General features: G+C 42.9%; 3 protein-coding genes and 1 long non-coding RNA gene across 14 annotated transcripts; 2 read left to right on the top strand and 2 right to left on the bottom strand.

Annotated features, from left to right (window-relative positions):
• Window positions 1-97,104: 97,104 nt before the first annotated feature.
• MTNR1B (melatonin receptor 1B) lies at window positions 97,105-147,490 on the bottom strand. The gene is made up of 2 exons (XM_048842704.2): window positions 147,277-147,490; window positions 97,105-98,633 (listed from the first exon to the last, which is right to left on the bottom strand). Exons 1-2 carry the CDS (start codon window positions 147,488-147,490, stop codon window positions 97,765-97,767), a joined length of 1,083 nt encoding a protein of 360 aa, XP_048698661.1. The 3' UTR covers window positions 97,105-97,764.
• Window positions 147,491-279,878: 132,388 nt separating this feature from the next.
• On the bottom strand, window positions 279,879-866,753 carry FAT3 (FAT atypical cadherin 3). 11 transcript variants are annotated; one of them, XM_048842682.2, is made up of 30 exons: window positions 866,634-866,753; window positions 743,536-746,844; window positions 603,328-603,642; window positions 489,849-489,910; window positions 446,227-446,541; window positions 441,841-442,051; window positions 441,357-441,425; window positions 431,951-432,090; window positions 410,327-410,602; window positions 407,440-407,650; window positions 394,121-397,288; window positions 393,215-393,433; window positions 383,673-383,869; window positions 382,542-382,695; window positions 380,916-381,149; window positions 355,280-355,669; window positions 352,862-353,076; window positions 348,363-348,500; window positions 346,150-346,293; window positions 344,708-344,905; window positions 341,680-342,478; window positions 329,778-329,912; window positions 328,647-328,804; window positions 319,558-320,026; window positions 302,759-302,912; window positions 300,726-301,381; window positions 298,576-298,689; window positions 290,096-290,155; window positions 286,701-286,736; window positions 279,879-286,071 (listed from the first exon to the last, which is right to left on the bottom strand). In XM_048842682.2, the coding sequence occupies exons 2-30, from the start codon at window positions 746,825-746,827 to the stop codon at window positions 285,452-285,454; spliced, it is 13,149 nt and encodes a 4,382-aa protein (XP_048698639.2). In that variant the 5' UTR covers window positions 746,828-746,844; window positions 866,634-866,753; the 3' UTR covers window positions 279,879-285,451. The 11 variants fall into 11 exon arrangements, with proteins under 11 accessions (XP_048698639.2, XP_048698594.2, XP_048698602.2 ...); XM_048842637.2 differs by having other exon boundaries at window positions 393,215-397,288; XM_048842645.2 differs by lacking the exon at window positions 866,634-866,753 and adding an exon at window positions 866,325-866,420 and having other exon boundaries at window positions 393,215-397,288.
• LOC142071546 (uncharacterized) lies at window positions 864,096-1,054,476 on the top strand. The gene is made up of 3 exons (XR_012667642.1): window positions 864,096-864,768; window positions 1,051,897-1,052,165; window positions 1,053,172-1,054,476. It is a non-coding gene; the product is annotated as an uncharacterized LOC142071546 (long non-coding RNA).
• Window positions 865,165-882,200, top strand: LOC125644733 (uncharacterized). Its single transcript, XM_075125071.1, has 4 exons — window positions 865,165-865,288; window positions 866,100-867,866; window positions 879,271-879,435; window positions 880,981-882,200. The coding sequence occupies exons 1-2, from the start codon at window positions 865,165-865,167 to the stop codon at window positions 867,092-867,094; spliced, it is 1,119 nt and encodes a 372-aa protein (XP_074981172.1). The 3' UTR covers window positions 867,095-867,866; window positions 879,271-879,435; window positions 880,981-882,200.
• Window positions 1,054,477-1,153,433: the final 98,957 nt, after the last annotated feature.

Here is a 1,153,433-nt window from a genome sequence, read left to right as displayed (position 1 = left end):
CATTCCTAAAATAGAAACATGGTTTTGCATTGTTGAATTCACTTGAAAGGCTTTGTTTCAATTCACTTTGACATTAAACTATATTACCCTATTATGGCACACTGCCTCCTGGGATTTGCAGTTTGGGAACTTGATTCCTCCCCCCCCTTCTCCCCTATAACCAGGTTTCCTGTCTGGACTACGTTTCCTATGATGCACCGAAGGCCACAGTCATGATTCACCTTGCCGCTTGGTGAGGGGGAGTCCGTGTTGCATCATGGGAAATGTAATACCCTAGGGAGCCCAGGCCATAGGAGAGAATGGTGGCATGAAGTATAACTCATGAGGAAATGCAACACAATAGGGAAATTAAGTTTAATATTGAACAGGCTCAGAAAGAAATGTTATGGGTCAATTCAACAAAAGGAAATACTCTGTTTTGGAACAAACCTACCCAAAATGGCATATTTTGCTTTGATTTTCTATTAGATAAAATTGAAAACCTTTGGCTATAATAAAAGTTTCCCGTGGAAAATTTTAATTTTATGGAAACTGAATTTTCTATCAAAATTATTCCAATGGAAAATTGCCATGGAAAATAATTCAGATGGATTATGACCTAACCAGTGGTCAGATGAAGACACATAGATTTTTAAGGCTAGAAATAGGGCGGGTCAAAAATTTTCCATTAAAAAAAATTGACAGAAAATTTGGTTTTTGATTAGATGAAATATTTTGAAAAAATATTCAGTTTTTCATCAGAAAACTAATTTTTTCTAACGATACCTAAAAAAAAATCCAGTTTTTCTGGTTTTGTTTTTTGTTGAAAAGGCAACATATTCCATTGAAAATTTTAATAAAAATGATACTGTTTAGGTTATCAGAATTTTCTACAGGGGGAAAAAATAATTCTCACCAGCTCTAGCTAAAGGGAATTCCTGCAATCATCTGGTCTGACTTCCCGCATAATACAGGCTAGAGAATTTCAGCAGTAATTCCTAAGGGCATTTCCAAACTTCTTCCACCAATTGTTGCTTTGATGCCAAAGTGTCTAAAGAAATTTTAATGTGTTGAAATTATTAAGGGAGTAATTAGTCATGAAAACTACAGCTTCAAAAAGCAGATGAATGGCTGTTTTTTCTTAAAATTATGAAGAAAAGCACTCAAACCACAGTATATGTTCACAAAAGAAGATATATAAAAAAAATCTTTAACTATAGTAGCATTGGAAGATGCTGCTATAATGTTCTTAATGTGCTCCCTACTGATCAGGGAGGAGGGACAGAAATTAATACTAGTTCCATGTTGCTAGAAACCAACAGGATTTTAAAAGGAGAAAATATTTGAAGGTTTATGTACTACTAGACTTACATTTCTCTGTACTTCGACTATTACTAAGAAAGCTGCAAGGGAGTTTGGTCCACATTCGGATTACACTTAAACCACTTTTAGACTAGTGTAATTCCATTAACTTTCATTTACCCTTAAGTTTTACCCTTAAGTAGGTGAGGTCAAATAGAGTCCTTAGAACTTGATATTTTACCCTAACATTGCAGCCTCTGGATTCATTTGGGCGGACAAGCTTAGTGTGTTTCCGTTGCAAGTCTTTTTTTATCTTGAATTGTCCCAGGCAGCTAAGGAGGGTGGAGAGAAGATGGAAACCATTAAGATCTATATGTTTTATACATTTCCTTTTTTGGGGTGAGGGGGTTGTTGAAGGAGATGTTATTGATAAAATAAAAATAAAGCGGGTCACACAGCAGAATGTTGTAAAGAAAGATGGCAGCTGTTGTTTTGAATCCATCCAATGTGTTTCATACACACAACCATCATAGTTAGCAGCAGGAATAGAAATCCTGCTCAGAATCTGAGGTTCACAAGAGAAGATTTTCAAATATTAAGGCTGGTGGCTTATAGACTGGGACTCAGGAGTTCTAGGTTCATTTCCCAGCTTTGTGTGGCCTTGGGCAAATTAATCAATCTCTCTAATGATACTTCCCTGTATCATAGGTACTGTGAGAATGAGTTCATTAATGTTTCTGAGGTACACTAGATTGAGTGCCATGAAAAAATACCTATAAAAATAAATCCAACATTTGGATGCTAGTCTGACAATTTTAATTTGTTGTTCCTTTAATGTATTTATTATACTCATATGATTCTAATCTGTTTTTAAAAATCCTCCAGTGATGAGGATTCCACAACCTCTCTAGGTAACCTTTTCCTCTACTTAACTAGCCTTATAGTTAGAAAGCTTTTCCTACTATCTAAACTAAATCTCATTTGCTGCAGATTAAGTCCATTAGTTCATGTCATATCTTCAGTGGCCATGGAAAACAATTGATCACTGTCTTCTTTGTAACAGCCTCTAACAGATCTGAAGAGAGTCATCAGCTCCCCGCTCAGTCTTCTTCTCTCAAGACTAAACAGGCCAACTGTTCCTCATTTTTTATTGCTGTCCTTTGGTCCCTATCCAATTTCTTCACATCTTTCTTAGAGTGTGGCACCCACAACTGGACATAGTACTCCAGCTGTGATCTCACCAGTGTCAAATAAAGTGGAACAATTCCCTTCTGTGTCTTGTGTCTCAATACTAGGTGCATGTGATGGTGTGTACTAGCCCCACACAAGGGGTTAACCCCATATTGTGGGCAGAGGAAGCCCCCACTCGCCACTGCTGGGTATACTCCAACTGGAGCCTCGATATAAAAGGGAGCAGCCCAGCTTAGTCAGGGCTGACCACCAAGAAGAGAGGACACACGTTGCAAGCTCCCTCCCAGGAGCTCAGAGAGCCTCAGATCGTGGAGGCCAAGCACGTGAGACCTGGGTGGATACCCAACTGCCTGCAGAAGCCCAAGAGGCGACAGAGTAGCTGGGACTTTCACAAGCTGACTACCCCAGATGCCTGCGGACAGCATCGCAGGAAAGCAGGGTAGGCAGTAACCGAGGGGAACTAGACATTGATCCATTTATGAAACAGGCGGATCTCTGCTGACCTAGTGGTGAATCCATTCGCTGCTATCAGGGCCCTGGGTTGGGACCCGGTGGAACAGGGAGGACTCGGGTCCTCCTACCCTGGCCATTAGGTCACATAGCCCTGACTAGGAGGGTAGCCGTATTGACTCTGGCCATTAGGCCATGCAGCCCTGTATAGGAGGACCACCTATTTGACACTGACCATTAGACAACACTGCCCTGAGGCTAAGGGCAGTCACTCAAGTTCAGCCATGGGGCTATACTGCCCCTCCAGCTACCCAGAGGGTGATGGGGGTACCAGCCCTGTGACAGTATATTTACCATATACTGCACATCATTGTTTTTGCCTTTTACCTTTCATGATAGGAAATTAACTTTGTCTTGTACATTAAAAAACATTTGCAACATCATACATATAAAATAGTTAAAAACCTCTCAATAACTTCTTTGCTTTGTTGGTTTTGTACTCTAGACGCTAATTCTGGCTGCGACACTTGCTCATGTAATAGATGCAGTACCTCCGCTGCTTGTTTCTTTTGAAATGCTCGGTCGTGTTCCCCCAGCATCTCTGCCAGCTTTGGTTTCAGAGCAACATACCAGTTTCAAACATATCAAGCCCCCTCCAGTTTTGTGGATGCCCCACCTTGGCAGGCACATGCATTTTGAAAGTTTACTTTTCTGTCCATAAAGTCCTTTCAACAGTGTTAAACACTTTTTGACCAAACCCCGTGACTACAGATTGGTGAAATTCAATAACAATGGCAAATTAAACCAAACATTATTAAACAATATTTCCTTAACAGAGTGAACCATAAGCCATTAGTTGGATTTTTTCCAGTCGAGGGCATTTCAATCTTTTATATAATTAATTGCTTACTTGTAATATTTTTTTCCATTTACAAACCACCACCATATAGATTCTTAATTCCTAACAACATTTACTTTACAGTTAAACAGTACTTTTTTGATACGACTGTTCACGGGTGAGCTCCGTTTCTTACGATCACTGATCTTTTTTGGTACCACAAATGTCCATGAGTGATACAGCTGTCTCCATGGCAACAAACATTGCCAAATGAAACTGCTGCATTTCTTCACATACATAGTTTCCTAAAACTTTAACAAAATGTGTCTTGACCCTACCTTCCCGCTGGTTCTTCAAACGACCTGAGGGGAGCTGCCTAGAACCTCCCAATTTTGCTGCCTGCTCCATCGGCTGAGTGCTGCTGGGATTCCTTCCAAGTCCTTTTTCCATTCAGCTTCCCAAGAACTCAGTTCGACTCCAGGCTTTGTCACTCAGTTATCTGGTGAACAGCAGTGTTACGCTGAGTTGATCAGACTCAAACATGGGGGGGGGAGGGTGGGTGGATGCAGGGTACATCATAGTTCCAAAGTTACACAGAAACCCTCTGCCTTTAGATACAGCTCATTGCATTTACTGTAGATGGCACCACACATTTTTGGATTGCCTTGGTTACTTTTCAGGAATCAATCCCTGTGCAGCATTCACCATCTATGCACTATCCATGGTTCAACTTTCTCTTTACCTCATCTCTGCATTCCTACCTTATTTTGTCCCTTGTTATCTAGTTCATAGTAAATAGTTCCCTTGGTGTGTTCTCCCTCTTATCGTAGTTGGCTCAAACATTGTGTTCTTAGCCTACTGACCTGCTTACTTACCTTATTTAGCACAAGCATTCAGTTTTCAGCCGAATGATCTGTTCACCTTCCTGATTCTATCCTCCAAGAAATGAGGTCTCCCTCCAGGTTTTTCTACTCTTGTCAGGCCTGGCTTCAACTACAAGTTCTGCATTAAAGGAGCATTCAGGTAGGATGTCAGATGACTAAATTCCTCCTGGATTATGAATGTCTGGAAAGTGCCAAGCATATCATTAACATGCCTGAACAATAAGACAAGTAAGGTCATTATTCTTGACCCTCTTAACTTGGTCCTCAAATGGCATAATGTGAATCCAAATTCCACTGTCATAAGCACATTTTCCCCAGAGTATGTGACCCAGAGCATCACTGTTCCAACTTAAAAACCGGTGCTGTGCATTCCCAGCCTATGATTTGAATGAACTGCCGCAACCATTAGCAACAGGAAAGTAATTTATATATGTATATCTTGGGAACCAGCCAGTCCAATATTCAGTGCTTCTGGAACTATCCAAATCTCTTTCCCTCTTCTACCCCACCATGTAAAAGCAAGTCATTGATGATGTAATCACTAAAAACTAATTACATCTGTTCTAAAAATTGACTCATTATTGCAACAACACAGCCCTGGTAAGAGCTCCCACTTCATCTCAAAGCCCCAGCCTAAAGAAAAATAGCCACAAGTAAAGAAAGTAAAATGTATTAAAACAAAAGGAGACCCTTTCACAAAGGGCTTGGCAATATTTACTGCCCTCAGGGTCTCCAGGAATCCACACATTGTGGAAGGACAAAACAGGCATATCTGCCATGGAACCAGGCACATCAATACAGCGGGAGACAAACTTTTCCCAAAACACAATCCTTTTCCCCTTTCAAGTGAATTTCAAAACTCCCAAGGGGTTTCAATGGAAGCAGGGGAATTTGGATTCTTTTCTACAATAGTGAATATGCATTACTGAAGGATATTATAAGCCAGGAGTTTGAAAAACATCACACACTTATGGATGTTAATGATAGGTATTGTATTGGAGAACGACATGACCACCTTATTCCAACAATGCCAGATGGAACATTCATTCCACCTTCCAAGTTAAATAACTTCATATTCATGACCCTTAGCCTCTCAGCCTATGCACTCTTAGGCAGCAGAGCTGAATGTGCTATTTCCAGTAGAATCCAAGCTTCCACTGCCTAGAGGGCATCTTTCAGACAGCAGTAACAATACTAATTAGTGCTGGCAAGCGATTAAAAAATTGCAAGATTAATCTTGCTGTTTAACAATAATAGAATACCATTTAAATATTTTTGGATGTTTTCTGTTTTCAAATATACTGATTTCAGTTACAACACAGAATACAAAGTGTACAGTGCTCACTTAATATTTATTTTTGATTACATTTGCACTGTAAAAAAATAGTATTTTTCAATTCACCTAATACAAGTACTGTAGTGCAATCTCTATCATGAAAGTTGAACTTACAAATGTAGAATTATGTACAAAAAAAACTTGCATTAAAAAAAACAACTCAATGTCAAATTTTAGAGCCTGCAAGTCTACTCAATCCTTGTTCAGCCAATCGCTCAGACAAACAAGTTTGTTTACATTTGCAGGAGATAGCGCTGCCCGCTTCTTGTTTACAATGTCTCCTGAAAGTGAGAACAGGCATTCACATACCACTGTTGTAGCCAGCGTTGCAAGATATTTACGTGCCAGATGTGCTAAAGATTCACATGTCCCTTCATGTTTCAACCACCATTCCAGAAGACATTCGTCCATGCTGAAGACGGGTTGTCATAAATATAAAGGGAAGGGTAAACCCCTTTAAAATCCCCCCTGGCCAGAGGAAAAATCCTCTCACCTGTAAAGGGTTAAGAAGCTAAAGGTAACCTCGCTGGCACCTGACCAAAATGACCAATGAGGAGACAAGATACTTTCAAAAGCTGGGAGGAGGGAGAGAAACAAAGGGTCTGTGTCTGTCTGTATGCTGCTTTTGCCGGGGATAGACCAGGAATGGAATCTTAGAACTTTTAGTAAGTAATCTAGCTAGGTATGTGTTAGATTATGATTTCTTTAAATGGCTGAGAAAAGAACTGTGCTGAATAGAATGACTATTCCTGTCTGTGTACCTTTTTCGTAACTTAAGGTTTTGCCTAGAGGGATTCTCTAAGTTTTGAATCTAATTACCCTGTAAGGTATCTACCATCCTGATTTTACAGAGGTGATTCCTTTACTTCTATTAAAAGTCTTCTTGTAAGGAAACTGAATGCTTTTTCATTGTTCTCAGATCCAAGGGTTTGGGTCTGTGGTCACCTATGCAAATTGGTGAGGATTTTTACCAACCTTCCCCAGGAAGTGGGGTGCAAGGTTTGGGAGCATTTTGGGGGGAAAGATGTGTCCAAACTACATTTCCCAGTAAACCCAGTTAAAGTTTGGTGGTGGCAGTGGAAATCCAGGGTCAAAGGATAAAATTAATTTGTACCTTGGGGAAGTTTTAACCTAAGCTGGTGAAAGTAAGCTTAGGAGGTTTTTCATGCAGGTCCCCACATCTGTACCCTAGAGTTCAGAGTGGGGGAGGAACCTTGACATGGGTTCTGTTCAATAACAATCCAAAGCAGTGCGGACCAACGCATGTTCATTTTCATCATCTGAGTCTGATACATTTTGATACATCTGGAAAACTGCATCCAGTTCTAGTGTCCCTAGTTCAAGAAAGATGCTGATAAATTGAAGAGGGTTCAGAGAAGAGCCACAAGAATGATTACTGCCTTGGAAAACATGCCTTATAGTGAGAGATTCAAGGAGCTCAATCTATTTATCTTAAGAAGGAGAAGGTTAATGACCTGATCATAGTTTATAAGTACCAATACAATTTGATACTGGGCTCTTCAGTCTAGCAAACAAAGGTTTAACTAGCACCAACAGCTGGAAGTTGAAGCTAGACAAACTCAGGCTAGAAATAAGGTGTACATTTTTAACAGTGAGTGATAGCCACTGGAACAACTTACCATTGTGGTGGTAATTTTTATATCAAGATTGAAGGTTTTTCTAAAAGATGGGCTCCAGTTCAGACAGGAATTAACCCTGGAATCACATAGTCTGTGTTATAGATCAGGTCAAAGTAGATGATCAGAGTGGCTCCTTCTGGCTTTATGAACTATGAATCTGTATTTAAGTGTAGTCCAGGGGGTATTTCACTGGACTGTAGTCAGTCCCATCTGTGGAACTAGCCTGCTGCATGACACTGGCCAAGTCACATCACTTCTCTATTTAGATTGTATGCTCTGTCTCTGTGTTTGGACAATGCCTAATACACTGGGACCCCAAGTAATTTTAGAACCCATAGGCACTACTGGAATACAAATTAATAGTAATAACAAGACAGCTGTACTTCAAAAAAACAAGTCTCCCTTTATTTCAAGAGAGCAGAGGGGATGGGATGCAAGCTACGAATGTGTGTGTCTGAAGAGACACTGATAAGCAGAGTTCAAAGCCTGCAAATAAGGCATTTACCTATATGCTCTCCTCTTCATTCAGTCTTACTCCAGATACTAGGCAGTAGTAAGCGGGGGGCTGAGCAACAGTGCTCTCATTAATGAGGAATCAGGTTCCCCTATGCTCCCCCTACCCTCGTCACTCTTTACCACGCATATTTATGCCTAATAGTCCACATCAGAGCTGTGCAGGATTGGGTCCAAAGCAAGACACAATGGGCCAGATCCTCAATTAGCATAAATCAGTATAGCACCACAGAAGTCAAGGGAGCGCCACTGATCTACACTAGCTGAGAATCTGACCCAATATTTTTAAAAAAAAAAGAGTGTACCATATGGTGCTGCTACTCTGCATCCCCATACACATTGCTCATGGAAAGTGTAAGCCATTAATTATGGATAATACAGATCTCCTCAGGGACATTTGACTAATCTGTTAGTGCACAGAATTGTTAGTTAAAATTTTCCTCTCAGATCTTGACTCCAATATTCAGATTTCCCTACTCACGGGCCGTGCACATAGAGAGAGAAAAATATTGGAGTCAAGATCCACTGTGGAGATTTGAGACCTAAATTAAGTGATGTGTTGTGTTCCCAATGCTTCACTTGCTTGTACCTTCTAACCTGAATAGCAGGCCGGGTTAGATTCCTGAAATGGCTTTCTAAACACACATTGTGGTCGCAGGAGAAACTTGGGCCTGCTTTGCAAGGGGATAATAGCACTTTCCTACCTCACACGGGTGTTTAAGTATAAATTCATTAAAGATTGTGAGGCAAATCTGCATGATAAAGGCTTGTTTTTGTCGAGTGAGTATTTGCCCTGGTGCCAGCTGTCAGTACCCCCAATGTAGCTGTGCCAGTGTACACTCCAAGTGTAGACCAGGAAAGCTGCAATTTACACTCCTGGGAAAGCTCCATCACTGCTGCGCTTGTCTACACGCTGGGTTTGTACCAGTGTAGTGATGGCTGCTGCCAATTGTAGTAATCAGGGCAAATCCCCAATGTAGATGAGGCTTAATGAAGTCTGGAGATAGAGTTAGTGTATGTAACTTACACGCACTCCTCTCTGAATCTAGCCCTGTCTCATCTTCTCCATAGCTCTAAACACAATAGTATTACCTCAATAACACCGCACTAATATGTTTAGAGAGACAGGAACAACATGCTTGGACAACAGAGCCTGGCATAGCCCAGACAGGTGCTGCCTATTTTTACCCTCTGTCATAGTGCGCACTCACCACCATGGCACCACCGCCTGGCCAATCCATGCATTAGCTCCTTCCAGGGGCTGCACCCTCCTTTGGAAGTCTCTCCACCCATCTTTTTCTCCCATCCTGCAGCCCCTCTTGCTCCAGGAGCTGCTACTGCCTCTTTGTGACTCAGTCCTCCAGTTAGGTCACTAAGTGATTTCCCCTCCGGGGTAGTCTTTCAAAGTCTCTTTCTACCCACACTATCAGGCAGCCCTCACCCCTGCTGCCCTGACTCAGCTCCTCCTGCAGTGACCCAGGCAGTCTTCCAGTTCACTGCCCCACCGGTGACATCTCTTCTCCCTCCCCATCCATGGTAATGTACAACAATATCTTTTGCAGCCACTGCTAGTGCCATCAAGCATCACCGCAACTGTTCTCTTCTAGGGTAAAAACATCAGAGAAAAGCTTCCTTTGCAGATACTCTAGACATGGAGACTCAGCATCTTAGCCCACACAGCTGGCTTGTGAGTGTGGGGTAAAACGATTCTGGGGTTTAAGGAAAAAATTGCCACCCAGCCTACCTCCAAAAGGTGTTAGTTGAGGAAGTGGTTTGTCAGGATTTGTGCAAAGGCAGTTGTCAAGGCTGATTCCCCACTCTGGCACTTCCAGTGCAGAAGATGGGGGCCCGCAAGGTTTCTAAAAATTAATACTGGCCACTCCAGGCTTGTATTAAACTCCCAAGGTTACAGCTTCTCTCTGACCTTGGATGGGTAGATGCTGCCACCAGCCAAATGCAAAAAAAATCCTTTGAACCCAGGAAGGCACACTTGGGAATTCCTCCCTGTGGGGTACCCTCAAGTCCCCCACCCCACCCCCGGGGAAGAGCTGAGAAAGAAAACAAAGGAACTCAGCTGTTGCCACCAGCTAATTAAACAACGTGCACAAACCTCTTAGGACACAAAAAGCCCAATCCTGTTCTTAAAAAAGGTAAATGTTATTAAAAACCAAAAGAAAGAAAATACATCTGGAACTTAGGCTATTGCTAGATTTTTAAAAAGCAAATATAATAATTAAGCATCAAGAATGGTTTTCTTGAAGTCCAGCTTAATGGTTACCAGCAAAACAAAAGCATTTGGGGGTTAGCACAGAGGAGTCCACAAGCCTTACAGAAATAAAAGAAATAACCTAATTGTGTCTTTCTAGACATTTCCTGCTCTACTTACATATCTTGGGTTTCAAACTGAGTAGTTCTAGGTATGATCTGGCCAGGCCAGTTTGTTTACCTGCCATGTCCGCAGGTTCGACCGATCGCAGCTCCCAGTGGCCATGGTTCGCCGTTCTGGGCCAATGGTGGCTGCGGGAATTGATGCAGGCCGGGGGACATACTGGCCACCCTTCCCGCAGGCCCCATTGGCCTGGAGTGGTGAATCGTGGCCAGTGGGAGCCACGATCACCAAACCTGTGGGCCCGGCAGGTAAACAAACAGGCCCGGCCCGCCAGGGGCTTTCCCTGAACAAGTGACACCCCAAGTCTGGGAACCAGTGGGTTAGGATTAACCTAATACTTGATGTACCAACAGCAGAGGCAAGGATATTGCAGGATTAGAGCGTGTTCAGAGAAGAGAGATAAGAATGATTCAGGGGCCTGGAAAAATTCTCTTATATTATTTAGTTTAGAAATAAGATGTTCCAAAGGAGACTAGACCTGGGTGAATAACTGATTTTTCAATTTGCGGGCTAGTTCTGAAAAAAATAGAAAAAATATCTGTTTGGGTCAACCAACCATGAAAATTCAAAAAAACAAAAATAAAAATTCACAATTGTAAAAGTTGACAAAAATTTCATTTGGGTCAGCAGAACTTGGGCCTCCCTAATGAATGTCCTACTCACTGGCCTATACAATCATTCTAATCTGTGCTGGAATAATGACTATTTAAGCATTTCAGTCAAAATGGAACAGATTCGCCAGAGGCCCGTGCACACATGCACAGACACACAACTCCTATAATCCACTGAACATCAAGCAGAAGGGGAAATTAGAACCTGGGTCTCCTACATCCCTGTTGCGTGCTCTAATTACTGGCATTTGGGGGCTTGGGCTCCTGCATAGTTTCTTCTTCTTAGGCACTCTAGGAGCAGGGTGGATAAAAACTGATAATAAAAATTGATTTTTTAAATTTACATTGGATTTTTTTTGTTTTGTTATTTGAATTATGTTTTTCTTTTGAAAAATAAACCTCTTTAACATGAAATCTGAATTTAATACAATATATGTGAAGACCTAAACTTATTATAATCTCTTAAAATAAAACATAGTTACAGTGTACCCTCCTAGGTAGCAAAAAGATAAACCAGATCTACTGTAAAGGGTCTATTTAGTTGTAAATCAACATTTTAATGGTTATATCAAACAATGAGAATGCACCTTCCTTTAGAAAATAACTGAAGTACAAATGGGAAAGGTGTTTAAAATTGATGATTTAAACAGAGGCTTTCCACTTGGCGATTTAAATCACTGATTTAAATTGCCTTGGTTTACATTAGTTCACCCTGTCTAGGAGAGGGTTCATGGCTGTGAATCCTAAATCAAGTCAGGTGCCTCCCTCTGGTCTTTACTCCCTCTGAAGCTCAGACACGGGCAGCAGAAGCTTCCTAGGAGTGGGGGGGCCACCAGTGCCCAACCCGTGGCCCCACCCTGCACTCCACCCCTTCCCCTGGAGCCCCCGCCTTTGCACCACCCCTTCCCCTGAGACCCTGCCCCCACATCCCCCTTCTCCCTGCGGCCCTGTTCCCACGCCGCCTTTTTCCCCCCAAGACCCAGCACTCTCCCCACCCCCATCTGTCATCCTTACAGCCGGTAAAAAGTGGGAGGGCCCTGGCCCTCAACACCCCTGTCCCGCCTCCCCTGAGCTCAGGCCCTGTACCTCTCCACTCTCCTCAGCATCTCCCCACTTCTTGCTCAACATGCTGGCTTTTGTGAATCCCATTCTTAGGCCTTTAACTCTGCCTGTGCCTTGTATATGGAGCTTGGGCCCTTAACTGGGCCTCTGCTGTTGGTTTAGGATTCCACTGAGTAGCAGGGTGCCTAAACATTAGGCATGGTAATGCTGAGCCTAAGTCCCCTGAGTGTCACAGCTAAATACAAGGTGGAACAGATTGATTAGTATAAGTAGTTTTCATATTTCAAGGGACCATTCAAGGTGAAGTGTCCGGTTAACACCGCTTCAGTCACAGGGGATAATGGGAAAAAAAGTTGGGGAAGAAGGGGAGTTAGTGGGTTAGATATTGTTGTAATAAGTCATAAATCCAGTATCTCTATTCAGTCCATGATTTTTAGTGTCTAATACATTTATTAATTTCAGCTCCCTGGCTCCTCTTTTGAAGGTGTTGTGCAAGTTTTCTTTGAGGATGAGCACTGAGAGGTCAGATATAGAGAGATTACTTAGTGAAAAGTGTTCACCCATGAGTGAGATGGTGTTTTTGTCTTTCGTCATTTTTCTGTGAGTTCATTCCAGAGCGTAGTGATTGTCTGGTTTCACCCACATAGTTGTTATTGGGGTATTTAGTGCACTGGATGAGGTACACCACATATTGTGATAGGCAGGTATAGGACTCATAGATCTTGAAAGGTGTGTTGTGGGGGGTGCTGATAATTGTAGCAGTGGAGATATGGCCACTGGTTTTGCATCTGTTGTTCTGGCAGGGTCTGGTGCCACTTCGAGTTGGTGTGTCCTAGTGTGTGGGGAACTTGCTTCTCATGATGAGCTTGGTGAGGTTGGGGTGCTGTTTGAAGGCCAGAAGAGGGGGCTCAGGAAAGATTTATTTCAGGCTGTGGTCCCAATTTAGTGTGGGTTGTTACTGTTTAATGATGCCCTGTATGGTTTCCAGTGTGGGATGGTAGGTGGCAACTAGGGAATTGCAGTCAGAGGGGTTTTATTTCTCTATTGAGGGAGGTTCTCTTGAGTTATTTGGGTGGCCCATTCCATGATGCAATCTACTTCTCTGGTGGAGTGTCCTTGTTTGGTGAAGGTGGTTTTAAGTGTGTTAGATTGTGTATTCCATATTTTCTCCTTGGGGTATATTGTGTGGTATCTGACTGTAGATAACAGATTTTTTGGTGTGTTTGGGATGGTTACTCAATATGTGAAGGCAGGTGTGGTTATCCATGGGTTTCTTATGTATACATATCTGTAGAATTCCACTGTTGAAGCTGATCATAGTGTCCAGAAAGTTGACGTTAATGTGGGAGTGTTCTAAAAGGGAAGAAGGAGGATCCTGGGAACTACAGGCCAGTCAGCCTCACTTCAGTCCCTGGAAAAATCATGGAGCAGGTCCTCAAAGAATCAATCCTGAAGCACTTGCATGAGAGGAAATTGATCAGGAACAGCCAGCATGGATTCACCAAGGGAAGGTCATGCCTGACTAATCTAATCGCCTTCTATGATGAGATTACTGGTTCTGTGGATGAAGGGAAAGCAGTGGATGTATTGTTTCTTGACTTTAGCAAAGCTTTTGACACGGTCTCCCACAGTATTCTTGTCAGCAAGTTAAGGAAATATGGGCTGGAAGAATGCACTATAAGGTGGGTAGAAAGCTGGCTAGATTGTCGGGCTCAACGGGTAGTGATCAATGGCTCCATGTCTAGTTGGCAGCCGGTATCAAGTGGTGTGCCCCAAGGGTCGGTCCTGGGGCCGGTTTTGTTCAATATCTTCATAAATGATCTGGAGGATGGTGTGGATTGCACTCTCAGCAAATTTGCGGATGATACTAAACTGGGAGGAGTGGTAGATACGCTGGAGGGGAGGGATAGGATACAGAAGGACCTAGACAAATTGGAGGATTGGGCCAAAAGAAATCTGATGAGGTTCAATAAGGATAAGTGCAGGGTCCTGCACTTAGGACGGAAGAACCCAATGCACAGCTACAGACTAGGGACCGAATGGCTAGGCAGCAGTTCTGCGGAAAAGGACCTAGGGGTGACAGTGGACGAGAAGCAGGATATGAGTCAGCAGTGTGCCCTTGTTGCCAAGAAGGCCAATGGCATTTTGGGATGTATAAGTAGGGGCATAGCGAGCAGATCGAGGGACGTGATCGTTCCCCTCTATTCGACATTGGTGAGGCCTCATCTGGAGTACTGTGTCCAGTTTTGGGCCCCACACTTCAAGAAGGATGTGGATAAATTGGAGAGAGTCCAGCGAAGGGCAACAAAAATGATTAGGGGTCTGGAACATATGAGTTATGAGGAGAGGCTGAGGGAGCTGGGATTGTTTAGCCTGCAGAAGAGAAGAATGAGGGGGGATTTGATAGCTGTTTTCAACTACCTGAAAGGGGGTTCCAAAGAGGATGGCTTTAGACTGTTCTCAATGGTATCAGATGACAGAACGAGGAGTAATGGTCTCAAGTTACAGTGGGGGAGGTTTAGATTGGATATTAGGAAAAACTTTTTCACTATGAGGGTGGTGAAACACTGGAATGCGTTACCTAGGGAGGTGCTGGAATCTCCTTCCTTAGAGGTTTTTAAGGTCAGGCTTGACAAAGCCCTGGCTGGGATGATTTAACTGGGAATTGGTCCTGCTTTGAGCAGGGGGTTGGACTAGATGACCTTCTGGGGTCCCTTCTAACCCTTATATTCTATGATTCTATGATTCTATGATTCTAAAGAGAGTTTAATGGATGGGTGTTGGTTGTTTAAGTTGTGGTGGAAATCTATGCGAGAATTTAAGTCATCTGTCCAAAGGAATTATTATTGATGTGTCTCGGGCATATCATTGGTTTCATTGTGCAGTTGTCCGTACATTCTTCCTGAAGTTGGCCCATGAAGAGGTTGGCATCTTGGGGAGCCATCCTATTATCTCTGGCTGTTCCCGTGGTTTGGCAAAAGTGTTTGTTTGAATGTAAAATTGTTATGGGTGAGGATGAAATAGATGAGTTTGGTGATGTGTTGGGGAGGATATCTCAGTGTTGTCAATTGTCTTGTCGATATTCGAGGCAGGTAACAATGTCATCATTTTGAGGGATTTTAGTGTAGAGGAAGTGACATCCACAATGACAAGTATGGTGTTCTGAGAAAGGCTATTAATGTTGCTTAGTTTCTGGACGAAGGCGGTTCTGTCCTGGAGGAAGCTGTGCCTTTGTGTGGTGAGTGGTTTGAGGATGGTTTCTATGATTCCTGATATTCCTTTGGTAAGAGTTCTGGGGCCAGAGATGATGGGTTGCCTGGGTTCCCTTGGTTGTGCATCCTGGGAAATATGTAAAAGAACCTTGGCTTTTGACATCCTATCCAAATGGCAGCATCACTAAGTGCATCCATTTCCTTCCTGTTCCTTATTGCAGTGCCAGCACAGGGGATGAGATGAAGTCCTGGTTCAAGCCCTCAAAGACCATTAGGCCCAGACATAAGAATGCTACTAACTAACCTATGCTGACGGACTAACTAGATAAATTTGGGATTATTGACCACAGACAGTAGACATAAAATTTCTGAATATAAAATACTACCAGGCTTTTGCTTTGCCCTATATTTGACCTCAAACTGGAGGTGCTTTCAAGAGATATTTGAATTCTGACGATAGCTGGCCATTTAAGCACACAGAGGTGGTATTTTAGCATCTTAATTAGGTACTAGGGCTATGCAAATGTTGTGCCGTTTAGAGTGTTCAGGCTACAGATTAGACCCCATAAACTCAATTGGCAGGTTCACTTGGAAATGTGGATTCCAGACTCGCCTAAATCCCCAAGAAACCTCCTTAAATGCAGTCAGAAGAGAGAGAGAGTTTGCATTTGGCATTTTGTTCCCTAGCTAAAGCTCTTTAGCGGTGACTCAGTCAAACTGCTTTAACTGGGCAGCATGTTCTAGCAGATTAAGCATGACACTGGCAACCAAGAGAGTTCTCCTGAATTCAAATACTAACTTTGCCACTGACTTTTTGTGTCACCTTAACCACCTGCTGGTGGCTAGACCTCTGCATTCAGTTTTCCTAGTAACAAAACAGAGATAACATCTGCTTCCTAGTGGGATTTTGAAGGTGATTTAGTTAAATGTTTGCAAAGTTCTGGAACGCCAGATATTGAAGCAGAAGCAGGCCTGATCCAACGCCCCCTTGCCTCCCTGAAATCAGTGGAAAGACTCCTGATCAGTGCAATAGGATTGGAGCAAACCTTCAGAGAACAAGGTAAAGGAGAGCCAGGTTCAACTAGAAATTTTAGTTGAGCCAGTGAATCCCCTGCCTTGCTATAATTGTTCATTAATATTAGGGCTGTCGATGAATCGCAGTTAACTCACATGATTAACTCAAAAACTTAATTGCAATGGCAGTTTTAATTGCACTGTTAAATAACTGAAATTTATTAAATATTGTGGATGTTTTTCTACATTTTCATATATATTGTATTCTGTGTTGTAATTGAAATCAAAGTGTATATTATTTTTGCTTAAAAATATTTGCACTGTAAAAATGATAAAAGAAATAGTATTTTTCAATTCACCTCAAAGAAATACTGTAGTGCAATCTCTTTGTCGTGAAAGTGCAACTTACAAATGTAGATTTTTTCCCCTACATGACTGCACTCAAAAACAAAACAATGTAAAACTTCAGAGCCTACATGTCCATTCAGTCCTACTTCTTGTTCAGCCAATCGCTAAGACAAACAAGTTTGTTTACATTTAAGGGAGATAATGCTGCCCTCTTCTTATTTACAATGTCACCAGAAAGTGCAAACGTGCATTTTTGTAGCCGGCATTGCAAGGTATTTATGTGCCAGATATGCTAAACATTTGCATGCCCCTTCATGCTTCAGCCACCTTTCCAGAGGACATGCTTCCATGCTGATGAAGCTCATTAAAAAAATAAGCATTAATTAAATTTCTGACTGAACGCCTTGGGGGAGAATTGTATGTCCCCTGCTGTTTTACCCACATTCTGCCATATATTTCATGTTATAGCAGTCTCGGATGATGACCCAGCACACGTTGTTCATTTTAAGAACACTTTCACTGCAGATTTCACAAAACACAAAGAAGGTACCAATGTGAGATTTCTAAAGATAGCTACAGTATGCATCAAATGTATCAAATACAGAAGCAATATAATCTCCCTACTACTATTCAATATTCCTCTGTTTATACAGCCAAGAATTGTATTAATTCTTTTGGCCACAGTATTGCATCAGGAGCTCATGTTCAGCTGACTAACCCTTTTGCAGCGTCTCTTCTTCCTAGGATAATTCCCCCATCCTGTATAGCCTGTATTTTTTTTCCCCAGATTTTTAATTTTATACGTGGCTGTGTTAAAATGCATGTTTGTTTGCACCCAGTTTACCAAGCAATCCAGCTCACTCTGTATCAATGTACCATTCATGTTCCAGCACCTATGGCTTCAGCAAAACTGAGTGGAGAGATGGGAACCAGGGCTGCTGCCGCACTCTTGGCTCAAAGTGGTTTCCATTTTCTACAAGGTTTACAGTTTGGTTCAATGGCTCTCAGCACCCCCTCTATAAAAATTTTTTCCAGCATCTCTGGCTGAAGCACAAAAACTTTGTGTTTCCTCCCATGTTCTTTATGTACAGTAAATTGCTATGGTTTGTCTTTCACATTTCAGCTTCACTTTTCGTTGAATGTTCCTATCATGTAACACATTAATAAGGCACTATATTTGATGGTGGTATTTGTATTTTGCTTGGTGCTTTCATATAACACTGCAAACCACACAGCTCCACAACCATTTATCTCGGAACAAGAGGGAGACTTAAGAGCTCCTCTGCGGTCATCACAATATTCTGTGCTGATCCATAAATGAAACAGTGGGGGGATGGGGATGATTAGCAGTGCTTCCCTGTGGATCAGTGTACAGCAACTGCGGAGAAATTGTGTTGGAAATGTGTAGAGGAGAAGCAACCTCAGCAAACGGGATGCTTTAATAACTGCTGTCTGACTTCTGCTGTGGCTGTTCCTGTTTGGTGTGGGGCAAATCCTCAGCCTGAAGAGCTGGACCAGGGGTCAGATGGGGAGGGATCCTCCACGCGAGCAACAGAGAACCGGCAGAGCAGGCTGTGGGCTGAATGGAAGGCCAGAAGCAGGAACAACCCCTGTGGTGCTGATCGTTATGGCTGGCACTAATCCATTAATTTAGATGAAATAAAGGGCCCAAAGAGACAGAGGTTAACATGACTCTGTTATTGTCCAACATTAAGCAGTGTTAAATGGGGTTTGATGTACAGAGACCTTGGCCTGCTTATTACCATGGCAAACACTATAAAATTCATGCCAAAGGTGAGAAATGTATTGATTTAAAACACACAAAAGGAAAAGAATTAAAACAAAGCAAAAAGGATTGAAACTGCGGGGTGATGCAAAACATACAATTAACCTCCCTCCCTTAAATCTCTTTCTGAAGAAGGTGGATATTGGATAGAGTGTTTTATTCTACCAACCAGTCCTCCTGGTGGGTGTGACATTTTGGGAATCACCAGACCAGTAAGTGACACCACCTGCACTGTATTTTTGGGGTGCCTCAATGTGGTGCTGCTATGGCTCAATCTCTGACAGCAGTAGGCTGCCCTCAAGCACAAGGAGTCACCCTGGCTTCCACCAGCCCAGTTACTCCTTGGAGCATGATACCAAGAGCCTTTCCAGTCAGCCTTCCCCAGTCCTTCCTCCCTCAGTTCTTCACTACCAGACACTTGGACTTTTCCCCTTTGGGTCATCAATCCCAAAGGTATACCACCCCAAATACCAGCTCACTTTGAGATGCACACTCCATATGGTTTGCATGCCAAAGACCTGTTTGGGGGTAGAAATAAAGTTTGCTTAATAGAAAAACCACAGACTCAAAGATGGAAGTAGTAACAGAGAGCAAACATACTAGCTACTCAGAAAATGAACATAAAATGCATCCTCAGCTTTGTATTTTCATATGAGATAAAATCCCTTTTCTAATACAAGTCCTCTATTTGCCTTTCAATGGTTTCCCATCTTACCCCCTAGCCTGTTTCACAGACAGCTTCCCACTTAAAGGCTGCCCCTGAGTTTCTGGTTGAAAACTTCAGTTCCAAGCCTAAAAGGCTTCCCCCTTCTCCCCCCCCCCCACTCCTTTCCCCCACTTCTTCTCAGAGTATGGTGACTCCTGGGTAATCAGAGCAGGGCACATTTGCTCTTGACTTAGTTAGGATGTCTCCATGTGTTCCCATTAACTGTAATAGTTCATCAGATTTTTTTCCTCTGGAAAATGACAACAGGTCATTACGTGGAACTGGTTTTTGTTGTAAACACCTAGCTTGGGAGGTGCTACTCCCTGCTTAACTGCTCATACCCGGCAGTGAGGAATAGCTGAATGTACCAGCACAAATTGAGGCCCACATACATATTTCATGATGCCCATCAAGTGCAGAACATACAAGCTTTATGAAAGACCTTACTTGATATATTTTTACAGTGTACAGTTGGTTCAGCTGCTTATTCTTTGGGTGCAAGCCCTTAGTGCGGTCTGGACCGTGGCTATCATAGTGGGGAAGAAAGATTTGAACAATTGAACTAACCTTGAGTTGAAAATGATAGTTACTTTCCTGTGTTCGACGAAACAGACATTATGGGGGGAAAGAAGGGCGAAATATGGCTTTTGTTATCTTTAGGATATAAGGTAGCTGATCAGTCATAGATGGATGCTTTAGGCTAGCAAATTGGCCACAACAGCTGTTGATCTGGACCCCAGCTTGCCTCCCTGGTCAGGGATGTCATCTGGTTGGTCCAGTCAGGTCCCACTCCTTCACTGGTCCTTAGCCCACCCAGCTCTGCTGGAGATCTCACCTCACCATGCTGGTGCAGTACAGTCGATTTGAGGCTCAGGTGAAAAGCAGAGAGAGGACAGGAGCAAGGTAGTGGGGAATGGAAAGGGGCACACGAGGGAAGAAGCAATGACAGTTAAGCATCCCCACTGGCGTGTCAAGGTTGGTGTCACGGCATCAATCCATCTGGTACAGGCTCCCTCAAGTCTCTTTTTAAGGGCCCCAAAAAGAGTGGTAGGCAGAACGATCCACTGTCTCATTGGTTTGCCCATCAGTTTGGCCTAATTTCCAAGGCACCAGTTTTGCTCAATTGATTTCCAGTCCCCTATTCCTCTTGTTTACCAGTCACAATCTTAACACAGTCCTTGAGTTGTTGTATCAGTAAACCCTCTTGTTTTAAATCTATTCAGGCTCGGTCTCCTTCTAATACATTTTCTTAAACAATTTTACATAAGTAAGTTGCAGTTCATGAACCTCTCCCCACTTTCCACAGATGAGACTGACAGTTATTACAACAGCACTCATTGCTGGAGTGTCCCTGGCAGCCCTGTGTGTAACTGCAGTTCAGTGTATCCCTATCTCAGTTTCCCCCAATGGGCTTGCGGCAGTGTTAGTAGAAAGACCCCGGGTTAATTACCTTTTGTGACCATGCTCTTAGCTTCCTCCTGAGACTGAACATGCACCATTGTTGGATTGTGTGATAAGGTACGATATCATCTTTCCAGCTTTTGTGTATATTATTTATATTACAGGAAGTCTTAACTGAGATCAGGGCCCAGATGTGCTAGATGCTCTGCAAACACATAGTTTTGCTCTGAAGAGCTCACTACTCTAAACAGACACAGACCAACTTCGTTCTTCTATTTCCCTTCCCGGGGAAGGGAAATAGAAGAATGAAGTTGTGACCTAGGGCGAATCACATGACATGTCAAGTCAGCAGCAAAGCTGGGAATAGAATCAAAATCTCTTGAGTTTCCAGTCCAGTGCATTGTTCACTGGACCATGCTCCCATGCAGATCATTTTAAAATGGAATAAAAGAGAAGGTAACAAATCATATGCTGTAAGATAATACATCAGATATAATATCTTCTAGAAGAATGTGGATAATCAAGTAAAAAGAACAGGAGTATTTGTGGCACCTTAGAGACTAACAAATTTATTAGAGCATAAGCTTTCGTGGGCTACAGCCCACTTCATCAGATGCATAGAATGGAACATATAGTAAGAAGATATTATCACTTAAGCATTAAAGTCAATGGACTAAAGCACACGCTTAAAATTAATACTTTTTTGGCTAAATTGGAACAAAAATGCAATGAAAAGCAAACAAATATCCACAATTTTATGGAAAAACTGGTTTGTTCGAAAGATTACTTTTTGACCAAAAGACTTTTTGTCTGAAATATTTTGCTCAGCTCTGGTCTCTCAGTGGCGAATGTAGACAGTGGCAGACTAGCCACTAGGCCAGTGGGGCCCGTGCTCAGGGGCCCTGGCCAATTGGGGGGGAGGGAGAAAAATGGGCGCCCCTGTGCCCTGACCTGCTCTGTCTGCCTGGCGCGTCTCTTGGGGAGCGGGGTCAGCGCATGGGGGCTTGACCCGCTCTGCTTGCCCACCTGGCAGGAGCACCAGGTGGATGGAGTGAGGCAAGTCCCTGTGCCCTGACTCCACTTCCCTGGCAGGAGCACTGGCTGAGGGGGTGGGGACTGCAGGTGGAAGGGGGAGGGAGGGTCCCCCACTTCCTCTGGCCCACGGCCTCACAAAATCTTAATCCACCTCTGGGTGTGGAGAAGTAAATTTCAGGTACTTGAAGTGATATTTCATGGCATGCTACATTCCAGCCAGTCCCAGGATTGCTTTGACTGTAATAAGGCCTATTAATTAGCTTGCTCAGTTAATCAATTTGTTGGACACCATGTGCATTCTTCAGTACATCTGTTCTGGGCCAAATATAGCCACCTTCTGGCATAAATGACCATTTCTAGATAACCAGAGCAAGAGCAGGAGAATGACCTGCAAACCAAGATGGTGCTTTCTCTTGTCATCTGGATCCATATTAGCAATACAGATTTATGAGTGACGTGGACCTGTAAGAAAAGCATGTCTCAGAGTTGCTACAGCCAAGACACATCACTTTGTGATATCACAGATTCTAGGCATTGCAATAGTCAGACCTCATAGTTCCTTGGCAGATGAACAGCTGTTTGTGCATTTCAAGCCCGACACAATGCAGCCACAGCAGTTGGGTTCTCACAGTGAAGAGTGTCCCCTTAATCTGAATGGAGTTAGTGCTAACTGTAGCATCCTGTATCAGTGAAGGTTCCCAACCTGGAGCCGTGAAAAAGGCATAGAGGCTTGTTACAAATGAACTCCAGTGCTTATTTTCTCATGCCACAACATGAAAGATATGCAGAAGAGATGAAAAGACATCCAGGCAGCATTAATCAAATTATTGCTAAAAGTGACAAGACAACGTTAGCTACGTATTGATGTAGCCCTTAACACATGGGAGATGAGCCAGGATAACTGGAAGGCATGGAACGATCATTAGGTAAGTTGTTTCTTTAAACAGTAGTATGTGTACAATAATGCCGATGTATATGGCTGACCTACTCAGTAGGTCAGCAAACAAGTTTCTCACAAACATCCATACCCTTCTTACCCTGTCTTAGCCCAGAAGAAAATGTAATGACAATCTGTGACACAGGGAAACTGACTCACTTCTCACACTGGTGCAAATCCCATGGCTTTTACTGAGTTACACCACATTTATACAAGTGGAAATGAGAAGTGAACCAGGTGTCAAGATGTCTGGATTCAGAGTAGCAGCTGTGTTAGTCTGTATCCACAAAAAGAAAAGGAGTACTTGTGGCACCTTAGAGACTAACCAATTTATTTGTTAGTCTCTAAGGTGCCACAAGACGTCTGGAGTGGCTCACGACACAAAGGTGCCAACTTCAGGGCAGAGTTTTACAGACAAGGGCACAAACCCCAAACTGGTTGATACTTCAATTTCACCAACAAAGTATCAAGTGTTAACTCCTCTGGCACTACAACAGCCTTAACATGGAGTCTGACGATCCCCTAGGGCACTCTAGTCTATCTTGTCACCCAGGCAAGCCTGCCTTCGTGATAGATGGCCCCTTAAGCCAAAAATCACCACAATATTCATGTTACTCCCAGTCCTAAAAGACCAGTTACTTACCCCAGGTCAATTGTACTGGAGATCTCTTACCAGAGACAACTCTTGTAGCCAGTCCTATAACACACAACTAAAGATTTATTAACTAAGAAAAAGAATTGATTTATTTGCAACGTTAAAACAGGTAAACATACAGATACAAATGAGTTACAGTTTTACATTTCTAGAAGTAGTAGAAGCTGCTGAAATGTGCAAGCTCTCTAAGTCCTTTAGGGCTAAGCTAAGCAGCTTGGGGATCTCTTGCTTATGCTTAGAAATATTGCCCTCTCCAAATTCCAAGCAGCACAGTGATACAGTTCCTTCTGGTCAGGGATATTTATTCCCTTCCCCCAGAGTTCAAACTGATAAACCCTCGCCCCGTTCATGTTCCCTCTTCATTGGTGTGGGGGAACAATCAATAAAGTCTTCTGTCCACTGATGTTCCACTGACATCTGGTGCCTATAGGCCTTCTTTTGTTGGGTAGGAGATGACACCTCTTGTGGTAAACTAGTATTTCACACTTGGTAATGCTTCTCTCCTGACGTGTTTTTTTCCCATTTCATAGCAAACACTTAAATATTCCCTTATAACATGGGATGCAGATATGTGAGATTAATGTATGCAGCAACACGCAAGCATTTCATAGAGTCCAAACATGAAACACCTTCTTACAAACTTTACATCTATTTTAAGAAAGCGCTAACACACACTTGAGCCAGACTGGTCTCCTGTTATGCCTTGGCATGAGCTGCCACCTGCTCTGACAGCATCAGACCAGGCCAAAATTGTCTAAATATTGAGTGGCAGGATAAAGGTAGGAGATTTTTCATAGGAACTGCTAGAAAGCTATTTTATCAGTGACTTTACATGTCAGTGTCATTTGTGGGCAGATACACTGCCTTCTGACAGCTCAGACCTCCATTCACATTAGCTTGTGTGTGGGGCTAGGCTTTGAAAGTGGAATCTGTTGAAACCGATCTTTAATGGCCCACAGCTAGGCAGATTGGTACCAGTGAAAACTTGCATTCAATTTGCTCAATGCACAGCAGTTTACTTGAGAGAGAATCACACAAGCAGTAAAAGGTTCTATAATATGTCTCCCTTTTAGTGTGGTGTTGTTCAAAAGGGTCATTTTGACCCGGGTCAGCCTGTGCCGAGCTCACTGATCCCATGTTTTTGCGTTTTCTTTACTTGGTGAGCTGGCCATTGTCTGATATATTTCAAAGTTCTATGTTGAAACACATACACAGATAGTGCCTCTGATCATGCTCAGTAAATTTCCATACCAGCTGTCTGATGCCAAGAGACCCCTGCTCCCAGAATCCTCTAGAAAATTGAGACTACCAGGCCATACCAAACTCCTGCTCACCACGCTTATTCATATCAATCACAGTAATCAGTAATAATTTGGCACTGTCCCAACAGAAGCCTACTACTTAAATGACTTGTACTATTTGGTCAGCAATATGTCTGTAAGTCCTGATAGTGACTGTGTGCTGACAATCAGGTGGCAAGCACTGTGCCATTTCCAGGCATCCACCTCCCTGCAAAGAAGCCAATTAACAGCCACAGGAAACCATGATGTATCCAGCAGAAACCAATCAGGGAAACATCTGCACTCAAGGTAATTGGGGATTTCACCTCTTTTTTCAATTATCCTTGTTTATGCTGCGTGCCTGCAGGACAGCCTGGTGGGCTAGTAGTAGATGTACAGCTTGCCGAGCCATGTTCTAGACTAGATGGTGTAGATTCAATTATTGTTTTTTCTTCTGGAAGATCATACAAGAAACATAAAATCATTTGTTAATAACTGACTTTTTTAAAAATATATTTATTTAGCTTAAACTATGGGGTCCTCTCCTTGACTAGAGGCACATCATTTCCATTGATGCTGGTAGATATAGTAGGTGTGTACAGAACACATTTCTTCTGCTTAAAAGAGAGGAGTGGATGGCTCAGGGCTCAAGAGTTTTTCACCTCTCAGGGTCAGATTTTCAAAAGTGTTCAGCAGCACCCATTTTGGCACCAAATTAAATGCCCATATTTTCAAAGAGATGTGCATATTGGGTGCTGAGCTCTTTTGAAAAGCTACCTCTTAGTGTAAAAATGGGAGTTGCTAAGTGTTGCACACCTTTGAAAATCTGGTCCTTATTTATGTGCCTAAATAAGAGCTGAGTTCTCCTGCAAATCAGGTTCATGTAGAGACTTGAAAATTTGGACCTAGTTACCAGTTCAAATCTAGCCCAGATCAATAGTGATTGAAAGTTATTGTCACCTGATTGGTGGCCTATTTAAAATGAGCTGATTCTGATTGAAGTCACTCCCATTAATCCTGCACAAGTGCTAAATTAGCACAAACATGATATAGAAAATAAGATGGAGTCAAAGAATTTGGTTAGCATTTCTTTGTATTCTTTTTTGATCCACTCAACTCAGTTCCATTGGAAGGTTTTTCTCTGAGTGAGAGAACATCTCTATCTAGTCACTTTTGGCTACTATTATTTATAATCATTATTAGATGGCATTGTGTATGTATATAATATACATTTTTATAATGGTTACTATCTATTGTTATAATTATAATAGTAACCACAAGTGAGTTGTTAGAGCTGCCATTGTGGAGATGTTACATACTGAACTAGAAGCAATGTGACTGGATATTTTGTAATGCAATATATTAAGCCTGTTTTTGTGCATTGTCTTTTTGATTTACTTGATATTTTGCTGATTATTAGGTAGGAATAAAGTTGAATCTGCACAAGCAGATTACTGAATAATGCAGCCTCTACCTTCATGGTACACAAATAACTTTGAACTTCAGAGGTAGAAAGACAGATTCCTTATTTAAATTAAATAATCTCCAATCCCTCTAGATACGCTTGCGCTCTCTCTCCTGCTCTCTCTGAAATGCTCAACTCTGCCACTGTAAGGCCGCAATTCAGCAAAGTACTTAAACATGTGCTTAAGTCCCAGTGACTTTTTCCACTGATGTCCATAAGTGCTTTTGCTGAACTCGGGCATAAATAATGAGGAAAATCATTTGATGGGGAATAATCCTAATTTAACTTTAATATTTTTTTTGCAAAACTACATCAGTGAAACTCCCCTACCCAACTAAAACAAGCAAATTAATTAGTAGCCCTTTGACAGAGCCCTTGCCATCCATTTTTGTGACAGATGCATTGTGCCGTTTCTTCTTTAAATCATCCTGCTCCTTGGTTTTGAATATGGAGAACAGTTGAAAAAATGATGGTACAGAATGGCCCCATGTGACTTACACAAAATGATTATCTATCGGAAAGTACTTTATTTCTTAGGAATATATATTTTCAGGTGTGCTTGCTTGGAGCATTGTTTTGAATCAGTGACTTTAACTTAAAGGGCAATTCCATTTGGAAAGAGCGTGCAGCTAAAGGACAGCCAAATTGCAAGGTCCCCCAAGTCACATTATCAGATATTTCAAAAAGATTTGTAAAGTGTCATTTTCAAACCCACTTGGACTTGAATCTGAAAAGCACTCTGAAAATAAAAAAAAAAGTGTTCTAGACAGAAAGTCAGGGTCACGTTTTGAATAGGTGCAATGTGCATACCGAAGGCAGGTAGTGGACATGCAGATCCTCACACTAATCGGGAAGTGATACGGGACACTAATTCTATTCCCCTCTCCAGTCCATGCAACAATGCTGCCTCCTTTTCTTATTGGGTATGGCCAGGCAGGTAGCTGGAGAAGGTGAAGTCTATTTTCCTAGTGGCTTGTACAGTCGAATGGCAACTTGGTACTTTTAGCTGGGGAGGCAGTAATGGTGGTACTCCACAATGAAAATGGAGCAACTTTGACTAATTTAGGGGCTTAACAGAAGTGGCTCCTAGAGGCTCCCACACACAGCAGAATAGAGGCAGGGACTGGAGCTGAAACTGTGGCTACCTGCCCCTCCTCTGCTTGAGACACATAAAGAGCATATTGAGGACAGCCCAGGAGCCTGACAGATAAGCCAAGCAATCAACTGCTGTCCTTAAAGAGCCTGCATGTGTTTGGGACCACCCATGCATATGAACTAAGCCTGGGCAGACCCCAGAGGAGAAAGAGTTACTGTGCAGGGCCTGAATGACCTGTATCAATGACCAACTACAGGCCCAGGAGAGGCTGCATGTGGCCAGGTTACCCCATTGTGTGGTGGGAATGAGAGGTTCTGCTGCCATTGGGGGTCAGTGGTAACGCAGAAGAGGGCTACAAACACTAACAGATTTTTGTTGGAGGGGATTAATATAAGGACCAGAATGGAAAATGCAAATGAACATCTCCTGTTAATACTATTATTGCATCTTAGCTTTGTGGTGCACAGGAGTGCAGGCTAAAGAAAGAGGTGAGCACAAATTGTGGGCTGGTGAGATCAAAAACATCCCAAATGCTGATAGAGCAGACTCTTCCCGGGTGCTGCTGACAATCACACCCTTTGTTCTGTCTGAGACTCCAGGTACCAAACTATGTTAGATGTCAATCCTGCAAAGGAGTCCTCAGGGGCAGACACCTCACCTGTGGGGTCAGTGGGACTCCAGCAAGCATAAGAGTTAGCCTGCGTGGATCTGACTGCAGGACTGCTGCTAAAATTGTACAGTAGGAAGAGGCTTCTTCAACCTACTGTGACATCTCGATGATGGCATAGGTTGAATCACTAAAGAGGGACACTGGGTGTCATCAGCATAGGGTGAGTCCATGGTATGATAGTCACCATATTGCCCAACACAGAAGGGAGTGAAGTGGAGACTTCCAGATCTGTAAGCATTGGTCACTCACTACAGCTTTAACTGAAGACCCAAGCTCTGTGTTGGTGGGCTGTAATGGAGTCATATACTCCGTGGGTGGGGCACAGAGAGGAACATGCAACATACACTTCCTCTACATGCTTCCTCTGGACAGAAGAAGCTTGTCCTAAGCATCTGAAATCCACAGCAGTTTGAATCCCAGAGAGACCCTGCTAAGTGAGGGCTGCCCCCTGATGCTGATGGCTGACTCAGGGTATTAAATCAGGGATCTATAGATTTGTGTCTCTACAGCTGAAGTTAAAAAATCATGCTCTCTGTATTGCCCAGGCTGAAACAGACTCTGTGGATCAGGCATACAAGGCAATTTGTAACATACTGAACAGTGGGTTACCAGGGTGCATCACTATCTTGGTGATCTCCTGTATCCATTGAATCCAAGCATAATGTTGACCCACTTGCATATCTCTGTTATGACTCTTTTAGACAGAAAGGTTTGTGTGCGGCATATGTCACAGAGATCAGGAAAGTGGATTACAGATTGGTTTTGTGGGTCGAAAGACAGAATTTCCCCCTAAGATTGTATGCATTGGTACTGCTATATCATCAACTAGGTAAATAAACATTGGGGTAAATATATGGCCCAAGAAAGATAATTTAAATTAATTTGTTCATGTTTCATAATGCTTTGGTAATTCTGTGAGCACCCCACACATCCTCTGAGGAAGGTTAATATTCTGACATCTTATTTTTCTTGAATCCTAAAATATGTATTTCTTATTCAGTGTTTACATAAGAAAATATTTTCCAGCAGCCAGTGCTGCATTATATCCCACACAATACAGTAGCTAAACATTTTAGGCCAAAGCACAACAAAACTATTACAAGTAATAGAAGACATGTAGTGTACTGGGAACAAATCTCAGGTACAGATTGTCTGGAGGTTTCCTTCCTGGGGCCCATTATTCTTCCCTTTCATTAAATATGGTTTGCATTCTGCCTGGAAAATGCAGTGACGCTACATTAAATCCTGTTGAACCTGATCTACAAGTTGGTCTTGGTAATATTCAAGTGTTGAATTGTGGCAGTATTGTAATTTAACTGCCAAACAAAGGGGGGAAACTCATTTTAATTAGCTTGATTTCTGTATTATTATTATTTATTGTATTACCATAGCTTCTAGGAGCCCCAGTAATAGACAAGGATCCTATTGTGCTAGGCACTATGCAAACACTGAACAAAAGCGCATTCCCTGCCCCAAAGAGCTTACAATCCAACTAAGTATTGCTGATTTGTGTCCAGTCCTGCAAATACTTCTGTACCTGAGTAGCTTCACACACAGGAGTTTTATGGATTCTAATGGGATCAGTCACATGGACAAGGCTGCTGTGGTGCAGGTGTGCAGGATTGGGCCCTTGGTTTGGAATTTTCCCGAAAAAGCACAACCAAGCTAGGGCTGTGCTCCAGCAACATACACTAGCATGTGCTTCGGGCAATCGCTACCCAGAACAGCACATAAGCATGTGCTTAACTTTAAACACGTGACTTCCACGGGAGTTGCAATGGAAAATGATTAAAGTTTACTTCAGTTAGACTTATGCACATGTTTACTTGCTACTCTCACTAAGGAGGCTTTTCAGTTTGGGCTATAACTGGGAGACCCAAATCTTCAAAAGCATGTGTGCGCTTTGGTGGGTGTCCAATTTAGGAAGTAGCAACTACCAATGTACATGAGCAGGTTGGCGTTTGCACATGCCCATGAGGGCACAGAGCAGCATTTTATTGATATTCCAACTATTCATTGTAGATGTTTATGATCTACGGGGTGGCAGATAATGTGTTATCTAATTTACCTGGTATGTTCACCAGCAGTTCAATGAAACTTCATATAACAACTTTTCCATATAATCCCATCAGTTTGTTTTTTATTATTTATTATTATGAATTTATTGATTTATGTTCAGTTCCTTAAAATGGACCCAGCAAAAACTCTAGGTTAATGTACAAGCAATTAAAAAAACAAAAAGAAAAGGAGTACTTGTGGCACCTTAGAGACTAACCAATTTATTTGAGCATGAGCTTTCGTGAGCCACAGCTCACTTCATCAGATGTGTACCGTGGAAACTGCAGCAGACTTTATATACACACAGAGAATATGAAACAATACCTCCTCCCACCCCACTGTCCTGCTGGTAATAGCTTATCTAAAGTGATCAGCAGGTGGGCCATTTCCAGCACAAATCCAGGTTTTCTCACCCTCCACCCCCCCACACAAATTCACTCTCCTGCTGGTGCTAGCCCATCCAAAGTGACAACTCTTTACATAATCAAGTCGGGCTATTTCCTGCATAGATCCAGGTTTTCTCACTTCCCCCCCACCCCCAAACACACACAAACTCACTCTCCTGCTGGTAATAGCTCATCTAAACTGACCACTCTCCAAGTTTAAATTCAAGTTAAACCAGAATATCTGGGGGGGGGGGGTAGGAAAAAACAAGAGGAAACAGGCTACCTTGCATAATGACTTAGCCACTCCCAGTCTCTATTTAAGCCTAAATTAATAGTATCCAATTTGCAAATGAATTCCAATTCAGCAGTTTCTCGCTGGAGTCTGGATTTGAAGTTTTTTTGTTTTAAGATAGCGACCTTCATGTCTGTGATTGCGTGACCAGAGAGATTGAAGTGTTCTCCGACTGGTTTATGAATGTTAGAATTCTTGACATCTGATTTGTGTCCATTTATTCTTTTACGTAGAGACTGTCCAGTTTGACCAATGTACATGGCAGAGGGGCATTGCTGGCACATGATGGCATATATCACATTGGTGGATGTGCAGGTGAACGAGCCTCTGATAGTGTGGCTGATGTTATTAGGCCCTGTGATGGTGTCCCCTGAATAGATATGTGGGCACAATTGGCAACGGGCTTTGTTGCAAGGATAAGTTCCTGGGTTAGTGGTTCTGTTGTGTGGTATGACTGGACTTCTACATAGAGTGCTTCCGCCGACGTGCACGGGCTGAAATTGTGGAAAAGCAGCATCACTTGCCCCATAACCTCAGCCATGCGGAACGCAATGCCATCCACAGCCTCAGAAACAACTCTGACATCATAATCAAAAAGGCTGACAAAGGAGGTGCTGTTGTCATCATGAATAGGTCGGAATATGAACAAGAGGCTGCTAGGCAGCTCTCCAACACGAGTTTCTACAAGCCATTACCCTATGATCCCACTGAGAGTTACCAAAAGCAACTACAGCATTTGCTCAAGAAACTTCCTGAAAAAGCACAAGATCAAATCCGCACAGACACACCCCTGGAACCCCGACCTGGGATATTCTATCTACTACCCAAGATCCATAAACCTGGAAATCCTGGGCGCCCCATCATCTCAGGCATTGGCACCCTGACAGCAGGATTGTCTGGCTATGTAGACTCCCTCCTCAGGCCCTACGCTACCAGCACTCCCAGCTACCTTCGAGACACCACTGACTTCCTGAGGAAACTTCAATCCATCGGTGATCTTCCTGATAACACCATCCTGGCTACTATGGATGTAGAAGCCCTCTACACCAACATTCCACACAAAGATGGACTACAGGCCGTCAGGAACACTATCCCCGATAATGTCACGGCTAACCTGGTGGCTGAACTTTGTGACTTTGTCCTTACCCATAACTATTTCACATTTGGGGACAATGTATACCTTCAGATCAGTGGCACTGCTATGGGTACCCGCATGGCCCCACAGTATGCCAACATTTTTATGGCTGATTTAGAACAACGCTTCCTCAGCTCTCGTCCCCTAAAGCCCCTACTCTACTTGCGCTATATTGATGACATCTTCATCATCTGGACCCATGGAAAAGAAGCCCTTGAGGAATTCCACCATGATTTCAACAATTTCCATCCCACCACCAACCTCAGCCTGGTCCAGTCCACACAAGAGATCCACTTCCTGGACACTACAGTACTAATAAACAATGGCCACATAAACACCACCCTATACCGGAAACCTACTGACCGCTATTCCTACCTGCATGCCTCCAGCTTTCACCCTGACCACACCACACGATCCATCGTCTACAGCCAAGCTCTGCGATACAACCGCATTTGCTCCAACCCCTCAGACAGAGACAAACACCTACAAGATCTCTGTCAAGCTTTCTTACAACTACAATACCCACCTGCAGAAGTAAAGAAACAGATTGATAGAGCCAGAAGAGTTCCCAGAAGTTACCTACTACAGGACAGGCCTAACAAAGAAAATAACAGAACGCCACTAGCGGTCACCTTCAGCCCCCAACTAAAACCCCTCCAACGCATTATTAAGGATCTACAACCTATCCTAAAGGATGACCCAACACTCTCACAAGTCTTGGGAGACAGGCCAGTCCTTGCCTACAGACAGCCCCGCAACCTGAAGCAAATACTCACCAACAACCACATACCACACAACAGAACCACTAACCCAGGAACTTATCCTTGCAACAAAGCCCGTTGCCAATTGTGCCCACATATCTATTCAGGGGACACCATCACAGGGCCTAATAACATCAGCCACACTATCAGAGGCTCGTTCACCTGCACATCCACCAATGTGATATATGCCATCATGTGCCAGCAATGCCCCTCTGCCATGTACATTGGTCAAACTGGACAGTCTCTACGTAAAAGAATAAATGGACACAAATCAGATGTCAAGAATTATAACATTCATAAACCAGTCGGAGAACACTTCAATCTCTCTGGTCACGCAATCACAGACATGAAGGTCGCTATCTTAAAACAAAAAAACTTCAAATCCAGACTCCAGCGAGAAACTGCTGAATTGGAATTCATTTGCAAATTGGATACTATTAATTTAGGCTTAAATAGAGACTGGGAGTGGCTAAGTCATTATGCAAGGTAGCCTGTTTCCTCTTGTTTTTTCCTACCCCCCCCCCAGATATTCTGGTTTAACTTGAATTTAAACTTGGAGAGTGGTCAGTTTAGATGAGCTATTACCAGCAGGAGAGTGAGTTTGTGTGTGTTTGGGGGTGGGGGGGAAGTGAGAAAACCTGGATCTATGCAGGAAATAGCCCGACTTGATTATGTAAAGAGTTGTCACTTTGGATGGGCTAGCACCAGCAGGAGAGTGAATTTGTGTGGGGGGGTGGAGGGTGAGAAAACCTGGATTTGTGCTGGAAATGGCCCACCTGCTGATCACTTTAGATAAGCTATTACCAGCAGGACAGTGGGGTGGGAGGAGGTATTGTTTCATATTCTCTGTGTGTATATAAAGTCTGCTGCAGTTTCCACGGTACACATCTGATGAAGTGAGCTGTGGCTCACGAAAGCTCATGCTCAAATAAATTGGTTAGTCTCTAAGGTGCCACAAGTACTCCTTTTCTTTTTGCGAATACAGACTAACACGGCTGTTCCTCTGAAACCTAAAAAAACAAAACAAGCCTCAGAGCCAATGTTGGCATTAAAATCCTCTAGATCCACCAAAACTAAAAACTTTAGATGCAGGGAGGCTGAAAGGCATCCAATACTGCACTGTAAGATAGCAGGGAGAGAAGAGCCTAACCATCTTAATCTTCCTCCTTGAACACACAAATTATTGCTGGACTTGCCAGTATTAACTCCCATAGTTTCTCATTTCACACTTTAAAGCCCTTGGTAGGGAAGAGTTATTGGCTCAGGTTCCAGTTTCTGAGGGAGCAGTGTTGGTAGGGGGACTGGGAAGAAATGTGGAGGAGTTGGCCTTCTGTGCAGATCCTGGGAAACCCATGGGATTTTGTCATGGATTTTACTTATATAATCCAAGAATTATGGGGGTGTTTCCATTTTAAATCATTATCATCATCAGTGGAACAGTTGATATTTAAACTGTCATCATGGGACTTCAGAAAGAATGCTCCATTGGGGTACGTAGGGGCAGTTCACACTCATTTAACCTATAGTCTGTCTGTCTGCGGGGTCCATGAGACAGTACTGTCTCAGTTCACATTTGTAATGGTGTAATTTGTAATAGCAATGATGAACAGGACTGGTCGAAACTTTTCTATTAAAGTTTTGAAAACAGAACGTCCAAACCCCAAACCAGACTTCATCTCCCATGATGCACCAACTCACCGCACCAGGAGGAAATGGTGGGGACCTAAAAGAGAACAGAATTGAGGCTGGAGTCAGAGCCATTAATTGAACTTTCTGATAGTGTTTTCATCGTCAACCCTCGAATTTTATCTGACTTTCAAATATTTCCTTTTTAACTTTGAAATTCTCACTGCCGTGTGCATTTTTGGCATAACTACTGTATTCTAATAAGATTGCTTACAATAACTTTATATTATCAAAAAGCTTTGAGTGGGAATTATTTTAGTTTTGTTTGGTAGTTGGGTTACAAACCTAATGTGTGAGACTCAGATGTCCAAGTACCGAAGTTGCTGCAAGTCTGGAGCAGAAAGAGGTCAGAGTGTTTGCTGTATAAAAGCCTTGGGTGTAGTAGGCTGGCTTTTTTCCTCTTTCGCTCCTTCTGTGCTCTTAGGGAACCTTTTCCCCAAATAGGACTCTTGTTCTGGTTCCTGCTCTGTTCCTACAGACTTTATAAACTTTGCAGGAGCCCTAAGTGTTTATAAACCTTCGAGGATTCATGGACTTTTTTTTCCTCTACCCCTATGGACAGAACTTGTTCTGGCAGGCTGCAAAACCTGCTTCTTCCACAGGGCGGGAGACTAACTTAATTCTGAAGTCATGGTACAAATTGTTACAGCATACAGAAGTATAGCCATGAGGCCTCACACTGTGACTATTATTGTACAGGGCATGCTCAACTCCTCACACTAAGAGGAGTGAGCAGCTGAGCCTCTGGGTGCAGCTGAAGCCTTCGGATTTGTCAAGAGGTAGGTTCTGAGCAAATGGAATTAGTGCCGTGAATGCCTCTCACCTTCTGATGGTGAGACATGAGGGGAAGGAGATTTGGAATAGGAATGTGTCTTAGTGAGGATGCTTCCTTGTAGTCTTTTCCTCAGTGGTGGCCCAGCTGGAGCTAGGGTGTTACGGGTGCCTTTCCTCCTTTGCAGGTGACAGCCCTCCCAATGGTGGGTGGGAGCCATCCTCTGTCCTTCTATGTAATACTGTAACCAGTGATGAGCTGCCAATATCTTAACAATGGGTTCCCTCCTCACCCCACGAGGGGGTCGTTGCCCACCCCTGCCCCCCGGGACTCCTGCCCCATCCAACCCCCCCGCATTCCTTGACACCCTCTCCCAGGACACCTGCCCCATCCACCCCTATCCCCTGTCTGTCCCCAGAACCGGGCAGGAGGGTCTTGTGGGCCACCGTAGTGGGTGTCCACCCCACCCCTAAGAGCCAGAGGCACCTGCCAGGGGGCGAGGTGGGGAGTCCCAGAGGTGCTTATCTGGGGCAGCTCCCAAGAAGCTTCCGGCAGGTCCCTCTGGCTCCTAGGGGCGGGGGAGCATAGCTGGGGGGGAGCAGGGGGAGCAGCCGCTCCCACACTCATCACATCAAAAGTGGCACTTAGGCGCCGACTCCCTGGGTGCTCCGGGGCTGGAGCACCCACGGGGAAAATTTGGTGGGTGCAGAGCACCCACCGGCAGCTCCCTACCCCGCGCCCGTCCCCAGCTCACCTCACCTCCGCCTCTGCCTCCTCCCCTGAACGCGCCGCCCCGCTCTGCTTCTCTGCCTCCTCCCCCGGCTTCCCGCCGAACAGCTGACTTGCGGGAAGCCGGGGAGGGCTGAGAAGCAGGCCGCGGCTTCCCGCTCAGGCCGAGGGTGGCGGAGGTGAGCTGGGGCGGGGAGCGGTTCCCCTGCACATCCCGTTCCGTCCCCCGGTTACCTGCTGCGGCGCTGGCGGCCCTTCTCGCACCCCCCCTGCCCCAGCTCACCTCCGCCTCCCTGGGCCTGAGTGGGAAGCCGCCGCTTGCTTCTCAGCCCACCCCGGCTTCCCGCGCGAACAGCTGATTCGCAGGAAGCCTGGGGGGGGGTGGAGAAGCAGAGCGGGGTGGCGTGTTCAGGGGAGGAGGCGGAGGCGGAGGTGGAGCGGAGGTGAGCTGGGGACGGGGGTGGGGCGGGGAGCTGCCGGTGGTGCTCTGCACCCACCAAATTTTCCCCTTGGGTGCTCCAGGGCTGGCGCACCCATGGAGTCGGCGTCTAAGGCGCCACTTTTGGCAGGTTAAATTTAGAAGCCCTTTTAGAACCGGTTGTCCCTCACGGAACAACGGGTTCTAAAAGGGCTTCTAAATTTAACAACCGGTTTGCTAGAACTGGCTCCAGCTCACCACTGACTGTAACCCAAGTCCTTCATGCAGTATTTGACTTTTCCTCTGGGAGAGCAGGGGGAGAGAAGCCGTGGGGAGCAGACAGGCATTTTAGCTAAATACTCTGTGTCGCTGTGCAGGGAGCAGGGCAACTCAGCTAGAAGGACCCAAAAGAAACTTCCAGAACAGGTTGTGATAATTACCAGACATGTTCAGTAGCTGTTCTGAGATGGTATAGGAAGTTTTCATGGTTGGCAACCCACCTGGCAGGTCATACCCTAGTCATGCTCTGAGAGCTGACCTGCAGGAACAAGGGGAGTGTAATAGATTTATACAGAACATTGCCTGAACATTCCCTGCCTCCAGCACAGTATCAGATGGTGATGTCCAGTGAGGAGGCTTTTTATGAGTATATGTTACAAGAGTCAGGTGCACCCACAGTGAGTTCCCAGTGTGCTTAGACTCACAATTACACAATGCTCAGGGTTATAATCTTTATGGACCCTTAGCATAGTGCACACAATTATTTTCTGTAGTGCAGGACTTTTCTATTATCCATTTAGCCTGAGTACCACATATGAGCACTTTTCCTTGCAACTTTAAACCTCTTAATTTGACCAAGCCACTATTGCATGCTACCAAAGAAACAGCAGCAGACGTGCCCAAAAATGAAATACCTGGCTCTTTTTGAAGTTGCATATCGCATACACTTTGAACAGAAAATATCTCTTTTTCTGTAATTTAAAGCTGTGACTGCACTTGGCTTTATCATGGAAAATTTCTTAAAGGTTTAACTATGGAATTGCTACTGAAGCTTCATAAATCAGGAAACTCTTCTTTGAGAAAGTATACACTGATGCCTCTGTACCCTCACATTACTATTTATTTCTGGTTCTTCTTTTGGAGAATGTCCTATCTGGGCAACATGCCCTGTTCTGTACAAGCCATCAGCACAAATGGCCTGCTGCTTCTTGACCCCTATTATTTTAGAGCATGACCATCTATGCTCCATTTCCACAGTCTGAATTTGGCCTTGGCTCAGCCCTTTTCAGAATTAATTGTATTGCTGGAATAAAGCAATAATTTAATTACAAAAAGTGTTTTAATGCCAATCAAATATATATTTGAAAGCAGCGCTGCTTAATTCAGAGTCTTGGAAGGAATGAGTTGTGGTGTATAAAACCCTGGAGCTTCATCATACGGAGGGAACCAAGAATGATTTGTGGGGACTGTGGTGGTGGGCTTCTCTTTGGGTGGATTTAGTAGCAGGGGCTTTCCCTGCACAAGCGGCGGAACAAGTTTGGGAACCATTGCTCTAAAGTGCTTTAAGGTCTTTTGGTGGAAGTTGCTATATAAGTGCAAAGTTTTGTAAACTAAAAACATAAGAACGGCCATACTGGGACAGACCAATGGTCTGCCTAGCCCAGTATCCTGTCTTCTGACAGTGGCCAATAGCAGGTGCCCCAGAGGGAATGAACAAAACGGGAAATCATCTAGTGATTCATCCCCTATCACCCGTCCTCAGCTTCTGGCAAACAGAGACTAGGGACACTTCAGAGCATGGTTTTGCATCCCTGCCCATTCTGGCTAATAGTCATTGATGGACCTCTCCTCCATGAATTTATCCATTTCTTTTTTGAACCCAGTTATAGTCTTGGCCTTCACATCATCCTCTGGCAAAGAATTCCATAGCTTGACTGCACTGTGTGAAGAAATACTTCCTTTTATTTGTTTTAAACTTGCTGCCTAATAATTTCATTTTGTGATTCCTAGTTCTTTTGTTATGAGGAGTAAATAACACTTCCTTATTTACTTTCTCCACACCAGAAATGATTTTATAGACCTCTATCATATCCCCCCTTCGTCATCTCTTTTCCAAGTGAAAAGTCCCAGTCTTCTTAATCTCTCCTCATATGGAAGCTGTTTCATACTCGTAATCATTTTTGTTGCCCTTTTCTGAACCTTTTCCAATTCCAATATATATTTTTTGAGATGGGGTGACCACATTTGCATGCAGTATTCAATACGTGGCATACCATGGATTTAGACAGAAAATATCATATTGCCTCTATATTATTATCTATCCTTTTCCTAATGATTCCCAGCATTCTGTTAGCCTTTTTGACCACTGCTGAACATAGAGTGGATGTTGTCAGAGAACTATCCACAATGACTCCAAGATCCCTTTCTTGAGTGGCAACAGCTAATTTAGACCCCATCATTTTATATGTATAAATGGGATTATGTTTTCCAATGTGCATTACTTTGCATTTATCAACATTGAATTTCTTTTCCATTTTGTTGCCCAGTCACGCAGTTTTGTGAGGTCCCTTTGTAACTCTTCACATTCTGCTTTGGACTTAACTATCTTGAGTAAATTAAGAAATACTTATTTGTTCCACGCAGTTTCATAGCTAGGCTTGGAAGGAAGAAATGTTTATTGGCAAATGGCAGTAAAAATCAATGTCACCATATATACACAAACCGACAAAAAGTATTTCCATTAATAATCATCAAAATTTGCAGATAGGCAAAATAAAAAAAATGCTACTTGAGAACTAATTAGAGTTTGATTTAAGGATATTTATTGTCTATATTTTGACATGTGATGTGGACAATGTGTGTTTTAAGGGTTACAAAGGTTTAACTTGTTGAATCTCAATGTCAACTGTCATTAAATAATTATTGTCTAATGCTCCCCTCAAAATTTCCCAGAACTGTGAAAATTTAAACAGATAACAGTTGGAAAAATGCTTACAAGCCATAATTGTGCATAACTGTGAAAATTTATCGATAAAAACCTAAAAAATGCTTAAAATAAACATCAGCATCTGTTGAAATGATTAAAAAATGAAAATTGAATTCTGTCAAGCCCATTTATAGCTTATCAGGCCTGGCATTACTACATGCTGATCTGGTCTATAATACTTCTCTCATTTTAATCTGACTGTTTCAGTAGTAATCTTAGCACTAGGTAGCACTAAGAACCCCAAAGCACTTTAAAGACATTAATTGATAAGCCTCACAAAACCGTTGTGATGGTTATGTAGGTATATAAAATTTGTCTCTATTAAACCTATGGAGTAACGAAGGTACAGAGAGGTATAGTGACTTGCCAAGGTCATACATCAAAGCAGTGGCAGAGCTGGCAGTAAACTCCAGCAGTCTTGATTCTCATTCTCTCACTCTTGGCACTGGTAACACTCCCTCTCATGTATTAAAAAATCCAGAGTATTCTACAGTTTACTGTTACTTACATTGATTTCAATGAGAAAGTGAAGTAATGTACTACTTAAAATGGCTATGGTGGCTGAATCTGATCCACAGTGTTTTTGGAGCATTGCTGTAGAGAATATTGTGGTATACTTACTTCTGTCGCCCCTTATTAAATTTATCAGGAAAGCTGTGGACAATTCACAAGCAAAATTAGCTCCATGGCACAGGACAATTCAGGAAATCCAAAAGCTAGATGTCTGTGGGGCACAGGTAGCTAATGATCTGAGACTCGCTAGCAACTGAGAATGAGGAATCAATGCAAGGAGCCAGAGGAAAAAGGGACTTGGAAGCTAAAGAAGACTTTGCAACCAAAAGAGTAATGATAGGCACACCCTGAGGCAGCTTCAAGGCAGAAGTAGAGGTGGGAGGTTTGGAGCAAAGGAAGAGGCTTCCAGACTCTTAAAAGCAAAGGAAAAAGCCGTGCCTAGCCAAATACAGTCCAGATGGCAATTCAGGTAAATCTTCAGGACAAACATTGTGCAGGTACCTTTGTGATATCTTCCTCGAGTAGACATAAGTGGAGCAATGTCATTTGGGAGTCAAATTTGGGGTTGACTTTATTTATATGGTGCTATATGTTAGCAAGTGTGCATGGCACTGCCCTGAGGTGCCCAAGGCCTGATTCCCTACTGTCTTACACCATGTGTCATCATTCACATCTGTGCAAGGTTTAAAATGCTGCAAAATCAGAATGGTAAATGATACACAAGGTGAAAGATTCTAATTCCGATGTCACGGAGAGACTGCCGAGACTCATCAAGCCCTCGGATCGCTACCCCTTCCTGCTTCTCCACGTGGGCACCAATGATACTGCCAAGAATGACCTTGAGCGGATCACTGCGGACTACGTGGCTCTGGGAAGAAGGATAAAGGAGTTTTAGGCGCAAGTTGTGTTCTCGTTCATTCTCCCTGTGGAAGGAAAAGGCCTGGGTAGGGACCGTCGAATCGTGGAAGTCAACGAATGGCTACGCAGGTGGTGTCGGAGAGAAGGCTTTGGATTCTTCGACCATGGGATGGTGTTCCATGAAGGAGGAGTGCTAGGCAGAGACGGGCTCCACCTTACGAAGAGAGGGAAGAGCATCTTTGCGAGCAGGCTGGCTAACCTAGTGAGGAGGGCTTTAAACTAGGTTCACCGGGGGAAGGAGACCAAAGCCCTGAGGTAAGTGGGAAAGCGGGATACCGGGAGGAAGCACAGGCAGGAATGTCTGTGAGGGGAGGGCTCCTGCGTCATAGTGAGAATGAGGGGCGATCAGCAGGTTATCTCAAGTGCTTATATACGAATGCACAAAGCCTTGGAAACAAGCAGGGAGAACTGGAGGTCCTGGTGATGTCAAGGACTTATGACGTGATTGGAATAACAGAGACTTGGTGGGATAACTCACATGACTGGAGTACTGTCATGGATGGTTATAAACTGTTCAGGAAGGACAGGCAGGGCAGAAAAGGTGGGGGAGTAGCACTGTATGTAAGGGAGCAGTATGACTGCTCAGAGCTCCGGTACGAAACTGCAGAAAAACCTGAGTGTCTCTGGATTAAGTTTAAAAGTGTGAGCGACAAGAGTGATGTAGTGGTGGGAGTCTGCTATAGACCACCGGACCAGGGGGATGAGGTGGATGAGGCTTTCTTCCGGCAGCTCGCAGAAGCTACTAGATCGTACGCCCTGGTTCTCATGGGTAACTTTAATTTTCCTAAAAAGAAAAGGAGTACTTGTGGCACCTTAGAGACTAACCAATTTATTTGAGCATGAGCTTTCGTGAGCCACAGCTCACTTCACGAAAGCTCATGCTCAAATAAATTGGTTAGTCTCTAAGGTGCCACAAGTACTCCTTTTCTTTTTGCGAATACAGACTAACACGGCTGTTCCTCTGAAACCTTTAATTTTCCTGATATCTGCTGGGAGAGCAATACAGCGGTGCATAGACAATCCAGGAAGTTTTCGGAAAGTGTAGGGGACAATTTCTTGGTGCAAGTGCTAGAGGAGCCAACTAGGGGGGGGAGCTTTTCTTGACCTGCTGCTCACAAACCGGGAAGAATTAGTAGGGGAAGCAAAAGTGGATGGGAATCTGGGAGGCAGTGACCATGAGTTGGTTGAGTTCAGGATCCTGACGCAGGGAAGAAAGGTAAGCAGCAGGATACGGACCCTGGACTTCAGGAAAGCAGACTTCGACTCCCTCAGGGAACGGATGGGTAGGATCCCCTAGGGGACTAACATGAAGGGGAAAGGAGTCCAGGAGAGCTGGCTGTATTTCAAGGAATCCCTGTTGAGGTTACAGGGACAAACCATCCCGATGTGTCGAAAGAATAGTAAATATGGCAGGCGACCAGCTTGGCTTAACGGTGAAATCCTAGAGGATCTTAAACATAAAAAAGAAGCTTACAAGAAGTGGAAGGTTGGACATATGACCAGGGAAGAGTATAAAAATATTGCTCGGGCATGTAGGAATGAAATCGGGAGGGCCAAATCGCACCTGGAGGTGCAGCTAGCGAGAGATGTCAAGAGTAACAAGAAGGGTTTCTTCAGGTATGTTGGCAACAAGAAGAAAGCCAAGGAAAGTGTGGGCCCCTTAATGAATGAGGGAGGCAACCTAGTGACAGAGGATGTGGAAAAAGCTAATGTACTCAATGCTTTTTTTGCCTCTGTCTTCACGAACAAGGTCAGCTCCCAGACTGCTGCACTGGGCATCACAACATGGGGAATAGATGGCCAGCCCTCTGTGGAGAAAGAGGTGGTTAGGGCCTATTTAGAAAAGCTGGACGTGCACAAGTCCATGGGGCCGGACGAGTTGCATCCGAGAGTGCTAAAGGAATTGGCGGCTGTGATTGCAGAGCCATTGGCCATTATCTTTGAAAACTCGTGGAAAACGGGGGAAGTCCCGGATGACTGGAAAAAGGCTAATGTAGTGCCAATCTTTAAAAAAGGGAAGAAGGAGGATCCTGGGAACTACAGGCCAGTCAGCCTCACTTCAGTCCCCAGAAAAATCATGGAGCAGGTCCTCAAAGAATCAATCCTGAAGCACTTAGAGGAGAGGAGAGTGATCAGGAACAGTCAGCATGGATTCACCAAGGGAAGGTCATGCCTGACTAATCTAATCGCCTTCTATGATGAGATTACTGGTTCTGTGGATGAAGGGAAAGCAGTGGATGTATTGTTTCTTGACTTCAGCAAAGCTTTTGACACGGTCTCCCACAGTATTCTTGTCAGCAAGTTAAAGAAGTATGGGCTGGATGAATGCACTATAAGGTGGGTAGAAAGTTGGCTAGATTGTCGGGCTCAACGGGTAGTGATCAATGGCTCCATGTCTAGTTGGCAGCCGGTGTCAAGTGGAGTGCCCCAGGGGTCGGTCCTGGGGACAGTTTTGTTCAATATCTTCATAAATGATCTGGAGGATGGTGTGGATTGCACTCTCAGCAAATTTGCGGATGATACTAAACTGGAAGGAGTGGTAGATACGCTGGAGGGCAGGGATAGGATACAGAGGGACCTAGACAAATTGGAGGATTGGGCCAAAAGAAATCTGATGAGGTTCAATAAGGATAAGAGCAGGGTCCTGCACTTAGGACGGAAGAACCCAATGCACAGCTACAGACTAGGGACCGAATGGCAGCAGTTCTGCGGAAAAGGACCTAGGGGTGACAGTGGACGAGAAGCTGGACATGAGTCAGCAGTGTGCCCTTGTTGCCAAGAAGGCCAATGGCATTTTGGGATGTATAAGTAGGGGCATAGCCAGCAGATCGAGGGACGTGATCGTCCCCCTCTATTCGACATTGGTGAGGCCTCATCTGGAGTACTGTGTCCAGTTTTGGGCCCCACACTACAAGAAGGATGTGGATAAATTGGAAAGAGTCCAGCGAAGGGCAACAAAAATGATTAGGGGTCTGGAACACATGACTTATGAGGAGAGGCTGAGGGAACTGGGATTGTTTAGTCTGCAGAAGAGAAGAATGAGGGGGGATTTGATAGCTGCTTTCAACTACCTGAGAGGTGGTTCCAGAGAGGATGGTTCTAGACTATTCTCAGTGGTAGAAGATGACAGGACAAGGAGTAATGGTCTCAAGTTGCAGTGGGGGAGGTTTAGGTTGGATATTAGGAAAAACTTTTTCACTGGGAGGGTGGTGAAACACTGGAATGCGTTACCTAGGGAGGTGGTGGAATCTCCTTCCTTAGAAGTTTTTAAGGTCAGGCTTGACAAAGCCCTGGCTGGGATGATTTAATTGGGGATTGGTCCTGCTTTTGAGCAGGGGGTTGGACTAGATGACCTCCTGAGGTCCCTTCCAACCCTGATATTCTATGATTCTATGATTCTATTATTCTAATTGATACATTCTATAGGATAGAAGTGGAGACATCATTGAGATGGTATCTGTGTTGGGGGAGGCACAATTGGCATAATACCAGAGGGGAAAGGGCCAAAAGCGCACAGGATTCTGTTTTATATTTAGATTAGGGGCTTTTTCTGAGAGTTTGTAATCCTTTGCCTTATAATTATTGTATACGTCATAGTGTGTTAGCTACTGTGTTTTGATAGGGTCTTTTTCTGTGTGTTTGTTTTTGATGTAGAGATTTCAAAAAGGCCAGTAAGAATTAGACTCAGAAAAATGATGGATAGTCTTCTTCAGCCCAGATCTGTTCCTGGGCTGAGTTCAGTGTAGCTAGGGTGCAGTAAAAATAGCTGGTGGCTTTGTGACATGTAGCAAGATGGGCCTGTAGCAGGAGCCACTAGATCCAATAGACAGGGACCCCTGACATGAGGCAAATATTTATGTATTGTCATTTTTGGTGTTTTTCTTTAAAGCCGCCACTTCTGGAATCAGGTGACTAGAGCAGAATCTTGGATTTTCTTTTTTTTAAGTAAGTTTTAGTCCTTGTGGAGGAAAACTTGAAAATATGAACCCTGAAGACTAAAAACCAAGAGGCAAATAAAAAGAACCCTAAATATCATGATTTTTAAGCCAAACTCATGAATTTTGGGGCCTGATTTATGGTTTTTAAATGCTTGAAGGCTGGCAATTCTAGCATGACCTTTTGTAGCCCCAAAGCACATCATGTGGAGTCAGTAGCCACTGATGCCAATGACTACTGGCACCCTTCCCGTTCCTGACTGCAAGGGAAAGAGGAGGGAGCATTCCCTGGTGCCATGCTGATCCTAGTTTGCCTCTCCTCTTTTTTTGTCCGTAAAGAGTGGGAGTGGGCGGAGCTGGGATCCTGCCCATGTCCCACATGCAGCACAGAACAGGCAGCTATGTTGAGAGCACAGAGGTATCTGTGGCAGCACGCTCCAGGACCCACAGCTTCAGAACGGTTAGGTGAAAAGAGAACATACAATTTACAAGATTTCACAGAGTTAGGGCAGACTAGATACTTCCCTCCTCACCAGATCTTTGCCATGTCAGTGAGTTTGAAAGACAAAACTATCCTTATTTCCTTGATGCAATCTGTAATAATGATAGTGGTGAGTTCAAAGCTAGTAGTTCCTGGGTGAGTCAATGAAGGTTTTATTTCAACGTGAGGGGTGAATTGATGTGGGAGACTATTTGATCCTCTCAATTGCAGTGGGAGGGGAGCTCAGTTTTGTTGTCTGTTTTGAAGATTCATGATGTGCGAGAGGATACCCGTATGGATAGAGTCAGGCAAGATAAGAGAAACAAACATAAAGTGACATTTTTGTTTTGAGGAATTTAGGCTGAATGTCCCCAAAGCCTGACATCCCCAGGAAATGGAATAATATGATGATACTTAATATCATTTCTAGTGGCAGAATTTCAGGCTGCTGATTCTTGAAATTGAATCAAATCCACTGTACATATGAGTTAGCAGTTGAGTGCCTAAAGCCTGCTTAAGTTCTCAGTACCAATCACTGTGAAGGCACACATGATTGATTACGCTGCCTTTCTGTTCTTGTCCTGTTTGGGGGCCATCCAGGGCCTTTTGGAGGAAATAGAGAGAGGTGAGCTTTGGAGTCATGTAAATACACCAGAATCCCAGCTTTTATTGTTTTAAAGTAAGTTTCTAGCCCTTATTGTGGTTGATGATAAGCTTGAAAATGCCAACCCTAAAGGTTCAAAAGCCAGATGGGAAAAAAACCGCCAAAGGTGTGATTTTAACAATCTCCTACTTTTTAAGGCAGTCTCATAATTTTGTGGGCCTTGACTCATTATTTTTGCACATTTGGGTTTGGCCATTGGTGCAGTTCCGTCTGAAGACTTCTGTTAACCCCAGCCTAGAAACAAAGAGCCAAATTCAGAGGTGAATCTAAGGGAGTCAAAGTTGCTGTATGCCCCCACTATGCTATGGCTAAGGAGGATTTAAATGGGTATAACTCACATGTAGAGGGGCCAGAAGAGACGGGCAGAAAGAAAAGCAACTAATGAGGGTAGAAGAGGACATAAATTAAAATAGCTTCCACCCTACTTTAACTTGTAGCTTCTTGAATATTCTTCTTCAGCTCAGCTACTGCCCTCCTTACTTCCCCGAGCCCTGACTCATGGGGCAATGGCTAGCTGGGCTGTATTAGTCAGGCATCTTTCTGCGTGGATGTCCCTCCTGAGTAATTGTGGTCTGGCTTTGTGTTGCTCTGTGCCAAAGGTCACTCACTCCTCTGATTCTAAGGAGCTTCCTTCTTGGCTGGCAGGAAGAGAGCTCCACCCCCACCTTACTTTGGCCTGTGGGAGAATGAAAGGGCCAGTAACATTCACCATCTGCTGCAGCAGGGTTTGCCCTCTCACCTTGCCATGTGCTACAGAGCAGGGTTTATCCAGGGGAGATTGTATTTGTGTGTGATGGATGTAGGGTGACCAGACAGCAAATGTGAAAAATCGGGACGGGGGTGTGGGGTAATAGGAGCCTATATAAGAAAAAGACCCAAAAATCGGGACTGTCCCTATAAAATCTGGACATCTGGTCACCCTAGATGAATGGATGGATGATGCTGTGCTGGCTAACTATTGTGTTTCCCTGTCAGTTTGGGTCAAACTAGAATCCCATCTGCGTATCCCCATTATTATTATTTGTTGTTTGTATCATATTTCAGTCTGTCACAACTTTGGGGCTGACATAGGCTTTGCATAGGTAACTGTATTAGGCTCTTTGGTTCAGGGAGGAGAAGGCCTTACATCTTCCAGACTGGTGGGATTCAGAGTGCTGCTGGGACAGAGACCGTCTCAGTGGCAGCTCTAACCCGCTCTCTGCGTATGGAATGTGGCTATGGAACAAGCCACATATGCAGGCCTGAGTGGGCTGGACACTATCATGTTGTAGCAACCAGGCCAGGTACTAACAAACTTCAACAGGACTTTATTTTTAAAGTGGAAACCTCTTTACCAAGCTGCTGCTGCACCCTCGGTAGCTCTCACTCAGCCTCCTCAACTTGCCTTCTCCCCCCCCGGCCTGTTTCCTGTCCTTTCAGACTCCCACAGCTAGTGCTCCCAGTTCTACTAATTACAAGCAGCATCTAAACACCACATATCAGTAGCTAGGTAGCCATTTTGATCTTGATATCTGCCAACCAGGACAAAGAGTGTTGCACTCATGTGCTGACAGAGCAGCTGCAGCCACGCTTTGCTGCTATGTTCACCCTCCTCCTTCATTTGTTTACAGTTTTGTTCATTTAATAAAGTTGCAGCCATAAATGCCATTAACTTTTCCTTTGCTTGTGAGAGTCCCTTTGAGGATCCCCTGGATAGTGGTTCTTCATGTGAGACTTCCTTATGCAGCAGAAAGTGGGTGTAAGTATGCTGTGTCAGGGAGTCTGGCTTCCACCACCTCACGCATGACCCTGAATTTGGCTCAGATGCTGCTGAGGGACGTTCTGATATCAGGCAATGGAAGATATTTTGCAAGCTTTTATCTCTTAGCATTTACCAGGGAATTGAGCTGTTTTATTTTTGTCAGTACATCTAAGCTCCCCATCCCTCTTTGACTTTGTGACTCTATAAATATTAAGCATTACTAATTTAACCCTCCTGTGGTTGCCAATTTAGTATGTGCCCTTAGTTACCCAGGGCATCTGAGATTATTTGTAGTTTTGTAGATGAAACTTTAGGCAGAATTTTGCTTTGTGTTTTAGCATGTATTTAACCACGAAACTCCAACTGAAACTTGAGATTCATGAACACACATGAATTGGAACCAAAATTGCAGACACCTCTGAACTAAGCTGCCAAATTTTGCATGTCCCTCCAAATTCTGCTGCAGGAGTTCTATCCTGTGAGGTTCGCAGCACCTCACATGATCAGACCCCAAATGAATCCATTTGGGACAGAGACTAGATTGGTGGGTTTTTTTAAACAGTTCTTGGAGAAATAATGATAATTTACTGAGTCTTTCACTGCAGAGAAAGTGAATGAGCTTTGGAATGGTTTCAATCTGTTACAGGTAAGTAATTTAGGCTAACATTCTATATCTTTGTAAATTATTTGACTTTCAAAAGTTTAACAAGGAACTGCTTTTAATGTGGAATGAATAGATTTCCTTTGGGAGTGAGGGACGTCAGGCAGATTGTTAACAGGTATTCTAAGTAGTGCAGCACCAAGCAAACATCTTTTAAAATGATCTTTCTGATGATGTCTTTCAATACTGAAATTGCTGACACTGAGAAAAGAATGGTTTCAGAGTGGAAGCCATGTTAGTCTGTATCAGCAAAAAAAAAAATGTGGAGTACTTGTGGCACCTTAGAGACAATGTACAATAACATTGACCAAACCGGACAATCTCTACGCAAAAGAAAAAATGGACACAAATCAGACATCAAGAATTATAACATTCAAAAACCATCGGAGAACACTTCAACCTCCCTGGTCACTCAATTTCAGTCCTAAAAGTTGCAGTTCTCCAACAAAAAAATTTCAAAAACAGACTCCAACGAGAAACTGTAGAATTGGAATTAATTTGCAAGCTGGACACCATTAAATTAGGCTTGAATAAAGACTGGGAGTGGATGGGTCATTCCACAAAGTAAAAACTATTTCCCCACGCTAATTTTCCCCCCTACTGTTACTCACACCTTCTTGTCAACTGTTTGAAATGGGCCATCCTGATTATCACTACAAAAGGTTTTTTTTTCTCCTGCTGATTATAGCCCACCTTAATTAATTAGTCTTGTTACAGTTACATTTTTTCATGTTCTCTGTGTATATATCTCTTCCTACTGCATTTTCCACGGCATGCATCCGATGAAGTGGGTTTTAGCCCACGAAAGCTTATGCCCAAATAAAGTTGATAGTCTCTAAGGTGCCACAAGTACTCCTTGTTTTTTTTGAGAAAAGAATGTACCTCTCATACGGACATCACCTTTTAGAGAGTGCTGATGGAATAAATAGTACATTGTAGCCATTGGAGAAGACAGATTAGGGAGTGAAGGGCAGGTGGTTGAATAAGAAGTGTCCATTATGTACTTTCATTTAAGTCAGGGCCAAGAATAATAGGAGTCTTTCCCCACATTTGGCCTTTTAGGTAAATATAGCCTTTGCTTAGGGTGACCAGATGTCCCGATTTTATAGGGACAGTTCCGATTTTTGGGGCTTTTTCTTACATAGGCCAACCCCTGTCCTGATGTTTCACACTTGCTATCTGGTCACCCTACCTTTGTTCTTCAGATGGATTCATTCATAAACTCAAAGGCATCCTGCATTTCATCTGGTAGGTGAAGAATGTGCGAAAATAACCCTCAGTAAAAATGTGTGTTTAATATGTTTTGATTTAAAAAAAAATAAGTCACTGGGTTTGACCGAGGAAGTCAACACATGTTGAGTCCATTTCAGACAGTTCCCCTTGCCCCATGAATAAGGTGCTGAATCTCCTTTGTTAAACTGAAAAATAGTTCATGAGTCATTCCATAGACTGGACATGTGCATGCCCAGAACTCGATGTTTTATTTAGCAGGAAAACTGGGATCAACAGTGTCCTTCTGCTTACAGAGAGTGCCTGCTACATATTATTTTTTAATTTTACAGGTTATTTTATTTTACTGCCTTTTATATGGTTCAGAGGAACAGCCGTGTTAGTCTGTATTCGCAAAAAGAAAAGGAGTACTTGTGGCACCTTAGAGACTAACCAATTTATTTGAGCATGAGCTTTCGTGAGCTACAGCTGTGAGCTGTAGCTCACGAAAGCTCATGCTCAAATAAATTGGTTAGTCTCTAAGGTGCCACAAGTACTCCTTTTCTTTTTGCCTTTTATATGGTTGTCAACATATGAATGTGGATCTCATGCTTTGAAAAGCCATTCACAGTATTGGTACCCAAACTGCTTATCTCCCCTCTCTTTTTACTTCCTTTGAAAATTTTCCTCTAATGTTCTCAAGAGCCTACCTTGCTATCGTCTACAGCTCCAGTCCTGCAAACACATACGTATGTGCTTAACTTTATGCATGCAAGTAGTCCAGCTGAAGTCAATGTGATTATTCATATGTGTAAAGGTAAGCACATGCATAAATGTTTGCAGGAATGGGGCTTAAAATATGCTCTATTTTTTGTATTGTGGTAGAATCTTTGAGCCCCCATCACATAGCAAGACCCCATTGTGCTAGGAGCTGTACAGAGAACATAAAGAGCTTACAAACTAAGTTCTAACTTAGCCAGAAGTTACTGACTCTGCTAAAGTCCCTCTGCTTTAGGATTTCACCAAGTAATTCCTAAGGCTTCTGTTATGTAGGAGGTTAGACAAGTCTACTAAGTGGTCCCTGCAGCCCTTAAAATATATATGTACGTAGAGGGGAGGTAAGTCAGTATACTTACCAATTCTGTGCTACATAAAGGGATTGGGACTTCTGACAACCAGAGATCTTCTGCTTTAATGTATGTTCACACTGGGTATTATATTGATAATTAAATAAAAACATTTAGTTGTATCACCTAACCAGTTGTTTCAGCATCCACACTATTTAGCACATACACAACTTCAAAAAAGAAGAAAACCTTTGACAATAACTGTAGCTGTTAGGCGCACACAGTGTCTTCGGTTCAATGATGTAATCCACCTCGCAAAGATATTTCGCCTCCAGTCTCTGATTCCTCCTTTATGGTGTTTCGAGTCTCAATCCCACTGACTTCTGAAAAATTACAGGACACTGTGCTGAGATCCAACCCACAGATTCAGCTTGGGTTATCTCTGGCAGTTCCATCTCCTCCCTGCAGATCTGACGGGTGCTCAACATTGCTGCCAGTGCTGTACCCCTGACGGAACTCACTACTGCTTAACCAGGAGCTTCCAGCTAAGGGACTATGTGTGTACATGTGGAAGGTGTGTGCTTAACGTACAAGGGATGTCTGCCCTTAAATGAAGTCTTCCACAGTAGCTTCAAACAGCTGCTGAGCTTGGTTAACAACTTCCTGCGCTCCCTCTCATTTACTGAAACAGCAACTACTTTGCAGTCACTCGAGGCTCTATACTGCCACCTTGTCTGGGAATGTTTCCATATCAGCTCCAAGCGAGTAGAAACAGCCGCTCAAATTACAGCAATAAGTGTTTTTAGCTAAACACCATGAACTAAGAAAAAGAAAAGGGGGTTACATGTGGATCTGTTAATGCTTGGGGGAGGGGGTGGAGTTCTCCTCAGGCTTTTTGGACTTCTCCCATCAGGAGGCCCAACCAAAGCCTTTAGAAACAGTGAACATGGGGATATGTGGTGCTGGGACCATATTGAAATTTGGTTGAGTTTCATTTAACTGGTGTGAGGACACTTCCTTTTGCTGCATTCTGGGTGCAATAACCTTATTATGTTTATTCCATGAAAAATATTAGTTTTGGCCACTAAAAAGAAAAAGGAAGGAGGACAAAAAAGAAATGTAGTTATTGCTGTGAGGGGAGCTTGGAGACTGGCGTCCTTTCTACAGCCAAAGTACATATGCTTAAGTTCATCCCTAGTGTATCTCTACTGAAGTTAATGGGGTTACACCAGGCATGAATGTGCTCTATAGGGTCTGATGCTCTTCTCACTTACACCAGTGCAAATCAATTGATCTCTTTTGAGTTACTTCTGAGTTACACATCTGTAAATGAGAGGAGAATCAGATCCAATCAGCATTTGCTCCTGTAGCTCAGGCTTCCCCCCTGTCTAATCAATGTCTTGCTACCCTGACCTGGAGGTTCCACCTTTAGTGATGAGTGTTTTACTAGTGAGTTCCATTCCCATGTCCATTCAGTCCTTAGCCTCTTTTCTGAGGTTGCCAATGAGCTTGTTCATTAATGTAAATTGCAGTGGGATTTATTGTGAAATGAACACTTCTCCACGAGGGACTTGACAAAAGACTACCATATTTCACCCCAGATGAGCCATCAGATGAAAAATAGCTTTAAGAGGAGGTAATTAGTACTTACTTAGTACCAAAGTAATGGACTTTTAGTTGCGCATTATACTGAAATAACCCTGAACTTCTCAGTTTCTATAATTTCATTCTGCTTGGGTTTAATTTATTACAGTCATATCAAATTCTCTCAATACAGGAAGGGGAAAATACTTAAGTCTTTGTAAACACTGGCCTAATTTTATTTTTCCTTTTAAAAATTGAGTCTGCCAGTAGGGCTTCAATTGCCAGGAGAACAATTAAAATAATTTGCCAACAAGCATCTTTGCCAGAGGACAGACATACATTTTCTTACCATAACAAAAATCTGTAACTTTCAGTGTTGCATATTATAATGCATTTAGACATATCTGTCCTCTAGTAATATGGCATAAATGGTTGCTCCATCTTTCTGTTTCTATATAGCATGCAATTAATTACAGGGATTCAGAACATAAGTTTCTTCCCATCATCACTCTAATCTACAAGTCTTTGTGGAGTAAAAAGGGGTTGGCCACCAAGGAATTTTAAAAGTGACTACAAATATTAGGCCTGAATAAAGACTTGGAGTGGCTGGGTCACTACAAAAAAGAATTTCCTCTCTGTTGATACTCAGACCTTCTTGTCAACTCTTGGAAATGGGCCACATCCACCCTAATTGAAATGGCCTTGTTAGCACTGACCCCCCACTCAGTAAAGAAACTCCCATCTTTTCATGTGCTGTATATTTATACCTGCTTACTGTATTTTCCACTCCATGCATCTGATGAAGTGGGTTATAGCTCACAAAAGCTTATGCCCAAATAAATTTGTTAGTCTCTATGGTGCCACAAGGACTCTGCGTTGTTTTTGCTGATACAGACTAACAGGGCTACCCCTCTGAAACCTACAAATATTTAATGTAGAGAAACAAGAAATGGTAGCCCAGCTCTTACCAGTTGTTTCTCTGACTGCCAACTCAGGGATGTGCTCCCACTGTTTTAGTCACAGGAGTTCTTTTACCACCATGATCAAAACCAAGCAAAAAATCATTTATTAACTGTGGTTGTTTTATTATTAAAGAAGGGAAAAGAAAACATTATGCAAAATAAGTCAAATGACAGAACACAAATGATAAACTGGTTACTTCCCTTCCAATCTCTTCTGTACTTCTCTCTGTGGAGAGCTTTTAACAGAGATTACACCTTTTGAGAGTGGACTGCCTCTGGGGGCGTTCTTCGTTTGCTTTGGATGGATGTACTAGACAGACAGTTACTTCACAGAGATGTTGTAAGACTTAACTAAATAATTTTGAAAAGACATTATTACCTTTGGATGGGAAGATGGTGGATAGACCAAAGTAGATTGTTTCCCATATTATTGTGAGCTCAATTTAGTATCCTATTAGATACTTTAAAATGGTTTATGTATGATTCACATTCACAGTTGGGTCAATTCAGTCCATGGTCCAGGAGTACTCATGGGGTACGTCTACGCTGCAGGAAAAAACCCATGGCTGGCCTGGGTCAGCTGACCGAGGCTCATGAGGCTTGGACGGCTGGGCTAGCTCAAGCTGCAATGAACTCTTCATTGAGATTGCACCTTGGATCCCTTTGGAAACTGCCTCTTGTGCAGAATGCAGTGGCTTGCTTCACTGGTGGAGGTGTTCAAATACAACCTAGTGGGAGAAACATTAATCCTTAGATAGACAAGATAAAAGCCCTGCTTCCCAACCTCAATCAAAACTCTCTCCTTTACTTCCTTGATTCAGTTCTCACATTCACAATATCCTACAAATTAATTATTTTAAAGACCCAATAAGTCATCTGGTGCCCCCTCTATAGGGAACAATCTGCACTGGCCTATGGTGTATTCACTAATGTTTTCTGTGTTTAGGTGATGGCACTTTACTATCTAAGGTCCTGCTCCTACAAAGGGATCTTTAAGTGTAAGGGTCCCTGCAAGGGGAATCCTTTTATAGGACTGAGACCATAGAGATCTCCATAGTGGCTGTGGGGTCTTCTGCTGCTCTTTGCAACCCCCTGTCAGCATGGGTAAAAACTACTGTGGATTCAGGAAGAAGCATCCTGGTGGGGGATCTTTCTCTTTTGTGGTATTCACCTTTAAAGTGCCAGGCATAGCAAAGGGGACCTTGGGCCTGATCCACCTCCCATGTGAGGCAGTCGTTGAGTTAAAGTAGGCCCTATATAAATACAAAATTTGCATTTAGAGTAATAAGCATTATTATGCTTATTACTCTAAATGCAAATTTTGTATTTATATAGGGCCTACTTTAACTCAACAACTTCCTTGCATGGCATGCCTCACATGCCTTATAAATAAATAAAAAGGGCTATACTTCACTTTAATCCTGAATAATCTTTGCAGCCAAGTGGAGCATGGAATTTGATATTTTATAATTACATACTTTTTGTTAATAAAATGCATTTCTATGGACTTATAGTTCCCAACTGCCAGGCCTGGATATCATTCACCACCTCTGACAGAGACTGAACTCTATATGAATCGTGTCTGTTTCCTTAGAAAGCACAAGTTTCCATTAGTTCACTAAACTAAAGCCCTGACAGACCTGGACACTAAAATCCACGCTGCATGCTTCCCCACATTGCCCACCCCTGATGTGACAGGATCACTGCTAACTGTGCAATAGGGCAGTTAAAGTCTTCATCTCCATTCAGTCATTTTCCTCTTTCCGAAGGTGCGATTTGTCAATGATCTGTCAGCAAATACCCAGAGATTTGTATTGTACTCCAAATAATTTCTTATGCACAAAATAGGTGTTGTCTATAGAGCAATCTCCTGGAGAGAAAGGTCATTTAGATAATCTGCTGTGTTAAAAATGAGTTTATTTTACCTATAGATGTCACCCAGCAGGATAAGAGATTGATGTTTCAGCCAATGGCTTTTGTCAAGCCACTTGATGTTAGCAAACATCTCGACAAAGGCCCCTGCCAAATTGTTGCTCTTCTGTCCCCGTGGATGACACCTGTGAGTAAAATAAACTCATTCTAATGGAATAGGTGGCCTCCATGCCCTCTTCTCCAAAAGACTGAGCTGCGGTGAATATTTATGGTTGGATTCAACATATTCCTAATCTAGAAGGATACCTTTCCTCACATAATGGAGAACGTGTTCATTTACTTTTTTATGCTGCAAAGAAACAGAATGAAGAAGAAAAATACTCTTAAATGGGTGTGCTAGAAATCACCAGTCTTTAACACTGCCTCATGTTAAAAGAAATGTTTGTTTTATTGTGAAACTTACTACTTTTAAAGACAAAAAGAAGTGGGATGTTTATTGGCGGGGGGGGGAGGAACTTTCAAGAAAAGGATGTAGGAATGGCCCCAATTTGCATGCACATTTCCCTAGATAAGTTCATGTAGGAGGTAGATTTAGAAAAGCATGCCTGGTATAAATGCCAAGTGCTGGTTTTTGCTCATCAGCATAGAAGCAGAGAGGATTTCAGTAAGTCTGCTTTTTACACACATAATTTGTTCAATGAGGAATCAAAAGGACTATAGTATATGCAGCCAAACCTTTCATTTTTTATAATGTCTCTAACAATGGTTCAAAAAAGAGTTTCTGAAGATTTTTTTTCCTTTTCCAGAGCACAGATAGCCATGGCTAAATCCTATAGTCCATAGTCTTTACTCACAGTCTTTGGTCCCATATATTTATTATGGTAGATTATTGGCTTTGACTCCCTCCCCCCAACCAATGTTAATCTTAACAATTATTAATTCCATTTTAAATTAACTTTTTAGTTTAAGGTTTTTAATTTTTCAAAGTAAAAACAGCATAACATTAATTGAGTTTTTTCATGATTGGGTTGAAGAATGGGTTTATTTATCAATTTTTCTTATTAATTGTATTTATTTTTTGTACCAATCCATAATGGGACACCATTGTGTTAAGTGCTGTATAAATTCCCGAGATCTTACGATTAAAATTGTAACAGGCCATGTTCTGGAGTGTAACACGTGATATCTTTGAACCAGCAAAATACTTCAATATATGCATGACTTTAGCCACAGGAGCTGATCTATAAATCTCAATGGGACTGCTAATGTGCTTAAAATTAAGTAGATTTGTAAGTGCGTTGCTGGTCAGTTGAAATTGTTTGTTAGGCTAATATGAGGAAATAGAGGGGAAGGGTAACAGTAAGGAAATGCTACATAGCATAATTTTGTGAAATGCTGAGGGGTCTAAGTCATTATGTCTTTATCAAACAGCTGTCCAAGACTGCCACTCATCCTAATCATCACGGGTGGCTGTGACATTACCCAGGTGACAATCTGGACTGATGAACAGCTGTGTCCACCCCCATGTTGGAGAACTGAGGGCCTTTTACACTGCTTCACTACCGCTCCTGGTCTGCTTACACACAACCTCCAGTATGACAGGTTTCAGAGTAGCAGCCATGTTAGTCTGTATTTGCAAAAAGAAAAGGAGTACTTGTGGCACCTTAGAGACTAACAAATTTATTTGAGCATAAGCTTTCATGAGCTAAAGCTCACTTTATCGGATGCATTCAGTGGAAAATACAGTGGGGAGATTTATATACATAGAGAACATGAAACAATGGGTGTTACCATACACACTGTATATAAATCTCCCCACTAACCTTCAGTATGTAAGTTATTCCTGGTTATACTATATGAGTGTTGTAGCCAACCACTCATGAATTACACTGCAGAACAACACCAGCAAATTCCCAGAGCTGGCCTGTACAATACAGGCTCATATAAAGTCTGTCATTTTATTAATAGAAAATGATATCCACAAATCCTGTTATCCCAAATAGAGTTTCCCAAATACTTCAATCCAAACACACTAGTCTAGATAAAACAAGTTTATTAACTACAAAAGATAGATTTTAAGTGACTGTAAGTAATGAGGCATAAAAGTCAGAACTGGTTACAAGAAAATAAAAGTAAAATGCAACTAGTACCTAACTTAATAGGCTAAGTAAATTCAAAGCAAAGGTCTCTCTCATCACATGTTCCAGCAGTCTTACTGGTTGAATTCCTTTCAGTCAGGATCCCTCCCCCAGTTCAAAGCTGTTTTCTTTGTTCTTCAAGTATTGTGGATGCCATGGGTACAGAGAAAGAGGGGAATCATTTGGGGTGTTTGCTCCCCCATCTTATTGCTCTTTCTCTTCTCCAGCTGAGGTTCAGGAGACAGAAAATCTTGTGGTTGGGAACCCCCAAACTGTTTCTTTGTCAATATGTAGATTTTCACCCACATCCTCTTTCCTGGTCATGTTGATTTTTCTGACACCTGGCTGAGGTTTTGGCTGGCTTTTTGTCTCCAGGGAACTGGTTTGTGGCTGTTCCCCACAGAATTGGAGCATATTTAGTAATACCATACAGAGAAATCCCACATGCAGTGTTGCCACACACATTTTACCAGGACAATAATGATCATAAAGTTATGAGTTTTCAACTGATACCTCACAAGGCATATTTTGTGCAAAATTTATCATAATCCTGTAAAAGGGGTGAACATAGGGGTACAGACTGTCACAGTGGCTCATTTTTTTTAGATGTGTTAAAAGATGTGTGTAGAAGTGGCTAATTTTTTTTAAATTAAACTTTCATTTTTTCATTCCTTACCTGAGGATCTGACCCCTAATTTCTTGGTGGCTCAGTTGCACTTAAAAAAGTGTGTATGTGTAAAATATTTTCCTTTCTCACATACGTTTGTAAAGTGCTCGGATACTATGGTAATGGAGGCAATAACAGTACCAGATTTATAAGATTTGGCTCTTGGTGCTTTCAAAACTAGGAACTAAATTCTAATCTCAGACATTTGATGTGAATCACCAGAATCCTGAGAAGAATCCATAGATACAAAAGTCAACCCAATAGAGAAGTTTTGAGGTGTAAAGGGTTATAAATCTAGGAACTGAGAATGTAGGCCACAAGGAGTAAGTAAAGGATGGTGGACTCTATCCTGGGAAGCAGTGACTGAAAAAGCTTTGGGGGCATGGTGGATAATCATCTGAATGTGAGCTCCCACTGTGTGCCAAAGGACTAATGCAATCCTTGGATGTATAAATGGAGGAATCTCAGGTAGGAGTGAGAGCTTATACTACCTCTGTATTTTTCAGTGATGCAACAACTAAATACTGTGTCCCAGAGATGACTCGTAGCAACTGATACTGGTGGGGCACAATTTGAGGATGGGGGTGGGGGCACGTGACCATCCCATGTGTTGCCTTTGGGAGGAACCTTCTAGCCCCATCTCCCTAGGCTAGGGCAACCAATCTGCTGGCTCCTGGGGGGGCTGGGGCCACAGGAGCAGGGACCACGTGCCTGGGGCCAGGCTGGGCAGGCCACAGCCTGGGGAGACTCTCAGCATCACAGTGTCTCTACATACTTCTTGCACCCTCACGGATGATTCAGCAGGGGGAGGGGCATGGACAATGCCCATAAATCAAGCCAAACAGAGGGATCCTGTTCCCAGTGCCTTCCCCAGCCTGGGCCCAGCCTGGGGACAATGTGCTGTCCTGGCTGGAATTACCTGGGGGCGGGGGTCCTGTCCTTATCCCGCTGTGCCTCCCCCCACCCCAGCACATTTGTGGCTCACTCAGCTCCAGCTTGCTTGGCCCCCGTTCTTGACAGCTGGGCCCGGACCACCGCCACCTCAGCAGCCAGGCCCGGGTTGGGAGCCGAGGGGGTGGGACAGAGCCACTTCTCACGCCGGGTGAGGGTGGCTGCTCAGGGTCACTGCCTCTATGCACTGCTGCAGCGGCTGCCTGTGAGGGCCTGCCTGGGGAGGTGGCGGTGGTCCGGGCCCAGCTGTCAAGAACGGGGGCCAAGCAAGCTGGAGCCCTCCTCCTCCTCAGCACATTTCCAACTTGCTCCACCCCATTCCCTAGCAGCTGGGCCTGTGCAGGGAGCAGAGCGGGTGGCCCACCACTGCCTCCCCACCTGGGCTCTCTCAGGCAGCCACCATGCTGCAAGGAGGCAACGACCCTGCACAGAGTCAGCCAGAGTGAGAAGCGGCTCCATCCCACCCCCTCCACTCCCTGCTCGGGCTCACCGGTGGGGGAGGAACCGAGCAAGCTGGAAGTGCCGGTGCGGAGGCACAGCAGGCAGCTTGGCACTCACAGAAATCTGGTTGGGGCACTTGACCCCGCATTTCCCTCCCATGCATTGCCTCTGCTGTGTCCAGTTCTGATGTCCACACTTCCAAGGAAAAATTTGATAAGCTGGAAAGAGAAGAGAAGAGCCATGAGAATGATTATAGGACTGGGAAAAAATATCTTATGGTGAGAAGCTCCAGGAGAGCAATCTATTTAGTTTATCAAAGAGAAGGTGAGAGGGTGATTTGATCACAGTCAAGTACGTAAATGGGGGACACAAATTTGATGATAAATGGCTCTTCAGTCTAGCAAACAAAGATATAAGATTGAATGTCTGGAAGTTGAAACAAATTCAGAGAAGAAATAAGGCAAACGTTTTAAACAGTGAGGATAATTAAACATTGAAACAATTTACCAAGAGTTGTGATGGAGATTTTTTTTTTATCAATGGACATTTTTAAATCCATATTGAGTGTTTTCCTAACAAAGATCCTCTAGTTCAACTACAGGTATTGGTCTTGAAACAGGAATGAATAGTCTCATGGCACAATGGTCCCTTGTGTCTTTAAAATCTGTGAATCTGAAAATGGTGCCTTAGAAGCCATAACTTGGCCTAACCTTATACTTCTCATCAGACATTGAAAACTAAGGCTGAATAAAGAAAATAGTGTAAAGAGGAGGGGTAGAAGAGAAAAAGGAAAGTCACTCATTCATTCAAGTCTCTTCTGTTTCTGAAATATATAAATAATCCGAAAGGAATAACTCAGGATCACTTTGTTAAATGAAAAACATATCTTAATTATTTTATTAAGCAAAGTTATAATGATGAAAGGTCAAAGTAATTAAGTATTATCTTTATTCTCAGTATGAGTTACCCATCCAGACAATAAGAGCTGAACTGTATGCAGCCTTCCTCTCCCAGCCCCCATTGTTAGAAATAAGGAAATTAGGCTGTTGTTTTGAATAAAAAGGAGTAACTGACATGCTCTGCGTGATTAAAGATACTGATTTAAGCATCTGGCTGCAAACAGAATTCAGCAGAAAGCCAAGATATGTCATAGAGTATGACCTTATTTAGTTCAAAAACCTGAGGGCCTCATTCAGGTCTAGTCACAGTTGCCAACTTTCACGCAGTAAATAAGCACCCCGACTTTCACAATTAGCCAAAAATCAAGCTAATCCCATTTCAAAACAAGGCCAAAACAAGCCAATCCCTAAGAACCCCAACACTCTGTGACTAGATCCCCCCGGTATGCAGTCTGGGACTGTGGTGGGCCCGCTGGGCACCCCAGACTATCTCCCCCTCTTGTCTCTGCTTGGCCCTTGCACCCCTTTTACCCCCCTTGCCCCTGCTTACCAGAAGCTGATTAAAAGAAAAAGAAGCAACAAGCTACAAGCCAAACAAATAACAAGTTACAAGCCAAAAACTAGCCAACAAGCAACTCACAAGCCAATTAAGTAAAAAAGAAGCCCAAATTTCATGTTTTTTCCATGGATTTGACATGTCTGGGTCTAGTAGTATCTTACTTTGCTAACAGCCCCAGGATTAAGATCTGATTCTGCACTGTCAGAGTGGCAAAATCTGAATAATTAGGAATTGTGGGATTTTTTGTAGACTGGAAAATCAAGAGTGGTGGCTTTGATGCAGGGAGCAGTCCTGTAGTACGTTCCAAACACATGATGCAGCCTGAATCCTGCGGTCTATACCGTGGGAAGCACTGAAAAGGTTTCTGCATCAAGGACTCAGTAGGATAAGAGCTGGGCAAATATTTTTTTTGCCAAAAGGAAAAAAAGCCTCAAAAACTGAATATTTTGTTTCAGGTCAGACAACACATTTAGTTTGACCTGAAATAAACAAATTTCAGCTTCTTTGGTATCAGCCTTAACATTGGTGGTACTGCTGACAGGCTGAAGTTCAGTGACCTAGTTGCCTTGAAATCTGACCAAGTGATTTCAGAAAAGAAAATCTCTTTCTATCTCTCCTTTCTTCTTCATGTTCCCTTCCTTACTTTTAAAAGGTTCGCTCCTGCTCCTATTAAGTCTGTCAAAATTCTACTTAGCTAAACAGTAATATGGCTGCAAGAACTGGAGATCTATTAAAATGTTAGGTTTCAGAGGAACAGCCGTGTTAGTCTGTATTCGCAAAAAGAAAAGGAGTACTTGTGGCACCTTAGAGATTAACCAATTTATTTGAGCATGAGCTTTCGTGAGCTACAGCTCACTTCATCAGATGTATACCGTGGAAACTGCAGCAGACTTTATATACACACAGAGAATATGAAACAATACCTCCTCCCACCCCACTGTCCTGCTGGTAATAGCTTATCTAAAGTGATCAACAGGTGGGCCATTTCCAGCACAAATCCAGGTTTTCTCACCCTCCACCCCCCCACACAAATTCACTCTCCTGCTGGTGCTAACCCATCCAAAGTGACAACTCTTTACATAATCAAGTCGGGCTATTTCCTGCATAGATCCAGGTTTTCTCACATCCCCCCCACCCCCATACACACACAAACTCACTCTCCTGCTGGTAATAGCTCATCTAAACTGACCACTCTCCAAGTTTAAATCCAAGTTAAACCAGAACATCTGGGGGGGGGGGGGTAGGAAAAAACAAGAGGAAACAGGCTACCTTGCATAATGACTTAGCCACTCCCAGTCTCTATTTAAGCCTAAATTAATAGTATCCAATTTGCAAATGAATTCCAATTCAGCAGTTTCTCGCTGGAGTCTGGATTTGAAGTTTTTTTGTTTTAAGATAGCGACCTTCATGTCTGTGATTGCGTGACCAGAGAGATTGAAGTGTTCTCCGACTGGTTTATGAATGTTATAATTCTTGACATCTGATTTGTGTCCATTTATTCTTTTACGTAGAGACTGTCCAGTTTGACCAATGTACATGGCAGAGGGGCATTGCTGGCACATGATGGCATATATCACATTGGTGGATGTGCAGGTGAACGAGCCTCTGATAGTGTGGCTGATGTTATTAGGCCCTGTGATGGTGTCCCCTGAATAGATATGTGGGCCTTTGAAAATACATGCCCATAAAAGATTCTGCGCTTTGGATGGAGAGATGTTATCACCGAGAAATTACCAACCAGAAGCAATTCTCCACTGGAATTAGAAGAAAATCCTGGACATATTTGCACCATGTTCTTGGATGCCAGCACACAGACTCCCGCATGAAGCTGTCAAGTAGAAACCAACTGGTCTGAGGAAATGAGGATGCCCTCGAGAAACCTTAACAAGAACCCTTATCCGGGAGGACAGAACCCTCAGTCTCAACACCATAGAGCAAATGAAGCAGCGGGCTAATGACTGAAAGGGATGGTAGAGACTAGTTTCTGCCCTGTGTGCCGACATTGGTGTGAGAAGAATATGATGGTAATAATAATTAATAAAATAAGGTACTTAATAATCTTGGCTGGTTATATGAGAGATGGTTATTTCTTTGCTCACACATTCAGCACTGACGTCTAGCTAAGTTCCCTGTAAGCTGCATGGCCATGCATCAGGCTATCAAGGGCCACACAGGTGGGAGAGGTGCCCCTCCCCCAGTCTCCCTGGAGCTGACGGGTAGAGAAGCCTCTCCACCGGCCTGGCCCAGCCCAGCCCCACCAGAGCTGCTGGGGAGAGGAGCCCCTCCCCCGGCCCAGCCCAGGCCTGCTGGAACTGCCGTGGCCGGGGAGAGGAGCTTCTCACCTGGCCCTGAGCTGCTGCAGCGAGAGAGGACTGGGGGGAGTCCTCTCTCCCTGCCGCAGCTCTGGAGCAGCCTGCACCCAAAACCCTTCATCCCTGGCCCCACCCCAGAGCCTGCACTCCCCCGCACGCCAACCCTCTGCCCTAGCCCTGAGCCCCCTCCCACACTCCGAACCCTTGGCCTCACCCCCACCACACATCACCTCCATATTGGTGCACATAACAAAATTCACTCCACACATGTAAAAAATTAGAGGGAACATTAGAGGTAAGTGGAGTTTTGAAGTGACTTGCTCACAAGCAAATACTGAGTCAATACTGGAACCATAAGTTCCAACTCCCAATTCCTTTGCACTAACCATTAGATAAGGTTCCCTTTCTTCCACGGGAATTTGTGGAGGGCTCATCATTTGATATTTTTAAAAAGATAGTCTGGACAAAATATACTTTAAAGAATAATCTTTCCCAAGAGGATCTGATACCTTTAATATAGGTATTTTCCTTCTCAAAGTGTTATGAGTCTGATTAATTGGTACTGATTAATTTTCAGTTTGGGAACTGTAAAGATAGTGTCAGAAAAGGGTTTTGGTAATAACAGTGATTCCACTGGATCTGTCAGGTAATTAACATAAAATGGAGAGATTTGTCTGAGCTGTAAAATCTTAGCTTGAACCTTCTTCTCCCTCCCCATCCAAACCAAATTTGGGAATGAAATAATGACCCACTGAATTCAAATGGGAGTTTTGCCATGGGACCAGGATTTCATCTTCAAACAGTTTGGATGTGGGATTGTTGTTTGGGCCATTATAGATATTGGGCCAAGTGTGAAATCTGGATCCTAACAGCCATGTTTAGATCTCAGGTCTTGGGACAGGGTCATCTCTAATGGGAACTTCAGAAACTGGAATATTGAGTGACATCTTGGGGAAGATCTTCAACTGACTTCACTGGAACTAAACTGATTTACAATAGAGGAAGATCTGATCTGTTGTATCCATGTATACAGTACAATTCTGACAATGATTGTAACATGATTGTATCTCATTTTACATATCATGCTGCTTTCAGCTAGGATCCTTTGCCAGAAAGCCACTTGCTACTTATTTGCTATTCTAATCAAACATCTTGTCTTGTTTAAGGATAAATATGCAAGTGCTGTATGACACATTTAATTGATGTTATGCAATTATATTTTTGTGACTGCTTTGAAATAACATCTGTCTGCCCCCTCTGGGTCCCTGTAGGAAATTCTGGTGAATATGATCATCTCAGTGAGTCTTTCCTGGACATGGTTTAAATATTGATCCAGTTTTGATTCTAAAGTTAATGTGTACTAATGATGTCCCCAATGCCATACATTTAAATTAACACCTGGAGCTAACAGCCTGGAAGTAACCTCAGTTGCTTTCAATTATTGCCTTAATTGCCCTGACAAATCTGTTGCTAACATATTTAACATGTCCTTTTTGATTCATATTGAACCTGTATGTTCTTTAACTAAAAAAAAGTATCATCCAGAGTTGGGTGATTGTATGTAAAGCATTTTCCAGGTGACTTCTATTGTGTTCAACTCATATAAAGCATAAAGCTAAGAGTTTCAAAAGTGACTAATGATTTTAGGTGGCCAACTTGAGATACCTTAAAAGGGTCTGATTTTCAGAAGGCAGGTGCTTAGCACCTTCTGAAAGTCAGGCCCCATTAAAGAGTGTGAAGTTGGGCATCCAAAATCACTGGTCACTTTTGAAACTCTTGGCCTATGTTACTTGGAGATTTTTTAGAATATAAGAAAATTTAATCTACAGGCACAATTCAACTTAGAATTTCGCAATAATAATAATACAAATTCTTGGTAGTGATACAGGGCTAGATTGTGCCACCCTTTCTCACACAGTGGCTCCTCACACCATGAATAGTCCCAGTTTCTTCAATGGTAAAAAAAAACATGTAAACATTCACAAAACTAACATTGCTAGGCCCTGATATTTAATATTTCAGTGCAATGTACCTCTGACCACAACACTGATCAATCCATTTGTTCACCTAAAGCTAGCGTCCTCTTAAGGAAGAGAGAAAGAATGGTCCTGTGATTGACACTGGCCTGGAGCACAGGAGATCTGAATTCAGTTTCCAGCTCTGTCACAGGCTATCTGTATGACATAGGGCAACTCACCTAAGCTATATTAGCTTAATCACTTAACCGTTCTCTGCCTCAGTTTCCCCAAATGGATACAGTAATTCTTACTAGATGGAAGACAAGTTTTCTTGTGATCAAGAGTGCTGGAGTAGTAGAGCACTTCTAAAGAACACGGTTCAGGAAAACATCAAGGAGGATGGAGAAACACCTTGTTTAGAACAGCACATAAGCCTGCATTACATTTCAGTGCCCCTTGTGACAGATGAGGTGCTTTCAGTCCTAGAAAGGGTGGCTAGTGAGAAAATCCACCCCTAAATTACTCCATAGGGATAGGGTATCTTAGATGCTGCTACAAAGGTCTGCTGCTAAACTGGGAATGAAAGAAAAGACTAACAAAACTGAACTGAGAAGTTAGAAAACCCAGACAGTCCTCCATGCTTGATACTGAGGGCATCTGCAGACACTACACCAGTTTACACCTGCTAAACCAAACCCAGACTCCCAAGCACAAATAACCATCCTGGAAAGAAGTTAGTATACTTCTTACTAGAGCTGATCAAATAGTTAAATTCATTGGTTTGTGTCTTCATGTATAAAAGTACTGACTGCTGCGATGGGAGGTTTTCCGTTTGCTCAGATTCAAGAATCATATTATTCATTATTCACAGACATTTGGATAAATGCTTGTTGAGTAGTACCTTACTCTGTGAAACTCATTGTCTTCAACTGGTCCACATGCAGATTAAGGTGCTACTCAACAGGAGTAAAGGTGGCATAATGTAAGCACTATTGCCTTGCATCAAAGTGCCAAATACTAACAAGTTTCACATCCTCTCTGTGAGGTAGGTATGCTATTTGAGCAGGTCAGAATTCTCTTTTCCAGTAATATTTGGTATGAATTTGGCCCCTCTTTTTGGTTAACACATTGTTTTCAAACCCTTCCCGATTTCCATAAATTCATTAATCAGTTCTTAACTTTCCACCTAATAGTTTTCACTAGTACTTTTCTTTGTCTGGATTGATTGCTTTGGCTATTTCACATGCATTATTCAGGTTTATGATTGGTCGGTTATGGCACAGTCTGCTGAGTCTTCACCCTGGTGGGAAGACTGGAACTTCTCAAACAGGAGAATAAATGAGAAATTAAATTTCTGGGCCACACTTTTGGGTACTCGTGCAAACCCTTACACAGCTTGCAAGCTGGTGAGCATTTCACGATTGCCCAGTGGGGCCCCGCACAGTTGTGAGGTGGGGAGAAGGGAGCAGAAGAATAGGGAGCTTGTACTGAGACTTCTCAGACTTTGTTTTGATCCTACTGACATTTTTATAACAGTGGTATTGAGTTTCTCAACGCCCGGAACGAGACCCTTGATCTCGTGGTATGGGGTATCCCATTAGAAATCTTACCCACGCAGCTTGTGACCGTGTCTGTCAAGCCTTCTGTGCCTCCTGCTGAAGTCATCGGTGCTCTGATGCTTCCCTCCCAAGACAAATCCACTCAGACTGGGTGACGAACAAGACAGTTCTCCAGAGGCCTATATGGACCAGGAGGAAATACGGACCAATCGAGGACCATCATGCCAGTTAAGAAGGCTTGCCCGCCTTTGCTCAGGGACAAAGCTGGGTGAGACTGGGACAGAGGAGTGGCTCCTCAGGGCTAACCCAGGCCTGGGCCTTGCCCAAAGAACTGCCGCTAAGTGCACTTGAAGGGGTTTTCTCCCCTTTGTTTAAAGGTGCAGACAACTAAATCCTGAGTTGCTACTTTGTTACTCGATGGTTTGACACCAAGCTTACAGCACAGGTTATCCCGCCCCAAGCAGGCTGCCAAACCTTGCAGACTCAGGCAGGGAATGCCTGCAGTACCACTCGTGGCCCTGAAGGGGGTACTGAAGAGCAGCACTGCCTACCACACGAATATTTACCCTTTCACATAGAATAAGATCACAGGCTGTGGCTTCAGCTGAGAGAGCTGTACTCATGTAATTTAAAAATATATATATATGTTTAAAAATATATATAATTAATTGTATTTTGAGAGTTGATGTAACTGATATTTTCTATGAACAGTATTGCAGGATAGAGCCCCAGGTGAATAAATGGAGAAGCAGAAGTGTATGGGAAAATGGGGGAAGGACATGAAAATAGCAGAGACAGGATCATTTGTATAGGGTGCAGTGGTGTTGTAATCGTGGTTGCCAGCCAAATCATTGCCAGATAATAGGGGTTGTAGTCATCACAGCAAAGATATTCTGTAAGAAGAGAATTCAAAGGGAAAAGGTGCGGCAACACGCACCAGATGAGTGTGATTTTTGGCCCATGTGACCCCGCTGGAGCACATTTCTAAAGTTCCCTTGTGAATGTTAACGTAGTACTGCTTGAAACAGGACTAGAGTGTTGTGCACTAGCAGTTCGCATGTAGCATGTAGCGTGCCTACAGGGTCCACATGGGTCACTTAGTGCATGACATATTGATGCAGGTTCAAATTCACATCCCTGTGGTGAACATTGCCACACCATAGAGACAAGCTGGGAGGTGGTGGCTTTGTCAAGGGAGATCTGCACAAACGTAAGGGGCACACAGGAGAAAGCATGAATGTGCCTGTGGGGGGGAAACGCTGTTTACATTCTCAGTGTCCCCACCCTTTCTAATTCAGAGACCCGAGGTGTGGGTTCATGAGACCTAGACGGGGGAATTAATTTAGGCCAAAATATATTTTATTTAACTTGCCTGTTTAAATAGCAAAGCATTCTTCATGTGGCTATTTTATCAATATCCTAGTTTTACATAATTCAACTTTCCTTTTTCTTTTGTGTATTTTTATATGTGAAATACTTTATTTTATTTTTAATTTTTTTGCTTTTGCGAAATATAGAATCATATTGACTGAAAAAAATTAATGGATGCTCTAAGCATAAACTCACGAAGTTATGCTGACTTCTGTTGTTGCTCATGGAAAATTACAGGTATTAAATTAACTATAGGCATTTACTGTAGTTGCTTAAATATAAGAGAAACATACTGAGAATTACACCGTGTGAAAAGAATCGTGTAACTGGGTGTCCTATTTGTTGAGACATTCATAACTACACTTAGGAAAATGTTTATTTGTCCTGCTTTTACTGAAATCACATGGGATGTATGCTACTGAAGTCAATTGGAACAAGATCAGATGTCCTTCTTTTTGCCCTTTCACTGAGGAGCCAAGACACATTTTTCATAAATGTAGTTCTGGGATCAACCAGAGAACAGGAATTTTTGAACTCTAGAGTAGAGCTGGATGCAATTGTTTGATCAGCTAATAAATTTTCCAAAAATATATTTGTAGGCCAACCAAAATTATTTTCGAGTGCGGGTAGATTTGGCCAATAGTTTCAGGCAAACTATAAAAGTGAGGGAAAAAAATCTAAAAAATAGAAACAGTTACTTTTGACATTTTGAGAGTGAAATGTTTTGACATTTGGTTTCCAAATGATGATGTTTTTTTAGAAATTTAGGTAGATTTGTTTTTAAAATGTATTTTAAAAGGATAAAAACACCAAAAAAGTTACTAAAGGAAAAATCAAAAAATGTCATTTGGGGTTGAGCAAAATACTTTGTTTGACCTGAAAAAGTTTTTGTTTGTTTTTTTGTTTTGTTCATAAAAGGCAAAAACAAAAAATCTATTTTAGTTTGAAACAAACCAAATCTTTTTTTTTTCTGATTTTTTTTTTCTGTTTGGCCACTATGATGCTGTATGATTGAATATGACCATTTATATTATTGACATTACCTTTTTCGGCTATCCCTCAATGGGAGGATGATGTCTGCCAGAGGGTTCATTGGTGGGTGTTTAAGTGGCCGAGGAGCCCAGTTCATGTTCTGTGGATTTTCCCACAGAAGTGACAGATGTGATCTTGGATGAGACATAGTTGTTGGCTGGAGTGTTGTGCCCTTTCATAGATTCATAGATACTAAGGTCAGAAGGGACCATTATGATCATCTAGTCCGACCTCCTGCACAACGCGGGCCACAGAATCTCACCCACCCACTCCTGCGAAAAACCTCTCACCTATGTCTGAGCTATTGAAGTCCTCAAGTCGCTTCACTATCTCTTGAGCACGTTTGTTATCCTCAAAGTGAGCTGTGGCTTGGTGCATGGTGTGGCGCCGCTGTGTTCTGTTCTGAACCAAGTCCTCCCAGTTTGCTGGGTTGATGCCTCTCTTTTTAAGGCATACTTTCAGTATCTATTTGAAGCACTTCCACTGCCCTCTGTGAGCCCTTCTTCCGTGACTTAACTGAGAGAAGAGTACTTGCTTCGGGAGGTAAGTCTTTAGACATATGTACACAGTGGCCAGCCCAGCGGAATTGGTGTTCATGACCTGTGCTTCTATACTGCTGAGGCTGGCTGCAGAGAGAACGCTGATGTTAGTGCGTCGGTCTTCCCAGCTGATCCTGAGAATGCTCCTGAGGCAGTGCTGCTGGAACCACTACAGCCGCTTGAGATGTTGAAAGAAAAGGAGGACTTGTGGCACCTTACAAGTCCTCCTTTTCTTTTCACGGATACAGACTAACACGGCTGCCACTCTGAAACTTGAGATGTTGAGATATTCTTGACTGTTATAGTCAGAGCCTGAGATTACACTGACGTCCATATAACACGAGCCATGAGAGGTACAGATCACTGTTGGACAGACCACTGATTAGCAAGATCAATCATGCTCGCTCCACCACACTGCAAACACCCGAAGACTAAGCGGTACAACGTCAAAGCACTTCAAGACCAAACCAACTGTGAGACTTTCCAGTAACACCTGTCTGAGAAACTCTCTAACTTGCCTGACAACATAATTGATATTTCAAGGTCACTGATATTACCACTGTTATATAATTACAACAAAGTATGTCATGTAAGGATCAATGGAAAAGTTATGATTTTGCTAAGTATGATTATCCTGTTTGTATGCATGTATCACCATTGTATCTAAAGTTATGAATATTGGCCATGAACTTGTATTGTATACATGTATTGTATTGTATTCCTGGGTAAAACCCACCAGATAAGATTTACATCAAGGCTAGACAGCTATATGCTGATAGCCCATTAAGGACACTTCACTCTAACAATGAGCCATAGAAAAAACTCATCTCACCCAGTAAGCTGTTCTGTGGATGCCTCAGCAAGAATAAGGGCAATGGCTGCCCTTGGGAGTCATCAAAGCATGTAAGGACATGTGATATGCTCATGTGACCCTGAACTTGATCTTGGGCTAGTAACTTTCCAGAAACAGAGACTGTAAGGTTTGTTTGGTACAGTAAAATTCCATGCATCTGGCAGAGGATATAAAAGGACCCCTGAGATATCTCCATTTTGTCTTCATTTCCTGCTTCATTTCTCTGGGCTGGATTTCTAAGAGAGCTCTAAACAAGGACTCATGACCTCCAACCTGTTTGGGTAATTTCCAGAGCGACTTTTGCAAGCTAGCAGTTTATTCCATCACAGCTATGTTCCTGATCTATGAACACTAAAAAGTCACTTGTAGGTATATGATCTATTAACCATTTATAACTCTTCTTTTCTCTTTTTATTAAACCTTTAGTTTTTTAGTTACTAAAGGATTGGCATCAGCATGATTATTGGGTAAGATCTAAGTTATATATTGACCTGGCTAAGTAGTTGATCTCTTGGGATTGAAAGGATCCTATATCTGATTAAATTCGTTTTCAGTAACTATTCATCATTAAGCCCAGTGTCTTGGTGGTGAGTCAAGGGCTGGGATGTCTAATGTGTTTTTGGCTTCTTATTTAACCAGTGTGGTGACACAGAATTTCACTTTTGATACTGACTTGGTATAATTTAATGATAGAATAACCACCAGTTTGGGGTGAGTCTGCCCTATTTCTCAGGAGTCTATCCTGAATTTGGTATCCTCAGCTGTGAGCCACTGAGGCACTAAACCTAAAAATCAATAATTCACTCAGCTCTACCGTAGAGTAAGTAGATATGTGCAACAAGTCACAAAACATAAGTGTTGATCACTGGTATTGTACCAATACCCCCAACCCCTTCTCTGTGCTGGTCATAGGTGCTGATAGATGCCCTAAGGAGGCAAGCCTGCACCTATTTCTCTTCGGGTTGTGCATAGACTCCCTTTGCTTCTCTGGATCTGGAAGCTTCTGACGCAAAAACTGATTTTTTAGAGGAGATCTGCGGCCATTCATATAAAATAATACTAGGCAAGGGAATGGGTACAGCCTAAGGAACAAACAGGGATGGGGGACAGAAGGGAATTCAACAGCAACAGTGAAACAGTAAAAAACAAAACAAAACAAAAAAAATCATACACCACCACAATAGGACAATCCCTCCCCCCACCTTCCTCGATATTTCTAATCCCTCCAGTGATTCACATAAAGATGAGATGTGGTAGCCTGGTGAGCTACTGACCTGCTGAGTGGCTGCTCAGTCTGGCCCTCCAACCTGGCGGGGTGTGTCACTTGGCCTGGCCCTCCAGCCTGGCAGGGCACATTGCTACTTAGCTACTCAGCCTTCACCTGCTCTTGGAACACAAATGAGCCTTAGTCCAAAGTGCTCACTACCCGTCCCAGTCCAGCAGGGTCCATCATATCCCTGTTCTCTGGACTCACTCACACCTGCATTTAGAGCAACACAGTCCTTCCTTCCTTCCTTTCACTGAGGTCCGGCATACACCTCCTGCCAAGATGGCGCCTGCACCTCAGTCCTCTCAACTGTCCTGGAATCCTCTGGTTTCTTGGCACTCTAGGCCATTCTTCCTCCAGGACTTGGCTGCTTGCACCTAAGCACTGTCTGCTGGCTTGTTACACATGGTTTCACCAATAACAATAATCATAATTGATCTATCTGCAGTGTGGTTTTTCACTTATGTATTTCTACACTCTTTCATTTGTGGGTATGACAACACCGCAGCTGGGAGTGTGCCCCACAGCCTGGGGAGACAGACAGGCACTAAAAATAACGATTGTGGATGTTGCAACATGGTCAGCAGCAGAGGCTACATTTACACTGCTACTTACGTTATGTCACCCAGGGGTATGAATAAGCCACCCACCCGAGCGATATAAGTTACACCGACCAAAGCGCCAGTGTGGACAGTGCTATGTCAGTGGGAAAGTTTTTCCTGTCGACATAAATACTTCTGCTTGTTGGAGACAGATTACTTAAGTTGACAGGAGAGCTCTTTCCCGTTGGCTTAGACCAGCTACACTAGAGAGCTTACAGTGGTGCAGATGCATTGGTGTAAGCTCTCTACTGTAGCCAGAGCCTGAGGCTAGCCACCAGATCCAGGTGGGCTTGTATTTGGGCACCTAGCCCATGCCACTTTCCCTGCCTCAACATCCACACTGGTACTTTTAGTGCACTAGCTTGAATAGAGCTAATACTTGTCTGGCTACCAGGCTGGGAGGTTTGCTGCCAGCCACTGTGTGGACATACCCTGGGTGACCTAAATGGTGAACTTTCAAACATACATTGTTGTACCAGAAGTCAAGAAAAAAAAAAATCAGGGACACGCTGACCCAGCTATCTGCATTCTCATGATTTGTAGTAACCCTGTAGTAACCCTGTCTAATCAGGCGCTGATTCACCCAAAGGAAAATTCTGGGAGTCTAATGAGGCAGGTCTGCTGCTGGTTTAAATAATGTGACTACAGAGTTAAACTAATACATAGAAAAGTGAGCGTGAGTAAGTGAAGAGTGGGGAATTTAATGCATAAATGGACAATGGAGAAGAGAGGTTTTCAGATCACAGACAAGGTTTTAAAATGTAGGTATCTAAAGCTAGGCTACTAAATCCATTTTTATTTTTAAGACACCTAAATAAGAGGCCGCATGAGAACTACAGACTGCTCATCACTTTTGAGTCACACTGGTATCCAAATATTATGTTTTGAGTCATCAGGTGGCACAGTTACATACAGTCTTACAAAAAGAACAGGAGGATTTGTGGCACCTTAGAGACTAACACATTTATTTGAGCATAAGCTTTCATGAGCTACGGCTCACTTCATCAGATGCATGTATCTGTATGTAACTTAGGCTAATGTAGTGCCAGTCTTTAAAAAAGGGAAGAAGGAGGATCCTGGGAACTACAGGCCAGTCAGCCTCACCTCAGTCCCTGGAAAAATCATGGAGCAGGTCCTCAAAGAATCAATCCTGAAGCACTTGCATGAGAGGAAAGTGATCAGGAACAGCCAGCATGGATTCACCAAAGGAAGGTCATGCCTGACTAATCTAATCGCCTTTTATGATGAGATTACTGGTTCTGTGGATGAAGGGAAAGCAGTGGATGTATTGTTTCTTGACTTTAGCAAAGCTTTTGACACGGTCTCCTACAGTATTCTTGTCAGCAAGTTAAGGAAGTATGGGCTGGAAGAATGCACTATAAGGTGGGTAGAAAGCTGGCTAGATTGTCGGGCTCAACGGGTAGTTATCAATGGCTCCATGTCTAGTTGGCAGCCGGTATCAAGTGGAGTGCCCCAAGGGTCGGTCCTGGGGCCGGTTTTGTTCAATATCTTCATAAATGATCTGGAGGATGGTGTGGATTGCACTCTCAGCAAATTTGCGGATGATACTAAACTGGGAGGAGTGGTAGATACGCTGGAGGGGAGGGATAGGATACAGAAGGACCTAGACAAATTGGAGGATTGGGCCAAAAGAAATCTGATGAGGTTCAATAAGGATAAGTGCAGGGTCCTGCACTTAGGACAGAAGAACCCAATGCACAGCTACAGACTAGGGACCGAATGGCTAATGAGCAGTTCTGCGGAAAAGGACCTAGGGGTGACAGTGGACGAGAAGCTGGATATGAGTCAGTAGTGTGCCCTTGTTGCCAAGAAGGCCAATGGCATTTTGGGATGTATAAGTAGGGGCATAGCGAGCAGATCGAGGGACGTGATCGTTCCCCTCTATTCGACATTGGTGAGGCCTCATCTGGAGTACTGTGTCCAGTTTTGGGCCCCACACTTCAAGAAGGATGTGGATAAATTGGAAAGAGTCCAGCGAAGGGCAACAAAAATGATTAGGGGTCTGGAACACATGAGTTATGAGGAGAGGCTGAGGGAGCTGGGATTGTTTAGCCTGCAGAAGAGAAGAATGAGGGGGGATTTGATAGCTGCTTTCAACTACCTGAAAGGGGGTTCCAAAGAGGATGGCTCTAGACTGTTCTCAATGGTAGCAGATGACAGAATGAGGAGTAATGGTCTCAAGTTGCAGTGGGGGAGGTTTAGATTGGATATTAGGAAAAACTTTTTCACTAAGAGGGTGGTGAAACACTGGAATGCGTTACCTAGGGAGGTGGTAGAATCTCCTTCCTTAGAGGTTTTTAAGGTCAGGCTTGACAAAGCCCTGGCTGGGATGATTTAACTGGGAATTGGTCCTGCTTCGAGCAGGGGGTTGGACTAGATGACCTTCTGGGGTCCCTTCCAACCCTTATATTCTATGATTCTATGAAATAAATGTGTTAGTCTCTAAGGTGCCACAAGTCCTCCTTTTCTTTTTGCAGATAGAGACTAACACGGCTGCTACTCTGAATACAGTCTTACAAGTTCTTTGTCTTGTGCTAGCAGTGAACAGTCTTTGAAGAAATGCTATATTGTTGTTTTGTGGTGTAATTATTTTTTTTGGAGGCGGGGCAGTTGTTGCAAGCAGTTGGAGAGTTTTCTGTTTTCCTTTCTCTGAGTCAATTCCTGGGGTAAAGTTACTTCCTGAGAACTGAGCATTGGTGTTTGAGATGAGATTTTTGAAAGAGGGGATTGCCTGCCTGCTGTTTGTAACCATCTCTGTTCAAAGACTGGAATACATAGTGTAAATAAACAAGTCATACTAAGAAAATACCCAGACTCCATTATTTCTCTTTCAATAGGAAACTGACTTGTGGGGCCCTGAAAGCTACTCCTGCACAGCAGAGGCAACACTATGAATTTTGGGAGGGATTTTCAAAAGTGCTTAAGTGACTTAGAAGCACAAATCCCATAGAGAGTCAATGGGACCTGTGCTCCTAAATCACATAGGGGCTTTTGAAAATCCCACCCTTAATCTAACTTTAGACACCCAGATTTAAAAATCTTTGCTTAGCAGGGAGAGTTAATGAACCAAGGAGAGGTAAGGACTTCAGATAAGAAGGTTTTTGCACTGAATGTTGCAAGATCATGTGAAGGTTCAGAAAAGATGTTGATGCTAGATAAGGGGAGCAGAAGGAGTAAGAGGGAAGGTGTGCATGGCAGTCTGGAATGTCCAGGGATGTTTTAAAATACAAAAAGGGCCATTTTGAATTGGATTATGGAACATATGGGGAGCTAGTGGAAGTGGGAGGATGGAGGTGATGTGGTCAATCCTCTTTTGCAATGTAATAAATCAGGCTGCAGTTTAAATTGGATTAGATTCAAAGGCATGGGAACTGAATGATGCTGATGCAGTGAACAGGATAGCTTGTACTGTGCCCGCTGACTGTTCTGTACTTGTCCCCTGCATATAGTATTTTAGTCTGCAGGGCTGTCAATTCAGCAACTTATGAGCACTGAAATTCCCATAAAAACATAAATGAACAACTCCCTAGCAGCCTCTTACTGTAGCTTTCAGAGTCTCATCTCTTCTTACCCACAGCTTTTTAAAAAGTGTCAATAGCAATGAATTAAAAACAGTTATGATATTGATTAGCTCTCAGTTAATTCCCTTTGTCTCTAGCTCTAGTTTCTCATGCATTCTATAGTTAAAAATAGTATTGTACCTAGTAGCTGTAATAAAAGTGTCAAAGTAAATCACATTATCCTGTCATTCTGAAGTATAAGCTGGTGATCTTGGTTTATTATTTCTTCTTTAGAATAATTAAATTACAATTAAACATAAAACCTCTCTAGTAATATTATGTGTGTTTTGAGTATGTTGGAACTAGCATCTTGCTGTATTAATTTTTAACAGCCTTTGATTTCCTTCTTAGAATTGTCATGGTCATGTGTAATTGTTAAGGGTGGATGAACCATACAGTTTAACTCCTCTGATATTCTGGGTCTATGCAAATGATCATAATCTTTTGGACCTAAATTCATAATAGTGACTAAACATCCCACAGAGTGTCTAGACTGAAATCTAGTAGCCTGAGCAGGACAGGACAAAGGAGAATCTTAAATAAATCCTTTTCAGAACATCTGGCATTATACTGGCAGCCACTGATCAATTCTATAGCAGCTTTGATTCAGGTATCTCAAAGTGCTTCACAACCATTAGTGAAATGAGCAGCAACATTAATATTTACCAAAGGGCCAAAATGCTGCTAAATACCTATCTGATCTCTACAACATGTCAGGGAGTAAGACTACAGCTTCCTCTGAATAAATCCCAGATTGTATTCTACTATATTGCTTTTACGATGTCAGATCTTCAGAACTGGAGAGGTATTTATTTGGGGAGATAACTAATGTATACAACTATGGTGCTATGTAAATAACAAGTATGTGTGTCCTGCAAATCCCCATGTGTTTTGAGCACCATATTGGGTCAGTGCAGAAGACACAGCTCACAGGGAGAGGCTGAACTCTTCCACCACCAGTGATAAGTGAATGACAACCTATGATGGACTAATTAAAGACAGTCTGGAATGACTAGCATTCACTATTTATATATATGTATATTTAATTCTATGCCACAGTGGAATTCAGAGCATAGAGACAACAGTGTTATTTTTGGCTGTAAGTTTCACTTTGGTAACCTATTCCAGAATGTCATTGAACCATTGGTTTCATACATTATAAAAATGGGTATACAATACAGATACATTGATCAGTTCAGCTGATGTTGCTGCCTGTAGGTGTTGTCTTACTGAAATTGTAAACTGTAAATAGGAGTTATGATACCCAAGCAGGTGCAGCCATTTATAATATGGCCATAGGCAGATGGAAACTTACATTATAACTTGTCGAAATGGGTTGGATTCAGAGAGAAACAATGGATGGTTATTTGAGGATAGATGGTAGAACATAGAAGAAAGACACAAAATTAATCTGAAATGAAAACAAGCAAGAATAAAAACACAGACACAGGAGGAATATGTCGTAAAGAACAAAGAGGCCAAAAAGTCCTAAGACAGACAAATGAGATTTTATAGACAAAAATGCAACAGATGTGCGGACAGCTGCAGCCTAAAATGGCATAAAGGCAATGTACACTATCATTAGACAGTTGTTAGGAAGAAAAACAAATAAAAACCAGCTGGTTCAAGACAATGACGGCAACCTAACAACAGAGATAACAGAATATATGGAGGTAGTGCTTTAATCAGCTACTGAATGGCATGCCAATGACCAATCCCCTGGATATAGAGGAAGAAGAAGATCTGAACATTGAACTGGAACCTATCACTAGAAGCAGAGAAGGCAGTCAATCAGTTAAAAAGTGGAAAGGCATCTGGCCTGGAAAATATCTCAACCGCGGTCCTTAAGGCACACTTGAAGAAAACAGTAGGCATTTTGATAGGTCTCTTACAAAAGATATGGGAAAAAGAAAAATACCAGACAAGTGGGGAAAGGGTCATATAATGAAGCTGCCAAAGACTTGAGTCCATGCAAAAACTTGAGGGACGTTCAATTGCTGTCTATCCCAAGTAAGTATTTATGTGCATTATTCTAAACAGAATAAGGAATAGAGTAGATCAATGGTTACAACAAGAACAGGTAGGGTACAGACAGGAGAAATTATGTATAGCTCAAATAGTAATTCTGCATATCATCATAAATTGTTGAATGGTGGTCACGACTTTATAAAATTCATGTAGATTTCCAAAAAGCCTATGATACAGTGGATAAAACAGTTCTATGGAAGTTGGTATATTACTAGGGAATCCCTCAAAAAATTGTGAACCTCAGTCAGAGTTTACATGGAAATATGACATGCAAGTAATACATAATAGTGAACTGACACAGCCATTTGCAGTTATTACTGGCATCATAGATTCTAAAGCCAGAATGGACCATTGTAATCATCTAGTCTGACCTCATGTATAACACAGGCCATAGAACATCCCCAAAATAATTCCTAGAGTGTATCTTTTAGAAAAACACCCAATCTTTATTTAAAAATTGTTGTCGAATCCACCACAGCTCTTGGTAGATTGTCCCAATACTTAATTACACTCAGAGTTAAAAATTTATGCCTTAGTTCCAGTCTGAATTTGTCTTGCTTCAACTTCCAGCCATTGGATTATGTTATACTTTTCTCTGCTAGATTGAAGAGCCCATTACTGAATATTTGTTCTCCATGTAGATACAAGCATGTTTTATGTCACCCATTATCTTTTAGTGGTAGTTAATTGGGTAATGAGAAGGACCACAGAACAACCAAGGGACTGGAACCCCCAAGTTAAGAGGTGACAAGGTAGACCAAGAATAACATGAAGATGGGAGTTGTTATAACCAGAGGTCCTGGTTAGGTGATAAGAGCCCTTGTTTCTTCTCAGACTCAGGCAATTGTGATGGGTTCCCTCTGGGGTGCCACTAGAAACTGAGGTACTACTGAGCCCAGCTGTCCCACCAGCCTGGGTTCTCTTTACACTGTATTGCTGAGGCAACCCTCAGGGTTCAGATTGCACTTTACCAGCAAACATACAGGTAGGGACACACCACCTGCAGCTTTACACACAGATGCTGAGATCAACTCTGTATGGAAAAGTTCAACTAAGGAATTGCCCAGCACTCAAGTGTACACCCCCTCTGGAGTGTAAACCCAAAACTATATCGTCTTGCGCTGCTCAGAGAACTATACAGCGTAAGCACATTGAAATTCGCCCCTTCCCTCAATGTGGAGGAAGATATGCACAGCTTTTTGCCCCTCCCCCCAAGTTATAAATTCAACAAACAGGTTTTAGAGAAAACAAAACCAAGTTTATTAACTATAGAAGATAGATTTTAAGTGATCATAAAGGATAGCAAACAGATCAAAGCAGATTACTTAGCAAATCAAACAAACACACAATCTAAGCTTAAGATACTAAAGAAATTGGTTACAATTTGCACATTCTCATCCTGAATGTTGTTTTAGGCAGATTGCAGAGATTCTTGAAGGACAGCTGCACTGGCCTGCAGCTTAAAATTTCAGATATTTCATTCAGAGCCTAGACATCCTTCCAGCCTGGGCTCAGTCCTTCTCCCACCTTATCTTTGTTTCTTAGATGTTTACAGCAGTCCTCCTGGGCAGGGATTCGGTGAAGAATGAACCACAATTATATCACTCCCCTGCCTTAAATAGGTTTTACATATGGCGGGAGTCCTTTGTCTTCCAATGTGATTCTCACCCCCACTCAGTGGAAAAGTACTAATTTTATCATGGAGTCCAGTATCAGGTGACTTGATCACTGACCCTGCAGCCATAACTCAAAGTCTATTTGCAGAGTCCACAGGAAGACTTTCCAGGAAGGTGGGAGATTAGCATCTTCAAAGACCTATTGTGTTTCCTAATGGCCCTTTCCAGCTAGCAGTCTAAACTGATTGCATTCTGTCTAGTGGGCACTTCCCAAGTTTACACACATTTGCAATAGGTGCATAGACAATATTCCAAACTTCAGATACAAAAATGATACATGCATACAAATATGATGATCATATTCAGTAAATCATAACCTTTCCAGTGATAGCTCACATGACCCATCTTGCATAAAATATATCTCGGATATGCTATAATCATATCATAACATCTCCATGGGGAATGTGGGGCATAGTATCACAGCAACCCCTTAACGTTTCTTTGCTATCCCCCTTCCCAACGCCCTCACTGCAGGCCAGCCTCAGTCAGTTCTGGCACAACAGTCTCTGCTCTGGTTGCCATGAAGCCAACCAACAGCCTCTGAGGTTCCCTGCTTGGGCAGAGCCCCAGCAGACTATCAACAGCAGCTTCTGACTTTCTGTCACTAGCTTAGCAGCAGCTCCTGGCTTGGACAGTGCTCCTTATAGCAGTCTCCAGGGATTTCAGCTCCTCATATACAAGTTGCAGCCCACCAACTGCTCTCCCTCTATCCCCTGGAAGTGGAATCTCTCTCTCTTCCTAAGGGCATCATGAGAGTTGTAGTCTCCAAGGCTGGATAGCAGCAGTCAGGACCTTCCCAACTGGAACAGTCCCAGTTAAGTTCAGAGGTCCGTCTAGTACAGGGTGCCTAATTGCCTTCAAGGCCTGATCTGGTAAGTGGGCTCAGAACCCACCAACTGGATTAGGTCACTATTGACGAGTTTACACAAAACAGCTGGAGGGGAAGGAGGCAGTGCTTCCTAATAACTCATAGCCCAGAGATCAGAGTCATTATCTGGGATGTTGGAGATCCCCAGTTCAAGCGCCTTCTGCTTGGGCAGGAAGAGGGAAGGGATTTGGCAGGAATCTGCCACCTCTCAGGTGACGGGTCTAACCACTGGGCTATGGGGTATTCGCCCTCGATCTCTCCTGTTGAAGCTGTCCCACTCTGGATAATTAGTGAAAGGAACATTGGGTGAGAGAGAGATAACGTGAGTGACTCTGTAGCCCAGTGATTAGAGCACTCACAGGAGCAGAATCCGGTCCCACTGCTTAAATCAGAAATCAGTGACTTAATACTCCACAAACACTATGAAATTATGATTGTTTACATAGGAATGTACACACATTCTGAGAGATGTCCATGTTTCCAAAATTAAACTGGCTCTTCATTAAGAGAACTATTTACAGAGGTTCTGCAGCAGTAGCTCTCTAGCTACAGCATTCCAGCCATGTGCATGCAAACTGACTTCCCAGTGCCTCCTCCAAACTTGCGCTCCGACAGGTAGGGTTGCCACCTCTGAAGTACCAGAAACCAGGACTTCTGGGATGATCCAGAGCCCATAAAATTGGCTGGCTGGCTTTGTATACTGAGCAGCCCTAGATTTCTCAGGACAGCTACTTCTAAAAAGGGACAATCCTGGGAAAACCTGGACATGTGGCAACCTGGCCTGCAACCTGTTCTCCTCCCTCCAAGTTCCACGCAGGTTGCTTCAATGGTTTCTTAGACCCAAAGATCTGACAGAGCTGGAAAAAAAACAATTGGGTTCACTGGTTTCATTCTCTTGCCAGTGCTGGATAGCTTCCCATAGTACATTTTCTTCTGCAGTGATTCTCACCCTTTTTTTACTTTTAACAACTAATCTGGCAGGAGAACCTTTTGTATTTACCACTTTTCTCAAGACTGAGACTATCCTGTGGGGAGTTAAAAAATAAGATGATTGTTCAAAATCATTCTTAAGAAGCCTTATATGTGTCTGATCATTTTAGCTAGTAGGTTACGTATCCAATATAAATTTCCTACATGAGAACCAGATAAGGCATAGGCTATGGAAAAAGTCCAAAAAAGGAAGACTGCCCATTTTATGCTAGCTTTTTTTCTGATAAAGTAGGAAATATAAAATTGCATATAATCATTCTTCAAAAAATTGATGTAGGACTGTCTCCACTTCAGATAACGTGTATAGTCTTGAACTTTGAAGCTGGATTCTTGAATCTATGATCAGTAAGATTCCCAAAGTGTAACCAGTTATGGTATCCAAAGATCAAAATCCACTATATCCATACCCCAGCGCACACGGCAGCTGTTGTATTATCAGCAAGCCAAGGGTTAACTCCTGGGTTAGATCTCTCACCAGTGTGTAGAAGAGAGTAATGGAGCAGAGCTGAGGGCTGAGGATATACTCTGGCACTTAGCTAGTAGCTTCCTGCTAATCATAGAGGGAAGACATTCCCAAGGAGCTGAACTTCATATCTGGTTCATCTAGTCCAACCCCATGCTCAAAGCAGGACCAATCCCCAACTAAATCATCCCAGCCAGGGGGTTGTCAAGCCTGACTTTAAAAACCTCTAAGGAAGGAGATTCCACCACCTCCCTTGGTAACGCATTCCAGTACTTCACCACCCTCCTAATGAAAATGTTTTTCCTAATATCCAATCTAAACCTCCCCCACTGCAACTTTAGACCATTGCTTCTTGTTCTGTCATCTGCCACCACTGAGAACAGTCTAGATGCATCCTCTTTGGAACCCCCTTTCAGGTAGTTGAAAGCAGCTATCAAATCCCCCCTCATTCTTCTCTTCTGCAGACTAAACAATCCCAGCTCCCTCAGCCTCTCCTCATAAGTCATGTGTTCTAGTCCCCTAATCATTTTTGTTGCCCTCCACTGGACGCTTTCTAATTTTTCCACATCCTTCTTGTAGTGTGGGGCCCAAAACTGGACACAGTACTCCAGATGAGGCCTCACCAATGTTGAATAGAGGGGAACGATCACGTCCCTCAATCTGCTGGCAATGCCCCTACTTATACACTTCTTCTTTCTACTTTGGAATGCTGAGGGCCTGATTGAACCATTCTGGAGTCTGAAGCAAGTATTTAACAGAGCCTGCATATTTTGAACCTGATAGTTAGAGCACCCAGCTGCTTCTACTACTGAAAGAAGGCTTTATCACTGTGGAATTCATAATGCTTATAGAGATACCAAGTGAGTCTTGTTACCCCTCTGGAAACTGCTCTCATCCTTGCACTCCCTTCCTGGTGCTCAGAAGAGGACAGGGTTATGTTCATTAGCTCTCACCCACCTCGCACCTCCTAGAGCTTGTGGCAAATAATGGCTTCTTCTTGAATGGATGTGGGTTTTTTTTGCACCTTCTCTCCATAATCTACAAGTCCAGCCAGAATTTGGCCCATGCTGTATATTAGATTGCAAAATGACATAAATAATTTGCATATTGAATTTGAATTGCAAATACAAAACAATATATTGGTACAAATACACTACATACGAATTGCTGGTAATAGTAGCAATCTGGTAGTGCCTAAAGACCCCATCCAAAGCGAGGGCTTCCTAGTGCTAGGAACTGTACACACACTGAATAGAAGACCACCTCTGCTCTGAAGAGCTTACAAGAGCTTATTAAAGCATGTGCTGTGTACTAGACAGAGTTATTAGGCACCTGCCATAAAGCTGGCATTCCCCGCTCAATGCTGGGGTATTGGGATCACATTTACATGAGTGGTCATGATGGAATGACATGTAGGGCCAAATCCTCAGCTGCTGTACGTTGGCATAGCTCTGTTGAAGTCCATGGAGCTACATCAATTTTTCACCAGCTGGGCAGCTGGACTCTGGGGTTCACAAGTATTGAGTTTCTTTCTGGATAAACAGGATAATAAAAACAAACAATTCCATGATAATAAAATTGAGTGAGTGAAGTGATATCTTTTATTTATATTGATGAAAGAGACAAGCTTTTAAGCTACACAGAGCTCTTCTTCAGGTTTGGGAAAGGTACTCAGAGTGTCACAGCTAAATACAAGGTGGAACAGATTGTTTAGTATAAGTAGTTACACACATTCTAAGAGACGATTGAAGGTGAAGTGGTCCATTAACACCTCTTCAATCATAGAACAAAAAAGGTTTCAGAGTAGCAGCCGTGTTAGTCTGTATCCGCAAAAAGAAAAGGACGACTTGTGGCACCTTAGAGACTAACCAATTTATTTGAGCATAAGCTTTCGTGAGCTACAGCTCACTTCATCGGATGCAAAAAGGGAGGTTAGTGCATTACAGATTGTTGAAATAAGCCATAAATCCAGTGTCTTTATTCAGGCTTTGTCTACACTGGCAAGTGAAAGACAAAACTTGTCATTCAGAGGTGTTAAAATAACACCTCCTTCCCCCCGAAAGACAAAAGTTTTGTCAATGAGAAGTGCCGGTGTGAACAGCACTTTGTCGGAGCACTCTCCTGCCGACAATGCTAATGCCGCTCATTGGGGGTGGAAGTTGTTTGTTGGCAGGAGAGCTCTCTCCTGCCAACAAACAGCGGCTACACTGCATGCCTTTTAGCGGCACAGCTGTAGCAGTACAGCTGGGTCACTAAAAGCTGCGTAGTGTAGACATAGCCTAAGACCACGATTTTAGTATTTAGCAAAGATATGAATTTATATGTTCCCAGGCTCGTCTTTTGAAGGTGTTGTGAGGTCAGCACTGAGAAGTCAGAGATAGAGTGACTGCTTTGTGAAAAGCGTTCACCATGGTGATATGGAGTTTTGTCTTTTATCATTTTCCTGTATGAGTTCATTCGAGAGTGCAGTGATTGTCTGGTTTCATGCACATCATTGTTGTTGGGGCATTTAGTGCAGTGGATGAGGTACAGCACATGTTGTGATAAGCATGGATCTTGAAAGGTGTGTTGTGGGGGCATTGATCATTGTAGCTGTAAATATATGTTTGTAGGTTTTGCCTTACTTGTTCTGGAGATTGAAGAGCCCATTATCAAATTTTTGTTCCCCATGTAGGTACTTATACACTGTGATCATCGTCCTCTTATCATCTCTTAGTTATATAGAATGAGCTCCTTGAGGCTCTCATTATAATGCATGTTTCCCAGTCCTTTAAACATTCTCATAGCTGTTTTCTGAACCCTTTCCAATTCACCAACATGCTTCCTCAACTGTGGACACCAGAACTGGACACAGTATTCCAGTAGCAGGCACACCAGTGCCAAATATAGAGGTAATATAACCTCTTTACTCCTACTCGAGATGCAGCCAGGGATCACATTAGCTTTTTTGGCCACAGCGTCACATTGAGAGCTTATGTTCAGCTGATTATTGATCATAACCCCCAAGTCATGGGGGAAAGTGTGAGACTCTTACTGAACAGGAGAGGCAACATAGTGACAGATGATGTGGTGTGGAAAAAGCTGAAGTACTCAATGTTTTTTTTTGCCTCGGTCTTCACAGACAAGGTCAGCTCCCAGATTGCTGCACTGGGCAACACAGTATGGGGAGGAGGTGAGCAGCCCTCAGTGGTGAAAGAACAGTTTAAGGACTATTTAGAAAAGCTGGACATGCACAAGTCCATGGGTCCAGATCTAATGCATCCAAGGGTGCTGAGGGAGTTGACTGATATGATTGCAGAGCCATTGGCCATTATCTTTGAAAATTCGTGGCGATTGGGGGAGGTCCCAGATGATTGGAAAAAGGCAAATATAGTGCCCATATTTTAAAAAGGGAAGAAAGAGAACCCAGGGAACTACAGACTGGTCAGCCTCCCTTCAGTCCCCAGCAAAATCATGGAGCAGGTCCTCAAGGAATCCATTTCGAAGCACTTGGAGGAGAGGAAGGTGATCAGGAACAGTCTACATGGATTCACCAAGGGCAAGTCAGGCCTGGCCAACCTGATTGCCTTCTACGATGAGATAATTGGCTCTGTGGATATGGGGAAAGTGGTGGATGTGATATATCTTGACTTTACCAAAGCTTTTGATATGATCTCCCACAGTATTCTTGCCAGCAAGTTAAAGAAGCATGGACTGGATGAGTGGACTATAAGGTGGATAGAAATCTGCCTAGATTGTCAGTCTCAATGGGTAATGATCAACGGCTCAATGTCTAGTTGGCAGCCGGTATTAAGTGGAGTGCCCTGGGATCAGTCCTGGGGTCAGTTTTGTTCAAAATCTTTATTAATGATCTGGATGATGGGATGAATTGCACCCTCAGCAAGCTCGTAGATGACACTAAGCTGAGGGGAGAGGTAGATATGCTAGAGAGGAGGGATAGGGTCCAGAGTGACCTAGACAAATTGGACGATTGGGCCAAAACAAAACTGATTAGGTTCAACAAGGACAAGAGCAGAGTCCTGCACTTAGGAGGAAGAATCCCATGCACCGCTACAGGCTGGGGACCCACTGGCTAAGCAGGAGTTCTGCAGAAAAGGACCTAAGGGTTATAGAGGCCCTGGGGTTTTTTCGCCTTCCTCTGTAGCGTGGGGCACAGGTCACTTGCTGGAGGATTCTCTGCACCTTGAAGTCTTTAAGCCATGATTTGAGAACTTCAATAGCTCAGACATAGGTCAGGGGTTTGTTACAGGAGAGGGTGGGTGAGATTCTGTGGCTTGCGTGGTGCAGGAGGTCAGACTAGACGATCTTAAGGTCCCTTCTGACCTTAAAGTCTATGATTCTATGAGAAGCTGGATATGAGTCAGCAGTGTGCGCTCGTTGCCAAGAAGGCCAACAGCATATTGGGCTGCATTAATAGGAGCATTGCCAGTAGATCGAGGGAAGTGATTATTCACCTCTGTTTGGCACTGTTGAGGCCACACCTGGAGTACAATGTCCAGTTTTGGTCCCCCACTACAGAAGGGAGGTGGACAAATTGGAGAGAGTCTACCGGAGGGCAACGAAAATTATTAGGGGACTGGGGCACCTGACTTACAAGGAGAGGCTGAGGGAAGTGGGGTTATTGAGTCTGGAGAACAGTGAGGGGGGATTTGATAGCAGCCTTCAACTACCTGAAGGGAGGTTCCAAAGAGGATGGAGCTAGGCTGTTCTCAGTGGTGGCAGATGACAGAACAAGAAGCAATGGTCTCAAGTTGCAGTGGGGGAGGTCTAGGTTGGATATTAGGAAACACGATTTCACTAGGAGGGTGGTGAAGCAATGGAATGGGTTACCTATGGGGAAATGGTGGAATCTCCAACCTTACAGGTTTTTAAGGCCCGGCTTGACAAAGCCCTGACTGAGATGATTTAGTTGGTGTTGGTCCTAAAATCTCTTCCAACCCTAATATTCTCTGATTCTAAGTCTCTTTCAAAGTTACTGTTCTTCCTTGTGCATCATTACGGGAGTTGCAAGAAGTTACAGCTCTCCCATCCCATTTAAGGCAAAGGTGGTTGCAAAGCAGTCACTAAGTAGTGATACTAAGGCCTTGTTAACCCTAGATTTTGAACCACTGCATTTCCACCTCCAGTAGCAATGGCAAGATCAATAGTGGGCCAAGGCCCTGATGGTCATTGGTGATTTAAGCACCATATTTTCTAGACCTGCTCTGAGCATTTTTAGGAGACATAGTAGTTAAGATGCTGGCACTTTGTCTACACTACAGCTTTCACTGTTGTTTCTGCACCAATGATAGGAACAGTGGGAAAGTTCAGGGGGAAAAAGTCCAGGGTGGACACAGCTTGAGTGCATAATTTGTCCTTTGAAAACCTTTAATATCAGTGATGGTGCACAAGAAGGAAAGAACCCAGCCTGATTCTCAGATTCTAGGTTGAGTTTACAGGGCTGGCAGTTGGGGGCGGGGGAGACATCCTTTTACTTGAAAACTGATTACACTTGATATGGAAATTACTGAGCCAATAAATACAAGTCACAAGGATTCACTTTTACACAGCAAATTGTCAGAGCCAAACTGCACTTTCACTTGGAGTGTTCAAACTTTTGTGGATTTAAATCAGGATCAAGATCTTAAATTCAAGATCATTTCAATCTTGGACCTTTTGTGTTCAGTATAACTCAGCCTACGGCATCATGTGCCATGTATGTTTCATCCAGTGTATTAAACCTCTATTTGTCTACTCACCCTTTTTTTTTCTTTTTTTTTTGGGGGGGGGGCAGAGAGGTCTGGGTTTTTTTGTTCAATTTCTCTCGTAATCTTGAAATTTAAAATCACTTCAATTAAGAAGAATATGAAGGACTCATCAATCCATGTTTATGATGCAGTTTTTAATTGTATTTAATAAGGAGAACAATGCTAAAGTTTAAAGTAGTTTCCTTGGACAAAGAGAATAAGCACACAAGGATAGAAACTGGCCAACATTACAGAAACAATTGACAGATTTAACAAAACATTGAATGAAAGCAACATTGTAATAAAGTCTTGGTTTCTTTTTTTTTTTTTTAAATGAAATGAGTGCACTGAACTCTTACAAATAACACCATTGATAGGCTTCAGTTAAACTGAGGACACTTTAGTTGTGCAGGATTAATACATTGGATAGAACAAGTCATTCAACAAGTAAAAGTACTTTTTGAAAAATAGTTGGGGAAGGAGGTGCAGCATTTAATGAACTAACTCACTGAGCAAACTCCAGGATTGCTATATTCCCCTCCCCATAAGTAATATGGCACTTTTGGCAGTGTGATTGGTTATACATAATGTGTTTGAATGATGTCTTTACACATGCAAGATTGTCGTGCTGTTTTAAAAAAAAAATCTGTACCCAAATAAATCTCAAAAATGTAGGCACGATGTGTTTTAATGCAGATGGCTTCAATGCCACATCAGTTTATGATATACAGCAGAGAGGGCTACTAACATGTTTTTTATATCTCAAACTAAACACTGCTGGCTGCAACCAGTGGCACTAGAGTATCCAGCTCACTAGTATCAGTAGCTTTTCAATGGTTCATAGCTGCTAATTGTGCAAAATATTCTAAAGCAATAAAAGTCTACTTGAAATTCTGCAACATAACTGGCTTTCACTGTACTGCAAGTGTGACACATTATTTTAGATTAGTTCCACTTCAGATTAAGGGGGGGATAGGGGAAGAATTTGATGCTCTATTTTTAATGACATTCATAGATTCATAGATACTAAGGTCAGAAGAGACCATCATGATCATCTAGTCCGACCTCTTGCACAATGCAGGCCACAGAATCTCACCCACCCACGCCTGCAAAAAACCTCTCACCTAAGTCTTTCATGGTGTGCTTTGTGTAAAGCATTGAGGAAACCTTAAGTATAACTAACCTCTCTTGTGGCAGACTCCTGCCTTGGGGGCCTGATCCTAACTTTATTCAGACAAAATACAGATGCCACAGTGATAAAGCCTGGATAGAGAAGAGAGGTTAGATAGATAGGATCATGGCTCCGATTTTAAAAAGCATCTGGATTATTGCACTAGATCCCATATAATCATACGTTATCAGCTAGGGCATGTAAGACTGGTGAACACACTGCATTTTGGGAAACCTAATGTTATATCTAATATAATTAATAGAATATCTGATTCATTACATTTTAATCAAGGGAAAAAGCAGAAACAGTTAGAAAATAGATTTGCAACAAAGGCTTTAAGGGAAACTTTTAGCAGTGAGGCTTTGAGCTAAACAGGACACAAGATCCCCTGCTTGCACCAGAGTAGATGAAAGGGAAATTCTACCTGGCCCTTTTTCATGGGGACCGTTTGGAGCTGGATATAAAAAGCCTGGCTGAGAGAAGGGGGCCAGGAACAATTCCAGTCCCTAGACTCAGGAGTATAGGGACTGCTTCCTTCCTGCTCCTCCGGTGTGCATGATACCCTGAAGTGGGCAGATAATGAGGCTGGGCTATGGTTCCTCCCCACCATTGTACAACAGCCAGTTGGGGGAGGGGAGTGAGTTGTGCCCCTCAGAGGTGCATAGTAGTACATATGCAGTCTCTGCCTACCCGAGAGCTCTGGGAATGCTCACCCTGTGGTGGGCAGCTGCATAACAAACTTTTCTATGGATTGTGATTAAATGACATAATCTAGCCCAATGTGATTTGTGAAGTGGAGCCAAGTTTGCAAACTCATACCACCACCCTGACATCAGTGGGAGTACTTGCTACTCCCACGAGTGAGTTCAGGATCAAACTCTTGATTAGTTTACTACCCAAACCTAGTCACACATGGGGAAACATTTTAAAGTGCCTAAGTGACTTAGGAGTCTGTCCTGTTTTCAAAAGTGCTTTAGACACTTAGGAGCCTAAGTCTCATTGAAAGCGGATGAGACTTAGGCTCCTCAGTGATTTGGGAGCTTATGGAAATTGTACCCTTGTCTTTGGGAGTTTTTTATTTGCCATTTCAAAAATAGGTGACTAAGGTTATGTTCCCAAACAAATGGTCTGATTTTCAAAATTGAAGAGTAGCCAGCAGTTCCCGTTAAAGTCAATGGGAGCTGCTGGGTACTGAGCACTTGAAAATTTTCACTTTTTGGGAGCCTAAATGTGGATACAGGAGTGTCAGTTTAGGCACCTATTTTTGAAAATTAGAATTAGTATTGCAGCACCTGGGATCCCTAGTCATGGACCAAGAACCCGTTGTGCTAGGTGCTGTTCAAACACAGTGTAAAGATGGTCCCTGTAAGAAAAAGATGGTCTAAGTAATCTTAGTTTAGGTAATCCTTATGGAGAACACATAATAATCCATTTTCATTTGGTAGTGATGGCCATTAAGTTTTTTGAAGGCAATCAGAATATCTGAATAGGGTGTCATCCTAATTAACATTTTAAAAATGTCAGGAAAGGCTTTTTTTAGGGGAGATCTGTAAATTGTGCAAGTGGCATTTAGTACAAGAAGAAAACTGAGCACTTTCCTTGATTGCATCACTCATTGAGGGTTGTTAAATACAGAACCAATTCTGAAAAAGAATGATCATAGCAAAATTTCTGTCTAATTTTGATTGTTAGGGGCTAGTTTATGACATTTAGGCACAGCTCAAGTAAAACATGGTGCGAAGTACCACTGCTCTAGTGGGGGCACCAAGAGCCATTCTGTTCTGCACCACCCTGTCCCAGGTACAATGATGGGGTGTGGCTTACTACCCTCCACCCCTTCTTGGGGCATCATGTGTCCATATAGCATAGACAGGTAGCAGTCCCTGTGTTCTCAGACTGGAATTCAACCTGGCTCTTATGTGGGCAATCCTGCTGGGGGAATGATCCCTCACCCACACTGTGCTTGCACTAAAGTCCAGGCATAATCTGTCTCTTTAACAGAAAATGGGGGGATTTTTTTCATGTTGAGCAGTAGTGCAAGTAGGGTGACCAGACAGCAAGTGTGAAAAATCGGGACAGGGTGGGGAGGTAATTGGCGCCTATACAAGACAAAACTCCAAATATCAGGACTGTCCCTATAAAATCGGGACATCTGGTCACCCTAAGTGCAAGACACCTACTGGGTGATGCTACACAAATGAGCAGTTGGAAAGCCTGTCTCCTGGCGCTTTGGGTAGATATTATTTCTTCCTTAGGCTGACTTAAATTTTCATCCTTGTTTCTAATCATCCAGTTTCACATTGTTCAAACCATGTTTTCTACCTCTTCTGGACCCTTTTTAGCCTCCATTTTGAGTATTAATACGGTTAAATTAAAGATATCTCAGAACGTGGGAGAAGCACAAGGCTATTAAAAAGTGATTGTTACTGTATAGAGCTGCTTTTGTCAATGGGCCTGATTCTGCACTCCTTTTGTGTTCAGAGCTCCCACTGCAGTCAAGGGGCGTTTATGTTGTGGAAGAAGTAAAGGGTACAAAGGAGTGATTCCTCATGTCTGGAACTGATTGTAAGTCCACAAGTATTCTTCCATATTCTACCCTCATGTTAGTCTGTGTGAGTCTTCAGCGACAAGTTGAGTCTTTTGAACACACATCTTACATACAGATGTGCTCAGGAGTCAAGTGGGGCGTAGACCTGGTGCTGGCCACTGCATAGCAGATTTTCCCCTCACCAACCCCACAGAGTGGACAGTGGCAGTGGGGAGGGGAGGGAATGGATGTGTAAGAGAATTTTGCTAATTATTTTGTGCCATTTTGCAAGGCCTTTCATGCTTTTTCTTTTTTGTGATATACCAATGAAATGACAACATGGAACACATGCAAGGAGGTGAATTGTCATGTGTTTTCATTGTGAAGCCATTTTGGCTCAAAAGCAAGGCATTTTTATTGAACATATGAAAAAACAACAGCAAACAGAGCAAATATAGGCCATTCCTGATTTTGTACCTAAAAAGCACAGGCCAGCTGGTGTAAATTGGCATAGCTCATCATTCCTGCAGTTTTAGTACTTGTGATTATGTCACATGTCTGTAACCAGAAGGCCAGCTCACCTGGACTACAGAAGAGTTCATGGGTTCTTTGATATCCATTTTAGATACAGTGAATAATCCTAAAACTGCATTACCATAGTCAACTCTTCATTGCACTGCTGAAGAATGATTTCCTATATTATCATAGATTTAAGATAAATAAATATGTAAAAATTAAAGGCAGCAACTTCAAGACTTCATCCCGCAATCCTTAGATTGAGTGGGCATTTTGCTTTCGCAAGAACTTCAGATCAGATCTTTATTTTGGGCCTGATGGAAGTCAATAGGAGTTCTTTGTGTGGTAGCCAGCATTTTAGCTATCACCAGGTATTGGACTGGGGACTTCTAGGACTGAACACATGAGACTCTGCAGAATAAGATAAAGAGCAAGGGTCTCTGGCTAGGCACGGTGATACTCTTCCTCTGTGGATCCAGCCAGTGGGTTACAGTGGGTGGTCTTGCGGGATCAAGTTCTTTGTTACTGCAACTGTATCAACATGAAACATTCTTAATATTACATTCATATTATTAATTTTTACAATGCAATTAAAATAGCTCTTGCCCTAGAGGTTACATGAAGGGAATTATTGCAAAATATTTACAAAAAGATCTTTTAAAAAAATTATAACACCAATGTTTAGTGGTGTTTTCTGGATGTTGCTGAAGGAGCAATTAACGAAGGATGAACCAGAATCAATAATGCTTTCTACAGTTTGACATTATTAACCGCATCCATATATGCTTGATAGAGATTGAGGCAGTCTATGGATTTATTATTTAGTCTTAGGGTGTAGAATCCAGCCTGTGAAAATGGCCATTTATTCCAATGGATTAGTGAACAGGAATGCTGGGAGGGTGGGGGTGGGTTGTTTTTAAAATTTGTGGTAGAAGCTTAACTCAAGAAATGGTTACAAGGAAAAATATATACAAGATCCACAAATACTTACAATATATACAGATAGAGATTTATTTATTTAACTGTAAAATCTCCAGCCTCATACACTTCTTTTAAAATTAGAATTGGGGCAAAAACTAATCATTCTAAATCCAAATGTGCCATTAAAAGAAGGAAGAGAGAGATGTGCTTCTGACCCTGAGACTGGGGTACTCAGAATCCATCAGCTGAATCAGCACTTTTAGTGTGAAATCCTTGCCTCATTGAAGTCAATAGCTCCAGAATTCCATCCTTAATATTTTATGAAAATGCTCTTTGAGGGTGAAAGTCATCCCTGTCGTCATGCCTGTGCAGAGGGTTAGCATATGGCCAATGCACCGCATAAATCTCACTTAAGCTCATTGGAAAAAGTAAAAGATCCATCCCTCTGTACTAAAGTGGGACTTACTGGGTAGAACCTCTGCAATAGACCCTCTGCAAAAGGTTGAATTTCACCTCTAAAGAAGAGTTTTGCTATAAGGAACATTCTGGAATAGAATCATTTTATTATAAATCCAAAACACTAATAACATTTAAAATCAAATCAAGAAGAAACTAAATAGATGAAAAGATCCCAAATAGTCTTCCAAAAGCAGAATAATCACTAGCAGCCTTCTGTCCCTGAAGCATCATTCTCATTCTGCTAGTGACCCATGTAGAAGACAGGATCTCCCTTTGCTTTTTTCCGACATTTTCTTAAAGTGTCAACATTTGATATGCTGGTATTGTAAATATTTTACAGTCTTCACAACTGAGATACTCTTTTCCTCAAAGATGCATAAATCTGTATGCAGCTTATTACATTCATCCTGACTATGTTTCAAATCATGCTATAAACATATGACCTGTATTGTAGACTAATAAAAGAGTTTCTTTTTTTCCCATATGAGGAATAATTGCATCTTACATTTACAGGTTTTTTTTTCAAAATGTACAGTTGGAGGAAGGGATTTTCTAACTGTAACAAAGTAATGGATACAATTAATTTAAGACTTTTTACATTGGTACGTGGGTGTATTATTACATGGAAAAATAAACTATTGCTAAATGAAGAGAGAATTTACTATGGAAGAACTGTGTTAGTCATCTAGTTTAACTGGAGTTATATAATTGATTTCAGGTTTAAATTAAAATTAACAGTTGTGCAGTAATATACTATATAAAAACTTGTTCTTTGTTTACCAAGCACCTCCCACTGTCATTGCAAAAGTACTCAAGATGGAGAGTACCTTGTGCTGCAAATACCCCCACTGATTTCATGTAGATACCACAAGGAGCAAGATAACAAGGTACTAAGTGAGAGTAAGGATGGCAGAATCTGTCTCTTAGGATAAAGCATCTCTTCCGACATCTTTTAGCCAGTTGCAATGAAGGGCCAGATTTTGGAACCCTTATATATCTTAGTAAGCAGTTACTCACATGAGTAGTCTCATTAGCTTCATTTCAGATTACTGATGTACGTGCTCACCAATGTGAATAACAATTCCAAAATTTGACCCCTAATTTTTAAAGCACAAATGTAATTAGAAAAATGACTTTGTAAAAATGTCAATGTCCATGTCACATCTGCTTCCTATAAACATGTAGAATATCTGCTTACTTATATGAGAAAAGTTATTACTACTTTTCATTTAGCTCTGCAGCATTAACACAGCAATAGGACTGTGAGCTGATGCTATTCTGGCTCATGCATCATCGAATGATAAACTGAGATCCGTCTGAGTTATATTTAACACTCGTATTCATATACAAGTTAGAAAGGATAGCTTGACTTTCAAGTCCCAAGCTGAGTTTTCAGAGCTAGAAGTCTGAATAAACAATGTTGTGAAGTGAGCAAATTTGGTGCCACCTCTTGCGTTCCCTGAGCACTCAAAATTCCGATTGACTTTGATGGGCATTTCACACACACACAGACACACACACAGCAAGTCCATATTCAGGACCTTGGACAAAATGGAGGGTGGAAGTTTTATAGAGTCACTTTCAAAGTAGAACTATGTTTTAAGGATGGTTGCTTATATTTAAATTAATTTTATAGACACCATTGGGACAAATTTGTGCTGTTTAAATCCATGGAGTAATAAAAGGAATTAATTTGGCCCTGATTCTTTAGCTATTTCTCTTGGGTCATCATTAAGTGTTCCTCTCTTTCACCATCCTATAGAAAATGGTTATATCTCTCCAAGATCTTTGTCCACTTAGTTTTCATCAAAGCAATACTATATGCCAGTTAGGCTCCTGTGCTTCAGAGCACATTAGAAATACCAGGAAAATATGGAAGAAGCTTGGAAAATCATCAGATTTGTCACTTTGCCATATAGTTTTGACTTTAGATGGTTTTCATTGCCTGCCATAAAATCTATTAAAGTGAGTTCATTCTTTGAAATTTGTCTCTAAAAATAGGGTCCTATGTTTAATGTGTTTTAGTGACTCCATATGCAATTTGCTTAGTGCACAAGTTTTAAAATATTTTTCCTAAAGGTCAGCACAGTAAATCCAATTTGGAGTGTGAAAATCAAGTTGAGTTCCTTCCTTCTTACTCAGCATCACCAATGACTGAAAGATAGCTAATGTAACGCCAATATTTAAAAAGGGCTCTAGAGGTGATCCTGGCAATTACAGACCGGTAAGTCTAACATCAGTACCGGGCAAATAAGTTGAAACAATAGTAAAGAATAAAATTGTCAGACACATAGAAGAACATAAATTGTTGGGCAAAAGTCAACATGGTTTCTGTAAAAGGAAATCATGTCTTACTAATCTATTAGAGTTCTTTGAAGGGGTCAACAAACATGTGGACAAGGGGGATCCAGTGGACATAATGTACTTAGATTTCCAGAAAGCCTCGCCAAAGGCTCTTACGTAAATTAAGTTGTCATGGGATAAGAGGGAAGATCCTTTCATGGATTCAGAACTGGTTAAAAGACAGGGAACAAAGCAATAAATGGTAAATTTTCAGAATCGAGAGGGATAACTAGTGGTGTTCCCCAAGGGTCAGTCCTAGGACCAATTCTATTCAACTTATTCATAAATGATCTGGAGAAAGGGGTAAACAGTGATGTGGCAAAGTTTGCAGATGATACTAAACTGCTCAAGATAGTTAAGACCAAAGCAGACTGTGAAGAACTTCAAAAAGATCTCACAAAACTAAGTGATTGGGCAACAAAATGGCAAACGAAACGTAATGTGGATAAATGTAAAGTAATGCACATTGCAAAAATAACCCCAACTATACATACAATATGATGGGGACTAATTTAGCTACAATTAATCAGGAAAAAGATCTTGGAGTCATCGTGGATAGTTCTCTGAAGACGTCCATGCAGTGTGCAGCGGCGGTCAAAAAAGCAAACAGGATGTTAGGAATCATTTAAAAAGGGATAGAGAATAAGATGGAGAATATCTTATTGCCCTTATACAAATCCATGGTACACCCACACCTTGAATACTGCGCATAGATGTGGTCCCCTCATCTCAAAAAATATATACTGGCATTAGAAAAGGTTCAGAAAAAGGCAACTAAAATGATTAGGGGTTTGGAACAAGTCCCATATGAGGAGAGATTAAAGAGGCTAGGACTTTTCAGCTTGGAAAAGAGGAGACTAAGGGGGGGATATGATAGAGGTCTATAAAATCATGAGTGGTGTAGAGAAAGTGAATAAGGAAAAGTTATTTACTTGTTCCCATAATATAAGAACTAGGGGCCACCAAATGAAATTAATGGGTAGCAGGTTTAAAACAAATAAAAGGAAGTTCTTCTTCACAAAGCACACAGTCAACCTGTGGAACTCCTTGCCTGAGGAGGTTGTGAAGGCTAGGACTATAACAGGATTTAAAAGAGAACTGGATAAATTCATGGAGGCTAAATCCATTAATGGCTATTAGCCAGGATAGGTAAGGAATGGTGTCCCTCGCCTCTGTTTGTCAGAGGGTGGAGATGGATGGCAGGAGAGAGATCACTTGATCATTACCTGTTAGGTTCACTCCCTCTGGGGCACCTGGCAGTGGCCACTGTCAGTAGACAGGATCCTGGGCTGGATGGACCTTTGGTCTAACTCAGTATGGCCGTTCTTAAGTTCTTATGTACTGTAGTAATAAAGATGATGCGAGCTAAATTATACAGGCCATAGTGGGGTGTGCAGGTGTAACCCATGTTGTAATTTGGCCTGCATGATAGCTGTTAGTGGAGAAGGAAAGAGAAGGCTGAGTTTGCAGAGCTGACCAAAAAAACCCCTCCCTTTTATCCTGTAAACTGTGCAGAGTTGAGCTGGAGTCACACTAAGAGACCACAAACATGGAACCTCATCCTGATATTTTTAGAGCAGAACCCCACTTGAAGCAGGCAACCCCACCTGCCCCATGTACAAAAAACCTTTAAATATCTCAGGGGAGATTTTCTCAAAAGTGTTCAGTAGTGGCCAAATGCTGCCCGCACTGAAGTCAGTGAGAGTTAATGAAGTAAATGAGCGTTTCACCACTGACTCCAATGGGAGCAGAGCTAGGTCAATGCTGAGTACTTTTGAAAAGTGACACCGTTAGTGACTCCCCTTCATTTTACATGATTCTGTTTGGAATTCATTGTTCCATATAGTTTTTGGAGCCTACAACTTCCAAATGTACTATATATACTATATATAAAATTAAGAAGGCAATATTTATACTATACATTTTATATCTGTTATTTCTAAACAGTTATTATGTGTCTATTGCCCTTCAGTATACACACCACTCCACCAAGTACTAATGGGAATTCTGAGCACATATTAGAAGAAGAATCCTCAAAGTAATATAAATGTGTAAACAACTGACCAGTTACATTGTATCATCTGAAGGAAAAAAGAGAAAGAAAGAATATATACAGAAGACAAATAGAATAAATAAACTGAGATGGATATATATGAAAATCCCTGCCAGGAAAGGCATTAGTGATAAAATATTCTTGTAGGACAAAATTCTCCTCTTCAGTACACAAGGAAAACTTGTTCCCCTACCAGTACATACACAGAAATGCCAAGTTTGACACATAGAGGGAAAGCACAGTATCTACGTCAATTTCCATGTGCAAATATGACAGGAAAAATTTGCCCTCAGCCTTGACTACTATACCTCTAAGCAAATGCATTCATTATATTTTCTAAGAGCCAAATTCTGACCTTGGATAAATGCATGACCCCCACTGAAGTCAATGACTGCCTCATCCACATTTTGAGAACAGGATTAGTCTCTCAGAAATAAAGCAGCTGGCATTCATGTTCTACTTTAATTCTGAAGCTGATTTCAAATTGGTATCTTGTATAAAATATGAATTTAGAAGAGCAGTGTGTTTTATCAAGACAACAGTATTCCAGTCACTATATGACATTAAAATTGAAAGAACAGAAAAGTAAGCAAGAATGAGTGTAATCTTACAATTACATCACTGGAGTTCTCAATGACACTTCTTTGCATTCACCATAACACATTTACAAGGTATCAGTTTTGATTTGGTCATTGTTGTTTAAAGCAGGAGAAGGCTTGGTCTTTGGACCTTCAGTCCCCCCTTTGGATGTGTCCTGAAAGAAAAGCCTTGGCATCCACAGTGACATTAGGATTCGTTTATATTCTTTCCGAAAATTCTGGTTAAGAAGTCCGTATATTATTGCATTAAGGCAACTGTTGAAGTAGGCCATGAAATAGCTTACGACGAACAACCACTCAGGAATTTTTGGTGCCATTTCCAAAGGATTGATAGCTACAGCTAGTCCAATGAAGTTCAGTGGTGCCCAACAAAAGGCAAAGATCACAAAAACCACGAACATGGTGAGAAAGTTTCTGAAGTCACTTGGCTTCAGTCTTGGTTTTATTTCTGATTTGACTCTTCTTCTTACTTGAATCACTAAGATCCAAATCCGAAAGTAGCAGAAGCTCACAATAGTGATAGGTACTATGAAATGAATTATGACAACAGCGATGGTGTAATAGGAGCTAGCAGTCTGAACAAATGTGCATGAATAGATGCGCGGATCATACTCTAAAGAGCCAACGAAAAAATTTGGCACAGTTGCAACAACTGTTAACACCCAAATTAGGCAGACGTATAGCATTGTGTTCCACCAGGTATAGACTTTGTCATAAGCAAAGCTATGGCATATATAGCAGTATCTGTTTATTGCAATTGCAGCAATGTTGAAGATGGAGCCTATTACACTTAGTCCCATCACAAAGCCACTCAGTTTACAGTGCATTTCACCCAAGGACCATCCATTGTGGAAAATGGCTAAGAGCACCAGTGGATATGGATACAAGGCCACCACCAGGTCTGCCAAAGCCAGGCTAACCACAAATGCATTACCTACGGAAGAAGAAAAGAGAGGCAAATAAATATACTCATATTTATGAAACAGAAGAAAATAGTTTCAAACATTTGTAACACGAACGTGTTCAAGGTACCAGCAAGAAGCAGCTATTTCAATAGCAACCTGTCTGTACATGAGATCTAGCTCTGTCATACAGAACAAGCTATCACATAAATGTTAGCTGCTGCTGAGCAGCTGCTGAGTGGCTTATAGCTATTAGTGACTGCACTTAGGCCAGAGGATCTTCCCACAGTAAATACCCTACTGCCAGGATCACTTTACTATTCTACCACTGTTTATAAACTTAAATTTCAATAATCCATTATATATAAACTAAGTCACTTTAGTGTAACCAACTCCAGCAGCCTTGTGCAAAAATGTGATTGAAAAGGCAGCTTGGGTAGGCAGATACTTGTGTAGAGGATCGTTATAGGCTGCCTCTGTAATACACCTTGGGATTCAACAAACTGCAAAGGGAAAAATGACACGAAGATCAGGGATGATGGTACCAGGATGATGCATTATATGTTTATTTCAAATAGCTACACAATAAGCTGAACTACAGATATTTTCTTTGGCATGTTGCCTACCCTTCTGCAACTAGTTTGCAATTGAATCAATTTAGGAGGAAGAGTGAAACACTTCCACCATCTTCTATACAAAAGCACACCAAACTACGTAAAAATCAAAAATACAGGAATGCAATGGAAAGAAAAAGTATTTAAATGCACAGAAGTCTAGATTCTTTTCTATTTTTGATGTTAAAAGAAACTTCAACAATAAAAGTGAGACTTATTGTCTCTCTCTAAATAATACCCTTTTCATCTATTTGAAGTTTCTGAACTGTATCTATAAAATCCTTCTTGTATAAAACGGTAAGACATCAAGATTTATATTTGAAATGTGGAATACGTTACACTAAATAGTGGTTCCATTGATTTTGTGGGAAGAATACCAAATACCTTCCTAGCAACTTCCCAAAGTACTATAATAGGAGAGTTACTAATATTAGGTTTCTGACATTCAGGAAACATAAAAGATGTTCTTAGCTTGGCTGTTTGTTTGCTTGTTTTTATTGAAATCCATATAGTACTAGTAAAAAAAAAATCCTTTAAACTGTGAATGTAATTGTGAAAAAGACCAGTGTATTTTAAAATTATGTGTGGGCATAAATCTGGTGTTCATTTACAGTGAACAATTAAGGGCTCAATCCTGGAAGATGCTGAGCATTTTGTTCCTGATCCAGTGACACACCTATGCACATGCTTAATTTTAGGCATATAAATAAACCATATCCTTAGTATATTGCTGAGTCTGGTCCATAGTGCTTAGTCCTCTGCAGGATTCAACACTCAGAAAAAATGGCAAGACCAGTGCCCATACAAATTTCTCCACACACTTTAGCAAATATACCTTAACCATACGGAAGGAATATGGAGCTCTGCTACTCCCCTCTACTCAAAGGGAGATCTTCTTCCATCAACCCCTTCACATGGGGGAAGGGAGACTTACGATACTACCAAGAAGGACCTTGAACAGATCACTGCAGTCTACGTGGATCTGGGAAGAAGGATAAAAGAGTTTGGTGTTCTCGTCCAACACAAGTGGTATTCTCGTCCATCCTCTCTGTTGAAGGAAAAGGCCTGGGCAGAAACCATCAAATAGCGGAAGTAAATGTGTGGTTACACCGGTGGTGTCGGCAAATGGGCTTTGGCTTCTTCAACAACAAGCTGATGTTCCAGAAAAGAGGATTACTGTGCTGGGATGGGCTCTATCTATCTAATACTAGGAAGAGCATCCTGGGACATTGTCTGGCTAACCTGATGAGAGTTTTAAACTAGGTCCACTGGTGGATGGTGACAAAAATACAGCCAATGTGTATCTATGGTCAAGTAACAAAGACAAGGGAAAGGGGCTAATTGCTGAAGAAGGGTCTAGAAATAACAACTACATTCAAAAGGCAAAAAGAAAAGCAACAGGGTAATCTGCAAAGTATCTTCAATGCCTGTATGTGATTGCAAGGAGTATGGGGAAGAAGCAAGATGAACTGAAAGTCATAGTATATGAAGCAAATTGTAGTAAGATGAGGTCCTGAAACATAAACCCTTATATCAGAGGCCCGGTATAAAGCCTAAGGCCTGAACTAAAGTAATGGTCAAGACTTTGCTAACATAAAGCAAAGTTAAGCTGTGAGCCAGAGGCAGGCCCTGCTCACAGAAGCTGGCAAGGAAAGGGCTGATGTTGCAAAAATATACGTACCTAAAAGGTACTGGACACTCGATACCAGAACACTCCAATACTTGCACATTCCACACACATAACAAGGAACAGGCTGACCCATCCTAAAGACAGGGGCAAAAGGGTAATATGATGGATAGAGATGTTTTGTTCGAACCAACATGTATAAGGTGAGAGGCGGAACCTTGCTACGTAGAGGGGTTGCACCGCAATATGTCCAGAATGATGCATAACTTGTTTGTACCTGTATATAAGAATGCATCCCTGAGTGGATGTCTTTGTCCGGCCTAGGGGGCAGTGGAGTGTCCCACCACTGACTGAGCTGTGTCCATTGTCAGGGGGCACATATTCGTAGTATGTCCTCTAGAGTCTGCTGGAAGCTATTACTGTGCTTCGTTTGACAATAAACCTGGCCAGGTGCCTTTGTACCTTATCGGAGTCTGTGGACATGGGGGTTCTCTCAGGGTCTTCTGTGCCAGCGATCTGCAGAGCCGGGGCAGCACACAGAGGGAACACATGCACACGGACAATTGTTATCAACATTGAACAGAGCAGAGCACCACACTGGTGGCGTCTGACAACAAAAATTATGACTTAATTGGCATGACAGAGACTTGGTAGAACTTGGTAGAACATGACTGGAGTACCTGCATTGTGTAATATAGCTTGTTCCAAAAGGATACGTATAAGAAAAAAGGAGGAGATGTGCTGTATGTCAAGAATGAATACACTTATTCTGAGGTCCAAGGGCAAGTGAGTCACAGACCTACTAAGTCTCTGGGTGAGGATAACAAGGGAAAAGAACAGTAGTGATGTTATGGTGGGAGTCTATTATAGACCACCAAATCAGAAAGAGAAAGTGGATGAGTAATTCTATAAACAGTTAATAAGATTAGCTAACACATAAGCTAGTATTAATGGGGGATATTAAATTCAATGATATATATTGGAAGACTACTGCAGCAAAATATAATATATCCTGCAAATTCTTAGCATGTATAGGGGAAAGCTTTCTGATTCAGAAAGTTGAGGAAACAACTAGGGGGTCATCCATTTTGGATCTGGTTTTGACCAACAGGGATGAATTAGCTACAAACATGAAAGTGGTCAGGAACTTGGGAGGAAGTGATCATGATCTGATAGAATTCAAGATTCTATGGAAAGAAGGACATGAGAACAGCAAAACATGGACACAGGATTTCAGAAAGGTGGATTTCAACCAACTCAGAGAAATAGTAGGCAAGGTCCCAGGGGAAGACCAATTAAGAAGAAAAGGAGTCGAAGGGAGCTGTCAGTTCTTAAAATACGTAATACTAGAGGCTCAACATCAAGTTATTCCAACGCAGGGGAAAGATAAAAAGAGCCACAGGAGGCTAATGTGGCTGCTCAAGGAGCTTTTTAGCTATCCAAAACCAAAAGGGATACATACAGGAAATGGAAGGAGGGGCATGTGACCAAGGAGGTATACATGGGAATAGTGCAAGCACATAGGGACAAAATCAGGAAAGCTAAGGCAAAGAATGAGTTACAGCTGGCAAGAAATGTTAGAAACAACAGGAAGGGGTTCTTCAAATATGTCAGACAAAAAGCAAGATCTAGGATGGTATGGGTCCACTGCTCAATGGAGAAGGTGAGCTGGTAATGGAAGATGATAGAAAGGCAGAGACGCTCAATGCCTACTTTGCTTCAGTCTTCTCACAAAAAATAATGTGACCAGATGACTAGTGAAGTTACCATAGACAATAAAGGGGAACGGATGCAGATCAGAGTAAGTTAAGAATATGTCAGAGATCTTCTGACCCATTTGAATAAATTCAAATCAGCAGGGCCAGATGCTATTCACCCAATGGTACTGAAGGAATTAGCTGAAGAAATCTCGGAATCTCGACAATAATACTTACAAACTCATGGATGACAGGCGAGGTCCCATAAGACCAGAGAAGGGCTACTAATATAGTGCCCAGCTTTAAAAAGTGGGGAAAGGAGGAACTGGGGAACTATAGACCAGTCAGCCTGACTTTGATACCTGGGAAGCTACTCAAGCAATGTATAAAATATTCAATTTGCGAATAGCTGGAAAGTGGAGGGGTAATCACTAGCAGCCAGCATGGATTTACCAAGAACAAATCATGCCAGACTAGCTTGATTTCCTTCATTGACAGGCTAACTGATTTGGTGGATAGGGCGAATGTCGTGGATATAATATACTTAGATTTCATCAGTGGTTTTGACACAGTCCCACATGACATTCAGATAAGTACGCTGGAGAAATGCGGGCTTGACAGAACTGCCAGTAAGTGGCTACATATTTGGTTAAACAACTGCAAAGAGTAGCTCATGCTCAAATAAATTGGTTAGTCTCTAAGGTGCCACAAGTACTCCTTTTCTTTTTATTAATGGAATGATGTCGGATTGGAGGGAGGTCTCAAATGGGGTTCAACAGGGATCTGTTCTGGGTCCGGTCTTGTTTAAATCTTTATTAATGACCTAATGTAGGTATAGAGAGCATACTGTTTAAATTGGCAGATGACACAAAGCTAGGACAGGCTGCAAACACTTTGGAGGATAGAGCTAAAATTCAGAGGGATCTCTAGAAATTGGAGACCTGGGCTATAGACAATGAAACAAAATTCAACAAAGACAAATGTAAGGTGCTACATTTGGGGAAGAAAAACCAAATGCACTAATACAGAATGGGGGATAACTGACTTGACAGCAGCACTGCTGAGAAGGATCTGGGAGTTGTAGCGGAACACAATCTCAACATGAGTTAGCAATGCGAAACTGTTGCAAGAAAATGCAATTTTAGGTTGCATTAACAGAGGCATAGCATACAAGTCATGGGAAGTGATAGTACTGCTCTACTCGGTACTACTTAGGCCTCTGCTGGAGTAGTATATCCAATTTTGGTCACCAGTGTATAGAAAGGATATAGAGAAACTGGAATAGATCCAGAGGTGAGCGACACAGATGATCAAAGGGATGGAATGCAAGCCATCTGAGCAAAGGCTGAAGGAACTCGGCTCGTTTAGTTTGGAAAAGAGGAGATTAATGGGGGATATGACAGCAGTCTTCAGTTACTGAAAGGCTGCCATAAAAAAGATGGAGAAACGTTGTTCTCTTTTTACCACAGAGGACAGGAAAAGAGGCAATGGGTTCAAACTGCAGCATAGCAGATTTATATTAAATCTCAAGGATAACTTCTTAACTGTAAGAACAGTAGGACAATGGAACAGACTGCCTAAGGAGGTTGTGGAAGCTTCTTTTCTGGAGATTTTCAAAAGGAGGCTGGATAGCCATCTGTCATGAATGGTTTAGACAAAATAAATCCTGCATTTTGGCAGGTGGTTAGACTAGATGAGCCTTGCAGTCCCCTCTAACCCTATGATTCTACCTTCCCACCACAGCCAGCACAGGTGGTCTGCAATGAGAGGAGACCAGCTTACCTCAAGACTAATGCAGAGGGAGCTCCTTGCTATAAATTTGGCAGCACTTTGCAGGGCCAGGTCCTGCCTGCTTTATGATTCCCAGGATGCACAAACACCTTGATGTCCATTGTTCATTCCAAAACTCAGTAGAGTGTTGGAATAATTTTCTTTGAGACTGTTGGATCCCTTTTTCTGTACTGTATCTCTAAGAGGTAGAGTCCAGAACTCAAAATGAGGATGGGGAGGGGGCAGGGGTTAAAATGACTTTAAGATAGCTTCCTGCCCTCCCAATCCTGAGTTGCTCTCATGGCTGGAGAGCCCCTGGCATCATTTAGATAGCCCTAGGAGTCAAATCTATGGCAGCTTCCCAGAATCTCCTCAGACCCACCCCAAAACTCTCTTCCTGCCCCCAGCTCCATTTCTGGTATGCACCTTACATCGAGATTGTGAAGAGGTCCTCAAAAGGCAGCCTTATGGTTGTCTTCTGCAGTGCCTGGGCTGGGGGAATCCTCCATAAGTCAGATGTAGGGGGTTTACGGCCCTTTTACTCAGGGCTGATTACCCAATAGGGAGACTAAGCACATGCTTAGGGCACCAGCAAAGCAGGGGGCACCAAAAAAATGAGATTTTTTTTTAAATTTGATATTTCAAAAAAAAGCATCCAAGTAGTCATCATGGGAAAAATCAGAACGTTGTTAGACTTCCTTACACTCCACTACACACTCTTCCCCTATTTTTCTGTTCTCTTTGTATTACTTATCCCCACCTAAACCAGGGGGGTGTCCTAATAACGTAGATCAAAATAATGTGAGGAAATCAGATCCTGTTATGTATTTGCAATACATTTATGTTTTATTATTGATAAATTCTTCTGAGTTATATGTACTTGATTTGTTTTTTCTCATATATATATATATAAAAATAGTGTACGTTGTGTAATTTTTTTTTTAAGTTCAGATAACTGAGATAAGGGGCAGGATGAAACATAAGCAACTGAGTGGAGCACAGAAACATAAACTGGCAGAAGAAAAGAAACAAAAAACTAGTGAAATTTTCCAAAATCTTCCAAAGCTGACATCATTTTTCAAAGCGAATACATCAGAAACAACATCTTCTCTCAGTAGCACAGACAGCATTCCAAAATCTGTAGGTGTTTCAGAGACTGACCCTTCTTCTATTGGTGAAACAAATACCATTCCAGAATATGTGGATGTGTCAGAGACTGTAACTGATCATCCTACTGCTGGTGGTAAAACAGACACTGTTCTAGAAGGTGTGGATGTGTCAGAGACTGAACCTGCTCATGCTGTAAATAATAGGAGAAAAGATCCTGGTATGTGGGTTGATTTCAGTACCGATGATGTAGCTTACTGGATAGAATCATAGAATACCAGAGTTGGAAGGAACCTAAGGAGATCATCTAGTCCAACCTCCTGCTCAAAGCAGGACCAATCCCCAATTTTTTCCCCGATCCCTAAACGGCCCCCTCAAGGATTGAACTCACAACCCTGGCTTTAGCAGGCCAGTGCTCAAACCACTGAGCTATCATGGACCAAAGGACTATCAATACCACACTGGGCCATATGAGAAATCACGTTGGACTTTTACCAATGGCAAACAAATACGATATTGTCCACAAAAAGAAGCTTTTAGAACAGAACAAATATGCCATATTCATACCATGTGCTGCACACTCTCTCAATCTTGTTGGCCGCGGTGCTGTTGATTGTTGTCCAGTGGCAGTACAATTTTTCTCAACAGTCCAGTTACTTTATACATTTTTCTCTGCCTCAGCACACCGATCGGAAGTTCTTAAAACATATTTGGGCAATGATCGTGTGTTGAAATCTCTTTGTAATACTCGCTGGGAGGCACATGCAGTGGCAACAAGTGCAATTCTGGAGTCCTACTCAAAGATTGTGGATGCATTAGAAAGTATAGCTGAACACCAATCACAAAAGGGAGAAACTATACGAGAGGCAGAAAACATTGCAAACAAGATGCAAGAACTAGAGTTTGTATTCATGTTGACCATATGGAATGAAATTTTACAACACTTTTACCACACAAAACAAGCTCTCCAAGAAAAAGAATTGGATTTGAAAACATGTGCAGACCTCTGTCAATCATTAGCAGACCACTTACACACTTTGAGGAATGATTTCAAAAGGTCTGAAGACATATCAAAAGATATCTTGCCTGATACTAACTACAAAGAAGCCCAGTCCTGCAAGCGAATCAGGAAACAACAAGCAAATGATAGCAGTGCAACAGAAACAGGATCAGCATTGAATCCTAGAGATAAATTTTGCATATCTACTTACTATGCTATAATTGATACACTTGAAGCTCGTATGAAGAGGAGAAGGGAAGTGTACAAAGAAGCATCAAGTAGATTTTCTTTTCTAAAGATATGGATTTATCTTAAGAACAATATTCACAAGGTTCCCAAAAGCTAGTTGACTCATACCCTGTTGACTTGAACATGAATTTCTGTGAAGAAGTATGGCACTTCCACTGTTATATGCGCGCAAAGTTTAATGAAACAGGAAAAATGAAATTCAGTCACATTGATCTTCATGACACAATATTGAAAGAGGGAATACAATGTGTATTTCCAAATGTAGAGATCGCACTATGTATTTTTCTAACATTGATGATTACTAACTGCTCCGCAGAACACTCTTTTCCTTAGCTGAAAAGAATAAAAAACCCTCAGAGAACAACGTGTCAGAACAGACTTGATCACTTTCCCTATTGTGTATGGAAGCAGACATGCTTCGTTAAGTCAGCTTTGATGAACTCATCCAGAATTTTGCAATCAGAAAGAAGCTATTTTAATTTCAGCATACATGTAAGTTTTATGTCATTTCAAAAAATAAAATTTTATTTTACGGTATAGTATTGTTTTTATTTCGAATTACATATGGGGGGGCACCATAACCTTTTCAGTGCTTAGGGCCTCGAAAGGTCTTAATCCGGCCCTGCCTTTACTCCACTCCACCCTTTTTACTTGGCATAGAGGGGACAGAGCGGGGTAGGGAGGATTTCACCATGGTGTATGTGCTTCATGGTAGTAAGTAGCTTCACCACATTTTCCCTACATTGTGATATCTTTTGGGGAGAGAAAATTTAATCCATGACAACACAGATTAAATGTCCATAAATCCCCTTAAACATCAACCAGGCACATATCTCAATTCAGCTAAAGGAATCACCTATTACTTTCAGAAAATTCTACCTGGCTTCTAGCCATCAGGAGATCTTCCCCATATAATTAAATCATTTACCTTTCACACACACTTACAGGTGCAGCTTTTTATTAAATGCTGTTTAAAGGTAATCCAGAAAAGCAGGTGGTGGTCCTGCTGCAGCAGTGGCATCAAGCCTTCTCTCCTTGTGAGAACATCTGTGAGATCCATGAACATACTCAGTATTTGTCTTACTGACGTCTTTCAAGGGATCAATCTGGCTCTAGTCCTGGAGGGGGCACGGATGGAGAAACCTTGGTAATAGCTAATTAAATGCAAGTCTGATTTCAGAGTTATCAGCTAAAGCCGCACTGTGGAGAAGGTTAGGCTAGGTTGAGATGTCTGGGAAATGATTTATCCCTATGAAACATTGTGATTAAAACAATTTTATTTTTAATTTTCAACAAAATTTTTCTTCAAATATTTTCAGGTTTTTGTCAAAAAAATGAAAATGCTTCAGTTTAAAAGAAAAATTTCACCTTTCAGTGGCTGAAAAGTGAAGTTTTTATTCAAAAAAAGAAAACCTTTCAGGAAAGTGGAAAATATTTGGTAAATATTTCTCTTTAGTCAAGAAGCTATTTTCTGCTGAGGAAATATTTAGATGGGAAATTTTCGACAAGCTCTAATACTGCATAAGCAGCATCCAAGAAAAACTAGTTTTTAGTCATAGCAAGGTGCACAGTGCTTACATGTAGGAATAGAAATCAGACATAAAAAGCTCCCTGAAAAGATGCAGAAAGTCAATGGGATTTGTGCTCCTAAATGCATGTGGAGCTTTTGAAAATGCCACCTAGGATGAATCAGGCCATTCCAAACTGATCAAGAAAATAATGTGACATTAGTGCATAATGTGTACTGCATTTTAGGAGAGACAAAGTGTAAAAGCCTGACAGAATGCTTTCTGTGCTTTGTCAGACTACTCATTGCAATATAAGGGCCAGAGTCTTGTCTCTTGTGGAGGTGAGTGCAGAATATGGTCCTAAATTGTTACATTATTGCAACAAGTAGTTTGAAAAAGCAAAGAAAACCTTTTCTAATGTATAAATAATCTAAACCAGGGGTCGGCAACCTTTCAGAAGTGGTGTGCCGAGTTTTCATTTATTCACTTTAATTTAAGGTTTCACGTGCCAGTAATACATTTTAACATTTTTAGAAGGTCTCTCTGTATAAGTCTATATATTATATAACTAAACTATTGTCATATGTAAAGTAAACAAGGTTTTCAAAATGTTTAAGAAGCTTCATTTAAAATTAAATTAAAATGCTGATTTTACACTGCCGACCCGCTCAGCCCGCTGCCAGCCTGAGGTTCCGTTCACCTAAGCCGGCAGCAGGGTGAGCGGGGCCTGCAGCCGGGATCCCGGCTGGCAAGGGGCCAGCAGTCAGAACCCCAGACCAGCAGCAGGCTGAGCGGGTTGGCGGCCAGGACCCCAGACCGGCAGTGGGCTGAGCGGCTCAGCCCACTGCCACTCAGCCCGCTGACGGTCTGGGTTCCATCCAGCGGCTCCTGCCAGCCAGGGTCCCAGCTGCCGGCCCCTCTCAGCCCACTGCCGGACTGGGATCCCAGCCCTGACCACATAGAGTGGGTACCTACCTTCTCCCTGGTTCTAGCTCATTCTCTTCAACTCTCTCTCTCTCTCTGCACTGAGCTGAGGGTGGGAGTGCACTGACACAGGGCTGGGGGTGAAGGAGCAGGCTGGGGGTTGGGGTGTAGGATCTGGCCAGGACCTTGAATGAGGGAGGGGGCTCAGGGTTGGGGCAGGAGGTTTGGGTGTGGAGTTCTTACCTGGGCAGCTCCCATTTGGTGCAAGGGGTGCAGGTGGGAATGTGGAGGAGGGGGGGTGCAGGAGCTTCCATTTGGTGCTCAGGGTGGGGGTGGGAATGTGGGGGGTGCAGGAGTCAGGGCAGGGGGCATGTGAGGGAGTGCAGGAGTCAGGGCATAGGGTGGGGGGGCTAGGTATGTGTGTGGGGTGCTGGAGTCAGGGCTGGGGTCGTGGGAGGGTGCAGGGGTCAGGGCAGGAGGTTGGGGTGTGGGGGGTGCAGGGATCAGGGCAGAGGGCTGTGAGTGTGTGTGGGGGGCCATCAGCTGGGCCATCAGCTGATCGGCAGCAGGGAGGGAGAGGAGGAGGCGGGGCAGGAACCCAGCGCACTGGGGGAAGAGGCTGGGGAGGGGGGAGCTTGCCTGCCCTGCAGCAGCAGCCAGCAGGACCAAGCTTCTTCACCCTGCCCCCTCAGGGGGGGAGCAGGCTGAGGTGGGCAGGATTTTTAATGGCACGCTGCTGCTTGCCAGGGTTCCGACCGCCGGTCCCGCTCAGCCTGCCTCCAGCCTAGGTTCGGCAGCAGGCTGAGCAGGGCCAGCAGCTGAGACCCAGCAGGCAGCAGCATGCCATTAAAAATCAGCTCGTGCGCCGTCTTTGGCACATGTGCCATAGGTTGCCAACCCCTGATCTAAACTTTTGGAAATCAAAGGACTGTGATGTCTTTGAAGTTCTCTAAGCAAGCAAATGTTCCTTAATATGCCTATGATGCAGCCTCTAGCATGGGTCTTATCTATAAGAAAATTACCAATTTAGTGCAGGAACCACACTTTGCTCTCTCCAGCAAGTCTGAAGCCACACTATGCTCATGTAGTTGGGATGATTATTTCATCCTTACAATGTACCCATGGTAATGGGTTCCTAGATTTCAGTTCCATCAGCTACATTTGCTAAAAGATAGTGCTTACTGATCAGAAACACAGCTGCCTCGTTGAAAGCTACATGATAAAATGACTTCATACTGAATAAAGCACATATGCACCAATCAGTGGTGAGTTACGGCTATTGAGAGCCAAATGATCAGCCCTGGGTGCAGCAATGTACATGCACCTATTGTGCATTAAAATCTAACGTTTGTGTGTACAGAGAGGCAAATGAACATTTATTTACCAATCCGTGTGCACAATCATCCAGTTTGTACCCCAGATTTGATAGCATGACAGGAATGTATATGTTTTTTGGTATGAATGTCTGTGCATATTGTTTTTAATCCAACTTCATAATCACAGTAAATGGGATATCATTTAGGGTTTGTCTACAGTTGGACATACAGGAAAGTTTATCCAAAGTAACTAAAGGTGTGAATTTGAAGTGGATTAGTTAAACCACATTAAATCCCTGTGTGAATGCTGTTATTCAGAATTAAAGTGGCCTTAATGTAGTATAGTTTAATTCACTTTGGAAGTGAATTAAGGCCACTTTGCTTCTTAATGAGAGGGTTCACACAGGGTTTTAATGTGATTTAACCAATACACTTCAAATTCACCCCTTTAGTTAATTCAGATTAATTTTTCTGGATGTTCCCACATAGACAAGTCCTTAATCTCTGACAGCATTTAAATGACTATGCTGAGAAATTAAAGAACAAACTTTTTATTAAAGCCAGGATTTTTAAATGCTAAGCACCCTCTGTGGGAAAAGTAGGTCCCATGAAAGTGTTTAAAGTTGGGCACCCCACAATGGGAGTACTTAAAATCATTTGGTTTTTTTAAAATCTTTTTCTATTTCTTTAGTTTCAAATTGACATTATTTTATTGTTTTATATATTTTTATTATAGACTCATAGACTTTAAGGTCAGAAGGGACCAGCGTGATCATCTAGTCTGACCTCCTGCACATTGCAGGCCACAGAACCTCACCCACCTTTTCCTGAAATAGACCCCTAACCTCTGGCTGAATTACTGAAGTCCTGAAATCATGGTTTAAAGACTTCAAGTTACAGAGAATTCACCATTCACCATTTAAACCACTAGTTTAAACCTGCAAGTGACCCATGCCACATGCTGCAGAGGAAGGCAAAAAAAAATCCCTCAGGGTCTCAGCCAATCTGACCGGGAGAAAATTCCTTCCTGACCCCAACTATGGTGATCAGTTAGACCCTGAGTATGTGGGCAAGACCCACCAGGCAGATACCTGGGAAAGAATTCTCTGTAGTAACTCAGAGCCCTCCCCATCAAGTGTCCTGTCTCCAGCTATTGGGGATTTTTGCTACTGGCAGTTGCCAATGGGCCACATGCCATCGCAAGCAGTCCCATCATACCATCCCCTCCATAAACTCATCAAGCTTAGTCTTGAAGCCAGTTAGATTTTCTGCCCCCACTGCTCCCCTTGGAAAGCTGTTCTAAAACTTCAGTCTTCTGATAGTTAGAAACCCCTTCACCTAATTTCAAGCCTAAACTTGTTGATGGCCAGTTTATATCCATTTGTTCTTGTGTCCACATTGGTGCTTAACTTAAATAACTCATCTTCCTCCCTGGTATTTATCCCTCTGATGTATTTAGAGAGAGCAATCATATCTCCCCTCAGTCTTCTTTGGTTAGGCTAAACAAGCCATGCTCTTTGAGTGTCCTTTCATAAGGTAGTTTTCTATTTCTTGGATCATCCTAGTAGCCCTTCTCTGCACCTGTTCAAGTTTGAATTAGGACTGTCCAGTGATTAAAAAAATTAATTGCAATTAAGAAAACTAATCGCCATTAATCGTGCAATTAATCCCACTGTTAAACAATAATAGAATGCCATTTAAATATTTTTGGATGTTTTCTACATTTTCAAATATATTGGTTTCAATTACAACACAGGATACAAAGTGTACAGTGCTCACTTTATATTTATTTTTGATTACAAGTATTTGCACTGTAAAAAATCAAAAGATATATTATTTTTCAATTCACTTAATACAAGTACTGTAGTGCAATCTCTTTATCATGAAAGTTGAACTTACAAATGTAGAATTATGTACAGAAAAACCTGCATTCAAAAATAAAATAATGTAAAATTTTAGAGTTTGCAAGTCCGCTCAGTCCTACTTCTTGTTCAGCCAATCACTCAGACAAACAAGTTTGTTTACATTTGCAAAAGATAATTCTGCCCGCTTTTTGCTTACAATGTCACCTGAAAGTGAGAACAGGCATTCGCATGGCACTGTTGTAGCTGGCATTGCAAGATATTTATGTGCCAGATGCGCTAAAGGTTCATGTGTCCCTTCATGCTTCCACCACTATTCCAGAGGACATGCGTCCATGCTGATGATGGGTTCTACTCAATAACAATCCAAAGGAGTGCAGACCAATGCATGCTCATTTTCATTAACTGAGTCAGATGCCACCAGCACAAGGTTGATTTTTTTTTTGGTGGTTCAGGTTCTGTAGTTTCCACATTGGATTGTTATTCTTTTAAGACTTCTGAAAGCATGCTCCACACCTCATCCCTCTCAGATTTTGGAAGGCACTTCAGATTCCTAAACCTTGGGTCAAGTGCTGTAGCTATCTTTAGAAATCTCACATTGGTACTTTCTTTGCGTTTTGTGAAATCTGCAGTGAAAGTGTTCTTAAAATGAAACAACATGTGCTGGGTCATCATCTGAGACTGCTATAACATGAAATACATGGCAGAATGCGGGTAAAAAAGAACAGGGGACATACAGTTCTCACCGAAAGAGTTCAGTCACAAATTGAATTAACACATTATTTTTTTAATGAGCATCATCAGCATGGAAGCATGTCCTCTGGAATGGTGGCCGAAGCATGAAGGGGCATATGAATGTTTAGCATATCTGGCACATAAATATTTTGCAATGCCAGCTACAAAAGGGCCAGGAAAATACCTATTCTCACTTTCTGGTGACATTGTAAATAAGAAGAGGACAGCATTATCTCCTGTAAATGTAAACAAACTTGTTTGTCTTAGCAATTGGCTGAACAAGAAGTAGGACTGAGTGGACTTGTAGGCTCTGAAGTTTTACATTGTTTTGTAACAACACAATAAGCTACAATGAATGGCAACTACACAAAAATGAGGAGGTCAGTTAAACAGAAATTAAAGGGTACAATGCCAAAAGTGAAATCTCTGCAAGCTGTGTGGAAACTTTTTAAAGACACCATAATAGAGGCTCAACTTAAATGTATATCCCAAATTAAAAAACATAGTAAGAGAACCAAAAAAGAGCCACCGTGGCTAAAAAACAAAGTAAAAGAAGCAATGAGAGGCAAAAAGGCATCCTTTAAAAAGTGGAAGTTAAATCCTAGTGAGGAAAATAGAAAGGAGCATAAACACTGGCAAATGAAGTTTAAAAATACAATTAGGAAGGCCAAAAAAGAATTTGATGAACAGTCAGCCAAAAACTCAAAAAGTAATAGCAATTTTTTTTTAAATTACATCAGAAGCAGGGAGCCTGCTAAACAACCAGTGGGGCCACTGGACATTCGAGGTGCTAAAGGAGCACTCAAGGATGATAAGGCCATTGCGGAGAAATTAAATGAATTCTTTGCATCAGTCTTCATGGCTGAGGATGTGAAGAAGATTCCCAACCCTGAGCCATTCTTTTTAGGTGACAGATCTGAGGAACTGTCCCAGAATGAGGTATCATTAGAGGAGGTTTTGGAACAAATTGATAAATTAAACAGCAATAAGTCACCAGGATCAGATGGTATTCACCCAAGAGTTCTGAAGGAACTCAAATGTGAAATTGCAGAACTACTAACTGTAATTTGTAGCCTATCATTTAAATCAGCTTTTGTATCAGATGACTGAGGCTAGCTAATGTGATGCCAATTTTTAAAAAGAGCTCCAGAGGTAATCCCGGCAATTACAGGCCTGTAAGCCTGACTTCAGTATCGGGCAAACGGGTTGAAATACAGAACAATATTGTCAGACATACAGATGAACATAATTTGTTGAGGAAGAGTCAACATGATTTTAGAAAAGGGAAATCTACTAGAATTCTTTGAGGGGGTCAACAAGCATGTGGACCAAGGGGATCCAGTGGATATAGTGTACTTAGATTTTCAGAAAGCCTTTGACAAGGTCCCTTTCCAAAGGCTCTTATGCAAAGTAAGCTGCCACGGGATAAGAGGGAAGGTGCTCTCATGGACTGGTAACTGGTTAAAAGATAGGAAACAATGGGTAGGTATAAATGGTCAGTTTTCAGAATTGAGAGAGGTAAATAGTGGTGTCCCCCAGGGGTCTGTTCTGGGACCAGTCCTATTCAACATATTCATAAATGATCTGGAAAAAGGGGTAAACAGTGAGGTGGCAAATTTGCAGATGATACAAAATTACTAAAGATAGTTAAGACCCAGGCAGACTGTGAAGAGCTACAAAAGGATCTCTCAAAACTGTGTGACTGGGCAACAAAATGTCAGATGACATTTAATGTTGCTAAATGCAAAGTAATGCATATTGGAAAGCATAATCACAACTATACATATAAAATGATGGGGTCTAAATTAGTTGTTGCCAGTCAAGAAAGAGATCTTGGAGTCATTGTCGATAGTTCTCTAAAAACATCCACTCAATGTGCAGCAGCAATCAGAAAAGTGAACAGAACTATTAGGAAACAGATAAATAATAAGACAGTAAATATCATAATGCCAATATATAAATCCCTGTTATCCCAGGTTATGGGCCTGAGTGACAGGGAGATAGTATTGTCCTCCGTGACAGAGAAAGGGGGGAGAGGAATGATAAAGGGTGAAATTCTGACCCTAATAAAGTAATTGGAGTTTTGACATTGTCTTCAGTAGAACCAGGAATTCACTGAAGGTGTTAAATTGAGAGGAAAACATCTTAGAAAATATGTCAAAATGGCAGACTGAGAGTGCCAGAGATGCTTACAATATGTTCACAGTTTGGTGTATCTAAGATACACTTAAACAAGGATTAGATATTATGGATGAAGGGTTTTCACCTGTTGTGAATGCTTTGTTTATTCTTTTACAAGATTGGTTTAAATCCTTTCACCCACAGTGTATAACAAGAGAGAATTTTGGAAGGACCCTACCAGGATTCTAGCTTTGGTTGATGTATCAAAACATATTCTGAGTTGATTTTCCAGCTAGCTAGACAAATGAGGGATGTATTTTGTCGGGGATGTAAAGTTTTATAGCTCCCATAAATTACCTGTGCAGCCACTAAGCATAGGAAATGATTTCTTGTTCTTAAACAAGTGGTAAATATATAACACACATACAACATGAATTTAAACTTTTATAGCCTTCCTGTATCCCAGTAAAACAGGGAAAATAAAACATATGTTTTATGGTCCCAATCATCCTGCAGGCTTCCTATGAGGTAAGCTGGTAAATCTGCACAAAACTCTTCTTTTGCTGAGACATCTTCCATCTTGAACAAAGATCAACAAGATATGGGCTTTGGACTTAATGTGGAAGACCCTCTTGACAGTATTTGTTTCTGACTATTAAAATTGTGAGTGAGGAAAAATTATTTCCTTTTATCAACTTGGTTGCATTTAGCTGATTATATCAATCTAAATTTGGCCTAGTCCAATGTCTTTGAAAGTCAGTGGAAGAATTCCCATTGACTTCAATGGGCATTGGATCAGGCCATTAAATAATAGAAGTATAAGGAAATAAAAGCCACTTATCCTAAAGTGGAAATCCTGTGAGAAACTATTCTCACAGTACTTCCAACCTGACCTAAACCAGGTCTTACAGGAAATCTTACTAGCAAAATCTGGCAAGTTTTTCACCCAGATTTCTCAACTAATGAGGTCCAGAAAAGCATCTGAACTCCAGACCAGTGGAAAATTGAGAAATACTAATTTAAGGGAACAAGATCTTCACCAATAAAAGATACAGTAATAAATGGGGGTATAGAGTTTTGACAGGTTCTTACTTCAGTAAAGACTGTTATATGTTTGTTTAACAAGAATGTGAAACACTGAAAACATATGGTATAGCTAACATGCACTAAATAGTGAAAGTTCAAGGCATGTGCATAAAATTTGGAAACAAAGAAAAACCCCCAACCCATAGTTTCTATCCAACCAACAGTTTCTACAACTTTTAAAAGAACAGACCTCTTCTCAAAATAGAGCTAAGAAGTAACCCACTAGCAACCTCAGGTAGGAAAAAGCCTGAGAAAAGGTCTGACATGCCAAGGGAAGTGGCCAGGGCAATCTAGCTGCAGCCAGGAAGTAAAAGGCTAGTTAGTGATACCCAAAATGGAGACATTTCTTAAAGGAAACTTTTATTTATTAGAAAGGATCAAAGTTATTCTGCTACTCTGCTGAACTTCCCTAATAGCAAATGTAGCAAGTGGAATAAAAGCAGTTCACCCATGTTTTGATGTTTTTCTGAAATACTTATTACCTCATATAATGGTGCCCTGCATCTAAAGAAGTATATGCTAGGTCTGGCATTGGTTTGCAAACATCTGCAGTGTGAGTCAAAGCTTATGATGGGTGGATCTCATACTCATCCAAAGCTTACTCTGCTATTTTATAATGGGGTGTGCAAGTCCGTTAGCATCCCAAAAGGAGATTCTTATTGTCATGATATTTACCACTAAGCAGAAACATTGCCAAACTGGCCAGCAATGCAGGTGGGCTTGAGGAAACTGGAGTTGTTTAAATCTAGCATCTGTTAGCTTGGACACTGAGAGTGCCTGCCGCTCTAGGAGAAGCTGTGGGCTAGGGAGATTGGGGTTAAATCCCAACTGTAGATTCTAATTTGAGCTCATTGAAGCTGAAGAAAAGCAGCTGGATCCCCAGCTAAGCCTCGTGTTAACTAGGGCAGCTGAGCTTTGTTCTGTAATCAAAGGTTTATAAAAGATCAGGCTTGTGCTCAGGGAGAAAGAAATCAAGGGAGAATTTCTGCTTTCTAACCAGAATTCAGCATGTAGCTGGGTTGTTATGTGTTGTAGATGATATAGCTCCACATGCCCTTTATCCTGTAGAAGCAAGATAATAAATGAACATCCCTACCAGAAGATGGTGCATCTTGTAGTCCCCTGACTAAAGACCCATGTGATTTGCAAGTGTGGACCCTGGCATAGCAATGAACTTCCTAGGCATAGCCAGTTCATTGATAAGGTAAGAGCTGCATTTTGTGTTCCTGGTTCTATTCCTGGCCAGAACTAAGAAGCATACAGATAGGTGGGAACAGGGTTAACGCTTGTAAACATGTAAAACCTAGTTTGAGGTTTTGAGACTAGGTTTGTGCAACTCCCAGACCTAGATAGTGTAGAGGGATGGAACTGTCTGCAACCTCTATAGGGGGAAAGCTACCTCTGGCCACCCTCATTACACACACAAATTACACTATTTCTTACCATTAGTTTCACATATTGTGGGTTTTTTGTGTTTTTTTTTAATTGGAATATGTCTGTGTTGTTGTATACATGCTAATAGATTGTTACTGTGACTGATCTTAGGAAAAGGCATAGGAGTTGTGCAAAATATGCCCTAGAGTATATTGGTCACCCTGACCTTATAGATCGTGAACTCTGGTTTGGGAATGGGATTCAAGCTCTGTAAAAGACCAGAGAGCTCTGTCTGAGATACCAGGAATTTTTTCTTCCAAGGAGTAGGGGCTTCATCAAAAAGGCTCATTTTGTAGGTTTCTATTAGAGAGTCTGAATCTTGAGTGGAGTGATTTGATTTGACCAGACTGGACTACACTCCACTAACAGCCATGATGCAGAACTGACTTCACAGCAAAGCCTGACTGGGCAAGTGGTGGTGGAGAGCTGACTACGTGACAGGGCCCCACCAGAACAGCAGTGGCAGAGCTGACATCACAGAACTGGATGAGGTAGCTATAAATCAGAATGCGATTGTGTGGTATGTAATTCATGGGAGTGGACAAGGAGAGCCACCTCCTGACGATCACCAAGTTTCTTTCAAACAATGAATGAGTGGGTTTGTTTATGACCAAGAGTTCTGGACCACAACAAGCTGGACAGTTGATACAATGGAACTCAGGGGTTGGCCATTGTTTAGGGTTTCTTTCCCCCGTCACTTCTGGAGCGAATTCTGTGATACTGCGCACCTTCAGAATTCATATCCCACACAGATTTTTGTGTTTGTTTCCCTGCAGAATAATAGTCTGATGGGGAAAGCAAAGGGAAGCCCCAAGAGGGGTCAGCGTTCCCAAGTGGGTGCAGCAGTTCTGGCATTGGGAACAGCTGGGAGAGATGTAAATCCTCACCTAGGTGGGACAAGGCTAGGCATGCAAGACTCTCTCCCTTGCTATCGCAGTGCACCTGGTACAGAGGGACAGAGCCCTGGGGTGTTGCTGGGGCAGGTCTGGCCCTTGCGCAGTGTTGGGTGCAGCCTCACTGCCAAATCCATGCCCCTAGGGAAGGGCTGCAGGGTAATTCCCCACCTCTGCAGCCAGTGGGGAGGCAGTGCGTATCCCTTGCCTCCACTGATGCACCCACCCTGCAGAGGCATGGGGTTGACACAAGCATCTATAGGGAAGTCACAGGGAGCCTTGGCCAAGGGTGCCATTTAGCGAGAGCAGGGGGTACCTACCCCCCATGAGTTTTGAACCAGAGGTCTGCTCATGGCTGCACCCCAGGCGGAGCTCTTACCTGCAGCACCACACAGGCGGATCCCCTCCTCTAGGAGTCAGGGTTTTCGACTGACTCCCATGGTCAGTTTCCTCTGCTGCGCTACACCTCTGGGGGAGGGGCAAGCAAGGAAGGGGTCAGTGAGGGTGGGAGGAGAGTGCATAAGGGACTCTGTGGTGGGAGTGCATGGGGAGAAGCAGAGGGTCCCCAGTGGTTGGAGGGGAGAAGCAGAGGATCCTCAGTGGTGGGGAGATCTTAGAGCCTAGGGGTGGCCAGTGAGGTGGGAAAGGGGAGTTAATCTCCAGGGGACGGGAGAGGTGAGGGCAAAGGGCTGTGCCCTGAAGGAGGGGGCAGGGAGTGTGGGAGGAGCACCTGAAGGGGGATAGTTCCTGGAGCAAGGATCTGAGAGAGGGGGAGCTGAAGAAGGGTGGGGGCTAGGAGCAGCAAGTGGATTTTGGGATCCATTTGCCCTCCGAGAAGCAGGGAGCACCCTCACCTGTCCTTGGAAGAGACTGGGGACAGACTTCATTAAGCTAATGCATTCTCTCAACTGACTAATTTGCTCTCTGCCTTCCTCCTCATCTCCTACTCCAGGGTAACCTATACCTTGATCCTGCAGTGAGGATCCATGTGGATGCAGAGGTTTCTTTAACTCTCTACTCCTGGGGGAATCTTTTTTGTTGCCTGTATTGTTAGACATACTTGCTGGCAGGTATTTTGAAATAAATGACCAAAATAATAGAAACTGATGTGATTATATTGGGTTATTCTGACAAAATGTGCAGAACTTTGCAAACTTTTTTAATTTTTTGGTGCAGAATTCTCCCAGGAGTAAAGCCTTGTATGTAAATATATATAGTTATTGTGTTTTGCTTTTGTTTGCTCTTCTTTTTTCCCCAAATTATTTTGGGTTTCATGTTCCCAAAGACTCCTGAATGCTTGCAAGTAGGGAAGACCCCCCTAGGAAGATGTGATTTAATTTGGAAGTTGTGATTTAATTTCCCAGAGCCAGATATACTGATACAGCTCTGGGTGGGGACTTTTCTCTTTTCAAAAAGAATCCCTCCACAGATCTAACCCTGGCCTTGTGGTGGTCATTGGCACCTGGCGGAAGGGTCACTCTTATTTTAGCTGAACAGATTCAATTTCCCTAGCCAACACTGGGCCACCAATACCCATAATCCTGATGGCTCAGCTAGACCCTAGGCTAATCCTGGTGCTGCTACAGGGCTCAATCATGAGACGAGCTGTGCAAGTAAAGAGCTGCCTTGCCCCTGTCTGCAGGCCTGACTTTCTTGTTTGGTATTGGCTTCTTTGAATTTGAGGGGAAAAAAAAGATGGTACTTTCAAGATCCATTTGATGTTGGCTCTTGGTTTAAATCTGTAATGTTTGAGTCTAACCAAGCCACAATACACGGTCTCATTCTTCTTTTCTGTCAATGCATTAAAGAGGAGAAACTCTGCCAGCCATATTCAGGCAAAACTCTGTTCATCTGAGTAGGAAAAAAGCCAGCAGGATTGGCCCTGGTCTGCAGGTGGAGCATAGGATTAGATCTCTCATAGTTTGAAATTTAGATTCTCTAGTACAAAGTAGATATACCATGGATCAATACCTAGGGTATTTTTTGAACTACTCTGGACATGATTTAATCCTTATGTTAAGTAATGTACTGTGAACAGAAGTGTTAGCATAATTCTCCGAGAAAGTGTGGGTGGGTGGGTTTGTTTTACACACCTAAAATTTAAAGGTAGCAATGCCCTAATGTTGTTGCTACTTTCTCATGGCCAAAAATACTTTTTGGGTGAAACTGCAGAAGATTGCTCTTATATAAAGTGACAGTCTAGATATTTTCACAGAGAATGCTGCATCACTCCTGAGCTTTTGTGGATCAATACCAAAAAATAAAAAAGGTATCTCAAAGGTAAGGCAGAGGGCTTTGTCCTATAGAGGGTATTTACTGTTAGTAGACACATATCTTTAGAAGAAACTTTAAATACTTGGTGAGTAAAATTGTCCCCTGGATCTCTCAATTGAAGTCCCTCTGATATGGCTGGAAATTCTGTGTGCAGAACAAGAGTAGGGAAGGGGGAAATATTTTTGAGAACTGATCCTGCATGTGTTATGCATCTTAATTGCTTCAATGGGAGTTTTGCATTCAGAAGAAGAGGACTGGACCCTTCACGTTCTGAAAGTGTAGGTATGACAGAGGGAAGACTGTAGCATACTTTAATATGATTGGGTGGACAGAATGCCTGCTCCATCCTTCTTAATTACAGAAAGAGTAAGGATAGTACTATAGGTGAGAGTTGTTTGTCTGTGCTGGTTCCCAAGTCTGAATTTTTTTATAATGTATTTCAGGTATAAAAGCAACTTCTGTGCTGCTCCATGGCTAAAAAGCTAATCAGGCACAAGATTTGTGACCCCCTAAATATGTAACGTTGCCCAGATGCAGTGTCCCATGGTGAAATCAGTCCGTATTAATAATGAATATGACTCTGTAGTGCCACCTTGTGTTTCAGCTAAAATTGACATAATAAATTGTACCAACTAACACTGGAAGGCAACATGTAAAAAGTGTGTGGTGGTTTGTGGTTTCCAGAACAGACAAACCATCTGATCTGGTCCTTAGAGGTACTAGGCTTCCTCAGCTCCCTGTGCCGCTGAAAACTTAGGACACACCTAAGAGGTACCCTGAATAAATTTATAAGCAGAGTTCAATGCAAGAATCTTTAACAATATATTTACTGTCACTACTGTTTTGTAAACATTCAGACTCTAATAGTGTGATAATTCTGGGCCCAATTCCACAGCCTTTACTTACATAGAGCAGCTGTTAAATATGAGTTGTCCCACTGTGCTCAGTAGGACCTCTTATTGGAATAAATGCTACTGAACATGAGTAAGAGTGACAAAATTTGGCCTATAAAGACAAATTTTATGTCCATTTTTCTTTTTTCCCTATAAATAAAAATTCCTATAGAATCTCCTTATGTTGAGCTTAGATATTATTATTACTATTATTATTCTCTATTATATAGCACTTTTCATCAGTAGATCTCCAAGCACAGGATCCTTTCCCCATTTTATAGATGAGAAACTGAGGCACAGAAAGGTGAACTGACTTCCCCAAAATCACCCAGCAGGCCAGTGGTAGAGCCAGGAATTGTACTCTGGTCTCCTGAGTCCCAGTTTAGTACTCTAGCCATTAGTCCTCCTGTGAAACTCCATGTAGGGCTAGCTTATACCCTTAGGCACAGCCTTGAATAAAGGGCAGTTCATAGGAACAACACCCCAGAGGGAGCACCAAGAGGCACTATGCATCATTATTACTGCTCAGAGGCATTGGCACAGATCCTCAAAGATGTTTAGGCACTTAATTCCCATTGAAATCAATGGGAGTTAGGCTTCTAAATATGCTGCTGATCTGGGCTATGTTTCCTCCTGGGATTCACCTATTGCACGGGAGTGCACATCATTTTACAGCACTCTGTTTCAGACTACTGCATACTCCCCCTGCATAGCCAGCCAGCTCTGCTGACAGAAACCTGATGGGGAGGATGTATTCATAACTCCACTTACTCCTTGAGGGGAGAGATGATATTCAGCTCCTGCATTTCCAGCCCCAGCAGCACCGAGTTATAAAATCCCATTAGCAAGGGGAGGAACCCTTACTCCCCTGCCTCCACACTGAGGGCTAGTCACAATCTAGCCCTCAGCATAGCCCATATGGTTACAATGTGCATTTTCATTTCTAGAGAACTGCCACTTGTCATGAAGTTTTCTTCATAATTTTCTTCACTTGAAATAATCCATTACTTCAACCAACAAATAACAGGAAACCTATGTGATGTATCACAAATATGAAAAACTCATCTACTGCTGACACAAAGGAAAATATAACCAATTTATAAAACACCACAGATGTATTCTAGTCTGATCCCAACAATAACCAACTAAGCTATTTTCATTCTTATGCTCTCCTGTCATTTGTATCATGTTCCTTGTATAAAAAGAGGAATGTATAGAATTTTGTGGTATATTATTTTGTTAGCCTTAAAAATACCCACTGAAAACAAGTTTGGACCAACTATAACAGGCCTCAGTCTGGAAGCAAACAATCAAATTAAGAAGTTTTCAGTGGTTGAAAAGTCTGGTCTATTCACAAAACTTTACTGTGCTGTTTAGGCCTCATAAATATGAATTTTTCTGTGACTGGGCTAGTTCTTCCTCTGCTACATTCACAGAAACCCTTGAGTCTGATAATGCACCTCAGCTTTCTCTGCTCCCTTCCTTTAGTTTCTGGTTTTTTGTCAAAGAAAAATGTTCACAAATGCCAAAAGTTGCACAAGACTTAACAAGAATATTCAGAGGTGCAGGAACCAAACTGTAAACCCTGTATTGGATGGAAACCACTTCAAACCAGGGGGTCCAGCAGCAGGCTCAGCACCCCTATTCCAGTGCTAGCCTATGAGAATATTCAGCCAGGAATTATTTGCCGTTCATAATTTGCAATAAATAGTTTGGCCAGAGATAATGAAGGGCAAATTCCTACAAGTCATCAGAGAAGATTGGGGGAAGCAGAGGATATGAGCAACAGTCCCTTTAGAACCTATCTTTCCAGCTCAGGACCAGGGAGGGCTAAGTATAGGGCTAATATATGGGCTCAATCCAGGGGTAAGTGGCCTGTGGGATACGAGGAGTCAGTGGTGATTCTCTGATGGTCCCTTCTGGCTGTAGAATCTCTGAATCTATATGATTGGGGTGGGGGAACCTTACTGCTAGTTGAAAAAGTAGCCTCATGTAATCTCTAGCACATGCTGCCCGTTACGTGGGGCCTACCCAACTAAGCCAAAAAGTTCCCACCAATTGTTTTCTAGGATTGTTGGGTGCTCAGCTTGAGAACCCTTGCACTTTGATTTGCAGAAGTTCTGAGTGCTCAGCTTCCATTCAATGTTATAGGAACTTTAGGTGCTTCTTATCTCTGAACATTAAATCCTATCTGTTTCAAGTTGGGCTCCCAACATCAGTGGCCACTTTTGTACATTTGGGTCATAGGCTTTTATAAATGGAGGCTAAGCTCCTTAGGGATGTTTAGAATAACAGATCTAAGCAGCATTGGTAACACTCTGGATAGCTGTATAAAAGGCCTGGGTCTATCCTCTTAATTTACAAGACACCCCAGTGCATCTGCAGTAGAGTTGGATAAAAATGGAGGGGGGAAATCACAAAGATTTTCATAAATTGTTTAAATTTTCATTCCTTGGATTTCAAAAGAGCAAATTTTGTCCAAAATTTGCATCAGTTTATTGAAAATTATTTATTTTTTTCTTTTCGTTTTGTTCAGTTTTCCTCCCCTGCTCCTTTTCCCCCCTCCATTTTTCCACTGAAAAAGGAAAAAGACAGATGAAGGGAGGGAGGAGAAAAATGAGAAATTGAAGCGCTGTTTAAATCTGGTTTTCCAGTTTTATTAAAAAATGGAAATTAAAAAAAAATTTGTGAAAATTGTTTTGGGGGGGGAGACCATTTTTGACCCACCCACCCCCACAGGCCAAAAAACAGTTTGAAAAATTTCCACCAGAGATATCTAAACCCTTCAGACAAAGCTGTCCAGGGAATAGTAATGTGTAGTGCATTTTGATGGTTATGGGAGACTGCCCAGCTCTGTTTTAACTAGGTGTTTTAGGTAACCAAGATTTGGAATAAGAGTTCTAACAGTATGTAGACCTTACATCAGTAGACTGCAAAGTGCTTTGAGGAAGGCAGTGTGGTTTAGTGGCTACAGCACTGAACTGGGCCTCAGGAGATCTGTTTTATTCCCACCTCTGCCACAGGCCTGCTGGGTGACCTTGGGTAAGTCACTTCCCCTCTCTGTACTTCCGTTTCCCTGTATGTAAAATGGGGATAATGATATTGTCCTCTTGCAGTGTGTTTTGAAATCTATTGATAAGTGCTCTATAAGAGAGGTATCCTTCAAAAAGGAGGCGAGATCGTTACCCTGATTTTTTTTAGATGGGAAAATGACTTGCCCAAGCTCACCCAGAAGTAGAGATGGTACTAGAACCTAGGTCCCCTGAGTCCTCATTTGGTGTGGTATACTCTAAACTTAAGTCACACTGCTTCCTTCTAGCTCTGAATTTCATTGATATTGTCTAGGGCTTGACCTGAGGGCCAGGCTCATGCTTACGGTGCTACCTGAACAAGTGATAATAGCAATAAACTTTAGTTGTAGATGAGTACTGCACCTCAAACACACCATTCTGCATATGGGATAAGAACTCTTTATCTTAGTCTCTAGTGTACAGCCACTAAATCACTGCGCCATAAGTAGTATATGAAAAATACTGAGGACTATTGGATTCTTGGCAAACTTCCCTCAGTGGACTGGCACACTGTTTATTGCAGCTGTGTCTGCAATGGTGGTCGTCCTTTCAGTTCAAAGATGACCATGACATCACTGACTGGTTTGGTTTGGTTTCTGTGAACACGTGTGGCTGATCAGGCCAATGGGAGCCTTGAATGGTCTGTGGCACACTGAACAAGAGATGCTGTTATGGGTTACTTGATTAACAGCAGACATGCTGCTGCTCTCAATTGTAACACACTGAAAAATGTCATTGTACAATGGTCTTCTCCAGTTTTTTCCTTTCCTCTGTGCTCAAATCCTCATTTCACCTGTGTAGAGCAGAAACTCTCTAATTTAGATCTGCACACCCCTTAATCTAACCACAAAAGGTAGTGATCCTTCCTCCTACTGAAGTCAATGGCAGATTTGCAAATCTCCTTTGGTATAATAGCAAACTGCTGCAGTCAGGCCTGATAGTGTGTCTACACAGCCTGCAGCAGCAAGCGTCCCAGCCCTGGTTGACAGACATGGGTTCGTGGGACTTACGCTAAAAATAATTGTGTAGACAGCACTTTTAAGTTGCAGCTTAGGCTTTGAAGCCCATCACCATTCATAGGCTTCAGACATGAAGATGTAACATCTGGTCAGCTATTTTTAGCACAGTAGCCTGAGCCTGGTGAGCCAAAGTCTGTCAACCTGGGCTAGGAGGCTCTGCTGCAGGCTATGTAGATGTACCAATATATTAAGTCTTCATTGTTTTCACAAACTCTACTACATTTAGTATGTGACAAAGTACTGTAATAAATAATTAAAACTAAAACACTTGTTCAGATACATGAACACAATACACATGATGCATTATCCATGTTTTCCTATTGTGTTGGTTTGCTTACTTGCTAATTCATAAAGCTGACTAATGCAGAATGGGCTTCCCTTTCCAAGTTATTACTATGAATCAGCAGGGTTCAGTTGTAGTGGAGAGTGCATAAATACTACCTACCTAATTCTTAAAGATTATTTTCTGAAACCATCTTCATAGCTACTACATTTTTTTTAAAAGATGCAAAATTCTGAAAATTGTAATAAAGATCACACCTGACACTTTCCAAGCATTGTAGTCATTAAGTAACTCATCCTCATAACACTGTTTTGAGGAAGGGAAGTTTCATTAGCCTTATTTTACATATGAGAGAAACTATCCAAGGTCAGGGTTAGAGCTGGTATTAAAATCCATGGTGTTCCTGGTTGCCAAGGCTGTACACAGTGGTTCTCAACCTCTTCCATATCATGATCCCATATTACAACAAAAAGTTTTGGGACTCCTCCCCCCTAGTTTTAGGAAATGCCTGTACATAAAGAAATGGTTGCAATCTGCAGGTTGAGAACCCAGGCTCTACACAGTGCTGCCTTGCTATATCATTCATAGGGCCAAATCCTATAGGCTTTAGACCAAGGGTGGGCAAACTTTATGGCCTGAGGGCCACATCTGGGTATGGAAACTGTATGGCAGGCCATGAATGCTCATGAAATTTGGGATGTGGGAGGGGTTGGGGGGCTGTGGCTGGAGGTGCAGGCTCTGGGGTGGGGCTGAGGATGAGGGGTTGGGGGGTACAGGAGGGTGCTCAGGGCTGGGACTGAAGGGGATCAGGGTTGGGGCACAGGAGGAGGTCAGGGTGCAGGTTCCAGGGGGCACTTAACTCAAGCAGCTCCTAGAAGCAGTGGCATATCCCCTGTCTGGCTCCTGCACAGCCAGGCAGCTCTGCGCGCTACCCCATTCACAGGCACCACCCTGCAGCTCCCACTGGCTGGGAACCGTGTCAATGAGAGCTGCAGGGGCTGCGCTTAGGGCGGAGACAGCATGTGGAGCCCCCTGGTTTCCCCTATGCATAGGAGCCGGAGGGGGGACATGTTGCTGCTTCCAGGAGCCATGCAGAGGAGGGCAAGCCCCGACTCTGCTCCCCAGCGGGAGCTCAAGGGCCGGATGTGGCCCTCAGGCCATAGTTTGCCCACCCCCGCTTTAGACAAAACTCCCTTTGAACACAATGATGCTTTGCCTGCATAAGGACTTCCAAGATTTGGTTTGTGGGGGTAAAGTAATCAGGATAATTTTGGCCAGAGCAGAAAATATTACAAGTTTATGTTGAGATCAGGGAAATAAAGAAGTAAGTGGACATTTCCTTGCCTGTACCAAGTTATTTTCTCTTAAAATCCCAACAAATACTCCCCTAATGTCTCAGGGCTCTAAATAAACTTGCCTGTGCCAGAAGAGAGACACTAACAGATACAAACACACACAAAACACCATATGTAAAACAAAGCCTTTTATTGCCTCCCACATATCTAGGAATAGTGAGCTCCCAGCTCAATTCCCAGTCACATTCAGGTTTCCCAAGCCACATCCTGCTATCCCACAAATGACCTCTTCACATATTCCACTGAGTATCTGTGTGCACTAACTATAGGCTCAATAAAGTTCCAGTGTTACTTAGGAGCCTCTTTTATTGAGGCACCCTAACATCTTCCTGTTCTTTTCCACTGATTCTCTCCTGGTTCCTGCTTCTCGTCTGGATGAGAACAGCTGTTTTTGGTTAAAAAGATCCATTGCTAATAAACCAACCGAAGTCTCCAGAAAAGAGTGTAGCCCTTTCTACTCCGAGCTTGTGGGATCCTCCATCTGTTTTATATTGCACGCATTTACGGAGTTGAATGTCTGTAGAAGCTGTTGCCAGTTTTTACCATCTGCTTCCTTTGAAAGAGGGCTTTAAACTAAGATGCATTTACATGTATCAATATGATACACAGTAGGTTTGTAAACAGATGAGTAAATTAATGCTGTGTTGGAAATCAATTAATGTATTCTCTTCTGAAGCAGTAGTAGTTTTATCACTCACCTCAATCTAGAGAAGTAGTGGGATGATGATTCTTGAATCCAGGTCTTACCAGACAGCTGGAAAAACACTCACTCACACATAGAGAAACTCTGTTATTGTTGGCCAAAAAAATCACAATACCAGTGCGGGAAACCATTTTTCCCCAACTGACTTGTTTTCTTAAATGTAAGTGGATTACATTCAGGGAGGAGATGCAAAGATATTTAAAATACTTCTACCTTAATTTTAATTAAGGTACCTGTGTATGTGGAACAGATGGGGAAGGCTACTGGTGATTCTGCCTTAGAATGGGGTTCTGTTTGCATGGGCTGCTCCATCAGAAAGCACTCCAAACGGGTGATCTCTGTGTTCTAGAACGTGAACCATAGGTGCACAGGGAAACTGGAAAAAAATATTCTGGTTAAGCAATAGAACTCTTCTAAGCCCTGATTCTCCACAAAGTCTGAGCTCAGCTCACTATGGGAGTAGTCGAAAAGGGCAGCTGCAAGGAAACAGCTGTAGTTCCCTGATTTAGGGCCACTTGGCACCAGTGCAAGTTAGAGCGACAAGGGTCCTGTTTGGCTTACATCATTACCATAAGGTTTCTTATGGCTGTGGGGTATCTGGTATAGTGGAGCTCAGCTCTGCTGGTCCCTCTCCCACCCTTGGCAACATAGAATGGCCTTAGCAGAATGGAGAATTGGGGCCATAATGTACTTACAGCACACCGCAGAGAGCTCTAGACCCTAGCAAGAATAGTTTGGAAACCAACTTCATTGGAGTCAAGATTTCACCCAATGTTTCTGTAAATTAGTGTTCAATGCTAAAGTCAACTCAGCCATTTGCAGAGTCCCTTTCCCACTATGTAGGTTTGTGGCACATTGTGTGTGCATCTTGAACCTCACTCAGGCCACACTTCAAACTGGTCCCCTCTTGGGATTCATAAATATTACAAAGATGGGGCCCAAGTGGGTAACCGTTTTAGTTTTGGCTGTAGCAAAGTCAATGGGAGAAATTTTGCCTGAGTAAGACACTGTCCAGATCATGTCACATCTGTAAGCTGCTGCTTTACCAGGTGCGTCAAATGGGAATTTCCCATTGGCCAGCCTAGTAATAGCTTTACTAAATCAGTCTCATCGGGAAACCACTCTTTGCACATCTTACAAGAAATAAGGTTGTTTTTTAAAGGCCACCTACTATAATATTTTGTTTGGTGTTTTTTTAAGTAGACTTCAAAAGTAACATACTTTATCTTTCCTGGGCATAGATATTTCTATTTCATGTCTAAATGTGAAGCTAACTTTATAATAAAGGCAGGAGAAGATATTTAAAATCTTCAGCTCCCTTGTCTACTGGGTGTTAGATACCTTTTAGATTATCTACCTAAAGACATCATAACAGGATTTGAAAGTAGTTAATTTTTGCTCAACTTTAAAGCAATAAGATGTCCAAGTGCTGAAATAAGATGCTGGACAGCATAGTGAATGTTTCAAGTCTGGGACCATGGTCATTTTGGGTGATCTCTGCTCACAAAGGTAATATCCCACAAGATAAATCACCATGGCCAAGACTGTCATACCAAGGCCTATTTCTACATATGATAACAAGCTACCCATTCTTCTGACTGCAAAAGGGAAACCTGGCCAACATGGCAATCGGTTCAGAAAAGAGCGTCTGGCAAGGAAAAACAGTGTTTTTCACCCTTCATAAATTGCTATATGGGTGTTTTTGCAAAGACTCCAGAGTACACCGTGCTTAGTAGTCTGCCTTTCCTAGAGTGCTCTATAGTTTAGAATCACTACCAATCACTTTCTGTCACATGCGCGAACTACATTTTACTACAGCCCCCTGACTGGAATATCTAAGTACCATTTGCCTTCAGATAACCATGCTGCTGGGTGTGCTTAGTTTTAAGTGATCCCTGACTTGAGAGAGATGCACAAAAGGATGCCAGGCCCCCATTAATCAGATAAGTGTTTCTTTATTTCGGTACAATAGTAGGCCTTTATACTTAACTAAGGCTCTGTCTCAGGTGACTGTATTGAGAAGTTTCCTGGATTTCATTCAGTATATGACAGTGTGCTTTTTCTCCTTTTTTTGAACTTATTTCTTTCAGTTAAGACTTGAACCTACCCACAGATACAAAATGCTCACCAGGCTTTACTTCCCAGTCCCAGCTGCTTCTAGTAACATTGTAAATTTAAAGCAGTTACACAGACACAAAACATTCTTGTTACACATATTTAAGCAAAAGGGCTCCATGTTTTTTTTATGCAAGAAATAATGCCCCACGAAATGCACTGATCCTGTTGTAAGCATGTTGCCAATGGTAAGTTTATTTCACTGCTCCCACTTTTCAAGGATGCAAAATTCATTCCTGCGAAGTGAGAGCAGTAAAGAAGTAGAAAAGTAGGGAAGGATAACGTTAGCCTTAAAATGAAAGGTCACCATTCTTACCATCTCTACTCCCCCTGCCCAAATAGTTATTTTGCAACCTTCTATTTATATAACATTTAGGTTGCATTATTTAAAAACTCAGAAGTGAGGAAATGCAAATGCTAAGCTTGTATATGCAACTTTGGGCCAGCTCCTCAGCTGGTGTGGCTCATTTGGAGTTAGACCAATTTATACAAGCTGATAGTCTGTTCCCTTAACTCTTTCCCCCAGTCAATAAATTATTTAATTACATGATAAGGTACTGTCTTTTAAACAATATAGGTTAGTACACTGTGGAAAAGGTATAGTGTTATGCTGGGACATTGGCTCAGTAGTGAATCAGAGGAAAGAGTGATACCTACTAGGTCACCAATAGCATATTTTACAGCATCTTGCATTTTCCTTGGATGTCTTCTATTAAAGCACTGATCAAGCCTAACCCTGGTTAGCTTATACCTGTAGAATCAAAGGGAATAAGACATTAAACTACTACTTAAAGTTTCTTCTAATCCCACAAATGCAGAAGTTAGAATTTACACTAGCACTCCATCCTTAACACAGACCATCATGGTATTGTGAGACTGCCCACTGTGCTGTGACCATTTCCAATAAGTAAACCAAATGGGTTAGATTGTCAGGGCTAAAATGGTCTTTCAGTTAATTTTAGGCAGCCTTAGCAGCAGCTTTAAGTTATGGCAGTCCTCCCAGTGTGGCCTGTGTTTTGTGGCACAAGACACGACGGCCATAGCTGAATAAACTATGGCTCCCCCACTTTAGCCACTGGCACTTGCAGGGTACGTTGCAAGCCCACCCACAGTAGTTCAACGCTACCTGCACCAAGGGAATTCTCCCTCAATCCACTGCAGGCTATTTAAAGTGCCAATACTCTGCCTGAGCAACATATAGGAGCAGTATCCTTTCCAGTGCAACAGCATTGATTTAAATGGTATTACATTTAGAATGAAGTTGGATAAATTAAGGGATATTTTGGGATAAGTTTGGATAAATTGGGATTAAGGGATAAGTTGGATAAATTAAGGGATATACTGGATAAATTAAGGGAAAATAGTCTCCTTGACTCAGTGTACTTGCTTTCCTTGGTCTGAATCAGACCCTTACACTCATTTTAGTGTGTTGACTATCCTACTTTTTCATCCTGAATGACAGCAGCAGTAATGGGAATAATGCCAACGCTGCCAGAGTCCCTAGCTGTGCTAGTTTTTTCATCAGCAGGTCTTAATTTTTTTGTGCTATGGGAAAGCATTCATCTCCCTCCAATGGAACTCCTTTAGGGTGAAAAGCACATCTCCTTTTTCCTGCATTCTGTGTCTCTGGATAGTGGATCTGAACAAATTTGCTAATTAGTTGGGTTGAAGCTGTGGGCCGTATTTCCCAACCAGACGCTCCTATGGAGAGTAAGAGTTGCCAAGCACTTTTGAAAATGTGGCCTCTTCATTTTGATGCCTAAATGGGAACAGTTGGATGCAGACTGCTTCTGCAAACCTCACTCTTGTTGTTTTATATTCATTAAATGAGAGCAGTGTGCTTGGCAGTGCACAGATTGTAAAGAAAGACATGGTCATGTGCCATAGAATTCACATTCTCAGTAGACTGACTGTAGGTGTGCAGCAGCACTTACTACTTACATGGCTTCACTCTGTACCATTTGACCTCCCCGGGGTGGGGAGGGTGACACAAACAGGATTGGGGGGGGGGGCATGACATGAAAAGTTTGGGCACCACAGGATTAAGCTATTTCAGTGAAGCTTATACGCTTTATTTTGCAGCCTCAGAGTAAGTTGCCAGAACTCTGTCTCTTAGGGTATGTCTACACTGCAGCTGGGTGTGTAATTTGGTGTTCATGTAGACATATCCATGCTAGTTGTAATCCAACTAGCTCACTAAAAATATCCATGAGGATGCAGTGGTATGGGCTTCAGTGCAGGCTGCACAAGTTCACTTGACACCCCACCCTGGAGACAGACTCACTTGTACAGTCTCTGCCAAATCCCTCACCGCCATGTCCTCAATGCCATGTTTAGTGAGTTAGAATACAGCTGGTGTGGGTACATCTACGCAAGCTGCAAATCAGACTCCCAGCTACAGCATAGACATACCCTTGGCCTTCCCAGATATTTATGCACAACGGCTTTGTGCACACAGCACACTGAAAAGGTTTTGTTGTATTTCATTAAGAGCTTGTTCCTGAAGGGTGCTGCAACTCTCTCAGGGAGGTACATGGTCTCTCCTGGATCGAGTCCCAGAGGAGTGTTTTGTTCTGGCTGCTAATTGTATGGTGGTTTATTTTAACATTCCAGTACGATACCAGGATGTCAGATCGTTCTATTTAACAAAATTGCATGAATGAATGCAATAAAGTGTGACATATTATATGGTCATTAACATTTATAACAAAAGTCCTTTGCTTGTGATGGGCTTGTAGATTTACTTTGCCATAACGGGGGAGGAGGAGAATCAACACCTAGCTTGGCATTTCCTGAAGTGTAGGTACCAGGGTGTGTAATGAGTTTTTTTTTTTTTTTAAAAAGGGGGGGGGAATGTAAGAAAGCATTTGTAAAAAGTGGGGGGAGAGAAATAAAAATGCACGTTGCAATGTGCATAAGCTTTCATGCAAGCATAGAGGTGCTGGCTGCTGCATAGCAGCTGGCGTGCAAATCACATGGGCACAGAGTGTGCTGCTCATGCAGCACTGGGGCTCCCTTGATGGCTGAGGCTCCTGGAAAGGGATTGTTTGTGAGTGTAGGGGCTCGTGGTGGTGGTGGGAGGAGGAAAGCAGCAGTCAGAGGCTTGTGTGTCTCGGTGACCTCGGGGGGGGGGCTTCCCTTTCCTTGAGGATTGAGGGAGGCTCCTGGGAGGGAGTGGGTATGGGGCTTATAGGTCAGGGGGTCAGGTTGCTGGTTTGGGAGGGGTGCCTAAAAGGGCAATAGAAGGGTTAGTATGGTGGAGCCAATGGCCAGTTTTTCTGTGCCTTGGAGGTTGGAGTTGTAACCCTATTTACAACTTTAATATTAATGTAAGCTCACATTATTGCCATCTTTGGAGTAGGGGAGTGGTCTGAAAATTATTTTTGTGCTTTTAATTTTCAAAAAAAACACCTCAAACCCCTGGTGTCAAATTAACAGAGATGAGCCTGAAGGGTGTTGTGGCCTAAAAAAGTTTGGGAACCACTGATTTAGCTTAATGAAGCGTTGAAATCCTGCAGGCACTGGAATGTTTTTAGAGGATGATAATAATATCGGGGTTTGTTATCTGTCAATTGAATGAACTTTGTGCTGTTGACAGGTTCCATCCTATTGGATGACTGGGATTGGTGGATAGGTTTCAGTCCAACACAGCTCTTGATTTACATGAAAATCCACAGGCAACACTGCTGGAGACACAGGCAACTTTTCCCTATTAGCCTGATGCTGCCCTGTTACTTTCAAGTCAGGGTAGCGGGGAACAATAGGACCAATATAGCAAAACAAAAAATGCTGTATGCACTGCTCCCATAGAGTTATAAAATGTAGTGCTGGAAGAGACCTCAAGAAGTCATCAAGTCCAGCCCCCTGCACTGAGGCAGAACCAAGTAAACGCATGCTGGAATCTCGGATGCATGCAATGTTAGGCCATCGCATACAGAGGACCTGACTCTGAGAAGAGCCAACTTGAAAGGAGACTTGCAAGGAGCTCAACACCTCTGAGGTTTAGAGCTGGGCAGAAAATTTTTCCTATCCCAGGTTAAAAAATTGGCGTCTGAACTTTTGTCCTATCCTGAATTGGGACAGAGAGTCAAGATCTTAACCATTTTTGCAAACTGATAATATGGAAGGAAAAAAATCACTTTGGATCAATCTAAATGCTTCACGTCAATCCTTTTGAAACATTTTGTTCTCACATTGACCTTTTTTAAAAAAAAAAATTCTAATTAACTTAAATTTCTTAATAGAAAGTAATTTTGAAATGAAAACCCAGAATTTTTAGTTTTGAAAATGTCAAATGGGGCTGTTGTGACAACTTTGAAGCTTTTTTCCCTAAAATATATTTAAATGAGAGATTCATTGAAATCAAACCTTTCCTGCAAACAGATTTGTTTTCAAGGAACTGCCATTACATGACGAAAAAAGGTTTCCTTGAAAAATTCCCAACCAGCTCTACTGAAGATCCAGCCCAGAATATGATGAGCAAGATACTGAGTGCTTGGGAGCAGCCTGCTTAACAGGAGTGTAGCAGCTAGACACATTCAGCATGAAGGCAGCTCACAGAGGAGATACCTCTTACAAAGCTGTTTCCTACAATGCGAGCAAATGGACAACCCAAAATAAACATCACTTAGTTTCCTTTTTAAGCACACTGAGTTAGGAAAGGGCCACATACCTATTTAAGGTCAGCACATGAGATGGAAGACTGGATATGTGCACAGAGTCCCTCATCAGCCAATGATGAGATACTGCAAGGATAGCCATTTTCCTCTGACCCCGGTCAAGGTGGGGCCTGGTGGGCAGAGGATGCTTCTTTGAAACCTGTCCCAGGTAGGTTGATGTGGACAAGCTGGTCTGGAGGTTGTTCTGCCTGATCCTGGCACCAGCTGGGCTTGCCTGGTCCTAGCAGCACTGGTCAGCTGCTGGATCTGGGACCATCATTGCCCCATGTTGTGGCTGAGCTGGTGGGCCTGGAATTTCTTGTGCCCAGTGAAGGTGGTGGTGCATAGGTCACATGAAGGCACATGTGCTGCTCCAGGGACCACTGGTCCTCTATGGGAGCAACACTGGACAACCTGGCTTCTCGGCACAGGACCTGGTCTTCATGCCTGTCTGACAGGGCTCCCCACCCAGCTGTTTCCCCTCATTTTGCAAGGAGCCTCCTTCCAGCCCACTTCCTTCCCCTTCCTCTTCCTCCCCCTCTCTAGCAATGTACTACTACTTCATCTGCTGGACACTGTAGGGCTTCTTTGAATCCTCTTTGTCCTGAAGGGTGCCTTCTGGCTGGGTCTGTGAGGACCATGGTTTGGGAATGGATGCTTTTGTCCTTCGTAATACCTGCCCTCTGAATTTAACTAACCCTGGTCTTTTGCTGCTTTTTATCTCTGCTCTGCCCAGCATCAGTTGCTTCCAGATCCTTCCTGTCCAACCTGGCTGGGGTGGGGTCCTCCCCAGGTGTTCTTTTTCAGGTACATGCTGCTGACCTGGTACCACATACTGTTCAGCTGCACATAAGGGCATGTCTTCTGGCTTGTCTAGCTGCCAGAACTGCTCCTGGAGGTCGCTTTTGCTGTCTTGCAGCTCCAGAGCTGAGTGGGGAGCAGCTGGCTCCAGGGCTGAGCTGGAGGCCAATTGCAGAGTTAGGCCCTTTTCAGTCTCCAGGGCTATCAAACTCTACTTCTTTCATCTAGAACAGTGGTTCTCAAAGCCAGTCTGCTGCTTGTTCAGGGAAAACCCCTGGCGGGCTGGACCGGTTTGTTTACCTACCGTGTCTGCAGGTTTGGCTAATCGCGGCTCCCACTGGCCGCGGTTTGCCGCTCCAGGCCAATGGGGGCTGCGGGAAGGGCAGCCAGCATGTCCCTTGGCCTGCACTGCTTCCCGCAGCCCCCATTGGCCTGGAGCAGTGAACAGTGGCCAGTGGGAGCTGCAATTGGCCAAACCTGTGGACACGGCAGGTAAACAAACTGGTCCGGCACGCCAGGGTTTTTCCCTGAACAAGCAGCAGACCGGCTTTGAGAACCACTGATCTAGAAGATGCTACTTTAGGACAGAGGGCCCATTTGCTCTTTCTCCCTGGCTTTGATGTAAGGCTGTTCCCAGACCTATCCCCACTTCAACATCGGTATCCACAGCTGAAGAGCCCACCCAGGAAGTTTGTGTAAGCTCCATGATCTAGACACTGCTGCAACCAGGATTTGGTCTGATATGATATGAAGTGAGCAGCTACTTTGCCCCTAAATGTGAGAATGTGACACTGTTAGACAGCAGCATGATCTTCTCAGAAAGCCCAACTAAAAATGAGTCTCTGAAGAGCTGTGATTATTATGCATTTAGGGCAAGATTTTCCAAAGCACCTAAGTGATTTAGGAGCACAATGTCCTAACTACTCCTAAGTCACATAGGCTATTTGAATATGCCACCCTTAATGCTGGTAGCACCCATGATATTAAGAGATTTCTACACAGAGAAGGCATGGCACTTGCCCTGAGAAATACACACTCTAAAGACAGAGTAATAGGAAGGGATGCAATATATATGTAGAGTGGTCAAGTTGATGATTCACCGCCTCTAATGGCTATATAGAGCCCTGGCTTGGAGGATTTAATAGGACTTGTTCTTCTAGTGTAGAAAACATTCCTTCTCCCCCAAGTTTGAAGTGTCATGGAAACAATGATTACAGTCTTTGTAAGACAAAGATGAATGAAGCCAGCATTTTGCTCCATAAATATTGCTTATAGCCTCAGAATGTACAGTTTCAACAACATGGTTCACTGGTGACTTGCATCATTCATTACAAAATGTCTACAGACACAAAAGGTACGATTTATCCTGTCAGTTAAGAATGCTCAATAAAAATATTTTAAAATATTAAAAATATTTATCATAATTCTTCCTGAAACCATCTAAAGTTGCCCTGTTTGTTCAGTTTTGTATGTTTTTCTGACAATTATCTGACACTAGTAACAAGAAGAGATGGACGAGTGCGCTTCTTTGAGATGACTTTGTAGCTACTAAATACGAATGGAGGGAGCAAGGGATAGGGTGGAATATATAAAGGGCCAGATCCTGGGCTGAGTCTGAGACACACTTGGTGCAGCTCAGGTGCTATTTTATGGTCCCTGATCTTGGAACCATCTAGCCATTGTCCAAGAGCTGTCCTGTGATGGCTCTTTTTTATACTAAGTACTATTTTCTGCCAGCTGGAAGAACATGAATAGGGCTTCTAGGTACTAATAATTAACAATATGACCCACATCTCCTTTCCAGCTCATTTTGTTTTTAGGATCAAAACTTTTTGTGCTTCTGAAGTCTATGGACAATATTTTGCTTCTCAAATGCCTTTGTACTTGCAGGTCACAGTTGTACCCAGAATGCTAAAATACTATGCAAGAGGTTATCCTCTGGGCCCAAAAGGAGAGGACCCTTTTTGAGAAATGTTGTTAATCTTATTTGGTTGTACGTCTCTGTTCTTCAAATTCCCTCTTCACGTTCTGATTTCCAGCCTGTGTTACCTGCTAGAGTTTATACACATTTCTGTTGGCTTCACTTGCGTTGGATTTCCACTCTGTTTCTTTCTTGCTCTCCTTTCAGTTTAAGGGTATGTATGCCTTCTATGACTCTACTCTGGCTATTTTAAACAACCTCTGTGTTGAGTCTAAGGAGTTTATTGTCCTTATTTTCAATGTTAGGGTCTTTTTGACTAGCTTCCTCTTTAAAAAATATAAATGATTAGATCCTCAGCAGATGTAAATTGGCATAACTCTATTTATTGTAATGGTGCTATGCTGATTTATGCCAGCTGAGTATTTGGCACAAAATAAAGGAAGTTTGCTCAAAGTGTTAACTTTTGATACACACCCTTCTCCAGCAACATTGAAGTGGATTCTATTGTTATCACTGGGTGAAACAGTGGACTGTTGTTCCTTGACTTTAGCAAAGCTTTTGACACTGTCTCCCACAGTATTCTTGACAGCAAGTTAAAGAAGTACGGGCTGGATGAATGGACTATAAGGTGGATAGAAAGATGGCTAGATTGTCAGACTCAACGGGTAGTGATCAATGGCTCCATGTCTAGTTGGCAGCCGGTATCAAGTGGAGTGTTCCAAGGGTCGGTCCTTGGGCCGGTTTTGTTCAATATCTTCATAAATGATCTGGAGGATGGTGTGGATTGCACCCTCAGCAAGTTTGCAGATGACACTAAACCGGGAGGAGAGGTAGGGATAGGATACTGGAGGGTAGGGATAGGATACAGAGGGACCTAGACAAATTTGAGGATTGGGCCAAAAGAAATCTGAGGTTCAACAAGGACAAGTGCAGAGTCCTACACTTAGGACAGAAGAATCCCATGCACTGCTACAGACTAGGGACCGAATGGCTCGGCAGCAGTTCTGCAGAAAAGGACCTAGGGGTTACAGTGGACGAGAAGCTGGATATGAGTCAACAGTGTGCCCTTGTTGCCAAGAAGGCCAATGGCATTTTGGGATGTATAAGTAGGGGCATAGCCAGCAGATCGAGGGACGTGATCATTCCCCTCTATTCAACATTGGTGAGGCCTCATCTGGAGTACTGTGTCCAGTTTTGGGCCCCACACTACAAGAAGAGTCCAGTGGAGGGCAAAAAAAATGATTAGGGGACTGCAACACATGACTTATGAGGCGAGGCTGAGGGAACTGGGATTGTTTAGTCTGCGGAAGAGAAGAATGAAGGGGGATTTGATAGCTGCTTTCAACTACCTGAATGAGGGTTCCAAAGAGGATGGATCTAGACTGTTCTCAGTGGTAGCAGATGACAGAACAAGGAGTAATGGTCTCAAGTTGCAGTGGGGGAGGTTTAGGTTGGATATTAGGAAAAACCTTTTCACTAGGAGGGTGGTGAAACACTGGTATGCGTTACCTGGGGTGGTGGTGGAATCTCCTTCCTTTGAAGTTTTTAAGGTCAGGCTTGACAAAGCCCTGGCTGGGATGATTTAGTTGGGGATTGGTCCTGCTCTGAGCAGGTGGTTGGACTAGATGACCTCCTGAGGTCCCGTCCAATCCTGATATTTAGAATCTTAGAATCTTGACCCTTTGAAGTTAATGGTAAAAATCCCATTGACAAAGATTTGAGCAAGGGCAAAGATTTCAGTCCTTGTCAGTTAGGCCTAGATCTTAAAGTATTTAGGCACCTAATGGTCATTAAAACTAATGACTCAAAATCAGTGATGCAACTGTAGTTACTTTTTGAACCAGCTCAAATGGAAGAGAACATGTAACTGGGAATCTTCTCCCCTCCCGGATGACAGAGATGTGCTGTGTTTAGTTTACTAAGGATGGGTAGAAAGTGGGCTGGTGAAGGGAAAGGAGAGAGAGAAACAGAATGCTGTAAGGCTTCAGAGTTTTGGGGATGGAAAGGGGTGAATGAAGGAGATACATGGGGGGAATGTAGAGGTGAGATGACAGACTGATGTTGAAAATAGGGTGACCAGATGTCCTGATAAAATTGGGACTGTCCCGATTTTTAGTTCTTTGTCCCATGTCCCGACCGATGCACAGTCGGGATGCCATTTGTCCCTATATTCCGGCTTTGGCCACTCCAGACACTTTTTTTTTTGCTTCCCTCATGTGTCCCGATATTTTGTCCGTTTCATCTGGTCACCCTAGTTGAAAACAGGGGGTGGCTAGAAAAGAGTAGCAGTACAATTGAGTGGGTAGGGAAGGAGAGGCGCAGAGAGCCTTGGATGGGGAAAAGAGAGGAGATGCAAAGAGCAGATGTTAGAGACAACATGGAAAATGAGGGAGAGAACACAATGCAGGGGGAAAAAGAAGAGAGATGAGGAAAAAGGAAAGGCTACAAATGGTTAATATACACCCAGATGTAAAGAAGGAAGGAATGTGGTGTGAATGATGAGAAAAGGGAATGTGAAGAACAAAAGCACAAGACACTTACATTTTTTAAAGTTTATTTAGTAGGAAGTTGAATGCCAGAATTGTTAAAATACCATGTGCAGGAATGTTTTATTTTATACAGGTGTGTACGTTTACAGATAGAAATATCTATTTCTGTAGAGATAGACGTGTGTGTATAATTACATGACTGTATACACCAATATTCTGATGGCGGGGGGGCAGGAAGAATGGAGGAAAGTGGAATTATTATTCATATTATAGTAGCATCATACCCCAATCAAGATCAGAGTTCCATTGTGCTAGGTGCCGCTTATGAGCATATGTATATATATAGAGAGAGAGAGGGGAGGGGGTAAGAATGGAGGGAGATAAGAATGTTGAGTGGGTAACATTGCACTAGTATAATAACTAGCTCTTATACAGTACTTTTATCACTAGATCTCAACGCACTTTACAATCTGTTTATCCTTACAACATCTCTCTGAGGTAGTGAAGTATTATAATCCCCATTTTACAGATGGGGGAACTGAGGGTCTGAGGTCTGGGTCTACAATTAAAAGTTAGCTACGTTGCTCAATGTGTGAAAAAAGTCACATGATGAGTGACTGGTCTACAGTCACACAAGAAATCTATGGTGGAAGAGTGATCAGAAGCCAGATCTCCTAATTTTAGGCAAGTGCTTTAACCACTGGACCAAATGTTAATGCTCACGAATACAGCCTTTGGCAGTGCCCCAAGGCTAGAAAAAGGTTCCCTGCCAAAAGTCAGAGGGTACCACTGTCCTAAATTATCCTATGAGCTTACATTCCAGATAAGGTTGGGCAACTTTACGGTAGCAGAGGGCCATTAAAATCCTTTGAGCTATCACAATCAGGGCAGCTCACCTGGCTGCTGGTGCAAGCACATGCACCAGAGCAGTGAGTCATGCACCACCACCACCTTGCCAGGCCACACCACATTATATGCATATATTAAACTCCATGATCTCATGGAAGGCAGATCAGCCCCTGCACACTCTCACCACTCCTGCCCTGGTCCCTACCAGTGGGGACATGCTAACCCCAGGCGCTGTCCACCAGCACCATCCCAGAGCTGCCACCTTCCTTCCTTTACTCCAGCAGGTGTCAGAGCAGCCTTCCCTCTTCCTCTGGACTGTGGAAAGAGCCACCTCTCACCCTTTTTCACTGTCCTCTGCTCCATGCCGGCAGAGCCTTTCCCCTTCTCTCACTCCAGGTGCTGGCAGATCTGCCTAGTCTCTTCTGGTTGACGGGGCCAAATAAAAAAGATCTGACAATGACCAATGGGCTACCAGTTGCCCATCCTTCTTCCAGATAATGGGCATGATTCTGATCTCTTCCCCATTATGCACTGGCATAACTCCATTGAATTTCTCTTGATTTGATCTGCCCCCCTCCAATATGGAGCTCCTTGTAGAGTTCCCTACCATAGGTTTTACTCTCTTACCTATTGTTTGGTATTGGAATAGTAGAGTTATCTATGTCTATATAAATATGGACTGAAAGTCTCAGAAGTGACTTGTGATTTGGGGTAACTTGGGACACCTTAATGAGCCCTGATTTTTTTAGGGTGATCAGCTGAAAATGAGGCCCCTTCAAAGATCTCTCAAGTTTGGCACACAACAATTGAGGCACCCAAAATTGTTAGTCACTTCTGAAAGTACATTATGTCAAACAGATAGGACAAGTTAACTTATTTGATCATTCCCACATATGAAATTTTGTTTAACTTTGCAACAGGTTGGATAAAATTATTTCCCCTCCAAAATTAGACACTAAAAAGCACCAATTTCTGTAAATTAAATCATTTCTAGAAATCAGAAATTGCTCAGGATCGTACAAAAAGGCTGGTTAGAGTTGCATAACTGGATAAGTGGTGTGGAGTCATAGCAATTAGGATATGAATTAGTAGAAAAAGCCTTCACAGATTCACTCCCTTTCCCCCAAGCATAATTCAGAAACGGACTTTAGTATGTACGTCAAGCCTGCAGTTGTAATGCTGCCCAAACTCCCAATGTAGCAGGACAAAGATCAGGCCCTAAAAGCATCAGTCCTACCAATGCCCCACAGTCTCTTCACTCTCCTCTTCTGCTGAACATGAATACCAACCTACACTTTTCTATATAAAGGCTAATGGGACATTTTATTTCACTCAGTTCTGCGAGCCTCACATTGTACAAAAGCTGCAAAACAGATTTGCTTTTGATCATTCCTTAATTGTATGGTGGATGATTCATAATTAAACACTTTGTAATTATCAGGATCTTAGTATAAAACCTGAGACAGAAGTGTCTGAATCTGGGAGAATATAACATAATGGTGTCCTGATTCCTGAAGAGAAAGTTATTAGTGATATTAAAGTAATTGAGCTTGAGTTCTTTATTCCCCAAATCCACACTTAGTTGCAACCTTCAGCTCACACCCTAAAACTCTCCCTCTGTCTCCAGACACAAGTTTACCAGCTTTTTCAGAGAGAAGGTAGTTAAGATCTGAAGTGGTCTCTCCGATTCATAGAACCATAGAGTTAGAAGGGACTGGAAGGATCATCTAGTCTAACTCCCTGCCAAGATGCAGTATTTATGCCTAAGCCATCCAAGACAGATGGCTATCCAGCCTCCTTTTGAATTCCTCCAGTGAAGGAGCTTTCACAACTTCCTGAGGCAGTTTGTTCCATTGTCCTACTGTTCTTATAGTTAAGAAGTTTATCCTGAGATTTAATATAGATTTGCTATGCTGTAGTTTGAACCCATTGCCTCTTGTCCTATCTTCTGTGGCAAGAGAACAATTTTTCTCCATCTGTTTTATGGCAGCCTTTCAAGTATTTGAAGACTAATATCATGTCTTTCTCCCCTTCCCTCCCCTCCCCCATCTGCTCTTTTCCAAACTAAACATACCCAGGCTTCTTTGCTCAAAAGCTTGCATTCCATCCCTTTGATCATCTTTGCTCACCTCTGGATCCTTTTCAGTTTCTCTACATCTTTCTATACAGTGGTGACCAAAATTCCTCCTATTTCCTCCCTACCAGCACTTTCTCTTCCTTTACCCCGTCACCTACCCCAAAGTTTTGGCCTGCTCTCTTCTTCTAACCCTTCCACTGTCTGTGATCCCATCCCCTCTTGTCTCTGACATCCACTCTTGCCGCTTCCTGATCCTCCTCACTATCTGACTTGCCTTTGCTCCTTCCCTTCACAATTACAAAGATGCTCAAAATCAACAAGATAAAATTCAATAAAGACAAGTGCAAAGTACTATGCTTAGGAAGAAAAATCAAATGCACAACTATAAAATGTGGTGGCTAGGTAGTAGTATTACTAAAAAAAGGATCTGGGAGTTGTAGTGGATCACAAATGAATGTGTTAATGTGACGCAGTTGTGAAAAAGGCTTATCATTCTGGGTTGTATTAACAGTAGTGTTTGTAAAACACAGGGTAATTGTCCCATTCTACTGACACTGAGGCTTCAGCTGGAGTACTGTGTCCACTTCTGGGCACCAGACTTTCAGAAAGATGGGGACAATTTGGAGAGAGTCCAGAGGAGAGCAACAAAAATGATAAAAAATTTTAGAAACCCTGACCTAGGATGAAAGGTTAAACAAACTGAACATATTTAGACTTGAGAAAAGATGGGGGAATGTGATAAGTCTTCAAATATGTGAAGGGCTGTTACAAGGAGGATGGTGATCAATTGTTCCCCATCTCCACTGAAGGTCAGGTAAGAAATAATGGGCCTAATCTGCAGGAAGGGAGATTAATATATTAGGAAAATCTTTCTAACTATAAGGATAGGTAGGCTCCAAAAGAGCCTTAACACAGAGGGCTGGACTAGATGATCTCTTGAGGTCCTATCCAGCCTTACATTTCTCTGATTCTATAATTCTATGCTCCAGTCTCCTCAAAAAGTCATCTCTTGACCCACCTATCTTTCCAGCTCCTGCCTCTTCTCTCTTCTTCCCTTCACCTCCAAAGTAATTGGTTCTTAGCATTCCTCACCTTCTCCACTACTCCATTAATGGTGTTAGTCTGGAATGTTCATTTCTCCGATTCTCCCCCAGCCATGTTCACGCCTTCTTTCACTCTGCATTCTATTCATGGAAATCTGACTGAATTGACCCATAAGCCACTACCTACCCCTACCTCTACCCCTTCTCCCCCCCCCCATCTATCATCGAGTCATTTCTTCCATAATGCCTAAAAATGAATTTGTGGGACAGTCATATGTAGACGAATATTTAAGGTTAAGAGAATATGTATATTCAAAATAAATATTTTGATGGTGTCCCTCTCTCTGATCCTCAGCATGTTGCTTGGCCTCATGAATTGTAAACTGTTACTAGCACATTATGGGCACTACTGGACCTAATAATATGCATTAATAATTCTATTATGAAATAATGCTTGTCACTAGTGACAACTTATGATACCACTATGCACTTTGATACTTAAATGTAAGCTGCTTCTAACTATCATTCACCAGTAACTTCTTTGCACTGTAAAATGAATGAAGCAAACCATATCTGGCTACCTAGACAGAAGTCCTTCCTGATCATGCTTCCTCCTCTGATTTGATGTTTCTATCCATCTGAGCTTCTCAAAGATGAGTGAACAAAAATCTATTCATTTTCATCAACCAATGGGCACTAGTCAAAGCAAGGTATTCCCAGGGTTATTCAGAGCCAGAACTGACACTTCTCTCAGTCTTTGGGTCATGCAAAGCTACAGTGATTCTTATCTATGGACTCTGATTAGTGATAGACCTATTTGTCTAAGGACTGGTAGGTTGCTGTGATTTTTTTTCCCCTCCCCACTTACAGTATTTGCTCATCAGCAGAGGTGCAGGTGCCCTCAGTGTAATAAGAGGAATTTTAAAATATGGAGGAATGTCATTATCTTCCTCCTAACTAATTAGACATCTACATGGAGTAAAGCTCAATAGAAGCATATTGTTTTAATCATACTATATTATATGACTTTCTAAGCCACATCCTGCCCTTAAATATACATATAAACATGTTATCAAGTTACTAAGCAATTGATGACTAAACAGTCATTTGCTAAAAGAAAACTGCTTTTAGATTAAAACTCAGCATCCTCTATTTTTCAGTTCAATACCTTCCTGGTTCTGTTTCTATATTTTCATTTTTCTGTCCCTTTGGCTTATTTTTCCCCACTGATAAAGGCTAGATTCCTTTTTTTAAAAATTTAATAGTATTTAAGTATTGACCAAATGGTAACAGAATAGTAATGATAGCTGTGTATATTGTATTATTTCCAATTTCATGTATCTCCAGGTCCTAAAGAAGCATTTTTCTTTGAAAAGCAAAAGTAACCTAGTTCTAGCTCCTCCTACTGTTCAATTCAAATCCAATTAGTATATCTTCAGCAGTTATTACTGTCAAGTTACAGAAACCAGAGTTTCACACACATCTGAAGTGATGTTTGTAAAAGTCTTATGCTTCAGCTGAACTATGAGAATACCCTTTGTACTAGGTAAACTAATAAACAAGATAAAGAGCTATTTCAGCCTTTCTTATAGCAAATAAAATCTGTCTTAATGTATTGCATCCTCAATGGGGAGGAAGGAAAGGAAGTTTCATCTCTTTACACACTACTTTATCTTTTGTATTTAACAGGAGGACTGACTTTTCCTCAATTCCCTTCAGTTCCAGAACTATCCACAATGAATGTGAAACAAGAAAACACTGAAAAAACCTTTGCAGAAGAAGTGAACCTCCCTGAAATAGCCCTGTATGCTTAAAGTACTTTAATAAGGGTATATTGCTAACTATATTTTACTAACAAAAGGAGCATTTATAGCAAGGCTCTAGATACATGCGTCTAACTTAGAGCTGTTCTTGACAAAGTTTTGTTACTTAGCACTGTCATACCATAAAATAATGTTATTGAAGATCCGAAGTACCAGTGCAATCCCGGAACTGCTTGTAAGGGGAACTGTAAGGAGCTCAGGCTTCAGAGTAGCAGCCGTGTTAGTCTATATCCACAAAAAGAAAAGGAGTACTTGTGGCACCTTAGAGACTAACCAATTTATCTGAGCATAAGCTTTTGTGAGCTACAGCTCACTTCAGCAGCTCCATGCAGTGGAAAACAGAGGGGGGAGATTTTATACACACAGAGAACATGAAACAATGGGTGTTACTATACTCCATGTAATGAGAGTGAGCTATTACCAGCAAGAGTGAGGGAGGGGAAAAAAAACCTTTTGGAGTGATAATGAAAGTGGACCATTCCCAGCAGTTGACAAGAACGTGTGAGGAACGGTGGGGTGGGGAAATAAACATGGGGAAATAGGTAGATGGATGTAATGGAAGAGTAGTAAACTAACAATCTAACTTTTTAGCACCTTATAAATGAACTCTAGTTCGGCTGAATGTAGGCAGCATGGTAGATAGTATAACAAAAGTTTATACACCAGGACATAACACACCACAACAATGGGAAGCAATTCTAAAAGATGCATGGCAGAGCAGTCCCAGCGGGGTACCCCTTATTTCCTCCCCCTGTCTAGTTCTATAGGGCAAACAAATCCCTAGCCACCTGCATCTTTAGCTAACCCCAAACTGAATAAAGCGGGAGAGAAACAGAAAGTTTATCAGTAACATCACCTCAAGAAATAAACACACACACGATTCATAAATCTCCTTTATTTTCTGTTTCCTGGTTAACGATGACCAGGCAGGAGGCAGAAAACGTTGTTTAATAAATATAAAGATGACGGTGATTTTGATAAAACTGGGGACCGTGAACTGAGTCAGTCTCTCTCTAACCGCCTCCCGCCCAAAGTACACTTAGACAAGCCTGGATCACTACAAAGAGATTTCCCTCTTGATCAGTTTTGGGAAAAGCTTTAAGTTAAATCATTAAACGCTATATTATTAGCCTATGCACTGGTGCCCAAAGAATTCTACACGGCGCAAAGATTACACGACGCTTTGCCAGGAGATACTTGACGCCCCTTAGGCTCCAGGGCCGGGTTTAGCATCGCGTCCGGCCGGAGCCCCCACGGGCGGGGCAGGGAAGGGCTACGCCGGAGCACAGGTGTTGCTTTGAAAGCGCCCCCGAGGCGGCCCCGTCCAGCCTGTTCGCCCCCCCACCCGCGCCCCTTACCGGAGTTCCGGAGCTTGCGGTTCTTGAAGACCGAGATGACGACCAGCAGGTTGCCCACGATGTCCACCACGGTGGTGAAGATCAGCACGCTGGACAGCGCCGGCCCCACCCAGGCCGGCCGCCGGGCCGCCGCCGCCGCCTCCCGCCCGGCCAAGCCGAAGCCCCCTCGCCCGCCCAGCTCGCAGCAGTTCCTCAGCGAGCCATTCTCCAGCATCGCGGACGCCCCCGCCGCCCCCGCTTCTCCGGGCGTCCCCGGCCGCCGCCTCCCGCCCGGCCCGGCTGCTCCTAGCACGGGCTGGGGCGCTCCGGGCTCGGCATGGCAGCGCCGGCTGCCGCCTTGCCTCACGCCCCGGCTGACCCGGCTCAGGCGACTAGCCGTGCTCGGCGGCGGGCAGGGCTTTAATGGGCTCCGCGCCCGCGCCCCGCGCCCACTCCCCCGCTGCCTCCCCGGCAGAAGGCGCTGCGGGCGGGCGGGGCTGGAAGCAGCAAAACCCTCCCTCGCGCCCCCGCCCCCGGCCGCCAGGAGCTGGGGCAGGCGGGGGAAGGGGTCGGCGCGGGCTAAAGGGGCGGGTGGGGGGAATACTCAGAGCCGCTGGCCACTGTCTGTCCCGCCCCCCGCGCGAGCGCAGCGTGACTGCAAACTTTCCCGCGCGCCGCTCGCTGCAGCTCGGCGGCGGCCGAGGGGCTCTGAGGGGAGCCCGCGCGCCAGAGCCGTTTGCTGCGGGGAGGCGCGTGCGGGGGGGGCCCGGGGCCTCGCGCACGGGGCGGCGGTGGGTAAGTTCGGAGCGCTCGGGCAGGAGGAGGACGCGGGGGAAGTACGCATGGGGGGTGGGGGACGTGCAGGGAGAGAGACGGAGGAGCGAGCGTAAGGGAAGGGGATCCCCGACCGGGGGGGATCTGGGGAAGGGATAACACGCATGGGGGGGGGGGGAAGGGAGCAGCCACAGGGGAGGGGATCATTGGCAGTGGAGCATGCCTAGAAGAGGGGGAATCACACAGGGGGAGACGGGAGGATGCATAGAGGAAGGAAGCTCACAGGGAGATGGGAGGATGCGTGGTGGAGGGGAGGGGGCATGGTCAGGGCAGTGGCAGTCAACCTTTTTTCATTTGCGGACCCCTAAAATAGTTCAAGTGGAGTTGCGCACAGCCCCCTTTGGAAATCTTGGCCATAGTCTGCAGATCCCCTCCCCCCCAGGGGTGCGCGGCCTGTAGGTTGAAAAGCCACTGAGTTAAGGGAATGGGGGGGGGGGGTTATGCACAAGGGGCAGAGAGCCCCAAGCAGAGGGAATGTGGGTGAGGGAGGAGTCCCAGGCGGGCAGGCACCCTGTAAGCTAGGGACTGGCACACAGTAGAGTGGTAACAGGTGTGGGGCACTGCACACGCCGGGGCAGGCATGGGGGCTGTGGCCCAGGCCGAGTTGAGCGTGCAGGGGACGCTGCTGCTGTAAGTGGGGCAGGCAGGGGCCATCGCACGCCGCAAGGGGCACGGTCCTGTGGCTGTGGGTGTCCCAGGGCTGCTTGCAGCAGCCTCGCCAGGCACTGAGCCCAGCTGTGCCACTGGGCAGTGTTGGGGGCTGATCTTGTGCTGCAGATCCAGGGCCCTTCCTGCGAAGATGCAGCGAGGGGCCTGAGCCTTCGTGCTCGTCCCGGGCCCTGCGTGGGGGCAGAGGAGCCTCAGTGCTCCTTTCTGCGCGGGACAAGTCACAGCCACAGGGCGGGGCGGGGGCAGGCTGAGGAAGGCCCGTGGTGGCTCACCTCACTGCCGGCAGGAGAGGAAAGGATTTGGAGACCATGCTCATTAGCAATAAGCCTCAGAAGGGTCTAGCACCGTGCTGGAGCTGCATGGCAACTAGCCAGGAGTCTGAGCTCGGACAGCAGGAGCTTCCACGTGACTCATGAGAAGAGCTGGGCGAATAGCTGCCAAGGGCGCAGCTCCTCCTTGGTTTCTCTGCCTTTGGCTCACTGTTTGAATGGACTGACTAACCCGGATAAGGTAATCAAGGGCAGCAAACAACCCTTCATCTCCTTTTTTTAAACAGGGCAGAGCTTCAGATTTAGAGTTTATCTTAATTATGAAGTCCATGTAATCCAGCTCTATCTAAATCATCTCTCTCTAGCTTGGAGTTTCAGAACTGATTTGGCAGGAGGCGATTTTTTAAAGCAGGGTGGGCAAACTTTTTGGGCCGAAGGCCACATCTGGGTATGAAAATTGTAGGGCAGGCCATGAATGCTCATGAAATTGGGGGTGGGGAGGTGGGTTCTGGCTGTGGGGGCGGACTCTGGGGTGGGGCCAGAAATAAAGAGTTCAGGGTGTGGGAGGGGGCTCTGGGCTGCAGGGGTGGGGGAGGAATGAGGGCTCCGAGCTGGGGATGAGGGGTTGGGGGTGCAGGAGGGTGCTCCGGGCTGGGACCAAGGGGTTTGGAGGCGGGGAGATCAAGGCAGGGGGCTGGGGCACGGGAGAAGATCAGGGGTGCAGGCTCTGGACAGCGCTTACCTCAAGCAGCTCCCAGAAGCAGCAGCATGTCCCCCCTCCAGCTTCTATGTGGAGGCGTGGCCAGGCAGCTCTGCGCGCTACCCTGTCTGCAGGTGCTGGCCCTGGTTCCCAGCCAATGGGAGCTGTGGGGGCAGCGCTTGGGGTGGGGGCAGCGTGTGGAGCCCCCTGGCTGCCCCTAGGTATAGGAGCCGGAGCAGGGACATGCTGCTACTTCCAGGAGCCGCGTGGAGTGGGGCAAGCCCTGGATCCCACTCCCTCCCGGACAGATTAAAACGTCTGGAGGGCCAGATGTGGCCCCTGGGACATAGTCTGCCCACCCCTGTTCTAAAGCAGGTCTCCCTACTATAATTCAATAACTATACATGAGGCACCCAAGGAGGAGAACTTTATTTTCCTCAGGATCAGTCTAACAGCTACAGTGAGTTAGTTGTAATGGGAAATCCCTCCTCACTTTCCCCCTCTACACCATCTGTTGTCTGGCTGTAAATGTTCCACTGCTGTCCCACCAGTTAAAGCAATTTCAGTCACTTCCTATGGATTATGTCAGGGCTGCCCAACCTACAGCACACCAAAGCATTTCATAAGGCCCGCAGCCTGCTTCAACCCAATATACTAACGTCCAATTCACTAGCATTTTGTCATCATGTTTACATCATTTTAGTTTACACAAGTGTGTAAATAAACAATACTGTACATAGAAACAACCTGTTTCAATACATATGAAACAACCTGAACTTAAAATATAAATCAATACAGGTGACTTTAAATCTTATTAAAATTTGTGGAATCTGTTTGGCCCACACAAGATTGTGCTTAGGTATATGTGGCCCTCCTGTGTAATAAGGTTGGGCACCACTAAATGTAATCATTTACTAAATATAATACAATATACACTATGCATTATTATTTGTGTTACATTAATGCCAAGAGGCACCACCTGAGAACAGGGCCCCATTTTGCTCAGTGCTGCACAAACACTAGGGTGGTATACAGTCCCTGCCCCCAGAGAGCTTACTATCTAAATAGGCATGACCTACAGAAGTGGAGTGACTTGCACAAGGTTACACACATAGAATATCATTGGAACAGCTGGGATTAGAGAAACCCAGATCTCTTTACTGCTAGTCTGATGCCCTATCTACTAGGCCACACTGCTTCCCAATACAACAATAAGATTATATACAAGATCTCCTAGACTTGTGTGCGACTTCTCTTCCTCTCCTACTCCGCAAAATTTCACAGATAAATCGATCAATGTATGATAAGTAACATCCAGTGTATCCTGTGAATTTCACAAGTCACCCAGATTTGACTATCCTGGCAGACTCCAGTTGAGGCCTAATCAGCGCAGAGTAGAGTGGAAGAATTACTTCTCATGTCTTGCTTACAACACTCCTGCTAATACATCCCAGAAGGATGTTTGTAACAGCATTACACTGTTGACTCATATTTGACTTGTGGTCCACTATAACCCCCAGATCCCTTTCCTCAGTACTCCTTCCTAGGTAGTCATTTCCCATTTTGTATGTGTGCAACCTTCCTAAATGGAGTACTTTGCATTTGTCCTTGTTGAATTTCATCCTATTTACTTCAGACCATTTCTCCAGTTTGTCCAGATCATTTTGAATTTTAATCCTATCCTCCAAAGCACTTGCAACCTCTCCCAGCTTGGTATCATCCTCAAACTTTAGAAGTGTACTCTGTATGGCATTATCTAAATCACTGGTGAAGATATTGAATAGAACTATACCCAGAACTGATTCCAGTGGGACTGAACTTGTTATGCCCTTCCAGCATGACTGTGAACCACTGATAACTACTCTCTGGGAACTATTTTCCAACCAGTTTTGCACCCACCTTATAGTAGCTCCATCTAGGTTGCATTTCCCTAGTTTGTTTATGAAAAGGTCATGTGAGACAGTATCAATATCTTTACTAAAGTCAAGATATACCACATCTATCACTTATCCCCTATCCACAATGTTTGTTACCCTGTCAAAGAAAGCTATCAGGTTGGTTTGACATAATTTGTTTTTGACAAATCCATGCTGACTGTTACTTATCACCTTATTATCTTCTAGGGGTTTGCAAATTATTTGCTCCATTATCTTTCCAGATACAGAAGTTAAGCTGACCGGTCTGTAATTCTCTGGGTTGTCCTTATTTCCCTTTTTATAGATGGGCACTATATTTGCCCTTTCCCAGTCTTCTGGAATCTCTCCCATCTTCCATGACTTTTCAAAGATAATCACTAATGCCTCAGATATCTCCTCAGTCAGCTCCTTGAGTATTCTAGGATGCATTTAGTCAGGCCCTGGTGACTTGAAGACATCTAATTTGTCCAAGTTGAATATTGTGCACCGGTATGGAGAAGATGCAGCCACATGCGACTTGTGGATACCCAGCTGAATACAGTGATGCAGTGCATCACAGGAATCCTTAAGTCAACTCCAACCCCATGGCTACCTGTTCTGTCTAACATCGCTCCCCCGCTGATACGCCACACTGTTGCGACATTCCATGAAGCTCAGTGAATCCAGGAAAATGGATGCCTTCCTATCCACCAAGACCTTGACAATGACCCCCTGCAACGTCGTAAGTCCCACAAGCCTTTCTGGGAACATTCGTTTAGCCTCAAGCAATCGGGCTATGATCAGAAGCAGGCTTGGAAAGCAGATTGAGCTGAACAAGACTTAAAAAATAAGCACCTTGTGCCACATCCCATTCAGAAAGTTCCTAGGTTTAACCTTCACAGTCATCTTGGTCAACTCTGAACCGAATTTGAACCAACCATGGTAGATGCGCACATCTAATACACAAATGGAAAATCAAGGACTCCCCAGTCTGAGAGTTTGGTTCCCCACAACAGACCATCGAACATATCACTACTACTTCCAAATTTATAAATATGAAGCAGGCATTAGTGCAATAAATTCTGCAACTCCTGATGTAGCCATTTGGCTCGATCAACTTCACGTGAAATTGTAGTTGCTGCTCTGCACCAGCCAGACAAAAGAAGAAGATTTAACTGAGAAGAATTTGGTCCAGAATCTTCAGCCACACCTTAAAAAATGAGCACCTAATGTGGAGCACCTAACCCTTACTTAGGCACCTAAGTAAGAAGGTCTGATTTTCAAAATTGCTGAGCACCAGCATCTTCCATTGATCCTAATAGGAGCTGCTGAATGCTGAACACTTTTGAGAATCAGCCAACTTATTAAGGAGTCCAAGAGCCCATTTTTGAAAGTCTTGACTATCAATCATTGCTCAGAATCAGTGGGACTTTTCCCAGTAATGCTTTTCTGTGTTATATCTGTGGATGCTCTCTCTAGGAAATGCTTCTTTTAGTTTTCTGAAAAAGATCACTCTTACCCTGATTTTTTTTCTTTTATTTGAAGCAAGATGTGGTACTTCATCTATGGGTGAATCTGGAAAACTGTACTGAGAACAGTCATGGGTAATTAAAAAGTGTTTGTTCAGAATAACTTCCACTGAATCTATGAACAGATCAATTTTTGTGGTTAAAGGTACTCCTATTGAGCTCTAATATAAAGAAATGCCTTGGTATTTTAAAGTAATATTAAAAATCTTTTATTTTCTTTTGAAAAATTCTATGCCTCTGCCCCTCATTTTATGTCTAAGGGAAGTAATTTTATTCTGTGATGTAAATCCAGGCAGATTTATTTTTTAAGCAATCTAAGGCTCTGTGTGTCTGCTGCAGGACAAAACCAAGGAATTGCCTGTATAGGGAGCAATCGAATATTCCACACATCACTCAGCTGCCCAAGGCTGTTCTCTGTGGATTGTTCTTTTTTTCCTGAAAATGTGTGGCTGCTTCCTGAAGATACATTCATACTCCTGTTTTCTGTGTTTTATTGATTTTTTTAAAGGGACTTATCTTTAACCAGTTGTCAAAAGTGTAAACTTTTTATGAACATGAATGTCATTTCAGGAGACAGAAGTTGCTACTGCTGGCGTCCCTTGAATTTTCAGTTTCCCAGTAGAACAGAAGAAAAAAATTACCTCTCAGCACATTCATTATGTTATCACATGTCTCTGTAAGCTAACAGTGCAATTTCAACTAGAAGCACTATCTCTTTTAAAACGCCTTCATGCTTTCAGTGGTGTTAATTTCATGGCAATTTAAACTTTGCACATCCTGGTGGAAGCCAGAATCTAGGGTGCTCTCCTGCTTTCAATTTGATCCAAATTTAGTTCTTTCAAAAACAGTTTGACTTACCTTTGAGTCAAATCAGGCCCAAGTTACAATGTTTAAAAGAAAGCCTCTTCTGCCCGTCACTGGTTTTCTACTGTTGAGAACCTGCGCAAAAAGCAGTATCTCCTTGCAGAAAGGAGAGACTGTGCCATCCCAGAAACAAAGTTGGTTGACTAACATATTGCTATATGATCTGCATATTTTTTGCTCCCACACTATGAGAAGGTACTTATCTAGAAATCAAAGCCAGTTTTGTTATCTTTGTTGTATATTTTTTTCAACTTTTAAAAATGGCTTTATTTTCCCCTAGAACTCTCCTTCGGCCCATGCCACTTCCTGCAGTCCCCACTGGCCTACAATGGCCAGTGAGAGCTGCGATCGGCCAAACTTGCAGACGCTGCAGGAAAACGAACCATCTCGGCCCACCAGCAGATTTCCCTGATGGGCCGTGTGCAAAGGTTGCCAATCCCTGATTTAGTGGGTCTAATGAAGACCCGCCAAATTGACTGCAGATCACACTCTAGTCAACCCCGGTACTCTGCCCGGAACAAGAAGAGTAAGGTAAGTCGATGGGATACACTCTCCTGTTGACCCAGGTCGGTGTAGTCACCGCAGTAAGTCGACCTAAGCTACGTCGACTTCAGCTACGTTATTCATGTAGCTGGAGTTGTGTAACTTAGATCAACTTACTGCGGTAGTGTAGACATAGCCTCAAAGTGTGACCTTCATGCTTGCAGGATGATTGTGAGGAGCCCATGTTGGCACCTACAGCGGCAAAGCATTGTGAGGCACCTCAGCTTGCAGGGCAAGTGGTAACACAGCCCCTCACTAGTATAGATTGCACCTGGAATGTCATACCGTGGCAGGAGTAAAATGTGTTCTTTTTTGAGCTATTAAAGGAAGCAGGGAGAAAGGAGTGGGAGAGAGTTAGGCTCCTAAATCCCATTGACAGTCAGCATGAATGGAACACCTAACTGCCCTTAGTGCCATTGAAAAATCTTTGTTCCTGCTAGTATATTGTGAATTAGGAGTGAATTGAATGCTCTAAAAAGTGAAATAATGGTGGCTCGAGCACAGTGCATTGCCAGGTGACGGTTCCATGCACATCTCTGCTGATGCAACCCATCCCTAAACTTAGACTCTCCAGGCTAGGCCACTCTTGGGCCTCTGCTGCCGTTTTGTGTGTTGGTTTTATGGCATTTATAAATGCAAGGCTGGAATGAAATAAACTAATTTTCACTCATGACCTAAGCTAATATATGAGCATGCATTTCCACAGGTGAAAGGCAAATTCCATTGCCCCACATCACCCCTTAACTAATTGCATTTAAAATGGAAAGCAGAGTCACAGAGCTCATATCATTAGACTGAGCGACCATAATGCATAATACAGTGTCTCTGAAAAATTCTCTGCACTGAGCTCAGTGCAGTTGCCTATCTGTAACTGAGAGCAGAACTGGGTCCACGATGTGGAACAGGGCACAGGTGTGTGCTAGCTAATTGTTAAAACAATCTTTGAAATAAGGAAGGTCAAAGGGGTGGGGGGAGGGGTGTCAGGAGCAGTAGGAGGAAGCTGCGCTGCTGGAGAAACTGGGCAATGCAAACCCTATCAGGCACAAGGAAGGAGGCTCTGAGGTAAAGGTGAAGTAGATGTTGCACAAGTGGGGGCTGCTGTTGGGAAGTGGCCCAGGGAATTGTAACTTGTCCTGTTTCAAAAAGTCAGCTACCAATAGCTGCTACTATTAGGGTCCCTGGGCTGTTGTTGGGGGGGGTGGCTTTGCCCAGTGAGAGGTTGCTAGAGTGTGGGGAGAAGGAAAAGATCATTGTCAAAAGTGAACCCTGTGTGTGCTAGCACAGTAGTAAAATTTCCATCCAGGATGTTTGAATGACAACATATGCTAGTTTTTGTTGGGGGATAGGGAGGCATAAAGAAGCAAAGAGGGAGGAAATGGCCTGTTTGCTAGAGTCAACTAGTTTTGGTGACAAGAGAACAGCACATGTTAGGAGAGATAATTAAGGTGTCAAGTTTAAATACTTTTCTATAAGGATCAGAAAAACACCTTTGATATTCAGCAGAGAGCAGTTTAGTGCCTGAAAAGTCTATGGAAGCGTGAAATCTGACATAAAAAAAATCCAAGGGACAAAATGCCAATTAGCTCCAACTTTGATTTACATAATGGAGACTGTCATCCACTGAGAGTCAATGATTCTGATGTCCTGTGCAGACAAGGTGCATGTGCCGATTGACAAATTTCCCACAATATCTCCTCATGAAAGCCTGTCATATTATATATATATATATATTTCAAAAGGAAATTTCCTCCAGAATTTAAGCTGAAGGTATTATAGTTAAGGTTGCTGCACCACAACTTCTGTTTACAGGTTGAATTTTCTAAGTATTCTAAAATGGACATGCTTAGTTAGATCCCTTTGAAATTTGATGTGCATCAAGAAAGTGCAGGGGAGGGTTAGTGACCCAAATTTGGAGTCATTTGAGCTAGCAGTTGCTGAGATATAACCCACTGAAAAATAGTCAGTTTTCATAAGTTTCAAGGTCGGTTGGGTTTTTAGTTTTGTTTTTGTTTTTTGCTCAGAACTAGAGATCAAACTATTGATGTGATGCAGGTCAAAATGGCCTCAAATCTGTCAAGTTTTACCCAGAGTTGTACATGGAACCCATTAAATCACTAAATACAGAACAGTATTTAAGAATTCTTTTTACAACGCTCATGCATCAATACAGAAAAAGGGCTATAGGGTTTCCATTCCCTCCATTTTGTATGTTTTAAAGGTCAACTCTTGTAGGTGCTCTAAACACCTTTTTCCCCTGGTTGTTCTTCTATAGTGTTAGATGGAATCCTGTGGGTGGGAGCAAAATGGGCTGTAAAAGGAGGTGAAGAGCTTGTACATTTCAGCAGCTCTGGGGTTGACTCAATAATGGTATATGTGTTAATGGGCATAATGGGGTTTTGCTGAAAAAGGGAAGAGTTAAGGTTGCATGGGTAACTTAACTGTGAATTTCCTGGTTTTCAGAAGCTGAGTTCTGCTCAATTCAACATTCTGTATGAGGACGACATAACTCTGTGTTAGTATAGTTTTTTGCCATTGAAATATTTATATATATTTACACTAAGTAACAAATTACTTTTAATATCTGAACTGCTGCTGCTGTAAACGTGACTGACCACTGCTACATATGGTGTTGCCTAACAATGTTGAGTAAGTATGATACAGTATTATCCAGAACCCAGCAGAATGACTGAAGAGAGGAGATTGGGCTAATTAGAATGTTAATTAGAATCCAAAGATTAAACATCAGTTTTGATAACTGACGGAAAAGGTTGGTGAAGTAATATTTTTTGACAACTAACAGTTCCTCCTCTCTAGTGGTAAGTAACTTGTACAGAACATCACAAGCAGTGCATGCAGTAAGTACTATAGTGTAAATCCTAGCAATTAAAAACTAAAAAATACCCCCAAACCAAACATGGAATTAAGGGGAATATGCTCCACCCTAACTGCATTGAACACTTCCCTAACTGAGCATAGGCTGACCTTAAATCTTGAGGCTAGCATCTTTACTTACTTAGTCATGTACTCCATCATGTGATCTTCCTGTCCCCTCAGTTTTATCAGCTGGGTCAGCCTTGGAACAGGTGCATAGGGCCTTGCACATGTTACACCTTTTATGCCAATTCTTAGCTTCCAAAGGAGAACATAAATTATTTTTAGAATTCTAACCTTTCAGCTTCTTGCAATGCTGAGGCCTCCCAGGCCCCAGCTACATGTCGCACAGTAGCATATCCACTGCTCGCAGGCCCATACAAGAGCTCAGTCTGAAGGCTACCACCCTATTCTTAAAAAGGGAAGCTCACTTTTCTTGATATCATTTATGTAGCTATTAACACAAACTATCAATACAAATAGAACCACACTTTGGAGGAAGAGGACTTGTAGAGCAGACCTTATGTGATGGTATTAACAGAAGGAAGAAGAAGACAACCACTGCAAAGACAATCATCAAATAGTCACACAAAATTATTACTAAAAATAAACAATATGAACCCTTTTGTAAAACAATGTATTTCAGGGGTCCTCACACCTGTGCACCGAGAGCAGTGCACTGTTACACTAAAGCAGTGATTCTTAACCGGTGGGTCATGATCCCTGTGGGAGGTCATAAAAAGGCATTGGGGATGGAGGAGAAGGAGGCATCACAAGTCGTTGAAAATTTTATTTCAATCTAAAGCCGAGAAAATTTGCTCCCCCACTCCCTGCAATACCCTTTCCCTTCAAAGTCAAATATTCCTTTTCAAGGTCTCAAAATGCACAGAGATAAATCCTATAGGCCTTGCATGGTTCTCAGTGGTACATATTTTAAACACACCCAAACACATTCTGCCCGACTTTTGTGAGCTATATAAACGACATCCTAAGATGGGGGCAGTGAAGAATTGGGGCCCTAGCTTTCCATGCTGTCACAGGATGTTACTGACCCTTTAAGAGGGAACAGGGCCAGTGCCCCTTTGCCTTCTAGTCTGGCCAATTAAGAAGGCAGGCGAGCACACAGGGGTTATAAGTGGGCCAGGAGAATCAGAGCCAGGAAGTGACCTGGTGAAGGGAAGAGAGATTTGGTAAGAAAAAGAGACACTCAGCCAGGGCTGCCTGGGTCAGTCAGGAGAGACCCAGTGTGGGAGAGAGAGAGAGAGAGCCAGTGAATCAGAGCAGACTGAGTCAGTCAGGAGAAGGGAAGGAGGCAAGAGCTGTCTGAGGTTGTTTCTGGGAGAAAGCTGAAGGCAGGAGAGCAGCAAGAGGGGGTTGCTGGCTGGCATCCCCAAACCAGGGTTGGGGAAGGCTGAAGGCCAGGCAGCAACAGAGGGAGTTGTCTGCTGGCTCTCTGCCAGAGAGATGTAGCCAAGGGCTGGGGGCAGCGAAGCAGGGGCAGAGCCTAACCATTGACATCTCCAGGGCTGGAGAGGGGCCAGGGGCAATGAGAGGTGTTCACCTGGTAAAGATGATTTCCCAGCAGAGAAGCTGTGTGGTTTCCTGTTAGGAAGTCGGGGCTGCATGCCAGCTGGAAGGGCTGGTGTGGCTATTCTAGCAGAGGACTGACAGAGTCTTGGCATGGCCAAAAGGTGCCAGTGTGTGGTATGTAGGGCATCAAGGGACAAGGTATCTTGAGTTTTAATGACTGCTTGCAATGGATTTTTGTTGGCAATTAAGGGAATTGTGTTTTGGTAATAAACAGTCCCCAAGGAGGGGGTTATTAAGTAAGAGAACCAGACGTGAAGTTAGTGGATTACCTCAGGAGGGAAATTGAGGCAAGCACACCTGTTCTGTCATGACCTGCTGCAGGAGTGTGCTCCAGGTGGAACCACCCAGTGATACCTGGTAATTCTTTTAGATCTGTCAGCAATTCTTTGAAACCATTAGCCATGAGGTGGTGGTGATGCAGCTGAGGACCATGAGGTGGATTAAGAAGTTGTATTTGAGTGGCTTTTCCTTCCACTTTCAAAGATCCTGAAGGTGAAATTGGGTATTTATCCATCTGCTCCAAGGGCTCTCTAGCACAGGGTCCCTATTCTGAGGTTACTCACGGGTCTGGTTAGCCTGCACTACCATGAGTCATGCTGATGTCATTCAGCCAATGTCTCCTTTTGTTTAGACCCAGACGGTGCAATCTCTGCTTTCCCAATGTTGAGTCAAGGCTAGTCATATTATATAATATTTCTTAAGCACTGTGTGCATGGTGCTATTCAAGATACAAAACACACACAGTCCCTCCCTCAAGGAGTTCAAACGCTAAACTAGACAGACACAAAGTGGACATGACTCACTGAAGCCCAGAAAAGGAACTGTTTGTTGTCCCTTTTCTTGTGGACATTACAAAAGTATTTTAATGAAAATAGTGTAGTGCTTAAGGGATCTGAATTATTCCACTTATCCAGGTTTTATAAGGTCACCCATCTACATGTTATCTAAGTGCCTTCTACGAAAAGGAGCCATGACATACCAGGGTACAATCTAGAGTAATGAGTATTTGTGTCACTCCTGTCCTGTAACCTGGAGTGCCCTTTACAATGCTTTGCTGCTGTGGCCTCCAACCTGGACTGCTCACAAACGGCCTCCAGCATGTAAGTCACTCCCAAAGTTATGTCTGTTTGTGCTGCAGCCAGCCAGTCACACCTTGGCTCTTATCAGCCTTGATTATGCTACAGGGTGACCCCAACACACACCCCAGTCCTGGATCATCCCCAAGAAATGTATGTCCTTTGCTGCCCAGCCGTCTCCTGGTATGGTAAGGCCCTTATTTCTTTAAAATGGAATAATATGCATGCAACTTGTTACCCCGAATGGAGTTACTCAGCCACTTCAACTTGAACACATTTGATTAGACAAAACAATAAAACAAGTTTACGAACTATAAAGAATAGATTTTAAGTGCATACAAGTAATGAGGCATAAAAATCAAAAATGGGTACAAGAAAAATAAAGATGAAATGCAACAAGTGCCTAACTCAACAAAGTATATTAAATTCAAAGCAAGGTTTTCTCACCACAAGCTTTCAGCAGTCTTATTGACCAAACTTTTTTAGGTCAGGACCCCACGCCCAGAGTCCAACGGCTGCACCCTGTGTCTCTTTGGGTGCAGTGAATGCGGTGGGCAGGGAAAGAGAGACGGATGCCTTGGGGTGTTTGTTCCTCCTTTTTATCCTTTCAGTCCCCCTCTCTTGAAAACCATTTCCAGATGAGACCCAGGAGACACAGAGTCTATGTGGAAGAATATTCCCCGTTTTTTCCCACCTGTTTGAACTTCCTTTGTTTGCCTTCCCTGCTTGAGGACTCTGTTTACAGCTTAAATGCAAATTAAGGCAAGCATACACTCCTTTCTTTGTTCTGCCTAGGCAGGGTGTGGGGTTTGGAAGATGTGCTATGAATAAGGGTACAAATCTGTCACAGATATTACAGATTCCGTGATTTTACGAGACCTCTGGGACTTTTTGAAAATTCCAGTAATTCAGCCCCTTCAGCTTCAGTGCCGGGCAGTGGGATGGAGGCCCACTCCTTAGTTTCTGCTGTGAGCCCCAGTGAGTCTAATGCTGGCTCTGGTTGTTGCTTAGCCAATAAGATTTGTTGTAATTGAGCAGTCAAGCATGAGGAGCACGTGTGTGTTTTAGTTGAGTGAAAGAAAAATTGGCAACTCCAAATACGCAGAGAAGTAGTAAATTTCATGAAAGTGGCAATTGATTATTTGTACAGTATGTAATGTTTCTGTAGATTACAAGAGAAAAGCAAGCTGCGACAAACATATAGAAAGTGCTTTGCATAAACATAAGGCACAAGGCCTTGAATCGGGTCTGGGCAAGAAAGCTAAACTACAAAAATGGTGAGCGAACTGTTTACTCTAAAGACCAAAGAACAGATGCATTGTAGGACAGATGTTTACTGACTTACAGAGGCTTTCTTCTCTGCTAACATTCCACTACATGTCCTAGACAACCCTGCTATGAAAAGCTATCTGGAAAGCTCCCTGAAAAACATCAGTGTTATACCGACCTCAGATCATCTCTGAAAAATGTATTTGCCAAGGCTTTCTGAAAGACATATAAATGACCTGAAAGAACTGTTGAATCAATGCTTTGGAATTAGTCTCATAGCAGACAAAACTATGGATGCTATATAGTGAATATCCTGGCAGCACCCTGTTTGTCTTTTACAGACATTTCAAACTGACAAGGAAAAGGTAGTTTGGAATTGAAGTCTTTACTACTATTGTGTGTCTGTTTGGAGACTGTTAACTTTAAAACTGTGAATCACACAGTGGTGGAAACAGTTCAGAAATACAGAATTCCTTTTGATAAAGTCACTGCTTTTGCCACTGACAATGCTGCAGATGCAAACAAAACCTGGGAACGATGTCTCAAAGTGCTTTTTCTGAATGCACTGAACAGCTTCTCAACTTAGTGGGCAATACCTGGAGAAAAACATTTGGAAAAGTAAATGAACTTGTCGTTGACGTAAAACGTACATTCACTACCTGCCCTGCCCACAAAGCATGGTTCTGTCAATCGTTGCAGGAAAAAGAGAAAGTGCCTGTGTCATAAATATAAAGGGAAGGGTAAACCCCTTTGAAATCCCTCCTGGCCAGGGGAAAGCTCCTCTCACCTGTAAAGGGTTAAGAAGCTAAAGGTAACCTCGCTGGCACCTGACCAAAATGACCAAAGAGGAGACAAGATACTTTCAAAAGCTGGGAGGAGGGAGAGAAACAAAGGGGTCTGTGTCTGTCTGTATGCTGCTCTTGCCAGAGACAGAACAGGAATGGAGTCTTAGAACTTTTAGTAAGTAATCTAGCTAGGTATGTGTTAGATTATGATTCCTTTAAATGGCTGAGAAAAGCATTGTGCTGAATAGAATAACTATTTCTGTCTGTGCATCTTTTTTGTAACTTAAGGTTTTGCCTAGAGGGGTTCTCTATGTTTTTGAATCTAATTACCCTGTAAGATATCTACCATCCTGATTTTACAGGGGGGATTTCTTTATTTCTGTTTACTTCTATTTTTTATTAAAAGTCTTCTTGTAAAAACTGAATGCTTTTTCATTGTTCTCAGATCCAAGGGTTTGGGTCTGTGGTCACCTATGCAAATTGGTGAGGCTTTTTATCCAACATTTCCCAGGAAAGGGGGGGTGCAAGTGTTGGGAGGATTGTTCATTGTTCTTAAGATCCAAGGGTCTGGGTCTGTAGTCACCTAGGCAAATTGGTGAGGCTTTTTACCAAATCTTGTCCAGGAAGTGGGGTGCAAGGTTTTGGGAAGTATTTTGGGGGGAAAGACGCGTCCAAACAGCTCTTCCCCAGTAACCAGTATTAGTTTGGTGGTGGTAGCGGCCATTCCAAGGATAACGGGTGTAATATTTTGTACCTTGGGGAAGTTTTGACCTAAGCTGGTAAAGATAAGCTTAGGGGTTTTTTTTCATGCAGGTCCCCACATCTGTACCCTAGAGTTCAGAGTGGGGGAGGAACCTTGACAGCCTGCAATTCCACCTTCTTCAGTAATCATATCGTGGAACAGCTGGTTTTTTTGAGGAGTGGGAGCAAAGCTGTAGTTCATCTGTTGAAGATGTGGTCACTTTAAGTAAATCAATGGAAATAAAAGCAAATATTGCAGCAACAGAAGCATTTGCACCAAGAATGATGGCAACTCTCATTGCTTATGAAAAAAACAGAAATCAGCTTGCATAAGGTGGCAAATAATTTAGCTGATCTTGCCATTTGGGCAAGCCCTTCAGTGCGACGACTGACAATCTGTTAGCTAAGAAAGCCCTTTGTGAAAACAGCTATAAAATCGAAGCCTATATGACTGGTTCTGAACAATTTTTTCAAACTGCTGCCAGTTTTTTTTAAAGCCTGCTGAATGTTTGATCCCAGTCAGGCTAAACTTCTTGACCTTGCATCACTAAATGTATTTGAGTCTATTCCCATGTTTGAAGACAATGAGTTGGCAATAGCCAAGTTTTGTAGCTATAGCAGTGCAGTTTCTGAAATGAAGTCCCTTGACACTGTGGCATTTTGGTGCAAACTTAAAAGATCGCTTTCCAAGTCTGGCCATAATAGCTTGGAGGTGTTTATTGGTGCACGTTAACAGTGCATACTGCATGAGATCATTTTTGTCTTACGAGGATATCTTGCGAGATGATAGACGCTCAACCAAAGACAACAACCTGGCGATGTACAACATGCGGTTTCAGAAATAGTTGAAAATTCTGTTTGTAAATGACTCTAACAGTTAGTCTTGTCAGTAGTCAAAATTATATAAGGTTTAATAGGCAATTTAAAAGCTTCAGTACTGATATAGTGAAAACTGCTTTACTATGTACATTTCCCTGATTTATAATTTATTGCCCAGGTCCTGTCCATGACTTTTAATAAAAATACCCATGCCAAAATCTTAGCCTTGTTAATGAGATCATACAGGGGAATCTTATAACTTCACATACAATGTTGCCACCCATATTTTACCAGGACAAGATGGAGCAGCAAATTATGGGTTTTCAAATGATACCTTACAAGGCAAACTTTGTACAAAGATTATTACTATAATGTGTAGGATATGAATATAGGGGTATATTCTGTCACATGGGTCATTTACAGATGACACAGAGCAGTTGCTCAAGGTCACAAGGCAGGTCAGAGACAGGAAGAGAGCCCGGGTCCCTTATACACTGGACCATGCTGCCTCCATGCATAGGGGGGTGCAGGGAAAAATGAACAGACACAGTTAGCGGAGCAAATGAATGGGGGTGGGAGAATAACCATTGTGGTAATGGGGTGGATGTCAGTACCTAAGATAGAAAAATTATTGGTCAGCATAGGCTCAGGGAGTGACATGCAAAAAGAACGTGTCAGAGATGTAAGCCTGCAAGACTGGGACCTGGATAAGAGCTTATTGTCGAACCCTCAGTCTGGGTAAGACAGAATTGATACTGGTGGGTTAGAAGAAAAGCATCAGGAGAAGATGGCGATTGTGGAGGCAGCATCTTCCTCCTTCTTTGAGGTAATATGCTCACCAGTGCTTAATTTGTGCTATGGCTTGCAAGGGCTGAGCCCCAGCACCTCTAGGCTTGGCAATTCATAGGCCCAGCACCTCTGGGCTTGCCCCATCACTTATGAATAGAACCTACCAAATTCATGGCCATGAAAAACACGTCATGGACCACAAAATTTGATCTCACCTATGAAATCTGGTCTCCCCTGTGAAATCTGGCTATTGTAGGGAAGACCAGATTTCACAGTGCTGGGCAGCTGGAGAGCAGCAGCAGCTGGCTGTGAGCCCAGCTCTGAGGGCAGTTCTGCCACCAGCAGCAGCGCAGAAATCAGGGTAGCATGGTATGAGGAGAGGTCACCACTTTGGGGCGGGCAGGGCTGGCCTTATAGGTGGGCGACTGGACAACCGCCCAGGGCCCTATAGTCGGGGGGGCACCATGGTCACTCCCACATACACACAGCCAGCCCAAGGCCCCTTTTACTCCTGAGCCCTGGGCCTGGAGCCAGGAAGGGCAGGGCTGGGGATGTCCCACCTGGATCTCCTAATGTGCACTGGGCTCCATCTGCCTGTCCTGGCAGGCTGGGGAGGGACAGGACTTCCTCTTCCTCTGCACGGGCCACTCCCATCCCCAGGTCAGACCCACCTCTGGGAATCTTCCCTGGCTTCAGGAAGCTTGCAGCTGCTGGCTGGGAGCCCAGCTCTGAAGGCAGTCCTGCCACCAGCAGCAGCACAAAAGGGAGGGTGGCCTTGTATGGATTGCGACCCCTTACTTCTGAGCTGCTGCTAGTGGTGACATTGTCTTCAGAGCTGGCTGCCCGGCCAGCAGCTGCCCTCCAGCCACCCACCTCTGAAGGCAGCAGCGAAGACGTGAGGGTGGCATGGTATGGTATAAGCAAAAGTGGATGGGAATCTGGGAGGCAGTGACCATGAGTTGGTTGAGTTCAGGATCCTGACGCAGGGAAGAAAGGTAAGCAGCAGGATACGGACCCTGGACTTCAGGAAAGCAGACTTCGACTCCCTCAGGGAACGGATGGCCAGGATCCCCTGGGGGACTAACTTGAAGGGGAAAGGAGTCCAGGAGAGCTGGCTGTATTTCAAGGAATCCCTGTTGAGGTTACAGGGACAAACCATCCCAATGAGTCGAAAGAATAGTAAATATGGCAGGCGACCAGCTTGGCTTAATGGTGAAATCCTAGCGGATCTTACACATAAAAAAGAAGCTTACAAGATGTGGAAGGTTGGACATATGACCAGGGAAGAGTATAAAAATATTGCTCGGGCATGTAGGAATGTTATCAGGAGGGCCAAATCGCACCTGGAGCTGCAGCTAGCGAGAGATGTCAAGAGTAACAAGAAGGGTTTCTTCAGGTATGTTGGCAACAAGAAGAAAGCCAAGGAATGTGTGGGCCCCTTACTGAATGAGGGAGGCAACCTAGTGACAGAGGATGTGGAAAAAGCTAATGTACTCAATGCTTTTTTTGCCTCTGTCTTCACTAACAAGGTCAGCTCCCAGACTGCTGCGCTGGGCATCACAAAATGGGGAAGAGATGGCCAGCCCTCTGTGGAGATAGAGGTGGTTAGGGACTATTTAGAAAAGCTGGACGTGCATAAGTCCATGGGGCCGGACGAGTTGCATCCGAGAGTGCTAAAGGAATTGGCGGCTGTGATTGCAGAGCCATTGGCCATTATCTTTGAAAACTTGTGGCGAACCGGGGAAGTCCCGGATGACTGGAAAAAGGCTAATGTAGTGCCAATCTTTAAAAAAGGGAAGAAGGAGGATCCTGGGAACTACAGGCCAGTCAGCCTCACTTCAGTCCCTGGAAAAATCATGGAGCAAGTCCTCAAAGAATCAATCCTGAAGCACTTGCATGAGAGGAAAGTGATCAGGAACAGCCAGCATGGATTCACCAAGGGAAGGTCATGCCTGACTAATCTAATCGCCTTCTATGATGAGATTACTGGTTCTGTGGATGAAGGGAAAGCAGTAGATGTATTGTTTCTTGACTTTAGCAAAGCTTTTGACACGGTCTCCTACAGTATTCTTGTCAGCAAGTTAAGGAAGTATGGGCTGGATGAATGCACTACAAGGTGGCTAGAAAGCTGGCTAGATTGTCGGGCTCAACGGGTAGTGATCAATGGCTCCATATCTAGTTGGCAGCCGGTATCAAGTGGAGTACCCCAAGGGTCGGTCCTGGGGCCGGTTTTGTTCAATATCTTCATAAATGATCTGGAGGATGGTGTGGATTGCACTCTCAGCAAATTTGCGGATGATACTAAACTGGGAGGAGTGGTAGATACGCTGGAGGGGAGGGATAGGATACAGAAAGACCTAGACAAATTGGAGGATTGGGCCAAAAGAAATCTGATGAGGTTCAATAAGGATAAGTGCAGGGTCCTGCACTTAGGACGGAAGAACCCAATGCACAGCTACAGACTAGGGACCGAATGGCTAGGCAGCAGTTCTGCGGAAAAGGACCTAGGGGTGACAGTGGACGAGAAGCTGGATATGAGTCAGCAGTGTGCCCTTGTTGCCAAGAAGGCCAATGGCATTTTGGGATGTATAAGTAGGGGCATAGCGAGCAGATCAAGGGATGTGATCGTTCCCCTCTATTCGACATTGGTGAGGCCTCATCTGGAGTACTGTGTCCAGTTTTGGGCCCCACACTTCAAGAAGGATGTGGATAAATTGGAGAGAGTCCAGCGAAGGGCAACAAAAATGATTAGGGGACTGGAACACATGAGTTATGAGGAGAGGCTGAGGGAGCTGGGATTGTTTAGCCTGCAGAAGAGAAGAATGAGGGGGGATTTGATAGCTGCTTTCAACTACCTGAAAGGGGGTTCCAAAGAGGATGGCTCTAGACTGTTCTCAATGGTAGCAGATGACAGAACGAGGAGTAATGGTCTCAAGTTGCAGTGGGGGAGGTTTAGATTGGATATTAGGAAAAACTTTTTCACTAAGAGGGTGGTGAAACACTGGAATGCGTTACCTAGGGAGGTGGTAGAATCTCCTTCCTTAGAGGTTTTTAAGGTCAGGCTTGACAAAGCCCTGGCTGGGATGATTTAACTGGGAATTGGTCCTGCTTTGAGCAGGGGGTTGGACTAGATGACCTCCTGAGGTCCTTTCCAACCCTGATATTCTATGATTCTATGATTCTATACCCTCACTTCTGCGCTGCTGCTGATAGCAGCACTTCCTTCCAAGCTGGCCACCCAGCAGCAGCTGCCCTCCGGTTGCCCAGCTCTCAAGGTAGCAGCACAGAAGTAAGGATGGCAATACCACGACCCCACCCCAACAACAGTCTTACCACCCTCTCCCACCACAACCCCATTTTGGGTTGAGACCCTCATGGTTACAGTGCTGTGAAATTTCAGATTTAAATATCTGAAAGCACAAAATTTACAATTTTAAAAATCTGATTACCATGATGGCTTGAAAGGGTTAAACATCCTGCAAAATAAATAACCCTCAAAAGACATGTGGGGAGTTAGAGTAGGATGTAATCAACAGTCCCTATCTATGCTGTATTCTGATATCATTTAAATGAATTGTGAACACGGGATATCTCGGTATTCATTTCACTTTGAAATGTATAGCGAATCTGTGAATGGTAGAGGAACAAGCAAATGGCCTTATGTTAATTCATATAGCTAAGTACCAGTGATGGACCTCCTTCAGTCGTCCTAATTACATTTTGTTCCCCGAGGAACTCCCAACTTGTCAAAGAGGACATGAAATTGTATAAAAGATCCCTGGGTCTGATTCTGTCATCTCAGAACTGCCTAGGCTTCATCAGGGGAAGTATGAGTCGCAAGACTGAGGTCCCAGTTATGCTGGTACGCCCTGAATATGATATTTGGACACCGGACTATGACCTATGAACTGAATTCTAAAGGAACTCTTTGCAACTACAAAGCTCACCATCTCTGCTATGAATCTGAACCTCAATGGATTGAACTCATGTCCATATGTATATTGATCTTTTAACCATACTCTCTCTTTTGTTTTTTAATAAATTTTAGTTCAGTTAATAAGAATTAGCTGTAGCATATATTTGGGTAAGATCTGGAATATTCAATAACCTGGGAGGTAATGTATCCGATCATTTTTTCTTTTATATGATGAAATAAGATTTACAGAAATTTTCATCATATTTGACGTGGGTACCTGGATGGAGGCTTGAGGCTGGATCACTTTAAGGGAATTGTGTTGTTTGGACTTCTGAGTAACCAGTAAGGTAATAAAGAAGCTGTTTTATGCTGGCTTAGTAAACCTAAGTATTGGAATATCCACCAGCTTTGGGGGGGTTTGGCTGCCCCATTCTTTGCAGTTCACCCTAATTGAGTGACCCTAGCTGGTCCCCACTGGCACCCCAGTCACACATGAAATTGACCAAAATGGAGCATGAATTTGGTAGGGCCCTATTATGGAAGTAAAAAGATTGCTTGAGCCCCAGAACCTAATTGCTTGATCCTGGCTCCACTTTCATTACAAATTAAGCGCTGGTGCTTGCCCTAGCCCTTGGCTAACAGAGCTCACACTCTGGTGGTCCTGCTAGAGCCTCACAAGCTCCTGGGGAGGCAAAGCAGCAGCAGCAGCAGCAGCCGCCAAGACATTTTTTTTTTCCAGTCTGTGCTTGGCAATGACATGGCAGCCATTTCTGCCTGTCCCAGACCTCTCTCTAGATTTCTCACTGCCAGGACAAAATTCTCACAAAGTGCTGCATATGAAACCCCTCAGAAACTTCAGCCAGTGCCTGCCTGTATCGTAATGGGTGGTCTTCCACAGAACATAATGATAGCTGTGTTACACAGAAAGCATTGGCTTCCCACTTTCGTGTTCCCCAGTTGCAACAGAAGGTGCTGGTTTTGATCTATAAAGCCCTATATAGTATGGGTCCTGGCCCAGTCTTAGAGCTCCCACTCTCTCCTATCCTGACAGCTGAGATCAGCAAGGTGATTGACATTGCCCAGATGGGAGCTGGAGGCAGGGAGTTCTCAACTTCGAAATGTCCCCACTCGTCTGCCAGAAATTGAGCTACCTTCCAGGGCATATTCCCTGTCTATTCGCTCAAGGCTCATTAGTGCTGGCCCCCGCCCTATTCCTGAGCGTTTTGAGTGGGCAGACTGGTGCAAAGAGCCTCTCTATCGTGTGCACTCCTACAAAGGATACAGTGCAGCTGAGGTCCTCTAAGTGCAAGGTGGTGAGAAGCATGTGCGATCACCTGCCAACAGGTGGGTTGCCATGGTGGGGGGAAGAAAGGGTCATAGTCTTGTAAAGTGCAGGAGTTATGCCCCTTGGAGATCCACCAACCGTTTTGCCAGTTTCAGGCACAACACCTCCTAAATCTCCCTCTTGGCAGCTGTGTCATGGCCAGCTAGTTATGTTTTAACATGGGTTTGAAACAAAACAAAACTGTAAATGCACCTAAGGCGATGATGGGCCATTTGCAAACTGGAAAATAAATAAATATAGGCTCTACCTCCATTTGACCCAAATCAGTTTATTTTATTAAATCACAGTAGCTAGATTAAAACCTGATACTTAAATGACTAACCCATACCCTCTGGCTGTCCACGTGACCCTCAACAATCCCAGCTCTAATAGCATTTAGACCCCAAAATGATGTTGAGCAAAATCCCTTACAAAAAGTGCATGTGATTTCCCCTATTCACTATTTTTGCCACAAATAAGATTGAATTAGTGACCATCTTTCTAATTCTAATTCATGATTCACAGAGGCTGAAAAGTTATTTCCTTTCATGTGTTCTAATTACCTATGCTTACAGATACATACCAAAGTGAAGAGGTACTATGGAACTAGCAGCTTGTTCTTGGCAAACAGATATGTTTCTCGCTCACTTTTTTTTCTTTTAATCTCTGAGCAGAAATGGTTGTTATAGCAGAAAAACTAAGTAAACAATGCATTTCTCAGTGGATACTCCATAAGAGTTCATGTAATGTCTTCACTTTGGTCTGATGATGCATTACAGGAGCTAATGATGAGCAAGATTAACTGGGGCTCTTACCTTGTGATCATTCAGTTATTGGTTCATTTATTCTGTTATCCAGAATAATGGTGGGAGTGTAACCCCAAACCATAGTCATTGCTCCTCATTACATCTAGAATTATTTCTCATTATAACCGTATAATGAGGCATGAATGTAATTTCACTGTCTTTACTGGACCACTGTTAGTTGAACTTTCTTTTAGTTTAAGCAGTATTGACTGTTTTAGGTCATTCCAATGTCTCCTTAAGAAAAATTTAAGAAAATACTCTAATGTAGAGTACTTTAAAACACAAGGGGCCTAGATTAAGCAGGGCACTTAAATGCATGCCTAATTTTCAGCACCCAGGTTGCACTATTGAAGACAATGAGTGCTAAAAGTTAGGCACCTGCTTAAGTGCTAAGCTGAATCTGGGAGCCTTACGTGAGTGTGAAGTGGGTGTAAAACACTGACATTCTGCTCTGGTAACATTTGACACCCTCTTTGCACTGATGTAAATGACAACACAAGGTGCCAGGCAATGGAACATCAAAATGGAGGTATAATTTTTCTCATGATTGTTTATCTGTCACGTGCATCCAATTTCTGAGGTCAAAATTTGAGAATAAAATCATACCGATCATTCTGAAGCCTGCGTGTCATTAGTTTTATATTAGTGGTTAATGTTACCTAAGCCTAGCACATGTAAGCATTCCCCTGACTAATAGACCTCAAAATACGAATAATGGCCCTGATTATCCGCTCATTATTAGAATTTATCTGTATTAAAATAGCACCAAGATTAGAGTCCCATTTTGCTAGGCACTGTGCAAACACAGAGTTAAGAGACAGTCCATACCTCCAAGCAGCTTACAACCTCAGTGCTGCAAACAGCCATGCACATGCTTAACTTTAAGCACCTGATTTAAGCTCCCATTGACTTCAACGGGGACTTCTTATGTGACTTGCAGGATCGGAGCCTAAATCTCACTTAGATACCAAGTTCACGCGAGTGTAATTCTACTGACTTCAGTGCAGTTACTCCTGATTTACATCAAAGTAAGAGGTGAATCCAGCCCAGTATCTGTACTGCACATGAACAGCATTAATCACCTGGGCTGGATCTAATACTGCTGTTGCTTTCCTTGTCCTTTTGTTGAAAATGTTGGATTTTTTTATATTCATTAAAGTAATGAACAGCTCTATTGCCTTTCAAATAACAAATATTTAAAAATAAATGAGCGAACAACATATTCTTAATTCATTGCATTCACATGCTTTTAAATGTTCCAGTGCTAAATAAAATCAATGGATACTAAACCAGAGTTTAATACCTGAAATTGTTTTTAATGTTAATCTTAATTGTGTCAGTGCTTTGAGATCATTAGAACAAAAGGCATATTTTTATTATTATTTTGAACATAAAAAGCTCAATAACCCAGATATTTAATGTTTAAAATAAAATGCTCTGCCTCACAATAATCTCTTTGGAACAGAGCACATCTTTTAATCTAGGTTTGTAAAGCACTGTGGATGTTTGTAGCTCTATGTAAATGAATTATGATTCATAATATTACAAATTATAATCAAAATTATTAGCACACATTTCAAAATGCAGTGGCATTGGTATTCAGCTGTCAGAGGAAAGGAGCAGACTTACTTTTCAATCTACACCACAGTGTAAATCTTCTAAAAGAGCAATTATACTCTATTGGGTAAATAATGCTCATCTGATAAATTAAAACCTATGTATTTAGTGACACAATGTACTGCAGTAGCCTCTTCAGAACCATTGGGATCCACAGGGTCAAGCTAATGTGGCAAGAATCTGTATGTGTCTGCGAGCCCAGTGGAGGGGATATCTAAAATGCTATGAACCTTCATGGTTTGGGGCATGAGCCAACCTCTGTCACCCCGACTTGGGAACCCCATCAGTGCACTGGGATTTCTTTGCTTTCCACTTTCCTCTAATTGGGGAACAGCAGGGCAGAAGGGGAGTCAGTCCCTGGAGCAAGGGGCTGGGGAAATCAGGCTACAGTGGGGCAGAGGGAGGGTTGGTCCCTGGAGTGAGGGGCTGGGGTGGAGAAATCAGGGCACAGCAGAGGGGCGGACAGGATCCCCCTCCCCATTTTCCCCCCTGGTGGCACCAATACCTACCTCTCCACCAGAGAGACTGCAGCTGGGTCTGAGAGCCAGCCAGTTCTTTCCGTCAGCAGCTGAGCAACATCTCCAGGCTCCAGCAGCAGCTGTTGTTGCTGCTCTTCCCACCCTTTTGTCAGGGAGGCTGATTGTGGTTACTCTGGTAACCGAACTTTTTTGTCTCTGGTCAGCAGTGCGGACATTGCTGGGTTCCTTTTTTGACTGGACTTTCTAGCTGAAAACAGGACACCTGGCAACCCTATTACAACATCCCTATGAGGTGGGTAGTGGTGTAATAATTGTGCTTACCAATTTACCCTAATTGTGAGCTCAACTGTAAAGTGTCTGTGAAAGTTCATAAAATGTCACAATAATCTATAACAACAAATGCTGACGGGAAAAGGTATGAAAGGGAGACACAGAGTGAATTAATCCACACAAAAAGGCTGCTGATATGACTCCAGGATGGTGTTAAGATCATGGCTGGTAAACAAGAAAAGTGTAGAACTAGAAATTGGTGAAACTAGGCCTAACTTGTGGACAAAATGAGAGGACAAGCTATTCCACCCACACTCCCTTTGTGGGTCCGTAAAGAAAGTGGATGGGGGGCAAATGGGCTACTGGGGTGAGCGTCACCATCATGGCTGTCACACCCACCATCTCCTTGTACCCTGGGCTTCTCTCATGCTGATCCTGAGAGATGACCTGACCAGACTGGCCAGCAAGAAGGACTTAGATGACATCACCACTTCTACCAGCTCCAGCTGAATCCCAAATGCCACATGGGATGAAACGGGATTGGATTTCAACAGCAGCAGCCGCTCCAGTTCATCAAATATTACCATCCTTAACACCCATCTAAGAGACTGTCAAGCATGAGGGTTTCTCCAGCTAAAAGCAAAGGAACCAAGGGATGTTCCTTATTTAATACTTTACATTTCAAATGCTTTAAACTGTTTTTCCTTCTTTTCTTTATCTTTAATAAAAAGTTTATCTAATAGTGTGTTTGCTATGGTAGTGAGCAGGCTGAGGGCTCATTATTTAACCCTGTTTAATGTTGGACGGTGACTGGGTCATGTTAATATCTCTGACTCTTTGGGCCCGTATACTCCAACTAAATTAATATAACAGTGGTAAGGTCTGATCACCCCTATTTTACAGATGGGGCAGCTGATACTGCAAGATGATGTGACTGGTCCAAGACCACACAACATAATAAGTCAGGATTAAAATGTGGAACCTTCCAATGCTAAGCTTATGCCTCCAGACCACACTGCCACTTCCACCATCCCACCTCAGGGGACTATTCTACTACATAACACATCTCACTGTTCTCACCCCCAACCAAATTTTTGGCTGAAAAATCAGTCCCTCACCATTCTATTGAACCCAAGGTATTGTACAACAGATTGCATGTAAAAGCACTGAACAGAAATGACTGAGGGTGCCATAATTTTTGACCATACAAGAGAGTAAAGGACTCATAATGCAGACATCTCTGATCAATAGGTGATTTTAGGGGCAATACATCCTACAGCACAACAAAGAAGAGGAAAAGCAAGAACAGCAGCAAAGACCCCAAATCTGTATATGATATTTACATATAGTAAATTATGTAATACTGCACAACAGGATGAGTCACAGCTCCAAACTTCGTAACCTCAAACTTGTTTAAACACAGGTTTTCTGTGTGAAATTCACTTTTAAGGTGTTTATAGTAGTGCCTGCTATTTGGCTATCACAGGTTCATCAGCAGATGCTCTTTAAAAAAAGGAGTACTTGTGGCACCTTAGAGACTAACCAATTTATTTGAGCATAAGCTTTCGTGAGCTACAGCTCACTTCATCAGATGGTATATTACACTGGTAAGCTTATGCTCAAATAAATTGGTTAGTCTCTAAGGTGCCACAAGTACTCCTTTTCTTTTTGCAAATACAGACTAACACGGCTGTTACTCTGAAAGATGCTCTTTAATAACCCACTATTTTGTAGCTGTAAAATTTCAGCTCTGCTTAACAGAGAAGTTCTCAACCCTGGAGCATTAAAAAAAACCAAATCACCTCAAATGCCATTTTTCTTTTGACAAGCCAGCACAGTGCATTAATAATGGATCATTTCCAAGAGCAAGAGGCACATCATCGGCAAGGGAAGAGGCTGGAGAGAGGTGAGCAGGGAAGGAGAATGAGAGAAAGTAATAAATGGGATTAAGGAGCAAAACAAATTGTTCTTTGTTACTATTTTATAAATGGTAACGTGCTCCAGAACTGTGCATAGATGTAATTTCATCGCAAAGTTCTAGTGACGCTGAGAAAAAACACACATACCGCTCCCATAATTTATGGTGTCGCTCTCTGCAAAATAGCAGCCTTACCATGTATGGTTAGGTGTACAGAATTTGGTATATTACACTGGTAAGCGGCATGACAAAGGGTCTGATTCTGCTCTCGCACAGTGCAAATCAGGAATAACTCCCCTGAAGTCAATGGAGTTACATTGGTGTAAAACTGACACATACCTGAGCTCAGTATCAGGACCAAAGTACTTTGGATCTTTACTTCTATGTTAAGGGTTGTTCAGTATTTGTTATTTTAATTCACTACAATTTAGTCTGGTAGGGTCTGACTGGTCAAGAACCAGGATCTAGCTGGATTTATTCACTGATATACTTAATTGACTCAAAAGGTGGTTGCACTTCATCCGTAAGTGAAGAGGTTGATTTTATATATGTATGCGTCCCATATCTATACATCTCTATCTCTAATCTCTGTATATCTCTATCATATATATATATGCCCCAGTCCTGCAAAAACATGCAATTGGATTTCTTGCATGTATAAAGTAACATACCTGCTTAAGTCTTTGCAGGATCAGCCCCATAGTTTGTAAAATAAGTCTGGCATCTGAATGAAAGTTGCTTATTTAGACATATAGAACTGTATTACCGTACTTGGCAAGATTAATGAATTACAGTCACTGCATTCTAATGGTATGGTTTATTGACCTTCAGATTAAGTTACATAATATTTTCCATACCTGTTAAGGACCAGGAAGACTCTGCTAGGAGAACACAGAGATCTTAAATGTGTTTTTGGCTGTCTATTTACAATGTATGTTAATTATTGATCAAAAGGGTAGAGGCTGGAGTAGTTACTGGAGTGGTCTATTTGTAATATACGTCAAGAATTGCCTACAGCTAAGGATGGGTGATCTTTTTTAAAATGAGTTTACAAATCTAAATAAATAAATGAAGTAATACATTATTAATGCAACTTATTACTCTATAAAAGCAAGAGTAACACAACATAGATATGCAGAATGAGTGCAGAGGAGGTGTAAAACACTACCATTCTGACATGGTAACATATTACACTTGCATTGCACTGGAGGAAATGACTATCCAAGGTCCAGGGGCTTAGATAAATGTGCCTTTTGTACATGACCTTGGGGTTTTTTTTTCAAAATTGAACATCCAAACATTTAGGGCTCAACTGATGTTTGGGCACAAAAGATAGGATAGAGAAGGCACAAAGAACATCTGTGCAGGGACCAGGCACAATGCAATCCTTGTTCTCCCCAGACCTCAAGGACCACTGCACCTGGCTATTACTGAGGTCAGTAATGGCCTTCCCAGAGAAAGAGAGGCTGTGACTGTGGCCCTCATTCTCTGGAGCACACCAGACAGATAGCGATTCCCATGCAGTCGGGACTGCTCGTTGCATGCTGTGAAAGAGAGGCACAACAACCACACTCCCATTTGTGCTCCTGGAAACCTGATACCAGGATGAAGACCATGCTCGAGAATTTCACTCCTCTGGCACAATGGGACTTTCTGCAATAAGGGTGAAGCTCATCTGTGTAGCAGAGAACTTTCTCAGGGCCTGAACTCCACCAGGAACTAAGGACCATCACAGATCAAACCCCCTTCCACTCCAAGTACAAGGTGTATTTCTTTGACCTGGCCTTCTCCAACACAAACATAGCAACATTATATAAATAAATAAACTCCAAACAAACCCTGCACAGAGAAGCAATAATATGGGAAGGGAAGTCACAACAATGCCCTCAGTTTTCATTCCAAACCTGGTGTCACAGACACAGTCTTAACATAAAGTCCACCAACAATCTGCATCCACACACAAATACGCTATTAATCACTCACTCAGCTGCAGGCAAATAAGGGGAGGTGGTAGCTCTGTGACTGGGAAGCAGCCTTCACACCTCAGAGAACTCTTACACTGAGCATTGGGATGGGAAGCTAGCCACGAGTAGTGAGGCTGCCAACTTCCAGTCTCCATAACTCCTCTCTTCATGAAGCACTATCAGCCAAGGCACAGCCAGACTTGCTGGAGAGCACAGATCATGTGTGTGTAAGAGGGAATCACAGCCATGGACAGATATAACTCCAAACAAGTAGCAACCCAGAGAAAACTGATCACTTTCCCCACAAACAGTACCCTGAATTCACATGGCAATGTCTACGCATAATAAATTGTTCTGAGGATTACCTGGTTTTATTGGTGCAGAATAGGCCAAGATGCAGCTACTCTCAGACTAGGACCTATTATACCTAGCAGCAAGGTGCTTCAGCATTTTGTCAGTCACCAGTACTTCAGGGGGACACTAAGGCTCCCTTGTCACTTTACTCCCTAAGGCCATGTTTCCTAAAATGTGGGATGGACCCCTTTTGCGTATTGCAAAGGACCAGTCAAAGAGTCTTGGCCAAACATCTGTTCTTCAGTCCCAGCTTTCATTTTCAAATGAAGTTAGTCTCAAGCTGCAAGCATTGTGAGGAAAACCTTGAAAAATGTGCCCTGAGTGTACTGATGCAGTAATGTCTGCCTGAGTTTGAAGAGAGTCTAAAACAATAGCTCTGAATTTGAACTACCCCATTCATCTCAACGGGTGCTAATAACGCTACTTTAGGTGTCTACATAATTAGCTATTTCACTGATTGTCACATGTAAGAAAGGAGAATCATCATGTTATTTAGCTTTATACAGTCTACTTTGAGAGCTTGTTTACTGTAGAAAAGGAATTGAAGCAAGATCATTGTTAGCTTGGGGTATGTTAACTAACTTCAGTCTAACCACAACCATTTTCTTAGGGCATAGCTACACCTGCAAATGTAGCGTGCTCTCATAGAATCATAGAATATCAGGATTGGAAGGGACCTCAGGAGGTCATCTAGTCCAACCCCCTACTCAAAGCAGGACCAATCCCCAACTAAATCATCCCAGCCAGGGCTTTGTCAAGACTGACCTTAAAAACTTCAAAGGAAGGAGATTCCACTACCTCCCTAGGTAACGCATTCCAGTGCTTCACCACCCTCCTAGTGAAAAAGTTTTTCCTAATATCCAACCTAAATCTCCCCCACTGCAACCTGAGACCATTACTCCTCGTTCTGTCATCTGCTACCACTGAGAACAGTCTAGATCCATCCTCTTTGGAACCCCCTTTCAGGTAGTTGAAAGCAGCTATCAAATCCCCCCTCATTCTTCTCCTCCACAGTCTAAACAATCCCAGTTCCCTCACCCTCTCCTCATAAGTCATGTGTTCCAGTCCCCTAATCATTTTTGTTGTCCTCCGCTGGATGCTTTCTAATTTTTCCACATCCTTCTTGTAGTGTGGGGCCCAAAACTGGACACAGTACTCCAGATGAGGCCTCACCAATGTCGAATAGAGGGGAACAATCACATCCCGCGATCTGCTGGCAATGCCCCTCCTTATACATCCCAAAATGCCATTGGCCTTCTTGGCAACAAGGGCACACTGTTGATTCATATCCAACTTCTCGTCCACCATAACCCCTAGGTCCTTTTCCGCAGAACTGCTGCCTAGTCATTCGGTCCCTAGTCTGTAGCGGTGCATGGGATTCTTCCGTCCTAAGTGCAGGACTCTGCACATGTCCTTGTTGAACCTCATCAGATTTCTTTTGGCCCAATCCTCTAATTTGTCTAGGTCCCTCTGTATCCTATCCCTGCCATCCAGCATATCTACCTCTCCTCACAGTTTAGTGTCATCTGCAAACTTGTTAAGGGTGCAATCCACGCCATCCTCCAGATCATTAATGAAGATATTGAACAAAACTGGCCCCAGGACTGACCCTTGGGGCACTCCACTTGATACCAGCTGCCAACTAGACATGGAGCCATTGATCACTACCCCTTGAGCCCGACAATCTAACCAGCTTTCTATCCACCTTATAGCTCTGAGTTAAACCAGTCTTCATAGAGTGCAGTAGGTAAGCGCTGCAGTCTGTCCACACTGACAGCTGCAAGCATGCTGGTGTGTCCACATTTGCGCACTTGCAGTGGCATTGGGAGCGGTGCATTGTGGGCAGCTATCCCATAGAGCACCTCTTCCCATTCTGGCGCTATGGCTTGTGGGAAGGGTGTGGGGGGTGTGGGGCATTCTGGGTCCTGTCCCAACACCCTGTGATGCATCAGTTCACATCCCAGCAATCCCTCTGCTTCTGTCCACAATTGGTGCCATCTTTCAATGTTTTTTGTACGCTCTGTCTTCCCTTTCAATCTGTGGGAATGCAGCCCGAACTGCTGAGGAGTAGGCTGATGAGTTTCGCCAGCATGTCACATTTGGCAGTCAAGTTATTCCTTATGATCCAAAGTGACAGTGAGGACTCCAACAATATCGACACGAGTAACGCATACGACACGAGATTGCTTGTGGCATTCACAGACATCCTCACCACCATGGAACACTACTTTTAGGCTCGGGAAACAAGCACTGAGTGGTGGGATCACATTGTCATGCGAGTCTGGGATGACGAGCAGTGGCTGCAGAACTTTCGGATGTGAAAAGCCACTTTCGTGGGACTGTGTGAGGAGCTCACCCCCACCCTACGGCGCAAGGACATGAGATTGAGAGCTGCCCTGCCAGTGGAGAAGTGGGTGGCTATTGCATTCTGGAAGCTGGCAACTCCAAACAGCTACCGATCGGTCGCTAACCAGTTTGGAGTGGGGAAGTCAACCATTGGAATCCTGTTGATGCAAGTTTGCAGGGCCATTAATCACATCCTGCTCAGAAGAACCGTGACTCCGGGTAACGTGCATGACATTATGGCTGGCTTTGCATAGATGGGTTTCCCTAACTGCGGAGGGGTGATAGATGGGATGCATATTCCAATTCTGGCACCAGCCCACCTAGCCTCAGAGTACTTTAATTGGAAGGACTATTTCTCTATGGAACTGGAATAGGGGCCAGAAACCCACCCCCTGCAATGCAAAAGGGTAAATGGCTCAGCTCAGATTGTGGGTGATGAAAGGGAGGGATGTGGTCCTCACTCACAGAATACTTGACAGTGAGAGAATGTGTGTGTGAAGGAGAGAAAGCATGGCCGGAGGACAAGAGAATGTGCAGCAGAGAGTCAGCTAAGAGACAGAAAAACAAAAAGCACAGAAAAGCAGAGGGCAAGAAATACCTCTCAGTGCAGAAGAAAAAAAAATGAAGCCATTATCCCGACCACAACAAAAGCTGAGCAAAAAGACAACAGGTAGACAGTGAAAGAAAGAAACCAGCAAGAGGGAAATGCAGCTAAAGACCCAGGCTATAGCAACTGAGGAACATCTTTAGAGCAGCTATGAAAAGCACAAGCTTCACAGGAACTGAACTGCGATACTGCAGACATTATAAAGAGAACGGAGAGAAAGAAAAAACTAACACAACTGGCACGGCATTCCCAGCAATAGCCCTAGAAAAGTTAAATTGCACAAATACAGGTTCGGCTGGAAGATTACAATGCCTCCAGATGGTGTAAGGTTTCAATGAGACAATAGATCCTTAAAGGTGCATATGAGTACTCCACTGTCTGAGGGGAATCCAGCATAGAGTGGGCATTCCTAGTTAGCTCAGGGTTGGGGCCTTGTGTGGGAGGAGGTCTGTCCAGAGGGAGACTTTTCCAAAGAAGCAGAAGTTAGAGAAGTCTTATGGCTGTTCTAAATTGCACTAGCTGACCCCAAGATTGTAGGGACAGGGAAAACCACCTTTCCTCCTCCTTCCCTGGCAGCTGCACTAAGCAGGAGCTTCATATAACTGGAGGATAGAGCCCAAGAATTCCCAGTAAGAGTTACTCAATGAAAGATGCCTCTGATGAGATCCAGGAAATGTTTCTGTTAACTGCAGAAGCAAAAAATAATGATGAGAAGTTTGATGCTCACTGTTGGGGGTCCATAAGGAGAGATACAAAGTGCAATTTAATCACAGTTCATAGATTCCAAGGCCAGAATGGACCATTGTGATCATCTAATCTGCCCTCCTGTATAATACAGGTCATAGAACTTCCCCAAAATATTTCCTAGAGCATATCTTTTAGAAAAACATCCAATCTTGGTTTAAAAATTGTCAGGGATGGAGACTCCACCACCAGCCATAGTAAACTGCTCCACTGGTTAGTTATTCTCACTCTTAAAAATTTACTCCTTATTTCCAGTCTCAATTTGTCTAGCTTCAACTTCCAGCCATTGAGTCATGTAATATCTTTCTCTAACAGCATATCCTCAGCAAATGTGAGGAGCATGATTTGCTTATCACAAATACTATCTTTAGGCAGAGGGACAAATATAAGACCACTTGGAAACACCCACATTCCGAACACTGGCATCTTCTTGAGTATGTCAATGTCAGAGCTAGTGATTGTACTGATGTCCATATTACTCAAGTCATGAGAGGTACAGATGACTGCTGGACAGTCCATCATTTAGTCAGATCAATCATGAACATGCAGCTTGCACAACACCATAAACAACCAAAAGGAATGCAGAAGAGATTTAACATCAAGGCACTTCAGAATCACACTAGTCATGAGACTCTTCAGCCATGCCTCTTTGACAGGCTCTCTGACCTGCCTGACAACATCAATGATATCCAAAACGCATTGGGAGCAGTTCAAGACCATTATTCACAAGGCATGGGCTGAATTGATTAGATACTCCACTCACCGCCATCAGGATTGGTTTGATGAGAACAACGAGGACATCCTAGCACTTATTCATCAGAAGAGAAGCACATTTTGCACTTGGCAAAATGAACTCTCTAACCAGCATTGCCCTCCTCTCCATTGCTGGAAAGTCCTTGCTCCCTTCCTTTGAACTGTCTCCTCCCTCTTCCCAAAGACATCCTTCCAGAATCCCAATGTGGTTTCAGACCATCTCAGACATGACTTTTGTTTCACGACTGATCCAAGAGAAGTGTAGAGAATAACACCAGCTCTTGTTTATGGCATTTATTGACCTAACTAAGGCCTTTGATTAATCAATCATGACATATTATGGAAGGTGCTGTCTAAGTTCGTCTGTCCATTGAAGTTCATTTGTGTTCTCAGGTTATGTCATGGTGGGATGACCGCCATCATCCTCTGTAATGGTTTGGAGATGGACCCTTTCACCATCCATACTGGTGTCAAGCAGGGCTGTGTTAGTGCCCCAACACTTTTTCCCCCTCTACCTTGCCGTGATCTTGATTCTTATTTATGACCACCTTTCTTCGGAAATGGATTGAGTATCGCATGGACAACCAACTCTTCAACTTCCAATGTCTTCATTCTAAAACGAAGGTCACCAGGACTGTTATTACCAACCTTCAGGATGCTGATGACTGTGCTATCCTCGCACACACCAAGGCTGACTTGCAATCCACCCTACATCTTTCCTCAGGTTCCTATCATAGCCTGGAACTTTCCCTCAGTATTGGGAATATTAAGGTGCCCCACCAGCCTGTCTCAGCACAAGTTGTTACCTTTCTCCCACTAATTGTCATCAGTGATGAGCCCCTGAAAAAGGTTAAGCATTTCCCTTACCTTTGAGGCCACCTCTATCTTGATGAGGAGATGGAACATAGGATCCATTGTGCCAGCGTATCCTTTGGAAGGTTGCTTTGTCATGTCTTTATTGACAGAGATCTGCAGATGGAAACAAAGATCCTGGTCTACAATGCAGTAGTCATCCCCATTCTTCTTTATGGGTGTGAGACATAGGTGATATACCAAAGTCAGCTTAAGTGGCTGGAGTGGTACCAACAGTGCTGCCTTAGGAAGATTCTCTATATCAGATGGGTAGACCATCACACCAATGACAGTGTTCTCTCTGCAAGTAACATCACCAGTGTTGAGGCAAAGATTATGAAACAGCAGCTTCACACACTGGACTGGCCATTGTATGAGGACAGCTGATACTCATCTTCTAAAGCAAGTCCTCTTTTCTCAACTTAGTCATGGTAAGAGAACTTGCAGGGGACAGAGGAAACACTACAAGGACACCCTGAAAGTATATCTTAAGAAGGGAGGCATTGACCTCACAAACTGGGAAGAGCTTGCTGGCAATAGACTGCAATGGCATCACATCAAACATCAAGCCTCAGCCTGTTTTGAAGAGAATTGTCTTGCTTCAGAGGCTGAGAAACAGCAGAGGAGGAAGGAAGGTGTACAGCATCCTGGCCAGCAGTTGTGCTCTCTCCAAGCAACCACCTGTCACATATGTGGAAAACCTATAGAGCATGGATTGGACTCCTCAACCACATTAAATTTCATCAATGACTTTTCCCCTGGCAGACATCATCCTTGTATCGAGGTATAGCTGCTGCCGATGACCACCTTTCTTTGATAGATTGAAGAGCCCATTATCAAATATGTGTTCCCATGTACTTATTTAGATTGTAATCCAGTAATCCCTTAACCTTCCCTTTGTTAAACTAAATAGACTGAGCTCCTTGAGTCTATCACTCTAAAGCATGTTTTCTAATCCTTTATTCATTATCATGGTTCTTCTCTGAATCCTCTCCAATTTCTCAACATCCTTCTTGAATTGTTGACACCAGAACTGGACACAATATTCCAGCAGTGGTCACAACAGTGCCAAATATTGAGGTAAAATCTCCTATTTGAGATTGCCCTGTTTATATATCCAAGGATCACATTAGTTCTTTTGGCCACAGTGTCACACTGGGAGCTCAAGTTCACCTGATTATTGACCACAACCCCTCAAAGCTTTTTCAGAGTCACTGCTTCTCAAGATAGAGTGCTCCATCCTGTAAGTGTGGCATACATTCTTTGTTCCTAGATATATACATTTACAATTAACCATACTAAAACATATATTGTTTGCTCACACCAAGCAATGTAGACTGCTCTGCATCAGTGGCCTGTCCTCTTCATTATTTACGACTCCTCCAACTTTTGAGTCATCTGCAAACTCTATCAGTGATGATTTTATGTTTTTTTCCAGGTTACTGATAAAAACATTAAATAGTGTAAGGACAAGAACAGATCCTTGTGGGAGCCCACTAGAAACACACCTGTTCAATGATGATTGCCCATTTACAATTACATTTTGAGACCTATCAGTTAGCCAGGTTTTAATCCATTTAATGTGTGCCATATTAATTGTATATCGTTCTAGTTTTTTAATTAAAATATTGTGCAAATACCAAGTCAAATGTCTTACAGAAGTCTAAATATATTACAATCAACCATATTATCTTTATCAACCAAATTTGTAATCTCATCAAAAAAAGATATCCAGTTAGTCTGACAGGATCTATTTCCCATAAACCTATGTTGCTTGGTATTAATTATATTACCATCATTTTATTCTTTATTAATCAAGTCCCATATCAGTCACTCCATTATCTTGCTTTGGATTAATGTCAAACTGACAGGCGTACAATTATCCAGGTCACCCCGTTTATCTTTTAAAAATATTAGCACAACATTAGTTTTCTTTCCATCTTCTGGAATGTTCCCAGTGTTTGAAGATTTAGTGAAAATCAACATATATGATCCAGTGAGCTCCTCAGCCAGCTCTTTTAAAACTCTTAGATGAAAGTTATCTGGGCCTCCTGATTTAAAAATGTCTAACTTTATTAGCTGCTGATTAACATCCTCCTGAGACACTAGTGGAATGGAAAGAATGTTATCATATGATGAGGTCACATCATCTGTTTTTCTCCCAGATGCAGAACAGACATATTTATTGAACACTTTTGCATTTTCTACATTATTATTGCTAGTTTTACCATGTCCATCTATAAATGGACCAATGCCATTACAGGATTCTTTTTGTTCCTAATATACGTAAAAACAACCTATTGTCCTCAATTCTGCGGGCCATGGATTTCTCCTAATGTCCCTTTGCTTCCCCTATCAATTTTCTACAATTCATAGCTTCTAATTTGTATTCATTACCAACTTTCCTTTTCTTCCATTTGTTATATATTATTTTGTATAGTTGCCTTCACTTCCTCTCTACCCCAAAGAAGACTGTGTAGTCCTTTAAAACAGCTGTATAGAACCTTGTCAAACTTTGCCAATTTTCTCAGTTACATGTAAGAAATAAGAAGATACAATCATTATTGTGGCTGTAAATGGGACAAAAACCTGTCAAATACTTCTTGTGAACCCCCAAAACCGACACTTGAAAAAAGCAGCAAACACAAATAATTTACAAAGTTTATGGACTGTGTAAATAGACCTCAAGCTTTAGCTGGCCTTAATGGCTGAAAATGCTTTGATAACTTCCCCCCAGAATCAAAAGATTTCACCTTGGATGCCTGTGAATTACCTACAAAAGTAACACATATGCAAACAAAGATACTAAAATTAGCAATGCCCCTCATAGGTATCCACTTAAACAATCTATCAGCTGAGTAACAGGACTTTGAGAAATATAACCAAGTGTGCGTGTCTCGGTGACAAAGACTATACCAGAATCACCACCCAACTTCAACACAACAAGGCAGTTCGAAAGGCAGACAACATCAACTTGTGACTGATCAGGCCTGGTATAGGAGGCTAGGGACATAAGACAGAATTGTCTGTGGACTTGATTGACAGGAATGTGACTGTGGTGATTATGCAACAAAAAAGAGTAATACCACAGATCTGACTAGCGAAGTTAGAGCTGAAAGTTCACAAGGGACTCCAGTGCATAAAAAAGTACCATACAAGGGCTCTTTAGTCACTGTGGTGGATTGGTGTTGGCCACAATTAAAAAAGAAAGAATGCAAAACCTTAATGTGTGGTAATAAATACAAAATTCAACAGTGAAGATCAGGGATGCGACCAGGGATGTGGAGGTGTCACTCACCAGCCAGGAGGATATAGCTCATTCTTTGAATAACATGACACATTAGAAACATTGATGTCAGCTGTTGACCTGTGATTGTCTTCAGCAACCAATTTGGCCAAAGACTTTTATTATAAACACGTGACCAACTGTCCACGCTTGCCTCAAAGACAGAGGGACGGGAAAAGATTAGTGAGAAGAGGAAATGCAAAAAATATCTGAAAGTCAGGGGAACCCTAAAAGGCCTTGGCAATCAGCCAGCTCTGCCAGTACCAGCAATTTCACTAGCATCACCCGAAATTGAGAGAAGGCTTTCTACTCTATTATCTGTGGCTTTGAAACAGTTTCAGCCCAATGGCTAAATTTAGATGTGTAGCCACTACCATGTATGCAACAACCGTTTATAGGGAAAGCACAGGTATTCTAAGACTGTAACACAAAGACCTATAGGCCTCAAGCCTGTATGACATTTAGCTCAGCATAACTAAAGCCTAGGTACAAAATGGTATAGTAGTAATGAAGGAGGCAGTTACTAGGTAAGTTGTATTTAACTGATAATTTGCATGTAAGTCATAAGATAATTATTACAGTAAAAGAAAGTGATATGTGAAAAGAAAAGGTGAAGTGAGATACCACAAAAGCATACTTTTAGAATTTTAGGGAGAGTTTAAAATAATGTTGAGCTTAACCGAAACTGACATGTACTAACTGCAAGTATACCATTGTAACTAATTGGTATAAATGCTAATGAGTGTAATGTAAATGATTAGTTAAACCATGGAAGATAGGAACCCCAATAGTACTGAGATATGGAATTATGTATAAGGAAAAGAGGCTAAAACCCCCATTGAATATGCATAAGATAGGGAGCATTAGAATAACCCTCTATAAAAGTTAAGACCCAGTGTAACCCATGCCTGTGTGGTTCTGTACCCCTCTAGTGGCACGTAGCCCAGTTAGAGTCTGCTACAGCCTTGGCTAAGAGCTATGTGGATTATAGCTCATGCAGTAGGAAGGGGTGGCCAACCTGTGACTCCAGAGCCGCAAGCGGCTCTTCAGAAGTTAATATTCGGCTCCTTGTATAGGCACCAACTCCGGGGCTGGAGCTACAGGTGCCAACTTTCCAATGTGCTGGGGGGGGGAGGAGGGGAAGGCTGCTCACTGCTCAACCCCTGACTCTTCCACAGGCCCTACCCCTGCTTTACCCCTTCCCCCAAGGCCCCCGCTCCTTCCTGCCCCCTTCCCTGAGCCTGCCAGGCCCTCACTCCTCCACCTACCCCCAGAGCCTCCTCCATGCCTCAGGAGGCATGGGGAAGGAAGGGGAGGCACTGATCAGCAGGGCTGCTGGCAGGCAGGGGGGGAACTGATGGGGGGTTGCAGAGGTATTACTGTGGCTCTTTGGCAATGTACATAGGTAAATTCTGGTTTCAGAGTAGCAGCCGTGTTAGTCTGTATCCACAAAAAGAGCAGGAGTACTTGTGGCACCTTAGAGACTAACAGATTTATTAGAGCATAAGCTTTCATGGGCTACAGCCCACTTCATCAGATGCATAGAATGGAACATATAGTAAGAAGATATATATACATACAGAGAAGGTGAAAGTTGCCATACAAACTGTAAGAGGCTAATTAATTAAGATGAGCTATTATCAGCAGGAGAAAAAAACTTTTGTAGTGCTAATCAAGATGGCCCATTTAGACAGTTGACAAGAAGATGTGAGGATACTTAACATAGGGAAATAGATTCAATATGTGTAATGACCCAGCCACTCCCAGTTCCATTCTATGCATCCTATGAAGTGGGCTGTAGCCCATAAAAGCTTATGCTCTAATAAATTTGTTAGTCTCTAAGGTGCCATAGGTAAATTCTGGCTCCTTCTCAGGCGCTGGCTGGCCACTCCTGCAGTAGAGGCTCATACACTAAGCTTCAGAAGTCCGAGATTTGATCCTGCCCACTGACAACCGGGGTCTGTCAGTGTTACACCAGTCTGAGGGCATTGGAACGCATTGGTCTGATGACAATCTGTGGCTCAACTCACCTATTCCATAGTTTCCTGCAAAGGATGATGCAAGTGCCGGACATTTTGTATTGGCTCTGTCTCCTTTGCTATATTACAGTGTTTGTGATCCTGTTTGTTTTGCTAATAAATTTTATAACATTACTAGTCAGAAAACACGTAATGGATTGTTTCTCATGCAGTCCTCAAGGTCCTCATTTTACTGACAGCTTCACTACCCTAGCCAGTTCGGAGGCAGAACTCTCACAAACTACTGCATAGTAGACTAAATTAAATACCCCCTCCCTCCTTATAAATTAGGCTACAGATGCAAGAAAAAAGAGGCAACAATAAAATAGCAACATGGATCTGATGCCAATGTAATCTCCACAGAGCTAGCCATTTGCCTGAATTAAACCAAGAACAGTGTCTGGTAGCTTAATTTTCAGCCCCATGGCAAGGTTGTTAGTCATACAGCGAGGAGGTGTAATAACCATGCAGCTCTACAATTCCAGAGTATACTCAAACCTGATTGAAATTGCTGGAGATTGGCATGATGAACACCACTAACAAAATTCATTATTTTCTATCTGGAGTATTTATTTCAGCAAGATTCCCCACAGCATTTCATTGGTATCAGTACATCTTCAGAAGAGAATGTATCATGGAGCAGCAAGACTGCAAAGCATGCTGTGCAAGGTGTTAATGTGCTGGACTCTAACAAATCTCACAAAGGACATGAAGAGAGCTTACCTGCTAAGACTCTTTCAGCAACTTGCTCTCATGCTAGGAAAAAAAATAATTCAAAAAATAAAATAAATCAGTGCTCAATACTTGTGAGTCCTACAGAAATCTCCAGCTAACAATGGTTAAATTGAGGGCCTGTTGAGTATAGTTTATGTTAATGTCATATATACACATGAAAAATTGCACAGATTTCAATTATATCTTCCTCCTACAACAAAAGGCTGAATTGACAAGATGCCTTTTATCACCATGACTGCTTTCTCGTATATTATATGCTGCTCACAATCCTTTCTCTATCCTTTTTAGATTGTAAGCTGCTGAAGGCAGAGACCCCATTAAGTCACCTGCCACAGAATCTTGCTCAGAACTGGGCCTCCCAGAACTATTACAATACCAATAAAAAAGTCTAAGCAAACTCAAATTGATCATAGACTTTCCAGCGAACAGAGATACCTCAGGTGTGATAAGGAGACTTCTGGTGATGAATATACATCGAAGGAAACTCAGGTCATGTCTTTTAGAGTTATAAAGACACTAAGAGAGCTAATGTTTCCATCTATGCTGCTGCACTTTAAAGTGCCAATGAGAGAAAGCTGGTAGTGGCAGATGCTGCATCAAATGCAGTATGTACATATTGAAAAGACAATCATTTCTGGGGACATATTTAAACCTTTATGAACTCTCCCCCCATGCAGTATCAAAACAGATCTTAAATAAAACTATTTGGCTGAACCTCTGCCTTTAAAAAGAAAGAGAAGAAAAGGTTCCCCTGTCAGAGAGAGAAAGGGACTTTGAGAAACGAGTCCAAGTGCATTTTGACTGTGACATAGAAGATCCCCAAATCCACCACACAATCACAAAAAGTATGGCAGTTCAAAAGATAGATAACGTCAACCCAGATCTTGCCAAAGAGGTGAGAGACATAGGACAGAACTGCTTTGTCATTTTCATACGTGATTGGCAGTAAGCCTGATAGAAAGAGGTTTGTTGCTGAAGCAACATCACAGAACAACACCACAGTCTCTCTCAGCAAAGCTGCTATTGAAAATTGACAAAGGATGCTAATACATAATGCTAATGCAGTGTGATACAATGATTTATCATCTCACCTTGAATAAAAAAATGTGAGCTCATGAAAGAGAAATCAGATCTGAAGACCACACATCCTCAGTCTTACTAATGTGATTGAATCTGATCCACATAAGATAGAATTAGACACACCAAGGTATTTAGGCTCCTAACGTCCATTGAAATCAACAGAAATCAAAAAGTTAGGAGCCTAAATACCACTGATGATCTGGGCCTGAGTTTCCAGCAAATAAAAATACTTCAGAAATGATAATACTCCAGGGAATGAGCATACATCTCAAAAACTTCATACCCAATGTTGTACAAGTTACTCAACCATTTAAAGAGTAACTCCAGCTGGTCTGGCATGATATAGTGAAAAGAAGCAGGAGATGGCAGTGGAAGATGCCCCATGATATGGCCAGTGGGCATCCTTTTTGCAGCTTCAATAAGATAGAGATTTGCTTTCATTTCCTGAATATAACAGAAGCAGAGCAATGGTGTGTGCATATTGTGAAACAGGGCACTTATGGGCATTCTAATGTGTTTAGCCTTGCTGTGTGTATGTGGAGTTCATGATCAAAACAGCACAAGCCTTGCTTGGCCCTTCTTGGATCAAAATGCTTGAATGGAAAGACATTCTCATAAGTAAACAAAGGAAAGGTGGCCTACATGAAATTACTATAAGGTGAGTGCACAACTGGTTGAAAGAATGTATTCAAAAAGAGTAGTTATCAATGGTTTGCTGTCAAACTGGGAGGGCGTATCTAATGGGATCCTGCATAGATCAGTCCTGAGTCTGGTATTATTCAGTATTTTCATTAATGACTTGGACAATGGAGTGGATAGTATGCTTATATAATTTGCAGAGGATGCCAAGCTGGGAGGGTTGCAAGCACTTTGGAGGACAGGATTAGAATTCAAAATGACCTTGACAAATTGGTCTGAATTCAAGAAGATGAAATTCAATAAAGACAAGTGCAAAATCCTTGACTTAGAAAGGAAAAATAAAATGCACAATTACAAAATTGGGAACAACTGGCTAGTCGGGGGTACTGCTAAAAAGCATCTGGTTTACAAGGCATTCCAATGCATAACAAAGTGTGATCCATGGACTCTTCATCTCACTTGCATTAAAAAAAGTGAGAGAAATCAGATGTAAGGAACAAATGCTAAAATACTATAACTGGGCTTACCTCTTCTTTTAAAAAAATAAAGAGAAAAATATTCACAGCCTTTTCAGCAAACAAAGATAGTTCAGAGTAATAAGACCAAAGGATGAGCATATGTGTGAGGAAATTCATACCCAACCTTGCATGTGTTTCATAGCCAATCCAAGAATCACCTTGTTCTAGCATGAAAGGGTGCTTAGGTGTAGAACATGGCAGTGGCAAATTTCTCACTGTATGATCTGGAGGCTTTTCTCATATAACATCAACAAGAAAGAGAAAGGCAACCAGTTGCCTTCATTTCCTGAGGCCTAATAGAAGCAGAGGAGTGATATGTGGATAGAAACCACCCCACATTTATTGGCATGACAATGTATTTAGCGTTACTGGATGGGTATGGAGCTTACTCTCAAAACCAGAGCAGATGACTTCCTTGGCCTTTCTTGGATTAGAAGCCCTGCTTTAGACACTGGAACTTTACTTACAGTAGCACACACAAATGCCAAAAAATGCTGGCAATAGTAATTTCTAAGGCTCCACTCACACAGGCTTTGCTGGAGGAGACACAGGAGGTTGAGAATTTGTCTGTGTGTATTTTGTCTCTGTTACAGAGCATATTACAAAATCCAGCAAGAAAGATCAATACCACAAACTCTGTGAGCACAGGTGATGTCAACAATTCACCAAGGATGCAGAAGCAGAAGCAAAGGCCATGCAATGGCCCTTCGGCCGGTGTGGCAGATTGGAGTCAGCCCACAAATGCAAGAAATAATGGGAAATCGCAACATACGCCACATATTGAAGTCTTATCTTCCAGAAGTAATGATACCAATTTCATTTTTAAAGAGACCTTCCAGCATGTGGCAAGAGACCTAGTCATCTTGAACAAGAACGCTGTAACAGAGTTCTTCTCTTCATCTACCGAAGTGGTCAATTCGGAGAAAACAACGTGCTGTATAATTCATCGACTAAAGTCCATAAACAGTCATCAGTTGCCTGCTACAGCCTTTGATGGTTTTCCAATAGTCTGATTTTGAACACATGCCCAGCTTTCTTCAGAGAAACAGGGGAGTGGAAAGAGTCTGTGGAATTTTAAACCACCTAAAAAATGTCAGGAAAACAAAACAAAAACAAAAAATGATACAACTATACTTGCAACTCTTTGGTGCATGAAATTTGTGCAGCTGAACTCTTAATGAGAACATGAGTTCATGCCCTATTGCCTGTAGTTTAATGGAACTAAAAATTGACAGATTCCTGAGACTATGGGTTGTGAATGCATCCAGTTATTACACAACCCATAGGGCTCTGGAGCCCCAGTCAAAAAGGTTTCCAGGAAGAGGAGAGAGGAATGGTCAGATGGACAACTTAAACTGATGCCAAACTAATTTTTTGTTCAATATTTTGGAACGAGTAAAGAACTGGTAAATGTCAGTGGAGTGATGCTGAGAGTTCGCCATCAGTTATTCTTTATTTGCATTGTGGTAGCACCAACAGGCCAGAGCATACTGTGTTAGGCGCTGTTCAAACAAATAACAAAAATGGCTCCTGCCTCAGAGAGCTTACAATTTCGACTGTATATTAAATAATATACCATACTGAAATGGACATTAAGATACAAAATACGTTTGGAATGCTATCGTTTTATTTTTTTCATATCAGGGCCCTGTTATTTGATCATCAGAACTCTGACAAATATGGATCAAGGATGCTATGTCAAAAAAACCAACAACCAGAAGTTCAAGGTGAATGCACAAATTGAATGTTATTGGACTAAGAAGATGCACAACTAGGACTTCTTTAATATCAAGGGCTCAGATGGTGGAGCAAGCAAGGTGCCTTCTTCCATGCCCCCCTCCGCTCCCCCGGTGGGAGGTGAACTCACACAGATGCACCTCTGAACCCTGGGTCCTCGCTGACCAAGGACAGCCACTGTGAGTGGGGTGTGGTGAGAGAGCAGAGAGGGGCACAGAAAAGGAACTTTTGGTTGTAGAACTCAAGAACCTGAGGCAGAAGACTCTGCCCCACGCACTCTGGGGTGGGTGCCCTGCTCACAGTTTTATGACTATGAATCCTGCTTGCAGCATTTTCCCTAATTAATGTCAGGTGACTTCCCTCCTTTCATTAAAAGTTTCTTTGCTACACTCAGACTCTATGCTTGCAAACGGGGAAGTATTGCCTCTCAGAGGCGCCCAGGAGGTGATGTGTAATTTTCCCAGGTTACTGGATGGGGCTTGAGCCAGTTCTGTGTTGTATTGTTGAAAAGGAACCCCTAGATATTGAACCTGGCCCTGGTTGCTGCCAGCTCCACCTGGCAGAAGAGTTACAAAAGGGAGGGGAAAGGTCCTTCTTAAATTCACCATCTGTATATAGAAGACCTGCCTGTCTGCCTGGGCACATTTAAGAGGTATCATAGATGTAGTTTGACTTCTATATTTGGGGGTAGGGCCCATGGCCAGTAGCCACCACTCTCCAGCCACCCAGCTCTGGAGGCAGCAGCAGGGCAGAACTTTAGAGCTGGGCAGCCAGCATTCATGTTGTTTGGACAATGGACATAGATTAGTAGATGGTTTCACTTTTGGTTTAGTCAGTTTCTCTTTCTTATGTTGCTGCACCAGAATGGTGCTATCATGTGATTAAAAGTGCATGATTTGGAGTGAGACCTGGGACAGCAATGGTTGCCCAAAGTCAGAGCTGCACTGTCCCATGGGGAGGTAGGTACAGGGCTGGTTCTAGGGGCAGATAAGCAGGGTGATTGCTGTGCCACTCGGCTGGGGTTTTTTGTGTGGGGGGGGGGAATTGCCTTTTTCCCTCCTCCACTCTGATTGGCTGGCAGTTTTGTTGGTTTTGCTTCACTGATTGGCTTTTGGTTGGTCCTTTTTGTCCCTGTTGTTATTGCTTGGCTGTCTGGAGGGCAGTGGACACCACAAAGGGGGCACCAAAAACATTTTCTGTCCTACCCTACGAAACAGTTGAGGCCACTCCTGGGAAGGGAGGAATTGTGCCTCAGGAAAGCAGTCTTCTTTAGGGCTCTGTGCAGCTGAAGAGGGGTGGGTGGGATTAAGATAAACATTAAAATTAAGGCACTCAAATCAGTGTTCAGTTTTGAAAATGTCAACGTATGGGCCTGATTTGTCAGAGTTACTGAGCTCCCACTGACTTCAGCAAAAGCCATAGGTGTTCAGCTCCTCTGAAAATCAGGCTCCAGGTTACTACTATTATGTTAAAGTTTCTTGTGGGCTGTACCCTTAAGTCTCTAAGACAGTGTCTGCAGAGATAAGCAGCCATATTGAGAAATGGAGCTGCCTCATGGAGGAGTCTGTATTGAGGTTACTGAGCACACAGAGATAGACACCAACTCTGCCTGACTCACTAGCTTGCAGGCTGAGGCAAACAGCCTATGCTGAACAGTGTTACTGCATGGCATCTGCCTAAATCATCTTGCTCTCAGAGATGGAAGGTATAAAGTTGCTCTTTGTTTGGAAAACTTAACACCACTGGTATAACTGAAAGCAGGATTTGGGCCACAATATTTTATGCTCAGCTTGGCTTTGTTTCTGAACAGTGACTGTTTTATTGCAGAGTGAGGAGTCCACTTATATTTAAAGTTAACTTAAATGCCTGTTCATCAGTTGTCACTGTTAGGCTCTTTGGCACATGGATTGTGGTTGTAGATGTTTGTACCACACCTAACACAAGGAGGTTCTGCTTCTGACTGGGATCTCTGGATGCTACTTTAATCTAAATAGCAACCAACAATCTATTTGAGCATCTAACACTTTGTTGTGGAGTCATTTTGGTTTGCAGTAGCAACGACATAGTATTTGATTATCATTTGCTGATTGGAGTCCAAGTCTAGACGAGCCAGTTAATCAGAATAAAAGTAACCTCACTGTGTTCGTGAACTGTTGGCATGGCACACAGTCAGCTTAACGCTGTGTCTCAACAAAATAAACTCATTAAACTCAGTGACTAACTTTACTTTTTCTGGCATTCGAGTTGTACCCATTGGCTAGATGGATATGATGCATTTTGCTGTTGTGTGCTTCCATTGCCGATGAAGTGGAAGTGACTCACTGGTGTGTGGGCTGACCAACGCAACCGAGTCTTCTAGCACTGAACCATTTCTTAATTGACTATGACAAGACTATATCTCTCTTTTCCTATAATATTTTTAAAGCGCACAAGGCCAAAATGTAGGTTCTTTTCCTTTACACAACCTTCTATTACTATACTATAGAATAAAATAGCTTAGATTAGAAATCACTTAAGACCAGAGTATTATAAGTAATATTTTATTCTATGCTGAATAGCTAACACTAGGACTAACCAAATAACTAGCATTGCTCCTTAATTAATTGTAAAGCTGGTCAAATATTATTCCTCAAATGTCTTATAGGGGTTTTATTATTGGCTAGAAAAGTCATCAGGCACATGGATGTGAAACAACCAGATTTTTGTGGGTCATTTTTCTGCCATGCATGTGTGCCCTCAACTTCATGGAATAATTTATCTGTGAAGAAAGTTAACACTGGATGACACTGGAACCAAGTACCAAAAATTAAACGATAATTTAAAAATGAAGTCTTCCTTATTATTAGAATATGCCCTTTTATGGGAGTTGGACATGCTAAATAGCCAGGAGCTTTGCTTACAACCAATATCTCTGATTTATGTGATGCCATCAACAGGAAAAAGCCAGTTAACTGAAACTTTTAACCCTTTCTCTGCTTAAACACCTTCTGTTCCGGAGTGTGGTATGCACTAAACCTGGTACATGGAGTAGCACACAAGTTTCAATCATTAACCACTGGGCACTTCAGACATCTATCTTCTTATGTCTTATTTAAGTCTCATATGCATCTTTTTGTTCTGTGTTTGTACAGCATCTATCACAATTGGGTTGTGATCCATGACTGGGGCTCCCAAGTGCTTGGCAATCTAAATAATAAATAATATCTCCCCCTTTTTGTGGGTTAGCTATGCTCATTGTTGCTCATCAGTTCTGTTGGCTGAATACTAAAATAATATCTTACACTAATTGATAATGTAGTTAGCTTGTGGAAAAGGAATCAGACAAGGTAGATAGACTTCTGAAGACTTGAATGAAGCTGGTAGATATGTACTATTTACTGTACCATTAAGTATATAAAAATGTATCCATGCTGAAGAATAGAAGAGGCAGAATTTGCATCAGTTGTCGCACGCATTTACATGCAGGAAATGTTCAGCCCCTGCAACTCAAGAAATTAAACCCACATCACGTATAAACATTTCATAAGAACCTGTGAGGTTATCCCTCATGGAAACGAATGTAAAAGTTCAATGGAAACACACAGAGATTTGCAAGAAGGGAGAATGTTAGCAGAGCTGAAAATAAAACCTTAGAAAAATACAATGGATGTTACAGAGTACTCTCCATTCACTTCTCATTTCCATAAAATCATGGTATAGAGTTTGGATATCAAAATGACAAGCATGGGAATAACCTGACAATTGAAGACTCCTTAGCAGTGATTCTTGAAAAATCACCTTCCTCCTTTAAAAGATAAGAAGGGACATGAGAAATACATTAATCCAGTAAAGCATAAGGAAAGAGATGCTTTCTGGTAAGTTTACTGCCGAGTAATGTCAGTGTCATTAGTATACACCAGTATAATCACCAAGGGATTAAAATGCGCTGTGCCTTTAAGTATGTTGTCTCGCGGGCTGAGAGAGGGGCACATTCTATCACTCTCATTCCAAATGACCCTTCTGCAAGACATCTCTTCAGGACAAGCAGCATATATCTGGACTGAGCTTTAGACCTTAGCTTTAGACGGTGATTCGGAAAAGGGAAGGGGTAAGGAAAAATGCCTTCAGAGAAGAGGACCAACTTGGATCCCTAGGTTATTAGTAATTCATACAGGACCATAGGAGTGTTGGCATTACAAATGAAAACAATGGTTCTCTGGACTGGAGCGTTTTCAATTTAAGGCGCTGATCCTGCCAGGAGCTCTGTGCAGATGGACCCCTATGCCTACATGGAGCTTCTCATAGATTTGGGGCCTAAATTCAACATAATACAACAATGGCTAATGATAAAGGAAGGATGGGTGAAGGTAACAACAGTGAAACATCAGGAGACACATTTATAGCTGCAGAGACATCTTGTATCTCACCAGTTCCTATTTTTAGTTAATATAGCAAAATTAGGGGATGCAGTCAGGGAAAATGAGAAGGAGCAGAGGTCAGCACTAATCAGATGAAGTGAGTTCTGACGCATAATTTGTAGGAGGAGAGTGAAGACTCAGGCCATGCAGTGTCAAGGACAATGTTCCAGATAGAGGGGAAAGAAGGGGTGGCAGGCAGCATTCCCCTTGACTCTGCGTACCATGCATCCATCAGTGGGAGTTAGCTGCCTAAATACGTTGGGGATCTAGACCTTAGAGGACCTAGACTCCCTCCCCAATGCTGTAAGTGGCACCTGAGCCCCGATGACTTCACTGGGCTCCACGTCGGCACAAGAATCTCACCTCATGGAGACAATTCCAGGATCAGAACCTTAGATACCTCAGTGGTAGGCACTATATAAAAAGAGAGAGAGAAAGAGAGAATGTGTTAACAAACATTGATTTTTTAATAACTGCTTTGTACAGTGCCAGAGAATGATGGGTCATTGTGCTGACAGAGCCACTTTGAAGTGATCTTGACTACCCCAGACTCAACTTCCTGAGCCAAATTCTGCCCTCAGTTACACTCATGTAACCCTATGAACTTCAGCAGAGCTGTAGCTGATGGCAGAGTTTAGCACCCTGTCCATCAGGAATGGAGAGCAGAGAATGCTACTCCCTGGTAAAGGACACACAAGCTTTATTTTTGCCTGTAACTTGAATATTTGTCATTTTAATATTGACTCCAAAGGAATTTAAAAGATGAAGTTGATAGAAGAATCATCCTTCCTGCCTGGAGCCCAAGAGTGAGTAAGAGAGTTCACAGGTTAGGGGGGGAATTCAGATTTAAAAAACAAGACTTACACAGCATAAGTCAAGTAAACTTGTGTGGGCTGGCAGGTTTAAAGAGTATGATAGTATTCATTTAGTGGGGGGTCTATGGTTTGGGGGGAACACATGACTTATGAGGAGAGGCTGAGGGAACTGGGATTGTTTAGTCTGCAGAAGAGAAGAATGAAGGGGGATTTGATAGCTGCTTTCAATTACCTGAGAGGTGGTTCCAGAGAGGATGGTTCTAGACTATTCTCAGTGGTAGAAGAGGACAGGACAAGGAGTAATGGTCTCAAGTTGCAGTAGGCGAGGTTTAGGTTGGATATTAGGAAAAACTTTTTCACTAGGAGGGTGGTGAAACACTGGAATGCGTTACCTAGGGAGGTGGTAGAATTTCCTTCCTTAGAAGTTTTTAAGGTCAGGCTTGACAAAGCCCTGGCTGGGATGATTTAATTGGGGATTGGTCCTGCTTTGAGCAGGGGGTTGGACTAGATGACCTCCTGAGGTCCCTTCCAACCCTGATATTCCATGATTCTGTGGCTTAAAGCACTTTCATTACAGTTATAAAAATTATTCAATACCCACAGCTATTTTGAAAACTGTATGTATTTCAATCTATTCATATCCATCTGAGTGTCCTCCACTTCTAAGTAGTCTGGAAACTAGCATTTTAAAACACTTTTGTTGCTAAGGTCTTGTGAACTCAGCATTTCATCAACTTGACCCTGGCTACCTATGGTCTATTCATATCCTGAAAGGTGTCTCCATACCTGTCCCTAATTAGTTTGGATATTGTTTTCAAATGGCATTTTTAGATATATCAGCTAAACAGGCCCATGTAGATTAGATGTCTTTCAATTACTAGAGCAACGTCATCTGCAGTTTTCCACTGGCACTAAATAAGCTACTTCAGCCACATGAACTGCTATATAACAAATTATGAAGCCAGGCCTTCAGCTGGATGGCATAACACTATAGAAGCATGACTTCAATATAGCTTTACCAAGCTGAGGATTTTGCCATTCTTCTGTTGTGCACCTCGTATTTTACAGTCTGAACATTTATGATAAACATCTTTTTTTTATAGCAAAAGAACTTTAAAGCGATGTGGCAATTTGCAGAATTATTTGAACTGATGAATCCAGTTTTCCTTTAAAACAAATCCGAGAGTTCTGTGTAAGCTCAAAAGCTTGTCTCTCTCACCAACAGAAGTTGGTCCAATAGAAGATATTACCTCACCGCCTTGTCTCTTTCATATCCTGGGACCAACATGGCTACAACAACACTGCATATATAAAGCACACACATATATAAAGTTATGATGATTTAAATAATGAAATTTCATTCAAACATGGTATGTAAGAGTTTGGGGCTGTGTATCGTGTGATCAGCATGGCACTTTGCTATTTTGAGTCCACGTTGATTCTAGATTGCTTAATTGTGGTATTATAAACGGAGTCACTTTAAACATACTGCAAGCATGGTGCTAACCAGAGGGCCCTGCAGAGAAATTTTACTTAAGCAGTTCATATTGATTTATGTCTTTTTAGTCATGACGAGGTGACCATGAAATACTTTATTTCTTTACCTTGTTATCTCTTTAAAAATATTGAGTAGTTTAGGCCTAGATGAGCTAGAGAGGATTTTCTGGGCAATTGGCTGGTGAAAAACACAGCATGAACTAAAATGGAGACTTGATGGTCCCTTTGCCCTCCAGGAAATTCCCTTGGTATACATGGATTTCCTGGCTGGCACAAAGTCCAAGTAAAGGTTCAAGGCCACACTTGCAGTATACCAGGTACGTCAGGACATTGCTTGGGGTAAGACGATAGCCCCTAGGAAACAGCACATTTGGAGCTATTGGCAGGCAAGCGTAAGTTATAGCAGCTCTAATTTAGGCTCCGAATCAGCCCAAGGACTGAACTAGCTGGGTTGTAGAGATGTCAGTGACGGCAGAATTTGGTGTTTCATCTCTAACTTTTTCATTGCTTACCTCCTTTCAGAGGTCAAGCTCCTGACCACTCACGGTCGTTAGAAATCCTCTGGCCATGTAACAGGGCACTGCTCACTGCTAGGGCACCTCCTCCTGGATGCTCTCGGGATTAGCTCTCTCCAGGTCTGACACCCCCTTCTGCCACTCATTGAGTGCCTTCCATCTCTCTCCCTCAGCGACTCAGGGTGCTCTCTTATCATGACTTGGCTGCTCCTTCTTTGTGGGTTGGCCCTCTAGCCAGGTCACTAGGTGTTTTTCCCCCTTCCAGGATATCTGTACTCAGGCAGTCTTCCCAGTCACTGACCAGATGGTGCCACTTCCCCACTGGCTGGTAGGGGAACCCAGGCCTGCCCTCGAGTCTGGGTTCCAGCTCAGAGGTCTGCACTATCATAAACCTTGCTTCCATTTCCTACACCCTCTCCCCTAGGTTTCCTGCCTTCCCTCCCTCTCTAATGTATAGAGAATGGCTATAGGGCCCCTCAGTACAGCCCTTTCCTGCTGCCAACTTCATGGCTTTGTACTAGCTCCACCTGTTCCTTCTCAGCTAGGCTCAATCATCATTCAGGGGGTTACTAACTAATTCCCCTCAGCTGTGGCCTATCTGGTTAACTAGCCCCTTCTCGGCATCACTAACCTCTTTTAGGCTAGTGTATGGTGAACACCCCATCACAGTCAATTAACAGTAGAGATTTTCTCCTGGTATCCTAACTCAGTTCCATTTGGGCAATTAAAATCTGTGAATTGTCCCCACAGCTTCAATTAGACACCATAGCCTTCACCTTTTCTCCTAAACTATCAGCTAGTGTTTCTACTGGCTGTTAAACTTTCCCCACTTTACACCCAAGGAAGCTGCATTTCCATGATGCCTTTATAAATTTGGCTCATACTGGTGTGAATCCTGAGTAACTCCATCAAACCCTGTGCAATGACTCAGGATTTACATGAGTGTGAATGAGAGGAGAATTTGACAGATATAAATAAAGATCATGATTTAAAAAAAGAGTCTTTCAATGAAAGCTGCTGTAGAAACACCAGCAATTATTAAAAGTTATTATTATTTTCATTACTATTAATGCCAGAAGATCTGTCAGCCATACAAAAAAAATCCTAGGGTAGATCTACTGGAACTATGCCAGTTTATACCAACTGGTGGCCTGGCCCCAAGTTTCTTTTGAGTTATCTTTATCAAGGAAGCATTGCCTTTGAAGCACTCACATCTCCAAATTTTTGTTCGACCCTTGGAGGTGCAACTGAGAACCAAATTTGGCCAGTGTCCTTGTTACAATATTCAAAGCATGTGAATTCTCTGTGTGCGTGTGCGTACATGCAAACATTTCCCTGTTGTTTTTAATGATATCTATGAAACATACCATATTTTGATAAAGATTCCTTTAAAAATTAATTTCAGAAAGGGGTATGGCAATGAATAAAGCCTTTGAGATGTTGAAGCTGTTTCCCAACTCTGTTTACTTTTTCTCAGAATTCTTTGTTTTCACTAAAGTTTCAAGATAAATTATTATTAGGTGTTCTCCTGGCTCTATCCTATTTCCTCAGTGCTGTGGTAGCTTCATGACCTAAACATGAGCCTGGAAAATCACTGTCCACTAGCTTGAATGATCACCTTACCCCTTCTTCAAAAGGAAGGTTAAATTCCTACTAACATCACATTCTGATGGACTAGCAGAAGTGAACAGTGTGAAAGACGCCTGTTACTGGCCTAATGCATCTGATGAAGTGAGCTGTAGCTCACGAAAGCTTATGCTCAAATAAATTAGTTAGTCTCTAAGGTGCCACTAGTACTCCTTTTCTTTTTACTTCCTTAAAGGTATGGAATCAGCATGTATATTGCAGATCTGTCTTTTTAAAAATGTTCACATAATGCATTTGAGATTAAAACAGGAGTTTGAAAATATTTTTCCTATTTATGTATGCCTTTCATATGCACTTTCTTATTCAGATTGAAATAATTCCTGTAGCCCATGATAACACATTACCCTATACATAAACGCCACATCATAACACAAGCCAAGTAAGTCACTTCATGCCAAGTTCTATGGTCTACAGAATTTGGCCCTCCTTTTTTATTCCCCTCTCTTGGAATATTTTCTATTCAAGTATAGTCATCACTACGGTATCTGACTGGTCAGTATAACCCTTGTACCAATGTTCATGGCCACCTGATCCATGAAATAAGGCACAGCCTGCTAGCGGAAAATCCTGCCTTTGAACTAGATCTCCTTTGCTTTGCTTACAAGGAGTTAAGGAGCATGATTTGACTAATTTTGAAGATTGCCATTTGAAATTATTCTAAAAAGGATTAATAAAGTGCTTGCTGTGGTCTGTTGGAAGTTGTGCACCATCTGCTGGAAATCTTGAAGCTCTCTCAACTGTCTTAGGAACCAACTGTCATTTTAAATGGCAAAAGGTGCTCATTTAAAAGGCAATTAGTTCTTTTTAAAATGTGCCTAAACACTTTCCTAGTCAGAGCCAGAGTATATATGCACATATACAATACATTTCATCCAAAATTTGAATAAATGAATGGTCAACTTGAGAGGGCTTGAGCCGGATTTCAGAAGCGCTAAGCACCCACAACACTTGATGAAGTCAGTGAGAGCTGCAGATGGTCAGCATCTCTGGAAATCAGTCCCAAGGAGTCCAAGATTGGGCATCTAGAACTAGCGACCTCTTTTGAAAATGTTGGCCTATATATATACACATATGAGGTTGGCCTGAACCTGAACACCAGATCTGAACCCCTTCAAACAACTGGGGAAGTTTGGATCCATGGCCAGATCTCTCTCTGCCTAGCCTGAAACAGAACCTTGGATCCAAACCCCCCTGGAGCTCTGGGGAAATTTGGATTCAGATCTATCTCGATCTGAACTTGATAACTCAGCCCCACCTCTGGAATAAATTCAGATTTTCCTCATAAACTCTACCCTGCTTCCTGGCCTGAGCACCCAATCTTTTTTTTTTTTAATTTTATTTTTTAACAGATTTTAGCGAGGATACACAATTTGACTGAAGACAGAAGACTATAGGTCACCCTTTCAAGATGAGGGATTGTATCATGGAAAGCAGTGCCTCTAAAAAAGAATTAGAGAACATGGTGGAGAACCCCTGAGCATGAGCTCCCAATGGCTGGAAAGACTAAGTGGGATTATGTGATCCTTGGCTGTATATACAGGGAAATATCAAGAAGGGGGTGCTATTATCTCTGTATATAGCATTAGTGAGACCACTACCAGAATGCTGTGTCAAGTTCTGGTGTCCATCCTTCACAAAGAATTTGAAAACTTGGAAAAGGTTCAGAAAAGATCTACAAGAATGATTCAAGGTCTGGAACATCTGCCTAATGGTGAGAAACTAAATAAATTCAATGTACATATGGAAAAGATATCTAACAGTAGAAGGCTATTTAATCTAGTAGACAAAGACATAACAAGAAAAGCTGGGAGCTGAAGCTAAATTCGTTCTGGTTAGAAATAAGGTGCACATTTTTAACAGTGAGGATAATTAATCATTGGAACCACATGGATTCTCCATTACTTGAAAATTTTAAATCAAGATTGGTAGTCTTTCTGCTTCAGCCACAAGATACAGGCTTGATGCAGGAATTACTGAGCGGATTCCTATGGCCTTTGTTGTGCAGGTCAGACTCAGTCTAGCCATGAGGTCTCTTGTCTCCCAAAGCAGCAACAGTCTTTGCAGGGCATGTGGGGGATGATGGTGCCCTTAGTTATATTCTGAAGAAGATGCCTGAGAAGTTTGAGGACTTGTCCTTTCCTTATGAGAGAAGGCTGGAGCTCAAAACTTTTTCTAAAGTAATTTGGCACTGATTCTTGCCACACTAGCATCATCCCAAACTAACATCCTGCAGCTGAGGGTGAGCTCTGAGAACATGGAATTTCTTTCCTCTGGTGGGCCCTTCTCATGATGCTTGAGGTGGGGGGAGTGTCCCAGAAGCTAGGGCCCTATGCAGGGGCCCTACTCATTTCCCATGGTGGACAGAATAATGCCCGTTGGTGTCAATAATGCCCCTGGAGCCAGTTGTATCCTGCATCAGAAGAAGGCAACCATAGGCATCCCCCTTAGAAATTATCACTGGCATCAGACAATAGACTATTTCCTTGTGTGCAATGTGGGTGCTCTCTGTGCATCAGCAAGTGGGCTATGCACGCCCATTATTCCACATTATATCGTTTGCTTAAAAATAAGTCTACAAGACAATAAAATAAGCTAATCAAGGTTACAGCAAAGATACATTTTGCACAAACATCTTTTCTAGTGTTTTAGCAATTCTTTATTTCTACACTTTTCCATTAAGAACATTACTAAATATAATGACAGGTTTCAGAGTAACAGCCGTGTTAGTCTGTATTCGCAAAAAGAAAAGGAGTACTTGTGGCACCTTAGAGACTAACCAATTTATTGAGCATAAGCTTTCGTGAGCTACAGCTCACTTCATCAGATGCATAATGTCTTCTGCAGTTTCCACAGTATGCATTTGATGAAGTGAGCTGTAGCTCACGAAAGCTTATGCTCAAATAAATTGGTTAGTCTCTAAGGTGCCACAAGTACTCCTTTTCTTATTACTAAATATGACACCTATCCCACATAGCAAAACACCAATTGTTCAGTACAGCATAATATCCATAGGGGCATAATGAATAACACTAATTAGAATGTTTCGGTGTCATCTTAATATAAAAACTAAGAGGAGAGAGATGAAATTACAGTGAATCAGTTTTCTAAAGACAAAAATGGGAAAGAAATCTGCTGAAATATTACACTGGAGAAAAGGAAACAAATTGCAGCACCTGTAAAAGTGATGCAGTGGACACAGAGTGCATAAGCTGCATATCTATTTCAGTCATGTGTCCATTAAGCCTAGGTAAAAGATTAGACACAAGTGACAATTCAAAAATATTTCTTTTAACTTCAGTCCATTGAGATGTCACTTGTCCCCTTTTCATAGGTCCTGTGAATGATAAAAATCAGACATAAGTGGCAAAGATTGTGGTTTAACTACCTTTGTTCTTACAACAAGTGTATCCTAGCAGCATTTCTCTGCAGAACACCAATCCTTTATAGTCACCATATTAAATGAAATCTCCTTCACTTGTCTTCGGATTTGGATTCAGCTCCGAGTTATCCTCTCCCATCGTTCAGGCCCTTGTGTTTACTGCTCTGATGTTATCATCCAATTCTCCAGGCCTCAAGGTCACTTGGCCAGATCCTCAGCTGGTGTAAACTGGTGCGGTCCCAGAGACTTCAAGGGAGTGACTTCCAATTTACAGAGTTGTGAACTCTCACAATTTGATCAGAAGTCTCAAGTTCCTTGGTGTTTTTCTTAAATCCCTAGACACTGGAGTCATGTGAAGACACCAGAATCTCTCAGCTTTCGTTGCAAAAAAGTAAGTTTCTAGCCTTCATTGTTACGGAGGAATGCTTGAAAATGAAAGTCAAAAAGATTCAAATGTCAGAAGCTAAATAATTACAACCCCAAGCATATTATTATTTTTAAGCCAACAGAGGGTTTTAGGGCCCTGACTCAGGAGTTCTGAATGCTTGGGGTTGGCAAGCACCAACTGAAGAATTCCCTCATCTCCATGTTAATGTCCATTTCAGAGCGCATTGCCTCTGGTTTCTTTCCTCTTGGATGCAGAGTCTAATATATTCTTCCTCATCCTCAACTGTGCTGGAGCCACTTTATGCCAGTCTCTTGGTGCAAAGTGACCATAGGGCTGGTGCATCTGATTATGGGAGGATCTCCCCAGCACAAGGAGATTGTTTTGGTGGCACAGAGCTCCCATAATGTCTCTATGCCACTCCATTCCTTGTGGCTGAGTAAAGGTAATGCCACTTTTTTCCTCAGACCCTGCAGATCTTGGGCTGCTGAGGCCACTTTCAGCCAGTATAAATTAGAGCAGGCTTGAGGTGGTTTCAGTTACACTGGGTCGCTGGCCATACTCACAATTGGCACAGGACTGGGGAATGCACATTTACAGCACTAACATATACGTCTGCCAGCTGAGAATTGCTGGACCACTGCAGAGCTGCAGACGTGTCCCCACCCCCCAGCATACCTCCTTCACTGCAAGATTCAGTCCTAGGCCAGTGACAGCTTTCCTAGGTCATGACTTTAGTCTCAAGTCTCACAGCCCTGCAAGACTAGAAACAGGAACTTTACATAATTGGAACAAGTAGAGTCCCGCCTTCCCAATGGGGGCACAGCCTTTGTTTTAGCCTTAGGAGGTCCCAAGGTATTTATCCTTGAAACACTGACATTTTTAGACACAAAAATGCTATTTAAAAATTGGTTTTAGAGGTTTTTGATGGTTCCCTCTGAGCCCTAGATTGTTGAATTCATGAGGCACCTGGCTGTATGGGCAAGGGGATGCAAAAATAATCTGAATCTTTTTGGTTTTTTAATTAAACAAACTCTCCAGAACATCCTAAACCTTTTTTCTTTAATATACATAGCATATCAGGCTATGTGATTGTGTGGTTTCTCAGAAAAGTTAGTTAGCAATCCAGGATTCAGTCCAGAGATTATAAACACATTAGAAATTTAGGAGACAAAGGACAGAATTCCAGTATGAGTAGTAGTCAGACAGAACTTTCAAAAACTTCAGCTGGAATCTTGCCTGAGAAAAGATTGCTGGATTTGGTTCATAGATTTTAAATTGTTCCATACCCAAAGGAAAACAAAACAAAATAAAACAAGTAGGTCTTTTCAAATGTGGCAGTCTCTGCTAAATCATCAGTTTAGATTAGATAAAGGAGGGTAATCTCTGGTTCAGCGCTTAACATAGACAGCTTGTGTAAAATAGCAGTCAAGCATGCCAAGATCACATCTTCTCCAGGTCTATTCCATCAACATCCGGACACTCTTTTGAAACAGAGGAATTTGTGCATGTTTTGTTTTTAGTCATAAATACTGTTTAAATACAAGACAGGATTAATTTCACTGGACATTTTCTAGAGGAGAGTCACTCCAGCAGGCCTTGGGAAATTGGGTAAGAACAACTCCTGTCCAACCCCACTGTCAAGAAAGCAGGTACTTGCTGGAATTATAATTGAACAAGCTTTTGTAACAGTATGAATAACAGGGTTCAGAAGACTAGATAAGCCTGATTCCTATAAAGTTTCTAAAATATTCCTGTCCATCCACACATCACACAATATTGCTGTTGGCACCACTCAACAAAAGCATAGTGACTTAATGGTTTCACTATAAGATCAAGGCATCTCTATAGCAAACAAGTGTCCCCATCTGCTCAATCATTCGTAATGAGTGTAAAACAGGGAACTCTACAGTCAGACAACATGTTGCTAGGATTTCAATATCAGAAGCTGTCTGCATCTGTGAAGCCAGACAGGCTTCTGTCAGTTTAATTCATTGAGCCTGCAAAAGCATTTAAAGAGAAAAGAATATACAGCTGGGGCTGTACCTACTGCTTTCCTAAACGCTGAATACCTCCGTAGATAACTACCGTGTTTTAGATCCCAAATCATTAGCAAAAAAGATTCAATAAAATTTACAAGTAGCAGGGGGTAGAAGAAGTGGGTTTTTTACCCATGAAAGCTTATGCCCAAAAAAATCTGTTAGTCTTTAAGGTGCCACCGGATTCCTTGTTGTTTTAATAAAATTTACAAGCACAGTAGGACCCTGAAGAGTCTGGGGCACAGGTGAACCCATCTGAAAAACAAGGTGGGAGAAATATTGTGAGTTTAACGCTTAGCACAGAGGTTTGCGGGACAAGAGACCTTCATTCTAGCCCCAACTCTGGCAGATATGTCTGGCCTCCCTATCTTATGCCACATGGCTGGGAACCGGGGTTCAGTGAGTCTGAGTGCAAGCTGGCCTTGGGGAAACGGAGCAATGTGGTCCTCTTCAGCTAGTTGGTTTGGAAGCTAGCCAGGGGATATTGACTTCACTCTATGTGAGTGCAGGAAAGAGTACAATAGAGTCCCGAGGGGGAAACTGATCCTTATTTAATCAAGACCTTTGATTAGCTGGATTTTGGTAAAACAGAGTGTACTGTGACCCAACAATTTAGAAAGCACAATACTGGAGCTGAAACCTGGTTCCTCAGTCCTTGCCATGCTCTGCATTCAAGACTCTATGTTTCTCTGCCCCAGCTAGTGGAGAGGACCTGACCCACTGGCTGCATTAGGAGTTGCAGGTGCACACTTCTGTGCAGAATTTGATGCAAGTCATGAAATGCATTTCCTACTACTGGTTTAGTTGTTAATTGTGCTATCAATGCCTCCAAAAGAAACCCAGCACACTGACCAAGTCCTCACAGCAGGTCAAATGCTCTTTAGTCCACCTTTGGTTTTCCCCCCTAAACTGTGTAAACCAGAACCTCAATAATAGGCCTGATTTTTAAAAATACTAGCATGCAGTTGCATACCTAATTTGTGTACACAATTACCATGACTGGACATGCAAATCAGGTAGTCAGAAATGCAAATTGCTCTCTATTCATCAAACTCGTGATTTGTATCCGTAAATTTGCTAAACATTATTTATTAAAAATAACATGGCTGCCCACATCCTTTGCCTTCTTTATGTGGATGACCTCTGTGTTCAATCCTCTTTGCCACATGCTGCCTGCAATTACAGCTATGCAATCCTCTAGACTTCAGTTGAGGTTCACAATAGTAACTGCCAGCAAAATTTGACCCATAGTGCCAGTGTTTTCCTTCCTCCAATACAGAATTAGAACTCTCATTCAGCACTTAATTTCTTGTCATTGCATTTAGTCAGCAGCTTGGATGATAATGTATGTTCCACTTTCTTATTGCCCAGTAGCCTGTGCATGGGCAAATCTTCCCTGGTTCATGCCAAATAGTCTTAGATGAGCCTGGCAAATTACCACCTTCATTTCCAGTCTCATTAGATTAACAAAGATATCTTTCAGAGGAACAGCCGTGTTAGTCTGTATTCGCAAAAAGAAAAGGAGTACTTGTGGCACCTTAGAGACTAACCAATTTATTTGAGCATGAGCTTTCGTGAGCTACAGCTCACTTCATCAGATGTTTACCGTGGAAACTGCAGCAGAGGTATTGTTTCATATTCTCTGTGTGTATATAAAGTCTGCTGCAGTTTCCACGGTAAACATCTGATGAAGTGAGCTGTAGCTCACGAAAGCTCATGCTCAAATAAAGATATCTTTGTTGTTTTTCTGATCGATTTTTGCTTTACAAAAATCGCATCAATTAATCGAAAGTCACAATGAAAGAAAAAGTTCAAAGAAAGTGCAGTATTGTTGGGATGAATTCTTCCTTCCGACATAACCACACCCCTGATCTCTGCTTCAGCCAAAGAGGGCATGGGGCAGCTCAGCTGGGGCAGAGCCTTTAAACCACCTTTGTGCCATATCTCCCTTCAGATTCTGGACTGATTGGGCACTGGTCTGTCCCGCTCCCCACCCCAGCATGACTTAGGCCAGCCAGAGGGCTGGTCACTGTGGGTGGTGTGGGAGCTGCAAGAGTGGCTCTAAGGCACAAGGGGTACTTCCATGAATGGCTACATTGACTGTAGGGTTCCTTAACAGCCTGAAGTAGCACAAAGCAACTGCAGCTCAGTCAAGGGTCTGGCTTGTTGACTGCAATAGAAGTTGCACCTGCAGGCAGAATTTGGCCTAGTAATAATTCAGTCTTAAATTTGACTACAGAATCTCTGAAACACATGAACACTTCAGCCATCAAAGTGACAGTTTCTTATTGAAACTTGAGGAATTAATAAGTGTTAATCAAGCTACAAAACAGCTCCTCAGCGGTTCCCCAAACACAGCAGAAACATAGTAAGAATGACAGCTCCAAAACTGAACAAAGGGATGAGACAGCTTGAACCAAGTGTGCATACAAATTTCAGGCAAATCAGACAGTTTACTTTTGCCTTTTAACCCTTCAATCAACCAGAGGGAAGCTGAGTGCAATGGGGTTCCCACTCACCACTTCGTGCTCCCCTTTGCATCTAGACCTAGGAAAGTAGCTCTCATTATATTGTGTACCCCAGTCCTGCTCTCAGCTCACTCGGTGATTGTCTCTCTTCTGCTCACTTGGCCCTCCAGCCAGGTCCCTATTAAAGCAGGGAAGGATGTAGAGGTGAGGAAGTCCAACAGTATCACTGTCCAAACACTTTATCCAGATGGCGTTCAGCCCCAGCTTGGAGCTGTGTGCCACTATACCATTGACTGGAAGGGGAACCTGAGCCTGCTACTCTGGGTTTTGGTCCAGAGACCCTATAACTAGCAATCCAGGTCTGCTCTGTCCCCGTCGCTGTTTCCCTGGGCTCCTTCCTACCGAGCCTCTTGTTTCCCTTGGCTGTGTCTGGGTTTACCACAGTACTCTACTCCCCATACTTCACTCCTTCCTAGCCTCTTGCAAGACTTCTTACTCCAGGACAGGCTCTCAGGGCTCTCTCTCTCTCTTCCTGGACTTCCTCCTTAACCCGGACCACTACCCTCATCCCAGGGAGTATCTGGAGCCTCCTTCCCCGGCAGCCCTTCTGCTTTTAGCATCAGTGCAGGCTTTATAGCGCTGGCCCAGTCCTTCCCCAGCTCGGCTTCACTCAACATTAACCCTGGCCCTCCCTTTCGCAGGTGATGCCCCACTGAGTCCCAGTAACAACTCAGACATGTGGCTAAAGGGAAGAGATATTTTACTGGAACTGTCAGAATGCAGAAGGTTGCAAATGCCATAGTTATGCTACTTAAACAATTGCAATTCAAAGTAAAACAGCGGCAGTTCCTATTTGGGCCCTGGGGGCAGTTCAATAGAGAGTTAGGGTTCCTCAAGTCTAATGCCTGTGGGTCTCTGTAGAGGCAAACAGGAGCTTCCAGATTTCCAGGCCAGGATCAGTAAGCAGTGATTAGGGCCCCTCTGAACTGGCTCCCTGCCCAGCCTCTGCTGCTTCCCCACAGAGTCTGCACAGGTTTGACCACAGCTGCAATGTGCTCCAGGCACACCTCTTCACATGCAGTTCCCCAGCTCCAGCTTGCTTTGCATGCAGTTTCCTGGCAATCTCTGCAGCATTCAGCTTCCCTAATGCTCCAAATTTGTCATGTAGCCACTGCTTCCCCCAGAATGAGGTTACCTCCTGGCTCAGGGTCCCCATAACATTTCTGCCCCACCTTGTAGTGGCCAGACAAAGGGAATGTACTCACATCCACCTGGAGGGTGATAGGTCAGAGGAGATGGTAGTTTTCTGCTTAGCAGATCATCCCACGATTCTTTCCTGTGTATCAACTGTAGTGTTTAATAAGTTCCAAACAGTCACACCTGTACAACCATATTGAAGGCAACAGCTCTCACTGAGGGTAGTATCTGGCCCGTCAAACCTTTATTATTGGCAATGGTGCATGGGAAGGTAGGAACCCAGCTTGACCTTCAGATCTTAAGGTGAATTTGCAGGGCTGACAGTTAAGAAAAATACATATCTGAATTCATAAAGTGAGCATACTTGAGACAAACTTGGAACCCAATAACCCCCTCTCAATTACTCCAATTAGCTAGCTATTATTATTAATCATTTGGATTGCAGTAGCATCTAGAGGCCCCCACTTGCTCAGGTCCCGTTCTACTAGGTGCTTTACAAACATAGTAAACGATAGTCCCCTATCCCAGAGATCTTACCAACAAAATATAAGAAATCAGGGGGCAATGAGACAAACAAGCAAGATGAGGAGGGTGGAGACCTGCAGAGTAAGAAAACGTTTAGGATATTTTTGCATCAACCAATTGTGTGCATATTGCTTAGCCCATCAATAGCAATAATCACAACGAGCTACCTGCTAAACTTCTGTACATCTGTCTGTCTGGATTTTTTCCTTCCATTTGCCTTCTCAAGTCCTGTCAATGAGTTTTCAGTTTCTTCCATACCTTGACTGCAATTCACTGCCAATTCTGTTGTGTTTTTTATTTCTACCTCCCGCCTCCTCTCAAATCCTTTCCGTTGTGTCAGGAGGGTTTTTTTCTGACTATTTCTTTCTGATGAGTAAAATGGATTTTTCCCCGTTGGACAGCAATGCATTCCCTTATTATACACAGTAATATCCCCAGAATGCCACTTCAAACTGTACTTGAATGATTTAGCACATAAACTGCAAATGAATGAGCAAATTTGTGAATAACTTGAAATTTTCTGCCTTTAACTGTTGAACTTTATGATCTCAGCAACTCAAATAGCCTTTCTGAGATATAAGATACAAGAATAAAAACAACAAATAGGAAGGAGGGTGTTTTGTAATTGCACGAGTCAAAGCCCATTTCATTTAAGGGCAGGTGTTAGCAGCTAATATTTACCATACAGGCAGAGAGATACAGTTTAAATGTCAGCTAGACAGATATTGCTATCTATATATAAAGGGTCAGATTCTGTGTTGCCTTCAGCATCTGCTGTGCAAAGCAGAGAAGCCAGGAAGCCAGTTATGGTTCCTTGATTCTATGCCCAACCCCAGATGCAGGTTGGAGCAGCCTGGGGGCTGCTCTACCATGCCCCAGCAGGCAGCTAGTGCATAAGGGACTATCCACTAGTTGGGAATTGCACTCCAGATACTCTCCCCCTTCTGACCTTGGACAAGCTTCCTGCTCCAAGAGATGTTGTGGGGAGAGAACTGCTGGAACCACTATGCTGACTGTAAACCCTTGGCGGAGTCCCCACATCAGGGCAACCCCCAACACTGGACTTGAAGCCAGTCTCTGTCCCCAAGTGGTTCGAAGGTAAAGGAGCACAGCAGAGACTCTACCCCCAAAATGTATGTATCAAAAAAATGTGAAAGTACCTTGTATTCCTAGGTCACTTAGACTATTATGTACACTGAAACTGGGAGGTGTGATTCCCAGCCTGGGTAGACAGACTGTGTAGATGTTGCAGCATAGGAAGTGGCTTGGGCTAGCCGCCTGAGTCCATGCCTGCCCAACCCCCTGGATCGGAGCGTGGGTGGCTAGCCTGAGCCACACCCCTGATGTTGCAAATACTACACTGCTATTTTTTGGTGAATTAGCTTGAGCAGAGCTAGCATGAGTCTGTCTACCCACACTGGGAACCACATCTCCCAGCTGCAGACTAGAGACATTCCTATCAGCCTTGCTGGAGCCCGAGGCATAACTAACAGTGTGAACCAAAGGTGGTGAACCAGAGTAGGCCTGGCCTTGGCGAAATAACAGCACACTAGGTATTAGCTATCACCATGTAAGCACATTCCTGACTGGAGAGGAGGGTACAAAAACACACATCTCTCAAGTAACTGTGTAAACATCTTCTTAAGAGCTGGTGAGGAACACACCGATACATGGATAAAGATGTTTTGTTCGAACTAGCAGCTACAAGGATAAGGGTGGTAACTAGCCCTGTCTGGAGTGTAATACTTAACTTGTTGGCATCGGTGTATAAAAGGACAAGTCATCGGAGGGGCATCTTTGGCCACCAAGGGGAGAGCATCCTGTTGTGCTGAATGAGCTGGTACCATTGTTGCAGGCATATGTGTGTCAGTGTACTTGAAGCTCCCATGGGATGCTAGCACCATGCTTTGTCAACAGTAAACTTAGCCGAGCGCCTTCGCCACCGAACTTTCTTAAGAATAACATTGAGATTTGTTGTATCAGCACGCTGAGTCCTCTGCTCATGCAGCTAACACCAGAGCTCTGAGAACAGCAGCGCTGAGCAGCCGTCACAACTTGGCAGCAGAAACAACATTCCTCAGCACTTAACAATTCCCAGTGGCCCGGGTGCCCCAAAATGGTACCTGTAGGTCTTTCTGCAGACTTGGCCAATGCTTCAACCCATGGGCAAGCTAACCCATTTGCCAAACCCCTTCCGCACCCACCAGGATGGCTATGCTAAGAGGAAAGCTGGATATATCCGCCTCGCTCCCCAGCCATCCCAGAGACATTATGCTTCCTGCCACTAAAATGGCACACCTTCTTCTTCAGACCTCTGAGGCAGCGTAATATGGCCCACAGTCTCTTGAGAACCTAGGCTGAAAATTTCAAAGGGTCAGTCGGAGTTGGACACCCAATGCCCTTAGGCCTGTATAAAAATCCCATCCCTAGAGAATAAAGCAAGCCACAATTATATCAGGCACCTAAGAGTGGCAGAGGGAGGGTTATGGAAATCAGGGGCCCAGAAAACTATAGAGGGAAATAAATATTATAGCTAGATTTGTTGCTGCTGTTGTTTACAAAAGACTAGACAGTTCTGTGACTGATCATACTTATAGTGATGCAGGATAAGATTACAGAAACCCTGCCTAGCATGGGTTAGGAAGAGAAAAAACTATAAGGTGGCAGACGTGTCTTCCTTCGACCAGGCCTAGGGTTAGATCTCTCAGTGACAAGGCAATGGCAGACTGCGAGACCCTGAAATCTGGTTCATGCTGATGAGTGTAAATACTCTTGTTAATGAACCCAGCACCAACCACGATCTGACTGATGGTGGATCTGAACCTTCCTCATATCACTAAGACCTAGCTGCATTACCTAGCTGCCTGTGTGTTAGAACACAGCTCTGTGCTGATTAGAGCTGAGCATTAGCCTAGAGAAGGCCAGGGAGAAGGAGTGGCTGGGCTTTTAATTCTTATGTATATCACGCCATAAGCATACACGTGGCTTTACGGAGCAGGAAAAAGACTGTCCCTGCCCCGGAGGAGGAACTTGGCATGACACATGAGAAGAACGAGGGCAAAATGGTGACAGATCAAGAGATGCTGCATAATACACAATGTCTTTTCAGCTTCTGGTTTGCTTTGGTTTTGTATGTTAATTCTATTCTGAGGGGTAGAAGTAATAGGAAGGAGCAGTTCTCAAGGAGAGATGAGAAAGAGGGAGAGTAAGGTTGTCTGGTGTTACAGGTGCTGAGAGGGCTTTTTGCATCAGAGCTCAGAGGCTGGAAACTTCCAGTTCCAAAGATGGACTGGTGTGAATATTGTCACTGCGTCTTTCAAAGCCAATGTGAGACTCCTCAGGGTGCACATGGCAACATGAATGGGGTGCTAAGAAGAGCAAGTCATCACCTTAGATTTCAGGGAGAGAAGAAGCCATTCACACACTGTCTCCAGGAGGGCTGTAGATAGCACTGCTGCGTTTGCTGAGGTAAACCAGGCTTCTCACACCTATAAAGTCATCTCACTGCCATTCAGAGAATGGCGCTTGTCATATGAATGCTCCTTTGTCCCAACATAAACTTGCAGCTGTCAGCACAGCCAGTGCTAACTGCTAGGAAATGATCAGTCTGAGAAGGAAACGTTGCAAGCTACCAAGTTTCCAAAATGTGCTAAAACTGCCATAGACACAAGCTGCCAGCAGCTTTTTATAAACTGTGGCCTTGACTGGCATGCTGCTGAGTAAGGAAATATATCAAATAATCCCAAAAAGAGAGGAGACAACACCCTGACCAGGGTAACAGTCCTGAATGATATCTTATAGGGATCATTTCCTGCCACCTGCCTCCCCCACAAAACAGGAGTGCATGAGCTCAAAAGAACCTTTAAAAGGCATGTTATTAGTGAGGGAGTGAGAAGAATTACCCTAGCAAGGAATTCTATAGCTGTTATCAGGAAAACCTGAATGAGCTACTGCTCATACAAGCAGCAATAACTGCCAGTGTATATGCCTGACTTGGATGCAGCCCTAACTTCATGGAGCACGAGGTGAAAGAGTCAGGGAGCACCAGGGCTAAAACTGAATCACCAGCTTGCTGAACCCAGGCCCTGCCTTGAAAAGTCTACTCTGTAACTCCAGCCATGGAGCACTTGTGGAGTATAAACTCCACTGGCTTTGACGGTCAGTGGAGTTTGGCAGAATATGGATACATGGAAGAGGCTGTTTGAATGTAGCTAGTCTTATACTATATCAAGACAGGTAACATTTCATGAAATGCTGATGATATCATAAGAGGAGCTGATAGCACTGTAATAGTTAAGGTTGCCTGATATTTTACATTATGAGACCCTGTGTTCATAATGATGAATGTTAACTGTTTGGGTTGAAATTTGACATGTTATGAGTCTGCCTCAGGCTAAATTTTCTGGGAGAATTTCAGAAAAAATGCTTCAGCAATTTTTCAGAACAAGGTTAACAAAGAATACATTGTTTGGTACAGGTTAAAAGGTTTTTACAACTTTTTCGCTGAGAAGCTCTAGCACCTTCATACTTCGGAGCCGGGACTAAAAATTTGGTAGGGGACTTCTCAGCTGCCAAGTATGTGCCTTTTGTGGTCTCTTTGAAAATCCCCCTCAAAATTTCACCAAATTATGATTGTCTGAAAATCTCAGTTTGCATGTGCTCAGTCAAGAGCTGCTAGCATTTGCTAGCTATATTCTCTGAAGATTCCATCTGCACTGTCCATCTTCCATCCCAGCACTGCTGGGTCTGAGCAGAACTTTCTCTGCAATTGCTCTTCCCTGCTGCCACGGGCTGCTGGGTACTGGAACTGTCTCTCCTGTGATCTCAATAATCGGACTGATAGTGCCCAGACAGCAAGGAGGAAGAAGTCTGACTGGAATGCAGAGGGGTGAGGAACTGGAGCAAGGTGGGAATGGCAAATGGGGTGACAGGGACAAGGGGCTGAGGTGGGTTAGGAAGACAGAGACTTAGACATGTGGGATGGTGGGAGGTACGAGACTAAGATGTGGAGCTAGAGGGACGATTGGGACTAGGGCTGGAACATGGTGCTGAGGAGGGCCAGGGGACAACCAAGACTGGGATGGGTTGAGAGGAGACTGGGACTAGGAAAAGGACAAGCTGGAGGGGCCAAGTATCTGTAACGAACAGCAGGCAGTCCCCTCAGTCCCCCTGGAACAAAGCTTAAGATTCCTGCATCTCCCCATTCCTCAGCTGTGAAGCCCACTGACAAAATGTGTGCCTCATTTCCTTCTAATGGTTGACTTACGTAGAGGATAACAACCTACTACCACTGTCAGTTGCTCTGTTAGCTGAAGTAGCAGAGGGCTGCGCTGTGGACCTAAAGATACCAACCCTGCTGAGGAACCATGTGGGAGTCAGTATGGGTCCACATGATAGAATGGCTACTTTTTCAGAGTCCTGCACTTAGGACGGAAGAATCCCATGCACTGCTACAGACTAGGGACCGAGTGGCTAGGCAGCAGTTCTGCAGAAAAGGACCTAAGGGTTACAGTGGACGAGAAGCTGGATATGAGTCAACAGTTTGCCCTTGTTGCCAAGAAGGCTAACAGCATTTTGGGCTGTATAAGTAGGAGCATTGCCAGCAGATGGAGGGACGTGATCATTCCCCTCTATTCAGCATTGGTGAAGCGTCATCTGGAGTACTGTGTCCAGTTTTGGGCCACATACTACAAGAAGGATGTGGAAAAGTTGGAAAGTGTCCAGCAGAGGGCAACAAAAATGATTAGGGGGGTGGAGCACATGGCTTATGAGGAGAGGCTGAGGGAACTGGGATTATTTAGTCTGCAGAAGAGAAGAATGAGGGGGGATTTGATAGCTGCTTTCAACTACCTGAAAGGGGGTTCCAAAGAGGATGGATCTAGACTTTTCTCAGTGGTAGCAGATGACAGAACAAGGAGTAATGGTCTCAAGTTGCAGTGAGGGAGGTTTAGGTTGGATATTAGGAAAAACTTTTTCACTAGGAGGGTGGTGAAGCACTGGAATGGGTTACCTAGGGAAGTGGTGGAATCTGCTTCCTTAGAGGTTTTTAAGGCTAGACAAAGCCCTGGCTGGGATGATTTAATTGGGGATTGGTCCTGCTTTGAGAAGGGGGATGGACTAGATGACCTCCTGAGGTCCCTTCCAACCCTGATATTCTATGATTAAAAGAATATCAAGGTTGCAAAGTCAAACACTCCAGAAATAGGAAACACCAGAATTAAGGTTTCCCCAGCTACAAATGCAAGAATTTGCAACACTGCAATGGAATATCGCAGACTTTCTTAAACTCATTTAATAACCACAAATCTGACATGGTTTGATGGGATGTTTACCTCACACTTTCTGGGAAAGGGTTAATGGAGAGTGAGAAGGGGGCTAATTAACCCACCAAGCCACACCTGAGGGGAATCAGGTGGCCAAGTAATCCCCTGACTACATGAGGAAGCCCACCTGCAGAGGAATGAGCTGGGCTGGGATCATAAAGACAAGAAATTGGAAGCAGAAAGAGGGCTGCTGGGAAAGTCTGGAGTCACTCCTTTGGAGAAGGGAGATGTCTTTGGAGGCTATAGGGACAGATCATCAACAAAAATGATTAGGGGTCTGGGACACATGACTTATGAGGAGAGGCTGAGGGAACTGGGATTGTTTAGTCTGCAGAAGAGAAGAATGAGGGGGGATTTGATAGCTGCTTTCAACTACCTAAGAGGTGGTTCCAAAGAGGATGGTTCTAGACTATTCTCAGTGGTAGAAGAGGACAGGACAAGGAGTAATGGTCTCAAGTTGCAGTGGGGGAGGTTTAGGTTGGATATTAGGAAAAACTTTTTCACTAGGAGGGTGGTGAAACACTGGAATGCGTTACCTAGGGAGGTGGTAGAATCTCCTTCCTTAGAAGTTTTTAAGGTCAGGCTTGACAAAGCCCTGGCTGGGATGATTTAATTGGGGATTGGTCCTGCTTTGAGCAGGGGATTGGACTAGATGACCTCCTGAGGTCCCTTCCAACCCTGATATTCTATGATCAACAGTTACTTTCTGGAAGCACCAGATGATAAGGAAAGGGCTCAGTGAAAGGCAGTAAGGTCTCAAAGGGAACAGATCTTGACAGCTGGCTAGAGGTCCCTGAGCCAGAGTAGTGGGGCTGGGTTCCCCTGCCTGCCACGAGGGAGTGGCACTATAAGGCAGTGAATGAGCAGAGTGCCTAGGTCTACAGGAGAGGAATGACTTTGATACCCCGGAAGGGGACAAAGCAGATAGTGACCTGGCTGGGTGGCTGAATCACAAAAAGGCTCCAGCAGCTCCTAGAGCAAGAGAGGGGTTAGAGACAGAGGTGGAGTGACAGCTTGCAACTCCGGGAGGGAGGAGTTGACCCTGGTGAGCTATTCCCCAAATGACCAGGAGGAGGCACCATGCCTGCAGTGAGTGCAGCACTTCTTCACACAAGGAAATTTCACTCACCCTGAGGAAAGTGTATAATTTGAGGATATAAACAGGTGGAGTTAGGAAATCCTGTTCCTAACTGAGCTTGTGGACACACACACACACACACATATACTGTATCTTTCATTTCAACCTTAAATAAGAATTATATGTTTCCCTCTGAATTCCCAACTGAGCTTGGCTATTCCTAGGTTCCTTCCCTGTTCCTTGTACTCCACCTCGGGAGACGTTCAAACCTTTTATACTTCTGAGTTGGAACTAATAAAGACCACATGGTATGTCTGTACAGGGTCCTAGCACATGACAGCCTGTGACAGAGTGTCTCACACTTTTAAGTTAAAAGATTCCTAGGTTTCATTAACTTTTTCCTAAAAGGGAATTAAGATTATCTCAGAGGGAGAGTAGCACTAACTGGCTTCCACGGGAGTCAAGTAAGACCTAATCTCGTAGGATAGTAAATGCAAACCTTATTTTGAGGAATATTTTATCCTTGAAATTTTGGTTGGGTTTTCCATGCTTCTTAGATAGAGTTTAGAAGTACCTGAACTGAAGTGTATAATGGGAACATTTGAGAAAGAAAATCATAGAATCATAGAATATCAGGGTTGGAAGGGACCCCAGAAGGTCATCTAGTCCAACCCCCTGCTCAAAGCAGGACCAATCCCCAATTAAATCATCCCAGCCAGGGCTTTGTCAAGCCTGACCGTAAAAACTTCTAAGGAAGGAGATTCTACCACCTCCCCAGGTAACGCATTCCAGTGTTTCACCACCCTCATAGTGAAAAAGTTTTTCCTAATATCCAATCTAAACCTCCCCCACTGCAACTTGAGACCATTACTCCTCTTTCTGTCATCTGCTACCATTGAGAACAGTCTAGAGCCATCCTCTTTGGAACCCCCTTTCAGGTAGTTGAAAGCAGCTATCAAATCCCCCCTCATTCTTCTCTTCTGCAGACTAAACAACCCCAGCTCCCTCAGCCTCTCCTCATAAGTCATGTGTTCTAGACCCCTAATCATTTTTGTTGCCCTTCGCTGGACTCTCTCCAATTTATCCACATCCTTCTTGTAGCGTGGGGCCCAAAACTGGACACAGTACTCCAGATGAGGCCTCACCAATGCCAAATAGAGGGGAACGATCACGTCCCTCGATCTGCTCGCTATGCCCCTACTTATACAATCATCCTGATAGCATTAAGGAAAAACAAGCTGAGGGAAATCTTGCTAACAAATGTATTTACCTTAAAGAGTTTTCCTCAGGTTCGAGAAAGGATATGTCACCTGGGAATCTGGTGGCTGATAGAGAAAAACTGTGGCCAACTTTAGAGTCTGATCCTGAATTTAGGCCCTTAAAGATTTAAGGGGGCCTGATGGAAGTGAGAATTATCATCCTTCTCATTTACTAGAAAAGGGTAACTCGGTATTGGTTGAAGAAATCTGGGATGTCCTCCAGTCATGACACCAGGCCCCACAAAAGGACTTAGACACCTACTCCTACTTTAGGCACCTAATTCCAAATTTTAGGTACCATTGTGATCCTCAAAACCCCTGCTCTGCTACCTTCGAAACCTGGAGGCACCTAAAATCCCTTGGCACCTAAATTTCTGCCATTGAAGTTCCCAAGGTACCTAAGAGTATCTCTATACAGCAGCTGAGAGGGGTAATTCCCAGATCAGGTAGATGTACACAGGCTAGCCTGGCTCAAGCTAGTATCTAAAAATAGCATGTGGCCACTGTGGCACTAGCTAGCCATCCAAGTGCATAGCCAAGGTCTTGGGTGGTATTGTACTCAGGCGGCTAGCCTGAGGCATGGCAGCCTTACTGTTGTTTGGAGCACACTAGCTGGAGCAGGGCTAGTTAGGAAGCACACCTCCCAGCTGCTGTGTAGACCTACCCTAAATTTCTGCCTCTGGGCATCTGCACTCCCTGAGAGGGGTGGGGCTCAGGACACACTCCCTGTCTTTGGCGTCTGCTATTGGATAGTTAGGTGTGCCCTCCCCCCCCATCTTGCTGGCTATTGTGGATCCCATACTTAGGCACCTAATTCTCCCCATGCATTGTATAGGGAGCCTAGCCCACTCCAAGGTTTGTGGATTTTGCTGGGCAACAGCTGTCTAAAAATTAGGCTCTGTGTTACTGAGTGTTGCAATGTCTAAGTCCCTTTTTGGATTTGGGTCTAGGAGACCAGAGTTATTCAGGAGTTGGAGATAGCATAACTTTGTTTTTATCAGTGATGCGTCATTTGTTAAGTGCCGGCAGTGTGCTCAGCATAGCTCTGCACACACGTCTGTGACCCAATTCTTGTTGAAATCAAGATGTATTTCTCAGACCATGAAGAACTGATGCAGTGCATTCTCTGATTGGAAGCTGAGTAGGATTCAAGGTAAAGACATTGGCTCTGTGTGGGGGAGGAAGGTGAGGTCACTGATACAGAATCACCTCCTACACTTTGGCAGGCGTGTGTCACACTTTGAAAAGAGTACTAAACATTAGGCAAGGCAACACATAACCTTTTCGTCAGACATTTTATTCTGTTCTGACTGTAGTCCTTCTGCATATCTGCGTGCTCTCTCCTAACTGCTCCTTTGGGGCAAAATTCCACTCTCCATTCAATCTACCACTGACTTTAGAGAAGTTACTGCAGCTTTATACTGGTGTAATTGAAAGCAAGATTTGGCCCCACATGTCTCCTTCCACTCTTATCTTTTAGCCATGTTTCATGCTTGAAACAGCCTGTCACCTCTCATGCACCAAGCATCCTCTCTCTCCTCTTTCAAACCTCTCCTTAACTCCCTTATTTCCTCAAGGCTTCCTACGTATCTTCCCCAAGAATGTCCATACATCTCCTTCTGCCTGAACCATTGTCCTGTGTAACTCTCCAGGGCATAGGCCTTGTCTCTTTATATGTTCTGTAAAGCAGCGGGCATATTTCTGGTGCTCCATAATAACAGTATTATTCACAGCAGGTACGTTTTACTATCCCCACTTTATAGATGAGCAAACTGAAGCATGGAGAATTTAAGTGATTTGCCCAAGATCACATGGCAAGTCAGTGGCTGGGCTAGATGCTGAGAACAGGAATCCTATCTCCCAGTCACCTGTTCTAACTACTAGATAACTGCACCCTCTAAAGGAAAGAATTCTGGTGGTACTAGAAATCTATTACGTCCCTTTTCTTTGATTCCTAGATTTTTAACATCAGAAGTGTCCCTTACGGTCATCAAAACTGGCCAGCATAACACAGGCCACAGAATTTTACACAGTAGTTCCTACATAGAGTCCAATACCTTTAGCTCTGCAATATACCAACTTGATATCAAGATTATTTGACCCACTAGTTCTCTGCTGTGTCCCAAATCCCCTGAAAATGAATAATACCCTCTAACTGCACTGGACAGAGATGTTAATAGTGACAATTCTCTTTGATTACTGTAATACTAAACACTTTGAAGAAGTAGAATACACCATTTAAACTGAAATGATTGGATGAGTTCCAGCTTTTCCCATCTTTGCCTGCTAATACAAAATGTCACCCTGCACAAACAGTAATCTGGGCAGCTACTATACAAGGGGTCAAATCTTCAATTGGTGTAAATCAGCACATCTGTACTGAAGGCCTTGTCTACACTAACCCTGTAAGTGTAGATTTAAGTTACACTAGTTAAGTTAGGTAACTTAAGTCGATGTAACTTACATTGACTCATAGCACTGCCTACACCATACTGTGCTGACAGGAGATGCTCTCCCATCAACACAGCTTCTGCCTCTCGTTGAAGTGGAGTACTGAAGTCGACGGGAAAGCGCTCGGCCATTATTGCATCTTCACTAGACTGCTAAATCGATGTCCACTGCATCCATCGCAGCAGTGCCGATTTAGCCCAAAGTGCAGACAAGCCCGAAGTCACTGGAGCTGCGCAGATTGAAAGCAGCTAAGGATCTGGATCTAAGCCAGTGTTTCTCAAATGGGGCCACCATGGCCACATGCAGCCACCAGGGGCTTTTCATGCAGCCACAGCCTCACCTGGGGTCGGGCCCTGCCATCCTCTTGAGCCACAAACACTGGAAGAGCAGGCAGCCGGTGTGAGTTCCCCACCTTCCCGGGGGCAGTGAGGTTCAGGCTTCCACGGTGGGCAGCGGGCTCTGTCCCCTGGCCATGGAGCTTGGGCTTGGGCTCTGGCCCCAGGCTCACCACCACCCCCATCGCCTCTGTGCCCCACTGCCTCCTATGGCACCAGGCTCTGGCTACAGAGCCAGGTGGCAGGCTGTATTTCCCAGCTGCAGGGTTTCGGGTTCTGGCTACAGGGCCATGGGATCCAGCCCTAGCTGTGCCGCAGCAGTGGGTGCTGGCTCCAGGGTCACCCCCCACCATGCCTGGCCCCCACTGCATCCTCCAATGCCGAGTTTTGGCCGTGTGCTCTGTCCTCTGGCCACATGGTGACGGGCAACAGGTGCTGGGCTTTGGGCTCTGGCCCTGGGCTCACCACCCCACCTCCATTGCCCCTGCTGCCTCCTCCAGCCCCCATCCATTCCCCCAGGCACCAACTGCCTCCCTAAGCCCCCCTATCCATCCCCAATTGCCCCTGACCCCTGCTGTATCTACCCACCTCCCCATCCAGGGCTTAATTTGTCCCCAGCTTGTCAGGGCTCAGTAAGTCTGTTATGAAAAGTGATATTTGTATGTTTGTTAATATCACTTTTTGCTGCCTCCCAGTTAGCTAGCTGTGAAAAGTGTTATTAAGCATACAAATATCACTTTTCACAGAAGCAGACTTATTAGCTAGCAAGGCTTAAAAAAAAAGGCAACCAAAAAAGCAAAAGAAATGACAACAAAAGACAAGAACATGCAAAGCACCTTATTTGTGTTTCTATTCTGGTTAGGTCCAGTGAAGAATAGAAACGGCAGTAAATTCTTTTTTATTATTGAGTCTGCATAAATAAATGACAATGATTTGGACATGTGTATGTGCATATTTATTTGTTCTTCCTAAAGGTGAATTAAATATTTTAGGAAAAATTGTCAGAGCAGCCACCTGCAAGAGTTGGTGGCTGCACTCTGAGGCCACCAAAAAATGTGTTGCGAGAACCAAGCACTTTAAAAAGACTGTAGAGTGGGGATTAAAACTCTGTGGGTCATTCGTTAGAATACACCCTCAGAATACTGTAGATCAATATATTTTAGGGCAACTTCAGTTTTGCAAACCACACAGTTCCTTTAATGTACACATGTAATAGGAATGCTCTATTGTCAGACACAGAAGATAATTCTCCAGCAAGGGAAAATCTCACATCCCCACTTTGTCTCACACTGACAGATCATCACACATGGTAAAGGGCACGTGGTATCCCCATGTACTGGAGTGCAGCCAGAAGCAGGGTTATGTGGATGATGAACCTGAATTGCAGGGCAGCACATAGGACACTGTCATGAATATTTCCATGTTGAGCCAAAGGTCACCTTTCACTGAAACTCGGGGAGGCCAAAAATCACATGTTCTAATGAGCAAAATGCTGATTTTTGACGTTGCCTGACACTGCAATGCTGAACAGGACCAGTCAAGTTCTGTGCTTTCCATGGGGACACTGAGCAAAAGACAGATTCAATAAATCATTAACAAATTCACTCTCCGGGCAGGGCACATGGTAATTAATCTCATCTCTGTCACTGTTGTTTTGAGAGCTAGCTCTGTAACTGACAAGCTTCTCCTCTTTGGTCCCATTTCTGCAAGTGGATAGAGAGCTGGCATTGGTGGGGCAGCCCACAAGATTATGGAGGCGCTTGTATGAGGAAGTAGCAACCCCATCTCCTGCCAAACCCAAGCCCTCCTTTCCCTTCCACACTGATACTTCCAGCAGCATTAACTCTCGTGGATTTCTGATTAGGAATTGACAGGGTCCAGGGGGGCAAACGCAATGGAGCGCAGCTGCTCCCTGAAACCCTATCCTCAAAATCTGTGGAAAATCGAACTCACTGTCTTTCTACAGTGGGCTCTCCACCCTAGTTCCAGCTGATTTTACTCCCTGTGCAAAGTAAGTGTAGAGGGGAGTTGGGCTCTTATTGCCAACACTAATAGCCCTTCTACAACAAAGATGTACTAAATAAGACTTACTCGTTTACTTCTTTTCCAAGAAGTCAGAGGACTTTTGGACACCTTTATGAAAGGACATCACAGTATCAGGCCACAGCAACAAGTATAAAAAAGAAATTTTCAGAGAACTTAGTCCTTACTTTATTGTTGCACAGGGTAATAGTTTAACTATCAAAGTATTTAGGAACCCCCTAGAAAAAGCTGTGGCAGGGGGCTTTTGTGTTCACTCTGTGCTTCTGCTCTACATAAACAAAATAGTCCATAACGTCAGCGGGAAGAACTAGGATATGATACCTGTTGTTTGTAAAGTAGACAGGACCCACTTATTGCTTTGATTCCTGGAGACTAGAAGAATGCTTGTGGGAATGCAAAATGCAATCTTTCAGAGCAGTGACTCTACCCAGGATGCTACTGTGTCTCAAATGTTGTCACCTGACTTCTTTGCTTTCTTTCATTTTGCTTCACAGCAGTTGTTTTGGATTTTAAAGTGCACTACCCAGGGAAAGCGGAGATGGGGGGATGAAGATCCAAACGTAAGTATTAAAACCTGTAGGGTGTAAGAGTAAATACATAAAGCAGCAAGAAACCCAGATCACATGCCATATGGTGCAGCACCATATCAGGAGTCTCACTATTAGAGTGTCAAAAGCAGCTGACCAAAATTAGTATTGCACTTCCATCCAAGCCATTCTAAACAACTCTTGATCTCATTCGGAGTTAGGACAATCTTTACATTAAGAACAAACCTGTCATGTACAAAGCAGCCTAATTACCCTGGGAGGCAGGATACCTTAGTTCTACCTTCCAACCATGCCACTGATTAACTATGAGAGAGAATGTCTCTCGCTGACATAGCATGGTGTGGATACCGCTTTAAGTCGATGTAACTTACGTCACTCAGGGAGGGGTCGTTTTCACACCCCTGAGTGACATAAATTACATCGACTTAAGCAGTAGTGTAGACCAGCCCATAATCTCAGGCGAGGCAGAGGGTTGTGTGTAGGATGTGTGTGGGGAGAGAGAGAGAGACTTAGAGACTTATAAAAATGTCTGTCACTTGGGTATATTGTATCATGCACCATTAAAAACAACTATTAACAAAAACAAAGTCACAAACTAAAAGAATCTAGATCAAAATCTTAAACAGCTTTTATTAGACACTCGGGCATCTATGTACAGCAGATTTAGCTAACCCTGGTAAATACCAGAAATGCTGCCAGACATCAGCTAATATGTCCCATAACACTTTTTCTTACCGAAAATTACAAAAATATTGGAGTAATGTTTCATTAGTCTTTCCACGGTTTTGAATTCAACGTTCCTCCCCTCTCCAAAAGCCTGTCACCTGGCATTTATGGACAAATTCAAATAGTCCAGCAAATGCCAGAAATGGCAACTAATGTGTCTCGTAGCAAAATCTGTAATACTCAGAAAATAGAACACCCCTCCAGTTTATTTATAATGGGCGGGAGAATTGTCAAACACAGCTTTGACAGAGAAAATAACTATATTGGCAACAAAGTGAGGAAAAATACATTGAAGTGTGATGTGAAATGAAGGCTTAAATTAGCTGTGGTGTAACACAGCTTGTACACTGGGGGCTAGGTCAGCTTACCTATGTCACTCAGGGGTGTGGATTTTTCAATGCCTGAGCGAAGTAGCTGGGTCAACCTAGCTTTTTAGTGTAAACCAGGCCTGACACAGTGACCTGATGCCCACCACATTCAGTTTGTGCTGGACTCAAATTGAGGGCATACGTCCTCCTAGGAAAGCACACTGCCTCCCATCCCGGAGGGTTCAACCCCAGGAACAGGTAGCAAGAGTCTAAACTGCTATGACAGGTCTGGAGATAGAAAGGTGATCTGCCAGGTGACTGGATCTTGATTACTTAAGCCCAAAATGTATTAATAGATTTGTTCTGGATTCAGATCATAGTTTCATAGATTCTAAGGTCAGAAGGGATCACTGTGATCACCTAGTCTGACTTCCAGGATAACACAGGCCAAAAGATTTCCCTGAATTAATTCTTGTTTGGACTAGAGCATATTTATTCATTTGCCATGTGCTGGTGTCTTTGATGATAGCTATTTTGTATCATTACCCTGTGCAATAATTTCCCCATAAAAAAAGACCAACTCTTGGAATAGTTCACAGTGCTATTCAGTCATCGTTTCCAAAACCACCATACGTTGCCATTCATGCAGGATCTCTAACAGGCATAACTTTGTAGTGACGTGAAAATGACAGCATGTGAGTGGCAGAGTTCCTGACCTGGGCTTCCAAACTTTCTTCATGTTAGGTAGCTGATTAGCGAGTGGGTCTGGCAAATATAAATATGCATGACAATGCATATACTCCTTAGTTTTCTCAACAAACTTTCTCAGTCTCCTCCAAGGCATTATAACACACAAAACTGGGTTTAAAACAGTCCAATGACACTAGACCGCATCACCCTACTTTGAGATTTGACGTACGGCCCAGTTTTTAGGTAAAATACAATAATCCTGTGCTGCAGATTTGTCTCAGCACATTTCACATAATTAGGGGAGCCAGTGAAGGAGCTGTTCAGAACCACAGAGAATCAGCAGGGTTCTCCCCAGTCACTTGTATTTGCCTTCTGTTCTACTGAACAAGAATACGAATGTTCTGAGGCCACCTACTGTTTATTTTAAGGACCTACATGTTAAACTTTAGGACAGTATCCAAGAGATCTGACATTTCTTAATGACTGAAAAGTAGGCCTCATCATTTATTTAAAAAGTCAAAATAAGTTGACAACAGAACAGCATGAAACCCACCTGCTTTGCTTTATGTGAATCTTTATTTTAATAACAATCCCTAGCTCATATATAAGGCTCATAGGAGATAACTATTGTGATACCCAAATCTGTTTCTTTCACTTTATCATAATGAATGCAACAAGTGCTCTGGGAGCATGTAGAATCTTTATAAGAATGCAGTGAACAAAACTCAGACTCTCCCAAATGCTCCACTTCCAAATGCTCCTACAGCCCTGCTCTGGAGAATTCTCAAGACACGGGGTGAAATCTGGGGCCCCATTGAAATTATTGGTTGATTCCAATGGGGCCAGGATTTCACCCATGCTGTTTCTCCCCCATCAGTTCAACAGAGCCTGAATTTGCTGACTTCCAGGTGATACTGCAATGCCCATTTGTTCTCCCAGGCTTTTGCAACTGGGAGAGATGAGTAGAGGGTGAAGAAATGATGGTTGCAGCAACTCACACCACTTCAGAAACTGTTCTTGACTGAAAGCCTCAGGCCACTCACAAGCCAACCCAAGCTGCATTTGAACACCTGTCTTTGGACTGAGGCACAAATGGAATTTAACCAGAAGCTCCAGCCCAGCACAATCTAACCCTACTGCCAGGTGGACCAAGCGAGGGTGCCATGATGGTCTGTAGGACTGGTTAAAGACTGAGCCCAGGGAGAGCTGCAGAGGAGGGCACACCAACAGAGGGCACCGCTACAGGACCTGTTGGACAGTGAGAGGACTGAGCCCAGGAAGGGCTGCAGGACACTTTTGATTGTGTATCCCGGAAGAGGTTTTGTCAGTTTCACACACAGACTGAGTGTGACTTGGCCAGAGGGCTGATTCACTGAAGACTGGCCTGACAAGCACAGCGGCTGACCGGGGGCACTGTGAGTGAAGGAAACTGAGAAAAAACTGGAGGCCCACAAAAACAACGAGGAGTCCTTGTAGCACCTTAGAGACTGTCAAGGTTCCTCCCCCACTCTGAACTCTAGGGTACAGATGTGGGGACCTGCATGAAAAACCTCCTAAGCTTATCTTTACCAGCTTAGGTCAAAACTTCCCCAAGGTACAAAATATTACACCCGTTATCCTTGGAATGGCCGCTACCACCACCAAACTAATACTGGTTACTGGGGAAGAGCTGTTTGGACGCGTCTTTCCCCCCAAAATACTTCCCAAAACCTTGCACCCCACTTCCTGGACAAGGTTTGGTAAAAAGCCTCACCAATTTGCCTAGGTGACTACAGACCCAGACCCTTGGATCTTAAGAACAATGAACAATCCTCCCAACACTTGCACCCCCCCTTTCCTGGGAAATGTTGGATAAAAAGCCTCACCAATTTGCATAGGTGACCACAGACCCAAACCCTTGGATCTGAGAACAATGAAAAAGCATTCAGTTTTTTACAAGAAGACTTTTAATAAAAAATAGAAGTAAATAGAAATAAAGAAATCCCCCCTGTAAAATCAGGATGGTAGATATCTTACAGGGTAATTAGATTCCAAAACATAGAGAACTCCTCTAGGCAAAACCTTAAGTTACAAAAAAGATACACAGACAGAAATAGTTATTCTATTCAGCACAATGCTTTTCTCAGCCATTTAAAGAAATCATAATCTAACACATACCTAGCTAGATTACTTACTAAAAGTTCTAAGACTCCATTCCTGTTCTGTCCCTGGCAAGAAGCAGCATACAGACAGACACAGACCCTTTGTTTCTCTCCCTCCTCCCAGCTTTTGAAAGTATCTTGTCTCCTCATTGGTCATTTTGGTCAGGTGCCAGCGAGGTTACCTTTAGCTTCTTAACCCTTTACAGGTGAGAGGAGCTTTCCCCTGGCCAGGAGGGATTTCAAAGGGGTTTACCCTTCCCTTTATATTTATGACAGAGACTAACAAATTTATTTGGGCATAAGCTTTTGTGGGCTAGAGCCCACTTCATCAGATGCATGTAGTGGAAAATACAGGAGCAGGTATAAAAATACATGAAAAGATGAGAGTTGCCTTACCACGTGTGAAGTCAGTCTAACGAGACAATTCAATTAACAGTAGGATACCAAGGGAGGAAATATCAGTTTTGTAGTGGTAATGAGAGTGGCCCATTGCAAACAGTTGACAAGAAGGTGTGAGTAACAGTAGGGGGAAATTAGGTTTAGGTTTTGTAATCACCCAGTCTTTAATCAGGCCTAATTTGATAGTGTCCAGTTTTCAAACTAATTCCAGTTCTGCAGTTTCACGTTGGAGTCTGTTTTTGAAGTTTTTTTGTTGAAGTGAGCTGTAGCCCACGAAAGCTCATGCTCAAATAAATTGGTTAGTCTCTAAGGTGCCACAAGTACTCCTTTTCTTTTTGCGAATACAGACTAACACGGCTGTTCCTCTGAAACCTGTCACTTTTAGGTCTGTTATTGAGTGACCATAGAGATTGGAGTGTTCTCCAACTGGTTTTTGATGTTATAATTCCTGATGAAGATTTGTGTCCATTTATTCTTTTATGTAGAGACTGTCCGGTTTGGCCAACGTACATGGCAGAGGGGCATTGCTGGTACATGATGGCATATATCACATTGGTAGATGTGCAGGTGAACGAGCCCCTGATGGTGTGGCTGATGTGATTAGGTCCTATGATGGTGTCCCTTGAATAGATATGTGGACAGAGTTGGCACCGGGATTTGTTGCAGGGTTTGGTTCCTGGGTTGGTATTTTTTGTTGTGTGGCGTGCACCCCATTACAGTCAGCCTAACTTCAATACCTGGAAAGATAGCGGAACAAATTATTGAACAGTCAGTTTGTAAGCAGCCAGAGGTTAATAGGGTTGTAAGGAATTGCCAGTATGGATTTGTCAAAAACAAAATATGCCAAACCAATTTATTTTCCTTCTTTGACAGGGTGAGTGGCCTAGTGGATAGGAAGGAAGCAGTAAATATGATATATCCTGATTTTTAGTATGGCTTTTGATAAAGTCTCACATAACAGTGTCATAAGCAAACTAGGGAATTGCAGTCTAGATTAAATTACTAAAGGTAGATACACAACTGATTGAAAGACTGAACTCTAAGAGCAGTTACCAATGGTTTGCTGTGAGGTTCCACAGAGGTCAGTGCTGGTCAATATTTTCATTAATGACATGGACAAGTGGAGAGTATGCTTATAAAATTTGCAGATGACAGTGAGCTGGAAAACATTGCAAGCATTTTGGAGGACAGGATTAGAATTCAAAACCACCTTGACAAACTGGAGAATTGGCCTGAAATCAACAAGGTGAAAATTTAAAAAAAAATCGCAAAGTACTACATTTAGGAAGGAAAACTCAAATGCACAACTACAATATAGGGAATAACTGGCTAGGTGGTAGTACTGCTGAAAAGGATCTGGGGGTTAGAGGGGATCATCAACTGAATATGAGTCAACAGTGTGAAGCAGCTGTGGAAAAGGCTAATATAATTCTGAGGTGTATTAACAGGACTGTCATATGCAGGACATAGGAAATAATTTTCCCTCTCTACTCGGCACTGGGGAGGCCTCACCTGGAGCACAGTATCTAATTCTGGATGCCACACTTTAGGAAAGATGTGGACAAATTGCAGAGAGTCCACAGGAGAGCAACAAAAATGCTAAAAGGTTTAGAAAACCTGACCTATGAGGAACGGTTTAGAAAACTGGGTATGTTTAGTCTTGAGAAAAGAAGACTGAGGAGGGACCTGATAAGTCTTCAAATACATTAAAGGCTGTTATAAAGAAGAGGGTGATCAGTTGTTCTCCGTGTCCATGGAAGGTAGGACAAGAAGTAAAGAATCTGCAGCAAGGGACATTTAGGTTAGATTGTAGGAAAAACTTTCTAACTATAAGGGTAGCTAACTCTGCAATAAGCTCCCAGGGAGGTTGTGGAATCCCCATCATTGGCGGTTTTTATAACAGATTAGACAAAGACCGGTCAGGGATGGTCTGGGTTTCCTTAGTCCTGCATCAGTGCAGGGGGCTGGACTTGATGACCTTTTGTGGTCCCTTCTAGACCTACATTTCTAGGATTCTAAGTTCTGGTTCAGTGAAGACAATTCTTCCAGGCTCCAGAATTCTAGGGAAGAAACTCAGAGCAAAGCAAGACCCCAACACAGTCTCTGCTCTCTCTCTCTCATTGATCGTCAAACTCAGTATGTCATGAATGAATTGAACTAAAGGGACAGAGAATGTGAAGAGAAGAAAATTTCCAATCGTTTATATACAAGGAGACTGGGTAACAAGCAATAGGAATCGGGAACTCTCATTGATAAGAAATTTGATATAATTGGCATTACTGAAAACTGGCGGGATTATTCACATGATTGGAATGTTAAAATAACTAGTTATACCCTGTTTAGGAAGGACAGAGAAGGTAAAAGAGGTAGAGGGGGATGTTCTAGAGTTATTGATACCTCAGAAAGACAGAATGATGAACACATATGGAACAATGTGCTAACTAACAGAGCCCTCTCTAGGACTTTGTTACAGACCACCAAATCAAACTAGACAACAGGATGCCTTACTTCTTAAGCACCTAACTGTAACGTTTGGAAAGAAAAAAATGTGTTATGGGGTACTTAAATTTACAAGATCTCTTGTAGCCAGTAGGAAAAATCATTAGAGTTTCTAAAAACTATAAATTTAACACAAAAGGTATTGCAGCCAACATGAGGAAACTCTATTTTGGACCTCATTGTGATCAATCACTGAAGTGGAAGATGGTGATTTCCTAGGAATCAGTGATTATGACCTGATTACATTTAATATGAGCAACCAGAGGGCAATCCCAACCAGTAAAATAAATATGTGTGTGTGTGTGTATATAGAGACTATCCTATACTAAAGGGTTAATTTCCCCAAGATGAGGAAAATTATGAGCAAAATTGATTGGGAGGAAAATTTTAGATAGAAAAATATGAATGAAAACAGGGAGTTCTTTAAGAGATTATTAGCTTGTCAAAAAGCCATGACTACACAATCAAAGACAACTTTGGCTAAATATTTCTGTTTTGCATTTGGAAAGAAGTAAGATGATGTACTCGTATCACATAAGGACGATAAAGGACAGTCCATTAGTAACCAAGGAAGATATTAAATATCTACTAGGAGTTAAACATTTTTAAATCTACAGGCCTGGGACACTTCCACTCAACAGCCAGAAAGAGTTGGCTGAGGAGATCTCTGGCCCATTGATGTTAATTTTTAATAAATCTTAGAATACCAAGGTAATTCCGGAAGAATGTAATAGCACTAATATTATGCCAATATTCAAAAAGGGCAGGTTTAGAGAGGATTATTTATAAATATATCCTATCCAGTCCTTAACTTTTTTCAGGCTCAGTTTATACTAAAGCCACTACTTTCAGATCTGGATCTTCAGTTTCCCCAAGAGTGATGGAGTGTTCTTCTGAATTTGACAACAAATCTTAGTGCCTTCAGAATTAAATGTAAAATATGCTTCTTCAGCATTGCTTTCCCATTAAACTTATACACACACATTTCCTCCAACTTGGTGATTGAAAGAGGGAAATATTGTATAAATTTGCTCAGATACAAAGCTGATGCGTTCAGGATGGGTAGATAGATGGATTTTATCCATTATCTCCAAATTTGGGGGTCCTTAGATGTAGTATTTTGGTCCAGACCCTCCTAATATTTCTTTACAAGTTTATTTTGTATTGGATTCAACTGTTTATCCTTCACTTGAAGCAAAGCTCTCTCTGGGGTAAGTTAGCCCATTTGTATTTCATATTGATAATCTTTAGTAATTTGTTACCATAACTAATATTTTAATAGTGGAGGCCAAAAATCTGTGATTTACCTTCTGTGGAACTGATTGACTTCAGTGGATTTGCACAAACTATGAGTCAGCACACAAATTGGCCCAACATATTTAGCCTTCAGATCCATCATTAAAACTATTTGAGTTTAGCTGGTAGAAGAATAACCATCTGGGATCCTTATTGATATACAATAAACCACTTGAAAAAAATGTCTTTGGGTTTTCTTCCACAATTGAATGTGCCATTTTAGGTAATATTTTTACATGAAGTAGGAATATGTGAGTGTTTTAAAAAGTAGTTATTATTACTAGTTATTAGTTTTAGTAGTTATTAGTTACATTAATTAGCTGAGGTATGGAGGGAAGTTGTTTCTCTTGAATGCCTCATGCTGTAGTTCATTAATTTTCCCATTTGCTCTTTTTTAACTCATTAACTTTTAAATGTTGTAGATTGATGCTGAGGTGAAGACAAAGTTATTCATTCACTCTGCCATCAGCTTCAAGCCATCTTACAATTATCGGTATTGAGAGAGACAAGGTGGGTGAAATCTTTTATTGGACCAACTTCTGTTGGTGGAGGGCACAAGTTTTCGAGCTTCACAGAGCTTTACTTCGGGTCTAGAGAAAGTAACCTTATGGCAAGTCTACAAATTTAAGTCAATATAAGTTATGTCAACGTACAGCCACCACAGTAATTTAATCGGTTTATGTCCACACTAGCGCCTTCTGTCAGCGGTGCATATCCTCACCAGAAGTGCTTGCACCAGCTGTCAGTGTGGGGCATTGCAGTGCACTGACAACTGGAGCCCCACCACCTGGTCAATAGAAGAATTCATCAGTTGATTGAGCTACCATCTCTCTGGGAGGTGAATTAACTACTGCAACAGGAGAACCCCTCCCAGCACTGTAGCGAGTGTCTACACTGAAGCACTACAGCAGCACAGGATTGCCACTGGAGTGTTTTTAAGTGTAGATATCCCTAAGGCCTGGTCTACACTAGGAAATTAGGTCAGTTAACTGTATTGCTCAGGGGTGTGAAAAATCCACACCCCTCCCCCCTAAGTGACACAGTTCATAGAAGATTAGTGTTGGAAGAGACCTCAGGAGGTCATCATCCACTGTAATTCCCAGGTCCTTTTCTGCAGAACTGCTGCTTAGCCAGTCATTCCCCAGCCTGTAGCAGTGCATGGGATTCTTCTGTCCTTGTTGAACCTCATCAGATTTCTTTTGGCCCAATCCCCCAATTTGTCTAGGTCACTCTGGACCCTCTCCCTACCTTCTAGCATATCTACCTCTCTCCGCAGCCTAGTGTCATTCGCGAACTTGCTGAGGGTGCAATCCATCCCATCATCCAGATCATTAATGATGATGTTGAACAAAACAGGCCCCAGGACTGACCCCTGGGGCACTCAACTTGATACCAGCTACCAACTAGACATTGAGCCATTGATCACTACCTATTGAGCCCGACGATCTAGCCAGAAATGGATCTATCCATTCATCTAATCCATGCTTTTTTAACTTGCTGCCAAGAGTACTGTGGGAGACTGTATCAAAAGCTTTGCTAACGTCAAGATATATCACGTCCACCGCTTTTCACATATCCACAGGGCCAGTTATCTCATCATAGAAGGCAATCAGGTTGATCAGGCATGACTTGCCCTTGGTGAATCCATGCTGACTGTTCCTGATCACCTTCCTCTCCTCCAAGTGCTTCAAAATGGATTCCTTGAGGACCTTCTCCATGACTTTTCCAGGGACTGAGGTGAGGCTGACCATCTGTAGTTCCCTGGATTTCCTTCTTCCCTTTTTCAAACTGACCTAATCCCCTGTGTAGACAACACTAGGTTGACTGGGGCATTCTCCCATCGACCTAGTTACCAACTTTCGGGGAGATGGAGTACCTACTCTGAGGGGAGACCCCCCCTTCCATCGGCATAGGTTGTCTTCGCTGAAGTGTGACAGCAGTACAGCTGCACCACTGCATCATTTGAAGTGTAGACAAGCCCTAAAATAAATACAAGGTGGGGCAGATTGTTAATCCTAACGAGTCAACACTTGGGGCTTGTCTACACTATGGAGCTTTTAGTGACAAGGCTGTGTCGACACAGCCTTGTCGCTAAAAGTCAGCAAGTGTGAACACTCTTTTGCGGTATTTTGTCAGCACTTTTGCCAACAAAATACTTCCAGCCCCAGGAGCGGCCTAAGCTTTGTTGGCAGGAGAGTGCTTCTACCGACAAAACCGCATTCACACTGCTACTTGCATTGGCAAAACTTTTGTCTTTTGCGGGTACTTAAAGAAGCCCCCCCTCCCCCCCGCAAAAGACAAAAGTTTTGCCGACAACCATGCAGTGTAGACATACCCTTGGTGTAGGCAACCACTTAAAATGAAGTGAGCAATTAACACCTCTGCAGTTGGAACATGGTGGAGGGTTAGTAGGCAGCAGGGTGTGTTACAGATTGTTGTAATGAGTTATAAAACCAGGGTCTCTGCTAAGTCCATGGTTCTTAGGCCTGATCTACAGTAGAAAATTAGGTCAGCATAACTACATCAGTCAAGAGAAAAAGCCACACCTCTGAGCAGCATAGTTAAGCCAACCTAAGTCCCCATGTAGACAGCGTTAAGTCAACGGAAGAATTCTCCCATCAACCTACCTACTTGGAGAAGTGGTTTCCTGTGCCAATGGGAGAATCCCTCCTATCCACATACATAGTGTCTATGCTGAAGTGATGCAGTTTTAAGTGTAGATGAGCCCTTAGTGTCCAGCAGAATTGTGAATTTAAATTCCCAGGTTCCTCTTCTGAAGGTGTTACATGAACCCCCCCTTTTGCTTAACAATCTGTCCAGCTTCTATTTAGCTTAGACAGTCTGGTTCCATTTTCCAGGCCCGAGGAAGAGCCTTGTCTGTCTCATATCCTGGGGTCAACACAACTATAACACCACTGCACAAGCAATTATGGTATTCTGATTTATTTATATTGCAGTAGCACCAACCAGGGGTTGGGGCTCTGTTGTGTGAGGTGCTGAATAAATGCATGTGGCCTATGCCCCCAAAAACTTACTATCTCTATCCACTCGTCTCTCTAAAATGAGACAAGTGGATATGACAAGGGGATGAGGAAGTACAAGGTTGCAGTGAGATAAGACTTGGTGGATGGGAGGCAATGTGTTGGGTTGTCCTGTCCCATGGACCTTCAGAGTTGTAATACATTTCCTCTAATTTCCTTCCAGCCATAATCCCTTCCTTATTGGGAAGTCTTAGGCACATCCATTGAGGTAGCATAGGAGGGCCTAGGAACAGCTCTGCTCCCAGGTGACATATATGAGACCCTTGGAACAACTGTAACTTACAGAGCTATTGGGAGTAAAATGTTGTTTTCTGCAATTCTAAGGAGCCATGTGTGTGCATGTGCGCACACTCATGGTGATGCAGGTGTCATTAGTGAGAGCTGGAAAGTAAATAAGAGAATCTGAACAGCTGGTAATTGTTTCATTTCCTACATATTTCATCTCCCAAATGCAAACAGCACATAGAATAGAAGAGAATTTTTCTGCTGATAAGCAATTAAACCAGGTGAGGCTATAGCCTACAATGGTCCCTATTTGGGGATTATAGGGAAAACCTGGAAGGAATCCCCTCTCTCTGGGTAAAACCTTAGAACTCAAAGTACTCTCTTCCGGCAAAATTTGCTCCTGTGGAGAGGGCTAGCACAAGACATAGGCACCACTTTAATCCTACTTACATCCATTAGTATATCTGGCTAAACACTCCAGGCTTGGTAAAAACATAATGAAAACATACAAGCTCAACTGCATCACATCAATTGCAAAAGCCAGCTTGAGTTGTTAATTTCTTCAGGATGTCAAAGGTACTTTGTTCCTAGCTCTGTGCCGGAAAGAAAAAGCTGCTTATCAACAGAGCTGTAACAAAATGGAGAGGGTGAGGTTAAACTGTGTTTGGAATAAAGGACCTGACACCTTGCACATTTCCTCTGACAGCTCATTATTACAGCTAGAGCTGGAGGGTGAATATTTTGGCAAAAACTTTTTGTTCAAAAATGTAGATTTGGGTTGACTGAAACATTTCACAAATTCATGCTGATTTCAGAGAACTGTTTCTATTGTAGGGGGTGGGAGTGGGAGAGAATGGAAATGTCCAAACAGTTCATTCTGACAACAAAACACTGCAATTCTTCAGGCTAGATTCACAAAGGAGCCCAGGTGTCCAACTCCAACATTCTCCCACCATTTGAGGAACCCTGGAGTAGATGGTGCTGGCAGCCCCTTTATACCTGACAGCTCAATGGTCGGGGTACTCCCTTGGAGAGGAGGGCCTGTTCCAGAGCAAGAATTCAAGCCTGGATCCCGCACATCCTAGGTGAGTTAGCTAAACACAGGGCTATTACCACTCCGCCGCCTCCTTGGTTTGTGAATGGTACCTCAGTCCGTCCTATGAATCTAGCCTTTCACTTCCAAGTTGCCTTTATATTTATTTTTTTTTAAAGAATCAAAAATGCCTAAAATCACAATGAAACGTTTGCTTTTGGTCAACCCAAAATGAATTCGTTTAATTTCTGGCTTTTCAGTTTGCCAAAAACTTCAGCTTTGGATTGACCCAGAATGAATTTTTACAATTTTTCAGAACTGCCAGTGGACCAAAAAATCCCAAACCAGTTATTCACACATTTCTAATTATAGCTTCAGGGCCTGGTATACCACCACCTGGAACCTTGTGTAGTCATTTATTCCCAGACAAAGTGGTTGTAAACTGTACCAGTCAAGATTTAGTGGAGTTTTACATCCAGTTTTGAACAGGGTTAAATACATGAGGGGCAAGGCTCTGAAAAGTCATACCTCCATTATCCAACTGTTGTTCTAGATGAAAAACAAGCATCAGCAGATAAAGCCAAGCTACTGCAGCCACATGCGCTTTGCAAAAGAAGGAAGGCTAGTGCTAAGACAAGCTTTACAAGACTAGTGAGGCAGGACTAATGCAGGAACCTGAGCTAGTGTACTGAGCACAAGCTTATGCTTCAGTAACTCCTCAGCCGTAGTCCCAACCTTGCTTGGTGGCATTGGGCAAGTCACCAAGAGTCAAGCATTCAAAAATGACCTCTCACTTTGGTCACTTCAGTTTTTGGGATCCCAAATTTAAACATTCAGAGCTGCTGAAATTCATGGAACCCACTGAGTTTAGTCAGTATTGTATACACTCAGCATCACTGAAAACTAAGTGTTACAGTAAGTATTCAAAGCTAGGCCCTCAAAAATGGAAGCACCCAAAACTATAAGCCTCTCTTGAAAAGCTAGGCCTCAACTTCTGTCTCTAGTTTCACTTTCAGTAAAATGGGGGTAATACTTACTTGTCTCCTGGGAGCATTGTGAGGGTTCATCAGTTAGTGTTTGTGCAACACTTTCAAAGGGTAACTCACCTTTAAAGCGAGAAACTCACCTATTACAGTGAGAAAATACTTTGCATTACAAACCTGATTTTAAATCCCTCCTTTAATGTCCCCAAAATCCAACCAATCTGACTGAAATTTCTCCTGCATGATGTCTTGCCGATGGAGACTTTATTGGGGTGAATCAGACAGGGCTTCTAGCATTAGCTAGTGTCCTAGTAGTGAAGACTTAGCATAGGATCATGATCTCAGAGCAGAGTAGAAATTGTATTACAAGAGTTGTCTGCAGTCCTGGAGCTGTTTGGGACACTTGAGGCAGGCTGCTGAAGTTCTGCCATTAGAAGACTGTTGGCCCTGGCCCTGTGTATATATCATGATTACTCCCCACAAAGAAGTAGCAGGACAATAAGGAAACATTTTCAGGAAGGTAACACTTCTCCCACACTGAAAAACAAATTACTCACCTCATGCTAATCACATGGCATTTTTACTAGCAGTAAGTGAGAGCGACTTTTTCTGTTCTTGTCAGTAATATTTTCTTTTCTCAGATGAACTGGGAATCAGTCACAGTGAAAGTCAGTGGAACCTACAATGTGATCCTAATGACAAATCTCTGCAGCTTTACATTCGTTCACATGTGTTATTTTGTTTTCAAATCCCTTTTAAAAAGCATTTGTTCCAATTCCTTTAATTTCTCTTTAACAGAACTCTCAGCAGGGCTTCTCCATCACTCCTTGTTCAGAATACATAGGGGGTCCAGCTATATGAAATGCACAAAAGTGGGAGCATCCCCCTCTTCCCAGGAGGTGGGAGAAGGCACAACACAAAGAGGTTTTAATATCTGGGAGTTGCAGGGGTGGGAAAAGAGCTTGCTTCTTTTCTTCACTTGACTCCCTCCTCTCTTCCAGAGCCTGCCCACACCACAACCATCGCAAGCTGCCCATCTATTCCTAACTCTTTTACCTTAACAACCTTTGCTTCTGCTGGGTGCTGACACTACTGTATTTGTATAATCAGTATCTGCTGCTTTCTGAATAGGGATGGGCCTGATCCCAAACCTTGAAACTAGATCTGTATGTCACATCGCGATCACAGGTTGCAACAAAACTTGTGCTCCGAACAGTCCCAGTTTGGGGTTCAAACTCCAGTGTGGAATCCAGGCTTTCCTGAATAATTGGGGTGTTCAAATCTAGGCATTTGAGAGCCTGTGAATTTGGCTCCAAATCAAAGTTTGTACCTGGGGTTTTGGTTCACGCCCATCTATGCTTCTAAGGCTAGCATGGCCCAGAATGCTGTGCACATTTCTTGCAGGATCAGCCACTAAATGTTGTTTCATAGCAGGTAAGTAAGTATCAGCCCCATTTTACAGAAAGTGAAACCTGAGATGGGGAAGCTAGGGCCTACTTTTTCACAGCAGTGCTGATGTCCAGGTTCTGGGGGAAAAAACAAAAGATTGGGGTGCTCTTATATGCCTGAGTTTCTTTCCTACCGTAATGTAAACCAGTGGTTCTCATCCAGGTGTACACATACCCTCTGGGGGTATGCAGAGGTCTTCTGGAAATACATCAACTCATCTAGACATTTGCCTAGTTTTACAACAGGCTACATAAAAAGCACTAGTGAAGTCAGTGTAAATTAAAATTTCATATAGACAAATGAGAAAGGAAGTAATTTTACAGTAACAGTGTGCTGTGACACTTTTGTATTTCTATGTCTGATATTGTGAGTACATAGTTTTTAAGAGAGGTTGTTGCCGGCACCCAGTGCCGAGAGGCTGAACAACAGCTTGAGTTGGTTTGTTACCCGGTGTGCTACATTTAATAATTATAAAAACTTGGGGAATGCAAGACAAATCAGACTCTTGAAAGGAGAACAGTAGTCTGGAAAGAACCACAGATGTAAACTGTAGTTAGTGCATTGCTATATCTCCCTCTGGTGGTGGCTGAGACGTAATTTGCAAACTGGATACCATCAAATTAGGCCTGAATAGAGATAGGGAGTGGATGAGTCACTACAGAAACTAAATCAATTTGTTAGTCTCTAAGGTACCACAAGTACTCCTCGTTGTTTTTACAAAAACTAATTTCCCCTTGCTAAATACTCTCACCTTCTTGTCGACTGTTTGAAATGGGCCACGTTGTTTACATTGGCCTCATTAACGCTACAAAAGTGATTTCCATTCCTACTTGTCAACTGTTGTGAATAGCCTACTTCCAACTTAAATTGGGTTGGCTCATTAGCACTGACCCTCCCACTTGGTAAGGCAACTCCCACCTTTTCATACGCTGTGTATTTATACCTCCCCACTGTATGTTCCACTCCATGCATCTGATGAAGTGGGTTTTAGCCCACGAAAACTTGTGCCCAAATAAATGTGTTAGTCTCTAAAGTGCCACAAGGACTCCTCATTGTTTTTGCTGATAGAGACTAACACGGCTACCACTCTGAAACCTGCAAAAAGAAAAGGAGGACTTGTGGCACTTTAGAGACTAACAAATTTATTTGACCATAAGATTTCGTGAGCGTTTATGGTCAAATTTGTTAGTCTCTAAGGTGCCACAAGTCCTCCTTTTCTTTTTGCGGATACAGACTAACATGGCTGCTACTCTGAACTCTGAAACCTGTTACCAAGCTAATGTTCCTCCCACCAAACATATCTTTTTTTTCATTTAACATGTGATGGAAGTGGTGGGGAAAACAGTCACATCTGAACTGTTGGATCATCACAGTACTTGATGCTGATGGCAACTTTTGGGCAGATGTTGATAAGGACCTTTTACCTGGCCCATTCATCTTGGGCTGCACTTTAAACTTTCACTGTCACCAACTGCCCCATGAAAGCAGGTTTTAAGATACATTCTACCCCCAAATGCATCGGTGCGGGTGTTTGGTAGATTTGTTGATATTGGCAATGGGCTCCAAATGAAGGATCATCAGACAATTATATGAGTCATTTTAGCTGCTGTTGCCTCCAAAATTGTGATTCCAGATGATAACAACAAGGACGATGATGAGGAAGCACTTGCCCACAGTAGATTAGGAAACATATCCGGGGCATCATCCTTTATGGAAAAAATTGCACAGAGTAAAACCTGACAAGATTTCTGTGGTTCAGGTCACAGCGGAGCATGAAGGATCTACCAGCAGTAAAGGACACTTGATTCTTTCCTTTTTAAAATATCACAACAGTGTCATTCTTATTGTTGCTGTAAGCTTCCTCGGAATTTAGGGCCAAATCCTTCAACCCTTACAGAGACTTGCATATTAATTTCAAGGGGCATTTTACCAGAACAACAACTGACTAAGGTCTGCAGGATTTGTCCCTTAAGAAATAAAAATTGTAAATACACATGACATCCTGCCCTCTGTCCTTTATGAGCTTTGCAAACATAAAAATATTTGGTTCACTGAGTGGTTACACTGTGTGGGGACCTGACCCTATTATCCCTCATGCCCAAAGCAACTAGGTCCTCCACAGCTGGGAAAGTGAGAGCAAGACTGCCTTGTCTCTCATAGTTAAACTGAAATAAAGCCTAGACACATCAATCATTTCTCTCTCAGAACTGGAATTCTTTCAGACTGTTCTTTGAGTACAATCCTCACTTGCAGTGCGGGTGTCTTGCAGTTCTCTGTGTGACAGGAAAACCTAGGATTGAGCTTGACAGGAAAAAATGGAGGAAATGTCCAGCCCAGAAAGACTTCACTGTTTTTTGGTAGGTGCAGACCCTGCAGCATTCTGTTCTAGAGAATGTTAATTATGAAGAAGTAACAGTGCTGGGTTGCTTTCAGTACTCTTATTCTCCCCGCCCCTCAAAATTTCTGTTTTTCCAAACATTGCAACGCCAAGTATAAACAAGCCTGAGTGTTCCAATGCAGTGAAAGCAACAGTAAATGTAAGCTTTACATAATACAAAAATTGCTAATTTTATTCTTAAAAGTTGGGTGCAGATTGATTTTGCCATCAGTTCCAAAATGCTTCCCAACTGTCAGATTACAAAAAACATTCCTACTCTAGTGGTTAATTTCCTTTGCTCCATTTCTTTTTTAGTTATTGATATAAACTTTCCTTAAATTAGATCCAAAATCCCCCACCCCCCATCCCCAGTGCAAAGCCTGAGTGTACAGAGCATTGCATGGCAAACAGCACCTACAGAATTAACTAGCTGACAATGCAATCCGCCACTCCGTCAGTCAGGGTATAAAATCCACTGTTACTGTAGTAGCAGCTGTAACATACTATTTGCTCTCTCATGTGAGTGTTTTGGCTGGAAGAGTGTAAGAAAAGGACTGAGACCAAATATTAATTTCACATAAACAAAATGGCAACAAGTACTTTCTGCCAGTACAAACCTGAGCATAATTCAAACCTAGGATATATTCACATTGTTCACGTCTGCAAATGTACAAGTGAGATCTAAAGAGGTTTATTTTAGGGCCTGGATCCATGTATATTTGCCCCTACTATGAAATTTAGGTTTGTACCTCAGCAAAAACTCTTGTATTCTGCATGGCACAATAGCATTTGTTCTTGCAGAAGGCTTTGCATTTTTCAAAGTTAAATTGACTAATAAGGACTCCTGGTGATTTATAGGATATCACAGGAAGAGATAATGAGTTTACCTTACATCTATGAATTGGTAAGCATGTTTCTGATAGCACTCAATAATGAATCACCATCTAAGTATTAGGGTCAGCCTTCTGACAACAAGCTACTTGTCAGGTGCTTGGAAAGCACAGCATTTTGCCATCACAAGAACAAATCAAATGATTATCTTTCTCATGATTTTTGGCACTAAGAGAGGAGATATTGTGAAAACACACACACACACACCGCTCTCCTGCTGGTAATAGCTCACCTTACCAGATCACTCTCATTACAGTGTGTATGGTAACACCATTGTTTCATGTTCTCTGTGTATATAAAATCTCCCCACTGTATTTTCTGCTGAATGTATCCGATGAAGTGAGCTGTAGCTCACGAAAGCTTATGCTCAAATAAATATTTTAGTCTCTAAGGTGCCACAAGTACTCCTGTTCTTTTTGCAGATACAGAGTAACACGGCTGCTACTCTGAAACCTGTCATTATGCAAGGCACGGAATTTAGCCATATGGAGTGGAAATCTATCAACTTCATGAAAAAACTTGTACAGATACAGACAGACATCATCTTTCTTTTCAAATGCAAACAGATGGACATCGTACCAAAAGGACTGAAGATAAAAAATCCATTGCAATCTACATACCACACAGACTATGCTGACAACTTGTGCCACACGCTCTCAAAGAAACTGCGGAACCACCTGATCGACATCCTCTACAGCAAACAGGGGAAGATTAAGAATGAGCTCTCAAAACTGGATACTCTCATAAAAAACCAACCTTCCACACAAACTTCCTCGTGGCTGGACTTTACTAAAACTAGACAAGCCATTTACAACACACACTTTGCTTCTCTACAAAAGAAAAAGGACTAAACTATCTAAACTACTACATGCCACAAGGGGCCACAACAGTGGTTCCCTTAACCCACCCAGCAATATTGTTAATCTATCCAACTATACTCTTAGCCCAGCAGAAGAATCTGTCCTATCTCGGGGCCTCTCCTTCTGCCCCTCCACCCCCATGAACATGATACAATTCTGTGGTGACCTAGAATTCTATTTTTGACGTCTCTGACTCAAAGAATATTTCCAACACACCTCTGAACAACATACTAACCCACAGAGACCTTCCTACCAAGACTACAAAAAGAAGGATTCTGGGTGGACTCCTCCTGAAGGTCGAAACAACAGACTGGACTTCTACACAGAGTGCTTCTGCCGATGTGCACGGGCTGAAATTGTGGAAAAGCAGCATCACTTGCCCCATAACCTCAGCCGTGCAGAACACAATGCCGTCCACAGCCTCAGAAACAACTCTGACATCACAATCAAAAAGGCTGACAAAGGAGGTGCTGTCGTCATCATGAATAGGTCGGAATATGAACAAGAGGCTGCTAGGCAGCTCTCCAACACCACTTTCTACAAGCCATTACCCTCTGATCCCACTGAGAGTTACCAAAAGAAACTACACCATCTGCTCAAGACACTCCCTGAAAAAGCACAAGAACAAATCCACACAGACACACCCCTGGAACCCCGACCTGGGGTATTCTATCTGCTACCCAAGATCCATAAACCTGGAAATCCTGGATGCCCCATCATCTCAGGCATTGGCACCCTAACAGCAGGATTGTCTGGCTATGTAGACTCCCTCCTCAGGCCCTACTCTACCAGCACTCCCAGCTATCTTCGAGACACCACTGACTTCATGAGGAAACTACAATCAGTCGGTGATCTTACTGAAAACACCAGCCTAGCCACTATGGATGTAGAAGCCCTCTACACCAACACTCCACACAAAGATGGACTATAAGCCGTCAGGAACAGTATCCCCGATAATGTCAGGGCAAACCTGGTGGCTGAACTTTGTGACTTTGTCCTCACCCATAACTATTTCACATTTGTGGACAATGTATACCTTCAAATCAGCAGCACTGCTATGGGTACCCGCATGGCCCCACAGTATGCCAACATTTTTATGGCTGACTTAGAACAACGCTTCCTCAGCTCTCGTCCCCTAATGCCCCTACTCTACTTATGCTACATTGATGACATCTTCATCATCTGGACGCACAGAAAAGAAGCCCTTGAGGAATTCCACCATGATTTCAACAATTTCCATCCCACCATCAACCTCAGCCTGGACCAGTCCACACAAGAGATCCACTTCCTGGACACTACCGTGCTAATAAGCGATGGTCACATAAACACCACCCTATACTGGAAACCTACTGACTGCTATGCCTACCTACATGCCTCCAGCTTTCATCCAGACCACACCACATGATCCATTGTCTACAGCCAAGCTCTACAATACGACCACATTTGCTCCAACCCCTTAGACAGAGACAAACACCTACAAGATCTCTATCAAGCATTCTTACAACTACAATACCCACCTGCTGAAGTGAAGAAACAGATTTACAGAGCCAGAAGAGTACCCAGAAGTTACCTACTACAGGACAGGCCCAACAAAGAAAATAACAGAACGCCACTAACCATCACCTTCAGCCCCCAACTCAAACCTCTCCAACGCATCATCAAGGATCTACAGCCTATCCTGAAGGATGACCCATCACTCTCACAGATCTTGGGAGACAGGCCAGTTCTTGCTTACAGACAGCCTCCCAACCTGAAGCAAACACTCACCAGCAACCACACACCATACAACAAAAACACTAACCCAGGAACCTATCCTTGCAACAAAGCCCGCTGCCAACTGTGTCCACATATCTATTCAGGGGACACCATCATAGGGCCTAATCACATCAGCCACACTATCAGAGGCTCGTTCATCTGCACATCAACCAATGTGATATATGCCATCATGTGCCAACAATGCCCCTCTGCCATGTACATTGGCCAAACTGAACAGTCTCTATGTAAAAGAATAAATGGACACAAATCAGACGTCAAGAATTGTAACATTCAAAAACCAGTCGGAGAACACTTCAGTCTCTTTGGTCACTCGATTACAGACCTAAAACTGGCAATTCTTCAACAAAAAAAACTTCAAAAACAGACTCCCATGAGAGACTGCTGAATTGGAATTAATTTGCAAACTGGATACAATTAACTTAGGCTTGAATAAAGACTGGGAGTGGATGTGTCATGACACAAAGTAAAACTATTTCCCCCCCACACACACACACACACAGTTCCTCACACGTTCTTGTCAACTATGGAAATGGCCCACCTTGATTATCAGTACAAAAGGTTTCCACTCCTCCCCCGCCACACACTCTCCTACTAGTAATAGCTCACCTTACCTGATCACTCTCATTACAGTGTGTATGATAATACCCATTGTTTCATGTTCTCTGTGTATATAAAATCTCTCCACTGTATTTTCCACTGCATGCATCCGATGAAGTGAGCTGTAGCTCACGAAAGCTTATGCTCAAATAAATTGGTTAGTCTCTAAGGTGCCACAAGTCCTCCTTTTCTTTTTGCGGATACAGACTAACACGGCTGCTACTCTGAAACCTGTGAAAACATTCGACACTTAAATGGAAATAACCACTTCACATCTGAACCCGTTCGGCAGGACAGATTTTAGTGAATGCCTCTACACAGAGATACATAGATGCTGCCACGCGGTAAAGGATCTCCATCATGAGCTATGCATTTAAAAGTGAACAACGGTTAGTATTGGCTTTATTTTTGCATATAGCTAAACTTTAAAAGAGCCACTTACCCTTAAATCTGTGCTTCCAAACATTGCAAAGCCTAGTGTAAACCAGCCTGAGTGTTCCAATGCAGCCAAGCAGGAACCAAACCTAGAGAGCCAAGAAATAGATCATGAAAATGTTGTCTATAACAATCTGAAGTATGCTCGCCACAAAAAAACTCAAAATAAAGGAGATGGACAAATTTGATATGAAAATTAGAGGAGACAGGTAAATAGCTGGGTCCCAAAAAGTTCTGTACTGGGACCAGTGCTGTTCAACATATTCATAAATGATCTAGAAAAAGGGGTACACAATGAGGTGGAAAAGTTTGCAGATGATACAAAATTACTCAAGTTAGTTAAGTCCAAAGCAGACTGCAAAGAGTTACAAAGTGATCTCACAAAACTGGGTGATTGGGCAACAAAATGGCAGATGAAATTCACTGTTGATAAATGCAATGTAATGCACATTGGAAAACATAATCCCAACTATACATATAAAACGATGGGGTCTAAATTAGCCATTATCACTCAAGGAAAAGATTTCGGAGTGACTGTGGATAGTTCTCTGAAAACATCTGCTCAGTGTGCAGTGGCAGTCAAAAAAGCGAACAGACTGTTGGGAATCATTAGGAAAGGGATAGATAATAAAACAGAAAATATCATCAAATCATAGAATATCAGGGATGGAAGGGGCCTCAGAAGATCATCTAGTCCAACTCCCTGCTCAAAGCAGGACTAATCCCCAATTAAATCATCCCAGCCAGGGCTTTGTCAAGCCTGACCTTAAAAACCTCTAAGGAAGAAGATTCCACCACCTCCCAAGGTAAGTCCAGTGCTTCACCACACTCCGAGTGAAAAATTTTTTCCTAATATCCAACCTAAACCTCCCCCACTGCAACTTGAGACCATTACTCCTTGTTCTGTCATAACATCACTATATAAATCCATGATAGACCGACACCTTGAATCCTGCATCCAGTTATGGTCACCTCATCTCATAAAAGGTATCTTAGAACTTGAAAAAGTACAGAGAAGGGCAACAAAAATGATTAAGGGTTTGGAACAGCTTCTGAACAGCTCCTTTTGAGGAGAAATTAAAAAGACTAGGATTGCTCAGCTTAGAAAAGAGACGACTAAGGGGGGATGTGATAGAGGTCTATACAATCATGACTGGTTTGAGAAAATGAATAAGGAAGAGTTATTTACCCCTTCACATAACACAAGAATCAGGGGTCACCCAATGAAATTAATAGGCAGCAGGTTTAAAATAAACAAAGGAAGTAAGTCTTCACACAATGCAGTCAACTGGTGGAGTTCATTGGCAGGGGATGTTGTGAAGGCCAAAAGTATAACTGGGTTCAAAAAAGAAGTAGATAAGTTCATGGAGGATAGGTACAGCAATGATTATTAGTAGGGCCCTACCAAATTCAAAGTCCATTTTCGTAAATTTCCCAGTCATAGCATTTTTTAAATCTTGAATTTCACTGTTTCAGATATTTAAATCTTAAATTTCACGTGGTTGTAACAAACACGGCTATGTATTTTAAAATGACAAAAGATAAACATGTAAAGCCCTCAAGGCACAGCGTTTCTCAAACTGACCCAAAGGGGGGTCACAAGGCTCTTGTAGGGGGGTCATGGTATTGCCACCCTGACTTCTGCGCTGCCTTCAGAGCTGGGTGGCTGGAGAGCAGCAGCTGCTGGCCGGATGCCCAGCTCTGAAAGCAGCGCTGCCACCAGCAGCAGCACAGAAGTCAGGGTGGCAATACTGTGGCCCCCTCCAATAGCCTTGTGACCCCCTTTTGGGTCATGATCCCCAGTTTGAGAAAAGCTGTTTACCTTTATACACTTTTACCCTGTAGTATAGGGCACTTTTATAGTATTGGGTAAAAGTACACAAAAGATCAGATTTCATGCGGGAGACCAGATTTCACGGGGGAGACCAGATTTCACGGTCTGTGATATGTTTTTCACGGCTGTGAATTTGGTAGGGCCTTAGCCATTAGCCAAGATAGCTAAGCCTCTGACTGCCAGATACTAGAACTGGATGACAGGGGGTGGATCACTCAATAATTTCTCTGTTCTGTTCATTCTCCCTGAACCATCTGGCACTGGCCGCTGTCAGAAGACAGGATACTGGGCTAGATGGATTATCAGTCTGACCCATTCTTACGTTGCTTAGAAAATAATTGCATGACCATAGCACATAGCACTTACACAGCTCGCATTTTCAATGCACAACACAAACACTGACTAATTAAACTTAAGATTCAGTCATAAATCTCCTAACATGCCCATGCAGGGGCGTAAAGGGGCATAAAATGCCCTCTTGTTTTTCTACTTGGGCTACCTATGTTGTTACTCAATGCACTTGGGAGAGGGCAGCTGTCACCAAGTTCCTGCTGTTATTTCCATGTGGCTGGGAGGGGAGTAAAGCTGGGCAGGAAAGGACTTTTCCCGTTGTGGAAAAATATGAGATTTTGAAAAGTTTTCCCTTCCCAAATTGGAATAAAAAGTCAAAATTGCAAAAATTTTCATGAACCAACAATCCAGAAAAGGATTTGGTTCAGGCCAACCAAAATGTTTCATTTTGATCATTTCAAAATATTGTGTTTTGATTTGGACCTTTTTTATCTTTTTAAAATACAATTAGCTTAAATTTGTAAATGAAACAATTTCTAAATTTCTACAAACAAAAAGAACTTTTCATTTCAAAGATGTCAAAACAGGATGTTTTGACATTTTTTAAACTTATTTTTCCAAAATTTGTTGAAAGTGACCCTTTCCCCCAAAAATTGGTTTTGACAAATCAGCATTTTTGGACAAAAAGTCATTGTTGAAAAATTCCCAACCAGCTGTGAGGGTGAGACAGCAGAACCCTGGCTCCACCCTGTTTTTCCCTCCCTCAGTGCACCATGCCCTACTCCTACAGCAGTGCAACTGTCTGCTACCCCTTACATGGGGCAGGCTGTCAGATTATAATTCATTTAGTTTGTCAAATCTTTGGGGCAGGGATTGCCTTTTATTACAAGTTTGCACAGTGCCAAGCATATTGCAGTCCTGACCTCAGTTGGGGCCACTAGACCCTACTGACGTACAAATAATAAACAACTGACAAACAACAAAGGCAGAAAAATCTATGGAGTCATTGGAGGTTTTCTGTCTGTTACAGTAGTCTGATGTTACCCTGGATGGATATTTTGAAAAAATGGTACTTAGAACAAGAAATCCCAACCACATAGAATAACTAACCATTGCAACAAAACTCCTTGCATTGGCTATCGATGTCTACCAAAAAGCAGCAAATTCTGCTTGAAGATATGCCCATGAGAAGTATAAAATAGATTTACTATTAGCAGACTTGGTCAACATTTTTCTATACACAAATGGCTTCTGCCACCCCCACCATCAATCTTTTTGGTTTTGTGTGTGTGTGGAAACTTTCATGTTTTAACAACATTGAACATGACAGAAAGACGAAGTGGGGAAGGAGACAATGGGTACGTCTACACTGTATAAAAGCCCACAAGGCAGCGAGTCGCAGATCCCCAGTCAACTGAATGGACTGAACAACTGAACTGATTGTTACCAAGCTAACAATCAACATTCCTGCCTGGACTGGAGCCTGGGATCTGAAACCCAGCAAGAGGGGAGGGTCTCAGAACCCAGACTCCAGACTGAGTGGGAACAGCTGCAACTGCTATCTTTAGCCAGATTCCAGGCCTGCTTCAGTTGACCTGAACTCTGAGACTTTTTTTTTCTTTTTGCAGTGTAGACGTACCCAAAGCGACAGTCATGGGAGAGGTGTGTGTAGAGTCAAAGAACGAGGATGAACCGTGGAGTGATTTAAAGACAAGTGGGAGAAGCTTCAGCTGTATGTAGAAGATGGCCCTGCAGAGAGTTAAAAATGGATTGGATCATGTAAAGCACTAAGCTCCCTCACATCCCACAGACTTCAGGAAGATGTGCAACCTCAAGCCTTTTGTAAAAATGATGGGAAGGGAAGCTCAGAGAGCTATGTACTAGGTGGATACTGGTACTGCTTTTCATGGGCAGTGAGTCAACCTCCCTGTTTGGGGAGGCTAGCCTACTGCCCTCCCCTTCTGCCTGAGGCCCCGCCCCTACCTTACCCTTCTGCCCCCAGCTTGCCCACCAGAGCCAGAGGAGTCCCCCTCCCCCACCATGGCCAGAGGAGCCCCAGCCTGCCTGCTGGCCCAAGACCCACCCGCCCTGAGCCCTGGCCAGCCAGTCCGAGATGCCCCAAGCCCCGATACGAGCCCCAGCCCAGCCAGCCTGAGCCACCCTGAGGCGCAGCCCACCCACTGGCCCGAACCCCAGCTGCCCTGAGTCCCAGCCTGCTGGCTAGCCCAAGCTGCTGGCTAGCCCGAGCCCCATGCCCCGTTGGCCGGCCCCTGCTCTGGCCAACCCAAGCCATGCCAAGCGCCGAGTCCTGGCCCACCGGCCAGCCTGAGTCGAGTCCAACCCTTGGCCTGAGCCACCTGCCCTGAGTCCTAGGCTGCCGGCTGGCCCAAGCCCCAGGCCGCCAGCTGCCCTGGCCCACTAACCGGCCTGAGCCCCAACCAGCCCACCCCTGGCCCACCAAAGCTCCTGCAGGTGGGAAGAGGAGCCTTGGGATGGAGCATGGGTGGGGCCACCGCCTGGCTGTTTGGGGAGGCTTAGCCTCCCCTGGCCTATTATACATGTCATCCATGCTTCTTTTGGGTCTTAGCAAAGCTTTCCTTAAAATTCACAACAGAATAAATTTAACATGGTATCTAAGGTTACTCTGTTTTATCTAAATCTCAAACTCTCTTCTCTTTAAAGTTCATTTCACCCCATATGAACTCTCTTGGTGAAGGTGAAAAAAAGCTGCTGAGAGCATCTTAGTCACATCATTATTATTGTTCTCACTAACTGTCTAAAAGGTGATTGCATTTCATTCACAGTACATTGGGCAATTTTTCTTTCCCACATCCTTATCCTGACCGGCTCCAAACCACACAGCATCAGGAAACACACAGTACGACACTATGCTTGGAACAAAAACAAATGCTACTACAGAAGCTGCAATATGTAGCTGGTTCTGGCTTACCTCTATTTTCTTAGGTGTGGGCTGCGCACAGAGTTGTCCCAATGTAACTAAAGGTGTGGTTTCATGCCAGTTCTATTAAATCAGTGCAACTTTCTTGTGTGGGCTCTTATATCAGTTTAAAACTGGTTATACTGGTTTAGTTTGCACTTGTACAGTTTTAAACCAATATACAAGAGAGTCCACACACAAAAGTTAAGTAAACTGATGTAAGTTAAATCTGTGTAACTTTGGTGCACAGACAACTTCTTAAGGCTCATCTACACAAGGAGTTATTCAGGAATAGCTGTTGCACTTTAAATTCACACCCTACCTTAAGCAGAATTAACTTTCAAGCATAAACACCACCTTAGTGTGAACTTTTTGTCCCTCATGCAAAGACTGAATTCAGAGTTGAGTGACAACGAGGGGCCCGTTAAATGGGACAAATCTTCCCCCAACTCAGAGCAAGGTGCAGGGCACCTTCTATTACCATAATGTCCGTCAGGGCCTCGTTCCCAAAGATGTGTTGTGGAGAGTAAAACTGTGAAGTTATTGCCAGGCCCTGCTCTTCAGCTAACCCATTCACAACACCTTGTCTGGGTAAATGAGGCCCCCTGCCTGGCACTCCATATTCATAGAATCATGGAATATCAGGGTTGGAAGGGACCTCAGGAGGTCATCTAGTCCAACCCCCTGCTCAAAGCAGGACCAATCCCCAACTGAATCATCCCAGCCAGGGCTTTGTCAAGCCTGACCTTAAAAACTTCTAAGGAAGGAGATTCCACCACCTCCCTAGGTAACGCATTCCAGTGTTTCACCACCCTCCTAGTGAAAAAGTTTTTCCTAATATCCAACCTAAACCTCCCCCACTGCAACTTGAGACCATTACTCCTTGTTCTGTCATCTGCTACCACTGAGAACAGTCTAGATCCATCCTCTTTGGAACCCCCTTTCAGGTAGTTGAAAGCAGCTATCAAATCCCCCTTCATTCTTCTCTTCCGCAGACTAAACAATCCCAGTTCCCTCAGCCTCTCCTCATAAGTCATGTTTTGCAGTCCCCTAATCATTTTTGTTGCCTTCCGCTGGACTCTTTCCAATTTTTCCACATCCTTCTACGCTGGGCATCACTAAATGGGGAAGAGATGGACAGCCCTCTGTGGAGATAGAGGTGGTTAGGGACTATTTAGAAAAGCTGGACGTGCACAAGTCCATGGGGCCGGACGAGTTGCATCCGAGAGTGCTGAAGGAACTGGCGGCTGTGATTGCAGAGCCATTGGCCATTATCTTTGAAAACTCGTGGCGAACCGGGGAAGTCCCGGATGACTGGAAAAAGGCTAATGTAGTGCCAATCTTTAAAAAAGGGAAGAAGGAGGATCCTGGGAACTACAGGCTAGTCAGCCTCACTTCAGTCCCTGGAAAAATCATGGAGCAGGTCCTCAAAGAATCAATCCTAAAGCACTTGTATGAGAGGAAAGTGATCAGGAACAGCCAGCATGGATTCACCAAGGGAAGGTCATGCCTGACTAATCTAATCGCCTTCTATGATGAGATTACTGGTTCTGTGGATGAAGGGAAAGCAGTGGATGTATTGTTTCTTGACTTTAGCAAAGCTTTTGACACGGTCTCCCACAGTATTCTTGTCAGCAAGTTAAGGAAGTATGGGCTGGATGAATGCACTACAAGGTGGGTAGAAAGCTGGCTAGATTGTCGGGCTCAACGGGTAGTTATCAATGGCTCCATGTCTAGTTGGCAGCCGGTATCAAGTGGAGTGCCCCAAGGGTCGGTCCTGGGGCCGGTTTTGTTCAATATCTTCATAAATGATCTGGAGGATGGTGTGGATTGCACTCTCAGCAAATTTGCGGATGATACTAAACTGGGAGGAGTGGTAGATACGCTGGAGGGGAGGGATAGGATACAGAAGGACCTAGACAAATTGGAGGATTGGGCCAAAAGAAATCTGATGAGGTTCAATAAGGATAAGTGCAGGGTCCTGCACTTAGGACGGAAGAATCCAATGCACAGCTACAGACTAGGGACCGAATGGCTAGGCAGCAGTTCTGCGGAAAAGGACCTAGGGGTGACAGTGGACGAGAAGCTGGATATGAGTCAGCAGTGTGCCCTTGTTGCCAAGAAGGCCAATGGCATTTTGGGATGTATAAGTAGGGGCATAGCGAGCAGATCGAGGGACGTGATCGTTCCCCTCTATTCGACATTGGTGAGGCCTCATCTGGAGTACTGTGTCCAGTTTTGGGCCCCACACTTCAAGAAGGATGTGGATAAATTGGAGAGAGTCCAGCGAAGGGCAACAAAAATGATTAGGGGTCTGGAACACATGAGTTATGAGGAGAGGCTGAGGGAGCTGGGATTGTTTAGCCTGCAGAAGAGAAGAATGAGGGGGGATTTGATAGCTGCTTTCAACTACCTGAAAGGGGGTTCCAAAGAGGATGGCTCTAGACTGTTCTCAATGGTATCAGATGACAGAACGAGGAGTAATGGTCTCAAGCTGCAGTGGGGGAGGTTTAGATTGGATATTAGGAAAAACTTTTTCACTAAGAGGGTGGTGAAACACTGGAATGCGTTACCTAGGGAGGTGGTAGAATCTCCTTCCTTAGAGGTTTTTAAGGTCAGGCTTGACAAAGCCCTGGCTGGGATGATTTAACTGGGAATTGGTCCTGCTCGAGCAGGGGGTTGGACTAGATGACCTTCTGGGGTCCCTTCCAACCCTTATATTCTATGATTCTATGATTCTATGATTCTTGTAGTGTGGGGCCCAAAACTGGACACAGTACTCCAGATGAGGCCTCACCAATGTCGAATAGAGGGGAACGATCACGTCCCTCGATCTGCTGGCTATGCCCCTACTTATACATCCCAAAATGCCATTGGCCTTCTTGGCAACAACGGCACACTGTTGACTCATATCCAGCTTCTCGTCCACTGTAACCCCTAGGTCCTTTTCTGCAGAACTGCTGCCGAGCCATTCGGTCCCTAGTCTGTAGCGGTGCATGGGATTCTTCCATCCTAAGTGCAGGACTCTGCACATGTCCTTGTTGAACCTCATCAGATTTCTTTTGGCCCAATCCTCTAATTTGTCTAGGTCCCTCTGTATCCTATCCCTACCCTCCAGCATATCTACCTCTCCTCCCAGTTGTACCACTATGGATGTTCAACTATATTTTGGGGCTTTCGTAGCTCAGGGAACAATTCCCAGCCCCTTCCCCCAGTTTATGATGTCATCTCAGAGAGATGAGGCTCAAGCCTGATTTACACTAAAAAGTTAGATCAGTGTGAAAAAGACACACCCCTGAGCGACGTAGTTAAGCTGACCTAAACCCTGGTGTAGACAGCACTAGGTCGCTGGGAGAATCCTTCCATTGACCTAATTACCACTTCTCAGGGAGGTGGATTACCTACATTGAAGGGAGAACCCCTCCTCTCAGTGTAGATGGTATCTACACTGAAGCGCAGCTGTGCTGTTGAAGCATTTCAAGTGTAAACAATCCCTCAGAATTACTACAGAAAAATAAAGTACTCATGACGTGTGATGTATCCAGAATCCAGTGGAGCTAATACAAGATTGGGTGTCAGAAGAGTGCGCTTCTAATCCCAGTTTTGCCACTAGGTCACGGTGTGTCCTTGGGCAAGTCACCTAGGCCAGCATTTTCAACAATATCTGCCTAAAGTTAGGCACCTAACTAAAAATATCCTTTTCAGAAGTACTGAGAACTTCAGACACTCGGTACATCTAGAAGTCAGTCCTCTGTGTATTTACATACCTATGTATGGATCCGGGGGCCTAACTTCAGCCACACAAGTTTGAAAATGAGCTAGTGTAAATCCGCATAGCTCACATGCCTTAAATAGAATGCAGTCAGTTTGCATCAGCCCAAGATTTGGCCCATTGGTTTTAATCTGTCTGGCCTTAGTTTCACCATTTGTAAAATGAGGATGCGGATGAAACCCATCCTTTGCCATTATGCCTTAAGCTCACCCTTGCTTCTGAGACCTAGGGATGAAAAGCACTACAAAAATACAAAGCCTTATTTATTAAAGGTTATTCTATTATTACTGAGGAAAATTATAATATTTTTAATGTTCAGACCTTTGTTGTTTAGTATATTTTCTATTTTGTCTCAAAATGGGGCATTACAACTAAACGGTGCTAAAATCTTGCAAATATACCAAACGGTATGATATTTAACATGTATTACTCAGTACTTATTAAAACAATAACAGTTGCAAAAGCTACCACAGCCTGATTAATATATATAGACCAAATTCTGACATACTTACTCACACTAAGTCATATCTTAGTCTGTGAACAGTCCCTTTAAAGCCAATGGGAGTAACTGTGGAGTAATGTGCTATTCATCAGGAGTAACAATCTGTCCTTTGAGCAGGTGATAAGAAATAAAGGCTCACATTCTCCTGTATTGCAATGAAATGTGCAGTTAGCTATTATACCTTCTGGGAGGCAAGGAACAAACTGCTCTCCGCCTTTCCAGTCTGCTGCTCGCCCGGTCTTCTGGGACTAGATCATTGGCTGCCATCTCCTCTTGCATTTATCACGGAGTGGTCAGGCACTAGTATATTATTCAGATGCGTGGGAGTGGCGAAAGCATGCCTGGTGCTCAGGAGCGGGAAGAGAGAGCTGTGGAATCTTTATGATCATAGGCTGTTGACATGTAGGCACCCCACACCAGTGCCTTGATCTGAGAATAAAAGAACTGCAACTGGTAGCATATGCTACTTTTCTTTTCCTTTCAGCTACTAAAATGTTCATTTTTCAAAAAGGGAAGGTTTCCCCCCAGTGATGGGACAAGGCCTCGAATCAGAGGGATGGCAAGGAAGTGGTCACATGAGTTTTTGTGGGTTAAGCCATACTCTCCGGCGCTGATCTAACTATGGAGGTGTACAATGCTCCTCCCACTGCTTTAACTCGCCTCTTACACCAACCTAATAAAGCCACCTGGTTGAGAGGCTTAGACCTTTAGGAGGTGTCCCACAATGTCCTCTGTCACCGTTTTGAACGCTGCTGCCCTGCAGCCAGGTACTCAGGTTACTCCTGGGGGAATTGTGCGCGCCCACAGAATTCATGTCCCCCCACAGATTTCTTTGCTTCCCTGCAGAAAAATGATTTTCTGACTGGGAAGCAAAGGGAAACCTCAAGAGTGGTCATGCACCCCTCCACAGCAGTGCAGGTGCATTGTTTTGCTAGCCCAGAGCGGCCATCAGAGAAGTAAATGACCACAGGGTGGGCAAGGTTGAGGTTGCCCCAGCCAGTGGCTCCTACACTGTGCGGGACTCAGCTGCTAGTCCTGGCTGGGATGGGGGCAGAAGAGCACAGGACTTCCATTTCCCCTCCAAGGAGCAGCCGGGGCCAGGGCAAGGGCCAGAGCCAGATCAGACCCAACCCCAGAAACCTCCCTCGGCTACAGGAAGCTCTGCACCCCCCCGACACACTTCCCGCCCACATTGGTCCTTAGCCATGGGGGGGGGTCACTGTGTGAAGAGCTGCTCCGCTGTCCACCCAAATTCCGTGTATCCAGACCCCCCCATACCCAGACCCCCCCACCAAGCCTCACACACCCAGAACCGCCCCACACACGGAGCCTCCCACATGTGAACCCCCACCCTGCCAAGCTTCACCCCTGCTGCATCTGGACCCCCACCCCTCCTGCATCCAGATTCCCACCCCTACACCCAGACCACCCCTTGCTGAGCTCCTCATACTTGAACACCCACCAAACTAGCCACACCGCTCCTGCACCTGGACCACCCTGACCAGCCCCCCACACCCAGCCCCCGACCCCACTGAGTCCCAACCAGGTGCACCCAGACCCCCATCCTACCCCACTAAACTCCACTTCCCCAGCACCCAGACACCCCCACTGAGCTCCCCGCACCCAGACCTCTCCTGCTGAGCCCCAACCACTTTCACCTGGACCCCCCCAGCAGAGTCCCATTGCCCCTGCCTCCAGAACCTCCAAATAAGTCCCCGTGCATCCAGATCCTTCTGCTCCCAGACCCCCCACTGAGCTGCCCACACAGAACCCTCTCACGCCGCACCAAGCCCCTCCACACTTGGATCCTGCCAAGCTGAGCCTGCTTGCCCCACACCTGGTTGGAAGCCAGAGATGGGCATGCGTGCAAAACTCTCTCCCTCTCACGTGCTATCGTAGTGCCCCTGATGGGAAGGGGCAGGGCCCAGGGTGTTTCTGGGGCAAGCTCGGCCCTTGTGCTGTCTCAGAGTCAGATGCAGCCTCACCACCGAGTCCACGTCCTGAGAGGGACTGCAGGGTAATCTCCCTCCTGTGCTCCCCACTGCCATGCTGGAGCCTCCACATTTATTTATTGATAAAATTTGCGGAGTTTTGCAGAATTTGAAAACATTGTGCGCATAATTTTTATTTTATGTTGTTGGTGTAGAATTCCCTCCTTATAATGAATGAATGCCCATCCCCCCTTAAAGACTCAAGAAGTTTTGAAATTGCTCTTCCTGTTTGCGCAGCATGGAGAGCAACTGCCCAGTGGACCGTGCCGGCTCCATGGAGCAAAAGCGCCCCCTGCCTGGAGTTCAGGGGAGGTGGTGGATCTCCTGGGTCTGTGAGGAGAATTGGCTGTGCAGGCACAACTCCGCCCCAGCCGCAGGCACGTTGATATCGATGGCCAGGTCGCTCAGGGCATGGTGGAGAAGGGCTATGACAGGGACATGCTGCCGCACCGTGTACAAATCACGGCACTGAGGAAGGTGTACCAGAAGCCAAGGGAGACAAATAGCCACTCCAGTGTGGAGCCGCAGACGTGCCGCTTCTCCATGGAGCTGCATGCCATCCTCAGCGGTGACCCCGTCTCCACCACCAAGAGCCCTGGGGATACTTCTGGGCAGGGTGGGGCCGGAGTCACTGGCCACCGTAGTGAACCCAGAGGATGATGTGCTGGACAAGGAAATGGAGGCAGAGGAGGATGGGGGCAGGCAACAGGGAGATCCAGTGGTGTGGGGAGCCAGGACCTCTTTTTGTCTCCTGAGCATTCTAGCCAGTCCCAGCAGTCAAGCTCCAGTGAGCCAGGGAACCTCTAGTAAATACTCTACTTCACTACTGCAGGGACACATCTGGGCATGGACTGCCTTTTAAATGGGCTACAAGAGGTAGTGAAATAACCAACACAGGTACAGTTGCTATCTTCTTCTCACTTCCCTTTACAGCTAGGCAGAGGGGGCCCTGCAGAAAGGTTTGTTTACACACACCAGGCTGTCCCATGAATCCTCCATAGAGATCTCTAGGAAACTTTCTGGAGATAGTCTGCAATTCTCTGCTGAAGGTTTCTTGGGAGGGCTGCTTTGTTTCTCCCCCCGTGGTAGGAAACTTTGCCATGCCACTCAGCAGTTACTTCAGCGAGCACCATAGCAGCACACAGGGCAGCAGCATATGGTCCTGGTCTGCAGCCACACGCATACAGGAGCTGGACCCTTGCTGCCATGGCTAACTTCAAGACTGAGATAGTGAAGTCAGGGAAGAAAAGAAACAATCAGTTCCAAATGAGATACCAGCTTTAGCTTTGGCTCCTCAGCCCAGGGTGGCGGGGCTATGGGCAGGCTCAGGCTCCAGTACCCTGACCTGGGGTCGTGCAGTAATTTTTGTTGTCAGAAGGAGGGTCACAGTGCAATGAAGTTTGAGAATTGCTGGACTAGATAATCATAATAACCCTTCTTATCTTAAAATCTATGAATCACAAGGTGTGGGGGGAATTGGCAGATTTTACACAGTACCTGTGAAGCACACATTGTTCTATTTATAGAGATATTACTATAGCACAGGTGGATCTGAGAACAGAACTCCACCTTGGGAAAACAATACACACCAGACAGGGGCAGATGTGCCTGACTGTATGGGAGAGTCAAAGAGCCAGCCAGGGTCTGCATGGGGGAGTCTCTCCAACTCCCTAACAATCCCCCCCCCAAAACAAAAACAAAAACAAAACAACCCTGTTCCATTCTTCTCCCACCTACACCCAACAACCCTCTAGGTTCACTCCCAGGCTTCTCCCCAGCAATTACTTCCCTCTCCCTTGGCTCCTCCATTACCCCTGACTCCCCCATGCATTTGCACTGCTTCTGAAGCATGCAGGAAATACTTTACTGCATTGTAGTTTAAATGAATTATTACTCAGAGTTCTGTATTAATATGCCTAGTAAGGAATCTATTTGTCAAAAAACATTTTCTGAATCTTTTTTGTTGTCTGTATTGTTACAGACATACTTGCCGACTGGTATTTTGAAATAAATCACCAAAATAATTGAAACTGGTGTGATTATACTGTGTTATTTTGACAAAATATGCAGAATTTTGAAAATTTTGGCACAGAATTGCCCCAGGAGTATATATACATATATACATATACAGGAGTATACATCTGCAACTTGCTGTGCTGATTTCAATGCAGTGCAATAGCTTCTTATTTGGGTTTATACATTATATGCAGAACAGACAAATCCCAGTTTAGAGAAGAAAATTACCACAGAAAGATATTTTTGTTGCAGGAAACAATCATTACATCAAAAACAAAAGACACCGCTGGTACCCCTGTGACTAACCTCTTAAAATGAACTCTCTGAGGTAGACTCATACTGAGAAGCTATCTAATACCAGCTGTGCTTCCATGGTATTTTTCCCCCTTGCAGCAAAACTTCTTCTGTGTCCTGCTTTACTTGTAAAATTAACCACAGTAAATAATGCTTTCAGGTCTCTTTATACTGAGATTTTATTTTTAACAACAGAAACATCTTAATGGTTAAGACAGAGAATACGTTGTGCCTGGGATTTAGTACTCTTGAGGTTACTTGCTCTCAACACAATGCGGGGCGGCACAGGGGGAGGGGGAAATCATCTCTGTCAGATAGTAGAGAAAATAAAAAGTTAGACTGCACACACTGAAGAAGCCTACAAATAATAAGGAGCCTCTAGATGGCAATGTGATCTTCTGCTATTGCTGGAATGCTCGCTAAACAGGCGTAGTGCTTCCATCAGCACTGGTTCGGGTTCGATGGGTTTCTTGTTATGGGCATATTAGACTGGAAGACCAATGAATTCCAAAGCACGCTGGCCAAGGAATGCCACTGCTTGGCTGTTGATCATGCAAGTATCAAAAGCTTCAGCGGCATAGTGAGATTGCTAGTGATAAACTGAACATCCAGCCAGGCCACCATAAGCACCTTGTCAGAGATCAATCCGGATGGCGCTTGATCTGCAAGGAGGCTATGTCCCTTTGGGATATGCCATGGTGGTGATGGGGGTGGTGATGATGTGGGCACAGAAGGGTGAATTCTTGTCTGCGTTCAATGAGAAAAGTGAACCCATTCTTGGAGCAAAGCTTTCAAACCATGCGCAGGAAGACAGGAAGAGAGAATTCCTTCAGGAAAGACCTTAATAAAAAGAGAGACTGTTCTCCTGGGAAGAGAAACAGAGATTTTGCTCTGTGGAAACAGACTATGCTTATTTCACCCTTCTGACCCCATAGAATTAAAGCTCTTTCCAGCTGCAGAATGTGTGTACAATCATAGTTCTGAATTGGCTGAAAAATGCAGATCAGCCTCAAGCTCTGAGTGAGCCAGGGAAGAACAGAAACACTCAGCAGAAAAACTCCTGAGCCATCAGTAGTAAACCTGAGCCCCAACTGGGGGAACATCCAAATTAACGGGAATTCTCCTGAAATGGAAAAGAACTATATCTACACCATATGGGGATGTGACCCTACCTAATGAACTAGACTGGATTCTTGGACTACTGAAATTGCTGAACTCTGCATCCTTAAGAAGTAAACTGTTATGCCTTTACTCAAAACGGCAACCCATCACTTCTCTCCAGCACTGTCCAAACGGACATGCTCTAGAACAGGCGTTCTTAACCTTTTTCTTTCTGAGGCCCCCCCCAGCATGCTATTAAAAACTCCATGGCCCACCTATGCCACAACAACTAGTTTTCTGCATATAAAAGCCAGGGACAGTGTTAGGGGGTAGCAAGCACGGCAATTGCTTCAGTCCCAGGTTGAAGGGTTCAGGCCCATGAGGTGGGACTTTAGATTTCTGCCCTGGGCCCCAGAGAGTCTAACACTGGTCCTGCTTGGCAGACCCCCTGAAACCTGCTCGTGGCCCGCAAAGGGTCCCTGGACCCCTGGTTGAGAACCACTGCTCTAGAGCACAGCACAACAAACACAACCTCTTCTGATTGTGCACTGGCAGACTGCTGTTTTTATCCTCTTGAGGCTCAGCCTCTCGAGACATCCACAGTGCTGTCCAACACTAAGGGGGGAAGTTTTCAAAGGAGCAGGTGATAATTCCCATTGATTTGTTCACTGCCATTTGTGCTTCTAGAATTCTCCATCGAAGTTCCTAAATCTGAAGTCAGGGTCACCAAGACAAGCAAAAGCCAATACACCAACTGCCAAGCCCAACCCACTTGCCCACCCTCAGCAATAATGTTCAGGGCAAAACTGCCTTGCACATAGTAATCCAGCCTCGGTGTCCGTATAGCTGCACGGATCTGTTGAAAGCTTTGAGGCCTAGAATGTAGTCCACAAAGCTCAGTTCTGTGCATTCAGTGAACCTATGACCCATGCTCCCATTCTTGACATGCACAGAGGCAGCAAGGTGCTACCTTGAAGCAATGCAACGTGGTGCCCAACAAAGCAGACCTTACAAAGTCTTCAAGTGCAAAGCTCAAGGAGAGGAAATGGTGCTGTGCCATCAGAACTCATTGCCATCATACTGGACTCATGACAGCACTGCCCCAGAGAGAGTCTGGAATAGAGCCATGCACAGCCAGCCTTCCCCTTGCAGTGCCTGTACACAGTGAGACCCCTTTCCTGACTAGGACCTCTGGGTACCACCATAGTACAAATAATACTAGTAATAGCGGATAGCAGAGTTTTAAATACAACCCATTTCAACACACCCGTATTACAACATTCAAATACGCACTCTGATTTTACAGATAAGTCTAAAACCACTACATTGAAACTCATCCGTTAACCTGTGTACTGCCAGGAGTCTAAATTTTATTTCCTCTTTGAGTGACTTATCTATGCCTGCAAATATGGCAAAGCAGTTTTCTGGGGTCAAAGCATGACAGGTAGGAGCTTCTATTGAGTCGATTCTTTTGACGATTCCAAGTTTTTGTTCTTTCCTCAGTTATGGTGAGTGGTGAGTAATTTTCCTCCAGCTGATGAATTCCATTACCTTCCCTCCTTTAAAATTAGTATCCTCTGCAGAAACCACATCAAAACAGTGATCTAATGTCAAAAACATCTCAGGCTCCAAAAAAAGAGTAAAAAAACAAAACACCTTCTCCGACAATTTAGAAAAGTTCCTGCTGCCAAGTAAATTCCTTTGTAAATGCTAACTCCACTCAAAAGACATTTTAGAGTAATGTTTTTGAAGGCTTATGCTTTCATTATCACAGCCGGGAAGGTGAAACTTCCTCACTAGAGTACACATTTGAATGCAAAATAAATAAATGGAGAGATGAAATAACATGGAAATATCACGTTATAAACCAGCACTCACAACCAGAAGCAAAATTAGTATCACCAGCGAACTCCAGAGTATTAAACTATCCTTTAAAAGTGCTCGCATGCAAAGGCAAAGTCCTTGGCAATGCATTGTGGGAATGGCCACAGTGTAGGCTGTGGGCCATGAACATACCACAGGGTTTTCACATTTGTGGCAGTCCTCATCATTAATAGTAATACGTTCGCCTCCATATTATATTAATAGATTCATAAATTTTAAGGCCAGATGGGACCATTATGATCATGTAGACTCACCTCCTACATAATACAGGCCAAACAACCTCATCCAGTAATTTCTGCATCAAACCCGTAATTTCTGTTTGAACTAATGTATATATTTTAGGTAGAAATCCAGTCTTAATTTAAAGACTTCAAGTGATGGAGCATCAATGGTTTCAATGGGTGATTATTCTCCTTGCTAAAAATTTGCACTTTAGTTCTAGTTTGAATTTTTCTAGTTTTAGCTTCCAATCACTGGCTCGTATGTCATGTCTTTTATTGTCAAATTAAAGAGCTGTCTACTATCAGAAATCTCATCTCCGTGTAGTTACTTATAGACTGCAATCAAGTCAAATATTACCCCTCTTTGAATAAAGTAAACAGATTGAAATTAAGTCTCTCACTATAAGGCATGTTTTCCAAATATCAAATTAGTCTTGTAGCTTGTTTCTGAATGCTTTCCAATTTTTCAATATCCTTTTCTGAAATGTGGACACCTGAACTGGACACATTATTCCAGTAATGGTCTCGCTGATGACACACACCATGGGAATGCCACCCTCCGTACCCCTACTTGATATTCCTCTGCTTATACATCCAAGTATGCATCTGCCTTTTCACATACAGACTCACCCTTGGAGCTTGTGCTCAGCTGGTTACCTGCTATGACCCTAAATCCTTCAGTGTTGCTGCATTCCAGGATACAGTCCTGCATCTTGTTAAGTGTGGCCTACATTCTTTCCCCCCCAGACATACTACCTTGCATTTGGCTCTGTTAAAATGAATGTTGTTCAAATGAATCCACCATGCTAAGTGATCCAGGTTGGTTTTTATAACTGACGTGTCTGACTCATTATTTACCCCTGTGATGGGGTACATAGAGCTCACACTGGGCAACAAGGGGGCTGAGGAGTTGCTCTGGACTCATGCAGCTCCACCCCCCCCCCCCCCGCAGCTCCCCCACACACCTGCAGGGCATGCGCAGGCTGGAGGAAGAGTTTAAAAGGGGGAGCAGAGCTCACCTGTTGGCAGACCAGGGAAGAAAATGGGACAGACCTTCAGCCCTCCGCTTCTGAGGAAAGGGCTGACTGAAGGAAGGAGCTTTCCACATGACCACTGCTTTACGGCCCTGGTGATTGCAGGTCACTGCAGAGGTGGAGCAGCCATCAGCAGGAGACCCAGCAGGGAGAGAGCTACTATGCCAGGCCTGGCCACAAGGAGGCACCAGCTGTGAGTTAACATCTTCACCCTTCCCGTGCCTAGAGAGAAGGGAGGACTGACTGATCCAGACGGTCAAACACTCTAGACCTAAAGGCATGGGTTGGTAGGACAGACAACATGGATCTAGAGATGGGGTGGCCAAACTGTGGCTTGCGAGCCGCATGCAATTCTTTTACAGTTAACGTGCGGCTCATGGAGCCCTCCCCAAACCCCCATTCTCCACCTACCTGACTTCAGGGAGTGGTGGGGAAACAGGTCAGGACCTCTGTCTTGCAGCAGGGTGGTGGGGTGGGGGCTTCTGCTTGGTAGGGAGGTGCTCAGAGCTTCAGCAGGAGCGGGACTGAAGCCCTGAGCCCCGGTAAGTGCCTCCCATGTGGCAGAAGCCCCAAGCCCCAGCAGGCACACCCCAGCTCTCAAACGTCTGAAGGTCGTCATATGTGGCTCGCAGGGTCAGTAAGTTTGGCCACCCCTGCTCTAGGGCATCTTGTCACGTGGATAACTGAGAACCAGCAGCAGCAACAGGCAGCCCAGCAGCAGCAGCAACGCTTGCAATGCATGGCTGCCCAGCAGCAACACTGGTCCAGGACTTGGGGGTGCAACAATAGGAACAGCAGCAAAGACTGGTCCAAGAGGCACTGTCCTAATGAAGCCTCAGGATCTCCCGGGGTTTCCCCTCAGGGGGGCTATAGGCCCCATGGCCCAGCCTGTGCCAGTGAAACTCACAAAGATGGGCTCCAAGGCAGTAGCGCAGCCAGGGGGGGAAGCGGGGGGAGCGGCCACTCCCCCTCTGAGCACAAGTGGTGCCTTTTTAATTTATAGGTGCCTTTTTTAATCTGTACTCACCCGGCGGCGCTCCGGGTCTTTGGCGGCGAGGGCCGTCACGCGCTCCGGATCCTCGGCGGCACTTCGGTGGCATGGGCCTTCACGCGCTCCGGCTCCTCGGTGGCACTTCAGTGGCACGGGCCTTCACGTGCTCTGGCTTGGCAGGGGCCTTCAGTCACTTCGGGTCATCGTCGGCATTTTGGCGGCGCTAGCCTTCAGTGCTGCTGAGGACCTGGAGCGCCGCCCGGTGCGTACAAGCGGGTGGCACCTTTTTTTATGTCCACTGCCCCTGTTCGCTCCACCTAGCTACACCACTGCTCCAAGGATGACCTGCAGGCTTTCCTGCTAGTGTCTGAACGAGAGGCAACTGCAGCCTAGTGGCCACCTAACCAGTCCATACATCCAACTGGGGATAGAGATTGGGTGCTCAAACACTGGCCAGAGTCCCTACCTAATGCTGTCTGATGGAAAATTATCTAGCTGCAGAAGAAGCTCTGGCAACATCACACAAGCAACTGCCTGAGCCAAGGAGGCCCCTTGACTCAAGAGAAAACCCACTCGGGCGAGTCAGCAATCACACAATATGGTCTCAGCAGCACCAGCTTTTAACAGGCCCAACAGATCGCTGGGTCCTGGTCTGGCCTCCGTTGGGAAATCCCAGCATCTCAAGCTCCAGCCCACACAGAGGCCCCTGGGACTTCTGCGAACATCTCCACAGGAATACAAGGGAATAGGAGCAGACCAGCCACACAGGGAAGGGCTACCTCAAACATTCGGCCCAGAGGCAGCACCCACTCAGCCAGCAATGGGGGTTTGCTTTTTATGTGGGTGCCCAGATCATCAGTATCATGATTGCCCCTATATGGAGTGTGGTTATGGAGAGGTGTGGCCTGCAGAAAGATGCCCCCTAGGTAAACCCCAGCCAAAGTAATGGGCCCAGTTCAGATATATGGAACAGAGGTAGATTCTAGATAAGGGAAGAACCTGGTCTGGGACAACTTGGTCCCAAAGCCTAAGACTCCCCAGGGAGACACTATTTCTACAGTGTATTCCTGGAGACATTAAACCCTATCTCAGTACACACATGCGCTTGGCTGTAGGGGAAAACATGAAGTCCCTTGTAAGTGGGGCTGGCCTGCACACTAGCCTGCCTCATTATCTTGAGTCAGGATTGGTAAGATTACTCTGAGATATTGAAGGAGATTAAACCAGCCCCACAAGGATTAACTGACGACACTCTGGGAGATGGGCTCTCAAAACCTGTGATGTTGGCAGGTGTAGGTGGGGAGCTGAGCCCTGGAAACAGGGGATCCAGCCAAGGAGAAGTTCCCCCAGAAGGGCCACCTCATAACAAAGTGACATTGCCCCCCCCCCCCCCCCCCAGGAGAGGGACATCCTAACTAGAAGGACTGCCTTCATCAAGAATCAGAAGGAAGGCAAACCCTTGAGGCAGGTCAACTGCTGGTGGTTAGCAGGGATCTAACAGACTCATAACAAACAGAGCAGTACCCCTGGTTTGAGCTCTAGGCAGAGTGATTGTACCGACTAAAGGAAGACTGACCGATGGGTGAAATTCAATTGCAGCTCCTCATTCCCTGACCTCATAGGCACGAGGTTATATGACTGGCTCACACTATCCCCTCTCCAGGTCTCCTCAGTCATGAGAAGACCCTGGCTAGGTTCTGGACTGATTTTTTGGGAGGCCAGGATTCACCAAGAACTTAAAGTCTTCTGAAGCTCCTGTCCCTAATGCCGACTCATAGGACTGAAAGGAGTGACAAAAACCCATCTGGTCCCACTCCCCATAGTAGGCATGATGTTTGAAAAGATTGGGATGGACCTCTTCAGACCCTTAGAAAAAAGTCCAGTTGGGTACAAACACGTATTAGTTGTAGTTGATTATGCTACCCGCTGTCCTGAGGCAAACCCACTGTAGGTCTCGAATGCAAAGACTATTGCAGCAGAATTGTTAAAAGTCTTTGCCAAAGTTGGGGAAAGGAGATCCTCACTGATCAAGGCACCAACTTTGTCACATCTGCTGAAGGAGGTGTTGTAATCTATATGTCTGTTAACAGCCTTTTCACGGTGTGACAAAGTTAATTGCTGAGGACCCTGTCACTGGGATCAGCTGATCTCTCCCCTGTTATTTGCTATTCAAGAAGTTCCCCAATCATCTACTGGATTCTCACTCTTTGAACTCTTACATGGGAGACAAGCCTGGGGAATTCTTGACCTGGCCTGTGAGATGTGGGAGGAACAGGCTCCTAGGACAAGAGTGTTGTACAGAATGTAGTGAAGCTTTGGGAGAGGCTCAAAACCCTAGGGACCTTTGCCAAAAAAACTTCCTCCATGCTCAACAGGCCCAGCAGTGAGCCTGCAATAAAGTGAGCATATGGGCATATTTAAGCCTGGGAATTGGGTACTACTTCTACTCCTGAGTGCAGAGCCCAAGTTACTTGTTAAATGGCCAGGGCCATACAAAGTATTCTGCCAGATCAGGCAAGTTAACCATGAAAGCAGCCAGCCCGATAAGAGAAAGCGAACCTAGATCTACCTTAGTAAACTTCTGAAGCCCTGGAAGGAGTGAGAGAGCTTATTTATCATTCCTTATCCCCCTAAGTCTGAGCTGGGGCCCCAACGCCCACCCCACTGGACCCAGCTGCTATACAAATGGGAAGACATCTTCACCTGGAACAGAGAGCCCAGTGAGAAGCCTAGTAAAAGCCTTCTTGACAGTGTTTGTATCCCAGCCAGGATGGACTCATCTCGTGCAACACCACATCCAGACAGAAGCTGGGCAACTCCTGGGATAGCCCACAGCGACTCCCCCCAGAAATACAAGAGGCTGTGAGGCAAGAGGTCCATGTAATGTTGGAACTAGGGGTCATTGAAGAATCCTGCAGCAACTAGTAAAGTCCAGTTGTACTGGTCCCAAAGCTGGACAGCACTATCCAGTTTTACATAGATTTTAAAAATGCCTGTGCGATCTCCACATTTGATGCTTATCCACTGCCTGAGGGACAAACTACTTAACTGGCTAGGTGAGGCCCAATATAGTAACACGTTAGGCCTAGCCATGGAATACTGGCAGATCGCACTCACAGCAGAATCATGGGAAAAAACTGCCTTTGCCACATGGTTTGGCCTCTGTCAGTTTAGGACTATGCCCTTTGGCTTCCACAGTGCCCCAGTGATATTCCAATGGCTCATGGATCAAGTTCTTCAACCACATGGGTCTTATGCTGCAGTCTGTTTAGATGATGTGGTTGTCTCCAGCTGAGATTGAGATAAATATTTAGCACAAGTCGCTGCTGTACATCAATCACTATGGGGTGGGGGAAGTGGGGGCTAACTGCAAACCCAGCAAAGAAGAAAACATCTGTCTGGGACATACTTTGTGGAACGGCACTGTCCAGCCCCTTGTAGACAACGTCCAGGCCCTCAAAGCACGCTCTACTCCAACCATGAAGAAATAAGTCCAAAGATTACTGCCAAGATTTTCAGTGATACCAGCTCCCCTAATTGAGCTAATTAAGGACAGTAGCCCCAAGAAGGTTCCCTGGCCTTAGACCTGTGAAAAAGGCCTTTCAGAAGTTGAAAGACCACTTGTGCAAAGAGCCTGTCCTGTTCAGTCCTGATTTCTCAAAAGAGTCCATTTTGCAAACTGATATCTCAGAAGTGGGCCTAGTCACAGGATTGTCCCAGGAAGCAAATGGAGAGGAACACTATGTGCTTTATCTGAGCCGCAAAGTGTTCCCTCAGGAGCAGGCATATTCTGTGATAGAAAAGGAAGAACTGGCTGTGAAATGGGTCATGGACTCTTCTTGATATTACCTCCTGGAAAATGCATTCAAGCTCATCACTGACCATGCTCCCTTAAGCTGGTTAATCGCCATGAAAGACACGAGGCCCTCAGCTTATGTTCTGATATCTGTCCCTCCAGCTGTGCACCTTCCAAATTCAGCATAGAGCTGGAAATGCTCACCAGAATGTTGATTTTCTTTCCAACGGGTGGAGAAATCTCCTGGCTCTGGTTTCCTAGATACGATCTTGAAGGGGAGGGTGGGTGATGTAGTATACAAATCCCCCACTGGACAACAGGGAATTATGGAGCAGCTCAGGGCTCAGACAGCTCCTCCTCAAGGGTGCTGATGATGGAAACCATGTATTTGGTGTTTGTTATTACTACTTCAAGCCAGGAAGTGTAGGAGCACCCCATCACCCTTAGTTCCAGCACCACTGCTTCACCCTGCCACACCCGTAAGGCAGGCACAGGCTGGAGGAGGAGTTTAAAAGGGGGACAGAGCGGCTCCCTTATTGGCAGACCAGGGAAGAGAACAAACCTGCAGCTCCTGAGGAAAGGGTTGACTGGAGGCTGGAGCTTCTCAGATGACTGCTACGCAAAGACCCCCTTCCTGAGGGAAGGGAGGGCCAGATTCCGATGCACATTGAGAGGGAATCATTCTCCTCTGCTTCTTAGTAGCTCAGTGTATTTGTGTTAGTTCCCTTTGCTTTTTTGTTAATAGACTACCCTAAAAAGAGAGAGACTTTAAAGTGACATGGTCAGAAGGCCAAGTCACAGGAAAAGGCAGAGCACCACAAAGGTGGAGCAGCTGTCAGTGGGAGACACCCCCTGGGGAGAGAGCTGCTATGCCATGCCTGGCCACAAGGAGGAGCCAGCGGTGAGTCAACCCATTTCACAAGGACTAAGGTAAATGTCTTACAGAAGTCTATTATGTAAATACAGTTACCATTATCAACCACATTTGTGATCTCATCAAAAAACAATATCCAGTTTGTTTGACGAGAACTATTTTCCATAAAACCAAATTGACTGGATTATTTTACCATCCTTTAATCCTTTTCCGAGTGCAGCTCATATCGGTGACTAAATGGATCAAATGCTGAGAGATGCTGTTACCAGTTTCAGAGTAACAGCCGTGTTAGTCTGTATTCGCAAAAAGAAAAGAAGTACTTGTGGCACCTTAGAGACTAACCAATTTATTTGAGCATGAGCTTTCGTGAGCTACAGCTCACTTCATCGGATGCATACCGTGGAAACTGCAGCAGACTTTATATATACACAGAGAATATGAAACAATACCTCCTCCCACCCCACTGTCCTGCTGGTAATAGCTTATCTAAAGTGATCATCAGGTTGGGCCATTTCCAGCACAAATCCAGGTTTTCTCACCCTCCACCCCCCCACACAAATTCACTCTCCTGCTGGTGATAGCCCATCCAAAGTGACAACTCTTTACACAATGTGCATGATAATCAAGTTGGGCCATTTCCTGCACAAATCCAGGTTCTCTCACCCCCTCACCCCCCTCCCAAAAACCACACACACAAACTCACTATCCTGCTGGTAATAGCTCATCCAAAGTGACCACTCTCCCTACAATGTGCATGATAATCAAGGTGGGCCATTTCCAGCACAAATCCAGGTTTTCTCACACCCCCCCCCACCCGCATACACACACAAACTCACTCTCCTGCTGGTAATAGCTCATCCAAACTGACCACTCTCCAAGTTTAAATCCAAGTTAAACCAGAACATCTGGGGGGGGGGGAGGAAAAAACAAGAGGAAATAGGCTACCTTGCATAATGACTTAGCCACTCCCAGTCTCTATTTAAGCCTAAATTAATAGTATCCAATTTGCAAATGAATTCCAATTCAGCAGTTTCTCGCTGGAGTCTGGATTTGAAGTTTTTTTGTTTTAAGATAGCGACCTTCATGTCTGTGATTGCGTGACCAGAGAGATTGAAGTGTTCTCCGACTGGTTTATGAATGTTATAATTCTTGACATCTGATTTGTGTCCATTTATTCTTTTACGTAGAGACTGTCCAGTTTGACCAATGTACATGGCAGAGGGGCATTGCTGGCACATGAAAACCTGGATTTGTGCAGGAAATAGCCCAACTTGATTATCATGCACATTGTGTAAAGAGTTGTCACTTTGGATGGGCTATCACCAGCAGGAGAGTGAATTTGTGTGGGGGGGTGGAGGGTGAGAAAACCTGGATTTGTGCTGGAAATGGCCCAACCTGATGATCACTTTAGATAAGCTATTACCAGCAGGACAGTGGGGTGGGAGGAGGTATTGTTTCATATTCTCTGTGTATATATAAAGTCTGCTGTAGTTTCCACGGTATGCATCCGATGAAGTGAGCTGTAGCTCACGAAAGCTCATGCTCAAATAAATTGGTTAGTCTCTAAGGTGCCACAAGTACTCCTTTTCTTGTTACCAGTTTGTTACCCATGAGGGTTTTAATAAGGTTCAAATTTATTTTTTATTCATAAATTTCCAGTATACTCTGAAAATCTGTGTATCTGGCATAATATACTAAATTCTGCTACCCTAAACATCTATTACAATTTTTAGTACTTATACAGTTCTGTAGCCATTAGTTTACCCTCTCTTTAATGTAGAGATCCATGTAGACTGTTATAAGAACATCAGTAGAAAGTGTTATGAATAGTTATAAGCAACCTGTCGACCTGTTAGGCTCTATAACAATTTATTATTGTTTATTAAAACATCTATTCATTATGTATTAACCCTTTGCAAGCTATGTATATATATATATATATATATATATATATATATATATATATATATATATATATATATATATTTAATATAGAATGTGTCCAAACCAAGATTTTTTTTTTAATTCAGCACAAATATACAAAAGAGCCATTCAGTTTAACTGCAAATGGAGGTTTGTGGAAATCAAACCATAAATGCACAGGAATATAAAAAGTTAACAGTTCAGAATTATGTCCATAGGTAAAAGTTTTGTCCAGAGTATTTTATTTCAACGTGGAAGCCTTCTGTTCTTATGTATCAGTGTTTAGAGATGATATTTGCTATTGTTCCCTTCAAATGTTGTAAATTGCCTTATTTTCTAAATGGCAGAAGATTCATTTCTAAAGGTTAGGCTTGTTTATCAGGAACATGACTTTTCTGTGGAAATTTAATGATTAGATACGGCAGCTCCAAACACAGAACGGAACCAAATAATTTATATCAGAGGTTCTCAAGCATTTTGCATAAGACACTAGGAAAAAATAGATAGCCCCATAACAACTAGTCCATTGTAAAATCTTATGGTGAAAACCTGGCCTGATTGAAACCAGTGGCAAAACTCCCGTTGACTACAGTGGGCTAGGATTTCACCCCGAGTAGAGACTTGATAGGTTTTTGTTTTACTTCATAGTAGCTGTTAAGGTAAACTTCAGGGGGAAGTCTAGAGTTGACCTTGACCAATTACATTGAGGTAGAACTACAGCTTGCCCCGTCAACACTACTCTGTTGTGTTGGTTATAAAATCACACCTTGTTATTCCCCCAAGTATAGACATGATCAGATTGTGGACTAAATCTTAACATGTGGATTGTCTTGTTGGTGGTCCCTTTCCTGGTAGTCCAGGCTATCTCCCCTCTCATTTGTGATCACATGACACCCCAACTGCTACATGACAGTGGCAACTACAGCAAATGCTGACTTGGGAAAGTAACATCACGAAATTATTTAATGCATTTTTAGCTTCTTTGAATGAAATTTAGCAGATGGAGACAAGGAGGAGGAGCCAGTACCATGTGACCAGCACACACTTCATGATCCACCAACAAGTGCTCCACAGTTTAAGGACATCTGTTCTATATGATATTACGTTTAACAAAATCAAACCAAACTTATGTTAAAAGGACTGTTTTTTAGGTTGCAAAGTCAAACACTCAAAAGTTAGGAAATGCAGAATTTTGATTGTCCATGTAACCTTAACCTCTGCCCCACAATCGTTCATTACATGATCACATACTGTTTTTAACACAGGACCCCAGACTCTTTCAGTGCACAGGATGGGTGGTGTTCAAGGAAGGAGACAGCTGTTCAATACCTTTAGCTTCATCATTTAATTAGTGGTTTCTGCCTTATTTGCTGCACGCATTCCGAGGCCTGCAGTGCATACATAATCATTTCCTCATGGCCAGGACACTTATTACTGTCGTGTCTGAGTGGCTCACAAACAATGAATTCATTTACACTGAAACATAATAGGGCATTATTATCCTCATTTAAAAGATGAGGAAACTGAGACAACACAAATTCACAGAAACCACACAGTGAATCACTGGCAGAGCCAAGATTGAAACTAAGGCTGTTCTGACTCCCAACACTGGGTTTACCCCTCCAGACCAGACAGCTGCAATAGTGTGCGGGCACAGCTTCCCTTGGCATCAGCTGGAATTGTAAGCGTTCAGCATTTCTGCACCTCGGGCCCCAAGTGTCTCAAACCAGGCACCCAGGAAATGAGGAACACACATTTCGTTCGGGGCCACCTGCCAAGATTTTGGTTTAAGCGAATTGCTGAGCAAAATAAGGGAAGCCTGTGCCAGAGGCAGGAGGAGCACTGAGTTCTCCTCCATGGCATTCACATGCCTTAGCCATAAGAACACCCTTTGTCTTCCTGCAGCCTCTTGCCTTGGTCTCTTCCAGCTTCTAAAGCAACTGAGGCCCAGATCCTACAAACAGCCTCAGACACTACACAGCCCTGAATTATGGCCTGAGAACAGGCCAGTCTCTTTGCTGAATCATTATTAGTTCTCTTTATGTGGTCGTAGTGCCGCTGAGTGACCTCCCAGGGCATTGAGTCCTGAGCTGAATAAACCAAACAACGGGGGAAAGGACAAGGTAACAGGACAGAACTGAAACCAAGCAAACCCCCAAGCTGAGTTCGTCCCGCCAACTTCAGTGAACTCATAAGCCTACAAGACAACTGCCCCCAGAAGGACATGGGTCCCTCTCTCCAGGAGGGGGCAAGGGCTGGTATCTCAGACATAGTTTTCTCTGAGCTGGCTTGGTTACTGAGAAGCACCCTGCTTTGTTGCTGCTTGTCATTTATTTTCTCTGTTGAATAAATAGCTGTGAGGTCTTTGCTTGTCTGAGTCATTACACCCCTTCATGTGTGAGAAGAGCCCACGTGCCAAATAGCGGAATCGCGACCCTGGTGCTTAGACAATGAGGCTCAGTTATTAGCAACTGCCTGCCAGCCCCGACTACACTTTTCAGTAATTTTCAGACAGCAATAACTTGGTGCTCAACAGACCCCTAAATCATGCCTAAAACACCTTGTTCCTGTCTGTACTCCGCAACGCTAGCTCCCCCAGTTCCCTGAATGGTATCTCAGGAAAGACTGGGCTCCTGGCTGAGAGGAACATGCCCTGCTGCACAGAGGTGCCGTTGACAAAGGGCTAGATTGTCAGCATTGTTGTTCCCCGGTGTGGCTGAACAAGCAGGAGTAAAACCACCCTCCTTCCTCAGATGGATACTCTGGTTGCGGGGGGGGACAAAGGCTGCTTGCAAGTAGGCACGGAGGGGCTAGGAAAAGCCCTGGCTCCCATCACCCTACCAAACAACTGGCATTGGTATCCTGGTGAACAGGGAAGGGGTATGCTGATCCATGGAGAAACGTGAGTAGTACACATAAGAGCAGATCAGAGTTAGAGTGACCTGTGCCCTGACCCTTTAAGGATTGAAGGGCTGCTGAGAGGGGTTAAAGGGGACAGCTGTGGTTGCAGCAGCAGGGTAGCGTGCGCCCTGCAAGGACTGGCCTGGGCCACTGTGTGTGTGTTTGTTTGGATACTAAGTTGAATAAAACTCCAGTTTTAAAATGGTCGCTGCTCTGGTAGCGTAACGTGTCATAACTGACTTCCTCTCCAGAGTGTGGGAGGAATGGTGGCTGGTTGTGAACGACATGACAAGCAAAGCTGTTCCTAAACCTACTGTGTCAGACTTTACACCTCTCTTTAGGGGGGATGAATAATGAACATTGCTAGGGGCTGGGTCTAATTTATAAAGGTGTTAAGAGAGAATTGTAAGAAAAATAACAAGATGATGGAAACACTGAAAGATCCATTGAGATGACAGCAGCACCCGCACTTCTGGGAGGGCTTCCTATTTTCTAATCCAAAATAAAGCAGAATTAAAACTTGCCATTATCTGAAGGGGGGTTTCATACTTTTGGTCTCTAAGAGCTCTGCTCCCATTGGAACCACATCAAAACTTACATTGACTTCCGGGAGACAGGCTCAAGCCTCAAGAAGCAGTAGGCGGTGTGTACTCCCATTGAAGATAAGGGGCCAGATTTACAAGCTACTTAGGTGCCTAAAGATGCCGATGGATGTGTAGGCCCAGATCCACAAAGGTACTTTGGAGCTTTGAAATGAATGGAAGGTACCTTTGAAGGTCTGGGCTCTAGCGGGATGTTTGACTTCAAAAGAGTTAGCTTAACTCACTGAAGTGCTTTCATAAACGCCAGTTGGTGCCCATGTGTATTGTTAGGAGCCAAAATTCCTTTGTGCATCAGGCCCCTAGAATAGGGACTGGTCCATGGGACTACTTGTGTGATTGAAATTAGACACATCTCAACAACTTGAACCCCAGAGGCAAGCCACTGCAACAGTACAGGTGGGAATCCCTCATTGCAGCATGCAGAGACTCTCTTAGCACTGCATACCTCTAGGGGCGGGGCGAGGCACAGCAATGGTCCCATCTACTCACTAGACATCCTAGCATCTGGTGCTAGGTACTGAAGCTAGCTGCATTCTTTTTAACGATGCAGTAAGTGCTACCAGTGAGTAAATTCTCCCCACACTCTGACCTATGCTTGGGAACTTCACCTTTCCAGCCCAGTCCAGCTCTGGGTCTAACAGCTATAATTTAGCTCTTTCTTTCAAGCTACATGGACTAGTGACTGTGCCTCCTGCTCTGTTCTGTACAGCACCAAGCACAGTAATTGTTCTCAGTTAATAATCAAATGCAGTAAGTTGCAATATTGCAATGAAACTTACATGGTTAAAGTTCCCTAAAGTCCAGTACAGCAGAAGTCAGTCCTTCAACAATGATAGCTCACCTGCATCACAGATTTGTGATCATTATTACATTGGTAAAGCTGCCATGCAATAACACTAGCGGTGTCCAATAAAATTACTAATGCCCACGAGGTAGGATTTATGGTATTCATTTCAGTGCACAAGTAGTAACATATTAAACTACATATTTAACCAGGTGAACGGGGACAGAAAAAAAATATGGTTGAAACATTGGCCCCACTGAAGTCAATGGGGGTTTTGCTTCAGCGGAGCCAGGATTTCACCCTATATATGTGTAATGAGGCTGAGTTAACATACCTGTTGTTATCTTCACGCCTGGTTTTGGAGACTAACACAGTACTGCCCTGTAATTGTATGAATAATTATCTATGCATTTAAATCTCTAGGTTCTTTTAAAGAAAATTTAGTGTGAAAGGTGACCTGCAAAGTAAAAACAAGTGTTGAGTGTGCCTCTTTTTTTGCTTCTTTCTGAGGTATACACAAGGCACCCCACAGTGTGCCCAGCTAACTGATCATCACACAGAGATTGAGGGCCAAATTCTCTACGACGCCTGTTTACAGCAGCATTTGGCCCTGGGAAGCAAGCTCATGACACTTATGAGTTCAAACAACTAGTGACCAAATGGGAAAACCTGAATTTGGTTCTACACAATTCTGCACTGCTTTGGGCTCAACAGAATTCTCTGCTCTCTGAAGAACCCAGGGCCATATTCTCACCTTCCACTGGCTTTACAGTGGTTCCCTCCATTGTTTTGAATGGAGTCATTCCTATTTTACACTGGTGTAAGGGAGAGCAGAAGCAAGCCCTAAAATATTGGAAACGAAAATCTAGTATCAAATTCTCTCAGGCAAATTGAAGAAGCTGATATTGGCAGGTGTGGGGCAACAAGTGTAGTCAGGGAAATAGAAAGCCAGAGAGAGAGGCCTTGTCATATTAAGGGAGAAAATACCTCTGGTGAGAGCTAAACTATTGTAGAAACAAGTCATAACTGAAGCTGTTTCCTCCACCTGCTGTTCAACTGCTCTGTCCTCTCTTCCTGGCCCATGGATTCAGCTCCCTGCGGTTCATAGCCCTTATTTACAAGTGAGGCATTGGGGCTCGGAAGTCTCTCTTCGTTGCAGCATCTAACTGCTGGTAGAAAGCAGGCAGGGGGTTTGTAAATTACTGTTCCCACACTGCAGAGAGAGTCCTAGTTACAGTGATGATTTATTTTTAACTGGGAGGGAGAGGGGAAGAGAAACAGGAAAAGATGCTACCAGGAGTTGCAAGTCTTCAATTTGAAAATTGCAACACTCATTCAAGTTTAATGACCCTGAAGCCTCTATCTCTTCACTGCCATTTGATCCACACAGAGGACTGTGCAGCCTCTATCAGTGGGATGCTGAGATACTACAGCCATGGGGGCCAGAAGTGCCTTTGTTAAATAGATGGCTTCTTTTGCCGAAACATTTTCATTCAGTTTTGCAAGTGCACCTTTTGTTTTATACTGGACATCCCACTGTGAATATATAAGAAAAGTTTCTAGGTGAAAACCCAGTGCCATTGAAGTCAATTGCAAACTGTCACTGACTTCAATGAAGCTGGCATTTCATCCTCTGTACCTATTCATTTTTTCAATGCTTTATTATTTTTATATTCAATGGAAACACTGCTTATCACACTTATCACCACACGCGATGCTTCTTGGCACACAACGAGGGAGAATTCCCCTTCTTTAACCTCGTCTCATTACTCATACTTATAACGATAGTTTTATTGTCCCACATCCCTTAGTAGTTTTGAATAAAATTGCTACCAAGTTCTAAGGCACCCATTCTGAGTGTCATGGGAACAAAGAACCAGGGGCTGATACCAGAAAACTGGGGAGAATCACTAAACTGTTTGCCATGGAAGGGGAATAGAGTTTTACTTAAAGAGTGATTTTTAAAAAGCACTCTCTGTATTAGCAATTCTAAACTGGGTCAAAAGTAATTTGTTTTGCTTGAAAATGATGTTTTCTAGTGTCTCCCCACGGATCTTGCGCTCCCTACCTCTCCAAACAGGCAGATGGATCCTCCAATGGCTGAATTTTTGACTCCTAGTCCTGACAGCCGCTTGCCCACATGTGGTCTCAGTTCCAGAGCATCCACATCTACTTACACTACTGTTTGGGGAAACAGTGAAAAAACAGCCTTCTACTTCCAGAACATGGGAGATGTGAACTGAAAAGAAATTAACATGGTTCAAATGAGGGCCCTGAAGTCTAAGAAAACCTTTGTCCCCTTGGAGGGAATAGATGCTTTTGCTTGGCATCCTGCTTTGTTTTACCACTATGCGACTTTAAATTCATGTTTCCAGGAGGCCAAAGAAAAGTATCTGAACTCTGATCAGTGGTTTAGTTTCAAAGACTGTTCTAAGTTTCATATGGTTTTAATGTGATACCGTCCTATGAAAAACATCACTCCTCCAATTTAGTGGTGTGAGTGCTCTAAATCCATTCTCCAGTTTTGTATGGGAGTCATTTTTTAAAAAATTATATGGTTGTGTTATGTAAACAGGATTAAAATGTGTTTGAAGGGCTCTGAAATGGTTTCCCTTCCTACTTGGAGCTGGTGTTTCTTCTCAGCATGTTGGGAGCTGGGGGGTCGGAAGATCTGAGCAAACGTGTCTAGAGTTAACTGAATGTTGGGGGTGGGGGAATCCCTCTAATTCTGATGTGGTGAACCCCTGTACACAAAACTCTGAGTGGACTGAAAGATCTTTGAGACAAGGACTTTTTTAAAATAATTGTATACATCGTGCCTAGCACAATAGGGTCTCATTCTGTTACTGCGCTATAACAAGGAGGCGGATTTGAGGAATCTGAAAAGCGCAGTGCTTTCTGGATTACAACATACAGTAGGGAGAACTATACATTGCAATGTGAATTTTCCCCTAGACTGCTGACAGAATTTATATGCCTCATCTGAATCCCTCTTTTCAAAATGTGTCCTAATGAAAATGTCAATAAATAGTAAACACAAGTAGGGTTTTTTTTTGTTTTTTTACTTAAACTTGTTTTAACCATCAACTTTAGCAAATTTTGGCAGTTACAAACCTGTACACTTTTTTCTTTTTTATAGCAAAAGAACACAAGACAATACTGCCAACAGCAATTATGAAGGAACATTTAATCTTCAGATGAGGGCCGAGATCCACTCGAAGTGATTACCTTCTCCTTTGCATAAGGTTGTTTTTTTTTTGTCAATGAAAAAATGATGTATCTTAACAGCTACTTGACATGGCATAAAAATCATGTCTCTAAGTCTTTGTGCAAAACACATTGATTTAAAAAAAGTCAATAAAAAACATCTTCTTAAAAACAGAAAAAGTTAAATGAAAAGAGCTGAACCAAAAGGAAAGTTACAGTACATTTGAAATGATTAAAAAGTACCATTTTTTCAAATCTAAACTTTTTTTTTTGCCATTACCTTAAAAGTTTAAACCAACTTGGATGACTCTCTTTTAATTATATCAAACAAAAATTTAAAGCGACCCGATTGGCATCAAATATCTACAAAAGCCTGGTAATTTGAAACCATTATATACATTATTTTTATAAACTTCTTTTTAAACACCAAAACATACATCTTTTACAAACCAGCCTGCTTGCAACAGGTAAAATTTACACGACAATCTTTCTGATACAGTGCTTTAAAGAGAACTGCTTCCATTTCCCAAATGCATTTGTCACTTCCTGAAAAGCAGTTGTATGGGCTCATAAAATTATTAAATAGTAGCAATTCAGGTATTCATTTGACAGACGAATAATTACAGTACTGAGAGTTCCAATCTCATTCCCATAATACAATTCAAGTGCATCCTTAACACTGGTAATGACAAGTTATGGCCTTCGCATAATACTACGTATTTGTAATTATTGCTTTTTGTTATTACATAAAGAAATTAATTTCGTTTATTCTTTCCCCACCCACCCGCCTGTTCCTCCCCCGTAAGATGTGGCTATAGGTAAATCAATGCCCCTTCTGTTAATGGGTGACTTTGTAGGTCAAGTTTACAGACTACAGGCTAAAGGCAATGGACAATAATGCGAATACTGTTAATTTCTAGGGATTGTTGTATCACTGATGTGTACTGAGAGGACAGAGATGCACACTGGCAAAAAAGCAGAGAACTATACCATAGAGCGTGTACCATCATGAACCTAAAGAAGTCTCTCTCCCCTTTAGAACCTTTTAACTTCCGTAATTACTCCTGTAATAATTAAAAAAAAAAGGCTAAAATGGTAATATTGATCTAACAAAGATGCATTTCTCTATTGGTTTAAAATAGCTATTTTCCTTAATTATGAATGACACCAGCCTTTTAAAGAAAGCATTGCAGTAATGAACAATAACGGTCCACTGAACCTTGAGTCACTCCTGGGTTGTGGGGTTAAAATATCATGGCATGATTTTCAAACAGGAGTATGACTTGCTACACAAATATGTATTTACCATTCCTGCTAGACCTGCCTTTTCCACTGGAACTTGTATTGAGGCACAACAACAATTGTATGTAACATATCAAAGGCTTTATAACAGGCTAGAATTTTTTTTGTTGAGGACCAAAGTTAAACAACTGTAAGAAAAATGCTCAGGGTGAAATTCTGTGCTGTGCCTCTGAGAGGTGCAGCCCAGGTGGAGCTGGGATCTCTAAACCACCTTTGTGTCTTCTTGACCATGGGCTGCTCCCGTCTTCCAAACCTTGCCTTGAGAAAGGATCCTTGGAAGGGCAGCCCTATGGCTGTCTCCTGCAGTGCTTGTGCCAGGCAAATCCTCCCCCACCTGTATATGGGACTTTTAGGGTCCCTGTACACCACTTTGGCCCTTTTACCCAGTGTAAAGGAGCCAGATCAGGAGTACTAGTTTTTTTCCCCTCAGAAGCTCATAACTGGAGGCAAAATGTTAACGATAATTAAAAAAAAACCCATGCTTGCCAGATTCTCCTTTACACTAAGACCACTTTAGAGGGTCTTGGCAGTGTAAATGGCATTGACACCCACTTTAAGACCCTTAAAGGAGCACTGGTGTTAATGAGAATCTGACCCTTTGTCAAAACCAGAAAATATGCATCAGATAAGTAAGACTCACAAGCATCTTGGAAGTCTAAGAAATTCTGATAAAGATATGAATTTATTTTCTGAGCAGTTGCTGCCTTTTTTTTTTTTTAAATAAAAAGCAAAGAGTATATTTACCATAGAGGACTGTGGTTTTGCCGTGGAATATCATCATTTGATATTGTAGTAATTCTGTGAAAATAGAATCTGAAGGGAAATATCATGTAGGGGAGCCATCTACAGGAATGTGAATTGTGATACTGTACAGACACAATGATAGTCAAGACTAGCAGGGATTCTGAGCAAAGGCTGAACTAGGCAGCTGACAAGACGGCAACAAACAAAAAACCCATCATACGACAGAGTAATATACATCAGATGGAATAGTGTAAACTACCTACTCATGCACTCATTTGGTTCATATTGTCACCTCCCAGGTGAGAGAATCAGGGTTAATCATAGCACACCATTAATTAAAAAGGCAAATAAGATGCTGAGTTGTATTAACAAGGAGACAGAAAGTAATGTGAGAACGTTATTGCACGCTGTAATGCTTGGAAAGGTTTTCACCTTGAGATCTGCATTCAAGTTTGGTCATTGAAAAGAACTAGAAGAGAACCAGAAAGGCAACAAAAGTGGGGACAGGCATTGAGGGGTTTCTGTCTGAGGAAAGACTGAATACAAGAGGCCTATTTAGTTTGGAGAGGAGGCGATATTGAGGTATATAAAATCATGAATGGTACGGAGAAGGTTTATCAGGTGCTCCCATATACCCTTCCCCATAACACATTAACAAATTGGCGCTTGATTAAATGAAATGGCAACAAAATTTAAAAGACAGAAAAGGAAGTATATAGTGAAGCTACGTGTATATTACCAGTGAAACTCACTGCCCACAAGATATTACTGAGGCAACAAGCTTAGTTAGAACCATTGGTATTTTCTGGTATGGCAATTGCTATGTTACCAATTGTGTTTCCCTTTGTGACACTTTTGATATGTCCCTATAAGGAAAATAACTTAGATACCAGTGTCTCAGGGATCTATTACCCAAAGATGTTTTCTACAGATGAAGATGGTGAGAATATTTAATAACTAGTTGGGGGCAAAAAGAGAGTTCATTGCATAATAGCTCAAAATGTAGTACAGAAGAGTTGACTTGAAGCAAACCCCATGTACATCACAGCCATGTGCTAAAAGAGTATTAAATTCATATCAGCATTAAAACTATTGCACAACAGCTAAAAGTGCAGCTTTTTTATTTTGTTTAAACTCAAATATTCCTATCCTTGAAGTAATACTAATCTATTCCTTGCAACCGCTTCTCTGTAATGTGAACTTTCTGAGCAGGGCACGGTCATGCTGCAAAACTGAATCTCTGCCTTGGCCCGAGCCAAACTATTTCATGGGTTGCAGGGAAATCCCTCATTTCCCTTGCAATCGTGATATACTTGAAATCTGTATTTTTTTCCTTTAAAATGGTGGGAGAGTGGGAGGGAAAGGGGATCAAAATGTACCATGAACACATGTAGAACATACCACTCTTACAGAAGCACTTTGAGGAGACCAAGTGACAGTCATAAATTCAATGAACAGGAACTATATGCAGGCAAGTACTTCATAATACTTGTAGGTGCAGTACATTCTCTTGCCTAAATTCCACTTTATTTATTTATGTACCTCTACATACTGTAACTGGATTGTTTTTTAATGAAGAATTGTTGCATGATCCAAAGTAAAACCAAACTTCTACTGATATATGATATACCGGAGGGAAGCACTGAAATATCAGGTTTACACTGCAAATTTTAGAGACCATGTTTTATTAAAAGTGTCACAAGCTACACAACTATTTAAGTAACATTCTCAATAACCTATTTTCTTTTGGGAAAACTTGAGAATAATCACCAGCAGTATGATAAGAAATAAGACTGACTTATGACAACCGAATGGGTAAAATTCAGTTCAGTCAAGAATCTCAAAAACGATCCAGTTAACTTATTTGACCAAGAAACAGGATAAGGCAGCAGCATGAAAAACCTGTTGGAGCATCCATTCATCTATAACTTCTATCTGTTCAACAAACTTTCAGAACGACTGAGTTCTGCCAGGGAAGGATGTGGATAGTAAACATGAATGCAAAGTGAAGACTTCCTCCTATTCAATGTACAACATACAGCTACAGAGATATATAAAGCTGTAGAAGTACTCGTAACTGTAGTAAACACATTTTCACAGCATTGAGTAAAGGGCACATATATATTTTTACTGCAGTTGAGTGGAAAAAAAAAAGATTTCCATATTGCATTTAACCTGCTCTGGATGATTAATGTGAAATGCCAAAATTAACCTGATGTGTTGTTTTTGCATTTTACAGTATTATGCAAAAGTGCTTTTAACCCTGTGAATACTATTTGAGCGTTCTGAGGGAATACAGGGCCAGGTACTCAGCTGATGTTGATGTAAACAAAAATATCTCCACTGACTACCCCAATCTACACCAGCAGAGGATTTGTTCCACAAACTCGAGGGCAGGCCTTTTTGAAACTGTAGTTGATCTAGCAATTTAAGATTACAGCAGAATGCGTATGCAAATTATTACAAACTAATTTAACCGGACTATGACAGCATTATGACTGCTGTTAAAAAGCTGCAAGGAAGCCCAAAATAAAAGCAGCAAAATGTGGTAGGTCAGGTTCAGTTCTGTTCTCAGATACGCGTTCACATTGTGTACACAAATCACTGAGAGTTACATACGTGTATCTAAGGGCAGAATTTGGCCATTAGTGAGTCATACTCGCACGGGTTAAATGTCGCAATATTTGGAAAGTCTCATCTTTCAATGTATACACAAACATCTGAAAGTAACTTTGAATAATGGCAACCAACCTAGTCTAGTTTGGTGTACAATATATAATGTATATATTTGTCTTATTTGATGCACACAAGCTAGAATTAGATGTGATATATAAACAAAACCATAAATAAATAGTTATTTATGAACAGATATCCATGTTGATAAGTTGACTTCGAAATGCTTTTTAAATAAAACCAATGGAATTGTTTTACATATGATCAAATTCTTTAGCAGACCTAAAATTTCATGCAACAGTGCCTCTTGGAATCATCCTCCCGTTTCTTAATACTGCCGGGAGAGATTGTAACACTTTTAATAATACAATACCAAATAAAATAGGAGGTGAAGAAAGGGAACTTAAAAGGTGAAATTGTTTCCCCCCTTAGAAATTCTGCGAGTGTACTCTTGGGAATAAATAGATGGTACATACTCTCCAGATTGTCTGTAACAATTTTGTGGCATACAGCTTAACATAACTGGTCTCTTTGTGTCTGCACATACAGTATCATTTTTGAACAAGTTAATAGGTTATACTGGATTTCTGCCTTGCCCAATATACATAGATATATCTTTACCAAAATGTCTTCTCAGTATTTATACTGTTAATTGGACCAAATGACCACCAAAAAAAAAAAGTCTCCTTTACACTTGTGTCTGATGCTGGGTCTCCACAAATGGAATGTGAATGTTATCTAGGATGAGCTCCTCCACACTTTCAAAGTCACTCATGGCTACTTCGGAGTCGTCAAAGCCGCAGCTAGCTGAGATGTCAGATGAGGAGGCATCCAGAGAGTTGTGTAAGGATAAGGGCATCTTACCTGCACTAACGTTTTCCACGCTTTGGCCTGGGACAACAGCAAAAGTACTAAATTCATTCACAGTCTGAGATCCAGCAGCGTCTATCTCATTGGGAAACTGATGAGGAGGGAGGTATTGGCTAGGGTGAAACTGTGGCCGCCGTCTGCAATCTGGGCTGAGTGTGCTAGCCATTGAGACTGGCTGTGATGGTGGAAGGGTTTCATATTGGTCTGGGTAATCCTCGGGTAGAGGTGGCGGTAACTGGTCCTGACTTAAAAACTCTTCTTCGTGAGGAGGAGGATAGTCGCTGTCAATGTCATAGCCACCAAGGTAGTAATCAGTTTCCAGCTCCCTGTTACTTCCATGATGCACCGAGCCTCCATCTGCTGTTTCATAATTGGGCACTTCCTCAATATCAGACAAACGAGCGCTTGGCATCCAGTCAGAGGTGTCCCAATGATAAGCTGTAAAGGGGAACAAACTCTTTAGGATAGACAGTAACTAATAAGAACAAAACCTATTGCATGCACCTGCTACAGAGAAAATATTCACAGCAAATTTCAGCCACAGATGCAAATATAATCAGCATGCTCCACAGCCTGCTAAAACTGGTCAGCCATGCTCTCCCCAAAGGGGGAGAAAAACAACTTTACATCACGATGCCAACACAAAGATTAAAAGAAACAAAACATAACCATCTGAAAGCATTTCACATTGAAGGATGCAAGTAAGTGTATTAGAAATTATGAGTCTAAAAAATCAAAATGCTAGAAATCTGTGAATTAATATTTTTCACGAGGCATTAAAAAAAATCCAGCATGCTCAAAATAGCACGTCTGTCACTGCCAAACAACTTTGTTTCAGGAAAGAAAATACGCAGGACACACAAAGTGAACGGCTGAGAGGTCGAAAAGTATGGATGGCCCCTGAAGTAAACACTGGATGGCAAAATTCCCATGCATGCAGAATTTGCACATAATATAATCCAGAAGAGGGAAGAGAGATGAAGCACACTGATACTGAGAAAACAAAACCCAATGCCTTCCCCACCCTGACACAGTACAATAGGCAGAAAGCATTTCAGAAAAGTCACCTCTGTTGTAGTTCTGTCCTTGATCCATAACAGACACTGTTAGATACAAAGTGAAAAGTAAAAGCTGGTAATTCAAAGCTTGCTACCAGCATAGAGTTACAAGTGAAAATACAACTCTTAGCATGCATATGTCTAAAATACAGCTGGCTGTACGTTGTTTTATTAGCATTTTTAATTGTGCCATAGTTTAACGTATCAGGTAAGCCTTGCCCAGTCAAACATGGAAACATTCTGTCACTTGTATCAGTAAGTCATATTCCTTTCCTTTCATCATCTTAATTATCTATCTTCCCTTAACAAATATGGAATTAAATTAAAGCTGGAATTCTTAGTATGAAAGGGCCACCCACAGTCTGTAAGGTTTATAACTGTATAATACATTTCTCTCTCTCTTGCTCACTTTGGAATGGAAAAATAAGAATCTACAATTCTCAGGACCAGTTCAAACAAATCTGGGCCCACTCAAGTTCAGATACCATGGTGATGGGCATGGTATAAAAACCTGAATAGAATAGAAAGCCATTCCATGGGGTCATCAGCTACCCAACATTGCGTGCTTCCCGATCCCACACCCTTGACCTCTAAACTGTTCTGCCATGCTAGCTGATGGGGGGGGGGGGGGGGGGAATTCCAATATGGGGTAGGAAAGAGAAGAGGAATGAAGGTTTTGCGTTAAATGGGAGGAGAGTAACCTGTGATCTTTTTTTTTAAAAAGAAGCTCTAATAATTCAATCACTAGTTACTGGTCTCAATGCAAGAATCACTGAGCAAAAATCTCTGGACTTTGTTATTGTAGGTGGTCAGATTAAATCATCATAAGGGTATTTTATGGCCTTAAAATTTATTAATCTATGTATCCCAGCCAGGGCCGAGATAAAAGTGTGTGTGGGGGCGTGGGGAACCATCCCAGTTCCCTGATGGCTCAATTTATTAACATCACACAGAGCTCTCACTCAGCACCAAGCCATTTGTCCAGTTTACATGGTAACATAGCATGGTTAGTAAACAACATGCTAGCCTTCCAACGGGTCTCTGATAATGCTGGGGTGGCTGGGGACATGCTTGCCTGGAGGCTGCAGGTTTGGCAGCACTGTCTGAACCACCCTTAGCCATCCAAATATTGTCCAAAAAGAGCCTAAAACAAATGATCACACCAGTGGTCCCCAAACTTTTACCTCGTGCCTCCCACCCTGAGCTGCAGCTCTGGGAGGGGGGGGACGGGGACAGGGACAGAGGTACAGGGGTAAGGAGGCCAAGGCTGGTGCCACAGCAGGGGGCGGAGCCGGAAACGGAGCCTCAGCCAGGGGCGAGGGCTGGCAGCCGGGGCCAGCGCTGGGGCCAGGAGCAGAACTGGGTGGCACTCCTTCCCCACCCCCCCGTGGGGGCTGGCCCGGGCTCCAGCCTCACCCCCCAAATGTTCCTCTGTGCCCCCCTTGGGGGGTGCGCCACACAATTTGGGGACTTCTGGATTACACTGACAACACTCTTTGTTGGTAACCAGTATTGTGCTCTCCTCCCAGCTGTCTTCCGTCAGTGCAATTATACTGTACCCAAGGTGCATCAGGTACCTTAGCAGCTGCATCTTTTCACTACCCAGTAGAACCTCACTAATCTGCTGACCTGCATCAACCACAATTCCCACTTGAAATAGTGCCTTCTGATCCCTGCCCCTGACTTCCCAGCAGGGATTTGACAGCAGATGTTGTTGTGAGGTTTCATGTGACTATGGGCTTGTCTACGCCACACAGCTTTTAGCGACAAGGCTGTGTTGACACAGCCTTATCGCTAAAAGTCAGCACGTGTAAACACTCTTTGTCGGTACTTTGTCGGCACTTTTGCCAACAAAATACTTCCAGCCCCGCGAGCAGCGCTAGCTTTGTCGTGCTCCTGCCAACAAAGCCGCGTTCACACTGCCACTTGAGTCAGTAAAACTTTTGCCTTTCACGGGGGGGCTTTTTTATGTACCCGTGAAAGACAAACGTTTTGTCGACACCGTCACAGCGTAGACACATCCTAAGAATCCATTGCTTTTATCCAACTCTACCTACTTCTCACATCAGGAGTTTGCAGGTGGGCACAACATTTTCAGTGGAGGTTTCTGAAATTTATTTCTATGTTTTCTTGTGTCCACTGACCTTAAGGCATGGTGTGCAGCCAATTTGTTTTTCAAGTTTTTGTCTTGAGACACTGAGGTATTGGCGTTGTTTCTTATTTTCTTAATTTGGGGTGGAGTCTATTTTATTAGTTAACACTGATTACCTCATTGTATTAGTTTTGTAACATTGTATATGTTAGACAACTGCTAAGGGTATATCCTTAGATCTCAGGAAATAAGCAAGTACTTTCAAGTACTGTACCAATAAACAATTCTGGCTAAATGAACCTTTGAAAACTGCCACGAAAATATACTAGCCTGGGCACAAAATCAACTAGCTCACCATTTATTGTGATTATAATGATGACATCAGTATTTTATTTGCCCATCCTTAAACATTACTCAGCCTGGGCTAGCAGCACTCTGTAAGGCTGGACTAAACTATACTTGCTAAATAAGGGTGAAATCCTGAGCAAGCCAGACTTGATGGGCTTAGCAAATAAATAATAAAACCGAGCTCTTATATAGCACTTCTCACCAGTAGATCTCAAAGTGTTTTACAAAGAAGGAGAGTATAATTATCCCCACTTCAGGGGGGGGAAACTGAGGCACAGTGAGGTGAAGAGACTTGCCCAGCAAGCTAAGTGTTCCAGGTGGGAACAGAACCCAGTTGTCCTGAGTCCCAGTCCAGTGCTTTATTCACTAGGCAACACTGCCTCCAATGGGGGGCTATGGAACCCTCACTCTAACTGAGAACCAGGACATGTTTCTGTAATAGCATCCAGAGCTTTCTGCACAACTTGTGTGTTGGCATTGTGGCATTTGGGACCATTTGGCTTTGCCCACACCTACCTTCAGCCCCCACCTCCTCTCCATGTGGTCCTGTGGCATAAAGAGCTGCAGAACTTAGCTCCCCTGTGGTCAGGGGTTAAACAGTCCCCAAGCATGGTCCCCCAGCATCCACCTTACGACAGCCATAGCAGTTTGGCTACGTCATGAGCTTAATCCTGCTCCAAATCAAGTCAACAGAATAACTCCCATTGACTTGAATGGCACAGGATCAAGCCCTGTGTGCCTTTTTGTACCCTGGATGGCACCCACAATTACCAAAGTAGATTTTGTGATGCATCGTCCTAGATCTTATTCTGCTGTTTGTTTGTTTGTAACCTTGCTAATTTGTAAAGCTGTCATCTGTAGTGGGTTTGCCAGTCAGTGTAGATTAGTGAGGTTCTGCTGTAGTGTTTCAACAAAGAATACAGGAGGCAATGTTTGCAGAATAATAAAGAAAAAAATTAAATACCTTCATTTTCTATAGTGTCAACTACATTGTTGACAAGCTGTATGACAGTCACTATGGAAGCTTGTGGAAAAGGGAGAGCGGAAAATAAAGGGAGGGGAAGGACAGCTTTAGGTTAGTATTTAAAAACACACACAATATGTTCCCACATTAAAATTTCTCAAACAGAACTGGCATGAAAAAGGCTGTCAAACAATTCATGAATTATGCAGTGGTTTCCAACACATTTCATTTCAGATAATCCTGTATATTTTTCAAATGGAAAAGCACATGATGATAAATTCCAAAGCATTACTTCCAAAAAGGCACATGCAATGATGAATATCAACTCCTAAATTCAAACAGGACTGTCCAGCTGATTCAATTAACCAAAGTAGTATCTGGTTTTACCAGATACTAATCTCTAATTAATTCTTGCTCAAAGGCCACTAGAGACAGTGTGGTGCATTCCAAGGAATCATTATCTCTGAGGCAATCACACAGATCTGAAATGGAGTTAAGTCTTCAACTTAATCTATTTCATAATAGAGATATTTTACTTATTTACTGTGCGTACCCTGCAGTATAGTACCTCAATGACATTAAGCAGTGCTGCTATAATTAGGACACTGTCAAATGGTTTCAGTCCAAATTCCGACCCACGTTAAATAAAATGCTATGTTGAATGTCCTGTGGGTTCGAAACGTGTTTTGCCAGTAATTAATTTAGACCAATCACAGTTAAATACAGGACCAAACGGCATTGTATGGCATAGACACCTTGACAGTAGCAATGATTGGACTCCAAAAGGTCCTGGTTATTGGATGAGCTACCCCAAGTTCAGATGCTTATCTAAACCGTCTCCCGATCTCACAGATTGGCAAACCAGGACTTGACATTTTTTGCAAATAAGCTTTCATAGGAGGCTTCTGAATGTGCAACATTATTCTGATTAATATCCCATTCTTCTCCTGATGAGAGGCTATGCCCCTTTCAATTGAGGCATGGTCCCAGGCCCACTGGAGTCAGTGGAAAGACTTGCATTAAATTGGTGCTGGCCCTTCATGAAGGAATAGTCTTTCCCATCTCTAATTACCATGATCCAACTTAATGCTCCTGGGAAGGGGTCCCTTTTTTGATCCAGAAATAGCCTCTCTTCTCATGGTATTTAAGCCCATCCCTTATTGACAGTCATTTAGCAGAGAGAGGCCTGGTTAACCAAATAAACCATATCCTTGAGCTGTGTTGACCTTATAGATGCCATCAGTGATACTGATTATAATCATATAAATAAGGGAGTCCCAGATCTGTTAATGCACCATAAGTAATAGAGAGGGATAAAAAATCCTCCATTATATGGTTAGCTGCCGCATGACTGGGGAAAGAGGGTGAAGGGAGCACTAAGTGAGAGTGCCTTTCCAGAGACGCAGTGAAGTGCCCCCCACCGCCGGGCCAGCAGGATTCCACCAGCACAAGATACAGAGTCACTGCTTAGCCTAGCAGTGCTGACTAGCTCAAGATTTGGCACGCATAATTTGGAGAGACAAAAAAAATCTTGCCCATCCCTCTGCTAATGCAAATGCTTGGCAAATTAAAAAAAAAAAAAAGGCAAAACCAGAAGGGAATGTGATGCTAGTGTGAAGCATCTGTGAGACAAGAAAGAGTTGAAAACAAAACATTAAAAACCAGGGTCAGCTTCGCATGGTAATGGCAGTGCAAAAAGTGAACAGAATGTTGGGAATCATTACGAAAGTGATAGATAATAAGACAGAAAATATCATACTGCCTCTATTTAAATCCCTGGTATGCCCACAACTTGACTTCTGCGTGCATATTTTGGCCGCACCATCTCAAAAAACGATATATTGGAATTGGAAAAGGTTCAGAAAAGGGCAACAAAAACGATTAGGGGTATGGAATGGATTCCATCTGAGGAGAGATTAATAAGACTGGGACTTTTCAGCTTAGAAAAGAGACAACTAAGGGGGGATGTGATAGAGGTCTATAAAATCATGACTGGTGTGGAGAAAGTAAATAAAAAAGTGTTATTTACTCCTTCTCATAACACGAGAACTAGGGGTCACCAAATGAAATTAATAGGCAGCAGGTTTAAAACAAACAAAAGGAAGTATTTCTTCACACAACGCATAGTCAACCTGTGAAACTCCTTGCCAGAGGACGTTGTGAAGGCGAAGACTATAACAGGGTTCAAAAAGAACTAGATAAATTCATGGAGGATAGGTCCATCAGTGGCTATTAGCCCGAATGGGCAGGGATGGTGTCTCTAGCCTCTGTTTGCCAGAAGCTGGGAATGGGCGATAGGGGATGGATCACTTGATGATTACCTGTTCTGTTCATTCCCTCTGGGGCACCTGGCATTGGCCACTGTTGGAAGACAGGACAGTGGGTGAGATGGAACTTTGGACTGACCCAGTATGGCCGCGCTTATGTTAAGGAGTTACTCTTCCCCACGGGATCAGAGTTTGGGTTCTCAGACCAGTTGGAAGAGACAGCAGGGACTGGAACTACTTGCAGGGGCTGTGTACTCAGTCTCCTCATGCTGTTCTGGAGGGAATCCCTCTGGCTGATTCAATATGAAAGGGGCAGCATCCATGAACAGGGTCAGCTTTTGTGGAGAAAACTAGGGGTCTCAGTGAATGGTCCCTCTGATCCCTGAACCAACTCACCCACCCTAGACCCCCAATATAACAAGTATCCTGACAGTGTCCTTTTAAGTTTGCTTCAGCCCATCCATTCAAAATTCCTTCTTACAGGAAACAGTAACTTGCCTTCAAAGTGCACTCTCAAAACCTTTGTGCTGAGAGCAGGCATTCTTTTCCCATTAAGGTGAATAAGGAATTTTAAGACATCGTTTGCCTTTTTTGATTACGAAAATTAATGCTAATTACTGTGAGCACAACAAACTGAGACAAGCAATTTAAACACATTCAAAATGACTTAAAGTCACCTTAACAAAAACCAGTCACAGTAAATGTTCACAATAAAAAGCATTCAAAAGAAATGTTAGAGTTATGAGCTGAACCCATCAAAGCTATGGAAATCCACAGAGAAAGCCCCAAACCAACAACACTCGGGGGAACGTATGCTGCCTACCCATGTATTGACACAAACTGAATGAACAGTCTGATGTTTCTCTTAGGAGAAAGAAGCAATGCCTTTTGCTTGTAACGGCACTTTTACAGGAACTATTCCCAGCTCCAGTAAGACGAGCTCTGTTGCTTCCATATATGGAACAGGCTTCCCGAGTCAGTGGAAGATGACAACCCTACCCAGTTTTGCTAATAATTTTCGCAACATGACACAACACGTTGCCCAGTCTCAGAAGAGGACAGTCAGTGTTGCAGGCAGGGTCATGCACAATCTTGATGGGAAGAAATATAATAATGACTCCGCCTTCGTGTCTCCTTGCGGACGTGGCTGGTGAGCAGCTATCCAGTTTCGGGGGCAAACACTGTGACCTTTGCAAGACGGATTCATTCACTAGCTTTAGAATGGAACGCGGGTGTGGGAATGTGAGGTGGTGAGTCATCCCTGAACTAGAGCCTGATTAAACCACTTGCAGTGATTGGTCATTCCTCACTAGGCTCCAGTCAATGCACAAGCCAGGAGCTGCTCTGGTGACTCTCAGGGCACCTATATAAGCCTCACAGGAGAAACAGTAGCTCAGTCCGCCCAACGTCACAGAATGACTTGGAACACTCCCCTGCTGGATAGTGGTGACGGGACCCACAGGCCCTGCTCTTGTTCCAGCTTTGTTTCCAGTCCTGCTCCTGGAGAAACACTTAACTGCTTTAAAAGGAGAGTGCTTCCTTACCCGCTGTGTGTGTGTGTCCATGTATGTCTGCCTCCTATTTGGGGGTCCTATGTTGAAAAAAATCAGAAAAAACAGGATATGCTATTCTGCACTGACTTCTGTGGGATGACGCCAATGACCTAAAAGGCCTTCCTATCCTCTCTGAACCTTGATTACAGTAGACACTGAACTAGAATTCTTATCTTTAAGGGACACATTTTAAATATTGCTTCCACAAAATGTGTGTGGACACAAAGGGTCCAATCCAGCTCCCCGGAGGAGAGTTTTGCCTAGGGTTGCCAACTTTGGTTGGAAGTATTCCTGGACGTTTCATCAGATGCCATAATCTTTAAAGATTAATATTTAATTCTTGGAGACTCCAGGGCAATCCTGGAGCGTTTGCAACCCTAGTTTTGCCACTGACTTACAGGATCAGGTACCTGAAAAGCCTGCATTCACACTAATTTGAATTTGGTTGGCGTACAAGGTAATTGCATATACGTGCAAATGCATGTTTTGCAAATGCAACAGAAGTGCAACAAATAATGCAGGATTACACAGCCAGTTTTGAAATTTGGTCTTGAACTGCATGGAAGCTTAACTACAAGGAAACTGAGTCTTTGCTCTTTTTGTTTTAAATAAAAATGTGCATTTTTTTCTTTTAATTCTTTTGAAAGGGGAGAAAAAATAATCAATTAGACAAGAACATTTGAATGTGTTCAGTTTATTCAGACATAAAGGAAAAGGAAAACAGTCATTTGTTTGACAGCTACCATCCAGCTATAGTCAGCATTTTTTGTAGCCTATGAATTAAAAAGATAGCCAAATTGCTACCCTGTCTGTGAAAGAAAGAGTAAAATTCTCTCCTTCATTCCATGGGGCAGGCATCAATTATACACTCTGCACTCCTTCCACGCGGGGTATGGATCCAAGAGGAGAATTTCAACTGAACGCTGGTACAAGGTATGATTGGGACTGTTTACTTTTTATCAACAGGAACACATATTCTAAGCTTTTTATTGTGTTTATACTTTGGGTTTGAAAACTCTGAACATCTTACAATGGAAGGAGGAAGGGTGATTCTTGTTAAAGGGCGGCACTGAGACTCAGGAGATCGTAGATTCACAGATTTGTTCCAGGCTATGCCAGGCTTTTTGTGTGATGCTTCATCTCCCTGTCCCTCAGTTTCCTCCTCTGAAAAATGGGGAGAATAACATTTTACAAGGGAGCAGAGTGGATAGATTCATTCCTGTGTGGGAGGTGCTCAGACTCTATGGGTATGAGTGCCACAGAAAAGGTCAAAATGTCTGAAATTTCTATTTTTAAGGTATGGATGAAAAGATTGAGTCAAGTGAATGAGAGGAATTACTCACCTGTAACTGGAGGTCCTTTGAGATGCATGGTCCCTATCTGTATTCCTCTGTGGGTTATGCATGTGCACCATGAGCCCAGAGCTGGAACATTGAAAACAGTGTCTGTTGGTCCACGCATGCCCCCTGCCTCACACCTCATGCCTCACCTCATAAAGGGCAGGCTGGACTGACCGCTTCTCTGGTTGCTTTACTACGACAAATCAGATAAGATCTGAAGCGGAGGAGAAGGAGGGTGGGTAGTGGAATACAGATAGGGACCACACATCTTGAAGACCCTCCAGTTACAGGTAAGTAACCTCTTCTTCTTCTTCAAGTGATGGTATCCCTATGGTATTCCATTGTGGGTGACTGACAAGCAGTACCTAAGTAGGAGGGTGTGAGGATGTAGATTGTAGGGCTGAGCAGAGTAATCCTGTCCCAAAGGAGGCATCAACAGAAGAGTCCTGCACCCGGACATAATGTCTTGCAAATGTGTGAATGGAGTCCCATGGGGCTGCTTTACAGATGTCCCGGAAGAGTACCTCCTGAGGAGATGCCAGAATTGTTGCTTGTGTCTGGTAGAAGGAGCTCTTACCCCATGGAGGCTGGGGATTCAAAAGTGGATAGAGTAGAATGCAGCCAGAGATCCACTGGAGATTCTCTGAGAGGAGATGGTGTGTCCATTAACTTTTTCTGCTGTAGTGATGCATAGTCGCGGGACATCCTGGTTGGTTTTGTAAAAAGCCAAGGCCCGCTGAACATCGAGGGAGTGGAGTCTTTGTTCCTCTGTGGAAGTGTGCGGTTTTGGGAAGAACACAGGTAAGAGAATGGATTGGTTAAGGTGAAATACCAAAACTACTTTAGGGGTGAATTTGGGGTGTAGGTATAATATCCTTATGGAATATAGTGTATGGAGGATGGGCCATCATCACTCCAAGTTCACCAACCCTTCTCGCCGAGATTATGTCTACAAGGAAAGCGACCTTCCTAGAATGGAGGGACATGGAGCAAATAGCTAAAGGCTCAAAAGTGCGGCCTTGTGTGTACTGAGAGAACACAGTTCAGGTCCCACTGGGGGGCAGGCTTTTGAGTAGGTGGGAAGGTTCTGATTTAGCCTTTCCAGAATGTATTGGTCCACAGCTGTGCGGAGACCGAGTAGCCCTGAGAAGGTGGATTGTATGCACTCATCACCACCAAGTGTATTTGAAAGGAGCTGATGGACAAAGACAGGATACAGTCCAAGATGAGAGGAATATCTGTAGTCTCTGGGAGAACGCCTCTTTGCTTTGCCCAAGAGGAGAACATTTGAGAGCAAAAATGTCCTGTGGAGCAGCAACAGATTCAGATCTCCCTGGTGTGAGAGGGATTCTGTTTGTCTGGGCCATCGGAGCTGGCAAGCAGGGTGGTATCTGAAGTTGGCGGTGATCAGACTTCATCGGTGCAGACGGATCCCGGGGTTTGGGAGGAGCCGGGGATGACAGCGCCAATGGACCATGGTCCACTACCAATGGAGCCCAATGTTTCGGACTTTCTTGTGCCTCTGGGACTTAGGATGTACTAAATCCTCATAGGCCAAGCTAGTGGGCTTGCTTACAGCTGAGTCCAACTTCTTTCAAGTGGACTTAGAGGAAGACTTAGTCTCATGCTTATAAGAGTGCTTCCTAGCTTCCTGATAAGACCTCACTGTAGGGTCCGTGCAGGCAGATTCTCTCACACCAGAGTCAGACTTCACAGCAGTAGGCGCACGCTTTGCTGAATCAGGCCAATGTATGGGGTGTGTGTGAGCGTGTTCCCGGGCCTGGGTCCAACTGGGGCCTCATGGCCTCCATGAGGATTTGCGGAGATGAAGTTCCCGGCCTTCTCAGGTATGGCTGGGGAACAATCAGCAGATAGTGCACCTTGCTGCAATGTGAGTTTCCCCAAGGCAGCGCTGGTGGTCATCACTGACTGGGAAGGATGGCGAGCAGGAGCACAGAGTTTGAAGCCTGGAGTCCTGGGCATAGTCCAGTACCCAAATGGGATGGAAGTGGGGTGCTAATAGTTTTAAAAGTTTTAAAAAAGATTAAAATGATTAAAACCTATTAGAACTTTTAAACTATTTATGGACTAGATGATTCATATTTTGTAGAAGGAAGCTGAAGCTGCGGACTCTAAAGTTTCCCACCTGGACCATGTGGCAGTGATAAAAGACTGTGGAGGTGGTCAGTCTGCCCCACCCTTAATCCCCTGGTCTGGAAGTGCAAGGTGAGCCAGGGCGTATGCACAGATCAGCAGGCACTGCTTTCAAATTCTGTAGCTCTGGGAGCATGGTGCTCTTGTGGAATATAATAAGGACCGTCACTCGAAGAAGAATCTGTGTGATCTGATGATGAGGCAATTCCCCCCCCGGAAACGCACTTGTGAGTGCAACAAAAACAATTGCTGTGCTGCTTGTGGGTAAAAGGCCACAGCTTAACCAAAAGGAGCTGTGAGTGCACTTCACGTTAAGTATTTTTTCTAATATTTAAGAGTACTTAAGGAAGAGCTGTACACAACGACTGGGGAAGTAGATCTCCAGAGGATTCATTAATTGATTGTTGAGGATTCTAAGAACAATTTCTTTCTGATAATCTTCTTGATGCATCTGAATTAGGCACCCACTTTCATGGCAGGAGCATCTAGCTTTATTTCAGACCATTGTTCAACATACGCAGTCCTTAGGAATAGAGGTTTGATCGGCTGCTTAATTTTAGGCCGCATATATTCACCCCTTGTATAACCTTCTGTCAACCACCAAGGTAACAATCTAAGACATGAGAGCAGGCAACCAACTTTCTCTGAGTTGGGATGTAATGGTATTGATCATTCATCCAGCTGTGATTACTAGCGTGACAGTCACCACTAACTGTTCACTGAAAGGTAGTGGAGTTTTTTGTTGGGAATCCTAAATGAGACTTTGCAAACCTTACAGGATTTCCCTTTGAACTGACTCTTGAGACATGAAAAAGATATTGCTCCAAGGCTGAAAGACGCTGTTGCTTTTGAGTGATAGAAATTCTATATCCAGGTCCATTATATTCCTTGTGTTCTGGACCTTTGGGCGCGTTGTAAAGCTGGGTCTCCCATATGACAGCTCAGGACACCAAGGTTTCAATGATCTTTCCTTTAATTGAAAAAAAGAATCACAGAGAGGTTTAGAACCCAGGAGCTCTGTGCTCGAAAGCCTGTGCTCAGACTGCACTAGATTTTCTACCAGATTCCAGCCCTCTCTCTATAACGGCTGTGGATGGGTTTACAAGATGTGGCAACCTCTGCTGATAACTCATCCCCGATACAATAATGCTGTAATCACTTCTTACCGTTATCGTCACCCGAGTCTGACTGGAAAGAGCTGAGGGACTGAACTTCAGAGTTGCTGCCTTTATTACTTCCTGCAAAACAGGTCACCTCTTCAGCGTCATCAACCTCTTTACCTTCATCGATAGCAAAAAACAAAGCAAAATGGTACTGTACAGGTATGCACATGTCTAAATATACCACTGCAGAGTGAGTTAAATGTTGCAAACGAGTAGTTCCCTCTTGCTTTTGTTGGAATAAAATTATTTACTTCAACAGCAGGAAATGACCTCATCTATTGGTCAAGTGGACAGCCAATCAAGAGATGTGAATTATGTTTTTGAAACACTTGACAAGTTTTGAAATGGCTGACGACAGCCGAAGCAATGAAGCAGCAGCTGTTTTAAATTTTCTCATTTGAATGCTGTGTGGGATCAGAACTAATTAAAATTATGAATCAAAAGGGTGCTATAAATATCTTATACAATAGATCATAATTACATTGATCTTTACTGTTCACTGTCCTGGGGCAGAATCTCACTCAGAGCCTACTCCAGAGCCCATTGAAGTTAATGGGAGTCTTTCCATTGACTTCAGTGGCCTTTGAATTAGGCTCTACTTGCTCTGCCATTGGTGAATAGTCGCAGTGATTATAGTTTGCACTTCCAGTGCCTTTCCTCTTCAAGCACCTGACAATTTCTCCTAACTCCTGAACAGTTCAGAAAGGTACTTAATTTAACTGCCGTCTATGGCATATATCCTCTCTCCTTCACGTAAAGATACAAACACACCATATAAGACACGTAATTAAACACAGACAGATATATATATTTCCAATCAAACAACTATCAAAGTGGCATAATTACATTCTGTAATAAGGATATTTAGGTCTGTATTCTTCTTTAGATCAACGAAAGCATGTTTATAGGTAAGAAAAACACACCTATATCTGCAAATGCTGTTGTCTGCAATGTAAGTGGCAAGTCAAAAATTAAAACACTGCCAGAAAGCTTAAGAATTATATCCTCAGTAAATAAAGGTTATCCTTGTACTTCACAATGCTAGAAATATATTTGGTCAAAATTCTGACCTCATTTACACCACCCAATTGAAATTAAAAGGTTACGCTAGTTCTGCACTTGTCCCTTTGTTCTCAATTAATAATTTCCAGAACAATGGGACTTCCCATATTAAGATAAAGATTGTAGTATGGGCTCCTTCATTTGGAAGTTTTAAGTTTAATCTACAAAACAGTGGTTTCAAGATGCAACAGAATAAAAGAGGGATGAGGTTATTAAGAAGAAAAAAAAAAAGATGAGCAAAAAAGAAAACTTTGAGGACCCATGCCCTAATACAAGGTGTTTTATCAAGCACTGATTTGCGATAAAGGCAGGGGGACATACAGCATCATATATGGCCCTTGGAAACTGCTATTTGCTGATGCAATAACTTGTATCATGTCTCATGTGTGGATAGACTGTACAGAAATTGAAGATGTGCTTTGCTATCAGTGAAAAGGGAAGAGAAGTACTGGGAGCACAAATGGTTTAAATATGAAGATAACAGATGGTACAAGGCTTTAATATTTAGCACAGATGAGAAATAGATTGAAAATGTGGTTATAAGAGCAGCCTACACTCGTCCGATGAGCAGCATAAATAAAAAGTACTTATTAATTCATTTCCTGCGTAAATTTTAAGTGCCTTATCTAGTCTAGTTCTAAATACCCCTTGCACGACTGATTGCTCAAGCTAAGAGAGCTCAGAGTCAGGAAACTTAGGCCAAAATTTTTCTTTTCAACAGAAAGACACTTGCGCTGCATCATGCGGCAGGAGTCCTCAGAGCAGTCTTCCTCAAACGTCCTGAACCAATATAAAAAGTAGGTTGGCTGCCATATTTTGATGACCTAAATAGGGCACTTCTCTACCTAGCCTCATCCTAATTACATCCTTTCAGTACTAAACCAGCACTTTCTCTGTGTACATTAGTCTGGGCTGCTTTCAATAAGGTTCATTAAGTGTTCCCTGTCAAACTCACCTAGCGTTAACCAGACAGCACATCCTGGTTCACCCTGCCACCCTTGAGCTCCTAAAACTGCTGTACTCTGACAAGAGCTGTTATAACATGTGTCAGAAAGGGAAAGTAACACCTGGCATCTAATGACACGACTCACTTTCAGTACCGCCGTCCCAGGTACTCTTCCTGATGGAGTCACAGTCGGATCGACAGGGAGACACGGCTGGCAGGTTGGGAGCCACGCTGCACACCACCACACCCCGCCTTGCTGTCAGTATCCGAGGAGACTCTGGATGAAACGTTGTCATCTCCTGATGCTCAACTCCAAGTCCATCCACTATCTTGTCTAAATTGTTCCGCGAGTCACTCTGGAAGCAAGGGGTGTAGGCCATGGGCCTCACAGGGACTTGCGGTGGCCCTACCTCTTGGTAGATATTGCGACTGTCCCCAGTGTTCCTTAGGTTCTTGAACTGGATCCCGTTGCTCTTGTTGAGCAGAGCAGCAGTAGCCGGGTCCTGGACCAGGGTGATATTGTTGCGTGAGTAATTTTTCCTGAACACTTTCTTGCGGAAAACTATAAACAGGATGATCAACACAAAGATGACAAAAAGGACGACTGCTATTCCTATTAGCTCTTCTTTGCCAACGTAGGAATGTCCGGCTTGTATGTTGGGTACCACCACAGGCCTGAGGCCACAATACTGGCCCACATATCCAGGAGTGCAGTTACACAGAAACGAGCCAAATACATTGATGCAGGAGCCGCCATTTTCACATTCCTCTCTTTCACATTCGTTGACATCATCTTCGCACCTTAAGAGAACAAGACATGGATACAGATCTCGGAGGAGAAACCTTAGCAATCAACACCACTTACAATAATTTATTTAGGCTGTCTAGGCAGCAATTGTGTTATGTACTCTGCCAGTGTCTGGCAAATGAACATATTATTATCCAGCCACATTACAACATTTAAAATCGTCTAAAGAGGGAAACAAGTTCTGCTGCTTTTTAAGTCAATGACAAGAAAACATACTGGAGAAAAGAACTGATTAATCCTACTCATCAGGAAAAGGCTCCTAGGACTGATTCACCATTGCATTACTCCCAGGTTTTATGCTGGTGCAACTCCATTGATTTCAGTGGAGTGAAACCGGTATAAAACTGGACCAATACAGTGATGAATCAGGCTCATAGACTAATAAAAATGCTAACTTTTCTATAGGTGTTTTGGACCATCCCACGAGATTCAATACATATTGATATCTCTGCTGTACAATTCCACAGAATAGTTCAAATAACCTAACAAAAGGTTAGCATTGGCTATTAAATTCTATAGGATTTTAGATGGTTTGGGAAGAGAAAGGGAATGGAAATGAAAGAGAACGAATGGGGGAAAAAGAGATATCAAAATTGTACTAATATGGGAAAGGAATGGGTGATGGGGAGTATAAAAAGTTATTTAGGACTGGAGATAGAATTAACAAATGTAAGAGAAAGCAGAAGAAATGAGAACTAGAATCTGAAATATCGAGGAGAATTGGTAAGCAATGAAGCTGAAGGAATTATAACAGGAGAGCGGATAGATGACATGGGAAGCAAGTTGAGGAGCAGGTTAGGGGATTTTTCTGTTTCTGCAACAGATATTTGCTGGAGAACAAGATTTTAAAAAATGAATGCATTGAGTTAGGCTCCCAAGTCAAGACTTAGGTGCCTAAATAAGTGAGCTAATTTTCAAAACTGATGAGCACCCAGCAGCTTCCAATGCCTTAATGAGACTTTCAAAGGAGCCTATGGGAGTTAGGTGCCCAATTTCCACTGAACTCCCAGAGCTAAACAACAACTTCAGAAACTAATTTTAAATACCCACTTTGGAAAACTTTGGCCTCATGAATTTCTTGGATCATGTTAATATGGCCTCTTGGTAAGCCACGTGATTTGGCTATACTTTGTTAGGTAACTAGAGGCTTTGGGGTACAAGACGCCCTATGCAAAAAAGACCTCGTATTAAAATGATTCAAAGATGACAATTCCCCACTGGAATGCATCCGATGAAGTGAGCTGTAGCTCACGAAAGCTTATGCTCAAATAAATTGGTTAGTCTCTAAGGTGCCACAAGTACTCCTTTTCTTTTTGCGAATACAGACTAACACGGCTGCTACTCTGAAACCCCACTGGTAGTTCACTTACGTTACTCCTGTCAATCCATTTTTGCAATTGCAGATGAAGGCATTGCCTATCGGGTCACATGACCCTCCGTTCCGACACGGATTTGGAAAGCACACTGTGATCTCCGATTCACAATTTCTTCCTGTGAATTGAGAGAGGCAACTACACTGATAACCTGGGAAAATAAAAACAAAAGTAACAACAGGAGCCTATAAATACAACTGTCAACACATGCTACAATCGGGTTACTTTAGTAGCTGTCCGGTAAATTGAAACAGAGTCACTTGGGGTTGGGTGTCACATAGGAATTCTGGCATGCAAGTGTGACCCACATTAATAGCAATGTGAGAGTTTGTCCCCAGCTGGTGGCCAGACCTCATAAGAACCTTATACATCTGCAAATGCCTGTGCCCTAATAGAGTTGATCTTTTTGTTCCAGGAGTACAGCCAAATGTTTTTACATCAAGAGTCCTGGGTTCAATCCCAACAGAGGACACCACCAAAGAAGCAGTTACAGTCAGTAACTTATCCTTCACTTTCCGATATCAGCAACTGTCCTTTGAGAAAGCCTTTAAAAAAGATTTTACATCATTGCAGCACTTCTTACTCAAAGATCTTGCACATGAAGAGAAGCCGCCCACACTTATCTTAGGGCTTCCGTGCAGAATAAATAAATGTGTCTAGACCAGGGGTATGCAAACTACAGCCTGCGGGCCGGATCTGGCCTGCCAGCCTTTTTAATCTGGCCCTTGAGCTCCAGCTGGGGAGCAGGGCCTGGGGCTTGCCCTGCTACGGCACTCCAGGTGGGGAGCAGGGTTGGTGGCCGCTCCACATGGTTCCCGAAAGCAGCACCATGGCCCCACTCTGGTTCCTGTGCATAGGGGCAGGCAGGGGGTTCCGACTTGCATGCTGCCCCTGCCCCAAGCACCGCCCCCGCAGCTCCCATTGGCCGGGAACTGCAGCCAATGGGAGCTGCAGGGATGGCACCTGTGGACGCAGCAGTGCGCCGAGCCGCCTGGCTGTGGCTCCATGTAGGAGCTGGAGGGGGAACATGGCCAGTGCTTCCAGGAGCCACTTGAGGTAAGCACCGCCTTTAGCCTGCACCCCAGAGCCTCTTCCAGGGCCCCAACCCTGATCCCCCCCTTACCTCTAAACCCCTCAGTCCCAGCCCGGAGCACCCTCCTACACCCCAAACTCCTCATCCCCAGCCCCACCCATGAGCCCTCCCCCCCCGCACCCTGAGCTCCTCATTTCTGGCCCCACCCCAGCGCCTGCATCCCCAGCCAGAGCTCTCATCCCCTCCTGCAGCCTAACCCCAATTTTGTGAACATTCATGGCTCACCATACAATTTCTATTCCCAGATGTGGCGTTCAGGTCAAAAAGTTTGCCCACCCCTGGTCTAGACCCTTAGAAAATATTTCCAATTCAGACATTTACAAAGATGGTACAGCAGAGTTTACTGATCTCATCACTAGAACAGAAAATCGCATGACACTAAATTAAGAATAGGCATGATAACGATACTTAACATTTCTATATAATCTGTCATCTAAGAGACTGTGTGTGCTTTACAAACAGTAACTGACTCACCCAATGCCTGAGTGAGATGGGAAAGCAGTATGACATCCATGCTGCTAGCTAACCTGGGGCAGCATATGGTTAAGAAACTGATTAATCACGATTCAAGATCATACTGTTGGCCCCAAGTTTCCTGCTCAGTCTCACACTGAAGGTCAGTGGCAGTTAGAAATAGAACCCAACAGTTCCTAGAACTTCCAGTTTCCTTGCACACTCATTTTTGTAACGATGAGTAACATTAATGAACATTGTTTAAAATTAATAACCTGGAACAAATTTAGTGTTGTGGATGCTGTCACTGGGCTTATTAGACAACTGTAAGTATCACAAAACCACATATTTTCTGTGTTCCGGCGTCACTACTGCATCTGCAAGATGAGGTGGTTGGTGGGTTTTTTTTTTCCCCAATTCAGACACTCTGAACTACATTCTGAACATTCAAAGACCTGGACAAAACACACAGAGTGGCCTAACGAGATGCGAAACTGACAATGCCATTGGCATTATATCATGATGCCAGCCTATTAGGAAGATTTCTTGTTACCTGGAAAACCATTTGCTTACAAACAGTTTGGAAAGGAATCACTGCATGAGTGAACAAGATTGTGTCAGTGTTCCATTATATGACTCAATAGTGACATCTATAGACCAAAACACTACAGTATATCTGTTTTTATATAAAGCATTATAATCGTTCTGTGTATTTAATTTAACCAAAATATTTAATTCAAATACAAAAGATTTTATGCAGAAAGTTGTCATATGACAATGTAATAGCTGAACTAATATGTTTTCAGTAGATTCCTGACCTAATTGTAATCAGACAGTAGGAAACTAAATAAAACATTTGTGTAAATCAAATATCTTTATCTAAGTTACTAATAATTACCAAGAATTATATTAAAATATAATTTTCTTGTCACTTTTTGCATTTCTCTGAGCTTGAAAACTGAAAATAGGTTAGTCAATTTTTCTTTCACATTCTCATGCAATAAAGCATGATACCACAAAGTTTGGATTGCAAAAAGTAAACCTATTTCCACTGGAAATAAAAAAGCATACCATTTTTATTATTTTTTATATTATCTGCATGAGAGCAGCATTTAGAAAACCTGAACTCTCAGATGTTCAGAACAGATTAAGCTCCATTGTAGGAGTGTAGGCAGTGTATAAACTAAACAAAAAAGTTTCTGTTGTATAAATTTATACTTACAAAGCTGCATTTTAGACTAAATTTTACTCAACGATATGGCCTTTAAAATGCACTCAGATGCTAGCCTAGTACACTAAGCAGCACAGTATCTAAGTATAGGGATCCATTTCTTGGGTTAGGAAAAAACACTCATAAAACAAGGTAAATAGAGTCCACATTTATCACTGATTTAATCTCAGGACCCTAATCAGGAACCTACCTAGGCTTATATCTTGGGATCGAAAGCAGCAGGGAAACAGCTTTCCGGTTGCACAGCTAGGCCAAGCCACAGAAAACACGTTCAGGAGGATTCCTCTCACTCCAGCACATTCATAGGTGGAGCACTATTCTCCACGGGGAACAACAGAAGTGAAGCACTGAGCACTGGAGGTATTGCCAGCAGGCCAGTTCACAGAGAAGATTCCCTGGGCCGAAAGACTGGCCATTCCCTTTACTCCTTCCTATCCCTCAGAAGTGGCTGTGTTCTTGTTGCGTGGCAGCGACTGCAGGTCAGGGCGGAGGATTCCATACCTCACCCTGTGACAAGGTTTGACCCTGAAGCAAATCCCTTTGGCTATTGTTTCTGATGTTGGGTTCAGATTTAGGCCCCCAGGGAGGAGGTATGATACATATTATATTTCATGGTACATACCATGTGATAAAGTTAGCTATTATCCCACTGGCACTATGAGAAGAAAAACATAAATCTGCTTCCCTAACAAAGGCAGGCAAACTTAAAGGAAACACTAATGACCTCTAACTTTTCTGCATGGAAAAGAGCACATTTCAAACAGTCCAGGGCTTGATCCCGCTGCTATTGAAGCCAGTTGCCGGGCTGTGGATGTTCAGCACCTCTCCAATTCAGGTCATGTATTCCAGTCCATAAATATGGATGTAAATGCCTAACTTTATGCACCCACATCTGAAAACATTGGTCTATATACTTCAGTGCAGTATGAGTCACTGATGAACTGATGATGTTTCGAAAGGGAGCGGAGGAAGATGACAGATAAAAACGTGTTAATTTATTATTATAAATAATAACACAGATGCTAACACCGTCAAGTGTACTTTGTCTTCCTGACATTTTTAAAGGTGTGCATATTGTCTGCCAGAAGGCCACCCTGCAAACTTCAGGCCTGGTCTTCAGCTGGTGTGAATAGGAGTAGTGCCCACTGATACCAGCTGAGGAGCTGGTCCTTCAGCTTTTAATAAGGCTTTTACCACAACTCTACCAACTTGCCTCTCCTCAAGCCTCATCACTTTGACTTCAGCATCTTCCTTTCATCTAAGGTATTGCTCACCTCTCCCTTTTTGGTGATGTAAAGTGTCAAGAGGCACGAGGACACCGTGTGGTCCCAGAAGAGGAGCCTCTAGCAAACAATGACACTCGCAGTACTACACAGGCTTCTCATCTATTCACATATGTTTGCTTGGCTCCCGTAGACTTAAAGAAGTTGTAAGCAAGGAGGCACTGTGCCATTGTAGCAGATGGGATGACTCAATGCAGCTGTCATGCAGAGAGCGTGTCTGTTGTTGCTAGAATCTCCAGTCTGAACCTTTGAGCTGCTCCCTATCCGTAGATTCACTTGACTTTATTAAAGAGGATGTTCCAAACAGCTGCCAATTCTTTTTCACATACATATGCTCCTGTTTCCATCTATTACTTGGCCTTCTTTTGTGACATGCTTTGCTTTTACATCAGTTTCAGGCATGTTGTTTCCATGCTGTGCAGTTTTACTTCACCAATTCAGAGCTGGACCTATAGAAACAGATTTTGCCTCAAATCCAGTTATACCAGGAGCTGATTGGTACGAAGCATTGGAGCAAAAGGGGAGCTCCCCGATTTGCATTTTGATATGATTCTGTAGACATCTGGTTGGTTTGGGGACCAGAGTATTCTTCATCCAAGCATATTCCTGCCACCTCTAGTTTGTTTTATATTTCTCACACAGACAGTAACTTCCTTGCAATTACAATGACGACTCTGGTGACACCTTAAAGACTAACAGATTTATCTGGGAATAAGCTTTTGTGGGTAAAAAAACCACTTCTTCAGATGCATGGGGTTTTTACCCACAAAAGCTTATGCCCAAATAAATCTGTTAGCCTTTAAGGTGCCACCAGACTCCTCCTTGTTTCTGTGGCTACAGACTAACATGGCTACCCCTCGGTTCCTTGCAATTCAAATTGCAATTACAATGAATCTCTGTCTTTCACTCAAGACCCTTGGAACCAAATTTGTTTCTGTGAATTTATAGTCAGACTCTTTTACCTAATTTGAAACCATAAAATTCAATCAAGAAATCTGGAAGAGCTGATTAGCAGTCTCTTAAAGCTATACAAATAATAAAACGGTCCAACTCTTTTTAATTTTTTTTTAAATCCTAAAGTCTTTTAAAAATCAACATTAAATGGAGTTGTGATTTTAAGATTGCTTTTGTAAATCACGGTGTTTCGTTTGCGTCTCTCTGAAGGAGAAAGAAAAAGAGAGCCGGTCAGTTAATGACCATATGATTAAAGCAGCCTTTTGTTCTTTGCTTAACTCTCATGAGTGTTCTGAGAAATACCTAGTTCACATGTTAATATCTCTAAAATGCATCAAAATTTAAAAGTACCATATAAATGCTACGAAGGGCCCCCCCCTCCGCCACTTGGGATTTTAATGGTATTTATGTAAAAAGCAAGAGCTCATAGAACGAGGAGGAGGAAAGGAGTGTTGTTCTCTACTCATACTTCGCCCATGATCCCAGAGAAGCTAGATACCACTGTTAAAATGATACATACTAAAATAGCTAATGTTGATATTTCTGATGTCATTAGGATTCAGAGTTAGTTCCTCACTGGTTAATAATGGGGCAGCTGCATCTTTCTGGGAGCTAGTGTCTATCCATACAGATGGTAAAACAGCTTCTGTCAGCTCAGGTTTGAAAGATTTTCTTCAAAGCTGTAAGGGTGCAATTTTTTTACCCTTTAGTTGAAAGTTTGAATTCTGCAGAAGCTGAAGGGCTGAAAGAGGGCTGCTGGTCCATAATCTCACCACATACTGGTTCAAACCAACTCCTGAGACTCAACCCCACATGTGTTTTTTTTTTTTTCACTTCGACATGGTAAAACTGCCTGTTCAGACAATTCAATCAAGGCCAGATGTATAGCACTGATAAAATTAAAATGAAGTAACTATACTTATAATTACAAGACTCTAACTAACCTAAGGTTTGTTTCTGTGACTTTTGAAAAACTTGGTCCAGTATTCATGCTTGCACTATTAGTACATTTGGTACAGTAATGCTGTCTATGCCACTGCTGTTTGCTTGCCTTTGTATGGAGTGGAAATCTATCAACTTTATGAAAAAACTCGTACAGATACAGACATCGTCTTCCCTTCCAAATGCAAGGAGATGGACATCATACCAAAAGGACTGAAGGTAAAAAATCCATTACAATCTACATACCACACAGACTATGCTGACAGCTTGTGTCACACGCTCTCAAAGAAACTGTGGAACCACCTGATCAACATCCTCTACAGCAAACAGGGGAAGATTAAGAATGAGCTCTCAAAACTGGATTCTCTCATAAAAAAACAACCTTCCACACAAACTTCCTCATGGCTGGACTTTACAAAAACTAGACAAGCCATTTACAACACACACTTTGCTTCTCTACAAAAGAAAAACGACACTAAATTATCTAAACTACTACATGCCACAAGGGGCCACAACAGTGGTTCCCTTAACCCACCCAGCAATATTGTTAATCTATCCAACTATACTCTCAGCCCAGCAGAAGAATCCGTCCTATCTCGGGGCCTCTCCTTCTGCCCCTCCACCCCCATGAACATGATACAATTCTGTGGTACCTAGAATTCTATTTTCGAAGTCTCCGACTCAAGGAATATTTCCAAAACACCTCTGAACAACATACTAACCCACAGAGACCTTCCTACCAAGACTACAAAAAGAAGGATTCTGGGTGGACTCCTCCTGAAGGTAGAAACAACAGGATGGACTTCTACACAGAGTGCTTCTGCTGATGTGCACGGGCTGAAATTGTGGAAAAGCAGCATCACTTGCCCCATAACCTCAGCCGTGCAGAACACAATGCCGTCCACAGCCTCAGAAACAACTCTGACATCATAATCAAAAAGGCTGACAAAGAAGGTGCTATCGTCATCATGAATAGGTCGGAATATGAGCAAGAGGCTGCTCGGCAGCTCTCCAACACCACTTTCTACAAGCCATTACCCTCTGATCCCACTGAGGGTTACCAAAAGAAACTACACCATCTGCTCAAGACACTCCCTGAAAAAGCACAAGAACAAATCTGCACAGACACACCCCTGGAACCCCAACCTGGGATATTCTATCTGCTACCTAAGATCCATAAACCTGGAAATCCTGGACTCCCCATCATCTCAGGCATTGGCACCCTAACAGCAGGATTGTCTGGCTATGTAGACTCCCTCCTCAGGCCCTATGCTACCAGCACTCCCAGCTATCTTCGAGACACCACTGACTTCATGAGGAAACTACAATCCATTGGTGATCTTCCAGAAAACACCATCCTGGCCACTATGGATGTAGAAGCCCTCTACACCAATATTCCACACAAAGATGGACTACAAGCCGTCAGGAACAGTATCCCCGATAATGTCAGGGCAAACCTGGTGGCTGAACTTTGTGACTTTGTCCTCACCCATAACTATTTCACATTTGGGGACAATGTATACCTTCAAATCAGCGGCACTGCTATGGGTACCCGCATGGCCCCACAGTATGCCAACGTTTTTATGGCTGACTTAGAACAACGCTTCCTCAGCTCTCGTCTCCTAATGCCCCTACTCTATTTGCGCTACATTGATGACACCTTCATCATCTGGACCCATGGAAAAGAAGCCCTTGAGGAATTCCACCATGATTTCAACAATTTCCATCCCACCATCAACCTCAGCCTGGACCAGTCCACACAAGAGATCCACTTCCTGGACACTACCGTGCTAATAAGAGATGGTCATATAAACACCACCCTATACCAGAAACCTACTGACCGCTATTCCTACCTACATGCCTCCAGTTTTCATCCAGACCACACCACACAATCCATTGTGTACAACCAAGCTCTATGATACAACCGCATTTGCTCCAACCCCTCAGACAGAGACCAACACCTACAAGATCTCTATCAAGCATTCTTACAACTACAATACCCACCTGCTGAAGTGAAGAAACACATTGACAGAGCCAGAAGAGTACCCAGAAGTCACCTACTACAGGACAGGCCCAACAAAGAAAATAACAGAACGTCACTAGCCATCACCTTCAGCCCCCAACTAAAACCTCTCCAATGCATCATCAAGGATCTACAACCTTTCCTGAAGGATGACCCATCACTCTCACAGATCTTGGGAGACAGGCCAGTCCTTGCTTACAGACAGCCTCCCAACCTGAAGCAAATACTCACCAGCAACCACACACCACACAACAGAACCACTAACCCAGGAACTTATCCTTACAACAAAGCCCGCTGCCAACTGTGTCCACATATCTATTCAGGGGACACTATCATAGGGCCTAATCATATCAGCCACACTATCAGAGGCTTGTTCACCTGCACATCTACCAATGTGATATATGCCATCATGTGCCAGCAATGCCCCTCTGCCATGTACATTGACCAAACTGGACAGTCTTTATGTAAAAGAATAAATGGACACAAATCAGACGTCAAGAATTATAATGTTCAAAAACCAGTCGGAGAACACTTCAGTCTCTCTGGTCACTCGATTACAGACCTAAAAGTTGCAATTCTTCAACAAAAAAACTTCAAAAACAGACTCCAACGAGAGACTGCTGAATTGGAATTAATTTGCAAACTGGATACAATTAATTTAGGCTTGAATAGAGACTGGGAGTGGATGGGCCATTACACAAAGTAAAACTATTTCCCCATGTTTATTCCCCCCCTCCATCCCACACTGCTCCTCAGACGTTCTTGTCAACTGCTGGAAATGGCCCACCTTGATTATCACTACAAAAAGCTTTTTTCCCCCCTGCTCTCCTGCTGGTAATAGCTCACCTTAAGTGATCACTCTCTTTACGTTGTGTACGGTAACACCCATTGTTTCATGTTCTCTATGTATATAAATCTCCCCACTGTATTTTCCACTGAATGCATCCGATGAAGTGAGCTGTTGCTCACGAAAGCTTATGCTCAAATAAATTTGTTAGTCTCTAAGGTGCCACAAGTACTCCTTTTCTTTTTGTTCATCTTGTTACAGGAGCGGCTAGATTGCCATTTATTATAGGTGGGTCTGATAGCATGGCTTATTATTAAGGTTGCCCAACACTTCCCATTTTAAGACCTTGTTTTCAGTGGCTTATATTTTTTATCAAATTCCAACCGTTTGGGCTGACGTTTTCCATGCCTCAGGCTGATTGTTTGGGGAAACATTCAGCTGACACAGTGCATCCATCTCTATCTCTCCCCCTCCCCCCACCTCCAAAAGGCTAAGGAAAAATACATTGTTTAGCCCATGTTAAACTTTTCCAACAACTATTCTTTGAACAGCCCTAGTGCTGTCACACTTTGGAGTAGAGACTTGAAATTTGGCAGCGGTGTGGCCTTTGTGTCAGGGATGTGCATTTTGTGATCCCTGTAAAAGTCCAACCTACTTTGGCCCAGTTTGAAAAATTGGGAGTTTGCACATTCTCAGTAGAAATGTCTTCGATGTTTAGAAGCTAAAATCTCAGAAGATTTCATCTTTACTAAGTGTGTGCCATCTCCTCACTGCTTAGTGCTGAGCAAACTGTGCATGCCCCATTCCCACAGACCATGGTCCTTCCAGCTCAAGGCTACAGGGGCTCATAAGGCCTGTAAGGGCTGCTCTGGGCCAGGGTCAGGCCAGGCACTGCAACTCAGAGCAGGGAGCCTGTCTCTCCTGTGCTCTCATATGATGTCCCCTGATGGCATCCAGGCAGCATGGAGGAGGAAGCCATCCGATCTGAACGCAAAGTGGGACAAGCTGGTCTGGGGGAATGGAAAGGAGTAGACTGGGACAAGGAATCTGGTGAGACTGGGACTGGGGGGTGGATGACCGGATTATCAGGTAAGGAGATTGGAACTGAGAGGTCAGGGGAAGAGGCTGGGACGGTTGGATGGAGAGGCTGGAACTGGGAACCGGAGGAAAGGGGAATCTGGGACTGGTTGAGCAAGAAGACTAGGAGTTGGGAGGGGGTTAAAATACGAGGGAGCTCGGGAACTGGCAAGGGAAAGAGGGCAATGGGAGAACTGGGAGTCAGTTGTCCAGGAAGGGGAATGCTGAGTTTGAATGAGCAGCTGGGGAGCGGGGAGAGGAAACTAAGTCTGGCTGGACAAGGAGACTGGAACTAGGAACCAATGGGGGGGAATGGAGACAGATCTGACAAGGAGCTATAGTGGGAAAACTGGGACTGGCTGGGCGAAGAGACTGGGACAAGGAGGCAGGGAGGGGGGCACTGAGGTAAGGAGCTAGAGAAGGAGGTTGGGGCGGAGCTCGGAGAGAGAGACTGGAACTGAGAGATGCTGGGGGGGAGGGGAGAGACATTCTGGATTAGGAGTTGGGAGTGGGGAACTTGGACAGGATGTGGAAGGAGACGGGGAACAATCAGGACTGGGTCACGGACAGGTTGGAGTGGATGGGACAGAAGGGTTCAAACCTGGGGGAAATGGGCAGAAGAGTCTGTGTCAACTAGACAACACTCCCCTCCGGAGCACAGACAAGAACTGAAGAGTCCTAAGTCTCACTGCATCTCTGTTGTCAGAAAACAGCTGTGAAACCCACTGGAAAAGTCTCCCATCCTCCGCTAGTGCCAGTCCACATAGCAGTGGTAGGTTGTCATCCACTATCAGCTACTCTATTAGCTCATGTGGCAGAGGTTTGTGTGATGGATCTAAAGGTCCCAAGCCTGCTGACGAGAATCTGGCTTATTAAAAAACCAACAAACAAACAAAAAAAACACAATCTAGGAAATCACACTCCCCCACCCCAATCCTCTCTTAAAAGAACATTAAGGTTGCAAAGTCAAGCACTCAAAAGTTAGGAAATGCCAGAACGAAGCTTTCCTTTTAATTCAGCCTTTTTGTTCATTTGCTTTATGACAGAATGTTTAATTAGATGATCACATACTATTTTTCCCCCACAGGATCCCTGCTTCATTCAGTACACAGGATGCCCCTGCTCTGGGAATGAACCAGAATTGTGTAGTAGAGAAGACTGTTGTGTGCAGGATCCCTGCCTTTTCTGTTGCAGGAGTTGGAAGTAATGTGTAGTCATGAGGCAGGGGATTGCAGGAAAAGAAAGGCAGGTTTCATGGTTAAGGCAGCTAAATGATGCCCGGAAGAATGTGATTGCCTTCGCCACAGAGTTCCTGTGTGATTCTAGGCAAAGCACTTAAACCAAACTTTCCACAGGTAGTCCTTTTCATGTGTATTCCTCATTTTCTGGGTGACTGACTTGAGACCCTAGGGTCTAAACTGTGGAAATGTGGAGCTATATGCCAGCTGTGCTTTGAACACATAAAGTGATATATAATGCTTAGTGCTTCGACAAATCAGGTCCTGGGTGCTTCAGATCGGGCACTCAGAATGAGTGGAAATTTTTGACCTTAATCTCTCTGTGCCTCATTTTCCCATTTGCAAAATGGGGACAATACCACTTCTTCACCTCTCAGGGGTTTTGTGAAAATAAATTAATGTTTGCAGAGAACACAGCTACTAACGATTCATAGATAAGGCCAGAGGGGACCTCTTGGATCGTCTGGTCTGATCTCCTGTATAACACAGTCCAGAGAACTTCTTTGAATTAATTCCTGTCTGAACAAGAAAAACATACAATATTGATTTAAAAATAGCCAGTGATGGAGAATCTACCACGATCCTTGTTAAAGTTGTTCCAATGATTAGTTACCCTTGTTGTTAAAAATTAACATTTTATTTCCAATCTGAATTTGTCTTGCTTTGACTTCCAGGCACTGGATCTTCATTTACCTTTGTCTGCTAATTGTGATGTATGCCATAGAAAACCAATGAGGAAATTAGTAATTATGTATTTAGAACACGACTTGAATAGAGTACAATAAATAAGGCATGCAGCCACACACTGAATAAAGAGAAAACAAAATACTGAATAGATGTTAATTAAGTGTGCACTGAATGAGGCAGGAGTCCTGGGGAAAATATAGTATGTGATCACATATTTAAAGACTTACTATAATGCACACACACAAGGGGATCAAACTGAGGTTGCAAGGGCAATCATTTCGAGGGCTTGGTTTTGCAACCTTGATAGTGTTCTTTTGATATGTTTTTTTTTGGAGTATAAGCCAGCAGCATCACCACAGTCTCTCTGAAACATTAACAGAATTTACTCTCACAATGCCCCTGGAAAGTGTTATTACTCCCATTTATTTAAATAGTTGGGAAACTGTGGTTTTGGGAAATTAAGATATGTCTACACTGCAGCTGGGAACAAGCCTCCCAGCCTAGCACCCCACACTAGCTTTGCTCAAGATAGTGCACTAAAAATAGCAGTGTGGACACTGCAGCATGGTAGGCAGCATAGGCTAACCATCCCAGTAAAATCCTACCCATACCCTTTAGGTCTGTATTCAGGTAGCTACCCTACCTGTGCCACAATGTCCATTCTGCTACTTTCCCCATGCTTGCTTGAGCAAAGCTAGCATGTGTCTGTCTACCCGGGCTGGGAGGCACACTCCCAACTGCAGTGTAGACATTCCCTAAATGGCTTGCCAAGAGGGCAGTCACCAAGTCTGTGGAAAAGCCAGGAATTTAACCTAGGTCTCCCGAGTCCCAGTTCAGCACTTTACCCACAAGCCATCCTTCCTCCTTGCCACGATCAATTTAGCTGATCATACTTCTATGTAAGCCACTGCTTTGGCTCCTGGTACCTTATGTCAAGGACTTCATGTTCAGGTTCTAGATTCTTTTGCACATGTAGCCCTTTCCTGGTTGACATCATCCTATGGACCATATGCTTATCCTCCTCCATTCATGAGCAGAATGCCCACACAGGTCAATCAGAAGCAGTTCTCTGTATTGGTGGAAGTTCCCTACATGAACAACATGCGGTCTTCAGCTTCTGAGCTGCTCACATTGTACAGTTCTACCTATAGGGTCCACCACTTTAATTTTGGAGAACCCCTTGCAGAAGGCCTCTGGTCCCAGCCCCTCTATATGTCTCAGCAATAAACTTTGATCTGTTGAGACTTGTCTTTTTTCCCTTCAGATATGTCATCTCTCTCTCTCTCGGGGTGCCCAAAGAATGGACTGAGATTCATTGTAGCTAGCCCAAAAATGCCTTGAAAGCTGTAATGGCAAGAGGAAACCAAAGTTGATCAAATGTAGGTTTTATTGCTGATGAACAGAAACAACCAGCCATTTCTATTCAGGAAGGAAGGTATCACCTCAGGGATAGCATTATGGATGTCTGCATTCATTTTACATACTTTATGCAAATTATATGTAAATTAGGCATGGCCCCCTGCCTCCTGCTACACTGCCAATGACTTTTTGACGTCACAGTGTTTGGTCGTAGATAGAACTCTGAGCTCTCTTTGTTTTCTCTTATTTTCACTGTAAATCATAGTAGGATTATTATAGGAAAAGGGAACTTACAATTGTATGCAGACTACTCTGGAACATTCAAATTCAAAATTTATCCAACTAAATTCTGCATTTATGCTGAACACTGCTCACTTTGGGACAGATTCTGACACCCTTGTTCATAGTTAGTAGCACCTTGCTCCAGTGATTTCAATGACCCTACATGTAAAGTAAGGTGCTATGTAAAGAACTGGGCTGTAGGTGCTGCTGTGTTATCCCTATAGTCATTGACTTAACTGGACCAGAATCAGGCCCCTTTGGTAGCAAAATATATGTGTGCGCACTTTCCCCCCAAAGAAAAGCTGCCATCTCCTTTCCTAAGATAAAAATGAAGCTTCGTATATTTTATTTTAAATCTACTGCGGGTGCTACCATCGGTGCCAGCAAGCACAATGTTCTGCCATCCTTAAAAGCATGCTACAATTTGTGGTTATATAACTAGCATTTGACATGGTGTAGGGTTCTCCTTTCAACCCAATTTCATTATATGCTCTTTTTATATACTGAGAATGGCTCACACTAACAGGATTGTTTTGCCTGGTGGAAAAAAATGGCCATGACTTGTCATAGCGGGCTGGTTTATAGAGCCACTCACGTATAGTTAGGGCCCACTGCTTTGAAATTATGGTACTATAACAATCCTTTATTTACATAAATTGCTGAAACAGTAAAAAGAGCAAACAGATTTCTTAACCAGAGACAGCTGAAATATCCCCTCTGGGCACTTGCCTCCTCATTGAGGCAATAACGTTTGCAAGTCTAAATAACTTCAGTGCCTGGATTCCAGAAGTAAATTATCTTGACTTGAACCGTTTATTTTATTCTAATAATAAAATGGACTCAACATTTGGAGCTGCATGCATCCCCTGCACTGCCCTCCTGTAAACTGGCAATACATATGATGTTGGGAAAAAGAATTACCATGAAGTGATTTGTTAGAAAGGTCTCAATATACTCACCATGCAATTGCTAGACAATACAATAAATAGATTCAAGTTAAATTAATAAAAGGCACAGTTCCTACTCTCCCCAGCTTGCTAAGTTGGTGATACTTGACCTAATTTATTATATATGGAATCTGAGTTAACGTTTCATCTTTACTTCCTGGGATTTCTATAATCTTGTTTAGCAGTTTCTCAAAAGCCACTACCTCTTTTTCACTCAGAAATATTTTCTTTCCCCTTTAATTGCCTGCTGCTTATTGTCTTTCCTTACATTCGCAGGTAAAGACCTTACACATACACATAAGCTGCAACATTTGTCTTTGTGCTGCACATTGAAGTCCCATTGCCATGCTTGGTGTTAATACTGAGATGCTTTGCTAATGTACGTGCTGTGAGTTCATTTCTTTTAACTATCTTTGCACTTTCTTCCATTGACCATACTTCTACAGCTTCCCTGACTCATCCTTGATCTTACTTGTTGTGAACCAAAGCCAAGTAGGAAGTACTGAGGTAAATACTGGGATGGCAACAGGGTGCTGTGGGCCAAATTAAACCTCCCACTAGCGGAGCTGTGAAGAAGGTACCTTGCACGAGCAAGGACAGCTGGAGGCCATTCAGTGAGCCCCTTCCATATGCTCAGGGAACACAGACAGACCAGTTATGGCTTCCTTCTGCACAAGAGCACTAGGGAAAGTGCTTATAACTTCCTTCTGGTGAAAGCCAAAATTCAGCTTCTGTGTTTTCTTGCAATACTGGTGAAGAATAAGCTTGCTTTTACAGAGGGAAGGACACCAGAGTGTGCAAGTTTCCCACAGATTTTCTTCCATTTCCAAAAGTGAATTTCAGTCCAGTTGAACTATTTAATGTCTGTGCAGGGCTGGGACTGAGAAGCAATAAACAGATGCTAAGTAACATTATTACTAACAGGTGCTTGGAAAAGGTACCAGACTGTTTAGTAACTGGAATCGGAGCCCACAAAGACAAGGAAAGGCTCTACCCCTTCAGGTGAGGGAGGGGCCACTGAGCCCTGAAATCAATAGATTACAGGGGACAAAAAAATGAAAAAAGCAGGGATAGAAGTGCAGGTCACAGAGTCAAAACCAGGGCTCCGGAAGGTGCCGCCAAGCAGAGAATCCCAGGCAACACCCACATTTCCAAGGAGGAGTCCAAGGAGTCAGTGGTTGCTGCATTGAGGAACCCTACCTAGACAGGTGAATGTATGAAGGACTGGAAAAGGGGACCACAATCTCAGAGAACCAGGTATGGCTAGTGCCACGAGGTGGCTGATGAGTAGGTCCTGGGACTTTGTAGGGCCACAGAAGAGGCATGAATAGAGGTGCCAACCTGACAGATATGGAAAATGAAGCACTGAATTGTGCACGGCAGAAAAAAAGCTTCCTCATTTCTGTGCTGCAAACTAGGACTGGGAGGGCCCAGCCTTAGCATCAAGCAGGTAGATTTGTCTCCACACCCATTCAACACTCTCACTGACAGGACTGCCAATGATCCCAGTGTTTTTTGTGATTTGGGCACCTGCTCATTAGGAATTAGCTTGATGCTACAAAACCCACTTCACACAAGCTGTCAAACTGCCACTAGACAGGAACGGTCACCTCTAATACAGGTGTGAGTCAAAAGAATGACCTAATGGCTTTGCCCTGTTACCAAGACCCTGAAGCGTTCAGTTCCCCCTGGGACTCCACTGCACGTGGGTTTTATCTGCAGTTTTATAACGCTTTAGACTCACAATTTAATATATAGATATGTAAGCAAATTATATACTCAAAAATGGATGATGGTGTTGTGGAAGTCTAAGTAACAATCTGTGCCAGCTTATATAGAGAAGCACAACCGTACGATTCAAGCTGTGATGGATATTAGGTATCACCAGTTTTGTTTGCAACCTCTGTTGCTGTAAATGGATTTTGAAAGCCTCAGCTGAGCACTTCCGTAATTGTTATGCTATTGGTGTCTACATAAATAGGATTATAGTAACCTTAGTGAAAGACAATCTCCTCCTTGAATACTAATACAGTGAGAATGGGTGAGTGCCATTTAGTTGTTGTTTATGAAGCTGGCAGCTTTTATAAACTTTGCCAAACCTAAAAAGCTTTTATAGAGTTTATGAGACTTTTCCAACATGTCTCCGCATTGAAAGACTTGTGACAGACTGAATGAGAGACAAGGTGGGTGAGGTAATATCTTTTATGGGACCAATTTCTGTTGGTGAAAGAGACAAGCTTTCGAGCTCTTCTTCAGCTCTGTGTAGCATGACAGCTTGTCTCTCTCACCAACAGAAGTTGGCCCAATAAAAGATATTACCTCACCCACCTTGTATCTCTAATATCCCGGGAACACCACAGACAGCACTGCAATTGACTGAATGAGACAGACATTGACTTCCTCCCCGCAAAAAAAAGAAAATGTAATTAAAGATATTTACCACCAGATGGCAAACTAGTACAGCTCCCTCCGTTCTGGCAAGGATTCCTCTCACATGCATCAGGGTATAGAACGCAGCCAAGCTTTAATTCAGTCAGGCCAACCACTTCTGCAAAGCTGCTGCGCTTGTTTTGGAGCGGCAGTTCATTGTTATTCAGGATAACAGAATCCAGGCAGCCCTGAAAACCACTCAGGACCTGGGTTGTCCTCTTGTCAGTCAGGCTCCGGACATTATCCACTTGCACCTGGGCTCCAAAGTAGACAGAGCTATCGGTACTCAGAGTCTGAAAGTAGAGGGGGGCTTTGCGCCGCTCCACATAACTGTCATCAAGTGACAAGCTTGTGAAATTCCGATTGAGCTCCAGGAAGACCGAGTGCCAGTTCCCATCATTAACAGTCCTGCCAGAAATGCCCAGGATTCCTGGGCCACTTCCACAGTCCAACTGGAACCACAATTTGCCGTCCATGATCTGTGAGGGTAAAAGCAAAAACCAACCCACTTAAAACATTGGTCTTACAACACTTCTTTAATGTGTGTCCTTAAAATTGGTCTGATGCTTTACACGAATACTGTGGTATATTGTAGCAACCATTCACAACAACACACAGACACATGCTGCTGTACATTAGCCATAGAAGTAAGTATAAGTAAGTTTACACTACAGGTGTAATCCAAGGGATAAGGCACTGGGCTGGGACACCTGGCTTCTATTCCCAACTCTTGTGTGACTTTGGGCCAGTCACTTCATCTCTCTGCACCTGTTTCCTCTCCCATCATGTGCCTCTCTTGTCTATTTAGACTGGAAGCTCTTTGGGGCAAGGACTGTCTTGCACTGTACATTTCCTGTGCTTAGGACAATGGAGCTCTGATCTCAGCAGGGGACTCCAGGTGCTAATAGAAACAAATAGGTTTAATGGAGTTTACATTAGTCGGGTTGCAGGATTCTGCATCCCTATAGCTTTCACAGAGGAGCAGTTATTTTTGTTGTTTTTCCTAATGTCACAAGTTCACTCACCTCTATCAACAAAGTGAAATCCTGATTAACCAGGGGTCAGTTATGACCTGTGGAGTTTACTTCACTGCACTCCAGCTTCCATTCAGAAAATGCAAGAACTGCCCAAGAGCTTCTACTTTCTCTCCTTCCCTCATATTCGTACTGAGCTCATCACTGTGGTGTCCGCTTCCTTAATTTAAATATCATCACCACAATGTAAAGGTCACACCTGGGTCTAGTTTCCTCCCTCTTCCCCTGGAAGCAGCTGGGGATTTATTGACGGTGGTTGTCATTATTTATTACTGTCCCTCTTGCTCCTTGTCTGGCTGGTGGCAGAGGAATGGAGGTGCTGGTTAATAAAGAGGGTCTTGAGTGGAGAGGAGACTGAACTAGAACGCAAGAGACCTAGGTTTGATTCCTGCCTCAGACTCCTTGTGTGATATTGGGGAAGTCATTTAATCCACCCTGTGCCTCAGTTCTCCATCTGTAAATCAGAGTTAACACCTCCCTACGTCAGAGGAGCTGTGAACATAGCATTGAAGATTGTGAGGGGGCCAGTGTACGTACATAAATAGTGACAAGTGGAACCCTGTGCCTGGGTTTCCCTGAACTTGAAGCTTGCCAGCATTGTGGGGAAGGTGAAGTTCTTGGTCCCCCAAATGAAGAGCACAAACACCGGCTTCCCTGATTAGCTGTTTATCCAAAGGTTGCAAGTGTCACCAGAGGACCATGAGGAACTTGAAAATGGCTGACAGAATTGAGAAACATTTTCCTTGATGTGCTGACATTCATTGGACCCACACACTGTTCAAATCTTTGTGATTGTTTCACTTTTATTTCTTACTAAATGTTGTCCTTCAAAGGCACAATCTTTTTGCTGTGAGGACATGCCACCATCTCACCTGGAGCATGGTAATACAAGTGACAACCCAGCCTCTGATTTAACTGCTGCCATTACTACGTCTTCCCTTAAAAGTCATACAAAGTGGGCACCTGTAATAGAGATGTCTCAGCTTTCAGCTCTAGTGTAGCACAATGAAAGGAAAATAGCCTTCAGGCCTTAACTGATAGAGCATCAGGGATGAAACAGACAGTTGGCAGAATGAGGATGATGCACTTACTCTTGTAGCCCTAGAGACCAGTGTTCAGATCTAGATTAGGTTACTGGTGAAAATAAGTTTGGTGGTTTCTGCTGGTCCCTACTGTATGCATTGCCATTCTATTTTGAATAGCCTCTGCACTGCAACCCAGAATGCTTTATCGCATTCTCTAAGCAGTATTTGTCCTCACCAGCCCCATTCTGGGACAGCTCTGTCCCAGTGTTTATCCCCCACACTTGAGTTCTCACAAAAGTCCCATAAAATATTAAAGCTAATACACTCCTTGACATTTCCCCATTCCTGACATTTTTTTCCCCATTTTGCTGGCTTTGGAAATCGAGGTAAAATATTTGGGACAAGGGCACAGGCTGAATTTTCAGCTACTGCCAACTTCCATATGTCCTACCACTTACAGCTTCTGATCCTGAGATTGGCCAGATTTGGACAGGCTGTAACTTTGAATGGGCCTGCTTCAATTCATGCTAGCAGATAATGGCTCTGAAGAGGCCGTTCCACTGTCCAGCACTCAGAGTGGGGGCACAGAGCTGGATAAGCTGACTCTATGCCACATAGGGACTCTCTTCAACTGCTTTACATGCAGGAGTGGAGCCTAGCAGAAGAAATGGGGCAGAGGACGAGGGGAAGGATTTGGCCTTATGAGTTTATCATGAACAACCCTTTATTTAAAAGCCCTTGACTAGACAAACCTGTAGGAGTCTGATGGAACTATACAGAATTGAAAATGTTTCTAACACAACAAATGTAACTGACAGAGTTAGAAATCTAAACTGTTGTCTTCTACTCCCAAAGGTCAATAAAGGAAAAGGCTGAGAGTTGTGTGTAAGAATAAGTCTGGATTCACCTTCCATTTCAAAGTCTTATCTCAGAGGGCTTAAAAATTGGCTATCGACAATTACTTTAAATTAAAAGCTGGCCTATTAAGCTATCAACTGAAGAGGAATCTTTTGATCATCAAGATGGCCCCTCAAACTACAGTTGTTGTTTTTAATTTAAGAAGTGGCAGTTTATCTTCCCCCATGCAATAATTAAAACACCCCAATTTTGTAGGAGCACTTTAGACAGGCAGTTTCAAATTTTGGCTTGACATGGTCTAAATACAAAATACAAAGGGGCGGGGGGGAGGAGGAGGAGAAGAAGTGCTTTGAAAAGTAGCCATCACAGGAGCAGTAAATACAGTTCTTTCCCTAAAGGCTTTTATTATGCTTACTATGGAGTCTATTCTCCTGCATATTATATACATATAACTCCCATAAGGCTCATTATACCCTGACAGGTCCATTATCGACATGCCTTTTACCGGTATCCACGTACCATGCTTTTCCAGTGATCTATCTAAATACAGCACTGTACACACACTCTTGGGACAAACATGACACAGTTTTTATCTGGGAGACGAACGTTTTAAAGGATCTAGAGTTTAAAAATACTTTACATATCTTCTGTTGTAGCTTGATCTTCTCTTTCTTTTCTTTTTTCATCTGTTTTATTCCTTCCCATTCATATGTTTATTAAATATTACAGCTCCTCTGTATGCTCTGAAATTTCACGTCCATTTCATTAAATGAAAAACACACACAAGGCAAGTCTTGGAGAGAGCAAGGATGGTCCAGGGGTTACAGCTCTAACCTAGGACTTGGGAGACCTGCACTCATGTCACCAGTAACAAACTGATAACTTAAACAGTTATAAGTCACCAGGGCCAGATGGTATTTACCCAAGAGTTCTGAAGGGACTCAAATATAATATTGCAGAACTGCTAACTGTGGTATGTAACCTGTCACTTATATCAGTCTCTGTACCAGATGACTGGAGAATAGCTAATAGGATGCCAATTTTTAAACAAGACTCCAGAGGCGATCCTGGCAATTAGAGGCCAGTAAGCCTAACTTCAGTGCCAGGCAAACTGTTTGAAAGGTCAGAATTATCAGCACGCTTTGTTGGGGAAGAATCAATACATCTTTTGTAAAGGGAAATCATGCCTCGTCAATCTATTAGAATCTTTGAGAGGATCAAAAAACTTGTGGACAAGGGGGATCCAGTGGATATAGTTACTTGGACTTTCACAAAATCTTTGACAAGGTCCCTCACCAAAGTAAGCTGTCCTGGGATAAGAGGGGATTAGGGATAGGGAACAGCCTCTATATGAGGAGAGATTAAAAAGAATGGGACTTTTTAGCTTGGAAAAGAGACAACTAAGTGGCCATATGATAGAGGTCTATAAAATCATGAATGGTGTGAAGAAAGAGAGTAAGGAAGTACTAGTTACCCCTGCACATAACACAAGAACCAGGGGTCACCCAAATGAAAGTAACAGGCAACAGGTTTAAAACAAGCAAAAGAAAGAACTACTTCATACAATGCACAGTCACCAGGAACTCATTGGCAGGGGATGTTGTGAAGGCCAAAAGTTCAATTGAGTTAAAAAAAGAATTAGATAAGTTGATGGAGGACAGATCCATCAACGGCTATTAGCCAAGATGATCAGGGATGCAACCCCATGCTCTGGGCCTCCTAAGTCTCTAACTGCCAGAAGCTGGGAATGGGCGACAGGGGATGGATCACTCGATGATTAGCTGTTCTGTTCATTCTCTCTGGGGCACCTGGCATTGGCCATTGTCAGAAGACAGGATACTGGGCTAGATGGACCATTGGTCTGACCTAGTATGGTTGCTCTTATGGCCCTGCTCTGCTACAGACTTCCTGTGTGACCGTGGTGCCTCTGTTTGCCATCTGGGAAATGGGGATAATAGCCCTACATTAAATACATTAAAGATTGTGAGTTGCTCAGATACAACAGGGATGGAGGCTATAAAGTACTTTAGAAAGACAAATGTGCAGACAGTTACAGTGCTTAATGTGCAAGGGAAGAAGGTGTCCTGCTCAAATTGCGACTTCAGCTGCAGTAGGCAAAGCAGGACCTACGTGCTATAAGTAAGAGGGTTGGGAGGGGCTGAGAGCACGAGGAGTCCTGGCCCCAGCCACCCCCTACTTGCTGGCTACAGAAGCTGGATAGACACACAGGGAGAAATAAACTGCTTCACAAAAACAGGTGAAGCAAGTTACTCCTTCCCCCAGAGCAGGCATTGAGTAAAGGAGAAATTGTTGCTCACTGAGTGACAATTCACCTCTCGTCTCCCCCTGGGGTAGCGCAGCAAGGTGCTGCCCCTTCCTTAGGACAGGCTGTCCAATCTAATTTTTGGTGCTGCATTGAGAGATATGGGGAAACAGAGCTAAAATTTTGTCTGAAGATGGTAAATGCTAGCAAGTGTTATGCAAATCAAATTAAAAGCTGATGCTCAAGTCCAGGGCCTGCAGATTCCCATGCAAATAGCTTTTACGCCTTTGGATCTAAATGGGATGACTAACGGTTTGCTGGTCCAGACCAGACTTCCACTCAGAACTGAGCCTCTGGTGCTACTTTTGCACATACAGCGAGGTGCAAGTTGCCCCATCCTGTGGTCGTACAGTCCGCGGGACCCCAGTGGAGACCCACTCTGATCAAATTAAAGAATGATGCTATAGCTTCACTGCAGGGCAGCCAGTGTTTCTTTAAAGTGGTAATTCCTGAACAGCTGAGTGCTTCCTACCTCAGAACACAACTTACCTTAAAGTCTCTCTCCTTATAGCTGCATGGGCTCTAATGTCAATATATATTTGGATACACGTACGTGCTCTAGCATACAAATATATAAAACTCATGAAATATGTGAAATAGGCAGAGATGTGCAGAGGTGCTTCGTAAGGGTGATGCAAATTGGTACATTTTGATTGTTTCATTCAATAAGCAAAATGAATATTATAAATTACATTAAAATATTAGCCTGGCAGAGGGGCTTGGATCTGTACATCAACACAGGTAATAAAATGATCAAATGGTTCTTCTCAAACCACCTTAGGCTTGCATAGTCCATCTGCAATCACATACCATGAATACAACATGATGCCTACTGATCTATCTAGGGAAATGTTTTGTTACATTTCAGGTTTATGTGTGTAAAATGGTATATTTAATACTGAAATATTACTTGCTTCAACTCTAGCAACACCTGGGATCACACCCAAGCTTCAATCTTATCCTGCATGAGGTGATGTTGTAATAATACGTTACAATGTATAAAATTCACTTAACTAAGCTGTGCAAAGTTTCACATTGACTGTCTGGACTAAAAAACATATGATCACCGTATACTATTCAACAGTTACATTTATTGCATGACAGGAAAGTCAGTCTTTATTTTTTTAATCTCTGATTTTATAAACCAAGCGGGACTTAAATGAGGATTCTCATCCAAAATGGCCTAATCTTGGTTAACCTTATTACTTTTCACTGATGGAATTACACGAGAGAAAGGAACGCGTGATGCAATTCTCTGCATGTGTAATCATTCCTAGGGAAAATGCAACTGAATGACATCTCATTTTGCTCCAACAGCTTAAAATCAGGAGGCATACATCTGAAATAATTTACTTTTAGAATGGCTGATGTCTCTAAATCAATGGATAAATTGCTTCATCTGAAACAACAAAATAAATAACACCCTTATTATATCAACGTACTATAACTAGTAAGCTTTGAACAGGATGGTAGACAAGCAGTTTGTTCAATTAAATTGATTATTCAGTGAAGAAGGACCCTGTGTTATGATTATGAAGCATTTCCATCCCTTGAGTTATCATAAACGTATGAGCTTCCAAAATTAAGCTGGTCACTTAAACATTAAAGACCTTATTGTGCTATCAATTTTTAAGTAGATATCGGTGGTGGTGGTGGTGGTGGTGAAGGCCTATTTCAAAATCAATGGTACAATATGCCTTAAATATCTCTTTTGGCCTCAAGAGAGTTTCACACAAAGCCCTAAAATTGGTAACATCAATATTGTTCCATTTTCTACCCTCATTTAGGGCTTGATTCTGTGAAGTGCTGAGCCACCTGGCTCTGATCCAGCAAAGCACCTAAGCATGTGCTTAAAACTTAGTATGTGTATAGTCTCAATGACTTCATGTGTATGAAAATAAACAAATGTTTCAGTGCTTTGTTGGATTGGGTCAGAGTGCTCTGCACACTGCGGGATCAATCCATTATCCCCTTCTTTGGAATAGCTCAGCAGATTTAACTTAATTGAAAGCAATACTCAAATCTTCTGAATAACAGTCTCACATTTAGAGACCTCTGTCTAGTCTATCAATCTTAGATACCCATATGACCGGCATTACCATAGTGTTTGAGTGGCTCACAATCTTTAATACTCACAACACCCATTTTACAGATAGCATCAATTTTTCAAAGGTGCCTAAGAGATTTAGGAGCCAAATCCCATTTTCACAATTGGCTTAGGAGTCTAATTCTCAAATGAGCTAAAGATGCTTTGAAAAATTTGGCCTAAGTGAATTGCCCAAGATGGCACAAAGTCCATGACAGAACAGCGAAAGGAATCCAAATCTCCATATCATACCCTAACCACTGGAGTATGCTTTCTCTCTATTTTAGGTTTTCTTAAGTGTCTGTCACCATAGTACCCAAGCCCCTGTTGGTAATGTTAACTAAATGTGTGATCCATTGAAATGACAGGCACTATATGAATGTGGGATTATCATCTGAGTATTGCATATGCATTACAGACAGGGCTAATTGAGCCATCTATTGTCAACGTTGCCTGACACTTCTCATCATAAGATCCTATTTTCAGTTTCTTACAACTTTACCAAACTTTAATTATTCAGGATGAAGTTTTATTTATGAGTGTCTGCTTCAGGTTGAATTTTTTGGGGAAACTTCATCCAAAATAGTTCAGCCATTTCCAAGAACGAGATTAGGAAAAAGACAGAATTTTTGTCCATGTTAAACTCTTATTTGGAAACCACTAGCACCCTCATATTTGAAAATTCAAGCAATGGCCTTTTTTACATCTCCAAACAATTAGGTCTCATACAAGCCTGAGCTGTGCTGATTTCCCTGCTCTCCTTGCCCCAGGTGAAAGGCACAATACTTGTACTCATGAAACATTTTTTGTATTTAAGCACAACAGCTAAAGAGATATTTGCTGTACACTAAAAATTGCTGTCACTGTTTTAAATTTACTTGAACATTCAAACAAACAAAAAAAAATAATCCAAAAATTGCAAACACAAATACAAAATGCTTTGTACCATTTCTTCCACTGCTGATTTACAGTACATGGGAAAGATACAATCGGTCACATTGTCTTCATTCAATGCCTTCGGGATTCCAGCAGAAGTATTATACATGGAGGCTGTTGGAACTGTTTATCCTTCTCTTTTAACCTGCTCTACAGAAATTTGGCCTTCCATAGAACCACACTTTAGGCAGTTCAGCAAAGAGTCAAAGTCATAGAGACTTCATTCAATACAGTAGGTATCTTCACCTACCCCCAGCCTTCTGGAAGAACAATCATAACTCTCTGATTCGATAAGCCACCTCATTCAAGCAGAGAAGCTTTTCTTAAAAAATAAAAAAAAAAAGTTTTTGAAATTAACTGTGATTCAGCGGTATGAAGGCTCATTTTCCAATCACACAGATGCAGAGGAAAAACAGCCTTTTCAACAAGTGTGGCTTAGAATACACAATCATCTGAATGGCCAGGTCTTACATCTCAAGTAGATCGGCTCTTGCGCCTAGTCACATAGAATCATAGAATATCAGGGTTGGAAGGGACCTCAGGAAGTCATCTAGTCCAACCCCCTGCTCAAAGCAGGACCAATCGATACAATGGTCATATAAGATAAAGCACCCAATGGTCCATATTCAAAGAATACTACTACTGCAATGCATATCAACCTGCTTTTTTGTTTGTTGTTTTTGTTGAAATTGCTGCTTTTCCCTGTTACCATGAAACAGATCAATCTTCATCTTCTCAATCCACAGCTGAAATGAGAACAACATTCCCCAAAGCAAGAGCCAATGAGAAAACATATAATCAAGAAAATAAGTGCAGGAAAGATAACATTTTAATTACCTTCAGAATTATACAGGGATTCGCTCTGGTGTACATTATAATCCCATTGCTTTGCAAGGTTCGTAGACGCAGAGCCAGCTTGAATTCTTCTTTCTTGCTATTTTCAGAAACCCGGTATTTGATGTAACTATTCCCAGCAAAACTAAGGGAAGTGTGCCCTGAAACAACCATTTTGAGAAGATACATATTCTTTTAATGTTCAGAAATGAGCAGAGACACATGAAATTATCCTACAATTGCAAATGAAGTTAGTTACAGAACACAGGTAGCTAACAAAGAAGAAACTTTTAAATAAAACCCACCGTTGACTGATTAAAAACTTGTCTCCATTGCAAACCACACACCACAGATTTGGGGAGAAATCTAATAATTTATAATTATAATTTCCTAATAAGGGGGAAAATCCAGCTCACCATTCTCAGACAGGAAGCCTTATTGACTTCATTGGAACTACTGGCAGGTGTAAGGTGAGAAGGATTTAGCTCTAGCAGAGCACCAGAAATCAGAATTTGCTGGGGAATCTGCACCCTCTGTTAGCATCAGGATATTTCTGACTCCGAGTCCTACTCAAAGCCCATTGAAGTCAATGGAAATGGTCTGCTTGACTTTGCATTAGGACCCTGGTGCCTTGGTGGTTAACATAAATTGAACAAAATGTACGAAGTTCCTGAAATGTTTTTTTCAAGATACCATGGTATTTTTATCACAAAAATTACAAACTTTATGAATGTTAATAACAAGTAAAACCTTGAATTAATATCTCCTAAAGGATCCCAAAGTGCTTTGCCGCTAGCAGGGCAGTATTCAAGGACAGCAGTTCTCTAGAAAGAACTGTCTTCTCAAAAGTCCCATGTTTTACTGATTTGGGGCACCATCCTGATCAGATTCAGTCAATGGGAGTTTTGTTTGTAGAAGCAGAATCGGGTATATATGCAGTACCAGGTTTGGACAACCAGTTTCTTTTACAACACTCATAAGTAAATGAGTGAGACCAGATCCTGAGAGGTGTGCATACACAACTCCCATTGACTTCAATAGCAACTCTCCATATTATGATACAACGGCCGCACTTCTTATATAAAAATCACACTTTTAAGTATTTCCTGGTTACTCTTTTGGGGGAATCTGCACCTGAACATTCTCCGAGCTTCCCTGGTGGGCACTGGCAGATGAATGGCCTTCGACTAGCTTCGTACCCCACACACTGCATGTCCCCTGGACATGGCTTCTCCATACAGGGATCGCTGGACCCAGGACACAGCCCTCCTGTGACCAATTGAAACATGCTGTTAAGAATACGTCAAACATGCACCTTGGCAACAGGAAGCAGAAAGAGACTTAAAAATTGTAACAGAATTTAAATCTAGATTGTAAACTCTTTGGGTCACAGATGTCTTTTAAATAAGTGTGCGTACTGTGCCTAGCATAATGGGGTGCTGGTCCTTGAGTGGGTGCTTAGGTGCTGCTATAAGACAAATCAATAAATAATAATAATAAACAATTATGACCAATTGACTGGTGTCATGATGGCTTTGCCAGTGTTTTCGTTCCAAACCCCCTCTCTGAAGGGGATATAGAGCTGACCCATGAAACACATTACTAGGGGCTACAACCTTCTTTTGCCTTGCCTTAAGTTGGGAGAATTCTGTGCAGGCAGGAAGGACAGCCACGCCCAGGCTGCACAGTGTAAGGAGAGCTCCTTGTGCAGGTGGTACTGCAATGTCCTCATGCTCCACAATGGCATGCTGATCCTTCCAGAAGGGGAAAGCAATCCCATAAAGCTGGACACACTGCTAGGCACCACAAATCCTGCTCCCTCCCTCCCTCCCAAATTGGGCTGCATAAACTACACTGCATCTGGGATCCTGGACAGAAAAGGAGGAATGGACAGGATTTTTCTGTCTTTGAAGCTACATATTATCCTGCAACGGATTCAGGGTGGAGATTTTTTTTTTAAATTTAAAAAATAATCGGATGGGTTATTTTAAATGATATATTTTTAAGACAGGAGAAGTTTAACACTCTAAATAGCTAGCTTCAATTTACAGACTTAAATTGGGCAAAATAATCCTTAAAATACTCAAACTGTATTTAGTGGCATATGTAAACGGGTTAAAATTACTTAAACTTTGAAAAGCCCTGACAGCTGATGTACCGTCAGTACTTTCATAAGGATTCTGACTAGGTTTGCCAACCCGGGACACAATTTTGGTTTGACCTCTATCCATGAAGATCTCCCGCTGCCTGCAAAGGGTAGTCTGGAGGAAGAACTGAGTCCCCGAGGTGTAAACCTTGATTAAAATCTTTCCTTACAACACAGGCACTGCAAGCACTTCAAAAAATCCCTAAATATGTTAACACCCAACAAATTCAGATGGCTGCTAAGGGCTTGATTTAAAGCTAATGGAAGTCAATGGAAAGTTCCCATTTAATTTAATGGATTCTGGATCGGGACCTTATTTTGTCTTTTTAAAAGCCCTTAAAATACATATATATTTAAATTACCTCAGTCTGGAAAGGCCTGTAAACCACAATACAAACGACCACACAGCCTCTGAGGGAGCCACTGAAGCTCAACATATCAATCCTCAAATGCTTCTAGAAAGAGAGACTTTCTTTTTAGACACCACAAAGAAATGTAAAGGAAATTAACATGCACTGGGCCAAGTTCTGCCCTTGGATGAGTTTGTGGGACTTCTAGTGAAATACATGTGGTTGTGCACAGACTTGGAAAATGGCACGCCTGCCTATGCTTGGGATTTATTTGCTTCTGTTGATTTGTATTTAGGGCTTGAACAGAGAGAGGGCCAGTGGTAGAGGATGGATAGGGTTAGCACTTCCTTGTCTGTCAAACTTAAATTAAAATCTGCTCTGAGATGTATAAGGACAGGAGAGTCCCCCCTTACTGAATATTTGCTGTTCCTGCTTTGTGTCACAACCTTAATGCAATTTGAATGTGGGGTTTTTTTTTAGTGCATGTATTTTATTTACAGTGTATAAAGAAAGTAATGAACTTGTAACAGAGCAATCCCCTCCTACCCCTTGCAGTTATGAAAGAGACAACGTTACTAACACACTTCTGTACAAGCCAAGCAGGGCTCAGACTAAGCATAGCTCAAGTTACCTGTCACTGTAGGTATTTTCTGGAAACAGACAACTTATTACTGTAGGTTTCAAAGTGGAGATGGTCTGCCTATAAATATGGCAGAGACTATAAATGTCTATGCTTGGTGAGCAACACAGTCAGTTTAATCTTTTTACACCTCCCCTCCTTTGTCAAACATTTGTTTGAGATGTCTGTGCAGGAAATGAGCACTGATGTAAAATGATACATGGCAATCATTATTAATCAGTGTAATAGGGTATATTAACATGCATAATAACGAAGCAGAGCTCTGTGTAAGCACAAAAGCATGCCTCTTTCACCGTCAGAAATTGGTCCAATAAAAGATCTTATTTCGCCCACTTCGCCTCTCATGAATAATACTAGTGATATACTATCACATTTCAACTCCTATCGATACTAATAGGGATGACATCAACAGGCTTCTATGGAAATTTAATTTAATAGGGTTCTATAGAAAATATTATAAAACGACAGAATTTAACGGAGAATGAGATATTTTCCATAGGTGTTTTTGGGTGTCTGTTTTCTTTTTAAGAAACAACAATCCTATAGAATTCTATAGCAGGGACATAATTCTCTAGAGAATGGCAAAAATGTTCCATAGAAAGGTTATAATTTACTGTTTAATTCCATCAGCTATATCAATACATTCTTATTAGGTGTATGCTCTATCTGCACAGTACATCTGTTCTTTCAACGCACTTAAACCTTTTGTAAGGTAGTAATTTAAGTGAGCCTCTCTGTAGTTGACAAATAGACAAGTCACTTGGGCAAAAACCCCAGAGCTTGTGAATATGCTGAACTGCTGAGATTTCAGAATGTGGCATTGCACATTTTCACAACCCTTTAACCTTTGATTAAAATCTCTGACATTAAGCAATAAATCAATACTTGACTTCTCTATCACTCTCTGCCACTTTTTAGCTGATTCTAACTCTTGATTTGTGGTTCAGATTCATCATTCCATGGTTCAAAAGTATATGGAAAGAATCTAATATATTTATTATCACTGTGAAGATGTAAGCTTACGCTGGCAGACCACGAATAGTTTTTTTAGATAAACTACAAGAAAATCAACTTTGTATTCATCCTGTGGATTTCACAGCTGTGACAGAAGTTTTAAAATATTCAAACCTGGGAGAAGAAATGTTTTATGCCTATCTGTATGATTATAAGTGCATAAGCTACAAATCATGCACTGCTGTATTGCATTGTTTTGGCTAATGTGCATGTTCAGGCTGATTTCATAACTGCCCTGAGTAAAACTGTAAAATAATTCACGGATATGTTATCCATTGTCAAAGATTTACAGCCAGAGTTGAAATACAATAATTTAGTTGTCACATTTCCACTCTGAAGTCCAGCATTTTTACCATTCTTTGTTCTTTCCAAAAGAGATTCAACGATATGGATTAGGATTGATTTTCTTTCCCCTAGGCAAGTCCTGAAAATCCATGGCATTCCCATGTAACTCACATTACTATTAATAAATTTGTTTCCAAGAAGGTATTGCATAGAAACATGGGGTTAGGGTCAACCAGTAATGGACAGGAAATTTTGGGAGGGGTCTGCCTGATTTTGACAGATAATCTCTGTTTATTGCTCTAGAAAGAGGTGGAACTACTCCAAGATCCCTGCCAGTATGATGAAGAGGAAAATACTTTCTCATTTCTAAATGTGGCAATTACTTCATCCCTGTACATATAAGCAGGAATCACCCAGAACCATGCAATTCCATTTGCAGTGTTGCCAAGTCTTGGTGATTTGTGTTTTTCTGAAAGCCCCAGCTCCTGGATACATGTGATTATCTAAAAAAATCTCAGATTTCATTTTAAAAAGTAAACGTTTAACTTTCTTGGTTGCAGAGAAAAAATTGAAAGTGACTCCTAAAGGCTAACAATACCAAGGCAAATAAAAAGAACCCCAAACTTATTATTGTAAAAAAAAAAAAACTTAAATTTTTTAAGACAATCTTATGATTTTTTGGTGGGGGGGTCTGACTCATAATTTTTGAATGCTTGGGTTGGCCATACTGCAATTGTACTCTTGGACTAGGGTGATCAGGCATCTTAGTCTGTTCTAATGTAACTGGGAATTTGTCCTGGTGTTAGTGGAACTGGCTGGGATACCTGACCACCTCTGCTGGCTCCAAATTCTCCCCAGCTCCTTCCAGTCTGTAGCAATTCCCACTCTGCCTGTCTCTACTTGCCTCACACTCCTCTGGGCCTCATTCCTCATATTTTATACCAGCTCTCTGCAACATCCCCTACCTCAATGCTCTATCAACAGCAGCTTCTCCTCATTGATCGCACTATGTAGTACCATAAGGGAATCCCATCTCCTCTACAACCCAGTGACAATTCCTTTCTTCCTCTTAAAAATCACACCCCTTTCACTCCAGGGCCAAGTCTCTCTCAAACCACAGCTCTTCTAAAATCTGAGCCACATGGATTCTGCTGATACCTTGTGGGGCACAGAATTCCAAAGGTTGATTACCCTGAAAAAAGTCTGACCTTGCAAGTAATCTATACTTCAGTGGCTCAAAAGCACGTGGTTCAAAGAGCAATGGACTACAGTCAACTTTTTCCAACCTTGGGTGATGCACTGGCTTCAAAGGCAGCGTACATGTTTTAGGGGAGAGACCTCAGTATTAATGCAAAAATGATATTAATTATCTCATAACAACTTATTTTTTATTAGGTCATTACAAACGTTCATGGAGGATAAGTCTATCAATGGCTATTAGCCAGGGGTGAAAGTAACTTAAAGGATTTACCGGTACTCTGGAGTCCTGATGAGGGGGTGGGGCCTCAACTGGAAGAGGCGGGGCCTTTAAATCCCCAGGCTCTTTAAATCAGGATTTAAAGGGCCTGGGGCTAGGTCTGTGGGAGCAGCAGCTGGGAGCCCCGGGCCCTTTAAATCACACCCTCAGCTCCCAGCTGCAGAGGCAACTGAGAGCCCTGGGATTCGGGGGTGATTTAAAGGGGGCTATTTAAAGGGTCTGGGGCCACCGCTACCGCCCCAGCCCTTTAACTTGCCACTGGAGCCCCGCTGCTGCTACCCCAGGGCTCTGGCAACAAGGCTCCAGGAACAATTTAAAGGGCCTGGGCCAGATTAACTTTTTGGGGGCCTGGCACCAAACATATCTGAGGGCCCCCCTGGGGAAAGAAGAGACCAGGGGCAAGAACACAGCTGGGCATGGTGGTGGTGGGGGGGAAGGATTGGTCCCCAGCTGGAGTGAGGCAGGGGCCGGGGCAAGATTAGCACATTGAGGCATGGGGGGAGAATTAGTCCCTGCTGACTGGAGCAAGGCAGGGGCTGGGGGCAAAAACACAGTGGGGCGGGAGCTAGGGTTGGTCCTTGGAGCAAGGGAGGGTCTGGGGTTAAACTGCAAGGGCAGCAGGGCTGGGGAGGGGGTAAACAGGATCCCCCACACATACCCCTGCCCACATAGAGTGGGTACCTAACTTCTCCCCGGTTCTAGCACATTCTCTTTGTCTCTCTCTGCACCAAGCTGAGGGTGGGGGTGCACTGAGAACAGGGCAGGGGATGCAAGGTCTGGGAGGGAGTTAGGGTGCAGGAGCAGGCTGGGGGTTGCAGGGTCTGTCCTAGAATGAGGGAGGGGGCTCAGGGTTGGGGCAGGAGGTTGGGGTGTGGAGCGCTTACCTGGGGCAGCTCCCATTCGGTGCAAGGGGTGCAGGTGGGTATGTGGGGTGGGGGAGGGTGCCGGAGCTCCCATTTGGTGCTCAGGGTAGGGGTGGAGATGTGGAGGGGTGCAGGAGTCAGGGCATGGGGTGTGGAAGGGTGCAGAAGTCAGGGCAGAGGGCTGGGGGTGTGGGCTGGGGTCGTGGGGCGTGTGAGGGGGGTGCAGGAGTCAGGGCAGAGGGCTGGGGGTGTGGGCTGGGGTCGCTCCCTGCCCTGAGCGGCTCATGGCAGGGGGTATGCCCTGATTCCACCCCCTTCCCCAAGGCCCCACCCCTGCCTCTTCTCTGCTTCCTCATGCCAGCAAACAGCTGATCGGCAGCAGGGAGAGAGAGTGAGAGGGGGCGGGGGAACGCAGCACACTGGGGGAAGAAGAGGGGGAGGGGGAAGCTGGGCTGCCAGCGGAGCCTGCCCTGCAGCAGCAGAACAGAGCCCCGGGAGAAGGCAGCACCAAGCTTCTGCCCCCATAGGAGAGAACGGGGGGCGGAGAAGAGCGTCCAGGGCCCCTTCTGAGAATGGGCCCTTTAAATAGCTGCTGGAGCCCCACCGCCGCTACCCCAGGGCTCTGGCAGCGGGGCTCTGGTGGAAATTTAAAGGGCCTGGGGCTCCAGCCGCTGCTGGGAGCCCCAGGCCCTTTCAGTTGTCGCCTGGGGAAGCCGGTCCGCCCCGGTACGGCACACCGACTCTTGCCGGTATGCCGTACCGGGGCGTACCGGCTTACTTGCACCTCTGCTATTAGCCAGGATGGACAGGGATGGTGTCCCTAACCTCTGTTTGCCAGAAGCTGGGAATGGGCGACGGGGTGGATCACTTGATGATCACCTGTTCCGTTCATTCCCTCTGGGGCACCTGGCATTGGTCATTGTTGGAAGACAGAATAGTAGGCTAGACGGACCTTTGGTCTGACCCAGTGTGGCCGTTCTCATGTTCTTAAACTTGTTTACATGTTTACTGAATATTAAGATATAACTACAAATATGTTATAGCCAGGATGCTTGGAAATATAACAATACACATGTTTACCTAGTTATGTTACAAAATGTTAAAGCTAATCAAAGAAATTCAGGAAGATTTCTACTCCTATTTCCCAAGGACAAGCAAACATCAAGATGACAAACCATGTAAAACATTCATGTTTTAGGAAGAAACCTGAATATGACTGGAATGTAGGGTGTGTTACCAGAGCGATACATCTAGGTACCGTGGGGGTTCTACCAACCTCCACCCTCTTGCAAGAAAACTTACTTGTGTTCTTAAAACCTTCAGAGAAAAACATGTTGTTGGAGATGTTTTAAACTTTTGTTTATTTCTTAAATGTTGAAATTGCAAACACCTTTGGAGATGTATGTTTGCAAAGATATCTAAATGTAGGAATAGTAAGATGTTTAATATACAAATATAGCAAGGTCATTTGATGCTATAACTGTGTACTAATATAAGAAGCTATTTAAGTATAGAATATTCATATTAATAGGATGCTAATTAATCATCTCTTCTAAAACTATGACAAGAATCAACACATTTTTATATTATTTAAGTTGTAAAAAAAAACTTTCTAAAGGTTATTTAATTTTAAAAGACTGTTTGGAGAACTGAAATCTTTTATATAAAGAACATGAGTGTTTGGACTGTTTCAAAACAGAATTTCATTTTCTAGTAAAGTTGAAAGAATATCTCAGAAGATGGATCAAATAAAAAGAAACAGTTAAAACTAGCTTTGACAGTTATCTGATGCTTTCGTCCACAAGAAGAACAAAGGCGATGAAAGAAACGTTGCATATTTATTAAACAGATTGTATATTCAGGAGCTGAAGGTGTCACCTAAGCCAAACCTGAAGACATCAAGCCAATGAAAAGGTGACAGCAACCAACTTTGAATCTTCAACAAGCCTATGTCTTTTCCCGTAAATTTCCTAAAAATCGGAAGGTGATGCATATAAAAGAGTCAAAGTGAGCACCTCTCATACACACACTCCCTGCTATTCTGCTTAGACAGCAAACACTCCACAACTTATGCTGTGTATCTCTACAAGCTAGCTGCCACAGACAATTGAGAAAAACAGAAAAGACTCAAGAAGAAACCAACCCAAGGAAGACCTCCCCAAACTTCAACATGCACAGGTGAGAGAAGTTAACTAAAACACTGACAACGGATTAGATTTCAATTCATATAATGATTTTATTGGGATACTGAAATGCTATTGTAACATAAAATATTAATAGTTTCTCCTGATAATCACCAGCTGGTTAGGCCATGTATTGCTGGAGAGAAGATGGGATAAACATTGGTAATCAGAGAAATAGTGGGATTTAATTACACTTAGGATTCTTAATATTTGTAATTGCCCTGTTTTAAGATAGCTTCTTTTAATTAACTAATTTCAATATTTCCTTTGATTTCAGAGGATTTACTTAAGATTGCTTACTTTGCCAACTACAAACTGCTTAGTTATTAACAACAACCAGACATGCTTCACTTGCCCTTAAACACATTATTTTGCCTGTTTACCCACAGTTTTAAGTATCTAATAAGATACTAAAACTGAATTTACAATAATTTTGGATAATAATATACTTTGTCTTAACTTACCAAAAAACAAAAAGCACCCCACCATCGCCCAGGGAATCCATTCTCAAAGGTGAAATCTCTGCTACAAGACCTCCATAGAACAATATAATATAGGAGAGATTGTAATGGAAGTATCAGTATTGTTATATCTGTTCTCTCATTTGTGTTATTTAATTTAATACTTTCTCTTTCTTTTTTCACTAGTAAAATGACCACAATTAATAACTGATTATTTTGCTTGGTCTTAATCATGGTATCTCCTAAGACACATAAAAGAACCTCTGTGACTAAGTAGGGGGAGTCACACCCATAATATGGCAATAAAAGAAACAATTAGTAAGAGATGGCCTACCCTTTCTCTAAACTAAGTATTTTTAGTAACATTTACAATAAAATTACATGGCGCCCAACAATTAAAATGACCCCCCATACCACACAATGTGTTCGGCACCTTGGAAAAATCAGACCACTTTTATTTAATGCCTAAGCGCAGACTGGATGGGAAGATACTATCCCCCTCTCTCACTCAGCCTTCTTAGCTGTACTACCATGATGGCTTACAAGGGGCAGGATCTGTGTGTAGGCTTTATGGGAGTCAGTTGGTCTTTTGGAGGAATTTGAATGAGCAGAGAGTGGGAGTCTGGCACACTGGTATTGGGACTTGAGTTCAATGGTCAGGACTGGACGCATCGGACCCGGTCATGAGAGGTATCGAGGACCTGTTAGCGGGTGCGGTGCACTCTCAACTTCTACAATGGGACCTGAGGGGGCACAGCTCCTCTAAAAATTGGGCCCCTTTTTTTATTTATTAGTGGCAGAGGATCACAGTGCTTTATATTCAGATATTTCTGCCTTCCTGCAGAATGTACCAGGTATAGCTCCAAAAGACCTAAAGCTTAGATTCCTTCTTTCCTCCCATGAATTTAGATTTTGGTACAAGACAGAATAATCTATTCCTGTTACACTGTAGAAGAAGCCATATGCACTCTAATATAGATGTGTGAGTTTTCACTTCCACACAACACTTTTGGGGACAGTGTTCACAAGGCTCCTGAATGATTACATCGGAACCATATTCGATCCTCTTCCCTAACACACACATTTTTGTAACCCATGTTTTCAAAAACTGTCGAGTGTAGTGCAAATTATGCTCCTCATAGAAGTTCCTTAACAGGGGCTAGAAATGGGAGTGTGAGCAAGACTGTATGAACAAATCAGTTCCAACAAAACTAACCAACTTTCCCCCCGTGAATCTTTGTCCTAAAACTAAACTCAGACCAAATCTTTACTTAGTTTTTTTTTTAAAGGATAATGTAACATGAAGTATCATTTTTGCCTCTGAAATACCAAAATACCATGGGAATGGCTGTTTATTCCAGTACTTTTCACATGACTGGATGCAAAAATGCCAGAAATCTCAGGAGTTAGCCTGTTATTGCAAGATTTTTTAGTTATTGACTCTAAAGGTTCAGGCTGAAGCGTCTGAACTTTGGGGCGTTATCCTACCTGAAGTGAGCTGCTGAATCTTTAGAGGTTCACAAGTTACCTGCTTTAATAGTCTCTCAGCATTCTGGTGTTAGATAACTCCGTTTGCTCATGAAGGTAATCTAGGTTATGCACAGCTGGCATGCATAATTTGTGCATATTTGTGACATCTGGCAGTGGGAACTACGTTCCAAGTCTGATACATATTTCAAGAATGTGTGAATTAGCTCAAACTCAGGCTTCCTGGGTTATAACTGAATCTGATCAGTGAAAACATATGCAATATTTTAATAGGTTTGTCATTCTTCAATCTATCAATATTTATTTGGCTAGATCATTAAACTACTCTAGGAACAAATATAGTAGAACACTGATTCTGCTGAATGTGTCTTGCCAAAGCTATCATGTTAAAGGAACCATGAGGAAATCCATCCTAGTATTTTGTGTACTATTTTTCCACTTGCTATATTTATATGCACATAAATATGCAGATACACATTCATTATGGTTTATCATACAGAATACACACATACACACTTCTGAGGAAAGACTGATTAAAAGAACTATCTATGATTTGCTTTAACAAAAACTAAAGAGAGTGAGGCACGTTAATTTTCTACAAGTATCTGAAGGGAGCAAATGCCACTGACCAAGGTTAACTGCTTTGGGTGGTAAACAAAGGGTATAATTAGCAACAATGGAATGAAAATAAGAATGGGAACATGTAAACTGAATATCAGGAGAAAATTGCTGTCAGTGAGATCTATCAGTCTCCCAAGATAGGTATGGATTCCCCATTGATTGGTACATTTAAAACTAGACTGGACAAAGATACAGTTTCAAGACAGTACAGAATATACTGTACGTAATAGTCCTGCACTGGCCTAGGGGCTTGGCTAGATGATATGATAGCACCGTCTATTCTATGGAAGTCTCTATTGCACAGCTTTTGTATAGCTAATAATAGCAGGGACTGTAACATACATCTAAAGCTGTTTGAAACACTTAACACTATCATTTAACAATTAGCCCTTAAATGTGAATAAAAGATCTCAACTCCAATATTCTTATCTTCTCACGTTCGCTGAACTATCAGGGCCCTATTATCTCCCCTCTGCAGGACTCAAGTGACTCCAGCTGAAGTTCCATGCATTGGGGCCTGACCCAATCCCCCCTGAAGTCCATGGTAAGACACTTATTGACTTTAACAGGAGCAAGAGCAAACCCTTAAGGAGGCTAGGTTGTCACACTGAAGATCTGCCATACAGTTCTGAGAGCAAAATGTGGTGCACAGTCTTTATGGGCCGAATTCTTTGCTAAACTGTCACAGCCTCATTGACTTCACAGGAGTTTTGTCCATTGACACCAGCAGAAAACAAAGTCCCGTCTCTCTGTGTATGTTTACGAGAAGGGAGGTTTACATGTATTGATTTTACAGCAGCTTCTTATTTCACTCTTGAGCAAAGTGGAATGAGGAACAGAAAACCGCGCAAACAGAAGGAACAGGTCTATTATTATAAGTGCTTGAGGTTTTTTACCTAGTACACAGAAGCAGAAGGAAGATGGGCAACCTAGTGAATATGTTGGCCATTCCCATATGAAATCCCTTCAAAACAGCGGAACAATTTCATGAACCAGTGCCACTGCTGGGAGCTCCAGGCCCTTTAAATTGCCCCCTGGGGAAGCCGGGCTGTCCCAGTACGGTGCACCGGCTCTTGCCAGTATGCCATACCGGGGCGTACCGGCTTACTTTCACCTCTGGTTAAAGATCATTCTCACTTTCAAAACGCTGGGTGCAGTCGCTAAATACTGACTGGCCAGTTTCTGACATGACCACACTTTATGTACTATTCAGTACTGTTACAGATTGGGTGGCAAACCACAGCAGAAGGTTTGTTGATGGCTCTGATTACCATGCCTCCAGCAAAGTGGCCTTTGGTCACAGAAGGTGAAAGTTCACCATCTTCCATTTACATAAATAAACGTGAACAATTCTTAACCACCCTCAGAAATCAATTCCCACCATACATTTGCCACATGCTCTTTAACTAAATGAATTGAACTGCCCCTTCCAATCTGCATCAGAGAAACAAAAACTATCCTAACCCATAATGTGGAAAGATTGAAGGTGAAGAGGGAGTCATACTCACCATTACATGTGCAGCGTACATTTCTGTAGAAACGGGGACACACAAAACTAATTCGCGCTGTGCTATAGGTCATCAGGGAATGGGAATCAATAGACAGGCTTTGTTCGCAGTGCTGCTCCTGACAATCTAGTCCAGAACAATTCTTCTCCAAGATAGCTGAGATGTGAATCACATTTTCTAAGTGTCTCCTTGCATTGGTAAGCTTCTGAATCAAATAAGCAGGCTTATAGAATCCACTGTTGTGCATCTGAACTGCAAACAGCATGTCAAGCTGATTGGTGCCTGCCACAGGCTGAATGCTGATAATGTGCAGGCTATCTTGTTTCTGCGAGAGCACAGCATTTCGCAAGGTGCGCCTGAACCCATGCATGTGGAGCCCCACAAAATCTTCAGGGGAAACGTTCTCAAATCGGATGGTGACCGTGTTCTGCAGCATTTCTTGTATCAGCTGTTCCATGTGGACTATAACATCAATGGGCACTTGGAACCGACCATCGCTAACTGACACGTTCAGCGTGTACTTGCCGTTATCTAGCCCTCCCAGGGCAATGATCTTGCCATCATGGCTGCTAACCTTGAACAGACTTTTCTGCTCTGACTTCAGGGTATAAGTGAGAACGTCATACATATCTTGATCTGTGGCATGAATCTTTCCAATGACACCCCCTGGAAAGTCATCTTCCATGGTGACTATAAAAATCTCCAGTGGAATGGCTGTTGGTTTGTGAATGCTTTCTTCAATGACCCGCACTTGGATGTAACTGTGGGATACCTGTTGGGGCTTCCCAGAATCTTTAGCCTAATTTAATTTGGAAAGAACAAGCACACGCATAAATCACAGTCAATAGTAACAAATCCTCACTCTTCCTCCTCCTCCCTACTACTATATTTATAAAGCCTGTCATCCTGACACTCTTTTCAAAGTACTTTACTAACTATATTCATAAAGGAACTTGGCCCCACATTGCAATGCTGCCACCTCTGATGTGGAATACAAAAACACCTTAGGGAAATGAAGAAAACTGTATCTAAATGAACTGCAGGGGGAAACATATAGGCAGACTGAAATACGACCAGAATACCACAGACAGAACTTGTACTCCGGTATTACATCAATTACCACAAATGCTCAGGTTTTTTATTTTAGTCTCAAATTCCCATTTGAATGATGGCCCCTCCTGCACATCTGATGGAGCTTTGGTTCAGTACTGACTCAAAGAAGAGAGTGCAACCTACTTAATCATCAAGAATGCTTTCTGCAGCAGCTGGGCATGCTTCAGAAGTTTCTGATCCACCTTGACCCTGCTTAGCTTATGAGGATCTTAGAAAGTTAGGGTTGGTGTTTTTAATACTGCTTTCTGTATTGCTTTACCTAAATCACTCAAGAAACATGCTTGAAATAAAGAAAATTTATCACCCTCCAAAGATGAAATAAGATGCATGTTCTATTACTAACAATAAAATATGAGAGTAGAACTGAGCTTGGACAGCTGACTCTGTGACCCAGAGCACATATGATAGCATCATTTTCACTTTTTAGAGAGAGCAATAGAGCAGGTCTGACAAAAAACTCAAGGCCTTCCTGACAGAAGGCTATGCAAACTTGGATCAATGTCCTTTTTGTGCAGTAATAAAAATGCTCCATTCAGCTCACTATTAAGATTTACTACTCACTCTGAAGGAGAACAGAACAAAAGAACATAGACCTGCCACTTGATCCGAAGAACTTTATTGGAGAATTGAATGTGGTTATAAAAATCAACAAGGAAAAAGAAAAAAATATAGAATGCTAATAAGAATTATATATACACCTTCAGTAGGAGCAGTGTGTGCTGAGCACCTCTGAAAATCACTCCTCCTCACCCTGAATAGGGCTGGAAAGCCAAAAAGGTCATTTTGTTGACCTGTCCCTCCTCCAAATTTAATGTTAATAAAAACTACAAAGGAGGACTGGTGGTAGAGTGGAGAGAGAGAGGCTCTTCCTTCAGCTGCCCTGAACTGTCAGGTATGCTGGTGGGGTCCAAACACTCCAAATAACATTAAAAATGTTTTAATTGTAGAAGCCCTTAAATAAGAAAGGAATGCGAAGGGTCCATTAAGCCTCCAAAAGTCAACCACAATATTTTTCTATATATTTTGATACATTTTAGAATATGATGTCTATCTTTTACTCCATTTATATCACAGTCACAGGTACATAGCTAAAATTGCAACCACATTTCCATTACATATGCTATTTATAGCCTCACCAGAACTTTGCTTAGGAAAATTAGTTTGGCCTAAAAATTGGCAGTTTTATAATAAAGGCTAGGGAAAGGGTTTTTTTATTCCTATAAGGCTTGAGAATAAAATTGGTTTCAGTGCTTATGAGTTTTAGGCTTGCTGCAGAATGACACCCAACTGTTTTCCCCCTGTAAATCATGAAGAGAAGCAGACAATGTACTTTTGAGTTAGACGTCACAAAAATTACTCTGGTTATGAAGCTCCTCGGTAGTGACTTCTATTAGCAGCTCTCTTTTCATCTCCCTTCTAAACTAAACAAACCTGGAAAATTTTCATGAGTTCTTGGTCTGTTTTGGAAAATGTATTACTACATTTATGGACTTAGGAACCAGTGTGATTTCCTTCCCTATAACAATATTTTGTTGTGTGTTTATATGTGCAGAAGGTATTTTTTTCCTGGATATTCTATTCCCCTACTTTCCTTCCTGAGCTTTATAAAAAAATAAATGAAAATCTTAAATCATACGCTTGCTACTCACAAATCCCATTCCATACAAATAAAATTGGTAAGGTGGCTGGTTACCTATTTATATTTATATGAAATTGGGTTTGTGAGCAGTGAAGGAAATGTACTGTTTTGTGCACTGTACGTTGCAATGCACTATATTGACTAACTGAATAAAATCAATTAAAAACAAAACAAACAGACAACATAAAAACATAAAACATAAAAATAGTGGCAAAAATGACATGACACTAAGAGAATTTTCTTGGTTTGTGCTGATATGCAATAATAAGGCCATACCTGCACACAGAGCATATATTCAGTTGCTACCATGTGCTTGAAGATAACTGCAGATCTCAAAACTCCATGTGGGTCCAACATAAATTCCTCCTCTTCATTGCCAGTCAGAATGGTAAAGGTAAACGGGGGGCCATTGTGAAAAGAATCGTTGTCTGTCACTACCAGCTGCAAAATGCTTGTGCCCACTGGCTTATTCTCCTTTATGCATATACACAGTGTATAAAGAGAAATTACAATGACGTATCTCACCATATTGTTAAAATAACATTCAGAATACACAGGAAAATGGTTTTTCCACAGCAGTTCCCCATAGTTTTTACATTCCACCCCATTGTGCTCCAGTTACACACATGGAACACGATTCACTTGGCAGGAAGCACAGAGGTGACTGAGAGCAGAATTTGACAGAGATTCTCTAGTGAGGAGTCCAGATTTTGGGCCTTTTTTTTTTTTTTAACCACCACTGTATCTATTACACATGACCATTATTATTAGTACACTGAATAAAGTGAAGAAAACTTTAACCTCTTGTCGGCTCATCACCTAGCTTAGGGCTGGGCAGCCATTGGTATATTTGGCAGGACCAACATGCATTTACAAGGGTGATGCAGTACTTTGCCAGTCAGAACATTTAACTGTCCCCAGTACTATGAAGGTAATCATATCAAAAAGCTGTTTCATAAAATTTTTCATGCCTGCATCCCATTGTGATGCAATGTTCATGGTTTTCCCACAAGATACACTGAAACAAATAACATGGGGTTGCCAGAGATTTAGATTCTCTCCCAACTCCGCCCCCAAAAACCTACCCCAAAGAGAGCTCTGACCCTGTAAAGGGAGAAGTGCTAGAGACTCCATGAAGTCCCTAGGGACTTTGCAATTGCTCTTGATTTTATGGGGAAGGCACTGAGATACCACAGTGATTGGGGGGCAGTATAAAACTCTAAGATAGACAGATAGATCCATCTTCACAGTACCAGACATGGAATATACTAGTCAAGAGTGCAGAAACTCTTCAGGAGAGTATGGGAAATGGAAATTCCAGAACTTCTTTCATTTTCTTCTCTCCTCTGATCAAGGAGGGCTTGAACCCTCTGTAAACAATTTAAGCTAATTCTTTATCTAGCTGTGGGACAGGCAGGAAAGACAAGAGAGCCCGACATGGCAACTGGAATGGCTACAATTGCGGAAGAAGAATAAAAAACATTTCTTAGACAAGGGGAAAGCTTCTTGAGTTGCTGGGATAAGTGGTAAAATCTGTGGCAGATTCTGAGGAATCTCGTAAACAGAGTCCTGTCAAAGAGTTCAGAAAAACATGCCTATCCTTTGCTTGCAATGAGACAATTTGATATACCTTGGGCTGATCAAAAGTAACTTAATGGTAACCAAATGCTTTCATGTTTAAAGGTCAGATCAGTTTTTGATGTGCAGGATACACTTACTTGAATTACAGCTGTATAGTTGGCTGGTGTAAATACAGGGCTATTATCGTTCACATCAGAAATGTCTATGTTGACCGTTACAGATGATGACATAGGAGGGATGCCACTGTCTCTTGCCTGAATAACTAGTGAATATCCAGACACCTGCGAAAAGGTGAAAACATTAAATCAATGCGAAAGGGGTCCTAAATTTCAGCAATCATTCCTTCCATCTTGTGTGCTACGTACCACATTCTGTGGAAAGCTGTCTCACCTCATTACTTGTCCTGCCCTTTGTATAATATTTCCCTGTTTAGTGCTTCACTGTGTCCCAAACTCTGTTTTATAAGGCTATCAATAATCTGAATGGCGTCACCATATTAAAATAACTGCACCAGACAATGCATACTACAGATAATGGTACACTTCAAAAACAAACTGCATGGTGCCTTGCGTATAATATGCAAAATCAGCCATTACAACTTTAACTTACAAGCAAACACAGAGAATACTTTGAGTTAGGTGTCTACTGCAACATTTTGGTCAGATTCCAGTCAAACTGGGATTTTAGGAATGGTTTCCAAGACTCTTTTGTACATGATTTCTGAGAGCATGTCTCATTATCTATCTAACATGAAACACTTCTAACATGGCATTTGCAAAGTACTAAGGTAAAGTTCATAGAGAGGTAGCCTAAATGATTTGAAAAACACTTTCAATGGCTAGTAACACCTGTGCCTCTGTACCCCCTGGCTTGGATAGGTAGTTTGCAGCTGGTTATCATCTACCTGCCACTAAAAAGATTTTTCTCGGTACTTATTAGAAACAGCCACACAATACATGTCATTAGGGGAGCAGTTGTCTTTATGCTTTTGGGACATGTCTTTACCTTTGACGATAGCACAAACCACAGGATGCCTGTGGCATTAGGTTTAAAACATCACAACAGCACCTGGGGAATGGATTTTCTTACTTCCCTCTCTCCTATGACAAGCTTTGGCTGGTTCAGAGTTGGTTGCTGTCTTGGGACTTCTTCCGACAATTTTTTTTGTTTGGTTTTGTCTTTCTGTGCCCTCTATCACTCACCTTGGATTTAAGAACTTAACCTGTCTGTATGTTTACCCCTTTGAAATGAGTACTGTTTCTCCTTCCGGAAGTTTAGCTTATACATTTTTTTTTTTGTACAAGAATGAGGAAGCCCGACATCGATGTCCTAGAGTATATCCTACATTCTATGTATTTCAGAATTGGGCGTGCTGTATTGTCTCCGAAGAACACCAGAGACAATGGGCCAAATTCACTACTGATGTAAGCAGGTGCAACTCTGCTCACATCACGTAACTGCCCCTGTTTATACCTGTGGTGAATTTAGTCCTACATGCATGTTTATATAAAGCACCTGTGTGCGTGTGTACTTTGCAGCTATACTAACACAAACATTAAATTAATGCAAATTAAAAAATTAAGGCTATACAGTAAAAAATATATAGCACCTATCTAGCCTATAGACCACAGCACAGCAAAGAACAAACACATGCACTGACCGCATGACGTCTGTGTCCTTAGCACCCCTAGTGCTACCTGCAGAGATTTCCCTATGTGTTGTAAGATTACTGAAGTCATGTAACTTTCTCCTATGCTCACACTAACACTAGGCAAACCATCTTTGTTTGTCAAATGCTGTTATTTGAGAGGTGGGTAAAATGGTGATAAGTTGTCTTGGGTGAATGTTGTACTGGGGTAAACAAAGCAATGGGGTCTCTCAAATATAGCACCCTATCACTACCTCGATAGCTTGGCCACTTCACCACATAACCTTGCTAATAATATTTTACACACATTGCCAATTCAAAGTTGAGGTCTTGGCTCTGTGCCTGTTGTTACTGTCTAGAATGTGTTACAATCACCATTGTGTATGTGTATGACAGAAACAGGGTAGCAGCTCATTAACACTACAGCTTTCTGCATTGTCACAGGTTTGTCTTCTTTAATCTTATCTGATACCAGTAGAGAGGGGAGCATTTGAAGCTCAGTTTGCTTGTAGATAGGACTGGGGTGAAAGGAGTGAATTGGGCAATAAGAGAAATAGAGGATAGAATATTTTGTAGTGCCAACTGCAGACTACATAAACGACAAGCCTGCAGTCATGCAGAAAGCCAGCAGCACAGCTGAAGTCAATATACATATGCAATTTCTAGTAAGTTTAGAAGAAAGTCCAGCACATGTTATCTTACCCTTTCTCTGTCCAATTTCTTTTTAACCTTTATAAGTCCCAAAACAGGATCAACTGAAAATTCATTGTCCCGATCACCATTCACTATGGAAAAATGAATCTGGCCATTGGTAGGACTATCCTGGTCTTCTGCTATCAACTTTTTGAGAGAAGAATAAAATTAGCTATACAGATTAAGAAATATTTCTATGGTACAATAAGAAATCAAAACCCCAAAGGAATAACTTTACATTCCGTCAGGTTAGTAGATATAACTTACTAGACAGTGCATGTTTGTCTAAAAGTTCTCTCATCGCAAATTTGGAATGGGAAGATTATTTGCAAGGGGCAAGCCAGTGTGTGTGTTATACAAGTCATATGAAACAAGTACCAATGAGCTCTTCATATCGCTGCATACAATCATACATTTTGTTTAGGCCACATAGAATCATAGGGTTAAAAGGGACTGCAAGGATCATTTCGTCTAACTCCCTGCCAACACAGAATCATAGAAAATCACAGACTCATAGAACTGGAAGAGACCTCGAGAGGTCATCTAGTCCAGTCCCCTGCACTCAAGGCAGGACTAAGTATTGTCTAGACCATCCCTGACAGGTGTTTGTCCAACCTGCTCTTAAAAATCCCCAATGATGGAGATTCCACAACCTCCTTAGGCAATTTATTCCAGTGCTTGTGATCCACTATGACCCACAGATCCCTTTCCACAGTACTCCTTCCTGGGCAGTCATTTCTCATTTTGTATGTGTGCAACTGTTTGTTCCTTCCTAACTGGAGTACTTTGCATTTGTCCTCATTGAATTTCATCCTGTTTACTTTAGACCATTTCTCCAGTTTGTCCAGATCATTTTGAATTTTAATCCTATCCTCCAAAGCACTTGCAACACCTCCCAGCTTGGTATCATCTGCAAACTTTGTAAGTATATTCTGTATGCCATTATCGAAATCACTGATGAAGATATTGAACAGAACCAGACCCAGAACCAGTCCCTGCGGGACCCCACTTGTTATGCCCTTCCAGCATGACTGTGAACCACTGATAACTATATGCAGGATTTGTTATGTCTAAACCCTCTAAGACAGATGGCTATCCACATTTTAGACAGAAGTTATTTTAGAAAATTTGTTGATGCTCTAGAGTGGGATTTTCAAAGGCGTTAGGTGACTTTTAATGGCAGCTCGATGCCTAACTCCCTTAGGAGCCTTTGAAACTCTCAGCCTTAAAATCTTTTAATGCTTCTAGTTTTCACAACCTTTCCCTACTAAAGCCAGATGTCTCAGATACAGTAGAAGGTGTTGTGATTTGAGGTATGCTATGTTGTATTCCAGCAGGGCTAGATTCAAACACTTTTTATTTCACTGGAAAGCCATAAATGTTGCCTCTCCAATGAGAAACATGATGTGTTTCTACCTCTGATGAGCCACGAGACATCAGACATCACCTGTCATGGGTCCAGGGCAAAAGTATGCCTAGGGTGGACTGCAAAATTGAGAGGAAAAAAGAAAACATTTTATCTCACGGGTTCTTTTTTTGGGAGGGGGCGGAGGGGGGGAAATGGCAGTTGCTTTGAAAGTTGATTGGCGGTTTGGAACATTAAAAGTAATTCTAGAAGAGACAGAATACTGGACAGATGGCAGATGAGGTCGTCAAAAGGTGCAGTGGCTATTACAGTTTATCATCTGTACAGCCACAGAATGATTGTTTATTATATGCTTATGCAAACATACTACATGCTACAAGGGGCCACAGCAATGGTTCCCTCACCCCACCTAGCAATATTGTTAACCTATCCAACTATGCTCTCAGCCCAGCAGAAGCAGCTGTTCTATCTCGGGGCCTCTCCTTCTGCCCCTCCACCCCCACGAACATGATACCTAGAATCCTATTTTCGACGTCTCCGTCTCAAGGAATATTTCCAAAATACCTCTGAACAACATACTAATCCACAGAGGTCTCCCTGCCAACACTACAGAAAGAGGGATTCTAGATGGACTCCTCCTGAAGGTCGAAACAGCAGACTGGACTTCTACATAGAGTGCTTCCGCCGACGTGCACGGGCTGAAATTGTGGAAAAGCAGCATCACTTGCCCCATAACCTCAGCCATGCGGAACGCAATGCCATCCACAGCCTCAGAAACAACTCTGACATCATAATCAAAAAGGCTGACAAAGGAGGTGCTGTTGTCATCATGAATAGGTCGGAATATGAACAAGAGGCTGCTCGGCAGCTCTCCAACACGAGTTTCTACAAGCCATTACCCTATGATCCCACTGAGAGTTACCAAAAGCAACTACAGCATTTGCTCAAGAAACTTCCTGAAAAAGCACAAGATCAAATCCGCACAGACACACCCCTGGAACCCCGACCTGGGATATTCTATCTACTACCCAAGATCCATAAACCTGGAAATCCTGGGCGCCCCATCATCTCAGGCATTGGCACCCTGACAGCAGGATTGTCTGGCTATGTAGACTCCCTCCTCAGGCCCTACGCTACCAGCACTCCCAGCTACCTTCGAGACACCACTGACTTCCTGAGGAAACTTCAATCCATCGGTGATCTTCCTGATAACACCATCCTGGCCACTATGGATGTAGAAGCCCTCTACACCAACATTCCACACAAAGATGGACTACAAGCCGTCAAAAACACTATCCCCGATAATGTCACGGCTAACCTGGTGGCTGAACTTTGTGACTTTGTCCTTACCCATAACTATTTCACATTTGGGGACAATGTATACCTTCAGATCAGCGGCACTGCTATGGGTACCCGCATGGCCCCACAGTATGCCAACATTTTTATGGCTGATTTAGAACAACGCTTCCTCAGCTCTCGTCCCCTAAAGCCCCTACTCTACTTGCGCTATATTGATGACATCTTCATCATCTGGACCCATGGAAAAGAAGCCCTTGAGGAATTCCACCACGATTTCAACAATTTCCATCCCACCACCAACCTCAGCCTGGTCCAGTCCACACAAGAGATCCACTTCCTGGACACTACAGTGCTAATAAACAATGGCCACATAAACACCACCCTATACCGGAAACCTACTGACCGCTATTCCTACCTGCATGCCTCCAGCTTTCACCCTGACCACACCACACGATCCATCGTCTACAGCCAAGCTCTGCGATACAACCGCATTTGCTCCAACCCCTCAGACAGAGACAAACACCTACAAGATCTCTGTCAAGCTTTCTTACAACTACAATACCCACCTGCAGAAGTAAAGAAACAGATTGATAGAGCCAGAAGAGTTCCCAGAAGTTACCTACTACAGGACAGGCCTAACAAAGAAAACAACAGAACGCCACTAGCGGTCACCTTCAGCCCCCAACTAAAACCCCTCCAACGCATTATTAAGGATCTACAACCTATCCTGAAGGATGACCCAACACTCTCAAGTCTTGGGAGACAGGCCAGTCCTTGCCTACAGACAGCCCCGCAACCTGAAGCAAATACTCACCAACAACCACATACCACACAACAGAACCACTAACCCAGGAACTTATCCTTGCAACAAAGCCCGTTGCCAATTGTGCCCACATATCTATTCAGGGGACACCATCACAGGGCCTAATAACATCAGCCACACTATCAGAGGCTCGTTCACCTGCACATCCACCAATGTGATATATGCCATCATGTGCCAGCAATGCCCCTCTGCCATGTACATTGGTCAAACTGGACAGTCTCTACGTAAAAGAATAAATGGACACAAATCAGATGTCAAGAATTATAACATTCATAAACCAGTCGGAGAACACTTCAATCTCTCTGGTCACGCAATCACAGACATGAAGGTCGCTATCTTAAAACAAAAAAACTTCAAATCCAGACTCCAGCGAGAAACTGCTGAATTGGAATTCATTTGCAAATTGGATACTATTAATTTAGGCTTAAATAGAGACTGGGAGTGGCTAAGTCATTATGCAAGGTAGCCTGTTTCTTCTTGTTTTTTCCTACCCCCCCCCCCAGATGTTCTAGTTTAACTTGGATTTAAACTTGGAGAGTGGTCAGTTTAGATGAGCTATTACCAGCAGGAGAGTGAGTTTGTGTGTGTATGGGGGTGGGGGGGATGTGAGAAAACCTTGATCTATGCAGGAAATAGCCCTACTTGATTATGTAAAGAGTTGTCACTTTGGATGGGCTAGCACCAGCAGGAGAGTGAATTTGTGTGGGGGGTGGAGGGTGAGAAAACCTGGATTTGTGCTGGAAATGGCCCACCTGTTGATCACTTTAGATAAGCTATTACCAGCAGGACAGTGGGGTGGGAGGAGGTATTGTTTCATATTCTCTGTGTGTATATAAAGTCTGCTGCAGTTTCCACGGTAAACATCTGATGAAGTGAGCTGTAGCTCACGAAAGCTCATGCTCAAATAAATTGGTTAGTCTCTAAGGTGCCACAAGTACTCCTTTTCTTTATGCAAACATAGTTATTTATCGCAACACCTTGTATTGACTTTCTGTCTGAAATCATATACATTATACTCACCATAATAACGGAATCACCAACTGAAGCATCCTCACTGATAACTGCACTGTAGGCCTCTTGATTAAATTTTGGTGCATTGTCATTAACATCCGTTACATTTATGTTCACTGTAGTAACAGCACTTAGGGCTGGCGTACCTCCATCTTTTGCTTCCACTCTTAGGTAAAAGTCTTTACACATTTCATAGTCCAGAGTTTCAATTACAGAAATGGATCCTTTGAAAGAAGAGAGGGAATGTTAACAGATCTAAAGAAGCAAACTCTGTGAGCAGTAATATTATCAGCGTTAGTGATAGCCAAAAAATTATAGAATAGAATACATTATTTAGCACCATTGCAAAATACCACATGATGCTACTGAAACGATAATGCCAGCAAATCCAAGGAAAATATACAATTAGACATCTGCATTTCCTCTTGTATAAATTAAAGAAAGATATAATAACTTGAGCTTATATATCACTTCTCAAGACAGGAACTTCAAGTGGTTCACAATGATTAATGGCACCACTAGAGGTAGCTTTTATTACACCAGTGCCATAGATGGGTAAACAGAGAAAGCACAGTTTAATGACTTGCCCAGGCTCACAGAGAGTCAGTGGCAGAACGGGAAATGGAATCCAGACATCTTGATTCACAGCTCAATGTTCTGAACTCAATAAACATTCTGGCCAAAATTTTCAAACCTACATGGCTAATGACACCTATATCTATCTTCAGCAGCCTAAATACAGGAGGTCTGATTTTTCCATAGCATTAAGTACCCACAACTCCACCTGAAGTGGGAGCTGTTGGGTAATCATCAGCTTTGAAAATCAGGTTATTTTTGTTTAGGGCGTAAATATGGACTTAGAAGCCTAACTTCAGGCAACCAGGTTTAACAATGTTGACCTCTATCTCACAACACTGCAGGAACAGAATTTCTCTTGCTCCAATGATTTGAATACATTTTCATCTTATTAACTTCATGTACCAATGCTACCTTTAGAAGATAATCACTTTACATACAAGTCTTTAGCCAGAGGTTTTTTTGCACTGAGTAAAATGCATTGAGGGAAGTACCATTGGGCACTAAGGGGAAGGGCTGAGTAGCAACCCCAGCCAGACGAGCATTACTCCCCCTTTGGCATGACTTGCTGAGAGCAGGAGCGCTGAAGAGGACCCGTGGAGAAGCCTGCACTTGCTAGCAGGAAATTCCCATTGATAAATGGCGTGACTGAGGGGGATTATTTTTCAAGCCCTGATCAGGCATGTTACATCAGTATATGGCTGTCTGGAATCTCAGCTCCTGCATCTAAACTGACAATAATGAGGCTGTCACACATTAATGAATAATAAATGCTATTTTCTTCTTGTGCGATTAAACTTCACCTCTGTCTTTTATTGATCTATCTCCTTGGCTTCCTTGTCAAATGCAAATTTAACAATATTTAAGTATCTCTTTCCATGGTGCTTATGTATAAATTCACCTACTCCTTGCTGAAATAAACTGAAGTTAAAGCACACTTCCATTAGTTATTTTAAAAAGCCCTTTAACGTAAGTGAAGAGTTTCCATAGAGAGAAGGGGAATTTTTTTACACAGTATAGTGTATGTGAGATAACGTGTCATGTTGGGTATTTCTAGGCTAAGAGCTACATTTATAGCTACCCATAAACAACTGTTACTTTCAGCTTTCACATTACAGATCAATCAGGTAAGAACCTCAGGTGGCAAGTCCATATGGCTCTTCCTGAATATTGTGGGATGAGGGAATGCTGACTGAGAGAGGTACAGAAAGAGATGACAGCTCACTGCTGTTACTTAACGGGGATAATGAATAGATCCCAATCAGGAAACTGAAACAGCAGTAGCCTTTTGGAATACCCTGTGTTTCTGGGTATTTCTTTAAAGAAGCCAAGCAGTCTGTTTTTTGAAAAACTCATTACACATAATAAAAGCATAAAGAGTTTAAGCCTACTTTCACAATCCTGTAGATCATGAGCAACCTCACTGAAGTCAGTGCAGTTCTACAGGGTTATAAACGTAAGGCCAGAGACAAGCCCTTAGTGCTCTGTCCATTGATCAATCTTCTCCCAATCTGCCGAGCGTCAGCAGCGAGTCACATTTGGGTAGCACAGCAAGTTAGTTCTTAAGGGAAGGATCAGAGAGCCTTTGCTCACACTGGTGAGCACCTGAGTTGCTCCACTGGGCATAAGTGCTCATGAGTGTGAGTAAGGACTGCATAGTTGGGCCCCAAGGACTAGTTTCTGCTATCCATACTCAGAGCCTATAACATCCCAGGCCACTGATTCATGGAGTAAGGTACTATCCACTTGAGTACCTGTGACTGCATCTGGCCCTAAATCACACCACTCCTTTTCATGTGGAACTTGTCTATTAATTAGAGAGATGCTTTTTGTGGGTGTTGTATTACAAACCCGTCTTTGAGTTGATCCTGAATTTCCCTTTCTCATTTCCAGACCTGATGAGGTAGGTAATCTCTGCATTGGTACCAATGTCTTTGCTTGTTGCGAAAACAGCCAGTACTTTGGTGCCAGGTGAAGTATCTTCAGGCACTGTAACAAGGTAGTCTCTTCTCTCAAACACAGGAGGGTTGTCATTAACATCCAGCACTGTAATGGTAACTGTGGCAAATGAAGACTGGGACAACACAATGCTCTGGTCTGATGCTTTTACGCTGATGTTATAGGAAGGCTGCAGCTCTCTATCAAGTGGATGCTCCAAAATAATGATCCCTGATGACCTATCCACAGAGAAGTAACCATCTGCGGAGTCCGCTAAGGAATAGACCACCTTTCTGTTCACACCTGAAAGAGAAGCAAAGATGAATTTTAAAAAATGCTTCTAAGCAAAACAGTTGCAATTTTGGTGTTCATTTCTCTAGCACGCCATGGGATGGGGGGGGGGGGGGGGGCGGAAAGTTGAGTGGCCTTTCTTATACCAAAAATCCCCGGTGAGCAATCTGTGCAATCCTTTACACCTGACCATAGGGTGTTGATTGAAAAAGCACGGTAACCCTTTCGCAAAACCAACCAGCAATGCAGTCCAGAAGCAAGGCCCAGAACTGAGAACCAGTGACTACCGAGATCTAACCCATTCTCTGGTGCTGACTCTGTGGCCATGAACAAGTAAACAACATTTCCATCTCATTTTCTCCAGTTGTATAATGGCGATATTAATACTCACTGACTTCACTGGGGTTTGAGGGATTAATTAGCTACTATTTGTAGCGAACCTTGAAATGTAAAGTGATGAGGAAAAAGAAGATTTGTTACAGTGCTGTGATAAATGCTTAGGGTCCAGACCTTACTATGGTCACTCCAACATGAGTTTTGCCTGAGTAAGGATGGGCTCTTATGCTGGGCATAGAAGAATTCCCACGAATGACAACAGCAGCAGTTGTGTATCTATTTCCCCTTCTATCCCATGTTGTTACTACAATATTCCAGTAGTGACTACTTAAATCAAGACAGGACCTCTGCTTTTGTGCTATATAGATTGTACAGACCTTGAGAGACACAGTTGCTGCCCTGAAGAGTTCATAATTTAAATAGATAAGAAATAGACAGAATATGCGGAAAATGCATTGCCTCAGAGAACATCTTGGAGAAATAGTAATGTACATATGGAAAAACAAATACAGCAGAACCCCTTTATCTTATCTAATTGGGAACAGGACCGATCAGATAATCAAAAATTTGGGTAATGCGGAGAATGGGGAAGAGTGAGGCTGCATCGCCATCTAGTGGCCACAGTAGAGACCGCCAGCTCCTGGACCTGTGCGCGGCGGTTGTTGGGTTAATACAAAGAGCTGGATCACGGCGGTTCAGATAAATGGAGTTCTAATGTATACCTCAGGTAGCAAACTGCATTCTTTCACTACCAACTTTGCCTTCATTCCATTGCACACACAGTATGAAAGTGAAAAGTGTGTGTTGAGGAACAAAACATTGTCTCTATAGGTCGAAATTTGTCAGATGGGATAGTTACATCACCCAGTCCCAGCAACAATATGGACATTTTAGAAAGGAAAGTCTTTTTTCAGGTTGAGAACAGTAATGGAATTGGGCAATGAAGTCTTTTATTTTTCAAATCCCAGTTATAGTACCAGAAAGCCTAGGCTTACTTACCTTACAGTATCTGGAGTTCTTTGAGATGTGTGGTCCTTATGGGTATTCACTGTGTGTGCACTTGTGCTCTTTGCGCCTGAGACCGCAACTTCTTCAATAGCCTGGTCCATGCCTGCGCCCTGCATCTCCTTGTGCTCCCAGCTGAGGGCATAAGGGTGATGCAGACTGATCGCCTCTCCAGCTCCAACTCTACCACGAATCAGAAGATGACACAAGCAGAGGGAAAGTAGGGCAGGCCATGATTATCCATAGGGCCTATGCATCTGGAAGAAATCCAGTTATTGTAAGTTAAGTAACTTCATTTCTTCTTCAAGTGTGGGTCCCTATGGGTATTCACTGTGGGTGGGTCCCAAGCAGTGTTTGTTGCGGAGGAGGGTATGCTGTGCCACAGAGTGGAAGATCACCAAGCCAAATGATGCATCCATAGCAGAAGCTTGGACCAGTGAATAATGCCTGGTAAAAGTCTGTATGGAAGCCCAAGCAGCTGCTCTGCATATCTCCGAGAGGGGGATTCCCCTATTGATGCCACTTGGACTTTTGCAGAATGGCCCCTGAGGGGCTTTCATAACATCATGGGAAAGAATGGTGGAGAAAATCTACCTAGAGAGCCTTTGAGAGGAAACAGCTTTCTCCTTCATTCTTTCAGTAACAACAACAAAGAATTTAGGGGTCTATTCTGTGCAGGTAGAAGGATAAAGCCCTGCACACATCCACGGAATGGAGTATTGTCTTCTCCATGCTTTGGTGAGGCTTAGGGGAAAACATTGGAAGGTGAACAGTCTGGTTAAGATGGAACTCTTAGAGGTGAACATAGGATGTAGTTGCAACAAAACCTTCTCCTTATGGAAAACTGTACAAGGCGGATCTACCTTAAGGGCTCCAAGATTTCCAACCCTTCTAGCAGAGTTAATCATTGTTAAGAAGGCCACTTATATAGGTGCAGGAGGGAATGGGAGGCTAAAGATTCAAACAGTGTTCTCCTGTGAGCAGAAAGATCAGGCTGGATGTCTTCAGATCAAGCTGGATGTCTTGAGTGATAGAAGATACTCCAGCATGAGGGGGATTCCTGGTGTCCCAGCAGGTAACTGGTGGTGCTGGCACCAAAGGGAGAATTGTTTCCCTGTAGCGGTGTAACATATCTGCATAAAAGGTCTCAAGCTGTAACTGAGGAACTATGTTGGTTGTCCATCCAAAACTCGTGCTGCCAGATGTAGGGATGCTGGGTTGGGCTGGTTCCTCCTAGCCATGTTCTGGGACAGCAGGCCAAGGAATGGTTGTACGTAGATGGATGCTGTGAGGCTAGCTATAGTGTGGTAGTGAACGAAATTTGCCTCAGCCACTAAGGTGCTATCAGGATCTCTGTTGTTCCATCAAGTTTGATCTTCTTGAGTATGCAAGGAAGCAGAGGGATGGGAGGGAAAGTGTACATCAGTGGTTCTTACCACTTGCCCAGGAAGGCATCCCCTCTGGAACTGAGGCCTTGAAGGATCCCAAGACAGGACACCCTGCCAGATTGTTGGAAGATGGGTGGAGTTCCCACTGGTGGTCTTTGTGTAAATGCCTGCTGAAACTGTCTGCCAGGAAATTCATCACCCTGGGATGTGTTTGGTGATTCTCATAGACTATCAGAGTTGGAAGGGACCTCAGGAGATCATCTAGTCCAACTCCCGGCTCAAAGCAGGCACACTCCCCAATTTTTTTTTTTTTTGCCCCAGATCCCTAAATGGCCCCCTCAAGGATTGAACTCACAACCCTGGGTTTAGCAGGCCAATGCTCAAACCACTGAGCTATCCCTCCCCCTGTGGCTGATGCCCCAGTTTCAGAGCTGGACTGTCTCTCTGCAGAGTCCAAAGGATCTTGCTCCTCCCTGCTTGTTTATATAGTACAAGATGGTCATGTTGTCTGCTCTGACCTGGACGTGTGTGGACCAAACAATGGGTATAAATGACTTGCTCGTCTTGTAAACTGCCCAAAGCTCTAACACATTGATATGTAGTGTGGATTCCTGTGGGGACCAGGAGTCGTGGATTTTCTGGTTGTCAAGATGCACTCCCATCCCAGTAGGGAGGCGTCCATTGTGAGCGACTTTGTAGGGAGTGTGGGAACAAAGGAGACTCCCACTCATACTGTGTCTCTGCTCTGCCATCAGGTGAGCGATGTCAACATCTCCTGAGGAAGAGAGACCTTCTTGTCCAAGGAATCCCTGTTTGGGGCATAGACTGTAACCATATTTGAAGGGGTCATAGGTGCAGACACACAAATGGAGAGACATAGGTGCACTCCACCATGTGACCTAACAAAGACCAAGCAGGATTGGACTGGAGTCTGAGGTCTGAGATGAAGCTGGTTGATCAGATCCCTAGTGGCGAGGAGCTGGTCTTGAGGCAGAGTAGGGCCTTGATGTGACTGAGTTTAGGCCCATCCCAGTGAAATCTATGGTTTGTGTGAGCGTCAATGTGTCTAAACTGACTTAGAGTCTGAGGGAATGAAAGAGTTGGAGTGAGGTGGTGGCTATTGCTTGTACCTCCTGGCATGATTGACCTGTGATCAGTCAATTGTCCAGGTAGGGAAATATTGGTCTTCCCTGTCTGTGAAAGTATGTGGCCATGATTGCAAGTACTTGGAGCTGTGAGGAGGCCAAAGGGGAGCATCTTGTACAGAAAGTGCTCTTGGCCCACTGTAAAGCCCAGGAACCTTCTGAGAACAGGATGAATGTCCAAATGAAAGTATGCATCTTTTAAACTGAGGGCTGTAAATCAATCACCTGATTTGAGGAAAGGCATTATAGAGGTCAGAGTCGTCATTCTGAACTTTGAGTGTCAGATGAAGACATTCAACTGTCTGAGGTCCAGAATGGATCTCCAGCTCCCCTTTTTTTGAAGGGGGGGGTAGAAGAAGTACTTTGAGTAAAAGCCCTTACCTACATGAGGAGATGGTTTGGGCTCTATTGCCCACAGCTAGAGAAGAGAGTCTGCTTCTTGTTAAGAATCCTCTGGTGAGAGGGGCCCCTGAAAAAGGGATGCGGGGAAGAAGCAACTTCCAGCATGCAGCCTTTTGACAGAAATGGCCAGTACCCATTTGTCTGTCGTGATAATGTGCCACACTGGGAGAAAATGACACAGGTGGCCACTGAAGGTGTAGCAGGGGGTGTGGAATCTAGTTGTTGACCGTTGGGCATTGCATCAAAATGACTTTGGCTGAGACTGCAGAGTGGAGGATGATGGTGCAGACTGCCTATCCCGCTGGGTCCTTTGCCATTTCTTGGGAGGTTCATATGTCTGCTGTTGACAGAAGGATGGAGACAGTAGTCAATGTTGAGGTGGAGGAGGCCAGGAATATTTTCTATGGGTTGCCGGAGTATATATCGCCAGAAAGTGGAGGATAACTTGAGAATTTTTGAGGGTATGTAGTGACTCGTCCATTTCGTCATTAGAGGTTGCTACCTTCTAGGGGAAGTCCTCCACAGTAGTTGGACCTCTTTAGGGAACTCCGAGGTCTGTAGGCACAAAGCCCTTCTCAAGACTATCGAGGTAGCCAAAGAGCGTGACACTGTGTTTGCTACATCAGGGGATTTCTGGAGAGAAGATACTGAAACTAACTTTCCTTCATCCAGGATGGCCTGTGGAAACTTGATGTAATTCTGACAGCTTGTTGTAATTCAAGAAGTTGTATAAGGACATCAAAGCTTGGTGATTCGCCAGCAGGTCTGGACGAGTGGAAGGGGAGCAGAAGGGCCATAATCTGAATGGGGCCTCATGAGAATTGCATAAGATGTCTCTGGAGCCTGAATTCACGAGTCTGCCTGGTATGACGAGGGAAAGTGTGGCAGATACTGGACTTGGAAGGGATGTGAGCTTCCCAGAGGCAATACAGGCAGGTCTTATGCAGGTCATCAGGAAAACCAGGGGCACGCACGGCAAGGCTTCAAGCCTGGAATTTTGGGCATAAAGGTGCCTGAAACAGTGGTGGAATTGGTGGGGGGAACCCCCCCCCCCCCCCAACTTCCAGCTCACTATCACTACAAGCCAAACTAACTAACTATCGAAACTAAAAGTCCTATCTACAATATTTACAAATTTGATTAAGTAAATCACCCAAGAGCAGAAATTGCCACAGAAATGGAGGTTCCATCCCAGACCATGAGTGGTAGAAAAGGAATGTCAGGTTTCAGAGTAACAGCCGTGTTAGTCTGTATTCGCAAAAAGAAAAGGAGTACTTGTAGCACCTTAGAGACTAACCAATTTATTTGAGCATAAGCTTTCGTGAGCTACAGCTCACTTCATCGGATGCATACTGTGGAAAGTATAGAAGATCTTTTTATACACACAAAGCATGAAAAAATGGGTGTTTACCACTACAAAAGGTTCTCTCTCCCCCCACCCCACTCTCCTGCTGGTAATAGCTTATCTAAAGTGATCACTCTCCTTACAATGTGTATGATAATCAAGTTGGGCCATTTCCAGCACAAATCCAAGGTTTAACAAGAACCCGGGGGGGGGGGGGGGAGGGTTAGGAAAAAACAAGGGGAAATAGGTTACCTTGCATAATGACTTAGCCACTCCCAGTCTCTATTCAAGCCTAAGTTAATTGTATCCAATTTGCAAATGAATTCCAATTCAACAGTCTCTCGCTGGAGTCTGGTTTTGAAGTTTTTTTGTTGTAATATCGCAACTTTCATGTCTGTAATCACGTGACCAGAGAGATTGAAGTGTTCTCCGACTGGTTTATGAATGTTATAATTCTTGACATCTGATTTGTGTCCATTTATTCTTTTACGTAGAGACTGTCCAGTTTGACCAATGTACATGGCAGAGGGGAGAGGCAGTCAGTCTGCACCATCCTTTGCTCTCAGTAGGGCTTACAACGGGGCACAGGATGCAGGTGTGGATGAGTGGACACCGCTATTAAAGAATTTCTGGGCCTGGGCACACTTGTGCACACACAATGATATCCTTAGAGAATAGCACTCAAAGATTGCATAGGTGCGTATGCTAAAGCTGTCTGCAGTAATGAGGCCTGAAGGGAAGGTACCATACGGTTGCTTGCTCTTCCTACACTTCAGTGAGATAGCTACTTCAAATCTTTGCAAAAGTGAATGCTGAAACAACCCCACACAAGTTTCCTGGTTGCTGGTTTATTTTATACCCAGGTCCTGGGAACTGCAATCAGAGATTATTATTAAAACACAAAGATCCACTAAGTTATAGTTCCCCATTCTTAGCATCTATCAGCTGAGTATTTGCTGCCCTTATTGTCTGAGAACTTTACAAGCCTGACATTAATTGAACACACAAGAGCTACCAATCCCTTCTAGGCGTATTTTTTTAATGTAAAATTTGTGACAGTATTATTCTGCTTTACAGCAGTAGAAAAGCATTGTAAAAATGACTGATCAAAAGCCATACAAATCACATTTGTTTTCTGCTTGACATAGTACAAATAAAGTATTCACACCAGGGGGAGCTGAGGGACTCTCTTTTCTCCAACCGTGCTTACATAAAAGCAACACCAAGCACCAAGAAAAGATGCTATTTAAATTACATTAGGATTAGCTGGCTCTCCAGAGAATAATGCAGTCTTTGACACACCTATCTTGAGTTTTAAACATTCAAATGTAATTAAAAATAGACATATAATTGCCAGTATTCTAATTCATTGTTATTGGTGTTACACTAGCACCTAGATGCACTGCCTGAAATCACAGCCCTGTTATGCAAGACAGTAGAAAAACAGTCCTTGCACCATCTAAACAGGCAAATGGTGGAAGAAAGGAAGTATCTGCATTTTACAAATGGGGAACTGAGGTCAGCACAGAAAGACAGAGAGTCACTTGCTCAAGGTCACACAGGATGCCTCTGCTGAACCTCGAACTGAACCCAGATCCCCTAAGTCCGAGTCCAGTGCCTTATGCACAACATACATGGCTTAGACTGTAAGCTCCCTGCGGCAGGGACGGTCTGTTCGTTCTGTGTATGTACAGCACCTACCACAACAGGGTCCTGGTCTTAGGCACTATGGTAATAAAAATAAATAAATACATATAGAACAACAACGATTAGATGAACACAAAAAAACAATTCCCTGTACAGTAAGGTGCTAACAACCTGTGACCACGTGGGAACCACATTTTTAAGAGGACAGAAATAAGGAGGACATTGAGAGCACAGGAAAAATGAGCTCGTACTTATGAAAAAAGCCTAGAAAGAGAGATGAGTCTTAGGGGTTTTCTAAATGTGGCCAGCCGTAGGCAAACCCCTGGGAGTAGTGGATGACAGAGGCAATGGCCTCTGTAGTTCCAGCTCACTAAGTGGTCCAGATAAGAACAGGTTCTGTGATGGGTGAGAGACAGAAAGGTGGCTCCTAGAGTAGCTGGGCCAGAAGGCATTTAGAGGTTTGCTGATTGTAACCAATACCTTGAATGTCACCAGGCAATTTGCAGGCAGCTATCTCAGAATATGAAGCACAGGTAGAATACACCCTCATTCTCCCATCCTACTCAGGAGATGGACAGCCTGGTTCTGCAGCACTTGCTGAAATTTCTGAGTGGCCTTTGTGACTTGCTCCAGCCTCGAAGCATTGTGCAAAGGCATGGAGGAGTGAGGCAAGATCTCCAGGGAGTATATGCTGCAATCTTTTAGCAAGCTGAAGATGGAAAAGGGCATTTGTGGCCACGGTTGCTATTTGCTAGAAGCAGAGCTGCACCTAATGGGACCACAACTTCTTTGACAAAGGGAAGAGACAACCTCAGTTTATGAGCTGGTTCTAGGCCCTCAGGAGGCTTCCCTGTACTGAACAGCATTCTCGCCACCCTTTTCAGGTTGATCTTAAGCCAAATGGTTTTCATACAGGTCACTATTTCTTCCAGTCACTGAGAGATAAAGCTTTGAGTCTATATAACTGTGCGACACATCATCTAGAATATTAAAAGTAAGCAAGGCCTTTGGAGGACTTCACCTTAAGCTACTCATCCAGTGCACCATCAAACAGTCAACAAATCTGATGATATACAAGGCAGCAGTAATAGCATCCCTTGTATATGAGTGTGAAACATGGACAGATTTACACACACACACACACACACACACCCCCTACACACACAACCTCAAACAACTTGAAAATTTTCACATGCACTGTCTCCATTCTGTTCAGAAGCTCCACTGGTGAGACCAAGTCTCAACTTTTAACATCCCTGAAAGAGCAAAAACAACCAGTATTGAGGTGACAGGTTTCAGAGTGGTAGCCATGTTAGTCTGTATCAGCAAAAACAACTAGGAGTCCTTGTGGCACCTTAGAGACTAACAAATTTATTTGGGCATAAGCTTTTGTGGGCTAAAACCCATTTTATCAGATGCATGGAGTGGAACATAGAGTAGGGAGGTGTAAATACACAGCATATGAGAAGATGGGAGTTGCCTTACCACGTGGGGGGTAAGTGCTAACAAGCCAATTCAATTAAGGTGGAAGTGGACTATTCTGAACTCCCTAAAGAGGTCCAACTCTTCTCAACGGTTGACAAGAAGGGGTGAAAGTATTATTATTCCTATAAGAGGATTCCACAGTATTCTTTTAATAAAGGAATAAGCCAGGAAATTTTATACTTAGATTTTGTACTAGCATGGGATGGACTATTGCCCTTTGCTATGTGAACACAAGCCAAGTCTCTAGAGTGGAGACTTTGTGTAATATACAGCCTTTTTGTACATCAAATGCCATCCTTCCAGTGGTTATTCCTTCCTTCTGTATAGCACTGAAATAAAGTAGCACGTAGCTGAATGCTGCTTATGTTGTTTGTCACTAATCGCTATATTAAGGACAGTCACAAGAAATGTGTTTCTGTAAAACACAAGGGTTACAAGTGTAACTCCCGTGATTGGATACACTCCCATCCCCCGATTTAAAGGCTAACAAACATTCATGCACTCAGGCAGCACCAATTAGGTGCGCCTGCAGAACATGTTTCACCTGGAAAAGGGGAACTTAGAAAGGTGATGCTCGCCACAGAAATGGGGCAAAGTTTGCCCTGGAGGAGAGGCTGCCAGGGACTGCCAGTAGCAAAAGGAGCCCAGCCCTGGGCTAGCCTCCCTGCCCTGCCCCGGCCCCCACCTTGTTTGGGGGCAGACAGTGAAAGCCTGATACAGGCAAGAGGCCCCATGTAAGGCTGCTCCAAGCCAATTACTTGTGGTGGGACCTGGGGAGCACCGCCAAGAACTAGAGGTAATTGGACTCAAAGAAGGATCGTGGGAGTGAGCTGAACTCTGCCGGGAAATCTGAGATTGCCCAGGCCTGGAGGGATAGAGGGCCAAGGACCAGAGACTGAAAGAGACGATGGCCAAACCCAGGCTGAGGGTTGGCCAACTACAACTGTGGGGCAATGCGGACGATGAAGCCCTATGCCTATACAAGGCCCTGAGACAGAAACAGGTTCCGCACCAGTCCGATGAGAGGGGCCTTCTGCCAAGGTGGCCCCCGAGCACTGATGTAAGTTGATGGTGGAGTGGCAACAACAGCAGGCCAACCAGCACCAGCAATCCCAGCAGCAGATGTTGCAGCAGTGGAGAGTCCAGCAGCAGGCCCGAGCAATGCAGCAGCAGCAGCTGCTGAAGGAGATTGTGTCCAGCAGCACAAACTCTGGACTTTCTGCAATAGTTAAGACCATCGGTCCCTGCCCAGAGAAGGCAGGCAGGGCCCAATACAACAGGGGGAGCTCTGCCATCTGTGTCAGTGAAATTAACTAAGATAGGCCCGGACAACAATCCAGAAGCATTCCTCACCACCTTCGAGGGGGAGCTGCTGGCCTCTCAATGCCCTCTGGAGTATTGGGTGTTAGTTTAGCTCCTTACCTGACAGGACAGGCTCAATTGGCTTGCCGTAATCTTGATCCATCACTGGCTTGAGACTACAATCAGGCCAGGGTAGCTATTTAAATTACCTGTACATGAGGAGACACACTGGCAGCACTTTAGAGCAGAGATATAACCCAGGTGGTAACCCAACAATTAAAAGAGCACTGTCGGTGATGACTTCGCTCCAGGGCCGAAGTTGCAGAGTTGGGCCTAATGGAGCAGTTTGTATCCATGCTTCTAGTAAGGGGCCAGGAGTGTGTATTCCGGCATCACCCCAAGTCATCGTTGGAGACGGTGCAGCTGATGGAGAAATTTCTCACAGTCAATTGGTTGCTAGAGATGGGACACGCGTAGCCTCTGCCCTCTTGCCAACCATGGCACCAGATGCCCACCAGCAGATACCATACCCTGGGCGTGACAGAAAACAAGTGCAAACCCCACCCCAATGACTGAGCTACCCGCACAGAGAAGAGAAGACCTTGGCAAGACACGGGGCCAAGCTCAGTGAGGCATCACCCGGATTACTGTCTGGTGATGCAAACAACCAGGCTGGAGCCCTTGAGCTCAGACACAGGTCCCATTCATAGTTTAACAGCTGCTCCCCGCCAGGCAGGAGCCCGCAGAGATGAGCTTGGTAATATGCTACTCCTGTGGGCAACAGGGGCATATGAAGAAAGAGTGCCCATGGATAGAAAGGGAATAGGCAGAGAGTTGGACGGCAGATGACAGGAAGACTTCCCCTAAATTGACAGTCCCACTATGGGTCCAAGGGAAGGAGGTCCTAGGGCTTGTAGGTGTAGCCAAGTGGTTATGCAAGCCACCCTAGTGGGTTAGCCAATGAACCCAGAGGGGACAATTTGCTTGCAGTATATACATGGAGATGTGAGGCCTTGTCCCAGTGTACAACTGGAACTGACAGTGGGGACCCTCACCAATTCAGTTACAATAGAGCTAGCCAAAAAATTTGAATACCCGGTGATAAATGGCCAAGATTGGCCCTACTTTTGGCAAATTGTTAATGAACTAACCAATGCTTCAGCTGAACACCTTGACAAGACCTGGCCTGTGAACACAGCAGACTCAGTGGGCTTGGGGGACTCGGAAAACCCCAAGGAGGGTATGTCCCAGGACCAGAGCCAGCCAGGGAGATGCCTAAACAACTGGTACTTCCTGTGGACCTTGAGGCCCTAATGCGAGGGGAAAGCTTCGTCCAAGGTAGATTACTAAAGGAAGATCATGCCAGACCAACCTGATCTCTTTCCTTGAGAAGATAACCAAGATTCTAGACAAAGGAAATGCAGTAGATCTAATCTACTTGAATTTCAGTAAAGCCTTTGATACAGTTCCACATGGGAAATTAATAGTTAAACTGGTGAAGATGGGGATTAATATGAGAATCAAAAGGTGTGTAAGGAACTGGTTAAAGTGGAGACTACAATATGTCATGCTGAAAGGTGAAATGTCAGGCTGGAGGGAATTTACTACTGGAGTTCCTCAGGGATCTGTCTTTGGGACCAATCTTATTTAATATTTTCATTAATGAGCATGGCACAAGAAGTGGAAGTGGGTTAACAAAATTTGCAGATGGCACAAAGTTGGGAGGTATCGCCAATATGGAGGAGGACCGGAATAGCATACTGGAAGATTTGGATGACCTTGAAAATTGCAAAGCACAAGATCATTCATATAGGAACTAACAACAAGAATTTTTGCTATAAGCTGGGGATGTAGCACTTGGGAAGCGAGAAAGGAAGAAAAAGACTTGGGTGTACAGGTTGATCACAGGATGACTACAAGTCGCTAATGTGATGCAGCTGTGAAAAAAAGCTAATGCAATCCTAGTATGCATTAGGTAAGGTATAAGCAGTAGAGATATGGAAGTGTTATCATCATTGTACAAGGCACTGGTGAGACCTCATTTAGAATACCATATGCAATTCTGGTCTCCTGTGTTTAAGAAAGATTAATTCAAATTGGCACAGGTAAAGAGATGGGCTACTAGGAAATGGAATGGAGAACCTATCTTATGAGAGGAGACTTAAGGAACTTTGAAGGTTGAGGGGAGATAGGATTGCTCTCTATAAATACATCAGAGAGATAAACACCAGGGTGGGAAAGGAGTTATTTAAATTAAAGGCCAGTGTTGGCACAATAATAATATAAACTGGTCATCAACAAGCTTAGGCTTCAAATTAGATGAAGATTCCTAAACCTCAGAGAAGCCCTGGAACAGCCTTCCAAGGGAAATAGTGAGAGAAAATCCCTAATTTGTTTCAAGATCGAGCCTGTTAAGTTTATGGAGGGGATGGTATGATGCGGTTCCATATAATAGTATGCTACAAATGCCATTACCAAATATCTCCAATGGCCACAGCCGGGACACAAGATGGGGAGGGCTCTGAATTGGGGGAGATGGGTAGATGTCTGGCTGGTGGGTCTTGCTCACGTACTCAGGGTCTAACTGATCACTATATTTGTATCAGGAAAGAATTTCCTCCCAGGTCAGACTGACAGAGACCTTGCAGCATGGGGCACAGATCACATCTGATTTGAACTAGAGTAAATGGTGGATTCTCTGTAACTTCAAGTCTTTAAATCAGGATTTGAGGACTTCAGTAATGCAGCCAGAGGTTAGGGGTCCATTACAGGAGTGTGTGGGTGAGGTTCTGTGGCCTGCGATGTGCAGGAGGTCGAATTTCATGATCATGATGGTCCCTTATTGCTTTAAAGCCTCTGAATGAGAACAATATGATGATGCGACATTTAGCTACAGCTGTGAACAAGTGGCATACATGAACGAGGATGCAATGGACCCCCAGCACCTGAGACACTACCGCCCACTTTTTGTTAGCGAAAGAGCCACTGTATAGAGCGGAGCGAAACTTGCAGTTGGGGGTAGTAGGAACTCAGTTACTCGTCCCCCATAAGTATTGCCAAGCTGCAATGCAGCTAGCTCATTATATTCTCTGTACGGTGCATCTAGGTCAGGAGAAGACTCTGGAGTGGATACTGGCCCTGTTTTTCTGCTCAGGGTGCATCGTGCAGTTAGGGAGTATTGCTCTTTCTGTCCCCAGTGAACGTATTCAGCAGCTAAGAATGTCCCGAAGGTCCCCCTGGTCCCAATGCTATTAGTGGAAACCACATTTGAGAGAATATGGATGGATATGGTCATTGAGAAACCAATATATACTTAAAAAGAAAAGGAGTACTTGAGACACCTTAGAGACTAACAAATTTATTTGAGCATAAGCTTTCATGAGCTATAGCTCACTTCATCGGATGCATTCAGTGGAAAATACAGTGGGGAGCTTTATATACACAGAGAACATGAAACACTGGGTGTTACCATACACACTTTAACGAGAGTGATCACTTAAGGTGAGCTATTACCAGCAGGAAAGCGGAGGAGGGGGGAGAAAACCTTTTGTAGTGATAATCAAGGTGGGCCATTTCCAGCAGTTGACAAGAACATCTGAGGAAGAGTGGGGTGGGGATGTGGGGGGGGGGAATAAACATGGGGAAATAGTTTTACTTTGTGTAATGACCCATCCACTCCCAGTCTTTATTCAAGCCTAAGTTAATTGTATCCAGTTTGCAAATTAATTCCAATTCAGCAGTCTCTCCTTGGAGTGTGTTTTTGAAGTTTTTTTGTTGAAGAATTGCTACTTTTAGGTCTGTAATCGAGTGACCAAAGAGATTGAAGTGTTCTCCGACTGGTTTTTGAATGTTATAATTCTTGACGTCTGATTTGTGTCCATTTATTCTTTTACGTAGAGAAATTGGTTAGTCTCTAAGGTGCCACAAGTACTCCTTTTCTTTTTGCGAATACAGACTAACACAGCTGCTACTCTGAAACCTGTCAATATACAGTTGTAGTGGTGGACTATGCCACTCATTACCTGGAAGCCATACAGCTCTGTTCAGCTAAGGTGACAGTGATCACTCCTGAGTTTATGAGATTTTTTGCCCAGATACATTTCCCGCAAGAAATTTTGACTGATTGGGCTCCAAGTTCATACCTTCAGGTGATGCAGAAACTATGCTCCTGCCTTAAAATCACGGCTCTGAGAACATCAACGTACCATCTGCAAATGGACAGCATCGTGGAAAGATTTAACAAAACATTGAAGGAGATGTCAAAATGGTTTGTTGGGATGAAGCCTACTCACTGGCACCATCTCCTCCTGCTGCTGCCGCTATTTACCATGTGAGAGGAACCCCAAGCCTCCACGAGGTTCTTGCCCTATGAATTGCTCTATGGAGTCTAGCTCTGGGGAATCTTGGATGTGTTATGAGAAGGTTGGGAAGAAGCAAACCCACTTGACACAACCCAGTATATTATATGCCTACGGAAGCACTTTAAGACATTGAGCACGTCTAAAAAAGAGAATCTCATCTGTGCTCAACAAAGGCAAGAACAAAGGTACAACTAAAAGAAATGTTTATGAACTTTCCACTTGGAGACAGAGTTCTGTTGCTATTACCATCCTTGAAGTTGAAATTGACGGCTCACAGGCAGGGCCCATTCAAGATGTTGAGATAAATGGGCCTGGTAGATTATGAGATCCAGCTATCCAGCAGGAGGAAGGAAACTAAGGTCTCCCATGTACATTTTCTCAAGCTATGGATGACACAGGAAACTCTCCTGATAGACACTTACCTGGTGAGCCCGGAACTCGGGCCCAAGGTAGCTGCTTGCCCAGAACCTGGACCTCTACTATTAAGTGAGGCCCTTTCACTGGATCAAAAAATCCAATTGGTGCAAATGATCTCAGACTTTGCTACAGAGTTCTCCCCAAGTCCGGAGAGAACATACACAATACAGTATCATCTGGAAACAGCACCAAGACAACTGGTTAGGGAGAATCCCCGACCCTTACCAAAAAGGATAGGGGACACAGTAAGAAAAGAGGTGAAGGCCATACTGAAAATGGGATATTGAGGAGTCTCAGAGCAACTGGAGGGCCCCTATAGTCCTGGTCCCTAAAGCGGATGACACAGTCCGATTTTGCATAGACTTTTAGAAGGTCAATGCCTTTGTGAAATCCCTGTCTCCATCCTTCCAGGAGATGTCTGTATAATCAATCCCCTTTGGCCATTTCCATTTTAAAACTATGCTGTTTGGGTTGCAAGGGTTGGCAGCAAGTTTCCAGCGTCTTATGAATCAAAACCTTAGACCCCACCAGCAGTAGGCCGTGGCTTACCTTGACAATACTGTCATCTATAGCTATATGTGGGAAGATCACTTACAGCACAGAAGGGCAATACTGACATCCCTATAGGAGGCTGGCCTCACAGCTAACCTGGCAAAATGTAAGTTGGTTGCAACAGAAGTAATTTATTTAGGGTATTGGATAGGAGGAGGCCCTGTGAAACCTGTGTTAGACAAAGTCTCTGTGTGTTGAAATCATATCCCATATCCTGGACTAGGAGACAAATACGCTGCTTCTTGGGCCTTGTGGGATTCTATTGCCAGTTCATCTGCAATTCTGTACTCCAATTTAGCTCCCTTGTTAAAAGGCAAAGACACCAAGAACACCAAGACACCACCACTATCCAGTGGGAGGACTGGTCTGATGAAGCTTTTAATACCTTGAATACACTTCTCAGCCAAGCGCTGGTCCTCATCAACCCACACTTCACCCAAGAGTTTATTCTCTATATAGATGCTTCCGATGTCAGCCCAGGAGTGGTGCTCTCCCAGGACCCAATCCTATATGTAAGCAGGAAGTTGTCCCCCCCCCCAGGGGGGGGGGGGGGAACAGCATTCAGTTATTGAGAAAGGGAGCTCTGGCTATCCAGTAGGCTGTAGACTCACTCAGGTATTACCTCCTGGGTAGGCCCCTTGTCCTTAGTCACTGACCACGTGCCCTTGCGGTGACTACCCTACATGAAGGGCTCGAACCCCACATTATAAACTGCTATCTAGCCCTCCAGCTTCTGGGATCAGCACCACGTAGGGAAAGAGCATACAAATGTGGATTTTTTTTCCCCAGACTTATTATCCCTGTTTCTTTCCGGACATGACATCCATTTGCTTTTCTGTAGCTGATAATGCCTGCTGATGACACCACATAACCATTTTCTTTTTAAATATTAAAAGTTTACAGCATGTTTCTCTTCTTGGTTTTAATCCATCTCCATCAACTAATTAACAAAAATATTTTCTCCAGGAAAGTTAATTTACTCTATTTTAATTGAATTTTTAAAAGAATTCTTAGCTTGCTTTCTTTCTTTTTAAATAAATGAGATTGCAAAAGAAAACCAAAAAAGAGGGTTGAAATATTTTCTTTACCACAGAAAACAATCACACTGTTAAAGCTTGGCAAAAAGTCATGACAACCATAGGAAAAAAATATTCTATGAATATGAAAGAAAAAAAAAGGAAGCCGTGCCATAAGATCTGTGAAATTAGTGGTTACTTTTCAAGTTACAATTATTTGTAAGCAGACTATCTAATTGCAGTGCTTCCTCCCACTCCAATTTTTCATGGTGTAATTATTAGCCTTAGGATGCTCCTATGGCAGTGGTTCTCAAACTGTGGGTTTACACACACAAACAACAGAGAATTATCCACATCCCTTGGCCTTTTTTGTTAGTAGTTGTCATAAACATACAGCTAAGGATAGCATAAAATCCCTCCTTTACCTGTAAAGGGTTAAGAAGCTTAGATAACCTGGTTGGCACCTTACCAAAAGGACCAATAAGGGGAGAAGATACTTTTAAATCTGTGGGGGAAGGTTTTTGTTTTGTGTTCTTTCCCGGTCAGCGAGGAACCAGGACAGGGAAAATACATCTCCTAAAGCCACACCTGAACTAAGCATTTAAGAGTACAAATTGTAAGTAATAGGAAGGAAATGCATTAGATTATTTTTTGTTTTAGCTTGTGAATTTTCCCTCTGCTAAGAGGGAGGTTTATTCCTGTTTTTTGTAACTTTAAAGTTTTGCCTAGACGGTAATTCTCTATGTTTTAAATTTTATTACCCTGTAAAATTACCTTTCATCCTGATTTTACAGAGGTGGTTATTTTACTTTATATATATATATAAAAAAATAAAGTTATATTTTTTAAGAATTTGATTGGTTTTTAGTGTTCTAAAAACCCAAGGGTCTGGTCTGTGCTCACCCTGTTTACCTATTTGGTTGGTAGATTATTCTTAAGCCTCCCCAGGAAAGGGGGTGAAGTGGCTTGGAGGAATATTTTGGGGAAACAGGAACTCCAAGTGGTCCTTTTCCTGAATCTTTGTCTAATTCACTTGGTGGTGGCAGCAGTACTCATCCAAGGACAGGGAAGGATTTGTGCCTTGGGGAAGTTTTTAACCTAAGCTAGTAGAAATAAGCTTAGGGTGTCTTTCATGTGGGTCCCCACATCTGTATCCCAGAGTTCAGCATGGGGAGGGAACCCTGACAGTAGTATTTCATTTTTATTGGAGTTTTAGTAGCTCCCTCGGTACTCGCAAAGATTTAAACACTTTGGAAAGGAGCAGAACTTCAGACAGAATAGATATTAATCATAGTTACTGAGATCTTTGCTGAAAATGTTGTATCCTCCCTCACCCAACAGAGGGGAAAACTCAGAGAGAGGGCATTTAGCGATAACTGCAAGTACAAATTAACCATATATAGATACAGAAAACAATAGATAATGAACTTGATTCCTTCTCTTTGTAGCAGCTGGGAGGGCAGCTATCACTTACTACACACAAAGGTCTATAGGAGCCCCAACTAGCAGAGCCTGCATGACATGGGATATGCTGAATGCAATGCATCCTCTGAGCTACCTGGACCTAAAGAGCACCACCCACTTTTTGATGGGTGCAAGCTCACAATGCCGCTTTAATCAGACTTAGGCAAAAATTCCACTGCTAGGAGCCTTCCGCTGCAGGCCATGACAATATCCAGCACAAATCCTGAAGGAATCAAGCCCAGGAAATAGACTCTTAATGGAAGTAAACCAAATAGCAGAGACATACTGAGCCATAGGAGTCATACAAGACCCAGAGCAACCAAGGTCATCATACAAAATATCCCACTGTGTGGATATATTTTTGAAACTGACAGATACATCTCAGAGCACTCTGTGTTCTGCTGTGAGGTTACAGCCTTTCAAAAGAGCAGGATACATCAGCAACTAAAAGCACCGCCTTCACAAAACTAAAGGAATGCTTTGGAAATGTACCACAGAACTTATTCATCGTATGTGTTGCTTTATGATGTATCCAAAACTTTTCTTTAGGTTTGTAGAAATCCTTCCCAAAATTGCACTCTTACACTATACCTGTGAAGTTTCACCCCTCCCAGCACAGACCATTCCTAGACTTGTTTTCACCTCAGGAGAGAGAGACGTGCTCTAATGGTATAATTTGCTCTGGATAGTCCCAGACAACATTACCCCTAAATCCTTTTCAGAGTCACTGCTTTCCACATATGGTCTCCGACTCTAGTTCTGGCCTGCATTCCTTGTTCCTAGATGTAGAACTCTGCATTCAGGAATATTAAAACACATTTTGTTTGCATGGGTCCAGCTTACCAAATGGTTCAAATTACTCATATGACTGCCCTGTCCTCATCATTATTACCACGCCACCAATCTTTGAGTCATCCACAAATTTTATAGTGATTTTTCATTCTGTAAGCATGAAAAGCCAGACTACAGAGTGGCTCATCGGGAACACTGGCATGAAACAGGGCTTCATTTTATCTCTGCTGTTTGGCATTGCCATAAACTGCATAGTAAAGAAGTGCATTTGGAGCACAGGCGCCAACTTTTGTTGGTGCTGGTGAGTGCTTGTGCCTCCCACCGGTCCCTGCCCCACCCCAACTTCGCCCTTCCCTGCCCCTATTGGATCCCTCCCCAAATCCCCGCCCCGGCACCGCCTCCTCCCCCAAGGGCACCACGCTCCCCCTCCTCCCCACTCCCTCCAAGGCTTGCTGTGCGAAACAGCTGTTTTGTGGCACAAGCACTGGGAGGGAGGGGGGAGAAGCAGGACCCAGCGGCGCGCTCAGGGGAGGAGGCGGAGCGGAGGTGAGCTGGGGCGGGGTGGGGAGCTGCCGGTGGGTGCAGAGCACCCACCAATTTTTCCCCGTGGGTGCTCCAGCCCTGGATCACCCATGGAGTCGGCGCCTATAATTTGGAGTACAAACACTGGTATAGAATCAGTAGACAGCATATGATTAGAGGAGCTACACTTTACTGATGATAGTGGGAAACTAAGTGATACCCCCAAAAAGTAACAAAGAGAGTCAATCTGGCAAACACAGCAGTCCACGTATGGCTCAAAATTAGTTATGCTAAAACAAACGTACTGGAAACCCAGACATCAAACAGTAACATCACGCTAGATGGCAAAAATATCAAGGAAGGAAAACAGCTTCCCTGCCTGGGGAGCACCATATTGGCCAGAGATCTCAAGAAGGAAAGGATATCAAAGATAGGAAAGGCATCTTCAGTATTTACTAAACTCAACAACATATGGAAATCAATGATATACAGCACCAAACCGAAACTGAGAATTTTCAATTCGAACACAATATCGATGCTAACATATGGCTGCAAGAAATGAAGATCTTTTAGACTGAAAACTAGATTCCTTTAAAAATATGTGCCTATGAAAGATTCTGGGCACTGGTTGGAAAGACTTCATCACCAACGAAAAGATCCAAGAAATTACGAACCAGCAACTTGTTTCCACTAGAATCAGAAGAAAGCGCTGGACATATCTACTCCAGATACCAACTCTCAGACTCCCACATGAAGCTGTCAAGTGGAAACCAGCTGGTGTGCAGAAATGAGGGTACCCCAGAGAAACCTCAAGAAGAACTCTTAGGAGGAAGGGCAGAACAATCTATCTCAACACCATAGAACAGTGGAAGCCGCAGCAAATAACAGAGAGGAAAGGAAAAGACTAGATTCCGCCCTGTGCACCAACACTGGAAGATGCAATGTAATAATGATTTTATATTTATTTCCATATCATTGATGCAAATGTTGAATAGCTTCAGTCCTAGTACCAAACGCTGTGAAACCTCACTAGAAACATCCCCATTCAATGCTGATTCCCCATTGGCACCTATTTTTTGAGATCTATTAAATAGCCAGTTCTTACTCCATTTAATGTGTGCTTTATTGATATCATATAGTTTGAATTTTTTATCAGAATGCTGTGCAGTCACAAGTTAAATGCCTTACAGAAGTCTATGCAGTTACCCTTATCGACCAAACTTGTAATCTCATCAAAGAATGAAATCAGGTTTGACATGACCTATTTTTCATAAATCCATGTTGATTGGCATGAATTATATTCCTATCTTTTATTTCATAATCAATTAAAGCACATATAATCTTTTCCATTATTTTGCCTGGGACTGATATCAGGTTAACCAGCCTATAGCTAACTATGTCATTCTGTATGCCCTTTTTGAATACTGGCACAACATTAGCATTCTTCCAGTCATCTGGCCTTTCCTTGGTATTCAAGATTTATTAAAAATTAACATCAGCAGGCCAGAGATCTTCTCAGAAAGCTCCTTTAGGGATCTTAGTTACAAGTTATCCAGGTCTGCTGAGTTTAAAGTGTTTACCCCTAGTAGATGTTGTTTAGCATCTTCCTAAGTTATGAATGGACTGGAAAGTACTTCATGGTTCTCATGTGACACGAGCACATACACATTTTTCTATCTATATTTTTTTTATCTCAATGAATTTTGCTCAGCTTTTGGAAATTACCCCTTTTGAAGCACCAAGTATATATAGTACTGATTGGAACTGTCCTCTACTTGTCCATATTCAGCGTTCTCTGGTCATGATCACCAGTCACTCAGCAATTATCCCCCTTTATCTTTATTCATCATAAGGAGCTACCTTGGTGTTGGGTACAATAACTTTTGTGTTAGAAAATTATCATGTACAATTTTTAGAAACTGTAATGATGGCTGAACGGTACCTCTGGCATACGTCTCCCATGACGGACCGATCAGCTAAAAGATTGACGAGAAGGATCTTGTTAGACTTCAATAAATTGCCAAAACCACCAGTACTGGATGAGGGAAATGGAGAGCTGGATCTGCCAGCTGGTCACCACAAATGTTAACGCTCCAGGGACCAGATTTCTAGAGGCGTGTAGGCACCTGAAGATGAAGATAGGTGCTGGCATAGTTGGAAGTAGTAGAATTTTTGAAAGCGTCAAGGCACCTAACTCCCATTAGAGTTCTCCACCAAGTTTCCCTCTAGGGTAGACGTTGCATAATAGATTCCACATATCAGATTGCTATGGTGTCTCTGCAAACCTGGAGCCTCTCTGCCACACCATACAACCAGTTGCAGCTCAGGTCCCAAAGCCTCTATACTCTATCTACAACAGCAGGATGGTGGGTTATTTCACTAGCTTGTATGATACGGGTGAGCTCCGTGAAAAATCAGGAATTTCCAGTAAACGTAGGGCAGATAGCAATGCTATATGTTTATCTTTAAAAAAAATAAATAATTTTAGTGTAACAAAGCGAGTTGTGTAGCTACTCCCCTTTCTTCCAGATGCCCACTTAATTCACAGTTTGGACCATCCACCTTTGTTTGAACTATGCACTGTATTGGAATATGCTCCTTGTTATCCAAAGCAATTCTCTTCGACTGAAAGTTGTGAAATTGGAAAGCAGAGCCCTCCCATTCATGTTCCCCTCTAGCATGTGTTCGGGCTTGGCTACACTTACGTTTTATAGCGCTCTAACTTCCTGGCTCAGGGGGGTGAAAAACCGCCCCCCTGAGCGCAGCAAGTCAGAGCGCTTTAAAGTGCTAGTGTAAACAGGCTCCGAGCGCTGGGAGCTAATCCCCTCATGGAGAGCTCTCTCCCAGCGCTCACGCGCGACCACACTCACACTTGAATGCGCTCCCACGGAAGCGCTCCCACAACAGCGCTTTGAAGTTTCCAGTGTAGCCATGCCCTTAGTCAATTTAGGTTCAAATCCTGCATAGTGTTGAGTACACTCTGTGATGCTGTCAAGCAGGTTGCCAATACCCACCAAGGCAGCAGGCTAATTCACTCACATGCTAATAGAAATCAAAGGAGTGTCAAAAGGCATTGTAATGTGATCAGGCCAATTCACTTGTGGGTTGGCATAATTAAAAAGGAAATGTGATGGTATTGTCTTCATTTATCTGTAACCTGTTGAATGTTATTACATTATATTTTACATTATAGATCACTGTACTTAATTAACCCTAGATCAAAGGATGTATTAGCGTTTAGATGAGAATTTACTTAATGTGTAAAACTGCATGAAAACTAATGAAGGATTGTTTCTGGCTATCACGTTGTTCATGAAAACTAATGAAAGACTGGCTGGATGGCTTAACTAAATGCATTATGTATGTCTCTGTAAAGTTCACCAGGATTGAAGCCTTAGAACTGTAAATGAGAAGCATGCAAACTTCAAAGCATGGGCTCTTGCGTTCAACAAAGGGAAATCTACAGAACCATGCTGTGATGCGAACACATGCCAGACTGCTTTCTGGGGAAAACAGCTAAGAGAATGTACCTTGGGAGTGATCCTGTATCTCTGAGCTGTTCGGACACTTTCAGGGGGTGTTCCAGATACAAGACAGAGATCCCCAAAGCTGTTTTGGGTAACCCTGAGACCCCTATGGAAAATCAGGAGATTACTACACCTCTGCTAATCATTTGGACTTACAAACTCTGACTCACCTATAATGTATTTTACCTACATTAACCTCTCAGTAACTTTAATTTCTTTTTCTTAGCTAATAAATCTCTAGTTAGTTTACTAGAGATATTGGCTACAGCATTGTTTTTGGTGTGAGATCAAGAGTATCCTTTGACCTGGGGTAAGTGACTGGCCCTTTGGGGTCAGGAGTGTCCTAATGTGAGGTGATTTTTGGTTTTAATAACTTTTCATCATTTAGACCAGTTTGTCTGGGTGGCAAGATGCACTAAAGAGCCTCAGGGGACTGTCTTTGGCTCCATGGTAAGATTAATATAGTAATCCAGCAGTGCACAGTTGTTACTGGCTTGGTGAAATCTAATTATAGAATCACCAGTTTGGGGTGTCAGAAAACAGGGCAGACAGTCTGAACGGAGATTGACACTCTCAGTTGTGAGCTACTCCAGATAGCATGACACCCTCACCTCTCATAGATTTCAAAAGGTCTCTTAGGAAATGCTCAGCATATTTCATGATCAAACCCTTAAGAAGAAAGCAAAGGCACATCCCTGTTTCAAATAATATGTTGAGCTGCAGGTACTGCACAGCAAAAACCTTCAATAACTTGAGCAGTGGCACTGAACCTTCCTACTGCCTGGAAATTTCCCTAATTATCCTAAGAATATCTGACCAAACATTCATTCTATATAATGCCAGTTCCCCCATATGCTGTATTATGTTTAGTGGGACGAGTTCCTGGAGCACACAACATGGCTTGTCTTTCAAGTTTTCTCTCTGTGTTCCCCATGCTGGCATTCCTTTCTTCATTCTTCTGAAAAGGGTGCATGTTCTCTAAGTCACAACTCACCCACCCACAACTCAAGGACCGAAATAGCAGAGGAGTCGGCAGATGCTAACACTGACTGTAAAATGCACCGTGGAAAATATGTTCCTTGGTTCATTACAAGCTACACAAATGTTTTCAAGGGGAGTGGGGGCTTTCAGTACACTACAGAGATTTAACTGCTGTATGTTATAAAAAAAACATCCTATCCTAATTCATTCATTTCCACAACAATGGGAATATGTTTTTTTAGTGCTGACTGATAAAACACTGAATTGTATTAAAATCAGTTTCAAACCAGATTAACCCCTGCATCTTACACATCCCTCTATGATTTACAGCTCTAAATACGAAGTCTATATACCCTTTCATATTTGTCATCACATATCCACCTCTATAAAAATATGCAGTCTCAGAAAGAGAATGAATGTAGCAATTACCTCTATTTTTAAATAGTTCATCATCTCTTTATGTAAAGTTGATTTAGCATAAGCATTTATTTACAACTTTTATTTCAAATTCTTTGCTATCTTTTTTTGTTTTAAATGTCACTTCATACACATGAGAAAAATGCCAATTAAAACAGCAGTGGAAAATAAAAACACTGGGTTTGCAACACATGTATTGGCTAACTAACAGTAATTGTTTTGCACTACTGGGCAGTAGAATAAACTGTAATTGTGATTGTTCAACCAAGGAGCATAATATATTCTTTATAGATAAAGTAATAAATGTTTGCAGCTTATTATTTAACTTTACTGAATGCAGCAAATTTAAACTAGCAACCTTAACAATAGAGGACACTACCAGCATCTATTATAATTCAGAAAAATATGAACAAAAAGTATTTCCATTCAGTGGAAGATCCTGGTTTGTAGGTAACATCACTCATGCCATGATTTCATAAAACATCTCCCAAAAATAAAGCAGAGAAAAGAAAAAACTGTCAGACTCTATATTTATTTACCTGAAACAAATTAGATGAAAAAGAGCAAAGGCTTTTACAAATTAATACTTGTGTTACAAGACAAAAAAATTGTGCCTAGATTTCATGATTAAGTTCTTCACATAACAAAAGACTGAAATTAAAAAAAAACAAATCAGTAAGAAAATAACCAGAGTATCTCCAGTGTAAACAATAACAGACTAAAATTATAACAAAGCTGTGATGTATCAAGACCTATATTTCTCTACCCAGCAATAGATTTCTACTGGCATATAACTATACTACATGCATAACACAAAAACAGGCATGGAGAACTTCAGCTCCAAAAGAACTTGAGACCTTTATAGCACAAAAGTTTAAACTTAACCCTAAATTCATCATAACTGCTACCAGTGATCTCTACAATAAGAATATGGTGATGACAGACTTCCCTGGCCACTGCAATACTTATACATCTATGACACCATGCCACATTCAACAATGGGCAGCAGCAAAGGGGATAACAAAGGGGAGAGGAAGAAAAAGCAAAAGAGGTGAATAAGGAGAGAAACAGGGAAGAGGAAGGTGCCATCTCTGTCGCAATTCCACCAACCCATGCATTTTTCCTAGTTATTCTTAGTAATATTGCTCACTTACCTACATCAGGATCCGTGGCCTGGACTCTTGTTAACAAAGCTTTAGTGGCTGTATTCTCATAGACACATGCGGTGTAATGATCAGTAGAAAACATTGGTGGATTATCATTGACATCTTCCAGAAAAAGGTGGATTTCTGACTGGCAGAACCTGCCACCGCCATCTGTTGCCCTGGCAATCAAGTTGTACACAGGGATTTTCTCTCTGTCTAAAAGGGCCAAGGTTTTCAACTCACCTAAAATTGGGTACAAGCAGTGATCATCATTATAATATTACAGAATATCCATTTTTAGATATTGTAAGTACCAGAAAGATCACATATTTTTCAGGAATTAAAAGAAAAAAAGAGGGGGGGAGGGAAAGAAACAACAACAGTATCCATCACTGAAAAGCATACAAAATCCTGAAAGTTTCATTTTTACTTCTGTTTATCCACCATAGTTAACTGCCAGTACAAATGCAGTAGCATAAGCCAATCTGGATGACCTTCAAAGCCCTACAATTTCATCCATGGCTGAGAGTATAATAAACAGTATTTTTCATGTCTGCCTTTTGGTTACTCTCATAATCTCCATGGCTCTCTAGATTTCTAAACACATAAATGCACTGTAAATCTACTGATGACAGCAAAGATAATCAAATGTAAAGGGCCATAATGCTGATCTTTGCCAAAAAACAACTCAAGCGTCTCAGTGGGTGCCTGCGCCTTCCAGTTTAGATCAGATCTCTCATTCTCAGATACACACACGTTATAGACCAATGAAAGGACACAGGTCTGACCATGGGCATTAAGAGCAACAATAAGGTAGATTGTTCATATTCCACAAGTTTTCAATATTATCTGCTTCTTATAAAACAAATAAATAGTCTTCAACCATTAACGTATCAGCAAAGCATCTGGCACTAGCCAGCAGGACTGATTTAGTCTTTTATATGCCAGATCCTATATTTAAATGGATTACACTTTATTCTGATAGGGGACAATAACCCACCTTTAAAATACTAAAAACCTCCCACTGCTTCAACCTCTGTCATTTATGGTAACAAAACAGTACCACCAGATGCAGTTGCCTCCAGTTATTAAACCACGTATCAAATCAGCAATACCCCCACAACACTCCAACATGCTAACAAATACTATATCCATGGCCCTTCCTCCCCAAAAGCCTGGATGAAAAGATAGTCCTTGCCACATGTTCTGAAGATTGACACATTCAGGCTATTTTAGACACGGGTGGAAGAAATGATTGCCAAAGCTGAAGGCTTTTTGTAAACATTCTGCCAGCAGCTCCCTGTCTTTTATACCAAGTGGGCTCCAGCTCAAGGCCTCTGATGCCCACAACTGGTTTGAAGGTCTTGCTGGGAAACAGGAGGGTTAAATCCTCCCCAATGGATGGAATATCCAAGGTGGCTATCAAAGGGGTTCCTTCTCCTCTACTGTCCTATAACTGTCACCTTCAAAGTGGACATAAATGCCTGCAATATTATAAACTGACAGCAGAAGTTCAGATTTCCACATGTGACACTTTAATGGAAAATGCATTAGCAGTAATTGGCGAGAACTCTGGCCCCAACTGGTGGCCGGGGTTAGCAATGTCATTCAGAGACAAAAGTTTTGTCACCTTACCGCTTTCTGGATCTAAAAAAAATTTATTGTTCCCAGGCCCGAACAGCGAATAGCGAATTTCACCATTGGATCCGATGTCTGCATCCTTGGCGCTGATCTTAAGGATGACTTTGTTTGATGGAATGTCTTCAGGAAATAATGCTGTGTATGCAAACTAGGGACAAAAGCACAAAACACAGGGGATGCAAGAGCAGCAGTTAATATTATCTTTGCACAAACATCATTTTGCATGGTTACTCTCTATGGTGCATGCACTTACAAGTATCTTCAACATTTTTATACAAAAGAAACAACTTTTCTTAAGGAACCTTAACTCATTAGTATAAGTTCTTAAGTTTTTTAAGTATCACAACAACAACAAAAATTAAAAGCATTAATAGGACTGCAAAGGTGTTAGGAATAAAAAGGCAGCCACACCTTATACACTGCCTACCCTGACTTTTCCTTGAACATTCCCCTCATTTCACTACTGTAGCAGGACAACTGCACCCTTGACGGTGAATGTGGGAGCGCAAGGACAGGACACAGGTAATTTTACCACTGTATCATCTGTGCTCAGAGTAGGTCTAGATATCATGGTGGTTAAAATGCCAGAGGCTACCTGTGCCCGGTCTATACTAATCCTCTCACCATTGTTACCACTAGAGGAGCTGCACCAACAATAATCTAACCTTACTGCACAATAAGAAAACTACCAGTGTGGAGAAGGCCCAGTTTCATAGAATCATAGAATATCAGGGTTGGAAGGGACCTCAGGAGGTCATCTAGTCCAACCCCCTGCTTAAAGCAGGACCAATCCACAAGCTTTTGCCCCCGATCCCTAAATGGCCCCCTCAAGGATTGAACTCACAACCCTGGGTTTAGCAGGCCAATGCTCAAACCACTGAGCTATTCCTCCCCCCCTTCCTCTAGCTCCACTGCTATGTTCTCTAAAACACTATTCTTCCACCTGCTTTAGCGAAACTATCTACTCCCACCAGTGCCTCCCAGAACATGTCAGGCCACTGAACTAAGAACTTACCATAAATGCAGCTAAGAAATGAAACTGGAAAGCAATGATAAATAATAATGAACTTATAGGAAATCTTTATGTCCAGTAAAATATTACACAAGTAAAATTTGCTGACTAACCTGATCACAGACAGGACTATTATCATTAACATCCATGACCGTCACTTCCACAGCAGCTTGCGTTACAAAGAGGCCATCGGTAGCAGTAATGTTCAGAAAATAAATGTCTTGTTCTTCCCGATCTAGTGGTCTCTTCACGTAAACCTTCCATTCATTCTGAACCAGTCCCAAGGCGAACTTCCCTTTGGGATTCCCTCCTACAAGAGGCAATGGGGGCCTATCAGAACTTTGCACTCATTCAAACATAAACACAAGATGCAGCTTAAAGGTGCCACAAGTAAGTAGCTATCTTTTCTCCTCATACAATGATAAGTGCTTTCAAACTGGCAAACTTTGGAAATCTGTAATAAGATTATGCTCCCGGGCATTTGTGGTCCCTTGTATGAAAGTAGAACACTAATATCGAAAGAAAACAAAATCTGTTTAGCAGAGCTCAAGATGATCTCGTTTAGTTCTCCTTAAGGGCAATCAAATTCAAACTGTGAACAATCAATAGTCTTCTCAGGATGGTACAATTGTCTTTCCACTTAGTCTCAAGAGAGTCTGTAATACACTATAGCTCTTGTTACCAAGACAATTTCATTAGCTGTTGATTATGCAATCAAGGAATGGCAGTAGGTTCTATTAAGGAATCCTTTAATGAAAGCTTTATCATACAGCTGTGCTGTTCTTATACTCATTAGGATTCTAGTTTTAAAAAAAAAGTTTACATGACCCAGGAAGACACATTAGTATTAAATAGCCCTAACGAGGGGTCATTTAAAGAGCAGTTCAAAGATAAGCATTGCAATTAGATCACATTTATCAGAGAGTGAAAGCTAGCGAAAGCCAGCCAGGAGTGAAGGAGGTGAAGCAGAACAGCTTTTCATTATGCTGAAACACTGACACCGAACCTGGCAATATTACTTTTCCACATCATTAAATTGCATGGAGAGAAAAGCAGCTTGTACAGAGAAAGACTCGTCCCCATCATCCTCAGAGAGGGAAATAATGTTATTTCACACACTGAAGGATACAAGGAATTAAAAGTGACGTGAAAAGGGGCATGGTTCTTTGTCAATAACATTTCTAATGCTTATTTACACCTGCATTTGAAATGATATAATCCCCTAACTCTTCTATAAGAAGATCACCTTCAATTACCTTCCTTTGATGTAGCCTGTTCTCCAACCTTTGACTTTAAGTTGTCAGATTGGACTGGAAATTCTTTTGGGTCGGGTTATCACGACTTCCTATCTGTGTGTACAGCTCCTAGAACATGCCTGGTCTGTAAAACTAGATGTATACATTCACCATATTCAGGCAGAAGGACATCTGTTTATAATGAACTCAGATGCTGCATGAATTGAATGGGGAGACGGAAATGCCCCACATTGTTTCAGTGAGCAAATTACAACTCAGGCTAACCCGCTATTTAAGCTTTTCCCACTGGGCGAAGTTTGCTACTGTTCTCTTAAAGGGAGACTGCAAAGGTTAAAAAAAAAGTGTGTGTGGGGGGCCTTCTGCCCTCCTTCTTTGTGATGTATAAAGGCAGCCCAAATGGTGTCTTTTCATTAAATTTTTTTTTCTCCTTAGCAATATCAAGAATGTAAAGTCTGGTGTTCCTTGGCTTTGCTGGAGGGCTCACTCAGTGTCTTAGATGTGTGTTGTGAGATCTCTTGGCCCCAATGAAAAAGGCAGGTTTTTAATCTTTTCTCCCAACTATTTATGTGAGTATGTTAGAAAATAGGCATTAACAAAAACATAGAAAAGAGAAAAAGTTATAAACGGTCGGAATAAAAAAAATCACTCTCCCCCTGTGATCACACCACTTAATTAGGTGTGACTACCTAGCATCTCAGATATCATAACTCTGCCAGTTCTCCATGAAGTCTCTCAGGGGCCTGTTCTACGTTATGAAATTAGGTTGGTATAACTACATCGCTCAGGGGTGTGAAAAATCCACACCCCTGAGTGACACACTTAAAATGATCTAACCCCCAGCGTAGACAGCACTAAGTGGATAACAGAAATCTCTCATTGATCTAGCTACTACGTCTTGGGGAGGTGAAATACCTATGCTTTCCCATCAGCATAGGTAGTGTCTTCATTGAAGTACTAGAGCGGCACAGCAAACTTAAAACCGAACAAAAAGGTTGAATGCATATGTTAAGCCTTGTGTGTATATCAAACACCAGAAAATGAGGGCACACACTCGGTCCCACCGCTCTTTTGCTTTAAATATTCAAGCTTTTTCAAACTGGCCTATCTCCATTAAAATTAATGGAGTGATGTCTGGCCCTAAGTCTTTATTGCTAGACAACACTATTTGTACCAACCTATAATTGATTTGAGAAATAATTTTGTGATTTAAAAGATGTTTAGCTTATTGATCAGCCATATATTTTATAGAACCTTTAGACTGAGTGTGTGCATTTGTATTCAAGTATAAAATTAGTATATCAAACATTTAACCATTTTCTGTTTATAGCAAACCACTGGACACAGGTTCCAATCCTGAAAGGTCCTGAACTCCCAGTGACTTCTGTGAGAGCACAGAATGCTCAATGACAGGGCAAATCAGGCCCTTGCTGAAGCTGTGTTGTGACAAAAAATGGATTTCCCCAAAAGAGGATCCATTGTATTTCATTATGCAACATGGGCTGGATCCAAAGACCAGTCAAGTCACTGACCACTGACTTGACTGAACTATGAAGCACATCCTAATCAGGTTATCAAGAAAGGTTTAATGATTAACATTAAAATATCTCCATTTAAGTTCAGCATCCGGGTAAAGAAGCATAATTTTTCTCCACAGCTGGTTGCGAACCAGTCATAGCAAGAATTCTTTATAATATAAAAAAAACAGCCTTAAATATATGTGTTTAACTTCATGGTGGCTTTCAATACTTCTCTGCACTGTACATGAGAGTTACATGTACATGCTTTGGTTAAAGCAAATGATTAACAAGCTTCAGTTAACATGAAGCAGTATACCCACCTCATGTATATCCCACTGCAAAGTAAAGAGGAGAGGTAAAATCTTTAATCAGTTGGGTGGTTGGTCCTGCTAATAGTAACACCAGCCTTGAACAACTCTATAGTCATTACTGCTGTGTTGTTCATGAAATAACTTTTATATCATACGCTGTGAATTATGGGAGCATGTATAAAATGTTTGGGTCTTTAAGATCCCACATTTCTTTCCTTTATTCTATTAGAAGATTCATCTGACTGACCAAGAAACCTTAGTGATAAACAGGTTTCAGAGTAACAGCCGTGTTAGTCTGTATTCGCAAAAAGAAAAGGAGTACTTGTGGCACCTTAGAGACTAACCAATTTATTTGAGCATAAGCTTTCGTGAGCTACAGCTCACTTCATCGGATGCATACTGTGGAAACTGCAGAAGACATTATATACACAGCTTTATAATAGCTTAGCTATTATAACATTATAATAGCTTAGCTATTACCAGCAGGAGAGTGGGGTGGGAGGAGGTATTGTTTCATGGTCTCTGTGTATATAATGTCTTCTGCAGTTTCCACAGTATGCATCCGATGAAGTGAGCTGTAGCTCATGAAAGCTTATGCTCAAATAAATTGGCTAGTCTCTAAGGTGCCACAAGTACTCCTTTTCTTTTAGTGATAAACAGAAAACATGTGAATCAAAGGATTGATTCATATGTCTCTTCCTTTTTGGTTATCATTATCCTTCCTTTCTCCATTGCTCAGCACTGGTGCTACATTTTGCTGATGAAAGACTGAAGGCATATGATAAAATGTCACAGAAATAATGAGCTGTAAACAGTAAAATACTGTCAGGGAAATATTCTTAAAAGGAAAGGATAAAAATAAGCTGTGGTTCATGGAACCATTTTCTAGCACTCATATGTATGTCCTGCTGCAGATCTCATTCTGCAATGATTAATTAACTTTTCCACTAACATAGTTAAGCAGATTCTGTGTCCTCAGGGCATTCTAATTAATTAGTTTTTCACTCTGAATAATGTAGAATTTTTAAACGGATGCCTCCTGACTACAAGTATTAATGGATTCTTTAAAATCTGTTGGCAGTTTTCTTATGTTCTGCTTTGAATGTCACAACACTGAAGTGTTAGCTAAAAATAAAGGCAACTTTTTAGAATTACTTTTGAGGCTAAGGCCTGGTCTACATAAGGGGGGGTATGGATCTAAGATACGCAACTTCAGCGACGAGAATAGCGTAGCTGAAGTTGACGTTCTTAGATCGACTTAGAATCACTTACTTCGCGTCCTCGCAGCGCGGGATCGATGGCGGCGGCAGCTCCCCCGTCAATTCCGCTTCCGCCTTTTGCCATGGTGGAGTTCCGGAGTCGACGGCAGAGCGATCGGGGATCAATTTATCGTGTCTACACTAGACGCGATAAATCGATCCCCGATAGATCGATCACTACCCGCCGATCTGGCCTAAGAGAATCTGCATAATCTTTCATCTTTTGTTACTTGAAGTTTGACTAATGGCCTATTCCCCCATGCCCTACTCAGCACATGGTACAAAACCAACTTGGGCACAAGTTTAATGAAAGAAAAAACAGCTGGATACAATGAAATCCAGAAACATGTTGATCCCAAATAAACAAATCTTGATACACATTATTACTAAAGCGCACATACGTAAGTTATAACAACTAAAAGGGTAGCTGAAAACTAGATGCTGACCACATGAGTTTTCACTGCGAAAACTATTCCCTATTTGTAGTGCATACTAGAGTGGTTAATTTATTTTGTTTCTTTCTTTGGATTTCATATTTATTTATTTAGAAATGTCTAGTGCCTATCTGGAACTGTAGGTGATTTATGCATATTAAAACCAATAGAGTTTACACAAAATTTAATACAGTGCACATGCTTATTGAGTTGCCCAAATGATAAAGACAACCCATCAAATTCTACCGCCACTACACCTTAGCTTTTGAGGACAATATTCTTATATCTGCCAATATACCTCCTCCTGCAAATACCTGAGCTCTCAGGGCTCTCAGAAGTGGCTACTGAATGACTCTAAGGGTATGTCTACACTGCAAGAAAACACCCACGGCTGGCCCATGTCAGCTGGCTTGGGCGGTGAGACTACAGAATTTCAGTATAGATGTTAAAGCTCGGGCTGGAGCTCCAGCTCTGGGACTCTACAAGGTGGGAGAATCCTAGAGCCTGGACTCCAGCCCAAGCCCAAACATCTACACCAGTGGTTCTCAACCTTTCCAGACTACAGTACCCCTTTCAGGAGTCTGATTTGTCTTGAGTACCCCAAGTTTCACTTCACTTAAAAACTACTTGCTTACAAAATCAAATATAAAAATACGAAAGTGTCCCAACACACTATTACTGACAAATTACTTCCTTTCTCATTTTTACCATATAATTATAAAATAAATCAATTGGAATATAAATATTGTACTTACATTTCAGTGTGATACTTGAGCCTGTTTTCCCACTTGTGAGTCTTTGTCTTAAGCCAGAGCCTCGGCGGTGAGGCTGAAGCCTGAGCCCCACCTCCTGGAGCTCCTGGAGCATGTAACTTAGCTTCACAGGACCCACTGTGGTGTGGGGCCTCAGGCAATTGCCCTGCTTGCCCCCCCAACCCTGCACTTGTGACCCCCCTAAACCCATCCTGCGACCCCCACTGAGGATTACAACCCCCAGGTTGAGAAACATTCATCTAGATTAGTTGAATAGCCCCTGGAAGACCTCTGTATACCCCCAGGAGTATGTGTACCCCTGGCAGAGAACCACTGATCTACACTACACTTTTATAACCCTGCAGCCCAAGCCTTGTGAGCTCAAGTCAACTGACACGGGCAGCTGCAGGTGTTTTACATACCTTAAAGGACAGATCCTCAGCTCTGGTTTACTGTCTCCATTGACTTCAGCAGAGCTATGGCCATTTACACTAGCTGAGGATCTGCCCAGAGGTGCTTGAAATGCACACAAAGCAAAAATAAAAATGTGCCACCCACCCCAAAATCACTCAATAAATACCAGTTGAGCTTCCCATGCAAAACAAACACAGACAAAAAGAAAATAATACTCACCACAAACAACACAAACTCTCCCTTCCAAAAAAAAATACCGAGAAAGGAGATGAATAAGGGGTCCTCCTCTCTTAATCAGAAACACAGGCAAGGGCTCCAATGACTTGCTGGATCAAAGTTATAATCTCAGCCACATTTTCTGGTTGCTTTCCCCTGATCTACCAGCATTACACCTCAGTCTCATCTGAGATGGGCATCAACCAGCTCACCCGTGCCCAGGGTCAGATGTCAGTCAGACACTGGGCTAGGCATACCGCCTCACCAGGTAGGTCAGCCACACTGAGGATGTCAGACTGAGTTCCACTGGCACACTTCGAAGCTGCTATTGCCCATGCCTCCTCACTAAGGGCCTGATCCTCTCAGCTGCTGAGCACCCTCCGTTCCCACGTTCTTCAATAGGAACTATGGGTGCTCAACAGCTTCAAGGATAGGGATGCAATCTTAACAGCCTCAAGCAGTGGTTACGTCCAGTTACCTTAGGCCATGTCTACACAGGGACACTCAGGAAAGTGAATGTAAATCAACTAGAGGTGTGAAGTCAGTGCACATTGTGTGTGGATGCCCTCATTAAGAAGTAAAGTGGCCCTAATTTACAGTAACTTAATCTGCCTTGAATCAGGCTTCCCCTCCACCTTGAAGGTGACTTCACACCTTTTAGTTGATTTGCCTTAACTTTCCTGAGTTTCCCCGAGCAGACAAGCCCTCAGATATCTAAATACTTTTACAAAACCTGCAATATTTGCACTAACAAGGGCATTCCCCCCTACAGTAATTACAGGGTCCTGTAGGTAATACTGCAAACACCAAGAAAACCTTCTCTATTTGTCTAAAACAATACTGACAAGTCTTCGGTAACCCACATGAAAAGGCCCATGGTTTATTGCATGCAACTGGCCAAAATTGCGCTCTCACAAGAAAAGCAACAGTGTCCCTTCCATCTCCAGCTATCACTGCCAGGGATTTGCTGATATTTAACAGCCAGCTTTTATATCGTGTCTTTCATTGGTACGGATCCCAAATTGTTTTACAAGGACTGTCAATAAATGGACAAATAGGCATCACTCTTCCACCTGTGAAATGCAAATGGCTCTGGGCTAGAAAATGGCAGCTGTTTACCAGCACAGAGCAAGCCTGAAAAACAGGTTTGAACTGAAGAACTGTATCTATGTTAAACTAAAAGTGGGAGGGGCATGTTAGTCAAGGACAGTGTTGTTATCCATATTAGAAGTTGGCCAGAACACTGAGATCATTGATGTATTCTTGGCGAAAGTATTATGGGAACTTTAGTTGTCACAAGTGGTTAGAGCTTTGATTTTATGCCTCATCTAAAAGGCGATTTTTCCACACCTTCTGTGTGTTACATGTCCTCAGGGACATGTATGAAAGGCTATTTTGAGTGCCCCAAATGCCATTCTCCTCATTTACTTTCTTTTCTCTTTAATTCAGTGATCCATACTTGCTCCAGTGAACGGCTCAGGCGTGACTGTATTTACAGAACAATATTCTGGGTCTCAAAATACCTTCAAAATGACACAGTCACTGAAAAAAATCCCCAGCTAATTTGATCTCAAGAAATGTTTAAGTCCACTAGCAAAACTCATTTTGAACTCGAAGTATGAACTGAATGTTTCATTAGTGAAAATGCAACTGTATTTTAACATTTGTTTTTTAGCCAATAGAATTAAATTTTTCTGGATGATTTTCATTCTACAATTTCCCATATCTAAGAGGATGTCTTAAAAAATGAAGATAGCAAAGCCTCTTTGGTATTATGTTCTAGCAACTGCAATGGTATATCACATGTGCCTTTTAAACCTTTTGCTTTTTTCAGTAGCATTTTTAGAATTTTCTATGACAACTTAAAATCAGGAAGAGATAGTTTTGAAACTTTTAGGTTTATGGGAGGAGACTGCTGTTCAACTGGTATTTTTCTCAAATGAAAGGAAGTGGATTAATACATAATGTATCTATATTGTGCTTTAGAACAGGAGATTTAAGACTGCCACAAAACCAATAGGACACCAGCATTACTATTCCAGTTTTACAAACTGGGACAATGAAGCAGGAAGTGGGTGGCAGAGTCAGGAATAGAACTCCTGCCTTCCAGTTTTGTTCTTTACTCACAAAACTATCCTTCACTTCCTGTCCTTATACACTATTAAATGATACACTATTAATATACCAGTTTAGCCTTTACAGGAGCGGAAGAATTCACTTTCCAACTGAGTAAAGACTCTTTTCAAATGGTCAAAATGAATTATTAAATCACTTGAAACCTGTGGTATTTTGAATGTATATGACGACAAATCCATGTTACCTAGGACTTCACGATTGTTACCATACCACGTGCCACAGCCATTCTGCATTTGACAGCAAAAGCAGGGACAGAATTCAGATCCTCCAGCTCCAAATACACAAACCCCTGCACCACTTGAGCTAAATGAGACTTACTTTTGCCCATTACTTGTTAGCAGAATTGAGTCTATGACAAAACTGGGAGCAGTTCTAATTCTATCCAGTGCAGACAGTGGTGCATATCCACAATAACCAGGTCATTACAATATATCAGCAGCTCTGGCAGGATGAGAGGCAGGAGGAACCAAAACCTTAATCCCAAAAAAGTACTGGAGAATGCAGATAACAGACATAGGCATAGACAAAATAATCACATCCCATTCCCCTCTCCATCTCCCTTTTCCAACACATACAGGCACATCTAACATTGCTCTGGAAAAAAAGAATGACAACAAATATAGCATGATAGGAACAAACAATACTACTATGCTTGGAAAAAAAATTAGTGAAATAACGTTTACACCATATACCTACTGCACAGCTGTTAACCAGAACAGCAGTGAGGAGGGTTATTGCTTCCCTGGTTTGTGATATGATGCTTCTCATAAGTGGGGAAAGTGTGGTATTCCTCCCTCACTAATTTACATTGCACATCAATTTTTCCAAAGATAATGATTTTTTAAATTGAATTTTTAAATGAAAGTTTAAATGAAAATTCCCCTATCTGGAAGGGGAAAGGTTTAATTAAAAAAAAGTGCTTAGAAATGTAAGGGTTTTCCTCCTGAGAATAAATGCTGTTTATTTTCTCTGGTTGATACATTAAGTTCTGATCTTCCCCATGCTGACACATCAATCATGATGGGTTACACCTCCTTACATTGCAGCACAGCATGAAGTGCTGGGCTGTGAAATTGGGGGGGAGGGGTAGGCCCGGGGGGGGGGGGGGGGGAAGGAGAGTGACACACACACAAATCTCTTTCTCTCTATCTCTAAGCTTCACTAATTGCTACAAAATTCTGGTCAAATTAAGAACAATAAATCCAAGAGAACAATAAATCCAAGAGAAACAGAACTGACTCGCTTCCAAGCTGAAGATGTACCTGACATCCTGCTAAATCTTTCATGTCAATCTGTACTAAATCTCAGTCCTTCAATAACGGCAGGTTTCAGGAAGAAAAGGGGTTTGAAAGTTTCTTACCTGTGATATGGTAGCTAACCTGCCGGTTGACTTCAGACGTGTCTTCATCCCATGTGCTGAGAACTGCCACAACTTCACCGGGAGGGTCACTCTCTTTTACGGATCCTTTGTACACCTCGTGTTCAAAGACTGGTGTGTTGTCGTTTATGTCTGTCACAGTGACAGAGACCAAGGTGGTGGATGAAAAGGAGAAAGCTTCTCCCAGATCTGAAGCAACCACTGCAAAAGTAAAAGTGGGATTCTTTTCATGATCTAGGTCCTTCAATGTGCTGATCCACCCACTGTTGCTATCGATTGAGAAGGCTTCCATGATCTTGTCCAGATCAGATTCTGCTGAAAGAGTATATGTGACTTGCCCATTTGCACCCCAGTCTGCATCAACTGCTTTAACCTGGATAAGATTAATCCCTATTGGCATCCCTTCCATTATTACAGCTTCATAGTTGGCAGCTTCAAACACAGGCTTGTTATCATTTACATCCAACACTTTAACCTCCACATCCACAGTTAATACAATGTCCACTTTGTCAAGCTGTATGGTGGCTGCAACTTTAAAGTGAAAAGCAGGATTTGTCTCATGGTCAAGTCTCTTATCTAGCTTTATGATTCCAGTGTCTTGGTCTATGATGAAAATCCCTTCCTTGTTGTTTTCAGCTAATTCACCATTAACAGTGCTATACACAGCACCCTGGCTTGGCAAAACATGCAAAATGTCAAGGGTGCTTCCTATGAGAGTGTCTTCTGGTATTGTAAAGGAATATTGGGGTTGGGAAAAGGAAGGTAAAACAGCTTCTGGAGGTAAAACATGGATATAGACAGGAATAAGGGAATGCTTCATGGGAATGCCACCATCAACTGCTTTGACGAAGAATGACAGAACTGTGTTTTTCAGCTGGTTAAAGTTACCTTTGGTGACCATCCATCCATTGTCAGGATCAATTTCAAGCAGATCTGCCACTGAAACAGAGGCTTCACTATACAATGAATAAGTGATCCTTGAATTGGTTCCATCATCTGGATCTAATGCCTGCACTTGGGTGACCAAATGACCTTTTCCAACATCTGCTTTGACACTTGCTCTGTATTCTATTGTCAAAAACTGGGGAGTATTGTCATTCTCATCCACTACAATCACTCTCACGGTGCAGAAAGTCATTCTCCCACCTCCATCCAGGGCCCTCAAAAATATATTGATATCCCCTTCCAAAGGGTTCTCTCGGTCCAATTTCTCAGTTGTTAGGATCTGTCCATTGTTATCAATTAAGAATCGGTCCTTGGCAAAATCATTTATTATAGAGTAGTTTATTTGGCCATATATACCAGAATCTCCATCTGTCGCTTTTACATGAATTACCTTAGTTCCAGGGGCAGCATTTTCTCTAACCTCTGCCACATAAATACTCTGTGAAAACACGGGACTATAGAGGTTAGCACCAAGGATGTGAATATGCACCTGAGCTGTGCTGGTGAACAATCCATCCGAGACAGAGACATTTAAGCTATACATTGGCTCCATCCTCTGTTTCCGATGGTTAGACAGAGTTATAATGCCACTCTTGCTGTCCATTAGAAAGCTGGTCCGATCATTTCCAGACAAGATACTGTACTCCAGTCTGTCAAAATCAGAGCTGTCAGCATCAGAAGCTTGGACACAAGTCACAAAATGACCCCGAGGGGCCAGTTCACTCACGTAAGATTCATATATTAACTGGTTAAAAACTGGAGGGTTGTCATTCATATCTGTCACATAAATACTAACAAGAACTTCACTGCTCAGTGGTGGGAATCCATTATCAGCTGCTCTGACTTTTAAGCTGCACTGCTGTAATAGTTCATGATCCAACATACGGGCTGTCAGGATTAGGCCACTTGTGCTATCTATGTGAAAATAATCAGTGCTGTTAAAGGAGTCCTGGACAATTTGATACTGTATATTTTTGTTATTTTCAGAGTCTGCATCAGTAGCAACAACCTGCAACACAGGAGTCCCAATCAATGATGCTTCGGATAAGGTGGCATTATAGGCCGAGTGATCGAAAACGGGAGGATTATCATTTACATCATTAATGATTAAGTCCACAGTGACCTCAGCCCGAGCACCAGTGAGGGCATCACTGGCTCGTACTGTCATCTTAAAAACAGAATTTACTTCATAATCCAGTGGGCTGATGACACTCAGAATGCCGGTATCAAAGTCAATGTTAAACTGGTTGTAGGGATCTCCATCAACGATGATATAAATGATACCCTGGCCCTCTGGGCTGGTTGCATTTATGCTAAGAATTGGGGTGTGCATTTCTATGTCTTCATTTACAGAAGCTGTATAGAAGGGCTTGTCAAATACAGGCATTGCTTTATTAACTATAGTAATAGGCAGTTCTACTGAAGCAGACAATGATGGATTACCACCATCTTTTGCAAGGATGATAACTAAATACTCTATATTAGATAAGTCAGAGTTGAAAGCTTCTCTTAAAGTGACACTACCAGTTTGTCTGTCAATTTCAAAATGCCCATAGTCTTCTTTCAGCAGATAGGAGACTTCACCATTTGCACCCTTATCTTTATCAATGGCTGTCACTCGATATATTAGGGTACCAGGCTCAGCATCAACTTGTACAGCAGCATAGTAAGGCAGCCCTACAAACACCGGAGCATTGTCATTGATGTCCTCAATGTTAACTCTGACAACCACCCTGGCCACACGGAGATGATCTAGTTCACGACTTGCCTCAACGACCAACTCATATAGCTCTTGTTTTTCTCTGTCAAAGGGGATGCCTGTTGTTTCAATGACTCCCGAGGTGGATTTGATCTTGAACTTGTTCCCCGGGTTTAATATGCCATACTTCAAGGGCTCATTGAGACGGTTTCCAACAGCATTCACCACAGCTATCTTTGTGATATTAGTGCTGTTCTCCGAAATAGAAGTGGAATAAAAACTTTGCGTAAAATGGAGCCCACTATCCATGGCTTCTTTTACCATTATGGTCACCATAGCAGTGCTGTAAAATTTCCCATCGGACACTCTTACTACAAGCATATAATGATCTTTGGAAAGAGTATTATTTTTTATGGTGAGTACCCCAGTACCTGAATCAATCAAAAAATGGTCCATATTGCCTTCGATCAGACTGTATGTTAGTTCAGGTGGAACCTCTGAATCTGGGTCTGTAGCCTTGACTTTAAGAACCTCTACACCAATGTAAGTGGGAAGAAGCAAGACTGTCTCAAACACAGCCTGACTGAAGACTGGAGGATTGTCATTGATGTCAGTTACTTCAATAGTAACTTCGACCGGACTCTCCGCTGTGAGCTGTGGATTTCCGCTATCCCTAACATGCACGTGGAAATGGAAGTGGGCTATGGTTTCATGGTCTAAATTTGCAATTGTTCTGATCGCACCAGTGCTGGAATCTACAGTGAAGTACTTCTTAGCAGTGGATTCAACAATCTGATAAACCAGCAAAGCATTCTGATTACTGTCGGCATCCGTGGCTCGTATCACCAGTGGGTTGTTGGCTGAACTCCGGACTATACTGTTTACAGGAGCAGCTTCACTTATGCTGCCTAAGTATTGGGAGAGGATAAAAACTGGCAGGTTATCATTTTCATCAAGAATCTGAATGTTGGCGGTGGCATTTGATGCCATGCCTGCCATGTTAGTTGCTTGAACAATGAGCTGGTAAGAGGAAGTGCGTTCATAATCAAGTGGCTTTTGACTGGTGATGACTCCAGAATATGGGTTTATAGCAAAGGCTCCATCCACATTCCCATCCTTGACCTCATAAACTAATGTAGACTGACTGATTGCAGAGATCAAAATGACTGAAGTTCCAATATCAACATTTTCATTAACTTCTGCTTGGTATTCCTTGTGTGTGAACTTTGGATGGGAATTATCTGACATGGTCACAGAAATGCGTACAATTGCTGTTGCAGACAGTGGTGGTGAACCTTGATCAGTTACTTTGACTGACAAAACAAACTGTCCCATTGTTGTCAAGTCCGGCTCCTTCAATACTGTGATGATGCCTAAAACTGGTTCAATCTTGAACGTGTTCCCAGTGTTTCCTAAAACATAAATGTTGAAAGCTATATTAGAAGTGAAATCTTGAAAATGATGTTATAAAACTAATCTATGATACCATAGTCATATGATACCATAGTCATTATGTTATAAAACTAATCTGACTATGATACCATAACCCACAAGTGGTCATCAGTAATACCAGTAATTGCATAGAATGAAAAAAGCAGGTAACTAAATCTGTGGCCTGAAAATCAAATAAGTGGCCTGATTTTCGTAAGTACTGAGCATCCAGCAACATTCACTGTCTTCTGAAAATCAGACCATGTATTCATGTATGTAAATATGGTCCTAAGAGCCCCTTTTTGAAAATCTTGGTTTATACATTTGTTTCATATTGATTAAAACAAAGCCTTTTTCTCTATTTTTAAAGATTTTAAAATTATTTTAATGGTTACTACAGGTGCTCAATACTTCTGAAAACCACACTATTTCTATTTAGGTGCCTACACATGAATTTAAGAGCCTACCTTTAAGATCCTAGTTTTGAAAATTTGGGCAATGTATATTATGCAAAAGTAAAATGTAGGCAAATGCACCTCCCACATTATGTAATTAGACTATCAAATAGTTGCATACCTGAGACACAAAAAGGGGATCATAGGCTAACAAGCCAATTGTCTGATAAAGGGATAACAATTCATGGCCTGAAATAAAGAGGCTATTAAGCACCTATAGAGAAGATTACTGTAGCTCAAGGCTACAAAGAACTGACTACAAAGTGTTAGAATAGAAGTTAGAAAAATTACAAGGAACAATACCATATAAAATAGATAACAGTATCTTGTGTCAGAGAGGTTTATTATTTGATTTCTGAAGAAAGAGAAATCTAGATTAATAAGATTTTGTAGAAAATGTTTTGAGATCAGTGTTAGAATGTACAGACAGAGAGGTCACAGACTGCATAAAGGAGAAAATAATTTGTTTGGATCACAGGTTTGTTTGCTTTTTAAACTAACGTGTGATATACACTCTGACTGTTCTTCAGGAGACAGATGCAAAACTTCAGGGTCTGTCCAAGTTTTTAACTGTTACTACATGTCACCTCTATTAGGCAACATTTTTGTGTGTGGCATCTTAAGTAATTGCTTAAAATGTGGTTCATTGTGTGTGTGTGTATAAGCATACACACAAGCTTTTAGCTCCTTCTTCTCATTTTGATTCCAAAGCCAAACAGCATATATAGACCTGTACCAATTCTGAATCTTTGTTGTCAAACCATTCCCGATATCATGGTACATTATCATGGAGACTATTCCGGGGATCTTTTTTGCTAGTCAAGGACCCATGACCACTGTAAGAACATTTCTCATACACCACTGAGTGGTAACCATTAGTAAACAGTGATCTTTTAGTGGCAACTGCTCCAGCTGTTGCACAGAGGGCAGCATGTGTGAAAATTCCAGCTGGAGAACAAACTATGTGGCAACCCAAGAAGTAAATAAATACAGATTCTCTGAAAGCTGTAACTGACTTCTAAGACTACCCGTATTTGCTGCAGGTTCTGAGGCACAGAGGCTAGTCCAAACAGCAGAGATCAGTATGATAGTGGCTCCCACATATCAGCTATAAACACACCCGTAAGAGTGACAGAGGCCAAGGGTTATGCTAGCTAAACCAAACTTTGTGCTGTTCACTGAGAAGCCCGGGGTGCAGATTCCCACAAGGATGAGCACACTGGTAGCACTGACAAACATTGCATGTGGCCGAGCAGTTTTATTTTGTTACTGCTAGCTAACAGGAATCACAGACTGATACATGTAGGGCGGGGGTGTTGTTTTTCTCCTTTAGAAATTTCTGATTAAATTATGAGACTACTGCTTTCATCATTCAAAATACTTCCTGTGAATGAAGAAGCTGTGGATGATCTGAGCCCAGCTGCTAAAATCAGCATCCTCACTGCACAGAATTTATAGGTTATAGAAACTACAGCAAATGAAGCCTCAATTTTGATGCATCTAGGATTGGAACGTCTGTGGATAATGAAACCATAGGAGTTCAGTTTTATAGTAAATGGAGGCTTGAAGTCTGGAAAAGCAGACAGAGCTCATGATGAAACAGAAACAGCAGGCAGTTATAGAAGACAAACCTATATGCAAACACTTTGGAGGATAGAACTAAAATTCAAAGGGATCTAGATAAATTGGAGAACTGGGCTACAGACAAGATGAAATTAAACAAGGACAAATGCAAGGTGCTACACTTAGAGAAGAATAACCAAATGCACAAATACAGAATGGGGGATAGCTGTCTTGGCAGCAGCAGAATCTGGGAGCTGTGGTGGCTCACAACCTCAAGATGAGTCAGCCATATGATGCTGTTGCAAATAAGGCAAATGCAATTTTGGGTTGTATTAACAGAGGCAAAGCATGCAAGCCACAGGAGGGGACAGTACTGCTCTACTTGGCTCTACTGCTCTACTTGGTTAGGCCTCAGCTGGATGTACTGTGTCCAGTTCTGGTCACTGCTGTATAGAAAGGATGTAGAGAAACTGGAAAGGATCCAGAGGCGAGAGGTGAAGATGACCAAAAGGATGGAATGCTAGCCTTATGAGCAAAGGCCGAAGGAACTGTGTACGTTTAGCTTGGAAAAGAGGACGGGGTGAAAGTAAGGAGGTACGGGCCGGTACGGTGTACCGGTAAAATGTGGCCGCCGGTACCGGCTTGTACAGCTGACTTTAAAGCGCTGCTGCCGCTGCCCGGGGCAGGGGGAACGCAAAAGGGGCAGCGACGTTAAAGCCCTGCCACGGCAAAGGACCCTACTTACAGCTTAACATCATTGCCCCTTTTGCCCCCTCTCCTGGGCCGCTGACGGGGGCAAAAAGAGTAGCTGTCCTGGGCCCGGCAATTTAAAAGGGCCCAGGGCTCTGGCCAAAGCCCCGGGCCCTTTTGATCACCACTGCAGCCTCAGGCAGCATGGGCCAGGCAGCGCGGATGGCCTGGCTGGGGGATGCTGACCCCCAGCCCCGCCCCTTCTGCCTGAGGCCCCGCCCCTTCCCAGCCCCCCCTACTGGTAAGAGTTCAATTTTACTTTCACCCCTTAAATATGTCATAAATATAAAGGGAAGGGCAAACACCTTTAAAACCCTCCTGGCCAGAGGAAAAACCCCTTCACCTGTAAAGGGTTAAGAAGCTAAGACAACCTCGCTGGCACCTGACCAAAATGACCAATGAGGAGACAAGATACTTTCAAAGCTGGAGGGGGACGGACGGACAAAGGGTTCCCTCTGTCTGTGTTGCTTATGCCGGGACCAGAGCAGGAATGCAGGTCAGAACTCCTGTAAAAAGTCAGTGAGCAATCTAGTTAGATATGCGTTAGATTCTGTTTTGTTTAAATGGCTGATAAAATGAGTTGTGCTGAATGGAATGTATAGTCCTTTTTGTGTCTTTTTGTAACTTAAGGTTTAGCCTAGAGGGATTCTCTATGTTTTGAATCTGATTAACCTGTAAGGTATTTACCATCCTGATTTTACAGAGGTGATTCTTTTACTTTTTCTTTAATTAAAATTCTTCTTTTAAAACCTGATTGCTTTTTCACTGTTCTTAAGATCCAAGGGTTTGGGTCTGTGTTCACCTAAGCAAATTGGTGAGGATTTTTATCAAGCCTTCCCCAGGAAAGGGGGTGTAGGGCTTGGGGGGATTTTGAGGGGAAAGACATTTCCAAGTGGGCTCTTTCCCTGTTATATTTGTTGGACGCTTGGTGGTGGCAGCAATAAAGTCCAGGGACAAAAAGTAAAATAGTTTGTACCTTGGGAAAGTTTTAACCTAAGCTGGTAAAAATAAGCTTAGGGGGTTTTTCAAGCAGGTCGCCACATCTGTACCCTAGAGTTCAGAGTGGGGAAGGAACCTTGACAGGGAGACTAAGGGGGAACATGATAGTGGTCTTCAAATATGTGAAAAGCTGTGTGACGGGGTGTACTTGCCCCACACTAGAGAAGGAGGAGTTAACCCCACATGGTGGGTGGAGGAAGCCACATCCCCTTGCCACTGCTGGGCATGCTCCAACTGGAGCCTCAGCATAAAAGGCCAGTTCAGTCGGTGGTGAGGAGAAAGTACGCTCATTGCAGGCTCCCTCCTCGGAGCTGCTGAAGCCCCCGATCGTGGAGGCCAAGCGCGCCGAAACCCAGGCCAAAACCTGGCTGCCCACGGAAGCCCAAGTCATTGGGAGCTCTGCAAACTGATGACCCCCAGGAGACTTGTGCATAGCAACACTAGAAAACAGGGTAGGAAGTAACCCAGGGGAACTAGATTGGTCTGGTTGTGGAACCGGGACAAAGGCAGCGTGTTTCAGACGGATCCTCACTAATGTAGTGGTGAATCCACTCGCTGCTATCAGGGCCGTGGGCTGGGAATTGGTGGAGCAGGGATGGCCTGGATCCCTCTTCCCTGGCTGCCAGCAACCCCTGGGTGGCAGCCCACTTCCGCACTGTCAGCGTGGTCACACAGCCTTGACTAAGAGGGCAGCCATACTGACTCTGGCCACTAGAATAGAAGTAAATAGAAATAAAATACACATGGCCCTGCAAGGGAGGGCAGCCACATTGAGTCTGGCCACTAGGCCCTGAGGCTCAGGGTGGTCATTGGGACTCAGTTGTGGGGCTTTAATGCCCTTCCCCACACCCCAAAGGGTGACGGGATGTACTGGCTCCACAAGAAGTTGCCACAAAAAAGATAAAGAAGAACTGTGCTTTCTTGCCACAGAGGGCAGACCAAGAGGCAAAGGGTTCAAACTACAGCATAGCAGATTTAGATTAAATCTCAGGAAAAACTTCCTAACTGTAAGAACAGCAGGACAATGGAACAGATGGCCTAGGGAAGTCATGGAATCTCCTTCACTGGAGGTTTTCAAAAGGAAGCTGGATAGCCATCTGTTTTGGGTGGTTTAGACCCAACAAATCCTGCATCTTGACAGGGGCGTAGACTAGATGACTCTTGCAGTCCCCCCTAACCCCAAGGCTCTATGATTCTGTGATGTGATATATGTAGAAAGGAGGAAAACATACAGCCTAAAAATGGCCATCTAATAACCTAAACATCATTTTATCATCATCTTATTTTCTGTCTCCATTATGTACTATATTACAATGCATTGTAGCCATATACTTACAGCACTACATTATTTATGATGTGTAGTGTGGTGGCGCCTAGAGGCCAACGAGGTTGGGGTCCCCTTGTGCTAGGTGCTGTACAAAGATATAGTAAATAACAGTATCTTCTCCAAAGAGCTTACAGTCTCACAGACAAGACATAAAAGGTGGACAAGACAAATCAGGGGGCTGTGGGACAGACGGACCAATAAAAATAGTAGGACGTGTGCAATTCTTCACTGGTTTGCTGTCTACCTCTTTAAAAAAAGCAATAAACCAATCCCATGCCCTCACCCACACACACATTATAATAGGGAATATAAAACTATATCCCAATGAGGGAATCATGTAGGAGGAGCATGGAGGGAAGTAGATGGCTCAGGTTATGGAACAAGGAGTCTTTTATCACTAGGTTGCCGGTTGGAATCTGCTTCAGGTAGATACTCAGGTCTGGTGATCTTGAACAAAGTGATCTGCTGGCCCCTGCCCCAGTGCGAGTGGAACAGAGGCGTTCTTTTGCTACCCCCGCTACTTACACTGGGAAAGTCTCTTCTCCTCCATTTCCTCACCCATCCTTAGTCCATTTTGACTATTTAGACTGTTCTAAAACACCATTTTTTTGGCTCCCATGTTGGAAGCCACAGCAGACTGGCCAAGGATGGAACAGGCACAGAGATAGAGAGCTGGGTGCCCTCTCTCCCTGGGCTGATCCCTTAGGAAAGGGTGGAGGCATATTGGTGTGTCAGCGTGGGTAACCTGAAATGCAGCTGCCCATGCTGTGCTCATTCTGTGATGACCAGGACTTAATTCTTCCAGGGTTATTAATCTATTCCCTTTCCCAAGGGCCACAATAAATAAAACGTTCTTTGGCATCTATTTCTTTCAAAGAAAAGGCCACCCGTAGAACGGTGATACACAGTGCAGAACTGTATTTCACCAACATACTCCATCTGAACGGTCATAAGTATAAAGGGAAGGGTAAACCCCTTTGAAATCCCTCCTGGCCAGGGGAAAGCTCCTCTCACCTGTAAAGGGTTAAGAAGCTAAAGGTAACCTCGCTGGCACCTGACCAAAATGACCAATGAGGAGACAAGATACTTTCAAAAGCTGGGAGGAGGGAGAAAAACAAAGGGTCTGTGTCTGTCTGTATGCTGGGTCTTTGCCAGGGATAGACCAGGAATGGAGTCTTAGAACTTTTAGTAAGTAATCTAGCTAGGTATGTGTTAGATTATGATTTCTTTAAATGGCTGAGAAAAGAATTGTGCTGAATAGAATAACTATTTCTGTCTGTGTATCTTTTTTGTAACTTAAGGTTTTGCCTAGAGGGGTTCTCTATGTTTTTGAATCTAATTACCCTGTAAGATATCTACCATCCTGATTTTACAGGGGGGATTTCTTTATTTCTATTTACTTCTATTTTTTATTAAAAGTCTTCTTGTAAAAAACTGAATGCTTTTTCATTGTTCTCAGATCCAAGGGTTCGGGTCTGTGGTCACCTATGCAAATTGGTGAGGCTTTTTATCCAACATTTCCCAGGAAAGGGGGGGGTGCAAGTGTTGGGAGGATTGTTCATTGTTCTTAAGATCCAAGGGTCTGGGTCTGTAGTCACCTAGGCAAATTGGTGAGGCTTTTTACCAAACCTTGTCCAGGAAGTGGGGTGCAAGGTTTTGGGAAGTATTTTGGGGGGAAGGACGCGTCCAAACAGCTCTTCCCCAGTAACCAGTATTAGTTTGGTGGTGGTAGCGGCCAGTCCAAGGACAACGGGGGAAATATTTTGTACCTTGGGGAAGTTTTGACCTAAGCTGGTAAAGATAAGCTTAGGAGGTTTTTCATGCAGGTCCCCACATCTGTACCCTAGAGTTCAGAGTGGGGGAGGAACCTTGACATGAACATAATGCCATGCCGCATTTATTTGTATGGCTGATGGGAGCCCTCCTAATTAATTGTGCATAGAGTCACTTGTTGTGGCAGGGAAGAAGACATCAAATCTGGAAAAACAGCCACAGCTGTCTGTCCATAGAGCTTGAGACCAGCTCCTCCCCTAGATAGTAAATTGTCTGATACTCTGCTGGAGCTGCTCACACTCTTGGCACTGGCTGACCATACTGGAACATGTTCACAGGAACGACAGTGGGAGACAGAACCAGTAGTATGTGTACAGAGGCAGCATGAACCAATGGATAGAATACTGGATTGGGATTCAGGAAACTGGCTTCTGTTCCCAGCTTGCTACTTATCTTGGGCTAGTCACTTCACCTCTGAGTGCTTCTGCTTCCACCCTTTATCTGTCTTGTCTATTTAGATTGTTAGCTCCTAGAGTTGAAGGCCAGAAGGGACCACCAGATCATCCTGTCTGACTTTCTGTATATGACAGGAACATCAACACCACCCAGCACCTGCACACTAAACCCAACAACCAAAATTAAACCAAAGTCCATGGGAGACCAGTCTATTATGTGCCTCAAACAGAGAATGGGAAGGAATGAGATGCCCAAGACCCCTGGAATGGCAGGGAAATGATTAAGTGAGATACCCAGATAATCCTGGTAAGTGGCTTGTACCTACATGCTGCAGAGGAAGGCAAAAAATCCCCCAAGGTCACTGCCCATCTGACCGGAGAGAAAATTCCTTCCCAACCCCACAGATGGTGATCACGGAACATGTGAGCAAGAACCAGCCAGCCAAGCATCTGAGAGAGAGAGAGAGTGCTCAGTGCCACCTCAGAGCCATGGCCTTCCCTGCCCAATGTCCCATCTCCAGCTTTGGCTGTCCTTGATGAGCCAGAGGAAAGAGATTAAAAAAAAGACCCAGAATACACAGGAATCCCTTTCTGACTCCCTGCAGGTGGCTGGCTGGAACCCTGAAGCATGAGTTTTTAGGAACGTAAGACAAACAGGAAGTGAGACCCAGGGCTGCTGAGCCCTGCCGCCCGCCATCACATGCAACCCCATCACACAGGGCAGGGACTGTTTCTGTGCACCTGAACCCTTCCTAGTTCAATGTTCCTGATCTAAATTGGGGCCTCTAGAGGATACCATGATACAAATAATAAACCTGCATTCTGACCACATGCATAAATAATATATATGATTACTTAGACTGTCCAGCTTGGCTGCTTTTCAGGTCTGTATTTAACTGTTTTCTGTTTCGAACAACTTACAACATTATCTTCTTATTTGTTTAAGGAAGTGAAATTCCAATTCCTGTCATTGTTACAAAGCCTCCAGAGTAGAGACGGGTGAACAAGAAAGAGGGTTCCTTAGGGTTTGTCACCATGAGAAAGTTGCATGGTTTAATTAAGGTGTGTAGTGCATAAAGCTGTGCAGGCACTCTTATTTTGGGTTGAGCGAGGCTTATTTCAGTTTAGTTAAACCTGTTCCTAATAGACTTAAACAACACAAGACAGAGCCAAGAAAATATTTTTGCTCAGGGCTGGGTATGTAGCCTTAGTTTTTCTGGAAAAGCTAAGACTACATAAATAGCACAAAAAATAAAGATTCTGTGGCCACTGGAAAACTCTTGATCTCTCACTGAAAAGTGAAGAGGATTATTTAGATACTCTGGAAACTGGCTCAGACGTTGAACTTTCTGAACTGCGTTTTAACAGGTATGCTTAGTGTTTGTCTATTAATATGTTTATGATACTAAGAATAATGGGCAAGATCCTCGGCTGGTGTACATTTGCATGGCTCCACTGAAGTGAATGGGTCTCTAGGACAGCGTAAGTGCCACCTGCATAGATCAGTCTGCAAGATCAAGGTCTAATAAGTGAAGTCTGTGTCTTGATTAATCATTGGGACCATCATGGAGTATGGGATTCCTCTTCTTTGTGATCTACAGTTGAGAAGTGTGATATAGGTGCCAAGCATTATTATTATTAAAATGGAAAATTCACATTATTTCAAAGTGCAGAGTGCAGCAGCAACACAAAAGCAATCTAAGAGATAGGATTTTCCATTTTCTCACTTTTCCCAAGTATCTCTACTGAATGCATACTAATTTCCGGCTTTGGAAATGGTTTCTAAATTCAAATCTATAAAAGCAATAAAATGTTCACCTCTTACATATATATGCATACACCCAGAAATGCATTAGGGAAATTAAACCATGAAAAATACAAATTGACAGCCTTGGAGATTCACATCCACTAATTTTTCACAGCAGCAGCACAGCATGGACAAAGGCAATGCAAGTTTCCAGAAAGTCTTGCTATTGGCTCTACTCTGGAGTAACCAACTCTAGGGCCAGAAAGGAAACTCAGGCCTAAGCTATACTTCACATTTTTGTCAGTATAGCTATGCCGGCAAACCTTCCCACTGTAGACACAACTTATACGGGCGATAAAATGCTACTGCTAGTGTAGCTTATACAGGTTCAGTGAGAAAGATAAGCTGTACCAGCCAAAACACTTCTATACTCGTATAAGATGCCTCTATACTAGGGCCTTTGCATGCATACAAATCTTGGCTGGGGGGACGAGGGATATCATACTCTATGCCGGCAAAAGTGGCCTCAGTCTCCCTGCTCCTCTGATTAAAATGTCAGCAAAGATGCCAGTTAGCACCAGCTGTCATTGTGTTAGTTTATGATGAAGCCATCCTGTCCACTGCACTAGAATGCGGCTCCCACTGGCCACGGTTTGCCGTTCCCGGCCAATGGGGGCTGCGGGAAGCGGCACGGGCCAAGGGACGTGGGAGCCGCGATCGGCCGAACCTGCGGATGCGGCAGGTAAAAAAACCAGTCCAGCCCACCAGGGGCTTTCCCTGAACAAGCGGTGGACTGGCTTTGAGAACCACTGACCTAGAGGTAAAAGCCTCAGTAGCTATCTAATTAAAATGAAGTCAGCTCTCTCTGATCAGTAGCTTAAATGTGGAAAACAGCAGACAAGAATTTGTACTTTTTGTACACTTTCATCAGGGGATAGCTAGGATCAAGAATCCGTAAAGATTTCTTAGTGTTACCCTATCTCTAAATTAAAGCCAATATAATCACTCTTTTCAGTTTATAGAATGCATCATATTGCAGCCTTTTCTGTCCCTGTCCTCTAACCTGCTTCCATAGTGTAGATAAGCTCTGCGTTTTCTCCTTTGTCTTTATCCAAAGCAGTGACCTGCAAAACAGCAGATCCAATAGCTGCTGATTCATACACCGAAGCTTCATACAAAGGACTGGTGAAGTAGGGACTGTGATCATTGGAATCTTCCACATTTATGATGACTCTGGCCAGGTTTCTTCTATAAGGAAACTCCTGATCTCGAACCTATAGAAAAAATGCAGGAGAAACATCTTGAAATACCTTTATTAGCAGTAATAATAACTATCTGAGCCCTGGCAATGTGCTCCTTGCTGTACATTACACTAAGTACAGACTTTTTCCATCCTGAAAGCCTTAAAATCTAAAAGACAGACAAACAGAAGAGATGGCACAAAGCGAGAAATCAAGAGGAGAAAAAGGACTGGAGGGTATTTTTAAATTTAATTTGTTATAAATTTATTCCTGGTGCCCCCACACTGAAGATGTAGATTTTTAAACTGATACAAAATAATGCCATAAAGTCTCATTTGATGTTCAGTTTTGAGTTTGTGCCAAAGGTTCTCTGATGCTGACAAATACAATATAAACTGCGATGTGCCATGCCCCTCATTGCCACCATAGCAGGGGAACAAAGCAGCAGTATGTACAGCGCACATCTACGTAGCTTTGTACCTTCTTTCCAAAAAAATATATGGGATTGCACACACAATGACCAATGAAATAGTTATCTAATCGTTTGCATGTAAAAATCCAATTTGCGCATACAGGTACGTGTGGATTTTTGTATCAGCAAATATGTGCATACTGTCAAGGTTCCTCCCCACTCTGAACTCTAGGGTACAGATGTGGGGACCTGCATGAAAAACCTCCTAAGCTTATCTTTACCAGCTTAGGTCAAAACTTCCCCAAGGTACAAAATATTACACCCGTTATCCTTGGAATGGCCGCTACCACTACCAAACTAATACTGGTTACTGGGGAAGAGCTGTTTGGACGCGTCTTTCCCCCCAAAATACTTCCCAAAACGTTGCACCCCACTTCCTGGACAAGGTTTGGTAAAAAGCCTCACCAATTTGTCTAGGTGACTACAGACCCAGACCCTTGGATCTTAAGAACAATGAACAATCCTCCCAACACTTGCACCCCCCCCTCTCCTGGGAAATGTTGGATAAAAAGCCTCACCAATTTGCATAGGTGACCACAGACCCAAACCCTTGGATCTGAGAACAATGAAAAAGCATTCAGTTTTTTACAAGAAGACTTTTAATAAAAAATAGAAGTAAATAGAAATAAAGAAATCCCCCCTGTAAAATCAGGATGGTAGATATCTTACAGGGTAATTAGATTCCAAAACATAGAGAACCCCTCTAGGCAAAACCTTAAGTTACAAAAAAGATACACAGACAGAAATAGTTATTCTATTCAGCACAATGCTTTTCTCAGCCATTTAAAGAAATCATAATCTAACACATACCTAGCTAGATTACTTACTAAAAGTTCTAAGACTCCATTCCTGTTCTGTCCCTGGCAAGAAGCAGCATACAGACAGACACAGACCCTTTGTTTCTCTCCCTCCTCCCAGCTTTTGAAAGTATCTTGTCTCCTCATTGGTCATTTTGGTCAGGTGCCAGCGAGGTTACCTTTAGCTTCTTAACCCTTTACAGGTGAGAGGAGCTTTCCCCTGGCCAGGAGGGATTTCAAAGGGGTTTACCCTTCCCTTTATATTTATGACACATACATTTTTGAAGATCACGATACCCAGGGTAAAAAGGACAGTACTGATCCTACGGGGTGCTGAGCACTCTTCACTTAGACTGCAGTCAGTGGGGACTGATCAAACCTCGCAAGAGGGACTCAATACCTTGCAGACCTGGAGCTATTATTTACACCTGTACTTTCTTTCACTCCCACATCCAAAATCTCAGCACTGGCTACAGTGAAGATCCTACCGGCAGGTGTAAGACAACCTTGAGTATTTTGGTTCTTCTTAAATAAAGCAAGCAAACTTTGCATCACATGGAGGCTAAGCACACAATCCTAGCAATGATCTCCATGCCCCGGTTTCTCTATAGTCATGTCTGCACTTCTTCTTAGCTCCTGTCACTTCTCACTCACCACAAGCCTGCCTTCTCCTTGGGCTCTGCTTGCCTGAAGATGAGTCGCAGTATGCAGGATGGTGCCTAAGCTGTTTCTTCCTAAAGCTAGCCTTGCATCTAACAGGCCACACGGTGGTGCTTCAAAGGGCTTATTCTACAGGGCTCTGAGATAGCTAAAGAAAATTAGTAGGTTACAGTGTTTAAACTAACTGAGTTTAAACTAATTTGTTTTGAAATTAACCTCCACTTCATAATATGCAACTTCCACATCAAAGCAGAGCACATTCACCTCTATAATTTAGGCACATTGAGCACACAAACTGATAATTAATTTTTTCTCTGCCTACTCCCATGTTCGGAAAAGTAGCGGCATATGAATATCTACCACCTTAAAATAAACCTATATAAGTAAACTATCTATCAGGCTGCCATGCTTCCCAAGGCTACAGCTTTGTGAACTGCAAGAAGCGATTCTTCTGTGAGCGACTTCTCAAAGAACTTTTTAGCTTCTCTTCAGAAACTTTGAAAATGATCTCAGATGAAAGGGCCAAATGTCAAGAGATTATAATGTTTCTTGCTTGTTGTCCCTCAAGATGGCAAATCATTTCATATTAGATAAAATGTACTGGTAATAAGTCTTGCAGAGCTTAAATAAAAAATGTAAAATCAATGCATAGTGTAGGAAAAGATTAAATTAATTATCATTTACTATACTGAAAACTCTTTGCTTATCCAAAGACTAAAGCAAATATACATCTTAAACAACGATACTGTTCTAGGTACCAAGCTTATATTCCATTCTTACCATTACATTAAGGATGTGCTTATCTTGAGCTTCATGGTCTAATCTCTCGGCAGTGTATAGTACCCCTGTGCTGGGGTCAATTCTGAATTTTCTCATGCTGACTGAGTCAATGCTGCTGTGAACAGTGTAGCTCAACTTGTGTTTCTCGTCTCTGTCTATAGCTTCGACCTGCAGTATCTCAGTATCAGGGAGAATGTCCTCCGAAATCGTGACATCGTAACTTGGGTGAGAGAATTCCGGGCCATTATCATTGTTATCCAATACTTTGATAAGAACCTACAGACAACATGAAATAAATCAATCAATAAAGCAACTATGACTAAGAGTTATTGGAGTCAAGTCAGTTCACTCAACATGCACGCAAAGAAATACGATTTGCTTTACAGAACTGTCCGTTATGTTATTCATATATGTGCTGGGGCAGAGGAGTTGAGAGTCATCATTTAATGTTAAACAGTCACTTCCATAATCAAAATAAATGCAAGAATATTCAATGGGAAAGCAAATTGATCCTAATTAAAATGATCTACCCTAGAGAGGATTGTTAATGATCTAAACAAGAGATTCACAACACCAAGGTTTCCAGCAATAATTGGAATGACTTAGTATTTTGGAACTTTGAATTGCTATAGAAACATTAGTTTTGTGGGTGTTACCAGAGAGCTGTATGCATATTCTGGGCATTTTTTCCTCATCATCATCAAGGCCACAAAACTGATAATTTCCCTGATGTTTAAACCTGTTCTCTTACCGGACGAAGCATTCATTAAATCCTGTACCTTTCTCAGCCCCACATATTGCACTGTGATGTACTGTCAGTCGGTATGTTGGTATCCAGACACAACAGTGATGGGTACCGCAAGTGTTCATCACATTTTAAGCAACCTTTTAAACTACTGTAGGACTGGAAATTTGGGCTAAGAATCAATTCAAGGCCACACAGATCTGAAGCCAGCTAAATTGGAACATATTTTGGTGACTGGGCAACAAAATGGCAAATGAAATTTAATGTGGATAAATGTAAAGTAATGCATATTGGAAAAAATAACCCCAACTATACGTACAATATGATGGGGGCTAATTTAGCTACAACTAATCAGGAGAAAGACCTTGGCGTCATCGTGGATAGTTCTCTGAAGACGTCCATGCAGTGTGCAGCGGCAGTCAAAAAAGCAAACGGGATGTTAGGAATCATGAAAAAAGGGACAGAGAATAAGACGGAGAACATCTTATTGTCGTTATATAAATCCATGGTACGCCTACATCTTGAATACTGCATACAGATGTGGTCCCCTCATCTCAAAAAAGATATACTGGCATTAGAAAAGGTTCAGAAAAGGGCAACTAAAATGATTAGGGGTTTGGAATGGGTCCCATATGAGAAGAGATTAAAGAGGCTAGGACTTTTCAGCTTGGAAAAGAGGAGACTAAGGGGGGGATATGGTAGAGGTATACAAAATCATGAGTGGTGTGGAGAAAGTTAATAAGGAAAAGTTATTTACTTGTTCCCATAATATAAGAACTAGGAGCCACCAAATGAAATTAATGGGCAGCAGGTTTAAAACAAATAAAAGGAAGTTCTTCTTCACTCAGCTCACAGTCAACCTGTGGAACTCCTTGCCTGAGGAGTTGTGAAGGCTAGGACTATAACAGGGTTTAAAAGAGAACTGGATAAATTCACTCAGCTCACAGTCAACCTGTGGAACTCCTTGCCTGAGGAGTTGTGAAGGCTAGGACTATAACAGGGTTTAAAAGAGAACTGGATAAATTCATGGCGGTTAAGTCCATTAATGGCTATTAGCCAGGATGGGTAAGGAATGGTGTCCCTAGCCTCTATGTGTCAGAGGGTGGAGATGGATGGCAGGAGAGAGATCACTTGATCATTACCTGTTAGGTTCACTCCCTCTGCGGCACCTGGCATTGGCTCCTGTCGGTAGACAGGATACTGGGATGGATGGACCTTTGGTCTGACCCAGTATGGCCGTTCTTATTTTCAAGGATAGGCGATCTAAAGGCACTGGCTACATAGCAGATTTATTTTAAAATAATTTACAATTCCATATAATCCCCTCCTGCCTATGCTCTGCGCAGGACTCCAACCTTTTATCGCCCCCTTGTTCAATTTACTCTCAAACACTTTTGTGCTTCCTCCAATCTTTGCCTTAAGCCTGCGAGCAGCTTTCCATAACAATCTGAAAAGCCACTACATTATCCTCTTTCAAATTCCACCTTAAAACTCAATGCCAAAGTGATGCCCACAAAACAATGATCAGTGGTACACTGCAACTGCAGGGTATTATACGGATTACTGTTACCCAGCTCACTGTTACCCTGGTCTATCCCCATCCGATTGTTGTATCCACCTGCTCTCTCTCCTCATAGGCTGTAGACATGGCCCTCTTTTCAAGTGTACTGCCAAGAACAACAGGGCCCCAAATCCTGATTGGGGGGCTCTAGATGCTACCCCAATTCAAATGGTTAATAATCATCATCCCCACCTTCAAGTTTTTGCTTATTCACAATTTTGCCAATATGTAACCATAAATATACCACAAAATGTATTTATCACCAGCTGAGGAATCAGATCCCTGCTGTGGGCTTGGTTTCAAGCCTGTATATGCTACTGATTACTTCTGGGACCCTGGCAGCAGAATCATAGAAGGAGGCAAGGAAAAGTGTTTGTAACACTGAAACAGACAACAACAAATACAGCTGTATCTCTCATTGCATTGAGGAAAAGCGTATCTCCTGCAGAGGATGTCTGGGAAACTCGATACACTTTTTACAAAGAGAGCATGTAATACTAGAGATGAAGAATAAATGTACCGCAGGAGGGAATCCATCATTTAAAAAAAATAGTCCTCACAGATTGCCAGCTATAAATGGTCTGATCCTATTATTCAAAAGTTTTAGAAAGAGATAGGAAATGAACTGAGACCCTGCCTAGGAGATGTAGTTATAAACCAAGCACACGTCTGCTGGGTGATCTGACTATCCTCCAGGATACTACCTCTCATATAAAGAAGTGCCTCAACCTGGCTCTTTTGTAGCAGAAAGAGTTTATTACAGTGCTGGATCAAACCCAGCTCACCCACACTTTTTGTTTTAGTAGAGGAAACATTCATTTAATCTGTTACTACAGTATCACATGAAAAGACATGGCCTCAGAGGGAAATGAAACTTTAGATTTCCATGTTTGGAAGCCTTTCTTGAATACTTTACCAGACAGAGCACAAGCAGTTGCAAACTCCAGTCACAATGACCTAGCCCGGGAACTGACTAAAAAGCAGTTGCAATGAAATGGTCTATATCTTAAAGCTATTATAAAGGACTTAGCATGTGACTGTGCGTTTGGGAAAGTTTAATCTTTGATAGCTTATGGGGATATGAAGACAGGAGGAAGCTATATTAGGTTATTTTTTGGTGGGAGAAAGAGAGAAGTATAATAGAGGGGTAAACATATGTCATTAGAGCTATAATGATGACAAATCTCCCTTACTCATTGCAGTTTTATTTTTCTAAACATACAGAATACATCAGGATATGTTCCTAACCTTAACGAGATAAATGAATCCTTAAAAAAAAAAAAGATGTAGCACTTAGGGATTTTAGATGCCTTAAAACATGGGAAAAAGTTTGGAATAAAAATAAAGAACCTAATTCTGCTCTAAAAGCACACAGAGTAAGGTTACCTGACCAACAACTTGCTCTTTTGTGAGCATAGAAAAGAGACACTGAAGCAATTTGAATGTGGGGGAATATGATGGGAACATGATCTCTAGCATCTAACACTTAATACGAAAACTATTCAAATAGAACATTCCCTAAAAGCAGTGACACTTTCAATCCTTGACACATATCCTACTGTAAAGCAGCGTGATTATTATTTGCTGCATTGTTAACACAGACTATAAGGAAGAGAGATTTATTTTGATCTTGATTTAATTAGTGGCCAGGAGCTTTGTTATATGTCATTAATTTAGACATTCTAATTGAGAAGTGAACACTTTTCAAACCTTAAATAGCATTTCACTGAAATGCACAGTGTGTTCGATTGCACAGCTATTATTACAGCACAGATTACATTCATTTTGGGATCATTAAAGTTGCCATGTGAGTTTGGTTTTTTTACTAATGCTAAAGTGTGTTAGTTCAATCCACTCTCTCTCTAGGAAACAATGGTTATGCCAACGTGGGAGCTCACAGTGACAAGCCTTAACCGCACTGAATTATGTGCTACAATCGGGACCTTAACCACCAACACCATTGTTGCCGTGTTGTATACGATTATACAAATAGCATGGTCGCTTCCCACTAGGTGTTTATGTGCAGTATTTCTGATTCCATTATGGCAACCACAAGAGGTAAGCTCATGTGGTTGTGATATCGCAACCCAGAGATGTGTACATGCCTTTGTTCACCACCTTGATTGTGCAATCACAGCTCCTTGATCTATGATCTCATTCAATCTCATAAATTAAGCAGGGCTGAGCTGGGTCAACATCAAGAGACCAAAATGGAAACCAAGATGCTACAGGAAATCATAGCAGTGATTCATTAGGTGGCATTCTCTCTGATACACCAATGAACCAGCACATTATTAGGGAGCACTGAGGTGGCTGAGGTGCTCCTTGGATAAGACTGAGGTCCTAATTAGTTGTGGTCATTAAAAATCCCATGGAACTTTTCACTTTAAATTTTCTTGGTAGTTTCACGGATAAGGTGGTTTTCTTTTCACTTTCTGTCCTGAACTGTTATGAAATCTTGATAGCTGCTGTTTAATGGTTGCCAACTTCCTCCCTAGAGATGACTGCATTTTAGTGGTGTGTGAAGTGATCCATAGTGCAATACATATTATTTATTACATACTTTGCATTTCTATAGTACCTTCCCATCTGGAGATCTTAAAGTGCATTACGAACATTAATGACTGAAAATGACACTATCAACTTGAAATTTAGTCTATTAAAAAGGAGTTAAAAGTAATTTCAGGTACTGTCACCTGCACCTCTGTATCCCTGCCAATTTGTTATGGGTTTAAGATCAGATTTTCCTGTGTTATTTAAAATCATGTTCTCTCCCCTATTGCTGTGTCAAAGTCCTCTCCCCACCCAAATAAAAACAGTGGAAACTGACTGTACAGGGGAAAAATGATTATATACAAAGTGTTTCAACTCCACAAACTGGACAAAATATAGAATTTTGTTTTCTCCGAGTTCTTTAAATTCTAGTATTCTTAGGAGTTACTTGTAAAAACCGTAGGTAAAAAATGTGCAGACACAAATATAATTTTTAAGCTGATGGTATCCTATTAAGCCTCACAGCACTTCTATAGGGTAGATAAGTATTATCATCCTCATTCTACAGAAGGGAAAAAACAGAAGGGAGGGGTGGGCGGGGTTGTGATGCTGTATGATCAAAATATAACCATTTATATCATTAATATTACCACTGTTAGACAAATGCAACAAATCTTGCTCAAAGTATGTCATGTAAGGTATCAATGGAAAAGTTACAATCTATCAAATATGATTATCCTTTTGGATGCATGTATCATCTTTGTATCTAAAGTTATGCATATTGACTATGTACCAGTATTTCAAATGTGTTTGCTCCTGGGGTAACACCCAAAAGGTAGTTTAAATACAGTATAACCAGCACATTGTGAATGGATCATTCAAGTTGCTGGCCCATTATGGAAAACCAGGGCCATAGAAGAAGCCTGTTCCAGGCTCAGTGAGCTTTCCTTTGGACGCTTTAGCCAAAATATGAGTAATGGCTGCTCCTATGAGTCATCAAAGCACGCAAGGGCATGTGACTTGCTCATGTGACCCCAGACTCCATCTTGTGCCTGTAATTTTCCACAAACTAAGACTGAGAGCATTCTCTCCACATGGGAAAAGTTATAAAGGACCCTGGATGCATCTCCATTTTGGCTTCTTTCCTGCTCTGTTTTCTGGACTATGGACTTACACTAAAAGGCGCATTCCAACCAATGGACTGAGGACCTTCCAATCTTTTGGAAGTTATCAGAGGCCTTACAAGCCAGCAGTCTGTAACATCACTGCTACAAACCTGATCCAAGAACTTTGCAATGACTGTATGTATTTGCTTTCCTTAACCATTTTAACTCTCTCCTGTTTCTTTTCATCTTATAAATAAACCTTTAAATATTAGATACTAAAGGATTAGCAACAGCATGATTATTGGGTAAGATTTCAGTTATATCTTGATCTGGCTACGTGGCTGATTTTGGGATTAGAAGGAACCTTTTGTTTGATTAAATTGGTTTTAAATAACTACTCATCAAAGGCTAGTGTCTGCATGGTGAAATGAGTGCTGGAATGCTTGGGGAGACTGCAGTTTGGACTTTTTGTTAATCAGTGTGATGAAACAGAAGTTTAGTTTTGTTACTGGCTGGGTATATCTTATGGAAGAATAACCACCAGTCTGGGCTGCGTCTGCCCTATTTCTCAGCTGTTCATCCTGAATTTGGCATCCTCAGCTGTGACCCACTGAGACATGGCAACAGGCTGTTAAATGACTTATCCATTATTGCACAAGGGGTTTGGGGCAGGGCTGGGAATAGAATCCAGATCACTTGACTGTTAGAGGTATATTTTTGATCTATTTCCTCATTAGTCATGTCACCTTAAAATATTTTTTTATCTTGTAAAAGATTTCCTGCTATGCTGGATGAATTTTATAGACTAAAAATGGGTTCCAGAGAGGAAAAAAAATCCTTCTCTTCAAAAAAGGAGCAATGTTAAGGTGACATGAACACCGCACACATACAAATGGGTCTTGATTACACATATGTGGATAACATTAAATGAGCTGAACTGAATTCAGAGTACCCATGTGAGTAAAGCTATTCAAATACACAAGTATTTGCAGGATTGTGCCAAAGTCCAGGGGTGAAATCCTGGCCCCATTGACAAACGTCCCATTGACTTAAATGTAGCCATGATTTCACTCCTGAAGCCTTAAATCCTAACCATCCTGCAGTAAGGGAAGTGTCTTGTATTTTTTACAAGAATTAAGTCTTATCACCAGAATTGGATCCAAGGCTAACAATGCATGTGTGTATGTTTCAAACCCTTTTCTTGTGTTTCAAATTGAAAATCTGACATGAATGAATCTGCCATTCATTACTGTTACTTCATGGGTCAAGTAAGCTTTTAATCAGACAAAGATTCATTGGCACACATCAGGACTGGCTTTTAAAAATATTTATATACTAGTTGCAGTTGCCCAAAGTTGCGGTCAACTTGGAAGAAGGTAAATGTTAATATTGTAGGTAAGTGGAGCATTATGTTGTCACAATACCTATTATTTAAAATAAAAGGCTGATTTTAAAAGTTCTATGTTACATCTCCTCAATGAGATGCAATGAAAATATTTAATGCCTGCATTCTGTTAAGTAGCAATGGCCTCAGGAATTCCTCTTTACTGAGGTCGCTGATTAAAACACTTTTCATCTGCCAACGTTATCTGAAAGACTTTATCCACCCTCATAAAGCAATTTCCAGCACAGCAATCTTTGCCCAGATATCCTTGAAAGCTCATCTCTTTTCCAATATGTAGCAGGCTCTACAAAAGCTTGCCCATTTCTGGTCACATTGTGCACTGTCTAATTTACAGTCCGAACAAGTGTCTTGCTATAAAAGATCTCCTTCTCCCTACTCACTTCCTATTTCCCACAGTTAAAGCAAATTTCAAATAAAGGACCTTTTGGAGCTCCAAGCTTATAAATTAGGCAAAGTAACTCTCAGAGCATTACCAGAGACTTTGTATTCAAAATGGCAAGTGACAGGCCTAGAGAAATACAATCAAATCAAAGCAGAACAAAGCCTAATGCAGGAAGTCTCTCCAAAGCCGTTTTTAATGTTGCCCATCACAAATACTTCTGGTTGAGGCAAAACGTAGTTGAATAAAAACTGGACACTTGCCAGGAGCTGCTTTACAGATATATGAGGCTAGAAGAATCCTCTTGGGCTAATTGCTTGGTCAGGGAACTGTGTTGTAGTACAACCTATTAAGTGCCTGAATTGCTTCAACTCAGCTTATGCTTTTATATGGGTTTTGAAAACCTACTTTGATTTAATATTGCTTTCAAGAGTGTTACCACACAAGTTTATTTGTTACAACCTGAAAAGTTTTTTTTTTCTATCCTTCTAAATTTTCCATACAAATGCAAACAATTTCTCCACCATCCTCAGTGGCCAGTCATTCATGCTTTAACATGTCTCTGAATTTATGCTGAAATGGAAATGAAACATCACACACAGCCTCCACTTCACACACTGGCATGTGGCAAGATAGTGCTGGGGTTGTGGCATGAGGAAAAAGCAAGGCTTCCGAGAGTGGAGGTTCTAGTTCTGGAGAACTGTCCTTCTCAGAAAAGTAAAGAATTGAATGAAAACGGAATGTAGCTTCATCTCAGTTCTGTGCGCCATTCACAACTACTAACTTAACAGTTAAATCTTCTAGAACTGATTGATATGGGAACAGCTGTGGTAGTGGCTTAGACCATGTACCATCCATGCAACAGGAGAGGGCAGAAAAAGGACTTCAGGGAAGGATCCAGTTTGTTTAACAACTGGCCACCTGGTAGAAGGCTGAAAGACATTTTAAAAATGTCTCCAATTAAAGCGCACATGTGGAACTATAGAGGGCTATGATGCTTCACCTACATTTTGACTCATAGCCACTACTGGTTGAAGGCGAGCCTTTTTGGCATTCTGTAGAAACAACCTCCCTCTCGTGTAAAGATCACTATGATTTATTAGGTATTCACTTCAGCAAAACTATTTCCTAAAATAAACGTGTGCCCTGTACAAAGAGAACAAGTTCTACATCCTGAATGTGCCATCTAAGCCCTGGTCTACACTAGGACTTTAGGTCGAATTTAGCAGCGTTAAATCGATTTAAACCTGCACCCGTCCACACAATGAAGCCCTTTATTTCGACTTAAAGGGCTCTTAAAATCGATTTCCTTACTCCACCCCTGACAAGTGGATTAGCGCTTAAATCGACGTTGCCGGCTCGAATTTGGGGTACTGTGGACACAATTCGATGGTATTGGCCTCCGGGAGCTATCCCAGAGTGCTCCATTATGACCGCTCTGGACAGCACTCTCAACTCAGATGCACTGGCCAGGTAGACAGGAAAAGAACCGCGAACTTTTGAATCTCATTTCCTGTTTGGCCAGCGTGGCAAGCTGCAGGTGACCATGCAGAGCTCATCAGCACAGGTGACCATGATGGAGTCCCAGAATCGCAAAAGAGCTCCAGCATGGACCGAACGGGAGGTACGGGATCTGATCGCTGTTTGGGGAGAGGAATCCGTGCTATCAGAACTCCGTTCCAGTTTTCGAAATGCCAAAACCTTTCTGAAAATCTCCCAGGGCATGAAGGACAGAGGCCATAACAGGGACCCGAAGCAGTGCCGCGTGAAACTGAAGGAGCTGAGGCAAGCCTACCAGAAAACCAGAGAGGCGAACAGCCGCTCTGGGTCAGAGCCCCAAACATGCCGCTTCTATGATGAGCTGCATGCCATTTTAGGGGGTTCAGCCACCACTACCCCAGCCGTGTTGTTTGACTCCTTCAATGGAGATGGAGGCAATACGGAAGTAGGTTTTGGGGACGAAGAAGATGATGATGAGGAGGTTGTAGATAGCTCACAGCAAGCAAGCGGAGAAACCGGTTTTCCCGACAGCCAGGAACTGTTTCTCACCCTAGACCTGGAGCCAGTACCCCCCGAACCCACCGAAGGCTGCCTCCTGGACTCAGCAGGCGGAGAAGGGACCTCTGGTGAGTGTACCTTTTAAAATGCTATACATGGTTTAAAAGCAAGCATGTGAAAGGATTACTTTGCCCTGGCATTTGCGGTTCTGCCTTTGCAAAAGGTTTCTGGGGAGGGCAGCCTTATTTCGTCCTTCATGGTAGGACACTTTACCACTCCAGGCCAGTAACACGTACTCGGGAATCACTGTAGAACAAAGCATTGCAGTGTATGTTTGCTGGCATTCAACCAAAATCCGTTCACGCGGTGGGAGGAGGCAAAATGCGACCTTGTAACGAAAGCACATGTGCTATGTATGTAATGTTAACAGCAAGGTTTACCCTGAAAGAGTGTAGCGACTGTTTTATAAAATGTGTCTTTTTAAATACTGCTGTCCCTTTTTTTTTCTCCACCAGCTGCATGTGTTTCAATGATCACAGGATCTTCTCCTTCCCAGAGGCTAGTGAAGCTTAGAAAGAAAAAAAAACGCACTCGTGATGAAATGTTCTCCGAGCTCATGCTGTCCTCCCACACTGACAGAGCACAGACGAATGCGTGGAGGCAAATAATGTCAGAGTGCAGGAAAGCACAAAATGACCGGGAGGAGAGGTGCAGGGCTGAAGAGAGTAAGTGGCAGGCTGAAGACAGGGCTGAAGCTCAAAGGTGGCGGCAGCGTGATGAGAGGAGGCAGGATTCAAAGCTGAGGCTGCTGCAGGACCAAACCAGTATGCTCCAGTGTATGGTTGAGCTGCAGCAAAGGCAGCTGGAGCACAGACTGCCACTGCAGCCCCTCTGTAACCAACCGCCCTCCTCCCCAAGTTCCATAGCCTCCACACCCAGACGCCCAAGAACGCGGTGGGGGGGCCTCCGGCCAACCAGCCACTCCACCACAGAGGATTGCCCAAAAAAAAGAAGGCTGTCATTCAATAAATTTTAAAGTTGTAAACTTTTAAAGTGCTGTGCTTAAAGTGCTGTGTGGCATTTTCCTTCCCTCCTCCACCACCCCTCCTGGGATACCTTGGTAGTCATCCCCCTATTTGTGTGATGAATGAATAACGAATGCATGACTGTGAAGCAGCAATGACTTTATTGGCTCTGCAAGCAATGATTAAAGGGAGGAGGGGAGGGTGGTTAGCCTACAGGGAAGTAGAGTGAACCAAGGGGCGGGGGGGTTCATCAAGGAGAAACAAACAGAACTTTCACACCGTAGCCTGGCCAGTCATGAAACTGGTTTTCAAAGCTTCTCTGATGCGTACCGCGCCCTCCTGTGCTCTTCTAACCGCCCTGGTGTCTGGCTGCGCGTAACCAGCAGCTAGGCGATTTGCCTCAACCTCCCACCCCGCCATAAACGTCTCCCCCTTACTCTCACAGATATTGTGGAGCACACAGCAAGCAGTAATAACAGTGGGAATATTGGTTTCACTGAGGTCTAAGCGAGTCAGTAAACTGCGCTAGCGCGCCTTTAAACGTCCAAATGCACATTCTACCACCATTCTGCACTTGCTCAGCCTGTAGTTGAACAGCTCCTGACCACTGTCCAGGCTGCCTGTGTACGGCTTCATGAGCCATGGCATTAAGGGGTAGGCTGGGTCCCCAAGGATACATATAGGCATTTCAACATCCCCAACAGTTATTTTCTGGTCTGGGAATAAAGTCCCTTCCTGCAGCTTTTGAAACAGACCAGAGTTCCTGAAGATGCGAGCATCATGCACCTTTCCCGGCCATCCCACGTTGATGTTGGTGAAACGTCCCTTGTGATCCACCAGAGCTTGCAGCACTATCGAAAAGTACCCCTTGCGGTTTATGTACTCGGCGGCTTGGTGCTCCGGTGCCAATATAGGGATATGGGTTCCGTCTATAGCCCCACCACAGTTAGGGAATCCCATTGCAGCAAAGCCATCCACTATGACCTGCACATTTCCCAGGGTCACTACCCTTGATATCAGCAGATCTTTGATTGCGTGGGCTACTTGCATCACAGCAGCCCCCACAGTAGATTTGCCCACTCCAAATTGATTCCCAACTGACCGGTAGCTGTCTGGCGTTGCAAGCTTCCACAGGGCTATCGCCACTCGCTTCTCAACTGTGAGGGCTGCTCTCATCTTGGTATTCATGCGCTTCAGGGCAGGGGAAAGCAAGTCACAAAGTTCCATGAAAGTGCCCCTACGCATGCGAAAGTTTCGCAGCCACTGGGAATCGTCCCAGACCTGCAACACTATGCGGTCCCACCAGTCTGTGCTTGTTTCCCGAGCCCAGAATCGGCGTTCCACAGCATGAACCTGCCCCATTAGCACCATGATGCATGCATTGTCAGGGCCCATGCTTTCAGAGAAATCTGTGTCCATGTCCTGATCACTCACGGGACCGCGCTGACGTCGCCTCCTCGCCCGGTATCGCGTTGCCATGTTCTGGTGCTGCATATACTGCTGAATAATGCGTGTGGTGGTTAATGTGCTCCTAATTGCCAAAGTGAGCTGAGCGGGCTCCATGCTTGCCGTGGTATGGCGTCTGCACAGGTAACTCAGGAAAAAAGGCGCGAAATGATTGTCTGCCCTTGCTTTCACGGGGGGGGGGAGGGAGGGAACGGGGGGTTGACGATATGTACCCAGAACCACCCGCGACAATGTTTTAGCCCCATCAGGCATTGGGATCTCAACCCAGAATTCCAATGGGCAGCGGAGACTGCGGGAACTGTGGGATAGCTACCCACAGTGCAACGCTCCGGAAGTCGACGCTTGCCTCGGTACTGTGGAAGTGTTCCGCCGAGTTAATGCACTTAATGCACTTAGAGCATTTTCTGTGGGGACACACACACTCGAATATATAAAACCGATTTCTAAAAAAACGACTTCTATAAATTCGACTTAATTTCGTAGTGTAGACATACCCTAAAGGATTCCAATGAGCAGAAAAATTCCAAAGCTTTCTGCAGAGAGGAGGGAAAAGATCCATGAACAATAGCTCTGGCGGAGGCTCATTCAACTAGAAGACAATTTGGCTGGGCTGGGCAAAAGCATTTTAACAGCAACTACAAATATTGCTCACAGAAACGTGTGTAGGAGTAGAGACCTAAGCATTCACAAAGCATGAACCAAGTCACCCACATCATGAGATTGGTTTATAAATAATGAGATTTATTGTTTAAAAACCAATACATCTAAGCTTTTTATTCCTCTACTGTCTGGATTTTGAGCCTTCAGGGTTCACATTTGCTCTGAACCAGGAGGAATAAAACTTTCATTACAAAAACCAAAAGGAAGCTGAAATGCCTGCAAGCTGCATGGAAACTACTTAAAACCACCATAATAGAGGCTCAAACTAAATGTATTATCCCCTCACCCCCTGCAAAAACAAAAAAACCCAAACAGTAAGAGGACCAAAAAACGCCACCATGGCTAAACAGCGGAGTAAAAGAGGTGGTATAGTACAAAAAGGCAACCTTTAAAAACTGGAAGTCAAATCCTACTGAGGAAAACATAAAGGAGGATAAACTCTGGCAAGTCAAGTATAGAAGTATAGTTAGACAGGCCAAAAAATAATTTGAAGAGCAACTAGCAAAAGACACAAAAACTAACAACCATTTTTTTAAAGTACATCAGAGGCAGGAAGCCTGCCAAACAACCATGGGGCCACCGGATCATCAAGGCGCTAAAGAAGCCCTCAAAGAAGACAAGGCTGTTGTGGAGAAGCTAACTGAATTCTGTGCATGAGTCTTCACTGCAGAGGATGTGGGGGAGATTCCTACACTTGAGCCATTCTTTCAAGGTGACAAATATGAGGAACGGTACCAGATTGAGATGTCAATAAAAGAGATTTTGGAACAAATCAATACAGTAAACAGTAATAAGTCCCCAGGACCAGGTGTTCTGGTCACCCAAGAGTTCTGACGGAACTCAAATATGAAATTGCAGAACTGCTAACTGTGGTATATAACCTGTAACTTAAATCAGCCTCTGTACCAGATGTCTGGAGGATAGCTAATGAAACACCAATATTCAACAAAGGCTCAAGGGACGATCCTGGCAAGTACAGGCCAGTAAGCCTTACTTCAGTACCAGGCAAATTAGCTGAAACTATAGTAAAAAACTGAATTATCAGACACACAGGTGAATACAATTTGTTGGGGAACAGTCAACACATTTTTTGTAAAGGGAAATCATGCCTCACCAATCTCTCAGAATTCTTTGAGTGTGTTAACAAGCATGTGGACAAAGATGATGCCGCTGACATAGCATACCTGGACTTTCAGAACGCTTTTACAAGGACCCACAACAAAGGCTCTTAAGCAAAGTAAGCAGTCATGGAATAAGACAGAAGGTCCTCTCATGGATCAGTAACTGGTTAAAAGGGTAGGAATAAATGGACAGTTTTCAGACTAGAGAGAGGTAAAATAGTGGTGTCCACCAAGAATCTGTACTGGGACTTGTGCTGTGCAAAATATTCATAAATGATCTGGTAAGAAGGCAAACAGTGAGGTGACAAAGTCTGCAGATGATACTAAATTACTCAAGATTGTTAGCTCCAAATCTGATCATGAAGAGTTACAAAGGAATCTCACAAAACTGACTAGGCAACAAAATGGCAGATGAAATTCAGTGTTGATAAGTGCAAAATGCTCATTGGAAAAAATAATCCCAAGTATATATACAAAATGGGGGAGTCTAAATTAGCTGTTACCACTAAGAAAGAGATCTTGGAATCATCATGGATAGTTCTCTGAAAACATCTGCTCAAAGTCCAGTGGCAGTCAAAAAAACTAACAGAATGTTGGGAACCATTAGAAAAAGGATATATAGTAAAACAGAAAATAGCATAATGCCACTATAGAAATCCATGGTATGTCCACAACTTGAATATTGTGTTCAGTTCTGGTGCCTTATTTCAAAAACAATATAGGAGAATTGGAAAAGATACAGAGAAGGGGCATGGAACAGCTTCTATATGAGGCAAGACTAAAAAGAGTGGGACTGTTCAGCTTAGAAAAGAAATGACTAAGGGGGGTATGATAGAGTCTACAGAACCATGAATGGTGGGAAGAAAGGGAAGAAGGAAGTGTTATTTACCACTTCACATAACACAAGAAGCAGGGGTCATCCAGTGAAATAAGCAGGTTTAAAACAAACAAAAGGAAGTAGTTCTTCACACAGTGTGCAGTCAACCCGTGGAACTCGTTGCTGGAGGATGTTGTGAAGGCCAAAACTATAACTGAGTTCAAAACAAAATTAGATAATTTCATGGAGGACAGGTCCACCAGTGGCTATTAGCCAAGATGGTTAGGGATGCAACCCCATCCTCTAGATATCACTAAACATCTGACTACCAGAAGCTGGGACTAGGCAACAGCTTGATAATTGTCCTAGTCTGTTCTTTCCCTCTGAAATCTGGCACTGGCTACTGTCAGATGACAGGAGGCTGGGCGAGAGGGACCATGGGTCTGACCCAGCATGGCCATTCTTATGTTCTAATGTTCTCATGTAATAACACGACTCCAAGAGCTGGGGCATTAAGAAAATCCATCAAATAAAATTGCAAGAGCTGGTAGCACTGAAGCTGACAGAAATAAATCATTCCCTACTCCTCTGTACCTTTCCAGGTGTTTTAGAAGAGTGAACAGCTGGTTAGTGAAAGGGGAAGCAAGAAGGCAGAGCACCCAGTTTCTTTGCTTCTCCAGCAGCTGGGCTGAAAGGTTCTTGTGAAATTGACAAGACACTTCCAGGTGGGCAGCTGGGAAACTGAACATTTGTTTTAGTTCTCCTAAAATGATCTTTTTCTTGAAATCCCTTTTTGCAAAAAAATTTGACATTTTGTCCTGGTTTGTGATAATTTTTTTTTAAATGCCAAATTTTTCATGGGAAGGGATTTCTACTTTCGGGCCAGCTCTATTCCTGACCTCATTTCATCAGGGCTGGTCAATACTGAGAAGGGAGTGGGGGAAAGGGTACCATTAAATTGATTCTGTGCCAGCAGAAGCCCCTCTTTGTTCAATTGAGGGCAATATACTCTCCATCATCAAGATTAAATCTTATGGCCTATGGCAAAAGCAGAGTCCTAGGGTCATGGCTTCATGGTTTCATTCAAGTGTGGGGACAGCAGATGTCCCCCAAGGACTAGTGAGCAGGCGATACCTGCAAGAATCACATTTCTCATGAACTCAGAGGTGGTGTACAACTTCAGACTTTTATAAATTATCACATTGCCTTCAGAAATGATGAATTAAGTGGAGAAAAAACAAAACCCGTCCCTGTCTTGTTCCTCGCTTAGCCTTCCTAGAAGTTAATCAATCTAATAGGTACCTTCATACTCACACTCCAATAATATATCAAGTAAATCAATATTCCTCCCTCACAACTACCGCTGCCATTTTGCTCGGATCATAGCCGGAGTGCATTAAAATAGATCTTTACTGGCATAAAACGTGGTGGTTGCAGCCTGGATGAAGGGGCAATGTGGTAAGTGGGAACAGTACATTAACACGAATAGTGTCTCACTCACGAATTTGCATGGATCTCTGTAACTTGACATCGTCCACTCCCCCACCAAAAATCCTTTAATTTATGTGGAAACCTTTAAGGTTGGGCCAAAAGATTGGGCCAAAAGAAATCTGATGAGGTTCAATAAGGATAAGTGCAGGGTCCTGCACTTAGGACGGAAGAACCCAATGCACAGCTACAGACTAGGGACCGAATGGCTAGGCAGCAGTTCTGCGGAAAAGGACCTAGGGGTGACAGTGGACGAGAAGCTGGATATGAGTCAGCAGTGTGCCCTTGTTGCCAAGAAGGCCAATGGCATTTTGGGATGTATAAGTAGGGGCATAGCGAGCAGATCGAGGGACGTGATCGTTCCCCTCTATTCGACATTGGTGAGGCCTCATCTGGAGTACTGTGTCCAGTTTTGGGCCCCACACTTCAAGAAGGATGTGGATAAATTGGAGAGAGTCCAGCGAAGGGCAACAAAAATGATTAGGGGACTGGAACACATGAGTTATGAGGAGAGGCTGAGGGAGCTGGGATTGTTTAGCCTGCAGAAGAGAAGAATGAGGGGGGATTTGATAGCTGCTTTCAACTACCTGAAAGGGGGTTCCAAAGAGGATGGCTCTAGACTGTTCTCAATGGTAGCAGATGACAGAACGAGGAGTAATGGTCTCAAGTTGCAGTGGGGGAGGTTTAGGTTGGATATTAGGAAAAACTTTTTCACTAGGAGGGTGGTGAAACACTGGAATGCATTACCTAGGGAGGTGGTAGAATCTCCTTCCTTAGAGGTTTTTAAGGTCAGGCTTGACAAAGCCCTGGCTGGGATGATTTAACTGGGAATTGGTCCTGCTTTGAGCAGGGGGTTGGACTAGATGACCTTCAGGGGTCCCTTCCAACCCTGATATTCTATGATTCTATGATAAGGCCTTCTTGGGTTTCTTAAATTCTTTCTTTTACCTCCATCAAAACTTATCTATAACACAAAACGTGTGAATTTTAAATCATAATGGTTTTGTTTCTCTTACTACACTATAACATACAGCGTGTAGGGTCATGGGGTGAAGGAAGTCATAATAGTTTATCAGAATTTAATAAATATGCAGCACTACTACTGAAGAAACTGAAGCTGTTATGCGGTCTTCAGCACTGATCATATTACTGAAACAAAAATCTTTGGTATTTTTACAATGTCTTTTACCACTTCTGACTGTGTAATGCACCAAATGACAGAAAGAGATAAAGGAAGAACAAGTGCTGTTGAATAAAAGGGAATATGGTTCCATTAAGCATGATGAAGATCAGCTGTTTTGTAGTAAACCACTGCGTGTTGGGGGAGGGGGGTGAGTGGGAGGGCTTCTTTAATTAGTTTTTTTAAATGAAGCAAAGGGATTTATAGATGCATTTCCCCCCGCACTTCTTCCAGAAAATATTTTTGCAAGTAACATTAGAACTAGGGCTGTCGATTAATCACAATTAACTCACAAAAATTAATAGTGATTAAAAAAATTAATCGCAATTAATTGCAGTTTTATTTGCACTGTTAAATAATAGAATACCGATTGAAATTTATTAAATATTTAGGATGTTTTTCTACATTTTCAAATACATGGATTTCAATTATAAGTGTACAGAACTCACTTTATATTATTCTCATTACAAATATTTGCATTGTAAAAATGATAAACAATAGAAATAATATTTTTCAATTCACCTCATACAAGTACCATAGTGCAATCTCTTTATCGTGAAAGCACAACTTACAAATGTAGATTTTTTTTGTTACATAAATGCACTCAGAAACAAAACAATGCAAAACTTTCGAGCCTACAAGTCCACTCAGTCCTACTTATTGTTCAGCCAAACGCTAAGAGAAACAAGTTTGTTTACATTTATGGGAGATAATTTACAATGTCAGCTGAAAGGGAGAACAGAAGGTTTGCATGGCACTTTTGTAGCCAGCATTGCAAGGTATTTATGTGCCAGATATGCTAAACATTTGTATGCCTCTTCATGCTTTGGCCACCATTCCAGAGGATATGCTTCCATGCTGATGACGCTGTTCAAAAAATATTGTGTTAATTAAATTTGTGACTGAACTCCTTGAGGAAGGATTGTATGTCTCCTGCACTGTGTTTTACCCACATTCTGCCATATATTTAATGTTATAGCAGTCTTGGGTGATGATCCAGCATGTTGTTCATTTTAAGAACACTTTCACTGCAGATTTGACAAAACGCAAAGAAGGTACTAATGTGAGATTTCTAAAGATAGCTACCGCATTTGACCCAAGGTTTAAGAATCTGAAGTGCCTTCCAAAATCTGATCAGGACGGGGTGTGGAGTATGCTTTCAGAAGTTTTAAAAGAGCAAGACTCCTGTGTGAAAACTACAGAACCTGAACCACCAAAAAAGAAAGTCAACCTTCTGCTGGTGGCATCTGACTCAGATGATGAAGATGAAAATGAAAATGCGTTGGTCTGCACTTCTTTGGATAGTTATTGAGCAGAAGCCATCATCAGCATGGACAAATGTCCTCTAGAATGGTGGTTGAAGCATGAAAGGACATCTGAATCTTTAACACATCTGGTACATAAATATCTTGCAACACTGGCTACAACAGTGCCGTATGAACACCAGTTCTCACTTTCTGGTGACGTTGTAAATAAGAAGCAGGCAGAATTATCTCCTGCAAATGTAAACAAACTTATTTGCCTGAACGATTGGCTGAACAAGAAGTAGGACTGAGTGGACTTGTAGGCACTAAAGTTTTCCATTGTTTTATTTTTGAGTGCAGTTATTTTTTGTACATAATTCTACACATGTATGTTCAACTTTCATGATAAAGAGATTGCAATACAGTACTTGTATTAAGCTAATTGAAAAACACTATTTCTTTTATTTTTACAGTGCAAATATTTATAATAAAAATAAATATTAAGTGAGCACTGTACACTTTGTATTCTGCATTGTAATTGAAATCAATGTATTTGAAAATGTGGGAAACATCCAAAAATATTTATATAAATAGTATTCTATTAGTGTTTAACAGTGTGATTAATTGCACAATTAATCGTGATTATTTTTTTATTTGTGAGATTAATCACAATTTTTTAATCGCTTGACAGCCCTAATTACAACCCAGGTGGTTCTTTGCCTACAGTGCAATGTCCTGGGACTCAGAATAAGACTTCTGAGAACTCTCAGAAGATTATATTAATATTATATATGAGATATTTTTGACTTAGCACATGGGCTTTATTTTGTTAAATAAACAAAGGTGAGTAACATTGTTCAGCTCTTTTTATCACTTTTAAGTTTGAAAATTCAAACTTTTGAATATGATAAAAATACCTCACATGAATTTATATAAGAGAATTATAGAATGTGAATATATGGAACACTATTCAGTATTTCCTGTATTATAAATTCTCATCTCTAACATTATTTCACACTCTATAAAAGAAAACAATCTTTATAATTTTAATTCCTATTTCTACATATGAAAACATAACTTCCAGAAAAAAACTAGTTAATGAGTTGATTATATATCACACAGGAAATGATGGTTATTGCTATATCTTATATAGCCTGTTACTATAGTATCTGTTTCTATAGTATCACAATGTTTAATGTACTTATCCTCACAAGACACTGGTGATTTAGGGAAGTTCTACTATCCCTGATTTACAGATGGAAAACCGAGGCACAGAGGAGATAATTGATTTGCCCAAGGTCACACAGGAAGCTTATGGCAGAGCAAGGACTTGAGCCAAGCCAACCCACAACCTACTATTTATTATTTTTCATTAGTAGTATTACTGTAGTACCTAGGGGTCCCAGACCAGGACCATGTTATACTAGGCACTGTACAAACATAAGAACAAAAAGACAGTCCTTGCCCCAAGAAGCTTACCAAGACCAGTGCTCTAACCACTGGGCCATACTTCCTCTGTATTAAACCATGGGTTTAGGTGGACACCCACTATGAAGCACAATTTTCACTGTGGGCAACTGTTTTGGTTTTGTTTCTTGGTGCTTTCTTTTAGTTATTTATCAAGCATTTTAATAACATACTATTCGATATCTAAATCAAATCACAGAGGCTGCGTAAATGATTGCACTGGGTATGTAACATGACATGTCTGACCCACAGAGATTATGGTTTATATTTAGGATTGGGATAAAGAACGAGCCAATATATGTACAAAATTCATTTTGCTAGCTACAAGCTTGCATTAAATGCTTCTGTTTAACTGTCACTGAAGACTCTGGAGATAAATCAAAAAGTACAAACTGGAAGTACTGTAAATGGCGAAGGTTAAACAGCTCATAATTCTTGAAGGTTTGAGACTTTGATCATCTTTTCAAATAAGGGCGGAGAGCTCCCAAACTACATATGAGTCATCCAAGCAAAACCAGACATTTCTGATAACGGTAAGATAAAAAAGCAAAAAATAAATCTGCCATGACATCTTTTTGCATTATAAAGAAGCAAATAACATTACAAACCTAATTTTTTTCATTTCCTCTGCAGGTCACCTTTAATCTGGGAGGCCCTGTACATTCCAATGATGTATATTTCATCCAAACACTATAAGATGCATGCTTCATGCACACTTCACTCTCATGCTGAGTTAGGAGTCAAGACACTAACTAGTCCATACCTCTCAACTGTACCTCACTTTGAGGGACATGTCTCCTTTTAGTCCCAAAGTGGTCTATGCTCCAAATAAATTCATCCCCTTACTTGTATTGTTGGAAATTACTGACATCAGAAATAAAGAAATGTAGAATTGAGATTAGACAGTCATTGACAGGAAAGGAAGGAATCCCAAAGCACAAGTTTTCTGCCTGAATAATTTGTGCCTTCCCCTCATTTTGGGTCTTTGCTACACATTATGTTCCACATTTAGGCATGGGTAGGTTGAGAGGTATGAACTGCATTTAGAAAAAAAAGAAAAAGAAACAGAAAATAATCCGTAGTATTCTACAGTAATATCCACAAAAACTGCAGAATCACTAAGATGTAAGATGAAGTCCTCTGGACCATTGTTGTATAATACAAATCTGTGCTGTCAACATCTGTGCCTAGCTCCCATCTGATATGGAAACTCTCAGTCCTGGGACAGAATCTTGGTTCAACATGAACATGAAGACCAGAAGAAGAAATGCCACTATTCTAAGTGTTAAACATTCAAATCTCTTCAAAGCAAGTGGAAACATGCTTCAAAATATTTACCAAATGCCAAATTATTTAACTTGGCTCCCATAGGATGTTCTTTTAATTTGGATGGCACAGTTATTCTATAATATTGCACAAATTCCACAAACAAATGAAAAACTTGCGCACAAAGAATGCGATATTGTACCTGAGTGGTTGCAACATTTGTTCCATCGGTGACCTCCACAGTCATGTTATATATTGACCTCTGCTCTGCATCCAAGGGCTTTGCAATGACAATAGTGCCCACACCCTTCTCAGCGTCGAAAGAACTATCGAAATTCCCTCCTAATCATCCACAAAAACACAATTCAATTAGCTATCTCTGGAAACTTTCCATAGAAAATGTATCTGGGGTAGGTGTATCTGTTTATTGACAACCATGTTTAGGGCCTTCTTTACGCATAACCCAGTGAATTTTAGTGAAACTTTTTGTTCTAAAATAATTTATATTTCAAAGCACAGTTTTGTACACAGTAAAACAGATGTTATAAAAATGCCCTGAAAACAAAAGCTTCGACAATATATTTAAGTGAAGCATTATTAACTGAGTTTATAAAAAGATTTTAGGGGTTATAAACCCACAAGAGATGTGCCCTTGTAATTCCTGTAATGAACAAGCATAAGTTTTGGTTTAAGAAATTCATTTTAAGGGGGTTCAGTTCTGCAGATTTTAAGTCAATGGGTGCAAGGACTAGACTGGTCTTTTAAAATGAGTACGGCTTATTACATATTTGGAAAAAAATGCAAATAGAGAAATGTAATGCTAATTTCAAGGACATGTAAATATTTGTCAGCAGAGGTCAAATAATTTGTCTCTCTCAGAAATAATTAAACAGAGTTGACAGGGAAGACACCAAAAAAAAAAAAAAACCCTCCGAAATCAAGATAAACCTCTAAAACTTCTCTCTGCATTTTACATCAGAATTGTTCCAAATACACAATTGTCCTGCCAAACCAAATTACCTACAGCAGTGCAAAAAATATTCCAGCAGCTCATAAAGTAGGGGAAAAAAATCAACAAAAGAATAAGGGAAAGCCATAAACAACCAAAGATTAAAGGGTTACCAAGAATATTCTACCACAGCTATAGTTCATAAGTTAGAACTGCTCATTGTGCAAAAAGTAGGATTGCATTAACTGCTGCTGTGCTTCCCTCCCCACCCCGGGTGATCAGATGTCCCGATTTTATAGGGTCAGTCCCAATATTTGGGGCTTTATCTTATATAGGTGCCTATTACCCCCCCCACCCCCCCCACCCCCAGTTTGCCTTCTGGTCACCCTACTCAGCTGTAAAGAGGAGTTTATTATAATTCCCACTGAGATTTTCTGGAGCATGAGGAGGAGGAATAAGACTAGACGGGGAGAGAACTCTTGCGCTATTTTAATTAAATATTAGTATCATTCCAGGAGCTATATTTTCTAAGGGCCTGATCCTGTGAGTGCCTTTGATTCCCATTGATTTCAGGGGGTGTTTAAAATGTTTCAGGAGGTGCTTAGTTTCTCTAGGGATCAGGTCTGTAGTTGAGAGATTTCATTCCATTGCTTTTGGTTTTGCCCAGTAATTTTACTGAATGGCTGCTTTGTTATGGTGAAACCTTAACCGTTTTTGGGGGGTTTGGGGGCTACCTTTACTCCTTGCTCTCACACCCTGATACACAAACTATACCAAAAAGAATAGGGAGGGAAGCAGGCAGGGCCTCACCCTGACCTGCAACAGCTAGATGCACAGTGTGGGAGTTTGCGGCACCATCCGAAGCTATCGGGCAGTCACTGAACTCCCTCTGCACACTGGGAGATCCAGAGGAACCTGTCTCCTGCACTGCCCCACCAGTGAACTGAGCCTATCAAGCACAATGTGGCCCGCCACTAAAACACCGCAATTTGATCTGCTGTGATTTACATAGAAGGGAAGCCCCCTTTCTGCATAACCAAACACTTACTGTTCCCAGTGGTTATATATACTTAACACTTTTTAATGGCTAGTGAAAGCATAATTGTCCTTGACATTTAATTAAAGTTATGGAGATACCAACTTATTTGACAACTATAATATCATATGTTTGGAGGTATTTTTAAGTTAACCTAAAAAAGAGAGAGGTCATCTCCCAATTAATGTTTTTAATTGATTTACTTGGGAAATACTGCATGAAAAAAAAAATCAACTCTGGGAAAAAAAATCATTTGAAGAAGCGAGTTTGCAGATGGTTGCAAGGAAACCTGGGTTGAAACGAAGCTAGCCTTGGGACAGTCTGCTCTTTTCAAAGGGAATATTTCACACTAATAACCGTGAGAAATGAAATGAAAGTCTTTAATACAAAATGCTTAATAACTATCTTAATGAGCAATCAAAAATCATATGTTATCAGCACACACTTCCAAGGAAACTCTGCCTTTAAAACTTCCAAAAAGTTAAAACTGAGAGATTAGCAAATACAAGTTTTTAAATGCCCTTTCCTTGCTTACCAAGTATAGTGTTTAGGATGAGGACAATGCAGATTGTTCAACACTGTGCCACAAATAACACCGATCTGTCATTGCTCTATGAGTCACAGACAACTTTGACTAACTCCATAATCTCGTCCTAAAATTAATAAACTTAATTCAATTGGATTAATAGTATAGGCTCTCATATAGCCTTCCAAAATTATATTCATGATATATTTCTCTCCCTCTCTCTCTTTCTCCTGTCCCTCCCACCAACCAGCAGGGGCTGGGCTGTGTTTATTTTTCATGGTTCAGTTTTGTATTAAATAGCATTACTGAGGAAAAGCTATGTCAAAGAACTGGATCTGCATTTTCGGGTGAGGTTTGCTATCAGCCCAATCTCTATTGGGATTGAGGGCCATATTTATGGGTAGTTTGTATTTCGCATCAGCTGTGGACAACAGAGAATTTGTCACTTGATTATTTCATTTAGGGGAATGACCTATCACTCAGTCTGAGATATTTGGATTGTGCCTCTCTTCTAGCATACACACCAGAGGCAAGTCAAACTCATGTCTCAGAATTGCAGGGTTTAGCCGCACTGCAAACAATCCCTCACCAGGTGAGTGTTTCCAAAAGCGTATTGAAATGCTGACACCTTACTAGTAAATTAGCTATAAATTCTTAATTGTAACAGTGTGTACAAATGTATTCACTACATACATGGACTCCAAGAAGGCAATGATAGAAGCACCCAAAGGAATTTCCTCAAGTGGGACAGAATGGGGAACAGGTGTTTCCCAGAAACAAAATCATAACAAGGTTTTGCTTCTGGAACCTGCCTTTCCCCAGTCCGAGACTTCAGAGATGTAGAAAGCAATGCAGAAACAATACTAGGAAAGGACGGATAAAGTAAGACAGAAAGAAAAAGAATTCTTGCCTTCACTACAAATTAGTGGAATTAAATTATTTTGTGATCAGTGCTTGGACCTACTTTCTTCCAAAGGATGCTTTCATGGGATGGCTATGGAGGTGGCAGCTTTACAGATTTCCTTTGTGGTGGCTCCTCATGTTCTTGCTATGGAATGTACTTAAAGGGCTCCAATCCCCTCTGCAAGTATTTTATTTGCAGCTGTGTAAACTTCAGCGATGCAGTTTCATACATAGCTACAGAATATTTAGAAGCTTTCAAGAAGAGGAATTTAGGATGAGAGGAGACAAGCAAGGATGACATCTGCCTCAACTGTGCAATTCTATTAAGGTAAACTACTGAGGGTGGGGGAAAAGCACTCTGCTATGGTCCTGGAACAGCCGGTTTCCTGTGCCTGATCTTTCTACCTTGGCAATGGTAACAGAATGTTTTACAACCTCTTGCATAAACCAAGAAGGTGGAAGATCTCCATGAACTCAAGGGTCAACCTAATACCCTAGAGGAGTATCCCAGTTTATTTAGGGTTTGGCCCTGGTATGAAAGATCCTGCCTACTGAGAGGACAAAGCAGACACCTATGCAACAGGCCTATGAGATCTTAGCAGCACGGGCTTCTTTGCCAACTTGGGATGAGGAAAATGATGGCTGCTTCCTCTTTTGTCTTTTGAGTCACTCTTCCTAGTATAGTACGGAGCAGGAGGAGGTGTATGGAAGCTGAATTGGGACACCTGTGAGCCAGAGCTTCCGTTCCCTTGGTGAAGATGAGATTCAGCTGCATCTCTTGACTGCTGTAAATAGAGCCGGGGGAAGGTATGCTATTTGGTATCAACTGGAATGCTTCTTGGCTTAGGGGCTATTACCAGTTACATATCTGCTGATGGCTTAGCACAGAGGTGGGCCAACTACGGCCCGCGGGACTGTCCTACCCGGCCCTTAAGCTCCCAGCCGGGGAAGCTAGCCGCCAGCCCTTTCCCTGCCATCCCCTCTCCCCCGCAGCCTCAGCTCGCCGTGCCGCCAGCACTCTGGGCGGTGGGGCTGCGAGCTCCTGCTGGGCAGTGCAGCGGCATGGCTGGCTCCGGCCGGGCGGCGTGGCTGCCAGTCCTGCTGCTCTGAGCAGCATGGTAAGGGGCCGGGGAGTGGTCAGGGGACTGGGAACAGGGGGGGTTGGATAGGTGTGGGAGTCCCGGGGGGCCTGTCAGGGAGCGGGGGTGTGGCTAGGGGTCGGGGAAGTCAGAGGACAGGGAACGGGGGGGGTTAGATAGGGAGTGGGGTCCCGGGGGGCAGTCAGGGGACAAGGAGCAGGGGGGGTTGGATGGGTCAGGAGATCTGATGGGGGGCAGTCAGGGGACAGGAAGTGGGAGGGGGCAGGGACCAGGCTGTTTGGGGAGGCACAGCCTTCCCTACCCAGCCCTCCAACCCAAATGTGGCCCCCAGGCAAAAAAGTTTGCCCACCCCTGGCTTAGCCAGTCCGCTCTTGCATTCTATATCTTCTTCATGTGCATCAACCGGAAAGAAGCTAGAGAACCTTCTGCCCACCAAAGAACCTGCCTCATTCTAGCTGTTAGAACTCAAAGCTACTGGTGTCCTCTTGCTGATTTCTATATCATCTTATCTGACTGAATCAGGAAATGGCCCCTTTCTCAGGTGGCCCCTGAAGTGGAGGAGGGTCAGTCTGACGATTTTTATCTCTAGAAAGTTGGTGTTCTAGAGAGTTTGACTTTGTCCCTGATCACTTTGTGCTGTGGTTCCCCAAGCATGCTCCTTCATGGTGAGGAGCTGGCATCCACGGTCAGAAAGTAGGGATTTCGACTCTGATGGAAGAATCCTACTATCACATAGGCTTTTCATTTGAACCACAGGCCTGCCACAGATGCAGACTGGGGAAACTGCTAAACTGGAGGTGCGATTTTTGTGTAGTCTTGCATGTGGGGTGACCAAGAAGACATAGGAGCTGCATGTAAATCTGGATGGGTGAAACTCAGACACTTCTTGGAGATTAGCACCTGCATCTTGCTGAATGAGACTTTCCTGTATCTAGAAGACTGGCCACCTTCCTTGTACCTGTTTTGAAACCTAACTATGTGATCACCTGTGAGGGAATCAGGGATTTTTTTTAGCTGATCAGAGACCCATGTTCCTGAATCATGCAGAGGATCTTTTGGGTTGTTGGCTTCTTGTCATGGTGCTCTTAAAACAGTACCAGCTCAGAACAGGCACATGTGACTTTCCAGACAGAATTAGCCTGGCTAATATTATCATCAAAATCTTCGTGAACACCCTTGCTGCAAAGGACAGGCTGAATGGACGGGTTTTATAATGCTAGAGGCAATTTCCAAGGGTGAACCTGAGAAACTGCCAATTGCAGGGCCTGATGGATACGTATACTGTAGCACTTGTGTGGAAATATGATATGCTTTTTATCTTTTCTTTTGCATTTTCTTCGGTTTCCACTCTGGATTTTTTACTTTATCTTTAGAGGGAGAAATATAGAAAGTAGAAGGTGTAAGAGCCATGCGTCCCTGCTTTGCTGAGAAGTAATTTAAAATTAAAACAGGCGTGTATTCCTGTAAGAGACCGTATCTTCCTCTGGGAAGAAGGGGAAAGCATGCCAGACTTCTGTGAAAATGACTCTATTACCCACTGATGTGTATGGAAGGACACTCTAGAGCTTTTCACCTTTGAAGAGGACTGGACCAGGATAGTGGGGTTGGAGATACTCCTGAGAAATCCCTGATTGCAGAGGGTGGTGTTTGTTGTCAAGTCCCAGACATGATACTCGACAATACTGAGTTTAGTGAGGTATCTACAGGCTGAAGTGGGGGTGGATTTCTCAGCCCTTTCTCCTGATGCCCTCGGGCAGTGTGTGCCTGGTTCAGTTGCTGGGCAGGTCTCCTCACAGATGGAGCAACTCTGGGTGAGCAGGGTCTCATACAGCCTGCTCTGTCATGATGTGGAGGGCAAGAGAAAAGGAGTCAGGTGAGTGCTTCTAATTCAGGGAGCAGAGCCCCAAAAGAATATTTGTCCCAAGGTGTGGGGAGGGGGGAATCTTGCTTAGTCCTGCCCCAAAGTGAGTTATAAAACCTAGGATGCTAATAGAAAAACATGGGACAGCTGAACCACTGCCCTGTATGCAGTACTGGAGGCACAATGATGGAAAGGGAATGGACAGATTCCAGGGTCCCAAGGAAGAGTCTAAACTGCCTCTGGCATTTGCAGAAAGGTACAGCCCAAATTACTCAGACTCAGGGAGAGGTCAGGATCAGAAATTTAGCTTTCTAGTTCTGGCGGATCTAAAATAAATCTATATGCTGACAAAACAGGTACCAAGTACTCTGAATTCAACTGCAGCATTCAGTTAAAACATGGTGTATTTTAGAAATATTAGTAACACAACATGCAAAGCAAGACTTCATACGTAGCACATTATCTTAGAAAGAGAAGGACACTGCAGAGATATTTTGAATTTCAGTGAAGTAACTGTTAGTAGCAAATCCAAGGCTGTGATTCTCCTGAAAAGCTGAGTATGGGGCAGAAAATAAGGTGTAGGGGGAAAAAAACCCCAAGAAATATAGTACACAGTTCTCATAGCAGATGATTCAAAAGAGGCTGGGGAATCATGTTTTTGGCACTCAATGAAAATTGGTGCAATGTAGTTTGCATAGGAAAAAGTTTACATTATTATTAGCCAGGGATCCTGAAATTACTGGAATTTAAGCACAACGGGGTAGGAAGGTCCTGCTCTAGTTTTAAAAGTTGCCTGTCCTTTTAAAGGACATCAGGAGTAGGAGGAAGGGATGGAGAGAGACCTAATGGGAAAGTGTCAGAGGGGTTTTGTGCAACATGCTACTCAAGCAACAATCGGCACCGTGCAGCTCAGCTAATGCAGCGAAAGTAGCACACTAATTATCGTACCACTCCCACGACCAGTGCAAAGGGGTGAAAGAGACAGAGACAGAGAGAGGGCTCAGTTTACATGGGAACAAAAATAATTTCAACTGTTTTGGAGCTTCTATTCCATTGAAAATGAGTTTCTTATCAAACAGTGATTAAATATAACAAAAACTGAGAAAATGGGCTCTTTTGTTCAGGGCCTTCACAAAGAAGTGCTGTGGGCTCTGTGTGACCTGACAGATAAATTCAATACATGCTGAAAACAGAAACTGGGTTTGACTTTTCAACCATTATTGATTAGAAGGGCCCAAATAGAAGGCAGCCTCCTATGTGAGGAGGTGAACTCCAAATTAAACAAACAGGCAAGTAGATATCAGAAATAAATAATGAAGGGAAACAATTACACTGGGAGATTCTGGTCCTTATTTATTTTATGAAGCCAATAAACTTAAAGGTTGAACTCGAAACTCTGGGTTAAATCAGGCACTTGCATAAGCATGCAGGGCTCCCATTGACTTTACTGTGGGATGTTCATGGAGATGCAAGTGCAAAATTCAGATCAGGGCAAGGTTGCTGCCATCTTCTAGCATGGCTCACAAACAGCTGTCTGGAGCCATCAGTCCCTCCCAGCTTCCCGTACGGTAACTGACACTGATTAGAAGCAGCTAAATTAATCTAAACATAAATACTAGACTGTAAGCTCTTTGTGGCAGGGAACATATTTTTTGTTCTTTGTTTGCACAGCACCAAGCACACTGGGGTCCTGGTTCATGCCTGCTGCTACCAGGCACTACTGCAGTAGAAATACTACGTCTAATAAAGTAGATGGCCACAGGCGCAGACGAGGGAATTGACCCTGCAGTGTACTGAGAGGTGCCAAGTGCCCAGAATACCTATTAAAGTCAATGGAAATTAGGCGCTCAACACCTCTTGGTACTGGCTAACATCAAACTCTAGAGCCTTTATGGACAATGTTAGTTGGTTTTTGTTTTTGTTTTTTGGGGGGGGGGAGGCGAATAAACTAAAACCTATTTTAAAAAGTATTTAAGCTATTCTAGCTGTAAGTACTGTATTAAATTACCAACTACGGGCTCTAATTACCATGCATGCTCTTCATCAGCCATCTCTTTTGGGGGGGCAAACATGTTGAGCATCATTACTAGGAGGTGCTGGAACAGGAATAATTACAATGATGCGTAAGAATGTAGTTGGAAAGCAGCAGCCTTCTCTCAGACTTAAAGTTGAGAGCATTATAATGAGAGTGGTGGGATTCACTGAGCAAAAGACAAAACAGGATGAAGGGCAGAGAAGTCCAACAAGAAGTTCGAGTTCAAAAAGTGACAAAGTCAATGTGGGAGGGAGGGGGGCCTCCCATGGGAGGATAGTTAGGGTCAGCAAGAGGAAGGGAATGTAAACGTGATGCTAATATAAACTGCTCAGACTGTGCTAAAACTATCGAAGAATGCAAGGGAAGACATTAGGAGACGTGTTTTGCTCTTCTCAAAGGGCTAACGGGAACCCAAGAGCGCGACAGCATTGGGTTTAGTTTTAATGATGTTTGGCATCTCAGAAACCCAGCTACAGATACAAGAGGAAACACAACAGTTTTCCTTCCTGATCTGCACAAATTAAGGACAGAAAGGTTACAGAGCTGTTAAGTGAGTTGCCCAAAGCCACACAAATAAATCAGTGGCAGAGCTGGGAACAGATCTCAGGAATGCTGACTCTTACTTAGTTCCCTGTTCCAGCTGCTAAGCAATACTCCTTCTTCCCTCTTTTTCTGATATCCACAGACCTTCTGCATTTGCCTTTGCATTTAAAATACCACCACTGTCATGCCCTCTCCTGCCTTTTACCAACCATGCTTGCTCTCCTTTTCCCCACCTTTATAAGCAAAGTTATGGAAGGCAAATTAGGCAATTTTGTGCTTGAAATCTCACATCTAAACTGATTTCACTTTGTCAGCTTGCATTCAAGTGGATCATTTTGGTGGCTCCACTTGCAACCCACATGCTGATGCTGCTCATGCCTAATTTTTTTTTTTCATTTCCCATTTTAAACGGACAGCATTGAACTGTAAAACCTTTGAATTTTTTTTGGTTAAATTGTGAAAATCTGTGAATAAAGGGCTAATAATTGGATATGATAAAATCTGTCATAGAAAAGAATGTATCCAGTCCATCCTGTCAAAGGCACTTATGAAAGGTGTCATATAATTTGCTTCAAAGAACTTGTAAAAAAAGAAAAGAAAAAAAAAGGCAGCTTGGATAGTTGTACTTTAGCAAATGTGTTTGCACTAAGGGTACCTTCTGTTGAACAGTTCTGCCCACAAGCTGTCTGTAGAATATAGAACATCTCTCGAGCATGCTTGCCACCTTGAAGCAGGGCAGTCGGAAGCAGAAAAAAAAGAACAGAATGCAGAAAAAAAGGTGAAGAAAAGAGAGAAATGAGGGACAGCAAGTCTAAGTACCATAAATACATTTAGAAATGAGATTAGCAAAGTATGACAATAGAATTTAAATGACAGACAACATCAAGATTGCAGTAAATAACATACTATGAAAAAAAAAAACAATCCAGCCATACAGCGCTTTCTTTTCAGCTTAGCTAAGGAGTCATAACAAAAGCATGAGTATTATTATTATAATATTATTAAATTAGGCATTTTCATTTCAGCATGTCACATTTTTAATTTGGGTAATAATTCACTGTTAGTTTTCTCACTCTCAAAACCACACATCCTGAGATGTTTTTCTTGATACCTATTCACAGCACTGAGTTCAAACTTACCGACTACATCAAACCACAAAGGTATGTTAGCGGGTTGCACAGAGACCACTCCCACAATTTCCGTCACTTTATCGCTTTCCATGACAGTGAAGTTGTAGAAGGGCTCATCAAAAGTGAGTGATACAGGTGAGGGTACGGGTTTCTTAATCCACTCAATATGGAGGCGTGCAGTTGAAGACTTCTGGGGTCGTCCATTGTCCACTGCTTTTATCTGTTACGCATAGAGAGAACACATACGGTGCCTTAACATGCTGCTCTGTCAATGCATCTTGAGTATACTCTTGCCACCAGAGTAAAGTTGGGTTTATTTCTGTGGAAATTTTCAACAAAAATGAAAATTCATTTTTTGTCAAAATTTTTCATGTAAAAGTTTGATCTTTCAGTGAAAATCAAAATGTTCTGATTTGGAAATGCCGCTGGCCTCATGGGAGTTGTATTCTGAGGACCTCATGCTCCCTTTTGGTCCAGGCTCCCTGGCTGGACTACAACCCCCAGCATGCACCACAGTTATTCCTCCTGGTGAGGGAGGTGGTTGCATCACGAGAGACCCTGATCATGGTGAGTCATGGGGAACATAGCCCAGCCAGGGAGGACAATGGGGACATGAGGAAACTGAACTACAACCCTTTATGAGGAACTGTGACAAGATATCTGGCTCAAAATATTTCAGTTTTCAGCCTAAATATGTAAGTTTTCCATAGTGTCATAGGGTTACGGTCTGAAGGGACCTCCTGTGTATCTAAGGCCAATAAATTTCACCCAAAATCAAAAATTTCTACAGATACTTTTCACTTGGTAAAATCTCTTAGTTGAAAACTCAATTTTGCACTATTTTTTTTTAACTAAGTAACTAACTTAGCTGCATCCGACGAAGTGGGTATTCACCCACGAAAGCTTACGCTCCAATATGTCTGTTAGTCTATAAGGTGCCACAGGACTCTTTGCCGCTTTAACTAACTAAAGTGACATGCCCAATACCTGAGATACAATTTAAGTCTAAAGGGATTGTTACTGCTTCTTGGTCTTCTCTGCAGTTCTGAGACAGCGAGGAGAACTTGATAAAATAAAATTATGTCAGGGGTTTGAAGCAATCCTTGCTATGCGGAAGTGATACAAACCACTACAACTGGCACTGTCAAATAACACCATCAATATTGTAGGGATGCGTGAACTCACAAAACAAATATTGAATACAGAGGGCTTTCAGCATGGTAGATGCTGATGATGACTTCAATATCCTATATAGGCTTTTTTCACCCATAGCTTAACTCCATAGATTTTACGACTGCCGCAGTTTTTGTGAGATACTGGGCATAAATATTTTGTCATTCAAACAGGGGAAAATAGCAAGATGGCATTCACACTAGTGAGATGTAGAGGTCTATATCTGCTTGCCATGCCAGTACTAAAAAGATCTGCTACAAGCAACAGACAAGTAAGAATCTCAGCTTTCAAACAGTACATGTCAGATGTTTCTAGTCAAATAATTCACATTTTTAACCTGGTTTCAGAGTAACAGCCGTGTTAGTCTGTATTCGCAAAAAGAAAAGGAGTACTTGTGGCACCTTAGAGACTAACCAATTTATTTGAGCATAAGCTTTCGTGAGCTACAGCTCACTTCATAACTTCATAACTACCAGTGCTTTATTGATACTGGTCCAGAATTGGACTAGTGTTATTTTCATTATCTTCTCTAGAAGCCTTTTCTAAAATGTAATAGGCTTTCGCTGTCAGGAAATTTGACCTGCGTTCTATTCCTGGCTTTGCCACTAAGCTACTGGGTGACCTTTGGGAAGTCACTTCACAACTGTATGCCTCATTTTCCACATTTGTAAAATGGAGATAATGATATTTACCTTTGCACGTTGAGACCTGCTGATGAGAAGCATTATATAAGAGGTAAGTATTATTATTAATAATCTTCCCAAAATTTCCCTTAATTTCACCCCATTACTCCTATTTCCAGTCTAAATAATTTCTATATCTTATGTTCACACTGTTGTTATTATTTTCATCATTATTTGTATTACCAGAGTCCTACTCGGAGATTCCAACTGAGACAGCAGACCTACTTTGGCAGGCACTGTACAAACACAAATATGATCCATGACATGACACATATGTGGACCAATGGCCTTTTTTGCTATCGCACTTGGACTGCAAAACTATTAACTTTTCAGTATGCTATATCCTTCAGTCTCTTATAGTACTATGTTTTGGATTATTTCAACCCATTTTCCAAAATGATTACTTTCTTCCTGTGTTTCAGTTTCTCTAGATCTATTTATGTTGCTTCTCTGCCCTCAGTGTTCACAATTCCTCCCGAATTAGTATTAATTCTTCTTCTTATTTATGTTATACTATCAATGTGCATGGTGCATGATAAGCGTGATCCTTGCCTGGAATAGTTTACAATCTAGGGGCTTGTCTATACCAAGAGTTAGTGCATGGCAAGCTGGGGTGTAAATCTACAGCACTCTAGCCTGCTATGTGCTAACTGGCTGCATGGACCCTTTGGCCATGTGCTAAAAGTTCCATAGTTCACTTTGATCTACCGCTGTTTCAGCATGCAGTAGGTCAAAACATACTGCAGAACTTTTAGTGAGAGGCAGCAGGGTTCACATGGTGACTTACTGTGCAGCATCCTATAGGGCTAGCCCATTGATTTACAGTGCAGCTTACAGCACAGTAACTGTCCAGATAGACAAGCCCTATGTGTACAAAAAGACGTGGGATGACAAATATCTGGGTAAGAGAAGGGAGGATGGGGGTTACAAATACCATTTCATGTGGGTGCGTTGGTCAGTTATGTAAACATCCGGAGAGTCTGGCTAGTTTTTCTTTATTTTAGTGTGTTTTCGAGTTACACACTATAGGAGATATTTATAAATATATATCACTATACCATGAACTAATGTGATTAACACACTTTTAAAAAGATGAAGTATTTGCCTGAAACACCTTATCCTGTTAGCCAGTGTTGATCTTGCTGGGAAATAGATAAAGGGGGTCTGGTGAACTATAGCAGATGGTTTGTTATTCTACTTGGATTTAAGAGGGATGGACTCTTTAGAGAGAGAGGAACAAGGCTGTATCCTGAGCAGTCCTGGGGTAGATTCCAAGTTGGAACTCGGCCTGGGGAGAAGACTTGAGCTAAACTTTACGTTACAGTATTTTATTAATAAAGCCAACTGCCAGGAAGTGAGAGACCTGGCTCACAGTGTGAGATCTGAAAGGCAACTGGTCAGAGTACTGTTTATGCTGACACCTAGATCCCTGATGAAGATGTGAAATAAGACGGGATGAAACATCCATCGATGTGGCACACTACTAGACACCTACGCCCACTCAATACTTTGCTGTTTATCATTAGACTTTGTTTAAGTGCCTACCACCAATTGTTTTCAATCACACAAGAATGTTTCAATACATATGGATTTCTGGAGTTCATATGCCCCTAAATTTGATTCTATCAAAAAATATCACACATCTCTTGTCTCTCTCAGGCCTGGTCTGCACACAGTTTTTGTGTCCCATAACTATTTTGGTTAAGGCAGTGATTTTTTTTTTTACTGAAATAGTTATTCCAGTGCAACCCCTAGTGTGGGTGAAGTTACACCAGTGTAAAAGTGCTTTATATCAGTATAGATTATTCCACTTCACTTACAAGCATAAGCCCGGGGCCAAACAGAGAGTGGGGGCCAGGAGGGCCATTTGGCCTGGGCCTCAAGCTCAAAGGGGGCCTCAAATTTAAACACTTGATATAGATTTTTCCTCAATAATTAGTGCATTTGCACAGAAAAAGGCTAGAAAAGAATTTGTTAAATAAAAAAAAAATTCAAATTATGTCTCACTTTTTTTGGTGCCTTATTTTGTTTTCATGTGTCGTCATTTTTTATTTTTATCATGGCTAGGGGCCTCAAAAGCCGGAAGTGGCCCAGGCCTCTCTGGATCTCTGAGAGGGCCTGCATAAGTCATGCTAGTATAATTACTTTTATACCGATATAACTGCCTCCACACTAAGGGGGTTGTATTGTTTTAACTGAAGTGGTAGAGTTGCAGCAGTACAACTATTGTGTGCATAGACAAGCCCTCGGTCTACATTTTTTCCCTGTGCATTGGAAAGACAACTGATGTTTTGAAGATCGACCATTTGAACAACCTGAGAAGAACCCATTATGTGCTATAGCATGAAAATATTCAGGATAAAAAGAGCTTTTTCTTTATCTATAGTTATGCATGAAGACTGGATTTCTTAATGGGTTAAGGTTTTACATATAACTCCTAAATTAGGGAAAACTATGTGATATTATTTATACTAACTTTAAAAAAAATATTCTTGAAACATCAAATGGTGTGTGCTTATTCTGGTTAATGAATCCTTACTGTTAAGATGTCATAATTCCCTGCTGTGAATTGCTTTCTGGAAGAAACCATCCCAGTTTTAGGGTCAATAAAAAATTTCCCATCATCATTTCCATCCACGATGCTGTAGGAAATTTCTGCATTCGGTCCTTCATCTTTGTCAAATGCAAAAGCTCTGTAGATTGGCTCCCCTCTTTTCTTGCGGTCTCTCTCAGGCAACTTGATCTGATAGACTTTCTCTGGAAACTGAGGCTTGTTATCATTTTCATCCAGAACTTGAACCACCACCCAAACAGTAGATTGCTTGGGAGAGACGCCTCCATCTGTGACCGTCACCTGGATCAAAATATATATATTTTTTATATATATATATATATATATATGAAGAATTATGGAATCTAAATCTAATGAAACTTTGTAAATGGGCGGAATGAGCCACATGGAAAAATAACTCTTTGGTAGTCAGCAAGGTCTTCCCTTTAAGGAATAATGTTTATAACAAGAAATCTAACAAGTTCATATAAGCAAAAAGAGAGAACACAGAAAAATCTCCAGCTGGGGGTTCAGCTCAGAACCTACAGCCCCAGGTGTAGAAATCTATTACTTTTTCCAAAACACATTCTCCTGCCTCTCTCTCTCAAACAGCCCCTGAGCAGTGATGCCAAAAGAGATGGAAACGGAATTGGAAATAACCACTTGCTCACCAGGGGATCATACCTTTGCACCACTGCATTTTAAAAAAATTTTTTTTAGAAGTTTCCTGATTCATACATGGAAGAAGAGATGTGATTTCTTTATAGCACTGATGACAAATTTAACACATTTCTTCTTAAATTCTGAAAGGATGGCTGTCATTTTTTCATTCATTACCCAGAATCTGACAGCTCATTAATCCCATGATTTGTATGGCTGCAGTGGAAACAGAGATACATATATCAACAGAACAGAACCAGAGACATGCTTAGTAAAAATTCTTGGTGCATTGTGTAAACTATACAGTGAGCTGACAGTAATAAATAAGCACTGCAATCTGAGGGAAAAAATAGTTAATTAGGAAGTTGGCAGAGACTTAAAACAGAATTTACTAATAATTTTAATTATGAAATATTGTGAAAATGCGATGATCCAAAATCAGCAAGAACTTGAGAGACTCAGTAATACTCTTCAAAAAAAAAAAAATCAATCAATATACATTTCAAGCTTTCCCCCCATCTTTCAAGTACAATTTTAACAAGTTAAGCAATAAGTCAGAAAGAGACTTCTGCTTGCATGAAAGAAGCTTGGATTCGCTTTCAATTAAATTTGCTAACATGCCAATTCCCACAGTAGCAATTTTGGATGGCGGTCAGCCAAAAATATTACATACTTTCTAGTCTGGCTGGGCTGACCATTGACAGCGACAGCTCTGCTGGTTAACTGCTCAGTGGGTTATTTTTGTCTAAATGTCTCTTTATTTCCTCCTTACAAAACGAAGTCCCATCTCCCAATCCGCAAAGAAAGCTAAATGGTTCTGGAAATCTTATCCCCTGGCATTGTTCACTCCCTGCAATTAGAAACTGTGATTTAGAGTAAATGCTAAAGTGGTCTTGCTATCAGCAGCAGAAGTACAGCATTTTCTAGGAAGGAGTCAAGCTGTTTTTTCCCCCTGGCCTGTTTTTAACCACACTTTTTAAAACTAAAACCATGGAAAGTGCTGGACTGACAGCTGTGGAGACTCAACCCCTCTCCTTACAGACAAGAACTGTTATGGCAGCAGGCACCAGCAATGTAAGATTGCCCACATCATCCAATCACTCATCTGGGACGAGGGACCTGCTCTAGGAGTGCATCAGCTTTGGGTGTCTCTCTTGAGAGACTGTCAACCTGGGTGCCAATTAGTACTGGTTGGGATTGCAGTCTCGTGATGCGCACACTTGTCTGCTGAGAACTGGACTGAGACCAGCATTGTATTTCTCACAAGCCACTAAACCACCATCTGTCAGTACTGGAGCAACCGGCAACCTAGAGATGAAAGACTCATTGCTCACTGCCGATGAGCTCAGTCAAACAGTTCCTTGTCACTGCACTTTTAAAAATATTATTTATCATTTTTAAAAGGCTGCATGAGTGGTAGCTGATCTGCCTCTCCCATCTTGTGAAGTTAACACCTCTGGAAGTAGCAGTTGCTTCACTCAATAAACCCATGAATGCTAGATCATTTGTGAACAGAAAGCACTACCTCCAATCTATCACTAGCATAAAAAAGTAAGAAAAAATCTACCACGTTTAAGGATGATCCCACCGCACCTTTGCTTTTTGCTGCAGAGCAAGACAGGCAGTCAGCAGGAGCACAAGTTAAAGAAATCCTATTCCAGGACTTCTGCTTATAATAGAGATAAAATAATCAATAATACTGGCAGTACAGCAAGGATGTAGCATACCAAAATAAAAGAAGCCATGCTAATTTCAACACCAATCAAAATACAATGCAATGCTGTTTATTATTTCTATAATGTCCCTAATACACAGAAAATGCCAGTGTGAGAGGGAAAATACTGGTGTTTGCATAATGAAATATGACACTATTACCAGCGAAAGATACATCTTCCAAACTCCCAGAGGAACACTGTGAACAATGGAGAATAGAAATAAAAATATTATAGGTGGGGCTGATAGCACAGCCACTTTAAGATCACCTGATACATCTATTATTAGATCCTGTTTTCACTGCTTATGACTTTGCCAAACTTTAATTGTTTGGGCTGAAGTTTTCCATTTCAGGTGTCTGCCTCAATTTGGGGCGGTTGTTGTTGCTGTATTTATTTATTTATTGAAGATTTCAGCCAAAATGGCCCAGCACTTTCTGAGAATCATAGAATATCAGGGTTGGAAGGGACCTCAGGAGGTCATCTAGCCCAACCCCCTGCTCAAAGCAGGACCTAATCCCCAACTAAATCATCCCAGCCAGGGCTTTGTCAAACCTGACCTTAGAAACCTCTAAGGAAGGAGATTCCACCACCTCCCCGTTCCACTGTTTCACCACCCTCTTAGTGAAAAAGTTTTTCCTAATATCCAACCTAAACCTCCCCCACTGCAACTTTAGACCATTACTCCTTGATCTATCATCTGGTACCACTGAGAACAGTCTAGAGCCATCCTCTTTGGAACCCCCTTTCAGGTAGTTGCAAGCAGCTATCAAATCCCCCCTCATTCTTCTCTTCTAGAGACTAAATAATCCCAGTTCCCTCAGCCTCTTCTCATAATTCCTGTGCTCCAGCCCCCTAATAATTTTTGTTGCCCTCCGCTGGACTCTTTCCAATTTTTCCACATCCTTCTTTAGTGTGTGGCCCAAAACTGGACACCGTACTCCAGATGAGGCCTCACCAATGCCGAATAGAGGGGAATGATCACGTCCCTCAATCTGCTGGAATGCTCCTACTTATACAGCCCAAAATGCTGTTAGCCTTCTTGGCAACAAGGGCACGCTGTTGACTCATATCCAGCTTCTTGTTGACTATAACCCCTAGGTCCTTTTCTGCAGAACTGCTGCCTAGCCACTCGGTCCCTAATCTGTAGCAGTGCATGGGATTCTTCCGTCCTAAGTACAGGACTCTGCACTTTGTCTTTGTTGAACCTCATCAGATTTTTTTTGGCCCAATCCTCTAATTTGTCTTGGTCCCTCTGTATCCTATCCCTACCCTCCAGCGTTTTATGTAGAACAAGGCTAGGGGAAAATATGTTGTTTTGCCCACGTGAAAAAATTCTGGGGACTTTTTCTGAGAGATGCTCTGGTGCCCCAGGCTTTGGAGCAGGGATGTGACATTTGGCAGAGGGGCAGCCTTTGCATCAGGGATGGGCCTTTTGCTGGCCCCATGAAAATCCACCCGAATTCGGCCAAGTTTATTAGTCTCTGAAAATCAAATCTCGCACATGCTCAGTAGAGACTTCGATTTTCGCAGCTAAATACCCGGGCAGCTTGGGGCTGAACGTGACTTTTCCTGTAACTGCAGCAGGCTGTGACAGGGGTCAAGGCACCTGAACTGAGCGCAAATCTCTCCTCTACTCTCAATACCCCCGATGCCTGGGCAACCTTATTTTGCCCACCTTGTGCATATGTATTACCATGTACTCTTTAAATTGCATGATCATATCCTATTTTTCCATGGGATCACTGGCACCATTCATCACATAGGATGGGCCTTCTCTGAAGGTGGATCAGGGCTGTGTAATGAAGAAGATCGTTTGTAGGACTCCGACTCCTTTGTTGCAGAAGTTGGAAGGTCTGTAGTGAGTGAGGCAGGGGATTGCAGGAGGACGACAAAAAACATGGTTAAAGCAGTTGAATGCTGGCCTGGAGAACTGGATTCTATCTCTGCCTCTGCCACTGGGTTCCCACGTGATGCTCGGCAGGTCACTTAATCCAAACTTTTTATAAATGGTAATTAATTGTGTGCTCCTCATTTTCTGGGTGACTGATTAGAGACCCTGGGGACTGATCTGCAGAAGCACTGAGCCACTGAAGTCAATAGGAGCTGTGCTTTGAACATGTAAAGTGCTATATCATCAGGATCTATGCATTTCCTTTTGACTTTAATCTCTCCGTGCCTCAGTTCCTCTCTGCAAAATGGGGATGATAATACTCCCTCATCTCACAGAGGTATTGTAAAAATAAATTCATTAATATTTGTGAAGAACTCAGGTTATATAATGATAAGCCCCTCCAGAAAGACCATGAGGAAATAAGTGAGTCTGTCTTCAGAACAGGGTTTGAGTAACCTGCAATAAACAAGGCATGGGGCCACACATTGAACAATAAGGAGAGAACAAAGTGCTGAATAGCTGCTTGTTATGCTCCAGTCTGCACTGAACTAGACAGGGGTCTTGAGGGAAAAATAATGTGAATAAGATTACGTAATCTAAGGCTGTCAGAAATGCATATGCAAAAGGGGGTCGAATGCTGGCATTTTCTAACTTTTCAGAGCTTGACTTTGCAACCTGCTAATGTTCTTTTAATGTTTTTTTGTGTACACAGACAGATCTAGATACAGATGAAGGTGCCCTTTTACCAGACAGCAGTGATTTTGGGGCCAATTCTGTTTTGGAGTTGATACAGGATCCAAGTTTTTCCTCTCATTCCCTTTTTGCTTTTTTTTTTTTAATTAAAAAGTGAATTTTCTAGTTCCTTAAATTTACAAAACTAGCTTCTCCTATTAGGAAGGCATTGGTTCAAGCTATACTGTTAAAAGCATATTGTTATTGCTTCTCAAAGGTGAATTAAAATCCTTTGTTTTACTCTTTACTGACTGAATTCAGTCTCCAAACTTGGAAAAAAACCTTTTCAAAGTAGAACTGAATTTTCTATGGATTTTTTGCTGTAAAATATTCTGTAACTCTGTAAAGAAAACCTTTTAGAATACTCCCTTTCTGAATTCTGGAATTCTTTTCCAGAGATTTTTTTTTTTAAGTCCATCTAACATAAGAGCCAGATGAACCACAGGCTTCAAATTTTACTCATGTGGAGCAAGGTGTAGATCTGGGATCCATCACATTTCTAGAATACCTTGGACACTGTCTACATAGTGGGACATATAATAAATAAATTTAAAAGTTATTTCTAAAATGTGTCAAACTAAATTTATTCTGCCAATGGCAGCTGACAGATATGACAAATTACGAAGAATGCCCCCCAGCCCCACTATTGTGTCAAGTGGATGCTCAAGAATTGTTTATATAGCACCCGTGATCGAGAAGAAAACCCCCATTACACCTTATGTTTTCAGTATTTTCTTAATGATGAGTGCTAAGAGTTCCTCACGCTCATCTTTAAGAAAATGTTGATAACATAAACTGAGCGTAACTGAGCGTAATCGGAGTCTTCTTCACCACCATGGGGCTATAAATATATTAATTTTTGTAAACCCAATTTCTGGAACATCAATGGAATAACAAATATATTCAATGATTCAAATATACGTCAATAACAACTGAATGGTTACATCTAGTAGTGTTAATTAAATAACAGAAATTAATACATTAATAACATTCAAAGCAACCAATATCATAAATTTTTGCTTTAATCCTGAAGTTTGTCAATTCTGCTCTAAAATTGTACACCCTGGAGGAGAAAGCTTTACATTTAAGTGTCTTCTGGGTAACACAAGCTTTTCAAATTGCCAGGCTGCTGCTTCACTTGAAAAGCTCTGAGTGCCAGACAGAGGAAGCTGAAGTGTTAGTTAAAGCTTTATCTCTCAGGCATGTAAATTAAAAAAATCCAAAACCCAACAACCAGAGATCGGATTATTTTACTGAACTGTTATTCCACTCCCTGGATAGCCCTTTTCTCCACTCCACTGGCCTATCTCCAGCCCTGGATTGTCAGATCCCACATTTAAAATAGATTAAAATAAAAGAGAAAAAATAAAATGACTTTCAAAATCCCCCCCCCCCCGCAACTTTGCAAGTTTAAAGTTGCTCAGACATATTTCCATACAACACAAATTCTGAATAGCATGGAAACAAAAAGATATCTCAACTATCACCCAACAACACCAATATCCAAGCACTAGCTCATTTACATCAGGACACTCCAACTTGTTACAAAAAGAAAAGGAGTACTTGTGGCACCTTAGAGACTAACCAATTTATTTGAGCATGAGCTTTCGTGAGCTACAGCTCACTTCTGAGCTGTAGCTCACGAAAGCTCATGCTCAAATAAATTGGTTAGTCTCTAAGGTGCCACAAGTACTCCTTTTCTTTTTGCGAATACAGACTAACACGGCTGTTCCTCTGCAACTTGTTACACTGATCTCTCTAATGTACTCACTTTCAATTCAACATTACTACAATCCTCAGTGCAAACATCAAACAGTTAAAAACCACACTGCAAGGTAGTAAGGAGATCTCCTCACAAACCCCAGAAAAATCCTCTGCAATTTTCTTGGAAAAACAGAAATCTCTTGAAGTTCTCTTCAATTTTAAAATGACCTTCAGTCAAGGCTGTGGTGAGATATACCAGTTCATAGGAAAATTTAATTTATCCAACCTTATCTGAAAATTTCCTTTCTTTGAGTAACAAGGTCCATAGCTTGGTTAAAATGGGTACTTCAGCCAGCTTGCAGCTTGGGAGAGGAACCAGACCTATCAGTCACTGGCAGCAGAAGAATGCCCTGCCTCCTGGAATAGCATAATTCAAATCTACTTTCCTAAATTACAGATTGTGTTCCTCAATATACACTGAAGGAACAAATTCTCCTACTGCAGAGTATGGTAAATCCCATGTAATGGCAACAAACTCAAAACCATGGATGTCAATTTCCACTGCTATTCTGGATGATCGGTTTTGTCTCCAGGATGAGCCAGATCTGTCCACCTTATTACTCAACTAAAGGAAATTTTCACATAAGCACGGATAAATTTTCCTATTCTTCATTACACCTATCCATTACAATGGGATTTTTATAGTAATGCACTTCCAGTGTGTGAAGCAGGTTCATCCTTTAATTACGGACATCCAAATAAAGGTAGATTTTATATAAGTTGCTCCTCTGTCTTCCTGTGGGCACTAAGGTGTGGAGAAGACTTCTGCCAAAAGAAAGAAAATGGCATCTGCTAACACTGGATGACCAATATACAGAATTTGGTGAACTAATGGATATTTACCAGACCTCAATACAGGAGATATGTCTACTCTGCCCTGAGAATGCTAGTGCCCCTAACAACTGGACTTGCTGCTTAACTGAAGGAGGACTATTTCCTGAATTTGCTTAGGAAATGAACTCTATGGCCATTGTAAGAATGACTGATCTGAATTAAAATTACAATAATGGTCTCATTAGAGAAAGCTCCCCAATGGAAATAAAAAACTCATCTGATTGGAGAAAATAGCAAATAGGAGGCCTACATGTTTGTTTTGTCAGTTTGCTGCAACCTGAGTGTTTTCATGCTCAGAAAAGGGAGCTGAGAGGATACCTGCCTGGACCTGGCTGCCTACAAAGGGTCCATATGGTGAGGAGCCCATTCCTTCAACTAAAAATCTCCCTCTGTTAGAAATGCTGACTCCCTGACCACCAAGAAAAATAGCCACAGGTATCTTTGGTAGCAATACTAGGTTCAATTTTGATTGGTGCACACTGAGAACTGAGCAGACTGGTTCTTCCAGATATAGATTGCTGTCCCTCTCGACCCTCTATAGCCAGCTGTTGAGAAGAAAGTGGCAAGGCAGGGCATTTTGCAGCAAAATCTGGAAGCAATCACCAGGACATTAGGGCATGGAGACCCATATTGGTAGCTGGGGATGAAAGTCCAATACCTTCCCAATCTTTTAGGATTTGGCAGGAAATCCCTGTCACTCTATTGCACTTTCCCAGGGTCTGTGATGAGGTATACATAGCTACAGCTGTCTAAGGCCATTACAGATCTCCTAATGGAACCTATTTGAACCTGTAACTCTCATTTGGAGTTCCCTAAGGAGGAAGAGTTCCCCTTGTGAAGGTGTGTGTGTACACATGCCTAGAGGTATCAGAGCGTCTATGGACTGGTCCTTTGTGCATTGATCTGTCATGTCGACTCTATAAGGGTGAACAGGGGAACGCAGCACTGATGACTATCCCCCAGGCTGCGCTCCATGGAAGTGAGCAGAGGAACCGGGTGCTAGATCATCTGTCCTGCTGCACTCAGTGAGGGTGACCAGGGGAAACAGTGGTGATTTTATTATTAATTTATTTCCCCCTTGAGAGTTTGTCCCCATAATCCTGCTTTGGAAGGCAGAATAAAACTGGGCTCTGAGACAGTTCTGAAAATACTTCAAGTGGCTGGCATCTCCTTGTCCTCAGAGAGGCTTGGGCGTGTCTCCTCTCCCCCACACAGAATCGTAGGACTCGAAAGGTATGGCCCGCTACTGGCTCTCTCTGAAAGAAGGTTCAGCCTGGGTCTCAAGGATGGGCTTCCCAGAAGCTCTACCCCTCTCTAGTGCATGGGATCCATACGGGTCAGACGGGTCTGTGTTTCCCATTGTGGTCTCAGCCTGGGATATCAGCATGGATCCCCCATGGGGAGAGGGGCTGTTACAGAAGTGGCAGCAAGGAGAGGAAGGGGGTCCCAAGGGCCCCTCATCAAACTCTCTGGCATTGGCAGCGTCTCTGCTGCATTTAGTGCCCTCCATCTGCAAACCAGGGGAAAGTGGAGGGGAGGAAGCAGCTGAGTTCCACAGTCAGAGGCAAGGCTGCTGGCATGGGCTAGAGGGTCTCAGGTGCAAACTTCTTCAGGCAGAGAGGGGCTGATTATCCTGGAGCCAGTTTTTTTCCAATCCTTCCTAGCTCCTTTCCTGCCAGGGATGGGGAAGCTGAGGTGACCCCACCCAGACTGGGCTGTGAAGGAAACTGCATTCTACAGGGGTGGTAGCAGGAGGCTCACTCAATCCTTTCCTTTGGCATCTCTGGCTTTCTGGGCCCAGCTCGCTCCCTGAAGCCTGCAGGGGCACCCGTTGCTACCAACACCTCAGACAAGGAAGCAGAGCTGAGGGAATTGTCTGCCCAAAATCAAATGAAGCCACAGGATAGGGCTGGGCATTAGCTAGACAGTAGTCAACGGAACTGTTAGCCTAAAAAACTGAAGTAACGTTTGGAATTTCCCTCTGCAGCAGGGAGGTCTGGCTGAGCTGCCAGCCCCTGTGGAGGCAGAAAAAAATGGAGATGAGTTCAAGAGGCAGGGCATTCCCCACCTGCCACTGACTGCCTGGCGTGGTTCTGCCTCCAAGCTGCAAGCACACTGAAGTATCCATTGGAATGGATCTGTGGACATTAGCATGAAGAAGAAAGATAAAGATTCTGAAGGCAGAAGCATTGCAAGAAAAAGACAAAGACAGTGAAATACAACATGTAGTTATACTCCAGAGAAAGACAGCAATAGTGGCTACATTGTTCCAGAGGTTTCATTTAAAACAATACCCAGAATCCTTAGTGGCAATAGCATAAACACAGTCAAATTGCTCTTCTGAGTTAGTGTGTGTGGAAGGTATGGTTATTGTATGATCTCAGTGAAAAATAAACTGAGTGCTTTAGGGAACTCTACGATAATAATTTTTGTAAAATGTGTGATTTACTATACTAAATTTAGGATGTATTGATACAAATCAACACACAATAGATCTGAGAGATCTTGGAAGTAAAACAGACATGAGGTGGGCAGTTGTTTAGCTCATTTAATCTAATGCAAATTCCTGAAAAACACAAATGACTCCAACACTTATTGTAGAAAAGACTGCCAGTTATAGCAATGGGACTCATCCCTGCTTCTCTCCCATTGGAGAACTGTTAATCTGGTAGTCTTATGTTTTCAATCATGAAAATTAATCACTCACTTTGACCAGATATGATAAATGAGTAATTTACAATTCAGTTTTAACAACAATCTGTTAAAGACACAAACACTCGAGGTAGCTGATTAGAAAAGCCACTGATTTCAAGCCACATTCAAGCTGGAAAATGAGCACAACAATTTAATATTAAAAACTAAAGATTAAATTGTCAGGTAGTTTCAAGGCCTTAACAACGAGTATTGCTAACAACAAGTTTCAGTTTTACTAAGTTTTACTAAGAAAAAAGCTTTTGTTATTGAAAAAAGTGAAAATAGTTATTGGCTTGGAAATAAGCATTCCCCTGCTATATTTTCAATCCAAATATTACAGGACTGTATTAAGAAAAGTCTTGATGTTTTTGAATCAAGACTGGATGCCTTTCTGGAATATATGCTTTAGTTGAAAACAAGTTATTGGGCTCAGCACTGGAGTAACTTGGTGAAATTCTATGACCTATGCTATACAGGAAGTCAGAATAGGCGACCAGGACGTAACCACTCAAAGCAGCACCAGATCCTGCCATAACAACAGATTCAAAACTGATGATCAACACCCCTAACACACCTTTCAAGATCAACAGGGCCTACACATGCCTATCACAACATGGGGTATATCTCATCCAGTGCCTCAACAACTATTTGGGTGAAACAAGACAATCGCTACACTCTTGAAATGAACTCAAAAAGAAAAATGATAGAAGATAAAAACACCACATCACTCATGGACAAACACTTTCCACAAAATGATCACTCTATATCTGACACCTCAGTCCTCATCCTCAAAGGAAACCTGCACACTTACAAAAGATGAGCCTGGGTTAGGGTTGCCAACCCTCCAGGATTCTCCAGGAATTAAAAATGAATCTTTAATTCAAGATTATGTCATGTGATGAAAGCTCCAGGAATAAGTCCAATCAAAACTGGCGACCCTAGCAGTGCTTAAGTTCATAACTTTGCTAGACAAAAATCATGACTCTATAGAGCAGTGGTTCTCAACCTGTGGGCCTCATGCGCCCCAATCAGCATACAGCTGCAGCCCAGCTGTGCGCTAAAGAAAATTTCAAAATTTGTCGCTCTGTTCTGGCAGGGGGCGGGGCTGGCTGACAGGGAGACAGGATCTGGCAGCCTGCTGGAGCGCTCCTGCCAGCAGGGAGCTGGTGGGTGCTGCAGGGGGGGCAGGGTGCGGGAGAGTGGGTCTCTGGGCAGGTTTGTGGGGAGGGCGAGTGCTCTGGGCAGTGGGGGGAGGGGAATGTGAGGGACGCTGGGAACTAGGGGTTTGTGGGGGTGCTGCAGCACCCCAGGTTTTAGGCTGCCGGGCCCTGTGCGGCCGGACTCGGGTCCTGGCTACCAGCTGCCTGGCCCCGTGCAGAGGGTGTGGCTGCCCTGCGCTGCAGGCTGTGGTTGTCTGGCCTCCTGGCCCCGCTCTGTGGAGGGAGTCTCTGGGCATAGGGGACTGTGCATGTGTGTGGGGGGGGAGGGCGTTGTAGTTCTCAATCTGTGGCCCAGGTAACACATTGTGGGCCATGTATGCAGCCCACAGTGATAAACAGGTTGAGAACCACGGCTATAGAGATACTGATGTTGTGTCTCATTACAACAATCAGTGGCCCAGGAACCACCCTTTGTCCTGTGACTGCAGAAGTGTTAATTGCCCACTTGATCTTCAATGGTCTCTTGCAACATATGTAAACTCCTTACGCCTAACAATCCGTTCCACCTTATATTTAGTTGTGACACTCTGATTATCTTTCCCAGACCTGAAGAAGAGCTCTGTGTAGCTCAAAAAGCTTGTCTCTTTCACCAACAGAAGTTGGTCCAATAAAAGATCTTACCTCACCTGCCTTGTCTCTCTCATATGCTGGGATGATTATAGCTACAGCACAACTTCAAACAAAAGTTAAATACATTCATTTATTTTATTGACCCAGCTGTTTGAAAGTCTAAAAAGCAAACAAGGGGAATAAATAGTGAAAAGAAAATTATATTTACATTTTAGTTGTAATAATCTAAGTTATTAATAGTAAGACAGGCAAGGATTTTTTGATTATATAAAAAAATGTACAGTGTCCCTTTAAAAATAAAATACAGTCCCTCATAGACACCAGTTCAGAGGTTCAATATACTTGGAGACACTATCAATCTTTGTGTACTAAGTTATATTTATGGCACTCTGGAATGGATAAGTGTAAAGCCTCAAAGAAAGATATTACTCCATTAACTTCTCATGACAGCACAGCAGTCTGCTACATGTCAAAAGACAATCCCACCTATCATCTCTCATTTGGTATTAAGCTGCCAACGCTCGCCCATGATGCCAGACTCCACTGTCCATTTGTGGAGTTTTCAAAGATGCACCTCCATGCTTTCTCCCAGCCTGCCCCACACGCGCGGTCGGCACTCCATGTAAACCTCCAGAAAGCGAATATTCTCCTTCAAATCCTACCTCAAAACTCTTCTTTGCCATGCTGCCTGCATAAAATGTGACAGTGGTTAGGCTGCTATTGTGCCAGGACCACTGCCTATCATGCTGACCTAGAATGTCTTCTTGTTTCCTTGTACCCCTCCATCTGTCTATATCCATCTGTTGTCTCGTCTTGTACTTAGAGTGTAAATTCCTTGGGGCAAGGGCTGTCTTTTTGTTCTGTGTCTGTACAGTGCCTAGCACAGTGGGGTCCTGATCCATGACTAGGGCTCGTAGGCTCTACAGTAATATAAATGAAATATAAATTAGGTGCCCAGGCTCCCTAAGCAACACATGGGGACAGTTAGGTGCATAAGAATGCAATTCACAAATGCCAAGCTGGGAGCTCCCTCAACTAGCCAATAGGAAATGCTGAGGAGAAGCCCTGCCCTGCCCTGCCCCTCAAAGGGAGTTAGGTCAATCCAGTCTGGAGAGAGGCACTTCCCTGCACTCTGGATTCACAGCTATGAATGCTCTCCTGGAATTAGGCACCTAAGCCAGCCCAGACCTTTCTCAATGGAAAACTAATGAGGAACAGGAGGAGGTGGTGCCCCTCTTATACCCTACAGCCCAGTGATTAGAGCACGAACCCAGAAGGTGAGAGATCTGGGTTCAAATAATCTCTCTGCCTGCTGTGGAACAGGAACTTGAACTCAGGTCTCCCATCTCCCAGTGGACTCTGGGTCATGGGTGTGTGCTCCCCCTCTCCTGTTGAAGCTGTTCTGTTTTGTACAAAATACTTAAATGGTCATTGGCCAGACAGAGAGTGAGACTGACTCTATGGTCCAAGGGCTACGGTGCCCACCTGGGATACATAGCTTTCAGTCCCTGCTCCAGTGAATAATTATTTATACAAACTTCACAAGGTTTTTTTTGACCTTTTTATGATCTCTTATACTATGTTCAGGGTTTACCCACCTATGTTAAGTGCAAAGGTTGCCTGCAGTCCAGTAGTTCCTTTCCTAACGTACCTAATGGACGGTTTCAGAGTAGCAGCCATGTTAGTCTGTATCCGCAAAAAGAAAAGGAGGACTTGTGGCACATTAGAGACTAACAAATTTGAGCATAAGCTTTTGTGAGCTACAGCCCTATCTACTTTTGTGATTCTTCCTTCTCTTAGGCTGAGGAAGACTTGTGATCAAATATTGATATTGAGAGTTGTTCTTCCATATCCTTGCCTAGCTCCACTTTTGCAGATAACAGTCTCCTTCAAAACTCTTATCTCTAAACTTCAGAAAATAGAGTGGCTCCCAGCTTGACAGCTCTTAAAGTCCTCATGCCTGCCCGCAGAGAGGTATGCATCAACTACTAAGCTCTTCACATTACCATTCTCTTAGGAGATTCATCTACCCTTCATTTTCTATTCATAAATCTTGCTTGATTCTAATCTTCACTATCAGCAGGAACTAAACACCTTTTTCAAAGTTTCCTTAAAATTATGATGATTGCTATTCAATTCTAATCTCTTCCCTGTCACATAGGCTAGCCCAATCTCTCCAATCACATGACCTATTGAGAACAACTCTGCCATGAACAAAAAGAAAAGGAGTACTTGTGGCACTTTAGAGACTAAACAATTTATTTGAGCATAAGCTTTCGTGAGCTACAGCTCACTTCATCGGATACATCATACCACTGTGATGGAGTATTCATGGCACATTAGTCCTGGAAGGGTTAACAGAAGCAAGAAAGGCCAATTAGCCAGAGGCTGCACCTGGCGAGGAAGTAGGATGCAATGAGGCTTAATTAGGGATGAAGCTCACGGAAGCAGAAACAGGCAGGGCTTCTATAAAGCCAGGAAGCTAGTCACAGTACCTGATATAAGTGAGGAGAGTAGGAGCCTGTAATAGGAGTGCAGGAAGCAGTCCAGGGAAGGAGCAGTAAGGGCTGAGAGAGCAGACCTGAACTGCTCTTCGAGGGCCCCAGGACTGGAAGCCAGTGTAGAGGGTGGGCCCAGCTTCCCGTACAAGCCACTGTGGGAGTGGCGCAGGCAGTGGAGATATAGACTGCCTCAGACTGTGTGGAGAGACACTCTGGTGAGATTCCGGAAGGGGAGGATGATGGGGAGTTGGCCGGAGGACTATGCCACGAAGGAGAAGTGCTGCAGCTTCTTCCCAGCCAGAGAGGGGCCGCAGAGCGAGACAGCAGTCTGAGCAACTGCTGGATGGGGCGTGGACACTGGTGAACTAATTTTCCAGGAGTACCACAAGGAGGTGCCAGAGCAGTGTAGAAAGCAATGCCCTGGCCCAACTGCTACCAACAAATTGCCTGAGCAGTACCCAACCTTTTGCAGTTTGTTTTATGCTTTAACTGTCTCCAGACAGGCTGTGTTCAAAATACGATTCAACTTACCAGACACTAAAATATTAATCAACAGTAGAAGTGGTACATCATGTCCTACTACAGTCTGCAGACCTACCATTTTTTACTATGGCTCCTCCAAGCTAAGCAGGGTTGGTGTAGATCAGCTCTTCAACGGGAAACTTCCCAGGACTGTACTGATGATTTAATATGTAGCACTCTTCCCTCTGGTTCATAATAACCCAATGTCACTGCCTGGTGTGAGCATGTGCTGTAATGTTGAATGTGCTGTCTCTCAGATAAGACATAATACAGATGTCCCGGGCTCCATTTTCTTTAAACTGCTCCTGGCATTTATTGAAAGATGTGCGGTGTTTATTGTATTATACTGGCCATACCCCAAACTGGATAAATATATTCTGCCCACCTAAATTCCCACTTCTGTTGCACCTGGATAACAGCCATTCTACCCAAAACTATAGCATAGTACTGCACTTAACAGTTGCCAAGTCTCATTTCAGAGGTAGCTGCATTCTAATAGTGGATGATGCAACCTTGTGTGTTGTTCTGTTATGGACTCGCAGACATTTAAATTAAACTTTGAAAGTTTTATGTAAAAAAAAAGTTAAAAAAATCTGCAAAATAAAAAGACTTCTTACTAACAGACAAATTACAGGTAGAAAAGACCTATTAGGTCATTAGTCCATTCCCAGGAGAGGCCAGAATTATTACCTCTAACTCCAGTTACCTCTCGTTGTCTGTGTCCTAACTGATGCAGAGTTGTACCACCACACTTGGGAGACAATTCCAAAACCTACAGCATCCAATCCTCAGGAAGTTTTCCCTGATATTAAGCTTATTCACTTTCTCAGTTGTATCCCATCACTTTTAAATTAATATTAGTTGAGAGGAATGACGGAAAATCCCTAAACATAATCACACTGTTCTGGATCTTCATACTAACTGGTGGTCAATTTTACTAGTTAATTTCAGAATCAGCCTGGGGCTGGTAGTGGACAGGACCCAAAATCCCTTCAGGTGCGGCTTTTGGAGAAGTTTTTATCTTCATGATTTATTCTTTTTTCTCCTTTAAAGTTCAGTTATCAGTCTTGAAAACCCAGCCTGGGAAATGAAAACCAAATTGTGTCTTTTTTGGCTCACCTATTGTGACCAGCACAAAGATTCTGCATTCGGAACTCCAATAACAATTCTGTTGATGCCAGGATAAAAGACCGTTAGTTTTTTTTTTCCATAGGTGCTTTGGGTCAGTTCTCACCTGAAGTAGCGAAACCGTATTTTTCCATCAAAGTAAGTTGATGTGGCTCTGAATACATTTAAGGACTGATTCGCTGTTGCCCTGAACTGTGTGTAGTCATTTTATTTTAATTTTTATCTGAACAGCCCAGATATGGTAAGATGTATGGGCTGCTAGTAATACACAGCGAGAGGCTAGAGGCAAGCAAGCATTCCCCTGCTGAACCAAGTGCATGTTGTCCAGTGAACCAGATTTATTGCAATCTGCTCAGTGGAGAAATATATCAGATGTGAAATTCTAGCCCTTTGAAGTCAGTGGAATTTTTCCCGTTGACTTCAATGGGGCTAGGATTTCATTCCTAGTGCTTAATAACTTTCCTTGAGCCCACGTATTGCCTTTGCCTAACCTTTGGCTCCATGCTGCACAGTATACAATATAAGAACCTGCAAGATCCAGGCCTTTGCCTAAAGGAAGGGGTACAAAAGATGTACGCAACTGTCTGGAAATAGCAATAAATATTGGAGCAGGTAAGGAAAAACATAACATTTTTACCCTAAGAAAAATGTGTCCCCTTTTTGTTGAAGAAAATTAGCTATTTCTTATATACAATATCAGTGATTTGTGTTTAAAATCAGCCATTCCTGCTGGCTCATTCTTCCCCCATATAGGCACCATCTTACAAACAGTTATGCGTGTGAGTGACTTTTAGCATGTGTGCAGTCTCATACTACTTACAGACAGAAACATGTGGAATCAGGGTTGTGGGGTTTGTTTGTTTGTTTGTTTTGGGGGTTTATCTAATACAGGCAATACTGTCCTAAAGCCTTAAAATTCCAAGTGTCTTTGAAGAGATTTCATGTCCTGAAGGAAATGTCACTGAGTTCCCATAAAAAAGGTTCAGGAGATGACGACTATATATACTCTACAGTGCACAGAGCTCAAGAATGGCATCTTTATAAACCTGAAAAATAAAAAAGAACGACACTCCTTTCCAGCAGGAGATGTGGAATTTTAAGAGGACAGATCCGTAAATCTTTTGATTTTTCTTAATCCCATTATTCTTGCGCACCATACTTCTATAGTGTTTTTTTTTATTATTATTTTTGCAAGGATCAGTGAGACTTAGGTAGTGCATAGGTACTGTACTAGCCCTCTGGAGACAGGTGAAATAAACCCATAGTGATGAAAATACCCATTTAATCCCTGCCCACTGATGCCAAATGGAGCAGGATCAGGTCCTTCCTGTCTATAGTTATACTGGTTCACTTCCATGCAATCGAGGTATTTAAATTCTCAGTAGGTATCTGTCTTTGTCTGACTTCACTAAATCAGGACTTTTTAAATATGGAGCAAATAATTCCATTTTGGGACATTAGCAACTTGATAAAGTGCTCAAGCATCAAACCTATAATTTATGGAGTCACTATAACCCCTTGATGGAATTAGACAGTCTCATCATCTACCTGTTATTCTATAGCATACCAATAGGAGAAACTGGTGACACATGAGAGACTAGAGGGAGGATGGATAGAGAGAAAGATCAGCCAAAGTGAATGATAATTGGATTCCAAAAGTCACAAAACATGGCTGAAGTATAAGGAGTATCATTCCATGTAAAAGTCTCCCTATTGTGAAATGAAAGTTAAGAGCAGAGCCAGTCATTTACATGTAGCATTGATCTATAGGAGGAGATCTGAGGGCCCCGGTGAGCAGCATCCCCATTAACTTTTTAGTACTAGGGTTTAGTGCTATTGGTAAAATGAGTGGATCTTATAACGATGAGCAGGAATGTCCGACTGAGACAACTTCATAATGCTATTAGCCTTTTGAAAGACTGTCCTCTAGCAAATGTGATCTCAGGGACAATAAAACACTGCATGAGACAGCGTGCCTAATTTGATAATGTGGGACTGACTCAAGGGAGAAGAATCAGAATTTACCTTGACTCATTTTATGGGCATCCAATTAGTTCTTAACAGGATGGAGAGAGAGAATGGTCAGTGGCAGAATTAATTGTTCTGAAACAATTTTGTGGATTTTTTAGCGTGATAGATTACAGAAGCCAACTTTCCAGCTGAGAATCTTCCTGACACAGGGCAAGTCTCTGATAGGACAACTGTGCCCCGGCCATGCCCTGGGCAGCAATCCCCATCGCTAGGTATTCGGGTCAGAGGCAGGAGGTGCTATGGCAAAGTTCTATTATCCTCCACTGGAACATGGGCCCATGAAGCACCCTATGTGAGCGAAGCAACAGAGCTTCCTAGCAGCAGCTCTAAATGGTGTCAGGGCTGGGGCTGGCCTTCAGAATCAAGGAGCAGTAACTGGCTCCCTGTTCCCTCATCCCACCTGCTGTGGCAAGTAGAGCTCTGGCACAAGAGTATCATAAAACACACTGGCAAATCTTTGTGTCTGCAAAGCTATTACTTGAGTGTGTAAAATCAGAGGCCAACGTGATACCCTCTTTCAAAAAGAGGCCTTAATCCATTGATTATTGACCTGATAGAATATTTAAATCTCATTAAGAAACTATTGAATAAAAATCCAGAGTGAGTTTAAGTGATCTGCAGCAAGGGAGATCAAGGTCAGATATTAGGGGAAAAAAATTAAATTTCTAACTATATGGATAGTTAAGCAGTGGAATAGGTTACCAAGGGAGGTTGTGGAATCCCTCTCATTGGAGGGATTTAAGAACTGGCTGGACAAACACCTGGTCTAAATATACTTGGTCCTGTGTCAGCATGGGGGAATGGGCAGACTCGGTGACATCTTGAGGTCCCTTCCAGCTCTACATTTCTATCATTTTATGAATATTCATATTTCACTGCTCATGCATGGTGAGTTCCTGTGCTAAAAATCCTTGGGAAACAGTGCTGAAATCTGCATTTTAAATCAGCCATTTAAACATCCCAAGGCAAGCCTATATTCTGGAAAGTCTAAAAGCAGAGATAAGCCCAAATGACAAAGTTTGGATGTAGACTTGTGATATTGCCAAGATTAAAGAATTAAGATACAGTGTTACAGTTGCCATCTCCACAACTACATGTGTTTAAACCACTCCCTTCGGAAACAAACACAAATCATTTTGGTTACAAAGCTCAAAGAAACTTGTCTTGTTTAGTCCTTTCTTCTCACCCCACCCCTCAGAAACAGACCTTTCACTTGATACTTTCACACAAAGTTAGATTGTACAGGAAATGGATGCCTGGGGATAAGAAATTAAAGCAAATTTGATTTTATTATTTTTTAAATTTCAGTCCCTTGCTCAGACTTGGCATCTCAGCCTGGAGTGAATTTGTATAGTCAAGTTATATCAAGAGGCTTATAACAGAAATGCTGAAAGATCCTTAACTATCTCAAGACTGGGTAAATGCCACTGGCGTATGCAGAGAAGACACACCATGGCTTGGCTTTGGATATTGCATTTAATTCCACGAAGAAAAGGTTACACTCAAAACTCCCAACACTGTGGGGAGTTTGTTGCTTGTGATTTGCCCACGATCAGAGGTGCAACAATGGGGCAAAGAGTCCGAGGGGCCGGGGCCAGACTCCTCCCCCCATCCCTTGACTGGCTCTGAACAGAAACACAGCAGCTGCCACCTCCCTTCCTGGCCATGCTGAAGAAAGCAACAAGGGGCAGCCTCGCAGCTAGGGGATCCTGCTTCCCCACCTAAGGGCGGAGCCCTGGCTGGAGTCCTAGTGCTGTAGGCTGGCATGGGAGGCCCCAGCACTTCCCTAAGCCCCCTATCCCAGGTGGGGCTGTAGTAGGGAGAGGGTGTCTGGAGCCTGGATTCCAGGGTTTTCCATGGGGATCCAGGGTGCTGGGAGCCTATGGTGCTGAGCCCTGTCCTGGCTCTGGGTTCAGCATGTCCCAGCATTTCCTTCTCTGGCAATAGCCCCACAAACTTGCCTGCATCTTGCTCTGCCCTCTGTGAGCCGTGTGCCAAGCCAAGCCAAGCCCTCAGGCCAGCGAGCCCCACACTGTCTTCTCCCCTAGGACAGGCACCCTACTGGAGAGGGGTCCCCTCCCTGGACACCCTCCTTTGGAAAAATTCTGATCACATCTCTGTCCAAGACAACAGGGTATTTGGAGTTGATGGTGATGGAGGAGAGAGCACTAACATCAGTTAATACTTTTAACCCTCCGGTTTTATATTTTAGGCTACTCTTTCATCCTGAAGAAGAGCAAATTAATCCTGAAGCTTTGAGTATCTCCCTCAATGAACAAATTTTATCAGGGAACTCATGCCATACTCCACTTTTTAATGCACCACAGAATAAAACACATCTCCCCTCAGCTAAAGAGTACACAATCCCAAAGATGCTTATTAGTGGGAATTATTATTTGTAGGTCGTTTTTGAAATGAATATAGCCAAGATTTTAAAAAATGGCTGCCAAGCACATACCACATTTTTACTTACTACATGTTTGTTTGTTGTTTGTTTCTTTAAAACTTGAAAATACCTGTTTTGGCAAAACAGGCTAGAAGCTCATTTACTCATATGATGGTTTTAAAATTATCTGAAAAAGATGGAGAAGGAAATAGAATCCATGGGAAAAATACATATGTTCAAGACTATGGAAGAAAGTATTAAAATGCTTATTGGTGTATTAATTAAAGATAAAATGCTGTTTCTGTAGAAAAGAAGACACTGTACTAGAACAAGGTTTTTAATGTTCACATCTTAGATTTTCCTGTATTATTTAAGGGAAATAAACTGATTAATTCTGTGATGATATTTTGCAAATAATTAGCTATGATAATACACCCCGTCAAATATTTTGTGTTCTAAATAAGAGGGTTGCTTTTTTTTGCCAAAACCTTCCATAAAACCCACTCCACAACTAATATTGTAGCATTTTCAACATCTCTAGAAAGATCATGAGAGATTTTCAACCAGCAATATTATGTTTCAAAAGGAAGAGACTCATCTACTTCTTGACAACTCAAAAGTCTTCTGGCTAGGAGAAAGAAATTATTTGTTTTTTTGAGGGTAGATTTCATAGCACTTGATGCTTTAGGGCTTCTGTACTTTTCTGTCTAAGTTATATCTCAGGAAAGGCCCCACTTTGGTCTATGATTATGATCAAGCTAAAGATTTTTTTATCCATTCTGATGATGAATAACAATGTCAATGAATTAGATACCAAAGATGAATTAACCTACAAATTTGAATTTTTTTTTAATCTCTCAAGTCTCTAGTGTACCACTGTTTCAGAGATAATCCATTATGTCGGAGACTGCAAGGCAACAGGATTCTTATACCTTAGGGTAATAAGTTTAGAGAGAAAAAATATTTGTGTCTAGTATATTTATTAAACTGTGATTCCCAACATGATTAGAGGTCTTCTTATACCCAAGATTCTAGTAAATACTTTAATTGTGTCATGTTACAAATTATGCTCACTACCAGATTCTTGTCAGTGAAAGGTGCATTTCTTTGACATGATACATTATTTTTTTTAAATTGGGAGAGAAATAAATCCTGTAGGATGCCAGGGTTTTTTGTGACATTCTACTCTTTCAGGTACGTCTTGTCTATCTCTACTTATCTAATAGAAAGTGGGCTGAGAGGCGGTAATTTTGTAAGATAAAAGAGCAGATAAGTAGGGAGAGGCTTAGCTGTGAAAGGGCTCACCTAACAATTGTGATGGAGAAGAGGGAGATTAAGAAAAGGGCTGTCATGTTTATAATGATGGGTCAGGAAGAGGATCCTAATAGCGCTATGGCATAGAACTGAGGAGAGGAAGGTGGGCATCAGAATGAATAGAAAGGAGGAGATTTCGGCAGACAGTCAAGATGGGAAATGACGAGGGCTTAGATGACAGTTTTGGCAACCAAAACAGAAACAAAAGCCCAGATCTTAGGGAGGATCTTAGAAGAAGATCTGTGGGTACATGTGGCTCTACTGAGAGAGCAAGGTCAAAGATGACTCCATGTTATGGGCTTAAGTGACTAGGACGATGTTGGCAGCACTGATGGAGACAAGAGTGAAGGCAGACACTTGGGAGGAATGGCAATGATTTAGGTTTTTGCCATGGTAAGCTGAAGCATATGATGCAACATTCAGGAGGAGATAGCAGGGAGACAGTTAACATGCAGGACTGGATGGAGAGAGGAAGGTCAGTAGCAGAGAGGTACGTTTGTGAGCTATTGGAGAAGAGGCACTGGATCAAAGACAGAGTCCCATGGGACACCAAGAGGATTGGGACAGAGAAAAAGTATCCTGCATGAAAAAAACTGTGGAAAAAAAGAGCAAAGAGTTTTGAAGGGACCCAGAAGAGGACAGAATTGCAAAAGCCAAGAGGAGATTTCAAGGGGGAGGATATGATCAGTGGAGTCAACAGCAGTCAAGGAGGCTCTGGCTGGAGGCAGAGGTTGAGATTGATCTATGCAGAGGTCACTTGAGGCTTTGGGGAGAGTTCTTTCACTAGAGTAGAAGGCAGAAAGCAGAAAGGATCAAGGATGGCACTGAAGGAGAGAAATGTGAGACAATAGTTGTCAATATCACATGCAGTGGGTTTAGAGGTGAGGTGGAGAAGGGAAGCATGTGATACAGGGAGAGGAAGGTGGTGTTTTTGTAGTCTCTGGGATGTCAATGTACCACTCTTTACAAGAACTAAATTAACTTTTTAAAACAATCAAAATTATATCTATACACTAACAGCTCACACAGGAAGAAGTGTTCCCAAGTAAGAGTGAAGCCAAACTACTCACAGGGAAGACAGTGGTCTCCCATGCTGTACAGGAGGCGAAGAGGAGGTGGGGAATGTAAGCAGTGGCCATATTTGCTAAAGGTAGCCTGTAGCCTCAGGGGATGTCTACACTTGCCATTTGAAGTGGAAAAAGTGGTTTTGCCCAAAAACCATGGGAGCATCTATACTTGCCAATGACTTGCCCCGCGCCCCCCCTCCTTCCCCCCCCGATGAGAGGTATATAGCTCTTACCGGTGATGCTTTTGTGGTGATGTGCAGGTGAAAATACGTTCTTCCTGTTTACACAGCTTTTAGCCTCCGGAGAATATCCCACAGTGCCCAGGTGACCACGCTAGACAGCAGCTCTGCTGCTCTGTTGCCAGGTAAACAGACATTCTCCCCACTCCCTGTCAAGTCCCAGGAACTTTGAAACCCCCTTCCTGTTTTCTTGGCAAGTCTCACTTATCTGACCAGGTGACAATGCCTGCTCCACGGAGCAAACGATCCTCTGCTTGGAGCAATGCAGAGCTACTGGAGCCGATCAGTGTTTGGGGGAGAGGAGGCTGTGCAGGGACCCAGGATGCCCCGCGATCACCCTCCACCCCATTCCCACAAGACCCATCGTCAAACTGGAGAGAGCTGAACTGTGGGACAGCTGTCCTAGAGCGCTGCTCTCATGGGTGATGGAAGTGCTTCTAATGTAAACACTCTCTGACACCTGAGGAATTAAGTGAGTACACAAACCAGAGCTTTACTTTCACTGGTACCCTATCACTGGTGAAACTTACAGCACAAAAACTCTGCAAGTGTAGACATACCCTCACTCTCTCTAAGAACAAAGAGGGTGACCATTCTGAAAGAAGGAAATTCTTTGTGTGGTTCTCTGAAGGGAAACATCAGTGAGAACATTATCCTTCAGTAATTGATGAGGGAGAAACCTTCAGTTTTAAAGGATATTAAGGTGGGAAATGAAAATTAAACCTAAAAAAATCTTCACAAAAGATATCCATTCCACCAGATTATTCAAGATTCATCTCTCTACCAATTTCTGGATAGACTGAAAAGGCTTGAGCCAAAATCAGGAAAAGAAAAGGCTTGATGCTGAGTGCTACAATTCCTAAAGGACCTCTTTTAAAATTAATTTTAACTAATCAATAATTTTACTTGTAAATTCTCAGAAAATGGATTCTGTAATCAACAAGTAAGTGTTCTAATTTTCGGGAGAATACAGTGTATTTCTCATACATAACAAGGAAGCTGTGTCCCTGCTTTAAGTGCAAAACTCACCTCAACCTTAACTACGAAGCTGCAGTTGGAAACCTCCACAATGAGTGTATGTTCTGTATATGTATTACACACAGTCACAAATTAGGAATCCATGGAAGCTGTTAGTTACTGTAAATGATACAAAAACATGATACAGGACTAAAGCAGATATGCTTCAGATAACACAAAGATTCTGTACATCCAGATAGATTCAAATTATGTGAAAGATTCCCTGCCATTTCTGTAGAAGATTAAAACATTGGTACATTTATAAAAACAAGCGTGAAGATTTAGTAAACCAAGATGTCCTCCACAATGACTTTTTGTTTAGTAAAGCATGGAGCGTGGCAAGAGGCTCTGGAGGAGACATAGTAAGGGGATAAATCAAACCGGCGTGAGCCTCGTGGGTGGGCTCCAATCAATAAAACAGAATGACACATCTTCAGAACAGTACAACAAAGTAAAAACCTATGAACCCTGAACTAATCTCTGAGCTAATTCATCAAAAGGAAAGCTACAGCAGACAGAACTCCAGAATTATGACAGAGAATAAGATATATATGAACTACAGAATTTGCCTACACAAACTTACTGCCAAGAAAAGGTTTAAAACAGGAAGAGGGATGGAAAATCATTATAGCATGTTCCTTTTTATTTCATCATGCATTTAACAAACTTCTAATAGCCTAATTTTCATAAGAACACAATAATGTTGGGTGTTTTAACAACAAAACATCCATCCATTCTGTTTACGCTAAGGTAATGCCCATCATCTCCTAGCTCTCCAAACACAAGGGATGACATAGGACTTGTCCATGCTAGGATAAAAGGTATATTTTTAAAAATGTGTTAGTGAACGCATTTTAACGGACCCATTTTACAACCCTCTCATAGCCAGCTGGCCAAGATAAACCCAAGAGGGGAATCTAGGCTACAGCACAATCGACTAACATGTCTGTGAAATACAACTTGCTCTGTCTAGCTAAATCATGTTAACTGATATGGTTTAAAAACCACACCTTTTCTCCTACTGTGGACAAGCCCACATTCACTGAGGAGAAGAGTGTGTGATCTCTCAAAATATATATCAGAAATAAAAATGGGAATGCTGCAGGTTCCTAACTCACACCATGGTAAATCAGGAATAATGGAGCTCAATGGAGTTAAAACTGGCCTAAGTAGACCAGGGTTAATCAGAAAATTAGGTCACGTGAGAATATTACCATGACATAAAAATAAATGTGAGTTGTCCCTATCTACAGTGACTGCAATGCTATATTATTCAACATGTCAGTTAACCAAAAGGTCATGTTTTCACACTCTCTCATTTTCTAGTTAAAAGCTCAGTGAGATCAGAATCCAGCCCAAGATGATGAGCCCTTCCTGATATACATTTAGGAACCTCAGCTCCCAACAGCTGCTCAACCCTTTACAGTTCATTTCTCCTCAGAATCTTGTTGCCTGGTAAAATTTGATCTTGTGGAAATGTCCTGCAGCTAATATTCCACTGGGGAAGTGAGATCCAGGGATCCCTTGATGCCAGTTGGCAGAGGGCACAGGGGGTGCATAAGGTTGTACAGGGATCCCCTGGGTCAGAGATATACATAATAGTTCATCAAAGGATGGTATGTGAGGGGGTCTAGGAGAGCCAGTAGCCCACTGGTCATCATAATCAATGCAAAATGTATGTATGGATATTGCAGGAGTTATGTATCTATGCTGAAAATTATGTTCTTAAGGTCTCGGAGTTAAAGCAGGTCATCTGGAGATGACATACCTTGGAGATTCTTAGTTCAGGCAGGACGTAACAGACACTTATCTCCCTGTCTGCTCATTTGTGCATTGCATGCCTCACAACATACACCTATTTGCATATTGAGTTACAGGCAAAAGAAGAAGTTGTGAAATCTACCAGAAAGGAAATCTACAAGATGAAACTAACAGCAGAGGGGTGTCCTGTTTCTGAATAAAGACAAAGGATTGTTCTGGTATACTCTGAGGTGCAAGAAAACACACTGAATCCTAACCTCAGAGGCAAACTGACAGAGTACTTGTCTCATCAAAGGAGGACCAGAGCCCAGCCTAACTGTAAATCGTTGCAAGGATTTTGGGTGAGCACTATTCTACGAGACATAAGAGCATCTTGTTAATTAAGGCTAAGCTCTAGAATGCATGTGATGATTTTGTTCTATATGTAACCATTTGTTTCCAATACTACACCTTGCTGCTGCTTGAATCTCCATGTTTTGTTAAATAAACTTGTAAGGAAAAAAATCCAAAGGGGACAAGGCCTAAATGAAGTAGTTGGTTAATACTTTAAAATTAAAAGCTAAGATCTGCAGTAGACATGAGTGAAACAAACATTTCCTCTGGGATGCCCCAATTCCAAAGAGTTTATAGAAATATCACACACAAGCATTTCTAGGGTTCACTGTCATTCTCATCTCAATAGTATTGTTTAGCTAATCTGAAATGGATTGTGGATCTCTCACTCCATCTCCTAGCAAATATTCAGACAGTCTCTCCCTTGCTGTGGTAAAAATTATGGTCTCAGCGATGTCCACACACCTCTCACTGACAATGTGCATCTTGCACAGGAGCCTAACGGGATTTAAATAAAATAAAAATGGATGTTCGTTTTCAGCAATATTCATGTTGCTTTATATCTTAGCACAAAAACTTTTTTTTTTGCCTTAAAAAAAACATTGTAAAATTTAGTCTTCCTGAGACTTTGGCCTCATCTACAGCCTTACTTCTCAAGTTACTGTCTAAAATATCACAGCATCTGGAAGCCACTGAAACGTGTGGTAATCAAGGAAAGAGAGAAAGAAATATCTGTAACAATGCCATGCATTCGCTATTTTGCAGCTTTAAATTGTTGTACAGACCTCTTGGATGGATCTTACTTGGTTAGCAGATGAAGTAGTAATATTTCCAGTCATGCATTTGATAACTCTGTGTTCTTAGGTCACATTAGTAAGAGATGATGCTGTAGCCCATGAGTCACTTATCATGACAGACTGATGTAATCACAGCCAGATGACTTTCACATTCTGCTGTGTCACATTTTATGCCTCAATACTCCTGAGAAGCAGTGTCCAATGTCATATGTAAATCTGGCTCTTGAGCAATGATTTTTAACCTCCAAAGCCAGTCCCTGTCTTTGGAAAGCTCGTTGGCAACTTCTGATAACAGGACTTTCAGAGAAATGGCATTTTTAAGTGTGTGCCACCATTTTGCTGCTATTCATTTTTAAGTGGTCTTCTGTAAAGATTCACATTTAATTCCTTGGGGTGTGCAAAGCAGGGGCAGAGGAGTAAACGCAGACTTCTAGGTGACCCTCAGCTGTTGTCTTTGATACAGAGGTAGAGCCCACAAAGAATGCAGATCTCAGCATCATTATTATTATTATTATTTGCATTACTGTACTGCCGAGGAGCCCCAGTCATGGACCAGAACCCATTGTGTTAGGTGCTGTACAAACACAGGACAAAAAGACAGTCCCTGCTCCAAAGCGCTTACTGTCTAAGCATAAGACAAGAGAGCACGGATGGATACAGACGGAGCAACAGGACAGTACAAGAAAACAATGAGACAGTATTGGTCAGCATAATAGGCTGTGACCTCAGCACACAAGGAATGCTGCAACTTCCTCTAAGTTGCCTGGGCAGCTTGGCCCAAGCAGTGGCACTGCATGCTGGGAACTGTAGTCTCAATGAGCTGTACTGCCACATCATAAGTATCAGCATGTTGAAATCTGCTCCGTTATATAGAAATAAATCCCCCAGACCTGCAAAGTGATCCACAGGCAGGGAGATCCACTGGGGTCTGAGTGTGGCCCACCACCTCTCCAGGAATGAAACCACTGGTTGGGCAAAGTTTGGGACATCCTCATCAGTTTTATACGCCCCCACTCACAAATCAAATTTCAGGCCTGTTAAAGTTTATTTCTTTCCTGTTTTTAAGCATTTTTTGCAATGCTGTCACTATAATGTTGCTTTTATTACCTTTTTAATAGGGACTCAGACTTATTTTGCCACTCCAAATGATTTTTAGATCATTCTAGCAATAATCAAAGGCAGCCTACAACTTTTCTCTCTCCTTTCCTTGTGGCAAACACAGCAAAGCTATTCCAGAGAACTGTTAACTAAACAATTTTAAGTTCAAGCTATAAGTAGTAGTTTGCCTTCCTATATTACTAGTTTCTCTTGCATCATCTAATGGACTTCAGTTTTAAAAAGGGAAAGGCAGGTGCCCTCTTGGCAACACTTAAACCTCAGATAAAAAAAGCTGAACCAAATATGTTGTCTAGTTTATACCCCAATCGCTAGTACGTCACCAAGAAGGAATGCACAGTTTTCTTTGCCAAAAGTGGGCAAAGTTAAAGCTATACTTTGAATAGATGTTTAAACAAATTCATAATTTAGGATTTAAAATAATCAATCTTCTGTATAGTACTAGCTACATCTCAGAAGCTAAGCAGGGTTTAGGTGTGTCAGTACATGGATGGGAAGCTTCCACAGAAAACCAAGGATACTGCAGAAAGTAGTGTTGGTGAGATGAAATTCTTCCATAGGGCTCTGTACTAAACCAATGCCCTGGCATGGTATTAGCAGGATACTGTGTTATTTTAAGTGCTACATTTTGGGTGAGATGTCAAAAAGCAAGATCCTTACCCACTTGTGGTCATTTCCAATAATACTCTTCCCCAATTTGATATTCAGGACAAATTTTAAATTGGATAACAACATATCCAAATATCAAAATTCCCCTTGCAGTTTCAATTTTTCATTATGGATGGAAACTAACTTTTCAGAAGGATGTACTTCTGACTGCATTTGCGGGTGGGGAGGGGGAATTATGTTTCCCTCTGATTACTGCACATAAAAAGAAAAGGAGGACTTGTGGCACCTTAGAGACTAACCAATTTATTTGAGCATAAGCTTTCGTGAGCTACAGCTACAATAAATTGGTTAGTCTCTAAGGTGCCACAAGTACTCCTTTTCTTTTTGTGAATACAGACTAACACAGCTGTTACTCTGAAACCTGCACATAAATACATGCTACATAACAAAAAGAAAAGGAGTACTTTTGCGGATACAGACTAATAACACAGATTATATAGTGCTCTTTGCTACTGTACTCACAGTAAATGGTTTCACTGGAGCCCTGATATTTTGGCACTTACATCAGATCTGCCCATTTATCTTCATTACAGTCTCTTGTACTGTTACTGACCTCCTTCTCAGAACTATACTAAAGCAGCATGGCAGCAAGATTGATGAGGCCGGTATTTACTGATTTGCTACAAAAGCAAGGCATTTCTGAGTACTGCTACAACATTCTGATTGAACAAAGTTGATTAAAAATAAGCAGGGAGTCAGCGAAGGCACTCTCTTCCCCTTATTAATAATGATCCTTGAGCTGAAATTTCAAGGGCCAAACCTGTCACAACTGCTTCTTAAAAACCATTAAGTTATAGTTAAACTTTTAAGATAGTTTACATTTCACCCACACTTATCTACAATGGCTATTAGCAGCTATTTTTTGTTCTTTATGGAGACTCTACTGAATCTACCCTTTGATCAATCATTCAGTTAAAAAAGTACTACAGAATAAGGTAAGAAACTACAGAGTCCTTGTCAAGAATTTAAACATGGAAAGCCTACGAGTAAATTTTCAAAAGTGCCTAAGGGTATGTCCACGCTGCAAAGAAAAACCCACAGTGCTGTGTCTCAGAGTCTGGGTCAATTGACTCAGGCTTGAAGGGCTCGGGCAATGGGGCTAAAAGCAGTAGCATACGTATTCCTGCTCAGGCTGGCTCCTGGGCTCTGAAACCTGGCAAGGGGGAAGGGTCTTGGGACTTGAGCTCTACTCCAAACAGGAAGATCTACGCTGCTATTTTTAGCCCCACCAGCTCAAGCCCTGTGAGTCCGAATCAGTTGATCCCAGCTATGAGACTTGGTGTCATGGGTTTTTCTTTGCAATGTAGATGCCCTAAGTGTTTCGAAGCCTATGTCCCATTTTCAAAATTGACGAAGGTACTTCGACACTTTTGAAAGTGTACCCTATACTACCAGTGAGGTAAAAGGAGGAAGCAACATTTTACTCCAGCTTTTATGAACCTTCAAATCATGCAGTTCTCAGGTTTTGGAGCCTCTGTTGAGAATTGTACACTAAAACCAGAATCTTCTCTACACAAAAGGCTAATCCCCTTGTTAAACAGAGGGTTTGCAGTGCAAGAGGGTCCTAGCCAACGGAACTCATCAAAAGCATGTACATCTTACAGATGCCTGCCCAGGATGGCTTGAACCAACATTTGCAACAGCTCATTTTAAAACCCCTGAAATTGAGAACGTATACTCAGATCTATTTTACAGAATGAATGTGCAAGTCAATGAGCTGTCACTTGGATTAAACGTTTCACTCCCATCAAACTGCAGATGTACACAGCAGAGCAGGACAGGAATTATTGATATTCCTGGTGTCTCAGAGTAAGCTGACAAAGAACAAGGTTGTAGATCCTTCATGAAATGGTTTACTTTCAGCCTCCATATCTCACTCCAGTTGCTGTTTGCATAAGATCAGGCAACTAATTTACTATATGCAAAAGCTGTAAAATATAACAGTAGGAAGCTCCCAACAAGAAACTCCCTGCAAAAGGCAGACCTAAACTTTTGACTCTCTTCCCAGAGCTAACATTCCAATAACGCTGCCCACTGTTAGCTTTTATGTCTTTGGTGAGTAAGAACTATGCAAGAAAAAAATGAGGGACAAGACTCCAAAAACCAAGAAACATTAGAAAACGAAAGAGACACAAATCTGGGACAGAGACTGGATGAAGACAGGAGGAAGCAGCTGAGAGAGATTTAATAAAAATGCTGCAATGTCCAGTTATTACGGGGGAATAAAGGAAGATTCCCTGCAAATGGTAATCACATCTCATTTTGAAATGGGTATTTATTTTAATTCACTTGCTTAGCAAGCAGATTACTACCACAATTTCATTCTTTTTATCTGATTGACAATTAAAGCATGGATCCATTTAAGATATTTCGCAGAATAATCTGAGAAAACTGCATTGGGGTTGTTGTATGTTAGAAAATAATGTAGCAAGTTGATAATTTTCCCCCAATTTAAACCATCCCTTTAGCAAGTATACAGGAAAGCGAGAAACCATGCAGTATCTGATCCACTGTGACCAAATTACATCTGCCACAAAAAAAATGCTACTAGACAGTAATCATGTAACTATGCCCTAAATCCTAGAATTATTAAATGATTTTAGAAACGTCAAAGAAATCAAACCTTTTTTAAAAAACGGGATAACATACTTTTCAGGGAAGGTTTAAAAGGCACCTTTTTCAAAGAAATAAACAAACGTACCTCTCTCAAACAACACCAACCCAAATAATTTGAATCTTTCAGCCAGGAAGCAAGATAAGAATTTAGGAAGAGTAAAGTCTATCACGTAAGTAGGTTCTGAAAGTTAATGTCTTCCTTTGTATGTATTCTTTAACTTGTGCAGAATCCTTTAACTGCAGCCATAGGTGTTTGTTTTAAAAAGACAGACACTGGAAAACAGATAACTACAAAAAGGCATACTCTATGACACGAAGGCACTCAATGTGGGTTCAGGAGATCTGAGTTCAATACCTGATGCTACCACAGACTCCCTGTGTGACTTGGGACAAGTCACTTTGTCTTTGTGCTTCAGCTCCCCATCTGTAAAATGGGGATCACGATAAAGAGGAAGTTACTCACCTTGTACAGTAACAATGGTTCTTCGAGATGTGTGTCCCCCTATGGGTGCTCCACTGTAGGTGTATGTGTGCTCCTGCGCCTCTAATCGGAGATTTTTGGTATCAGTGTCCCGTTGAGCCCGTGCATGTGCCCTCTCTCCCTCGCGGTCTGCCTCGAGGCTATTTAGCACTGCACGGGCGGGCGAACCCCGCCCCCCCCACTTCCTTCTCTACCGCAGAGCCCTATAGAGAACTCCGAAGTAGAGGGGAGGAAGGTGGGTTGTGGAGCACCCATAGGGACACACATCTCGAAGAACCATCATTACTGCACAAGGTGAGTAACTTCCTCTTCTTCTTCAAGTAGTGTCCCTATGGGTGCTCCAGTGTAGGTGACTCCCAAGCAGTACCCACCACTGGAGGCTTGGACTTCGGAGTGGAGTCTTTTACTACAGAGAGTGCTGTGGAGTCGAAGATGGTGTGAGCGCCCAAATCTTCAGTGATCGCATAATGTTCTGCAAAAGAATGGGCAGAGGCCCAAGTGTTGAGATGGGGTATCCCTACAGAATGTGATTGATCTAAAAACTGACCTCGTGGAGTGCGTATGGACTCTGGACGGAAGCAAGTAGCATCCTTGATTAATGCAACTAGAGACCCATTTGGATAGTCTTTGAGCCGATATCACAGAGCTTTTGGATCTTTCTGTGGACAAAAGGAAGAGTTTACGGGATTTCCTTAAGTCCTCAGTCCTGACCAAGTAGAATGCTAATGTCCTTCTAATATCTAGCATATGTACAATTATCTCCCAGTTGTCCCAATGTGATTTTGGGAAAAAACAGGGAGACGGATCTGTTGATTCATATGGAAAGTGCAGAGAAAGTAGGGAGAAACTTGGGATATGGCCTTAGAGTTACTTTGTCTTTAAAAAAAAAAAAGGCCGTGAATGATCGATGTGCCATCAGGGCCGTTATTTCTACTATGTGCCTAGCTGAGGTGACGCAATTAGTAATGATGTCTGCATGGACAGGTGTAAGAGAAAACAAGATGCCCTGGACTCGGAGGGAGGTCTAGTCAAAGCCCTGAAAACTGGGTTAACAGGCTGGCGTGGGTGGTGTCACATGCAGGAAGAGATTCCCAATGCCCTTAAAGAATCTACGAATTAGTGGGTGAGCAAACACCAAGTGGGAAGCTGATTTCACCGTGAGATGAACCTTAAGGAAGCGGAGTTTAAAATATAGTGCAAAATCAGAGGGAGGAAAAATGAGGTTGATTCTCTGTGTTTGAAATGACACAAATGGAGTCGTTTCCATTTTGTAGATAAGTATGTTGAGTGGTCAACTTTTGGTTGTGTTGCAACACATCTTTCAGCTTGTCAGAGCATTCTGCCTCTAAGCGTTGGAACTAAGAAGGAGCCAAGCCTGGAGGTGGAGGACCCTCAGGTTGGGGTGAAGGGTCAGCCCATTGTTCTGAGAGAGCGGGTGAGAGATGGGCTGAAGAGAAACAGGAGGGCATATTGCCATCTGTGTCAGATAAGGGAGCCAGACTGGTCATGGTCAAGAGGGGCAATTAGAATAACTCTTGCTTTGTCTCGTTGAATTTTCAACAGAATCTTGGATAGAGTAGGAAACTGGGAAGACATATACAAGTGATGACTGGAAAAAGGCTAATGTAGTGCCAATCTTTAAAAAAGGGAAGAAGGAGGATCCTGGGAACTACAGGCCAGTCAGCCTCACCTCAGTCCCCGGAAAAATCATGGAGCAGGTCCTCAAAGAATCAATCCTGAAGCACTTGCATGAGAGGAAAGTGATCAGGAACAGCCAGCATGGATTCACCAAGGGAAGGTCATGCCTGACTAATCTAATCGCCTTTTATGATGAGATTACTGGTTCTGTGGATGAAGGGAAAGCAGTGGATGTATTGCTTCTTGACTTTAGCAAAGCTTTTGACACGGTCTCCCACAGTATTCTTGTCAGCTAGTTAAGGAAGTATGGGCTGGAAGAATGCACTATAAGGTGGGTAGAAAGCTGGCTAGATTGTCGGGCTCAACGAGTAGTGATCAATGGCTCCATGTCTAGTTGGCAGCCGGTATCAAGTGGAGTGCCCCAAGGGTCAGTCCTGGGGCCGGTTTTGTTCAATATCTTCATAAATGATCTGGAGGATGGTGTGGATTGCACTCTCAGCAAATTTGCGGATGATACTAAACTGGGAGGAGTGGTAGATACGCTGGAGGGGAGGGATAGGATACAGAAGGACCTAGACAAATTGGAGGATTGGGCCAAAAGAAATCTGATGAGGTTCAATAAGGATAAGTGCAGGGTCCTGCACTTAGGACGGAAGAACCCAATGCACAGCTACAGACTAGGGACCGAATGGCTAGGCAGCAATTCTGCGGAAAAGGACCTAGGGGTGACAGTGGACGAGAAGCTGGATATGAGTCAGCAGTGTGCCCTTGTTGCCAAGAAGGCCAATGGCATTTTGGGATGTATAAGTAGGGGCATAGCGAGCAGATCGAGGGACGTGATCGTTCCCCTCTATTCGACATTGGTGAGGCCTCATCTGGAGTACTGTGTCCAGTTTTGGGCCCCACACTTCAAGAAGGATGTGGATAAATTGGAGAGAGTCCAGCGAAGGGCAACAAAAATGATTAGGGGTCTGGAACACATGAGTTATGAGGAGAGGCTGAGGGAGCTGGGATTGTTTAGCCTGCAGAAGAGAAGAATGAGGGGGGATTTGAAAGCTGCTTTCAACTACCTGAAAGGGGGTTCCAAAGAGGATGGCTCTAGACTGTTCTCAATGGTAGCAGATGACAGAACGAGGAGTAATGGTCTCAAGTTGCAGTGGGGGAGGTTTAGATTGGATATTAGGAAAAACTTTTTCACTAAGAGGGTGGTGAAACACTGGAATGCGTTACCTAGGGAGGTGGTAGAATCTCCTTTCTTAGAGGTTTTTAAGGTCAGGCTTGACAAAGCCCTGGCTGGGATGATTTAACTGGGAATTGGTCCTGCTTTGAGCAGGGGGTTGGACTAGATGACCTTCTGGGGTCCCTTCCAACCCTTATATTCTATGATTCTATGATTCTAAGTGGGCCCTGTCCCATGGGAAGATGAGGGCAACTGCCAGTGAATGTTTCCCCAGGCCAGCCCTGGAGCAGTAACAAGGACCTTTCTTGTTCTATTAAGTAGCGAAGAGATCCATAGGCCGGGCTCCCCACAGGGTGGATATATCTTGAAGCATCTCTGAATTCAGTACACACTCACTGTTGTGAGAAAATTGCAACTGTCGGCTGTGGCGTTCTATATCCCTGGTAGATAGACAGCTGAGATGAGCACATTGTAATGGAAGCATCAATTCCAAAGTTTGAGTGCTGCCTTGTAGAGGGAGGGAGATCTGGCAGCTCCTTGGTGGTTTATACAAAACACACAGGTCACATTAAGTCCGTCATAACCTTTGCGTGTTGTTTTTGATGAAAGGCAGAAAGTGTGCACAGACACTCCCGACAGCCCTTAGCCCCAAAAGAGTGATATGGAAGGTCATTTCTGTGGAAGGCCATTTGTCTTGAACCTTGTGGTTGTGTAGGTGAGCTCCCCAGTGCATTAGGGAGACGTGTCCCAGGGTGGTGAATGTGGGTAGCGAGAGGAATGCTCTCGGTTGTACTGCATCAAGGTTGGTGCTGATAAAGTCCAGTCACTGTACTGGGGTTAGTATGCCATGACAATGAAGAGAACCTTGGAGAATACCCTGTGTGGAGCAGACTGTACTGAAAATGATCCTGCCCCAAAAGTAAGCAGTAGGAAATCTGCTGTACGATGGTTGTATTGAGATATGGAAGTAGGCACCCTGTAGGTTCAGGGCTAGAAATCAATCTCCTTGCTATAAAGCTGGTCCTAACTGCTGTGAAGTAGGGCAAGGTGACTTCTGAGTGGCGTGACAGGTGTATAGATGGCAGCTTATGCTGTAAGGTATCGTTGTTCAGGCCCTCGACCAGCTCATCAAAAGTGCTTATAAGAGGCAGTTTGAGAGGTCACGGACTGGGGTGCAGCTTGTTTCCACTTTTGAGCCATGGTCCTCTTACACTGTGGCTCATAACAGCACTGAGATGGTGGGTATTGAGAAGATTGTGATCTGTGGTGTGGTTGAGAGGTATATCTTCTCTTCTGTCCCACAGCTTAAATTCCTAAGGAGTGTAACATGGTCCGAGAATCCTTCGGGAAGTGGAGAGAAAATCTGTCTTCTCCGCAAAGCGTTTGGCCCTTCAAACTGGAAGTCTGTAGCTCTTTGAGCAATCTAGAGAGGTGTAGCACAAAAAACAAAAACAACACAACTTGCCTCAGTACCACTGTCATGGAGACTGAGAGGACAACTGTAACAGTTACATCCAGTGCTGTCTCTAGGACCAGTCTGGCTATTAACTGACCATCTCTAAGAATGGTCTGAATCTGTTCTTTTTGTGTTTCCAGTAATGTTCCAGAAACACAGTGGGTTTCCCATAACTAATAAAATTGTATTTGGCCATGTCAGTTTGGTAATTAATGACTCTACACAGTAATGTTGTCGATGAATAGGCCATCTTGCCAAGCCTGATTGTATGGAGTTGACTTGGCACCATGCTGCTTGCTTTGGGCATTAACCACATCCACTATGATGGAGTTGGGTTGTGGATGTTGAAAACAAAGTCTGCCTCTTTGGGTAGAGATGTAGGGGTTTTTTTTGTTTGTTTGTTTGTTTTTAAACACACAGTTGCTGGATGGTGTGATGGAGGCTGGAGTCTGCCAGATGACTTTGGTAGGATCTAGAATCACCTCATTAATTGGGAGGACAATTCTAGATGAGAAGGTGGTGTGCAGAATTTCCACCAACTTGTGATATGTATCTGCCACCTCCTGTAGGGGAATCAGCAGCTCGTCTGCCACCCTCTTGGTAAGATCCAGAAAGTTCTTAAAATCTTCACCTAGTGATGAGGGGTGGGCAGCACAGCCTCATCTGTGACAGATGAGGAGAAGTGTGCTGGAGGGATAGCTTCCTCTTCAGGTTCTTTTTCCTGTTCTGAAAAAGCTTCCTTCTGCACTGACTCAGGTGCTCTAGACAGCCAGGCTGTAGCAAACCATCTGGTGGACTCTTCCTGACAGACACTCGGGATGGTCGCAACGTGTGTGTACGTTGCCCAAGAATTACAATATGACCTTGGGGGGGTGAGATAGGAAAGCGGGCATGGGCGGTGGGCTTACCTCAGGGGGCCCATACCGTGATTGTAGGTTGGCTTGATGGAATTGGGGAGGACCCTTGTAATGTGACGGTGGGCCACGATGAGGGCCAGGGAAATTATCTCCTCCTGGTCAGTGTCAGATTCTTCAGTGGGTAAGGGTGGTGCTGACTGGGGTATTGGCAGTATACAGCCCGGTGCCAAGAGCGACTCTGGGTGCCGGGATGTGCTCGATACCGGGGTCCTGGTACCAAGTAATGGGGATTGCGGTTCTTCCCCAACCATCAGGTCTCCAGGGTACCAGAGCTCATGCAGTACCATGGGTTCATCTGGTACCACAGAGAAGTGTCTGTGGTACGTTGTCAGTACCGATAGTTGGGCAGAGCACTCCCTACATGAGAGTTTTGTTGTGCACAGTACAGAAAGTTTGTTGGTGTCACAGCCGCTCTGGGGAGCCCCGCTGGCTGGCCAGCTACTGGGAGTGCACCTGTTGGGATCGGTGCTGAGATGGCCGCACTGGGGAACCCCTCTGGCTGGCCAGTTGCTTGGAGGAGCTCTTTTAATGAGCCTCCCCCCCACCCCTTCTCTTCTTCTCTCTCTTCTTCTTCTCCTCTTCACGACTCGACCCCTTTTGAAGTCAAGGCTCCAGGGTCAGCACCCACCGGAGTCCCCTGCAGACTGAAGTGTTTTCTCCATAGGGAGGAGTTTTAACTTCAGCTCCCAGCTCCTGCGGCAGGTAAAGCACCTCTGCCAGGCTCTCCCAGGCACAGTGAGTGTCTGGCCATTACAGGGACTGACTCCTGGCAGGAGAGGCACCGCTTGGAGCAGAGAGAGCCAGGCAAGCCCCTGGGCAAGGGGTTGTCATCCTCTAGCAGGGAAGAATGCAGAAGAACCTCATCTTCACTCTTTTTTTTTTTAAACTGAAAATAAAAAATAAGTCTACAGATGCCAGGGGAAGGGGGGGCACGACTGCCCCCAGGAAACTGAACTTCTTTTCCTTTCTCTCTCTCTCTCCTTCTCCTTTTTTTTTTTTTAACCCAAAGGAATAAAATAAAACAAAAAAACACTAGCCTAACTACTTTTAAGGAGAACAAAGGTAACAAAACAAACACTACTTATGCTAATGACACAGATAAGGAAAGGTTTCAGGGTAGCAGTCCTGTTAGCCTGTGTCAGGGGACACTATCATAGGGCCTAATCACATCAGCCACAATATCAGAGGCGCGTTCACCTGCACATCTACCAATGTGATATATGCCATCATGTGCCAGCAATGCCCCTCTGCCATGTACATTGGCCAAACTGGACAGTCTCTACGTAAAAGAATAAATGGACACAAATCAGACGTCAAGAATTATAATGTTCAAAAACCAGTCGGAGAACGCTTCAATCTCTTTGGTCACTCGATTCCAGACCTAAAAGTGGCAATTCTTCAACAAAAAAACTTCAAAAACAGACTCCCATGAGAGACTGCTGAATTGGAATTAATTTGCAAACTGGATACAATTACCTTAGGCTTGAATAAAGACTGGGAGTGGATGGGTCATTACACAAAGTAAAACTATTTCCCCATGTTTATCTCCTCCCCTCCCCCTTCCTCAGAGGTTCTTATCAACTGCTGGAAATGGCCCACCTTGATTATCACTACAAAAGGTTTTTTTTTCCCTCCTGCTGGTAATAGCTCATCTTAAGTGATCCCTCTCCTTACAATGTGTACGGTAACACCCATTGTTTCATGTTCTCTGCGTATATAAAATCTCCCCACTGTATTTTCCACTGAATGCATCCGATGAAGTGAGCTGTAGCTCACAAAAGCTTATGCTCAAATAAATTTGTTAGTCTCTAAGGTGCCACAAGTCCTCCTTTTCTTTTTACAGATAAGGAAGGGACAACTGCTCATTCCGCCTGAGGCCAAAGGCGGTAGAGAAGGAAGTGAGCGCGCAGTGGGGGGGAAGGGGGTTCGCCCCTGCAGTGCTAAATAATCTCGAGGCAGACCAGGAAGGAGGGAGGGCACATGCGCGGGCTCAAAGGGACACTGCTACCAAAAATCTCCAATTAGAGGCGTAGGGGCACACAAACACATACAGTGGAGCACCCATAGGGACACTACTCGAAGAAGAACAGTCCCCTATCCTACAACGTATTGTGAAGTAATCAATTCATTAAATATTGTGAGGCACACAACTATGGTTTGAATCAGGGGACATATAAATACCTAGATTAGCAGAAGGATGGTTTACATTGGGCAGCTGTGGCAGCGTGGAATAAGCATGGGTATTGGAATCAGAAGACCAGAGTCTGCCACTAATTTACTCAGTGACCCTGGGCAATTTACTTGACCACTTTGTGCCCTGTTTGCTCCGCCTGTAAAGCACCAGTGTGAAGTGCTTGGAGAGCTATGAATGAAAATGTGCTATTAACACTGCAAAGTATTATAACCATTAGCCCCCACAATCTCATCTTGCCTTGTTTTGTTAACTGCTATTGTGAATGGGGTGGACACAGACCAATGGAATTTGCTCTGTAGGTACTTTGTTGTCTGGGAACAATGCCTCAATCAAATTCAAGTTGAGAAAAGGGCATGACTATTTAAAAAATAATTAAAAGGCGTTCTAACCAGGAAAGATCCATCAATGCCTCATACATGCACCATGCAAGCGGAAACAGAGGTTGCTGGGTCAAGCTCTAATAAGATCCTTTCAGAGGGAGCCAGTTTTACTCTTTTTTATGCCAGACAGACTCTATTGGCAAGAGGGTATGAAACAAAACCGGAAGGGTAATAATTGTACTGTTGGGAGACCATGGTAATCTTGGCAATTAAGGACTCCCTAGGAGGTTAATTAAAGACATTGAGAGTCAAACATTTCACAAAATGTTTCAAGTATGTCATAAAAACGTGCCCACCTTAAACAGCTCAGTTCTCAACCATCAACAGCCTATTTGTTTTTGCCATGCTCAACTTGCCTCTAAGTATGCTGTAAAGATGGCAAATGTTAACTTTTCATTAGCAAATGAAAAGACTGACTAGGTCATCTAAAAAGAAAAGGAGTACTTGTGGCACCTTAGAGACTAACCAATTTATTTGAGCATGAGCTTTCGTGAGCTACAGCTCACTTCATCAGATGTATACCGTGGAAACTGCAGCAGACTTTATATACACACAGAGAATATGAAACAATACCTCCTCCCACCCCACTGACCTCCTGAGTGGTCAGTTTAGATGAGCTATTACCAGCAGGAGAGTGAGTTTGTGTGTGTATGGGGGTGGGGGGGATGTGAGAAAACCTGGATCTATGCAGGAAATAGCCCGACTTGATTATGTAAAGAGTTGTCACTTTGGATGGGCTAGCACCAGCAGGAGAGTGAATTTGTGTGGGGGGGTAGAGGGTGAGAAAACCTGGATTTGTGCTGGAAATGGCCCACCTGTTGATCACTTTAGATAAGCTATTACCAGCAGGACAGTGGGGTGGGAGGAGGTATTGTTTCATATTCTCTGTGTGTATATAAAGTCTGCTGCAGTTTCCACGGTATACATCTGATGAAGTGAGCTGTAGCTCACGAAAGCTCATGCTCAAATAAATTGGTTAGTCTCTAAGGTGCCACAAGTACTCCTTTTCTTTTTGCGAATACAGACTAACACGGCTGTTCCTCTGAAATAGGTCATCTAGTTCATCTCGCTGCAATGCACAATTCTATTCCCTGCAGTAAGTTTTTGCCCAGTTTAGTTTTAAAAGTCTCAAGCAACAGGGCTCCTTCCACTCTCTTCAAGAGGCTATTCCAGACCTTGCTGTTCGCATTTCTAGATTGCCTACACTTTTCTGTGCTCAGTTCCATCCTATTAATCCCAATTCTAAACCTCCTGTATCAGCCTAAACACTTCATCTCATTCCTTTACATATGCACCTTTCAAAAACTTGTAGACCAATCAATATCTTTCAAACTGTACAAAAATCTGAGGAAAGCATCTAGCGTAGCGGGCTACAGCCTGAGTTTTATAAATAATACAAGAGAGATCCCCCCTGCTTCCACCATTAAAGATGTATAATGCTTCCCTTTTTAAGGGATGAGAATCCTTTGGAAAATTGGCATCTGGTGTGATTCATTCAGATCCCCTGAGAAAACACAGACGCAGAGAAGACTTACAGTCCAGACCAAATTTGTCCAATAAATGATATTACCTCACCCACCTTGTCTAAGACCCAAGTTTCTCATTAATATATATACTTCAAAATCTATGCCAAATTCACTTCAGCTGGCTATCTTCCCTAGCAGTAAAAGCTGAAAAATCTCCAGTTATCGGAATAAAGAATTACTTAGCTAACTTTCCAACAGAAGAAATCTCTTAAAGGAGAAAAAAAAATCCCTTTATTCCTCCTCATTTATTTATAGCCTGGGATGTTTGGGATTGTACAGAAACATATAGAGGGGAAAAAATTAGCAGGTTAGGTAAGAAATTAACCCTCCTCTCGTTTTGTTTTGTACTAAGCCAAATGCTCAGGATTTTCCTCAAGCAGTACTAACCATGGGAAGGAATATCTGAAACCAGAGGTTACTGCATTATTCTGCCGAATAGTGATTGGAACAAAAATTCATTCTGATCCTGTAAGGGTGCTTAATATGTCCAGATATTCTTTAGCTCACACTGCTATGTTTCTAAAAACATATTATATGGATGGCTGTGTCTATTGAATGATCTTTCACAGTGGCCCTGGTTTTCCACTTGCACCAATGTGAATCAGGAGTAATTTCAGTAAATTCAGGGGAGTTACATCACTGCAAATTAGAGTGAGATCAGAATCAAGCCTGGTATATGGAAAAGAATGGAAACATTTTATCACATGGTTTTTAGAGCCACGAGATAGAAATCACGTACTGGACCTCGCAATACACAGGTACGGTTTTGTGAGAGTTAGGCATATTACAGATAGTTATTCACATGAGAGGACACATACTATGGAGAGAGAGTTGAAATAAACCTTCCACTGCAAAGAGTAATTTCTTACTTGGAAACTGTAGTTGATAGGTTTAAATTTGAAATTTCAAAAATGATTCATCCTGATGATCTAGCCAAAGTGAGTAAAACTAGAGTTTACTTCCACTCACATTATAGGGTTTTGCATATAGATTCAAGATGCAATCTTAGGCCTCAATCCTTGAAAAACTTAGACATGTTTAATTGTACACTGGGAACAATCCCACATACAAGTGGTTTTCAAACTTTAGCAACCTGAGGACCCTTATTTTGATTTAAAATATTTCTGAGCCCCCCCCAACCTCCCGGCTCAGCCCCAGGCCCTGCTCTTTCTCCACCCCTTCCCCCAAAGCCCCACCCTTGCCCCATCTCTTCTTGCTCCCTGCCCACTCCATCCCCCCTCCCTCACTCACTTTCACCAGGCTGGGTGCAGGAGGGGGTGCGGGCTCTGGGTGGGAGTTTGGCTGCAGGAGTGGGTAAGGGGTGCAAGCTCTGAGAGAGAGTTTGGGTGTGGAGTGCGGGCTTTGGGCTGAGGCAAGGGGTTGGGGTGTGGGAGGGGGTGAGGCCAATTCCTGGCCAATGGGAGCTGCGGAGTCGGCACTTGGGGCAGGAGCAGCGTGCGGAGACCTGTCCTCCCCTCACCCCATCAGGGGCTGCAGGAACGTGCCAGCTGCTTCCGGGAGCAGCTCAGGGCCAAGGTAGGCAGGGAGCCTGCCTTAGCCCTGCTGCACCACTGGACTTTTAGCGGCCTAAAATCTCCTGGTTTGGCTTCAGTAGCCTCCGGGAGATAGAGGGAGGGGGAGGAGTTGAGGGAGGGAGGGAGAAGAGTTGATCAGCAGGGCCCGCAGACCCCCGGGAGTTCCCTTCGGGACCCCCAGTGTTCCGCGGACCCCAGTTTGAGAAATGCTGCCATATACTTCAATAGCACTAATCACAGGGTGCAAAGTTATCGATGTGCAGAAGTCTTTGCAGAATCAGGTCCTTCCAAACTGCATTAGAAATTCATTAGAGGGACATAGATGACTGAAATATCACATGCTTCTCTGAAATATTTTAACTTATTGTTACAAAATAACAAAAAATTGCTATAACCAAAAGAGATTAGAGAAAAAAAGAATATCTGTCTATTTCTACAGTTTGTTCATGTGTCTGAAAGCATTTTGTGAATTGTCAATTGAATTATTTCCCCTGTATAGTCAGGTTCCCCTCTTTGCACAGCTCTTTCAGACAGCAACAGGAGAGGGAATAGCATTGTCTTGGGGGGGGGGGGGGGGGGGATGGGGATGGTTTTCCTGAAAATTAACATGGAAAGTTAGACAACAGGTGTAACAGCAGAAACAAACTTTAAACTCATTATTTGAAATTGGTAAGATTTGAAGACGGAGGTACCCCTTTAATATATATATTCCCCATCAGAGTTTACCTCGAGAAAATGCTCTGCCTGCTGCTCTCGATCCAATTTTCTTGATGTTGTCATAATCAGACCTGCGGAAAAAGGAGAACATTTGATTGTCAATATATGCTGGAGCAACGTAAATCTCTCCACTGACCATAAGAAGCAAGTTCATTTGCTGAATTCTCCAAAAGTGGTGGTAATGGGGGGTGGGGGGATGATTTGGAACAGTATCATGCCTAGTTTTCTTGCGGTCTGTCCGACATCACCATAGTCAGTGTTTGCCTGAAAATGAATCTGTAAGGGGAAAAAAGAATACAATATTAAAAACTGAAAATGGGTTACAATTGTGTTTATATAGTTAATATACTGTAGTTAGTATGGTAAATTCAAAAACCTCAGTAAAGAATCACTAACAGTCTTGTAATTAGGAATTTTAATTAACATTTGCATATGAGTGAAATCTTACAGTAAGAATCTCATTAAAGATTTTAGAGTTCTTGAACAATTAATAGGATGGGATACTGATTACTTCTGTGCCAAAGCTCTATCTTCTGTTATTTAACTTTCTGATACGTTTTTGATCTCTCTTTTTTGTTATTATATTTGACAAGGAAAGTTATTTCTGTAATAACTCCTTGTATGCATAATGATTTCCAGCTCTTGTGCACTGAAGGTCCTGTACTACGTCATCATTTTGTTCCATGTATAAAGAGCCTTTAAACAAAGTAACTTTTTACATTAAAAAGATCAAGACATCTTTACTTTAAACAATGCTCTTCTATACACTAATAACCTCATGCAGGATATAGACTTAGCAAAGAAAACATGAGAGACACTCACAGACCTTCCAAGATTCATTACCCTTACCGTGTTGTTAAAAACAATTTTAGCTTTTATTTTTCCTCAGTAGCAATTAAAAGGTTCCACTTCTACCTCACACAGAGTGTTCTTTGAATAGCAGGATACATTGTGTGCTGTCTCGGAGGTAGATTCTGACTAGTGTTAAGACACCAGAATCCCGGAGGTATATATTTCCAGAGGTTTATATTTTATTGAAGACAATGCAATGTACCATATACTTTGCAAGAATTCATTCTTCATGTTTGCTAGAAAAACAGGAGCAGTAATATCCCACGGCTGAACTAAAAGACTTACTTGTTTAATGAGAGGATTTACCCTTCTGATGACCATGATTTTTTTCAGAATAATAATTGTTATTAATTATAATTATTATATTTTACATTTATATTGTGCCTTTAATCTCAAAGCACTCTAAAGCACTTTACACACGGTCGCTTTCTACTTAGGAGGAATCACTTCACTCACCAGTAAAATAGGGGTTATACCTAAGAGTAATGGGATTAATTTAACAAAGAGAAGTCTTTCCTGATATTTCAGGCTAACAACGAGATCTATTAGACTGAAAAATAGACTCCCAAGGGAAAGTGACAGAAACCAGACTAGACTTGACAAAGCATCAGAAAAAATTATATACTGTTGTTATTGAGAATAATCCTGTGCTGGCAAAGGGATGGAAAAGAAAAATGCAACAGGCCTTTTCGATCTCAGATGGTTATAATTCTGTTCTCTGGGTTGTAAGTTGACTGCAGTTGTGTGGGTTTGGGAAGGCATCACAGTGGATGACGGGTTTGTGCCATGCATGCAACTCTGTATTCATGCATCCGATGAAGTGAGCTGTAGCCCACGAAAGCTTATGCTCAAATAAATTTGTTAGTCTCTAAGGTGCCACAAGTACTCCTGTTCTTTTTGTGTGAATGTAGCTCATCATATATGAACACAAGGAAGAAGTCACTACAAGCAAATACTTGTTTTCAGCAACACCTTGTAAGAGCAACTGCCCTTTACAAGCAACATTTCCTCTGGGAACATGTTCCCTACTGTGACTTATCAGCACTCCCCATAACAGCAACAGTTGCTTGGGAGCAACATAGCAAAAGGGCACTGATATATTGCTATTAATAACCATCTACTGTATTTAAGAAAATATTTCATTACCAACAAGATTTTAAAGTGGAACTCATTAAGCCCTTTTGTGGCATTAAGACACCACTATAGACCCCTGTGCTCAGACAGGGCACGTATCAACAGAGTTCTCACTATTGCTGAAGATATGACATCTCTTTATATGCCCTCCCACTCTCTTTTTGCTAAGGCACTATTTATAAATGGTACCCAACTTCTTCTTAAGTCAGAAATGTACATGCACAAAGAGTACGGACTGAAGGTCAGATAGTCAAATGCACCCTATACCTTCCCAAACAGTTTTGGATGCATGCTGCACGGCCTTTCATTACAGTGAGTAATATGATTAGGGTTCCCTGGCTCCGGAAGGCTCCCAGAAGCGGCAGCATGTCCCCGCTCCAGCTGCTAGGTGGAGGGGCCAGGGGCTCTGCATGCTGCCTGTGCTCACAGGCACCACTGCCACAGCTCCCATTGGCTGTGGTTCCTGTCCAATGGGAGCTGCGGAGCTGGCACACAGGGTAGGGGCAGCGTGTGGAGCCCCATCCCCACCCCTATACGTAGGAGCCAGACATGAAGAAAAGGAGGACTTGTGGCACCTTAGAGACTAACCAATTTATTTGAGCATGAGCTTTCGTGAGCTACAGCTCACTTCATCAGATGCATACCGTGGAAACTGCAGCAGACTTTATATATACACAGAGAATATGAAACAATATATGAATATGCATCTGATGAAGTGAGCTGTAGCTCACGAAAGCTCATGCTCAAATAAATTGGTTAGTCTCTAAGGTGCCACAAGTACTCCTTTTCTTTTTGCGAATACAGACTAACACGGCTGTTACTCTGGAGCCAGACATGCTCACTGCTTCTGGGAGCCACGTGGAGCCAGTGCAGGCAGGGAGCCTCCCTTAGCCCCGCTGCACTGTTGACTGGACTTTTAGCGGCCCGGTCAGCAGTGCTGACCACAGCCGCCACGGTCCCTTTTCGACCGGGCGTTCCAGTCGAAAACCAGACACCTGGCAACCTTAGATATGATTTCCGCCCTAACCACCCCATGGAGAGAGCACATCTTACTCTCCTTTTGAAATGAAAAGCTCACGATGGACTCTTCAAACTGAAACTTCCAGTTGGTAGAACACCCTGGCACCTGCCACTGGACAGGCAAAAGGGATGGTCACTATGATCAATTCTCACAAGTGTCATTTTGTAAGGTTGTTGGTTGGTTTTTTGTTTTGTTTTTTTAAAGCTACAGACATTTGTATTACAGTTCTATCCAGAGGCCCCAAACACATCTGGCTCCCATTCTGCTACATGTTCTTCACGCACTGTCTGTGTGTTTATTCAGTGCCTAGGACAGGGGGGCTCCATTCTTGGCTGGCACTTAGGCACTACCGTAATAAACATGATTAATGATAGAATAATAAATACAAACACATAGCAAATCCCTACTACAAAAATGGTTCATATAATTTCAAAGGAATGGCTACAGGAAGAGAAGAGCAGCTATCAGACTCCATACTGAACAAAACCTAGTATATGCTCTTCAATCAAATAATCATCTTACACAGAGATGGCTATAAATGTTCCCTATAAAGGCTGTTGATGTTGGGCCAATTTCATCAGCCCCCACGAATGACTTCAGCTGAATTTCATGGGCTTTTCTCGGAGGAGAATTCAGCCAATGGTGTTGTAACACTTTTTCCCTCTCCAAGTTTATTAATGTAATAAATATGTGACAGTAATAGTACTCAGCAGGACAATTTTAATCTTCCAAGCACTGTACACATGTTAACCAATCCATCTGCACAACGTCTCAGTGAGTATCATCCTCGCTTTGAAAGGTGGGGAAACTGAGGCAACTTGACCAATGTCACCCAGCAGGCCAGTGATAGATGTGACAGTAGAGCTTGCTTTATTGATAGCTGGTGGGGCTGGAGGATTTAGGGCTACCGCCATGCCCCCCCATCCAGGAAGAAGATATTTTGCTGCTCTGTCCAAAGGGCAGCTCGATTCCTGAGCTGCCAGCTGGGAATTGTTCAGTCCAGTCTCTTCCTGGATGCCAGGCAGTAATAAGGGAGGATGTTTGCTGCTCCTGACATTCAGATGTCAAGAGGGGTCATCTCCCCCCGCACCAGAAACCAAAAAGGGAGAAGTTCCCCTCTTCGGGCTTTGGGAGGGCTTTGTAATCACAGAAGTCTGTTGGGTCAGACAGCTTCAGGGGCTCGGTCCAGAGTCTTGGCTGTACACGAGCATGGGCAATATTGTGAGATTTCCTGCTTCCATTCAAACCAGACAAGAATGTCCTAGCAACCGACCTTCTGGCACATCTGCTCCCAGCCAAGCACTGAAAGTGGGGAGTCAGCTAAACTTTTGTGAATTTCAAAACAGATTAGATCCAGGTCAAGTTCTGGGTCCAGAGAGGCCTGACTAGACTAGTCTTAATTTGCACTTTTACAGAGCCTTTCCCCCATGGATCTCGAAGCAATTTATAAGCATCCCCTGGAGGATAAACAACTATTATCATCCTCATGTTACAGAGAAGCTGAGACACAGGTAAGCGACTCATCTTAGGTCACAGAGTGAATAAGTGACCCCACCAGGAACAGAACTCTGAACTCCTGACTCCATGTCTGCTGTTCTAACCACCGGACAACAAACCCTCTTTGAACAAGTTTACTAACCCTTTGGTGTTAACATATATATAATGTAGCGAACACGTAAGCATAAGAACAGTTATGAGCTCAACAATGAGGCTAGCACTCTGTGGAATGGTAAAATATGGGCATGAAATAACTAATAATAAAATAAGCAAGCCAGAGAGTGTCAAAAACAGTTAGCTTTTATGTTTAGCTTTTTAGTTTTGCTGATTTGTGTCATCTTGGGTATTTTTGTGATATGCAAAAAATAGGTTTCTTTTTTACTTTAAATGATTCCTTTGTGATTTATTTTTTTAAAAACAGTAGTTTTGCTTGGATGGTTAATCATGTGTTTATGCAGCTTTTTATGTGTATCTGGGGAAATACCCAAAAGTACTTATTTGCACTATGGGCCTGATGCCATTCAGGTTTCAAAACAGAAAGCTAGATTCTCAACTGGTGTAAATCAGTGTAGCTCCACTGAAGCCAAAGGACCCACATCAATTCACATAAACTAAGGATTTGGCTGAGAGGATTTTATTGTTTTAATTTTTGGTCTGATTATTTTTAATCATGAGTATATGAAAACCCCACTGTAAATCACTACTTTTTGTGTAACAAGAAAAAAAGTTGTATTTTTTTAATAAATTGAATCAAAAGTCATTTTTAGGCAAAAATCTGATAATCCATGTCCAAGCTCAGCATCCATTATTTTATTTGTCTGTGCAAGCTGTACTTTCTTTGAATACATAAAATGTCATTTAACTCCTACCAAAGCTGCAAATCAAAATTAAGTTTTGCCAACCTTTCTGATAGTTTACCATGTACAGTACTGAAAATGTAAACATATTTTATAGGATTGTGTTACTCTAACACAAAGCTCATGGTTTTTGGCAGCCTATATGATTAACTTGCCAAGGAATGTGGGTCTGATATGCAGGCTGAGAGAGTATCTTGAGTAAAAGCAGACAGGTAAAGGAGAAGCTAATACGTGACTTTTCACCAACACTGAATCTACCCTTTTAAGTCTAAGATGGAATTGATGTTGATTAAAATGGAGGATTGCAAATAAACAAATGAGGAAATAATGCTACAACTGTACTCTTCAAAGATGTGATCCCAGAATCCCATATTTAATGGGCAAAGGAATTAAATAAAGGTCCTAAAAAGTATCATCCAGAGCAGACGGGCTACGCTGTGCTGGGCACATGAAGCCCTGGCTTGCACTCTCAGAAAGCCCATCTGTCCCTAAGCTGGTAACATCCATATTGTACAGGTCAGTATTTCTATGCATTCTTAAAAAGGCAAGGGAAAAGGATATGCAAGGTTTCAGAGTAACAGCCGTGTTAGTCTGTATTCGCAAAAAGAAAAGGAGTACTTGTGGCACCTTAGAGACTAACCAATTTATTTGAGCATGAGCTCAAATAAATTGGTTAGTCTCTAAGGTGCCACAAGTACTCCTTTTCTTTTTGAGGATATGCAAGATTTGTGATGAGCAGGATTCGTGGAATTACTCCTCCTACATGTACTGTCTCATGCAGCTCAGTTGCAAACCAGATGAAACTGTATCCCAACTCCAGTACTTCCAAAGCAAAACAAAAAAAAAACCAAAAAAACAGAGGGACGTGCAGACTGGTTTAATAGGAATTGAGAAACCAAACTGCAAGGGATGAAATTACTTATTTCCATCCTCCTCCTCCATCAGCCTGGGCAAATGGGCATTTAAGAGCAGTAGTCCAACAGTAACACAAATGAGCTGCATAGGTCCTGCTTATCATTATGGCAGCTGGCAGAACACACTCTCCAAAATGTGTTGGTAAGCTGCTCTACAAAACTCAAGATGATATCTCTGCTCTTGGAGCCGAGAAGTAGACATGGCCCCTGGTCCAGTGTACCTTGATTGCTAATGCTCCTTCTAAGGTCATTCCCCTAATCAAACCTGCCAGGCCCTTTTAAGGAATTTTAAAATCACACTGCCAAATAACACTCAGCAACACACAGTGATCGGATTAGCACCTAATGAGTTGTAATTTAAACTGCTGCATACCCATTGCATTACTAGCTCCAGCTTCACTCCTAATGTGTTGGCTATCTTGAGTTTAAAGGACCAGTTAACTCAAACTAGACATTTGTGTATGCAAACAGGAGTGTGGGTTAGGGGCAACACTCGAGTTATATCTTGAGTTAACAATACAGTGAAGATAAATCCTTAGGTTAATCAACTTTTCATAATCTTATTTAATATGTATTATTCTAAATGTTTGCATTAGAGATATTTGGAATATTCTCAACTGCTATCAATTATTTACATACACAGTCTGACTGGTTAATATCACTGTAGCCATCATTAATGTTACCCTATGAGGAAGTAAACAAACCTGTGGACTCATCACATGACTATATTCAGCTAGGATTTTCTTCCTGTATGTAAAAATCAATACATATCATCCTTACATATATTTGACTTCTGAGAAATATTTATTTAGTGGATCTTAGGTACCATGGCACCTAAAGACTGAAAGTTAGTTTGCCGCAGATATTCTTTCATACAGAATATTTGAGTTTCCCTAATAGGTCTAATACTAATATTAATCCAGGGAGAGCTCAGTAGCTTTTTTCAATGAAATTCAATTATTTTGATTCTAACTGTAGGGTCAGATTCTGATAACCTTATTCGAGCTGAGCAGCAATTGACTCCAGGGATGATTCTGTTTTCAATGTGTCTCTTCTCTCAGTAAGGTACTACTTAACAGGAATAAGGGTATCCGAATCTGGCTCAAATGAAGAGGATACATTAGCATCGTGTTACTCTCCCTAGTAGGGGAGCAGATTTTTAAAATTATAGGAAATAGAAAGGACTGAAATTGCAATCCAATTATTTTGTTAGCTTCTCATCTCCACAATCGGTTTAGCTAAGAATACACAAACAACATGTGCAAGGCAACAAGCCACCCAGGGTCAAAGAAGGCCAACAAGCAGCATGTTCCTATGTCTCTAAGCAGAAGGCAGCTCCACTGTGACTTTCAATAACTGATATGGTATCCAGATTTGTTCTCTCCAAAATAAAATATTCAGATTGGGATACAGATGTGAAGTTGGTTGAGTAGAAAACAGTCAGGCTTCAATATATTTCCAGGTGTATCATCCACTTTTTAAACCCACGTTCTTCTCCCATCCCACCCATTAAAATCCCACACATCTAATTTTTTTAAAATAAATTCTTGCAACTGCACGATTGACTGGAAATATGAATAAAGGAGCTTGTAGTATATTACTCAGGTTTAACTTGTGGTTTCAGAATATGTTTACTCAGATGTACAAACAATACATTCTATCACTTGCAACATAAAAAAATCTTCATCAGAGAACAAAGCCAGATACAATTTGCCATGAATTGTAAAGCCTGTATGGCAAAGCCACATGGACAGATCCTACATGGATTATAGTTGAGATCTCAGCCCGAAGCTTTGCTATACCCTGGTTTCAGGGGAAAGCTTTCCTCTCACTAAGATACTGATCTTGGCCTCCAAATATGATGGTACCCATAGTATAACACTAGGGAGCTTTCTCCACAGAGTTATCACCCATCCATGCTCATCAAGAAGTTTTTGCACCTTCCTTGTCACAGATGCTATATTCCCAGATTTTTAACTGCTGCTCTCAAGCGCCGCAATGAACAAAGATACAGGTAGAAAAAGATCCACCAAGTTATCAAAGCAACTTCCAGAGGGTAACCTTTGAAGACTATGGCCAGGTCCCAGTAGTCAGATGCCAAATGGGTCATGCCTAAACAAAATAATGAAGCTGACCCATAGCTTGAGAGCAAGAGGAAGTGGACAACATAGGCTCCAATGTTCATCTGTATCTGGGTAGGAGCCTGATTGACCAGAACAGAAATAGTTTGGGTGAACTGACACTAATGCCTAGTTGGCCTAGACAATCATATTTCTTGCTGCAGAAGTGTTCCTCAGCTAAAAGAAGACTGGCCTTTCTACATAGGAGGCTTTCCCAGATCTAAGGAAGCAGTTGGTCCTCTACTAGAAACTTAAGAACTGGACATTCCTTCTCTAGAACAGATCTTACCTTAAAGGGAGAGTAATCAAGGAAGCTTTAAATGCATTAACTGACCACATTCTGAGACACCTATTTCCTTTGTGCCATAAAATACCACGACAATGATTCCTTCTCTTTGAGAGAGTCTATAGCTTTTTTAACAGTTTTGATGCAGAACCCATACTCTAGCGCACTATTTGTTCTTTCCTCAACAGAAGGGTACTCTGGAAAAGTTCAGGTATCCTTCCTAGAACCTGTATGTATATGGTCTCCTAGCAGAAAACCAGTTTCTTACTTTCCCCCATAGCCTCTCAAATACATACACTTGGTCCCCTTGTTCAATGAAGAATGGCAGGCCATCTTTTTTCAAAATTGCTTGAACTCGCTTGATTGAAAGTGAGATTTCTAAAAGTGCCTAGATTTCCAGTGGAACTTGTGCTTCTAAATCACTTAGGCACTTTTGAAAATCCTATGCTCAGTCTCAGTTCTATAAATTTCACCATCACTGGTGGAGGCCTATAGATCCTAACAAGGAAAAGAGCATCCAAAGGTCCCTCACAGGTGATTGAAACATTTCTCTTTCTCTACCTAGACCCCCAAAGTCCTGAGGAGAGCCTTGTCTTGTGGAACCTCACCAAAAGCCTGATTCCTCTTCACAGGATATGAGGATTCTGCCTCCAGCTTCTTTAAGGCAGAACCAAACATGAACACTAGACTAGGATCCAAGCTCTGAACTGAAGGAGAGAGAATCAAAGGTAGTAGAAGGCTTCTTTACTGGCATCTGAACCATCAATGAAACTAAGTTTCAGGGAGACCACAAAGTATATTCTGTAGTCACGGAAGCCCTTTATTTTAACCTGCCCCCTAAATTTGAGATGTTCAAATCCCTTTGGTCATTTAAGGCTAAAGGAACTAGCCCAGGTACCCTAGCTTTGCATCTACAACAAAAGCTGCTGTGGATTTAGCCATTCATGGAATTGGCCAACATAATCCATCTAGTGGGAAAGATAAAAGACTGCTTCATCAGTGAAAAATTCACTTAAAAAAAAGTGTTCTGAGGATGTTCTTAATAATTCTAGGTAAAGTGTTTTAAATAGGCAGGAACCTGTTGGTCAGCTCCTATTGGACACTGATTCCTAAAAGGTGGGACAAGCGACTGAAAATATCTGGCACAGGTATGGAGATTTCAGCCCAACAATGAAGTAGAAGAAGAAACTGAAGAAACTAATGCTTGTGCTCCCAGGAATAGTACTCCTGACCGAAGAAGTCAAAGGAGAGGTAATAAATATTGCCAATTAACAGGAGTTTACTAACTCAAATGATCAGAAACTTATTTCTGAAAAAAAGACGATGGGCCTTCTAGAAGGCCCAAGTACACATCAATTATACTCACAAGTCAACATAGGAATTTCATTCAAGAGCAGTATGCAGGAAATGGCATAAAGAGACAGGATACCTCTGTTCAGAAGTACAGCCATCAACTGTAAAATCTTTGTTTTCCCCTGATGGTACAGAATTAAACCTACAAGTCTAGGTTGATCAAAGAGGGTCACTAGAGTGCATCATCTTTTTCAGTAGTGCATGCTGGAGTATAAAATTGTCCAATATCCATGGTAGTGGAAGTGCAGAAATGGTTAGCAATAATCAGGGCAACTCTGTTATCAACAAAAGGCATTTTAAACGCTAACAGCACATTCATCTAGCGTAATAAATTAGCGATTGACATAGTGAAATTGCATATCAAAGATAAATTATAGAATAGAATTTAAATTTGACTTGGAGATGTAAACAAACATATCATTTTATATAATTACACATGTAAACCTCTAATTTAGAAAGAATGTATTCTGATCCTAAATGAATGATACTATATTGAAGAAAAAAACGAGGAAGACTGTGTAATTACTTTAAAGATTACTGCATTACTGGTTTTGTTGAGATGACAATGAGAATGAAATGACCTCTCTCTCTGAAATGAGCAAAACATAAAATGCTACCACTTTTAAAACATTAATGTTTTCTTTTATATGCATAAACTGACTCCCAAGAATTTATTTCTCATTATCCTCTTCTACGTCTTAGATGGTAAACTTTATATTTAGAATATGAAAAGGGAACACAACACCGATATTCCACTAAAGAACTCCCAGATCCTCACATATTGGCAGCATTTGTCTTCTGATCTGTTTGGGAACTTATATCTATCTATGCACGGTATTTATGTTGCCCCCATTCCTGCAGTAACTGGGCATCTCACAATGTATTTATCCTTACAACACCCCTATGAGGTAGGGAACTGCTATGAGCCCCATTTTACAGATAGGGGAACTGAAACACAGGAAATCTAAGTGTCTTCTCCAAGGTCACACAGGAAGTTTGTGGAACAGAAGAGAACTGAACCCTGGTATCCCAAGGCCCAGGCTACCACCTAACCACTGGATCATCCCTCTTTCCATCCTGACCACTATCAATGTAATTCCCGAGAGCCTTCCAAGTATTATGGGGGAGTGGTAGCAAGGCCCTAGTTAAGGCTGCCTCAGAGAACTGTGTATATTTTAAACACAGAAAACAACAATAACATACCTTTATTCTTCCTTCACAGTTTGTAGGATCCTTAATTCATTGTGTGTGTGGGGTGCATGGGACAGAAAGACCAGATCCTACTGAAAACCAGTTAGTCCTATATGGGGTGAAGTTCACAGTCATTCTAATTTCTTCAAAGAGTGAGCTCAACTATCTGGGTGCAGCCAGGAATGTGTATGTTTACACACACAGTCCCTGTCACAAACTGCTTACATCCTAAGTAGATAAATGACACATGAGGGATAGGGAAGAGGAATATTAATTAAATATATTTAATCTGGTTATATCTCACTAAATCAATTATCTGCCAGTACATTGGCGCATCTCGTTTGCTCCTGTTCTCTGCCTGTGGCCCACAGTAGTTTAATCTCCTGAGAGCTGTTATACTTTGGTCGAATTCTGGAGGTTAGGGTTGGTGTGGCAGTGTTTAGTGGCCTGTGATATACAGATCTGGGGGTCATTTCTAGCCTTCAACTCTATGACTCTATATAGAATTTGTATGTGCATTTGCAATTTTAAAATTATAAACATATAAAATAAGTGTCAAACCCTCCTTGGCCTCTCAGCCAAGCCATCATTAACGGAGGATTTCGTATGGATGTTACAGCATTCAGTAGCCCTGAGGAGTCAATGATAGCTTCAATGTCATGGAAGGACTGAACCATTACCCTAGATAGTGGGGGGCTGTCACAGAGGACGCAAGCTCTTAGGAATCCTTCCCCACAGTGATTAGCATGTTAAAGGTTTTACAAGTTCCTCATTTAAAGATAAATGAATAAATAAATAAAAACATTTGTCTCCTTTGTATTTTCCTTCAGAAAAAAAAAATCCGAGCCTCCTACACAACTAATTGTTAATATGATGCCTCTGTGTAGATTTTAACAACTCCCTAGGTCACTCTTTCATTTTCAATAATAAATTACAACATTCCATTCTGGTTGTAATTAGCATCTAATTAGTACTTGTAGAAGTAGCTATAAATATATCTAACTCCTGGTTAGTTTAGTATCCGAAACACATGATCATTATACAATTTCCTTTAATTTTTCTATGCACAAAGGCCTGCTAATGCCTAAACCGAGTGAGCCTAGCTAGCCTATAGTTATAATTTATGCCAGTCGGTTTCACACTTTAGAAAAAAAGAAACTTGCACAACATTAAAGAGAAGAAAGGGGAGGTGGTGCTGCTCTCAGTAGTAAGAGGGTGTGCAAATAACCCACATACCACTCAGTTGTTTAATGCATTACCAATCATTGCTTGATCTTAGTTTCTAGCATATTATCACACTACAAGAAGGGTGGAGGATTAAGTCCTCAGTCAGTGCTTTTGTAACCCATATGCATAGGTCACAGCATGGTGAAGCCTTGGAATTTTCTTTTATCAATTGTTGGGGGCAGGAGTGGACAGTTCATCGCCTAACAAACAGAGCTATCGCTTGTGCCTCCTAATCCAGACTCTCTTGTCACCTTTTAAAGGAAAGTGATTTTACATTTTTCCACCCACATTATGAATGAACACTATACTTGACAATGGGTAAACACCTCCCTTTTCTCCCAACTGTGATCAGAATAAAGGGATTGATTGCTTATTACAAGCAATTGTCTGCAGCCTAGCAAAACCAAGGTTTATCTGGACTGCCAAAGCACCATGTTAGCAGTGCCCTTTGCTGGCCACAGATTATGAGGATCAGGTAAATCTCATCTTCATCTCTAATAAAAATGCTTCCTTGGTGGTGTGACCTTCCCTGAGCCAGATGCAGAAGGCAGAGCTGCAGAATGAAGCCTCTTATCAAGATTTATGGTCCTATTTCATGACATATTTATCTCAGGAAAAGACCTAATTAATACCTTTCAGAGGAACAGCCGTGTTAGTCTGTATTCGCAAAAAGAAAAGGAGTACTTGTGGCACCTTAGAGACTAACCAATTTATTTGAGCATGAGCTTTCGTGAGCTACAGCTCACTTCATGCTCAAATAAATTGGTTAGTCTCTAAGGTGCCACAAGTACTCCTTTTCTTTTTAATTAATACCTTGGAACTGTTAAGATCTGTTACCATTCACAAAGTGGCTAGCAAACTGCACTGGGAGCCCTGAGTTCCTTTCCCAGCACTGCCACTATCCTGCTCTGTGACCTTACATGAGTCACTTTGTGTTTCTGTGCCTCAGTTTCCCCTACCGTAAAAGGGGGATAACAATGCTCCTCTTTGAAAAGTGCCTTGAGACCTATAAAGCAAAAGCACTGAGTGAGAGCTAGATATTACCACCTAATAGTCCTGCAAAACACCAATGAAATACACCTTAATTGTTCTCTAAGATTATTTGTTAAATAGCTGGGGGGAAAGAAAAAAAAAACCTCCTTCAATTACTGAAATAAATTCCTTTCCGTACCAGGAGTTTATACTTTCATTTGTCTGTCAGGGTAACCACCCCAATGACAAAAACTTATTTAAATGTATTTCATCATAAAAATAAAAACCATCACAGACTACAGATGCCCTGACAAATAATAATAATAAAAAAAACCACGAACAGCAGCAGCAGTAAACAAACAGACTTTTTCCTCAAACCCAGCATTTTCCCATTTCAGCTCCTGCAAAAATCAATTTCTGCCCCCTCCAAATGAAAATCCCCACCTCAGCCTCCCCAGTCAGCTACCCAAATGATTGAGCCCTGCAGGGTGCCTTACAGGTCGACATATTAAGGGAGGAGGACGAACAATACAGAGGGAAATTAAGGAGTCCTCACAAAAAGGTGTCTCAGACTCCAAGAGAGAGGGGCAGTTAGCTGAAGCACATCCCCACCAGGCCCCTTTGCCCCCCACAGGTCTTTCCCTCAGCACCAAATGCCAGATAGGGCAGGAATGTTTCCAGGTCACTGACCTAAACAAGGCAATGGAAATGGAGGAGTATAGGCAAGCGAGTGAAGGAAGGGCAGCAGGGCTTGATCCACGGTACAAGGAGCACCCTGAGGCTTCCCTAAGCCATCAGTTTGACTTATAGTTTATATAGTATGAGACGTTATTGACGGGAAGAGGAAATAAGGAACTGAATGAGGAAGGTGGAAGAGAAAGAGAAACGAAAAGATGAGCGGAAGAGAGGGAACGTGCACGGAGGAGAGTAGGGAGCAAGGAAAGGCTGGAGGTAAGGATCAAGAGGACTCAGATTCAAATTCATAAACTTTAAGACCAAAAGGGACCACTAAATCATTTAGGCTGATTTCCAGTATAACACAGGGTGCATAGTAATAGGGGCTGAAGGTTCTAGGACAAGGTGGTGACACCAGATTCAAAGACTCCACTGCCAGATTTAAAGACTTCACTTCCAGAAGGGACCATCATGATCATCTAGTCCAGGGGTTCCCAGACTTGGTTCACGGCTTGTTCAGGGTAAGTCCCTGGCGGGCCGTGAGATGCTTTGTTTACCTGAGTGTCCGCAGCTACGGCCGCTTGCAGCTCCCAGTGGCTGCAGTTCGCCGTTCCCAGCCAATGGGAGCTCAGGGAAGCGCCGCGGGCTGGGCCACCACTTCTCGCAGCTCCCATTGGCTGGGAACAGCAAACCATGGCCACTGGGAGCTGCGAGCGGCCGTACCTGCGGACGCTCAGGTAAACAAAGCGTCTCGCAGCCCACCAGGGGCTTACCCTGAACAAGCCGCAAACCAAGTTTGGGAACCCCTGATCTAGTCTTACCTCGTGCACACTACAGGCCACAGAACCTCACCCACCCACCCCTGAAATAGGCTCATAACCTCTGGCTGAGAGACTGAACTTCTCAACTCTTGATTTAAACACTTCAAGTTACAGAGAATCCACCATTTACACTAGATCAAACCACCAAGAGACCTGTGCCTCACACTGCAGAGGAAGGCAAAACCCCACCATCCCTCAGGGTCTCGGCCAATCTGATCAGGGGGAAATTCTATCTTAAACCCAAATATGGTGATCAGTGAGCCCCTGAGCACGTGGGACACAAGGGAAAGACTTTGCTGTAGTAACTCAGAACCCTTCCCGTCTCCAGCCATTGGAGATATTTGCTAATGGGGATGGGCCAGACGCTATCGCAGGTAACCTCATCATACCATCCCCTCCATAAACTTGTCAAGCTCAGTCCTGAAACAAGTTAGTATTTTCACCCCCACCGCTCCCCTTGGAAGGCTGTTCCAGAATTTTATTCTTCTGGAGATTGGAAACCTTCATCAAGCTTGAAGCCTCAGCTTGCTGACTGCCAGTTGAAATCCATTTGTTCTTGTGCCAATAGTGTCCCTTCACTTAAATAACTCCTCTCCCTACATGGTATTTATCCCTCTGATGTATTTGTAGAGAGAAATCATATCTCATATCAGTCTTCATTCTGTTAGGGTAAACAAGCCAAGCTCCTTAGGTTTCCTCTCATAAGGCAGGTTCCCCATTCCACTGATCATCCAGGTAGCCCTTCTCCACACCTGTTCCAGTTTGAATGAATCTTTCTGAAACAGAATTGCACCCAGTATTCCAGATGAGGTCTCACCAGTGCCTTGTACAATGGCAATAAGACTCCCCTATCCAGACTGGAAATACTTCACTTAGGATTGCATTAGCCTATTTCACAGCTGCATCACACTGATGGCTCTTAGTCATCATGTGATCAACCAATACACTGTCATATTAATTTAGATGGAATATATGGGTTAAAGGTATTAACATAACCCAGTCAATGCCCAACTTTAAACCGTGTGAAACAAACGCTTGGTATACAGAAAGCTCCGCCCGCTTGCAATCATGGCAAACACAACATTAAAAATATTTTTAAATTTTATTAAATATACAGAAAAGAAAGAAAAGCAGTTAAAGTATTAAATAAACCTTTCATTTTAACAACATCCCTTTCCCCTTTAGCTGGAGCAAGTTTTTTAAAGGACTTCGCCCCCTCTCCCCCCACCCCCGTCCCATTTGACAGTCTCTCAGGTGGTATCAAAGATGGTAGTAACTATCCTTTTGGGGGGAGAGGGGGGAGAGAAGTTGTTAGTTGAAATGGGCTGGAGATACTGCTGCTGAACTCCAATCCTGTTTCATCTCAGGTGGTGGTTGGGATTCAGTTGGAGCTGCTGGGGGTGGCAATGCCATCTGGAGCCCCCTCTCTCAGGATCAGGATGATTAAAGCCTGGGGTCACAGGAGATGATGGGAAAGGGAGCCATGATGGTGAAGCTCACCCTAGTAGACTCTGTCTGTTCTTCTGTTATGTTCCTCTTTTTGTTCTTTCATACTTTCCCCGCAAAATATCTTTCTTGTAAGAACCCAAAAAGGAAGTGGTCGGTAGAATAGCCCATGTCCTCATTGTTTTGTCCACCAATTAGGCCTAATATCTGACATACCAATTTTGGCTCATTACCTTCCAGCTCCACATCTTCTATTTTTAACAAACATAATGTCAACACAGTCCTTGAATCATACAAACTTGACCTTTTTGTTTAAATTAATTCAGTTATTCTGCCTCCCTTTCATACCTTTCCCATCAACATTTGTTATTATAGGTTACTGTAACATCTCATGAAGTTTTCATACTTTTTACAGTTGATCTCACAATTCAGGTAAATTCGTAGGCCCAATTATCACAACACCATCTAGGTCTCTCTCCTCTTCTGTTCTTATAAGTCTACCTCTTATAGCAAAATATCTTGTTGTTAGTCCTTAAGTGTATGACTTTGCACTATTAAATTTCATCCCTTTTGTATTACTCCAGTTTCCAAGGGCATCCAAATCTTCTTGTGTGATATTCCGATCCTCCTCTATATTGGCAATACCTCCCAACTTTGTGTCATCTGCAAATTTTATTAGCACACTCCCACTTTACGTGCCAAGGTCATAAAAGTGTTTAAATAAGATTGGTCCCAAGACCGATTCTTGAGGAATTCCACTAGTTAACTCCCTTCAGCTTAACAGTTCCCCTTTCAGCATGACTCATTGTAATCTCCCCTTTAATCAGTTCTTTACCCACCTTTCATTTCTCATATTAAGCCCCATGCTCTCCAATTTTAACTAACAATTTCCCACATGAAACTGTCTCAAATACTTTACTGAAATCCTTGTCTAGAAAATCAGTTATCTTTTCAAAGAAAGAGATCAGGCTGGCTTGGTACAATCTACCCACTGTAAAACTATAAGCAAGAGTCAATGAGTTGCTACTGATACAGACGGACAACATGGGGGGGTAGGTTGTGGAGTGGTGCCTGGCTGAATGGAGTGCTATCTGTGAGGGCAGAAGCAGGAATGTCCAGAAGCTGGGCTGGAATGCTGGTGGGGGCTGTTGCAGCTGCAAGGACACACCCTTCCCCCTCTTCTTTATAGTCTCTCCTCCTCCAGCACAACACCATTACTTTAAGCCATCGCTTTTACAGAGCCTAAATATATTTCCCTTCCCTACCCCCATTTCAGTCTTTTCCCCTTCTTTTTTGTTTGAGATCCTCCTCCCCCAGCCTTTGACTTCTTCACCCCATGATGATCACCTCCACATGGAGGAGGGATGAACACGGTTCTCTCCAGAACTCATGGATACTGCTCTTTCAGTCAGACAGCAGAGACCTGACCCGCTCTCAGTGTGCACTGCAGTATTCCCAGCCCAAGAAGCAAATGGCATTTCTACAGGTTGTAGTTACCACTCCACCAGTATCTCTTCTCCCATTCTCGATATCTGTATAATTATTTCTCCTCCTCAATTATCTGTCTCTTTTCTCCCCCACCTCTATCCTAACTTCCTCTGTTTTTATTCTAGACGGGTGCTGCTGCTGGCTTTGTAGCAAAAATGGCCATCACCTTCAACTGTCATGGATACTGCAAGCTCAGAAGCAGCATCAACAACACATGTTGCATAACTAGCCTGGGTAAAATGTATTCAGACTCATTTTCAATACTTCTTATTGAGCTACTGGATACAATGATTCTGAGGCAAAGTGGGATGCTTGGTGAGCTCATTTGCATCTCATTACCCAGCACGCTCTTCCTCCTCGAAGCTATTTTCATAGCAGCACTGTTGTCCAAGCCCTGGGAACAGGCGGAAAGATTTGGGCATGCTTTTGGATGCACTGAGTTCTTTTCTGCTGGCTTTGCTCCCCCTTAGTAATGAAAGGCTTTGCACAGTGGTCAAAATGATCCAATTTTCCATTTTGCAGTTTTGTTTTGTTTTTTCAGTAGTTTAAGTTATCAGGAGCAAATCTTGAACAAGGAACAAGATTACAGACATGTGAGCCTAATGTTCCTCTCTGTGTGGTGCTCAGGCCTGAAGGTTTTGATCGGGAAGTAAAAAATGAGTTTAAATTCCATGGGATTTAAATTCGTTTGTAAGAAGAACATATTCCAGCAAAATGGGATTGCAAGCCCGTTACTTTGAGAAGGGCAAATATCCTCTATTATAACTTAGTAGTATCAGCAGCTTGCTTTGCACATTACATGCTTCAACTAAGAGCACGGAACATATCCACTCCTGTCACTATCTACATCTAAAGACTGAAATGATTTCTCTCTGTCCAATTCATTTCAAAGTGTGTAGTTTCCAATTACAAGTATAACATGTCAGCCAGTACAAGGGTCTACAGTTTGAGCCACTGCAGTAAATTTTTGCTTTCTGGCAGTTTTACAGCATCAAAGGGTTGATTTAAGGATCAGTAAAACATTTTTTAATCCCCATACCAAAACTCAAAACAACACTTAAATTACTTAAGTTCTTTATTGTTTTCAGTATCTTCTTAGAAATTTGGACATAAAATTCCACTCATGAATGATTTTATACTTTTTCAATTGACACTTCAAACAAAGGAAAGAATAAAAAAAAACCCCAGACACATCAGTTCTGTTCACTTGAATAGCACCTCTCATCCAAAGATTACATAGCACTTCATAATTGTTAATGAGCCTCAACACCCCTTCTGTGGCACTTATTTCCTCCATTTTATAGAAGGAAAAAAAAACCTCAGGCACAGAGATAATGACACAGAATATCTCTGGCAGAACCAGCATTAAATCCCGTATCTTCAGACTCCCAGGCTTGTGCTTTAAACACAAGATCAGGAGCAAGCATGTTCTTTCAAAGTGAAAATACACAGATAATGTGGGGTAAAAATTATGCTCAGAGAAGTGACAAAATCTGTGGGAACAAGAGACGCTTTCTGCCATGATTCAGCTCCCCCTTAAAACCTTTGGAGTGACAATTTCTCAGGTCTTATGCACCATGTGTCTCCAAAACAGTGCCACGGGAGCATGCTCTGTAAGTTTATGCCTCTATACGCCCTGGACAGACAATTATACCCTCCTACCCACACAGATTATTCATTTTTCTAGTAATATATCCCTTCTGATGCAGTAATATGGGTCTATTTTAGGGCCATTTCCATGACGGGCCAACAATTGGACCTTTAGGATCCAAAAGGACTTTCATGTTCAGATTATACCTATTGTGAATGACAGGAATGTATACGATGTGGTGAAACCACCAGAAATACTGCAAATGGCAGAGGCTAAAATAATTACACTGAACTGTTTAAAAGGTAGAGAAATACTGTGATACTGTCTAAGGCTGAAGTTTCACATCCCCTATCATAGCAAACTGCATTCACACTGGAGTCATTGGAGCTGGCAGTACCAGGTCCCTGGGGGAGTCATGCGGGAACACTGGATAGGGATTTCTTGGGGGCTGGTCCATGGCTGTGGAATCCTCATGCAGCAGAAATCAGGATGACAACAAATTTTACCACTTTATGAATATACACACATTTTTTCCTCTCTCTATAATGACATAATAATAGAGTGATAGGATAGGGAATGCAGCCCTGCACACTGTAGTTTTATGTAACTTTGTTGGTGCCCAAATACCATAGTGATGGTCACAATAGCTACATCTCTCTCTATAATACACTTCACACAATGTCCAGCCCTCTAAATTTCAGAACACGAAAATGGCCATACTGGATGAAACACTGGAATGCGTTACCTAGGGAGGTGGTAGAATCTCCTTCCTTAGAGGTTTTTAAGGTCAGGCTTGACAAAGCCCTGGCTGGGATGATTTAACTGGGAATTGGTCCTGCTTTGAGCAGGGGGTTGGACTAGATGACCTTCTGGGGTCCCTTCCAACCCTGATATTCTATGATTCTATGATCACACTAATAGTTCATCCAGCCCAGTATCTTATCTTTCAACAGTGACCAATGTCAGATGCTTCAGAGGGAATGAACAGAACAGGGCAATTATCGAGAGATCTGTCCCGTCATCCAATCTCAGCATCTGGCTGGGTCAGAGATTTAGGGACACCCAGAGCATAGGGTTGCATCCCTGACCATCTTGGCTAATAGCCACTGAGGGACCTATCCTCCATTAACTGATCTAATTCCTTTCTGAACCCAGTTATAGTTCTGGCCTTCATAACATCCCCTGGCAAGAAGTTCCACAGGCTGACGGTACATTGTGTAAAGACACACTTCCTTTTGTGAAGGCTCATGTTGAATATGCCATGCCTGCACTGCACTTCTATTTCAAACTATCCATGGGCCAATGAACTTAGTATCAAACAAAGCTGGTCATAAAACAGAACTGTAAAACTACAGCTAAAAGGTATGTTAATACATTATGATATTTGATATGTCAACGTTCATCAGCCCTTTCCAGAAGGCTGTTAAAGCTCATTATTCAAGTACTTCCTCATGCAGCCAGTGATTCCAGCAACGTTGCACTGAACAGCCTTTGTTGTGTTTCACTAGTGAGGAAGCACTGAAGGGTGCTGCAGATGTGTATCTTGCAAAGAACTGCGTTCCACTAGCAGGATGAAGGTACCAAGTCAAGGGTGAATGACAGACAGGCAAGGTAACAGTGGAACAGATAGCATAGAAATTAATGTTCACCAGTCCACTCTGTGTCTGAATGATTATTACTTTTTAAAACTCAAACTATTATTTTTGTCAGTCAAAGCAAGTAAGGCAAATAAAAATCAAATGGATTTATTTTTTAAAAAGGAAACATTTAGCCACCTACAAACCTTATGTAATATCAATAAATGGAGTATATTTTCCCAGAAGTCACACCAGTGCAAGCCAGTGGGTATCATGGCATCAACAGAGGGAAGAACTGAACCCTAGGAGACCTGACTGTGACTCCTAGGAGGTACAGTACAGGTGATGAAGCCAAGGAGAAGGAAGGAGACACGAAGGTGACTGTATGCAACCTGAGGTCCCTCTAGATCAGTGTTTCCAAAACTTGGGATGCCGCTTGTTCAGGGAAAGCCCCTGGCGGGCTGGTCCGGTTTGTTTACCTGCCACGTCCACAGGTTTGGCCAATTGCGGCTCCTACTGGCTGTGATTCGCTGTTGCAGGCCAATGGGGGCTGTGGGAAGCGGTGCAGGCCAAGGGACGTACCAGACGCCGCTTCCTGCAGCCCCCATCGGCTGGGCACAGCAAACCGCGGCCAGTGGGAGCCGTGATCGGCCGAACCTGCGGACGCGGCAGGTAAACAAACCGGACCAGCCCGCCAGGGGCTTTCCCTGAACAAGCGGTGTCCCAAGTTTGGGAAACACTGCACTAGATTATGGGCTGTTCCAGTCAGTCTGACCTCTGGTATAAATCAGATCAGCCCCAGGATCTGCCTATGTGCTGCAGGGCAGCCCAGATTCTCCTATAGTAGGTTACACATCCCCCCTGCATCTCCATCCCACCTTGTCCCTCCTCCAGCATCCTCCACATGCCAAGCCCTTTCAGTGGCCTGGTGCAATTCCTGGCCCCTTGCGACTTTTTTTATGCCACTGGAGCAGCATATAGGGCTAGAGTTGAGGGGGAAGAGGGCAGCAGTGGTCCCTATATCTTCAATCAAAACTATGTAAGTTATTTACACAATTCCATTTATACATACACAAGCCTGATAAAAAGAAAAAAAGGTGAGCGTTCAGTTTGAAAGTTTCCATGCCACATTTTAGGCCTGGTCTACACACAGATTTTGTACCAGTATAACTACAGTATGTCAGTTAGGTGTGTGATTAAAAAAAAAAACAAAAAAAACAAAAAAAACAAAAAAAAACCAAAAAACCAAAGTTATACCAGGACAACACCTAATGGACGCAGTTCTATTGGTATAAAGGTGCCTTTTACAGGTATAGATTATGGGAATAAGCTATCCGAGTATAAGCACATTTATACTGGTATAACTGCATTCATACTAGGGGGGGTTGTACTGCTTTAAGTATACCAGTGTCATTAAAGTGGTACCACATGTGTGTACAGACGGGCTCTTAGCCTAATGGTAATTAACACTGACATTTTCAACTACCAAGAGCAGCTGAGGCTTACAATGGAAATAGCCACTGACCCATAACAATTTGCCGTACTATCAGATGCTGCTGTTAAACAACTCTACTTTCAATTAGTTTTGCCACATCTGCAGGAAAGACAGTTTATATGCTCTTATGCCCCTTTTAGCATGAGACCCCAAGAGCTAAAAGTTGCTTGTGACCACTTTTCTATTAGAACACTGCCTTCCGACGGCAACAGAAAAAAATAATCAATTCAGCCAATGACATTTCTAATGAAAGGGATAAGACAACACAAAGGCACTGATAAAAGTGGCAGTTAACCCTGTGGTAGCCTTATTGTTCTTGGTTCACAAACACTGAACACTTGAGCAACACCAGGAGAGAGAGAGGAGGAGGTCTGCCATCTGTTGCTAGCAGTGACATCACCCCCTTTAGCTCAACCATTTCTTTTCAGGATTGTGTCTGCATCATTACTCAGTACCGTCCTGAGGCTGCCCCATTCAGCCAGGCCTAAACTGTCAGCACTTGAGCCCTGCAGTTCAAAAGGGACCTGCCAAAATGCTTGGCCTCATTTTTAAAGAGGCTTGGACCCATATCAAGATTACCTTGGACAGTGTACTCCGCAACCAGTACTGGGAGAAATACTGCATCTTACGGTATGTAATTTGAAGAATAAAGTAATCCAGGGTTAAAACAACCCCCAAACATACCAAACCAGATACTGCTTTCCTTCTGTGAGCAAGAACAGTGTTCGGTGCACAATGAAATGATTTGCACCTATTCTGCTTACCTTTATACGATGAGTCTTTCTCTGCAAGCTACAAGGAAATCTATATGGGAGCCACAACAGACTTCTTGTACAGAAAACTCCAACTCAAATAAGAAAGTAGAGAATCCACTAATTCAACGGTTCTCAAAATTTATTGCACCATGACCCCCCTTCTGACAACAAGTACTACACAACCCCAGGAGGGGGGAACGAAGCCTGAGCCCACCCCAGCCCCCCTGCCCAGGGCGGGGGGTGGGGTGTGTGTGTGTGTGTGCGCAAAGCTGAAGCGGGTAGAGGGCATGCAACTTTAGTCCCCCTTCCCAGGGCTGAAGTCCTCGGGCTGAAGGCCTGGGTGGTGGGGCTTGGGCTTCAGATCTGGGTGGTGGGGCTCAGGCTTTGGCTCAGCTCTAGGCCTCAGCAAGTCTAATACCAGCCTTGGCGACCCCATTAAAATGGGGTCGCGACCCATAATTTGAGAACACCTCACTAATTCATTAGGGAACTCTGTCATTTAAAAAAAGTGAATTTATCATAATTTGGTAAAAGGAGAATAACCCTCACCTCTGGAATTCCCAGTGAGCCCGATCTCCCATATGGCGATCTTTCACATTCCAATAAGTATTGTGGTAACACCTCAGAGCCACAGTCATTGACTAGGGGCCCACTGCGTGAGACAAATATTGTAAATTCTTTCTATCTAACATTGTACTTAGAGCACAGTGCCCCAATTACAAAAGTACCTGAGTCCCTCACAAACTAATGTATTTAGTCTCACAAAGTACTTTTGTCTCCACTTTACAGATGCGAGCTGAGGCCCAAGGAGGCTAAGTGACTTGCCAAAAGTCACACAAGAAGTCTGTGGCACAGCAGGGACTTGAAACTAGGACAAGGATTTTTATGTCATGCACACTATCAACACTAGACAAACTAATAAACAGTAATAATAAGATTTCAGAGTGGTAGCCGTGTTAGTCTGCACCAGTAAAAACAACGAGGTGGCCTTGTGGCACATTAGAGCCTAACAAATAATTTAGCCCATGAAAGCTTATGCCCAAATAAATCTGTTAATCTCTAACGTGCCACAAGCAATAAAAAGGACGGTCTCTATAGGACATTATGAAATGATGCTTTATGGATCTGGTCCATTATAACTCAGTATTTGGGGCTGGGTAAAAATAAATAAATAAATAACCAGTAACATTGGTTGAATTTTTCCCCCCATACTTCTTCAAAGCAAAACAAATCCCCCCGTCTCCCACAATCTTTGTGGTTCCAGCCGTAACGCTATTCTTGCTGCTCAGCATTTTCTTTGGCCTCTCTTCATTTCTGTGCGGCCAATGCCTAGAATCCCAGGGCTCACGGAAATAGGAGTAACATTGCCACAAGAGAGGTGGAAACAGTGAAGCTGCCAGACTCGTGCATGCAGCAGGAAAGCAACATTCAGCACTTTTTTCTGAATCAGCTGGGAAAGAGGAATTTACTGTAGGGAAGAAACAGTATCAGAAGAAAAATCAGTAAATACAGAACTGGTTTGACAGTGGGTCAAATTCTGCCCTGATTTCTGGACTGACTGCAAGGGAATTGAGTTTGGCCTAGTATGTCAGGAAAGGGGAGCGGGCAGAGCAATGCAGGGAGGATGACATGGTTTCATTATAGACAAGATTATCACCAACCTGGGAATGGCGTTCAGAACAGGAAAACAGAAAGGGAGAAAAATTCAGGCCTTACACAGACTCTCTGAATTTGGGATGGATTTGGGACACATTTAGAGAAGAAAATGGTTTTAGATATCTGAAGGTCTTCTACAGTTCACATTAGTGCTTTATCTGAGTGCCTGATAATTGTTAACCTCCCAATATTCCTGTGAGGTAGAGAAGTACTATTATCCTTATTGTACAGATGGTCCTACCGGTACCATCCTTCTTCGCCTGTAAACAGAGTTTGACTACATAGAATAAAAGGAAGCGAAAAGAAAGGTTTACTTATAAGAATAACAATAATTGTTTGAAAACTATGGAAAAACTTAAGAAAGAAAATAATCATATATAATGAAAAGCTGCTGACAAACACTCTGGTTCACGGCACATGCAGACTCCCCAAAGTGGATGTTTTCTGTTTGGGAGGGTGAGGGATGAAAAGCACAAGTATATTTTTGCCCTATTTAGCTATAAAAAGTTTAAGAATGTTAAGAATAGAGGTGGTAGGGTATTCACCAAACAATTCCAGACATGAAACGTTACTTCAACAACTCCTCAAATCTGCTTCATTCTTACACAGATGTGCAATTCTCAGTGTCAAAAGGAGGCACAGAAAAGCAAGCTTGTTAGCTTGAGGAGATAGCTACCAAAAAAGCAAGTCAACCAGTGTGCACATGGGACAGAAATATAACCAAGAAATCCATTAGCTCCACACATGAAACAACAGCTATATATTTAAGGAATTTCCATATTTAATTTGACGGGTGTAAGTGGCACTTTCATGACAATACCTGCTATGGAGATTGGAATTGGAGATCCCTCACTGAAAAACAGTTTAGAGTAGGGCTGTTGATTAATAGCGGTTAACTCATGAGATTAATTTTAAAAAATTTATCATGATTAATCGCAGTTCTAATCACACTGTTAAACAATAGAATACCAATTGAAATGTAGTAAATTTCTGGATGTTTTTCTACATTTTCAAATATATTGATTTCACTTACAATAAGATTACAAAGTTTACAGTGCTCACTTTATATTATTATTTTTATTACAAATATTTGTACTGTAAAAATGATAAACAAAAGAAATAATATATTTCAATTCACCTCATACAAATACTGTATTGCAATCTCTTTATCATGAAAGTGAAACTTACAAATGTAGGATTTTTTTTTTTTGTTACATAACTGCACTCAAACAAAACAACTTAAAACTTTAGAGCCTACAAGTCTACTCAGTCCTACTTCTTGTTCAGGTAAGAAACAAGTTTGTTTACATTTACAGGAGATCATGCTGCCCTCTTCTTATTTACAATGTCCCCTGAAAAGGAGAACAGACGTTCACATGGCACTTTTGTAGCCACCACTGCAAGGTATTTATATGCCAGATATGGTAAACATTCATATGCTCCTTCATGCTTCGGCCACCATGCCAGAAGATGTGCTTCCATGCTGATGGCACTTGTTAAAAAAATAGTGTGTTAATTAAATTTGTGACTGAACTTGTTGGGGGAGAATTGTATGTCTCCTGCTCTGTTTTACCCACATATTTCATGTTATAGCAGTCTCAGATGATGACCCAGCACATATTGTTCGTTTTAAGAACACTTTCACTGCAGAGTTGACAAAACGCAAAGAAGTTACCAATGTGAGATTTCTAAAGATAGCTACAGCATTCGACCCAAGATTTAAGAATCTGACGTGCCTTCCAAAATCTGATCAAGACAGCGTGTGGAGCATGCTTTCAGAAGTCTTAAAAGAGCAACACTCTGATGTGGAATCTACAGAACCCAAACCATCAAAAAAGAAAATCAACCTTCTGCTGGTAGCATCTGACTCAGATGATGAAAATGAACATGCTTCGGTCCGCACTGCTTTGGACTGTTATCGAGCAGAACCTGTCATCAGCATGGATGCATGTCCTCTGGAATGGTGGTTGAAGCATGAAGGGACATATGAATCTTCAGCATATCTGGCACGTAAATATCTTGCCACGCCAGTTACAACAGTGCCATGCGAACGCCTGTTCTCACTTTCAGGTGACATTGTAAACAAGAAGCAGGCATTTATCTCCTGCAAACGTAAACAAACTTGTTTGCCTGAATGATTGGCTTTAGAAAAAGTAGGACTGAGTGGACTTGTAGGCTCTGAAGCTTTACATTGTTTTAATTTTGAATGCAGTTTTTTTTGCACATAATTCTACATTTGTAAGTTCAACTTTCATGATAAAGAGATTGAACTACAGTACTTGTAATAGATGAACTGAAAAATACTATTTCTTTTGTTTTTACAGTGCAAATATTTGTAATAAAAATAAATATAAAGTGAGCACTGTACACTTTGTATTGTGTGCTGTAATTGAAATCAATATATTTGAAAATGGAGTAAACAGCCAAAAATATTAAAATAAACAGTATTCTTCTATTGTTTAATAGCGTGATTAATTTTTTTAATCACACGATTAATTGCGATTAATTTTTTTAATTGTTTGACAGCCCTAGTTTAGACCCAAAGCTTGATTTACCATAAGCTACTTACAATCTGGTATGGATTGTCCTCTAGAGCTACTAGAAATGTGCTTATTCACACTTTACTACTTTGCCCTCCAAAAATGGCAGCCTATCTTCCACATCTCAGCAAAGATTTGATAGCACACAAAAAAGCTGTCGTGAGCATGGCTAGTTGAAAATTGTGCATCAATACTCTTTTCCGATAGATAAATGGGGTTTCGATTAAATGTACTTTTTGGTGAAAAACCTCTGCTTTCCGAGGGAAATGCAGTTTTTTTCCTTGAAAAACCAAACACCCAACACCCAAAGAGTTTTCAGTTTCCATCCAAAATATTTCAGTCAAAAACTGAAATATTTAGATTTGGATATACTAGTATATAACTTCATGGGAGCTGTAGTTTGGTTTCCTCATGTCCCCATTTTCCTCTATGGGCTGCTCTACCCACATGAACTACATCTCTTATGATGCCCCACAGCCAGGGACTCCGATGATGCAACCACCTTCCCTTACCCATGAGAGGATACTGTGGTATATCATGGGAGCGGTAGTCTGAGCAAGAGGCCCAGCCTATAGAGAGGAAAGGGAGCATAAGACACCTGAACAGCAACTCCCATGAGGCACCACACAGCAGCATTCCCAAAACGAAATATTTCAGTTTTCAATTTTTCAGTGAAAATTAAAAAAAAAAAAAAAAAAAACACCATAGGGCCAGATTCTTAGTCTTAGTGCCACCCCTTTGTGTTGCCTGAGTGGTGCAACAAGGACACAATTTGGCTGCGGGTGGCCAGTTCAGAATTCACCTGGCAGAGGGGAATTCTCAGTTGACACAGAGCTGGCCCTTATACCCACCTCACTCGTCCATCCTGACTTAGGGAGCATGTGCTGGAGTAAGGGGATGGGGCAGACTTAGCTCTTGCTATGAAGAAATAGCCTTGAATTTTTTTCAGCTACACTTTCACTAATTCACATATCTCTCAACAAGGTGACCAGGCAGTCCAATTCTGACTGTTCTGGTGTCAGTGTGCAACCAGCCCTTGAATGGGTGCTCGGGGTAAGTGTGGTATCCCTTCCCATCTGGTGTCCATCACCAGCTATCAGGGATATTTGCTACGAGCAGTTGCAGATCAGCTACGTGCTATTGTAGGCAGTCCCATCATACCATTCCCCCCATAAACTTAACAAATGCAGAAGCCAGTTAGGTTTTTTGCCCACCACTGCTTCCCTTGGAAGGCTGTTTGAGAACTTCTTTCCTCTGATAGTTAGAATTCATCTAATTTCAAGCCTAAACATGTTGATGGCCAGTTTATATCTATTTGTTCTTGTGTCCACATTGGTGCTTAACTTAAATACCTCCTCTCCCTCCCTGGTATTTATCCCTCTGATGTATTTATAGAGAGCAATCATATCTCCCCTCAGCCTTCTTTTGGTTAGGCTGAACATACCCGGCTCTTTGAGTCTCCTCTCATAAGGTAGGTTTTCCATTCCTCAGATCATCCTAGTAGCCCTTCTCTGCACCTGTTTCAGTCTGAGTTCATCTTTCTTAAACATGATATATCAGCACGGCACACAGCATTCCAGATGAGGTCTCACCAGTGCCTTGCATAACGGTACTAACACTTCTCTGCTACTGGAAATACCTCACCTGATGCATCTAAAGACTGTATTAGCCTTTTTCACAGCCACATCACATTGGTGACTCAGTCATCCTGTGATCAAGCAATACACCCAGGTCTTTCTCCTCCTCTATCACTTCCAACTGATACGTTCCCAGCTTATAGCAAACATTCTTGTTATTAGTCCCTAAATGTATGACTTAGCACTTTGCACTATTAAATATATAAGGAAAATATTCTAAAAACTAACTCTAATAAGTTTTCAATCAGCATTTTTCTCACTTTGCCTATCCATAAATTTCAATTACTATCGAGGGAAATTTTTTTTTGTTGGTTTGTGTGTGAAGAGTGAAATCAACATATACCAACTTTCACCGATAAACATCTAATCCCTCCAAGCCTAGCTCTATAGCGCATAGCTTTTTTTTTGCTAGCTGGAACAAATGGCCTAGCAAGAAACTTTAGAAGAGACCCCTTGCAAGCCACCACCCCTCCAGCACAGTAAAATATACAAAACCACACAGATCAGCACTCACTTGGGTCCTATTCTTCATCCCTCACTTCCCCCTCACACTTTTCCCCCAAGTTAAAAAATCCATGTGTGGCAGCACATTGGTATTCAAAAGTTTGTTTTCTTTCGGCAATTTGGTCTTGAAGTTTTACTGTTTATACAGTCAGATAATGATTACTACTGGTGTGAAAACACAGGCATCTGTGGTTCTGATTATGGCTAAATTCAGACTGCAACCTCAGCTGTCAACAGTTTAATGTCTCTCTCTCTCTCTCTCTCTCTCAAAAAAGCAGCCTCTAATTATAGAGGAATTGTTTTGAAACACATCTGGAAAATGTGCACTGGACCTTTCCAGTCAGCACTACTTCTCCATGACCTTCCTGCTGCCCAAAAAGCAATGAAGCAGAAATAACTGGGAAATTCCTTGCTGTATCACTTCTCGCTTCTCAAGGCTGTCATCACACTTGCGCTTGCTCTCAGTAATAGCTCCTGGCATGGAGTGTTCTCATCTCATACCACAATATTCACCAGCTGTCAGATACTGGCAATTTGGAGTCTAAGTACCAACATAGATAGAAATGGGGGTAATAATGTTGTTAGTTGGGGACAAATTATTGAACTTCTAGTGCAATCCCCCCTCAATCTCTCCAAAAAGTCTAAGTTTGTATGTTTTTTCCCAAACAAGTGCAGGAATGGGGTTATGAGATGGACACCATCTGATTATAAGAATTTATTTGCAAATTATTTCAACATGTACCCACAGTACTTAACTTCCACTGATTTAAATGGGACCTAGATGCCTACATACCTTTAAAAATCTGGGCCTATGTCTTTAATTGCTCTTTAAATTCTAGAGCAAGGGCTCATGCCTAATCTATACCACCACAGGGATAACCCAGGATGCACTGTGACTTAGAAATACACCCGAGTCACAACTACACCCCTGCTTCTTCCTCGCTTCCGGAGACAGTAATTTATTGTTGGTTTATGCCAGTAGTAAATTACTACACATCTTCCCTGCCCCCCGCCAACCCTTCCCCCCCCCCGGCCGCCCCAGTGCTAGCTTGGCTATTATGATCAGTGAGTAGAATGGGCAGAGCCAAATTTCCATTCATACTCTGTCCACTTGCTGCAAGGATGAAGTAAGTGGGTAAATAGGCCAGTTTATAGTTCTCCATGCAGTCTTGGGGCTCCAACCCACTGCTGCTACTCCTTGAATGACAGAGGAAGAAAACTGCTCCAGTCTGTCCACCCTGATGCTTGCTTTACAGGTGGGCCCTGGCTGCCTCTGCTCTTTAGGCAGCCTAGGAGGTGGGTAAAATGGGGGAGAAGGGGTGTAGCGTAGTCCCGGGCTGCTGCTCCTCTTTGTGAGGGGAAAGAGCGGAATCTAGCCAAGATAAATACGAATGTAATGGGTAATTGGTACTGTAAATACTGTATCTTCCAAAGGCAGCTTAGAGGTTGTAACCTTCATTTGGCCTTGCTGGACAGGCACTGGACTTCTGCTGAACAGCAAATGGAAGAGAACACCTAGATTCCACGGGGACAGGTGCACTATCTATACCACAGGTAGATGATAAATTAGCTAGACCTTCCAGGCTCTCCCCTTGAGTGTCAGTTAAGAAGATTTTATAACATACATACCAGATAGAGCTGTCAGAACGTGAAGCGTCCAGATACTCAGTGATCAGACGGACAATTGTATGGGATTCTCTTTCGCTTGGCTAACTCCAGAGATGAATCAAAGTCTCTGTCATCCAGCAGCCATCATTAAAATTTTGTGATAACAAGCATCTTTAGTCAGTAGCTTCACAGTCATCCCTTTCAGTTCCTGCTTCTGTACCAAGGAAGCCGAATTCTTCTTTGTCACATTCTTCTCCGTCACATTCTTCTTTGACAAGTTTACCAGAGGCTTGCATTACTGCTTGCCCATCTACTCTTATGACACTTTTGAGCATTCTTCTTGTTCTCCGCATCTCTAGCACACTTCCGGCTCATTTAACAAAGCTTATGTTAAGCTGCAAGCACTGAATGAGCCAATTTGCTTGCTCTCTCCAAAAAGGGATTTTAGAGCAACCTGGTTGTTCCTGTAAGGATGCTGAACTCCTCTTTCTCAAGCCAAAAAGTAAGAAAAGGCTACAAAGCAATTCCACAACATAAATATACAGTCACTAGCTGAACGGCTCCATACACATACGACCAACAGCAAATCAAACGCATGAGTCTTTGAGTGAACCCCCCACCTAGTAATGTTAGTGTACAACTTCAACAGAGTTGGGTCCCACTGATCAGTGCTCTGCTTCTAGAAAAGGTCAATCTGAGCAGAAAGTTGATCAAAGGACTGCTCCCTGTTCTTGATTAACCGCTCCCAATATTTGCTGTCCTTTAAAAATAAAGTTCTCAGTTTTCAGCTGAGATGCAATTTGCATTACTGAGCAGAACAGCCTGATGTGTATAAATCCACGTTTAGAGATATTATGAATTGTATTTTGCATATAGGTACATAATTTTACTTATCAATTACATAATAAAATAAGGAGACAATATTTTAACTGTGACAAAGTCAGGCCAGACAGCTGCAAGAGGGTCTTTTCTTTTTTTTTGTTTTTTAACAAACATTTATTGATGCAGCCATGTTACAAGTTTAGAATCGCAGCTTCTGGAAGAACCACTTATTCTTACCAGTCTTGTATCTTTCCTCAAATTTCACCTTGGCTTCGCGCCTTGCCTTGCGTTTTAGTGCAGGGTCCCTGAATACATCTTTATTGACAACGGTTTTGTCCAGAGGAATATCAACAGAATACCTGGTGAGCATTAGATGGTTGTAGTTATAAATCTTCACAAAAGATTTGATCTTGGACCTCTTCGCTATCTTCTTTTTGCCCATTGCAGCAGTTACCTTCTGTGTGTACCTATCAATACCAGCCACCAGGGCATGGCCATATGGTCGGTCCGAGGTACCGTCATCATGTTAAAGGTCCTTTTCCCTACAAGCTGAGAAGGGGTTACCTCAGTGACAGTTAGTGACACCCGATCCCAATTAAGGGATGCCTGAGGCCTTTAACCCCACTCCTCTGGGTAGAAAAGAGGGGAAGAGAGAGACAAGCTGCTGCCATGTTAGTGGCAGTAGGGAAACAAGTTGCTCCAGGGAGAGAGGCTGTTCTCCTTTCCATAGGGGAAACAGCCAAACCTTAGTACCTGTTGGGGAAGAAGGGCAACCAATAGGGTGACACCCAGCACCAGCGAGGAGGCAGCGAAAGGTACCCCTCTACGTTTTTTTTGTTTGTTACTTTTTGTTTGGTGGAGGATCACCCCTTAGGCCAACCCTCAGGCCTATCCTGAAAATATGACCCAGGGAGCACAGAAGGGGGGAAGGCAAACCCTGCCCTGAGTGGAGCTGATTACCCCAGGCCCGCCATCACCAGAGGGGGAAATGCTAAGTCAGGTGAGATGAAGGATGTGCCTTGCCACATAATGTATACAGTACACATAAGGGGGACACAGAAAAGGTTCATCACACAACCTAAATTCTATATTTCCATGTTATGCTGAGTGCCTCATTTCTCAACCTTAATGTTGCATGAAGATTAGTTTTTGCATGGAATACCAGCACACACACACACGACCACACAGCCGATGTTTTCAACAGTGATTCTGGATGCCTCAGTTTCTGAGTCCCATAATTGAGACACTTTAAAAGGGCCTGCCTTCACTTCTGAACCTCAGGCCCCTTTAAACTGTTTCAAATTGAGTACCCAAAACCATTGTGTGAAAATTTACACACAAGAGTGCATGCATGCATACACACATGGTGTAAATACAATTCATATTAAAAGTCTATAACTTTCTGTTCTTTCAGTCACCAACTGAAAACCTCTCTTCTGTGTCAACTTCAAGATAGCTAGCTAAGTTTTACATTAAGAAAATGACTATTTTGACAGAACCAGTAAGAAGTGGGCACATCATGACTGAGTAACCATGTTTCAAAAGCACTTAAGTTCCTTTGACTTTCAGTGGGACTTAGGGTCCATAAGTGACTCTGGGACTTTTGAAAACTGGACTTAGGCTTCTAAAGTCACGAAGATGCTTTTGAAAATTTTATCTGGCATCTTATTGTTTTGTGTCTTCACCCCATTCTCCATATGGGTTAGTGATTCTGACCCACTATGTTATGCCTAAATTTAGATTATATGTAAACTACCTAGTACTTTTTGGTGCTGTGCTAATAATCAGTAAAATATTAACATTAATAATATATAACATCTGAGTTAAGGTTTGCACTTCTGTCCTCTTGAATGTGTCATTATGATAGTGGGCTGAATCCTCAGGTCCGGACACCTTTCCACTTTTCTGACTCCTAGATTGTACCAGGTATGTGGTCATACAGAGTACAAGTGCTGATAAAAGCCATGGCAGCTAGAGTGCTCCCCTAGGGACTGCGCTGCTAGCTGGAGATCCCTGAGTGTAGCACACTCTGGCCACACCCCCTTCCATGTCCATGGAATGCTCCCCACTTCTGCGTAGGGGGTGTAACAGGTGGCACACACCTGGCTCTGATGGCTTTACCCTATCCTGGGGCTCCTCTGCATTAGGGAAATCCTCCAGCAGTCATGTTAGGGGAGCTCAGTCAAGTTGGGGAGATAGAACTAGAAGCTATGTTTTGACCTATGCTTTTTAGTTACATGAAGACGTACCATTTCTCAAATAATGCAGTAAATCTTTACTAATTTCGGACCAGATCATGAGATGTGACTTCAAGAGGAGTTGCAGGTGCTAGCATCTCTCAGGATTTTCCTCTAAGGGCCAGATTTTTAAAAGATATTTAGGTGTCTAGTTGGATCTTCAAAAGCACCAAGGCACCTCTCAGCCACAAACCATTAAAGATTCACTGAACAACAAAATCCATCAATCATAACAAGTGAATAAAACAAGTTAAGTTGTTACACAGGTTTCTAAGCTTGTAGGGAAAAACCCTAGTATGACATTAACTTTGTCATCATGTAACTGAAGACAATCTGCTTCATGCTCCATTCCAGATTTACACCAGTGTAACTGGGAGAAGAATCAGACCTGACATCATAATGCATACACACAAAAGGACCCGAGCTGATTTTGCACATGGTACCTTGCCAACATTTTAAAAATGGTAGTAAGTGGAAGCAAGGACACAGAACAGCCAATTGCGACTGCTTACATGCTGAGAAGGAGAGAGATCTTCTCAATTCTGTTTCAAAACAACTGAAACAGCCCTAGTCTATCACTACCACAGAAATTTACCAAATATTCCTAATTAACAAAATATGCTCAAACATATAACACTCCAAAACAAAACAGCTCTCCAAGCTACCAAAGTACTCAATGACAGAGGGAGACATACAGACAGAACTTGTCTACAATATGAATCTACAATGTGTGTCAACAACAGGGCAGCTGAACCTGAACAGGCTCTAACCAGGATTTCTGAAACCGTGTGAAGCATGTTTGTCTTTGGCTGTACTTGCAGCTAAACCACACACAGCATCAGTTCAGCGGCAGCCATTATTGAAACCTGTGGTCAGCAATAGTTAAATTTCACAGTGTGGATGCTATGGGGATAGGATATGGTACAGAAGCTAAAATAAACTGATGCCAGAGATTATACCCAACTGCAAAATGGAAGAGACACTGAAAAGCTATATGGCCAAGGACAAATGCAGTCAAGAAATCCCAAGTACTGCTGGAAAGATCCCTAAAAGTGATATAATTGGCTCTCTTGAAGCCTGAACATCACTTAAGTCTTTTCAAGCCAGAGAAGTAGAGAGAGAGAGAGAGAGAGAGAGAGATCCTTCCTAGAAACCAGCACTGAAAGCTACACTAACTATGAGAGAATTTGGAGCTTCTATCAGACAGAATTCAGGACCAGATCCTCAGCTGGTGTAAAGTGGCAAAGCTTCATTGAAGCCAATGGAGCTCCACTGATTCATACTAATTGATGAACTGGTCTTCTATGTCAAAATTGTCAGTGAGTTACCAAAAACAGCGACATCTTGTGCTTACCTAGAAAAAAAAAATGCTGGCAATATAAATGAGAATTCAAAACTGAGGTATAAAACCCATATACATTCTCTTTTTCATGACCTCCCCAAGTGTTATACACTGAGTAGGACAGCATGCAATTTCCAAAACCTTGCAGGACTGACTAATTTAGGGAATTAGTAACATATGGAGATTTCACTTCAAGTCAGGTCTAGTTTATTAGTGAAAGGTCAGTATCATGTGATGGATGTTGGTGGCCCCCTGTAGTAGGAACTTGATATCTCACCCCAGTGACAAATCAACACATGTCATATCACATAAAACCCCACCAAAAGTGATACAAACTGTTAGACTTGAGGGCACTTGCATAGGTCAAGGACTATACGGGTATACAGAATGACCATCTACCAACAGAGATGTGGTCTTTTCAGGACAGGACTGAGGCCATTGTGGGGGCAGTATTTTGGTGGGAATCATACACTACGACAGGCTATCATGTCCCTAGTGTGTGGACAGAGGAATTTGCTCCCCAGAGCTTTCCCTGCAGCAGAAAATTCATCTCAAAACATATTTGAAAAAACCATACAGGATATCTCAATGTCAATAGAATGAAACATCTTGGCCTTAAACATTTTAGAAGCAGATGTACCAATTTTGCCATCTGGCTTCAGAAAATGGACTTCACAGGTTATAACACCTACGTAGACAATAAATGCACATATGCAAAGTCAGGTTTCCAACATTCCTTTATTCCCAGGCTTGTGGTGTCCTGGAAGAGATACTCACACCCAGTTCTACTGTATGAGCAGCTAATTATGATTCTGTGGTCTGTGGGCCAAAACAATAGAGATCATCTTCTAGTCCATCCCTCTGCACCTAGGTAGGATCAATTATACCTAGATCATCCCTGACAGGTTTTGTCTTACGCGTTCTTAGAAACCGCCAATGATGGCGATTCCACAAGCTCCCTTGATAACCTAATTCCACTACTAAATCTTTAGAGCTAGAAAGTTTTTCTTAATATCTAACCTGTCATAAATATAAAGGGAAGGGTAAACCCCTTTGAAATCCCTCCTGGCCAGGGGAAAGCTCCTCTCACCTGTAAAGGGTTAAGAAGCTAAAGGTAACCTCGCTGGCACCTGACCAAAATGACCAATGAGGAGACAAGATACTTTCAAAAGCTGGGAGGAGGGAGAGGAACAAAGGGTCTGTGTCTGTCGGTATGCTGCTCTTGCCAGGGACAGAACAGGAATGGAGTCTTAGAACTTTTAGTAAGTAATCTAGCTAGGTATGTGTTAGATTATGATTTCTTTAAATGGCTGAGAAAGGAATTGTGCTGAATAGAATAACTATTTCTGTCTGTGTATCTTTTTTGTAACTTAAGGTTTTGCCTAGAGGGGTTCTCTATGTTTTTGAATCTAATTACCCTGTAAGATATCTACCATCCTGATTTTACAGGGGGGATTTCTTTATTTCTATTTACTTCTATTGTTTATTAAAAGTCTTCTTGTAAAAAACTGAATGCTTTTTCATTGTTCTCAGATCCAAGGGTTTGGGTCTGTGGTCACCTATGCAAATTGGTGAGGCTTTTTATCCAACATTTCCCAGGAGAGGGGGGGGTGCAAGTGTTGGGAGGATTGTTCATTGTTCTTAAGATCCAAGGGTCTGGGTCTGTAGTCACCTAGGCAAATTGGTGAGGCTTTTTACCAAACCTTGTCCAGGAAGTGGGGTGCAAGGTTTTGGGAAGTATTTTGGGGGGAAAGACGCGTCCAAACAGCTCTTCCCCAGTAACCAGTATTAGTTTGGTGGTGGTAGCGGCCATTCCAAGGATAACGGGTGTAATATTTTGTACCTTGGGGAAGTTTTGACCTAAGCTGGTAAAGATAAGCTTAGGAGGTTTTTCATGCAGGTCCCCACATCTGTACCCTAGAGTTCAGAGTGGGGGAGGAACCTTGACATAACCTAAATCTCCCTTGCTGTTACCTTTAGTCGAAATGGAGAACAATTGATTGCAGTCCTCTTTATAACAGCCATGAGCATATTTGAAAGCTGTCATCAGGTTCTCCCCTCAGTCTTCTTCTCTCAAGACTAAACATGCCCAGTTTTTTTTAACCTTTCCTAAACCTTTTATTGTTTTTGTTGCTCCCCTCTGGACTCTCTCCAGTCTGTGCACATCTTTCTTAAAATGTGGCGCCCAAAACTGGACACAGTTCTCCACCAGTTCAGAGTATAGCGGAAGAATTACCTCCTGTGTCTTACAACACCCACAATCTTAGCCTTTTTTGCAACTCCATGTTGGCAAATACAGCAGATTGGAAAATGGTATTTTCCATACAAAAATTCAAGAACACAAATGTTCATACAAATTTTCTTCCTTTTCTCACACCCCCCTCCCCTAATTTTTTTTCTGCTTTCAAAAGCCAAAATGGGGGCGGGGGATGGGAAGATTAAGAAAAAAAAATCAAATGCACTGACAATTTTTGTTTTGTAAAAAGTCTATTTTGCATAGGATAAGCAAGTTTTATTGGACATATTTTTTCAGCTCTATTGGCAAGTGAAAGAAAAGTGAATGGGGGGGGGGGGGGAGGGAAGAGTCTGAGGACACACCAGGAACAGTGTCCTCTCCCTTTGCATGTTATAATGGGTAGAAATAATTAAAAGAAAAAACTTGGTGGGCTTCTTGCATGAAGGCTTGGGATTTAACTCCCATCTTCCACTTCTACTGCCCCAATATTCCTGTGTTCCCTCCAGAGGACCAGTGGGTTGGGGGATGCCATGGTGATAAAAGACAAGTCCTTAGGAAAGGAGGTTGGAGAGTGGAGCAGGACTTGGGAGTACTGAGGCCCTGGACAGAAAGGAGCAGCTAAAGTGGAAGGGGGAAGGGGAGAAGAGAAAAAGAGAGACTTCATCACATAGTATAAATGCTCTTCTCTAGCTTCAGCACTAGCCTGTGGCAACACGATTTACTTCAATCACCCTGGAAAACAGCAGGTCTATTTGTCTCTTTCACACACAACAGCACTTTTAAAACTAATCTCCAGCAATTTTCTACAAACAGCTATAAACCCCCCCCAAAAGAGAACCAGAAAAACGATTCCACATAAGTCCCCAAAACAATTTTAGTAACAACAGTGTTATTTTCTGGCAGTCTTATATTAGGGATTAAATTCACACATTTTATTGTTGGTTCTTCTTCTATATTTTAACCTTTTGGATGCCACACTCTTGCTAGGGCTGAAAGCAATTTATTTTTCAGCATGATAAGATCACCAGATTCTCATAGGCCATACAAATGCAGCTTCACTGTATATATTGTATTGCTGTGCTTTCAGAGAGACTTTAAAGGGACAGGTTCACCAGTGATGCAAAGCTGCAAACCCAATTTAACTGACCAGCTAAACAGGGTTTATAACTGTTATGCATGACCAGAACGGCACAAAGCAGCTGGAGCTTCTCAATGTAATTGGCCCCAGGGAATCAACATTCCATAGGAAAATGTTATGAGATTTAATGATGGTCATTCAAGGACAACATCAGCTTCAAATCTAGTCTTTTTGAAAGCATGAATTACAACAACAACACCGAATAGTTCTTTTCATCTGCAGATGCTGAAGTACTGAAGAGTAGTAGTTCAAAGTACTACACCTACATAAATCCTCCTGCCAAATGTTGTGATTTTCCAGACACATTTTCTTATTTTTTTAAAAAAAATTACTCTCCCCGCTTCACACTGCATGAAAGACCTACACAAAAAAGACCTCTGTGACAAAGATAGCATGGCTCTGTGATTGTTTCCCCCATGCTTTGTATGATGATTGTTTTTGGATAAAGAAATAAAATGGAATTAACCAACTACATGCCTATCATTATCCAGGTCACTTAGCTTGTATGTTTTATCCCAGTTTCCCTCCCTATTTTTGTCTTTTTAGACTGGAAGACTAATAAAGTAGAAACCGTCTCTCAGTATGCTTTTGGACAGACAGATAACAGATAATCATCCTGATCCATTCCACTGTTCCGTACTGCAATAAAAAACAACAATGAAACAGCACTTCCAGGTACAGATGTTAAATTCCAGCCTTTAAAACTAGAGAGCAATTTGTGAAACAGAAAAGCATCAGTATTTGGCACTGAAATACTGTTTCTAAAACCTACCTCTTAAGCAGCTTTACAATAAACATGAATCCCCTCTTTAATAATGACAAGAATTTGAAGGATGTAAACACCAAGGAGATGTTTAAGGTAGTCAAAGTATAATGAGAAGTAATCAGATGAAGTTAAGGAAAAGGAGCAATTTGCCTAAATCAGGGGAAATTTCCTAAGGGTGAAGTTGATCAGGCCCTTGAAATGACTAAATCATGGAAAATCGGACTAACAGAGCATTGAATAAATGGAACCTGCTCTGGTTCCAAGGGATGTGCTAAATGATCTAATATAACCTTTTCATCTCCAACTGTAGAGGGGCAAATCCTAAAGCCCTTATTTAGGGCCCTGTCCTGCAGCTGCATCCACAGGTTAATCCTTGCTCCTGCATAGAGCCCCATTGACTTCTGTAGGGCTCCCAGGGATCTGAGTGCAAGGTTTTGAGATTTAGACCCTATTCAGACACTGCTCAGGAAAACTCTCATTGAAGCCAGTGAGTCAGTAAGAATCTCCCCTATTAAGGGTCTGACTAAGGGCAAGATCTTGCCTCTAATGGAAAGGATCACAAGAAGCGAAGAAACTCCATGAGATTTCCCTTGTACAATTTTCTTCAGACCTTTGCACTGGGGATGGTAGAGTCTTTCCCCCTCCTCTCCAATAAATCAGCTGGAGGCTTTGACTCCAGAACTTGCAAAAAGCTTCAAGAGACATTTGTCTCCACAATGATTCCAGGATCTCTGGATGCACACTCCTGTTTATTATCCTACTCACAATTTCTCCTGGATCTTCTCTGCCCCTAAGGGTAATTCCATATGTGACCCAAGGACCTCCTAAAGCCAACTGGCAGAGGGGTACATAGGCATGAAAGGATCCCATGAGTTCACCACAAGGGGACACTTAAGGTCTCTACTGAAAGCCTGTGTCACACTTGTCATCATAATCACTGTGTGATGTATGTACAAAAAATATGTGAGGAGTTGTGTGTGTACACTAAAAATTATGTACTCTACGTCTGCAGTGAAAAGGTCACAAAGTTAGAGTGTCTTGAAACGAACTTCTCTAGACAGGGCTGGGAGACACTTCTCTCTCTAGCAGACCATTTTGTATTGTGTGTCATATAACAGAAATCTATTAGCATACTAAATCAAATGCTAATGAATTGCTGGCAGAGACTTCAGAAGAACTTTAACAGGAAGAGGTAAACAATGAAAAAGGAGGGGGAACCCTATTTTCAGGTGAGCATCAAAGGTCTGTTCTGGTATATTTGGGTGTCTTTGTCATCCTTCCACCTGTGCAGACAAGCTTCTAGCAGGCTTGATCTTATGAAAGTGGAATCTTGGCCAATCTGCTTGACAATGCAGGACAAAGGACAGAGGGTAAGCCATCCTATAGGATACAAGGAGGTAAATGAGGTACATTTAGGCTCTAGAAAGTGTGGAATGATTGTTTTATATGTAACCATTTGTTTCCAATATTCTTACTTATTATCACTTGAATCTCTGTTCTTTGATAATAAACTTATTCTTGTTTTCACTATAAAAACTCTAAGTGGAGTGTGTGGAGCGGAGTGATGATCCTGAGGTGAAACCAGTAAGCTGGTGTGTAATTTTCCTTTGGAAGTAGAGAATCAGAGTTCTGTAAGTGCTCAGTGGAACAGGGGCTGGGCACTCCATAGGGTCACCTGGAGAACTTGGAGGTTGATATGTACATATCGCTAACCTCTACAGAGAGAGAGCAAGGCCTCGAAGGTGGTGCTTCTGTTGCCAAAGGCTGGTGGAGTCAAGAACCGAGCCATAGCAGGCACAGACAAGACTTCCTCACACTAAGGGCAGGTGGTAGCGAGGTGCCTCACATAACCCTGGTATCCTTGGTTAGTGCCATATTATAGTTTGGAAGAATTCAGCTGAAATGCTGCTTCACTAGTTTTCAGTAGATTCTCAGCAGGATTGGCAGGAGGGATGACGCATGTAGCACACCTGCCACTCCCCCAGTTTATGTGTGGCTCTCTCTAGGAGCTGGGATGAGCGCCACATATGCAGGAGTAAACCCACGCACAGACCAGGGAGTCATTTCCAGTCCTGAACATGGACCTCAGACCTAGTCCCTAGGATTCTAACAAACATCTCAAAAAGTGTAAAATTGTTTTAAGGCCTGACAAACCCTGCCCCACATATTTATAAATGATTCTATTAACATTAGAGTATTGCAAAGCCCCAGCTAGAACTCAGATAACACAGACAGTTGAGTTCAGTTAAAAAATAATGACTGGTCTACAGATTAAAATACTAAAACATATTTCAGAGTAGCAGCCGTGGTAGTCTGTATTCGCAAAAAGAAAAGGAGTACTTGTGGCACCTTAGAGACTAACAAATTTATTTGAGCATCAGCTTTCGTGAGCTACAGCTCACTTCATCGGATGCTCCGTTGAAGTGAGCTGTAGCTCATGGAAGCTGATGCTCAAATAAATTTGTTAGTCTCTAAGGTGCCACAAGTCCTCCTTTTCTTTTTGGTAAAACGTATTTGTAGTTCTAACAAAATACAGACTCTTCCACAACACACCTAGAGCTAGCCAACACCTTGAAAAATTAGGACAAAACATCCAAAAGAGCTTTTCAGCACTACAGGTTATTCCCTAACCAGGACTGGATGGATTGCACAATAAAATGTCAACATCAAAACAATATCAAAAAAATAATTACAGACAGTGTTAGTGTTGTAAGCTGATAAAAACCAGATGGTCTTTTGTATTTATGGTTTGCCTTGTGCATACAAATGCTTTTGGGATCTAATTAATCTCCTACAAAACTCAAACTGGGTAATTACTATCATTATCCCCCTTTCAAATAAATCTGAAGTCTAAACTGCAATTAAGTTTTTTATCTTACAATTCATATCAGAGATTTTAAAAATTGTTCTTTTCACAAAATTTCTTTCAGTGACTGATGTAAATAAAGTGCAAAGACTTAAAATACAATTTTAAAAAAGGAGCCTTTCTCTATCAGGGAGTATTGGCAGTATGACTCAGTGTAAGTGCTTTCCAAATAAGTGAGACATTAGTGGTGGATACACCTGATTCTGCTATCATTACTCATGTTGAGTGGTACTTTATTCCAACTGGTAAAATCCAGAATTAGGTCATAATTAAGGTTCAGTTTTTAAGCTCTATAAGGGAAAGCAGCTGAAGAATTTATATGGAGAGCCATATAACTACCCATATACACAATGCGATAATCTTTTACAAGATATGAAGTGGCAGTGATTGTAATTAACTTTTGACTCTGCCCCAATAGGCAACACACGGGTTGATGATGGGCTATGAAAGAGTGCAGTGCAAATAATAAGCAAAGAATGTCATTTTTATTGGTTTCTTGCCCTCAGGACAGCTAATCACATGACAAAGGTATCATTGTAATAATGTGAACCAGTGAACTCATTTAATGGAGAATTAATCAAAATCTGTCCAAAAATAGATAGTAGGTAAGATGACAATGTTACAAGTTAATTACACTCCCCTGACCCAGATAAATTATTATAGATTACCGAGGGGTCAGAATCCTTCGTTTTGCAAGGCAAAAAAGCAGCAAGTGGTAATCATCCGAAACAGTTGTTCCGGCCACTAAGGTGACCAGACATTTTCAGGGACCCAAAGCATTCTGGTTTTGCTGCTGAAATGTATATGATTTACCCCTCTGCTTCTGTAAAGACCGTTTGCAATCTGAACACTGAAATCAATCAGAACACTGAGCTAAAGTGATACCATATGATTAATTTTATTATGGCCTTTCTTGTAACATTAACCACTGTTGTAATGGTTTCCCAAGCTGTGTTCTTGTGAGTGTTCTCCTCCCACTTCTGCCCAACCACCTCCACCGCTATTTTGAGGGCCTACACTTGGAATTTGTTTTTATTTTGTTGATGTGGGGGAGACTTCTTTTAAATATTATTTATTATCTGTTAAGTTCTGATTTAAATAACTTTTTTAAAAAAAAAGTCTTTGATCATTTGTGCTATTGCCACATTCGATTAAAATATACACCAAACTCAATTATAAATGCGGGGTTTTTTTCCCCAATGTCACTAGTAGAGTAAGATATCTCATTTGAATTTAACGCAACTGCCACAGGCAAAAACAAAATACTGAAAATTAAGTCCCTCATCATGCAAACAGTCAAAGCAGGTAAATCACTTTATTGACTTGAATAACCCCACTGACTTCAACTCATGCTTAAGGGTAGTTAAGCTCTGGAGTAGGCTTCCAAGGGAAGCTGTGGAATCCCCAGCACTGGAGGTTTCGCAGAACTGGTTGGAGAAACACCAGTCATGGATGGTCCTGGTTTACTTGGTCCTGCACCTGTGCATTGGTCTGGACTTAATGACTTTTTGAGGTCCTTTCCAGCCCTACAATCCTATGATTTCTATGTGCTTATGTATAATCCGTGGATACAACTGTATTTGTATGGAAGCTTTTCCTTAGTGGCGTAAAATGTTTGACACTGCCAAACAAAATTGCTTTAGTGTTAACAAGAAAAAGTTAATTAGACTTTCAGTACTGTAACAAAGTTATTGGGATTTTTTTCTTTTTCTTTCTTTTTTTGTTTTAATGCATACAGCCCATATTTTTTCAAATATAAGAGTCCCTAAATCCATGTTTAAGGCATCTAAGGATGAGATTTTTGAAAGCACTTTTGTGACTTAGGGGTACAAGTACCTTTGACCTCAAACTACAGACCCTGAGGAAGGAGTACAGCCTGGTCAAAGCATTTCAGCTTTCTTGGCATGTGAGAATTCAATTTTGGATGGGGCGTTGATACAACCATAGTCCAGGCTATTTGCTTATCAATGTTGTGGTTTAGTTTGTTGTTGTTTTCACAGTAAGGATGTTAATGAGGCCCCGAACTTATCTTTGTCAGCACAGATGAGCATTTTAGGCGTGAAACGTCTTAGCAGAAAAAAGAAACTATATCAGATATAATAAAGCAATAAAATAAGGCTAAAAATAAATAGCAATAATTACAATGACCCAAGGACTCAGAATCTCTGACCTTAGCAGGCAACGTCCCGCATTTTCAGAGCGGCAACAGAAACTCCTTATATGCATCAAGAGGTCTTTTCAGCCATTGTGAGACAAATACATCATGCGTGTGTCATATACAGTAGCTAATTTGCTGATCCACAATTAAGAAATACAGCACATCAAAATCCAGCCCTGTCATAGCTTCTGTCTACCTGTGCATTTGTGTTGCTTGTTTGCTTGATGTTTTTGGTAGGTGAGAGAATTTCATTCTACATGAAAAGGATTTCTGGTTATTGGAAGTTTATAGCCGAAACTCTTTTTTGTAACATCAAACTCAATTGTCCTGATAGTGGCATGGCTTGCAGTCGGCAGTACAGTTGTGCTATGTCCAGAACAATAATTGACCTGACAGTCCATTTTTTAACTGGGGTTGAAATATCAAAATGGTTCAGCTATTAACGCTGATGCTGCAGCATTCTGCCAGCTTGCCCGCTTTTTTGGATGACAAGCGGATTTGTGATCACACCATCATTAATGAGGGCCACAGCTGCTGCAAGAAATTGCCTTGGTCATGGATTCAGGAAGTTGTGCTTCAGAAAATAATACAGCACAAGAGGGAAAAATGGGTCAAAAAGACAAGAGTCAGAACAAGGAATGACACGTGCTCCTGCTTCAAAGATCAGAGCATTACCAGTTTCATAGATTCAGTAATCTAAGTCCCTGCCTTAACTCTCCATTCAAACTCCCGCTGGTGCTGAACTTTGGATAAATAGATATCCAGAACTGGAGCATTAAAAGTACACACCTCTCATATGGCTTCATTTAACTTAATAATAAAGATTACATTTAAATGGTACTTTTCACCTTGAAGGGTCCAGAAGTGTGTTTAGGCCTTGAACTGGGAAAACAGCACACATGCTAAAGTCCATCCATAGTCAGCAAAGCACATGCTTAACTTCAAGTGTTTCCCAAAGCGCTTTCTGAAGTGTGGCTTAGACAGACAGATAGATGCAAATAGGAGTAGCTATTACTGATTGTGGTAGTTCTCTTATTAAGGGGTGATCACACAAAGAGCATGTTACATATGCTATGTAGGATATCAGCAGGTTCCTGGATCAAACTTAAGGAGTCGTGCTTAATCTTCTAAAGCCACACATGGGTTAGATCCCAATTGCTTGAGATACCACTTCTCTCCCTGTATGGTACTTCAATTACAATCATCTGAAGCAACTGTGATCAGCTGAGATGCCCAAGCTAAAACCCTACTTGCTCCTCATTCAGACCAGTGGAGGGCTTGCTGGCCATGTGTTCTTGGATAGGGGTCTGCAACCAAGAAATTCACATCCCCTTCTTCCCCTTAGTCCAGGGGTCAGCAACCTTTGGCATGCGTGCCAAAGGCAGCACACAAGCTGCTTTTCAGTGGCACTCTGCTGCCGGCTGGGATTCTGTCCGCCGGCCCCTTGCCAGCCGGGGTTCCAGCCACGGGCCCCGCTCAGCCTGCTGCCAGCCTGGGATACCAGCCGCCGGCCCCACTCAACCGGCTCCCTTTCTGGATGAACGGAATCTTTCCCTCCCCAAAGAAGATAATCTACTTACAGACAATGGAAAACTCAGCAAACAAAAGCAAGGGCAAGGATCACACTAAACTGATAAGATCTGCATTTTACTTAAATTTTAAATGAAGCTTCTGAAACATTTTAAAAACCTTATATACTTTACATACAACAATAGTTTAGTTATAGAAGATAGCCTTATATAGAGAGACCTTCTAAAAACATTAAAATATATTACTGGCACGCGAAACCTTAAATTACCGTGAATAAAGAAAGACTTGGCACACCACTTCTGAAAGGTTGCCAACCCCTGTCTTAGTCTATCGGAACCGGGATATGGTGATATTCAGGACATGCTATAAGTTTTGCCTGTTTCCCTAAGGCTTTCAGGGGTTTTCCCCTTTTCTTTTTTAAGAGCTTCCCCGCCTTTTTTTTAACATGTCTTTGATTACTGCTTTTGTAATGCACCTAGAGAACTTATGACCAGCACAACTGGGAGAAAAAACTAGGAATCCTTCCAAATAAAAGTAGCTATGTAGTTTATCCATAATAACCCTAGATCATTATTGTAATTATTAATACATGTATGTATTATCAACAATATCACCTACCAATTTAGAAGTAATGAGGAATACTGTAACCAATTAAAAAATAAATAAATAGGAACTTTTAGAAAGGCAACATGTAATTACCCGCAAGATACAAAAGACACTTCAGCAACCCTTTTCCTGCAAAACATAACACGAGATCTTTAATGATCATGTGTGAACAGGACCTTAAGTATAAGTTTAATCTAAACTGGAGAAGTGGGGACGGAATCTGATGGATCCTATTCGCTTGCTCCCTTAATCATTATTATTTATATTAGCATAGTACCTAGGAGCCCAGTGTGCAAGAAATTACCAGATGTTAATATTTTCCATCTGCTTGACAGTGCTGACTGACTGTTATGACAAGGAGCAGAATCAATGCATGGACTAAATAAGGAAGTATGATTTACTCCTTCTCATAACACAAGAACTAGGGGGTCACCAAATTAAATTAATAGGCAGCAGGTTTAAAACAAGCAAAAGGAAATATTTCTTCACACAATGCACAGTCAACCTGTGGAACTCTATGCCAGATGATGTTGTGAAAGCCAAAACTAAAATAGGGTACACAAATTCATGGAGGATAGGTCCATCAATGGCTATTAGCCAGGATGGGCAGGGATGGTGTCCCTAGCCTCTGTTTGCCAGAAACTGGGAATGGGCGACGGGGAATGGATCACTAGATGATTTCCTGTTCTGTTCATTCCCTCTGGGGCATCTGGCATTGGCCACTGTCAGAAGACAGGATACTAGGCTAGATGGACTTTTAGTCTGACCCAGTATGGCCGTTCTTATAGTCTTATGACTATTGGCTATAGTAACTCTTTAGGAAAAACTTGGTCTTATGTTCCACAGTAATGATACAATTACAGGGACTGATGGAGTTTGTGACGATGAAAGGTGGCTACCCTGAGAGGACTTACATTATAGTTGCTTCTTAACAAACTGTAGGTGGCAAACTTCAGACAACTGGAACGTGTTCAGGGTGCCACAGAAACTGGCCTAAGATATAGTGCATTCTATAAACACACACAGTATCTGCTAGAAAAAACTTGGTTTCATTCACTAATACTTTCTGAGTTTGAATATATGGCAACTGACAGCATTCAGTCAGGCTCAGAGCACTAGAGCTTCAAACATGAAAAAATTAATAAGATCAGATATTCACCCAAGAAATGCTGAAAGACTTCCACTTTTCTTGAAAGTCTTTAGTGTCTACGGTGTCATAAGAATGTGTCAGGGAATGCAGGTTCTTAGTGGTTTCATCATCTTATGACAATGACAACTTGAGTTCCTTTGTTCACATGTGAGAGTGTATGCTTGTGTTTAACAGTATTTTTTTAATTAGTTCTCAACAAGTGTAAGACAATGGAGCCTCACAGTTACAAGGCTTAGAAACAGATATAATTATGAAAATATGAACTGTACTCTAGAGAACAGGGAACAGACCAGGTCCTGACCCAAGGAGCTTACAGTCTGATAGAATGAACACTGCTATCCAAGAACAGCATTAATTATAGCACTTACACTTAGTGCATTTTGTCACAAAGCTAATGCTCTTCTGAGGAGGATTTTCTTCACTAAGCATCAAGAGTTTCACCAATGTTTATGCAATACACATACTGTATCAGAGACCTCTTTTAAATGCAGCTAAACAGCTAAGTCCCATCTGAAACAACAGTCTTAACATTTAAAGGGTTTAGTAGTTGCCAGCTGAACAAATCCCACCTAGGTATCTGAATTCAGAATGTGGGTGATGTTAGAAAGGACAAGGATTGAATATGTATGGACATCTATCTAACTAGGGTACTTGTATATCACCCATTGCTGTAGTATCTGAGATCTTCACAATCTTTTTTATGTATTTATCCACAGAAGTACTACTATTCCCATATTACAGATGGAGAACTGGGCACAGAGAGGTCAAGTGACTTGCTCAGGGTCACACAGGAAGTCTGGCAAAGCAGGGAATGGAATCCAGGCCTCCCAAATCCTAGACTTGTGGCCTAAAAACTGGATCATTCTTCCTCTTCAATCTACGTGCGTCTTCTTATTCGAGGTTGTTTCTCTCCTGGACAGGGCTGAGGCCCATTGACAATGCAATGTGGGAAAGCTCGCTCTGTTGCTGCCTGTGTTGTACATTTTCTATGGATTTACAGAAGGCTTCATTACCCAGGAATGCCAATCTGGCACCTATTACAAGTGTTACATACTCACTCAAAATAAAACAAACTGAATCCAGTGTTAGAAGAACTGTCCACTGCCAAGAACAGAAGCAACAAAAATGCATGGGATATTCATGAAAACTGCCTCCTCCACTCCAGTGACAACATATTCTTTTGAAGGGATAATTCACAATTATCTTCCCCCATTACTTAAAAACATTTAGCTATAATTTGTGCAGCCAAGACCACTTAACTTTCCTTGGAACGATTCATGCCAAGTAAAAAGGCAACTGCAGCTTTTATAGCAAAGAGGGGCATAATCATCTGGTTCACTGCTGCCTCCTATAACACAAGCTCACAATCATCCACCCCACCCTAAAAAACACCTTACCCACAAAAAACAACATATACACACACAGAGTCTCTGCTTACAAGTGCTACTATAAAAATTAACATACTATGCTCGTTCAATGGAAAATCCCACAAAGGTTATCAGTGTTGATCTTATTGATGTTGTCATTTTTAATGCTGCATTGATTTTGTTTTTGCTGTAATTGTGATAGTCTTTGCTTGATGATAATTCTTTACGAATGCCCATAAGAGGCAGAACAACTACTGTAGAACAGCCAAAATAAAATGTGTTCAGTTTCTACATCTAATAGACCATTTTTCTTTTTTGTCTGCAGCTAATAAGGTGATGATAATCTCATAAAAATTGGTGGTAAACAAAAGCCTTTGCAATTCCAAGTTAAATTTTATTTGATAAGGGAGTTAAGAATCACATTCATTATTACTTTTTGAACAAAGAACTGGGGAGCAACCATAAGCCCTCTTCACAATTGACTGTCACAATGTAATATTAAGTCTTTCATTCTCCCCAACGTTTCATATGGTACAGAGGGCAATGTAGCAACAGAATAATCCTCTGGAGTTTTGTTCTTAGCTGCTATTTGCTCCTGTGCATAATTTACTTACACTGAAAATAACATAGACACTTCCTCCTGAAAGATTTGTTTGGGATTGTAAAAGGGTAACATTTACAAAAGCTGTAATCATCACTTAATGCACATATTGCTATTATTAATTATGTCCAGAGATATCAAAAGTGAACAATAAGCATCAGCTTGAAATTTGCTTTAGAAAAGACAGTAGCAGCAAGCAGCACAGTAGTGGCTGAGCTAAACAGCAGCTCCGCTTCCACAAAGTTAACCATGTCACATGTTAGACAGAAAGCTGCAGGCACTCCTAGATTTCAAGTATTGGACAAATTGCTTCAAAATGCTTCAGGGTCAAAAAAATCCTTTAAAATAAATTCATCCTAGCTTGGAACTTAAAATTTCTTTCATGCTGCATACAGACAACCATGAAGCAATGCTGAAGTCATGCTATATATAGACATAATGGAGTGCTAGAATCCTACAGCACTGCAGATCATTTTACAATATGGTATGTTTTGCTTTATTATGCTTTTTGGCTTTGTGCTTTGGTTGAGGCCCATTTATACATTCTCTAGTCACTATTTCACCTGTTTCCTGGTACACTTCTCACTACCTACCTCCCATCATAACCCATCTCTCTCTCTCTCTCTCGCTCTCTTTTTTTTAAGCTAGGGAATCATTCCAGGAACGAACAATTAATTTAACCCTCACCCCCACCCGCACAGACACAAAAAGCTGGCACAATGTTGCTGCGAAACCGTGTGTGATCAGAATCTGTATCTTTACATTTCATCATCATGTTCCTAGTATGCCTCTGGCATTTAGGGCAATGACAAAGCTCCTCCACTCCTGTCTGTTTCTGGCAAGTCTTTCAATGGTTCCCCAGCTGTGCCCCAGGTTTTTCAGCTCGGCTTCCACAGCTCTTTGCCATGTTGTTTTCGGGCAGCCTCATTTTCGCTTGCCGTCAGGTGTCCATCTTATTGCTACTCTGGTGATGAAATCAGTTTCCATCCAAAGCACATGACCGATCCATCTCCAACGCCTTCTGGCAATGATGGTGCTCAGATCCTCTTGGCTGCACTGTGTCAGTAGATCTTGGTTTGAGATTGTTCTGGGCCAAAAGATACGGAGGATTTTTCTGAGGCAGGCTGTATGGAATGAAGACAGTTTGGACATGTCATACTTTCTCATTCCCCAGCATTCTGCACTATAAAGTAGTGTTGAAAGTACGCAGCTCTGATGCATCTTGAGTTTGGTGTAGGTGTTGTATGTTGATGATTTCCAGACTATATTTAAGCTCCTGAAGGTGTTCTTGGCTTTACTGATTTTGTTCCGGATGTCCTGGCTGATGGTGCTGCCCAAGTATGTGACTGTTTCTACATTGGTGAGAACATAATCCTCTATCCTTACTGGTGATGGTGAGGCTATATTAAAGGTCATGATATTTGTCTTATTGCGGTTGATTTTCAGTCCAATTTGCTGGCTGAATGCATTGAGTTGAGTTGTTTTTTCTTGTATATGGTGTTCGGTTCGTGATAGGAGAGCGACATCATCTGTGAAGTCCAGGTTTTCAAGGGACGGGAAGAGTGTCCATTTAATGCCTCTTGGCATGTCTTCTGTTGTACGCTGCATTACCCAGTCGATGGCAATGTTGAAGAGGATTTACATTTAGGACCTGCATAATAATACAGGAATTGCCCTACTGGATCAGAATCAAGGTCCATCTAGTCCACGCATATTGTCTCCAACAGTGACCAGTATCAGCTGTTTCTGTAGGAGTTGTAAGCAATCACAAAGATCATCCACAATAGAAGTTTTTTCATAACCTCCACCCATTAGTCGTTGGCTTATGCCCTGAAGCATAAGAGTTTGAAGCTCTAGTAAATATCTTACCCCCTCTAATGCAACTGTAGTTAATCTCATTAAAAACACAACTGTCTAATCCTTTTTAATACTATTAAGTTCAATACCTTGTGGCATTGAGTTGCACAGATTTTTTTATTTAGTGTTGTTTTTAATTCCCATAGTTTGTTGCTTGACAAAATAATAATAATAATAATAATAAATCCCTATGTGGTTTGATCTTGTGAGACTCTGAGCACCTCCAGTGATGTGCTGAACTCCTCAGCTTTGGTGGAAAGGCCCCTACAGCACCTTATAGATGATACTTAGCACCTTTCATAAGATCAGAACCGATGGTGGAATAAAGACTACACTGAGCAACTTTTATCCCCTACTTGTGTTTCCATGTTCCCCAAATCTCTATTAAATACGCATGTGAATAAAACTCCTAGCACTACAGTTCATAGAACATATTTCAACATTTAAAGTATTAACAACTTTAGTTCCACTCCTTCCATGCCCCACCCCCCAACAGAGCAGCAATTTAAGACCATGCAGCAGACCCCATTGATTTGATTCGCACTGAAAGTATGCTATTTCAAAACAAAAATGATGAGCTCACTTTCTGAATTGACAAACAGATTGTAACTAACTGTGATGAAATATTTAATACCCCAGGTTCTTTGCAGTTCACTTTTAAAGTCACTGACTCCTTTGAGAAAACTGTGGAAAACATTCTAACAAATTCTGCTGATACAGTATATATTCTGGGTTGGTTTTTGTCTTCTTCTGTTTTCATTACGAAGGAAGTTAGCATGAAAAATAGATTGTTGTTGCATAGAAAGTCATCTGCCTCTGTTGCTTAGCCTTCACCTGCAGCCACGAGCATGTGCTTGTGACTTCATAATCACCTCCACAACAATTTACAGTAGAAGCCCTATTTTGCAAACTAATTGGGGATTGAGGAGTTCATCAAGGTGAACATTTCAAAATTACAGTAGGAATGCTGCATAAGCTACAGTATGGTGCACAGCATCATTTTCTTCCTGTCCTTCAAAGAACTGCAAATATATTTCCAAGACGCTGAAGGCATTTGGAATGGAAAAGATGTTGAGCTGGTTCTTCATCAACATCACTTTCATTGTGGTGGGCGGGGGGAGGGGGGGGTTCCTAGGGAAAAATGTTTCTTATAACTGGTTATTTGTAAGATTGATGCTCATAAAAATCAATGTTCTAGGGTATCATGATATTAGAAACAGAAGATTATCGACTTCCAGTGAGGAATAAACAGAACAGGAGCAGATGAGTTCCAAAGCAACAGTGACCATTTTTCATATACATGTTCCTACAGGAACAAAAGAACAAACAAGAGATGTAAATACACGACAATTTTATTTTGTAAGGCATCTTTCTCACACACACACACCACAGCTGCACAGAATTAAACAGTACAGTCCTAAGTGAAAATACAAAAGCGGTATTAATGAGTTTTAGTTCAGACTAAAAATAAGAATAAATGAAGCAGAAAGATGCAGAGAGAATGTATGCAGATTGCAGGAGCTGCAGAGGAGAAGGATCTCACTCAGGCAATAGTAAAATTATGTGAAGAGGTAAAGCAAAGGTAGGTCCTAAGATAAGCAGAAAAAGGAAGGATGGGAGATCAGGAGGCATGAGGTCCTGCAGGTAGACTGGAGTAAATGCATGGAGGGTTTAATTAAAACAAGGATTCTGAAAAGAACAGAGAGACAGTGAAGTTGCTGTTCTGAGAACACAGGTCAGATGATTGAAAAATAAATACTTATACTGTACATTCAATGATTCCAACTAGGAACTTTTTCCATGACATGTCAGTGGGCCATTAGAAGTAACACTCATTATGTGAATACTCAACGTATTCAAAATGTTCAATATCAAACATTTGTAAGTGCAACCTACTGCTGAAAAGCTTCACCACAAATCATTAGAAACATTTCTGTAAATTTGGGAAAGATAGAACCAAACTGCACATCAATAATGCAGCACAGTCAAACTAACATCCTGAATACACGAGTTGCTACTAACAATTCTTAATGCAAGTCTAGACTAAATGCTGACAGATATGCAGATCTTCATACATATACAGTTAATACGTACATCCTATATACACAGCTTCAGTAACCATTTCACTAGTGGGATTCTGTCAGTGCCTTCTAAATTAATCTGATTTACATTGCTGTTTCTAGTGTTCCATGCTTCCCTCCACTGAACTTCATAATTGGAGCATGCAGTATGTTCATAACAACACATTCATCAATAACTGTAATATGAGATTTATCAGAAAATGTGCTTATTGTTGCCTGCTGACCACATTTGGGTGAACAGGTACCAAGTAGGGTCCACAGGTGAATAGCTCTCCTGAAACCTTTTAATGTTATGACTAGTCAAAACAAAATCTAAAAATGAAGTGAAGGGAAAAGATAAAGACTAAAGCACAGCAGAGCTAGCCAAAGGAACAACTAGAGCTTCGCAGGCAACATACCCTTCGCGAAGTGACAGTGGTATTAGCAAAATCTCTGTGTTTTTCTGTCTCCATCTGCTGGAAGGAATTATAAATGACCCGCTATCTCGGCTACAAGGAGGAGGAGAGAGGAATTACATTTGCAGAGATGATATGCAGTAATAATGAGAGGTCCATACAGGAATCAGTACAATGAGTTCATGAGAAGCAAAAAAGAACCAAGCGTAATAGCTGAGAAAGGCAATAGAGCAGAATAAATCTACCCTGACAGTCCTAACAATTGCAGTACCATATGTTCTGTACTTTATCTATTAACCGTTTGTTTGAACAATAGAACCCAAACTTCTTAAAAATCACACGATTCGTGCTATAGGCCATCTGTCAAACAAGCCATTGTGACAATATTCCTAACTTGCCTCAACCAAAATGCAGTACTATGAACAACTTTCCTGTAGATGGAAATAGAATGGTATGAACCTGGTGCCCAAGAGTGTTCATGCTTAGGGATCTGACAATCATTTCAGGGGGCACAAGAACTGAGAGAATCTGAAAGCCTGACATTCAAATAATTCATAAAAAGACTGGCTTCCAAGAAAATAAGAATGGGGCATTCGCTCATGGTCACTGTTGAGCTGGGTGGTTAGATGGTGCTGGCTTCCTGTTTTCAGCTATTAACTTGCATTAAGACAGCTAAAAAATACATTAAACATCTTCCTAATGTCACTTTTCCATGTAAGCAACTGCTGAAGTAGCTACAGGGATGCTGTGTCACTGTGAATGAAAGGGGGAGGTGTCCACAGGCCATCACTCTATTAAGATGTGTTCCACCTTATGAAAAAAATTGGGAATCAATGACAGATTTAAAAAAAAACAATCTGAAGGGGGGAGTGCAAGGCAGCACCAGGTATTCTCCAGAAGGAGATGTGATCATTGCCAATTGTTACATTAAAAGAAAAATAAGAGTGAGTTCGGTATCTAAGTGCATTTATCTGCTAAATTTGACAGTAACAGCTCTGCTCTCAGTGCTATCAGTTTGAGTCTTTTGAGGGTTCAAGTTGACATGATGGTGGCAAGTTTCAAGATACTGACTTCACTAGCCTCAGGTGTCATTTCGTGGTGATGACAGCAGCTGTCTTGGACGGTGTGGGGGAAGGTTAAGACACAACTGTCAACATCACTGACTTACTGTGTTTCACTATCAGAGAGCAAGTGCTGGCAGACACAGCGTAGGAATAGGCCAGGATGGCTCCAGACAGCCACCTCCCCGGAAGTACTGACAACATGATACACCAATAACAGAGACTGAAACTATGATGCAACACAGAATCAGAGAAAAATCATACAGGTCTATGTAATGGCCACTGACTCTATACTCTCTAAAGAAGACATATGGAGCTCCATTCCACCTTTGTTTATAACCCATGGACTTCAAAGGAGTTGTACGTTGCATATCCCAGGGCAGCATCTGTCCCCTATGTTCTTGGACTGAAATTCACTAAGGTAGAGAGATCATTTCAAACCTACCAGCACCACTTAAGCAGTGGGTCTGCATAGGAATGGGAGGAGCAGCTATCTGCTCTGTGCACTGCAGAGGGGAACTCCGTGTTGGCTCTGAACACGGTGATAGGAAGAGGATCACTGGGGCAAGTCAAGAGAGAAGGACCAAGATCTGTATTTAGGCCCAGATGGTGAGCAGCCCCTGTGAGACTATGCAGAGGCAGATAGCTGAGCATGAAGCTTCCCCTTGTCTCCTCACCAGAGGAGCACATAGGACATTCACAGTAGCAGTCCCTGCATTCCCTGTTCTCTGGGGAGCACACAAACTGCTAACTCTTGTTCTCCCCACCCCCAGGGAGTAGGACATTCAATAGGGGGCAGGAAGGTGGGATTATGACCTGTTCCCACAGTGGGACACGGAGCAAGCCAGTGTCCTGGGGGAAGCATTCTGTGTCAGACTAATGGCTGGGGCACAATTACTCCTGGGGGAATTCTGCATCATTGCGTGTGCGCAGAATTCATATCCCCTGCAGATTTCTTTGCTTTCCCTGCAGAAAAATGACTTCTGAGAGGGAAGCAAAGGGAAGTCACAAGAATGGTCACATGTCCCGCCCCCGCAGCGCAGGCAGGTCAGTATGGGTGCCTGGAGCAGCCAGTAAAGACATAAATCACCCCAGAGGCAGTGGGGGGGTGGGCAGTCTTACGTGAGAGAGAGAGAGAGAGAGAGAGAGACTCTATCCCTCTCACTCACTACTGCAGCATGCTCGGCGTGGAGGGGCAAGGCTTCAGGGTGTTTCTGAGGAGGTAGGAGTGGGGCAGGCTCTGTCCCATCAGGGAGAGCAGAATATAGCAGCCTGCATACTCAGTGAATTGTTCCCATTGTCTTAGTGAATTCCCCTAGGAGTATAATAAAATAGGGGTAAAAGTTTTAAGGCTCCTTATAGAATCATAGAATAACAGAGTTGAAAGGCACCTCTAGAGGCCATCTAGTCCAACCCCCTGCCCAGAGCACGACCAATCCCAACTAAATCACCCCAGCCAGGGCTTTGTCAAGCCTGACCGTAGAAACTTCTAAGAATGGGGCATTCGCTCACCACCTCCCTAAGTAATGCATTCCAGTGTTTCACCACCCTCCTAGTGAAAAAGCTTTTCCTAATATCCAACCTAAACCTCCCCCACTGCAACTTGAGACCATTACTCCTTGTCCTGTCATCTGCTATCACTGAGAATAGTCTAGATCCATCCTCTTTGGATCCACCTTTCAGGTAGTTAAAAGCAGCTATCAAATCCCCCCTCATTCTTCTCTTCCGTAGACTAAACAATCCCAGTTCCCTCAGCCTCTCCTCATAAGTCATGTGTTCCAGTCCCCTATCATTTTTGTTGTCCTTCGCTGGACTCTTTCCAATTTCTCCACATCCTTCTTGTAGCGTGGGGCCCAAAACTGGACACAGTACTCCAGATGAGGCCTCAACAATGTCAAATAGAGGGGAACGATCACGTCCCTCGATCTGCTGGCAATGCTCCTACTTATACACCCCAAAATGCCATTGGCCTTCTTGGCAACAAGGGCACACTGTTGACTCATATCCAGCTTCTCGTCCACTGTAACCCCTAGGTCCTTCTCTGCAGAACTGCTGCTGAGCCATTCGGTCCCTAGTCTGTAGCGGTGCATTGGATTCTTTCGTCCTAAGTGCAGGACTCTGCACTTCTCCTTGTTGAACCTCATCAGATTTCTTTTGGCCCAATCCTCCAATTTGTCTAGGTCCCTCTGTATCCTATCCCTACCTTCCAGCGTATCTACCACTCCTCCCAGTTTAGTGCCATCCACCAACTTGCTGAGGGTGCAATCCACACCATCCTCTAGATCATTAATGAAGATATTGAATAAAACCAGCCCCAGGACTGACCCTTGGGGCACTCCACTAGATACCGGCTGCCAACTAGACATGGAACCATTGATCACTACCCGTTGAGCCCGACAATCTAGCCAACTTTGTACCCACCTTGTAGTGCATCCATCCAGCCCATACTTCTTTAACTTGCTGACAAGAATACTGTGGGAGACCGGTCAAAAGCTTTGCTAAAGTCGAGGAATAACATGTCCACTGCTTTCCCTTCATCCACAGAACCAGTTATCTCATCATAGAAGGCAATTAGATTAGTCAGGCATGACTTTTCCTTGGTGAATCCATGCTGACTGTTCCTGATCACTTTCCTCTCATCTAAGTGCTTCAGAATTGATTCCTTAAGGACATGCTCCATGGTTTTTCTGGGGACTGAGGTGAGGCTGACCGGCCTGTAGTTCCCAGGATCATCCTTCTTCCCTTTTTTAAAGATGGGCACTACATTAGCCTTTTTCCAATCTTCCGGGACTTCCCCCGATCGCCAGGAGTTTTCAAAGATAATGGCCAATGGCTCTGCAATCACAGCCGCCAACTCCTTTAGCACTCTCGGATGCAACGCATCCGGCCCCATGGACTTGTGCATGTCCAGTTTTTCTAAATAGTCCCGAATCACTTCTTCCTTCACAGAGGGCTGGCCACCTCCTCCCCATGCTGTGCTGCCCAGTGCAGTAGTCTGGGAGCTGACCTTGTTCGTGAAGACAGAGGCAAAAAAAGCACTGAGTACGTTAGCTTTTTCCACATCCTCTGTCACTAGGTTGCCTCCCTCATTTAGTAAGGAGCCCACACTTTCCTTGGCCACACTTTCCTCTACATTGCCAGAGTGGTGTAAAGGACAGTATGGCCTTATAAATGTTTATGGTGCTTTAGTGATTAGAATGATAGAAAATTCCTATCAAAATGTGCTCCCTGAACTGTTTGCTACTCACCTTTCTGGAGATGGTCAGTAGCTAATATAAGTTGTGAATTTAATTCCCCAGCCCTCTCTTGCTCTTCAGTTGCTTATAATGTAACACTGAACATATGGCTGCCTATATTTGTTGACTAATAACTAGAAATAAAGAGTCATACCTAGCTACATTACTATTAGGGGAAGAGGGTTTACGGATTTTCTCCAATGCTCCCCATTCCCAATCCATTGTATTGTAGTTTAAATAAATTACCAAAATAATTGAAACCAGTGTGATTATATTGCGTTATTTTGACAAATAAAATAGGCAGAATTTTGCAGAATTTTAAAATAGTGTGTGCTGAATTTTTAATGTTTTGGCGCAGACTTCCTGCAGGAGTACACAATGCATACCTCCCACTTGTCTGGAAAGGGACAGTATCTTCCCTGACAAAAAGGTGTGTTTACCACAAGACAGCAAATGCATGTTAGCTATCCCACTGTGAAAAAAACAGAGCAGAGAGACATGGCACTCAGGTTTTAATGCAAGGCAAACCATGTGGGGAGAGAAGGGGAAATAGTTCTGAACTCACCTACCACCTCGGGATAAACACTGCAAGTGCCTTGTCTCCACTTAGGATGTTACAGTGAAAAAACTGTCATGTGATAGTTATCTCGCAACACACCTCCGTATCAGTGAAGTGAAAATGTGCATCTCCTTGGTGTTCTTGCTAATACAGTGTGGTTCTGCACCACTCCTACTCAGGGCTTCTGTCTAAATGCCACAGTCTTTCCCCTCCTTTTACTGTGTCCCCAATTCAGCAAAGCACTTACTCATATGTTTAAGCATTTCCCATTGAAGTCACTTCCCCGCTCTTTACATAAGCATGAACGTAATTCAAGGGCCAATTCCCAACATTAGGATTTAACTATAATCTATAAATATTCTTCATATTATTCAGGAACAGAATTTATCAAAAGTTCACATTCTGCAACCTTTGAGATCTGAAAGGAAAAGCACTATGTACTGAGCACTAAAAGCTACGGCTAATGTCTAGTATTACAAGGTTATTTTTAAGATAAATATTTCTTTTAAAACACTTAAAGTTTCTTCAGAGCCACCAGGCTGAACAGCAATGTCAGCATTACCATGTGCCTGCGATTACTACTTTTTATTAAAGCTGGCGTGTCGCATGCAAATACAATGCAGCAAGCAGGTTGCCTCATGGATGTCATTACTTTGGACTCATAATTGAGAGCACAGCAAAGCTTGAAAGTAGCTAGGAAGACTGATCAGATTTCCATGTCTACTAAAAGGTGGAATCTTGAACTTGTTTTGCCTTTTCTATTGAGAGCTGTAAAAGGCAGCTTGGCTCTGCTGATTGTGAGTGGTTCAGTGATAGTTATCCAAGGTTTCACACGATTACAAGTGACACGCGTGACCTACCATTATGGGGAACAAATGATGCAGTGATCGTTACAGACTGACATGCTTGCTTTCTCCTAAAAAAATAACAGTTAGCTCCTCAAAACACACACTGCCTGATACCCATTTACTTTTATTTGGCATGCTCTGGTTTTAAATTCCCTTCTCACTAAGGCCTTGCCAACAGTACGTTTTTTAGCCACAGGTATAGCTACCGTCATGCAAACTTCTAGAGTGAAATCCTGATCCTACTGGAGTCAATGGAAGCTTTGGAATAGACTTCAATGGGACTGATATTTCACCCCTAATGCAGAAGCATTACATCAGTGTACACCATGACTTGCACCAATGCTGCACTCCTACAATGGGTGTGTGCACTGGAGCAGCTACTCAGGTATAACCACACTAGTGGCTAAAAACCCAGTGTGGACCAGCCCTTACAATGGTATAAATTCAAGGATTTCAGTGCAATGCACCTGATTTACAACAGCATACATGAAAAGAGAATCCAGGCTTCCCTGTCAAGCTATGTTCAACAAACCTGAAACACCTGATTTAGGTATTAAGAAATGCGCTGCCACTGGCATTCATTGCTACTGTATTTATTGTGCTGAGATTTTGGTGGGTTTAGAAACAACTTCTGAAACAGCACATTTTATGTAAGCAACTACCTCCTGAGGATGCTAATTCTTTGCCAGTTCAGGTAGGAGTTCCAAAGGCAAACACAATACTGCAGTGAAAACTACCTGTAATTCACAACTGAAACAAAATTATTTAGGTCCCTGAAAAGTTATAGTAGCAGAAAACAAACATTCAGAAAATGTAGCTGAAAAGGAAAGTAAAAACATTATGGCCCAGGTTTTCTGTTGTCCTGTAACTTGCATAATCATTTACACAAGTGCCAACTGGGATAAATCATCACTGTTCTGATTTACTAGTGTTTTATGCTCACTTTGCACTGGTGTGTGCACACTGGAGTCAGTGCAAATCAGAATGTACATGTTTACATATTTGGGACATATGGAGTTCAGGGCAGCGTTCTGGTCCTGTTGGTCCCGTGTGGCTACAAAAACACAGGCTTAAAGGGTCACGGTCAGGTTTAAAATAAAATCACACCTTTGTCTGAACAGAATATAGTAAATTCAAGTAACGCCTAAGATTACTATAAATTTATTTTTCTTCTGATCTCTTTCAGTGTAGTAATCTCAGGTGTTACTTGAAACAATACCAAGTAGTAACGCTGCAGACATAAATGTGAATCATAAGCAGATTGTGTGTAACATTTTGAAAAGTGCCTAAGTTATTTAGGAGCCTAAATCTCACAGATTTAGGCCATGTCTACACTAAAGTATTGGGTCGACCCAGCTACGTCACCCAGGGGTGTGAAAATTACATATCCCGGAGCGACGCCATTAAGCTAACCTAACTCTAGTGTAGACAGTGCTAGGTGAACAGAAGAATTCATCTCTCTGGGAGGTGGATTAACCACTCCCATTGCTGTAGTGTCTACACTGAAGCACACCAGCGGTACAGCTGCAGCAGTTTCAATGTAGATATAGCCTCAGGCTCCTTGGTGTGTAAGTCACTTAGGGCCAAATTTCCACATTGAAATCAATGGGAGTTAGGTGCCTAACCCGCTTAAGCACTTTTGAAAATCCCAGTAAGTGTCTACTTGCATCTTTACGCACCTTAATACCTTTGAAAATCTGTCCCTTAAGCACTTTTGAAAATGTTATCCTACATCTCTTTAATAAGGTACAATACTGGTCCCATAGTTAAATGGGAGGAGATTCTCATTTTTAAGCTGATATCTTCACTAGTTGGCGAGAGCGCACAATGGTCCCTATTAAAAAGCCATCAGCTACCAATGATACCACATTATGATAAACATTCTACAAAATGGCATAGCTTCAATACCATGCTTATCATTCTGGCATCTGAGTACTTACATCTTACACAGGTACCACAGGCAGATTTAGGGAGCCTTACACTTAGGCATGCAGCAGGTTTCTACCCTCACAGCCTTTCCATCCTAAACCACTACCACCCATGCCCAACAAAAAGAGGAAATTAATTTAAAAAAATTAAAACCCCAACACCCTACCCCAAGCAGAATTTTGACCCCATAAAGAGAGAAGTGTCAGACACTCCATGAAGATCATTAGGCACTTCACTGACTTTATGGGGAAGGTGCTCAGATACTATGGTGATGGATGTCAGTATAAAACCTTAAAATAGATATACAGATTTGAACAGTGTTCTGTAAAGCTCATAGCCATCAGACAGCATGGCCAACATAGGGGGAAAAAGCTGGGAAGAATCTTTGCACTTGAGTGTTCTCAATGTCCCTTTTGAGTCAGAAGCCATTATCCTTCATCTGTATGTTAATGAAGCAGCTGTTTCTTTGCTAATTGTTCTTCCAACAAATTGGTTTTGTTGGGTGCAATTAAGATTTTATTATGGGATTTATCATTACAATCACAAATTTGTGTATTTCAGTTCTACAAAGACAACAAAAAGGTGCAATTATAGCACCAGGTTTACACAAGGTGCCATCACATGAGGTCACAATCCAGAGTCCTTAAATGGTGGTCAGGACATGTGTGGCTACCTATGTACATGCTTATTCACTGAGTGTTTCCCTTCACACATGCACTCAGCAGTGTTTTTAAACTGGCTTGCCCACAATTCGGCATCTAAATCCAGACATAGGCCCCTAAATAAATGGTCTAATTTTCAGAAATGATGAGAATGTCCACAGGTCCCAATGACTTCACTCTGGTGTCCTTGTAAATTTGGTATCAGAATCTGAGTTCAGTTTATTTTACAGTCAAATAATTGTTTTAAACATTCTTCTTCTTGGTTAATTTGTTTTAAGGTTGCCCAGCAAAACAGTAATTATCCTTTCAGATGTGCTAGAAGTATGCAAAAGCTCAAATCTGCACTATTATTTTTGTTAAATGGGATCAAATCAAAAGCATCTTAAGAATAAATGTATATCGCCAAGTTCCCATGAGAGTCCACCAAAGACTATGTAAACTAAGGGGTACAGTTTTCTGCTTCATGTTTCCAGATGTAATGAGAAAAACAGGACAAAAACTGATTAAAACTGTATATGGGTGCAATCTTCTGCCATTTGTTTTCACAGGTAGTGGATTTGGCTTACGGTCTAAATTCAGAAGATCCAATCCTAGCTCTGACGCTGACTTCATGAGTGACTATGAATAAGTCACTTAACTCCATGGAGCCTCAGTTTCTCCAGCTATAAAAATGTGGGTACTGATATCCTCATATGAATGATGTTATGAATAAATGATTTGTGGTGTGCTATGATTCAGTAAGGTACTTTGGCATGCAGTTAATCTCACTGAACTCAATAGAACTACTTGTGCTTAAAGTCAGGCATGTGCTTATGCACCTTGCTGAACTGGGGTCAAAGTCACAGTGTTACAATTCAGTTTAATCAGGGGCAGAGATGGGAATACCTGACCAGGGGTCTGGATCCCACTACACATTTTTCCCAAGATATATTAGGCAGAAAAAGTCACGCAAATGCTGCAGCATCAAACATAAAAATAGAAAATTTTTGGTACAAATAAATAAATAAATACATAAAACCCATGTCAAATATTTTGTCTAGCTTCCAGTACTAAGTGAAGGTTGTACTTTTATTAAAATTTCATCAAGTCACAGGTCTGATGAAAGGGTTTTTTTACCCTCTACTGTGTAGAGTGCTTGCTTCAAGCTCAGTTATTGCTATGCAACATCTCAGATATGACAACAGGTGTCACTTACATTGTGTAGGAGAAAACAGAGGAGTTACAGAAATACTGGTTATATCTTAGGGGCCCAATCTTTCAGTCTCAGGACAGGTAAACACACAGTGAGATGCCTCATCTGGGCATCAACCCAGCCCTCACTGTCACGTAGGGATTTGTTCCCTTTCTGCCTCTTCAGCAACTCCTCCGACAACTGTACTCTTAAACACATGAGCAAGGGGAATTGCACAGGTTGGCAGCTGGAAATAAGCCTTTGGGAGTGCTTCAGCTCTGTGTTACAAACTATTTTAAGTCACCAAATTTGTGAGTCCCCGATTCATTCTTTTTTCTGACTGGTCTTGCTTCAAATGCTTTGTCTCAGAGGTGTGCTCTGAAAAGATCCAGTGTTTTATAGACAACTGGCAGCATCCCTCCTAATTTATGATTTGCTAACTATCCACATTAAACACAAAGCAGGAAATAATTGTCCAGTTAGCACAGACGGATCAGAGGAATGGACCAAAGTCAAGCCGCACTTTAGCCGATTAAATTCTATGTGGATGGCTCACAGAATTTGTACCTACAACTAATATTTTAAAGGAGTTAGAAATTTCACTGTTGGGGGCTAGTATGAAAAAAGTCTTGATACAAATACTGAAAATAAATTTGTTCTTTACTTTGTCAGATCCCATCCAATGAACAGACATGACGATTGCTTTTTCTGCCCTTTGAAACAAACTATTAGGAACCTGTCTTGTTAAAAGTGACCTGCACAAGCTCACAGGAAAATCCAACAGCTTCAAAATCGTACGCTCAACATCCTGAGTAGCAAGGCTAAGAGGATAGTCAGCCCATGAAATATACACACAGCTATGTTTTTCCTTTCTCATTCTGAAGGCTCAAGATGTCACACCTTCCCTGGAACCTTGCTGAAAACTAGACATCACTACGCGGTCATGGAAGGATGTAATCTTTTTGTTGCTGTTTTTAATAAAATAGTATGTAGCAAACTGTGACTTGCAGTTGGAATAAGTATGGGCCAGCAAAATTAGTGGAGGGGCAGGGAAATCAGGTAGGTAAGTTTAACATCTAATTCTGTAAAATCACTGAACTTTTAGAATATTATTTTCAGATCATCCTTAAAAATATCTAGGATACAATACTAAAATAAATAATAATAAGAAGAAGTTAGAATTATGTAGTCTTCATCCTGAGGGAATCCAAATTGCTTCAAAATTATATACAGCCCTGAAGCCTTCAAATTCCATCTGTTCTGCACGAAGAAGTGTTTTGTTAGATTTTGTTATTCTTCTTCTCAGGAACTCAGTGTCATTCAATGGAATTTATACAGCAGGAGAAGTATTACCCTGAAGAACAGTTAGTATTCGAAGGCTTCAGGACAGGGCTGAAGGTGGGAAACAGCAGATTTTGCACAAGGTGCAATATTGTGAAGAGTGGCTTAGCAAATTCCAACGATTACAAAAAATGCAACAGACTCTAATGTCCACAAAGATCACACGAAGTCGTCCTTTTTTTTTTTTTTTTAAGGTCTCATCCAAAATAGGAAAACACAATAAGTTGCAATTCATTTGCCAGCAAAGGAAAAAGGATTGAGTTGATTCTGCCAAGATCAAACCTCTAGTTCCAGAGAATCAAGGTATTTCTAATCTAATGCTTAGACCACTAATTGACCCCCCACCTCAACCCCCGGCTATTCATGTGTCATCCTGAAGTACTGCAAAGCAGTTGAAGTACACAAATCATGGCACCTACTCCCGAAGTGCAGCCATTACTGCTTTGGGATATGAAAGATTAACAGCACACAGCAATCCTATAAAACAGAGCAGGAATGGACAGACACAATTGATGTTTTACGGGCAACACAGGAGGTAGCCTCATTATTTTTGTCATTCACTTTCCTTCTTCCCATTAAGTATATGCACAATCATTCCAGTTCCTTCCATGGTGACCATTTATTGTGTATGTGTTGTATAAATATTTATACTAAAATAATTTTTATATTTATTTTGCTGGAAATGGCCAGGTCTGTATTTACACCACAAATGGATAAGTGAATCCAGATCTGGCTTTTGGAGTCTAAACCATCTTAGTCTCGCTAGTGCTACAGATAACAGTCAGAATGGACACAGACAGATTATGGGAGTTGGGTGGGGGGGAAGAGAGGACAAGACATCCCTAGATAAAAGATCAGGGTGAGCTTTACCAAATCCTTGTCTACAGGTCTTACATGTTTCACTGAGTTACTACCCTAGGACAATGACAGCTTCTCTGATAAATCTATCAGGAAAGGGATTGTGGTCACATAAAAAATATCCACGTTCCAAGGTTAGGTCTTCTCACTTCCAAAGGGATTAAAAATATATAATCTCCTTTATGGAATTGCTTGTAATTTCACAAACTACGGCTTTTGTGACCTTTCTGTCTGGTGCTTTCCAGAAATGTTGCTAAACCAGAGCGAAAAATAATGCAAATGGATGACAACCAGTGAACTCTAGAATAAATTATGACTCTTGCATTCCAAAGCATGTATATTTTTTATTCAGTCATTTATTTCTTCTGAGTTGCTCTTCTTAGATGGAGAACATCTCCCCTGTGTCATTGTTAATAGGATAAGAATAGTCTTATTGAAATAAACCAATAGTCCATTTACAGTAATCCAGTATTATGTCTCCAAAAGCAGTCAGTGCTGGATGCTTCCTAAGGAGGTGTAAAACCTCTTTTATGTACCTAACTGTGCAATTCTAGGTATCATGGAGGAAAATTTGTTTTTGACCCCAGCAGGTGATCATTTCCCCCCCAAAGCATAAAGACAGATATCCCTTATAACTTTTATCCTACCAAGTGTAACAGCATCTGTGCAATTCTTATTAATTCTTATGTTGTTGTTTTCAGGGCTTTGGAGCAGAGCCCGGAGCTGGAGCGTGGAGCAGCTCTGGAGCAGTGGGGCTGCAGGTGTTTGCCTGGAGCTGGAGCGGAGCCAGAGCACAGCTCCAAAGCCCTGGAAGAAATAGGTATCTCTTACTCTACCAGAACTTCTGAATTTGGCTTCTTGATCCATAAGAAGCTCCGGCAACGTAGCCCCTTCCCTTCAATTGGTGAGGCTACACCTTAAAGTAGTGAAGAGTAAACAGTGCTATTGTAAACCTGAGCCAATGCTCTGCCACTCTCCAGTAAGGTCAGACAGAGAAAGGCTAGCTCTGTAATACTGCCAGCCCTATAAATTCTACCTGGGTCATGCAATAGCACCAATAATGAAGATCATATGGGCCAAGTTTTGCCCTCAAAATATGCTTGTGCAATCCTGTTCTCTTGAATGGGACCTGCAGAGCTCTAAGTGAGGGAAGAATCTGCCTCCCAAAACCAAGTTAGATTAGTGTACAAAAGAGCAGAGTTTCGTTCTGAAAATGGAAGTTAAAGCCAGATCCTGCTGCCATGGAAGTCAATGGGACTTTTATCACGAGTTCAGTGGTAGCAAGATTGGACTCTGAATTAACAATTCTGTCAATGAAGAAGAAATCACAATTGAATCTGACTAAAATGTGCAAGTAAGAAATAATAGAAACCCACTCTTTAGAAATACATTTTTCTTCACCTTGCTCTTCTGGTCAGGGACCATATCTACACCTGTGTGTTTGTACAATAGGGAACTGATACTGACTAGGGTCTCTACGCATTACTGTACTGTAAGTAACCCATAACAACTTTGAGATATTGCAGTAATGAGACACATACAAATCAATATATTTCTGAATCTTTCTGGAAAAGGCCTGGAAAGAGAGATAGCAGATCAAATGTTCTCCCAGCCTTTAATACAAATAAAGGGGAAATCAGCTTCCAAATTTAAGACTATAAAAAAGCATTTGCAGTTTGTAGTTTAATATTGTGATAAGTCTGTGACCACTTTAGGCTGCCTGGCTGTCACTCTGCAACACACACTGGTTCTTTGTAACTTCACGGTGGCAATGGAGATATATTTTAGATCCTCTTGTTTGCTTTTTCCAGCTCTCCATGTGCAGGGGATGGAGGCCCTTGCAAACACTTCCATGCTGAGGCCAGCTGGCTCTCCTTGCCTGAGTCCTGCGTGATCCCTGGCCAGCAACAGTCTGTGTGGGTGGACTTGGCTGCTTTTGGCAGAATAAGCAGAGGTTCCCATCCAATTACTCCACTATGGGAAGAGAAGCTTTTTTGCCTAGCTAGCACCTCCACGTGGCTCTGGGGAGAGCTCCAGTTGTGGCTGCACCTCACTAATACAGAGAAAGGAGTTATATCATAGGGACTCCAAATAGCAAAGAAGCCTGATATTACACAGGTCAGAAACAGATCTGAAGATTTAACCAATTCATAAATCCTATGATTAATTAATTTGAAGAATAGATGATCCACCACCGGAGGGCCTGCAGCTGAGCAGGCAGGACGCCACGGGAGTGGTCCTCAGTTGCTGGGTCATTCTCACTCTGCCACTAACAAGTCTAGTTCTGCTTCCTAAAATGTATGAAAGGCCCTCCCTCCATAGAAAACAGTGATATTTACCTACCTTGAGAGACTGTATGGGGGAGACTGCCCATTACATGCTATTGTAACTCTTTTGGGACAATTTCATGCTTTGAAAACACTGAGATGCTCTCTGAGTTATTCCTCCACTAAGAGCAGCAGGCAGAGATTGAAAGATCGTCTCCTTATTTTGCCTATATTTAAATTCTCTGTGACTCAATCTAAACCTAACCCTTGACCTAAGCAGCAGCACGGCATCAGGAAACCTGCTTTGGAGTAAGAGTGGAGGAGGCTGTACACATGTTAACCGCTTAAACCCACTGGGCTGGCTGCCTGTGGAAGATTAATTTCCTTTATTTATGCATCCTTGCATGACAAATTGTTCTCAGTACAGAAGCTGATAGAAATGTGAATGGCCCCTGTTAAAATATGCTAACCAATGTCTCCTCTTTATCACTGAGGTGTTAAAGAATTGTTTAAGCTAGACAAAGGATGACTAAACTTCTTCAGACGCTCTACAGTAAAAGGTTTCAGAGTAGCAGCCGTGTTAGTCTGTATTCGCAAAAAGAAAAGGAGTACTTGTGGCACCTTAGAGACTAACCAATTTATTTGAGCATAAGCTTTCGTAAGCTACAGCTCACTTCATCAGATGCATACTGTGGAAAGTGTAGAAGATCTTTTTATACACACAAAGCATGCTATATAAAAAGATCTTCTACACTTTCCACAGTATGCATCTGATGAAGTGAGCTGTAGCTCACGAAAGTTTATGCTCAAATAAATTGGTTAGTCTCTAAGATGCACAAGTACTCCTTTTCTTTCTACAGTAAAAGCCTACTTAAAGTGTGGATCCACTTCCTTAAATCAGGAACCCACTTGAGCAATAATAATCTCTTTTAAACTTTGCTTTTAAAAAAAAAAAAATTTAACATTATTTCATATACATGGCCCCCCCGCTTTTGGTCATAGGGACTAGACCTTAGATATCTATGTCAGGTCTGTATAAGGCCCCCATTACCATTGCACCCAAGTGAGTCATAATTTTTAAATGTATTTTTCCTACAGCACCCTTGTGCGGTAGGAAAGTGCCCCTTTATTATCCCCAGTGGGAAAGAGAGGCAAGCAGACTATGTGACTTTCTGAAGGTCACCCAGGAAGCCTCTGCCAGAACAGAGAACTGACACAGGGTCTCCAAAGCTAGCACCCTATCCATTGAGCCATCTTTTCACTATATCCTGTTTGACTAGGAAGTGGGGACCGGGCTGGCAGTTCTAACAAAAGCATTTAGCCGCAGCTCTGGAGACATGACACCTGCTACCTCTTCCACAGGAGAATCCAGACCCTCAGGTGCTGTTGGCTCTCGTGGGTCCACAGCACATCCTGTCACAAAGTTTGAGAGCCCCAATAGCACAACTTACAAATGGCTGCATATCATAGAATCATAGAAGATTAGGGTTGGAAGAGACCTCAGGAGGTCATCTAGTCCAACCCCCTGCTCAAAGTAGGGCCAATCCCCCACAAAATCATCCCAGCCAGAGCTTTGCCAAGCATGACCTTAAAAACCTCTAAGGAAGGAGATTCCACCACCTCCCTAGGTAACCCATTCCAGTGCATCACCACCCTCCTGGTGAAAAAGTTTTTCCTAATATCCAATCTAAACCTCCCCCACTGCAACTTGAGACCATGGCTTCTTGTTCTGTCATCTGCCACCACTGAAAACAGCCTACCTCTATCCTCTTTGGAACCCCCCTTCAGGTAGTTAAAAGGCTGCTATCAAATCCCCCCTCACTCTTCTCTTCTGCAGACTAAATAATCCCAGTTCCCTCAGTCTCTCCTCATAAGTCATGTGCCCCTGCCCCCTAATCATTTTTGTTGCCCTCCGCTGGATTCTTTCCAATTTTTCCACATCCTTCTCGTAGTGTGGGGCCCAAAACTGGACACAGTACTCCAGATGAGGCCTCACCAATGCCGAAGAGAGGGGAATAATCACTTCCCTTGATCTGCTGGCAATGCTCCTACTAATGCAACCCAATGTGCCGTTAGCCTTCTTGGCAATGAGGAAACACTGCTGACTTATATCCAGCTTCTCATCCACTGTAATCCCCAGGTCCTTTTCTGCAGAACTGCCAGTCAGTCCCCAGCCTGTAGCGGTGCATGGGATTCTTCTGTCCTAAGTGCAGAACTCTGCACTTGTCCTTGTTGAACCTCATCAGATTTCTTGAAAAAACATAATTCTTTAAAACCTAGCAGCAGGTTTGTTATAGATCTAAGAGTTAAAAAAATGACTCGAAGCCATTATATCAGGGGTGGTCAAACTGTGGCTTGTGAGCCGCATGCAGCTCTTTTACAGTTAAAGTGTGGCTCGCAGAGCCCTCCACACCCCCCTGACCCATTCTCCACCTATCAGACTGCAGGGGGGAGCTAGGGACCACCTCTGCCTTGCAGGGGGATAGTGAGGTAGGGGCTTCTGCCCAGTGGGGAAGCGTGTCTCGGGGCTTCTGCCCGGCGGGGTGCATTTTCTGGGGCTCAAGGCTTCAGCAGAAGTGGGACTGAAGCCCCAGATCACGACAGCTGCATCCCGTGGGGCTGAAGCCCCGAGTCCTGGCAGGTGTGCCCCGGCTCTCGAACTTCTGAAGATTGTTGTATGTGGCTCAGAGGGTCAGTAAGTTTGGTCACTCCTGCATTATATTATCTGACATCTTTTTGGTGATCTCAGTTAAGTTCTCAGTCAACCGGTCACTACGTCACAAAATTAATCACTGCCAATGGTTCTCGTCTGAGAAAAGTATCATGAATGGACATGATGATTTTACTCTTGCCTCTAGAGGTGGGCCCCTCTCCATTTCAGGAATTTGGCAATTGGATTCTGTAAAGGTAGGAAAGTGTATAGTACCACTGTCTATGCCATACCTGTTTTGTGGATAAAACAGTCTCTGGGACTGTCAAAGCTGGAACTTGTCAGCAGCGCTAAATTTGTATCCAGGAGAGTGAAAATTTTTTTTATCTAAAAGTGAATTTTAGATGAGACTGTACAGTACAAACTCGACTCTTTAAAGAAAATAAAGTGAGAACAACATATCACCTATTACTCTGTTTATGTTCCCTTTTGCATTATGCATGTCCCACTTCTACTTACCAAGTGAAGTGTGTACTTTCAAAACAACCTTGAATGTCGGACTGGACAAAATCCATGCATAGCCTTACATTTTTAAAGTCTGTCAAAGAGCTTACACCGGCTCTCCCAGGAGTTAAGCGATTGATACACAAGAAAATAAAAAAAATCTTTATGATCTGGTCTATATTCTGCAGCTGCATGGTGGAGATTAATTTAAGGAATATATTGTGATTTCTTCCGTCTTCTCTATGCACTGAGTAAAAGGATAATCCACTTGTGCAACTGAACTCCTTTAGCACAACTGAACAAACAACAGAATCTCAAATCATACAAAGCCAGATTTCACCACACTTACTCACACTTAGCAGTAATCAGTGTGAAAACTGTTGGGACCACTTGCTGCTAGAGGTACTACTTTGTGTGAGTAAGGGCAACAATATGGCCCATAAGAAATACACCAGTTGAAAAGGTGTGTAGGATGCAGAAAAGATCAATGTGTAAATTGAGGAAAGGGGCCAGAGGAAACAGCAATAGTATATGCTGTTACATACGTGTACTTTGTTTAAAAGGAAGTGAATAGCTATTGGGATGAGGAAGAAAACCCACAAATCTAATTTCTGGCCTTAAACAGAAGCAGTACTGTCATTCAGAAAGTCTAAACAAGGCTTCAGAACTTCAGTTGTTCACTTCCAGAAATCCTATCTGGGTAGACAGAAGACCTTCGCCTTGAAAGCACTGAGACAGGATTGTGGAATTGGTTCTTTGGTGGCCAGACTGATGATACTGTGGAACTAGAATGAGTGGAAATCCATGGCCGAGTCTTAACGATACACCCTGAGTTTTATGCTCATTTCCCATCATTCCTACTGCCTTAGCGTCACAGCAAGTGATCTGTTCTCCAGCTCAGGAGCACATCAACAATGCTTGGAGAACAACTGAAAATGACTACCCAAGGTTAGAAGGCACCTTGTCACTTTCAATTCTTGGAGCAGGAGAGCCGTGTCTGTGCAGCACTACCAGCCCCGATAGCCTGAGAATAAGGCACATTTTGGGTCTCTAATCTTTGTGTACACTTTAAGGATGGATAAACTCATGTTGCCTAACTTCAAATCTATTGAAAAATCATGGATTTGAAATTTCAGCTCCAACACAAGTCATATCCAGTTCCCATTTCTTCTAGGAGACAGTGCAAAGAAATGAGCACTGAGTTCAGTTTACAATATGATTTAGCATTTCTGAAATTTATGGCACTGTCACAGAAATAAAGGAATTTTGTCAATTCTCCATCACTGCTCTTTTAATTGTACAATTATACATATACACACAAACACATAATCTTTTAAGCACTTTCAGTGTGGCTGGTGCTATACAGACAGAAAAAGATCTCACCCATATTCCAAGAAGCATTCAAGGCTACCCCAAGCCTAAATCAGACAGATAAAGTTCAGGCACACCATAAAACACCAAAAGCCAGAGACAAGTCCACTCTTGAAAACAGTGCAGATATCCTTCTATATCATCTACAACTTCCTTCTACTTGGTAGATGACCATTGAAAAGGTTTGTGAAAGAAACATAGCGGTGCTGATATATTCAAAGTGATTCCCTTTGTATCAGCAAATCATTTGCTATGTTTCAGCGGGTCTCCAGCAAGAATAGCCTCTAAAAATAAAAATGCCTGTTGCTCCAACTTTTTCACACCCACATGTTTCCTGAAATGTATCAGCCCGAAAGTGTATCTAAAGTAAATAAATAAATAATGTAGATTTAGCAGTGTTACTTATTGAAGCACAACAGTTTAATTTGAGAATTGATAAGAGAAGTTCAACCTATTTAAACAACAAGGAGGAGTCCTTGTGGCACTTTAGAGACTAACAAATTTATTTGGGCATAAGCTTTCGTGGGCTAAAACCCACTTCATCAGATGCATGGAGTGGAACATACAGTGGGGAGGTATAAATACACAGCTTATGAGAAGATGGGAGTTGCCTTACCACGTGGGGGGTCAGTGCTAAGGAGCCAATTCAATTTAAGTTGGAAGTAGGCAATTCTCAACAGTTGACAACATACAGATTAGACACACCCAAATACTGCCAATACATTTCAAAGGGATTGGAAATGCACATTTGGATAATGCAGGTGTTCTCTAATGATAGGGAATGGGAAGGTGGCTAATTCTGTGGAATATTGTGCTTTCAAAGGGAGTATGTGTCAGCTGACAACCTACTTAGCATTTTATACCCCAATTCTGGGTATCCAGCAAATAAAACCAGTGAAACATGGGTAGAGACATGATTAAGTGGACATGCAAATTTCTTCCTCTTTTTAATATATGGTACTGAACAAATGTTATCTAATTACTACTACTAAAAGAATTAGCTGCTTCTTTATGAAAAAAGCACACTCCTTTTTTTTTCTTTCACTCCTTCCCTCAATGTAGGGAATATTAAATGGATTTTCTATGTTTGTGTTAGAGTTTTAGTGGATTAGGAGTGTGGGCAAGGATTCAACATAGTTCTAAATCCATTAATAAAAAGATACAGCTTATAGCTTATCTTAAGCTATTGCAGAGAAAACAACTGACATAAGGGAAAAAACCCACAACAATAATAATAAAGGGATTTAATGAGCTGATGTTCCAAGATAGTTAGATCCTGCTGAGAATTCAGACCTATGCCATTGTACAGTTACCCTGACAGTCAAGGCTAACCAAATTCAGTGAAGCAGACTTGTGGACCATCTACTTGCAATATAGATTTTGTACAGCTTTCTGCTTATTAGCCTGCTCCCATATGTCCTGAAACAGTGGCAGTCAGCAGGCACAGATAATACTCTGACTTTTAAAAACCTATCTCATAGTAAGCTCCTGCTGGAATGCAGTCCGTTTCAGGAAACATAGGGTATTTTGTTGATCACAAATCACCCCAGCCCCCGCCAAAAAGGAGTTTATAACAGCAGTAATTCTGAATGACCCTTTCCTATTACTGCTGTCTTCTTCTTCATGTGGGACCATTTGGGTGACAAATCTCTACCTGTCCAAACTTTTGGACTCATTCCAAAATGTAAAAGTCAAGGGAAAGCAACTGTGCTGTGCTAGAAAATAAAAGTTTAACACTATTGACAAAGTATGTCATTAGATAACATACTCAATGCAGCTTTAAATGGGATCAAATAACTTGTTCCATTCTCCATCAGAAACACCATCTGCTTTAAAAAAAAGTGAAGTCACACTTCACCTGATGGATTAGTTCATACAGTTTAAAACCTGACCTCAAGGTTGCTGGTTAGGAGTGGATGATGGAGGTAAAATGATTATAACTAATTTATATTTAATTTAGAGGAACTAACTAAGGAATAAAAAAATTCCACAGATTTAGCCACCTTCCCATTCCCTATCGTTAGTAGAACACCTGCATTATCCAAATGACTGGGGATTGCATTTCCAATCCCTCTGAAATTTATTGGCGGTATTTGGGTGCATCTAATCTCAGTTCAAGATTTTATACTGATACAAACTGCTGACCTACATCAGGTAAGAAAATCCCAGAGTATGTGTTATTCCCAATATCTGTGTTACTAGCATTTTGTGTTTCCACCTTAAATTATAAACAAGTAAATTCCACATATAAAAATCAAAGTATGATCTTGTCTTTTTTCTCCCTTTCATATTCAGTCATTAACAATGTAAGAGGCAAATTCTGTACTGATTTATAACACAACTGACTTAAATTGAGTCAATGAAATTATGGGTGCCAATAAGCATGGAATTTGGCTCTCAGGCACTGCTTTGTACACAAGTCAGCATTTATTTTACACCTTCTCTCTGCAAATTTTGGTAATCAAATCTCTGTCCCAAAACATACAAGGCAAACCTAAAGATATCAGTCTGAAAGGCATGGGGGAGGGTGGTATTTGAAAAACTCTCCATACATGTCCAACAAAAATCCTGATGATCCTTGAAACAATAAAACAACCCATTTTCCACGGAAAGGACTTTTCCCTCCACTTTGGCTGGAGTTAAAACCTTCCCCAGAGAATGCCTGGAAAATTGTAGCCATTTGCTTTTTGGACTACTTTTGTGGTTACACTGTGCATCCCAAAATGGAACTAAATCCGGGGAAGTACCAGAGTATACCATGGCATTCTGGAAGGAAGGGAGATTTGTGCATTCAATTCCAAAAGGCCTTGGAACAAATTGTCTGCTGGCATACTCAATGGAGTTATGCCAACAGAAAAGTTAGCCCCTTGAGTTATTCTGAAGTGAGGTTTAGCTGTCAGCGTGGCTTTTCAACACAGGGCTAGGACAACTTTGATAGAAGAACCTTATTTCTATTAACGTCTTTAGCATTTCAAGGATTTAAAAGAAACGAAGTACCTTTCTGAGACTGTTCCTGTACTTATTTCTAAATGCCCCAGTGATTAGAATTTCCAGAATTAGTGAGTGAAAGCAGGAGGAGGAATTATTTAAGCTCAGTACCAATGAAGACACAAGAACAAATGGATATAAACTGGCCACCAGGAAGTTTAGACTTGAAATTAGACAAAGGTTTCTAACCATCAGAGAAGTGAAGTTTTGGAATAGCCTTCCAAGGGAAGCAGTGGGGGCAAAAGATCTATCTGGCTTTAAGATTAAACTCGATAAGTTTATGGAGGAGATGGTATGATGGGATAACATGATTTTGGTAATTAAATATTCCTGGTAAATAGGCCTAATGGCCTGTGATGGGATGTTAGATAGGGTGGGATCTGAGTTACCCAGGAACGAATTTTCTGTAGTTTCTGGCAGGTGAATCTTGCCCATATGCTCAGGGTTTAGCTGCTCACCATATTTGGGGTCAGGAAGGAATTTTCCTCTAGGGCAGATTGGAAGAGGCCCTGGAGGTTTTTCACCTTCCTCTGCAGCATGGAGCACGGGTCACTTGCTGGAGGATTCTCTGCTCCTTGAAGTCTTTAAACCACGATTTGAGGACTTCAATAGCTCAGACATAGGTGAGAGGTTTTTCGCAGGAGTGGGTGGGTGAAATTCTGTGGCCTACTTTGTGCAGGAGGTCAGACTAGATGATCATAATGGTCCCTTCTGACCTTAGTATCTATGAATCTATGAAAAAAGGATTGGGCAAGTTAATATCTGAAGATTTTACTGGATTCCCTACTGCAAGTGCTACGGAGGTAAAAGGAGGATAGATTTCTCCTGTTCCCAAGAATGACAACGGTAAGTTGTATCTCCAGGACATACTTTTCAGACACCCCCCCAAAAAAAAATCTGATCAAGCAAAAATATTCTTAACTAACCAAGAAAGGTGATTTAAATATACAAATATTATCTAAAAATGACTATAACCGCATCACAATAAGCATAATCATTTTTTTAAATGACCATACATGCCATGTGAAAAGAAATGTGATGAGGTTCAACAAGGACAAGTGCAGAGTCCTGCATGCAGGACGGAAGAATCCCATGCACTGCTACAGACTAGGGACAGAGCGGCCAGGCAGCAGTTCTGCAGAAAAGGACCTAAGGGTTACAGTGGACGAGAAGCTGGATATGAGTCACCAGTGTATCCTTGCTGCCAAGAAGGCTAATGGCATTTTGGGCTGTATAAGTAGGAGCATTGCCAGCAGATCGAGGGGCGTGATAATTTCCCTTTATTCGGCGTTGGTGAGGCCTCATCTGGAGTACTGTGTCCAGTTTTGGGCCCCACATTACAAGAAGGGTGTGGAAAAATTGGAAAGAGTCCAGAGAAGGGCAACAAAAGTGATTAGGGGGCTGGAGCACATGACTTATGAGGAGAGGCTGAGGGAACTGGGATTGTTTAGTCTGCAGAAGAGAAGAATGAGGGGGGATTTGGTAGTTGCTTTCAACTACCTGAAACGGGGTTCCGAAGAGGATGCATCTAGACTGTTCTCAGTGGTACCAGATGACAGAACGAGGAGTAATGGTCTCAAGTTGCAGTGGGGGAGGTTTAGATTGGATATTAGGAAAAACTTTTTCACCAGGAGGGTGGTGAAGCACTGGAAGGGTTACCTAGGGAGATGGTGGAATCTCCTTCCTTAGAGGTTTTTAAGGTCATGCTTGACAAAGCCCTGGCTGGGATGATTTAGTTGGGGATCAGTCCTGCTTTGAACAGGAGGTTGGACTAGATGATCTCCTGAGATCCCTTCCAACCCTGATATTCTATGATTCTATATGCACTAGCATTATAAATTCTTTAAAATTTGCTATGGCTCCTGGAGGAATCAAATACATATTACATTACCTCCTTCTTGTATATTTTATTGTTTAGGCTCTTAATAAACTCCTTTCCCATAAAATTCATGGCTAAACCACTATGCTATTACTAAAAGTGAACAAGTATAATACATCCAAAAGAATGCACTACCAGGGTTGCCTAAGGTATTGCAAAGGTTCCTCCTGACATACCAGGAACTTCTAAGCATCAACCAGAACTTCAGTTGAGTATTATATGTGCGCTGGTAGCACTAACTATTATTAAGGTTGCCTGACACTTCCCAGTATAAACACCCTGCTTTCAGCAGCTTATGCCTTTGCCAAACTTTAACAATTTGGGCTGAAATTTTACATGCCAGGTGTCTGCCTTAGGCTGATTTTTTTGAGGGGTAGGGGAGGATTTCAGTCAAACTGATGCAGCTGTTTCTGAGAATGAGGCTACGCAAAAATATGTTATTTTGTTCACATTAAGAATCCTTGATTCCTTTTATCTGAAAGGCTCTAGTAGCCCCAAGCTGTGAAGCAGGGACTTGAAATTTGGCAGGTCTTGTCAGGACTTCTTTCCATCCCTGTGAAAATCCACATAGATTTGGCCTCGTTATATGAGATTTTGAAAAACTGCAGTTTACACATGACTTAAATTTTAGCAGCTAAAATATTGGAAGATTTCGTCCTCACCAAGCATGCCCTCTCAGCTCCTAGTGAATGAGTGTGCTCCATCCCCTCACAGAGCCATTTCACTGGTTTGCTTTGATTTGTTTTTCCTCTACACCGTTATAATGAAATCTCAAAGTAGATACAGTCTCTCATAGTTACCCAATATTTATTTTAAAATAACAGACGCATTAACCTGTATGTGAAACTTTTGGGGAATGGCATAAGTGACTTAACATACTAAACGCGCTTTCTAACCTCTCTCTTTCTGAAGACATTACTAGAATCTGTAATGAAGCTGAATATACATCTCTCTTTTATGTGCTCATAATGTCCTAGTTTCTTGAGAGGTATTACCCCACATGAAATCTTATCTGTGCAGAATTGAGACTAGCTCCTCACATATCATCCTCCACACTCCTTTCTAAAGAACTTAAGCTGATTATAGCAATAGCATCCAGGTGCTGTGCCTGCCTATTTCAATCATATCAGGACAAAATTATCCTCTCACTCTGCTCCACCTTACCCTCAAGTACATACTTGCTCGTCTTTGACAAGACCAGAGTTAAAATAACTGTGCACATTTGTATTGTATCTATTTTCTCATCTGAAATTGTTTGGTACTTTCCACGTTCTGTTGCCTGGGGAACAGTTTTTGAAAACTTCAGGCAAACCTGTCTCTTAGATTTACACATCCCTTTTATATTAAAGAATCGCGTGTCTCTTCTTTAGCACTTTAGCTGCAGTGTAAGTTGTCTCTTTCACTTGCTCTTTCTTAAAAGTTATCAGAAGTAAAATCCAAGAACCTTAATATAAGAATTAGGATTTAAAAAGAGAGAGAGAGAGAGAGAGAGAGAGAGAAAGCACACAGAATGCGCACGGCAATCAAATGGGAAAATAGCAGGTCTACCTTTCCCCTGTATAAATGGTAATCTGACAAAATTCTGAGACTCTGGATGCTGAACGTTGAATTTCACAAAGATGTTTCTTGAAGACGACAATTACAAAAGCCAAGAGCTCTTCCATAGTGACCTTCTAGCCCCCTATGATCAGGTTAAATTTAATTTGAAAAAATTATTCCCATTCTTTTATCATATAGTATGCCTACAAAAATCCAACAGTGAGCTATTTATTCCTTTCCGGTATGATTAAATGTTGTATCACAGTTTAATATCTGACACATCTTCTGTGGGGGACAGAGTGGATGATCAATCAAAAAGTCTCTTCCATCTCTAGTTTCTATGATCCTAGTATATTATTATTTTAACACTTTACTTCTCCCCCTATTACGAAGTGCAAATGATGGGAAATGGTTTGAACTCTACATGCATGGTAGCTCCCACAACAAAGAAACACTGAAACCACCATCATTGTACTTTGCATATTTAAAACCAATTTAATGGATTATTATTTCCAGATATTCTACTAGCATGCAAGCTCAAACGTGTATTTAACTTGGAACTCACAAGGCGAGAATGCTCTTCACAGTGAGTGTGTGTCCCCATACGATGTCATAATGATAGACTGACAAGCAGTCTCACACTCTGCTAAACCTCCTTCAGCTTGTGTCACAGACATAAATCAGATTTTATTCTTCCTCAAGGCCCTCAGGATGTTGGATCAATCTCAATGTTGCAAAAATGAGAAGTTTGCCTTTTTATTAAACTTGCCTTCAGAGACATCTTCCCCAATTATATCTAGGAACAGTTTGGGAAAAATCTTACTGTATGTGCTTTGTAGTACCATACTTGATAGCATGGGCAAATGACCAAGGCCTGCAAGAGCCACCTTTGCTGTGTTTCACATGTCCTTGTTTAAAGTACTATGCAGAGCTACAACTCCTCATCACCAATCCAGCTTCTAACTGAAGAGACAGGCAACCAGGGAGGCGAGGAATGCTGCAGGGAACACTCAGATGCTATGCTATCTGTGCTTCATGACCACAGACTAGATTTGATTAAATAGAAGTGTGATTTCATATTTGGGATCAGGTTCACCGCACACCTTTTGGATTTTAACACAGTGCAAGAGGGTGATGCTGGCACGCAGAGATATAGTGGAGAAAGTCATCACACATCTCTAAACAATGCCAGTATTGCCAACAGAGAGTTGAAAAATCATGAGTCAGAAGCCCCAACATCATGAGACTGGTATAAAAACCATGAGTTTTTGTTTAAAAAAAATGGGGGGATGAGAGGGGGGTTAGTCCATCTTCTGGCTTTTTAACTACCTCTGACTGCAGGCCCTTATTCCCCAGCTCCTTCCCCTCTGCAGGCTCCAGCACTTGTCCCCTATCTCCAGCTAAGGCTTCCTCTGTGGTTTCACCTCTGTTAACTCCCCTTTCCCACACTATAGTGGGAGATGAGGCTCTCGCACACGGTGCCTGCTCCAAGGCTCTGCCCAGCTCAGAGTGCACAAGGCCACCCCAGTACTACAGACAGATATTACTACAGTGATTATGATTATAAATAGCAGCTGGCCAGTGAGCACTGAAGTATCAGTATGGGAAACAACGCACAATCCGATTAAACAGGCACATATGGATCCTAACGTTTTCCGACATCGCCCAGCAAGTGTGACAGTATTGTGCAGATTGGGGTATGCAGGAAGCTCCTGCAGTCTTGCAACAAAATCAAAATCATAGATTCAGATACACATTTCATATGTGGGTGCCTTTATTTAAGTTTGTGGCAATGGAGTTTTAGGGAGGTAACCAGAATTTGCCCAATAAATATCATATACAGTGCTTTAATATTTTTTAAACCAGATGCTAGCTTGAGATAGATAAAACAGACAAAGATGAGGGGGAGGAGGTTAAAGGCAATTGAGAAGCTGCTGGGAAGCAAGAATGTGCTGGGATTTCTATCGGGGACTTTTGGGGGGGCCCAGCTTGCGGCAAAGGGGCCTTCTTCTTGCTTTCCCTAGCAGCAGCCCTCTCCCAGGGCTGATTTCAAGCCCTTCAGGGCAGGAGCGGGTGACCATCCCACTACACTTACATGTAGCAGAATCATGGAGCTGATATGATCCTTGATTGTTTCACCGCTACCCAGAGTACTAGAGAGCAGAAGTGAAACTGAGCACAGTTTTAAGAGCCCTCTCACTCTGCTCCTAACTCATCGATGTTCCCAGCTGCAGCAGAAGCACCTGAACTGAACATGTGCAGAATTGGGACGGCCACATAATTTCCATTTGCATTCAGCCTCATTTCAGAAGCTTAAAATGCCCATAAGAGCTACATTTAAAAAAAAAAAAAAAAAAAGCTTAAACTGATAGTTTAAGTCCCCAAGCTGGTTAAGAAGAGCTTGACATTTGTCAGTCATGAGCAGTGAATGTAACTTTCAAGTGTGAATAATATATACTTACTAGAGTTGAGAGCAAAAGTGAAAAAAACTCTTAAGTTTAAAAAATCACTGCACTTTAAATGACAATTTTATCTGCATTAATACATGGAATTCTGGACCTTTGCACTTGATTAATAACTGCAGGTCACTTTTCAAGTCAATGGGCAATAGTTTTTCATTCTAAAACCAGAGTGCAAAACTCACTTCTCAGATATATGCAGTAACTCTTAACTCTAATATTCTGCTTCACCTACACACCTGTATCTCCTATTTCCACCACCTTGTGAGCTGTGCATGTGAGGAGAACAACATATCATGAGAGCACTAACATGTGGTCTAAGTGAAGAATTTTGGACTGAGATGGCACTTTTGCTATTTTATTAGATTCATTATAAAAAGAGGGAGAAATAGTAAAGCAATGTTCTCTTCTGACTCTGCCTCCATTCAGCTATTAAACCTAATTACTAACTAGCTTTCAGTTGGAGCAATTTTTTTTTCTGGACACTATTCTTTGAAGGCCACAATTAAAACAATAATTGTATCTGCTGCGTAAATTAAATCTTGATAAGTCACACACAACATCTTTTTTCATGTAGCTTCTTCAGAGGGACACATTCTCCATTTTACATTTTCATTAACCTGCAGCAGCACAGAGGTTGAAAGGTTAAAGCTGTTTAATTGCTAGTATATGTTAATCAGTATAAAAATGATATTCTAACATGCCACTGCTGGCAAAGCTGTTCTATTTTCAGATACAGGCCTGTATACTCTCCTTTTCTCATTAAGCTACATTCACATGTATCACATAGCATATATATCTAGGCTTTAAAGAATAGAATTCATTACTATTCCTATAAATAAGGCAAGAAGCAGCCCAAATCAAATGTTTTGGGGGTATAGAAGTACTTGGTTCATCACCATTTATTTTTATTATTATTATTGTTATTTCTATTCTGGGAGCACCTAGAAGCCCCAGCCATGAACTAGGGCCCCACTGTGCTTAGTGCAACACAAACAAAGGAAAAAAGGTGGTACCTGCCCCGAGGAGCTTACAACCCACCACATCCTCTCTTTCCCTTTACCGCAACTGTCAGGACTTCAGGTAGGGTTGGCTGCACATCCCGCTCTACCACTTTGGTGGTGGGTCTCCTCTTCAAGAGGACTCATGCAGGGCCCACTAACCAATTCCCAGCACAAAGAGAACAAGAATTTAGCCCAACGCCCACAATAAACCCTGGGATGTCACTCCAGAGAGGGCAGCAGGCCACCAAGCCTCCCCCTCAGCAAGACACAATATTGCCAACACCAAACATTGAAAATTGAGAGTCAGACCGTCCCTCGTCCTGAAAATCACTAGATACGTTTTTTAACCAGTGATTCCCCCTCCCCCAACCCCCCCCCCCCCCAAAAAAAAATACAAGTTGAGTCTTTTTATGTATCTCCTGGGTTTTTGAATCTTTGGGGTTCATGTTTTCCAGCTTCTCTCCACAACCACGAGGATAGAAAATAACTTCAATTCCAGGAACTGGGGTTTAAAGAAAACCACCAAATAGTGCAAGACTAGCCACAAAATGATGAGCGAATGAATGCTTGGAAGACAACTGGAACTTAGGCAGACCTAGAGAGACCAGGTGTGTGCTTCCCAAGAGATGAAGCATGGTCCAGTGGTTAGGGAGTGGCTTAGGATTTGTGAGAGAAGGATTCAATTCCCTGCTCAGCCGCAGACTTCCTGTGTGACCTTGGGGCAGTGCAGGGAAGGGCAGCTCTTCACACACCCCTCTGTCTCTTCCTAGGCCTGCTGTTGCAGGGCAGGCAGGGGGAAGAGCACCGGAGCTGTCCCAACTCCACTGCTCCCAGTTGGGAGGGAGAGGATGGAGCAGAGCTGCCTCTGGGTTCTTTCTGCGATCACTTTGCGTATGTGTGCACAGTAGTTGGGAGATATCATTGCTAGCTCAGGTAGACATACACATGCTAGCTCTGCTTCGGCTAGCACGCTAAAGCAGCAGTGTGGCCACAGTGGCACGCGCAGTAGTTTGGGCTAGATGCCTACAGACAATTCGCCCGACCCTTTGGGCACATACTCGAGTGGCCGTCAGAGCCACACTGCTCTCTTTAGCACACTAGCCTGAGTAGAGCTAGCACATGTACGTCTACCCGATGGGCACTGGAATGACAGGTGCTGGGGGTGAGGCAGTATCCCTTACAATGAAGTAATAATAGCAACCAAATGCATGGCTTTCATCATATACTGCATTTACAGTTTTATTCAATGCCTTTATTCAATGGTGGTTAATCTCTCTGGGCCTCAGTTCCCCATCAGTACAATGGAGGACAATAGCACCGCCCTACCTCACAGAGGTGTTTGTGAGGGTAAATATATTAAAGACTGTGAGAAACTCAGATAAAAGGGGCCAGATAAGTATCAAGGAGAAGTCTGCATAGGGCTGGTGGAGTTGGATTGACCATCAAAGGTTAACCTGATGTGGCTAAACTTCCAATAATCATCCAGACTAGCGGAATGGACTCAAGATGACCTTCCGTAATGACTGAGGTTAGCCTAGTGCTGCTTCTGATGAAGGCAGAATTTTTTTTCATGAGAGCAAATGACAACTGGAAACACAGTAGGTAGGTAGGTAGGTAAGTGTTAATGGGACTGTAACTGTGGGGAACAAGAGGAGGAGGGAGTAAGTGATTGGAGGAGAAAACGAGATTGAGACCTAGCTATGTCTGTTGCGTCCTGTGACAGTAAAAATACCCACTGAGGCTGGGGCCCTGCAGAACAGCCCAGATCAGTGGAGGGCTATATGAAGTGACATTTTCTTCTCTCTCTAAAATCCCTGCCTAACTGGCTTTAGATTACATTTCAAACAGTCTCTTCTTTAAAAAGCTAATTAGATGGTAAGATTTTTTTAGGTCAGTGACTGTGTCTCCATAGGCTCCAATCATGCTCAGATGCTGAGCAGTATATTATTATTAATTATTCATAGCAAGCAAATACCTATCTAGAGATGCTAGGCCTGCCATTTAATGCACTTCTGAAAAGTGTTCAGCTAGCACAGTGACAGGTGTGGGATAAAAACCTGAAAAGAACAGAAATGAATTTAATCTAGGCATTTCTAAAGTGCCCATCATCACAGCATCTTGAGCACAAATTTAGCAACAAATTACGCTTGTGAATAACCCTAATTGTCTCCAGAACAGACAAATGCCTCACAGTACATCCTGCAACCTGCGCAACATGCAGGGGATCATTACAGCTGGGCAGAGAAAGGGAATTCCCCTGGCCCCCTTCTAGACTGGGGGTATGGGGGCAGCTCCAGAGGACCCCTCTGCACCTTCCCAGGCCTGGTATTGCAGGGAAGGAAAGGGGAGATACAGAGGAGCTGTCCCATCCCTGTGCTCAGAAGTAGGGAAGGGAAAGAAGGAGCAGAGCAGCTGCTGGGCTCTTTCTCCTCCCCTCAACCCCAATCCAGTGAGAATGGTTTCTGTTTGCGGAGGGCAAGGGAGATCTCTGCCTACAGCAGCTCTCAACTTTTTCTGACACAGGAGATGAGCAGAGAGCCAATCAACCAGACGGAGTTTCCCTCAGGCAGGGCTCACATTCATGTGAGGGTTGGAACTTCTCATGTCATTGCCAGTCTGGGCCCCAGCCCTTGGCAAAATGCTATCACTCAAGGAAAAAAAAAATCACAAGAGTTGGCACCACTGAAGGTGCAAGTGCTTAGAAGATGGTTTCAGCACGAAACAGAGACAGAGAATGCCTCTTGCACTCATTGATCCTGATCCTCTTCTCATTCAGACCATTTTTAACACTGGTTGCAACATCCTTGACTGATGTGAAAGAAGAACTCGGGCCAGAGTGTTTCCATGATACAGACACTATTCTACAACGGTTGCCAAGTTTACTACCTGCTGTGGCAGCACCAACAACCCAAAACACACAACACAGATAGATTTTTAGGCCAGAAGGGACCATTAGGTCAGCTAGTCTGACTCCCAGTGAAATACAAACATAGAATCTCACCCAGTTATCCCTGCATCAAACCCACTAGCTTCCATTTGATCAAAGTATAACAGGTCCTGAGGAATTATCCACTGTAATTAGAAGGTAAATATAAAAACAAGTAAAAAACCACAAACCATTTATGATTAATTACCTTTTGGGACTGAAATATGAGTTAAACAAATTACCCTACTGAGTAAACTGATAATGCAGACACTTTAGCAGATGATCTAAACCTGTTTGCTGCCAAGACAGACAAAGAACTACTCTAACCCATCTTCCAAGAAGAAAACTTGAAAAATAAGTTCAGGTTTTAATATTCAGCAACTTAAATGTCAACTTAAACATGTGGCTCAAATTTACATTTTATAAAAGCAACCTATATAAAAGCTAAATCCAATAAAATAATCCACAAGTTATTTTTAGATTCCAGTGGGGACTGTTATTCTTTTAAACAAATAAACATTCCCTTGCAGTGTTACCACCAGACCCCAAAACTGAATCAAATTATAAAAAAAAAATACCACTGACTTTACAGATTTTTGTCCACGCTGTGAGAAACACAACAAGTAAATAAAGAACATAAATAATGACTAATGCCTAAGACTTCATCCCACTCCCCCCCCCCTTTTTTTTTAATAACGGACAATTGTACCCATGGGCACTGACGAAGACAGAAGAGTAGCAACTGTCTGTCATGGAGAGGGCGATAGAAAGAAGAATTTTTAGAATTTCAATTTGCAACCAAGTCCCCAGTGAAGTGATCAGACAGCAGAGTGGAGTGCAGGACATCATTGTTGAGAGCAGGCATAGTAAAATGCAATGGGCCGGGCATATAGTGAGGCTCACTGACAATCAATGGACTATTTGAGAGAAGAAGCATCAGCAGCCCCAATAGCAAAACTTTGACAGGTAAACATATGACCACAGCACCAAGAAGACAGATTAGACTAGATTGGACTATTCCTTTTTGTGGCACACAACATTACCCATTAATTGTGATTGATAAACTCACAACAGTGTTGGTTTGCAATGTGCGCAGGCCTGAAACTGATGGTAAAAAAAAAAAAAAAAGAAATATACAATCTTCTCTAAGAGCCTCCACCTTGCAGTTATAGAATAATACTAAATTTCACAAATACCAGAAGGATGGTCTTGATCCATTTTTTAATAGTCTGAGAGAGGAGTTAGGTCTGGAACCCTAAATCAGCTGGTTAGATCTTCATGCCCCTGAAATGGTGGCTATTACTGCACATTTAGACATGGTACTAATTTTCCTTGGCTTTTGCCAGTAAAGGCAGCACTAGATGAAAAAGTAAAAAAACCATTCATCCCTAGAAATCTACTGCTGTTAAAAATAACTCAGTACTTTTTTCTTCAGGGGGAAAATCCATGCAGGATGACAAATCACTAAGCCATATGCATCTGTACTTTGAAAAGAAATTAAGTGGCTAATCAGTTCAACGTGGGACACACAGTCACCTCATCCGGACATAAGCAATAATTCACACAAGTTACAACCCTCTGTGTTTTCTCTGAATTTCAGCCATTGGTGCAGGGATTATGGAGGGCTGTGCAATGATTATAGAGTTCTTGGTCCTCCACAGTGACCAGAGAGGGCCATGATGTGTTGTAGATGGAGCTTAATAAAGGGAGGGACTGCCTGGCCCAAGGGTTCTCTAGTCACTGCTTAAAAAGCCCTAGGTCTTTGTGTTTATGGCTTCACATTAGAGACAGGTGCTTAGGCAGCTTTATGCCTCCACATGCAAGTTGGACCCTCATCCTTCCTGCTGGCAAAGGCCAGTGGGGAACTGTATTGTCATTTGTCGCTTTGAAGAACAGAACAATCTAGCGCTTCCTATCCAGAGGTCAACTACAGTCTGGCTCTAATTAACATAGGTGTGGCTTTCTCTACTCTCTGCATTACAGTGAAATATTGTACCTTATGTAATGAAGAAACTCTTCTGGCTTCATGACAGTGTCCGAGTACTTTCATGGGCAGAAACTACCTGGTACTAAAGGGTTCTTTAATCTATTAGAGAAAGGTGTAACAAGAAGTTACTAGAAGTTAAAGCCTGACAAATTTAAATGGGAAATATGGCATAAATATCTAACAGCGAGGATGACTAATCACTGGAACAAGCTACCAAGGGAAGTGATGGATTCTTCATCTCTTCCTGTCTTCAAATCAAGACCTGTGTGGAAGATGTGCCTCAGTCAGATACAAGTTATGCGGATCAATGCAGGTATTTCTGGTTGAAATTTTATGGCCTGTGATACACAAGAAGTCAGACTAGATGATCTAATGGTCCCTCTTTCTGGCCATAAATCTATGGTTATATGTCTATGCTAACCACGCTTTACTGGTAGAGGTATAACAATATACAATACTGGCAAAGCACTCCTAGTCAGGATACAATTTGTCCTGGCAAAGCTGCTGCTTTTGCCAGTATAGCTTATTCCACACACACCCCCATAAAGGAAACAAGCTATACCAGTCAAAAACACACACAGTTTTGCCAGTACAACTTGTGTCCACCTTAGTGGCTTCTGCTGGGATAGCTATGTCAGTCAAAGATCACACCTCTTCACACTCCAAATGACATGGCTACAGCAGAAGTCTAATGTAGACATGGCCTATGCATTCCATACGTCTTAGGGCAAGTCTACACTACAGCACTATATTGGCACAGTTGCACTGATGCAGCTGTGCCCTGTAGCGCGTCTAGTGAAGACGCACTATGTCGATGGGAAAGCATAATTACTCCAGCTCGGCAAGAAGTGTAAACTATGTCGGCAGGAGAGCGCTCTCCCTGTCAGCAGAGCGCATCTTCACCAGATGTGCTGCAGCTGTGCCGATGTAGCACTGTAGTGTAGACTTGCCATAAGACAATATGGAATTCATAGGCCATGTCTACATTACAGACTTCTGCTGTAGCCAAGTTGCTCGGGGGGGGGGGGGGGGGAGGTGAGGGAAGGGGAGGGGGAAGAGGGTGGTGGAAGGGGCTTTTTCACACCTCTGGTCTGAGACGTAAATTAGATCGATTTAACCGTACTGTAGACCTGCCCTGCGAGATTTGCCAAAACACTATCAGCAAAAAAACTGTTTCTTTTTCTTCAATTTGTAAAAAAGGGGAATAATCCCACAAATTACAATACACATCTCAAAATGAAAAGGCAAAAATGTTTTCTGCCCCTAAATTACATCCCCAGAAGGGAACAAGGTTTGGAAAATATCAGCTCTTTAAAATACCTGAAAGTTTTTCCATTTTCACTGTATAATTTAAATCTAATTTAATATAAAAATACGGAAGCCAGTTCAGACAGTTATCTTAGCTATGAATTTGCACCAAGCAAATTATTGTTTCTAATAGTCTCAAATGAACCAAATTAAATACATTTTCTCACTTCACACTCAGTCACTTGGGGCTCAATTCTGCTTCCATCTGTGACAATGGCAAAAATCCCACTTCAAGGGGAACAGGACAGAGCTCTTACACTGTAGATATTACAGGATAACCAGTGTAACTTTTTTTTTTTAAAAGACAACTATGAAACAACAGAAAGTGACATATGTAGTTTCGCAGAGAACAATGAAGTTGCACGTGCTTACATCAGTACTGAATTAGACCCTATCAGCCTGGTGTAGTCTACTTGTATTTATCATTCATAAAGTGCTGCATGGTTCCCAGTGGCTATATCTCAAGACCACATGGAAGTATGTGCTAGCCACTTCTCAGACAAAAAAGAAATTATGGGGTGTAAAATTTTCACACACCTAAATGACATAGAAACCTAAGTTCATTTTCAAAAGTGACAAGTCCCATTGACCTTCAGTTTACAGTTAGGCTGCTAAATCACTTTTGAAAATGGGACTTACCTGCTTTTAAAATTTTACCCATGGTCTCTTCCCCAACAATGTTGCAAATCAATTTCATATCAGACACAATGAAAAGTACTTACAATATTCAAGGTAGGGGAAGGATAACAGCTGAAGTAATAAGATCATACAGTTGTTTACAGTATGTTCACATCATGATGGTTCCCTGATGTTGGGGAGAGGGCTTTTTTATTTTCTGTTAATAAAATCACTTTTCAGGTGATGAAAGAAATGAATTTGTGACTTTATTTTAAAAGGCAGTTGAATATTTAAATGTACTTTTGTATTTTAAGGGTAATTTCTAATTATATGCACAATTACTCATCCATCTGTTTACTACATACTGTAGATGTCTGTGGTTACACATGCTTGAATAATTATTTAAAATTAAATATTGTGAAGAGTCAAATTAATTTCTCTGAGCATAGCAAATCACAGGAAGGCTGCAAGATGATAAAATGTTGTTTGCCCCCAGAAAAAGAACAAGCCAGTCTTATCATACACCTCACCAAATGCATCTATGGCTGTTTTGTACCTGATAGGGAACTTTTTAATTCCAAATTTACAAGAAAAGATTCATTACATTCTGCTATCACTGAAAGAGTGATTTAAAAGCACAGTCTGCAAATGTTTGAATATCACAACAGAAAACATCATGTTCCCCCTAGGAAGCAACTTGCTATTAAGACATTTCTGTTTTTGTTCCAGCAGAAACATCAGAGGCACCTTTCTAAAAAAGTGAACGTGCTTGGTATTTTTGAACAACCTTGCCCAGTAGTAATGGTATTCTAGGCACATATTAAAGGAAATCTGTTATTTGCATGCATGAGATCTTAGGTACAATGAATTATATAAAAAAATAGAGATGCATCATTGATTCGTACATTTTTTAAGGCCAGAAAGGACCAGTGATTATCTGGTTTGACCATCCACAGAACACAAGTCATAGAATTTCACCAAGTCATTCCTGCATCAATCCCACCTCTCACTGAGCTAAAGCATACCTTTCAGAAAGACACCTGGCCTAGTGAAATTGTTGTAATGGTTAATTAACATCACTGTTAAAAAAAAGGAGGAGCCTTATTTCTAGCCTGAATTTGCCTACCTTCAACTTCCAGCCACTGAGTCTTGTGTCTCTTTCTGCTACATGAAAGAGCCCACTCCTACCAGAAACCTTTTTGCCATGAGGGTACTTACAAGACCATAAGGACAGCCATCCTGGGTCAGACTAATTGTCCATCTAGCCCAGTAACCTGACTCCAGCAGTGACCAGTAGCAGAGCTTCAGAGGGAGTGTACAGAACAGGGCAATTGTGGAGAGATTCACCCCTATTTTCCCCTCCCAGCTTCTGGCAGTCAGAGGTGTAGGGTCATCTCAAGCATGAGGTTACATCCCTGACCATCTTGGCTAATAGCAGTTGACGGACCTATCCTCCATGAATGTATCTAGCTCTTTTTTGGAAAGGAGTTATACGCTTGGACATCACAATATCCCATAGTGATGAGTTCCACAGGTTAATTGTGCATTGTGTGAAAAAGTACTTCCTCTTGTTTGTATCAAAACTAGTGCCTATTAATTCCATTGAGCACCCCCTGGTTTTTGTATTGTGGGAAAGGGTAAGTAACACTTCTTTACTCACTTTTTCCACACCATTAATTATTTTATAGACTTCTATTAAATGCCCCCTCAGTCATCTCTTTTCTAAGTCTTTCCTTGTAAGGAAGCAGTTTCATGTCACTGATCGTCTTTTCTCCTCTTCTCTGAACCTTTTCCGGTTCCACTATAACCTTTCTGAGATGGAGTCACACAATATTCAAGTATGTGGGCACATCATGGATTTATATCGTGGCATAATATTTTTTTCTCATTTTTCTATCCCTTTCCTAATAGTTCCTAACATTCTGTTAACCTTTTTGACTGATGCTGCTCACTGAGCTGAAATTTTCACAAACCTAGCCACTATGACTCCAAGATCTCTTCTTGAGTGGTAACATCTAATTTAGAACCCATCATTATAAACGTGTAGTTGGGATTATTTTTTCAAATGTGCATTATTTTGCACTTATCAATGTTGAATTTCATCTTCCATTCTGTTGCCCAGTTACCCTTTGGAAATCTTTACAGTCTGCTTTGGACTTAACTGTCTAGAATAATTTTGTATCATTTGCAAACTTTGCCACTTCACAGTTCACTCCCTTCTCCCATCATTAATGAATATGGTGAACAGCTCAGGTTCCAGTATAGATCCTTGGGAGACCTCACTGTTTACCTTGCTCCATTTTGAAAACTATCCATTTATTCCTACCCTTTGTTTCCTGCTTTTTAACCACTTACTGATAATTTTATTTTTATAGACCATGATCTAGTCACCTCTTAAATATCAAGCCACGTTCTCTTTGTTAAACTACATAGATGGAACTTCTTTAGTCTCTCACAGTAAGGCAAGTGGTAATCACTCCTACACTGTCAACCCTGAGTACCACCATAGGCTTTGATGGAGTCACCCAGCATTCAGATCAATGTAATTGAGATCAGAATCTGGTTCTAAATGTTTAGCCACACCAGTTAGAGGTGAGCCTTATGGGGTACCCATCAATGCCTACAGCTAAAAGATGGTATGTCCAAGGCCTTTCAATCCCTCCTGAAGGAACTCCAGAACTATGGAGAAAGGGATTTTTCTAGTTTGGATGAGAACACTTGCCAGCCTCAGCAGCATACAAAAGAAGTTCCATTATTCAGGAACACAGAAGAGTATATCCAGGTGACAGCTTGAGAAATCCAGCTTTGCTAGGAGACTCCCTCGTGAACAAGACACGAACGCAGCTATGTTGTTATGAAGAACTGGAACTGGGTGCAACGGTTTGAACTTTCCTGGAGGATTAAGTATTCATTCATTGTTATTTTAGTTGCCGGGCTACTGGTTTTGTTTTTTTATTTTCTGATTTTTTGACAAAATAAAACATTTCGCTTCAACTGAATGTCTTTTTTTTTATCCTAATCAAATAGAATATAAACACTTTGTTGTTGATTTGTTAAGTGCTTTCTCCCTCTCTTTCCTAATGACAAAAGGGGGAAAAGGAAAAAAGGGTGGGGGAGGAGACAAACAAAATATGTCATTTACAGTCCATTTGATTTGAACTGAAACAAAAAAATTACATTGCAAATAATTTTGCTGAAACAAAATCCTTTAAAAATTCAAACAAAACAAAACAAATCAAATCCTTTTGTTCTAAATTTTGGTGGACAATAATTCCCATTTTTTTGACCAGCCCTTAAATAAACGGGGGGCAGAAGGCATATGTCTGCTACTAGTTCAGGCAAAGACAGCAAACTAATGAGAAGCTGACACCTGAGAGAGAGAGAGAGAGAGAGAGAAATGGGGGCAGGAGGCAAGAATATGCTTACAGTATACAGTGTACATGCTTTCTATATAATTATCATTAAAACACATATTATATATACACCAATTGACAAAAAGACACTGAAGGAGAGGTGGTTCTGTGAGATAAACATGCAGCAAAGAACGAGGAGTACTTGTGGTACCGTAGAGACTAACAAATTTATTTGAGCATAAGCTTTCATGGGCTAAAACCCAAACAGCTTATGCTCAAATAAATTTGTTAGTCTCTAAGGTGCCACAAGTACTCCTCGTTCTTTTCACTGATACGGACTAACACAGCTACCACTCAAACATGCAGCAAAGGTGATATGAGACATCAGCCAAAGCATAAAGCCTTCAAGCAGCCAGAGAAAACAGTAACCTCATCCCAGCTTGCGATGCCTTACTGCAAATATTTGCACTTTTTTCTAACAACCTACTTTAGAGGCCAAAATGGTCAAATCCAGGTGCCTAAAGTTCGACTTCAATGTATATATAAAGGCCCCAGTTCCACAAGATGTTTTAGCACATGGCTAACTTTAAGCATGTGAAATGTCCCATTGAGATAAACAGAACAACACAGAAGCTTAAAGTTAGGTACGTGCTTAAGTACTTTACAAAATCAGGGACACAGACACCTCAACAGAATTGGCCTGATTTCAAAATATGCTGAGAGATCCCAGCTCCCAATTAAATCCTTAGCTGCTGCATGCTCAGCAGCGATGAAAATCAGGCCACTTCTAATTTAGGTGTCTACATATGAAATCAGGAGCCTAACCTACAGGAATGTAAGTGTGAAGACTTTGGCCCAAGACTAACTTTAAAAACAATCATTTCAATTTTTGGTAACATTCTGTGGTATGCTATACCATGTCCACTCTGTCCTGTTTTCCGGCTATAGGACACACAAGGAGTAAATGGGTCCACTAGCAATGGAAGTGCGTTTTACATTTGAGAGTTTTATATAAGCTGAGGGAGAAGAACTCAGCTTTGGCACAGGAATGCACTTACCTATTTTTGATAACTGATATACTGTATATCTTGTCACAAAAAGGCCCACCACATACTATTCATAATACACTTCTATTCTATTAGTACTCTAAACGCTAGACATGAGTTTTGCAAATCTACAGTTAACTGTCTCCAATCATTTCCTACAAGTGAAGCTAAACATAGTATCAGAGCTAATGCCTTTATTTATTCATAACTTTGGTTATACTAGGCTTTTAACACTACAAAAAAGTAGTTTGAAATCAATACAAGTACAGTGCACGCACATTTTTCTTATATTTCTCAGGACGTCTTCTCAAAATATTCTTTACTCTAGCAAGACAAGCAACATCACGCTCTTGTCATCAGTGATTCAAACCTTAATCCGCATGAGGTAGACTGAGTCCTATACAGTTTCTCTATCTGTGGATTTTCAAAAGAGACCTGAAAAACTGCACACGCATTAGCTCTGCATGGTCATTTACAGAGCCCATGGCATTTTGCTTCAGGGAAAAATATTTCTAGGACCTGCCTGAAACCTGCATAACCAAGCTCCTGTCTTAGCATTAGGGTATTAGTCACCTTATAAGACTTAAATGTGTGTTCTCTGTGTACTTTGATATTTATATAGGTTCAATCACCACAGAAACAGACTGAATCTGTTACTTTTGGTGAGGTGGGTGAAGGATGGTAGGGAGGCAGAGGCTACAGACTTACCCCTCTGGCTAAGTCACTTAAGGTTCTATCCACTACGGGGCACTCGAAGTCCACAGTAAGTATGAAGCAAAATAAACTGTTCCCCTTCCTCCAGAAGATCTGCTAGGTCACAGTCTTCCCCATTCCCTGACCCTAGCCAGACTTCTCTCTGACAGTGAGAGCACCACATCCTCTCTCTCCCTGCCTGCTCTCCTCTGACTGAACAAGGCTTTCCCAGCCCTTCCCAGGAAGCCTGCCTCCTGCTCCAGATGTCTCAGTTTGGGCTGATTAGGCCTTCAGCAGCCCATTAACCCCTTCTTGCTTTGCACAGAGGTCTGTCTCCCCCATTACAGATATTCTGTAGATATAAATGTCTTCATCTTCACCAACTCAAGAGCTATAAGGATGAGACAGATGAGAAACAAACTTTCCCCTCTTCAGTAATTTACCTTGAGTAGCCAGGTTTGAGTAAGGATATGCTACAGGGGTTGATGGGAGAGATCCTCTCTTCCAGAGAATGGAGGAACATAAAAACAGTCTCTGCCCGCCCTAAGTACAGCAGCCCTAAGGCCAACAGCCCCTAGGCTTCAAATCTTTGCAATGTGCTGACATAGAGTGAACAGCTCAGGGTGTGAGGAGCTTTTTCTCAAGCTCCAGAAATTCTGTCCCTTCCCATTGTTATGTGCAGAAAAACTGCATTGTTCTCACTGCTCCTTGGGATCTCCACAGCTGTGGTGGTGAAGGGCTCTCCACAAGTGGCCAGGTGTTCAGGTGTTGCACACCTGTACATTTCCATGAACACTACAATGCTTATCCCTTCTGAAAATCAGGTCACTGTATTTACGTACTAAAGTTTTTAGGTACCCATATGTTGGCTTCGTTTTCTTCCTAAACAGATTTTCACAAAAGGGACAACTGTGATCATCTAGTCCAGGGGTGGCCAACCTGAGCCTGAGAAGGAGCCAGAATTTACCAATGTACATCGCCAAAGAGCCACAGTAATACGTCAGCGGCCCCGCATCAGCTCCCCCCTCCGCCCCCAGCACCTCCCACCCAACGTCAGCCCCACCGATCAGGACCTCCTCCTCCCTCCCCGCACCTCCTGATCAGCTGTTTCATGGCATGCAGGAGGCTCTGGGGGGGAGGAGCGAGAGCACGGCAGGCTCAGGGGAGGGTGTGGGAAGGGGTGGAGTGGAGTGGGGGCAGGGCCTGTGGCAAGCCAGGGGTTAAGCAGTGAGAGCCCCCCCAGCACATCGGAAAGCTGGCGCCTGTAGCTCCAGACCCGGAGTCGGTGCCTACACAAGGAGCCGCATATTAACATCCGAAGAGTCAAATGTGGCTGCTTTTAGAAAAATATCCAATCTTGATGTAATCAAGTCACCCCTTAACCTTCTCTTTGTTAAGATAAATAGATTGAGCTTGTTGAGTCTATCACTGTAATGATTAGGCACGCTTTCTAATCCTTTAATCATTCTTGTGGCTCTTCTCTGAACCCTCTCCAATTTATCAACATCCTTCTTGAATTGCAGGCATCAGAACTGGACACAGTATTTCCACAGCAGTTGCACCAGTGCCAAATACAGAGGTAAAATAACCTCTCTACTGCTACTTGAGATTTCCCTTTTTATGCACCCCAGGATCTCATTAGCCCCTTTGGCCACAGTGTTGTACTGGGAGCTCAAGTTCACCTAATTATCCACCATGACCCCCAAATCTTTTTCAGAATCACTGCTTCCCAGGATGGAATCCTCCATCATGTACTCATGACCTCCATTCCTTGTTTCTAGATGTATACATTTGTATTTAGCCATATTAAAATGCATATTGTTTGATTGCATCAAGTTTACCAAGAGATGCAGATTGCTCTGAATCAGGGACCTGTTCTCTTCATTATTTATCACTCCCCAATTTTTGGGTCTTCTGCAAATCTTATCAGTGATGACTTTATATTTTCTTCCGGGTCATTAATAAAAATGTTACATAGCATAGGGCCAAGAACTGGTCCCTGTGGGACCTCACAGGAAACACACCTGCTCAATGGCAATTTCCCATTTACAATTACATTTTGCGAATTATCAGTTGGCCAGAACTTACTGCATTTAATGTATGCCATGTTAATTTTATATTGTTCAATTTTTTAAATCAAAATGTCATGCAGTAAATACAAACCCCTTACATAATTGCAAGTATACTATGTCAACAGTATTATCTTTATCAGCCAAACTTGTAATCTCATCAAAAAAAGATAAAGTGAGTGTGAGAGGATCTATTTTCCACAAATCCATGTAGATCTGCATTAATTACACAGCCCTGTGTGAGGGGGCTTAACTCCCATCACTTGTAAGTTAAGAGATAAATAAAGGATATTATCTCACCCACCTTGTCTCTTTATTGTGCATTTAAATAGTACGGTAAAGGGAGCCATACAATAATACAGCTAGGATCTCAGTTGACACAAACTGGTGTAAGATCCATTGATTTCAATGGAACTGTGCTGATTTACACCTGATTTACTCGGAACAGAAACATTTTTACAAACACTTTCAATGATTCCTTCCACCTGGAAGAAGAAAGTATATGACCGTGGGGGATGGATGTAAGAAAAAGGTATCAGGACTAATTTTGTCCTCAGTTACAGATACACAATATGTCACTGTAGAAGGAAGTGCCCATTCTAAGAGGACATAAGAGAAATTTTTATGGCAAATGAGAGAAAGCACAAAATGTTATTCCTAATGTTGTTTGTCTGGGACTGTTTTTGTAATGATCTTGTACTGTTTATTGATCAGTGAAGGGACAAGCTAAGTGCAAATTAAGTGACTGACTGGAAAGTGGTAGCAATTAAAAAACCCCACTAACTCTGGCTGGTCCAGCATTGGAAGACTCAGAGCTGTGTCCTTAGTCCTCCGGGACCCCTTATCTCTGCGAGAACACAGCTGCTCACATGGTTTCCATATTATCTATATGCCTATAATTCTCAAAATCTATCTTCCCACCTGCTGATTTCTGTTCTGAGTTGCAGGCTTGCATCACAGACAAGTGCATCATTCTTGTGAGGTGTCTTTTGGTTTTGGTTTTGTTTCCCTGCTATTATTTATAATAGCTTAGGACATGAAGTGAAAACTACCTTATTGATAGAGATCTTTCAGAAAAAATTATACTGGCAAATGTTTAGCCTGCCTGTGCCTCAGTAATAAAATTTTGCCATTATAGTATATAGTATCTTTTATCCAATGATCTCAGTTATGCCTCTGTCTCTGATAACAATTCAATGAATATTATTGTGTAAGTGTATAACAGCCCTAATAACTAACCTTGAATATCAGTGGTAGGTGAATGACTGGGTGTGCAGTATATCAAAGTGGTTGCTTGACCAGTTTTGACTAATCATAGTGTCTTGAAATGTTACGAATAAAGAAATGATACTGAAAGACAAGACAGCATTTTAGAACTAAGCAGATAACCAGCATGGAGTTGAAAAGGAGAGAGATTCTAGCTTTTGCTAACCTTTTGAAGAGAATTGATGTCATCTACAATAATTTAGAATAGTATGGAACTACTGCCAAAATTTCACATAACAAACTGCTCTAAGATCCCAGTTCTGTATGGGCAGGAAGGAAATTATTTAACTGCATGGAAGTATTCGGGAGGGAGAGGGATCCCAGAATTTGATTCACTACTCTTCCTTTTTGAAAGGGACTGATCCAAAGCCCAGCTGAAGTAAACGGAAACACGCCCACTGACTCTAAGAGATCTGGCCCTAAAGTCTGATTCTGCCAACCTCATTCCTGCTGAACAGCAACTTCCTCTGTGAACAATATCAGCCTATTGGGCTATATCATACCAGGCTTTTTAAGCAGAGTTCCCCACTGAAGCAATATTCTCCTTAGAAGCTGATGGTACAATTAATGAAGGATGGCACAACCGTCCAATGAAAGCAATCAGGATGCTCACGGAGCGTGCTACTACCCAACAGGAAAGAAAGTGGCATCACTGAGGCTTAAATGAATGTAAAATGTTCTGTAAGCCAGTTAAAATGTGCTGATTACAGAAAAATGGAGCTGGCAATTACACTGAGTAACAGCAGAGCTGTTGGTAAAATTTAAAAAAGAGAGGCTCCTGCTCTCAGGAACTTCCAGCAAGCTGAACTGCCTTTGATGTTTAACAAAACAAAACTCAATCAGCATAAAACTACTCTAATCAGAGGAGACGGAAATGTTTTATTTATTATTGTATTAAAAGCAGCGTTACATTAGCACCACCTGAGACCAGGGCAGCATTGTGCTTGGTGTTACACACACAGACTAGGAGCTGAGTCAATAGATTTCAGTCAATAGACAGACTAAAGGTAAAAAGGGAGACAGAGGAGTGCAGTATTTGAGTTAGAATCATACAGTGAGTGGGAAGTAAAGCTGGGAACAGACCCCCAAGGCTCATAGCTCCCGCTCAGTGTCCTAGCCACTAGACCACACTCTAGGGAGGCTGGGGATGCATCTTGCTGCCTCAGCAAATGGCCACATATTTTTTAAATAGCTGTCATTTAGACAGAACTTTTCACCTTCAGAGCATTTCATGGGAACTAAGTCTGACCACAGTCACGTGAGGTAGGTAAATACCATTCCCGTTTCTAAAAATAGGGAAACGGGGAAGTTATGCAGCTAGCCCAAAACCAAAACCTGGACTGGCATGGAGGACTTAACTGGAGACATACTATAGGGAATAACCTGCATCGGCATGGAGTTGGACTGATGCTGTGCGTCTTTTCCATTTGCTATGTTTGTAGGTATCTGCCCTGAGGCAGGGCCTGTGCCTAGTGTGCTTGTACAGTGTCCCTAGCAGGTACTGCAACAAATAATACTGATCTAAGGAGGTTTATACTGTACAAAAATATCTAACTGTTCTATGCAAACACGTACTTTGGACTAGACTGTGCAGCCCTTAGTCATGTTGATGAGCCGTTACACAAGTAGTCTCTGACTGGAAGAGGAAGGACCTCTGCTTTGGGCACTAGCCAGAGACCTAGGTTCAATTCCCTACTCTACTACAGACTTCTTGGGTGACCTTGGGCAAGTCACTTCATCGTTCTATGCCTCAGTTTCCCATTCTGAATGTAGCACTCAAAAAGCTACACAGACTTTTTTTCCCCCTCTTGGAGGAGATGGGGTTAGAGTTGCTACTAGTCACAACCCAAAGGAATAAGCCATAAGAATAGCAAGACCTTTATTCATGAGGCTTATAAAACGCCAGTCCAGAAGAGGCTTACTTGAAACTTTGAAAGCAAGACTTACTTGAAAGTCACCCCTACTTTCAGATGGGACTTATGAAGGCACTCGTGAATGTTTTCAAGTCACAAAGAGACAATACAAGTTGCTTATTCTTGCAGAAATGATGGGCATATGAAATAGCTTTCAAACAATCTAGAGCAACAAAAGCACCCAAGTAATTTAAAACATCTATTAGGTATTATTGATCTGGTGTCCATTAAAAAAAAGAAAGAAAAAAAAGTAGGTCTCTGTAAAAACAGCTTCATGTAAACATTTCTTACGATCTTGCATTGCTTGTAACTACTCCATAGATTGGGGATTTATAAACTGAATTGCATCAACCATGTACAGTATGTTACCACAATGCAGTCCTCTGGTCCTACCCAGGCCAACTTGGGTTTAATCCTCCAAGGTACTGAATGCTTCCTGGTTGGAGCTGAGGGCCCGCAACTCCCAGAGAGCTCTCAGTACTGTACAGGATTAGGCCTACTCCCCAGGGCAGTTCTGCAACACTCTCAAATGATTCCCACCAGCTGCAGACTGAAGCAGTGTTGACAAGCCCTGGGAGGCTCCACACTCAATCATGGAAAAGCCACCACAGGGCTAGGTCTTTAAGGGGCAAGCAAATAAAACCACAATTTACTAAAGGATCCCAAGAGAGCTTCACTGACTACGTATATTGGAATGACTCACCACGGAAATGCCACTTCTTCTGGGCTGAAATGAGGCAATTGTTGAACAGCATCTAGCTATACCCCACAGGAGTAAAGGATATGGGAAGAATATTGTATCCAGCTGAAACTGGAGGGGGAATTTAGATTGCAAGAATTTAGAAAAAGTAGGGGTGTAGAGGAAAGGGTGGGGCTGCGGAAATGGGGACCATTTGTAAGGCCTGTTTTGATATAGCACAGCATACCAGATTTTCTGCTTCTGGCTAAGCTAGGCCATATACCTACTGCTTCAGATGATGGCAAAGAACAATTTAGTCTCATAATACGCCTTAAAAATTGCCCAAAACTCTTCAAGGTGGGTCGGAGGCATTTTATCTTGATCCCAGCAACTAGATTACGGCCTTCATTAACCCTACACTAGCTTGCATAGTCATAGAATTAACCAAGCCTCTCTCAAAATCTGTCTGTGGTATTTGAACAGCCAGGTACTGCCACACCCAAGAAGCATTACTGTAAAAAAAGCACTGGGTTACATGTATCATTTCCAATTTTATTAATGAATCCAGTGTTACAATGTAAGCACGCATTAGTTTGGGAGTGTTGTTGGTCAGGCATCGTTAAATCAAACGGAAAACAGTAAACTGTACTGGTAACATACCAGGCAACCTAGGGCCAAATTTAACTCACAGACACATCATTATAAATTTAGAGTGACTCCATTAAAATCAATAGTTAATCTGGATTTACACTGGTGTGAATGACAGCCAAATTTGCCTGCAATCATGTTAGTTAAAATATGTCTTAATATAATCTGCATTAGACTGAACAGAAGCCTATTGGGTTTGTCCAAAGTATCCTCTCCCCAAAAAAGTAATGGTTTGAATTAAAATTCATCATTTCCTTGAGAGCACTAAAAAGTAATAAATCAGTGCAGTAAATTACTGCTATGCTGCACTGTGAAATTAAAACCTGCATACATGAAATAAAAATAAGAATATATGGCCCTAATCAATCATTTTTTATAACTCCATCGTCTGTCTTTTTTATCTTCTTCCACAATCCTCTCCCAGATAATTGATACTAGCTTCAGTGCTAACTGTTTAGCATGGCCATAGAATTTCCAGCAGTTTTCTTCCAACACAGCACTTCTAGTAGTGGTTAGAATTCAGCTAACTTGAGAATTCATGCAACACTAGGATTCTTCTCTGTTTTCATCTCTCCCACCCTGTAATTTTTAGATCTATATATATAGGCACATTCAAATACATACACACACATCCCATCAGTTCATGCAGTTTATTTAGCTGCCCTGTGTTCAGTGTCAGAGTAAGATGGAGCCCTCCCCTCTGCATGGCAGTCAAGCCAAGAAGGGAAACCTGCATGTGGGTGTGTTGAGACTAGCCATGAAAAAGGACGACACTATGGGTAAAATTTTAAAAAGTGCTTAAGTGACTTAGAAGCCATTTTTTAAAAGTTACTTAGGCAGTTAGGAACATTAATGCTTAAGGGCCAGATTTACCACTGTACTTAGTAAAACATATCAATTTAGGTTTCAGAGGAACAGCCGTGTTAGTCTGTATTCGCAAAAAGAAAAGGAGTACTTGTGGCACCTTAGAGACTAACCAATTTATTTGAGCATGAGCTTTCGTGAGCCACAGCTCATGCTCAAATAAATTGGTTAGTCTCTAAGGTGCCACAAGTACTCCTTTTCTTTTTATATCAATTTAGGTTACTAATAGTCCTATCTGCATCTTTAGGGGCCTAAATACCTATGTAAGTCTGGCCCTAAATCACTCCTGAAAATAAGACTAAGGGCCAGATTTTAAAAGATATTTAGGTGCCGAAAGATGCAGATAGCCCCCAAATTAGATTTTCAAAAGTGCCTAGGTGCCTAATTGAAATTGGAATCAATGGGAGTTAAGTGCTAGAGTGCTTTTGAAAATTTTACCCTACATCATCTTCATCATACATATGCAATCACCCTTGCTGAGCAGAACTAACAATGGAAACACTTAAGTTGCCATTTTAAGTACAGTAGGTGTCTACCAAACAAACAAGTGTCAACACACATTTCCTTACTGTGACTATAACCATACTGCAGCAACCATTTGCCCTTTCCTATTTGAAGTGCACTTCTATCCACACAAAAATTGAATTTAATGACAATATTGAATTTAAACACCCCTTGCACAATAAATCAGGGAAAGTCAGAGATGTCCTATTGGACTTGCTAAATTAAGCGAACACTATTCATTGTTCTACAGGAAAAGGCAATCTTTAATAGCTCCCTGAAAGAGAGCACAGATGATTTATGGTTTCATAACTACTCATGTACTACATTATCTGCTTGGTGCCTGTACTTATGCATATCAGCTCATCACAGAAAGTACCATTCTGCCCACTGGATGCCACTTAGCTATACATTATAACAAAATCTAGGACATGAAAGGAGGAACCTACATGTGAGGAAGCATTTGTCCCATGATGTCTGCTGTGCTAGAGAGCTGAGGGATGATAGTAGGATGTTTTGACAGTTTCTTCTTGTCTTTCTCCTCTCAGGTGTAGAAACAAGGGGTACTGGAGCCAGCTGTGACACACACACAAAAACACATACCCCGGAACAGTAGGGTTGCCAACTTTCTAATAGCACAAAACTGAACACCCCTGCCCTAAGGCCCCACCCCCAGCTCACTCCACCACCACCCTCCTCGCTCACTCTCCCTCATCCTCACTCACTTGCTTGTTTACCCCGGGCTGGGGCAGGGGGCTAGGTGCGGAGGAAGTAAGGGCTCCGGCTGGGGGTGCGGGCTCTGGGGTGGGGCCAGAAAGGAGAGGTTCAGGGTGTGGGAGGGGACTCCGGGCTGTGGCAGGCGGTTGGGTGTGGGGTCTGGGGGGGGGGCCAAGGATGAGGGTTTTGGGGTGCAGGAGGAGAGACTCCAGGCTGGGGGCATGGAGCTGAGGAGTTCAGAGTGTGGGAGGGGGCTCCAGGCTGAGGCAGGGGGCTGGGATGTCGGAGGGGGTATTGGTTCTGAGCTAGGGCTGCGAGTTCCAGGGTAGGGCCAGAAATGAGGGATTCAGGGTGCAAGAGGAGGTTCTGGGCAGGGGCGGGGAGCTAGAAATGTGGGGGTGTATGGCAGGGAGTTTAGGTGTGGGAGGGGGTTCAGGGCTGGGACAGAGGTGCAGGAGGGGTGTGGGGTGCAGGCTCTGGGAGGGAGTCTGAGTGTGGGAAGAGGCTCCAGGCCAGAGCAGGGGGTTGGGGTGTGGGAAGAGGTGCGGGATGCAGGCTCAGGGCTGGGGCCGGGAGTGGGGATGTGGGAGAGGGTGTGAGCTCCAGGAGTGAGTTTGAGTTTAGGAGGAGGCTCTGAGCTGGAACAGGGGTATGGGAGGAGGTGTGGGGTGCAGGCTCTAGATGGTGCTTACCTCAGGGGGCTCCCGGAAGCAGATGGCATGTCCCTTGGCTTCTTGGCACAGGGGAGGCCAGGTAACTCTGAACTATGCACGCTGCCTGCAGGCGCTGCCCCTGCAGCTCCAACTGGCCATGGTTCCCAGCCAATATAAGTGGCAAAGCCAGTGCATGGGGTGGGGGCAGCGCGCACCCTCCACCTGGCTGTCCCTCCTCCTAGGAACCAAGGGACATGTCGCCGCTTACGGGAGCCACACAGAGCCGGGTAGGAAGCCTGTCAGCCCCGCCAATGGGACTTTTAACAGCCTGGCAGTGGTGCTGACCGGAGCCGCCAGAGTCCCTTTTCGACTGGGCTTTTGGGTCAAAAACCGGACACCTGGCAACCCTATGGAGCAGGGACCTGGGAGAAGTGGCTTTTCATGGTCAAAATTGCCTCTTTATCCTCCCCCATCAGAGCAGAATCTAGAAGAGGAGAGAATGGGTGGTGTCTCATGGGCCACTCCCCAAAAAGCAGAAAACCTTCCTATGTCGCAAGAACCATCTGGATGGAGTCTTCAGACTGGGCTTCTTGCTCAGATGGACATTTCCTCATTGGAGGACTGAAAGTCTCACTTGAAAGTGAATTAAATTTATATTATTTTATTTATACTTCATCAGCCCTACAGCCAACACAAGGGCTCCATTTTGCAGGGCACTGCCTATATACTTAGGAAGAGACAGTCCTTGCCCTAATGTGCTTATATTGTACAGAGACGTGGGAGACAAAGGGATTATTATTATTTCCATTTTACAGATGGGAAGCAAAGGCACAGAAGAGCTAAGGACCAAATATTTAAAGGTATTGAGGTGCCTTAGGCTGCAGATAGACATGGCATGGGATTTTCAAAAATGCTTGGGCACCTAACTCCCATTGATTTCAATAGGAGTTAAGAGCCTAGGCACTTGGAAAATCCCTCTAGGCACCTATCTGCATATTGAGGCAGCACCAAAATACCCTTAAAAAAAATCTTGCCTTAAGTCACTTGCCAAAAGCCTGCGGCCCAGCCAGGAATCAAACCCAGATCTCCAGCGGCGTGCCCTCACCAGAGGGCGATACACTATGGTGATAAGTATATGATAAACTAGGGTGTAATATAAACACATGGATAGGTACTGCAAACCCATCCCATCAACATTATAGAAATGTATACAACTGGAATGAGCACTGAAGAGGATGAAAGCAAGCTTTGGAGAAAGGGAAGGTGGAAAACCTTGTCATTTATGAATTGGTGAAACGAGTGTATAGAAACACCATTATAAAATGGACCAACCAGAAGTGATTCTTTGGAAAGACCATACAAACTGCACCCAAAAACAAAACAAAGCCAGGGATTTGCTGAATTTATGATTTGATACTCAGTGGACTACTGCCCATGCCAGCATGGGCCTATATGGGACACTACTTTAATTTTCACTCACAAAGCCAGACTAGTCATAGATGAAAGATGACCGACTGTTGACATTACTTAAAATTTTAGGACTGAATTAATTCCCGTGGCACAGATGAATAGTTTCATTGTGAGGCAGAAACACCCAAACACCACTCACCTATACTGCCATCGCTACATTGCCACCTGTGACATATCTGGGTTCATACTAAATATATTAAGCTTTATTTATTGTACAGAATGCTGCAACATTTAAGTCTTCCTTGCAAAGCGCTACATAAATTACAGCTTTGCTGAATGTCAGCTAGCACATAAAGCTACACAAAAATCTGAGACAAACCTCTTCCGTATATGCTGGAAAACGATAAATCTATTTCTTAATTACTAGAAAACATCATAACTGAGAACCTGTTTCTTATAAAAATCGTATCAGTAAGAAAAGACTGTGGTTTGAAAGAGGTTTAAAAGCATCTTGGGCAGCTCACTGAAGGCCACTTTCTAAAGCTAACACTGTATGTTTCTCTCTCAGCTTTGAGTCTCCCACCTCCCATTGCTGTCACCGAGAACCGTGCTGTTAAAACCCACAGCACTTTGATAATTTGTGAGACTGTGATTCCAATCCCTGGCTTTAAAATTGGAAACCTCCCTTCTCAGCACCACAGAACCAGTGTACACATACACCACCAATCCATCCACAGAAGAACTTGAAGAGGGGGAAGGGGAGAGGCATCCCATCCAGTTTTCAGAGTTTTCCATTTTATTTCTCTTTAAGTAAGCTGCACAAAGGGAGCGGATTTCTCCCAAATGTACACAATCTTTCACAAATCATACACTGGCCAGAAGATTCCCATAGCACAATAAGGTCCCTCCTGAGCTACTGAAATATAAACGTTAAATATTAAAAATCTTACTTGCCATCGGCACTAGAAGCTCTGAGAGAGTTTGCAGAGCTTAGGAGGGGAATGGCTGAAGACTAAGTTCCAGCCATGTAAACTTGGTAAAACTAAGCAAAGCAAGCTTCAAATTAAACTCCCTATTGAAAAGAATGGAGGCACCCTTGTGAGGGGAAACCGTCCTGGTTCCCTGATCGAGGGTACTCTTATAGCTATTATGATTATTTGTATTACTGTAGTCTTGTTGCTGGACCTGGACTGTACCATACTAGGTGTCGTCTGAACACAGAACAAAAAGATGGTCCCTGCTCCACTGACCTTGACATCGGAGGCAGTGCAGTTGCACTGAACAGGCTGTGCTGAAAGATTTGGGGAGCCAATGCAGGGGAAGCACAGGCATTATTACAACCCAGCTCATCTGGGGTTTCTTTCACAATGGGGATTTGGGGGTGGGGCCGGTGGATCAACCCTCCTCTTCCATCCCTTATCATGAGAAGGTGTGTGATTTGGGCTTTAGGCTGTGTATCTGCAGCAGATTCAGCGAGAGCACTTATTAAGGCCAGTCTGCAGGGTTATGCCTGAAAAGAAGTCCGCCAATTCTTTTACCACATATAGTAGCTGGGCTGCCTAGCCAAATACTGCATGGTAGCGAAGTTACTTACCCCCTGTTATTACTCACAACTGAGTGTATTTGTCTTTGACTTGCGTACACAGATGTAAGTCTTTTAAAAAAATGTAAATTGAGGTTTATTTAAAGCAGTGCAGAAGGCATTTGGCCATGCATCTTTCATTAGAATGAATTGGGGGCGGTGGGTGAAAGCCCACACTGCTTTGAAAAATCTCTGCCTATTGCTATGAAATATCCCACCACCTCCTTCGCTACAGAATATGCTGTCAGGTCCACATCAAGTCGAGGAGGTTTGCAAGGCAGATAATGGATGGTAGACAGCATGGAGGCCATTTTGCAGCAGCATACAGGTATGCATGCGGGATAATGTAAGTGGTCTCAGGCTCAACCACCTATTGCACTCTTTACTGTTCCCGAGTGTTAATTCTTGATCTTCCAGCTAAGGTGTGGTATTTATAGCACCATATTCAGCTAAACTTTAAAGCACATGCATAGTCCCACTGAAGTCAATGTATGCGTGCTCAAGTGCTCTGCTGAATTGGGGCCCAGGTGAGCTAACAGGTGACTGCAATGCAGCTCAGAAGAATAACCAGATAGACAGCATCATATCTGTAACATGTCACCCATATGCTCAGATCCCCAGCTGGTATAAATCTGTGTAGACTCAATTTAAGGCCCGAGAGACCATTAGATCATATAGTCTGATCTGCTGTACAAATACATGCCATAAAACTGCATCCAGTTAACTCTTGTATTGAGTCCAATAACTTGCGTTTGACAAATGTTGACTTCAACGGGGCTACAACCAAATTACAACAGATGGGAATTTGTCCCATAAACTACAACAGCTCTAACCCACTGGTAAATCGTCCCTAGCAGCATTAAGTGTACTTAGTATAGCAAAGCCCTATCCCTTCGGGTAAAGTTGATGAGTAATAATACCCTTAGTATAGCAAAGCCCTATCCCTTCGGGTAAAGTTGATGAGTAATAATACCCTTAGTATAGCAAAGCCCTATCCCTTCGGGTAAAGTTGATGAGTAATAATACCCTTAGTATAGCAAAGCCCTATCCCTTCGGGTGAAGTTGATGAGTAATAATACCCTTAGTATAGCAAAGCCCTATCCCTTTGGGTAAAGTTGATGAGTAATAATACCCTTAGTATAGCAAAGCCCTATCCCTTCGGGTGAAGTTGATGAGTAATAATACCCTTAGTATAGCAAAGCCCTATCCCTTCGGGTAAAGTTGATGAGTAATAATACCCTTAGTATAGCAAAGCCTCATCCCTTCGGGTAAAGTTGATGAGTAATAATACCCTTAGTATAGCAAAGCCCTATCCCTTCGGGTAAAGTTGATGAGTAATAATACCCTTAGTATAGCAAAGCCTCATCCCTTCGGGTAAAGTTGATGAGTAATAATACCCTTAGTATAGCAAAGCCCTATCCCTTCGGGTAAAGTTGATGAGTAATAATACCCTTAGTATAGCAAAGCCTCATCCCTTCGGGTAAAGTTGATGAGTAATAATACCCTTAGTATAGCAAAGCCTCATCCCTTCGGGTAAAGTTGATGAGTAATAATACCCTTAGTATAGCAAAGCCCTATCCCTTCGGGTAAAGTTGATGAGTAATAATACCCTTAGTATAGCAAAGCCCCATCCCTTCGGGTAAAGTTGATGAGTAATAATACCCTTAGTATAGCAAAGCCTCATCCCTTCGGGTAAAGTTGATGAGTAATAATACCCTTAGTATAGCAAAGCCCTATCCCTTCGGGTAAAGTTGATGAGTAATAATACCCTTAGTATAGCAAAGCCCTATCCCTTCGGGTGAAGTTGATGAGTAATAATACCCTTAGTATAGCAAAGCCCTATCCCTTCGGGTAAAGTTGATGAGTAATAATACCCTTAGTATAGCAAAGCCCTATCCCTTCGGGTAAAGTTGATGAGTAATAATACCCTTAGTATAGCAAAGCCCTATCCCTTCGGGTAAAGTTGATGAGTAATAATACCCTTAGTATAGCAAAGCCCTATCCCTTCGGGTAAAGTTGATGAGTAATAATACCCTTAGTATAGCAAAGCCCTATCCCTTCGGGTGAAGTTGATGAGTAATAATACCCTTAGTATAGCAAAGCCCTATCCCTTCGGGTAAAGTTGATGAGTAATAATACCCTTAGTATAGCAAAGCCCTATCCCTTCGGGTAAAGTTGATGAGTAATAATACCCTTAGTATAGCAAAGCCTCATCCCTTCGGGTAAAGTTGATGAGTAATAATACCCTTAGTATAGCAAAGCCCTATCCCTTCGGGTAAAGTTGATGAGTAATAATACCCTTAGTATAGCAAAGCCTCATCCCTTCGGGTAAAGTTGATGAGTAATAATACCCTTAGTATAGCAAAGCCCTATCCTTTCGGGTAAAGTTGATGAGTAATAATACCCTTAGTATAGCAAAGCCCTATCCCTTCGGGTAAAGTTGATGAGTAATAATACCCTTAGTATAGCAAAGCCTCATCCCTTCGGGTAAAGTTGATGAGTAATAATACCCTTAGTATAGCAAAGCCCTATCCCTTCGGGTGAAGTTGATGAGTAATAATACCCTTAGTATAGCAAAGCCCTATCCCTTCGGGTAAAGTTGATGAGTAATAATACCCTTAGTATAGCAAAGCCCTATCCCTTCGGGTGAAGTTGATGAGTAATAATACCCTTAGTATAGCAAAGCCCTATCCCTTCGGGTAAAGTTGATGAGTAATAATACCCTTAGTATAGCAAAGCCTCATCCCTTCGGGTAAAGTTGATGAGTAATAATACCCTTAGTATAGCAAAGCCCTATCCCTTCGGGTAAAGTTGATGAGTAATAATACCCTTAGTATAGCAAAGCCCTATCCCTTCGGGTGAAGTTGATGAGTAATAATACCCTTAGTATAGCAAAGCCCTATCCCTTCGGGTAAAGTTGATGAGTAATAATACCCTTAGTATAGCAAAGCCCTATCCCTTCGGGTAAAGTTCATGAGTAATAATACCCTTAGTATAGCAAAGCCCTATCCCTTCGGGTGAAGTTGATGAGTAATAATACCCTTAGTATAGCAAAGCCCTATCCCTTCGGGTAAAGTTGATGAGTAATAATACCCTTAGTATAGCAAAGCCCTATCCCTTCGGGTGAAGTTGATGAGTAATAATACCCTTAGTATAGCAAAGCCCTATCCCTTCGGGTGAAGTTGATGAGTAATAATACCCTTAGTATAGCAAAGCCCTATCCCTTCGGGTAAAGTTGATGAGTAATAATACCCTTAGTATAGCAAAGCCTCATCCCTTCGGGTAAAGTTGATGAGTAATAATACCCTTAGTATAGCAAAGCCTCATCCCTTCGGGTAAAGTTGATGAGTAATAATACCCTTAGTATAGCAAAGCCTCATCCCTTCGGGTAAAGTTGATGAGTAATAATACCCTTAGTATAGCAAAGCCTCATCCCTTCGGGTAAAGTTGATGAGTAATAATACCCTTAGTATAGCAAAGCCCTATCCCTTCGGGTAAAGTTGATGAGTAATAATACCCTTAGTATAGCAAAGCCCTATCCCTTCGGGTGAAGTTGATGAGTAATAATACCCTTAGGATAGCAAAGCCCTATCCCTTCGGGTAAAGTTGATGAGTAATAATACCCTTAGTATAGCAAAGCCCTATCCCTTCGGGTAAAGTTGATGAGTAATAATACCCTTAGTATAGCAAAGCCCTATCCCTTCGGGTAAAGTTGATGAGTAATAATACCCTTAGTATAGCAAAGCCCTATCCCTTCGGGTAAAGTTCATGAGTAATAATACCCTTAGTATAGCAAAGCCCTATCCCTTCGGGTAAAGTTGATGAGTAATAATACCCTTAGTATAGCAAAGCCCTATCCCTTCGGGTAAAGTTGATGAGTAATAATACCCTTAGTATAGCAAAGCCCTATCCCTTCGGGTAAAGTTGATGAGTAATAATACCCTTAGTATAGCAAAGCCCTATCCCTTCGGGTAAAGTTCATGAGTAATAATACCCTTAGTATAGCAAAGCCCTATCCCTTCGGGTGAAGTTGATGAGTAATAATACCCTTAGTATAGCAAAGCCCTATCCCTTCGGGTGAAGTTGATGAGTAATAATACCCTTAGTATAGCAAAGCCCTATCCCTTCGGGTGAAGTTGATGAGTAATAATACCCTTAGTATAGCAAAGCCCTATCCCTTCGGGTAAAGTTGATGAGTAATAATACCCTTAGTATAGCAAAGCCCTATCCCTTCGGGTGAAGTTGATGAGTAATAATACCCTTAGTATAGCAAAGCCCTATCCCTTCGGGTGAAGTTGATGAGTAATAATACCCTTAGTATAGCAAAGCCCTATCCCTTCGGGTAAAGTTGATGAGTAATAATACCCTTAGTATAGCAAAGCCCTATCCCTTCGGGTAAAGTTGATGAGTAATAATACCCTTAGTATAGCAAAGCCTCATCCCTTCGGGTAAAGTTGATGAGTAATAATACCCTTAGTATAGCAAAGCCCTATCCCTTCGGGTAAAGTTGATGAGTAATAATACCCTTAGTATAGCAAAGCCCTATCCCTTCGGGTAAAGTTGATGAGTAATAATACCCTTAGTATAGCAAAGCCCTATCCCTTCGGGTAAAGTTGATGAGTAATAATACCCTTAGTATAGCAAAGCCCTATCCCTTCGGGTAAAGTTCATGAGTAATAATACCCTTAGTATAGCAAAGCCCTATCCCTTCGGGTAAAGTTGATGAGTAATAATACCCTTAGTATAGCAAAGCCCTATCCCTTCGGGTAAAGTTGATGAGTAATAATACCCTTAGTATAGCAAAGCCCTATCCCTTCGGGTAAAGTTGATGAGTAATAATACCCTTAGTATAGCAAAGCCCTATCCCTTCGGGTAAAGTTCATGAGTAATAATACCCTTAGTATAGCAAAGCCCTATCCCTTCGGGTGAAGTTGATGAGTAATAATACCCTTAGTATAGCAAAGCCCTATCCCTTCGGGTGAAGTTGATGAGTAATAATACCCTTAGTATAGCAAAGCCCTATCCCTTCGGGTGAAGTTGATGAGTAATAATACCCTTAGTATAGCAAAGCCCTATCCCTTCGGGTAAAGTTGATGAGTAATAATACCCTTAGTATAGCAAAGCCCTATCCCTTCGGGTAAAGTTGATGAGTAATAATACCCTTAGTATAGCAAAGCCCTATCCCTTCGGGTAAAGTTGATGAGTAATAATACCCTTAGTATAGCAAAGCCTCATCCCTTCGGGTAAAGTTGATGAGTAATAATACCCTTAGTATAGCAAAGCCCTATCCCTTCGGGTAAAGTTGATGAGTAATAATACCCTTAGTATAGCAAAGCCCTATCCCTTCGGGTAAAGTTGATGAGTAATAATACCCTTAGTATAGCAAAGCCCTATCCCTTCGGGTAAAGTTGATGAGTAATAATACCCTTAGTATAGCAAAGCCTCATCCCTTCGGGTAAAGTTGATGAGTAATAATACCCTTAGTATAGCAAAGCCTCATCCCTTCGGGTAAAGTTGATGAGTAATAATACCCTTAGTATAGCAAAGCCTCATCCCTTCGGGTAAAGTTGATGAGTAATAATACCCTTAGTATAGCAAAGCCCTATCCCTTCGGGTAAAGTTGATGAGTAATAATACCCTTAGTATAGCAAAGCCCTATCCCTTCGGGTAAAGTTGATGAGTAATAATACCCTTAGTATAGCAAAGCCCTATCCCTTCGGGTAAAGTTGATGAGTAATAATACCCTTAGTATAGCAAAGCCCTATCCCTTCGGGTAAAGTTGATGAGTAATAATACCCTTAGTATAGCAAAGCCCTATCCCTTCGGGTGAAGTTGATGAGTAATAATACCCTTAGTATAGCAAAGCCCTATCCCTTCGGGTAAAGTTGATGAGTAATAATACCCTTAGTATAGCAAAGCCCTATCCCTTCGGGTAAAGTTGATGAGTAATAATACCCTTAGTATAGCAAAGCCTCATCCCTTCGGGTAAAGTTGATGAGTAATAATACCCTTAGTATAGCAAAGCCCTATCCCTTCGGGTAAAGTTGATGAGTAATAATACCCTTAGTATAGCAAAGCCTCATCCCTTCGGGTAAAGTTGATGAGTAATAATACCCTTAGTATAGCAAAGCCCTATCCCTTCGGGTAAAGTTGATGAGTAATAATACCCTTAGTATAGCAAAGCCTCATCCCTTCTGGTAAAGTTGATGGGTAATACTGAGAAGTTATTAAAGAGGAGTAAGAAAAAGATCACCATAACGGCAAAAAGAAAATATTGTTTGGGTTGCACCATCTGCCAATGCAGATGTTTACAGGCACAAAGGTGTACACAACAGTATCACAATCCTTACACAAAGGCTATGGTTACTGCCACGCTATTGAATCAACTGTGAAATTGGAACTTGACTGTTGGGAAAAAAATAGGCAACAATTTCCCCAAAACATCCCCACACACAAAAAAACAGCTTCAGAAGAGTCCAATGCAAGAGACAGAGAAAGAAAAGCAGCTCTGTACAAAATCCACATTGACCAAGCAACAAAAAGCAGTGGTATCTCATTACCTGTTTTTGGATTGATAGCGAAGAAGTTCTGAGGGTTTCCACTTGTAATCCTGTATGTCAGTTTTTCACTGCTGCTGGAGTCGGGATCTTGGGCCTGGATCTGAATGACAGATACATCCTTCGGGGAGTTTTCCATGACAGCCGGATAATAAATGGGTTGAGAGGTCAGAGGGGCATTGTCATTCACATCTTCCACTTCAACATAGACCTCGATGGTGGCATAGAGTGGGACAACACCACGATCAGTCGCATACACTGTTAGCCAATAGGATTTGGTTGTCTCTCGGTCAAGGACATCTGCAGTATAGATCACTCCTGCAGGAAAGACAGTAAGCACAGTACTGTGGGTTACCAAAAACAATAGAGATAATAAAAGGTGCATCTTCACCTGGTGTTTCGAAGGAGAGTACGGTGCAGATGTATAAAGCGTGTCCATCGCAACAAATTACTAAATCATTAAATATGCCTATGGACACAATGACAACAGACATCTATCCTCGGCCATTTGTTCTCAAACCCTGTTCGATACCTCCACCCTTACCCGAAGAAAAACCTGGGAAAAGAGAGGGGCTTAGCAGATTTGGAGTGGTGAGGGGCAAGTTCCAGAGTGAGTAACACGTCACCAAAAATGCCCTGGGCAACAACCCCATCTTCTTTAAACCCTGGGACTGTCACATCAGTGGTTCTCAACCTATTTACGATCGTGGGCTGCATACACAACACTCAATGATTTATTGGGCTGCATCCACACTATATATATATAGGATTGTATGGCCCTAAGAATGTCACATGGGCTGCTGCTATGTGCTGATTGGGTCGCAAGCGGCCCTCAGGCCACAGGTTGAGAACCACTGCATCAGATGATCACAACTGATGGGAAGGAGAGAGTTCCTCCTCTGAAAAGACCTCCTCAGACTTCGCTACAGATATTGAAACAAACAGGGGATGAAGATTATAATACTGACGCTGCTTTCAAATTAAACCAAACAGTGATAACACATTGTCACACATTGCATATGTTCCAGATAATCAACAGCCTGATACATCCATGGTAGCAAATCAAAGGATCCTCCATAGAAACCTATCACACTCTTTATTAATCAAGGCCCATCCACTCCACCTGCTGAGGACAGAAAATGTCAACAGGTTTCCCATCCACTCTGAGTGTGTATGTAGAGCTGCCACCCTTTAGGATATATATAACTACACGGCACGCATACCCTTCCCCAAAAGCCATCCGCCCACCTTCAATTCAGTCTACAGTGACGTACAGACCCATTTTTCTCCCACTGAAATCAACAGCAAATACCACATTGACTTCAGTAAAAGCATCACAGGGCCCTTAAATTGTAAATTCCTTGCGGCATAGACAATTTCTTACATAGGTCCAATCCTAATTTCAGAATGTACGTTCCTATTGACTTCAGAGCAGACTGTGTTTGCAGAGTGACAAACACAATAACAGTGCACAAATAATAATAATACCAAAATAAACGCATTCAGCTGTATTTTTCCCACCACTTTTGGGATGTATACAAAGACCGTTTAGTTATCCTAACCCGATGCTAACATTCTGGCAGAAACACCAATGTAGCTGAACTCAAGGATGAAATATATTAACAGGGACAGTCTGGAGAAAAGTAAGTCATGCTGTTAATAGAGAGAAATTAGTGAAGAAGCTGTAGGGCAGGATGGTAACAAGAAACTTGGATTTAGCCACAGATGCATTTGGTACTAGATAAAGAATTTAAATGCATCAATTTTTCATTCAGGAGGCAGATCTGCTCATGGGCCAGAACTAATGGGTTATTTTTGATTACACCATTCAGCACAGGACTTTCCGTAGCAGCCTAAATTCTTACACAATCTTTAAGCTAATCAAAACAGATGAAAGTGATCCTTTATAAATTCAGGGCTGCACTTGTGCCTTGGAGGCCAAACCAGCCATTTGTGATGGGTGTTGGTTCAGCCAGGATTCCAGCATGTTGCCGTGAGATATCTATTGTTCTTTAAATGGTTTAAATTTAGCTCCCCAGTTCTAGCTCTAATGGCCTGTGTGGAAGGGGTAAGATTCATGGTCCCAGCCTCACCCCACTCTGGAGAGACTAGCATGGAAGCTAAGAAGTGACTCTGCTCACCTGCCTCACTGGGCATTGTCCTTGATGAGAGAATGTGAGTGGGGGAGGAGAGTAAAGTCCATGTGTATAAATGGCTTATGTACCAATGTGGGCCAGAGATTGTATGCACTCCACAAGGGTTATCACAGCTCCTTCAGGTAGTGAAAACAGCAGGGAATGACAAAGGCAAATCACTCATGTTATAACACCTCCAGAGAGGTACCACTTCTGGAAAGGCTAACATATTCTGATTCAAACTGGATTCCCCAGAGACCAACAGAAAAAGAAATGACTTTTGGACAAATAGCCCAGGCTTAAACTGACTCAGGGCCTTTGTTTTAGTTCCTGACTGGATGAACTTGTAACCACAGGGAAAACCCAATTGTGGGGTTTGAAGGACTAACCCCTACCAGAGTCCTATGTTGGAGTTGGGGGTGACCTCAGGTAAGCTTTTTAGCATGTGTACAGGTTCTTTTATTGTTTTTATATGTTTTCTCTGTAATGCTTTTACCTTAAGAATAAATGTGTTTGCTCAGATGGAGCTATCTGGTAACTTGTAAGCAATACACTGGTCATTGCCCTCAGAGAAAGCAAAGCGCAGGCACTGGCCTTTTAGGCAGACTGGCTTGCTGGACATATTAGTGTAGATCAGAGAGCTGGGCAGCCTTAAAATCCCCAGTCAGGAGGGAGTGAGACATGGATCTCCACCCAGGACAGGTGGCAGCTGGGAGCCAGAAACCCCTATGTGGGTGCCCTTGAAGGACCATGGAGGGGAAAATACAGGTGCAGTTACCGTGAAACACTGACAGAAGTCATATCCAGCACCCTCCCCACTGATTTCTGCTCAGCACTGGAGAGAATAATAAGGCCCAAGTAGTCAATTAATAGAGGCTTTGGAAGTAGGAACACTTGTCCACTAGGAAGTATACTCAGCCCTGGTCTACACTAGGACTTTAGATCGAATTTAGCAGCGTTAAATCGATTTAAACCTGCACCCGTCCACACAATGAAGCCCTTTATTTCGACTTAAAGGGCTCTTAAAATCGATTTCCTTACTCCACCCCTGACAAGTGGATTAGCGCTTAAATCGACGTTGCCGGCTCGAATTTGGGGTACTGTGGACACAATTCGATGGTATTGGCCTCCGGGAGCTATCCCAGAGTGCTCCATTCTGACCGCTCTGGACAGCGCTCTCAACTCAGATGCACTGGCCAGGTAGACAGGAAAAGAACCGCGAACTTTTGAATCTCATTTCCTGTTTGGCCAGCGTGGCAAGCTGCAGGTGACCATGCAGAGCTCATCAGCAGAGGTGACCATGATGGAGTCCCAGAATCGCAAAAGAGCTCCAGCATGGACTGAACGGGAGGTACGGGATCTGATCGCTGTTTGGGGAGAGGAATCCGTGCTATCAGAACTCCGTTCCAGTTTTCGAAATGCCAAAACCTTTCTGAAAATCTCCCAGGGCATGAAGGACAGAGGCCATAACAGGGACCCGAAGCAGTGCCGCGTGAAACTGAAGGAGCTGAGGCAAGCCTACCAGAAAACCAGAGAGGCGAACGGCCGCTCTGGGTCAGAGCCCCAAACATGCCGCTTCTATGATGAGCTGCATGCCATTTTAGGGGGTTCAGCCACCACTACCCCAGCCGTGTTGTTTGACTCCTTCAATGGAGATGGAGGCAATACAGAAGTAGGTTTTGGGGACGAAGAAGATGATGAGGAGGAGGTTGTAGATAGCTCACAGCAAGCAAGCGGAGAAACCGGTTTTCCCGACAGCCAGGAACTGTTTCTCACCCTAGACCTGGAGCCAGTACCCCCCGAACCCACCCAAGGCTGCCTCCTGGACTCAGCAGGCGGAGAAGGGACCTCTGGTGAGTGTACCTTTTAAAATGCTATACATGGTTTAAAAGCAAGCATGTGAAAGGATTACTTTGCCCTGGCATTTGCGGTTCTGCCTTTGCAAAAGGTTTCTGGGGAGGGCAGCCTTATTTCGTCCTTCATGGTAGGACACTTTACCACTCCAGGCCAGCAACACGTACTGGGGAATCACTGTAGAACAAAGCATTGCAGTGTATGTTTGCTGGCATTCAACCAAAATCCGTTCACGCGGTGGGAGGAGGCAAAATGCGACCTTGTAACGAAAGCACATGTGCTATGTATGTAATGTTAACTTTCAAGGTTTACCCTGAAAGAGTGTAGCCACTGTTTTATAAAATGTGTCTTTTTAAATACCGCTGTCCCTTTTTTTTTCTCCACCAGCTGCATGTGTTTCAATGATCACAGGATCTTCTCCTTCCCAGAGGCTAGTGAAGCTTAGAAAGAAAAAAAAACGCACTCGCGATGAAATGTTCTCCGAGCTCATGCTGTCCTCCCACACTGACAGAGCACAGACGAATGCGTGGAGGCAAATAATGTCAGAGTGCAGGAAAGCACAAAATGACCGGGAGGAGAGGTGGAGGGCTGAAGAGAGTAAGTGGCGGGCTGAAGAGAGTAAGTGGCGGGCTGAAGACAGGGCTGAAGCTCAAAGGTGGCGGCAGCGTGATGAGAGGAGGCAGGATTCAATGCTGAGGCTGCTGCAGGACCAAACCAGTATGCTCCAGTGTATGGTTGAGCTGCAGCAAAGGCAGCTGGAGCACAGACTGCCACTGCAGCCCCTCTGTAACCAACCGCCCTCCTCCCCAAGTTCCATAGCCTCCACACCCAGACGCCCAAGAACACGGTGGGGAGGCCTCCGGCCAACCAGCCACTCCCCCACAGAGGATTGCCCAAAAAAAAGAAGGCTGTCATTCAATAAATTTTAAAGTTGTAAACTTTTAAAGTGCTGTGCTTAAAGTGCTGTGTGGCATTTTCCTTCCCTCCTCCACCACCCCTCCTGGGATACCTTGGTAGTCATCCCCCTATTTGTGTGATGAATGAATAACGAATGCATGACTGTGAAGCAGCAATGACTTTATTGGCTCTGCAAGCAATGATTAAAGGGAGGAGGGGAGGGTGGTTAGCTTACAGGGAAGTAGAGTGAACCAAGGGGCGGGGGGGTTCATCAAGGAGAAACAAACAGAACTTTTACACCGTAGCCTGGCCAGTCATGAAACTGTTTTTCAAAGCTTCTCTGATGCGTACCGCGCCCTCCTGTGCTCTTCTAACCGCCCTGGTGTCTGGCTGCGCGTAACCAGCAGCCAGGCGATTTGCCTCAACCTCCCACCCCGCCATAAACGTCTCCCCCTTACTCTCACAGATATTGTGGAGCACACAGCAAGCAGTAATAACAGTGGGAATATTGGTTTCGCTGAGGTCTAAACGAGTCAATAAACTGCGCCAGCGCGCCTTTAAACGTCCAAATGCACATTCTACCACCATTCTGCACTTGCTCAGCCTGTAGTTGAACAGCTCCTGACCACTGTCCAGGCTGCCTGTGTACGGCTTCATGAGCCATGGCATTAAGGGGTAGGCTGGGTCCCCAAGGATACATATAGGCATTTCAACATCCCCAACAGTTATTTTCTGGTCTGGGAATAAAGTCCCTTCCTGCAGCTTTTGAAACAGACCAGAGTTCCTGAAGATGCGAGCATCATGCACCTTTCCCGGCCATCCCACGTTGATGTTGGTGAAACGTCCCTTGTGATCCACCAGAGCTTGCAGCACTATTGAAAAGTACCCCTTGCGGTTTATGTACTCGGCGGCTTGGTGCTCCGGTGCCAAGATAGGGATATGGGTTCCATCTATAGCCCCACCACAGTTAGGGAATCCCATTGCAGCAAAGCCATCCACTATGACCTGCACATTTCCCAGGGTCACTACCCTTGATATCAGCAGATCTTTGATTGCGTGGGCTACTTGCATCACAGCAGCCCCCACAGTAGATTTGCCCACTCCAAATTGATTCCCAACTGACCGGTAGCTGTCTGGCGTTGCAAGCTTCCACAGGGCTATCGCCACTCGCTTCTCAACTGTGAGGGCTGCTCTCATCTTGGTATTCATGCGCTTCAGGACAGGGGAAAGCAAGTCACAAAGTTCCATGAAAGTGCCCTTACGCATGCGAAAGTTTCGTAGCCACTGGGAATCGTCCCAGACCTGCAACACTATGCGGTCCCACCAGTCTGTGCTTGTTTCCCGAGCCCAGAATCGGCGTTCCACAGCATGAACCTGCCCCATTAGCACCATGATGCATGCATTGGCAGGGCCCATGCTTTCAGAGAAATCTGTGTCCATGTCCTGATCACTCACGGGACCGCGCTGACGTCGCCTCCTCGCCCGGTATCGCGTTGCCATGTTCTGGTGCTGCATATACTGCTGAATAATGCGTGTGGTGGTTAATGTGCTCCTAATTGCCAAAGTGAGCTGAGCGGGCTCCATGCTTGCCGTGGTATGGCGTCCGCACAGAAAAAAGGCGCGGAACGATTGTCTGCCGTTGCTCTGACGGAGGGAGGGGCGACTGACGACACGGCTTACAGGGTTGGCTTCAGGGAGCTAAAATCAACAAAGGGGGTGCCTGTACATCAAGGAGTATTTCAGGCAGGACTGCACGGAGGGTTCCAATAAGAAATGGTGCACCTAAGTTATCGTTGTTATTGGAACAAGGAGGTTAGCCTGGCCTCTGATTGATACATGGCTAGATTTACCTCGCTGCACCTTCTCTGTGAGTGACTGCAGTGTGACCTAGAGGAATGAGTCCCCTAGACAGGGGAGGAGGCAAATGAGTACAAAACAAATCTGGTCTATTTCTTGTTTTGACCCACTCCATCTATCTTTTACATCTTTGGCTGGCAGCAGACGGACTGCATGCCATCCACATCTCATGACTGCTCGGCAGAAGATGGTACAGCACGACTGCTAGCAGTCCGTATCGCCTGCCCGCTCACCATAAGACGGTTCAATAGGACTGACTGCAGGACTAAAGAGAATGACCTGGTCAAGTCACTCCAAATTTAGTCCCTGTGCCCATGTCTGCCCAGGCGCTCCTGATCGACCTCACAGAGGCGACCAGGAGCACCTCAGACATGACGATGACGGCTACCAGTCGTACTGTACCGTCTGCTGCCACAAGGCAAGGGGTTGCTGCTACTGTGTAGCAATGCCGTACCGCGTCTGCCAGCACCCAGGAGACATAGGGTGACGGTTACCTGAGCGGGCTCCATGCTTGCTGTGGTATGGCGTCTGCACAGGTAACTCAGGAAAAAAGGCGCGAAATGATTGTCTGCCCTTGCTTTCACGGAGGGAGGGAGGGAACGGGGGCCTGACGACACGTACCCAGAACCACCCGCGACAATGTTTTAGCCCCATCAGAGCGCTCCATTGTGACTGCTCTGGACAGCACTCTCAGATGCCCGATTGTTTGCCATTGCTCTGACGCTGGGAGGGGCGCTTACAGGGTTGGCTTCAGGGAGCTAAAATCAACAAAGGGGGTGGCTTTACATCAAGGAGTATTTCAGGCAGGACTTCACAGAGGGTTCCAATAAGAAATGGTGCACCTAAGTTATTGTCCTTATTGGAGCAAGAAGGTTAGCCTGGCCTCTGATTGATACATGGCTAGATTTACCTCGCTGCACCTTGACTGCAGTGTGATCTAGAAGAATGAGTCCCCTAGACAGGGGAGGGGGGGGAAGCAAATGAGTACAAAACAAATCTGGTCTATTTCTTGTTTTGACCCACTCCATCTATCTTTTACATCTTTGGCTGGCAGCAGACGGACTGCATGCCATCCACATCTCATGACTGCTCGGCAGAAGATGGTACAGCACGACTGCTAGCAGTCCGTATCGCCTGCCCGCTCACCATAAGACGGTTCAATAGGACTGACTGCAGGACTAAAGAGAATGACCTGGTCAAGTCACTCCAAATTTAGTCCCTGTGCCCATGTCTGCCCAGGCGCTCCTGATCGACCTCACAGAGGCGACCAGGAGCACCTCAGACATGACGATGACGGCTACCAGTCGTACTGTACCGTCTGCTGCCACAAGGCAAGGGGTTGCTGCTACTGTGTAGCAATGCCGTACCGCGTCTGCCAGCACCCAGGAGACATAGGGTGACGGTTACCTGAGCGGGCTCCATGCTTGCCATGGTATGGCGTCTGCACAGGTAACTCAGGAAAAAAGGCGCGAAATGATTGTCTGCCCTTGCTTTCACGGGGGGAGGGAGGGAACGGGAGGCTGACGATATGTACCCAGAACCACCCGCGACAATGTTTTAGCCCCATCAGGCATTGGGATCTCAACCCAGAATTCCAATGGGCAGTGGAGACTGCGGGAACTGTGGGATAGCTACCCACAGTGCAACGCTCCGGAAGTCGACGCTTGCCTCGGTACTGTGGAAGCGCTCCGCCGAGTTAATGCACTTAATGCACTTAGAGCATTTACTGTGGGGACACACACACTCGAATTTATAAAACCGATTTCTAAAAAACCGACTTCTATAAATTCGACCTTATTCCGTAGTGTAGACATACCCCGAGGCTACCAACTTACTTCTATTCTTTAAAAGTTTTCAAAAAACAAAAAAAACCTTTTTTGGTGTGAACAGCCTATCTGATAAGAGCTCCCATGCACTTCAGTCCAACGCACAGACGAAAAGATAGAGAGGGAGAAAATGGCATGAATTCCAGCAATATAAATACTCAAGTCTTTTTACAGCAGCATCAGGTCCATGTCCTTGTTGATCAGACATATTAATCACCTAACACAGGGAAGTAACGCAGTGCTTTAGAACAAAGGGAGAGTATATTCTAAATATCCCTTGTCGACAGGCCCTGCCACATAATGACTTTCTGTAGGAACACGGATGAAATATGTAGTGAATAATGATGGAAATACCTAAAAGTCCAGAAGAGAAATGACATTCTGTGAATGAAAAGAGCCCATAACAAACAATGCACTCTGGAAATAAATAAATCCAACCAGGAAGGGATAAAGCGAAGAGATGAAGAATAAATAGCCATAGAAATGCTAATTTATCAAAAAGATGAGAGGGATTATTTTAGATACGTAAACAGAAATTGAAATGACTGATTTTTTTTTTTCCCAAGGAGAGCAGGGGAATGTGCTGGGAAATTAACAGCTGTTTTTGAAGCTGAGTTCCACTAGTACTGAGCTGACAAATATATTTTCTGAGACCTTCCTTTACTTTATGACTGCGGGCAACGGTTACTTTGCACTTCTTCATTTTACAGGGAAAGGATCACAAAACAAGTGTTGGCAATTGCCAATGGGTCTTTTCCAATGGATTTAAACACTGATTTATTAAAATGTTCCAGCTACAGATTAAGTTCCTTTGTTCAGTATTTCTGGCCTTTTCACCTGCCATGAAACAGGAACTTGATAAACAGATTAAAAATGTATCTACTTTCATTTGGATGTTCTCTAACTATACCACCTCCCAATATCCTCTGCTGACACAGTCTTTTGGAACTCCCCACAAGAGTGCTCCCAAGTGAAGCACAATAATTTCCTCCACATTTATTATCACTATCGAAGCATCTACAGGATCCACTAAGTTCCTAATACCTGATCCAAAGCCCAATGAAGTCATTGGGAGCCTTTTTACTGATTTCACTGGGCTTTGGATCAGAGGGCTAGTGCATAACCAACAACCCATCCGACATTTCCTGCAGTCTGTTGGTACCTCCTCCCACCCCAGCTTCCAACAGAAAGAGAACTTTATTTTGAAAAGCCTAACCTTTATGGTTGTGAAACCTTCTCAAATGTGAACCAATGCATCATCGTCTTCCTGCATATCTAGACAAACTAATCTTAAGAAAGCTTTTAGACAGCCTCCAGTCATTCAGAAGGATCAAACTTCATGTCAGTGAGGTGTTAACTCTGAAATATGTTTGCTGTTCATTATATTGGCATGAAATCAATGTGCGTATCACAGAGTGGTTGATACAATATCATCACAGACATTAGGAGGTGGAAAAGATTTTACTAGATAATCCAAACCTTATCTTAAACTTATCCCTGTAGTAGCTGTGTATTATTGAGAATGAATAAGGAAGGAGAGTAGAGAAGGTGTGTGAATGCAGGATCACCAGAGATGCAAAAAAGACTCCATTCTCTTCAAAACTGTAGCCACTATTTTACTCTTTAGCAAATAAAATATGTTCAAGGTAGTTACAACTATGAAAATGTTCACTGAAGAAAAGAACTTTATTTGCAGCTGCCACAAAAGTAGAGAGAAGTGGAGATTTGTGCTTTCAGCTGCAAGCTTTTTCATGGACATGGGATGACCTTCTTCATGTATGAGCTGCCAACCAATTTGAAAAGAAATACAAGTGAGACAGTCATCCCCATTGTGAACAAATCAAGATGTGCCAAGGATCACCATTAGTGATTCAGAAACTTTTTTTGGGAGGGGGAGGGTGGGGGGGGGCGGCGAAGAGGAGGAAGAGGGAAGGTCTGAGTTATTTCCAGACCCTTTTACAGCTGAACTTGAAAAGTATATTGACATACAATGTTCCAATCTGCTGTCACCATCTTTTATGAAAGACTCGCTTACTGAATTTCTGTAAAATGACAACTGAGTTCCAGATAGAGAGTATATAAGAAGGCTGTTTGTCGCACCCTCTGTGGAAGTAGTTAGATTTGTGAACAAGCTTTTTCTTACAGTGCTTCTATAGAAATCAAAGCTTTGCAACTCCTTAAAATACTGAAACTTATATTCCCTAAGGCACGTGGTACCCTCAGAGAGAGAAACCAAGACATCAAGAAGCTGAGGTCAGAAAAACACCACCATTGATCTGTCTTCCACTACAGCCGTCAAAGTACATTTGGCCTTTGTGATTTGCAAATCACTGTGTGCGCGAAGAACGTTATAAATGAAAAACAACAGTATGCATTTATCTCTGGTTAAAATCCTACACACATTTCAATGTAAATTAAACACAGCCCTTGGGCTCTTGGCAACATGCCAGCACAGCCCTCCCTGCTGCATAGGTTGTGCAGCAACTTTCTCCTAGAGGCCTGTTTTCCCTCTTTCCCCAGCAAAAGAAAAGGATTTAGCGACTTCCTCCATTGATACTGACAGGCCTTTACCCATGGCACACACTGAAAAGCTAAATTAAAATGAGACATATAAAATACAGTGTGAATTAGTGGTTAGTACAGGGGACAAGGAGCCAGTGGCCTACCATTCTATTCCTGGCTCTGCAAAAATCACTGAAAGGGTCACAGTCACTTCAAAAAGCACCTGAAAGTTTTGTATTAACTATTATTGCAAGAAACCACTCAAGGTTGTTACAGCTGAAACGGATCAGAGAAGAACATTATTTTTCTTCTTTCTTTTCTTTTCTCAGTGCTGTTGGTCCGGCGGCTGCTGGGCCTTAAACTCTGCTAGCTTGTGGTAGTTATTAAAATAGGACTTGGCTAGCAGAGCCTGGTAGTTTGCAATCTGGACCTGTAGTCCCACCAAGGAATATATATTCTGGCCCAGCAGATCCATCCTCTTTGCCACCCTGTCCGCAGGGGTAGACTTCTGCAAGTGCTAGGGTACCCACTCTGCTGCCGCATGGACCACCAGAGAGCGACGGGGCGGAGGAGTAAAAAGAAAATCTACCCTTTGGGCAGGTACAAAGTATCTCCTCTCTGCTCTCTTAGGTGTGGGGCACAGGAGGCAGGGATGCGCCACATGCACCAGTGAGCATTCTAGATGCATTGGCACCATGGTTGTCGTCAGTACTATCAGATCCCATTTCTGTCAGGCCTACCCTTCACACGGAGACGGTTGGATGCTAGTCTGACCTCTCACCCTCACCTAGCCCAGCTTGGGGAGGAACCGCTGTGCTTAGGAGCAGTCCGTGGCGGGGATCTGCTCTTGTGCCTGTGAGAATGTTTTTTACTCTAATGTTGGGACTTGTCCTTGGTACCAACAGATCAAGGGCATGGGAAGTGCTCAGAGGGGCGCTCACCACAGGTGACGGTCATTGTACAGGGTGTTCCACCAGTCCCAGATATGAATGTGCCCTCGATCTCATAGCTTCCTCCATCAAGTCACTTATAGAGGTGGAGCTCTCGACCTTCCCGGGTTTGGGGCAGGAAGGACTTGCAGATGGAACAGCGAGCCACGAGTCACTGAGGCAGTAAAGGCGCCTCTGGTGCTTGTCGCTCACAGAGAATGAGTGTGGACAGGAAACACCGTTTTTAAATCCCAAAATGCAGGGCATCATCCTGGGAGTGAGGGGTTGGGTGGACAGGGAGGGATCTGTCCCTCAAAGGGGGAAAGAACTACACTAACTTATCGATCTACCTACAACGATTTATAACCATATATGCTGAATGAAGAGTAGTCACTCTCTCAACAAAAAATAAGAGGGCGAAGGAACAGGGGTTCCGACTCAGGCCACGAGGCAGAAAGAGGGAACTGGAGAGGCGTAGACCCACCCTACCTATTATGCCCTCTGCTGGGAGTACGAGGGGACGAGGTATACATGTGCGGGTCAATGGACACTGCTAACAAACACTTTCGGCCTCAGGCGCATGTGCACCCACATAGGGATCATCACTCGAAGAAGAAGAAATACTGTTACACTTGAGAACTGGATTTCACTCCTCTGCCTTTGAAACAAAGGAGTCGAACACAAACAGTTTAGGAAATAGTAATCATTTGGTCTCAAAATAAAAACGATTATGGGTATATGTGTGCATTACACAGAGGTAAGCATGGATAAAAAGAACATGGTAAAATTCTGTTTTATCACTCAAAATTCACAGGGAGAAAAAAAGATTGATTTTTAAATGCTACTAATTATTCATAAGCCTCATCAAAGGCTCAGTGTTTTTAATCGTAGTGAACCTCAGATCATATTTGTCACACAACCAATAGCCTAGTTCCTTGCTAATATTTCCTTTTTAGCTAAAATAAATTTTAAAAGATAGTTGGATAAGGACATCGTTCAAAAGCTCACCGTTGAAAATAAAGAAAAAAAAAAATCTTAAAAACCTAATCAGGGCTCATTGAAATTTATACATTATTCACAGCCAAAGAGAAAAAAAATGGTTGAAACTAGGGCTGTCAAGTGATTAAAAAATTAATCACGATTAATCATGCAATTAAAAAATTAATCACAATTAATCAAATGATTAATTGCACTGTTAAAGAATAATATCATTTATTTAAATATTTATGGATGTTTTCTACATTTTCAAATATATTGATTTCATGTACAACACAGAATACAAAGTGTACAGTGCTCACTTTATATTTGTTTTTGATTACAAGTATTTGCACTGTAAAAAAACAAGAGAAATAATATTTTTCAATTCACCTAATATAAATACTGTAGTGCAATCTCTCTATCATGAAAGCTGAACTTACAAATGTATAATTTATGTACCAAAAAAACTGCATTAAAAATAAAACAATGTACAATTTTAGAGCTTGCAAGTCCACTCAGTCCTACTTCTTGCTCAGCCAAACGCTGAGACAAACAAGTTGTTTACATTTGAGGAGATAATGCTGCCTGCTTCTTCTTTACAATGTCACCTGAAAGTGAGAACAGGCATTCTCATAGCACTGTTATAGCTGGCATTGCAAGATATTTGCCTGCCAGATGTGCTAAAGATTCATATGCCCCTTCATGCTTCAACCAACATTCCAGGGGACATGCGTCCATGCTGATGATGGGTTCTGCTGGATAACATAGAATCATAGAATCATAGAATATAAGGGTTGGAAGGGACCCCAGAAGGTCATCTAGTCCAACCCCCTGCTCGAAGCAGGACCAATTCCCAGTTAAATCATCCCAGCCAGGGCTTTGTCAAGCCTGACCTTAAAAACCTCTAAGGAAGGAGATTCTACCACCTCCCTAGGTAACGCATTCCAGTGTTTCACCACCCTCTTAGTGAAAAAGTTTTTCCTAATATCCAATCTAAACCTCCCCCACTGCAGCTTGAGACCATTACTCCTCGTTCTGTCATCTGCTACCATTGAGAACAGTCTAGAGCCATCCTCTTTGGAACCCCCTTTCAGGTAGTTGAAAACAGCTATCAAATCCCCCCTCATTCTTCTCTTCTGCAGGCTAAACAATCCCAGCTCCCTCAGCCTCTCCTCATAAGTCATGTGTTCCAGACCCCTAATCATTTTTGTTGCCCTTCGCTGGACTCTCTCCAATTTATCCACATCCTTCTTGAAGTGTGGGGCCCAAAACTGGACACAGTACTCCAGATGAGGCCTCACCAATGTCGAATAGAGGGGAACGATCACGTCCCTCGATCTGCTCGCTATGCCCCTACTTATACATCCCAAAATGCCACTGGCCTTCTTGGCAACAAGGGCACACTGCTGACTCATATCCAGCTTCTCGTCCACTGTCACCCCTAGGTCCTTTTCCGCAGAACTGCTGCCTAGCCATTCGGTCCCTAGTCTGTAGCTGTGCATTGGGTTCTTCCGTCCTAAGTGCAGGACCCTGCACTTATCCTTATTGAACCTCATCAGATTTCTTTTGGCCCAATCCTCCAATTTGTCTAGGTCCTTCTGTATCCTATCCCTCCCCTCCAGCGTATCTACCACTCCTCCCAGTTTAGTATCATCCGCAAATTTGCTGAGAGTGCAATCCACACCATGCTCCAGATCATTTATGAAGATATTGAACAAAACCGGCCCCAGGACCGACCCTTGGGGCACTCCACTTGATACCGGCTGCCAACTAGACATGGAGCCATTGATCACTACCCGTTGAGCCCGACAATCTAGCCAGCTTTCTACCCACCTTGTAGTGCATTCATCCAGCCCATACTTCCTTAACTTGCTGACAAGAATACTGTGGGAGACCGTGTCAAAAGCTTTGCTAAAGTCAAGAAACAATACATCCACTGCTTTCCCTTCATCCACAGAACCAGTAATCTCATCATAGAAGGCGATTAGATTAGTCAGGCATGACCTTCCCTTGGTGAATCCATGCTGGCTGTTCCTGATCACTTTCCTCTCATGCAAGTGCTTCAGGATTGATTCTTTGAGGACCTGCTCCATGATTTTTCCAGGGACTGAAGTGAGGCTGACTGGCCTGTAGTTCCCAGGATCCTCCTTCTTCCCTTTTTTAAAGATTGGCACTACATTAGCCTTTTTCCAGTCATCCGGGACTTCCCCCGTTCGCCATGAGTTTTCAAAGATAATGGCCAATGGCTCTGCAATCACAGCCGCCAGTTCCTTCAGCACTCTCGGATGCAACTCGTCCGGCCCCATGGACTTGTGCACGTCCAGCTTTTCTAAATAGTCCCTAACCACCTCTATCTCCACAGAGGGCTGGCCATCTCTTCCCCATTTTGTGATGCCCAGCGTAGCAGTCTGGGAGCTGACCTTGTTAGTGAAAACAGAGGCAAAAAAAGCATTGAGTACATTAGCTTTTTCCACATCCTCTGTCACTAGTTTGCCTCCCTCATTCAGTAAGGGGCCCACACATTCCTTGGCTTTCTTCTTGTTGCCAACATACCTGAAGAAACCCTTCTTGTTACTCTTGACATCTCTGGCTAGCTGCAGCTCCAGGTGCGATTTGGCCCTCCTGATAACATTCCTACATGCCCGAGCAATATTTTTATACTCTTCCCTGGTCATATGTCCAACCTTCCACTTCTTGTAAGCTTCTTTTTTATGTTTAAAAAACGATCCAAAGCAGTACAGACGGATGCATGTTCATTTTCATTTTCTGAGTCAGATGCCACCAGCAGAAGGTTGATTTTCTTTTTTGCTGTTTCGAGTTCTGTAGTCTCCGCATCGATTGTTGCTCTTTTAAGACTTCTGAAAGTCTCCACACCATGTCCCTCTCAGTTTTTAGAAGGCACTTCAGATTCTTAAAACTTGGGTCGAGTGCTGTAGCTATCTTTAGAAATCTAACTTTGGTACCGTCTTTGTGTTTTGTGAAATCTGCAGTGAAAGTGTTCTTAAAATGAACAACATGTGCTGGGTCATCATCAGAGACTGCTATAATATGAAATATATCGCAAAGCGTGGGTAAAATAGAGCAGGGGATATACAATTCTCCCCCAAGGAGTTCAGTCAAAAATTTAATTAACGTATTTGTTTTTTAACGAGTGTCATCAGCATAGAAGCATGTCCTCTGGAATGGTGGCCAAAACGTGAAGAGGCATACAAATGTTTACCATATCTGGCACATAAATACCTTGCAACGCTGGCTACAAGTGCCATACAAATGCCTGTTTTCACTTTCTGGTGACATTGTAAATAAGAAGAAGGCAGCATTACCTCCTGTAAATGTAAACAAATGTATCTGTCTTAGCAATTGGCTGAATAAGAAGTAGGACTGAGTGGACTTGTAGGCTCTGAAGATTTATATTGTTTTGTTTTTGAGTGCAGTTATGTAACAAAAAAAAATCTACATTTGTAAGTTGCACTTTCACAATGAAGAGATTGCACTACAGTACTTGTATGAGGTGAACTGAAAAATACTATTTCTTTTATCATTTTTACAGTGCAAGTCTTTGTAATCAAAAATAATAATATACACTTTGATTTAAATTGCAACACAGAATACTATATATGAAAATGTAAAAAAAGTCCAAAATATGCAATAAATTTCAATTGGTATTCTATTGTTTAATAGTGCAATTAAAATTGCGATTAATCGCGATTAATTTTTTTGAGTTAATTACGTGAGTTAACTGTGGTTTATCGACAGCACTAGTTGAAACTAGTATAGGTGAATCCATATTATTATTATTAATGTATTTATTATTTAATTACCATAGTGTCTGGGAGCCCTAGTCATGGACTGGGATCCTGTTATGCTAGGCGCTGTATACACACAGAACAAAACATGGTCCCTGCCCTAAGAGGTATATTTCGGGGCATGGATCAGCATTCACGTTGCACACCTCATCAGTACCCAGCCCAGGCCAGGGAAGCTAACAATCCAACCAGTAGACCAAATTCATTGATGAATCCTGGTCACATGCTACCTGAGGCACATATGCTAAGAAGCAGAAGGGACATACAATCTAAGTATAAGATAAAAAACCTCCGATGGATACAGGCAGAGAGGAGAGTACCAGTGATCAATGAGAAAACATGGTCAGCATGACTAGCAGTGGTTTCAGCACACCAGCAGCCTAACCGCTGTCGAGTTTTTTGCGGCCATCACAGCAAAAAAGTGTTTTAACGAGAGATGTGAAGGCAGATAATGAAGTCACTCTGCAGATCTTTCTCGTGAGATTTGCAAATATAATCCCAAATGTCAGGACCAGATCCTACTCCTGGCATAAGCCAATTATATTATTTTTGAAGGACTGAAAAGTAAAGGTTATAATTATAAGGAGCCTTACTTCTAAAAAAAAAGTAAAGAGTGAAATGATTTGTAGATAAGATTTTTCTCTTAAAGATTAAGAAAGAAAATGTACGGTTTAAAGAGCCAATATTATACCCATGTATTTTTGGCTTGGGTAGCTCTCATAGGATAGGCCTCGATGTTTATAAAAATAGGGTCTATACCTCCTTTAGTAGATGTTTGATTATTTCCATTAGAGATAAACTGTAAATACAACATACAAAGATTAAATAGCTTCAGTCCAATTAATATGCCGACTGCTCTCAATAACCAGTGCAAGAGCTGATTTGCATGTCAGGGATCTGACAAAGCCCTTTGAAGTCAGTGGGACTCAGGGTAAACCTTGTACCGTATCCCACCCCTCTTTAGGCCCCTTCAGGTCAGTAGCTACTCTTCTGAATGCTAGTGACGTCATGGCAAGCACAGAACCCAACCTGAGCATACAGGTGGCCTATAGTAAGTAGCACCCACTGCTCCCATTTAAGCACCTTTGAATATCATGCTATTTAGGTGCTTAAAGGTGGATTTAAGTGCCTAAGTCTAGGCTCCTCACTCTCAAAATTTTGCCTTCCCATTTTTAATATACCACATCTTTTGTAAATTTTAGTGCATATTAAAATGCCAACCCAACTCCCATTGAAATTAATGGAAAAATTCCCATAGATTTAAATTGGAATTAGAGCATGCCAAGAAATGGTTCCAAAAGCAACATTAACGCCGTGCAGTCACACATATGTAGCATTTTCTAATATTATTTTTCTGTTTAAATGCATCGCTTACTACCTTACTGTTTATATTGTGAAATGTATACCATAAACATACCAAACGTGCAATGTAAGCTAGTTAACATTCCCCCTGGAAGCTTAAAACTCTTATGTTTTGCCATTTTTGACTGTGCAAATTCAATGTTGCATTAATGTGAAGCCTTTGCATTTGATACCATACTCTAGTTGATAGCTTAATAAAAGAGAATTAGGGAGCCAATTCTCACTAATGTAATTTCTATGGATATTAAAGATTGCATGTCGATATAAAAATTCCAGCAATCACATTGTTTGACACAATTTCTTGAATGTCCCAAATTACCCAGGATTAACAAGGGTTGAGAGTGGCCAGGGTACTCAACATACAGTTTTGGTATCTAGCATGTTGGGGTAATGTGGGGTGCAGGTAAGTAAAAAAATTCCAGTTGACTAAGAGGGAGGGAGTTTGGGTGCGGGAAGAGGCTCAGGGCGATGCACACCTCAGGTGGCTCCCAACAAGCAGTGACATGTCCCTGCTGCTCCTAGGCAGAGGCACGTCCCACCCCTAGTACTTTTAACGGCCCGGTCAACAGTGCTGACTGGAGCCACCAGTGTCCCTTTTTGACAGGGTGTTCCGGTCGCAAACCAGACACCTGGCAACCCTAAACCCCACACAACAGTTTAGGACAGGAAGTGAAGTATATCTTACCACACTGAAACTGCAAGTGTCTGGAATCTGGGCCTGCAGCACACCCAGTGTCTGGTGAACCTATCAAGCACAGCTGGCCTGTAGTAGACTGCCTGACTGATTGGAAGAGTCAGCAGAGCAGCTCTTAAGCCCAACAGTAGCAGCAGCTGAAGAAAGCATTCACCCATGGCTGCGATAGCTCCTGTGCCTTGTTCCCAGTCTCACTCCTGCCTTGGACCCAGCCTGGCCCCCCTCCGGGTAACCCAGTTCTAACCCTTGGCTCCATTCCTGACCTCTGATTCCAGCTCTCCTGTTCTAACCACTAGACATGACTCCTGCTCTGACCATGGGGGCCTGACTCCTGCTCCAAGCACTAGGCGTAACTGCCCAGGCACCAGTCATGTGACAACAAGGGGAATTAGGCTAAATATAATCATTAAGCTGAAATTTGCCCCAGACATAATAGCCAGCACACTAACATTAAATAGATAAATTACAACGGGCTCTTTAATGATCAAATTAGATGAGAACCCCAACTTCATGTTCTAATTGAACGACAGAACCTCCAATAACTGTGCACTCTCAGGCATCATGCATTGGTTCAGCACAGATTCAACTTGCCTCCTACATGCAAATGCCTCCTACTGAATAATCAATGCCATTTCATGCAGGGCCTGGGATTCCTAGAGGACCTCCCACTGAATTACTGGGTCTAATTCTGCTTAATTTGGGAGACCTGATGAGAAACACTGAGGTTGCATGGCTGCTGACATTAATATTAAGCTTCCTGAGAAAGCTGCATTTTTGTAACACCTGAAAAATGTGTGTCCTTCCTTACCCACATTAGGTATTCTACCCTTCAAGGTTAAGTATTTTCCAAACTAACATCCTCAAATAACTTAATCTTGACACTGTCAGTTCCCATGCATTGGCTTTATCTTATTATATATATAAAAATAATTTCAAATCAAAATGAAACACCATTTTAAAATGACAACTGCAAACTCACACATTAATTTCAAAGCAATTTTCCAAGATCATCATCAAGAAATTGAACCGCACACTCAAGCCAAATACATTTTCTATTTTCTTCCTAGTATGGATGAAATTAGATGATTTTGCCAACATTTTCATCTTATTGGGGCTTTTCACGGTTGCTATATTTACCAACACAGTCCTATACTCAAGGAAATTTTCACTATCAACTTGCCTTAACACCAATAATAATTTCTTGAGACTCACTGGAAAGAAACAAACCGAATTCTCAGAATGTTTCTGAAAGCACACTTGCATAGAACAGCCAGAAAAGAACCAAAATAGCTTTAACAATATCAACTTGAGTGTAGCTCTAAACCATATAAGCTCTATCTGTGAGATTTCCCACAAAACATTGTCATTGCCTGTTGACTTAAGGAGCCTATCCAATCTTAGAGTGATATCTCATATCTTGGCTCTGGGAAGGCATCATACTGTCCTGTTTGCCTGTCCCTTGCAGTACAAGTTTTGCTTCTTCTGAGTACTGACTCTCCAGCAAGGACAATCCATCTTCCTTGAATGATTGGAGAACTCTTTGCAGGCAAGCCTGACTTTCTTTCAGACTGGGTTGAGCTGCCATCCACACTTGTGTCCTGCCTCTGTTCCCATGGGTATGCTGGATCTCGAGAGGTTTCTTCCAAGGCTCCATGTTGAGGACCTGGTATCTATTTAAAACTTCTAGCTTTGTAGAATTTCTCTTGGTCCTCTTTGGTGGCCATCCTCATGTGTCTCCAGTTGTGTACAATACCACCATGACCTCCTGGCTCTGGTGGTTATGAACCACCAGGCCTCCTATCTGATTTCCTCTCTCCCCCATTACTTGGTGGACAGCTCCATTCTTCTTTGAACCCAGGCTACTGGTGTTTCCTGAACCTGGATGTCTAGGAACTCCTCAGCTTCTCAGTAGCATCTCAGCTTGCACCTCCTCTCCAAGAATCTTTTCTTTCAGAATTGCCATCAACTTGCACTTCATGCACACGAAATCCGTTTGGTCTTCAAGTGGGAAAGAGAAACCCGGAAAGTACGATACAAAGCTAAATGTAAATATATATATAAAGGATCAAAGAATGTAGGCCACACTTAAAGAATGGGGAAGCAGTGACTCTGAAAAGGATTTGGGATTGTACTGGATAATCAGCTGAACATGAACTCGCAATGTCATGGTATCGCCAAAAGGGCTAATGTGATCCTGAGGCAACAGGGCAATCTCAAGTAGAAGTAGAGAGGTTATATTACGTCTACATTTGGGACTGGTATGCCCCTGCTGGAATACTTTACCCAGTTCTTGTGCCCACAATTCAAGAAGGATATTGATAAACTGGAGGGGGTTCAGAGAAGAGCCACATGAATGATTAAAGGATTAGAAAACATTCCTCAGTGATAGATTGAACTCATTGAGTCTATTTAACTTAACATAGAGAAGGTTTAGAGATTTGACTATAGTCTATACACCTCTACATGAAGAACAAATATTTAATAATGGACACTTCAGTCTAGCAAAGAAAGGTATAACAGGATCCAGTGCTAGAAATTCAAGGTAGACAAACTCAGACTAGAAATGAGGCATAATATTTTTTCACAGTGAGGATAATTAACCATTGGAACAATTTGCCAAGGGTTGTGGTGAACTCTCCATCTCCAACAACTTTTAAATCAAGACTGGATGTTTTTTCTAAAAAATGTGCTCCGGGAATTATTTTAAGGGAAGTTCTACGGCCTATGTTACACAGGTCAGACTAGATGATCACAACGGTCCCTTCTGTCCTTGGAATTTCTGAATCTTTTAAATTGTCTGACATACATAGATCCAGGGATGTGCTATGTATACAATGCATGCATTGTATGTCCCAGAACTACAATGTCGTCCAACTGGTGGCCCATGGAATGATTCTGTCTGGCCCCCAAACCCAAATGGAGGATGCCATTTTGTTACACAGCACATAGTGTGCAAGATCACACCTCGTGGAGGATGCTATTTTGTTGAACGTCATTAAAAAAGCCTGCAAATGTAGAACTAAAAAAGTTTTAACGGGGATTTGCCATTATGTAACTAAAGAAGGCACGCAACTTCCCTTTGCATGACTCCATGATTCAATAATTATTAATAAGACATCATGCCTTTGTACATTTCCAGCAGATGATCAGATTAAATGCACGGCAGTTGTTTAACACAGCTCTTTGAGGTTTGCATTTTGATACCATGCATCTAATAAAAGGTCACACCTATAGATAAGACCTATTAGACTGCAACTATATGGAAACATTGTTGAGTTCTTGAATTGAGTTAATCTAGTAGATTTCTGCATAGAGGACTAAAAAGGCATGCAAGTGTAGAATTCAATACACCAGGCATGCAAGACTAGAACTGAACTGCCCCTGACCGAAGAAAACGAGAGGTGCAAACTCTTTGTCAGGATGGAACGTTTTTATCTATCATCTAAAAAGTGTTGCATGGCTTATTAAAATTTCACCGCATGCTACTGCATAGACCTCAATGCTTCCTCTGACATTTTTTCTTCTCTCTATCCTCTGAAGAGATGTGCGAAGGACATCTCACCTTTAATGAATTAAAATTACCCTATTTTAGACCTCCACAGGCTATTTCTACTGCCTGGAGCTGAAGCTCTCGTGGTTGCAGAGGGAAATGACTATTAACTGGAGACCAAAGCTGGGTTCAGCTGTTTGAAGGAGATAACATCTGTCAACAGGGAGAAAAGTTAGGAGACTCTATCCATCCAGTTCAGTAGGGACTACAGGTCTCTTGTACTTTTGCTAGTCAAAAGCTTAAGAAAACGGATGTGCCATACTGTCCTTCAATCACATGGTGCCTCCTCCTTGTCCATCTGTTATTTGGTGCAGGAATTGTAAGTCCCTCAGCACTCACACAGGAGCTCATCTGATGGAGTCTTCAACACACTCCCTTCTGCACTAATGCTTTACTGGGATTGGTGGAACCACAATATTGGGACACGCTGTCTCCACTTACCTCCACCCATTGCGTCTGTAACAGGAGCTCCTAAAGGGGAGATGTGGCCACAGTAACAGGACACAAGACAGGTGTTGGTGAACAACATTTGGCAAGCTACTCACTCCTGTCTGAGCTGGCAGCCAAGGAGGCTGCTGAAAAAACTGGCTTGTGTCCTTTCATTAACTGAAGGTTGGATCTGCAGAGATATAGTTATTAGGTAGAAGGCACAGGGCCAAATGCCGCTCTTGGTTTCACATGTGTGGCTCAGCTGGAGCCCTGCACATGTATCCGCAGAAGTTGGTCTTTTACTTGCAGCCAAAAAGGTGATATTATTGGCTGCCTGCTTCAAGCTCATCAGCCCCAAAGCCACTTTTTCCAGCAAATTTGCTGGCCTAAGAATCCTACAAAGAATAAAATTTCTAATATTTTAAGCACTTTGATCTTTTATAAATGCTGTTTTAGAAATATATAGTTTCACATGGGAGACAAGAGTCCTCTGTGAGCCTTCCTCTATCACTTCCAATACGCTCTTCACCAATATGTATCCTCCCACTAAAAAGTGATTAAGATGCAATTAAGAAGCATCCTATGATGTGCCTGCAAGTAAGATCCACTTCCCGCTGAGTATCACAACAAATAAGCAACTCAGAACTTTCTAATGGTGATGATGGCTTACATTTATAAGCCTCCTTCTCTCAGAAAGCCCCCAAACTTATTTAAAAACTTTACACAGGAACTACTTCAGCTATCACAAAGAAGCAGTTACCTCTATGACGGTGTAAAGTTAGAGAAGTAGAATGCAATTATCCAAATTGGAAGTTGGCCAAGACATTGCTGGCTCCTAGACCTATTCCTGAGGAAATATGGCATGGGACCTTTAAAGTGGGCAGAACCTTAGTTTCCAGCTGATGTGAAACATGGCGGAAATTGAGCTCTTGCTATGATGGTGGATACAGCATGAAACCTTGGCTTGTACAAGCAGCACTTTAATTGTATTTCTGTCTCACTCCCCACAGTCTGTCTAACTCATGGCAATAAATGGCAGGGTCAGGAAGACAAGGCATAAGGAAGCTGGGTAGGAGGCAGTGTTCATTTAATCTTCTTGTAGTTTTAGTTTAGAAATTTTCTTTGATAATATTCTACAATCAAGACAATGTTCTCAGACACTCTGCAGACAAGAGTATGGAAAGAAACACAAAGCTGAGAGACAGAAGGAATAGTGGCAAATAAGAACAATGAAATAAAACCCATGACATGCACAACCATAGTCCGCAGTGTGATCTTTCAAGATCTCAAATGCTAAGATGGGGAAAGCTGAGATGACAGAGTGCTAGTAAAAACCGAAGTGATATAGGTTGTACTCTACCTTCTGACTCAGAATGGAATCAATTACCTAACGGCACTTGGTTGCACTGGACGGTAAGAGGCTCTGCCTTTCAGATGAGACATATAACCAAGTCTCTGACCTCTTATGCGCCTTAAAGATCCAATGGCAACTTCTGATAGTTCTCCCCAGAGAACTCCCATATGCTATTACGTGATACGATTGTCACTTTGGCTAGAAAAGCCACTTCCTCGCAGTGGGTGTGGCTTCACCTAAGGACTCCCAGTAGCAGAGAGGATCCCAAAGCTCAAGAGAAGCTGTGTGGTTTACTGCCCATTCACTTCGGACAATGCTAAAGGTATTCAAAAGGATTCTGGGGCAGTTAAAGTGGAGTGAGATCATGGCTGGGACTTAAAAAAATAGAAAAAAACCCAGCAGGGAAGAGCAGGTGGCAGCTACCCCCAGATCACTGCTGCGAGCAGACCAAACAGGCAATGGCAGAAACGGCTGCTGGAGTCTGGAGGGAGGTTGCCCAGCAATGGGGGAGAGAGAAAGAGGCCAGTGGCAAGCGAGCACCTACCGGCACCAGAAGCAAAGGGACACAGTAAGTGGGGAGCCAGTGGATAGGGACCTCAGCAGCCAAGTTGCACCATTTTCAGGGTGCCAGTAATACAGCTAAACGGGAGAATGTCCACCTCATAAGGGACAGGAAAGACAGAGAGTAGGAACAGTAGGGATAGTCGTAAGAGGAAAGTGGTATATGAGGGAAAGAGAAAGGAAGAACAGCACAGTAATCGCGGAAAAATAACTCAAGTGTCTCTAAGTAATTAACAAATTATTAGAAAAACACTGACAGAAAATGGTGAGAAAAATAAAGCAACAATGAAATGTGAAGGAAATAAGCTGTAATAAAGGAGAACCAGACTTAAGAAATAAGGAGGAAGTGAGCTGTAGTGAAAATAAGAAAAGAGTAAAGACTGTAAAACAAAACATTCGGACAGTATCTTAAGATATACAAGGTGAAGAGACAGGAATAGAGAAATTGTCAGAGAGCAAATAGACAAAGCCAGAAAGGAGCAGAGGGATAATTGCTCAATCTAGAAGCCAACACATCGCATCAAGAAAAACTGTGGTCTTTATTTAATTTGGAACTCGAAACAATAAACAAAGATTACATAATAGGACTGCTCAAGAGATAACATCCTAAGAACTTTTCCTCCAATCTCTGGGCTTACAGAGACTGAAAACTGAGAAACTGAAACAGGGACTGTGGCGTTATGCTCTAGTGTGTTATATTTTCTAATTCCAAATTCTGTTATTTCATAAATATAAATTGTTACCTATAAAGTGAGTTTAACTGAGATAGTAGATAATATATAGTAGACAAGAGTAATAGTTACTAGTAATTAATATATAGTAGGTAAGAGTAATAGTTTACAGTAGCTTATGGTGTAAGCCTAAGTAGCAGTTCCTGCTAAAACAACTAACTTTGATAGACTTGTGATTATTCCCCACTTAGCTGATTTGTACTTTACCCCAACTGACTGAGATAAAACATAATTTGGCCTCTAGATGGTTTCTGGCTTGTTTTAAATGCATGCACACACAAAAATTGCAGCACCTCAAATTCAGTGTTTTATGACTAGACACTGATCTTTCTGAAAGGGGAAAATATGACATAGCAATAAAGTAAATAATGAAATGCGGGAGTACCAATACTTATGATATTATTCCTAAAGACAAACTACTGGTTGTAAGGGCTCATGAGAAATAAACCACAGAAAATAAGGGTTTTACTATGGATGCACCACAGATGCAGGCTTACTGTGTCTATGCTTTACAATGACTTCTATCACTGTACCATGCTTATTCACAACAGTGAAACTGTATATACATAGGTGTGTACATTTTATACAGATGCAGACTCCTATACAAAATGTAAGGGAAGAAAAAGGAAAGACAAAAATAAAAGGAAAATGAACGGCCAGTGCATACACAAGCCAACACTTCTTTTCTCTGCATGGGTTGCCTTACAAACCCATATTCTTATTTAGGATGACACTTTGATAAACACTTGGCATTAGAATTTGCACTCTAGAATATTTTAGCTTTTAACACCTTCTTGTACTTTGTGCTTTAAGATCTAAAACACACAATAAATATGGTTTGTGCTTGGCCCAGGACTAACCTAAAGGCTGTGTTTAAGCCAGCAAAACAACACTGTTGGCTACTTATACAGTTTTTAGACCAGGGTTCCTTTTTATAAAAGGAAAGGCAATATGAGCAAACCATAGAATGCAGTTTAATTTTATTTTATTGTTTTATTTAAAATGCAACTTTGCCAACTACACTAGCAATAAAAAAGGCAAGAAATTATCCCAGATCCAGGAGCAAGAGAAAGCATGGTTGCCTCTAATTGAGTTTCCCTCATTCTTATCTCTTATAGATCCCTTAGATTGTTTTCCGATTTTATTTCCATTTCTTCCATTAAATGACTCTAACCTATGACCTCCATTTACCACCACACATTTATCTTCTGTTCTTAATTGAGATGTAACGTGTCCACTTGCCCAGTTCTGAGCACCAGAGACTCTGACAACATACTTGATAAATACTAACTCATTTTAGAAAGCTCACTTTGAGAAGGTGAAATACAAAGCTATATTCTTGGGTTCCTTTAAAACAGAATTTATCATAAAAACCTATCAAGCAGAAGATAAGAAAAAGTAGTTATTACGGGGGGGGGGGAGGTATTTGCTTTATTGGTGCAGCGTGGAGGTAGTGTATTTTTATTGTTGTTGAGGGGAGGGAGGAGAAAAGGTTGGGTTAGGAAAGCTTTGCACAGTCTAATCATTTGTATTTTCCATGCTGAAACATTATAAGATTTAAATTATTTTATATATTTTAGAATTTTCAATCAAACTTCTGCCTCTGAGTTTTACTTTACAGTAAGCGATATAATTGGTAACTTTATTCATAACTAACATTTTGAATGTCCCTCACACCTTCCATCCAGGGATCTTGTACCCTTTTACAAACGTTAATTAAACCCACAAGAGGTATGAATTGTGAGCGCATTTAATAGCTGGGTAAGTCTGTGGCAGAGTCAGGAATACAGGAGCTTCACGGTTCCCTTCCCTATCTACTAAAACTCTGTCTGAAAAAGATATATGGAATTTTGAAACTTGCAGAAGCAATATTTTAGGCACTTGGAGGAATATAGTTAATTTAATAGGGTACCCTACACCAGTGGTTCTCAAAGCCGGTCCACCGCTTGTTCAGGGAAAGCCCCTGGCGTGCCAGACCAGTTTATTTACCTGCTGCATCCGCAGGTTTGGCCGATTGTGGCTCCCACAGGCTGCGGTTCGCCGCTCCAGGCCAATGGGGGCTGCGGGAAGCGGCTCGGGCCAAGGGACATGCTGGCCGCCCTTCCCGCAGCCCCCATTGTCCTGGAGCAGTGAACCGCGGGCAGTGGGAGCCGCAATCGGCCGAACCTGCGGACGCGGCAGGTAAACAAACCGGTCCAGCGCGCCATGGGCTTTCCTTGAACAAGCAGCAGACCGGTTCTGAGAACCACTGCCCTACACTATAGTGAAGTCCTAAGTTTGTACAAAAAGCATGGCGGCCAAGCACTGAACCCTGCAAAGTAAATAAATAAATGAATGAATGAAACACTACACACTTATTGTAAAAGGCCCTATGTTTAGGACATTGGTATTAAGTGAAAGAGGAATGTATTGGAATCATAATGGTAAGAGTCTGAGCGAAACTCTTTATTCAAATCTTGTGAACCAAGATTTTGTTTCTGGTTCTTTTTCCCAAAAAGATCGTCTGAAAGGACCTGTGGTCAAACCATCTGAACTTAGTCTCACTTTGCTGGCCAGAAGAGGTTGTGAATATCAGAAAGACAATACTCTCAGCCGCAGGCAGAGAAAGAAAGGGAAGACACAGCACCAGAGAACACTGTGTTGGTGCAGTCACCATCACTGGTTCCAGGAGACAACTTGTGTCTGGTCTTCAAAGCCACAGTGCTGGGACTGATGGTGCACATCAGTGCACATGTAAGGTGTCTGATTATGTGCCCTGTCAAAAATGTAACATGGTGGATAGATTAGGAAGAATCTGAGAACAAATGACAACCTTGCTGTGACAGGTCCTGTGACTACTGACAAGCATGCTCTTTCAAAACAAGTGAGACCAGTATTAATATGACGGACAAAATCCTTCTAAGAGGTCTCCAGTGCAGCATTGATCTTCCCCATCTAAACACAATCAAAATGTAATCCAGCGGCTAAGGGCCCAAGTATAACATAGGTATTCTGAACAGAAATCGCAGCTATGAGAAAACATCACCGCAGGCAGCAATGGCGCTAAAGAGAACAATGCCATTCTCAGCATGAGTGCTCTTTAACATGCGCAGTACCACACAAGCATCTGCTGCCACCTAATTAAAGCACCAGTTCCATTCAGTGACATCCAGCATCATGAATCAAATGAAACATCTGCTAATTCTTCCAAGAGGCAGCCAGAACAAGCCAAAAAAGACAAAACACGTATTGCTAACTTTGACACAGATAGCTCGCCCAGTGCAAGATTGCCACATCATTAGCCAAGTCTTCAGTGTATCTGACGGTGTAAATATGCCTCCAGCATTTGCTTTGTGCTCCAGCAAGCAAGATGGGACAATTTCTGCCAAACTAAGTAAACATGTCACACTGTACATTGTTGTGCTGCAGTGGAATTGGCCACTGGGCAAACCAATCTCAAGTTCATATAGTACAGAGAGCAAAGGCATACACTACTATCCACATAAATGGTTAAAGCACTAGGGAAGGCAGAAATCTCAATATATGCATATACAATAACAGCAAAAGCACAGGGTGTCCCCCCCCCCGCCCCAGGACAAACAGATGTTTTATTTTAATTTCCACTATAAATAATTGTTTTATTTTAATAGGTAAAGATAATCAGGCATGTACATGGTTTCCTGCAGAGCGGCAATATTAAACCACCATGTTGCAGCCATTCATAAACCGATCACATGTCTGGAATTGCTTTTTGCTGTCCTCATTATCAAACCCACAACATAACAGTAAAATGATCAGGCTCACAAGCCATTTTTGAAAATTTAAGTACCACCGCGTCAGGCTCTTAATGAAATTTTAAACATTTAAAGTATTCAAGACCTTCTCTTTCTGATGGCTGCAAAGTTCTGAACATGGATATGGTTAGAATTTATGGACCTGATTCTGATCTCAAATCACATCGGATTTACACTGGTGAAATGTCACTCTCTTCAATAGATTTAATATCTAGCATTCATATGCAACACCTGATATGCCCAGGGCACTGCAAATAAAAACAAGATTCCTGTCCCAGAGAGATTACAGTCTCAATTGAGTAAGAGAACACCAGAAATCAGCATCAGGCAAAGAGGAAGGAGTATACTGATAAAGCCATGGGATGGGAAGGTGACACATCACACATCCCATCAGTTCAAGGCTTTTTTCTTTTTTTAAATGCATTGGTCATTGTTTGAAGGACTATTTGCAAAGGTGAGCTTTGAGTAGGGATTTGAAGTACAAGGACATTGCAAGATGGTCAGACAATGAGGGCATTCCAGATGCAGGGGGTAGCACAGGAGAAAGCGTTGAGATACTTGTGCAAGGAAACAACAAACAGGAGCGGAAGGAAATGAAACTGGAATTTAACAGACTTAATACATAATCTTATTGCTGTTTCCTCCTCACTTCCCCTTCCCTCCTGTTTTTGATTACACACACTTGTTGCCTATTGTCTTAAATCATACTGTAAGCTCTGAAGGGCAGAGACTATATTCAGCCCACATCTCGCCTGGGGTCTCTGGGAGTTTCTAGAGTACAAATAATAAGAAGGTGGGGAAGGTGGTTTTGCAGCAATGTTCTTAATGTGAGATAGGTGGATATCAGGCAAAAAATGGAGGTTGCTGTGATCTATCTGGGAGACATTTTGGCAGAAGGATGGACACCCAAGGAATGGATTTTGGAGCTACTGCAAAAGAACAACAACATGTTTGCAAGAGGTAAGAAACAAACAGGTCAAGGGGGGCTGACATTGTGGGTCTAGGTAACAAGAAAGAGAGCAGTTACCTACTATAATGGAGAAATAAAGGTAGGAGTTGGGGGACACAGACTGATACAGAATATTTCCATGATGCTGAGAGTGAGCTGGTGGAAGGGTATCCAGGAGCAGAGTTAAGTCTGAAGAGAGAGGGAAGGTTCAGAGGGAGAGAGAGAGATTTACGAGTAACAAGCACAAAGATGACAGCTGATCCCATAAAAACAGATATTGTCACTCAGTACATAAGTACAAAAAAGAGAAAAGGAAGGTGACCAAGGATGGACCCTGTGGGATACAAACAGAGTGGGAAGAAGGAGAAGATGAAGCCACCAAGGGAAGCACTGAATACCAGGGGGAAGGATAGAACACCAGTTAAACATGGAGTTACAAAGTCCTAAGGAGACAAGAGAGCACTGAAGAGGATGGAGGGATTGACTGTACTGAAAGAATCATAGAATTTCAGGGTTGGAAGGGACCTCAGGAGCTCATCTAGTCCAACCCCCTGCTCAAAGCAGGACCAATCCCCAATTTTTGCCCCAGATCCCTAAATGGCCCCCTCAAGGATTGAACTCACAACCCTGGGTTTAGCAGGCCAATGCTCAAACCACTGAGCTATCCCTCTCCCGCAAACACCAGTCAAGGATGATGAGGATGGGAAAGATGCCTTGGGATATGGCCAGGAGGAAACTGTTAGTGATTTTAGTCAACAGAATCTCAGTGGAGTAGAGGGGGCAGAAACCAGAATGTAAAGGAGAGACCTATGGAGACAGGAGGAGTAGGGAGCAAGCACAAGCAGCTTGGATCTGAGGATAAGGATAAGATGGGGTCATAGACAGAGACCCAGGAAGGCTTCAGGGAAGATTTGTTTTTTTTCCATGATGGGGAGACAGTGGCATACTTGAAAATAAACATAACAGATGGAGAAAATAAGGGGGGGGGGGTGAGACAACAGGAATAATGGATGAGGTCAGAAGGCAGGTAGAGATGAGCTCAAGGGGAGCAGGCCAAGTAGCTGCAGAGTAGGAAGGACACTTTAGTATAAGGCTCATTTATAGACCGCAGAGAACACTCAGTCCATACCACACTGGGCCGGATGCAGCCAACCACCTAGTCATAAAGGGTTCAATATATCCTGTCACCAGACCCTGGAGCCACTGAGACACCATCTGATACACCACCTGTATGGGAAACCAGTATCAAAAATTGTAAAGTCACTTTCCACCCTACCTACAGTTCTGTGTTCATTTCCCTTTTATAAAACATGAACTAGTTTAATAAATCATCCAGGTGAAACCAAGATGGAGTATCTATTTGCTGTGTTTTAGCACTCTCTGTGATTAGAACCTGGCCTGCCAAGAAGGAACTAGGAACGTGGGCAGCTTTCAGCGACACAAGTCATAGTTACAGCACTTCTACAACATTGACTGTGACCACCGTACAAGTCTCCCACTCTTAATTTCCATTACGGAAATGGCAACCAGTTAGACTTTGGGTGCAATCCTGACCCTACTCAAGTCAATGCCAAAACTCCCACTGACTTCAAAGGAATCAGGATTTCACCCTTTATTTTTAAAAGTCTCCTATAAGATAAAGAAAAGACCCCGCCAGACGTGCACTGCAGAAAATTCCTAAAACATTTCTGTGAAATTCATGCATCAGTCAGTTTTGTTTCCTGACTCTCTATATTAATAATCTCCCTTAGGACACCACTATTCACAGAATATAATATGATTTCCCAACAGTTTCGTGTCATTAACTGGAGAAAGGCACTTTATGAACATACAAAAAAAGACAGTGGCTCAGCCACAATTAAAGCAAAATTACACCTGCTGACCTTGACAACAAAGGAAGTGTTGGGGGAAAATGCCATGTAATATTTTATGTCCTGAACTAATTAACCATCTCATTCCCCAAATAGCCAGCTAGCAAAGATGAGCAGCACCTCCGGATGAAGAATTCCTATTTTGATGTTACTATAATGAGCACAGCCTCAAAGGAGCAAGTCAATAAAAAAATCTCCTAGCGAGAGGATGCTGAATGAAATTTGGACTTAATTTAAAAGCAATTCCTTATTGCATCATTGCAACGGTCTCAGTTCAATTTTTCTGTAATGAATTTGGGGATGCAAAAAAAAAAATTCTGTGTCATCTTAGTCTGCTAAATTCTTTTCCTTCACTTATTGCTGTCGATGATGATGAACAAAAAGTTACTATTACACCTCTGCATGCATTTTTTACATTTAATTTATTAACTTGAGAGAATATCACAACCAGAGACTAGAACAAAAATGCCTTTTTATTGTGTTAAATTGATGTTACAGCGAGTGCCCTAGGTACACCACACTGCTGCTCAATTGCTTAGAGATAAATAAAAAGGATATTTTTCCTTCCTCCTCTCTCCCCCACCCCCATCTCCATCACTTCGCGAACACTGTGCTTCTGGCAAAAGAGATTACACTACTGCCTTCTGCAAAACAACATACCTGAATCCTGTTGTGTCTACTATATCCCATATGGCTTTCCTTAATTACCTCATATAGGAGAGAGATCACTTTTCATAAAGGCATAGACCCAGTTAGAATAACTGAGATAGGATATTTGCTCAATTATCAGAATAAAACCAGAAATCATTAACATTTTGGGCCAGATTTTGGCAAATTAATCCTTGACCCAGGTGCAGGGGGAAGAGAGAACAAAGGGAACTCCAAGAAGAATTCTGGCTAACTTGGGACTTACTAGCCTGAAAGTGGTAGTTACAGACGTAAGAACAAGTGGGATTAAATGTAGAAAGAAGAGAGACTGGCAACAAAGACCAAACTCTGAAAGATGCCAAAACATGGGGTTGGGGACAGGGGAATCGTAAAGGCGCTGGAGAAGTATGGGGGTGAACCATGTACGCTGCACTATCAGGATATGGCCAGCAGTGTAAGTGCAGCCTGTGGCTGTCAATCAAGGTATCTATTGTGCAAGCTTTGAGGGTCTGCTCATGTGCAGAAGGGATGCTTGGCCTAAGGTACGCAAATCTCAGATTCTCAATTATGATTATGATTCATGTGAAAAGTACCTGTTTACCTAACAGCAGCTCTTGCTCTATGTTGATTGGTTAATCTATTTACCTAACAAAAGCAACCTCATGTAGCTCTGTATTGATAGGTCAGTTGCCTATATAACATGTTGTTACCAGTTTGTTCGAGCTATCTGCTGGTCAGATTACCCCACTGTGACTCTGCCTGGTCAGCAGCGCTCTGGAATCTGTACCTTTGCATCTTTAATAAAGAATTTGTTAAATACTTACCTGAGTTCCAAGAGTCAGTTTCCGGATGGACCAGGAGGGTAGCAGGCGGAACCAGACGGAATTACTACCACCCAGAGGGAAGGATAGGGAAGTAGCCCCAGCAAACCAGAAAAACACAACATCATGAAAGCCCAGAGGAGGAGAGTGTTTAAAGCAGTAGATCGATCGAGGAGAAGATAATCTGACAGAGAGAAGACCATCACTGACCTTACTAAGAGCAGCTCCAGTGACAGAAATCACATTCCAGACAATCCGGTAAGGAACTGAAGCAGAAAGGTCAAGGCAGTTGTCATAAATACAAAGGGAAGGGTAAACCCCTTTGAAATCCCTCCTGGCCAGGGGAAAGCTCCTCTCACCTGTAAAGGGTTAAGAAGCTAAAGGTAACCTCGCTGGCACCTGACCAAAATGACCAATGAGGAGACAAGATACTTTCAAAAGCTGGGAGGAGGGAGACAAACAAAGGGTTTGTGTCTGTCTGTATGCTGCTCTTGCCAGGGACAGAACAGGAATGGAGTCTTAGAACTTTTAGTAAGTAATCTAGCTAGGTATGTGTTAGATTATGATTTCTTTAAATGGCTGAGAAAAGAATTGTGCTGAATAGAATAACTATTTCTGTCTGTGTATCTTTTTTGTAACTTAAGGTTTTGCCTAGAGGGGTTCTCTATGTTTTTGAATCTAATTACCCTGTAAGATATCTACATCCTGATTTTACAGGGGGGATTTCTTTACTTCTATTTTTTATTAAAAGTCTTCTTGTAAAAACTGAATGCTTTTTCATTGTTCTCAGATCCAAGGGTTTGGGTCTGTGGTCACCTATGCAAATTGGTGAGGCTTTTTATCCAACATTTCCCAGGAGAGGGGGGGTGCAAGTGTTGGGAGGATTGTTCATTGTTCTTAAGATCCAAGGGTCTGGGTCTGTAGTCACCTAGGCAAATTGGTGAGGCTTTTTACCAAACCTTGTCCAGGAAGTGGGGTGCAAGGTTTTGGGAAGTATTTTGGGGGGAAAGACGCGTCCAAACAGCTCTTCCCCAGTAACCAGTATTAGTTTGGTGGTGGTAGCGGCCATTCCAAGGATAACGGGTGTAATATTTTGTACCTTGGGGAAGTTTTGACCTAAGCTGGTAAAGATAAGCTTAGGAGGTTTTTCATGCAGGTCCCCACATCTGTACCCTAGAGTTCAGAGTGGGGGAGGAACCTTGACAGCAGTGGTATAGATAGCACATTCAAGGTGTTGTGGGCAAACAGGAGGAAGAGGTTGATATAAGTGAGACCAGGTAAAGGGGTGTGTGTGTGTGAGAGATTTTAAGAATAGGATATTGCAGCCATGTTTGAAGGCTGAGGGGAAGGTTGCCAGGTGTCCAGTTTTTGACTGGAAAGCACTGTTGAAAAGGGACCCTGGCGGCTCCAGTCAGCACCGTTAAAAGTCCAGTTGGCGGTGCTGGCAGGCTCCCTATCTGGCTCCATGCAGCTCCCAGAAGCAGCAGCATGTCCCTAAGTGGAGGGACGGCCAGGGGGCCTCCGTGCATTGCCCCTGCCCCAAGCTCCGGGTCCGCAGCTCCCATTGGCTGGGAACCACAGTGAATGGGAGCTACAGGGGCAATGCCTGTGGGCATGGGCAGCATGCACCATGCAGAGCTGCCTGGCCGCCCCATGCCTAGAAGCCAAGGGCCATGTCGCCGCTTCTAGGGAGCCCCCCATAGTAAGCGCTGCCTGGAGCCTGCTCCCCACAACCCAACCCCGCCATTCTTCAGCCCTGCCTGCGCGCAAACCCTCTCCCAGAGCCCACACCTCCTCCCACAGCCCTGAGCCCCCTCCCACACACAAACTCCCTCCCGGAGCCTGCACACCACACACACACACACAGCCCCTCACCGCAACCCCCTGCCCCAGCCCAGAGCCCCCTCCCGCACCCTGAATCTCTCATTTCTGGTCCCACCCCAGAGCCCACACCCCCAGCTGGAGCCCTTACCCCCTCCTGCACCCCACCCCCCTGCCCCAGCCCGGTGAAAATGAGCGAGTGAGTGAGGGTGGGGGAGAGCGAGCAATGGTGCAAAAGGGAATGGCGTGAGCAGGGCCTCAGAGAAGGGGAGGGGCAGGGGCAGAGCAAGGGTGTTCCGTTTTGTGCAATTAGAAAGTTGGCAACCCTAGCTGAGGGAAAGGAGCCTGATAAAAAAGTGGCTGAAGATAAGGGAGGAGACAGAATAAGAGAAAGTGAGAGAGAAAGGATACACTCAAGAAGACAAACCAAAAGGTTGGAAGCTGAGACTGAGACACCTCTGAGTCTGGGACAGGAGTGAAGAAAGGAAAGATTATGTAGGAAGGGATGGGAGAGAGATCTTGCTGGAGTGTCTCTTTCTTAAAAAAAAGTTTGGTGCTGAGAAAGGAGGAGGAGATTGCCCAGAAAAGCCTACGAGAGGGAGGTGGAAGAGCTCACAAGTACAGAAGACAAGACATAGGAGAAGGTCAGGGAAGATGACACAATGAAAAGGTAGGATACAGAGAGTGAAGGGGCCAAGGTGTATAAAGCAGGAACCAGAAAATAAGCAAGAGAAGCATGACAAGGAGTCAAACTGGGCAACAGATGAAGGACATTTGAGATGACAGACAATACATAGCAGTAGGTAGTTACTCCGGCAGATTAAGACAAGAAGGTTAATTTACCTGGGCTTTAAAATAATAAAATATATAGCAAGCAATTATACTGCAATAAATGAAATAACAGCACACGTGCAAATGAGGTGACACCTAAGAATGCATGCTGGAGATACAAGAATTGCCAGGTGGCTGGTAAGTCACGCTCTGGGATCCAACCGTTGGTAGAGTGACTTGCAGTGGTTCCTGAGGATTGGGGATTTTAGCTCACACCCCATGAGTGGACTGTGCTGCAAACAAGTGGCTGAGTTGCACAGAATGGCTTCTTGGTTCATGTGGACAGGAGGGAGAGGGAAGCAAGTTCTGCTTTCTGAAGTCATCTCTTAGCTAAACATCTGTGTACTGCTACAAAAGAACAAATGCTAGTACTGAAGAAAATTAGATTTCATTCTTTTAGTGATGTTTTAAGATTTTCTGCACCTGGAAGAAAGATAACCTATAAACATATACAAAATCTGAATTAGCTCAGGTTACAGACCCAGTGAGTCAAGTTGCTTTGGTTTTAATGAGACTCTCCAATTAGCCATAACCTAGTTCCAGTGTTAATTATTGTTTCCTAGACAACGGATCTACAAATTATAGACCATATACAACTCTGCTAACCGAACTTCTAAGGAAAGAACTTCCTCTGTTTCTCCAAAATCACCTTGTCTTTTTAAGTCAGCATTTCCAGACTGAAAACCATCCACGGAAGTAACTGCTGGTGTTTGCAAAGTTTGAAAGGTTGGCAGTTAATGAGGAAAAAAATACAAAAACCAAATCCAGCTTTACACTTGTAAACTACATTAATTGGAAAACCACAAAGCTATTCTTACAAAATCAGTTTTCAGAATAGAAGAATCTTTTAAGAGCATTTTCTGATAGGCAGTTGTGAACACGCAAAGCAAGAAAGTTATGCAGTGGCTAAACGATACTCAAAACCGGCTTTCAAAACGGTATGACAACTCTGTTGGTTGTTATCCCAGAGACAAGAAAAAAACTGAATGATTTGATGTGCATCTTTCTTTAGGAAATCGAAGTAACATTCATACAAAAAAAAATAAAAAATACAAAACTGAAAGAGATAAACAGCAGGTCCCTCTGCCCCAGCAACAAGAGACCTAAGTTCATTTGATCATTTTATGACACCACAGACCCATGGTAGTCTCTGCCAAGCAGGGTGGTTAAAATAGACTATTTATTAAGAAAATTAAAAATCATATTTGTTTTATTGACACTGGATTTTTTATAATTTAAATAATAGTTTCTTTTTAAAAATAAACCATTTAAAATGGAATCCCGAATTTAATACAAAATATGTTAAGATCAAAACATATTATGATCTCTTAAAACATTTAAATAAAAAACAAATATGCTGAATCCGTGAGCCTCTTTCAAAAACTTTGACTTAAAGGTTGCTTTTCTATATAAAGAAAGCATCTGGGGAAAACCATCTAACTTTTGAGATCAAGTTTTATTAAATATAGCAGAATAGGTCATGCACTGTATTAAGGACTTGTTTTGTTTAATAAAAATACATTTTATGTGCTGTTTCCTGTGTTTTTATTCCAGTTATCATCCTAATGCAGCTTGACACAAACATGAGCAAAAAGTCAAATTATCTAGTAAATAAGCAATACATCATTAACCATTTCCTAGCACGCTAAAAATGTACAATTACTTAATAAGAATCTGAAAATATTAAGCTATATAATTGCTTCAATAAAAGTATATAGTAGGGCTCTCAATTAATCACAGGTAACTCACATAATAAACTCAAAAAAAATTAATTGTGATTAAAAAAATTAATCACGATTAATCGGACTGTTAAAAAATGGAATACCAATTGAAATTTATTAAATATTTTGGCTGTTTTTCTATATTTACAAATATATCAATTTCAATTACAATACAACATGTACAGTACTCACTTTATATTATTTTATTACTAATATTTGCACTGTAAAAATGATAAACAAAAGAAACAGTATTTTTCAATGTTTCTGAGTAGCAGCCGTGTTAGTCTGTATGCGCAAAAAGAACAGGAGTACTTTGTGGCACCTTAGAGACTAACAAATTTATTTGAGCATAAACCTCATACAAGTACTATAGCGCACTCTCTTTATCACGAAAGTGCAACTTATAAAGGTAGGGGTTTTTTTTGTTTCATAACTACACTCAAAAACTTTAGAGCATACAAATCCACTCAGTCCTACTTCTTGTTCAGCCAATCGCTAAGAGAAACAAGTTTGTTTACATTTATGGGAGATAATGCTGCCCACTTCTTACTTACACTGTCACCTGAAAGCGAGAACAGGCGTTCGCATGGAACTATTCTATCTGGTGTCACAAAGTATTTATGTGCCAGATGCACTAAAGATTCATAAGCCTCTTCATGCTTCAACCATTGTTACAGAAGACATGCTTCTATGCTGATGACGCTCGTTAAAAAAATAATGCGTTAATTAAATTTGTGACTGACGTCCTTGGACGAGAACTGTATGTCTCCTTCTTTGTTTTACCCACAACCTGCCATATATTTCATGTTATAACAGTCTCAGATGATGACCCAGCACATGTTGTTCGTTTTCAGAACACTTTCACTGCAAATTTGACAAAATGCAAAGCAGATACCAATGTGAAATTTCTAACGATAGCTACAGCACTCAGCCCAAGATGTAAGAATCTGAAGTGCCTTCCAAAATCTGGGAAGGATGAGGTGTGGAGCATGCTTTCAGAAGTTGTAAAAGAGCAACACACTGATGCGGACACTACTGAACCCAAAACCACGAAAAAAGAAAATAACCTTCTGCCGGGGACATCTGATTCAGATGATGAAAATGAACATGCATCGGTCCGCACTGCTCCGGATCATTATTGAGCAGAACCCACCATTAGTATGGACGCAGGTCCTCTGGAATGGTGGTTGAAACATCAAAGGACAAATGAATCCTTAGTGCATCTGGTATGTAAATATCTTGCGATGCCAGCTACAATGGTGCCATGCAAACGCCTGTTCTCACTTTCAGGTGACATTGTAAACAAGAAGCAGGCAGCACTGTCTTCTGAAAATGTAAACAAACCTCCTTGTCTGAGCGATTGGCTGAACAAGAAGTAGGACTGATTGGACTTCTAGGCTCTAAAGTTTTACATTGTTTTCTTTTTGAATGTAGGGTTTTTTTGTACATAATTCTACATTTCTAAGTTCAACGTTCATGATAAAGAGATTGTACTACAGTACTTGTATTAGGTGAACTGAAAAACACAATTTCTTTTGTTTTTTAAAATTCAAATATTTGTAATAAAAAATAATATGAGCACTGTACACTTTGTATTCTGTGTTGCGACTGAAATCAATATATTTGAAAATGTAGAAAACATCCACAAATATGTAAATAAATGGTATTCTATTATTGTTTAATAGCATGATTAATTGCAATTAATTTTTTAATCGCTTGACAGCCCTAGTTTATAGGTTAATGTACCCTCCTAGGTAGAAAAAGATGTACAAAGTCTAGTGTAAAGGCTCTGTTTAGTTGTAAATCAACATGTTTTAACAGTTATATCAACCAATGAGAATGCACCTTTCTTTAGGAAATAACAAGTACAAATGGAAAAGCTGATTAAAATCTATTATTTAAATAGTTTCCACCTGGTGATTTAAATGACACTGACTTAAAACAATCCACCTTGCTACCAAGCCTATTTTTATGTCACTGGATACAACCTCATTTACTGAGCACTATTTTCCCTTACTGGAAAGGGATGGAGATGTCCCAGGACTGATACTCTGTTCTCCTCTCCTTACACTGAACAACTAAATTAGTTGCATATTAAGAGAGGGAGAAAGAAATAAAGAAATCAGAAATGCATTTAAAACTTCTCTTGCCTGGTTGCAGCTGTGAAAAGCTATGCAAGAATGACTAAGGACTTATTTTACAAAAGTGAAAAAACTGGTAACAATAACCTTACAATAATACAAGCACTCTTTCAGTCCTTTCAAGGTGATAGCCTTGTCTTTTCTGCTATAAGAGTGTGTTTTTCTGTACAGACCACTAAAGCTAGATAGCCATCTGACTACACATCTGAAATAAGAAACAAACATATACCCTAAATATATAAAGCTGAAATTCAACCTGATTATCATTCAATCACATGTTACCTAGCTAAGAATTAACAGTTAACACAAAAGAACTGGCCTTTCATCAAAAGCAATTTAATTAATTCCTAAGACATGCATTTGTAGATGCCAAATCAGATGGAGGAATTGACAGGGGGGATACATATACGTCTTCCATAACGGCACTCAAAATTCTAATTAAGACCAGAAACATAAAAGTGATTATGGAAGGAAGGGTTATAGAAGAGGAGGAAAACTTGAGAGAAATCATGCCAGATTTTCTATTTCTTGTTTTGGCTCCTCACTTTTTTCCTTCATATGCAATCAAAACACACACACACACACACACACAGTTTTTAGCACAAACAACAGAACTGCAAAACCATATACGTGCAGTCAACCAAGAGGCCTAGGTCAGAAAGTGGCTTTGTAATCCTTGTTCTTACTGGTAGTCAAAAATCAGCTGTGTTAGCAAGTAAACAACCTTGCTCTACTGGGGGGGGGAGGGAATAAATAATAAATTCCATAATCATTATTCTACTGAGTGTGCAACCTTCCACCTAAACACCTGTGATGCTGAATGGTTAAAATCCATGTGATAGGATAAAGGTGCACATGCTCCTGGCGAACAAGAAGTTAACATTCATTAATCTTCCACCTTCCTTTTGCACAGATGCTCAGGAGAAGAGCTATACATGGGCTAGCCTCCGTGAAAAAGAATGCCTATGACAACACTTCTCAAAGAGCAGGCGCATCTCCCCAGGGGAAGAGGTCTCACAACAAATTTTTTGGCAGCCACGCTAACAATTTTTCCTAAAATACTCAATTAACTTCCGGAAAAACAAATAAATGTGCACATACACATGTCCAATTCATTGTAATTTATTTATGTAGGGTTTTTTTTTTTTTATTTTTTACAGACTCGATAATCAAAATAATGTACAGTTGTCTCTATTCTTTACTGGACCTAAACAGACTAGAAATACTAGGACTCTGGATGGGGAGGTGGGTAGGGAGGCAAAGGGAACCTGGGGGGAGGGTGGTGAGCCTGGGGGCCAGAGCCTGAATCCTCATGGCTGGAGACTGCTGCCCACCATCGCAGGGTTGAAGTCTGACCCCACTGCCTCTGGGAAGGTGGGGAACTCACTGGCTGCCTGCTTCTCCAGTGTGTGTGTCTCCAGAGGAAACAGGGCACAACCTGGGGGGAGGAGGAATGGGGGGGGCACTACTTTGCTTCCCCTCGCCCCCCATCACCGTCCAGGAGGATGGGCCACAAGAAAAGCCCCTGGTGGCTACATGCGGCCACAGTGGCCAAATTTGAGAAATGCTGCCCTAGGGACAAGAGGACTAGATATAGGGGTTGAGGGAACAGATCTTCCCATGGTCCTCCAGAGTCCTGACTTCCATTAATTTTATAAGTCTTCAGAAGACCTTCAAAACTTGAACTGAGCATAACTGATGTTGTGATATTTTTCCTGAGTTTGCACAGAGCCTAAAACAATAGTTCTCAGGCACAAACTACCTTGTTTACTTCAATGGGTGCTAATTCAGTTAGCAATTATGCTATTTTCTATGTTAACCATCTTACCTATTTCATATTAATCAGAGCTGGTTGAAAAAAAATTAAATTCAGAAATTTTGTGACCAAAAAAAGGGGATGTTGGGGGTAGTTTTTCCAAAAAAAAAAAAAAAAATCAATCTGTTTTCTCATCAACTCTAGTGGGGATGCATCGAGTCATGAAAGAAAGGAGAGGCAGTAACAAATTACAAGTATCTACTTCAGCATTTTCTAAACTCTGTGTGGAGGGGAGAAGAGAAAAAGGCAGGGGAGAGGAGGGAAAATGCAAAAATTAAGGTATGTAGGCCACCTTTAACCCCACATGACAGGACTACAAAAGGATAACCATTTGTTTTATTTTCCTGAAGGGGCCTCAGCTTTCAAAAGTCTGGGATACACTGGCCTATGGCAAGGCTCTTCATGGAGGGTTCTAGGGCAGGACTGAACTCCAGACTGCGAGAATATTCTCTTAACTCTTTTTAGTTTCCGGTTAAACACATTTTTCTTTAAGGAGGAATCCTTGCTGATTCCACCTGGTTTGTTTCTGCTGAGTCATCCCACCAGCTTCCACCATAATACAGCAATATGGAGGTTGCTGAAAACCTCCAGCTCACTCTCAAACACTCACACCTGTCTTTTAATTTGATGTTGGGCCAACTGGACACCAGTAAGATTCCATAAGGGAGATCTGAGGCTAGCAACCATGTGCTCCTTACCAATGTCTCCTTACCCGTGTCTATTTGAATGTCAACACACCTTCAGGTAACTGGCAAAAAGAAATTTTTCTAATCGTGAGAAAAAGGTTGAGTATTATTGGTTTCCTGTAGCGTGCCCAGTGTGCTGAGAGCAGTGAAAGCTCAAAACAAGATGGTCCTTGCCCCAAAGATCAGATAAACTGAAGACAGGCTCAGGAGAGAGGAACGGGTTATCCCATTCAAAGAGAAGAGACAAGGTGATGCCTGGCCCCCACTTGATAATACCGTCACGTTTTGTAAGTCACATATAGAGACTATCCTCAACGGACCCACAGCCTTTCCTTTTTTATTCAGATAATTTCTTGGAGATCAGGGTGCTCCGCATCACAGAGAACTGAGCTCGAAATTATGACATTTCAGCAAGAACTCCGCTATTGTATCCTACCAAGGAAGCGAGGCAGTTTGGCCCCTTGGCTCACATAGAGCAGTCACAAAGCTGGATAGTGACCCACCAACTTCCACACAGCTGTGATTCCTTCCGTACCTAGAAGGAATCATAGATTCATAGTTACTAAGGTCAGAAGGGACCATTATGATAATCTAGTCCGACCTCCTGCACAACACAGACCAGAGAATCTCACCCACCCACTCCTGCGAAAAACCTCTCACCTATGTCTGAGCTATTGAAGTCCTCAAATCATGGTTTAAAGACTTCAAGGAGCAGAGAATCCTCCAGCAAGTGACCCATACCCCATGCTACAGAGGAAGGCAAAACACCTCCAGGGCCTCTTCCAATCTGCCCTGGAGGAAAATTCCTTCCCAACCCCAAATATGGCAATCAGCTAAACCCTGAGCATATGGGCAAGATTCTCCAGCCAGATACCTAGGTGTCAAGGTTCCTTCCCCACTCTGAACTCTATGATACAGATGTGGGAAACCTGCATGAAAACCCCCCAAGCTTATTTTTACCAGCTTAGGTTAAAACTTCCCCAAGGTATAAACTATTTTACCTTTTCCCCTTGGACTTTATTGCTGTCACCACCAAGCGTCTAACAAATATATAACAGGGAGAGAGCCCGCTTGGAAACGTCTTTCCCCATAAAATCCTCCCAAACCCTACACCCCCTTTCCTGGGGAACGCTTGATAAAAATCCTCACCAATTTGCTAAGGTGAACACAGACCCAAACCCTTGGATCTTGAGAACAATGAAAAAGCAATCAGGTTCTTAAAAGAAGAATTTTAATTGAAGAAAAACTAAAAGAATCACCTCTGTAAAATCAGGATGGTAAATACCTTACGGGGTAATCAGATTCAAAACATAAAGAATCCCTCTAGGCAAAACCTTAAGTTACAAAAAGACACAAAAACAGGAATATACATTCCATTCAGCACAACTGAATTTATCAGCCATTTAAACAAAACAGAATCTAACGCACATTTAAATAGATTGCTTATTAGCCCTTTACAGGAGTTCTGACCTGCATTCCTGCTCTGGTCCCAGCAAAAACAATACACAGACCAAGAGAACCTTTGTTTCTCCCCCCCTCCCCACCCTCCAGCTTTGAAAGTATCTTGTCTCCTCAGAGGTCATTTTGGTCAGGTGCCAGCAAGGTTATCCTAGCTTCTTAACCCTTTACAGGTGAAAGGGTTTTTCTCTGGCCAGGAGGTATTTAAAGGTGTTTACCTTTCCCTTTATATTTATGACAAGGAAAGAATTTTCTGTAGTAACTCAGATCCCACCCCATCTAACATCCCATCACAGGCCATTGGGCCTATTTACCATGAATATTTAAAAATCAATTAATTACCAAAATCATGTTGTCCCATCATACCATCTCCTCCATAAACTTATCGAGTGTAATCTTAACGCCAGATAGATCTTTTGACCCCACTGCTTCCCTTGGAAGGCTATTCCAAAACTTCGCTCCTCTGATGGTTAGAAACCTTCATCTAATTTCAAATCTAAACTTCCCAATGACCAGTTTATATCCATTTGTTCTCGTGTCCACATTGGTACTGAGCTTAAATAATTCATCTCCCTCTCCGGTATTTATCCCTCTGATATATTTATAGAGAGCAATCATATCTCCCCTCAACCTTCTTTTAGTTAGGCTAAACAAGCCAAGCTCCTTGAGTCTCCTTTCATAAGACAGATTTTCCATTCCTCGGACATCCTAGTAGCCCTTCTCTGTACCTGTTCCAGTTTGAATTCATCCTTCTTAAACATGGGAGACCAGAACTGCACACAGTATTCCAGGTGAGGTCTCACCAGTGCCTTGTATAACGGTACTAACACCTCCTTATCTCTACTGGAAATACCTCGCCTGATGCATCCCAAGACCGCATTAGCTTTTTTCACGGCCATATCACATTGGCAGCTCATAGTCATCCTATGATCAACCAATACTCCAAGGTCTTTCTCCTCCTCCGTTACTTCTAATTGATACGTCCCCAGCTTACAACTAAAATTCTTGTTATTGATCCCTAAATGCATAACCCTACACTTCTCACTATTAAATTTCAGCCTATTACTATTACTCCAGTTTACAAGGTCATCCAGATCCTCCTGTAGGGTATCCCTGTCCTTCTCTAAATTGGCAGTACCTCCCAGCTTTGTATCATCTGCAAACTTTATTAGCACACTCCCACTTTTTTGTGCCAAGGTCAGTAATAAAAAGATTAAATAAGACTGGTCCCAAAACCGATCCTTGAGGAACTCCACTGGTAACCTCCCTCCAGCCTGACAGTTCACCTTTCAGTAGAACCCATTGTAGTCTCCCCTTTAACCAATTCCTTATCCACCTTTCAATTTTCCTATTGATCCCCATCTTATCCAATTTAACTAATAATTTCCCATGTGGCACGGTATCAAATGCCTTACTAAAATCTAGGTAAATTAGATCCACTGCGTTTCCTTTGTCTAAAAAATCTGTTACTTTCTCAAAGAAGGAGATCAGGTTGGTTTGGCATGATCTACCTTTTGTAAAACCATGTTGTATTTTGTCCCACTTACCATTGACTTCAATGTCCTTAACTACCTTCTCTTTCAAAATTTTTTCCAAGACCTTGCATACCACAGATGTCAAACTAACAGGCCTATAATTACCCGGATCACTTTTTTTCCCTTTCTTAAAAATAGGAACTATGTTAGCAATTCTCCAATCATACGGTACAACCGCTGAGTTTACAGATTTATTAAAAATTCTTGCTAATGGGCTTGCAATTTCTTGTGCCAATTCCATTAATATTCTTGGATGAAGATTATCTGGGCCCCCCGATTTAGTCCCATTAAGCTGTTTGAGTTTCGCTTCTACCTCAAATATGGTGATGTCTACCTCCATATCCTCATTCCCATTTGTCATGCTACCATGCTACCATTATCCATATCACATGCCAGACAGCACCAGCAAGTATTTGCTGGGTAACATCTTTTCAAAACCCCTGGAAACATTATGCCATACATGACCATAATGTCTCCAGGCATCACTCTCAGGCTATGGACCACTTCCTTTTCCCAACCATGTCTCTCTCACTATGTGGAGACATAAATGCGCCCTAAACTCACTGCATACGTCTAAATAATTTATTAAAATAATACTTGTTTAATTTGCCTCTTCCTGAAGATTCAAACGCCATTCATCTACAGATCATCTACTCTAGAGTTCTAGCAAGCTGACTGCTATTGGTTCGGGAATTTTTTTTAATGAGGGCGTTAGGCAAAGATGCTGTCAGAAGTGTACATTCAGGATTATTTTATATTTGTCACCTCCAGGGTTAATGGAAATAGTCCCATCATTTCTTATAGAAGATAAAATGCACTTTTTTCAGATTAAATCATTTGATATCCTCTCTCTGCATTATGTTTAATTTCAGCCCAGTGAAACTGATAAACTGTTGTCATCAGCTTCAACCAATACTAACTTTTAAATCCGTAGATTTTCATACCAAGGTTCTAATGAAAGACTCATTCCCAGGTAATTTTTCAATTTACATCTGTCCCTCTTCTACTCTGTACTCTCTCTTCTAGACATATTCCATTTTAGGGCTGAACAACATATTTCTTTCTATTGATATATTGCAAGCTGGTTCTCTAGATAACAGAGATATTCATATGTCACCTTCTGGCCTTACCATGTTTAATGTCAATCACATGGGTTAGTTTTCTTTCTAATACTGGTCTACTTTATCTAATCCAAAATTCCCTTTTCCAGAAACTTGACCAAAAAGCAACAATATTTCCACACTTAAGGGGGAAAGCTCATATCATTGCTCTTCATCTGGAATTCTCTGCCCCAGCAAAATACTGTTAATGAAACACACCACAAATGACTTCTGAAAATTAGTCAGGTCTGAGATCACAAATATTAAGACCTTATAAGGTAAAGTGGCTATACCTGAAATCCACTAGGAGGTTGACCAAATCCCACCATGACAGGAGTTATTCTTGCCTGTACTCCTGATGTTCTTTTAACTAACTGAAGTGCGGGAGAAATTCAAATCTTATGTACAGGTTTAAAAAATTGACATGTCCTGTGGTTGGTAGAAAAAAAATCAGTTAAAATTCGGTTTTTTAATAAATAAAATTTTTCACAAAAAGTTTCTTTCTGTGGAAAATTTCTGTTTTACATAGAAAAAAATGAACACCCCAAAGCTAAAACTTTTGGCCAAACACTTACATTTTTATTTCACATATGTCACTGTGTTGCCTCATGTCCCCATTTTTCACTATGGGCCAGGATCCCAAGTCAGACTTTATCTGTCATAATTCATGCATTGCTTCTCCTCACCATGGCGGCAGACTCTGGTGCAGATTGCAGATGCAATCTGATAACCAAGCCTGATATATAGAGGACAATGGAAGCATAAGGCACTGTGGAAACTTTTCAGAATCTAAATATTTCACTTAAATATTTTTGCTGAAAAATCAAAATTTTCCACTGGGAAAGGGAGAAAAATATTTTCCCACCAGTTCTCACCTTCAAAGGACAGCACTCGAGACACAAAGCCTAGCATAATGTCCATTAACCTTGAGGAACTTTGGATCAGACCCTAAGTCTTTCTTGCAATTACATCACAGAAAGCTACACAAATTCTAAACAAAAATGTAAAGGCATTCAAAAGTCAGCTACAATCAGCCAATATGCTCAATAAAGACACCTTTGCAAAAAAGGGACCCTCACAATTAAATACATTTCCTTTCACAATGGTGTGTTGTTTCTTCTTTTGTTTTTTCACTCTAAATTTAAGGCGCATGTATTTTTGCCATTAGTTTTATTGAAGATTACTCTTATCTGTATTACAGCAGTGCCTCCAGACCCCTTTTTGCTATATGTATGTGTATAAGCACATCATAAGAGAATATCCGAGACCTGCAGAGTTCACAGTTTAATAGACAAGACAAAGGGGGAAACACAGACAGGTGAAGTGAATTGGTCCAGGTCACAAAGCAGGACAGTGGTAAAGCTGTGAATAGAATCCAGGTCTCCTGAGTGCCCTGTCCACTTCTTCAATGTGCTGAACACATTCCTCCCGGGTGCTGTGTGCCCTTTGACTTCCAGAAGACATTCGGGTCCTAATGGAACAAGTCACTTAAACACATTGTTCTCATTGACTCCAATGGGACTTAAGCATATACTTGAAGTTAAGCGTGCGTGTGAGTTCTTTGCTGAATATGGATGTACTAAACCACATCTTGAGTGATTGGCTAAATTAGGGCCACAAGATCAGACTTTAATCATGAAAAATGCATGATATAATATTGATGCAATTCAACTTTAGTTTGCACAGAAACTTACAAACTACGTCCCAAACCAAAATAACTTATTGGAGTTAAATAACAAATGGTTGCAGAGAGGGAGAGAGAGACATGTAATGGTGTAGAGAATGTATATACTGTCAGATGTGATTTAAAAAGACATGGACTCAGACACTAAGGCAAACAGAGACACTGTATAAAGAAGCTGGTAGAGTCAGCAAAACCAACCGAGGAGATGTTCTCACTTTGGTGTTTATCGAATTTCTTTTCTTATTTTATCTTAAATCTTGTTTCACACTAGTATAATAAAATATTCACAGGCCATCTCAGGGGAAGAAGCGTTATCACAGTGCAATATTAAATACTTTCCTTTCAAATACTCTTCAGTCCATAATTCCTGTTTTATTTATATTAAACTCCTTTTTCCCCCTCATCCCCCATCCCAGCTTTGTGGTCAAAACTGGGTTTTAGTGCACATACAAGGAATACAGTAACATATGGACAGAACACGGGTACTTGTGGGTAAGACGGGTATTTGGCCTTCCCCCCACAAGCTACCATTGATTTCTAACTCAAAGGATAATATCCCAACCCTCAATAAGCTGAAATGGCATTTTGAGAATAACCATTTAACTGAATGTGGCATGACAAGAAGTGAGGTCATGTATGATGCCAGACTTTTATTTGTGAAAGTGTTACCTCAAAATGAAATTTCAGCAAGTTGGTCATACTACCCCTGTTTTCAGTCAGACCAGCAATGGGTGAAAGTAACATGATGCAGGCTCACTGATGCCTCAGGGAATTTTACACTTTCTCATAATGTGTACAACATGTTAATAGTATTAGAACCACACATACTAGAATCCCTCACATTTATCTCCAGGTATTTAATCTCCTTTCTATACATGGAGTACATAAGGGTTCACGTTAGCATGATGAGTACAGTGATTTATGTTAATTTTGCATGTTTCAGTAGTGGAGCATTAATAGGAGTATATATTTGCATAGAAATTATAGATAACAAATATATACATACTGGATGAAATCCTGGCTCTACTGAAATCAATCCTCACTGCATTTTCCACTTTTATGCATTCAATGAAGTGAGCTGTAGCTCACGAAAGCTTATGCTCAAATAAATTGGTTAGTCTCTAAGGTGCCACAAGTACTCCTTTTCTTTTTGCGAATATAGACTAACATGGCTGCTACTCTGAAAACTGAAATCAATGGCAGCTTGCCTGCACACACACACACACACACACGACTTTGGGGAGGGAAAGGGGGCAAAGATAGACAAGCAACTACATACTGTACATTTCAACGTTTGCAGCTTCCCTTCCATGAAGAGAGAGCATTCATTGCACCCAAATTGATTTAGGCCCTGATCCTGAACCATTAAAGTCAAGGGAAGTGTTACATTTACTACAATGCAAGACACTAAAGTAACTTCACACCCCCTCTCAGGAATCATTTGACAAACTGATTTAGCGTGTCAGAGAGGGGTGCATTGAAAGCACCAGTCCAGGATATGGTTTTTGTCCTTTTCTCCACCATAAATGCCCAAGTGTAGTATCCCTCATCACAAATTGTATGCAATGACACAAAAAGCCAGCTCACTAGTCAGAGTAGCTTACTATTTCTTTTCCAGCCTTGCATTAGAGAGCAAGTTAAAATAAGAGTTATTTTGATTAACCCCCTTCTGTTGCTTTCCCACCAGGGAGTCACACACTCACTCCGAAAGGCTGGAAATAACTGTTTTTATTAAATCACATTCAATTACAGGAATATTTATTAAAACCAATAACTGGAAATGGTAAGAATCCCCTCATGCTTGTTTCTGGGTATTTAAATTCAGTTAAATGCACAATACATTTTGCTTTGTTTCAATTTACATGACCCCAGAGTCTTTACATATCCCATAGGCAAGATTCACATACTTATAAACTGATATTAAACATGAACATATGGTGGACTAGAACGACCTGCACCATCACCACTCTTACAGGAGTGCTGAAAACTGCCTTCCTGTCTCTAAATCCACTCAGAGAGCCTAACACAAGGACAAAATCCCCCTTCAAACCAATAAAGATGCTTTAGTTCCAGCAGTGACTCAAATGAACAAATGTAATATACCAAAGTGCCTATGGTGAGGGTTCAGACTCCCATGTGCCAGCCTGGCGTCTTAATACAAGTCTGACTCTGGTCATCTCTCGCGAATCAGTATCTTTCACAAAGCAGATTCATAAATTTCACAGCCAGATTATCACAGATTGTGATAATCTAGTCTGACCTCCTGTCTGACAAAGGTCACATAATTCCACCAAGTTGCATGGATTTCAAGGGAGCACGTGTAGTATAAGGAAGATAATTCCCCTATGGGAGGCTTATTTCCTAATGAGGTCCCTTGTGCCTTCCTCTGAAGTAATGGGCACTGGCCAGAGACAGAGTCACAGTCTGATTCAGTAGGGCAATTCCCATGCTCCATAAAGGATCCCTTCTCTCGTTTTATTGGTTCCCTATTAAGAAAAGGAAATTGGACCCATCAAGACAGATAAATTATTAATACTAAAATGAGCCCTTATTTACTGACCTCCTCTGCCATCCCTTTCAATCCCTCTATCAATACACAAGCTATCTCTAGTCTTTGTTTAGTTCTTTACCAGCTTGCACCCTTCAATGATATCACACATCCAGCAGCACACGTTCACAACAGTATATGGATCACCATGAATTCACGTCCATCTTCCAGCACTTGGAAAGAGAGCAGCACATTTTGGTGCACCTTTGTCCACTGGGTCCAGTGAAATAATGTTTAATTCTCAATATACTAATATTCTCTCCAGACCTTGAAGACTTGGTTTATGTTGTGTATCAAGATACACAGAGGATGTGTGTAACTTGCAATGCATGTTTCTCACAACTGATGGCCTACTCAACCACACCTCCATCTTTTTGTCCACTGACTGCTAGGATATTACCACATTTACCTTTAAGACAAAATGGAGAGACAATTCCACTGTTACATCATGCTCATTCACTCTAGATCCATCTGCAGCTATCATCCTCATATAACTACAGCAAAGCCAGCAACAACTTCATCTTCTCTATGAAGAAAGCACCTCCCTTTTTCATTTGCACTTGTCACCTTCTGTTTTCTTACCCTTGCTCCTGATATCACCAGCATCTCCAATGGATCTCTTCTTGTCTCACTAAAAGCTGCTGATAAAAATCTTACCTGATCTTTTCTGGATCACTCCAACTCCCACCTCCTTTTTCTCACTAAGTCACTGGTCCTCCCTCACTACGTCTTCAGGCACAGTCTCACTAAATGTTTTCTAGGCTGACTTCTGACCTGTTTACAGTACCAACAATATCCTTCCAGGGGTGTCCATCGATTAATTCCTCGCCCCAATCACAGAGTCTTCTCTTCCAGTCCTCCATGTGACTTTGGATTCTATCACTCCATCCTTCTTCAGTGTGTGAAACAAGAAGCTGATGCCTGCTGCATGTGGTTCTCCTGGTTTAAATTTAAGCTAAGCACTTATTTCTTAATCTGAGTGGAAGTATATCATTTCTATAAGATGTCATGGCCCCATGCATGACACTCCTCTTCCTTCCACCTTTTCCCTCTGGAAATTCAATACTAGATTCAACCTTGGACATCACTTCTGTGTGGACACCCAACTCTATATCTTCATGAATCGATAACATTGCTGCCATGGTTAGATATTTTGAACTCATCTTTCACACCAGATTTTGTTCTTTTACACATAGAAGGCTATGGAAATAGCAGACACAGTTTCCCTACTTAAGACTAAGTTGAGTTTTGCATGTCAAACAGATTCGAACTCTTTGTCTCATATGAAAAAAACAGCATCTCTTTCCCACATTTACATCACATACTCTTTGAATACAGAATGAATTTTCTGAGACTTTATAAGTAGAGCCATTAAGTTTGAGTTAAAATTAATCGAAAATGGATCCTTTAAAAATGTGTCAACCAGTCTCCGATCATAAACTGCAATTCCTCCCTGTAGGGACACCATAAGGGAGGAAAAAAACTGATGTCTTTAAAGATCAGTTTACTCTAATGTGCAATAATGATTATTGCATGGTGTACCCCATGGCAGAGTTCAGAATCGTCTGGATGTATTAACTGCATTTCCATACTTTAATATGTTTGGGTATCTTTTAAGGTTAATGTTAACTCTGAACATGCTGAGTTTACTATGGCTGTTTCAAGGATAATTCCAATATCCTGGTAATGCGTGTTACTCTAAATTCTAGACACGTACTCTCAAACTTAACTCCACCTTAATGTAGTTTTTATCTGAAAGCCAACTAGAATCGCCTGAGCAGAGTATGATTTTTTTTTGTCAAAAATAGAAGTTCAGAGAAAATTTTCAGAGGAAACCATATCCAGTTTCACTATGGTGGCAATCAACCCACAACATTCAGTTTCTGCTTATTAATTTTAATGGTTTTTCCAGCTTATCAGTGTCAAAACCATAAGCCACTTGTGTGCACACAGACATATTCTGCTTCCTGTTTGAAATGGTTAATGGCATAGATTCCATCCAGAAGGAACCATTAGATCATCTAATCTGACTTTCTGTATATTACAGGTGTGATGGTTCTTGGGCACCCAGGACTGTGAGTCATCTTGGTACCCTCTGCCTCCAGGAAGAGGGACCCTTTTTTGTGGTAGCTGGGTTTCAGCTCCTTGACACCACCAGTCTTTCAGCAACTCAAGTCCTCTCCTCTGTGCTATGCCAGCTTTCCATCACCTTGCGGGTTAACAGTAGGTGCATCCCAATCTCTGAACCCCTTTGAATAATCCACCTGTGACATCCAGCCCATAACACTGTTTACTCGCAGACATTTCAGATCCTGTGCACCCTAAGGTGCAGTATGCCCCAATTTACCAGCTTTACCTAAAACCACCACTCCTGTAAGTTACACAGCACTTATAATAAAACACTTGTAGATTTATTTAAGAAAGAATAAAATGATTTAACTAGAAACAAAAGAGAGTGAGGAAACCAAATGGTTACACAACAAAATAATAAATTGCGAGCCTGGGTCTGCACTTATCAATAGTTACTTTTCCTATATATTAAAGTAGATGCCTATTGCAGAGCTGGCTGGTTTCTCAATAACCAGGATCCAAAACATTCATGAAACCCAGCTCTCCCTCCCACCCCCATTCTCCAAGGTGTTTCCTCAGTGAATGGATCCAGTTCGTCTTTTTCTACACTCTGTTGTACTGAAAACAGTCTCTTGTTTCTACTGATGGCCAGGGTGAAGCTCTGTCTGTGTAACGTTCCTTTCTGACCTCTAAGAGATTTCCATCGCTTGGTGGTGCCTCTGATAGCTCACCAGACTTGTTCCCTCCCAACACTATCAATGGAAGCTGAGCCTGGCATTATCTCGCTGGCTAATTAAGGAGGTGTGACAACTCCCTCTTGCTTGGATACGCCATCCCCGAGGCCCACTACGCCTTGGTGATTAATTGCTACTCCAAGGCCATAAAGCAGACTTTCAGTATGCATACATTGCTCCTTAAATATTACCTGTACATACATCTTGCAAAAATTATGAGTCATGACAAGTTATGAGCTTTCTGTCGATATCTAACTCTATCCATTATGGCAGTGGTTCCCAAACTTCTTCCGCTGTTTGTGCAGGGAAAGCCCCTGGTGGTCCGCGCTGGTTTGTTTACCTGCCGCGTCCGCAAGTTTGGCCCATCGTGGCTCCCAGTGGCCACGGTTCGCTGCTCCAGGCCAATGGGAGCTGCTGGAAGCGGCTGCTGGAAGTACGTCCCTTGGCCCGCATCACTTCCAGCACCTCCCATTGGCCTGGAGCAGTGAAACACAGCCACTAGAAGCCGCGATCGGCCAAACCTGTGGACATGGCAGGTAAACAAACCGACCCAGCCTGGCAGGGGTTTTCCCTACACAAGCAGCGGAACAAGTCTGGGAACCACTGCATTATGGCATAAATACCCTGTCAGATATATGTTTGGTGTAATGAATTTGTCAGGTCTCAGATGAGGACTATTTACAAAGAACAAAGGACCCTTTGGCAAAAGGTCTGTGTGTCATAACAGGCCACAGAATTTCACCCAGTTACTCCTGCATTTAGCCCAATAGCTTGTGTTAGATGACAACCTATTTTCCAGAAATGCATCCAGTCTTGATATGAAGACATGGTGAGATGAAGAATCCAACACTTCCTTCGGTAGTTTGTTGTAATGATTAATCATGCTCACTGTTAAAAATGTGTGCCTTATTTCTAATTTGATTTTCCCTGGTTTTTACTTCCAGCAATTGTTTTTTGTTATGTGGTTCTTTGCTAGACTGAAGAGCCCTTTAATACCTGGTATTTTCTCCCTATGAAGATATTTATGTACTGTAATCAAGTCACCTCTCAATCTTCTCTTTGATAAACTAAACAGACTGAGTTCTAAGTCTCCCACTGAAAGGCATTTTCTGAAGCCCTTAAATCAATTTTGTGTGTATTTACCAATTTCTTCTGATCCAGGCAAAGGACTCCACATTTCCTCTGGAAGCTCCCTACTGTCCCCCAAGTCTGGATAGAGTCACTAAAGTCTCTCTTGTCATGTGTATTCTGGTTATTTAACTAAAGCAGCATCAAACCTAGGACCTGTAATATCCATCAACCTTCCAAGCAGCATTAAACTAATCAAAAGACCATTACACTGAAAAAAAATAATCAATGGACTTTTCCAGTGCTATAAAATGGATGCTGAAAATCTAGCTAAGCAGATCACCACAGACCTGCCTATAATATATTGTGCATTTATCAGCCTATCACCCTTCATGCTTGTAAACTTTATTTTTCTGTTTGGCCCTTTATCACCAAATGTCTTGGCATACCTAGCCCTTAGTACGTGCATGAAGAGGCAGAGAAAGAAGTGCTGCTAACTGCTTTTGGTGACCCTATCTACAATAAAAACAGAAAGTTGCCCAAGGAGTTTGCATCCTGTAACAACAATAGTCAGGACGAAAGTTCCATGAAAAATAAAAACACAATTTGGACCTAGGCTGAACAGACTATTTAAAAACAAAGCCTGAAACATCCTGACCTGTTCGGCTCGTTCTGTTTCAAAAAATCATTACAGTTCATGGAGCTTGTTCTCTTATCCTAGGATAATGAAAATTTCTCCGATCACCACCTACTTCTTAAGGTCCATCTACAGCACACCATCACTGTGGTACTGGAATATTTTGAACTTCCAGGACCTTATATTTAAAGCAACAAAACAAAAAACAAATAGCTTTTACTCTCAAGTAAGGAGAAACCATCTGCAAGCTTTAAAATAACCACAGAGAGAGAAAGATATAACAAAGTACCCCTTTCAAAGTAAAGGTTACAACCACAACAGTTTGCATTAAATTCAGAAGCAACTTATGGCATGGTTGCTAGAACAAATGACTGCATCAGAAAAAGCATTTTTTAATATATCATTGCTTTTTGATAACATATGGATACACACAGAATTTCAGAAAACAACCATGGTTAGCAAACAGTGATTTGTGGGCAGAGACGCTACTCCAAAAGATCACCATAAACAGAGAAAAGGAGTACTTGTGGCACCTTAGAGACAAACAAATTTATTTGAGCATAAACTTTCGTGAGCTACAGCTCACTTCATCGGATGCATTCAGTGGAAAATACAGTGGGGTGATGTATATACACAGAGAACATGAAACAATGGGTGTTATCATACACCACTGTAAGGAGAATGATCACTTAAGATGAGCTAATACCAGCGGGATGGGGGGGGGGAGAAAACCTTTTGTAGTGATAATCAAGGTGGGCCATTTCCAGCAGCTGACAAGAATGTCTGAGGAACAGTGGGGCGGGGAGGAGCGTCTAAACATGGGGAAATAGTTTTACTTTGTGTAATGACCCATCCACTCCCAGTCCCTATTCAAGCCTAAGTTAATTGTATCCAGTTTGCAAATTAATTCCAATTCAGCAGTCTCTCATTGGAGTCTAACCACTAACCCAGGAACCTATCCTTGCAACAAAGCCCGTTGCCAGCTGTGTCCACATATCTATTCAGGGGACACCATCATAGGGCCTAATCACATCAGCCACACTATCAGAGGCTCGTTCACCTGCACCTCTACCAATGTGATAGACGCCATCATGTGCCAGCAATGCCCCTCTGCCATGTACACTGGTCAAACTGGACAGTCTCTACGTAAAAGAATAAATGGACACAAATCAGATGTCAAGAAATATAACATTCATAAACCAATCGGAGAACACTTCAATCTCTCTGGTCACTCGATTACAGACCTAAAAGTCGCAATATTACAACAAAAAGACTTCAAAAACAGACTCCAACGAGAGACTGCTGAATTGGAATTAATTTGCAAACTGGATACAATTAACTTAGGCTTGCATAGAGACTGGGAGTGGATGGGTCATTGCACAAAGTAAAACTATTTCCCCATGTTTATACCTCCCCCCACCACTGTTCCTCAGACATTCTTGTCAACTGCTGGAAATGGCCCACCTTGATTATCACTACAAAAGGTTTTCTTCCCCCCCACTTCCCCCCGCACTCTCCTGCTGGTATTAGCTCATCTTAAGTGATCACTCTCCTTACAGTGTGTATAACACCCATGGTTTCATGTTCTCTGTGTATATAAATCTCCGCACTGTATTTTCCACTGAACACATCCGATGAAGTGCGCTGTAACTCACGAAAGCTTATGCTCAAATAAATTTGTTAGTCTCTATGGTGCCACAAGTACTCCTTTTCTTTTTGCGAATACAGACTAACACGGCTGCTACTCTGAAACCTGTAAACAGAGACAGACTTTTCCCTGCCCTGTTGTTTAGAAAAGGAAAGACTTTCGGTTGATCAAGGAAGAAGAATGTGCACAAAGTTAAGGCCCTGGATTGGGACTCAGGAGATTTTGGTTCAATTACTGACTAATATCACAGACTTCTGCATAACCTTTTGGAATTCAATTAGGGCTAAAATTTTAAAGGTATTTAGGCACCTAACTCCCACTGATTTCAAAGGAAGTTAGGCATCTGAATACTTTTAAAACAATCCAATCTTTATTTTCTAAGTGCTTCAGGTCTCCATCTGGGTTGGTGTTTCTGGTTTGTTATCGGTTAAGCTTGAACTTGAAAGGTATCATTTAAATTGTAGCAACTAGGAGCACCTCTTTAATTTCCTCACAAGATGAGAAATCAGTGTCTACTGTCACACTCGGGGAGTGGTCTGCTGAGTATCATCTCTCTTGTCACACACAGACTTTCCCGACTTTTGCAAAATCAAAAAGTTGTGAGCAACAAGAGTGATGCAGTGGTGGGAGTCTGCTATAGACCACCGGACCAGGGGGATGAGGTGGATGAGGCTTTCTTCCGGCAACTCGCAGAAGCTACTAGATCGCATGCCCTGGTTCTCATGGGTGACTTTAATTTTCCTGATATCTGCTGGGAGAACAATACAGCGGTGCATAGACAATCCAGGAAGTTTTTGGAAAATGTAGGGGACAATTTCCTGGTGCAAGTGCTAGAGGAGCCAATTGGGGCGGGGGGAGAGCTTTTCTTGACCTGCTGCTCACAAACCGGGAAGAATTAGTGGGGGAAGCAAAAGTGGATGGGAATCTGGGAGGCAGTGACCATGAGTTGGTTGAGTTCAGGATCCTGACACAGGGAAGAAAGGTAAGCAGCAGGATATGGACCCTGGACTTCAGGAAAACAGACTTTGACTCCCTCAGGGAAAGGATGGGTAGGATCCCCTGGGGGACTAACATGAAGGGGAAAGGAGTCCAGGAGAGCTGGCTGTATTTCAAGAAATCCCTGTTGAGGTTACAGGGACAAACCATCCCGATGTGTCAAAAGAATAGTAAATATGGCAGGCGACCAGCTTGGCTTAACGGTGAAATCCTAGCAGATCTTAAACATAAAAAAGAAGCTTACAAGAAGTGGAAGGTTGGACATATGACCAGGGAAGAGTATAAAAATATTGCTCGGGGATGTAGGAATGAAATCAGGAGGGCCAAATCGCACCTGGAGCTGCAGCTAGCAAGAGATGTCAAGAGTAACAAGAAGGGTTTCTTCAGGTATGTTGGCAACAAGAAGAAAGCCAAGGAAAGTGTGGGCCCCTTACTGAATGAGGGAGGCAACCTAGTGACAGAGGATGTGGAAAAAGCTAATGTACTCAATGCTTTTTTTGCCTCTGTCTTCACTAACAAGGTCAGCTCCCAGACTGCTGCACTGGGCATCACAGCATGGGGAGCAGATGGCCAGCCCTCTGTGGAGAAAGAGGTGGTTAGGGATTATTTAGAAAAGCTGGACGTGCACAAGTCCATGGGGCCGGACGCGTTGCATCTGAGAGTGCTAAAGGAATTGGCAGCTGTGATTGCAGAGCCATTGGCCATTATCTTTGAAAACTCGTGGCGAACGGGGGAAGTCCCAGATGACTGGAAAAAGGCTAATGTAGTGCCAATCTTTAAAAAAGGGAAGGAGGAGGATCCTGGGAACTACAGGCCAGTCAGCCTCACCTCAGTCCCCGGAAAAATCATGGAGCAGGTCCTCAAGGAATCAATTCTGAAGCACTTACATGGGAGGAAAGTGATCAGGAACAGTCAGCATGGATTCACCAAGGGAAGGTCATGCCTGACTAATCTAATCGCCTTCTATGATGAGATTACTGGTTCTGTGGATGAAGGGAAAGCAGTGGATGTATTGTTTCTTGACTTTAGCAAAGCTTTTGACACGGTCTCCCACAGTATCCTTGTCAGCAAGTTAAAGAAGTATGGGCTGGATGAATGCACTATAAGGTGGGTAGAAAGTTGGCTAGATTGTCGGGCTCAATGGGTAGTGATCAATGGCTCCATGTCTAGTTGGCAGCCGGTGTCAAGTGGAGTGCCCCAGGGGTCGGTCCTGGAGCCGGTTTTGTTCAATATCTTCATAAATGATCTGGAGGATGGTGTGGATTGCACTCTCAGCAAATTTGCGGATGATACTCAACTAGGAGGAGTGGTAGATACGCTGGAGGGTAGGGATAGGATACAGAGGGACCTAGACAAATTAGAGGATTGGGCCAAAAGAAATCTGATGAGGTTCAATAAGGATAAGTGCAGGGTCCTGCACTTAGGACGGAAGAACCCAATGCACCGCTACAGACTAGGGACCGAATGGCTAGGCAGCAGTTCTGCAGAAAAGGACCTAGGGACGAGAAGCTGGATATGAGTCAGTAGTGTGCCCTTGTTGCCAAGAAGGCCAATGGCATTTTGGGATGTATAAGTAGGGGCATAGCCAGCAGATCGAGGGACGTGATCGTCCCCCTCTATTCGACATTGGTGAGGCCTCATCTGGAGTACTGTGTCCAGTTTTGGGCCCCACACTACAAGAAGGATGTGGAAAAATTGGAAAGAGTCCAGCTAAGGGCAACAAAAATGATAGGGGTCTGGAACACATGACTTATGAGGAGAGGCTGAGGGAACTGGGATTGTTTAGTCTGCAGAAGAGAAGAATGAGGGGGGATTTGATAGCTGCTTTCAACTACCTGAGAGGTGGTTCCAGAGAGGATGGTTCTAGACTATTCTCAGTGGTAGAAGAGGACAGGACAAGGAGTAATGGTCTCAAGTTGCAGTGGGGGAGGTTTAGGTTGGATATTAGGAAAAACTTTTTCACTATGAGGGTGGTGAAACACTGGAATGCGTTACCTAGGGAGGTGGTGGAATCTCCTTCCTTAGAAGTTTTTAAGGTCAGGCTTGACAAAGCCCTGGCTGGGATGATTTAATTGGGGATTGGTCCTGCTTTGAGCAGGGGGTTGGACTAGATGACTTCCGGAGGTCCCTTCCAACCCTGATATTCTATGATTCTATGAAAATGTGCATTCAAGCTCAAGAAAGAAGACTCTTGTCAGGGTTCCTTCCCCACTCTGAACTCTAGGGTACAGATGTGGTGACCCGCATGAAAGATCCCCTAAGCTTATTCTTACCAGCTTAGGTTAAAAACTTTGCCTTGTCCATGAACAGTATGCTGCCACCACCACGCGTTTTAAACAAAGAACAGGGAAAGAGACCACATAGAGACGTCTTCCCCCCAAAATATCCCCCCTCCCCAAGCCCTACACACCCCCTTTCCTGGGGAGGCTTGAGAATAATATCCTAACCAATTGGTTACAAAATCATCAAAGACCCAAACCCCACGGAGGGAGGGAGGACGGACGGACGGACGAACGAAAGAAATAATCTCTGCAAAATCAGGATGGAAAATACTTTACAGAGTATTCAGATTCAAAACACAGAGGATCCCGCTCTGGGCAAAACCTTAAAGTTACAGAAAACAGGAATAAACCTCCCTCTTAACACAGGGAAAATTCACATAAAACAAAAGATAAACTAATCCGCCTTGCCTCACTTACCTATACTGGTTGCAATGTTGGAGACTTGGATTATGATGGTTGGAGGAGATGGATTTCTGTCTGGCCTCTCAGTCCCAAGAGAGAACAACCACGTAAAACAAAGAGCACAAAACAAAAGCCTTCCTTCCCCCAAGATTTGAAAGTATCTTGTCCCCTTATTGGTCCTTTGGGTCAGGTGCCAGCCAGGTTAGCTGAGCTTCTTAGCCTTTTACAGGTAACAGGATGTTTCCTCTGGCCAGGAGGGATTTTACAGCACTGTATACAGAAAGGTGGTTACCCTTCCCTTTATACTTATGACAACTCTTTTATATGTTTCTTCTTCCTAGGCGGGGAATCTGATTTTCTTCTCTTGTGCAGAGTAAGGCTCTCTGTGGAAAGTTGACTAGCTTTTGGATAGAGACAGAAGAACCAAGACTAGAAGGCCTACTGTTTCTCTGATGCCTCCTGTTACTGGCTAGATGAAGGTACAAAATTTAGGCCATGTCTACACTTGCCATTTAAAGTGCAAAAAGTCCCTTTTTTGAGCAAAAACCGTGGGAGCGTCCACACTTGCCAATGACTTTTTGCGGTGAAACTCAGAAGTTTCACTGCAAACAGAAAACCACCTCTATGAGAGGCGAACAGTTCTTACTGCTGATCCTTTTGCGGTGATGTGCAAGCGGAGACACCTTCTTCCTGCGTAAACAGCTTTTAGTCTCCACAGGATATCCTACAGCGCCCAGGGTGATCACTCTGGCCAGCAGCTCTGCTGCTCTGACACCAGATAAACAGATATCCGCCCCTCCCGCTGTAAAGGCCCGAGAACTTTGAAACTCCCTTTCCTGTTTTGTTTGCAAGTGCTCATCTGTCCAAGTGACCACGGATGCTCCATGGAGCAAACAATCCCCTGCTTGGTCCCTGCACTCACCCTTGCTTCCCACAAGACCTATCGTCAAAATGGAGAGAGCTGCACTGTGGGATAGCTGCCCTCAGTGTGCTGCTCTCATTGGCAATGGAAGTGCTGCAAATGTAAACACTATCCGACGCCTATGGAAGTGAGTGAGTACACAACCCAGCGCTTTTCCCTATCACCAGTGAAACTCTGCAAGTGTAGACATAGCCTCAGTCCAAAGACAGGGGTCTGGCTTGCTTTGAGCTTGGGAAAGAGAACATAGGGGCCTTCTATTGTACTGGCGGGCCTTTGCCGAGTGAGAGACATCTCATGCACAGTGTTGTCCTGGATTTGAGGGGTGTATATACCCCAGAATGTGACTAAGGTAACTACATCATATTACGTGCATTCAGCCACCCTGAATTAATGAAATAGAACACCACGTAGTTAAGGGTTAATTTGGCTTTTAGAAGCAAAGTCAAAACTAGTGCTAATCAGAATGGGAAGAGGGGACAAACATGTAAACAACTGAGTCGGAAAACCTTGGTGGTTGGAAAACCTTGTCTACACACCTCTGATATTAAAAGTTTATTGAAAGTTAGAAAAGTGATGAGATAGAGGTCATAATGACCCAGACTGTGTTTTGTAGAAGTTAGTTATAAAAGATTAGCTAATAGGGTGTACTTTGGAGCAGTCGTCTGAAACCATCTTGAAAGATGTTTTTCCTGACACCCTTTCTCTCTCCAGCGGTTGAGCAACTGACCACTGCGAACCTGCTGTTAATTAATTAATACCATTCCAGATGTTAGGTAAATATCTGGGACATTCTAAACCTATTGCCTATGTTTGTGTGTGCTTGAATTTAATAAACTGCAGTGTTAGCCAAGAGCATGCTTACTTGCATTACTCCTCGATCAGATAGAAGTGCTGTGTTCCTGTTGATTTATTCCTTACATCGCCTAGAGTAAAATAGTTAAGTTGCCCCTGCTGGGGGTCCTAAAAACCCCAGGGTAACAACACTAGTGAAGGAACCTGCAGTTGACGTAATGCAATGCAAACCAGAATGCATACATTCTTAGCTAGCTATCTCTCTCTCTTTACTCCCCTAAACCAGAGTTGCTGCTAGAAATGGTTGGCCAACATTAAGGGCAGATGGAGATCATGATCAATCTGATGAAATATGGCCCATGGCTCTGCTGGACAGGCGGATCTCAAAAGGAAAATCAATTAGGTTAGACTGGTGGAAATTTTCATCTCAGAATTGTCACACTGAATACATACACATACAAACACACTGTGTTTGCTGGCTAGAATTAAAAAAAATAAAAGCTTTCACTGCTGGAACAAAAGCTAAACTCCATGAGCTAGATAGATGGAGGGCAGAAATGCTGAGGAATGACTTTCTGGTAGTTGCTGGAGATTTAAATTAAACAGTTTTATTAAATAATACTTTGCAAAACTGGCTACAAAATTACCTCAGAACATAGGACTGGCAGGGACCTCCTGGGTACTGAATTCGGTCTCCTGCTATTTCAGGCAACCCCATCATATAATCCCAATCCTAAATTTACCAAGCTCCACCTTAAAACCATTTAGGTCGTTTGCCCCATTACTCCTATTGGGAAGTCATTCCAGAATCTCACTGCTCTCATGGTTAGAAACCTTATAATTTCCAGCCTAGATTTATTCATGGTCAGTTTACACCCATTTGTTCTTGTGCCAACAATGTCCTTTAGTTTAAATAGCTCTTCATTCTCCCTGGTGTTTACCCTCCTGATGTATTTACAGACACTTTGATATTTACATCGTACCAATCAGCATAATATGGAGGCACACATGCTTCTTTCTGAATATCAAGAATTGATACATTAAGACCAAAGTATAACATCATGTCTGGTAAAGTCAGCCTGCATGAGGAGTGGTTATTCAAGAATTTCATGCTGCAAACAGTGGGTGTAAGTTCCATTTGTCCCAATAAAAATACATGTTATTGATACAAAAATGAAGAAAGAAAAATTAGGTATTCCATTTAAAAAGTAATGATTTTTTGTAAAAGGACAGATTACACTTTTTGAAATGTATATAGAATTTTCTATTATGCCAGCAGTTGCCTAATTTAGAAATTTTTAAGCACAAAATATTTTCAGAGAGTTTGCACAGGGTTTCATACAGCCTAAAACAAAGCCCTGCGAGAAATTCTCAAACACATGGTCACTAGTAATTACAAATGCCCCACCTCATGCAAGATATACAATTAATAATATTCAACCCATATCCTACAAATCCTGTCTTTTTTTCCCTTTGTTTTGCCAGGGAAAGACAGGTGGCAAGTCAGCTTAAAAATAAAGCAAAAAAATTCATCAAGAAAAATAAGTGTACCGTGGTCTGCTTTATAAATGTGGGTTTTTAAGAGTTCTCATTTTTATTACAATTACTTTAAACCAATCTTTTTCCTAGTTACCTTTATAAACACCAGATGGGAATAATTTAGAAGCTCCCCCATTTTTTTAGGTATTTTTCCCTTTCCAAAATATGTACTAAGTTTTGTCACTTTAATCAGCATGTTGATATTGATGAATTAATGTGAAAATAATAAATAATTCTTAAATATCAGAGGGGAAGCTGTGTTAGTCTAGATCGTAAAAGCGGCAGAGAGTCCTGTGGCACCTTATAGACTAACAGATGTATTGGAGCATAAGCTTTCGTGGGTGAATACCCACTTCGTCAGGTGCATGTCGTGGAAATTTCCAGAGACAGGTATAAATATGCAAGCAAGGATCAGGCTAACGATAACGAGGTTAGTTCAATCAGGGAGGATGAGGCCCTCTTCTAGCAGTTGAGGTGTGAACACCAAGGGAGGAGAAACTGCTTTTGTAGTTGGCGAGCCGTTCACAGTCTTTGTTTAATCCTGAGCTGATGGTGTCAAATTTCCAAATGAACTGAAGCTCAGCAGTTTCTCTTTGAAGTCTGGTCCTGAAGTTTTTTTGATGCAGGATGGCTACCTTTACATCTGCTATTGTGTGTCCAGCGAGATTGAAGTGTTCTCTTACAGGTATTTGTATATTGCCATTCCTAATACCTGATTTGTGTCCATCTATCCTTTTACGTAGGGACTGTCCAATCTGGCCGATGTACACAGCAGAGGGGCATTGCTGGCACATGATGGCGTATATTTCATTGGTGGACGTCCAGGTGAATGAACCGGTGACGGTGTGGCTGATCTGGTTAGGTCCTGTGATGGTGTCACTGGTGTAGATATGCGGGCAGAGTTGGCAATGAGGTATGTTGCATGGATTGGTTCCTGAGTTAGTGTGTTGTTGCTGGTGAGAATATGCTTCAGGTTGGCGCGCTGTGTGTGGGCGAGGACTGGCCTGCCTCCCAAGGCCTGTGAAAGTGAGGGATTGTTGTCCAGGATGGGTTGAAGATCACTGATGATGCGTTGGAGAGGTTTTAGCCGAGGACTGTATGTGATGGCCAGTGAGTTCTGTTGGTTTCTTTCTTGGGCTTGTCTCGCAGCAGGAGGCTTCTGGGTACGTCTGGCTCTGTTGATCTATTTCCTTATTTCCTTGTGCGGGTATTGTAGTTTTGAGAATGCTTGGTGAAGATCTTGTAGGTATTGGTCTCTGTCTGAGGGGTTCAAGCAAATGCAGTTGTACCTCAGCGCTTGGCTGTAGACAATGGATCATGTGCTGTGTCCGGCATGGAAGCTGGAGGCATGAAGGTAGGCATAGCTGTCGGTGGGTATTCGGTATAGGGTGGTGTTAACGTGACCGTCACTTATTTGCACCATGGTGTCTAGGAAGTGGACCTCCCGTGTAGATTGGTCCAGGCTGAGGTTGATGGTGGGGTGGAAGCTGTTGAAATCGTGGTGGAATTCTTCCACGGTTTCCTTCCCATGGGTCCAGATGATGAAGATGTCATCAATGTAGCAAAGGTAGAAAAGGGGCGTGAGTGGACGAGAGCTGAGGAAGCATTGTTCCAGGTCAGACACCATCACAGGACCTAACCAGATCAGCCACACCATCACCAGTTCATTCACCTGAACGTCCACCAATGTAATATACGCCATCATGTGCCAGCAATGCCCCTCTGCTGTGTACATTGGCCAAACTGGACAGTCCCTCTGTAAAAGGATAAATGGACACAAATCAGGTATTAGGAATGGCAATATATAAAAACCTGTAGGAGAACACTTCAATCTCGCTGGACACACAATAGCAGATGTAAAGGTAGCCATCCTGCATCAAAAAAACTTCAGGACCAGACTTCAAAGAAAAACTGCTGAGCTTCAGTTCATTTGCAAATTTGACACCATCAGCTCAGGATTAAACAAAGACTGTGAATGGCTCGCCAACTACAAAAGCAGTTTCTCCTCCCTTGGTGTTCACACCTCAACTGCTAGAAGAGGGCCTCATCCTCCCTGATTGAACTAGCCTCGTTATCCCTAGCCTGATTCTTGCTTGCATATTTATACCTGTCTTTGGAAATTTCCACGACATGCACCTGACGAAGTGGGTATTCACCCACGAAAGCTTATGCTCCAATACGTCTGTTAGTCTATAAGGTGCCACAGGACTCTTTGCCAATTCTTAAATAGTCACACAGAGGTGGGTACAAATACACACAATATTATAGACTGAGCCTGTAGCGCCACCTAAAGTTAAGGTTGCCTGACACGTCCATTATAAGTAGGGCCCTACCAAATTCATGGCCATGAAAAGAGCGTCACAGAGCATGAAATACGGCTGTTATTGTAGGAAGGTCGTGGTACTGCCACTCTTACTTCTGTGCTGCCCACAGAGCTGGGTGGCTAGAGAGCGGCAGCGAAGTCAGGCATGGAATATACCGTATGAACACATCCCCAAAATTTGCTATTTATGTTGTGACCAACCCACAAAAAATGTGTGATTTTTCCATGATTTAAGTAGAACCCTAATTATACGACCCTGTTTTCAACTGCTTATAACTTTGCCAAACTTTAACTGTTCAGGTTGACATTTTTCATGCAGGGTGTCTGCTTCAGACTGAGGTTTTGGGTTGGGGTTTTTATTTGAAAGTTCAGCAAAAATGGTTCAGCCATTTCTCAGAACGACATTGGAGAACAATATGTTGTTTTGTTCATGTTCTTAGAAAAATCTCAGGTAGCACATGCTCAGAAGACGACTTGACAGTGTTTGGCATCTCCATTCTCTGAAGATTATATCAACACTGAGCATGCTCTATCCCACGGCTGCAGGAACTGAGCAGGATTTTTCCTGCAAATGGCTGCTCCCAGGTGCTGTGGGCCGCTGTGGTTGCTGGACACAGGAACAGAGAGCAGGGAGTCTCTCCTCCGTTCTCAGAAGTCTCCCTACTGGTGCCCAGGCAGCATGGAGGAGGAAGTCACCTGTCTCCAATGGGGTAGCCTTAGGAGCAGACTCGGACAAGGACCCCAGGAGGATGAGAGGAAGACTGACTGTCTGAACATGGAGACTGGAGAGGTGCAGATTGGGAAGACTGGGATGAGGAGCTGGGGGGGGGGAGGACATGAGGGAGAGGAGGAAAGAGAGACAGGACAGGGACAAGGACAGGCTGAAGGGGACAAGGGCAGAGGGTCAGTGACCACTAGAACACACTCCTCCCCACAGCCTAGAGTAGAATCCAGGATACCTTGGGTCTCACCACTCCTCTGCTACCATCAAATTTCTGTGAAACCAGCTGGCAAAGAATATGTCTCATTCCCCTCTAAATGCTTGTCCATAAGAGCATGACAACCTATCACTGCTACCTAAGGTTCTGTACAGTTAGTTCAAGTGGCTGTGGATTTAAAGGTTCCAGCGCTGCTGATGCACCATGTGGGTATCAACATAGCAGCGTATGTTTTTTTCAGTATGCTTTTTCACAGTCATAGGAAATTACATATAAAAAACTGTATTAAAAAACTTTAAAGGTTGCAAAGTCTAGCATTCAAAAGTTAGGTAATGGCAGAATTAAGGTTGTCTGGACAATGTTAATTCAGCCCCCTTGTTTTAGGAGCATCATTTTAGTCACCTAGGTTTTAAAATGTTGATCTGTGGCTTAATCCTGCAATAAGATCCACACAAGCGAACCCCTGCATTTGTTTGAAGCCCCCTTGACACTATTACAGATGGGCAGACCCCTCCCTCCCACCTAACACACACACACACACACACACACACACACTTAATTGTCCAACACACAGCGAGGTATTTTACAAAATATATCATAATTAACAGGTTTGACCTCACACCTATGATTTGGTAAAGTCTTCCAATCACAGCCTGCATTGAAACAGTTCCTGATACCAGAGGAGATGACGTGTGGGGCATACAAACAGATGGTAAGCAAGAAAATCCCAAGCATGAGTGGGAAGGGGTAGGAGGTACAAAAAAATAAAAAATAAAAAAATCAAACCTGCTAACCTTGTGTATTTAAAGAAGTGCTCCATCCAACAGTAATTAATAACCTAAGCTTGTGACTACTTCAAATCAACTGTTTTGCTATATATTTGTACAGTGCCTCATATACAATGGAACTCAGGCCTCTGGCCTTACCACAATGCAAATAACAATGATTTAGAAAACCATAAAACCCAATAATTGAAACATTGCCTCCTTTTGAAAACGTATCAGCATTTAACCTTGTTAAGTGTGTTGCAATATTGCCCCATGTAACAAAGAGTACTGACACGCATGCCAAGCAAGCACCACGGCGGCTTACACATAGGAATCTGCTGCATAATGAGAATTAAACAAGAAAAACCAACAACAAAAATCTTAGAGAAACAGCATCAAGCATTATTTTTACTGTAGCTTTGCAACTTCAGTCTATCTGTTTTTGTTATTTTTAATTCCTCTCTTCCATCTGCATTTATTTTGGGAGCTATACTGTAAAAATGTTTCTGTGTACTGTAGTAGAAAACTAATTTGCCCTTAAACAAAAAAATCCTGATAGTGTTACTAGTTTTACTTGGCTTTCTGGTACAAAGCAAACCGGAGTCTCTCAAGACTTGCAACACACAAATATAATTTCATTAGTTTTCAATCAGTAGTTTGTACACGTATAAGCAAAATAAATTGATTTAGCACCTTAGTCCTGTGAAACTGAAGTCTAAATGGAGCGGGTTTTCTTCCTCTACTGTACCCTGTCCTCAAATATTAGTTACCATCATGGAATATCACGGAAATCAAATAACAGACTCTTTTTTCATAATTACACCAGCAGCTGCAGTGACATGTTTCAATGGCTATCCACTGGAACTCATTAAGAAAGCATTATGTATAGTAAATTAAAATGCAGGGTCTATGATCTGCGGACAAAAGGATGACAAAGCTTATCAAATGTATGCCTTGGATAGGACTTTAAATGGCACTGTCCTCTTAGAACAGGTAACTAAGTGCACTCTAGGATATTTCTGTTGTAATGAGCAGACCAGAGCCAGACAATCTATATCTGGCTTTATGGAAATTGTTCTAAAGAAAATGCTGCATTCCCTAATCCAGTGAAGCAAAGATTTAGATTGGGGCTGAACAGAATTTTAAAACAGCTAAACAGTGTCTTCAAGGCACATACAATTACAGAACAATCAATCACAATGGTAATACTAATCAGTGGTAATGTAAAATTATCCATCGTAACAAACATCTGCTTTTGCAAAGCCCATGTTGGTTTTGGTAAAGAGCATCTGAGGAAAGGATATTTAGAGACAATAGGCCGAAGACCCTGCTCCCACCGAAGTCAATGACAAAACTCCCACTGTCTTCCGTTACTCCTCACAGTTACAGTGGTGTAAATCTAGTCAGAATCTGGCCTTTCACATCTGCATTACAAAAGGGCTGTCTCTCTCCCCTTTCTAGGCAGCTTCACACTCAGGGTTAGTCTACACTAGAAGTGCTACAGAAGCACAACCTCTCCAATACAGCTGTGCCGCTATAGCAAGTCTGATGAAGATACTCCCCGCTGACCGGAGAGGGCTCTTCCGTCAGCATAATAAAACCACCTCTGCAAGAGGCAGCAGCTATGTTGGCGGGAGAACCTCTCCCCCCAAAACAGCGCTGTCCACACCAGCACTTAGGTCAGGGTAACTTATGTTGCTGACGAAGGTGGCTTAATCAAACCTCTGCATGACATAAATTATACTGACATAACATGTCGAGTAGACAAGCCCTCAGACAGAAATTTCCAGAATGCTAAGCAGCAAAGGCCTAGTCAGTATCACAACATTCAACCACCACAGAACAAATCCTTCCTTATCATTCAAATGAATGGAGATTTGAGCAACCCTGCAGTAATGGACAGATACATAAGGCTTCCAAAGCAACTGACAAAAGTTAGTCACACCTTTCACAAAGTTAATTCTGTACACAAATCAAGCCCCATACTCGTCTTACTAACTGCCAGTTTAGTTCAACAAGTCATGAGAGTCTGCTGTTCATCATTTTGTTTTTATGTTATGGATGGTTTCTAGGTGTGTGGAGCATACACCTTTAACATGATAAAAGGCTTTTGTAAGAACAATTTGAAATCCAAACCAAAGGACATAAATTGTCACAAGCTAACAGAGGAACACAAAGAACATTCATCAGATGGTTTCCCTCAGATGCATATTAGCTTTGCCCAAAAGCTTTGCTTTAGTGCTGCACTTGCACTGAACATGACAATGTACGGATCACAGTTATGCTTCAGTAAAAATCTGATTTTCCAGTGACAGCTTCCTTTGAAGAATATCACTCATTTACTACAAAATAAAAATACATCAACAAACTGCCCAGAACCAGAAAAGTGCTTAGCTATCTACTGCCTATTTCATGCAACTAGAGTGTCAATGTTTACGATCCTTGTCTCACCTGTGAAAGGAAAAAAAAACAAACCTCTCCCCATTTTACAAACAGTTATCTAAAATTACTTTGGGCCTGAAAATCCAAATGCGGGAAAATTTAGACAGGACTTAAGGGCAGAGGGACAGAAAGGTTAACAGTTGCTTTTTTAAAAAACAGACTAGTTGAACATACCTTAGGCCCTTTTAAGCCAAGGGAAAAGCATTTCTATTTTCCAGTGCACCCTAGTAACTGTCTCTTATTTAATATATACTTAACAGAGCCGATATAAGCTGGGAAAGAGGGGTAGGTAAAAATTAAGTACAGAAGCAACAGAAACTTTGGTAAAGATTTATCATGTTTTCAAGCTATGCAACGGTTTGACATTCTTTCACCAAAATAAAAACAAAGATTTAGTAGTAGAGAGCACCATCATGCCAGTGTGACTCTCCAGAAGCATGGAGTTTCACCTCTCTCATTCCTCCCAAATCCAGCCGCGGAAGTAGGCCGGTACGCTGCGGTACACCATACCCACACCGTACCAGCAAGCTATTTATAGCTGGTACGGTGTGCAGTAATTCCTCACTTAACATCCTCCTCGTTAATATTGTTTCAGTGTTACGTCCCTGCTCCATTAGAACACATGCTCGTTTAAAGTTGTGCAATGCTCCCTTATAACGTCGTTCGGCCGCCTGCTTTGTCCACTGCTTGCAGGATTCTCCAGAAGAGCAGCGACTTTCTAAGAGAGCATTGCACAACTTGTAACCAGGGTGGGCTGGCAGCCCTTCTATCAGCTCCCCTACCCCCCCCCACCCCCACTCCTGAGCACCTCCCACCCGCCGCAATCAGCTGCTGTGCAGCGTTCAGGAGGCTGGGGCGGGAGGAGCAAGGCCACGGCATGCTCTGGGGAGGGGAAGCTGCTGCTGCTGCTCAAGGTGCTTCCTAGCCTAACATGGCACCTTCAGCCTCCTTGTCTGCAGTGGGCTGTGCCTGTGTGGGGTAAGGCGGGGGCACCTCCCAACTACAGTACTGTACAGTACGTATGTTTGTAAACCCACGTGCATGCTTCAACCCCCCGCCTTCCCTCCCCCCAGCAATTCACCATTGCTTTATGGCCCAGCTGCCGCCCTGCTCGGGAATAGGGCGCTATGCCAAGTGCTTGCAAGGCCACCAGCCACCTGCAAAGCAGCTGCGGGAGGTGCACAGCAGCGGCCCTGCCTTGCTGTCTTGCGGCTGAATACACAACGTTCCATCCACCCCCCGTGCGCACACACACACCCCCACTTTGCTGGAGGGGGGTAAGAACAGAGGGGGCGGCAGCCCGCCCAAACCAAGTTACAGTAATAGCATTCCAGCGCCTGCTTCACTGTAGCACGGGGGAGAAGTGGTGTAGAGATGCACAGACCCTGGCTCTGCTCCCATAAAGGTGAAATCCACGAGACCTTTGCCATTCACTTTAATGCCAGCTGCATCTCTCTGCCCCTGCATGCACACAGCAGGGAGGGGCACAGCCCTGCAGCAAATGTTATATTTCTCCTCTTACTACATTGGCTGCAATGCTGCCTGGGTGCTGAGTGCATGGTTCCTAGGGGAGACACAGCAGGACCAGCTTTTTCAGGGCACCCTAGAAGACTGGCCTTTGGTCCTCCAGCAGGTCTACTGTGAAAGAAAGAACCTCCATAACTAGTCCTAGCCTAAACCCACAGGGCTTCCAGTAGGGGAGCAGATTACCATGGAGAATGAAATGGGTTTTCCAAATTCTTTCCCTTGCAATAGCTGATTGATGCTGCATGACCCCGGCCATTCCATGCTGAAGGGAGTGAAGAGTAGCACATGCATGCGCCATCCAGAGGAGCATCACCCAACATCATGAGTCAAAAACGTCCAGCAAGTGATAGTGAAGTGCCTAGCAGTAGCAGTACCACCAGCAGTAAGAAAACCAGGAAAACCATTAGTTTGGGTACTAAATTAGACACTTTAAAGCGTTTTGATACAGGCCAGCGTGTGGCAGACATTGGCATCTCTCTAGGTTTTACTCTGACCACTGTGAGAACAATTCGGAGTAATGCCAACAAGATCAGGGCTAGTGCTCGGTGTGTAACACCACTTAGTGCTGCTACAACAAGTCAATCAAGAAGTCGTTTGCTGGAAAATATGGAGCATCTTCTCTCAGTGTGGACAGAGGACCAAAAGCAGCAGAACATACCTCTAAGCTTGCTAGTGATACAAGCTGTGGCAAAAAGTTTGTATGACAATTTGAAGAGAGACCAAGGTGAAGGATCACACACAGAGACTTTCACAGCAAGTCGGGGATGGTTTGATCAGTTCAAGAGGCACTTCCACTGCATAACATCAACATGTCTTGTGAGGCAGCTAACGCTGATATTGCAGCCACTAAAAAATTCCCCAACTATCTCGAGAAAATAATTGAGGAAGGTGGCTATTCCCCTAAATAAGTCTTCAGTGTCGATGAAACATGCCTGTACTGGAAGAGAATGCCTGAGCGGACTTACATTTCCTGAGAGGAGAAGACAGAGCCCGGATTTAAAGCTGCAAAAGACCGCCTACCCTTGCTTCTGCAATCACACGGAGAGGAGCTAACCAATGAAGATCTGATGCAACCAGAGGTGATGAGAGCAAGGGAAGAAGAGGGCCAAGAAGTAAAAGAAGAACCAATCCATCAAAATTTGACTGCCAAATGTCTTTCTGAAGTTTTCCAAATGATTGAAGCTGGCTTGCAAATCCTTAGTGATGACGATCCTGACAGGGAACGCAGCTCCAAAGTGATTAGGGGAGTTGGTCATCTAAATGACTTGCTATAAAGAAACTTACCAAAAAAAAAAAAAAAGGCAAAACAATCATCTCTAGATGTGTTTTTTTTTTGAGTTCAGAAAGTTCAGCAAGAACAGTAAGAGGAGAAGCTGGACGATCCACCCCCTTCCACGCTCTGACTCCACCACCTCAACCAAGCTTCATACTCAGCAATGATGACTGTAGTATTAAATTGTTTATTTAAAACTTATACTGTATATGTATATAATGCCTTTTGTCTGGCAAAAAAAAAAATTTCCCTGGAATCTAACCCCCCCCCCCGTATTTACATTAATTGTTATGGGGAAACTGGATTCGCTTAACATCCTTTTGCTTAAAGTCGCATTTTTCAGGAACATAACTACAACGTTAAGTGAGGAGTTACTGTACCAGAAAGACATAGTGGCAGCCCCACTGGAGAAGAGGGCTGGGGGTTCTGCTCCTTTCCCCGCTGCCCCTCCCAGCAGGGAAAGGAGCAGAACTCCCAGCCCCAACCCCTGCCCTTCCATCGAGCTGTGTCTCCGCCTTTGTACCACAGCAGCAGCCCCGCCGGAGGAGAGAACCGCAGCCAATGGGAGCTTCGGGGGAGATACCCGCAGGTGAGGGCAGCGCGCGGAGCCCTCTGCCCCCCACCCAGGGGCCACAGAGACTTGGTGCCAGCTGCTTCTGGGAGCAGCAGGGGCCCAGGGCAGGCAGGGAGCCTGCCCTAGCGCTGCTGCCACCCCGGAGCCACTCAAGTTAAGCGATTTCAGGCCAGAGCCTGCGCCCCAACCCCATGCCCTGAGCCCCCTCCCGCACTCCGCACCCCTCCTGCATCCCAGCCCCTTGCCCTGAGCCCATTCCTGCACACCGCACCCCCTCCCACACCCCGTGCTCCCGCCCGCAACCCAACCCCCTGCCCCAGCCCTACATTCATGGCCCTGCATCCAATTTCCCCACCCAGATGTGGCCCTTGGGCCAAAAAGTTTGCCCACCCCTGCACCAGCTGTATACTGATGAAATCCTCCCCCATCTGAGTAGCACAAACAGAAGACTCCAGCGTAGGGTCAGGTGATACCTCAGCTGCCCTCAAAATACACCTTGGCTCTGTGTAGCTACTCCGAATGCTGTAGCCTAACATTCTCTGTGTTCCAGAAACTAGAGCATCCGATGAAGTGAGCTGTAGCTCACGAAAGCTCATGCTCAAATAAATTGGTTGGTCTCTAAGGTGCCACACGTCCTCCTTTTCTTTTCGCCGATACAGACTAACACGGCTGCTCCTCTGAAACCAGTAACTAGAGTGCGCACAATGACAATCTCAGTAGTTCTGAATACTATCAGAGTCCTACTGAGATTCATTCTTCCGGAAAACACTGATACGTTACAACCGAATGCATTACAGCTTGTCAGTAAAAATTACCCAAGTAGGAAAAGTACTCCACAGTCAACCACACTGACCATTTAAACCAATTAGGTTGTGTTTGATCTTCCTCAGACCCACAAAGCCCAGCTCTCCTATTCTTTCCAACAGACCTTAATGTTAGGATTTCTTTCGCTCTCTTTCCCACCCCTCTCTGTGAGAATTAGCAGGCCTCTAAAAGTGAATAAATTTGATAGAGCTAAGCAAATAGCCTAGACTATGAAAAGCAAAATGAGGCTTTCAGCTACTGAATACTGCTAAGACAGTGAACTTTCAGACAGGCATTATAGCTTTTTATGCAATCAAACAGCTGCAGAATTGGGTTTCCATTGGGCAGCTCTGTTTTAAAATGTTCATACATTGTTATTTATTATTTGATGAGCGAAGGCAGGGCATTGTGAGACAGCTAGGACCCTGCTCTCAAGCAGTATGCAATCTAAGGCCCTGATCCTGCAATTTGTAACCACACTAACACGGCTGTTCCTCTGAAACCTGTCACATACAACAATTTACACAGTGCACACCCTTCTGAAAAGCTTTACTTTTGGCAGAAACTTTCCATGTTGAGTCACAGTCAGAAGGTGAATATTTGGGGAAACTTTCAGTAACTTTATTTGAGCTGATTTTCAGCTCAGCAAGGGAAGCGGAAAACTGCTTTGCTAGTTTAAAAAAAAAAAAAAAGAACAAAACCTCCATTTGTTTAAAGACATGAAGGAAACAAGGAGAGGAAAAAGGCTGACATCTGAAACTTTACTAGAAAATAGTTTTCATGATAGGAGTAGAGACTTCGCTGTCATAGAAGTTACAGAATGAAAGGCCCTACTGAGTCATCTAGTCAACCTCTCTGTCGACAGGGTGTTGAGAGAAGCATTTTAAAGTTATAAGCACTCACTGAGCATTACATCTGCTAAGACTTATAACTATTAACGAATTATTATTATATATTTATGTTATGGTAGTGACCAAAGGCCCTAACTGCGGTGAGGGGGGAGGTCTGCTGTACGATACACTGTGCAAACACCCAAAAGAGACAATCCCTGTTCTGAGAGCTAACAACGTAATGATGTCCTTATTCTTTGATGACATCACTGGATATCAACCCTACTGAGCTGGACAGGAGATTGTAAATATCTGGCTGAAACACACCCAGCAACACCCTTGCGGGGTGGAAGGGAGAGAGCGAGAGAAAAACAATGACTTTTAAAATAGGGAAAGGAGGAAATTAAACATCTCAAGATTTTCAGATCTCTGAAGCCAATGGACTATGAAGGGGTCTGGTCCATGCAGAATCAAGTGCAAGATCAGGTCCCAACCTTTATAAAACTAAATTTCTAGCTCTTTCAATTGTGATTATGCAAATACAGTTAGAGAACATAAGCAACCTTAACTCTGTCCTCTAATGATATCAGGCAACAACCATACAATTATGATTAATGCACTTTAATTTTTGTGATCCCAAGTTGATGAAAGCATCTTTTTAAAGACATTAAGATTTTGTCATACTTGTTTTTCTCATGGTGTCACTACAGGGCAGATTTAAGGATATTTGAATGCCAGTGATGGAGTGCCCACCCCACACAAGGCCTGAAGAAGTTAAGGTGGCTAGGTGGGCCAATTAACCATCTAGGCTGCACCCGAAGGAGGGTAATGAGGGTTAATGAAAGAGGAAGCACAGCTGGACAGGAACAGGAGTGGCCCGTATGAAGCCCAGTGGCTAAGAGCAGAAGGGGCTGCAGAGAATGAGGCAGCAGTCACTCTCAGGGTGAGAGAAGGCAAGGTAGGAAGTAACCCAGGGATACAGGAGTAAGATTTAGGATTGTGCAGACTTTGACCGCTTGTTGCAGGGTCCCTGGGCTAGAACCCAATGTAGAGGGTGGGCCTGGGTTCCCCTACCAACCCCTGGAGAAGTGGCACCATTAAGGGGGCAGTAAGAGGAAGGACTGCCTGGGACAGTGGGTCTGGAGAGAGACTGATACCCTGCAAAGGGACGACTCCAGTGACCCAGCCATAGGGCCAAACCAAGAAGTGAGAGCAGTTGAGTCCTTAAAGAGCGAGGCTTTGTCTACGCTGGACTTTAGTCAATAAAACTTTTGTCATTCAGGGGTGTGAAAACAACCACACACACCCCGAACAAAAAAGCTTTCCCGACAAAAAGTGCCGTGTGAACAACACTTTGTCAGCGAGAGAGCTCTCTCCTGCCGACGAAGAGCAGCTACCCTGCACACCTTTTAACAGCATGGCTGTAGTGGCCCATCTGTGACATTAAAAGGTGTGTAATTTACACATAGCCTTAGAGAGTGACAGAATGCAACTGCAGGAAGGAGCGTCCATATGACAGAGTTAAGCCCCAGAAGTGGCCAGGTGGTGGCGCTCCTGCGGTGAGCAAAACACCCCGTGACAATGGCCTAACTATACATTCCCATATCATAACATGTTTGCATTTCTTATAAATTCAAATTAAACTGTAAATTTCCTGGGTTTGCAATGCCAGTCCACACATGGAGTTGGTCAGGAATCATTAATCTGCTTGAAATTCAGAATTAATTTCCCTGTGTTGACAAGCCCTTACAGTGCTAGACTCTAGGAGCTCAATCTGCTGAGTTTAACCACAAGAAGCTTATGGCGGTGACTTGATCACAGTCTATAAGAATCTACCTGGGGAACAAAACTTGGATAATGGACTCCTCAACCTAGCAAAGAAAGACGTAGCAAGACCCAATAGCTAGAAGTTGAAGCTAGATAAAAATCAGACTGGAAATAAGGTGCAAATTTTAACAGTCAGAGTAATTTCCCATTGGAACAGTTTATCAAGGGTTGTGATGGATTTTCCCTCCTGGAAATTCTTAAATCATGAGTGGATGATTTTCTAAAAGACCCACTCTAGTTCAATCAGGCATTAATTGAGCAAAGTTCTGTGGCCCATGCTATACAGGACGTCAGACTACATAATCACGATGGTCCCTTCTGGCCTTAGAATCTATGAAACCTCCATATATGTTTTTAAACTCTTAAGTTACTGACATGTATTATCCACCTTTATATACCTTTTTGGGGAGGAATTTCCTTGGTCTTTCTAAAAACTATTAAATTTTAACACATAAATACCAAAGAACCAACCCACTGAGAATGCTACTGTGTTATATTTGAAAACATGTGATATCTACCTTAACATATTTGTTTTTGAAATTTTGACCCCGATTCACTAGCACACTCCAGATCAAACTCGCCAAAGAGCACTAGCCAGTTAAACTGGTTGCACCTTCTTTGCATCACTGCACCAGCATGGTGAAGCTGGTCCTTCATCTGCAATTGGCTTCTTGCTTTAATTATCTGGGGTTCTGAGTAATTTTTGTAACTTCTTTTTTTTAAAGGCAAATTCATTAAATAAACTGCCAGGATATAAAACAGTGGAATCTGGCTTCCCAAAATGAAAGGAAATAGACATTCCCTTTATTTTGGTTATCTGTGTAAGCCCAGATGTAATCTAGATAGGCCCAGAGTCCAGAGATAGGTGAGATTGGAGCTGTGAGATGCACGGAATGGAGAAGGGTGATGGGACTAGGGAGACTAGTCAAGAAGACTAGTCAAGACTTGCCAAGAAGGCCAATGGCATTTTGGGATGTATAAGTAGGGGCATTGCCAGCAGATCGAGGGACGTGATCGTTCCCCTCTATTCGACATTGGTGAGGCCTCATCTGGACTACTGTGTCCAGTTTTGGGCCCCACACTACAAGAAGGATGTGGATAAATTGGAGAGAGTCCAGCGAAGGGCAACAAAAATGATTAGGGGTCTAGAACACATGACTTATGAGGAGAGGCTGAGGGAGCTGGGATTGTTTAGTCTGCAGAAGAGAAGAATGAAGGGGGATTTGATAGCTGCTTTCAACTACCTGAAAGGGGGTTCCAAAGAGGATGGCTCTAGACTGTTCTCAATGGTAGCAGATGACAGAACGAGGAGTAATGGTCTCAAGTTGCAGTGGGGGAGGTTTAGATTGGATATTAGGAAAAACTTTTTTCACTATGAGGGTGGTGAAACACTGGAATGCGTTACCTAGGGAGGTGGTAGAATCTCCTTCCTTAGAGGTTTTTAAGGTCAGGCTTGACAAAGCCCTGGCTGGGATGATTTAACTGGGAATTGGTCCTGCTTCGAGCAGGGGGTTGGACTAGATGACCTTCTGGGGTCCCTTCCAACCCTGATATTCTATGATTCTATGATTCTATGACTAGGGCAAGGGGGGGGAAAGAAAGAGGATTCTGGACTTTATACTGCATTATTAAAGTCAATGGGAGGTTTGCCATTGTGGAAAGTTTGAAGACTCTGTGCTATTTCATTAACGTTATCATTTGGGACCAAAAGAAAAGGGGGGAGGGGTTTAATATGCTGCTAAATTTCTTAAAGGACCCGTTTTTCAAAATTAATTTTAGCTCAGAGCAGTTAAGAGGTTTACCAAAATTATCAGAAAACTCATTGCGCACTCAGATGCTGTCATTTTGGGTAGACTCAGCCTTAAATTTGTGCTATGGTCAGCACCTCCACACTTCACTTTCTCTCTCTCTCTCTCTCTCACACACACACACACACACACGTGTGCACGAACACAAAGAGCAATTCAGCATAATCTCCAGTCAAAAATGACATATTATTCAAAATAAGCAAAATCCTGCTGTGCGTATCTCCTCGGGTGCTTTATATTTATTGAAATTTATCTGCCAGTCATGGTCTAAAAATTACTTAGATTGGGAGGGATTTTTTTTTCCAGAATGTCGTTTACTGATGAAAGCTATAGGGAAGCCACAACTGTTTGTCGAGTCTCTTGGACAGGAGAAACAAGCAATTGTTACTCAGAAATATCTTTGTCATTATTCACACCACCACCACCAAAAAAAAAAAAAAAATGTTTACACAGCTTGTGAAGATTATTTTTCAGAAAATTAAATCTCTGTAACACCTTCATCTCATTAGCACACTTGCCAATTATTCCCCTCCCTCTGATTCCAAAGACAAGTAGTACTCAGAAAAATGAAGCGCACGTATTTAGCTTGGAAAAGCTATGTGTGTCTACTGTAACCAATAGTCCATGATTACCTCCTCTGTGATAAGTGAAATCCACTGTGTTAAGAATAATTTCTCTTGCATGAACACTGCCTGCCTGGACGGTTGGTATTGCCAAGCTAGTTTTATTATTCTCTTTCTCAATGGTTCAGAAAGCGAAGATGCCGGAGCAAGTGTTGCGGAGATAGAATTTCTTTATTCCCCATATTCCACAGAGTGGGTATAGTACAGGCCCCAATAGTGCATGCTTCCCCATTGCCCTGCCAGTGCATTTCAATGCTTACTGGGACAGACCTCCTGTAGAACCTGGAGAGTATCACTGGCCCTATGTTTTATTCAGTCCTCATCTCCACTGTAGAGTATGCCACTGAGGGGACCAATCAGCCCAATTGCTGAAATCCTTCCTGTGCCTACTGGTGACAGCAGAAGTAATACTATGTCCCGGTGCTACAGTGCTGAGGCCACGGGCTCAATCCTTCCAGATGCTGAGCATTCTGGCCCATTCCCGAGAAGCTGAAGCACATAAGCAATCCCATAAAGCAATCCCATCCATGAAGCACATAAGCTTTGTTGGATAGGGCCACAGGGTCAAGGATCGAGCACCATATAAGCACTGAGAGAGCAATAATGTTGGAAGGGACCATCCAATTAGGTTCAACACATCTCTCCAGGGACTCGGTGCACTGGAGCATTTCTCCTAATTGCTTGGTCTGGCTTCATTTGACATGGGGCCCAGAAATTCCTCTGCTGCCAGAGAGACAACACTGAAGTCCTTGGCCACTAATTGTTTCCAGGTCCACGTGGTTTGTGCTGCTGTCCATTCAAGGGGTTCTTGGCTCTCTCATTTTCTCCCCCTCATTTTGTCCATGCAATTCCTTTCTAGGGCTCTTCAGAAAAGCCTGCTAATGGCTATTAAGCACATTAATCCCCCCCAAGCCTTCAAAAATGAAACAGCCTCCTGAATATGTATGACATGTAGGTGCAGGAGCTGCCCTGGAGGGCAGCTGGGCTGCTGACAATATTCTGAAGCCGACAGGCTATAGCCACTGCAAAAAGGGCAACAGTGCAATTAAGCATTTTCACCGTATAACTGTATCCATTGCACACAGGATACTGAGGGGCAGATGCATGTGCCAAGATTTTCAGAAAAGCATATCTTATGAGGAGTGAACAGCTTAGTGGATTGATAATAGGATAGAGAGCCTTTTATCTCTTGGCTCCTGGTGACAAAAACCACCATCACCACCAACAGCACTATTTGGTAGTCTAAGAAGGGGCCTAAGACTGAGGGGATACAAAGAATGAATTTCCCTCCAGGCAGGGCTTGGAACCTTGTGGAGAGTCTGCACTGCCACTCCTAGGTCTGGATCTGTTCCCGGGACAAATAGAGGACTTCAGTCTTTTGGGCTGTCAATCCAGCACTTTTCACGAGCACCAAAATTCACATTCATGTTCATTATTTTAAATGTAAGCCCCAAAAAATGGAGAACTCTCACCTTGGAGCTGCACTCAAAGCTACTCATCCACTGTGAAGTGCAAAACTGGTCGTCTTTTCCAGCTATGATTTGCCAGCAATGATTTTTTGCACTGATTTGCTGGAAAACATGATTTGTCATCACCATTTCTGGCATTTCAAGGAAACTTTCAAGGGACCTCACAGTCCTTGGAATTGCATTCCTCTACTATGTCCCTCCCTCCCTCTCCTATACCTCATTAGCAAGTCAACTGCTAGTGGTGGTCATCCCTGTGTTCTTGTGGCCAGTTTGCCATATATACTCCTAATACACACATATCCAGGCAGACACAGGAGGGATTCAAGCCACAACACAAATGAACACTTTATCCAAGGCTTTTCTTTCATTTTGAAACAATCTCAAAGGCAAACTTGGATGGCGTCTTTAAACAGATGTTATAAAAAAAAAAATCTAGGTTCTACAGCAAGCAAGTCTCTCAAAATTTGGATTCCACAATAACAATAATGATTATTAATAATAAATAATAATTAATGAGGTCTTATTTTTTTAGTCCATGGATGGACATAAATTGCAAAACCATGAGGCGACATGTACGAGCTGAAGCTAAAACTTTTTAATCACAAACAAGCTGTAATTAAACTTATTTTACCAACTGCTCACTTGGCATAAGCAGATTCATAACTCTTGCTGAAAGCTGCTGAACTGACTGGATTTATTGATTTTTTTCATTTGCTTTGGAAGGCTGGTGGACACTATCACTAAATGATTATACTGGTTCAAAGCCAGGAAGGCACAGAACAGTGGTGGCATTGGCCATTAAAATATTTTAAAGTATGAGTATGTGGGGAAAAGTGCAATTTAGAAAAACAGTCATTTTGTCTCAGGGTATTATGCAACTCTAACTGTAATCAATTCATCTGCATATAGAGTGTGCAATGGCACACACTACTGGTTAATTGAAGTATGTATCTATCCCATTATTGCCACAAATGAGAAGACTTTTTCTTTCAATGGAAAGAACACTGTCTAAAGATGCTGGCATAACAGTCTCAACCCAGAATTCCTTAGCTGCTTTACCTGGAATCAAAAAACAGAACTAAAGAGCAATTCAGTCCTATTTCAGCTGCTGTGTTCTGACCTAGGGGAAATATATCAATAGAGCATACAGTACATTTATTCTAGAGGTAATGGCCAGATTCTCATCTCAATCAAATTGATGTAGCTCCAGAAACCAATGGAGTGACTCCCAATCTACACCAGTATAACACAGATCAGAATACTAGACACTTCTCACAGGAAAACCCTACATTTGTAGCTTTAAACAATTTCTGAACTTCATTCAAAAATACTTGCAAAATATTAAGGGGCAAAATATTCGAAAGCAGAACCCTACGCTGTAAAATGCTAAAACATGTATGCATGGGTGAAAGCTGTTAATTACACCTGCAGTTATCTGTTTTCTACATGCAGCTACTTAATTATTTGTTCAATTCCTTGTTTGAACACTCGTGTGCATATTTTGTACGTGCACTTGTGCATCTATGTTTTGAAAATAAGGTCCTAAATTTAAAAAAAGAAAATCAAAAGATGAGGACTTATATCTGTTAACTCTTATGTAACCAATTGTTGTATTAAACAGAGAGTTTGTGTGTGTGTGTGTGTGTGTGTGTGTGTGTGCGTGCACACAGGCACATGTGCAGGCAGGCATGTTCACGTATCAGCTATGCTATGTTGGATGCAGCTTGTTTTCTAATTTATTTTCCTTTGGGGAAGGATATTATACTGTTGCTATATTTGTTCTTCTATTATTTATATTTCTCCTGATTTATTATTAAAATCTGGCTTCAGATTAGCCATTCCTGGATAGGATTTGAATGTTTTAATACATTTTGCTAGAAATTCAATGACAAAAATCTGAACATGCAATTTACATCCAATGGATATTAAAAAAAAAACAGTTGTAACCCCTTTAAATATTTGGCAGGATACTTACCTAGCATATTTCAATTTAATGCAGATGTGTCCTAACAAATAAAATGCATTTAGTAGTCTATATTCATCACCCATAATCAATTGCCCACTCCTTAAATTGTTGCATATTTAGCACTAACAACAAATATATTGAAGACAGACCAAGATATAGCAATAGCATTAATAATAATTTTATTTATAAAGTGCCACTCCCTCTGCAATAGTCCTTGGGCAGCTACTTAAAAGACAACCAAGCACGTAACATAACATAACATAAATAAATCAGCTACATAATTTAAAAAACAAATAAAGGCAAAAGAATGCAAAATCATAACCACTAAATACCATCTTATTTTACTACCAGTTTTAATTTTGGTTGAATGTGTGATGGTCAAGAAATATATGGACTAAAAGCCCTGTCTAGTAACAGATACAGCACATTGTGTAGTATGTGAGTGAAGTTGTTTTATCAACACATCTTAAGATCTGACCAGCAGCACTTTAGCGCTTGGTCACCTCTAAGAAGCTACTGATTACAAAGAGCTGTGTGAGATTTGTAACAGAGAAAAAGACCCTCTAATAACTTAGCTAAGGTGTCCAAACTTCCTTAAACCTTTTAATTTCATTCACATATGAAACCAGTGAAAAGCACAGTGAAACTGCTCTGCATCTGAAGACCTGAGCCAAAGCCTACTGAAGGCAATGAGAGTCATTCCATCGTCTTCAGTGGGCTCCGGATCAAGACCCTTAGTAAATAGCAACATTCCTATTTTTTCTTTATGCATGCAACAGCCCTGTAACACACTCTCAAGAAGAATTTCCACTGGTCCTTCAGCAGTCAGCTGACCTTTCCCCTGGTTATGCTAGCCTATCAACCATGGCCTACCAGGGCTTGTGTGGTCCAGATGATGCTGTCTCCCGGATCTGGCTATTCGTGTTTAAAATCAATTAGCTCATCCTGCATTTAAAAAATAATGCATCGTCTATTCATTTATTGTTCCAGCTTTCTGCTTCTTTAAAAGCAAGATTTAAATTCTCGTGCTGGTAAGATCTAGCTGCATAAGTTGTCTGAATACAATGCCTGAGCCATAAAAATTCACTTGAACAACACAGCATGCATTTTTCAAGGGAGCAGAGTGTGTGCTTGGGGAATTTCAGTTACTGACATCCTCTGATGAGTGTCTGACAGAGACGCTAAATCAGGAAAGGTTATTTTTAGGAATGAACAAACAATTTTGCTATTTTCTTCTTAATGTAATTAAGTCTCACAGACTTTTTTTTTAAAAAAAGACAAATCCTGGTTGTTTACTTATCCCATTTACTTATCACTTGTTTTCAACACAAGTTTCCATAACAGAATATTTTAATTTTTTAGCCCAGCACATCTCAATTCAAACTAGTGTACATCTGCAGTGAGCTCCATTTAAGGGGATGTTTGCTACATAAGAGCTATTTACCTTTCCTACAATATTTGTGGTAGTCCCTACACCTGAAATGGAAAATACGCAACCTCCACAGCGAATACAGTATTTAACAGTGCCTACTGCATGTACAAGGCATCCCAACTTCATGAAACGTGTTGGCAACTTGCACAAGAATCATACTCATTTTGCATCTAATGAAGCAGATTAGAGGCACACTTCATATGAAGGTGCAACCCACAGAGACAGTAGGCTATAACTCTGAAGTAATGGATTGAAATAAAGCAATGCACGATGGGAATTTATGATGTACTGGGGATTTTCCCTTATGTTGTATATGAGCCTATGTGAGTCTTACTGTTTTGCATGAATGCTGTGTGTGCCTCAGTTTCCCTGTGTATTGCACCAGTGTCTAGGTGGTGGAAATAAGGGTGTGTGATTTTTGTGGGGGCTGCTCCAGCTACCTGCACGGATGCTATGGCCGCCTCTTTGTAACCTGAGACCCAAGAGTGGGATGTGACCAGGTGACTCTTGGCCCGGGAAGCGAGACAAAGGCCAGAGGAGGAGCAGCAGGCAGGGCAGGGGCCAGGCAGCTGGAAGCAAGTCAGTCTCGGCTGGCTTGGGGGCGCAGGGTCTGTGCTCCCCTACCCCCACGATGGACTTGGCTGAAAGTCACTGATTTCTGTGCTAACAAGTTCTGTTCTACACTATGTTCCTGTCGACTAATAAACCTTCTGTTTTACCGGCTGGCAGAGAGTCACATCTGACCACGGAGTTGGGGTGCAAAGCCCTCTGGCTTCCCCAGGAGCCCCGCCCAGGCAGACTCGCTGAGGGAAGCGCACAGTGTGGAAGGGGATGCTGAATGCCCCAAGGTCAGACCCAGGAAGGTCGAAGCTGTGTAAGCTTCTTGCTCTGGAGACAGTATGCTCAGAGAGAGGAGGCATGCTCCCCCAGAGTCCTGACTTGCTTCATATGGAGTAGTTCCAGAGCATCGCCACAGTGACTCCGTGACAGAACTACATGGAGCACCCTTCAGTGTTGTCTACGGACCACATTTTAGAAACCTGTTGGGCAGGGGTCTTATTTTGGTCAATCCTGATTTAGGTTTGGGTGCAATTCACGTTTGGCATTAGTAAACACCCCTATAAAGTGTTCCATTCCTCAGTAAGGATTTACTGCTTTTGATTATCAATTTTTCATTACCATCAAAAGTGAGGTTAAAATGTTTCAGAGGCAACAGCTCATATTAGTCTCTCAAACACATGCTCAGAGTAAAGCTGTCAGTCAGGGAAACTGATGTCATTCCAGCTTCCAAAAAGCTATGGAAGCAAGTAAAGAATCATTAAATGTAAATACTTCCACATGAGATAGGCTAGAGAAAGGGAGAAATACGGCCAGCCAAGAAGATTTCTGAATAGAAGCCAAGATATACAGATAGGGGCCAAGATTCATTGGCCACATTGCATTCATTTCATTTAAAAAGGAAAACACATAAAAGCAATAAAACAATAACAGCACTTTATACGACAACAGTAAAAACAGGGATTTTTAAAATAGTTTTTACTTAACTCTCCTGTACCTCAGAGCTTAACTCTCCTGTTGGCTAAAATGTGGTAAATTAGATAGACTAGATAGAGAATTGCTTCAGTGAGGGACAAAAGGGAGTTTAGCTTCTAAATGTGGAACAGTAAGATGTATGGAGGCACAGTGGAGTGGGGTGTGCAACTTTAGCCTCTACAAACTAGTTCCTGAATAAAGTGATCTGTTTCTGAAGGATTTCAATTCGGGGAATTTTTCTTATCTTTCCAGGGGGAGAGGGTGAAGGAAGAGGAGAGAAAATGAACTTCAAAGTAACTTCTCTCTAGAGATCAAGCTATGTGATAATAACCTTTCACTGCAGGGGAGAACCTAAAAAGTTTGATAGTTTATTTTGAGGCATTTTGCAAATACCAACACAATCATGCTTATTAAGAGATGCTGGAACTGACTGCATGATCTGCCAAATAAAGGAATGCAGCCCTAAGGGAGCCCAGCACCCTCGACAACAAAACTAAATCAAATCTATGCATATATTACTTTTGCTTAAAGAAACAGACAAGATGGTTCCTTGTCCCATTGTAATTGGATTCAGGAGTTGTTATACCTGCCTCCCTCTCCCCTAAGATTTCCACCACTTTTTCTTCTGGGAAACCCAAAACAAGCTTTTATTGAAATAATTTACACTGGAGTCAAGAATACATTCCAAGGGCTGTGGTGGCAGCATAAAAAGGGATACAGTATTTGCTTGTGTTATGTTGTATTTCTAAATCACTCTGTACTTTTTAAGTACATCAGAAACAGGAAGCTTGCCAAATAATCAGTGGGGCCGCTGGATGATCAAGGCATTAAAGGAACATTCAAGGAAGATAAAGCCATTGCAAAGAACCTAAACGAATTCTTTGCATAGGTCTTCACTACAGAGGACGTGAGGGGGGTTCTCACATCTGAGCCATTCTTTTTAGGTGACAAATCTGAGGAACTGTCCTAGATTCGGATGTCGACAGAGGAGGTTTTGGAACAAACTGATAAATTGAAGAGTAACAACTCACCAGGTCCAGATGCCATTCACCCAAGAGTTGTGAAGGAACTCAGATATGAAACTGCAAAGCTACTAACTGTGGTATGACAGGTTTCAGAGTAGCATGTGGTATGTAACCTATCACTTAAATCTGCTTCTATATCAGATGAGTGGAGGATAGCCAATTTTTAAACAAGGCTCCAGACACAACCCTGGCAATTAGAGGCCCGTAAGCCTAACTTCACTACCAAGCAAACTGATTGAAGCTATAGTAAAGAACAGAATTATCAGACACTTAGATGAACACAATTTGTTGGGGAAGAGTCAATATATCTTTTGTAAAGGGAAATCATGCCTCACCAATCTATTAGATTTCTTTGAGGGTGTCAACAAACATGCAGACAAGGGTAATCCAGTGGATATAGTGTACTTGGACTTTCAGAACACCTTTGACAATGTCCCTCACCAAAGGCTCTTAAGCAAACTAAGTGCTCATGGGATAAGAGGGAAAGTCCTCTCATGGATTAGTAGCTGGTTAAGAGACAGGAAACAAAGGGTAGGCATAAATGGACAGTTTTCAGAAGGGAGAGAGGTAAATAGTGGTGTCCCTCAGAGATCTGTACTAGGACCAGTACTGTTCAACATATTCATAAATGATCTGGAAAAAAGGAGCAAATAGTGAGGTGGCAAAATTTGCAGAGATAAAAATTACTCAAGATAGTTGAGTCCAAAGCAGACTGAGAAGAGTTCCAAAGGGATCTCACAAAAATGGGTGACTGAGCAACAAAATGGCAGATGAAATTCAATGATGATAAATGCAAAGTAATGCACACTGGAAAACATAATCCCATTTCTACATATAAAATGATGGGGTCTAAATTAGCTGTTACCACTCATGAAAGAAATCTTGGAGTAACTGTGGCTAGCTCTCTGAAAACATCTGCTCAAAGTGCAGCAACAGTCAAAATAGCTAGCAGAATGTTAAGAATCATGAGGAAAGGGATCGATAGTAAAATAGTAAATATCAAAATGCTGCTGTATAAATCCCTGGTACGCCCCAGACTTCAAGTACTATGTGCAGTTCTGGTCACCCCATCTCAAAAAAGATATATTAGAACTGGAAAAGATTCAGAAAAGGGCAACAAAAATGAGTCAGGGTATGGAACAACTTCCCTGTGAGGAGAGATTAAAAGGCTGGGGCTGTTCAGCTTGGAAAAAGAGACGACGAAGGGGTGATATGGCAGAGGTCTATTAAATCTTGAATGGCATGGAGAAAGTGAATAAGTAAGTTTTATTTATCCCTTCACATACCACAAGAGCCAGGGGTCCCCCAATGAAATTATTAGTCATCAGATTTAAAACAAACAAAAGGAAGCTCTTATTCACACAATGCACAGTTAACCTGTGGAACTCGTTCCAGGGGATGTTGTGAAGGCGAAAAGTATAAATGGCTTCAAAAAAGAATCTGAAAACTTCATGAGGTGTAAGTCCATCAATGGCTATTAGCCAAGATGGTCAGGGATGAAACTCCATGCTGTGAAAAGAAAAGGAGGACTTGTGGAACCTTACAGACTAACAAATTTATTTGAGCATAAGCTTTTGTGAGCTACAGCTCACTTCATCAGATGCATGCAGTGGAAAATACAGTGGGGAGATTTTATATACACAGAGAACATGAAACAATGGGTGTTACCATACACACTGTAACAAGAGTGATAAGATAAGGTGAGCTTTTACCAGCAAGAGAGCGGGGGGGAAGGGGAAAGAGAGGGGTGGAACGTTTTGTAGTGATAATCAAGGCGGGCCATTTCCAGCAGTTGACAAGAATGTCTGAGGAACGGGGGAGGGAAAGGGGGGGATGGTGGGTGGAGGGAGAAATAAACATGGGGAAATAGTTTTACTTTGTGTCATGACACATCCACTCTCAGTCTTTATTCAAGCCTAAGTTAATTGTATCCAGTTTGCAAATTAATTCCAATTCAGCAGTCTCTCGCTGGAGTCTGTTTTTGAAGATTTTTGTTGAAGTATTGCTACTTTTAGGTCTGTAATCGAGTGACCAAAGAGATTGAAGTGTTCTCCAACTGGTTTTTGAATGTTATAATTCCTGACATCTGATCTGTGTCCATTTATTCTTTTACGTAGAGACTGTCCGGTTTGGCCAATGTACATGGCAGAGGGGCATTGCTGGCACATGATGGCATATATCACATTGGTAGATGTGCAGGTGAACGAGCCTCTGATAGTGTGGCTGATGTGATTAGGCCTACAATGGTGTCCCCTGAATAGATATGTGGACACAGTTGACAACGGGCTTTGTTGCAAGGATAGGTTCCTGGGTTAGTGTTTTTGGTGTGTGGTTGCTGGTGAGTATTTGCTTCAGGTTGGGGGGCTGTCTGTAAGCAAGGACTGGCCTGTCTCCCAAGATCTGTGAGAGTGATGGGTCATCCTTCAGGATAGGTTGTAGATCCTTGATGATGCGTTGGAGAGGTTTTGGTTGGGGGCTGAACGTAATGGTTAGTGGCGTTCTGTTATTTTCTTTGCTGGGTCTGTCCTGTAGTAGGTAACTTCTGGGTACTCTTCTGGCTCTGTCAATGTGTTTCTTCACTTCAGCAGGTGGGTATTGTAGTTGTAAGAATGCTTGATAGAGATCTTGTAGGTGTTGGTCTCTGTCTGAGGGGTTGGAGCAAATGCGGTTGTATCGTAGAGCTTGGCTGTAGACAATGGATCATGTGGCGTGGTCTGGATGAAAGCTGGAGGCATGTAGGTAAGCATAGCAGTCAGTAGGTTTCCGGTATAGAGTGGTGTTTATGTGACCATCGCTTATTAGCACGGTAGTGTCCAGGAAGTGGCTCTCTTGTATGGACTAGTCCAGGCTGAGGTTGATGGTGGGATGGAAATTGTTGAAATCATGGTGGAATTCCATGCTGTGAGTGTCCCTAAGCCTCTGACTACCATATGCTGGGACTGGAAGAATCATCTGATAATTTCCATGTTCTGTTCATTCCCTTTGAAGCAACTGGCATTGGCCACCTTTGGAAGACAGGTTACTGGGCTAGATGGACCACTGGTGTGACCCAGTATGACCACTCTTATGATGTGCCATTCCTGCATAGACTGGCTTTCTTCCCTTTCTAACTATATGTGCAGTCTTTACACACTTCTCTCCCAGATATCCTTAATACCAGACCCTCCTCTGAACTCACAGTAATAACAAACAGGAGATGAAAAATCCACTTGCCTACTTATCAAAGCCATCTGTAGAATGTGAACTTTCATTCAAATGTAAAAAATTAAGCTTCTAGCATTTAAAGGTTGCAAAGATAACCTTGTGCCCATTAACAGATCCAGAGCCTTCCTTCCACATTTGCAGACAGATAACTCCCCTGTCCAGCTTCTGTTGACACCGCTAACTCTTCCCACAGTCAGAGTTAAACGGACTAATTTTTAGCCAGTTTCACAGGTAATACCCAGACCCCTCTGGGCTTGAGTGAAATTGACACAAATCATGTCATTTTCCTCCCTGCCACAGTTTTGGAAGGTGATGCACAACAGCAAAGGCAGACTTTGAGGTATTCACAGGGGAAGAGGAAGCTGGATGAAGAGGCAGAGCAGCAGGCTGGAGAAAAGAGAAGAGATCCCTCCCACACTTACGCCAGCAATGAAGTTGATGGAGAATAGCAAAGATTAACTTCTGCCAAACAATCAATAGGCTCTGGTGTGGGGGAGGAGGGAGGTGAAGAGAAAGATTGAGGTATCTTCCCTTCCAACAGCAGAGGTGCTGATGGTGGGGAGGTCCGCAAAATATCAATTATTTACTAGGCAGTAGTCTCTAGGAAAGATGCAGCCCCTGAGAAAGCTGGCGAGAGACAGAGAATAATAGTAGGAATCCCATTGCCACCTAGTTGCTCGGGCTGGCTGGCTTCTCACCAACGATTCACCCTAGACATCACTAATAGACCCCATCTCCCCATGATATCATATTCTGGCTAGTAGCTTTAGTCTTCTGGCTAATTAAGCATTGTGACACAGAGGCCTATTGGTGCCAAAGAGCAAAGGGTTCACTGTTCTTTACAAGCAACTCCTGTCTCAGACCTGACAGACTCACTATACCTAATACACCACTTTCAGCGTAGTGTGCGGGGTTTCTACTGAAAGCTTGTAACTTTTCAATATTCAATCATTGCAAGATGTGCGTATAGGTAATATGTAAGGCATAATGTAACTATATTGAAAATTATTCTCTTAGGATCTTGGAGTCAAAGTGATTCACAGAAGCTCAGGCTAGATGAGTGGTGAACAACCTGCGGCCTGACAGGGTAATGTGCTTGCAGGCCGTGAGACAGTTTGTTTATATTGACCGTCTGCAGGCATGGCCGCCCACAGCTCCCAGTGGCCATGGTTCGCCATTCCTGGTTGACAATTTCCCCCAAAATTAATTGTTTCCACCAAGAGTGTCTGCTTTCTGTGGAAAATTTCAATTTGCCATCAAAAAGCTCCCCAGCACCGGGTCGCTGGGCCCGGAGCCAGGGAGAGGCAGGACTGTAGGCACCCTGGCCAAGGGCTCCTACCATACACTGGCCTCCAGCTTCTGGTCCTGGCCAGGCTGGTGAGGGATGGGACTTTCTCTTCCCCTGTAGGGGCCTCTCCTGGGGCCAGGTCAGACCCACCTCCGGTAACCTTCCCCAGCTGCAAGAAGTTCTGTGGCTCTGAAAGCAACGTCACTGCCACCAGCAGTGTAGAAATAAGGGAGTCATGGTATGGTATTGCCACCTTTACTTCTCCGCTGCTCCTGGCTGCGGCACTGCCTTCAGAGCTGGCCAGGCAGCATCCACAGCTTTCCAGCCACCCAGTTTTGAAGGCAGTATGGAAGTAAAGGTGGTAATACCGCAACACCCCGACAACAGCCTTGCGACCCTCCCACAACGCCCTTTTGGGTAGGGACCCCTAGTTTCAGATATGCTGGTCTCCCCCGTGAAATCTGTATAATATAGGGTAAAAGTACACCAAAGACCAGATTTCACGGAGGAGACCAGATTTCATAGTCCGTGACAAATTTTTCACAGCCATGAATTTGGTAGGGCCCTAGTCATAACGGTAAAGCTCAACTGCACAGAAGACAGAACTTCCCCGGGGCTGAGCAGAGAATGTGGAACGAACTCCTCCAGGAGCTAAGGACAATCACAAACCCCACCGCCTTCCCCTCCATTTGCCAGGAGCACTTCTTGAACTAACCATCTCTAACATACACACCGAGCAACATGAACATTTAAAAACAAAAACAAAACCCTGCCAAATAAAACACCACACTACACACGCAATTCTCCCACTCTGAGTAGAGGTTGAGGGACAGAACAAACCACATGGGACAGATGCTAGTCACATTAATTAATGCACTACTGGAAGGTGCTCACATGCTGCGGTCAGGAGGGAGGCATAAAAAGCTATATAAATAGAACAGAACCGGACCAGACCACAAAATGATAAATTTTCAGAGAATCAGCACTGAGGGTCTAATAGGATTCATGTAAACAGGAGGGAATTGATGTCAGAGTACATTTAGATTGGATAAAATGCAGCCAGATTGTTTCTTGTTCTGAACAGGTAAGGATATAGCTTGTATTATTTATTTGGAGTTATTTATTTATGTATTGTTTCTTTGTTAGTATAGGGATGGGGATATATGTATTTATGTACTGGGGATGCGGATATGTTATTGCCTTGAACCTCTTTGGTCTAATTGCTCATTTATGCTTAATTATGGTTTTAGGTCTTTTTTTTTTTTTTGTGAAGGTGCCTTAGAGGCCAGAAACAATACGGCTGTATTATCATCATGGAGAAATTTGAATCTGAAATATTCTTTGGAATGTAAGAAACAGATGTCTTAGAAAGTTGTGGCTTGCAGTATGTGGAATAAGACCATTACTGAGCAAGACACTGAACAAAACTGTATCTAATGAGTAGAAGATTCACAAGAGATTTTCTCTGTGACAGGACTATGCAAAGGCAACTTGCTACACCAAAAGAAAAGGAACATATTACTATCTTATTTGAGGCAAGAGCTACTTCATTCTTTAACATGCACCTGATTTGGCAACTAGCTCACCATTAAAGTTATCGTCCCTTCCAGGAAAGATTAAAGAGCGCTAGCTGGTTATTATAAAACACATTCTGGTTAGTAACAGTCTTGCTGTTTGTTTCCTTAGGTAATGAGCGTCAAGCTTCACATACTCTTTTTTTTTTTTTTTTTTTAAAAAGCCCTAAAACCGTCAATATTAATTTTCTGCTAAGTGACCAGGGATTCATTTACCATCATCTGCTTCAAGGCAAAGTAGCCTTGTGATTGGCTTGTTGAAGCTTAGGAGGTTTCCTATCAAAGCTTCCATTGATTCCCTTCCCACTTGGAAAAGCATTCACAGTTTGTCCTGGAGCAGGATAATTGGCAAGTGGTTAAGTACTTACACAGTTGTTTTCAGGAAGAGCATTGCAGTAAATGGGCACTTGCAAAGAGCCCTGATTAACATTTTCCTCAAAACTCCTGTCACTGACGTTAATAAGTCTTTTAAAATATACATGAACTGTATTCCCACCCCCGGCCCCTTACTTACAATGCAACCTCACCCCACTGTGTGAGCATGTCAAAACTTCCTTATTTTTAGCAGCACACAGAATCTCAATCAGACAGTGTTGTCAAAGCAGTCATTCATAGGTAAGAATGAAAGAAGACTGTGAGGCAGAGCCATGGTCTAAACAGCTGAAAGCTAAAAACAAAGAAACATACTTTAGCTCTGCACTGTTGTGCTTGAAATCAGCATCAAAGCGGCCAACATTTGCTGTTATTCCCCCTACTACACACACAAACACACACACACTCTCTCTCCACAGAGCCAGAGAGCAATCGTATTATGATAATCAACCCCCACCCTTGTGACAAAAATAGATAATTAAATGTATAGCCTCTCTCACCCACTGGAGAAAAGTGATAAGCAAAGTGATATTCCCTGCTGGATCTAATATTAATTCCCCCCGCATCTCCTGCATAATACTAACGAATGCTACAGTCCTGCTCTCACTGAAACAGAATCAAGGCTTAAATGCACAGCATATTCTCCTAGCTACCTTAGGTCCCCATTACCATGGTAGCTGAACACCTCACAATCTTTAACTTATTTATCCTCACAACACCTTTGGGAAGTGGGGAAGTGCTATTATCCCCATTTTATAGGTGGAGAAATGAGGCAGAGAGTCCTAGGCTCAGGCCCTCAAAGGTATGGAAGTCCCTAACTCCCACTGAAATCAAAGGGCTAGGAACCTAAATACCTTTGAGGATCTGGGCCTAAGTGACTTGCCCAGCGTGACATGCACAGTCTGTGATGGAGCAGGGAGTTGAGCCCAGGTTTCCCAAGTACCAAGCCAGCAACCTAACTAGTGACCCATCCTTCCTCTCTATCCCACATCCTTTCCCTCTTCCCCATAGCCCTGTGAAGGTGCTCTGGATGGTTCAGGCTCCATGGGTAGTAAGTTACAGGTGGAAGGGAACAGCTGTCAGCAGCAATTTGTAGGGATTTCGTTACTTCACAGTGTGAGGCAGACCGAGACATACCATAGCAGAGGTCTGGGGCTAGCAGCTGGTCAGAGAGACCCTGGTAGCGTGCCTTCACTGTGTGAAGGGAAGTGCCAGATGGCAAAATGGCATACAGCAATGCCTATTTATCACTCCAGACCTGAGCTAAAATCTTCACTAGGTGAGAAGTCCTAATGAGTTTGGTGGTTTCATCCATCTCCCTGTTTGCAGACTTCATAAAACCACCACTCCCCCTGACCCCCCACACACGACTGTCCATTTCTGCTCAAAGTCTGGAAGAGATAGGTGCAACAGAGCAAGACAGCAGAACAGAACAAAGGGTGGGCAGTTTGCTCTATTATTGCTAGCTCGGTAATAACCACACACGATTCCTGGCCAGCACTATCAATCCTACACCTTCACGAAACAGACTGACAGGTTTGTTTGTTTTTTTAAAAAGTAAATACAGAATGTTTATAAGTTCAAAAAGGTGCTGGAAACACTATCCGTGCAAAGCACTGAACGTTAACAGGCAAAATGTAACAGTCAAGCCTTTGTAGCTTGGGAGAGGAGAAAGGAGTGGGAGGGGGAGGAAACGACCTGTGGTCCACATCTTGAGCTGGTATAATTCAATTAGGCTGATCTACACCAGCTGAGGGTCTGCCCATGTACATGTAGGATATAAAGTACACACACAGTGCTGTGCCAGTCTGTCCCCCCCTCATTTTGGTAATTTCACATAATTTACACATTAGTTGTTGGAGTTCCAAAAACATACTAGATGCTTTAGACAATTCACATGGCACAAATCCAGGACGACATCTGTACTCAGCAAACTGAAACTAACCAAGGCTTGTCGTGAATTCTCCATCACTGGCAAATTTTAAATCCAGATTGATCTGAAAGATACGTTCTAGGAATTATTTTTGGGAAGTTCTACTATGGCCTGTGTTATGCAGGAGGCCAGACTAGATGATCACAATGGTCCCTTCTGACCTTGGAATCTATGAATTCCCACTATGCACAAGGGGATGATCCAAAGCCCACTGAATTCAATGGAAAGATTCCCATTGGCTTTAATGAGCTTTGGATCAGACCTTAAATATACATTTTTCTCTCACCTCTCCAACCTAACACTATCTCCCTTCCAGAAATCATCAATTTACAACTCAGCATCCACTACAAGATTATAAACTCAATCCCTAACATATTAAAGAAAAGTAACCACTAAAACCTATTCAAAACAAAGCCTATATAACTCCTGGATAGCCTGTAGAGCAGGTAGAGGAAGGTATAAAATGGTTACCTACCTTTTTGTAACTTTTCTTCGAGATGTATTGCTCGCGTCCATTCCATTTTAGGCGTGTGCACGTCCACGTGAACAGTTGCTGGAGATTTTTGCCTTAGCGGTATCCGGAGGGCCAGCTGTGGTGCCCTCTGGAGTGATGCTCCTATGAGGGCCAGCTGTGGTGCCCTCTGGAGTGGTGCTCCTATGAGGGGGCATATCAGGCACTGCCAGCCCTGTGCCCTCTCAGTTCCTTTTTGCCGGCAACTCTGACAGCGGGGTAGGAGGGTGGGAAATGGAATGGACATGAGCAACACCTCTCCAAGAACAACAGTTACAAAAAGGTAGGTAACCGTTTTTTCTTCTTTGAGTGCTTGCTCATGTGGATTCCATCTTAGGTGACTCACAAGCAGTACACACGGAGGTGGGCTCGTAGCTCACAGCTTACGACTTGCAGTACTGCTCTGTCAAAGCCAGCGTCATCCCGGACCTGCTGGGTCAGCGCATAGTGGGATGTAAAGGTATGGACAGATGACCAGGTGGCTGCTCTGCAGATGTCCTGAATAGGCACATGGGCCAGAAAGGCTGCCGAGGAGATCTGCACCCTAGTAGAGTGAGCAGTGACAATCTCCAGAGGCAGTACCTTTGCTTAGTCATAGCAGAAGCGAATGCAAGCCATGATCCAAGAAGAAATTCTTTGCGTGGATGCAGGGCAACCTTTCGTCCTGTCGGCCACCACGATGAATAGTTGTGTCAACTTACAGAACGACCTAGTTCTGTCAATGTAGAAGGCCAGAGCCCTTTGGACACCCAAGGCATGTAGCCTACTCTCCTCCAATTTATGCAGCTTACTGAAGACGACCAGTAAGTAAATGTCCTGACTCGAATGAAACAGAGACGAACTTGGGGAGATACGCCAGGAGTGGTCTGAATTGGACTTTGTCCTTATAGAAGGCCTTGTACGGCGGTTCCGAAGCAAGCGCCCAAATCATGGATACTCATCGGGCCGACATTACCACAACTAGGAACGCAACCTTCCAAGAAAGGCGGAGGAGAGAGCACGAAGCCATAGGCTCGAAGGGGGGACCCGTGAGCTGCAACAGCACCAAGTTCACGTTCAAGTCCCATGGCAGGACGGGGTCCTTGACTTGCAGGTAGAGATGTTCTAGGCTTCTCAGGAATCTGGCCATGTTGGGGTGCCGCAGACTGCCGTGGTGCTGGGACAACAGGTCCGATCTGAGCGGCAGCCAGAACGGTGTTGCCACTGAGAGGTCCAGCAAACTGCTGAACCAGTGGTTGCGTGGCCATGCCGACACTATGAGAATGATCCTCACCCTGTCCTGTTTGATCTTTGTGAGGACCTTGGGTAACAACGGCAGAGGGAAGGCATACATCAGGGCCTACAACAATGGGAGCAGAAGGGCATCCGACAGGGATCCTCTGTCCATGCCCCCAATCAAGCAGAAAATGTGGCATTTCCTGTTCTGCCGGGATGCGAACAAGTCCAGACTTCATAAAACCACCACGCCCCCTGACTACCCCCCCCCCAACATGTCCTGAGCACCAGCGAAGGGGAGCAGTGCCGGGCCGAGTCCAGTGGTGCACCAAAGCCGATCCACTCAACAAAGGGTCAGCCATGGAGGACTCCAGCGCGGGACGAACAGCGGATTCCAAGAAGAAACCGCTAGCCCTTGCTATGCAAGGAAAGGTACTCCAACTAGCCACCACAGGCAGTAAGAAGGAACTGAGAGGGCGCTGGCTGGTTGCGCCTAATATACCGCCGCATGGGAGCGCCATTCCAGCGGGTGCCACAGCCAGCCCTACGGATACCACTAAGGCAAAAATCTCCGGCAACTGTTCGTGTGGCGCACACCCACATAAAATGGAATCGACATGGGCAAGCACTCGAAGAAGAAGAGTTGTTATGCAAAAGGGAAATATTAAACAGCTCACAGAGCAAACTGTAATAAACTAGACATAATATAAGCTATAGATCCCTTCATATCAATCTGTATATTTACAGAGCGGTTACATACCCACAAAGAATACGAAGTGAAATAAATTCTATGAACTATCAATTAATGCATCTGGAGAAACTGTTAAAAACATTAATATTAAATAAATTTATCTGGACCATGGTAAAACAAACCCCTCAAACTTAGAATCATAGAACCATAAGGTTAGAAGGGAGTTCAAGGCTCAGCTAATCTAACTCCCTGGCAAGATGCAGGATTTGTTGTGTCTAAACCATCCAAGGCAGATGGTTTCCAGCCTCTTTTTGAAAACCTCCAGTGAAGGAGATTCCATGATTTCCCGAGTCAGCCTGTTCCATTGTCCTATTGTTCTTACAGTTAGAAAGGTTTTCCTGAGATTTAATCTAAATCCGCTTTGCTGTTGTTTGAACCCATTGCCATTTGTCCTGCCCTCTATGGCAAGAGAGAACAATTTTTTATATCTTTCTTATGGCAGCCTTTCAAACACTTGAAAACCACAGTCATGTCCCCCCTCAATCTCCTCTTTTTCAAACTGAGTTTGAAACTTTTTTAAATACCCAGTCCCTTCAGCCTTTGCTCATGCGGCTTGCATTCCCTCTCTTTGATCATCTTTGTCAATCGCCTCTGGATCCTCTCCAGTTTCTCTACATCCATTCTACACATTGGTGACTAAAATTGGACGCAGTTCTCCCGCTGAGGCCTATCCAATGCCAAGTAGAGCAGTACTATCACCTCTTGGGACTTGCATGCTATGCCTCTGTTAATGCAACCCAAAACTGCATTTACTTTTTTTTTTTTTTTTGCAATAGCAAAATTAAAGGACAACAAATTAACTGAAGACCTCAGAGTTTCTCCTTCCTTATAAAGTGCCTAGTACACCATTAGCTTTCCATTAAGAAAACAAGAAAATGGACATTCCCTGTCCAGTTACAACGGAATCTATGCTGGATTGTTTGATTTTAAATTTCTCGTATAGTGAATTTACAGTGTTGTAACCACATTGGTTCTCTTTTTTTTAGGCTCAGATACATTGCTTCCTTCCCCAGACCTGAAGAGCTCTGTGTAGCTTGAATTCTTGTACACTCCACAAAAAGAAGTTGGTCCAATAAAAGATATTATCTCACCTACCGTGTCTCTCTAGTATACAGAAAACATTCTGTATATACAGTATGTACGTTACCGACATCCGTTATATTAACCATGCAGTATGATGGATGGATATGATACCAACATCTGTCCTAGTATTAGTTTATGTACTCCTAAAAGTATCTTTTTACAACAATTATAGGGGTTCTTCGCAATTTTTTTTGGGGGGGGGGGGCCGGCAGGATGTCAAAAAAAAAAAAAAAAGATACCAAGTAACATTTTTGGTGGAATTTGTGAACAGCCACAAAAATATATATATATGGGTCCCCTCTTTTTCCCTACATGAGCTTCAGCAAGCAGGCAATTCTTTTTTTCCTGGAGAAGAGCCAAGAATTTTAAACATGCCATACCAACTACATTTCTTTATTTCCAACTCATATCTGTAGCAACCTGGCAATCCTTCTCTGATAAGCCCAGCACGGCATCCAATCTGTTCCTAATTATCTGTTTCTCATGAGCTGAGGAAGGGTAGAATACTGAGCAGAGAAAGGGATGAGACAGACAGGGTGCCAGGATGCAAAGGAGCAGAGCAAGAGATGGCACAAAGAGAATAAATGTATGGGGATCACAGTTGCCAACTTTCACGCGGTAAATAAGCACCCCGACTTTCACAATAAGCCAAAAATCAAGCTAATCCCATTTCGAAACAAAGCCAAAACAAGCCAATCCCTAAGAACCCCAACACTCTATGTGACTAGATCCCCCTGGCGTGCAGTCTGGGACTGCTTCTTGCTGACACGATTAAGGTCCAAATGATTGTCATATGTGGGGTCGGGAAGGAATTTTCCCCACATGAGATTGGAAGTGACTTTGGGGGTTTTTTTTGCCTTCCTCCAGAATGTGGTATGAGGTCACTTGCCTGGACCATCTGGGTATATCTCAATCAGTTCCCTGACACTGAAGCCCCTGGTGTTCCTTAATCCCTCCTGTTCTCTGCCTGTAGCACATAATAGTTCTAATTTCCTTTGGGCTGTCCTACCTTCATCAATTATCAGTGGTTGGGTTCAGTGTGGAGGTGATGGGTGGGTTTGGTGGCTGTGATACATAGATGGTCAGACTAGAGAATATGGTAGTCCCTTCTGGCCTTAAATGTTATGACTGACTGACTATGTTATTGAGAGAGAGAGAGAGAAATAATAGAACGGACTGGAGAGGAAGAGAACACTAAGGACATAAAGGGGAGAAAGGGCAAGAGGAAAGGTGAGAGAGGGAGTGAGATTTATAAACTCTTGGCACTCAGTTGCAAAACAGCAGCTTTTAAACAGACTCGGGTGTCTTGGAACAAAGTCTTTTTCCTTACATAAAACATAACTGCATTCAATCTGGATTTTTGTACAGTCTACCTCAACAGTAGAACAAACAAACTTTCAATGCAGCTTAGTACATACACTCACTCTCAAAGCCACCCCCAATAGCCTTTTATTTGTACTACGGCAGGGATTCAGAGACAATCAGAGCCAGGTGAGCTTGGGAGCACCTGCCTAGTGAGTGGGTTTAAAAGTATGTTTGTTATATATTAATTATGTATTTTCTTAGCACACTCTGTACATGGGTATTAGTTTATATACATGATTAAATATATAAGTATAATATGGTAAAAATAAAATACCTAAATACAAATATGAAACATTTTAATTGCATATGAAACCTATGCTAAACAATGTTATTTAGGTTGTAAAGTCCAACACATGAAAGTCAGGAAATGCCAGATTCAAAGTTTCTTACGTAACTTTTAATTTGTCCCCCTCATCCATATGCACTGTGGTACACACTCACATTCTATTTTTTGATAGGACCTGTAACAGGGTGCTGAGTCAGGAGCTGACTCAGTACCTTGGCACTCAAATCCTCAAGCAGGTTAACTGGGACCTAATTAGCAGATCAGTTACAAGTGGTGATACAGCTACAGGACTAGTTAGAGGGGGATGGAAAGACAGCAGCTGTGAGCAGATAAATGGCAAGGAAGGAAGCCCTGGAAGCGGGGCGGGGAACTGAGAGCCTGAAGGAAGGCAGAGCTGGAACTGCGCTCCCTTCCTCCATCAGCAAGTGCGGGAGCTGGCTGGGACTTATAAATACTACAGGCGGTGGCAGACTGGAATAGTATAACAAACCACGGTAGTAGTGAAGGAGACCTGAAGTGGGTGTGGGCTCTACTTAACGCAAGAGAGGACTCACAGGAGACCATCCCGGGACAGGACCCCTGCCTCATTCAGTGCACAGGATGGATGGTCCTTAGAGAATAAGACATCTGTTCAATATTTCGTTTCATTATCTTCATTCAATGGGTGGCCCTGAGCCTTATTCAAAGCACCAGGCCTGTGAAAGGATATGAAAAATAGTTCCATAAAATGTTTTAAACTCTCTCAATCACTTCTAAACAGACTTCCTATATCACATGTGCCATATGCAGTTTACATGATGGTGTGATGTGGGATAAGGACTTTTTGGTATTTGTTTGCGTCGGTCTGCATAACTTTCAAACAATTACTGAGGAGGCTGGAGAAAGCTGAGGGTGACATATGCAAGAGACCTGGAGCAGACAGTGGGAGATGGGCAATCAGAGGTGCCTATGGCACATGTCTCAGAAAGGAGTGGCCACACTAACTTCTTTCAAGATATTGCTATTCTGTGACCCCACTGTGCCAGATGTTCATGAATTAAGGGAGGATTTGAGTCACTCATGCTGCAGTTCTTATGAAAACAGGCCATGAAGGAGATTGTATCAAGCCCTTACAGAGACACACACAAGCTAGGGAGGAAAAGGTTGTGTTTGGAAGGAGATGTATTATAGATGAGCAAAATGTCACTGTTCTAAAATATTTGCGGTGTCATTTCAGACAATTTTCTTTTCAAATTCTTATTTCAGAGTAACTGGATACCAAAGTTAAAAATCACAAAAAGCATGTAGGCTAGTAGATTACTTGCAATCCTGTGCTTACTATGAAAACAAAGAGACAATGATTTTTTTAAAAAACAAAACCGAAAAATTAACGAGGTTGTTTTCAAATTTATCGGCACAATCCAAACCCACAAGCATTTTTGTTTGTTTTTTTAGGACACGCTGTTTCTGAACCATGCTGTATCAACAGGCAGGAGGAGTTATCTGATAGGAAACATGGCTAATGTAGCCTAAGAAAGTTAATATATGGAGTCAAACAGGGTACATTATGAGCAATACTAAAAACCCAGTTCATAGGGTAAAATACCATCATGAGACTGAACATAATAAATTGATTGCCTGGCTTAAAGGCTATGTGGGATAGAAGTCATTTTAAATCAATTGAGTTACTGTTTCTTAGCAATTTGATAGAACGGAGAAACAGTGTAATTGGTAATCAAGTGCTCCTTTGGGAGCTTCAAAACAGCCAGCTGCATTTGTAAACTCATGTTAATCTGTTCAGGCCAAATTCTGAGATAACATAAATGGTGGTGTAAGGTACACGCTGAGTGTAAAATTGGTCAGAAAACAGATGTGAATGGGGAAATGCATCAGAACCTGCAGGGTGAAGGAATGCACCATTTGTCCATAATGTTAATACAATCCTGGCTCCACTCCCCCACCAAAACAGACTACACTAGATTTAATCAAGGGCCAATCTATTCACGTGTTCTTTTCAAAGCAGAAACCAGATATAATTTGGAGAGAAATACATTCAGTCTGCATTATTAATTAGCTTTTTTCTGTTTATCTAAGTTTATATTAAGTAAAAGGATTTGTAGATAAACCAAGCTTTTCAATTTCTTCGAAGCCACTGTATATGGACTAGATTTCAGTGTAGAGCCAAGAACAAGGGAAAAATGCTATAACAGAAAAAGTACTTTATGGGGAAGATGCTGCATTTACCTCCTTGATCACGGTCACATTAAATACATTTCATTTTACTTTCTATTAACCCAAATGCTCTTTTATATGGTTGAAAACATTCACCCTTCTCTTCCCCTTTAACAACTTCTCCATTTGGTAAAGGCAACATGTGTTTGTTCTCTTTCATTGTGAGTGAAGATAAGTTTCATACAACCCTTTTGTTTACCAATGAAAAATTTTAATATATTTTTTAATTGTTAAAGTGCACCCCCCACACCGTCCAAAAGTCACAACAAATGAAAAAATTCAGCTCTGAAAAGTATATTTTTGAGGATCATAGATTGTTGCAAGGGCAGTTGAGAAACTAAGCTGAAAACTTAGTTGAAATAAGGAATTTGACATGGAATTAGGGCTGTCAAGTGATTAAAAAAATCAATCATGACTAATCGTGTGATTAATCGCACTGTTAAACAATAACAACACCGTTTATTTAAATATTTTTGGATGTTTCCTACATTTTCAAATATACTGATTTCAATTACAACACAGAATACAAAGTGTACGGTGCTCATTCTATATTTATTTTTGGTTACAAGTGTTTACTTTGTAAAAAGACAAAAGAAATAGTATTTTTCAATTCACCTAATACAAGTACTGTAATGCAATCTCTTTAGCATGAAAGATGAACTTACAAATATAGAATTATGTACAAAAATACTGCATTCAAAAATAAAACAATGTAAAATTTTACAATGTAAAAGTCCACACAATCCTACTTCTTGTTCAGCCAGTCGCTCAGACAAACAAATCCATTTACATTTGCAGGAGATAATGCTACCCGCTTCTTCTTTACGTCGTCACCTGAAAGTGAGAACAGGTGTTCTCATGGCACTGCTGTAGCTGGCGTAGCAAGATATTTACATGCCAGATACGCATGCTTCAATCACCATTCCAGGGGACATGAGTCCATGTTGATGACGGGTTCTGCTTGAAAACCATCCAACGCAGTGCAGACCGACACATGTTCATTTTCATTATCTGAGTCAGATGCCACCAGCAGAAGGTTGATTTTCTTTTTTGCTGCTTCGGGTTCTGTAGTTTCTGCATCCAAGTTTTGCTCTTTAAGACTTCTGAAAGCATGCGCCACACCTCGTCCCTCTCAGATTTTGGAAGGCACTTCAGATTCTTAAATCTTGGGTTGAGTGCTGTAGCTATCTTTAGAAATCTCACATTGGTACCTTCTTTGCGTTTTGTCAAATCTGCAGTGAAAGTGATCTTAAAACGAACATGTGCTGGGTCATCATCCGAGACTGCTATAACATGAAATATATGACAGAATGTGGGTAAAACAGAGCAGGGGACATACAATTCTCCCCCAAGGAGTTCAGTCACAAATTTAATTAATGCATTTTTTTTTTAACGAGCGTTATCGACATGGAAGCATGTCCTCTGGAATGGTGGCCGAAGCATGAAGGGGCATATGAATGTTTAGCATATCTGGCACATAAATACTTTGCAATGCTGGCTACAAAAGTGCCATGCAAATGCCTGTTCTCACTTTCTGGTGCCATTGTAAATAAGAAGAGGGCAGCATTATCTCCTGTAAATGTGAACAAACTTGTTTGTCTTCCCGATTGGTAGGACTGAGTGGACTTGTAGCCTCTGAAGTTTACACTGTTTTGTTTTTGAGTGCAGTTACGTAATAAACAAAAAAATCTACATTTGTAAGTTGCACTTTCATGACAAAGAGATTGCACTACAATACTCATACAAGGTGAACTGAAAAATACTATTTCTTCTGTTTATAATTTTTACAGTGCAAACATTTGTAATCAAAATATACACTTTGATTTCAATTACAACACGGAATATAAGCTATATATGAAAATGTAGAAAAACGTCCAAAATATTTAATAAATTTCACTTGGTAGTCTCATGTTTAACAGTGCAATTAAAACTGTGATTAATCGTGGATTTTTTTTTTAAATCATGATTAAGTTTTTTGAGTTAATAGCGTGAGTTAACTGCGATTAATCTACAGCCCTACACGGAACCTGAAGGGGTTTAGCTACAGCCACTGCACCCAACTCAATATCATTAAAAGTACTTAGCTGAAATTCTTACATATTCTTTTCCACAGTAAAACCTATTCTCTCAAAGGCTATGGACCCTTTCAGAAGCAGTGGGGAAGGGCATATAATTCCTCCTTCAAACAGAGAATCCCAGACCAAGTGACTGCTACAAGATATTGGTTCTGAGAGCCCTGGCCACTTGGTTGAAAGGTAGAGACAGAAGACAGGTCTCATACATGCACCAGAACTGAGGCCAGAATCCCTACAGGCCCAGGACTGGAGTTACTGGTTCTTGAAGTTCAGCTATTGAAGTTCAGCTGATCATCTGTGTTATTAAATGAGTCAATTTCACTGAGTTGGAACTGACACTTAGCCCTTGGAAGCAACAGCAGGATTCAGGTTCTGGCCTTTTTGCCGTGGGTTGTGAATTGACAGGGAGTAGTGAGCTGCTGGAGACAGGACAAAAGTATGGGAAATATTTTGTTTGTCTACAGACTGAGTCAAGGGGAGTCCAAGTTACGTTTAGGCTGGGAACTTAGCGTTCCTCCTGGAAGGAAGAGTTGAGTTCTAGCATCCATCAGTCCTATAGAGATGCCAAAGCGCGGACACAGATGAAGTCGTCTGTGGAAGGGTAACAGTTAGACAAGCCCCGCCCTCCCCCAAAAAAACAGATTAACCAGAGTCATAACTAAGGGGGTGGTTGGAAGAAATCTTTACCACATGCTGTTAATGAAGAGGAGGAGGAGTTGTGTTTGGTTACAACAATACAAACAGAGGAGTAAGTACAGCACTCAAACTTTGGTCCTCTCATTAACTCTTGTCTATGATTAAAAGTACGCAAAAGGATCAGGGCTTTTCTACCTGGACCTGAACACCTGCAGATGGAGGTTACAGCATGAACTCTTTGAATAACCCTCTTAATAGTCACCTTGTATTAGGCTATTTGCTATCAAGGAAACACATGACATTTACCAATAGGAAGTTCTGGCAGGGCATGAAAACCAGAGGTGCATGGGAATTTTTTGACAAGATGTTTCTTTAATCAAAAAATACTGATTCATCAAAACCAAAACTTTGCAAAAAATTTCAGTATTAATGAATTTCTTGCTTGAGAAAAATTTTGGGAAAAAAAGTTTCAAATTTTTCAAAACATCCCATTTCAACATTTTAGAAAAGTTCCATTTTTCTGTTCAAAATAACTCCTCATTTTGAATTGTAAGTTAATTTCTAGTAAAAAATAAAATGAAACGTTTTGATTGCTCTGACCCCATTATTTTTTCAGTTTTTTAGTTCTCCCAAAAATTAAGATTACCTTTTTATCTCAATTTGGGGAAAATTTGTCATAATGCCAAAAATTCTCACTGGATGCGAAAACCATTTCCTGTCTATCTCCAGTAGAAACTTAGCTCCCTCGAGTAAACTGTGACAACCATTTCTGTAGCTTCTGACAAAATACTAAAACTAAAAGTTTATGGCAAAATAACTTTGGTTATTGATCTTGTTAGCCACTCAGCTTTCAATTTCTGAAAACTACAGCAGAGAGAGAGAAAAAATCTCCATACCGAAGATCCAAATTGTCTACTGTGATGTAATCAAGGGGTCTCAGAACATAGTCTTGTGCAGCATTTCAATGGACTGTGAAATTACTTACATTAATGGACAGTACTAGTTTCTACTGGAAAAGATGTAGAAATTAATGGATACACTAAATCAAAAACACTGACTTAAATTCAGTTATTTCAATACTTACAAATCTTGTACAGTATGACAAGCCTGATTTTGCTTGACTGTGTACGCTGCCAATATTTTCATTTTTCAGTAACGGTAAATTTTTAGGCACCATATTAGAACACCTTTTTGATGCACCGAAAAGGTACAGCCTGACCTGCAGCAGCACAATCTGTCCCAAAGTGCTGTCCCACCAATGTGCTTCAACCCTGCGCTGGGCAGGACCACTTGTAGTCAAGAGCAACCAGGTTAGTTTCCATGGCCATTGAGTCATTACATTCTCCACTGAGACTTGCAGCACTTAGTGTCAAATGTAATGTGGACAAATGCCCACTAGCCTGTGAGTTCTCTGAGGCAAGCATTGTCATTTTCTGTACGTTTATACAGCGCCTAGTAAAATAGGGCCCTGACCTGACTGGCCTCTTCAGTGTTTCCATAATATCAATATTGGATAATGATAGGAACTGGAATAGAAACAGAGCAATGTTGATCAGGCCCAACGTGTATCTAGTCCGGTATCCTGATTCTGAAACTGGCCAGCACCAGATACTTCAGAAGAAGGTGTAAAAAGTCCACGGACAGCAAAGATGTGGAATAATCTGCCACTTTTTGTCTCATCTTCATCTCTGATAATTAGAAACTGGCTTAAGCCTTGAAGAACAACATTTACTATCCCTTCCAGAAATTGTGTGGTCATTAATCACAATAAGTCTGGATAGCTACATAACTGTCCATATGATACATATAAATGATCTCCTCCCACAAGTTATCAAACTGCTATCAGATGGCAACACAACTGATCTGGGGCCAATTACCCTACAGTGAAAATGTCTATCTCCATTAACAATTATCCAGTGCTTACCCCACCTCTTGAAAAATGTCTTTGGGTAATACTCACAGATGTAAATGTACAACACAGGACAGCAGATGAGAATTAATTCTATTCTACAAGCCATAGCCACCTTCCTTACTTAAACTCTTAGCAATGAGGAAGCACAGGGTTGCTGTTTTGTTTTGTTTGGCTTTGGGTGGTAAGGGAGGCAGAAAAAGGAAGCTGCAAGATTACTGAAACTGCTATAAATGCCAGATGGATAAAGTACAACCGAGATACAATGATACAGCGGAGACGTGGATTATGGAGAACTCACGATAGGCTTTTTCCAATATTCTCTGATTCTATGACCGCCCTAACTCTTAAATGCCAAGGATATATGAACATCAAGGACTATCACACCCTGAGATATAATGAATAAAGAGAATAGCTGCTTTTAAATATAATGTTAAATGCCATAAATGCTAACGTCTAACTTCTGAATAAACATGTTCAAATCCAAAGAATTCAGAAAGGAAGAATTTAAGCCCCTGCTATTTATCCTCTTACAATTTATATAAACAATTTATTCTACAGATCTGAGTCATCCTACAGTCTTTGACCCTAAATCCATCACCTTCTTACTTCAAAGGGAAGGATTGTAATTTGATTTCAAATAGAATTGGATTGGGATCTAAACGAATTTCTCTCCGGCTATCAGTTATAATATGTGACCATTTTGGCGAGGGTGAAGGGGTGGGAGGAGAGTGGGGTTTTTTTGTTTTCCCAGGTAGTCAAATTTTAGAGGAACACTGCAAAATAGACCAAGTTTACCTGGGCAATGCAAAACCTTTATCAAACCAACTCTTTGTTGTTGTTTTTTCTTTCCATGCTTTGTTTTGCTGGAATCTCAAAAGTCAACAATTGCTGCATATTTCACCAAGACCAGTAACAAAATGAGGCAGTAAATGGGACATGGAAAATCATGATTACGGAAGACAAGAGAAAGCAAGAAGGGATGAGAGCTACTAAATTGAAATCAGAGAGTTGAAAGGAGGAGCACAGAGGGAAAGCTCACTGGATCCTAAAAAGGCATTTTTTTGGCCCAGATCTTGAGAATTAACAGCTATTGTTGAGAAATGTGCAACATTTCCGTATTTCACCAGTCAGACCTCATTAAATATACTGTCTGCAGGATATCATGTTTCAAGGCCATTTTCCTGGAGGCATCTTATTGTCCCCACCATGTTGCCAATAAATCATAACTTTCTGAACCATTACTCATCCTGCTTCTAGGCCTGGACCTCTCCATTTAATCAGCTGCTTTCTGCTCAACCTAGGTGATAAGGGAAGAGTGAGAAGAGAGCAGAGATCAAACAAAAGAGAAAGTCTCACAGCACAGATCTGAAATGGACATTGGCCAAAGTTTTCTAATTTGAGAGCCTCAAGTTAAGCCCCTAAATCAGGGCCTGCTCAAAAAGCTCCTTGAAAATTAGCTTCAATGAGTTTTGGATTAGACTCTAAGTGGCCTGATTTTCAGAGGTGCTGAGCATCCCAACTTTAACTGATATCAGCGGAAGCTGCAGGTGCTCTGCTCCTTTGAAAGTCAGGTCACTTATTTAGGTATCTAACATTAGGCTCCCAAGATTGACAATTGTGTGCTGTGCGCCCATGCTGCAACGTGACGGTAAGGGAAGTGACGGAGGACGCAAGAGAAGATGAACTTTTTTTTTTCTTACCCTCAGAAAAGGGAGCTTAGTTCAAATTCGTACTTGATAATACTAAGGGTATGTCTACACTGCCACACAATTCAGACTACAGGGGTGCAAATGGCAGTGTGCCCCAAGTGCTGTGCTGTATCTCCCCCATGTGGACACCGTGGGCGCAACAAAAAGGTTTCTACTTCTCATTAATGTCATCCTGGTTGAAGGCATTAATGCGAGGTAGGAACCGTTCAGTTTTAACCCGCAGCATGCACAAGGGAGAGTTACAGCACTTTGGGGCACACAGCTACTCAGCCCCATAGTGTGAATTATGAGGCAGCGCAGATATGGTCAAAGCTGACTGTGGCAGAAGCCTGGCTCAGTAGCTGATGGGATAGAAAGCTGATTCCTTCCCAGCTAACAGCTTAACTGGCAAGATGGGATGCCACTAAGTAGATATTAATGTACGTAAATAAATGTCTAGTAGAAATTCCAGGCTATGCTGCAGGTAAGTCCTTCCCTGAGAAACTTGCTCAGAACCAACCAAAGTTCTTTCAACTAGGCCAAGAACTGCACAGGTACTCTGTATTCAGCCTAGATTCGTACTGGATAAATACTTCCTAATACTTTCCATAAACTTTTGAGAGAATAAAGCAAAGTGTGCCTATATTCTTATTCATATGTGCCTATATTCTTACTCATATGAAGAAGAGCCCTGCTATGTATGACAACTGCTTCCTAAGACTTTGTGATAAGAGAAGAATTTAGCTGCTGATTAACATATACTGACTTTTCTCACATTACAGACTCAAACTGTTTTTTAAAAATCCACACTGTACAGCCTCTTCTATTTTCACTTAGCTAAGAAGTGATCAATCAGTTAACAATGGTTTGATTTTACACATTGTGACAGGGTCGGGCCAGATGGCTACAGGAGAGTAATAGAAGGCAGATAGATTAGCCCCAGGTTAAGTAGGTCCCTTTTCTCTGGGTCAGGTAACAGGGAAGGTTCCAGAACAATCAGGAAACTTCTGGAGACAATTAAGACAGACAGGCTGATTAGAACACCTGTAGCCAATCAAGAAGCTGCTAGAATCAATTAAGGCAGGCTAATCAGAGCACCTGGGTTTAAAAAGGAGCTCACTTCAGTTTGTGGTGTGTGTGTGAGGAACTGGGAGCAAGAGGCACTAGGAGCTGAGAGTGAGAACGCGGACTATTGGAGGACTGAGGAGTACAAGCATTATCAGACACCAGGAGGAAGGTCCTATAGTGAGGATAAAGAAGGTGTTGGGAGGAGGCCATGGGGAAGTAGCCCAGGGAGTTGTAGCTGTCGCACAGCTGTTCCAGGAGGCACTCTGGACAGCTGCATTCCACAGGGCCATGGGCTGGAACCCGGAGTAGAGGGCGGGCCCGAGTTCCCCCCAAATCCTCCCAACTCCTGGTCAGACACAGGAGGAGTCGACCTGGACTGTGGGTTCACGAAAACGGCCAATCTGAGGGCTTCCGTAAAGCTCCAAGGCGAGCAAATCCGCCAATAAGTGCAAGACCCACCAAGGTAGAGAAGGAACTTTGTCACAACTTCCTTTACAACCAACATTCAAATCTGTAAACTAACACTCAACATTCCCTGCACGCTCAAATGATAAATACAAATAAGTAAAATGTAAAGGGCCACAAGAAATTAATACAACTTTTGATTTAGGGGATATGTAATTTTATACACATAATTCTTATTATAGTTAGGGTTGGTAGCACACCTATTATTAAGGTTGCCTTACACTTTCCATTATAAGACACTGTTTTTAATTGGTTATAACTTTGCCAAACTTTTAACTGCTTTAACGGCTGGAGTTTTCCATCCCAGTGGCCGGCCTCAGGATGAGGGGTTTTTTTGGAAAATTTCAGCCAAAAGAGCTGACCCATTTCCGAGAACAAGGCCAAGGGAAATACTTTATTTTACCAATGTTAAAAAAAAATGTGGTGGCCTTTCCTTTGAGAAGCTCTAGCTTTGAATTAATCATGGTCTGGTTCTGGGATCTGATTTGCAGAAATGGTCAGCACTCACACATGTGAGTGAACTCAATAGCAGCTGTGCTTTGAACATACACAGGGCTACTGTAACCCTACATATTCTGTAAAATCAGGTCCTGGGTGTCTGAAATTGGGCACCCAACATTTAGTAGATACATCTGACTTTAATCTCTCTGCACCTCACTTTCCCATTTGTAAAATGGGTATAATACCCCTGATCCCACAGGGGTGCTGTGAAGTTAATGTTTGTGAAGCACCCAGATAATATAGCGATGAGCACCAGGGAAAAGCCCATAAGCAACTTAATTCTGACTTCAGAGCAGGATTTGAGTCATATGCTGTAAATAAGCACTAAGGTCACGTATTGCTCAACAATGGTGAAACAAAATATCCAAACAAAGCAGGAATCCTGCTGAAAAAATTATATGTTACCATATAATTAAACACTGTAGCATAAATGCACACACACAAGGAGGCCAAATTAAGTTTGCCCACGCAACCTTAATTCTGGCATTTCCTAATTTTTGAGTGCTTGATTTTGCAATCTCAATAATGTTCTGCTAATGTAGTTTTTTGTGGGTAATATTTTATATACATTTATGATTATATAAAGTAGACACTAGGGGAAGGGGTTTTCAAAGACACTCCATGCTGGCTTTACTCTGCTCCCATTATAGCCGTGGTTGTTGAACCATACTTTTGAAAAATCCCACCCCAGATTTATAATGTAATTTTATACAGCCCTATATTTTCTCCTTGAAATCATTCCTACAGCTACAGGAATTATGTCCATAATATCATGCCCTGAATGCCTATATTAAAGAGTTTCTTTTGTCCTAATAGTTCATACATAAAAACCGCCTGAAGCTGGCAACAGTCCAACAAAATTCAAAGTCAGTTAATCCATTTTAAAAAAAGCGTGGGTACTTCTGTATGTGCACTACCCTGTAATCTAAACTAGCAACTGTGAAATACAGTCATTATCTTACAGCACTGATCTAATTTTCTACTGAATGCCCTAAAATGAGGGGTTTCTTTAAAATACAAAATACAAGGACTGGGACTTAAAAATGATAATTTGACAGCACTTAAAACAGAATTTATTTATTTTTTTACTCCCATCACATTAAATAACACCAACTGACAACAGCTCTACATGCTGCATGAATCGAGATGCATTTGCTGACTGTAGGAAATCTCAGAGATATAATGCAGTGGGAGACTGGTATTGTGCTCATTAGATCACTAAGCAGCAGCGCTTATAAAAAGAATATTTAACTAGAATCCTCAAAGATATTCTAATGCAGCTGCCATAATGTACTTTGAAATTTTCCCCCTAATGCAAAAATGCGAGAGACAAGATATCATCTCCCTTTAAAGCATGCAGGTTCAACATGAATATTACCTGATTAACTCACTTTGTTATTAATTTAAATTAATAAAGAAAACAAATATGGTATGCCACAATTTATTAAACTTAATATTGAGGTCATGTAGGAAGAACTCTATTTACCATTTGGCTAGTAGATTTAAGTGGGATTTAATAAAATATCACAGGAAGAAATCAGGGAGTAGAATGATAGGGAAAGAGTATTTCCTTATGAGGATTATAAAGGGGCAAGAAAGCAAAACAAATATATTATATAATGTACATAATGTATAATTCATTAAGAGCCGACAAGATTATTAAAGGGGAAAAAACAAAATCCATCAGCGATGAGCTTCTGAATTCAATAAAGAAAGAGAACCATTTTCTGCTGTATTCCCTTTTTAATTCCCTATTTCAGTACAGTCATTCTTACCCACATCATAGCATAGATCATAGAATCTCAGGGTTGGAAGGGACCGCAGGAGGTCTAGTCCAACCCCGATCAAAAGCAGGACCAATCCCCAATTTTTGCCCCAGATCCCTAAACGGCTCCCTCTAGGATTGAAACTCACAACCCTGGGTTTAGCAGACCAATGCTCAAACCACTGAGCTATCATTCACAAGCAATACTCTTTAATGAGAAATGTGAATTTGTCATGAGGCGGCCTGTATGATATTAGTCAGTGAACTCAGTCTAGTTCCTGAAGTGAGCGTGGTATCCACCTTATTGGGAAATTTCAACACCACTACAACTCGACCCCTCTCTCGAAGTCTCAGCATATAGCCCAAGATCCGACTGCATATGAAGACTGGACAGTATCATCCTACTCACATCCAGAGGAGGTACTGCCCTCTAGGTCAACCCTGAAGTTTGCCACTGGCTGAGCAGCATGTGGGAACTCATACTGCAGCTGACTATGTCAGACCTTATCTAGGTCTAAGCAGATGACAGCAGTCTCCATGGCTATCAAACTGGCTCCTTTCTCCAGCACTGAAATTAACTTTAAAAAAAAAATCATTTGCAAAGTCAGGCGAATAAATGGAAAGTTAAATTGGCTGAAAAAAAATCTGCAAAAGCTGGAAAGCAAAGATACATTCACAAGGGGAATAAATTCACAGCAAGCAAGACATTCCTATCATTTCCTCTGGTGCTCATTGTTCTAGCATTAGAATGAGGATGGAACTCTCCAGATATTCTTCTGGCTGTAATAAGTAATTCAGAAGGAATCCCATCATAATTTTGCAGGAATTAATGTCCACTTAATATAAAGCATTACCAAATCTACTGCTTAACAGACAGCTTTATAGACAGCTATAACCGGAATTAATTCATGTCATCTGTACATGAGGAAGAATCCATTTGTGACCCAAATGTTGTGGAATTTAGCATAATTACACACTATCATTTGGGTGATTTTTTGATTAAATTAGGAGTTCACAGTGTGGTTACAGTCTAATCAGTTGACTATATTTACCTCTTGATGAGCATTTCCCCACAACTAACCCTGAAGAGAACAACCTTGGCAATCGAGACAAGCTATGAGAAATATGAAGGACATTTCAAACTTAAAAGTCAAGCTACCCAAGGTAGGTAGATAGGCGAACATCCACAGTGTATTAAGGGAACTATTAAGGACAATGAAACAGGACTAAAGGAGCCATACTGGGGAAAGCAGGAGGTACTCCGCGCTAATCAGCCCTTCTTCAAGGAAGGAGATCATGGTAGCACCCAAAAATAATACACACCCTTAAAAAAAAAAAAAAACCTCATGTAAAATATAAATATTCTCTCAGCTAAGCAGCTATGCCTGTTCAGTTCAACAATGAGACAAATGCATCATTTCCACGAAGCACGAAACAGATTATATTAGGGGAATTGAGAATTGTGTTCCCTTTCAGTGCAGGTAGTTGGGGAGGCACTGTGATGTTTGTTTAGGGAAAGGCTAATTAGGTATGAAGCCAATAAGAATAAAAGCCCTCTAATGTGCTAAAAAATACAATTAGTAAAGAAACTGCATGAACTGCAGCTAAAAAACTTGTTCTTAAGGGGAACCAAGGGACACATAAGGATCCAGCTCCAGTTCTCTGAACTACTGACTCATGAAACAGTTTATTTGTCTTTGTGCCAGACAAGCTTCCTGTGAATATAAGGATGAAGCTATGGACTGTACGGCCTGGTGGGTCAAAAAGGAATCCCTGATTAATTGCACTGACACGGTTATGAAAGTTTCATGTCATGACGTGGAGTCATCTGAAGAGAGAGGCGGGGGGTGGGGGGGGGAGAAGTGGAACAGGGTTTGCTTCTTTTCATGCTGTAAGGTGTAAGTCTGCATCTCAAATACCAGAAGGTTAGAAACTTGTTTTAGAGAGGATAAAATTACCCAAAAATGACAGCAGAGGGGAAAAGGGAAGGCTGAGACTTAAGAGCTATACAACACTATTAGTACACAGAGACTCTCGCAAATTAGACAGGGTAACACAACAGGCTAAATTCTGCTTTTCCCTCACTGAGGCGCGCTGGTAGGAGGGGGAGCAGAGATGAAACAATCGGCTGGCAGTTCTCCAATCCTTCTGCTAGTCCAAGGAGGGCTGTCTTTTAGGGCTCTGAAGGCAGGCTGTGTGCCATGGCACAAAAGCACTGAAGTGCCAGTCAGAGCCGAGCACGACCAGGGGAACTAAGCAGGAATGGAGCACAGAGAAATGAGCTGCCTCAAGGAAAAGGGGAGCCCTAGAATTGAGCTACCAGACAAAAGGGGAGAGAAAAAGCAGGAGAAGGATCTAAGCAGAGCTGCACTAAGTTGCCACTCAGAGGTAGTGAGAGGAAAAGAGACTGAGCAGAGCAAGGGAATGGAGACAGGGGTCAAAGGAGCAGGGGGAGGAGAATGGGCTGTGCCGAGCAATAGAACAGGGAAGCCTGTCAGAAGGAAAGGAGCAGGAGCTTAAGAGTAATAATAATCCGATTAAGTTCCTAAAAGTATCATATGAAAGTGTGGCGCAGACCTCTGGCACCTGGCACATTGCAACCATGGCTCTCTGCAAAAGGAGCACCCCACTGTGCCGGAGCCTGCAATAATATTGCAAAGAAATTCAAAGAAGTCCCATTGCTAGAGACATTCAAAATTGGATTTAAACAGGACACTCTCCTCCTAGTGATCATTACAAAAGTCTAGAATTTAATTCCTTTTATATATATATATATATATATATATATATATATATATATATATATATATAAAACCATAAAGTATTCCACAAGCACTTATTTACTCCCACCCCTGCACTTATACAGTAGTCATGTACTGTGACCAAAAGAGAGTCAGAACACTTTTTAAACCCCCCTGAAAAAAACCAAAAGTATAATTCCCCTGTAGACAACAGAATAGAAAAATCTGCTCCTTCAGTGAATAAAGGCTACCAGCATCCCTGGAGCTAACTACTTCACTGTCTTGCCAAGCTCACAATTCACTGCTTGACATTCAGTAATAAATATGTAGCACATTTGTCCTTTTCAGAGTTCTGCAGAATCCCATTACATTAGACAAAAATATGACCCAGCCAAATCACCTTCCAAAATCCAGAAAAGCATTCCATTCTGAGGTGTATATTCTAATCTTGATGTGCTGGGTATTATTTCAATAATGAGCTCTAGCAGAAGTTAGACACACAAATACTCTGTGCATTAAAATAGGAATCGTAGTAGTATTAGTCATTTGTACTGCAGGAACATCTAGGAGCCGCAGTCAAGGACCCCAGTCCCATTGTGCTAGGTGCTGTTTAGCCACAGAACAAGAAGATGGTAAGATCCTTAAATTTCTGCATTAAGAATGCTGAGCAATCTGCCATGGTTCAGTAAAGCACTTAATAACATGCTTAATTTTAAGCACATGAGTACCTCATTGGCTCCCAGCACTTTGAGCATTAAACCCATAATGAACTTTTCACTTTGATAATTCATGAACTAACATCAATTCCCAAATCACCTCCTTACATCTGCTCCTAGAAGTCGATCTGCTGGCGTGACACTCATCAATACACTTTTGGATACACGTTCCTTAAGCAGATAGGCACTAGGCACATTTTGATTTATGGGGGTGAAAGCGGTTTGGCAGGGGTGTGAGCTACTGAACTCTGACAGCTTCCCACACAGATGAGCACTGAGTGGTGGGTGCACTTAGTGCCTCGACCTCTCAGTCAACTGGAGGCTACTGCAGCAGTTGCTCCGAAGAGGAAATGGGAGGGGAGAAGGGAGGAGGAGGATTTTGCAAGGGATGAAAACAGATGACAATAACCTGCTCTCAAACTCTGAGTGGGAACGGGGGAGGAGATGGATCATTATCAGCTCCTTTGGCACCGCATGTAAACTCAAGCCCACAGTGTACACACACTCTTCAGAATGTGGAGACTTGCAGCAGGCAGCCATAAAGCCATACACAGGGGCTAGCTGAACAGTCAGATGTTGAATATCTCTCTGTGGGAAAGCAAGTGAATCATAAAGGAAAATAACTGTTCACATTTTCAAAGGGGTGTGCTTCCTAGTCCGATGCATGTAAAACAAGTGCATATGTACTGCGGCCTGTTAAAATACTTAAAAAGTCACTCTCAGCCAGGACGATCGGTCCTGCTTGAGAGGAAAAACAAATGGAAATTACCATGAGTGTTTAGAGCTCATATGAAATTGGGGTGGGATTTTTCAAAAGTGCTGAAGGGATTTAGAAACACAAGAGCCATTTGATGGATCAAAGGAACTTGTGCTGCTCTGTCACTTAGAAAAGTAATAGCGCAATGTGGGCCAAGATGAGAAAAAGAAAGCAGTCCCGGGAAAAGCGCAAAGACAGACCCTTTCAGATGGGCTATCACCCCATCTGCCAGCTTGGAAGAGAAGAGGCGGCAATGTCATTAGGAGAAATAAGAAGGCAGTTCAAGGGTCTCACAGCAGCATAACACCAAGAATTAGAACACACTGTAAGTGAAGAGAGAGGATGTCCCCAGTCTAGCTGCACTGGCTATACAAGAAATAAAGTCACCTACTACAGGACAGGCCTAACAAAGAAAATAACAGAACGCCACCAGCCATTACCTTCAGCCCCCAACTAAAACCTCTCCAATGCATTATCAAGGATCTACAACCTATCCTGAAGGACAACCCATCACTCTCCCAAATCTAGGGAGACAGGCCAGTCCTTGCCTACAGACAGCCCCCCAACCTGAAGCAAATACTCACCAGCAACCACATACCACACAACAGAACCATTAACCCAGGAACCTATCCTTGCAACAAAGCCCGTTGCCAACTGTGCCCACATATCTATTCAGGGGACACCATCACAGGGCCTAATAACATCAGCCACACTATCAGAGGCTCGTTCACCTGCACATCTACCAATGTGATATATGCCATCATGTGCCAGCAATGCCCCTCTGTCACGTACATTGCCCAAACTGGACAGTCTCTACATAAAAGAATAAATGGACACAAATCAGATGTCAAGAATTATAACATTCATAAACCAGTCGGAGAACACTTCAATCTCTCCGGTCACGCAATTACAGACATGAAAGTTGCGATGTTACAACAGAAAAACTTCAAAAGCAGACTCCAGCGAGAGACTGCTGAATTGGAATTCATTTGCAAATTGGATACAATTAACTTAGGCTTGAATAGAGACTGGGAGTGGTTAAGTCATTTTGCAAGGTAACTTATTTCCCCTTGTTTTTTCCTACCCTCCCCCCCCCCCACACACACACACACACTGTTCCTCAGACGTTCCTGGATTTGTGCTGGAAATGGCCCACCTTGATTATCATACACATTGTAAGGAGAGTGATCACTTTAGATAAGCTATTACCAGCAGGAGAGTGGGGTGGGGGGAGAGAGAACCTTTTGTAGTGGTAAACACCCATTTTTTCATGGTCTGTGTGTATAAAACATCCTCACTGTATTTTCCACTGAATGCATCTGATGAAGTGAGCTGTAGCTCACGAAAGCTTATGCTCAAATAAATTGGTTAGTCTCCAAGGTGCCACAAGTACTCCTTTCCTTTTTGCGAATACAGACTAACATGGCTGCTACTCTGAAACCTGTCAAAGATGTAATATCAACTTCAAGGTCAGCAAAAGGGAGGAGAATGGGAAATATAAAAAGCACCTGACATAGAGAAGACTTGGGAGACGGGAGTCATTCTGAAAAGAAAATTCTTCTGGTAAGGTACTGTGCATAGAAAACTGAAGCACATGCAACAAAGGAAAGTAGACCATTTGCTACTGCCTGTATCGGTCAATCTGCATCTCCTGAAGATCAAACAAATACATTAACTAAGTGAAAAGTAGTAAATGGGGAAAAAAGAGAGAAGACAATGGATCAAACAGCACTAAAAAGGATGGTCTTGTAGTTAGATTACAGGACATCAACCCTGGAGATATACATTTATTTGAGCATAAGCTTTCGTGAGCTACAGCTCACTTCATCGGATACATTCAGCAGAAAATACAGTGGGGAGATTTATATACAGAGAGAACATGAAACAACAGGTGTTACCATACACACTGTAACCAGAGTGATCACTTAAGGTGAGCTATTACCAGCAGGAAGTCGGGGGAACGTTTTGTAGTGATAATCAAGGTGGGTCATTTCCAGCAGTTGACAAGAACATCTGAGGAACAGTGGGGGGGTGAGGGAGGGGGATAAACATGGGGAAATAGTTTTACTTTGTGTGATGACACATCCACTTCCTGTCTTTATTCAAGCCTAAGTTAATTGTATCCAGTTTGCAAATTAATTCCAATTCAGCAGTCTCTCGCTGGAGTCTTTTTTTGTTGAAGAATTATCACTTTTAGGTCTGTAATCGAGTGACCAAAGAGACTGAAGTGTTCTCCGACTGGTTTTTGAATGTTGTAAGTCTTGACATCTGATTTGTGTCCATTTATTCTTTTACGTAGAGAGTGTCCAGTTTGGCCAATGTACATGGCAGAGGGGCATTGGTGGCACATGATGGCATCTATCACATTGGTAGATGTGCAGGTGAACGAGCCTCTGATAGTGTGGCTGATGTGATTAGGCCTACAATGGTGTCCCCTGAATAGATATGTGGACACAGTTGACAACGGGCTACATGCCTCCAGCTTTCATCCGGACCATACCACACAATCCATTGTCTACAGCCAACCCTATCAGAGGCTTGTTCACCTGCGTATCTACCAATGTGATATATGCCATCACATGCCAGCAGTGCCCCTCTGCCATGTACATTGACCAAACTGAACAGTCTCTACGTAAAAGAATAAATGGACACAAATCAGATGTCAAGAATTATAACATTCAAAAACCAGTCAGAGAACACTTCAATCTCTCTGGTCACGCGATTACAGACCCAAAAATGGCAATTCTTCAACAAAACAACTTCAAAAACGGACTCCAGCGAGAGACGGCTGAATTGGAATTAATTTGCAAACTGGATACAATTAACTTAGGCTTGAATAAAGACTGGGAGTGGATGGGTCATTACACCAAGTAAAACTATTTCCCCATGTTTATTCCCCCTGCCCGCTGTTCCTCAGACGTTCTTGTCAACTGCTGGAAATGGCCCACCTTGATTATCACTATAAAAGGTCCTGCCCCACCCCCCCTTGCTGGTAATAGCTCACCTTACCTGATCACTCCGGTTACAGTGTGTATGGTACCACTCATTGTTTCATGCTCTCTGTGCATATAAATCTCCCCACTGTATTTTCCACTTTATGCATCCGATGAAGTGAGCTGTAACTCACGAAAGCTTATGCTCAAATAAATTTGTTAGTCTCTAAGGTGCCACAAGTCCTCCTTTTCTTTTTGCGGATACAGACTAACACGGCTGCTACTCTGAAACCTGGAGATATAGGTTAACACTTCATCTCTGCCACAGACTTTCCGTGCAACGCTAGGCAAACAACTTCTCTATATACTTCAAGTCCCTGTCTAAAATAGAGATGATTATACTTCCTTATCTCATGCTACAGCTGTGAAGACAGATTCTTGAAGACCTGAATTCAGCAAAGCAGAAAGCTAACCCCATCCTTGCTTATTAAAGCACTTAAGTATGTGCTTAAACCTCACTGAAGTCAATGGGATTTAAGTGTTTTGCTGAATCAGGCCCTAAAGTTTGGGAGATACTTAGATACTAAATCTGGGGAGGGAAGGTGCTTAAAATTGCTTACAATAGACAGGACTGAGGGCACTAAAATGCATATGAATTGACTGGAGAAGGTTTCAGGAGGGATGCGGAAAAGGAAATAGCACTAAAAATGTAAGACAGCTTTCCAGTTAATTGAAGATCAGAGGTAAGTGGAATCAGAAAATTAAATGGGACTGAAGGTATGTTAGATTCACAGCAGAAGGTAGGAGATTACTTAATTGTCTTACACATTTAAATTAATTCTCTTTAATCTTTTTATACACATTGTAAACAAGATCTCTGTATCCCTTGAAAACTAGATTTCAAAATCTGGGTAAAAATATTAATGAATCCAGAAATCTCAGTTTATTTACTTTTTTTTTTTTTTTTAAACAAAAACCAAGCAGGGAAGAGCTTTGTAAACAGTTTTGACCTTTAAAGAGCCCAGCACTCTATATATTTATTCCAAAAATAAAAAACACTTTGAAACTGCTAGGAACAAAATGGTCATTTACATGGAATTGGCTGCGTTATTGCTACACTTCATTTACAGTAATCAAGAGTACGCACCCTAAACGTTAACAAAGCATTACACAGAGGAAAAAAACAGAACAACTATTGCCAGTAGCTAGAGTAATTATAAAACTCTTACTCCTTGTTCCTGGAGTATGGTTCTCAATCTAATGCTAAATCCAAACTAAAAACATGCACGGGAGAAAAAGAAAAGGAGTACTTATGGCACCTTAGAGACTAACCAATTTATTTGAGCATAAGCTTTCGTGAGCTACAGCTCACTTCATCAGATGCATACTGTGGAAAGTATAGAAGATCTTTTTATACACACAAAGCATGGAAAAATACCTCCCCCCGCCCCACTCTCCTGCTGGTAATAGCTTATCTAAAGTGATCACTCTCCTTACAATGTGTATGATAATCAAGGTGGGCCATTTCCAGCACAAATCCAGGGTTTAACAAGAACGTCTTGGGGGGGGGGGGGGGGAGGAAAAAACAAGGGGAAATAGGTTACCTTGCATAATGACTTAGCCACTCCCAGTCTCTATTCAAGCCTAAGTTAATTGTATCCAATTTGCAAATGAATTCCAATTCAGCAGTCTCTCGCTGGAGTCTGGATTTGAAGTTTTTTTGTTGTAATATCGCAACTTTCATGTCTGTAATCACGTGACCAGAGAGATTGAAGTGTTCTCTGACTGGTTTATGAATGTTATAATTCTTGACATCTGATTTGTGTCCATTTATTCTTTTACGTAGAGACTGTCCAGTTTGGCCAATGTACATGGCAGAGGGGCACTGCTGGCACATGATGGCATATATCACATTGGTGGATGTGCAGGTGAACGAGGCTCTGATAGTGTGGCTGACGTTATTAGGCCTACAATGGTGTGCCCTGAATAGATATGTGGACACAGTTGACAACGGGCTTTGCTGCAAGGATAGGTTCCTGGGTTAGTGGTTCTGTTGTGTGGTGTGTGGTTGCTGGTGAGTATTTGCTTCAGGTTGGGGGGCTGTCTGTAGGCAAGGACTGGCCTGTCTCCCAAGATTTGTGAGAGTGTTGGGTCATCCTTCAGGATAGGCTGTAGATCCTTAATAATGCGTTGGAGGGGTTTTAGTTGGGGGCTGAAGGTGACGGCTAGTGGCGTTCTGTTATTTTCTTTGTTAGGCCTGTCCTGCAGCAGGTGACTTCTGGGAACTCTTCTGGCTCTATCAATCTGTTTCTTCACTTTCGCAGGTGGGTACTGTAGTTGTAAGAATGCTTGATAGAGATCTTGTAGGTGTTTGTCTCTGTCTGAGGGGTTGGAGCAAATGCGGTTGTATTGCAGAGCTTGGCTATAGACAATGGATCGTGTGGTGTGGTCAGGGTGAAAGCTGGAGGCATGTAGGTAGGAATAGCGGTCAGTAGATTTCCGGTACAAGTAGTGGTATCCACATTTATGGGTGGTTCCTAGTTTACTTAGGGTTGCCAGCTTTCTAATGTCTGAAACCCAGACCCCCTGCCCTGCCTCTTCCCTCAAAGCTCCTCCCTGCATTGTTTGCTGCTCTCCCCCCAGCCCCCTTCCTTGTCCCTGGATCCTCTCTACTTCCCTCCTTCCCTCTCTCCCAGCTGGGCTCCCTCTCCTCCTGAGCTGGGCCAGGAGCTGGAGCCCGTGACACGGAGCATGCCTGCCATGAGATGCAGGTAGGAGGTAGCCCCGGCTGACCAGGGGCTGGCATGGGTTGATGACCTGGTGCCTCCCCCGCCCCGCCCCGGTAACCAGTGCCAGGTCCTCTTTTTTACTGGACTTTCTGGTCAGAAACCTGACACTTGGCAACCCTAAGTTTACTACTATCAATAACCCGATCATTACTATCAATATTTCATCTAAAAATATAGCGAAACTAACAAAGGATCATTCTATCAGCAAGTTTATACCAAATACTAGTTCTCAAATCCATTTTTTATTTGTGTACTGTTTTAATAAGGGAGTGCTGCACATACAGGTGTACATGTAAATGGGCTGAAGTTACCGTGTATATTGCTTATTCACAGCTGCTGGATGGAGTAAAATCTGCTTCTGGGTTTGAGAGTATGGCATCCTTCAGTCACTGTACCATAATGAAAATTTACTTCAAATTTTCTCCTTTTACTTAAGCACTTTACTTAAGGTTTAAAACAAACGAAAGGAAGTATTTCTTCACACAACGCATAGTCAACCTGTGGAACTCCTTCTGAAGGCCAAGACTATAACAGGGTTTAAAAAAGAACTAGATACATTCATGGAGGATAGGTCCATCAATGGCTATTAGCCAGGATGGGCAGGGATGGTGTCCCTAGCCTCTGCTTGCCAGAAGCTGGGAATGGCAACAGAGGATGGTTGATGATAAACACTTGATGATTATCTGTTCTGTTCATCCCCTCTGGGGTACCTGGCATTGGCTACTGTCGGAAGTCAGGATACTGAGCTAGACAGACCTTTGGTCTGACCCAGTATGGCTGCTCTTATGTTCTTAAGTGGTAAAGGTGTAACTTTTTAGAACAGAAAATCCTGATGTGTAATATCAATTAAAATGTTCATTACTTTATTTCATCATAAACGTCATTAAAACACTTTGGGGGATGACTAAAACATTTCTTTGCAGTGCTGGGAACCCAAACACCATGATCACTGTGCTAGACACAGAGCATCTGAACCAGAAATTAAAAACTAACTAAAAAAAGAGAAACTAACCTGCTTAGTTTCATACTCCAGTATGAAAGGCAGTAAGTAAACCAACAGGATACAATTAAACCCTACAAGGTAAGGGAGCAGCCTTCTTTAAAAGAATCATTACAACTGTTTATATCAAATAGAGCAGAAAGTTGTGACAAGTCAATGAAACTTTGCTAGAAACATTCCTTGACTCCAGCTTGGAGCCAAAACATCAGACACTATTGATAGAGCCTTTCACGGATACAAAATTGATAGAGCCCTTCACGCATCCAATCAGCATCCGCCAGAATCAACATGCATCCAACCCGCTATCTGGTAGCCGTCCTTTATGTATATCCGCATCCACACCTGCAGCAGGAAGCTGTCTCACAAATGCCAGCGACAGGGTCTGGAGGGGGAGGAGAGGGAGCAGAGATGAGCGGGCAGGGGCGCGGGGTCTTTCAGGGAAGAGGCGGCATGGGGGCGGGGCCTGCGGGAAGGGGTTTTGCATCATGCACTGCTCCCAGGGGCTCGCAAGCAACAGCAACAGCAGTGTGTACTGCATCACAGCAGAGTGGAGGGGTGGGACGCCAGGGTGGGCCAGGCCATCGTTGGGATCCTGTTGCTGCCTGTGGGGCCTGAGCTGCTTGACAGGAAGTGGCGCAGCAAGCGGGTGCTGGACAGCCCCGAGTCTGGCCTGCCGCCCAGCCCCTGCCACCGGCCCCAAGCACACTACACCCCACGGACTGCCCGAACCGGACGCCGTGGGCCAGGCACAGCCGGTGAGTAAGAGCCCAGTGCGGTTATATCCGCATCCAATCCACTATCCGCTAAAATAGTCCGCAGATATCCATGTATTTGTAGGTCTATAGACAATACTAATCTACTTCTTTCTGTCTCTAATTGCTGCCTTAATAACCTGGCTTAAAGCCCAAAATAGGGAAATCAGTTGCTCAGATTCATTCCCATCACCAGAAAAGTTCCTTTTATTGCATTTAAAACAAGATCATCATAGCATGACTTTTTATTGACAAGACAATTACTCTAAGAAAACAGCACTTAATGTAAACTGATGGCTGTTGAAACTATTTAATGGGGTAAGTCAAGAGATAAATATTGATCTCAAGTGCCTTAGCAAAGTTAAACAGAGGGACAGTCTTCTTATTCTGTGTTTCTACAGTAGCTAGCACACTAGGGTCCCTGGTCCACGACTGAGGCTTCTGGGTGCTAATACAACACAAATAATAATACATCATATAATTACACTGGAAATCTGAACAAGAAACAGAAATGGTTACAGACAATACCCTGGGGTAGTTTACAAGCTAAAGGCCCACGCATGCAATGAGGTTTGTGCAGGTTCACCCATGGCAAACTCCAGAGGATCAGGGCCTACATATCTATATGCAAGTTCCAGTTCGGTTTGTAAAATAAGGCAACCACAGAGACCTATAATAAGCAGTTTTGCCATTCCATTGACTTTAGTGGACCTGCACCCAGGAAATAAGGCATACATTTTTAACAGTGAGGGTAATTTACCCATTGGAACAATTTACAGAAGGGTCATGATGGATTCTCCAACACTGGCAATTTTGAAATCAAGATGGGATGTTTTTCTAAAGACTTGCTCTAAAATGATTTAGGGGAATTTCCACGACCTGTTGTATATAGGTGGCCAGACTAAATGATCACAATAGTTCCCTTCACGCCTTGGAATCTTTGAATCCTCAAGGAGCACTGTCAAAATGTATCAAAACGCAAAATGTGGCCCAATAAAGACTGAGGCTGCTTTTCCCAAAGTGTCTAGGTGACTTAGGAGCACAACTCCCTGATTTAGGGTGGGATTTTCAAAAACATCTGAGTCTTCCCAACGACAGCACAATCTTGCCTGCCCAATAAAGACTTTACATGAAAATTAATTTGTTGCTTTGTTTTCTCTGAACAGCACACTAAATCAGATTTTTGGAATATCATTCCTTTCCAGAAGGCTGAAAAGAATGATCTGTCACTGTGAATACAGACCCGTCAAGTAGCTCCAATTCAGGTAACAGTTTAAAAAAAAAAAAAAAGATGGTGACTATTTGGAACAAACGTACTAGTTTAAATAGTTGCTGTGATTCAGAAGCTTTCCTTGGAGATTAGGATGTGAAAAAAGTGGGTCCTGAAGGAAATTCCTCTCCTTTAACATCCTCTCACTTCAAGCAGAACGCAACGGTTTTATACAACACTGTGCATTTTAATACTGACTTCCATCATATGCACCCTCAGAGCTTTGCAACCATTAATCAAGCAAGCCTCACCACACTCCCGCGAAATGGTAATCATTAGACTCATTGTACAGATGGGGAAAGTGACGCATGAAGAGGTTAGGCTCACTCTCCGGGGGATGCTTCTCCCCTATATAATTTACTGTCAGTGACCCTACATTTTTTATTTTTATTTTAGAAATCACAATAAATAAACGCAGTAACGCCTAACCAAAGCACTAGGGGCCCTGCCATCGCATATATACATCACATACAAAATAAGCAGCCCTCTGAGCCTAAGCCCTTAGTAATATCCAGCCATAATCAGAAGTAAAACAGACCAATAACCCATTCAGCCACAGACCTGGCCCTATTCCATCTCTGCTGCCCTTTCCCCCAAAGCCTGGTAAAAACAGAGGTCCTTGCAATCTGTCATAACTTCCAGCCCCTTCTTTTATCCAGTATAGCAGTTGTTCTCAAACTGTGGGTCAGGACCCCAAAGTGGGTTGCGACCCCATTTTAATGGGATCACCAGAGCTAGCTCAGACTTGCTGTGGCCCAGGGCTGAAACTGAAGCCCGAGCCCCACCACCTGGGGCCGAAGCTGAAGCCCAAGGGTTTCAGCCCTGGGTGTCGGGACTCAGGTCACAGGCCCCCTGCCTGGGGCTGGATGCATTTCATCACAAATGTCTGAGAAGAATATTGGGAATACACTCACAAATAATCTACAAAAGAAGTCCTCAGTGGCTGGGACATGTGCTGAAAATGGAAAAAGAACGCTTACCAAATATCACCTTTGAATGGAAGCCAGAAAATACAAGAAGAAAGAGAGGAAGACCGTGAATAACATGGGAACGAACAGTTCTGAATGACTTCAAGCACCTTTCAACATGAAATGGGAAGATTTGGAGAGAAGGGCAGTTCACAGGGAAGGATGGCAAACGTGGGTAGCCCAATATGCAGGAAAGCATGGGAGGGACTAAGGACGAAGGTAAGGCCTGGGCCTGAAGCCCTGGGGCTTTGACTTTGGTCCCCCCCCACACACACACACACACCTGCTCTACTAATGAGATCTGGTGCTGTGTATTAGTGTCTGCTTCCTTGACAGCCTGTTGCTAGTTTTATCTTTAACTGAGCAATGGGGAAAATAGCTTGGGGAAGTATTTCCTCCTGGACAGGTAATTCGCCATCCATTCCTCAGTGCATTCCTCATGGGACGGGAACCAAGCAGGTCTATATGTGTGGGGGTAGTGGGGGAGGAGAGATTGTTTGTGGACGGTTTTTCTCCAGTGCTCCCTGGAGCTTGTTGTATGATGGAGAGAGAGAGAGAGAGGGATAGAGGTTTCATAATTAAAAGCCAAGTGAGTGTTGAAAGCCCCTCCGGCTGGGGATCATCTGAGCTTCTGTGTCCTGCTTGGATTTTCTAGTGGTCCAACAGGGCTTTAAATTCATGCTATAATAACTATGCGTTAGCAGAAACAGACACAAAGGATAGTGCGTCACATTATTTTATTGGCCTTACTTTGTATTGGCCACAGGCCGTGATAGCAGGCAAACTGCTGAACTGTTATATTATTATAGCGCAGGGGAGACTCTTGTCACCTTCCTGTTGTCACTATAAATCTCAGACCGAGAAATTCATTCAGGCTGGCTCAGCTATTTCATGGGATTCTTCCCCCCACCCCCTCCCCCGGCTTCTCTAAACTAACTTTCTCCTGCTGTTGGTTTGATGTCTTGGACAGAAAGAAACTTCAGCGAGCTCTAGGAAAATTTCTTCCTCCTTTCTCTCTCTTACAATCTTCAATGTGTTTATTATCTTCACAACATCCCTGTGAGCCAGGGCACTGCTATTATCCCTGTTTTACAGATAGGGAACTGAGGCACAGAGAGAAACTGGTTAGCCTAAAGTCACACAGGTTGTCTGTGCCAGAGCAGGGACTAGGACCCAGGTCTCCCAAGTGTTTGGCTCAGTGGTCCAGCCCCCAAATTAAAAGAGTTGAGATTCCAGGAAGGGGTTCCAGCCTTCTGAGCTCTAGCTGCTAGAACTTGAACACTGCCAGAAATTTCTCTGGTGGTCAGAAGATGCTCAGATAATGCAGACGTGGATATCACCAGTATGCAGAAATGAATATGACTAGATGGAAAGATTCAGTGCCCTCAAAGAATGGATGCCATTCAGGGACACTGGGTTCCTGAAAGAGATCACAAGACAGAACCCACTGATTTGAACAGAGAACACTCTGAATTATAGGCAGCATTAGAGAAAAATTAAAGTACTCAACTGCAGGAACAGGAAGGGGAAAGCATCACACTTCATGAGCATCTAGCCTCAGGGTTTGAGAGGGGAGAAGTGCAATTTCTTGCAGTGCCACTAAGCCCTGAAAAAGAGTACAGGAAGTAAGCTATTCAGCAACCAAATTGCACCATAGAAGAAACACAGATAGAAGTTAAACAATTAGAGAAAACTTAGGGGGATGGAAGGACAGTAGATGTATAAGTAGTCATTATGAATGAAAAGGCTGAAGCAACAGGAATTGGTTGCAATTTATATGTAAATGCTAAAAATTATATCATCCGTAATCATTTCAGAAAGAGACTTATTTCAAATTGCAACATACAGACATTTTTCCTAGAAAAGCCAGACTCAAATATTTTTTTCCGTCTAGATATACAGCTGCAAAGCTAGCCAGGCCTTTTTTTTTTTAATTGACCCTTGCTAATTTTCTATCAATTCAAAGAGCTATAGATTTTAACCTGTGAACTAAGATATCTGGCTCAACATCAAAATTGAAAAAGTCATTTAATTAGCAGAAAAGTATTTGCTAACAGACGGAACTTCTCCTGGCTTACCACCAAATGTAGTCCTACTGGAATCAAGCTGAATTCAATAGCACTACAGCCAAAAGTGAACACTACACACAGTAGCATTTGCAGGGTCAGGCCTTCCACATTTGCGTTGGTCTTCCAATGAAATATAGAGTTGTGTAACTGCAGGACGATTGATGTGCTCAAAATAATTGAAACTGAGGTTTGAAAGTCTTGATCAGTTTTTAATTTCTGGACAGAGAGGTTAGCCCACTTATCCCTGCCCAGCACAGGATGCAAAAGCAGAACAGTATTATTTTTGTGTAATGTGTGTCTTAACATCTCCATTATTTTAATTACATGTCAAACTTTAATATCTAATGCTATTTAAATTACAGATCAACTGAGTATAAGAAGAAGACAGGAAACAAAGCTAGATAGATGGGATGTTTACATATTGACTAATTATCTTCATTTGAAGAAAGCATAACTAAAAGCTGGGCAAAAGCATGTGAAAAATGTAGGATCATCGAAAGTAAGTGTGATACTGGTTAATGAATGCTAGTAACAACCACTGCAAAAATATGGGTGGGGTGTCTCTAATAAAGGTCATAATGCACTGAGGGCTAGATCCTGGTAGTGACTCATTTCCAGTAATACCTTACTCCATGAGTGGTCTCATTGACTTCAGTGGAACCATTCATGGAGAAATGAGGAATTAAACCGGATTAATTTTATCAGACTCTGCCCCTAAATGACAATCATAGCCTTGAAAACAAAGTAACTTCCACATGAACAGAGTGTGTGACAAACATGGGGCTGCTTTGTAGTAATGTATGAATGCTGTATGTTGACCTGGTTATTGAGAGGTTTGCTGTGGATTGGTTTAATTTAGAAGGAGGACGTATGGAAATCCAAGCAGGAAGAAAATACAAGAGCTACAGAAACCTGAAGGGAAGAACTGAAGATGCCAGAACCTGTGGGATAAGAATGGTTGATATTCAGGGTACTGTAGCCCAGGACCTAGTCTAAGAGTTAGAAAATTGCATGATTCCCCCATGAGACAGGTAAAAGCAGGAGGCCTGACACTGCAGGGGGTGCCTTGGAGAGGTTACAAAGGGAGCAAAGGTGCAGCTAACACTGTAACTAGGACAGAGTGTGCCTTATACACGCCGGGGCAAAACCACATGGCCACACTCTTTTGACAATTTAATTTTACAGCACTGGAAATGCCCATTAGTGTGAACTCCCAACAAAAACAAAATCCAAGGAAAACCTTCCTTCCCACCTCCAATATATTCGGTTTCTTCTCTGGTTTTTTTTTTTTTTTTTTTGGGGGGGGCAACACATTAATGCTAGTAAGATACAGTAAGTGGTGACAGCTGAGGAAAAGTATAGGTTGTGTATTTTCACCATATAAAAGTATTTCAAATGATCTAGAATTTATGTTTTATTATCAGGAGCATCCTGGATAACAAAGGTGTTTGCAAATGGCAGTGGAGTTTGATGGCTCTCTAGTGGCATATTCCAAAGAAGGAAAAATGTGTAAAATTACACACAGCTGTAAAAGTTGTGCATTATAAACCATTTTATGTGGTATTAAGCTGTGAATGTTGAACAGCTTGACTGGAATAATTCTGTATAACCAACTCCACATAAGTGAACTTTCAAAATATGCCATAATTATATTAGGGCACCTTTAACATAAATATTTTAAAAGCTGATGTATGTTTTAAAGTTTAAATGATTAAAATAAAATTTCCCCTGTCAAATCCAGACAGACTTCATTGCCTTTAGTAGTTTGCAGCCAGATGTTACAGCAAAATTTATATATTTTTTTTAAATAAAAATACACACAGAGATCACATCAAAGGGTTTTTGTTGCAATTAATTTGAACAGCAAAAGGATTATCTTAACATTTACTTTACAGAAATTGGTTGGATACCATCAATGGGGAAAGACCATATTCTAAAGTGCTGCCAGAGATAACTTACAGCTGAACAAGAAAGCACACCCAGAAGCACAGAAATGTCTGTGTTTTACAGGAATGCTGTACTCACAACTGACACAGACAAAGTATGTTTGCAGTGTTGTTGCAGTCATGCTGGTCCCAGGATATGAGAGAGACGTGATTGGTGAGGTATTATCTTTTTCTGGACCAACTTCTGCTGGTGGAAGGGATGAGCTTCCACAGTCTCACATTCAGGCCAGAATTCTGCTCCCTGAACCACACAGTGGATTTCACCTCTGATATTCTGTTCCAAAGGACTTCCAATATAGGCAACAAGAGCAGAACAGCGAAGCCAATATCTGATGCACAGCCCAAAGAACAGAATTTTGCCGTAACAAGCATCCTAACATTACAGAGAGAAATGAAGCATAAATGTGGACATACAGATACAAATGAACAATTGTTGATGAATACACAATAACAAATTAGTACAAAATGGCTGATATCCATTACCATATCACTAATGAAGACCAGGTCAAGTTCTGATGTTCTCACAATTAAGAGGTGGAAAACCTAAATTGTTCCTAGAAAGATGTCAGAAACATTAGCCTCTACAAATTAACTTTACAAAAGTAAACACTTGATTTTAGTATTACTTTAGGCTAAGTTAAAAATTAATAGAAAGGTTGAACCATAGAACAGTAGGACTGGAAGGGACCTTGAGAGACCATCTAGTCCAGTACCCGAGGCAGTTATTGGAGAAGGAAATGTATTGCAGGGAAAAATTAAACCCATGATAGCACTGCTGCCTTTTTGTGCGTCAGCAGAAACCCTGATTCCTCAGGGGTAGAGCTAGTCAGAAACCGGGCTTTCTGTTATCTTGGGGACCATTTTGGTTTTTCAGGGAAAAACTAAACAACAAATATTTTAAGCTGAAGACTTCTGGCTCAAATCCAAAAATTCAATTTGGAAATGTGGCAGCTGTGCAGGTGTAGTTCAGATGCTTTATGTCCCCTCTCTCCTCTGTGGTCCAGGTTCCCTGGCTGGACTACGTCTCCCATGACCCAGCTCTCACTGACTTTCAATGAGACTTTGACTCCTATATAACTAATGTCACTTTTGAAAACGGGAATCTAAGTCAATTAGGCAGGTAAATTCCTTACTTTGACAGGAAAACTAGAAGCACCCCATTATACCTAATAATGCAAATACCTGAACCAGGAATTTAATATAAATTTAACTGAATTCTACATGCAACTCTTACATAAGAATGCCCATATTGGGTCAGACCAAAGGTCCATCTAGCCCAGTATTCTGTCTTCTGACAGCGGCCAATGCCAGGTGCCCCAGAGGGAATGAACAGAACAGGAAATCATCAAGTGACCCATCCCCTGTCACCCATTCCCAGATTCAACTCTTCATAGATTTAGTCAGCAGATACAACATATTTTCATTTAAAAAATGCAGACCATAGCCCATTTTCATTTCATTTTCTTTTCAATAAACCACTATGCTGGCATCACATAAATATTTATCAAACTCTATAACTCCTCAAACTGTGATGATAAATGACAGTATCCTTCAACTTGCATACTCATTACCTACAAAACTATTTTAGAAGACAGCAGTGAGATGCAATAAATGTATTCCCTTTGCCAAATAGAGACAACATGGGCAGGCTTATTTTGTTGCCAACTCTATTTCCTGGTGTTTCATGTTTCCATTGCAAATAAATTTAAGCCACAATTAAGATTTTCCAGAAGTGACTGGCTTCTTTTTTGGACTCTAGCAACAGTTTGTCAGAGTATTTCCATTACTCTTTAGGTAAAATTAAAGGCTTCAGAACTGTGCATCAAATTGCTGCGCTAGTGACAGTGAATTACTACATGTATCCCATCTCCATTTAATGGCATCCTTAATTTTTTATCATTTAGGAAAGAGAAATATTTCTGAAAGCTAAAGGCTTGTCTTTGTTGGTCTAAAGTTTCAGGATTGAGGAAAAAAAACCCAAACAAACCTAGAGACCACAGTTAAAACCCTGACAGGGTCAATTCAGTCTTTCATTCTTCTGAAGCAGAAAAATTTAGAGCCAAATAGTTTACTGGGGGGGTGGAGGGAGTGACTTAGGCAACTAAGTGACCTTTGAAAACAGGATTTAGGTTCCTAAGTGAATTAGCAGCCTTAGAAAATTTTATCCCTGATTTGTATGGATATTAAAGATCCCATAGGATTTTTAATAACATTAGGGTTTTACCCGCATTTGTGTACAGCTGTGACTTCAGTGGGACCTTAACGCATGCTTCAGTGCTTCCCTAATCAGGGCTCATAAGCTCTGTGCTTCAGTTTCCTCATCTGTAACAACAAAGATGATCATACTTTCCACCTCATGGGGATGTTAGGAGGCTACATTAATTGATGCATATAAAGCATACTGAGATCACAGTACCACAAGGCACTAATTGTCTCCAGTCTCTCTGTTCATTAAGAAATCATTTCATTCTATTTCTACGATAGCTAATGCCCTGGACCAGGCTGCGGTAAATATAGGAGCCTTCCTAGTGCAAGACTGCTACCAAGGGCACATTGTTGTGAGCATAGGCCAGAATGAAAGGCAGAGCTTGAGTTAAAAATGGTGTTTCATTGCACCACAGAAACATGAAAAGAGTGAACATCTGAGAGTGTGAATTAGAAATACTCCCATATTTACTGTCTAAATAAAGGACAATGGAGGGTTTCTGATGCAGGGTATTTTCAAAAGGCTACTCATATCCTTCAAAAGCTCAACCAATGTAAAAACCTAAGTGCACTGTGATCTCACACAGATAAAAGATCTGTGTTCATGTTACTTGTGTTAGTAGATTTTGGTATTGTAAATGATTCAGGAAGCATCCTGTACAGTTATCCTCTGAAGGAGAAAGTAGTCATTATAGACTAGACGTAACCAGAAGGTAAATGGATGAAAGTAACAGATGAGGAACAAGAGACCATGTCTGGGAAACATGATGAAACTTGGCTGAAGCCCACGAACTGGGTACAATACAGCCAGCAATGTCTGTGTCTCAGAGAGGCTACCCTTTCAAGAGAGGAACAAGAAAGGCAGGGAGAGCTCTTTCTTAACTAACATTGTTTTCCTGGAATCTGGAGCCTCACAACAGTGCTAAACAGTACGCATGGAGATGTCTGCTAAAATACAGCCAACAGCATTCCAAGGTAAGGACATGAGTGTAACAAGAATTACACACACACACACACCCCTCCATAACACAGAAGCTAGTTTACAGAGAGTGTAAATTCTAGGCATGCCTAAGAAAACTAGAGAGAGGGACACACCAAGCCACTTCAAAAGGCAGTGCTGGTTGAGGAAAAAGAAGAACATCCAACTCCATCAAAGCCTGGATCACATCAGATGTCCACTACTCAGGGCTTTTTAGTGACAAACTACCAGCCTATAAACAAGTTGATTAGAAACAGCCAAACAAGGAAGCATAAAGAATAGGCGAAGCAATGAAGATGATTTGGAATTGTACACATAGAAGGGAGGTAAACTAGCTCTCTAGTTAGCATGTATGGATGAACAAACTGTCCATAGAATCATAGGGTTAAAGGGACAGCAAGGGTCATCTAGTCTAACCCCCTGCCAAGATACAGGATTTGTTGTGTCTAAACCATCCAAGACAGATGGCTATCCAGCCATCATTTGAAAACCTCCAGTGAAGAAGCTTCCACACCTCCCGAGGCAGTCTGATCCATTGTCCTAATGTTCTTACAGTTAGGAAGTTTTTCCTGAGATTTAATCTAAATCTGCTATGCTGTAGTTCAAATCCATTGCTTCTTGTCCTGCCCGCTGTGACAAAAGAAAACAACTTTTCTCCATCTTTTTATGGCAGCCTTTCAAGTATCTAAAGAATGCTATCATATCCCCCCTTAATCTCTTCTTTTCCAAACTAAACGTACCCAGTTCCTTAAGCCTTTGCTCATATGGCTTGCATTCCATCTCTTTAATTATCTTTGTCGTTCACCGCTGGATCCTTTCCAGTTTCTCTACATCCTTTCTATACACTGGTGACCAAAATGGACACAGTACTCCAGCTGAGGCCTAACCAGTGCTGAGCAGAGTGGTACTATCACCTCCCTAGACTTGCATGCTGTGCCTCCGTTAAAGCAACCTAAATTTGCATTTGCTTTTTTTGCAACAGCATCGCATTGCTGACTCATGTTGAGGTTTTGATCTGCTACAACAGATCCTTCTCAGCAGTGCTGCTCCCAAGCCAGTTTTCCACCATTCTGTATTTGTGTATTTGGTTTTTCTTCCCTACATGTAGCACCTTATATTTGTCTTTGTTGAATTTCATTTTGTTGTCTATAGTCCAGGTCTCCCCTCTGAATTTTAGCTCTATCCTCCAAAGTATTGGCACACACTCCTGCCCCCCCGGCCCCCGCTTTGTATCACCTGCAAACTTGATCAGTATGCTCTCTCTACCTATACCCAGATATGGAGGTATAGGTATAGAATTGCATCCATAACATGCAATTCTTCCATATGTGGTCAACAACATTAGGAGATAAAATAACTGGATGTTTTCTGCCAACACCCTTACACTACAGGAGAGAGTACAGTAATCTTGAGATTTTTATTGACTCCATCTACCAGTAGAGGAAAATAAACCCACTTGCTGGGCTGGCACAGAGTGAAGTTGGAAAAAAGCTGAAGTTTGGTGGGGGAAGTGGTTCGGACATGGATGTAGGGAGGAAGGCATGAGTGGAGTTTAGTTATGTGAACTTTACCTATTTATGAGTCGGAGGCACAGCCACAGTTTGCTGCTATAAATTTGACTCACTAGATTCTGAGGTGCTGAATTCTATAATTCATCAACGGTACCCAGAGAGATGTCCATCACACAGGCCAGAGAGAAGAGTTCTGGGATGAAATCCTGGTCCCAGTAAATTTCCACTGATTTCAGCAGGGCCAGAATTTCATCCCTGATTTTTTCTGTGTGAACTCAGATGCAGCTTTGATAGCACATGGAGTGACACAGACAAGAGAGAGTAGAGTTGGAATTACACCCACTTACACAAGGACTGAATTTGGTTCCTTTGTATTTAACAATGATTATAATGGGTATTGCAGTCTTCCTCTCATTAAGGCAGTAGCCAAAAAATACTGATTATTTTGTACTTCTCACTTCTGCTTTCCTTCAAAAATTTCACAAGAAAGACAACGGATAAGTCAATAGAGCAGGTCAGTTTAAAAAGTGACAAATTAAGTGCATGAAAAGTAAATAAGCAGCAATCTCCTTATAAATTAATTCAGTCTGTGATTTCAGCTCTTCATTACATCTAGAAAGCCAATTCATCATTCAACAGCATTTAAGCTTTCACCAGCCCAACAGCAAAGCTTTATGGATTTCACCAATTTGGCAAATAGATCAAATTTTGCACTCAGATTACAAGGGTGCAAAATAACGCCCAAACCATCAAAACCTGTTGTCCACATATACTCAATGGCAACGGTAGTCACCTTTCTGGGTGGCAAAAAACACCTGATTTCTTCAATTAATTGAAGAATTTTTTTAAAGTATCAATATTCAATGTAATCACAAGTACAACTGAGAGAAAATTATTTTTTTAAATGCTTTTGTCATAAATATAAAGGGAAGGGTAAACCCCTTTGAAATCCCTCCTGGCCAGGGGAAAGCTCCTCTCACCTGTAAAGGGTTAAGAAGCTAAAGGTAACCTCGCTGGCACCTGACCAAAATGACCAATGAGGAGACAAGATACTTTCAAAAGCTGGGAGGAGGGAGAGAAACAAAGGGTCTGTGTCTGTCTGTATGCTGCTCTTGCCAGGGACAGAACAGGAATGGAGTCTTAGAACTTTTAGTAAGTAATCTAGCTAGGCATGTGTTAGATGATGATTTCTTTAAATGGCTGAGAAAAGAATTGTGCTGAATAGAATAACTATTTCTGTCTGTGTATCTTTTTTGTAACTTAAGGGTTTGCCTAGAGGGGTTCTCTATGTTTTTGAATCTAATTACCCTGTAAGATATCTACCATCCTGATTTTACAGGGGGGATTTCTTTATTTCTATTTACTTCTATTTTTTATTAAAAGTCTTCTTGTAAAAAACTGAATGCTTTTTCATTGTTCTCAGATCCAAGGGTTTGGGTCTGTGGTCACCTATGCAAATTGGTGAGGCTTTTTATCCAACATTTCCCAGGAAAGGGGGGGTGCAAGTGTTGGGAGGATTGTTCATTGTTCTTAAGATCCAAGGGTCTGGGTCTGTAGTCACCTAGGCAAATTGGTGAGGCTTTTTACCAAACCTTGTCCAGGAAGTGGGGTGCAAGGTTTTGGGAAGTATTTTGGGGGGAAGGACGCGTCCAAACAGCTCTTCCCCAGTAACCAGTATTAGTTTGGTGGTGGTAGCGGCCAGTCCAAGGACAACGGGGGGAATATTTTGTACCTTGGGGAAGTTTTGACCTAAGCTGGTAAAGATAAGCTTAGGAGGTTTTTCATGCAGGTCCCCACATCTGTACCCTAGAGTTCAGAGTGGGGGAGGAACCTTGACAGCTTTGCTGCTAGGTAATCTTTCAAAACAGTCGAATGAAATACTGACAAGGGGCTTGTCTGATTATCATTTTAAAATATGTTTTCAAATGTGAAAGAAAAATATATTTATTCCTATATTTATTTTTTTAAAAGGGTCTATCCTAAAGATTAATTAATTTAAGCTTCAATTCAGGAAAGCATGTAAACACACACTTAATTTGTAGTAGACAGTTAAGTCCCATTAAAGTCAAGCACATGGTTAATTAAGTATGCACTGTATTTTGCTGATCTGGGGCCATAATCCATTGTAGGCCATCAAATCTTTTGAACCAGTTGGGACACAGGTTAAAAATCTGGATAATCTAGTTAAAGAAAGTCTTCAATGAACCTCTAATTTTTCAGAATTTCACCAGGTAACTTCCATTGCCTTTAGCGGGATTTGTTTTGCTTAATCCTAACTATGACGATTTGGGGACTCTGTCTATGCATAGAGTATGAATTCTGTTTGATATCAGAGGCTTTTTATAGATATCTGTGTCAGGCTGCAAACTCCATTCTGAATGTGGGGCTTGCTGCCTTCTCTGTTGTTCTTTTAACTCCATATTAGTCTGAAATTTCAAGGAACAGTGGCACATAGATAATAGTAGAGGGTTGTTGAGCCTTGATTGTCTTCTGTTCAAACAGAAGCACCCTGAGTTAGCTGCCACCCAGAAGAAGCAGTCTGCCCAGGTGGGGATCAGTTCACCTGGTGAGGGACTCTGATCAGGTTGAACAGCAGGGTCACTTGACAAAGGAGATGAGAAGTTATAAAAGAGAGGGTCTCTCAACAATCATTTTGAGAAGAGACCACAAGTAGAGGAAGTTTGGGAAGGAGTGTGGAAAGACCCTCACAGCAGAGGTCAGAGAGATTCCTCTCTAGAGTGGTAAGGAAATTGAGATTGGGAAATGCACACAGGTGTGGTTATTTTGTCTAGATCTGTGTACTTCTTGTGCTATCCAAGTAAGGAGAAATTGTGTTTACAATCCTGTGCAAAGTCGGTCTGCGTGTCTGTTAGCTTTTACTGTCACCTGCCCCTTAAGAGGTGATCTATATACTGAGAGCACCTACACCGCTGGAGTGCTGAGAGAAAGTGGGTATAACCTAAGGGACAGTCTGCGGGTCTATCACAAGTCTCAGGGACTATGCAGTTAGACCGTGGGGTCTCAGCTATCAGGAGAGAGTGCTAGACAGAGGATCTGCACCACAAGAGTGTGCAGAGAGACCCCAGCCAAGGGCAGTGTCTGGACTCTGTTCAGAGTCAAGAGAGTTAAAGCACATGGGGCCCAGTGAGGTGAGGGCCTAACACAACAGCATGGCGAGTGTCAGGTCAGAGGGAGCTCTAACAGAACTCTGTGTGTGTGATACACTATGCAACTCAGTTTCAACTCAGTAAGATCGTAGACCAAAATTTTCCAACCTGAACACCTAAAATTGTGTTTCTAAATCCATAATCATTTACCTAAATCAGTGTAGCCCAAGCACCTACAGCTGCCATTATCTCCAGTTCGGGAGATCAGCACTTATAAATAAAGAGACCGCTTTTAATGGTAGCCCTGAATATTGCTTCAGATACCCAAGTTTGCACTGTTTGGTCACAGGGCTATAAATACATTGTTTGTGCCCAGTTGCAGTATATAGACTGTAGCTCAAATAGGTTTAAGGGGTCTTCGATGCCTTTATTTCATATTAGGCCCACCCTCTGTTTTCCACAATGTTCAGTTTAGAATTTTGATATTTGATTAAACCGTTTGAATTAGCCAAACCATACATTTTTAATCTAATGCTTTAATACCACATTCAAAATTAAAAGCTTTAGAAAAAGAAACACATGGTCTACTTAAAACACAGCAAACCCAACATATTTAATGTAATTTCTTAAGATGCAAACTAATGTTTTCTAATTTCCACACTTAATCTAGTATCACAGCTGCACCATTACTGCCAACAGCTATTAAATACTTAAACAGCCAGCTCCTAAACTGTGTTTTACTACACAGCTTCTCCTGCTTGATTTTTATGGTTTTAGAATGCTGGTGACTTTGCAGTTAAAAATCTTTAAAAAACATAAACTTCTTAATCAGCATTCAAATACTGTTTTCTAATGTGCATGTTTGAATTTTATTCTTATGAAGAGAATCAATATTAGCACAAACTGAATTGTGTGTTATCTCAAAGCATATGATACAGCGTGACATATTGTTTCAAACTGCTGAATGCGAACGAAAAACAACAGCATGCCAGCATTATGAGTAATACCACAGAAACAGGAATTCTTTGATCCCCAAACCTATTTCACACTCCTCATTTACTTTATTGGGTTCAGCCTTTAGTCAAGGTCGAGAGTGCAGTGACAGTCTGCAGAAGTGACCTGAGTAATTTATAGTTATCAACAGATAATATGGTAGCTGTAATGGAATCCCCGCACAGCCACCATTGCTATTCAGTGAACTGTATGGCGACTGCAAAGTAATGTGTATTATTCCACACCCACTGCGAGACGGATGCATCCAAGTAATAAACTTTTGTTAGATCTATGCCTGAAACATTTATATTTATAACTTTATCTTGCCTATTATGAAGAACTGAACTTATGTTACATTATGAAGTGAAATAATTATCCCCCTGCTTTACTTTTGTAAAAACTTCTATGAAGGTTAAAGTAAATAAAATAAATTAAGTAATATTCTAAACTTACCGGTTTCTTCATCTATGCTAAATCTTCCAAGGCCACTGCCATCTCTGATGGAATACTGAATCTCCCCATCCCTTCCAGAGTCTTCATCCTGAGCTATCACTTGCAACACACTTGTTCCAGTGCGGGAGTTTTCCTTCACAGTTCCAATGACTGCAAAGTCAGGAAAATAAGGAGCGTAGAGATTTTCATTAACATCCACCACTTCAACCTCTACAAAAGAAACGGAAGAGAGGGAAACTGGACGTCCTTTGTCTTTTGCACGCACAGTCAGGTTATAGAACTGCTGTTTCTCGTAATCGAGTTCTTTGTTCAAGCGAATGGTGCCGCTGGTTTTGTCTATTTCAAATCGTCCATTGTAATCGTTCACCAAAGAGTAACGCACTTGACCTCCCAAACCAAGATCTGGGTCGTGAGTTTCTAGCCAAGCTATTACAGTGCCAACTGGCAGATCTTCAAGGACCTTCACACTGTAGCTAGATGGTATGAAAGCTGGAGAACAATCATTCACATCATCCAAAAAAACCTTCAGAGGAACAACAGAAAATTGCTGATGGCCAATCTCAGCTTTGTCCCTGGCCTCTATCTTTAGTGTATAGTTTGCTTTCAATTCCCTGTCTAGCTGGTCAGCCACATAAACTACTCCAGTAGAAATATTGATGGCAAACTGCTGCGTGTCTGTCAATATTGAGTAAGTCACTTCACCGCTAGATCCTAGATCTTTATCTCTAGCTTCTACTTGGATCATTTCTGTACCAATACTCATGCTTTCTAAAATATTAACTGAGTAACTATCCTGTAAAAAAACAGGTCTGTTATCATTTGCATCCTCTACAGTTACAGTCAATAGTCTCCATGTAGATTTCTGGGGATCACCTAAATCATAAATTGTAATGTTAAGGAGATACAGGTCTGTTTTCTCTCGGTCCATGGGCATAAGAACTTTAAGAAGCCCTGTTTCCATGTCAATGTTAAAGCAACTATCTGTATTACCATCAGAAATTGTATAGACCACCTTCCCATTAAATCCAGAGTCCGCATCATAGGCTTTTATTTTCAGGATGCTAGCACCAACTGGAAAGTCCTCTCTAACCGCTACATCAGAGGGAAAGGATTTATCAAAGTGTGGAGCTTGTCTGTTAATTGAATAAAAATCAAGGAAGCCATCTTCCAAATTCAGCTTCACATTTGCTTTTGCCTTCTTGAGCAATTTCTCTGCCAGCTTCTGAGCAACTCTAGTCTCTCTGCAGCTAAAGGTCTTTGAAGACACTTTCCCATGTACTACTGAAATGTTAATGAACATGGCATCAGCAAAATTCTCTCCATCCGTAGCTGTGATCCTAAGGCCGAAATTGCTGTTCTTTATACCAGAATTAACAAGAGACTTTTTAAGTTGCAGCACACCGGAGTCAGGATTTAAATAAAAAATCCCAAGATCATTTCCAGAGATTATTTTGTATTTCACTAGTTCTAACTCATCTATATCTATTGCAGATACAGCAGTGATGTGACCACCAATGGGAAAGTCAGATGAAATCACTCCCTGACAAGCCACTTTCTCAAACAAGGGCTTGTTATCGTTGACATTGCCTATGTATACAGTGACATTCACCTCACTTTCATGACGGTAGGGCGAACCCCAATCAGAGGCTCTGACAATGAACCTGTAGCTCTCCGGAGAGGACTCAAAATCCAGTTCTTCAGAGGTGCTAATAACACCAGTAAACTGATTTATAGTAAAGGGCAGTGAATTCAGACTGGCAATGCTGTATGTTATATAGCCATTTTCTCCCCTGTCCTTGTCAAATGCTGAAACTGACAAAACACTGGTTCCTACAGGAACACTTTCATTAACAAAGGAGCTGTACGAAGGCTGTGTGAACTCTGGAGTGTGATCATTGGCGTCTTCTAACCTGACAATAACTTGTGCTTTTAAATCACCACCTTTGTTTACTACTTCTAACTCATAGAGTTCCTTCTCAATGATTTTTAAAGGGCGAGCAGTGATAATAAGACCTGTCCTGGGATTAATCTTAAAATATTCAGCATCCTGATTAGGAGATATTGTATATTCCACACCCTGTGGTTCAGGCATCAACTTAACTATAACTACTGCCACTCCAGGAGGGGAAAATTCACTAATTGACACATCATAAACTTCCTTTTCAAACTTTAGTGAGATACTTTCTCTCTTGGGACTAGCGATGTGGACCAGTTTGACTGCAGAAAACTTCTGAGGAGACCCTTTGTCCTTCGCTTGAAGAGTAAGATTGTAACCATAGGGGAAGTTGTCCCAGTCAATGGGTTTTCTCTCTTTGATTTTGTATTCATTAATCCATTTCCCCTCCTTAGCCAGAAAGAACTGTTCTAAGGGGTCTCCAGCTACAATGGAAACAGATTCAATCTCCCCATTAGCTCCTTCATCTAGGTCATCAATGTTAATAACAGCATACGTAGGCTCCTTGTCTAATGGAAAGGGTACATGGGTTACCACACTTATGGCTGGGGCGTGTTCGTTTATACGTTCAATATGAACATAAAGCTTGGCAGTGCTGCTTACTCCATTGTTTCCATAAAGTTTCATCCCACGGTCCACAGCCAGAACTTCAAGGTCATATCTGTTTTTCTCATCGTAGTTTAACCGGCCACTTAAAGAGACAACGCCGCTAGTTGGGTGAACTGAAAAGAGATCAACTTTGTTTTTGAAGTAGTAATAGAATTCACCATTGGACCCAATATCTGCATCTGTTGCTGTCACCTGCGCAATACTAGTCCTTAAAGGAGTGCTTTCTGCTATTGTTACAGAGTAAGTGGTTGGTGAAAACAAAGGTCTTAGATCATTCATATCCAAAACCTGGATATTCACTTTTGTCCATGCTTCTAAGTCCTCTCCTCTGACGGACCCTTTTACTATCAATAAATAGTTATCTTGGATTTCTCTGTTTAATATAGCAGAATTCCCACCTTTAGTTCTTATTCTGAGAAAGCAGAAGTCAGCAATTATGACTTCCTCTGCTTTGAAAAAGCCTTCTTCATCGCCAGACACAATCCTATATTTGATATCCCATGAAAGATCTACCAATGTAATGCCCATTCTACTTGGACTGTTGACATAGGTCCTGGCTGCAGAGTTCTCATACACTGTAGCATTGTAAATGGAATGCGTAAAGTGAAAGTCGAGTGGTATTGTCCCGTGAAGCCCCTCGCAAACGCAGGCCAAAAGCTTGACAAGCAGGAGGGTGAGGCAAGACAATGGGGGTCTTGTGCCTGACCAGCAGCCCATAGTCACCTCCATCACATCATTCTTTCATCCTAAGGCAAAAGAAGAGAAAAGAATAATTAATCATAATTAATAATGGGGAGGGGAGAAATCAGCACTGAAAAATGTCATTTAAAAAAAAGTGTTCAGTAACTGCATTATTAAAAATAATACATTCATTGGTGGCAGTCACTCCCGAGTAAATGTGGAAGAACTGAAGTAGAGACTGTTAGTCTAATAGTGATTCTGTGATATATTACACTTGTGGGAGGGCATGCCATTATACCAACATACAGGACTATACTTGGATTATAAGAAATAGAAAATCACCAATCCCAAGCATACACACACACACACACACAATAGTAATCAAAGAAAAAGAAAAACACTCACAAAACCGCAAACAGGATAATACAAGACAGGATGAAGACACAGTGACTACAGATCATAATCACTGCTAGTCCACCAGAGCACAGACTTATTAACTTCCAAGGCATGCTACAAAGCCCATCTTTTTGCCCCAGTATTTGAAACAAGAACGGATGCTATTCAAGGGGACTATTGCTTTATCTGTAATAATATGGTGGGCAAGTACCAAGTTTTGCGCAGTCTAGAATGGTAAAATAGTACAAGGAACGAACAATGGTACACATAAACACTGACCAGTTCATTACTGTAGTTATATATTCCTATATAAAATAATTAAGAATGAATTAAGATTGCTTACGTACATACACACACCCATACAAAGAGTATGATAAAGAGGTTTCAAAGCAGTTTTCAAATCAGGAAATGTCAAAGTTAAGGTTCTTTGAAAGACATTAACTCTGCCCCCTCATGCACATATATTGCAGTACAATCTGCAATTACATGAGTACATACTTTGTTTTTTTCATGTGCCTTCTCTGCTTCGTTCTGTGTGCATGTAATATAATGCACAGTGAATGAGACAAGTTTTAAACATTTTTATCCTCGTATTCAATAGTTGCTGGTTGTCTCTGTAGTAGGAAGAGAGCCCGAGACATAAGCTCTTGTACCAGAGGCCTGGTATGAGGCCTGACCTAAAGTAATGGTCATAACTTGCTAATATAAAGCAAAGTTAAGTTGTGAGCAAGAGGCAGGCCCTGCTCTCAGAATCTGGCAAGAACAGGGCTGATATTGCAGAAACAAGTTCCTAAGTCGTGCTAGGCATAAGGATATATAAGCAAACACATTCCAAAAAGGTAGTACCAAAACATCTCGATACCACATACAATTCCCAAAGATAACAGGAACACACTGACCCCTCCGAAAGACAAGTTCAGGATGACAGCATAATGTATAAAGATGTTTTGATTGAACCAACACGTCCAAGGTAATGGGTGGCACCCAAATAAGTCAGGGGATGGCACCTAGATACGTCAGGGGTAATACGTAGTTTGTTTGTATCTGTGTATAAAGATGTATGTCAGAGGGAGTGTCTTTGTCTGGCCAAGGAGAGAGTGGGAAGTCCTGCCATTCACTGAGCTGGTCCATTGTCACGAGCATACATGTGTTAGTGTATCTGTAACATTGAGCCAGGGCATTAGCACTGTGCTTCATCAGCAATAAACCTGACCAAGTTCCTTCGCAGAAAACCGAGTCTGTGCATTTATTGGGCAGTTCAATCGGAGCCTGCTGTACTGGCTATCTGGCCAGAGTCAGTAGAGCATGCAGAGAGAACACACACATGCAGCCGAACATCTGACCACAGTCTCATTAACTGCACACTGTCCAAACTTCATATTCCTGGGGAACATCTTTGGAATTTCTAAATGTTATAGATCACAATTTCCTAACTAAAAGTGTTGCATCCAACACAAGGGAATTCTGTATTACACTTCATCTTGACCGATAAAGAGGAACTGATCACAGAACTAAAAATTAACAGTAGTTTAGGTACAAGTGATCATTACTTGATCCCATTTATAATGCGCAAACACAACAAAGTCCAGACCAGTGATTTATATACTTGGTGTTTTAAAAAGGCCAATTTCACAAAGCTGAAAACAATTATGGGTCAAATCATAGAATCACAGAGTATCAGGGTTGGAAGGGACCTCAGGAGGTCATCTAGTCCAACCCCCTGCTCAAAGCAGGACTGATCCCCAACTAAATCATCCAAGCCAGAGCTTTGTCAAGCCTGACCTTAAAAACTTCTAAGGAAGGAGATTCTACCACCTCCCTAGGTAACACATTCCAGTGTTTCACCACCCTCTTAGTGAAAAAGTTTTTCCTAATATCCAACCTAAACCTCCCCCACTCCAACTTGAGACCATTACTCCTTGTTCTGCCATCCGCTACCACTCTCGATCCATCCTCTTTGGAACCGCCTTTCAGGTAGTTGAAAGCAGCTATCAAATCCCCACTAATTCTTCTCTTCCGCAGATTAAACAAGCCCAGTTCCCTCAGCCTCTCCTCATAAGTCATGTGTGCCAGACCCCTATTCATTTTTTTTGCCCTTCGCTGGACTCTCTCCAATTTCTCCACATCCTTCTTATAGTGTGGGGCCCAAAACTGGACACATACTCCAGACGAGGCCTCACCGATGTCAAATAGAGGGGAACGATCAAGTCCCTCGATCTGCTGGCAATGCCCCTACTTATACAGCCCAAAATGCCATTGGCCTTCTTGGCAACAAGGGCACATTGTTGACTCTTATCCAGCTTCTTGTCCACTGTAACCCCAGGTCCTTTTCTGCAGAACTGCTGCCGAGCCATTCAGTCCTTAGTCTGTAGCGGTGCATGGGATTCTTCCGTCCTAAGTGCAGGACTCTGCACTTGTCCTGGTTGAACCTCATCAGATTTCTTTTGACCCAATCCTCTAATTTGTCTAGGTTTCTCTGTATCCTATCCCTACCCTCCAGCGTATCTACCTCTCCTCCCAGTTTAGTGTCATCTGCAAACTTGCTGAGGGTGTAATCCACACCATCCTCCAGATCATTTATGAAGATACTGAACAAAACTGGCTGGAGGACCGACCCTTGGGGCACTCCACTTGATACCGGCTGCCAACTAGACATGGAGCCATTGATCACTATCCGTTGAGCCCGACAATCTAACCAACTTTCTATCCACCTTATAGTCCATTCATCCAGCCCATACTTTTTTAGCTTGCTGGCAAGAATACTATGGGAGACCATGTCAAAAGCTTTGCTAAAGTCAAGGAACAACACATCCACCGCTTTCCCCTCATCCACAGAGCCAGTTATCTCGTCATAGAAGGCAATTAGATTAGTCAGGCATGACTTTCCCTTGGTGAATCCATGCTGACTTTTCCTGATCACTTTCCTCTCCTCTAAGTGCTTCAGAACTGATTCCTTGAGGATCTGCTCCACGATTTTTCCAGGGACTGAGGTGAGGCTGACTGGCCTGTAGTTCCCAGGATCCTCCTTCTTCCCTTTTTTAAAGATGGGCACTACATTAGCCTTTTTCCAGTCGTCCAGGACGTCCCCGGATCGCCATGAGTTTTCAAAGATAATGGCCAATGGCTCTGCAATCACATCCGCCAACTCCTTTAGCACTCTCGGATGCAACGCATCTGGTCCCATGGACTTGTGCTTGTCCAGCTTTTCTAAATAGTCCCGAACCACTTCTTTCTCCACAGAGGGCTGGTCACCTCCTCCCCATGCTGTGCTGCCCAGTGCAGTAGTCTGGGAGCTGACCTTGTTTGTGAAGACAGAGGCAAAAAAAGCATGGAGTACATTAGCTTTTTCCACATCCTCTGTCACTAGGTTGCCTCCCTCATTCAGTAAGGGGCCCACACTTTCCTTGACTTTCTTCTTGTTGCTAACATACCTGAAGAAACCCTTATTGTTACTCTTAACATCTCTCGCTAGCTGCAACTCCAAGTGTGATTTGGCCTTCCTGATTTCACTCCTGCATGCCTGAGCAATATTTTTATACTCTTCCCCGGTCATTTGTCCAATCTTCTACTTCTTGTAAGCTTCTTTTTTGTGTTTAAGATCAGCAAGGATTTCACTGTTAAGCCAAGCTGGTCGCCTGCTATATTTACTATTCTTTCTACACACTGGGATGGTTTGTTCCTGTAACCTCAATAAGGATTCTTTAAAATACAGCCAGCTCTTCTGGACTCCTTTCCCCCTCATGTTATTCTCCCAGGGGATCCTGCCCATCAGTTCCCGGAGGGAGTCAAAGTCTGCTTTTCTGAAGTCCAGGGTCCGTATTCTGCTGCTCTCCTTTCTTCCTTGTGTTAGGATCCTGAACTCATGGTCACTGCTTCCCAGGTTCCCATCCACTTTCGCTTCCCCTACTAATTCTTCCCGATTTGTGAGCTGCTCTCCTTTCTTCCTTGTGTTAGGATCCTGTGTTAGGATCCTGAACTCATGGTCACTGCCTCCCAGGTTCCCATCCACTTTTGCTTCCCCTACTAATTCTTCCCGATCTGTGAGCAGCAGGTCAAGAAGAGCTTTGCCCCTAGTTGGTTCCTCCAGCACTTGCACCAGGAAATTATTCCCTACACTTTCCAAAAACTTCCTGGATTGTCTGTGCACCGCTGTATTGCTCTCCCAGCAGATATCAGGGTGATTGAAGTCTCCCATCAGTTGTGAGGAATAATTTAATCAGAAAAATATGAATGATAATTGGGAATTGTTTAAGAACCCTTAACTAGATGCCCAACAAGCTGCAATTGAGGAGAAAGACGGTATTGGTTAAAGAAATTACCTGGTTTAGAGCGGAGGCGAAGGCAATTATAAAAAATTAAATATATTTAAACGTAACAAATGAAAGAAAATTTAAGTTGATAGTAATGAATATAAATCAAAAAGCTAAGAACTGTAGAAAATTGATCAGGAAAGCAAAAGCGACACAAGGAGAAATTTATAGCCAGCAGAGTTAAGGACAAAACCGCCTTCTTATTAACCATATTAGGAACAAAAGAGAGTCTTAATTGTGGTATTGGTCCACTACTAGGTCGAAATGCTATAATTATCAATGAAAATGCAGAACAGGGTAGAAATATTCAATAAATATCCCTGTTCTGTATTGTTGTGGGGAGGGCAGGGGAAAACACATGGGGGAAACAGATGATATAGTCATATAATATGATAATGCGTTTTCCATTATACTGGTATCTCAGGAAGATGGTAAACAGCAGCTGCTAAAGTTAAAGTTCGACATTTTTAATTCAGCAGGTCCAAGTAACATAGAGCACTGGAGAAATTCCAGAAGATTGGAATAAAGCTAATATTATGCCAATATTTTAAAAGGGTAAATGGGATGATCTGGGTAATTATATGCCTGTCCGTCTGACACTGATCCCCAGCCAGACACTGGAAAGGCTGATACAGAACTCAATTAATAAAGAATTAAAGGATGGTAATATAACCAGTGCCAATCAATGTGGGTTTTATGAAAAATTTATCCTGTCAGAATAACTTGATATCTTTTTGTGATGAGATTAAAGTTTGGCTGATAAGAGGTAATAGTCATGATGTAACTGACAATTTGATTAAAAACTAGAATGATATAAATTGACATGGCACACATTAAGTGGATTAAAAGATGGCTAACTGATAGATCTCAAAATGTTGCTGTAAACAGGGAATCATCACTGAGCAGGTGGCTTTCTAGTGGGGTCCCACAGGGATCATTTCTTGGCCATACACTATTTAACATTTTTATCAATGACCTGGAAGAAAACAAAATCATCACTACAAAAATTAGGGGAGAGGTAAGTACTGAAGAGGACAGGTCACTGATACAGAGAGATCTGGATCACATGGTAAGCTGAGCACAAGCAAACAATATGTGTTTTAACATAGCTAAATGTTAATATAAGCATTTAGGAAAAAAGAATATGTAAGCCTCGCCTACAAGATGGGGAACTGTCCTGGGAAGCCATGACTCTGAAAAAGATTTGGGGGTCACAGTGGATAACAAGAGTGTCCAGTGGAATGCTGTGGGCAACCGGGCAACAGGAGACTCTCAAGTAGGAGCACAGAGGTTACTGTACCTCTGGATTTGGCACTGTTACAACTGCTGCTGGAACACTGTGTCCAGTTCTGATGTCCACACTTCAAGAAGGATGTTGAAAAATTGGAGAAGTTTCAGAGAAAAGCCACGAAAATGATTAAAGGATTAGAAAACCTGCCTTATAGTGATAGACTCAAGGAGGTCAATCTATTTAGCTTAACAAAGAGAAGCTTAAGGGGGGGACTTAATTAGTCTATAAGTACTTACGCTGGGAGGAAATATTTAATAATGGGCTCTTTAATCTAGCAGAGAAAAGTATAATATGATCCATTGGCTGGATACTGAAGCTAGACAAATTCAAACTGGAAATAAGGTATACATTTTTAACAGTGTGGGTTATTAACTCCTAGAACAATTTACCAAGGGTTGTGGTGGATTCAACATTGCTGACAACCTGTAAAATCAAGATTGGATGTTTTTCTAAAAGATCTGCTCTAGGAACTATTCTGGGGGAGTTCTTTGGCCTTCTAGCTTTGGAATCTATGAATGAGGCAGGGGTCTTCAAGACCTCTGCCCTAGGTTTGAACATCCTGTCCACCAACAGCTTAAATGCATTCTCATTCACTACATAGACCAACTAACACAAACTTTCTTAGATACACCTACTAGGGAATTACAAGACTGTGTGTGTACTGCAGTTGGTTTCCTTCTTGATTTGTCTTGTTTTCTCAAAAAACAAGCACAGGTGTTGGAACTTGGGGCGCTCTTGCACCCCCTGGCTTGAAGTGGTTTCCATCATGTACAGTGTTTACAGGTTGGTTCAATGCCTCTCAGTAGCTCCACTATGTAAATTGTTCCAGCACCCCTGAAAACAAGCAGCAGATTTCTTTTACAAATCTGTTTTTAAACTTTATCCCAAGCTGAATACCAAGATATTTCAAGTATATTCACTTATTTACTACCATTACACTCCATATTATGAATTTCTACAAGAAGTTTATAAAACATAAAAACAGAATAATATATATTGCTGAAACATACTGAGAGTTACTGTTCAATGACATTTTCAATATTGTTTCCACTTGATACTTTCTTCTTTTAAAAAAGATTTAGCTAATTCATTAGTAAATTTACAAAAAAGAATGACGACTCCCTGTATATAGAGCCTGACCCAAAAGCTATTTAAATCGATGGAAATCTTTCTACTGACTTCAAATGGCTTGGAGTGTGCCCATAATGAACACAAAATGGAAAGTTAACATTAAAAAACGGATTGTTTTTCAGGCATCCTAAGAGTGTTTGTTGCCAATTACTTTCATAGCTAGGAGTGAAAATCCTAAAAGCCCCTTTTAAAAGACAATTACTATAAGCCCCCCATTGCTCTTATTTTAATAGAAAAGGAAAGAGTTCAAAGCTGCTTGAAACTGTAATAAAGGAAATGTCAGAACATAGGGCAGAAAGGGGCAGGAAGAGTTGTTGGTAATGATAATCCAAACGCTATGCAGCCTTCCTAGATTGCTGGAGCCCTTCATAGGAATACAATAGTGCAAGCTCAGAGTGAAGTTTCCTTTTTTCCTCTTGGTTCCAACAATCCGGGCTGCAACTAGCACTAGTCTAGACCAGATTGGGCGGGGTGGGGGTGGGGGGCGGGAGAGAGACTTGGCTAGTGTAACCATGCACCTGAATGAACCTCTAACGCAGCACCATCATCCACACAGTTATTGCAATGGGGAGGTATGAACTGAGTGCTCAGCGACCTCCGGGCTGATTTTGTCTGCTGTGGCAGACACTTTTGACCCAGAAGATCACCCTACCACTAAAGAGTGAATTTTACTATTTGAAGGAAGTGATATACATGCTTCTTGGATCAATTCTGACTATCCTTAACAAGTGCCAGTCAAGGGGCAGTCCGTTCTTTGAGACCCTTTAAGCAAAATAAAAAGTGCCTCCATCAGATTAGCTTCTTTATCAGACAGCTGTAGTAGGCTCATATATTCTTTGGCAGACCAGCTACTAGAGGGAGACAAAGACCACATTGTCATGGGCTGAGATGGCCTTTCTACCAGCCAGCTGGCTGGGTAAGGTCATTTATGGAATTTGTCAGATTGGAGGACAGCTGCCACCACAGTTGAGAATTCCCTCAGAACTGCCATGAGACCAAAGGACAAAGCAGCATGTTGAAAGGAAAAAGAAATGATCTGTACCTCAAATTCCACATACACCTCAAGGACAGGACAAACCCCACCCACCACTTATCCTCAGAATGAGCTCCCACTACTGAGAGAAGAAGCTTGACCCCGTTCCTAGAGGACACAGGTACAATTCTGGGATAAAAATAAACAGTTTTTGTCCAGCTTTACCAACACCAAGTTTGTTCCTTTTCCTCAGAGCCCTGGACTCTGAAGAACTAGGACTTGAACAGTGATCTGCTAAGAGAGTGGCCTATAACACTAGACAGCTGTAAAGTTTTTCTTCCCAGCATGTGCGATTAAGCTTCACATTAGCATTCTAATGGTGCCGTTTTATATTCTGAAACCATGCTCTCTAAATCAATAATTTAACAACTGATGAGTGCACGTGGGAATTGGGCTTTACTGCCCTACAGAGTCTAATGACAGCATGTTGGAGGCAGTAGAATTCTCATTCCTGATCCATGCTGAAGTCTAAAGAACTCGTAGCCACGTAACATATCTGAAGTATGAGCAGCAACGCAAGATTTTGTTAGACAGAAGCACCCTCAATCTTACTGATAACTCATTCCTGTCACTTAAACTACTCAGGATGATGAGGTTAGATAACTGTTTGAACAATGTCACCAAGGCCCCAATCCCGCGGTTTCACTCAGGCAGATCCCTGCACTCACAGGGAGCCCTTCTGATTTCAGTGGGGCTCCACATTGGTACAGGGAGGACATCTTGCTTCTGGCAAAACTGGGAACCACATATGTGCATTTCACCAAAATAAAGGGCATAACAGGCAATAACGAAAGATTTCTGTCATGATCTGTTGTCTATATTGTAATGAACTCACTAGTGTGTATTTATACCACTGCCCTTAACTGGAAGGAAACTGCTTAACCGTATGTCTAGGCTCAAAGCTCATTTTTAGCACCAACAGGAGTAGAGTGATTTGGGAGCAGAAGGTCCAGAATTCTATTCCTGCCACCAAACCACCACAGTAAACGATTGTGAAAGTCAAGCTGTAGGTTGCCACAGATTCTTTACAGCATTTACCTACTTACACAAGCCTGATAATCTGCATTTTGTCAAATGCAATACGATGCAATGTGAAAAATCAGAACATTAAAGGTGTCTGGCAATGAGAAGTAACATACGTGTTCCTTTCATGACCCCCCAACAATAGCTCAAAACAGATTAGCAGGAAGCAATGGTGATACTGGCTAGGAAAAGAAATAAACATTGAAAACTGGAATTCACGTTGCACTACAAGGCTTTAGAAAACTAATGTTTGACCCCAAAACACAGCAGAGAGAGAAAGAGACTGATAGTAGATATGCTACTGACAAGAAAATGACTTTTCCCAGAGAGTAATCCCTTTGCAACAGTAAATTCTAACCTCCGTCATAGCAGCAAATCTTTCAGCCGCCTGACTGTAACCTTGCAGGAGAAAAGCCCACTCAGCATGAAAGAAGTGTAATTCAAGACAGCCCCAAAGAAGTGAAGATTCAACCACCCAGGAATGTGTTATGAATAGCTTGCTTTATTTTATACCAGGTGCGGGCGGGGATATTTCCATATACCAGTTAATGTCAAGTATCAGTTCGTCATCAAATACTTCAAACTTGTGAACGTGATTTCAGTCATTCTTTGTCTTCTTAAGATGCTGGTGCAGTGGTAGGGCCTTTCAAATCCCTTTCACACACACACACACACGGCTTGGGGAAAGGAGAAAAAAGAAAAAGGAATAATTTGCTGCCATGTGAGCTGTGTCAGAAAGAGAATTCCAGAGAGCGATCTTACAAAGGGATTTTAGCTTGTTCCTTGGTGGTCCATTTGGCTAGAAACAAAGAATGATCAACAGTTTTCGTGCCTTGTAGGTACCCAATTCCCCCGCCCCAACCCTGGCACCTACTTTTTAATCCCTGTCAACTATTTTGAAACGGGGAAGCTACTGAGCAGTTTCAATTCATCAAGTTATTTCATAGTGCTACCAGTCAGAGGCCAGTATTTTAATTATTTGTTTTTAAAAAGCTTTAACCAGTATATCTATTTTGATTATGATACTTTTGAGTTTTGTATTGAAACTTCATCCTATACAAGGTATGGCTATAGGAAATTTTGAAAGAATGCATCCCTTTTAGTATTTCCACAATTAGCCCATTATTATTAAATTAACTGTACAATCCACAACAAACTAGGTGCTTTACAGATACATAGAACAGGGGTGGGCAAACTACAACCCAGGGGCGGCCCTCCAGATCTTTCAATTCAGCCCTTGACATCCCACTGGGGAGCAGGATCCGGGGCTTGCCCCGCTCTGCACAGCTCCCAGAAGCAGCAGCATGTCCCCGCTCCTGCTCCTATTAATGGGGCAGGCAGGAGTCTCCACATGCTGCCCCTGCCTCAAGTGCCACCCCGGCAGCTCCCACTGGCTGGAAACCACGGCCAATGGGAGCTGCAGGGGTGGCACCTGCGGACAGGGCAGCAAGCAGAGCCACCTGGCTGTGCCTCCAAGAAGGAGGTGGAGCAGGGACATGCCGCTGCTTCTGGGAGCTGCTTGAGGTAAGCAACCCCCAAACCCTGCACCCCTGACCCCCTCCTGTGCCCCAGCCCCCTGCACCACCCCAATCCCCCTCCTATCCTCCAAATCCCTTGGTCCCAGCCAAGAGCACCCTCCTGCACCCCCCCAACCCCTCATCCTCAGCCCCACCCCAGAGCCCGTAGACCCAGCCTGAGCCCTCACCCCCTCCCAAACCCCAACTCCCAATTTTGTGAGCATTCACGGCCCACCATACAAATTTCCATACCCAGATGTGGCCCTCAGGTCAAAAAGTTTGCCCACCCCGATATAGAAGGTAGTCTCCTATTATTATCATTTTAATTGTGGTCGCACCCATGATCCCCCAGTCATGGACCAGGACCCCATTGTGCTAGGAGCTGTACAAACACAAAAGTAAAAGAAAAGTTTACGATCTAAGTTTCAAACAAGGAATAACAGGTGAATACAGAGAGACAGGCAGTGGAGCACAAGGAAACAAGGTCTTATTCTACGGCAGTTCTGCAAAGTTCTGTTATGCTCATGCTTAACTTTACCCCTCTCAGCATTCATGGGATTTCAACTGGATTACTCTCGTACATAAATCGAAATGCAAGCCTGCAGGACTGGGTTGTAGGTAAGCCAATATAAAAAGCTAGGAAAGGGGTGGGAGTCAATATAATGCAGTGTGAATGAGAAGCATCTTGTAGTTCCACCATGTTTAATAATGATTTACACTAACCCAGATGGTGGGGTACTGGAATAACTGTTACTGTTAGAGAAACGGAGGACAGGCTGGAGGCACAGTTGATACGGTCAGGGAGGCTGTACTCCAGGAGTAAGGAGTCAGGAAGAAGACCCAAAGGCAGAAGAACAAAAAGACACAGGAAAGGGAGTCCAGAGTCATGTGGCTTCGGTGAAGTGAAGTGGGTGCGAGGGGGTGCAGGTGGGGTTGAGACAAGAACAGAAAAGTACTGGACATTTTACTGGAGAACTACACATGAGGTAAAAGGATGGTCTTGTGGTTCAGGCACTGAGACACAAGAGATCAGGAGTCAGTCCCTGACTGCCACAGACTTTTCGTCAGAGCTTGGACAAATCTCAATCTCTATCTCTTACTTTCCCCTCTGTAAAATAAATGGGGAAACTAATATTTATTTTATCTATAACTTATGTTTTAGTGCTTTCCAGAATAGGGATGGACTTAAGCATGCACTTAAAGCTAACTGCATGCTTAAGTGCTTCCCCAAAACTGATCTTAAGTCCTTTGGAGCAGAGATTGTTTGTACAGAGCCTAGTACACTTGGGGCCCCATCTTATTTGGGGCCTTCAAACGCTTTGGGTGAAATTTCAAAAACTCCTAACTGGTTTGGAAGCCTGAGGCCAATTTTCAAAAGTGACCAGGCACTTCGTACCCTAAATCTTACTGACTTTCAATGAGATTATAGGCTCCCAAATGCCTAAACCACTTTTGAAAATGAGATGTAGGCTCCTAAATCAATTAGGCACATGGGACACGAATATCTGAAAGGAGGCACAGCAAAAAAAAGTTTGAGAACCTTTTTCTTAAGCCACCTAAGGTGAGCAAATCCAGTCACCGTGAATGGAATATTTTAACATACTATTTTTGATATACAATGGAATCTTGATTGATCTTTGTCCGTCCTACCCTCACTGAGCTAACCAAGCCACAATTCACTGTTTCCACACTTCATCAGTAGTCTGACACCCAGCAACAAAGGCAAGTGCTCGATTCTGCAGCTCTTCTGAGTGCAGGAACTTCCATGCCATCCACACTAAGAGGGTATGTCTCTTTGCCCCCCCCCCCCCGTGCCAAGACTATGTATGCATGTTTATTAATCTGCTATTGCCTTCAAGCTAATGGAGAAGGTTCCTTTCACTCAAGCTGTGGAGGCCCTTGGTTTTAGTACCCGGCATGTTTTCACAAATACACACACACCCTGCATGCCCACTGCAAGTTCATCTCCTGAGTAAAAATTCAAAGGAGTGGTGCTTTGTATTTTAAAATGGGTTTATTGTTTGGTTGGGGTTTTTTTTAAGCAAACAGGCATTTATTAGTTTGTTTGAAAAAAAAACAAACCAATACTTCCAATATAAATCCTATGTTAATTAACGTTTCCAGGATAAAGAGTGAGATCAGGAACAAAACTTAAAAGCATAAAATTAGTAACAAAGACATCATGATTTCAACTGGAGGTACAGACATTCTCTTTCCAGGAAAAATGGTAAAGGGGTTACCGTTTAGGAGTCAACGAACCAGTGTTACTGAGATCCTGCAGTTATTTCTCTCATGAAAGTATGCCGGACACTACAATGTAGTATCTGCTGAAAACTGCTCAGTACTTCATGATGACCATTTTCTGTGATATAAAATAAGATACCTCTTAATATATACCTTGGATAACTACCTTGGAAAAACTAAATTACTTGACATTAAAGAAAATCCCCTAAAATAGAATAAATTTCGTTTATGGGCCAGTTTCATATGTTAAAAAAGTACCATTTTTCTTTTATTCCTCGTTAACACAGCCATATCCTCCCTTCGGTTGAGGCTTCTAATTTCCTCAGCTATCAACAGGAGCTATGTTCCCTTTAACGTGTGCGCCATAGGGGCCACTAAGGACCACATATTTAATTAGCAGAGCCACACAGGCATGCACACTGCACTCAGGGGTGTAGCCACAGGTGGGCCTGGAAGATGGCAGTGAGGAAGGTGGGGGGTGGTGATGGGGGAGCTTGGGGCACGCGGGGCTGCGGCCACTCCCCCAATCCCAGGGCTGCAGCGTGGCAAGGAGAGACGCCTCTCCCCCCATCCCCAGCCCCACCCCAGAGCCTGCACCCCCAGCCAGAGCCCTCAACCTCCTCATCCCAACCCTCTGCCCCAGCCACACTCCAAATCCCTCAGCCCCACCCAGTCCACACATCACCTTCATATTGGTGCACATAACAAAATTCATTCTGCACATGGATGGGAAAAATTAAAGAGAACATCAAACAGGAGCACTGCATGAAGAACAAGCAGAGAACAGCATGACTGAGTTGCACTGGCTGCAGAAATTTCGCAACACACATCCTTTCTCCTTGCAAGGAGCTTTGTGTTCTAGTTAAATAGGCTAAACATTAGAGCAGGTATGGAAAGCTTCAAATTTAACTCTGCTGGAACACCAGGACTATTCAAAAACATCCTGTTATCTACTTCCTGAAAGTATTACAAACACTGGGCAGAGTTCTCAGAAGCACCTACATCCCATTAACTTTCTGAAACCCAGAGCCAGTGACAATTTTGAAAGTGCGATTTAGGTGCTTTTGAAGAAGTTGTCCATTAATTCACTAATCCTCAGACACCTCTGCAGGAAAGGAAAATATTGGTTTTCCCATTGTACAGATTAGGAAACCAAGACAATTGGCTTTGCCCAAGGGCACACAACAAATCAGTGGCTGAGACAAGATTAGGAATCAAGATATCCAGATCTCCCAGCAATATGCTCAATCTGCCAGGTCACCCTGCCTCTCTACAACACATTATAATGTCAGCAAAGTTCAGTTCAGAAATGTTTCACAATACAATAGTGCTAAAGCATACTACAGGTGTCACAATTTCAAAAGAAAGGGTCATGCCATTATTCTGCCCCCTCCCTCCCGTTTTTTACAGTGGCTGCTATTTGACACAATATTTATCCACAGCATGGTATCTGAGAAACTGCATTATTAGTTCCCTGTACTCAGAGTAGAAGAAAGCTACAGCAGTATCTCAGACTCTGCTCCATGGGAACTGTTGCCCATATAATGACAAACAATGTAAAAAGAAAGAAGTCTGACCCCATTATACCTGTGAAAAACTAGCGGCAAATTCCAATACCTCTTCTCCATTGTAAATGGGCTTATCACCTCAATACCCTATCACTTTCCAATGGCTTTCCTAGAGTCAGTGCTTATCTGTGACCAAAAGTCAAACTGGGGAGGGGGAGGGAAGGGGGGAAAGGAGGTAGTACTCTGCAAAGCTCCGCCCACAAAGGAAGCCCCACCCACACAAGACGCTACTCTCAGTAGATTTTGCAGATGTGTACACATCGTCTCTGGGATCAGCTCCTCCTTAATGCAGTCCAAATACACTCACGATCTCTGCTGCCCTTGGACTTCCTGCAGTGAGGCCGACGTGACCCCGCTAGGCTTCTTGAATTCCGAGAGGCTCCTTGTTGACTGAGGGATGGGAGAGGCGACAGTATTCTTGGAAGCCCACCCCCTCCATGGTGCCAAAATCATCTGTCACGCACAGTACAGTATGAAGATCTTTCATAATAGGATCCCCCTTCTTTTTTTACATGGTTTGACAAGCAGTGAACGTATTATCGTTGCTCAGTACAGTACACTGGACTTCTGAGTTAGAACCCACACAACCAAATGGGACAATTTACACCTCTCAGAGCTGTTGTCCCAGGTACTGTAAATGCAGGCAGCGGATACTGCACTGACTTTATGCTTTTGAGGCTCTCTCAGTAGCGATAAGGGCAAGAGACTTACTATTTTTTTTTATTATTAAATGAAAGCTTAGATTCTGGAGAACATGATGGGTAGAGTAAGAGGTGCTGATACACTATACTGCCATATACCGGTGGTGTTACAGCCCTGTCTCAGACTCTGACCAGGAGCTCTCTTCAGCAGGCTATGTATATTGAGCCAGATCCTCTAGTGCACCTGCTTGGTTTCATAGGCTGCATCATCCCAGTTCAAGAGGGATTCTCCAGTGATGTGGAAACTCCTATACCAATCCTTTCCAGCTGCTAACATTGGGGACATAGCCAGAGAAAGGAAGCCCCTATGTGGCTCCTTTTCTGGCGCCACTAGCAGCTGCTGGAAGACAGAGCAGCCCTTCATCTGCTCTGCTCTACAACAAGGGGACCGTACTAGTGCACAGGGGCCCAAGACAAAGGCAAATTGCTACTTTTACACAACCTCTGTGGCAAGCCCGGGCCACATGCTCCTCAGCCACAGCCAAGGGTTTGTCCGCCAGTTTCCTTGATAAAAGATGGGGGGAAAAACTACTAACCTGTTTTCTAGTACTCAGATACCCCAGTGTAGAAAACAGTGTTTTGTTCCTCCTGTCTATACTCGTAGCAGAAAACCCGGCTGAAAGTGATGTTTCACATGTTAAAACACAGTACACCTTTATAGACAAACTGCTGCACAATGGTTGTCACTTGTACTATTTCTCCACCCAGTCCTGATCCTGCAGTCCTTCCTCAGGCAAAGTGCTCCATAAAGTTAACAGGTACTTAGCCTGAGTTAAGGGTGCAATATCAGCCTCCTTGGTTCTTTTAAGGCACGAGCAAAGAACAAAGGGTAGGGTTACGAAAGTAGCAACGTTAAGCAGAGTAACACAAATTTTGCAATATTATAAATCCAAACTGAAAAAAATCCTGGCTCAATTGTGATGCTAACGCTTATGGATTAAAAAAAAATGTTGTAAGCATAATATATTTCTATACATCCTTTATAAAGAAAGGTTCTGAACAGCTTTTGGCATTTGAAGAGAATGTCAATAAAGCAGAATGTACCACAAGAACACTGTCTTACACCTGTCCCAGGAATTTATGTCCAAATGCTATTGTATTATCCTCTGTATTTTGTGTGTCTCTGGGGTGATGACTATATTTTATTAAATGAACTGTGATTTATTGCTTTTAAAGAAAAAGTATTTATAGGGAACGAAAGGAGCCTTTTTAATGCTAAGAGGAGCTGGCTCCCACTTAATTAACCCCTTTAGGTAAATGGCCACCTTAAAATATATATTTATATGTACAGTGCATTTCATCTGAGTCCATCTGCAGTAATACTTCAGAACCATACAGTATTTGTCACCTGAAGTAATTTAAGTAGAGCCCTGCACAGATACAAAATTTGTATCCACATCCAATCTACAATCCGCAAAAATGATCCGCAGATATCCATAGATTTCCAGGGCTCTAAATACAAAATGTATATCTGCATCTGAGCCGCGAACCGCAAAAATGGTCAACGGATATCCGCATCCATATCCGCAAATGCACATATCTGTGGATATAAAATCTGTGGATTTGTAGGGCTCTATATTTAAATGTCTAAATCCTTGTTGCTCTAGGATATTCATAAGGCCCTAGCGGTCTCAAAAGAACAGTTAAACATTGATTTTGTTTGACATGTAAAAATATTTCCGCCCCCGCCCTCCCAAATGAGTTCTCAATATTTATCAAGTATCGTTTCTAGTAAACATAACTGATGTGTGTAATATGTACTGCAAAGCTATAGTGCTATCAAAAATCCAGATACGCATACAGACATACGGCGGATACTACACTTTCTGGCCACAATGAAACAACAGTAATCATAGCATACTACAGAACTGTTAGTGCATAGTAGCAGGGTCCACTGGGCTGATGTGTGTGCAGCAGGCTAGACTGTTATTAATTTACAACCCAGCTTGCCACACACTCACTCTCAGTATAGATACATCCTTGGGATGACTACAGATTTCATCACTTTAGCTTAGGCACCCAAGTTGGAAAATGCTGACTTACAGTGATACTCACACGGTATAGACTGAGGCTTAGAAAGGCTTCTCTATTACAAAAAACAGTAGTTACAAGAAACTTAACCAAAACTACCAAGGTACCATAAAATATATGTAATACTATTTAAAAAGACACATTAAGTATAAAACTACAGTTCGCATCAGTCATTTTAAAAACATGGCAGATTTTACTTGTCACCCAGGATTTAAACAGCTTCTCTTCACTGCTGTTAGAGTCTTTGCAAACAAAAAAGCATGAATTTGAAGCTGAAATGAATAGCGGCACTTCAATTCCTATTTAAACCGCATTCAACAATATAACTCCACTAACAACATGCAAAGGTTTGCACATATTATGAAACATAACCTGCTCTTCGCTCAAAGTGAGCCACACAAATTAGCTGACAAAATAATTTGCCTCTTGTTTTTCCTCTCTCGTAAGGAGAATAACAATCACTCATGAACTAAGGGAGAAACCTTTATTAAAGCCATTAGAATAACCAAGCATCTTTAATGTTTGTCTTGTAATGATATGCTAAATGCTCAGTATCCAAGGAAACAGTGTTGTAATGAACTTGGAGAGTACTGTATAAATGTACCTCTTAAATCACCACATAGAATGTAAATTCCAACACCACTGGACAGTTTATTAGTGTGAAAACTGTCAATGCCGCTGATGTACTGATAGCTTAGACATGCTACAGCTTGAAAAAAAGCTAACAAGCTACCTTTAAAGAAAGGACCATTTTATCTGCCATGTATGAACAGTCTCCTCTTAGCATCTTGCTACAGAGCCTCTGCATGTATCGTGTGATACTTCATGCATGTTAGCCACCTTTGTGAGTTGTTTGGGAGGGAAAAAAAACAACCTTTAATTCTGAGCATCAATTAAATCTCACAACCAGAAACAAACAATACAAAGACATTTTCATTTGCATTCAACTTCCAAGTGGCGCTGAAATGTGCATCAGTAGAAATTTTACAACCTTCCACCATAGTTCCAGGGAACTAGTTGTCTGAAATTTATTTCTTTAAGGCTGAGAAATCAGCCTATTCATGGGCTGAGTTACAGCTGCTTTACTGAAAGTAATTTAAAAACAAATACTTATTTCCCATCATTTTTATCCCACACATAGTGTTATTTTCTAGGACCATGGGCAATTTTAAGGGCAGGAAGCCAATCTGAAACTGATTTGCACTTTGGGGGGGGGGGGGGTGAGCACTTGTACCGTCACACAGTATTTCTGTTCTTGAAAAGTTTCTGAGGTTCTGTTTAGGAAAACGTTTAGCTGCTCTCATCACTGCCCGAGTAGCTTACTCCATATAACCACCTTAGTTTAAAGAAATTCCACTGTGTTCATTGACCCAGCCATTCTTTCACTGAGCTTTGGCATCCTCTACTTTTAGCAGCTGACACAGCTTTGTTGTCTATATACACCCCAGAATTCCAACATCTTCAGTAATCTCATCTTTCTCTATGACCTTTGCAGCTCGTAGAATTCAAGTTTCCTCTTGGTGCATCATTTCCACATCCGCAATGCCGTTTATATAAGAATATAGAAAAAATTCCATACATTATTTCAATTACCACCTCCAAAACATATAGGTAGGTGCTAGAACAATCTGCTCAAAACTCCTATCCAAAGACTTATTCTATCAGAGAACTGGCTTTTTGCTGCTATTATGTTAGAAGTCTTAGCCACCCTATCACCATATCTTTCCTCCTTCTTTAGTGTTTTGTCACTTATGGCTCTTGGAGGTCATATCTCTTTCCCACAGGTAACGTCATGGACTCATTACCTGTACATTCAGTTCTGAAGGCAACTTATCTGCCGTGCTCTTTTGGCCTCTTGTATTGTTTAAGAATATCATTCTTTGAATTTTGCCGTCAGTAAGTTTTGTCTCCTTACTGAACACTTCTTCTTCCAGATCAGTGACATATACATGTGACAATCCAGCCCAAATGCTGATTCTTGCAGCAATCCACTAATCTCTTCCCTCCATCACAAACTGTTTTGTCTCACAAATACCCTACTTCTGAATTATCTGAACTGGCTCTGAAACTCACCTTTTTGCCATACTAGTTGATTTTGTTAGATTAAGCTTTTTAGTAGGTTACTATACCAAATAACTTTTGTTAAAGGTCCTAGAAATACTACCCATAGCTTCCTTGGCAACTCCTTTTTCCACTAACTTTCTCAAAATATCTTATTTGTTACACATGTGCTATTCGTTTTTCTTCTACTACATCTTAATTGCTGAAGTCATGCTCGTAGTCCCACAATTACCTGATTTTTCCCAAAATTGATTCTTAAAAACATAACTAACCCTAGCCTCATTTGCACTGTCCATCTAGCTCATCCATTTCTACAGCATTAATTTCTTAATTTGTCTACCTAACAGTAAGATTGGTCAATACAAGACAGAGTCCGAGACAATTCCACTCAAATTAACATCTTCCTTACTATTCAGAGCACTACAAGTCAAAAACAGCAATTGTCCATGACTTCCTATGCTCTGGATACAATGACCTAGTTCCAGTCTCACTGTAATTCAAGAAGATATATTGCAGGTATCTCATTGCCCTTAGCTGTATCTCCTCGATATAATCATAAGAAAAGGGAGTTTCCAGTTTAAGAACCCACCCATAACTGATCAGAAAAGTAATCAATGAGGAGGTCTTACTTTCCAGTAATCTACACATGCCAATCTGTTGAGCCTATTTCAACATCCGTCATTAATGGACCATTTGGGACAGCAGCTCAAAGAGTCTCTTCTATATTGATGATCATAGGGGCTACCTTATTACAGAAAGAGAAGGCTGAGTCATACAGCCGTTAAGTCTTACACCTTTGTAAACCCTTATTTTCTTTTCTGTTACAAGTAATGATCAGATATCCATGGGGAACTCCAGCTTCTACTAGATCAAAGACATGGACTTCATTCATGCATTAAAAGCTCACAGTAAGCACTTTCTCTTCTACAGGGGCTACTTTTGGATGCTGGAAACCACTCTACTGTTCCTTCCTAAATACCAAAGTTTGTTTTGCTGCATCTTTCCTCTACTCATTGTTCCAACAATACCTCTGATGTGGTGGATGGATACATGCACAAGAATTTTATTCCCTGCCCATATCCGTCTTCTTCATGCTTCATACATCCATTAACCTGAGGCTTTCTTCCAGGTTATTATACAGAGTATAATAACCTGGAAGAAAGCTCTCACCCTCCCTTTCCCAAGAGATCCTCAGCTTTGAAAATGGTTTCACAGCTGTAAGAAGCAGCTAAAAAATCATAGCAGGGAAGTGCAAACAGGAAAATCTGTAGTTAAGTTATCTCCATGAACTGAATTGGGGTGGGACTAATCCTGCACTGCCTCCGTATTGGACATACGTATTTAAAAGTCCCATTTACTGGTATGAAATAGCAATGCTGCTGTTTTGATGATCACAGAAGGTACAAGCAGAGTTAACTAGAAAATCCTCAGCAAGACTATTCTATTCAGACCGGGGCAAAACAAAGAGATACCTCCCTGCCTAGGTACAAGCATTCTAGTGGTTAGACCTCAGGAGTGGCAGTCAGAACTTGTAAATTTTCTTCCTAGCTCTGTAACTGACTTTGTGTGTGACCTCAGCCAAGTCATTTATGGCCTGATTACTGAGCACCTTTAGCTCATGTTCACTCCAGTGGGAATGTCATCAGGCGCTCAGTTCCATGGAAAATCAGGCTACTAACCTCTCTGTGCTTCATCTTATCTGTAAGTTGTGCTTACTGCTTATCTGCCTCACAGGGATGTTGTGAAGTTTAATTAGTTTATGTCTGCAAAGCACTTCGAGATCCCTTGATGAAAAGCACTATATGTGTTCACAATATTATTGCTGACAGCTAAACAATCTACTTGGTGTCTGAGGGATAACTAGCACTAGCAGCTGAAGGAGGATTCCAAAAGGGACAGTATTCCTTACTCGGCAGCTCCAGTCTCTGTGCTAAGCTGCCGGGGATTCCTAGATGTTTCCGAAAGATTATATGTTTCAGAGGCAGAATTTCTGCACAATGTGCACTGGATTAGACATGGGAGTTAGCAGCAGTTACACCTCTAACTTGGCCCTGCGATGGAAAATGTACTTATCTGGTTCTTTCAGCTAAAATAACTAAGTCAGAACATGGAGGTGAACAACAACAACAAAAACAAAAAGTAACAGAAAGGTGGTTGTTTTTTTTGAACACCCCAAATGGCTTAAAGTTGTTTACACTTCTGTATGCATTAATTGCTCAGGACACAGATTGATTTATTTATGGCTCAGAAAAGAATTCCCAGTTCTTAGGATTTCCACAGAACAAGCACCCCCAGTTCGGCCTGGCCACCTCAGCCAACTCACCATGCAGTTCTCCATTATAATGCTAATGCAGTTCAAACAACCAAACCCTGCATATTCTATTTATGCAATAAGCCATTCTTTAGGTCACTTAGTTGTGTCAGTTTAAACGTCAACATTCCCATGCAGAAAAACTGATCTTTTATTTACTTGTGAGGGAAGAGACAGCAGAGAAAAACACTTCATTATAAAAATGCTCTTTTGTTTGGGGGGGGGGGGTCCCACACCCATTGAAATACATGGGAATTTTTCATTAACTTCAGTGGCCGTTGGATTGGGCTCATGGTGAACAATATTTTAAAGTTTTGAATATTTGTACTTTAATAATTGTATATTATCTTAGAAGTATAAAGCTCCCAACGAATTTGTGTTTTTACACGCGTGGACACACAGAAACACACATTATTAGAACCTGATCCAATGTCTACTGAAGTCAAGGAAAAGGCTGCACTGACTTCAATGGACTTTGGATCCGCCTCTTTAAGTGAATTTAAGGCTCGAATCTACCACCGTTAATCTCACAAATAGACCCATTATTTCTAAAGAGCTCTCCACAAAAGCAAAGGACGATGGTCAGGCCATTAGTGCTCAAGAAATGTGCTGAATTCCCAGTAGAGACACAGACGTTTTTTGCAATTAAACTGAAAACAGGGTATTTTCATGCTTAATTGAACCCCCCCCACACACACACACAGAGAAAATCCCATTTTGAGCCCAAATTTGAGACATCTTGTTAAAAAAACAAGGACAATTTTCAGCACAATTCGGCCGACATTTGAGCAAAGATGAAGACACAACCATAACGTGTAAAAATTCAGTGCACAGGATTCCCACTCTGCCCTTGCAATGAGCCTCAACCCTGACCTGCAGGAACCGCTGCAGGAAAGTTCTACCATCTCCCTCAGTCTTTTGCCTCTCTGTACAGAACACTGAGAAGGGACACAGTTAAAATCAATTAGTGCCAACTATGTGATATGCACGTCCATTAAGAACTAAAATGACACCACCAACTTATATCAGCAAGCCACTAAGACACCAGTTAGTGACAATTTTGGCTAATTACCATCAAGCACTACATTCAAGACAACAATCAAGATATGAAAGCACCAGAGTCCTTTATCAACCCTACTGCCCACAATACAGCTCCCATACCATCTATCACTGCAGACTGGTTGAATGACAGAAACAGCCAGCCCCGTAGGGTTTCTTATTAGCAGATGGCACAAAAACTGCTCCCCTACTCTTCCGAGTGCACACTTTTCCGTGAGACGGCTCCATCCTAGGAATAACTAGGAGGGAGTCTGGAAGCAGATAAATGTGTGTGTAAGGTATGTGAGAGATAGACAATGCCCTGAGCTGAACAACCCTAAAAGTACAAAACTGGTGTCGATGACAAACAACCTGGACAGACTGTGGGGCAGGGCAAAGGACTGCAATATACAGAAAACTTATCCCTTGTTCAGAGGAACTTGGTACTCAGCTATAATCCACACTAAAATAGTGTGGCTCTTTCCCCCCCTCTAGTGGCTGAACCACACAAGAGGTTTATGAATCTTCTGTGGCTGCTCCAAATGGATGGACAGGGTCCTTTTGCCACAAGCAATGGACATTTGGAGTTTCAGATACAGAGGTCCCTGTTCAATCCCCACAGACTAGGGCTGTTGTTATACAGTGAGAAAGCAGACGGGCCAAACCATGACTTGAGGTGGATAGGATACGACTCACGTTTAGGGACAGATGCACAATGGCAGATTTTAGAATTAGGTGGTCCAAGGAATACTTTGCTGTGAATACCTGCAGATGAGATAAAAATGAACCCTTTTTTTCCCCCTTCAAGAAGCACAAGAGAATCAAATATTCAGCGACCAAGAACATCTCAAATTCCCAAGTGTTAACCTAGTTTGAGGACGAAGTTTCGTGCTTGAAAGTTACCTGCATGTCAATGGGGTCTGAATGAATCACTGGGAATCTTTAAAAAGAAAAAGGAGTACTTGTGGAACCTTAGAATGAAGTGAGCTGTAGCTCACAAAAGCTTATGCTCAAATAAATTGGTTAGTCTCTGAGGTGCCACAAGTACTCCTTTTCTTTTTGCGAATACAGACTAACACGGCTGTTACTCTGAAGCCTGGGAATCTTTAATCAATTCTATGTCTCAATGATCTTTAATCAATTTCCCCAGAGGCACACCACCATATGGCTATATGATGCCCTTCCATTTCTGAGAGAGAACACAAACAGGAAAAAAAAACTTCACATGTCTTCACCAGTCATCGTTTTAATGTGGGAACAGTCAAGTCACTTTCCCTTGGTTGCCAGTGCTAAAATATGCTAACAACAAGGGAAGACTTGCAAAGAGCTCACAATCTGTATTCAGCATAATTAGCAGATGCCAATTTTCAACTTATTACTGCTTCTTCATTTCTATACTCTAAGAAGGACATCAGTGGCAACCTGTTATCTCAATGATTGTTTTCTTTGTATGGATATAAAGCAGCAATCATGGGAAAATACAGCCACAGAGCATGTGTTAGCAAATATCCATCCCATTTTGAAATGACATTAAAAAAAAACAAACTGTTGTTGTAAATGAAGAAATTCATGCCTTTAGATGGGCCCGCTGTCTCTTTCTTCATACCTGGGAGTTTAAAGCACTGCAAACTAAAAGCATTGGGCATTTCGCAGAATTACCAGTTATTTAAATATGCACAGGCAAGACACAAGGCAAAGTAAGATTAGTAAAGGAGCTTGCTCAGCTGAATCTGCTACTGATCATTTTAAAACAGATGAAACAAAAGCACTTAAAAGGTTGCATCTTCTATGCAGAGAACCAAAAACTATAAATGAATAAATAAAATGGAGCCTTTCAAATTCAGTACCTAATAAAGCAATGCAACCTTTAAAAATGTTACTGCCAAACCACCAAAATAAACAGAATGTGTGACAGTTAAAGGGATCAATCTATAGTAAGTGCATACACTTTCATTCTGCAAAGCCAGAATATATTTCATAAAACAAAGCCCTCTTGAACGTAGAGCTTTTAAAAGGATGGACATATGCAAAAAATTTCTTTGCTCATCTAAGTTATAGCTTTAACAGGTTATTACAGTATAAAGATCACAATGACACAGTCCAAACAGCATCTTCTGCTGCTTTGTGTTTAGTGAAGATTTCATTCCTCCCATAACATTTTGTATGTTTCAGTATACCATACACAATTATTCTTACAAATCTGATTATGATTATAAAGGATATATGTAAAAGCCTTGTAGGCTGTCCTTGTGCATAACCACTCATTTTCTTCTGACAACCTTAGATAAAAAACAATCAACAACTTAATTTTCTGCTAGACATAACAATAAAACTCTATCATTATTGTGCACAATACTTAAGAAGAAAGAATATCTCACATGCTTCTTTAAGCCCATATGCATGCACAGAATAGGATAGCTTCCGTGCAAACCTATTCCCCCCCCCCCCCCCCCCAGGTTAAACTGGTCTCTGCGGAAACTAATAACTTTCCACAGTATGCACTGTAATCCAAGTAATAATTTTAAAACTGGCATAAGCTGCAGCCTGCTGAACTAAGGCATTCTTACCTTGCAAAGAGTGTTTGAGTATATTTAATTACTGTAAAAGGAAACAATGAACATGCTGCCAAATAGAGAGAGAGAGAGAGTCTGAAACAGAGTATATTTCTGAGTTGGGGAAGAGGAACAGAAAGGATAAGATGCAAAGTTAATATTTTGTCTTTATGCTTCAACCAATGTTGAGTCAAGTGGGGGAACTACTTGTGATGAAAAGGAAAATTTTCAGGAAACAACAATTTTTCCTCAGATGTAAAGAGCTTTGACTGGATGATGTACAATAGTGTAAGTCAAAAACCCTCATATCCTTCCTCCTCATGAGCCAATTAGTTGCAAACAACAAATAAACATTACACAAAACAATGCACGAAGATGTTTAACAGAAAAATTACAGAAGCCCTTACCTTTTAGTCAGAATAAGTGACCAATTAGCATAATAAACTCAGTGGGCATGGTTGCTGTACACATCTCTCTGTGGACTTCTCTCTAGCAGTCCCAAAAGCACTGAACATAAAAAACTCCAGCCTGCCTGCTTCATTCTTCCGCAACAGAGATACATGCTACCACGGTAACGAGGAAAAGCAACAAGAACTACAGATCTTAATTTCTTAAAAATCCTTGTGCTTATATAAGAAAAGAGAGGCAAAAATAGAGCATACTTTCACTGAGAGGAACTGGCCTTGGCTGTATACCTAACCCACAGCAGAGGATCATTAAGTTTGAATTTCCCTGCTTGCAAGCTTTCTGGAAACAAATAAAGTCGGTCTTTAGGAAGGAGGGGGGAAAAAAAGCAAATGCCTGGATTGGGGGAAGGGGAGCAAAGGAGGAGGAGGAGGAGGAGGAGAGAGCTCCTATGTGACATACATATGGAATGAGCATTAGAACAATGCTAACAGGATAGCCAAGCAACTGCTCTCTATGGCAGCAGTTTTCAAAGCAGAGCTCCGCAGTTCTGCAGGAAGGAGAGGAAAACAATAAAAATGTATTATTTTTTCCTCCACAAAAAAAGGAGCTACTTCCAAAAATGAACGGGAATGAAACAATAAGTTGCCAAATTCGGCAAAAATTGCCTTGTCCGCTTTCCAGCAATGCAGGCAGAAGCCTGGATGTCTAATGCTCTTATATTTTATGCAGCTCGCCATGGGTTCGTCCTCCCCTCCCCCCCCAACGAAGCTCTCGGTCCCAGGGGGGTAAGAATTCCAGTGGACCCAATTAACACTGTACTTTGCTAGCTCCTTAGTTTGATCGATATAAAATAAGCTGTTTTATAGCGGTGTTGAAGAATAAAGCAGCCATCCAATTTGTGACTGTTAAAGGTTGGGGGGTTTTCCACCTCACCCATCCATCTCAGAATGATCCAACAAGAAGGAAAAAAAATCCACCAGTGCAAGTGAGTGACAAGCTATTTGGTAGAAACTTGATAAAAGCATAAGGTTGGTTACTCATTTCAATGAAGGCTCCACCGTATATTTAAATAGAACACATCTTTCAAATCAGTAGACAGAGAACAACTCTCAAACGGACTTTCACCAGGTCAATTTCTATTGTCTAATATACCTTTTAATGGACAGGAAGTTTGACGATGGGTTTGGGGATTGTATCAGAAGCACATTTGTTTTAAGTGGATTCCCCACATTATGATTGCATATTTCCATAAATAAAATGCATTAACAAGTTCGTTGCTTTAAGGGAATTCATCAGTAATGTGTTGACTGGCTCATTCCAAAAGCACGTGCCACAATGCACTCTTCAAACGATTTTAATTTGAAGGGGAAGCGAGTAGGAAGCAGTAACCCTCTCTGGTCCTATTTTCACTGATCTATCAATCACAGATTGCCATGTAAAAACAATCTGCTACAGGCTTCCACTATGGAGGAAAAGTAATTATTAGACTTAACTGCTGCCATTGCAAATTAATACAATCCACTCTACAACTGACTGATACAGTTTGCACAAGACACATTCATATAAGAATGATCTAGTATTGTGTTTAAATCTGACCTGTTTGTTTGGGAGTCTAAAGTTAAGAACTTTTCTCCTCTGCACAGATTTTTATCCATTTTTTTTAAACTCAGGGGAAATGAAAGACAGTCACTAGCTAGGCAAAGGCAGACATTTTATTTCACACGACCTAGTGCAAATCAAAGCTAACAAAACCCAGAAGTGGACTTGCACACAAATACCAACTTCATTATCAGTATCTGCTATTTCCTTTTGTTTCTGATGTGGCCCTAATCTACAAACCAACCACAATAAAAAACACTGAACTAGTTCATTGACTGAACAGCTGGGTTTACAGCAGCAGACTCAAATCCATCCTATTAAATTAATGGAAGATCACATTTCCATAAGAATAAGGTCAATTCAGAATGTTCCAGAAGATAGATATTCATGCAGAAGTGCTACTGAAGATACTGAAGAATTAAATAAGGGAATTAAAAAACCCATGATTAAATAATTTTAAGGTTATGATACTAACTGAAGGGAGAAAAAAAACAGAACAAAATACTGGGGATTTAATGGCTGTCCTGCATTACCTCCGAATTTCACTCTGTTGGGCAGTTTCCCCGACATCTTGTATGTTATTTAATAGTCACAAGCCACCTTATAGTGTTATTCCATAAGATATCACATTCTGCTGAGCTAAATTACCCTGCAGTTTCAACTGGAAGTTAATTTCTTATCGTAAATGGTGGTGTAATGCTAACTTCTGTTTTGTAACATTCCTTCCCAGAAGTGGATGCACTTTAGTAGTTCACAAAATAAGCTCTCTCTGTATACAATGTATCTCAGTTTAAGTGTATGAAAATCATTGGGATCCCTTCCAAACAATGCTTAGCCAAGTTGTCCTACTGAGGATGCCCACCAAACTTTCAGCCTCCTTCCATGAGGATGGCAACCTCTAACAAAAGACATTTTATTTACATGGATCAGATGGGATCTAATGAGTATTTCTGTATTTGGGAGGGTCAAGTATTCACAACTTTAATGGGGGCCACATAAGTAATTAAGGCCCACACAAGCAATTAATCAATCTCTCTTCCCAACACTTCTGTAAAGTAGAACAGTGTTAGCACCACATTATACACACGGGGAACTTGAGGCACAGAGAAATTAGGTGATTTCCCCAAAGCCACAGAGAAAAGTCTGGGGCAGAGCACAGTAGTGAACCCAGATCTCTCAAGTCCCAGCCCGGTGTGTTAGTCACAAGACTGCTCTCCCTGGGTGTAGACTATAAAATGTGAAATATTTCTAGAGTTAAACTGTTAGTCCCCAAAAACCTTCAGGCTCATTCTAGTCTATTTTAGGTACAACTCAAAGGGCTGGTGATGCTAGTTAAATGCTGAAAAGGTGGAGAACCCAGCTTCCTTAGAAACTCCCTTCTTATTCCTAACTGCAAGTGCTAAGGGTCAATGGGGCCTAAAGGCGAGAAGTAGTTCACATCAGTCCTAAAGGTTGAACTCTTGGGAGCCAGCAGCTCAGCATCCTCAGTAGAAGTTTCTTGCCAGTGGAACATACTCCTTCTCACGTTCCCCATAGAGCACGGGCTGAGCAAGCTTCGCAGCACAGAGCAATGCACACTCAGCTATTCTCCAAGTTTTTGACAACACCCACATGGATCTCTTTGCCAATGGGCAGAGGGTGACTAATTATTGGGTTGGCTTCTTTTGTTGTCTACTATGTGATGTACAGTATATGCTTTTTATACAGTACCCATGTATCACAATCACCAGCAGCAAACAAGAGAGAGAGAGCACATGTGCAAGAAGAATGAAGATACTCGGGACACTATATTAAACTGCACATTTCTGTTTTAGTAGAACATTAAAATGGTCATGTGGTGATTCCACAGGGGAGGTGTGAGAATCTGAGTCCCCCATTGGTACCATATTTCTGAGCTAGAAGGAAGCCCTACAGAAGCAGTTCTCATAGTTATGAGAGAATGCTGGAAAACGTTACATCACTATAACCAATGCAGTAGTATCTTCCTGTGTCTGCAGCCAGCCTCATGCCCAGAGAGAAGCAGCAGTTACCAGAGCCAGGGAAGAAGCCCCTGGGCCCACATCTCCCACCATAGCAAACCATGCACCTGCTGAGCTTGAGGGGCAGGAAGGCAGCTTGCCTTTGTCTATCCTGGCTTAGAGCAAGGGGTTCCCATATATGGGTCCCCCAGAAAGGGGTGTACATTGGGCCCAACTACCTTAATCCTGCCCTGCATGCAGATTCTCCTAGCCTCTGGCTCCCCTTCAATGGCACTTGAATGCCCCACTGGGCTCTGCAAGACTGGCTACCTGTAAGCATGTGACTCACCAGCCAGCACACCCTATGGAGGCTGGGCATGCCACAGCAGACTCTCCTCCTTTAGTGCCCCCTGCTGACTGCTGTTCTGGCCCTATGGTGGTCTGCTTCTTCTTGCAACTTGACACCTCCCCCGCTCGGCCAGGTCACATACTCCCACCCCTTCTGGTATAAACCAACAGTCCAACAACTAACAGTCCATCAACTTTCATGCTGGACCCTCAGTCCGAGCCTGAACTCTGGTTCATATCCCTGGGACCAGGGGGTTTCAGTCGTCCTTACCCCTAGTTGGAGAGGGGGGTTCCGCTCCGCCTTCCTCAGTGGGCTGGTGAGAAAACCCAGGTTCTCCCACTCCACCAGGTTCCAGTCCAGGGACCTTTGAGGAAGCAGCCAAGGACTGACTACATAGACCCATGGCTGCCTCCTGGATCACTTCGCACCTTGCCCTGTCTTGGGCCTTGCCTCAGCCAGCTCCCCCCTCTCTAAGCCTCTTCCACAGGCTCACAGCAGGGCTTCTCAGCACTTTCTGCAACCCAGCTGGTTCTGCTGCAGGAGAGTTTGCTCCACTTCCCTGGCAGGGCAGTCCCGGACACAGCTGTCATCTTCTTGCTCCCTGCAGGCCCCTCCACAAGTGCACCAAATCCTAGGCAGACTCACTTCCTGCTGTTTCGTCCCAACTGCCTTGGGCTCCCTGCTGGAGATCTACCTTCCTTCCAGGAGGCTCTATCAGCCAGCAGTCCCACCCTGCTTCCTGACTCCAGCCATGCTTCTCTCACTGAGAGCCAGAGATCTACTTTCCTTCCTGGTCAGGCCTTAGCTGGGGAGGCTCAGCCCTTTTAGCCTTCCAGGTGTGACACTTACTGCAGATGAGTGGGGTGAGGCTGATTGCGCCCTCAGGCCCTCTTCAGGCCAAATGTCGTGGGATTCAGATGCCCCCCTACGCCCCTAGGGTTCTGGGGGACAGATGAGGGGGAAGAGAAAATGATGACACCTTCCCAACTGCTACCCACTCGCGATGCCAAAATGAAATGCCACGGAATAGACCACACAAATCTTAGTGTTTGGTTTAATATAGTTCAGAGAACGGAGTGGTAATACAACATGAATCATCCTCTTCTCTCATCATTTGCTTAAGTTACCCGGAAGCCCACTCTACAAGAGTAGTAATGAGCACCTAAATAAAAGTCCAAGCTAGAAAGATTTATCAAAGAAGCAGAGCTGCTACTAAAAGAGAAAGGCCAATCAGTATTTACTGCTTTGAGGGCAAGAAATAATGACCAGTGCTAATGGAGTAACACGGTACACCACAGAACTGCGATACTAACACTGGAGATTTTTCCCCTCTTCTCCCCTAAAAGAGAAATTGTATTAAAAAAATATCAGCATTGAACTAAACATCAGAGTTCTGCAATTTATGCAGATGTTTCCCCAACACCTTTGACCCCAACTACCAATAAGGGAAATTAAAACAGTAAAAGATACACATTGTTTTACAGCATGTAACAGCTAATTCACTTTATTACAAGCATCGTCAACCCTGCTCATTATGTAAACCTTGCAACTTAACCGCTCCTGTACTGGAAGACTTAAAGCCTGAGGGGCAATATTTGTTTAGGTTGCTTAAATTGATTTTTAGAAGATACTGTTTTTGATGATTAAAAGGCAAATAAATTAGCAGATTTTTCTCTCCCTTTTCCTTTCAATCCTGTTTAACACAATACATCCAACACATTCACAGCCACATAGCTACCATAAATAAATAAATCCTGACTTCAAAGCACTGGTATTCAAAATAGGAACAACTGAACATACATGCTGATTTGGTCTTTATATAAGAATGAGAGAAATGTTTGAACACTTTAAATATTTACCAAACAAGGCAGTTTGCATCATGTTTCAGAGTATTGGTTTATACATATTTTCCATAGATATGATTCATGGAGATCAGTAGGTTTGGATTTTTTTTTCCTTTCTCTTTTAAATTACATTTTAATCGAGGAATAAACAGAATGAACATGTAATGGTAGATTTAAAAAAAAAAAAAAAAAAGAGTAAAAACAACCTTTTACAGAGCTTAGCATCGGAGAAGGTTAGCCAGATAATTACGATTTACAACTGCGCAGTAAACCACCGTGGAGGTTCAGCTGACTAATGCGCTATTGTGTAGCAAGTATCAAAGATAAAAGGCCAATTTCCTATTTAGAAATTGCATTTCAGTAACTTGCAACCACCAGCCCATAGGCTGGATTATTAGACTCCCACTCTCATTAATCACAGAGACTCATCAAACTATTGTTGGAAATTTCTGCACCCCATTTCCACTCTCCTCATCTTAGTCCCACTCAGGAGTTCACTATTAAACATCTGTACACAACTATACATAAAAGGATAACTCAGTTATCTATCACACAACAATGCTCACAGAGAAAGAACGGCCCTAAGGTTAAAGCTGTGAACCAGAATTCAGGAAATCTAGGTTCAAATCCTGGCTCTGCCACAGACTTCATTTGTGACCTTAGGCAAGTCACAATCTCTCCCTGCCTCGGATCCTCTTCTATAAAATAGGAACATTCCTCCTCCCTTCATCTGTTTTGTTTATTTGGATTATAAATTCTTTGAGGCAGGGACTGTGTCATACTATATTTATGCACAGTGCCTCACTCAAGGGAGCCTCAAACAAACAACCACATAGGCCCATACAATGTGGAAGAAAGCAGGGAGAAGGAAGACAAGCACAAATAAAAGCACCAATACTAGACGTAATAAATTGCTAAGTGGCATGTCAATGATCCCACATTGGGGCTGGCAGAATCCCAAAGGCAGCATAGGTGGAAGAGGCCACATCAGCTTTACAGTGTCTCATGAAAGAGCGCAGGAATCCCTAGGTCATGTCCTCTGGCTTTAATTGATCAAGAGATGGTGAAGAGTCTTGTGAAAGGTACCAGAATACATAGCGCAGAAGACAAGGACAAAGGTCCACATCTCCATGATAAAGCGGTAAAAGCTCTGGAAGGAATAACTTTGTAGCAATATCAGCATCTGAGGCCTAGTTGCAGGAAAGAGGCATGAGGATCATAAATGTTCCAGGAGACGCCCTGCAAGACAGCAGACAAAAGGAGCCCAGAACTGGCAGATGAGAAAAATCCAGTGTTTTACTGGAAGAATGTACATGAGAAGGAAGGGGCAGGGATTATGGGTAGCTTGATATCACTGGAGAAGGAGGAACCATTCAGTAAAGGAGCCAGGCACTAAGGAGTCACACACCTCATAAACTGGCTTTCAGTGGAGCATGACCTACCAGCAGTCAGATATTCTAAGTTAAGCATCAGTGGGCCGAGTTAGTACTTGCATGGGGAAACCCCAAATGTTGCAAAGTGGTGCTGGTCATTCAGTGGGTGAATTCTTCTCTAAGACTCAGTACTAAGCCAATTCTCCTTTCACTCAAGATGTAAAAGCAAGGCCTGGACAGGGCCATGGTCATTAGACAATCCCATGCTAGTTCTGCGAGAATAAGGGTGTTAATCTCTGATCAACACCCAGACCTTGAACATCTAAGATTTGCATAACTGAGGCTACGCCTACATTACAGCTTATGTCAGCATAATTTATGTCACTCGGGAGTGTGAATAAATTGCCCTCCTGAGCGACGTAAGTGACACTGACATAAGCACTGGTGTGGACAGCGCTATGTAGGTGGGAGAGCTTCTCCTGTCGACGACAGCTTCCACCGTTTGCAGGTGCTGGAGTAATTCAGCCAACAGAAGAGCTCTCCCCCGTCAGCTTAGTGCAGCCACCTTAGAGAGTTTACAGCAGCGCAGCTGCATCAGTGAACCAGCGCTGCTCTAAACTCTCTAATGTAGCCATGCCCTAAATTTCCCCAGAACGAACTCCCCCTCTTTAAGCTGACATTGTGGGAGATTCAGTGCTGCACTTCTAAGACATTCAGCACAGAAAAGGAAAGAGGGGCCATTCCCAAGGTGGTTTTAAGGCCACTTTGTATGCTCCTAATCCTGGGCTGCTCTGGGAGCTGGAAAAAAGCCCATCTAATTTATGGCAGCCTCCTCAGCGTGTTCTATGGGCCACATTGCTGTGTAACATGGCCCCACCTTCAACCCACCCCTCCACCTCCCGATAGCGAGGCTTGCATTGGGATCCGCAGAAGGCAGCCTCACAGTTATCTTCCACAGCCCCTCTGCAGGGGCAATCCTCCCAGGGCAGAAAAAGGGCTTTTTAGGGGCCCCTTTTACACTGCTCCAGTCCTTTCACCAAGAGTAAAGGGGCCGAACCAGGGGTGAGATCTCACCCCCTCACCTACTGGTGAAGAAAGGTTACCACAATCCATCCCAGAGGTGGCAAGCTTTGGTGATGAGCAAGTACTGACATGTTACAAGTTAGACAAGATATCCCAGAGAATGAATATCCATAAAACACAGAAGTAAGGGTAAAGAAAAAACCAGAGTCCCAATAATACCCATCAATACATCCTGCGAATTCGTGGTGTCATACGGAGTGGAAGCTGATGGGGAATGAGGCTCACTGTGTATGGCAACTTCCACCTTCTCTGTACGTGTGTGTGTGTATATATATATATACACACACACACACACACAGAATGGAACATATATATTCTTACTATATGTTCCATTCTATGCATCCGATGAAGTGGGCTGTAGCCCACAAAAGCTTATGCTCTAATAAATTTGTTCGTCTCTAAGGTGCTACAAGTACTCCTGTTCTTTGTGTAAAAAGAATACATTTTTGTTTAATTGTTAACATCAATACCATACAGTGTGAGTAATTAGGTTTATGGAGGTTTCCTGGAAGAGGCAGTGGCGAGGCCAGCCTCTCAGGGCAGATAAGTGATGGAGTTTTGTATATTTTTATATGTTTGTTCAGTGCCCAGAAACTACAGGCACTTAGAACCCTTTAAATAAATAAAGCATGTTGGAGTCATTCAACATGAAAGGCATTATATAAATTCAAGTTAGCTGCTATCGATGGAAACGGTTATGGAAGATTTACACAGGATGTGGGGATAATTTGAACTGCCAAAGAAGAAACGAAATAAAAATCGAAAAAAAATTATAAGGCCAACAGCCGTTCAGCAAGCAACAGATCAGGCCAAAGATCTGAGAATAATTCAAACAGCTACGGAGGGAGAAAATACGCCACCACTCCTTGCTAAGATTTGCCCATGATAACAGAAGAACATACGTCCCATTATAGGGAGCCCAAAACGGGAGATTCTGTAACCATGAGCCAGAACACGTAGTCATATAGAATTAATGCAGAGTATGCTGAAAATGAGCTTAAAACGTAGCCAAGAGCTTCCCTTTAAGGAACCCTCCTGCAGTGCAAGGCACTGCTAGAGAAGCAAAAGATGAAGAGAAAGGGCCACACTTTCTGCTGGTGCAGCTGGAATTTTTCTCATTTAAGTCAATGGAGCCATAATAATTTACACCAGTAGAGACTCTGACCCAAGATTTTTACCTTTCTGAAATGAGAGAAAGAAGTTTTAATCCAATAGCTAATTTAAGAGTGCAAAACACTGGTCTAGACATTTTTACAACATCTTAAGGGTGAAATGAAGTTACAAGCAGTGATTTACTGAGATTTAGACAAGTCGGTCTTCCGCTGATTGTATGCGTGAAATTTTAGAGGTACTAAACTACGATGCAGCATTATTAAGTGACAACACAAATCAAGGGACATTAGCAGTTTTGTCATCACATTCTACCAGTGTGTTTGACTCCTTAGGTATATATAAGTTGATCTGTGCACATGCAAAGTTAGTTGATAGTTAAACTGCCTTCCATTTTGCAGGGTCACTAAAATACCTAGTGCTCTTCATTGCAGGTCTGTATTTCACGTTTGTGCATGCACAATGTGGTCAACAGAAACGAACTGAAGTTCTATAAACTATGTAGGACAGAGCATCAATATGATGAAATTGATTAAAAATGGAATATGTAACAATTTATCTGGATTCTTTCCACACATACAATCCATACAATCAATACATATAATCAATCCACACATACAATCCACACATAATCCACACATACAATCAATCCCAGGATCATGGAGTAGAATATAATCATTTACACATGCACAGACCCTTCTGACGGGGTACACAGGCCCCACACTCATGAGGAAGGCACCAGAGAAACCCTATGTGCGGGGCTAGCCCCGCCTCTCCAGCCCTGTCAATCATGTATGGTAGGAAGGAGACCTTTAAAAAGAAGGAACTGCAGTCATCTGGGGGAGAGAGATCACCCTAAGCAATAAAGAGCTGGAGTAACTCCTTAAGCGGCATGGGGAACTCCCATGCAGCAGATCTCCACTCTGACACTTTGGGGACTACAGCAAACTCCCAGGGTAAGCCTGACAGAGTTAGCCCCATAGCCACCCAGCCAGAAGGACTACTAGAAAACCGCTACGCAGACAGCCCGGTACTGCTGGCCTTTTCCCCTTTTGAGTTGACTCCATGAAGAAGTTATTCTCAAATGCACTGGAGCATTTATTGCCCTTTTGATCCCCCACTAGAAGAGACACAAGAAGGCCCACAAAGGGCAGAGTCCCCACTGTAAGGACTAAGAAACTGGGACCTGAACATAAGCTACCCAGTGCAGATAACTGAGTGTGGCCAGGGTCTCCCACGGTCTGGGTAAAAAACCAAAGAGGGCTCTTTCAGGCTCTGAAAATCCAATTTCAGACTCTGCAGTAGAATGGAAACAAAATAAACCCACAAATATAGAAATGCAAATCAGATGCAACGTCAGTTGGCATGTGCAAACATAGTTTTCACAAAGGCAAAATGCATTTCCCCGGGGCAGATTCTGAAGGTATGTTTTCAGATACAAGGTGAAAATTTAGAGCCATTCCATAACTAGAATAAGCATTACATAGTTAAAGCTGTTAAAACAAATGCCATCAGCTGAAGGGACTTTTTCTTTCACTAGCACTTCTCTTTCTGTGACATGAAAGCAATGAATTTAGAAGGCTGACCACCTTACTAGATTGGTCTGAAAGAGTTAAGTGCTTCCCTGCTCAGATCTTTTCCTTTCCTGAGTCTCATGGTAAGTACTGGAAGATTTATGTGCAATGAATTTCCAATTACTGATCTCCACCAGCTGGGCTGTCAATCAAACTGTCTATACACTGGATATCTTCACCTCCCTGTTTCCTTGTTATGCACACATGCTCGCAAAAGCATATAATTCTACGTAGAGATTCCCATCAACTACAGTAGGTTAAATGTTATCTTGGCCAGCGCAAGCTTCCACAGTCCTCAGTCTTTGGCTTGGCTTATTTTCTGCTCTGCCCTAGCTACAGAACCCAGGAGAGCAATTCCAGTGGTGGATCTGAAAGACCAAAAAGAATTTTAAAAGCAGAATTACATTTTCTGTGACCTTTCTCCCACCAGCAGCCCTCAATGAGGAACTGATGGATTGAGGGAGGAAGCCAGGCCTCTTTTCAATCAGGAGACTGGTGAGAGATTTTTAAGATGTTACAACTGCTCTTTGAACTCTAGGACATCTAAAATCCCCACATGGTGATGCAAAAAGCAAGGTTTAAAAGGACAGACAAAACCACTACTTTCTGCTGACACTTCACCTCATTTCATCCAGGCAGAAGTGCATAACGGTTTCAGATCAACTAGACAGGCCATCATTGGCAACATAGCAGGAGCGCCAAAAAAGCATCCTAGGGTTTGTCTACACTACACAGCTTTTAGCAACACGGCCGTATTCCTAAAAGTCAGGCAGTGTAAATGGCGTTTGTTGGCACTTTTGCTGACAAAATACTTCCACCCCCTACGAGCGAGGTTCGCGTGGTCGACAGGAAAGCACTCCTGACGACAACGAGCCGTTTACACTGCCACTTCCCAAGGCAAAAAACTTTTGTCTTTCGCGGGGGGGAGGGGAGCTTTTTTAAGCACTTGTGAACAACAAAAGTTTTGTCGTTCAATTGTCAGTGGAGACATAGTCCTAGGATTCTCCCGGATTAGGTGGCCCTTGGTGCCATGAACATCTCCCATGCTCCATCTCATACCTAGGGTTTCCCACCCCAGATACAGATGAGCACACAGTGGTAAGTCAGGACCTCCATCTTCTTTTTACCACTTCCCTCTCCCTCCCAACCCAGACATAGGGTCCAATTCCCTTCACATGGAGAACAGCAGCAGCCACAGCTGGAAAGGGCCTTCACACATCCCTTAACAGGATCACTTGCTTATTTCTGAAACACGCACTCTGGATTTCTCTTGCCACATTTGTTGTGTCACCACTTGCAGCTGGGCTCCCCACTCCCACTCTGACCACCCCTCAGATGCCCAACATTACTTTACAGAGCTCATTGCCTCACCTATCTTCCTACTCTCCATTCTCTCTCTTCCTCTAACAATCTCCTCCTCTCCGACTGCCCCCAAGAAAGGTCCTCTAACACTAAGATTCTGTACCATAAATAAGATTCTTTTATTAAAAATGGTACAGAACATGAATGACATGTGCCCGTAACCCACCTGATCACTGTTGTTTGGTGTACCCTTTCCCCCACCCCTTTGGTTGTTATTTTGTCATTTTATCTTGCAAGCCGCTCAGGGCAGGGATCAAGTCATCCTGTACATTCATACAAAGATCCCTGATCTCTGCCGGGTTGAAACACAATGTTTATAAATAAATAATATGGGGAAAATGGGTAGCACCATGTTGTGGTTTAAAAAGGATCTTTGGCAGAAATTCAGGAAGGCTTATGGGTCATTGTATCTCAATTTAAAACTAAATGGAGCAGCCTACACTACAGAATCAACAGTTCACTCAACCCCTTCCTAGCAATGACAGTGGCAATGAGGAAACCAGTTTGAATAATACGGTACAGACACTGAGCCCATGCTCTCAAAAGAAGAGTCATGGAAGCTACAAAGAACTCGGGATCTAAGCTGCTAAAGCAGTACACTAAGGGCCTGGCTACACTGGAAACATCAAAGCGCTCTCACAGCAGCGCTTTGAAGTGCGAGCGTGGTCACGCGCGAGCGCGGTCACGCACGAGCGCTGGGAGACAGCTCTCCCAGCGCTCCTGGTAATCCACCTCCACGAGGGGATTATCTCCGAGCGCTGGGAGCACGCCTCCCAGTGCTCGGAGCCTGTTTACACTAGCGCTTTAAAGCTCTCTGACTTGCTGCGCTCAGGGGGGTGATTTTTCATACCCCTGAGCCAGCAAGTTAGAACGCTATAAAATGTAAGTGTAGCCAAGCCCTCAGTCGACCCCACCTCTCACATGAGCCAAGCATTCTGCATCCACAATCTATTCAGGTTCTACCAGCTTAAGGAATAATAGGATAGCTGGATTCCTTTTCTTTTCTTTTTTTTTTTTTTTAAAGTAATCAAGAGGAAAATCTGAATTTTTGCAAGCTGTCTGACGTAAAACAATGAGAGAACACATGCATTTTTGCCTTAGTTTACATTGTGCACTCCCTCTTTTCTTACATTGGGTTAACTTGTTTTTCAAAATGATCTACACACAGAATTTGCATGAAGCCAAATTTCACAAATAAACTCTACAGCACTATCAGCTCCTTGAGAACGCAGACCTGCTTCAGTACTTAGACCAGAGACCACGGAAAACCTAGAGTCCTACATGGAGTGCCAGTGCTGACACAGCAGATTTTCAATCACAGATTTCTGGTGTCCAGTCAAGATTGGGACCAGTGTGGAAGGCATTGCTCAAAACACAGAAAGACACAATGTCCTGCTTTTGAAAACATGAAGGACATTCTTCCATTCAAGTCGGTAGGGCACTAGAAGGCACTGAGCTCCTAGCAATTGTGTCTTCTGACTAAGACCTGAGGAATTAACCATGTGTGGCCATAAAAAAGAAAACCTTGTGGCACTTTTACAAGAAAGGAGTGATAACAATGGAATCCTGTCCAAATTCCAACTGAGGACAACCACGCTACGCCCATCAGTAAATATCGCTCGATCTGGCTCTAAATGTGCAATTACACCTTTATTACATAACTGCCAGTGCTTAGGAAAAGTAGACTCACAACCAAGTGACATTAGCAGCTTTGCCATCCATTCCCTTCCCTTAGTACAGGGGAGTTCTCTCAGGCTACAGCTACACAGCCTGTGGCAGAGAGCCTCCAACCCTGGGTCAACAGACTCAGGAACACAGGGCTCCGGCTACTGTGCAACTCAGGCTGAAACACCACCCCGCCCTCCCTAGGCTTCAGAGCCCAAGCTGCAATGACTACACAGCTATTTTTAGTGCAGTAGCACACACACACACCCCGCCCCCCTAAGCCCACCTCTGTCGACCAGGGCTTGGCAGCTTACTGCCGCCTGCTGCCACTGCCTGTTAAGGGCTACCCGAAGTCTCACAGGCAACGATTTCTACAGGGTGAACAGCAGGAGCTGGAGTGCAGCAATCCAGGTCCCGCTATGGAAACATGCATCCAACACATTCAGAAATTGCTGGGCCTAAACCCAAGTCAAACTCAAATAGCTGAATCAGTACAAAAGCTAGAAACAGATGAAGCTGGAAGATAAATGTGACTGCGGGAAAAAAACAAAGGTGGGGGTATACGTAAGGCAGCACTAATGCTGAGGGCGGCTATAAACATACACAGTAGGTATTTGAAGACCAGCTAGTAAAGTTTTAATTCTCAGAACACCACCATTTCCTGACTGCCAGTCAAATAAATCCTTGAGATAACACCCAGCATTCCTATTGGCAGCTATAAAAAGACACAAAAAAGTGGCCAGGTTAAAATTGTATTTTATAAAATAAGATCTACACCTATGTTGCAACGTCATATAATATCTGGATTATTAAAACTGAAACAGTTGTAAACATCTAATTTCCTTTTTGCTATTTATGAGTTGGTGTACTTTGTGTATTTCTCATACCTGGGTTATTGCAAACTGGCTAGCCCCTTTCACTTTTGTTTAGAGTCAGTTTCACTCAAAACGTTCTCATTCATCAGTGTAGCGCAGCAATGTTTATGTCACCCACATTACAAGGATATGTTTATGTTCTGAAACATAATTTTCTCTTTAAAACAACAAAACAACAAAACAACAAAACAAAAACTAGTTCTAGTGGCGTCAGGTTTTCTAGGAGAAAGTTTTACAAAAGCTAAATTTTGAGCCACATATGATTCAACATCATCCCTTTTAGTGCTCATTATCTTCTGCCCTGAAGCAAGGAACAGTGGCAGTACAAGTTTCCCCTATAATGCCCTGCTAACATGGCAGGGCTGAAGTGGGGAGCAAAGGGTTTTATTTTCCTGAAAAGAGGCTCTCACACAGCTTTCAAAAGTTTGTATATATAACTGCAAAGGGTTAAACACCATAAGATGTTACTCTGATCTGATCTCCTCAGGTCTATGAAGTTACAATGGTGTAAAACCAGTGTGAAGCAGAATCAGACCAAAAAACTCTTAATGAAGCATGATCTGGATGTCTATATGGATTTCCGAAGGTGCACTGTTTTTGTATCAAGACGCGTTCTATATATTATTGTTTAACCTCTTTCAGGACCTAGATCTTTGATTTCAAACTAGCACCCACGGTCAACAAGATCAGCAACATTGATTAAATCTACAGGTACTGAAGAGACAGTGATATTACATTTTCTTGAAACACATGCTTTGCCAGACCTTAACACTCTGGAAAAATAAGTTTACCTACAGAGTTGGACCAACTTTAGTCGTAGCTTTAGTGACAGTAATATCAAATAATCCATTTACCACCTAAAATTGTTACAAGGTATGAAACTGAATTTTTAAAACTTACAGTACATCTGTCCTCTGTCTGTTCAGAGTGCCTTGATTTCAGCTGCAAATAAGAGTCTAAAATACCTCTGATAAAATCACTCTCATTTGTGGTTCACTTAGGGTTAAAGTTTGAAAGTCATCCATCTGGGTTTGTAGTCTGTAGTTTATTGCCACCATGACCAGCTATGAAGCTTAGGCATTTTATCAGGAATTCAGTGGCACAGCAAAGCTTTAAAGTATACACATACAATTCTGATTCCAAGTAAGCAGAAAGCATGCAAAAAAAAAAAAATTATGCCATGACTAACCATTCCCATCATTCCTCCCAACTTTCTTCTTCACAATGAGCTGAATCAAGAATTTTAAATTGGTCACAAAATCACCATTTTTCCCTAGAGAAAGGGTTTTTTTAAACCAGAATGCAAAGCACCGATTTTTCTGTTTTTGTGATTTAAATCTATTAATTTGTGTTAACAGAATATTTGCAGAGTGGTTCAAAAATGCTACAAGCCTTGCAAATACTGCTCACATTTTCCTTGCCTGCATTGCTGTGAGGTCACAGAGAAGTCAGAATTTAATCACAAGTGTAAGCAGCAGCATATTTCCTCTTTGAAATAGCTGCCACGTGGGGGCATTAGGTGTGTTTGAGCAATCTAGCTCTGTTAAGTCCACACACCACTGTGCAGGGTATTGTGGAGCTTTTCTGTACACAACACTTGTGAGAGGTGTGACCTAAAATCAAGGGGTGAAAATTGATCAGGGGGAGGAATGCATAAAATTAATATCAGGGTATTAACAGTGCAGATTGCCAACCAAAAAGCATGGATGAATGTACTTTTTTTTTTTTAAGCTATTACTTCAGTTGCTTTAAAAAAAAATTGAGCAGGTGAGAGGAAAAAACAACAGGGATCAGTTATTGAGTGGCACAGTGACACTTGAAGAAATAAAATTGAAAGCAAGCAGAAAAGGTGAAGTGCCTGAAAACATCTGAAAGATTTCTGCTCCACGGATGCTTATGTATCCTCCTGACCTCTCACACTGGCAGTTCCCCGATGGTGGTGTAAGACAGCCTTACAGGAAGTGACAGGGTTGCGGAAACGGATTGATTGGAAACTGTCCCACTAATGACAAAAGAAATAGGGTTTCAAATGTGAAAAGTGGGTCATGGACAAATACAAATGGGAAAAACCCAGTGTAACAGAGCAGCGCTCCGAGAGTCAAGACACTACCAGTGATAATGGAGTAGTTAGTGGCACAAAGCCTGAGGCATTTATTAGTGTCATCATTATTACAGACATTTCTAAAATACCCATCAACCTGTCACTGTTGTATTTGGGGGCTGACCTAGGTGAATTTCAGTGTATGTGCCCTCCGCTCCTTAGTCCAGTCTACGTCTGTGTTCTTTCAGTCTTATATTTCTATGTGGTGCAATAATTCATCCCTCTTTGCCTTCACTCCCCACCCTTTCTTCCTTTCATGGCATTGTGCAATTGGCCTTTCAATTACACTCTAGCTCCTCTCCCTACCCCCACCCCAAGCAGTCCGGGCCCTCCTCTCTTCCCCCTTCCTTCAGTAGTGCTCGACTCGCACACATTGGCTCACTCGCTCTCCCCCACCCGGAGTCTCTTTCTGCCCCGGCCACCCACGCTCTCTTCAGAGGCCCCTTTCTCCATCTTTTCTGACTTGCCCCCTTCAATCTCTCACCCTCTCTTCTGGGGTTCTCCCACCCACCCACTTTTGCCCTGCCTCTCACCAAACCAAGGGGGCGATTTGGGGTCGGGGAGCACTAGCAGAGCCAGGCTGCATGGGGGAGGTCAGGAGCCTTCACAAGGCAAAGGGGGGTGAGCAGGCTGGAAGAAGGAAAGCTGACAAGCTAGGGCAGCTGCTACTGAAAGACAGCAGTGAGACTGGGGGCTGGGCAAGCCCGTTCTGTGAGCAGCCCAGAGCCTCGGCCTCTCACACACTCCTCTTTTCTCCTCACCCTCACAGTAGCTTTGCAGAAGTGGCGCTGCGGTATCAGCAGCCACCACTACCTGGCTCCAAGGTTTGGCCTCATTCGCACGCCTCTCCCTGGGAGTTCAGCTCATCGTGTCCCCAGCCAGTGAAAGGCAGGCTTCTGAGCAGCCCTCTGTCTCCGCAAAGGGAGTGGGTACTTTCCCTGGAATTCAGCAAAATGCCTCAAAGGCCACTTGTGGGCACTCTGTTGTAGCATCTGCCTGCCAGAGAAAGGGTAGGGCTGGATGATATCCTTGGGAAGAGGAGGAGGGACACAGAATCTGATCAACAGCACTGGGAGAGGAAAGGAGCAGCTGTGTGTCAGTATGTCTCACTGTCAGGTTGAGGGAAGGGACAAAAGCACTGGACTGTGAGCTAAGGGTACAATTCCACACCCTGAAATAAACTAGACTTCCCCATTCCCTCCTTAAAAATTAGAAAAAAAAATCAGATTTCTTAAACACTGCTTAAATGATCCACACCCCCAAAAGAATTAAATTACCATTTATTGCCTATTCCTCCTATTAAACATTTATCAATTTATTCATCACTTCTAGAATACAGACCTTTCATTTGTTTTATAATGAAGAAACCTTTGATCTGCAATTCTCCACGGCTACTATTTTTTATTCTTCAGTTCTTCTCATTAAAAATAAATATCTCTGTTCTCCAAAATGCAGCCATGGAGAACTCCAAATACCCACTTTTAACAATAAGAAACTTGTTTTAGCCTTATCTTGATTAGGTACACTGAAGATGTTAAAAAGGATTTTTTTTTTCCAAATGGGAACAGTACTGTTCTCCAACAGAAAAATCCCACTCTATAATATGCCTAAGAATCACTAAGGTTGAAGATTTGCAACTATCCAGTGTTTAGAGAGGGAGCTGAAAAGGCAGTTTCCTCAATAAGTGCAAATGCAAACAGTAATAACAAAGCTGCACACACAATATCCCTGTCCTGGCATAGCATATCAGCCCAACTTTAAGTCAATCTGATGCACTGAATGGTCTTAGCTACATCCCCAGTGTTTACCAAACCACCTCAAACAAGGATTGCTTTTATACCCAAAGCCACAGCTTCAGGAGATAACTCAGAGACCATATTTTAGCCAGATTTTTTCCCCTCACCTTGTTCACAATAGCTGGATGTACAAAGAAACTCCCAACAAAACAAAAATGTCTTTCTACTTGGGTGTAGCTGTCCACAGGATTACATTTATTACACACACACCCAGACTTGACCTGAAGCAAGCATGCGGCTAAGGCACAACCCTTGCTTTACTTGACATAAAGGGTCTGATTCTGCTCCCACTGAAGTCAATAGTAAACCTCCCCGCCGGGTCGGCCCTGTAATATCTTTGGAACAAAAAGAACACATCCTACACATCTTTCCAGAACAACACGCTTCCACCTCTCCATTAGTTTATCCAAGCTTCCATAGCTACAAGAATTTGGGGTGAGAAAACGTGCTGCACTGACCCTTTCGGAGGCACACAGAGCCCAATTCAGGGTTGTCCCAAAATCCCTTCCTGCAGTTCTGTCGTAAAGGTTATGTGGAGCTGCCATATTAGTCACTGAGAAATTATCCTGGCCCAGGAGTCGTCCCGCATAGTACAGAGCTGGCTATGCTGGGGCTACACCACCTATTCCCATAACATAGGGGGCACGGCAGGAGTTGCACTCTGCCACAGTTCTCCTAGCTGCTAACCAAGTTCTTTAGATAGGGCTGGTTGAAAATTTTCCACCGAAAAACTTTTTTTTCCAATGAAAAATTGGGTTTTGACTGAACAACATTCTTCACACCCAGCGTCTGCTTTCCAGGGAAAATTTCTATCTTTTGTTGAAAAACCTGAAGACCAAAATACTTCCGTTTTTCATATTTGGATAAAAATTCCAAATTTTCCATGGAAAATGTCAACAAAAAAAGTCATTTAGGGCAACAAAATGATTAGGGGACTGGAACACATGAGTTATGAGGAGAGGCTGAGGGAGCTGGGATTGTTTAGCCTGCAGAAGAGAAGAATGAGGGGGGATTTGATAGCTGCTTTCAACTACCTGAAAGGGGGTTCCAAAGAGGATGGCTCTAGACTGTTCTCAATGGTAGCAGATGACAGAACGAGGAGTAATGGTCTCAAGTTGCAGTGGGGGAGGTTTAGATTGGATATTAGGAAAAACTTTTTCACTAAGAGGGTGGTGAAACACTGGAATGCGTTACCTAGGGAGGTGGTAGAATCTCCTTCCTTAGAGGTTTTTAAGGTCAGGCTTGACAAAGCCCTGGCTGGGATGATTTAACTGGGAATTGGTCCTGCTTTGAGCAGGGGGTTGGACTAGATGACCTTCTGGGGTCCCTTCCAACCCTGATATTCTATGATTCTATAATTCTATGAGAAAGCACAATGGTGGTAAAGACCCCTCGACCCATTCAGATCTCTGTTCTGGTGCTGAAGTCAGCTCAGGTGCAAGGACAGCTCAAGCCCATAGAAGTCACTGAAATATTTAAAACACTGATTTATCAAAACACACGCATTGTGTGAGGACCCTCCACAGTACTGAAGGAAATAAACAGCTAGCTTGGTAGAGGACCAACAATGTACTTCACTGCCAAAGTAAGAGAGTGTATCTCAGGATCAGGAATTCCAAGCCTCCAACCAGTGGAAAACAAACACATGGTGAAGGCAAGCCATAGAGTTTCTGGGGAAAGGCAGTCATACTGCTTAGACAGCAGCTCTTGCCAACAGACCTATCTATCTGTGTAGAGAGTGCTATCATTGACCCTTTGGGGGGCTGCCAAGCTGCTTACCAGTGATCTCTTCTCCACCTATTCAACAAAGCTATAGCAAGTAGCTGCTGGAGTTAAGAGGGAGCAGAAATGGGACAAGCAGGAGGCAGAGAAATCAGGCAACAGCGAAGCATAAAAAACGACTACATAAAAGACCCCATTGCTAAATAGCGTTAATTACATTTTTGGCACCCAATGCAAGATGAACTGAAAATATACTTTGCCTTCTATACACTGAACACGCAAGAGTATAACCCAGAGATAAGAGTTCTGTGCCAAAACAATTCATCTAAACATAAATGGATTAATTTCACAATTTTGTGAAAATGAATTCATCACTAACACAACCGATCTATAACTGCGCATCACCAGATGTCACACAAACTATGAAACAGCCACTTGAGCACTCTCTTCACATGCACTGCACAGTGTCAGATGAGTGCCGTGAATAGGATATTCCACATACTTATCAATCTGTAATACGTATTATTCCTGTTCAATAATCTAACCCTGTCAACTTGTTCCTGTGTACGTTAAAGCTTGCTCAGCATGTTCCATTTGCTATAATTCTTGCAGACTAATCATTTGGCAAAATGAAACCGCGTTAATAGATAACAGCTTGCCCTCTTTGCAAACAGGAGGCCCATACTAGTGCACTGTCAACTACAAATCCAAAAACCCAAACAGAAATAAACAACATTACAATAGCACCTACAGAGGCCACAGTTAGGTCCAGGATCCTACTGTGGTGGCACTGTACAAATGACTGCACCACACCTGAAGCGGGGGAAGACATTGTCCAGGCTTGCCAGGGGAAGGTAGCAGGGCTTTACGGGAAGGGCTGCAAAAAGGTGCGTGGGGGGTGGGGGGTCAGCTTGGCGATGCTGATTCATCCCCTGGGAAACGTACATGTGGAAAGTTTTAAAAGGTGCAAGCCCAGGTGTTTGAAGCCCTTCCTCCAGGAAGCCAGCAACCACCCTCTCTCCCCTCAAGGTGGGAAGTATCATTCCCATTTCACAGATGGAGAATTGAGGCACAGAAGCACAGAGCTTCAAAATATTTAGGTGCCTTACTCTCCCCTTTGAAGATCTGGGCCAGAGACCAATAAGATCACACCGAACATCTGTGCTGAGCAAGCAATTCAATCCAGTCTCCCAAGTCCCAGACCAGTTAACCACCTGTGTTACACAGGAAGATAGTCAAATACTGTAGGTTTCAGAGTAACAGCCGTGTTAGTGATGAAGTGAGCTGTAGCTCACGAAAGCTCATGCTCAAATAAATTGGTTAGTCTCTAAGGTGCCACAAGTACTCCTTTTCTTTTTTCAAATACTGTAGTTCCTTTTGGCCTTAAAATCTATGATCTATGAACAACCTGTGTATTTACATGTATCTCATATTCTGAATCTCAGTATTCTGGAAAATTACTCCAAATGCTGCTTTTTTCTTTTTTTCTTTTTTCTTTTTTTTTCTTTTTTTTTTAATTTTAAATGCAGCATCTACCTATTCTGAATCCTGGTTGCATTGGGCATGCATGCTGAGCACTAGAAAACAGAGAGGTTACCAATGGTGTGACTAAACCTACCCTTTTGCATTTTCTGAAGGTCTCGAATACTCCTGTATTATTGCCCTAGTGTTCCTGTAAAGGTCCAAGTCTGAAAGTGACCAGTAAAAACAACACATTCATTATCACAACTCAGTTTGTGCTGCATACTGCTAGTTTGTACAGGAACCCAAAAGGCCATATTTCTGATGAAGGGTCTGACAGATTCTTCATGGCAGTTTATGGAAAGTGTTTTAAATACAGCTGGGCAGTATGTCTATATGACCTGATTTTACATTTTCCCTAACCTGCTAATATTTTCTCTCCAAGATTTGGTTACCCTGTGTAAGAGGTGGAGTATTCCTGAAAATGACTGTAGTTCAGGGGTGGGCAAACTTTTTGGGCCGAGGGCCACATCTGGGTGGGGAAATTGTATGCAGGGCCAGGGCCGGGAGTTGGGGTGCGGGAGGGAGTACAGCGTGCAGGAACGGGCTCAGGGCAAGGGACTGGGGCAAAGGAGGGGTGTGGGGGGCTCAGGGCAGGGGTGCAGGAGGGGTGTGGACTGCGGGAGGGAGCTCAGGGCAGGGGGTTGGGGTGCAGGAGGGGTACAGGGCGCGACGGGGGCACAGGGCTGGGAGCTGGAGTGCACAGGGCTGCAGGGTGCAGCTGGGACTCAGGGTGCAGGAGGGGTGCAAGGTGCAGGCAGAGAGTTGGGGGGCGGGGTGCAGGAGGGCATCGGTCTCCGGCCCAGGGCTGCTTACCTAGGCGGCTCTGGGGTGGCAACGGCGTGCACCGGGGCCAGGGCAGGCTCTCTGCCTGCCTGCCTGCCTGCCTGCCCTGGGCCCATGCCACACCACTCCGGAAACAGCTGGCACCACAACCCTGTGCAGCCCCTGGGCGGGGGGGGTGAGGCGGGGGCAGGGGCACAGGGCTCCACGCACTGTCCTTCTCACACCTCCAGATACCTCCCCGAAGCTCCCATTGGCTGCGGTTCCCCGTTCCCGGCCAATGAGAGCTGCAGGGGGCGATGCCTGCAGGCAAGGGCAACACACGGAGCCCTCTGCCCCCCCCCTCCCCCCGGGCCCCAGGGACGTGGTGTCTGCCACTTCTGAGAATGGCGCAGGGCCTGTGGCACCATGGGGGGCAATCCCACGGGCCGGATCCAAAGCCCTGAGGGGCCGGATCCAAAGCCCTGAGGGGCCGGATCCAAAGCCCTGAGGGGCCAGGGCCGGCCCGCAGGCTGTAGTTTGCCCACCCCTGCTGTAGTTGCTTTTCTGCTGGGACAATGAGATGGCCACAAGGAAGTTTACTTTGAGGGGGAGGAGCTTGAGATGCAGTGATTTAAGTAGTTCAAAAAGTGACCCAATTAGCTTTCTGAGAAATATGGGAAATTAAGATAAATACACTCTCCTGCCTGGAGTTCTGCAAACGGAGTACTAGGCACAACCAAGGAAAACAAAAGCCCAAAATGCAAAAATGTCCATGCAATTTATTAATATAAACAAAAACAACAAAATGGCAGTGAGAATCGATCTACCTACGAAACATTATTTTTAAAAAATGCTTATGTCAAAAGTTCCCGGACGGTTGTCCATGGACTAACCGTGGCACTTGGTGATCTGCAGAGTGCTGGCTGGTCACTTGATGCTGGCTCCTCCTCCTCGTCCAATGGTAAAATGGTATTTTCTAAGTTTCTTTTAATACATTAAATACTTTCCTATTACTTTCCTGTGTAAGCAATTGCTGAAATTGCACAGAGATCAGGCATGAGAGAGGAGGTGATCTCCACGGGGAAAAGCAGTTTACAATATAATCCCTCTGTTAAGATGTGCTCCACATAATGAAAAAAAGAAAGTCTGAGACCCCACGGTTTATTGCAATCAAATTACTTCTTTACTAGATCTCCAAGACAGCCTCTGCCTGGAGCAACACCGGTACGTGCTATGTAAAGGCTCCAAGCCTCTTCTTCCCTCCTAGACCACCGACTCTCAGGGCATTTCTGAATCAGCTTCCTGGAATCATCCCTACCCTGTATCTTTCTACGGGTTGCAGGATCAGGCGCCAACCAATCGATAATGAACTAATAATAATACCTAGGCTCTTCTATAGCCTTTTTCATCAGTAGATCTCAAAGCAGGTCAGCATGATTATCCTCCTTTTAGAGTTCACTCAGCTACTTCTTATTCGAAGGGTCCAGCTGCTCAACTGGGTCCCTGTACTCTCCTAAAATGGCTACAGTTATAGACTCTTCCTTGGCAACATTGGGCAGGAACCTTTCTGTAACTGATCCGGGCTGGCTGAGTTGAGTGGAGTTTATTTGAATGTTTGTTTTCCATACTGTGGGGTGTATTATGCGGTTGTAAGATTGTTGTGTCAGGAGTGCTTGGAACTCCTCTATAGGCACCTTCCTTATCTAAAATCTAAATAAATAAAACTGGGGCAGTCACCTCAGTGGGGAAGACCCACACAAAGCCCTACAGACTCTTTGAAGCCCTGCGCTAAGGGCTGCAGCATAGATGAGAACTCATGCTCTGGAGGGAAAATTCACACTGATGGTACAATTCTGCAGCTGTTTCTCAGAAGTACAGTGTCAAGATACTCAGGTGTTTGGGCACTGTAGTTTTGGGGGCTCCATTACTTCCAAACCTGATGCTTTAACTACTAAGCTATTCCATCTGGTACTAGTGGCAGTATTTATTATTTTTAATACTGTGCCTTCAGGCACAGGCAAACAAAGTAAAAGAGAATGACAGGTCTCCCTTCAAAGTGAGTGTCAACTGAAACAAGAAAGCTGTGTGTGCACTTTATAGTTTTCACTTTAGAATGTGTGTGTGGCTCCTAGAGAAAGCATTACAGATACACTACTTCTGACTCTTAACCGTTCCTTTGGATTTAAAGGAATACACAAAATGCCACGAGCATTCATTATTGTTTAATACCAGATTTGAACCGGCTAAAATAACCTAGCTTAGAAAAATGAAAGGCCCATTTTGCTATTGAAAATGGAAAGCTTCTCATTAAAAGGAAAAAAAAATAATAATTGTAGGGAGAAAATGTCTCCTTTTAACTACCTACTGTTGTTCCTCCCCAACTGTGCTTTGGGCTGTGCAGATTAAGAAAGTATTAAGAAAGAATGCTGAAGGAAACTTGAATAAAGTTTTTAAAAAGTGGAGCTCCCAAGAACTGTAACAGAAATTTAATCTGATTAAAATATTAATGCAAGTTTCAAAAATAGAGACTTACCTTTTAATAAGGAAGTCTAAATGGCATGACAATCATTTTCACATTTTTGTGAACTGTACATTGCTACATAATAGCCTATAAAAGGCAATGTGTTCAGTTAGCCACTGCACTTCTCAGAGGCCGATAAACAGCCCATAAATTCAGTTCCCACATCAGAAATATTCTAATATAAGCACACTAGACAATTCATTGCTCTATGTAGGGGCCTGACCCAAAGCGTACTGAAGTCTATGTAAGTCTTTCCATTGTTCTAAATGGGATTTGGATCAGTCCCCACAATATATTAAATAAGATAGAAGATAACGCACAGTAGTAATAACTGGAGGCATGATTCTCCTCTTACTTGCACCAGTGTAAATCCGTGGACTTCAATGGAGTTACATCTGATTTTACACCAGCATAAGTGAGGGGGTATCTCACCCAATTTCCTAGAAAGGCAGCTTTGTAGATTTCTCCGTCAAAACCCTTCTAGGTGTGTGTGTGGTGGGGGAAAGACAGTTGGGGTGTCACAGACTCAGATTACAAATTCCAGTCATGGTTTAATGGAATCTCCATGCAGTTAACATTTTCTGCTCACCCCTCAGTCCTTTATACCAGCTCTTCTAAACATCATGCAGCCGCCCTCCTTTAACTTTCATTTGATTTTACTGCAAGGGTCTATAACAACTTCGCTCATACACTTCTAACTTATTTTTGATAATGTGTAGGCTACTGTACAATTATTTACAGCTAAGTCTGCAGGCTACATTACTAGATCAATATCCTTGCCTAGTGTTAAATGGTTTCACAGCAGGTCACAAATCTTCCTTTTATTATAATTCAAATCCTAAAATATCTGAGGTGGGGTCTTTTTCTAAAAAAATCTCTGCAGGTTTAGTAACTTATGAAAGGGGGGGGTTGTTTTGTTTAAAAAAAAAAGGTGCAAATATTCTGATTCTATATTGCACTGTCTGCACTTTGTCTGTGTGAATTTAGCTCAGGAGAAGGATATCAGAACCCCAACCCTAGAGCCAGAAGAGAGAGAGAATGAGCAGTAGCAATACAAATTTGTTCAAAACCATCTTGTCTGTGTCCTGGTCCTAGAGCGGCCACAATGCTAGGGGTGAGAGAGGATACTTCAGTCTCCACACCAACTAACTCCTTGGCCTGTCCACTCAGACTGCCAACAAGGGAGCCAGTCGTGGTGTGATGCTTTTTGTGACACGGACACCTTTCCACTAGGAAATGGACTTGACCCCCCCCTCCCCCATTCCTATTACCAAGGCCAAACAACTATCCCATGGTAACAACTTTAGCCAATGCTCAAATGAACTGACAACTAAGAACTCAACTGCTCTTGTGTAGATGTTCTCAGTGGAAGGGGAATCACTGACAGGTCCTGGAGGATCACAGACTCTCTCCCTTTGTCAATGGCTAACTGGGAGAAGGCTGCTGAATTGATGGGAGGGGGATCTCACAGCTTCTTGCTGTGATAACGTGGGATCAGGGGATGGAAGAGGTTGAGAACCACTGCTCTAGTGTATAATCCATTACCGGTCCCCTGAATCAACCAATATGCAACCTCTCTCCTTTATTAAAAGAAAAGTCTGCTACATAAATTAAGTTTTTACACACGTCTGATTTTCAAGTACATTCACTGCAGCTAGTACTGACAAGCTATTTTCATCCTCATCATTTATTACACAGCAATTTATGAAAGCCTTATAGACACAAGTGTAAGCTAGCCAGGAATGCCAGAAAGCAATGGTTCAAGTCTTCAGGTCATGAACCTTCCTGTCAGATGGCACCGGTCAAAGTGGACTTAGCAAATGCTTAAACTCCTTAACAGATTCCCTGACATCAAAATATGACAATTACTTCTAGAGCATTTACAACCAAAAAGGAAAGGGAAAGACTAGGCTTAGATCAAATTATTAAAGGCTGTTTGAGAAAAGCTGCAGTACTGGCTAACAGGTTACCATAACCTGGTGGAAAGAATACAGACAGATCACTAAAGGAAAAAACTTTCATCCTCCCTCCTCTGCATTCAGAGCAGATCACTACCAAAAATGCTGTCCAGAGGGAATGGCTTACTGATCTACGCCTCAGGTTTGAAATACCAACTCTCTCAAACCAAAGACTCAAATCCCAGTAGGATCAACACAGGCCTGCGTCCTGAGTTATATGCACTTTACTGCATGGAGAAAAAAGAAAAGGAGTACTTGTGGCACCTTAGAGACTAACCAATTTATTTGAGCATAAGCTTTCGTGAGCTACAGCTGTTAGTCTCTAAGGTGCCACAAGTACTCCTTTTCTTTTTGCGAATACAGACTAACACGGCTGTTACTCTGAAACCTGTCTTTACTACATGGGGAACTTTCAGATATGACCTTCAGAATTTTGTCTGCTCTCCATGGGCAACAAAGATCCCACAGTTCTTTTAGTAAGATAAGCAGAGGGACTTGCTAACGTGTTTCTGACCAAAGCTTCCCATCCCTACACATCAGATGGTCCCCACCCACCAAGGGTGGGGGCCACATTTCAGTGGTGGTGGATGGGTGTAAGTTACGTGCTTTAGGATCTTCAGAATGAAAGGCTCCATATAAATATAAATTATTATTAATAAATAGGAATTATTCAGACGTCTCCTTCAGAAGTTTGGAGGGAAGTGCTGTAGCAGTAGCCATGATCTGAATGCTAACATCATGAAGACACAGGTCAAGAGGAAGCACAACCAGTCAGCCTTTAGACGTATGAAATGGAGAGCCTGGGGAAGTACGGGGGATGACAAAAAAAGGGAAAAGGGGATTTGTCTCATACAGATGACATCCATCAACCCAGAAGATACTGCTGGATCATTACCTACCCAAAGCAGTGGCAGGGCAATTGGACTGAAGGTGGTCCTAGCATCATTTACAGGTTCTGTGACCTGAATGGAACCCTTTATTAACTGCCTCCTTCTCTGAATCTGCTGACAACTGCACAGCTCTCTGGCAAGCCAACAAAATCCTCACTCATCCTTCAGAGTACAACTGTCGGGAAAATTATCATTTTAAATTAATTCTATTAATTCTTCTTCCCTCTTCTGTATCAGCCTAGGAGATCACTGGGAATTCTCTGCCTGAATTAAAAACCTCCTCAGGTGTGCCAGTGAGGCCTGGCTTTATCGGACATCAGGGGCCAGATCCTGCAACGGCAACGAGTGCACTCATCTATTGGTTTAAAAGGGAATTGTTGGTGCTCTGCATTTTGCAGGAGACAAATAAGCAGCTCATAGAATCAGGACCAGATCCAAAGTCCAAGAGGGTCTTCCATTCATCATTATCATTAATTCTGTCATAGTAGCACCTGGAAGCACCGTTGAGGTAGGCACTGCACAACTGCATAGCAAGAAGCAATCTTTGCCTAGAAGAGCTTACAATCGGGCAGGTCTTCACTACCAGCCAGATCGGCGGGTAGCAATCAATCTATTGGTGATCGATTTATTGCGTCTCATCTAGACGCGATAAATCAATCCCCGAATGTGTTCTCCATTGACTCAGGAACTCCAGCTTGCGAGGGACAGAAGCGGAGTCAACGGGGGAGCAGCAGCGGTCGACTCACTGCCGTCCTCACGGCCAGGTAAGTCGATCTAAGATACGCCAACTTCAGTTACGCTATTCTCATAGCTGAAGTTGCGTATTTTAGGTCGACACCCCCCTACCCACCCCAGTGTAGACCAGGGCTAAGTAGACAAGACAGACATTAAGAATGGGAGTTGAAGTAACTTGCCAAAGGCCACACAGCAGGTCATTGGCCAAGCCAGGAACACAAACCAGGTCTCCTGACTTTCAATCCAATGCCCTATCCATGAGATCAAACTGCTTCAGGGCGCTCTGGATCAGGCCCCGAGACAGTAATTTAGCAGAACACCACCAGGGTGCAGATACAGAGGTAAAATGAGTTATTTTAGGCCAATGCACCGACTGAAATCACTGAAAACTACTCCACCTTCTACTGCCACAGGGGATTTTTACCCTCCTCTAGCTGCAATATCATGAGAGCTAGTAAATGGACTAAATGCACCGTCCCAGGCAGCTGGGTTTCTCTTTTGTTTTTAATTAAGATACACCAGTCAGACTACAATGAGATGTAAATTCCAGGTACTATATTTTCCAGCTTCTAGTTTCAGAGTATCTTTTTCTAAGTATCCTAGTCCCTGACCCATCTTTCCTGTGCACACTGTATTTTACACTGTGGAACTGAATCAATGCTCTTTATTTTTAGTTTTTCTTCCTGTGACTCTATGCCACAAACTCTATTAACACTTTGTCGTAGAACATCAAAGATACTCAAAGATCAATCAAACTGACAAAAATGCTCTCTCTGCTTAAGAAGTGAACCCAGCCAACTTTCTTGTACGAAAATCAGAAAGCAAACACACACAAAAAACAAAAACAAAAAAACCCATCCTGAAAATAAACCAAAACAGCGGATTTTGTGACTATACACTAAAATTCCTCGGGGGGGGGGGGAAATGGAGTAGCAATTTTTTACTCACTCGTATGCAGCAAAAGGATAGATCTGTTTGAATTGAGGGCACCTCAAGGTGATGGGGTGAGGAGACAAGACAAAATAACTATGCACTTCTGCCTCATTAGAAGCAAACATTTACTGGCCCCTTATAACTCCCTCTCTCCCCCTCTCAATATACCGACTCTAATCATACCTGCAAGAAATTTTAACTTAACTCATGACCCTCAGTTCAGTGAAAATCTTCTAATTCACCCAGTTCAAAATGTTGAATTATTAAAGTAATATGCTCTGACCTAAGGCTATTTAAGATACAGTGATATCTCCTCCCTGGGGGGATGGGGAATATGACTTTACATTCCATTCCAGCTCCTCACATAAAACATACTATAATCAATCTCTTCATTCTTTAATTTTCTTCCCAAGCAGGATTAAGAGAGACTGAAAATAAAAATACAATTACTTCAAAACGACACCCTTCTATATTCTGTAATGGAGTCTGCTCTTAAAAATACCCCCAAAGCCTCCCTCAATTTAAAAAAAAACAATTTGTCTGGAATATATTGCAACTTGTATTTTAGTTGGAGCCTGGGGAAATATGTAAAGCGTTAATCGGAAAAAATCTAATACTGCATACATGTCAGCTGAGAGAGGGGAGAGAAATGATTATGAAGAGCAATTGAAGATTAAAAAAAAGGAGTACTTGTGATTAAAGGAATGCTGTCAGTTAGATGACCACATTTCTAATTGAAAATTTCTGACGTGCTATTGTTACAATACCTTAGATTATTACAAAAGAAGGATGTGAGCAAATTATTAAATTTCTCTGTATCTTCCAGTTCATTTACTCTTTCGTGGGTAAATACCCACTTTGTCGGATGCATCCGACGAAGTGGGTATTCACCCACGAAAGCTTATGCTCCAATACGTCTCTTAGTCTTTAAGGTGCCATAGGACTCTTTGCCGCTTTTACAGATCCAGACTAACACAGCTACCCCTCTGATATTTATTTACTCTGTGTATCATGTAAATAGCCAGTTACCCTTCCTAGTCTCATGTACTTAGCATTACGACATCACAAGCACATACTGGTCTGGGGCAAGACTTGACATCTCTGCAGGAATCCTTTTATAGATTTCAGCAGCTGTTGCATGGTCAGAGATAGGCATCTAACTATATGAGTGCTCTACATTGTCAGCCTAGCTCAGGCAACAGGCCGCCAGATCAGGAGTTATAAGACCAGGGTTTTCTATTCCCTGTTCTTCTACTGACTTAGTTGGTGTGACCTTGGGTGAGTCACTTAGCATTTCTGGGTGAAATCCTGCCCCCACTGAAGTCAATGGAGGCAAAAGATCTCATGCCCTGTGTCTTAGTTTCCTGTAGTCAATAAGGAGCTTGAGACACATCTGCCAACTATCTAGCATGCACGCCCCCCCACTTTGAGCCTTTGGACATGCACATCCTCCCATACAGGTTGAGAGCAGGGGAGAGCAAAAGAAACCCCGAAAACCCTCTTAAATTGATCAAAATAAAAAAATTGAAGGACATGAATAAATTAAGCTTTATAAAGACACTAATACTTTAAAATCTGTTCATCTTCCCCAAATTCAAGTGGACTCAAGTTAGCGCTAGTTGAAAAAGGCACAAACATCTTTGAAATTATTCTTGAAAAAAAGTTTTTGCAACTTTTGTGTCAAAATTACAAAGTTCTGAAAAAAGCTGACCACTTCATAAGCTGGTCAAAGAACAGGCACAGATTTTTCTCAAAATATTTGATTTTTTTAAAATTAGAGCAGCCAAAGAAAAGTATTGAGTTTATCAATTTTTCAGCACCAAAACCTATGCTAGCCGCTTTACCAAACAGACACAAAGATCACTGCCCCAAAACTATCACAATCCAGTCTTTGATTGTATGTTATCCTCTACCCAAAGGAGCTAACTGAAAAACCTGAAGCAATAAAATTGATGCTTATGTAGGCAATTCTTTACAAAATCCCAAACATTGTGGAGTCTATTCCTTCATTTGAATGCACTATGCTCTTAATGTTAATAGATGTCAAGCATGTACTCATCATGGATAAAAAGTAAACATTTGCCAAGAATTACCACATACCAGTGTCTCGAGTTATTTCCGATTTTCCACATGGGGAAAATTACAGTAACTGTTGACAAATGTTGACTTTTTATTGAGAACCACCATATCCACAGGTGGGATAAAATGCTGTTTATTGCTAAAAGTAATCTTATGATTTAAAGGAACCTAGTAAGCAAGTTAATTCACTTAATCTGCAAAGATATTTTACCCAATTACGAGCCAAGAATTATCGACCCTGCAATGTTATAACACGCAGAGCTTTAGTCATGCTTTCAGCAGTGCTTTATTTACACATTGTGGTTGTATTTATCTGGCTGTTGCTCTGATGCTTAAGGAATGATACAGAATACTACTTAAAGCAGTATGCAACGTAAACACACAGCAAAGTAATTTCAGAAGCAATCACTATAGTTCAAGTGTGGATTTATATACACAAATGCCCATCAACATCATGTCATGGCATCAGGAAGCAGTAATAGTTAATTACAAACATTGCATTTACATAGCAATAGATACAGAGGGCTAAAACTATGTAGCACCACTTACATGAAGCAGCCTTCAAGGTTCAGGGTAGTAACAACTATTCCACGGCACGCTTAGCTGCTGTGGCTCTGTAGGGCTTGGTTTAGGGAGGTGCAGGTACCTGCAACTCCCACTGCAATCAGTACTTCCCCATCATCTGGCTCAAATATTCAAAAGTGCCCATTAATATTTGCCAGCTTCTGATTTATATTTGATTTCTCTATAAAACTTCCATCCTACTGTAGCTTCTATTGGTTATGTAATAATGCATCTTTTGAGGAAAAAGTTTTGTTCTTAACCTTTAATTTGCATTTTGTAGCAAGATAGCTCCTGATCACTGTTTCCAGAGTGATTTTACCAATACCCTAGTCACTGCCTACAGCTGCAGACCTCAATCTCACCTCCTGGTGCAGCCTATAGCTCCTCTCCTCTTTTCCCTGGATACCCAGTGCCCTTTTACAATGTCCCTCCACCTGGAGCATGCCCTGCTCCTACTGAGGGGCAAGGCCTCCCGAGTTCAATATTGTTCCACGTCTTGCTCTGGTTTAGTGTGGCGTCTGTAAATCCCATCACACAGAGGACAGGTACCTTTAAGTTTCTTCTTAACGAGACACACATCTAGACACTTCACCCTAGGACAGCGAGACTACTAAAACAACTTAAGTCCTCCTTTGTACAGGCCCTTCGAACTAGGACCAATTTCACCTTAAAGGGAAAAAGACCCTAACGTTTGTTCTTCTTCTAGCCCTGTCTGGTTTGCTAATGCAGACAAAGAGAACAGCTAAATACCACCTAGATGTTTGGCAAATACAAGGCAGGACTGTAATTCAATATTGTCGATTGGACAGTATTTGCACACAACAGAAACAGAACTAGCCACATTACAAGAGAAATGAACGCTATCCAAAATTCTGCCTGCATTAAGACCAATGCCAAAGTCTATATATAGACTCTTTTTAAAAAAAAGAAAAGGAGTACTTGTGGCACCTTAGAGACTAACCAATTTATTTGAGCATGAGCTTTCGTGAGCTACAGCTCACTTCATCAGATGTATACTGTAGCTCACGAAAGCTCATGCTCAAATAAATTGGTTAGTCTCTAAGGTGCCACAAGTACTCCTTTTCTTTTTGCGAATACAGACTAACACGGCTGTTACTCTGAAACCTGCCTTTAAAAAAATGATTTAGCAAAGAATTAGTAGTGGCAGGAACTGGGAACACTAAAATCATGCTATTGGGTTTTTGTTTTTTATAAAATGGGACACTGAAGGTAAAAAATTACATTAAAAATAGAACTTCAAAAATCTGTACTCATTTGTGGGGTGTTTTGTTTTTGTTTGTTTCTTTTGGGGGGAGTGGTTGCTTTTACTTTAGCTTGGGCAGGGAAACCACCACAGTGGTTAGTTTCACTATCTGTTCATAGTCAGGTTTCAGACTAGCAGCTGTGTTAGTCTGTATTGGCAAAAAGAAAAGGAGGACTTGTGGCATCTTAGAGACTAACAAATTTATTTGAGCATAAGCTTCCATGAGCTACAGCTCACTTCATACGATGCATTTTCCACTGCATGCATCCAATGAAGTGAGCTGTAGCTCACGAAAGCTTATGCTCAAATAAATTTGTTAGTCTCTAAGGTGCCACAAGTCCTCCTTTTCTTTTTTTTCATAGTCAGTTTCACTTTCGGATTCGGCCCTAGCACAGTGCTATCCTGTCTGAAGGCAGAATGCTGCAGGGACATGTTGGTATTGCACTGAACCTGCTGGTTCCTTACTCAGTTCCTTCCCCTCCACTCTGGCTGAGCTGGAGCAAAGGAACCCGATGAGTAGTGGCCACTTCACTACCCAATTCTACATCTAATTCGGAAAGAACTCCGTAATACAGGAAAGGGAAGTGCAACTCAAAGTCACAGAACGCCAGGCTGGCCAGAGGCAGCACCCTGGGAGCTGGCACTTGAATTCTGAAAGCTAGGCAGAGATTCACAAGCAGGGGGCCAGCAGTACAGTACCTTCAGTGGGAGGAAAAAGGGCATCGGCAAAGTGTGGAGGGGTCACACGGAGATTTTTACCTTTATACCCACACAGTGGGCTGCCACTAGGGGTGGGTTGGGAACTCCTGGTTTGAGCTTTGTGTTGTAACAAAGCAACTCGGTAAAGTTTTCAAAAGCGTCTAAGTGCCTTAGGAACCTCAAAAAGGATAGACTCTTTAGAGCCTAAGTATCAATGTAAGTCTATGGGACTTAGGCTCCAAAGTGCCTATGGCACTTTTGAAAATAGAACTTCAGTACTTTTGAAAATTGTATCCACTGTGCTTAGGATATTTGCACCTTTTACTTCTCGCAGTTGCCTGTTACTCAGTATTTGTGAGAACTCACTGAGGGCTAGAGTCTGTGGAACCTAGTGCTTGGAACACCTACAGCAGTTGCATCCAAGCTCATGGCATGTAAACTGTACTACCAGATGGAACTAGTGTCATCCAACACTTCTTGCAATGAGGATCTCTAACAGTATGAAATCAACCAAATTCCACCAATGCTACACAGGTGTAAACAAGATCAAAATCAGGCCTTCTGTTTTTTCCATCCAATGCAATATCAGAAATATAAGTATATATTAACAAATGCAGTGCTTTACAAGCCCCAAAGGATATTTACCTTTTAACCTATAAACATAGTGGGTCTACACTGCATCCATTTTTCAAGCCAAAAAAGAGTGCTTGGAACTAATAACAGAGCCTGATCTAACTCCGGTTAGCTTCCATGGGAGTTGGATATGGCTCAGTGCTTTCACAGCTTTTCCCTCATCTGCTAGGCTTTGAAGAAAATACCCAGGACTTGAAATTAAACCTGACTGTCCCACACGGCAAAGCCGAGTGCTGAATTATGAGGCTTCTTTTCCTGTCCCTTCATTTGCTTTTCATCTTCAATTTTGTGTGCCAGTGTTAACTTAATATACTGTATTAACAGGAGTTAATTTCTTTCCTGACTCAAGATCTCACTAGGGGAATATTGTGTGTTATTGTGGCTGTTGGAAATCATTACTTACATATAAAAAATTAACCTGTGTCACTACACGAATCTTTTTCTTTATTTTACTTACAGAAAAAATACCTGTCTTATTAAAATAAGAGCTAGCACAATCGCTAATGCAAATAACTGAAGCCCCAACCACATGAAATATGTAAATGTTTCCATTTATGAGAGTCCAAGTGTTTTTCCAAATCAATATAATGAAGAGTATGACCTTAGTGCCTCAGCTGAAGAATTAAATGAGAGATCTAAAGAACTGTCCTGTTCACTTGTCAGAGACAGTTTTCTATCCCACCCGACTTGATGACAAACAAGCCATTCATGTGAAATCAACTCCCCACTTAACCCAGCCGTACACAGAAAGAGGACAACTACTATATATATTTCAGAGTAAGATAGGAGACTAAATCCTAAAGGGAACAATGTTAAATGGATTGAAAAGGGAAGTGATGGACAGAAAGCAACTGACGCTGTGGAACACACTGAATGTAGTGGTTATATGAACTCTGAGGTTCAATCTGTTAATCTGTAAACTCTTTAATGCTGAAATACATGCCAGGTCTGACCAGGAAAAACACTATCCACGAAGCAACTGATTTTAAGCTGAGAGAATAACTGATTTTTCAGTTCAATGTCTGAAACAAAAAATCTGAAGAAAAAAAAAATCAGTTAATTTCAATCCCAAAGTGATTTTTCAGTTAGTCGTCTTTTCTCAAGACTAAACAAACCCATCTTTTTTTAACCTTTCCTCATAGATCAGGCTTTCTAAACCTTTTATCGTTTTTGTTGCTCTCCTCTGGACTCTCTCCAGTTTGTGCACATCTCTCCCAAACTGTGGCATCCAAAACTGGACACAGTACTCCAAGCTGAGGCTTCACAAGTGCCAAAAAGAGTAGAACAATTACCTCCTCTGTTTTATATACGACAATCCTGTTAACACACCCCAGAACTATATTAGCCTTTTTCAAAACTGCATCACACTATTGGCTCATATTCAATTTTTGAGCCACTTCTTCTTCTTAGTGTATGCACAATGTGTCTAAGGCAGCAGGAGACCAGGATTCATCACGAAATGTGGCCCACTGGTTGGATCAATAGCTTCCCCGGGTTGGGCCGGGTACTGATGGGAAGGGCAATGTGAAACCCCATATCCCTTTCAGCAATACTACTGCTAGTCAGTTGTTCCCTGTTGTGTAGTTGTGCATTTGATTTTTCCTGGCTGTGTAGTAATTTACACTTGTCTTTATCGAATTTAATCTTGTTAATTTCAGAACAATTCTGTCCTCCCAAGTGCCTGCAGCCCTTCCCAGCTTGGTGTCAACCATAAATTTTATATTCTCCACTCCACTATCCAAGCCATTAATGAAAATAGTGACTAGAACCACACCCATGACAGACTCCCACAGGATCCTACTAGATATGCCCTCCCAGTCTGATGGCAAATCACTAATAATTACAGTTTTTCAATCAGTTGTGCATCCACCTTATAATAATTTCATTTACAGATTTCCGTATTTTGCTTATGAGAATGTCATGTGGAACTGTGTCAAAAGCCTTACTAAAATCTGTGAGGGAACCCCATAAAGTCTGAGATGGGATATGTGAAAGGGCGCATATATGTTCCTCCTGGACCTTCAAGAATTACGGCCCTCTAAGTATGCCACAACGCCACAACTGCCCCCCACCCCTGCCTCCCCACAGGACATTTTAGCCGTTTCAACACCCAACGCCAAAATGTCTCGTATCTTTTGGAAGCCTCACATGCAAGCCACAGTGCAGGCCTTATGGCCTCTTGTAATGCGCGTGCCCACTTCAAGGCATCTCACAACAAATTCCTCTGCCTGCTGCAACCTCTCAAGACTCCATCTAACCTCTGGACTGTCATCACCCCAGATTTCATAGTAGAACCACTTGAATCCAACAGGCTCATGACCATCTTGACAGTGATGGACCAACTCACCAAAATGCCACACTTCAACCTCTGCACTGGCCTGTTCTTCTTCCAGGAAACCGCCCAACTTTGGGTGGACCAAGTGGACCAAGTCGTCCACCTCCATGACCACCCAGAGCACATCACGTCTAACCACAGTGCACAATTTATCTTCCACAAGTCCTCCAGATGTTAGGCATTCACAATTCTGTTCGACTCCTAACTTAAGATCACTGTTATTGTTTTCAAGTGAAAAATATCATGCAACAATGCCTTAATATTGATTTTCTTTTAATCTCACAAAAAAATTACATCATCACCTCTCTTATGCTTCTGTTCTGCAGATCATCAAAAATATTCATACCTATGCACATCTAGGTCAGAGTTCGAACCTAAACTGGGTCTCTTCGCTTCTCTCAGATCATGTCTAATAACACTTAATAGCATGGGCAGCTGATGAACTGTCGTTTGGGGGAGGCTAGCCCTTGGTTGGCCCCGCCCCCCTGCCTGAGGACCCGCCCCTCTTCCCCCACCAGAGAACCCCCTCCCTGAGGCCACCAGCCCCCCAATCCCTACCACAGCTCCCAAGCACAGAGCGGGTGGTGCCCCCACCCCCAACCCCTGAGCGTAAGGCAGGCGGGCAGCACGTGGCCCCCCCTCCAGCCCCCGAGTGGCACGGGCCTCCCCCCAGCCCCTGAGCGCAGCACGAGCGGGTAGTGCGCAGCCCCCTCCAGCCCCAGTGCCCCCAGTCTCCCCAAGCACAGAGCAGGCAGCCCCAGGGCCTCCAGCCCCCTCCGCCAGCGCTAGGCGGCCCCAGCCACCCCAAGTCCCAGCCGCTTTAGCCCCAGCACACTTCCCTGAAGAGGAGCAGCCTGCCTAGGCTGGGGCCAAGAGGGAAAGGCAAGCAAGAAGGGGCTTCAGGGAGGAGTGTGGGCAGGGCCACGCCGGGCTGTTTGGGGAGGCACAGCCTTCCCCAGCCTATGCGACGCACCACCCATGCCGTGCTTAATATGTTCTTTTCTGTTTTAAATTTAATTCTGCATATCTTTCCACTGCAAAATATGATTCTTTACAAAATCCCTGGGGACCCCACCTTTTGATTTATAGAATTTTTGAATATGAAAAAAGATACAGCTTCTGTTTCACTGACTCCCTCTTTCCTGTAATATACTACTACTCCTTCACTATCCAAGCATAATAAAACAATTTTTCTCCTACTATTCAAACTGTTAACTATCCACACAAAACCAGAACTGGATACCAATCATTTAAATTCTTTTACTGTCTGTCTGGCATCCTACACAGTGGCACAAAATCTGGACGAACTGCAAAGCATTTTAATGGGATGTGGGTTTCCTCATTTAAGCTGCCATTAACACATTTTGATGATTATGTAGGCAAATTTGTCATTTAAAAGGCCTGGGCCAGTTACTGCATTCATTATAGTCAGCTACCAAGATCGCCAAGCTGATATTACTTGGAGATAGGGAAAGAGGCTGAAAAATGTAGAGTGGGGACAAACAAAAATATATCGCTGTTTACGCTCTGATGGCTACTGGTTTATTAAAAGAAACTCTTTCAACATATGGAGATTTTTAAACAAGAAACAGCTTACAGATTCATGGCTTGATTTCCAAAGAGGTGAGAACCTGCAATTTCCCAGAGACTTCACTGGGATTTGGACTTTCTTAGCACTTCTGAAAAGCAGGCCACCAGGTTTTACATAATCCATCACACATATGCAACTAATGGAAACTGAACCAGATGTTTTCATGCTGCTTCCGTTACATGCCTCTCTGTGGCTACAGGGCTAGAGAGAAAGTCTGTAAGGTCCCCATTTTTTCCATCTCGGATGACAGCTGTGCAATGTTCTTCAGTAGATGTTAATTTCATTTTCTCTCCAGGAACGAACAGCTCGGCTAGTGAAGCACAATCTCAGACTAAGGAGAAACTTTACTGCCCTTACAAGCACCGTGCAATAGCCAAAGGGTTTTAAAAGGATAGATAAGGGAAAAAACAGCGATATAAAATCATTATCTTGGATCATTCCAAATTTTTTCCAAAAAACACAGTGCCATTGTCATGCTGTCTGGATTGACTCACAACAGTGTGTGCCCACCTCAGGTCAGACTGTCAAAAACAGGGCAGATATCCCAAACTGATTATATGTTCTATAATTAGATTTCACCAACCCAGTAACAAATGTGATCCCCTGGATCACTATGATAGTCTTACCACGGAGTCACAGGCAATCCCCTTAGGCTCTTCAATCTATTTTGCCAGGCACGCTGGACTTAATGATAATTGGTCACCTACACCAAAGATCACAAAAATATTCAGGTTTCAGAGTAGCAGGCATGTTAGTCTGTATTCGCAAAAAAAAAGGGAGTACTTGTGGCACCTTAGAGACTAACAAATTTATTTGAGCATAAGCTTTCGTGAGCTACAACTCCGATGAAGTGAGCTGTAGCTCACGAAAGCTTCTGCTCAAATAAATTTGTTAGTCTCTAAGGTGCCACAAGTACTCCTTTTCTTTTTGAAAAATATTCAGGTTACTTCCACTCCCAAGAGACCAACAACATACCTCAGATCACACACCAAAGATGCTTGTAGCCAATCCTGTAATAAATTACCTATAGGTTTAGTAACTAGGAAAAAGAAATAAGAGGGTTACTGATAGGTGCAAGCAAGCATACCTACACTCGAGAATTTCAGAATGTGATTCAAAAGTGACAGCTGTAGTATTCTGTCAATTCAAAGTATCTTTCAGAGCTAACCCATGCCAAATAGCATGGGGATTTCCTTGCTTATGTTTAGGAATCTTCGCCCCTCAGAGTCCAGACAACATGAAAGCGACCCAGTTTCCCCCGTCAGTGATTTTTATCCCATTCATTCCAGGGTCCAAACTGATGGGATGAGTTCATGCGTAGGTCTCTTTTTCCTAGAGGAGGTTATGAATTCAGTCAACAAAATCTCTGTCCTTTGATGCTACATGGTAGTTCATTTACCTTCAATGGGCCACAGACGAGCACTTTATCTTAATCAATGCTTCTTTTACTGTTTGGTGAGTTACACAATTACAGAGGTTTACAATACAAACACTCAATATAACTTTATACCATAGGCTACAGAGGTTATGGGTGAGATCAATACATGCAGAATCCTACAAACATTTAATAAAGTCTAAACACTAAATGCATTCTTGTCAACTGAACATCTAATATCTATTTTGAACAGGCTAACACACAGGTAAGCAACACTGGTTTCCAGCTATGTATTTGTAAGTGTTCAATGAGGCTTGGGCCCTTGGCATGAGATGGCGTCTGGTCTACCAGTGTCATAGCCATCCTCTTGCTGTATAGACAGTGGGGCAGATCAGCAAATGTCAATGTCCTCTACAGAACTGTGTTGCTTTTTTATTTTCCAATCTCCAGCCATCTGGAGTAGATCTTAGATTAGTGCAGATGACTAAATCCAAGTTTTATGAACAATCCTCCTGGAAGATACTGTTTTCAGCTGAAGAAAAGTGTTCAAAAATTTCTAAAAAGAAAATTTCAACAAGCCTGTTCTAAAATTTAGGGTCCAATCCCATCATCATCACTCAAGCAAAACCTCCATCAGCTTCAGTGGACCCCGCAGAATATACGTGAGTTCAAAGTGTGAACAGAAGGTGCTGAGCGCTGAAGAGCAGCTGCAGGAAACACAGAAGCTGGGGACTTTCTCTGTTCTACCTTGCATTCAAAATAGCAACCAGGGTGGCTACATGTTGCATTCCTGTCCCTAAGTCCTTTGCTAGGCATTAATCAAACTGGTAAGTGAAGAAGGGGAATCCAAAGATGGTGCCAATAGTCTTCAGTCTGCCTAATCTCTTGCCCTGCCTGTCCGTCCCAGAGGACAAGGAGAAATCTCAGTTCATGCCAAAGCAGCCCCACATCTTGGAAAAATCCTACAGAATTCAATTTTAAAAGTTATATATCTAAAGGGTTTCCTTTTTAAAAGCTTCTTATAGAATCTGATGGAGAATTATATCCCGGCTATAAATTTCTATAGGGTGCTCAATAAACCTATAAGAAGCATCTCATTCTGTAACAGATTCTAAAGTACTTTTCTACTACTGGGTCTGTAATAGGGGACAACATGCTATATATTTGCAATTACAAAATTTCTCAGTTCTGAGCCAAATGGGCAAGGTACAGAATCCCTTCTGAGTGGTGCTAAGCACTCTCAACTACAGCTGAAAGTTGCAGGACTGATCCCAGCATGGCTGCACCTTCAACATGCTGTTTTTATTAGCAGTCACTCTTGTTCAGCAGCCACATCTCAAAATGCTAGCCACAAGAGAAAATGGTTACAAAGAATGATACAAATGTAGGTCTGGAAAGGACCTCAAGAGGTCATCTAGTCCATCCCCCAACAATGAGGCAGGACCAAGTAAACCTAGACCATCCTTAAGTGTTTGTCTAACCTGCTCTTAAAAACCTACAAGGACAGGGATTCCTAGGTAACCTGTTTCAGTGCTTAACTATCCAGAGTTGGAAAGCTTTTCATAACATCCAAACTAATTCATGCTTGCTGCAAATTAAGCCATTCACTTCTTATCCTATCTTCTGTGGGCATGTAGACCAATTTACGACCGCCCTCTTTACAAGAGCCTTTTATATATGGTGGACGTTGTTACTATTTCACAACCAGCCTCCATTAAAGCCACTCACTGTGTGCTCAGATCTGTATCTGACATACAAGAACCTGCCCCAAAAGGGTTACAATCTACTGGACAGAAATAGAGGAGATGAGACACTCTGAGAAGTCCAGAGAAAGGATTAACTTTAACAATTGTGCCATTTTTCTTCTTGTTCACGGCTTGCGATCATCAGGGAAGCTTATGAAACTCAATAGTCACCATAGCTTCTAAGTGAAAATCTCTGATGAATCTCATCTGGGTCTTATGTTCTTTTCCTTTGTAGGCTGATTTCCATGTGAAGCTTCCAACATTATTTACATGGGGAAAGGCCATTACCATTTGGTAGCTAAGCAACTGTTGCTCAGTTGTGCCAGTCTTTCAAAGCCACTATGTTTTTTTAAAAAGTTAACTTTTTAAAAAATGATGGATTGTCCTCAAACAAACTAAAGAGGGCTCTCATAAGAGAGCAGTTAAGGGGCTGTTTGTTTGTTGTTAAATGGTTTCTGCATTTGGCCAGAGGAGGCCAAGAATGCAGCTGACAGTGCATTTGCACATAGGGGAGTTACTTGTGCTTTTTGCTGGAGATATTATACATTGCACAACCTTTCCAGCCTCCAGAGGACCCAACATAATCAGAAGGCAAGTGCTGTCACTTGGAGGAGAGCTCGAGTTTTCCTCCATCCTGTACAACTTTGCAATCACCATCTGTGTAGATGAGATAAACTGATTCACAGTCTATCCAGTCTTTCTCCTGACCATGTGGACTGCTTAGGGGCATGAGATCTAAAACCTTCAGCAACACGGAAAAGGCCACAGGTCACTCTAGCTGGGTAAAGGTCATCCTACTGAATTCTAACTTCAGCCACAATGGTGCATATCACGGTTAGGACTGCACATTCACAGAAATGAATATTTTACCAAATATTCCTTTATTACCTGGATAATGGTTAAATTTACAGTGTCCCTGCAAATCCAGATACGCTAAGGTATTCAGGCATGATAAAATTTCACCGGCAGTATGTTATGTGTAAAGTTGTCAGTGATGGTGTGTAAATCAGACAGATGTTCCTTAGTGTTTACAAGGGCTGTCGATTAATCGCAGTTAATTCATGTAATTAACTCCAAAAAATTAATTGCAATTAATCGCAGTTTTAATTGCGCTGTTAAACAATAGAATCCCAACTGAAAGTTATTAAATATTTTGGATGCTTTTCTACATTTTCAAATATATTGACTTCAATTACAACACAGAATACAAAGTGTACAGTGCTCACTTTATATTATTATTTTTATTACAAATATTTGCACTGTAAAAATAACAAAAGAAACAGTTTTTCAATTCACCTCATACAAGTACCGTAGTGCAATCTTTGATCATGAAAGTGCAACTTACCAATGTAGATTTTTTTTTTTGGTTACATAACTGCACTCAAAACAGTGTAAAACTTTACAGCCTATAAGTCCACTCAGTCCTACTTCTTGTTCAGCCAATCGCTCAGACAAACAAGTTTGTTTACATTTACAGGAGATAATGCTGCCCACTTCTTATTTACGTCACCTGAAAGTGACAACAGGTGTTTGCATAGCACTTTTGTAGCAGGTATTGCAAGGTATTTCAATGCTAGATATACTAACTCACACTTCGGCCACCATTCCGGAGGACATGCTAATGGCATGTGATGTTCTGTACCTCAGGGGAACACCCTACACCACCATGTTCATCTTTATAAAATGATTGTGTGGTATCCAATGCAAAATTTGGAAAGTTGGGTGTCTTTGGAAGGCTCATGATGCACTGAGCATGGCTGTTATAGTGATGTTATAGTAACTGTTACAGTAATGTCATAGTAAGGTTATAGGTTATAATTTCATGTTTCTAGTTATGAGGTTGAAAATGTATTCTCGTGGCTTAAAGCAAGCCCAGGCAAAAACTCTCCAAGAACAGAGAGGTAGTTCACACCTCATCAGGGCATCTATGGGACAAACCCAGCCCAGCCTCACAGGAACAAAGGACGCTGGCCTAGGCAACAACAAAAGTACTACGCTTAGAAAGGAAAAATCAAATAAACTAATACATAATGGGGAATAACCCATACTGCTGAAATGGATGTGGAGTTATAGTAGATCGCAAATTGAACAAGAGCCACCAATGCAGCTGTAAAAAAGAAAATATAATTTGAGGAGTATTAACAGGAGTGTCATATGGAAGATCCAGGAGGAAATAGTTCCACTCCACTTAGCAATGGTGAGACTCAACTGAAGTATTGGGCCCAGTTTTGGGTGTCACACTTTAAGAACAATGTGGGCAATTTGGAGAGATTCCAGAGGACAGCAACAAAAATAAGTGGCTTAGAAAACATTACCTATGAGGAAAGGTTTAAAACCACTGGACATGTTTAGACTTGAGGGGGAAAAGGTTTAATGGGATACCTGATAAGTTAAGGACAGTTCTGAAAAGGATGGTGTCATAAATATAAAGGGAAGGGTAAACCCCTTTGAAATCCCTCCTGGCCAGGGGAAAGCTCCTCTCACCTGTAAAGGGTTAAGAAGCTAAAGGTAACCTCGCTGGCACCTGACCAAAATGACCAATGAGGAGACAAGATACTTTCAAAAGCTGGGAAGAGGGAGAGAAACAAAGGGTCTGGGTCTGTCTGTTGCTGGGTCTTGGCCGGGGACAGACCAGGAATGGAGTCTTAGAACTTTTAGTAAGTAATCTAGCTAGGCATGTGTTAGATGATGATTTCTTTAAATGGCTGAGAAAAGAATTGTGCTGAATAGAATAACTATTTCTGTCTGTGTATCTTTTTTGTAACTTAAGGGTTTGCCTAGAGGGGTTCTCTATGTTTTTGAATCTAATTACCCTGTAAGATATCTACCATCCTGATTTTACAGGGGGGATTTCTTTATTTCTATTTACTTCTATTTTTTATTGAAAGTCTTCTTGTAAAAAACTAAATGCTTTTTCATTGTTCTCAGATCCAAGGGTTTGGGTCTGTGGTCACCTATGCAAATTGGTGAGGCTTTTTATCCAACATTTCCCAGGAAAGGGGGGGTGCAAGTGTTGGGAGGATTGTTCATTGTTCTTAAGATCCAAGGGTCTGGGTCTGTAGTCACCTAGGCAAATTGGTGAGGCTTTTTACCAAACCTTGTCCAGGAAGTGGGGTGCAAGGTTTTGGGAAGTATTTTGGGGGGAAAGACGCGTCCAAACAGCTCTTCCCCAGTAACCAGTATTAGTTTGGTGGTGGTAGCGGCCATTCCAAGGATAACGGGTGTAATATTTTGTACCTTGGGGAAGTTTTGACCTAAGCTGGTAAAGATAAGTTTAGGAGGTTTTTCATGCAGGTCCCCACATCTGTACCCTAGAGTTCAGAGTGGGGGAGGAACCTTGACAGATGGTGATCATTTGTTCTGTATGACCACTGAAGGTAGGACAAGAAGTAATCAACTTAATCTGCAGGAAGAGAGATTTAGGTTAGATATCAGGAAAAACTTTCCAACTATAAGCATAGTTAAGTACTGGAAAATGTTACCAGTGGAGGCTGAGGAACCTCCATCTAACTGGAGGTTAGACAAACACCTGTCAGGGATGATCTATGTATACTTGGTCCTGCTGCAGCACAGGTGATCCACTACATGACTTCTTAAGGTCTCTTCCACCCTACATTTCTGTGGTTCTATGAGACTCTAATGGTCAGTGTGATGCAGACTGGTCTCTGCACACCAGCAGCCTAACAGTTGTCAGGTTCTTTTGTAGACCTCATGGCCTGGAACACTTTGAGGAAGGCTTGGAAGATGGATGAGCAGGCAGTTTTGCAGATATTTATGAGGAGAACCCCTCAAGCATGAGGGGCACCATGTGTACTTGTCTGCAAATTTAACAAGTGGGCAATGGAGGCTGGCATCATGGGCCCATTGGAGATGAGCATCTATTGTTTGAAAGTGAATGACAGACGATTCAGTGGGGGAGGTTTAGGTTGGATATTAGGAAAAACTTTTTCACTAGGAGGGTGGTGAAACACTGGAATGCGTTGCCTAGGGAGGTGTGGAATCTCCTTCCTTAGAAGTTTTTAAGGTCAGGCTTGATAAAGCCCTGGCTGGGATGATTTAATTGGGTATGGGTCCTGCTTTTGAGCAGGGGGTTGGACTAGATGACCTCCTGAGGTCCCTTCCAACCCTGATATTCTATGATTCTATGAAAAGGATCTGTTAGACTCTCGAGTGAGTCACCCCCCTTCCTATGGTCAGTTTGGAATTGCAATGAGGTAAAGCTCACCTGACTCTGAAAGGGGGGGTGGGAGGCAAAGCCAAGAGGGAAGAAAGGACATGATAAAAGGAAGAGACATTTGCCATGCTCTTCCTCCTCCATCTACAGACACCACACCAAACAACTAAAGTGCTGATCAAAGGGGAGAGCCTGGCTGAAGAGCAACCAGCCAGCTTGTGGTGAGAAGCATCTAAGTCTGTAAGGGCACTGAAAGTGTTAAGATCTTAGAATGCATTTTGCTTTTATTTCATTTGACCAAATCCGACTTGTTATGCTTTGACTTATAACCACTCAAAATCTATCTTTATAGTTAATACATCTAATTGTTTATTCTACCTGAAGCAGTGCGTTTGGTTTGAAGCATGTCAGAGACTCCCCTTAGGAGAACGAGCCTGGTACATATCAAACTGTAAACAAGAAGTGGGCAGCATTTCTCTTCCGCACATGTAAACAAATTTGTTTGTCTGAGCGATTGGCTGAACAAGAAGTAGGACTGAGTGGACTTGTAGGCTCTAAAGTTTTACATGGTTTTACTTTTGAACACAGGTGTTTTTGTACATAATTCTACATTTGTAAGTTCAACTTCCATGATAAAGAGATTGCACTACAGTACTTTTATTGGGTGAATTCGAAAATAGATTCATAGATATTAAGGTCAGAAGGGACCATTATGATCATCTAGTCTGACCTTCTGCACAACGCAGGCCACAGAATCTCACCCACCCACTCCTGCAACAAACCTCTTACTTATATCTGAGCTACTGAAGTCCTCAAATCGTGGTTTAAAGACTTCAAGGAGCAGAGAATCCTCCAGCAAGTGATCCGTGCCCCATACTACAGAGGAAGGCGAAAAACCTCCAGGGCCTCTTCCAATCTGCCCTGGAGGAAAATTCCTTCCTGACCCCAAATATGGCGATCAGCTATACCCTGAGCATATGGGCAAGATTCACCAGCCAGATACCCAGGAAAGAATTCTCTGTAGTAACTCAGATCCCACCCCATCTAACATCCCATCACAGGCCATTGGGCCTATTTACCATGAATATTTAAAGATTAATTAATTGCCAAATAATACTATTTCTTTTGTTTATTTACAATGCAAATATTTGTAATAAAAAATAAATATAAAGTGAGCACTGTGTACTTTGTATTCTGTGTTGTAATTAAAATCAGTATATTTGAAAATGTAGAAAACATCCAAAAATATTTAAATAAATGGTATTCTATTATTAACAGCGCGATTAATCGCACGATTAATTTTTTTAATCACTTGACAGCCCTAGCATTTACGCATTCAGCAGCGATGTAAAGTACTATTAGTGCACGTTAGTACAATTAGTGTTCCTTTTTGTCCATCAAGACAGATTTGCACTTTACAGTTATTTGTTTAGCACCAAAAATATGCATTTTAAATCATTTATAGCTATAACTGCATTTTAATAGTCCAGCTCTGGTTTACAAAAGTTATCAGAATATGTTAGAAGAAAGTACAGTCACTTTCCATGTTCTCCATAGGAGCCCAATCCTGCAAGATGCAAAGCACCCTCAGCTGCCACTGACTTCTGCTCAGCAGGCACTTGGCAACTCAGAATCAGGTGTTCAGTCAGAGGAAAGACGGGTTTGTGGTTAAGGCACTCTACTGGAATTTAGCGAGTCTGCAATCAACTGCTGATGCTGCCATATATGTAACCTTAATCTCTCTGTGCCCTGGGTGTCCTGTCTAGTTAGAATGTTAATTCTTTGGAGTAGGGACAGTCTACTGCTCCATATATTTTTTATATATATATATATACACATACACATACACACACACACACACCAGTTAACACAATGAGGCCCTGATCTCAGCTGGAACCTCTAAGTGAAACTGAAATACTATCATCATTAATAAAGTGAGGCAATATAAGTAGAATGTACTTACTCATCAATCATCCCTCTTTTCTATTCAACTCCTTTCCCCAACACACAGATGGCACACAGCAGAGCTTAAGACCTTTGCGGAGAGGAATGACAAAATTATTCCAAACCGGCTTTTGGATTTGCATGTTATACCTTTAGTTATTAATATCGCATTATAAATGTACACTGCGCTTTACAAAGCAAATAAGACCACTCTGGAGAGCTCATGATGTACATTGATTTCTCTGCACTTTTACTTTAAATTTGGTACCGTGCCATTGTGAAACTGCCATTGCATTAGAATTTTACAATGATGCCAAGATGGATTTCCAATTGCTACACGTTGTGAAGACAACAGCAATACAACATGAATTGTTGAGGCAACTTTCAACATTCCCCAACGCAGGCCCAAATTAATACTTCCACACCATTATTTTGCACTGGATTCCCTCACTGAGCTATCAATGCAAGGACCAGGAGTGATTCCAGCAGAGGAGGAGATGGCTATGCGAGGGTTAAGAGGGTTGGCACTTTAACATGTGAATCTTGATCACCTCTGTGCCCTGCCACTGAGTGGCACAATGAACAAAGAGCACATGCAGCGTGAACCACATGGGTTTTGACAGGGATCCAGGAAAGAGAGAAGTCTTCTCCCAAGCTAAGATTTAAAACAACATCAATCCGCAACTGTACCAAGCTTTGTTCCACATCATGTCTGTATAACTCATCAGTCATTAAAGTTTGGCCAGTATTCTCCTATTATAGTTGTGCAATTTCATTTGCCCTCCCTGGTGTGCATTCAGATACTAGGTGAGGAGTACAGCATAAATGTCACAATACCCTTCATTTGGCTATGCCATCTCTTTCGTACGTTTCTTATGCTGGCTCCACAGAATCCAGCCTGGAAAACAAACACCACAAACATAAGTAACTATGTAAGCAGTTTAATTTCAGTAGGAACAGTTGGTGTTTCATATCGCTCTGGGACACATAACAGGTGTCCAAGTATGGGTTTAGCTGCCTAACTTTAGGCACCAGAGTTTGAAAGTGTTGGTGTAGGGCCTGTAAAAAACGATTAACATTTCTGTAACTGTTGTTTTTCAAGATGTGTTGAACATGTCCATTCCAACGTAGGTGTGTGCATGCCCCGAGCACAGTTGATGTAATTTTTTCCCTTAGTGGTATCTGTTGGGTTGGCTCCAGCATCCTCTGGTGCTGCGCACTCATAGAGCTGGTACAAGAGGCCCTACTGACCCAACACCCCTTCAGTTTCTTCTTACCGACTGACTCTGATAAGAGGGGATGGAACGCGGGTCTTGGAATGGACATGTGCAACGCATCTCAAAGAACAAGCGTTACAGAAAGGTTAGTAACAGTTTTTTTCTTGTTCAAGTGCTTGCCTATGTCCATTCCAATGTAGGTGACCCACAAGCAGTTGAACAGGATGTTGGCTCAGTCGAGGACAAGCTGACTGCAAGACTGCACAGCCAAAGTTGGCATCGTCTTTTGCCTGTTAGGTAATGGCATAGTGCGCTGAGAATGTGTGGTCCGAGGACCAGATTGCTGCCCTGCAGATATCTTGAATAAGAACTTGTGCTAGGAAAGCAGCCGAAGAGGCCTGAGATCTTTGGGATGTGCAGCCAGGTTAGTCAGAGGTAGGACTCCCATGAGTTTATAACATGCACAGATACATGGGATAATCCAAGATGAAATCCTCTGAGCAGAGATGGGGAATCCCTTCATTCTCTCGGCTATCGCTATGTGCAGCTGAGTTGATCTGCGGAATCGTTTGGTCCTTTGAATATAAAACGCCAGGACCCGTCTAACATTCAAGGAGTGTAGGCACTGTTCCTCCCTATTTGCATGTGATTTAGGGTAGGATACAGATAGAAAAAATTGCTTGGCTGCAGTGGAATTGGGAGACCACTTTTGGGAGGAACTTTGGATGCGGGCACAGCTTTGAAAAAACAGATTACAATATTGTGCAAAAAGACCGATTTGTTGTCAACTTTAGGATGGAAGACTGAAATGGTCACCAGGTGGACCCTGACTGAAGGCCAGACCTTGCTGCTTCAAGAGCAGAAAGAACTCCAAAATAAACTGCAATGAGGACTGTGCAAATGGTTCTCCGTGCTGGGAAGACTAGTGGAAGAATTGTTTCCACTTTGCCAAGCAAGGAACCCGGGTGGAGTATTTTCTATTGCCTAATAGGATTCTACAGACCTGCTCCAAGCAAGCTTGCTCTTCAGAATTTAGCCAGGGACGTTCCAGGCCACCAGATGAAGAGAACTGAGGTTCGGGTGGAGCAGCAGACCAAGGGTCTCAGGAGATCAGGTCTGAGTGTAGCGGAAGCCAGACTGGGGTCTCTGCCGAAAGTCTTGACAGGGTGGTGAACCAGTTCTGTTTGGGCCATGCCGGGGCTATGAGGATGACCCATGCTCGGTCCTGCTTGATCTTCATCAGAAACTTTTCTATCAACGGAATGGGGGGAAAAGGTGTAAAACAGGTGAGTTGTCCATGTTAACAGGAAGGTGTCCGAAAAGGACCCCAGGCGGTGGCCCCACAGCGAGCAGAACTGATAGCATTTTCTATTGTCATGAGTAGCAAACAGGTCTATTAAAGAGGAGTCCCTCACCACTGGAAGATGTCCTTTGCGATGTCCAGTCGAAGGGACCACTCGTGGTGAGTGGAGAGGACCTGCTGAGGTGATCCGCGAGTTGGTTCTGTGTACCCAGCAGGTCAGATGCTTATAGATAGATTGAGTGTGTGATACAGAACTCCCACAGCCAAACTGCCTCCTGACATAGGGGGAAGAGCGCGCTCCGCCTTGCCTGTTGATGTAGGACGTGGCAGTTGTATTGTCCATGAGAACCGAAACTACCTTGTCCATAATATGGAGTAGGAGCACTTGGCAGGCTAGGTGAACCGCCCCAAGTTCCCCGATACTGATATGAAGAGAGAGTTCTTCTTGGGACTATAGGTCTTGAGTCCTGAGGAACCCTAAGTGGACCCCCTCAACCCAGCACTGAGGCATCAGAGACCAGAGACATCAACAGTTGATGCCTCAAAAAAGATACTCTTGCACGGACCATGCATTGGTTCAACCACCAAGTCAGTGAATCAAGGACTTGAAGTGGGACGGTGAATACCATGTCCAGGTGATATCATGAAGGTGAATATACCCTGGCCATGCAGGCCAACAGAGGTCTGAGACATAGCCTCGCATGTTGTGCCACATATGTGCATGATGCCATGCAGCCCAGAAGGCTCAAGTATATCCAGACTGGTGACCGGATGCGTCTGAAGAGAACTTATCAGGGTCGAGACTGAGAGAAAACAATCTTCCGGAAGTAGGACCTTCACCTATAGAGAGTCGGGAACTGCCCCAATGATCTCTATTCTTTGTACAGGGATAAGGGTGGATTTATGATTATTAGTAGGCCTAATGCCCGAAAGGTCGATTGGATGAGATGATGTCAGATTCCACCTGAGCTCTGGACCATCCTTTGATTAGCCATTCATCAAGGTATGGGAATACATGAAGTCTCTTTCTCTTGAGGAAAGCCTCTACCACTGTCATACATTTGGTGAAGACCCATGGGACAGTCAACAGGCCAAATGGGAGAACTGCAAACTGGTAAAGAGTCTGTTTCACAACAAATTTTAGGAACCTTCTGTGGCCTTGGAAAAATCAATATGTGGAAGTATGAGTCCTTTAGACCAAGGGCAGCATCCAGTCCCCTGGATCCAGCAAAGCAGTGATGGAAGCCAAGGAGACCTTGCAGAACTTCAAACTCTTGAGATAGTCGTTGAGACGACGCATAGGATCGGCCTGAGACCCCCCCCCCATGACTTCTGGAATTAGAAAGTAATGGGAATAAAATCCTTTTCCTCTTAGATAATGTAGAGCCTCTTCCAAAGCTCCCACCCAAAGGAGGGACTGGACTTCTTGTTCCCATAGTTGCTTGTGAGACGGGTCCCTGAAGAGGGATGGGGAGGGGAAATGAGAAGATGAGGTGGATAAAAACAGGAGGGTATAACCTAATTCTATTGTGTTTAGAACCCAACAGTCCAAGGTAATGTGGGTCCAGGCACTGTGGTAGGTAGAGGAATAGTCGGTTGGAAAACAAAGGGGTAACTGGATCCAGAACTGAGTGGATTGAGATGTCGTCCTTGAGCACCTCATCAAAATGAGTGTTTCAAGCTGCCCTGTCTAAGGCCAGACTGCATCAGCCCTGAGGAGGAGGTCGGTGAAGGGGGTCTATGCCTGAACTCTTGTTTGGCAGGCTGCACAAAATAGCATCCAGTCTGCTGAGGCCTGTAGTGTTTTCTGGACAGTGCCGGCATATACAGACCAGAGATTTTAGGGTCACCATGGAGTCCTTAAGCCCATGGAGTTTGGCATCTGTTTCTCTGAAAAGAGTGAGGACCCTTCGAATGGGAGATCCTGGAGGGTCTAATGCACCTCTTGAGGGACCCCAAGAATTGTAACCACGAGCTCCTGTGCATGGTAACAGCCATGGCCATCGATCTGGACACAGAACTGGCAGCATCCAAGGCTCCCTGCAAGGAGGCCTGGGCTGCTGTCTTCCATTCTTTGACTAGTGAAGAGAACTCCTGTCTGGCCTCTTTGGGGAGCATGTCCTTACATTTTTGCATCACCTCCCACATATTAAAATCATAGCGACACAGAAAAGCTTGCTGATTTGCTATTCAGAGTTGTAGTCTTCCAGTCAAATAAGCTTTTCTGCCAAACGAGTCCAGGTTTTGGGGTCCTTTGCCTTTGCCCACTTGACCTTGACGGTCCCTCTCATTGGTCGCTGCCACCATTAGAGACCCTGGAGCAGGGGTGTGAAAACAGAAATTCGTACCCCCTTGGCTGGTACGAAGTATTTGCAGTCCATCAATTTGGCCATAGGAGGGAAAGAAGCGGGGGTCTGCCAGAGTGCTCTAACTGGGTCCATGATTGCCTCATTAAGGGATAGAGCCACTCTTGAGGGACCTGCTGCAGACAAAATGTCTAGTAAACTGTGTGTCGTCTCTTTGACCGCTTCGACATGGACACTCAAATTTGAGGCTACCCGCTTTAATAAGTCCTGGTAGGTCAGTCGCGGGCAACCTGCAGCCCATCAGGCTAATCCTCTGGTGGGCCATGAGACAGTATTTACACTGACTGTCCGCCGGCACGGCTGCCTGCAGCTCCCAGTGGCTGCGGTTCGCCGTTCCCGACCAATTGGAGCTGTGGGAAGCAGCGGCCAGCACATCCCTGCGGCCCACACCAGTTCCCGCAACTCCCATTGACCGGGAACGGTGAACCACAGCCACTGGGAGCTGCAGACGGTCAATGTAAATGCTGTTTCACAGCCCACCAGCAGATTATCCTGACGGGCAGCAGATTGCCCACCACTGTGGTAGGCCTTGTGGTCATCTTCAGATAAGACACACCATAAACCACCACTGCCTCACCTAAGGAAGAGGAGACTGCGGCTAAGGCTGGTAGAGGGGCCTTCCCCCTGACTGAAACCTGTGGGACCTCCTCCTCTTGTTCTTCAACACTGGGCTTGGCACCAAAATGCAGGTTGGGTATCTTGCAGCATGGTACCAGAGGTGCCCTATTTTCTGAGGCCACAGAATGCAAATGCCTTGAAACAGTGCCCTGGCCCAGGGGAAACTCCCACAGGCTGCATAAAGGCCACTGGCACCCATGCAAAGTGTTTGGGGGAATATTACAGGGTAGGATTGGTGTGGGGGGCAGTGTGGACGAACCTGACAGTGGGGAGAATAGGACTCCAATGACAAAGATAAGCTCCAGCGGGGAGCCCAGGGCGGTGCCGATCCTCTTGGTGCGGGCGAACAGCGTCACAGAGACGTCCAAGCCGAGGCTACCATGGGGGTTTTCCCCTAGAGGGTGGCCTGGGTGCCACACAAAATCTGGGGGATGCTTCTCTGCCGCTCATCGGTACTGGTGGTACCAAGTCCTGAATCTCTGAAAACTCTGGGACTGGAAGAGTGAGCAGGTCTCTAGCAGCCACAAATACCTCTGAGGTTGATGGTACCACAGCCTGATCGGTATGCTGTCTCCTAGAGGATTGCATTCCCATGCTTGAGTTAGCAGAGCTTGAGGGGATACCAAGGCTGACGGAGGTGGCTACTACAGTGCTGGGGAGGGAAAGCGGCTCGACACGGGTCTCGCTCTATCCCAATCCCCTCTCCTGCTTACTTTCAGCGCCTGGGAATGCCTCTTCTCTTGGTGCTTATGGTGTTTCTTCTTAGGCACCGGCGAAGAGGATCAGTGCCAGAACTCAACTGGTGGGAGGAACACTCCACACCAAAGCTGAGGTGCTTGGTGCTGAGTCCAACAGCTCCAACGCTGGTGTTAGGGCTGCCTCCATGAGGAGGACCTTCAAACCCAGCACCAAGAAAGACCGGGAAACGAGGTTGAAGTCCCTGCAGATCTGGCAATGGTCTTTCCTATGAGCTTCCCCTAAGCACTTGAGACAGCTCGAATGCACATTGCTCAAGAGCATTGACTTGCCACAGGAAGCACAGGGCTTGAAGCCCGGTTACCAAGGCGTGCTCCGGCACCGGGGATCAGGCAAGTCTGGCCAACTAAATGTGGAGTTGTCCAAAACTAACGACTAAAACAACTACAATAACTATATACACGAGAAAAGAGAAGGAAAACCACTGGGAGAAATTGCCCGAGCAATAAGGGAAGTTCCAGCAACCGTCACAGGTACTAAGAAGGAACTAAGAGGCACTGGGTCAGAGGGGCCCCTTATAGTGATGTTAGGAGCGCGCGGCACCAGAGCGCACTGGAGCTGACCCGAGGGATACCACTAAGGGAAAAAATTCTGGCAACCGTGCTCAGGGCACACATACACCTACATTGGAACGAACATGTGCAAGCACTCAAAGAACAAAAACATGACTTTGAAAACCGAAGTATAGTGCTTCTGTTATCCCATATGTTTGGGCAGGTCACCAGCAATAGGGAGTGAACCTGGGACTTCTGGATCTAAAAGAATGAGTCTTTTCTGTCTCATTTAAGAGAACCAGGTCTCTTAGCCAAGCTTGTAGCAGGCCCATCAGTATCTGTATGTGGCCCAGTCACCACTGGAGAGGGACAGAGTGCCACACCGAGTGGGTGTGGGTTACACCTGGCTATGTAAGCTGGAGCTGCGTTAATGACATGAATGCTAGGAATGCCAAGGTCTGCTCCCATAATCTGAATCTCATTGCAAACAAATATCTCCTCCACTCTCCAAGGACAATTCCAAGATCTTTGCCTCTAGTGCTACTGCCACTTGCTGCCTAGACAAAAGGACTTATAAAACTTTCACTACATTCTAGCAGGTCCCATTCTTCAATTTCTGCCCTGGCAGGTGTCTGGCACAGATTTCTGGGGACCCGAGCACTTTGCCTCTCCCTTTACTGTCATTATCCCCAACAGGATACCTGTGAAAACATCCACAAACTGCCCTGCCCAACCTCAGCACTTGATTTAGGAACCCTCTTGTTCGTGCACTTTGAATCTGAGTAGTCCCTTTAGCCCAACCACATTGGTTGGGAAACATTTGTTTCGGGTAAATGACAATTTTTTTTTACCAATGTAACCCTCATGCACTTGTCCCTACAGCCCTGAAGAGATGTCTCAGTCTGCACTCGTTGTAAACATCCCATGGAGTCACCATCAGGCACTCATGACAGTTTGCTTAATGAAGAACCTACATGGGAGTGGGTCTGATGTATTAAGTACAGGCAGGGCCCATCCAGTGTCTTTATGAAGGCACTAAAACAGGGAACTGTAGAGGGAGTCCTTCCAGCCTGACCCATCTCTTTCAGGGCGCTCTCGTGAGAAATACCCCTAGCTTCTGGCAGATACTGATGAGAATAAAGTTGGATGCAGTATCACCCAGAAAAGAGAAAGTTTCCCTTGCACTACAAGGCAGCCTGTTTTATTTCCCAAGTAGCAGACGTTCCGGTGGCCCAAATGATGCTATATCCCCCTACACTACCTATGTGCAGTAGATCTGGTATTAATGTATTGGTCAGCAGTGGAACTTCTGAACCCTAACCAAATGTTAAGATAATCTTGTCAAACCTTTCGGAGCTACCAAAAGGTGCATCAGCAACATCACTGAAAGCGACAGCAATAACCCCTACAACTGCCTATGCACACACGCAGCTTTCTTCACAGGAGCAGCCCCACTGATTTCAGGGGGATAGCTCAAAGGCTGATAACTAAGGGTTTTGCAAATACTTATACACATACTTAACTATTACATCGTTTTTATTCTATACAGCACCTTGTAAAATTTCACTTAAGTTCAATGAGCTGGTTAACTATATTGTGCAATGAATGTTTCTCAAGGATATTCACGGTTCTCCGATTAAGTTTTATGTTGCTATTTTTGATAAGCAAGGGAAAAGATGACGAGGTGCTACAGGGAAAAGCCAGAACCTAGTTTAATATTTTAGAAATAGCTTGGTGCTTTATAGATACTATGAAGTAATGATTTGGGGTGCTTTCCCCTTGGTCTCTTGTGTGTCCTTTTCAGCCACGCAGCTTAATGTGTTTACCATCTTGGTATTATCCAATCCCTTTTGTAAAAGGCATACCATTTTTAATCTATCTGTCTGATTAATCATTTCAGCCCTACATAGAACTAAACAGAACTGATGCAAACGAATTTCCCCTGAAATAGAGTGCATCTCATGTATCCATCTATGATATTAACACAATTGATACCACAAACAAGCCAGCTGCTGACAAAGAATGAATGGAAGCAACAACACTGAGCATACTGGTGAGATGCAGTTATACAAACGCAAGAATGCAACTGAACCAAAAGTCACTGTATTCATCTCTTTACAAACAAAACCTCCTTGGAACAGGACTATTCCCACATTGTAATAACTGGAGGACTTACAGGGAGGCTCATATCCATCACTAACAGGATGTGCAGAAAATAACCACATGAAAGCAGAATGGACCTGATCCTTGTAAGGTTTTCCACACATTTTAAGAATAGAAGGGACCTTTAATCTGACCTCCTGCATAACACAGGTTAGAGAATTTCACCAAGTATTTTTGCATCAGGCCCACAATTTCTAGACAAGCTAGAGAATCTCTTTAGAAAGACATCCAATTTTTATCTAAAGTCTTTAAGTGACAATGTATCTACCACAAGCCCTAGGTAAACTGTTCCAAAGGGGAATTACACTTGCTGTAAAAAAAAAAAAGTGTCTTGTTTCTACTCTAAATTTGTCTAGCTTCAGCTTCCAACTATTGGGTCTTCTTACAGCTTTGTCTGCTAGATTAAAGAGCACTCTTATCAGAATTCTTCTCCCGATGTAGCTACTTAGAGACAAGGAGCAAGTCACCTTTATTATTGCTGCTTTCACTTCCTTTCATAACCAGGATGGTTTGGTTTTCTAAAACCAACAAAGCCTATTTTTGCAATAGCAAAATTGTGGGGTTTTGAGGCATCTGATAAGATTTTCTTAAAACTTCCATTTTTGTTTTGTTTAGATGTTCTTCCCGGTCAGTTTTGCTCATAAGTGGTGCCAGATGCAAAGCTCCCACTCTGTACCATTGAAACCAACAACTGCAATCTGCTGAGCAACTTGACAGACTACGAAGGTGACATTACATTCCATATTCCTTCTGAAAATATGCTTATGATATGGATATGACATAACTGAGATGAACTTTATGCAGAGATGGCTCATGTAAGATATCATAGGAAAGGTTATGATTTCCTGAATGTGATTATCCAATTTGTATGCCTGTATTATTTCTTTATCTAAAGTTAGGAACATGGACTATGTAACAATTACAACTGGGTGTGTACTGGGAAGACACTCACCAGACAACAGGCCATCAGATTTGATGGGCCAGTAAGAAGGAACAAGATTGTGAAGATACTAATCTCTCCCCCTCGTGGGAGGCGTCCGGGTACATAACTGTGACACTACTAGGTCAGGTGGTCTTGTCACGTGATACTAAACATTACCTGGGACTTCTTCTAACTTTCCACTAAAAGAAAAGGGGGGTCAGGTTTGGGAAACAAGGGATTCCCATCTTATGTAAATCTTATTTCAGGGTGGGGAGGAAGAAAAAGGGGACTCTACTTCATGGCCTGTCTGCCCAAGAAGAAAAACTGCTAAAGACACCTGAATGGCAGGCAAGGGGAGGGTCCAGTCTGAAAAGAAATATCATAGAATCTCAGGGTTGGAAGGGACCTCAGGAGGTCATCTAGTCCAACCCCCGCCTCAAACCAGGACCAATCCCCAACTAAATCATCCCAGCCAGGACTTTGTCAAGCATGACCTTAAAAACTTCTAAGGAAGGAGATTCCACCACCTCCCTAGGTAACGCATTCCAGTGTTTCACCACCCTCTTAGTGAAAAAGTTTTTCCTAATATCCAATCTAAACCTCCCGCACTGCAACTTGAGACCATTACTCCTCGTTCTGTCATCTGCTACCACTGAGAACAGTCTAGAGCCATCCTCTTTGGAACCCCCTTTCAGGTAGTTGAAAGCAGCTATCAAATCCCCCCTCATTCTTCTCTTCCGCAGACTAAACAATCCCAGTTCCCTCAGCTTCTCCTCATAAGTCATGTGTTCCAGTCCCCTAATCATTTTTGTTGCCCTCCGCTGGACGTTTTCCAATTTTTCCACATCCTTCTTGAAGTGTGGGGCCCAAAACTGGACACAGTACTCCAGATGAGGCCTCACCAATGTCGAATAGATTCACAGATACTAAGGTCAGAAGGGACCATTATGATCATCTAGTCTGACCTCCTGCACAACGCAGGCCACAGAATTTCACCCACCCACTCCTGCGAAAAACCTCTCACCTATGTCTGAGCTATTGAAGCCCTCAAATCGTGGTATAAAGACTTCAAGGAGCAGAGAATCCTCCAGCAAGTGACCCGTGCTCCATGCTACAGAGGAAGGCGAAAAACCTCCAGGGCCTCTTCCAATCTGCCCTGGAGGAAAATTCCTTCCCGACCCCAAATATGGCGATCAGCTAAACCCTGAGCATATGGGCAAGATTCACCTGCCAGATACTACAGAAAATTCTTTCCTGGGTAACTCAGATCCCACCCCATCTAACATCCCATCAAAGGCCATTAGGCCTATTTACCATGAATATTTAATTACCAAAATCATGTTATCCCATCATATAATCTCCTCCATAAACTTATCAAGTTTAGTCTTAAAGCCAGACAGATCTTTTGCCCCCACTGCTTCCCTTGGAAAGCTATTCCAAAACTTCGCTCCTCTGATGGTTAGAAACCTTTGTCTAATTTCAAGTCTAAATTTCCTGGTGTCCAGTTTATATCCATTTGTTCTTGTGTCCACATTGGTACTGAGCTTAAATAATTCCTCTCCCTCTCCGGTATTTATCCCTCTGATATATTTATAGAGAGCAATCATATCTCCCCTCAACCTTCTTTTGGTTAGGCTAAACAAGCCAAGCTCCTTGAGTCTCTTTTCATAATACAAGTTTTCCATTCCTCGGATCATCCCAGCAGCCCTTCTCTGTACCTGTTCCAGTTTGAATTCATCCTTCTTAAACATGGGAGACCAGAACTGCACACAGTATTCCAGGTTAGGTCTCACCAGTGCCTTGTATAACAGTACTAAAACCTCCTTATCCCTCCTGGAAATACCTCTCCTGATGCATCCCAAGACCGCATTACCTTTTTTCACAGCCATATCACATTGGCAGCTCATAGTCATCCTATGATCAACCAATACTCCAAGGTCCTTCATCTCCTCCATTATTTCTAATTGATGCGACCCCAGCTTATAACTAAAATTCTTGTTATTAATCCCTAAATGCATAACCCTACACTTCTCACTATTAAATTTCATCCTATTACTATTACTCCAGTTTACAAGGTCATCCAGATCCTCCTGTATGATAACCCGGTCCTTCTCTAAATCGGCAATACCTCCCAGCTTTGTATCATCCGCAAACTTTATTAGCACACTTCCACTTTTTGTGCCAAGGTCAGTAATAAAAAGATTAAATAAGATTGGTCTCAAAACTGATCCTTGAGGAACTCCACTAGTAACCTCCCTCCAGCCTGACAGTTCACCTTTCAGTAGGACCCGTTGTAGTCTCCCCTTTAACCAATTCCTTATCCACCTTTCCATCTTCATATTGATCCCCATCTTTTCCAATTTAACTAATAATTCCCCATGTGGGGAACGATCACATCCCTCGATCTGCTGGCAATGCCCCTACTTATACAGCCCAAAATGCCATTGGCCTTCTTGGCAAGAACGGCACACTGCTGACTCATATCCAGCTTCTCGTCCACTGTCACCCCTAGGTCCTTTTCCGCAGAACTGCTGCCTAGCCATTCGGTCCCTAGTCTGTAGCAGTGCATGGGATTCTTCCGTCCTAAGTGCAGGACTCTACACTTGTCCTTGTTGTATCTCATCAGATTTCTTTTGGCCCAATCCTCTAATTTGTCTAGGGCCCTCTGTATCCTATCCCTACCCTCCAGTGTATCTACCCCTCCTCCCAGTTTAGTGTCATCTGCAAACTTGCTGAGGGTGCAATCCACGCCATCCACACCAAATATAACAAACTCTAAGCTACAGAAACTTTGTAACTTGCCTAAAATAAGATTTAGGGTAAGAAATTACATTTTGTAACCTGTTTCTTAAGTATAGCTTGTGTATTTTGTTTTATTAGCTCAGTAGTCTGCTTTGTTCTGTCTATTATCTCTTATACTCACTTAAAAGTCATCTTTTGTAGTTAATAAACTTATTTCTTGTTTATAATATAACCCAGTTTGTGCAATTCATAATGGGGGAGTGGGGAGAAGAGGCTGTGCATACGTTCCTCCACATTGAGGGAGGAGGTGGATTTCATAATATACTTTTGGGTCTGCACTCCAAGGGAGGTGGACACTTGAGTGCTGGGGTAGGTCCCTTAAGCTGAGTCTTCCCAGAGCTGATCTCAGTGACTGTCATTTTGCAGTTGGGTATGGTCCTGCCTGCGTGTGTGCTGGAGGAGGCTTAATAGCCTGGCTCAGCAAGACAGGTAAAAAGGGTGCGTAGGCTGGCATAACAGGCGGGCTCAGTGGTATCTCAGCACACCAGGTGACATCCTAAGGGGAGCAACCCATCACAAGGATCAACATGCAAAAGTTGAATGATGCACCATGCAATTAATTAACAAGAACATAACATAAGAATGACCATATGAGTCAGACCAATGGTCCATCTAGCCCAGTATCCTATCTCTGACAGTGGCCAGTGCCAGATGTTTCCAGCAGTTGGAAATGTAGGGACACAAGAGCACAGGGTTGCACCCCTAACCATCCTGGCTAGTAGCTATTGATGGATCTATCCTACATAAAATTATCTAATTCTTGTTTGAACCCTTTTATACATATAAAAACATTTTATTATTTTATTATATACATGGAAGCAGGCAAAACTTACATTGATTTCCATGGAAGATTTGCCTAATAGAAACACAGGATTTGGTCCTCAGCTGCTTTCCACACTGCAACCTTTTAAGAGTTGGTGTCAGCCTGTTAAAACAGTACAAGAGGTGCAGACAACGCCTCTAAATTCACTCTGCGAACTCCATTAAGAAAACAGCAGCTAAGGATAAGGTCATCACTGAAGATTATGCAGCCAGTGTACTAACGCTGCATTTTCTCTTCTCCCTGTCTCCCCCTTCTCTTCTCGGAGAAAATGTAACTCTTGACATTGAATGTACAAGTAATTTCGCCCTAACCAATAACTGAGAGGACAGAAGTACAGTTGAAAAGTAAAGACTGCTTTGTGATTTTCAAAATAGTTTCAGAATGATGCACAATACATATAAAATTGCTATAGCATTTCACACTCCTGAGTGAAGATTCAATCTAATCCAAATGATACTTGTAACTTTAAAACAACCCTGACTCCAGACTTGTTAAAGCACTCAGAGATTAAATATTTCAGACAGGAAATCTCCACTTGATTTTCTCTTCATCTCAACCAAGCAACAAGGAACAAAATGAAGAAGTAGTCAAGTATCCTGATATGACACCATACTTCTCTCTCTCTCATACACACAAATTCTCGGCTCCAACGACCATCAAACATTGCTAATTACAAATGCTATAGTTAATTTATGAAATTATTTTAGCCACACATGCAGGCATACTGAAGTCTTTTGAGCAAAGATTTCACCTTTCACCAACATATGGAAATACGCTGTATTTACTATTGTGCTTGCTCAGTAACAAACACCAGGCATTAAGTTTAAGAAACAGTTGTAGCGGTGATTATCCAACAATGATTCGGCTTCCCCATCTTCACATATTTCTGCACTTAATGCAAATATTCACTTTTCAGACTGGCATTCTCTAGCCCTAATCTCTGGCCAAAAGCCAATTTTGTTGTTTTTTGTTCTTGTTGTTTTAGCAAAATCTCTTTAGCCACGTTGGAATTCTGAAAGGGTGTGGTTAAACCCTCCATGACCCTGAATATATTACCTTCAACAGCCACAACCGGAGACAGAACCTGATGCTCCTTTTTAGGTACCTGATCCTGCAATCCTACCACTATCTTCAGCCCGCACTTCAGTATTTTCAGGATCAGGGCCCAATTATATTCGTAACGTTATGAATGTGAGTAGTCCAATTCAAATCAACTGGAGCACTTGCAGGATCAGGCCCCCAGTGAGTAATATCACAGGACTGGGAGCAAAAGGACCAATGTGTGCTACAGAGCACAATCCCTCTCCCTCAGCCCCTACAGATCTTCATATATTGGCAGCTCCATGCCACCACATGGCTCAATACAGAAAAGGTAAGGTATTTGCCCCAGATCTTAAAAGGTACCTAAACACCATTGATTTTGATGAGACAAGTTGGATGAGATAGTATCTTCTATTGGACCTACTTCTGTTGGTGAGAGCTCTATGTAGCTCGAAAGCTTGTCTCCTTCACCAACAGAAGTGGGTCCAACAAGAGATATTGCCTCACCCACCTTTTTCCCTGCTAATACCCTGGGACTAACACAGCGACAACAGCACTGATTTCAATGGGAGTCAGGCAACTAAACAGTTTTGATGATCTAGGCCTTTGTCCACATTCTTAGTATTAAGCATTCACTGATCTGCAAAGTCAAACTGCTTCTGTGGGATGTGTGTCATGTCCGGGTTTAAACGTCACTTTGTGTGCATGGCCTTGCGTTCCGTTATGGTGGCCTCGCGCTCTGTTACAATGCTGCACAAAGGAAGCGCTGCAACGGCACTAAGGAGAGAAGCAGGGCAGCTGAAGCTCCCCCCTGACTGTGAGTAGAGTATCAATCTTTCCAGATACCAGAAACAAAAAACAAGACAAAACAAAGTAAGAAGCCTCCCTAAATAAAGGTCATTTATGAACTGGTAGAACCCAAGAAGTCAATCACTAGGTAATGAAGCAAAAAAGCAGTGTGACAGAACACTTGGTTGGTGGCAGTTACTCTGACACGTCCGGATTGAAAAGATTCAGCTCATTTACACAGAAGTTCTCCACTTCTGATAACTACTGATTGATGTGCAAGGCTCACGTGCGTTTTAGTGCAGAGGTTTGACTTGTTTTTTCTGTTTAATATACCAATTGTCGCCGCCAGTCATGGTGCCTCTGTGTATGAATAAATTCTTTTTCTTCCTTTATCAGGCTGAGGTTTCCACCAGCATATTAAATACTTATCTGTTCCTAAAAAGAAAAGGAGTACTTGTGGCACCTTAGAGACTAACCAATTTATTTGAGCATGAGCTTTCGTGAGCTACAGCTCACTTCATCAGATGTATACCGTGGAAACTGCAGCAGACTTTATATACACACAGAGAATATGAAACAATACCTCCTCCCACCCCACTGTCCTGCTGGTAATAGCTTATCTAAAGTGATCATCAGGTGTAGAAGCCCTCTACACCAACATTCCACACAAAGATGGACTACAAGCCGTCAAGAACACTATCCCCGATAATGTCACGGCTAACCTGGTGGCTGAACTTTGTGACTTTGTCCTTACCCATAACTATTTCACATTTGGGGACAATGTATACCTTCAGATCAGCGGCACTGCTATGGGTACCCGCATGGCCCCACAGTATGCCAACATTTTTATGGCTGATTTAGAACAACGCTTCCTCAGCTCTCGTCCCCTAAAGCCCCTACTCTACTTGCGCTATATTGATGACATCTTCATCATCTGGACCCATGGAAAAGAAGCCCTTGAGGAATTCCACCATGATTTCAACAATTTCCATCCCACCACCAACCTCAGCCTGGTCCAGTCCACACAAGAGATCCACTTCCTGGACACTACAGTGCTAATTAACAATGGCCACATAAACACCACCCTATACCGGAAACCTACTGACCGCTATTCCTACCTGCATGCCTCCAGCTTTCACCCTGACCACACCACACGATCCATCGTCTACAGCCAAGCTCTGCGATACAACCGCATTTGCTCCAACCCCTCAGACAGAGACAAACACCTACAAGATCTCTGTCAAGCTTTCTTACAACTACAATACCCACCTGCAGAAGTAAAGAAACAGATTGATAGAGCCAGAAGAGTTCCCAGAAGTTACCTACTACAGGACAGGCCTAACAAAGAAAATAACAGAACGCCACTAGCGGTCACCTTCAGCCCCCAACTAAAACCCCTCCAACGCATTATTAAGGATCTACAACCTATCCTAAAGGATGACCCAACACTCTCACAAGTCTTGGGAGACAGGCCAGTCCTTGCCTACAGACAGCCCCGCAACCTGAAGCAAATACTCACCAACAACCACATACCACACAACAGAACCACTAACCCAGGAACTTATCCTTGCAACAAAGCCCGTTGCCAATTGTGCCCACATATCTATTCAGGGGACACCATCACAGGGCCTAATAACATCAGCCACACTATCAGAGGCTCGTTCACCTGCACATCCACCAATGTGATATATGCCATCATGTGCCAGCAATGCCCCTCTGCCATGCACATTGGTCAAACTGGACAGTCTCTACGTAAAAGAATAAATGGACACAAATCAGATGTCAAGAATTATAACATTCATAAACCAGTCGGAGAACACTTCAATCTCTCTGGTCACGCAATCACAGACATGAAGGTCGCTATCTTAAAACAAAAAAACCTCAAATCCAGACTCCAGCGAGAAACTGCTGAATTGGAATTCATTTGCAAATTGGATACTATTAATTTAGGCTTAAATAGAGACTGGGAGTGGCTAAGTCATTATGCAAGGTAGCCTGTTTCCTCTTGTTTTTTCCTACCCCCCCCCCAGATGTTCTGGTTTAACTTGGATTTAAACTTGGAGAGTGGTCAGTTTAGATGGGCTAGCACCAGCAGGAGAGTGAATTTGTGTGGGGGGGTGGAGGGTGAGAAAACCTGGATTTGTGCTGGAATTGGCCCACCTGATGATCACTTTAGATAAGCTATTACCAGCAGGACAGTGGGGTGGGAGGAGGTATTGTTTCATATTCTCTGTGTGTATATAAAGTCTGCTGCAGTTTCCACGGTATACATCTGATGAAGTGAGCTGTAGCTCACGAAAGCTCATGCTCAAATAAATTGGTTAGTCTCTAAGGTGCCACAAGTACTCCTTTTCTTTTTGCGAATACAGACTAACACGGCTGTTCCTCTGAAACTTATCTGTTCCTGTTTGTTTCTATTACTGAACTGCAGTCCTTGTAGGCCTACACGCTTATTGTCAGATTAGTTTAGTCAACCTGGTGCCTATAACGAGACACAATGCACTTTACGGTCAGCTTAATATTAGAAAGAGCTCCTATGTTCCACGAAATCATTCTAGCATACAAGTATATCTGTGATTGAGTTTGAATGAGGGAAGATCTAAAGTCTGGAACTTGACATATCCCCAGCTTCTGAATGTAATCATTTGGTCATCTTTTCCTTTTTCTTTGACAGCTGTAATATCTGCAATTAAAAGCCGAATCAGCAGGGGCTGTTTTAAGAACAAAGAAGGTATTGCAGTTCAGTGAAGCTCTGCAAGATCCAGAGGGATACGCTAGAATCAGCATTCCAGTTCATTAATTCGTTCACTCTAACAGCATTTTGCAACTGTACATACACAATATAAGGATCCCTCACCACTGAAACACAGCCAACTCTGGGGTGGAAAGTGACAGCCATCAAGCACTAATAATACTACACCACAGTCCTTATGAGTGGAACTGAACAACATCCGCTCTAAACTATAAGGTGAATTTGGGGGGTGGGGGGGGTAATAATTGTTCCAGTGGAATTTGACAAAAAAAAAAAAAAAACAACAAACCTGAATATTTAACACCCTCCACACTTCCATGAAGCATCATGGCAACTCTTCTTTAATGACCACACAGGATCAGGAATTTTTTTTTTTTTTCAGAAAAATTCAAAGTCTGGATCTGCAACAGAAACATAAGAGGATCCCGATTGCAAATTCCTAAAGAATCTTAAAGTGGCTCCTGAAGAGTACTCATTTGCACACATGGGGGGGCAGGGGGGTATAAAGGAGTTCCAAAAATTCTGGGCACTTGCAGATTGAGCTTTAGGTATCTCTAATGGGATACCCAAAATGAGTAAACACTAATCAGAATCACGGCCTTAATCTGTTTCTCAATACCCCATCTCTTAAATGGGGATAGTTATACTTATCCACCATGGTGGTGCTAAATTACTTTATGACGATTGGGTGCAAAGCACTACTGCAGTATTGAAAACTGTAAGGATACAAAAGTATAAGTGAGGACCCAAAAATCTTGAGACTGGCATAGAAATCTTGAGGGTTTGGTTTTTGTTTTTTTTAAAGTAATCTGGGGTTCTTTTTATTTGCCTTCTGATTCACATTGTTCAAGCTTTTTCCTCTATGAACACTTAATTCCTCCCATCCCCAACTTAAATCATATCACTTCAGGGTTTTAAGAAAACCCAACAAATTGTGAAATTTGAGATAAAATTGCAAGAGTTGGCAACAGTGCCATCGTAAATGAAAATAATCAGAAGTCTGATCACGCAACTAACGTTTCGTGTTTGGTGCAGTACTCCTGCACTTAGGCAGCATCAAGCCACGGGAGAAACACCACACAGGGCAAGGTGTGCGTTCTGAGAGAATTGACTACAAAAAAAAAAAAAACAGGCATGTTATCTGTGTGCGCGAACACATGCAATGGACGCAAGTATTTTTTTTTTGTAGACCCACAGATTCTAAGTCCAGAAGGGCCCATTGTGATCATCTGTATTCTGACCTCCTGTAGAGCACCAGCCATACAAATTCCCCAAAATATTTCCTTGTCGCCTTTTATTTATTTAATATTAATTGTACTGCAGTGGGTTCAGCTCTGGCGGCTACAGTCTCAAGTTCAACAGAGTTAGCTCTGGATCTAGAGTTCACAGGAACACATGAAACCATAGGCAAATAACACATACAATTACAAGAGCATCCATCTTTTAGCAGTTTTTTAAGCTTACCGACAAAGCTATAAATGTCACAGCATCTACAATTCCTAAAGGTAAGTACCACGTACCAGTTATATCTACAGACATCCTCCTAGACGGTGTTAGAGTCTGTTGGCATCAATACGGAAGTGGCTCCTGCTGAAGGTTTCCATAGGAAGCTCAATTTTCCTGCTCTTGGCACCCTTTTTATACTGTGATTCTGTCTATACCTACATTCTGTGCATGTACATGAATTGGTCAACTCTCCGTTTCTTATTGGTCTGTGTCCCCTAGAAACACAAGGGATGCCGAATTCTATAGGCTGTGTAGGTTCTCATTAACATACCAGCTTTATCTTGTGGTTGAGGCATGTTGGAGACAAGATTTACGGTTACAGCATTTTTTAATTTAAATGTAATCTTCCCAGCTATACTTGCACAATATTATCAGTTGGTACCTCTTTTCCGATAATCTTTCGGGTTACTTCTCGGTCATTGACTTACACCATCGTTTCTTGTCTCCAAGGCGCAGAATAGCTAAGCTAAAATCTTGCAGGCCTCAGCATACAGGTTCTTGCATTTCAGCTGGTCTTACTTATGTCTACTACATGGTTTCTCTAAACACTGATGTATTTAGATATATTTTATACTTTTATAATCCTACAAATTAACATACAATGAATATATATGTTATAACACTGATTAATCATAACATCACACAATAAAGGCATAATAAACTAAAATCACTTGCTACATCGTAGAGCATAAAACTTTTAGAAAAAACATTCAATCTTGATTTAAAAGTTTGCCACGACCCTTGGTACAGTAGTACCTCAGAGTTACCTCAGAAACAGAGGTTGTTCGGAACTCTGAAACATTCGTAACACTGAACAAAACGGTATGGTTGTTCTTTCAAAAGTTTACAACTGAACATTGACTTAATACAGCTTTGAAACTTTACTATGCAAAAAAAAATGCTGCTTTCCCTTTTTTAAAAAAAATAGTTTACATTTAACACTACTGTATTTCCCTTTTTTGGGGGGTGGGGGGGCGGGGTCTCTGCTGCTGCCTGATTTGGTACTTCCGGTTTCAAATGAGGTATGTGGTTGACTGGTCAGTTCAGAACTCAGGTGTTCGTAACTCTGTAATTTACAGGTTCTCCTGTAAATTGTTCCAATGATTAATTACTCTCACTGTTAAGAATTTATGCCTGATTTATAGTCTGAATTAGTCTACCTTAAACGTCCAGCTGTTGGATTGTGTTACACCTTTCTCTGCTAGATAAAAGTCCCCTTTCAACTCATCCTCACTGAATTCTCCACTGAGAAAGAATACCTTCCAACTTGTTAACCAATGAGTACTAGTGTAAAATGGAAGAGCTTCAAATGACTTCTCACAGAATTTATGTCATCTGCAGATTTCTTTGCTTCCCCTCAGAAAAATTACTTCTGAGGGCAAGCAAGGGGAAGCCACAAGAGTGGTCACTTGCTCCTCCCCAGCAGCCCAGAGCAGACAGCGGAGACGTAAATCAGCGCAGGGTGGGGTGGCTGGGTGTGTTTGTGTGAGGAGACGTCAATCACTGCCAGGGTGCGGGGTTGGGCAGGCGTACGAGCAAGTCAGCAAGAAAGACTTTGTCCCTCTGGCTCACTATTGCACCACGCCCAGCACGGAGGGGCAGGGCTTTGGGGTGTTCGGAGGCAGGCATGAGGCAGGCTCTGTCACCTCACAAAGAGCAAAATGCAGCAGCTTGCCTATTTAGTTGTTCCCATTCTTGTTGGTAAACTGTTCCTATTCTTAGTGAATTCCCCTAGGAACATAAAACAGGTGTAAAACTTTTAAGGTTCCTTTATATTGGCAAAGGTTGTAAAGGAGTCATATTGTAAATGACAGTATAGCCTTGTAAATGCTTATGGTACTTTAACTATTAGAATTGGTCTAAATTTTCGGACTGAAAATTTTCTCTGTAGCAGCTGCTGATATGATTGCCTTAACATCTGGACAGCCACAGCATTAACTCTGTCTCTCAATATAACACCCTGTCCTCATGCCTCAGGGCCCCTAAGAGTTAGGAAATCAGATTCCAGCCCTCACTTCTGTGGCAACAATAGTTCACCACAGCAGCCCTCTCACTAAATGGCTTCCCTTGCAGTATAATAAAGAAGAACTTTCAAAGAGGCAAGGGGAAATCACTCCTTAACATGCAATATTAGAAATTACAGAGCAAGAGAGCTCATCTAAACATATAGGGAAGTCCACCTCAAACAGATACCTTCATAAGATAAATCTAAAAGGATAGCAGGTTTCAGAAGAACGTTAAGGAAACTTTGAATAACTTCCCATTGTTGCTAGAGTAGACAAGGCCAAACACACTAGGCCCCCATGTTCCACGTCCCGACCCACTGCCTCCTCAATTTCCGTTTTGCTGCTGCTCTTACAGGGAGACACAGATGTAGTGTCTGGGAAACAGCGTGCACATGAGGAAGTGATATCATTATGCTAGAGTATGTGACAGGAAGTGCAAGAGACCAAACACAGCAAGCGACAATCCACAAAGTAAGCAAGCTGAAAAAATACAAAACAATATTTTTTTCACTAACTTCTTACAGTTTTAATACTCTTATGTGTTACTTTTAACTATAGGAGCTGAAAAATTTTCAGACAAATATTATTATCTAGTTACCAGCATCCCTCTAAATGGACGTTCTATGGACATTCTGCTTCAGAGACCCATAATGCTGTCCAGAGGCAGAGAAGGTGAGGATCATAAAATCAAAGTGAGTAAGCTTTATTTAATAAGTGATAATATGTAGCACTTGCCAACTGCTTTACACTTTAATACGGAATAAATATTCAGAAGTGTATTACAGCCCCACACAGGGTAATTACATGGTTAACTCTCTTGAATGTGTTCTGTAATGAGCATTTAAGAACAAGCTTTGCCACTGAATACAATAGATGACACTCCTGCATCTCATTTACATTTTAATTGTGTGCGACAAAAGCATTGAGTCACAAAGTATAATTTTGTTTCTAATCCTTGCTTTATTTTGATTCCACACTAGGCAATATCCAATGGTAAGAAAATCTAAAGGCTTTTGTCAATGAGGGAAAAAGCTGCAGAATAGCTTACAGCAATCTATGAACTTAAAGTATTACTTCATTTTTTTTCTCGAGTCTAGCAGTGCATGGCAACAACAAAAAAATCAAGTCTCTGGAACATTTCCACAATGAGAATATGTAAATAAATTACCCACTTACGTTGATGGATGAGAGTTATTTTGGTTGAAAACAATGCAAGTCACCCTCACTTTACAAAACAATATATATCAATAAAATGAGTCAGACATGCTAAAGAAAATATTTGTTGTAGCCTTACGCTATTTTAACTGAACCTTCAATTACAGTTTTTAGAGAAAGTGTGCCATTTTCATGCACCTATTACCGACTGTTAAAATGAGACATAAGTCTCCTCAAATAGTAAAGCATCTCTTAATATACAAGCTAAAAATACACACAGGAAGGTTATGGAGAGCACATCATCATCCTTCAAGATTCCAGCAACAAGTGGGGAAAAAACTGAAGGCACTCAGAGAACTTTACAGAAATAGCTTTCTATCCAAAAAAATAAATACTTCACAGTATCCAGTGTCTCAGTTTCTCCCAGCGTCTTTTTCCAGAATCTAAACATACTTGCATAAGAGAGAAAAATATAACCCAGTTCAAACAAAGCATCAGTGCAGGTAAACTCTTGTTTTTCAACCAAAGTTTAAAAATGCCTAACAGCATCTTCCAAAAAGCGTCAAGCTCTATTCCAGCCTCTATATGCTGCTCAGGCAGCATACAGGGGATGTAAAGAGGTTGCAGGAGGCTAGAGGATAATTATCCCGCCACAGGAGCGGCACAAGCCACAGCACAGAGGGCCTGCCTGGGGGTGGCAGGAGGCATACATCTCTAGGTACTCAGCACTACCAGGATGCTGAGCTGCAGAGAAACCGATAGGTAGCCCTGAGGCTGCTCTGCTTTATGCTGACAGGTCTTTTCAGCCTCCACAGCAGCCAAGAGTCCAGACATACAACGCTAGCAAAGTCTTTTGTGCTGTGTCTTTTGCAGGAAAGTTATGAACGCAGTGAAGAGTCTGAAAACGTATCAATGTTTGGAATCATCTACACTCATGATACCAAGGGGACATCAAGGATCTGGATGGCACACAAATGTCACTGGACACTCGAGACACATAGGCCAACCGTTTTCAAACGTAGGTACCTACTTTTGTCATCCAAGTCCACAGACAGGCCTCTAAATAACAGTGGCCTGAATTTTTCAAAAGTGCTGAGCCCCTGCGACACATGCACTGAAGCCAATGGGAGCTCCGGGTACTTGGCACCTCTGGACAAAAAAAAAACATCAAGACATTTTTATTTAGGTGCCTTTAGGCACACAGCTTTGAAAATATTGGCCTAAATGTTGAATGGCAAAAAAAAAATCCTCTAATCCTCTAGATATCAAAATATACACCTAATCCACACATACACACAAAAATCTGAACGGGAGTATGTTTGTTTTTTAAGACCCAGACATACCGAACTCCACGTGACAATACTCAGTGCACACTAAATACAGGATAACATATATTGCAGGGATCGAAACATTTACTAGACATCTATGAGCTGGAGGACTTGACCTACCAGTCAAAAATCAATGCAACAGCTGAGAGTTAGGGTACTCCACCAGCAAGGTCCACAGGTAATGCCCTACTAGATAGGCTAGCCTACTAGCCACAGTCCCATCTACTGGGAAAGGAAGGTTCTGGGATTTCTACCAAGGAGCTGGCCCTGGGCTCTAGCTCTATCTGATGGTTCAATCTTCCGTATCATCCTCAACACGTGAAACCTCACACCCCATCCTCCCACACAAAATTCCCATTTGCTGGAAGAAGCTCTCTCTCTCCATTCTCCTTCCAGAGCTTCCTTGGGAGAGTGAATGGAGCTAGAAGTTTCAACCACTCACCCTCTCCCTCAGCCTCCACTACTGGGTGCTTCTGTGTGAATATCTCTAGTATCTGCTGCTGCTGCTCAGATCTTCTCAAAAACTGCAGCTGCTTGAAACTGACATCGTGGTTGTCCCTTTAATCATCTAGAGCAGCGTTCTGAACACAAGCAGTGAAACAAACCATATTGCAGGTATTTACAGTCTGTAGCTGCTGGGCAAAGCTCTGAGCACACAGAAAGTACTGGAACTCTCTGCATCAGATGACAGTATTCTTATTATCGTAGACGTAGAGCCTGTGAGCCCTAGTCATGGACCAACACCCCTATGTGCTAGGTGCTGCACAAACAAAACAAAAAGATCGCCCTTGCCCCCAAAAAGAGCTTACAATTTATTACATTCATTCAGTAAGTTCTCTACCAGCACAAGAGCTAGGAAATCGCTATTTTTTAGAAGTGTAAGCTAAAATTCTGCAAAAATTGACAGTTTAGCCCGCCCCCCTCCTCTCTCTCAGAGAGAGAGAGAAGGCTCCTACTTACAGGTGGGGAGTAGATTTTCAAACCTTGATATGTTGACATTATAACTCTAAGCCATGTACCCTATTACACATGATATGGGAAGATTCTAAGATAAAAAATGTTTGTAATGAGATTATCCAGATCCAATTAATGGTGGGAGTAATAAATACTATGAGACCTGCACCACTTTATGCTAGGAGTCTTACTGAGTCTATGTGACACTACCAAAGATCATAAGAAATAACATGAGCAAGCTTTCCTCATGACAAAGAAATTAATTTTAATGAGATGGAAATCATCATATGCACCACAAATTAGCAAACAGAGTGTGGGGCTAAATTAACTCACTGTAATGGAAAGGGTACTTTATAAAATACCAGATAACTTAAACTTGCAATAATATCTGATCCACAAATTCTTTGAACTACAAATATATGAAAAGATGTAACCTAATACGTATCTTATTCTTATGAACATGTCTTTTTTCTTCCTCTCACTTCCTCTTAGATACGTATATTAGATAATCCTTGTATATTTTTATTTCCAGAAAGTAATGAAAAAATTTACTTGGTTTATAAGCTGTGGACAGCTTGAAATTAAATTCTAAGGAAACAGGTATCCAAGGGTTTTGTTTTTATTTTTTCCAGCTAGGGTAGGTAGATATTAGCCTGACACAATGCACACCACTTTATGTCACAATGATGATGTTACATCAGAAGATCCAAAGTCTTTTAAAGTACCATCCTCCCATAGCCCCTAAGCAATGGAAAGGGCAAAGGGAATAGGCACACATCTCCAAAACCATCATTCTAATTAGAACACAACTGTTTATTTTTGGCTGCAATTTACACACTAAGCAGCTGCTGATATTTTACTTGATCTCTATTTAAAATTAAATAAAGAAACAAGACAGATGATGAGTTTTCTGCTGGTACAGTTTGAAGTTCAGAACAAATGGACTCACTGAGTCTGTAAAAAAAAAAAAATTAAAAAATTTAAAAAATAAAATAAAGAACAAGCCAGGATGGCAGAAAGGAAGAAAATCTGTTTCACTGCATATTGATCTGGAAGTAGAAACATCCCTAATGCAACAAAATTAGACCTACAGCTTGTGCCACATTATTCCTAGCCTACTAAATTGAGGACTCCTTCTAATGTGCCAAGTTTTTTCTGAAGAAATTCTGGATAAAAGGCATTGTAGAGTTTGATGGGGGTGGTGTTGGGGGAGATTGTAGGGGGCAGTTGTGTTTCAGCAGCCTCATTATCAGACTTTAAAAATGAAAACATGTATTGTAAATAACTTGACCTGCATCTCAGCCTGGGATCTGCAAATCAAGCCGAGATCTTTCCTTCTTACAGGTCATCATCAGTACCACAGATGATGTCGATAAATTCTTTCCTTGGTTACACCTGTGCAACCCCCAGCTGGAGCGGATGTGCTTGCACAAAAGCAATTGAGGGTATAAACTAAAGGCAGAGGTGGGACAGAGTCTGTAGGCCAAATTCTGCTCTATCATCAGAGGAAACGTGAGAGAAGGACTGAACCAAACTCAACTCTAAAATCCCAGGGTTGAGCATGCAGGGCTGCCAATAGATGAAAAAAGCCATGTTCTTAGATATAAATTCATCACATCAGTTAAGGAAACCACTGAGACTAAAAAAATTGGACTCCAAAAAGATAAGTCTCTTTTCAGAGTACACCTGCACTTTAAGAAATGGCTGGACGATTACAACTGCCATATGATAGAAACAGATGCAACATACTCCTAGAAGGTTCAATCTGGATTGTCTTTGATTTGTTTGGCGAGGATGTTGTAGACTAGAGATAATGGGTCAATTCATTCCTGTTGTCAGTTTATTAACTTACAAGGAGGATGAATCTGTCCCAGTGCTTTTATGTGCTCAGGATATTGAGCTTATCTTGTGGTCACTGTTACTTAGTGTCTCGACTAGAGTTACTTCTTGAACCGGTTCCAGTATATTACCATGTGTTAAATCAAGAATGACCTGCCCTCTTGAGTGCTCTGGAACTAACTGTTCCAAAAGGTAAACTTGTAAGGCAGGGGTAATCTATTTTTTGTCAAGGTCCAAATTTCTTGGTCAAGGTATCATCAAGATCCAGACTACAGAGAAAATTTAAAAAAAAAAGATAAGTAAATAAAAAACCTTCACAAGCATCTGGTGGAGGATTTCGTTTCACCCCAAAAGATCCCCAATGGCTAACAGATTTAATACCTTCCTCTTTACACCTACTTCTCATCCATCCATGCATTGAGACTCGTGGGTTCCCCCTTTATAGCTAGCCTTACAATGTTTCAGAGAAAGCGACCACAGAGCATAATCCCAGGTCCCAAATCTTTTTTTTTCCTAGTAATCCAAATTTAGCTTCTCTCTCCTTCAGCTCCTTGCAGCACAGGTACCAATATATACCATGACCATAGCTTCCTCTCCAGCATGCATTGATGTTTGTCTAGAAGATGTCCGTTTAGACTCAAAAAGTTCTCATGGTCACCCTGCCTGAATAACGATATTTCTGACTATTTCATTTCCCATCGCCACAGTCTGTTTCCATCTCACAACTGCAACCCCTTCTATCGGAGTTACCTCCTCATTGGAGTGAAGAGTAATCAGCCTCTTCTATCTTGGTTCCTTCACTCCACCTTGGTCCCTCACCCATCCTGAGGCTGACTCCTCAACCAGAGCGTTGGGGCATTCAAGTTCTCATGGGGTCCCGCTCTGCATATCACTATACAACAATGGTCTATAAAGAACTCTCTCTCGCTCTCTCTGGTCCACCAGTTCACCAGCTCTGGCTTCAGGACACCATACTTAGGCTCTGAGGGTCACAAGCTGCTTGCATAAGGCACATACATACAACCAGTTGGCTACAAGGCCAGTAGCCCTATATCCTGTACTCTCTTTAGCAATCTGGATAGTCCCCACCATGATTATCTGCTGCTGGCCTCTGCAGCCACAGCTGAATCAGGGTTTTTGCTCTGCATCTGGATAAAAGCTTGAGCTGGGTTTTATCTTTAGCTGTAAATTAGAATTTATGGCTTTCTCAGTGGCTGAGTTTACTTAATGGATTTTCTTTACTCTAGATCATGAACAACCAATTAAACCACCTCCACCACCTTAGTGCCAAAATTCCCATGGGCTCATTCTGTCAGTGCTGCTGCCTGCCTGAGGCCTCTCTCAGTGAGCTGAGCTACACGGCATTAGGACAGAATTAGATGGCCTAATAGCTCTTTTCCCTGTCTCATTTCTCTGTTGCTTGATAACTACAGACTAGTTACCCCACTCCTAACTTGCTGCAGGTCTTAAGTCCAAAAAAACACTTTTTACAGCTGGCAAACTCAGAAACCGCATCACCAGCAGCTAAACACTCTGGCTCTTCAGTACAAAAGAAACCTAGATAGTGACATATCTGCTTTTCCCTGTCCTTAAGAGGTCATCAAAGATCACCTGCATTTCTCTCACTAACCCCCTTTCCAAAGCAGACAGCAGTTGGTACTGAATTAACTCACCTTCAGACTAAAAACCAAAAAAATATCTAAATTGAGGCAGGTGGAGCAGAGTGGTGTGACTTACTGCCGAACGCCTTCATCTACACACCCATATAATCTTTTCACTTGAATGACAGCTGCAACATGGTGTAATGTAGATCTAGCACTTAGAGATGGCTTCTGACTGCTCTGGCGTTTATACCCAGGCCACAGATCAGAAAGCTCTTTCGTCTAAACAGCCGTAAGTTAACTACCTTTTAATTACTTTTAATTATCTTTACACTATTACTAAGGATTTCTTATGGGGGAGAAAAACCTAAGTATAATCAATATATGCCGTATGTCCTAGCTGATTAGCACAATTCTTACCTCGCGGTCATGCTGGAGACGTGCCAAACTTACCTTGTGCACAATTCAGTGTCTACTAATGCCTGCTGCTGCTCAGCAGGCCTCTGGAATTAACAGTAAAAGAACTGGGATTTATGTTTCCTCTCTCCCATCCCCTCCGCGCTCCCCTCTCGTCTGTTTTAGCTCGCTCATGCCTGAAGAAAACAGCCAACTGTCAAAGGATGTAGTTACAAAGAAAGAAAACTCTTGAGTGCAGAACTGACCCATTGTGGTGTTCAGAGCACAGGGCCAGATTCTTGTTTGGGCCAAACTATGCCTGGCACTAAACATGAGTGTCAGGAAGCAAAGAAGTCCTAAACCTTGGCACCCTCCTGATTCTAGATGTAACAAGGAGTCGGTGTAGCCACTGTTTTAACTTTAGACCAGATCTGAAGTTGCTCTAACTTATGCCATGCATAGATAATGCGCTAGTGTGGATTTCAAGGTTTCCATCTCTAACTTGGATCTCCTGACCCATTTGTTCACATTCCTCAGGAGGATTCCTCCAGAGCAACTAGAAACACAAAAGATGGAATAGGTTCCTTGGAGATCTTTTGATTTGGAGATTGGCTCCAGGACCCCAATACTAGTAAATGAGGACAATGACTGATTTTTTTTTTAATTTTTTGAGAATTTGGGTACTGAAGGAATTTTATGGATGGGGACGGTCCAGCAGACATTGCCAACTATTTCTATTACCCATCGATTCAAAGATGCAGCAACCCACTGAAGAAGCTTTCCCCATCTAGCTCCTTAGAATGACAACAAAAGGAATCAGGAGTTGTTCCTGATGATGAAAGGCTGCTCGGAAAAGTTGCTTCTGATCCATGATCTGGTGCTCTACTGTCCCCTTGAAGAGTTATCAGCTGCAGAACCTAGTCAATGAACAGCCTGGAAAGTTCTGCTGAGACCTTGACAAGGACTCATACAAGAAAGCAAGTTCGTAAAAGGCATTTTAAAAACAAAAACTAGCTACTTGATTACTTTCCACAGTCAAACGTGTATTATACTTTTGTCCAGTTCCTTGCTTTAATTTTGTTTGGCTCTCATAAAATACTGTGAACTGAAACTAAGAAGCTCAGCTCTGTATCAAATCAAAGGGTAGGTCTACACTAAAGCTGGAAGATGTAATTCCCAGCTCCCAGGACATATCCATGCTAGTGCGCTAAAAAAAAAAGAGGGTAGCCATGGTGGCACAAATGCAGGACAGCTAGCTGATCCAAGGAAAAGCCTAAGGTCACAGATGGGGTCATACTCAGATCAGAGAGTCCCTCCCGCTGTTACAGCTACGCTTCTGTTTTTAGCATGCTAGGTCCTCAGAGCGAGTGCACGTAGGTCTACTTAAGCTGGAAGGTACACCACCAGCTCCAGTGTGCATAAGAACGGCCATACTGGGTGAGACCAGAGGTCCATCTAGCCCAGTATCCTGTCTTCCGACAGTGGCCAGTGCCAGGTGCCCCAGAGGGAACGAACAGAACAGGTGATCATCAAGTGATCCATCCCGTCGGCCATTCCCAGCTTCTGGCAACAGAGGCTAGGGACACTATCCCTGCCCATCCTGGCTAATAGCCATTGATGGACCTATCCTCTATGAATTTATCTAGTTCTTTTTTGAACCCTGTTATAGTCTTGGCCTTCACAACATCCTCTGGCAAAGAGTTCCACAGGTTGACTGTGCGTTGTGTGAAGAAATACTTCCCTTTATTTGTTTTAAACCTGCTGCCTATTAAAGACATACGCTAAGACCTGGAGGGAGGGAGGGAAGGAAGGAAGGAAAGAGCTACAAAATAAATCTGTCCTAGCAACCGCATCCAAAACTAATTCAACATTTTCACTTTATAAAAAAATAACATGGCAATGGTCCTAACAGAAGAGACTCTTCAAATGTTTTGTTTTTTCTTTGGTTACAGGGCCTTACTTTGGTTTTAGTCAGACACACTTGATCAAATGCCATGCCACAAACCATCTTGCTTTGGAAGGATATTTTACTAGCTCTCCCACTGCACAGTACTATAGATAGGGCTAAATTCTATCCTCAGATGTACCCATGTATTGTAATCCCTGTTGTCTTCAGTAGGAGTTGCATAATCAAGCACAGTATTAGGCCCTAAATTAAAATTCAGGTTAATGTTTTTAAATATTTGCTATCGTTACTGCTAAATATTTTGCTGTGAAACTCAACCTGATAAGTACAAGGTTAAGTCATCTAGCCTCTTCTGGCAGAGAAACTAACACATGAAAAAGTGTTGAAGATTCTAATCTCAGTTACGCTGCAGTAAATCTGAAGCATCTCCACTAATGTCAAAAGACTGACTCTAGATTTACAAACAGTCAACTGAGATGAGAATAAGTTCTAAATCGTTCTATTAACTTTCAGAAAAGTTTTAACTTTCAGCAAGAAATATATTTATGCACTCAGTACAACAAGTAAAATGCTCCCATAAAATTCACCCTGTAGATCTTGGATTGTATCATCAGTGACTTTAAAAACTTTAAGATCACTTAAGCACAGCTTTACTTACTTCATAAAAGTATATTGCAATAATATTTATGAACCCAGTCCTACAAATGCTCTGCACACAGAGCGCTTTAATGGACTATGCCCTATATTGTTTCTAATAAAGATCTGATTCTGCAAGCATTATTCATATGAATTGTTCCAATTAAGTCAAATGAGTAAGAATGTAAGCTTGCTCCCAAAGAGCGAACTCTTCCTTAGCATCTGGCAATGAGGAAACAAATTACTTTTCAATATATGTGGGATGTGTCTTCCATATTGGCATATTGCTCTTCTCCAGGAGAATTCTCATTCACAGACCAAATACACACTAGCCTGTGCAAAAATAAAAAGGGGGCACGGGGGGTAGAGTATATGCACAAGAAGAGATCATTAGAGGATGTTTCTAAATCATTCTCTTGCCAGTTATCCTTTTCATGCAGATTCAAGACCAACTCCGGGCAGCGTGTGCAGTTCAAGCAGACAGTGAACGATCAGCTATGCCTGCAGGAATGATGGAATGCTAGATTTGTTTAAAAACCACTCTGGGTAAGAAACGTATTTATAGAGTGGAGAAATAATAAAACTGAAGATCTCTCTGAAGTGACTGAAACAGTTCACTTCCAAATTAATGTTTAACTTACTGAAGCACATTTACAACTCGACTTTCAAATGTAAACAAGTACAAGTGAAAATCAGACTGGGCTTATATGAAAAAGTATTTTCCAATAGCCTTAGTCTGCTAATCACAGTGAGCATGGGCGGCTCTTTTCTTGTGAAGATTCCAACGTGCTTTACACAAAGAAAGCCAGGCAAGCCTTAGTATCCCCATTTTGCAGATAAAATAACTGCGGCAGAGAGAAGTTAAGTGGCTTGCCCAAGTCACCCCTGGAGCTAGGAATTTGAGGGATACTCTAAGCAGGATTCCCTACCCATTAGACCACACTGCTTCCCAGATATTATACACACACAAACAAGTTTTCTGCTTGCAAATACAATTAATGACAAAGAAAACTGAAAGTGCGTTTTAAACTAGCCCAACTAATACTCCAAACAGTATTACTTACACTGCTTTATCCACACTGAAAACTTTAGGTGGTTAAAGTTTTAAAATCTAGAAAATTTTACGCTTAACATGGATAAGAGTCTCTTCCTATCACTGTTCCTCTTCATGTCCCCCACTCAGCTCCCTTCTATGCCCCTTTCTGTAGATATCATAGAATCATAGAATATCAGGGTTGGAAGAGACCTCAGGAGGTCATCTAGTCCAAGCCCCTGCTTAAAGCAGGACCAATCCCCAATTTTTGCCCCAGATCCCTAAATGGCCCCCACAAAGATTGAACTCACAACCCTGGGTTTAGCAGGCCAATGCTCAAACCACTGAGCTAACCCTCCCGCCCAAATCCATCCATTACACCCAAAGCCTTGCCATTGCCAGCTTCCTGCCCTCTTCCAGCTGCCCTCCCCTGGTTCCAAGACCAGGTAACACCCTATACACAATCTCTCTCTCTCTCTCTCTCCTGGACTGCTATTCCTCCACATTTCGACTCCCTCGCCTAGCCTCCTACCCTTCCAATCCATGTCTGGAATCAGTAGCAAGTCAATTGATATTTCATAGACATTTAACAATCATTTCAGACCTTTCTCTGTGTACACAGGAAGACAACGGTGTTCAATTGTGACCCATGAGGTAAATATGGTTCAGGTTGGGGAGGAGGAGCAAAAAAGGAACCAAATACTGCAACCTCCTGCTTTAAGGCACACCTACCATTCTGCAGCACATTTCTGTGCCCAAGCCTATAGTACAGGGAATCTAAACTGGGCACAAAGGGACACCGGCAAGGAAGCTTGTTTCAGCCTGAGGGGAACCAATTAATTACAAAACCTTTTAAATATATAGTCCTTTCCAGTTTTTCCTGACCCAATGGCATGTCTGGGCAAAGACTTCCTCTAGGTGGCACAGAGTACATACATATAGCATTAATTATACATATCCAAGTGCTTTTCAGTAATCAGATAAAACTACCCTGAGAGAGACTTCAACTGTGTTTTGAAATATTCTGCTGTGCAAATAACATAGGCTAAAGACCCCCCAGCAAAACAGGAGCAGCACCAAGTCGCTGGAAACTGCAAACAGAAGGTACAAGGAGGTCAAGTTTAAGAAAGGCCCTTAAAAAATGGCAAGTAGCACAAATCTGAACCAAAGCGCACTAACAATTTGGAGGGAACATTGTTAAAACATTGAAAATTGACGGCAAGATTTTAAAAACACTTCCCAATTTTAAAAGGCAACTAATCTAACTGCACAAATAATGAGCCAATCAAAACAAATTAAAGGAGCAGCAGAATTCTGTATCAGCTGTAAGTTTTTTTTAAAAAAAGAAACTGAAAGGCCAGCAAAACCAGCATTCCCTAACTGGGGACTAAACCTATATGTCAACCACAGATATAAAAAAGGAGAGGGAAGCCCCACTGCCCAGGTAAGATGCAGGAGCCCTGAACAGCCCAGCCGTACCTAACCCAAGGCTTCTGGGAAGTGGTGAAGGCAATGGGATTCTTACCAGAATGCACCATCTTTCATATCAGCCTCTAGCTGGTAAGGTCTCTGATAAAATTGAAGCCTTCCTTTGGCCACTGGAAAAAAGCAATTGCTTTTCCTCTCTGTTCCCATCCAGGTCTGTGATGAAAAACCTTCAGCTTCAAATATTTTTGCATAGTTGGTGTTGCTTCCCCACCTTATTCACTAGGGAAACTTCATACCTGCTAGCTGGGAGAGAAGTTTTTGAGTTGCGGCCAGTACAATAGAGGTAACAATGACATGCACTAAAGTTTCAGGGACAACGAGAGTACAGAAAGTGACACAGACTATCCAAAACACTGACGATACAAAGAAGCAAGTTGAGATTTTCAAGGTGCCCAAGGGAGTTAGGCTCCCCTGAAGATCTCAGCTAAATTCTAGCCTTTGGACCACAACTACAAAATACTGTAACAAAGCTATGGGAAAAAAGGCGTATACACAAAATCTCAGTTTTGGGTCCATATTTACTGCCAACCTATCCCTAGTATGCATTGCACTGCAGAAAAAAGAAAAGAAAAAAAATCTATAAAGAGGTTATTCCAAAGAAATAGCAGCTGACAACCCTACTCCGCACGGAATCATGCTACATGATTCACAGCTTACATGACTCCACATAACTCAACCAATAACAGCGTGAGTTGCCGTTATTTAATCGCCACTTAAAGGAAACCTAGCAAAGAATTCTAAATCCCAGTCTTAAAAATAGCCATGTAAACATCAAAATTATTAGCTCAACATTTCAATCTGAAGAGTCAACAGAACATTTCACCCAATGGCAGAACATAAATAGCCTAGTTTAAGACTCTCCAGATGCCATAATTCGTATAAGCAATGTGAAACATCATAATGCTTAACATTTAAAAAAAAACAGTGCAACATATCTGACGGCAAAATGGACGTTTATACCGTCATTATATGCACTTGTCACTAAATTTAATCTGCATTACCCTGAGAAGTGCTCAGATGGTTATAACACAAAACGTATGTTCAATGTTATTTAGTAGTATTAATAACCTCCTTTACTTCAAAATGTGAAACACTAATAGCTCCGCTCGAGATGGCTCACTTCTAACCTTTAACAACATTCAAGTGGCTGTAATTTTTATCAGATTGTTTGGAATTTGATTTAGTTCAAGTCCTGAAGCTACAATTAAACTCACAGCTACCTTTTCTAACTATGCTTCATTCAACAGCTAGAATAATCTTTCAAATCGGGGGCGGGGGGGGGGTAGAAGGGAAGGTGGAAGAACAGGACACAAAATGCTATTTACAATTGGTTTGCACAATACAAGTATCAGCAAGTTGATTTACATATTTTCTGAGTTGGTGGAAAACAAACCATTTCTTACCAGCACTGCAAGAAAATCATCAAAGCTACTTCCTCTCCCCACCTTTCACTCCCTCAAGTCCAGATGCTATTCAAGGCTGAAACCAAAATTGCTATGCAATTTTCCTGGGAACACACACAAAGGGATTTCCAAAATCCCTCAGCATTGGCCTAACTGTTCTCTCACTGCAGTCAATGGTGACATTCCCCTTGACTTCAATGGAAGAATTAGCCAACTCTGAGAACTTCTGAAAATTCCACCTGTAGAATCCAATACGTTTAAGGATCAGGTACAAAATCTGTAAATAATGGTACACCCCTTTTACAGTCCAAAAACATCCACCCAGTTAACTGAAGCTGGAAGGGAATTTCAGGTCAGAAGAGCCATCTATGGTGGGATCCACAAAGGAGTTTAGGGGCCTGACCCCCAAGTTTGGCTCCACTGCAATCCACAAAACTCCTGCCGAACCTTGTAGGTACCTAACTGCACTTGGCACCTAAGTTCTTCAAGTAGAAATTCCCTTGGACCTCAGAGCATGTACACTGCTGTCTCCCTCCCACCTAAGCCCCAGAGTGATTCATGAACCACAGAATGAGGCATCTTCAGCTGCCTAAATCACATGTGGGGCCATATCTGGTCAGCAGCCTCTGAGCACGCCTACTGGAAAAGGTGCTACTCAAACGTCTTCTACAGGAGGTGCTGTGCACCCAACTACTGGTTTGGCCCAGTAATTAGAGCACACCTGATCACCCCCTCCTCAGGGAAAAACAGAGAGTGAAATGCAGGCTTCACTGAAGTCAGTTGGGTTTTTTTGTTTGTTTTTTTTCCCCATTGATTTCAGTAGGGTCAAGATTTCACCCAGAGCATAAATAAACTTTGCAGCTGGCCTGGAAAATCAACAAACAGAGGACTCTGTCAGAGCCATTAGCCAGCCACTGTAAGTGACCTGCCTCTGGCTCCCAGAGCTACGAGATCTAAGACTGTTGGCTGGAGCGGAGCGTGCCAGCTGATATCAGCGATCAGGTCAGAACACAAGGAAGGGAATGGTCTTCAGGAGTCACATAACCCACACCACAAAGGACTTTCGAGATCAAAATCAACTCCCTGCATTGCACTCAGAAATGAACTAGGAGTCAGTGCAGCCCAGGGAAAAGTAGCACAATACTGGACCTCATCAGTCTCTCACTGCCGTATTGCCCTTTGTGTAGCAACAGCATAAACACAGTCAACGGGCTCAATTCTGATCTCAAACCTGTTTTGCACTGGCGCAACTCCAAAGACTTCAATGGACTTGCACCAAATTTAGGGTCTGCTTCTGCTCCCACTCCCACCTCAGTTAATGACAAATACCCATTGACTTGAATAACGCAAGACCAGGACCTTCCAATGGTTTCAGTGAAAGGAGAATCAGGATCACTCTCTTTTAGTCACATTTTTTTTCACAAACATGATGAAGAGAGATACTAACGGGGTATAAATTGCATTTTTTAAACAAATACCTTTATTTTTATGAAAGCCGCTTAATTTCCATAAACCTGCTCAAGCTTTTCTTTAAAAGAAATTTACTTTTCCAAAATGAACGCTGACTGAATTCCAAAATGCACTCATCTTTGTTTGTTATCAATTTTACTTTTAATTCTTGTGCAAACCCCACAATGAAGCATTATCTGGGCTGAATGCACTGCACAAACACTGTTTGAACCTAAAAGAAAAACTCTCTATATAAGAATTAAAAACAGAAAAACCTCACGTAAATGTTTCATTTTCCACTTCTGTGAAAACTTTTCCACAAAAGGTAACATTTATATGCAATGTCCCATCACAATTTTTGTTCTGCTCTCTCAAATTCTCCTCTCTTCCGCTGAATCATAGGTGCTGGAGCACCCACAGGAAAAAAAAAAAAAAAAAAAAGAGTGGGTGCTCAGGACCCACCAGGGGCCATGCCAGTCAGCTTCTCCCCGCCCCCACAGCACCACCTGCCTGCCAGCGGGGCCCATCAACCAGCTCCTCCCCTTCCCTCAGAAGGAAGGCACGGGGCAGGGCCTTGGGTGAAGGGGAGGAGTGGGGCCTGGGGCAGAGCGGGAGTCGAGCACCCCCAGGCAAATGACAAAGTCAGCGTCTGTGCACTGAATACTGTAAAAACCTACTGAAACCCCACATTCCAACCGAAAAGGTAACTCTAACCCAACCTGGAACTGTGCTTGTGAAAAGCACTAGCTGGACAACCCAAGAGACTTCCCCGACGAGAGGCGTACAGCTTTCCGTGCCAGGGCTACAGCACTGTGGTGCCAATGTAGACACCGTGGTCGATGACAGCGCTGCAACTGGCCTCCGGGAGGTGTCCCACAATGCCTGTTCTTTCCTCTCTGGTCATCGGTTTGAACTCTACTGCCCTGCCCTCAGGTGGCCAACCGTCATCCCCACCCCGTAAATTCCTTTGCAAATGTGAAAGTCCCCTTCCTGTTTGTTCTGTGACCCGGGCAGCAGTCTCAGCGCATCCTTCCAGGAGGCCATGCCTGCTCCACGCACCAGGCGATCCCCCACTTGGAGCAAAGCCAAGCTGCTGGACTTCATAAGCATTTGGTGAGAGGAGGCTGTCTACTCCCAGCTGCTCTTCAGTCATAGGAGTTATGATACCTACAGACAGATTTCATGATGCATGACAGAAAGGGGCCATGACCGGGACACAATGCAGTGCAGGTCAAAGTGAAGGAGCTGCGGAACGCCTACCAGAAGGTGCAGGAAGCAAACTTCTGCTCCGCTGCTGCACCCACGAGCTGCCGGTTCTACAAAGAGCTGGATGCAATACTCGGCGGTGACCCCACCTCCACTGCGAAGACCCCTGTAGATACTTCAGTGGTTCGCATACCAGTCGAGAGTGGACTGAGCCAGGAAGAGGAAATCTTGGATGAGGATGTGGAGGGGGACCCAGAGGCAGACGATGACTCGGAGGTCAGAGATGCATGCAGCCAGGAGCTCTTTTCTACCCCGGAAGAGGCTAGCCAGTCACAGCTGTCGGAGATTGGTGAAGCGCAAACAGGAGAGGAGGCCCCTAGTAAGTGGATTTGATTTTGGGAATCGCTGAAGCAAGTTGTTGGGGGCAGGAGGGCTGCAGAAAGTAGGCTTGTCTCCTGCCGCATGCCGCGTCTAAGCAGCGGAACAGGCTGTTGATTGACTTCCTCACTTCACAGGAATCTGCCTCAGAGATCTTCAGCAAAACTCTCATGGAGATACTGGGCAATCCGCTGCCCTGGGTTCTTTGGCAGAGCTGCTTTGTTTCTTGCCCTATTAACGGTAACTTTCCCGTGCCACTGTGCCATCATGGTTGGAGGGGCGAGAACACCATTTCTGCACACAGGCGAGCAACATAGAGGCCGGGGTGGAAGCCGCAGTGTTGGAGAAGACCCTCCCATGATTTCCTGCTCACCCTCAGCAGCGAGATATCTTCCATAATGATCACATCCTTTGGAAAGTGTGGGGACAGGAATGATTATCAGGCCCCTCTACATTGCTGCCTCTCCCCAAGAGCCACATGCTCAGTGTACAGCAGGGGCTGGGAAGAGTAATCTACCTTGCCCCTGCGACTACTCACTATTTTGGGGGTCCTGTCGCTCATATGTGCTTGCCTGGGGTCAGCCAGTTAGTGACAGGTGTGTGAGTACTGGCTGTGTTTTAAAGCACTGAATCAGTGTTGTCTGTGTTGCAAACAATACTGCTCCTGTAAAATGTTGCAATTAAACTTCAGAGAGATGACTGTGGGAACCCAGCCTCCCTCTTTGTTTCTGGAGGCTGAACAGGTTGCAGAATTAGAAAGCGGCCAAGAAGAACTAAGGAGGATTTTCTGTGTGGTGTTATGATGCACTCTGTGGCCGAGAAATAGGAATTGAAGGAGTGGCAGAACTGCAAGAAGAGAGACCAAAAGGAGAATGCGGCACACCAGAATGAAGCCACGGAGTGACTCTTAAACATTATGGAGTGCCAAGAGGACACGTTCCAGGTGATACTCCCATGTACCCCCCAGACACCACCTCCACACTCTTACCTACCTCCTGGCTCGTCTGTACCCACAGCATTCCACTCCTCCCCCATCACAGTCCACCACTGCAGATACCCACTATCCACTGCATTCAACACCCATCCCTCTGCAGTTTGGCCCTGCTGAAGTACAGTACCCGCTGCATTGTACTCCAAAGGAGAAGGCTGGATATGATCCCTGGACATACACAAATCTTTAGGTTTCAGAGTAACAGCCGTGTTAGTCTGTATTCGCAAAAAGAAAAGGAGGACTTGTGGCACCTTAAGACTAACCAATTTATTTGAGCATAAGCTATCGTGAGCTACAGCTTTAGCCGTCCTGGGACCCTCCCTTCTCCCATCCCCATCACTTGAGGGTTTTTTTTTGGTTTGACTCTCTCCTCCAGTTGTTGTTTTTTAATAAAAGAATTGTGTTGGTTTGAAAGCAATCTTTATTCTATTAATTGAAAGCAAACAGAGCCCTGCAAAGCCACAATTATGTTAAACCTTCACATTACATTGTCTGCACCAATCACAATCACCTCCTAGCATTACAAGCACAGCAACAAATATTAGTGGCTTTCAGTTTCAAATAGCTGCCTCAAGGCATCCCTGATCCTTATGTCCCCGCGTTGCACCCCTCTAATAGCCCTGGTCTCTGGTGGCTCAAACGCAGCCTCCAGGCGCTGAGTCTCTGTGGTCCAGCCCTGACTGAAGCTTTCACCCTTCCCTTCACAAATATTATTGAGCATACAGCACACGGTGAGGCGATAAGCATTGGAATATTGTCATCAGCCAGGTCCAGCTTCCCATAAAGGCAGCACCAGCGGGCTTTTAAACTGCCGAATGCACACTCAGCAGTCATTCTGCACTTTCACAGCCTGTTTTTGAACTGCTCCTTGCTTCTGTCAAGTTGCCCCATGTATGGCTTCATAAGCCACGGCATTAAAGGGTAGGCTGGGTCTCCCAGGATCACAATGGGCACTTTGACTTCCCCTACTGTGACCTTCTGGACCAGGAAGACAGTCCCTGCTTGCAGCTTCCTGAACAGGCCACTGTTCCAAATGCATGCGTCATGCACCTTTCTGGACCAGCCTGTGTTCACGACTGTGAAACACCCACGGTGATCCGCAAGTGCCTGGAGAACTATTGAGATACACCCCTTGCAATTAATGTACTTGGTAGCTAGGTGGTCTAGTGCCAGAATTGGAATGTGTGTGCCATCTATCACGTCTCCACAGTTAGGGAAGCCCATCTGTGCAAAGCCATCCACAACGTCACGTTGCCCAGAGTCATGGTCTTCCACAGCAGGATGCAATTAACGTCCCTGAACACTTCTGTCAACACGAGTCCAACCATCGACTTTTCCAATCCAAACTGGTTAGCGACCGATCGGTAGCAGTCTGGAGTAGCCAGCTTCCACAGTGCAATCGCCATGGGCTTCTCCAAAGGCAGGGCAGCTCTCATTCTCATGTCCTTATGCCACAGGGCTGGGGGGAGCTCATCACACAGTCCCATGAATGTTGGTTTCCTCATCCAAAAGATCTGCAGCCACTGCTCGTCACCCCAGACGTGCATCACGATGTGATCCCACCACACAGTGCTTATTTCCCAAGCCCAACAGTGGCGTTCCACTGTGGTCAGCACCTCCGTGAATGCCACAAGCAATCTCGTGTCGTAGCTACTACGCGTGGCGAGATCAATGTCGCACTCCTCTTGCCTTTGTAGTTTAAGGAATAGCTCCACTGCCACTCGTGACGTGCTAGTCAGAGCAAGCAGCACACTGGTCGACAGTTCAGGATCCATTCCTACAGACCAAAGAGGCAGAGCGCTCAGTACACAAACCGTTGAAAGATGGCGCCAAATGTGGACAGAAGCACAGGGACTGCTGGGATGCGAAGCAACGCATCACGGGACAGTGGGACAGAACCCAGGATGCCCCACGACCCCCTCCGCCTTCCCACAACTCTTAGCGGCAGGAGAGGGAGAGATGCTGTCTGGGATAGCTACCCAGAGTGCACCGCTCCGAATAGTGCTGCAAGTGCCACAAGTGTGCACACGCTATTGCGCAGGCAGCTGACAGTGTGAACACACAACAGCGGTTTCCCTTCAGAGCGATAACTGCCGGCGCTGTAAATCTGCCAGTGTAGACATACCCAGAGTGTCCCAGCTAAATACAAGGTGGAACAGATTGTTTAGCATAGGTAGTTAACACACATTTCAAGGGACCATTCAAGGTGAAGTGGCCCATTAACCTCTGCAGTTATGGGGGAGAAAAGAAAAAAAAAAAGATGGGGGAGGGGTTAAATGAGTTATATATTGCTGTCATGAGCCATAAATCCAGCGTCTCTGTTCAGTCCATGATTTTTAGTATCTACCAAAGTTATCCGCAAAAAGAAAAGGAGTACTTGTGGCACCTTAGAGACTAACCAATTTATTTGAGCATGAGCTTTCGTGAGCTACAGCTCACTTAGCTCACGAAAGCTCATGCTCAAATAAATTGGTTAGTCTCTAAGGTGCCACAAGTACTCCTTTTCTTTTTGCGAATACAGACTAACACGGCTGTTCCTCTGAAACCTACCAAAGTTATGAATTTCAACTCCTGGGCTTGTCTTTTGAAGGTATTGGGCAGGTTTCCTTTGAGAATGAGGACTGATAAGTGATGGCTTTGTGAAAAGTGTTCCCACACAGGTGATGTGGTATTTTTGTCTTATTTTTCTGTGTGAGTTCATGTGAGGGCATAGTGATTGTCTGGTTTCATCCACAAAGTTGTTTGGGGGATGAGGTACACCACATGTTGTTATAGGAATGGATCTTGAAAGATGTGTTGTGTGGGTAGATGTACTGTAGCGGTGGAGATATGTCTCCAGGTTTTGCTGTTCTTCCGGCAGGGTCTGGTGCTGCTTTGAGTTGCTGTAACCTGGTCTGCGGAGAGCTTGCTGAATAGAAACACTGGATTTATGGCTTATTACAACAATCTATAACCTACTTAAGCCCCCTACCACCGTTTTTTCCCACCTGTCCTGCCCCCCTATGACTGGAGAAGTGTTAATGGGCCATTTCACCTTGAATGATCCCTTGAAATATGCATTAACTACTTGCTAAACAAGTGGCTCCACCTTGTACTTACCTGTAACACTTTGAGTACATTTCCCAGACATGAAGAAGAGCTCTGTGTAGCTCAAAAGCTTGTCTCTCTCACCAACAGAAGTTGGACCAATAGAAGATATTACCTCACCCGCCGTCTCCCTTAAATCTTCTGTTGAGCCACTGAACAGACACAGCATGGGTGGCAGCAGTGAGAGCTTCTTCACATTATATACCACTGTGTCTCCCAGCCAAGTAGAGATTACTTCTAGTGTGAAACTCTGGTCTCACTGAAGCCTGGGGCAAAGCTGCCACTGACTTCAGCTGAGGCAGGATTCCACCACTGGTCTAGTAGTTCGGTCTCCTTGCCCATTCTGTCTTTGGCCTTCTAGCCAAAACCATCAGGATGCTAAATGTGCAAGCAGCTTTGGTGATGTGAACTAGAGACAAGTCACAAAACCATTCACATAAGTCATCAAATAGCCATAAGATGGTAAAAAAAAACAAAAAAACAAAAAAAAAAAACACAAAAACAAAAATCTTTTAGTCACTACTGACCTGTGCTTGATTCAAACCTGCATCCAAGAGATGAAAGGTATTCTATATCCTGTATTAGGACTGCATGGGATAACAAATCCTCTCCTACCCCACAGATTTTTCTCATACAAGTAAAAGAAAACTATTAAACTGAGCAACATTTGTACTGTTTGCATGTGTCACAAACATTTGAGAACTCCAAACATATTCATGTCCGTAATGGAATAAAAGCTACTAAATCCTATCAGCAAGTAATGGCTAGACACCCTACTCAGGTATAATTGCCCACTTCATTCTATTTGACATAATCTATCAACTAGGTTACATCAGGTCGTATTGCCGTACTGGAGAATGGCAACAATGAAAACGTAACTTGTTAAAATATAATGCACTTATGTCAGAAACAAGGACTGCACTGAAAGAACCGAGTGTTTTATATGGCCGTCATCACAGTAGTAAAATAGCATAACACACAGGTCAATGGGCACCCTCATCTTATTGCTAGTTAACAGGTGTTACTATATAGGTAGTAAGATTCCAAGAGATACAACTTTTAGTTAGAAAGCAAGGCTCTTGCCCTTTAAAAAAAGCTTAACATCTGAAGGCAAGTACAGTCAAGGCAACCTACTGATTATCCGCGATAACACTAGATGCACAGGCACTGGAAAAGAAAGAAGCAGAGCTACGTCGCTGCTTTCTGGAGCGCCAGTAAATTGGTTCTAATTTGGGTTTCTCAGCCGGCCTGCAGCATCTTTTGGGCACACGGTTCTGCGAACTCTTTCACAGCAGCATCTCGGGACCACAGACTGGCTCCAGAGGGATCGTCTGTTCTTTTCCTAGCGCCACCAACACGGTTTCTTCAAGGAAACAAGAGCAACTTTGGTTAAATTTAAAGGATAAGCTCTGTGTCACCAAAAATGGGGAGCAAGAACTGGACCCTCGCTGTTTCATGGCGCCCTGGTTTCCCAGCTCCGGTGTATACCCCCTATATAACTGCTTCTAAGCGACCAGTGAAAGCAAGGGCACCCCTCAGCGGTTAGCGAACAGGGCAGGATTTCTCCTCCCTAATTCTCAGAGCTCTCTCTTTTTCAGCTGCTAATTCCTCCGCCAGGAACCTGACCATTCATAAGTAAAGCCTCTGCTACATACTATCAGTGACTATGCCGGTGGAGAACACATCTTCTCCTGGAGAGAGGCGAGTTAGATTTTTGACAAACACCGAGCAAAGGATGCTCCTGGCGGAGTCTGACAGCAATGCAAAGGGACAGAAAAGGAGAAGAGAGGGAACGCACGCATTTCCCGGAGCATTGTCTCTGGAACAAGGTAAGCTTGCTGCTCCGGAGAGCTATCCGAGTTTTCCCTTCTTTTATGTCCCGCTTACTTGCATTTATTTTAATTGGATCTGGGACTGAGGACAATCGTCAAACCTTTTAATCCTCCAAACAACAAAGCAAGGGCACGAAGCCACCAAGAACAAAATACAAGGCACACAACGATACGTCTCTTTAGCGACTGGGGGAAGGGCGCGGGGGTTGCCCCCGTAAATAATCCGGCAGGGTTCAAGAAATAGCAAAAGAAGTACAACGGTCTCCTAATCATAGAAGTCACGGGTGGGAAAACCACATTTACCAGTCCCCAAACTAGGGCAGGTTTTGCTCCATGCCTACATTTACCAGCAAGTGGAAACACGGTCATCTGATGATTTCTTTTAGTTCCTTTATGTTAGCAAATGGAAATTCAGTCCCATTTGCAAACCAATGCAGCGGGGATGGAAACGGTCCGAGGCCCCAGCAACCCTCCTGCGGCTGCCCTACAAAGGCTGAACTAATCATTAACCGCAAAGGCAAAGCGAGATCTGTTCCCTCCGCCCGATCCCAGGCAGCAGCCAAGGGAGAGGTGAGCGATTATTGCAACGCTCAACCCCCGCCCCCCCCGCAAAAAAAAAAAAAACTTGTTTCAAACGTGCAGAAATCCAAACGAAAGCGACCGGCCCCCAGGGCACGATTGGGAGCGACGGGGAGAGCAGTCTCCCCTCCCCCCACCCTCCAGCACTGCCCATTGCAAACACTTCCCCTGTGCGACCCCCACCGGGCAGAGTCCGCGCTGCCAGCCCCCAAGCAGGGAGCAGCTGAGCGATTCTCTCTGCCGGTCTCCGGCCGCAGCAGCCCCGCCGCCACCTCCCGGGGAAACCCCCCTCTGCAGACATGCAAAGCGCAGCACAGTAACCGCCCCTTCCCCCCGCACCTCCAACGAGCAAGTCACGCCGCGAAGAGACGGGATTGGGGAAGGCGAACTCCCCTTCCACGCGGAGAGCAGCAGAGCAGAGCCCAGAGCACCAGCAAGCCTCCGCCAGGCACCGCGATCGGCTGGGCTAGTAACAAACGCAGCTGAACAGCATAAGCAGAAAACTCCCCCGCGCCCCAGCCTCCGACTGTGTTTAAATCTGATGCAAAGCAGGAGAACACTCACTAGCAGCAGGACTGCACTGCAAGGGGGGGGACCCCACTTGCTTCCTCCCTTTGCAAAAGCACAGCTCACCCGGAGAGCCACTGAGCTACAGATAAAGATCAAACACACCCGACGGGCTGGGGTCGGCAATTTGCATCGGCCTAAGGGGAGTTTCTCCTGCTTTACGAAAACCGAACCGGTTTAAGTTTTGCAACTTGCACATGCGAACTTCCCTATCGCGCGGAGCCCCTTCGGAGCGTGCACTGGGGCTGCTGCACCTTCCTCGGCGTCCCACGCTAGCGGCAGCGCGGGCTGTGCACGCCCAGGCAAGTTTGCAAGGTGGAAAGTTTCCACGCGTATCCCCCAGCCCGCTCCTGCCCGCCCGGCTCTGCAAAGGGACCGGCCAACCCCAAGAAGCAAAGGCGCCGCACCCTTCCCTCCAGCGGCATCAGCTCCGGGGCTTCCTCCGCTGCACGGTCTCCATGAGCCTGGGAGCCAGCCCCGCTGCGGCCTCCCGGTGCAGCGCGCAGCCCGGGACTGGAGCCGGGAGGAGACGGCTGGAGGCTCGGCGCGCAGCTCGGGACTCTGCCTGGGGGCTCTGAGCGGAGGGGGAAGGGGGCGATCCCAACCCGCCGGTCTGGTCACAGCGCAGCCTACCGGGAGGAGAGCCCGCTCCCGTGTCGCCGCCTCTTCTTCCCCTTGCCAGCCTCTCCCTAGCAGAGAGACAGACCCACACTCACCCCGCTCCTGCCGCCTGCTCTCTGGGGAACACAGACGCTCAGCCTCTGTGTCCGCTCATCCCGGCAGAGAGACGCTCGCTCTCCACAGCCTCCCTGGTGCCTCTTCTTCCCCTCAAAGACACACACGGCTCGCCCTGGATCCTCGCAAGCGCCTGCCTCCTTCCCGTCACAGCAGGCAGACCTCACGAGTTCTTCTCTCCCATCCCCAGCTGCCGCGCTCCTACACACCCACCCTGCAGCCTCTCACATCTGCCTCAACCCATCCCACCGGCGCAGGGAAGGCTCCACGGGCTACACCCTCAGCTCCATGCAATAGTCCTTCAGTGGCAGGGCGAGCCACACGGTGCACTGTAAAAGCCCGAGATCTGGACAGGGCTTCCCAGTGTGTTTCTGCTTTTATCCCGCGGCCCTTGCTCCTTACTGTTGTTTACCCCGATCCCCTGGCGGGTAGTTATGGGTGATGAGTCATTATCTATGGTCCTATACTATGCTCTAATAGCTGACTCGCTCGCAATATTTAATAAAAAGAAAAGGAGGACTTGTGGCACCTTAGAGACTAACCAATTTATTTGAGCATAAGCTTTGGTGAGCTACAGCTCACTTCATGGGATGCATTCAGTGGAAAATACCAGCTTTTTGCGAATACAGACTAACACAGCTGCTACTCTGAAACAATATTTAATGTCTATCTTGCCAACACCCTTGTGAGGTAGGGAGCTGCTTGTATCCCCATTTTAGAGATGAGGAACTGAGAGACACAGGCTGAGACTTTCAAAAGTACCTAGTTTTGGGAAGTTCCTAGGCCTTAGTGAAAGTCAATGGGATAGGAGTTAGGTACCTAAGTCACTTAGGCATTTTTAAAAATTCCTCCTTAAATGATTTACCTAAGGCCACACAGGAAGCCTGGGGTGGATCAAGGAACTAAACCTATGTACCCCACAAATCGAGCTAGCAGCTTAATTTTTGAGCCAGCTGCCTTCTTTTATTGCTTGTTTTTCATCTGGCAGCTTTTCCCTTTTTTTTTTTTTTTTTTTTGGTGTGTGTGTGTGTGTGTGAAAAATCTTTTATCTTGGTTGATAATTACAGGAAATATCTTTCTCATGCTTTCTTGTATGTCAGAACCTGGAATATAAGAACAGCCATACTGGGTCAGACCAAAGGTCCATCTAGCCCAGTATCCTGTCTACCAACAGTGGCCAATGCCAGGTGTCTCAGAGGGAATGAACAGAACAGGTAATCAAGTGATTCATCCCCTGTCACCCATTCCCAGCTTAGGTGTCTCAATTTCTTCTCTGTCCCATCGATTCCTACCTGGGGTTGAATGGTGCTTCAGGACTTCCAGTTTTCATGTCTAGTTTGTATTCATGGATTCTGCACTTGGTAAGAGTCCAGCTTAGTTTTGCTAGTTTCACCGTAGTGAGGGTAGTCTGCTGTAGTCTGTAGTCTGCACAAGGATTTGTAGCAGTGTACAAGGTTGATTTCTTCCCAGTGTTTCATATATTGGTATTATGTAGGGTCTAGCATCTTGAGCATTTTCAGATTTTTCACTCCATTGGCTTGTTGGGACTGTTGGGAGCAGGAAATACAAGAGTGGATTATGCCTCTGTAGTTATTTGGGTTGAGAGCCACTTCATTTTTGAGTACTGGGGTAGGCTTTTATGTACTAGGGTACTTATTACTTGTTTCACAATATGCATATTCATGTTGCTGAACTGTATGTCCATTATGGCACTTTTGTTGTGCTAAGGGTAAATCTGCCCAAGGAGCCCCTCTTGTTCTACCATTGAGAACATTTTCTGTATAGTTGGCAATGTCTTCCCATTTGTGTTGATGGTGATGCTCAACGATCCCTATTTTAATGGGGTGTTATGATAAGGTACATCATCTCTAAATCTGTTTGTCTCCCTGTGTAGAGATGGAATCCAGTTCCCTGCTTGTACAGTCACTTATGGCTTATGTACTACATCTGAGAGAGACAGCTATCACCAGTGAAACTGCTTTGAAGTGTTAATTTCGTTTATTTTCTAGTCTGTTGCTCTTTCACTCTTTTCTTGCCTACCCCTTTACTGCTGGTCACAGTTGCTAAACATGACTTCCAACCAGAGGACAGGTGAAAAGTTCCCCATGAAAACCACTGTCAGCATTGCTCTCTCCACTGATCTCATAAAACACTCAGCATGCATTGGGCAATCTGCTGCTGTAAATTAGTGTGAAGGTGGAAAAAACCCAGCAAAAGCCCACATTAATCACACTATCCAGGCCAATACGCACAAAACAAGAGGGCCAGACTGTAGCCAACAAAACAAACAAACAAACATCAAACACTGATTGTTTATTTTAAAACCCTACTGACTACAACTAAAAGTGTGAATGCCCCATGGCAGAAGTACATAGGCAATGTTACCTTTTACTAAAACAAAACTACACTACAAGTCATTTTATACTAATGTTTGTTTTTCTCATAATGGGTCATCCAGCGAAATTTACTACTACTACTAAAAGTTTATTAATATATGTGTTTTGGTAGTCTCAAGAAGCTACAGCTGAGACCAGGGGAGCATTGTGCTAGGTACTATAGAAACACAAAGTAAGGAATAGTCCTGTTCCTAAGAGCTTATACTCTGCACAGTCAAGAACAACATATACGGGAAGGAAAATATAGTATATTACAGGTGGTATTGGGAGAAAAACTGATTTAGCTGAGGGATTAGCCACTGGGCTAACAGGACCCATGTCCAGGGGCCCCAACCAATTGGGCGGCCCTGGAAAAATGGGTGCCCCCGCACACCTACCCTGCTCCCCTTCCACCCAGCGCTCCTGCCAGGGTGCGGGGTCAGGGTGCAGGGGCACCCGCAAGGGAGCGGGGGAAGCCCTTGCTCCCCGATCCCGCTGCCCGGCAGGAGTGCTGGGTAGACAGGTGTGGTAAGCCCCATTCACCCCAACCCCATTTCCCCTGCAGGAACGCCGGGGGAGGGGTGGGGGGACTATAGGTGGAAGGGGCCCCCACTTGCTCCAGCCCAGGGCCCCACAAAACCGTAATCCACCTCTGGAGCCAGGAACCCAGATCTCCCCAGTCCTAGTATAAAAATAGTGCTCCTTAGCTTCCAAAAGACCTTGCAGATAATGTTATACAGTACTGTTTCTTAAGTCGTCTTTTTGAGAAATTGGCTGTTTTTCTTTATATTTTTGAACTGCCTCTGTGGGTGAATGGTAACATTATAAAAACATAAATAAAACTAAACACAAATTCCTCTAACTATAAATTAAAATACTGGGATAGATTGTGTTCCATGCCACTGCAATTTTGTTCCTTACAAATTATTGTAATGAACTGGCTAGTGTATGTGTACACCTCTGCCCTCTACTGGAAAGAATCAGAACTGTGTGTCAAAGTTCTTATACTGCTTATATTTACCTTTAACTCAAATGGGAGGAGGCTGTATTTGCGGAGTAGGAAGTATGAAGACTGCAGTGCCGTCCCTACTGTTGTCATGTACTTCTGAAAAGTGTTGCACTGAATTTGTTACAATATTGCACAGTCCTTTGTTTAGCCTTCTGATAGGGCTTCCACTGCTTCTCCTGGGAAAACTATTCCACAATTTTATGGATTTCACTGTCAGGACAGGTTCTTTCTCTATTCCACCTATCGCCCATTCAATATTTGGCCTAAATTTCTATTTTCTTAATTCTATCCTTTGATAATACACCCTTCAGATATTTACAGACTTACATCTGTTGTAGATCCCCCTTAGTTGTCACTTAGCCAAAGTCTATATATCAGATTGGAAGGTATTCAAATTTTTATCGGTAAATGTCAGTAAGCATTGATTTCACCATATATGCACAGACTGATGACAAAATATTTCCATTGATAATAAATGAAATTTACAGATAAGAAAAGCAAGAACACTGCCGCTTGGGAACTTATTAGAGTTTGATTTAAGGATATTTACTTTGTGTATTTTGACATGTGACAATTTGTGTTTTAACGATTTGAATTTCAATGTCTACTGTCATTCAATAATTGTCAGAGCCCCATAATTTCCTGCAACTCTGAAAATTTTAATTGCTAAAAATAGAAAAAAAGTGCTTAAAAATAAACATTGATATTATCTGTCAAAATTATTTAAAAAATTAAAAAGTCTAGTTCTGCCAAGCCTTCCTCTGTCTATATATTTACTGAGGGTTACAGTAGATAAATGCTAATGAGTATTAGTAGTTAGTTCAGTTTTTCCTTATTAATCAATCCCTCCAGCCCTGTAATGATTTTTGCTGCTCTTCTCTGAACTATCCCCAGTAGGGAGGGAATTCTGTTGATTAGCAATAGCACTTTGTATGGATGTAGCATTTTGTTCAGTTGTAGATTACTTTTCTAAAGGAGGGAAACAGTTTGCATGTGGAGTAACTAAGGCATAGAGGACCATACTGTCCTCTCGTACCAGTTTTTTACATGGTGTAACTTCATCAACTTCAATGGAGTTACCCCTGATTTACACTGCTGTGAGAGGAGAATTAGGCCCAGAGTGGTTAAGTGAGTTATGTCAGTCAGCAACTGAACCTAGGTCTCCTGACTCCCAAGTCCCATCTCAGTCTACTCGATCCAGCTGATCCTAAAACATAGTCATCTATAGAATTACTATTGAAAACAAAATAACACAACTATCATGTCTGATATATCAATAAGGATAAGTGCAGGGTCCTGCACTTAGGACGGAAGAACCCAATGCACAGCTACAGACTAGGGACCGAATGGCTAGGCAGCAGTTCTGCGGAAAAGGACCTAGGGGTGACAGTGGACGAGAAGCTGGATATGAGTCAGCAGTGTGCCCTTGTTGCCAAGAAGGCCAATGGCATTTTGGGATGTATAAGTAGGGGCATAGCGAGCAGATCGAGGGACGTGATCGTTCCCCTCTATTCGACATTGGTGAGGCCTCATCTGGAGTACTGTGTCCAGTTTTGGGCCCCACACTTCAAGAAGGATGTGGATAAATTGGAGAGAGTCCAGCGAAGGGCAACAAAAATGATTAGGGGTCTGGAACACATGAGTTATGAGGAGAGGCTGAGGGAGCTGGGATTGTTTAGCCTGCAGAAGAGAAGAATGAGGGGGGATTTGATAGCTGCTTTCAACTACCTGAAAGGGGGTTCCAAAGAGGATGGCTCTAGACTGTTCTCAATGGTAGCAGATGACAGAACGAGGAGTAATGGTCTCAAGCTGCAGTGGGGGAGGTTTAGATTGGATATTAGGAAAAACTTTTTCACTAAGAGGGTGGTGAAACACTGGAATGCGTTACCTAGGGAGGTGGTAGAATCTCCTTCCTTAGAGGTTTTTAAGGTCAGGCTTGACAAAGCCCTGGCTGGGATGATTTAACTGGGAATTGGTCCTGCTTTGAGCAGGGGGTTGGACTAGATGACCTTCTGGGGTCCCTTCCAACCCTTATATTCTATGATTCTATGTTATCATACACTATAAACACCACTCTGGAAATTGCTTCTTGATCTCCATATGCCATCTTCTAAACCAGGGGTGGGCAAACTACGGCCCGTGTGCCAGATCCGGCCCACAAGATTGCCACCCCCATGGCGCCACGGGCCCCCTGCCGCTCCCTGAAGCAGCCAATACCACGTCCCTGCGGCTTCTGGGGGGGGGGGGAACGGAGGACTCCGCGCACTGCCCTCCCGCCTGTGGGTACCTCCCCCGAAGCTCCTACCGGCCAGGGGCTGCAGGGAAGTGGTGCCGTCTGCTTCTGGGAGCGGCGCAGGGCCAGGGCAGGCGCGGGGGTGGTCAGGTAATCGGTGCCGGAGTTGGAATCCCTCCTGCACCCTGCACCCCAACTCCCTGCCCTGAGCCCCCTGCCTGCACCCCAACCCCCTGCCGTACTCCGCATCCCCTCCTGCACCCCAACCCCCTGCCTGGAGCCCCCTGCCGCACTCCGCATCCCCTCCTGCACCCCAACCCCCTTCCCTGAGCCCCCTCGTACACCCCACACCTCTCCTCTTCCCCAACCCCTTGCCCTGAGCCCTTTCTTGCACACCACACCCCCTCCCGCACTCCCTCCCACACCCCAACCCCCTGCCCCAGCCCTACATTCATGGCCCTGCAAGCAATTTCCCCACCCAGATGTGGCCCTCGGGCCAAAAAGTTTGCCCACCCCTGTTCTAAGCAAACAGCAAGGGAAATCTTGTCACCCTCCTGCAAAGATGACCAAATTAATGAAGATCTAAATAAACCACTAGTGGGATATATAATTTTACTTTTTAATCTACTCAGGAATTGATGTTGAAATTATAGTTAATGATTATTCAGCTAAGCCTAAGGTAAAGAAAAAATAAAACCAAGTCAGAGGACAAAAGGCTTCCAAGAGCTCTAAGAAGGGACAGAGAGACTGATTTTACATCTGATCTTAACTGAACCTGCAGCACACTCTTAAAAATAAATCTCAGCATATTGTCATGAATTATGAAACACTGGAATTAATGCGAAGAGCTGCTTGTACACTATTTTAGAATCAACTTGGTTTAGGCAAATTAATACATATTTTACTTCACCAGAACAAATGTTAGCAACCCTGTTGTTTTTCAAAACATCAAACTATTTGCGTAATGAAAAAATCTTAATAGACGTTGTTCCCCAGGGCTGTTGTGAAAGTTACTTTGAAAAGAATCAAATCTGTTACGAATCACCAATTGCTGGATTCAAAATACTACTGATTATTTTCATATAGGTGTAAGAGATTACTCATTGCCCAGGCTGGCCTTTCTGGGTATGTCTACACTGCAATTAAAAACCCATTGCTGGCCTATGCCCACTGACTTGGATTCAGGTTAGTAGGCTGTTTAATTGTGATTTTGACTTTCAGGATTGGGCTGGTGCCTGGGCTTTAGAACGTGACGAGATGGGATGGCCCCAGAGCTCAGGGTGCAGTCTGAGCCGGAATGTCACCACCACAATTAAACAGCCCCTTAGCCTGAACCCCACAAGCCCGAGTTAGCTGGCTTGGCCAGTCACGGGTTTTCAATTGCAGTGTAGACATACCCGCAGTTTACAGGGCCTCAAGCTGCTAAAAGGGGAAAGAGGGTAATTGGGCTTCCTGCTCAAAAAGGGCATGAACATCAGAGAAAGTTGTTTTCACTTTTGGCAACTGTGGTGCCGGAAGTAGACACTGGGGAGGCCCATTTGGTGAATCTGCATGAGTCCACAAGCAGCCAATAGCATGCTGATCCCAGTCTTACGTTACCTTTGCTATATCTGGCTATAACAGATACCACGGTGCCAGTCTACGGCTCCTGTACATCAACTTTGGTTTTTGTTTTTCTGAAGAACATCAAAACTGAAAATACTCCAAGTTGAGTTTTTTGTCCGAAAAGTAATCAGGATTACTTCTTACTGTTTGAGGCATCAGTTCAGCAAGGCACGTAAAGACATACTTTCAGCATATGGGTGAATACTTTATGGATGGACTTAAGGACATGCATAACTGCTTTGCTGAATCGGGGTCTAAAACAGTCATCTGATAACAGGAAATTAAGGAGTCACTTGAGCAACGCTCTTGTTTTCAGTTCCATCATTTGACCAAAAAAAAAACATTTATTTCTATATCAATTCCCTATAATTTTTTATTTCTCTCAGAGGCAAAATCACCCACCTCAGTAACAGATGTTTGTGAATCTGCAATCAAGAAACAGAAGCATGTCCTACGGTTTAATTTCTCATCATATATTCTGAACCTATTTGGGAAGTGATAGATCATGATACCCAGTAACCCAATGATGCCATAGAACTTCGTACAAACTTCCCATGCATCTGCATATCTTCTCACATCTGCTGGTAGCAAGAGATATTTTAATGATAACCCTAAGTCAGTGTTAAAAGTTAACCGATTGTGACATTACTCGTACTCTACTTTAGAAACAAGATGTGGAGGCACAGTTCAGCTAAATGGAGCCCATACCAGAAGTTTTCCTTAGGGACATTAGTCCTCATGTCCTTGAGCACATCTCACTCAAAGGCTTGCTCTCTCTGATGAGGAACTACACCACCGGTTGGTCTTCAGTAGGGTCAGTCATCTAACAGGCTCAACACAGGAGTAGCTGGATGAAATTCTGTGGCCTGTGTAATACAGGAGGTCAGACTGCACACTCACAATGGGATCTTAAAAATCAATGAAACTAACAAGGGCCACAGTATGAATGATCTGAGATGGCACTAGCCATTAAATACTAAGGATTTAGCTAAGTACTTTGGCTTTAATGGCTAATGCTCCCTCCTTAAAACCTTCCTTTGCCATGATATTTACTGATCAAAACTATCTGGCATTGGTAAGACTAGCCATCATTCAGACCACTGAAGCTACTTACTTGTGCAAACAAATCATTTCTTACTGTTACCTTGCCCCTCACCCTAGGGCTATTGCCTGTTTATCCACTTGCTTCACTTTATCATAATCCTTCTTGCTCAGGCAGGGAACGTCTTTGTGCTACTTGTTTGTGCAGTGCCTAACACAATGAGGCTCTGATACCTCACTGGGACCTCTAGGTGTCGTCATATTAGTAACTGAGAACGGGTGCTGTAACTGGATTCTCTTGAGCCGTAATTGCCATTTAACAAGAAAGATCCTCAGTCTAATGCAGGAGTCATTGCAATTGAGTTTTATTGTGATAGTCAGAAGGGGACTGCAGTTACTATCTCCTTTTGTGAGGGCAATGATATTATGCATCCAAAAATTGATTTTGACAGTCCAAGTCAAAACACTTCACCGGTATAATGCTAGATTGTGATTTACAGCACAATACTATTAACCCCCCTGGAACAGTATTAAAGGAACATTAAAGGTTTGACTTAAACCCTCAGGAATGAGGTCATTCTGAGTAAAAGGGAAACATTGGAGTTGACGTATGTCCTTAATTTATGCCGTTGCAAACAAGGAGACAATGGCACATGTAGAGGCAACGTCAGTTCAGATTTTTTTAGCCTTTCTTTTCTGTTTGCTCTCTTTAAATTCTTCCCACATCCAATCAAGGATCACTTTAGCATGACTGGGCACAGCACGAACTCTAAGAGGAGTGTATCTGATCAGCATCTAACCTAGGGTCAAAGAAATCAGACATGCCACCTTCAAAGAACAGATTCTGACCTGAGTCGACCTTTAGGAGATACATATTTGTGATACTGGAACACTTCCTCTCCAGAGGGAGGATATCAAACTTGATGGCTTGATCCATGAATGAATCCTGTTTACAGAGCATTGAAAGCAGGGTTTTGTGCCTATTTTTCTTTTAGGGAGTTTTGAGAAAGGAAGAAGCCCTGTCTAGTGGTTAGAGCATGGAACACTGAGTGAAGTTCCAAGTGCTAGTCACAGCTCAGCCACTGACTTTTGCTTTGTAACCCTTGGCAAGTCCCTTAACCTCCCTGTGCCTTAGATTGCCCTGCTATAAAAGCAAAATACTCTAATACTAACCTGAAGAATGCCAATATAAGACACAGGCTGGATGGTTTTGTGGCTATGTTACAATTCCTGAATTTGCACTGGATATTTTGTGTGACTTTGGAGAAGTCATGTTAATCTCGGTCTACCGCACTGTCCCATGTGTAAAAAGGGGATATGAATACCTTTTTGTGGATGGAAAGCCAGGGTTGTCAATTTCCTGGGAAAAACTAGCTTAAGAGAGGGCACCAGCAAATATTGGCTTAAACCTAATGTAAACCAGGAAAAATAAAATTATTAGACTATACTAATGAAAATTGCTGAAAAATATTTAACAATATTATAATAGTTTGCAGTATATGTAATATTGAAAACTGAAATATGAGTCATGCCATGTATAACTTCCTTGAGAAAATACTGAACCAAAATGTATAGACATTCCAATGTTCAGTGTTATGTTACATTTTACTTTTTATTGGAACGACCCCACATTAATCTCCAAATCTACTGTCTTAAATAAACACGGCTGTTACTCTGAAACCTGTCACAATTTGAATATTACTCATGTTGGAATTCTGCACCACAGTGCAATGCAGAATTTGTACAGAATATGTTCCCTGCAGAATTTTTTCCTGCAGAATTAGTGATTTCCACCAGAATGCTGCCTTTTTCTGGTTTTGCATGTTTCAAATGTATTAGTTACATCCAGTTGAACCCCAATTATCCAATCTAATTGGGACATGGGTCAGATTGGAGAATCAAAAATCTGGATAAACTGGAGAATGGCTGGCAGGGCTCCCGCTGTCAGCCCAAGGTAGCTGTGGCTTCTGTGACAGCGGGAGCCCCAGCTGACCTACATTTCCTGAATATTTTTTGTTGCTGCTATTGTTGCAGATATACCTGTCTAACAGGTATTTTGAAATAAATTACATAATTGAAACTGGCATGATTATATGGCATTATTTTAACAAATAGAATATGCAGAATTTTGCAAAATATTTTTAATTTTTTGGTGCAGAATTCCTACAGGAGTAGAATATGTAACTAAAGCTAACTGTAATGTGGCATGGATTAATGAAACACGTTTTTAAAATAGAAAATATCTTGACCTTGGGCAACCTAGTTTGTCCCAGGGTGGTAAAAACCATGATTTTACCTGGTAAAAACCACGTAGGTAAATACCATCCCATCTCTGTTGGAAGCTCTTTAAAGCAGATACCGTCTGTGTCTGTACAGTGCCTAGCACAATGGAGTCCTGATCTTGTGATGGGGCCTGTAGGCCATTTTAATAATAATAAATACATTGAGAATAATTATGAGACTTATTTAATGCTGAAAAGTACTTTGAGATCAGATGAAAGATTTTACTGAACAGCAAAACATGTTTAACATGCAAACAAGAATAATAAGTTGCTAATCATAAAAGTTGATTATATAAACTTTGTGAGAGCTGCTGCAATGCAGACAGCGACAACTCTAGAATTCAGGCCATCATACGGGGTAGTTAAGAAGTCACTGATTTTTTTGAGAAGGATATCATATCCCCAGTAGCTCTGTGCAGTCACTTCAGTCAATCCATTGTGCCAAGGTTCCATGCCTACAAACACTTGCACACATTTAACTTTATGCAGAGGAGTAATCCCTTTGACTTTCACTTTTAAAGTAAAGTTAAGCAGATGCATGACTGTTAGCAAGATCAGGGCCACAGCTTGGGATTCATTGGCCCACAACACCATGGGGGCTTCTTTGGGTGTTTCCCATGTCTAGTGAAAACTACAGTATTGACTTGAGGCATGATCCAGCTCCCACTGAAATGGGAGCCTCTCCATTAACTTCTATGGGTGTTGGATTTGGCCCTTAATGGGCAACAAACGTGTTTTTTGATTGTCACAACTGCAAAAAATAAATAAAACCTAAATTAATGGTATAAAATGCTCATTTCCTGTTTTAGGACTTGAGATTTTATACATCAAGCTTCTGACCAGAGCAAAATTTTACCAGCTGAGCTATAAGCCACTGCAAATAAAGTGTTGTATCTAAACTCTTAGCTTTAGCAGAGAAAAATGTACTGCTTGGTGTAGGATAATAGTGCAGTAGCAAGCTAAGAATGTAAGAATGGTCAGACCAATGGTTCATCTAGCCAAGTATGTGGTCTTTCAACAGTTGCCAGCGCCAGAGGGAATGAACAGAACAGGGCAATTTATCAAGTGAGCTATATCCTGTTGTCCTGTCCCACCTTCTGATAGTCAGAGGTTTAGAGACATCCAGAGCATGGAGTTGCATCCCTGACCACCTCGGCTAATAGCCATTGGTGGACCTATCCTCCATGAATTTATCTAATTCTTTTGTGAATCCAGGTATAGTTTTGGCTTTCACAACATCCCCTGACAACAAGTTCCACAGGTTGACCTACATTGTGTGAAGAAGTACTTCCTTTCGTTTGTTTTAAACCTGCTTCCTATTAATTTGTGTTATGTAAACAACATTTTCTTTCCACACCATTCATGATCTTATAGAACTCTATCATATCCCCCCTTAGTCATCTCTCTTCTAAGATGAACAGTCCCAGTCTGTTTAATCACTCCTCATACAGAAACTGGTCCATACCCTTAATCATTTTTGTTGCCTTTGTCTGTACTTTTTCCATTTCTAATATATCTTTTTTGAGATGGAATGACCAGAACTGCACACATTATTCGAGGTGTGGGTGTATCATGGATTTATATAGTAGCATTATGATATTTTTGGTCTTATCTATCCCTTTCCTAATGGTAGCTAACATTCTGTTAGCTTTTTTTACTGCCGCTGCACACTGAGCAGATGTTTTCAGAGAACTATCCACGATGACTCCAAGATCTCTTTCTTGTGTGGTAACAGCTAATTTAGACCCCATCATTTTATATGTATAGATGGGATGTTTTCCAAAGTACATTACTTTGAATATATCTACTTTGAATGTCATCTGCCATTTTGTTGCCCAGTCACCCAGTTTTGTGAGATCCCTTTGGAACTCTTCACAGTCAGCTCTGGTCTTACCTATTTTGAGTCATTTTGTATCATCTGAAAACTTTGCCACCTCATTGTTTACCCCTTTTATGAATATGTTGAACAGCACTGGGCCCAGTACAGATCCCACGGGGGCACCACTATTTACCTCTCTCCATTCTGAAAACTAACCATTTATTCCTGCCCTTTGTTTCCTATCTTTTAACCAGTTCCTGATCCATGAGAAGACCTTCCCTCTTATCCCATGACTGCTTACTTTGGCAAGGTCCCTCATCAAAGGCTCTTAAGCAAAGGCTTTCTGAAAGCCCACTGTATCCATTGGATCACCCTTGTTCACATGTTTGTTGACCCCCTCAAAGAATTCTCAGAGACAGGTGAGACATGATTTCCTTTTGGAAAAGCCATGTTGATTCTTCCAACATATTGTGTTCATTTAAATGTCTGATAATTCTGTTCTTTCTGATAGTTTCAACCAATTTGCCTGGCACTGAAGTTAGCTTACTGGCTTCTAATTGCCAGGATCACATCTGTAGCCTTTAAAAAAAATAAGGATTACATTAGCTATCATCCAGTCATCTGGTATATAGGCTAATTTAAGCAATACAGTAGAACCTCAGAGTTACAGACACCTCGGGATTGGAGGTTGTCCGTAACTCTGAAATGTTTGTAACTCTGAGCAAAGCACAGTTCAGGCGCCAGATCCAGCAGCTGATGCTCCAAGCCAGGCTTCAGCATCAGCTGAGCTCCCTGCTCAGCCCTTGCATGAGTTTGCAAGCTTGTCCCCCTCCTGACAGAGGGGTGGTGTGTGTGTGTGTGTAAGAAAACAGCAGACCCCAGCACTGCTCCTGCTCTGCTGCCTGACTCCAGCTGCCTTGAGCTGGCAGCCCCAGCATCTTGCTGTAAGTGACTGCCCCATGTGTGGGGATGGGGATGGGGACAGGCAGCCCAGATGTGCCTACCTTTAATATTCAATACAGGCATATACAGTATTTTCTCTTTTTATTTTTTTTTGGTCTCTGCTGCTGCCTGATTGGTTACTTCCGGTTTCATTTGGTGTCCGGTTTACTGATCAGTCCATAACTCTGGTGTTCATATGAGGTTATACTGCAGGTTACATACCACAGTTAGTAGTTCTGCAATTTCATGTTTGAGTTTCTTCAGAACTCTTGGATGAATACCAGCTGGTCCTGGTGATTTACCGTTTAACCTGTAAATTTGTTCCCAAACCTCCTCTATTGACACCTCAATGTGGGACAGTTCTTCACATTTGTCACCTAAAAGAATGGCTCAAGTGTGGGAATCTCCTCTGCAGGAGGAGCAGTGCAAAGAATTCATTTAGCTTCTCCAAAATAGCCTTGTCTTCCCTGAGTGCTCCTTTAGCACCTCAATTGTCCAGTAGCCCAAGTGATTGTTTGGCAGAATTCCTGCTTCTGATAGACTTAAAAAACATGTTGCTGGTTTGTGTCTTTTGCTAGTTGTTCTTCAAATTCTTTGTTGGCCTCCCTAATTATACTTTTACCATTGTCTTGCCAGAGTTTATGTTCCTTTCTACTTTCCTCAGTAGGATTTGACTTCCAATTTTTAAAATATGTCTTTTTGTTTCTAATGACCTCTTTTACCCAGTTATTTAGCCATGGTGGCATTTTTTTGTTGGTCCTCTTACTACTTTTTTTTTTTTAATTTGGGGGTATACATATAGTCTGAGCCTCTATTATGGTGTTTTTAAAAAGTTTCCATGTAGCTTGCTGGAATTTAACCCATATGACTACTTCTTTGAATTTCCATTTAATTTCCTCGTTTTTGTTTAGTTCCCCTTTAGAAGTTAAATGCTACTTTGGTGGGTTTCTTTGGTATTTCTTTCCCCCCTCCCCTCCCCAAGGATGTTAAATTTAATTACATTATGGTCGTTATTACCATAGAGTTCAGCTACATTGACTTCTTGGATCAGATCCTGTGTGCCACTTATGACCAAACGAAGAATTGCCTCTCCACTTGTGGATTCCAGGACTACCTGCTCCAAGAAGCAGTCATTAATGGTGTCTAGAAACTTTCTCTCTGCGTCCCATCCTGATGTGATATATAGCCAGTCAGTAAGGGGAAGGTTGACATCCCCCATTACTATTGGTTTTTCTGTTTTTGTAGCCTCTCTAATTTCCCTGAGCATTTCACAATCACCACCGTCATCCTGGTCAGATGGTTGATCATACATTCCTACTGCTCTACTCTTATTATTCAAGCATGAGATTTCTATACATAGAGATTCTGTGGTACTGTTTGATTCATTTAAGATTTTTAATATATTTGACTCTATGGTTTCTTTCACATATACCTCGGAAGGGTATTCTCAGTGCAAGGATACCATGACATCATCTGGAAAGAGAATAGGATTGTTCCTCCTGCTCCAGCTCGATGTTCTCCTTGCCCAAGACTTTACTCCTTCTCAACAGCACGGGGGCTGTCAGACTGGGAGTGGGGCCACTCTTCTGTTGCCCAGTAAACATTGTCTATGTACCTCTCTGTCTCCTTTACCTCCTCCAGTTCAGCTAGGATGATCTCAAGAGCCCACAATCTGAGGGCCATGAGCAGCTTGCACTGAATGGGAACATATACCACCTGCCCACAAAGTGCAATAAACTGTATGTCCAGCAGCAAGACTGGGGGCTTTCTGCCTGTATTATTTTTTACTGTTGCAGCAGATTTGTTTGTTTGGGGGTTGTCATAAATATAAAGGGAAGGGTAAACCCCTTTGAAATCCCTCCTGGCCAGGGGAAAGCTCCTCTCACCTGTAAAGGGTTAAGAAGCTAAAGGTAACCTTGCTGGCACCTGACCAAAATACCAATGAGGAGACAAGATACTTTCAAAAGCTGGGAGGAGGGAGAGAAACAAAAGGGTCTCAGTCAGTCTATATGCTGTTTTTGCCGGGGATAGACCAAGAATGGAGTCTTAGAACTTTTAGTAAGTAATCTAGCTAGGCATGTGTTAGATTATGATTTCTTTAAATGGCTGAGAAAAGAATTGTGCTGAATAGATAACTATTTCTGTCTGTGTATCTTTTTTGTAACTTAAGGTTTTGCCCAGAGGGATTCTCTATGTTTTGAATCTAATTACCCTGTAAGGTATCTACCATCCTGATTTTACAGAGGGGATTTCTTTACTTCTATTTACTTCTATTTCTATTAAAAGTCTTCTTGTAAGAAAACTGAATGCTTTTTCATTGTTCTCAGATCCAAGGATTTGGGTCTGTGGTCACCTATGCAAATTGGTGAGGCTTTTTATCCAATGTTTCCCAGGAAAGGGGGGGTGCAAGTGTTGGGAGGATTGTTCATTGTTCTTAAGATCCAAGGGTCTGGGTCTGTAGTCACCTAGGCAAATTGGTGAGGCTTTTTTACCAAACCTTGTCCAGGAAGTGGGGTGCAAGGTTTTGGGAAGTATTTTGGGGGGAAAGACGTTTCCAAACAGCTCTTCCCCAGTAACCAGTATTTGTTTGGTGATGGTAGCGGCCAATCCAAGGACAAAGGGTGGAATATTTTGTACCTTGGGGAAGTTTTGACCTAAGCTGGTAAAGATAAGCTTAGGAGGTTTTTCATGCAGGTCCCCACATCTGTACCCTAGCGTTCAGAGTGGGGAAGGAACCTTGACAGGGGTGTTATTGGATTAAGTTTCGAGACGGTTTATTAGATCTATCTAGCTCTCACACTCCCTCACAAAATTCCCTTGTTTACTGCTCCTGTTCTCTAGCTCAGTGGCTCGACCTTTCCAGACTACTTCAGGAGTCTGATTTGTCTCGTGTACCCCAAGTTTTACCTCACTTAAAAAGTACTTGCAAAAAAAAAAACAAAAAAAAGTCACAGCACACTATCACTGAAAAATTGCTTACTTTCTCATTTTTACCATATAATTACAAAATAAATAGTTTGGAATATAAATATTGTACTTACATTTCAGTGTATAGTATATAGAGCAGTATAAACCAGACATTGTCTGTATGAAATTCTAGTTTGTACTGACTTTGCTAGTGCTTTTTATGTAGCCTGTTGTAAACCTAGGCAAATATCTAGATGAGTTGACATACGCCTAGGAAGACATCTGCGTATCCCCAGGGCTACATGTACCCCTGGTTGAGAACCACTGTTCTAGCTCCTCTGGCCATCTACAAGCTGGCTTTTTGAACCCCTGTTCTCCCTGAGTTAGCCCCGCCTCATTGTCAAAGGTTCCTAAAAGGGTTAGGGATCAAAGGGTGGCAGGCTAGAGCCTTGTTAGCAAGCGCTCAGCCTTTCCCTAGCAGGCCACTAGGCTCAGCACCCAAACCCCTAAACAGACCTCACTCCAACGGTCATGTAGTCACTCCTTCACCTGGAGAACTCCCTCACAAAACTGTTTGCTGCTCCTGTTTGCTAGCTCAAAGCTAATAATTAAGGTATATTAGGGTTCACAGGTTTTTCCATTGTTGTATACATTCACAGTACCTAGTTTAAAAAAAGAGTAGATAAACAATACATATACAAGTGCCAACATTTTCATGGTCTAATTTCATAGCCATCATCTCCCATAAGGGGAGACATCTATCAGTGGGGATCTGTGCATGCCATTCTTGCTTTATGGTTACTGCTGCTCCATTTTTTTCTTTATTAAAAGTTGCTCAGAAAAGAATTATTGAATTAGAAACTTGTATCAAGTTCTTTCACCAATTACTTGGCACAACTATCACTGTATATTCGTATTCCTTATATTGTATTTTCATGTTTGTGGCCATTATCAGTGACAGCTTGGCAGGTACAATTAGTGCTCTAAACTGTTGATTTTATTTCCCACCCACCTCCGTCTGCCTCCAGATGTGTCATTCCCTACCAACAACTCCTTCAGTATGTGGCACTTCCTTGCGCTGGATGACACCTTATAATAAATAGAAATGTTGGAGAGAAAGAAAAACAAGACAGAGAGAGAAAGAAAAAATGTCCCATTGCTTGGTCAAGTAATAAGGCCATATCAGAGGGCATTTCCCCAGCTACCCAGTGAGCCGCACTGCCTGGCCCATATGCGTGGTCTTTTACTCACAATATGCATGCAGTCTGTTACTGTTCACCATGTGTATCTTTAATCTTTAATCTGTAGAATCTCTACAGACCACAGTACAGGCATGGGTCCAGGGGAGCCCTCCACCCAGTTTTCTCTGCCACACCCAGCAATTATTTATCTTCCTTTTCTCAGCTAATTACCTCATTAGCCCGATCATTTCCCCCACATGTCAAAATGTCCACCATAACAGGTTAATTGCCCCCAGTTAACCCTGTAATGATCTCTGTATTCAATCACTTGAGTGACCATGGTGCCTCAACTCGGTCACAGGTCAATTCTGCCAACAGTTTTTTCATTTAGTAATGATTGATAAAGATGATTCATGCCCAGGGGGACGTAAAGGGAACTTTACACACCATTGGTCCTTATTGGACAGACCAAGGACTGATGTGGAAGGATGCAAAAGAGTCAAGGTATTCATAGCTTTGAGGGACACGGACGTTCCCTCCCTACAAAGCTAACATGACAGCCTTAGAAAAGTGCGCACACTGCCAACTTCTTCTCAAATAACGGCGAGGCCAATTGCCATGGAGGTAGGGGAAAGCTAGATGGTGAGCTGAAGGGCCTCTATTACAGTGGGGTTGGCCCTTTCCTCAGGCTGGCAGAAGACTCCAAGAATTACTGCCTCCAACACTCTCGTTCCCAGAAGTTCAGACTGGCAGTCTACCTGTGGACCAAGGACACTACGGTGGTATCTTTATAAGTGACTAGTTTTGTGTTCCTCAACTTTTGGATGCACAGCTTGAGACACCTTAGAGGGCCCTGATTAGCACAGTACTAACTGAAAATCAAGACACTTTAAGGTGTCTCAGGTTGAGCACCCAAAAATCACCAGTCATGTTTGAGAAGCATCTCAACAGGCACGTAACTTTAGCTATCTAACTAACTAACTAACTACAACAAAAAATCCATGGAGGCAAGAGGAGAAACGCTTCAATTTACATGAGTTGAGAATGAACGCCTTGGTTCTAGATGTTTTGAGTACAACCTTGACAGCATTAAAGTCAATGGTGAAACTTCTATTGACTTCAGTAGGGCCAAGATATCATGCTTGGCTTTTACATTTTGATTTCCATCTAAAAACAACTTAACCCAAAATGATGCCTGTCAAACCTCTGGTTGCCCTTGCTGTACATTAAAAACTACAATACTGGAGGAGTTGCAACATAAGGCATTGAAAGCAGCAGCTCTTCTCCTTCCTCCATAACACACCTCATTTGGATGCTGCTCAACTCTCTCTTCAAGTGAGGTCTCCAATGCAGAGATTGTCAGCCACCACCTTCTATCTTTTGCAGTTGCAATGGATCGAAAATGTCCACTCTTCTTTGGAAACCAGTCCATATGACAATGTTTCTGACATAACTGGCTCTCTTTCTTTCTCTCCTCCTCCTGGTTTGCCTATGTTCTGCTAAATGATATACATGCAGTGAGACTAGTTTGACAGCAACACCCATGATCCAAGTTGTGATGTTGCACCCCATAATGTTTTATGGAAATATGCTTTTTAATGTAAATATGACATAACTGGAATATGTTTTATGCTACTGTCAAGGTTCCTTCCCGACTCTGAACTCTAGGGTACAGATGTGGGGACCTGCATGAAAACCTCCTGCGCTTACTTTTACCAGCTTAGGTTAAAACTTCCCCAAAGTACAAAATTATTTTACCCTTGGATTTCCACTGCCACCACCAAACTTTATCTGGGTTTACTGGGAAACGTAGTTTGGACACGTCTTTCCCCCCCAAATCCTCCCAACCCTTGCACGCCACTTCCTGGGGAAGGTTTGGTAAAAATCCTCACCAATTTGCATAGGTGACCACAGACCCAAACCCTTGAATCTTAGAACAATGAAAAAGCATTCAGTTTTCTTACAAGAAGACTTTTAATAGAAGTAAAGGAATCACCTCTGTAAAATCAGGATGGTAATACCTTACAGGGTAATTAGATTCAAAACATAGAGAATCCCTCTAGGCAAAACCTTAAGTTACAAAAAGACACACAGACAGGAATATTCATTCTATTCAGCACAGCTATTTTCTCAGCCATTTAAAGAAATCATAATATAACACATACCTAGCTAGATTACTTACTAAGTTCTAAGACTCCATTCCTGTTCTGTCCCCGGCCAAAGCATCATACAGACAGTCACAGACCCTTTGTTTTTCTCCCTCCTCCCAGCTTTTGAAAGTATCTTGTTTCCTCATTGGTCATTTTGGTCAGGTGCCAGCGAGGTTACCTTTAGCTTCTTAACCCTTTACAGGTGAGAGGATTTTTCCTCTGGCCAGGAGGGATTTTAAAGGGGTTTACCCTTCTCTTTATATTTATGACAGCTACATATGCCATGTAACATATCTCTGCAAAGGTTATGATCTACTGAATATATTCTTCTTATTTGTATGCATGTATCATTTTTGTATTCGAAGTTATGAATATTGGCTGTGTACTTGTTTGAGCTTAAATAGCCTTAGTAAAGTATTTGGTCAGCTTCTTGAGAAAGGAATCAAGTGCAAATTAAGTGCCCAATCAAGAAACACTTAACTGACAATGGATCTTGGAAGACTCCAATCCACATAAGAAGTCTTCCTGGAGACATTCAAGATAGCATGTGGGCAATGGCTGCTGCCTATAAAAACGGAGTCATGCATGAACATGTGACTTGCCCATGTGACTCCAAAACTCCATGTTGGAGCTGGATTTTGCATAGGAGAGAAGAGGGGGTCTCCACTCAAAAGAGAGTCTATTTAAGCCCCTGGGGGACCCCTCCATTTGGTCTTCAGCTGGCTCAAGAGATAGCCTCTCCACCCCCAAAGGATACCTGAAAGAAACTGGAACAAAGGACAGTAACCTTTGTGAGTGATTGCTAGACCCAGACTAGAAGGGGGCTAGTCTGTAAAAGAAACTTACTGTAACATCTCGGAGGGTGAGATTTCATCTGTAATCACTTTCTTACTGTATTAGGTTTAGACTTGTGTGTTTTATTTTATTTTGTTTGCTAATTTACTTTGTTCTGTCTGTTATTACTTGGAACCACTTAAATCCTATGTTTTGTATTTAATAAAATAACTTTTTACTTATTAATTAACCCAGAGTATGCATTAGTACCTGGGGGGGGGGCAAACAGCTGTGCATATCTCTCTATCAGTGTTATAGAGGGCAAATAACTTATGAGTTTACCCTGTATAAGCTTTATACACAGTAAAACGGATTTATATGGGGTTTGGACCCCATTGGGAGCTCGGCATCTGGGTGTTGGAGACGGGAACACTTTTTAAGCTGTTTTCAGTTAAGCCTGCAGCTTTTGTGTGTCTTTTGTTCAGACCTGGGTCTGGGTTAGCAACAGGCAAGCGTGTCTGGCTCAAACAAGGCAGGGTATTGAAGTCCTAGGCTGGCAGGGAAAACAGACTCAGAAGTAGTCTTGGCACATCAGGTGGCATTTCCCAAGGGGGTTTCTGTGATCCAACCTGTCACATAAGCACTGGCACATGATTGACTATGCTATTGCCTGGGCTCTGGATCGCAAAGATGCCACTCAAGCTATGACTGGAAGAGATGACTGTTTACCAGTCGCCTAATCCACTTGATCATGACCATCAGACTGGCCCCTAAACGACAGCTGCAATGGAAATAATAGAGACAGAAAATCAATATAGAGGCATTCAAGGTTTGGATAAAGCATGATCTCTTCCACCAACGGCTTAGTGAAAAACTGACAAATCCCAAAGAAAGACAACCGGACTGAGTCAGGAGTACCTGGGATGCCTTCAAATCTAGCATCCTCAATGACTGTGAAGTCATGCTAGGATTCTCTATTAGGAACCTTCAGGACTGGCTTGGTGAAAATGATTGGGAGATAGGAGACCTGATTGATCACAAACACAAGGCCTTTTGTGTCTGGCAGAATGATATCAATTTGGTGCAAAAGAAGTCAGCTCACCAACAAGCAAAGGCAGAGGTTCTAAGAAGAACTCAGAACATGAAGAACAGGTGGTGGCTAGATAAGTCACATGAGCTTCAACTCCTTGTTGAAACTCATGATATGCGTGGCTTTCTTAATGCAATTAAAAGCATTTATGGCCCATGCATCTTGGAGCCAACCACTCTGAGACTGATGGATGGAGAAGAGTTGATCAAAGAAATGGAAGCTGTCAATGGATGCTGGAAGGAACATTTTGAAGATCTCCTTAGTAGGGACTTTACTGTTGATGACAATGTCTTCACCTTCATCCTACAACACCCAACCAGAGATGAACTCAGAATACCTTCAACCCTGGAAAAAGTATGTAGAGCTATTAAGCAGATAAACAACAACTAGGCATCTGGAATTGATGGAATCCCTGCCGAAATCTGTAAGCATGGGCGATTTACAGCTATACACTTTTATTTTGAAAATCTGGAACCATGAGAAAATTCCAGATGAATTTAAAGATGATGTGATTATGATGATTTTTAAGAAAGGAGATGAATTCAACTATGGAAATTATAGAGGAATCTCTCTGCTAGCAACTTCAGGAAAGATCCTCCCTTGTTTTCTTCTGAACTGTCTTCTTCCTCTTGCCAAAGACATTATTCCTGAATCTCAGTGTGAGATTAGACCGTCTAGAGGCACTACTGACATGATCTTTACTGCTTGCCAGCTGCAAGAAAAATGTAGAGAACAACTCCAACCATTATATCTGGTGTTCATTGACCTGACAAAAAAGACTGAGTCCATCAACAGGGAAGCACTGTGGAAAATCCTTCTGAAGTATGGATATCCACCAAAATTTGTCACCATCTTTTGTTTCCTTCATGATGACTTGCAAGCAGTGATCCTTTGTAATGGAACTCCTATGGCTCCTTTTAAGGATAATATAGGTGTTAGGCAGGGCTGTGTCATTGCTCTGATGCTCTTTTCCACCTTCCCTGCCATGATGCTCTATTTGATCATAGACAAGATCCCAGAAACCGTGCAGCTAATCTTTCGAATGGATGGTAAGCTGTTCAGCTTGGGTCACTTCTGATCCAGAACGAACATGCCGCTGACCCTAGTCATTGAGCTACAGTATGTTGATGACGCTGTAATGTGTGCTCACTTGGGAACAGATCTTCATGCGATCATTCACGTCTTTGCTGAAGCATACCAGAAATTGGGACTGACACTCAAGATCCAGAAGACAAAGGTTCTCTATCAGCACAATTCCAAGCACCAGCAATACAGATCCATAATAACCTTCTGGAGAATGTTGTGCATTTCCCATATGTTGGAAGCCACCTCTCTCAGACAGCTGACATTGACAAAGAAATCCAGTATCGGCTCAAATTTGCTAGCCGAGTTTTTGGTTATCTGAGAAAGAGGGTGTTTGAAGATTGTGACATCAGAATTAAAAACTTTGTATGGTTTACAAAGCTGTTGTGATCCCCACCCTATCCTATGGGGTTGAAATGTGGACAACAAAAGGAGACATCTTAAGGCCCTGGAGAAGTATCACCAATGCTGTTTGCATAAGATTCTTCTAATTAAATGGGTGCATAGATGCACTAATCTCCTGAGCTGGGAGACCATACCGGAGCCCTGTCAAGCTGAGGACTGGTCAGAGCTGCTGGAGCTGCCCATGACCAGGGCACTGAGGAGTCGCTGGGACTGCCACTGGCCTTCTACCCCGAGGAAACGGAGGACCCCCATGGATCCAGGTACACCCCCAGGGGAGGGGAGGAAGTGGCCTTGGGACAGCCGACCACAGTCTGGCTGCATTGCTGCCAGAGACCCCGTCAGTGTGTGGAGACTGGAATCCCCACTGACCCAGCGGTGGGACACTCTGCCACTGTGAGGACCCTAGGGTAGCAGCCTGCCCTCTCTAGGCCAAGAGGCCTGCGTTTGTCAGCCGTCTGCTGGAGATAGGATGCCCAACCCTGTGTTGCTCTGCCTGGATCACAGGCCAGAGTCCCTAACCACTTGCTGCTCTGCCCTAACTGTAGTCCAGAGCCTTAAACGGTTTGCTGCCCCAGCCTGACTGAGGGTCTGGAATCATAGACTTGTGCTGCTGTGCCCAGATCACGGGCCAGAGCCTCTAACTGTTTACTGCTTGGCCTGCACTGCAGGCTGGAGCTGTTGGGTGCCCCTCATGGCTTGATGGTCTGGGCCCAGAGGCTCATTTGCAGCTGTTCCCTGACTACAGGCCAGAGTCATAAACTGTTCAATGTCTGCTAATTCCCTGGCTCTGGACAATGCTTACCGACGTAGTGAGATGGAGTGGCCTCCCACTGACCCAGAGGAGGAGGGCCCACCACTAACCCACTACAGGAGGGAACTTGAAAAAACAGAAGGGAAACAGTCAGGAGTAAGCCTGAGAATGGGGGGTAGGGAAAGAACTTGAGAGAAGCATAAAGGGTAGGGGCTGCCTGAGAAATTAGGCTACCTGTGGGGAGGGAGGGGGAGCTGATGTCAGAGAATAAAGCCCTGGAGATTGAGGAAAACTGAGAGGAGCTGCAGAGAAAGGGTGAGAGAAAGTGTGTCTTAGAAATGGTCAGTAGAGAGCAAAGAGAAGCTGAAGACTAAGTGGAAGGAGGAAGCCTGAAGATTTACAGACAAGCTGTGCACAGCAGAGGAATCTCCCAGGGAAGGCTGACAAGTAGATAGCAGGAGGTACACACCGTTGTTTTAGGAATGATCAGTTTAATGGGAAATACCCTGTATACAAAACTGATCTACAAAGGATCATTTTATAAAGTGCAACAAGCTGTATTCTACATATTGCTGAAAGGGTATTCAGGTAGTAGGAAAATGAGAATTGCCAGAGTGGATCTGACTAAAGTTCCTTCTAATCTAGCATCTTGTCTCTGACAATGGTCACTAGCAGGTGTTTCACAGGAAGGTGCAAGAAGCCCTGTAATAGACAATGATGGAATAACCTGCTGATGGAGAAAGTTTTATCTTGCTGACTCCAGACAATTAGTGATTGGCTTCTGCACTGAAGCATTAAAATTTATATCCATAATGTCTTTTTATGCCATCTAATAAAACTGTGGCTGTTGCCATTACATGGCTAATGGCCATCTAGATGAAAAAATGTACAAAATATAGATAGGGATCAACCCACTCACTACTGATACGGAGCCATGTCTGATGTGAAATGCAGCATCTGTTCAACAGCCCACTGCTATTAATAACCCACAGCAATAGGACACTGCAGTTTAAGACAGGAGGTGACAAATGGCATATCGAGTGGAAAGTGCATAAGGAATGTGGGGACTCTGAATGTAATTATCCCATCTGGGATTTGACCAGAACACAGGGACTGGGGCCCTTAAACCCTCAATGAGTATCACAGAATCTTTTCTGATTCACAGTGGTTAGCATTTTAATTGTACATCTCCTGCTGAAAGACAGAAACCCCACCAGCACAGAATGCATCAACACCATCCTGAGACGGCCCAGTGCTGACTTAGAAAAAGGAACACTTGTGGAATCAACACCACAACTTCCTGCAGCTTCTAGTATTCCTCAGAGGTTTTTCATCCAAGTATACTTCATCCAGGTGTGTGAGATCTGATAGGCTCCCCGCATAAGGGGAATGGCTCCAAGCATATTACTTAAATAAGACTTATTCCAGGACTAATACCTATCTGAAAAAAACCAACGTATTTACTATTTGGCAGTTACTGTTTTGTACCATCTGGCATCTGGAATCATTGTCAATACTGTATTTTTTAAATTCTGCATCATAAGAAATTATCCCTCCAGGAGGGGCGGGAAGCCATAATTAAAACTAAAAGTGATAACTCACAGTCGTATCCTTTCACAGCAACATTGTTCAAAAGAGACTAAAATGTAACTCCAGAAGCAGCAAAACCTCTGTGTCCTATCAAGGGAAAGGAGTATCTGAAAGAGATGTAAACAGAATAAAAAAAAAAGAATCAGGCAATCTGGCAATGTTTGCAGAAAGGCTACATTACATTTCAAAACTGCAAACAATGAACAATTTCCAGTCTCTGTTTGCTTTGTGGAATGTATAAGCATGTGATGTAATAGTCTGTCACAGTTCAGGGCAACTGCACCTGTATTCCCCCTCTATGATCCAGCAAGAGCACCCACTCTAGACTTCCAGCTCCCTAGCTGTTGCCTCTCTTGTGTGGAGACATGCATCTCTCTGCCTTCCGACAGGAATATTTCCAGGCTGAACAGTTCCCAGACTATACTGTGACCTCTCTGGAAAAAGACACACTACCTCAACAGGCCTGTTTCACTTCTCTCCTTAGAGACAGTACACAGTGTAACTGCTGCAATTAAATTACCACACAGCCCTTTCTAAGCATGCACATTTATCCTTAAGGTGAAAGCATTACAGAGAAGACATATTAAAAAACAACAAAAGAACCAAAACACATGCTGATAAGCTTACCAGAGATCATCCTTTCACTCCAACAAGGGATCTGGTTGGTAATTAGTCCTTCAAATCCCTCATAGGGGTTTTTACTGTGGTCACAATTTCATCACAACCCTAAGCTCTGAACCAGCACCTACATTTTTCAGTAGGTCAAAAATCTTCCAACCCTCCCTTAAGGATTGGGCGCTCCTCCTTCCCCGCAGACCAGAGGTCCATTTGGTAGATCAGGAAGAAGGCCATGACTCAGCTTTTAACTCAGGCTATTTAACCAAATATCCTTTCTTTGTCTGTTGGTTCCTGGAGAATCCTGTTTGAACCAGTATATGCAAGCCTCTCTCCAGGTGGTGGTCACTCTCTGGAGGTGCTACAACCTGAATGAATTTGCCTACAGCCAGCCCCCAGCTCCCCCGCACCATTGGTTTGAGTTCCTGGAGGGCTGTGGTCCCCCTTCCTCATGGAAATACATATGCTCCCTCATAGTACATAAACATTTGCATTTTTAATACAGTGAACTCCTAAAAAACTCAGTTCAATAAAGTTTAACTTAATTCAATAATGTTTGTCCAGGGTATTGTCATATCTGCCGCACGATTATGAAAGGAGCTAAATAATTGTGTATGGTTGCTTTGTACAGTAAATAATTTTCAACTTACATACAGTTTTCCATCTTTAAAGTGCCTTATAAACACTAACTCCCCACTGCCCACATTTTACAGATGGGGAAACTGAGGAAACAACCTTGAATGACTTGCCTAAGGCTTCATGAGGATTCAGTATTTGAACCTAGTTCAGAAAACAAGAGTCCTAGTCTCCAGTTCCTGTGCTGAAACCACTAGACTATATCACCCTTAAATACAGATCATCATAACATCCAAGTGAATCAGATGTACAAGAATAATTTTTTGCAGAGTAATTAGAGCTTTACCAAAGAGCACTCACGGAAATTACAAAGTAACAAAAATTAACACAGAAAAAATTTAGTCCTTCATTCTAAATGTCTTTGGTGATGGATTAAGTATTTTCCTTTCACCACTTAAGTACTTTCTTGCACGCTCTATTTCTGATGTTTTTTACCTCCTTAACATGAATGTAATGTAGAGAACCTTTCCATTGCTCTGCTGATGTTTTTGTCATTTAACTGAGGCAGATTGCACTCCAGAAAGAATGTGCTGATGTCTAGGTCAGTGCACTTTGTATTTTTCCAGATCGTGCGGATAGTATATTATATTATATAGTATAATATAATTGTATTATATTATAATATATAGTATAATACCAAGGTGACTTAACATCTGTAAAACACACCCATGCAAAAAATTAGAAATAATGGCTGTAATAAGAAGGATGGCTCTCATTAATATGCCCCAATTAAGTCTGGTGAGATAATCTCACGTACATAGGGTGAGGATTAGCAAAGGAATTGAATAAAGGAAACATTTTCTTGTGGTTAGAGGTGACAGCTGTAAAGGCTGAGGCCATTTCTGCTCACAGCAAATGAGTTTCTCGTATCTCATAATGCAGTAGGTGAAAGGAAGAGTTTTTGCTAGCAGATTAACACGAGATAGTGGAGGTGAACTGCAGATTCAGCCATCAATGTGTTTCAGCCAGACAGGCAATCTGCAGAACCCTGGGTATAAGCAGGCATGCACCGCTAAACTCCATGACATAAAATTTGTAATATCCTGTGTGTGACATTTCTTGTGGCAACAGGCAAGTAGTTTAATCCTTCAGGAGGCTTTTTGTTAACCCACTGCTAGGTCTCTCTATTTAACAGCCTCTCCTGTGCTGGTGATCATATTGTATGTGTAAAAGACATGTCTATTAGGAATATTAGGAGTCTACTGATGTCGGGGACTGGGCGGAGAAATTAATTGGTCAATGTGTCTGCAAGTGTCAGATTGCTAAGGGAAGCCGTGTGCAGGAAGGCAACAGCAAAGTAGGTTCAACAGGGCTGCAAATTAACAGTGATAAAAAGGCTTTCTTTGCTGTTAATAGAACCCTATTGGGCAACTGTAAAGAAGTAGATGGTTTTCAGACACTGCATTCAAGTCCCAGGTTGCTAATGGTGGAACATAGATTGTACTACTTATATTGTAAGCTCTTTGCGGCTGGGTCCATCTTTTTGTTCTATGTATGTACAGCACCTAGCACAAATGGGTCCTGCTCTTTGACTGCGGGACTGAGGCACTACCACAGGAGAAATAATGAACAACATACCTTGTGATCACTAATTTGTATGTGGAAGGAACAGAACCAAATTCAGAGGGTATGATGAAGCACTATCAAACAATGCCAGAGTGTCTCCGTTGAGGATTGTTCCCCAAAAAAAAGCCCTGTTGTCTTACCTTGATCCGTCATTCATCGTATGATTCCATTAATCTACAATTTTAAAAGTTACATACCTCCATAGATTTTAAGGCCCCAAGGCACACTTATGGTCATCCAGTCTGACCTAGTGTTTAACACAGGCCACAGAATTTACCCAGTCAAGCAAAAGAGATGGTGTTGGGGGTCTCCATTTACAAACAAACAACTGGTTATTTTTGCTCTCAGTATATCTGGAAACATTTAACTGAAAGTTTTAAATTCACAGGAAAGTGCCCTGGGGGAAAGTATATGCCTATGAATCTTTCAGTATCATGGCCATACTCATTGATATAAAGGCCTTAACTCAGGCATCCTTGTTCCTTTCACAGAATCACAGAAGATTAGGGTTGGAAGAGACCTCAGGAGGTCACGTAGTTCAATCCCCTGCTAAAAGCAGGACCAACACCAACTAAATCATTCCATCCAGGGTTTTGTCAAGCCAGGCCTTAAAAAACTCTAAGGATGGAGATTCCACCACCTCCCTAGGTAACCCATTCTTGTGCTTCACCACCCTCCTAGTGAAATAGTGTTTCCTAATATCCAATCTAGACCTCCCACACGGCAACTTGAGACCATTGCTCCTTGTTCTGTCATCTGCCACCACTGAGAACAGCCTAGCTCCATCCTCTTTGAAACCCCCCTTCAGGTAGTTCAAGGCTGCTATCAAATCTCCCTCACTCTTCTTTTCTGCAGACTAAACATGCCCAGTCCTCTCAGCCTCTCCTTGTAAGTAATGTGCCCCAGCCCCCTGATCAATTTCATAGTCCTCCGCTGGACTCTCTCCAATTTGTCCACATCCTTTCTGTAGTGGGGGGCCCAAAACTGGACGCAATACTCCAGATGCGGCCTCACCAGTGCCGAATAAGGGGAATAATCACTTCCCTCGATCTGCTGGCAATACTTTTACTAATGTAGCCCAATATTCCATTAGCCTTCTTGGCAACAAGGGCACACTGCTGACTCATAGCCAGTGTAATCCCAATGTCCTTTTCCTCAGAACTGCTGCTTAGCCAGTCGGTCCCCAGCCCGTAGCGTTGCATGGGATTCTTCCATCCTAAGTGCAGGACTCTGTACTTGTCCTTGTTGAACCTCATCAAATTTCTTTTGGCCCAATCCTCTAATTTGTCTAGGTCACTCTGGACCCTATCCCTATCCTCCAGCATATCTACCTTTCCCCCCAGCTTAGTGTCATCCGCGAACTTGCTGAGGGTGCAATCCATCCCATCATCCAGATCATTAATAAATTTAATCATTTCAGCCCACTACCTGCAAACTTGCTTGCAGTGGGGTGTGTCAGATGAGTGATCCCTGCTCTCCTGACTGCCCCAACTGAAGAATGTGACTAGGGCCGACATCCTTAAAGATATTTATGCACCTAATTTCCATTGAGGGTCTGGGCCTAAATGCTTTTTCTGGATCAGGGCCTTAGTTTCCACTGGGAGACCAGTGGACTCAGGAACCAATAGAGTCAAGAATCACTAGGCCAAAAGGCTTGATGCTTTGCACTAAAACCTAATTTTCAACCAGAACCAGTAAGAAGCAGCTGAAAAATTTCAACTTGAATTTCTACTTGGTTTGTGTTGGGTGCTAGAGATAAAGAAAGTGAAGTAAAAAAAGTGTTGTAATTATTTCAAAATTGGAAAGTTGTCCCAAAAAGTCCAGTTGTGTGAGTTTCTTGCAGCTGGAACTGCTGCTGGGCTTTCATACAAAGACGAAAGACTCTATACCTTTAGTAGCAGAAGAAGAAACCAGGTCACATCTCAGATGGTGACTCTTCTGTACACTGAGCTAAATTAAAGAAGGATGGAACGTTCTTTCCTTTAGAAAGCTGTAAAATATCAAACCACTGGTTACACACCCATACACACAAAAAAAGACAAAAAAACACACCTGGGGAAGGGGAAAAGTCATGGAGTGAGCCATTCAGAAGGCTTACTCTTTGCCCAGCATGCTGTCTGAATGCTAACAATAAGGAAAAGTCACCCCTTGTATATTAAATATAGTATAACCTTATATTTAAAGGGAGAGCTTGGCATCTGAATCTTCTATATGGAGGTATACATTTCAGCATCAGTGCAACATGGCAGGAAGGGCAGACCATATCTAACAGGGTGTTAGTACAGTTGTTGCAGGAGGAGAAGTGATGGCAGTCAGGTAGATAGGGGTGGAGAAAAGGGGTCATCACTGGCCATACGTCGGATGGTGTGAAACTCTCTAGAAACAAGTGAAAGTGTCCTATTGTTAAGATAAGTGGTAGGGGTCTCAACATGTATGAGAACCTTGGTGTGGGAATGAATTTGCATTTAATTCTCCCAATTTCTATATATTAAATAGAAAGAGCACATTCAAATAGGCCTAGTATCAGATAAAACCTTTCTTTGAGCTGTGAGCACAGTTAACATTCTGATAAGTGCCATTGTGACAGCCGCCATCTTGGCCAGCAGAAATGAAACTGCCTGGGATCTCCAGAGCTAAGCATGAGCTACCCAGTGCTCTCTGACTTGCTCTATAACTTGAGCTGTAGACTCTGTGGATTGGGCCCAGAAGAGGGCTTGCAATACATACATACCGGCAGATTACACCACCATTGCTTGGAATACTAAAAATGTGGGGTCAGATTCCCTGGTATATTCCAGCTGTTTGTTTTACTCTGGTGATACAAAGCAGCTGTGACTCCGGGGAAGTGGTCCTGAGCCAGCTGTGCCCTTTCAGAAAGATGCTGGTTTTGTCAAAGGCATTGTTACTAGCTGGCGAATGAGACACTTTTAAAATTACTAGCTGGTGAATGCTACGCTTCTTTCGTGTTTTCAAGACGTTCTGCAGAAACATAAGCACTAGAAATATAATTATTGTTTTTAACTGAAAGCTTTGAGTCAGGAGCAGCCATTAACTTGTCAAAAATATTTGTCAAACAACATTGTGATGGAGGGGGGAAAAAACAAATTATGATGAAGATTGTCTATACATCAAAATTAACACAGCAATAAAGTTAGAAAGTAGCCTTTCCTTGAGGTGCTGATGAAATCTACAAGCAAATTGATTTTCAGTTATCATAAATCAGTAATTAATTACCCAGAAAAGTCATAAGACTGAAAGTAAAAAAAGTTATTTCAAGCAGCAATTTTTAAATTTATTATAATACCTTACCTGAAAATCTTGAAAAAAGTTCATCTCTACTCACAGATGACGTTCTTTACATTTGAGGAAAGTATTCAATATTCTTCAGACAAAATAAAGTGGCTAAATCCCTGCTTTAAGGGAAAAAGAGAATCCTGCCTTACCAGCACCTCCAATTTTCAGATCCAGCAGGCCAGATTCTCTCTTGTGCCAAAACCTGCTTGGCTCAGGAGATGAGGTTGAGCCATCAGATTACAGCTCACTCATTCTTTGCCCTATGAAGACATAGTCTCAGCATAGGTTAAAGCAGGCTAGGGGCTGCTGTGACCTACGCCAGCTGGCAACAGTCCCAAGGGCCTGTCCTGGAGATGAGAAATGGGAACAAAACATTGATATTGTTGTACCTGAGCCCCTAGCATGCACCCTACTTCAGATTCCCATGAGTTGAGAGCTCCCCACCAAGTGGATGAATTTTCAACTGGCCAGATACAGCCACTATCCAGCCCCTTTGCATTGGTCTCATGGCACCAAGCAACCTTAGACCTGGTGGGTCCGGCTGCAGTAGAATTGCCCATTGTTAGAGTCTGTTTTGCTGGTGTGGGTAGCCATAGTGGCTTCTATGCTGCCCCCACCAGTATGGGATGGGCATGCCAGGGAGAAAGGGCTGTGATTCAGATGCTGAGGTCGTCTAGCTGAACTACACTGTTGGAACAATTCCTAGGGGCCCTGTGCAACTGGTATAAAGTAGTGCAGACTTCATTCTGAGTCTCACTGGGGACTGGACTGGCTCATCCGGGATCAGGGAAGCTTATGACTTTTGCTCCTCCCTGATTCTGCATCAAGCGTGGCTCAGATGGCCCAAAGAATCTGACCCGTAGTGGGGGTGCTGGAACAATTTTTATAGTGGGGGTACAGATGATGGAAACCATGTATTTGGTGTTTGTTATTACCATTTCAAGCCAGGGGGTGTGGCAGCACCCCCAGCACCTCTAGTTCCAGCACCACTGACCCACAGTTTCCAAGGTGCTTTAAGATTCTCCTCAGTGGAAGGGGGCCTATATAAATAGAAGTCATTCCCCTGGTAGTTTGTTGCAATGGTTAGTCTCATTCTTAAAAGATTGTCACTTGCTGGAGGATTCTCCAGTCCTTGAAGTCTTTATACTACGATTTGAGGACTTCAATAGCTCAGACATAAGTGAGAGGTTTTTCCGCAGGAGTGGGTGGGTGAGATTCTGTGGCCTGCATTGTGCAGGAGGTCGGACTAGATGATCATAATGGTCTCTTCTGACCTTAATATCTATGAATCTATGAATTTCTTATTCAAATTTGTCGGGCTTCAATTTCCAACCATTGGCTCTTGTTATGCCTTTCTCCACTAGATTCAAGACCCTTTTCGTACTTGATATTTCCTTCCTCTGATGGTACTACTGTAATGAAGTCACCTCTCAATCTTCTTTTTGATAAAAGAAATCGATCTCTTTATCTGTGTCTCTCACTGTAAGACATTTTCTCCAGCCCCCAAATCATTTTGTGGCTCTTTTTTCACTCTCTCTAATTTCTCAGCATCCTTTTAAAAAATGTGGAGCCCAGAATGGTACGCAATATGCCTCCAGTGCTCCAGATTCTTATGGCAGCAACTATAACATAATGCCATCTTGTGGACACTAGGGGTATGTAACAGGAAATAGGCCAGAGACATTGAAACACAGATTATAGATCCTCTGAGTGAGACCCTGAATCCAGTTTCACCATCAAGTTTTGATGTAATACAGCATTTTCCAAACTTTTGAAAGCTGAGCCCCATCTTTCAGGAAAACGAAACCAATTGTGCCCACTGTCAAGCCCTCCATATGTTAAAGATCTACCCAAAAGGAGCAGGTACTCACATTAGACTGTGTAGATCTTTACAATATGATGCTTCTCCTTTCTCACTTTGATGCTTTCTCATGCTTTGATGAGTAATGAAATAGTTAACAATGTTGACATTTAAAGTGAGGCAGTTCATACCTCTCAGAACTCCTGTTTCAGGCTCTCTGCAAACTCAGGCAGTTGTTGGTTGTCATATTTTCTTCACAACTATAGCAGCTAGACACTAAAAAAAAAAGGAAAAAGACCAAGATTCCTGAGAACTGTAGGCCTCTCTGTGCTTCTGCCACCACATCTACCCATAGCATGTCCATTAGATTAGGGGGTTTCTCTAAATCCAGGGCAAAAAGTTAGACATTTGAATAAATAGTGGGCCTTAAGGGCAGTGTAATTGTAATTTAGCTGTGCATCCCTCCAGAGGTGGGAGAAAGTTGGTTTATATGGTCAATAAAAGATGCAGGGATATCATTATCATAAATGCAGAATTGAGACCTGCACTCTATTCTGAGGTCAATGTGACTTGGAGTAAATTGCTTAATCTCTCTGTGCCTTAGTTTCCTCATCTATAAAATGAGCATCAAACATACCAAATAGGGGTGTTAAGAGGCTTAATTAATGTCTCTAAAAACCAGTGAGATCCTTGAATGGAAGATGCTATATGTAGGGCCTTACCAAATTCATGGTCCATTTTGGTCAATTTCACAGTCATAGGATTTTTAAAAATTCCAAATTTCATGACTTCAGCTACGTAGATCTGAAATTTCATGGTATTATAATTGTAGGGGTCCTGACCCAAAAAGGGGTTGTGGGGGGTTGTGGTATTGCTACCCTTACTTCTGAGCTGGTGCTGGCAGGGGCACTGCCTGGAGAACTGGGCAGCTGGAGAGCGGCAGCTGCTGGCCGGGAGCCCAGCTCTGAAGGCAGAGCCTCCGCAAGCAGCAGCGCAGAAGGAAGGATGGCCTGGCATGGTATTGCCACCCTCACCCCTTCAGAGCTGGGCCCTTGGTCAGCAGCTGCCACTGTCTGACCACCCAGTTCTGATGGCAGCTGCGCAGAAGAAAGGGTGGCCCCCCTGCAACTTCCGTTTGGGTCAGAACCCCCAATTTAGGAAACACTGGTCTCCCCCATGAAATCTGTATAGTATAGGGTAAAAGAAAACAAAAGATCAGATTTCACAGTGGGAGACCAGATTTCATGGTCCGTGACACAGTTTTCAAGGCCAAGAATTTGGTAGGGCCCTAGCTATATGAATGCAAAGTATTAACAACATTTAAAAATTGTTAGTAAATAATTCATAGGAATAGTTGCCAAATTGCAATTGAAGCTTAATCTGTAATATTTTCAGAATGATATCAATCAGTGATATATTTGTAGTTGGGTCAGGCAGAGACATTCCTCCCTCTAAACAATCTGTTCATAGGAACATAGGACTGGAAGGGACTTCCTGAGCCACTGAGTCTGTCCCCTGCTGTCACATGCAACCTCATCATATAATCCCATTAATCTATTTATCGAGCTCCTTGATTCCAAAGCTTCACCAGCTTCCCAACCAAAGAACGTATTTTCCCCTTTCTATATGTTTCTTTTATCTTCTGGGAACTATAATACAACAGGCTGCAAATGCTGGTTTGTGGCTTTGAGAACTTCATATGGATTGCCCTTTTTTAGGAATGTCCCAAATAAATCACTTGATTTTGGTATTATTTTATTCCCCCAGAGTATAATTTGTATCTTACATGATCTATATAATTTTGAAAGACAAAAGAGGAACAATGATGTTAGGATCTAACAGAGGAGGAACAGCTTCTGGGGACATGTAGCTGGGTCATTGTGGCAGTTAATTATTTGTTATATATTCACTAGGCTACATTGATCTAGGCACCGTAGAAACATAGCAAGAGACAGTCCCTGTTTCAAAGAGCTTGTAGTCTCAGTGGAGAAGTTAGACCAGGGATCGGCAACCTTTGGCACGCAGCCCACCAGGGTAAGCCCCCTGGTGGCCCAGGCCGGTTTATTTACCTGCTGTGTCCGCAGGTTCGGCCGATCGCAGCTCCCACTGGCCACGGTTCGCCGCTCCAGGCCATTGAGGGCTGTGGGAAGCAGCAGCCAGCACATCTCTTGGCCTGCCAGGGGCTTACCCTGGCAGGCCGCATGCCAAAGGTCGCCAATCCGTGAGTTAGACAAAGTGTGGGAGGAGAAACAGAGGCACAGAAAAGTGAAAGGAGTTGCACAATGTCACGCAGCTGATCAGTTGGAGTAGAACGCTAGATAGCCTGATTCTCAGGTCTCTACTTTATCCATTGCACATACTGCCCTTCATTATAGCTCAGACTTCTGTCTCATGCTCAGTTACCTTTGTGGCAGTAGGTGCGTTACAAATTATTTAGCTAAAGAAAGAGAAAATCATATTAAAAGAACAATTTTCCCCCTCTAAAAACGAGTCATTGTTTGCATTAAATAATCACAGAAAACTAGGAACTATAAATTTGATTAATATTGTCTATTATATATTGATGGGGGAATAAGTGTGAATCAGCCCTGAATTCTGATTACCTGAGAGGTTCCACTTGTACTTTAATTAAGAGCTACTCCATAATGGTGCTAGGTATATAATTGAATAATACATGCATCCCCTGCTGTTGGAACTCAAGGCAAGGCATTCATTAAGAAGGATTTTTTTTTTGTTCCTGCACTTATGATGTTGAGAGCTTATTGCACTTAGAGTGCATGTTTACATTATTAATAGAGATGTGCCTGATCCGTGGCCCTGGATCCAGACATTTCATGCTTCAGAGGGTTTTGAAATCAGGATCTGAATTTTGTGAGTCAGGCCCAACTCTGTTTATTAGTTTTTCAGATTTCTTGTTGTCATTCAGTTTAGATAGGGCAGTAGATCACTCCTGACGAAAGATATGCTTTGGAATAATGCTGGGGCAGGGGAGAGAGAGGGGGTATTAATATGCTGACACTTGGTTGCTTACTACATATGCCCACTAGATGGCTGACATTGGTGTGGTCATTCATTACTTATTAAATTATTTTACACACTTCTGTTTTTGAAGATTTGTTTACTACATGGTTTTCTAATCTTCCTGATCTTCATTAAGAAAACACTTTGCATCTCTGTATCATTCCATCTGCAGATTCATAGAGTTTTAAGGCCAGAAGGGGCCATTAAATCATTTAATCTGGCCTCCTGTACAACACAGATCATAGTACGTCAGCCAAATACCTTTGATCTCAAAACAGTTTACAAACACAGATGAGCTTAACTTTATGCAAGCAGTTTCACTGAAGTCAAGGAGATTATTCCTGTGCTTAAAGTTAAGCATGTGAGAAAGGGATTGCAGGATGGGGCCAGATATTATAGAAATGGGGAAACTGAAGGAAAGAGAAGCTAAGGTCCAGATCCTCAAAGATATGTAGGTTCTTAACTTCCATTTCACAAGGCCATACTCACCAAATGACTGGAACCGTGCTCTAATGAGTAGGAACACATTTTTGCTTTACTTCATATAGGTATTTAACTTTGAAATGCTACATTGGACTCATCATGATACTGTTTAGTCACTGGTGACTAACATCTAGCATATGGTTAGTGAAAATGTAGGGCTATCATTAGCATTGAAGTATTATGCCTAATCGCATCTTGTGTATGTTGCATTAAACTTCTGACTTAATGGGAGCAGAGATAGGCCATCGCACCACACTTTATATCACAGATGGAATTTCAAATAACCAGCCACATGGGCAATTTCCATCTGCATATTCAAGCATGCTAGAGAGAGACAGCATTTTATGAGCACAAGAGTTGGCATCAGGAATGTTTTGAGCTCCAATCCTGCCTCTGCCATGGTTTGCCTTTGTGATGCTTCATGTCTCTGCTTTGGCTTTCGATCTCTGAACTGGAGATGAGCCAGTATTAGAATCCAACCTTACCTGCTGCATAGAGGTGTTGTGAGAATTGACGCTAATCAATATTTGTACAGTACAAAACGTGCTTAAAAGGGATTACTATAATATTTATAACACAAAACTGCTCCCCTCCATATCTGGGACTTCAATGGCAAGAACAATTTATTTCCTATAAATCCAGTGTATTTGGTTCAGTTCAGAATGAAAATGCACATAGATAAAGTGCACAATCCTGTTAGGTGCTGAGCACCATCAGTTCCCACTGCCTAGGATGGGAGAGGATGGAACTCAGTATCTCTCAGAATTGTGCCTAGATACACATCAGCAACCTTGCTTGAAATTAAATCATTTTCATACACTGTATTGCAGGGAAAGCCTTCTTTTCTGTATTTGCCCCTTTCCCTTAACGAGACACAAATCCTCCTACTCCCTGAAGGTTAAGTCATTAACTGGCTACATGAAGCTTTAGCTATAGCATGGACTGAAGTATTGTACATTCTGGAAAGTCATACAACCTGTGACCCTACGGAATTTGAATATTTGTCCAAACACAGTGTATTCGTGTCAAAAACAATGTTTTCTAATTCCCCAAGAATCTAGGGAGAACTTCTTTCTTAATTTACCTTATATCCATTTATTCCATGTTTCCTCAGCCATATATGCAAATGAAGTAAAACACAACTACTATGAATTTTATAGAGTAATTATGTCATGTCAGTAGTTTTCACTGACGTATTTATTCTTTGTTCCCTCTGTGTGTGTGTGTAATATGCGTATCATGACTGCTGTGACAGAAAACACCAGCCAATGCATTTTCGTCAAGCTGACTGGTTCATACGATCTAGTGGCATGTCCTGCAGCCCTTGCCTTAGCAATGAAGATCATGGTCTGCATGCAAAATTCTATAAGATTTAAGAAGGATCAACAATATGAAAAAAATTAAAACACAATAGCAACAATTTGTGTATAAGAGACAATATACTATAGAGGAATACACAAGTTTGGTGAACCAGAAACTCCTGTATTCTAATTATTCTTTGTCTCACAGTAGTGCCTAAACACACCAGCCAGGATTGGGACCCCCTGTTGAAACATATAAGAAAGTGTCCCTGCCCCACAGAAAGATAACAGGTGGGAGAAAAGTATTATTATCCCCATTTTACTTATCATAGAATCATAGAATCATAGAATATAAGGGTTGGAAGGGACCCCAGAAGGTCATCTAGTCCAACCCCCTGCTCAAAGCAGGACCAATTCCCAGTTAAATCATCCCAGCCAGGGCTTTGTCAAGCCTGACCTTAAAAACCTCTAAGGAAGGAGATTCTACCACCTCCCTAGGTAACACATTCCAGTGTTTCACCACCCTCATAGTGAAAAAGTTTTTCCTAATATCCAATCTAAACCTCCCCCACTGCAGCTTGAGACCATTACTCCTTGTTCTGTCATCTGATACCATTGAGAACAGTCTAGAGCCATCCTCTTTGGAACCCCCTTTCAGGTAGTTGAAAACAGCTATCAAATCCCCCCTCATTCTTCTCTTCTGCAGGCTAAACAATCCCAGCTCCCTCAGCCTCTCCTCATAACTCATGTGTTCCAGACCCCTAATCATTTTTGTTGCCCTTCGCTGGACTCTCTCCAATTTATCCACATCCTTCTTGAAGTGTGGGGCCCAAAACTGGACACAGTACTCCAGATGAGGCCTCACCAATGTCGAATAGAGGGGAACGATCACGTCCCTCGATCTGCTCGCTATGCCCCTACTTATACATCCCAAAATGCCATTGGCCTTCTTGGCAACAAGGGCACACTGCTGACTCATATCCAGCTTCTCGTGCACTGTCACCCCTAGGTCCTTTTCCGCAGAACTGCTGCCTAGCCATTCGGTCCCTAGTCTGTAGCTGTGCATTGGGTTCTTCCGTCCTAAGTGCAGGACCCTGCACTTATCCTTATTGAACTTCATCAGATTTCTTTTGGCCCAATCCTCCAATTTGTCTAGGTCCTTCTGTATCCTATCCCTCCCCTCCAGCGTATCTACCACTCCTCCCAGTTTAGTATCATCCGCAAATTTGCTGAGAGTGCAATCCACACCATCCTCCAGATCATTTATGAAGATATTGAACAAAACCGGCCCCAGGACCGACCCTTGGGGCACTCCACTTGATACCGGCTGCCAACTAGACATGGAGCCATTGATCACTACCCGTTGAGCCCGACAATCTAGCCAGCTTTCTACCCACCTTGTAGTGCATTCATCCAGCCCATACTTCTTTAACTTGCTGACAAGAATACTGTGGGAGACCGTGTCAAAAGCTTTGCTAAAGTCAAGAAACAATACATCCACTGCTTTCCCTTCATCCACAGAACCAGTAATCTCATCATAGAAGGCGATTAGATTAGTCAGGCATGACCTTCCCTTGGTGAATCCATGCTGGCTGTTCCTGATCACTTTCCTCTCATGCAAGTGCTTCAGGATTGATTCTTTGAGGACCTGCTCCATGATTTTTCCAGGGACTGAAGTGAGGCTGACTGGCCTGTAGTTCCCAGGATCCTCCTTCTTCCCTTTTTTAAAGATTGGCACTACATTAGCCTTTTTCCAGTCATCCGGGACTTCCCCGGTTCGCCACGAGTTTTCAAAGATAATGGCCAATGGCTCTGCAATCACAGCCGCCAGTTCCTTCAGCACTCTCGGATGCAACTCGTCCGGCCCCATGGACTTGTGCACGTCCAGCTTTTCTAAAAAGTCCCTAACCACCTCTATCTCCACAGAGGGCTGGCCATCTCTTCCCCATTTTGTGATGCCCAGCGTAGCAGTCTGGGAGCTGACCTTGTTAGTGAAAACAGAGGCAAAAAAAGCATTGAGTACATTAGCTTTTTCCACATCCTCTGTCACTAGTTTGCCTCCCTCATTCAGTAAGGGGCCCACACATTCCTTGGCTTTCTTCTTGTTGCCAACATACCTGAAGAAACCCTTCTTGTTACTCTTGACATCTCTGGCTAGCTGCAGCTCCAGGTGCGATTTGGCCCTCCTGATAACATTCCTACATGCCCTAGCAATATTTTTATACTCTTCCCTGGTCATATGTCCAACCTTCCACTTCTTGTAAGCTTCTTTTTTATGTTTAAGATCCGCTAAGATTTCACCATTAAGCCAAGCTGGTCGCCTGCCATATTTACTATTCTTTCGACTCATCGGGATGGTTTGTCCCTGTAACCTCAACAGGGATTCCTTGAAATACAGCCAGCTCTCCTGGACTCCTTTCCCCTTCAAGTTAGTCCCCCAGGGGATCCTGGCCATCCGTTCCCTGAGGGAGTCGAAGTCTGCTTTCCTGAAGTCCAGGGTCCGTATCGTGCTGCTTACCTTTCTTCCCTGTGTCAGGATCCTGAACTCAACCAACTCATGGTCACTGCCTCCCAGATTCCCATCCACTTTTGCTTCCCCCACTAATTCTACCCGGTTTGTGAACAGCAGGTCAAGAAAAGCGCCCCCCCTAGTTGGCTCCTCGAGCACTTGCGCCAGGAAATTGTCCCCTACGCTTTCCAAAAACTTCCTGGATTGTCTATGCACCGCTGTATTGCTCTCCCAGCAGATATCAGGAAAATTAAAGTCACCCATGAGAATCAGGGCATGCGATCCAGTAGCTTCCGTGAGCTGCCGGAAGAAAGCCTCATCTACCTCATCCCCCTGGTCCGGTGGTCTATAGCAGACTCCCACCACTACATCACTCTTGTTGCTCACGCTTCTAAACTTAATCCAGAGACACTCAGGTTTTTCTGCAGTTTCGTACCGGAGCTCTGAGCAGTCATACTGCTCCCTTACATACAGTGCTACTCCCCCACCTTTTCTGCCCTGCCTGTCCTTCCTGAACAGTTTATAACCATCCATGACAGTACTCCAGTCATGTGAGTTATCCCACCAAGTCTCTGTTATTCCAATCACGTCATAATTCCTTGACATCACCAGGACCTCCAGTTCTCCCTGCTTGTTTCCAAGGCTTTGTGCATTTGTATATAAGCACTTGAGATAACCTGTTGATCGCCCCCCATTCCCAGTATGAGGCAGGAGCCCTCCCCTCACAGACATTCCTGCCTGTGCTTCCTCCCGGTATCCCGCTTTCCCACTTACCTCAGGGCTTTGGTCTCCTACTTATGCTGAAGTGAGGCACGGAGAGATTAAGGTATTTCCAGATAAAACTCTCCAGTCTCTGCTTTGTGTCTCTGATTTCCATTCTGAATAAACAAAAATCACCCCACTCTGAGATGGGTGCTGCGGACCCTGAGCATGCTCAGTAAGAACTTAGGATTTTGTTTAAAAAAAAAAGTGTCCTGGCAAAGAGCCAAGTGTATGTGACTGTGGCTTATCAGAATCATAGCTCTGAGGTGAAGGACATCAGTAAGCATGTGCAATGTTAGCAACTATTGCGCATGTGCAAAAACATGTCCAGACAAAGACCAGACATGACCAGGTAAAGGCCTGACAGTCAATAGTATAGTACTACTAAGTCTGTGCATTAAAGGGAGGGGTGGCAGAGAGGTCAGTCAGTTAAGCCTCTAGCTGGTCGGAAGCCACTCATACCGGCCACAACTTGTTTGAATGGTCAGAGCTGTCAATCAGAATTCTGAGGTAATGATCAAAACTGAGCATGTGCGAGTGAAGTAACTGTAGCGAAGAATAGGAAACTATATAAAAACAGAGCTACAATGTTGCATAAAAGGCCAGCAGCCAACAGCATTTTTGGAGTCCAGAGGCTGCATCTGAGAAGAGGAGAGCTGTGCAGAAAGAGCTGAGAAGCCAGAGACAAACTGCTGCAGAAAGAGAGAGAGAGAGAGAAAAAAGAAAGCTAGAGCAGAGCAGAACCGGCTGACCAGGAGCCCAACAGCAGCAGCAGTGATATGATTTTTAAAAGAAAGCAGCAACGGATTTAGAGAGTTAGGTTAACATTCTTTTAAATATAGTTTAGTATGAGTATAGTTTAGGATAGTTTATAGTATTTGTAGTCAGATGAGGCCCGGAAACATAAACCCTTGTGTCAGAGGCCCGGTATGAGGCCTAAGGCCTGAGCTAAAGTAATGGTCAAGGCTTTGCTAACATAAAGCAAAGTTAAGCTGTGAGCCAGAGGCAAGCCCTGCTCACAAAAGCTGTCAAGGAAAGGGCTGATGCTGCAAAAAGATACATACCTAAAAGGTACTAGACACTAGGTATCAGAACACTGATACTTGCACATTCCACACACATAACAAGGGACAGGTTGACCCATCCTAAAGACAGGGGCAAAAGGATAATATGATGGATAGAGTTGTTTTGTTCGAACCAACATGTACAAGGTGAGAGGCGGTACCTTGCTACATAGAGGGGCTGCACCTCAAAACATCAGGAGTGACGTGTAACTTGTTTGTACCTGTGTATAAGAATGCATCCCTGGGGCGGTGTCTTTGTCTGGCCTAGGGGGCAGTGGAGTGTCCCGCCACTGACGGAGCCAATCCATTGTCAGGGGGCACATATTCGTAGTATGTCCCGTAGAGTCTTCTGGAAACAATTACTGTGCTTTGTTTGACAATAAACCTGGCAGGTGCCTTCGTACCTTATTCGAGTCTATGGTCATTGGGGGTTCTCTCGGGGTCTGCTGTGCCAGCAATCTGCAGAGGGAACACACGCATGCAGCCAACTGTTATCATCATTGAACAGAGCAGAGCACCACACCGGTGGCGTCTGACAACAGTACTTAATATGTGTATGCTTGAAATGTGTGTGTGTGTTTTAATTGTAACTTTAGCTATGTGAATTTTAAAGCAATTTAAGATCCACTGTCAGCAATTTGTTGCAAACTGGCTACTTGCAACAAATTGCTTCGCTTAGTATCATTTGAACTATATGCTATTGTAGTTTAAGTGCTCTTTAACTTCAATAAGGGATTGGAGTCTCAGGGATCTTTGTGCTTTATTTCAGATTTTTAGGATACCCTGTATTAGGGATTATTAGTTATTTTAATAAAAAGATACTTTGTTTTGGAAGGATCACTGCCTGTGTCAATTACTTTATCGGAAGGTTATATCCATGTCCTTTGAGTGTTTCTTTAGCAACTCCAGGAACTTTTACCTTGGGAAGAACAGGTTAAGGGGGCAATAGGCAGGTTAGTGTAGCAGTGCTTCAAAACTCATTTTTTGGGGTAACAGTTTCTTGCCTAAGGTCATACAGGAAGTTGTAACAAAGGCACGGATCCTAGATCTTTTAAGTGCTAGTTCAGTGCCTCTTAGTCCCAGTTCTTCCACGGATTTGTGATGCATTCTTAGACATGGCACTTACTTCTCTTCCTTATCCTCTGTTTTTCTGCCTCTAAAATGAGGATCAGACCTACCTGATGGACATATTAAGGAGGACTAATGAAATGACATGCTTTGAACACCAGTGATGTGCTGCTCAAATTTTAACAAGGGGCTTCCTCAAAAATTCAGTGAAACATGCTACATTCCCTGGATAAAATACTCCCCCCAGGAAATTCCATCAATTCCATAATCTCATTCCACTCTTCAGAAAGAAAATGCATACCCCTTCTTTCCCCTCCATCTGACCCAGTAAGTCTTGACCCACCGCACTTCTTCCTCAGAACCTTTGACCTGGACATTGTTCCTCCCAGCAGTAGTAATGGTGGTTGGTTATCCTGTGGCCTCTCCTCTACCACTGGGGTAGCTGACTGGGGGAGCAGGAACCTTCTGATGATTGGGTGGGTGGAGGTGGATGGGTCTCACATGACTGCCGGCTACCTCCCCTAGCTGTTCTATATGTGTGGGAGGAAGAGTATGTGCAGGTGTCGGAGATAGTCCAGAGCTCAAGTGGGAACCTGAATGGGATATAGCTTCAGGTGCCCTAAAACTGCAGGCATGGAATCAGTGCAGCCCAACAGCAGCTTAGCTGATCCTCCTCTCCTCCTGTGTACAACCGATAGGGGGCAGGGACCATGCAGCATGTTCTATAGTACTCCTCCTAGAGGAGGAAAGTTTTTCCTATAGCAGCTGCTATGGCCAAAGCAATAATGGGTACACATGTGGTAACCACGCAAGTGAGCAGTAGTGGACTCCGTCCCAGCCTCAAAGAGAGCTGCACATTTCAGCAAGATGTTGGCATTTCTAGGTGAGCCATGTGAAATTTCCCACACCATTGTGCATAGATATGGGCCCAAGGACTAAATGGTCCTCACTCAGGGCCTGGTTGGGGAGCGTGGCTTAGTGGTCACAGCCACAATCCCTGACTGCCAAGGGAGTTGTGAGGAGGGGAGCCCGGGCCCTCCCACTCCACCGGGCTCTGACCCAGGCCCCTTTGGGCTACCAGTAGTCTGTCAACCAAGGCTGCTTAAGGCTGTCCTTTCTGGGCTTCTTTCTCTCGTCTCCCCACTCTCTGGGTCAGCTCAGTCCAAGGCCTTCCCCTGGTGGGAAAAACCAAACTAAAAGTAGTAAGAGGGAGTTACCAATGCCCAAGGTCCACAGAATACTTCCCTCTCTGGTTGTCTCTGGGGTGGGTCCTCCCTTCCCTCAGGGAGACCCCCCTTTGAGCAGCTGTGTCAAAGCCTTTAGGCTTCCCTCTGTTCTGCACTGTTAGAGCTGTGGGCTCCAGGTCTGCTCATTTCCAGCTCTGCCACCTAAATGAGCAAATTCCCTGCTTTTTAATTCCTCCAGCAGATGGAGCATTTGCTGCCAATGTGGCGGGGTGGTGCTGGCTGAGCCCAAAATAATCCCTTAACCCAGGGATTCCAAACTTGGTTCCCAACTTGTTCAGGGTAAGCCCCCGGTGGGTTGTGAGATGCTTTGTTTACCTGAGTGTCCATAGGTACGGCTGCTCGCAGCTCCCAGTGGCTGCGGTTCACCATTCCCGGCCAATGGGAGTGGTGGGAAGTGATGCGGGCCACTGTACAGAAGTTCTGTACAGAGGTGTTCTTTCAGTTTTTGAAAGGCTTTTTCACAGGCCTTGGACCAGTGCACTTTCTCTGGGCTGTCATTCATAACCAGATCTGGAGAGGGGCTGTGATCATCGAGAACCTTGGTACAAACCAGCAGTAGTAGCCAACAAGTCCCAAAAAACTCCTGACCTGTTTCTTGATGGTAGTGCATGGGGTGTCATTGAGGGCCTGGACTTTATCTATAAGGGCCCCGATCTGGGCTTTCCCCAAAATGTATCCCACATAGGTGGTTTCATCTTTCCCTATTTTACATATTGCAGGGTTTGCTGTTAGTCCAGCCTGTTCAGGGTGTGGAGTACGGCCACAACTTGTGCCAGGTGTTCTTCCCAGGTTCGGCTATAGATTATTATTTCATCTAAATATGCAGCCGCATATGAGTTATGGAGCTGCAAAACCTGGTCCATAAGACGTTGGAACATCGCAGGTGCCCCATGGAGTCAAAGGGCATAGTTCAAAACTGGTAGAGGCTGAATGGAGTGGCAAAGGTGGGTTTTTCTTGCAATTCTGGCATGAGTGGGATTTGCCAATACCCTTTTGTTAAGTCTAAGTTGCTGATATACTGAGCTTCACCCAGCCGGTCTAACAGTTCATCCACATGGGCCAATGGATAGGCATCAAATTTGGAGATCATATTGACATTCCTGTTTCAGAGTAGCAGCCGTGTTAGTCTGTATCCGCAAAAAGAAAAGGAGTACTTGTGGCACCTTAGAGACTAACAAATTTATTTGAGCATAAGCTTTTGTGACAATAATAATTTTGTAATAAATAAATTTGTTAGTCTCTAAGTACTCCTTTTCTTTTTATTGACCCCCTGAATTTGATGCAAAACCGGACAGTGCCATCCGGCTTTGGGACTAATACAATGGGGCTCTGTCACTCGCTGTGGGATTCCTCATTGACCCCAAACTTCAACGTGGTCTGGACTTCCTGTTTTATCTCATCACACACTTCCAGGGAAGTGTCAGGGAGTTCTCCTGGATGATCTGTCCAGGTTTGGTCTGGGTGTGGTAGTGTGTGAGGTGGGTCCTTCCTGGTTGGGAGGAAAACACCATCAGGAATGCTTTCACTAGGCTCTGCACCTGGGCCTATTGGTCAGGGAGAAGTTGTTCCCCTACCTGTATAGTCTCTGGGGACAGAGCATAAGGTACTTGGGGCCCCAGTTCGGTTCAGGGGGGTATGGGATGATGAATAGGCTTTCTCATTCTTCCCACACTTTCAGCAGGTTGATGTGATAGACCTGGGTGGCCTTCTGTTTGTTAGGCTGTCTAACCTCATAATTGACTGGGCTGACTTGGTGAACAATTTCGTCGGGCTCCTGCCACTTGGTCAGTAGTTTAGACTCTGTACGCAAGAGTAGCAGGAGGACCTGGCCTGAAAGTGCATACCCGTGCTCTCTTTTCATAGGAGTATTCCTGGGTCTGTTGTGCAGTGAGGAGGTTTTTTTTAGCCAATGCTCCCACAGTTTCGAGTCTCAACACATACTGTAGGACATTCAGAGTTTGTCCTTCCCACATCTCCCAGACCAGGTTGAGGACTCCCTGGGGCCATCTCCCATACAAGAGCTTGAATGGAGAGAAGCCAGTAGAAGATTGTGGGACTTTCCAAATGGCAAACAGGAAGAGGGTGGGGATCAGTTGATCTCAGTGACACAGGTCTTTTGACATAAACCTTTTCCGCATCTGCTTTCAGAAGATCACAGACCTGTTTAATCAAGCAGGGCATAAAGTTTGTGCTTGGTCAGTGAGAATTTTTTTGGGTACTCCTACTTGAGCTAAGATTTTCAATAGTTCCATGGCAATAGTCTTTGCATTGGTGTTACATAGTGGGATTGCCTCAGGATAGCGAGTAGCATAATTATCTATCACCAACAGGTGTTTGTATCCAGCAGCACTTTTTTCCTGGAGGGGGCCAATAAGGTCTACCAATTAGTTTGAAAGGGACATCAAGACTAGGAGAAGGACTTTCACCCCACCTTTTGGCCCGACTAGCTGGCACTCCAGGCAGGAGTTGCAGAAGTTTTTAACTTCTTGATGTATGCCAGGCCAGAAGAAGTGGTCTAAGATCTGGGCCAGAGTTTTCTCCTGTCCAAGGTGGCCTGCGGAGGGGATGGCATGGGCCAGTTGCATGACTTCTTGTCAATGCGGCTGAGGGCCTGGGGGAGCATGCTGTCTAGTTTTTGTCTCCTCTGGCTGGCTTTCCCTTTCTGTTGAGGGGTCTCTCTGGAGTCAAGCAATGGCTCCGAAGCAAGAGTTAGAGCTGTCTCAACTGCCAGATAGTTTTACAGTGTTGGTAAGTAACTCTGGTCAATGTCTGAGCGCCCAGTCTCTACCCCCTTTCGGAAGGATATGGACAAACTGTTCCACCAGGATTAGTTTGGTCACCTCTTCTGTGGTCCACCCTTTTAACTTTAGCCACCTCCAACATAGGTCTTGCAGTTTCCGGGCGACAACCTGGGGTTGGCCTCTGGAGGGTACCTCTATCCCCGGAACCTCTGGTGGAAGGTCTCCTCGGTGATGTTGACATAGTCCAAGATGGCTGCTATGACTGGGGGGTAGTCTTGGGGGGTCTCTGCATGCAGTCCCTGGTATGCAGCCTGCGCCAGTTCTGTCAGGTAGAGTGCCAGCAGGATGGCCCGCTGGTCAGGGGGCCATTGGCCAGCCATTGCCACCCACTCAAATGTTGTCAGAAAAGCCTCAGGATAGTCCTCAGGGCCCATCTCTGTGAGCTTCATGGGCACTGGTGGGGCTCCTGGGCTTGGTCCTAGGCCACCTAATTGAGAAGCTCCAGAGGACCCTGGGGGCTGAATCAATGCCACGACTTGTTGAACTAACCTTTGCTATTGTTGCTGCTGCTGGGTGGCCATTTGCTGCAGGAGCTGTTGCTGTTTTTGCTGCTGCACTGCCTGCTGCTGCACTGCCTGCTGCTGCTGCTGGTTCTCAGTCATCCATTTCAGCAACTGTTCTAACTCTATCATCGCTGGCCTACCAGTCTCTGTTGTTCTCAGTCAGGTTGTTTGGCCACCTAGGTCAGTCAATCCACCCTTCTCTCGGGGGGGGGGGAGGGGGCATTGCCCACATTCTCCACCAGTTTGTAATGGTCCTCACTCAGGGTCTGGTTGCGGAGCGTGGCCTAGTGGTCACGATCACAACCACTGACTGCCAAGGGGGGTTGTGGGGAGGGGAGCCTAGGCCTTCCTACTCTGCCAGGCTCTGACCCAGGGCCCTTTGGGCTACCAGTAGTCTGGCAACCAAGACTGCTTAAGGCTGTCCTTTCTGAGCCTCTTTCTCTCGTCCCAGCCCCCCACCCCAGACTGAGCTCAGTCCAAGGCCTTCCCCTGGTGGGGAAAACCAAACCAAAAGAAGTAAGAGGGAGTTACCAATGCCCAAGGTCCATAGGATACTTCCCTCTCTGGCTGTCTCTGGGGTGGGTCCTCCCTTCCCTCAGGGAACCCCCTTTGAGCAGCTGTGTCAAAGCCTTTAGGCTCTGCTCCGCTGGAGCTGTGGGCTGCAGGTCTGCTCTCTTGCAGCTCTGCCACGTAAATGAGCTAATCCCTGCCTTTTAATTCCTCCAGCAGATTAAGCATTTGCTGTAGGTGTGGTGGGACGGCTGAGCCCCAAATAATTCCTTAACCCCTTGTTGCCCAGTTTGGGGTTTGTACACCCCATCACCCAAGGCCTAGAGAGAAGATTCTTTGGGATCCACCCCAAACACATCCAACTTATTTACATGAAGTGTGTGTTTGTGTGTGTGTGTACCATTCAGTTCCACCCAGCCTACTGCTGCAGGAGTGACAGCCAGTTGCTTGTTTCTTTCAACCTTCATGATCAGTTTACATTTTCCTTGTCATCTTTGCAAAGAGGAGGGCTTGAAACATACTTTTTATATGAAATGACAGCTGAGATGCTCCTTGAAGGACTCCAGAGGCTGCCTTTGGTAACCGGAGGCTCACACAGACCCCTTCCAACCCATTGTATCTAATATTGCCATTGTGTGTGTTCAGAAATCATGAGTCAGAGCTGCCCATGAAGTTGGCTTTGAAATCACATACTTTTAAAGACACCACATTTAGTGGGGCTGGTGGTGGGGTTATTTGCCTTCAGGTTTTCGAGCCTTTTGGAGTTATGATTTCAAGCTTTTTTCCACAACCAGGAAGGCTAGAAACTTACATTATAAACAAACAAAGAGACACACACAAAAACAGATTCTCATATCATTTCAAGACTCCAGGATCTGGGACTTTAAGAAAACCACCAAATATCACAGGACTGCCAGTAAAATAGCAAGAGTTTAATTTTAAAATGACCTCTCTTTGGGATCCACCCTTTGGTACTGGGTGCAGAGAGAATGATGTCATTCATTGGATCACGGGCCTTTTCATTCTTGCTGGGAGTTGAGTGGCTCCCTGTGTCTGTGGATAGAAAAACAATGACTCCAGCTCCAGGGTATTTCCTGCTCTCTCCTTACCAGCTGAATTCAAGGAATTTATGTGCAACATACAAATGGGTATCTTTCCATTGACTTCAATGGGCTTTGGATCAGGACCTAAGGTTCAGATCCTCAAAGGTATTTAGGTTTTTAACTTCCATTAAAATCAATGGAAGTTAGAAGCCTACATACCCTTGAGGATCTGGGCCTAAATCATTGTACACAATAGTCAGTTAAAGCTTAACTCTTCCCTCCTCATTCCAAACACACCACAAGTGATGACCAGAAAAGGATTTTTTTAGGTGAAAAAATGGCTTTTTGAATGTTTCAAAAATATTGTCAGAAAAATGGGGAGTCTGGGGTTCATCTCAATCAGCTAAATGGAGGTAAAACTACAACTTGCCCTGTCTACACCTGTCTACAGTGTCTTAGAAATCACATTTTAAACACACACCCCTTTTCATAGTGTTGAGAGGGCATAAGAGGGCTCTCACCCTGAAACAAACTCAGGAGTGTGCATGCAATCCCTCCTGGGGGAAGATTTTATAAGCTACCTGAAGAGGTCCTTATGGTACTTCTTCCTCTTTGCTACAGAGACATGTGGATTTTTAAAGACCCACAGGATGAAAGGAAACATATCGATGGTGGATAATGTTGAGCCCCTTTGGTGTTTGAATTAGCTACCAGCAACTTCCCCCGAGCTGTATAACGTTGGAAGAACCCCAGGAATGCTGACATTCAACTTGCTTAGAAGTGGAGATGCAGATGGCTACTGAGTCTATTTCTGTGAGCATGAAAATCAAGGGCAGGGAGAGGGAGTGAGACTAGCACAGCTTTGCTGTATTTCCTCTCATTGTCATGGGTGCCAAGATCTGAATGCTACTAAACAGGGAAATCTTGTGGGAGGTGGAATCGGGACCTCCCCTTTTGACCCACTGAAATACATTAGATTAAAGGAATATTTTTGGATGAAAAGAGAGGGAAGCGGGTACATTTCAGTGCTATTTAAGGACAAAACAAAAACAAAACCAACCTCCAAACAGGGCATTCTCTGCTAAATAGGGACAGCTGGAATGTACTGTACCATATGTAAAGAATCCAATCAGACTTTCTACTGGGGGGAAAAAATAACAAAAAAACAATTTAGTTGAGTAACAGCCAAGTTGCAAGAGAACAGATTGAAATACCCCAAAATATCATTTCTGATTGTTTATAGCAGGGGTCGGCAACCTATGGCATACGTGCCAAAGATGGCGCGCGAACCAATTTTTAATGGCACGCTGCTGCCTGCCAAGTCCCAGCCGCTGGCCCCACTCAGCCTGCTGCTGAACCCCAGCCAGGACCCCGGCAGGCAGCAGCATGCCATTAAAAATCCTGCCCGCCCTTCTATGCCCCCCTCCATGGGGGCAGGGTGAAGAAGCTTGGTCCTGCCGGCTGCTGCTGCAGGGCAGGCAAGGTCCTCCCTCCCCGGCCTCTTCTGCCGGCGGTTCCTGCCCCTCCTGCTCTCCCTCCCTGCCGATCCCCTGATGGCCCTTGAGAGGGAGGGGGAGAAGCGGAGCCTCAGCACACTCCCTGCTCCGGGGCCGCGGAGGTGGAGAAGAGGTGGGCATGGGATCTTGGGGGAGGGGGTGGAATCAGGGTATGCCCTCTCCAGCCCCCTGCCGTGAGCCGGTCTGGGCAGGGGGCTGGGAGCACCCCCACAACCCTAGCCCACACCCTCAGCCCTCTGCCCTGACCCCTACACCCGCTCACACACCCCAGCCTCCTGCCCTAACCCCTGCACCCCCCCATGACCCCAGCCCTGACTCCAGCCCCCTGCACATACCCAGTCCCCCCACACCCCATGCCCTGACTCCTGCACCCCTCACATGCCCCTAGCCCTCTGCCCTGACTCCTGCACCCTCCTCACACACCCGCAGCCCCCTGCCCTGACTCCTGCACCCCCCCCACATACCTAGCCCCCTCCACACCCTATGCCCTGACTCTTGCACCCCCCCACATTCCCACCCCCACCCTGAGCACCAAACAGGAGCTCCTACACACATCCCCGCCACACATTCCCACCTGCACCCCTCGCACCAAATGGGAGCTGCCCTGGTAAGCACTCCACACCCAAACCTCCTGCCCCAACCCTGAGCCCCCTCCCTCATTCTAGCTCCTGGCCAGACCCTACACCCCAACACCCAGCCTGCTCCTTCACCCCCGGCCCTGCGCTCAGTGCACTCCCACCCTCAGCTCAGTGCAGAGAGAGAGGAAGAGAATGGGCTAGAATCAGGAAGAAGGTAAGTACCCACTCTATGTGGGCAGGGCTGGGATCCCAGACCGGCAGCAGGCTGAGTGGGGCCAGCAGCCAGGACCCTGGCTGGCAGAAGCTGACAGACGGAACCTCAGACTGGTAGCAGGCTGAGCCACTTAGTCCACTGCTGGTCTGGGGGCCCGGCCGCTGGTCCCGCTCAGCCTGCTGCTGGTCTGGGGTTCTGGCTGCCGGCCCCTTGCCAGCCGGGCTCCTGGCCTGCTGCCAGCTTAGGTGAACGGAATTCCAGGCTGGCAGTGGGCTGAGCGGGCCAGCAGCGTAAGATCAGCATTTTAATTTAATTTTAAATGAAGCTTCTTAAACATTTTGAAAACCTCATTTACTTTACATACAGCAATAGTTTAGTTATATAATATATAGACTTAGAATCATAGAATATCAGGGTTGGAAGGAACCTCAGGAGATCATCTAGTCCAACCCCCGCCTCAAACCAGGACCAATCCCCAACTAAATCCCCAGGACCAATCCCCAACTAAATCATCCCAGCCAGGGCTTTGTCAAGCATGACCTTAAAAACCTCAAAGGAAGGAGATTCCACCACCTTCCTAGGTAACGCATTCCAGTGCTTCACCACCCTCCTAGTGAAAAAGTTTTTCCTAATATCCAACCTAAACCTCCCCCACTGCAACTTGAGACCATTACTCCTTGTTCTGTCATCTGTTACCACTGAGAACAGTCTCGATCCATCCTCTTTGGAACCCCCTTTCAGGTACTTGAAAGCAGCTATCAAATCACCCCTCATTCTTCTCTTCCGCAGACTAAACAATCCCGGATCCCTCAGCCTCTCCTCATAAGTCATGTGTTCCAGTCCCCTAATCATTTTTGTTGCCCTCCGCTGGACTCTTTCCAATTTTTCCACATCCTTCTTGTAGTGTGGGGCCCAAAACTGGACACATACTCCAGATGAGGCCTCACCAGTGTCGAATAGAGGGGAACGATCACGTCCCTTGATCTGCTGGCAATGCCCCTATGTATACAGCCCAATGTGCCGTTAGCCTTCTTGGCAACAAGGGCACATTGTTGACTCATATCCAGCTTCTCGTTGACTGTAACCTCTAGGGTCTTTTCTGCAGAACTGCTGCCTAGCCATTCAGTCCCTAGTATGTAGCAGTGCATGGGATTCTTCTGTCCTAAGTGCAGGACTCTGCACTTGTCCTTGTTGAACCTCATCAGATTTCTTTTGGCCCAATCCTCTAATTTGTCTAGGTTTCTCTGTATCCTATCCCTACCCTCCAGTGTATCTACCCCTCCTCCCAGTTTAGTGTCATCTGCAAACTTGCTGAGAGTGCAGTCCACGCCATCCTCCAGATCGTTAATGAAGATATTGAACAAGACCGGCCCCAGGACTCACCCTTGGGGCACTCCACTTGATACCGGCTGCCAACTAGACAGGGAGCCACTGATCACTACCCATTGAGTCCGACGATCTAGCCAGCTTTCTATCCACCTTATAGTCCATTCATCCAGCCCATACTTCTTTAACTTGCTGGCAAGAATACTGTGGGAGACGTATCGAAAGCTTTGCTAAAGTCAAGAAATAACATGTCCACTGCTTTCTCCTCATCCACAGAGCCAGTTATCTCATCATAGAAGGCAATTAGATTAGTCAGGCATGACTTGCCCTTGGTGATCCATGCTGACTGTTCCTGATCACTTTCCTCTCCTCTAAGTGCTTCTGAATTGATTCCTTGAGGACCTGCTCCATGATTTTTTCAGAGACTGAGGTGAGGCTGACTGGCCTGTAGTTCCCGGATCCTCCTTCTTCCCTTTTTACATTAGAATCATAGAATCATAGAATATCAGGGTTGGAAGGGACCTCAGGAGGTCATCTAGTCCAAACCCCTGTTCAAAGCAGGACTGATCCCTAATTAAATCATCCCAGCCAGGGCTTTGTCAAGCCTGACCTTAAAAACTTCTAAGGAAGGAGATTCCACCACCTCCCTAGGTAACACATTCCAGTGTTTCACCCCCCTCCTAGTGAAAAAGTTTTTCCTAATATCCAACCTCAATCTCCCCCACTGCAACTTGAGACCATTACTCCGTGTTCTGACATCTGCTACCACTGAGAACAGTCTAGAGCCATCCTCTTTGGAATCCCCTTTCAGGTAGTTGAAAGCAGCTATCAAATCACCCCTCATTCTTCTCTTCTGCAGACTAAATAATCCCAGTTCCCTCAGCCTCTCTTCATAACTCATATGTTCCAGTCCCCTAATCATTTTTGTTGCCCTCCGCTGGATTCTTTCCAGCCTTTTTCCAGTCGTCTGGGACCTCCCCCGATCGCCATGAGTTTTCAAAGATAATAGCCAATGGCTCTGCAATCACATCCGCCAACTCCTTTAGCGCTCTCGGATGCAGCGCATCCAGCCCAATGGACTTGTGCTTTTCCAGCTTTTCTAAGTAGTCCCGAACCACTTCTTTCTCCACGGAGGGCTGGTCACCTCCTCCCCATGCTGTGCTGCCCAGTGCAGGAGTCTGGGAGCTGACCTTGTTTGTGAAGACAGAGGCAAAAAAAGCATGGAGTACATTAGCTTTTTCCACATCCTCTGTCACTAGGTTGCTTCCCTCATTCAGTAAGGGGCCCACACTTTCCTTGACTTTCTTCTTGTTGCTAACATACCTGAAGAAACCCTTCTTGTTCCTCTTAACATCTCTTGCTAGCTGCAACTCCAAGTGTGATTTGGCTTTCCTGATTTCACTCCTGCATGCCTGAGCAATATTTTTATACTACTCCCTGGTCATTTGTCCAATCTTCCATGTCTTGTAAGCTTCTTTTTTGTGTTTAAGATCAGCAAGGATTTCATTGTTAAGCCAAGCTGGTCACCTGCCATATTTACTATTCTTTCTACACATTGGGATGGTTTGTTCCTGTAACCTCAATAAGGATTCTTTAAATTACAGCCAGCTCTCCTGGACTCCTTTCCCCCTCATGTTATTCTCCCAGGGGATCCTGCCCATCAGTTCCCTGAGGGAGTCAAAGTCTGCTTTTCTGAAGTCCAGGGTCTGTATTCTGCTGCTTTCCTTTCTTCCTTGTGTTAGGATCCTGAACTCGATCATCTCATGGTCACTGCCTCCCAGGTTCCCCTCCACTTTTGCTTCCCCTACTAATTCTTCCCAGTTTGTGAGCAGCAGGTCAAGAAGAGCTCTGCTGCTAGTTGGTTCCTCCAGCACTTGCACCAGGAAATTGTCCCTTACACTTTCCAAAAACTTCTTGGATTGTCTGTGCACCGCTGTATTGCTCTCCCAGCAGATATCAGGGTGATTGAAGTCTCCCATGAGAACCAGGGCCTGCGATCTAGTAACTTCCGTTAGTTGCTGGAAGAAAGCCTCATCCACCTCAGCCCCCTGGTCCGGTGGTCTATAGCAGACTCCCACCACGACATCACCCTTGTTGCTCACACTTCTAAACTTAATCCAGAGACTCTCAGGTTTTTCCGCAGTTTCATACTGGACAGAACTCTGAGCAGTCATACTGCTCTCTTACATACAATGCAACTCCCTCACCTTTTCTGCCCTGCCTGTCCTTCCTGAACAGCTTATATCCATCCATGAGAGTACTCCAGTCATGTGACTTATCCCACCAAGTCTCTGTTATTCCAATCACATCATAATTCTGTGACTGTGCCAGGACTTCCAGTTCTCCCTGCTTGGTTCCCAGGCTTCTTGCATTTGTGGGTAGGCACTTAAGATAACTCACTGGACTCCTACTTTCTCAGTATGAAGCAGGAGCCCTCCCTCTTGCGCTCTCCTGCTCGTGCTTCCTCCCAGTATCCCACTTCCCCACTTACGTCAGGGCTTTGGCCTCCTTCCCCCCGTGAACCTAGTTTAAAGCCCTCTTTACTAGGTTAGCCAGCCTGGTTGCGAAGATGCTCTTCCCTCTGTTCGTTAGGTGGAGCCCATCTCTGCCTAGCTCTCCTCCTTCTTGGAACACCATCCCATGGTCAAAGAATCCAAAGCCTTCTCTCTGACACCACTTGCGTAGCCATTCATTGACTTCCACGATTCGACGGTCTCTACCCGGGCCTTTTCCTTCTATGGGGAGGATGGACGAAAACACCACTTGCACCTCAAACTCCTTTATCCTTCTTCCCAGAGCCACGTAGTCTGCAGTGATCCACTCAAGGTCATTCTTGGCAGCATCATTGGTGCCCATGTGGAGAAGCAGGAAGGGGTAGAGATCCGAGGGCTTGATGAGTCTTGGTAGTCTCTCTGTCACATCGTGAATCCTAGCTCCTGGCAAGCAGCAGACTTCTCGGTTTTCCCGGTCAGGGTGGCAGATAGATGACTCAGTCCCTCTGAGGAGGGAGTCCCCGACCACCACCACCCGCGTCCTTCTTTTGGGAGAGGTGGTCGTGGAACCCCCATCCCTAGGACAGTGCATCTCATGCCTTCCAATTGGCAGAGTCTCCTTCTGCTCCCTTCCCTCAGATGTATCATCTAGTCCACTCTCTGCATTAGTACCTGTGGAGAGAACATGAAAACGGTTGCTTACCTGTATCTGCATTGCTGGTACATGGACGCTCCTCTTTCTTCTTCTGGAGGTCACATGCTGCCAAATTTCTTCACCATCCTTCTGTCCTCACTGCGTAGCCTGCTCTGAATCTTCAGAACGTTGCACCCGTAGAAGCATATCCTGATGTCTGTCCAGGAAATTTTCAGTTTCTCTTATGCAATGCAGGGTTGATACTTGTTTCTCCAGACCTTGGACCTTCTCTTCCAATATGGAGACCAGCTTGCACTTTGTACAGACAAAGTCGCTTCTGTCCTGTGGAAGAAAGACAAACATGGCACATCCTGTGCAGGTAACAACAGCTGAACGCTCACCATCCATATTACCTTCCTTCTAAGAGCTTCCTCTGGTGTTGTAGTAACTACTCAGAGAAGCCTGCAAGATGGAAGCCTTGGTGGGCTCTCCCCAGAAAAACTCCCTCTGTTAGCCTCTCCGCTGTTCGCCGCTCAGCTGGTTTGCAGCTGACTGGCTTTTTATAACAGTCAGGCCCACTCAAGGCTCACCTGGAACAAAGCACTCCCAATTCACACTTTTCAAACAATCAAGCAAGCACATAGTCAAACTGACAAACTGTCCCCGCTTATAGAGAGAGACCTTCTAAAAAATGTTAAAATGTATCATTGGCACGCGAAACCTTAAATTAAAGTGAATAAATGAAGACTTCGCATACCACTTCTGAAAGGTTGCCGACCCCTGGTTTATAGTGATGTCATTTTAATTTCCCTCTCTAGGATACCCAGGGCCTATTGGCAGAACAACATCCAATAGCATTTCTCATTGAAAGGTGGGATGGATGCATCTATTTTTGAGTAATATATTTTATTTCTTTTTAGTTTTCATAAAACAATGCATACCAGAGCAAACCTTCAACCTATCGCACATTTCTTCATGAGACAAAGAATTAGGGAAAAGATGAGGATGGCTTGTTCTGAACTGTCTGTATTAAACTAAAATGTTGCAATGATGGATAGTGGTTTATTCATAGGTTTGGGGGAAATTACAGCAACAGAAAGTTCAGTTCATCATGGGACAGATCCTCCTAAATACCTTTGGAGATTTGGGCCCATGTTCCTTGAATAATGCAATAACCTTTGCAGTCATAGCAATGAACAATATGAGAACCTTTGCAGCCATATTAGACCTACTGTATGTGCTCTTCAGAGATAGGCATTGATTTCCATTAGATTAACATCAAGGGCCCAATTCTGCCTTTGATTACACCATTGATTTATTCTGGTCTGAGAACATGGCCCGATGGGCTTGATTCTGCAAAATCCTGAGCACTCTGGCCCCAGACCTGCAAAGCACTTAAACAAGTGCTTAAATTTAAGCACATGCACAATCTCATTTACTTCATTGGGCGTGGACGGCAGTCAGAACCTTGCAGGGCTGAGACATAAGAGGACAGTCCTGCTCTTAGTGAGGTCAGTAGCAAAACTCCCATTGACTTCAATGGGTACAAGAATGGGCCCTAGGGCCTGATTCTGCAAGATGTTGAATGCCATCAGCTCCTGTTGAGGACAATGGGATTAAAGCAGGAGGTGAGGGTGCTCAGTGCTTTCTAGTACATACTCAGTTCCTTTCAGGATCATACCAGAAGGTATTTAAGGGAACCATTTCCTTTTGAGCGGGAAGGATGATGGTGGGTAGGGTTGACTAGATCTGTTTGTGAAATGAACGTAGAGCTCAATGAAGGTCCCAGTCAAACCTGTCCTCTTTTCAGTTGTACCAGCCATGTCCTCCCTGAATTATCTAAACCTAGGACGATCCCATAGCAAATGTGATTAGAGTGTGCCCAGATATGATTTACTACACCAGCCTTTGTTTGTTCTGGCAATTCTGGCTGAGTACATTTGGACCAATGTCCAACGTGAACAAAAACAATTCTCTGGCACATTAAATGTGGTTTTAAATCCAAGGGGTAGTTTTGACTATTTGAACAGTTAATGGTCCATATGGGTTGTGCAACAGAAATCTGGCTGTTTCTCTCTTGACTACAGAGTGTATACATGGGCAGGAAGAATGGCCATGTGGTGAAGGCACTGGACTCAGGAGACTGCCTTCTATTCTGGCTTCTGCCACAGAGTTTATGTGTGGTTTAAAGCAAGTCACTTAAAATCTCTATGCCTCAATGTTCTAAAACAGGAATTATGGTAATACTTATGTAACATTTACCGGATCCTCTCCTAAGTAAACCTTCCCCCACATCAAATGTGGAACTAATGTAACCTATGTAGAAGGGAGATAAGTCAATTTACGTACCAATTCTGTGCTACAGAATTCCTCTATCTGACTTAAAGTATTTTCACAGACCATGAATTCCTATCCTTGCAAGAAACTACAGCAGGATTTTCTATAGGAGAGGAAATTATAATAGGATTCACTTTCTTTCTCTCCTTAGGAATCCAGTACCAGACTTTACCATAAGACAGTTACGCACATACAGTTAATAATTTCCTATTCCTTTTTATGAATAACACTAAAAAATCCACAACTTGTCAGAGAACAACAGTTACAACATCCCTTAACTAGACTAACATCGCTAACTAGAAATGTGTTTCCCTTTAAAATGAAGACTATAACACAGAGTCTAAACCCAAAGATATATGTATTTATAATACCTTACAATATAGATACAGGGATTGGGACGTCTGACAAGTGGAGATCTTCTGCTTTCATGTAGGCTCATGATGGGTATTATATTGACAATTAAATAAAATATTTAGTAGTATCACATAACTAATTGTTTCAGCATCCATGCTATTTAGCACATACATAACTTCAAATAAGAAAAAAAATTGACAATGACTGTAGCTGTTAGTAGGGTTGCCAACTGTCTAAGCACACAAACCCACTCTTGCCCCGCCCCTTACCCAAGGCCCTGCCCCAGCCCCAAGGCCCCACCTCATTCACTCCATCACTCACTCTCCCCCACCCTCACTCATTTTGGCTGGGCTGGGGCAGAAGGTTGGGGTACAGGATGGGGTGCGGGCTCTGGGCTGGGGCCGAGGGGTTCGGAGTGTGGGATGGGGCTCCAGGTTGAGCCTGGGGCAGGGGGTTGGGATGCAGGAGGGGGTGCAGGGTGCAAGCTCTGGGAGGGAGTTTGTGTGCAGGAGGGGGCTCCGGGCTGGGGTAGGGGGTTGGGATGAAGGAGGGGCTTGGGGTGCAGGCTCAGGGAAGGAGTTTGGATGTAGGAGGGAGCTCAGGGCTGAGGCAGAGGGTTGGGGTATGGGAGAGGGTGCAGGCTCTGGGAGGGAGTTTGGATGCAGAAGGGTGCTCCAGGCTGATGTAGGGGGTTGGGGTGCAGGAGGAGGTGAGGGGTGTGGGCTCCGGCCGGGAGGCGCTTACCTTGGTTGGATCCCGATTGGCGGCGCAATGGGGCTAGGGCAGGCTCCCTGCCTGCCCTGGCTCTGCACCACTCCTGGAAGGAGCCTGCATGTTCCTGCGGGGAAGGGGAGGTGGGCAGGGGGCTCTGTGTGCCTGCAAACTCTGCCCCTGCAGCTCCCATTGGACACAGTTCCTGGCCAATGGGAGCTGTGGGGTCAGCGCTTGGGGTAGGGGCAGTGTGTGGAGACCCCTTGCCCCCCCCCCGGGGCCGCAGAGACTTGCGGGCCACTTCTGGGAGCGGCATGGGGCTAGGGCCAGCAGGGAGCCTGCCTTCGCCCTGCTGCGCTGCTAGGCTTTTAGCGCCTGAAATTTCCCATTTTGGCATTGGTAGCCTCCGGGAGATAGGGCCTGATTCTGGGAGACTCCCGGCGAAACCGGAAGGGTTGGCAACCCTAGCTATTAAGCGCACACTGTGTCTTTGGTTTAGTGATGTAATACACCTTGCAAACACATTTCGCCTTCCGTCTGTGATTCCTCCTTAATAGTGTTTCTGAGTCTCAGTCTCACTGACTTCTATAAAGATATAGGAAACTGTGTTGAGATCCACCCCTCAGATTCAGTCTGGGTTATCCATGGCCATTCTATCTCCTCCCTTCAGGGCTGGGCTGGATCTGAGGGGTGCTCAACATGGCTGCCAGTGCTGTACCCCTGACAGAAGTCACTCCTGCTTGGCCAGGAGCTTCCAGCTTCTAACTAAGGGGCTATGTGTGTCCATGCTGGCAGTACGTGTGTTCATGACGGGATAGCTGCCCTTAATGAAGCCTTCCCCACCAGCTTCGAGCAGCTGCTGAGTGTGGTTAGCAGCTTCCTGCGCTCCCTCTCGTGTGCTGATACAGCAACTACTTCTCTGCATCCGACGAAGTGGGCATTCACCCACGAACGCTGATGCTCCAGTACGTCTGTTAGTCTATAAGGTGCCACAGGACTCTGCCGCTTTTACAGAGCCAGACTAACACGGCTACCCCTCTGATACCTCTCTGCAGTCACTCGAGGCTCTATACTGCCACCTTATCTGGGAATGTTTCTGTAAGAGCTCCGAGCAAGTAGAAACAGGAGCTCTAATTACAGCAATAAGTGTTTTGGCTGAACACCATGAAATAAGAAAAAGAAAAAGGGCATTATATTAATGTAACATTGACTGCCATCACAGTACTCACTCTGCTTGTATATCCTATACCTTGAGTCTATTTAGACTGCAAGCTCTTTGGGGCAGGGACTGTCTACTACTCTGTGGTTGTACAGTACCTAGCACAAGGAGGCTACTGAAATAAACTCGATTAAGAATGACCCTCAGACTGCAATAGCAATAATGCTATTGCTATTACTACACTTGTTTTAATACATTGCTAGGCAGTAAATATATAGGAAGAGCTGCAGAATTGCTAGTGTTGACATAAGCTCCACTTGTTTATCATTTTAAAAGTATTACATCAGTGATTTATTTGCAGTGGAGTAAGCCAAAGAAATTCCTAACTCTGTATGAGTCTGTTCCTTGGCTCCGTATATTCAAGAACTTCTGTACCAGGGAAATGAATTTCCTTCCTTTTTATAAATACATAGATAATGATAATGGAACCCACAAAATATAAGTGGGTTCTATTATTGCATAAATTGATAACAATATGCTGTTTTCCTTGGTGTGCATTTTTTTACATGACTTATCTTTCTGTCGATCTGGATCGGGGGTCGGCAACCTGTGGTATGCGTGCCAAAGACGGCGCACGAGCTGATTTTTAATGGCACGCTGCTGCCTGCTGGGTCCCAGCTGCTGGCCCCGCTCAGCCTGCTGCCGAACCCCGGCCAGCAGCAGGCTGAGCTGGGTTGGCGGCAGGGACCCCAGCAGGCAGCAGCGTGCCATTAAAAATCCTGCCCGCCCCGACCCACTCTTCTCTACCCTCCCCCCCACGGGGGCAGGGTGAAAATGCTTGGTCCTGCCGGCTGCTGCTGCAGGGCAGGCAAGGTCCCCCTCCCCTGCCTCTTCTGCTGGCGTGCTGGGTTCCTGCCCCTCCTCCTCTCCCTCCCTGTTGCCGATCCCCTGATGGCCCTTGCGAGGAGGGGGAGAAGCGGAGCCGCAGCACGCTCCCTGCTCTGGGGAGGAGGCGGAGAAGAGGTGGGGATGGGGTCTTGGGGAAGGGGGTGGAATCAGGGCATACCCTCCAGTCCCCTGCCTGAGCCGGTCTGGGCAGAGGGCTGGGAGCACCCCCAGGACCCTAGCCCACACCACCAGCCCTCTGCCCTGACCCCCCCAGCCCTCTGTCCTGACCCCTGCACCCCCCATGACCCCAGCCCTGACTCCAGAACCCCCCTCACACCCAGCCCCCTGCCCTGACCCCTGCACCTCCCACCCCAGCCCCCTGCCCTGACCCCTGCACCCCCCTCACACACCTCCAGCCCTCTGCCCTTACCCCTGCACCCCTCACACACCCCCAGCCCTCTGCCCTGATCCCTGCACCCCCCCACACCCCAGCCTCCTGCCCTGACCCCTGCACTCCCCACGACCCCAGCCCTGACTCTAGCACCCCCACACACCCAGCCCCCTGCCCTGACCCCTGCGCCCCCCTCACACACCCCCAGCCCTCTGCCCTGACGCCTGCACCCCCCTCACACACCCAGCCCTCTACCTGACCCCTGCACCCCTCACACATCCCAGCTTCCTGCCCTGACCCCTGCACCCCCATGACCCCGCCCTGACTCTTGCACCCCCCACATTCCCACCCCCACCCCAAGCACCAAATGGGAGCTCCTATACACACCCCCACCACATATTCCTCCCTGCACTCCTCGCACCAAATGGGAGCTACACTGGTAAGCACTCCACACCCAAACCTCCTGCCCCAACCCTGAGCCTCCTCCCTCATTCTAGCTCCTGGTCAGATCCTATACTCCAATCACCAGCCTGCTCCTAGATTCTGATCCTACACTCCAACCCCCTGATCTAGATTCTTATATGGTACGTACCACTTTAGTATCTGTATTATAAACCATACACACTTTATCTCTTTCCCACTCCTCCACAGTCATTGGGTCCTGGACTTTGTTTTGTGAGGAGTTTTGTGGTTTTCTTTTTTAATTGTAATTTATTTATTTATTTTAGAAATGTGGCTTTATTGTGGTTGGCAGCAGTGGGTTCTGCAGCTTGCTCTGAAGGTGCTGTGGTTCATGTTTATTCTACTCTCTACTGGGAGTGAGTTCCAGATTTGTCAGCTGGTTACTGAGCAAGTCCCCTCTCCTGTACACATGAGCTTTACAGCTCTGCTGTTCCAGTGGAACGCAGCTGTGGCAGGAGGGTATGGTGCTGAAGGGACAGATGGGGCCAGGACCATGGAAGGCTTTGAAGACGAGAATTGAAACCTTGAATTATTTGGGGGAAGAGGCGAGTGAAAACGAAAGACTAAGGTGATGTGCTCTTCAGTGGCCTGTGTTGTTGAACAGTTGGGCTGCTGTTGTCCTGAATCGATTGTTGTTTCATTAAGGTTGGCAGTTTCATATCTATGTACAGGGAAATGTCAGTAGCTGAACAGACCAGAAGACAACTCCTGAGGAGCACCTGAACTAGCTCACTCATTAGTGGAATAGCAGAAACTGGGCAGTGGCTGGAGAGGGTGATTGCAGCAACTGATGGTTCATTATGGCTTGCTTTGGCCATCGTTGCAAATCTCCCTGCTCAAGGGAGGCATTTATGATCCCAGTTAGTGGGGGCTTCTATTCAAGTTCTGCCTAGGAATTTCACAGATAAATCACAGATCCCACTGGCTCTCTGGTTTATTTGAGTCTATTGTGGCACATAATGTATTTTCTATCAGGTTTCTATTTTCTGTCCTTTTTTATTTCTAGAGTTTACATCCTACTGTGAGAAAGGTCAAATCTTGCTCACCTTATTCAGGTGACTAGCCCTGTTGGTCTGGATTCTAATAAAACACTCCCTATGTGTACACTACGAAATTAGGTTGATATTATAGAAGTCAATTTGTAGAAATTGATTTTATACAGTCAATTGTGTATGTCCACACTAAGCGCATTAAGTCGGCGGAGTGCGTCCTCACTACTGTGGCTAGCGTCGACTTACGGAGCGGTGCGCTGTGGGTAGTTATCCCACAATTCCCGCTGTCTCCACCGCCCATTGGAATTCTGGGTTAAGCTCCCAATGCCTGATGGGGAAAAACATTGTCGTTGGTGGTTCTGGGTACATCTCGTCAGTTGCCCCTCCCTCCATGAAACCAACGGCAGACAATCCTTTCACACCTTTTTTCTGCGCAGATGCCATACCATGGCAAGCATGGAGCCCGCTCAGCTCAGCTCACTGACACCATCGCTGTTGTGTCCTGGGTGCTGCGAGCAGCAGACGGTGCAATAGGACTGCTGACCGTCATCATACACTGCTTCTGCTGCAACTCTGCTCTGCTGCTATTGTCTCAATAGCGAATTTCTCCATGTTGTCTGTCATGGGCCCCCGAGTACGTGTGTTGTTCCTAGGGAAATGTGGCGGTGTAAACCGTCATCCTCCACCACTTCCGCTGCAACTCTGCTCTCCTGCTCTCAGGAATCCACCTCGCAGGTCCTCTCATCATTCTCTATAAATATCTATTCTTGTAGCATCCGTCGTCAGCCACCGCTTCCGCTGCAACTCTGCTCTCCTGCAGACGCCATACCACGGCAAGCATGGAGCTCACTCAGATCATCACGGCAGTTATGAGCATTGTAAACACCTCGCTCATTATCCTGCAGTATGTGCAGAACCAGAACCTGCAAAAGCAGGTGAGGAGGCGACGGCAGTGCGGTGACAAGAGTGATGAGGACATGGACACAGACTTCTCTCAAAGCACGGGCCCCGGCAATTTGGACATCCTGGTGGGAATGGGGCAGGCTCCTGCCATGGAACGCCGATTCTGGGCCCGAGAAATAAACATAGACTGATGGGACCGCATAGTTTGGCAGGTCTGAGATGATTTCCAGTGGCTGCGAAACTTTCGCATGGGTAAGGGCACTTTCATGGAACTTTGTGACTTGCTTTCCCCTGCCCTGAAGCTCAAGAATACCAAGATGAGAGCAGCCCTCACAGAAGCAAGTGGTGATAGCCCTCTGGAAGCTTGCAACGTCAGACAGCTACCGGTCAGTTGGGAATCAATTTGGAGTGGGCAAATCTACTGTGGGGGCTGCTGTGATCCAAGTAGCCAACGCAATCATTGAGCTGCTGCTATCAAGGGTAGTGACTCTGGGAAATGTGCAGGTCATAGTGGATGGCTTTGCTGCAATGGTATTCCCTAACTGTGGTGAGGCGATAGATGGAACGCATATCCCTATCTTGGGACCAGACCACCTTGGCAGCCAGTACATAAACCTCAAGGGGTACTTCTCAATGGTGCTGCAAGCACTGGTGGATCACAAGGGACGTTTCACCGACATCAGCGTGGGATGGCCTGGAAAGGTACATGACGCTCGCATTTTCAGGAACTCTGGTCTGTTTGAACAGCTGCAGAAAGGGACTTACTTCCCAGACCAGAAAATAACTGTTGGGGATGTTGAAATGCCTATAGTTATCCTTGGGGACCCAGCCTACCCCTTAATGCCCTGGCTCATGAAGCCATACACAGGCACCCTGGACAGTAGTAAGGAGCTGTTCAACTATAGGATGAGCAAGTACAGAATGGGGGTAGAATGTGCATTTGGACATTTAAAAGCGTGCTGGCACAGTTTACTGACTCGGTTAGACCTCAGCGAAACCAATATTCCCATTGTTATTGCTGCTTGCTGAGTGCTCCACAATATCTGTGAGAGTAGGATAGAGATGTTTATGGTGGGGTGGGAGGTTGAGGCAAATCGACTGGCCACTGATTACACGCAGCCAGACACCAGGGCGATTAGAAGAGCACAGCAGGGTGTGCTGCGCATCAGAGAAGCTTTGAAAACCAGTTTCATGACTGGCCAGGCTATGGTGTGACAGTTGTGTTTGTTTCTCCTTGATGAAAACCCGCCCCCTTGGTTCACTCTACTTCCCTGTAAGCCGACCGCCCTCCTCCCTTTGATCACCGCTTGCAGAGGCAATAAAGTCATTGTTGTTTCAAAATCATGCATTCTTTATTAATTCATCACACATATAGGGGGATAACTGCCAAGGTAGCCTGGGAGCAGTGGAGGAGGAGGGAAGCACCGGGTGGAGTGGTGGATGAGGGGAGGAGGGAAGGACAAGGCCACACTGCACTTCAAAACTTATTGAATGCCAGCCTTCTGTTGCTTTGGCAGTCCTCTGGGGTGGAGTGGTTTGGTGCCCGGAGCTCCCCCGCCCGCGTTCTTGGGCGTCTGGGTGGGGAGGATATGGAACTTGGGGAGGAGGGCAGGTGGTTGCACAGGGGCTGCAGCAGCGGTCTGTGCTCCCGCTGCCTTTCCTGCAGCTCCACCAGATGCTGGAGCATATCAGTTTGATCCCCCAGGAGCCTCTGCATTGCATCCTGCCTCCTCTCATCTTGCTCCCGCCACCTCTCATCTCGCTCGTCTCTCCTGTCCTCGCATTCATTTTCTGCTTTCCTGGTCTCTGTCATTGTCTGCCTCCATGCATTCTGCTGAGCTCTTTCAGTGCGGGAGGACTGCATGAGCTCAGAGAACATTTCATCATGAGTGCATTTTTTTCGCCTTCTTATCTGCACTAGCCTCTGGGACGGAGATGATAGGGGGAGTGTTGAAACATTTGCAGCTGCGGGAGGAAAAAAAGGAAGAGTAGTATTTAAAAAGACATTTTAGAGAACAACGGGTAGACTCTCTCACTGTGAACCAAGCTGTTATCATTACATAGCACATGTGCTTTCGGTACAAGGTCGCATTTTGCCTCTTATATTGAGGGCCTGCCAGTTTGGTGTGAGAGATCACACATGCAGGGCCAGGCAATAGAATTCAGCTTGCAGGCAGCCATGGTAAGCCACAGTCTTTTGGCTTCTTCAACCTTCATAACATGTGGGAATGGTTTCAAACAGCAGCGCCCTCCTTTCCCATACCAAGCACCCGTTGGGTTGGCCATTTAAAAGGAGGGGCTGTACTGGCCGCAAATGCATCCCAAGTCTTCAGGGCAAATTAATTATTAAACACGCTTGCTTTTAAACCATGTATTATATTTACAAAGGTACACTCACCAGAGGTGCCTTCTCCGGCTTCATGGTCTGGGAGCCCGCCTTGGGAGGGTTGAGACGGAATTGGCTCCAGGGTGATAAACAGTTCCTGGCTGTCGGGGAGAATGGTTTCTCCACTTGCCTGCTGTGTGCTATCCTCCTCCTCCTCATCTTCCTCATCCCCCAAATCCTCATGCCTGTTACATGAGACCCCCCCCCCTTGCAGGTGTCCATAGACAGGGGTGGGGTAGTGGTAGGGGCCCCTCTTAGAATTGCATGCAGCTCATCATAAAAGCCGCATGTCTGGGGCTCTGACCCAGAGCGGCTGTTTGCCTCTTTCGTTTTTTGGTAGGCTTGCCTGAGCGACTTAATTTTCATGCGGCACTGCTGCGTGTCCCTGTTATAGCCTCTGGCCATCTTGCCCTTGGAGATTTTTGCAAATATTTTGGCATTTTGTCTTTTGGAACGGAGTTCTGATAGCACGGATTCATCTCCCCATCCAGTGATCAGATCCAGTACCTCCTGTTCGGTCCATGCTGGAGCTCTTTTGTGATTCTGGGACTGCAAGGTCACCTGTGCTGATGAGCTCTGCATAGTCACCTGTGCTGATCAGCTCGCCACGCTGGCCAAACAGGAAATGAAATTCAAAAGTTCCCGGGGCTTTTCCTGTGTACCTGGCCAGTGCATCTGAGTTGAAAGTGCGGTCCAGAGCGGTCACAATGGAGCACTCTGGGATAGCTCCTGGAGGCCAATACCATCAAATTGCGTCCACACTACCCCAAATTCGACCTGGTGATGTCGATTTCAGCGCTAACCCCCTCATCGGGGAGGAGTACAGAAATTGATTTTAAGAGCCCTTTAAGTTGACAAAAACGGCTTTGTCGTGTGGACGGGTGCAGGGTTAAATCGATCTAACGCTGCTAAATTTGACTTAAACTTGTAGTGTAGACCAGGGCTCAGTCACATAGAGCACTTTCCATCACTAGATCTCAATGTGCTTTACAATGAAGCTGAGTGTCATTATCCCCTTTTTACATATGAAGCACAAGAGAGGTGAAATGACTTGTGCAAGGCCACCCAGTAGATTGGTGGTAGAGGAACTCAGGTTTCTTGACTTTGAGCCCAGTCCTTTAGCTGTTAGGCCACACTGCCTCAGTTGTTCAAGGGGGGTAATATTTTACTCCTTGAGTAGTCCTATTGATTTTATTGTTACTAGTTTGTATTGTCAATCCTTACAGTGAAATCCAAGGATATTAATTAGTTACGCCTGATGACACTTCTGAGAAGTAAACAGTACAGATGGGTAAATCAAGGAAGGATTTGATTTTTCAATGGCGCTGAGCACCCGGAACTCAAGTCTGTGTCGATGGGAGCTCATTGCTTTCCCCTGTATTTTCCTTTGCGAATGTCTCACCCTTTGCATACATCTCCTCCCCTGGCAGTGTGTTGTTCTATAGTTAGGCTTCTAAGGATTGGATTTTTATGGATAAATACTGGTGAACACTGATTTCACTTTACACAAATTGGCAAAAATATATTTGCATTGATAATAATGGAAATTTACAGATAGGCCAAGTAAGAAAAATGCTTCTTGAGAATTTGTTTGAGTCAAAATCCAGTGACTGAGGCTTTTGAATTAGGTTTGTTACAAATGAACTAGTGAATGAATTAAAACAGGCATGAAGTAAAAATGGGTCGGATTTGTTGATTTAAGGTATTTATTTTGCATATTTTGGCATGTGATGTTGACAATTTGTGTTTGAATGGTTTATAAACTTTTTGAATCTCAGTATCTACCATCATTAAATTATTATGTGACTCCCCTATAATTTCTCACTTCTGTGAACATTCACATAAATAAAAATAAAAAATGCTTAAACAAACACCAATGTTATCCATCAACATTATAAAAAAAATCAAATTCTGCCAAGCCTGTTTATAGCACATCATTCATTTATTGATGTTTTCCCCCAGCATTACATGTTGTCTTGGAATTACAAACTGTACCTCCAGATCCTTGTAAATTTCAATACTGGAAGCCACCACCAAATGTTGGTGTGATGAACTGTTAAAGTATGAGGTGCTTGGGATATAATGTCTCTGTAGTTGGATGAAAGATCTATGATGAGATTATATAGACTGTCTGTGGCTATGGGGAAATGCATCTTTTAACCCTTTAGGGCAGGGAATAACAGCAAATGCAATTCTGTGATCCATGCTGGAAGCAAGAGTATTGAATGTACTTTGGAAAAACTTATCCACAATGCAAAGGAACTAGTGAAGTCAAATGCTGTGTGCTGTTCCAATTGACTTATTACACAAACTGCATGCCAGAAAGGGGAAACATACAGCAGAAGGCAACCAGAATGATAACACGGCTCAAGGACTCTGGTATTCAAACAGAATGGAAAATCTACAGTGGATTATTTGGAAAGTAGGAGGCCCTCATTAAGGTAAACACAATTCTGAGGGGGCTAGAGAAGATAAATGCTACAAGGCTATTATTAGCTCATGTCAAATACAGGAACAGCAGGAGAACAGCAGAGGCACACACTTAAGTTACAGTCCAGGCGCTAAAGGCATTTAAGGAGAATTCCTTAGAGAGAGCACAGTTAATGTATGGAATGTACAGTCACAAGCAGCAGTTGAAACAAACAGGGTAATAAGTTTATGGAACTAGTAAGAGGAAAATGTTGTGGAAGGGCAACTTAATGCCCTGATTCATCAAAGTACTTCAGCATGTGCCTAAATCAACTGTAAGCAATGGGGCTGCTGAATTGGGGTTTAAAGCAGGAGCAGACCTATTGTGACGCCCAATGGCCAAGACAGACATGGGGGAAGTCCAGAGCAGTGGTCAAGTGTGTGCGGTGTTGGGTAGCTGTGAGGTCAATCACAGGTCAGAGGCCGTCACTGGCAATGGTCAGAGTTCTGACAGGGGTCAATAACCAGAAGATCCCATGTAAGGGGCCCAGTCAGAGAGATGAGGAGGCAAGGCAGAGTCAGGCAAGGTAGGAACCAGCAGGCAATGGTCTATTGCTCAGTCAGTTTCCTCATCCTGTTAGAGTCTTTATACAATCCAGGTACCCAATGACAATGCTTTCTCTCCAGCCAATCAGGGGCCTGAGGTGTGACTGCTTCAGGTCAGTAGGGCTTAAGCCAGAGGTTCTCACAACAAATTTTTTGGTGGCCACAGAGTGCGGCCACCAACTCTTGCTGGTGGCCGTGCAGACAATTTTCCCTAAAATAATTAATTAACTTTAGGAAAAACAAATAAATATGCACATATCCATGTCCAAATCATTGTAATGTATTTATGTAGGTTTTTTTTCAGACTCAGTAATAAAAAAAATTTATAGTTGTCTCTATTCTTTACTGGACCTAAACAGAAAAGAAACACAAATAAGGTGCTTTGCATGTTCTTGTCTTTTTGTTGTTGTTTCTTTTGCTTTTTTGGTTGCGCTTTTTATTCTTCTAAGACTTGCTAGCTGGTAAGTCTTCTGCTGTGAAAAGTGATATTTGTATGTTTGTTAATACCACTTTTCACTTACTCAGCCCCGGCAAGCCCTGGGATAAATTAAGTCCTGAATGGGGAGGTGGGCAGGGAGGCAGCAGGGCCAGGGACAATGGCAGGGGTGGTGAGCCTGAGGCCGGAGTTCTGGAACCAGAGCCTGCCACCGCGTGGATGGAGCCCGAAGCCCCGTGGCCAAAGCCTGCCTCCACTACCCCTGGGAAAGTGGGGAATTCATCAGCTAGATAACTGGTTTAGGTAGCTTAGCTGACCTAGTAGGGTTTTTCCAGCTCTTATTTTTATAATTCTGTGATGCAGTTCCTAGCCTTCTTTTGTCCTATAATTCCCAATGTCTCCTATAACTGCTATATCTCTTAAGTATTTAACATATTATAGAATATCTCCACTTATAACATCTTCCTCTGAGCAATCTTTGCATCAAGACTTGGCATTTTATGATTGTGCACTGAGCTGCACATGGCATCTACCACCCCAACTGCTTAAATTATGAACGTTAAGCCCCTATGTCTACATCTGCATTTTTCCTGCCATTTTTTGGTCTTCCTCATGTTCCTTTCTATGTGCCTAGAAAATTGACTTTCAGCATTATCCTCCAGGTCAATTAAATGTGATACAAAATAAATTAAAAAAGGGTTTGGGACTCAAACTCACTGGCTTTAGTACTTTCCTATTAAACTTTTTCTAGTTCAAAAACAAAAGTTCTATTTGTGGCTTTCTCTGTTTATTGTACTGTACAGGCAATTTCAATACAGTGAGAGCCAGAATGTTCTACTAGAAAATTCATTAGACATTAACCTCACAAGCAGAACTTTTTCAAGTGCATACTTGGAGTTGAAAGCATACAACGGCCACTGCAGCTCTTTTGTCTGTCTATAGCCTGGAACTACTGTCTGAAAAGAGTTCCTGCTTTTAACTTGAGTGGAAAACATGTTATCTCATGTTGTTTAGGGGGGTTATAGGTTCATTTGCTACTGGTATTTCTTGTAAAGTTTCTATTCTTGTTTGCAGGGGTTAGAAAATTCCCCTAATCAATTTTCACCATGGTCTTTTTCTTTCGTATGTGTTACAAGTCAATATCTAGCTTGTTCAGCCACCTAACTGATGAATCGTTGAGGGTAGCAAGCAGAGTTGCCAACTTTCATGTGGTAAATAAGCACCCCGAACTTTCACAATAAGCCAAAAATCAAGCTACTCCCATTTCAAAACAAGGCCAAACGAAGCCAATCCCTAAGACCCCCAACACGCTATGTCAGAGCTTCTCAAAATGTGGTCTATGGACCACCATTGGTCGGCGAACTCCATTCAGATGGTCCAAAGATAGTTCCCTCTAAGGTGCATGCCTGGGTGGCCACACACGAGACAATGAAGGGCCACCCACCTAATTCGTGGAACCGCGCAGGTGTGGCTCCACTAATTAGGTGCCTGAACCCTGGAGAAGATGCGCATGTAAGGTGAGGTGGTGGCCTTGGGGGGAATAGGGGGTAGGTGGGAGGGGGCAGTGGGCTGAGAAAAGGGAGTGGGGGGAATTTGGGATGTGCAGGGCTGTGGCGGCCAGAGAAAGAGGTAACTCCCCCAGCTCCAGGGCTGAGGCTGCAGGGGAGAGATGGCCCTCCTTCCCAGCCTCAGCTCTGTGGCTACCGCAGCTGGGGAGAGACGGCACATTCATCGCATTAGAAAGGTACTGATATTAAAATATGAGTTGTGTGCTTTTATTTGTAGAACAAAAAAAGTTAACTATTAAGTTTTTTTATGTATAGCGTTTTTATCCAAAGCACTTTACAATAGTTAGCTAAAGGTACAAACAACATTTGGAAAGATCATTAAGTGGTCCGCCGAGACCCCCAGCAATTTTCAAGTGGTCCATGAAAAGAAAGGTTTGAGAACCACTGCTCTGTGTGACTAGATCCCCCCGGTGTGCAGTCTGGAACTGTGGTGGGCTCACTGTGCACCCTTGACTGTCCTCACCTTGCCTCTGCTTGCCTCTTGCCCCTGCTTGCTAGGAGCTGATAAAAAAAAAAAAAGCAACAAGCTACAAGCCAAAAACTAGCCAACAAGCAACTCATAAGCCAATTAAGCCAAAAACAAGCCCAATTTCTGCGTTTTTTTCACGGGTTTGGCATGTCTGGTAGCAAGGTGTGGAAGTCCACCCTCCAGTCTTCTAATTTTATATTCCTCCAACATGTCTGACCATCTGTATCTCTGCCCTGCAGTCACTCTGTGAAGACTGGCCTAAACCAAATTTCTTGGATGATGTGTCTATTGCTTTCTTGTGGCATCCCCTGTGAGTAGCATAAAGTGAAATGAAAGTAGACAAAATGTGGAACATAGGTTTGCATTCACCATGATAATCTCATCCCAATCCTAATGAGGTCCAAGCACAGAAGAAGTGCTAATATACACTATTGATTAATTTGACTTCACAATCTATTTTCCTACCCTTTGCAGAGTGCAGAATTTACAGTATATACACACCTGCATTTCTTAAACGTTTTACATTTTTTGTTGGTAGGAATAATCTGATCTAGGGAAAACAAGGTTGTCTGCATGTAGTTATGACTATGGACTTCACATTCCTGAGGGGGATGAAAGTCAAGGTGCAACTAAGTGGAATTCAGGGAGTAGCAGGAGGAGAAATTATGCCCCAAATGACACAAAAGTCCCATTTCTATAGCACAGAGATAATGTATGCATTTGCATTTCATGAATCATAGAATCATAGAATATCAGAGTTGGAAGGGACCTCAGGAGGTCATCCAGTCCAACCCCCTGCTCAAAGCAGGACCGATCCCCAACTAAATCATCCCAGCCAGGGCTTTGTCAAGCCTGACCTTAAAAACCTCAAAGGAAGGAGATTCCACCACCTCCTTAGGTAGCACATTCCAGTGCTTCACCACTCTCCTAGTGAAAAAGTTTTTCCTAATATCCAATCTAAACCTCCCCCACTGCAACTTGAGACCATTACTCCTTGTTCTGTCATCTTCTACCACTGAGAACGATGAATGATATAGGCCTGAACGAGAAAGCCCTAAGGACCAAAGTAATAAAATATTAGCTTTTGTTCATCCAGCACCCATCATCTCAAATCCTATCCATATTAGAAACATGGATCTCTCCACCCACCACTGAGCTGCAGCCATGTCTGGGGTGAAACATGTCAGCTGTTTGACAACAACATTTTAGGAAGTAAGAGAAGGAGAATACAGTACTCAGTTCCTGTGACACTGTAGGGGTCATTTTAGGTAGACAGAATACAATTGGCTAAATAGGATTGTGATTAGGAGATCAAGATGAAACCCCTACTTTTATTAAAAAGTACCTGAAAAGAACCCCGGTATATTTAATGGCAAATCATCAGGATCATAGTTTTACATCATATCTGAAAGATGGTGTCTTTTGTATCATGGCTATCGACTGCTCCCCCTCCACCCCAAACCCAAGTTGTTCTGCAATTTTTAGAAAAAAAAGCAGCTGTGATTTTTTAATTTACCATTGTTTCTGCACTTCTTTCATTGTGATTAACCCTGCTGCGTCCAGGGAGCTTCTGTGGTCTAAAGCATCCCTCTCATGATATATTACAGTTCAGTTTGGAAAAGTAACATTTTATGTCCTTGAAATTCCACAAGGATTTTTTCCTGTGCTCCTGCACTGAGCTAGCTGAGACAATAACCCTCTGTGTCTTGTCCTATTCCAAGCCCCTCAACCTCTGCAGGCTGCAGTACCTCCATGGCATGCCCATATTGCAGCAGAAGCCTGGGTCAATGTACCTTCATGGACCGTTCCAAGAGGAAGTGTTTCTGTGAAGAACTGATGGTCGATGTTCTAGGGAGGACCAACAATCAGGTCCATTATTAAAGACCGAGGGACTTAATGGCAAGAGGAAAGGCTGAGGCTGGCTTCACAGCTTGAGGAAAAGGGTTTCAGCAAGGGAACAGGATGATAGAGCTCAGCAGAAAGAACGGTTTGAGTGGCTGCTATCTCTAATGGCCATAAGAGGACTGGCTCTGGGTGCATCTGCACCATAACCTGCCTGAGTCCCCTCTCTGGTTCCTTGTTCTGCAGTCCAGAAACAGCTTGGACAACTTCATGGCTGGGTGGCCCATGCAATCAGGCCCTATAAGCAGCTGCGCCGGACACCTGTGCCCTATGCAGTCCTCCATATTACCTCCTTTTCATCAGACACCTCTACCCCTTCCCTGTATCAAGTGGATGGCAAATGTGGAAGCAAGGGAAAGGAGAATGGGGGGCAGGGTGGGGACATGCAACAATTGGGGGGTTCTGTTTAGTACATGGTTTCACGGTTTGTACTTGTTCATGCATTTTAAAAAAGATTTTATTGACACTCCATTCTCTTAAAACCAGCAATTACTTAGAATCATAGAATCATAGAATATCAGGGTTGGAAGGGACCTCAGGAGCTCATCTCGTCCAACCCCCTGCTCAAAGCAGGACCAATCCCCAATTTTTGCCCCAGATCCCTAAATGGGCCCCTCAACGATTGAACTCACAACCCTGGGTTTAGCAGGCCAACGCTCTTTGATGTCCACCAGCACGGGCCAAACCACATGCCTGATTGCATCAGAATCCTCCACCACCCCTTTACCACAGTTTACTTTCCAACACCAAACTGCTTGGCAATGGATCTGTAGCAGTCTGGGGTAGCCAGCTTCCACATGGTTATAGCGACCCACTTCTGGACCAACATGGCAGCCCTCATGCAGGTGTCTTTATGCTGGAGGGTTGGGACAAGCTACTGATGAAACTGCAGAAATGTAACTTTCTTAATGTAAAAGTTCTGGACCCACTACTGGTCATCCCAGCTCTACTAGACAATGTGGTCCCGCCAGTCTGTGCTTGTGACCCTGCTCCAGAAGCACTGGTCTACATAGGGGACATCAGCAGCTACACTGAGACAATTCATGCCTGCCATGTCTGTATCCTCTTCCTCCTGCTCCATCAGGTGCCTTTGGTGGGTCAGTGTAGCAGGATCGAGACTCACCAGTGTGGCGCCTCCTGGTGGTCATCTGGGAATTAACTTTTTTCCAGCTTCAGAGCACCCTCTGGTGGCTGGTGGCTCACCTCTTTCTCAGGCCCCATGTCCCTCCCAGACCTCAGTGCACCTTTACCTTGAGGTTCTGCCCTAGAAATACCCCCACACTCTGGGTCTCCCCTCCCCAGGGAACCCCCAGCCCTCTACACTCACCTTGCCTCAGTGGCTACTGCCAGTCATCATCTAGCCCCTGCTCACTGGGGCAGACTGCAGTCAATAATGGCTACTCATCACCGTCAAGAGGTTAGGACCTGTTGCCTCTGCCTATTCCCAGGCTGTATCTCTGCAGCCCCAGTACCTCTGCAGGCCTTCAACAAGGCCTGCAGCCTAGGGTTTTACAAGGCTGGAGCTCCCCAGCCCTATTCCCCAGCACTGCTCCAGTTCAGGTACCTTCCTCTCAGGCAGCTAGTCCTTCTCCCTCCAGGGCTGGAGAGAGACTTCTCTATCCACAGTCCTTTTATGAGGGCCAACTGGGCTCTGACTGGCATGGCCCCAGCTGTGGCTGCTTCCCCAATCAGCCTATCTTGGCTGCTTTTAACCCCCTGTTCTCCACGAGTGGGGTAGCCACCCCACTACAGTCAGAAAATGCTGCCAAAATGTCCACCAGCATCCCAAAGAAGCTCTGCTTGTTTCCTGACACAGGAGTGAAAGCACAAGCAAGAGAAATTCTTCAAATGGCACCTCCTCCATGTTGTTGGCTCTGGTTGCTGGGAGTGCACAGACCAAAATGATTGCTCAGCAGGATGTATTCAGAGGCTGTTCAAACTTCCTATAACACGCAGGGTGGACAATCAAATATTATCACACTGGACTGCAGAGTGGCTACATTTCAGGAGGATGCTAGGAAGTCTAGGATCTGGCCCGTTTGACTCAGGTGTGTGTGCTGCAGTGTGGATGCGAGAGCCACGGTTTCCATCCTAGGTTAGAAAATTCTTTACCTAGGGTTTATGATCAGTGTAGATGCTGAAGCCCTGGGTTCTCTCACCCAGGCTCCACTGGCTTGGGTCCCACTAACCCCAGGCTTATGCTGCAGCATAGGCATACTCTGCAACAAAACAACCCAGGTGGCTCAGGCTTGCAGGGCTTTAAAGTGTAGACGCTTGGGCTGAAGCCCAGGCTCTGGGACCCCACGAATGTGGATGTCTACACTGAAATTTTATAGCCGCACAGCCCAAGTCCTGTGAGCCAGAGGTCAGTTGGCACAGGCCAGCCGTAGGCGTTTTGTTGCAGTGTAGACATACCCTCAGTGTCTGAGGGCACCCAGGAAACCTGTGACAGAGTCAGGATGAGAACTAGGTAATCTGATTCCCAGTCCTGAGCTTTAGCTAGAAGAGCAGCCTCTCTCCCAAGAAGATCTGAATACCCTGCATTCCATGGGCTTCTTTATCCATGGATCGAACAGCTGGCTATTTCAACTGCAATAATACAGCATATCATATAAATAAATAATAAAGAATGACCACACTCTTCCTGCTAGAGTGGCTGTCCTTTAAAGTCATGGCGAAAATCACCAAGTCTATAATATAAAGGCAAAGCAGAGGGTTATTGTTATTTCCAGAGCTGCCAGTCGCCTTTGCAAATATGTGAGTGCAGAGAGTAAAGAAGTAACCTTAAACTGCTGAGGAGTGCAAGGAGTCCCTGGCACTTAGATATTTACCTTTTTTGGGAAGGAAAAAAGAGCATTATGCAGTGCTGGGCCGTTGCAAGCTGCAGTTAGAAATAACGGCCAGCTCATGCCTGCCTGGCTAGAAAGATGCTTGTATATCAGCGTGCACAGGAAACTGTTGCTTTCTATTTGTAACAGCTACCAAAGAGGCAGATTGGGAAGAAAAGGGGTTTTTTAGCTCTGGGATGGTTGAACCTTATTACTGGAGAGACCGAGGATATTTTCAGTTGGAAATCAGATTGAGCCCAATCCCTTTTCCCCAGAGCAGTAGGGGCAAAGTATGGTATCTTTGTAATGAAAACCCACTGAACTTTGTGTGTGTATGTGCCTGGTGTGTGTGCACGGAAATCCAGATCTAAATCCGAGTTCTCGCGGGGCTGTTAGTGGTGGTACTCACTGCCTTAGCGCCCCCTATTGTCGGAGCTTGTGGGTGCCCTCTGTAGGCCATGTGCCTTTGCGCACGGTTTAGCCTGCTGGTGGAGAAGCTTCTAGTTTAGATCCCTTTCAGGGTAACAGAATTCACACTAAGTGTCCAAGTTCAAACTAGAGCCAAAGTGTCTCAACAAATCAGCCGTTCCTCTGGGCTTCATCTTCATTTCCCTCTCTGGGCTACTCCTCTCCAGCTCTGGTATAGAGCAATGGCCCCTCAGGCTGAGTCTTCCTGTGGTGTCTATGCTCCTGGAGACTCTCACTCAGGCCCCTTCCCAGGAGTCTCTCCAGAGGCAGTGGAACTAGGGTGACACTGGGGTTAGCGCCCTTGCAATGGAAATACTGTGGAGGCTGATTCATGTTTCCTGCCCCACAATATTTCTGCTGTACCCAGGAAGGGTGTGAGAGACTGCAGCCTGGACCCAGCTCCTCCTCCAGCCCAGCCCCCTCAGTGCCAGGGAGAGGGGGTGCCTTGAAGTGGAAGCAGGAGCCAGGCTGGGCAGGGAATGGGTAGCTGGGTGCAATGGTGACATTTTGGGGACGGGGGAGTCTGTTTCCCTTGCAGGACAGGAGCTACAGCCAATTGCCTGAAAGCAGCAGCCAGGGTGGGGAGCAGGAACACCATGCCACACAGCTGCTCAGACCACACCACTTTCTCAGCCTACCTTGTGTCACCCAGGCCAAGATGAGTCCCTGCCCCTCTGCCAGAGCCCTGGCACTGAGCTCTATCTGCACCCCGGGCTCCTCGGCACCTCCCTGCCCCAAACTTAGCACTCCCCGCGCTAGTGAGTGTCCACCACCTCTGACTGCCTTTGCTGTTCCTCTCTGTCTCCCATGACTGAACTCTCTCAGACTTTTATAGAGCCCAGGTGTCCAATAAGTTCTAACCTGATCCCTCTTAGTACCACCCCTCTGGTTGAGAAGCAGCTAATTAATTACAGTACAGGTATAATTGATGTAATGAACTGGCTTTTAACCTTGATGGGGTGTCACCTTGTCACAAGGCCCATCTGTAGTTTTCACTTATTTGGATGCTGTTCAAACTTTGTAAAAATGTAGGTCTTGAATATTCAAACCCTACAAGTGGTATAGGATTGGTCCTGCCTCAGTTCACAGGGCACCCCCTCCTGAGCAAACAGGAGACACCATTTCAGTCCTTGGGTCACTGTTGTTCAAGAACTAGAGGAGTTGAATGTCTGTCTATGGTCCCCTGGTGCACCAACTAGTGAACCATGTCTAGTCTGTGGGGCGGTGCACATTGCACTGTTGTAAAGTATTACTCTTCTGCCATGGCATGTGCTGCTCCATTGCTCTCCAAAGGATTCTGTCTGAGTCCCCTCCTCCCCAAACGCACATTATGAGCTTTGAGTTGTAAGGATCTAATTTGCAAAAATATGTGCCTAATTTATGCACTTGGAATATGCACAGTGGCAAACACACAAAACATGCATTTGTGCACTCAGATGCTCAGGGTCTGCAAGCAAGTAGGGGTATGTGTCAGTGTATGCACACATGTGCCCTCACAGGTATTCATATTTTGCAGGCACAACTTAGCTGCCTATTTTTGAAAATCTGACTCTTAAAAAACAATGGTCATACCTATTTTAAATCAAAGAGTAGATTTAGCAGCCTGAAGAAAAGAGAATATTTCTGTTTCTGTGCTGTAACTTTACTTTGCTTTGCTACTGCATCAGCAAAACAGCCTTTTATTCTTATCAATAAAAAGTTAAATAGTGAATAGATTGGAAAGTGTGGGAACTAAAGGGAAATTATTTATTTTAAAAATATTTGCTGCGGAGTCCCCGGAGGTTCTAGGCCCTGTTGGCTTTCTTTCCAGGCGGCTGTACATATATAAAAAAGGCTGTTGGGGCACTGGGAGATTGTATCACAGAAGTTTGAGTTGCTGCAGTTCGAAAAACAACATTCCAGAGACACCATCAGTTCGCCAATATCAAAAGAGCCACTAGAATGGAAACTGACCCCACTCTTGTCATATAAACAGATCTGTTGTGTACGTTTGTCAAAGATGTATGAGACAATCCATTGCAACGCCTGATTTTGATGTTTCTCCCTGTTTTTAGTCTTCACCTATGGCAAATCTCATCCCTAGAAAAATCAACAGAATTATAAGTTGAAGAAAATCCTTTTTTCCCTCCATAATTGCAGACGTGGTCCATTGCCCAGCCTCAGTGGGGATATTGCATTACTGAGAAATTCATCGTTGAACATCTTCAGGGCTGCTTACCTGAGGAATCAGGTTCTTTCATGTGGTATCTTCATCTGTTGATTTATGGTCTCCACCACTTATCTGACATGTATCTAAAGTGTTCTTTGTTCATAACCATACAAAATGCCTAGCAAATTTCATTTGCTCAACTGCAGGTGCAGCAGAATTTTAAATAAGAGCACAATTAAATGGAAATCTGAATGCCAGCCAGCAGATGTTCACAATACTACAGTACACTGGTGTGCTCTGTAGTATTGATCCTGTCATGGTTCAATGTGAAATGACTCAAAGCACAGTTACTATATAAAGATGTAGGTTTTTCATTGAAACATCCCCTCCATTACCATGGTGAGTTGTGCCAGGATCTAGGTTGACATAATTAGCTCAGATGTAAAATCTAAGTGCAAGATAAAATTTTGCCTTGATTTTTGTTTAACTTTGTTGATGTCTCAGCTCTCTTGGCTTTGATAAGTTCCACTTGTTCTTCACAGGCTTAAAAAAACTGCAACTTAAAAGCAATTACTGGCTAGTGAGGGGAAAAGTGGTAGGGAATTAAGACATGTGAAGATGTGTAAGAACAGAGGGTTTTACAAACAACATTCTTTCTATCTCAAAACTGAGCTACTGCCAAGAAATAAATTTGCTGAGCTGCGGACTGAGTTTACTTGTCTATATAAAGGCACTAAACTCGCAGACGCAGATATTATAATTTGCACATTTGCTAGATTTATTCCTAAAATTTTGGCACACCAGATATACTGCTCATTGCTCAGTATAAATCAGACTTAGGGCACAAACTGCTTTCTTTTTTATTATAATAAAACCAATGCAAGACAGGGTTTCATCTTTTATTTTTCACCTTGGAGGTAGAGGTCAAGAGATTAGGCTGCAGAACAAGGGAGGACCTCAGCATTACAGACACTTGGTATATCTACCACTGTGTTTACATTTTGAGGAGACAAATTTAGTGCTTCTAGGAACAGTTCCATTTTTGATTAATGGAGCCAACTTCAACTCTGTTTTAAATAGGTGCAATTCCACTGAAATCACAGATGATGTTGGCCTACTTTCTCAGAGTAGTTTATGAGGTCTCTGTGAGTCATTCTCCAAAAGAAGAATTAATTGATGGCAGACATTGGCCTTGTTGTATACCTTGCAGCTGTGGGAGGGGAAGGTCATGTGTGTTTCCACCATCCTGACGGTCCATTCAGGTTTTTAGCTTGTCAGTGGCAAAGACATTGGAAGAAAGAGCAGCCCAAAGGTGCCAAAAATGGGGCAGGGTCACTAACCCTCCTCCTTCCTGCAAAGACAACACCAGAGAAAGGTAGAGGGGTGTGTGTGTGTGAAAATGTCTCCTGGTGAGGTCCTCCACACATTCAGATAAGCATTCCAACTCGGAACTTTTTGGCTATTCTGAGTCCGGTAAAGAACTTTCAGTGGCACCACTGTTATAGGGCTATTGGAGGAGTCCATCGCTGGTGATTCAGCAGAACAGGTGCCCATATGGACTCTGTATACCCCCTGGCTAATTACATGGCTAGTTGCACAACACTAGCATCAAGCTGCACAGCAGTGAGATAAGCCTGCATCTCCTGCTGAGCAGCCAGAGCGCCCATTCATCCAGAACTCACTCAGATTCCTCCAGCGCCCAGTTGCGCTGAGCAAGAAAAACCACAGTGGTTGCAGGAGACTGCTGCCATCTGGCCTACCTCCCAGACTCATTTAGCGGAAAAATCTCAGCCCTCTGATTTGGCCAGACCACAGGATGGGGAAATTTTTGGGACACAATTCTCTCGACAGATTCCCATGCCAAGTCCAGAGGTAGAACTTGAATACATATGTCCCTGGCCTTTTGCACTTCCTCTTGATCTGGCGCATGTGTTTTTATATCAGTGTTTTGCAATGGTCTATGTAGTGCTGTATTTCACCCCAATTTCTCCCTACAAACCAAAGTGACCGAAGATGACCGCCATGCTGCATATGGGTGAAAATTCAAATGTGCCAAATCACAGAATGTTGAGTGAGATGTAGATTTCACAAGTAGTGAAGCCAGATTTTGATTAAAGCTACAGGTGTGCAGGCAGGCTTATCCCAGTGGATCTGGGGTAAGCTGTAAACCCATGAAATGGTTCCCTTACAGACCTAATGGAATGACCGAAGCCAACATTAAGGCAACCGCTTCCAAATCTGAGCCAGAATGGAAGGTGGGTGCATTGAAGCCCAAGCAGATGCTTGACTTTACTCATGAGGCTGCAGAGTTGGCAGGGTTCAGATCTAAAAGGACATAGGAATTGCAATACTTTCAGCCCCTATTCGGGTCTCCCAGTTATTGCTGGTCTTTCTTATCTCCCACACAGTAAAACTCTCTTGCAAGCTCTCATGATCTGGCATCTCAATTACTGCAACATCCTTCTCTCTGGCCTTGGCAAACACAACCTTGCCCCACTCCTATCCCCATTCAGAATGCTACTGCAAAGATCATTTTCCTAGTTCGTTGCTTTGACCTGGCCACCCATCTCCTTGAATCCCTCCACCACTTCCCACTTCTCTATTGTATCAAACATAAGCTGCTTACCTTCACTGGCAAACCCCTTCACTGTCAGGCCCACCCTACCTAACATCACGCATTCACTAGTGAGCTGTAGGTGCTCTTCTCCAATCGGCCCATGATGCCAGTCTCCACTGCCCACTTGTTAAATTTTCTAACAAACTCCTTTGTGCTTTCTCCCATACTGTCCTACACACTTGGAAACAGCTCCCCATAAATATGCACAAAGCTACCTCATTATCTACCTTCAAAACCCTATTCATGATTCTCCTTTTCTATGATGCCTATGACAAACTTGGCTATTAGTCTGCTGGTGTGTTGAGACCACTGCCTATCTTGCTAGCCAGTATTGTCTAATTGGTTCCTTGTACTCCCTCAAATGTCAGTATTCCTGTGTTGTCTCTTGTTTTACACTTAGATTGTAAGCTCCTTGGTGCAGGGACTGTCTTTTTGTGCTCTGCTTGTACAGTGTGTAGCACAATGGAGTCCATGCCTAAGGCTCTAGGAGCTACAACACCACAAATAATAATAACTGCTTTGTAGAACTGGGTGGGAACCAGATTTTCAGTTTTGGAGGAAATTCTACAATTTCAATTTTTTTTTCTCTTTCGAAGTGAACAACAACAACAACAACAAAAACCAACCCACCCACTTTTGGTTGACCAAAATGTTTTGTTTCCATGAAATTGAAATGTTTCATTTCGATTTTGACATTTTTAAAAAAAATATGTTATATAAAATTTTAAAAATGAAATGGAAAGTGATGTAGAAACAAAAAACCTAGACATTCCATTCTGATTTTGACAAAATGGCATTTTCTGATGGAAAAACAATGTGTTGGAAAATTTCTGATCAGTTCTACTGCTTAGCTTTTGAATGACAGTACAACTGCAAGGCTGGGAAGTGGAATATCAAAGCTTGGGCCTGGATACACTCACTCTGCACATGTGACACACACCCTTTTGCGTCTCTCCTGGGTGTAGGTGGGATGTGTTAGGTAATGGCTGAATTCTGCTGGGGTGTGATCATATTCTACAATGCAGTATGGCATGTTAGCTAATCACTGCTCCATTCTTTACTAAGGTAGCTGCAGAGTTGGCAGGCTCCCTCTTCCAGATCTAACAGGACATGCGACGTAGGACATTACTCAGCTGAAATGGTGTGGGAGCACAGGAGCTAGCCTCCATATCCCAGATGAGACTGAGAGCAGGGCCATAATACCTTCCATGCGTAACCCCCTTCCGGTATGGAGTGGTTCCAGATAGGGTAAGTCTGTCAGGATATTTTTATTTCTGAGGGAGTTAAGCCCCTGCTGGCATAAGCTATGACTCTCTCCTTCCCCAACTGAACCTGCATCAGTACGACTCCTAGCCCCTCCATGGATGCCTCCGTTTGGAGCATGAATGTTAAACTTTAATTAGCATATCTGAACACTGGTGCAGTTGTCAGCTTTGTCTTCAGCTCCATGAAGGCCTAGTCACATTACTCTGTCCAGATGAAACTGGGTATCTTAGTGGAAACCTTCTGACTTCTCCTTCTGGTCTGGGATTCACTTGCAGTTAATCTGAACAATGGGGCAGCCAGTTTGGAATATACTTTGATGTATCTCCTGTAATAGCCGGTGAATCCAAGAAACTGCAACACTTCCTTCCTGTTAGAAGGGATCTTCCAATTCCACACTTCCTGTAGCTTATTTGGCTCTGTTACAATACCTTGGGCAGACACTATTGTCAAAGCTATCCTATCTTCTCTTGTAACAAGTGACACGCCTTGGGCTTCATCTTGAGACTGTGTTAGCAAAGTTCATCAAGAACCATCTCCATCATGTGCTGCAGATGTTCCTCAAAACTGCGGGAGATCACTGTGACATCATCGAGGTAAATCAGTCCTGCCAAGAAGTTTAAGTCCCCCAAGATATGTGTCATCAGTCTCTGAAAGGTAGCTGGTGCATTCTGTAGACATTTCCACCTACTAGTATCCTGAGGTAAGGTGCAGGGTGGAGGGTGCAGAAGGGTGCAGAGTGGAGTAGTATCTGGAGTAGTATCTGGCTTTTCCTATGGCAGCCAGGGCAGAAGAAATGCATCTTGAGTAGTCTTAGCATTCAGCTGTCTGTAGTCAATATGCACTCACATAGAACCACCCTTCTTCCTTGCCACCGCTATTGGTGGTTCATATTGGCTTTGGCTCATAGACTTGAAGATTAGAAGGGACCATCGTGAACATCTAGTCTGACTTGCTGCACACTGCAGTCCACAGAACCTCATCCACCCACTCCTGTAATAGACCCCTAACCTCTGGCTTGCGTGACTGAAGTCCCCAATTCATGGTTTGAAGACTTCAAGTTACAGAGAATTCACCATTTACAAAGCAACTACTTATTCTGACACGATGCATTAAAAATTCTGTTTTTCCTTTCCTATTGTACTGTGAAGTATTTTGGTGATACAAAATACTCTCACTCTCCTCACTGAACATTCTGGCTGCCTCTTAGTGATAGTTCAGAAAGCAGGGGAAATCCATCCATATCCAATGGTATCTAAGGATGTGTGATATAGAATATTTGTTTCACATTAAATCATTTAATTGCAGAGACTTTAGAGTCTTGCAGATAATTTCGTATATAGTTCTGATTGTGCACTTATTTCCATGGGATTTAAAAGAGGGCTTTTAATCTGTTTAAGGTGCCGCAGATGAACAACAAAGAGCAACTAGTGTGCTTTGAAATTTCATCTTCTGTACCACTGCTGGTTTGGGAAAGCTGGAGGATTTGTGGTGCTGCCATTTTCTGGGTTAGAAGCTTATACAGGGCTTGATTGTGGACCTCAAGGTCTGGGTAAGGGGCACTGTGTAACTGCACTGCTTCTGGACCAAACGGTGACTCTGGTTCCTGGTTTACTCTATAGCTCCAGCATGGGTGTAATTTTGGCCAGCCATTTACGTGGTGCACATTACTTTCCCCTCAGAGCTGGCTCAGCTGCATCACTTACTGTAGTGTGTGTGTGTCTGGTGGGGGGCGAGGTGGGGTGGCAGAGATGAGGCTCTGCCAGTCCCTGGCCCTGGCCATTCCCTGACAACCTGCACGGAAGGGACAGTAGCTGGCTCAAAGGGACTCCTAACCTCACCATGACATAACCAGAAATCTGGGCTTCCTGCATAGAATAAGAAACACATAATATTTACTTAATGTCCTGCATGTGCAGAGAGGAAACCACCATCTGCCCTACAGTATATGTGTGTTGTTTGTTAATAGAGACTTCTCTATGCTGCATCTCACTTTATTTCCCACCAAGAACTTTGAAAACATGCTCTGTTATCCCATATTATGTCCCAGTTTCCCACACAGATCAGAAAGCAAACTATCAGTATGAATATTTGGCATCAGTCTAGAGAATGAAATCAGGTCAGAGCTTTTGAAAGCAGCTGAGTGGCTACCAGAATAGCTATTGCTTTGCATATTGGGTGGTCATCCTTAAAAATTGGAATTTGCCAATAGTTACCATGCACTGGTATATGGCACATCATCATATTCTACCATTTTTGGAATCTAGAGGTAAGTGAGGTATCTAAGAGGCTCTGATTGGAGAGGAAGGATGGTTCAGTGGTTGGAGTGGTCCCTTAGGGCTCGGGGATCCATGTTTAATTCCCTATTTCAGCACGTCCTCTCTTGGTGACCTTTGGCAAGTCTCTTTGTGGCTCAGTTCCCTATCTGGAGAAGGGAGATAATAGCACTTCCCTACCACATAGGGGCATTGTGGGGATAAATATAGGAAAGATTGTGAGATGCTCAGATACTACCATAATAAGAGTCCCCGCTGAGACAGAGGGATACCTCTGTAGTATTTGTTGGTATAGACTTTTTTTAATGGCAGTCACTGCATTGAATTCTTCCTTTTGCCTTGACATCCCTCCCACAACTGATTGCTGGCTTGTTAATGCTGTCACCAGAACAGGAGGTCCTGATTCAGGTAAATGTAAATGCAATAATTTTAACTGAGTGAAATTCCCCCCTTGTGCAAGATGCCACCAGAAGGTCACTGCACCGCTTGCATCTCATTTAATAATAATAAAAAATTCTTTGATATGGTTCTTATCATCCTCATGTCTCAGAGGGCTTTATGAGGAAGAGAGCACCATTTCACAGATGCAGAAGCTGAGGCAGAAAAGTGACCAGCCCATGATCACACAACCAAGTGAGCAGCAGAGTTGGGAAGAGGACCCAGATCTCTTGAATAGCAGGTCCTTATCCTGTCTGCATCACCACTCTGTCTCTCTGGAGGGCTTGGATGGTACTTATACATAGACCTTTTGCTGTCCCTCTGTGCAGAGGTGAATTTTGCTCTTTGGATTTAGCACAAAACAGTCTGGGTTCAGGCATTGCCAGCCCCATGCATCATCTATTCACCTTATTTTAATTTCACTGCTAGCAGCAGTCTAGAATCAGACTTGTTTTGATAACACCAAGTGTTTGTACAGTGGCCCTCCTAATTAAACTGAAATGTCACCACATGCATATGCCTATGTGGTATCTTTATTCTTATCTGAAGTTCTTTCCCTTAGGAAGTGTCCTAATTTAAATAAAACTTATCAAGGGAACTTTTTTTTGTAACTTTCAAATAAAGCTATGATATTTCTATTAACCATACTGTGAAATATAACTGTTCGTGTGAAATTCAGCCCACTGCAGAAGGCTTAGACAAACTCCCCCAAAGTCACAGATCACAGAGCTTCCAAGGTTCCTGGCTTGTGCACAGATGGTGAGGTGGACAGCTTTGGGGCCTAGTATCCCAAGATCTGCTCTTCTGGAGCACCATCTAAACCAAAATGGAACCAGATGACTGGCGATTAAAATTAAAAAGGTCGTAGAGCAGTTTTTAAACTAAGGGCTGGGGGAAGGCCAATAGGTACGGAGAAGCATATGGTTCAGACATATCTTAGGGGAGGATCTATAAATGGAGATTCCCTATGTCCTAATAAGGAGGAGAGGATGGAAGATGATAAAATAGAGGTAGAATCTGATGAGAAACAGTCAAAAGAAAAAAGTCTCATTCAATTACATCATGTAACAGCAGACAGCTAAAAAGTGACAAATTTTTAAAGTGCTTATATACCAATCGTAGACGTCTAAATAATAAGATGGGCGACCTAGAGTGCCTTGTATTAAATGAGGATATTGATATAATAGGAATCATAGAAACTTGGTGGAATGAGGATAATGAATGGGACACAGTAATACCAGGGTACAAAATATATCAGAAGGACAGAACAGGTTGTGGTGGTAGCACTATATGTGAAAGAAAGCTTAGAATCAAATGAAGTAAAAATCTTAAATGAACCAAACTGTATCACAGAATCTCTATGGATAGTAATTCCATGCTTGAATAATAAGAATATAGCAGTAGGGATATATTACAGACTACCTGAAAAGGATGGTGATAGTGACTGTGAAATGCTCGGAGATTAGAGAGGCTATTAAAATAAAAAACTCAATAATAATGGGGGATTTCAACTATCCCCATATTGACTGGGTACATGTTACCTCAGGAAGGGATGCAGAGATAAAGTTTCTTGGTACCTTAAATGACTGCTTCTTGGAGCAGCTAGTCCTGAAACCCACAGGAGGAGAGGCAATTCTTGATTTAGTCCTAAGTGGAGCACAGGATCTGGTCCAAGAGGTGAATATAGTTGGACCGCTTGGTATTAGTGACCATAATATAATTAAATTTAACATCCCTGTGGTGGGGAAAACACCACAGCGGCCCAACACTGTAGCATTTAGTTTCAGATCATTAAAATCACCTTCTGTACCAAATGACTGGAGGTTAGCTAATGCGATGCCAATTTTTAAAAAGGGCTCCAGAGATGACCCTGGCAATTACAGACCGGTAAGCTGACTTCAGCACCAGGCAAACTGGTTGAAACTAGAGTAAAGAACAAAATTGTCAGACACATAGATGAACATAATTTGTTGGGGAGTAGTCAACATGTTTTTTGGGGAAGTTATGCCTCACCAATCTACTAGAATTCTTTGAGGGGGTCAACAAGCACGTGGACAAGGGGGATCCAGTGGATATAGTGTATTTAGATTTCCAGAAAGTCTTTGACAAGGTCCCTCACCAAAGGCTCTTGAGCAAAGTAAGCAGTCATGGGATAAGAGGGAAGGTTCTCTTATGGATTGGTAACTAGTTAAAAGATAGGAAACAAAGGGTAGGAATAAATGGTCAGTTTTCAGAATGGAGAGAGGTAAATAGTGATGTCCCCCAGGGGTCTGTACTGAGCTCAGTTATATTTAACATATTCATTAATGATCTGGAAAAAGGGTAAACAGTGAGGTGGCAAAATTTGCAGATACAAAACTACTCAAGAGTTAAGTCCCAGGCAGACTGCAAAGAGCTACAAAAGGATCTCTCAAAACTGGGTGACTGGGCAACAAAATGGCAGATGAAATTCAGTGTGGATAAATGCAAAGTAATGCACATTGGAAAACATAATCGAAACCGTACATTTAAAATGATGGGGTTATTATGTTCTTATGTTGGGTCTAAATTAGCTTTTACCACTCAAGAAAGAGATCTCGGCCTCATTGTGGATAGTTCTCTGAAAACATCCACTCAATGTGCAATGGCAGTCAAAAAAGTGAACAGAACGTTGGGAATCATTAAGAGAGGGATAAATAATAAGACAGAAAATATTAGATTGCCTCTGGTATGCCCACATCATGAATACTGTGTGCAAATGTGGTCACCCCCTCTCAAAAAAGATATTGGACTTGGAAAAGGTTCAGAAAAGGGCAACAAAATGATTAGAGGTATAGAAGGGCTGCCGTATGAGGAGAGATGAATAAGACAGGGACTTTTCAGCTTGGGAAATAGACGACTAAGGCGGGATATGATAGAGGTCTATAAAATCATGACTGGTGTGGAGAAAGTAAAAATGGAAGCGTTATTTACTCCTTCTCATAACATAAGACCTAGAGGCCACCAAATGAAATTAATAGGCAGCTGGTTTAAAACAAACAAAAGGAAGCATTTTTTTCACACAACACACAGTCTGTGGAATTCCTTGCCAGAGGATGTTGTGAAGACCAAGACTATAACAGGGTTCAAAAAAGAACTAGATAACATTCATGGAGGATAGGTCCATCAATGGCTATTAGCTCGGATGGGCAGGAATGGTGTTCCTAGCCTCTGCTTGCCAGAAGCTGGGAATGGGCGACAGAGGATGGATTACTTGATGATGACCTGTTCTGTTCATTCCCTCTGGGGCACCTGGCATTGGCCACTATCGGAAGACAGGACACTGAGCTAGATGGACCTTTGGTCTGACACAGTATGGTCATTCTTATGTTCTTATGGGGCAGCCCACAGGCAGATAGCCCCAGAGTCATGGCCCCTAAGGCTTCAAAAGTCCATGGCTTAAGAACAGGTGGACTATCTTTGAGTCTGGGACCCTGGAACTTTCCCTGGTGCACTGAATTCAGAAGCTTTTGGTTTTCATTCTGAATTGGATTGAAACCATATTTCATAATATTGAAATCCTCTGCAAAATGGAATGACCTCTCTCCATATTGCTCTAACGAGCACATTCTGAAGTGCTTTGCTGAATCAGGGCCTTAAGGAGTGTGCATGCAGGGGTATGTTAGAACTGCTTCTTGCAGAACTTTATGGGATGTATTGTTCAGTAGTTATATACCCACAGTTCTCAAGAAGAGAAAAATACCCCCTGAGATATGACATTCACTGACTTTATGGACCCGTGAAAAAATATTCATCCCTCTAAACTATGTGAAGAATGCCTTCCAGCCAAGCCAAGCTTAATAAACCTTGTAAACATAGTTTATTACTTCAGGCTGTTATCTCTCCTTATTTCACAAGTTAAACAGTGTTGGGCCTAGTCCCTGGATGCCTTCACTCAACCCAGCATGTTGCTGGAAGTGGCACTCTTCCTCCTTAGTCCCTGCAGCACAATATTGGGGGTACAGTGCTGTCTTTTGTGTGAGACATTTAAACTGGGGGCTTGACCTAGATTTTAAGATCTCATGGCACTTGTTTGCAAGAGTAGGAGGGCTAAAGTTTCTTGCTGTACTGCATTAAAACAAACCAAGTAGGGGAACATCCTAGCCACAATGAAGTCAATGACAAACTAGCAAAACTCCCATTAACTTTAACGCAGCCAGGACTTCACCCAAGGTTCTTGCAATACATTTATGTTATATCTGAAACTTGTTTACAACGTCTTGAGTATTTATCTTCAACAACACAATCTTTACAAGGCAGCTGGGTCTGTGAGTTCCTTGATCCAGAGCCATTTGCAAGTGGATATCTAAGACTGTATTTAGAAATGAAACAACAACATTCTCAGCGGAATTATAAGCAAGAGCTATTCTACTCAGACTGATAAGAAACACATCAATCATTTCAGATACCACAGGCTTCTCCTTTCTTCACACAACTGAAAGCCTTTTGCAAGCAGCCTGGGAAACCAAAAGGAAAAACAAAATAGAATGATGTCCACAGGATGCTAATATAAGTCATAGTACATAGTCATACAGATTTCTACATTTAAAATAATACATTTGAAAAGATTACTCTGTTTTCCATAATTTCCTAACCAACACCAATACCCCAGATTATGCATTGTATGTTTTGTAAATACACCTTGTGTGATATTTTAATACACTGTTGTGAGTAGCAAAGGATTGTTTTTCCAGCTAGAAGTTTAGATGCAGGATGTGCATGGTAGCACAGGATGGTAAATGTGTTAACCTTGAGATTTCCAAAGGGGCCGAAGGCTCTGAACCAGTACCTTTGAATTCAATGGGAGTTTTGCTATTGAATGGATCAAATCCTAAATAAGTTAGATGCTCAACTCACATTAAAAGCTGAGTGCTTAACTCACTCAGACCCCCTCTTGAAAACACTAGCCTAAGGGCATGTCTAGTGGGTGACATGTTGGGGTTGAAATTAGGGTTGCCAACCCTCCAGGAATTAATCTTTAACTAAAGATTGTCATGTGATGAAACCTCCAGGAATACATCCAAACAAAATTGGCAACCCTAGTTGAAATCTGCAGTCCTTTAGCCTGCCGTGCACAAGAAGCTACTGTGAACCCTGCTACTGTGCACAAGAAGCTCGGTAATGCCCTTTGAGCTACTGCTGTAGGCTGGAGCGCTCTATATTTACACCCCAGCTTACTACGTACTAACTCTCCATATAGACAAGCCAAAATGCACTACTGTATGTAAAGTTGTACTCATACTTCAGTGGCTTATTTGCCAAATATTGATGTAAAGAAAAATAATATTTTAAGAAGGCTCGAGTTAGGCTGAATTTAACCTTAACTTCAGTTTGAACTCATTTAATCTGTTGCTTTTTGAGAGCTTGATTCTTCAACTGTTATTTGAAAACTTTTCAAATACATTTGGCATTTCAAATAAATGTGCAAAAGCCAAACCAAACCAAACCACTCAGCACCCTAAGCCATCTCAAACTACAGGCCATCCTCACAGCTTCAGGTAGTGGCTTTTTGATTACTCGATTCAGCTCAGAAAGGGCCATAATGCTGTCACAGAATAGCCAGAGCACACTGTGAAGTAGTCACACCCTCTATGGCTAGGAGATGGAGTGAGGCCAGTGGAGAGCCATGATGCTGTTTCTCTGCTGGCTGGAGAACACCTCTGCGAGGAAGGTATTCTGAGTGGGCCATTTAAACCCCATTTAAGGTCCCTTTATGCCACCAGGCCTTTTTGTTTTACTCTACAGGCAGTTTGTAATGACAAACATTTTAGTTAGCCTCGTTTTTTTCCATGGGATTTAGAGAATTAATTTCATATTGTAGAATATTGAAAACAGCCCTTTTTGTCTGGCATGTAACTTCTCTCTTCCATCAGGAAACAGCAGGTGACTTTGTGGAGAACATTTGCTATTGGATAGTTTTCAGATTTCCATGTGCTGGCATGATGTTTTCTTGCACAAAGTATTGAGTATCCAAAATAATCCTTACTCGATTTTAACTTTACAGTTATTAGATTTAGCTATTCCCAAAAGACAAAGCAGTGGGTCGGGATGCCAATTAATTGGTGTCATCTCTTTAATTGCTTGTAAGTTATTTTCCCCATCAGAACTGGAAGAGCTATGTGGACGTTCCCAAAATATCTGAAATGTTGCTTCTTGCTGAGGGTGACAATGTCAGCAGTTGTTCCTTGGCTGTGCTCCCAGGCAGTGTAATTTAACAGGTGAGAAATAGAAGTCTCTGGGTGAGAAAATAGTGAGATGGTCTAAATTTAGAGGCGGTCGTGTGTTTTTGTTAATTGTCGTATTTCTTTCTGTTTTCCTTTGAGAAGACACAGAAAGATCTGTTGCAGTTTCCGATGGCTATAAGGACTAAAGAGGATTCTAGAGTTTGGATAGAAAAAAATCCAACTTGTTGCAAGATGTTTTAAATCAAAGAAATGAACTGTTTTGTCGTGGGGCCCTTTTGTTAAAAATAAATATTGGAATCTGTATTAAAAAAAGAGTGCCCGGAGCCAGTGCATTGCTGAAACTGTAAATGATACTTAAAAATTGTATTTAAAGAAATTCTCATTTTGACTGGTCTGCTTCTAAAAGAATATAGTGCAGTGTAGTTATGCCGCTCAACTTCCAGCCTTAAAAGTGTTTGCTTGGAGATATTTTGGAGTGTTGTAGTTGTCCCATAAGTTCTGGGAAATGTAGCCATCCTAAAGACTATTTTAATTTCTTCCCATATTTGGATGAAGTGCTTCACTGTGCATTGTTTTGGTTGGGGTTATAAAGTTCACTGAGTCTCTACATTGATGGGGCAGGTAGGAAGACTTGTTAATGTAGCGTGGTAAGGCTGATGTTTCAAATGAGTCTATCAAAAAGAAGGTTAAAGACTGTGGGTCAAATCCTTAGCCCTGCTAACATTATGTCCCAAGTGGGCAGTTGAGGTTTCCCCTTTTGTGAGGGGAATTTCTGGCTGGTGCAGGGGATGTGTCGGGAGTGGGAAGGCAGTGGCCAGAGCATGCTGCACTCCTACTGTCCTGGATAACATCATGGCCCCATGAGAACCATTACAAATTGACATAACTTAGAGCACTCCCAAGGCTCCTCCTTGTGCATGACTTCTGTCAGAAAGGCGTCATTAGAGACCACAGAAAAGGGACTGGATTTGTTCTTGTGTGTTTTGGGCAAATCCACAGAGTGCAGAAATCAGACTCCTAAATCCATAAATGAGGGTGCTTAGCACTGTGAAAATTAGATCACTTATTCAGCTGTTAGGATACTCATCATTCTTGGTTTTTGTTTGTGGGAGTGAAAGTCACCCATTCTGATTCTCTGCTGGAAGTTGGTTTGTTGCTAAGTTAGTTTTATATCTGTATATTTTATTAAGGGTACCAATTGTTTTTACTATCTCAGGATGTTGGGTCAAGGTGCTCTAGGGCAGACATAAAGGCATTCCTGTTTATTTGGTATGTGCATATAGTTCGGGAACTAATCCATCTAAAAGGTAAAATAGGGATTAAACTGATGTAGGGCACGAAAACTTGCCAAATCCAGAAAGAAAGACTGGGGAGGGGGGAGTGGTTATCGTTGTTCTGGGGGTATTTATTTGCACACTATGAATATTGGTGGAATTTTCAAAAGCACCTACGTGATTAGTGGCTTGATTAGTGGCTTCCTCCATTAAAGTCAGTGACAAAACTCCCAGAGGCTTCAGTGGTGCAGGATCAGGCCCCAGGAGCACAGGTCATCATACTGATTTTCAGGGGAATGTACGTTCTCTTAAATGACACAGGGCAGTGGCTCTCAAACTTTTGTACTGGTGACCCCTTTCAAATAGCAAGCCTCTGAGTGCGACCCCCCCCCTTATAAATTAAAAACACTTTTTTATATATTTAACACCATTATAAATGCTGGAGGCAAAGTGGGATTTGGGGTGGAGGTTGACAGCTCATGACCCCTCATGTAATAACCTCGCGACCCCCTGAGGGGTCCCAACCCCCAGTTTGAGAACCCCTGACATAGGACCTGTCTATGCAAACACTTAGTTCACAGCAAGCTGGTGTATAAATCAAATCAGTCTAGCCCTTGCTTGCTGCACACTAATTGTCCAGGTGGACCCTGCTGCTGCACATTAAGGGTTCCATAGGTGCTTTGATCTACCCTGCTTTGAAACACGAATAAAGTGAACAGCAGCAAGGCCCACAAGGATAGTGTGTGGCAGCAGAGTCTACACAGATAGTTAGTGTGGGGTAGGCTAGCTCAGGGTAGACTTACACCTCAGTTTGCTGCCAACTAGGTATAAAGAAGCCCTTAGACACTTTTGGAATTCTCATCCATTATGTATATGAAAATGAACTATTACATGTAGGCCATTCTTGCCAGCATTTTCCTTAATATCAGTAGAATTTATTCATGAAGAGCTAATGATTATCACACTGCTAGATTGGAAGGATCCTCCTGATTTTAGGAATATATGTAGAACAATATTTGTCATTATTTTAGGGGGAAAATGAAACCCCTAACATACCATGTCAGTATCCTGGTTTTATTACAGAGTTCTTCCATGCAAGATGATAAGCTGCATCTTAGGCTGTTTCTGTGTGAAGAATATCAACTGATCACCACAGGCTTTGGTTTGTGGGACTAGGAAATAAAAGGAGTCTCAAAAGGACTGCTTTCTAAATTTGTTTTAATATGTCTGCATCTGGTTAATTTATTTGGAAGAGAATATTGAAAGTCAAGTGTTATTACATTGTAACATGTGATTCTGGGCTTCTTTGATTAAAGGTATGTTATTGCATTGAGTCTATTAAAAGAAATTAAGTATCTAAACCTTGGAGACCATCTTTCCTCATGGAGTTTGAATGGAAATCTGTAATGAACAGAACATTCTTGGCTCTGATTAGCCTGAGAATCGTTATGCATTTCAGTGTTCTAATTTTCTAATAACCTGTTTCTGACATTTTCCAATCATGGTGGCCTAGATAGATGCCTTTAAAGCTAACTGCTGTGTCACAAATCTTATTTATTGAAAAATAAAATCATATGACTCAAACCACAGGAGGAAAGAAAAGCAGCTTTCCATGTTTCCTTTTTCAAGGGTCAGATTCTGACACCCCTACTTACATTGAGTAGCTCTCTTTATTCCAGAAGTCATCTCATTGACTACAATGGGACTATTTCAAGGAATAAAAAACTATTCAGTGTGAATAAAGGTGGCAGAATCTGCTCCCAATGAAATAGTTATCTGTCAATGGTAATTATTCCCAGTGTAAAACTTTTTAAATATAGAAAAAGAAAGGGAAAGGGATTTATTGAGATAAAATAATGGAAAATAAACTTCCTTTCACACACATGCATACCAGAAAAGGGGTTCCACCCTGATAACCCCTTTTAGCACTACTTATCACAAAATTTTAAAAGACATGACTATATAGATTTGAGCCTTTAAACTCTTCACTTGATAGCCATTGTCCAGTCAGCTTAGAATATTTTTTGCTATAGTTATATAACTGGTCACAATTAGTGGAATTAAATCTAAGTAAAATCATGGGTGGTGACTGTCAAGGTTCCTTCCCCACTCTGAACTCTAGGGTACAGCTGTGGGGACCTGCATGAAAACCTCCTACGCTTACTTTTACCAGCTTAGGTTAAAACTTCCCCAAGGTACAAACTATTGTACCCTTTGATCTTGGACTTCCACTGCCACCACCAAACTTTATCTGGATTCCTGAGAAAACGTTGTTTGGAAACGTCTTTCCCCCCAAAATCCTCCCAACCCTTGCACCCCACTTCCTGGGGAAGGTTTGGTAAAAATCCTCACCAATTTGCATAGGTGACCACAGACCCAAACCCTTGGATCTTAGAATAATGAAAAAGCATTCAGTTTTCTTACAAGAAGACTTTTAATAGATGTAAAAAAGAATCACCTCTGTAAAATCAGGATGGTAAATACCTTACAGGGTAATTAGATTCAAAACATAGAGAATCCCTCTAGGCAAAACCTTAAGTTACAAAAAAGATACATAGACAGGAATATTCATTCTATTCAGCACAGCTATTTTCTCAGCCATTTAAAGAAATCATAATCTAACACATACCTAGCTAGATTACTTACTAAGTTCTAAGACTCCATTCCTGTTCTGTCCCCGGCAAAAGCATCACACCGACAGACACAGACCCTTTGTTTTTCTCCCTCCTCCCACTTTTGAAAGTATCTTGTCTCCTCATTGGTCATTTTGGTCAGGTGCCAGCGAGGTTACCTTTAGCTTCTTAACCCTTTACAGGTAAGAGGATTTTTCCTCTGGCCAGGAGGGATTTTAAAGGTGATTACCCTTCCCTTTATATTTATGACAGTGACATTTCAGGATCTTTCAGGTAGGTTGAAGTTCAGTCACTGGAAGATAAAAATGGGTTATAATTCAGGCTGAGAGGAGAATGGCACAGAGCTAAGTTAATATGTGGCCATTTTTGGCAGATGATTCTCTGTTGCTTCCAGAACAAGCAGCTATGAAAGTCGTGCTGCTTTCTGAAACACATGGTAGTGAAGGAACTTAATCAACGAAACTGAAGTCAACAGAACGATGCCAGTTTACACCAGTTGTGGATCTGTCCCTGAGACTGCATGTTGTGGAAAGTCAGTCCTGTTGGAATGAACTGTGGCTGTATATATACAAATTTCGTTTGCTCAAGGTGTAATGGCCTGTGCTATAGGTCCTGAGTTTGGTCCTCACTGTGACTCTAGTATCTCTTTGCATTTGGATGTGGTTTGTTACACTGTGATCCCAGAAAAGCAGCCTTGGGTTTCACATCCCCTCTGCTTTAGCTGAAGTCCCTACAAGAATATGGCAAAAAATGCCTACAGTGGGAATGACCACCTCATAGGGAACTGCTGTGATTACTGCTTATTATGCTGATCCGTATTGTCTCATATAAACTTGTGTGCTCCCCATATGGCTTGTTCTCTCTCATCTTATACTCAGGTTGCAAGGGCAGGGACCATCCCTTTGTATGTTTGTACATTGCCCAGCACAATGGGGCTGGGGTCTCTAGACTGTACAGCAACACAACTAATAATGATCAGGGCATGGATAGCAAAGCCTAACACATTGCTGCACCCAGCTTTCCATGCCCTGGCCACCAAGTAAAGGCAGCTATCGAAGAGCTGGGGGGCAATAAGGCCAATTCTTCAGCACCCAGCAAAATAACTCCAACCCAAGAAGTCAGTGACTAACTTTCAGGAGTTCAGGGAAGGAGTAGTCACGGATGGATCAAGGAAGGTCATTCCTAGTTCAAACCTTGATTGTGGTAATATACAGGCCATGAACACAAGCCATTGCTGTGTAGCCCCTTTGAATTCAATGGGGCTGTAAGGATGTGAATGAGGAAGAATTTGGAGCATGGAGTCCAGCAATTAGACATGGAGAGTACCACTAATTGGTCAAACCCTCTCTAGTGTCTGACCAGTTGGAAGGCACAACAACGTCCTCTTTCCTCGGTGAAACACTGAATAAAATAAACATTATTAGTTTCCAAAGCAGTTGTCTCTTTGGCAAGGAAAAGCAGAATTAATAGAAGTGTGCAGATTTTAAAGGAGCACAAGTTTCACACCGCTACGTTTGCTGTGGAGAAAGAGGACAAGTTACAGGAAGCTTAATAAGAGTTGTGTTCTAAGGTTAAAGCAACAAAGTAGATTTTACTGGAGTTTTTATTCATTCTTTAAGGGTTTTTTTTTTGAAGTGTGTGTGGAGGTCTACTAGGATATGAATCTGTGGCTACAGTGAGTCTGGAGTTTAGATCACTAATACCATTGCTATAACTGTTAAAACTTTAGAGATACAGCTGCTGAAACCTCAGTGAAATTGGTCTGTGATTGCCAAACATTTATGATTGTCATAAGTATTTCTTTCAGCTGTCACTTTTTCAGCTGGATAAAATAAAGAAATGCTACTAAACAATTCTATAGATGTAGCAGACTCTTTCCAACTGGTTAGGAATGACCAATAGTTACAATTGCTATCAATTTCTTTGCAGCAGCAGGAATATTAAAACAGAGGCTTTCATCTTCTTTCAGGTACATTTGTTACACATTAATTTATCATTATTTACACAGCACACAAAGTGTGTCGGTACATTACAGCCATATAAAAGAGACAGGGGTCTTATGGAAGATAAGGCAATTGCAGAGAAACTAAATGAATTCTTTGCATCAGTCTTCATAGCTGAGGATGTGAAGGAGATTCCCAAACCTGAGCCATTCTTTTTAGGTTATAAATCTGAGGAACTGTCCCAGATTGAGGTGTCATTAGAGGAGCTTTTGGAACAAATTGATAAATTAAACAATAATAAGTCACCAGGACCAGATGGTATTCACCCAAGAGTTCTGGGTGAATGTGAACTCAAATGTGAAATTGCAGAACTACTAACTGTCATTTCAATGAGCTTCTGTACTAGATGACTGGAGACTAACTAATGTGACACCAATTATTAAAAAGGCTCCAGAGGCAATCCTGGCAATTACAGGCTGGTAAACCTAACTTCAGTACTGGGCAAATTGGTTGAAAGTATAGTAAAGAACAGAATTATTAGTTACATGGATGAACATGATTTGTTGGGGAAGAGTCAACATGGTTTTTGTAACGGGAAATCATGCATCACCAATCTGCTAGAATTCTTTAAGGGGATCAACAAGTATGTGGACAAGGGTGATCCAGTGCATATAGAGTACTTAGGTTTTCAGAAGGCCTTTGACAAGGTCACTTATCAAAGAGTCTTAAGGAAACTAAGTAGCCATGGTGTAAGAGGGAAGGTCTTCTCATGGATCAGGAATTGGTTGAAAGACTGGAAATCAAGGGTAGGAATAAATGGCCAGTTTTCAGAATGGAGAGAGGTAAATAGGGTGTCCCCCAGGGGTCTGTACTGGGACTGGTCCTGTTCAACATATTCACAAATGAGCTGGAAAAAGGGGTAAACAGTGATGTGTCAAAATTTGCAGATAATTCAAAACTACTCAAGACATGTTAAGTCCAAAGCAGACTGCAAAGAAGTTACAAAAGGATCTCACAAAACTGGGTGACTGGACAACAAAATGGCAGACAAAATTCAGTGTGGATAAATGTAAAGTAATGCACATTGGAAAACATAATCCCAACTATACATATAAAATGATGGTGTCTAAATTAGCTGTTACCACTCAAGAGAGAGATCATTGTAGGTAGTTCTCTGAATACATCCACTCAAGCTTCAGTGGCAGTCAGAAAAGCTAACAGAATGTTGGGAATAATTAGGAAAGGGATAGGTAATAAGACAGAAAATATAATATTTCCTCCATATAAATCCATGGTATGCCCCCAACTTGAATACTGCATGCACATGTGGTCGCCCCATCCCAAAAAGGGTATATTGGAATTGGAAAAGGTTCAGAAAAGAGCAACAAAAATGATTAGGGGTATGGAACGGCTTCCATATGAGGAGAGATTAATAATTTCATCTTGGGAAAGAGATGACGAAGGGAGGACATGATAGAGATCTATAAAACCATGACTGGTGTGAAGAAAGTAAACAAGGAAGTGTTATTTACTCCTTCTCGTAACACAAGAACGAGGAGTGACCAAATGAAATTAATAGGCAGCAGGTTTAAAACAAACAAAAGGAAGTATTTCTTCACACAATGCACAGTCAACCTGTGGAACTCTTTGCCAGAAGATGTTGTGAAGGCCAAGACTATAACAGGGTTCCAAAAACAGAACTAGATAAGTTCATGGAGGATAGGTCCACCAATGACTATTAGCCAGGATGGGCAGGAATGGTGTCCCTAGCCTCTGTTTGCCAGAAGCTGGGAATGGGCAACAGAGGATGGATCACTGGATGATTACCTGTTCTGTTCATTCCCTCTGGGGCACCTGGCATTGGCCTCTGTTGGAAGACAGGATACTGGGCTAGATGGACCATTGGTCTGACCCAGTATTGCCTTTCCTATGTTCTTAACCCAAGAGCTTGCAGTCTTAGGATGACAACAAATCTCACTTAGTGTTTTATATTGCTGTCCATGACTGTAGTATCTGAATATGAAATAGACTGGCAGTAGTGAACTCCAAAGTGAATTTTATGTAGTCTCTTGATCTTTTCTCCTTTATTGGGTTACAAGAAGCTCTACTGTTGTGTAGTGGGGGAGAGAAGGGTAGTTGATGTCAGTAAGTTTATGGTGCACTAGAGAAAAGGGTCTACAGACATTTTATAAAATCTCTTGTCCAATTATACTTAACTGTGTGTCCAGTAAACCTAATGTACACATTAGCCATACACATTATCTCTATCTATATGCTAAAGGCCATATTTTCCTGTTGAGGGGTTAATTGCTCTATCAGCAGCCCCATTCATTTTACTTGTAGAGTGACAGAATCTGTCCCTAATTTATTATTTACTCATATTACCCATATTCTCCAACCCTCACCCATTCACTCATTGCCTTGATATCTGGATTACATTTTAACTTATTTATTTTTTAAAATAATTATCTATTTTCCCTCAATCACCCAAGCTTTCTTCCCACTATCTTTCCCTCTCCCTTTCTCCTCCCTCTGTTATTATCCCAGGCAATTACTCTAGGGAATGTCTCCACTTGGAGCTGTGGGGGTGTGATTCCCAGATTGTGCAGACAAATGTACATTAGCTGTCATTTAATTAGCATGCTAAAAGTAATAGTGTAGCTGTGAGATCATGGGCAGCGGTGAGTGGTGGCTAGCTGTGCCAGGTACAATCCTGCCTGAACCCCATGGGTATGTACTCAGCACAGCTAGTCCCAGCCACCTATCACTGCTGCCCATGCTACCCTGGCGATTTTTAGCTTGCTAGCTTGATGAGAGCTTGTGTGAGTATGTCTATGTGAGCTGGGAATCACACTCCCACCTCAAAGTGGAGACAGAGCCTTAGACTCTTTATTTTTAGCAGTTGGAGTGTGTTCTTAATGGCAAAGTGGGTGGTATGTGGTCTGGTAGTAGGGCACTGGACTGGGAATCAGCAGAGTTAGGCTCTCTTTCCAGTGCTGCAAGTAACCTGTGGTGTGTTCTTGGGCAAGTCACTTCACCTCTCGGTGCGTCTAATTTCCCTCCCAACCTTTGTCTGTCTTCTCTATTCCTTTGTTGCAGGAACAGTCTATTATTATGTGTTTGTCCTGTCTCCAGCACAGTGGGGTCCCAATCTTGACTGGGCCTCCAGGCACTACTGTAATTCAAATCATAAAAAACCTTTCCCCCCAGCTAGAACAGAAAAATTAAGTTATGAACACTTTCCTTTGTGTAGTGGAGGAAGGTTGAGCTAGTACGTGGGAAGCACCCTCCCAGCTGCAGCGTAGATTCCAGCTAAAACCAAAAACCAGAATTTCAACCTCAGTCAGAAGACAGTATTCTCGAAGATTCTTCAATTAGACCCCAATCCCACAAAAGGCTGTCGTGTGTTTAATTGAAGAAGACCATAGGTCCTTGTAAGACAGTTGTGGTGTTACATATGGTGTGTCGGGAACTTCTTTGGAGACATATGAAATGTCCTGGCTCTTCATTTCTGCAGTCAAAACGTTTTTGTATTTTCTTTACGGCTAAAAGCTATCTGTTCATGCTGCCATGGGTAGAGCTTGTTCTTTCTTTACCAGGAACAAACAGCCCGGGGAAATAAGCGTTCAGTGTGATGGGCAACATGGGGAGGGAAGAGAATAGTCCAATGAACATATGCCAGGTCAAAACTTAAAGTGAACATTAATTAACATTTAGCTTAAAGTGAACATTAATGAAACTTGTTCTGTGTTTCCTGAAGCATGTCATTCAGAACACTGTGTCCCTGGAAAAATGTCTTCCTCTTTGAGAAACAAGCCCATGCTGCTGTTGAGTCACAAGTTGGCAGTATTAACAACACCCTGTATTTTTATCAGTAGCTTTTTATTAAGTAGCTTTATTTTTACAAGTAGCTCACGACCCTAAAGATATCACTACAAAAGTGTCCCAGTTCTTTATCTTGAAGCATGTTTGGGCCTCAGTTTATCCAATGCTAATCTGTTTCCCCTCTCTGCCAGGAAGTAGTGGATTTTTTTTGTTTGTTCGTTTGTTTTTCCTTTTCATGAAGTTCTCCAATTGAGGCTCTTCTCCTGTTTGGTCCTCAGTCAGAACTGAGTTATGAGCTCAATTTTTTCCAGCTATTTGGATGTCGGAAGCTGGGAATTAACCCTCTCCTTGCTGGATCTTTGTTAGGGTCTCTACTCTCTCCCAAGGCTGTATGAATAGTATTATGGTATTGGGAGAATTACACTGTAAGCTCTTTGGGGCACAGTCTTTTTGTTCTGTGCTTATACAGTGCTTAGCACAATGGGGTCCTGGTCCATGACTGGGGATTCTAGGTGCTACCACAATAGAAATAATTAGTAAATAATAATGCCCCAGTCCTGCAAACACTTGAGCATGTGCTGAAATGTTTGCAGAATCAAGGCCTCAGTAATGTGATTTAGTTCTCCAGTGGTACCGTTACTTAGAAACTACCTCCATTTTGGCTAATCCAAATAAATGAATAAATAAATAACTCTATAAACAAAGGGAAAAAAAGGATAAAATGTTCCCAGTGCACAGAGGGTATTACAGTGCATTCTTCTATAATTAGAGTCAGTGAAGCCAAAGCAAAGTGTGTTACTTTTATTTCTAATACCCAGGTAAGAAGGCATCTTTATAAAAGGAAGAAGAGAGAGAGAGACTGCTTGGTTTTTCATTACAATTAATATAGACTCCAGTGTAAGATATAAAATCTGCTGGGTCAGGAGTGAGTCTTGCAAATGCTAGTTGGCTTCTCTCCATTTAAAATCCCACAGTGTAGACACAGAAGTAAGTTTTGAGTTTAAGGAAACATTTTTCAGCCCTGAGACTTAATTTTGACATGCCTGAAGTTTTTCTTCCCTTCTGAGTTCTCCTAGAGATGACCCACTCTCCCAGGCCCCGCTGGGCTTTTCAATTTACCATCTCATTGTCACAGACCATGTTAGTGAACAAACAGAGTGTCAAATTCGCTTTCTTGACAAACATGGTAATTAGGGTAGGCATGGTAAAGACACAAACACTCTCCTTGTGGTCTTTTAAAATTGTGATCTTTCTCACATGCTGGATTTTAGCTTTGTTCTGCAATACTTGTGGCTTTCATATCAAGGAAAAGCCAATACTTCACACTCATCTTGAGGCCAAGATCCACTCTGGAATATTAACATCACTGGTCATTTTGAAAAATCTTGGTCACCAGGTTTAAACCTGTAGGGGCACTTTGAGATCCTATAATCTAAAGGTGTAAAGTGCAAAATATGACTGCTAACGTGAACCTCTGAGATCTCAATTTGTATCCAGTGTGGTTAAAAATAAATTACAATAAACACTTGCCAGGTCCTCTTCCTCTGACAAAACAGATCCCTGAAAAAACGAATAAGGATGAGCCTTTATATCCATACCAACAGTGCCTTTCATGATGTAAAACACACAGAAGCTTCCATGTGGAGCTTATAAACAGCCAGAAACCTCAGTCTGAAAAAGGCTGTTCAATAACATGCCAGGAAGGAGTGTGGCGTGTGGACATGATTTCACATTGTGCTTTGGGGTTACTAAGCCCTTCCATGTATAATTTTTTTCTCCTTATCTGGATTCTATAGTAAGGCAAGTTTGCTTAAACAGGCTGCATCAGTTTACACATTGCAAATAAAATTCTCAGAACAAAATCTTGTTGCAAGTAATTCATTATTGGACAGAGCCCTTTTGCCATTTCTATAGCACAGCCTCAGATAGGAACAGAAGTCATGCCTAACATTTTAATGATGCTTTTATGAGATGCAGAGAAAACATTACTTATTCTTATTTTAAGGAATTGCACACAGTTATGTAGCTATTGTATCTGTTGTAATTTATTAGTGCAATTTATCTCCCGCTATGTGACATTCAACTCTTGTCACCAACACATCAGATTTTCTTTTTGTAAATGATGTTTAATCACTTAAAATACTGAATATTAAGGAACCCATTCAAACAGTTTGAATGTCTAAAGTTATCAGTGTTTGATTGTACAGCTAAAAGTAATGGTATGAAAAACTAATAGCTTACTGGGAAAACTCATAAGTGTAATACACACACATAAAATCAAGCTTACCACAATGGGAACGGAGCTTATGTCAGCACACTTCCTTTAATGGGGATGTAACTGTAAGTGAAATGTTTGCATTATACTTTGGCTTGTTTATGCCTGTTCTGATTTCATGCAGTCTCACTGTAAATCTTTTTGTGAATATTTATTATTATTTATGCCATTAGGATCCAACCAAGATTGGGCCTCATTGTGTTAGGAGCTGTACAAACACTCAAGGAGAGGGAGGCCGGTCACAAACAGTTTACAATCTAAAGAGACAAAACAGACAAAGGGTGAGAGGCACAGAGGGGTGAAGTGACTTACCCAAGGTCACACAGAAAGTCAGTGACAGAGATGAAGGTCTCCTGAATCCCAGTCCAGTGTGGTGTTCACTGGCTCACACTGCCTCTCCAGCCAGCCCTTTATTATAACTATAATAATATTTAACAGTGCTTTACATTTTCAATCATTAACTAGCTATTGTTAATGTAAGCATCTCTGCTCATTATAAGTGATACTCACTATAGCTGGCAGTACCAATTCAAATATTTCAGCCACAAAGAAGCCCCAGGAAGACACTATTTTTAAACCACAGAACTATCATATCTTCTCATTCTTTGTGTGCTATTGTTCTTGCTATATCCTACTTTATCTCCACTTTTGCCCTATCTTGCACTCAGCTACCAGTACATGTGATACCTGCAACTTCACAGTAAAGCTATGAAGCCACTGAAAAATTCAACACATTTTATCTGAATGGTACTGCTAATGACACCAACAGGATCAATGATAAGGTGATAATCCTTTCTTCACTCCTTTTTAATCTATGTCACCACAAGTGCTAAAACATCTTCAAGAGCGAATTTAGTTTGTAGACTTGATACAGAACTTTGCAATTTGACATCTCCCACCCCATGACTGACTTTGTTAGTCATTACTTCAGCAACCTTCTATTCAAGGCAGTTCAAACACAGATGATACAGTTGTTTCCTAATGCTCTCCATCAATTCATTGGCAAGGCTGAAGATGCATCCAGCCAAACAATAGCCAAATGTCCTTCTGAGCTACAGTAGGAGCTGTGCAAATGCAAGGAAGGAGCACACCTACGGGATGTGAAATATATGAGAGAAAGTTAATTGCAACTATTTTCTGTCCAAAATTAAACTTGATTGTGATTTAGGTGCAGTAGGTTATATGCTAATAAAATAGCTTTCAGCTTCTCCTAGTGGTTGTACCATATACACAGATTGAGGGAAAACTAAAAGTACACTGCACTGTGATTTAGAATGGTATGTATGTGTCTGTGTGGGGGTGAGAGGGTTGGGTTTATGGATTAGAGCCGGTTGGCAATTTTTTGACAAAATGTTTTTTCAGTTGAAAGTGGCAATTTGTGAAAACTATTAACGGGAAAGGGTCAGTGTTGAGTAATTTCTTGTTTTAAAAAAATGGAAAAAAGTTTAGAGTTCAAATGACTTTTTTTTTTTTAGAAATTTAAGCTAATTATAAGTAAAAAATGGGGCAAAAATCAAAATGCTTCAAAAAGTAGAATGAAACGTTTTGATTGACCTCAGCTGAGTTATTATTCAGATGGTCTGTTTGTAAAAATTTTGACTTTTTGTCCCAATTTGGGATGTGAAAATTTTTTGAACTCTTACATTTTCCTGGGCTAGGAGAATAGTGTCCCATGCAATCTAGTGTGGGTCTATATAAAAACTGTCTCCTGTATATAGTTACAAACCTGTGTCCACCTGGTAAATTTAGTTGTCACTATGCTACCCACTGTGACCACTTGACTCTTCACAGCAACAATAAGGGAGAGCTCAAATCCCTGTGGTCCAAAAACATAGGCAGCTCCAGCCTAAGTTGAAGGAGACTCTCAGCTGTCAGCAGTGAGGGCTCTATAACACTGACTAGGTCTGATTTCATCCAGTAGAGGGCAGTAATACACGCACAGTTTATTATTGTTATCTACATTTACCTGTGTATATATAAAATAATATAGTACAAGAGGGCTTTCTTTCTCCCCATGTCATGACAGTGATGGAAGCTTTCTTGTGACGAGAGCAATAACATTTACCTACTTCTACTCCAGGTGAGGCTGAACCCAGAATCCCAGCTCTGGCTCACTTTTTCTGACCATGTGGATGGGCCCAATTTTTCTCACTTCTCAGCCATTGTCATGAATCAGCCTTTTAATTTTACATGAAAGGTGGTTCACTGTCATCGATTTTGAAAAAAATATTCAGTCCTGAAACATCACGAAGAAACCTACATTTCATCAGTGTGAAATCATATGTGTTGAAGTGGAAGCAATATTACAGAATTTTCAATAAAATATATTTTCTAAAATACAGATTTTTTTCCCCACGCAGTTCTAGTCAGATGCGCCTGAATGATGGTGTCTTCCTGCCTTCCCGGTATATCATCATAACCGCATCTAGATGATGCGAGAATAACATTACCATCTATTGTGTGAAAACACAGCCACTTCCTAATCGTTTTGCTTGAGGAGAGATACTAGCTGTGAGCCATTAGTGTGTGTGGAGAGAGCTCATTAGAAGAAAAGCAGAGATTAGACAAGAAATGTAATTTATGTGTGAGAAGGCAAAGCTTTAGAATGAATATTTCATCCAGCCTATTTAAGCATTTAATTGTTAAACTACAGCCTGTCAGGTAGAAATGGAAGGAAATGATGGCTCACTGTTCCCTTGTGCTCCCGTCTGTCTGTAGCCCTGGTCTCTTGTCTTGTACTTAGACTGTAAACTCTTTGGGGAAGGGATAGTCTATTTGCTCTGTGTTTGCGTAGCACCTAGCACAGTAGGATCCTGGTCTATTCTGGGGGCTCCTACATGCTACCTCAGTACAAATAAGTAATAATAAATAATAATAATAATAATTAATAATGCCTTTAGGCCACAGCCCTCTGTGAGGGGATGGTGCAGAAGCACATTGCTCAGTAGGAGGTGTGGCAGTCATTGGGAAGCAGGCCCAGTGCTACTTGGAGATGCAGGCTTTGCAGGGGGAGCACAGCTACTGAGGTCATTCAAGTAAAGGGTGCAGCGCCCAGTCCTCTTTGGAGAGGTCAGAACCAGCAGGAGCATTAGTGCAGTGTAGCCATTGTAATCCCTTAGGGCAAAGATTGACCATTATGACCAGCCTCTTCATGAAATAGGGGAAGCAAACTACTTCTGCCCCTTGTAGCATCCTGCATGGAACTGGAGGGAAGAGCACAGGAGGGAAGAGTTTGGAGGAGGCACCGGGAATTCAATCTGTTTGCACATGGCTGGAATGCTAGCTGCAGTTGTAGTATCTCTAAATAGTTCTCTTAATAAAGAGCCAGTTTAATTTAACAAGTATGGAGTTCTTTCATGTTATTCCCTAGCACACAATTGAAGACCTGAGCAGGGGTCAGACACATCTTGTCCAAGGGGATGCTAACTTGTTAAGTTAAAATGTACTCTCCAACCCCACCCCCCAAATGGTTAAAACAAATAGGTTCCTTCTCTCTTTTGGGGCTTTTTGTATGTGTGTGTCCAGTGTTTGTGGATTCCTCTTCTGGCAGGCAGTCCAGTTCCTGCCATAGCAGTACTTAGACAGTTCTACTGTCTCCTTGTGGGCAGGACAACAAACAAGATTTTCTATTTGGCAGGGGGAAGAAAGGAAAGCAGGGGCCAGGCTCTCACCTTCACATTACTCATGGACCTAATTCTGTGTGTGTGTGTGGATGAGTGAGGGCAGACTCAAAGGGGTTGCTTCCTTGGAGGTTTCAGAGGGAGCAGAGTTCAACATTGTTTTATGGGTGGTTCTTGAGGAGCACAAGTGCTTGTCCAGCCTGCTGTCAATTTCACCAGTTCAGCTGGTCACCTGCTCATTCAGGTGGCCAGTATGAGACTGGCCATGACAACAGGGACATTTCTAGCTTACGCAAACATGTGGGTTTTTTACCATGTATATCAGGGATTGTCAACCTTTGGCACGTGGCCCATCAGGGAAATCTGTTGGCGGGCCGGGACGGTTTGTTTACCTGCAGCATCCGCAGGTTTGGCTGATTGTGGCTCCCAGTGACTGCGGTTTGCTGCTCCACGCCAATGGGGGCTGCGGAAAGCGGCGCGGGCCGAGGGATGTACTGGCTGCCACTTCCCACAGCCCCCATTGGCTGGAACGGTGAACCGCAGCCAGTGGGAGCTGCCATTGGCCGAATCTGCGGACACTGCAGGTAAACAAACCATCATGGCCTGCCAGCGGATTTCCCTGAGAGGCTGCATGCCAAAGGTTGCTGATCCCTGAAGTATATTTGTAAAGACAGTGATGGCAGAGCTAGAGGTCAGAACCCTGGACAAAAGTTGTTTAATTTTTTCTGGAGGAGGGAGAGTCAGGAGACTGTCATTTAAAAAAATAATTGTGTAGGGTGGGAGCCGGAGCAAAAATGTTTTGCTGGCCTGGCAAAGATTACTTTGTTATCTGTCTAATCTCTGTATGCTGTCCTCATCAAGTTGGCACCAGCAGATAGGTTTACAAGGGTTCGATTTTTATCAGTAACTGTGACTAAATGTCAATTTCACTGTACACACACAAATGGATGCAAAATATTTCCATCCATAGAAATCAACATTTACAGAGAGGCAAAGTAGGAAAAACTTGAGAATGTTTTAGAGCTTGATTTAAGTATATTTACTTTGTATATTTGACATGTGATGTGGATAATTTGTGTGTTAATATGTTATAAAGCTACTGGCATGAAATAATGATTGTCTGACCACCCCATAATTTCCTGCAACTGTGAAAATTTTAATTGATAACAATTTAAAAAAGCTTAAAATAAACAGCCATATTATCCATCAAAATTGTTAAAAAATTGAATTCTGCCAAGCCTATCTCTAGGTACATTTACCACATGGAGTTGGATTTCCACAATGTGGAGGTATCAGGAGGTGAAATTGCTAAATATACTTCAGCAGTAGTGGGCAAATTAAATTGCTTCCCAGGTGTTCATATGGTGTGAACAATGGAAACTAATCAAACTTATTGCTACAATATATCATGTTGTCTGTTACAATTATAGCTGGCAAAAAAAAATTGACAGAACATTTTTTCTGTCAGAAAATGCATTTTTGTCTAAACAAAAATGTTTTTTGGAAATCTGTGGAAAGTTTTAACAACATTTAGTTTGGGAAGGTGTCTCAGGTCCAGGGTGGAATGAACATACATACATATGTGTATGTATTAACAAATATATATACATTTTGACAAAGCTCTATCCTTGCCTCTGTGGGTCCCACGTTTCCTGGCGGATTTCACTAGCCTCAGAGGCTCACTGTGACCCTCCTCGTAACCCTTCTCTCTCTAGAGACAAGGGTCATAGTCTACTGAGCCATTTTCATCATAAGCCAGCGAGGGAGGTGAGGAGAAGTTATCCTTCCTTGCACAGTCTCTGTTGTCTCCCAGTCTCAGTGATTAATCAGGGGGCAAAGTAGGGGGGGAGCCCAGGCCCACCCTCTACTCCGGGCTCCAGCCCAGGGACCCTAATAGTATAAGCTATGGTAGCTGACCTTTTAGAAACATGACATGTACAATTCCCTGGGCTACTTTTCCCACAGCAGCCCTCACTTCCTCAAGCTCCACTTCACCCTTACCTCAGGGCCTCCTTCCTTGTGCCTGATATGGTGTGTACTACTCAGCCTCTCCAACAGCGCAACTTCCTCCCACAGCTCCTGACATGCACACCCACCTGACTGACTGGGAGGCTTTTAACTAGTTTCAGCCAGCCCCTGATTGGTTTCAGGTGTCCCAATCAACCTAGCATTCTCCCTGCCTTCTGGAAAGTTCTTAATTGGCCCCAGGTGTCTTAATTGACCTGGAGCAGCTGCCATTTCACTTATCCTGGTACCAGTGATTTGTTTAGCCTGGAGCTAATATATCTGTCTTCCACTACTTTTCTATAGCCATCTGGCCTTGCCCTGTCACAACCTATATATGTACATGCATGTGAATGTATAAGCAAAAGCATCCCAGGATGGCCAATAGTGTGGTAGCTAAGGCATTAGCCTTGCTATATAGGAGACCTAGGTTCTAGTACCTACTCCAAACCAGGCAGAGAAATTTTCTGAGAAATGGAATTGTTCAGCAGCCAGCCCTAGTTAAAAGCTCATCATGGTGGAATGGCACTGCTTTAATACACACCCGCTAAAGGGATGGACAGTAAAGACTTGACAAATACTCAGTGTAGAAGAGATGGCTGACTCAAAGAGAGATTCCTTTGGTATCATAGCTGCCTAAATGCCTGGCTTTCCCTAAATTAATGACATTTGCAAAGAAATAATACTTAAAAAGCCTGAAGGGCCAAACTTGCCCTACTTTATACCCCTAAAATGTAGTGACAGCAATGTATGTGTAAATGAGGGTAGAAACCATCCCACAATGTCTTATCATTCCAATTATCTTAACTGAAGGACAATTCCTTTTGGACCGAGTATTAATTACACTAAGGGTGGGTTACACTGCTCTGGCAGTATAAAAAGTGGGTGCCAGTGTAACTTAAAGGCTAAAACAAAATGCAAAGAGGTTTCAAGTAAAAATGAGAATCACGCCCCCAGATTACAACAGAAGCAGAGGCAGGACTTTAGGACCTGATCTGGCAAGGTACTGAGGGCTTCCAAAAGGTGCTAAGACAGTGGGATTTGAGGGCACTCAGTCCCTGGCAGGTTTGGGATATGGAGCTAACGTGGTCCATAGATAGGTCTTGATTCTTCTCTCATGATAGTGCTACCCCAGTGTAACCTCATTGATCCCAGTATAGTCAGTCCTGATTTACACTAATGTAATTAAATGCTGAATCAGGTGAATAGCAAACAAGAAATATGAAGGCTTTTGTATAGCTCTGCGTATCAATATGCCAACTGTTTTTCCCTGTTACTTCCCTGAGAACATTCATTGGGAACTTCAGTAAAGATAATTAAACACATAGTACTGGATTATCATTGGGGTGAATATGCAGTCTCAAAAGACCTGCTCGAAACAGCAATGTGGCAGTGTTCCTGCCTGGTCTTGTCATCTTATTAATGAAGTGCTCTTCACAGAACGAGGCACGATTTTTTACCATCAATGGAGAAATTACCTAGCAAGCAACTACTTAATTAAATGGCATACGGTGAAAATTGCAGTAGAAGATAAAGTCAGCAGAGTGCGAAGGTTGAGGTAGGCAGTTACAAGATATCACTGGTATCTGCATTCCAATGAACCTGAAGAATTATAAATCTAGGTTTTATAAGGATTCAGATAATCACCCTTGTTTTTATTTGTGGCACAGCAGCGGCCCAGAGATCTCAATCAGGGCCCCATTGTACTGGTCCAAACCATATACTAAAAGACCATCCTTACTGTGAACAGGTCACAGATCAAGGCCCTGATTCCACAAACACTTATGCATGTGAGTAACTTTACATGTGTGAGTAATCCTGGTGACTTCAATGGGATGATATACATAAATTACTCATGTGCATATATTTTGGTAGGATTAAGGCCTAGTTTAAGAAAGGTGCAACAGGGGGACATAGGACACCACAGAGGGGTTAAAGGAACATGTAGTTACATGGAGTAGCAATCAGCACAGTTTGTAGGTTTAAATTAAAAAAAAATGCGAACAAAGAAGAGCTTTTAAGGTCAATACAGATTCAAGTTTCACTTACGTGGCAGACAGGAAACTTTCTAAAGCCTCCTAGAAATGCTAAGTCTTCTAATATAACTGATTGAAGCTAGCTGCCAACTCAAATGGATTAACAATCAATGCAAACTAATGCAAGAAGCACATAGATTGTAGTGCACTGATGTGAAATACATGTCAGCTGAAGTCTTTAGAAAATCTACATTTCATAGAATCAATCATAGAATATCCGGGTTGGAAGGGACCTCAGGAGGTCATCTAGTCCAGCCCCCTGCTCAAAGCAGGACCAATCCCCAATTTTTGCCCCAGATCCCTACATGGCCCCCTCAACGATTGAACTCACAACCCTGGGGTTAGCAGGCCAATGCTCAAACCACTGAGCTATCCCACCCCCCCTGAGAAATAAGCTATAAAACTCCTGATACTTTTCAACTTTTAGTTAGTTTAGAAAAGCACAAAGATCCAGCTGGCAACTGGCCTTTCAACTCATATTTGTTACTGAACTAATGGTGATCACTTGGGTTGCTGCACTGCGGGTAGAAGCAAATCTTCAACAGTTTTCTTCTTTTTCTTTGTTCATTAGATATTTAAATACACACATGGCCAATAGCCAAGCAGTCTCCTGTTATAGGGGAGTAGTGCCTTTGGAGATGGGCACACCTGCCATTCATACCAATAAGAGTGATCTGTGTACATTTAAGGGCAGAATTTGGCTCTATTCTATTTTATTCACGTTCTTCTGGCTTCATCACTGCAGTATCTGAGCGCCTTAAGTGACATGACAAACATCTTCAGCTGTGGTTCATCCTGTCTTCCAGCCTTTTCCTAGGGAGAGAACTGTGCCTGCAATGGTGTGTTTTGTTTTGGTAGGCTTTTCTTTTTAAGATGTACCTGCTGCTCTAGGTTTATATCAGAGAAGGCAGACTGAAGAAGTGTGCCTTGCTCTTGGAGCACAAGGTGGTGAGGTTTGGGATGGCCCTTGGTTACATGGTCTCCGGACAGCTGCTGAGAAATCTCTGTCTCCTGCACAGACAAGGGGTACTCTTGTGGTCAAACCCTAAGCTTAGAATGCATTTGTTCTCCAGTGGGATGAAAGTCTGGATAAAGAATGGAAACTGCATGGTCCAGATTGTGGCAGTTAGGTGAGGTGAAGCAGAAGTGATCTGCCCCAAGAGGAGCTCAGGGAGGGATGGTGCTGTATGCTCCCCAATCCACAGCTAGCCAGTAATGTGATCTGGTGCAGAAGAAGAGTAGGCCATAGCTTTACCTCCTCCCCATCCCTTTTTTGCAGTGATTTGCATTCCCAGGAATGCATATTCCCTGCAATATATGGACTGCAATTGTCTGTAGCCTTTAAATGGGGCACACAGAAGCAAAGGAAGGCTTTTTGCATCCATCTTGACAATTAGCACTGGCAAGCTGGAGAACATGGTCAGATAGAAATAAGCCATTACTTTATGTCTTCTTTTCCTCTTTTCATTAGATATTTTAACACACACAACCAATATGCTACTAATCTCCTAATCCTTCCCAGTCCTGCAAACACTTATTACCACGCATAGTGACTTAAAAGGCATTTTTCACAGCCATGAGCATAATGTGGAGCATTACAGTTTTGTAAGCTTGTGTACTGCCGGTGTAAGAACCCAATCCTGCAACTGGATCTATGCGGGGGGTGGGGGAGACTTTAGTCCCTGTGGAGACCCTGAATGACTACAGTGGGGCTTTCCTAGTTATTAGCCGTGATTCTTATCACATGTGCTATGTGCTGAGAAAACAGTCTATCCATCAGCAAGTTTTATCTGGCGGTAAATATTGGAATACACTTTCTTCTGATCTGAAGGGAGATTAGCTGTCTGGCACACACCTTTACTTTGGATGGTCATTCTGGCTACCAGCCTTTAACATGGTCAAAGGTTAACGTCTTTCAGAGAGAGATCAACAAAATAGGAAAGGATCTAAGATAAGTCAAAGTACCTGTCAGTCATACAGAACGCAAAGAGGTGGAGGATGAAAATACTTGAAAGAAAAACATAAATTGTGCTTCTGAGCCCCTGGAAGCTTAGGTTCTATTTGATTCCGTTCATGAAAATAAATAGCTCCTCTTCAGAAATGGCATCTGGGATTGCGAGGCGGATCCTCTGCAGAAGTAAGTGTCCAGTTAATGACAATTTACACCAGCTGCGGATCTGGCCCTATATTTTTCTGAACATCAGCAAATTTAGCTCAGTGGAACCTGCCAAAAACCAAGGAAGAATAAATACAGGGAAGGCTTTCCCCCGCATTGTTGAAAAATAGACCTTTTTTTGAAAAAAGGTCTAAGTGACGAAACAATTTAATTGTCACAAAATGAAGCTACTTGCATCAGCAACCTGAATTGTGACCTTTTTCTGTTTTAAAAATCTTAAAATAATTAGGTCAAAGTTTCCATTGCTGATATTTATTCCACAGTAATTCATGGCTGATGGTTTAATTGAATTTTGGTACATATGAAGCAGAGGCTATAAGCTTCCTGCCATATCACTGTGAAAATGTTAGTCATGCAGATTTATAATAAAGCAATCACTTATTGTTCATTCCCACTTTCAGATACATTTTGTGCTACAGCTGATTTTGAAATTGTCTCATTTAATTAGGAACATTGACACAAGTCACAGGATTTATGCATCTAATCAAGTGGGCTCTAACAGGAGTTTTAAAAATGATTAAAGCTAAGAGACTAATATATGTTTACATGTATTTATAGTATTTTTCTTAAGCAAGAGGTCAGAGTAAAAATAATCTCTTTGCTTTTCCATACTCACAAGAAGTCCTTTTATTTAAACAGATGATGTGAACATGGTACAGATGTGAGTGTATGTGTATATAAGTTGTAAATACATAAATAGAAGGAATGATAGATGGATATAAACCATAGTTATAAGCAATTTTTTGACTTGTAGGATTCTAGAAATTGGTAAACCATTTATTAAAACATCTATTAATCATCTAACAACTCTTGAGAAACTATTTATATAATTTACCTATAAATATAATTTAATATAATTTAATATACTATTTATGTACCTTTAATATAAAGTGTGAACCGTTTCATTTTGTCCACCAAAGATTAAATGAAAGAGATTTGCTAATTAATGATCCAGTGAGCTAGTGGAATGGTCAGCTAGTTCAGGAATTAGAGAAAATCCAGCTAATTAGTCAGCAAGTTTTCCTCCTTAAGGTTTTTTGCTGAGGTTTGCTTATTCATTGATTAGGGCAAGAAAAACAAATGGGAAAAACCCAGCCAAGGTTACAGTCCAGCAGCTCTGTAACAAACAGGTGTGGCTTTCTGTCTTCTTAGGAACCTTCCCTCATTACGTCTGGCCCAACTATCAAGTGCTGGTCTTGTAGGGCTTGATTGTGCACTCACTGAAGTCAATGGGTACAGGATTAATAGATTTTAGGGCCAGAAGGGCCCATTCTGATCATCTAGTCTCAGCTCCTGCAAAACACAGCCCACAGAACCTCACACAGTGATTTCTGCATCTAATCCATAACTTCTGCTTGAACTAGAGCATGTCTTTTAAAAAGACAGCCAATACTAACTGAAAGATGACTTGTTCCATATCCTTACATAAGCTATTCCAATGGCTCATAAAGGGTGGGGTCCCTTCCAACCCTGATATTCTATGATATTCTATGATCAGGATAATAAATTATATATTTTGGGGATTTTTTCATTTGTTCATGGAGTAACTACTATGGATGGAGTAATTGCTGTGAACGGATTTTCCTGTTATTTGGTGAGCTCAGTGTTATTATTATTTAATAACATACATAGTGCAATAGTGCTCAGTTAGGATTGTGCTAGGCACTGTACAAAATACTTAGGGATAGTCCCTGCTTTGAAAATCTTGCATTCTAATTAAGATGATATACATAAGGCAGGGGGAGAGAGAGTCAAATAAATTACTTTTATATGCATTTGTTGTATTTTTATTATAAATAAAGTAATTTTTTGTGATCCCTATCAGCTCCTCAATTTAGCCATCATTAACATTAATTGCTAACTCTCACAGTTTTGTCATGAGTTTTGAAATATTTGGTGTTTTTCCTGGGTTCAAAAAAGAACTAGATAAATTCATGGAGGTTAGGTCCATCAATGGCTTTTAGCCAGGATGGGCAGGGATGGTATCCCTAGCCTCTGTTTGCCAGAAGCTGGGAATGGGCAACAGGGAATGGATCACTTGATGATTACCTTTTCCGTTCATTCCCTCTGGGGCACATGGCATTGGCCACTGTCAGAAGACAGGGTACTGGGCTAGATGGACCTTTGTTCTGACAGTTCTTATGTTCTTATGATGGCAGTTCTTATGTTCTTATGTAAGCCCCAGCTTCTGGATTCATGTGATTATTTGAGAGTCTCAGCTTTCATTTAAAAAAGTAAGTTTCTAGGCCTCATGGTTGTAGAGAAAAGCTGGCAAACATGAAGTGAGTAAACTTGCAAACCAGCAAGCAAATAAAAGAGCCCAACATTTATTGTTTAAAGAAATCACATGATTTTTTAGCCAAATACATGATTTTGGGGGGGAGCCTGCCTCATGATTTTTGTGTGATGAAGGTTAACAATCCTGCCTTAATCGGCTGAATTTTTATAGGCTTCATGTGGAGGTGGGTCTTGAGAAGGAATTAAAGGAGGATTGGGGTCATGGTTTTATGGATTAACTCCACACCTAATGGACAGTGTGAGAAAATCTGTGTAAGAAGCTGAGGAAGGGGCAGAAGAGGCTATGTCAATTGTATCCATCATTACAGTATCTAAACAATGATCTATAAACCTAATCCTGCATCACTGTAGTCCATGGGAGTTTTCCTATTGACTTCAGAGGAAGCAAAATCAGGACCATGGTTTCCTCTGTCTTAGGTTATTTTAGAGTTCACCAAGAACCAGACTGAGCCAGCCCTGCCACATTAATCTCATTAAATACTACAACACACAGTCAAACTGTGGAACTCGTTGCCCGGGGATGTTGTGGAGACCAAAACTATAACTGGGTTCCAAAAAGAATTAGATAAGTTCATGGAGGATAGGTCCTTCAATGGCTTTTAGCCAAGATGGTCAGGGATGCAACCCTATTCACTGTCTGTCCCTAAGCCTCTGACTGCCAGATGCTGGGACTGGACAACAGGGGAAGGATCACTTGATGATTGACCTGTTCCCTCCCTTTGAAGCATGTGGCATTGGCTACTATCAGAAGACAGGATACTGGGCTAGATGGATCATTGGTCTGATCCAGTATAGCTGTTCTTATGTTCTTAATCTACCCGTGTGAGATATATAATAACAATTATTATTAGTATAACAATAGTGCTTAAAGGCCCCAACCAAGACTGAAGACCTATTTTACTACAGGATTACATATACCTGTAACCCTTCTGAAAGGTGCTGTCAGCAGCAAGGAGGGCAGGGTCAGTCATTTAGAGGCTCCTTCTGAAAACCTAACAAATAACACCAGCTCATCCTGCCTCCCAGAAACCTGGGGAAATGAAATAACTCAGTCGGCACCCTTGATAGGCAATACCTCCTCCTTGTAAACACTGAGTCCATTATACAAAAAAGAAAACTTTACTGGGAGGAAAAGGGGACACAGAATAAACTTGGGAAAGCCAGTAATAATCAATCAGCAATAGATGTACATATCTGTTAAGTAAGATTCCTTCTCCCATATGCCTCCTCCCCTCCTTTCCCCCTCCCCCTGGATCTGGCAATACTTGTGGTGTGAATGTCCAATAAGGTAATCCATTCCTATGATAGCCACTTCCCTCCCCAATCCTCCATTATCTATCCTGCTCACTATTCGCTGACCAGGGTCAGCAGAGCCAGTCAGTGGAATCTCGAGTTCAGACAGATCCTTCTTAGCTCCTAAGGAAGTGTTGCCTGGTCTAAATCAGGTGCTGTACCATCTATCTCAGAATCAATGATTATAGCTTTTGTTTATTGCTGGAACAGGAGGTTCTCACCAGAGTTCTTCATCTATGCTACTGCCCTGTGCAGCATCAGCCAAAGCCACTTCCAGGCCATCATCTGCCTCAAATCTGCTGCTTCAAAAATTCTTCAAAGCGAGATCAGTAGCATATCCGACCCCGAGCAGAGTCCCTACCATCTAAGACACTGTGATGTTCTGTACCGTGGGGGAACACCCAGCACCCCCATGTTCATCCTTACAATATGACTGTGTGGTATCTAATGCAAAGTTTGTCATGTCATGTGTCTTTAGAAGGCTCATGAAGTACTGAGCACTGTTGTTATGGTAATGTTATAGTAATTGTTGTTATAGTAATGTTATGATATAGGTTGTAATTTCATGTATATAGCTTTGAGACTGAAAATGTGTCCTCACGGCTTAATGCGAGCTCAGGCAAAAACTCTCCAGAAGCAGAGGGGCAGTTCACACCTCAAACTAAAAAAGTAACTGATTTTTTGATCAAAATGCCCCAAACTGTCATATAACAGAAATGCAAATGCAGCCTGGCCAGTTCAGTCATTCCCTCTTGCTCACCAACAGAGGGCTCCCTTCCCAATGGAGCTTCCATTCAACTGGAGTTGTCAAGTAGCTCTGGGCTTCTGTTCTCCCTATACACCAGCAGATGTCAATGGAGAGCTCCCTACTCTTTAGGGTTTCAGGCTGTACACACATAGTATATTCCTGGGGGAATGCTGTGCCAAAACATTAAAAATTCTGCACATAATATTTTAAAATTCTGCAAAATTCTACTGACTGCTATGGCTGGTGAGTAGGCTGCCCTCTGTTCTGGTGCCACAGCAACCCTGGGTGCTTGAAAGGCATAACTGCAGTGCCTCTTTGGCAAATGTATTTTCTGCAGCAAAAAAAAAAAAAAATTGGGGAACATGAATTCTGTGCATGTGCAGTGGTGCAGAATTCCCCCAGGAGTAATAGCAATAGTAAGAGATAATTCCTGTCCCAATAGACATGACAAAGTATTAACATCACTTTGCAGATGGGGACCTAAGGCACAGGAAATTAAAAGACACACTCCAGGTCACACAACAAGTCTGTCAGAGCTAGGGCTAGAACCCAAAGCTCCTGAATGCCAGTCTAAAGCCTTACTAACAAGATCAAACTCTCTCTGCAAACTATTAGAGGCATGATGCAGAAAAATGTAGGTCTTACTATGCCTGCAGGTATAGTATTAGCTCCCCCATAAACAAAAAAGTCCCCCTCTTTAACAGCACAAAAAGTAAACGTCTTTTATTTTAATTATTTTAAAAATTAACATATAAAATACATTTGCTAGTGTAATGTTAGCTATCAGATCACAGAACAGATGTATGTACTCACCAGTGTTTATGTTTGAGGAGGAACTAACTACAATATTAGCTGACAAACTACACTGTTTTCAAGGAACTCAATACCCACAGGAGAGCAATGGAATCATTATCATAACAGATTACTATTCGATGACGAATGTGTGGTATTTTTCATCTGTGTGTCTTCGGAATGAATAGAAAACAGACATAGATGTATTGTTTTCCATTCCCCGTGACTGTGTCTTGAGCTTACATTCTTATCAGCGAAATGAATTGATAATATGCTGAGCTAACTGTAACTGCTGTCTGAGAAATGTACATTGGGTGGCCATCAGTTTTACATACTCAGATGGTAATTTTTGCCCTGTTATTCCTCACTGCTCATGAAGACTGTCCTGTAAATATCCTATAGGCTTGTTCATAGTCATTGAGCAAATATTTCTGGTTGCTGTTAAATTTCATCAGTAAACAAATGGTAAACAAATCAGCTTAGCAATAAAGTTGAAAAAGTGAGGCTGTATGAGAGCCCTGCAAGGTGACTTTACAGTAAGACAGCTATCAAAATAGCAGGGATGTGACTAGAATCTGAGCAGAAGATGGCTGTGGCAATAGAGTGCCAAATGATAGTGAAGTGACTTTTGTGTGAAAACCCATTTACGTCTGCCACTTAAGCTTACACTGGTACTTGAATGCAGAACTTATTTGAAAGGTAGACTGTTGATCTCATTTGTATTTCTATACCTGTGGTTCATCCTAATGTGATGAATATGTTTTTTCTTCCATCCTCAGTCCACACTTAAACAATTTGGTCCTCATGTCTGCTGGCCAGAAATGTAATGTTTTCTCACAGTAATGCTGCTACTGTAATGACCTGATCCAACAGAAAGTCTCCCACTGACTTCAACGATCTTTGAATCAGGCCCTTACAGTAATCAGTGAATGCTTTACTTAGTAGCCTCCAGGCCTTTGATACGCTGGTTCTTTGGAGTACTTGTGGCACCTTAGAGACTAACCAATTTATTTGAGCATAAGCTTTCGTGAGCTACAGCTCACTTCATCGGATGCAACATAACATAACATAGTTACTGCAGACAAGTAGACCTACTTGACCCCAAAATGCATGCAAATCATGTAACTGTGCATGCAGGGACTGCTTGAACATGCACTTACCTGATCTGTTTGCAAAAAGCATGTGCAAAAGTCTTTCATGCATTTTTTGCATGTGTAAATGGACCTGTGCTTTTTCAAATGTAGCCCTTAATTTACTTTGTCTGCTAAATTCAAGAGATAGTTTTTTTAAGTGAACTTCTGTGTCCTACTCTTCGAATCTTAAATTAAGTTGTCAGATTACTTGAAAGTATTGTTTCAATGTGATCTTTTTTAAAAGCAGGTATAGAGGAAGCAATTAAGTGAGGCTCGTACAGAAGGAAACATTCATTTGTCATTCTGTGAGAAATAAACCCATGTATTAAAAGGAAGATGGTGTTTAAAATTTGACTGACAGAACACTAGAAAAAATATTGGATGATCTAATAGGTCCTTTTAATCTCTTCAGTAATACTGTGATAAGTCAATGGGTTTCAATGCTCTTGCTTATATAGTTAGTGAATAATGGATGGTCATAGTACATTTCTATGCTGTGCTGAAGCGATAGTGAGATTCTGTGGCTTTGGCATATTGCCCACTTGCAGCATGATGAGTCCCTATTTCATAAAACACTATATATGAGTCCATTGGCAATAGTTACCAATTTTGTTACTTACTTCTACTTGCCTTAGAGATGGGCCAAGGAGGTGATATTAAGATCTAGAGTAAATTTGGGGTTTGATATTCAGTTTGGATGTGCCTGTGTTCTTGCAAGACTCTCACAAAGCCTTGCTCTCACAAGATTTAGGAAATCTTATGAGCTTAGTCGGTCTTGTGAGATTTCCACCATCTAGGGCTGCATCTGACCTGGATTCAAATTTTGGATATGAGCCAGGCCCCAGATTGTATAGAACCAGGTTAAGACAAAGAATCAGGGCTGCCCAGAGGATTCAGGGGGTCTGGGGCAAAGCAATTTCGGGGGCCCCTTCCAGTGGCGTAGCCAGGTGGAGCAAACAGGGGTACTCACCTGGCGGCGCTCCGGGTCTTCGGTGGCACTTTGGCCAAAATGCCGCCGAAGACCCGGAGCAAGTGAAGGACCCGCCGCCAAAGTGCCACCGAAGAATTAAAAAGGCACCGCTGCCCCGCTCCCCCCCAGCTATGCTACTGGCCCCTTCCCTGTCTCAGACCTCAGACTTCAGACATTCTCGTGGGGGCCCCTGCGGGGCCCAGGGCCTGGGGCAAATTGCCCCACTTGCCCCCTGCCTGGGCGGCTCTGCAAAGAATGTGAATGAATAACACTCTCCCGCATCCCCACCCCATTTCAAAAACACCCTTTTGTAAGTATCAGATCTGAGCATTCAGTTGAAATACATCCCTGGTAAATTGTGAATAAAATGCTGTCCTGATACTAGCTCCTATTGTTTCATTAGAGTTTCTAATGTCAACATATAATAATATTGAACTAGTTACTCATCCCCCTTGTTAACTAGTAAATCCATGAGTATAGCACTGACTCCATAAAAAAACCCCATGCTCCTTAAAGACCGCAAATGTTTCATGAGTCAGAGATGTTACCCCAAGGGGAGTAAGGTAATGCTTCAGAGAGAAAATACCCGAGAAATGGTAGGGGAAAGAAAGAAAAGGAAAGCCCCTTTTCTGAGAAGAGCAGACTCGGCTCCCTTCTGTGTCTGTCACCAGTGGATTTAGCTTACAATAAGGGTGTCCCTCCCTCTCTGTGTGATATAATAAAAATGAAGGAAAGACAAGGTAATATGGTGCAAACGAAGGTAAGTATTTTAAGGGTAAAGGTACAGAGAACTGGAAAAACGGAGGGGAGAAACTCAAACTTAACCATACAGTGATTCAGTGACTGGCTTTAGAAGCTTGAAGCTCAGACCCACAAAACCTCCCTTGGTATTTAGAAAAACAATAAATAAAACCCCAATACAGAAACCTTTTCCTACGGTTTAGGCGCAGTGGACACAGCATACAGGGGAGAAGCCCAGGACCTTCTACTCCCTGGCTGATTTGGAGTCTTCGAGGAGGACTACCGGGGAGTCCCGACGACTGTTGGATTTCGTTGCAGGCAGGGAGACCCTCCGGGAGGATGGGCACCAGGAAAGCAGGACCCTCCAGAGGTAAAATGGATTCAGTTCGCTGTGGCGGGGATAGTGAGGACAGGCCTCTCCATCCTCAACCTCGCTGTGGGATAGAGGGTACTCTTCTTTCTAGCTCTGGAGCGTTAGGAAGACCCGACCGTGCACATGCTGCCGCTGGAATGGACAGCCCCTCACAGGTGCTGAGCAAGATCTTATATAGCCTTTTTGGCAGGAAAAACTGGTTCAGTCCGCTCTGAGTCAGGGAAATCCAGGGTCTTTACAGTAAACAAGTCTGCTTACAGAGATGGAGTCCGAGAGTCACAGATGATATACTCCATATTGGATTTCATTAAAGCCAGTGATTTACATAACCTTTACCTTATACATACTATTAAAACAGCTAATTAAACACACTTAAACAATACCAACACAACATTTCTTACTAACAGAGAGAAGTGCACTACGCTGCGTGCTTATACAGATTATGGTGCCTGGAGGAAACACTGTTCCCTAATGTTCAGCTATTGCCCATTTGGAATTTTATAGTCTCTTAAAATGGTTTCAAAGGCACACTCTTCCTGGTGAAGAAATGCCTCTAGAATCTTACAAATCCAAGAGAAACCTGCACTGCAGAATTCATAAGATTTCCACAAGCAATGCTAGAAATTTTACAGGCCAGTTACATTTACATCTCACGCCTGATGGAGCCGGTGGTAATCTTAGCAGCTCAACAAGCGTGGCATCCTTTAACCCCTGGTTTTACAATTGTGCTTTGCTACCTCAAAAATGCCTCTCCAACAGAGATGGACTAACTCTTCATTTCCTCAACAGTTCTCTGGAAAGAGGCTTGATAGGAAAGCATGAAACTTTCCTTTTCCTCCTATCATGTACAGGGAGATTTTCAAAGCCACAAATGGGAATTTGGAAATCAATGGGAGTTGGGCCCCTAGTTGGCCTTTGACACTCTCCCCCAGAGGAAATAGTACATTTCCCCCTGGAGCTGAGTATGTACAAGACTCTTTCACATTGGAGTCTATAACTTTTTTACAAGGAAATTTGATGAATCTTCTTTTTGGCCAAGAATTTCAGTAACACATCCCACCTTCCTTTCCTTTTATGACAGTCAGATGTTGTTTAATCAGTCAACAGACAAAGTGAAAATATCTAGAGAGAATGTAAGTAGCAGAGGTGGAAACGAGGGATCAAATTCTCTAGTTCTTTTCATGCTTTACTCCAAAAATCATCGTCAAGAGATTATCTGATTGGTTCCAATCTCTTTTAATAGCTAACTAAAGAAATTCCTTAAAGAAGCCAAAAACATTCACTGACTGCAGGCACAAAAGAGCATTCAGGGATTTTGTTTCTCAGCCCAAAGACAGTGTTCAAAATCTCCCCGATAAGATCATTCTTTAGCTTTAATTTCCCATTAGAGAGGGTTTCAATAAATCCAGAGTCAGTTTTCCATTGAACGGCAACTTGTGAATACCACCTATTGTGCTGTTAAAGGGTCTGTTAATTTAAGAGAACATGAGGTCTGGATGTGTGTGTCCAGTCGATCCATTTAGATAAGTGTTCATTCTCTTTCAGGAGGCTTTATGGAAAGTGTCTCACCTTTATGGGAAGTGTCTCACTCATCTTCCTCAGATGGGTCAGCTAATGGTCCTCAAATGGACAAGTGCCAAATGGTTCTGTAGCTGCATGGGCATATTCCTAATGCAATAATTTCTTGTGGGAAATACATACGCATATTTTTTTGACTAGGGTAATGGGGTCCTCATTAAGGATTCAACTTTGAGCTGACTTATGTACCATTACAGAGGGGAAAGGTGCCCCTTTGCTTCCCTATGCAAACTACCCACATTTCTACTCTGTGCATGGGGAGGAGAGCAGCTACTGCAGGCTGCTACTTTCCCCTCTCTGCAGGTGGGTGGGGTGGGGTGAGGAATGGGAGGAATCTTGACTCCACCCACAGACCTCACTGACTAGCACAGCTAAGCCCCACAGAGAGGTAAGTAAGATACACCCCAGGTATAGGGCTGGGACAGCTGACTTCACCCCAGGTAGAGACAGGGACCAGTGGGGACCGACTTGTGACTCCCAGACACCTATGTGTTGTCTCTTACTCTGAGCTTGTGCTAATTCCATGGTCTAACCCCCTGCAAAGAACAGTTGTATGAATCACAGAGAATAGTTTAAACATGATTCTTGGGAAGCTATAGGATGGCTTCTGCTCCATTGGCTCTCTGTTCAAATGTACCTGAGGGCAGAAACTGGCCCTATGGCTTGTTTTGGAGGTGCAGTGAGCCAGTGTTGAAGGCTCTCAAAGCTAAGCATAAGATTCTCTCTTCATTGCCAGCCTGAATGTGGCCATTAGGCATATAATAAAGTGTGAGACTGAAAACCAGCAGGGCCCACACCATGCTTTTCATGTTTGTGTTTATGGTGTGTGTGTATGGGGGGGAATGCCTAATTGTTATCTGAGTGGGAAATAAAGCCAACTCCTTGTTTAACATGAATCATGAGCCCTTTAATTCATACAGCTTCTGCTTTTAGCTGCAGACTCTTTGCCACTATTATTATTATTTATTCCTGAGCAGTGGCAACGTGCTTGGCATTGTATAGCACCTAGATTGAGATAAGGTCCTTATTCTTAGAGGCTTGGACCTGTGAGGTCCTGCAAACTGACCCAAACCTGACAGGACACAACTACAAGTGTTAGGTTCAGGTCCTGTCAGGTCTGAAACCAACCCAACCTTCTTGGGCTTGGATTGGGGCAGGCTGACTCTGATTGGCTCCTGTGGAGTTGGTGCAGTGCTGGCTGCATGTCCTGCTCTTGCTGGCCGTTGCCACGTTGCTGTGCTCCCTGTGTGCGCTGCACGGTGAACATGCTGCCAGGTCGCAGAGCCTCTGAGGCCGCACACAGTGGCAGGAGGGGAGCATACAGCACCTGCTGCACCAAACCCATGGGCAGGAGATGTCTGGAGACAGGCTGCAGTCATGGTGGGCTGTGGGGAGTGGGAAGCCCCCACCATGCTGAGCCCCGCGGAGGAGGTGCTGGTGACGGCAATGACTCAGGTTGGGGGGAAGTGTCGGGTTCAGGTCAGTTAGGGTGGGCTTGGCTTGGGTTTGGGTCCAAGTCGGGCTTTATAAAAGGCCCAAGCAGACCGCTACTCTGAGGAGCTGAGCTCCCTTGGCTCCCATGAGACTGTATGAATCCCCTAAAACCATAGGGTGGAATTTTCAAACCTGGATGCCTAAAGTTAGGCTCCTAAATGGATATTTAACCAGGTAAATAAAAGCAGCTTCATTTGCAAAGGGGCTGAGCCGCCATACACCTGACTGAGGCTGATGACAGCTGCAGGTGTCCAGCACCTCTGCACAAGGGGTCACTTTTCTTTAGGTGTCTAAATTTGGATTTAGGAGCCTAATGTTAGGCACCCCGTTGACAGTTTTGACTATGCTGCAGGTGCCCTATTTTCAGTCCTGGCCTCTGATATTATAGACATGATCTCTCCCAGCAGCAGGTGCACCTCCCAGTGGGTAGACCCAAGCAGCCATTTGCACCCACAACACAAGTTGGAAATCCAGCTAATTAATAGGGGTATATTCGTTTTTGCCCAGGAACATGATTGTGCTGGCAGAAGTGGACAAAACTGGAATCTGATAGAAAAATTGGCCCTGTATCTGATCCCTTGCTCTAAAAGACAACATCTAATGTTAAGATGTGGCTGCTCAGGTCCAGTCCTGTGAGGTACTAAGAGTCTCCTAAGAGTAAAGGAAACAACGTTGAGGTAAAGTCATTGGAAATTCAAAACACTTCATGTTGTTTCAGGAAGCAGCTAGCTCCTCACCCATTTGCTCCATCACTACAGCCCAGGTGGTGTCTAAAACCTGGAAAAGAATTTATTAGACAGGACTGGATTCTAACCCTTTATTAATTCTTCTCCTTATTATCTATTTATATGTATTACAGCAGCACTGAGGAACCCTAGCTGTGGATAAGGATCCTGCTGTGCTAGGTGCTGTATGAAAACAGACCAAAAAGATGATCCTTGCCCCAAAGAGGTTACAATATAAATGGAAGATAAGAGCCAACAGAGGGATACAGATATATGGACAGGGAAGTCCATGAAAACAATGAGACAGTATTGGCCAGCATGATAAGCAATGGTATCAGCTTACCAGCCGCTTAACTACTGTTGAGTTTTTTGGGAGACATAACAGCAAAGGAGAGGTTTGAAGGGGGTATTAAGATAGCTTAGTAAATGTTTACAGGGAGTTCCTCTGAAATGTGAGGGGCAGCCTGAGAGAAAGCACAAAGGTGCTTGTTTAAAAATTTAACAAGTGGGTAATGGAGACTGGTAGCATGGGCTGATCGGAGTTGTTGTTTATTTCTGGGGAAGTCATCTTTGATTTTTCTCTCTCTATAAGTATTTGTAAGCATTTGGTCCATTTTCAAAGCTGAATTTGTATTCCACATACAGAGGGATTGTGTATGGATTTGGACTGTGCCCATGTATTTGCAAAATAACCCGTCTGTGGAACACACAACAGATGATTAATTGACAAGAAAACGCATCTAAATTTTTAATCTGTTAGCCCATTTGTTTCTAATGATTTGATGTAAATGATACGGTGCTTTATTAGCATGAATGGGTTATAATGTGAGTGTCAGATAAAAACACTGCTTTACTCACCGTGTGCAGGATATTTTCTAAACTGTGACTTAGTTTAAGACTTCTCCTTTAAAAAGATAAGTTACGTGTTTGTCACCTGAATATTAAATCCTACTCTCTTAATAAAACAAACCTTGCTGAATTATACTTATTAATCATTGTTGTCATAGTTAAATGGCTGGAGGCAAAACAACACGTCTGTAGTGATTAAAACAAATGATGGAGCTAGATGGAACCATTGCATGGACACTTTGATTTCAATCCATAGCGAGGGTTCAAAAAATGCCCTTACACTGTGAACAAAATGAGTCCGGTGGTCTCGGACTATTCTTGTGTAGACTTTTACCTGCATCATAAAGTAACCCTAAAATCTGTCTCTCTTCTCAGGATGTATTATGATTGGGATAGCTGGTAGAAATTGGTGTTGCTCTATTGTTCAAAATTAAAAAAAACATAGGCTCGCTAACATTAAAACCCATGTTTTTTTCCTGTTAGGTGACTTTAGTGTTCGTGAAATGTGGTAGATGGTCAGGCGTGCAGACTGGAGTTCTCTTTATCTGCAGCACACGTAGCAACAATACAAACCTCCCTCTACATCACACGGCAACACCATTGTGTGTGGAAAAAACAATTGACTGGTGCTCTATAAATTCCCTGGGCCTGATTCTCCACTGTAGTACTCCCGTTTTAGGCTGTTGGGATTCCGTTGATTTCAGTCCATATCTTTAGGCACCTGATTTTGGAAGGTTTGGCCTGAACCCCCATTTGCCTCAGTTTCACCATTTGTAACATGGGGCTAGTGATACTTACTCTCCTTTGTACAGCACTTTGAGATATGCAGAGGTGAGAACTATAGAAATGCTGTGTGTTTATTATCTCAAATACTGAATCAAGGATAGGAAATATAAAGCAAGCCGGAACACGAATTAAACCAGGCAGGCATGAGCAAAGAAAAGTGGTGGGAGTGATTTTAAAACTAATACCAAAATGGAAACCTAATTCTCTCCGAGAGCAAGGACCAGTGTAATTGCTGAAGCAAAAGGGGTAACATGGTAATTCTGGGAAGGGCAGAAAATGATATGTGACAGAGCTTGAGTCCATTGCAAATATGTGACAGAGGAATGGAAAAGGCCAGCTAAGGAACTGATACAATGATCCAATGAAAAATAGCCAAAGTCTGAGTCAGAATCTTGGTGACAATCATAGTTCATATTTTGTGCAAGTTTAAGAAACACTAAAGGCACAACTGCTTGTGCAGTGAGGATACACTACCCGCACTACGGTTTTGATGTTGCACCCATGGAAGTCCAGAACAAGGATTCTGTGGGCTCCGGTAGTGCAGAATCAGGCTCTAGAATGCTTCTTAACTAGTAATATTGCAGGAGCTCTGCAAATATGGTGGTTTGGGGTGCACTGGAGTTTTGGTACCTCTGTTATTACTTACCTGTGTGAGCACAGATCTGTTTTCTGATGTAGTTCCAGGGACTACATCTTGCTCCAGCAGATGGTCCACAAACTAGTATGCTGGGGATTATGTTTGAAGTAACACTGATTTGCTGTTGATGCATCTACTTCTTTTCCCAGCGAAGCACACCCATTGGAGTGGGTGATGAAACTGCACCTTGAGCTTGATGTAGCTTTAATCCCTCACATCTATAGCCAACAGGATAAGTCGTTGATATGTGATTTTTATTCACATCCAGCTCCTTGTGATTGCCTTGGTACAAGGAAAAAAATCCTCTTGTCACAGAGGAAGAAAAAAACCCCAGTAGTTTCAGTGTTGATTATGTCAATGCACACAGGATACATTAGCCACAGAATCAGCTCAACAGACAGAAAAGACCAGAAAGGATAATTTTTAAGAACAAAGTTTGCTTTGCATTGTCTCTGCAGAATAAAAGATGGTGTTATCTAGCACCATTCATTTTCAAGGTGTCCCAGAACACTTCACAATAATGAACTGCATCTAGTGACTCTGTAGGTAAATATGACCGGCATTGTGCTCTCTTACAACCTTGGACATCATGAACCACTTTTAAATTGAGAGACAGGTATGTGGGCTGGGTTCATCCCCTGCCTCCAGGTCTGAAAACTTGCCAGGATTTTCACTAACATATTGGGATTTCATACTTTTTATGGAGAAAATCCCAGTCCGAGGTGTGAAGGCCCCAAGTACAGCAGAACCAGTGCAGTTCTACTGTGGGTTTGCAAAGCCTCTGTAGGAGATGGAAAAAGAACAGGAGGACTTGTGGCACCTTAGAGACTAACAAATTTATTTGAGCATAAGCTTTCGTGGGCTACAGCCCACTTCATCGGATGCATGCAGTGGAAAATACAGTAGGACGATTTTATATACACAGAGAACATGAAACAATGGGTGTTACCATGCACACTATAACAAGAGTGATCAGTTAAGGTGGGCTATTACCAGCAGGAGAGAAAAAAACCAACCATTTTGTAGTGATAATCAAGATGGGACAAGAACATGTGAGGAACAGTAGGGGTGAAAAATAAACGTGGGGAAATAGTTTTACTTTGTGTAATGACACATCCACTCCCAGTCTTTATTGGACACAAATCAGACGTCAAGAATTATAATATTCAAAAACCAGTCGGAGAACACTTCAATCTCTCTTGTCAGATTACAGACCTAAAAGTCACAATGTTACAACAAAACTTCAGATACAGACTCCAACGAGAGACTGCTGAATTGGAATTAATTTGCAAACTGAACACCATTAAATTAGGCTTGAATAAAGACTGGGAGTGGATGTGTCATTACACAAATTAAAACTTTTTCCCCATGTTTATTTTTCACCCCTACTGTTCCTCACATGTTCTTGTCAACTGCTGGAAATGGCCCATCTTGATTATCACTACAAAAGGTTGGTTTTTTTTCTCTCCTGCTGGTAATAGCCTACCTTAACTGATCACTCTTGTTATAGTGTGCATGGTAACACCCATTGTTTCATGTTCTCTTTGTATATAAAATCGTCCTACTGTATTTTCCACTGCATGCATCCGATGAAGTGGGCTGTAGCCCACGAAAGCTTATGCTCAAATAAATTTGTTAGTCTCTAAGGTGCCACAAGTCCTCCTGTTCTTTTTGCGAATACAGACTAACATGGCTGCTACTCTGAAACCTGTAGGAGATGTGAAGTTCTTTGGGTCAGAAAAGGAGTTGGGGTTAGTGGGTTTGCTGGTTCCCAGTCCACCTGTAATGCGCAGTCCTGGCTTTATGTCTATGAGAAAGTGTGATGTAGCCTCACCTGAATGCCTGACTACTGCTGCTAGCTAAGGCTTGATTGTACCCTGCTGGGAGGGGGCTTAAAGAGGAGAGAGTTGCAATTGTTGTATCCTCAGAGCACAGAGGCTGCTTGCTCTGTGTTCCCCCTGGACTGTGACATACACCAAAGGGAGCAAGGAAGAGACAGGGCCATGCATACCTCCAGAGTGAGCCGCAGATCTGTGAAAGAGGGGAGTATAGTGGGGTGGCTGCTCCACTCCCGCAGAACAGGGGTTAACAGCAGCCTGGGAGAGGGCTGTGGCTGGGATAAAAGGAATGAGGGCAGCTGAAGGGGTAGCTGACCACAGGTAGCTGGCCCAGCTGGCCCTGATAAGAGGGCTGGGGGGCCAGGAGTGGGAAGGGCTAGCTGCCTGGGAGCAAGGTACCTGAAGCGGAGCAGTGCTGGGGAAGGGCAAAGGGAGCTGGGGATCTCCAGCCTGGTAAACCCCCAGGCTGCAGGCCTTGTTCAAGGCCTACAAAAGGTATTGGGGCTGCAGAGGGGCAGCCCCAGGTTAGGCAGAGGCAGCTGGTCCGACCCCCTTGCCAATGATGAGTGGTCTTTACAGACTGCAGTTTGCCCCAGTGAGAGGGGGCTAGATAGTGACTGGCAGTAGCCACTGAGGCAAGGTGGGTGTAGAGGGTTGGGGGATTCCCCTGGGCAGGGAGACCCAGCATGTGGGGGTACTGCAGTGGGCAGAACCCCAAGGTAAGGGGCACCAGGGTCCAGGAGTGACACGGGGCCTGAGGCAGGTGAGACATTGGCCAGCGGAGGGCACTCCAAAGCTGGAGTTAAGCTAATTCTCTGGATGACCAGCAGGAGGTGCTGCGCTGGCAAGCCTTCGCTTTACTACAGGGAGTATGTTGCACTTGAAAGATATGCTTCTCCTGTGCCTCCTCCCTAAAGAACAATTCCTCCCAAAACACCTACTGGAGTGTCCTAGCTCCACACTGCCCCAAATACAGAGCACTCCTGTAAGGTGCTGTGTTCCCTTTGCTCCCATTGAAGCCAGTGAGAGTTCAAGGAGTGTACAGCGCCTTCCAGACATGCTTAGCACCTCGTGTGACTGAGTCCTAAAGGGAAAGGCACAACTGAGCCCTAATGTAATACACCTTTTGCTCAAGCGCTATAGGACTGTGGCCTACAGTTGAAGGACCAAGATTTTAATGCAGAATCCCTGTGTACATGTGACGTATACAGTAACTCTGTCTGTTGTCAGTGGACAAGGGAGAGGAGACATTCTTCTCCTCTTGCTACCATAGTACACAACATGTACAACAAAGTTATGTGGGTTGTGTATATCGGGAAAGAGGTGCTCCTTTGGGTTAAAATACTTGGAGTCTTCATGAAATTTCATACCATCCAAATATTCAGTGCTTCTCACAAATATTTTGGTTTCATACCGGACATGGAATTTGTGTTGCAGCAGAATTTTGGTGGTGTTTTAGAGACAGTCCATTGTATCAATGTGGGCAGCCACAAACCATGAAACACATTGTTGAGGACTGCAAAATGACTCAACTTCCTGGAGGGCTTCGTGCCTTGAACATTGTTGGTAAGAATGCTGTGGCTTGGCTTGACCGGATTACATACACCAAATCAATAAACAAATATTTCATGTTTGCCCATGTAAATTTAAAAAAAAATGAGGTTTTAAAAAAATATCTAGACCACCAGACATGAAGAGACAAAGGCAAGATGGCTCCCCTGAATCTCTTTATGCATGGAGGGATTACATGGCATGTAGGGTATAAAGAGCATGGAGTTCTATATTCAACAGGTTATTTTGTAACAAAGATTGCAAAGTGAAATATTGTCCCACTTGTGGAATGACCACTGAATGCTTCTGTTTCTGTGTTCTGCTGTATTGAAAGGTTTTGGGTTATAATTGCAAGAGGAAAGGGAAACAAATGAAAAGTATATCCAGGAAAGGATGCTCATAATTTGTTGCTCTACTTAGTATATATGTATTTAGACTTTAGGCTTCTTCCCAGAAGGAGCTCAGAAATAGAAACTCCACATAAAAATAGTCAGACTGAACAAACACTGATCTGTGATTCTTTCAGAGTATAATTGTTTTCAAACAGAAACCCCATAAAGTTGTAAAACATCTTGTTATGCTCTTAAAACAAGATGATGTGACAAGAGGCAACTTGGCATGTATACACTACAGCAAGGTATATATCAGTTATACATAAGTTGATTAGATGGCTAACCTACTTTTGAAAATCCCATTTGGCACCTATTTGCATCTTAGGGTTTCTAAATACCTTTAAAAATCTGGCTCTAAGTTACTTTGGAAAATGAGACGTCAGAGCCTATGTCCCATTTTCAAAAGCACCTACAGTCTAGATTCCTAAATCACTTAGACCCAAATCTTAGGTATTTACATGCCTACCTACCTGTGATCCTTTGAGGAGCTGGGCTTAGGAACTTTTGAAAATTTTACTCCCCCATCTCTTCAACCACTTTTAGCTGTAACATAACCACTATGAGAGAACAAACTACTCGTGACAGATGTGTAGTCACATTGCTTAATGCACTACTGGAAGGTGCTCAGATACTACGGTGTTGAGCACGGTATAGGAACCTATGTAGAATAGTATATAACATAGAAAATTCATAGAATCATAGAATATCAGGGTTGGAAGGGACCTCAGGAGGTCATCTAGTCCAACCCCCTGCTCAAAGCAGGACCAATCCCCAATTAAATCATCCCAGCCAGGGCTTTGTCAAGCCTGACCTTAAAAACTTCTAAGGAAGGAGATTCTACCACCTCCCTAGGTAACGCATTCCAGTGTTTCACCACCCTCCTAGTGAAAATTTTTTTCCTAATATCCAACCTAAACCTCCCCCACTGCAACTTGAGACCATTACTCCTTGTCCTGTCCTCTTCTACCACTGAGAATAGTCTAGAACCATCTTCTCTGAAACCACCTCTCAGATAGTTGAAAGCAGCTATCAAATCCCCCCTCATTCTTCTCTTCTGCAGACTAAACAATCCCAGTTCCCTCAGCCTCTCCTCATAACTCATGTGTTCCAGACCCCTAATCATTTTTGTTGCCCTTCGCTGGACTCTCTCCAATTTATCCACATCCTTCTTGTAGTGTGGGGCCCAAAACTGGACACAGTACTCCAGATGAGGCCTCACCAATGTCGAATAGAGGGGGATGATCACGTCCCTCGATCTGCTCGCTATGCCCCTACTTATACATCCCAAAATGCCATTGGCCTTCTTGGCAACAAGGGCACACTGCTGACTCATATCCAGCTTCTCGTCCACTGTCACCCCTAGGTCCTTTTCCGCAGAACTGCTGCCTAGCCATTCGGTCCCTAGTCTGTAGCTGTGCATTGGGTTCTTCCGTCTTAAGTGCAGGACCCTGCACTTATCCTTATTGAACCTCATCAGATTTCTTTTGGCCCAATCCTCCAATTTGTCTAGGTCCCTCTGTATCCTATGCCTGCCCTCCAGCATATCTACCACTCCTCCCAGTTTAGTATCATCCGCAAATTTGCTGAGAGTGCAATCCACACCATCCTCCAGATCATTTATGAAGATATTGAACAAAACCGGCCCCAGGACCGACCCCTGGGGCTCTCCACTTGACACCGGCTGCCAACTAGACATGGAGCCATTGATCACTACCCGTTGAGCCCGACAATCTAGCCAACTTTCTACCCACCTTATAGTGCATTCATCCAGCCCATACTTCTTTAACTTGCTGACAAGAATACTGTGGGAGACCGTGTCAAAAGCTTTGCTAAAGTCAAGAAACAATACATCCACTGCTTTCCCTTCATCCACAGAACCAGTAATCTCATCATAGAAGGCGATTAGATTAGTCGTGCTGACTGTTCCTGATCACTTTCCTCTCATGTAAGTGCTTCAGGATTGATTCTTTGAGGACCTGCTCCATGATTTTTCCGGGGACTGAGGTGAGGCTGACTGGCCTGTAGTTCCCAGGATCCTCCTTCTTCCCTTTTTTAAAGATTGGCACTACATTAGCCTTTTTCCAGTCATCCGGGACTTCCCCCGTTTGCCACGAGTTTTCAAAGATAATGGCCAATGGCTCTGCAATCACAGCCGCCAATTCCTTTAGCACTCTCGGATGCAACTCGTCCAGCCCCATGGACTTGTGCACGTCCAGCTTTTCTAAATAGTCCCTAACCACCTCTTTCTCCACAGAGGGCTGGCCATCTATTCCCCATGTTGTGATGCCCAGCGCAGCAGTCTGGGAGCTGACCTTGTTAGTGAAGACAGAGGCAAAAAAAGCATTGAGTACATTAGCTTTTTCCACATCCTCTGTCACTAGGTTGCCTCCCTCATTCATTAAGGGGCCCACACTTTCCTTGGCTTTCTTCTTGTTGCCAACATACCTGAAGAAACCCTTCTTGTTACTCTTGACATCTCTCGCTAGCTGCAGCTCCAGGTGCAATTTGGCCCTCCTGATTTCATTCCTACATGCCCGAGCAATATTTTTATACTCTTCCCTGGTCATATGTCCAACCTTCCACTTCTTGTAAGCTTCTTTTTTATGTTTAAGATCCGCTAGGATTTCACCGTTAAGCCAAGCTGGTCGCCTGCCATATTTACTATTCTTTCGACACATCGGGATGGTTTGTCCCTGTAATCTCAACAGGGATTCCTTGAAATATAGCTAGCTCTCCTGGACTCCTTTCCCCTTCATGTTAGTCCCCCAGGGGATCCTACCCATCCGTTCCCTGAGGGAGTTGAAGTCTGCTTTCCTGAAGTCCAGGGTCCGTATCGTGCTGCTTACCTTTCTTCCCTGTGTCAGGATCCTGAACTCAACCAACTCATGGTCACTGCCTCCCAGATTCCCATCCACTTTTGCTTCCCCCACTTATTCTTCCCGGTTTGTGAGCAGCAGGTCAAGAAAAGCTCCCCCCCTAGTTGGCTCCTCTAGCACTTGCACCAGGAAATTGTCCCCTACATTTTCCAAAAACTTCCTGGATTGTCTGTGCACTGCTGTATTGCTCTCCCAGCAGATATCAGGAAAATTAAAGTCAGCCATGAGAACCAGGGTGTGCGATCTAGTAGCTTCTGCGAGCTGCCGGAAGAAAGCCTCATCCACCTCATCCCCCTGGTCCGGTGGTCTATAGCAGACTCCCACCACTACATCACTCTTGTTGCTCACACTTCTAAACTTAATCCAGAGACACTCAGGTTTTTCTGCAGTTTCGTACCGGAGCTCTGAGCAGTCGTACTGCTCCCTTACATACAGTGCTACCCCCCCACCTTTTCTGCCCTGCCTGCCTTCCTGAACAGTTTATAACCATCCATGACAGTACTCCAGTCATGTGAGTTATCCCACCAAGTCTCTGTTATTCCAATCACGTCATAATTCCTTGACATCACCAGGACCTCCAGTTCTCCCTGCTTGTTTCCAAGGCTTTGTGCATTCGTATATAAGCACTTGAGATAACCTGCTGATCGCCCCTCATTCTCAGTATGAGGCAGGAGCCCTCCCCTCACAGACTTTCCTGCCTGTGCTTCCTCCCGGTATCCCGCTTTCCCACTTACCTCAGGGCTTTGGTCTCCTTCCCCCGATGAACCTAGTTTAAAGCCCTCCTCACTAGGTTAGCCAGCCTGCTTGCAAAGATGCTCTTCCCTCTCTTCATAAGGTGGAGCCCGTCTCTGCCCAGCACTCCTCCTTCATGGAACACCATCCCATGGTCAAAGAATCCAAAGCCTTCTCTCCGACATTGTGGGCTTTCAAATGATAATACTAAACACAAGCATTGGGGAGTCTCTTGTTCTAATGGGAGTTACAGGCGCTCAACTCTTCTCAGAGTTTGGCCCTAATATCATAATTCTTTTAGCCAGCAAAGTGCATTTCACTCATATTAGATCACAGGGAAAGTTTTAAAAAATATTATACAAAACATAAAACCAACATGCGATGCTGCCTCAGAAGAGTCAGTACAGCCACACAGAAGGCACCAGAAAACTCTTTTTTCAAATTTTGACCCAAGGAGAAAATATTGAAGTGGAAAACCAGAGCTTTCCTACATATTTTACAAGCTGCCTGGTCCTGCATTAGTGCTGTGAAGTTACCTCAAGCCTCAGAAGTCTCTTTCAATCCATTTTTCTCTGCATTTCTCCTGTCTCAATAAGCCTCCTCAGCACATTCTTTCTGAAAGTCTCAGGAAGAGCAGAGGACAAATAATTCCCTCCTGGGGCAAATCATTGATAAAGCAGAGAACGGTGCACAACTGCAGGAAACTGTTACTGCAATAAACAGTCTATAGACCTGCTGCAGCCCTCAGATACTCCTTAATCTAGGTAAACTAGCTCTGCTCCGTGATGCACGTACATCATAATGTTTGGAAATTGCTATTGACATCAAATGAGCTGTACCAGTTTACAGCAGTTGGGAATCTGGCCCATTGTGTGCAGCTCTTACTGATGTCCAGGGGAGCTGTGTACATATAGGCTATGTCCTCACTGCAAAAAAGGTGTGCTTTTGAATCCAGATAGCTATCTTCATGTAAAATCCTAGTGGAGACAAGGCATGGGTAGTTTTTACTTCAAGGTAACTGGCTAAGGTCAGCCTCAGATGGGGGAATAGTGCTGATCTCAGCGAGATACATGAAGGAAAAAACTACCTGTGCCTTGTCTCCACTCAGATTGTATCCCAAAATAGTGATCTCAGCATAAAACCCACAATTTTTGCAGTAAAGACAAAGCTATTACTGACACCAGAATGTGCCCCAGGCTTATACCTTGCCTACCAAAGGGGAACTCTGTATGAACACCATAAGAAGAATTCAGCAATAACAGTATTTTTGCTAGAAGATTTAGTTTAGCAAGAAACTGTATTACATCTTTTACGAACATGATGAGAGAGACAGCATCAGCCTGGACAATCAGCCCTAAGCATGGCCAGGAAAGTGCTATTCTATATGAAGGATTAAATTATTCACTTATTTCTTCCTCTGAAGCTTCAGTGTACTTAGCGTTGCTTCCATTCTTTTTTTCTCGTTGGACCAATTTCTGCCCTCATTTACACCTGTTCAAATGCTCTGACTTGCAAAGAGCATAACTGAGGGCAGGATTTCCCTTTAAAATTATGGACATAGGATCCTTGATTCATCAAGTACAGTATCTTGTTTCTGACCGTGACTAGCACCATATGCTTCAGAGGGAGGTGTGGGGAATACCACAGGGGAAAATAAGAGAATAACTTACTTCCTGGAGATATTTTTTACTAACCCCATCCATTTCTGGTTGAATAATGTCCTAAAACATCAGATTTTATATCCTTTATACCCTTTTATTCTATTTTATGTGGCTGCAGATGATGCTATCCCTATACATCGTTAAGCTGCCCTTCACTTTGTAGTGAATGTTGTTACAGATCTGCTGCTGTATTTTCTTCATAGAGACAATCACATTTCAGGGGCTGGCAAAGTGATGTCTGTACAGAGTGTGTAAAACTCTTTGAGACCCTTCAAAATGAAAAGTAGTAGCAAAGGCTTCAGATATATGAATGTAAAAAGGAATATTTTGTCAGTTAAGGGCTTTTTATATTTGTAAACTCAAATGACTGGATTGAGATCAAGCAGCTCTTTAGTGTCTTATAGGACAGGGAAATGAGTAGTGGTCTTGCTTCCTTCTCCAGGGGGCAGGTGTCCATATCAAGAAACCATCGACATAATTGGTAGTCTCAGCAAATGAGCCAAGGACTGAGTGGTCACTGATGTTGAGGTAAACTCAGTAAGTCATATTAGTGTGGTGTAAGCAGGATCTAAATGAGTTCTCCCCTGTCAGCTAGCTGGGAGAGGGAGAGACTTCAGGAGCAAACTGTATTTACATGAACACACCTACTCTGCCAAGATATCCAGCAGATAAAGCTGTGTTGCTTAAGGAGATCAACTTTGGCTGGTGTTGGGTTACAAATCACTTTATTAGTGAATGCAGGGGTAGTGAAATATTGTTATCAATGTTGTTGTCTTTATTGTATGAATAAAGGGGAGCAGAACTGTGCTTACCCTGTCCCAAATGAGGGGGTCACCCTCAGCTGAAAGGACCTTGTTAAGCCAGGGGCTTGAATGCCAGACCCCTGTGAAAGTAAGAGGGATGGGGACAGGTGTCCTAACCAGGATGTGTGGACTCTGGTTTAACCTGTTCCTTTCTACTGCTCAAAGAAAGAGCTAAATAGGCTTCATTAGGAGTCTTTTGGTATTTCAAGTACTCAGTAAGAGCTGAAATCACTTGTGGTGGAGTCGTATTTCTATCCAGGCTGCAAAGAGCTAAAAATCATAAAGAGACTGATCTACAGAGGTCACAGCAGAGAGGCAGGTGGTGGCAGTAGTTAATTGACAGGTGGCTAGTTGGCTGACGGAGCAGCCAGGTGGCAAGGAACATTGGCTGGCAGGATGGCCAGGAACAGTGGCTGGCGGAGGGGCCAGTGGAGAGGAAGCGCGGCTGGTGGGGTGGCCAGCTGGAGGAAGTGCTCAGATAGCAGAGCAAACAAGGTGCCTTCTTCCCCAGGTGGGAGGTGAACTCACACAGATGCACCTCTGAACTCTGGGTCCTCACTGATCCAGGACGACCACTCTGAGTGGGGTGTGGTGAGGGAGGAAAGAGGGGCATGAAAAGGAACTTTTGGTTGTAGAACTCAAGAACGTGAGGTAGAAGACTCTGCCCTATGCACTTTGGGGTGGGTGTCCTGCTCACAGTTTTATGCTTGTTTGTGGCATTTTCCCTAATTAATGTCAGGTGACTTCTCTCCTTTCATTAAAAGTTTCTTTTCTGCACTCACACTCTGTGCTTGTGAGTGGGGAAGTATTGCTTCTCACAGGTGCCCAGGGGTGGTGTGTAATTTTCCCAGGTTACTGGGCGGGGGCTCAAGCCAGTTCTATGTTGTACTGTTGAAAAGGAACCCCTAGATATTGAACCTGGTTGCTGCCTGCTCCACCTTGCAGATGGGTTACAGTGGGAAGCTTGCCTGGCCACAGCTTGCTTTGGAGCTGTTCTCTAGATAGAGGACTTGACTCTCAAGCCCTGATAATCTGGCATAATTCCAATCACTATTGTCATTAGAAAAATATTATTATTAATAATATTAATAATAATTATTAAAAATAATCCCCCACAAAATGGCATTCAGTTTGGACATCCAAACTGAGGACCTTTCCATTTTGCATATTCAGGCAATCAACAATCTGCATACACTTTCCCTTCTCAAGTAAGCCTGTATTTGCTCACACAATGAGTTCCAAAGGCTGCATAGAAACATATTGTGTGTACAATTTTAATTTGCAATATCAAACTTCTAAAAATGTACATATGAAAATATACCCAAAGTTCTTTGCTTCAATTTATCATTGTCATTTAAACAATGCAAGACACAAGTGAACAGTGTACCTATTATGAAGAACAATCCTGGAAGAACCACAGCCCTTTATATAGAAACGCTCTCTCTCTCAAGTTTTAATATTAAGAATGTACTGCCAGTATTATACCCCAGCTCTTCTGAAACTCCTGTGCAGTACAGCTTATTAATGGCTCTGAATTTCTTTTCTTTTCAAAGTGTTTTTAGTCTATTAAAATTAGATACTCATGCATCTGCCTGATCATGTGATTCCTATTCTTAACTTGTACGGAGTCTTAATGACACTTCTCCAGAACACATTCTTCATCTATGTAGGCTATAAATGGAGCTAAAATGTTTGATATTAAACATCCTTTTGTGTGTCAAGGTTCTTTAGAATCTCCTTGAGCAATTTTTTGCTAGCAGTGACTGTATAATTTACAAAGCATGTATTATACGCTAATGAGATGCTAAAAAGTATCAACAGCATTTGCAAATTAAGAGTTAGACATAAGCCCTCGAAATGAGCCCTTAGAAGCATAACATAACATAAATTTGTCAGCACAAATATACATGTTTTCTGTAAGCTTCTTTATAAACATACTTACTCTTTTGTGTTTATTCTACCACTAGATTTTAGTTAGCAGATAAAAACGGCTGCCATTTTCATTTTACGATTAGTTTTTATGAGAAGCAAAGGTTCAGTCACTTCAAGGATGTTATTTCTCTGTTACACCATCTCCTAAGTTTTAGAATACGATGGGCCCAAATATTTAAGAAAAAGGCTGATTGAATAATCTTTAATTTTACCTTTATTCTCAAGAAATTAAAAGAGAGAGAGAGAGAGAGAGAAACCTTGTGGACAGTCTATACTTGTGAAATGGAGTAGTGAAGAAGGAAGTCAAGAGACTAGATATGACTAGAAGCCAGTGGCTAGAATGAAGAGCTGGGAAACATGCCTTGGTATTTTCAAAACCATTTAAATATTTCCTTTAAAAGAGATTATCAATACAAGCATTTCAGTTCCTAAAGAAATCACATGCATACTATAAATGTTATGTCTGAGACGTTTTCATATAGACATACTTGTGTTAATGACAATGTCTTAGTATTATAGCAATAGTCTTTCTATGTATTGCGGTTGCTCATCGGAATATCAGTCTTTCTATGCCTTTCCCTCTCTTGGCCCTGTTGCATTAGGTACTGCTCATAGTTTATAAAGGCTGGAGCCTGGTTTTATATGTGTTTTTCCTTGGATCTCTTTCTGATGATCTTCCACCTCACTCTGCCTTAGGGTTTTCTATAGCATCCTTCACTGTGGTATCTACCCATTTCCTAAGCAAATCAGTTCCACATGCTGAAGTTCCTAGAGGATTTTGTGGACATTTCTGCTCATCTCCTCTCTCTGTTTTGGGAATACATTTTAAAAAAAAACCCTCATCATACTCAGAATTACTAAATGTGTCAATGTGTAACTGGGCTTGTAGGGATGAAGAGGACTGGTGGTGGTGGATGGGCAAGAAGACACTTTAAATAATGTAGTTTTGGTGTAAACACCAAGCTCCTTCTTTTGAAACAAACATATAAGAGAATAGTTCTGCTTTCCTAACTGTGGTTCTCCATCACACATTGTGCAAATTTTTCATCAAGGCGTGCTCCACCAATGGAATGAGCAAAATGTCTGGGGGGCTGGGGGCCACAGGAGAAAACACGCCATGGGTTGCTGACCTGTAGTTTGGATCCATCACAAGATTCTGGCAAATACATTTTGACATATAGGTATGATATATATTCAGATGATTTGGAACAAGTAGGCCTGTCAAGGTTCCTTCCCCACTCTGAACGCTAGGGTACAGATGTGGGGACCTGCATGAAAAACCTCCTAAGCTTATCTTTACCAGCTTAGGTCAAAACTTCCCCAAGGTACAAAATATTCCACCCGTTGTCCTTGGACTGGCCGCTACCACCACCAAACTAATACTGGTTACTGGGGAAGAGCTGTTTGGACGCGTCCTTCCCCCCAAAATACTTCCCAAAACCTTGCACCCCACTTCCTGGACAAGGTTTGGTAAAAAGCCTCACCAATTTGCCTAGGTGACTACAGACCCAGCCCCTTGGATCTTAAGAACAATGAACAATCCTCCCAACACTTGCACCCCCCCTTTCCTGGGAAATGTTGGATAAAAAGCCTCACCAATTTGCATAGGTGACCACAGACCCAAATCCTTGGATCTGAGAACAATGAAAAAGCATTCAGTTTTTTACAAGAAGACTTTTAATAAAAAATAGAAGTAAATAGAAATAAAGAAATCCCCCCTGTAAAATCAGGATGGTAGATATCTTACAGGGTAATTAGATTCAAAAACATAGAGAACCCCTCTAGGCAAAACCTTAAGTTACAAAAAGATACACAGACAGAAATATTCAGCACAATTCTTTTCTCAGCCATTTAAAGAAATCATAATCTAACACATACCTAGCTAGATTACTTACTAAAAGTTCTAAGACTCCATTCCTGGTCTATCCCCAGCAAAGACCCAGCATACAGACAGACACAGACCCTTTGTTTCTCTCCCTCCTCCCAGCTTTTGAAAGTATCTTGTCTCCTCATTGGTCATTTTGGTCAGGTGCCAGCGAGGTTACCTTTAGCTTCTTAACCCTTTACAGGTGAGAGGAGCTTTCCCCTGGCCAGGAGGGATTTCAAAGGGGTTTACCCTTCCCTTTATATTTATGACATGACCACAGTCCCAAACCCTTGGATCTGAGAACAATGAAAAAACATTCAGTTTTCTTACAAGAAGACTTTTAATAGAGATAGAAGTAAATAGAAGTAAAGAAATCCCCCCTGTAACATCAGGATGGTAGATACCTTACAGGGTAATTAGATTCAAAACATAGAGAACCCCTCTAGGCAAAACCTTAAGTTATAAAAAGATACACAGACAGAAATAGTTATTCTATTCAGCACAATTCTTTTCTCAGCCATTTAAAGAAATCATAATCTAACGCATGCCTAGCTAGATTACTTACTAAAAGTTCTAAGACTCCATTCCTGGTCTATCCCTGACAAAGGCAGCATAAAGACAGACAGACCAGACCCTTTATTTCTCTCCCTCCTCCCAGCTTTTGAAAGTACCTTGTCTCCTCATTGGTCATTTTGGTCAGGTGCCAGCGAGGTTACCTTTAGCTTCTTAACCCTTTACAGGTGAGAGGATTTTTTTCTCTGGCCAGGAGGGATTTTAAAGGGGTTTACCCTTCCCTTTATATTTATGACAAGGCCAAATTCTTCTCTGTTACAACCACAGCTTCTTTGGGATTCTATGGGTATAAATGGCAGCAAAATTTGGCACCGTGTTTGTTACTTAACAAACAGCCTGATGGAGCCTAGTTGATTAACTGAGAATGGATCTGGGAACCAGAACAAATGTCAGTCATGTGGCAAGATGTCAGTCACGTCACTTAATACACTACTGGAAGGGGCTCGGGCACTGTGGTGATGAGGGTAGTATAAGAGTCTGCATAGAATAGAATAGATTCATAGGTTCCAAGGCCAGGAGGGATCACTGATCGTCTAGTCTGGCCTCCTGCATAACACAGGTTGTAGAACTTCCCCAAAATATTTCCTAGAGCAGATCTTCTAGAAAAACATCCAATCTTGATTTAAAAATTGTCAGTAATGGAAACACCACTGTAATTTACACACCTTGGTAAATTGTTCTGATAGTTAATTACCATCACCATTAAAAATATACATGCCTTATTTCCAGTCTGGATTTGTCAATTTACCGCCATTGGATTGCGTTATACTTTTTTTTGCAAAGGTGAAGGACCCATTATTAAATATTTGTTCCTCATGTAGATACTTATAGGCTGTAATCAAGTCACCCTGTACCCTTCTCTTTGATACGCTAAGTAGATTGAGCTTGTTGTGACTATCACTATAAGGCAGGTTTTCTAACCCTTTAATCATTCTTATGGTTGTTTTGTGAATCCTCTCCAATTTATCAGCATCCTTCCTGAATTGCAGGCACCAGAACTGGACACAGTATTCCAGCAGCAGTCACACCAGCACCAAATAAAGAGGTAAAATAACCTCTCTGCTCCTACCTACAATTCCTGTTTATGCATCCCAGGCTCGCATTAGCTCTTTCGGCCATAGTGTCTCCCACTGGGAGCTTGTGTTCAGGTGATTATCCACCATGACACCCAAATCTTTTTTCAGTATCACTGCTTCCCAGTGTGTAAGTATAGCCTCCATTCTTTGTTCCTAAATGTATATATTTACTTTTAGCCATATTAAAATGCATATTGCTTGTGTGTGCACAATTTACCAAGTGATCCAGATCTCTCTGAATCAATGATCTATTCTCTTCATTATTTACCATTCCCTCAATTTTTGTGTCACCTGCAAACTTTAGCAGTGATGATTTTGTTTTCTTCCAGGTCATCGATAAAAATGTTAGATAGCATAGGGCCAAGAGGGACCTCACTGGAAAAACACCTGCTTGATGATGATTCCCCATTTACAGTTACGTTTTGAGACAAATCAGTCAGTCAGTGCTCATTCATTTAATATTTGCCATGTTCATTTTACATCGTTCTAGTTTTTTAATCAAAATGTCATGTGGTACCAAGTCAAACACTCTAGAGAAGACTAAGTGTAGTACGTCTCTACTATTACTTTTAGCAACCAAATTTGTAATCTCATCAAATAAAGATATCAAGTTAGTCGGAGAGGATCTATTTTCCCCAGCCCATGTTGATTATCATTAATTAAATTACCCTCCTTTAATTTTTTATTGAGTCCTATATCAGTCGCTCCATTAGCTTGCCAGGATTGATGTTGGACTGACAGGCTTATGATTAAAATAGAATAGAAAATCTGGGATCTATTCCTCATCCTACTACTGACTTGGAGTGTGATGTTGGGTAAGTCATTTAAACTCTCTGAGTCTCACTTATCCCTCATCAAAAGTCACTATCATCTGGATCATCAAGTTGTGCACATTTCTAACCCACGTATCCCTGGATTTTCACTGCTGTTACTTTGGTCATGCCTCCCCCTTCCATCTTAGCTTTCACTACACCCACATGTAGCATCTTGTCTTAAATCAGGCTCTGATCTTGTAATAGCACTTGAGCGAACTGCTGCACTTGCCCAGAGTTCCGACTGAAATCAATGGGGCCCCACAGGGGCACAGCGCTCCAGCTACACACCACCAGTTACTGGATTTGAGCCGTTAGATGGTAAGCTTTTGGAGGCAGGGGCTGCACTGCACTATGCGTTTGTACCATATAGTTCCTATTACAATGGGGTCCAGATCCAGAATGGGACTTCCAGGCTATACTGCAGTGCAGACATTAATGATCACCAGTCTTTAAACTGAGGCTAATTATGCTTAACCACCTTTGCAAAGTGCTTTGAGAGATATGGTGTGGATGCAAAGTGCTGCACAAGAACAAAGTATGATTAATTTTCGCCAAGCCTAAAGTAGGTGTAGGGGGGGACATTACTCAGGGGAGTGGGTAGATTAGGCCATCCCTATCCAGTATGCAAGAACTACATGGTTCTAATGCTTCAGGTAACTACTTCTTATTGACAAAGAAAATCTGCTCCATTTATTCATTTCCAGTGTAATCTTTTTGTTTTCGCTGCTCAAGCTTGTTGTATGTAGCGATCCGTTCCTCCTCATGGAAGATAAATGCTTAGAAAAAAACATCGAAGGACGTGTCAGGAAACCTTTTAGCCCTTAAAATGTGCTGTTACAGGAAGAGGCTGAGGGTCTAATCTAGTCCCCAAACTTTTTCTGTCACATTCCTCCCTTACCAGTAATGGAATCTATCCGTGCATCCCCCTCTACTCCGGGAGCTGCAGTCAGGAGCAGAGCCACAGTCAGGAGCTGGGGCTGGGAGCCGGGAGCCGTGGCCTAAGCCATGGCCAGGGCCCTGGCCGGGGGCCGAGGTGTGGTCGGGACCTGGGGCTGGGAGCAGAGTCGTGATCAGGGCAGGGAGACAGAAACCCAGACTGGGCCTGGAGTGGAGCTGGGTGCAGAGTGTGACTGGGTGGTGCTCCCTCCCCGTCCTCCGTGGGGACTGGTCCGGGCCCCACCGCGCCCCTCCTGTATGCTCCTCCAGGTGTGTTCCACAGTTTGGGGACCTCTGTTAGGAAGTTCTTTCTAATGTCTAACCTAAATCTCCCTTGCTGTAATATATGCCTATTACTTCTTATCCTGTTCTCATCGATAAAGAGAACAATGTATCACCTTCTTCTTTATAACAACCTTTTACATACTTGAAGACTATTATGTTCCCCCTCAGTCTTCTCCAGACTAAACACACCCATTTTTTTAAATCATTCCTTGTAGGTCATGTTTTCTTGACTTCCAATCATTTTTGTTGCTCTCCTCTGGACTTCCTCCAATTTGTCCACATCTTTCTCACTTGTGGTGCCCAGAATTGAACCCAGTACTTCACTTGAAGTCTTATCAGTGTTGAGTAGAATGGGAGAATTACTTCTCATGTCTTGCTCACAACACTCCTGCTAATACATCCAGAATTATGTTCACTTTTTTTGGAAACAGTATTACATTATTAACTCTCATTTGGTTTGTGATCCACTGTAATCCACAGATCCTTTTCCGCAATACTCCTTCCTAGTCAGTCATTTCCCATTTTGTATTTGTGCAATTGATTGTTCCTTCCTAAGTGCAGTACTTTGCATTTTCCTTATAGAAATTTCATCCTATCAATTTCAGGCCATTTCTCCAGTTTGTCAAGACCATTTTGAATACTAATCCTGGCCTCCAAAACACTTGCAACCCCTTTGAGCTTGGTATCATCTGCAGACTTTATAAGTATGTTCTTTATGCTATTATCCAAATCATTTATGAATAAATGGTATTCCCTGTGCTTAATATAGGGAATATCTAATGAAACCAGTAGCATCTTAACCAGTGGAAGAAATGTTCATAAATGCAGCCTCTGTGGATCCTCCGCAGGTATAAATGGTTGTAGTTCCACAGAAGTCAATGGAAAACACCAACTCAGAGTATTCATCTGTATTTCTCAAGTGATATTCTTGGCTTAATTTAAAAGGACAACTGGAACTCAAATTAGACCAATATTAGGCTTTGCCTTTTGAAAGGATTTTGTGCTTAAATTAAAAAAAAAAGCAAAAAAACCCAACAACAACCCCAAATAACATTTTGTATCATTTTTGGTAAATTCAAATATATTATTACTGTTTGATTATAGAGCAGGTTGAAACTCTACAGGAAATTCTGGCATTTCAAAATGTTGGTTCAAAATGTCCTGAATCTGAATGAGAACAAAAACAGCTGAAATTTCCTGTGAAATTTCAGGTAATTTTAAAGGCTTCATTTGGATAAAATCAAAATATTTCACTCTGAGTTAGACTTTAAAAATGTATATTATAATTTATAATATAATAAATTTCAAAATGAAAAATAATTTTGAAACAAAAAATTAAAACATTCTATCTGACTTATTGAAATGCATCATATTATTCTGTGTTCAAAATGAAAGTTTAGATTTTGACAAAAAGGCATTTTCTTATGGAAAAATGATTCCATCTGAAAATTTTCAACCAGTGCTATGTATTATTTTTCAGGGGAGAAAAGAGTGTTAGGTTCTTTGCAGAGCAATTAGGAGTACACAGTCCTTCCTCCAAAGAATTTACAATCTAAAATCCCAATCCTGCATTTATATTTACATGGGCAGACACCAGTTCTTATGCAGAGCCCTCTTAACTTCAGGGATTCTGTTTGAGGGTAAGGGTGTTCCAATACGGCTCAGCTTGTAAACCAGGGCCCACACAACAACAAGGGTAACAAACAATAGGGGAAGAGGTGAGGAAGGAAGAGAGTTGTGGCAAAAGAATCATGCAATTACTTGATGTAGGTATGTGCTCATTGTAATGGTCCATCAGAAAACCAAACAACAATGTGCTAACACTGGACAAAGTCAACTTGAAATTGACTTGAAACAAAAGTGAAGACCAAGTTTATTAAACTGTCCAGGTTGACTGAGATGCAAAAAGTGAGCAAACAAGAATAAAGTGAAAGGCAATTAACTATGGGTTTTTATCTTGACAATGCCCCTTTAAACGCACAAATTAATTATATACAGCAGCTGTATTTTTTCCCCAGTTATTCACAGTACATTTTATTTGCAAACTGCTAGGATAGTATTTCCACAGCAAGTTTCGTCTCAGTTTTTCCCCTTTCTTTTAGCAAATATTGATTATTCTACAGTGCTTCCAATGGAGCTTGAAATGAATATTTTGTTAGCGTCCTCTTTTGTGCACTGACACTATGAATGATGCCAGCAGCACCTGAGAAATAGGGAGTTTGAGTCTGATCTCCCGTACCTGGTATATCCTAGTATAACTTCATAGATTTCAGTGGACTTGTTCCTGATGTGCACGGATATGAGTGAGATTAGAATTCGTCTCAGGGTGTGAAAGTGAGCTGCTGCTGCTGCAGAGCACACAACATTGGTTTTGCCTAGGTCCTTCGTAGGGGGCCTTGCCCTGTTCTCATTGAAGTTAATGGCAAAACTCCTAATAACTAAGGCCCTGCTTAAACTGCGGGATGATTGTCAAAAAATTGCAGCTGAGTTGGGGACGAGCCATGGAAAATTGCAAAAAAGTAATAAAGGAATTTATTATTTGTGGAAATAAACTCCATTATTACTTCTCAGCGATTTTCTGCTGTTGTCCACTCGGGGATGAGGGTGGGGCTCCAGGACTGACAACAGCTGCGCGGGGCTGACAGCGGGCACTCCTGATCTCAGCCCCAAAGCAGCTGGGGCTCCCACTGTCAGCCCAGCACACTGACGCACAGGGGAGATCAAGTGACTTGCCTCAGGTCACACAGGAAGCACATGGCAGAGTCAGGAGTTGAATCCACTGAGTCCCAGTGCTTTAATCATTAGACCATACAGAGTAGGTTCCGTTGGATGAGTGGGGACAGGCTGAACTCCGTAATGGTGCATAACAGTGGTTGAACTAGGGTGTTCTGGGAGGCATTCCTGGAGTCTGAATGCTTCTTGGTGCTCCCCTGGGGTACCGAGGCACTGTGCTGCCCTGTAAAGACATTATCTAATCCCCTCTGAGACCTGCCATGCTTTGTCATCACAAGTTATGTTGAATTAGGCATCCGTGCCCCTTTCTCCTCCCTTAGACACAGTCCCTTCTGCCCTCCAGTCCATATGGAGCATAACTCTGTGGTGGAGAGGAACAGTGTAAATATTCCCACCCCTCTCATCTATCTATCTGTCCCAAACTTCTCATGTCACTCTCACCATCCATCTTGTGGGCTCTGGTTCCTCTCTTCCTTTTGGGTGTCCATGCAAGGATGTCCTCTGACTCCAGTAGCAGTTCCATAAGAACCATATGCAGAGGAGAGCAATGGCCCAGTGGTGTGGGGCAAGCTCAGGATGTCATTTTGAGACATGTTATAATGTGCTTGGGTCACAACCTGTCCAGTTAAGTAAATAAGGTCAGAGGTTATAATATAGTTGGGTTACAAAAAGTAATTACTTTTTCATTTGAACTGGAATAAATATGACAATGATTGTCGATGCTGTATTTAGGCCAGTGACAAGAGCAATGAGGAAGATGGGCATATTGCATATAAAACAAATGAGATAATTATTTTGCGCTGCCCAGCACTTCTGAGGCTATAATTGGAATAGAACATTCTATTATGAGCATCGAACTTGGAAGATGACCTAGACAAATTAAAGGGGGAAGCAACACATCTGATAAAAGGTTTGAAAATTAGACCTAGGTACTAGGGAAGGTTAAGAGAAATAAGTCTCATCAGGTAAGAGGAAAAGAAAACTGAAGGGAGACATGCTAACGAGCCACAACCACATAAAATGATGCTATAAATAATACTTTGCCCTCCGAGAGCACCTTTTTTATTCTTGTTACTCATATTTGTTTTGTCATAGCCCCAAGCAGGGCCTGTGTTGAGGTGGTGAGACTGCATGGCCACAATAATCTCTTCTGGCTTTAAAATCTCTGAATCTACAACTCGTGCTAACAACAGCTTTGCCAATACAAAGGAAGACGGGGTTGAAGCCCTGAAAAGCTTACAATCTTCCCACCACGGATCTCAGGCTTAACTAACAGATAAACTGAGAAAGAATAATAAAGAGGGTTGAACTTTGCTATTTTCTTTTCCTCTTCTTTAAGGTGGCCATACTAATCAGCTTTCAACAGTATATTGCAAAACAATGGTAAAGAATCACAGAAAAGAGTTGATTTCTTCTAATGCTGACCAATGAGCTTTATTAGAATAAGGAAAACTATATTATCCCTCAGACTTTGTCTCTGCTTCACTCTTGAGCTTCTTTTTAGAGCCTTTCCCAGTCCTCTTATTGCCTGGCCTCCTTCGCCAGCTCTAGAGAGCTGTATTATGTTGGGCTGTCGTTAAGCTATGCTAATTGGACAGTCACATGAAAACAGCTGTATGAAACTTTACTAAAATATTCTTAAGTAAACAGCCATATCTCTGGAGTGCATACATAAATTATTAATTAGGATGGAAACAAGTCTGCAATTTAACTGTTTCTATTAATTTTTTTTGGCTCAAATTCAACTTTTCTCATTGTATCCAACTTTTTTCCCTATTGAAAGACTTTGAACAATCTGCCTGGTGCTTAATTTTATGTAGCAAGAGGAATCTGGAAATCAGTTAACAGAAGCTATAGAAAGGTGGGGGAAGCTCTTCCTTATAGCAAGACCTCCCTGGTCAGACACCCCAATCATCTGTGGATCTCTGAGCACAGCCAGGACAGGGGAAATCACTTCTAATTCCCCTACTGCCCTGATCTGGCACTATGGGAATGTACCACACCATTCACACACACAGCATTTAGCACATGGTTAGCTCCATATCTAGAGGTAGATTTAGCATATGTTGCCTTGTTCTGCCTGACAGGCATAGTACATTTCTTCTTACTTATTCTCCAATCTCAATGAACACAGAATCCAGCCTCTTTATGATTGACATCCTCTGGGGCATATTTATGTTTATACTGAAGCAGTTAGTCCAGATGATTGACCCCTATGATGAATTATTTCACACAGCAACTATTTCTCAGAAACTGATACCTATCACTTACATATATGAGATCATGTAACTTCTCAGCTGGATCCCTCCCCCCTCATGTCATAGTTATTGCCACTAAAAGGTTGGTCTCCAAGAGAAAACAACAGGGAGTGTAGCAATTGCCTGTCAGTAATGTGAATGACATGCTGCCTGCTATATAGCTCTGTTTCAGCTCTGACATGTCCTCCGTGCACTGCCATGCCCTTCTCATAGCCCAGGCTAAGAGGCATGTCACTGACAGACTGCAGAGTGTGATGATGTGCCTTTCACATCACATGCCACTGAGTGGGGCATTCCCCACTCACACTTCACTAAACCATTTCTATTCTGCTGTATTTTCTCTCCTCCGTGGGGTTTCAAATAAAAGGAAGGAAGCAAACAAAACAGTTTACTCAGTGCAGATGTACGAAATTCCAGACAGTGCTGATGAACGCTCACCTAGAGGTCTGTGTGTGTGTGCGTGTGTGAGTGCATGAGCGTGTGCTCACTGAGAGATGCTTCTTTGAAATCTCAGCAGTCTATCTATGGTACAAATAGAACTGGTTGGAACATTTTCAACAAAAAATACTTTGGAGCAGGGGGAAGAGTGAGACAGGCTTTCACACTTCACGGTTTGGTGATTAGGACACTGGGTTGGGATGTAGGAGACCCCAGTTCAAGTCACTGTTCTGACTGAATCAGCATGATCTAGAGTGAAAAACGCCATATGACTCAGGCAGAGTAGGGTCTTTAACCAGTGTCTGCTATAACCCAGTCCAGTGCCCTGACTTACACTTCCACATACACAAAAATGTTCTAAAGGTTTTGTTTTTGTTCCACTGCAGAACAGAAAGACATTTCAACAGCCCAAAAGTGGCCACAAAACAGAACTTGTCATCCTCTGGTCGGCTTTTACTTCTGTGGTCCAATTACTGTAGTATCAGAGCACTTCACCATCTTTAATGTGTTTATCCTCACAGAATCCCTGTCAGACAGGGAACTGCTATTATTTCCATTTTATAGATAGGGAACTGAGGCATGGATGAAGTCTGTGGGAGAGCCGGGAATTGAACCTGCATCAGCAACCTGACTATCAGACCAGCTGTGACACTCTGTACCTCTGTACACTCTGGAACCCTCATATTCCTCTCTGTCATATAATTATGATATGCTTTGTACAAAGTATGCCTTGTTGAAGAGATTACAAGTTTGTTGCATTTGACTTGGTATCACCTGACATTTTGATTAAAAAACTAGAACAATACAAAATTAACATGGTACACATTAAAAGCTGACTAACTGATAGGATTCAAAATGTAAATATAAATGGGGCATTGTCACTGAGAGGGTGTATTTCTAGAAGTGTCCTGTGGGGATCAGTTTTTGCCCCCATGCTGTTTAACATTTTTACAAATGATCTGGAAGAAAACATAAAATTGTCACTGATAAAGTTTCCAGATGACACAAAAATTGGGCGAGTGGTAAATAATGACGAGCATAGGTCACCGATATGGAGCAATCTGTAAACTCTGGTAAGCTGGATGCAAACAAACAATACGCTCTTTAATAAGGCCAAATGCACAGTTATACATCTAGGAACAATAAATGTAGACCATACTCACAGAATGGGGGACTCTACACTGGGAAGCAGTGACAGAAAGCGTTTTGGGGGACATGGTGGACAATCAACTAAACACGAGCTCCCAGCGCAACATTGTGGCCAAAAGAGCTGAAGTGTTCCTTGGATGTATAAACAAGGGACTATTGAGTAGCAGTAGGGAGGTTGTATTATTTCTGTATTTGGTGCTGGTGCAACCATGACTGGGATACTGTGTCTAGCTCTGGTGTGCACAGTTCAAGAAGGATGCTCATAAATTGGGGAGGGTTCAGCGAAGAGCCATGAGACTGATGAAAGCATTGGAGAACTTGCCTTATAGTGATTAAGCTCTTTAAGTCTATGGGTATGTCTACACTTACTGGAGATTGACGCTGCAGCGATTGATCCACCGGGGGTCGATTTATCAGATCTAATGAAGACTGGCTAAATCAACCTCAGATCACTCTTCTGTCTACTTCGGTACTCCAACGGAACAAGAAGCATAAGATAAGTTGACAGGAGAGTTTCTCCCATTGTAGACACCGCAGTAAATTGACCTAAGCTACGTTGACTCCAGCTATGTTATTCAAGTAGCTGGAGTTGCATAAGTTAGGTCAACTTAACCCCGTAGTATAGACCTGCCCTATGTATTTAGCTTAACAAAGGGAAGGTTAAGGCGTGTCTTGATAGCAGTTTATAAGTATCTACATGAAGAGCAAACATTTGATAATGGGCTGTTCAATCTAGCAGACAAAGGTATAACAAAATCCAATGGCTGGAAATTGAAGCTAAAGAAATTCATCCTGGTGCAAATTTTTAGTGGTGAGGGTAATTAGCCACTGGGATAATTTACCAAGGGTTGTGGTGGATTCTCCAAATAGGAGTTAATCCAGGCAAATTCCATGGCCTGTGTTATGTAGGAGGTCAAACTGGATGAGTATAAAGGTCCTTTCTGGCTTTATAATCTAGGAATGTCAAGAGTAACAAGAAGGGTTTCTTCAGGTATGTTGGCAACAAGAAGAAAGCCAAGGAATGTGTGGGCCCCTTACTGAATGAGGGAGGCAAACTAGTGACAGAGGATGTGGAAAAAGCTAATGTACTCAATGCTTTTTTTGCCTCTGTTTTCACTAACAAGGTCAGCTCCCAGACTGCTACGCTGGGCATCACAAAATGGGGAAGAGATGGCCAGCCCTCTGTGGAGATAGAGGTGGTTAGGGACTATTTAGAAAAGCTGGACGTGCACAAGTCCATGGGGCCGGACGAGTTGCATCCGAGAGTGCTGAAGGAACTGGCGGCTGTGATTGCAGAGCCATTGGCCATTATCTTTGAAAACTCGTGGCGAACCGGGGAAGTCCCGGATGACTGGAAAAAGGCTAATGTAGTGCCAATCTTTAAAAAAGGGAAGAAGGAGGATCCTGGGAACTACAGGCCAGTCAGCCTCACTTCAGTCCCTGGAAAAATCATGGAGCAGGTCCTCAAAGAATCAATCCTGAAGCACTTGCATGAGAGGAAAGTGATCAGGAACAGCCAGCATGGATTCACCAAGGGAAGGTCATGCCTGACTAATCTAATCGCCTTCTATGATGAGATTACTGGTTCTGTGGATGAAGGGAAAGCAGTGGATGTATTGTTTCTTGACTTTAGCAAAGCTTTTGACACGGTCTCCCACAGTATTCTTGTCAGCAAGTTAAGGAAGTATGGGCTGGATGAATGCACTACAAGGTGGGTAGAAAGTTGGCTAGATTGTCGGGCTCAACGGGTAGTTATCAATGGCTCCATGTCTAGTTGGCAGCCGGTATCAAGTGGAGTGCCCCAAGGGTCGGTCCTGGGGCCGGTTTTGTTCAATATCTTCATAAATGATCTGGAGGATGGTGTGGATTGCACTCTCAGCAAATTTGCGGATGATACTAAACTGGGAGGAGTGGTAGATACGCTGGAGGGGAGGGATAGGATACAGAAGGACCTAGACAAATTGGAGGATTGGGCCAAAAGAAATCTGATGAGGTTCAATAAGGATAAGTGCAGGGTCCTGCACTTAGGACGGAAGAACCCAATGCACAGCTACAGACTAGGGACCGAATGGCTAGGCAGCAGTTCTGCGGAAAAGGACCTAGGGGTGACAGTGGACGAGAAGCTGGATATGAGTCAGCAGTGTGCCCTTGTTGCCAAGAAGGCCAATGGCATTTTGGGATGTATAAGTAGGGGCATAGCGAGCAGATCGAGGGACGTGATCGTTCCCCTCTATTCGACATTGGTGAGGCCTCATCTGGAGTACTGTGTCCAGTTTTGGGCCCCACACTTCAAGAAGGATGTGGATAAATTGGAGAGAGTCCAGCGAAGGGCAACAAAAATGATTAGGGGTCTGGAACACATGAGTTATGAGGAGAGGCTGAGGGAACTGGGATTGTTTAGCCTGCAGAAGAGAAGAATGAGGGGGGATTTGATAGCTGCTTTCAACTACCTGAAAGGGGGTTCCAAAGAGGATGGCTCTAGACTGTTCTCAATGGTAGCAGATGACAGAACGAGGAGTAATGGTCTCAAGCTGCAGTGGGGGAGGTTTAGATTGGATATTAGGAAAAACTTTTTCACTAAGAGGGTGGTGAAACACTGGAATGCGTTACCTAGGGAGGTGGTAGAATCTCCTTCCTTAGAGGTTTTTAAGGTCAGGCTTGACAAAGCCCTGGCTGGGATGATTTAACTGGGAATTGGTCCTGCTTCGAGCAGGGGGTTGGACTAGATGACCTTCTGGGGTCCCTTCCAACCCTTATATTCTATGATTCTATGATTCTAACCCCACTGACCCCATTTGCCCTTTGGCTCTGCTGCAAGAGCTGACAAGCTGAATCTACAGAGAAGACAGTGGATTCTCTTGGACTGGGCTGGGAGACGTAGGTCGCTCTGGGCATCTTTAAACCTCTCTTCACCTTACCAGAAATGGCCTTAGTGCCACCTCACTAGGGCCAGCCCACAGCCTGTGAGTGCAGTTAGAACAACACAGTCAATACCAGCCAGAGAGCTCCCCAGCTAACTCCAGTCTCAGGGTCAGAAAAGCTTGTACTCCCTTTGCTGTTCGGTGCAACTGAGTCCAGGTTGTCCCGTCAGTGGCACCCACACCTAGTGCCACACGACCCCAACTGCAGCACGGCACATGTGCTGTGTCCCTATGACACCTCTTGATGCTCTTGCCCACTCCACACCACCTAGTGCTGATCTTCTTTAACAGCTTCATTAATCATTCCTGTTATTTAAACCCTCCCCCTACCTGATGCCCATCTGGAAAGGGGTAAAGAAGATGCCAGTTAAATTTTCCAATGATGCTGAATTGGGAGGAGTTGCAAACAAAGGGAGCTAGGGAGATGGGAAGCAAGGGCAGAAAATAACAAAATGCCATTGCACATGGGAAATGCAGCCAACCCACCTGACCATCTGGGGCAGAAACCTCCCTCTTGCAGGGAGAGACCAGGGAGGATATTGGAAAAAACTTATTCACTAGGAGGGTGGTGAAGCACTGGAACAGGTTACTAGGGAGGTGGTGCAATCTCCTTCCTTAGAGGTTTTTAAGGCCTGGCTTGACAAAGCCCCGACTGGGATGATTTAGTTGGGGTTGGCCCTGCTTTGAGCAGGGGGTTGGACTAGATGACCTCCTGAGGTCCCTTCCAACCCTGATCTTCTATGAGGGTGAGGGGTAGGGCTCATGGACTTAGAGGTGAGTGGATGGTGCGATAGAAAGCTGAATGGTCAGTGCTGTTTGGGGCTGTGCTGCAGCAGGGCAGGGGCTGTGGGTGACTCCCCTGGTACTGTATTGGCTTCACCCAATTAATAGATGGATTTATCCCAGTGGGAGCAGGCCAGAGATGGGCACACGACTGAGTTGGGGATGGAGGGGCTGACGCAGAGATTAAAGGCACCAAGTGCTCAACGTGCTTGCTCATTTGGGTGCCTCAGCTTCTGACCAGCCCCCATGAGAGCCTGCGGCTCCCACTGACTTCAGTGGGACGGTGGGTCCTCAGCACGCTGGGAATCAGCCCAGGTGTCTCTGGTTGGATGCCCACATTAGTGAGCACGTCTGCAAACCTCGGCCTGCATGTGGCGCCCGAGGCCAGGAGACAGGGACCAAGGCCGCATGGCCAGGGATCAGGACACTGAGGAAAGGAAGAATGAGGGAAACATTCCAGGCAGGGATACCATGGCACTGAGCAGAGGAACAGGCTTCTAAGACCCATCACCTGGGTCATTCATAAAGACATAGATAATGGCCACAGGGAAGAATCCTGACCTGGATTCCAGGTGTGATCACAGGTTTCTCCTGGTTTCTGAGTCCCTAACCCAGGGCCGTCCCTCGGGACGTGATCGTTCCCCTCTATTCGACATTGGTGAGGCCTCATCTGGAGTACTGTGTCCAGTTTTGGGCCCCACACTTCAAGAAGGATGTGGATAAATTGGAGAGAGTCCAGCGAAGGGCAACAAAAATGATTAGGGGTCTGGAACACATGAGTTATGAGGAGAGGCTGAGGGAGCTGGGATTGTTTAGCCTGCAGAAGAGAAGAATGAGGGGGGATTTGATAGCTGCTTTCAACTACCTGAAAGGGGGTTCCAAAGAGGATGGCTCTAGACTGTTCTCAATGGTATCAGATGACAGAACAAGGAGTAATGGTCTCAAGCTGCAGTGGGGGAGGTTTAGATTGGATATTAGGAAAAACTTTTTCACTAAGAGGGTGGTGAAACACTGGAATGCGTTACCTAGGGAGATGGTAGAATCTCCTTCCTTAGAGGTTTTTAAGGTCAGGCTTGACAAAGCCCTGGCTGGGATGATTTAACTGGGAATTGGTCCTGCTTCGAGCAGGGGGTTGGACTAGATGACCTTCTGGGGTCCCTTCCAACCCTTATATTCTATGATTCTATGATTCTATGAATCTTCTTGCTGATCTTATGGAAATTTGGGCCAGATTCTCAGTCTCTTTGAATCTCTCAGATAGGGTTGGAATGCAACTGGGTCTTGTCATCTAGGGATTACCTGCAATGGAGGAGTTGCTGAGGGATGTGGAGTTGGTGTAGCTTCCTCTCATTCCAACCCCCCTGTAACATATGTAAGCAAGTGGGTCGGGATGGGGAAGGTGTGTGACCGAAGCATACTGCACCCTGACAATCTGCATTTGGCTGACCACACCTTGGGAACCACAGCCATCAGACATAAACTGGAGTGGCCACCTTGCTAATTTGTGTTGAAGCCTATATAGAACATGTCCTCAAATTAGAAGTACCACAACTGGCACAGTTAGGGCCTTCCTTCTCAACTGCATTGGAAGTGAAATGCAGCTGAGAAGCTGTGCCTTTGACCTTCAGGAGTTTTTCTTTTTCTGTGGAAGTAATAAAGCACAAAAAGGTGTTTAGTACGGAGAAAATCTGCATGTTTTATTACCAGAAGTTTTGCAAAATCGTGTCAGTTCTACCCTCCATTCTACATATCTCCTTCCAAATACAGCTTGAATGAGATTTAGCTGAGTAGAACACACAATTGCTGCTGTCCTGAGTGTCCAGAGATGCGCCATTTAACTAGACAGTAGAGTAACCATTTTGAAATCTTGCAGCAGCTACTACTTTCCATGAAGTTAATTGCCTATGTACTATGATCCCTTAAAGGAATGTGTCTGAGAGTCTGTGGACACAGACCACTAGTCTGTACATTGCTCAGAAAGTTACTGTATAAAAACATCATTGCTTGCTTTATATGTCAGAAAATTAAAACATTTCCTTTTCAAAGAAGACCTTTCAGTAGAGAACGAACTTAGGGCAAAATGAACTGCCTGTTTTTCTGACAAGAAGACTGTTTAAAGCCTCAAAAGAAAAGTTTCTTTATTTTTCTTCTTAATTAGATTTCCTCTGTGCCCAGACCAGACATTTCAGTGTGGACACCTTAGAATGTCTTACGGTGATGTGAAGTATAGTGTGTTCATAGAAGAGCATTTGCTATGCCCTTTCCTTGATAATATGCAGTGTGCCCTTGGGCACTTGAGAGCTAAATGCTTTCCCTACAATATCTTTTATTTTCTTTTGAGTTGTGAAGGAGGCTCTGGAGGAAAAATTGCTGCCCATGGATTTTAGAATGTAGCATAAGGGGAAGGGTGGTCTTGTAGTTAAAGTCTGGACTGAGACCTGTGGTGGATTTAGAGTTAGTGGGGTCCTGTGTGCAGTTTCATTTTCTGGCCCCGCCCCACTTCAGGACCCAGCCAAGAAAAAGAACATTCTCTCTTATCCCCGCCCCCATTTTCATTATTTTTTTCTTAATCCTCCTCCTATATTATAAGTAATGGGAAGTAAATGAAAATAAATTGAGGTACCTTGATTGGGACAGGTGGTTGGGGTGCAGGAGGGATTGCAGGGGTGGGGCTTGGGGCAGGAGTTTGAGTGCAGGCTCTGGGCTGGGGCAGGGGGTTGGTTGTGGGAGGGGTCGGGGGGCAGCGCTTACCTTGGCCAGCGCAGCTCCCAAAGCGACCGGCACACCCCTCTGGCAATGGCTCTTAGGTGGGCAGGGCCAGGGGGTCTCTGTGCGCTGCTGCCCACAGGCACCGCCCACACAGCTCCCATTGGCCGCAGTTCCCAGTCAATGGGAGCTGCGGAGTTGGCGCTCGGGGCGGGGGCAACGTGCAGAGACATCCCCCCCAAGGGGCTGCAAGGACATGCCGGACGTTTCTGGGAGCGGCGTGGCACCACCGGTCACGGAATGCAGGCAGCCTGCCTGCCTGAGCCCTGCTGCGCCATTGGCCGGGACTCAGGGGCAGGTTGTGAGATGAGATTTGTCCTGCATTTTGGGGGCCCCCTGTCCTTGGGGGCCCCATGCCACCGCACTGTTTGTTTCATGGAAAATCCGCCTCTGACTGAGATTCAAGTGATTTGGGTTCAGTTGCCAGATCTGTCACAGATTACCCATGTGACTTTGGGGACCTCACTTAATTTCTTGTGTCTCAGTTCCCCATCTGTAAAAGAGGGAGAACAGCCTGCAGAACCCATATTTGGGGATTGAAGAGTGCCTAACATTGCAAATGCATAAATTGAACCTCATGATAGTAGGTCCAGAGCATACGCTTCATTTTGGTGCGTCATATCACCTTTTTCTTGTCCTTCTAACCACTGCAAAGTGATTTCTAGTGCACTGAAGGCACCAGAATGTGAAGGGATGTTGACATCACTTGCATTATGTGATTTTTGTTTTTTGCTTTCTGGCAGGAAAAATGGTTTGTGTTACTGGTTGTCCGCAAAATTGGTGTTCAGAAAATCAAGATTTTACTGTACTTCCTTTCTTCCTTTGTCTATTTTATCTATTCATATTCTTTGGGTCGCAAACTTTCTCTCATTTTGTCAATGTACGGTGCCTAGCACTATGGCGCTCTGATCTCAGTTGGGGCCTCTTGATGGTATTGTTATATAAATAATGATAAGCAGAATCATTTTAGTCTGGGTTCTTCTGGAATGCAATTCTGATAATATTCCTCACTGGTGCATGCATGAGAATTGTCAGGGAATATTTTATGTCTCCCAACAGTTTGATGTCACCTTGAACTTTATGATGCAAGGCCCAGCATTTCAAATGAAGTTGCCTAAAATTAGACACCTAAATCCATATTTGGACATCTAAATGAAAGCCACCTCATTTTCAAAGATACCGAGTACTTGCAGTTCTTGTTAAACTCCTTGGGATCTGCAGGTGTTGAGCATCTCTGCAATTCAGGACACTTTTATTTACATGCTTAATTAAGGATTTAGGTTCTACCTTTAGGTACCCAAGTTTGAAAATTTTGACACAATGTATGATGTTACCTTGTCATCTCTTGACCACAAACACTATTTAAAATCTAGATCTTGACATGAGGCTCAGTTCTCCTGCCATTGAAGTCAATGGCAAAATTCTCACTGATTTCATTGGGCGCAGGTTCAAGGCCATAATGCCTTCCCCAGCTGACCAAAAGCAGAGTAGAATTGCTGAACTGTCATGCTTAATTTGCCATCACTATTAAAAATCTGAGCTAGATGTCAAGAATTGCATAATTGTGCATTTTGCCCCCTAATTGCTACTTAATTTTTGTTTTTAACACTCATTTGGTAGGAGCTAAAGTGAAAATTAAATAGTAATTGGGGAGAAAATACACAACTGTGCAATTCATCACTCCTGCACAATACAGGCCAGAGGATACTGATCTGGATAAAGATGCCAATTTAAGCATCTCCATTTCCATACTTTTGTGCTTCTTTTTAGGGCATTGGGCAATGTATTTTAAAAGAACTATACCACTAACACTCCAGTTTCTCTGTGAATGTAAGCCACAAGCCATCTTAAAAACGTGGCATGTCTGCTGGTTTTACATTTTCAGTCTGAAAGCAGAGGCCGCCGATAAATGACTAATAGTTTAATTTGCTTTCTAGCAGATAGAGAACTCCCAGTTTAATATAGTGTATTCATTTGTCTGGCCAGTGAACACTTAAAATATGAACAGTGTAAGACTTGCAAGATGTGATGCCTGATGATACAGGCTTTTGAAAATAAATATCCTATAGCCTTGAAATATATGTTTGATCCACACAAGCTTTCAACCCCATCAGTTTAAAATGTAGTGTGTAAATCATCTTATGCTTGAAAATAGCCAAGATTTTGTTGATAAAATATAATAGAATATTCACTTTGTCTACAAAAGGAAATGAGCAGGAAAACCTCCCCAATGAGCACTCCAGAGAAACTGCTCTATTTTTTTTTTCATCCACTCCCGTGTATATTCATAAAGAACAGAGGTTCAGAAAACAGACTATGTGGTAAACCCCACTAATGGAAGATTAAAATGAGTTCAAACTGTCCTTGTTTGAGGAGGAAACATGAGGAATTCCAAGTGAAAGTGGAAAGTACTTGATATTCCATAGGAGACTGCTGGAAAGGAGTGAAAATGCTTTCCGTTGACTTTATGTATATGCATCCAGATGCCCCTGACCTTGGATATTTTCGTCCCTTGCTTCCAGAAGTTTACAATAACTGCTGACCAGAATGATAGCTTATCAGTCATTTTCTATGGCACAGAAATGCAGCATTTGTAGTGAAAACAAGACACATCAGTGGTTTATTAGGCTCCATGGTAATTACAAGAATTAAACCCTTTTGTAATTAAGGTTTCATAGCAATCTGTTGCTATTTCTGACATTTGTTTTATGTGTTCTTAGTACACAATTGTAATCAATGTTGTGATTGTGTGTGTGTGTGAGGAATAGTGATAACAAGGATTTTATTTCAACCTGCAGGTGACATTGCAGACATATTGCCATATGGTGCTATAAACATTATAATGAATCAATGCTTGTTTGCTAGATGTTGTTAGACTCAGATAGACAGCGGTTCAGGTGCACTGCCATGATTTAGCAAAAAGAATCTTGCTAAATTGGAACATTTTAGTTGTCAGGCTCCATCATGGTATTATTGGCTGGGTATTTAAAACAGGTGGGAAATCCTAGCAATTTAAAATTAAGTAACTGCATATGCGAATACAAGTCCTACTGAGGGCCAAACCTGTGACATGATATCTCCTTGAGGATGTCTAGTCATCAGCTCAAGCTCAACTTGGCTAAACCAGAACTCTTCATCTCCCACAACAACTCCCTGCTACCTCCTTTCTTGATCTCTGTGGACACCATCACCATACTGCCTATTTCTCAGGCCCATAACCTGGGTGCCATCTTCAACTCAGACCTCCCTCTAGCTCCTCACATCCAGGCTATATCTGAATCTTGCAGATTTGTTCAGCATAACACCTCTAAGATACTGCTTTTCCTATCCAACCTGCATCTCGATTACTGCAACATACTTTTCTCTGGCCTTGACAAATCATGCCTTGCCCCACTTATATCCACTGGGAATGCTGCTGCAAATATCATTTCCCTAGACCACCACTTTGACCATGTCACCCTCTCTTTGCATTCCTCCAAAGGCTCCCTCTTTTCTCTTGTATCAAACCTAAGTTCCTTGTGTTCATTTTCATGGCCCTTCACAGCCTAACCCTACCCTACCTATTATCTCTCATTCACTAACAGGGTTAACAGATTCATAGATTCCAAGGCCAGAAGGGACCATAGTGATCATCTAGTCCGACCTCCTGTATAACACAGCCCATAGAACTTCCCCAAATAATTCCTACAGCATGTCTTTCAGAAAAACATCCAATCCTGGTGCAAAAATTATGAGAGATGGAGAATCCACCCAATTCTTGGTAAACTGTTCTGTTGATTAATTACCCTCACTGTTAAAAAATTATGCCTTATTTTCTGTCTGAATTTGTCTAGCTTCAACTTCCAGCCATTGGATCAGGCTATACCTTTCTCTGCTAGATTGAAGAGCCTATTATTATATATTTGTTCCCCATCTAGGTACTGATAGGCTATAATCAAGTCACCCCTTAACCTTCTTTTTGTTAAGCTGAATAGATTGAGTTATTTGCATCTATCACTATAAGGCATGTTTTCTAATCCTCTAATCATTGTCATGGTTCTTCTTGAAATGCTCTTCAGTTTATGAACAACCTTCTTGAATTGTGGGCACCAAAACTGAACATAGTATTCCAGCAGCGGTTGCACCAGTGCCAAATACAGAGGTAAAATAACCTCTCTACTTCTACTCGAGATTCTCCTGTTTATGCATCCCAGGGCCTCTTTAACTCTTTTGGCCACACTGTCGCACTTATGTTCAGCTGATTATCCACCACGACCCCCAAATCTTTTTCAGATTCACTGCTTTCCAGACTAGAGTCTCTCATCTTGTAAGTCTGGCCTACTTTCTTTGTTCCAAGATGTACACATTTACATTTGGCTGTGTTAAAAAACATATTGTTTGCTTGTGCCCAGTTTACCAAATGATGATTACTTTAAATCAGTGACCTGTTTTATTTATTATTTACCCACTCCCCCAATTTTTGTGTCTTCCGGTTATTGATAAAAATGTTAAATAACATAGGACCAAGAATTGATCCAGCAGGATCCCACTGCAACCATTCGTTCGATGATGATTACCTGTTTACAATTACATTTTGATACCCGTCAATTAGCTAATTTTTAATTCATTTAATGTGTACCATGTTAATCGTTCTGGTATTTTAATAAAAAATGTCATGATTTTCAGTGTTACAAGGCAGTATATATTATCCCTTTAATTTAATGTGAGGTGGGGGTAGGGTTGGAGAACATACTATGATTATTTACTGTCAACATTTTTTATCTTCTTTAACCATGGGTTTTTCATTCAAAGTCTAGTTTTGTTTGTGAACCATTACCAAAAAATGTAATTCGGAATTCTCCTGTGTTGCATTTGCAGAGGTATCGCAATTTTAAGGCCTTGATATTTAGTTGCTTTTAATGATAACCCAATGACCTGGGGCCTTATCAGTCAGAAGTGTCTGAGGAGGAGAGAGTCCTGGGTGTGTGGGTCAATCGCAGGATGACTGTGAGTCACCAATGTGTTGTGGCTGTGAAAAAGGCAAATGTGATCCTCAGATGTATTAGGTGAGGCATTTCCAGCAGAGAGGAGAAAGTATTAATGCCATTGTGCAAGGCACCAGTAAGATCTCATTTGGATTGCTGTGTCTAAGAAAGATGATTTTAAAATGGAACAGGTGCAGAGAAGAGCTAGTAGGATGACTGGGGGAATGGAGGGCTGATTTTAGGAGAAGAAACTGGAAGAACTTGGCTTGTTTAGTCTAGCAAAAAGAAGGCTGAGAGGGGATATGATAGCTCTCTGTGAATAGATTAGGGGGATAAATACTTGGGAGGGTGAAGAGCTATCTAAACTAAAGAACAACACTGGCACAAGAACAAATGGATATATACCAGCTATGAATAAATTTAGGATGGAGATTAGAAGGTGGTTTTTAACTATCAGAGGAATGAGGGTCTGGTACAGTCTCCCCATAGGAGTTGAGGGGACAAATAATGTCATTTGTTTCAAGAGAGAGCTGGAGAAATTTATTAGTGCAATTGTATGGTGGGTTTGCTTGTGATGGTGGTGGGCAGGGCTCGATAGCCCTGGGGCTCACTTCTGGTTTATGTCTTATGCTCCTAAAGTTCATGCTTCAGGTTTCAGCCTGGCAGGGGTCAGGAAGGGATTGCCCCCCAGTGTATTCTGGGAAGATTTCTTTTAAATCTCCTTCTTCTGAAGCATCAGGGACGGCCCTGGCTGGAGATGGGACACCGGGTGGGGAGGGCCAGAGCCCTGAGATGGCATTGAGCATTCTCTCTCTCAGGTGCTTAGCTGGCTGTTTCTTGCTCAAATGGTCAGGTGCTAACTGATCACCATATGTTGGGTCAGGAAGGAATTTTCCCTCAGGTCAGACTGGCAGTGACATTGGGTTTTTTTCACCTTCCTTTGCACTGTGTAGGTGTGTGTTGCTTGCCAGGATTATCTGAGTATATCATTTAATCATTTCCCTGCCATGGCAGGGGCTTCAAGCACTGGTGCACTTGATCCCTGATATTCCCTGCCTGTGACACATAGTAGTCGAATTGTCTGTGCCCAATAATAGATTGGTCTAATTTTGGTTGGTGTTTTCTGACCTGTACATTACAGGCCACCTCGGTGATCTGGTGGTCCCACCTGGCCTTTAACTCTGTGACTCTAATAAAGAATTCCCCTGTCTTGGGATGAACACTTTTTGAGTTAGTAAATTGTCATTTATTATGTTTAAAAATTCCAAGAATGTTTTAACACTGGCAACATGAGCCCTCCAACATATGCCTCTCCCACTTCCAATGGCAACTCTCACTGCTGCTCAGCCCATGATGCCAGCCTCCATCGCCCACTTGTTACATTTTCAAACAAGCACCTTTGTGTTTTCTCCTATGCCACACTGCAGCTTGTAACAGTAAACCTCTGCAAAACGAACTCATTTCCCTCCTTCTAATCCCTCCTCAAAACTCTCCTTTGCCATGATGCCTAAAAATATCTTGTCAAGGGTTAGGCTGCTTGTTTGCTGAGACCACTGCCTATCATGCTGGTCACTGTTGTCCCATTGTTTCTTTGTACTCCAGTGTCAGTCTCTGTATACATCTGTTTTCTCATCTGTCTATTTTAAGCTGTCTTTAAGTTCTGCCATTGTACAGTGCCTCGCACAATTGTGTACTGGTCCAGCTAGGTGCTACAATAGTACAAATGGAGAGACAATAATACATTGTAAGGTGTGACTCAAAGCCCACGCATGTCTGTAGAAAAGCTCCCATTGATTTCAATGGGCTTTGGATTAGGCCCGTATATCATTTAGGTCTAGTGGAGTGCAGGGGGCAGTTGGAGAGGGGAAGAGAAGAGGGGGACTTTGCTTGGCTTGCTAGCTGAGGCTGAGAGCATTGCAGAAATCATGAAGGAGTGAAATCTTTAGTTCTTCTTCAACATTTATGGAGTGAAGGGCAAGATCATGGCTTTCCCTTTGCACTGGCATGGAAGAATAATTGACCATAAGTGCTTCATGGACCACAGTTTGGGAACCTTTCATTTATACAAAGTTGGTCTTCATCACCATGTGCTTCGCTATAATTAACAATGAAACAGTCAGAGGCACTTGGAAGTGAGGCACAAAAGGTAGCAAAAGGAGCAAATAAAAAGATGACCCCATACACAAACTAGTGAAGAATTGGGCATTTCTGAGTAAATGTTCCAGACCTGAAGAAAAGCTCTGTGTAAGCTGAAAAGCTTGTCTCTCTCACCAACAGAAATTGGTCCAATAAAAGATATTACCTTTCTCTCACTAATATTCTGGAACCAACATGGCTACAACAGCACTGCATACAACTTAGGGAAAGACAGAGTAGGAAAGCTAAAGTGGTTTCTCAGATGCTTTAATTTACCTGACTGTCTCTGCTATAACAGAGACAAGGTGGGAGAGGTAATATCTTTTATTTGGCCAACTTCTACAATAAAATAAATAAATACAAGATATTACCTCACCCACGTTGTCTCTCTAATATCCTGGGGCAACATGGCTACAACAATGTGGCAAACTGATATAACAAATAATGACTCATGCTGACCTGAGCTTGGTATCTTTATATTTTCAAAGTGGTAGACTGTTCCATACTAATTTGTCTTAGATGCTTTGGGGACATGAGTTTCTAGCTTCAGAAGCAGCTGCATGAGGAATATTAGCATGCATGAATTGTGTTGTGTGTGTGTTTGTCTGTAGGACATTCTTGGCCAGTTACAGTCCACTATGGGCTGGCTCTCTGAGCATCCTGTGAATTCTTCTTCAGCACTCTACTTAAGACCTGTGCAGTCAAAAGAAATCTTTCTTGAGTGGATTTGAAGACTGCACCTACATAAGCTGCGAATGAAACCCAGTTATAGGTGCTGGAACTATGGGTGCTGTGGATGCTGCCACATCCTGTGGCTTGAAGAGCCAATCTTCACTGGCAATGCATTTTTTATTCTGTACATTTATTATCCTTTAAAAGGAAAATATTTGTCTGTATCCGATTGCCCTACTTACTCACAGTTTGACAGGTACAATTGCTGCTCTTCATCACTCAAATTATGTCTTATGTTTAATTACAGAGTTTGAGGGATGATAACTTTTGCAGCCTGGTGTGAGTGACTTGTTCAAAATAGCTGAGGAGTACAGTTTTTAAGGAAAACAAAGGGAAGCTGAGCTAGCTATTACAAATGCAAATATGAAGCATTACTAAACTCTGATGAAGATGCATAGCCCCATCAACAACATATGCAATTGATTCATGAGGACTCTTGCTCTGAGTTGGAGGAGCTGGTTTGAGATGGCACACATGACCTCCTGGGAAGGGAAGTCAGCATGTACTGTACTCCCACATATCAGCTGAGAAGTGATAAGGCAGTGTTAGCTGATTAGTAGCAGCTTCCTCACTTCTTTCTAACACCAGCGAAGCAGTGCTTGTTAACAGATCTTCTCCATAGGGGGATTATAACATCATGGAAAAATTGTGCATTGAATATAATTAATATAAACACTTGGATTGCTTTCAGGGAGGGAAAGGGAGAATGGAAGAGAATGAAGAGAGAGATCAAAATAGAAACATGTTGAAATGGATTATAAATCATGGAAGGCCAAGTTTTCCCTTGAAAACTCTTATTGATAATAATGGGTGCTTCACTCATAGCTCAAAGTTGGAGCATACTAAACACTTGACAAATAATCTCAGTGCTAGAGAAAGAACAGTTCTGAAACAAAGCTTAGATCTGAACAAGAGCTTTAGGAAAGTTCAACTCTGGATCCATACTCCGTACTGGGAGCCTATCTGTACAGTAAAAAGAAAAGGAGGACTTGTGGCACCTTAGAGACTAACAAATTTATTTGAGCATAAGCTTTCGTGAGCTACAGCTCACTTCATTGGAGCTGTAGCTCATGAAAGCTTATGCTCAAATAAATTTGTTAGTCTCTAAGGTGCCACAAGTACTTCTTTTCTTTTTGAGGATACAGACTAACACGGCTGCTACTCTGAAACCTATCTGTACAGTAGGTTGTGTAAGGCAATGGCTCTCAAACATTCCAGACTACTGTACCCATTTCAGGAGTCTGATTTGTCTTGCCTACCCCCAAGTTTTATCTCACTTAAAAACTACTTGCTTACAAAATCAGACATAAAAATATAGGGCATAGGCATTCTGGCATAGAGGTCACAGCTGGGCAGGTGTCTACAAGTCAAGGATAACCACCAGGTAGTAGTCAGTGAGCAGAGGTCAGAGTAATCGCTAGAGGCTAGAGGCTGAGTCAACTATCATCTGCAAACTTTGCCACCATACTGTTTAACCCCGTTTTCCAGATCACTTATGAATATGTGAACAGCACTGGACCCAGTACAGATCCCCAGGGTACACTTCTATTTACATCTCTCCTTTCTGAAAACTGTCCATTTATTCCTACCCTTTGTTTCCTGTCTTTTAATCAGTTCATGATCTATGAGAGGACCTTCCCTCTTATCCCATGACTGCTTGCTTTGTTTAAGAGCCCTTGGTGAAGGAGATTGTCAAAGGCTTTCTGAAAATCCGATTACATAATATTCACTGGATCACACTTGTCCACACATTTGTTGATCTTCTCAAAAAATTCCAGTAGATTGGTGAAGCACGATTTCTCTTTACAAAAGCTATTTTGACTCTTCCCCATCAAACTGTGTTTAGCTATGTGTCTGATAATTCTGTTCTTTACTGTAGTTTCAACCAATTTGCTTGGTACTCAGGTTAGGCTTTCTGGCCTGTTATTGCCAGGATTGCATCTGGAGCCTTTTTTAAAAATTGGCATTACATTAGCTATTCTCCAGTCATCTGGTATAGAGGATGATTTAAGTGATAGGTTACATACCATAATTAGTAGTTCTACAATTTTATATTTGAGTTCCTTTAGAACTTTTGAGTGAATACCATGTGGTCCAGGTGACTTATTACTGTTTAATTTATCAATTAAACCTCCTCCTTCCAAAACCTCCTCTACCAACATCTCAGTCTGGGACAGTTCCTCAGATTTGTCACCCAGAAAGAATGACTTAGGTGTGGGAATCTCTTACATCCTCTGCAGGGCGGACCATCGCAAAGAATTCATTTAGCTTCTCCTTGTCTTCCTTCAGTGCTCATTTGGCACCTTGATCATCCAGTGGCCCCACTGATGGTTTCCTACTTCTCATGTTAGTTTTTGTATCTTGTTAGTTGTGCTTCAAATTCTTTTTTGGCCTCCCTAATTATACTTGACTTGCCAGAGTTTATGCTGCTTTTTATTTTCCTCAGTAGGATTTGACTTCCAATTTTTAAAGCATGGCTTTTTCCCTCTAACCACCTCTTTTACTCTGTTGTTTTGCCATGGTGGCATTTTTTTGGTGATCTTACTATTTTTTTATTCAGGGATACATTTAATTTGAGCCTCTATTATGCTGGAGGCTTGAACTAGGAGGAAAGAGTCAGCCTGGGGTCAGAGACTGGAGATCAGAATGCAAGGTAAGGTCTGGCATCACAACAAGCCAGAAGTCTGCATGATTGCTCAGACAATTTTCTGGACCACCCTCCAGGGTTAAATAGTGAGCATAGGCCCATCAGAAGGCCACCGGGTGCTGTCACTGTGGAAATGTTAGCAATGTTTCCTATGGTGCCTAGTCTCCATAGTGCTCATTAGATATGTGAATGGCTGCTAGCCCAGACTGCAGAGATCTGGGTCCTACAGGTTATTACAACGCATACTTGAACTTTGTGGCTTGGGTCCATTTTGAAGGTCTTGACTGAGAAAGGTATTTAAGCATGTGTCTAACTTTAAGCACATGACAAATCTGATTGACATCATGTGCTTAGAATTACATACATCTTTATGTACCTTGCTGAGCTGGGCCTTAATCGAGAGGAACTATTGTAAATACTTCAGATTTTAAGTGTTTTTGAAAAGATCAACAAACATGTTGGACAAGGGTGATCCAATAGATATAGTGTACTTGAACTTTCAGAAAACCTTTGACAAGGTCCCTCACCAAAGTTTTATTATGAAACCCAAAACAGTGTCATACTTGAGGTCCAATCCTCTTCTGTTGAAGTCCCCGGTAATCTCCCATTATCTTCACTGGCAGAAGGATCAGACTGTTGACTAACCTAATTTAAGATGGACATTTCTGAGGCTCCCAGAACTGTGAGCAAACTTGGAAATAATTTTTTTTCTTCCTCCTCTGTTTAAGCACAAATTTTTCAAGACTGAGTTTTGCAGTTTTGTTTTGTATTTGTAATGAAAGCTTTGTGAGATCTGATGTCCTGGTAGGTCTTCTGGGAGGTCTAGAAAACTTCATGAAACTGGGTAAACCCATAGGAATCAATAGCTTTTAGCTTGGCTCTGGGCTTTGGACATAACTGAACTCTGACTATCTGTGAACATTAAAGAGCTGGGGACGTTCAGTTCAGCCAGGGCCGTCCTTAGGATTTAAGGGCCCTACACAGTATTATTAAACTGGTGCCCCTGTGCCCGACTTGCTCTTAGCAACACAAACATAAGCTTACAGTATTGGAAAACTTGCCACATATACTTTATTAAACACAGTTTAAATAAATTAAGCACACTACAATGCTGATAGACAATACTTGCACTAAAAAAGTAGCGCTATAGAAAAAATTCTGATTTATTGACAGAATGATGCAAATTATATAATTTAAAAATTTGTCAACATTTTATTTGAAATTACTATGAAGAGGTATTGAAATAGCCCACAGGGAGGAGGGAGGAGGCAGCAAAGGACAGCGGTGGAGAGTCACAGTTCCCTGCAGAGACCCCCGTACCCTCTCCCTCATGCAGAATGCGCTGTTCCGGCACATTCGGCTCTGTGAATACAGCCCCTGTCTAAGGAGACTGCAGCGCGCACTGGGTGCGTGGGAGCCAATCTGCTCTTACCTGTTGTCCCAATGGTGCCCCAAATTTTTGGGTGCCTTACTCAGCCGTGTATGCTGCATATGCCTAAGGACGGCCCTGAGTTCAGCTTCTTGACCTGAATCCTTCTAGACAAATTGCATTCTGCTGGAGCTGAGTGAATAATCCATAGTGGCTAATTTATATGATAAATGTAAGCTTTTTCTGTTCGTGAATTGTCCACAAGCAGTTTATGATTTTTCTTGGATGTATTAATTAGTTAAAATGATGCACTAAATAATTTCTATTAATTTTTTTTGGTCTGTGGGTTGTTCATGAGCAATTCATTTCAAATAATCAGTATTCAAGATGTCAAATATGTGGATTAGATTGGACCAGACACAAAGTTTTGTGTGTATTACATCAAATATTTTTAAAAAATAAATTACTTTTGGAAGGGATATAAACCCTCATGCTTCAGACCATAAGTCAACCTCTAACTATTGGGAGTCAGGAAGAAACTCCCTGGGGACAGTTTGTCCCATAGTGGCCTGCTGCAGAGCTTCTTGCACCTTCCACTGAAGCAGCTTGTATCAGCTATTGTAGATGACAGGATATTGAGCTGGATGGACCACTAGTCTGATCTAGTATGGTCATTTCTATATCTGTTCTCTCACAGGCTGAGTGTAACTCTTCGATTATGTTGCCAGTGTGAATATTCACATTCATGCTCTGTTAAGAGTCTGTAATATTCACTTAAAACTGGCGGTTTCTAAGAACATTCCTGCCAGCCAAATCCTTCCCTAGATTATTTGTGGGGAGGAAAAGGGTCATGAACTGTTTGATATGAATGCAGTTCATGATTTGCGGTTACATCTATTTCCTCTATCCATACTTTGCTTAACTAAGGCTAAGGTCTGCATTCTACATGCATTTGTGGCTTGGAAGGGTGTTGCTTCAGTGTGCAGTTTGCGTTGACTGTGACTTTACATAGCCCGTGACAAACCTGCAACAACAATAAACGCCCTTGTGTCCATGGGACTTGATTACTAAAATAACCTCTTTGCAGGCCTACCATTTAGTTTTCTCTGTTACTTACTGCTTGTTCAGAATGCAGTGGCAAAACTGTTCATCAGGTTGCCCTAGCATGATCATATTAGGCCTGCCCTGTATTCTTTAAATTAGCAGCCTATAAGCACTTTAAATTGGCCCAGATTCCCCAAAGGAGGAAAGAAAAAAAGCTCCGATAAGCCAGACATTTTTCAGGTCCTAACCACTTCCCAGACAGTCCCTGTGCAGTAGTAAAACCTGCTATGACACCTTCCTCTCTGGGAACTAACAATTCAGTTAAGGAAAATAATGAAAACCTAAATATGACTCAGAGTTTCTGATTTCAAAACACCCTTTCAATGCTGCACAAAAATATCAAAGGCCATGGTCTTTCCAGTTAATACTTATGGAGATCTCTGAATATTAGACAAATAGGACACCAAAGTTACAAATGCACCTTTCCAGAAGTTTAGTTGATGGAACATAAGCTTCAGAAAAAGAGATTAATTGTAGGGCAAAATTCTGCTGTTAGATGGGTTCATCTGACTTCTAGTGAATTCAGTGGAAGCCATGAATACATCCAAGAGCATATGTACATGCAAGCAGCTTAAAGAGTGTGAGAATTGAGCTTGACATATAACAGACCATTCATTCTTGGTAGAAAAGCCAAAAGGAAGAGGAGCAAGGAAGGGCATTAAACATGTCACCCTCTTTTAGATTCCGATGAGTGCATCTTGGGAGCAGTCACAGCATAAGATAATTCTGCTTTACTAGGTTCTGAACCTACTGACTTTAAGCATGAAGGTGGTTTAATATCTTTGAGAAGGCCTTTTTGTGGAAAAAGACAGTAGAGAATGTAATTTTTTCCCCCTCTCAAAGTCAATGACACACATGCAGAGGGAAGTTTTGTCTTCTGGGATTGATCTGAAGGTCTGCTGCTGGAGAAACTAAAAATACAAAAATCTTTCTGTAATTCCAAAAAAGTATGTAGCTTCCCAATAGCTGACTGTCTTTTGCTACCTTAATTTGATACTACAGATGTTTTATTAAGTGAACTATAATATCCTCTTGCCTAAAGAGTCAAACATCATGGGATGTTCCTCCTTTTATATTCTTTGTGTTCCTTTCCCCCCTCTCTTATTAGTTTAAATGCTTAGACAGGAATTTTGAGTAAGTCAGGAGTACTTGCTTTTTATGTACGTCTATTCTTTTATTCTGTTTTATACAGTTTCTAGCATGCAATAGACTAGGCTGTTGCCTAGGTAGATAGCAGTTTAAGGCTTTCAAGCCCCCAAACAGTGGATGGACGTGGAAGGAAACAATCTGGTTGATGACTCAGTCTTTGCTCTTTATTGCTGATATTTTGTAATGGTTTGACGTTTTGTAGAGATTTGGAGTTGTCAACTGGGCATCTCTTCTCATTGATTTGCTGTTTACCCTCTTCACTGTAGTTTTAATTAGCCTTTATGTACACTTTTCTTGGTAATGTTCTGGCCTTTAAAACATGAAATAGCATTTCACTGAAGTAGGGTTACAACTCTTCCTTCCCATGGCTCTTTTTTACTTCCCCATTATAATGTGGCACTCACTACTTGAGCACCTCCTAGCAGCTGAGTATGGTACAGCAGTCATTTCCTCACTCCTGGTGCCCCCTGTAGGCTGCTGGCTGACCTTGGTGGATCTTCAATAGTTAAATAGTGAGCATGGGCCCATCAGAAGGCCACCGGGTGCTGTCACTGTGGAAATGTTAGCAATGTTTTTATGGTGCCTAGTCTCCATAGTGCTCATTAGATATGTGAATGGCTGCTAGCCCAGACTGCAGAGATCTGGGTCCTACAGGTTGTTACAACGCATACTTGAACTTTGTGGCTTGGGTCCATTTTGAAGGTCTTGACTGAGAAAGGTACTTAAACATGTGTCTAACTTTAAGCACATGACTAATCTTATTGACATCATGTGCTTAGAATTATGCACATCTTTATGTACCTTGCTGAGCTGGGGCTTAATCAAGAGGAACTATTGTAAGTATTTCAGATTTCAAGCCAAGTCACAAAGTCCAAACGAACCCCTTCTCGGGTAGAAAAGAGTCCAATAAATGAACAGTCCCATTGCCCTGGCTAGGATCTTCTGCCCCAGCTCTTGGCCCTTTAAATTCAGCCCATTGTTTGGGCTCTCAAATTAGTCATTTCCCCTTCTTGTGGTTTATTCCACTATGGCTGTGGGGAACCTGGGCACGCCCATTCCTCTGAGTTTCAACCAGGGGTCCTATACACCGCAACTACACACTTCTCGATTTCAGTTCATTGATGCTTCTTCCGTGGGCCTCTTCCTACCTGGCCACTTTCAGCTTCACCCTTAGCTAAGGTTCTTAGGTCTTCTCTCTTTCCCTGCATGCCCAGCTTGAGCAAACTGAGCCAGGAACAAACTCTGGTTATCCCTCAAGCACCTTCAGCCAGAGAGGCTCACCCTTCCTTGAGCTTCTGACACTAGCCAAGAACTGATTTGCAAATGCCCTGCGCCTACTTTTATTTGAGCCTGCTGGGCTCTGATTGGCTGCTTCCATGAGCGCTCTTTAGAAAGGCCTGGAGGATCCACCTTTGCTTCTCCTTTCCTGTCACTTCACTGCTTCCTGGGGCGGGGTGTAGTAGGACCGTGGGGCCTCCTGCAGAAAGCTGCAAAGGCCCGGTAGACCCCATCACACTTATGCTTGACAGGTCTTTCCTTCTGTGAAAACAATCTAGCTGTCTCTTGAGTTCATCTATGCTCTTTCATGGTATCAACTTTAATACACTCTCAGGCAGACTTAAACCAGTCACCTCGCCAATTACATAGTTCTGTGAGTTGTTCAGTCACTTTTTAACAAAGGTGTCCAGGCAGCATTAGGAAACACCTTTTTTATGCTCGCTTTCGGGCATATAAATCTGCAGTGGAGCATTTTCTTTGTAAGCGAGCTGAAATGCTTCCATAGGTGATGGGGCCAGATAACAAAAGGCCTATTAGAGATTTCTTCAAAGAACAAATTCTGAAAGGTTTGAATACCTGTAGAGTCACACGTTCTGACCTCAGTTATGTCAAATCTGTCAGTCTGAGCCTGTTGCCACTGAAGTCGAAGCAAAATACCCCATTAACTGTAGCAGTGGTCGCAGCCGCGGAGGTGTGGCTGAGCCATGCCGAGTAAAACCCTGCCTGAAATTGGTGGGTATGTACGAGGCACAGCTCAGCCATGCTTCTGCTGCCACCCCCTGTGCTCTGGTGGTTACACTGCTACTTATACTTGCTCTACCCTTCCTTGAGCTAGCACGAGTTTGTGTGCACGAGCCGGGGAATCATCCCCCTCGTTCGTGGTGTAGACAAAGCCTAAGCCAATATAATTTAGCAGGTGTTTCAGAGCAGTATGTGAGGTTATGTCCCCTACATATGATTGACTTCAGTAGAGATGAGGTCAAGCCCTAAGCAAACGCAACATGCAACACTGACTCCGTTACAACGAACATAGGAGTTTTTGTATGCTCAGCTCTTTTGAAAAATCAGGCCACTTACCTAGGCGTATAAATATGGACTATGTGCCAGTGTCCTTTACTGGCCCGTTTACTGGCTTGGTGTCAGGCTCTGGGTTCGAGGCAGCCAGACCTGTTGGTTAGAGCTGCAGTCAGGAACAGGTACAAAGATTGAAACGGGATGTATAGTCAAGACCAGGCTGAGGGCAGAACTGAAACTGAGGGAAGAACTGAAACCCAAGACCAGGCTGGGTCAGAACTGAGGTCAGAGTCTGTAGACAAGCCAAAACAGGGTCGTATTCAGAGTCCAGATGCTGATCAAAAGGTCAAAGCTGTGTTGGAGTCATTCTGAAAGCCTGGGGGGCGCCAGGAGGCAGGTGCAGGGCTGAAGAGGGTTAGTAACAGGACTGGAGCATGGTTGGAGGAGGGCATGGACAAGGCTGAAGTGGGTTGGAGCAAGGCTTGGGCAAGGTTGGGGCAGAAACAGGATTAGGGGCAGGCTGGAAGCCTAGGGAGTCTGTAACACTGTGGGGCCACAAAAGGGTTCCTGGCCAAGTCGTTCTGCTGCGCAGACTAACTTGCAGGTCTGGAGGGGTCAGTGAAATACCTGTTCTTGGGGGTCATCTGACCCAGGCCCTGCCCAGGGATAGGCTGCTGCAGCATAACTGAATGATGGAGGGCCAGCCTTAGGGAAAATGGCTGCCTGGGCAAACTTTCTTTGGTGCCCTTTAAGTACTGCTCCCCAAGCTGTGGGTGGCTGCTCAGCAGGCAGAACAGAAGCAGCAGTAGGTGGGGCAGCGGTGGTACTGCAGGCTCATGCTGCTGGGAGGGCAGAGAGGGGATGCATCTGAGCACCTGGCTCCTGCCCTGCACCTCCCTTTATCTCCTCCCCCCACCTCCCAGGTAGGCACGGCCCTTCTGCAGCCTCTTGATCAAGGTGCCCCTCCCGACCATGGCACCCTGGGTAGTTGCCCACATTGCCCACCCATAAGGCTGGCCCTGGAACAGTGAATCACTGCAGGCTCTGTTGGAGGGGTAAGTCATGGCTGAGTGAGCTGCCCTGGGGTCTGGCTTCAGGTTTACCTTACTGCCTGTTTTAAAATTCACTTTACACCAGTATTGTTGTTTAATATTTATATTTCAGTAGTGCCTAGAGAGCCTGATCTGGGATCAAGGCTCCTTCGTGCCAGGCGCTGTACACAGAGCAAAATACACATGTAAGTTTGAAATTAGCTTCCTGTGAGGAGTCTCACTATGCATTACTGGTGTGGCCCCATACTACATCTCAGTGTCTCACTGTCTCTTATATTTTTATCCTCACAACACTGCTGTGTGGAAGGAAAGTGCTATCCCTGTTTTAGAGATGAGGAACTGAGACAAAGGGAGATTTAAAGGTAAACATCCCAAAAGCCCCTATGATTTAGGATGTAGGAGGCTAAGTTCTGTTTTCAAAACTAGCGATGTCACTTAGGCATCCCAGTCCCATGGAAAGTCAATGGGACTTAGGTGCCGATCAAAACACGACTCTCCTCTGCACATGCTTCTCTCTCTGGGAGAGGATGAGAGAGCAAACAACATGAGACAGATATATAGTCACATTGCCTAACGCACTGCTGGAAGGTGCTCAGGTACTATGGTGATGAGCAGGACATAAAACTTATATAGAATAGAAAATGGGACTTTCACAGGGTGTATAGACCCTACGTGGGCCTGTCAACCAAGGAGTAAAGACAGGAAATGCCATCAAATGCTGATTGGCAGCCTCATAGCAGCTGGGAGAACAAATAAGCTGAGAAGCAGAGGGGTGGGACAGCTGCCAGAGGAGCAAGCAGGCTAGGGAAAGAAGGTCTTGCCAGCCAGCTGCTGAGAAGCTGCCCCAGATTGACAACAACCCAAAGAAGGGACAACCGGAGCCAGGAGTCTACAGACCTAAGTGTCAGAACCGGAGAAATGAATGGTCAGGCCTAGTGGTTGAAGCAATGATGGTCAGGCCTAGTGGCTGGGCCAGGGACTGGAGCCAGGAGTCAGAGCAAGAACAAGGCTGAAGCAGAAGCAGGCACAGGCTGGGGATAGAGCAGGAGTGGGAGCAATCTGTCAGAACCACCAAGCGATGAGGGGATACTCCCAGCAAGGTAGCCATGTTGAGCAGATTGGAGTGACTACTCTCATTGGAAGTCTAGGGGTTCACCTAGTTAGAGTGTGCTTGTGGATGGGCTGAGCCCTGGAGGATTGATGTGGAGCCCGCAGGTAATCATGGTCAGGGATGACTCATCATGCTCAGAGCCCTCTTCAGGCTCACAGATGACTCATTACACCAAGGGAGGTAGGAAGGAGTTCAGGGTACAGCAGGAGAATTGTTGAGGACCGATTCTGCCTGCCTGAGTTAAAGAGACCTGAGCTGGAACCTAGTGGAGTGGGCGGGCCTGGTTACCCTAGCTACTTACTAACAAAGACTTAAGAACCAAAGGGTGTCCTGGGCCTCTCAAGGCATGGAGCAGACATAAGGGGAAACCCATACACCCTAGTAGAGGGGTGGGAAAACTACGGCCTAGGGGCCACATCTGGGCCTTCAGACGTTTTAGTCTGGTCCTCGAGCTCCTGCCAGGGAGCAGGGTCTGTGGCTTGCCCTGCTCCAGTGCTCCAGGTGGGGACCAGGGTTGGCCCTGCTCCGTGCATGCTATGGCTCTGCGTGGCTCCCGGAAGCAGCGGTATGTCCTTCCTCCAGCTCCTATGTGTAGGGGCAGCCAGGGGGTTCCGCATGCTGCCCCCTGCCCCAAGTGCGGCCCCCACAGTGCCGATGGGCTGGGAACCATGGCCAATGGGAGCTGCAGGGGCGGCACCTGCAGACGGGACAACATGCAGAGCTGCCTGCCCATGCTTCTGCACAGGAGCCGGAGCGGGGACATGCTGCTGCTTCCGGGAGCTGCTTGAGGTAAGTGCTGCCCGGAGCATGCACCCCTGCCCCCCTCCTGGGCCCCAACTTCCTGTCCTAGCCCTGATCCCTCTCCCACCTTCCAAACTCGTTGGTCCCTGCCCGGAGCCCCCTCCCTCACCCTGAACTCCTCATTTTTGGCCGCAACTCAGAGCCTGCAACCCCAGCCAGAGCCCCCATCCCCTCCCACACCCTAACCCCCAATTTCATGAGCATTCATGGCCCGCCATATAATTTCCATACCCAGATGTGGCCATTGGGCCAAAAAGTTTGCCCACTGCTGCCCTAGTGGGACAGAAATTAATGACCTTAACCCCAAAATAGGACTACAGAGATTCCGACAAGAAGGGCAGACTGACCTCTCAGCTGATCTGCGCAGACTCTGTGAAATGCCCTACCTGACCAAAGGAGGGCATGATGCATTGGGATCCCAGTCTGCAGAGAATTAGGGTAAAACTTTTGAAAGCATCTGAGTGACTTGCCCAAGGTCACACAGAACGCCTATGGTGGCATAGGGAACGGAACCCAGGTCTTCCAAGGCCCAGGCTAGCATCTTAGCCACTAGTCCACAATTCTTCTTGTAAATAAAATTCAGTCACCCTAAGCGAATGCAAAAGGGCCACAAACAAGGACAAAGCAAATTACCTGTTTCAGTTCTATTAATGTTCACAGACCTTTTTTTGCAGCTCTGTTTGTAACAATGACACTGGAGGGGATGATTTAACCTGAGTTAAAGTTTACATCTCCAACAGGTCATTAAATAAACAAATAAATCTGAAATCCTTGCAGAGTAGAAACAGGCTGGTTTCCATGAAAATGAGGTTTCTTCCGTTATTATGGAATGGTACATAAGTTATGCTGATCAATAAAGAAGGCATTAAAAGCATGGGTGACTCAGCGGAGCCTTTCGGCCTTCTCTTTCCATTCAACAGTGATTTTCTATCAACATGTGGGTGGACAGCTCCTTCACAGCTCAGGAGTTTCGGAAACATGGAAGTGTATTAGATGCATGAGCACAGGAGTGCTGTGAAGACAGACATGCCATTTGACTGATGTGGGTCAGCATTATGTGAGGTTGATATCTCTGTTACATAACAGAGGTGTCTCCTGACTCCATTGGTGAATTTTGTTATCTGGAATGGTACATGGTACCTGTAAATAACTTTTTATCTGCTCAGTGGATGCAAACTTTGCTCCCATTGTGAGATGAAAACTTTAAATGCCTGTCGTGAGGCTGCCACTATTTTTAGACAGCAATAATTCTTTTATAAGGGGACAATACATATACAGTGTAGATTAACTCTTCAGAAAGCCTTTACACATGGTGAAATAGATTTTGAGAACAAAAGCACTGAACACTGCAACTTGAATAAGATGACGGTCTTTATTGTTAGCTTTGAAGCATCGAACAATGTCTGTGACTTGTTCTGCAAAAGAGAAAGGGAGAAAGAAACACTTTCACCTCCATTTACATTCTAATTTTCTCTGAAAATAGAATTCCTTTCTGGCTCTAGAATAAATAGCATGTGGTAGCTTGGGGATGTTGCTTTAATTTATGTGGCTAGAGACCACAGAACTGGACTAAAATAATTCCTTTTGTGAGATGTTTATTTCTGCAGTTTGGAGAGGGGCTAAAAATGAAACTGAACAGAAACAAACAGCAAGGTGAAGCGTTCCAACACAAACATGGCTGTGTTGGCCTGACAAATCACTTCCATTCTGATTATTAAAATGGTACTCCAGCAAGGCTGGTTATCACGATGGCCTTTTTGCTGGTAATAAATTCCATGCTGAATGGGCAATATTCTCCCACCAGACAGCCTTATCAATTGCAGCAAGGGTGAGGGGTGGTTGGGTAGATGGGAGAATAAGACAGATAATAGAAGGTGACTCAGGTTCACGGTATTATTCTGGTATTTAGCTTTCTGTCAGTTCATTTGTTTGATTAGAAAACAGAAACGTAAGCACAAAAAAAGGAGAAAAGGAACTGTTATATGAGGAAATCCACATAGTGAAAAAAGCACATATCTTCTTGGTGTCATTTCAACTGATATTCACCCACCTCCAACACACACACATTTATATGCTCAACCTTCTTCAGACACCTGCCTTTCTACTGATTTCAGCTGTTTAGCCCTTAATTCATGCCTCTGAAATACTGTTACATTGGACCAGCTGACAGTTCATGCGGCTAAGCAAGAGCTGCAAAATCATCCATCCTTTCTTGCTGTGGCAATCTATGGACTGGCCAGTTCATATTAAAGTTATCAGCATGGTGTAAATGTCTCACTAATGGTTGACCTGGGTTATGAGCATTCTCACTGGGCATTGCTGTTGGCTAAGAAGCATCAGAAAGGGAAAGAGGAGCACAAGTGGCAGCAGTGTCTTGCTTGTAAGCCAACTTTAATTTAACGTATGTGGAAAAAGCGCTTTCCTTGTCTGGTAGCCACTGGGAATATTATGTGCACAGAAAGAGACTGAGCATTATCAGGTAATGTCACCACGGAATATAAACTGTATGCAGGCAGCATGAAGTGCTTATTTTTGTTCAGTGGTTAATATATTAATAAAAAAAGCAATTGTGTGCACTTAGAAGACTCAGCTTTGGGTTTTCTAGCACACATTGCGTGAGAAACCATTTCATCCCAGTCACTGGGCAAATCGGACTCTGTCCAGAAAATGTCTTTTCATAATCTCTGGGTGCTCTAAAAACAAATAGAGCTTTTTTGGCAAGTGAGATGCTACCAGTCAACTCATTTTGGATCTATTCAGAAAGTCATGCTAAATTAACAGCTCCCACTCGATAGGGCAGATTTGGCAGGCTGTACCGCCAGAAGCCTCAAGTCTCATATGACAGTTTGATTCATTAGGGTTTTACATGTGTGTGTGAGGGAGAGAGACAAAGACAGAGACTCTGTGTCCATAGCCAGTTTATTGTCTAGCTGCTCTGGATGTTTTTTGGCACTGCATTCTTTTTTGCTGGACCTAGTGGAAATGTTAAATTTTCCTGATGTTTAATTAAAAATAACTTTGGGGGTGCTGTGGGAAGGCATCCTGATGCTTGTGGGGGCGCGGGGGGGGAGAAACAAATCAAAAAGCTTCAAGACTTGCTTTGCACCAGATAAAATGCTAGGGTCTGTGCTGGGGGACTTGCCAGCAACAAACTCAAGGCTGATGCAGCTGGACATGTGTTCATTTGATGTCCCCTCTGCTCTGCCTGCCCGCTCGTGATTATTGAAATTTACAACAATCCTGTCCTCTACCGCGAAGGGATTGCGCAGCTTATGCTCAGTGCCTCAGCAAATCGAAACAAAGCCTGTAGCTATGATTTTTGGACTACAAGGCCTGTCTGTGTCTCTTTAAGGAGCGGCAGCCAGCCAGGGCCCTGTGATTAATGATGGACCGAGATCAAATGGTTTGGTTCAATTTGGATAAGCATCCAGAAGTTTGGAAGTTAATCTGATGATTACGGGCTCAGTTGTGAGCTTCTCTGTGTCCTCACGAAGGGCAGGAAGGTAACATAAGGAGTCTTCTTACTCCCCTGCGTGGGATACTCGCATTGCTCGATCTTGTTCTGGGAGGCCAGTACCTGCGAGTGGGTTGCTACTCCCCCTCCCTGCAGGTGGGGAAAGAGTTGGCAGGAAAATTGTGAAAGATTCTCACCAGTATTTGCCAGCTGAGGAAATTCTCATTTGACTTTTGTGTTGTTGCTGTGCCAGCTGACCCATTCCTCCAGTTTTACTGACCATCGACGCGCTTCCTAGACTGTGAGCTCTTGCGGGGGCCAGGGTCTGCGTTTGCGGTATTGGCTTATACAGCGCGTAGTACAATGGGGCTGTGATTCCTATGTAGGGGTTCTTTAGATGCCAGTGCAGTGGAAGTACTCAGTAACATTGTATACTCAGTAACATGGTACAACAACTGTTGGCTACAAAGTTGGGTCTTTCTAAAGGAAAGAAAACAATATTTCCTGTACGTCCAGCACTGTAATAACTCTAGAATCAGCAGCCTTAAACTGTAACTTAGAAGCATCACTGAAAACTTTTCTTAGTAATTGTATGTCGGTTGCACCGAAGACAGTCATGCAAAACTTAAATAATTTTAACTGCTTAGACTTTAATACCTGCCTAAATGCCTTCCTGCTTGATAGCTAAGCTTGAAAAAATGCACTGTGGAGAGTGTGGGGGGAGAAGAGGTGGAAATTTAGATAAATATTCAAAGGGGTTAATTTTTTCCAACCACGTTGAGTTGAATCCTCCTCCACTGAAACCAGTAGGACTTTTGCTATTGATTTCAACTGCAGTAAGATGGGCTAAAATGATGTGAGTAGCTGCCTTTTGTATGGACTGAACCTGGGCAGTGTTGGTGTTAGAGGGTCTTGGGAAATGATGATGATAGTTTTAACTATTAGGACAGAAAGAAAAAGTTGGGCTTGAGAAATGCTGGGGAAGACAAAGTGACGATATTTGGACATGGCTTGGATGTGCGGAAGGAGATAGAATCATAGAACCATAGAATCATAGGACTGGAAGGGACCTCAAGAGGTCATCTAGTCCAGTCCCTTGCACTCATGGCAGGACTAAGATCTAGGGAGCAGGTGAAGATGAACCCCAGGTTATGCACCTGGGTGACAGAGAAGATTGTGGTGTTGTCGAGAGTGACAGAGAATGGTGGGGGAAAGGTGATAATGGTGGGTGTGTCAGTGAGAGAGAATTGTGGGAGTGGGGGGCATAATTGGGAGGTGACAGTGGCAGAGAATTGTGGGAGAGGATAGGGAAGACCACTTTTGTTTTAGCCAAAGGAACAATGAGCTATCCAGAAGGAGACATCGGAGACAAGCTGAGATGTGGGACTAGAGTGAGGGAAAGGGGGCAGGAGTGGAGAGGTAGATTTGCAGGTCTTTGACATGATGGTAGGTGTAACTGTGAGAACAGGTCTGGTCACCTACAGAAAGAGGGAAAAGAGTATCTCTTAAGTTAGCAGTTGCTCAACCTCTCTATTTTGTCTACCATTAACACAGTTCCTTTTCATTCACGCCCTTTTCGTGTGAGATGCTACCCACCCACAACTCTAACTGATTTCACACCACTCAGAAATAGGCTCTCAGAGAGCTCATTAAATTGTGATCCAGAGTCTAAGACCCAATCCTGTCAGATGCCGAGAACACTCAGTTTCCTTTTACCTCAAAGGCTTAGATCATAACTCAGTGGATGGTTGAATTTATTCCCTCACAGGATCTATGTCTGAGAGTTCCATTAATGTAATTTTGTAATTACACGGAATTGTGCTTCCTTTTTACTAAAAGGAATAAAATGAAACTCATAATGGACTTTCATGATAGAATGGTTCAGAAATATAGTCCTTGCAGCTCCCCTATCTCCCTCAAATATTACAGGGTTTTTATTTTTAAGAAGGTAGAAGTGATACTGCATTGTCAACGACTTTTTAGAGCAAGTCCTACAGAATTTAACAGAAGATAACTTTTGGCCTATTAGAATTATATCCCTGCTATAATATTCTGTAGGATGTTTCCAAAAACTAGTCATGCTTTATGCTAAGGTTCCCTTTACAAAATGGTTGACAAAGAGTTAATAAATGATTGATAAAGATTATAAACATGTTACAAATCTTAGTATGTGCACTGTAGGTGATTAGAAGCACATAACTCAAAAGTACTATAGATATGTATAAGTGATCTGTTGTGCTGTTGAACTATATAAAATATATAGCAATTGATTAGCCATTGATTAAAACTTCTAGTAGTCATTTACTAAGCATTTATAGACTAGTTATAAATGGAACCTTAATATACATGGACCCCAAAACATGGAAAGGTTACTGTTTTCTATGAAATTCTGAAGTTTTTTAGAATATTTTCTACAGAATCCTAGTGAATTCATCCCTGTTCATCTAACGCACCAGATACTCAGCTGGTGTAAATTGGCATATCTCCATTGAAGTCAGTGGAGGTTTGCCAGTTTACATCAGTGGATGATTTGACCCTAAGGAGAGATGGTGCAGTTCAGAAATCCTCTGGGTTGTTCTACTCCAGCTGATGAAATCATATATGCAGGTTGTGTATTCCTTTCTTCTTGGAGAAGAGAATTTTAAATATTCCCCATATAAACATAAATAATTGAGGGCTGGAAACTTTCTCCCTTTCTTATTAAAATGTATCTCCATGGGAAAATGCTTTTGAATATTATACGGTACAAGAACTCCCTATTGGCGGGGGTAGCACATAATAAGAAAACATTGAAACAAATCGAGTAAATAATTTACATTGCTAAGCAATACACCCTAGAAACAGCCCTGCACATCTGACATTCTGGAAGTATTATTATGGTGTTATGAAATTTCCATAAATAAGATCAATGTGCAGCATCAGGCACATACAGGATTGTTTCATGACACTGAAGGAAATGGTGACCTGCCTAGAGGTCACATTTTATGCTCCAATAAAACTGGAATAAGCACAAGGCATTTAAATGTTCCCTGAACTGTGATACTAGCCTCCCAAGTGGAGTAGAGATGGGCACAATCAGAGTGGGTCAGGACAGGGCCAGTCATGTTTTGGGATTGGCTTTGGAGAACCAGACAATGGGCAATTCATCGGGAATATGGAGCCAGCTCCTCAACTAGCATAAATCAGTGTAACTGTATTGACTTCACAGTCTTACACCAGCTGAGGATCTGGCCCAGCAAACAGACAGGAATATACCTTACATCCTCAGAAAACAGAGTCTTAAAGTCGCCTTCACATTTATGTAGCTACATGCCCCCCCACACCTCATCTCCCTGCTTTTTACCTTCTATCAGCCCATGCTGCTCAGCAAGCTACCTGGTAACCTTCCATCATCATTTCTTCTTCCAGGAGGACATCTCCCTGCCTGTCATTGTTTCTGCTCTGCCATCTGGGGCAGGATACCTTAGTTCCAAAAACAAGCTCCAAACTCCACCAGCCACACATTGTATTCCAGGAAGTGATGCAGATGCTCTCTCAAAAGATGCAGAGGTGTGTCTGAGACCCTGAAGTGCATGCTGGCAGCAAAACCAGGAGCAATCCTAAAAGAGGATGGAAAGAGGTTCTGGACAGACATCTGTACTTAGAGGCTTCTGTGTATAAGCTCCAACATTAATAAGGTAAGAAAATACAAATAAGAGAAAGGGGGAAAATCCCCTACTAAATATGCATCAAACACAGTGTAACATATCATAAAAGTGGTATCCCAGCCTAGGGGCGGTAGAAAAAAAAAGTAGTTCTTGGAAGGTGCCAAAATAATGGCCACTGGCAATAATAAAAAAGGTTATGGCAATAAAAGAATAATGGCTAACATTTCAGGTTGTTCTACAAAAAATGGTGTAAGTATATGGGTGTGCAAATGTACATTCTGTAGTATCTCTATTTATCTTACCAAGTTGAGGTAACTGTGCTAAATGTATTAATAAACTACATTTGTAAATATAAAAAAGTTCTTATAGTGTATGTGTTGCAACTGTGCACATCAGGGTTCCCAACTATATAATAATTTAAATAATACTGGGCCTAATCTTGAGGCAAAAACCTGGCAACCCTCAAAGTAATAACTAAAAATTCTTAAGTAAGAATACAATTAATACATAATCCAAAAATCAGGCTACAGACCCTAAGGCAAGATAGGTGGGGAATGTCTCGTTTGAGAAACAAACTGAGGCTTAGGTGTGAATTAGGTGCTGAGCTACTGGGCAGTGTCAGGATTTAGGTGGCCATGTGCATGCCCAGCTGCCAAAATGTAAGTACTTGGGACTGTGACGGGGCATCCATACCCCACACCCGGCCAATGAGGAGTCAGCACTCGAGGTGGGAGCAGCTCATGGAGACCCACTGCCCCCCAACCCCAGGAGCCGCAGGGACATCCCCACCACTTCCGGGAATGGCGGGGAGCCAGGACAGGATAAGCATGTTCCCCAGCATGCTGGAGGCGCTCCTGGGAGGAAGGGGGAGGAGTAGAAGGAGGGAGGGGATAAGAGTTTCTCAGCAGGGCCCACTGAACCCCTAGAGTCTCCTGAGGGACCCCCAGGGGTCCTCAGACCCCAGTTTGAGAAACACTGGTCTATGCTGTAACCTTCATTTCTCTGTGCTAACCAAGGTCTTCTGTGTTCCTGTCAGCTGATAAACCCTACTGTTTGACGACGTTGGCTGAGTGTCACTGCAGATACTTGCGGAGGTGCGCTATTTCCTCAGATTGTACAAGTCTCTCAGCAGACCTTCTCAGCTGGACTCACTGAACAGAGCTCAGGGTGTGAAGGAGTGCTGAAGGCTCAGAGCCAGCCTCAGGAGGTGGTGAAGCACCATGGCTTACCCTAGAGACAGAGTGGGACCCATGTGGGGGTCTTGGGCAGCGAAGGGGTCCTCCCAGAAACTGTTCCAAACTGGGGCCATAGGACTGATCATGTGGATAGGTGTTTTGTGAATGCAAATGGCACCTAATTGTTGGACTTATATGCCTAAGTTTCCCTTGAGAATCCCACCTTAAGTGACTAAATCACTTTTGAAAATGGGACTTATGCACTTCTGAAAATGTTACCCAGAGAGATTAAGGCCCTGATCCTCAGAGGAATTGGGGCACCTAACTCCCATTGGTTTCAATGCCTAAATAACTTGGAGGATCTGGGCATAAGTGACTTGCACAAGATCACTCAAATTGAACCTCTCTCTCTTGAGTCTCAAGCTGGGGTCTTAACCACAAGACCCTCCTTATTTTTCTTCCTGCCTGTAGCGGGGTGGTCACCCTGCTCCAGCCTGAATGGGATAAAGCAGCCCTGGAGAGGACTGCAGCAAGGAAAGCTAGGCTGATTAGAAAAGCAGCCACAGCTGTGGTCAACTTAATCTGGGCCCAGCTGGCCCTTATAAGGGGGCAGTGGGTCAGAAGCTAAGACAGTCTCTCTCTGGCCCTAGAGAGGGAAGGATCTGGCTGCCTGGGAAGCTGAGGTGGATACCCAGGGTGGAGCAGTGCTGGGGAAGGGCAGAGGGAGCTGGGACCTCCACCCTAGCAAAACCGCAGGCTGAGTTAAGGGCCCACAAAGGGTACTGGGGCTGCAGAGGGGCAGCCCAGAGATAGGCAGAGGTAGCAGGTCCAAACACCCCTTGCCAATGATGAGTGGCCTTTACAGACTGCAGTCTGCCCCAGTGAGCGGGGGCTAGATGGTGACTGGCAGTAGCCGGTGAGGTGGCGATGGAGGGTTGGGGGCTCCCCTGAGTGGGGAAACCCAGGTTGGGGGTTGCTGCAGTGGGCAGAACCCCTGGGTAATGGGCACCGGGGTCTGGAAGGGGCATTGGGGCCAGCGGCAGGCGAGACATCAGCTGGCAGAGGGAGCTCCGGGGCTGGAAAGAGCTAATTCCCTGGACAACCAGCCAGAGGAGACTTGCCGGTGAGTTGTGCCCCGCCCCATGGCCTCATATAAGATAGCTGTTACCTGAATTCTCACATGTAAATGTCACCATGGTTTGTTGGGGTTTAAAGCTATTAAAATTATTAACAAGTTATTATGTGTGTTTGGCTTTTTCTAATGGGAATCCATCTCACACAATTTTTCTTTGGATCATATTAACAAAAGGATGAACCTACTGTGATGACTCCTGTTAATTAGGGCCACTTCACTCTTTCAGACTTAATTATAGTACTGAATGGCTCATAGGGGAAGCATCTTGTTGGGGGGGAAAAAAATAAATGCCTTTACATAGGAGTCTGTGTCTGTGTACTTACAGGGAAGATCCTAAAGTAAATTCCTGATAAAGGAGTACTGCTGTTACACTAAATACACTGTATGCTGCAGTAAGAAGTATCTGCACTTTATAGTGAACATTACCAGTATGACTTTGGCATGAAAAGGACATGGAAATTAAAGACCTGAGTCTGCAATCTTCATTTACATTCAGTGGCACTTATTAAAAACTAGCTCTTCCTTCCACCTCCCTCTGTCATTTCTATTGGCAAGGAAAGGTGGTCCTGTGGTGTCAGATTGGACCTAAGAGACCTGGATTCAATTCCCAGCCCTGCCACAGACTTTCTCTGCCATGTAATCAACATGTGTTTGGCTGCATGGGGGCAGCAGGATGCGGGGTGTGGAAAAATGTTCCCTGGGTGAATCAGCAGGACTGGAATGCGACTGTTAGTGGGAGATGGAGCGCAGCTCCACTGCTGTGGGGCAAGGCTGACGTGGGGCTGCAAATCCCTTAAGGAGAAGAAGCAGTGCCACTCTCATTCCAGCTGCCCTGAGGGGACCTTGGGCACCAGGGGCAGTGAGGGGAAGCAGCAAAGTATTGAGGCCAGCCACAGCCTCCTGGAGGAAATAGAATGTACTGTGCCAGCTGCAGAAAAAGAGTTAGATGAAGAGCCCAGCCATATAGAAGAAGGTGGACTAGATGTCCATGTGTCACTAAACCAGTTAGTTCCTACACTGCAGACAAAAAAGAAATGCTTCATCAGTGCCTCTGTGTCAGAGGGGAGAAGAAACTGCAGAAAATGCTGCCTGGTGTTTTAAGGAATTGTTCCATGGAGGAAATCAAAAGGCCTTGCCTGGATCAGTTAAAACTGCTATCTGAGGGAAAAAAAACTGCTAAAGATTCTTGAAGGTGAGAATGGTGCTGATTCTGATACTGATGAAGATGCAGACCATGGTGGAGATAAGTCTGCAGTTGAATGAATCAGTCAACAAAACAACAGTGTGACTCTACTTCTATGATTCTCTGTTGGATAAGTCACAGGTCAGATCTGGATGGAGACTCCCATTGACCTCAATGAAGTGACTTTGTAACAGGCTTATAATCTTTGTACATCAGTTCTATACCAGAGGGATGATGATAATACTTTGTTTCTCACCCTTTGTGTGTCTTGCCTATTTAAATCATAGTCTCTGCCCTGAAGATTTTATCTCTCTACCAGGTGTTTTGTACAGCACCTAGCACACTGGGGTCACATTACTGTAATACAGGTAATAGTAACTGGGATTGCTTGTGTGCATAGGTGTTACTCACAGTGATGAAGAATTGCAGATTCAGGCCTGAGATATCCTCTTGTCCTGGAAATTGTGGTGTAGGGTGTGACATTGCACTCCATATAACTTTATGAAAATATGCTAATAAGTGTGAATATAAAGTAACTGGAAAGCTTCATGCGAAAGCTCTCTTGTAAGGTATCATTACAAATCTTAATCTACTGAGTGTTCATCCTATTTGTATGAATGTATCATTCTTGTATCTGAAACTAGAAATACAAAATTTAACTGAGGTTCTATTGTAATTGTGCAAAGTGTAGGCCATTAAAGATGGTTTGGAATCTTGATGGCTCCCATTAACTAGGACAATTGACTATAGATGGCTCTGTTTGCTTGCAGCATTCCTGTGAGTCAGGCCAGGAAGGATGAAGGCTTGGGGTCTCACAGGACATGCGACCATGTCACCTCATACTGAAATCCATCTTAAACCTGGTTCTTTTCCATTTAGAAGGAGGGGTGGGGACCCAAAGAGACAAAAGATTCCTACCTTGTGCCAAAGGTATATAAGGGGATGAAACAGAACAAAGGGAGCTGTAGTCATGAGAAATCCCCTAGCTAGCACCTGAACTGGAACAAGGACTGTACCAGGGGAAAGGATTGGGCCCACACTAGAAAGGAGTCTAGTCTGTGAAAGAAGCTTATTGGAATATCTCTGAGGGTGAGATTTTATTTGTAATCAGTTTCTTAATGTATCAGGCTTAGATTTGCATGTTTTTGTTTTATTTTGCTTGGTAACTTTGTTCTGTCTGTTGGAACCACTTAAATCCTACTTTTTATACTTAAGATCACTTTTTACTTATTCATTGACCCAGCATAAGTAATTCCTGGGGGAGGGGGGGCAAACAGCTGTGCATATCTCTCTCTGTGTTAGACAGCAAACAATTTATGAGTTTACCCTGTATAAGCTTTATACAGAGTAAAATGGATTTATTTGGGGGTTGGATCCCATTGGGAACTGGGTGGCCGGGTGCTAGAGACAGGAGCACTTAAACTGTTAAGTCTGCAACTTAGGGGGGACGTGGTTCAGACCTGGGTCTGTGTTTGTAGCAGGCGAGCGGGTCTGGCTCAACAAGGCGGGGCACTGAAGTCCCAAGCTTGCAGGGAAAATGGGCTCAGAGGTAGTCCCAGCACATCAGGTGGCCGTCCCAGGAGGGTCTCTGACCCAGCCCATCACATAGGGAACTTTAGTGACAGTGGTGACTCCGTCTGGATATTGTACCATTACATTCTGTCACGTCCTGGGATGTAATTGTCAAAAGACATGTCGATTGTGTCTGAAGCTACACTGGACACAGATTCCTCCATCGAATGGCTGCTGCATATAGCTTGCTTCAATATGGATCCGAACACTCTGCTAGCTTGATTTATTTTGGTGTTGTTTGCTTGTTGTTGTGATCCAGTTAAAGTCTTTGAGCCAGATCCTGAGCTGGAATAAATCAGTCAAGTAAACCAAAATCAATGGCGCACCATTGATTTACACCAGCTGAGATCTGGCCGACTTGTAGATAATTGGTAAGGCAGAGTTGGCTTATTGGATTTGGGGAGGCATTGTAAAAGGATTTTCACATTAACTCTTTGACCCACAAATATATTTGCATTGAAAGTTTTATAGATGTGTCTGGCTCCTTGGCACATAAAACTAAACAAAGATAAGTATGGCTTGGGGCTATAAATAATAGCACAAATATTAAATAACCTGAAACTTCACAATTTTACAGTGTTATCTACTCGTTGGGCTAGCTGGGCATTAAGTCCTCTATTCAGGAAAGCATCCCCCTTCAAGACAGAACTTAATCAGGACATTAATATTAAGCATGTGTTTAAGTCTCAGTAAAGTCAACAGGAGCGAAGTATATGCGTAAAGTTAAGCACCTACTCCAGTGCTTTCTTGAATTGGAGGCACGTCTCAAACAAAGGGGGCTTATATCTCTTTCTGTGGGAGACGGTACTGCAGTCAAAGATCTCACTCTTTTCAGTAAATGCAATTTTGCAGCCACGATATCTTACATCCACATTTTTGACAACAGATATTAGGTGCTAAATTACCTGTTTACATCCACAAGTCATGAACTTAGCTGCCCAACTGTTGGCATTTGTGCCCACAATTTATTGTGGGTGCAGAACTGCAGGATAAAGTTTTTACAGGTACGTAGTTGAAAATGCGGGCCAGAATGCATATTGCAGTTTCTTGCAAGAGCAATCCAAAATTTATAGAGCTCTGGGGTGATTTTAGACACTGGCCCATCTTGTAAGGGGCGAGTCCCAGGGGGATTTTTTCAGGAGAAAAAAATTCTTCCCAGTGTTTCCAGGCTATGGGTGCCTTGCCTGCCTGTCCCCAACATATGAGGCAGTGTGTATTGCTGGGAGCACTAGACAGAAGCAGTCCCCTCACTCTGGAGAGCACAGAGACTGAAAATATGTCTGACTCCACATGGGACCCACCAACAGAGATTGTCCACTATCTTGCACCCTTTACTCCCTTTTCTTCCTGTGAAGAGACCAGTCACAATCAGGACCATAACTAGTTGATAAACCCCATGTGCATGGAAGAGATGGAACACAGGAGTTGCCATAATGGATCACACCCAAGGTCCATCTAGTCCAGTAGCAGGTATCTGACAATAGCCACAACCAGCACCTTCAGCAGAAGATGTAAGAACCCCGCAGTAGAAAAATTTAGGGTATCTGCCCCCCACATTAGGTCTGATACCAATCTCTTAAACTAGAGATGGGCTTAAACCCTGATGCCAAATGTTTAATGTCCCTTCTGAATTTTTTGTTAACTTTGACTCTGGATATTCTTGTTATCCATATAAATGTCCAATCCCTATGTAAATCTGGCTAAGTCATAGGCCTTAATGACTTTGTGTGGCAATGCTTCTACAGTTTAAACTATGACAGGTTTCAGAGTAACAGCCGTGTTAGTCTGTATTTGCAAAAAGAAAAGGAGTACTTGTGGCACCTTAGAGACTGACCAATTTATTTGAGCATAAGCTTTTGTGAGCTACAGCTCACTTCATCGGATGGATACTGTGGAAAGCACAGAAGACGTTTTTATACACACAAACCATGAAAAAATGGGTGATTATCACTACAAAAGGTTTTCTCTCCCCCCACCCCACTCTCCTGCTGGTAATAGCTTATGTAAAGTGATCATTCTCCTTACAATGTGTATGACAATCAAGGTGGGCCATTTCCAGCACAAATACCTTCAAATCAGCGGCACTATTTGTGCCTCTACATCCCTTGGGTATAATATGTACAGTATTAATTGAAACTGTTATACCACCTCCTCTCCACTGTTTCATTTCAGATCTATACAAAACACAGGGGTTATGGGTGGAATTGTCAGTCTCTGTGCTCTCCTCCTGAGTGCAGGACCTGCTTCCTCCTCCTGCTAAGCTAAATACAAACCACCTCACAGGGGCCTGGAACAGGACAGCAGAGGAGCCATAGCCTGGAGACAATGGGAAGAATTGTTTCTCCTGAAAATTCCTCTGGGACTCACCTCTTCACAAGATGGGCCAGTGGCTAAAATCTACCACTGAGCCCTAAAAATTTTTGAATTTCTTTCAGGAAACTGTATTATAGGCTATAATATATGTACACTTTGGCCCAGATTTTCAACTAGGCACAGGTTTGGACCTCCAAAAACTTGAACTTGCACATAAATTGTGGAAACAAATGCCAACATTTAGGCAGCTAATTTCATGACTTGTGGATGTTAACAGGTAGTTCAGCAACTAATATGTTGGTGTAAGATGTACCTAGAGAAAAAGAAGCCACTTAAACATTTGGACATTTGAATTATATTGTTTCGTGGAATGGTTAGAGCACAGGACCCATAATCAGGAGTCCAAGTTTTGCCACTGATTTCCTCTATAACTTGGTCAAGTCACTTAACTTCTCTCTGGATCAGCTTCTTACTCTGTAAAATGGGTAGAATTCTACCGACCATCCTAGTCCCACTGAAGTTAATAGCAATTTTTTTCACTGACTTTGAGGCCAGGCTGATGCTTCCTCAGGTCAGTTGCCTGATGTACTAAGCATGTGGAAATGTTCCACTGGAACTTGCCAGAGGACATGAAAGAAATCCTGGCTGCAAGCTACCCAGCAGCTGGAGTGGAGGGTTGACAACAAAGCTGTTAAAGTACTGTAGCTGATGACATGCTTAGTGTACTTGATGACCTTTGGTGCTGTGCAGTGGTCGGTACCACCAGCAGCTGTCGTTTAAGCAGGAGGCTCATATTCTGCTTAATGAAAGAAGACTGCATTTTCAAACCATATTAAAGTAGTCAAGTATTGATGGAGATTTATGTTTAATATTCTGGTTGGGGTGGAGGAAATCATTCACCTCTAATTTGCAACTTACTGCACTTGGACTGATGAATTATACTATCTGATTAACTTTTTTTACCATAAACATATTTGTATAATTAAGAGGATTGTAAAAACCCCAGTTAACAACCTCATAGAATTTTAGTAGAGGATGTCAGAGTAGTTTTTACAATGAGCTTAGTTTCCAGAACTATCACAATGCAGTCAGCAAGCACATCTGTAGGGAGTTACTCATTTTTCTTTAAGTGAATGACTGTGGAAGATACAAGTGTGGCAGTCTCTGAGGTCAAAGTCCCCTATTTAGCCTCAGGACAGCCCTAGCAAAAGCAGCAACCATGCAAATTGTTATATCCCAGTAGCTTCTCCCCACCAACGTAACGCAGCCATGACCTGGAGGCACAATCAGGTTAACAAAAGGGACTTTCTCCAAGAGCCATTCTGTGGCAGATGCTTGTAAAGAAGCCACTCAAGGGATGCTCTGAAGTTAGCCCTGTTTCTGCTCCCACTTACCCCAGTTTTACACTATGCTCAGTTCCCTAAACCTCATTAGAAGGAGTATCAATATAGACTGGTATAAGAGCCCAATATCAGGATGAGTGTTTGAAATTTTACAGACAATCAGGATGTTGTTGTGAGGTTCTGGCCTGTAGCACCCCTGGTGGGCAAGCTGGCACTGCAGGCGCTCCCTGCCTCAGTTCTCCTAGGTGGTCTTTGGCACTCCACCCACTAGTCTGTGCTGGAGATGTGACTTAGCCCTCCAGCCCAGTCACAAACGAAACTTAACTCCACCTTTGGGGTAGCAACAGGCCAAACTAAAAAGTCCCAACAAACAAAAAGGTTCTTTTGTCTAGGTGACCATTAAGTTACCATCTGACGCTCCTAATTAATTATGGCACAGGTGTGGCTGGCCCTATCTCCCCTTAAAGGGGCCAGTCACCCTGTGACAGATGCCTTCTGTGACGAGAGGAAGATGTTTGGATTAGACTGTCTCCACTTAAGCAAATAGGGTCCATTCACCAGGGATCCAAACTAGAAAGGGCTTGTTAGCAAGGCTTTAAACTATGAAGGAAATGTATAGAAAGAAGCTTACATTCTGCTCCAAAGTATATCTAATTTAGTAATAGAGAGGAAAGAGAGATGTTCTGAAACAATGTGCAGATGGAAATAAAAAGGAGCATGACTGATTTTACTGGCCAGTTTATTCATAGACTTCTAGATTTTTTTTTGTTTGTTTTTTAAGGCCATCATGATGATCTAGTCTGACCTCTGTATGACACAGGCCATAGAATTTAACCTCAGGACTGCTGTAAGTTATAAACCGGGAAACAGATGTAAATTGGTCTGAGTTGCTGTCATGTCTAAGTTGTACAGAAGGTGTAAGCGACATAATTTTACACTCCCCTCCTCCCCCCCCCAACATTTGTCCCATTGTTATGCAAGGAATTAGCAGAATGAACAAGAAGTGAAGCTGAATGACAGAGTATGACCTAATGGGCCATTTGAAATTTGGCAGGATGACTCATGACTGGGATGTTGACACGGACGGATATAAATACTCTTTCTAGGAGACACAGAAAGGGAAGAAGGCATGTGTCAAGGTTCCTCCCCCACTCTGAACTCTAGGGTACAGATGTGGGGACCTGCATGAAAAAACCCCCTAAGCTTATCTTTACCAGCTTAGGTCAAAACTTCCCCAAGGTACAAAATATTACACCCTTTATCCTTGGAATGGCCGCTACCACCACCAAACTAATACTGGTTACTGGGGAAGAGCTGTTTGGACGCGTCTTTCCCCCCAAAATACTTCCCAAAACCTTGCACCCCACTTCCTGGACAAGGTTTGGTAAAAAGCCTCACCAATTTGCCTAGGTGACTACAGACCCAGACCCTTGGATCTTAAGAACAATGAACAATCCTCCCAACACTTGCACCCCCCCTTTCCTGGGAAATGTTGGATAAAAAGCCTCACCAATTTGCATAGGTGACCACAGACCCAAACCCTTGGATCTGAGAACAATGAAAAAGCATTCAGTTTTTACAAGAAGACTTTTAATAAAAAATAGAAGTAAATAGAAATAAAGAAATCCCCCCTGTAAAATCAGGATGTAGATATCTTACAGGGTAATTAGATTCAAAAACATAGAGAACCCCTCTAGGCAAAACCTTAAGTTACAAAAAAGATGCACAGACAGAAATAGTTATTCTATTCAGCACAATGCTTTTCTCAGCCATTTAAAGAAATCATAATCTAACACATACCTAGCTAGATTACTTACTAAAAGTTCTAAGACTCCATTCCTGTTCTGTCTCTGGCAAGAGCAGCACACAGACGGACACAAACCCTTTGTTTGTCTCCCTCCTCCCAGCTTTTGAAAGTATCTTGTCTCCTCATTGGTCATTTTGGTCAGGTGCCAGCGAGGTTACCTTTAGCTTCTTAACCCTTTACAGGTGAGAGGAGCTTTCCCCTGGCCAGGAGGGATTTCAAAGGGGTTTACCCTTCCCTTTATATTTATGACAGCATGGAAGGGTGGTAGTATGGTAAAAAGTACTGACAAAACCATCAAGATGCAATCAAGTAACCAGTAACGTAGTGGGCAAGGATATAAGAAATGGGAAAAACAAGAAGGAAACCGCAGTTCGTGATGGCTGCAGACTCTCAGAATGAGAATAATAGGCCTTGTTTTCAGGATCCTGAATTTAGTTTGGACTTTACCAGCTTATTCTTGGTGAATGGACATCACCCTTTATGACGGATCCATGGAAAACGTGGCAAAATGAGCATTCATCTGTGGTCAGATTATGTTTCATCGGGTCCTGGTTTAACACAAGTGACCCTAAGCACAGAATTATCTACTCTGACACAATTCTCTTACTGCACTCCTTTCATTATCCAAGTCTCTGCATCAGCTAACTCTTTTCTGCCTCTCCTCCTTCCTTGCCACTGGCCCATGGACTGAGATTCTATTTGTCTCACCCCATGCTGTCTGAAGTGACACTGTTGATCAGTGAACAGCTTGTCCAAGAGAACCAGTTTGATTGTCCTGGTGTGACTGCGCTGAGAGCAGCTGCGTATTTATGAACTGCACCACTGAGTTCTGCTCATGGTTCTTTTTATGGAGATGTTTAGCTGTACTCATTGATTATTCCAGTAGCCTGATGTTTTATCACTTTTATTGCAAACACTAACTGAATTCACTGGCATTGTTTATTTGCCATTTTATTTGTTCTGTCATGAACCAGAACCACATGAGGGTTATGCCCTACCCAATTGGTGGCAGCTGGAGGCGGCATAGTTCATAGATTTGTATTTAAAGGCCAAAAGGGTCCATCATGAGCATTTTATCTAACCTCCTGCATAATGCAGGCCCATACAGATTCATCCAATATTTCCTGCATCAAGCCCATAATTTCTGGCTGAGAGGGTATCCTGTACAGGGTTTCCTTTAAGAAGATATCTAGCTAGAGCTGATTTAAAAAAAAAATAAAATAAAAAATGGAATTTCCATTCCATGACACATGTTGAGATTTCAACATTTTTTTCATTCCAAATCAAAACACAAAATATGAAACTTTCCATGAATTTTCAAAAAAAAAAAAAGTTTTGGGTGGATCAGAAGGTTCCGTTTTGATAAAATCAAACTGTTTCATTCTGATTTTGACTTTCTACATTTCATAATATAAAATAAAATAGCACATGTTTTGAAACATATTTTTTTTCAAAATGAAAAATGGACACATTCTATTCTGATAACTTCATCCTTTCATCACTGCTGAAACACTTCATTTCAGTTTTTTTTTAAATGAAATGTCAAAATCAACACTTTTTTCACAAAAGGTTTTGATTTTGACAAAATGGTATTTTCTGATGGAAAAACATTCTGTTGGAAATGTTCAAGCAGTCCTATCAACAGCCTTGATTTAAAGACTTGAAGTGATAAAGAATCCACCATGGCATAGGTCACAGGTTCTCAAACTTCATTGCACCATGACCCCCCCCTTCTGACAACAAAAATTACTACATGACCTCAGGAGGCGGGCCCGTAACCTTAGCCCGCCTGAGTCCTGCCACCCAGTGCAAAGCCAAAGCCCAAGGAATTCAGCCACAGGCAGGGGACCTGTAACCTGAGCCCCGCCACCCAGGGCTGAAGCCCGAGGGCTTCGGCTTTGGCCATGGGCCCCAGCAAATCAAACGCCTGGCGTCCTATTAAAATGAAGTCTCAACTCACTTTAGGGTCCCGACCCACAGTTTGAGAACCACTGCCCTAGGTAGTAATAGTCACTGGTCCAGGTTTCAAAGAGCCAGATTTGTCAATTGCTCATCCCCTACAATTGAAGCCCAATTTTCAAGAGCTCAAATCCCATTTAGGCACTTAGATAAGGTCCAGATTCTAGGAGATGCTCAGCATCCTGTCTGCTGAGCTATCTTGAAAATCTGCCCACTAGTTGTGGTGCATAAATAATTGCTGAGCGCTTCTGAAAATCTGAGCGAGCGCAGCACTTTGCAGGATTGTGCCCTACTGCCATACAAGCCAGCACGATGAGCATAATGCTGCAGGAGGAGTGGGAGAAGATCCTCACTGGTGACTTACTCTGTCTTTCTCTAGTAACATGTGCACCCCTTAGCACAGGCCTGTTGGAGTGCAGGTGGTAGCGGGGAGCACTGTACATGGGCGTTAAAAACTCTCCGCACCTTATGCTCCATGCCAAATTCAGGTTTCCTCCTTCCCATGGTGCAATAGGGAGGGGAAGAGGCTCTCTTTGTCCGTCAGTGGATCTGTGCTGGGATATCCATACTGTGGCTTCACAGTATATGCAAAGTGAAATTAGGCATGACCATTCTGGTATGCTATCTCCTCCAGGTGGTGCAAGGTTAAATACACTAGAGTGCGAGGTGTTCAGATACTTTGGGAATGGGGACCTGCTGGGGGTGTTTGCTGTCTGAGGTTGACTGTAGCACCTAGTCCAGGGTATCTCAGCTATGTCACCTAGTGACAAGATTCAAGGGTCACCTTGTCTAGTGGCTACAGTCGGGGGGAGAGTGTGTAGGGGACCCCAGGCTCATCCTGCTGCACTGGGTTCTGACAGGGACCTTCACAACAATAGTCCATACACGTGACTTAGGGACTGGCACCCTTACTCCCATTAGTTGGGTCACTTCCTACCCCTGCTTCTGTTCCTTTGTCAGCACCACTGGTCTGCTTTGGGATCCCTCTTGGTGTACTCTCGGGTCAGTCTCCAGAGCACCTTCCCTTCCCGGTGGTGACTTGTCACCCTCGGGCCACGTGGTTGAAGGGCCTCCAGTAGCTTGGCTGTGAAGTTCTGTCCCAGAGGTGTCTCTGCAGGAGGCTGCTGTACCCAACTGCTTTCCTGCTCCATCTACCCAGACTGAGCTGAGCTGCTCCCTTTTGAATGCTCCCTCCACTAGCAGCAGGTCCAGCAGAGGTGAGGGGGAATGGCTTCCTGCATTTAGCATAGCACCTTAACCCTCACCTCACCAGTGTGGTGTTGGTATGTCCCATCAGGGGGCCATCTAAATTCCTCAGGGAGATACCAACTGCCATCACTGTGAGCTTTGTACTGTTATTTTACTGTTTTAGTATCATAGAAAAATCCATTTATTTACATTACTAAACCCTGCGGCTCGGTATGCAGCTTGGCAGTGACCCACCTGCTGAAGGCAGAGGACACAGATGGGTTTGAAGGAGGTGGCAGCTGTTTCCTTAACACACATGAGTATGGTGCAATTTCAGCCTTTCTTTCTTCGTTTTGTTAGATAAACGCAAGCAAGAACAAATGTAAGTCTCCACAACAGAGAAGATGAGAACATAGTGTCTTGCTCTCGCTTATGTTCAATGTGCTGGAGAAGGGGGAGCCAGTGGAGGGATTTAAAGAGAGGGGTGACATGGTCAAAGCAATGGGCTAGGGAAATGAGCTTTGCTGCAGCGTTCTGAATGGATATGATGAGCAGGGCAAGATGGCATTTGTCACTGCTGGAGAGAAGAATGTTGCAGTAATTGAGACACAATATGACAGAAGCCTGGCCAAGAGTTTTAGCTGGATAGGAAAGATTGTAGCATAGAGATGTTATGCAGTGAGAATCTGACAGATTTAGACATAGCCTGGATGTGAGGAGCTAGAGGGAGGCCTGAGTCGAAAATGATACCCAGGTTACAGGCCTGAGTGACAGGCAGGACAGTGGTGTTTGCTCACAGAGATGGAGGAAAGAACGGGGGTGGAGCAGGTTTTGGGGGAAAGATTAAAAGCTCTATTATAGCCATGCTGAGCTTGAGTTGATGAGGAGATATCAGAGAGACAAGCCGAGTTTGGACAGAAGGAGGCAGTTCTGGAGCAGAGGAAGATATGCAATTCTTCAATTTAGTTTTTTGGATGACATTACCCGAGATAAGGTGTTGAGGGAGAAGGACGGGGGGCAAGGACAGAGCCCTTTGGACCCCCCACAGAAAGCTGGAGGGAGGAGGAAGATCCTTTGAAGGACATGCTGAAGGAGCAATTAGAATGGGAAGAGGAGATCTTGTGGATTCAATGGCTATACCTCACTACCCTGGACCATAGGAGAAAGCCTGCCACCTTTAGCAGGAGGAACACGTTGCATGCTGGGACTTGTGTTTTTGAAAACTGAACCGTCTGGTATGTTTTGAGACTGCATTCTTTTTGGGTTAAAAATTTGTGTAGGGGAAGTCTACCGGTAAACATTGAAAAAGACACTGCTAGGGACAGGCTGGGTGTACCATGAGCTGAAATCATTAACACCAATTCCTGAAGCAGCTACTGTAAGCATTCCCAACTAAATAATTGCCCAGGCTCTGACCCTGCCGACCTTATGAGACCTGATGAGCTCCTACCACTTTGTGCTCTGGCTACAGGCACACATGGCATTACATTGCAGGAAATATGAGCATATTATCAGTGACTGTATCTACTCTGGGCTAACTGCAGGCTTGGCTCCTTGAATAGTTTTTTCTTTGTACAGGTCAGTGATTATGTTCACACTCATCTCAATGAAGCACTTAATTAAGGAATAACAAAGGTGGATGGAAAGGAAATTACTGCACAGGCTGCTCTCTAAGTTAGTCTCAAAAATAAAAATGCTGCAAATAAAGTACTAAAGACCCACTAAATGGCTGAGGGACATGCAGTTCGCACAGTAGCAGCACTGTGCTGAATAGAAGATTTACAGTGTCTCTTTTGCACATCTCAGAATCATTCAATCAATAAAATAAATAGCTGTAGAAGGTAACACGGAGAGAGAGTGTGACTGAAACAGCTTTCCAAATATCATGTTAATTATTTCTGTGTCTTGTTGTAGCCTTCTCTGCAAAGCTCTATAAAACCTGGTTGTATGTATTGCTTTCTTCTTCTCAATGTGCCCCGATGTAAAGACAGCAGTGTATCATATGATAGCTATTTATGTACTTCACTGTCTGTAATATCTCTGATATCTTTTAGAGAGAAAGAGGATGAAATGTCCTTTAGAAATTCTGATACAAATTAATTGTTACAGACTAGCAAAGGATGCTACTAATAATAGTTAGCACTGATGTAATACTTTTAATCTTCAGAGCACTCTACAAACATTTACTAGTTAATAGGGTTAGTCAAACCTTTTCTGTCAAAACAAATTTTCACCATAAAATTGGGGGTTTTGGAATAAACATTTTTGTTTTAATTAAAAGGTTCTGGTTTGTGTGGAAAATTTTGGGTTTTTTTCATCAAAAAACCCCAAACACCTAAACCCCCAACATTTCGGCTGAAACTGAAATATTTCGGTTTAGAAATGTTGCTGCTGTAGTGCCTAATGGGAGCTATAGTTCAATTTTTTCTCATAGCCTCATTCTCCTCCAAGGGCTGGGCAACTCAGCCAGCCTATGTCTCCCAGGACACACACTGGATGTTGTGACGGGCTGTACAGACCCCACACTGAGCCCCAAGGGGTTAAGGCAGTGGTTCTCAAACTAGGGCTGCCGCTTGTTCAGCGAAAGCCCCTGGTGGGCCGGGCCAGCACATCCCTCAGCCTGGGCTGCTTCCCACAGCCCCTATTGGCCTGGGGCGGCGAACCGTGGCCAGTGGGAGCCGCGATTGGCCGAACTTACGGACAAGGCAGGTAAACAAACCGGCCTGGCCTGCCAGGGGCTTTCCCTGAACAAGCGGCGGCCCTAGTTTGAGAACCACTGGGTTAAGGGATCATTTTGGGCTTAGCCAGCCCTGCCCCACCACACCTGCAGCAAATGCTCCATCTGCTGGAGGAATTAAAAAGCAGGGAATTAGGTTATTTGTGGGGGCAGAGATGTAGGTGAGCAGACCTGCAGCCGAGCCGAACGGCTCTGACACTGTTGCCTAAAGGGGCCCTCTTTGAGGGAAGGGAGGACCCACCCCAGAGCCAACCAGAGAGGGAAATATCCTTGGACATGGGTAATTCTCTCTTACTACTTTTGGTTTGGATTTCCCCACCAGGCAAAGGTCTTGGACTGAGCTGACCCAGGAGGGAGGAGAGGGGGGAATAAGAGGAAGAGGCCCACGGAGAAAAACCTTAAGCAGCCTTGGTTGTCAGATTATGGGTAGACCAAAGGGTCCTGGGTCGGAGCCTGGTGGAGTGGGAGGGCCTGGACTCTGTTGGCAGTCTGAGGTTGTGGCTGCGACCACCAGGCTGACTGTGCATTGTGTGAAGAAATACTTCCTTCTGTTTGTTTGAAACCTGCTGCCTATTAATGTCATTTTGTGACTCCTAGTTCTTGTGTTATGAGGAGTAAATAACACTTCCTTATTTACTTTCTTCACACCAGCCATGATTTTATAGAACTCTATCATATCCTCCTTAGTTGTTTCTTTTCCAAGCTGAAAAGTCCCAATCTTATTAATCTCTCCTCCTACAGAAGCTGTTCCATACCCCTAATAATTTTTGTTGCCCTTTTCTGAACCCTTTTCAATTTCAGTGCATCTTTTTTGAGATGTGGTGACCACATCTACGCATAATATTCAAGATGTAGGTGTACCATGAACTTAACAGAGGCAATATATTTTCTGTCTTATCTATCCCTTTCCTAATGATTCCCAACATTGTTAGCTTTTTTGACTGCTGCTGCACACTGAGTGGATGTTTTCAGAGAACTATCCAAAGTGATGCCAAGATCTCTCTCGGTGGTAATGGATAATTTAGACCCCATCATTGTATATGTATAGTTGGGATTATGTTTTCCAGTGTGCATTACTTTGCATTTATGAACATTTAATTTCATCTGCCATTTTGTTGTCCAGTCATTCAGTTTTGTGAGATCCCTTTGTAGCACCTTCCCCACTATCAGGGGAACTCATGGTCCATCATGGGAAATGCAGTCTGACTACAGTGTCTGGCACATAAGGGAGAATGGATGCTTAGGCACATGAACCCAGTTTCCATGAGGCAACAAAGCAGTACTTCCAAATAAAATATCTCTGTTTTTAGCTGAAATATTTGTTTTTGTTTTTTACTAAAAATTCAATGGAAATTTTCAATGCAAATTTTTCCAGGGGGGAGGAAGAGACCTCATTTTCCAACCAGCTCTACTAGCTAATCTCACTTCTCCATGCACTGACCTTCAATGACCAGTCTGCTCCTCCACAGGCCAGAGTACTAATTTTAGCTCCTTTTGCTATTATAGGAAGAGTCCACTGGGTGGTTAATACCCGCAAGCAGTCAGGCCTCATCTAAACAATGACATCTGCACCAGCGCAATGCCCTGTAACATCATCCTGCACCATTGTTCACTCTGCACCGACTACGAAAGAAGAATTCCTCTTGCAGCCTTACCAACACCAACTCTTGTGCCTTGGAAATCTCCTACCCAAAAACGGACCCCTCCCTACCATGTGAGATGTGATGGGACTGCAATGGAAACTGCAGTCCATGGGCAAACGATGCTTTATAAATATGTGATACATTTTAATTCATATGTTTTCTGTGTAAAAATGTGCTATCACCTCACTAATAAGAAAAGGAAATCTGTGTGTGTGGGGGAACAGAAGAGTTACCCAGCTGAATAACACATGCAGCTAGCTGTAGCCAATTGTAAAATGGTCCCTTGAGGGCTGCAACTGCTTGGCTTTGCCAAATTTCAAGGGTCAGGCACAAAAATGCATGATGGGAAAAATGTTCCTTTAAGAGGGCAAGAGTTAGTACAGAGCAGGAAGTCACTGCTTTTGTGTTGTGCTTATATCAGAGGCTAGTGGGGGGGGAGTAAAGTAGGCCAAACCAAAGAATGCCAGTTTGGGCTGCACAACTTATTTCCAGCCATTTTGCAAAGAACTAACACTATTTTGAAGTCCAGCTCTTAGACTTTGCTGTGCAAAATGTGGTACTGTAGGTCTACACATTGTGCAATGATCCAAAATATGTATATGACAATTTTGCACTGGGGTCAACTACCAAGGAATTGGTTTCTCCAATGCTAGTCCAAGACAATAATATTAAATACAGGCTAGCAATGAATTTTAATCTTTTGGTAGAGCCAAAAAGAAAGAAAGCCAGACATATTTAGGAGCCAACTTGATAGTTTTAATTTTTATTCATTTCTTCTTTTTCTTATTTATTCGTATTACCATTTATCCTAAAGGTTCCAAGTGAGATCAGGGCACCATTGTGTGAGGCATTGTATGATCATAATATCTAGGCTTTGTCCTGAAGAGCTTACAACTTAAATAGACAAATCAAACAAAGGATGGAGGAGAAACAGTGGTACAAAGGTGAAGTGACTTGCCAAGGTCACAGAGCAGATCAGTGGCAGAGGTGGGACTATACCCAAGGTCTCCATTAGCCCATGCTGCCTCTCAAAAATTCTCATTTCATCCCTCCTGTTCCTGCAGCAGACATGACCCTAGAGAATTAAATAGTTCTGAGCAACACGTGCAGCGGAAAGGAAATAAACTAGCTCTGTGGTTGTGGGTTTATTACAGGGGTGGGCAAACTATGGCTTGCGGGCCTGTCCCGCCCGGCCCCTGAGCTCCTGGCCGGGGAGACTAGCCCCTGGCTTCTCCCTGGCTGTCCCCCGTCCCCTGCAGGAATGCCGCTACTCAGGCAGCACAGCTTGCGCCCGCCCACCTCCCAGGTTTTCAAATAAGTCTGTCCTGCCGCTCTGAATGGCATGGTAAGGGGGCAGGGAAAGGGGGGGTTGGAAAAGGGGCAGGAGGGCCCAGGGGGCAGTCAGGGAACAGAGAGTGGTTGGATGGGGCGGAGGTTCAGGGGCGGCAGTCAGGAGACAGGGAACAGGGGGGGATGGATAGGGGGTGGGGTCCCTGGGGGGTGGTTAGGGGCAGGGGGTCCCGGGTAGGGGCGGTCAGGGGACAAGGAGCAGGGGGGGTTGGATGGGTTGAGGGGTTCTGAGGGGGGCAGTCAGGGGGCGGGAAGTGGGAGGGGGCAAATGGGGGTGGGGGCCAGGCTGTTTGGTGAGGCACAGCCTTCCCTACCTGGCTCTCCATATCATTTCACAACCCTGATGTGGCCCTCAGGCCAAAAAGTTTGCCCACCCCTGGTTTATTACATTCCAAAAATTTTGCTGGTGTCCAGTTCAGACAATGTGACCAGAGCAGTTACTGAGTTACAGAGCAGTTACTTGACAAAGCTCTGACTGGGATGATTTAGTTGGGGTTGGACTAGATGACGACCTGAGGTCTTTTCTAACCCTAATCATCTATAATTCTGTAATGGATTTAACATCACTTGGATATGCATTTTAGAGACCATGGGAGTACATTGTTTGCAGTGACATCTACACTGTGATTGGATTAAAATGGAGCTGCATATTTCCTTTATGAAAAATAAATGGGAGATGACAGTTTGTACTAATTCTCCCTGAAAGGCCTTATACCATCATCTCTAGGTGGGAGTGAGGGTTGTGGCTTTATTTTTGGAAATGTTTTGAATTCTGCTGCTGAGCCTGCCAAGGACTGAGCAAGGCTAGGAATACATGTCCTGTACTCAGTAAATGACAGAATTGCCATGCTGCCAAAACCAGCCTGTTTTTCTGTATGGAGCTTTGCAGAAAAGGACAGCATTAGCAAAGGGTTAGTGGCCCCTGGAATAAGGTGAACAGATGTTTCAGTTTTACTATGACATTCCTGCCTTTGTAATGGACTCTACCATAGTGTTTGGCCATTAGCTTTTATGAGTATGTTAAATGCTTCCTTTTACATGCTGCCGTTTTGAGAGGCAACCTAGCTGCTTTTACAAAAGAAATCTCGCCATCATTTCCTGCTTGTGAATCCCACCAGGGTGATTGGTTCCTGTTTGGTTTTTTTACCCCCAGCAAGAAAAGATTATCCCCACTTTGCCCCCCACTATTCAGGTTTACATGTGTTCAGTTTGATGTGGTTCAGTCACAAGAATCTGAAGGGGACACCAAGATGGTTGGGTATGAACTCTTGACAACGAGAACAGGAAAGCTGGTTCATTTGCTGAAGGCCTTTGAAGTTTATAACCAGAGCTCTGAAAAACTCAGTGGTTAGATTATAAGCTTCTCCAGGACGGGGACTGACTCTTCATATTCGTACAACACCTAGCAACGTGGACCACAAGCCTGGCTTGGGATCTCTGAACCCTACTGGAATATTAATAAATGTTAGCTAATAATGCTAATATGCTTGTTTTCTGACATAAATACACCCCAGCCTGTTTCCATAGCTTGGTGTCATGCTCTGTTCACATTGCAATTCTATCCCAGTTATGAAACTGCACACAAAATGCGCTCAGCACAGCGGGTGGTACAGCGCATCAGATTGTTTTCTGTATCAATGATATTAGAGAATAGTGCTCATCTATAGTAACTGGTGGCTGGCAGGAGTTAGGAGCGACCATACAGTAAATGACACAAAATCTCATTCAGCAACAGATGGACCAGTGAGAAATGCGCAAGAGCAATTTCTCTTTTCATGGGCTGGGGAACTAATTATCCCTTGGGTTACCACAGCAACAAATGGAATTTAGTATCCGACTTCCTGGTGAAGGGGAAAAATATGAAATTCATCATATATTTATAGGATATAATTTTCTATACTGTTCATAGAAGAGCTGGCCCAAGCATAGATATCAGATTCAGGAGACTGGGTTCTACTTCATGATAGGTCAAAGACTGAGGGCCTGATCTAAACCCTGTTGGAGGCAATGGAAAGTCTTTATTTGGCTTTGAATAATAATAGCTAACTCTTATATAGCACTATTTATCAGTAGATCTCAAAGCACTTCACAATCTTTAATGTACTTTTCCTTATAATACCCCTGTCAGGTAAGGAAGTATTACCATTTTACAGGTGGGGAACTTTGGCACACTGAGTCTAAATGACCTGGCCAAGGTCATAAGAACATAAGAACAGCCCTACTGGGTCAGACCAACGGTCCATCTAGCCCAGTATCCTGTCTTCCGACAGTGGCCACTGAATGAACAGAACAGGTAATCATCAAGTGATCCATCCCCTGTCGCTTATTCCCAGCTTCTGGCAAACAGAGGCTAGGGACACCATTCCTGCCCATCCTGGCTGATAGCCATTGATGGACCTATCTTCCATGAATGTATCTAGTTCTTTTTTGAACTCTCTTATAGTCTTGGCCTTCACAACATCATCTAGCAAGGAGTTCCACAGATTAACTGTGTGTTGTGTGAAGAAATACTTCTTTTTATTTGTTTTAAACCTGCTGCCTATTAATTTCATTTGGTGACCCCTAGTTCTTGTGTTATGAGAAGTAGTAAACAACACTTCCCTATCTACTTTCTCTATACCAGGTCTCATAGGAAGTCTGGGGCCAACTTACTGAGCAAGTACCCTTCCTTACTGAGTATCTTTGAGCAACACAGTTTACTTCTCTGAGCTTCTTTCTGTGTCTGTAAACTGGAATGGATAATAATTACTTGCATTATGATGTTTAGAGCATTTTAGGATGTGCAGATGGAGGGCACTATAGAAAACAAAGTGTTCATTTCATATATATGCACATATATATTTAATTACATATAACATATTTATATATACATATTCTATTCTTTATTATAGAATACATATGTGACTCTTTTACAATTGACAGTAACTCATATGAGGATAACAAAGAAATAGAAATAAAACTTAAATTAACATACATATAGGAATATCTAAAACCACACAAAACCTTCATGAAGCATAAAAAATAATTACAATACAAGGAAAAATGGTGCTAAATAGTAATAAACCTGCATGTTAGTAATTCTCAGACTTGCAGTTAAAAGGCAAAAAGTAAATACAAAACATATATAAAACTATATAATGAACACTAAAGATTAAGAAAGAGGATGTGATATAAATGAAATTTATAAATATTTTAGGCCAGATTCATCCTGGGGATAACTTCACTGGCCTCATTTGAGTTACCCTCAGGATGAATCTGAGTTTTTCTATTTTTATTATTTACTTTGTGCAAAAAAGACCATTTTCTAATAAAATTATTTTCTGTTTGGTTCTTTACAGCAAATTATTTTCCCCTCCTGATGTTATGTCATGTCAGCTGAAAGGTTGTGATCTATACACGTGAAAATGGTTTGTTTTTTAAATGTTCATCTGGGTCTAGTTAATGTCCCTCATATCCAAACACAGTTCTCCCCTGCTTGTGCCAGTATCATTCCAACATATGGGTTGAAATCCTGGCTCCAATGAAGCCAATTGCAAAACTCCCATTGACTGTCCTGAGGCCATGATTTCACCCGTGGTCCTTAGGTTCTCACACTATTCCTGCCCAGGTAACTCACAAAAGATATTATAGCCCAAGCCATCCTGTAGGAGAGGCTTACCACGCAGAATTCTCCTTTGAAGTGGGCTCTCAAGGAGGAGGGGCATAAGAATCAGTGCAGAACCAGAGATTGCTTTTTTCTCCTGTAAGTTGATGTGCAGATCTCCGGGAATCTGACTGTCTCTGGGGAAACTCATGCCACTGAGGGACAAACCCTGCCCACACTACTACAATATGGTTTTGGGGAAGGGGAAGAGATCCATTATCCAGTTTTCTTCCCACCAGGCATTTCCATGGCAGTGCTTCAGTGACTAACTGGCGCAACCAACAGGTCATGCTGATTGCTCATCCACTTCTGACAACTGACCCAAGCACGTGTTTTCTTAGCCAAACCATCGATGGTGGCAAGTAGCATTTAGCCAGTGGAAGTGGGCTTGAATCCCTCATTTCATTTCCTCCTTTTGGTGCAGGCCGATATTTAAATTACTATCGACTGAATACTGCTCTTTTTAAACAGGCTCCAAGAAAAACTCATACAAAGAAAAACTCATAAACACTCTGGACGCTGAAATTTAGAAACGAGACAGGATATGCAAATAACCACAATTCTCACGTGACGTAACTATTTATACCCATATAAAATAGAGAGAGTATGTGTCTGTCTGTGTGCACACATGCCAAGTTTAGAACTTAACCCTGAAAACAGCTTGGAATTGGTTGAGTTTTCACTGTCGCTAATAAGGTGGAAACATGCTCAATTTTTCTTAAATCTTTTTTTTTTTTAAATACTATGAAACTAAAGTGCAGCAAGTCTAACAGTTAGTAGAGACTCCACATGGCAACCTGTCAGTGGGAAATGTTTTGGAAAGCCAAAGGCAACTGAATAAAAAAGCAGCTGAGCCATCAACATTTCAATTATGTGAGAACAGGGTAGGTTCACTGCTGAACTAGCTCACGGGAAGTCTTTTGTTTTGTTTTGCTTTGGTCCTGTTTAGTTTATTAACACAGCTCTCCAATTAGGAATAATACTTCTAAAGAGATTGCTAGTTAGTGGCCCCTTCTCAGCTTTCTTCTGCCCATTTTATAAGTACAGCTGTAAAATTGCAACATAACTTTTGAAATCTGAGGAATGAAGCTACGTTTGTTATGGTATATTAACTCACTGAGCTCCAGAGAACAAAGATGCTAACCAGTGAAGTAGCAAGCTCAGAGACAGAGAGAGAAGGAGAGGGGGAAAATCATGCTAGAGTTTTATTTCTCTCTGGGGGACTTGTTAATTATTAGCCAGTTAGAAAATATCTGTGCCACATTTACCACATGAACTGTGCCTCTGATTACCTCCTCGTCTGGTCAAGTGCGTCCCCTTCAGGTCTCAGGTCTCTAGACATCACCTGACCTCTATTGTTCTCTCACTCAGACTGGGTACTAGGTTGCAGTCTCCAGCACTAAACATGCTTGCTTCAGCGGGTCTGATTTAGGCTCAGACCCGGCCGTTCTGTTCCCTGTTGGGCAATGGCAGTGGTCATCAGTGACCAAATGGCCTCCTTGAACAAAATACCATTTATTTAGAAGAAAAGCATTTCAGAGAAAAAATATCTTAAAAACAATAAAACACACGACACACACATCTAGCTTACCAGGCGTGTGACCATCTTCCACAGTGGGACCCTGGTAGGACTAACGCCCCATAGACTGTTCTGCAGAGCCTCTCTCCGTCAGAGCTCACGGACCCATTCTAGACAGCCCTTAGCAACTCATCCCCTTTGGAGGATCAAGACATTTTTTAACTGTCTAGAGCCCTTTTCAGCTCTTGCCCCTCAACCTGACAAAACAGCTGTGTCGCTTCTGCCTAGGCCCTGTCAGGGCGGTGTCTTTCAACTGTGTGCTTTGATGTTCTTAGCTGGAAAGCCACGCTGTCACCTTCCTGCCCTGACCCCACTCAACTCCAAAATTATAGGCATATAATAATCATTCCACTACTCCCAATATACAACAGCTTCCCCTCACTGACCAGGTCACATACACCCTTCATAACATTACGCTACAGCACTATTCTTAATATTATGGTATAACAGTTCACAATTTGTATGTATTAAAAATACAGAACAGAAAGAGCGTGAGCCCTGGATTTCCTTTAGCTGTGTGCACATGAAGAGGTGAGTCAATAGTTTCGGAGCTATCCACAGCCATTGTTATGAAACTTGAACCCACTTCAGGTTGGCCTGGTTTCTCATTAGCATTCTATTTGCTAGCGGGCAGGGCTTCATTCTGAGGGGATGACTCTACTGCAATCCTGGGGTGTGACTGTAGCTCAAGTAGAAGGACCTGAGCCAGCTGTAATGTAGCTAGGTTTGGGTACTGCAGTAGTGAAGCCACAGCAGCATGTGCTTCAGTATGGGCTAGCCCCAAAAGTAACTACCCCTGGCTCCAGGCAGGCTTGTATGGCCGGTACTGAAGAGCAAGCTGCTGTGGCTTCATTGCTGGGTTACCCAAGCTAGCTAGATTCGAGTAAGCTCTGGTCCTTCTGCTTGAGCTGCAGTCATACCCTGGTATTGCAGTAGAGACATATCCTAAGCTCTTTCAGGTCTGTGCACCTTTTGATTGAACTGGAAGCAAAAAATAAATAAATTCAGAGGCTAAGTGTAAATTTCAGATTATATTTTCCATTCATAGAATCATAGAATCATAGAATATCAGGGTTGGAAGGGACCTCAGGAGGTCATCTAGTCCAACCCCCTGCTCAAAAGCAGGACCAATCCCCAATTAAATCATCCCAGCCAGGGCTTTGTCAAGCCTGACCTTAAAAAATTCTAAGGAAGGAGATTCCACCACCTCCCTAGGCAACGCATTCCAGTGTTTCACCACCCTCCTAGTGAAAAAGTTTTTCCTAATATCCAACCTAAACCTCCCCCACTGCAACTTGAGACCATTACTCCTTGTCCTGTCCTCTTCCACCACTGAGAATAGTCTAGAACCATCCTCTCTGGAACCCCCTTTCAGGTAGTTGAAAGCAGCTATCAAATCCCCCCTCATTCTTCTCTTCTGCAGACTAAACAATCCCAGTTCCCTCAGCCTCTCCTCATAAGTCATGTGTTCCAGACCCCTAATAATTTTTGTTGCCCTTCGCTGGACTCTTTCCAATTTATCCACATCCTTCTTGAAGTGTGGGGCCCAAAACTGGACACAGTACTCCAGATGAGGCCTCACCAATGTCGAATAGAGGGGGACGATCACGTCCCTCGATCTGCTCGCTATGCCCCTACTTATACATCCCAAAATGCCATTGGCCTTCTTGGCAATAAGGGCACACTGCTGACTCACACCCAGCTTCTCGTCCACTGTCACCCCTAGGTCCTTTTCCGCAGAACTGCTGCCTAGCCATTCGGTCCCTAGTCTGTAGCTGTGCATTGGGTTCTTCCGTCCTAAGTGCAGGACCCTGCACCTTATCCTTATTAACCTCATCAGATTTCTTTTGGCCCAATCCTCCAATTTGTCTAAGTCCCTCTGTATCCTATCCCTGCCCTCCAGCGTACCTACCACTCCTCCCAGTTTAGTATCATCCGCAAATTTGCTGAGAGTGCAATCCACACCATCCTCCAGATCATTTATGAAGATATTGAACAAAACCGTCCCCAGGACCGACCCCTGGGCACTCCACTTGACACCGGCTGCCAACTAGACATGGAGCCATTGATCACTACCCGTTGAGCCCGACAATCTAGCCAACTTTCTACCCACCTTATAGTGCATTCATCCAGCCCATACTTCTTTAACTTGCTGACAAGAATACTGTGGGAGACCGTGTCAAAAGCTTTGCTAAAGTCAAGATACAATACATCCACTGCTTTCCCTTCATCCACAGAACCAGTAATCTCATCATAGAAGGCGATTAGATTAGTCAGGCATGACCTTCCCTTGGTGAATCCATGCTGACTGTTCCTGATCACTTTCCTCTCATGTAAGTGCTTCAGGATTGATTCTTTGAGGACCTGCTCCATGATTTTTCCGGGGACTGAGGTGAGGCTGACTGGCCTGTAGTTCCCAGGATCCTCCTTCTTCCCTTTTTTAAAGATTGGCACTACATTAGCCTTTTTCCAGTCATCTGGGACTCCCCCCGTTTGCCACGAGTTTTCAAAGATAATGGCCAATGGCTCTGCAATCACAGCCGCCAGTTCCTTTAGCACTCTCGGATGCAACTCGTCCGGCCCCATGGACTTGTGCACGTCCAGCTTTTCTAAATAGTCCCTAACCACCTCTTTCTCCACAGAGGGCTGGCCATCTATTCCCCATGTTGTGATGCCCAGCGCAGCAGTCTGGGAGCTGACCTTGTTCGTGAAGACAGAGGCAAAAAAAGCATTGAGTACATTAGCTTTTTCCACATCCTCTGTCACTAGGTTGCCTCCCTCATTCAGTAAGGGGCCCACACTTTCCTTGGCTTTCTTCTTGTTGCCAACATACCTGAAGAAACCCTTCTTGTTACTCTTAACATCTCTCGCTAGCTGCAGCTCCAGGTGCGATTTGGCCCTCCTGATTTCATTCCTACATGCCCGAGCAATATTTTTATACTCTTCCCTGGTCATATGTCCAACCTTCCACTTCTTGTAAGCTTCTTTTTTATGTTTAAGATCCGCTAGGATTTCACCATTAAGCCAAGCTGGTCGCCTGCCATATTTACTATTCTTTCGACACATCGGGATGGTTTGTCCCTGTAACCTCAACAGGGATCCCTTGAAATACAGCCAGCTCTCCTGGACTCCTTTCCCCTTCATGTTAGTCCCCCAGGGGATCCTACCCATCCGTTCCCCGAGGGAGTCGAAGTCTGCTTTCCTGAAGTCCAGGGTCCGTATCCTGCTGCTTACCTTTCTTCCCTGTGTCAGGATCCTGAACTCAACCAACTCATGGTCACTGCCTCCCAGATTCCCATCCACTTTTGCTTCCCCTACTAATTCTTCCCGGTTTGTGAGCAGCAGGTCAAGAAAAGCTCCCCCCCCAGTTGGCTCCTCTAGCACTTGCACCAGGAAATTGTCCCCTACGCTTTCCAAAAACTTCCTGGATTGTCTGTGCACTGCTGTATTGCTCTCCCAGCAGATATCAGGAAAATTAAAGTCACCCATGAGAACCAGGGCATGCGATCTAGTAGCTTCTGCGAGCTGCCGGAAGAAAGCGTCATCCACCTCATCCCCCTGGTCCGGTGGTTTATAGCAGACTCCCACCACTACATCACTCTTGTTGCTCACGCTTCTAAACTTAATCTAGAGACACTCAGTTTTTTCTGCAGTTTCGTACCGGAGCTCTGAGCAGTCATACTGCTCCCTTACATACAGTGCTACTCCCCCACCTTTTCTGCCCTGCCTGTCCTTCCTGAACAGTTTATAACCATCCATGACAGTACTCCAGTCATGTGAGTTATCCCACCAAGTCTCTGTTATTCCAATCACGTCGTAATTCCTTGACATCACCAGGACCCCAGTTCTCCCTGCTTGTTTCCAAGGCTTTCACTGGGAAAGGTCATGAGCTGTAATTCACGTGGTAAGTCTTCAGGGTCCCTGGTTGGCTATTCCTGGTCCATGTGATCAGGAGTAGACTGGTTAGAAAGCACTCAGGAAACTGGTAGGTTCAAGAGAAGGCAGCCTGCTTTTATTAACTTCATGAGCACTTGGGTCAGTTTTAATCAGCTAGCCTAAGGCTTCTGGTTATCCTGGGCATGCTCTGAGGCTTAATATAGCTATTAGCATAGCCTCTCTCATGGTAATATTACATAGGACAAGACTGGATCAGATCTGAGGTTCATCTATTCTGTGGTTGTGAACCCTCTAGGAGTGTCCTGGAAACTCCAGGAATTAAAGATTAATCTTTAATTAAATATTATGTCATGTGATGAAACCTCCAGGAATACGTCCAAGCAAAATTGACAACCCTAATCTATTCCAGTATCCTGTCTCTGTCATGAGTGGGGCTGTCATAAATATAAAGGGAAGGGTAAACCCCTTTAAAATCCCTCCTGGCCAGAGGAAAAATCCTCTTACCTGTAAAGGGTTAAGAAGCTAAAGGTAACCTCGCTGGCATCTGACCAAAATGACCAATGAGGAGACAAGATACTCTCAAAAGCTGGGAGGAGGGAGAAAAACAAAGGGGCTGTCTGTATGCTGCTTTGGCCGGGGACAGAACAGGAATGGAGTCTTAGAACTTAGTAAGTAATCTAGCTAGGTATGTGTTAGATTATGATTTCTTTAAATGGATGAGAAAATAGCTGTGCTGAATAGAATGAATATTCCTGTCTGTGTCTTTTTTGTAACTTAAGGTTTTGCCTAGAGGGATTCTCTATGTTTTGAATCTAATTACCCTGTAGGTATCTACCATCCTGATTTTACAGAGGTGATTCCTTTACTTCTATTAAAAGTCTTCTTGTAAGAAAACTGAATGCTTTTTCATTGTTCTAAGATCCAAGGGTTTGGGTCTGTGGTCATCTATGCAAATTGGTGAGGATTTTTACCAAACCTTCCCCAGGAAGTGGGGTGCAAGGGTTGGGAGGATTTTGGGGGGAAAGACGTTTCCAAACAACATTTTCTCAGGAACCCAGATAAAGTTTGGTGGCGGCAGTGGAAGTCCAAGGTCAAAGGGTAAAATAGTTTGTACCTTGGGGAAGTTTTAACCTAAGCTTGTAAAAGTAAGCTTAGGAAGTTTTCATGCAGGTCCCCACATCTGTACCCTAGAGTTCAGAGTGGGGAAGGAACCTTGACGGGGGCGTGAGTGGTTAGGCCTAGTTGTTGGAGCAGGAGTCAGGTGCTAGGAACTGGAGTCAAGAGGCTGGAGTCCAGACCAAGCAGGGAAGCAGGGCTGGAGCAGACTGGTGCAGGACAAGAACAAGGCAGGAGCAAGGTTAGGAAAAAGGCAGACTCAGGCACAACTGCAGCTGCAAGCATATGTGTTGAGCAGCCAGCAATCTACTGCTGAGTTTAAAAGCAGGCCTGCTGGCTCCCTTCAGCCAATCCTATTGCAACACAGCTGGGATCGTTCATCCTATTACAATCCAGCTGGCAGGCTGGGCTGGCTGGTCCTCAAACTCAGCTGAAGGTGCTAAATTCTGACAATCTCAGACAGTGCCCAGTAGTGCTCCAGATGCTTCCAAATGATGTGTATCATCTCATTTGCATAGCTGCCCCGAAAACAGAGTCACATATAATGTGATCCCACTTTCTGGCAGAGGCGGTGCTAGCCCATTGGGGGCTCTAAGCAGGAATATTTCCCCTTCCACCCCAACACATAATAAAAAGTGAATAGGTTGTCCCCTTGAGGGGCCTTAAGCAATTGCTTAATCTGCTTATGCCCAGAGCTGGTTCTGCTTCCTGGAGTACTGCTTTAACCACAAATAAACAACATAAGCCCCCCATCACCACCTGTAGTGGGGAAAACACTGGTGCTGCTGTGTCGTGAATGATCCAGCAGCTCTACTCAAACATCTAACATGCCCCACTCCCACCCTACCCTCTCTGTCCCCCAAAGCTGGGATACAGGTGGCCGGGGCAGAGCTATGCTCTGTGGCACAAAGGGGGTGCCAGCCCTTCGGACTCGGCTTGGCAGTCCCTCCCTTAAGACTGCTCAGCCCTGGATGTTAGATTTAAAAGAACAAAGGCTCACTCCCACCTCCCTCATATCCAAGGTGGAATTAACACACTGCAGCGATTCAGCGGGTCACCCATTATTTCCCAACAGGCTTCCAACACCTTCCTGCAGCATGGATCAACAAAAGAACACAGCCGCCCTGTTACATTTCTGTATCAGCAACATGATATCTCATGTTATTCTATGATTATTCCTGATATTCTATGATTCTATGATCTGCTCTCCCAGGGGAAGACCGGCCGCATTGCTGCTTGTGATCAAGCACTGACAGAGGGCCAACTCCTTAAATCTTTACATAGGCAAAGCTCCCATGGAATGAGAGTTTTGCCTGAATAGGACTGAGTCAAACAAACAGAACAAAGTCAACAAAGGGAATGGGACTTTTCCTCTTGGCTTCAGCAGGACCAGTCACAGACCCTGAATGTTCAGAACGGCAAATATTTCCAGCTTAAAGGTTACAATGCACAGTAATTCATCTATCAGAGGGGTAGCCCTGTTAGTCTGCATATGTAAAAGCAGCAAAGAGTCCTGTGGCACCTTATAGACTAACAGACGTATGGGAGCGTGAGCTTTCGTGGGTGATCCAATACGTCTGTTAGTCTATAAGGTGCCACAGGACTCTTTGCCAGTAATTCATCTGTATCTTGATCTTCACCCATATCGACTGCATCTATCATCTGTATCATTTCTAGCTATCTACCAAAAAGCTGCACTTTGTTTAAATTACATTTATTTTTATCGATTTTCCATGAGTTTCTATACCTCCAAGTCAATGTATGTTATTTCCCTTTCCAGTGAAAAGCCACCGTACTGAGGAGGCATAAAATAGGAAATGTCATGCTAGCCAGCACATTTAATTTTTAAGTACTGCTAAGTCTAGAACACCTTTGGAGCATGGAACTGTAGCTTCCCAGGGTCCGATCCTGTGGTAGGTAGCTTCAGTGGGAGAACTCCCATCAATCAGGGCTAGTCTTGTGATTAAGGGTATGCAGCACCTGCCAATAACCTTCATTGTGGAAGAGCAACATTCGCTTTTCTGAGAATAATTGCATCAGGCATATGCACATTGTGAACGCAGCACAGGGGCACAAGTTTTGCCCCACCAAATCAGAATGCTGGCTCAGCAATGTTAGTGTTTTGCTTCTGGCAGTGACCTAGGGACGCTTCCATGAATGTGAAGGTCTCTGGCTAAATGAGCGTAGGTGATGGAGGCACAGGATGAGGGAATCCTGCACAGGAGACGCTTACCCCCGGTGTGCCGCAGAGCACGCTCTGCCAGGGCTGCCTGCCACCAGTACTGGCAGGGATAGGGCAGGAGTGGAGCACATTAGGGGCGCGCTAGAGCAATTGTATCCTTGACTACAAAATGGTGCCAGGCTTTTTCACACCACAGGGTGTGAACACAACAGGAGTTCATGGACTGCAGCAATAAGAATGCTGTGGCTATCACAGAACATGGTCTGGGTAAACGGAAGGTTTCTTAGCTTCTCATGGAACTGGCACAGACCATTTATTCTGGCTAGACAGACAATGCTGTCAGGAATTGTCCCTGAGCCAACTATGCCATGCTGTATAGGGGGCAAAATTCCTTCCATAAATAGTTACCTTAGCCCCTAAGAATATTAAATTTGATTATCCTTCTCTACTTTGTTACTACATGAACTCAGATTGGTCATAGATCTATCCTGCTACAGTAGGATGTCCTGCTGTCATGATTTCCAAGAGGAAGGATGATCTAGTGTTTAGGATGCTCATCTGGGGCTCAGGAGACATGGAATCCCTGGTCTACCACAGATGTCCTCTGTGACCTTGGGTAATCACTTAGACACAGCTCCTCAAATGTATTTGGGCTAAGTACCTAAACACCATTGAGGACGTGGGCCTTAGTCTCTCCTAATGGAAATAGAAGTTAGTTTTTGAGCATTCCACCCCTCTGCCTCAGTTCCCTGTGTGTACAATGGTGATAATACTACTGGGGTGTTGGGAGGATAAATACATTAAAGATTGTGAGGTGCTGTCAAGGCTGAATCCCCACTCTGTCACTCCAAGTGCAGAAAGTGGGGGCCTGCAAGGATTCTAAAAATTAATACTTGCCACTCCAGGCTTGTATTAAACTCCCAAAGTTACAGCTTTTTTCTGACCTTGGCTTGGTAAACGTTGCCACCACCCAAATGCAAAAAAACAAAAACAAAAACCCCCTTGGACCTAGGAAGGAACACTTGGGAATGCCTCCCTGTGGGGTACCCTCAAGCCCTTTCACTCCCCCTTCCAGGGAAGAGCTGAGAAAGAAAACAAAGGAAATTAGCTGTTGCCCCCAGCTAATCAAACAGCATGTGCACAAACCTCTTAGGACACCAAAACTTCAATCCTGTTCTTAAAAAAGGTAAATTTTATTAAAAACAAAAAAGAAAGAAAATACCTCTGGAACTTAGGCTTTTGCTGGATTTTAAAAGAGCAATTCCAAAAACCAAGCACCCAAAATAGCTTTCTTGGGGTTCAGCTTAAAGGTTACAAGCAAACAAAAGCATCTGGAGTTAGCACAGTGGTGATCCACAAGCCAAAATAAAGAATAAACCTGATCACATTTATCTAAACTTTCCCTATCCAAATGATTGGGATGGAAGATAATTTTTCATACAAAAAGAAAAGGAGTACTTGTGGCACCTTAGAGACTAACAAATTTATTTGAGCATAAGCTTTCGTGAGCTACAGCTCACTTCATCGGATGCATGCAGAGGAAAATACAGTGGTGATATTTTATATACACAGAGAACATGAAACAATGGGTGTTACCATACACACTGTAACAAGAGTGATCAGGTAAGGTGAGCTATTACCAGCAGGAGAGCAGGGGGCTTGGGAGGGGGAGGGGACCTTTTGTAGTGATAATCAAGGTGAGCCATTTCCAGCAGTTGACAAGAACCTATGAGGAACAGTGCGGGCGGGGGGAGGAAATAAACATGGGGACATAGTTTTACTTTGTGTAATGACACATCCACTCCCAGTCTCTATTCAAGCCTAAGTTAATTGTATCCAGTTTGCAAATTCATTCCAATTCAGCAGTGTCTTGTTGGAGTCTGTTTTTGAAGTTTTTTTGTTAAGAATTGCAACTTTTAGGTCTGTAATCGAGTGACCAAAGAGATTGAAGTGTTCTCCAACTGGTTTTTGAATGTTATAATTCTCGATGTCTGATTTGTGTCCATTTATTCTTTTACGTAGAGACTGTCCAGTTTGGCCGATGTACATGGCAGAGGGGCATTGCTGGCACATGATGGCATATATCACATTGGTAGATGTGCAGGTGAACGAGGCTCCGATAGTGTCGCTGATGTGATTAGGCCCTGTGATGGTGTCCCCTGAATAGATATGTGGACACAGTTGGCAACGGGCTTTGTTGCAAGGATAAGTTCCTGGGTTAGTGGTTCTGTTGTGTGGTGTGTGGTTGCTGGTGAGTATTTGCTTCAGGTTGGGGGGCTGTCTGTAGGCAAGGACTGGCCTGTCTCCCAAGATTTGTGAGAGTGTTGGGTCATCCTTCAGGATAGGTTGTAGATCCTTAATAATGCGTTGGAGGGATTTTAGTTGGGGGCTGAAGGTGATGGCTAGTGGCGTTCTGTTATTTTCTTTGTTGGGCCTGTCCTGTAGTAGTTGACTTCTGGGTACTCTTCTGTCTCTGTCAGTCTGTTTCTTCACTTCAGCAGGTGGGTATTGTAGTTGTAAGAACACTTGATAGAGATCTTGTAGGTGTTTGTCTCTGTCTGAGGGGTTGGAGCAAATGTGGTTGTATCGTAGAGCTTGGCTGTAGACAATGGATCGTGTGGTGTGGTCTGGATGAAAGCTGGAGGCATGTAGTTAGGCATAGTGGTAAGTAGGTTTCCGGTATAGGGTGGTGTTTATGTGACCATCACCTATTATCACCGTAGTGTCCAGGAAGTGTTTCATACGTGGTTCAAACCTTACACAGCATTCCTGCTTATAGCATTGCTGCTCTGTCCCTGCAGTCCAGAGAACAACAGACAAAGGGAAAGTTTCTTTCCCAATTTTTAAAAAGTTCTACCTTCCCGTTGGCTCTTTTGGTCAGGTGTCCATGCCTTTTCTTTTACCTGTGGGCTTGTTCACCCTTTACAGGTAAAGCAAGCAGAGAACAGACCAAGAGGGATTTTACATCTAACTGGATGGCTGGGTGTCCATCAAAGGGAGCTACTCCCTGCCGCCTTCATGTATCACAGGTGATCAGATATTACATTTATGGAGGCCTACAAGTACCTAAGATAGATGGAATTCCACTGACTACATGCTGTATGGTGAAGTATTTCCAATTATTTGTCTTAAGTTTGCCATTCACTGATTTTGATAAACAACCCTCTTGTTCTCAAATAATGGGGCAGGGGAGGTAAAAAGTTCTATTGAAAAGATCTGAAGCAATGATACTGAAACATTTTAGCTCATTAGTCTGTGGTAAGTAATTGCCTTTTTTTTTGTTTTAGTAACAAACTTCAGGCATACTTGCAAAATAAAACTTGTAAGCAACACTGTTGCAAGCATCCATTCTTTGGATCACATATGTACAGTGCCAAAGTAACAAGAAAGAACTCCAGTGTAATACAATTAACCCATATATTTCTGATCCCTGACATTTTAGGCAAGTTTAACTGACAGCTCCTGGGTCACATCTATACCAAGCTGCATAAGAAATAGGAACTAAAAAATGGAGCTGTTATAAGCTCTGTAACTTCCTATTATTTCCCAGGTATATTATGCTAAATGTCTTATCCCTTATTGATTCACACAGTTATTAATCAGAAAAGCCTGAGTATATAATCCCACCTGATCTTTAGGTCCTTGGAAATGACAGCTAAAGCAGGCAGCTGGCTTAGTGGAAGAATGGTAAGATGAAAAAAGCAAATGAATATCATGTTGCATTATTCACATAATTCCACTAACAGACACACAGGAAGTCCATTAACTCATGTTGCTTATGAGCTGGCTTCACGAGAAAAGTATTATTGATAACACAAGTTTGAGGCTGTGCAAGAGTATTGTCAATTTTTCTTTTTTAAAATATATGCTTGACCAGAAGCTTAATTTTAAAGTTTTAAAGGCTGGTTTCTGTCTTGAGTGATGCCTCCACAGCTCCTGTTGACTTTCCTTAGGAGTGGTATATCTATATATTGCATTTTGCCCTAAGAAGCTGTATAGTATTCCAGAAAAACCTTGGCCATGAAAAATGTTTATATTGGTCATCACTTATTATAAACAGAGCAAGTTACACATTAAATAGCTAAGGAAGCTTAATATATTTTGTGACCAAGACCTGGGCCCCTTGGTGAACACGACAAACATCTGAAGCGCTTGGACTCCAAATAGACAAAGTACGGGAGGGAGAAACAGAGACGTGAAGTAGCTAGAGAGCAGGTCAATAGTAGAACTAGGAATAGAACCCACAGCTCCTAATTCCTAGCATAGGGCCCTGGCCATTAGACCACAGTGGAAGCTAGGAATACTAGGAATGGAGTAGTTCTCTCTTCATAAATGGATGTTGAGGAAATAATAGGCATTCATGTGTATTGGTGTATAAGTTAGGTATCCTGTCCAATATTTTTGAAGAGCGTTAATAAAGATGGACTCCTTAATTAGGCACCTAAATAATTGGCCTGATATTCAAAAATGTTTAGCACCCACCTGCTTCCATTGACTGAAAATTTTCATCCCTCATTTTGTTTCTTATTTATTTGTCCAGGACTCTATTTTTGTAGGTGTTTGTTGCTTGCCCATCCCATAATTTTGTAGCATTGATTTAAACATCAGAAAGAGCAAGAAGATGACACACTATTTGCATCCCTTTTATAGCTGTAAATGTAGGAATGCGATTACCAGGTGGTGCAAATGTCATCATGGTTCATGAACCTGCAGTCTTTACTACAAACACTCTTGCTGTGCATTTCAGTGGAGCATTTTTCCGAGTCTGTAGCACGTCTCAGTGGCCGTAGCAATTTAATATGGGTCTCTACCCAAAGATCCTCATCAAACCCTAGCTTCATTCTTTAAGTTGCACTATAGTACCAGGCAAATAGCACAAGCTACTTCTTGTACTAATAGACTGATATGCAGTGTATATGTTATAAATAATGTAAGTTCCATGTGTAATTCCTCAGTTTGGGTTTTGAAGGTCTGAGTTTCCTGTTTTCTGTTCCATAAAGTGATGACTAGCTAAATACAAGAGATAGCAACAGTGTTTCTAAAAGCTGCTCATTTGTTTAATGAAAGCTTAAATAAACATGTATCCCTCAGGCATGGAAAGTTCTAGGCGAAACCATGATTTCCATGATTAGTGGGTACAGAACTCAGGTCTTATGTGAAGGATGGCAACTCTAAACTATCAAACTCCCTGCTTCTCAAACTCATGAGTTTTCCCCACAAAAGGCAGATATGAAGGAATACCTTCACTAACACATTTGCATTCACACTGAAAATTGGCTTTTATGTGCAATAAATTAATGTTTAATAAACAATGGGTAGGATTTCAGACATTTATATGCAATTAAAATGACATCATGCTATCAAGACATTTGGACCTGATTGTCAAGTGCAGAAGCCTCAGATAATACAAAAATGCATGCACAGTTGCATTCCTAATATGCATGCATGGCTACTGTAATTACAAATCACAAATCTAACTGACAAATCAGGTCCAATTGCCATAAATGTGCATACAGATTAGGGACACAGTTGTGCACTGCCCCTTTGAAAAGCAGGTTTGGGGCCCCCAATGTGACCTTCAAAGGTTGTGTTTTGCGTTCTATGTGAAACTCTTAATTGAAATGTGCAATATATCACAGGTCAGGACATACGGACAGAATGAGGAAAACTTCGACAATTCTGGGCTTGTCAGTCCTCAGCAGCACTGTGGCTGCCTTATGTCAGTACTCTGGCACAAAGCAACCCTACAACTGGCATAGCTGGCTGTGGGAGGATCACTACAAGTTACACCAGCACCCTTCCCAGCCACCAGAACAGGGGGCTGTACCCAGGGGAAAGGGACATGGTCCCAGCGAGCACTGATTGGCCTATCAATCCATGTACTCATTTAATTTATAGCAGGGGACTGGCTGGGTGTACAGCCAGCCCTGAAATGGGGGACATAAAGGTGGCTTAACCCCCCCTTTGTGTGCCCCAGTGATTTATTCAGTGCTGCCATGGGCCAATAAGCCTTATTCCATTTGAAACATTTATTCCTTTTTACATTGATTTTTCCAGGATGAAAAAAAAATGTATGAAGCAACAAATAGCGTGGTACTTAGGAAATGTTCTCCGTGTAGAATGCAATTTATTTTTATTCCACAGCCCTGCTACACAGAATATGAAAATGCTTTACAGGAACAGGTAGGATTGAGATGAGAAACAAGTGGGTAACAAAGGCACTTGTACTGCCAGACAAGGACAATAATGTACAGAGGCAGAGAAAGATGAAGGAAGGGAAAGCTGAAATTTAAATCCGATAAGGTACCAGGAAAGTATTTTTGCAGACTAGATACAAATGATGGGGAAATAGAAACAGGTAGGAGTGGGGCATACTGTTAATCATAAGCTAAAACAAACAGGAAGGTTTTAAGGTGAGATATGAACAGAGGATGTGACTCAGTGGCATCAGGGAGGAAGGAAAAGAACTCCTAATAGACGAAGTAGCACAAATGGAAATGCAAACCCTGAATCCTGGAGAATCGCAGGGAGGGGATAGTGGAGAAAAGGTTAATAGAATGAGTGGGGAGTGATTAGATATAAGGCCACAGAGTGAACCAAAGGACTATTTAATTGGATTCAGCCATGACTAGTAAGCTGCGGTAGTTACACAAATAAAACTGCACGTTTGCACTATTAGTAGCATCAGTTTGGGGAAGCCCTAAAGGAGCCTGAGAAACTGTGAAGCACTACCTCTGAAAATCCGGCCCCTTTAACATAACACAAGTTGGGCACTCCAAAAATAGGACATCCAAATCCCTTTTGAAATCCTTGGCCATCGATAGTACAAATGGGGCAGACTCTCCGGTTTGTGAGTGTTGGCTACACATTATATAGATTTCGGTTTTACTTTTTACTTTTTTCAGACTGGGGACAATTGGATTTAAAAGATCTACAGCTGGTAGCCTCTTTTCAGCTATAATGTGGAATTGTATATTTAGGCTAGGTTACACTTGGGGTCAATAAGTCTTGGCAGAGTCCCTTTGAGCTTTGATATTGTGGTAACTTTGATCTAAACAGAAAAAAAAAAAGAAGAACGGAAAGTTTCTGAAAAGCTAGTCTGAGCAAAGGGAAGGCCTGCTTTGGTGAGAATTTGATAAAATGTCAGAGACAGTGGGGAAGAAGTATCAAAAATGCTTTTCATGTTTGGGATGAAGAATCAAAAAATGGTTTGTTTGAAGAAATCAGGACAAAGATAGTTTCTTTTCAATAGAAACAAAGTGCAATTCTGTACTGGACCGGATCTTGATATTTATTTAGGTTTCAGTCTAGCAAAGCACTTAAGCACATGGATAACATTGAAGCCAACTGGGCTATGCACATGCTTAGGTGCTTTGCTGGATTGGGGCCTTAGCCAGCATGGAATTAGATTAGCCACTTAGGATAAAACCCTCAAATAGTAACTTCTTTGGGGCAGGGACTGTCCTTTTCTTCTGTATGTGTTGAGTGCCTAGCACAATGGGGTCCTGGTCCGTGACTGGGGCCCCTAGGTGCTACTGTGGTACAAATCACTAGTACGGGATACAATGTTGGTGGGTGGTACAGAAATGCATAAACAACATACCCAGAAATCCTGGTCCTACTGAAGTCATTGAGAGCTTTAATGTTGACTTCAATAAGAGCAGAATCTGGCCCATAGCTAATCTCTGACAGTCTGAGGATAGTTACTAGACATTAAAATAAACATTAGTTTTTGCTTTTAATGCACTAGGAAAATATCTTAAAGACAAACCCAGAGGCAGATACAGGGCTGGGAATCATAACCAAGAGTGAGCTTGAAAAGCAACAAAGTTCAGGTCAATAGAAAATATTTGCAGTTTGAACTATGCTTCATGATAAAAAGAAAATCTGATGTCTGTAAGCAGGAGAGTCATGCAATAGCACAATCCCACTACGTTTCCAAGTTGTTTTTATTGAACTCTGACCATCCACCTAATTTCTTCTCTTCGGCATTCTTGCTGAGAGTGATTTTACAGGAAAAAAGCTGACTGTCTTCAATATTTTAGATTTAATTTTTCTCTCTGTCTTTTTGGTTTAAGCAAGTTGCAGATTTTTTTTTAAAGTAATAACAGACAAATGCCTATTGTGGGACAAATTAAAAATAGATGATTTCATATAAGAGAACATTGCAAGGAAGTAGTTTTATATTGGAGTGGACAAAGGCAAATTAAAAAAAGATCCCAAGTAAAGTAAGGCCAGGCTACACTGATGAAGACTACACAGTATAAAAGAGAAAGAAAATATTATTTAAAAACCCCAAATCTTAACTCAAATGACATTTACGCTCTAGATGACCATTTTTCATTAAAATTATGCAAAGTCTTGACACAGGAAATCTCTTCCTTGAAATGCACGGAATCAGTACATATTAACCTGTTTTAATTTCTGAGCAAAAAGGACACTTGATCTGCACCTATTGAGAGAAACTACCAAAAGAAGTACTGAAGAGATAAAAAGAAAAAGGGAAGATGCTAGCAATAGCAAGGAGGGAATTTTAAAAAATGCGTGATTTATACCACTGATTACAAAAGAAAGCTGAGTTAGACCAACATGCTACGTCTACACTACGAGCTACGGGTGTGAGTCCCCTGCTTGCATACCCATGCTCACACTAGCTGTCATTGAGCTAGCATGCGTATAAATAGCAGCTATGATAGCTGTGGTAATATGGGTAGCGGCTGCAGAGGCATGGCTAAGTGGTACTGAGTATATAACCATCTGAAAGTGTTGGGTACTTACATATAGCTCATAGTGTAGACATAGCTGGAAGTACAGTCATGCCAGCTCACCCTGTGATCTTGTTGGATCTCACTAGCTAAGTAGCCTGTACAGTACTTGGATATAGAGGTCTAACAAAGAAAACCCAAGATATGGTGGTAGTGATTGAACAGCCAGTATTTTTTGCTGATGGTGGCACTGTCTGGAAAATGTATCTATTTTAGGCATTTAGGGTACCCATCACCACAGTATCTAGGCTGTAGGACAGGGTATAAAACAGAGTTCTTAAGGTGGGGGGACTATCAAAGATTCCATGTTATATTTTTGCAAAAGCAAGGTTGTTAGCTAGTATTGTGGGGAAATTTCAAGATGGTGAATTATATTCTGTCTACCTAAAACGTGAATACTTGAAAATGATACTCAAAAAAAAAAAAGCCTTTAAATCTGAAAAAAAAATTGCTAGTGAAGAGTTACTTAATTTACTCAATCTTTTAATTTGGTATCGAATAAAGTCACAGAGTTTCAAATGTGACTTCTCATTTTGATTGTCTCTATTTCTGTGTGAACAACTTGAGACACATTACGGTTGGGAACAAGGTGGGCACCCAAAAATAGAGGCACCCATCATTAGTGAATGCTAGTGGAAAGGTTGAGCAAATTTGTTTAGAGTCAGATTGTACTTTTGTGGCACTGTCCTGCATGGGGGGACCCATGTCATCCTGATGATAACTTCAGAGGCATTATACTTCCTAGAGTGCAAGAAGCAACCTTCTGCTACATCCTGCAAGGGAGTGCAGCATGTGCTTGTCTGTGGGGCTGGTCAGCTCTGCTGAATGGTGTGAAGGAGAAAAGAGTCATAGTTTTGTTTCCCCTTTGCCCCATCGGTGTAGCTAGTGCCACCAGTAGAACTAGCAAAGAACAGGCTTTGTGCTCTGGGGAGCACAAGGACCACAACTGTGGCCTGCGCGTTCATAAAGAGTACAAGGTTCCATAGGTCTGATTTACAAAGATATTTATACAATAAAGACGATGGGAGTTAGGCACCTCACCTGCTTGGGGATGTCTGTAAATCCCTACCTACCTCCATCTTTGGGTGCATACAGCTGGTTGGAAAACAGATTTCCTGGGGAATTTCCAACAATTCAAAATTTGTTTTTGTTCCTAATCAGAAGAAAATTTTTTTTATCATGGAACAGAAAATCTGAAAAATGTTGATGTTGGAAAACATCAAAAAGTTTTGATTGGATAAGATTAAAACATTTCATTTTGAAACATAAAAATTTAATGCTAAATAATATATATTGTGTTTACTATAAGAGATAATATAATAAATTAATATTTAAATATAATAGAAAAGTCTAAACTAAATGAAGTGAAACATTTTAACTTTTTTCCTGTTGAAATTTTGTCAAAATCAATAGGTTGGTGCAAAACATTTTGATTGTAATGAAACTATATTTTCCAATGGAAAACTGCAGGGTTGAAAATGTTTTGGCCAGCTCTTTGCAATCCCTTTGCAAATCTGTCTCCGCGTGCTTTCCTCACTTCCCCTCTTCTCCCACTGCTCCCTCGCACCTGCACAAGGGCAGCGTACAATCTGGCCTATCATTAGTCATGTAAAAATGATTTTTTTTCTTTGCACAATATTTAAAGAAATCATTTCCCCTTTCAGACAACATACTTTAGTGGGTTTTCACAAAATAAAATTCTTGAGAAGTAATAGAAAAATTATCTCAGCTAAAAGAGAAAGGGATTAATAACCCTACATTTGGAACCATTTTTCTTTTCAGTTTTTTGCTTCAGTAGAGGTTAGAAAAAGGATCCCCTATTTATTTTTTAATCATGCATACACACAGCTGTGAAAAGGAGATGATTGCTCACTACTGTTGCTAGCTATTGTCACAGTGCACTGCTCCTGCTGTTTAGCAATAGGAAGAGCTTTTTAACGAACCTGACATCTCCAGATACCATGCTGGTTTCAGATAGTCCAGAAGCGTTGTTTAATACAACCACAGGATTAGTTGCCCTCAAAATATATTATATGGTTTCTGGACTTTCCTTCTTCAAAGGCTGCATGATAAATGTCATAATTAAAACTATGTGACATATTGCATGGTGAGCTTTCAAATTGGGATTCTCTCCTCTTTGTTAATTGTGCTGCACTGATTATTTCTTCCACGGGGAGGTATTTCTTCAGCAGTCTGCAAACAACTCTCCACTCCCCTCCTCAGCACCTTACTTGCTTGATTTATTTATTTTTTACTGCTTATTCTCATTTTTACAGTTCTCTACTTAGGACATAATGGTGCCAGGAGAAGTTGGCCAAGTTGAGAAGGCTGTGAAAGGCATAAAGGGTCCAGCTTCCACACGACTGTGTCTCAGACATCCTGAATTTTAGACCTGGGTCTGACACCAATTCCCCCTGGAGTCATGGGCAGATATAAGCCTGTGAAGTCTTCAGCTAAATTACCTTAATAGTTAGCTGACATCACTCGAACTGCTGCTGACTGAAAAGAAAATGCATAGTCCATGGACAGGGTAAACATGGTCAAGGTACGTAGCTTAGAAAAAGGAGGGGAGAAAAACCCTAAATTGTTATATATGAGGCCATAGAAACAATTGGCTGATCGACTGTATTTTCACATCACCTCCTCTATAGTTAAAGTGTGGGGGATTTTGTGGTGGCAGCAGAATTTTAGTTTTCTTCCTTAAATTAGAAGCCACAGTTTATTTATTTATTTGTTTATTTTCCAGTAGTACTTATACCTGTCAATTGAGATCAGGGCCCCATTTTGTACAGACACAAACTAAGAGAGCGTCCCTGCCCTCAGGATCATACAATCTAAATAGACAAGACAGACAAAGAGCGTGAGGGGAAAGAACAGAAAAGTGAAGTGATTTGCTTAAGGCCACATAGTAGGACAGTCCAGGAGCCCGATTAGAATCCACCACTCCTGGCTTCTGGATTATGGTACATCTAATGGGGTGAATGTATTGGGAGATTTTGGGGAAAGAACATCAGGAAACTACTCTTAGGAAAGCTTTTGAAACAGGTGACTTCTATATCACCATATAAGTGCACTTCCTCTATCTGTATGTAAGGCCAGCATTATCTAGGTATAGAATCATAGGACTTCGAAAGATCATCTAGTCCAGTCCCCTACACTCATGGCAGGATAAAGTATTATCTAGACCATCCCTGACAGGTGTTTGTCTAACCTGCTCTTAAAAATCTCCAATGATGGAGACTCCACAACCTCTCTGGGCAATTTATTCCAGTGCTTAACCGCCTTGACAGTTAAGAAGTTTTTCCTAATGTCCAACCTAAACCTCCCTTGCTGCAATTTAAGACCATTGCTTCTTGTCCTATCTTCAGAGGTTAAGAAGAACGATTTTTCTCCTTTTTCCTTGTAACAACCTTTTATGTACTTGACAACTGTTATCATGTCCACTCTCAGTCTTCTCTCCTCCAGACTAAACAAACCCAATTTTTGCAATCTTCCTTCAGAGGTCATGTTTCAATCATTTTTGTTGCTTTTCTCTGGACTTTCTCCAATTTGTCCACATCTTTCCTGAAATGTGGTGTGCAGAACTGGACACAATAGTCCAATTGAGGCTTAATCGGCGCAGAGTAGAGTGGAAGAAGTACTTCTCGTGTCTTACTTAATCCCAGAATGAAGTTCGCTTTTTTTGCAACAGTGTTACACTGTTGACTCATATTTAGCTTACCATCCACTATGATCCCTTCCCCCTGATCCCTTTCCGCAGTACTCCTTCCTAAACAGTCATAACCCATTTTGTGTGTGTGCAACGGATTGTGGAGTACTTTGCATTTGTCCTTCTTGAATTTCATCCTATTTACTTCAGACCATTTCTCCAGTTTGTCCAGATCATTTTGAATTTTAATCCTATCCTCCAAAGCACTTGCAACCCCTCCCAGCTTGGTACCATCCGCAAACTTTATCAGCCTACTCTCTATGCCATTATCTAAATCCTTGTTGAAGATATTGCACAGACCCAGGCCCAGAACTGATCCCTGCGGGATCCCACTCGTTATGCCCTTCCAGCATGACTGTGAACCACTGATAGCTACTCTCTGGGAAAGGATCTCCAACCAGTTTTGCATCCACCTTATAGTAGCTCCGTCTAGGTTGCATTTCCTTAGTTTGTTTATGAGAAGGTCATGGGGGACAGTATCAAAAGCTTTACTAAAATCAAGATATACTACGTCAACCACTTCCCCACTATTCACAAGGCTTGTTACCCTGTCAAAGCTATCAGGTTGGTCTGACAAGATTTGTTCTTGACAAATCCATTCTGACTGTTACTTATCACCTTATTATCTTCTAGATATTTGCAAATTGATTGCTTATTTATTTATTTGCTCCATTATCTTTCCGGGTACAGAAGTTAAGCTGACTGGTCTGTCATTCCCTGGGTTGTCCTTATTTCCCTTTTTATAGATGGGCACTAGATTTGCCCTTTTCCAGTCTTCTGGAATCTCTCCCATCTTCCATGACTTTTCAAACATAATCGCTAATGGCTCAGATCTCTCCTCAGTCAGCTTCTTGAATATTCTAGGATGCATCTCATCAGGCCGTGGTGACTTAAAGACATCTAACTGAGAATCATAGAATCATAGAATATCAGGGTTGGAAGGGACCTCAGGAGGTCATCTCGTCCAACCCCCTGCTCAAAAGCAGGACCCATCCCCGATTAAATCATCCCAGCCAAGGCTTTGTCAAGCCTGATCTTAAAAACTTCTAAGGAAGGAGATTCCACCACCTCCCTAGGCAACGCATTCCAGTGTTTCACCACCCTCCTAGTGAAAAAGATTTTCCTAATATCCAACCTAAATCTCCCCCACTGCAACTTGAGACCATTACTCCTTGTCCTGTCCTCTTCCACCACTGAGAATAGTCTAGAACCATCCTCTCTGGAACTACCTCTCAGGTAGTTGAAAGCAGCTATCAAATCCCCCCTCATTCTTCTCTTCTGCAGACTAAACAATCCCAGTTCCCTCAGCCTCTCCTCATAAGTCATGTGTTCCAGACCCCTAATCATTTTTGTTGCCCTTCGCTGGACTCTCTCCAATTTATCCATATCCTTCTTGTAGTGTGGGGCCCAAAACTGGACACAGTACTCCAGATGAGGCCTCACCAATGTCGAATAGAGGGGAACGATCACGTCCCTCGATCTGCTCGCTATGCCCCTACTTATACATCCCAAAATGCCATTGGCCTTCTTGGCAACCAGGGCACACTGCTGACTCATATCCAGCTTCTCGTCCACTGTCACCCCTAGGTCCTTTTCCGCAGAACTGCTGCCTAGCCATTCGGTCCCTAGTCTGTAGCTGTGCATTGGGTTCTTCCGTCTTAAGTGCAGGACCCTGCACTTATCTTTATTGAACCTGATCAGATTTCTTTTGGCCCAATCCTCCAATTTGTCTAGGTCCCTCTGTATCCTATCCCTGCCCTCCAGCGTATCTACCACTCCTCCCAGTTTAGTATCATCCGCAAATTTGCTGAGAGTGCAATCCACACCATCCTCCAGATCATTTATGAAGATATTGAACAAAACCGTCCCCAGGACCGACCCCTGGGGCACTCCACTTGATACCGGCTGCCAACTAGACATGGAGCCATTGATCACTACCCTTTGAGCCCGACAATCTAGCCAACTTTCTACCCACCTTATAATGCATTCATCCAGCCCATACTTCTTTAACTTGCTGACAAGAATACTGTGGGAGACCGTGTCAAAAGCTTTGTTAAAGTCAAGATACAATACATCCACTGCTTTCCCTTCATCCACAGAACCAGTAATCTCATCATAGAAGGCGATTAGATTAGTCAGGCATGACCTTCCCTTGGTGAATCCACGCTGACTGTTCCTGATCACTTTCGTCTCATGTAAGTGCTTCAGGATTGATTCTTTGAGGACCTGCTCCATGATTTTTCCGGGGACTGAAGTGAGGCTGACTGGCCTGTAGTTCCCAGGATCCTCCTTCTTCCCTTTTTTAAAGATTGGCACTACATTAGCCTTTTTCCAGTCATCCGGGACTTCCCCCGTTCGCCACAAGTTTTCAAAGATAATGGCCAATGGCTCTGCAATCACAGCCGCCAGTTCCTTTAGCACTCTCGGATGCAACTCGTCCGGCCCCATGGACTTGTGCACATCCAGCTTTTCTAAATAGTCCCTAACCACCTCTTTCTCCACAGAGGGCTGGCCATCTATTCCCCATGTTGTGATGCCCAGCGCAGCAGTCTGGGAGCTGACCTTGTTCGTGAAGACAGAGGCAAAAAAAGCATTGAGTACATTAGCTTTTTCCACATCCTCTGTCACTAGGTTGCCTCCCTTATTCAGTAAGGGGCCCACACTTTCCTTGGCTTTCTTCTTGTTGCCAACATACCTGAAGAAACCCTTCTTGTTACTCTTAACATCTCTCGCTACCTGCAGCTCCAGGTGCAATTTGGCCCTCCTGATTTCATTCCTACATGCCCGAGCAATATTTTTATACTCTTCCCTGGTCATATGTCCAACCTTCCACTTCTTGTAAGCTTCTTTTTTATGCTTAAGATCCGCTAGGATTTCACCGTTAAGCCAAGCTGGTCGCCTGCCATATTTACTATTCTTTCGACACATCGGGATGGTTTGTCCCTGTAACCTCAACAGGGATTCCTTGAAATACAGCCAGCTTTCCTGGACTCCTTTCCCCTTCATGTTAGTCCCCCAGGGGATCCTACCCATCCGTTCCCTGAGGGAGTCGAAGTCTGCTTTCCTGAAGTCCAGGGTCCGTATCCTGCTGCTTACCTTTCTTCCCTGTGTCAGGATCCTGAACTCAACCAACTCATGGTCACTGCCTCCCAGATTCCCATCCACTTTTGCTTCCCCCGCTAATTCTTTCTGTTTGTGAGCAGCAGGTCAAGAAAAGCTCCCCCCTAGTTGGCTCCTCTAGCACTTGCACTAGGAAATTGTCCCCTATGTCTTCCAAAAACTTCCTGGATTGTCCATGCACCGCTGTATTGCTCTCCCAGCAGATATCAGGAAAATTAAAGTCACCCATGAGAACCAGGGCATGCGATCTAGTAGCTTCCACGAGCTGCCGAAAGAAAGCGTCATCCACCTCATCCCCCTGGTCTGGTGGTCTATAGCAGACTCCCACCACTACATCACTCTTGTTGCTCACACTTCTAAACTTAATCCAGAGACACTCAGGTTTTTTTGCAGTTTCGTACCGGAGCTCTGAGCAGTCGTACTGCTCCCTTACATACAGTGCTACCCCCCCACCTTTTCTGCCCTGCCTGCCTTCCTGAACAGTTTATAACCATCCATGACAGTACTCCAGTCATGTGAGTTATCCCACCAAGTCTCTGTTATTCCAATCACGTCATAATTCCTTGACATCACCAGGACCTCCAGTTCTCCCTGCTTGTTTCCAAGGCTTTGTGCATTCGTATATAAGCACTTGAGATAACCTGCTGATCGCCCCTCATTCTTAGTATGAGGCAGGAGCCCTCCCCTCACAGACATTCCTGCCTGTGCTTCCTCCCGGTATCCCGCTTTCCCACTTACCTCAGTGCTTTGGTCTCCTTCCCCCGGTGAACCTAGTTTAAAGCCCTCCTCACTAGGTTAGCCAGCCTGCTCACAAAGATGCTCTTCCCTCTCTTCGTAAGGTGGAGCGCGTCTCTGCCCAGCACTCCTCCTTCATGGAACACCATCCCATGGTCAAAGAATCCAAAGCCTTCTCTCCGACACCACCAGCGTAGCCATTCGTTGACTTCCACTATTCGACGGTCCCTACCCAGGCCTTTTCCTTCCACGGGGAGGATGGACGAGAACACCACTTGTGCCTCAAACTCCTTTATCCTTCTTCCCAGAGCCACCCTCCAACCTGTGTCCTGTCACAGCAGTTTGGGATTAGAAGGGATGCTCTTGCATTCAGTTTCTGGGGCTGAGTTCTTTGGAGGGAATTCTCTGCCAGAAGCATCCACCTTTGGCATTCGCTCCCCTTGATGGTCGGCCAGAGACAGGCCCTTACCACCAGACCTGAGGCTTCCTTACTTTATTTAGCATTCACTGAATTCTTTTTGTTTTTTGTTGTTTTGGCTTTTGCTTGTTAGGTCAGGTCTGTGGTTTATCTGCCCTAAGAGCTGGTCAGGGAATGTTGGATGGCAAGGGTTGCAGTAATGGTCATTTTAGTCTCAAAACCCCATTGTGGGTGGCACATGTAATGTGTGTGTTTTTAAATTTTGTAACTGAAGAGTCTGGCTTCCATGGCAATAGGAAACTGTGGAAATTAATAACAAATGCAGGAAGCACACAACTACAACAGGGCATCACCTGCCGTTTCCTGAAATTTAAAATCCTGCTTGCAAGGAACCAAGAGGAAACTGTAAATATATGCTCCCATCACACACTGGTTCCATCTACCCCTTCCAGCCATACATCTGTGGAGACACTTCTAACTTCCAAACAACTGCCGAAATATAGTCCTGGGGCTTTCTTTTCAGGATGTCTTTCTTTCCCAGAAATCCATGTTATCTAATAGAATTTACCTTGAAATCCACTCAGGACAGGTGAGATTTAAAGTGCCAACAGGGCCATAGTTTTTTGTGGGCAACAAAAGGGAGCAGAGAGCAACTATTCTCCCCTCAGTGCCACACAAGTAACTTCCATTACCTGAGGAGTTACATGACCATGTGACAGGGATAGTCAATGGCTCAGGTTTAAAAGCAATGCCTTGGTGAAAGCTGTTGGATGAAGGCAGAGAGTAGCCATGACATATTCACGTTTAAACAGGTTACAACAAATTCTGGGACTACAAAGTTCTTAGACCTTGGGTCAAAATTTGCACTCACCTAGAGCAGTGCACTGTCAGTCTGAAGCATCTCCATTGACTTCATTGTTACTATTTATTATCTGAATTACAGCAGTGCTTAGAGGACTAAATCAAGCTGGGGTGCCATTGTGATAGCAGTGTCCAAACACATAATAAAAGACAATCCTTGACCGACAGAGCTCATCATCTAAATGGACAAGATGGACAAAGAACTATTATTCCCATTTTAGAAATGGGGAACTGAGGCATAGAGCAATTAAGTGAACTGCCCAATGTCACAGCAGAAGTCTGTGGCAGGGACATAAACTGAACCCAAATCTGATGAAACCTAGCCTAATGCATTAACCACTAGACTTCCCTTCTTCTCATGAAACTTCAAACTGACATTAGTTTTATTCAGTGTGCGGCATTTCACTCCTTGTATTATGTACGGAACCAAAACTAAAAATACTGTTCAACATAGCTTTTATTCTACACTTTCTTTGTCACCTATTTTATAGCTACCTGACTTCTATCTCTCCATCTTGGATTTTTAGACAGTGCTTAACACGATGGTGTCTAAATACATGGAGGGATGACGTGCCATGCAGCCAGTCTGTTTTATAAAGAGGCTCTTTTTATTTGATTCACTCACATCCTTGAGAAAACAGCACTGAATAGTAGGTGTCACCATATTTTAGGCATGCCATGCTGTAAAGAAATTTTAAAACACTGAAGCTTGAATTTGGTCTTGTCAGCCTTTGCCCTGGGAGCTCCCTGCTCTGGAGATGTCTGGGGCAGGAGATCAGGGCAGCATCCTCTTCCAGGTGCTGTGGACTAAGACTCTGTGTACATGAAGGGGCATCTGCCCTTCCTGCCTAAATCAAAACACTGGGGACATCAGGAGTGGGTGGAAAATCTTCAGATTACCTGGGAGAGGTGGGTACTGCAAGCTGGAGGGGACAGAAAGAAAGTAGTGACACAGACTGGGTAAATGGTGGCTGCTGCAAGAGCTGAAGGAGAGATGGAAGAGGGAGCCTTTCACACTCTATCCTTGCCAGGCAGGGAGAGACAGACTCTTTCCCTTAGCTGGAAGCACTGGTCTTTCCTATCAACATGCATTGACACCTCAATGGCTAGCCCTGGGAAATTAAAAAAAGAGTAATTTGGTGGCTGTGAAAACCTAATCAATTTCACCCACGTTATTAAAGCTTGGAAAACCATACTAGGTGGCAGCAGATTGGTGGTGAAAGGTCATCAGACATCAGCTTCTATCTCCCTAATGCTGACCCACACTCTGGTGCAACTAGATAAAAATACATATGTGTGGGGGGAAAATAAATAGGCAACTAACATGATGTGTGCAATGCAAACAAAATTCACCCCCTAACCTCACTATTATTTATTTACTAAGGTGCGAAGAGTGTGCTGGGTGCTGGACATAACACCAAAATGAGGCCCCCAAAGAGGGGTGAACCTAAGGCTCAATCATGGTTTTGCCATAAGCCCTGCATTAGGGACCGTGCATTGCAGCATAGATCCTGGAGCAGTCTGAGAGGAAGAGTGTGATTCAAGGGATTCTCTACCTGTTGCAAGTGCTCACACTGCCCTGGGCAGCAGCCCCGTCATCAGGGCCATTGGAGGGATGGAGCCACAATTTGCAAATGACCATTACAGCAACCAAAACCTTGTAGCTAAACACCCCTGAGCTTTAGGTGTTTGAATTCTGGATTTGGGCTTGCATCTCTTTTGAGTGAGTCGCCATACAAATCAGTATATGGCTCATATTGTAGTAGCTCAACGAACAGCCTACCCAGTCACAGGTAGCACTGGGGTATGTGGAACCCTGTGGATTTTCAGCATGCAATTTTGCACAGGTGTTATTGTAATTGCAATACACTGGGGAAATTCAGCATCCCCTCAGTCTCATACTTCTCTCTCTGCTGTGTGCTGACCTAGCACTTTTATATGCTTGGCTATAATTTAAAACACACAGGAATGTGGGCTGATTCCAGACCCACTAAGGGGTTTGCCTCACAATGTCTTTGTTTTTTTGGATGTGTTCCTTTGTTTCTGCCCTAGGCCAAAAGAAGCACATTTGTAACAGGGACAGGAAACGAGGCAAGTCTTGATCATGGGAGTTTTTCACATTGTACCCAACTGTCTTACCGGTGAGACAGAGGTCTAGGTTTAATTCATTTATTTTTTAGATTTACAAACTACACTAATCACACACACAGACTGGGCCATTTGCAAACTTTTCTTTAAAAAACGTGTGTTCACTTGAAGTTTCGCACGATTAGCCTTTGATCAGACTAGTGCTGGTTTCTGGGTGGAATTTGTCTCTACGCAGTGGACCAGAAAATGCATATGCAAAACTTAAATCCCAAGTAAGCCCTCAGAAAGTGGGATTTAATGATGCATAGGTCTTGGCTTTCTGCAGAGGGGCAAACTCCCCATTTTTTATAGAGTCCTAGGCCAGAAGGAACCACTGTGATCATCTGATCCAACCTCCTGTATAACACAGACTACAGAACTTCTCTGAATTAATTCCTAGGGCATATCTTTCAGAAAAAACATTCAATTTTGATTTAAAAATCACCAGTGATCGAGAATTCATCACTGTTTTACTCACACTCACAGGTATTCAAGCCGGAAATGCCTGAGCACTCATCTAAGCAAGGATGAGAAAAAATACCATGTGATTTACTTGACCAATCAGAAGTCAGCAGTGCAAGTTGAATTTTGAAAGCTTGCATCAATCCATCAAGTCAAAGTACTCTAAAAGGCTTTGGTTGATGAAATTCAAATAATGCTTGAAGGGAGTCACGGTCTGCTCGTAGCCATCATGAGAAGGGCAAAAGAGGGTCAGTTCATGGAATAGATCGATTGAAGTCAATGGGCCAGGATGGGTCCTGCCCTTACATGGGTGTGCAGGCTTGGGGAGGGCTCTAGGAGTGAGGCCTGGGGAAGGCCAGGTACAATTGCAGTCCCGGTGGTTGAGGGAGCACAGTGACTATTCCCTCTTTGCATCCCTGGCTCTGCACAGCACCATGAAGGGGGCAGGGAGGCAGTGATTCCATGTTATCCCTCCACAATAGCACACCAAGCAGATCAACATCACTGGGTGAAGCAATCTGCGCTGGTGTTCCTTGCGCAATGTCTCCACACACCAGGCCACCTGGGGAGGCATGGTCCTGGCTGAGGCCCAATTCCTCCAGGGTTCCCCTGACCCAACCCTTATGTGGCCAGTGGCTAAATGCTACAGTTTGGCTCAATGGGACTATGCATGGGAATAAGTGATACTCAGTGTAAGGGTTGCAAAATCAGGCCCATACAAAAAATAAAAATAAAATTCAACAAATCAATCCAACATTTTTTAAAGGACTCAGCCCAGTTTAAACTGCAGTACACCTACTCTCCACCCCCTCACCCCCGCCCATCCTCTGCAACCTACACCCTCATGCAAAACTCTGAGCACATTGAGGAACCCAGTGGCACCAGATTCAAGTTCTTGGGCAGCAGTGTGAATCATGGGCCTTTCATCAAGAGCATCCTGCCAGCAGCTCCTCTGCTGTTTATCTGAGCACTGTTGGCTTGAATGCCTTGGCTGGTCTGAGCTCTGTAAAAAGATCAGAAAACTAAGTGGTCCCAATTTTGATGGGCACCATGATGTTTTTATGCAGGAGCCAAGACTTGAGTAGCAGGTGTTCCTTTAGCCATCTGTACTGCAGCAGGCAGGCAGAGCTGGAGGAAGGAGAACTTTGCTCAGTCCACTGAGGATCTAGTATTACATGTCAAGGTCTAGTGTTTGTGTGGTGACAGTCTGACCTCAGCTGGTATTCTTGAGACCTTGATGTCGCAACAAACTAAGTCCTTGCTGAAACCTCTTCAGGGTAATGAAAACGGTGGCATCCAGAAGGAATCTGCTGAGGTCACAATACAACTGTGGGAGGGGAAGGGGAAGAGGGGCACAATCCCCCTTGTTAGATATAGGGTGATAAGAGAGACTTCCCTGTGGAACAGGTCAACAACTGGGCCCCATTTTGTCTCAGTAACATGGTCCCTGCACTCTTATGTATTCAGGTATACTTTACATGTATCTTTAGTAGGGCTGTCAAGCAATTAAAAAACTTAATTGTGATTACTAGATTCATAGATACAAAGGTCAGAAGGGACCATTATGATCAGCTAGTCTGACCTCCTGCACAACGCAGGCCACAGAATCTCACCCACCCACACGATTAAATTGTGCTGTTAAACAATAATAGAATACCATTTATTAAAATATTTTGGGTGCTTTCTACATTTTCAAATATATTGATTTCAATTATAACACAGAATACAAAGTGTACAGTGCTCACTCTATTTTTTATTACAAATATTTGCACTTTAAAATACAAAAGAAATAGTATTTTTCAATTCACCTAATACAAGTACTGTGGTGCAATCTCTTTATCATGAAAGTTGAACTTACAAATGTAGAATTATGTATAAAAAACCTGCATTCAAAAATAAAACAATGTAAAACTTTAGAGCCTACAAGTCCAATCAGTCCTACTTCTTGTTCAGCCAATTGCCCAGACAAACAAGTTCATTTACATTTGCAGAAGAAAATGCTGCCTGCTTCTTGTTTACAAGAAAATCAGAAAAATCATGGAGCAGGTCCTCAAAGAATCAATCCTGAAGCACTTACATGACAGGAAAGTGATCAGGAACAGTCAGCATGGATTCACCAAGGGAAGGTCATGCCTGATTAATCTAATCGCCTTCTATGATGAGATTACTGGTTCCGTGGATGAAGGGAAAGCAGTGGATGTATTGTATCTTGACTTTAGCAAAGCTTTTGACACGGTCTCCCACAGTATTCTTGTCAGCAAGTTAAGGAAGTATGGGCTGGATGAATGCACTATAAGGTGGGTAGAAAGTTGGCTAGATTGTCGGGCTCAAAGGGTAGTGATCAATGGCTCCATGTCTAGTTAGCAGCCGGTGTCAAGTGGAGTGCCCCAGGGGGTCGGTCCTGGGGACGGTTTTGTTCAATATCTTCATAAATGATCTGGAGGATGGTGTGGATTGCACTCTCAGCAAATTTGCGGATGATACTAAACTGGGAGGAGTGGTAGATACGCTGGAGGGCAGGGATAGGATACAGAGGGACCTAGACAAATTGGAGGATTGGGCCAAAAGAAATCTGATGAGGTTCAATAAGGATAAGTGCAGGGTCCTGCACTTAGGATGGAAGAACCCAATGCACAGGTACAGACTAGGGACCAAATGGCTAGGCAGAAGTTCTGCGGAAAAGGACCTAGGGGTGACAGTGGACGAGAAGCTGGATATGAGCCAGCAGTGTGCCCTTGTTGCCAAGATGGCCAATGGCATTTTGGGATGTATAAGTAGGGGCATAGCGAGCAGATCGAGGGACGTGATCGTTCCCCTCTATTCGACATTGGTGAGGCCTCATCAGGAGTACTGTGTCCAGTTTTGGGCCCCACACTTCAAGAAGGATGTGTATAAATTGGAGAGAGTCCAGCGAAGGGCAACAAAAATGATTAGGGGTCTGGAACACATGACTTATGAGGAGAGGCTGAGGGAACTGGGATTGTTTAGTCTGCAGAAGAGAAGAATGAGGGGGGATTTGATAGCTGCTTTCAACTACCTGAGAGGTGGTTCCAGAGAGGATGGTTCTAGACTATTCTCAGTGGTGGAAGAGGACAGGACAAGGAGTAATGGTCTCAAGTTGCAGTGGGGGAGGTTTAGGTTGGATATTAGGAAAAACTTTTTCACTAGGAGGGTGGTGAAACACTGGAATGCGTTGCCTAGGGAGGTGATAGAATCTCCTTCCTTAGAAGTTTTTAAGGTCAGGCTTGACAAAGCCTTGGCTGGATGATTTAATTGGGGATGGGTCCTGCTTTTGAGCGGGGGGTTGGACTAGATGACCTCCTGAGGTCCCTTCCAACCCTGATATTCTATGGTTCTATGATTCTACAATGTCACCTGAAAGCGAGAACAGGCGTTTGCATGGCAGTGATGTAGCTATTGTTGCAAGATATTTACATGCCAGATGCACTACAGATTCATACATCCCTTCATGCTTCAACCACCATTCCAGGGGAAATGTGTCCATGCTGATGATGGGTTCTGCTTGATAACCATCCAAAGCAGTGTACTGACGCATGTTCATTTTCATTGTCATGAGTCAGATGCCACCAGCAGAACACTAATTTTCTTTTTTGGTGGTTTGGGTTCTGTAGATTCTGCATCAGAGTGTTGCTCTTTCAAGACTTCTGAAAGCATGCTCTATACCTTGTCCCTCTCAGATTTTGGAAGGCAGTTCAGATTCTTAAATCTTGGGTCGAGTGCTGTAGTTATCTTTAGAAATTTCACCTTGGTATCTTCTCTGTATTTTGTCAAATTTGCAGTGGAAGTGTTCTTAAAATGAACAACATGTGCTGGGTCATCATCTGAGACTGCTATAACATGAAATATATGGCACAACGTGGGTAAAATAGAGCAGGAGACATACAGTTCTCCCCCAGAGAGTTCAGTCACAAATTTAATTAATGCATTATTTTTTTAACAAGCATCATCAGCATGGAAGCATGTCCTCTGGAATGGTGGCTGAAGCATGAAGAGGCATACGAATCTTTAGTGCTTCTGGCAGATAAATATCTTGTGATACCAGCTACAAAAGTGCCATGCGAATGCCTGTTCTCACTTCAGGTGACACTGTAATTAGGAAGAGGGCAGCATTGTCTCCCATAAATATAAACAAACTTATTTCTCTTAGCGATTGGCTGAACAAGAAGTAGGACTGAGTGGACTTGTAGGCTCTAAAGTTTTACATTGTTTTATTTTTGAGGGCAGTCATGTAACAAAAAACCCTACATTTGTAAGTTGCACTTTAATGATAAAGAGATTGCACTACAGTACTTGTATGAGGTGAATTAAAAATACTATTTCTTTTGTTTATCATTTTTACAGTGCAAATATTTGTAATAAAAATAATATAAAGTGAGTACTGTACACTTTACATTCTCTGCTGTAATTGAAATAGATATATTTGAAAATGTAGAAAAATATCCAAAATATTTAATACATTTCAGTTGGCATTCTATTGTTTAACAGTACGATTAATTTTTTCATTCGAGATTATTTTTTTTACTTAAGTGAGTTAACTGAAATTAATCTACAGCCCTAATCTTTAATTTACCAAACATTTCCCAGTCACCCAACATAAATAAAAATGGGAAGTAAAACAAGTAGGTGAAAATGCTTAAAGCCTGATTAGCAAAGGCGGTGAAGCTTGCTGGGCACAAACAAAAGAAGTAATTATTATAGGATGTACACAAATGCACTGCATGATCATTGATCCGGATAGGAGTGGGAGATTTATGAAAGCTCAGTAAATCTCGCGCTGTCCTCCTCACTCCCTGCTCATTTCAGTAGGTATCAGCTGTGAATACTGAATGCCCAAATTACATACTTTCGGGGATATTAGTTCAACCCGGTTATCCCATTATTCCCACAGAGTTTCCTAGTGTTATCTTTGGACACCAGAGCAGGGATGCGTAATTATTAGGGTGATATTTCAGAACTGTCCTATCACTAATGCAAACCACTCTCTTAATTGGGTTCACCTAAAGAATATGAAGTTTCCTCACTGGGAATTTTATGATTCTTATTCATGATTTATAACATACTTATTGATGCAGCAGTTAACAGATTAGATTGCTGAATGCTAAGACTTATCTCACAGACAATGGAAACAAAGCATCTTCTTAATCAATCATCTTGCTAGATGTTTATCTGGCTTCATTCCTAAGAGGATCACTGGGCAATGATGCCATTGCTCGAAGAGGAAATGAAAAAAAACACAGGGAAAAGAAAATGTATTCATTATTGTTTCCCATTTGTGCCCCCATACATAGTCCCAGCTGCTCATTCTAGGTGAATGATATTGGATTTCTTGCAAGAGTCCCCAGTCAGGTGCTGCATTGCTAAATGACTTGGTTTATAAGGTAAGCACATCTCTGAATTAACAAGGGAAGGCGTTTTCTCTCACATCTCCATTTCCCTCCATGGAAGCCTGGGAATCTTTGGCTGGATTATTCGTCTTCAAAACAGAATACCAGATATTGCTTAAGGCAATAAGAGCTGACCGGCTAGTTACAGTATCTCAGAAAGCCTTTTGCTTTAATATGTGTTTTCAGTGGGACTGTGCAGTAAACCTGATTCTCCACCTTCCTGCCCACACACTCATGCCAGACCTTCCTTTTTCCTAATTCTCAAAGTCTATTGAGCTGCCCAGAACAGTGATATTCACCCTAACACAACAAAATTACACAAGCAGCTTTGCTGTAGAACCTGGTTAACACAGTGAACTCTGACTCCTCTTGGCCTTTTAGAGGCAAGGCTGCAGAGGGATGTATGTTTTGTGCAGAACCCAGAGTTGTACTTTCCAGGCCATTTCCGATAAAGATCTCTGTGCGGTGTCTGTTTTGTCTGAAATCCTATTCCCTCTTACCATACAGGTTCTCTTCTGTTTGTAAATGTAATCCTCTGCCCTGGAATTCTCTCCTTATTTTCCTAGTTATGATGAAAGCGAACAGCTGGACCATTTTGTAGACTTTGTTGACAGCGTTCAGTTGTTACTTTTTTTCCCCTTCAGATAGAGCCTGGCTCACTTTGTCTGGCTACTGTCTGACATGTCGGCATATACTACTCCAACTCCCAGCTGTTCTTTCCTTTCATGCTCTGGGTTGTTCTTTGCATTATAGTCAAACATGGCTTTTTACTTCCACAGGGCTAATCTGTTTCCACAGCAACCTATAAAATGGAGGAATCTGATCCTAGAAGTTTTCTGTAAAAGTTTTTACACATGTGCAAGCACACACATTGCTGTCTGTCTTAAAAGCAATCCTGGCAACTATGATTTGAACACTGAGGTTGCAGAAACTCTGTTTACCCTAAGCTGGCTAAAAATTACACCATCAGATGTCTGATTCTCATTACATATGATATGTAGAAAATGAAAATAGAATAGATGATTTAACTGGGAATTGATGATTTAACTGGGAATTGGTCCTGCTTTGAGCAGGGGGTTGGACTAGATGACCTTCTGGGGTCCCTTCCAACCCTTATATTCTATGATTCTATGATTCTATGATTCTATGTCTTCCTGGAAGTACGGTTAGAATTCAAAAAATAGATATGTGAAACTAAATTATTGGAGTATCCATATTGCCTCACCATCAGTGGTTTCCATGTCAAATTTCCAAGTCAACAATAAGATTGGCTAGTCAACTGCCAGCATTGCAAGCTCACCCGGGAACTGAAATATCAAGCTGCCTTGTTTCAGCTTTGCATGTCACCAACAATCAATATTCTGGAATCTAAACTTGCCTGGCAGCGTTGTTACATGAGGAAGAAAAAATTACAACTTGCCATTCAGAAGCACTGTTTCCAGGAACTATGCAAAGCAAAGCAGTACAAACTTGCTTTTTGCCAGTCATCCAAACAGATATGATTCACAACAATGAATCTCTATCCCCAGTCTGATCTCAATATAACTGCTACGGTTGTGTGCACAGATTTGCATGGGAAGACTGGACATGAGAGCATGAATCAAATAGATGGCCATCTAACTAATGATCTCCAGAAACCAAACTTGTGTGCCCAGCAGATAGAGGGACTGTTTTTGAAAATTTGGCTCACGGGAAGCAGATATGTTGAGTCAAAAGGTGCCACTATTCATCACTTCTCCTGACTGTAGCAGCTCTTTAAAAGTCACCTTTATTCACTTAAGACTTGTGTTGGATGAACCCGAGGGGGTTAAATGAAGCGGACCCTGTCCAAGATCCATTCACGGGGGTAGCAGTGGGCCACCATCTGCAGGATCATATCAAATTAGATTTCTACAGAGCCCCAAACTTCAGGGAGAACAGCCTACTCTATCCCCTACTCCATCCCTCCCAATGCAACCTGTACCCCTCCAGCTACCCACTTGCCTTGAGAGCCCCACAACTCTTCCAGTGGGGCTAATGGGTTGTTGACCCCTCTCAGTTCTTCTCCCAGTATGTACTGGCATTTAGTCGATACACAGGCTGTTCCCTACGGGCTTGACTAATGAGAATTGCTTCAAAGTTAAAAGGGTGCTTGCAAGATAGAATAAAGCCTGCCCCACCACCCCTTCATCCAGAGGGTGAATATTCCCTCTTTGGCTGTATTGGATGCTAAATTAACCCCTGGGGCAAGTAGCTGCTCATAGACTTGAGAGGAGATCAGCACACTACATGAGATGCCTGGGTTTCCTATGAAAGAAGATAAGCCCTGGTCTACACTATATAGTCAGGTTGACGTAAGGCAGTTTATGTCAACCCAACTCTGTAAGCATCTACACTAAAATGGAGCCCCCACTGATGTAATTTGCCCACGACACCAACTTAATAACTCCACTTCTGTGAGAGGTATAATGCTTAGTTGATATAGTCAGGTCGATTCAGTGTCAGTGTAAACACTGCGTTGCTTACATCGACTGTTGCTGCCTTTCAGAAGCCGTCCCACAATGCCCCACACTACAGTTAAATCACCACTGACACAAGAAGGCTAATGTAGACATGCAAAAGTGATTTAATTACTGTGGTGGCTGTATGTTGCCATAGCTTAGGTTGACTTAATTTGGTAGTGTAGACTTGCCCTAAAAAGTCTTTTGGGATGATAACCTTGTTCTTCTAGCAGTGTGAGAAGGAATGTTTCTGGAGTTTCATGGGTTACCTTCTCATGTTAGATTCAGACACCTCCAGGCCACTCAAAACCTGGGTGAAGGGGAAATCTAGCACCACAAAGAAATAGGAAAGTGATGAGGCCATTGCTGTCCCCAACAGAAGAAACAAGGCTGGGTTCTAAAGGGGAAGGGCACTTGTTCAGGAGCATAGGGGTACTAGATCTGTATGAATAGCACCAGCCTTGGCAAGGGGTTGATGTTTTGATGTAGGGCTAGAGCCTCAATCTATCTTGATTTCAGGTGGGCTCATGGTTCTAAGCAAGTTTTTCACCCAGTTCCACTGAAAACCAATTTTAAAGTAAATCTGCAAATGCAATCTGCAGAAAAACTGCATTCTGTTAAGATTTATGTCACAAATCATGTGTGTGCTGTTAATCTGGTCCCAGGTCTCTTTCATTGCACGCAAAGCACCAAGAATATAATGTTAATAAGAAAATAAACCCAAAATATCTCTGGCTGAGAAATGATATTTCTGTTTAACATATTTATATATACCCAACCAACCTCAGTGAGAGATTTCATTTCTGGATAGACCAATTCCATTATATTAGAGACAGGAAGCTAAGTCCCTTGGATGGAAAGAGCACATACTAATGATTTGATAAGTTTCAGGTGAAAAATAAAACATGACTTGTCTTCTGTGCTGAGACATTGCTAGGAGTTTAAGCATAACATGGAGTGGAATAGTCTGCACTTTCTAAGGCTATTGAAAACCCCTGGTTCAAATATTGTTGCTCCTTTTCAAGTGAAGCAGTTAATCAAAGTTTGGAGCCCTGTGTGTGTGTTCCAAATGTGTGTAGAAATTGATGAAGTCTGGTTTTTTTTATGCAGTTTTGTTTATTTACCAATCACGTACAAAATCCTGTGTCTCTGAGCACAGAAGGAGTCGAATGGCACCAAACAGCTTTGTTTGCTCACAACACCAAGAGCAGTCTTTATCTTGCCCCCAACTCAATAAACCTGTTCCCAGCCATTATGCTTGCAGATGTTCCTTCCAGCTGTTTCTCTCTCTCTCTTCCATCTGTTCCTGTCTGACCTCAGTTTGTGTGCTCTTGCTCCCTCACCTATGCAAAACAATACTCAGCCAAAAGCTCCTGGGCAGGTTCACCCACAACTTTTGTCTTAGGTGGGGCTCGCACTAACAGTTGTGGTAACTGTAGGGTGAGTTCACACCTCAATGGGGTTTTAACGCAACTCATAACAGGTCTCACTCACCTTATAACCATGTTCTATCACCAAACTGAAGAGAAACAGAGTCTGTTTCCTCTGCACCTATTGTAGGTCACCTGGATATTACTAAAGCACCCCTTGTTAAAATACTGGCAGTTAAACACATCACCGATATAATAGCCCGGGTCATATCAATATTTAAAAGCACATTTTTGAGGAACATTACAGCTCCCTGTACATGCAGAGTTTCTAGTTCATGAGCAAAACCCCAGTGGGTGAGAAATTATTGACTGTGTCAGGGGATAATGAGGTACTCTGCATAGTATTACCACTGGGGAACTCTCACAGAGCAGGAGGATTTGTGAACCTCTCAGACTATTTTTGGGGTTAACCAGATTAGTTTGAGTCCATGAAGCTTCTTCCTCTCAGTCCAACCATAAAACAAGACTTTTTTTTCTGGCTCATGGGGAACTTGGAGTCAGAGTCATAGAGTTTAAGGCCAGAAGGGACCACCAGATCATCTAGTCAGACTTCCAGTATCTAGTAGGCCACCAGCATCACCCAGCACCAGCACATTAAACTTAATCACCAAAATTAGACCAAAGCATTAAGGTTCTCTGGACACTAGACTTACATGCCACAGGCAGGGAATAGGAGGGACTGAGGTGCACCACTGCCTGAGGCCCCCACAGTGGCAGGGAAATGATTAAGTGAGCTATATCCAGATAATCCTGGCAAGTGACCCACTCCCACACACTGCAGAAGACAAGGTCAGTGCCAACTCCACATATGGCTATCAGTTAGAGCCTGAGCATGCGAGCAAGAACCAGCCAGCCAAGCACCTGAGAAAGAGAAAGAGTGCTCGCTGCTAAATCAGAGCCCTGCCCACCCTGTCCAGTGTCCCATCTCCAGCTGTGAACATTTCTGATGCTTCAGAGAAGATCAAAATCTGCCTCCTTCTCTCCAAGAATACATGGGGACAGGGTGGGGACTCCCTTTCTGGTCCCTTGCAGCTGGCTGGCTGAAGCCCTGAAACATGAAGCAGAAGACATAAACTGGAATTGAGCCCCTGGGCAGCTGAGTCCTGCCCTCCACCATCACAAGCTACCCCATTAAACAATCACACTCATAAATTTGTCCAGCTTTCTCTTAAAACTAATTAAGATGTTTGCCACCCAACTCCTACTGGGAAGCTGTTCCAGAACCTCAACCCCTCTGAAGTTTAGAAACCTTCTTCTAATTTCTAACCTGAATTTGTTCATAGCCAGTTTACATTTGTTGGTTCTTGTGCCAACATTGACCTTTAGCTTGAACAGTTCTTTACCCTCCCTGGTGTTTATCCCCCTGATGTACTTATAGAGAGCAATCATATCCCCTCTCAGCCTTCTTTTTACTAGGCTAAATCAGTCTCCTCTTATAAGGTAGGCCCTCCATTCCCCTGATCATGCTTGTAACTCTTCTCTGCACCCTGTTCCAGTTTAAATTAATCTTTCTTGAACACAGCTGACCAGAACTGTACACAGTATTCTAGCTGAGGTCTTACCAGAGCAGTGTACAATGGCATTAATACTTATCTATCAGCTGGAAATGCCTTGCCTGATACACCCTAGGATTGCATTTACCTTTTTCACAGCCACATCACATTAATGGCACATAGTCATCCTCATTGACACACCCAGGTTTCTCTCCTCCTCTGTTGCTTTCAACTGATGAGCCCCCAGCTGACAGTAGAAGTTCTTATTATTAGACCCTAAGTGCATGACCCTGAACTTTGTACTATTAAGTTTCACCATATTTCTGTCACTCCGGATGGGGTCATCCAGATCTTCCCATATAATATTCCGATCCTCTCTCTGTCTGCCTCCCAACTTTGTATCATCAGCAAATTTCATTAGCACACTCCGACTTTTTGTGCCATGGTCATTAATACAAATATTGAAGTAGATCACTCCCACCACCTACCCTTGAGAAACTCTGTTAATAACCTCCTTCCAGGCCATTCATTCACCTTTCAGCACAACCCACTGTCTTTTCCCCTTCAGCCAATTCCATACTTATTATGCTTGTATTGATCACCAGCTTCCCTAAAATAACCAATAATTTACCATGTGGTACCGTGGCAAATGCTTTCCTGAAGTCCAAGTTTATTAGCTCTACTGCATTTCCCTTATCTAAAAAGTCAGTTATTTTCTTAAAGAAGGAAATCAGGTTAGTCTGGCATGATCTACCTTTGGTAAACCCATGTTGCATTACATCTTCATTATGATTTACCTCCATTAATTTAATTATTCTTTCCTTCACAATTTGTTCTAGAGCCTTGCAATTTGTTCTAAAGCCTTGCACGATATATTAGAGATAGATGATCGCCTGATGATCAGACTGGCACAAATGGGTATCTTATATCCAATATGCATCATCTGTTTTTCCACTGGCATTTTTCTATGGCCTGTTCTCATTTCTAATTTTTCACTGGATTGTCTCTTCTCTTCCACACCACTCCTAAGGTGATAGTAAATCCAATAACGCTGAAATCTGAATCTTTTGATATTCAAAAGGTTTCAAAATATAGATAAATAAATCTCTTGGGTATATGTGTCCCATTAACATAGCATCTGAGCACTTCATCATCTTTATCCTCAACACCCCTATGAGGTAGGGAAGTGTTAGTATCCCCATTTCACAGAGGGGTAACTAAGGCACAGAAAGTCCATGTGACTTGCCCAACATCGTACAGGAAGTCCATGGCAAAGCAAAGAAATGAACCCCATTTTCCTGAGTCCGAGGCTGGCACCCTGGCCACTAGATGTACTCATCCTCTATAGCCCCACTTCTAATACCATGAGTTTCCACTGTTTGGAACAGTTATCACCAGGGATCCTAGAAATCTGTTTGCCATGGAAAATTGCAGAAAAATGCAGAATTTGCATTTTTACAGACTCTTTAGTATTTCATTTTGTGAAAAAAGAAAAACATATGTTAACTATTAACTAAACATTATTAAAAGTCCCAATGTCACTTATTCAATGCACTCAACCGCCCCCTCTTGTGGTTGATTTTTCAATGCACTTTACATTTACAGTGAAATCCCATTTATCTGATCTAATTGGGACTGGAGCCCGATCAGATAATCAAAAATTGGGATAATCAGGAGAATTGGCAAAAAATAAAATAAAAAATTAAGATTGGGGACAGGGTGGCTCCGGGCAGTCACCCCGATGTGGCAGTGGATTGGTCCAGTCAGCTGGACCCCCAACTGCCCAGGGCTGGCTACCAGAGAGCCAGCCACTGTTAGCCCCAGAAAAAAGAAAAGGAGTACTTGTGGCACCTTAGAGAGTAACCAATTTATTTGAGCATGAGCTTTCGTGAGCTACAGCTCACTTCATCGGATGCATACCGTGGAAACTGCAGCAGACTTTATATACACACAGAGAATATGAAACAATACCTCCTCCCACCCCACTGTCCTGCTGGTAATAGCTTATCTAAAGTGATCATCAGGTTGGGCCATTTCCAGCACAAATCCAGGTTTTCTCACCCTCCACCCCCCCACACAAATTCACTCTCCTGCTGGTGATAGCCCATCCAAAGTGACAACTCTTTACACAATGTGCATGATAATCAAGTTGGTCCATTTCCTGCACAAATCCAGGTTCTCTCACCCCCTCACCCCCCTCCCAAAAACCACACACACAAACTCACTATCCTGCTGGTAATAGCTCATCCAAAGTGACCACTCTCCCTACAATGTGCATGATAATCAAGGTGGGCCATTTGGTTCAGTTTATATGGAGAGCTGGATAATGGACGCTCAGATAAAGGGGGTTCTCCTGTATACCTGTAAACCATTGTGTTCAACTGATATATATATTATGGCCAGGGAAACTAAAGTTCAGCATTTCATTTTAATCATGGAAAATGTGGATTTTTATGAATTTTTATTGGAGAATTTTATTTTTTTTTATCATGGAAAACTTGGCTCCCTGGTTATCACCTAGTATAAACTACTGTAGAGATAGATATGCATGGGATTTCACTGTGACTCAGTTATTCACCTATGTCAACTTTGTAATTGTAGTTCACATTTTTATAAAATTCAGTGCTTGTCTCTTTAAAGCAAACTACACAAACTTTCAGCAATGTTATTTTTCTTATACATTCATAGATTCTGGGGCCAGAAGGGGCTGTTGTGATCATGTAACACAGATAATAGGGCTGCCCCAAATTAATTCCTGTTTGAATTGGAGCATATCTGTTAAAAAAAAAAACCCTTCAATCTTGATTTAAAAATGGCTAGAGATAGGGAATCCACCACAACCCTTGGCATATTGTTCCAATGGTTAATTACCCTCACTGTTAAAATACATGGGACCAAATTTTTAAAGGGGTGTGTGTGTTAGGGGGAAGGGAGCAATACTGCACCCTCAAACAGATAGTTTGTGCCTCCAGATTGAGTATCTGCTCTCAGTACCTTTTGGGGGCACAAATATTCAATGGACAGGTGAGATTGACCATTTTGTGGGCACAGGGCAGGCTACAAAATCTGCAGTGTGACAGAGGATGGACTGATATCCCAGAGCCTGGAAGTCCAGCTGACTGACTTGTATATGAAGACTTTTCCAAACACCTCAAAGTAAAGAAGCAGCTGACCTCTTTGCAACCAAGGCTTTAAGCCAGTGGTTTTCAACCCCTGGTCCTCAGACCCCTGGGGGTCCAAAGATCATGTCTAAGATTTCCAAAGGGGTCTGCACTTCCATTCAAAAAAATTTAGGGGTCCACAAATGAAAAAAGGTTGAAAAGCACGGCTTTAAGCTAAGTATTAGAATGGTTTTCTTGACCTGGTTTGTAAATTAAGGTAACTTTATGAAGCCATGGTTTGTGGTTTCCTGCTCATATTTGAAGATCAGACTTCTGATTCTAACATCAGCCAGTCTCAGCTTCTCAGAGCACCTCCCAGATATAATGTGCTGAAGGAATTACTTAATTTCCAACAGCTGGCACAACCCTTCTGCCCTGACAATCCTGACATTTAAGGCACACAGCTGTGGTTGTTCCTCTGTCATAGAAAGACTCTTAACGCTCTCCCTGCCACTCCCTGGCTGGGGCTTATGTATCTTGTCACCGGGGAAATTCTCTGTCTTTTATAGGCACAGCCATTGCGTCTTATTTGTCCTATTTTTGTGCTCCTAATCAAGGCTTATGTAACCTGCTGGTGAGTGTGTGTGTTACAGATACCCCTCTGTGCCTAATCCACAAGAATGAATACGTAATTGAAAGTTCCATAGAAAGTTCCATGACTTTCATGCCTGTGCCCTGTCCTCTGGTCTGCTTGTTTTAACCTTTCCCTTTCTTATTTTTCCTGTGTTGTGTGCATTTCCTGGTTCTGACCCTCACCCGAAGGAAAAGTGATGAAATATTACAAGGATGGCTGATCTCATGCTACTAGTGTTTGGTGTCTGACAGCCAGGAGGAAGAACCAAAACTCTCATATGAAATCACGTTCTTGTCAGATTTCCAGCTCAATTTTGAGAAGTTAGGAGAATAAGATGAACTTCTAAATGTTTGGGTGCATATCAGAAATGAACCTGAACTCTTCTGAGATTTATCCATCATTTTGCCAAGGAAAAGTGGCACACATGGCACTCTGGGATTTGCCGGTTCCCGGAGAGTGAAAATTTTGCAACTGGGTTGACTTGATAACGGCACCATCGCCATTCTATAATGCAGTCATTATTGCATCTCAGTGCCACTAACTCTGCTGCAAGAGATTGTTCTATACCAGCCCTTAGTAATGTTGTCTGATGTGAGATTTCATGGGAAATCACACAGGATTGAATGAGGGACACAATGAAGGTCAAATTCTGCCTCTTCCTCTGCAAGTGTGAAGGGGCCTGACCCAGTGAAAAAAATGTATTTGCACCATCATAGAGTCTTTAGGATCTTGGACAGAGTCCAGCTAACCATGACTATGGGCCAGAAAAGGCAGGCTGAGCAGGAGTGATGGTGGCCACAGGGACTGCACTGGCCACAGGGGCTAACACAGCCCAGAAGCCTAGGCTGAGGTATGCTGCTCTGTCAGCTTCCATGCAGATTCCCAGTCCACAGCCCAGACTCTCAGGCTGTGCACTGGAGTCCAGGATTTGTCCCTTAATACACAACACTCCGACCAACCCAACTGAAGAAAGCATTATTATGAGAAGACAGACATAGCTGGTTCCCAAGGAGATTTTCCTCGTGTCTCAACCCCCGAAAGTAGGCACGGCTGTGATTTTCTATTTTCCCACAGTATCCCCCTGCTTTAAATGGCACGACTGGAACAGCAGTGTCCCATGACCATGGTTTTATCATTCAACCCTTGGAAAGCAGTCAACACAATACTGTCCTGTTCCCAGTAACTTGGATGATACATCATGGATGCATGTCTCTGCTTGGTGCCATGCTCTGACTCATCGAAAATGTGGCCTCCCAAATAAAACTATCTCAGGGAGTGGACAATCCTCAGTCCAGGTAAGAACCACAGAATATAGGAGGAAGGATCTGTCTGAAACGTTCGTAAGAAATATTTTCCAACAAAGAATTTTTTTAAAATTACAAGGTCAAGTTTTACATCTATTTAATGTCTGTAGCTTCATGAATTGCAGAGACAAATATCTCAGTGACCAATAAAACAAAAAATGCTCTTGGATGCATCTCTGTCCCTGTTAATCAATTCTTGATCCCATCTCTCTGTCCAGATCCACTCTCATGTGTTCACTAAGATATTGTTTTTCGCCCAAGGCCATTCTTTCCAATGATCTGGAGATTCTGTGGTGCATTCCGACTCTGACGCCAACTCCTATGGCCATTAATTCATAGTCAAAGGTAATTTTTCTAGACCCCATTTTTGTACTGCCAATATTGTAAGTGAGCAGTGATTGAGAGAGCATTTCTGGGGAGGCTGGAGGCGATGGGAGTGTGATGATTTGGGGGATCTGTCTGTACAGTTGATGAATTCTGTGTGAGATTCTGAAATCTCTGTATGCCTCTTTACCAACCTGCAAGCTTCATTTTGAATGGTGGGGAGCAGCTAGTTGTCTTCTCAGATGCCTATTTACCTGACAATAAATGACTGTTAAGTCAGCATGGTCCTAATACAAATGTCCTAGACAATAGACTGTCTCCCAGCCAGAAGAATTACAGGGGAGAGGACTCCTGGCAATGAGAAAACCTGGTAAAAGTCTGTTATCACCGCACCCATCTTGTCGCTGTAATATCCTGGGACAAACACAACTACAGCAACATGGCAGTCACCTGTCATGGCTGATCTGAGAGTCACTTAAGCAAGGGACTGAAAGATAATAAAAGGACTCACAGGGGAAAGACTCAGGGAGATACACAGGAAGTTTGGGAAGGAGAAGGGATGGGAACAGACCACCCAAGGCCAGAGGAGGCCACATGGGGGGATAAGGTTCCATGTTTCAGCACATAAACCATGCACTGTATCAGAAGAACCCTGGGTAGGCTGACAGGATGCTGATGCAAACCCAAAGAATGTTCCACAGTGGTGAGGAGACTGAGGCAGGGAACGTGTGTAGGGTTTATTATTGTTGTATAGCTCTCTCTCTGTGCTGTGCTATTAAAGAAAGAGCAATAATGTGTTAGAACCTTGTGCAAAGTGTATGTGATGCATTTACACCTGTCATGTGCCTCCTGGAGGGGTAAACTGGAAGGGTCACACCTTCAGGGGGAGTTCTGGAAGGGGGAGTGTTAAAGCTTTGTTGGGAAACCAAAGGGATCAGCACCGGTTTCAGAGACTGGGTAGCAGGCTGTGTGGTCTAAAATCTCAGGAGAGGGTTCTAGAAAGAAGATCTGCATCCATAGATTGTGCCTGGGGACCCCCAAGGTAGGGATGATGTCTGGGCTCTGTTCAGACTCTGGAGGCTTAAAACACCTGTGATCCAGCAGCTGGATCCCCTCACAGCAGTCTAGCAAGTTGCCAAGAGGAGGTACTCACCTGCTCTTATGCCAGAGGGCCATATAAATCCCTAGATGGATATATAGAAGCTTGATTTTAGCTTGGGTTGGCAATGAGAAAAGCCATTGTCTTCTTATTATAATTTGTTATGATGTCATAAGAGCAGATGGCACTCTATGGATAACTGAAGTGACAGGTTTCTTGATTTAACACAGCAAAGGACAATAAACTAAAAGAAGAGGCATGGCCACAAAGGTGAATGATGGTGGGCTAAACTTTGTGTCATGCATGGACCTTGTTTGTTTTCTCCTCACTTTAAATAGAACTTAATCTAATGACATATGGAAAATGTGGGAGTGGAATGATGTGCAGGGTAGAATTCAATGATGGAAGCTTCCAACAAGAAGTAAGGGTCAGATGTGGACACTGCTTTGTAGCCGATTGGTGGCTTGGATGTAGGATGCAACCGTGTCTGTAGTTAGACTTATATTGTAATCTCTATAGTGCAGGGACCAACTTTTTGTTTTGTGTTCGTGCAGCACCTACCACAAAGGTGCCTGATCCGTGACTTTGGGCTCTTCGGTGCTGCTGCAATACACATGCAGCACACCCCCGTTTATCTCATAGAACGGGGAACACAGATTTTATTCAGACGATCAGGAGTTTGGATAATCGAGAGGGCAGCCTCACACCCCAATCCCCCCAGTGCTTTCCCTTGCAGTCAGAAACAGCTAGACAGGGTATATAGCCTTTGCTTTTTTCACTATGCATGCATAGGAACAGCAAGGCAGAAGACTACCTAGCTCCTAGGCTCCTCCTGCAGCTGCTCAGCTTGGCATGCGTGTGCCCGGCACTATCCATGCTGCAGAGGGAGCTGGGCATCTCGGTGCTGCTTAACACAGGCCAGAACACCAACAAGGTGAAGAGCAAGTCCACGTCAGAGGGTTGGGGAGGAGGCAAGGGGGTCAGGGGACCAAATGTGCATGCCGGTGGCTGCAGGGGGTTGCACTAAGGGATTGTATGCTGGCACCTGGGCGGAGTGGCTAACTGGGAGATTGCAGACAGGGAGTTGTTTTGGGGGCAGGGGTAATGCGGAGGTTCATAAGAACGGCCAGACTGGGTCAGACCAAAGGTCCATCTAAGCCAGTATCCTGTCTTCCGACAGTGGCCGGTGCCAGGTGCCCCAGAGGGAATGAACAGAACTGGAAATCATCAAGTGATTCATGCTCTGTCGCCCATTCCCAGCTTCTTCCAAACAGAGGCTAGGGACAAATGGGATATATATGGGAGTATATTGTCATAAGCCCACAAAAAGGCTAAGGCAGAGTCTTTTGGCTGGTAGAATTACTTTTATGTAGTTATATTTCAAGTAATAATCTCAGTTTTCCTTTACTGGCAAAAACACTAGCAAACTGACAGGAGGAAGAGGGTATGGAGAAGCTTGCGTAGATACAAGGCCTGCTAAAAAACTGTGTACGTTTATCTAACAACACTTCACAGTTGCCAGATTTATGTGCACGCTGTATTTAGTCCTGTACTAGAATTTATAACTCCCCTTTTAGACATTGTAATTCTTTCCCTCTGCCAGAAGAAAAGCATATGCAGAAGTGAAGAAGGAAAATTTCCCCTACGAACCAGTCTGTTTTGTATATCAGCTCAAAGAGTTTAAAATATATTTAGGAACCTTAATGACATAGATAATATTTTCTTGCCACAAACCTGCCTTGGTGGTTTTCTAGACACTGGACACTTTTGCTCCATCAAATAGACACCTGGGGTCAGATTTGCAAAAGCATTTAGGTGCCTCACTTACATTGATTTTAATGGGAGTTAGGTGCGTGGGTGGACACTTAGAAAATCCCACTAAGTGCCAATCTGCATATTTAGGAGCCCAAATACCTCAGCAGATTTGGCTCTTTGGTGCTTAGGAACATTTTACCCCCAGGTGAGGTACTATAAGAGACAACCTACTTTTGCCACTTCCATAATTTCTGGTGTTCACTGAAACAATGCTCTTTGCTGAGTGCATATTTCTGCTTCACAAAATTCAAGAGTTGAATTGTCTTTCCTCCAGACATGCATCACACAAATTACAATTGTGGCTTACATTTACATCCTGTAAGTTTTCCAGACATTACTCATCAGCGAGTTTTTGTAAAGTTTCATACCAGTTTCACCCACTTGGTAATTGTTACAAAATTTCTGAAGACTTTTATGAGTCATTAGGGCTAATGCTTCTTGGATTGTTTTCCTTAGAAGAGAGGGTCTCAGAAGAAAACCAAATGATGTGTTTTGCTTTGATGTTGAATTTCATGTTAAACATTATCAATCAGTTTCACAACTTTTTTGAGACTTAAATGCAATTCCATCAAAGCAGTCATTATAGGCCCTAATGCCACCTCTGAGCTACTAAATGTGGAATGGTACAGAATCATATAATCACAGTTAGACTTTATGAGTAATAATTATCAATCGTCTGTCACAGTACTTCTGTCGTAATTTCATACCTCCCTGTAGACATGTTGTCTACTCTACCTGGCATATATCAGCAGCCTTCTATAGTAGTCGTATTTTGAAGATTTTTTTCCCTATGATGACATGATCACTTAGATAAAGTTTCCTTGACTCTTCATCCCTGCAGCGTAAACTTCTAATTGGATAGTTCATTGAACAGAAATGTTAATACCAGAGCAACGTTTGGCTCAAATTAAATCCACCTAAGATACCAGTATTTGACTTAGTTTTGCAGCCTTCTCTGGATTCCCACAAAGATGTCTGCCATGTGCTAAGTGTGTGTGCATCAAGTCTTGTTGATTATTATTCAGTGTGACAGTGGGATGACTGATAAAATAAATGAGGAAAATAAATAGCAGAATTAGATTTTAATTTCTTTTTCTCTTGATTGCTCACAGTGTGTGTTTGTAGAGGCATGAAATTATGGCATCTTTTCTGTATTAAAAAATGCCAAGAATCTGTCTAGATTCCCTTGTAGAAGGGCTGATCTCGCAAGACCTATTACAAAGAGAAAAAGAGGAGAGGGAAGCAGTTTAATGGAAACAAAAACATTAAAATGGCCTCTTCCTTGAGTACTGCATATATTTATAAACACGTGTCGGATGCTACTCTGATAATGGGTATGGCAACACCCATTTTTTCATGTTCTCTGTGTATATATATCTTCCGACTGTATTTTCCGCTGCATGCAGCCAATTAAGTGGGTTTTAGCCCACGAAAGCTTATGCTCAAATAAATTTGTTAGTCTCTAAGGTGCCACAAGGACTCCTTGTTCTTTTTGCTGATACAGACTAACACGGCTACCACTCTGAAATCTGATAATGTGGGGCTGGATTTTGGAAGTGTCAGCTGTACATATAATTCACAGTACTGTCATGCTAATATGTTTGTGTATGAGCAATATTCACTTAATTCTATGTGAGCTTTGCTTGAGTTAGTACTATGGGTTTGGCCCATAGACTTAGGCACTAACAGTTAGAGCTGGCTGGAAAATGGAAATACCTTGCTGCCAAAAATGTCACATTTTTGAAAAAAAAGTTTCATCCCAAATTGGGACAAAAATATGATTTTTTTTTCTGGGAAGGGATTTCAGGGGAAATGATTTATTTGGAGCCTGCCTGGAAGGTTCTTATCAATTTCACTTTCTTGTCATTTTGATTTTCCCCAGATGGGCAAATCAATTTTTTTGACATTATTACAGGTTTCAGAGTAACAGCCGTGTTAGTCTGTATTCGCAAAAAGAAAAGGAGTACTTGTGGCACCTTAGAGACTAACCAATTTATTTGAGCATAAGCTTTCGTGAGCTACAGCTCACTTCATCGGATGCATACTGTGGAAAGTATAGAAGATCTTTTTATACACACAAAGCATGAAAAAATGGGTGTTTACCCGTAGCTCACGAAAGCTTATGCTCAAATAAATTGGTTAGTCTCTAAGGTGCCACAAGTACTCCTTTTCTTTTGACATTATTGACATTTTCCTGCAAAAAATCCCCAAACAACAAGCAACAACAACAACAAGATTTTGGTAAAAAGAAATTTTCCATCAGAATGATTTTCTGATGGAAAATTCCTGACCATCCCTACAAAGTAGTTTGCATTTATCTTACCAGGGTACTATCTCCTCAACAATGCATATACACACATAGGTCCAGATTGTGGAGTCTTTACTCACCAGGTGAGCACTTATTCAGGTGAGTAGACACATTTGGGTTCAATGGGAGTATTTGTGTGAGTAAGTGCTCATCCATATTCAAGTCCACCACTGACATATACATTTAAAAGCTACATACTTCCATTTGTATGTATCTGTGTTGTAGATTGTTCCAGTTTTAGAAATATATACTGGATAGATTAGACGGGGGTGCATTTAGCTGAATTTATCAGATGTTGCCATAGTAAGATTAAATACCTTTTAGGACCTGATTATATGAGATAAAAGAGCACCCACAAGTCTCACTGGAGTCTGTAAGCCAAATCTTGTCCTTGTTCAGTCCTTCCATAGGCAAATTTGCCATTGGCTTCACTGGTTCTAGCACCTAGCTATGAATTAGAGTACTACAGTGTAATTCCAGTTATCCCAATTCCCTTTATCCAAAAACCCTAGTTAAGTTATCTGAATTCACAGAGTACCCTCATATATCCCAAAGGTAGCTTGTCACTTCTGTTTATATGAACACTCGATTATCTGAAAGTTTCGGCTGTCTCCCAGGCAATTGGAATAACGGGGCGTGTACTGTGCATATTATACTTTAGAAGTATCGGATCCTCTGAGATCCAACACCTCATTGCCAATATTGGCTTCTGGGACATTGTGCACACGTCTGTCGTGCAGAAACTAAACACAGAAGTTTTACTGAACTATGCCTGCTAGAGGCAGCTGTAGTTTCATCAAACACATTCCAGTTTATTAGAGAAAAATGTTAATAATTTTTATAGAAAACCTTGGAGGGAGAGACCTATTTCCTTTTTGGTTATAAAGCACAGGAAGCTTATTTTGGTAATGAATCTTTTACTTTACTGGCACTCATGGTACTAGGTACAAATGTATATTCTACAGACTTTTATAGGTGTCTGTTTACAGCTGTGGCTTGGACCACCAATTTGTTTCACGTAGGTGGATGGTACACCTTTTGGTCACTACTAACCTGTCCTGCATGCTAATTAGTGGCAGAATATCTTATTATTAGTCCCTTGAGCTATCTAGTGACTGGTGTGAACTTAGTTTATAATTGATTATTGATCTGACATACCATAATGAGTTCCCTAGCACCACTGCAGTCTATTGGGTTAATCTAGCTACTCAACATGCATACTGAGTGGTTTACTCCTCCCTCATGCTTGTGCATAGCTCTTATTCACATTACTGCGAGCTATGCGCTCACACTGAGGAAAGGAACACTTCTTAGGTTGCATGCTACAAACCCCAGAGAAACTTGCAAGGCAAGTCTAGTGTGCATGGCCAAGGGCTGATTTTTAAAATGAATAGCTCAGCTGTTCTTTCTATGCAAAAAACAAAACAAAACAGAAAACAAATAAAAAAACCCACAGCTAGACTGTGTTACCATGTAATAACTGTCTAAATTTCATTGTTATATCACACCTAGTTTTGAGTTACTGTACATAAGCTTACAAAAAAGATTCCAAAATATAAGAGTTTCTTAATTTCATTATACCTAGGCTTGTTCTGGCCACACTGAAATCAATAGTAGTTCTGCACGGACTTCAAAGGGAAGAAGATCGTGCCTTAAGATATATACTACATTTGTGCACAAAAATCATCCTGCTCTCTGCTGACATCCTTACATCCCATGTTTTAGAACTTTTAGCCCAGACAAGATTTTTATTGGCAGGCTGTAAACCCTGAAAAATGAGACTATAAGGGGAAATGCACCACTGACACAATATTAGATACTGGGCCAAATTCATTCCTGGTGTAATTCAGTGACATTGAGTGAATTCACAAGGGTATATATTTGTGAGCAGTGATGTCATAATGTGCCTAATTCCGTACTCAGATCACCCAGATATGTAAACTACTTGTCTTGATTACTTTAATATTATAGACTTAGGGCCAGAAATTTCCATGGGATTTGGGCTTCTAAATCCCTTAGTTCCCTTTAAAAAATCCCATCCTGGACTAAGGGCAAAGTAAGGGAGGGTCATCTATGAGCACTGATGGTTGTCTTGGTGAGATTCCAAAAGGGTGCAGACATTTATTTGAGTAATAAGAATATCCAGATTAATGGATGTGCACCCGGTGCGCTTGCACAGGCCCCACAATATGAGGGGGGACACTCTCCCACGCCCCCCCAAAATGACTCTGGGACAGGAAGAGGGCAGGACGTCATCTGCAGAGGGCCCTGCCTGCATGCTGTGGCAAGAGCAAACTGGCCAGAGTGGGTAGCCCTGCGAAGCCTACAGGACAAGAGCTGCTGCAGGATGAGTGTGGCATGGGCTCACTTTTCAATAGCCCTCCCCCGGGACCTCCCACCCCCCACCCCATTGCCATAGTACATAGGGCCACAAAATTCTTTAATCCGGCACTGCCACAGTTATAATAATTAATGCTAACAAATTTTGAAAGAGATGTTAAACCTCATACTAAGCTGATCACTAAATATTAGAAATGAGGAGGAAACCTAATGTGGGGAACGGATTATCCCACCGATGCCTAATGTGAGTTTTCTTGCATGGTTCTCTGATGCAACTGGTGCTGGCCACTGTCAGAAACAGGATGCTGGACGATAGTCAATGCTTCTATGTCTTGCAATAAATTTACAGCTGATGTCCTCCAGTGCATACTTGATACTAGATACTTTCAAAAGATCTTATATTAAGGGTCAGATTCTGACAAGCTTACTTATGTTGATTAATAGCTTAATGTAAAGGTGGCAGAATTTAGTCCTGAAGGAATAGGTTATATTTTTAAGCTCCCAGACACCTATAAGAAGCGGGTTATTATATTTATAATGGATTATAATATTTTTCATGCACCAAAGGCCTGATATTCAGGTAGTCATAAATCAGTTTGAAAGTGGACCACAAACACATATGTACTGTAGAATAATAATAGCTAGGTTTTTCAGTGGCACATGAAGAAATAATCCCCCTAACAAAATATTCTTCCAGTGATTTGGCATGGTAGCCTCAGAAATTGAAAGACCTAGACTTGTTGGTTTCAGGACCTCTGAGGCCACCCCTGAATACCATGGCAGTTGAATGCATATGTTTACTATAAGTTATTCCACATGTTTGTTTAATCACGTAAATAAATGAATGTTGCATTGCATGACCTTTCTGGGTTCCTTTCTGGGTTCTTTCATATTCGTTTTGCTCTTGTTTATTTTTCTACGTTTCATTATTAATGAGCCTGGAAGTACTTTCCTCTTTCATGTCATATTCCATCCTATGATTATTTATTTACATTTGATTTTCTTTTGCCGTTACGGTGTACATTCAGAAAATATATATTAAAATTCAAACACTATTATTGTAGGAAGAAAGGAGGTTCAAGTGTAGGTTACATACAGGGAATTTTTAGAGAATTATTCCTAACTGCCATTTAAAACAAACAGGCACAGAGCTCTACAGCATTTCAGCAAGAATACATACTTCCTCTTTATATACAAGGAAAACAAACAAACAAAAAACTAAGTCCCTGTAGTGGCTGGTTCCTCCTGGTCAGTCTCGGAGGGAGGCCACTCTGCCTTACTCCACCACCTAGCTATTAAGAGTCAATTGGCAGGGGATTAGCAAGGTATAGGATGCTAGAATGGTCTAGGGCTCTGGGACGGAAGTGGGTAACTAGCCATCTAAAACAAAAGCTCCCTCACTTGGGCAGCCAGGCACAATAGTCAGGGTCTAGCCCTCTGGGAGGGCAGAGCAGTCTTTAGCTCAGCCCCCTGGCCAGGGCAGACAGCAAGCAAACACAGGCCTCTCAGCTTCAGGTGGATAGGTGGCCCTCCAAAGAGGTTGCCCTACCCCACCTCCTTCACTGGGTACCAGCCCAGGGCCTTAACAGTGCTGAGTAATCCCACCACTGGGTCAGCAGGGATCCCACTGCAACACACTGACTCAACTCCCAGTTAAGCAACCAGACTAATGTCTGATTTACCTGGGCCATTTCCTACCTCAGTCTGGTTGTAGGGCTCCATCGTTTGCAGGTCCTCTGTCTCCTTGGGGGACAGCAGTCCCAGCACCTCCCCCAGGTATTTGGCGGACGGTAGTCCCAGCAGCTCCTCCTTGGCATAGGTCTCCATCATGGTTTGGTCACTGCACAGCTGGGTTCCTGGTCCAGGGTTCAGCAGTAAGGCAGGGGTGTCTGCCTCCTTCCAGAGCATTCGCACAACTGAGCTGGAGGCCCTGCCTCTTATACTTCCTGTCCACCCCTCTACTTCCTCTGCAGGCAGCAGGACTGACCTGGTTCTGCCCACCAAGGGGCAAGGAGTGGTTAGCCTCAGAGGGAGGCCTCTCCACCTCACTACAGTCCTGAATCCTGCAATGAGTTCTGTGGCACCCCAAGGAACCATCCACCTGGAGCTCATGCGGCCTCAAAAAGGAAACTGAAATGTAGCCCAAAGTCCAGGATGCTTCAGCAGCAGCAGTGAGATCTACAAGTTGTGGACTACAACCTGCTTCATGTTGGGAGAACTTCCTAGTTCCTGCCAGGAGGTATCCTCTGCCATTCCGGCAGGAAGTTTCAGCACTGAGTGAAGCTAGGAGCATGAGGCAAGCAGAGAAGAGGCTGCTGGACTGTAATCCTGTTCTGTTTCCTTACTGAAGAAACCTTTGTTTCTGGTGGTTTGTCTGAGTGGGTCTGGTCTGAGATGACACACACTGGCACACAATACATTGAGCACATTGAGGAGCCTCAGGCCCAGTTTCCTAAAGTTGTGTAAAAAGGCACAAGGCAGGCTTCCCCTATCTTGAACAATCTCATACTGGCATGGTGAACAGGAGGGAGGTTACACATTTCCATAAGGGACAGATTGTGATGCCCTTCATGACATCTGGTATTTGCTTTCTCTGCATTGACTTCAGTGGGATGTCAGTCACATACAGTATGACCAGATGTCCCTATTTGATAGGCACAGTCCTGCTATTCATGGCTTTTTCTTATATAGGCACCTATTACCCTCCACCCTCGTCACATAGAGCAAGTACTGCTCATTGTAAGGGTATCAACACATGGCCAAGTGTTTATAAAGACACACACACAAATATTAAGGAAAGAATAACAATGAGGCATGATTCTCAACTGCTGTAAATCGGTGTAACCCCATCAAATTTAGTGGAACTACCAAATTTACATCTGGCCCTGGGTATATTTTATTGTTTTACAAGGAGTAGATGTTGAAAGATCTCTTGATTGGCATCTAGTCATATTTTCATAATAAAATAATGATGGGACTATTCTCTGCACTTCTATAACAAGTGCCGTTGAGAAGCCCCAAACCGTTCACTGACATCAAGGGTTCTACTGTGATGGTTAGGTGCAGTCCCACAATGGGAGGCGATTCTGTGCTGCACTGCCTCAAGGGGAGAAGTGGGAGGCATTCACTTCATGAAGCAGGATGCCTCCTGCAGCTCCCATTTGTTCAGTGGGAGGGCACTTGCTTCTACCCTTTGTGGGGTGCTGCATACTCCCCCCCGCACTACAGTTCTGCCACATGGGTCAGGTGGGGCCTCAGGTCTTATTGCCACATTAACTTGGCCATGTTGCATATCCTATATATTACAAAAACACAAAACAATGTTAAAAGAACATTATTAAGGTTGCAAAGTCAAGCACTAAAAGTTAGGAGATGCCAGAATTAAGTTTACCTTTGCAGCCTTATGCACAAGGGGACCGAAATATGCTTTATGATGCAGTCTTTAATCACATGATCAAATATTCTGTTTTCCACAGGACCCCTGCCTATTTCAGTGCACAGAACTAACAGTGAGTAATGAATCAATACCTTCTTTTTAAATGGCTGCTTAATAGGTGGGCCCATTCCTTATGTACAGCACCCTAGTCAAGCCCGGTTCATTGACTTTTCTGTGGTGCTCACAGCAAACATTAATTAACTTATCTTCAAAGCACTTGCACAGGCAACCTTAATTCTGTCATTTTCTAACTTTAGAGTGCTTGGCTTTGCAACGCTAATGGTCTTTGAACGTAATTTTTGAGGGTAATTGCCTCAGTTTTAGAAAGGCAAACGGAAAATTAACCATGTAGTTCATCTGCAGGATTGGGGCCCTTAGGTCTACCACACATACCTCTGCCACTTGAGCTAACAGAGTAACTGATGGCAATAGCAGGTTGTCATGGACTGGCACTAAAGGAGGAGGAGACACGCACTTTTCTAGTAGGTTTTACAGGTATTTGCTGACATCAGAGGGATGGTGACTCTCAGAAACGGTGGGTTCCATTCCAGGCTCTGGAGGGGAGAAGGCTTAAATCTTTGGAGATTTTAGCAGTTAAACTCTAAGAAGCCTCTGCTGAGCATATGCAAACTGTGATTATTCAAAGGCTTATAAACTAGCCAGATTTGGGTGTTTTTTTGGTTGTTTAACGCTGACCCACAGAGGGGCGCTGGCAGCGGGGACCAAATCTGGGACCTCTGGAGCTAAATGTATGAGCCTCTACTGATTGAGCTAAAAGACACATCTCTGTCATCCACATCTGTAGCAGGCTCATCACTCTGTAACTGGTCTAGCCATCACTAGAGGGGCATGGAACACCATTCCAAGTAAGCAGAGGGTGACGTACTCCCCCTGGGCAGGGAAGCATGTCCCTGAGCTTCAGGAACATCGCAGTTGAATTGCCTGAAATACCCATATGGGCCACTTGTAATGCCAACCCACGCAGGGGTGTCAGCAGCGGGAATCAAACCTGGGAACTCTGGAGCTTAGTGCATGAGCTTTTACTGCATGAGCTAAAAGACATGCGGAGACAAAAGAAGAACTCAGATATGATGTAGTCAGATGAGCAGGGGGATGGTCTTGTTATTAGGGCCTTGGGAGATCTGAAGTCATTTCTCCACTTTGCCAGGGACTTCGTGTATAACCTTGGGCAAGTCACTTAGCCTCTCTATGAACCTTACTTTCCAATCTTTTGTTGTTCCTTTTCCCAGCCCATCGTCTGTCTTGTCTGCTGAGACTGAAAACTCTTCAGGGAAGGGACTATCCCTTACTATGTGTTTTTCTACAAGACCTAGCAAAACGGGGCCCTCATGTCAGTTGTGGATAAATAATATAGTCAAGGAAGCCAAAGGAGGACATGATTTTAAGGAAGAGGGAGCGATAAACATGATAAAGAGAGATCGAAGAGGATAAGAATGGAGCCTGGGCCTTAAGACTTAATAAGGCAGCGGTAATTTGAGATTTGAAGAGTGGAAAGTGTGGAAATGGATCTAAGAGTGAGTTTGAGATGAAGCAGTTGAGCTGTAGTAGGCTGCCCATTTAGAGGGGAAATGGAGACGGGTATAAGGCAGTATTGGAGAGACAAAATAGGATTTTTTTAAGTTTGCAAAATTCAAGGGCATGATTGTAGACACAGTGCAATGGTGGGAGCAGGGAGAGTGGATTCCCTAGAGGAAACACTTTAGGCTATTCTGATACGCGGGTTTCTCATGCTGTGTGCAGTTGGACCAAATGAAGTCAGGGTTAGAAGCCTCTGCCATTTGCAGAAATCACAGCTCTGGATATTTGCATAAATAATAATTATGTGGGCTGCCAGAGAAGCAATAAGCTGGAAAGAGATGTAAGAATTAGAACTGGTCAAAAAAAAAAATTCCTTCAGAGAACTTTGATTTTTGGCAGAAATTCGTAGCAGTAAAATTTTGAGTTTTGGTTGTTTATTTTTTTCCTCAAAAAAAAATCTAAATTTTTGATATAAAGCACCTGCTTTTCACCAAAAAATTATTTGGTCTAAAACCTAATTTTCTGTCCGTAACCAATTTAAATAGAATTTTTTTGACCAGCCCTAATTACTATAGGTCATCAGTGGCAATCCCTTGAGGTCAAGGATGATCTCTTTCCCAGGTTTTATTTTTCATGGGTCCTTTGGTGACTGAGGAGTCTGATTCTTGAGCCACAGGCTCATTGGCAGACATTGCAGGTGGTGTTGGAAGACAGGGTTGGGCTATGATTTCTGTGTGATGGTTAAAAGAAAAGGAGTACTTGTGGCACCTTAGAGACTAACCAATTTATTTGAGCATGAGCTTTCGTGAGCCACAGCTCACTTCATCAGAAAGTGGCTCACGAAAGCTCATGCTCAAATAAATTGGTTAGTCTCTAAGGTGCCACAAGTACTCCTTTTCTTTTTGCGAATACAGACTAACACGGCTGTTCCTCTGAAACCTGTGTGATGGTTGTCTTTCCTTTCTTTTCTGGTGTTTTTCTGTGACCAGGGCAAGGCAATTTTCCTCAAAAGTGGCTTCCTTGACTAAAAATTTTCCTCTCTGACAAGTCATCACCAGTTACCCCTACCCCGGCCTGCTCTCTCCCAGTGTGCGGTGTTGATGCCACATCTCTCGATGTTTATCTTGAGGGTGTCTTTCAAGCGTTTCTTTTGTCCTCCTTATTTCCTTTCTCCTTTGGAAGAGGAGCCCTAGTTACTGTACATCTTTGATCAGAAAGGAGACTACAGCATAGAGACCAAGGCTTTGGTGTCCCTGTCCTGCTGTTTCTAAACACTTTTTTTCCCTTCAAGAACATGAAAATATTAGCATTCTTTAATGTTATCTAAAGAAAATACACTGTAGCTTGTAATATCAAAGGTCTGAAGCTATTAAACCATTGACATTTACTGCATGCAAATGCTGTGTTCTCCAAGAGATGTATCCATGTGTGCATAGCTGTGTCCATGAGATCTGAAAAAAAAAAGGAGGACTTGTGGCACCTTAGAGACTAACAAATTTATTTGAGCATAAGCTTTTGTGAGCTACAGCTCACTTCATTGGATGCATTCAGTGGAAAATACAGTGGGAAGATTTATATACATAGAGAACATGAAACACTGGGTGTTACCATACACACTGTAACGAGAGTGATCACTTAAGGTGAGCTATTACCAGCAGGAGAGCGGGGGCGGGGGGGGGGCGGGCGAGGAGGGAGAAAACCTTTTGTAGTGATAATCAAGGTGGGCCATTTCTGGCAGTTGACAAGAACATCTGAGGAACAGTGGGGGGGGGGAATAAAAATGGGGAAATAGTTTTACTTTGTGTAATGACTCATCCACTCCCAGTCTCTATTCAAGCCTAAGTTAATTGTATCCAGTTTGCAAATTAATTCCAATTCAGCAGTTTTTCATTGGAGTCTGTTTTTGAAGTTTTTTGTTGAAGAATTGCAACTTTTAGGTCTGTAATCGAGAGACCTCCCCCCTTCCCCCCGGCTCTCCTGCTGGTAATAGCTCACCTTAAGTGATCTCTCTCATTACAGTGTGTATGGTAACACCTATTGTTTCATGTTCTCTATGTATATAAATCTCCCCACTGTATTTTCCACTGAATGCATCCGATGAAGTGAGCTGTAGCTCACAAAAGCTTATGCTCAAATAAATTTGTTAGTCTCTAAGGTGCCACAAGTCCTCCTTTTCTTTTTGCGGATACAGACTAACACGGCTGCTACTCTGAAACATGAGATCTGAGTATTTTTTTATGGTAATGGACAATCTACATTGAAGTGTACAACATGTTTTTCAAGTGTGTCTTAAGATTTGTTGTCTTGATGCTAACTGCTGAAGCAAAAAGTCTAATTGTGTGTTAAATTAATAGTTTTATAGATTCCAAGGACAGAAGGGAGCATTTTGATCATCTAGTCTGATCTCATGTCTAACACAGGCCATAGAACTTCCCCAAAATAATTCCTTGAGCATAGCTTTTGAAAAAATATCCAATATTGATTTAAAAATTGTCAGTGATGGAGAATCCACCACAAGTCTTTGTAAGTTATCTCAATGGTTAATTACTCTCTGTGTTAAAAATTTACATCTTATTTCCAGTTTGAATTTGTCTATCTTCAACTTCCAGCCATTGGATCATGTTATACCTTTCTCTGCTAGACTGAAGAGCCCATTAGTAAATATTTGTTCTCCATGTAGGTACTTACAGACTGTGATCAAGTCACACCCTTAGCTTCTCTCTGATAAGCTAAATAGATTGAGCTCTTTGAGTCTATCACTATAAAGCATGTTTTCCAATCCTTTAATCATTCTCATGGCTCTTATGTGAACCCTCTCCAAATAATCAACATACTTCTTGAATTGTGAACACTCAGGCCTGGACACAGGATTCCAGCAGGAGTCACATCTGTGCCAAATACAGAGGTACAATAATCTTTCCACTCCTATTTGAGATTATATTTCCCGTTTATATTCTAAGGATTGCATTAACTCTTTTGGCCACAGTGGTGCACTGAGAACTCATGTTCAGCTGATTATTCACCATGACCTCCAAATCTCTTTTCAGTGTCAGTGCTTCCCAGAATAGAGTCCCCTATCTTTTAAGTATGGCCCACATTCTTTGTTCCTAGATGTATACATTTATATTTAAACATATTAAAACACATATTGTTTGCTTGTGCTCAGTTTACAATGATGTGGTCAAGTACTGCCACCCATGTGGTTTGTTACAACCCATTACTTTGTACATGTTGGTTCGATCAAAGCATCTCTATCCATCAGACTTACCTTATTTTTAGGAGGGGTCAGTGAGTTTTCATTATCTTTGGGGAATGTGTTTGTACCATATTTGTGTAACACTAACACTACTTAGCTAAGGCTGAGACCACTTAGAAATTAATGAGTTTACTACAGCCATAGCTAAAAGCCATGTGGCTTTTAACTCATGCAGTAGAGGCTCATGCATTTAGCTGTAGAGGTCCCAGGTTCAATCCCGCCCGCCAACAACCTGGGTCTGTTAGTGTTACACAAGTATGATACAAACAAATTCCCCAAAGATAATGAAAACCCACTGACCCCTCCTAAAAATAAGGTCAGTGTGATGGATAGAGATGCTTCCCCTTTCTTCCATTTGTTATATATTTTTTATGACTACATCACTTTCCCTCTAAACCAGGTCTTTTTTAAAATCAGTATGACCTTCTTCCTTGATTGTGGCTTTTTGGGCGTCTAGCAATTCTGAAATTAGTCCCAATTATCATTCACATGTTTCTGATAATATTCTTCCTCCCAGATGATAGGGCTCTTAATTGTTCCCAGTTTTGTAAAACTAGCTCTATTAAAGCACCAAGTATATCTGTCACTGGACTTTATTCTGTTTGCACGTTATAAATGTGATTAAATCATGGTAACTTGTACCTAAGCTGCCATTAATTGTTAGTTCTGTGATCAGTTCCTCTTTTCTCTTAAGACAAAGTCTAATAAAGAAGTCTCCCATGTTGGCTGCAACACTTTTTGAGTTAGGTAAGTGTCATCTATAACGTTTAGAAATTCCAAGGATGTTTTAGTGCTGGCAACATGAGATCTCCAGCATACAACACTCAAATTGAAGTGCCCCATGATCCCACAGAATTTCTTCCTACACTTTATAAATAGGTGTGTAATAAGATGGCCATGCCGTTCGCTAGTATGATTTGGTGGTCTATAGCAGACACCAACTAATATCCCATTGTGGGTTTTATCTATTAGGACTTGGATCTGTAAACATTCAAGATAATTTTCTTCTCAGCTGTCAGTGACTCAGAAACAGGTAATGTCATTGTTGACAGAGTGCCACTCCACTTCCCCTTTGCCCACTTGATCCTTCCTAAACAGATTATAACCATTGATTTTAACATTCCAGTTGTGTGAATCATCCCTCCAGGTTTCAGTAATACCACCTCGATTAAGTTTATGCTCAGAAATAAATTCCAGTTCCTCTTGTTTGTTACTCAGGCTCCTGGCATTGGTTTATAGGCAATTGAAGAATGTACTCTGTTCATTTCTTTGGTTCCTTGGTTAATTTTGTTCTCAACATCTCAATTTTGAGCTGAGTGCTCATATCTTTCCTCTTTTTACCTTCTACTTTTGCTATTAATTTAACACCTTCTTGACAAAGTTAGTCAGCCTGATCATATGTCTGTTCAATTAATGTACTGTTTAGGGCAAGTTTGGTAGATTAGTATTCTGATGCACTTAAATAGTCATTATGTCCATAGTGTCTCGACATCTTATACTCTTCAATGTATTTAGCACAGTATCTCTGAGAGATAGGGCAGTAGAATTATCCTCCTTTTACAGGTGGGGAACTGAAGCAAAGATTTGTTCAAGAACTTTGTGACTGAACAGGGACTTGAACCTGGGCCTCCTGAATTCCAGGCTAGTACCTAAGGGCCATTCTTCTTTTTCAGAGGAAGGAAAACCAACACCAATCCTTCTGCCCAAGGTTTCTAACATTGTACACTGGGGAAAATACCCTTCCCAATCCCATATTTGATGATTATTTTAACTCTGTGCATTGAGCAAAACTCACCATAACTAAATCACCTCAGGCTGTGATAGTATCAGATTTCATAAGGCAGCATTATCAGGCTGTCAGTCGGCCTACTGGTTGGTGTGCCTGACCTCTGGTCCCCTGTTTCCCCGGTTTAGTCTTTTAAATGATGGGGTAGCGGGACCAGGCCTTCCCTCTCCACTGGGCACCAGCCCAGGGCTCTGTGTGAGTTGACCTCTGAACATGGGGCCCTCCAATCAGGAAGTCTAAATCCACTGTCCTGGGCTACTTCCCACCACTGTCCCTTCAGTTTGGGGCATGGCCCCTATAGTCCAATTTGCTGGTGGCTGGGTCTCCAGTAGCGCCCCCTTGTGGATCTTTGACTGCACCCTGCCGCAGTCCCAGGCTCCTTCAGGAAGGGCAGCTGTAAGTTTGGTGAGGTTCTGTGCATCAGTCACTCAGTTACCTGAGTTGCTGGGAGCTCCTATGTCTCCTCCACAGTCTCCCGTGGCCAAGAAGACAGCGCTTACTCCCTGGTGGCTGTTTCACCTGGCAGGCTAGTGACCCTTCCTCTCAAGTAGGGAGGCAGCTAGCTCCTGCCTCTTCACCAGTCAGCCCTGAACTGACCCAGGTTCTCTGCCTTTCTCTCCACCTCCAGGCCTGGCACTGGCAACAGGCATAATGGGGCAGGGCTAGCTAGGTTCAAAGGCTCTCTTCAACCCCTGCTGTGCTGGCAGGCAATTTCTCTGCTTCGTCACACCAGCCTTGCAAAACTGTCACGGAATTATACCAGCACAGCACTAAATTAGCTAGGCTACACTTCCCATGAGAATGAAGACAATGAGGCATACACTTAAGTGGTTCATGGACTAATTCCTGCATCCAACACCCATTGAAGACAATGGTAAGACTCAATGGGTATTGGGTCCAGTTGATAGTTTGTAAATCCATTGGTAAAGTGTGTAAAATATTCTGGAATCCTTCAGGATGAAAAGCTGCAAAATAAATGAGAGATCATCATTATTAACCTTAAGCATCTGATCCTGTTTATACCATGAGAATAATACTGGTAAGTAGTTTTCCATTATCTTCTGAATCCCAGTAAGGTGGATTCTGTCAGAACCTAATGCTCCTTTTATCAACACTTTCTACTTAGTAACTGACCTTCAGTACTTATGGGACTCATTAAGATCAGTGATGAGAGTTTTTCATGTATTCAGAATCCTACAAATAATATGGTGATGTGATTTCCTGTCTAGATATAAACCAGGAACATTTGCTCATACACTGAATAATTGCCAATAGTGATTAAGTGTAATTTTATAAGTTTGCTTTTATTTCTTGCAAGGCTTCATAGGTCTTGTCGGCTCATTGTAGCTCTTATTTAACTCTTCAATTAGGTCAAACTAAGGTCAGTCTTAAGCAAAAGCTGAGTGATGGGTACAAATATGAGTTGTCCCTTTGCCTCTCAAGATTTCAGAGAAACATATGTGCCCACACTGAATAGCTCAGGTAATTATCTATTCTACAGTAATGCCCAACATGGATTCCCTTACAGTACAATATCAATCATAGATGACATATCTTTTGTATGAGATTGTACAGTAGGCAGAGAATACATGTATCATCTTTAGAATTATAGTTAAAACCTGATGATAATATCAGTTAATGACATGCTCTCAGAGGCTGTGAATCACCATTTTTTATATTTATATGCATTAAACAGATTGTGAATTTGCTACCTCCTTTGAATTTTCATATGCATTTTACAGACAATAATACCCTATTCTTCACATTTACATGAAAAATAGTTTGGTAACAAGTCCATATGCAACATTAAGGATCTGTTTCAAATCCTTGTATTCTTAAATAGTTCCTTGCTATCATATTCTCGTTTTTCTCACGTGCCCCTTACTGTAGTATCTCAGCACTTTCCAGCCTGGAGAATCCCAAAGCTCTTTGGAATATATATAGTTTACAAACTTTATCAAATTTCACTGTAATCTGGCCATTTTCTGCGTGGAATGCAATGGTTCTTTAATAGCACAGAGTCTGACTACAAAAAGATTAGCACAGGAACTGAAAAATAATTCCATATTCAGATTGATTTATTTATACAATTTTAAAAATTTACCCGTCTCTGTTTCCTCTGATTGCAAATTTTTTTTAGCTAAAAAGTAGATTCCTGACATAATATATGAGATTATAAATAAACTGCTCTGAAACACCCTGGAAAAATCCAAGTGAAATTTGGGCTCTTTTGAAACAGCAGACGTGAATATCAGAGTTAAGGGCCCTGTCCTGGAAAAAGCATATGTCAAATGTTCAAATCTAGGGACTATAAACAAAATCACCCAACTTGTCTCTCAACCTGGGCCTGCATGGGGCTCCTTTCTAGGGGAACAAGGGGCCACACCATGTAGAGAATAAGATTTAAAGATCAATGCTTAATAAGTAGTTAGGCTCCTGGAAGTCAACAGGAACCCAATGGAATGTATGGACCAATGTTGTAATTTGCAACACCATCTGCTAATGTAGATACAACACCAGTAAGCAACTGGGCTACCACATTCTGTGCCTACTAACTAAGGCTTCTGAGCGGTCTTCAGATTTAATTTTTTTTATTATAGCTAATGTTAAAACGATCTAATACACAGGTTAAAGACAGGTTTCAGAGTAACAGCCGTGTTAGTCTGTATTCGCAAAAAGAAAAGGAGTACTTGTGGCACCTTAGAGACTAACCAATTTATTTGAGCATGAGCTTTCGTGAGCTACAGCCACAAGTACTCCTTTTCTTTTTAGGTTAAAGAAAGAGTTTCTATACATCTGGGTACGTTGCTTAAATTATCCAAAAGTACAGTTTGGGTTAAAAAGTCATAAAATACATATAGTACATGATCTGCAATATCCTGAATTAAGGTTAATAAATTTTATAATAGTTAGCATTATTATTATTAAATATTAGCATCCAATAATTATTATTATTAAATATTAGCATCCAAATATTCAGATACATCATTCCTAAAAAGTTATACTACGAGTAGCTTGTGGAAAGCAAATATAAGAATGGGTACAGATTGTCCCTCAATAATTGAGAATTTAGGATAGGTTGTCCCTCAGTGAATACAATCTATAAGAGAAGTGTTTCAGTTACTTTCCAAATGCTGCTTCTCAGGGGCACACTAGCTCTTGCTGAGCAATCCAGCATGGAAGTCACAAATGCCTGAATTACTGTAGCAAGGTTGTAAGCAGTGTTGTTGTAGCCATGTCGGTCTCAGGATATTAGATAGACGAGGCGGGTGAGATAATATCTTTTATTGGACCAACTTCTGTTGGTAAGAGAGACAAGCTTTTGAGCCACATGGAGCTCTTCTACAGATCTCGGAAAGGTACTCCCAGCATTACAGTAAAATGTAAGGTGGAACAAATAGTTTAGCATATTGTAAGGGACCATTCAAGGCAGGGTGGCCTGTTAACACATCTGCAGTCATGGGACAAAACGAGGAGTTTAGTGGGTTACAGAAAACTCACACAAGAAAATGATAAAAGACAAAAAGACCATCTCACCTGTGAGTGAACTCTTTTCACAAAGCGATCACTCTATCAGTCCTCATCCTCAAAGGAAACCTGCACAACACTTTCAAAAGACAAGGCTGAGAGCTTAAATTCATTGCTCTGCTACACACTAAAAATCCTGGACTGAACAGAGACGTTGGATTTATGGGTTATTACAACAATCTGTAACCCACTAACCCCCTCTTTCTGTCTTGTGACTGCACAGGTGTTCACGGGCCACCGAGCGACATAAGTTACACCGATCTAAGCACCGGTGTGGACAGCGCGATGTTGGTGGGAGAGCTTTTCCCGTCGACGTAGCTGCTACCGCTCGCAGGGGCTGGAGTAATTCAGTCAACAGGAGAGCTCCACCCCGTCAGCTTGGAGTGTCCGTATGAGCAGTGCTACATGGTGCAGCTGCATCGGAACAGCAACGCTGCTGTAAGCTGTGTAGCGTAGCCATTGCCCCAGTTATCAAAGCCACCTGGGGACTCCAGGAACCATCAGGGATTGAGACATACTAATAACCCACGAACCTGCTTAATGAAGGTTGAGTAAACCCCCTTCAACAATGGATGTAAAGCACCATTCTGGCCGAACTCCCTAGTTACTTCCCGCAAGCAGCATCACCGCTGCCTCAGCGGACTTGCTGTTACCCAAGACCCTAACACAGCCACGCTTTAGGAAAAGAGAGAACCACATTGTCTGGGTATAAAGTAAAAGAGAGAGTGAAAGAGAGAGCGAGCTGTGGGTCATCTGCATACAAGTGGCATGGCAGTCCAGACCACCTCACTAATCTTCTAGCAGTCTTACATATACGTTGAAGAATAGGGGCGATGGACAGAAACCTGGGAACCACCTGTGAAAGCTCTCGGGGTGTGCAGCGTGTGGAAGGGCATTGATATCACACCACTCTCCAGGATCTCTCTCTAAGGAAGGAAAACAATGACTCAAGTGCAATCCTTCCCATTACTACTAAGGTCTGTTCCAAGTCAACAAAACCATCATGCATAGAAGACTGAGCACAGACCTAAAGAATCAGCATAGATGAGGGCAGCACAGTCCTTATACTGTAGCAAGGACTGAAATGAGACTGTTAAGGCTCAAGGAATACAGCATGCTCTAGCTAGTGCTGGCTTGCCCTCACTATCCTCTTCTCTTACTCTAGTCCAAAAGGTCAGAGTAGAAACATGGGTTCTATTCCCACCTCTGCCCTGAGGAGTGACCTTGGGGAAGTCACTTCACCTCCCTTTGGGGAGGAGACAGCCTTTTGCTAAGTGTTTTCATAGTGCATAGCATGATAGGGCCCCTATCTTCTAAGTGCTCCTGCCGTGCAAATTAATAACCACTACAATTGTTTGTCAGTATTAAGAGAGTTTTTTTGGAGCAAGGGCATAGTGACAGTTTGAAGGATTTTGGCTTTTCTGACTTTTGGCTTTTTTGACTTTTCTGTCCTTTGGAAGATTTCAATGTTCCCTAACAACAGACAGTACTCACCTGCTTGATTTTACTGATCATTTAGGCAGGTATCCAGTTCACAGGTAGCTGCTGAATACTCCCATAGCACTGTAGATTCTCTTACAGTATTGAGGGAAGCAGTGTGGCCTACTGTGTGGATCACTGGCCTAAAACCCAAAAGCACTGGGTTCTGTTCCTGGTTTTCCTGTGTGATGTTGGGCAAATAATTTCACCTGTCTGTGCTTCAGTTTCCCCATCTGTAAAAAGAAACTAATGATACCAACCTCCTTTATAAAGCACTTTGAGATCTACTGATGAAAAGCTCTGTGTAAGAGCTAGATATTAATATCTATCATGAAAGGTTCCATTCCTCACTGCAATGCCCTATTTAATCTTGCCCCGCATGTTTGCTTTAATTTCCCATACTCCCACTCCAATCCTTAAATTCTTCCTAATCCCCTCCCCTCGCTGTTCTCTTTATTTATTTTTCCAGCTCTTTGCTTCAAGCTGACCATGCTGCTCCCTATGCCTGGGGCAATCTTCCTGTATTTGCCTGATAAGGTCCCTCTCTCCTACTCCAAATCACTCCTTAAAATTCATCACTGCAGAAAATCCTTTCTCCCATCTCCTCACCATTCATAAATCCACACCCTCAGTCAACTGATCTGCTGCCTTGTCTTGTGTTTTTTGCCCTGGTAAATGCTTTGGGGAAGCGAACTTGGCTTAACCTAAGTTTGTATAGTGCCAGATACAGTAGGGCACTGTTATTGTACAAAAGATTTCTAACAACAAAATACTAAATAAAAACACTTTCTAAGCAACGGAATTCTGGATTCACCAGATTATCCATCAGCTGGAAGGATTCAACCACATGCATGAGAACTGGGAGCACTGTCCCAGAGAAGAACGTAGCTGCAGGGAGAATGTATTGTAAGTAAGCAGAATTCAGTCACCCAGCTTGGATTAGTAGGCATCAAGGATAATACTCCCTTTGTTATAAAGCATGCTGAGTCCCTTTACTGACCACAAGTGGCAGGACTGTGGGTTTATCTCACATTTCAAAGATGGTTGCTCTGTCTATGTTTCTTTGGTTGTTAATGTCCTTCATCTACAGAGCTATGGAAATAGAGGTCATCTGGAAGTAGGGAAATAAACGGGTGAAACGGACCAGCAGAGCAGGGATGAGAGCTATAATTTGTAGATTGAGTGAGTTCTTTGGGACAAAGATTGTATCTTTCTCTGTGTGTAAGGACATATCTATTGCACTGAGTGTAACTGTAATACAAATAAGAAATAATAAGAGAGGTATATATCTGCTTGTGGATAGAGTGGTCCCAAGCAACTAGTTTGTTAGAAAATGACCAGAGCCTTTCCTGTAGTTTTTCATTTTATTCCAAATAGGTCAAAATCCCTTTCCTTTACCCACGTTTGTTATTTTTTATGTCTCTCGCCTTGGAATGTTCAGTCGTACTGACAAATCAAAATGAAGTGGGTTATTACATGTCCAGATGGCGTGCAAAGATTATCATTGGCTATTAGGTGTCAGAAGAATATCTGTGTCAATTTGCCGAATGCATAACGCATGGTAGAGTTTTCTAAATTATGTCCCAGTCACTTGTCTCAATTGGCTTACATAACCGTGTCTTAGGATCTGAGTCTAGAAAATGTCTCTTTTTCAGCCACTCATCTTCAGCTGTCAACATGTACAGTAACAATTGTTGTTACTGTCAGAACTGACATGAGACATCGGCCACAGTACTGGATTAACTTTCCTTTGTGTCTCTCACTCACTACAGCAGTAATATCCCCCACAAGCAGCAATTCTGTCTATCTTGTTTCCACATGCTTAATTTTTATGTCCCTTTTTGCTTGTTGAGGCTCATCCTGATTTATGGTCCTAATTAGTTGCCTTTCTCCTCAAAATTGAGAGTAGGCTGCTCGATACATATAAATCTCATCCTGGATGTTGGAGAATGAGAGGAGAGATGACATGACATTCATCTAGTAAATCCCAGATTGCCGAGTCATTGCTCTCTTTCTGAGCAGAATTGACAAACAGGATCAGAATCTGTGCTCTGCTCAAGCATTAAAGCCACTGTTCCTCACAGTATGACTTTACAGTGAACTTCTAACTGATGTTCTCATAAATTACTTTTACAGCTGTTGCATAATGGCAAAGACAACCCAACATCATAAAGTCCAGCAGACAATCTTTTATTCAAACCCACATTTAACCTTGAGTGGAGAGGACTCTCTAAAAAGATGTAATGAGTCAGTGGACCCTGTATGTGTGGCTAGAGGCTAAGAACTGTCTCTCATTTCCTAGTGTTGGTCAAGAAAATGACCAATTCAGCTAGGGAAAAAGAAGACCTGGTTTTGATATTGTAACAACTTGAGGTTGCCTCATAATTTATGAGGTAATAACTGTATCCTTGGATGTATAAACTCCAAGGGCAAAAGTTGAGTATTTTATAGCAGATCAGTTCAGAGGATAAAGTCTGAGGGACTTTTTTTAAGCTCCAGATATAGCGCTGGATCCAAATTCCATTTGGAATTTCTCTATTGACTTCCATGGACTTTGGATCAGGCCTTTATAGTTACTACACTGGGTGTGCTCTAGCTACAACTGTGAATTCTTAAATTGAATATTCTAATTGTAAGCAGTGTCAGGATGAGCTCCACCCTGACATCTGGTGGTGAGGTGTGGCAAGTTGTGGAAAAGAACTTCAGGGGCCGATCTCATTTGCATAGGCACACCCACCCCGCCTAGAATGAGACCATAGCTACCCAAATGGTCACTTTGGCTGCTGTGGGATCCCCAGTGTCTCTGTTATTGGGGCAGGAAGAATAAATTGTTATTACCCTGATTATGGGAATTGTGCTTGGAACTGTACGTGGCCTTTTGTTATGATGGAGGGACTCACCATCAACTAAGTAGCACTCGCTAGGCAAGGGTCATGGGTTCCAAAACTCTGTGAATTGAGAGAGGCTGGGGACAAGTATTAATATTTGGTGGTATGGACCCCTTGGTAAGGGCCTTACATGCTAATTGTACTGCCTCCTTTCTCCACTGTGGAATATCAGAGCTAATCTTGATTTCATTAGAAGTCTAGTTATAGGCTGCTGAGCTCACTTTGGGTTAACAGTGCACCAGCACTGGGGCTCCCCTACTACAAGCTGAATTCACCTAAGAGCTGAAATCACTGAGCGTTGTGTTAAGTAGTGGGGGAGCCTGAAGATATATTGTGGAGCAGTTTGCGGGATGGCTGGAGTGCCTTGTGGACAGGCTGGTGAAGCAGTTTGATGCGGAGCAGTTTGTGGACAGCAGGAGCTGCTTGTGGGCTGTAGAGCGGAGCTGAGCGAAGGAGTTCGTGGGGCAGCTGGCTGGCGGAGCGGAGCGAAGCTATGGGGCAGTCAGCTTCAGATCATGTAAGGTGCCTCTTACCCCCGTCCCATCTCGACCCAGGTTGGGAGGTAAAGCTCCGCAGATAAACTTTTGAACTCTGGGGCTGCCCTGACCAGGGACAGAGACTTTTGGGTCATTGGACTTTTGGGACTTTGGGTGATTTGGGGACCAAAGAACCAAAGGGAAAAGGGCATGCCCCAATTTGCTTGGGGTGGGTTTTTTTTGCTCATGGGTTGTGTTATGAATCCTGTTGGTTGTGTTTCCCTGACATAATGCCACATTGTTTCTCTCTGTTATTAAAAGGCTTTTTGCTACACTCAGACTATGTGCTTGCGAGAGGGGAAGTATTGCCTCTTGGAGGCGCCCAGCGGGGGTGGTATATATTTGTCCCAGGTCACTGGGTGGGGGCTCGAGCCAGTTTGCATTGTGTTATTGGAATGGATCCCCTAGATATTGAACCTGGCCCTTGTTGCTGCCAACTCTGACAGGCAGAAGGGTTACATAATTTTAAATGAAAGAAGGGGAAAAACCCTCTACAACAATGAAAATGTACATTGACATGTGAGGAATGGAGCTTCCCACACTGCACAGGACTCTGGCCATCTTGTCACAGTATCAATGGAAGGTTGGCTAATGTTAGTATGATGGGTCCTGCACTTTTCTTGATGGGGGGGGCTAAGATGCCATCCCTTGCCCCTGCTTTTGGGGCACCGAGGGCCCCCTGCTAGTGGCCCAAGAAGGTGGTAAAGGAGGGAAGCAGGGGAAGGGTCTGGGTTTGCTCCTCACTCTGAGCCCCAGCCCCTCTCAACCCCTGCAGGTTCTCACCCTCTTCCCCCTTGGGTGGGGTACCTTCGGTCCTTAGACACTGGGAAAGGGAGTCTCCCTCACTTCAGTTCTCTGATCTTTCAAGTCTTACAGCACACCTCCAAGCTCCAGTCTTCTCTCCTTCCTTCTCCTCCCTGTCTGCCTGAAGCAGGGGGTTTTATTAGGTTCCTGACAGGGTCTTAATTGACTGCAGGTGCTCTAATTAACCTGTAGCCACCTGCCCTAGTCTACAGAGAACCACACCTTAATTAGCCTTGGGTTTATATATTTGCCCTCGACCCCTGATCCCTGGCCCTCTTGTATCACATAATTCACTGACTGCATGAAACATGAAGCTTCCAAACTAATGCTAATGCGTGGGAATGCTCTAATTTATATTGCAGTGTTGATTACTATGTGCTCAGGACCTGATCCTGCAAGATGCCTAGTGCCACCTCACATGAGAGACTGAGCACCCCCAACTCCCAAAGATGTCCAGTGGAACTGAGGGATCCAACACTTTGTATGGGGTACTGGGCACAGGCAGGACCCTTGGTGAGCTGAGTCATTAATTTAAGACTTTGGATCTGAACCTCTTCTCCCTTAAACCAGCATAAATCAGGTGTAACACCACTGAAGTCAAAGGGTCAATCGTCAGCTGGCGTGAATTGACATAGCTTCTTTGGCTCTCATGGAGCTATGCTGAGGTACACCAGCTAAGGATCTGCCCTAATGGAGTTCAACTGATGTAATCGTGTGTAAGTGAGGGGAGAATGAGACCAGTTAGTGCTAGTTAATACAAGTTCATTGGCAGATTATATCGTATACATGTGCTATCTAAACAGATTTTTAAAATCTAAATTTACACTATTCATATACACACTTTAAAATATATTAAATACTAACAAACAATGGGTCTAATCCACTAGCATTATTTGAGCAATTAGCACCACTGACATCAATGGGCCAAATTCTGACCTGAGTTACATCTGTCTGAACTGGACGTTAGCAAAATGACTCCTGTCTTATATTGGTATTAAAGCAGAATTTGGCTTAGTGAGAATATTCATGTGAGTAAGGACTCCTAAGAAAAGGGTTGAAGATTGAGCTGCACATGTCAATGGCTGAGACAGAATTTGACCCTCTGAGTTTATACTCAGAGTGTAAACTGTGTAACAGTAATTTTTCAGGCTCTGCATTTTTTCAAGTTTCGGGGAATAAGCACACACACAGGCCTCTGCCAATGGCAATACAACACTTGATGCAGACTACTATTGCTTACATTATAGTATTATATTGTCAGTTGAGCTGTATTTCTTGCGTCCCCTGCTTCTTTTGTTTGTGAGGTGTTGGGCTACAGTGCTGATGTATTGAGGACTGGCAGATTCTTCTATTTACAATGTAAATATTCATTTCCAGAAACAAATGATGGGTTTCCGTCCTGGTGAATTCAAGCTCCCAGTGACATTGCATACGCTGTGCTTAACAGAAAGACTGACAACAGTAATAACATTTCCTCATACCTGCAGTTACAGTACAAAATGAATGGGGGTAATTAGAGGGCCCTCAGTTTGATGGTTTCTGTAATGATAAACCAGTCTGCTCTGTTAAAAAGATTCTGTGCTTACAGCCAGTAAGATTTTGCTTTCATTTTAGCCTTTGGACACAGAGGTTTTCTGGCTGGCATAAATCAGCATAACTCTATCGATTTCAACCAAGTTACACTGTCTTACAGCTGTGGATCTAGTCCTAAATATTAATTTTTCATGTGACAATTTCATTGTAAGTGGAAAGCAGCTTTGAGGCTGTACATGACACCCCTTTCTACCTTCCACTCAGTGGGGTTGGTGTCCTTTGTTTTGCCCAGCTACTAAGGCTGGGTCAACCCAGTCAGGATCCCACCTCTTAGTTGTTGTGGCAGGCCCTGCCACCTGTTTGCCAGTGGAAAAAGAAAAAAAAACCATAAATGTTCTGAAACCCCTGAGAATAAGCTACTTCTGGGGGCCTACTGACCAGGGAAAAGGTCACTAGCATCACCTTCCTTCAGGGCTGCTTCCAAATCAGCTTTGCGTGGGGCCTCCCTGACAGAGTAGCAGCCCCTCCTGGTTTGACTTACTTCACAAGATGCTGGCTAGCTTCAGTGGGTGCTGGAGTTTTCCTAAGGCTGAAGAGTATTTATCATGGGGGAAATTTCTCTCACTGCTTCGTGAGCTGCTCTAGCCACTCCCTGCTCCGGACTACCTCCCCGTGACCTCCACTGACTGCACTTTCCGACTTTTAAAGCCCTCCTTGCTATCATGCAGGATTGGCAGAATTACCAAAACCTCCTTGGCCCTTTCCCTGTCGGTGTGGGGTTTAAGCACCCCACAACAGGGCTCCCCAAACCAACCAACAAATCCCAATAGTGTTTTCCCCAGTCATCATGTTGCCAGTGTGTTATCTTATATCTTTTTACATTATTGCTTACAGAGCTGTCTATTGCTGTGGCAAGTAAGTAGGTTTACTTTATCTAAAGTATATACTAAGAGAAAAACTGAAATCACATGTTTGTGGGTTCCCTCTCCTCCCTCCAAAGACTGTCAGCCTCTGCATACGAAAAGGGCTGCATTTTCTGCTGTGTTTTGTTATCCTTTTGAAAGTTTCTCCACTAATAGGTTGCACCATCTGTTCGGCAATTTGCCTGAGTGCCATGTTGCTTGCAGCACTCCTGTATTTAGTCATGTTACACTGTCTCCTTTCTCCCTGTGCCTGATGGCAAAGTCTGATTTCTTTTCATTTTAATATTTGCATTATCCTCTGCCATTTTTGCTTTCTGAGTCTAGAATATAAAGACAGATCTGAGCCTGAACATCAGATATGAGCCCCTGGAAACTAGGGGCAGTTTAAATTTTTCTATTGTAACTTAATTTTAATAAAAAATGGGATTTTTGATGACAAAAGATTCACAGGATGTGTCTGTGCTTTAATTGAAACTTTTTGATTTTTTTCATTGGAAAACAAAAACCTCAAAACCAAAAATTTTCAGCAAAAAACAAAACAAACCTTTTTTTCCCTTCAGTAATTTCAGGTCAAACATTTTCAGTTTTTCCATTTTTGATGAAAACTTGAGATTTTCAATGGACAGCAGCCCATGTTCTGACCACTTCTATTGAAAACACAAACAAACAGTCAAAGTTGGCCCCAGGTAGGCTAAAAATCTTCACAGGTTGAATCACACAGATTCTCCCTCATACTATTCCATTATGGAGCCGGAAGGCAAGAAGACACAGGAAAGATGTGGATGTCCCCAAATCCGGAGGATCCCAGAACTCTTGCTGACCACAGGAAGGTCTAGTATATCTGTATTACTTCCCAGACTTCCTCCAGAGCTGTGCTGCTATGTTATCCTGTCTGGCAGGTGATCCAATAACCTCTTGGGCAAGGGAGTAGTTTTACATAAGGGAGTGGGAAGCTATGGATGATTATACTAGCAATTTTAGTTGTGGGAGAATGCCATGGAGAGCTGCCGTCCTCTGTTCCCATTCCTTGTGTTGCAGGAAAATACTATACACAGCTGCAAAATCCCACCCCTGCAGAGTCGGGGTAGAGGGACTTATGCAGAGGCAGAAGAGCCTGTCATTGATTCATTACTGTCTCCTCTGCTGGACAGTTTCTGCCAGGTTTTGACCCCTCCACATGCATTAGGAAAGATCATGTAAAAATAGGACAAGGAAAAAAACCCAATGAAACATGGAATGGTGGGTTAGCAGAGTGAAACGTAAAGACAGCAGGACTGTGAAATAAAGATCAGAGGGAAGTGGAGAGCGAGAAATAGACTAATGAAAAAATAAGTGAAGTAGCTATGAGAGAGAGCATACCCACTTAGGCCAGCCTAGCTTTTTGTCCCTAATAAATAGCACAGACTTCTTGCTAGTTAGACAACCCAGCTTTGTATACATTTTTTACATTGATTCTACCATGGAAAAATAATTGCTTCAAATTACAATGAGAAGACTTGATCACCCCTTGGGCTGCAGACCTCTGTAAGTGGTGAGTCTGCCAACAACCCCTGGTGTCTTTGCTTGTCAGAAGAATGAGCAACATTTGTCCAGTGGGGGTGGGACTGGCCAGCCATGAGATGCATGGATTCAGCACATTTAATAGACAGTCTCCCTTAGTAAGGCGTCTATGAAAACCCAGCCAGAATTTAATGTTGCCATCCTCCCCCAAGGGTGAATCTCCTCTCCGTTGCAGCTGAATCCTACTTGTGCCTGGGTTGCAAATTGCAGCCATTGGAGTGAATGTGGAAAGTGCAAAAACTCGGACAAGTATGAACCCAACATACAGTATGAAGTTAATCTGAGTCCATGGGGATTGACTATTTCATTGTGAGTTTATGGAGAAATTTTCCAATAGCAGTAGTGTAATGGCAGGAATTCCAGTTAGTGTTCGGAGAAGTAAGGAGGGAGGATGAGAATGAGAAAAGAAAATGACCTACCAAAGCCCTTTCAATCTTAGGCTTTAAAACATTCTGCTTCTTTTCCTGTAAGTGACAAACTTGCATTCCCAGTGTGATGCTGGAGCACAGTATCTGTCTCCTTTTAGTCCCTCGGTGCTTCAGTCAGATAACTCTGCCAATCTCTCTCTCTCACTCTCCTGCCTCTAAAATGCTGCTTTAAGCAGCTGTGTCGGCTGCAGGTCTTAGAAACACGATGCAGGCCCCCACCTTGAGGCTCTAGACAGGTCGGAAGGAGAACACAGTATTTGCAGCTGACCTCTCAGAACACCCCACTGCAATGATTGACAGCTTGTGCTCAGCCTAAATCTCAGGCTTCCAGAGAGTGCAGCAAAAAGCCACTTCTCATTCAGTCCTTACCGGCACATTAAATGCCTCAGACTCTTTCTAAAGTTAGTGAAGTCACTAAATTTGTTACTCTGTGGGGTTTTTTTTTTTTTTTTAAATGATCCAGAGTTAAACTAACTGCCCTTTTTCCTTCTCCTCACTAGGTAGGAACTGGAATATACAATCAAGAGATGCCGCATTTTCTTTCTATCCTGATTTAAACTTAATGTGAAGTTGCATTTAAAATGAAGTATCAGAGGGGTAGCCGTGTTAGTCTGGATCTGTAAAAGCGGCAAAGAGTCCTGTGGCACCTTATAGACTAATAGACGTACTGGAGCATAAGCTTTCATGGGTGAATACCCACTTTGTCATGCATCCAACAAAGTGGGTATTCACCCACGAAAGCTTACATTTAAAATGAACATGTCCTCAACAGAATATTCTAATAATAACTGGTAATGAGACAATGCTGTTTAGATTTAATATAATCCCATATTAAACACATTAAGGGTGCTCCAGTGAGCTATTCCCTTCTTTGATTTTTCTTGCTGCAGTTCAGCTACATCATTCATTAGGGGTAGACTGTTCCCAGTATTCTTCTCTTTCAATGCCTGAGATGCATTCTTGTGTATTGGCTTCTGTGAGGTTGGATTGTGCTTTTGAACATGGCACTTGGCTTGTGTGTGGGGGCCAGGGCCCACCTGCACAGAGCAGCTTGCAGAATTAGGCCCAGATCCTCAAAGGTATTGAGGCACCTAACTCCCATTGACTTCAATAGGTGCAACCTTTGAGGAACTGGCCTTTAGCTTCTGATATGTATCTATATATGGAGGATAACTCTCAGCAATAACATCTTACTTTTATACAGGACCTTTCACCCTGAAGTTTCCCAAAGAAACTTAAACAGATACACAGAGATAATTTCATCTGCCTCTGAAATGCAGCCACTTTTGGAGTGCATCAATGCCCAGAAACAATATACCATTGTCTAGGCCACACAGTGAATATCCCAATGGAAACTGCCAGGGGAAATTTACCCTGGTAAAATATAATTGGCTGTGTTGTAATCATGGCCAGGGATTAATCACCCTCATCTCAGAAAGAATCATGATCTTTCTGATTATCATGACTGGTCAGAATCTCTGTTTTACAGCTCATCCAAAGGCGAGCTCTTCCAGCAGACAGGGACACTGATGACAGAGACATAACGGGCATTGACTCAGAGTAGAGAGACATCTACTGAATCATCAATGACAGCTCCTTCAGCACCTGGGTTCTGTTTTATTTGTGCTTGGAGGTCACCCATTCATGCACTAACCTGTCCCAGACACTACCTATAATGTGATTGCTGACAAGAATACAGAACAAGGAGCTATGGCTCAAGGCTGTATCTGTGGTTCACAGCAATGCTGAGACGAAGATATTTATCATTCAGGATTTCACTCAGAAAGTGAAGGTTCATTGAGGAGGCTGTTGTGATCCAGACCCTACAAATATCTGTGTTTCTCATTTCT

Source organism: Caretta caretta, chromosome 1 (assembly GCF_965140235.1).
Source record: "Caretta caretta isolate rCarCar2 chromosome 1, rCarCar1.hap1, whole genome shotgun sequence".
Classification (NCBI taxonomy): Eukaryota; Metazoa; Chordata; order Testudines; family Cheloniidae; genus Caretta; species Caretta caretta.
This window is presented reverse-complemented; position numbering and strand designations above follow the sequence as displayed.

What these genes read in the sequence shown, in the direction of transcription:
- MTNR1B (XM_048842704.2), bottom strand. Translation starts at nt 147,490, where the DNA reads ATGCTGGAGAATGGCTCGCTGAGGAACTGCTGCGAGCTGGGCGGGCGA. An exon ending in CCGCAAGCTCCGGAACTCCG is followed by an intron (nt 98,634 to 147,276) that starts GTAAGGGGCGCG and finishes CTTCTTCCGTAG; the next exon opens with GTAATGCATTTGTGGTTAGC.
- FAT3 (XM_048842637.2), bottom strand. Translation starts at nt 746,827, where the DNA reads ATGGAGGTGACTATGGGCTGCTGGTCAGGCACAAGACCCCCATTGTCT. An exon ending in CGCTATCAATCCAAAAACAG is followed by an intron (nt 489,911 to 603,327) that starts GTAATGAGATAC and finishes CTTTTTCCGCAG; the next exon opens with GTCTGATTATGACAACATCA. An exon ending in TTTTTTAGATCCAGAAAGCG is followed by an intron (nt 381,150 to 382,541) that starts GTAAGGTGACAA and finishes ACCCAATTTTAG; the next exon opens with GTGAGTTGAAAACCTTGGCC.
- LOC125644733 (XM_075125071.1), top strand. Translation starts at nt 865,165, where the DNA reads ATGTTAGCAAATGGAAATTCAGTCCCATTTGCAAACCAATGCAGCGGG. An exon ending in ACTAATCATTAACCGCAAAG is followed by an intron (nt 865,289 to 866,099) that starts GCAAAGCGAGAT and finishes AACCGGTTTAAG; the next exon opens with TTTTGCAACTTGCACATGCG.